Source organism: Bos javanicus, chromosome 22, assembly GCF_032452875.1.
Source record: "Bos javanicus breed banteng chromosome 22, ARS-OSU_banteng_1.0, whole genome shotgun sequence".
NCBI lineage: Eukaryota > Metazoa > Chordata > Mammalia > Artiodactyla > Bovidae > Bos > Bos javanicus.
The window spans coordinates 38,943,402-40,096,834 of NC_083889.1; the positions used below are offsets into that span (position 1 = coordinate 38,943,402).

The following is a 1,153,433-nucleotide window of genomic DNA, read 5'->3' on the forward strand; positions in this document are numbered from 1 at the left end:
TCAGAGACCAAAAACTGACCAAGTTCACATTCAGATTATCCTGAGCTCAAAACTGGGAAGGAGACCATTTGGGAACCTTGAGCTTTCTTTTTTATTCCTTTGGGATGTAATATGAAGTTTGCTTCTCCTTTTTCTAAATTAAAGTATGATATACCTGCAAAGGAGTATGCACATCCTAAGCATACAGCTCGGTGATTTGTGAAAGGGAGCACATTTTTTGAATCACCAGCAGATCAAGAACTGGCACATAAGGAACACCCCCAGATAGACCCAGGCTCACGCCCCTTCCCAGTCTGTCCCCCTCCTTAGGGGTAACCACTGTCCAAAGGTTACCACTATCCTGGTTTCTAATTGCATCAGTTAAAGCTCTCATGCAGTTAGACTCACAGTGCATAATCTTTTTGCTCTGTATTACACTGTTGGTGCAGCTGTGCTTCATTTCTTTCTGGTCTCTATAAACTCCAATGTATGACTATACCACAGTGCATTTATCTATGTTAACATATATATATATATTTTTTTGGTTTGGGGCTCTTATAAATCATACTGCCATGAATTTCTTTGTGCATAACTTGTGGTACAGTTGCTGGGTTAGAAGATAAAGATATGTTGTTCATTTTTAGGAAATACTGCCAGTTTTCCACAGAGCAAGAACAGAGTTATAGTCTGACCAGCAGAGACTCAAAGTCCCTGACAACCATAGGTATTGACCTTGACAGTACTAAGTATTGTCACTACTTTTAATTTTCATCATTCTGGTAAGTGGTGCAGTGGTTTATGATTGTAGTTCAGTGATTACACAAATAGAATTGATGGCCTTTTAACACATATAATAGTAGTTTGGGTAGCCTCTCATGAATTGCATGTTTAATTTTTATTCCCTTTTCTTAAAAGAGGAAAATCCTAGAATTATATGAACACTGGTAGGGAAGAGGCCATAGGAAAAAGTGCCAGATGGATGGTGAGACAGAGAGATATAGAGGGAAGTGTTAACCTGATGGAAAAGCATTCACTCTATTAGCGATCAGTCCGCAGAGAGTTGAGTCCTACTATCCGGCCGGTGCTAGAAACACCCAGGCTCTCTAATCCATTCCCTCTCATTAGCCAGTGGGTCCTTTCTAAAAGGTAAGTGTGATCTTGTCCATCCTCCAATTAAAAGAATTCAGGGCTCCCTTTGCCCATAGAATGAAGCCCAAATTCGTTCAGGGACATACAAGGTCATATCAGATTGGATCCTCACCTCTCCCACCAGCGTCCTCTGTTAACTCTACCCCCCACCCCCCAGGTTACAGCTATACCTGCCATCTTTTACTTCCCGTGCACCATGGTGCTTCCCACCTGGCCCCCTCCCCTAAGCACTTCATCTCTTCCTTCACATCCCAGCTAAGTAAATTTGACTTCCCCAGGGAAGCCCTTCCAAACCCCACCCTCAGTCCAGCATCCACGTTCCTGGTATATATCCTCCTGACGCGCTCTCCTCCTCTTTCATACTGTTCATCACACTATTCTTGGAGGGGCTATTTGCATCATTACATGTTTCATGTAGCTCTTCTCCACTGCCAGAGGATGTGATCCCTGCCAACTTCCCTGCTCTATCCTTATTGTAGTCACTCCATATATGATTACTGTTCTCTTAGAACCTTTAGTCTAGCCAGTATGATTCTTTAAAAGACTTACACTGAATACTCTAAGATTCAAAGGAGGGAAAAGGAAAGGAAGGCTTCCTGGAGGAGGGGGCCTTGAAGAGCCCAAAGAAACGACAGGAAGAGACATGGTCCAAAGCAGAGGGAGGTGAGGGGAACGTGCCACTTGGCTGAAGCTGTTCTTTTTTCTCCTTCCTCTGATGGATTCCTGGTGAACATAGGAAATGCTCAACAAATACATGTTGACTTGAGACATTAATGAATATGCTTGGTGTGTTAAAGGAACCTGGCTTCATGGAAAGATTTATGCAGGGGGTTAGAAGAGATAAAGATGGGAAGGGTGCATAAGGTTTCAGGTTTCATTTAGTTTGGGTTTAATGGTCTGCATAACAAAGAGCTAACTAGGATTTTTACTTTTTCACAATATTTAAAGAAAAAAATTTTTAAGTTAAAAAAAATCAAATAGAGCAGAATTCTATGAAACACGAAGTTGAAGCCTCTTCCTTCCCCAACCCATTTCCCCAAAGTAGCCATTGCTAACAGATGGGCCTATATTCTTCCAAATATGTTCAAATTATATATAAGTATATTGGATATATATTTATATATATAATACATATATCCAATATCCAGTTGGATATATTTATATTTTTATATATTTATATATATATTTAGAAATATATTTTCACAAATGGGATTCAGCCTGAGCCTACTGAGGCAAATCATATTTTTCATGTATCAGTGAAGGATCATTTCCATGTCTGCACGTACAGATTTTCTGTATTACTTTTAATGGTTGTGCTGTGTTTAAGGAGATTGTCTAATCAAAGAAGAAACAAGAGCGAAATAAGACAAACTAAAATTCCAGGAGGAAATCTAGGATGAATCAAAACATAATGGTGGAAATGAGCCATCTGTGGAAGTGACCCAAGAGACTGTCTGAAATCTGACTGAAGAATTTCTGAAACATCCCAAATTCAATCCCAGTCTAACGGCACTATACTATACTGATTTTTTGTGTGTGTGTCTTGTCTCCTTGACAGACTGCCAACTGCTTGAGGTCAGGGACTCTACGTCTATTTGTGTGTGCCATTCAGGTGCCTGGCATATAGTAGGCAGTCAGTAAATGTTGGTTGAATTGAATGGGAGAACATCAGAGAGGCATACTGGAGTATGATCATAACTAAGAAAGTACAGACTGAATTTATTACAGTATCCTCTGTCTATAAAGGAAGAATTACAAAATAAAAAAAGGTGAAGAATCTCAGCAGCCTTAGGAAAACCATCCACCTCGTCACTAACATGACCCAAACTTCTGGTGCACGCAAGAACAGTCATGCTGTCATAAATTTGGGGTTCTGTAAAAATTTCAGGAAATCAACCAGCCAGAGTTGTATCATTATTGTTTCAGCATAAATTGTAAGAAGTTCATTTTATTTAAATTTTAAAATCCAAAATAAGTGTTCTTTGTGGCCAGTTTCCATCAGCACATGATTAACAAATCTGAACTGAAATCACATTATGCACAATTCTGCAATTCTGGGTAAACAAATTTTTTAAAATCAATATTCATCTTTTATTCAAGGTTGTTTTTTTTTTTCTTCATCTAAATACTAAAATTATCATCTGTTTCCCTTCTTATGAAACTATGCATTTCATCTAAAGTTGTAAATCTGCCTTTGTGGTAACTAAGCAGAAAAGGACTTGGCGACAGTGCTGCCAGCCAGCAGAGTCCTCTCTTCTGATGACAGTACACTGAAAAGGTCAAAGAAGAACCCTCCACAACAGTTTAATCACAGTCCCGAGCAAACAGGGATAAAATGATCACAGTTAATACACTCAACTACAAATAAGAGGACTGCAAAGGCAACAAAAAGCCAAGAGTACCAAATACAAATTTTCCTTATTTCCTAAGAATTGATGATGCGATGGCAAAAAGGAATTGTAAACATGGTTAAGCTGGCATATTTCCCTCTGTCCATCAGAAACAAGTTGGCTTGTTTCCTGGGTAGAGAATACAATTGCAAAGAACAAACAAGGCTTTGCTTAAATCTCCAAGCAGGAAACATGACTGAAGATAGTACGGATTTCAGAGAAAGTGTTGGCAATTTTGGAATGCACTTAAAACCAAAGGGAATATTAAAAGACAAATACTGCCGGTATTTCATGCAAACAAAAGTACAGATTAGGTGGACAGTATGACCGGGTCTCAAACTCTGATGTCACTATATGAATGGTCCTGAACTAGGCATCTCACTGAGTCTCCCCAGTCACTGCCCAGAATGGAACTTGGAGCACAATAAATTCCTCCACCGTGTTCTTTTGTGCAATTACTTTCATTTTAAATAAAAACCACCCTTCAAAAAAAAAACCAAACATCAAGATTATAGACTAAAAATTCCAGAGCATATGGAGAATACTGACATCGTAATGTATTTGGAAAGTTTGAACTCTTCAGAGGACGCTTTAATTAAACGACAGTCTCTGATCTTGTGATACTATAAGTTGAACCCCTATGAAGTGATTTTTGGCAGGCAGGGGAGATGTCTTTCTCTCTGGAACTCAGGATATCTCTGATAAAATAATTTTGGAGAGATTAACGTAGACTAATGATCTCCCAATCAAGGAAATGGTTTCTTCTTAACATTGAAATGAAGTAAAACCATCTCTGATCCATTTCTTCTCTGACTCTAAGTGAAATCAATTCTTATGTTTCATTGATTCAAAGACAAACCTTTTTCTTTTCATTTTTAACATGTCTGAAATTGGAGTTCATCCCTCCACTGCGAAAACAAACATAAGCTCACATTGCATCGACCTCTGCCACCACACCACCTCCATAACAACACTGCTATACACATAGTATTAATATTGCTTTGGGAAAATGCAGGGAAAAGGAGCTATCTATCCCAGGGGGAAGGCCTCCCAGACAGTGAACTGAGGGCATAGGCAGAACTAGGAACTGGCTCAGGAATGAATAAGAAACAAGCACCCCTTTGCTCCCAGGATGTGAGGAAAAGCTGATCCTTGAAATGGCGAGGGGCCCAGATCCTGTTATTACAAAGAATAGGGGTTCAAACCACTCTATGTAATGTTAAGTACAGGTGAAAGCAGGGGCTGCAGAATCTGTGGCCCCTTGGGTGATAGTTACAGCACAAAGGAGTAACAGGTGGACATCAAGAGCACAAGCTCAGGTTCTGGAGTCAGGCTCACCTTGGTTCAGATTTCAGCCAACTGGTGGGAATACCTACCCTGTGACCTCAGACAGATTACCTAATCTTTCCTAGGCCTCAGTTTTCTCATCTATAAAAGAGAAATAACCAGAACAATACCCTAAGCATGACCTGTTGTTACAGTGTGTTCATTAAAAGAAGGACCCCAAGGCACAGCAGCGTCAGATACCCTTCAGTGTGGCTGCTGGTTAGACCAGGGGTGTTTCCAGCGACTAGGCATTTGCCCAACAGCAGCCCAAGCAGAACTGTTCCCAGGGCTCTCGTGCCTGCGCCTCACTTCACTTGTCCCTTGGCTGCTGACTGAGCCTGTTACCCCAGCCTTCAGTGGCTTCTCTGAGCTAGTTCATCAGCTCCTTGTCTGTTGTCAGTTTCTGTTGCTGGTGACCAAGAGCACTGAGTCGTACAGGAGGGATTCAGAAGAATCTGGTAGCAGTGTTCACCTCTGGGAGAGGGGATGTATTTTTCAGTGCATACTGCTTTATGTTAGGTTCTTTTAACCATGTGCGTTCACTACTCTTTCAAATTAAAAATAGTTTAAAGGAGTGTCATTTAAATAAACCTACTGTTTACAGTGTCCCAACAGAGCATCATCTGGACAAGAAAAATGTGGGCTTGCAGTACAGTGGAAGTAGCAGGTGCAGGATGGAAGGTTCAGTTTTGCTCTCTAACCTTTGCTCATGTCTTCTTGCAGGCGAGAGAGTCTGAACCTGGAGTGTTGGGCTAGAATTCAAGAGGTCTGTGAACTTGAAGAAGAAAGAATAAAAAGAAAGAGAGACAGCAAACCATAGTAGCATCTGTGACTTTGTCACCAAGAGAAATCACAGATATTTTCATATCACATTACAGTTGTTGCAGTATCTCAAAATATCATTTACACTCATCAGTACTTCTAAATTAACTTAGTTATTACACCTGCCACCAGATCTTATTTAATGCATTGAAAAGGAAGCACATATATCACTATGCCACACATTGATTTCTTAAAGACTTTGATAACTGTGTATCAATGTGGTTGGCCTGCTTTGCAATTATATCTACTTTATGCCTTTAAAAGCATTATGCTGAGAAGAAGTCCATAGTCTTACCAGACTGTCAAAGGGGCCTACTGTTTACATACTGTACACACATAAACACACTCATACACACAGATGCACATCCACACGCACACACAGAGAAAAGTTGAAAATTTACACCAAAGCTCTTCATCTTTTGCCTCCCCATCCCACTCCTTGCTTTATCCATTGTATTTCTTCCTAATTTCCTTGCCTATAAAATGGGGACTGTGTCTTTTCCTTTTTTATACAAACCATGTAAGCTGTAGAGTTTTAATTTTTTGAAAGAAATTCAAACCATCAAACTGGCAGAAACAGTTTGACAAATGATAGTCTACAATTTACTGTTCGAGGATATCAGTAGGTCATAATTTTGTGTTTCTACAAGCTGGTTAATGGCTAAGAACCATGGGTGTAGGATCCCATGCTGGCTAGCTCTGAGAGTCGCCTCTGCCTCTCACCTAAACATGTGGCCTTGTGGAACTTCCCTGGGGATCCAGTGGTGAAAAAGATTAGAGCTTCTCCTGCAGGGGCATGGGTTCAATTCCTGGTCACAGATCCGCACAGTGTGAACACATCTTCACAGTCCAGCCAAAAATAACAAACACAAAACCAAAAACATACAGCCTTAGGCTAATTACCGATACCCCCTGAGTCTCATTTACTTCATCTGAAGATGAAGATAGCCGGTCTACTTGCTTTACAAGTTCACACTATTTATGCAATAATAACAGTAACTGGTAATAATTATTAAGCTCACAGGACCCGGCACAGAGTAAGAAACCAAAGTAAGTAGTTGCCTCTGGGGGAAGAGGCCAGAGATTTGGGTGGGAGACTTGATTTTCATTGCATACGTATTACATTACTTGAATGCAATAAGTGTTAGCAATTAAAGTCATTCAGTCTAGAAACACAAAACCTTGATCCACCAATAAGATCCTAGGTGATCAATATTAATTTACTTACTGCTTTATGTGTCCTAAGTGAAAATTTAATCTGCGAAGAAATCGAAGGAGAATTCTTCCTACACTTGATTATGTTAAATAAGCATGTGCTCCAATTTAATTTAACAAGAGGGATAGAGACATCCTTGCTACGGCTCTTCTTTCATTCCTTAAGCAAGCCCTTATTTATAGAATGTTAAGTTTCCCCTGTACAGAACTTTGTACCACCTCCACTTCCACCCTCAGGGGACCTATGGAGGTGTGGGTGGGAGAGAACAGCAGCTCTAAAGGAAATCTTTATTCTGGAATTAAATATCTTCTCAATATCCAATGAAAAGTCTGAGAGGGCTTCCTTCTTTTCAGTTAACAGCCAGATTCCCTGGTGGCTCAGATGGTAAAAGAATCTGCAGTGCAGGAGACGCGGGTTTGATCCCTGGGTCAGGAAGATCCCCTGGAGAAGGACATGGCAATCCACTCCAGTATTCCTGCCTGGGGAATCCCATGGACAGAGGAGCCTGGAGGGCTATAGTCTTTGGGGTTACAAAGAGTCGGAGACGACTGAGCAACTAACACTTTAAAATATGAGGAGCATGAAAGCACCAGTATACACTCCAGAACCAAAAAGGATGAACTAGTCATAACTCAGAATCTTGATCTGTGTGGGGCATCCTTACAGGTGGCAGTAGAGAAAAGGTCTGTGTTTTTAAAAGCACCATGAGGTCTATCCTGTCCTTAGACACTAAGTACACATGGGGGAAAAATCCATGTAATATAAAATGCAGGGCTGCAAGCTGAGTTCAGGGATATACCCGACAGAAATGTAATGAAAAGAACGTCATTCTTTGAGGCATTCCATTCATCCAGCCAGCCAGATGTGCTTGCTGTCCGAGCGGTGAGCGCAAGGGTCTGCAGTGACAAAACTGAAGAGATGCCCCTGCCCTCCAGGAGGACACAGACCACAGGACTTAGCAAAGATGTGCTCTCAAAGGAATGTTCACGGAGTGGCAGTGAGGGCATCTTAAGACGTGAGTTTTTAAAATTGCCAAAACTGTAGCTGTTGTCAGCAAAATATAGACTGTGAAAGAAAACTCTATAGAACAAAAACAACAACAACAAAATCTGAGTTTTCGTTAAAGAAATTGCAAGGGGAAAAAAGAGGTGGAGAGAAATCTATAAAAGAGACTTATAAGGCATAACAACCAACTGTAATGTATGGACCTTATCTGAATCATAATTTAAGCCAAAGATTACTGAAAATTCTAAAGTTTTAAAATCGGAAATTGAAATGCTGGGTATTTGATGATGTTGAGAAATTATCGTTAATATCTTAGGTGATGGTACTGAAATTATTTATTGATGACAAAATAGTACGTCTTGGACTTGTTTTAGAACGATGTGAGGGGGTGAGTGGATGGGGATGTAGATGAGTCATGATTGCTATGTATTGGTCTTACTGGGACTCTGTATATGGATTCATTATATTTTTCTGTATTTGTTTTGTGTGTGTTGAAAGCTTCTGTTAAGATTTGGTTATTTTTTAATCACCAGGAAAGGTAGAGGTGATGAAAATCCTGCAGTTCTGCCTGCAGAGAGGCTCAAGTTCAGCACGAGAATCTCCTTAGATCCTCTCTTACTTGTGTCGTGTGTGCAGGACCGTGCTTCTCATTTCATGTCATTTCCTTGGCCTGGAGATTCTGTTTTTTTTTTTCTGGGCATAGTGAGAGATTTTGAACTGGTCTAGCTGCCTTCGGGAGGGAGAGAGACCACATTAGCCTCCTTAGCCCAGGACTCCATCACTCTCAGGGCTGGACCTTCAGCTACAGATTGGCACCCACCTGCAGGACCTAGGGGCAAGCCAGCCTGGGGAAGGGCCAGATGGTCTAGAAGCAGTAGAAAGGGAGCAGCTCACTTTCTGCTGGGCGTGAGGAGGCTTCTCAGGAAATGCTCAAATCCTAAAGCAAACTACAACCATTTGGATGCCCCAAAATATGTGATGTTGTCCCTCCCTGTTTTCTCTGGATGGTTCTCTCTCTGGGACATCCTTTCCCATATTTCTTCCTCTCTCTGTCACCCCAGGCTGTACCAGCATTGCTACATTCCAAGTTCTCCATAATTTGGCACCTGAGTCTGCCCTGGGCGGGAACAGATAGGCAGAAATAGCAATGCAGTACCATGTGGGGGCTATCGGATTGGTCAGGGTGTTTTAGACGACAGTGCCCAATGTTAGTGAAGGTGCTGGGAAGGAGGCATTGTACCCCCTCTTGGAAGGGCAATCTGTCACTTGGTATCTAAAGCTTTAAAAATGTGCATATCTTTTGCCACAGTATTTCTCCTTCTGGGAATTTATCCTACAGGAATTAGCTATGCACAAAATTAATGTGTGAGAATGTTCCTGATGGAACTATTAGGGAAAAAAAAAAATTTGTGAACAACCTACATATCCAACGACAAAGGACTGTCTCACTCCTGTTAAAGCCAGGCAGTGGAGTACCATGGAGACATTAAAATCATGTCTTAGTTGCATATTTAAGACCAGGGAAACATTCATACTATATTAAATAGAAAAGCAGATTATCAAACAGTATATATCCTATGATGGCAACCATTCAAAGGCAAAGAAACAATACATACCAAAGCATTGTCTGCGATTTCTGAATTATAGGATTAGGTACAATTTTAATATAATTTTAATATGCTTCTTTGTAATTCTCTGCTTTTTCCAATATTTTTTCCACTGCTTACTTTTTAAATTAGGGGAGGAAAAAACCACCTCATTTTATTGACCAAAAGAAGTAAAACAAGTACAGAGCAAAGTAAATGTTTGTGGCCGTCTTCTCCCATCTCACCACCCATCAGACTGAAGGACCGTGTCCACAAATAACAACACTTAGAATAATAATTACAGCAAATGCTCCCTGAAGGCTTTCCTTTGGCCAGTCACGGGTGCTGAGCTCTCTCTCTGCATTTTCTCATTTAGTCCTCACCACCCTGTGTCCAAATAGGTGTTCATCTCCTGCCCAAGGTGGGCAACTCAGACTTGAAGAGATGTTTAGTAACCTGCCTGTAGACCGACGGCTCACAGACAAGCCAGGCTTCTGACCTGATCTGATTCTAGAACCATTCTCTGGTTCAAAGACACTCAGCCCTTCCAAGCCCAGAAAGGAGTTTCATGCTATGTCCTAATATCCTAAGAAATGCCATGCTCCATTCAAACCAGAAAATTCTGTCTCTAGAAAAAAGCACCAGATGATAAATTGTCAGAGAGGGGTCTACCTACACATCATGGAAATGCCTCTAGAGAACTGGTATTTATGACTTCAGCCTGTGGCCTCTGTTGGAGTGAGAAGCTTTAAAATTTTTTAACTTCCCCATCAGGGAGTTCTTTGGTTATATTTTGGTTCTTTGGGTGGATTTTTTACTTTTTCCCTCAAATTCTGCTCTCTTTGAGAATCTTGCACCACCCTAGCCATGCACATTGTCTTTTCTCCATTTCTGAGCCCACAGCCTGGTTTATAGAAGGTACTGATGTAAGTGTATTGGTTGAATGAACAAATGTAAGAGGCATGATGGTGTGATCACTCAGCAAGAGCCAGACATCCTGGAATGTGAAGTCAAGTGGGCCTTAGGAAGCATCATTATGAACAAAGCTAGTGGAGGTGATGGAATTCCAGTTGAGCTATTTCAAATCCTAAAAGATGATGCTGTGAAAGTGCTGCATTCAGTATGCCAGCAAATTTGGAAAACTCAGCAGTGGCCACAGGACTAGAAAAGGTCAGTTTTCATTCCAATCCCAAAGAAAGGCAATGCCAAAGAATGTTCAAACTACCACACAATTGCACTCATCTCACACGCTAGCAAAGTAATGCTCACAATTCTCCAAGCCAGGCTTCAACAGTCCGTGAACCATGAACTTCCAGATGTTCAAGCTGGATTTAGAAAAGGCAGAGGAACCAAAGATCAAATTACCAACATCCATTGGATCATTGAAAAAGCGAGAGAGTTCCAGAAAAACATCTACTTCTGCTTTATTGACTATGCCAAAGCCTTTGACTGTGTGGATCACAACAAACTGGAAAAGTCTTAAAGAGATGGGAATACCAGACCACCTGACCTGCCTCCTGAGAAATCTGTTTACAGGTCAAGAAGCAACAGTTAGAACAGGAAATGGAACAATGGACTGGTTCCAAATTGGGAAACTGCTGCTAAGTCACTTCAGTCATGTCCGACTCTGTGCGATCCCATAGACAGCAGCCCACCAGGCTCCCCCATCCCTGGGATTCTCCAGGCAAGAACACTGGAGTGGGTTGCCATTTCCTTCTCCAATGCATGAAAGTGAAAAGTGAAAGTGAAGTTGCTCAGTCGTGTCTGACCCTCAGCGACCCCATGGACTGCAGCCTACCAGGCTCCTCAGTCCATAGGATTTTCCAGGCAAGAGTACGGGAGTGAGGTGCCATTGCCTTCTCCGAAATTGGGAAAGGAGTACATCAAAGCTGTATATTGTCACCCTGTTTATTTAACTTATATGCAGAGTACATCATGCAAAATGCCGGGTTGGATTAGGCACAAGCTGGGATCAGAATTGCTAGGAGAAATATTAATAACCTCAGATATGCAGATGACACCACCCTTATGGCAGAAAGCGAAGAACTAAAGAGCATATTGATGAAAGTGAAAGAAGAGAGTGAAAAAGTTGGCTTAAAACTCAGCATTCAGAAAACCTAGATCATGGCATCATGTCCCATCAGATCAGATCAGATCAGATCAGTTGCTCAGTCGTGTCCGACTCTTTGCGACCCCATGAATTGCAGCAAGCCAGGCCTCCCTGTCCATCACCAACTCCCGGAGTTCACCCAGACTCACGTCCATCGAGTCAGTGATGCCATCCAGCCATCTCATCCTCTGTCGTCCCCTTCTCCTCTTGCCCCCAATCCCTCCCAGCATCAGAGTCTTTTCCAATGAGTCAACTCTTCGCATGAGGTGACCAAAGTACTGGAGTTTCAGCTTTAACATCATTCCTTCCAAAGAAATCCCAGGGCTGATCTCCTTCAGAATGGACTGGTTGGATCTCCTTGCAGTCCAAGGGACTCTCAAGAGTCTTCTCCAACACCACAGTTCAAAAGCATCAATTCTTCAGCACTCAGCCTTTTTCACAGTCCATGGCAAATAGATGGGGAAACAATGGAAATAGTGAGAGACTTTTTTTGGGGAGGGGGGATCCAAAATCACTGAAGATGGTGACTTCAGCCATGAAATTAAAAGATGCTTGCCCCTTAGAAGAAAAGTTATGACCAACCTGGACAGGATATTAAAAAGCAGAGACATTACTTTGCCAACAAGGTCCATCTAGTCAAGGCTATGGTTTTTCCAGTAGTCATGTATGGATGTGAGAGTTGGACTGTAAAGAAAGCTGAGTGCTGAAGAATTGATGCTTTTGAACTGTGGTGCTGGAGAAGACTCTTGAGAGTCCCTTGGACTGCAAGGAGATCAAACCAGTCCATCCTAAAGAAAATCAGTCCTGAATATTCACTGGAAGTACTGATGCTGAAACTCCAATACTTTGGCCACCTGATGCGAAGAACTGACTCACTAGAAAAGACCCTGATGCTGGGAAAGATTGAAGGCAGGAGGAGAAGGGGACAATGGTTGGATGGCATCACTGACTTGATGGACATGAGTTTGAGCAAGCTCCAGGAGTTGGTGAGGCCTGGCATGCTGCAGTCCATGGGGTCACAAAGAGTCAGATATGACTGAGCAACTAAACTAAACTGAAGAGGCATGAGGGTATGGATTGTGTCTATCTTGGTAAGCACTATATCTCTGGCATGTAGCTTGTAAGTACCCAGTACAGAAAGTCTCAGATAGATGAGGCTAACTAATGAATGAATTACTTTATGTTGGGTCTTATCTCATCTACTTGCCAGAGAATTTTTATCTTTTTAGTCTGTCTTAATTATAGCTTACCTCCTTACCTTCTCTTTAATGCTTTAGTTGTAGGTTCTTTAAGATTTATTTCTTAAAGTGCTGAGATCAGATTTGCAACCATTGCCCCTGGTAGAATTTACTTTGGCTTTGCAGAAAGGAATTGTCAAGTACTTGATTTCTGTGCCCCAAAGCTTTTTCCTGCTGAAATAAACTTCCCCACCTTCTCCTAAAGCAGAGCTGCTCCTTCTGCTAACTGGGTCACTTTGCCAGGCAGCCAAGACTTTTTTCCCCCTGGACTCCTCTGGGCCAGGAACCAGTGAGTTGAGCTCTAAGGACTTGCCAAGGTTTTCTATTAATGCTAGTCCCTACAAGCATGCCATATCCCACCCTGCCACCTTCAGCCAGGACTCCATCTCCCAGCGCAACCTGCCAGATTGTGTTTCTGGAAGGTTTGAGACAGTTCCTGGCAAAAGGTTCTTTACCTGCTTCACCTGCAGTGAAGGGTACAGGTCAAAGTTCAAAGCTGCCACCCCTACGCTAAGATCTTGGGTGAGCAGAATGCTTCAAATGAGCTCCCCTGATTAAGCATTCTTGAGCCCATTGCAGGTTCCCTGGGAAGTTGGATCCAATGCCCAGGCTCCAAAGACAATTGTCTTAGAAGTCTGGAAGCTGCTTATTTTTAAGTCTTTATGAGAGCCCAGTTAATTGATGTGGTTGTCTGGTCCAAAGGAAGAAATGCAAGGCAAGAGGCAGATAAGGAGCAGAATCTTTGGGGGAAACTGGGGACGGGGAGTAAGTTAGACATATTCAGGCTGATAATTCACTTATTTAACAAATACAGAGATATTAGGCTTCCCTGGTGGCTCAGATGGTAAAGAACCTGCCTGCAGTGTGGGAGATCTGGGTTCAATCCCTGAGTCAGGAAGATCCCCTGGAGAAGGGAATGGCAACCCAGTCCAGTGTTTTTGCCTGGAGAATTCCATGAACAGAGGAGCCTGGCGGGCGATAGTCCATGGGGTTGTGAAGAGTCGGACGTGACTGAGTGAATAACACTTTGACTTTAAGAGATATTATAATAGATATCTTAAAATGTGAACAGATAAGTGTATTTAACTGATATATAGAAGTATAACAAACATACACAAAACATTCACATAATAAGTGTGCACAGTTTAAAAAATATTCACAAACCAAAATCCAGATCAGAAAACAAACCCTTACCAGCACCCCAGAAGCCCCCATTATGACCCCAAGTTTTGCCTCCTTGGAACCTTAAGTGAAATCATGCAGTGTGGAGTTTTCTGGATCTGGCTCAATATTATGTTCATGAAACTCATGGACATGTTTAGTGTAGTAGTGGTTAGTTGATTCTTATTGATGTATATTATTTTATCCTGATTTATTTATGGGTGCCACACTTGACGGTAGATGTTGCAAGAGGGCATCAGAGGGCAAACACACTGAAACCATACTCACAGAAAACTAGTCAATCTAATCACACTAGGACCACAGCCTTGTCTAACTCAATGAAACTAAGTCATGCCCCTGGGGCAACCCAAGACAGGCGGGTCATGGTGGAGAGGTCTGACATAATGTGGTCCACTGGAGAAGGGGATGGCAAACCACTTCAGTATTCTTGCCTTGAGAACCCCATGAACAGTATGAAAAGGCAAAATGATAGGATCCTGAAAGAGGAACTCCCCAGGTCAGTAGGTGCCCAATATGCTACTGGAGATCAGTGGAGAAATAACTCCAGAAATGACGAAGGGATGGAGCCAAAGCAAAAAGAATACCCAGCTGTGGATGTGACTGGTGATAGAAGCAAGGTCCGATGCTGTAAAGAGCAATATTACATAGGAACCTGGAATGTCAGGTCCATGAATCAAGGCAAATTGGAAGTGGTCAAACAAGAGATGGCAAGAGTGAATGTCGACATTCTAGGAATCAGCGAACTGAAATGGACTGGAATGGGTGAATTTAACTCAGATGACCATTATATCTACTACTGCGGGCAGGAATCCCTCAGAAGAAATGGACTGGCCATCATGGTCAATAAAAGAGTCCAAAATGCAGTACTTGGATGCAATCTCAAAAACGACAGAATGATCTCTATTCATTTCCAAGGCAAGCCATTCAATATCACAGTAATCCAAGTCTATGCCCCAACCAGTAACGCTGAAGAAGCTGAAGTTGAACGGTTCTATGAAGACCTACAAGACCTTTTAAAACTAACACACAAAAAAGATGTCCTTTTCATTATAGAGGACTGGAATGCAAAAGAAGGAAGTCAAGAAACACCTGGAGTAACAGGCAAATTTGGCCTTGGAATACGGAATGAAGCACGGCAAAGACTAATAGAGTTTTGCCAAGAAAATGCACTGGTCAAAACAAACACCTTCTTCCAACAACACAAGAGAAGACTCTACACATGGACATCCCCAGATGGTCAACACTGAAATCAGACTGATTATATTCTTTGCAGCCAAAGATGGAGAAGCTCTATCCAGTCAGCAAAAACAGACCAGGAGCTGACTGTGGCTCAGACCATGAACTCCTTATTGCCAAATTCAGACTTAAATTGAAGAAAGTGGGGAGAACCACTAGACCATTCAGGTATGACCTAAATCAAATCCCTTATGATTATACAGTGGAAGTGAGAAATAGATTTAAGGACCTAGATCTGATAGATAGAGTGCCTGATGAACTATGGAATGAGGTTCATGACATTGTACAGGAGACAGGGATCAAGACCATTCCCATGGAAAAGAAATGCAAAAAAGCAAAATGGCTGTCTGGGGAGGCCTTACAAATAGCTGTGAAAAGAAGAGAAGCAAAAAGCAAAGGAGAAAAGGAAAGACATAAACATCAGAATGCACAGTTCCAAAGAATAGCAAGAAGAGATAAGAAACCCTTCTTCAGTGATCAGTGCAAAGAAATAGAGGAAAACAACAGAATGGGAAAGACTACAGATCTCTTCAAGAAAATCAGAGATACCAAAGGAACATTTCATGCAAACATGGGCTCGATAAAGGACAGAAATGGTATGGACCTAACAGAAGCAGAAGATATTAAGAAGAGATGGCAAGAATACACAGAAGAACTGTACAAAAAAGATCTTCACAACCCAGATGATCACGATGGTGTGATCACTGACCTAGAGCCAGACATCCTGGATGTGAAGTCAAGTGGGCCTTAGAAAGCATCACTACGAACAAAGCTAGTGGAGGTGATGGAATTCCAGCTGAGCTATTCCAAATCCTGAAAGATGATGCTGTGAAAGTGCTGCACTCAATATGCCAGCAACTTTTGAAAACTCAGCAGTGGCCACAGGACTGGAAAAGGGCAGTTTTCATTCCAATCCCAAAGAAAGGCAATGCCAAAGAATGCTCAAACTACCGCACAATTGCACTCATCTCACACGCTAGTAAAAATGCTCAAAATTCTCCAGGCCAGGTTTCAGCAATATGTGAACCGTGAACTTCCTGATGTTCAAGCTGGTTTTAGAAAAGGCAGAGGAACCAGAGATCAAATTGCCAACATCCGCTGGATCATGCAAAACGCAAGAGAGTTCCAGAAAAACATCTATTTCTGCTTTATTGACTAAGCCAAAGCCTTTGACTGTGTGGATCACAATAAACTGTGGAAAATTCTGAAAGAGATGGGAATACCAGACCACCTGATCTGCCTCTTGAGAAATTTGTATGCAGGTCAGGAAGCAACAGTTAGAACTAGACATGGAACAACAGACTGGTTCCAAATAGGAAAAGGAGTACGTCAAGGCTGTATATTGTCACCCTGTTTATTTAACTTATATGCAGAGTACATCATGAGAAACGCTGGACTGGAAGAAACACAAGCTGGAATCAAGATTGCCGGGAGAAATATCAATAACCTCAGATATGCAGATGACACCACCCTTATGGCAGAAAGTGAAGAGGAACTCAAAAGCCTCTTGATGAAAGTGAAAGTGGAGAGTGAAAAAGTTGGCTTAAAGCTCAACATTCAGAAAATGAAATCATGGCATCTGGTCCCATCACTTCATGGCAAATAGATGGGGAAACAGTGGAAACAGTGTCAGACTTTATTTTTCTGGGCTCCAAAATCACTGAAGATGGTGACTGCAGCCATGAAATTAAAAGACGCTTACTCCTTGGAAGGAAAGTTATGACCAACCTAGATAGCATATTCAAAAGCAGAGATATTACTTTGCCAACAAAGTTCATCTAGTCAAGGCTATGGTTTTTCCTGTGGTCATGTATGGATGTGAGAGTTGGACTGTGAAGAAGGCTGAGCGCCGAAGAATTGATGCTTTTGAACTGTGGTGTTGGAGAAAACTCTAGAGAGTCCCTTGGACTGCAAGGAGATCCAACCAGTCCATTCTAAAGGAGATCAGCCCTGGGATTTCTTTGGAAGGAATGATGCTAAAGCTGAAACTCCAGTACTTTGGCCACCTCATGCGAAGAGTTCACTCATTGGAAAAGACTCTGACGCTGGGAGGGATTGGGGGCAAGAGGAGAAGGGGACGACAGAGGATGAGATGGCTGGATGGCATCACTAACTCAACGGACGTGAGTCTCAGTGAACTCCAGGAGTTTTTGATGGACAGGGAGGCCTGGCGTGCTGCGATTCATGGGGTCGCAAAGAGTCGGACATGACTGAGCGACTGATCTGATCTGATCTGCCACACTTGATGGTTATTCAGGGAATTTCCAACATAGGACTATACAAACAGTGCTGCTATGAACATTCTAGTGCCTGTCTTTTGGTGAACTTAAGTACATGCTTCTGCTGTGTATATACTTAGGAGTGGAATTGCTGGGTTATAAGGAATGCACATATTCAAATTTAATTGTTACTGCCAACCAATTTTCCAAGTGTTTACACTCTACTCCAAATTTTCCCAGTTTACACTCCATCAGCCAACTCAGGCTAATTGTCTAGATGGTGTTTTTTGTGTTTTTCTTGGCATGGTCCTTAGGAGTATGGACCTGCCAGTCTCTTGCCAGTTATGTGACCTTGGATATGTTATCTGTATAATGGGCACATTGGCTGTTGATACTGACTTTATAGGACAAAACTGAGAACTGACTAGAGTGGATATTTAGCTACTACTGTGCCTGGCATGTAAAAGGCCCTCAGTAGTAAGTAATCACCTACTCATGGCCACCCTAGCTGAACCCCCAAAGCAGGAGGGTCTGTATGTGACAGGGAGACAGGGATGGAAGCAGAAAGAGATGTATTCATTCTTGCTGGAGCACTACTTAGCACTTTCACAGTTCCTATTTTGTTACCTAAGCCCAACTGCAAACTCCAGAGGTGAGCACACAGATGAAGTCTTTACCTAGGTGAGGAGAAGATGGGATTCGCGTGAACTAGTGAGAACTCAAGAAAACTGGGCAGGAAAGAACTTTTCCGTTCTTATGCACACCTAGCAAAGCCAAGCCAAACCAACCAAGCAAACAAAACAGTACCAGGAGATTGGCTTGTAAAGCGATCACGATCACAGAGTTCGGGATTCCTGTCAAACAGGCCATCCAACTCAGCCCTACTCTGCCCGGCAGACTTCCAGAAGTTTGGGTGAACCTGGAATCAGTTCCTCTTTCCCCTTTGGCCCCTCCAGTCCCTCCTTTTCACTGCCGGCTTAACTCCAGCTCTTAGCACTTAACGCTAATACCTTTGGGCAGGCTCCACCGCGGAGTTTAACTAGCTGCCAAGTTAAATAACGCGGAGGATCCTAAGCCGTCTTCCCAGGGAGTTAGAAATCCGACAGCATCCGAGCTACAGGGTCTGTTACTCCTACAAAATGCCTTTTTATTTCATATATATATAAAATGCACACTTATATGTATGTACATAATGTGTAAAATATATGTAAAATATAACTTCTTTGTAAACTATTGTTTCCTTTGAGTTGCACCTGGAAATCTCGTGGCAAGGAAAAAAAGCATTTACAAGATGACTACCTGCCCCCACTACGGCCCAGGACGTGACAGGTCCGCTGGCAAACTGCGACATGCAGGTATTGGATTCAGAGTCCTAATCAAAAGGCATTTTAAGTGAAGGGTTGTGGAGAGCAGTGAACATACATACATATACACACAATATACTTACACATGCATATATATGCATCAGTGTGGTTATATGTGCATCGAAAGCAGAGGGGACAGCACACCAAACCTGCGTGTAGGGGCTGCAGATCTGCTCTCTGGGGAGATTCCCTCTGGCCAAAAAGTGCGCACACTGCCCCGGATTTCCGAAGACGAGGTGGAAGTCCTCTGCAGCGATTGAGGTGGGGGTTGAGAGAGTCCTGGAAACCGTGATAGGTTCACAGCACCATCCTCCTCCCTCCTTGGCAGCAAAGCCGGCTGCCCTTGATGTATAGGCATCTCTCCTCTTCGAGGGTAAAAACCAGTCTGTGGGTGCACTGAGATTTCCAAACCAGTCCCCGGATGCGAGGGGCGCTGTGAAACAGCCGGGTGCAGTGGGCCGGGCGCTTCGCCACCCTGGCTGTGGGCGCCGCAGCATCTCTCAGGACGCGGGCAGATGCAGACGGCTCTGGCCCATCTGTCCCTGGAGGCCCGGGCCCAAGACTGTGCTCGCGCGGTACGCGTTACCGGCGACCGGGCGCTCCGGGCCTTGCCTGGCCGGGGGATCAGGGCCTCTTTTGTCTTCCCGACGCACTAATCCAGCTCACTGCGGGCACTAAAGGCGGAGGCCCCTGGGCCTTGGACAAGCCCGCCGCTGGCAAGCCGGTTCGAATGTTTTCAATAAAATGCTTCCTAGGGGATTGAAAAAAAAAAAAAAAGGAGATCGCAGAAGAATTTCTCTGCAGAAGTTAATCTATTTTCAGCGATTAAACGCAGCACCGGGTAAATCCGATCCTAAATATCCCTTTAGAAAGAAGAAGGAAAAGAGAGAGACTCCTTAAACCATGAAGTTTGTTTGGTTTGGGTTTGTGTATTTGGTTGATTTGGTTTTTGTTTGTTTATTTGTTTCCAAACGAGTTTCAGAGCAGCGGTGAGAAAGAATATCAAATCTGCCCAGTGGGCATTTCCCCAAACTCAGCAGCCTCCAGCCTGCAGTGGCCCCCAAGCTACTCAGCTCCCTGGAGAGAGGACACAGGACGCTATATTATGTATTGCAACCTAATAATAGGGTGAGGAAATAATTATAATCGTAATACTTAAAAAACAACAACAACAACAAAAAACACAGCACCTCTTGCCATCTAGCACCAGGAGACACAAGCCACCAGGGCTGGAATTGCAACACTTCTGTGGAGCAGAAATGCTTGCCTTTTCCCTCTGCCATCTCAGAAGTAATGCAAACGTGTGAGCTTTTGCTCCCGAGGTGGGTTTTCCTCTGAGGTTGTCTACACCCCAGGAAGGCGTCTGCTAAGTAATTTATTCTAAAGTGAGGGCGATTTCTGGCATTAAGACATTTTTGAAAACAAAAGTCATCCTTACAGTGTTCGGCTTAGTGACCATAAAAAGGCCGGAGGGAGGGGGTAGAGGGAGGAAGACTCTAGCCGTGCCAGTCATATTTAATATGCTTCCCACAAGAGAAGCCTCTGCAAAATCAATAGACAGCCGCCAGCTGTGCTTAAACCTGCAATTTCAATTAAAACATTGCGCTCCGGTCCCTGGTTGAGCCTGGATCCGCAGTCAGTGGTGTGCGAGCAGCTTGGCCCCGGGCGCGGCGTCCCACAGCCGCCGATCCCCGAGGTCGCTGTCCGGGTCAGGCCCAGCGGCGCTGCGGAGCACCGGGCCGTGGCACCCCGCTCTGCAGCGTGGGAAGAGCACCGGCCGCGAGAGGCGTCAGGCGCAACCCTGGCAGTGTTTCCCCACCGCGGCCGAGCTGTGGAGGCCCAAACGTGGGCCAGATGGGCCGAGACGAAAGCGTCTGGCTTTCGGCGGAGGCGCCCAGGAGGAGAAGGGCCTGAAGCTGAGGCCACAGGGCCCGAGAGGACCCCACGGTGGGTCCAGGGCTGACAGGCCGAGCTCGAAGAGCTGCAGCCCGCGCCGTCCAGCAAGGCCGGCAGCCCCTGGCCTGGGTGCTCCGGGACTGCGGGCATGCAACCTCTTGTCATCTGTCCCCTGGGGCAGAGCGGCGCGCTGAGTGAGGCCTAGTGGGCCTTGCTTGCACCGCGGCCGCGGGCCTCCAGGTCAGGTGCCTTGTTTGGGGCTGAAACCAAGGCACTGGCCCCTCAGAGCCACGTGTATGCTAGTCTGGATTGGGAGAGAGCCTGGGATTTCTTATCTATCTGAATAGTCACTGCTCACTCCTCTCCTAGAACCATTGCTTAAAACGACAGGACTTGCTTAGAGTAGGAGGTTTTGGAAAACTTTTGTCGTGAACGGATCCACATCCCTGAGATAGTTGCTCTCCAGCTAGCCTCCAATTGCCCTTACTGTCCAGTTACTCCAGATTTTTTTTCCTTCACTAAAAATGTGTGGGTGGAAAAAAGTTGTCCTTATTCTTGAAGAACCCCTCCAAGAACTCCGAAAAATTGTCACATTTCCATACTGTTCCCCACCCCCCTCCTTTCTAAAAAGCATTTCAGCCTCAGGGGGAAAAAAGATGCTGCGGTTGAGAATGAATTTAGAGGGCTGGGAGCAGCAAATCGAAATCTCAACATTGCCTCCACCGAGTGCCACGTTTCCCCAGTCCTCTATTATTCTGCCTGAAATCATCTCGTTTACAGAAAATATTTGTTTGCACTATTAGTTGGTACTGGAGTTAATTACTGAATGTGTTAACGTGAAGTAATATGTATAAAAGTAGGATCAGTGTTTATTGTGTGGGTGAGCTGTTGAGCGGTGCTTGAATAAACTGCAATTAGGGTTAGATAGAGATTAATTAACATGTGAGTGGCAAGGTGTAAAATAGTTTCCAACCCTCCACTTCAATATAATCTGCAGGCAGGGAAGGAGAAGTTTGTGGAAGCTAATTAAATACTTTCATAAAAGCCAGTGTATTCACCCAACATTTGGAAAGAGAGGCACATTAGGGGCAACTTGTTTTTACCCAAATGTTTTCTTTCTGTGGAGGTAGCACTCCTTTGTGATGCTGGGGAGAGAGAGATGGCTTCTGCAGCTCCGAAAAGCACTAGGGATGGCAAGGCAGGTTCATGGGAAGTCTTTGGAAGCCTTTCAGCCTGATGGAGCTTTCAGACCAGCAGATCTTTCGAGCTGCTGCGGAGATCAACAATTACCCAAATTGGAAAGGGGGTTGGGGTGCAAGTGCTGATGGCTGAACGGGATCCACAGGAAAGTCGGGATAGAAATGCAGGTTGTGAGACCTTCGGGTGTTATTGATACTGTTTCAATGTCAGGGTGAGTTGTTGATTTGTTTCCTGTTTGGTGGTGGGGTGGGGTAGGGGGTAGTTTATCTGTCTTGTTTTTACATTAACATAGGGATGGGGGCATACTGAGTCTGGAATTCTGCCTCTCTGAACATCTAAATTAAATAGGCTATATGGAAATGTACTCTTCCAGAGGAGTTAGCCTCTTTCTAGCTTTGAAATTTGGAAATTGGGGGGGATGCTGTATAACATATTTAAGAGTGCTGAATTTAGGGGTAGTTTCCAGGTTTGGCAGGGTGGAAGAATTAAACCACGGCCGTGGCCATCCAGGCCACTTTCCCCTGGATACCTCTCTCTCTGCTCGCTCTCCTAGCGTTCCAAGTACACTTTTCCTTTTTTTTACCTGCCACATCCACATCATGTCTGCAGTTACACGTCAGAGGGGGAGTGGGTAGAAAAGAGAAATTCCAAAGGGGAGAAAGGAGTGGTTTGCCTGAATTTAAAACTAGACCTTTCCTGTCTTTTTCCCCTGCTGGTTTTCCTGGGATATTTTGCATGAGAGAGGCCTGGGATGGGGCACTCAAGTGAGAAGGGAGAGGGTTTTCTTCCCACCAGCACTCTCTGGAGCTCCACAAGATCTTACACCTTTGGAGAGAAAATTCACTATCAAACCCTCAGCCCTGTTTGCTCATATTATACCAACCATAATCCTCTGAAACTGTAGTTGCTGCTACAAAGCTCCTGGTTTTGCAAAAGCCGACAAGCAAGATATAATTGTCCAGCAAACAAAACCCTCCAAAAGTTTTTTTTTTTTTTTTAACCCCAGAATCCCCCTTCTCCTTTCCTAAACCTAATTCTCTCCCTCGCTCTCTTGCTAGCCGCTGTCCCCCTCCCCATAAGAACCCTCAACCTCGATCACTTTTGTTGTCGCCAAGAGCACCCGGCCTGTTGAAAGTGCTGGAGCGTCTTTGAGCAGTTTGTTGTGATACGCAGGTGGAATGGTCTGCAAACAGATGAATTCAGCCCCTCCAAACCGAGCGCGGAGTGCGCTGCTTTTGTGGCGAGGCACAAAACGCTGAATTCCTCCGAACTTACTTGGGGCCTGTCTAGAAAAGGGCCTTTTCTTCCCTCTGCGTGTACCTCTGGCCACACTAAGTCTCTGCCCGCCCCCCTTCAGTCCTCCTCCCTCTCCCCTCTGATAATCCTTCTCTTTATTTTAGAAAAACACAAAACCCGGTTCCACGCGGTGCTTTAGTGGCTAAAAGTGAAAGAGCTGCCTTGGCAGAATTCAGCTCTATGAATCACTTCGGAAAATTGGTTCGACTGAATGGCCTTAGGAGGAAAAACGTTTTAATAGGATCCAGGGGAGGTTCTGCTGTTTCAATCTGCTCCTTAAACAGGTGGAGATTGGACCGTCTCAATTATACAAACAGTAAGTACCCGTCAGCGGGGAGACCTGCCCTCGGAATCCTCCTTGCTCGCAGCCCTGAACCCGCAGCGGAGTCGGGCTTTGCCTCAGAAACCCGATCACAAATCAGCGATCCCGATCAATCAAGCTCTCAAACAGCCCTCCCGCTCAGGGTGCAGCCTCCCTCAGCCGCAGGCGGAGAGCGAGTCGGAGAGGGGGACGCGCACCCTCCAGGCGCCGAAGCCCCCAGGATCTGGGCGCGCGGCCTTGCTCCTACGGACGCTACGGGGTCGTCCTTTGGCTGCAGGAGCTCTCTCCCGACCTCCGACGCCAGCCAAGGCGAGCTGGTTGTTTTTGCATAAATTAATATTTCCCCATTAACAAGTTCCCCCCTCCAAACGCAGCGCCCGCGTCCCTGCGCCACATCCTAATGAGGTAATTATCATTTGCGCGTGTTCGGGGCTGGCGCCGGCTCCGTGGGTAAATGGCAGTTTATTAGCACGATGCCCAGCGCGGCTGCAGAGGGCTAAGGGATACTTCGGTGACTAGACGGACACCCAGGGGCCCTTTGAGGCGGCGCGCCCGGGACCCCCTGCCCTCTCCGCGTCCCCCAAACCTATAGGCCCCCAAAGTTGTGAATCACGCACGGAACTCTGCCTGGGTTTGGGCTCCCCCCAACCCTTTTTTTTTTCCACCGGCAAAACCATCACGATTCCTCCCCCTCCCCCTCCCGTCTCTTCCCTCCTTCCCGATTCGCGAACCGCTCGCACTTTCCCGAGGGGAGCGCGGGCGCCAGTTGCCTCCTTTTAAAGTTTGAGGGGCGGTGGCGGCGGCGGCCGGCAGGCGCGGTGGAACACAGGGGCCGCTACAGGAGCCGCGCCGCCGCCCATGTCATTCCACTTCAAGTGACTTCATGTGATGTCAGCTGAATGTAAAAGACAGTGATCTCACGCGGAGGGGAAGATGTTTGCCATCAAAATGTGACAGAGGAGACAGGCTGCATGGCTCGGACCGCATCTCCTTGGCGGTGGGGGAAAGAGGTAAATGCGAGGTGGCTCTCCCGGTCCTCTTTAACTTTGCCCCTTCACTATCTAGCTCCCAGCACGCGTGGCGGAGGCCAGGGTCCAGGGAGCGGCTCAGGGGGGTTAATTTGAGGCTCTTTTCTTTCTTTCTTTTTCTCCCTCTCTCTTCTTCCTCTGTAAACCCTCCCCCTTTTCCCCCCTTTCAAAGTCCCGGGGCAGGGGCTGGTGGGTTCCTTTGCGCGGCGGGTTAATGGGCGGTAATTTGGTACCCTTGGGTGCACTTTGTTCTGCCCCTGTTCATTTGAATGCAAATGGGTGACCTGGACCCGACAAGGTGCTTATTAAATTGCGGTTTCCCTCCCTGCCTTTTCCGGAATGCAGACTTAGAGGAGAGAGGCTGCGCCCTGGCCCAGTCCGGTACGACTCGGCTCGGCGCGCCATGGCAAGCTCGGCTTCCCTGGAGACCATGGTGCCCCCGGCCTGCCCGCGCGCAGGAGCGTCGCCGGCCACTTCCAAGACTCTGGCCTTTTCCATCGAGCGCATCATGGCTAAGACGTCGGAGCCCCGCGCGCCCTTTGAGCCCCGGCCGGGGGCACTGGAGGCGGATAGCGGCCAGGGCAAGAAATTGCTCAACCTCTGCTCGCCGCTGCCCTGTATGATCCCCCTCCAGCCCCTAGGCTACGAGATGCCGTCCAAGACGCTGCTCAGTTACTCTGAGCTCTGGAAAAGCAGCCTCCGGGCGGGCGGCAGCGGCGGCGGCGGAGGAGGAGGTGGAGGCGGCGGTGGGGGGGCCCCGGTGTGCGGCGCCAGCGGCTTGTGCAAAACCAACTGTGGCGTGTGCTGCAAGGCCGAGCTGGGCCTGGTACCGTCGGCGCTGCCCTCGGGCAGGGTCATCAAGCCGCAGGTCATCAACCAGGCTGTGGGGCTTCCGGCCAGCGGTTCGCTCTACTACTTCAACTACCTGGACTCCGCCACTTACCCGCCGTCTGAGCTCCTCGGCGGCCACCTCTTCCCGTCCGGTCTCCTCAACACACAGGCCCCCGCTGCCCTGGCTGCGCACCCCAAGCTCTTTTTGCTGGAGAACGCCAAGTTGGCCGGCCTGACCGCGGACAAGTTTGCCCATCCAGCCCCCTACGCCCATAAGGAGCGCTTGCCTGCGCCGCTGGAGCAGGTGCTGAAGGAGAACTCGGCCCTGACTGCTGAGCGCGGCGGCGTCAAGGGCCACAGCAAGCTGCCCGGTGGCTCAGCGGACGGCAAGCCTAAAAACTTCACCTGTGAGGTGTGCGGAAAGGTGAGGCTCGGGGTCCTCGGAATCTGGGAGGGGTGAGCAGCTGCTTCCTTGAGGGGCAGCCTGGACGGCCCCTTTCTCAAATTTGGGAGCTCCCTAGTAGCTGTCTACTCGAATTGAGAGCACAGTTGGGCCTCAGTTTCCTTTTCTGTAAAATGGGGATGCCTTTGTCAGCAGCCTCACAGGACTGGCACGAACAGTGGATTGGGAAGCTCTTTACAAAATGAAAAGGGCTGTGGTTTCTGAAGGGGGTTTTGGTTGGGGGAGGTGGTCTCTGCGTGCCCGCCCCCCCAACCCTGCCAGGCGGACTCGGACAGACAGCCACAAGGCCCCCTTGTGTGCTTCCATAGGTGTTTAACGCTCACTATAACCTCACCCGCCACATGCCAGTCCACACTGGAGCCAGACCGTTCGTGTGCAAAGTCTGTGGCAAAGGCTTCCGCCAGGCCAGCACGCTCTGCAGACACAAAATTATCCACACCCAGGTACGTGGGCCCCGGGTCTGGCCCGACCCGTACCCAACACCCGGAACTAAGTGATGGGGTTGGGGAGAGAATGACCAAGGGTTCCCGTTATAACCCCCACCAGAGGCCCCTGTCCCTTCGGTGTGCCCCTTCCAGGTGCCCCCCAAGGTGGCTTCTCCTGGCCGGGGCCTCAGCCTCATGATGCGCACGCCCCTCTCCGCAGGAAAAGCCGCATAAATGCAACCAGTGCGGCAAAGCCTTCAACCGCAGCTCCACGCTCAACACACACATTCGCATCCACGCGGGCTACAAGCCCTTCGTCTGTGAATTTTGCGGCAAAGGCTTTCACCAAAAAGGTAACGTGTAGGGCGAGGCCCTCTCCTCACCTCCCCTTGGGTCTCGGCAGGTCATCGCTAGCGGGAAGGCAAAGAAGGATCTGGAGAGAGCGCGCGCGAGGGCCGCGGGCTCAGGCGCAGCATTTCTTTGGAATCGGGTTGTACGGGGTTTCGGTGGAAGCTCTCCGGGTTGGATTAGTAGAGCTCGCTGGACTCAAGCTGGTTGCACGGGGAGACTGTGAATTTGGGAGATGGGAAGAAGGAAAGGGGTAGAGGGAAAGGAAGTTGGGGAAAGACAAGGTATCGCCCTATGGCGGAAGCGTCCCTTTGTAGCCGGGATTCTTTTGAAAATGGAAAAAAAAAAAAAAAAAAAAAAATTCGAGGCGTAATCCACCTCCTGGGAACAGTTTAGACTGGGGGAAACCGCTACTGTCTCCAGCATTCCGCTTGGATTTTCCCAGGCACGTTCGGATCTCCAAGTGGTTAGGGGACCATAGGGAGTAACTTTAATAATAAGAAAATAATAATAATAGGGGACGAAGTCCGGGTTCATGCGAATTTCTTCGAGCGAGGCGGCGGCCCGGAGAAGGGCCCCATGCATCTCTCTGGGCAGCACAAAAGTTTCCAGGCCGGCGGAGCTCAGCGGGAGGGATGCTGCGCGGGCCTCAGGCCCCGGCGGGGCTGGGACGCGGGGCGGCTACGCGGGACTCGGCCCTGCATCCTGTAGTGAGAGCCCGGGGCTTGACGCGTACGAAGTTTGACAACTTCTTCACTCGGAGAGGTCGCGCCTGCCTAGCCAAGCGTCGCCTTCTTTACGCGGGCACCTGAGCCAACCCCGGGACACCCGGCCCCTCCCCGTCCCACTTTACCCCCCCCCCTTTTTGTTTTTGGTCTCCTGTAGGGAACTACAAGAATCACAAGCTGACCCACAGCGGCGAGAAGCAGTACAAATGTACCATTTGCAACAAGGCCTTCCACCAAGTCTACAACCTGACCTTCCACATGCACACCCACAACGACAAGAAGCCTTTCACGTGCGCCACTTGCGGCAAAGGGTTTTGCAGAAACTTTGACTTAAAGAAACACGTGCGCAAACTCCACGACAGCGTGGGCCCCGCCGCCCCCTCCACAAAGGACCTGACTCGGACAGTGCAGAGCTGAGAGCTCCTGCCTCACCCTCCCTTCCAGTCCTATCCAACCCCCAAACAGATCACACGTATAAACTTATTTCTAAAATTAAGAGAAAGGAAAGAGAGAGAGAGAGAGAGAAAAAGCTATAGCAGAAAGGCTAAAATCTATTTATCGAAACCAGCATATTTTTGGAAAGCTAAACGTTTCCTCGATGACTGGCAGCAAACGCCTGGCTCCCCACCTTTGTATATTCGGGAAACTTATTTAAACCCAGCGCGCCGAAACGTATTTAATTCCAGGCCTCGGCTTCTGGCTTCTCCTCCGGCGGCAGCGGGTTTTAACCCCAGCCTGTCACGTGAACGTCCCGGAAGAGCGCGGCGCCCCCAGCCATCTTTATACAGCCATGTAAATTCTCCTGTACACACGAACACGGAATATATACATATATAACTCAATAAACAGAATCCTTAGTGCGTCTTTTCTTTTACCCCCTCTCCCCTCGCCGCAAATCAGCTCAGCAACCCTAAAGAATGAAAAAGAAATAGGCGTTTTAAGCATTTCTCGGCCGCGCACATGCGACGTTTTCTGAGGGCACTGGAACCAGGGTGAGGCCAGATCGGTCCTCCTGCCACGCTAACGTGTTCAGATCCCCCCAGGAACCAAGGATGTAAAGGCCTACAACGGCCCTCACGTTGTACCAAATTTTTATTTGCTAACTGTTCTGACCAAGGGATTCTGGGTGTTGCCATATTTGGGTGAGTTTTTTAAAAAGAAGGGATTCAAAGTGGCTAGGTGTTGGAGAGCAGGTTTGGGATGCGTGTCCTAGAGCAAAGAGCCCCACCACAGTGGGGTAGATGGCATGGGCACTGCCGCGCCGGGGCGCTTCTGGGCATTCCCTCTTGTCTGGGTGATGTAAGGGGAGCCACTCTTCCACTCAGTCATTCCTGGCGGCGAGAACTGGGGGCCAAGTGTCCCAGCCCATTCCGAGCTTTAGGGCTCCGCGGCCCGCGCTGTGGTCTGAGGCCGGCCTCCGGGTGCTGTGCGCCCTGCCGCGGGAGGGCGCATCCGGGCTCCTGCGGCTCGCAGCCGCCGCCGCCCCCAGCGTCCTGATTACCGCTCAGTTAGCCCATTTCCTGAATAGCTATCTCCGCCGCCGAGCACGCTGATGAAATGATCTCACGCTTGCTTTCTAAGTAATGACCCAAATTAAGAGAGAAAACAGAGACCCTTCAAACAGCATTACATTAATCATCTAATCATTCCCAGGAGGGGGCCGGCCGCCGCCGCCCCGTTTGATCCGAATCTGGATAATCAAGAGCTCGGATTACTGGCTCGGCGCGCCGGGCCTTCTCCTCCCGCCCCTAATATTCGCACCGCGATTCAGCCCACGTTTTCTGGAACAATGTTCCCCAGCGCCAGAAGGAAATGTGGCGCGGGGCCGGGGAGTGGGCTTCCACGCAGCCTCGCCACTGCAAGGGCTAGGGCGGCGGCGTCTGGGCGCTGATCCCACGCGGATTCCCACTGCAGGTGGAGGGTATTTGGAGGGAAAGATGGTTAATGCAAAAGGAAACTCCCAAGTAAGTCTGAAAGTGACTTGAGTGGGTATTATCCCAGAGCCCGGTATACAGTAGGCGCTTAGCGCTGCTTGCGCCAGGGACTCCCACAACCAAAGAAGCTCACATTGCCGGAGCGCTTGCTCCACGCCACTCAAACCATATTCTTTCGAACGTTCACAACCCGCAAGCTGGGGGGTGATTATTCTCACCCTGTGGAAGGATGGAGAAACTGAGGCAGAGATCAAAACTAAATGACCTGCCTAGGGTCCCAGGACTAGGTAGGGTCAGGAATCGGAGTCTAGACTTTTAGAAAATCCCAACTGCCTTCAGTCCTCGTTGGTGGGGGAGGAGTGTCCCAGCTGGGACTCGGGAGAAGACGTTCGGCTGCTGGGTGGAAGTTCTGTCCAGGTCACAGCCAAAGGTTGGGTCCTCACCCCACCCCCCGCCCGATTCGCAGACCCATTGCGCGGGGAAGGAGAATTGTCGATTTTGTTTGCACAGAGGACAGCGACAGCTTCCTCAGGCTGTCGCGGGGGTATTTTTAGTACCTCCGATTCAGAAATAGGAACGTGTACATTAGAATTCCATTTCCTGAAAGGAGAGCGTCCTCGTTTTTTTTTTGTATTCCTCTCCCCCTCCCAAGTCTGGGAAGACGCAGCCAGGGGAGGGGGGCGAGGAAGCGAGGAGGAATTTAAATGTTAGCTCGTTCTGGCTGCATTTCGCTGAGGGGAGATTGGGACCCAGAGGGATATGCAGATTTAACTCCGAAATCTCGGTGGATGCCACAAACCCCAGGAAACCCCACATTGGGCGAGGAGGACTTGGCGGCTAAAGATACGGAAATAGCGCCTTGCTCTTCCCAGACATCTATCCCCAGGGGGCTTGCGGGCTGGTTTGAGGAGTCCGATCCTATTCCAGTTTTATCTCCCTAGGTTTTATTAGCCCCGCCTCACAGATACACACCCCTTCCCCATTTCTGGGAGCTCCTGGGTGCCCTCCGACTGTCTCAATCAAAAATCCTTTGCTTCTTGCATCTCTGAAAGGATCCTTGGCAGAGGGGCTTCTTGGAGACCAGACACTGGCCAGGACAAGTCCACCTTCTTCCTAAATAGTTCCAGAACTTTGGGCAAGGGGCAGACACCACAAAATTTAGCGCAGAAGCCTCCTCTTAGAGAACTGAGTTTAAAAAGTTGGCCTGCATTTGGGAAAGGTGATTCGGTTCTCCTCTTTCTCCTTAAGAAGAAAAGATAAATAAAAAATAGATGGGGCACTCCCATCCAGGGAAATAACTTTCTAACCATCAAGTGAGAGAATGGTTCTCTGAGGAAATTCTTCTGTAATGTTTTCACAGGAGAAAGACTAAAAGGGTTGCCCGTCTCATAAACTGGAGACATTTATTTCCAGGTGACGGTTCTGAAGAGGGTTGAAGATCCCATGTTTGCAAAGGACTGCAAATGAGATAATACTAATGCGTGGAACAGGAGGCATTTCTCTCTTGGACTGCTCATCTCTCTCTGCCGTCGGGGAGAGGTAAGGAATCAGAGCTCTGAGTGGAACCTGAGCAGTTACTTGACTACTCCAACCTCCTTGAGGTTGTTCCCTCATAACCTGATTGTTACTTAACCTTCACACCAGCGCCTGTCAATCGCTCTGCCCTGAGAAGGTGTTATTTCACATCTGGTGGTAATTGTAGATAAACAGAGTTCTTCCATATCTATAGGGCTTAACGCTGCTTGGCTTGAAGTCCCTCCTCCTCAGTTTAAGATGTCTGCTTCCTTCAGCTGGGGGGGGATTCAGAAAAGGATTTCTTCACCTGGAAAGTAGTGTGAGGAGAAAAGGAACCTTCTATCTGTATGACTAAATACCTTTCGCAGCCAGTGCAGGTTCTGACGCCAACGCTAAGCTGTTGTAAGTAACTGTCCTCACTGAAATCCTTCTAGGTTATTCCCCATGCATCGGAATTGATGGGTGAAAGGTTCTATTTTCTGGGTTTTTTTTGCCTCATAATATTAATCTGTTTGCATGACTTGTAGTTTGCATTATTAACAAATGACTTAAACAAGGTAGTCATCAGGCACATATTAATATTCTAACCTTGATTAAATTGAAGAGGCCACCCTTAAAAAATATTTTTTAAAAAAATCAAATTGCGGGGGAGGGGAATCCTGTCACAGACACAAAAAAGACTCCAATTATCTTTTCCCCTACAAGATGTTTGTTCTGTCCATGACTGCTCACACTTCAGCAATCTTGCCAGCAAGACTCAAAAAAAAAAAAAAAAAAAACCCTCCTCCTTCCAAAGCCACAGCCTTGTACATAACAGATTGTACAGTCCTATTGCCTTAGGCGAGTAAGAGGTTCCTCTCTGCAAAGAGCGACACAGAGAAGTTGCCAGCATCCAGACGCATTTTGGGGGGCACTTGTGCTCACTCTTGCCTCGGCTGCAGAAGTGTGTCTGTAAGGTCCCCATTTTGCTGTTTGGCTCACAAGAGGATAGGGAGTCGCCTGAGCCAGGCCCGAGAATCACAGCAACAAGGCATCCAGGTGTGCTGGTGGTGAATGAGCTGGGGAGTGAATAACAGTGAGGGGTGGGGGGGCGGGGTGCTGCCAGAGAGAGGACTGGAGTCTTGAGAAAACGCTGGGAAATAAACAACCTCAAGGCAGCTGCGTTGCCCTTTTCCCTGCACTTCCCTCTCAAACGTCTGAGCAACCAGTTTGCTCCTAGAAACATGTTAATTGCCAACGGAGCTCATTAAGGCATGCACATGCAAAACACAGCAAGAAAGATTAATGGACAAAAGCGCAATAATGAACTGTCAACAATCGGGCCCATCTACGCGACCAGGATCACTCAAGAATGAGGCATTTAGAGGCAACAAAGGATTGTCTGGGACAGGAAGAAAAGACGACCTAGACTTTTGTTTAGTCAACACAATTGATTACAAATGAGAGATTAACAGGATAGCTTCAGATTTTTTTAAAAAGAGGCAGAAAAGAAAAGTCCAATTAAGTCCACCGAATGTTAACTACATTGCGTTCCATGCCTAGCCCCAAAGAAATTCTCATTAAACCATCCCTGGCGATCCCTTTTGGAAAGTAATTTGTCTCCCTGATGGAGCAGAGAAAGAGAATCGTGTAAAAGAAAGCGTTAGTTCTTGGCACAATGAGCTTAGGAGACACACTAGAAAGAGCCAAAGGGGGAGTTAATGAGCATCTGACAAACTGCTTGGATTCAGGCCTAGAGAACAGCGATGAAAAGATGAAATTGGCCAACAACTATTCTTTATATCAAACATAAAAAGGCCAATCTGAAATGGGGCTGCTCAAAACTGGTTGAAAGTACATAGCCCAAGAAAAGGGAGCCGCCGCCAGGCCCCTTGGTGGACACTGGACAGACAGAGGCAGAACTCAACCAGCCAAGAGCGAGGAAGTAGGCAGAAAGGTGGGCTTGCCAGCACAGAGCAAACTCTACCAAGAGCCACACATCTTTGGTGGTGCTGATCTGAAGCTCTTGGTGCCCACCACCAACCCTCTGGATGTTTCTTTCATAAGTAAAAAATGTATCAGGCTAGCCTTTGAGGACTCCCTACAAGTTCTGGTAATCTGGTTATGAGCTCCCAGCATTCCTCAAACTATACCTCTCTCTCTTCTAGAGCTAAGACCACCCCCACCCCGCTCCCACCCACCAGGATACCAGATGTCCCTAACTCACATTCAGATCTTCTACCCTCCGTCCTAGTGACCATTCAAAACTGTCACCCCCCAGGTGACTGCCTTCCTAATTCTGCACAGGGCACAGAAGTAGAGAGAAAGACACTCATCACCCACGGCTTTGTGGACCAGGTGATCAAGTATTTAAATTATTTCTCTTAGCTCATCTGGCATTAAGACACTGCGTCACTTTAATGTTTTCACTTTTTAACAAAGTAGGTCAACATATCTGTCTATTTCAGATGCATATTACATCCCAATTAAACATAAATGTCCAGACATTCCCAACAGTGGAAGTGTTTGGAGTTCTTTTACACTCAGTGTTCAGTAAAGCCAGGTAAAGAGAGCCTAACACTGTGTGTGATAGGGTTTTCCACTTCCAACTAAGGAGTGTGTTAAGTGTCCAACTCTTTGAAACCCCATGGACTGTAGCCCACCAGGCTCCTTTGTCCATGGAATTCTCCAGGCAAGAATACTTCAGTGGGCAGCCATTTCCTTCTCCAGGGGATCTTCCCTACTCGGAAATTGAACCCAGGTCTCCCGCATTGCAGGCAGATTCTTTAGTGTCTGAGCCACCAGGGAAGCCCAACTTCCAGCTAAGGAACCCAGAACAAATTGTGTGGTTGCTTAATGCCTTATTTATTCCATATTTGATGTGGGACCAGTGCCACCTCAGATACTAGAGTGCAGCCTTGAAATCTTGATTCTAGGTTTTGTATTCTTACTCTCAAATCCTTGGTAACAGCTATCACATTTCTGAGGTCTTGGCTTGCACTTCAGGCTTTGCTCATGCTTCATGAAAAAAATATATTGGTGCCTAGAAGTAAAGAATGGGGAAGAAAAAGTATACCAATTCAAAATAAAAACAGTCATCTAGGATGAAAGACTGGCTCTGGTTTTCAAAGCACAGAGGTGTTATACAATCTAGAAAGGTAGATTTCAGGAAATAGAGGAGAAAGTGAGACGTTTCTATTGTAGATCAATCAGAATCTGATATAATGTGTTTTTTATCAGGGCATCCCGTGAAGGCCATGTGACCTGACACATCACCTTTGTGGTTTCTCTCCTTCGGTGGTCTTCAGTCCTGGGTCATTTTTGGAGTTCTTTCCTTCCTCAAGGAGTTTCATGGTCCTCATATTGCCCCGCCCCCACAAAGTGCAAGGTGATGAATTGCCTTGGGAAAGATAACTTATTATTTCTAAGGAGAAAATCCAGTGAGTGGTTAGGAGCCTGGGGTCTGGCATCAAAACAGCTGAGTTCAAATCCTAGCTCAGATACTTCTCAGGGCTCTGTTTCTTCATTTGCAAAATAGAAATAGTTTCTATCGTGCCTGAAACTAATAAAACGTTCTGTGTCAATTGTACCTTAAAAAGAAAAAAAAAATGTTTTTTTCTCACAGGGCTGTTGTGAGGCTTAAATGAGTTAACACATATAATTAGAACTTAGAATAGTACCTGGCATGTACACAGGAAGAATTCCAGAAGTTAGCGGTAATTATTAGAAAAACTCAAGTAGCAAAACATGAATGCAGAGCTTTCTAAAGAAATTTTACCTGTGTTATCTTGTTGACTCTTCATTACATATTCATTAGGTAAGTTTTCTCAGCCTCATTTTAAAGAGGGGCAAACCTAGTTGCTGAGAAGGTATGATTCCTGTTAGTTCACATGACTGGAAGGTGATGGACTGGCGACTCATACTCAGATGATTCTGTCTAAATATGGGTCATGGTTTTAAAAGGACGATGTACAAGAACCGCATAACATTTTTGTTTAAAATGCGTCTGATGGGAATATAAATTGATGTCGTCACTGTGGAGAACAGTATTGAGGTTCCTTTAAAAACTAAACACAGGGGGCTTCCTTGGTGGTCCTGTGGTTAAGAACATGCCTTGGGATAGCGGGGCACAGGTTCAATCCCTGGTCGGAGAACTATGATCCCACATGCTGCAGGGCAACTAGGCATGCATGCCCCTATGAAAGAGCCCGTGTGATGCAATGAAGATCCCATGTGCTGCAACTAAGACCAGATGGAACCAAAAAAAAAAAAAAAACTAAACATAGAACTACCATATGATCCAGTAATCCCACTACTGGGCACATACCCTGAAAAAAACCATAATCTAAGAGGACACAGGTACCCCAGTGCTCATTTCAGCACCGTTTATGATAGCCAGGACGTGGAAACCTAAAAGTCCAATAACAGAGGAATGGATACAGAAGATGTGGCAACATACAGAATGGAATACTACTCGGCCACTCACAGGAATGAAACAGGGTCATCTGTGGAGATGTGGATGAACCTAGAGTCTGTCGTACAGAGTGAAGTCAGTCAGAAAGAGAGCAATGAGTACCGTATATTAATACATACACATGAAATCTAGAAAAATGGTACAGATGAACCTACTTCCAAGGCAGGAATAAAGATGCAGATGCAGAGAGTAGACACGTGGACACAGAGTGGGAAGGGAGGGTAGGACGAACTGGGAGATTAGGATCGACATATGTACACTTCCATGTGTTAATGTAAAATAGATAGCTAGTGGGAACCTGCAGTAAAGCACAGAAGCTGAGTTCATGCTCTGTGATGACCCAGATGGGTGGGATGGGGGCGTGGGTGGGAGGGAGGTCCCAGAGGGAGGGTATGTATGTATGCATAAGGCTGATTCACTTCTTATATAGCAGAAACTAACACAACATTGTAAAGCAATTACGTTGCAATAAAAGAATTTTTTAAAAAAGAAAAAGGCACCTGAATTCCATTTACTGAGATGCTGGGTTAACAGTTCTGCTCTGTAGCCCAGGAATCTGCATTGTAACCTGAGGCAGTTGGTTCCTGACTACATTTAAGAAACACTGATTTAGCATCTGTGTTCGTTCCACCTCACAATGATGCTGCCCTTAAAAGATGAAAGGACTGTGGCCCACTAGGCTCCTCTGTCCATTGAATTTTCCAAGGAAGAATACTCGAGTGGGTTGCCATTTCCTATTCCAGGGGATCTTCCCAACCTAGCGATCAAACCTGTGACTCCTGCATTGGCAGGCAGATTCTTTACCACTGTGCCACCTGGGAAGCCCCAATAACACCCTTAGGGCTTCATAAATTAATACACTTATTCATCCAACAAATATGATAAGAACACCTCCAATGTGTCAGACACTATGCTGGGTGCTGGAATTACAAGGAAGAGAAGAATATAGTCTCTGCCTCAGAAAAGTGTGAAAGTTAAGTTGCTCAGTCGTGTCCGACTCTTTGTGACCCCGTGGACTGTAGCCCACCAGGCTCCTTTGTCCATAGGATTCTCCAGGCAAGAATACTGGAGTGGGTTGCCATTTCCTTCTCCAGGGGATCTTCCCTACCCAGGGATTGAACCCAGGTCTCCCGCATTGCAGGCAGATGCTTTAACCTCTGAGCCACCAGGGAAGCCCTTATAATAGAGTAGAGGTGAAAATCACATACAACAAAAATCCCCATACAACACCTGGTCATGAAGATGAAATTCGCATTCAGTCCTGTCTGGCGTGGGGTGTGTAGTGGACATCTGTTTCTTTTGCCTGCTGATCATCATTCTCCCCTCTGGTAACAACATCAACATTTCCTTCTGAGACACCATCTCCCCTCCACTCTCCATCCATATGGTTAAGGTGGGTCCCTCCCTCCAAGTGGGCATGTGACCCAGGTCTGAACAATCAGAGTACGGCGTCTTCCTGGCCATGGTGACTGGCTCAGGACCGGTCACATGACCCAATCAGAGACTTGTAAGTTGTGCCCTGGCGTGGGTCAAGGTGGAAGCCGTGCTCCTGAGGTTCGCGAGTGGACTCAGCCTAAGTCTGGGGACCGAGGTACACGTGTTTGTTACAATGTTATGGTGTATGCATGTTTGTTACAATATTCAGACCTTCCAGTACTGAAAGTATTATAGGTGGAGAGGGAGAGGAATCGAAAGGAGGCCCAGAAAGACCCTGTTGGACTCTGGTATGATTGAAGCCAGAGGCACGCTTGGACTTCATGGCTATTTGCTCTAAAGTGGAGTCTCCCAGCTCTCACTTCTGCGACTCCTGATGGAGACTGGGCAGAAAAAAGGGAAGCGTGAGATGTTTGGCTAGAGAAAGTCGTGCCTGCATTGAGTCTTCAACAAGCAGGAGGTGTTACCAACGGAGAGATGGAAGGAGAGCCGTCTCATGCAGCCCACGTGAAAGCCTACAGGTGAAAGAAGGACGGTGAGTTGAAGCGTCTAGATGCGGTTGGGTGTGGCTGGGTTTAATACGAAGAGCGTGACTTTGAAACTTAGTTGTGCCTCTGAGCAACTGTAAGATTCTGCGCTACAGTGTTGTCTTCTCTGAGCTGAGATGTCTTTTCTGCAAAATGCGTGCAGTAACATGGGCCATAAGGATTCGATGCAGTGGGGCTAATCAAACACCTGATCCGTTGCAGGTGTTTAGGTAAATAACTGTGATGATTATCACCGGAATGTGAGGTACCTTAACTCATTATTGACCAGATGATTTTTGCTGAAACTGCTGCTTGTGATTGGCAATTTTTATTTTGACAAACCAAAAATTAATTGTTATTTAACACTTTGTGGATTATTACATTCAATAATTATACCCAACACACCTGTAAAGTCTTATGTACCGTGAGTTTCATTTTCACTTCCCATAACAGTCAATCACTAAGGTTTTTGTCTTTTTCTTGGTCTAATATTGAGGTCGCCTGATTTAGAACTATATTCTGAAGAACTGTCCTCTTCAGAGACACTAGTATATGTGTTGCTCAAACAATCAGAGGAAGTATCTGCATGAAATTCACCAAAAAATTCTTCACTCAAAATTTCACCATGCGCCATTTTTGAAAATTTTTCAGTAATAAACTTGAGTTTATAATATACATGAGATGGAAAAAAACCTAACGGAGCAAAATGTGCTAATGATAGCAGTAAGTTGTATAATGAACCTTTGATGAATTTTAAGCTCTAACAAACATCACAGCTCTAGTGATGTTAATTGTATCACTCTCTAAAACAAATTGATATATCCCTGGTCAATAATGTTCGGATAACAAAAGACAAACCACATATCAATGATGTGATTTAAGAGGGAGGGACTGTCAGCATTCTGATTTCCCACGTGGTCCAATGGAGTGTTCTGCTGGAGTTTGAGGTGTCTTAGGACAAAGATTGGTACCCTAGCGCCCTGACAGCATCTGCCTGGCTGCTGAAGCCTGCCTATTTCTGAGTAAAGCAGGGAATACAGATCAAATATCATCAACTTTGTGGAGTACCCTAGACTAAGCTGCATGACTAAGCTTCTAACATTGAGACCCAGTTGCCTCATCTTTAAATTCTTTGCCAATAGCAAGGCTGTTAGAAGGACTTAAGTGAGATAATATGTGTAAAGTGGCTGGCACATAGTTGACATGCAATAAATTATAGCTTTTTACTCTACTAATTGCTAATACTACAGTTGTTACCCTTCAAATTTTGAGGTCCATGATGCAATGTTTTGGGTTTTTGTAATTTGATTTATTTGGGGCTGGGCTGGGTCTTCGTTGCTGCAGGGGTTGCTCTCTAGTTGCATTGCCCGGGCTTTTCATTGCGGTGGCTTCTCGTTGCGCAGCACAGGCACCAGGGCACGTGGGCTTCAGTAGCTGCAGCACGTGGGCTCGCTAGTCGTGGCTCACGGGCTTAGGTGCTCCTTGGCATGTGGGATTCTTTACCACTGAAACACCTCGGAAGGCCCTGCAAGTTCTTTAGCAAAGTAAGCACTGCAAGGGCAAGGTTGTCTGCCTTGCTCATTGCCATGTGCCCAGCGCTCGGCACATAGTAGGTACACGAAAATGAGTGGGTAAGAACTTCCACTCCTCCCCACGAGCAGGGAGGTTACCTGCTCAGGCTTCTGGGCAGCCACTGGCACTCTCATAACAATTCAGTCCTAAAACATTTACTGAAGGCTCGCTATGTGCCAGCCATTGTGGTGAGGATACAGCTGTGAACATCACAGACTTTGACCTTGTGGATCTTAACATCCTAATGGTGGGACACAGGTGATGAACAAGCCAAGAAACAGGAGACAGATTCAGATGCTAGTAAACACCAGGAAGGAAATCAAAGAGGGTGACTTGATAGAACATATATGTGGGAGAAAGCTACTTGAAATAAGTCATCGGTACCAGTCATGATACAATTCAAGACCCTGTTGTATCCAGGCACCAGCTAAGAGAAGCATCAGCACACCTCAAGTTGGCCCCTGGAGTCAATCCACTTGGACTTAATCTCAAAGCCTCTCCTCCCCCACATCTCCTAATTATCCATTGGTGGGTATAGCTCAAATCTGCTTGGGACTTGGTAAAAGGGTTTTCCATGGTATGATACACAAAAGAAAAAGCACCCCTGGGCAGTGAGTGCTATAGGCCATTGACCCACATATCATTTTCCCACTGAATGACACAGTAATTGATCAAAGTTAAAAAAAAAAATTTATAGAAAGAGATACTGCTGCCATGTTTTTAAAGCGCGCGTTTCTCAGCCAAGTCTCCAGATGGAATCACCGAAGCAACACATCCTTGACTTAAATGTGACTGTTTAACAGTTATATTGGGTAGGCCATATTTTTCCACAAGGAGGTGGTTGCTTGTCTTAGGAACTTGAGACTCTTAACAGACTTTTGGGTGAGAGCTTTCCAGGATACCAGTCTTTTTCTCTCACTTCCTGAAGTCACAGAAGTCAGAGACCTGGCCGAAGTGTCAGGAGAGGGGAGTGACAGAGCGAATTATTACACAGCTCACGGAGTGATGAGGTTCGTAGGGTGTCCTCATGCCGGTGACTGCCGCTAATGATGCTTCACAAGCATAAGCATGGTTGCATTGTTTGTTTTCGCCTGAGCATTGTCTGCTTTCCCTCCTGGTTATCAGCCTTCTGGTTTTGCTTTGAGGGAGCTGCTGTTCTCCACTGAGCACAGATCCTTGGTATTGTGAAGAAGTTCCCCCTGAGACATGTCCACCAGCCAGGGTACAGGTGTGGAGCTTAAGTTGAATTATGCAGATACTTTATTTGGAATTCAACTCTTGAGCAGAGGGACAAGACTGCAGATGACTGGACCTCATTCATTCCAAGGAGACCTGAGGGTCAGCCTGTTACATGAGTTGCCCTAATTCCTGCCCTTCCAAACCTTCTATTACAACTTCCCTCTCTGTTCTGCTAGCTCCCTCATAACCTTCCAATGAATTCATTTCCCACATAAATTAGCCAGAGTTCTCTTCTGTAGTTTATCACCAAAAATACTGACTACTACAGTAATCTCAGCCATGACCCACCTTCTCCTTGTAATCCTTAGAAACAGAACGTCTGAAGTTCAAGATTGGTTTTCCTTGCGCCTCATTTTTATAGTCTGCCTAAATCCCTTCTTCTGGTTGTGAGAATCTTTCAAGTAGATATGTCCTACTTTGCGACGTGAAAGAAGTTTGGAGGAAGAAAACTCTATAACCCTATCCACACATCGTATTTATATACAGAATAAAAATGTCTTCAGAGGTGGGGCTGAGGCTGAGCCAAGGAACTCAGGGAAAAGTTAAAAATACACCACCACCATGATGAGATTTAGGAAGATCTCTCAGGGAGGGAAACGGGGAAATGCTGATCAAAGGGTACAAACTTCCAGTTAGAAGTTTCATACATTTTGGGGATCTGATAGACAGCACTGTAAGTATAGTTAACAATACTGCATTTTATACTTGAAAGTTGCAAAGAGAACAAATCTTCAATGTTCTCACCACAGAATATGAATGGTAATTATGTGACGTGATGGAGGTGTTAGCTAACACTGTAGCGGTAATCATTTCACAATATATGTGTATCAGATCAGCATGTCATGCATCTTATAATTGATATAACATTGTGTCAGTTTATCTCAATAGAACTTTGGGAGAAACAGTAAAATACCCCTCTTCCCCACCAAAACAATAAAGAAGAGTGAGCTCTTAGGATATAATCTGGTTATTTTTTGCAGTACTCCTATGATGTAGGAACAATGTAAGTGTGGTTGACTGAAAAAGAGGACATCTCAACATAGACTTTAGGAAGATTCTGACTGAGGTCAAGTGGTGCCGTGGAAGAAGTCTGGTTTCCCTTCCTGGGGTCTGAACCTAGAAGTCTGTGCCTTGTCTGTTGCAGGACATGGACCCTAAACCCCGGTGGACCTAAGAGCTAAGAACCGTCATTTATCATTTGTCCCTTTCCAAAAGTAAATCAATCTAATTTCACTCAAAACCACTTTTTAATAAGGTAGTCAATAAAAGTATTAAGTCAAGGTGACATATGGGAGGGGAAATAGACGAGTTACTAGGTTACTGAGAGAAAGCGTCCCTGAGCTACTAGGGTTACTGATGGTGACAGACACTGAACTTCCTTGTAGCCGTAAGAGGAAGGCCAGTGGGTTACATGCTGACATTCCCCAAGAGACGCCAGAAAACAGAACAGCTTCCTTGATCCGATTTGTCTTAATAGGTTTCAAGTTAGCTCTTCGGTCTTGAATATTGTGAAGTGTGCACCCAGAAACCCGCATACAGGTTAACACCAGCTGGGTTGTATAGTAATAACTAGAAGGTGCTAGCCGACTTCTGTCATGTCCAGAGCTCACAGAGGAAAAGAAATGTGGAAAGTCAAAATGCTCTGACTTGTGGCTAATTCATGAAAATGCATGACTTTTAGATAAAGTGTCCTCTTGGCCTGAATTTTCTCTCACATAAATTTCTCACATACTACACGTCTGTGATAACATGTGCAGGGTTTCTCTGGGGAGGAGAGCAGAGCAGAGTTGGATGTCTTGAGTGAGCCAGAGTAAACGTGGGATTTAAACTGTAGGCCGAAGATTAATTTGAAGAAGATGCGGGGTCTCGATGGCTTTCTCTCAAATCTTTAAAATTGACATAAGACCACTGACGATCTACTGCAGAGGAATATTGTGTTGGAAAAAGAATGCACTGATGTTTGCCGTTGCGTCCCTCGAGGGGTGCTCCGCGGAACTCACAAGTGGAAGCTGTATGCTTAAAGTACTCCTCACATCACTCCTGCTTAGATCATGGGAAATCAATAGCTTCGAAAGTCAGTGTTAGGCATTCTGTCCTCTGGGAAAATAGATGCCAGAGTGCCTGCAAGAGAGAAGAGATTTTCATTTCCCCATGAGGTGTTTTTTTTTTTTTTTAAATGGTGGCTGATTTTGTTTGTTTGGAGTTTTCCCCACATCTGATAGTTTGCACCTGCGTTTCTTATTCTCAGCTGTAGAGTGGCCTCTTCTCCCTCACTGTTCTTGTGGCTGGCTCCTGCTCATCCTTTGAGCATAGCCTGCATCGCAAAGGTCTTTATTGGAAAGGAAGGACGTATGTAATATAGTAACGTTGGGGGTGGGTCTGGTCTTTGTGAGGCTTATCCTTGAAAAGAGCCCTAGCTCCCCTCACTCCACCTCATTAATTCTAGGTGGGCTTGTATTAAGGCATGGCTTACTTTTTCCTTTCTTATTTTCCCTGAGTACACTGGGAGGACCATAGTGTGGGGTTGTCAGTCATGTATGTCCCATGCCAAGTTCCACGCTCATCAAATCTAGGTCTGAATGAAGCTAGGTACTTCCTCCTTTAAAAAACAAAAATCGAGTGTTGAAAAGGATATACAAAGTTCAGAAGATAACTGTTGCTGGTTCCCTCCTGTCTCTCAAATTGGGGGACAAGAACTTAAATCAGCAACATTTATATTCTGTCATGAGAACTCACGGGCTTCCCTGGCGGCTCAGATGGTAAAGAATCTGAGACTCAGGTTCGATTCCTGGGTCGGGAAGATCCCCTGGAGAAGGGCGTGGCTACCCACTCCAGTATTCTTGCCTGGACAATCCCATGGACAGAGGAACCTGGCAGGCTATAGTTCATGGGGTTGCAAAGAGTTGGACACGGCTGAATGACTAACACACATGAGAACAAGTATTTGTTTGGCATTTACTATGCACAGGAATTTTGTGAATAGTAGTTTTTATTTCTCTCAAACCTTACGGGCACATGCCCTTTCATTTAGGGGAAAAGGGAGTTCCCAAGGACTGCAGTGGGGCCCAGCTGTTACGGGGCAAGTGCTGATGACAGGGTTCACTCCCTCTGTGCCCGTTCCGCCTTCACAGGGTCCTCTCCCCTCCTGGCGTGCCTCAATTCTGTGCACCCTCAAAGCTCAGTTCAACATAACTTCCTTCCTCCAAGTGCCTCATTGAAAACCTTCACAGTTTTCTGTCCGTAGCTCTTGTATAATGTGTGACATTTTTCTTCCTTGGATCACCAGTGTCTTCTTCAGATCTCTTCCCCGGGGCTCAAGCACTTTCCGGTCTGCCTCCAGCCTGAGGCTACAATCTCATTCTCTGTCTGCTGTCCTCCATGCTTTGCGGACTAGCTGTCCTGGTGTCTTTCTGTCCTTGCAATAAGCCACACCTGTTGATATCTCAGGCCCTAAAATATGCAGTTCCCTCTGCCTGATGTTGGAAAGATCTCCTGGAGTAGGGCATGGCAACCCCCTCCAGTATTCTTTCATGGAGAATCCCATGGACAGAGGAGCCTGGCGGGCTACAGTCCATGGGGTCGCAAAGAGTCAGACACGACTGAAGTGACTTAGCATGGACTGCCTGATGTACTCTGTTCCCCATCATTATATTTAGCTCCTCTGTCTCATTGAAGACTCACCTCCAGTATCACCTCCTTGAAGATGTCTTCCTCAACACCTAGACCCATTCTCTAACCCCGTCTAGCATTATGCAAGGATGCAGGGCCTGGATTTTGTTTTCAGAATGGTCACAAGCCACCATTTTTGTCAGCTGGTTTTCTTGCTTGTGTTTCTGCCCTTCTCCAGTCTAAGCTCCATGAGAGCAGGGACCATGTCTTCCATGTTGATAGCACATCCCCAGCACCCACACGTCTGGACTAGCACAGCGCCTGGCTCACAATAGATGCCCAGTAACTGTTTGCTGCAAAATATCAGTCACTCTGCTTGTAGCCCTTGAATGCTCTACCATTTACCGCCCAAGAGTAAAAGCCTAATTCTGACTTTCAAGGTCCCACACCCATCCCCTTAAATTGGCGTCTGAGCTCGTCCGCTTGTTCCCCCTCCCTCGCTCCATGGCCTGCGTGATATTGCTCACACATGCTGGGCAAACCCCTGCCTCAGGACCTTGCAGTTTCCATGCCTTCCTCTGGAACTTTTTACCCCCATGGAATATCTCTCCCTTCAGGTCTCGAGGAAGGCCTTCCATGCCAGTCAGTTTGAAATGTGAAACTTTCCTCCTTTCTATGCCCATAGACTCACACTCACTCCCACTTTTTCCCTCTTCCCTTTCCTTCTTTATTAGGGCAGGGATTTTTATGTATTTTCTTCATTGCTATATTCCTTGGATCCCAGAATAGCACATAACACATAAGAGGTGTTTAGTAAATTTGGAATGAATGACTATCTTGGCCCATTGTTCTTCATGGCCCTCAGGGTTCCAGCAAACATTCACTGAATATCTCATTGAAGAATGAATTAATCTGTCCCTGGATAGTAAATGTGGTCCCTTCAAAGAGTGTGCCAGACATATTTGAATAAACTACAGGGTTCCCAGGTGGCGCTAGTGGTAAAAAAAAACCCCACCTGCCAAAGCAGGAGATGTGAGAGACGTGATTCTGATCCCTGGGTTGGGAAAATTCCCCTAGAGGAGAGCATAGCAACCCATTCCAGTATTCTTGGGTGGAGAATCCCATGGACAGAGGAGGTCTGGTGGGTTACAGTCCATAGGGTTGAAAGAGTCGAACATGACAAGCAACACACACACACACACACACACACACCTTCAGTAGTCTTTGAGAGAAATCATATTGCAGTAGTACTGCAAAGCGTTAGCTTTCAGTTATCATTGGTGAGTCTGGCTAATCATGAATGAAATCTCCTCTCCTCGACATCTCTCCTGGCTTCCCCGTTGCAGACTCAGAGTTTCTTTTCACTGAAGACCATCTCTGGGCTGAGAAGCTGGCTTCTGAGGATGGAGCAGTTCTATCAATGAATGGGGGTGTATAAACTTTTGGTTTAGCTTTATTCTTCAGAGAGAACAAAAAAAAAAATCAGAAATTGTTGAAGAGGGTGGATTTATGAAGCATTTTTCAACCTTGTTTCTCCAAAACTAAAAGCTGCAGTTCAAGAGCGACCTTAATTAGTATGGCTTTCTAGTCCCTGCAGGCCCCAAGGTGTGGGCTGGCAGCTGCTTCTGTAGCAGCTGGGCTGTGGGGGTCATATGAACCTTGTGAAGGGAAGTTGTCTGAGTTTGTTTTTATTTGAAGAAGTAGACCTTCCTTTCAGGATATAAGACATTTTCCTTTCGTAGAGCTCTTGGGACGTGTTCCTGCTCACCTCGTTTTCTCCCAGGGTTCATGTTCGTCCTTGGGTTTGCTCTTTCTTCTCCACCAGCATCTTGAGCTGCTCGCCACCCTAGCACTTGGCAACCTCTGCTTCTTTCACCGCTTTCCTCGACCCTGCCCATTCTCATTTATAAGCTTCTTGAGCAGAGGGAGAGTAGGGGTTCCAAAAGAGAAAGAAAGCTCATGGAAAACATTAATAAAAAGAGTAGGGACTTCCCTGGAGGTCCAGTGGTTAAGGCTCTGTGCTTCCACTGCAGGGGGTGCAGGTTGGATCCCTGGCTAGGGAACTAAGTTCCCACACGCTGCGGGGTATGGCCAAAAAAGGAATTGAGGAGACACAGGCATGACAGAAGCAAGGAGCTAACCAGAAAGGGTGAAAGTTGCCATGCATCAATTGTCCTGCCCACAAAATAAATAAGGATTTTAAAAAGAATATAATTCATTCTCCTCTTTTCATTAGTCATTTGGATTGCTAATTTACATTGCTAAATGTGAGTCACATTCTAACTACCCTTCTCAGATGATGAATGAAGGAAAAAAAAAGTCTTATTTTAACCTTTTAAGAAATTTAGGCAAAAATATTTGAAGAATCCTTATGACCTTGACTTAAAAAACAAAACAATTACATCTTAACACAGTTTAAATGCTTCTGAGAGAGGCCTGTTGGAAATCCCTTCTTTAGAGTATTTTTTACAAAGTATGAACATTCATGAAAAAATTGTAAGGGTTAAAAAGCCATAAATTTTCATAAAAACTCATCTTCTGTTAATAAAAAATGCCCCTCAAGCCAAATAATTTCTGAATCTTACTTCAGAATTTGCTTCTGTTCTGTAGCACTTAGACTGATCAATTTTCAGAAGTTGTAGGAGAGAAAATAAATTCTGTCTCCAAACGATGTTTATAATCTCAAATCTAAATTAAAACATGTCGATTCCACAGCAATAGTCACTATGGAAATAGAAACATATAGGCCTCGATTCTAAATCAAGAGAGTGTTTAGCTGGGTGGTATATATTTTCCATCATGTTTTTGAAAAATCTGTTACAGTGTATGCATTTTCAAAGGCTTGGATTTGATAAGCTTCTAAGAAATTGTACATGTGTGGGTCAGATTAGATTTAAATGTGCTTTGTACACTTTGCAAATGTGGTTTATAAAGTCTTGTCCCTATTAATGAAAATCCCTGTTGAACCATTAGACTTATTTTATGGGATTTTAAATAATAAACATATTTGAAATCCATGATAGCTTCTGTCACGGGCAGATATGGCTATATATTATCTCCATTCAAATTCGACTAAAAATCAAATGTTGCATTAATACTAACAAGTGTAGAATGGATTTTAAAGAGTTTAAATAGAATTGCCACTCACATCTCTATTTACACCTAATTATCAAGCTTTCTTTAGTTTTAGAAACTGTTTAAAAATATATTTGCTAGTTTAAAAAATTGTCAGCTTAAAAAAGCCCCTGAAGTAATAATAGAAATAATTTATTCTAAAAGGTGTATTTTGCAAAAAAAAAAAAAAAAGAAAGAAAATATTTTAAATTTATATAGAAGTTTTATATGTTAAGAAAGCTTTCCCCCCTGTGTTTGGCCAAATAAATGTTCCACCTTTTCAACTTTTTCTAGTAAATACTCAAGAAATACTTCTTCAACCAGAATCTGCATGCCTACTATGCGTTGGGTGATGTTCTAACATTGAATGTCACTTAAGTAACAAAAAACAAAACATATGCTGTGATCATTTTGCTTTAAATAGCATATGCCAAGCATATAACTCCTTTACATAAAATACATAATTCCCATTTAGAAATGACATCATTCCTTTCTTTCAAGGAGCTCAAGATGTTTTTCGAGTCAAAACAGTTACCTTCACATTATCCTCCTGCACTTAATGAAAACCAAGTGCTACCTACTTTTTCCTGTACCTGGCATGCCTTTCTAAAAATTATGAAGGGTCATGGTGAAGACAGAGTGATACAGCCCTTCTGCCCATTCCTTGCCTAGCTAATCGTTTCTCATCAGTTGCAAAATAAGGGTGGCCCAGCATCCCCTTCGGAGAAGACAATGGCACCCCACTCCAGTACTCTTGCCTAGAAAATCCCATGGACCGAGGAGCCTGGTAGGCTGCAGTCCATGGGGTCGCTACAAGTCAGACGCGACTGAGCGACTTCCCTTTCACTTTCACACAATGGAGAAGGAAATGGCAACCCACTCCAGTGTTCTTGCCTGGAGAATCCCAGGGATGGGGGACCCTGGTGGGCTGCTGCCTATGGGGTCGCACAGAGTCGGACACGACTGAAGCGACTTAGCAGCAGCAGCAGCAGCATCCCCTTTCCCACAAAAAGATCTCGTGTCAAAATTCAGTCATTTTCCTTCTCCCTCTCTCTCCAACCCTTAGACTAGATCAGCATCTCTCCCTCTGCTGATACTTAACTTCAGAAGCCACCTGCTTTGATACACCACACACTACCATGTAGTCTCATAATTAGCTGAGATCTTTCTCACTTGCAGCTGACACCTTATAGTCATGCCTCCAGACATTTTGAGATCCATGATATATGAAATTCAGATGTTTGAGTTTTTGCCACCTTGTTCTAATAGAGTTAACCTAGGCACCAATTTTTTTGTTGTTGATCTTTTCTTCTCTCTACTCAGCCTCACCCTGTTGGCTAGAGTACTCCTAAATTTCTCAGAGACTTGTACATTAGTGTTTTTCTTTGATCCCATCCCAACTTACTTTTGGTGTTTTTGAGCTGAAATGACCAGCTGTTCTGGAGTCACACAGATCCACTCAGTTTAAGCTCACGGTTTACTTAATAAGTGATAGATAGGAAGTTTAGTTTAAAATGCTAAAAAAGCTCATGTATCATTTAAGAACTCTTAGCTGCAAGTAACATGCAAGAGGCTTAAAGGGTAAGGAAATTGACCATTTCACAGTGTAAGAAACTCAGAAGTAGGAGCCTCAGTTCTTTTTATGTGTGATTGTCTTAGATTGGTTCTCCTCTATGTGAAGTTCTCTTTGAGGCTGGTAGAAAGATGCTGCAGGGGACCCAGCCTCATGTGCAGCTCTGACAGTGTCCACGTGAATAATCTTCTACCTCTTAGAGGAGCAGGAGAAACCCTCCCAGAAACCCCCCTACCTGGCTTACTCTCCTATTTCATTGGCCAGAATTTTATCACATGTTCATTACTAAACCAATCAATGGCAGGGAGAAGGGGATTACCATAACTGGTTTAGATAAAAGGGTTTATGTAACCCAGCTTCCCTAAAGTGCTTGAGGCTTGGAAAAAGGTGACATTTGAATAAAATACAGTTGCAGTTAAGCAGGTGGGGGAAGCAGTGTTATAAATGTTAGCTATCCAGTCACATTCACCAAGTCACAGTGGCATTTTGGAACTGATGGGTGATCTCCCCCAGGTGAGCAAAAGGAAGGCGAGTGTGATGTATTTATCTTTGGGATCACGAGCATTGTTTTCAATCCATATCTCAGTACAGTAAAAACACTGGGTGTATATAAATTTAATGTTGGAAATTCCCACATAAAAATATAAAATGCCCACATAGAAAAAATAAAAAAATAATAATTTGTCTTACATTTTAGCAACGTATACAATCACCGTGTTGTGTAAGTTAGCAATTATAACTAACAACAGGAAGGATGCATTTGATAACCTATGCGTCCAAAGTTCAAAATATTATCCATGGAGATAATTAATTAGCTGAAATCATCTGAATACATTTTGTAATTTGTTTTCCTCTGAGTTGATTTGACATTTACATTAAACCCAGCTTTTGAAAAAAAAATGTTTTTGATGCTACTTGGCATATCCTTGTACTACATTATGTGTTGCTGTAGAATTTACAAGATCAACATTTAGATGTCACCAGAGAGACATGCATCCTTGTACTGTGATAGACATTATCAGGCGCTCCCGAAGTGGCAGCAGCTATTTACACTGAACTTAAATATACAACTATGGAAATGTCAGGAAGCATTACATTTTTAGAAGTTGGAAACATTGAATAGAATTAGGCTTTTTGTTTTTGATTTGCATTCAAGTGACCAAGATGTCTCTTTTGTGATAGAATGATTCCATATGGGCAGAGCAAAGACCAGGTAGCTATAAATCTCAAACCATGTACCACAAACCTTTAGAGCATCATTAAATTAACTTAGGGGGTCACCACCACCATTCTTTTCCCCTCCTATTATTTAGTTTAAAAAAACCCAGAAATATGAAAGAGTGTTATACATAGCTAGGGTAAGAGTAGATTCATTTCCTTTGAACTTAATTTTTTTACTATGAAAAAGTTCAAGCATATACAAAAGTAGAGAGAATAATATAATAAACCCACATATGTTCATCACCCAGATCCAACAGTTGTCAAGATTTGTGCCATACCAGTTTTATCTCTTTTTTGGCCGATTATATTTTAAAGTGAATCCCAGACATTACTTCATTTTACTCTCATATATTTCAGGATGTATATATATTTTTAAGTGTGTGCTTTTTCTTACAAAGCCATAATGTAATTGTTACCAAACCTAATAAAATTAACAGTTAATATCATGTAATAGCCAGTCTCTAAAATATTCAAATATTCTAATTTCCCCAGTGAACTCTTTTTTAAAAACAATTTATTGGAGTATAATTTATAATATTTATTAAAATAATGTTATTTAATACATTTGAGATATCATCCGTACAAAGCTTTTTTTTTTAACTTTATTTTTGACCACATTGTATAGCATGCAGGAGTCTTAGTTCCCCAACCAGGGATCGAACCCCTGCTCCCTGCAGTGGAAGCACAGAATCTTAACCACTGGACCACCAGGGAACTCCCTCATTTACAGTTTGTGTTAGTTTCAGGTATACAGTGAATCAGTTATACATTTACATATATCTACTCTTTTTTAGATTCTTTTCCCATATAGGTTATTATGAGTATTGAGTTCCCTGTGCTGTACCGTAGGTCCTTGTGTGTGCTCAATCATGTCTGAATCTTTGTGGCCCAGTAGATAGTAGCCTGCCACGCTCCTCTGCCCATGAAACTATCCAGACAGGCATACTGAGAGGGGTGCTATTTCCTGCTCAAGGGAATCTTCCTGACCCAGGGATTGAACCCACGCCTCTTGCATCTCCTGTATTGGCAGGCGGATTCTTTACCACTTGCGCCACCTGGGAAGCCCTCAGTAGGTCCTTATTAGTTATTTGTTTTATATATAGGTGTGTGTGTATATGTCAATCCCTACCTCCCAAACTACCCACCCCACCTTCTCCCAGCTAACAGCTAGTTTTCTGCATCTGTGAGACGATTTCTGTTTTGTCGGCTCACTTGTACCGTTTCCCCTAGATTCCACATATAAGCGATCGCGATATTTGTCTTTCTCTGATGTACTTCACTCAGGACGGCAGTGTCTAGGTCCATCCATGTTGCTGCAAAAGGCACTATTTTGTTCTGTTTGAATGTTTGTAACATTCCATTGTACGTAGGTACCACATCTTCTTTATCCATTCCTGTCAGTGGACGTTTAGGTCGCTTCCATGTCTTGGCTGTTGTAAATAGTGCTGCAGTGAACGCTGGGGTGCATGCGTCTTTTCAAGTTATGGTTTTCTCCAAATATATGCCCAAGAGTGGGATTGCTGGATCATATGGTAGCTCTGTTTTTAGCTTTTAAAGTCACCTCTGTACTGTCCTCCATAATGGCTGCACCAATTTACATTCCCACCAGTAGAATAGGAGGGTTCCCTTTTCACCACACCCTCTCCAACACTTATTGTTTGTATATTTTAAAAAATATATATATATATTTTGGACATGTGCACACTACCGCATTTATTTATTATGTGTTTATTTTTGGCTGCTCTGGGTCTTCATTGCTTCATGCAGGCTCCCTAGTTGTGAGCGGGGGCTGTCTCTAGTTGCGGTGCACAGGCTTCGCATAGAGGCGGCTTCTCTTGTTTTGGAGCTTGGACTCTAGGGTGCACAGGCTCCAGTAGCTGTGGCCCAGGGGCTCACTAGTTGTGGTTGGTTCAAGGGCCCTAGAGTGCTCAGGCTTCAGTAATTATGGCACATGGGCTCAGCAGCTCCAAGGCATGTGAAATCTTCCCCGATCAGAGATCGAACCCATGTCCCCTACATTGGCAGGCAGATTCTTATCCACTGTGCCACCAGGGCACTCCTGCTTGTAGATTTTTTTTTTTAATTATTATGGCCATTATGATCAGTATGAGGTGATAATCTCCTTATAGTTTTGATTTGCATTCTCTTATAATTAGTGTTGATTAGATATTGAACATCATTTCATTGAACATCATTTCATGTACTTTTTGGTTATCTATATGTCATCTTTGGAGAAATATCTATTTAGATCTTCCACCCACTTTTGATTAGGTTGTTTGTTTTATTGATACTGAGTTGCTCTTTGTTTATTTTGGATGTTAATCCCTTGTCAGTTGCTTGGTTTGCAGATATGTTCTTCCATTCTGTAGGTTCTCTTCTGTTTGTTTTTGTTTTTATTTTTATTACTGTAGGAGGTGGGTCCAGAAAGATCTTGCTGTGATTTATGTCAGAGAGTGTTCTTCCTGTATTTTCCTCTAAAAGTTTTATAAAAAAGTATCCGGCCTTGCTTTTAGGTCTTTAATCCATTTCAAGTTTATTTTTGTGTGTGGTATTAGAGAGTATTCTAATTTCATTCTTTTACATGTGGCTGTCCAGTTTTCCCAGCACCACTTATCTTTTTAAAATTTATTTTTAATGGAAGAATAATTGCAGTATTGTGTTGGTTTCTGCCATGCATCAACAGGGATCAGCCATAAGTATACATATGTCAGTTCCCTCCCACCTCATCCCACCCCTCTAGGTTGTCACAGAGCCCTGGTTTGAGTTCCCTGAGTCATACAACAAATTCCCACTGGCCATCTATTTGACATATGTTAGTGTATATATTTGCATGCTACTCTCCCCATTCATCCCACGCGCTCCTTCCTACCCCTCCACGCCTGCTGTGTCCATAAGTCTGTTCTCTATCTGCATCTCCATCCAGCATCACTTATTGAAGAGACTGTCTTTACTCCACTGTATATTCCTGCCTCCTTTGTCATAGATTAGTTGACCATAGGCTCCAGTGAACTCTTTTAAAAAAATCTTTTTATATTTGGTTTATTTGAAATATAAAACTTTATGTGTCTATATATCTGTGGTAAGTCACAATGAGAGATAGCTTTCTTAATATGGGTTGTAGTCAAAAACATTCTGGAAAGTTATTCCTGAGGGCATTGACTGATGCTTGTTGGGAACTCAAGAACAAACTTTTCTTCTTGTAGACAGCCAGTTTCTGTACATGCCAAGAGGCAGCCCAAAGTTAAAATTTCAGCCATCAATGTCATCTATATGGAGCTAAATGCTTTGGCTCTCCACCTACCTGCCCCTGCCATGAGGTATAAGAATTTTTCTTATATTGTGAATATACAGGCTACTCATTCTAAGAGGTTGTTGATTTGACTATTTGCGGAGCTTGATTAAGTAACTTGGACCAGAGAAGATGCAGCAGCTCAGATTTGTAGTCTCATTCTCAAGCAGTGGATTTAAAGCCTTGTCTGGCACTTCTTTTTTTTTTTTAAAAGCATGATTCAGAGCAAGATGGCAAGGTCCAGTATTTAGTTACATGATATATCAATTTTATATTCTCATCATTTTTCTCCAGGTAAAGAAATTAGGAAACAGCAGAAAACAAACAAAACCACTTTTTTTCAGCTATTGTGTCCTCAAAGGCCCTTTGAAATCTTGGCATTCTGCGTTTGGGGCCACAGGATGTATACATATGCTGTTCCATTTATCAAGAGGAGTTAACTGCCTTATCCACTGCTGCAGAACATAGGTTTTTTCTTTTCTTCCTTTAAATCTCAGTCTCTATTTCTCCAGAAAAACTTTCTGTGACCTTCTTAAGTCATATTCTCCCATTATGTGATAAAACACCTCGGGCCATTCTTTTGTAGAACTTATTTATTTTGTTGTTCAGTCGCTCAGTTTTGTCCAACTCTTTGGGATCCCATGAACTGCAGCACATCAGGCTTCCCTGTCCATCATCTCCCAGAGTTTGCTCAAACTCATGTGCTTTGAATCGGTGATGCCATCCAAACATTTCATCCTCTGTTGTCCCCTTCAGTCTTCTCCTGCCTTCAGTCTTTCCCAGCATCAGGGTCTTTTCCAATGAGTTGGCTCTTTGCATCGGGTGGCCAAAGTCTTAGAGCTTCAGCACCTGTCCTAAAATGAGTATTCAGGGTTGATTTCCTTTAGGATTAACTGGTTTGATTGCTTTGCAGTCCAAGGGACTCTCAAGAGTCTTCTGCAACCACAGTTCTAAAGCATTGATTCTTTGGCGCTCAGCCTGCTTTATGGTCCAACTCTCACATCCATACGTGACTACTGGAAAAACCATAGCTGTAACCATGCAGACCTTTGTTGGAAAGTGATGTTTCTGCTTTTTTAATACACTGTCTAGATTTGTCATAGCTTTTATTCCAAGGAGCAAGTGAATTTTAATTTCATGGCTGCTGTCATGGTGTGTAGTAACTTTGGAGCACAAGAAAATAAAGTCTGTTACTGTTTCCAGTTTTTCCCCATTTATTTGCCATGAAGTGAGGGGACTGGATGCCATGATCTTCATTTTTGAATGTTGAGTTTTAACACAGCTTTTTCACTCTCCTCTTTCACGTTCATCAAGAGGCTCTTTAGTTCCTCGTGGTTTTTTTTTTTTTTTTTTGCCAGAAGGGTGGTAAAATCTGCATATCTGAGATTATTGATATTTCTCCCAGTAATCTTGATTCCAGCTTGTGCTTCATCCAGTCTGGCATTTCCCATGATGTACTCTGCATATAAGTTAAATAAGCAGGGTGACAATATGCAGCCTTGATTTACTCTTTTCCCAATTTGAAGATAGTCTGTTGTTCCATGTCTGGTTCTAATTGTTGCTTTTTGACTTGTATACAAGTTTTTTAGGAGGCAGGTAAGGTGGTCTGGTATCCCATCTCTTTCAGAATTTTCCACAGTTTGTTGTGATCCACACAGTCAAAGGCTTTGGCGTAGTCAATAAAGCAGAAGTAGATGTTTTCCTGGAATTCCCTTGCTTTTTCTATGATCTAACACATGCTGGCAATTTGATCTCTGGTTCCTCTGCCTTTTCTCAGTCCAGCTTGTACATCAGGAAGTTCTCAGTTCACGTTATTGTTGAAGCCTAGTTTGGAGGATTTTGAGCTTTACCTTGCTAGCATGCAAAATGAATGCAATTGCATGATAGTTTGAACATTCTTTGGCATTGCCCTTCTTTGGGACTGAAATGAAAACTGACCTTTTCCAATCCTGTGGCCACTACTGAATTTTCCAAATTTGTTGGTATACTGAATGCAGCACTTTCCAGTATCATCTTTTAGGATTGGAAATAGCTCAACTGGAATTCCATCACCTCCACTGGCTTTGTTCGTAGTAATGCTTCCTAAGCCCAGTTGACTTCACACTCCAGGATGTCTGACTCTAGGTGAGTGATCACACCATCGTGGTTATCCAGGTCATGAAGACCTTTTTTGTATAGTTCTTCTGTATATTCTTGCCACCTCTTCTTAATATCTTCTGCTTCTGTTAGGTCCATACCATTTCTGTCCTTTATCGAGCCCATCTTTGCATGAAATGTTCCCTTGGTATCTAATTTTCTTGAAGAGATCTCTAGTCTTCCCCATTCTGTTGTTTTCCTCTATTTCTTTGGATTGATTGCTGAGGAAGGCCTTCTTATCTCTCCTTGCTATTCTTTGGAACTCTGCATTCAGATGTTTATATCTTTCCTTTTCTCCTTTGCCTTTTGCTCCTCCTCTTTTCTTAGATATTTGGAAGGCCTCTTCAGACAACCATTTTCCCTTCTTGCATCTCTTTTTCTTGTGATGGTTTTGATCACCACCTCCTGTGCAGTGTTATGAACCTCCATCCATAGTTCTTCAGGCATTCTATCAGATCTACTCCCTTGAATCTATTTGTCCCTTCCACTGTATAATCATGATGGATTTGATTTAGGTCATACCCAAACCGCCTAGTGGTTTGAATTTCAGTCTGAATTTTCAGTCTGAATTTTGCAATAAGGAGTTCATGATCTGAGCCACAGTCAGCTGCTATTGCAGTTTTTCATTCTTTGTTGCAATAATATATCTAATACCTTTCCCTTCCTAGTCGGTAAATTCCATGAGAGTGGGGATTGTCCTTGCTCATCAGTGTAGTCTGAATACCTAATACCATTGAGCTCAACACAAGTTTGGGTGAATGGTATGCTGGCTAATAGACTGAATGCTATCACCATAAAGCAGTTAATTGTGCAGGCTGAAAACATCTTTATAATTAAGCATCCTCATTTTTCTTTCAACTTCAAGTTTTTTCCTGGAATTTCAAAGAGATAGGGCAGGGTAATTTAATAGGTGCCATATTCAGCCTCTGGTTTTTTTTTTTTTTTTTTTTTAATGATGTCTAAAAGAATATAATGCTTTTAGCAGGGCAACTTTTGTACATCATAAAAGGGGCTTATAGGCGTGATGGTTGTGCAAGGCTGCAAGAGAATGTAATGATTTCAAATACATTTTAAAAATGTATAGGGTCAGTCCTAATTATTGAGAGATTTCTCTTGGTTCTCAAAGCTACAAATTACACTGGAGAAATGGATGAATGGTGTAGAATCATTGAATAAAGTCCACAGGACTTAGCCTGGTACACTAGCCTGTTGACTGCTTGCCCTAGGCAGCCTCCCTGGTCTCAGTTACTGCCACTACTTGCCTCAGTCTTACTGCTCCAGGAATATATACCTATGTATTCTTCTGTGCTTGGTTGCTCAGTCATGTCTGATTCTTTGTGACCCCATGGACTGTAGGCCACCAGGCTCCTCTGTCCATGGGGATTCTCCAGGCAAGAATACTGGAGTGGGTTGCCATGCCCTTCTCCAGTGGATCTTCCCAACCCAGGGATCAAACCCAGGCCTCCCACATTGCATGAAGATTCTGTACCGTCTGGGCCACCAGGGAAGCCCATATGTGTTCTTAAAATAATGTATACGTGGGCTTTCCTAGTGGCTCAGTGGTAAAGAATCTGCCTGCCAGTGCAGGAGACATAAGAGACGCAGGATCAGTCCCTGGGTCAGGAAGATTCCCTACAGAAGGAAATAGCAGCCCCCTCCATGGATAGAGAAGCCTGGGGGGCTACAGTCCATGGAGCTGCAAAAGAGTCAGACATGTCTTAGCAACTACACAACAACAACAGTTCGCTCTGTAAATCACCTGTGAAATATTATGGTGTTACATATAAAGATGAGCTCCCCTGGGACAATTTACTTGATTTTGTGTCCTCCAACATACAAAAAACACTATATCCTTGTGAGACGTGTAGTAATCTTGTGTGTATACATTTTTTTAGTGTGCCTCTTTAAATCCATTATTCAGTGTTTCATTTTAAAATGTTAAACAATATGGTATGTAGGATTTGAAATTCTGTTTTTATCATTTACTATTATATTACAAGCATGTCTCATATAATGTAATGTCTTTACAAACATGACAAATATTTTAACTTTTGATTCTTATCAGCAAGACTTTTTTATTTGCTTAGTTTTAACTGAGGGATACTAGCTTTACAGTATTATGCTGGTTTCTACCAAACATCAGCATGAATCAGCCGTAGGTTTAACTGTCCCCTTGCACTTGAACATCCCTCCCACGTCCCTCCCCATCCCACCCCTCTAGGTTATTCCTGAGCTCCAGTTTGAATTCTCTGAGCCATACAGCAAATTCCCATTGGCTGTCTATTTTACATATGGTAACGTGTGTTTCCATGTTACTCTCTCTACATCCCGCCCTCTCCTTCCTCCCCCACAGCTGTGTCGGTAAGCCTGTTCTCTATGTCTGGGCCTCCGTTGCTGCTCTGCAAGTATGTTCATCAGTTGTATGTACACATTTTTAATAGAAATGATATAGTGAATAATGGCTGCATATTCCCTTTTCCACTTAGAAGTGTGTCTCAGCGTGGTATCCATGTTGTTACATGTAGATCAAGCTTGTGCCTTTTAACGACTGTATAATATCCCATTATATGAGTAGATAGCATGCTTGTCTCCATTTCTCTACCGAGGATGTCCAACTTGTTCCTAACCTTTTAAATACTACAAACCAAGGTCCAGGCAGCATTCCTGTATATGCCTCATTGTCCAGCTGTGTGAACGTTTCTCTAGACTATAAATGGAAATATCGGATGAGAGGCTGTGTGAATTCGGGGATTTTATAGATACTGCAAGGCTGCCCTGCAAATTGGCCGTACTGCCCCTCTTTCCATTCATACCAGCAGCTTCGGAGAAGATGTTTTTCCCATGTTTTTTACCACTTGCTGATACCATACTGTGTTACTTGCTCCCATCTGATGAGTGAGAAATGGTATCTTGGTGTAGCTCATGTGTCCAGGGTTATTCTCAAGACTCGGAATCATTTGCTACCTTGGGTAGCAGTTGTATTTTTCTCTCTGCACCTCTTTTGCCTCTGGCTCTCCAGGCTGGCTGCTGCTTGTTTGCGCCCTGGTTCTCTGCTGTAGCTTCTCTGCTGCTGCTAAGTTGCTTCAGTCGTGTCCAACTCTGTGCGATCCCATAGACAGCAGCCCACCAGGCTCCCCTGTCCCTGGGATTCTCCAGGCAAGAACACTGGAGTGGGTTGCCATTTCCTTCTCCAGTGCATGAAAGTGAAAAGTGAAAGTGAAGTCGTTCAGTCGTGTCCGGCTCTTAGCGACCCCATGGACTGCAGCCTACCAGGCTCCTCCGTCCATGGGATTTTCCAGGCAAGAGTACTGGAGTGAGGTGCCATTGCTGATTTTTTCCTCCAGAGTTATACTCTGCTCAAGTATAACTTGAAGTAGAAGGAAGGTATTAACTTCTTTATCTTTAAATTTATTTAAAATAATATTCCTCAAGTGCCTGCTAGGTGCCAGGCACTACAACAGAGTGGTGACAATACAAGAGCCTCTGCCCCCTTGAGTTTGCATTTGCATTTCAGTGGGAGAAAGAGACAACATATTAAGGGTATGTGGCACAATGTCATGTCCTGTGAAGATGACGTGAACAAAGTGGTGAAGGTTGTGGGCACAAGGCAGGGAGAAGGTGGCCACGAAGGCCTTTACTAAGAGGGGAGGTCTGAGCAAAGACCTGAATGCAGTGAGGGAAAGAAGAGCTGTCCCAGGAGATGCATCAGCAAGTGTAGACAGGCTGAGGTGAAAGTGAGGGTTCAGAGGGATGATGGTGTGGCTGGAGCCCAGAGGCCGAGGGGCAGACTGCAGGAAATGATGTCACAGAGGAAGGCGGGATCCAAATCATGAAGGACACTGAGGTCCACGATAAAGGTGCTTGTATTTCCAGGGTATGAGGTTTGCGGCTGGGACAGTGTTATTTAGGTGACTCTGGTGACGGGAAGAGGGACAAGTGTGGCAGCATGGAGAACAGTCAAGTGTGTATTGCAGCAAGTATTGCAGACACCCAGGCAAGCGTGTCTGGGATCGTGGCATTGGAGGTCATGAGGAAGAGTGACATACAGGATATATTTTGTAGGTGGAGCTGGCATGAGTGGCTGATGGATGATGGTGGATGATACATGTGTATGTATGGTTCAAGGGGAAAAAAGAAGAGATGAGGGTAACTCCAAGAGTGATGTGAGCTACTCGAGGATACTGATGACACTTAGAATGTAGAGAAGACTTGCGAGGGGAGCAGGCTTGAGGGGACAAATCTAGAGCTCTAGGAAATGTTACATTTGACATGCCTACTATTAGGTTGGTACAAATGTAATTGCAGTTTTGGAGCATGAATTTTTAATCATTATAACTAGGCTCAAACACATCTTCATTAATCAAAATAGGAACCATTACAGTTAACACATATTTGCCAACAAGAAATAACTTTATTACTGTAGTGTAAAAATCTGTGCCTGGGGCTTTGATGAACTCTTGGAAAGCATTTTCTGCACCCTGTTGGTTGTAGAAGTGTTCTTCCCTGCAAAAAATTGTTCAGATGCTTAAAGAAGTGGTAGTCAGTTGGCGAGAGGTCACATGAATATGGCCAATGAAGCAAAACTTTGTAGCCCAGTTCGTTCAACTTTTGAAGTGTTGGTGGTGTGGTGACGTGTGGTCAGGCGTTGTCATGGGAAAAAATTGGGCCCTTTCTGTTGCCCAGTGTCAGGCACAGGTGTTGCCGTTTTCAATGTATCTCATCGGTTTGCTGAGCATACTTTTCAGATGTAATGGTTTTGCCAGGATTCAGAAAGCTGTAGTGCATCAGACAGGCAGGAAACCACCAAACAGTGACCGTGAGTTGTTTTGGTGCAAGTTTGGCTTTGGGAACTGCTTTGGAGCTTCTTCTTCGTCCAACCACTGAGCCGGTCATCGCCGGTTGTTGTATAAAATCCGCTTTTCATCACATGACGCAATTTGGTAGATAAATGGTTCATTGTTGTTGCACAGAATAAGAGAAGATGACACTTCAAAGCAATGATATTTTTTGATTTTCAGTCAGCTCATGAGGCACCCACTTATGGAGCTTTTTCACCTTTCCAATTTGCTTCAAATGCTGAATGACCGTAGAATGGTTGGTGTTGAATTCTTTGGCAACTTTCATGTAGTTGTAAGAGGATCAGCTTCGATGGTGGCTCTCAGGTGGTTATTGTCAACTTCCACTGTGCTCCTCATCTTCAAGGGTCTCATCTTTGCAAAACTTCTTCAACCACTACTGCACTGTATGTTCATTAGCAGTTCCTGGGCCAAATGCATTTTCTCCACTGCTTTGCAACCCACATTGAACTCAAGAAAATTGCTAGAATTTGCTTTTTGTCTAACATCATTTCCACAGTCTAAAATAAATATAAAATAAACAACAAGTAATAAGTCATCAGCCAAAAAAACCCTATAAAGCAAGAAATGTGCATTAAATGGTGTGTAACATAACCACATTTATTTAAGAATGTATTCCAATATCAAAAGCAAATTTCACAGTGCAAAAGCTGCAATTACTTTTGCAACAACTTAATAGCTCTAGGTGTTGAATTGCTATTAAACTAAAAAAAAAAAAAAATCCAAACTGGGAGTATATATTTGAGAGTAGTCGCCTTAATGGGCTTTCCTGTGGCTCAGATGGTAAAGAATCTGCCTGTAATGTATGAGACCTGGTTTGACTCCTGGATTGGGAAGATGCTCTGGAGAAGGAAATGGCTACCCACTCCGGTTTTCTTGCCTGGAGAATTCCATGAACAGAGGAGCCTGGTGGGCTACAGTCCATGGTATCGCAAAGAGTCGGACACGACTAAGTGACTAACACTAGCACTAGCCTTAAGGGAGCATGCTTAATACAGCAGACTGGATGTTATCACTGGAGGAATAGAAAGAAGAACAGGGTCAGAGAAAGAGCTGAGGGCTACTCCAGTATCTGGAGGCAGAGACTCAGAAGGAGAAGACAGTAGACAGGATTGCCAGTAGACAGGATTGCCAGGGCTCTGGAAACCAGGAGAAGGAGTTCAGGAATGAGAGAGGGAATGTATTGTATGCTGTTAAAAGATTGAGGAAGATGCATGCTTAGGACACACGTTGGACTTGGTGAGACAGAGGACAATGGTGACTTTACTTGAGAAGTCTCAGTGGAGAGAGCTGGGGAAGAAATCACGTGATGAAGTGGAGATCCCCACGTTTACAAAGGTTGGGTACAGTGAGAAAGCTGTGGCCTTTGCTTCTCTGCTTTCTGAAGGCTGGAAGTGCCTTGGCCAATTTCTGCTCTTCTACTCAGAGCTGCTTAGAATGTAGCCCTGGTTTCTTCTCTCTCCCAGCTTCCATAGCTCCACGCCTATCACCCCCACCACGCCTGCCATTCCTCAGACTGCATTGGAAGTCCCACCTTGGCCTTCTTATCACTCTCCACTTTATCTGTCTCTCTCCAGGTGACTCCCCTAAAGACAAGAGGCTCTGGGGCAGCCATGTTGTTGATCTTCCTCCGTAATCTTAGGCCATTCTGGGTCTCAGTAATAATTATTTTTTGAATTGAATTTCACTCTGAAATCCATTTTGAAAGGGGGGATGAGATAAAGGAGGCTTTGTTCTAGTTAGAGAAGAGTCTGAATGGGATGAGCATTGTAGGGGAGTGAATGAAGAAAATATGTTCCATTAGATGAACAGGCAGTTACAGAGTTGATACAAAAACAGCACCGTACCTCCTGACATTGGCATTGCCATACCAGCGGAGTAAGACACTTCAAGAACCTGGTGTATCTGCTTTAAAAAAAAAAAGAAAAAAAAGATAATTTCAAATAAAGGTTAATGCAAAAGTCTTTGCTCAGAGCCTTTCACTGCTGCTGCTGCTAAATCACTTCAGTCGTGTCCGACTCTGTGCGACCCCATAGACGGCAGCCCACCAGGGTCCCCCATCCCTGGGATTCTCCAGGCAAGAACACTGGAGTGGGTTGCCATTTCCTTCTCCAATGCATGAAAGTGAAAAGTGAAAGTGAAGTCACTCAGTCGTGTCTGACTCTTAGCGACCCCATGGACTGCAGCCCACCAGGCTCTTCCGTCCGTGGGATTTTCCAGGCAAGAGTACTGGAGTGGGGTGCCATTGCCTTCTCTGAGCCTTTCGCTAGTGAGTGACAATGATGTTAATTCCATTTTGGACTCAGACTATTTATTAGTTTATGAAGTTGAAATATGTGCTTTGTGAAAACAGTGTTTCCTTTCCACTTAATTTTAACTGGTAATTGCTTCTCTATGGTTCCTCTGGAGAACCTGTAGGTATGGGAATGGGAAAGAGACACTAACAGTGCTGAGTACCCAGGTATAATGAGAGAACCCCTGATGTGACTTAGACTCTCACTTAATGTGGCATTAAGTGACAGTCCTTCCATTTCACCATCTGCAAGTTGAGGATTAATAGTAGTTGTCAGTAATGTACTTTTCCTATAAAAAATGCTGTTATCACCAAGTATTAATATTGCTTCCAATGATTACTAAGTTGTTCTGAGGAAAAACAGAGCTTTGATTTCAGTAGCCAACTTCTTTTTACCTTGTACCATAGGAAAACCAATGCAAAATTATTTTATCTGGGTTGAGGCTTCATGCCATTTGATCTTTAATAATAATCTCATCAAATGCACCTTAATTAAGAGTCTGGTTAAAATTCAAGTCCTCGATTTAATATTGATGCAACATATTTACTGAACATCTGTATCTCTTAGGCATTGTATTTGGACTCAAGATTCTAAAAATGAATGTGTCTAAATACAACTGTGAGGATAAAACAATATTCTCCTCTGCTGTTAAAAACGGAGAAGGCATACACACTGAGGAAACCAGAAGGGAAAGAGACACGTGTACCCCAATGTTCATCGCAGCACTGTTTATAATAGCCAAGACATGGAAGCAACCTAGATGTCCATCAGCAGATGAATGGATAAGAAAGCTGTGGTACATATACACAATGGAGTATTACTCAGCCATTAAAAAGAATACATTTGAATCAGTTCTAATGAGGTGGATGAAACTGGAGCCTATTATACAGAGTGAAGTAAGCCAGAAGGAAAAACATAAATACAGTATACTAACGCATATATATGGAATTTAGAAAGATGGTAACAATAACCCGGTGTACAAGACAGCAAAAGAGACACTGATGTATAGAACAGTCTTATGGACTCTGTGGGAGAGGGAGAGGGTGGGAAGATTTGGGAGAGTGGCATTGAAACATGTAAAATATCATGTAGGAAACGAGTTGCCAGTCCAGGTTCGATGCACGATGCTGGATGCTTGGGGCTGGTGCACTGGGACGGCCCAGAAGGATGGTATGGGGAGGGAGGAGGGAGGAGGGTTCGGGATGGGGAACACATGTATAACTGTGGTGGATTCATTTTGATATTTGGCAAAACTAATACAATTATGTAAAGTTTAAAAATAAAATAAAATTAGAAAAAAAAAAAAAAACGGAGAAGGCAATGGCACCCTGCTCCAGTACTCCTGCCTGGAAAATCCCATGGATGGAGGAGCCTGGTGGGCTGCAGTCCATGGGGTCGCTACGAATTGGATACAACTGAGCGACTTCACTTTCACTTTTCACTTTCATGCATTGGAGAAGGAAATGGCAACCCACTCCAGTGTTCTTGCCTGGAGAATCCCAGGGATGGGGGACCCTGGTGGGCTGCCGTCTATGGAGTCACACAGAGTTGGACACGACTGAAGTGACTTAGCAGCAGCAGCAGCAGCTGTTAAAAAACTTTCACTTACCTTGTGAAGTGTTAAAAGTATGAAATGTCCATTAACTATTTAAAAGTAAGTAAATAAAGTCTCTTAGTCATGTCTAACTCTTTGAGACCCCATGGACTGTAACCTACCAGGCTTCTCCATCCATGGGATTTTCCAGGCAAGAGTACTGGAGTGGGTTGCCATTTCCTTCTCCAGGAGATCTTCCCAACCCAGGGTTGAACCCAGGTCTCCCATATTATAGGCAGACACTTTACCATCTAAGCCACCAGGGAAGTCCTATTAACTATTTAAGTTTCCCCCCAAATTCAGTAATTATTGTCTTTGTTCTTAAATATTAGAGTGGATTTTAGGAAATGTTTATAAAGCTCCTGATTCAGGGAATTGCTGTGGCTCTGAGAAATTGTCTAGTTTAATACTCTTCAGTAAAATATATTGTAAGACCCATATGGAACTTTGAATTTTCTAGCAGTTACTTAAGAAAAAATTAAAAGAAATAAGTGAAATTAATTTTAGTACTACATTTAACCCATTGTGTTGAAAGAATCTCAATATGTCATCAATACAAAAATTAACAAGATACAGACATTGCTCTGTTCATACTGTCTTTGAAACCCAGTGTATATTTTACACTGATAGCACATCTACACTTGGGTATGAAATTTTCATTGGAAATACTTGATTTCTATTTAGATTTCATAAAACAGTTAAAAGTTATTTCAGACATATTTAAAGATTTTTTTCCTACAAGTTTAACCTTAAATAAAAATTTAGCTTCTCAGGGGCATTAGCTCCATTTTAAATACTCATAGCCACGTGTGGTTATGGCTGTCACGTTGGACTGCACAGACACAGGACATTTCAACCATCGCAGAAAACTCTGTTGCACCATACAGCTCTAATTCAAACCACTGAGGAAATGGAGTGGCAGTTAGTGGCAGGCTTGGGGCTAGAATGTTGTTTATAAGGAGTTTCACAGACACAAAACCACTGCTGGGAGCCGCTCTACTCTGTCTCTGTGAGTTTGGTACTTTAGGTATCTTATGCAAGTGGCATCATACGATACGTGTCCTTTTCTGTCTGGCTTGTTTCAGTTAACATCTTCAGGGTTCCTCCACGTGGTAGAGTGCGTCAGAATTTCCTTCCCGAATAATATTCTATTTTATGGATAAGCCACATTTCAAAGTTAAGATATAACTGACCTGTAACATTGTATACATTTAAGATGTACATGTTTAATTGATACCTTTATTTATTGTCTTGTGAGTGCCTCTGTAGCTTTAGCTAACAACTTTAGTTCCTGTCACATAACTACTGCTTCTTTTTGTGTGTGATGAGAACGTTTGAGATCTAGACTCTCACTAGTTTTGAAGTATTGAGTACTATATTACAGACTGTAATCAATATGCTCTGCGTTAGATCTCCAGAACTCATTCATCTTCCACATCTTTCCAATTCCCCCAAGCCCAGCCACCATATTCTGCTGTCTGTTTCTATGAGTTTGGCTTTTTCAAGATCCTGAATAGGAATGATATCATACGATATTTGTCTTTGTCTCTCTGACTTATCTCCCTTGGAATAACACCCTCAAGGTCCATTCATGTTGTCAAAAATGACAGGATTTCCTTCCTTCTTATGACCAAATAATATTCCAGTGTATACCACATTTTCTTTTTTTTTAATTTTTATTGTATATTGGAATATAGTTGGTTAACAGTGTTCTGTTAGTTTCAGATGTATAGCAAAATGAATCAGTTACACATACACAGGTATTTATTCTTTTTCAGATTCTTTTCCAGTTTAGGTTGTTACAAAGTATTGCATAGAGTTATTTGTGCTACACAGTAGGTCCCTGTTGGTAACTATTTTTTTTTTATTGGTATATAGTTGATTTACAGTGTTTCACCAGTTTCAGGTATACAGAAAAGTGAATCAGTTATACATATTCATGTTTCTTTTACCATGTTTTCTTTATCCGTTCATCTCTTGATGGGCACTTGGCTTGTTTCCTATCTTGAGTATTGTTAATAATGCTGCAGTGAATAATGGAGATGTCTTTTTGATATTCTATTTTCACTTCCTTTGGCTATGTACCCGAAGTGGGATTTCTGGATGCTATGGTGATTGTAATTTGCGGAACCTCCAAACTATTTTTCATAGGGGCTGAACCAACTTACATTCCTGCCAATGGTCTACAAGGGTTCCTTTTTCTCCATATTCTCCCTAACATTTGTTTTTTTGTGTGTATGTTTGTTTTTTCTTGATAGTAGCCCTTCTAACAGATACCTCATTTTTGGTTTAGATTCTCTGATGACTAGTGATGTTGAGTACTTTTTCATGTACTTCTTGTCCATTTAGATACTTTCTTTGGGAAAATGTCTTAAGTTCCTCTTTTTTTTTTAACAGCATTGCTTATTATTGGTGGTGTTGTTATTGAGTTGTGTGATTTCTTTATATATTTTGGATATTAACCACTTATTCATTATATGGTCTGAAAATATTTTCTCCCATAGTTTGCCTCATCATCATGCTCATTATTTGTTTTTCTGTGAAGAAGTTTTTTTAGTTTGATGTAGTCATGCTTGTTTGTTTTGCTTTTACTGCTTCTGCTTTCGGTGTTGTATCCAAAAAATCGTTGCCAAGACCAATGTCAAGGAGTTTTGTTTTATTAGGTCTTATGTTTAGGTCTTTAACCCATTTTTAGTTAATTTTTGTGAGTGGTGTTAAAGTCCAATTTCATTTTTCGTCATGTGGTTATGTGGTTTTCTTACCATATGTTGAAAAGACTATCCTTTCCTGTGAATGTCTGTGGCTCCTCTATGAAATATTAGTTGACTGTTTATGTGAGGGTTTCTTCTGAACTCTTGATTCTGTTTCTTTGGTCCATGTATCTGTTATTATTTTCATTTTTTTACTATACTGTCTTAATTACTATAGAACTCTGAAATGCAGTACTTGGATGTAATATCAAAAATGACACAATAATCTCTGTTCGTTTCCAAGGCAACCCATTCAATATCAAGTAATCCAAGCCTATGCCCCGACCAGTAATGCTGAAGAAGCTGAAGTTGAATGGTTCTATGAAGACCTACAAGACCTTCTAGAACTAACGCCCAAAAAAGATGTCCTTTCCATTGTAGGGGACTTGAACACAAAAGTAGGAAGTCAGGAAATACCTGGAGTAACAGGCAAATTTGGCCTTGGAGTACAGAATGAAGTAGGGAAAAGGCTAATAGAGTTTTGCCAAGAGAATGCACTGGTCATAGCAAACAGCCTCTTCCAACAACACAAGAGAAGAGTCTAAACATGGACATCACCAGATGGTCAATATCAGATGGTCAAATCAGACTGATTATATTCTTTGCAGCTAAAGATGGAGAAGCTCTATGCAGTCAACAAAAACAAGACCAGGAGCTGACTGTGGCTCAGATCATGAACTCCTTATTGCCAAATTCAGATTAGATCTGATAGACAGAGTGCCTGAAGAGCTATGGACAGAGATTCATGATGACATTGTACAGGAGGCAGGGATCAAGACCATCCCCAAGAAAAAGAAATGCAAAAGGCAAAATGGTTGTCTGAGGAGGCCTTACAAATAGCTGTGAAAAGAAGAGAAGTGAAAAGCAAAAGAGAAAAGGAAAGATATACCCATTTGAATGCAGAGTTCCAGAGAATAGCAAGGAGAGATAAGAAAGCCTTCCTCAGTGATCAGTGCAAACAAATAGAGGAAAACAACAGAATGGGAAAGACTAGAGATCTCTTCAAGAATATTAGAGATACCAAGGGAACATTTCATGCAAAGATGGGCTCGATAAAGGACAGAAATGGTATGGACCTAACAGAAGCAGAAGATATTAAGAAGAAGTGGCAAGAAGATACAGAAGAACTATCCAAAAAAGGTCTTCACGACCCAGGTAATCACAACAGTCTGATCACTGACCTAAAGCCAGACATCCTGGAATGCGAAGTCAAGTGGGTTAGTGGAGGTGATGGAATTCCAGTTGAGCTATTTCAAATCCTGAAAGATGATGCTGTGAAAGTGCTGCACTCAATATGCCAGCAAATTTGGAAAACTCAGCAGTGGCCACAGGACTGGAAAAGGTCAGTTTACATTTCAGTCCCAAAGAAAGGCAATGCCAAAGAATGCTCAAAATACTGCACAATTGTACTCATCTCACACGCTAGCAAAGTAATGCTCAAAATTCTCCAAGCCAGGCTTCAACAATACGTGAACCATGAACTTCCAGATGTTCAAGCTGGATTTAGAAAAGGCAGAGGAACCAAAGATCAAATTGCCAACATCCACTGCATCATTGAAAAAGCAAGAGAGTTCCAGAAAAATGTCTACTTCTGTTTTATTGACTATGCCAAAGCCTTTGACTGTGTGGATCACAATAAACTGTGGAAAATTCTGGAAGAGATGGGCATACCAGACCACCTGACCTGCCTACTGAGAAATCTGTATGCAGGTCAAGAAGCAACAGTTAGACTGGACATGGAACAACAGACTGGTTCCAAATTGGGAAAGGAGATCATCAAGGCTGTATATTGTCACCCTGCTTATTTAACTTATATGCAGAGTGCATCATGAGAAATGCTGGGCTGGATGAAGCACAAGCTGAAATCAAGATTGCTGGGAGAAATATCAGTAACTTCAGATATGCAGATGATACCTTATGGCAGAAAGAGAACTTAAGAGCCTTTTGATGAAAGTAAAAGAGGAGAGTGAAAAAGTTGGCTTAAAACTCAGCATTCAGAAAACTGAGATCATGGCATCTAGTCCCATTACTTCATGGCAAATAGATGGGGAAACAATGGAAACAGTGAGAGACTTTATATTCTGGGGCTCCAAAATCACTGCAGATGGTGACTGCAGGCATGAAATTAAAAGATGCTTGCTCCTTGGTAAAAAAGTTATGACCAACCTGGACAGGATATTAAAAAGCAGAGACATTACTTTGCCAGCAAAGGTCCACCTAGTCAAGGCTATGGTTTTTCCAGTAGTTATGTATGGATGTGAGAGTCGGACTATAAAGAAAGCTGAGTGCCAAAGAATTGATGCTTTTGATCTGGTGTTGGAGAAGACTCTTGGAGAGTCCCTTGGTCAGCAAGGAGATCCAACCGGTCCATTCTAAAGGAAATCAGTCCTGGGTGTTCATTGGAAGGACTGATACTGAAGCTGAAAGTCCAATACTTTGGCCACCTGATACGAAGAACTGACTCATTTGAAAAGCCCCCGATGCTGGGAAAGATTGAAGGCGGGAGGAGAAGGGGATAACAGAGGATGAGATGGTTGGATGGCATCACCGACTGAATAGACATGAGTTTGAGTAAACTCCGGGAGTTGGTGATGGATAGGGAGGCCTGGTGTGCTGCAGTCCATGGGGTCGCAAAGAGTTGGACACAACTGAGCAACTGAACTGAACTGAATTGTGGATCCATAAAAACTGTAGGGTTGTTTTCTCTATTTCTGTGAAAAATGCCATTTGAATTTTGATAGGGATTGCATCAAATTTATAGATGCCTTTGGGTGGTATGGACATTTTAAATAATTTTTCTGATGCATGAACATAGAATAGCTCTCCATTTATTTGTGTTTTCTTAAGTTTCTTTCACCAAAATCTTATAGTTTTCATTGTTCAATCTTTTACTTCCTTGGTTAAATTTATTTCTGAGTACTTTATTATTTCTGATGCTGTTGCAAATTGGATAATCTTTATTTAATTTTTCAGATATGCTGTTCATGTATAGAAATGCAATTAATTTCTGTGTTAAAAAAATTTCTATTTTTATAGAAATATAAAATATATTAATTAAATATATATATAATTAAATATAAAATATAAAAAAATTTCTATTTTTATATCCTGCATTTACTGATTACTGAATTCATAAACTAGTTCTAACACTTTTTTGGTTGAGTCTTTAGAAATTGTGTTTGTATGTATATACACACACACACACATATATAGACCATATCATGTACAAATAAGGACAGTTTTACCTATTCCTTTCTGATTTGGATGCCTTTTTTCTTTTGCCTTGCCGCATTGCTCTAGCTAGGAATTTCAGTACTATGTTTAAATAGAATAGTGAGAGTGGACGTTCTTTTCTTGTTCCTGATCTTAGATGAAAAGCTTTCAGTCTTTCACCATTGAGTATGACGTTAGCTGTCAGTTTATCATATACGGCCTTTATTATGTTACGGTTTCTACCCAGTTTGTTGAGGATTTTTAATCATGAAAGGATTTTGTAAAATACTTTTGCTGCATCTGTTGTCATGATGAGATATATATATATATATCTTTCAGTCTGATAATGTGATGTATTACATTTATTGGGGGCTTCCCAGGTGGTGTAATGGTAAAGAATCTGCTTGGCAGTGCAGGAAACACAAGAGACGTAGGTTCAATTCCTGATTCAGGAGGATCCCCTGGAGTAGGAAATGGCAACCTACTCCAGCATTCTTGCCTGGGAAATTTCAGGGATACAGGAGTCTGATGGGCTACAGTCCACAGGGTTGCAAAGATTTGGGAACGACTGAGTGACTGAGCCTGAATACAAGATCACACTTTTGATGTTTTTGTTGAACTATCCCTGTGTCACAAGGATAAATCCCATTTGGTTAGGGTGTATGATCCCTTTAATGTGTTGGTAAATTCAGTTTGCTAATATTTCATTGAAAATTTTTGTCTCTGTGTTCATCAGGGATATTGGTCTAAGTTTTGTTTTTTCTTGTAGTGTCCTTATCTGTCTTTGATATCAGGGTAATGCTGGCCTTGTAAAAGGAGTTTTGGAATGTTTCCCCACTAATATATATATATATATATATATATATATATATATATATATATATTTTTAAGAGTTTGAGAGGGATTGACCTTAATTCTTATTTAAATACATGGTGGAATTCACCAGTGGAGCCATCTGGTCCTGGGCTTTTTTCCGTGTTGGAAGGTTTTTGATTACTGATCAATTTCCTTATTATTGGTGTGTTCAGGTTTTCTATTCATGATTACGTCCTGGTAGATTGTATGTTTCAACAACCACCTCCCTATCCATTAAGATTACATTGCTTCCAAATTAGTAGCAGTGGAAATGTTGCTTCACTGGACAACCCTAACTCAAGATCTGTGGATGGGGGTGTGGGGAGTCTCTATTCCAGTCATATTTTCTGTGAAACTATGACATTTGCTTTCTTTTTTTCCCATAGAGAAGGCATTTTAGAAGTTCATACATTATTAGACATTATCCTCATCTAAAGATAAAGTATTCTTTTTTGTTTCACTATCTTCAACTCCTTCCGCCCATTGCCCACTCCAGAATGTAAATTCCATGTCAGGTTTGTTGTGTTTTGGCTGTATTGTTTATTGCTCTGTTCTTGGTGCTTAGAACTGTGCCTACTACACAGTAGGCAGGCAGTAAGATCTAGGGAATGGATGAATGATGCTCAAGTGTTATCCACCATTGTGTTTACTGGATATCATTTTAAAAGGCTCTAGATTTGGCTTCTTTTGAATAACTCAGTATTTGTTTTCCTGGAGTAAAACATTCTAGTACAAAAATATGTTTGTAAGTATTATAGACCTTGTAAATGTATGAAGAGACAAGGTATGAAAAATAATTATTGGGAGATGAAAGAAGCCAGAGGTAGACTAGACAAAATAAGTGGAAGTTTGCTTCCTTCTAATTTAATAGTATTGTCTCCAAAGTGGTATTATGTAAAACATCAGAAATTTTTCAATCTTGATAACTTAGACTCATTAAAGAGTAATGAAAAAAAAAACAAAAAAACACCTTTGACTGTAAAGGTGGAGGTTAAATGATCCAGTTGGATCATAGTTGTCAAGATGAGAACAACTTCATTCCTGCTTTCTAAAATAAGAACCCTTTATTGTTTCCTTTCTGAAGCTTTTTATTGATTTGCACTGTGGTCAGGCTACTACTTTAACAGTCTCAGACTCTGCCTGAGACACAAATTAGAGTTTTTAAAATAGCAAGAACTTTAAAACATTATTAGTGTTGGAAACCCAGTCCTTTCTCTTGTAAGCAAGGAAACTTGATTCTGAGAGGTAAGATGATGTCCGGAAGCATTTTTTAGCCTCTTTTTTGTTGGACTGGTTTTCCTTGTCTTGGATTTTAGTAAGGATATAATCTCAGCTCCAGTTAGAAAGGGGGATCACAATGCCAGGTGTCAAATTCACAAATCAGTCCTCTCCATAATTGCTGAAGTTTGACATGTCCCCATGTTGGTCCCAGGAAACTCTAACTGTTCTCTTATTAGCAGTAGGGAATTAAATTTCCTATGTAGACAAATTGACTTCTAAATTAGAAACAAAAACACCAGCAAACAGAGAGGCACAGACACACTTTCTTGTTTCAGTCTGAAGCTTTTTCTCAAATTTCTCTCTTCACCTTCTCCATATTTTCCACAGACTTTCCACTGTTTGAATTCACCATCTAGTTACTACCTTCTCTGAAGAGATTTTGGTCAGCAACTCTTAAAAACAAACTTACTATCCTAATTAAAGTGGAAGAGTCAAAATAGACTACTTAAATGAAGGATGTTTTAAGTCATATAGGTATTATGTTTGGGCAATTCTTGAAAAGCGGGGGGAAACTCTTCAGGGAGATTTAGAACTTTTTTTCTAAACATGAGGATTTCTTTTAAAAAAAATAAAAATAAAAGGATGTGAATTGGCTTAGAGTAAAAAGACAATAGACTTAGGAAGGAAAAGAATGTATTTTGTAGATAAGACACATTCATGGCCTTGTGCACTAAATTTTACACAATATAACCCACCGTAGTGTGGGTTTCATGCTAATATCTTCCTCCTGTCTAAAATTAATGATTGTGTGCCCTGGTTTTTCACATAGATGTTCCTCACTCTACCCTTAATCTGTCTCCAGTTGCCTCAAAAGTGACAAAATAACCTCCAAATAAATTTAATTTTGAATCAAAAAATAAATATACCCACATACCTTTTTTCTTAATAGAAAAAGGAGAATGAAGCAGAGAACACAAAATGGTAAAGACTGTTAAAGTTTATTTTAATTCTTATCTAAATCTTAACCTAGCAAGTTAAAACACCTTGTACAGAAGGCAGAGAAAAACTGTCCTTATGACATCACTTTCATTCACACTGCTCCCTACGCATGGGAAAGAGCAGATGTCTGGTTTCCAGAGTATTAGGCTTTTTCCTGAGTACTTTAGTAAAATTAATATTTTGGAGAAAAACTGCAGCTCCTTCTGATCGTTAGCATTTTCTAGCTTAATAATATCATACACTAGAAGTGTTTCAGCAGAAAATGAGGTTTGAATATTTATGCATTTGCAGTAACCCAAGAAAGGCTATGAAAAATTCTTGGAACAAGCTTTATTTAGAAAACCCCATTATTCTGAAGAAAAAAAGAAACTCATAGTTTTCATAAAGACTAGTGGATATACAAAATATATAAGGGCACTGAATAGAGAGGAAAAAGACTCAATGGATGACATTTCTTTTTCCTTGTCTTTTTCCTACTAATTATGTACAAAATCTGTAGTAGATTTGGTATTTCTCCCCTCCTTACAGAAAAAAAAATATTTAGAAATTCCTATCTAAAGCTAATTTGACATGAGGAATATAACGCCCTTTAATGGGGGTATCCAGGTCCCTTTGGGAATTTTTTTTTTAACGTACACCATGTGGTGCAATCTGTTCCAGTCTACAAGGAGGGGACTGGGGAAAAGCTCTATGGGGCCAGGAATAAAGTCTTCTCTGGGAGTTGCTGAGGTAGTAACTAGAAATGGGGGAAATGGAACAGTCAAAGCCCAGAAATCCCTTCCTCTCTGCCCTAAATCATAACCCAGGGAACATTAAACTTAGGCTTTTTAAAAACACGATTTAGCAAGTTAATCAATTTGGGGGAGAAAAAGCCTGAACCTTCTCTGAGATGGTTACATTGCTATTCATTTTGTATTTTAATCTAACCTACTGGTGATTTAATTTCCAGAACTCAAAGGAAGTGTAATGCTCAAATATTTGAGGACGATCACGTATCAACCACTGTTTAATTTTGGAATGTGCCTACTTGCTTGACACAATATTTTACCATCTCAACAAATGTTTAGCCTTTTTTTTTTCACTTGACTAAAGAGAAATAAGTTTCACATTGCTTCATTCACCTTCTTATGTGCATATGCTGGGAAAGATTGGATGTTAAGAAAAAAAAAAAACTTCCTCATGTTCTCCCTACTACATCTAAATCTGTTTACCAATTTGAAGCTGCTAAAAAGCCCTGCATTCTCCTGCTAAATCAACTGGATGGCTAGAAACCAAACTGTAATGTAACAGGGAAAAAAAATATATATCAATTTATTTTCGTGACAGAACATTCTTGAGAAGGTATAAAATTGTTCTGGTCTCTATGCCAGTTTTCTTTTTTCTTCCTTTCTGTCTTGCTTTTTAAAGGGCTTTCAGCTTTTAAGCCGATCCTTTTTATAGTTATGTAACAGTTCTAATATTTTGTGACATTTTGTATTGTGACACTATAGATGAAATTGTCATCGGACTGACACTCTGTGCTGTTTATTCCTTAATTACAACTGTTAACACTGTAGAGAAGTGTGCTCATCTGCCAGCACATATTATGAAAACAACATTATTGTTACCCACACCAACACCCACTCAACAGGGTATTTCCAAGATGGCAGTGTGAAGGAACTTATCAGCACAATGGATTTTTTTTTCCAGCCTGTCCTATTGTTATCTTCTAAAACCACAAACTGTTTTGGAATTCAAAGTGATGTGGACTCCCTTTACTAAGCAGGAGCTGCTTTTATAATTAGAAAAATTAGAATTTTTTTTTTTTTTTGAGCTCTCCAGCAGTGGTGGATTGAACAGTCTCAGAGCTATTCAGGGTTGTGACCCAAAGCTTTCTGACTGACAGTTGTTTGAGAAATAACAAAAATAGAAGGGAGAGGGAAGGGCAGATTTAAAGATGAAAAGATAAGAGAGGAGTTACTTGTATTCACAGGTTGGTGATCTTTAAAATCAACTCAAAATCCAGTGACCATTCACAGCTCTCCTAGTTCTTTTTTCAGAACCCAGTCTGAGCCTCCTGAAACTAGCTGCTTATTGAATGCTTAGCAGTTCACTTCTTTCTTCCCGAATTTTTCCAGGATCAGTTATCTATGAGGGACAAAACCCTGTGACTCTGTTTCCTACTCAGTGTTACCACACTAAAGCAGTTGTCGTAGTCTTCTCACCTGTTAAAAAACTACAATGTAAGCAAACCTCTTGGATCCTGTGCCTTATCCTCTTAATAAAATAACTGAAAAGTAAAGAGTCTAGAAAATGTCTAATCTGGTATTCACTGTTTAGATGAGAATCATGGTATATGATTAGATTAAAAAAAAAAAAAACAGCACACAACACTCAGCAACTTATTTAATCAACAGTCCATTTTCCAGTATCAGCTTTTAACACACTTCCATGGGTTTGGTAGAAAACAAATTTATGGCACTGAAATAGCAGTAGATCTTCCGGTGAGAACCTGAAAGCCGCCGGTAGATCCTCAACCCTTCATTGTCGCAGAGGAGGCGATGAGGCTAGCTCTCTGAGTCCTGAAGTCCCCGCAGCAACCTGAATGCTCTTTAATGTACAGCTTTACTCGACAGGTTTCTGCAATACTATGTGGAGAAGCTATTGCTGCGCCCTCTTTGGAATGGTATCTTCTGCTTCATTTCCATTTTCACTACAGGCAGGATACGGTGCTCTTCCTAAAAGAAACTGCTCCCATTTGGGAATATATTCTTCTACTGATGCCCAGTAAAGAGTCTGGGGGGTGGGAAACATCCAAAAGTGAAAAAGCGTATCAAGCGATTGAACTTGGCTCTTCATAATAGTCTAAATGTTTATTCCCTTAAGTGTGTGTGTGTGCGTGTACACACACACTCACAGACACTCACACACATACGTAGAATGCACTTCCTCTGCAGAATATTTTATGTTAATTTTAGAAAAAAAAATCTGGCTACTTACTAGTGTTAATTTTCAAATTTCTCAGTAAAACCAGAGCCTGGCAGAATTACAGGTTTTACAATTTTATTGTGATTTTACACGCCCTCTTGTGGCCAATCATGTGATTATTCCCAGTAGTATCATTTATGGCCACAAAATCATTAAAAGTTCTTGTTTAATGTTTCTAATCCCATACCAAATGACTCCTCATACTATAATTATCACAATGAAATGATTCACTGTGAACAACTGCTTTAGAATTAACAGAAAAAGAAGTGACCTGGGATGAGATCAGGAACTGAAATATAAAGAGGATGATAACAGGATTCGGGTGAATTAACCCCTTAATTGTATGAGGGAGAAACATTAAAAGTATGTATCCACTCTATCTTTTAGAAGAGCACTTCATGTGGCAAACTGTAGTTTCTTCCCACACTTTTTGGATAATGACAAAATAATACCAACATCACCTAGCTATTTTTAATTCAAATAACTTGGAAACTGAGGTGCTGTGTTTCTGCCTTGGCTGGAGCAGTCCTTAAGCTCCAGAAGCTCCAAATGCATCACTGGATCGCTGTCCATGAGCTGGGTGGTTTCTTGGTTGACTGTCCTAAGTAAGCTGCCAAAAACTCTGTGTCATAGGAGGGCATTTTATATGAGATCGTCACTATTGGTCTCATCTTGGGAAATTCAGTCAGAGTTAGATAGCGTTGGGGACACACTCTGAGCAGTAAAAAGGTGTGGGGTGGGAGGAACTTCCTAGCGGTCCGGTGGTTAGGGTGCGGCGCTTCCACAACAGGGGGCTTGGGTTCGACCTGTGGTCAGAGAACTAAGATCCCATGTGCTGCATGACCAAAAAACCAAAATACTGTCATTAAAAAAAAAAAAGATAACGGGAGTTCTGAAAGCTGAAAATGGTAAGGGACTCCATTTATCTCTGCATCTATGCATGCGGTCTGAGAAGTAGCCTGACATACTTAAAACAGGGGCCATCCTGCTGTGCGAGACTAGCTAAGAAAAATACCAGCCAAGGCCTGTGGTTGGGTGTTTCTCCGCCATTCACGGCTGGATTAACCCCTATTGTGTGGGCCCTGTGCAGGCCAGGGTAAGGTATTGGAAAATTCAACAAAGAAAAAGACATGCCCAGGGCACAACTTTGAACGGGAGTTTTTTCTGTCCTTGATCACTGCCTTTTCTTATTACCCTAGATGACACAGAAGAGTGTGGGGCAAATTCTCAGCCTTTCGTTTTTGAGTCTGTTCACCTCCTTGGTTAGGCAGCAAGCAAAACTGCACTTAGATAAAGGTCATTAAAAATATAGTCAAACTATTTTATATGTAGCAAATTCCCTTTCAGCACACATACATGCATATACCAACTATGGTTTATTTTTGCCAGCCATCTTCTCAATCTGTTCTTGAACAGAGCAAAATCAAACAGACAAAAGCCACGCTGTACTGCATGATAATATGCATTTAAATAGTGCTGGTTGCATTTTTCGGTGAAGAGACTGAGCTGTTACTTGTAACATCAGCCAACAGGAAAAGCATTTTGGTGAGGCTGTCATCTTAAGATTTAGTGCATATTTTCTGTTAGGATTTAACAAGAAAGTAGTTTCTAAGTGACTTGGTGAAAAGACACAAAGCCTTGATAAAATTTTCACTTGACATAAAAAATTTTTTAAAACCAAAATACTTACAGATTACTACAACATACAAGGTATGGCACTGTGGACACAGAGAGATCAGATACATTTGGTGTATTTTCTTGAACGCAGAAAGCTGCGAAGTACACAGAGCCACTTAAAATGCACTTCTGACAGAACAGGCTGTCTTGTTGGACATTTGTTCCTTAAGATTCTCACCTCGAGAGCAGCCACCTCAGGTGGTAGAGCTGGATACATCCGGGTCTGGAGAGACTTCTCTGCCGCTTCTATGTCCTGAAACAGACAGAAGCATTTTTCAAAACGTTCACACACACACACACACACAGAGCACCTCTAATAGCAGTATCTATATATTCCTAATCTCTTGCTTCATCTCTTCTGTGCATACACAGTTTAAACTCATGGAGATGATGCTGACAGAGAACTGATCACTGCTTAATTAACCAGTTGCAAATAGAGAAGGAAGCGTTTCTTATTTTAAAATAAAAGGCAGGGGATGGGGGTGGTACATCTAAGTTCTGCCTTTTTCATTTTAAGTAGTTAGTAAATGCCAATAATTCTTGGAAAAAGAACTTCCTCTAAAACTGCTCAGAGGACTGACTTAGCTTTAAAATCCTTTAAAAACAGCCAGATGGATAAAATAGTCAAATATTCCGATACTAAAAACAATCAGATCCTCAGACCCACGCTAGGCTAACCTTCAAAGTAGAGAGTTGTGGTCTGTCTGGATCATCACATGGGATATTAATGAGACACCTTTCATTTATGCAGGACTCCATATTTGAATTTCATACACAGGCAAATATCTCCTCTATTTAAAAGGTCCATGAGGTACCTGAGTACTCTGCAACAAGAACCTTTCACGACGCTGTTTAGACTTTTAGTACCAGGTTTCTAAGCTAATCTCAAAGGCAAATTTTATTGTGAGGTAGTATATCCTTCAGCTCATGGCATTCAAGCACTGTGTGTTACTAAGTACTTTCAACATGCAGATATTTATGTTTTCTCTTATGGATGTAGAAACACAAGAGTATTTAAGCTTGATTCGTACTTCAGGAACGATTTTATCTAGATCTATACATAAAGTTCATGCCCAGAAACATACGACTTTGCAAATCGTTACGGAGATACTCAAGCCCTGTGTGGTGAATTCTCCCCAAATCAGCACCTCTGCTGTCACGTGCTTGCTTAGGTTTGCCCAGTTCATAGGGCCACTGCTGGGAAGGCTGTGTAAATGCTGTCTCTCAGCTTAATAAGTTGATAGAAAAGAGAAAGTTCTCTGCTCCATGGAGAAGCACAGGAGCGATCTGAGTACAGGGCTGTTGGACAGAAGGAGAGCGATGGAAAAGGGCGTGGGAGTGGGGTGTGAAGAAGCCAACGCTGAACAGGAGAAAAGAGATAGCAGATGGCAGCGGCGGGAGCAAGGAATGGGTGTGAAATGGAAAAGGGAAAAACAGGAAATTCCCTAAAGGGACTCCCCAAAGTCGCACAACCATTAGTGCACCTGCTGTCTGGAGGAAGGTGATTTGAAGGGGAAAGAAAACGATTTAGGGATAAAAAAGCCCATCTATTCGCATGTCTATCCCATACCAGCAGTTCACGACCAACACGCAGGCTTAGAGGGCTTTTGATGTCAATGATACAACAGACAGGGGATACCAACTCTTCTGTTTACACCGAGATTCAGTAAGGTTCTTGAAAAACCACTTTATACATCTAGGAATCAAACAAAATTCACAACCCCAATGTTACCATTATTCTAAGAACAGTTACAAAGTTGCCTGAACTGGGAGATCTAAGTGCTACTAGCACCTATAAGCAAGATTAAACATTTTTCTTAAAGATCAGAAAATAAGAAAACCGAGTATCTTGTAGAGAAGAGCAGATTTGCAATGGAAAGAGCAGACAGGTGGAGAGGGACGCATGGCCTGGAAAAGCAGGCCCAAGTCCGCCGAACCCAGCTGTCATCTCTACAGCATTCGGACAGGGATTATCACCCCTCGAGAGAACTTCCTTAGCTCAAGTCATATTTCACTTCCTTCGATGTTTTGCTCACCTCTCGGACTCCTGCTCCTCCTCTTCTCCTTGGCTGGCTCTTTTTTTTCTCTCATTAATCCTCAGTGTGGGCTTTCTTAAGATTTGAGACATCTGGCCCCATCTTTTCACTTTTTCTCCCTCCAAGATTGTCTCTGATCTAGTATCAATTATTATTGTAGACGGATGGCTAGTTTCTTTCCTGGCCCTTAATTCTCAACCTGATAAAACTAAACTCATCTTTTCCCACTGAATGTATTAAACGTGTACTAGTGGGAATTCTGTCCACTCAGACACCTACGCTGTATCGTGGAATGCCAGATCTTCTTATTCCTGCCATTTAAAACTTCAGCACTCCCTATATTGTTCTTTCAGGATGTCTCCTCTGGCCTTTTCATGTGATTCTTAATGCCGTGGCCTTCTAATTCCACTTATTCATTCCACAAATACTTAATGCTTACGTGTACTCATGCCTAGACCATATTGTACTTTCATACATACGTAACTTGGAATTGATTAGTTCTGCTAAAAACTACTTTAAATATGTCCTCCCCTAAATTGAAAAAAAAAAAATAAATTGGTACCCACAAAACAGAGGATCAAGCAGGCATTCCTTAGCCTGACTCAGAATCTTAGCAATTTGACGGCAGCCTTCTGTAGCAAGTTGTATCTTAATCCTTCGACATAAGAACCTTCTTTTTCACTATATGCTGCCCGAAGGAAAGGACTACGTCTCATATAACCTTTAAGCATCTGAGACTCTAACAAGTGCAGGGTATGTACTAGGTACTGAAATATTCAGTAAGTGAATACAGGCTGAAGGGTCAAAGAATCCTGAGTATAAATCAGAAACTTTAAAAGAAAAAACGAAAAAGAAAAAAGTACCCAAGGGGGTAGGGGAAGAAGAGGAAGAAAGAGGAGAACAGGGGCTTGCTGGCCAGCTTTACCTGACTACCGTGTTGTCCTGTTGTATAGCCTTGTCACTAGGCCATTTAAAATTGTATGCAGTTAGAAAACCACTGAAAAAGCAGTCCCTACAAACTGAAAATAAACAGATTTAACTGCTATCTAGTTGGTGGCATAACCACACAGACAATAAATATATTACGTGACCTTAGAACACAATATTTTGAGTGAGCACCCCTAGTGGGATACACCCTAAGGACAAAAAGAATCTTAGTAAAAGCATCTTCCTGAAAACCGTTCTTTATAATCACATGGACCGTGACAGTGCTGTCTGGATCACAGGATGTAAGGTACAGAAGTGGTTGTGCTGGTGTTGGAAACTTCTTTGGGAACAGATTTTGGATTTGAGAAAAAGAAGTCGGAGGTATAAAATCTACGATTTTAAGTTAAAAGCCTTGCAAACTGGAATCCTGCAATTTCTGATAGCTCTTATCTTAAAAAAAAAAAAAAGTCACAATAAATACCACCATTGCCCAGACAGAGGGCTCTGAACATATTTCCTACCAAAAGGATCCAGGGCTCGTTGGAACAGTGGCTGCCCCGGGTCTCAGCAAAACGCACATGATGAGCCTGCAATGTCTCATCAGAACAGAAAGGAGACTGTCAGGCTGCTGAAATCGCAGCAGAGGCGTTCAGGAGCTGGTCTGAAGAGGTTCCCGCTTGTTAAAAATGGGACAAGTTGAGAATAGGAATAAATATTGAAATGTATTGAAACATTTCCAATCCAGGACACCTCAAAAAACAACAGCAACAAAACACAAAACAATATAAAAAACAACCAAGACCAACACCTAATTGATCACTTTTGCAGGAAAGTAGAGAACAAACCTATTATTCTGAAAACTAAATAGAATCAAGCATTCATCATGCTTTTTCCTCTATGAAATATATGTCAGTGTAATCAAATAATTGATGAGGACAAGTATCTCTTAATATAACTAATCAGCAGTTGAATGAGAAGGAATACAAGAATTTGAATACTGCTTTTCATAACCCCTAATGAGTATATTTAGGCAGTGATCATCAATGCCTAACATTCCAAAAAAAGAGAGACAGCTGGCATTATGAAAGTGTTCTTCCCCAAAACACAGAATCTGAATCTACTCAGGCCTCTCTAATCTGCACTGTTAATGGAATATTTCTTAGCCTCAAGTAGCTGCTGAGCACTCGAAATATACAAGTCTGAATTAAGATGTGTTGTGATGTACAATACACACTGAATTTTGAGGGTCTAGTAAGAAAACAGAATATAAAATATTTACTAACTCTTAATAGCAATTACATTTGAAATATGTTTGAAATCTTAACATTTTATTTAATCTATTTAGGTTGACATTATTAAAATTAGTTCCTTGGAAATTTAAAATTACATATGTGGCTTTACTGTTGCACAATACAACTTAGATCTGTCAATTATATTAAAAGGAATGAGGGGGAGCAGAGGAACATGTTAAATGAGTACCTCAGTGATGGAAGTAGCGATACCCAGAAACTCAACAGGACAAATGACCCAGTTCCTTTAACAAATGTATTAAAAGGGAGGATAAAAGAGCAGGGAGTACTGTGAGAAATTCAGGAAACCTATCAATTACAAGTTGACTTTTATTTGGAACCCGATTAGCTATTTGAGGGTTTATTGTTAATTTCTTAGGTTGACACTGACATTTTGATTTTGACTAAAACAGTCCTTATATTTTAGTGATAGACACTGAAATAAAGAGATGTACTGAAATATTTACAGGTGAAACAATTCTGGGTCTGAGGTTGGCTTCAAAGTGATGTGAGGGGGTAGAGGGGAAGAGTATAGACAAAACCAGCTGGCTGTGTTCTGACAATGATTCAATGTGGGTGATAAGTACGTGGAAACATTCTTCTATTCCTTCTTTGCATAGTTGTGAGATTTTTCATAGCAATTAAAAAACAAGCTTCCAGTGGATGATGGTATAACTGTTACGCTATGGCATGACTCGGGAGCCTGTATAAACAAGTTGGCTCCTGAATAGGAAAAGGAAGGAGCATAAAGCATCATGTACCAAGATCTGTCTTTCCTCCTCCCTGCCTACATCCATCCCTCCTCATCGAGCTGTGGCTGAGCTAGGTTTAATCTTTTAAGCTGCTGGAGGGGCAATTTCTGGGATACAAAAAATAAGATATTAAAGGCATGAAGTGCAAGGGTCATTGGTACAAAGAACACAGGAACATGTGTTAAACATATGCATTGGGGAAAGTGAAAATGTGAGAGAAGAGGAAACACGTGGGCCGGCAAGTACTGGCCATCCTGGGTGGCAGTTCTGACTGCCAGCTGCCCCATGGAGGCTTCCAGAATGTCCCTGAAGGAAAGAACCGGCCGCATGTCTAATCTGCTGGAGGACACTCTCATTCTTCCTCACTCTGTCCTGTTAGTCCGTCTCACAAAAGGATGTCTGTTACCAAAAAAGCATCTTTTGGGGTTTAAACTAAATTTTGTGGAGGGAAAGGTGGGAGAGAGGGCAGTTTATTGTCATGGAAATATTTGTAGAAATAAAATATTTTCTGGCTTCTAAGTCCATTGATGTTTGATTTTAAAAGGCAGATAAGAGTTAATTGTATTAACGGTTACAGAAGAAAAATCACTGAGCCAGTGTTCAAAATCCACTGTCTTCTATGATATTTACTGACTAAACCCTCACTGTGAATTTTCTTCACTACTTAGATTCATGTACATTTTTTACTAAATTGGAATCTTTGATGGGATTACTCTCATTCCCCTTTTAAAAGCAGTCTTTGATATTTGTGCTAATTTATTTATTCAAATGCAACTAAAGAAAATTTTTCTTGGGATTTTACTAAATCTAAAAATAATTTTGTGACAGATGACTTAGAAAAAAACCATAGTTTCCACAGTCAGGATTAAGGCTTATGTCTTCATTTAAGTTTTCCCTTAAAACTGCCACTGAAGTGTAATAATTATCTTCATAGCAGTCATGCAGATCCTTTGTTCAGAGCATTCTCAAGTATGTATTTTATAATTTTATTGGTAGTGTGAATGTGATCTCTATTTTCCACCTGTATACATAGGATTGCTATTGATTTTTATATGTTTATGGTTTACCCATTAATTTTACTCAACTCATACTAGTTTTGAAACAACTTTGGCTTCTCTTAAGTATAAAGACATGTCATTGAAAGATGCTAGTGTTATATCTTTCTTTCTTAAAGCTCATGCCCTTTTAGTGTTCATGATACTGTTCAGAACATGGGAATAAGGTCAGATAATGGGCAGTATACAGTCATCCTTATTTTGTTTACTATATTATAGGAGTGCTACCAGGTTTTAAGGGCACCATTTTCCATTGCACTCGGTACTTAAGTACCTATCCTGCTATAACTTAATCTCTTTGTGTATGTGTGTGTGTGTGTGTTCGGGGGGATCGTATTCCTTGACTGCGGATCAAATCTGTGCCCCCTGCATTGGGAGCACAGAGTCTTAAGCACTGAACTGCCCAGGAAATCCTATTTAATCTGTTCTTGCAAAGGGATGTTAGGAGTGATACATGATGGTTTTTCTCATCTCTATAAATTAAGGGATTAGCCCAGATCAGTGGTTTTCCCAGTTCTTTAGAGCCACGGCAGTACAGTCAAGGAAGGGATTGTAGGACTTTGGGCCAAAGCAGGACCGCTTTTATCTACTATGTGTGCTCAGTCACGTCTGAATCTTTGTGACCCTTTGGACTGCTGCCTGCCAGGCTCCTCTGTCCATAGTATTTCCCAGGCAAGAATACTGGAGTAGGTTGCCATTTCCTCCTTCAGGGGATCTTCCCAACCCAGGGGTTGAACTCGCATCTCCTGCATTGGCAAGTGGGTTGTTTACCACTAAGCATCAGGGAAGACCTTTAATTTACATCTGTGGGAAAAGTTTTTATGCTAAAAAACAAAACAAAAAAGACTTAAGAATCTAAAGCTATATGCTTTTTACAGTCTTTCCCAGCTCAATTCTGTAATCATGTCCTATTTATCTTAACAATAACTTCTGTGGGAGAGCCACTAAAATTATATCCCTCGTATATAAAAATTATATATGAGGGAAAGAAGGACAAAAATAAGGTTGCATATCCAATTATTCAAAGCAACTAAACACACATGTTAAAAAACAGGGGGAATTGTATCTCTAACTTTACCTGGGATGTAAGACAGTTAAAAAATGGTTATAAAAAGCTGAAAGGAAATATAGAAAAATATACTGATTTCTAGACAGGCAGATGATATAGAAGGTTTTCCATCTTTGCTCTTTCAAGTTTTTTTTTATAATGAGAGTATATTTTTTTGATAATTAAGGGAAAAAACACCATACCAAACTGGTTTCTCAAGACTATGAAACTAGGTTCATTACCTTCCTTCTAGATATGACAGTGATTTCTTAGCTACCTCCTTAAATCTCTCCATTTTTGAAATTACTTTGCTAAATAGCAAATGCATCTTTCTTAAAAACTCTTTCATATGTTTGAGTCTTGCTGTTTTTTTTTGTTGTTGTTGTTTTGCTCACAACACTATATTATCTCTACCTACCAAGTCTCAACTTCATTTCGTCTCACAATATATATTCAGCCTGTTTCCTGGGGCTTTCCAAGCCAGTTAGCTTAGGATTCCATGAACATTAATAGGCCATTCATTCTTCTTCTGGTCTTGGCTCTTCCTTGAGAACTCAATGGAATGTCTTCCCTGTTAGCTTAGCGTCTTCTCTGAGACCTCATAGAATATTCTAGCTCTCCAAGAGCTTTTAACACTTCTAAAGTGCTAAGTATTTTAACACTCCTAAAGTGCTGAGTACCCTGGAGGAGGGCGTGGCAACCTACTCCAGTATTCTTGCCTGGAAAATCTCCATGGACAGAGGAGCCTGGTGGGCTACAGTCCATGGGGTCACAAAGAGTAGGACAAAACAGAGCGACTGAGCACACAGCAAAGTGCTGAGTATTCCACAGCATGTAATTAACGTTTGATCATACAAGGTCTCTATTTTATGTATATTTTAGGTCATGAACAGAGCCTGTAAGCTACTTGATGCAAAGGACCTAACTTGTAGCTATTTTGTTACCCTCACTTTCTGCTCAGAACTAGCTCAAGAGTAAAGAGCTGGGCATTCGTCAAATACTTGGGCATTAAAAAGAAGACAACATTACCTGCACTCGCCGATATTACCTGCATTTGCCGTAACAAGTAGCAAGCAAGCGGTGAAGACTTCCAATTTGGATTTTCTGACTTTTCAGAGCAACTTCTAGATTACCCTATATATTTCCATTTAAAAATAAATATTGCAAATACCATTGGGCAAGTAAGACATATGGCAATATAGAATGCTTTGGTAGCACTATGGCTGTGACTTAAATTACTGTGGATCAAACTGCCAGAAGCTGAGAAGATAACTGAATTTTCCTCTTCCTTTATCCTCTAGTGAGGACAGAAGAGAACTACATCATGCCTATCGATGAAAATATTTAACAATAAAAAACTGAAAACACTGCTTTATAACTTAAATAATATAGCCTTACTACCAAATGTTTTAGTCATAGGATCTCTTGGAAGCTCGAATGGAAGCAAACTTTAGGGTTTTAATTATGGATGAAGCCATACAATTCTGGAAGCAAAGTACAGCAAGCAGCCAAAAATGTTACACATATGATTTTACTCCAAATGGGCACACTGGCCAAATGGTGAGGCCCTGCGCAGTCACATACTTTGACCACCTCCTCCATCACCATCAAAGAAGATTCTGGGAAATCTGTTACCTTAGATACGAAATCTGTATATTGACTGTGGCCCCAGGAGGGCAAAATCAAATTGTTTCGAGCATATTATAGGTACTTTATCATGTTTCAGAATCTCCCTACAAATAAAAGAAGATGGAAGATAGAAGCTATGTCTTTTTTTTTTTTTTTTTTGGTTGTGTTAGGTCTTAGTTTCGATATGGGCATGAGGAATCTTAATTCCCTGACCAGGGATCCAACTCACGTCCCCTGCATCAGAAGACAGATTCTTAACCACTGGACTGCCAGGGAAGTCCCCAGAAGCTATGACTTGTATTTATTCTTGCACAAAGGTGACTTAAAAGTTCTTTGTATAGTGATTGATTTTTCATTAGCCTAAGCAAACGTCAAGGCTTTCATTTTAATAAGTGAGACTCCCTGCTTCTTGTCCAGTTAACATGAATTTAAATAGTAGTGTATCAACTCAAAGGAATTACATAAATCAAAGTAATGAAATTGAATTAAAACCTTTTTGCAAAAGTGGGGAAAATAGGTTTAATTCAGAGAATCTTACCTTTAAAAGACTAACATTCCTTTGTAAAGCAGCCTTAGCTGCTTGTGTCTGAGAGGCCCTTCCCTTGTTTTGATCTTCAGGTTTATTCTCCATTTGTTGAAGTAACATTAATCTTTGTGATACTCTACAAAAAAATGAAGATTATGTAAAGATTTTAAAAAAACTTTTTATTGCTTGGCCAATATAAATCATTTCTTAATTGCACCTCACTCCCAGTTCAACCTACTTTGAAAGCCAGTTACTATATGTCAGTTAATAAGACAGTAAAAAACTTAGGTAGTTCAGCAAGTCTTCAGTCTTAGTGAAATTATTTTTATTTTCATATTTACACTGTAAGTACACACTTGTGTTTTTTTAACCTCTCTAGTCTTGAAAGTATTTTAAAGTGTTGGAAAATATTTAGTGAAAATGCAAACTGTAATCCATATCCCTTTGTACACATACTTATATATACCTCCCCACACATACATTGGTATGACTTGCTATACAAAACCTTCTGCTTAACACTTCAGTACCCCTGAATCTTATGTTACACATTTAGAATTGTGCTAAACTTCCATATGTTTGAAGAAGCAATAAAAATATTTTTTTCCTCTTTTTCCAAGAGAAAGATGATGGTTCCATATATGAGTGAGAGGCTGTGTGTACACATGCATACTCACAACATGGGAAAACTAATTGAAGATGTAGAAAGTTGTAAATAAATTATCAAACTACTTTGTTATATATAATGGACTTCAAAAGTTTCTCTGTGGTTAAATACTCCTTTTATAAGTGTTTAGTCTTATTAAGTGATCAAATGGGAAAAAATACTCCAGTGGTGCAGTAACAGTCTGACTATTTCTCAAAGAGTTGAGATTCTCAGCAAACAGTATGTTGCACAGGGTTGTTCTTGAGAGTAGAAACAAAAACCTAGGTCTTTGAAAAGTCATTTTCATAAGAAAAATACCTTAGAAGGCCATGGCAGAGAGGCTAGTAATTAATTAGAGAAAAGCAAAACATGAGAGCCCACAAACAGAGGTTAGAGAAGGGTTAATACTAAATAAAGTGTAGGACTGGCCATATAATTTGCAGAGCCCAGTGCAAATGAAAATTTTGCTCCTAGACTAAATCTAGTACAGGGCCTGTGACTATTCCAGTCACATTCTCATGAAAGCTGGCCTTGGTAAAAGGCTTAGAGAAGTTCATTGAATAGCAGTGTAGAGCATAGAGCGGCTGAGAGGGAGAGTGAATTTCTCTAGATATTAGTAACAGGAACTTAAAAGACATAAAACACAATTAGACCTTTTAATCTGTGTTATTCTTGAGGGGTAATGCCGTTCCTTAAAACCAAAATCTCTCAAGTGTCACAAAAAATGATACACATAAGATTTTTAAGTTTTCCTGTGCACACAGTGTCACTACTAAAGCCAGTACAGTGTATACATTGAGATTAGCCTTTTAAAAACAACAACAGCAACTTACATTTTTTCATGTCTTTTAGAAAGGCGAATTTCTTGAGTGAACAGAGACGTCATCTTTAATCAAAGCTGCCTTGATAAGCTTTCTGCTAAACAGTAAGGACATTTAAAGTTATTTCTACCCCGTGGCCTTAGCTTTGCAATATTTGATCATTCAGCACCTCAATCTGTTGGTTCTGTCTCAGAAGGGAAAAATACGGCTTGGGCTGTAATGATGTTTTTAAATGCCTTCTCTCATTTTACATATGTTTACTCACAATGCATAGTTTCCCAGGTGCGTCCCAGAACACCGACACAGGTCAACACAGCATACTTCCCCTGTTTCCCCCCCACCTCCCTGCAACCACGCACACACTTTAACCTTAATCAGAAATCAAAACAAACAAGCAGCTGGTACCAAGACTAGTAAACATTTTATTGAGTCAACAAAAAAGAAAAAAAAAAAAATCCACTGTGTATAATTCAGAGAAACACCATCCCTCAGACACACAGAGATACAAACAAGTATGAAAACCAACTGGAAACTCATGGTCTTTCCTTTTTTGGAAGACTGCCCAGTTCTACTATCTCTCTTCCAAATGGGGAAGTATTTTTCATGCCTAACTGTGGAGAAAAGCACATTAAAGTGGTTTCACCTTACCCTGGCTGCTCTGGACTCTTCATTAGGGGAGTTTGGGAAAACCCATTTTCATAAAACACTATACACCATAAGCAAGCTCACCTTGGTAAAAGTGCCTGGGCCAATACAGACAGAGGTCTAGTGAACTACTTGGATGGCTGTGAGTCTGAAGGCAAATCATCTGGTTGGGTGCAAGGATTGAAGTTTCCTGACTGCACAAAGGAAGAATGCAACTAAGCCGAAATAATATAATTTTAAAAAAAAAAAATGAAAATTCAGTCTTAGAATGAAGCGCTGGCTTTCCTAAATTTTATGAAACTAATGCTGGTTGTCTGCTCGTCGCCTCCGTGTCCAGAGCTGTTAAAAAAAAAAATGAGCCCTTCCTTCAGCACACACAAAGAAACTCTGAGCAAAGCCGAGGAAAATGGAAATACTGCCCTGCCCTCAACGGGTTTCTTCCTGAAGATACCGCTCTATTTTCAGCACCGCGGACAGCAATCGCGCGCAGGCTAGCCTGGAAGGGGTCGAATTACAGACACTTCGGACGAAATCACGGCAGGCCTTTCTCCTGGTTTCGAATTCAGTGTCAAGGAAATCGCTGGAAGTGAGTCCATGGTAACTTCTTTTCTGTGTCGACCAGCATCAGCACTTAGAAAAAGTCTGCCTTCTGAGACGAAGATCTGCAGCTTTTCGGAGTCATCAGTTCACCAACCACTGCAACTCTCGCTTACTCTGGAAGGACTCGGGAACTTTGCTCATCACCCTACCTCTTCCCCTTTAACGGCATCCTCGCCACCAGCGCACAGCTGTCCTTCGGACACTCGGGGCACTCACCCACCGGCCGTCCTACTGTTGGACCTCACTCACAGAGCCCCGTACTGACTTCTTCCGGGAAGGCGCGCCACAGACTGTGCGGACGTTAGGTCTCCGCGCAGGCGTGGGCGTGGCCACGCCACCAAGCTGCGCAAGCGCGAAGCGAAGTGATGTCATCACGTGCTTATAAAAGGAGCGCGTCTAGCACCAAATACTAGTGAAGTAAGGCGGCTCCGAACAAGGACTGTGAAGTCGTCACAAACTAGGTGGAAAATCACTTCGGTGGTAGCTTAATTTCAAGCCTCTTTTAAGCGTACCTGCATGTATTGAAAATACTTTAGAGAGTGAAAATGGTTTCTTAGAAGCCAGAACATCACAGTAGAATGTGGAGGGGGAAAAAACACTTAAGAGTCCTGCAAAGTGTTTAAAACAGACTTTACAATCAGGGCTTCCCAGGTGGCGCTAGTGGTAAGAACTCGCCTGCCAAAGCAGGAGACTAGGAGAGGCGGTTTGATCCGTGGTTTGGGAAGATCCCCTGGAGATGGAGATGGTGGCCCACTCCAGTATTCTTGCCTGGAGAATCCCATGGACAGAGGAACCTGGTGGGCTACAGTCTGTGGGGTCGCAAGAGTCAGACTCGACTGAAGTGACTAACCACGTAAGCACAGTCGGGTCCACAAATGCCCAAGGAACAGCTTCAGAGAGCTTCACCCTGGGCGTCTGATGCTGAGCCGGACCGCAGAGCTCTTCCTGCTTGTAGGGCAGCCCCCATAGGGATAATAATGCTGATTTTTCACTTGTTGAGAAATATGTATATCAGTCCCTGTATTTCTGTGGATGATCTCATTCACTGAATCCCCACAAGGCCTGGTGAGATAGATGCCATTCTTCTCATTTGACAGACAAGGAAACAAACTTGATCATTGATTTAAGTGGTAGCTGGAAGCCATCAGCGCCTCCATTAGATTTCCCACAGCCCTCTGGACAAAAACATTTGAGAATAATCCTTCGGTGTTGTAGAGTACATTCTTAAACATTCCCATTGAAAGAACTTTGTAAGTTACATGATAGTATCCTTAATTACAGAGTAAAATATTGAGGTTCAGGAAGGGTAATGTTTTCTTTCTGAAGGTTTCTGAGTTGGTAAAGGGCAAAGAGCTAGGAGTCTATTCTAGGTGTTTAAATTTTGTTTTTTCTTCCAGAATATCTACATTAAATTTATCTCCTGCTTGAGGTCTACTGCACTTCTGTATCTTCTTCGCCTGGAAATTTCCCCAGATACTGACATAGATTCAGTTCTTATCTTTCAGTGCTGCTTCATCAGTGAAGTAGTCCCTGAAGCTCCAGTAGAGGATCACAAGTCTGACTCTTCACCCTTCATGCTCCTTCTCCTGCTTTACTTCTCTCCAGAACACAGTATCATTCCACGTATTTTCTAATCACTTGTTCATTTGTTTAGGAGGCACCTCCAACTAGAATTTGAACTTCCTTTTGTCTCTTTTTATTTGCTGAGCTGTTGAAACTGCCTGACTATAGGTGCTCAGTAAATATTTCTGAATGAATGGGTTAAATAACTCCCCCTGTTGAAATTTCATCATAATGTAAGAGAGCTGTGTCTTCAGTTGCTAGGACTTTAGCTTTACTTCAGTTCAGTTCAGTCACTCAGTCATGTTTGACTCTTTGGGACTCCATGGACTACAGCATGCTAGGCTTTCCTCTCCATCACCAACTCATGGAGCTTGCTCAAATTCATGTCCATCAAGTTGGTGATGCCATCCAACCATCTCATCCTCCATCGTCCCCTTCTCCTCCTGCCTTCAATCTTTCCCAGCGTCAGGATCTTTTCTAATGAGTCAGCTCTTCACATCAGATGGCCAAAGTATTGGAGCTTCAGCATCAGTCCTTCCAACGAATATTCAGGATTGATTTCCTTTAGGATTGACTGGTTGGATCTCCTTGCAGTCCAAGGGACTCTCAAAAGTCTTCTCCAACACCACAGTTCATAAGTATCAATTCTTTCACACTCACCTTCTTTATGGTCCAACACTAACACTCATACACGACTGCTGGAAAAGCCATAGCTTTGAGTAGACGGACCTTTGTCAGTAAAGTAATGCCTCTGCTTTTTAATATGTTGTCTAGACTGCTGATAGCTTTTCTTCCAAGGAGGAAGCTTCTTTTAATTTCATGGCTGCAGTTGCCATCTGCAGTGATTTTGGAGCCCAGGAAAATAGTCTGTCACTGCTTCCATTGTTTTCCCATCTATTTGCCTTGAAGTAATGGGACTGGATACCATGATCTTAGTTTTTTGAATGTTGAGTTTTAAGCCAGCTTTTTCACGCTCCTCTTTCACTTTCATCAAGAGGCTCTTTAGTTCTTCTTTACTTTTTGCCATAAGGGTGGTGTCATCTGAATATCTGAGGTTATTGATATTTCTCCCAGCAATCTGTATTCCAGCCTATGCTTCCTCCAGTCCAGCATTTCGCATGATGCACTCTGCATATAAGTTAAATAAGCAGGATGACAGTATACACCTTTAGCTGTACTTAATAAAGATTAAAAAATAGACTTCTAAATGGTCTTGTGTTGTAGAAATAGAATGAAGTTATTGCATGGTGACAAGGCATTCTTGTTTATCTTTTATTAAAGTTAACAAGGATTTTTCTTAAATTGGTAATGCATTGCATGAAGTAGAGAGCTGGGAGACAGCACATTAATGCATTTGTATGTTGCTTAAAACAAACTTCACACCTCTCTTCTTCATGTAAACTTGCATAGTGACACAACTGGGTCAAATCCAGGTCTTTGACTTTTGAACCCAGTTTCTTTCAGTTATTTCCTGCCTTGGCAGTGAACTATGGAATGCTTTGGAAATTTTCATGCAATTTTTAAGAGAATATAAGTAGGGCTACCTCACAGACACTTAGAGATAATTTATTTTCCAGTATTTACTCTCTGCCTAAAGATCTGCTATGATAGGTCCCCTCCTCCTGATGTAATCCATGATTGATCCTGTGAGATGCCTGGCTGGGGAGAAGAATCTCTGGCATTTCACAGGTTAGCTATTAACATACAGCTTCTGTATTCACTATGTAAGTTTAGATACTTTCTGGAGTGAGGTATTCATGCTGCTGCTGCTGCTAAGTCACTTCAGTTGTGTCCGACTCTGTGCAACCCCATAGATGGCAGCCCACCAGGCTCCCCCGTCCCTGGGATTCTCCAGGCAAGAACACTGGAGTGGGTTGCCATTTCCTTCTCCAGTGCAAGAAAGTGAAAAGTGAAAGTGAAGTCATTCAGTCGTGTCCGGCTCTTAGCGACCCCATGGACTGCAGCCTACCAGGCTCCTCCGTCCATGGGATTTTCTAGGCAAGAGTACTGGAGTGGGGTGCCATTGCCTTCTCTGGAGGTATTCATGGCATACCATAAAAATTATGGTAACCTACTAAGTATCACTTGGTCCGTAATGAGGCCTTCTTTAAATCTGTGGTGGTTATTGCTTCCTAACCCTAGACTAGTTCTTTGCATTAGTATACCATAATTATCCCCTTAGCCTTTCATGTCCATGGGGAATTCCATGGAGAGAGGAGCCTGACAGGTTTACAGTCCATAGGGTCGGAAAGAGTCACACACAGCTGAGTGACTAACACATGTGATTTAGTTATAAAGATGTATTTATTAAGCATCTGTAAGAGCCTAGAGTCTGGCTGGGCTGTTAAGGCATATGCGAAGCTACAGGATGATGATTAACAGCATAAAAATGTCTAATACCTATTGACTGCATGTTCTGTTGTAAGCTCTTTGCATGAATTACTCTTCTAATCCTCGTAACTACCCCATGAGCAGCAGTGCCAAACTCTTATTATCCCCATGTTCATAGCCAAGAAAACCAAGACTTAGTTTTGACCGACTTAAATGACTTAAGAGCCCACTGCTAGTAAATGGACACCAGCTTGTTTGATGTTGGTATTCTAAGTAGTTATGTATATTGTCTTTAGACTGTGTAATTTAAATATATCATTCAGATATTGAGAGAGCTAGAAAGGGCAGGAGAGATGAGTTTGACTTGGGATAGTCTAGATGGCATTTTGGGAGACTGAGGTGGAGTTTGAAAAGTGGGTGGGGTTTGGAGACTTTGCAAGTGGACGGAGTTTGGAGGTCTGTTTTTGAGATTGGGTGTACCGGGTGAGTGGGCTGTGAAGTGTTCCATGTGAAGGTCTCAGTGGGCACAGGAGTGTGTGCTTGAGAACACACCTGGAATGAGGGCCAATAGAAAGGAAACGTTGAGAAGAGTGTTTTCCCCTCTTTCCCCCCAATTGTAAAGGTTTCGTTTCTGGTACCAGAGAATATGAAAATAGAGGATTGACAGTAATAAAGAGAAGGAGTGTTTTTGCAGATGAGACTGGTGAGTGGAAAATAAAAATGAGGAGAGAAGAGGAAGGCTTGATGATGAAAAAGGAAGGACATGCTGTAGAGTAAGAAATAATTCAAAGAATTGCGGAATCCTTGACAATTTCAAAGACTCCAAGTTACTAACAGTAAATCCTGTTATGGTTTGTACAATCTTTTTAGATTTCATTTGGGTTTATTCTGTATGTCAGTGCTAGTTGCTCAGTGGTGTCTGACTCTTTTGACCCCACGGACTGTAGCCCGCCAGGCTCCTCTGTCCATGGGATTCTTTAGTCAAGAACACTGGAGTGGGTTGGGGGGTGTCAAATTAAAAAACCTCACTAGTTCAAAAATGCACCTGAGGAAGTATTTGAATTTTAAAGTTGACAGCACACATGATAATTCATAGCAAATTATTTGTACATTGTGTACATAGAAATACATACTTGTTACTTCCCAAGTTTTAGTAATTCAAAGCTCATGTGATCCTTCTGCCTTAAAGCAGTGCGCTCATAGCTGTGTATAACTTATAAAGGCCTTTTTATCACCTCACTTCAGTCCTGTCTCCTTGATTTCTTAGTGGCTTTTAATTCATTCACAAGTTTCACTATAACTGTTTAACTCGGGTTTTTCTTGAAGTAAGAATTTTCTCTTTCAGAGCCTTTCTGCCTGTTATTTTCTCCATCTCCACCCCCCTCCATTTTGCTCTTATAAATTCTGTAACAGCTTTATCATTAGTCCACTATTGATTAAGCAATTGAAAACTTGCTTAAATGCATGCTTGACTACTTGTTGAGGTAGTCCACCTTTTTGTAATACAGTGCCATTGTGTTAATCCAGACCATTCAAGGCTATTTGCTCCATCTGGTTTTTCATCATTATTGTTTGGTATATGTATCTACTTGAAAACTTAATGTACTTTCCTTTTGAAAGAAGAAAACTGGCGTTTTTACTGCATGGGAACTTCTTAGTTTCAGGACCTAATAATTTGTAAAAATATTGTCAAAGAAGTTGTTGTGGTTTAATGTGTTTGGTACAGATTAAAAAAAAGAAAACACCCATATCACATTGATTTGCATATACTGAAGAATCCTTACATCCTTGGGATAAATCCCACTTGATCATGGTGTATGATCCTTTTAATATATTGTTGGATTTGGTTTGCTAGTGTTTTGTTGAGGATTTTTGCATCTATGTTCATCAGTGGTATTGGCCTGTAATTTTCTTGTTTTGTGTGGGGTATCTTTGTCTGGTTTTGGTATCAGGGTGATGGTGGCCTCAGAATGAGCTTGGGAGTGTTCCTTCCTCTGCAGAGTTTCAGAAGACTTTCAGAAGGATAGGTGTTAACTCTTCCTTAAGTGTTCAGTAGGATTCTTCTGGGAAGCCCTCTGGTCCTAGACTTCTGTTGGTTGGAAGTTTTTAAGCTAGTTTCAATTTGAGTACTTGTGATTGGTCTGTTCACAGCTTCTATTTCTTCCTAGTTCAGTCTTGGAAGATTGTACCTTTCTAAGAACCTGTTCATTTCTTCCAGGTTGTCCATTTTATTAGCATGTGGTTGCTTGAAGTGGTCTCTTATGATCCTTTGTATTTCTGTGGCATCAGTTGCAACTTCTTTTTCATTTCTAATTTTATTGATTTGAGCCCTCTCCCTTTTTTTCCTGCTGAGTTCGGCTAAAGGTTTATCAATTCTTATCTTTTCAAAGAACCAGCTTTTAGTTTTATTGGTCTTTTCTATTTTTTCCTTCATTTCTCTTTCATTGATTTCTACTCTGATCTTCATGATTTCTTTCGTTCTACCAACTTTGGGTTTTGTTTGTTCTTCTTTCTTGCTTAGGTGCCAGGTTAGATTGTCCTGCTTTTCAATCATGTTTTTCTTAAGCTGAAAGCTGAGCAATTTACTGACAATTTATTCTTGCAAACCTTCTCCTCAATTTGAATACAAATGCCATTTTTAATTTTTTTTGGCTGTGTCATGCAGCCTCTGGGATCTTAGTTCCCTGACCAGGGATCAAATCTACACCCCTGCCTTGGAAGCGAGAAGTCTTAACCACTGGACCACCAGGGAAGTCCCTGGATGCCACTTTTAACATAAGAATATTAAAAATGTTAAATATACACTTGGAATTTGGCTGATTTAACTAATATATATTAGTTAAATATACACTTGGAATTTGGCTGATTTTCATATTCAAATTTTTCAGATATAAAAATGGAATAATTATGTAATATCTTTATATATGAGTGCTTTTTTCAGACTCTGAAAAAAATACAAATAGGCTGTGTATATAGAAATAGAAAGTTAGTTTTAAGTTTTTATTGTATTTCCCCAAGTCTAAATGTGTATTAGTTGCTCGTTGATTTGTTTATACATTCAGAAATAATGTTTTAATTAGATTAAATGTGAGCCTCACTTTTTACTTAAAATATTTGCAGCCAGTAGAAATTTACTAGTGCTTTGAAAAGTTGGATAGTCATCCTTTTACAGTTTTGTTGTTTGAAGAATATTTGTTATGAAGAAGGGGTTAAACATGTTGGCTCATATGCCTAACATTTTGAAGAGTACTAGAGGGGAAAGGAAATGGATTCATTTTAACTCTAGATGGCAGTTAAACACAACTAACAAAGACCAACTTGTTTGAAATACAGAAATACAAAAACAGTAAAACACACACACATTCTGTTCTACCGGCCAGTTAATTATATTTCTCAAAATGATGTCTTGGATCGATATTACTAAACAAACATGTATAAAATGTAATTGCACACAAATGAAATAAATAGTGGAGGCCTGTAATTGCGAGATTTTTTTCAGCTGGTAATATGGCATACACCTGTGCAGTAGTGTATTGCCTGTATTTTATTTTGCCATTTTTGCTAACGTTTAACTCAGTGTAGTTTTATTTTATGTACAGTTATTTACCAATATCAGTTCAAGCCATCTGCCACTGGGAACACTGTTACATATTTAACGTCTTGAAAATTTTTAATACAAGCAAAGCTTATTTTCATAAACAAGGTGTTCCGTAAAAGTCCACTCCAAAACCTGGCACAGATATCCCAGAGTGTTCATTTGGGATCATTTTTGCTTTGCTTTGTCTTTGAAAATAGGCTTTTTTACATGTTAGTATTTAATCCACAATGGTAATGTAACCGAGCAGGCAAGCCAGCCAGGAGATCTGTGTCCATGGCAGGTTGATTCCAGCCAGGGGCTGCCCCTTCCCAAGTTCCCAGCAGCTGCCAGAGTTCATTTTGCTCCAGGGGACCAGGAAGGACTCTCCCTGACAGGTGCCGGCCACCCCAAGGCACAAGGCTATTTGGAGCAGAGAAAGGGCCAGAGTTGTGGTCCATATTTGGTGTCAGTCAAGCTTGTGGGGGCTAGGAATGCTGTCATCCCCATTTGGGCTGCTTCCCTTGCAGGAAGTGAGCCACTTTAGGTTCATTCTCTTTTGAGAGCTGGGCCTCTCTGCTTGGAGGCCTCTGTCTAGGAGTGGAAGTGAGTTTTAGACTACACCTTCTGTGATTTTCTGTCTCTGTGACTGTAGGTCGTATGTTGGTGTTTGTGTGTGTGTCGCTTTGGAGTAAGCCCTCCAGTTTGTCCTTTTGTGTTGGGACCATGTTTGTTATTTGTTTGTCGTGTGTGTGTGAATCAGTATTTGCACTGGCCAGCTGAGCTGTCTGAATAATGGAGCTGACATTGACGACACCAGGTATCCTTCCCTACTGCATTGGGTTTTGTCTGTGGTGGAACACCGATTGGCATTTTCCCTTTACAGTGTGTGGGTATCTCCCTTTCTGGTTCTAGGGAACTGTGATCCTGAGAGACTGTTTTGGTGAAAGTTGCTCAGTCGTGTCCGACTCTTTGTGAGCCCATGGACTGTACAGTCCATGGAATTCTCTAGGCCAGAATACTGGAGTGGGTAGCCTTTCCCTTCTCCAGGGGATCTTCCCAACCCAGGGATTGGACCCAGGTCTTCAAATTGCAGGTGGGATTCTTTACCAGCTGAGCCAACAGGGAAGCCCAAGGATACTGGAGTGGGTAGCCTGTCCCTTTTTGGAATCGAACCCAGGTCTCCTGCATTGCAGGCGGATTCTTAACCAACTGAGGTATCATGGAGACCATTTTGCCTTGCATTTTTTGTTGTTGTTGTTGTTTGATAACACCTGCTGTGATAATCAGAGCTCTGTTTCATCTTATAGTTCCCTTAGGGTATAAGAAAAAAGATTTCTTTACACTGTGTGGCCACTCTTTAGACTCTGGAGGAGGGGAGATGGACTTGGGTTAAGATGAAACTTCTGAAATTCCAAAACTGGCTCTTTTTGCATATGCAGTTTGAGAAAGGTGGCTTGATGAAATACTTTTTTCAGAATTCTGATACTGAGAAAATAAAAATATTTCTAGAAGAAAGCATGGAGTTAACTCAGTAAATCTGACTTATTCCAACTGTTATTTCTGGTTTTGTGTTTGTCAGATGAATTGCCATGACACATGTGGTCATGATTTCCTGTCTTTCCATTTGCACTTCGTTCATTATTACTAAGAGGAATCTTTGAAAAAATTTGAGGAAGTTGTTGATCTTCGGCCTTTTGTTTTTGTCCTGCAGGAATTAGATTTTGTTCTTTGTGTGTTTGTATTGTCTTGTTTGTTAGTGTGCATGCTATGGAAACTCAAATTTGTTTCCTGAATGCAGTCCCTTGAGGTGCATTCAAGAAATGGATCCTTTTTGGTTATAATACTTCTGAGTTAATTTGCAAATGAGCTCTATTAACTGACTCAAAAGTAAGCACTTGCAAATTAAATACTTGATAATATTTAGAACATAGGCCAAAATGAATTTCAAATCCTCGTGATGTGGGAAATGCTGAGTACTGAATTGATATCTCATATTGAAGCTAGCTTGAGTTTGTTGTTTTGCTAAATGTAACAGTACTGTTGTACCTAGGTTTGTTAGAGATCAAGTAAGACCTTCTATCTGTTGCAAACTTGTCAGCAAGAAAATATCAGTAACTAGATACAATGAAACATTAAATCTGTCAAAAATAGCCTCTCCAGATTTTGGTACATTGAAACTGAATTAAGTTAAATGGCAAGAATTCATTGACTATCTGGGTCATTTCAAATAGGATAAAATATTAGAACATTGGTTACTGGGCAAATCTGAGTGTACTAACCTTTGCCTTCTTAGGAGAGGAAAACTAAAGCATAAGTTTCCAATCAGAAAATGCTGGTATGACAGACAATTCATAAACACTTGCTTCTTGGTTTTCACTAAAAATTAAGACGTTTTAGAGTTGAGGATTCTAAGCTAAATGTGTAGTTAAAGCTACTAAAAAGAAAGGGGAAAGTTTTCAGTATATAGTAGGAATGTAGGATATACGTTTTGAGTAAAAAAGGAGTTTTACGTAGATCAGGCTGAGATTAGATTAAAATTAGATAAATTGATTTTGCTAATATATGTGGATAATTTTCAGAAAATATGAAAAAATGCTATATTATCACGTTAAATTGGAAAAAAATCAGAATGTAAAATCTTTCCATGTAATACACAAACATAATTATGCTAAAATACACATAGAAAAATGATAGGAGAGAAATACTCCAGATTTTAATGCTGACTTTCTTTGAATGGTGAGTGATTTTGTTTTCTTCTTTCAGGTTTTCTGCATTTGTAAAATTTATAATAGAAAAAAAGGCAAACATTGGACTAGGAATCAATCTTGTTGTGACTCATAGCATGGGATGTTGGGATTGCAAATGATGTCAGATGTTGGTCTTTTTACTTCAAAAGGGCAGTCATTCCTAAGGCTGAGAACAATTTCCTAAGGAGATCACCATCAGCTTTAGCATTCCAGTTCAGTAATGTCCTCCTGACATACAGGTTTGAAATGTGCCTCCTTGTCAGAAAATAGTTGTCTATGTTGTAGCAATTAAGGATTTCTCCTTTGTTGCCAGCATAAGAACTGCTTCAGAAACTTTAACTTCTGGGAAGTTTCCATGCAGCCAGCACTGCGTTAAAATGCTATAACTTGTAGGAGGTTAATCTAGCAAGAAGAGATAATATGTATTTTCAGAGGAGGTTCCTTTGAACCTTATGAGCATTTTAGATTTCCTCCAAAATTTTCAACCACTAAGCAAAGATCCACATTGGGAGGAGGAACTTGGAGAAATTTGGGCTCCATTATTTTATAAGAGTCCCTTGGACAGCTCGGAGATCAAACCAGTCAACCCTAAAGGAAATCAGTGCTGAAAATTAATTGAAAGGACTGATGCTGAAGCTGAAGCTCCAATACTTGGGCCACGTGATGCAAAGAGCTGATTCTGATGCTGGGAAAGATTGAGGGCAAGAGGAGAAGGGGGCAACAGAGGATGAGATGGTTGGATGGCATCACTGACTCAAAGGATATGAGTTTGAGCAAACTTTGGGAGATAGTGAAGGACAGGGAAGCCTGGCGTGCTGCTGTCCATGGGGTTGCAAAGAGTCAGACCTGACTTAGTGACAGACAGCAACATCAAATTTTACAAGATTGCTAGTGAAGACATAGGTGATAGCAGTATTAACCAATCTCACATTTATTTATCCTTTAGTCATCCATTTATTAAGTATTAATTGAGTACCAGATCTTGTGCCATAGTGTACATAAACTTTAGACTATATTGTCTTACAGTGACCAATGATCTTATTTGACCAAGTATTTTGAAACTTTCGACAAACTTCCCATATGTCAAATTTTAATTAAATTTCTTTTGACTTCCAGCTAACTTTGAGGTTCATTAGGGGTCCTTTAAGGCACCTCAAGGAGGAGTATATAATTAATTTTTATCGGTATGTTGAGTTACATGGGAAGTGTTTTCAAAGGAATGATAAACCTTCTAAGATTATACTCTATGGGTAAATGTTACTATATGTCCTGGTATAATCTGTCAGCCATAATTCTGGTTGTATCACAGCAACTTGATTGAACTTTGCTAACACATGATGAGATTGTTAATCTTGTCTTTTAAGTCTTTAATAGACAGTTAAGCTGATGCTATGGAAAAGTGCTTAATCTTCAAGAAGATTCATAGAAAGGACTTCTAAACAAACATAGGACAGGTATATTGCTGAATTTGGTATGGAATTTCTATCAAACTGGTGAAAAGCAAATCTTCCCTTTCGCTGGCAGCCCCAACGGGCCCTAAGGCTGTCTGCAACAGAGTTAGCAGTGACCAGACAATCTTACAGTGATACTCACCCTGTAAGGGAAAGGGGTTTTGACTGTGCTGTATGCTAGTATTCAGGAATAAACAGTGAAAGGGGAATTGTCAGCTGCTTAATTAAGAGAGTTATGAAATACTGGCTTTGAAAAAATCTGGTTTTCGTAAAACATAAGGAAAGCGTAAACTCAGGATTGCTTACTTTGCCCCCTGAAACAGCACAGCTCTATTGAGACAATCCCTTGGCAGCACAAAGGTCAAGGGAGAAAAAACAACCAACTCACGGGTGAACCGTGACTCCTTTAGAGCAAAACAGGAACAGCCCTCTGAGTGTCTCTTATGCCTCCTGCGTTGGCAGGAGGGTACTTCACCGCTAGCACCACCTGGCAAGCCCCCAGACACGAAGATACAGAGGTTCAAAGTAGCCTTGAACATCTCAGGTCCTGTAATTAGCACTTTACCTAGACAGTCCCATGGACAGAGGAGCCTGGAGGGCTACAGTCCAGAGCGTCACAAAGAGTCAGACACGAATGAAGCGCCTGAGCATGAACATGAGCATCTGAGTTGGTAGAATACCAACTGTGAAGCAGACTTTGTAATAAGAGATGTGATTCCACTGTAGAGAGTCCCCAGTGCTATTGGAGTTATTTCCCCAGACTGCAAACTCCTAATAACAGGTGCTGGTTTATAATAGTTTCTTGATGAATGCTTGTTGAATATAACTTGGCAGCATGATAAATGCTTTGTTTCTTTTCCTCTTTTTAAGCAACATAAAAACAGTCCTATGTTACCCCCCAAACTTTATCCATTTATTATACAGAAGTTTCTGTTAGAATTTTATAATGATTGATGCAGTTGCTACTCATGTTTCCTTGCTTGAATATAAATTAGCGAAGCTTCTAATTTTTTTTTTTAAGTGAAGACAGAAATTTGAATTTTAGTGTGAAATTTTCCAATATTTCAGCATTAGCAACTAATTCGAATAAAAAACAAAACACACACACATACGTGGACCCACATACCAGTGTCTGATGGTTCAACATGTACCACTCTCACTTTGTAAGCTCATTTTTAAAATAAAATGTTGGATCTTGTAGTTATGGTTGTCATCTAATCATACTTTCTTGACGTTGCTCTTTAGTTCTCTTAAAATTAGGTTTGGGGATCTTTCTAAAAGTCTTCAATTTCATCTTCACTATCATTCTTTTGAGTAATAGCTACAAATATCTGCCCCATCCTTTGCAGTTTGATTCTTCGTAATTTCACTTTCAGAGAATAACCTTAAATTAGGTTTTGCAAATAATTTGTTGGGTAGCACATGCCACCTGCATTGGGTCCAAATATGCAAGTACTAAAGACTCGTGCATGAAAACCTCCTTGTTAATTTTTTTCTATTTTTTTTTTCCTTTCTGCAATCTCCTCTCCAGTCACAGTGGGATTTTTTTTTCTTTTTCAAAACTTGTAATTTCAGAACTTGTAATTCTCATCCTCAAACCCTGAGGTCATCTTTCATTGCCCTTCAAGGATGATCCATGCTCCTTCCCACGGCCCTGCTCGGTCAGGCCTGGTTACCTGTGTTCTGATCTTTGACCAGATCGCCCCTCATTTACTGTGATCTTCCTGATGCCAGCCAACCTAGTCCTACCTCAGGAACCTTTGCACTCAGAGTTCTCACTGCCAGGAACATCTTCCACAAAGGTTTTCATGTTCTTCACATGTCACTCCCTGAGCGAGTCCCTTCTTGCCCACCTTGTTAAAAACACTCCCTTCACCATCATCTTCTATCCTGTTATTTCATAGCACTCACCTCTCCCTGATGTTTATTTGCGGACGTATGTGTGTTAATATATAGACATACATGTATATAGCTGCTATATTGACTGATTTGTTTATTGTCTGTCTTGCCCACTAGAATATAAATTTGATGAGAGCAGGAAGTTTGTCTTACTGACTGCTGATTCCTCAATACATAGAACAGCCACTAGCCCTACACTGCATAACAGTATTGTCAAATACATGAATAAAGAAGATCTAGGCAGCCACTTTGATACTGAGTGATAGAAGAGAGGCCTCAAGTTTGGAAAGGGGTGCAGAAGCAAAGTTCTGACTCAAGTGCCTCGGTGATGTACATTCGATGGAGTTGCCCATCACTGTAGCCACGGACCCCAATGGGTTTTTTTTTTTTTAATTTGTATTATATGCTAGAATTTAAAAATGACATGTTAAACATGCTTTGCACAACTACACTCTCCTAACTGACTTACTAAATTCATGGTGTGATTTTATGTGTGCAATACTGTTATGATATAAAATCTATTAGAAAGTTATCCTTTCTGAAATTACACTCTCATGTTAATATTTGATGTTCACAATAAAACCCTAGAGATGTTTCATAGTAATACTTTGCATTGATGTCAAATAATTAAGGATTTAGAGAAATAAGAGTAAATAATTATTTATATAATTTTTTTTGTTTCACATATCAGTATACAAGTTCTTGGTAGAGAAATAATTCTCAGTAGACATACCACAGAAGATATGTTAAATTGTTAACGTATTTCAGCATTGTTGAAATCAAGATATTCTTGTAGATTTTGTTGTAATCTAGTTTTGCATGTAAATTGTTTAATCTGTTTGTGTAAGACAAGTTTTTTTCTGACATCTGGGAATGTTTTTCAGTTTTTTTAAGCCCATCATTTTATTTTCAATGATGGTTTAAACGTAGTCTGTTGATAGTACTTATGAGACTTTACACAAAGTTCTGTGAAGAAAAAAAATGTAATTTATATTAGTTTATGTCTGTGCCAACTTTGCTATACATAAGTATATCCTTATAAAATTTCTACCTTGACTAACAGTAGGTCAACCTTAAACATGAACATATAGAAGAAGAGGTATAAAAGTAGCTCATTTTCCTATCGCAGACCTTATACAAATGTTAACCCAGTTTATGTTGTGAATAAAACTAAAGAGTTTGACCTTTACAACAGAAATATTGAGGAACCGGGCCCTGATATTTGCCACAGAAGCAGTGTGGTAAAACAGCCAGGTCGCTGAATCAGAAAACATGGCTTCTAGCTCCAGATTTCCTTAAAAACTCAGTTTCTTCATTGACCAGACAGAGAAAGCATTACCATCTCTCTCAGCTTCAAGAGATACTTGTGAGGGCCCAAGAAAAAATGCATATGAACGTGCTTTCAGAGTTGAGAGACGCTGCGGCATGCAAGATTTTATTTTTGAGTGGGTGTCGTGGGAAAGCAGATCTGTTTTATTACACTGTGTCACATGTAGTCTTGTTCCATGTGGTAAAAAAATAAACAGAACTTGGGTAATTTAGAACATACTTCGATCTCATGGACTAAAGTTTCCTTCACAGCAAGGCTGTGGTATATTTTAATTACCACATGTAAGGCTCAGGTGTATTTTAGTTCTGATTTACTCTGAATTTATTCTTTGAATTTGAAAAGTTCACATCTTTTCAAAGATAGTATTTTCTCTCATCTCTGAAATAATGACCTGAAAAGATGGATAAACCAGTATGTGGGGGAAAAAAGATACATATTTATTAAACATGCAAATAAAAGTACAATTTTGACAATAAATCTTTAAATAGTATCCTGAGCTTTTTATTAGGCTTTGTGAACTAATTTTCTCATGCTTTTTAGACTCAAAAGAACTGAGTATCCACTTTCATTCTGAAACTTACAAAATTTAATTCTCAAAAGTGACTGATGAAGTAAATAATCTAAACTTAATTTTTAAAAGTTTTTAAATGCACTTTATAAAGATTTCCAAGAGAGTAGAATTAACAAGTCTGTTGGAGTTTGAGGTATTGCTTGGAAGCACAAAAGTATAACACTTTTTAATCCCTATATGGCTGAAAAGAAATTCACTTATTTCTGGCTTAATTGTTTAAAAGAGGGAGATAGTGTAGGACAGGAAAGCCTGGCATGTTGCAGTCCATGGGGTTGCAAAGACTCAGACATGACCTAGCGACTGAACAATAAGTATTTGTATTTAAATTTTGAAATCATTCTTAGGGACAGTTTTAAGTAGAGTGAGCCTTATCCAAAGATGTTCAGGAAAATCCTGTCTTTCAAAAGAGGTATGTTTTCATGAAAAAAAATATGGAGAAAACTGACTTAACTGAGAAAAATCCTCTCTTTTGGGACTTCCCCGGTGATCCAGTGCTTCAGACTTGGTGTTTCCATTACAGGGGTTATCCGTTCCATTCCTGGTCAGGGACCTGCCATCTCACACACCCCATGGCACTGAAAAAAAAAACACACACACACAGAAAAAAGGTTGGTTCATGGTCTTTCTTGGCATTATTTTTATTTTCTTTTTATTACTTTTAACTTAAGAAAATACTGAAGTATAGTTGATTTACAATGTGTTTCTTTCAGGTGTACAGTGGAGTCGTTCAGTTATACACATATAGAGCCCCGTCTTTCTGATAACCTTATGCTTATTGGTTATTGAAGAATATTGAGTAGATCTCCTGCTGCTGCAGAAGGAGGTCCTTGGTGATTATCAGCCCATATTGACTAGTGAGAGGATCTTGATCCCAAGCTCTTAATTTATCCCCATACCCACCCGCACCGTGCCTCCAAAACCATTTCCCCTTTGGAACCAGAAGTTTGTTTTCCATATGTGTGAATCCCTCTGTTTTGTGCACTAGTTCATTTGTATCGTTTTTTTAAACTTAGAAATCACATATGACTGATGTCATAAGATATTTGCCATTCTCTGACTTACATCAGTTAGTATGATAATCTCTGGGGCCAACTTTGTTACTGGGAGAGGCATTCTGTCATTTTTTTCATGACTGAGTCACATCTCAAGCTATAGGTGTATGTGCATGTAAATATATGTTTATGTATAGATATGTATACACATACACACACACACACACACACACACACACACACACACACACACAGATGATAGCTTACGGGAACAATGTTGGATTCTTGATCTCCGAAGAAGATTTAGCTTTGGAACCAGGGTCCAGGAAGTACAGAGACAAAAATCAGGGTGTGTTAAAGTTGACTCCTTGAGAGGGTCTCTCAGGGCTAGCCCTGTTTCCACTTGCTTGTTTGTTGCAAACCTGGGACATTGCCTGAGGGCAGGTGTCCTTTCCAGCCCCCCAGGCCTTATGAATTTGAACTGCCCAGAGGATGAACTGCCCAGAGGATGAGATCATCGACTCAGTGGACGTGAGTGTGAGCAAACTCTGGGAGATAGTGAAGGACAGGGAGGCCTGGCATGCTGCAGTCCATGGGGTTGCAGAGAGTCAGACATGACTTAGGTGACTGAAAAACAGCCTGGTATTTAAGTTGTTGTTATGGGAACTGTTCACAAGGCCCCCCTCGAGCTCCTCAGGCAGCCACAGCCCTAGGGAGAAACTCCCCCCGCAGGACTGTAGATTAGATGGAATGTCACAGGCCTCATGTCTCATGACTTCTTCCCCTTTCCCTGCAATCCCTAAAGAAATCCCAAGGTCTATCCACACTGTGCTCCTGAGGGCGCTGTGCGCTTAGATGGGGTGACTGGATGGAAGGAAGCTGCTGGTGGGAACCCCGCCACTGGGAGGTTTGGAGACCAGGTCCCATTTCATAGCTCTTCATGCCCAGCAGGTCCACCATTGTTTAGGTGCTCCTAGGCATAGGTGAGCTCCTGGAGGGCCTACCTGGATCTGGAGATTGGGGTCCCATCCACAGGGGACCAGTCACTCCAGGTCCAAGGTTGGCACATCCTGCCCAGCTCCCTCAGGACAACCCACTCCCACCTTGGGACCCGAAGTTGCTCAGGCTCCAGGGATGTGACTGGATCCCAGGTCACCCAGAATGAGGGAAATAACTGTTGACACTTTTAACATTTTGCATTAATTTTTATTGTATAGGGGAATCCAGTGGATTCACAGTGTCTTTTAAAACCCCTGATTCAGTTATGAAGTGAAGTGAAGTGAACTCGTTCAGTTGTGTCCAACTCTTTGCAACCCCATGGACTGTAGCCTACCAGGCTCCTCTGTCCATGGGATTTTCCAGGCAGTAGTCCTGGAGTGGGTCGCCATTTCCTTCTCCAGGAGATCTTCCCAACCCAGGGATCGAACTCTGGTCTGCATTGTAGACAGACGCTTTACCGTCTGAGCCACCAGGGAAGCTTTAAATATGCACATATATATTCTTTGGTTTCCTTTTCATGTAGGTGATTACAAAGTGTGAGTTCCCTGTGCTCTACAGGAGATCTTATTATGTGCTAATGTACGCTACTGTGCATACAGTCATCTTCACCCCGTAAAGTATGCCTTCCTTGCCCCCAGCGTTCCCCTTTGGTAACCAGAGGTTTGTTTTCTACAATTCTGAGGCTGTTTCTCATACGTAAATGAGTTGTTTGGTGTTGATTCTTAGATTATACCCAGAAGTGATATCATAGGCTTCCGGCCTTTTCTCTCTGGCTCCCTTCACATAGTATGATCATCACCCAGTGTATCCATGTTACTGCAAAAGGCACCATTTCATTCTTTTCCATGGCTGGGGCGTATTCCATGGTGTACATATTCACGTGCCACATCTTCTGTATCCATCAGTCTGTCGGTGGACATTTTGGTTACTCACTGATCTCGTTCAGTGTAAATACTTCTACTTGAAACTTGTGGAGCATGTGTTGATTCGTATTATGTTCTCTCATCGAGTTGAGGCCCAGGAGTGAGAATGCCGGGTCCTGTGGTAGCCCAGTGTAAAGTATTTTAAGGAACCTCCATAGAGTCCTTTGGGCTTCCCTTGTGGCTCAGCTGGTAAAGAATCCGCCTGCAATGCGGGAGACCTGGGTTCGATCCCTGGGTTGGGAAGATCTCCTGGAGAAGGGAAAGGTTACCCACTCCAGTATTCTGGCCTGGAGAATTCCATGGACTGTATAGTCCATGCGGTCACACAGAGTTGGACACGACTGAGCGACTTTCCCTTATAGTGTCCTTTATCATGGCTGTTAACAATTTATGTTCCTAAAAACAGGGTGGAAGAGTTCCATTTTCTCCACACTCTCTCCCACTTATACTGCCTGTTGGCGTTCTGTGATGACCATTCTGAGCAGTGGGAAGTGATACCTCATGGTAGTTTTAATTTGCCATTCTCTAATAATTAGCAATGTACAGCGTCTTTTCCTGTGTTGATTTTTTTTTTTTTTTTCCTTCACTTTTTAAAGAGAGAGAAAGAGCTGTCAGGGGGAATGGAGGCAAAAGACTGTAGTGTTAAAGTTGACCTCTTGAGATTGGTCTCTTAATGCTCGCCCTGTTTTGAGTTGCATTTTTGTTAGTAAACCCAGGACCCTTCCTGAGGGCAGGCGTCCTGTCCAGCCCCACAGGCCTTGTAAATGTGAATAGCCCACAGGCACTGGTATTGAAGTTGTAGTTATGGGAAATACCCACAAGGTGGCAGCACCTCTTGATGCCCCACCAGGGTTCCTGTGGCAACCCTGGAGAAAGTTCCCCTTGCAAGGTTATCATTAGAATGTAATGTCCCAAGGCTGGTATCTCATGACTCTTCCCCATTCCCCTTCCCTGCCTCCCAGAGAAATACCCAGGTCTCCCTGAACTCTGCTCCTGAGTTGCTACGGTACTTAGGTGGGGTACTTAGACTCCATGGAAGGAGGCTGCTGGTGGGAACCCCACTACCGGGAGACTTGGAGACCAGGTAACATTGCAGAGCTCTTCATGCCCAGCAGGGCCAGCGGTTTTTGGGTGCCCTAAGCGCAGGTGAGCTCTAAGAGGGCTCGCCTGGATCTGCAGACTGGTGTCCTATCCACAGGGACCAATCAGTCAGGTCCAAGGCAGGGGGAGTTAACTTTTCTCGGCACATCCTTCCCAGCTCCTTCAGTTCAACCCAGCCCTGGGATCCTTGGGACGAGGCTGCCTAGGCTCCAGGGATGTGACAGCATTCCAGCTTACCCAGGCCTGAGGGAAATGCTGTGGATATTTTTTTAATTTTTGCATGTTAATTTTATTGTTTAATGGAATCAGTGGATTTACAGTGTCCTGTAAAACCTGAGGTTCAGTCGCACTTAGGCATGTGTGCATTCTTCTTTGGTTTCCTTTCTCATAGAGGTTATCACAGAGGGTTGAGTAGGGTTTATTGATTATGTTCTCTATGTGTGTTACTGTGCACATGGTCATCTTCACCCTGCTATGCCTCCCTCCACCCCACCGCGCCTTTTTGGTAACCAGAGGTTTGTTTTCTATGACTCTGAGGCTATTTCTGGTCCATAAATGAGTTGTTCGGTACCGATTTTTAGATTCTACCCAGAAGTGATATCATAGGCCACCCAGCCTCTTCTATCTTCCTTCACTTAGTATGATCATCACCCGATGTATGCCCGTTGCTGAAAAAGGCGTTATTTCATTCTTTTTTATGAATGAGGCATATCACACGTTATATATATTATATATATGTGCCGTATCCTCTGGATCCATCAGTCTGTCAGTGGACACTTTGGGTGCTTACCCGGCTCACCTAGTGTGAACACTTCGACTTGAACCTTGTGGAGCGTGTGTGGACTCTTATCACGTTTATGTTCACTATCCACGTGGAGGCCGAGGAGTGAGAGTGCCAGGTCCCGTGGTAGCCAATTTAAAGTATTTTAAGGACCCTCCATCGTGTCCTTTGTCTGGGCTGTTACCAGTTTACATTCCCCCAAGCAGGGTAGGAGGCTTCCCTCTTCTTCAAGCCCCCTCCCCCTGGTTGTCCTGGTCATTGTGAGGGTGACTGTTCTGACCAGTGAGAGATGGTACTTCGCGATAATTTTGGTTTGCCATTCTCTAATAATGAGGAATGTAGAGCGTCCTTTCCTTCGTTGATTTGGTATTTTTCTTCTTTTAAAGAGAGAGAAAGAGGGCAGAGGGGACAGAGGCAAAGATCAGTCTGTGTTAAAGTTGACCCCTAGAGATTGATTTCTTAAGGTTGCCCTGATTTGAATCATTTTTTTTTTTCTCTGTTAAGCAAATCCAGGACATTGCCTGAGAGCAGTGACCTTTCCAGCCCCACAGGCCATGCGAGTTTTTATTTCCCACAGGCACCTATGTTCGAGTTGTAGTTACAGGAAATGTCCACAAGGCGGCAGCACTTCTTCATACCCACCCCGCCCCCGCCGCCGCCCCACCCACCGCCCCCCGCCCCGAATTCCTCTTGCAACTGGAGCCCTAGAGAAAGTCCCCTTGCTGAATTGTAGGTTAGTGTGGAAAGTGACAGGGCTGAGGAGACTTGGAGACCAGGTGACATTTCAAAGCTCTTCCTTCCCAGCGGACACATCTTTATTTCAGTGCGCTACGCATGAGTGTGCTCCTGGAAGGCCCACCTGCATCTGAAGGTTGGGATCCCATCCACAGGGGACCAATCACCCCAGGTCCAAGAGGAGCTTCTTTGCAGGCACACCCTCCCCAGCCCCCTCAGGCCAACCCAGTCTTGGGGTCCTTGGGACTCAAGGCCGCTCAGGCCCCAGGGATGTGGAAACGTCCAGGTCACCAAGGCCTGAGAGGAACACCGATGGTATTTTTTAAACATTTGCATGTTAGTTTTTTGCTGTATAGTGAACTCAAGCCCCTGGTTCAGGTATACAGTGCATGTATGTATTCCCCTTCCGTTTCTTCTCCGTGTAGGTGATCACAGTGTTGAGTAGAGTTCTCTGTGCTCCACAGTAGGTCTGTTGATTGTGTTCTGTGTATATGTTACTGTGTATAGGTTCATCTTCACCCCATGAGGTATGCCTCCCTCTGCCCCACCGTCCCCCTTAGGTAACCAGAGGTTTGTTTTCTAAGATTGAGAGGCTGTTTCTGGTATAAATGAGTTGTTTGGTATTGACTTTTAGATCCTACTCGTTAGTGATGTCATAGGCTACCTGGCCTTTTTTTTTTTTGTCTTCCTTCATTTTAGTATGATCATCACCCAGTGTATTCACGTTGCTGCAAAAGACATTCTTTCTTTCTGTCCGATGGCATATTCCATGTGATATGTATTATATGTATGTGCCGCGTCTTCCGTATCCTTCAGTCTGTTGGACAGTTTGATTCTTCCCCGTCTCATGCAGGAAAAATAGTGCTCCAGTGAACCATGTGGAACGTGTGCTGATTCACATTATGGTTTCTCATCAAGTGGAGGCCCGCGAGTGAGAATGCCAGGTCCTGAGGTAGCCCATTATAAAGTACTCTAAGGAGTCTCCATAGTGTCCTTTTCCCTGGCTGTTACCAATTTACACTCTTAGAAGCAGGGTAGGAGGGTTCTCCTTGGAAAAGACCCTGATGCTGGGAAAGATTGAAGGCAGGAGGAGAAGGGGACGACTGAGGATGAGATGGATGGCATCACCGACTCAATGGACATGAGTTGGAGTAAGCTCTGGGAGTTGGTGATGGACAGGGAAGCCTGGCGTGCTGCAGTCCATGGGGTTGCAAAGAGTTGGACACGACTGAGCGACTGAACTGAACTGAGGAGGGTTCTATTTTCTATGCCTTCTCCCACTTTGGCTGCCTGCAGGCATTTTGAGGATGCCCTTTGTGAGCAGTGGCAAGTGATAACTCATGGTAGTTTTGATTCGCCGTTCTCTAATAATTAATGATCTAGAGCATCCTTTCCTTTCTTGTTCCATATGTATGTTATTGTGCGTATGATCATCTTCACCCCCTAAGATATGCCTCCATCCACCCCACCTTTCCCATTTCCTAACAGAGTTTTCTTTTCTACGACTCTGAGGCTGTTTCAGGGTGTAAATGAGTTGTTTGTTATTGGTATTTAGATTCTACCTGGCAGTGATGTCAGGCTCCCCGGCCTTTTCTCTCTGGCTTCCTTCACTTAGTACGATCATCGCCTGGTGTATCCATGTTGCTGCAAAAGGCATTCTTTCATTCTATGGCGGACTCGTACTCCAGGTGTGTGTGTGTGTGTGTGTGTGTGTGTGCGCCACACTTTCTGTACCCTTCAGTCTGTCGGTGGACATTTTGGTTGTGATTGGTCACCCATGTTGTCCAGTTTTAATAGGTTTCCTGGAAACTTGGGGAGCATGTGTGGGTTCACATTATGTTCGCTATGCAAGTGGACACTGAAGAGTGAGAATGCTAGGTCCTGTGGTGGCCCAGTTTAAAGTATTTAATGAGCCTCTGTAGTGTCCTTTATCCTGGCTGTTACCGATTTACATTCCCCCAAACAGGGTAGGAGCCTTCCATCGTCTTCAAGCCCTCTCCCACTTTCACTGTCTGCAGTCCCTTGAGGGTGGCCATTCTGCCCAGGGAGAGGTGATGCCTCATGATGATTTTGATTTGCTGTTCTCTAATAATTAGCGATGTAGAGCATCCTTCCCTGTATTTCTTTTTTCTTTTTTTTTTTTTTGGTGGGGGTGGGGTGGGGCAGTAAGGATGGAGACAAAAATCACAGTGTGTTAATGTTGATCCCTGTGATTGCTGTCTTAAGGCTGGCCTTATTTTGAGTTGCTTTTTCGTTTTGCAACCCCAGGGAAGGTGTCCTTTCCAGCCCCGCAGGCCTTGTGAATTTGAATTGCTGCTGGCGCCAGTATTCAGGTTGTAATGACTGAAAATATCCACAAGGCGGCAGCACTTCTTCCTGCCCCACTCGGGTTCCTCTGGCAATGGGAGTCCTAGAGAAAGTCAGGATGCAGGGTTGTAGTTGAGAGTGGAATGTACCAGGGCTCCTGTCTCATGACTTCTTTCCCTTCCTCTGCAGCATTCAGAGAAACCCCAAGCCCTCCCCAGACTGTGCTGTTGAGGGTGCTATGGTACTTAGGTAGGGAGGCTTCGTGAATGGAGGCGATTGGTGGGAACACCACCACCAGAAGACTTGCAAAGCTCTTCCTGCCCACTGGGTCCATCGGTTTTTGGCAAAAGTGAGCTCTAGGAGGGTCAGCCTGGATCTGGAGACTGAGGTCCCATCCACAGGGGATCAATCACTCCAGGTCCAAGGGGGCCTCCTTTGCAGGCACACCCTCCCCAGCTCCCTCAGGCAAACCCAGTCCCACCTTGGGACCCAAGGCTGCTCAGGCTCCAGGGGCGTGACAGCATCCCAGGTCACCCAGGCCTGAGGGGAATACTGCTGGCATTTTTATAATTTTGCATGCTACTTTTTATTCTTTAATCCAGAGGATTTTGTGTCCTGGAAAGCCCCTGATTCCATTTTCCATATGCATCTGTGTATTTGTCTTCAGTTTTCTTTTCCATGTCGGTGATCACGGAGTGTTGAGTAGGGTTCCCTGTGCTCCACAGTAGGTCCTGTTGATTGTGGTCTCTATGTATATTACTGTGCATGTGGTCATCTTTACCTCCTAAGGTATGCTTCCTTCCTCTCCCCTTTCTCCTTTGGTTACCAGAGGTTTGTTTTCTATGACTGTGAGGTTGTTTCTGGCCTGTACATGAGTTATTTGGTATTGATTTTTTAGATTCTCTCCTGAAGTGATATCATAGATTATCCAGCCTTTTCTCTGTGGCTTCCTTCACTTAGAATCACCCAGCGTATCCATGTTGCTGCAGAAGGCATTCTTTCATTCTTTTCTATGGCTGAGCATATGCCATGATGTGTGTATATGTGTGTGTGTGTGTGTGTGTGTGTGTGTATAAATGTACAGCATCTTCTGTATCCATCAGTCTGTTGGTGGACGTTTGGTTCTTATGTGTCTTGTCCAGCGTAAATAGTGCTACAATGAATCTGGGGAGCAAGTGTCCATTCATATTACGGTTTATCATTGAGTGGAGGCCCAGGAGAGAAAATGCCAGGTCCTGTGTTAGCCTAATATAAAGTATTTAAGGAATCTCCATAGTGTTCTTTATCCTGGGTGTTAGCAATTTACATTCCTAAAACCAGAGTAGGAGTGTTCTATCTTCTGCATGCCTTCTCCCGCTTTTACTGCCTGTTGGCATTCTGAGATGACCATTCTGAGTGGTGGGAGATGATACCTCATGGTAGTTTTGATCTGCCATCATAGCAAACACCCTCTTCCAACAACACAAGAGAAAACTCTACACATGGACATCACCAGATGGTCAACACCGAAATCAGATTGATTATATTCTTTGCAGCCAAAGATGGAGAAGCTTTATACAGTCAGCAAAAACAAGACCGGGAGTGGACTGTGGCTCAGATCATGAACTCCTTATTGCCAAATTCAGACTTAAATTGAAGAAAGTAGGGAAAACCACTAGACCATTCAGGTATGACATAATCCAGTCCTTTACAATTATACAGTGGAAGTGAGAAATAGATTTAAAGGACTAGATCTGATAGAGTGCTGATAGAGTTCATCTGATAGATGAACTATGGACCGAGGTTTGTGACATTGTACAGGAGACAGGGATCAAGACTATCCTCATGGAAAAGAAATGCAAAAAAGCAAAATGGCTGTCTGGGGAGGCCTTACAAATAGCTGTGAAAAGAAGGGAAGCAAAAAGCAAAAGAGAAAAGGAAAGATATTCCCATTTGCATTCAGAGTTCCAAAGAATAGCAAGGAGAGATAAAAAAGCCTTCCTCAGCAATCAATGCAAGGAAATAAAGGAGAACAACAGAATGGGGAAGGCTAGAGCTCTCTTCAAGAAAATTAGAGATACAAAGGGAATATTTCATGCAAAGATAGGCTCGATAAAGGACAGAAATGGTATGGACCTAACAGAAGCAGAAGATATTAAGAAGAGGTGGCAAGAATACACAGAAGAACTGTACAAAAAAGATCTTCAGGACCCAGATCATCATGATGGTATAATCACTCACCTAGAGCCAGACATCCTGGAATGAGAAGTCAAGTGGGCCTTAGAAAGCATCACTATGAACAAAGCTAGTGGAGGTGATGGAATTCCAGTTGAGCTATTTCAAATCCTGAAAGATGATGCTGTGAAAGTGCTGCACTCAATATGCCAGCAAATTTGGAAAACTCAGCAGTGGCCACAGGACTGGAAAAGGTCAGTATTCATTCCAATCCCAAAGAAAGGCAATGCCAAAGAATGCTCAAACTACCGCACAATTGCACTCATCTCACATGCTAGTAAAGTAATGCTCAAAATTCTCCAAGCCAGGCTTCAGCAATACGTGAACCGTGAACTTCCAGATGTTCAAGCTGGTTTTCGAAAAGGCAGAGGAACCAGAGATCAAATTGCCAACATCTGCTGGATCATCGAAAAAGCAAGAGACTTCCAGAAAAACTTCTATTTCTGCTTTATTGACTATGCCAAAGCCTTTGACTGTGTGGATCACAATAAACTGTGGAAAATTCTGAAAGAGATGGGAATACCAGACCACCTAACCTGCCTTTTGAGAAACCTATATGCAAGTCAGGAAGCAACAGTTAGAACTGGACATGGAACAACAGACTGGTTCCAAATAGGAAGAGGAGTACGTCAAGGCCGTATATTGTCACCTTGCTTATTTAACTTATATGCAGAGTACATCATGAGAAACGCTGGGCTGGAGGAAGCACAAGCTGGAATCAAGAGTGCCGGGAGAAATATCAATAACCTCAGATAAGCAGATGACACCACCCTTATGGCAGAAGGTGAAGAGGAACTAAAAAGCCTCTTGATGAAAGTAAAAGAGGAGAGTGAAAAAGTTGGCTTAAAGCTCAACATTCAGAAAACGAAGATCATAGCATCTGGTCCCATCACTTGATGGGGAAACAGTGGAAACAGTGTCAGACTTTATTTTTCTGGGCTCCAAAATCACTGCAGATGGTGATTGCAGCCATGAAATTAAAAGACGCTTACTCCTTGGAAGGAAAGTTGTGACCAACCGATATAGCATATTCAAAAGCAGAGACATTACTTTGCCAACAAAGGTCCATCTAGTCAAGGCTATGGTTTTTCCAGTCTTCATGTATGGATGTGAGAGTTGGACTGTGAAGAAGGCTGAGCACCGAAGAATTGATGCTTTTGAACTGTGATGTTGGAGAAGACTCTTGAGAGTCCCTTGGACTGCAAGGATATCCAACCACTCCATCCTAAAGAAGACCAGTCCTGGGTGTTCATTGGAAGGACTGATTGTAAAGATGAAACTCCAATACTTTGGCCACCTCATGCAAAGAGTTGACTCATTGGAAAAGACCCTGATGCTGGGAGGGATTGGGGGCAGGAGGAAAACGGGACGACAGAGGATGAGATGGCTGGATGGCATCACCGACTCAATGGACATGAGTTTGGGTGAACTCTGGGAGTTGGTGATGGACAGGGAGGCCTGGCACACTTCGATTCATGGGGTCGCAAAGAGTCGGACACGACTGAGTGAGTGAACTGAACTGAACTGAATAATTAGTGATGTAGAGCATCTTTTCCTGTTTTGAATTCTTTCCCCCCCTTTTTTAGAGGAAGAGAAAGAGAGGGAAAAAGACAGTGTGCTTTACAGTTGATCCCTGGAGCTTGGGCATTAAGGCTGGCCCTGTTTTGAGCTGTTTTTTTTTGTTGTTGTTGTTGTTGGCAAACCCAGGTCCCTGCCTAAGGACAGGTGTCCTTTCCAGCCCCGCAGGCATTGTCAGAATTACCTGCAGGCACTGGTATTCAACTTGTAGTTACAGGAAATTTCCTCAAGGCAGCAGCACCTCTTCTTGCCTCACTGGGTTCCTGGGGCAACCCTAGAGAAAGTCCCCTTGGGACGGTTGTGATTAGATTGGGATGTCTCATGACTTCATCCCCTGCCTGAGAAATCCCAGAGTTTCCCTGACCTGCACTGTTGAGGCTGTTGTAATTAGGCGGGATGACCCCGAGGAAGGAAGGAACCGCACCACCCGGAGACTTGGACAGCAGGTGCCATGTCAAAGCTCTTCCTGCCCAGCAGGCCCGCCTTTTTCTGGGTGCCCTAGGCCTGGGTGAGCTCTAGGAGGGTCCGCCTGGATCTGGAGATTGGGGTCCCAACCAGAGGGGAGAAGTTATTCCAGGTCCAAGGGGGGCTGCTTTCCTGGCACCTCCTCCCCAGCTCCCTGAGTCCAACCCAGTCCCACCTGGGACTCAAGGCTGCTCTCATACTCCAGGGATGAGCAAGAGGCCAGGTCACTCAGGCCTGAGGGGTATACTGCTGGCATTAAAAAAAAATTTTTGCATGTTAATTTTTATTTTATAATGGAGTCCAGTGGATTTATTCGGGTGTCTTTTAAATCCCCTGATGCAGTTATACATACACATCTATGTATTCTCGCGTTTCATGTCCCATGTAGGTGATCACAGAGCGTTGAGTAGAGTTCACTGTGCTCCGCAGTTGTTGGTGATGATGATGTTCAGTCGGTAATTCATGTCCGACTCTTTGGTGCACTGTGGACTGCAGCATGCCAGACTTGGCTGTCCTTCGCTTTCTCCAGGAATTTGCTTGCATTTATGTCCATTGATTCGCTGATGCCATCCGACCATCTCATCCTCCGCCACCCTCTTCTCCTCCTGTCCTCAATCTTTCCCAGCATCAGGGTCTTTTCCAATAAATCAAGTCTCAGCATCACGTGACCAAAGCGTTGGCGCTTCAGCATCAGTCCTTCCAGTGAACATTCAGGGTTGATATTCTTTAAGGTTGACTAGTTTAATCTCCTTTCTGTCCAAGGGACACTGAAGAGCCTTCTCGAGCAGACAGTAGGCTCGTTGATCTTGCTCTGTATGTACGTTGCTGTGCATATATTCTTCTTTACCTCCTAACGTATGCCTCCCTCCGCCCCGCCTTTCCCTTTGGTAACCAGAGGTTTGTTTTCTAGGACTAAGAGACTGTTTCTGGATTGTAAATGAGTTGTTGATACCGATTTTTAGGTTCTACCCGGAAGTGATAGCATAGGCTACCGGCCTTTTCTCTCCGGCTTCCTTCACTCAGTGTGATCAACACTCAGTGTAGCCGTGTATCCATTCTTTCGTTCTTCTCTATGGTTGAGGCGTATTCCATGGTGTATATATTATATACATGTATCACATCTTCTGTATCTATCAGTTACTCTGTTGGTGAACATTTGTTTCTTCTGTGTCTCCTCCAGTGTAAATAGTGCTACAGTGACCACGGGGAGGCTGTGTCGATTCATATTATGGTTTCTCATCAAGTGGAGGCTGAGGAGTGAGAATTCCAGGTCCTGTGGTAGCCCAATTTAAAGTATTTAATGAGCCTCCGTACTGTCCTTTATCCTGGCGGTTACCAATTTATGTTCCCCAAATCAGGGTAGGATGGTTCTGTTTTTCCCATGCCGTCTCCCACTTGTACTGTCCGTGATTTTCTTGAGGATTGCCACTCTGACCAGTGTAACGTGATACCTGGTGGTGGTTTTGATTTGCAGTTCCGTAATAATTCATGCGGAGAAGGCAATGGCACCCCACTCCAGTGTTCTTGCCTGGAAAATCCCATGGAAGGAGGAGCCTGGTAGGCTGGAGTCCATGGAGTTGCTAAGAGTTGGACACGACTGTGCGACTTCACTTTCACGTTTCACTTTCATGCATTGAAGAAGGAAATGGCAACCCACTCCAGTGTTCTTGCCTGGAGAATCCCAGGGATGGGGGAGCCTGGTGGGCTGCCGTCTATGGGGTCGCACAGAGTCGGACACGACTGAAGCAACTTAGCAGCAGCAGCAGCAGCAGCTATAATACATGATGTAGGTCAAAATTTCCTGTGTATTTTTTTTTTTTTTAGAGTGACACAGAGGGAGGGAGGGAAAAGACAGTTATCATTCATGTTCACCCCTTGAGGTTGGTCTCTTGAAGGTTTGCCCTGTACTGAAGTGATTTTGGATTATCTCAGTTCAGTTCAGTTCAGTCGCTCAGTTGTGTCTGACTCTTTGTGACCCCATGAATCGCAGCACGCCAGGCCTCCCTGTCCATCACCATCTCCCGGAGTTCACTCAGACTCACGTCCATAGAGTCAGTGATGCCATCCGGCCATCTCATCCTCTGTCGTCCCCTTCTCCCCCTGCCCCCAATCCCTCCCAGCATCAGGGTCTTTTCCAATGAGTCAACTCTTTGCATGAGGTAGCCAAAGTACTGGAGTTTCAGCTTTAGCATCAGTCCTTCCAATGAACACCCAGGACTGATCTCCTTTAGGATGGACTGGTTGGATCTCCTTGCAGACCAAGGGACTCGAAAGAGTCTTCTCCAACACCACAGTTCAAAAGCATCAATTCTTCGGCGCTCAGCTTTCTTCACAGTCCAACTCTCACATCCATACATGAAGACTGGAAAAACCATAGCCTTGACTAGACAGACCTTTGTTGACAAAGTAATGTCTCTGCTTTTGAATATGCTATCTCGGTTGGTCATAACTTTCCTTCCAAGGAGCAAGCATCTTTTTCCATGGCTGCAATCACCATCCACAGTGATGTTGGAGCCCAGAAAAATAAAAGTCAGCCATTGTTTCCACAGTTTCCCCATCTATTTGCCATGAAGTGATGGGATCAGATGCCATGATCTTAGTTTTCTGAATATTGAGCTTTAAGCCAACTTTTTCACTCTCCTCTTTCACTTTCATCAAGAGGCTCTTTAGTCCTTCACTTTCTGCCATAAGGGTGGTGCTAAGGGTGGTGCATATCTGAAGTTATTGATATTTCTCCCGGCAATCTTGATTCCAGCTTGTGCTTCCTCCAGCCCAGTGTTTCTCATGATGTACTCTGCATATAAGTTAAATAAGCAGGTTGACAATATACAGCCTTGACATACTCCTTTTCCTATTTGGAACCAGTCTGTTGTTCCATGTCCAGTTCTAACTGTTGCTTCCTGACTTGCATATAGATTTCTCAAGAGGCAGGTCAGGTGGTCTGGTATTCCCATCTCTTTCAGAATTTTCCAGTTTATTGTGATCCACATAGTCAAAGGCTTTGGCATAGTCAATAAAGCAGAAATAGATGTTTTTCTGGAACTCTCTTGCTTTTTCCATGATCCAGTGGATGTTGGCAATTTGATCTCTGGTTCTTCTGCCTTTTCGAAAACCAGCTTGAACATCAGGAAGTTCACGGTTCATGTATTGCTGAAGCCTGGCTTGGAGAATTTTGAGCATTAATTACTAGTGTGTCAGATGAGTGAAATTGTGCGGTAGTTTGAGCATTCTTTGGCATTGCCTTCTTTCTTCCAAAAGAAAGGCAATGACATATATATGTATATGTGTGTGTGTGTGTGTGTATATATATGTATAAATATATATGTATATATACATGTGAACAGTAAGAGGTAAAGTTGTACTTTTAAAACAATTACAGTGAAATATACCAACAACAGATGATAATTTGAAAAATCATGTGCAGCTGCTCGGAGGATCCAGGCAAGGTAGACTGGTGATGGGCAGGTAGATGTGATGGGACAGGCGTAGACTCTGGTGAACTGGAGAGAGCACTCATCACCTAAAGGGGCAACAGCTCCTCCTCTGCGGCTCATGACCCCCAAGTGAGAACAAGAGCCTGGGGCTGTAACAATGCACGTTTTCAAAGAACTTGAAATCTAAATCTTACTGTAAAAAGTCTTTACTTTTTAGATGTTGGAAACTAATAACTGTGATAGAGATGATGGCCTCAATATATCTGTAGTGCGAATACGATCTACAGGTCAACAGTTTGTGACCACTCATGTACTCTCTGATAGAGAGGATTGAACCCCTGTGGGTGTTGGAGTAAGGCCTCCCAGGTGGCGTGAGTGGTAAAGAATCCACCTGCCAGTGCTGGAGATGGCGGTTCGATCGCTTCGCCGGGAAGATCCCCTGGAGAAGGAAATGGCGACCCATTTTGGTATTCTTGCCTGGAGAATCCCATGGACTGGCAGGCTGCGGTCCATAGGGTCACAGAGTCAGATGTGACGGGGAGACTGAGCAGGCAGACAAAGGGTTACATTAGGAGAGTTTCATTCTTTTGTACTGAGCGTTGTAGGTACCACAAGAAGGATTAATACGCTGTTTGTTAAATTCCCAGTTACTTTTGGAGAGTGAATGATCAGTTCTTTATCTTGCTGGAAAGAAAAATTGGAGCCACAGTGATGAGTTGAATTCCTGATGTAGTGCTGCTCAAAGTTCAGAGAATGGTGGACCCAAGCTGCCCAGCCGGGGACTTGTGTTTGGAGATGGCAAAATGTCTGCTCAGTAGAAGGAGTTCCAGGATCTTATGTATGCATTTCATAGATCCTCCCAAAGTCTTGCCAACAAATGTCTCTCATTCTACAAAGTAAATACTTAGAGGGAGGAGTTGCTCCAAATCTATTTGATACACTGGATAAGACAATAATTCTACTTATAATTTAGCAGGAGGTTCATAAAGCGAGCAAAGTTTCATTTGACAAGCCGGTGAAATATTACTGTTTACTCTTTAAAGGGTTAGGGCTATGCATGTTTACTGAGTAAATGTCTTTACTCAGAAAAGACATTTCTGTGGTTTTCTGCCTGTGTGAAGATGACTCCTAATAATGATTTACTACCATGAAAACTAAGACCAAGGGTCTGTGTGTATAAATGTGAGCTATTAAAAGAAAAGAGTAATCTGATATTATTGGATGTAGGTATTTTCTTAGAAATGCTCAGCACTAATGAATACATCAAAAACCATACTTTATTTTATGTATAGCAATACAATTTACATATTAAATAACACTATAATAGAATGATTTGATATACTTTTAAACAGAAGAAAAAAGGGAAAAATTTCAGGTTACAAAACCCCTCCCCCCGAACAAATTAAAAAAAACAAAAACAGCACTTTATCCAAATGGGTCAATGCAACAAATGTATTCAGTGTGACTAATTATGTCTAATTCCTATTGCACAAATGGTCAATGACATTATAAAAGGAAACCCAACTGTCACAATCACTGCCTCAAAGAAATAACACGTGTTGGATTCTTTTGGAATGCAAAGATGGTTCCTGCTACTTCAATACACAGAAAGTTGAATTCACATATCCACCACAAAGGAAAAAAAAAAAACTATGACAGAATTGAAACTAGAAAAAAATTAGCTTTATATGAAAATATAAAATTCTATGATTATATACCATAGATACAAAGTTCCCAGAAGATGCTTATCCAAGCAACAAAATATTTACAGTTTTAATGATTTTCACTATTTCAAAATGAAGTGAAAGAAACGTGAATCCACACAAAGGCTGAATTTTTTTTTCCTTTTTTTAAGAAACAATGGCTACTTGCTAGTTTCAAATGTCCTAACAAAAAAGGAGTCACTACCCCAAATGTTGGAGAGTTGCGACATTTTATAAAATCGTTTGTCTCCTTTTCTGGAGATGTTTTATTTCTTAAAACTCAAGATTATTTTTCTTGAAATTAATTATCCTCTGTAGAAAATGCTTCCCTTTGCAAATATTTAACAAAAATACTAAAAACAGTTTAACAGCTAAGACAAAGTAGAGGCCAAATACCATTCTTACAACTCCTTCCGGTTCGTCGCATGCCTTCTTTCTAGAGATAAGTGAAGCCAATATTGTATGTTAGATGGCAGCTATGGGCAAGCGCAGAGGGGCAAGTGAGATTACAGCTGTTTAAAAAAAAAAAGCAGGCATTTTCCCTTCACATAAAAATTCACTGGCACCATTTGAACATAAACTCTAGGACTTAGGAGTTGGAAGTGCATTTCCCAATATAACTTGCTAGATTCTTACGACAAACTACGTTTTTGATTATTATTTCCTAAATTATGATGAGTTTGGGTTTCTTTCTTAAATTTTTTTGCTTACAATTAGTATGTGTCTTTGGTAAATTGGTATCTATATTTTAAGTTTTAAATACAGTATATATGCGTTTAAGAAAATTCGTAACAAGGCAGTTGTGCTGTGTCATTATAAAATAATTAAGGTTATCTGTTGATTTCAATATGTCACTCCGGGCTAAAACCTCCAGCCACCAGACCCTAAATGCCAGAAACATCTCTGACCTTGCTGAACTTTTCAACTTGAAATTGACTCTGAAAGCTCCAAGGCATAAAAATTAGGAAAAACAACTCACCTCATCTTAATCATCTTGAATTTCAGAAGGAAACTTTTTTTTTTTGAATATAAAAGACAGTATTGTAACTTTTAGAGGCAGGTAGGTTCTTAGTGGCAATAAGGTGTGTTTTCTCTGATCTTTGCAATTCATTTTCAATGTGTGCCTTCTGCTTACCTAGAACTCATACACTCTGAAAGCTTATTTTTATAACACAGCACACAGTAATTTGCAATAGCTATTTCCTTTCCTCCTGAGTGCATGGGCTAAATGATTATTTAGTTAACCAATGCGCTTCTGTCTCAAAGAAAACACCATCTTTGAAACTCTTTGCCTCTGGAAAGATACAAGCGTGTATTTGCCAATGCCGTATGAAGAATTATAGGATGCACTCTATAGTCAAAGTGAGGAACTGCTGACTATAATTATTCTCCGTGAAGTGTTTGGACCATTTTGGCAAGATGGGCAGACAGCAGTTGCTTGTGGTTCAGTGGGTTAGGGTTTGTAGATTTTGGTTCAGGCCCACTACAGACACTCAAATGCTCACAGAGGAATTCTAAGCCATCCTTGTGATGTTTCTGTTTTATCTCCAACCTCTCTCTCTATCGTGAGTCTGAAACCCATGGAAGAGATGGTCACAGAATTGGAGGGTATCAATGTCCATGGATTGGGCCCTCTGTAATAGCACAGATGGTGAAGGACAGGGAAGCCTGGCGGGCTGCAGTCTACGGGGTTGTAAAGAGGCGGACACGACTGAGTGAACAATAACACAGAAGGGAACACTTGCCATGTGTCCTGAACAAATTAGAGGGGCCGCAAACCCCAACCTGAATGTTACTTCTGAAAGTCAGGTCCACTGTGTCATCTACTGAGGAGAGTCAGCTCATGTCAACACTCTGTGCAGCTGAAGTGAGCTCCGTAATGGACTCCAGTGACCTAGCTCTTGCCACGAGGAGGTGAAACCGTGCTGAAACCTTCCCCTTCCTGGTCTCTCTCAGGTCAGCCCATGGCGGTAGAGTTGGTGAGGTCAGGATTTTCCCTCAGGTGTCAGGCAGAGGCTCCGCACGTCACCTCCGATGGGAGCGGAGGGCCGGTGAGCGAGCCTGTGTCCTCCACCACACACAGCTGGGCTCTCTTGTCCACATTTTCTCAAGCAAGCCCTCACAGTCAGTGAGGTGTGGACTACCCTGTGTGGCTGAACCTGTGCCATGAGGAGATGAGATGAACCCTGGCAAGTTACGTTGTTTATGAAAACTTGGCTGACCTGGCCCATGTGTTAGAAATCCCAGGCCAGGAGGACCAAAGCTTTGGTCCTTTGAGCTCCGCTCTGACAAACTTCATGGAAAATCAACTCAGGATAAACAGAGTCTCAGTGCTGCTTATCACGGATGTTTTAATGCCTAGCCAGACAGCATGGTCATAGCCAGTGTGACCTGTTGGTAGATGTTTATTGACATAAAAAAGTAAAAACCACCAAAACCCTTTTCCTCTTCACAGGCTGAGTCCTGGTGATGGCTTAACTTGTGACAGAAGTCACCTCTCAAAAGCAATATGCACCAGAAGAAACGGATCTCAGTAAGTAGCTTATCTTTCTAACTTGCTGAACTGAAATTTCTTGTGAATGCTCCTGATTTTCCCACGATGGATGGCAGGGTGAATGTGGCTCTGGGAAATTACCTCCTTGGGCTCTGTGTCCCTAGGAGCAGTGTCTCTTACTGAAGTGAACCTGTTTTTGAGGCTAAAATACATAAAAGCATACAAAGCTGTCTCCTACTGTTAAGAACTCTTTGAAAATGTCACTGTTACCTTTCACTCAAGATTCTAATTGTCTCTCTCCAAGTCAGATTTCTCCATGTGGAGGAACCTAGATGGTCCCAAGACTTTTTGTTAATTAATACAATATTTTCAGTTTAAGTAGAAGAATGCATGTAATTAACGAGTTTTATCATGAAATATTTGACAAAAAAAAAAGGAAAGAAAAGAATGTAAGAATGTTAACTCTATAGGTAGTTTTTATTAGATTGCTATATGAGTAATAGTAATATTTTCTAGGACTACTTTCAAAATTACACACCTGCCAAGATTTGCATTATTCCACCTGCCAAGAGGTATGAAATTATAAACCATGAGGCATTAATGAAGACTCACTAAAGGGTTTCATAACTGGAGTTATGTAAAATATTGCCATCTCTCTTTTGTAAAAGATGGCCCTGATTTGGGGGGCAGGGATGTAACTATTTCAGAGAGTCAAAACGGAAATAACACACACTATCCACATAGCTACTGTGAAAACTGTAATACAGAGATATCCTTTATTTTGACACAGTTGGGCATTTTTTAAAGCTAGGAATATAACTTTGAAACTAGGAAGTGATGTTCACATCAGATGACTCTTAAACCTTCTTGTTTCTTAATGGACACCTTCACACATCACAAATGGGACTCTCTCAAGGCCAGGACATGGACAGACCTTCAGAGTAGCTCCCCCCACCCACTATTCTTTAAAAGAAAACTGCTCATCCACTCCATTAAAACACAGAAGGCATACAGAAGTACTGAGCAGTGCCTTAAAAAATAGGAGAGGACTGAGGAAAAGGACAGCATTGCCTGCTGGGAGGATGCAGCTGCTTTAGCAAGAATAATAATAATTAAAAAAAAAAAAATCAAGAGTCACTGTCCTAACAAAGACCTTCACTATACTGAATTAAAAAGTAGCATGTATGGTGGTGTGGAATGTCACGTCAGGGTTTGCTGTAGTATCAGATTATAGGCAGTAACACTGATCAGATAGTGCAAACTAGGTAAAACCGCGTCTCACTGTGGGAAATGAACTGGAGTGCAAATGCTCAGTAGGATACCATTAAGACATAAAATGGCAAAAAATAAATATCAAAACTTTTATCAGTGTAAAAAAGTAACTGGGTTATCATATAACCTAGACCTAGAGTCTGGCAAAAAAAAGGCCTCAAGAAAGTTCTCAGTCTTCAGAAGGTTTACAAATGAAGCACTCTTTCACGATTCCAGTCACACCAGCGACTCCATGCTCTCGGCAGGGTCCGACTCGTCCGCGGTGAGAGCAGCGCCGTTTCTGTCCACTGTCATGGGGCCGTTTCCGTTCTCTTTAGTGCTGACCAAGCTGAGCATCGCTTTGTAGACAAACTGGTACTGTTCCTGGAGAACGAGAGGAAGATGGTTTTATAGCCGAAGAACAGCTTCATCTCATTTCACTGCAGGTAAAAATACTGATTAAAAATGTAACTATGAAAAATACACTAGAGACATGGGAATATATGTCTATGTGCTTGAAGAAACTTACAAAATCATCTGTGGAATCCGTTATGATCAAAACCGATACCTGCTTTGTGTTCTCTACATCTCTTACCTTGGAATGAGTTCTCAGTGTTGATGGTCCACTAAGATAATAAGAAATCTGTACTTTATCTTCAGAAAACACTATATACTCTAGAAAGCAGAGTTTGTCAAGCTCAGCACTTCTGACACGTGGGCCGGAGAATCCTTTATTGCAGAGGGCCATCTCAGGTGTGCTGTGTTTAGCAGTGTCCCTGGGCTCCACTCACTTAACTCCACCCCCACTGGTGATCATTAAAAAAGGGTCTCTGACATTGCCCAACATCCCCTAGGGGGCAAAATTACTCCACCTTCACCCCCACTGAGAGCTACTGTTGTACAGGGTGAGGCTGAGTTTCAACTGATGTTGTACAGGTTCTGCAAATAAGCACAGTACTTACAATGTCTGTAAATACTCCAGGCCTCATCAGATTGATCATTTTTGCAACCTGGAACACATCCACGGCATTTTCATTCTCCAGTTGCTGGGACAAGGTGGTGAGAGCGCACAACATTCCTGCTGAAACCGCGCCATACCTTGGGGGCAACAAAAGAAAAAGCTATTGCAGAATCACTAGAAGACTGAATATACTGGAATGAGGTCACCATCACGCATTTCTATAGAAGCTAGGGAGCCTGTATTGATACCTAATCTAGAACACAAAAATGAATGAAATGCTGACAAGGGAAGAGATTTTAAGGTTAGCATAAAGGTGACACTTGTTCATAAATGTGGCCTCTGTTGAGACTGGTTTATCAGATGTTTAACTTGATGTCTAATTTGAAAAGTTCAAAATTAGACTTGCGAGGGCAATAAGAAGACTTGATGTGAGGGAAGAGTTGGGTGATATGATAGGAAAAATAATATGAGGATTTTAATTGGAGGCTATGAACTAAGTAGAAAGAGGTAAAAAGCTCTGGAAAAAAAAATTTTTTTTTTTAATTCCAAATGGCTAAACTGAACTTCCAGAATCTGAATAAAAATGGAAATCTATGGCCCAAAAGGCAGTCAGAAATTTTTCACAGTGAGTTTCGTATTTAGTAATTATTTCTGGCATGGAAGTGGAACTTTCCAAGTATGACCACCTTCTATAAAATTCTTGGAAAAATATGTTTCTCTTTGCTTCACACACAGGCAGAAAAAAGGCTTAGAAAGGGTAGCAGGTATTTTCATCAGGCCATTTCAAAATGCTTTCTTGACTCCAGTATTTAAGAAATATTCTCCTGCAATTTTCTACCCCATTACATTCAATTGTTTAATTCATTGGAACCTTATTCTTGTTTTGATGTAAGGTAGTGGTCTGACTTTAGTGGTTTTTCCAGTAGATAACTACTGTGCCAGCATGTTACAGTTAACAGTCTCCTCTTTCCTCGCAGATTTAAGCTGCCTCTTTAATAATTTGCCAAATTCTCATATACACAGGCCTCATTCTGAACTCTCTAGTTTGGCCTTTAATCTGCTTCTCTGTTTTTTGATACTGTATTTCCCCACAGTTGTTTACATTCCCTTAGGTTTTTAGTAGTCTTGATACTTGATGAAGCAGGTTTACACAATAGTCTTGGCTGCTAGCTGTACAGTTACTGTTTCACTTTTAGGGCTTCAGACATATGTATTTGCATTTTTCACTTGTACACTCATTTCCATACACCTCTACCCTCCTACCTCATCCCATTCTACCTTATATTAACTGAGATTGGACTGTCAAGGAATATAAAAAGTTGTTGGGATTTTGGTTAGGCTGCATTGAATATCTTAAGTAGATCTGAGGCAGTAAACCTCTTTTTGAGCTTTTCTGTTCATGAACATATCTTTCCTTCCATTTACTCAGGTCTTTTATAGTTTTCAAGTAGATTTTATAGTTTTCTACATGTTGTTGCTGTTGTTTAGTTGCTAAGTCGTGTCTGACTCTCTTGGGACCCCATGGATTATAGCCCACAATGGCACCCCACTCCAGTACTCTCGCCTGGAAAATCCCATGGATGGAGGAGCCTGGTAGGCTGTAGTTCATGGGGTCGCCAAGAGTTGGACACGACTGAAAGACCTCCCTTTCAGTTTTCACTTTCATGCACTGGAGAAGGAAATGGCAACCCACTCCAGTGTTCTTGCCTGGAGAATCCCAGGGACGGGGAGCCTGGTGGGCTGCCGTCTGTGGGGTCGCACAGAGTCGGACACGACTGAAGCGACTTAGCAGCAGCAGCAGCAGCAGGCTCTTCCATCCATGGGATCCTCCAGACAAGAAAACTGCCATTTCCTTCTCCAGGGGATCTTCCTGACCCAGTGATCCAACCCCCGTCTCCGGCGCTGCCTACATTGGCAGGCAGGTTCTTCACCACTGAGTCACCAGGAAAGTCCAGTTTTCTGTGTAGTCTTTCCCAGTGTCATTTTAGGGTGATTCCTAGGTAGGTTCTGTTATTCCAAAGAATGGCCTCTCTTTAGGACATCAGTGTTTGGTTTCAGTGGATATATATAGGGAAGTTGTTGATTTTTCACATGGTGAACTTGTATTCAGCCATGTAGAACTTTAAGTTCTAATTGTGGATTCTCTAGGTCAGTTGGCTACACCGTCATCTGCCAATAATGTCTTTCTTTTATTCCTCTTACATCTTTTGCTTTTACTGCGGTGGATAGGATATCAGTAGTCTTCCACTCTGACACTGGAAAGAGGTACCATATTGTGTTATGGTAAAGCGTCTACTCTCTTAATATTAAATAAAAGTATTTCTATAGGCGTCTGAGAAGTAACATTTAACAAGTTAAAGAGAATGCTTTTGACTTTAAGTTTGCTCAGTGTTTTCTTTTGGGGATGGGGATCATGAATGGGTGTCATTTTATTGTATGTTTTCAAACATCTATAAGTTTAAAAAAGTTCCTAAAGTCCTGAATTCACTGAGAGCAGTTTTTTTGGTACCATTTAACTAGCTCTGTATTTCTGGGAGAAATCTTTTTAAATGATGTGTGTAATTCTTTCAATATAACACACTGGGTTTTATTTGACAGCAATTTCTTCAGATGTTTGTATCCATATTCAAGTAAGTTAACAATGGCTTATACTGTTCCATTCCATTCTGGTGTTAGCTTTGTCTGTTTTCTTAATCAAGGTTACATTACATGTTTTCTCTGTGTGCTACTGTTCAAGCGTAGCCTGGTCAAAATGTAGTGGGCCTCAACAGGTTGAAAACTACGTACCAGGCTTATAAGTACTTTACATGTGCCAATGATTTTAATTCTCAGAAAAATCTAGGTACTATTAACATCCCCATTTTGAGGTTGAATAAATGCACATCCAGGTAAGTAACTGAGGTCATAGCTTGGGAGATGAGAGTTTTTTGCTGGGGCTGATACATGTCGGGGGCTCAAAATGAAGTACCATATGTTCCCTAAGTATCGTTTATTATGATTAGGTAGGCTTAACAATTTATTGGTATAGCATTATAAATAGTTTAAAATGTTTATTTCATTTCCTTTAAAACATTTATATAATTTTTAACCTGTTAGTAAAATACAAAGAATAGTTAAGTAACACTTACGGCTCGGTCACTAAACTAAAACAATCATCAGCTTGCACCTGGTCTTATTTCATGTCTATTTCCGCCACATGTGTTTTGAAGCAAACCCCAGATTTTAAATTCATTAATAAATCAGTATAAAATTCCAAAAGATAAGGACTTTAAAAATAAACATCATCTTATCACAATTAACAATTTTTAAAACATTTGAGGACTACAGGTTAAGTGGTAGATTTATTTTCTTCCCCAATGGTAAATTGTGCCTTCTCTGCTTTTTCCACCATTTTCCAGAGTTATCTCTTGTTAATAAAATTTAAGCAATAAAGTTGATCTGCTTCCCGGGTGGCTCAGATGGTAAAGCGTCTGCCTGCATTGCGGGAGACCCAGGTTCGATCTTGGGTCAGGAAGATCCCCTGGAGAAGGAAATGGCAATCCACTCCAGTACTCTTGCCTGGAAAATTCCATGGATGGAGGAGCCTGGTGGGCTACAGTCCATGGGGCAGCAAAGAGTCGGACACAACTGAGCAACTTCACTTTCACTTTCATCCTTGCCTCTATTTCATTACTATTTGCTTTCTTAGTACATTTTGTGGATTTATTTAGTTCTTTTTCTGGCTTTTCCAGTTGAAAGCTTAGTTTTTTGTTTTTTTTAATATTTTCTCCAATATATGGAGATATATATACACACACACACATTTTTTTCCCCTTCTGAGTGTGTATACTGTTAGGTTTTGAAATGTAGTGACTTCAGCATCATTTAGTTTTAGGAATCTGTAATTTCTATTTTCACTACCTCTTTAACCTATGAGTTATCTCTAATACCAGACGTAAGGACTTCAGGGTCTGGGTGTAAGAATTTGGGGTCTCATTTCTTTGCTGGTTTCTAAATAATGCATTATAATCAATGAATGTTGCCTTGTTATAATTTACCGGTTTTTTTTTTAGAACGTATTCAAGTTCCATTTATGGTAATTATAAATAAACCATCTGTGTCTGAAGAGACGAGCCTCTGTGTTAAAAATTGGTCAGCAATTTGACTCCACAGTCAAAGTGGGGCAGTACTGATTCTGAGTAATGGACCGTAGCCTGGATCCTTACTCCAGCTTAAAGTAACAACTACTGTAGGTTCAAATCCAGTAAAGTTTACATGTGAATCATCATCTTGAGATTCTCAGTGATGGTCGGGGTGTTTAAGCAGTCTTTACTCCCCCAATTTGAACTCCTAGTAGTTCCTCGACTACATACTGTGTTTCTTCCACCGTCCCTGCTTTTGTCTTTCTCGCCCTTGTACTTGCAATGTCCTTCTCTTGGGTACAGACTTTAACATTTACATATTTAATTTAGAAATGTTTAAATAAAAAAAAAAAAGAACTTTAGAAATACAGTTGACTTATAATGTTGTGCCAATCTCTGCTGTATACCAAAGTGACTCAGTTAAACACATGTATACATTCTTTTTATTTTTTTACTCTTTTCCATGAGAGTTTATGCCGGAAAGTTCCCTGTGGAATATACAATAAGACCATGTTGTTTATCTGTCCTCTGTATAATAGGTTGCACCTACAGACCCCAAACGCCCCATCTACCCCTCCCACTCCCCTCCTCCCGCTTCGCAAGCACAGGTCTGACCTCTGTATGAGTGAGTCTGTTTCTGTTTGCAGGTAGGTGCATCTGTGCTGTATTTTAAATTCCACAAATAAGTGATACCCTATGGTATTTGTCTTCCTCTGACTGACTTCACTTAGTATGATATTCTCTAGGTCCATCCACGTGGCTGCAATGACATTATTTCATTCTTTTTAGTGCGAGTGTAGCATTCCACTGTGTACACTTCTTCTTTATCCATTCCTCTGTTGATGGGGGTACATACTGTTATAGGCCACTACTGGATCAGCCTTGGTAATTATGGTTTTCAGATCTTTCCTCTGAATGTTACTATTCATTGTGTCCTGATAATTCATTTTAATGTCTCATCCCTTTATTCAGTTGTTAGAGAATCTTCAGCCATGATTTTTTTTCCAGCTTTTTTTCTTCCTCTTTCATCTCTCTCTCCATAGATCATCCCTTAGACCGATGTCAGACCTTCTGTATTTGACTTCCACATCTGAGTCTAATTGCAGTTTTGTCCATTCTACTACTAGCCCGTCTCTTATCCTTTCCATTTATTAGCCTCTAATTTGTTCTAATTTCATAATAAGTGTTTTTGATTCATTTCATTAAATCTTTAGATCTCTGTGTGTATTATTTTTAAAACAGTTACAACTGCTGTTTTAACTCTAATTCACTGTATTTTTTCTTCTTGGTCATCATGTTGTCTTTCTTCAGATTCTAAAATGAACTCTGAGTTTTACCTTCTCATTGTAGCATAGCTGGGATTTCCCACCTCCTCCACCCCAATCATTTGTATTAATCTTTTTCAACATTTAACCTTTTAATCTCTGCTTAATTTGTTCTAGTGAAACTGTTAGGATCTCTTTTCCTTCTCCCTTTCAAGCTAACCATAGCCATTAGTTAGGAAAGTCAGGAATTGCATGTTTTATTATGCAGTGCGCACTCCATGTGGGATTACTCTGCCCTTTGCCTGGGTTGTCTTTCCTTAATACTTAGCCACTCTTAAATAAGTACCTAAATAAAAGGAAATTCCTACAAAATAAGACTTTAAACACGACTAGAAACTAGGTCAAATCAATCAAATGCACAGATACTTTAAAGTATCAGTCTTGAAAGACTGAAAAAGGCCATTCTTTTTCAGAAGTTTGGGAATTCAGGAGGATTAAAGGATGTTTGTCAAGTCTCCTGCATTTGCACTTCACATTACAGAGACTTGGTGGAAAAATGACACAGGTAATTTATAACTTAGCTAATACAAGAATAGTATATAAATTCCCTGGTTTGGTAGTTTGCCACTTTCTTAAAGGGCCCCCTTGAGGGCAACTGTGCTCTAACTCTTAGCTGTTACAATGTAATCTCATCTTCCTCTGTCAATGCCTCAAAGAAATGAAAGCAAATTCCCAATGTACAGGAATGTTTTCAAGTGGCTCTGTCTATATTCATTTGAAGAGACATTGGGGTTCCTTGTATCATCAGGGTGTATAATACCTATGGCCTTTTGCCATTTAATTACACTGTTTACAACTTCATATAATTATTGTTGAAAGCAACTACTTTGTATAATAACAATTATTGTTGTTTTGCTTTTACAATGTTTTAAAAATCATAACCAAGATGGCAATGCAGGGGTAAAAACCCTGTCACTATGAAGGAAGTGAAGCTTCCTTTCAAAATCATTATGGCAGGAAGGAAAACAGAGTTAAAGCCTGAATGTACATTAATCTTAGAATAATAAGACTTTTGGAAGTAGATGAGAAAATAAAGGCAAGTTATTCTGACTGGTGTGAGATTTACATAACTGTAACTTTGATTTGCATTTCTCTAATAATGAGCCGTGCTGAGCATCTTTTCACGTGCCTGGTAGTCATCTGTATGTCTCCTTTGGGAAATGTCTATTTAGGTCTTCTGCCCACTTTTTGTTGGGGTTGTTTATTTTAGGATATTGAGCTGCATGAGCTGTTTGTATATTTTGGAGACTAATCCCTAGTTGGTTACAGAGTTGGCAAGTATCTTCTCCCATTCTGGGGGCTGTCTTTTTGTTGTCTGTGGTTTCCTTTATTTGTGCAAAAGCTTTTGAGTTTAATTAGGTCTCATGTGTTTCTTATTTCCATTATACAGGAGATGGATCAAAACAGATACTGCTATAACTTATGTCAAAGAGTGTTGTTCTATGTTTTCTTCTAAGAACTTTATAGAGTCTGGTCTTGCCTTTAGGTTTTTAATTCGTTTAGTTATTTTTGTGTATGGTGTTGGTTGTTATTGTTCAGCTGCTCAGTCATGTCGGACTCTTTGTGACCCCATGGACTGGAGCAGCCAGGCTTCCCTGTCCATCACCATCTCCCAGAGTTTGTTCAGACTCATGTCCATCCAGCCATCTCGTCCTCTGTCATCCCCTTCTCCTGCCCTCAATCTTTCTCAGCATCAGAGTCTTTTCCAATGAGCTGGCTCTTCACATCAGGTGGCCAAAGTATGGGAGCTTCAGCATCAGTCCTTCCAAAGAATATTCAGGGTTGATTACCTTTAGGATGGACTGGTTGGATCTCCTTGCAGTCCAAGGGACTCTCAAGAGTCTTCTCCAACACCAGAGGTCAAAAGCATCAATACTTTGGTGCTCAGCCTTCTTTATGGTCCAGCTCTCACATTCATACATGACTACTGGAAAAACCACAGTTTTGACTAGACCATTGTCAGCAAAGTAATGTTTCTGCTTTTTAATGTGCTATGTGGGTTTGTCACAGCTTTTCTTCCAAGGAGCAAGCATCTTTTAATTTCATGGCTGCAGTCACCATCTGCAGTGATTCTGGATGCCGCCCCCCCCCCCCGCCCCCGCCGCCTCAAATGAAGTCTGTCACTGTTTCCATTGTTTCCCCATTTGCCATGAAGTGATGGGACCAGATGCCATGACCTTAGGTTTTTGAATGTTGAGTTTTAAGCTAGCTCTTTTTCACTCTCCTCTTTCACTTTCATCAAGAGGCTCTTTAGTTCTTCAATTTCTGCCATATAAGGGTGGTGTCATCTGCATATCTGAGGTTATTGATAGTTCTCCTGGCAATCTTAATTCCAGCTTGTGCTTCATCCAGCCTGGCTTTGTTAGTAGTGATGCTTCCTAAGGCCCACCTGACTTCAGACTCCAGGATGTCTGGCTCTAGGTGAGTGAGATAACCACACCATCTTGGTTATCTAGGTCATGAAGATCTTTTTTGTATGGTTCTTCTGTGTATTCTTTCCACCTCTTCTTAATCTCTTCTGCTTCTGTTAGGTCCATACCATTGTGCCATTCATCTTTGCATGAAATGTTCCCTTGGTATCTCTAATTTTCTTGAAGTGATGTCTAGTCTTTTCCATTCTATTGTTTTCCTCTATTTCTTTGCACTGATCGCTGAGCAAGGCTTTCTTATCTCTCCTTGCTGTTCTTTGGAACTCTGCATTCAGATGGGTATATCTTTCCTTTTCTCCTTGGCCTTTAGCTTCTCTTTTCTCAGCTATTGGTAAGGCCTCCTCAGACAACCATTTTGCCTTTATGCATTTCTTTTTCTTGGGGATGGTTTTGATGACCACCTCCTGTACAATGTTATGAACCTCTGTCCATGGGTCTTCAGGCACACTATCAGATCTAATCCCTTGAATCTATTTGTCATTTCTGCTGTATAATCATTGGGTTTCCTTGGTAGTTCACCTGTAAAGAATCCACGTGCAATGTAGGAGACCTGAGTTTGATCCCTGGTTGGGAATGGGAAATAGATGGGGAAACAGTGGAAACAGTGTCAGACTTTACTTTTTTGGGCTCCAAAATCACTGCAGATGGTGACTGCAGCCATGAAATTAAAAGATGCTTACTCCTTGGAAGGAAAGTTATGTCCAATCTAGATAGCATATTCAAAAGCAGAGACATTACTTTGCCAAAAAAGGTCCATCTAGTCAAGGCTATGGTTTTTCCAGTAGTCATGTATGGATGTGAGAGTTGGACTGTGAAGAAGGCTGAGCGCTGAAGAATTGATGCTTTTGAACTGTGGTGTTGGAGAAGACTCTTGAGAGTCCCTTGGACTGCAAGGAGATCCAACCAGTCCATTCTGAAGGAAATCAGCCCTGGGATTTCTTTGGAGGGAATGATGCTGAAGTTGAAACTCCAGTACTTTGGCCACCTCATGCGAAGAGTTGACTCATTGGAAAGGACTCTATGCTGGGAGAGATTGGGGGCAGGAGGAGAAGGGGACGACAGAGGATGAGATGGCTGGATGGCATCACGGACTCAATGGACATGAGTCTGAGTGAACTCCGGGAGTTGGTGATGGACAGGGAGGCCTGGAGTGCTGCGATTCATGGGGTCGAGAAGAGTCGGACACGACTGAGCAACTGAACTGAACCGAACCCAGTCCAGTATTCTGGCCTGGAGAATTCCATGGACTGTAGAGTCCATGGAGTCGTAGAGTTCGACATGACTGAGCAACTTTCACTTTTTCACTGTATAATCATAAGAGATTTGATTTAGGTCAGACCTGAACGGCCTAGTGGTTTTCCCTACGTTCTTCAATTTGAGTCTGTATTTTGCAATCAGAAGTTCATGATCTGAGCCTCAGTCAGCTCCCCATCTTGTTTTTGCTGACTGTATACTGCTTCTCCATCTTCAGCTGCAAATAATATAATTAATCTGATTTTGGTACTGACCATCTGGTGATGTCTATGTGCATGGTGTTAGAGAACATTCAGATTTCATTTAAATGTAGGTGTCCAGTTTTCCCAGCACCACTTAATGAAAAGACTGTTTTTTCTCCATTGTATATTCTTGCCTCCTTTGTGTGTTAATTGACTGTAAGTGCAGGGGTTTATTTCTGCACTTTGTAACCTGTTCCACTGGTCTGTATTTCTGTAGCTTGTAGTATAGTCTGAAGTCAGGAAGCCTGATTCCTCCGGTTCTTTTTTCTTTCTCAGGCTTGCTTTGGTTATCTGGAACCTTCTGTGTTTCCATACAAATTAAAAAATCTCTTGTTCTAGTTCTATGAAAATGCCATTAGTAATTTGATAGGGATTCACCAAATCTGTAGATTAACCTGGGTAGTATATTTTAACATGTTCTTGGATTGGAAGAATCAATATTCTCTCTCTCCATCGGTTGGTGTAGTCTTCAAGTTCTTTCATCAGTCTCTTAACAGTTTTCAGAGTGCAGACCTTTTGCCTCCTTGGGTAGGTTTATTCCTAGGTATTTTATTCTTTTTGATGTGATGGTAAATAGGATTGTTTCTTTAACTGGAAATGCTTTACTGGTAATAATTTTTGAGCAAGGGGTCCTATGTTTTCCCTTTACCCAGGACCTTACACCTTAGTAGCTGGTGCTGGCTCTGCCTTGCTAACCAGATACATGTGCACACAGGCCCTAGGACCTCCCTTTGCAGCCCTCATTTCCTCACACAGGAAGAGCAGATCCTAAAATTACTCCCCTCATGGGGTGGTTTTGAGGATTAAAAGAAGGATTCAATTAGTTCTAATTGAGGGGGTGTCTTTACAGCAGCTGGTACAGAAAGCAGTCCATGTATTTCAGCATTTGCTATACATCTCAGGTCACAATTAACAATTATTGAAAACCCCCTAAAAGAGCTTTTGCTTATTTGGCCATTAGCTATCAGTCTTTATCAGACATTAGAGCTGAGAAAACACTGAAACACACAACCATGCAAGCACACACTCCCTTCGCTGTCAGAGTGGGGATGTCATCTGGGTCAGGTGGCTCTGAAAAACTCCACTGTACACTCAGGACAGAGTAAGAGTGAACAAGGCAACCGGTATCCTTGTATTATTCTGAAAACTGTTGTGTCCACTTGGAATACCTGGAAGGGTCTTAGGAGACCACCCTGCTGCCCTTCCCAATCGGGGACCCTCAGATCCCACTCTAAGAACTGCTGAATGAAATCAGCCCACTCTAGCATCCAACAGGGTGGCAGCATTCATACAAGAAACTAGCCTTTTCGTTCTGTAAGTGAAAGTCTAATCTACTACTGTCTCATAAAACGGTATTAGAACCATGACTGTGTTCCATGCTCTTCTTAGGAAAATAGGCTCTGTGTTTACCATTTGACAGTAATGATACAGATCAGCCTCTGGATAGGACTGTCTTGAGCAGACGAACATAGCAAGCTGAGAACAAAGCAGTTTGCCTTTAACCTATGCCTGTGCTCAAACTGAATGAGTGTACTTTTCGTTGATGAAGTTTTACCCTTAGAGATCGTTTTATCTAGAAACTCCATTCGCCTGGCACACAGCTGTAAGGACCAGGCAGACAGCACAGAGTTTGTGTGCTAGAAGTTTAACTCTCTGTCAGTGGAAGCACCCATCTATTTTTTGACAGAGCTTAAAAAACTTTGTAAATTGGCATTATAGTCCACAGATGAATGTAAGCAGGTAAAATAACAGAAACAGAACAAAAACAAGGCTCTCTGGGGAAAGTTCATATATAAGCACATACCCTGAATAACGGGTAGGTCATCCTAACTTGAAACACGGTACCAACTCATACCAGTATTATCTACTACCCACTGTTTGTCAGGCATGGGGCTTCACTCTACGGAGAATGGGACAAATGAGTTCACACTGCTGGTCTCTGCAGCGTGGGGCTGACAGTCATGGATATAAGCAGTGACAAGCGGATATGATAAACAGGAATGGCACTGGTAAAGATGTGCTGTCTGTGAATGATCACCTCTGGGATGAATCAGAGACAATTTCAAAGAGAGTGCCTTTTGAGGTGTGGGTGGAATGAGAGAACAGGAGGACTGGGATGGTAGCCAGAGGGCAGTAGACTTCAACCAGATTGCAGAAGGATTTGGAAAATGTACTGAAAGCGTGCGGAGCATCTGCAAGCCCTGGGGGCCAACGATACGTGGAGGTGAGGGGGCACAAGAAGGACTTTGATGTTTTTCTGGTTTGTACAACTAAGTGGATGGGAGCAGGATGGGAGGCTGAGTTCGGACCTACAGATACTAGACTTGAGGTGTCTGTAGGCTAGCAGGAAGGGATATTTAGAGGTGCAAAAGGTAAGATGGAAACTGAAAGTTAACTGGCATTCAGAGTGCTGTACTAGAGCAACTACTTAAAAGCTTCAAATTTGCTCAAGTAATGTAGAAAAATAATTTTAATGGACTCACTTCTCTCTTAAAAATGGTGGATAAATGAATGAACACTTGATCTTCGGGGGCTTTTCATCCAGCTCGCCTATGTAACATGTGAAGATGCACGAGTGTAGGATTAACTTGCTCTTTTCTTATTTAGACCTAAGAACAAGCTATATCTGATTAAGTCCAGAGCTAACATATGCAGCATGTAGTGTCAAATGCAAATCACTGCCTAAGACAATCCACCCCAAAGCTGTATGTAGATGAACGACTCAAACAGTTCTGTTAAAATTGTACTTTTTCCCCCCCTTTCTCCGTTCTCTAATATAAGATCAGCTGCATTCCTGACTTAAGGGCAGATCCTTGGAATACTATTAGTACCACAAAATCCATCACAAAACTGGGCAGCAGCATTAGCATTTGGTCTGAATTGCTAAAAGCTGGTAAAATCCAGAAGGTACCTGAAAAGCTAACCCAGATTAGTTGCGGGGGGGGGGGTACTCTGGAAGCAGTTCTCACTTTCTGCTATCACTGCATATCCTACAGACTAGGAGCAAGTACCTAGTTATTTTGAGGCTGTGTCATTTAAACACTACTGCTGGTGGTTTAGTTGCTAACTTTTGTCCAACTCTTGGGACACCATAGACTGTAGCCTCTAATTCTTCTTAATCTAATTAAGAGGCAGGCTAACATTTTGAAATAGTCACTATTTTAAAAAGACCATCAGACTCCTTGGAAGGAGCCAATCATGTGGCTTGCTTCAAACTGGTGAAGTACTGACCTCAGCCAGCAGTCTCTGTTCATTTCCTATGACAGCAACAGTTCAAGGCAAAGGCTTATTTTATAAGCTTTACTGTGAAATGTATCAATATCTACACTAGCAGAGGGGGTGGTAATTTAATAGTAAATGCCTAACAACTTGCTGGCTAAGGAAGCTACCTACCTTGGAACTTGGGGCAGAGGCTTGTGAGATTTGAAACCATCTGCCACCATCTGGCAGGTCAAGTCCCATCTATGAAGTCTGACTCCAGATAGTCATACACCATTAGGTATATCTAGGACCCTGTCCCCTCATTAAAGTGAGAGTACGCTGGGTCTGAACTCCATTCAGACACTTAGCAGCTTTGAGCTAGAAGCAAATCATGCTTTACCTTTAAACCTCCAGAGACGGTAACCTTCAAAACACATGGTAAACTATAAGTATTATTAAGAGTTAACTTTTTGATTACTAATCAACTAAACATATTTTAAAAGGTTTTCTACCTAGTGTTTGTTGAAAATCAGTGTAAGGATTTAAAGACAGTATAAACTATGACATGTAAATTAATATAAATGTAAACATGTAAATTATTGTCTAGTTTGTATTACTGAAACAGAAAACCTAGGAAAGCATGCAGATATATTGTGGTAGGCTAATACACAGTACTATCTAGAAAGATGAACCTATACTCCAGGAGAACCTGAAGCCTTTGACAAACTAAAATGCACATTTTACACAGGTACACACTAGAAACCGCACGTTCCCGGTAGAAACCACAACATATGCACATTAGAAATATCCTGGAATTGTCACACGCAGAGAGAGGGCTTGTGAAGTCTCTCTTTCCTCCCTCCTCCTATCACAGTGCAACAGGAAGATGAAAAAAACGGTACATACTCATCATGGACGATGGTGGGGCCATCCCTTGTCAAGGCCTCTTCCTTGATGACGTTGATAAGCTCAAAAGTACTGCTGATGGGGGCATCCGGGTTGGGCCATTTGGGACACTGGAAATGTCGAACTTCGAGGACATAGTCATCCTGCAAGCAGCATGACATGAGTCACAGGTCATTCTTCACTTCATCCTGTCTATAGTCTTAACAACTAGAACTTGCTCCTGGGGAAGTACATAGTATAGACAACTGAAAAATGTCATGATTGCCAGGAGACCCAAACCGCTCTGAGGAGGAAAGTACTGGGGAGGTCCGCCTGACAGGTAGCAAACGAGCTTGGTGGTGTGGTAGTGTAGTCGCTACACTTGTATCCGAATCCTATCTGACGCCATGAACCTCTGTCCAGGCTCCTCTGTCCATGGGATTCTCCAGGCAAGAATACTGGAGTGGGTTGCCATTTCCTTCTCCAGGGGAGCTTCCTGTCCCAGTGATTGAACCTGTGTCTCCTGAACTGCAGGCAGATTCTTTACTGCTAGGCCACCAGGGAAGCAACAAATGAGGTTATCATAGTGAAACAGAATCCTGTTCAGGCAAACATTTTAAGGGACAACAAACTATAAGAGACTTTATATCCTATTCTATCTTATCTATAAAAATAAAAACAAGGAAGGGGAAAGGACATCAGTATTTAATTTACTAAATAAGATAACTCCCCTCTTAACCACTCCATAGGAGGATAGTTAATTACTCATCAAAATGTTGTGTATTTTTTTTAATGTATAGTCTTAATATTATCACCTCTGCAACATATTCTATTGTAAGGCTTACATTTCTGATGGCAAAGTAACTACAGAGCTCTAGTATATTGTTCTTACAATCAGGTCAACAAGCCTATTTGTATGCATGCTTAATCAGAGGAACGGCTACATTTCATCCTTCCACCTGGAAAAAGCAAATACTTGAAGGAAGCAAAAAAGGAAGTGTGCACATTTAAAATTAGGTCATAAGACGCCCGCCGGGGCCTGTCCTCAGGGTGGCAGATTACTTCATTGTGACTTGGAATCACCCACGACCCAGATACAGCTGTTACCAAGGGCCTGAGGTTAGGGTTACCTGTGTAGCTTCAAGGATGAAGTCATGGATGATAATTTGCTCTTCATTAGAGAGGCACAGTCTGTCTTTGCTGATAAGGGTGACGGTAAAGGCCTCACAGTTCATGGATTCTTCTCGACTGGGCCAGTACACAAACTCATCTTCGGCCTACAGGCACCAAAGGAAAAAAAAATTTTTTTCTGCAGGGCTGTCAACCATTTGTTCTTCAATTTTCTTACCAATTTCTTATGTTTGCAATTTCCCATAATTCCCAGATCATCTTTTAAGTTTGGTTCATAGAATTATTGATATACTCATATTGCATCATGCTGAGGTCAGTGGTTATTATATTTTATTGTAAAACACAATCACTATTTTTTGGCATCTCTCATCTATGTTACTCTAACAACCAAAAAGGCTCCTTCTGTAGGGGATGTCTAACCCCTAGCTGAGAAATGCTGGGTAATGTAAGTGTGAGAATAAAAAAGGAGATATGATCTCCTATCAATTTTATTATTTCACAGTGGCTTAATGCAATTAAGATATGCTAATTGTTGTTCTATGGATTATGTTATTAAGAGTTCTACAGTTGACTAGCATTTTCCAAAAGACTTTTTGTAAACATTATCTTATGTACTTTTCTTAATACACTCGTGAGGGAAGGAGGTTTTTATCTTCCGTCTTTGTAGATGAAAACACCAAGGCTCAGACAGGTCCATAAATAAGCATGCTAGCTGTTAAGTATAAGGTGCTTTGTAAAAGGGCAGTTAAGCTGTCAATGTTAAGACTTCAAGTCTTTCAGTCTTGAATCAGGCAAGCTTTAAATGTTTGTCTATTTTAAGATTAAAGATAAATATTCAGTAACAGAAACTACAGTACATAAAATAGATAAGCAATAACAATTTACAGCTCAGGGAGCAATATTCAAATATCTTATAATAACCTGTAATGGAAAAGAATCAGAAAAAATAACTGAATCACTTAGCTTTACATCTGAAACTAATACAATATTCAGGCTTGATACTTGAATTCTTTCCCTGAAAACTATGAACAAAGATAACCGTTGCCTAGGTTGGAGACTGAGAAATACAATCATCATGGTGAGCCTTGTCTCCTTTTTCTCATCAGTTCAAATGGCAAATTACAGTTTGCTTGTAATATATAGATTTCTATGGGCATTTTCCTGAAAAAGCCTAGACACTATACTAGTGAAGTCAGAAATAATTCTGAATAATGTTCAAAGCAAGGTTTTGTTTAATCTTACATTGTTGCATTAGAAATGAGCCAACAGTCCAATAAGACTTATCACCCTTTCAAGTTTCAATATAGCTTATTGCCAAGTACATTTTTATTTTTAAAGCTCAGCATAAGGGGAAACAGATTAGCAATCGGGTTTAGTCTATACAAAAGAAGTCTGTAACTGTCTTGGATTTTAATACACTGTGCCCTAGGATATGGAATTAGGACCCTTTTAACAGATATTCTGGTGGATCAGCAGTAAAGAAGACACTTGCAATGCAGGAGACGTGGGTTTGATCCCTGAGTCAGGAAGATCCCCCGGAGGAGGGAATGGCAACCCACTCCAGTGTTCTTGCCTGGGAAATCCCATGCACAGAGGAGCCTGGTGGGCTACAGTCCATAGGGTTACAAAGTCAGACACCACTAAGCAACTAAAACAACAATGACATAATGATGAACAAGGCCTCTAAATTTGACCAAATACACAGATTAAGCATAGGACTGGATATGACCCTGAATAATCTGACTAAGCCTTAATTTCCGTATCGGAAAAGTAGGAATAATAAAACTATATACCCCAAATAACTATTATGATAATATGAATTAGAAATTCTCTAATTGGCCTTACAACTGCCAAAAGGAGTTAGTAATGGCAACCCATTTGGGTCTTCTTGCCTGGAGAACCCCATGGACAGAGTAGCCTGGTGGGCTGCAGTCCACGGGGTCACAAATCCCACAACCGAGCAACTAACAAAATGGTGGAAGAAAGGCAGAAAAATAGTTTTGAACACAAAACAGTAAACTAGGGAATAAAGGCTCAACTTGACAGACTATTACAAAGAAACAATGCTCCTGACTTCAGTAGGACCTCTGGTCTCATGGGTATTTTGCTTATGGATAAGGCACAGATGCCTTGGCCACAGTGACTTCTGGGCCATCCACAGAATCATGGTCTTGTAAAGTTACAGTAGTGATAAATGACAAAGCAAACAAAAAATGCAGAGACATTATCGTGTCCGGCTCCTTGAGACCCATGGGCTGTAGCCCACCAGGCTCCTCTGTCCATGGCATTCTCCAGGCAAGAATACTGGAGTGGGTTGCCATTTGGATCTTCCTGACCCAGGGATTGAACCCAGGTCTTTTGCATTGCAGGCAGATTCTTTATCGACTCAGCCAGGAGGAAAGCCCTTAGAAAACACTACATCTGACTTTCCACCTCTGAGCTATGAGCACGGACATGCAGGATTCCAGCATCGCCTCCGTGGGCCGGAGAGAGACCCGGAAGCGACAGGCCTGGGCCTGAAGCCTCGCTGTCGGCACAGCAGACTCACTGGATCCAGGCTCCCACTCGCCTGCCCATGCAAATGAGCTTGTGGGCAGAACCGCTTTCAGTGGCTGTCCTCTGTTCAGTGAGGATAACAAAACACTGACTCATCCAACAAATGCACGTTTTAACAACCCTAAATGCCTCCAATTTCCATATGCCAAACAGAATAGACCCCTATTGCCAGCTAATTTGAAAATTTACACTCCAGTTTTTAGCTTAAGATTCTCAACTCTGTTGCCATTCTATCACACAGAAGCAGTCTTGGTATTCTGAAGCTGGAGCAGAAAGCGACAAAGTGAAGTTCCTACTGACTGGGCACACAGTCAAACGCATGTCATCAAGACTAGGGGTTCAGTCACATGCTGTTCTTTGCTGATTAAAAAACTCACTACTCTTGACACTCAAGGAAGCAGATCGTTTTTGTTTTTGTTTTTACTGTGTGCTTCCATGTCCTCATAGTAACTTCTGAAGACCCAACTGATTGAAAACTTCAGGCAATGGGAGTGCAGCAGTAACACTCAAACTTGTTTTCATAAACGTGCCCACCCTTCTCCTCTAGGGTCTTAGAGACCTCAATTGTTGTTTAGTTGCTAAGTCGTGTCTGACTCTGTGTGACCCCCTGGACTGTAGCCCGCCAGGCTCTTCTGTGCATGGGATTTCCCAGGCAAGAACACTGGAGTGGGTTGCCATTTCCTTCTCCAGGGGAGCTTCCCAACCCAGGTCTCCTGCACTGGCAGGTGGATTCTTTACCTCTGATCCACCGGGAAGTCTGGAGACCTCAATAGGGAAGGACTAAAGGGAGGAGAAAGAATTAGTAGCTTAGTCGAGGTCTTTAAAAAGCACTGTTAATTTCCAACAAAAAAGTCTCTCCTTTTCTCCTTCCTTCCCCGTAACAGATCTGGCTTGCCTATGGAATGGGGGGGTAAATGATGATACATTATTAGTACTTTTGATACTGATTTTTTTTTTTTTTTTGGCTGGGAAACATTTCTATGATGTGGGGTTGGACATATACAATAACAAAATAAGGCAAGTGACTCAAATCATGGCTGTAATTATTTGTATATGCCCCTTGGCAAACTAGTTCCCTCAGTTTTCTGAGCTCCTAAAGGAGGTGAAGAGAGTACCTATGTCAGCAAGTTGTAGAAATGATTTAATGAGCTAATACATGTGAAAACAAGCTCATATAATCAATACATGTTGACTACTGTTACTACTAATTTGTTTTTCAACAGTGACAGGTAGCAACTAAGAGATCAGGGTCAGTTCATACACTAGTGAGGTTGGAGACAGAACTTTTTTCCAAAACCTTCTGTCACCTACTGTGTACAGTAGAGTTGAGGGGTTCTACCACCAGGAATCAGAAATCAAGGATTGGAGCAGACCTATGAAATGAGCAGTCTGCATTCCCTCCCCAGCGCGTGCAGACACTACAGCCCTATCGCAAGGTCATGAATGCGCGTGGCCTCACGGGCCCAGGAATGCAGAATAGGCACGCCTCACTCACCAAGCTCTGGTTGTCCGGCAGCATGACGATGATCTGCGCGTTGTGATCCCAAATCATCCTCCAGAAGTCCTTGGTGGTGTGTGGCAGAGGGTGCTGGGTTATAATAAACTCATTGCTCCTGTAATAGCCCTTTAGTTAGGAAGATGAAAAACCAGCGATTATGAGCGTCTTATTCTAACTCCACGGTAGTTAAACACATTCATGAAATAAGACCAGCATGGTGCTAACCTCACTGAAACAATCCAAAGAGGCTCTCAGTGCACTTGGCTAATTTTTAGATGTACTTCTGCTAACACGTAGAGACAGTTTTCTCTCCATGTCCTATTCACTTCTCATTCCCCCTGCTGTTTTTACTTAACAGTAATTTCAACATGTATTCCAAGACTAGATGGGTGAAATCAATAAGAAGATCACTTCCTTAACAAGCTTGTTTCTTAAGCATTTTTGTGTCCTCATGGATTAGGTATTCTTTGTTAAAGGTTTCCAGATACAGAAATCCCTCAAATTTTGATATTACACATCAATAAAGTATTTGAATAATCAAAGCCGCATAGGTGGTGTCTGCTCTTTAGCACCATTCAGTGTAATCGGCTTCACTTATAACTAACTGTTGACTCTCACCATGATATAAGAAGCATTAATGTAGTCCGTTCCTTTCATTCCAGGCAACGGTGCAAGACCCACTCGAGCACGTTCAGCTATGACAAAAAAAACCAAACACATTTGCCTTGGTTACCCACACACCATCAACAGTACCTTCTCAGAGTTACCTGATGAGCCATCGAGTCCCTGGGCTCCTGTTTCTTTTTAAGATTTACCTATGTTGTTAACCAAGCTAAAGCATTATCAGCTAAGACTGAATGTAAAAGGGCACTTTACACGTCTATCTGCATGTGCCCAGAGAGACGCAGGCATTATGGAAATAACATACAACTGTGGGAGACACTGTCTCAGCAGGTCACGAAGAAGCTAGAGACAAAAGAGGAGTTGAGGTCACTGTTGACCCTGGTCTGATGTTCCTACAATTAGACCAACATACTGCACTCTGCTCTTCCTCATGCCCTGACCTCTCTATCTTTCTGTTCAGGAAGCACTTAGAAAATCTTGGCCTTTTTCAATCAAGAGAATCTCTCCACCGATTCCCTATGTCTGTTTCTACAGCATACACACAATATCCTCTGCTGAGTCCCAAGTTACTTACATGATGGTCACCACCTATCAAGTGTCTTGGTCTCAGTTGACAGGATAATTTAATAATTGTAGTTCCAGTTGGACAGATTAAACCAGGACTCTCTATTTTCAGAGAGCATTCACGCCACAGTGACAATGACTTTACCTTTCTTTTTAGGGTTTTATGCTAAGACATGGTAGAAATAGCCTAACTCTTCAATCTCGAGGTGAACTTGAAGCTAGATTTCCTGTCCCATAGACACAGCAACTTCCTGGTGCGGACAGCTGCCCCTCCCATCTGTCCTATTTGTCCTAAGTATAACTTTCCCCCGTGGTGGTGGTTGCCTCTTTACCTAACACACAAAATCTCAAGAAAAGAAAAACACAGTCAAGTTGAACTGATGTTAAGATCTTACATGGCACGACTGAAGAGTTTCGGTTCTTTTCTTTGTTGCACTCTTTCTGAGCACTGAAGCATTCCACATATTTTGCATTGCACTGTGTGACCAGCTGAAAGAAAGGCAACATTTTCGTCCTCATTCAAAGGACTATATTTGTGCATGTGTTAACTTCCCGTGGCAAACATTTTTCTGTATGTACATAAACATCAAATCATACCTTGTGTCCCCTAAACTCAGAATTCTATCTCAATAAAGCTTGGAAAGACAACAGAACAAAAACAAAGCTATAACTGATAGCACCTGCTTGATGATCTGGCAAAAATGCCAATGATGAGATAACTGATGGCTTTTGAACGCTTCTGCACCCTAAGAACACTTTGTGTCTCACTGGTGGCACTTTTCACAACTGTCTCGGTGGACTGCGTCTTGTTTTACTTACTTTTAGGCCTTAGGTTTCTTGACGGCAGGCTCTATGTAAGCAGTATGTATTGAATACTGTGGATTTACTGAATGAATTCTTTGGATTTATTGAATTACTGTGGATTTTCCCATACACTCTCTACTAGAGTGTCTGGGAACGGTCTCCTGCTCTACAGCTACACTGTCCAGGGCCCTGGAGGCAGCCTGAGTTTCTGTTTCTTGTGTTTTCTTTCTAGGTAAGTTCTACACCTGTAAAAGAACAAACAACCCAGTCTCCTTTGATGAATTTTTTAAAACAAGGTATAAACAAATGTTTCAGGAACAAACGGCAGAATTTTAAAAATACTGGTACTCAACACTGCTATATTTAAAATGGATAACCAACAAGGAGGTGCTGTAGAGCACAGGAACTCTGCTCAGTGCTATGTGGCAGCCTGGACGGGAGGGGAGTTTGGGGGAGAATGGATACATGTCTACATATGGCTGAGTCACTTTGCTGTCCACCTTAAACTATCACATTGTTAACTGGCTATGCCCTAATAAAAGATCATTTTTTTAACAAAATAAATATTAATTTTTAAAGAATTCATTTTCAACATTCAAAATAAGACACTATGTCCTCACTATTAATTAACTGAATGATTTTTAGAGTGGGTGGGACATTATAAAAGGAGACCTAGAAATATAAAGTTGTTATGACTGAACCTGGTGAAATTAATCTATTTTTCATTTCATATCACTTGTTATCATTTGCTTGACAGTCTCATTTCTTCAGCTGAGATTCAAAGGAAGGTTTCAGTGTCTATGGAAAGTTTTACCGTGAAAATGAAAACTGCAGTGATTCATCTCATTCTTTTTATCTTGACACAAAATAAGAAATAGAACAATGTGCAAAAAAGACAGATTTTTAAAGTCTAATGAGAGACTGCTAAATAGGAGGCATTCAGTACTTTTGAGATAGCTAAACTGCTCTGACCTTAATTACTTTAATAGTTCTTATAGTCTCTCTTTTCACCTAATTTCACTCAATTCCATATAACCCTAACTGTCTTCACACCTTGTGCCCCTATCAAAGAGAAAAAAACCCCATTTAGGAAAAATTAACCTTTTCTCTAGTTTTGTTTAGTAAGTCTTTTTTAGTTTCTAAATCATCTACTGGGATAGTCTTTCAAAGAGCTCAGCTTTTAAGATAATGTCAACAAATAGCCGTTCTTCATAAGGGTAAGATAAATTAGGTCAGAAAATTTTTGATTGGAACAACAACATATTATGTCACTGTGGCCAGGGGCATGTGTTTATGTTCAAATAAAGTTGTAAACTGTACAGAAGAAAATATAGCAGGGCACTGTCTACTCAGACACCTACAGACAAGTCGCAGCTTCATTTTCCCATGTACTACATCTCAGGAGTACACAAAGTAATCCATCTCAGTCTAAACATTCATGCAAAAAACACATGACCCCTAAACTCGAGGCATTTCTTTACCTTCTTGCTTTTTGCCCAAAGAAATGTATTGAAACCAGTACCTTGAACTGTTTTTCCAGTCGTGTCTTGCCTCCTACTCCTGGTATGAGGATGCTATTAACGTAACTGTGCAGCTGACTGGAAGACACTTCAGTCTCCTTTCCAAGAATGGCTTCCAACAAGGCATCGTGGATGAAAATATACTGCTCCTACAAGGCAGAGGACATGACGGTCACCGAGGTGAGCTGTGACGGGACACCACCTGTTTCCTGCAGGAAATCTGCCTTCAAGGAGCTCCTCGCCTGGCAGGGAGCTCTCTGTGAATTCCCTCAGTACTCCCTTCCTAATCCGCCAGAAGCGGCCTGAGGGCAGGGACTGCGTTGATGTCGGTTCTGTACTCCACACCACGCTCCGAACATGCAACGGGGAAACGCGTGTTCACCGGAGGGCTTTAGAACCATCCCCTCAGGCCAGACAATGTTTAACTCCCAGAGCAACGAATACACAGCGCTGGGTACAGTGTCCCAGCTTCATTTCACATCCACACAGAAGTGGGGAACAACCAGATATCCTCGTCAGGACACCTTCCAATCCAAACCCCTGTAGATCTCTCCCAGCCGTGTCTGCTGCCGCTCCTTCACCCTTCCGTTCCAGCGCACGGAGACCCCACGGGGCCGCGCAGTCTCTCCTCACCTCAGTCTGGACGAGGTAGTTGCGCTGAGTCCTGATATGCTTCAGGAACCCCAGGACGTTGACTGTGCTTTTGTCTTTTATCTGCTGCAGCATGCTGTCAATGACGATGTAGGTGCCTGTCCGGCCCACACCGGCGCTGGAAGAAAGGCAGACCTCACCTAGCACACCTGCTGCTCGACCCCGGCATGGACCGCGGAAACCATCCTCCGCCTCTCTAAGGCCCTGAGAAATAACCCTGCTGTTCGGGGGACCCGGTGCAGGTTACGATGAATGGAGAGCATCCACAAACGACAAGAGGATCCTTCCTCCCTCTTGAGTCTTGATGAGGAGGGAAGGCTACCTTCATACCTTGCCTGAAAATAGAGACTATGTATACTTAAATAAAATATATATAAGCTACACACGAGCTTTCTTGGCCCTCCTTGTAGCTCGAGCAAAAGGATCTAAGTCCATGATGCCAGGGAGCCCAAGGCATCCCTCCTGGCAGCCGCATGCCCACACAGAAGCACTCCCGCGGAGGCATCATCTGGCTCTCCCGCTCCCCCAGCGATCCTGGGGGAGCCCATCGTCCTTTCAACACACCCGCTTTCTGCCCACCAGACTCCCCAGTGGGCTCAGTATTGGAAAGTTCCTGTTGAAAAGGATACTTTCCTTCCATAATCCAGAGGTGGGCTACGAAGAGCCCACCTGGAAAAGCCGACCTCTTTAATCCCACATCCTAACTGTTATTTCAGAAAAATAGGGAGACCTGAGTTCTGCTGTACTGAACAACAAACTTCTTTTGGGCAGAATCTCTGCTCCCATGCCCCTAACAGGTTCCCCGTCTGACACAACTCTGCTGAGACACGAGCTCTCTGGTAGACTCTCTCTTCTGTTTTAGTGACTGTAAATGGATTAGCAAAGATGGAGAGTTCCCGTGGCACTCTAAACAGAAGACAGGCTCCAACTCCCGCTGCTCTGTGGGTGCTTATTAGGGGAGCCGCCCCAAAGAAGTGCCAAGGAAGCTGTGCAGCCATGTAACACACATCACAGAGGCAGCAACATCTGTCTGAACGCCCAAGCCAAGCAATCCAGGATGGCTCAGGAAACTCAAACAGGGGCTCTGTATCAACCTAGAGGGGCGGGATGGGGCGGGAGATGGGAGGGAGGTTCAAAAGGGAGGGGATATATGTATACCTATGGCTGACTCATGTTGAGGTTTGACAGAAAACAAATTTCTGCAAAGCAATTATCCTTCAATAAATAAAAAAAAACACTAAAAGCATTTTTAAACAATCAGCTGAGGTTGATTTCCAGGTGGCTCAGCGTAAAGAATCCACCTGCCAATGCAGGAGACACAAGAGACATGGTTCGATCCCAGGGTCGGGGAGATTCCCCTGGAGAAGGAAATGGCAACCCACTCTAGTATTCTTGCTTGAGAAACCCCACGGGCAGAGGAGCCTGGAGGGTATGGGGTCGTAGAGTTGGACACAACTGAGCATTAATGTTACTATTTACTAAGGTTGTTTAAGGTACTTTAGAAGGTAAAACAGGCTTTTTATGTGCTTTACAAAGGTATTTTATTTGAGCTTATAGTACCTATAAGCTCAAAGCCTTTCACCCAGAAAATAAATACTATTCTTTGGAGAAACCCTACAGAAAAGCCATATTCAAAAACTCAAAAGCTCCTCAATGCTCTGTGGTGACCTAAATGGAAAGGAAATCCAAAAAACAGGGGATATATGTATACATATAGCTGATTCACTTTGCTGTACAGCAAAAACTAACACACACTCTAAAGCAACTATACTTCAATAAAAATTAAAAACCAAAAAAAAAAGCCTCAAAGTTTCTAGTGTGGGAAGTTCTAAACTTGTGTTTAAGTTTTTTATATATTAGGAGCTACCAACAATTGCCTTATAAAATAACGCTGGATTTTATCAATAATGAGATGGTGTTATAAAAACTGGAGACTCATCCTCTAAGAGTTCATTCTGTTTTACCCTCACAAGCAGCAGCTGCTTTCTTACTGTTAGAGGACTATAGTGACCTCCTGTAACCCTCACAAGTCTCAGTGGTCCCAGTCTGGGGCGGAAGACTCTAGTTTGGTGTCAGAGCAGTGGCAGGCCCGCAGCCCCTGCCTCCCTAGTCGGGCGGTCCTCACCTGCAGTGCACCAGCACAGGCCCCATCTCCGGCGTGCGGGCTGCCGAGGACCTCCTCACGAAGGTCAGCACTGGGAGGGCGTACTCCGGGACCCCCATGTCGGGCCACTGTGTGTAGTGGTACTGGATCACCACACGTTCATTCTGCCGCCCCTTGGGATTTCCCTTCTGCCCCTAAGAGAAAGGCAAGAAAGCATGTCTTTAAGCCAACAGTGGGCATTCTAGATAAAGATGATGTAAGGATGGCACGAATCCCAACCTCTGTTCTCATTTCGCCCTAACTGCTGATATCCTCTCTGAGGTCCTCTCAGGCCACAAATGAGGACATGACCCAGCTGGATGAGAAGGCTCAGATACCTCATAGAAGAGAATATGGTTTCATTCTGCACCAAGAATGAATGTTTCATATTTCATTTTTCTGGATCTGCTATCCAAAGAGCTCAGTAATTTGCCTACAAGATTTCTATTTCCTAGGTGCTTCCCTAATGGCTCAGCAGTAAAGAATCCACCTGCCAGTCCAGGAGACGCGAGGTTCTATCTCTGGGTCAGGAAGATCCCCTGGAGAAGGGAATGGCAACCCGCTCCAGTATTCTTGCCTGGGAAATCCCATGGATAGAGGAGCCTGGCGGGCTGCAGTCCATGGGGTCGCAGAGTCTGACACAACTTAGCAACTAAACAACAACTTCCATTTCCTGACTTCCTGCCCCAGCTCCTCTGACTCTGTGCCAGGACTCCCATTCCTTCTCCACTGTCCAGGCTGATGCAGGCACATGCTTGCAACCTCCAGGAAGTGTGGGGAAGATCCTTCTCAACGTCCAGAGTCCAAGGCAACAGTCAATTTATCTGTCCCTTTCAAAATGAATTTTTGAGAGTTGTTTTCCTTTAAGTGGCTGAACTTTTTACATTTCAACCACTTTGGTTGACAATCTTCTTCAAACAGATCAGTTTCTGTGATGTGTTCTTTATCATTATTATTATTATTACCAATACTTGTAAAATTTAAAAATGTTTTTGATGATTCAGGGTCATGAATCCATCGACATTGAACACTGTAGGGTGCTTGGCCCTGTGCTACAGGGCTTGGATGTCCTTGATTATCAATTCCCCAGTTACCTCTCCTTTTCCTTTTTCTTCCCCATTTTCAGTTCCTACTGTCAGTGTGCAAAACACCAGACATTCCTATTTGACATCCTCCTCTGATTTAAGGCATTTCTAAAAGAAGAGTAAGTGGGCCACATTTAAATACCTGAGGTGTTTCCATGCCTAATGGACATTATACTTCATGACTATAAACTGGTTATTGGTTAGCTTGAACCAACTAACAGCTCTGGTGTAGAGAACATAGATAAAGACAGTGCTACTGATCTTTATGTATAATACTTCTGCCATTCTTGGGAAGAAAAATACACATGGAAAGGACTGTTAACCCTGGACCATGAATGGGCTTCAGAGCCACTGAAATGGTATACAAAAACCTGAGTAAATGTGAATTCTTCTGGGGCAAGAGGCAGACAGTTTTATCGCATTCCCAAAGATGTCCAAGCCTAGAAAAAGAAATGAACCATTGCTACCAACAGCTGCCTACCTAAGCCTCCGCAGAGTAAGTAACACTCCACGCTGTCCTAATGAGCATCTGTCCTGAGTTCCTAGGACTGCTAGAGTGATCTATGAGTCTCAATGGGACAGTGGATTTTCAACAAGAGGAACTGAGAAAATTTAAAAGTGGCATTTCCACAAGGGTGATTCTCAGGATGGCAAGAGTTCTTTAGTGTTAAATCACATTAGGGAACACGACAGAGTTACATCGGTTTCCTTACTCTGGCACTCTGGGTACTTGTTTTCCTTGTAAATTTTTAAGGGGGAATTCAGGCTCATGTAGCATTCATTTTCCACACTGAATCACAGAATTTGAGTTTTGCAAATGTGTCCTTGGGACACACTTTGGGAAACACTGCTTTAAAGCTGTCAGACAATTAGATTTAAAAAGCTAAATTACCAAACAGATGCTGCCATATTTGCTGGTTACCAAAACCTCAGAGGACCTTTTGTCCCTCCCCCACTCCAAATGAAGCCTCCTTCATGAAGAGATTAAAGAACTCAGTCAGGCCAGTTAAATTCTATTATGTGCTTTGCCAATATCTTTCACACCATACATTGATGTCAATCAAGAGAGTTGTGAAAAAACGTTTCAAAAATACTTTTTAAAAAAAAAAAACCAAGTTGGTTATGAGAGTTGGCCTTGGTCGCACAGTGATTTTCATACTAGTTTAAAAAGAGACGCCCTGGCAGCCCACCCAACCCCTTCAATACCTTTTTCACTTTTGTATTTCTGACTGAGAAACGACGAACAGTGTAGCAGGCATGTACTTTTGTGCTCTTCAGGGTGACAATAATGTTTCCATACTCCTCACTGTTCTCGGTGGGCCAATACTGATCACATTTTCGCTGCAAAAAAGATAAATAAAAACAGTTGTAAATTATAACTACAATCGATACCACAATGCCACTGTTGGTAATACCACAATGCCACTGCGGTTTCAAATAGCACTGTTGAAACACAGGTACTCTCACCATGTGGCTGACTAAGTCAGGAATGAATGGGCTGCAGTCCTTGCAGGCAGCTGCGACCCCTGCAGAGGTTAATCTTGGGACACGTGTGGGCTAGATCATTTGAGGACTGGGCCTAGTATTTGTGACCATTCTGCATCTCACGATGTACTTTAAAGAGGGTCTAGGAAAAGTCCTGTATATTTGACCCATACGAAATGTGGGTAGGTTACCAAGGAAGATTAAGTATCATTTGGGAGGTTGGCCTGCATTCACAGGTAAAAGAAAAGTCCCTTGTGGGACTTCCCTGGTGGTCCAGTGGTTAGCACTCTGCACTTGCAATACAGGGGGTGCAGGTCGGATCCCTCACTGGGGAACTAAGATCCGATATGCCATACCATGTGTGGCTAAATACAGGAAGCAGGGAAAAAGGGAAAGTCTCTTGTAACTGTGAGAGCCTTTGTGTTAAAAACTGGTCACCAATTTTGACTCCACGAAGAGAGGCAGTAGTGATTCTGAGTAAGGGACTAGAGCCTGGGACCTTATTCTATTCATTCCATTAATTAATTCATATCTAATGTAAGTTCAAAATCCGATAACGTTAAACTATGACTCATCGTCTTTAAAAAAGATTCTCTTACAGACGGTCGAGGTGTTTAAGCAGTCTTTACTCCCCTGGATTTGAACTACTAGTATTTCCTCGACTATATGCTGCGTTTCTTCCACCGTCCCTACTTTTGTCTTTCTTCCCACTGTACTTAGAATGTCCTTCCTTCTCTTTTCACATCTGTGTGACTCTTCTGCCTTCTCTTTCATTGCTTAAATCTCACCTCAAACATTAGCTCTTTAAAAAGTTATCTGTACTATAGAATATGTCCATGCATTTTGCAGCATCCTCCTAATTAATACCTTATTCATCTTTTTTAAAAAGACTTTTATAAATGTATTGTTAATCTATTTGAGAAAGGCAGATTAACACCTAAAGATACCCTGTTCACCTTGATCATCATGTTTAACCCCCTCTGGAAAGTGCTCACTTTCCTGGCATGGTGGACTCTTCTCATTTCTCTAATCTTCTGGCCTTATCAAGTTTCTGCCCTACAGCAGACACTCCACAAGTAATTTTTTGAGTGAAGGTACATGAGTAAAAGTTCTTACTCTTCCTTTTTCCACAAGGTTCGTAATCATGACAATGATTCCAGTGTTTTGTTCCCAAATCATCCTCCAGAAATCTTCAAACGTGGACTTTAACGGTCCCTGGGTGGCGATGTAGGCTTTCGCTTTGTTGTAACCCTTCAAAGATGACACAGCACAGTGAGATGAAGGCAGTACCACAGCCCGGTTAATAATTCAAGCGCCTTCCATACTGAATAGGCTGTGTTTGTCATGAAAGCTCTGTGCAGTACGAAAACACATTCAACCGTCTCAGCAGCACGCTTCGTTTATCAGAAACAGGTTTAGGAAAACATTTCTGACTTACATCGACATAGTTTGCATTAATGTAGTCGCTGTGCTTAGAGTCTTTTCCTGGTAAAGGTCTTAACTTCACCCTACTGTGATCATCTATAGAGGGTAAGAAAGAAAAAAAAGCAAAAACAAAATGTATGATTCAAAAACTAGCAGCATTCTGAAGCACACAACAAAACAAAGAGGCAACGTGGCATCTTCCAGAGGGCCCTGGGGAAGCTTTTGGCAGAAGAACAACTAAAACATCAAAGCTACAGCATTGGGACCCCTCTGCATATCACGGGGACACTCCCACCGCATGCTCTGATCTGTGAGTGCTGATATGCAAGAAATGCAAATAGTGGTCCTTATTAGTTCATGTAAAATGATTCAAGATGCAACCCTCTGAAATTCCCTTATCCTACATTTTAAAACAAGTTTCCAAGATCTTTGATTACCTATGTTCCATCCCCTCTCCACTGATACAGATATAAAAAGGTGATTATTATATCAAGTCCAAAACATCAACTTTTAGGAGATGCCACTCAGCTGGACTCCCCACCACCCCAGCAGACCCTGAGTAACTGAGGGAACTGGAGCTTGCTTCTCAGAGTAATCTCAACGCAGGCATCTGAAGTCCGTGATCAGATTCAAGACCCACTTAACCTTTGCCTATGAACAAAAGGTGAGTGCTGATATGTGCCTCTGGTTGTCCAACAGAAGGAGCTTGCATTTATAAGGTAACAAACAGAAGAAAGCTGAGGTCATACTTTTTTTTCCCCCCTCTAGCTAGAAAGAGAATGGGCAAAAGCTGATTTACATTTCTATTTATAATCATGATCATAAAAGGCTAGTTCGAAAAGAAGTCCAATGAGTGGATTAGCATGGACATTACTGACCTCAGACTACTTCATGCACTTCTGGAAAGCCCTCCACATTCTTGAACTCTGAACTGCTTTTGTGCTGAGAAACGCACAGACTAAAGTGAATCTAAACAGGGGCTGCCTGTTGAATCTAAACAGGGGCCCCATGTGAAAATATTCTCTTAAGGCATCTGGATTCAAACTCTTTGTAGCATTATATTGTTATCTCACAGACTGACAAATAAGAACACATACTCAAGTTGCATTCTTCATAGTCAATCAAAAAGGTCAAAGACTGGCTAAAAAAGATAAATACTGGAGGTGGCAGACATGTCTGCTTTGAAAGCTGTCATGGTTCCATGAGAAAAGGCTCTTCCTATATTGTGCATCCAGCACCTTCATGGACTAATTCTACTTGTTCCATGACACTTCCACGCTATTCTCTGCTATATGAAAGCGTTAATATAGGGGAAGACCAAAGTGATGGCTGATGTGCCCAGAACCTGACCAAGGAGCCGAGAGAGTACCAAAACCTAACTCTCTGAACTTGTGAAAATAAAACACCCGATTTGAATTTGTGAACATTATACCTCAAGTAAACTTCTGAAAGTACAAACACATCTAACCAGAAATAGTGGTTTTCTGGCAAAACAGGATGACCCTTGAGCACATCACACAGAGTTGCTCTGACTTCCTCTTTGCTGCATACTTTTAGCTAAGGCAGTGAGGTCACTAGAAGTAGACGCTGCCATGGTGGAGAGAGTGATGTGGACATATGTGAGGCATATATGTGCATATATCTCTGCCTGACTGCTGTGGTCAGAAATGAGGTCTGTACATGGACAGTTCTTCACAATCTCAGGGAGGTGAGCCTTGACTGAGCTGGTCAACCAACGCTGCCCGAGTCAATCCATCCAAAGACTGGTGAGAAAAGAAAAGTTCGACTCTTCTTCCTTGTTCTCTTTTTCTCCTTCTCTCAGATAACTGAAACAAATACTCTTATTTAAGAAATGACTTTTAGTTCTTTTAAAACTTTTTCTAGAAGTAAAACTACACTCACATATGACATGAGGTTGTACATAGAAACCCTAAGGTCATATAAGACAAATCCACAGCTAACATCATACTCAAAGATGAAAAGCTGAAAGTTTTCCCTCTAAGATTGGGAACAAGACAAGGATGTCCATTCTTGCCATTTTTATTTGTCATGGTACTGGAAGTCCTAGCCAGAGCATTTAGGCCAGAAAAAGAAATGAAAAACATCCAAACTGAAAGGAAGAAGTAAAACTGTCACCATTTGCAGATGACATGGCATTATAATTAGAAAACCGTGACAGACTCCATGAAAAAAACTGTTAGAACTAATACATGAATTTAGTCAAGTTGCAACATACACAATCAACATACAGAAATCTACTGAATTTCTATACACTAAGAATGAATTATCAGAAAGATAAATTGAGAAAACAGTCCCTTTTATTATTGTCTCAAAAAGAAGAAAATACCTAGGAATAAACTTATCTAAGGAGGTGAAAGACCTGTATGTTGAAGACTGTAAAACACTGAAAAAGAAACTGAAGACATGAATAAATGGAAAGATATGCTATGCTCATGGATGGACTGGAAATCAATCTACAGATTCAGTGCAATCCCTATCAAAATTCCAATGCTACTTTCCACAGAGATAGAACAAACAATCCTAAAATGTGTATGGAACCATAAAAGAACTCAAACAGCCAAAGCAATCTTGAGAAAGAAGGACAAGGCTGGAGGCATCATACCCCTGGTTTCAAATTATATTATAAAGCTATAATAATTTGAAAAGTACTAGCATAAAGACAGACACATATATCAATGAAACAGACGAGAGAGTCCAGAAATAAACCCACACATATACAGTCAATTTATTTGTGACAAACAAGCCAAGAACATACGATGGGGAAAGTCTCTTCAATAAGTGGGGCTGGGAAAAATGGGCAGTCATATGCAAAGAATGAAACTAGATTACTGTATTACAGCACACATAAAAATTAAGTCAAAATGGATTGAAACTGAATTTAAGGTCTGAAATCATGAAACTCCTGGGAGAAAACAGAGAAAAAAGCTCCATGACGTAGGTCTTGGCAGTGATTTTTTTTCAGTCTGACACCAAAAGCAACAAAAGCAAAAATAAACATGTGGGACCACATCACACTAAAAAGCTTCTGTATGGCAAAAGAAAGCATCAACAGAAGAAAAAGGCAGCTTTACTGAATGGGAGAAAGTACTTGTAAATCATATATCTGATAAGGGAATGATAAGCAAAATATAAAAGGAACGCATACAAATCAACAGCCAGCAAAACCAGCAAGCAATTAAAACATGGGCAGAGGACCTAAATATACATGTTCCCAAAGCAGATCTATAGCTGGCCAATGGGCACATGAAAAGGAGCTCAACCACCACCAATCTTCAGGGAAATGTGCATCTCACACCTGTTAGAACGGCTATGACCAAAAAGACAAGAAATAAGTGTTAAACAACTGTTAGAACTAATAAATAAGTTCAGTCCAGTTGGTAAGATACAAGGTCAGCATACAAAAATCAATCACACTTCTATCCACAGTCTGAAAACACCAAGGAAACAATTCCACGCAAAAGAATAATATACTTAGAAATATATTTAACAAAAGCTTAATACTTGTAGCATACAGATTATAAGACATTGCTGAAAGAAATAAAAGATGTCCTACATAAATGGAGAGATGTCCTATCTTCATAAATTGGCAGACCTAATTCTGTTAATATGGCAGTGTTCCCCGTATCAGTCTACAGAATGAACATAATCTGTATTAAAATTCCAGCTGCACTTTTTATAGTAATAGGGAGATCCAGATTCATATGAAAAACAAAGGATCCAAAATAGCCAAAAGAATCTTGACAAAGAAGGCCAAAGTTGAAGGAGTCACAGTTTCCAAATTCAAAACTTATTACAAAGCCATGGTCAGTCAGTGACCAAGACAGTGTGACACTGCCATAAAGACAGACATACAGATCAGCAGAAAAGAAATCGAAGTATGGAATAAACCCTCACGCTTATGGTCAGCTGATTTTCTGTGGAGTGCTTAAGACAATTCATTATGGAGAGAAAGAAGAAACTTTTTAAAAAATGGTGCTGAGACAACTGGATATTAACACACAGAAGAATGAAGCTGGACCCCTACCTCACACTGTATACAAAAATTAACGCAAACGGGTCAAAGGCCTAAATGTAAGAGCTAAGACCAGAAGAAGCTGACCAAAAAAAAAAAAAAGGTATATATTTACGATCTTGGATTAGGCACTGGTTCATTACATATGACAAGAGCACAGGAAACGAAAAAAAAAACAAACAAACTGGGTTTCACCAAAGTTTTAAAAGTTGGTACCTCAAAGGACATTATCGAGGAAGTGAAAAGATGACATGGCGAATGTAAGAAAATATTTGCAAATTATATATATATTTGTATATATAATGTATAAAGAATTCAACAATAGAAAGACGAGTAAACAAATATAAAAACGAGCAAAGGATCTAAATAGACATTTCTCTAAAAAAGGCAGAAAGGTGGCCAACAGACACATGAAAAAATGTTCAACATCACTAATCACTGGGAAATGCCAATCAAAACCGCAACTACAGTGAGATACCACTTCAAGCTCATCACCATGGCTATTATCAGAAAAAAACCAAAGTAACGCGTGTTGGCAAGGATGTGGAAACACTAGAACCTGCATATACTGCTGCTGAGAATGTAAAATGGCGCAGCCACTTTGGTAAACAGTTGGGCAGCTCCTCAAAATATTAAACATAAAGTTACCATATGACCTAGGTATTCTATTCCTAAGTATATACCCCAGGGAACTGAAAATAGATGTCTATATAGAACCTTATACACAAATGCTCATAGCAGCATTATTAATGACAGAAAGTAGAAACAACTCAAATGTCCACTGAGAAATGAATAAACATGGTATATCTATACCGTGAAGTATTATTCAGGCATAAAAGCAACGCCCTGTGTACCTTTTAACAACATCATGCGGAGTAGAAGCGTCCAGACACAAAGGGCACGTACAGAATGATTCCATTTAGATGAAATATTCAGAATAGACAAACACACAGAGAAAGAAAGTAGCTACGTGGCTTTTAGGGACTTGGGAGCAGGAGGAATTAGAAGTGACTGCTCATGGATAAGGGGTTTCATGTTGAGGTGATTAAAATATTCTAAAATTAGACAGTGGTGATGGTTGTACAACTCTTTGACTATACTAAAAACCACTGAAATTAAATTTAAAATCAAATTATCTTGAAAATGGGTGAATTGTGTATGTTATATAAATTATATCTCACTGCAGATGACACCACCCTTATGGCAGAAGGTAAAGAGGAACTAAAAAGCCTCTTGATGAAAGTGAAAGAGGAGAGTGAAAAAGTTGGCTTAAAGATCAACATTCAGAAAACTATGATCATGGCATCCGGTCCCATCACTTCATGGGAAATAGATGGGGAAACAGTGGAAACAGTGTCAGATTTTATTTTTGGGGGCTCCAAAATCACTGCAGATGGTGACTGCAGCCATGAAATTAAAAGACGCTTACTCCTTGGAAGGAAAGTTATGTCCAACCTAGATAGAATATTGAAAAGCAGAGACATTACTTTGCCAACAAAGATTCGTCTAGTCAAGGCTATGGTTTTTCCAGTGGTCATGTATGGATGTGAGAGTTGGAACTGTGAAGAAAGCTGAGCGCCGAAGGATTGATGCTTTTCAAACTGTGGTGTTGGAGAAGACTCTTGAGAGTCCCTTGGACTGCAAGGAGATCCAACCAGTCCATCCTAAAGGAGATCAGTCCTGGGTGTTCACTGGAAGGACTGATGCTAAAGCTGAAACTCCAGTACTTTGGCCACCTCATGTGAAGAGTTTTGGGGGCAGGGGGAGAAGGGGACGACAGAGGATGAGATGGTTGGATGGCATCACCGACTCGATGGATATGGGTTTCAGTGAACTCTGGGAGTTGGTGATGGACAGGGAGGCCTGGCGTGCTGTGATTCATGGGGTTGCAAAGAGTTGGACACGACTGAGCAATTGAACTGAAAGTATTATTAAAAATCTGTCTACAGTGGTGTGTAACTTTAAACACACTATTACATGAAACTGTATGTACATTAACCATAAACATCTGTGCTCCTGCTCTCAATATCGAAGTGTGTATTTTAGCCAGTGAGTCAAGTCTCGGTGTCTGTGAAAAGTGGCCTTCCAGCCACAGAAGAGGCCTGTCCTCCTAGCAGCCTTGAGGCTCTGTAAGAAGAACTCTTATTTATTTGCTCCTAAACTTCCAGGGTACTCATGGCCCTGGAAATGTTTTGGACAGGACTAAACACGTAGGCCACAAGGAATGAAATAAACCAATTACCTAATTTTTGGAAAGACTGCTCTGAAATTCAGCTTCCTCGATTCAGCTCTCAGTATTTCCATTTGCATTAAAAAGCTTGGCTCTCATGGGTTAAAAACAATGTTAGGCTAGCCACGTGACATTAAACTTTGGTTCCCAACACTGGATATGAAATCACTTCATGTAAAAACAGTAAAGCTCAGAACATTTCCTTCGATCGCCTGATTATGACAACAGAGATCTGGCAGCTTCATGAAACACTAAGGGGGCAGAGGATGTCCCCAATTCTTCTTACACATTGTTGAAGAAGATGGGCCAACTTGCACGTGTAATGCCCTCTTGGCATCCTGATTCCAACTGCTTGCATTTCAGCTCATACCCAGCAGGAAGATTTCATTTCCTTGCAGTTGAAGATAGTTTAAAGTTTATTACTCACATGCTAAAATATTGATGTATCTGTTTTTGTGCTTGTTATCTGGATGATTGGAATGTTCTGCAGTGATGTTCATATCAGCCGTGCAGCGCTGGACTTCCTAGAGAAGGAAATATACAGGGAGGTTACCAAGATTTTTAGACATGCTTTTGGACGCTGAACAACAGCCAAAAGAAAGCAACTATAGACATCCAAAAGCCCAGAGCCTTTACTCACTCCCCAGTCACTGGCCACCATCACCTCCACAAACTCAACTTCAGAAATGAATACTAACGTATTCATAACAGATGTATGAAGGATGAAAACAAAATAAAAGGGTTTCATTCTTTACTAATTCATCCACCATCCATTTTATTCCAGATCTGACCTAGGCATGGGGATTACAGAAATAGTGTCTCTTTTTGAATATGTTGCAGTCAAATGGGTGAAACATATAAAAACATGATGATAGTCAAATGTGATTAGTAGAAGAGAGGCCTGAAGAAATGGATAGGAACACAGAAGGTTTAGATGGGAGAGAATTCACCTGGGTCTTAAAAAGATGAACAGGAATATTCTAGAAGAATAATCTCCAGCATGATGTGCAATATGCTTATATTATGGTCCTCACAGCCTTGTTTTATGACAGACTACCAAGTGACTGTCCTCAGCCCTGAAATGACAGTGTGTGTGTGCGAAGTTGCCTCAGTCGTATCTGACTCTTTGTGACCCCATGGATTGTAGCCCACCAGGCTCCTCTGTCTGTGGGATTCTCCATGCCAAGAATACTGGAAAGGGTTGCCATGCTCTCCTCCAGGGAATCTTTCTGACCCATGGATCGAATCCACGTCTCTTATGTCTCCGGCACTGGCAAGCAGGTTCTTTATCACCAGTGATACCTGGGAAGCCCTGAAATGACACTAATAGAACCTAAAAACTGTCATATCTGACTTACCCCATATATGGCTCTGATGCACTAATTTTTAACTCTGATTTTACTTACATGATCCTTCTTTAGAAAAACAGCCATGGGAGAAGCAACTCTCCTCTTCTATTACCTTTGCCATGGATAGAAACATCATCCATTAGCCTAATAAAAGATTGCTAAAAAAGCCAAATTTTTCTACACCATATGCTTCAAATCCCAAGAAACCACTGGTGCTAACTAATAAAGGAAGTCATTTGCAGTGCACAGCTGCGACAAAGAGCAGGGCAAAGTGACATGAGGGGATCAGGAAAAGCCTTTCACATGTGACAGATGTAACCGAGTTTACTTGCTGCGTGGCAAGTACAGATGATGTCCACAGCATGCTCATCATGCACAATGAAGAACAATGAAATCTATAAGGAACCAGTCGTCTTTTATATTCACCAAGTACTTAGGAGGGGCTCACCATGATCAAAGAGCTAAGGCAAAAAACAACAGGTCACTAAATATTCGGAACCATACTCACAGACACCTGATTCCTGGAGGATGTACAGGCACTTTTTCAGAATTGGGAGGCGTTCCCGGGGGAAGGAAGAATGAGAAAGAACAAAAGGAAGAAAAAGAAGGGGCTTCCCAGGTAGCTCCATGGTAAAGAATCTGCCTGCCAATGCAGGAGACATGGCTTTGATCCCTGGTCTGGGAGGATCCCACGTGCCACGGAGCAACTAAGCCCGTGCACACACCTACCGGGCTCTAGAGCCCAGGAACCACACCAAGAGAAACCAGAGCACTGCAACGAAGAAGAGCCCTGGCTCCTCACAACTGCAGCAATGAAGACCTAGCACAGCCAAAAATAAACACACAAAATTATGTATTAAAAAAAAAAGGGAGAGAGAGAAGGAAGGAAGGAAAGAAAGAAGAGAGAGAGAGAGAGAAAGAAAAGCCATATCCATTAGTTCAACACATCTCTCTGGAGAAAGTGTGCATTTCATGAGAGTGCATTATCTTTTTTTACTTTTACTAAATGTGATAAACTCTGATACCTGCTGTTCTATCTAAAATGGTTTATAACCTACAGTTTGGTGAATGCTGGTTTAAAAGGCCTGAAGGCTGCCTTTGGCTGTTCTCTCTAAAATAGACACAAAATGTGAGCGTAATTTAATGAGTCTGCTGTTTTAACATCTCTAGGAACAGGAGCAATGCTAGCCGTACTCAGAATATCTGCCATTCAGGATTGCCTTGAAAGCCCAAGGTGTACTCTTCTGAATAGTTTCAGGGGCAGAAAACCTTTGAAAATGGATTTGTATTCTGGAAGACATTAATTCAGCCTGTACACAAATCTGTGAAATAAGCTGACATGCTTTGGTTCCTGGGTTCTGAAGGTCAAACCTTTGGCATGTACCTCTTCTGGGCTGAGCTGTTCAGACATCCTGTGCTGAGATTTCAGCTTTGAGTACTTTAGTTGGAGATTTGCCTTATTGATATTTTTTTCCCCATTGTGTGACTCTGACCACACTCACTGGACTGAGGTGGGGCCTCTATTACAGTCTAATGCAATTGGCTGAGCCTGTGTGGGAGCAGCTGTCTGTACTGTTTAAAGCGGCCATTCAATATGGCCAATCAAACTCTGGGCTATCTAAAACCCTTAGTCTGATCTGTCGCCTCTATTTCACTTTTCCAATTATGTGAATGACAGAAAACAAGGAATGGTCATAAATAATGCTAAATCTGATTTTACGAGAACCCAAGGGGTTGGCCTACGGCCTTCTGATTTTGTCTTGTGGATAATAATGTCATCTGTAATTCCTTGCAGTACCGCCTGGTTCATTTAGATGCTGATAATATCATCTGATCCTGGAGTGCTTTTTCTCCAGCTGAACTGGCATTTCAAAGTTAATGTGATTTTAATAGGTGTTAAGACCCTTTGAAGTGACACTGGCCAACAGAATGTGTATAGTACAGTTACTTAGTCAGTACCCAAATAAAAAGTTTAAGATTTAAGCTTGTTTGCACTTTCCTGTCTCTATAACAGAGCCGGAATTCTCAAAATGAATACTATGCGAATGACCAGGACACACCACCACCAAGAAGAGCCAACTGAAAACAAGGGATCTACAACAAAGCATAACTTAAAAAAAATGAACCAAAAGAGAAAAAAAGAAAAATACAAGTTGACAGATAGAGAGTTCTTCAGAGATGATATGGGCTGCTTCACCTCGTGCCTGGAGCTGTGGATGGAGGAGGCTGTCCTCCAAAGGCACATGCTGACCTCCTGTCCTCCCATTCAGAAGCTTAATTGGAAAAAAAGAAAAAAAAGCCGAAACAGATCTAGAAATCTTTCAGGTTACTCAGCTTCACAATGAAGCAAGCTGAGAAGGAAATACTTTGGACCTGGTGACCAAGGGTTAGGCCAAGCGTGTGTAACAGCCTTAGTGTCTGAGCTCAGGCCGCCCCCATCTACGTTCAGGGGCCTGTCCTGCACGAGAATAAGTCAGGACCACAGCACAGTGCTTGCTGAGTGTCGGACAGGGAGCTGGCCCTCATCAGGTACCAGTCACACCCTCTGCCAGCCTCTCCTCCCCTCTGCTCAGGCGACCACTACGGCCACACTGGTTTTCTTCAAAGGCTGCTTACCTATGTTCTTCTCTTGCTCAGACACCTCTTAGAGAGATTCCAAACCCCCGAGTCAGGCTTTCAGGGCCCCCACCTATGTACCTCTTCCTTCCCAACACCGGACAGTTTTAACTCTGTGCCCTTTGAACAGCCTGTACAACCTCCTGCTCTCTGCTTCACAGCAATTTTCCTTACCCAGGATAGCCTGTGCTCCTCTTCATCCCCCTCTAAATCCGTATGTCTTTATCCCAAGTGTCTGCCTTACCCTCCAGAAAATCAACCTATCTCTGAAGAAACTATCCCAGTGTCTGTCATCCTACAGCTGGTCTATAAAACAGAATTATTTTTTCCTGTACAACTTGGCTAACACACTTTTTTCCTCACTCTTCATAAGAGCCTCAACGTAAAAACCTCAGCTTCATCACCTATGATTTCTTTCACGATAAGGGTTTACAAAGTTTTCCTTTGGGTCATATAAGACCCACCCCGGCATTCTGTCACTGAGGCTCAGGAAACTGCCAACCTGCAGGCAGCCTTCTTTCTGCAGTTTTCCACCTCTGTCAGGAACTCCCGCGTATGTGTCATCAGCAACAACGGAACTCTGCATCTTACATAAGGTAATTGTGGCCACTGGCCCCTTGGTGCCTGGGCTCAAGGTGGACAAAGCTTTGTTCTCTTGATTTAAGATGAGCAACCGGCCCAAATTCAGCTGAGCTGGAGTTAACTTTAACAGACTCGATCCCCCAAAGGATCTTGTCAAGAGGGTATTGGACCTCTGGCCTCATCTCTGCACTCCACTTTTAAGCCTGTGATGCTCCTGACCTCTGCCTATTAATTCTGCTGACCCACAGGGCCTTGCAGCTCCCCTGATTTTGAAAGATTATTTGCTAGCACCGAGCCTCTGGAAGACTCCTTGATTATGACCTGGGAGGCGGGGGAAGAGTGAGGCTGAAGTCAGCTAAGGTAGTCAAGGGAATAGTCACTGAGCACTATCCTGACACCAGGATTGATGCTATTTCCAGGGACTGCAAAATCTGCTAAAGCTATAATGTCCCCAGCTTTTTAACAGCCTTCAGAATTTATCTGACAAGGACAAAAAGCTTGCATTCAGTATCACCTCTAGACAAAGACTCAAAATTACCAGCAGATCATTTCTCATTCTCCTTAAGCAGCAAAGTTCTGAACACATGACAGGTATTCACCATTTTTTTTTTTTCCCATTTCCCTCCACAATCTGAAAACAAGATGGGGCAAATAATAGAACTTTCGCGGAAAAAGCCAATCAAAATTCCTAGCAGCCTTTCTCCTCTGCTTTCCTGGCAGAACTTCATTCCTGGATTGGCACTTCTTTTGCTCTGACCTCTTTCTGCATTAGCTGTGTTCACTCTGGTCTCCCCCAACCAGAATGAACTCTCTGAGGGCAAGTTCTCTGTCCAGCCCATCTCTGTGCCTTATAAAACATCCAGAGAATAGCAGGTACTTAGTAACTGTAGAATGACTGGCTTCAACGCCTTTTCATGGGCAAATAGACCCTGATGCTGGAAAGATTGAGGGCAAGAGGAGAAGGGGAGGACAGAGAATGAGATGGTTGGATGACATCATGGGCTCAAAAGACATGAGTCTGAGCAATCTCTGGGAGATACTGAAGGACAGGGAAGCCTGGCATGTTGCAGTCCATGGGGGCACAGAGTCAGACATGACTGAGCAACTGAATAACAACATGGGCAAATATTAACTGTTAAGTGGTTTTCTCTATAATCTTAAGATTCGTTCTTGGACTAATTTCAGGCCTCTATTCACAAGTTATGTAAGATTTTTGTAAGTGAGATTCTCAGCCCTTTGGGAAGGCTCTAGACCATGAAGATCATGTATTGGGCTCCCAGTATTCTTAGTTGTGGGATGGGGTGGGGGGTGCGGTAGCTCCTTTATTCTAACCTCCCTCTTCTACTTTTTTTGCCAAGGAATTTACTGGTCCGTCAGCTGCATGATCAGTTTTAGACAATCACTGATCATCTTGGTTAATTCTCCTTACTATAGGATACTACTTACTTAAATGGAGAGTCTGGATGGCCTTAGGGCTAAACATGTGGGCTTGAATCAGAAAGCTTTGGTCTTCCTGATCAGAAAGTGGTCCTACTGCTGGCCACTTCATTACTGAACTAACCAATGCCTCAGTCTTCCTCATCTGCAAAATGGGGACAAAACAGCTCACAGCTCACAGGGGTTATTTCTGAGGAATGAGTGAAATAATCTGAGCAATGATGCCAAGCAGATATCGGCTGTAATTACTCCATGTAAAAGGACCCGGAAATCTGGAGCTGAGGTTTCTACTCTCTTAACACGATGAGGGTTTTGTTTTATTCTTGTTGAATTACACAAAATCTCTTGTCCTGACCTTATTTTTTTTTTTTTTTTTTTACAGTCTATGACTATCTCTTGTCTATAAAATAGCCTTGATAAGGGAATCTCCTTGCGGTCCACTGTTTAGGACTGCTGAGCACTTGGGTTCAGTCCCTGGTCAGGGAACCGAGATCAAGCTGCATGGTGCAGCCAAAAAAACCAGCCTTGAGAGTTTGTTAAAGATCCTATTACCATTTTCCTTTTTAGCAGAGCTATGTAAAAGGAGCACTACTGTTTTAAAATACTTCAAATTTCTCCTAAATTTGAAGGCCAACAGTACAGAAGTAGGCTTTTCTACCGTCTCATTTCCTTCTCTGCATGAGTGTCTTACTATTCTTTTTGGAAGAAAGGATGTTCTTGCTAGGGTGAAGAGCCCTGACTTGAAACCTTTCAAACTAGCACAGACTGTGAAATAACAATGATAAAACAAAGCCACCCATCTCCCCGCCCTCCCTGTTCCAGTCCCAAACATACCAGGTGACAAGCTACAGACTTCAATATAGGTGACAAAAGCTACAGCCGCAGTAATTTTTTTTTAGGCTAGAAACAGGGTACAGATGCCCAGGACTTGTTAAGAGGCGTGATTTTGATGCAGTGAAGCCCATTTTGAGTCAGAGCCAGTTTACAGAGGTGTAGCTGATTATTTTGAATAATTAAATGGTGTCAAAACCAGCTGTGATGAATAGCACTGGGGTCTCAAATCATAAATAATTGAGAAACTGGAGCTGCATTTGATCATCCTGATCAAATTCTCGTCTCGAGAGGATGAATGTTTGTCCGGAATACCATCAACATTGTTAAATGCCTCAATATTCTTGCTCAGTCATCCAGCCAACAGTCAATTGAACTAAATCACTCAAACACCCCACACATGTGCTGTCCTCATGAATGCAAAATGTCTGACTTCACACCATGTGCTCTGTACTTGGACAGGCACCTTTTTTTGGGTCAGCATCTAATAGCCGCATTAAGCACTTGACATGTGTTTTTTGCTTTTTCCAAGAAACATATGACTCTGCAGAATACGTCAGAGGGGTCCTTCTCTCTACCATCTTTGCTCTGCTTCTGCTCCAGAAATAAAACAAAGAACCAAAAAGCTAGGAGAGGGACTTCATTTAAAACAAGTTGTCAATATAATTGCCTTTAGGATGGCCTTCAGGGACTCCCAAATTTGCATAGAAACAGGGCTTCTGGTCTTCTTTTTTCTCTCTCCTCCTCTGTGAGAAAATAATTGAGCCTCCCAGCCGTATGGCTCCTAGGTGATCTCCAAGGGCTTCCCTTCCATTATTCCAAGTGGGCCCCCAGACCAATTTTGTGAAAAGAGGTGGGCAGGTTAGCACCCTCGGCGTCATTTCCATTTTAAAGGAGAAATGAGACAGAAAGGAACTGACTTACCCACAAAGCTAGAAGACAGCTGAGCTGCCACGAAAACTTGGCCCCCTCAGCACCGCTCGTGCTGCCAGAGATGTGCCTCAGTGAAGCGCCTCAGTGAAGAAAAGGGCAGTCTGTTTAATAGCTCCTCATTGACACCCTGTCACTGCCGAGCTGGCGCGGGACCCGGAGCTGGCAGGGCGGTGTGCGCTGCTCTCTACCTTCCTTGTTCCCTACACACCAGCTCTCAAAACCAGGAGGCTCTGCTCACCCATGTCTCCTCTCCAGGGCTTAATAATCGCGAAAACAAGAACAATCCACTTTTGCACGGGCTTAACTGTTAACGGAGAAGGCAATGGCAGCCCACTCCAGTACTCTTGCCTGGAAAATCCCATGGACGGAGGAGCCTGGTGGGCTGCAGTCCATGGGGTTGCGCAGAGTCGGACACGACTGAGCGACTTAGCAGCAGCAACTGTTAACCTAGCTCTCTCCAGGATGTTCATCATTCGTTTCTGCCAACATGCTTGGGGTAGGAAGTGATGTCGCTGCCATTTTCAAAAAGGAAGGATGGCGGGGGTGGGGGGTGGGGGGGAGGTGGCTTCCCTGGTGGCTCGGTGGTGAAGAATCCACCTGCCAGTGCGGAAGACACGGGTTCGATCCCTGGTCTGGGAGGATCCCACGTGCGGTGGAATCGCTAAAGCCTGTGTGCCACAACTACTGAGCCTGTGCTTTAGAGCCTGGGAGCCGCAACTACTGAAGCCTGCACACCCTAGAGCCTGTGCTCTGCAACAAGAGAAGGTGTCACAGTGAGAAGCTGGTGTATCGCAACGAGAAAGTGACCCCTGCTCTCCATAGCTAGAGAAAGCCTGTGAAGCTACAAAGCCCCAGCACAGCCAAATAAATAAATAAAATCATAAAAAATGAGGAAACTGGGGATCAGAGGTGAAATGACTGGCTCCAGAATGATCATGACTGGTGGAGCCGGCATCTGACTCCTCAGACTGACAACCTGGGGTCTCCCCTACACCATGTGCCTCCCAGAACGGACGTGGAGTTAGGAGCCTGTCCTCTGCATGACGACTGCTGTCCCAGTGAGAATGCAAAAGACACAATCTGAGTCTGCCTCTTTCCTTCCATTGAGTCTGTTCTCTCACAGAAGTGCACGTTCAGGAAGTGTGCAGGCAACTCTCTTTCACCTCACTTGTACTGGGAAAGGAAGGCCTGTGAGAACTCTCAGTGTAAGGAAAAGACAGCCAGTCCCCACTTTCCTCAGTGACTGCTTTTGTGATGCTTGAGATACATTCATTTCAAGTTTACAAACAAATCTCTGTAAAAGAAGAGTTAGCTTTCTGGAAAGGAACGTCCAGTTTTGAAGCATACCTCAAAATCCTCGGAGAACCCATGCTGGTTATTAGAATAGAGCTCACCGATGTGTTTAACAAACTGTTTGACAGGAATGGCTTCCATGTCATCTGTAGGAATAAAATAATATTCAGAGTCACATAGATTCCTTTCAGAAACAAATGACACCGATAAGGGAATTCCTAAAGACAGGTATTTGATTTCTGCAAAGAGTGATATAACTGTATCACCTGAAATAAACGTCTTCCAGAAAAATGCCTTCTCTGGATTTCCTTGACATTAGGGTCTCATTATGATTTTTGAATGCCTATTGGAAAATACTCTGATGCTGGGAGGGATTGGGGGCAGGAGGAGAAGGGGACGACAGAGGATGAGATGGCTGGATGGCATCACTGACTCGATGGACGTGAGTTTGAGTGAACTCCGGGAGTTGGTGATGGACAGGGAGGCCTGGCGTGCTGCAGTTCATGGGGTCGCAAAGAGTTGGACACGACTGAGCAACTGAACTGAACTGAAAAGCTAAGTATGGTTTTAAAAATGGTCTATAAAGAATTACCTTTAGTTTTCATATTCAAGGAAATGTACATACTTAAATCACTACATCATACTTTTAACTAAAACTGAATTTACCAAGTGTACTTGTTGGTTAAGACATGTTATCACGACCTAGGTTTTTCAAGAATTTGCTATTCAGTGGGGTCCAGCTTGAAGTTGGAACAACTCAGTTCTGTTTCTGATCTTTGAAGTCTATGCAATCTTTATACACAATCACAGACAGTCACAGACAGGTGCCACCGAACCAGCTGGCTTTGGGTACACTGCCATCCACGTTTACGTGTTCACAATTTCCGTGCGAGACAGCTGTGTCTACACAATGCCAAACAACCAGTTTGATGGAATTAACTGGATTTTCTTTTGGTGTTGACAGAACTAGGTACAAATTCGGGAAGACGCCACATTCCAATTTATTTGTGATGCTGTCACTTCAAAAGGACGTTTTCAGTTCGTGAGCCTCGTGAGTGTTTTACGCTGATTTACCCAGCTCCACCCTGCACCTTGAGGACGGCCACACCCCACCCACTGGAGCTGCCCGACCTCCCCCTTCTCTCCTTCCCTCGCCCCTCCCCCGCAAATATTTCCTTTTAAAAATACTCTGCTGAATTTGAGATAAACAACAGACATGACATTTACTTTATTCAGAGTGAAAGATCTTTGGCAAACGCACAAACATCTAAACTGCCACAGATGCTTTTCTTAGCAAAGGGTATGAAGATCTGTATGTGTAAATGAGGTCCTACTTTGGCAAGAATGTTAGAGATCCAGGCTTGACAATCTGATTTCTCTTCATCTGGTGACAGCTAACATTGACTATGTCATTCCTTCTCGACTTTCTTTCGAGAGAGCAAAGCTCTAAGGGTGGCTTTTTGCATCTATTGACATTTTCAAACTTGAATCATTCCTAAGAGGAAAAGAAGCGTCTCTCATACACTTTGTTTAAGGAAGGTGACTTATAAACGTTCATAACCCAACCTGCTTAGCGGAGAAATGTGACTTATCCAATAGGGGGTGCCTTGTACGTACCAATTCTTTCTGTGTGAACCACTAAAGACCTAATAATTTTAACAGGCCTCCTTATGAAAAAAAAAAAAAAATGCCAAGTTATTTACAAATATTTCAGGATTGAAGATGTTCATGAATATGCAATCATTTTGCACGCCCAAGAAATCTATAGCGCCCATAATGATGTAACCGGCATTAACAAAGTGAGCTGAGCCAAAATGTTTCCCCGGAATATTTAGCAGAATGCACAGTTCAAGAAAAATTTCCCAAATTATCTGATCACTTTGCTTAAAATGTTTAGAAGTAAGCAAATTCTATAATAAAGATCAAGTGGCAATGAAAAGATCTTAAGTTGAGAAAAGGACTAATGTGTACAAAACTAGAGTGTGTCTAAGAGGTTAACCCAAGAATAAACTCATCTTTGAACAAGAGGCGACATAAATAGGACGAGACACAACCTGGCCCCACAAACACTCTAGCCTACAGACTGCAGCAACACTTTTCTCCTATTTATTTTGAAATGAAAGACATTTCATGAAAGACACTGTTTCCAAGAGTGGAGTGACATGGTTAATAGTTTAATAGGTTGTAAGCCTGCGTCCCCTTGCACCTACCTGAAACTATCACAAAACTGTTACTCGGCTATGTGCACTTGCGTTCAGTCACTTCAGTCATGTCTGACTCTTTGAGACCCCATGGACTGTAACCCAGGAGGCTCCTCCATCCATGGGATTTTCCAGGCAAGAATACTGGAGTGGGTTGCCATTTCCTCCTCCAGGAGATCTTCCCACCCAGGGATGGAACTTGCGTCTCCTGCACTGCAGGTGAATTCTTTACCTATACCCCAGTACAAAATAAGGTTAAAAAAAACAGTGTCATAGGTTGAGGGCAACATTTATTCTGTAATGATAGTTTAGAACTGGAAATCCCCAATAAACTTCAGGTGCCATGATTAAGTATATGGACTCCCAGGTAGCATTAGTGGTAAAGAACCCTCCTGCCAATGCAAAAGATATCAAGAGATGTGGGTTCCAAATCTGGGTTGGAAAGATCCCCAGGAGGAGGGCATGGCAACCCACTCCAGTATTCCTGCCTGGAGAATCCCATGGACAGATAAGCCTGGCAGGCTACAGTCCATGGGGTCACAAAGAGTCAGACACAACTGAAGTGACTTAGCAGGAACGCATGCCATGATTGAGTACATGGACTCTAGTTCCAAATAAGACTGCAGTTCAGCTTCAGAGTTATTTTACTCCAAGGTACATACCACGGTGTTTTAAAGGGCAGAGTCCTGTTCGAGTCACTAAAAAAAAAAATCACTTTAAGGTTAACAATTTATTATTTTTTCCTACAAAATGCTCAACTATACGATCTAAGCTAACACTATACATGCCTATAACTCAGTTGGTCCATTCCTCCCATGGTTAGAAGCAGCAAAACCCAGCAGAGCTCAGTTCAAGAACTGCATATGGAAATATACGACTCACTAGTCTCTCAAATTTGGTTCTTTATCCAAAGAAGTCTAATCACAATTCTCTAGGTTTCCAAGCACCATCAGTAATGTCAAAAAACCACCAAACAACCAAACAGAAAGATATACACACACACACAAACACGCATGGTATAGTGACCACCCGGATAACACATTTTTGTCTTTCAATCAAGATAAATAAAACTGAAGGGTCATAAATCTTTTTTCCTTCGATATGAAGATAAATATAAGGCTGAAGCTAATTAGAAGTCCTAATAGTTTTCCTCTTACACTGGTTTTCTATTAAATTTCTCTCAACATGAGCCAGATAATTATAAAATTACTCTAACTAGCCAGAAGGCCAAGCAATTAGGACAGCATTGTAGACCTGATCTGCTCAGTTTATATCTGTAGAAAGCCTGTGTACAAGAAGATACCCATCTGTGAGATGTTATTTCCACCTATACAGCCGAGTTTCATTAACAAATGTCACAACGACCAGAGCACTAACTACGGACCAGGCACCTTCTGTGCCCTTTACATGTGTTTACATGTACTCATTCCTCCCAACCGCCCTAAGAGATAGGCACTGTTTTCAATACTCATCTTAAGAGTTGAAAACACAGGCTTGGAAAGATGAATTGAAGCCTGGAGCATGGTGGTGGCAGCTGGCTGCAGAGTCAAGGCGAAGACTGCTTCTGGTGGGAGAGAGCGGCTGTCGTCTAGGTCACAGTGAAGGGGACACCACTGAAGAGGTGTTTACTGAGCACCTAGGACTCAGCCAGATATTAGTGAGATGGTGTCTGCTCAAGGGCAACATGTGTCCTACTGAACATAAGAAAGTGAGAGCAAGAACCGCAAGGTGAAGACTGCCAGTGTCTTAAAACGGATGGGTCTGATAACTTGGTGACTAGGGAGAAACAAAGAAGAGGAAAAGAGTTAGAATCCAAGTAAAGATGCCTTGGGACTTCTTGGTGGTCCAGTGGCTAAGACTCGGCGTCTCCCAATGCAGGGGGTCCAGGTTCCATCCCTGGGCTAGTCAGGGAACTAGATCCCATATGCCACAGCTAAGACTTCACATGCCATAAATGAAGAGCCTATGTGCTGTAATTAAGACCTGGCACAGACAAATAAATAGATGATTTAAACAAAAACAAAGACGGTTTCACTGACTACAGGTTAGACGTTGGATTACCATGATTCAGTGAAATGTCTCATGATAGAGTTGAAGGAAATGTGAAGGAAGCCCTCACTGATTGCCAGGGATTACGCTCAGCCTTTTGCATACACTTATCTTCACAAGGACTAGGCACAGAGGGTGCCGTCATCTTCAATTTACACGTAAGGAACCTGAGGCAACTTGTCCAAAGCGACACCATTACTAAGCGGCAGAGCTGACATTCGAATCCTGGTGTATTAAGCCCAAAGCCCGGGCTCCCATGTGATGGAACACACCGCCTTCATTCTCAGAGCACAGTTGCAAGGAAAAGCAAGCAATTAGGCAGAGCGTGTCTGTTAATCTGATAAAATGTTATACACAGTATACTTTTGTGCCAGTATTTTTAAGTATAGAGCTTTCAGACACCAAAGGTTTAAATAAGGCAAAAATGGGATAACTACTATCACCACTACACTACCCTGTTACAAAATATTTGATACAGTCAGTTGAGGATCAGGAAAAGTGGCCTTGTTGGTCTTAAATAATATTATTTATACTTTGTTCCAAGATTTTAGCCTTTTGTGGTTGGAATTAAATCCAGCACATAAGAGGTCCTTTATTTTGGTCAGTCCACAACAAAACTTCCTTATGTACCACTTCTGATGAAGCCTGAAATTAGTTTCTGGTTTGTATGCATCCAAAGCAGAGCATTGTAAGAGGCTGAACCTCTAATGAAAACAAAGTATGAAGGTGAGAGATTCCAAGAGGGAGAAAAGAGCTGGTTAATGTTGACCTCAAATGCAAAACTGCAAAAAATGGAGAAAAATGCATGTGAACATAAAGAAAAGTTGCTTTTAAAAACTAAATGTCCATTGACAGATGAATGAAGAAGACACAGTACACACACACACAATGGGAATACAGCTTAGCCATAACAAAGGATAAAATTTTGTCATCTTCAGCAACAGAGATGGACCTAGAGATTGTCATACTGAGTGAAGTAAGTCAGAAAGAAAAAGACAAGTACCATATGATATTATTTACACGTAGAATCTAAAATGTGATACAAACAAATATATTTATAAAATGGACACAGAGTCACAAGCCATAGAAAACAAACATCCAGTTACCAAAGGGGGAAGAGAATGGAGGAGGGATAAATTAGGAGTTTGGGATTGACATATATACACTACAATATACAGAAGGGATAAACAATAAGGTCCTACTATATAGCACAGGGAATTATATTTAATATCTTGCAATAAACTATAATGGAAAAGAACATGAAAATGAATACATATACATGCTGCTAAGTCGCTTTAGTCGTGTCTGACTCTGTGTGACCCCATAGACGGCCTCCCACCAGGCTCCCCCGTCCCTGGGATTCTCCAGGCAAGAACACTGGAGTGGGTTGCCATTTCCTTCTCCAACATATTCATGGGTATGTCTATATAACTGAATCACTTTGCTGTACACCAGAAACTAACACAACATTGTGAATCAACTATACTTCAATAAAAACAGAAAGAAAAAAAAAGAAAAGTTGCTTCTAAAATCTGTGGTTATATCTCTGTTGTGCTTGCATGCTCAGACCCATTCCATTAGAGAGAACTCACCCATGCTAAATTTGCAGACTCTTAGTATTAAGGAACAACAGATAAACCAAAAGGAAAAACTCAGCAATTTTTCCTTTGAAATTGCAAAGAAAAAAAAATCAGCACCTGAGGCGGTCCCTGAAAGCCCACCACAGGGGGGCGCTGTAGAGGGCCTTGCCTAGCACGCTGCAGGGTGGTAGGGTCTTTAGCCTGCAACTCCGTATAACTGTGTAGCCCTTATTCTCACCTGCCACCGCGGCCAGAATGCTTCCTGTGCATCAGGTACCAGAGATAGTGGTGTAAATGGAAAAAGCCAGAATCAGTCGGCCTGGTGATACCGGACCTTACATCTCTATGACCGCCGTTCTTCATCTAATTGGAAATCAGAACCAGCTAATTCAGAGTGCTATGCAGAACAAACTGGAAAACATAAGTACTTACCAGAGAGCTTGGCATTTAGTAGGTGCCATAGTAAATCATAGTAAAGCTGTGATTTACTATGAGGTGAGAATCGCTATGCATGCGAGATCCTATGATCTGGGGGCTAGGAGAAACAAAGAACCTGGCCAGGGTCCACTGCCATCAAATGGCTGGGCCAGGCTGACCCCAAAGCTGGCTTCCTGGGCCTTAACGTGACCCCTCTAGGTCTTAAACTGAACATATACAGCGAGAGGGCAGAAAAGCATACAATACGTGTTAAAGAAGTTCTCCAACAAAAATGGGCTGAAATGAATCACTTTGGCTTCAAAGGTAAACTCTGGGTCACCTTGAAGATGCCAGGTAAATAAAATACCATGGTATTTACCTTCCTGCCTTCCAAGATGCTTAGCTGTGGGGTTGACTGGCCTAAGGTCTGTTTCAGAAAATTATCGCTGCTTGTTTACTCTGGCAGGTTGTGGGTATACATATAAATTTACCATGAAGACTCCAGAAGGCCTTCAGTCACTTACTGAGGCCAACCTGTGCGAACTTCATTTAACACTTAGCATTTCCTTCAACCCTATTCCAAATCCCAACCAAATCGATATGAGGGCAAGGAGGGCCTAGTACTTGGGTCCAGTTCAATCATACTCAGGCATCCTCCTGACCCCAAGCCCCATGACTGGGCTGTTTTCAGGGACTGCGAACCACCCCTGTAGTGGACAGACCTTAATGCTGAGAACTCAGTCTCCTTCCTTTCTGAGAAGCGATCAGCCTCTCATCTCAGAAGCCAAGTTCAGGCCTCTCTCTGTGCTTGTTAATACCTGTGTCAACTTAAGAAGATAAAGCAAATAGCAAATACAATTATTGAGATTTTTAGCTCCTGATTTAGGACACAATAGATTTTTGTCTAAATCAGACTCTTAGGATGCAAGGAGTGCTGTGGAGATGAGGACATTTTATTTCCTGCCATAAAAAAGAAATCTCTTTTCATTTATGACACAATGAAGTCAATAAAGAAAGGGCTTCATTATAGTCAAAAGACCAATGAATCTCCTTTGGAGATAATCTCTGTATAAATAAAATATGCCAACAAGGTTGGTTTAATCCCAAGGGTTTTAAACTGCATGTTTAAAACCCCTTTATGTGCTGGCACCCTGCTGAAGCCAGTGACCTTCAAATTATTAAGATGTGTTTTAACTGAGGGAAAGGCACGAATCATTTCTGGATTTCTAAATGTTGGTTAGCAGCAACATTTTGTTTTGTAATGTTCTTGTTAGAAAGTTAGTTTTTCTAATTTCCAGAGAAAAACATTTATAAGGACATTTGTGTTTGACAATAGGCACATTTGGAAAAGCCCTTTCAACATGCTCTATAAACAGGCTAATTCAACGAGCTGAGTTCTGATTTTAAAAAGCTACATATGATGAAAGTCTAAAAGAATAAGTAGCATAATACACTCAATATAATTTGCAGATGACATATTATATATGTTTCATTAATAGTTTGAGTGAAAATGTAATTCATTAATAACTGCAGTGAAAATATAACGTAAGCTTGGTGTTTCAAAAGATTGCCCCAAAGATGGAAACAGTAGATTTTTAAAAATACTTGCAGATATTAATAATAATAATATCAATTTAATAATAATATGGATCCAACTGCCATGGTGTGGGTTCAATCCCTGGTTGGGGAACTGAAATCTTGCAAGCTGCACAGCTTGGCCAAAATAATAATGATGATGATGATCTTAAAGGACAGAAGTTTGTGACTACTTCAATATCTTAGAAGACAGATGGCTAGAACGGGGCTGATAGCTAGGTCATTACATTCAGTTGTGCTTTATCTTCCCAGAGTAACAATGGGAGACCAGTGAGCATGGAACATTTGATTTTGAAAAGTGATTAGTGGGATGAATGAAGAGTCAAAGCCCCTTTCATTCTCCTGAAGAAGTCACAATTTAATTTATCTGGAAGAAGACTGCGTAATTTCTCAAGCATTATACACATAGCAAATTTCACAATTTAAAAAATTTCCTGATAGGGACTATCCTGGTGGTCCAGTGGCTAAGACTCTTTGCTCCCAGTGCAGGGGACCTGGGTTCAATCCCTGGTTAGGGAACTAGAGTCTGCATGCCACAACTAAAGATCCTGCATTTTGTAACTCAAGGTCCCACATACCGCAACTAAGACCCAGCACAGCCAAAGAAATGAATGAATTTTTTAAAAAAATTTCCTATAGTGGAGCCTGAGAACTTGCATTCCTAGGAAGTTTCCAGGTGTTGCTGATGCTTGTGGTCTGCTCTGGGGCTGGGGTCCTGCACTCTTTATCAGCCCTCCCAGAGATTCTGAGGCAGGGTAAAGCTTGAGATCCACTGTACAATTCTTTTATGCAGCTTATTTATTGTTTAAATCATTAGCATTAGCCTACAGAGGTCTATAGTAGCCCCAACATATACAACCTGAATCACAGAAATTTTCTTAAATCAGATTTTTCTATCCTTCAAAGATTCTCTCTGTATATTTGCAATCCAGAAAAACCCTTTGGTAAATTCTGCAGCAGTTTTTTTAGAAAAAAAAAATCATTGACATAGCATATGTATAGGTAGTTCTAAATGTGCAATAGCTTCATAAAATCTACTTTGAGAATTTTCAATAAATTTTTTCAGATGGCAAAAAAAAAAAAATTCTTAATAAAATAATTGATGTCACTTCTCTAGTGATTGGAACTGTCTGGTAAAATGTTTGCATAAGGAGTTCTCTCTCATATGCTTGGCTAACCAACCTTCGCTGCCACACTGGGTTTACAATTTCCACACTGTACAGGATTTAGGTGAAAAAAAAAGTCTTCCTTCTTACAGCACTATCTTTGCCAATTAAACCAGGACACTATGAAGAGTCTAAATTTCTAAATTTCAGTTCGAGCTAGTAAATCTGATAACTCAAATTTCCTCAAAGGTTCCTATAAGCATCTATCTCCAAGAGATGAGGATCAAAAGGTTAGCAAAGCTTTCCTTAACCTTTCGTCTATTTCATAGTATTTTTTAAAGAGCCAATGTAACTTGCTGGTTCTACTTACGCTTTGGGATTTCAAGATCAGAGCTGTTTATCCGTGAATTTGAACCACAGCAGAATCATCCAAAAGTTGGTGATATAGAGTCTAAATTTATTCAATATTCAACATGTTTTTGAGCTGTTCTCCGAGTCATTTAAACCACACAGCCTCGGGACTTCCCTAACAGCCCAGTGGTTAAGACTCTGAGCTCCCAATGCAGAGGGCCCAGGTTCAATCCCTGGTCAGGGAACTAGACTCCACATGCTAAAAACTAAGAGCGTGCATGCCACAATCAGAAGAGTCAGTATGCCCCAACAAAGAGCGAGGACCCCATGTGTGGCAACTAAGACCTGGAGCGTAAAAAAAAAATAAATCACAAATTCCTACTTGGCACAGGGAATGGCGATATTGGTGGTGGTGGGGAGAGTCTTTTTCTTAGGAAAGAAAAGAATAAAGATGACTTGGAAACAAAGAGGAGAGTTTTGTGGGTTTTTTTTTTTTTATATGGAGGAAATTTCAACAGAATAATGATGAAATGCTTTCATGGAGGATGAAGGAGAATTTAGTGGAAAAGCAAGTGGTCAGTGGTACTGAAAGAAGAAAATCCAGAAAAAATTTTAAGAGAACAGTCACATGTATTTGAAGATGCCTTGATTTAGGGAAGCAAAATCCTAATGAGACTGAAGTCCTCAGATATCAGAACTGTCAGGAACATGCCAAGAGGTGGCAGAGCCATTTCTAAGCATCTGTGCTTTGAAGTCACACAGATAATTCCAATGCTAGCCCACCATTTATTCATGCAACCTCCAGCAAATTAAAGGATGTCTCTGAGCCTTGGTTTCTTCATCTGTGAAATGGGGGTATGGATTGCACCACTTTCCCTAAAATTGATGTTGAAAAAAAAACATAAACCACATAATTTTGATCAATAAATGCTCAATAAATATTAGATGATGATGATATCTTCTGAGGAAGGTTAAGTGCAAAGTAAGTTCTAGGATCAGAGTATGTTACACCTTTTATAATGACGACTTAGGGACTCTACAACAGTTCGGTAGCTGAATTTTCAGTCTCATTCTGTTGCCCACACTTCAAAACTGTGTAATGGTTCAGTTTACTGGTAGTTGTCTGGAAACATCTTTTTTGAAAAATCAGTGATAGAAAGTGAAGGATTCAAATGATGAAATAACTTAAGTTGATACATCTAGAGCCTAGAAATCTTCCTGTTAGGTTTCAAATATGGACAAAGAATGAGTGAGATCCAGTGGGCAGGGTAAGTGTTCCATAAATATTCAATAAATATCCTACTACTTTTAGACATAAAAACAATTAGAGGAACTTCCCTGGCAGTCCAATTTCGCTGTCCAATGCAGGAGGTACAGGTTTGATCCCTGTTTGAGGACTTAAGATCCCATATGCCTCAAGGCCAAAAAACCAAGACATAAAACAGAAGCAGTGCTGTAACAAATTCAATAAAGACTGTAAAACTGGTCCACATAAAAAAATTATAAAATTAGATAATTCCTAAGGTAAATCATTTAAAAGGATACTAAGGAGGTCTCAATTAAAGAAAAATTGTGCTGAAACTTAATAGAATTTTTAAAAACTGGTGATATTTTAGAAATTTGTGTTTTCCTTACATTGCTTTTTCTTATGTAAGACAACTGTCCTATAATAACTGGAAGAAACCTTAAGAATAAATACAACCATGAATTGTTACAATGAAATTACAAACTATGTTACAAATTTACTAAATAGGACTGCGTAGTTTTACAAAAAATAAGGGATTATGATCTGGTTGAAAGCTTTTTAAAGAAAGGTCATATAAGGTAACTTCTTCTCAGTGAAGGGTGAAATAAGTTTTCTGTCTAGGCGCATCCCAACGGAAGGCTACTGCTTTCTATAAAAACCTGAGGAAACGCTGGAAGAGCAGTCTCACGTCTGGTTTCACCAGGGAAGTCCTCTAACACTACAGCCTTTCAGGTCATTCACTCTCACAAATGCATCACAACTCATCAAGGGGATGTGTCTACTAGGATTTCCCTAGCAGTCCAATGGTTAGGACACTTGACTTGCAATGCACAGGGCAAGGGTCCAATCCCTGGTTGGGGAACTAAGACCCCACATGCCCTGTGGCATGGCCGAAACATTAATAAACTAGGTAAGCAACAAAGATTTACTATATAGCACAGGGACCTATATTAAATATCTTATTTCAGAAAAAGGATGCATCTACTAGACCAAGGGAGATTCAACTCAATTCCATGCACTTCTCAGTTAGTGGCGAATCTTACGCCGTGGAATTGTTCCTTCCACGTATTTCTATGATCAGTGAGTGAGAATCTCCCATTTGAATAGATATGCTGTTGGACTGTGAGTTTTTTACTTGCTGCTCAGAAATGAAGCAGAGAACACTCAAAGAGCATTTCTGGTCTAAGACACCTACTTAGAGGTGTGGCAAAGCGGCCACGACTGATGGCATTTTCTGAGGATCCCAGGGAACTAAAAGTCCTGAAATCCAAGCCCAAGAACGCAGTGAAGCTAGCTGCACGCAGTGGATGTGGATCCGTGTTTGGGACAGTCTTAACCTGGGGACTGTGCAAATGCTTGCTGTCCACAGATGCTGGGAGGAATGACATCACGATTTGGGAAGGAGATATCCACAGCTGACAACTTCGGCTTCCATGAATCTTTCCAAACTTCCCTGACACGTACCACCTCATGCGATCTTTAATATCCTGCTCACTGTAGATTCTGGAAACTAGGCTCAGAGAGGTCAAGTCATTGACCTAGGTTTCGTGGTGGAGGCAGGGTGAGATCCTTGGTGTTCTGATTCCCCATCCAGGGGGAAAGAAACTAAAAATGCAAAGACCGTGCAAGAAGTATCTCTCACCACTTAACCTTTTAAAATGGATTTCAATTGCACAGCTACCCAACAGCTGTGTTTGTTGGCTGAATCAATTCAGAGGGGAGAGGCCCCGGGCATTTTCCAGAGGTCAACACATATTCTAGGTGATGCAAGAGGAAAATGATTATACACGCACTGCTGCACAAATGCGGTAGAGTCAACAAAACTTATTCCATGGGGATGGGGGGCTGGTCCTGTCTGCCTCTTCTCAAAGGCAAAGAATGTAATAAAGGGTGAGGGTTAGTGGAGAAGAACAAACTAACACAAAACCTACCCATCTGTATGGGAATTGTTTAGCAGCCACAGAATGATCCAGTGGGGCACTTACCCAGAGACTTTTCTGCTACCCTCTCTTTGCTGTGTGACAAGCTTTAGTAAGAGAAGCTCACAGAATGGCGAGAACATGGCCAATTCCAGCAATATCTAATGTCTTAACATATAGAGACATACAGGGCCAAAGCAGTCCCCAGCCATAATCGTATCTAGAGAAGATGTACAAACAACAGCAGCGTTCCTTCTGGGGACTCAGAAAAGTACTGCATCTCCGAGCCTCACAGCAAAGGTCTTGAAAGAACTGTAAGGAAGCTTTGCTCATATTCATCATTCACCCAGAGAGTTCGAGAATCCCAACCATGTGCCAGGTATTTATTCTTGCACTAAGAAGACATCCATTTGCCTTTAGGAAGCTCTCATTGTAGTTGGGGGAGACCACAAACCAAGTAAAATGTATGGGGTACTAGATGATAAAGAAAACCATTCTAGAGAATGAGGCAGACAGCTGGGATCCAGGGTCTGCAGGGGCGTGGGAGATGGCACCTCTGCTTACAAAAGAATGATGTCAAGAGGATCCGTGTACACACTGCTATACGTGAATGGATAACTGGGACTTCCCTGGTGGTCCAGTGGTTAAGACTTTACGCCCCCAATGCAGGGTGCCTGGGTTCAATTCCTGGTCAGGGAACTAGATCCCGTATGTCAACTAAAGATCCGACAACTAAAACCCAGTGCATACTAATGAGTAAAATAAATATTTAAATAAAATGGATCACCAACAAGGACCTACTGTACAGCACAGGGAACTCTGCTCAGTGTTACCTGGCAGCCTGGATGGGAGGGGGGTTTAGGGGAGAATGGAGACATGTATTATGTATGGCTGAATTGCTTTATCACATACCTGAAACCGTGACAACATTGTTAATAGGCTATACTACTCCATTATAAAATACAAAAGGATGAATGTATAAGATATTTGAAAATACGTGTTTCCAAGTACAGAATGCAACTCAGAGGAAGAACGTTTGATTCTGGCACAACAGGAAGGGGACACCAAATAAAAACGATGGAAAAGTGAAGAAGTGAGTGTTAGTGGCTCAGCTGTGTCCCACTCTTTGTGACCCCATGGACTGTAGCCCACCAGGTTCCTCTGTCCATGGAATTCTCCAGGCAAGAATATTGGAGTTGGGTAGCCATTCCCTTTTCCAAGGATCTTCCCGACCCAGGGATCAAACTTGAGTCCCCCGCATTGCAGGCAGATTCTTTACCATCTGAGCCACCAGAGAAACCCCAAAAACGATGGGGGCAACCTTCAAATCACTCACACCATCTACCAGAGCTAAGCCACTGATGAACTTCTCACATCTGTGGCATCAGCCAAGATTTACTAGTGTCCTGCCTGCAATGCAAGAGACCTGGGTTTGATCCCTGGGTCAGGAACATCCCTGGAGAAGGGAATGGCTACCCACTCCAGTATTCTTGCCTGGAGAATTCCAAGGACAGAGGAGCCTGGCAGGCTATAGGCCATGAGGTCGTAAGAGTCAGACATGACCAAGTGACTAACACTTTTCACCAATCCCTACCCCAACAGCACCTGAGCATTTCCTACTTGTATCAAGGACAAATGAAACAGATACCAGACCAAAAACATCTCTCTAGACCCCATACAAAGAGCCTAAGTACGAAAACTTTCAACCATCATGTAATTATTTTCAGAGTAAGGAATCTTAGGATAAAACTTTAAAATATATATGTAACAGTATTTCAATTTTTTTTAAAGCAAGCACACATTGCCTGTCATAACAAAATTGAGTCCAAGAGACTGCAAGTACATAAGTATGTTTTCCCCTTTTTTTCTACTCTTTCTTCCCTTTCTTCAAGAGATTCTACATTATGTGAACTCATAGTCATCTGTTCTCTGAAAGATGATTTCATTACATGGAAGAGATGTAAAGGAGCAAAGATTTCATTAAATTACCCTTAGTTAAGGCTCTCTTAGACTGGGTGAGCTTGAAAAGACTATAAAAATAATATTTTGTCATGGCTGTCACATAACACTGAGAACAAAAAAGAAAAACAATTAGCCCACTGGAAACAGGAGTCGTGTCTTACTTACCCGGAATAGGAATGATTGGAATACTTTCATTGGGGACCACCCGAGGTGAACTGCTATCTTCCACATAGAAATGAGCTGTCTGAAAACATTTTCTGTGCAGGAAAGAGACAAACAAACAGTGAGAAGAGAAATACACTTTGTCTGAGTTCACCATCTTTCAATTCTTCTTTCAGACTCTCCCCGCTTTCTATCTCAGCCAGCACCGAGTACACACCCACGGGAAAGGAACAAGATACAGGAGGACAATGTCCAGCCGATTGGAAGGACCCCCCGTCGCTGAAGAATATCCACTTTTTATTACACTATACCCATCCTGAGAGATAAAAGGGACACAACTTAGTTACAAGCCACTCAGACACATGAAAAGTTGGCATGAACTGAGGAAACTTGCTGTATGAACTGCAAGGATTAGCTCACAATCTTCCCCAATTCAACCTGCTCCAGAGGAAGAATTATTCGCTATTCTCAACTCTCAGCACCAAGTTCAAACCGTACCTCGAACCCTCCCAAATGCAGTCATCGAATGGCCCAAGCACACAACAGCACCTCATTGTTAGCGCTCAGCAGAGACCCCCACCCCGAGCCCCAGACAGCTCTTGAAGGGGGTCAGAGGGCTTCCAGGGGCAAGCACCCTAGCCAGATAACGTCCGAGACCAGCACCCAATGCTGTCGAGTGTCGTCTGTATGTCAGGGGTTCTGTTTGATTTTTACCTGGACTTGAGACAAAGCAGGGAGCAGACACTGGTCATCACTGGACAGCCAGGGAGCAGAAAAGCCATCGGCGGCTCGCTCAGCTTCTGCCTGCTGCCGCCGGCCGGCCCTCGGTGTTCCCGCAGCCACGTCACTGCTCATTGCGGCCCTAATGAGCTGCCGGAAGCACCGGCTGAATATTTAATGAGGCTGCTCAGCGTGAATGGCTATTGTGACCAGAGACGGGTCCCTGTTCATCTGGCAGAGGGGCTTCACAATAGCTGGCCCCACTGCTGGGTCTTTGAGACAAGCAGGCGGCAGCCTTCTGGTGCTTGGGGTCCCGGGGACCCAGGCCACTCCTCTGGCGTCTCCCAAGAGCCCTGTGTACACCCAATTAATTAGAGCTTCACTTTTTCGGGGGTAGGCTATGGGTATCCCTACCAATGGAGTAAGTCAACTTTTCTTAGAAGTTGTCTTGGCTCCCCTGATCGCAAGTACTCTTGCAATGATTCTGTTGGGTGTCTCATGTTTCTACAAAGCCAAAGCAGAGGGGTTTTGGGGGAAGAGCAAACACCAGGGAATCTCAGAGAGTACAGGAGATCTTGGTGGGAGTGAGGAAGCCTCTGAGTTCTGCAGATTATTGGGACTGTAGGTTTGCACGGAGCTGTTATAACTACGCACAATCAAGAAGGATCACACGTCCCAGTGGGAAATGTTTTCCTTTCAGCGGCGCCTGTGTTCAGACAGGAAGTAGTTCTAACCAACTGCACGCCCAGGCACAGCCATGGAGCAGTCTGGAGGGCTGCTCCCTGCCATGAGGGGCTCCGGAACATAAATCACTTCCTTTCCTGGCACACATCTCACGGGACTGCTCTCGCAGAGCACCGAACAATGGTTTTTTCCTATGAACTGCCTGGCATTTGTAGTATAAATAATAGAACACGTTTTTACCGCTCACCGTCTAGCTGCCTACCCCTAAATTTGGAAGGAACAGTCAGTCTGACTTAAGCTACAAGGACATGAAACGTACAAGTATTTTAGGGCTACGGTGGTGACAGGATCTTCTACTGCATGTGAAAGGAAGCGGATTCACGTGAAAAAAAAAACCTATGATTTTTGTGATTTGACGTAATAGTTTCTTTCTGTTTCCAAGGTCATCAAATTTTCTATTTCTTCATCCCTGCCACCTCCCATGTCCCTGTCCCCAATTTACACAGATTTCCAGAATGTAACCTTAGAGTTAAAACACGGAGGATGGAGACTTTGCCAACCAGCTACACCTGTAGCCACCCACTGTCATAGCTGAGGAGTATCTCTTTTTCTTAAGATACTGGACCACTGAAGTATTTAGTAGCCCAAAAAAGTACTGTGTGATAGTGAAACGAATGGCCCAGGTTACCAGCTCAGATTTGAACTATGCACAAAAGGGGGGAAAAAAAGTGCAAAAAAGATACCACACAACAAAGAATTAACTATTCTAAGACCATAATTACGCTACCTGATAAGATTTCTAAAATATAAAGTATTAGTCAAAACAATCAGCATTGGCCAAGTAACTGTTAATATCAAACGACTTGGAAAGCACAAACTGACACGGCAGGTTCTTTTCCTGGAAGACAATAGGCAGACAGTTCACCCAGACCCTCAGTAACACGTGAGGCCAGAGGCTCCGTATCCTCTTTGGAAAAAGCAGCATGGACTGAAGCATATCACATGCTCCGAGTGTGGCTGTTCATAATGGATTTTCCCTGCAGCAAAGGACTCTGGGATTGCCAGCGAAGAGCACACCCTGGGGATGAAGGTCAGAAACTCGGGGACCGAGGTCGCTACATCCGCACCCTGAGGCAGGTCACACGGACTCGGGTGGGCACCCAACTACAGAACTCGGTGGCAAACGCCTTCCCTCGGAGAAAAGGTTTCAGTGGACCCAGTGAGCATTTATTCGGCACCCACTGCTTAGCATGGCGCATGCAGAGAACACATTCTCTTTCTGGGAGCTTTAAAAACACCTCCTTAAGCCTGGCTAAGCATTTGAGTAATTAAAAATTAGGAACTACTGATATAAATGAAAAAAAAGGAGAAAAAAAATCCAAGTTACCCTCATCTTTCTCTTAGTGATCGTCACTACTGCTATGTTGGGGTGTGTCATTGCACACTTTTCCTCATCTAGGGACTGTTCTGTGATCACTGACAATGACAGACTGGGAGCAGAACAATAAACAAAAGACAGACAAGGTCTCGCCCTCGTGGTGCTTATGTTCTTTCGGGGAAATCAACCACAAACAAGTAAACAAACAGTTTCAAAGCGTCAAGAGCTGTGAACAAAATACAACAGAATGAGGTGGTGATAACTGACGGGGGAGGTGAGGGAGGGGTCCTCCCTGAGGAGGTGGCCTCAGAGCTGAGCTGTGATTAAGGAGGAAGGGTCATGGGAAGTGCAGGGGAGACCACTCCAGGCAGATCCAGGAGCTGCTTAAAGAGCCTTAGCACAGAGTGAGCTTATCCACCGCAGGAACCAAAAGGAAGGCAGACCTATGAGCAGGGAAAGGAGGAGACCCGGAGAGGTGGGCAAGAGGCGGGGCATGCCAGATCCAAGGCCATAAACTTTGTTAGCATCTGTGAGCAGTGAAAAGCCAACAGAGGGCTTTAATCCACAGACTGGGACTCATCCCCTTCAAAGCGCGTGCTCTGGCTGCTACATGATGAATGGAGTACAGAGCAGCAAGAACGGAGCAAGGAGAGCCATCAGGGGCTACTGTTGTAATCTCATCCACATACCGACAGGCAGACAGTGTCCTTTTAACAAAAGGAGATCATATTATACATATCTCCTTGATAACAAACATGAACTGACATCCTCAGTCTGCTTACTTCTCCACTTTATGGGTACACTACACTGTTCGATGTTTAACTTCTTATTTCTTGAATAACTGTTGATGGGGGAGTCTACTTTGGTCAAGAGACTGATAATTTTGCTGGGTTGTGGCCTCCTTTCCACTACCATTGACCACATGGAGATGAATCTTCTCTGGGTACAAATTCTACACTGTGGGTTTAATACGTAAGAAAAGTGGCCGGTTCAGAGTCATTACCACACGACATTTTATTTGACTTGCTCATCTCAGAGAAGTCTCATGAGATGTTTTTTGGGTTTTTTTGCTTCTTTTTTTCTTTAAACCTTCAGTAGTATCCAGGAATTAAAAAAGTAAAGGCAAGAGATTTTGGAGAAGATGAAAAGAAAGTGTGAGTTTTAATACCTCTAAATATCTAAACTGTGATGTGTTCCAAGAGGCAGTATTGTCTCTAATTCTGAGCTCAGGAAAACGGAGACAAAATTTCTGAAAATGCCTCAGTGTCGCCAAGCATGCAATTTCAAAGTTCTATTTAGGTTCAATTCTCCTTCAAGTTACTGACTCTAACATCTCTCCTTGAAGGAAACAGATTGTTTGGATCAAGAGCCATCCTATAACATTATTTCTTCACACTGAGCATTTGTTTATGCCAGTACCTCGAACAGGGAAATAGTCAATTGTGTTTGGAATGGAAAAAAAAAAATTAAGTTTAACTACAAATTACAGTCTCCTGGATACTCACCATAAATTTTTTATTCACCTCTTCCCCCTTTTCTTTCTTTCCTTTTTCTCTGCCCCTCCCATCATGTCTGCTTTAAGAATCTGAAAACAGATCTTTTTTTTTTCCCCACTAACCCTGACTGCCTCAGTAATGATCTAAATTAGTTATCTTTTACTTCCCCTTATCTACCTTTCAGCAAGTATTTTCCTGACACTCTGTGCTTCCCAATTTAGGAATCTGTTTTTCCCCTAATAATCTCTTTATTTCTTTAAGATTACAAATATAGTATTTACTCCCATGCTGAACTAGCTAAGTCATTTTCAGATGTGAAACCAGCTAAGCAAAAGAAGAGGAGAAAAGGCTCACTTCACAACTCAAATTAGTAAGAGCAAAAACAAAAAAGGCAAATAAAATTACTTGGTTTAAACTTACTTTTTACTACTATTTTTTTTCTTTTGTAATTTATTTTTTTATTGAAGGATAATTGCTTTATAGAATTTTGCTGTTTTCTATCAAACCTCAACATGAATCAGCCATAGGTATACATACATCTCTTCCCTTTTGAACCTCCCTCCCATCTCCTGCCCCATTCCACACCTCTAGATTGATACAGAGCCCCTGTTTGAGTTTCCTGAGCCATATAGCAAATTCCTGTTGGCTATCTATTTTACATTCAATTCAGGAATTTTTAAAGTTCACCTTAGTTTTGGAGGGTCCTGAAGTCAGTCAGCCCCTCTCTCTATCTCTTTCTCACACACACAAGAACACTCCCCACTGAAGTTTCAATCAAGTAGTGGTTATTACTTGGCAGCATGTAGCTCTTTGCCTTGGGCAGCTTTTAAAATCCCTTGTTGGATGAGCCCCATTCCTGGTGATTCTAGCTGGGCAGGCCCAGGGTGGGTACATGGATATGTGTCTTCTGCAAAAATTATCCCCAAATTCGGGTGTGATTGTCTCTAGTGAAGGACCACCGCGAGAAAAAACGGTTCCCGAGAGTCTCTAGGCCCTAAGAAAGCCCTGAAGAAATAAAACAATCCTGGGTGGCGGGCGCCTTAAAAATGCCCAGTTTTTTAAAGGGTCTAGAAATGCCTAGAATTTAAAGGGTCCTGTATGAGAAAATGAAATAGGATTAAGAATTCAATGATGTTAACATAACTCATCTCAAACACAGAAAGAAAAACTGTATTGCACAGAGCTTGAACAAAACCATGGAGTCTTCTGCTTGGTTCCTGTGACAACCGAAGTTCCCAGACATAGGATGGAATTCTCTAAAGGAGACCAAGCGTGTTGCCACTGTATGGAAAAAAGTTTCAGAGCACAGAAAAAAGTTAGATTTCTCAAATGGAAGTTGTTCCTCCGACAGCTACCTTTTAAGCCACCTTTGGGGCTTTATGGCTCTGCTTGTCTGCCAGCAAAATAAATTTTAGTTTCCATGAAGGAATTCCAGTTATAGATACGAACTTGACTGTCAAGTAGTCCATGATGTTCTGATGGCCTCAATTCCAAGCATCCTGCCACTTGAACAATGAAAACCAATCGAGTGAGAGGGCTTTCTAAAACCCACCCCTAGGAAGCAGGTACCGCAATAAAGAGTCCCACCACACGTTCACTGAGTGCTCCCAGATGGATGCAATGAAGAGGCATTCCAAGTTGGCAGGAGAGACTTTTCCTCAGTTCAACTCAAGTGGGAGCTGGATCAGAATGAAAACGAAATGGGAGAGGTGAGTCTGTGGGTCCCACTTTCCCTGAGCCTCTCAGAGAGTAAGCATCTCTCACCTTGAAGTCTGGCACGGAAAGATATGCACATCTCATACAACACAGTCCCTGAATACGAGCCAGCTGCCTCCATTCCTTGACCAAAGGTGGTCCGCTATGTGCATCTTACAGGAAGCTCTAAGTAGCTAAGTGGAAACAGGCTTTCTGTGTTACTCTCCATTCATTCATCCCTTCTGAGAAAACCAACATGGGCTCCTGTGTTTTAAGATGTATAAGCAAGCTTTGACTAGAAGTGAAGAGGATGGTGCCCTACATTCCTCTCCATGTGATCAGATGCACATGGATCCTGGCTAGAAGCTCCCTGGTTTCAAGAGCACACCCCACTGCCTGGGGCCCAGAACCCATCCAGGGTCTGAAGGCCTCATGGCAGGACTGGGTATGTATGTATGGATCAGCCGGGCTTTTAAAAACCCACAGGTGTTTTCAGCTTACAGTCACGAACAATGGGTGTCAGACTGAAATTTCTGAAAACAATTTTCCTTTCTTTCAAGTCAGGCAGATACTTTGCAGAGAGACTTTTTCAGAAATCAAAAATCCTACTCTTGAGACAGCACAGCCTATGTACCAAGGACATCTTCCAGTCAAGATGCAGCAGATACGGACTGAGATGCGAAAGTCATCAACGCCAGTCCCCAGAGCTCCCCATGGGAACGTGCATGCTGCCAGCACAGGACAGACTGGGGTGTTTAATTGGCCCTCTTGACAAATGAAACCCCACCCCCACCCCACCCACACCCCCAGCTGCTCTGGTGGTGCCCACTGTTAATAAACAGACTCAAGTTACAGAGGCTTCCTATTCAAACAAAATGTAGCCAACCACAGAGGTAAGCAGGAACCCTCCAGGTTCTCCCTCCTGGCCTCTCATTTCTTTGCAAGAATCACCCAGAAGGACCAGTCTTCTGCAGAAAGGCTTTCCTTTCTGCTCCTCCTGTTTTCCCGGGTACCTGCTCAGATAAGCCTCTGACACGTCTTCACAATTTCCTTACTCAGATCTCTTTCTGCCCCTCTAACAGGAAGCTGAGAATAATTTAGACGCAAGATACTTTTCAAAAGCTAAGTGCTGACCTCCAGTCCAGGAAGACTCTATCTCGTAGCTGTCCGGAACTCCACTGCCCACTGCTGCTGATGGCAGGCATCTGTATCTGCTTATAGGAGACTTTCTGAAGCCTCTAGACACCTGGGTCAAACTGGACATCTCTGGCGAGCTTGAGATGAGACCCTGCTCTCATCCAGGGCCCTCGGCTTATGGTAACACTTCCCTCAGCATCACTGTAACTGATGGGGCATGGGTGCCAGTAGGGCCACAGGACAACATGCAGACTCCATGAAAACCGGGGATTATGGAAGTGAAAGTGGAAGCCACTCAGTCGTGTCTGACTCTTTGCGACCCCATGGACTATACAGTCCATGGAATTCTCAAGGCCAGAAAACTGGAGTGGGTAGCCTATCCCTTCTCCAGGGCATCTTCCTGACCCAGGAATTGAACCAGGGTCTCCTGCATTGCAGGCGGATTCTTTACCAACTGAGCTATCAGGGAAGCCCGGGATTATGAAACTACCAAATACTGATACACAGGGATTAGGAACCAAGTCACTGTCTTCAAATTCAGTTCAATGCTCTGTAATCACACTGGAGTGACAAGGAGTTTGTCCATGGTGTGCAGCTCAAAATGCTAATTGGAGGCTAGAACAGGCATGTGGCTGAGCTGCTGTTGAATATTAATTAAGTAATCTTAACCGATACGTATACTGTCCTCACCTAACGTCACGGTGCATGCTTGCTAATACTCTCATTCATTCTCGTGCTGTCAAGCACAGAAATCATGTTAATATGTACTTTTGTAAATGGAAGTGCTGTAGTAAACCGTGTATGAATAAGAGCCACTTATAAATAGAAAGTGGGAACAGAGGCATGTGCCTTCGAGGAAGATGATTGAGGGCTATGTTAAAAAGACAAGGATTGATTTATTATGGCAAAACAACTCAAGAAATCGAACTGACAAAGACAACAATAGAAGGGAAGGGCTGTGGGAGTCGATGGGCTTTTTCCTCCAAGAGGAGGGTCTGCTAGAAATAATGCAGGGGTCCCGCTTGGAAAGCAGTTCCGTGTCAGTTCTCAGCTGAGACGCTTTCCTGCGCAACCACTCACTCACGTTAAGTTCCCTTTATTGCATCTGAAAGCACTCTGGAAAACTCGGTTTATACTCAGAGTATCTCTTCAGGAAGGCATCTTCTAGTAAAAAGGAATTCAGACCTGTGCTTCTTATTTGCATATTCTTTAAACCTTCAAAGGGACGTTGAGATCTGACAAATACTAATATCCTTGTGGGCATAATCTAATGGCTTAATTCACATGAGGGTGCTCCCAGGCATCCTAGGACAGATGACTGTCATACCCTGGATCAGTGGGGCTTGTCTGCTGTGAGGAGGAGATGATGGGAGAAAGGAAGAGAAAAGCGAACAAAATTGTTTTGGAAATGATGGGTGGGCGGGGTGACAGAGCAAACATATCAAATACGGAGAAAATGTTTGGAGATAGTTTGGATCTCACGTGGATAGGAGAGATGTCCCATCCAACCCTGGTTACAGCTGGAAGGGACAAGACTCTGATTTCTACAGTGAGAATTTTATTGGAGGACACAAACTGCCTGCAATTAACATCTTAGGAAAGTGGGAGAAAATTAACAAATAATGTGCAGAGAAGCAGGAGCAAACTTCCAGGCTAGACATTAAGTTTGCCCGGAGACCCCTGCAGACACCCTCAAGTACTAATAATGCTTTCTGGGTGATATGAGAGGAAAAGGTAATTTCATGAACCATATTTTGACAAGACCAGACTCTGAACAGGGCAATGTGTATATTCCAGCTGGTTTTAAGACAGTGAGCGCCAGACAGTCCTTGCCACACTCCTGGCTGTTAACTTATAAAGAGGGCCTCAAGTCCACTCCTGTTCAGTTAGTGCCCCGGTTCTGGATGTTCTCAATTTCTGAACTGAGGCTTCAGGAACTCTTCACCTTATCTTGCCCACTGTTGCAAGAGCTGACACAACATCCTACTGACTGGAAGGGTTAATGGGGACAGGACAGTCCAACTTATTTCAGGCAGGAGCTAGTAAATGCAGATTCACATTTCATTTACTGCACGTATGACTGAGTATCTGTATCATAAAGCGGCCCGGTAAAAACCTTTGCCAAGTACTTATTTCATGAACATAGTGACTGAACTAAGTCCGTCAGGTTTTTGCTGTAAGAGCTATTTTAAGGATCGACTGAGGTGTTATGTGCCTCTCCACTAAACAGCCCCAGATTGTAGTACTTTTAAAATATTTGGGACCATCTGGGGGAAAAAAACGATTCAGACATCACACTATCAGTCAGGTTTCATTCCAAGTGATTTAAGAATTTCACATTAACATTTGAAGCCATAAAAGTACCTTAAAAAAAAAAAAAGTAACCTCGGTTGGGGGAAAGACTTTCTAATGAGAATTGAAAACTCAGAAACCAAAAAAAGACTTTATGGATAAATCTGATTATATCAACATCAAAGAAGCAGCATAAACACAGTTAAAAGGCAATGTGCTGCTAAGTTGCTTCAGTCATGTCCGACTCTGTGCGACCCCCATAGACGGCAGCCCACCAGGCTCCCGCATCCCTGGGATTCTCCAGGCAAGAAAGGGAAAAGTGAAAGTGAAGTCGCTCAGTTGTGTCTGACTCTGTGCAACCCCGTGGACTGCAGCCCACCAGGCTCCTCTGTCCATGGGATTTTCCAGGCAAGAGTACTGGAGTGGGGTGCCATTGCCTTCTCCAAAAGGCAATGTACAGACTAGGAAAATCTATTTGCAACCTGTACTGCTGACAAGAGCTCTCTCTTGATTAGAAAAAGACAAACAATGCAAAGAAAGAATGAGCAAAAGATCAACAACTTATAGTAAAAGAAATACAAGTGGCAGAGCCATAGGAAAGATATGTAACCTCACTTATAAAATACACTAAGACACGTTTTTCCTTTTCACCTGTGAAGTTAGCAAAAATACCAAAATCTGACAACACACTGTGCTGGAGAAGCTGTAGGTAAACGGGCAGGATCACGCATTGCTGGCAGAAGCCCACCTTGGTGTCCCCTGGGGAGGGCAAACAGGCACTATCAGAGTTACGAATGCATGCAGCTCAGAATACAGCCCATTTCTTGAATTTATACTAGAAATAGGCCTATCAACTTCCAAAAGAACATATTAAGTTATTCACCACATTACTGTCAGTCATAATAAGACTTGGAAGCAGCCAAAATGACAGCCACAGGGGAACGGTGCAATAAATCACAACACAACTATACCCAAAAAAAAAAAAAAATTGTGCTTCTGTAAAAAAGAATGAGAACTACATATGCATAGGGAAAAAAATCATGTTATGTGAAACAAAGGTTTCTGATAGCATATGTAGTATACTGCTCTGTAAAACGAGATAAAGGAATATACTGAATAAATTCATATATAGCCACACACACAGAAACACACAGACACACACACAGACACACACACATAACCATCTCTGTGAGCAGACAATTAACTAGTACGAATGATAACCATGAACAGTATGAAAAGGCAAAAAGATAGGACACTGAAAGATGAACTCACCAGGTCAGTTGGTGTCCAACATGATACTGGAGAAGAGTGGAGAAATAACTCCAGAAAGAATGGAGAGACGGAGCCAAAACAAAATCAACACGCAGTTATGGATGCGACAGGTGATGGAAGTAAAGTCCAATGCTGTAAAGAGCAATACTGCATAGGAACCTGGAATATTAGGTCCATGAATCAAGGTAAATTGGAAGTGGTCAAACAGAAGAGGGCAAGAGTGAACATCGACATTATAGGAATCAAAGAACTAAAATGGACTGGAATGGGGGAGTTTAATTCATATGACCATTATATCCAACTACTGAGGGTAGGAATCCCTTAGAAGAAACAGAGTAGCCCTCAAAGTCAACAGAAGAGTCCAAAATGCAGTACTTGGATGCAATCTCAAAAATGACAAAATGATTTGTTTATTTCCAAGGCAACCATTCAATATCACAGTAATCCAAGTCTATGCCCCAATCAAAAATGCCAAAGAAGCTGAACGGTTCTATGATGACCTACAAGACCTTACAGAACTAACGCCCCAAAAAGGTCCTTTCATCATAGGGGACTGGAATGCAAAAGTAAGATGTCAAGAGATACCTGGATTAATGGTCAAGTTTGGCCTTAGAGTACAAAATGAAGCAGGGCAAAAGCTAACAGAGTTTTGCCAAGAGGATGCACTGGTCATAGCAAACACACTCTTCCAATAACACAAGAGAAGACTCTACACATGGTTATCACCAGATGGTCAATACCCAAATCAGACTGATTATATTCTTTGTAGCCAAAGATGGAGAAGCTCTATACAGTCAGCAAAAACAAGGCTGGGACCTGACTGTGGCTCAGATCATGAACTCCTTATTGCCAAATTCAGACTTAAATTGAAGAAAGTAGGCAACCACTAGACCATTCAAGTATGATCTAAATCAAATCCCTTATGATTATACAGTAGAAGTGACAAATAGATTCAAGGGATTAGATCTGATAGACAGTACCTGAAGAACTATGGACGGAGCTTCGTGACATTATACAGGAGGCAGTGATCAAGACCATCCCCAGGAAAAAAGGAATGCAAAAAGGCAAAGTAATTGTCTGAGATGGCCTTACAAATAGCTGAGAAAAGAAGAGACGCTAAAGGCAAAGGAGAAAATGAAAGATATACCCATCTGAAAGCAGTGTTCCAAAGAATAGCAAGGAGAGATAAGAAAGCCTTCTTCAGTGATCAATGCAAAGAATAGAGGAAAACAATAGAATGGGAAAGACTAGAGAGCTCTTCAAGAAAATCAGAGATACCAAGGGAACATGTCATGCAAAGATGGGCACAATAAAGGACACAAATGGTATGGACCTAACAGAAGCAGAAGATATTAACAAGAGGTGGCAAGAATACACAGAAGAACTGTACAAAAAAGATCTTAATGACCCATATAACCATGATGGTGTGATCACTCACTTAGAGCCAGGCATCCTGGAATGCGAAGTCAAGTGGGCCTTAGGAAGCACCGTAACGAACAAAGCTAGTGGAGGTGATGGAATTCCAGTTGAACTATTTCAAGCCCTAAGAGATGGTGCTGTTAAAGTGCTGCACTCAATATGCCAGCAAATTTGGAAAACTCAGCAGTGGCCACAGGACTGGAAAAGGTCAGTTTTCACTCCAATCCCAAAGAAAGGCAGTGCCAAACTACTGCACAAACTAATGTTCAAACTACTGCACAACTGCACTCATCTCACACGCTAGCAAAGTAACGCTCAAAATTCCCCAAGCCAGGCTTCATCAATACGTGAACCATGAACTTCCAGATGTTCAATCTGGATTTAGAAAAGGCAGAGGAACCAGAGATCAAATTGCCAACATCTGTTGGATCACAGAAAAAGCAAGAGAGTTCCAAATAAACATCTACTGCTTTATTGACTACGCCAAAGCCTTTGACTATGTGGATCACAGCAAACTGTGGGAAATTCTTCAAGAGATAGGAATACTAGACTACCTCACCTGCCTCCCGAGAAATCTGTACGCAGGTCAAGAAGCAACAGTTAGAACCACACATGCAACAATGGACTCATTCTAAACTGGGAAAGAAATATGTGAAAGCTATATATTGTCACCCTGCTTATTTAACTTATACACAGAGTACATCATGTGAAATGCTGGGCTGAATGAAGCAGAAGCTGGAATCAACATTGCCAGGAGAAGTATCAATAACCTCAGATATGCAGATGATACCACCCTTATAGCAGAAAGTGAAGAGGATCTAAAGAGCCTCTTGATGAAAGTGAAAAAGGAGATGAAAACGCTGAAAACTAAGGTCACTTCATGGCAAATAGATGGGGAAACAATGGAAACAGTGAGAGACTATTTTCCTGGGTTTGAAAATGTCTGCAGATGGTGACTACAACCATGAAATTAAAAGACACTTGTTCCTTGGAAGAAAAGCTATGACCAATCTAGACAGCATATTAAAAAGCAGAGACATTACTTTACTGACAAAGGTCCATGTAGTCAAAGCTATGGCTTTTCCACCACTACCTTGGCCACCTGATGTGAAGAACTGACTCATTGGAAAAGACCCTGATGCTGGGAAAGGTTGAAGGCAGGAGGAGAAGGGGACGACAGAGGATGAGATGGTTGGATGGCATCACTGACTCGATGGACATGAGTTCAAGCAAGCTTCGGGAGTTGGTGATGGTCAGGGAAGCCTGGAGTGCTGCAGCCCATGGGGTCACAAAGATTCGGACACGACTGAGCAACAAAACTGAACTGTACTGAATGTTTACCTGTCTACAATGGGGCAGGAAGCAGGTGGGTGTTTGGGTGAAGAGACAGCAATCTCAGGGTAAATATAATTTTATACGTTTTGCTTTCTGAACCATGTCAATTATTACCTATTCCAAATTTAAACCTACAACTTGTTTGAAAAAGTAAATACTTGGATCTGATTTTTACTGCTTTTTCTTCTCCTTTCTGGAGGGTATCATCAGCAATGACTTCTTACAGCCTTGGTCCTGCATTGGTGATCGTGTCCACTCTGGGACTGCCTGGGGCCCTCTCACCACAAAGGAGGAGGGGGAGTGTTAAGGCCAGTGAGGTTATCAAAGGAGACAAGGTGGGAGCCAGAGGGGCCAATGGAAGGGCAGCTTCTTGCAGCAGCCTGGGAGAGAGAGAGTACGGTGGGGCGGCCAGAAGGAGGAAGAGCAGAGACATGCAGATCAGGTCAGTACGGGGCCCAGGTCTTCACCGGGGAGTGGTCAGCACAGCACGTGGGGGTGTGAGAAGGGTCATCGCTCAGGACTCAGAACACAAGAGGGGGCTGTCCCCACTGGGTCGCCTGAGCAGCGTGGCCCTAACAAAGAACTCAGAGCCTTGATCTCGTCTTCTAATGGTATAATAGATCTCACACAGTCAGCATTTTATACATATTACATTTACTCCTCACAACAACTCCACTACAAGGAACCATCACAGACCCATTTTCTGGAGGAGTCCATTGAGGCTCAGAGAGCTTAGGTAAGTAACTCAAGGTCATAGAGTCACAAAGAAGCAGAGCCGCAGTTAGAAGCTACGACTCCCTGAGCCAAGGTCTGTCTTAGCTGCTACACTATTAAAAAAAACAGTAAAGTCAAAACTATGATTCACAAGTAGGTGAATTCTATAAATACTTGCAGTTTCCCAAGATAGTCCTCGGGAAACTTGTAGACCTACATAAAACTATTCTTCCCCCAAGCTTCTGGCACTCAGAGGTAGAGAAGATACCAGAGGGACTGAACGCTTTATAACAAAACACAGCCTCGCTAACGAGCCCACTTCCTCATTCAGGGCCACGTACAAAAATCAGAGCTAGAAACAGTCCACACCTGGCTGTGGGACTGTGTCTGGAAAGGACTTAGAAACCGGATGGGCATTTACCTTTGTGCCATCCACAAGGTAATGACAGCTTTTTCAAGTGTCAAGAGTCAAAACTACATTATATTTATAATGAACTGGGCATGAAAGTTGGTCATTTAAGTGAGGTCCAAGGTCTTTCTCTTAAGACTAGATCTTTGAATCTAAAACTTATACAGAGGGGTTTCTATTTCAATTTTTACTCTTGAAGTGTTGAAAATGGGATTCAAAATTAAAGACTTCAATAAGGAAAAAGAGATGATAGAAAGAATCATTGCATTACCAGTTAGCAGTTACTGCCTTTCTCTAAAAGCCCAAAATTGCACCGTTCAGCTTAAAAGAAGATATATCACAGAATTTCTCATTAATCTTCCACAATTCTTATACTATACCTTCTTAGGTCTCACAGCTATCCCCGATTATAGTGGGTGCATCAGCTACAATTTCATCTCATCATCTCTTTTACCCACAACCAATGGAGATAAATAAGTTCATGAAAAAAGTTGAATATCAATTCAATAAACTGGTTTGTTGAAAAGGAACAAGGGGCTACTCACAACGGAACATTGATTAGTGAATTACTCTAAGAGGCCATTTAATATTAAAGCATTAATTACCATCTTAAGTAGAGTTTGCCTAGATAAGCCTTACAGAAAGTATTAAGGGCTTAGGTGTGGTGATTAAGATTATATAATCCTGACTTCTAAAGGTTTATTATAAATCTCTCCAGGACAATAATTTTTTCAAGTATTCAAGCCATCAAAAACTCTTGTATTTATTTGAATTTTAGCCTTCTTATGGAAAAAAAATGCTGTAATCCCATTTATTTCTCTCTTTTCTTCCAGCCCTTCTTCTTTAACTCATTGACAAATTTAGGTTTCTACAAGATACCTTTCACTCACAAGGCTAAATGCATGCATTAAGTGTTTTTAAAGCTCTCAAACATGCAAACATCTGAAATTTCAGAAAGAAAAGGGATGCAGCAGACATACAAACACATAAACATAAAATATCCCCATCCTAGAAATTAAAAACATCCCCCTCCAATGGCAAAATCAAGCACAGCAAGCACACAGGGGACATACTGGCATTGCTACCAGCTACCCGCCAGCCACACTGATGTTTGCAAGCCATCCTTTTGGGAGCTGGGGTACAACAGGTGAGTTTCAGCGCTGTGTTGTCCGGAGGGCTTGACTCCCCATGGCAACAGAACAAAAATCCGGCAAGCCAGTCCCGGCCAAAGAGACCCCCTCCCCACCTTCAGCTTGACTGCCCCTCACCTGCTCCCCTTCTCTCCTCTCTCCCCAGAAGAAGGCACTTCACGGAAACGTCTGGGAAAGCCCTTGGACTTTATTTTGTTACACCCTCTAAATGGACAAAAAACAGAAGAGAACAGGTGTAGAAGACAGTACTTTCAATCGGCCACCCCTCCCTCCCATTTCGCACAGACCAACCCCACCACTGGACCTCGCTGGGGGCATGCTCCAAAGAGAAGGGTTTACCCACAAAGATTACTGGGCTTCTTAAGGTTTTTCAAAACTGAGGTAAGAAATGCAAAAAGGGAAATTCTGCTCTTAAAAAGCTGTCTTTAAGATACTAGAAATCTGTTATCACCCACAGTGTGATCAGAACATAAGGATACCACCGACCCAGTAACAGCTTCTGATGAGCCTCCCACCTTTGACAAGCTCCCCTGGCAAACAGGATGGCTTAAAACACCGCTGGGATAAACACAATTTGGCAGGAACAGGTTGGGTACCGTTTGAACCTCAGTTCTGCCACAAATTTCTCTGAAACTGGTGCTGTGCGACTGGTCTGGGGCTTGGTATTTTCTCCATGCATGTCTCTCCTCTCTGGAAAGACACTTTGATTCACAATACAGGGGGTGGATTCACACGAGGGCAGCTCAGATACGGGCGGCTGGGGTGGGGTGGGGTGGGGTAGCAGTGGGCAAGTGACTGCGATACACTAGGTCTGACGTTTCATTTCCTCTTAATACTTAGATAAGCAGAGCGCTGGAGGCTTGGCTCTAGCATTTAAAAAGATGCACTGTGATCACCCTGAGAAGTGTTGCTTTAATTATATGTAATCCCCAAACCACCTGGGCTATAGGAGTTCGCATTGAAAGGATTTTGTATTCTTTCTCAACTCCATAGAACACTAGAGACTAACACCGATACGGAAACATTCTCCTTTTTGGAAGTTCTTCTTAATCTCATGCAGAACTCTGCATTCAGGACATGATTTCAAAGAACACTTGTGAACTTCTGATTGTCTTGGTGGCTTCCTGCTTCTCAGAATGGACTTTCTCTAATGCGTAACTGTTGGTTTTTTCTTCTCCATCAATACAAGATTTCCTTTATGTTGATAATTAATAGCCTCGAGGGTGGGTAAAAGTGCTTGGTGCTGAAACCAAATAAGGGCTAAGTCAAAACTTGGGGAAATGACTAAAAAGCAGTGGAGGGGGGAAGGTGCTATAATCCAGAACTTCTTGTCTCCCTCTATTGAGCACACTGTGGAATTGCAACAACTGTCCTCAAACCCTCTCTCTCACACACGCAGCGCGGCTACCAACATTAATCCCAGGCAATCACGAGTGTGTTGGGAGTGTTTTTGCAAATTTTCATAAGAACTTGAAATTTGCAGCTTCCTAAAATATTTAGACTTCTTCTCAACCCTTAGCCCTACTCTGAATTCTGCCAGACTCACTCTTTCAGGAATTTTGGAGCCGAGCCGGCTATCTCCGCAGTTTCTCCTCACACACAATCGCAGGCGCTTCAAACTCCCACCCTGTAAACTGACAACACTCCGCTGAGAAGCAAATGCTACAAAACTAATATCCTAAATAATCGAGGGGGCTACCTGAGAAACCCGACAAGACAGACCTCATCAACCCTGGGAGGGAGGACTCTTCATTCTGAGAAATCCAAAGAAAGGCACCGGTGATGTAGCAGACACTGAGTATGTCTAGCAGTTTCCCTTTCCTGCAAAGCCAACGTGGTTGAAAAATGGATCCATGCACTTCTTCACAGAATCAGTCCTGTCTCTTAAGTATCACAGTGCATAAATGGCAATCTTTAGCAGCGAGTCTCTCCCTGCTTTTGTCTAAGTGACTATGTGTTCCCTGGCTCCAAGAGCTTCAGCTGGCATCTCAGGGCCAACTTGACAGCAGGGGGGCCGGTTACTATGACAACGGATGGGTCTCCTGAATTCTGAAAGGGCCCTGAGTAGCCACTTGGGAAACAGTTATTGAGCAAAAAGTTGCCTGGGATCTGCCACGTGACCCAGATTCCCCTGCACACAGCTGTCCAGAGAAAAGAAAGAAAAAAAAAAAAAAAAGGTGACTATCCTCAGGAACAGCTGGGGTCTCTAAAGGCTCCCTATCCCCATGCCTTTTAGCATCTCAGAGCAAGACACCACTGAGTCATTAGAAAAAAATCGTCAGAGCCAAGCCACGTTTTAGCATCAGGAAATGCACTTTCTTCTCCCGATTGGCTCCACACACTGTCAGGCTTTGAAGAGCTGCATTGCAACAATTATTCCTAATGATTACATTAAAACCTTCTTGAACTATGGCTACAGGTCCGTGTTTTGGACAGAGATGAGTGACATGAGCAGTTACCAGATTATAAAAGAAGAAAATGATGCTTGGAATACAGGTGGCCCTGAGGGCAGTTTGTTTCGAAAATGATAAAGGTGATCACACAAAGCCATCAAAAATTATGACTTGGAAGCTTGGCTTTTTCCAGACTTGAGAAAAGTTGCACGAAACCTATCCTTTGATCCTCATTCCCTCCCTCACCTGAGATGCAGAAGAGCAGCTCAGACTGACCCAGTGCCTTTGTACATGCCCCAGATTCCCTTAAAAAGAATCTGAGGCTGCCCATCAAAGTGGACTTTATTTTTACAACGAGGAAGTGTGTTTTTCCCCAAGGAGTACCAAATACAACAAGAACACATGCTGCTCTATCAGCTCACACAGATTTTCCTCCACTCTGAACATCTATCCTTCTCAGTTCTATGAAAATCAGAGCCAACCATCTCCTCCAAGAAGCCTTCCCTGACTCCCTTCTGCCCAGCTCTGACGATGGGCAAGTACCTCCGGGAGCACAGTTTCCTTTCATCACCACTGGCCTTGGGAATGCACGTACGAGGGCAGGGCAGAGATGGGCAGACTGGTGAGCAGGGGGCCACGGTCAGGTCTGTGCAGCCCACCAGTGCCATGAGAGAGTATGAGAACAGTGATCTCACACCTCAGTGTTTCTCATGAGAATCCAGACAGTGGGAGTTTTAGGCAAACTCTTCCCATTTTCAAAGTAATTCTCGTTTCTAAAAACAAGAGGTCAGCTACACAAAAACAGTAAAACAGGGCACCAGTTTGTAACCTCTACTTGGGACAACTGTTTTCTACCTGCTCATCTATTCTGTTAACCTACGCACTTTTTTTTTTTTAATGTAACTATTTATTTATTTTTCGCTGTGCTGGGTGTCTCTGTTGCTACGTGGGCTTTTTCTTTAGTTGCAGCAAGCTGGAGCTGTATTCTAGCTGTGGTGTGCAGGTTTCTTATTGCAGTGGCTTCTCTTGCTTCAGAGCAAGGGCCTAGGGCATGTGGGCCTCAGTAGCTGCAAGACACGGGGTTGGGGTTCCCATCCCAACCCACTCAGTAGTTGGGGTTCCTGGGCTCAATAACTTTATTTATTGAGCACAGGCTCAATAACTGTGGTGCATGGGCTTAGTTGCTCCAAGGCATGTGGGATCTTCTTTGACTAAGGATCAAACCTGTGTCTCCTGCATTGGCAGGCGGATTCCTTAGCACAGAGCCACGAGGGAAGACCCCTTACACACTCCTTGAGACAGGACTTCTATCTTCTCACCATATCTCCAGTGCCTGACACAAACTAGATGTTTAAGAAATGTTTTCGAATAAATGAAGGGAGGAAGGAATACGTGAACCACCTATAAAGGGTCTTTTAGGTGAACAAAACAAAACAAAGGCCTAGGTTTGAGTACAGCTGACCCTTGAACATGGAGATAAGGGTGCCAACATTTTGCACAGTCAAAAATCTGCATGCAATGCACTTGGCCCTCTGTATCCACAGTTCCTCGACATCTGTGATTCCCTGGATTCAACCAAACACCAGACTGCATAGTCCTGCAGTGTTGACTACTAGAAAAAACTCAAAGTCGATCCTTGCAGTTCAAACCTGCGTTGTTCAGAGGTCAACTGTAGGGACTTCCCTCGTGGTCCAGTGGTTAAGACTCCAGCCACACTTCCCCCTCAGGGAGCATGGGTTCAATCCCTGGTCAGGGAACTAAGAATTCACATGCTGCATGGCACAGCCAAAAAAATAAAACAAGGTCAATTGCACTTCTCAAAGGTACTAGCTTGTGATTCTAGGCAAGTCCATTCCCTTTGTGGACACTGTTTCCTTCAATGGGAAGGAAGGAACAGTCCCCAACACCTGTGGCTGCTGTGAGGATTAAGTCAGGCCACTTTGCTTTGTGCTAATTCACCACTATTGGCTGCTGTGACTTATTATTATTGTGCTTATTATTATTTAATAATAATAATATTATTATTATCGTGACATTATTATCATGCTTCCTCCTCGCTAGCTTGTTCATAGTCATACACGGGAGGAATCATTGCTATTGCCCCAGCTCCTCTGTGACCTTCCTGGGATGGGGGTGGGAGACAAATGTCTAAGCCAAATCCAGTGATTGGAGAGCAGGCTTGGAAGCACCCGCTGCTAGAGCAGATGGGCGGAGAGCCTGCACACGGCTCACAGTGCTCTGAACGTCACTGCTGCTACTGTGGAATCCAGGAGGGACCCGAGCTCTGCTAGGCACACGTGGTCAACCGTTCCTCCAGCAAGAAGGATGTCGGCATATGCCCACACTTGATCTCATGTGCATCTGTCTGTTTGCCAGAGCCTCTGTCATGCCAACTCAAACCCTGCACACATTTGCGGTTTATGTCCCTTCTTATTTATTACACTGTCTCCCCCTGAACATCTAGGAGAGAGAAAAATTGCAGTGTCAACAAAACACACTTGCTTTCACGAACAGCATTCTAAATGAGGAGGCACCGACAGAGGGCAAAACTGCTGGGAGTCTAAAGATGAGAGTAAAAAGAGAGACCTTTCTCCACCTGCCTATGAAGCTAAACTTATGTGGACTGATGTGCCGTGGAATTTACAGACGGCTCAGTTGTGTGCTCAAGAGGGATGTGGATTTCTCAGACCAGAAAGTGAAATCCTTCTACTACCAAACTTCAACCAACGGGGGTTACTTTTCACAATTCTCACTTAAGACTTTCTGGTTTGCTGTTTCGGAGTCTCTGTACTTAGCTCAGTTCTCTCTGAATCTGAGAAGAAAAGCTGTTTTACACTTCTGGAAAGTTCTCTCCCAAGCTACAATTATGGTCAATGAGACGCTCAATTTGTCATCAAGGTAAGATAGCACTGATTAGCTGGGACTAAGAATGGGACAGGAAGGTGGTATTACTCAGCATCATAATCTATTCTGCTTCTTAAACACCTGAAAATAGAGCCGGTCCTCAAGTTTTCTCCTTTGCGACTTTGGCAGACCCAAATCATAAGATCTTCTCAGATCTTTTCAACAAGCAAATGAGCTATAAAAACAGACTGTGGAAGGAAGAGAATGCCTCCAGACAAGCTACTCCTCATCTAGGCAAAATAATGTAACGATTCACATAGTGGGCAATGAAGGCCCCATGGACTGTAGCCCTCCAGGCTCCTCTGTCTGTGGGATTCTCCAGGCAAGAAGACGGAAGTGGGTTGCCATTTCCTACTGCAGGGGATCTTCCCGACTAGGGATTGAACCTGTATCTCTTGCATCTTCTGCGTTGGCAGGCAGATTCTTTACCACTGTGCCACCTGAAGTCACATTGGCTGCGTTCAAATCCAGGAGATGAATGCTCTCACTTGTGATATTACCAAGCCTCAGTTTTCTGATCTGCAAAATGGATGTAATAATTCCTAGGATTTGAATGTTTAATTAGGTGGCAACGCAATCCACATAGCACATGTGTGATTTGCTGAATATTCAGTAAGACACTTGGCTGTTTAGACCTTAAGATGTATGAAGCCATTTCAGGGGTCAGACTTTCTTTGCTCATCAGAGAGAGAAGAGCTACCTTCAAAGCAATTTTCCTCAAGGTTACAGGAAAAAAAAAATATCTTCCTAATCCTGCGTTGTTCAAAGGTCAACTGTAGGGACTTCCCTCGTGGTCCTTCTAAGTGGACGCTAATGTCTTAACTTACACGGTATTAAGCTATTCCATGGAATAAGGTAATAAACAAACAACGTGTGTGCCCTAGCATAAAGTCCTGTGTACAGCTCTTTCCCCAGCATCAGCCTTAAGGGATGCAAATCGCAAAGAAACCTTCTCCAAAATTTCCTCTTGTTTCTGAGTGGCAGCAGCTGGCTGCTCCCAATCTTTTCAGGAACGCCAGCACATTAGTGCCATATAAACAGCTTGTCTTGGTGAGACGGGGGCTAGAGCTCTCGGAATGTACTTTGTAGTCATTCAAGAGGTGCATTTTGTTACTGTCTGGAGGAACAGCACCAAAATGGCACACTTTAAAAAGTACGGAATTGATTTCTCCTCCCTCATCTCAACAGCAACGACTACAGCTCTGCAGCGTCGCACGCTGACATGGGCTGCACTATTTAAAAGGCACACACAGGGCACCGCTTGTAAAAGGAGGCACGATTTTCCTCGAGTTTATCCTTATTAGCCGCCCCACCACTCTATTCCTTGTCCCCAAATGCCCTGCATGCTTATTTCTAGCTTTGCAGCAACTTTTGCGTTGTTAGGGATTTGACTACATCTCTTCAAGGCGGACCCTGGCAAGGAGAATTTGAGAGAGCGCTACTAGTAACATCTCAGCCAACCATGTTTCAAAACAAATTTCTCCCACAAACCCATGTTGATACCTGTAAAAATACTGCTCAGATAGTCCCCAATGGACCTCTGTACACCTTCCAGTGGACAAAAATATATGAGGTCTCCACCTGTACTTTTTGCTGGTTTAGTCACTAAGTTGTGGTCTGACTCTTTGAGACTCCATGCCCAACAGGCTCCTCTGTCCATGGGATTTCTCAGGCAAGAATACTAGAGTGGGAAGCTGTCTCCTTCTCCAGGGGATCTTCCCGACCCAGGGATGGAACTGACATCTCCCGTGTCTCCTGCGCTGCACGTGGGCTCTTTACCACTGAGCCACCTGGGCTTCCCATCCTCTATTTTTCAGTTTTAGCCAAACGTAACAAAACTAGTATTTGGCCTCCAAAGGTGTCCTTTTCAAGAAACCCAATAATACTCAACCCAATAATGCCAACATTTGAGGACACTTCTGGTGGTGCTCCATGAATACCAGCGTACGCTCCCACTTCTCCCATGTCCTTGGGGCTGTGTGACCATGTCTGGCCAATGGGAGTGAAGGGTTACACTTCTGGGCCATGCAGTTCAGCCTCAGTGAACACGCAGAAACCACAGCAATAGCTGCAAACACTCAGTCCTCGGTTATGGAAACCGCCACCATGGAGAGTTGGTTTGAAACCTCAGCGTCAGGCCTGTCACCTGAGGAAACACTCCAGGAGGTTCTGATCTGCTTGCGTGCTCTACTTATGTGAAGGCTGCTTGCCAACCATCTGCTCTCACGGTGCCTCAAAGGCAGGAGAGGAGCACTATTGTTTTAGCTTCAAAACCACATCGCTAGAGGGGAACACCCGTTCCCTTCAGCACGTATGCATTTTCTCTGTGTACTCTCCCAACACATCTCTCTTTCACGTTAATAATAAAGAAAAAAAAATTTGAAAAAAGAAAAAAAAAAGATCCTTGTTCCCTCTAGGTGTTCTCATGTTTGGTCAACTCATCTGTCCTGATGCTAATTCAATTTCACTTTGTTCTGAAAGAAGTTTCTCCTTGGCACTCATTCCTGTGTACTGGCATGTTAGGAGTTTGGTAAAAACTCACAGGCAGGGCTTCCCTGGTGGTTCAGTGGTAAAGGATCTGCCTGTCAGTGCAGGACAACGGGTCTGATCCCTGATCTGGGAAGATCCCACGTGCTGCGGAGCAACTAAGCCCGTGCACCCCAACTACTGAGCCAGTGCTCTAGAGCCTGGGAACCACGACTCAGTCCATGTGCTGCAACCACTGAAGCCTGCGTGCTCTAGAGCTTGTGCTCCATAAGAGAAGCCTCTGAACTGCAACTGGAGAGTGACCCCCAGCAGCTGCAACAAAAGAAATGCCCACACAGCAGCAAAGACCCAGCACAGCCAAAAGTAAATAAATAACATTGTTAAAAAAACAACAAAAAACAAAAAAACGCCCTCCAAAACAACAAGAAACACGTCGACTCATAGGCAGTACCTACTGAAGGAGGTGCAAACCTCTCGTTACTTTAAACCAAGCTTTGAATATACACAGATAGTATGTTTATCAGCTTCTCTAGTGGCTCAGATGATAAAGAATCTGCCTGCAGTGCAGGAGACCTGGGTTTGATCCCTGGGTCAGGAAGATCCCCTGAAGAAGGGAACGATAACTGTCTTCAGTATTCTTTCCTGGAGAATCCCACGGAGAGGGGAAACTGGCAGGCTATAGTCCATGGGGTCACAAAGAGTTGGATGCGACTGAGCAACTAATAGTAACTAACTAACATGTAAATAACATGTACAAAACATTATAAACATACTTTAAACGTGAAATAATAATATATTATTCAATACGAATGCAATTCAGACTCACTGAATTTTTCAAAAGTATACACAGTATGAATTTCTCATGGGGAAATACATCTTGAATGGAAGGACCGTAAAAGCTCTCTTGATGACACTGCACAGCCCCTTCCTGTAAGCAGCTTGCTATCAACATGTCTGTCTGGTCAGCCTGGTATCCACATCTGCTTGACCAAATAGCCATGGTCCTCAGTGGCCAGCCTGACCCTTATCAGGGAGGCAGAGAACCAAGGTGGGCCAAGCAGAAATAACACTGAGGTTTGTGCTAGAACTACTGGGAACAGGAACTTTTTCACACTGAAGCTGGTAGGGTTACCAAGCCTGGGGCAGCAGTGGGTCCTCTCTGCTCCTTCCTGCGGAGAGTCTGCAACTAAAACCACACAGCACCAAGCAGAGAAAAGAGGAGGGCGTGCAGACCTTTCGTTACCTCCAGTTGCTCAGTTTAACCCATGTTAGGCAGCCTCCGATGTACCAATCAGTGGGCTCCAGACAATATCTGTTTGAAAACCAATATGTCCCGAAGAAAGGGTGACAGGGACATGAGTCTAGTGTTCCTAGGCTCACCCTGAAACACAACGTCAGCTATCACCTAGCTGGTCTATAGCACGAACAGCACCACGGTTACCCTTAGACACCAGCTGAAGCTCTCAGATGAACCCTTCCTTATTCCCTTGACCTTTCCAATTGAGAACAGACCCAGGGACACCATGTGTTCACAGACTGTGTTGATCCCACCTTCAGGATGTATCTACAGTCCATCAGGACACAACCTGCATGGCTGCCCTCATCCGAGCCAGCATCACTCCTTCTTGGACAAGTCCACAGTCTGCTAGCTGGTCTCTCTGCCTCTGCCCCGGCTCCTTTTCAGTGTTCTTTGCAACACAGCCAAGGAATCCTGATCACAACACTTCTCTACCAAACACTCCTTCTGTCATGGTAAAAGGCAATGTGTTCCAGTGGTCTGGAGTGTTCACAAAGCTGTACATGAGCCAACTCCCCTTTATCCTGTTTCTTCCTGATACCCTTTCCTACACTCTCTCCCCCATACTCACCTGCTCCAGCCACAGCTCTTGGCTCTTCCTGGAACACAGCAGGAACATTCCTGCCTCAGAGCCTTTACACATGCAATTTCCTCTGCTTGGAACCTGCCCCAGATGGAGCCCTTTTGACTCCTTTGGACAAATACCCCTTACCAGGTAGGCCTTCTTTAACCACTCTGAGGGCTTCCCAGGTGGCTCAGTGGTAAAGAACCCGCCTGCCAAGAGGAGATAAAGGTTTGATCCCTGGGTTGGGAAGATCCCCTGGAGAAGGAAAAGTGCAACCCACTCCAGTATTCTTGCCTGGGAAATCCCATGGACAGAGGAGCCTGGAGGGTTACAGTCATGGGCTCGCAACGAGTCAGAGATGACCTAGCAACCAAGCAACAACCACCACCACCACTCTGACCACTGTGACCATTCACCCTAAAGCCTCAGCATTCCCCTCCACCTTCCAGACTGACTTTTTTCATTGTACACTTAATATCATCTTGTTTGCTTTATTTATTCCCTGTCTCCTCTCCTAAAATGTGAGCTCCATGAGAGGAGAGTGGCACACAACAGGGGCTCAAAATTCATTGAATGAATGGAAAGAAGGGAGGGAAACATGACGCCTGTTCATTACTGATGAAGCTTGTTAAAGGGCAGAAGCTTCCTACATCAGTTTGAGAGGTGAAGCCTGCCAGGGCAACCAAGTGGGCCAGCCTATCTCACTCAGTTAAACTGGCTGACAGTGTGGAGCTGAAAAAGACAACTTTTAAATAGAAGCTTCAAATAGGCTTCCCTCGGGAAGCAGTGAGAACCAGTTCAAGGATGATCCTAGTATAAGGATGACTTACCATCAGCCATCTTTATCTTATGTGTATTAAATGCCACAGAATATGATAAATGTTCTATCACTGAATTTTCAGTAAAAGGCTATGAAGAAAATTTTAAGGTCAAGAGGAGCTATTATGTGGTTCTGACAAAGTGGAGCATGGTCTCAGAGAAACTGGGAAAGCTCGGAAACTTATTAACTCATTTTGCAGGTTCAGAAACTAAAGCTCAAAGTGAGAAATGGGAATTGTAGCCACCAAGTAGCAGAGCTGGTACTTGAACTCGCCATCTCCCTGATTTTTGAGCAAAAGCCTCTCTGGCACTGAATTCTAGGAGCTCATCATGGGTGCTTTAATCTCAACAGTGGCTCTGTATCTCCAGTTGCTTGCAGATAAAGCGGGTCTCCCAGATGGTAACACAAGAAGTACCGCAGCCACCTTACCTTTCTAAGTGAAGAGGCCGTGGGCGTGCCCTCCCCTTGCGTAAGCCCCCTTTACTGGGCACGTGCTGACAACGGAACCCGAGCCGCACGCCAGGGCTGCCTGGCGACTCACCTCCAGTAAACGAGCACAGCAATGAGAAGGATGAGGCACACGAAGGTCAAGGCTGACACCACAATCAGAGGGATGATCCACTCCATCCTCCCTGGGGAAGGCCGGCTTATCATCCCAGAGGTGTTCTTCTCTGCTGCAAAGAGAAACCGTGCCAGTTAGAGGGCAGAGGCGAGCCGAGCGCAGGAGCCAGGGGAGCCTGAGTGTGCCAGAGAACTCTGCCCCACTTTTGGGTGGTTTCTGGAGAACGGGGCTGCCCGGTGATGAGGGGCAAACCACTGTCCTCGCCGTTTCCTGGGGAGTCCCAAGCCAAGCGGGGCCTGTTCTGCAGGATGCACCCCATAGTCACCAGTGGGATGGGTTTGAAGATAAGAGATCAAGATGTTTTTGAAAAGCCTTGAACTGATGCCAGAGACCCAGCCTCGTTCTGAGAACACTACTGACCCTGAGTGGCCTCTGGATATACTGAAGAAATGTGCTCGGGTCTGAAACGAGCACGGAGCCCGCTTCTGGAAAATGGACAGGGGAGCCTGGCAGGTTTGCCAGGGCAGGAGGGAGGGAGGGAAAGATGGGTTTTACTAAGACAACTGTCTGTGACTGATCGGGTGTATATTTCTTCGTACAGAGTCAGACACGACTGAAGCTACTTAGCAGCAGCAGCAGCAGCAGTATCCATTACCCCCTCCTCTAGTCCTGCTGTGGGAAACCACCTTCCCTAACAGTCCTGGTGGGACAACTGTTCACGAGTGGATCCCCCAGTCTCCCGGCCAAGGGGAAGGAGCAGGACTCAAGCACAGCCCTGCAGAAGTACCCAGATTCCTCCGCCCATCAGCTCCCACCACCCAGATCCCCAGAGAACCCATTTTCCCTCAAATCTGGTTCAACAGCTTTTCCTTTGATCCCATTTCCCGCCTGCCCCCTCACCCCATCCTTCTAAAGGCTCTCAGAGAGGCAGCCACATCTCTCTCTGCTCCCAGCACACATCGGCCACTCAACAGTAGCCAGCCTGGGGGTTAAGAGGGGAAGCTTGCGGAACAGTCGAGGATTCTCTCGGGTCGGCTAGCACCTCTTACCCCAGCAGCTCCTCCTCCTCTCTCTCAGGTCCCAAGGATCTTCACAAGCTCCCAGCAGACTCAGGTGAGAACCTAGTCTATGAACAGTGGGGTCGATGCCTGGAAATCTCCAGGTGGTCCACAGGAAGCTGAGGGCGGCGTGGGGTTGGGAAGAGCCCAGGAGCACAGAGACGGTCAGGAGAAGCACGTGGTGAGAAAGCAAAGGTTCCCTGATGGCAGGGAGAAGCCCACAGACACCTCCACCGCTGGCTGTAGGGCTCAGCGAGGATTCCTCCTGCTCTGCAGAAATGAGGCCAGCGTTCAGCCAGCCCCGAGCACCCGAGCTGGATGGACTACGTGAAGGGCTAATCAGGCTGGGTTTCCAGGAGAGAGGAGGTGGGCTGAGCAGGAAAGAGATAATTGGCCCTGGGAGCAGATTATTAAAGAGGCAAGACCTGGAGTGAGGAAGAAATGGGTTACAGCCTTTTTACTGGGTTTCCTCAAATGCAGTTGACCCTGATCCCCTCCTCTGTTTCATGCACAGGCGGAACCAGATGCATGCCCAGCTCACAGGTGACGAGACAGAGGCACACACACTGATGAAAAACCTCAGCAGGGCACAGGAGGTTTATAAAGAGCCTCCCTAACCATGCTAGCCCATTTCTCGTGATACCATGTCCCAGAGGCTTCTGTTAGCATCTACCTGACAAGTCCCAACTGCGTGCCAGGCATGCTGAGACGGGATGTGGAGGCAAGAAGACATCAGACGGGAACTCTGTGTCTGTGGGGTGGGAATTTAAAGGGAGAGGAGCAGATGCATGAACAAGCAATTGGAATAAATGAAAGTGATGCCACGGCAGCACACGGGGTCCAGGGGAACAGTGGTCTCAGCCCAGGGATTCTGGGGGGGCTTTCTGATGTTCAGATGGCAGCTGAAGGATGAAGGCGAGTTAGCCAGGTCAAAGGCAAGCATGGATGTGTTCTGGAGAGAGAGCACTGAAGCAGAGGGGGTATGAGGATGAAGCAGGGCTCCAAAATGGAGTTGGAGGCCCCATCAGCCAGGGTTTGTAGGCTGGATTAAGGGAACCGGTTTTAGGCCACAGGACATGTCTTGCAAGATTGTAAGCTGAGGCAGACAAGTGTCAGATGTACAATCTCTCCTTCTATACCATGCTTTCTTTGCAAAGCTCTGGTCACCGGCTGCAGAAAGAATCCGAGTTGCAAATGAGAATTTTGCAGGGCTCCAGCAGGGGGCAGCCCAGCCAGGTAATTATGTGGCTGGTGGTGCAGACTCTCAAAGCCAGGATGGTGCCCTTAATGGAAAATATGGCAGGAGGGCTGACATAAACGCCTTACAACCAGGGAACTCACTTTCCACCCCGGGAAGCCCGGGCATACCCAGTGTCTTATTTCTTTCCTTTCCTTCTCACAGAAGAGGCTTCCTGTCTGGGCCACTGCATGGTTAGGCAGGGGCGGGGAGGAGGCAGAAGGCAAAGTTCACATCCTGCTCATCCTCAAACCACTGAGAATGACCCTCGCCCCAAACTCCCTCAGATTTCACAACTGAGCTGTTTCTAACATTTCATCACGCCTGTGTGAGCACTTTTTTTTTTTTTTGAGAGGCTGAAGGAGTAAACATATCTGAAGTCCCTCTCAAGACAGCCCCTTGAATGGTGGCATTTGTGGAAGAGAACTCAGACCAGCAACAGCTGGCAGTGAAAGAGAAAAATCTAAGGATTATTTTGACAGCAGTTTGGTCTCCGCCTGGACTAACGGCAGGCAGCGCGATCTGCCTAGGTCATTTACGTAAAAGCCAGGCAAAAATAGGAGTGCTGCTGGGTTTCCACTCGGCACAACAAAGCTGACTGCATGTTAAAACTCAGAGTCCCGCTTTGTCTTCATGGTACCAGGAGCCTGGAATGTCACTCCATGGCCACTCAGTCATGCGCATCTCCTCCTGAGGAATCCTGCCCTGCCCCTGGTGACAGCATGGTCCTCCATGAGTGGCCTCCCCCACCCCATCGTCTCCTGCTACCCATCTCTGCTGCAATGGGATCCAGCCACATCCACCCATCCAGTGACCAGCTGGGCCATGATCCCACCTTTCAACCTCTGACCCTGCTGAGCTCACTGTCCGGGAGCACTGCTCCATCCTATCCCTGGAAGCTCCTCCTGATCCCTCAGTCCTGGCTCAGGTGCAGGGATCACCTCCTCTGTGAAGCCTCCCGAAACCCTCGGTCTGTGCTCTCTGGAAGGTGCAGTAGAGATTACAGGTTTGAACCCTGGCTCTGCCACTTTCTACATGACCTGTAATTGATAACTGGCATCACTTGGGGCCTGGAGTTCTTCATCTATAAAATGGGGAGACAAGAACCTATTTCCCTGATGTGGCGGGAAAACTCAAGACACAAGCAGAGTGCTTAGAGGTGTGCCTGGCATTGAGCAAAAACTAAATAAATCCTCTAATCTTCGCTATGGTGATTGTCATCATGCACTTTTCTTACGGCACATGTAAGTTCAAGCGCTCTCTTATTTCTTACTGTACGGTCCCGCAGAGCAGGCCGATGGTCTCCGTATAGAACAGTAATAAAGCTCTGTCTCTTCCTAGTCATGCAACACTTGGGGAGTTACTTAAGCTCTTTGGGCATCAGTTTTGCCATCTGTAAGTGGAAATAATGATACTTCCCACTACAATGGGGTGGGAGGGGGGTGTGACAATTACATGAGTTAATTTGATAAAACCCTTAGCGTGCTGCCTGGCACCCATAAGCACCTACTTAACATTATCAGCTGTGACGACCATCATCACCACCACCACCCTCTCCCTCTTCAGCACCCTAGCATAGCACCAGGCAGATGCAGAGCACTCGTCAGGTGTCTGCAGAATCTGAATCCCCTGTAATATATGAGGGCACGCATGGCAATCACAAGAACCTCGGGTGGGTTCTGGGGGCATTGGCAGTGGGGGCAGCCTGTGAGGTGACCACCAGAGAAGAGCCAGAACTTCAAAGTCTGTCCTAAGACTAGAGCTTCTTGCCATGCTTTAGGAAGAAACACTTGTCCTATTGCCTGACTCAAGGTATGGCCCAGCAGGCCCTCAAAGGAGAAAGTGCCATCAGTCAACTACTAGAAACTAACTCGGAACACATAACCTGCCACCTGAGCTGGGTCTACACATCCTCCCCTACCCTCGGTCTCCCAACAATCTTCCCCACGCCAAGGCCCCAAACACTAGACCATACTACTGACTTTTCAGAGAAACCAAGGTCCTGCCCTCCAGGATTGCAAATTCTGACTACAAATCCTGCCTCATGCCTTTTTCACTCTGTGACTTTGGGTAAGTGACTGTCTCTGAGCCTCTGGTCGCTCCTCTATCAAGGGGAAACAAGAGGACAACACTCACCTCTGGAGGGACTTAGGGGAATTAAATAAAATAACCTATGCAAAGCAGACTATGCTAGATGCAAAAGGAAATCATGGGGCCTCTTTTTCAAAATTACTGAAGAGTTTCAAGAGGTGACAGCAGAACATAAATGTAAACACAGGGCCTTCTGAGCACAGGGCTGTGTGACTGCAAAGGTTGCATCCTCAGAAAGACGGCTCTGAGCAGCCAAGCATTCAGCCCAGTACCTGCGTCCAGAGAACAGTGGTTCTTCTCTTCCTTTCAACCAGGCGACACTGCTGACTTTGATAAAATTAGATGCTCCCAACTGTTAGGAGTAGAAAGTACCCTGATGCTGGGAAAGATCGAAGGCAGGAGGAGAAGGGAACGATACAAGATGAGATGGTTGGATGGCATCACCAACTCAATGGACATGAATTTGAGCAAACTCTGGGAGACAATGAAGGAGAGGGAGGTCTGGCATGCTGTAGTCTATGAAGTTGCAAAGAGTCAGACATGACTGAGTGGGTGAACAGTTAGGAGCAGCTCACTTGTATTTAGAGCCTCACTTGTAACCCAGCTACCTCCTGAACGGTCTAGCAGAGCCCGGCTGCCCAGCTCCAGGAGAGTCTGCCTCTCTTTGTGATGCCTGAACCCTGACACCAGGACAAGTACAAGATTGCTGGGTTAACATGGCACCTTCTTGCCCCCATCTCTGATCTGTCCAGTTGCTTTGGTCTTACTAGCAGGACCAGCCCAGCCATTCCTGCCTGCCATGGGCAGTGTGAACTGGCAGCCCAAAGATGTGTGGGTTGGCACCCCTTCCCCTGGGAATTATTAATTAAATTGAGAGGTAGGTGCCAAGATTTCATAAACAATAGAGTTCAGCAAAAAATCAAAATCAAAAATTAAACAAACAAACAAAAAAACTATCCAAAATCTCCCATATCACAGATCTGAATTTCCAGATGGCAAACATTAGCTGGAAGCAAGGCGCATACTCTCTAAGACAAGCTATGGCTCACTCGTTTGCCACAGTCCTCACCACTCCCTAACACAACATAAGACCTGCTTTCTTTATCCCTGGGTCCAGTGGCCAGCTCCCTCTGGCCAGTCGAATTCCAATCTGCAATATGGCACTCTGACGCAAGGAAGCAGCAGGAATGCACACGCATGCACACCTTATCTCATGATAATGCTTTTGTAAAAGCCTTATCATCAAAAGCAAAAAGCATGGTTTAACAAAACTCCTGACCAGGATTCTGAAAACATCAACTTGACTCAAGAGAGAGGCTGTACCAGGCAGCTTTCCCAATTCAGCTTTTATCCTGAAAGTGATTTTAGTTTTCAACCAATGAGAAGTGAGTCAGATTGTTGCTCCATCTTTACAGCATGGGCCATTCCCCTTTGTGAACCTAGAACACTTTCATACTCTTTCCAGGGCTGCGTCTTGCTGTTCTGTGTAAAAGGATAAAAATGGGAAGCGGGTATTGACTTATGCCCCCTTCTCCTCCCATGGATGTGATGTGCAGATAAGGGGCTGCTAGGAGGGTCAGAAGATGTCAGGCCAGGCAGGCCTGGGACTCAGAGAATGATTTAGTTTCAGAAACATCTTCCAGTGGAAACGTAGAGCAAAATGCTAATATATAATCTTTGTTGAGCATTTGTGTGTGGAGGGCGGGGGAGGGTGAATGACCTCCCCACAGATCATCTTCCTCTTTTATTTCAGCATCCACAAGAATCTGAATAAACTGCTTCCATTCTGCTTTCTCAAAAAAAAAAAAAAAAGAAAAGAAAAACAGTTTTCAGTGGCATATGTCATCACTGAATTAATGCTGTTTGCCTTTTACTGGCTTGGCTCTCATCCCAGTAGAAGCAAATAAAAACGGAGTACAATGTACTATAAATGCTACAGGCAGGGAAATATCAGATGGACCCGTAGGAGACGCCTCCTACCCTGCAGGAAGGGCTCAACTTCTGCTTCGGGACAAGAACCTCTATGTGGTCAATACTGAAAGGGGCTTGGATCCCGACAGGCCACTCTCAGGGGCTGGGGAAAGGTGGATTTGGTCACATTTCAAGGGAGATTGAGAGCAGGACAACCTGCACACTCAACATCTATAGCTGGGTTTAAGTCACAAAAAACTAGACTGTGTTTGTTTGGATAATGCCACTCCTTCAAAACCAGCTGCAGCTATGAATTACGGTGCTACTTAAAAAAAAAAACAGTGTTAAAACACACATAAAAGTTACCATCTTTACCATCTCCAGGAGTACAGCTCAGTAGGGTTAACCGTATCACAGTGTTGCTCAAGTGATTTCAAAGAATCTATTTTTCATCTATAAAATTGCAACTCTGTACCAATGAAATGACAATTCCCATCAGCCCCAGCCCCTGGCAACCACCATTCACCATTCAACTTTCTGTATGACCTGACTACTCTAGGTAACTCATGTAAGTGGCCTCGTGTGTGTGTGTGTGTGTGTGTGTGTGTGTTGTGACTGGCTCAAGGTTCATCTATGTTGTAGCCCTGTGACAGGGTTTCCTTCCTTTTTAAAGCTGAATGACATTCCACTCTGAATATACCACATTTTGTTTATCTATTCATCAGTCATCGGACATGTGGCTTGTTTCCATTCCTTGGAAACTTGGCCACTATAAATAACACTGCTAGGAACATGACAGTTCAAATCTCTCTTCAAGACCCAACTCTCAATCCTTTTGGGTAAATACCCAGGAATAGGATTCCTGGATCATACGGCAATTCTATGTTTAATTTTATTAAGAACTTCCATACTGTTTCCTAAGTGGCTACACCATTTTACATTCCCCTCAACAGGGCACAAAAGTCTTCGTTTTGCCACATCTTCAGCAACACTTGTTGTTTTCTATTTTGTTTTTCGAGTTTTGCGCTAGCACCCCTAACAGTTGTAAAGTAAAAAGAAAGCTGCTTTTTTATAGGGCCGCAAAACTTGTCTTTATTTTCTGAAGCCCTGGCATTAGCTAAACTGCTGTTGAAGAGACATGACTTTGAGTCACAACTACATATACTCTCCTGCAACGGGACATGGGTTTCATGTTCCCATGACCATGTCTGAGCTCGATTTACAGCATCCATCATGTCTCTCCATTTACATCACGACTAGGAGTTGCCATCAATAAGCCCCCTTACCATTTCTCACAGAGCTCAGACTCAAAACAATGCAAGTGTCACCTGTATTTCAATAAGGCGTTGGAACACTGAAGGCACTTGGTAAATCCCAATTTAATTCAAGTTCCATAAACACAGCAGGTCCTGGGTCCCAATCTACTGGAAATCACCACCATAGACGCTTCACTGCAACATCATGTGTCTCTGCCATTAACCAGGACTCATGCCAGACACACAGCCCCTTACACCCGGATCCTTTGCTCCAGCCTCTCTGAAAATCTGCTTGTTCTCGGTGAGGTCTGGTTTCCTACATCAAGAGGTATACAATCTGTCCTAGTCTCGGGATCACTGAGTGAGAGACAGAAACTTCCAAGGACCCAGACACTTTCTAGGAGGAAACTAAACCACACTGGTGCCTTCAGGGCACCCAAGCTAGTTCTTCTCAACACTTGTGGGAAAATCAGTCAGGAGCCGGGGCAAGCCATATGACGTAGAAGAGTTCTCCCCACAAAAGGAGCCTGAGCAACAAAACCAGGAAGGCTGGAAACTGCGACGACAGTCCGTACAAGATCCTGGTCTGATTAATTTAAATAAAGCATGCAGGGACTTCCCTGGTGGGCCAGTGGCTAGGACTCTGTGCACCTGTGCAGGGGGCCCAGGTTCGACCCCCTGGTCAGGGAACTAGATCCCACATGCCACGAGCAAGAGTTCGCAAGCCACAACTGAACATTCTGCACGCCACAAGGAAGGTTGCATATCCCACGCATTGCAGCTAAGACCCAGCAGAGCCAAAAAGCCAACCAAACAAAGCATGAAGCATCTCCCCCCATAAATCCCAGCTGAAGTTCAGTCATGACGTCTGCTCTGTATTCATGAGCCTGTATTGCTACTTATTTCTGACCTTAAATTACCTCCTATTTTTTCCTCCCAAGTAAACATCTTTGAAAAGGAACTTTATGTTAACCTATAAATCTGAGTTTCTCCACCATGGCATTATGGACATTTTGGACTAAGAAATTCTTTGTTGTGGGACTGGTCTGTGTCTTGGGATGTTCAGCAGTATCCTTGGTCTCTTCCCATTACATGTTAGGAGCAGGTCCTGCTTCAGTCATGATAACCGAAAACGTTTCCAGATGTTGCCAAATATCCCTGTGAGGAAAGGGAACACGCTCATCTCTAGGTGACCTTGAGAGTCTGTGCCAAAAGTGAAAAAATGGTTTCTTTTTACAAGGACACATTCAAATATTCACTTAATAATTAATAATTCATTTGAATTATTTGCCCACTTGGCGAATAAGCCCCAAGGGCAGGAAGCCAGCAGCACCAGGTGGGTTCAGGGCCTGTGTCTGACCCCCCGTCTCACCATGCCTTGCTCAGGCAAATTCCTTAACCTTTGAGCCTTGGTTTCCTCAGGCTCCCAGGTGATGCTAGTGGGAGAGAACCTGCCTGCCAATGCAGGAGATTTAACAGACACCAGTTCAATCTCTGGGTTGGGAAGATCCCCTAGGGGAGGGAATGGCAATCCGCTCCAGTCTTCTTGCCTGGAGAATGGACAGAGAAGCCTAGTGGGCTACAGTCCATAGGGTTGCAAGGAGTTGGATACAACTGAAGCGACTTAGCATGCACGCCTCAGTTTTCCCACTGGTTTAAGGGCCACAAAGACAGCAGAGGCCCCCTGGGGTTGTGTAGAATAAGTGACATCACATTTTGGCTTTTAGCGCACACATCACCAGCATGGAACAAATATTAAGCAGCAATGCAATTGTTTCTAAAGATTTTCAAGCTGGGTTTCCTTAGAGTGTAAGTGTTCCCAAGAGGTACTCAAGATTTGCCCAAGGGAGAGAGGTGACTGGATCTTAGCACCCTCGACTCTGAGTCAGAGCAGGAAAGCAGCCCCAAGTCTCTGGCTCACTGAGTCTACTGCAGATTTACGTGTGTGCTCAGCTGCTTCAGTCATGTCCTTTTGATTCTCTGTGATCCCATGGACTGTAGCCTGCCAGGTCCCTCTGCCCACGGAATTCTCCAAGCAAGAATACTGGAGTGGGTTGCCATGCCCTCCTCCAGGGAATCTTCCCGATCCACAGATCGAACCTCAGTCTCCTGCATTACAGGCAGATTCTTTATCACTGGACCACCAGGGAAGCCCATTCCTAGCTCAGGGTTAGGACCAAAGTCAGTCAAAGGCAAGATCTGGTCTGGAGACTGCACTCTCCCGACCCCTGAACTGGAGGAGGCACTCAGCCAGCTTTCAGTGAATGAGTGTTTACATAATGGGGCTCTGAGCAAGATGCAGTCTGAAAAAGGAGTTTCCCAGGTATGAGGAAAAAAAAGGGAAAACCCCAGCATTAAATGATGAGTTTGTAGACTGTGCCCACCCTGAGATGCTACTGCTGGGGCATGCTGCGTACTCCAAGAACACTGTATTGCATCAACTGGCCTCTGGGGGTGTCTTCACCACATCTGGGCCGTGGCTGCTGAGGGAGGGACCCTGGCTGTTACCTGCCTGATTCCTGTATGTGTCTGAAATGGCCCCTTTCTTCTAGAGAATCGTTCTCTGTTCTTCCCTGCAAGTTAATACTGAAGATACTATTCATAGGATTTTTTGAAAAGATGTTATCAAACATCAAGGGGATTTAAATAAGCCTTTTGGAGATGCTGGTAAAAAAACAACACAATTTGTTTAACGTTAATGCTTTTTTTGAAGAGACTAAATATCGACTGGAAGAATTGTTTTTAACACGAAGAAAAAATAAATGTGGAACAGATTTACACAAATGTACATCCAGAGTCTTTAAAAGAAGTCGCCACTAACATTAAAATGATGGGGATTTTGTTTAAAAAAATAAACACCAAGCTGGAGGAGGCAGATGGAGAAATGGGCAAGATGGATCGAGGCAAAGTGAGACCTTGGGGGTCATGCACAACAGGGGGTTTTACCCTCAAGTTACTTATATCTTTTATTAACCAACGGGCACACATGCATTTGCCTTCAATCTTGCCTAGCATCAAGGTCTTTTCCAATGAGTCAGCTGGCCATCAGGTGGCCAAAGTATCGGAAGGCACAAGGGGAAGAGGGTGGTGGAGGATGAGGTGGCTGGACAGCATCACTGATTCAATGGACGTGACCGACAAATGGGCAATGGGCTAATTCCGGGAGACAGTGAGGGACAGGGAGGCCTGGTGTGCTGCAGTCCATGGGGTCGCAGAGAGTCAGACATGACTGAGCAACACACACACACATTTCTGTGTAAAGCCACAGGGGTCAACAAATGATAGCCTGCTGATCAAATCATGCCCACTGCCTGTTTTTGAAAACTGAGTTTTACCAGAACTCAAATCACGTCCGCCCATTTGTGGGGTCTTTCAGGCTGCTTACATGCCACCTTGCAAAGAGGTATAGTTGCAACAAAGACTTACAGACCACAAAGCTGGAACTGTTTGCTCTCTGGCTGTCTGCAGAAAAAGTTTGCTCATCTCTGGCTTAATCAAGCCCTACCACCACTCTCAAATTGGAACTACCTGAAATTCTAAAGGAAGATCCCTCTGACTTTGGGAAGAAGTGGACGCTCCCATTGAGATGAAGGTGGAAAGGTAGAAGCTCTGCTTTACCAGTGTTGGGGGCAGACTGGAGTTTCTGGAGATTGTTTCTAGTGCCAGCTCGTTGGGGACCACAGTCTCCGCCTGCTCTTCAAAGTTTCAGGATGACTGCTGGAGACCTGCAAGGGGCTGCCTCATAGTCGCTCTTGCTGTCCTGTGGATCTCAGGCTGCGTGAAGCTCCTCTTCCCGTGTCACTGACAAGAAGGGTGGCTCCGTTTATCTGCACTAAGGGCTCTAGTTATGCCCACCTTACAGGTGAGGATGCTGAGCAAAAGACTGGCCTGAAGACCCTGTGAGAATAAAGGGCAGAGCCTCCTAGGAGGATCTGACTCCACAAGCTACTCTGCCAAGATCGTGGACACTCAGATGCGTGCAGGGTTGAAGCTGGAGACTCACAGGTTCTGCATCTGAAGGCAGAAACCTCCACAGGTTTTACCAATTGTTTCTGCTCCCCTCTCCCTGGAACCAGCAACTTGACTGTCACTGCAAGGACTCATTTCTGCTCACCTGGACTGAATCCCAGGCCCCCACCCGCACCAGTCTCTCAAACTGCCAAAGCTTCAAGCTCTTCTCTTGGAGAGCTTTTCAGGAGTGTGGACTAAGAAATGTTTAAGAGGAGCCAGCTCAGAAGGCTACTTTGCCAGAGCCCCTAGCCTGCAAGCGTAACTGTTCAAGCCTGAAAATCAATTCCAGGTCCACTGCTTGTCTGTGGAGAAACCACACTGGTCCAAGCTGCCTCAGTCATCACCTCCTAACTCACCTTCCTGTGTCCATTCCTGCCTCCCTAAACGTCCACAGAGAGGCTGAAATGACTTTCTGGAAAAGTTCATCAGATGAGTAACTCTGCTGGGGAAATCCACCACTGGTTTTTCACACTGCTTAGAACCCAAGCCTCAGCATGGCTGACAAGCCCCTTTCTGAATTGAGCTCTGCTCTAACTCATCCTGCATCCCTGATCTCGGGGGTCCAGACACGCTGGCCCTCTGATGGCTCCCTGACTGATCCAAATTAGCCCCCACTTTAGGATCTCTGGACCTGCTGCTCCTATAGCCCAGAATGTTCTTCCATGAGTCACTGCCTAGCTAGCTTCTCACTACCGGGGTCTCCACTCAAATGCCCTTCCCTTGACCACTGGATGAAAACTGTCCCTGACCCCAACTCCAGCACTTGATGGCAATGTATTCATTTACTGGAACACTCTCAAGCTTTTCCATTAGAACATAAACCTCAGGAGAACACAAGCCTGACTAGATCTAGAGTCTATTCCCAACGCCTAGTCCAGTGCCTGGTATTAAGTGGGTACCTCACAAATATCTCTTTTAATATCTCCAAATGCAAGAAATCCAACTTTTCCACATCAATTCCTGTAGGGAATGTTACTGCTCCTGCAGGAAGAGCTGCAAACAGCTTCCCAAGTGGCTTGATATTTCCTTTACTTGATTCTTAGAGGGCCACTCTGCACCTTCCCCTAAAACTGGGACAAAGTGAGCAGCACCAGCAGCAGACCCACACTTCAAAACATGAGTCCATACCATCTTTAAGGAGGAACGTAATTCAAAACATGAAAATTTATTCTAAGTTGTATCTTAACATACGAGGTCTCAGCTTTAGATGAATTTTAATGTTTACAAGTGCAAAAGCAAATAAATATTTACCAGTTGCTTTTTTTTTTTTTGCACTCTTATAACTCCACAACAGCTTAGACGCAAAAAAAAAAAAAAAAAGAAAGAAAGAAAAAAATTGTTACTAAACATCTTGTAGTCTGGCAAAAGAGAGACTTTCTTATTAAGAAAACCCCCACAACAATAACAACCCCTCATGTTCAGGACTCCCTTGTAAAAACTACCAGGATGTTTCAATAAGATGTGAGCATAGGACAGAGCCACAAAATCACCCCTGGCCAGGAAGATGGGGATCATGTCCTCGCCGCCGAGGGCAGACCAGCTGTGCCCTGGAGTCATCATCCATAAAACGCACAATTCCGAGCAAATGGGGCACTATTTCACAAGCTGGGATGAGCGAATCCCAGTTCTCCCCACGCTGGAGGTTCTCACCCCTGTAGTTTTAATATAAAGTCACTTCCCCCGAGTGGCCGTTGATGGTTAAAATAGCTCCTTGCCCTCTTCCTGATTCTTTTCTTTGACACCACCCTATTTCTTTCCTTCACTGTGATCGTTCACAGTCTCCACCAACTGTTAGCTAGGTTTCTGGCTTGCCCATGGATCTGCTTGCTTGCTTTCCAACCTATTTCCTAACTTCCCTGTTTCGGGCTCCTCTTTTCCCCTGTGAGCTTCAAGCCGCAGGCATCATGCTCACCTCAGTCAGCACCCCGGCAAGCGACTGGCACCGATCAGGCAGCCCAGAAACACAGGGGCTGCGTAAGAGCCTAAGCAAAGAAATCGGAAAGAATACATTTCTCAAGATGGATGTCTTTTTCCATCATGTACTTCACGGTATGGCCGAAGTGCCTGGAGTTACTTAAGCAAGTCGACTTTACCAGGAAGCAAGTATGAAGACAAGACTTAGTCGAGCCACTTTAATAGAAGAGGTGATTTTTATCAGAAGAAAATATTAAGAGACACACACACGCACACAATTCCAGGAATACTAAGCACTCTCTGGATCTTCCCTCTCTGCTCTCAAATATTTCTTCAAGGGTAAGACTGTTCACATCAGCTTGAGGGCTCAGGGGAGGGGCGGCGCTTACCTGGGTTAACAGTGATGAACCTGCTGTCCTCGGGAAACCGGTCCCCTGGGGGCACGGGCTTCCTGGATGGCATCTCGGGCCTCGCAGGATCACTGTCTTCGTCCTGCTCCTCTGTGACTGTGGGGGGCACTTGGGTGGGGGTGACCGAGAGGGGGTCCAGGGCGTCCTGGGGCCGGGCGGTGGGGATGGCAGTGCGGGCCCGCTCGCGCCCGGATGTAGTCTGATGCGCGCCCTCCTGGGCAGCGGTGCCGGGGGCCGAGGGCGCAGCGGTGGGCTGGGTGTGGTTGCGCGCCCGCGGGGCATGGGTCACCCCACTCCGCTCCTTTTTCTCGGAGTCCTTCTCGCCTTCCTCCTCGTGCTCCCGCTCGCCGTCCTCGCTCTCGCTCTTCTCGTCCTTTTCGCTCTCCTCCGCGCCCTCGCCGTCCTTGCTGGGCGCTGAATCGCCGTCGGCGCCCGGGCTGGCCAAGGCCTCGGTCGTGGCCAGGACGGGTCTGCCGGCCTGCTTGCTGGCCGAGGCGGCCGTAGGCAGGCGCGTTGGCCACACAGTGCTGGGGAAGGAGGAGATGCCGCCGCCGCTGAAGCCCAGGCCGGCCAGGAGCGTGCTGGTGACCACGGAGGCCACGGTTGCCTGGCTGCCGCTGGACGATGGGCCCATCCCAGTCGCCATGGAGACAAAGGAGAAGGGGATGCCGGAGGATGTCCAGGTGGAAGAGCCTGAGCTGATGGGGGCCATGTCAGCTGAAGAGGCCGGCGATGCTGTGGGCTTGAAGGGGTTGCCCAGGGAGGTGGGGGGAAGAGAGGGAGGAAGAGAAAGCAGAGTGTCAGTCACTGGGATTGGGAACCAGGCCCTGGATGCGACCCCCCAAAGGCTTCCACTCATCTTCACCTTTATTCTCAGAGTCTCCCAAAGGCTGGTGCCAAAGCTGACAACAGGCCATCTGTGGCTGACCATCACCGCTCTTCATGTTTTTATAATTACTTAAAATTTGTAACCTATGTCTTGAACCCAACTTCAACTTTTCACTGATATTGCTCAGGAGGAGGAGGCTAAGTGGCAAAAAAGTAAGCAGCATTCATGCTGCTGGGTTCTCTGCCCACCTGGGAAACCCTGTCTGAAAGGCAAACATCAAATAAGCAATACCCGGGCAACACTGGACAGTCACGCGTTGCTGGGTGACACTGGAGGAGGCAGGAGCTCTTGCATTCACTGCGGCACTGTGGGCAACTCGCAGCCCTGAGGTCTACAGAAGCTCCAGAATCCAGCCGCACATCTTAAAGTGAGGAAGTGGATGGACAGAGGACAGTGGCCGCTACATGTCTGCAGTGGCCAGATCAGAAGTCGGGCCGCGCTCTACACTGCAGGCCTTGGGAGCCGGTTTACACCCACATCCCTGGGTCGGGTGCTGTACACCTGCCATATCTGATTTCAGACTCTCCAGATTTAATCATAGCAAAATACATGCTTGTATAGATGACAGTAAGAGTTCCATTTAAAAAGCTCCAACTATGTGCCTGGGCATCCCAGGCTCTCCCAGGGACACACGTGGACATCACCCCACTTTACAGGTGAGGAAAACGGGGCACAGAGAGGTTAAGCAGCAGAGGTGCGGCTGACTAGGAACAAGTCTCAGCTCATTCTTCCCATCCTACTCAATCAGGCTTCATGGGGGGACTGTATTTGCACATGGTATCTTACAAAAATAAGTGCTGCTCTGACTTATTCGTTTATTTTTAGTTCTTGAAACCTCATATGAAGAATCCAGAATTCCATCCCATCATTTATGTAGTTAAAAGTAATACAGCCAGAACCACTTAGATTTCACTACTGTCTCATCAAATTTCAGTTTGAAAAGTCTATAGTTTAAATGATGATCAAGTTAGCAAATGATGAGTTATTAAGGTGGTGAATGAAATGCCAGGTGCCACCCCCGAGAAGGCACTGGAGACAGAGCAGTCAGACAGCCTGGCTTGAGCATGATACCTCACTTGCTCTCTGGGAGATGCTGGGCACATTAACTCACTGAACCTCCACTTCTTCATCCATAAAATGGGAGTCATAGTAATACCAAACTTGTGGGATGCCGTGAGGGGTAAATAAACTAATACTCTGTGCCTGAAACCCAGGAAAAACTTAATATATTGTAGGATTTGTTAGTACCAACACTGCAATTATTATTACAAGTATTAGTTGTACTAGAAAGGAGAAAACGTAGATACTGAGGCTCCAGACATGTGCAAATTCATATAACTTTGGTCAAATAACAACCTTTCAATCTTAGCCTGTCCCTACTCCTTTGCATTATTACATCCTATGATCTCACAAATTATAAACCATTAAAAATTTTTATCTTGACAAAAGCAATACAGTATAACAATGCTGGCTTAACTCTGTTGCACAGCTTTTTAAAATAATGCACTGTACTGAATTATATGGAGTGTATAATTTATTCAGTTTTTTAACTAATTCTCATTGAGCAGTTTGACAACATCATACTGCCACCTTGCGGTGACAGTTCTAAATGCATGCATATTACCAACCAGCCATGACAAAGCAATTACATTCTCTACTTACCACTCCTGTTTTGACAATTCTGGTCCCTTGGAATATTCGAGTGGTATTAGCTGAGAAGCAAAGAAATTATACTGTAAACAGCAGAACTTTCTTGTTGTTGTTCCAACAAAACTGTACTTACCTACACAAATCTGAAAAACATAATTTTTACATGTTATAAATACTCTTCATTTTTTTACCCCCTAACTATCAAAAAATGTGAAACCCTTCTCAGTTTGTGAGTCATCAAAAAACATGCAGATGGCCGTATCTGGCCATATCTGTGGGTCATAGTTTCTGACTCTTGTCTTAAGCTCTTAGTTTAAAACTTTACAAAATTGCAATCATTTTCTTAGTTGAAATAAAACTTACATACAGCAAAATGCACAAATCTTCAGTGTAGAGGCAAATTAATTTTTTACTGCTGTATAACTCGCCCTTATATTAAAATACAGACATTCTCCAGCATCCCAGAGGTTTGTACATGCCTCCACAGAGGTGCTCTCACGACCGCTCTGACCTTTGTCAACATTCTGTTTTTGAACTTCATAGTATTCCATTGTTACTCTCTATTGTCTTTTTTTTTGGTGATAATGTCTTATATTATCCTTTCAGGGACTATAATATGCATCTTAAACTTATTACAGTTTACCTTAAACTAGTACTTTTTATCTCTTCCTAAAAAAATGTAACAACTGTAATCTATTTGTCAGACTCACTTTTTGTGCTGATCTCAAAAACAATAGTCCTATATAAAATAAACATTTGCTTCTCATACATACATGGCATTGAGAAAGGTACAAAAAACCCACTAAATTCCCAAAGAAATAACATTTGTATCTGCTGGAGTTTTTACCTAAATTAGAAGTGGGGCAAGTACTCGAACTATTTTTTATTTGCCCTGCAAACTAAAAAAAAAAAAAACGAATTCACTGTCAACATTTTAAACAGCAGCTTTAACCTGAAAATCCCAATTTCCTCCTCATCCTGAAGAAAAATTGCAATTTTTGGCAAAACTGAGTTCACCTCCCTACAGGGCCATATTTGGCAGGGGCTAAGCGTCCATCACCCCCTTTCAAAGGGCACCTCTCCAGTTTTCCATGTGGTCCCGCCTCATTTGTATGTGGTTCCCTGCTGGGCCACAGGGCATCTACATTTGCACCCCCCAACTTAACGATATATTCACTTTGCTCAGCTGGAAAGTGAAACGTGTGAAGAGACAACTGTGGGGAATAGACTGATCTACACGTCAATACAACCAGGTCAGATGAGGCAGCCCAGGAAGCAAACAGTCCTTGCTTGGCACTAAATATAACCTCCCACCATCAGTGAGCTGCTTCGGGATCAATACTGTGCTGCCTCAGACAGGTATACACACCTCCCTTTGTTAACACAGGAAGAAAAGCTTCCTAAGAGATCTGCTTTTCCTGCCCTTTACAAAGGCCTTAATTTAAGGCCAACAAACTCAGTGGCCACTCCATCACTGTGCCTGTTTTCATTGATCTTGAACAATTCCCATTGGGGTCAGTGCTAGTCGTGATGACTAGGAAGCTTCTACTGGGCCTTTCAGATCACCAGTCCATCGGCCTGGTGGAATTCAGGGATGGGGGGAAAAGGAGACACATGTCTCCACTGAGCTGTCAGGGAGATGTAGCTTCTTCTTGCAAGAGGAACGGAAGCTTGGAGTCTCAGCTCTATTTAGCGGGACCATCCTGTGTCTCTGTCTATCTATGACTGAAGTGGGATATTTCCCTGCTGCCTTACAGTTGCTGGAGCTATTTTGAAGTATCATTTATGTTCACTGCTACTCAGAAATCACCATCACTAACAGACCCACCACTTGTCATTTAATACTTTCATAAAAGAAGTGCAGCAATGACTACGTTGCCGATTTGCGTGTTTAAAATATTTTGACAACTGTATCTAAGTGTAATTGGTTTCCTTTCCTATGTATTTTACTTATTTATTTTAAACCATTCTGAGAGAGGATCTGATGGCTTGGCCAGGCTGCCTGATGGGTCTGTGGCTCAAAGAGAAGCCTTACAAGCCCTTATTTTCCATGACTGCTGAGACCTGCAAAAAAACTTTTGAACACTTGGCAATCAATCTTTCGAGCTGTTTGTTGAAGACCCAGGATACAGGATAATATTTATGCTTTGGGGTGGTCTGTCGTTGTGTATAAATGACTGGGCTTTGGAATAAGAAACTGGACTCTGCTTAGTAATCGAATGATTTTTTTGGGGGGAGGGGGGGGACAAGTTACTCAATTGCTCAGAACATCATTTCCCCCTCTAGAAAATAACGTCTGCATTACAAGCTGCCATGAGGTCAGATGAGATGACTTAGGGCCAAACACTCTGTAACTGGGAACCACTCCACAGACAATGATCACCATTATTATGATCATACTTACTACAGTAAGGTAAGCATAACTTATTTATTATGTTATCCAGGACATAAATATTGTGTTATTTACTATGTGCTGTGCTTTGTCGCTTCAGTTGTGTCCGACTCTTTGTGACCCCTTGGACCACAGACTGCCAGGCTTCTGTGTCCATGGGATGTTCCAGGCAAGAACACTGGAGTGGGTTGCCATTTCCTCTTTCAGGGGATCTTCCCAACCCAGGGATGAAACCTGTGTGTCCTGCATCTCCTGCACTGCAGGTGGATTCTTTACCACTGAGCCACCGGGGAAACCCATTATTTACTGTAACAATGAAAATATTCCACATGGCTTTCTCATGCTGCCAAATTAGAGGCAAACTTTATCAAGGGGAAACCTAATTATTCTTAATAAAGTGCCCATGAAATTCCCTATGTTTCTTTCTTTCCCTTTTAACAGTCAACTCTTAAAAGTTGATCTGTTTTGAACTTTGGCCTCTATTGCTCACAAGCTCCTAGCTGGCTCATCAGAAAAGGTGTGCTAGCTGCCCTGCAGAGTTCATTTTTCCACTGCCCACTGGAAGGTGCAGGGAAGATCCTAAGGCCACTGTATGTCCCTTGGTCAACATGCAGGGACAAACACTGGTACAGAAAATGAGTGAATGCACGTCCACCCCTGAGCAAGGGAAGTCTTCAGGCAAGGAGGCACTGCCATCTTTAAGGAGTCACTGTGGTCAGACATTTTAACTATTCCGTGCTCGGAATTTATAGCTGATGAGGCTTTTGGGAACTGCATTATATTACAAACATTTCATTTTTCAAAGTCTGTGCAGAAGCCAGTGAGCTCAGGGGCCTATTAATCAGGAAAGGCGGTTTTGCAGATTCCGGGTTCCTAGTTAGAGCGCATGGGCGGCCTAATCATGATTTATGTGCCCAAAGTTGCCGGGCCCCGACCTCAGCAAGCGCATGCGCTCTGGCTTCCCCTGCTGTCTCCTGTGGGCTGGCCCACACAGACCTGGCCTTGGCCTGTGGACTCTCCTCAACACAAGCAGATGGGCCTGTACATTCAGGTGGACACACAGTGAGTGCGATTTACTCGTGAAAAAAATACAGCCATGCTAATTTCAAGTAGTTTAAACGGAAGGATGAGCTGATGTGAATGTCAGCAAAGGCTCTTTCAATACTAGATGCAAACCTGCAAAGCTAGAAGGGATCCTTGGAGGGAATCTCAGCTGAAGGGGTTCCTACTCTGGGTTCATCACATATTATCTTTTATACTAAGCCTCACACTAAGGGGATACTGAGCATTGGTTCTAGGCTCTGTGCTAATTACGTAACATGAATCACCCTGTCACTTGACAAGGGCCCCATGAGGGCAGTACTCTCCTAACTACCACCTTCAGACTGTGAAATTGCAGCTTAGAGACAGTCAACATTTTCAGAGTCACAGAAAGATCACGTGGCAGCCAAGACTCAACTTGAGGCTCTCATGTCAGGGCCCCGGCCCTGAGTCAGCAACTTCTCCATCTCTCATTGCATGCCTGGTACCTGAGCCGTCTGGTTCAAATTCAGATTCCTGGGCCTCATCCTCTGAGAGTCCGAGATGATTAGTCTGGGAGGGGCCCGTGAATGTGCGTTTTTCACAGGATTCCAGACAGTGAAGCCGGATCTACAGTCTACAGGTTTCTGAGACCCCGGAAGCTGTGACATGCAAACTTCTGGCATGTTCTAGGGAAAATGTCCAAAGCCTTCATCCCAGATACATAACTCACAAACGTTAAGCAGCACTGGCCTGGTTTGTGTCTTTGAAACTGAGGATCCAGGAAGTAAAGAACCTTCCCAGGGAGGACATCAGACAGGCAGAGCAAAGCCTGATGCCCTGGTCGCTCCGTCCACACTGGTCTCAGTGCGCTTCACAAAACCAGGTCTGCCAACTACAGCCCACAGGCCAGCTGCCAATTTTTGTCAATCAAGTTTTACTGGAACCAAGACTGAGTTGATCGTGGGGCAAGTAAGACAGAGAATATCCTGTCTTCATGCAAAGTTTTGATTTTTTGCTGCTGTTCATGGGTATTTTACATTGATTTTGGTTTAAAAAATATTCCATTTAAAGATGACATCTTTAATGACATCTTGATGACAAAGTTTTTAAGTGCTTCTTTAAATTCTTCACCAAAGTGAATTCTCCTCTTGCTATGCCCCAAAGCTGACCTGAAACATTCCACTAGACCCTAAATCAGCTAAAAATCCAAAGACAGTACTCCTCCACGTGACTAGGAGCTGATTCTATGATCTGACACAGTCGTAGACACATGCTCGGATCTCCATGGATGGAAAATGATGGTAATTGTAAAAAATAATCACTTCACCCTTCTTCCCCTCCTCTGGCCTGTGAAACCTCCCAGGCTTTTCAGGTGTGACTGCAAAACCCACACTGGTGTTTAGGCCAGGTTGGTAGTCTCATGTGCAAGTACCCGAACAGGAAAAAGGACAAAGCCCAAAGGAGAAGGGCTCAGGGCAGACGAGAAGGCCAGCTCCTCACCTTGGAAGAGCATGGTCTGGCTGAAGTCACTCCTCATGTCGTTGCGACACACGGCCTGGACCCGGAACAGGTAAAGGCTGTCAGGGGAGACGTGGCTGATGGTGGCTTTCTGCAGGGTGAGGAAAGGACAGGAGTGAGCTAGTGCTAAAGGCCAGAGCACACTGTACATTCGAAAGGCGAATGTAAAAGACTGTTAAGCATCACATGTAGGTTGCTGGGTACCATGGCAAAGCCCAACAAACACGACGCTTCCTCACTAACCAAAGGCTCCCTCTGAAAGGAACAAGCATTCAGAAGTAACCTCACCTGGGAATATGTTTTCAACACAAAAACATGTAGAGTAAGAGAAGGAATACCAGTCTCGACACAGATGCTGGACTCTGTCTTGGAGCGTGCCTTCAGCCCTGTCTGTACCCATGAGGCTGGGACTTGTATCAGAACTGCTCTACCTTGTAAACGATAATGATTTACCATCTAGAATCATCAAGTGCACTGAATTTCCAGGGCCGTGAAGAGTTTAGAGCAGCCACAACGAAGTCTCTGTGTTACTGTTTCCTTGCAGTTTAAAGGCACTGTTGTACCTAGACCTTGGATAACACAAGGCACGAAGCCGGAAGAATACTTGACTGGAAGTCCGAGGACAAGAGATCTACCTGTGTCATGCCACTCACCAGCTGTGTGATTCTGAGTCAGCTGCTCACTGTCTTTTGGCCTCTGCTCCCTCCAGCTGTTAAGCAGAGAGAGTAAGATTTCCCTCGCAGGGTTCTTGTGAGGGCTGTACAACACAGGTCAAGCAAGCCTCGCACATTGGTAGTCCTCACCGCACAATAGAAACCATGCCCCTGGTCTAACACGGGGGTTGGCAAGTGACAGCCCACAGCCCTAATCTGGCCCACTGTTTGTTTTTTGTAAATAAAGTTTTATTGGCACACGGCCACACCCATTCATTTCCCTGTTGCTGTGGCAGCTTTCACCCTTCAGTGGCAGAGTCGAGTAGTTGCCCATAGATGCCTTAAATCCTAAAATCTTAACTCTCTGACTCTTTCAAGAGAAAAGTTTCCCAATCCCTGGTCCCAAGTCAGGAGCCAAATCCAGATCCCCATCCCGCAAAGCTTTACTCCAAGAGACTTTTAAAAATCAGAAAATGGAAAATGCCCAAAAAGTTGGCAGGGCTTGCCTGCCCAAAGAAACAAATAGTAAAGGCAACTGATTTTTAGAGACTCCCTGATGTTGAAATGTCTCGTCACTGAATTCTGGGCCAGGTCCAGAAAGCAGCTCTGGGAGCTTAACCACTGAGTGGGTTTCCCCCAAGGTAGCTATTGAAAACCTCTGCAGAGGCATTAACAAGTTACTGTGGCCATGCCTGCCGCCTGCTGCCTGGCAAAATGTATTCCTGGGTAGAGCGGGAGGTTGGGGTCCAGGTATTTCACTTTCAGCCTACCTTTTGGAAAAGGCAGGCAACAACACCTGTTCCCCAGGTTGGCAGTGAGGGTGTGTGTGTGTCGGGGGGATGCTGGCAAAAGCCAGGAAAATGCTTGGGAAATGTTTCTGGGCCACAAGAATCCTAAATTGGAGAAAAGCTTTGCTGCCACTAAGTCAGCACTCTCAACTTCTTGAGGAATTAAGAAAATTAATTTTGTGTGTCCCCAAAGAAAAGAACCACCCCTAGAAATCCTTATAAAAAAAGAACTTGCTGTCAAAGCATGTTTTTCTCTACATCTCTCTCTTTCTCTGAAACTCATTTATGCCTCAGTCTCTAAACCTGTGACCTCGTCTTCTGTGCAGAGCAAAAATCTTCGCTTCCTCTAAGCAGGAATTTATTAGAATTCACTCTGAGCCGGTATCTATTCATCTTTGCATGTTTAATTATCTCCCACTTAGTATAAGAAACCGAATAAGGGCCCAGCTAGTTTCTGCTGATTAACGCAAGCCCCCTCAGCTCAGAAAGAGAAACCTCCCTCCCGGACTTCTGGTCCTGACAAGAGAAAAGGTTAAAACATATCACAACCTAGGGTGCCTTTCAATAGATTCCTCTCCGATTTCATGAAGCTCATCATTCCCTAATGTGACCCAGATAACAACGTCTAGTGGGGAAATTGAAAATATAAATGGAAATGAAGTAAAAGAATCGTCATCTGAAGCAATACGAAAAGTATTATACTGTAAGTGATTGAACGGGCCCTGGGGACTCTGTATTGGGAAGAAAAAAAGCAGTAACAGTCATTAAGAATCCCACTCGGTGCTATTACATTTTTCATGTACATATACAATGATGGGCTTCATTATCCCAAAGACTTCTTTTGATTAACAATAAATGCCAGGCTTTCAAACCCAAATGTGTCGCTTTGAGTTTCTGGGCAAAGATGTAAAGACCAGTGCTTGTTGGAGTGATTGCTTTTCTAGGGGAAGAAGACTTGGCTTCTGCAAACATCTGTTCTCAAGGGCCTTGTTGGGGGCTGGCGACTAAATATTTATGCACATCTACGATGAAACACGGAACTGGGCACGTGTAGCTCAAAAGTGAAGTCAGGTATTACAGGGTCTGAGAGCCTGAGAACTGTGGTTAAATATGGCGTGGTCGCCGGGGTCTCGCAGGTAGAAGGCGTGAGGCAGATGAAATGTGACAGAAGGGAGCGGTGGGGACTGCAGAGGGTTGCCTGGTGGGGTTGACAAGAGAAGGAGTGGGGAGGAGGAGGGCAGAGGGGGAATGACTGCAGTAAAGTAGCAGCGAGTGCCTGGCCCCACTGTCCGGGGCATTTACAGTAACACTATCAGATGACGAGGGCTTCCTGACGTCTCTTTTTTAAATAATGAAAGAAAAAGCAGTCAGCTTTGAAGGGCCTAACTACAAGCAGATGAACTCTTCCTGGCGGTGTGGCCGGCAAGTGTAAGGGCGGGATGGAGCTCAAGCAGGCCTTGCAGTGCTGTCCACGGCAGTACCCGCTTCACCAGGAAGGCGGCACACGGCTGGAATGTCGCAGAGGAAGCACCCCCGGACATGCACGGGGGCCCCCCTCATTGCTGTGGACGCCCCGACTCAGAACAAGGCGGTCTTACCAAGTCCTTGTCGCTGTCCTTGGTGAATGTCTTCTCCTTCTCGTCCTCGTTCTTGGTCCAGCTGTAGGACACCATGTAGTTCATGATGGGCGGGTGGTAGATGGTCTCCGGCTGACTCCAGGACACCTGCAGCGCCGTCTGGTTCAGCGGCTGCACCTTCATGTGGATGGGCGGGGAGCTGCAGACTGGACACAGACGGCCAAGCTCAGTGCCAAGCTCAGCGCCAAGCGGCACCATGGGCCCAATGCCCTGAGCTCCTGAAGGCCACAGCCGCGAAATGCTGGTGCGTGAGGACAGGGAGTACCCACACTCCCACCACTTAGATCCTCCCCCTGCTAACATTTTCCCACACCTGTTTTCCCTCTCTCCTCCTCTTTCTGTACACACACACACACAACACACAGACACACAACAGACACACCACACACAGACACACAACACATAGACAACACACATTTTCCTGCTTTATCCCTGAAAACAAGTTATATACATTCTGAACTTCACTCCTTAATACTTGGGTCTGTATCTCCCAAGAATAAGGACATTCTCTTCTGTAATGGCGAGGATCCGAGTACCTGTGTGCCCCTAAATTCATGTGCTGAAACCTAATGTCCAAGGAGATGGTCATAGGAGGACGAGCGTGGGGAGACAAGTAGATCGTGAGGGTGGAGCCTCCGAGAGTGGGATGAAGGTCCTGATAAGACCCCAGGGAGATCTGATAAGGTCCTGATAAGACCCCTTCCCCACATGACAACATAGTGAGAAGACGGCTACAAGAAGCGAGTCCTCACCAGAGAGTGAGTCCAGCTCCTTGATGTCAGACCCCTCAGCCCCCAGAACTGTGAGAAATAAACTTCTGTTGTTTTAAGACACCCAGTCTATGGTGTGTGATATAGCAGCCCATGCTGACTACTCTCATACCTAAGAAAATAAACACTAACTTGATATCTGAAACATCATACACATTCCAATTTCCCTACTTGTCTCCAAAAGGTTGTCTACAACCCTTTCCCCCCACATCACAGGTTAAATTCAGTTGTTATAATGCGTTAACTTCTTTTAATCTTGCCTAGTCATCTGGCCTTTGCTTCCACAACAAAATTTTTGTTAGAAACCAAGGCTGTTTGACTTGTGGAATGTCTCAACTAAAAATAGTAGATCAAATTTTACTGGAAATAGACCAGAGTGTAAACAAATAAAATTAAAAATGGGACTTCAAATCATTTTTAAAGCAAAGGCACAAAAGGTCAGGATAACTCTCTTGGGAGCAGGAGGACTCTGTAGTAGGTAGAGCACAAGGAAAAGTCAGGCTAATCCTCCCACTTATTCCTTCTGGCTGGTGGTTCTGTACCTGTCTACAGACAAGCCCATTTAAGGGCCGAGAGCGCTGAGTCAGCCTTTAAATGGCATTCTGGCTCTCCAGACGACCTCCTTCCCAGTGGCCGTGGTTCCTGCCTCCATGGGGCTTCCACTCTGAGGCAGGGTTTTTCTTTTTCTCAAAAGACATTTTTAAATTTTTTATTTATTTTAATTGGAAGAAAATTACTTTATAATATTGGGATGGCTTTTGCCATACGTCAGTATGAACAGGCCTTCGGCATACATGTGTCCCCTCCATCCTGAGCCCCTCTCCCCCTCCCTCCCCAGCCCGCTCCTCCAGGCTGTCACAGAGCACTGGCTTTGGGTGCCCTGCGTCATCCATCAGACTCGCCCTGGCTATTTATTTTACATACGGTAACGTGAATGTGCCGTGTGTGCTTGGTCGCTCACTTGTGTCTGACTCTTTGCGACCCCATGGACTGTAGCCTGCCAGGCTCCTCTGTCCATGGGGATTCTCCAGGCAAGAATACTGGAGTGGGTTGCCATGCCCTCCTCCAGGGGATCTTCCCAACCCAGAGATCAAACTCAGGTCTCCGGCATGGCAGTCAGATTCTTTACCATCTGAGCCATCAGGGACGCACAAGTTTCACTGCTGTTCTCTCAAATCATCCCACCTTCTTCTCCCAGAGTCCAAGAATCTGTTTTTCACATCTGTATCTGCTTTGCTGTCCTGCATGTAGGATCGTCACACCATCTTTCTAGATTCCACATGTATTCGTTAATATATGATATTTGTCTTCCTCTTTCTGACCTACTTCGCTCTGTATAATAGGCCCTAGGCTCATCTACCTTGTTAGAACTGACTCAAACGCCTTCCTTTTTATAGCTGAGTAATCCACTGGCCTCCTGGGCCAGACGATTCTCTGCTCCTGGGGGCTGCCATGTGCCCTGTATGATGTTTAGCAGCATCCTGGCCCCTACCCACTTGATGCCAGTATACCTCCTGCCAAGTTAAAACAAGCACAAATGTCCCCAGATATTGCCAAACGTCCCCAGGGTGGCGAACCATCCCTGGCTGAGAACTGCTGGTCTAAAGTGGGGAGACAGCGATTCACCCAAGAATGACATGTACGGAGCTACGGTTACACCGGGATGGGGTGAGTAAGGGGAGGAGAGCTGTGCTGCATTTTCCAAGCACTTTCTCAGGAGATTTGACTCATGCGATGCAGTCCAGGGAACGCCCCATTTGAAGACACATCCAACTGAGGACTGAGTGGACACTCACTGTGTGGGAGTCAGGGGAGGAGGGGAGGGTGGGCCAAGGGACCTCAGGAGGCAGAAGGCCTGGGGGAATCAAAGGCAGGCAGCTGGATCGGGGTGCAGGAAACAAGGCGGGAGGCCTCACACACCCAGAGGGAAATTCCAGCCTTTACCCTACAGCACTCAGAAGCCACGGGAAAGACCCGAACCACAGAACCATACAGGGAGGGGGGCACTTCACAAAGCTCCCTGGAGCTTCAGCTGAGCTAAGAGAGGAGAAGAGGCCTGGGAGGAGGTGCTGCAGACAGTGGGGGTGCTTGTCGAGCTGGGAGAGAAAAGGAGTACAGGATCGGGTTCTAGAGCAAACAAAGGCGATGCCATGCTGGACAAGGAGGGTCATGGGGGCAAGGGAGCCAGGGAGGACAACGCTGCGCGGTGGCAAGCAGGAGAGGGGCAGCCCCAGAGGACTGGAGCTTGGTGTTGGTTTCTCCCGGGAGCCCAACTACAAGCCAAGCAGCCCACACGAGCCAGAGTCCCCAGTGTGCTACACGAGAGCCCCAAGCCCAAGGCGGCCCTGGGGAAGATGGCTTTCCTGCCAGAAAAGCAGGGACAGGCTCTAAGGAGCCAGCTGCTGGAGAAAAGTGGAGATTGGTTTTGACAGGGAGGCATCCTTTTTTGCTCTTCAACTGCCAAACCCTGCTTCAGTCGGACAGATTCGTTTTGTGCAACTGAGACAGGAAGGAAGGGATAAATTAATGAGGCATCCCCACTGCCCTGCAGAACCCCGGGAGGCATTTCGCTGCCTGCTGCGCAAATGCCACCAGAGCAGAGACATCAAACAATGAATGTGATGGTCGGCCCCTCTGGAGACAGGGGGTGAGATGACAGGGTGCTGACACTAGGTGGCGCCAACACATCATTTTAAAAAATACCCTAAGTTTTAAAAAAATACCCTTAGTTTCTTTATAGTGTGTCAAGGCTGGGGGACGGGCGGGGGCGAACCAGGGAAAGATCTACATTCCGATCTATCCAAATACCAATAACGAACCAAGGAAATTTATGTATTGGGAAGACTGTGTCCCCTTCAATGATGACCATGTCAGATTTTCTGACTTCTAGATCTTTTCCTCACTTTCTCCCATGTTCTTACTTATCTCCTTTATTCTGAAGATCCAATTAGGGATGAGCCGTATGGGAATGCATGTGTCTCTACCAGTTACATCACAACCACATAAATAATTCTATCACCCACAGGCGGATGCAACCATTCTTCTTATTTGTTCTTTGAAATTAAAATAGCTGGCTTTTTCTTTACTGATTAAGATGATTCATGCTAATGTTTTTAAAAAGCAACCAAAGTCATCCAAAAAAGTAAGAAGAAAGTTTTAAAAATATCACCCATAATCTCAGTATCCAGAGATAACTACTGTTAGCTTTCTGGGGATCCAACATCTTTGTACATTTTGCAAAAACATATACATACAATTTGACATAAATGGGATATAATGCATTGTGGCTCTATGAGTGCGTTTCTTGTTTTAAGTCACAGAAATATTGTCTTATCAATATTTCAGTCTTATCAATATTTCAATATGACTTATCAGGAAGAACGTGGGGGACTTCCCTGGTGACCCAGTGGCTAACATCTACACTCCCAAAGCAGGGGGCCTGGGTTTGATACCTGCTCAGAGAACTAGATCTCACATGCTACAACTAAGAATTTGAATGCTGTAACTAAGACCAGCATAGGCAAATAAATGAATAAATAAATATATTTAAAAAAGAATTTGGTATTACTGTTTTGATGACAGTATAGAATTCCACTGTCTTAAAGGACTAGAAAATATTGGTTTAAGTTCAAAAAACAGGCAGGTCTGGCCTCACTCTAACGGGACCACCTGCCATGGGGAGAATTCAGTAACTGAAAAAAGTGTTAGGTGCTCACTCGTGTCTGACTCTTTGTGATCCCATGGACTACAGCCCTCCAGGCTCCTCTGTTGAATTTTCCAGGCAAGAATACTGGAGTGGGTTGCCATTCCCTTCTACAGGGGATCTCCCTGACCCTTGGATTGAACCCTGGTTTCCTGCATTGCAGATGGATTTTTTTACTATCTGAGTCGTAACTGAAGGGGCCTCCAAAGATGCATGCTTGTCAAAGGTTATACATGGAAGCAGAGGTCAGGGGCCTGCAGGCTGAGGACCCCCAGCTAAGCCTAAGGGAAGAGCAGGTGGGGCAGGAATTGCCCTGCTCTCCTCCCTGAGACAGTGGATGTTCTGGGCCAGACTGGGAAGAAGCACTTGCAGATCACAGGGATGACTTAGGACAGGGGTGGGCACACTTGCCCTGTGAAGGGCAGGACAGTAAATGGGCATGACTTTCCCAGCCATGTGGTCTCTGTCACGGCTACGCAGCTCTGCCTTTGAAGCACAGAAGCAGCCCAGCTCATCTGTACGTGACGGGCGTGTACGTGCTCCAGGGAAACTGGTTATGGACCCTGCGTTTCCATTTCATACCATTTTCATGTGCCATGAAATATTATTTCTTGATTTTCTTCAACTGCTTAACATATAAACACCACTCTCAACTCCTGGGTGCACAAGAGGTGCTGGTGGGGAGAATCTTGGCCTGTGGATCAATGGTTTGTTGGCGCCACACACAGAAGCTAAAGGGAGGCCAAATCTTTATTTGAAATACGTTTTGTGACCCCGTGGCTAAGTCGTGTCTGACTCTTTGCAACCCCATGGACTGCAGCACACCAGGCTTCCATGTCCTTCACTATCTCCCAGAGTGTGCTCAAACTCATGTTCGTTGAGTTGGTGATGCCCTCCATCCATACTGACTGCATTTGTGTTCTCTGCACTGCATTCTGCCCCCTACCCAGCCCAGAGCTGAGATCCCCCTGTGCTTAGGACCACTCGCGGACTGCCTGCAGTGAGTAATGACACTTCACTGCTAGAACGTGAGCTCCACGAGGAGGCTGCACACTTCTGTCCTGTTCACTACACCTTCCTTGGTACTAGATCTGAGCCTGGCACCCAGTGGGCTCCCTGTAAATGTGGGCTGAATGACCGGCGTGGATGGAACTGACTCCCTGGTCTCGCCCTGGCCCACAGGTCCCCTGTGACGTGGCCGCTCCGATGACTCCAGCCTCACCACCTTCATGTCCTCCTCATGGGCTCCTCTCGGGCCAGCTCCACCCAGTCTCCCTGATGCTCTGGCCTTGTGCTTCCACACTTTGCTGGCCTTTTCAGGGACACACACCCTTCCTTCCTACAACACCTCCATCAAAATTCCAACTATAGATAAAACTGGCACTGAGGTACATCACAGAAGGGACAGCTTAGAAGAGCTGGTATAATGAAGAAAGAGTGGACTCGAGCCAGACTCATAGAGACCCCTGTGTTCTCATCTGCGAAATGGGTGGCTGGTACCTGGCAGTACCCTCCTCACAGGGTTGGGGTAAAGATCACAGAGGACACTGTGGCTCAGCCAGAACCTGAGGGCCTGAGGCCCAGCGGCACGCAAGGACAAACCGCCAGGCCGACTTGGGGACTGCTGAGCAAGGGATTTTTGCAGAAACTAACACCTGTGGCTGGTGATTTGTTATATAAGTGAATATCGAAACACTGGCCAATAACATTTGGGTAACGAGACATATTAATACGTCTCTGGTCAGTAAGCTGTTAAAAACTGGTATATTTCACATGTAAAGCCGGCTTTTCAGTTGGGCCTGCATCCGCACACAGCAGTGGTTTCCCAGAGCGCCACCTTCAGACGCGGCTGTGCCCTCGTGTTTGCCGCAATGCCCACCACCCTCCTTTGCCTTCATTCACAGCTGCCTGGCCCTCGGCAGGAAGCAGATGCCCAATGCCCTTGACCATGACCATCACAACTGAACCTACCACAGGGCGTCGGCCAATCCTGATACATCCTTTTGCGCAAAATCAAAGCCTTTTAACCAGGCAGGAGGCACCACACCCGGCTCTCTGAACAAACATCCCCCGTGAGGTGCTCGTGACATCAGCCTCCCCTTCTGGGGGCCTGATTACCTTCCCACTGGAGTCTGATTGCATTTCACAGGCATCTTGGCTGATGCTGGGCGCCAGCTCCAAGAATCCCTGCCTTCTTTCTAAACCACCTTTAATTATGATCCCAGCCCTCGTTACATAATGAAGAGGCATCTAGCCGAGCACCCAAGGTCCTCTGATTCTCAATCAATGTCAGGGATATTTTCTCGGTGGTTCCACAAATATATGAGAGATTCCCCCTCCCACCCCAATCCTCTTCATTTGGGGCCTTAGAGATAAACTGATGGCAGACTTTCAATGTGAAAGCCAGTGTAAGTTCTAAGTGCCTTACATGATTTGGATTTGAAATCTTCCCCGGGGGCCTCCTCCCGCCACCAGACCCTTCGAGTTTTGCGCCTGAGGCAATGGGCAATTGTTGATCAGGCGTCAAATGAACAGCATGGCTCTAACACAGGGATTGGGGCCATCCGCTCTCTCCGGGAGCTTGTCAACAGACAAGAGACTGCTGCCTCTGTGAAGTGCGGACTGGGTGGGGATGACATCACACGGACCCAGCAGAGGACCGCGGGGGAGGTAGCGGGTCCTCGTGAGCAGGCGGGAACTTCTCAGCCACCAGCCTGGCCTCAGACTGCCTAATGCCAGTCACTGCTTTCTTGCCTGGCCTAGCTCAAGAACCCTTGAATGTGGAGTGCTTTAGGGAAAATTTCCAAAGCAATGGCCTCGGGGAAGGATTTCTGTTTCTGAAGGGCTGTATCAAAAAGGTCTGGGTAAACACGAAGTCCCCCAAAGCTGATCGTGTAGGACTTCAAACGTGGCATCGTGGTACTCTGGGTGGGGGGTGTCACCTCCCCCAACACTGCCTAAGAGCTCCTGAGAGGGAAACCGCATGGGGGAAGTGCCAGAACTGGGTCAAAGCAGGGTCCCAGCCCTGGCACTGGGGGGAAGGACAACACCTGAACTCTTATCTAGAAGGAGCTGCCAAGCACCTGCCAGGGGTCAGGCACTGTGCCTTCCTTGCAGACGGTCCACAGGGCCACCCTCTCCCTGAAAGATGAATGAAGACACTGGCATTCAGAGTGATCAAGCCACTGGGGTGGGCTGTGCACCCTGAGTGAGAGGAGGACTCAGAACTGGCCCCAGCCTGCCGTATTTCATACCAAGGAGATAGGTGCAGTTATCATACATACTCTATCCATAAACACCTCCCACGTCTGTTCTCCCATCTGCAAGATGCTACTGAAGAGCTTGGAGGGTCATTCAAAGGGCTTGAAAGGTGGAAAATGTCCCATACAGACACAATACATCCCCGCTCCAGTCTTGGGTCTGTGCCTCCTCCCTGGTTAATGTCGTTTAGTCGCTAAGTCGTGTCTGACTCCATGGACTATAGCCCGCCAGGCTCCTCTGTCTGTGGGATTTCCCAGGCAAGAATACTGGAGTGGACTGCCATTTCCTTCTCCAGGGGATCTTCCCGACCTAGGGACTGAACTTGTGTCTCCTGCATTGGCAGGCGGATTCTTTACTGCTGAGCTAAGTGGAAAGCCCCCTGGTTAACAATACTCTGTGCAAAAAGCTTTCTTCCCACCTGTTCTTTCTGGTTTTCTTTGTTCTCAATGACAGATAAGAGTGTGCATCTCTTGACAATTTCCAGCATAGCCTCCAACTCCTTCGAGGCCTTCTAAGACTGGGCACAGCCCAAGTACAGTTCCCCTCCATCAGAAATACTAACTAAGCTTGTGATTCCCTCAAGCCATCATGTGGAGGCTAGAAACAGGAGTGGTAGAGCAGGGTGCCCACCCCAGGGCCTTTGCTTGCTATTCTGTGACAGCACTGCAACAGTCACGAGTCCTATCTGAGGAGCCTGGTTCTGGGATGAATTTGTGCGTCTCACAAATTACATCAGCACATCCTCAGGTCATTCTGTGGGGCTGCTGGTTCCATCGTTACCTCTGTTTTAGAGTCTGAGATTCAAGATGGTCATTCACTCACTCTGTCACTGTGAAGTCAGACTCCTTCGGTTCTGGACACACCAAGTGGAGTTGGGATAAAGCTTAGGGGGAAGCATCAGGAATAAATCTATGAAACGTGCAAGCACATGCTGGCTGCTGTGTTGGAAGGATGCTATAAGACGTAGCAACTGTTAAATATTTTTTAAGCACCTACCATACGGCAAGGAACTAGGGATAAATGCGAACACAAGATGACACGGTCTCTGATCGTCTGGAGATTATAGCCCAGAGGGGAAACAGACATTAACTGCTTTACCCCAGCTAAAACTGGCTTCTTAATTTGGGGTTCCTTAGGGCCTCTGGATAGAATCCACAGGAATGTGTTAACTTGGATGGGAAAAAAATACACTTTGATTTTTGCTAATCTCTAACTACAATTTAGCATTTCCTTATATTTCAAATGTTAGAAACTGCTGTAGTGTCAGCAGAAACTGTGTGACATCACCAATACAGAAATCAGATACATTCCTATTTGATTGCAGTTATTGCTAATACTTCAAATTTTCCTTTATGTTCATTATTACTTTGAAATTATAATGGTTATTAGATCTGCTGCTAGGTTTTATAATTGAATGTCTTCATCAAGAAACAGATCAATTATTATATTACAATTAAAAATTACTTTCATATTATCTGAAGATAATTGGCTTCTTCAGTAATCGATCGAAAACCATCAGTATGAGAAGAAGTCGATGGGATTCACCCAAAGGCTAAAAGAGTCCGTGGCATCAAAAAGGTTAAATACTCCCCGCAGTAAGGAGTATGATTACATGCTTTTAAGGAAAATGTCATAGTCACTCTGTAAAATGGTTTAATAAAGAACTCTGACCTAGATTTGAGAGACTGGTTAGGAAAAGCTTACCGAGCACAGTGATACTTGAACTGAAATCTGAATAACGATTAGGTGTTTATAATATGAGCAGGAAGGAAGAAAACTTACATATGGAAGACAGAAAGAGAGCTTGTGCAAAGTCCCTGAGGTGGGAAAATTGGGACAAATACTAGCATGACTTGGCAAGCAGAGAATGAGGAGGGGGATGGTGGAGACCCAGGTCTCAAAGGAAGTAAGTGTGTAAAGCTGAGTCCATCCCTGGCAGCTCTGACTCGAGGACCACTTTCTCAAGATGTGGGAGACCCCAAGTTTCCCCAAGCATGAGGGCAACTGTTTTCAAGTTTTAAGTCTCTGCTGTTTTAAATCATGCAAATTCTAACCTGTTACAATAGAAAATATATATATTGGTCTTTGCCATGGGTTCCTGGCACATTGCTCCTAAAAATTTGTCATTTCCCAAGTGATACTAGAAACATCTCTTACTCTTTTCAAAAATTTCCTTTCAAAACTGTTCAATTTATTTAAACCAAAAGCCAAAACAAACAAAAACTAGTTCACTTCTTTTCCCCACCCCCAAACCTCACCCGTCAGTTCCCTGTATCTATGTCCTTGGTTTTGTTTTCACATATAAATGAGATCATATGGTATTTATCTTTCTCTGTCTGACTTATTTCTCTTAGCATAATACCTTCAAAGTCCACCCCGCGTCTGTGCTAAGTCGCTCTAGTCGTGTCCAACTTTTTGTGACCCTATGGACCAAAGCCCGCTATGCTCCTCTGTCCATGGGATTCTCCAGGCATGAATACTGGAGTGGATTGCCATAGCCTCCTCCAGGGGATCTTCCAGACCCAGGGATAGAACCCAGCTAACTTACGTCTCCTGCATTGATAGGTGGGTTTTTTTAACCATTAGCGCCATCTGGGAAGCCCTTGAAAGTTCACCCCTGCTGTTGCAACTGGCAAGATTTCATTCTTTTCTACAGCACAATCAGTTCAGTTCAGTTGCTCAGTCATGTCCGACTCTTTGCGACTCCATGAACCGCAGCACCCCAGGCTTCCCTGTCCATCACCAACTCCCGGAGTCCACCTAAACCCATATTCGTTGAGTCAGTGATGCCATCCAACCATCTCATCCTCTGTCGTCCCCTTCTCCTCCTGCCCTCAATCTTTCCCAGCGTCAGGGTCTTTTCAAATGAGTCAGCTCTTCGCATCAGGTGGCCAAAGTGTTGGAGTTTCAGCTTCAGCATCAGTCCTTCCAATGAACACCCAGGACTGGTCTCTTTTAGGATGGACTGGTTGGATCTCCTTGCAGTCCAAGGGACTCTCAAGAGTCTTCTCCAACACCATAGTTCAAAAGCATCAATTCTTCTGTGCTCAGCCCTCTTTATAGTCCAACTCTCACATCCATACATGCAGCCCTCTTTACAGTCCAACTCTTACATCCATACATGATCACTGGAAAAACCGTAGCCTTGACTAGATGGACCTTTGTTGGCAAAGTAATGTCTCTGCTTTTTAATATACTGTCTAGGTTGGTTATACCTTTCCTTCCAAGGAGCAAGCTTCTTTTAATTTCATGGCTGCAATCACCATCTGCACTGATTTTGGAGCCCAGGAAAATAAAGTCAGTGACTGTGTCCACTGTTTCCCCATCTATTTGCCATGAAGTGATGGGACCAGATGCCATGATCTTCGTTTTCTGAATGTTGAGCTTTAAGCCAACTTTTTCACTCTCCACTTTCACTTTCATCAAGAGGCCCTTTAGTTCTTCCTCACTTTCTGCCATAAGGGTGGTGTCATCTGCTTATCTGAGGTTATTGATATTTCTCCTGGCACTCTTGATTCCAGCTTGTGCTTCTTCCAGCCCAGCGTTTCTCATGATGTACTCTGCATATAAGTTAAATAAGCAGGGTGACAATATACAGCCTTGACATACTCCTTTTCCTATTTGGAACCCGTCTGTTGTTCCATGTCCAGTTCTAACAGTTGCTTCCTGACCTGCATACAGGTTTCTCAAGAGGCAGGTCAGGTGGTCTGGTAATCCCAACTCTTTCAGAATTTTCCAGTTTATTGTGATCCCCACAGTCAAAGGCTTTGGCATAGTCAATAAAGCAGAAATAGATGTTCTTCTGGAACTCTCTTGCTTTTTTGATGATCCAGTGGATGTTGGCAATTTGATCTCTGGTTTATCTGCCTTTTCTAAAACCAGCTTGAACATCTGGAAGTTCACGGTTCACAGATTGCTGAAGGCTGGCTTGGAGAATTTTAAACATTACTTTGCTAGCGTGTGAGATGAGTGCAATTGTGCAGCAGTTTGAGCATTCTTTGGCACTGCCTTTCTTTGGGATTGGAATGAAAACTGACCTTTTCCTGTCCTGATACAGTAGAATACTATTCTATTATATATATATATATATACACATACACACACACACACATATATATATACATATATATATATGCACACACCTTTTCTTTATCCATTCATCTTGAATTGGGGTGCTAGAGAAGACTCTTGTGAGTCCCTTGGATAGCAAGGAGATCAAACCATCTATCCTAAAGGAAATAAACCCTGAATATTCATGGAAAGGACTGATGCTGAAGCTGAAGCTCCAATACTTTGGCCACCTCATGTGAAGAGTCAACTCATTGGAAAAGACCCTGATGCTGGGAAAAATTGAAGGCAGGAGGAGAAGCAGGCAACAGAGGATGAGATGGTTGGATAGTATCACCAACTCAATGGACATGAGTTTGAGCAAACTCTGGGAGACGGTGGAGGAAAGAAGAGCCTAGTGTGCTTATCCATGAAGCCGCAAAGAGTTGGACACGACTTTTTGTTGCTGAACAGCAACAATCAATGGTCACTTAGGTTGTCTCCATATCTTGGGTATTTGTAAATAATCCAATGAACACGAGGGTGGATTTACCTTTTTCAAGTTAGTGGTTTTGTTTTCTTCAAACGGAGAGGAAAACACACCCATACCCTGGGAGGGTGAACGCGCCCAAGAGCAGTGCCAGAAGGTCCTGTGCTGGGGACCTGCTCAGACCTCATCCCACGTCTCCCTTCACCTCTGTCCATCTGTCACCTCGTCACACCTTTCAAAAAACTGGCAAACATACCTCCCTCTGTTCTGTGAGCCTCTCCACCAAATTAATCAAAGCAGAAGAGAAAACAACGCGAACCTCCAGTTTGTAACCAAATCAGACAGAAGTTATGGGTAATTTGGGAATCCGCTCCTTGGTGGCTGGCATCTGAAGTGGGGTGGGAGTGGTCTTGTAGGCCAGAGGCCAGGCAGCGTGAGAGCTGGGTTACATGGTAGGACACTCAGCTGGTGCTGCAGAGAATGACTTGTGGGGAAACCCCTGCCCCTACATTTGGTGACCAGGAATGGCCTAAAGGTAAAGGAGAAACACCCAGGAGGTGGAGAACCTACCCAGGAGGGAGAACGCAGTTTTCCTAACACATCCCTGGGGTTCTTTTCTACATCCCCCAGTGGCATCCCCTCTATTCCCAAGAACAAGCTTTGGTGTGTTAATACAATTCAATTTTTCAGTCAACAATCGAGTACCAGAAGCTGTGTGAAAAATACCATAGAAGACAGCAAACTGGAAAACTTTCTCATCCAATCAGCTGTCTCCATGGTGCATATGATGGAGTCACAGGCTCCAAACACATCAGGGGACTTCCCTGGTGGTCCAGTGGCTAAGACTCCACGCAACCAATGGAGGCGGCCCAGGTGTGATTCCTTGTCAGGGAACGAGATTCCACGTGCCTCTAAAAATTTCACATGCCACAAATAAAAAAAGATCCTGCATGTCACAAGAAAGACTGAAGATCCTGTGCACTGCAGCTAAGACCTGGCACAGCTGTAAATGAGTAAACAAATATTTAAACAAACAAACAAAAAAAACCCAAATCACAGCAGCAGCCAGAGTCCTCCAAACACGTGGGTTTGACTTTCCCACATTCTGCTCATCCAGACCTCTCCCTCTTCCTTGGAGTCTTTGTGTCTGCACGATATCCGTCTTCCTCTGAGAGCTAAAGGCCAGGGAAGGTACCTCTGTCCTGTGCAGGAAATAGCATTGTTCAGCTTGGCGCTAAGGGAGGTGGCCAAGTTCAGAGTGACATCATCCCAGTTCTGCCTAAGAAGAGCTGCCTCTCAGACCCTGGGTGCAAGGCTGGATTCCATGCACCCCAGAGCCCTTCCCTCCATCCCAACATTAACATGCTGTGCTTGCCAGCCAAAAGGGCACAGCAGACCTATCCCACTTTAACTGAGCACAGCATCGTTTCTCCATGGTACCTCTTAACTTCACCTGCAGTCTTGCTCTAAGTCATGGGTTGCAACGGAGGGTCGGTACCAGAAAGCAGGCTGCAGGCCTGAGGTGGGCAAATGCACACTGCCCTGAGACTGAAGCCGGGCCTTCTCTTGACTAGTCTCCTAGTTTCCACGGCTGACATGATGTTACGGTCTCGTTTATCATGAAGAACCAGCTGACTCATTGGAAACGATGCTAATGCTGGGAAAAACCGAGGGCAAGAGGAGAAGCAGGCGACAGAGGATGAAATGGCTGGATAGCATCACCTATTCAATGGACATAAGTTTGCGCAAACTCTGGGAGATGGTGAAGAAGAGGAAAGCCTGGTGTGCTGCAGTCCATGGGATCGCAAAGAGGCAGACAGAACTTAGTGACTGAACAACAAAAGCTATCCTCAGGCCTGGGAGACTTTTCTAAATACCACCCAAGATCTAAGACCCCATGAGCTATCTTTTTAAGTGATCCCAATGGCCATGTCAACAGAGCCACAACTACTAGTGTGGCTCACTGATGTGTTTAGCCAGGCTTTTATTTAAATCTTTGATTCTAGATGACTATGACTCTGCAAGTCACAGTGCTTTACTCCTTTGCTTGAATTTGGTCCTTAAAGTACTTTTCCTCTTAGAATTAGGGATCACTCAGGTACCGACTATATCTAAAAGGAGTGTTCTGGCTCTCACCTGACACTCACCTTACCAGCTCTGAATCTGATTCCTGGCACCTGCATTTCTTACTCATTTTGGCTCAAGGAAGCCACTGGATGTGCTCCACTGGTTGAATTCCAACCTTGTTTCAATCCCTAGATGTGCACCTATACCAACAGGTCATTTGGTAAGGATGGCCCTCTCTGGTCTGGTCCAGGGTCTTCCACGTCTGAGGACTGGCCTCAAGCAGACCCAACTGGCCTTGGGTAAGAGGATCCAAGAGATCAGAAATGCCACTTACATGGGAGAAACCAGGATGTGATCAAACATCGCTCCTAGTGGGCCCCAGAGGGGAACTCACCTGTGCAGCATCTGGGAACAACAGCCCCACTTCTGCCTCCTAGCTACCCCCTCCCCACCCCTGGGCACACAGATCCAATGCTCCAAGGAGCTGGGCTTCTAGGTGAATGGTGAAAACCAACAGTTTGAGATGCTCAGCATATTCCTCATGGAGAAGGCTCCTCTCTTCTCGGAAGCCGTTTTTGCATGGAAACCACGGGGCTCCGTGCACTTGACAGACAACACCTGTTAGCACCCAGTGTCGATGGGGAGACAGCACCTTATCTACCACAGCCGTACACATGACACGGGCCATGACGCTCATGTGGGTCCAAGCCAGTGCTCTGGAATCACAAAACCAGTCCTGAGAGGACCCAGGAGTGAAGCCAGGAACTGTGAGGACCCTGGCTATGCTTAGAAAAAAAGAGGAAAAGATGGGGACTTCCCTGGTGGCCTGGTGACTAAGACTCCACATTCCCAATGCAGTGAGCCCAGGCTGGATCCCTGGTCAGGGGACTAGATGCCACATGCTAAAACTAAAGAGTTCACACTAAGACTAGTGCAGCCAAATAAATAGATACGTTTTTTTTTTTTCTTTTTAAGCGAGAGAAAAAAATGATTCTAGAGGCCTCATCGTGGGCTCCTGCCCTGTGCCTTTACATACAGTCTCAGGCGCTGGGGTGTGACAGCACTGCTTAAGCCCTGAAAAAGCCAAGGGTTTGGGCCACATTCCTTGTACCTAAAGAAAAACCAATCTCAAGGAGCTTGTGTTTGCTCATGGAAGAATGAATGGAAGAATGGAGCAGATAAATCGTCCATCTCCCAGCTACTTTCCTCGCAGGACTCCGCAGGACGCACGCAGGCATCTCAGCGCCTCCTGCTTCTTGGGCTGTGAACCGCTAGTTAGCGACAGAAAGGGGAAGTATGTTGCTCTGGAAGGAAGGATACTGGTGGCCTTTATTAACTTCCAGATTGCAGTTCGCAAGCACCACAGCGCCCACACAAACAAACCCAATGTCACGGGAGGTTTTTTCTAGAGGGCAGAGAAAAGCTGAAGCTGTGAGAGGGTGGTTATGTTGGCCCTGAAGGTGAACCTCTGCCTACCTGCTTGGAGACAGAGGATTCAGTAATTAGGGGATATCGATAAAGTGTGAAAATGACAGACGGCCGCTGGCGTCTGGTACCAGTATCAGCTCAGCAACTCCCAAGCCATAAAGCGATCTGCCGGGGAGCATCCTGACACCAGTGTCTGACTCATTCGGCGCCTCCTTTCTCTGCTTTTAGCAGTGGTGAAGGAGTTGGGTAGCATGGTTGTTCCTTGGGACTGAGAGGAAAGCCTTCTTTACATGGTGTTGTCATGCCTTTCCAAATCCTACAGGCTTTTCTGATTTCAGGTCCTGGGAAAGGTGTGAAGTGCTCACTGGCTAAGTTGTATCCGACTCTACGTGACCCGATGGACTGTAGCCTGCCAGTTCCTTGGTCTGTGGGATTCTCCAGGCAAGAATACTTTGTTATTTCCTCCTTCAGGGGATCTTCCTGACCCAGGGATCTGAACACACGTCTCCTGTATCTCCTGCACTGCAGGCGGATTCTTTATCACGAAAGCACTGGGGAAGCCTTGGAGAGGTGCAGAACCCTACTCCAAGTGCCTGGCCATGCTCCCCCCATTACAGCACCTAGTCTGGGCTAGGTTATAAATGCCTCAACTGTGCCAACTCTTGTAGCAAGCATTCTTTTACTCCTGGCCACCTGGCATGTATGGATTAGCTGCATCCATCCATTCCAGTATTTCCTGTGGAGCTAACAGTGAGCACTGCACCCACTCTCTAACAAAGGAAAACCAACACAAAACAAAACACAGGAAAAATTTTACCACTTATGGAGCTTATCAGGTAGTGGGAGAGCTAGGTATTAGGGGAAAAAAACACACACGTGAATGTAAAATTTCGATGTTGAGAAGTGCTACCAAAGAAAGGTACCAATGCCTTGACAGTATCTGGTCCGAGGTACTCTGTCTCACTTAAAAGTCAGGGAAGGAAATGTGATTATTAGCTCCATGCTACAGAAAGGAAACGGAGGCTTAGACACTTACTAGAGCAAAGACATGCAGGAGTAAACGACTGGCCTGGAATTTGAGTCCAGATGTGCTTGACTTCAAAATCTACATTCTTACCCACCGGGCCTTCTATCGTCTCCCCATTCATTCATTCATTCAACAAACAGTAACTGTTTGCTTATGTTTTAGGAACTGTGTCAGGTCCTGTTGATTCAAAGATGCACAAAATCCTCAGTCTAGGAGGCTCTACCATCCCCATCAAGTGGGTTCACTGACCCTCCCTGGGAGCAACCCTGTGATCAAGGCCTCAGCAGCTCCTGCCTTGAGGACTTAAGATAACCTGTCAAAAGTAAGCCAAGCAGATAAAGAGAGTCCAGCGATGCCTTTCAGGAAGATAAACTTGATCTTTAGGAAGGGTATCTGATTGCCGCAAGGACGTTTAGTTTTAAAGCTCCTTCATTCAGAGAAGGAGTAATAAACTGTGCTGCTCAAGCTACCTGATGACATTTAAAAACGGAGGCCACTGCTTGTGGATCCATACGGGAGCTGGCAGTCCCTCGTGAAATAGAAAGAACACCGTATCTGAACACAAAGGGATCTGGGTTCACGTCTCAGTTCTACCTCCTTGCTGGGAGGCTCTGGATGACCACCTGTTCTCTCGGAATCTCAGCTATCTCATCTGTTAAACAGTAACACTGCATTTGTCTCTTTGCTTGCCCCCACCAACCCTTCATCCAAAGTGTTAGTAAAAATTAGATACTCTACAACAAAATGCAACCCTAACAGATGACTTTCACCTTCACCTGGACTGCCCTCATCCAACCAATGTCATCCTGCCAGGAGTATTTCTATCAGCCTCCAGCTGTCTTGCCAATTTCACCCCACGTCCTCTGCAAACATTTCTCACCTAATAGTCAATGATGGATTTAAAACCCTGGTCAGATGGTTCCACAGCCCTGCTTAGCACCCTTCAAAGGCATCCCATGGTTATAAGAACATAGTCTTAAGTCTTCCCTTACCAAGGAAGGTCTTTTGAAATCTCACCTTCACTGGTTCCTATGTCTCAGGCAGGGCCTTTGCAAAGGACTTTTCCCTCTCAGAACTTCACAGACTAGCCCACCAGTTGGCCATAGAGAAGGCTGAGTGCTGAAGAATTGATGCTTTCAAACTGTGCTGCTAGAGAAGACTCTTGAGAGCCCTTTGGACTGCAAGGAGATCAAACCAGTCAATTCTAAAGAAAATCAACCCTGAACATTCATTGGAAGGACTGATGCTGAAGGTGAAGCTGCAATACTTTGGCCTCCTGATGCAAAGAGCCGACTGGTTGGAAAAGACCATGATGCTGGGAAAGACTGAAGGGCAGGAGGAGAAGGATGACAGAGGAAGAGATGGTTGGATGCCATCACCGACTCAATGGACATGCAAATTCTGGGAGACAGTGAAGGACTGGGAAGCCTGGAGTGCTGCAGTCCATGGGGTCACAGAGTTAGACACAACTGAGCGTTAGAACAACCACCCTATCCAGGGAAGCTGCTTCCCCACGGCCTCACTACACTCTGCCACTCCTAGCAAACCACCCGATTTCATCTGCAGAAGAATACCGGAGCTTTATCATTGGCTAATCTGTTCGTTTCTTTCTTCCCCTTAAAACTTAAGCTCCAAAAGAGACTCTTCTTCCTTGCTCAGCCTTATGAGATGCTCAACAAATATTTGATAAATGAATGTGAATCCTGACAGAGGCTGTTTTGAGCATTAAATAAAACATATATGAATTGAAAAGGCCAGGATAGCATTTGGTCCATGAAAACCCCTAGGTAGCCTTTTAAACCATAGGTGCAGCAGGCACAGCTCCTAGAGAAAGCTCTTCATTGTAGATGACGTTGCCTGAGACATGAAAAGAAATTCACTGCCTACAAACATGAGCCCAAAGTAGTTAAAGCTACATTAAATGTCAAGTATCAACTTTATGCCAACCAATCAAGGGAAACTTATACCAACTCTCTACCTACTCACATAAAATTAATCATCACGGGATATCTGAGCATGAAAAAGTGTTTGATAGAACATGGCATGACCTTCAGCAGTATGAGAACCCAGAATTGGAGAGAACAGCATTGAAACATATACATTACCATATGTAAAGTAGATATCCCGTGGGGGGTTGATGTATGACACAGGAAACCAAAGCCAGTGCTCTGTGACAGCCCAGAGGGGTGATGTGGGGAGGACAGTGGGAGGGGAGATCAAGAGGGAGGGGACACGTGTATATCTATGGTTGATTCATGTTGATGTATGGCAAAAGCCATAATATTGTAAAGTAATTATCCATCAGTTAAAAAAAAAAGAAAAAAAAAGTATGAGAAGCCAGGATGTTGGAGAGTCTTAAAAAACCAGCTGTATTTTTTTTTAACTTCTTTCTTAATCACTTTCAAGATGGGCATGGCAACCGACTCTAGCATTCTTGCCTGGAGAATCCCCATGGACAGAGAAGCCTGGTGGGCTACAGTCCATGGGGTCACAAAGAGTCAGACACAACTGAGCCACTAAGAACAACAGAACAGCAATTTCCCTCCAATGAAAAAAAAGAAAAAAAAAAAAGTATGAGAACCCAGGATGCTGGAGAATCTTAAAAAACCAAGCTTATTTTTTCCTTTTTCTTTTTACTTCTTTCTTATTCCCTGGAGAAGGAAATGGCAACCCACTCCAGTACTCTTGCCTTGAAAATCCCATGGACAGAGGAGCTTGGTGCAGGCTACTATCCACAGGGTTGCAAAGAGTCAGGCACTACTGGAGCAACTTCACTTTCTTTCTTTCTTTCTTAATCACTTCTAAGAATAAAAAGTAACAGCTAGTAATAGTTACTTTTTAAAGAAAAGTGAAAGTGAAAGTCGCTCAGTCATGTCCAACTCTTTGTGACCGCATGGACTATATACATCCACAGAATTCTACACGGCAGAATACTGGAGTGTGTAGCTGTTCCCTTCTCCAATCTTCCCAACCCAGGGATTGAACCCAGGTCTCCCACATTGTGGGCAGATTCTTTACCAGCTGGGCTACCAGGGAAGCCCAAGAATGCTGGAGTGGGTAGCCTATCCCTTCTCCAATGGATCTTCTCGACCCAGGAATTGAACTGGGGTCTCGTGCATTGCAGGCCGATTCTTTATCACCTGAGTTACCAGGGAAGCCACTTTTTAAAGAAGACAGGTAACAATCTTCTAAGGGGCTGCATTTAAAGTGTTATTTTCCTTATACTTCTCTAAGCTGAAACTTTACAGAAGTACTAAGGTAACTTTTGGGAAGAGTTTCTGGGAGCGCAGCTGCCTACAAAGGAATTAAGTGCTCATATCAGAATTTCTTTTATGAAGATAAACTGATTCAAGCTCATTAATCTGGTGAGTGAAAATGATTAAACTGAAAATAGAACAACATTAATATTTTCTCCCAAAATAGCAGAAAACCATGATTTCAATGTCAAAGTCTTTTGAAAAGCAACATGGATTTACTTCGTTGTTTGCTAATTTGGGTGGAAAGCGGGATGCTCTTTCTCGATGTGTTCTGATTTAAAATAGGCTAGTTACTTAGGCATTCTCACACTGGTACATGTCCTTAAAAACTGCCTTTTAACCAAGAAAGGAAGCAATCTTTAGTGCTAAAAATATAGCTAACAAAGAGATTCCTCCATCAGCAAAAAAAAAAAAAGCAAAAATCATTCTCCAAAAACCATGGCAGTGGTTTTAGGAGACTGGGCAGGACCCTGGCAGCTCACTGTCCTCTTCCTTTGCTTTTATTACATTATCCAATGTCATTTTAATTAAGCCATCAAATCACATTATCAGATCAAGTGGTTTTGATTCCACTGTGGTTTGAACAGGTTTCATTACATTAATAAACCATATGTTTCATGTTGTTGGAAGCAAAGTTATTTTTCTCTGTTCACTGTTCCAAAAGCCTTCACAATAGACAGTATTCAGCACTTCATCACCGACGTGCTCTTCCATGTGCTCGGGATGTGTTAAGAGTAACTAAAATGACAGCCCATTAAATCTGAAAGTCTATCCAAGTTATTTACTGACAAAGGGCAGAGTGGTGACTTGGATGTCCCGTGAACAATCACTGAGCCTAAATATTGTTTCCATTTCCTGGAAACTAGAGCTTTATATTTTTTTACAGATGATATCCATTCTAAGTCTGTCTCAGGCATCAGTACAAGATTAGGATGACGTTTCCCCCTCTTTGGGTGTCGTGGGCGGCCATGCATCTCCTGCTTGGGTCTGAAAGCTTGATTCTGCTTTTTCTGTTCCAGTATGTCGGATCATCCTGACAGAAGGGCAGGATGGGGGCACCTTAACTCAGGCAGCCTCCTCCACGGTGCTGCTCAATGAACACCAGTTGATGATCACAGCCAGCAAACGAGGGAGGTGGGGCTCAGTCTACTGAGGCTCTGCTTATACATCTGGGGTGGAAGATGAGCAGATCTTAGGGTGGACTGGTCAGTGAGTGGTTACCAAGCTAATAAACCTCTTGCAGTGCCTTGGAAAGGCAGAACCAAGCCATGGACACTCTCACAGTCATGACCACCATGAAAATACCTTCAAACACGCCTAAGATTGGATTTCTCCATCCAAGTCTGAGCCATCCCCGAGAGCAGGGGTATATAAACTATTGTTCCATGGCTAAATCTGGACTGCCACCTATTGTTACAAATAAAGTTTTATTAGAAGACATTTTCTACACTTACTCATTTATGTGCTGTCTACAGCTGCCTTGATGCTACAGAGGCAGAGCTGAGTAGTTGCAACAAGAGATCACATGGCCCAATACCTGGTTCTAGATCAAAAAAGCTTACTGGGTTTCCCTGGTGACTCAATGGTAAAGAATCCACCTGCCAGTGTAGGAGACATGGGTTCGATCCCTAATTCAAGAAGATTCTACATTCCACAGAGCAACTAAGTCCAAGTGTCACAACTACTGAGTGTACACTCTAAACCCCTGGAGCTGCAACTATAAAAGCCCACATGCCCTGGAGACTTTGCTCCACTAGAGAAGCCACTGCAATGAGAAGCCCACACACTGCAACTGGAGAGCAGCCCCCACTTGCCACAGCTAGAGAAAAGCCCACACAGCAATGAAGACCTAGCACAGCCAAAAATCAATAAAGGGACTCTTCCTTTGTATTGGCTCTTCTCTACTCAGATCACTAACCTTGATAATCGAAGCCCCCCAGGCTTCCTGATAATTGCCAGCACTGGTAGCTGGCTTTCAGCCTTTGGTGCCATGAAAATACCTGAGTTTTCTTGGGGGGATACAAGGAGGAGCATTTGGTCATGTGGACCATGGTTCTATGACATTTAAAACAAATAGAAACATTATTTAAATGCAATAGGGAAGGGAGTTCCCTGGTGGTCCAGTGGCTGACTCTGTGCTCCCAACGTAAGGGGCCTTGGTTCGATCCCTGGTTGGGGAACTAGGTCCCATATGCTGCAGTTAAAGAGCTCACACGCTGCAACTACAAGAACCTGCACGCAACAACTACAGATTCCACATCTGCTACTAAAGACATCCTGTGTGCCACAAACAAGGCCCGGCACAGCCAAGTAAACACATAAGTATTAAAAAAAACAGGGACATCAGTAGTCATCAGATCAGATCAGATCAGCTGCTCAGTCGTGTCCGACTCCTTGTGAGCCCATGAATCACAGCACGCCAGGCCTCCCTGTCCATCACCAACTCCCAGAGTTCACTGAGTAGTCATCAGGAAAGTGCAAATCAAAACTAGAAAGAGATACTATTTCATATCCATTAGGATGACAACAAAAAAGATATCTAGCAAGTGTTGGTGAAGATGTGGAGAAATCAGAACCTTCCCACGATGCTGACAGGAGTGTAGACTGGTACTGCTGCTTTGGGAAAACTGTTTGGCAGTTCTTAAAAAAAACGAAAACACAGAGTTGCACAACACAGCAATTCCACTCCTAGGCTTATATCCAAGAGAAATGATAACATTCATTCACACAAAAATGTGAACACGAATGTTCAAAGCAACAATATTCATAATGAGCCAAAAGTGGGATCTATCTATTGACAAATGGATAAGCAAAATGTGGTATATCCATACAATGAGGTATAGTTTGTTCATGAAATGAAATTCTGACACATGTGCAAATATGGATAAATCTTGAAAATATGATGCTAAGTGAAAGAAGCCAGAGACGAAAAAGTCAAGTATTGGAGGATTCCATTTAAGTGCAATCTCCATAACAGGCAACTCCATACAGACAAAAAGCACATTACTGGTTTCCTGGGCCTGGGTAGGAAGCAGGCATGGGAGAAAAAAGAGTGACTGCTAAGAGGGATGGAATTTCTTTTGGGGGTGACGAAAAGTCCTGAAGCAGATACTAGTGATGATCACATAACTTTGTGAATACAGAATACCACTGAAGGGTACACTGCAAAAGAGTAAACTATATGGCATGTGAATTAAATCTCAATAAAGCTGTTATTTTAAAAAATCAAACAGGGATACTATTCAGCAGTAAAAAGAAATGAGCTACTGATCCACTACATGGATAAATCCTAAAATCCTAAAGTCAAAAGCAGAGTTGAGGTTAGGAGAAAGACCTGACTGTAAACAGGCATGAAGGAACTCGCCGGGGTGAAGAGAATGTTCTAAGAGTAGACGTGGTGATGGCTGCACAAGTGTGAGTTTGATAAAAATCACTGAATTGCACATTCACTACACCTGAACTTTATGATATGTAAATCAGGCCTTGAAAAAAGCATTAAAAAAATAGAAAACTTTCTTATATCACTGGCAGAACTGTAAAGTGGAACATACGGTCATTCTGGGAAACTGGTCAGTATCTAATCAGATCCAAACATACATGTATCCTTTAAGCTGTAGTCATTTTACTACAGGGTGCATAACCAACAGAGATGTGTCCACATGCTGGTTAAAAGGCATGTTCAAGAACTTCCCTGATGGCTAAGACTCCGTGCTCCCAATGCAGGAGACCCGGGTCTGATCCCTGGTCAGGGAACTAGGTCCCAACATGCTTCAGTTAAGGGCTCCCAGGCCACAACTAAACAGATTCCACGTTTAGCAGCCAAGCCCCGGCACAGCCAAATAAGTAATTAGAAAAAACAAACTTTCATAATTACCAAAACATGAAAATAAATCTACAAATTCATGTATATTAAAATGGATAAATTCAGGGACAGTCACACACTGAAATTCAGCAACAAGAACAAACTACAACTACATGAAATAGCATAGGTGACTCTTCAAAGCAGTGTAAAGCACAGAAGCAATTCACACAACAGAACTTGGTGAACTGATTCTATTTACACGAAACTGATCAGGAGGCAAGACTATGACCATGGTTATCCTTGGGAACGGGCAGTGACTAGGAATGGGGAGAGGAATGTGCTTTGGGAAGCTGATGTGATGTTAGTTTCTGGATCTGGGTGTGTGTCACTCAAGCATATTCAGTTTCTGAAAAGTCATCAAGTTCTATGCATACTGTGCGTGCATGTTTCTGTAGGTTACACTCTAACACTATGCTAAAAAAATTAAAAAGAAGACTGTGTCTATATCTCTGTCTCTAGAAAGATCACAAAACATTTTAACATTCAAACATCTTAAGAGTCAGCAATGGATGCACACCATGACCACTATAACCTTGCAAGACGAAGAACTGATTCCCTCTAAGGATGGGTCCTTGGTTCTGCTCAAAATCAGAGAAAGCCCATTTGGTGGAGGATACTGCCCACTCTGACAATTTAACACAATGGAAACCAGTGTCCTCTCTAATTTCCTTGGGTAAGAAGGACTATGCACCCTCTCTGCACAGCTGGTATATCAGATGCTCAAGCCCATTTATCAGGAAAGAACTTTGTAACTGTCATAACATCAGCATTTCCAAGCTATCAGATCCTATACTCACTTGTGATATAAATTCCCCATCCTCCGAACGTCCCACCTCATGCAACATAGTCAGCCCTAAGAGTCCTCCTTTCCCCAAGCATGTTCTCTTGGGAGAAGCTTTACAGTTTGGCCGTTTGCTTTATTTTTAACTTGGATTAAAAAAAAAAAAAAAAAGCCAAATGAGATTCTTCATGCCAGTCCAATTCAAGATAGTTTACAGGTTTGTGTGCTTCTCAACCTTCCTGCTGTTCCCAGTTGATAAATGAGGCCCTTGACAAAGTGTCAGCCCCAAATTAGTTGATTCTCAAGTATGTCTTGACGGAACCTGGCCAGACTAGCTTCTTCGCACCGTCCTCTGACAAAAGTATACAGACAGGAAGGAGATGATCACATTGTTAAAACTCCCTTTCCTCTTCTTTTAGCTCCTTTGCAGATACATGAGCCTGGAAAATGGGCTCATTCTTATCATCAAAGGGCACATTAATGCAGTTATTTCTGGAATATCAACTCACTCCTCTTGTTCCTATAAAGGTCATATGCCAGTAAACTGGTCCCTTTTATTGGAGGTAGGGGTATGTACATTCCTGAAATAAAGCCCTTGCATATAACTCACGATGCTAAAAATACCACAGTCTAACTGTCAACGTCAGTAAATGACATAAACGCTTCCCACATCACCCAAGCCCACTATTTCTAAAGAGAACTGGCTTGGGAAAGGCCCATCTCTTCAAACCCAAAGGAAATACCTTCTTCTTCCTTCCTCCCTTCCAAATACTGGGACTTTGACAAGCCTTATTCCTTCAAAGGTTTCTTGAGCTCTGTGATTTTATGACAAATCACAGAGCTTGAAGGTTGAGCTGTGAGGGTAGAATCAGACTTTCCAATTTCCTGGGAGAGAAATTCATGACCGTTTCCCATGAGAAAGGAGAAATGGAAAAAGATTAGGACACAAGCAAGTTATGAAACTTATGTTTTTCAGATCTGGGAATTGAATTGTTAAACCATAGATCTAAAAGATTACGTGATGTCTGGTGGAGGTGGAGAGCTGGAGGGGGACTTCTTGCCTAGTATGGAAGTTAGTAAGAAAGCTGAAGACTGGGGTGTTGAAAGCGAGTCTGAGGTCCTGATGTTTGAGCTCAAACACCTGATTGCAGCAGGGAAACAGTTAAAAAGTAAGACACCAAAAAGCTTTAACACATCAACAAGTTTAGTGCTGACGCTACAAGGTCAAATTACAGAGAGAAGGACTGATATTTCGCTAGTCAAAAGGGCAATTCTGAACATATCTATTTAACTGAAGTTATTCCCACAAATGCTTCTATTTATCACCCAGACAAGTCTCTTTCAGCAGAGAAACATGCTTTTAATGCCAAGTTCCAGTTCTTGGCTGGTTCCGAACTCCTTTTCACTTAAAGTAATTTATGATAAGGAAATCTTCCTCTGGGCAAGGGCACTGAATCCAAATGTACCTTTAGAGGCTTCCGTCCCCAGTGGGTTTTCTAAGAAGTCTGTCATGTCGTGGTTCCAGGCGTCACGAACGGCAGACTTGTACACCACCCTGTTATTCAGGCCCTGCTGTGGCCGGAAGTTATTTCTCAGATACTCTACTGACTTGACGTGGTCTTGCTGCTCCGTGGTGAAGATGGAATAAAAAGCCTCGAGCTGAACACAGAACCAGAGAAAAAGAAAAAAAAGAGAGATTTGGTTAGAAGGCTACATGGTCCAAAGCCAGGAGGGGTGATGAGAACACAAGGTGCTGGGAGGTGCCCGAAGTCGAATGGGACAAACTCAGCCAGACACAGGCTGCCTGCTGGCATCACTGCCAGTGGGCTTATCTGGCTGCGGATTCTTTTCTGTCAACTGAAAAGGAAAACACTTCATTGGAAGGTGCTTAGAACTCTTGCAGCTCGTGTCTCAGACAAGAGGCCGGGTCTTTCTGCAGCAACCCCCCAGCCATCCCTGCCCCAACCCCTGGCAAGAACTTCCGTATTACAGGAAGCAGCACAGCGTTATATAGTGAAACTGCTAAGTTTGAGACTCAGACTTCCTGGGTGGGAATTCTAGCTCGATGGCTCAATCACTCTGTGACCTTGAGAAAGTTGTTTGACTTCTCTTGAGCTTCAAATCTTCCTTGGTAAAATGCTGATAATTACTGCAACATCGACCAGATAGGGTTTGGGTCAGCAGTAAATGAGATTGTCCATGCATGGTCATTAAAACAGTTTCAGGAACAGAAGAGCTTTAGAAATATTCGCAATTTATCAATAATTCTTACTAAGTACCTTCTTATATACTAGGGATACAGTTACTAAGTCACAAAGTTGATAAGCCCATGATGTACAGGTTAAACTACTGAAGTTCAACATTTACCAGATGGGTAACCATAAGCAAATTATTCAAGCTTTCAGTAACACAGGTTTCCTCATCTATAAAATGGATATGATACTAGTACTGCCTTTCTTAAGGTTGTTAAAAAGATTAAAATCTATGAAGCAGCCAGTAAGCCCGTAGTAAAGATTAGGTTTCATTATTAGTAATATTACTGGGAAACATATTCCTCAAGACTGCTGTCTAAACTTTTAGGGGAAATCAAAGAAAATTCAGGACTCCAGGATCCTATTTATACTACCAAAAAGGATTCTTTGTGGCCCTCAACATTCTGCATAGCATAAAAAAGGTCATATGGAATCTATAAAAATAGTACAGATGAACCTATTTGCAAAGCAGAAATAGAGACACACAGGTAGAGAACACATGTATGTACAGCAAGGGGTAAAGGGTGGCAGTGGGATGAACTGGGAAACTACTGGGAGACACATATACTACTGTGTATAAAACAGGTAACTAACGAACATCTCCACAGGGAACTCGACCCAGTGCCCTGTGGTGACCTAAATGGGAAGGAAATCTTCAAAAGAGGGGATATATGTATAAGTAGAGCTGATTCACTTTGCTGTACAGCAGAAGCTAACACAACACTGTAAAGCAACTATACTCCAATAATTTTTTTTTTTAGAAAAGATCATTCTATTATATAAGAGGAATAGAACAGGGGCTAAGTGACAGAGATTTGTTCTCAATGAGCCACGAAGATACTCTTGTAACCAAAGAAATGGAGCATAACGTAAAATGTCCAGCCACCAAAACACCAACTCCTTGAGCTGCAGTTAAAAATGAAATAAATAGAGAAACTGAACGAACTCTTTCTGGCCCAACTGGCTCCTTGAATGCCAAATCAGAATGCTTTCTGCAGGACAGAATTACAAGGGAAAATAGAAAACCACTTCCCAAGCTGAGATGGAGTGGCTTCCCTAAACTTAACAGGACCAGGAGGTGGTTAAGCCAATGGACAATAAGAGAATGAGGACCGGGATTTCTGGATGGGCGTCTTGAAGCCTGGAACGAACCCCAGTGTTTCTCTAACAGCCTCACAGAATGACAGAAAATGACTGGCTTACAGTCTGAAACTCCTCTCTTTGCCTGAAAAGGCACTGAATTTACACCGTCAAGAAAAATAATTTAAGTATACGGATTCACTCATCATTCCACCTCCTCTCCCAATTCTCCTGCACATGAAAAGTGATAATAAACCATGAAACCTTTTCTGCTTTTTCCCCAAGGGAATAGAAGCAGGGTGGTATTCCACGCAAAAGTAGCCTGTTATTCCCCTTTTATTCTAGTTCTCTACAATTCATAGAACTTCTAACAACTCATGTGGTTGCTATTTAGAATTTGTCTTTCTTCCATTCTTCCTTCTGATGGTCCCTGTTTATGTATCATGAAGGGAGAAAGGCCATAAAAGAAGAATTACAAAAACTGGACTGTTTACTCTGTCCAAAGGTGACCTATTCAGATGAAAAGAATTGGAGGTGCTGAAAGGGAAAAATCAACTCAACCTAGCAAGGTGCACACACTTGGTAGACACTACCAAAATCACAACTGAAAGCGTCTCAAAGTGAGAGGAGCTTTTAGGATTTTCTCAGAGAAAATAACTCCTAAAAATTACATGAAAGGAATTAACAAAGACCTTCTGGAGGCAGTCAAGGGAAAGACCAACCAATATGATGAAAGGGAAGGAGCACAATCCCGTGTGGAAAGGTTAAAGGAAGAGGAATTGTTTCGCCTGAAGAAAAGGCGAGTAAGGAGTAATTTGATTAAAGGCCTTGTATGTGAAAGATGATGACCAGCTCTTATCCACGTCCGGAGAAGGCCAAATAAGAGAAAATTGGTTTGCATTAAAGCCTTAAGAGATGTGACTTGAATAGAGGAAGGAATTCCTTAACTTAAGGGTGATTTTTTTTTTTTTTTAAAGAAGAGTGGGCTGTCATACATAGCAAGTTAGACCAGAAATTTTTTAGAAGGGACAGCCATCTGTAATCAAATACTTTCATCTCTTGGATGCCAGGAAAGGATGGCCTGGGAGACCCTCAGCAATGTGACTCCAAGGTCTGTGTATTCTCTTGAATACTTGCTTCTTTCACAGCTCTCATTTAGTACTCCTGAAAAGTTTATTTCTGATGCCTCAGGAAAGAATTAGTCATATAACTGTAAAAAGAGGCAGGTCCTGAATTCAACACAGAAGTGATTTTGCTCAAAGTGTTCTTACAGTTTAATGACATGCAATGGCTTAAAAGCTCGGCCACATCCTTGTCATTAACTCAACTTGCCCGAAGATTTCAAAGGAAGGACGTGATGGTTCTGAGAGTGAACTGATGACCTGGGCGATATTATATTGTCACCTGGATCATAGCTTCTCTTGACAGTCCCATAAAAGAGGAAAAAAGGAGGACAAGCTTAGCAGGCTCATCAAATAAATGTCCTTCAGTATTGGCAGCATTTATGAAAACTCATTCTCTCCTCTCAGTTGGATAAAAATTGTCAGTGGCCTCTCCTGCTGGTGACGGGCATGCTTGGCCATTGAGTGGAAGCGTTCATGGTCTCCAGATTGGCAAGGGGAACCTATATTTTTCACTTGGGCAGGAGGTCAGCGGTCATCTGGACCAGACAACTTCTGCAGCTCTTCACACAGCTGCTGCATGTTGTCCCTCAGTCCTCACCCTTGCCTTGAAACCCACAGTTGCTAAAGGTAAACCTGGCCACCACCAGGACCCTGACTTTGTTGGATTCCATGGGACGCCATTCATAGGCCAGGCGATGATAGGAAGGTGCTTCGAAGAGATGGGCAACAAGGCAGCCCCATGTAAAGCACAAGACATAGAACAAACTACAAAGCTGCGTCTCTCCGGCCTCTGATTGGTCCACGCATTTGGCGTGTAATCTGTTCAGTTATTCTAGATCTAGTTAACTACATTCTTCTAGATCTAGCTAACACAGTGATCCTTCTAAAATGTACACGAGCTCCTTCTCAAATGTACCTTGGTCCACCACCTTTCGACAGGTATTATTAGTAAACATTTTCCTGCCTGGAATAATTCCTGACACAGAAAAGGTACTCAGTAAATATGACTGTCATTAGCATATGCATCAGTGTGTAAGTCGTGTCTGGCTCTTCTGCGACCCCACGGGCTGTAGCTCACCAGGGTCCTCTGTCCACAGGATTCTCCAGGCAAGAATTCTCGAGTGGGCTGCCATTTCCTCCTTCAGGGGATCTTCCCAACCCAGGGATCAAACCCATGTACTCTGCGTCTCCTGCACTGGCAGCTGGGTTCTTTACCACTGTGCCCCCTGTCGTAACTATTATTATTTTGTGAAGAATGTAGTAACTATGATTGCGTGCTAAGCTTACAACAACCGTAAGAAGTTCTCGGCAGCTTCTTTTTCCTTTTCTTTTCTTACAGTATATATATAGACATATATATTAACAATGTATATGATACATATATATAGTAAACAAAACATATGTAGTTACATTTTTAATGTCATTATATATACACTGTATATATATATATAATGTGTCTATGTATATGTATCATGAATATTTGCATCTTATTAAACTCATTATGTGCCAGGTACCTTTGTCAAGCCCTTCATAAACACTGTTTTGCTAACTTAGTCTTGGCTCAAAATAACACCATTAGAGTGACATTATTCATAATATTATTATGATATCACTAACACTAGAAACTAATATTTACTGAGCGTTGATTAGGCACCCTGTGCTAAGAATGTTATCTGCTTTCTCCCACTTAATCCTCATATAAATCCAGTACTGTTGGCGGTATTACCATCGTTTTTTATTGTTTTGTATTATATTGTTTTGACTGAGTAGGAACTTGGGCTTAGAGACATTAAGTCAGTTGCTCAGAATCACACAGAAACTGAGAGGTGCAGTGAGGATTAGAAGCCTGGGTCTATGTGACTCTGCTTTTCACACTTTTCAGTCACTTTGTGCCACACGCGTAACGGCTTCAGTATCATTCACCAGAAGAGCAATACTGTAGTGGACAAACAGAATTTGATGTTAGTACAGACGTCCCTAAACCATTCCTTTTAGCTGCCCTCCAAAGACCCTACCATGCAGGGCACCCACTACTGCCATTCCACTACTGGCAGTATACATCTATTCACATTCTTCTGCACTCTGTAAAGACACCGCCTGCAACCCAACACGGGAAGAATCAGGAACTATGAACAAGACGGGAGCTGCAAACGGAAAACAGATCCACCTCACAAAGCCTGTATTCTCTTTCCCTTATTCTTTTCCAGAGGCATGTAATAAACACACTTGGATTTACCTTGAATATAATTAACGAACTCTTTATCATTTAGGGAAAATAAATGAAAGTTTTTATTTCTGTAATATTAAATTGACTTTTTAACTTTTGAAGTGAGCATGTAAAACATTTCCTTCTTTTATCCCTGCTTGGGGAGTTGTAATTGCATTTTAACTGGTGCTGTTTCAAGAACAATTTTAACCTTGAATTGCAAATGTGCTGGCTGGAAGTGTATATAAATCAATTCAACTTAAGTTTTAACTGTAAAAACATTACAGAGAATAATTAGTTTTTAATCTGTCAGTTTGAGTCAAAGGAAATTTGAAAACTATTCATACTGTTTGTAAGATCTGGTCCATAAGATGTGGGAGAGGACTATCATGGTTGAAGGGGGCAAATGAGAGAAAATCAAAAGTAATGTAATTACCAACCACGGAAAGGCTGATGATGTGCACCATTTTATAGACTGTATATAGAATGGCAATTAAACCAAGCTAGAGTCCATTATAAGAATAATAATAAACTCCAGGGTAAACATTAGGATCCATAATGTCGCACCTAAGGTCATGGGGTTTTGTCATACATTTAAGAGGTATGTATGGTTTGGTTGCCGCATAAGTAAACAAGATAATAATGAGGGAATATGAAATTCCCAGTAGCCTGGAGCATTCAAAGTTTTACTTATTGAACCATGGCTATAAAAATAAAATCTGAGAATGCTCCATGTCTGCAGGCTGTGCTCTCTCCCTGCAGCTATGGACAGTTTTGGGCGAAGGTGATTATAGAAAGGCCTTCTACAGAAAGAAGAGGATTTAACCATAATTAACAATGAAACCTACCTGTTATGGGCTAATAATAGCATCTTCACTCACTATTAAAAGAAAGTCTTTGTTCAAATCACTGCACGTTGTGTAGTGTTGGAATAGAAACTCTTTGAATTACGTGATTTATCAGTTGTTACGGCCTTGAGATAAAATGAGAGGCCCAACCATCAGCAGTCACACATGGCCATTCCGCTGGTAATGTGGCTAGTCCTACACATTGAAACGATAGTATTTTGGATACATGAGGTTAAATAAAACATATTATTAAAATTAACTTCACCTGTTTATCTTTAACTATTTTAGTGTGGCTATCAGAAAATTTAAAATGATACATGTGGCTTGTTTGTTGCTGCTGGACAGTGCTGTCTGAGTGGCTTCAGCAATTAAAAAAAAAAAAGCAACAAAGAAACCCACCTAATATCTCCGAGTACTTCCTGTGGTGCCAGGCACTAGTCTTGAGCATATCCCACATGCACTCCATCAATGAATGTCTATAATGACTCCATAAAGTAGGTATTATTATTATTTCCATTTTACAGATGAAAGTTGAGGCACAGAGTTAGTAGAGCAATTGATTAACTTGGATGAAGAATATAGCCAAAAATGGAACAGTTTGGCTCCATATGGAATATGGTCTTAATTCAAAAGAGTTGCTCTACTCTTTATGACAGGAACAATATTGGTTCAAATTTTAAAAAGTCATGTCACTTAAGGACCCCACATAAACACTATTAAAACTAATACATGAATTCAGCAAAGTACAAGGATACAAGATTAATATTCAGAATTTGTTTACACTAACAATGAAATGCCAGAAAGTTAAACAAACAAAAAATCCATTTTAAAATTGCATCAGAAAACAAAGTATCTAGGAATAAACCTAATCATTAGGTGAAAGACCTATATGCTGAGAACTATAAGACACAGATAAGGAAAACTGAAGGTGACCCAAAGAAATGGAAAGATATCCCATGCTTGTGGACTGGAAGAAGTAATGTTTAAATGGCCAGATTACCCAGAGCAATCTACAGATGTAACATGATCCCCATCAAATAACCCGTGACATTTTTCACAGAACTAGAAGAAATATTCCTAAAATTTATATGGAACTACACAAGACCCTGTATTGTTAAAATAATCCTGGAGGAGTAGGGAGAAGAAATCAAAGCTGGAAGCATTACCCTCCCAGACTTAAGACAATATTACAAAGCTACAATAATCAAAACAGCATGCTGTTGGCATAAAAACAGATGTATGGATCAACAGAACAGATGAGAGAGCCCAGAAATAAACCCATATGCCAATGGTCAGTTAATCTACAACAAAGGAAGCAGAAATAAATAAAGGGGAAAAGAAAGTCTCTTCAGGAACTAGTGTTGGGAAAGCTGGACAACTGCATGTAAATCAGTGAAGTTAGGACACACCCTCACACAATACACAAAAATCAACTCAAAATGGCTTAAAGACTTAAATATAAGACATAACACCATAAAATTCCCGGAAGAGAAAATAGGCAAAACATTTTTGGACATTAATTGTAGCAATGTTTTCTTAGGTCACTTTCCCAAAGCAAAAGAAATAAAAACAAAAGTAAACAAATGGAACCTAATTAAACTTAAAAGCTTTTGCATAGCGAAGGAAACCATCAATAAAGCAAAAACACAACCTATGAAATGGGAGAAAATATTTGGAAACAATGTGCCTGACAAAGGGTTAATTTCCAAAACATACAACTCAACATCCAAAAAACAAACGACCCAATCAAAAAATGAGTAGAAGTCCTAAACAGACATTCCTCCAATGAAGGCATGAAAGATGCTCAATATTGTTAGTTATTATAGACATGCAAAGTTAAACTACAATCAAGTATCACCTCACACTGGTTAAGAATAGCTATTATCAAAATGTCTACAAATAATAAATGCTGAAGAGGGTGTGGAGAAAAGGGAACCTTCTTACACTATTGGTGGGAGTGTAAACTGGTACAGCCACTATGGAAAATAGCATGGCGGTTCCTCAAAATACTAAAAATAGAGCGACTATATGATCCAGCATTCCCACTCTTGCGAATGTATCTGGAAAAGACAAAAACTAATTTGAAAAGACACATGCACCCCAATGTTCATAGTAACTCTATTTACAACAGCCAAGTCATGGAAGCAGCCCAAATGCCCATTAATAGATGACCAGTTGTGCCCCCCTTCACACACACACAATGGAATATTACTCAGCCGTATAAAAGAATGAAATACTGCCACCTGCAATTACATAGATGGACCTAGAATATCATACTAAATGAAGTAAGTCAAAGAGAAAAAGACAAACATTATATGATATGACTTATATGTGGAATATAAAAAAATACAAATGAATATATATACAAAGCAGAAATAGACTTATAGACATAGATGACAAACTTATGGTTACCAAAGAGAAAAGTGGTGTAGAAGGATAACTTAGAGTATAGGATTAATAAACTACTGTACATAAATCAGGCACATAACAGGATTTACTGTGTAACATAGAGAACAATACTGGACCTCTTGTAATAACCTATAATGGAAAATAATCTGAAATATATATATATAATTGAGGCACTTTGCTGTACATCTGAAACTAGCACACTATTGTAAATCAACTATGAACTCCAATAAAAAATCATCTAACTTCAATTTTTTAGAAGTCATGCAAATAAAACAAATAAACTAGTCTTTTTGATAGAACCTCCAAGAAGCACTTCAACAAAACTGATGCTAGGAGAGATCATATGTAGTGTCATATTTCAAACTATAGAAGCCAACAGTCTTGGAAAGTGAAGGTTGGGATAGTCTCCGATGGCCAAAGTATCACCATCTGACAGCCACTGCTATAGAATAAAACACATCCTAGATAGTAGACTAAAATTATCATGTTCCCTGACTGATCATGAACACAAGGCAGGGACCCATCTCAATGTGCTGGTCCCTGTTCCTTTGGCCTCCTGTGCCAGGACTGAGGGTGCTGCCGTTTTGTTTGGGTGACAAAATCATGGTTGGATTTTTGCCTGATATTTACAGTCGACCTGAGGGGAGCCACACAAGCCATGCTGACTGCTGATCAACCAAGCCAACCAACGTGATTCCATTACCTACACCACATTCAAATCTAGATTATCACAGAAGCCAGTGTCAGAGCTCACTGGCTGCAGGGTTGGTTTGAATGCCCAAGGAAACCCACAAAAGAGGCTCATATTTACTCAGAAAGACATCCACATCATGTAAGTCAACAGTGAGTGCTCAGCACTCTATTTTAGGGTGAACCTGCTCTCCTTTTCACTGCTGACAGGTCCCCACCCTGTAGAAGAGAAGAGCCTTTGGAGAAAAGGAAGGATGAATGACTAGGAAAGCTTTTTTTTTCCCCCTGACAGAAGCAGACATGGAATTCTGTCTACTTGTCTTCTCTGAATTGGCCATTTGCCTTTCTGAAATGAACATTCTGTGCTAACTACAGAAAGAATGTTGGCAGGCGCAAGGTGGGAAGGGCTGAAACGACAATATTTGGATGGCTAACACTTTCCTGTCTGAGGACTGACACAGCGGTGACCTCCACTCAGCTCACCAGCAAGGAATCAGTGTGGCCACATGAAAATGAGTCGCTTCCTCCCTTGGGAAACAGGAAGGGATATATGAAGCTGTGCTTGATGCAAGTGAAGCATTATCTAAAGGCGGCTCAGAGGTAAGAAACTGGGGAGCCAGTATGACTAGTTTATTTCTTCACCATTCTCTTGAAACAATAGTACCTACAGAGAGGTCACAGACTGAAAATCACAGGGAAAAACAAAACAAAACAAAACTCTTCCATTATTTCTCTTTGAGAGTATGAGTAGCAGAGTAGAAGCATAAAAAGATGTTAACAAAGCACTTTTTAAGATACCCAGTTCCCAAATGTCAAAATGCTTCTCATTGACAAATACTTGACAAGACATCCAAGCCTAAAACTCTGTATTTTGTTTAAGATTCACCAAACTGCAGTAAAACCCAGTTATGTGTTAAAGGTCTATTTCACCTCAGCCAAACAATTACCTCTCTATGCCTCCCCCTCACATGGCACCCTCCAAAAAAAAAACAAAACAAAAAAAGCCAAACTTGAATTTTCTAACCTCATTATCTCAAGCCTTTATATCTTTGAAGACAAAAGCATTTATCTTAATCGACAAAAAGGGTCCCTTTTCAAAGCTCTGTCCCCCACCCCGAACCTTGAGGATATAAATATTTGGACTGCAGTTTTCTTACATTTTAATAAAACAATGCTGGCCTCACCATGAGGAAGAAAATTTGTTTTATATTTCATTATCTCCTTAAAGCCAGCAGATCCTGTTCAGCAACCAAATTGCTAGTCCTTCTTTTTTCATCACAATGGAATTAAAAGGAAAAAAAGAAAAATCTGAAAGTAAAATGCCTGCCAACTGTAGTAAGGCCAAATTAACCTGTTTCCCCTGGTCCCACAGCTCCTACATTTTCTAGTGGGATCTCTCTCCGTCACATAGGTCCTTCTAGATAATCTGCTCCCTTCCCACCTCCCTCCCTGCCCAGAATGGCAACAAACACTGATGTCTCAGGACACAACCAGCACCTCTGCTGATTTATGAAGAAATGGACACAAGACCAAGGCCATCCAACTTGCTGTTGGATAACTTCTACTCAGATCTATCTTTCTGAATACTTGACCCAAGACCCAGACCACTAACAGCTGGCAGCTGGGTGGTGCTAGAGAAGACTCCTCAGAGTTGCCTGGACAGCGGGAAAACAAACCAGTCACTCCTAAAGGAAATCAACCCTGAATGTTCATTGAAAGGGCTGATGCTGAAGCTGAAGCTCCAGTACTTCGGCAGGTGATGTGAACAGTCAATTCAGAAAAGACGCTGATGCTGACAAAGATTGAGGGGAGGAGGAGGAGGGGGCGACACAGGATAAGATGGTTGGATGATGATGGATCATCAATTCAATGGCCATGAGTTTGAGCAAACTCCAGAAGACTGTGAAGGACAGGGAAGCCTGGGGTGTTGCTGTTCATGGGGTTGCAAAGAGTTGGACACAACTTAACAAATGAACAACAAACCATACTGGGCTCCAATCCCCTCCAAAGAAAACCACACTCAAACTGGGACAGAGAGACAGCACCAGAGTTTTGCAAAAGGACAGAATCACAAAGCTGTGGCAGAAACTCTTAAGATGTAAGAGCTGGCCCCTAAAAGACAGAGTACAACTCGTGCCTCACTTGCTAGTAACAGTCCTGGTCACGATGTCTTCATCTCAGGATGTCCCTACTCTGGTTTCCTTCAAATATTCCCTCTACTGAAGCTATTTTAAGTGCGTTTCTGTTTCTGATACCCCAAACAGCCCTGACCAGGATACCATCCAATTCTATTTCTCCCATTCCCTTTACTGTACTCTCTGCCCTGTTATAAAAATCTTTGGACTATTTCCCATGCCAGCCAGGTTCTTAATCTTGTTGCCTGTGTCTTCTTCTGTTATATTAATTTATCATGTAATTTGAAAACTTCCCCCTTCCTTGACATTAGCTTCATCCCTAGCTGACCAACGTTAAGGATGCATCTGTATGGATGTCTCTGATAAGAATGTTCCATTTTTCAAACAGTCCTGAGTCAACAGCTCAAATCCACACATGGTCTTACAAATCCTACCAATTGTTCTTGGTCCCATTTTATGAAATTATGGAGAAGTCTACTCTTCTTTTACTGCAATACATGTTGCATTTTTCACCAAAAATCATATTTGCCTTCTTTCCCCATTCCATCTGTTAATCCTCATGGGGTGAGGGGATGTCAAGACCTCTCACCCCCTGCTGGATCCTCTTTCTCTGATATTTTCCCCTAATCTCATCTGCATTTCACCAAATTCCTACCCACAGTTAAGAGCTCAGCCTAAGCCCAGCATACTATGACATCTGCCAGGTCATACTCAGAGAGACACAGTTCAGTGTAGGGGTCAGCAACATGGGTTTGCAATTAGACAAACTCAGGCTTGGTTTTCTGGCTTCAATCTTCATTGACCATGAATCCTTGGTCATGTTATTCAACTTCTCCACACCATGATGTTGTCCTTACCTATACCACCTGTGTGCAATATACCGAACTCTCAATGTTGTTTCGCAACTAAATTGATTACATGTAAAATGCCTATCATATAGAAAGAGCTCCATTGGTGGCATTTTTTTCTTTCATTTCTTCATGTATACCAATTTCTCTTTTCTGAACTTTGAGGAGGTTTAGTAGCTCAGAGCATGACCTTGGGGTCAGACATCCTGGCCTCGCAGCTGGCTGGGTGACCTTGACAGATCACTTCACTTCTGTTGTGTCTCTTCTGTAAAATGAAGGTATGAACAGCACCGACCTCATAAGACTGCTCATGAAGACTAAATGAGTTAACGCATATAAAGAGCTCAACAGTTCCTGGCATAAGGTCTCATCATCACAGAGGGTGGCATTTATCTGCTCAAGACTGAATACTTACAAGATATCTGCTTTCATGCCTGCTATTCTCTTCAACTAAGTTCATTTGTGGCTGAGCAAGCCATGTCTTATATTTTACAATTCCCAGGTGCAAAAATATGTAAAGAATCAGTGAGAAGCAAAGGATACCAAAAAACAAAATTGTTATCCTGGTTATACTCTAGCAATGTCATCAGGTTAAGTCAACACAAAACAAGTTAAGTATGGAAGCCCTCTGGGGGCTAAGTAGCTACCTGATGGTAAGAGATGGGGACGGGCCTCCGGAATACTATCCACTCCACAATTTCGCTGCACGGTGGGGTCGTCAGAGAACCTGTGTACCTGTAATAGCTGCCCAGGGATGCAGGCAGGAGGTCCCGGAGGATGAAAGGATCCAGAAAGGTCTCCTTCTCTGTTTGGGAGAAAAGGGAAAAGAAAACACAGTGGTTAAGTCCTGCTACGCGGCAGACACACAGTCAAAACCCTCGGCGTCGGGCGCCACGTCACAAGTCTTGTGTTTGTTTACATCCTGAGAAGCATGAGCATTTGGTGGTGGGAGAGCCATGGAAAACAAAGCAGCATTTCCCAGGGTGTGTTCTGAGACTTCGCACAGCGCTGTATTTCATGAAAAACAGGTTTCATGGTGAACAGCACCGGGCAACACTGCAACCCCTCTCTCTGTCCCCAGGAAACAGGCAAAACATTAGCACAGTCGAGTCCCTGAGTCCTGCAGAAAAGAAACAGACGTGGTTTTGTTTACCTCATTCCTTTCCAACATTTTTTAAGCCTTCATAAATTTTAATTAATCCACTGTATTTTAAATATTATTTCAATATTTAATCACAGTTAAAACTATTAATGAGATGTTTTATATATTTTTTAACTAAGTCTTTCTATTTAACTTTTTATTTTATATTGGGGGTGCAGCTGATTAACAGTGTTGTGACAGTTTCAGGCGGACAGCAAAGGGGCTCAGCCATACATATACATGTATCCTTTCTCCCCCAAACACCCCTCCCATCCAGGTTGCCACATAACACTGAGCAGAGTTCCCTGTGCTGTACAGTAGGTCCTTGTTGGTTACCCATTTTAAATATAGCAGAGTTGTGCTAATTCCATTTTTAATGTCTGTTTTAATTTTTAAAAATTATTTATTGAAATATAGTTGACTTACAATGTTGTATTAGTTTCAGGGGAACAGCAAAGTGATTCAGTTATACCCACCCTTGTTGCATCATAGACCCCTTTTCCATCTAATACTTATGAACTAATAATCAGGTGAACAAACTCTGGGACACCCATGAGATGAAGAAGGAAAATGAAATGACGGCAACTATAAACTGCAATTCCAAAGTTGGTAACAGTTTCATTATGGCTTCATCCAAGGCTTACTCACATCAAAGTGAAATCAAACCAAGGCATGGCCCTGAATTTATAAAATGATGGCCCAGAAAATAGGCTTCTTCTTTTTACAAAAGTGGAGGGGTGTTCTCTTAGGTAGTGGAAATGCCTTTAAGTTGAGACCCAACACTGATATTGTACAATAACTCAATGAGGAAAACAAGCCAGAGAAGAGCTCAGTTCCTGTGTTGCAGAGCTGGGATATGAGCCCAGGCACCTTGACACCAGAGCTTGCACAATTCTGATTCAGCTAAAGAAGCTAAAGTTAACTAGGTGAATACTGAACAGGAAAAGAAGAGCATTTTAAGCTGTGTGAACAGCATGTGCAAAGGTCCTGAGGCAGGAAGGAACAGTACAAGAGATTAGGGGACTATATTATAACTCTCCCCATTAGACACAGTAGATCATCTAGCTTCTCTCGTAAGCCAGAGAAGGTTGTGATCTCCACCTGGCTATTCAAATGCCTAGTCTGGAATTTCTTTTAGGGCTGTAATAAGGTTACTGTTGTCTAGTCACTAAGTCATGTCTGACTATTTCGTGACCCTATGGACTGTGGCCCACCAGGACCCTCTGTCCATGGGATTTTCCAGGCAAGAATACTGAACTGGGTTGCCATTTCTTCTCCAGGTGACCTTCCCGCCCCAGGGATCAAACCCTCATCACCTATGTCTCCTGCACTGGCAGGCGGATCTTTACCACTGAGCCACCTGGGAAGCCCATCCTGCTAATAGGTTGCCTTAGCTCCTTGATGGCCTCCTCCACGAGCACCCTTGGACACTGGGAACTGCAAGGCTCTAGGTAACTGCATGGACACACCCATGACTTACAGGAATATTCTTTCCAGCCTCACACCTCCTCCCGCCTTTTCCTTTAGAACAACCAGTACAGGTATTTGGGCAAATGTGTTATCCTTAGACTCAAGAGATCTATATAACTGAGGGTTAAGGCAAAAAACCAACAGAGATCAACTATATTAGAATAATGAAAATGAAAATTTCCTTTTGGTAGAGATTTATTGAACAAACCCTAGTATTTATTTCACTTTTACTATATACCAAGCACTCTTCTGAGTAGTTACATGTTGCAGACATTTAAACTGGCTTCCGAGGTGGCGCTAGTGGTAAAGAACCTGCCTTTCAATACAGGAGACATAAGAGATGGAAGGTTCAATTCCTGGATTGGGAAGATTCTCTGGAGAGCATGGCAACCCACTTGAGTATTCTTGCCTGAAGAATCACATGGACAAAGGAGCCTGGTGGGTCCATAGGGCTGCACAGAGTTGGACACGACTGAAGCGACTCGGCACACCACACCACAGACATTTAAACAGCACTTACTGTATGTGCCAGGCCCTGTTCTAAGAGTTTTGCAAAGACTGATTTATTTACTACTTAAAGACAGTCCCATGAAGCATGACATCATGGGATTACTATTACCATCTCCAGTGCTGTCATGTACAACCATGTAGCAGAGTTTGGAATTCAGGCTCTCATTTGTCTTAGGCCATCACCACACCCTTTCCCTTTATAAACCTTTAGAGTATGTACTTCTAATATTCCAATTTTCCAGATGTTGAACTTAAGGCACAGAGAGGTTAAATCAATAAGCCCCGGGTCACTAGTGAAGAGTAAAGCGCCAGCAGTTATTCATGAGGCTCAGAAACTTTGGCTGATTCTGCAAAGGTTTTTAGCTCATTTTTTAAAGGGGAAAATTAAATGTTAACTAATAAATGCATCATAGGGTGCTATAATCAAAACGACAAAAGCAATTTCTGTGGGATAAAAGGCCGGAAATAACAGAGTCACCCCTCTACCCGCTGGCAAGTCTAGGCTTTAATTTAACCTGGTTACCAGCCACCTAATGATAGGGGAAATTCTGTTAGCGTGCTTGGCAGGGACTGGCTTGGCTGGGAAGAAGAACCCTTTTGGCCTCTGCTTGCTGCTTCTGGACTTCCTGGGCTGTGCAAATAGTCAACACAAAGCCCCATGCAGTACAGGGTGCACAGGGTCTGGCACCAAAAACCGCCACCTTCATTCCTCCAGTGTTGTAGGTAAACCTGGCATCACACCGCAGCACACCAACCTGCCTGAGGATCAAGGGCTCTGGACTGAAGGACAGGAAAATCTTCCGAGTTTTCCCCGAGGGGCCTGACCTAACATTAGGGTTGCAGTTAAGCACACTGGATGCAGCCAGGTAGTGACAGGACAATCCCTGTAAGCCCGGGGCAGCAAAGCCCCCATCGAAAGCACCCACTCTGGGAAGAGGCTGTGGCTTTAAAGAATATAGACAGATAAGTCAGAAAAACCTGCCCCACCAATAAGAGGTGGGTGAATTTCAAAAGGGAACACGGTTTCAAGAGAATCAGGACTTTCATGTACCATTCCTGTACGGGCTCTTAAATTCGGCAAGGACTGATGGGAACTGTAGGCAGGACCACCCCTACAAATACAGCACTGTTTCTCTGTCCTAAATCAACCGAAGGGCTTCAGACACAGGTTCCAGTTTAATTCATTAGAAGAGAACCTACCCTATAGCTCAGGGAACTCAGTGCTCTGTGGTGACCGAAATGGGGAGGAAATCCAAAAAAAAGGGGATATAGGCATACGCATAGACGATTCACTTTGCTGTACAACAAAAACTAACACAACATTGCAAAGCACCTAAAAACTGATTTTAAAAAAAGGTGCAGTAAGATGAGTGGTGGGGCAGGTAGACCTAGTGATGGGGAAAAAAAGGGAGGGGCTTCAGTACTTATTATTACCAGACCTCCCTGGGTCACTGGCTTCGGGAGCCGAAGAACCCTTTCTTCAAACTCTATCTTACACAGGAGCCAGGCAAGTCACACAGCCAGAGTGCAGCCACCAAGGTGGAAGCTGAGCTGGAAACCCCAGGGACACTTTGAAAACCACCCATTTAGTCCAATTCTTTAATTTTACAGTTGGGAAAATAGGAGACCAAAGAGGAATAACAAACCTAAGGTCAAAAACTTAAGGAGACTGGATTCTTTCTTCAAAGATACCACTGAGAATCAGAAACAGTTAAGTCTGTGAGCAGGAAATATCACCAAATGCCGAAAACTTCATCAGCACCTTCATTTCTGCATTCCTACAGAAACTGGTGAAACGAGCAGATTCTCATTCTACTGGGTTCAGATCCCAACTCTTCCACCTGTGAACTGTGTGATCTTAGTTACTAAACCTTCCCAGGCTGTTGTGAAGATTAAATAAATCTGTATGCAAATGGAGTTCAGAAAGAGCTGGGAACAGACTAAACATCTCATGAACGACATACGATTCTCACTCTAATTCTTACTACTTGTATTATTACTATTATTATTATTCCTCTAAACTACTAAGCCTATACTTAGCCATGTACTTCCTTGAATGTTTCTGCATGTGTTTTCTTTTTTTTTTTTTTTAAACAGAATTACTAGTGCCTTAGAGGCATAGCATGTCTGATATAGTCTCCATCAGTCTGAGAACTGTAGGTTACAATTTTCTTTGCCAAAGCTCTAGCATGAGCTTCAGAATCAACTGATATTCAATAGCTGTGTGACCTCAGGAAAGGCTCTCAACCTCTCTGAGTTACTTCCCTTATCTGTAAAATGGAAAAACTGAGGCTATTTACCCCTCAGGAGTGACAATTAATCAGACTAATAAACGTGATGTTCTTATTAGCACAGTGGCTTGCAGCCGAGATTGGTTTGTGTTTTAAGCCAGGGACTAGCAAATGTTTCCTAGAAAGTGCCAGAGAGTAATATTTTAGGTATTGCAGGCCAAGAGGCAAAACCAAAGATGTTACATAGGTAGCTATATAACAAACACATTTCCACGACTTTATTAACGATGTTCAAAATGCTAATAACAACTGAGGACAGTTTAAAAAATTTACATCTACTAATGGGAAGAATGGAATTCTTTAGGACTGGGGAGAAGGCAGGAATAAGATTTTGCTTACTTAGGGTTCACATATGAGAACCATTCTTAGCTCAGAAGCCACACGGAAACAGTGACACGGATTTGGTCCTTGGGCCACATTGTGCCCACTCCCGATTTCACGCCAAGCATGGGAGGGCGGAGGGGGTAGTGGTAGAAGGCCATCCTAGAGCCACAGCAAGAAGGGGGGTGGGCCACACTACATTTCAGGGGCCTCCATCGTTAACGAGAATTTTTTCTATGAACATACATTACAGAATTAACTCTCAAGTTGTTTTCTTTTTCCCTTGAGTTTTCTAAGTTCAACTCAAACATTAATTATTACTGCTATTTCTGAAAATTCCGTTTTCTGCTCAGTCCCATAGGAGTGCTCCACTGGCAAGATGGGGGCCCTCATAATGCTTAACTGTTAGAAACAACTTTAGAAATGCTACCCAGTATTTCTGGCACTGCCCAGAAAGCCCTCACAAGCCACAAGGCACTTAACTGGCTGGACCCAAGATCGAGAGTTCTGAGTATAGCCATTGGAAATAAAGAAGAATGCACTTTTCATCTAAAAATTTACACTCCCTCACTAAGAAAATCTTTTTTTTTTAAATTTATTTTTAAATTTTATTTTTATTTTATTTTTAAATTTTACAATATTGTATTGGTTTTGCCAAATATTGAAATGAATCTGCCACAAGTATACATGTGTTCCCCATCCTGAACCCTCCTCCCTCCTCCCTCCCCATACCATCCCTCTGGGTCATCCCAGTGCACCAGCCCCAAGCATCCAGTATCGTGCATCGAACCTGGACTGGCGACTCGTTTCATACATGATATTATACATGTTTCAATGTCATTCTCCCAAATCTTCCCACCCTCTCCCTCTCCCACAGAGTCCGTAAGACTGTTCTATATATCAGTGTCTCTTTTGCTGTCTCGTATACAGGGTTATTGTTACCATCTTTCTAAATTCCATATATATGCGTTAGTATACTGTATTGGTATTTTTCTTTCTGGCTTACTTCACTCTGTTTAATAGGGACTGCTAGAGCCAGGCCTCTGGAATTGAAACCTAATTAGTCTACCTAAGGGCCTGACCTAAGACAAGTTACTTTAATCTTTCTGCAACTATTTCCTCATCTGTAAAATGGGTTTATAACAGTGACTCATCTGAAGGCTTATCTCATCAGGAGAGTATTACATGAATCAACATTAGTTAAAGTGGAGTCGCTCAGTGGACTCTTTGCGACCCCATAGAGTGTAGCCTATCAGGCTCCTCTGTCCATGGGATTTTCCAGGCAATAGTACTGGAGTGGGTTGCCACTTTCTTCTCCAGGGGATCTTCCGGACCCAAGGATCGAACCCGGGTCTCCAGCATTGTTGACAGATGTTTTACTGTCTGAGCCACCAGAATCAACAACAGTTAAGGGCTTAGGAAAGCACAGAATAAGCACAGATAAGTACTTGTTAAAATGAATCCTATTATAAAGGGCAGTTTGACTCTAAAGCCATCCAGATCAGGACACTCTGCCTCCAACTTTTATCCTAATTAGTAATTTGAATTTGAAACATTGCTGTCCCAGACACTTAACTAGTTGAGAAAAATATTTGAAACACTCTGCTTATCCTACCATTCATTCCATTATACCATAATAAGCAGGTACTGTGCATTACTAGATAAAAGAATTGAAAAGGAATGAATCTCATATTCCACTTTCAAGGATCCCAGTGCTGTATGCAGACAATATTATATTTTAATAATTAATTGTTCATCAAAGAAAAAGATGAGGAACAGGGATGCTAAATTCAAAGTTATTCAAATTGCAAAAATGAATAATGTATGACTTTTTTATTAAATACACACTGTATTAAGTAGTCTACATTTCACCCAACTCTGTCTTTCATTTTTAAGCATTCTGAACGACAATATGAATAATCAGTTAGGGGAGGTTTATTTAGAAAAAGAAATACCTTATTTGAATGCAAACAGAGTATATCCGGAGATGATTAAATTTTCTTATCAATTAGAAAATTTTGTATGAGGGCTTTAAAGTCATGGTCAACCATTAAATGCAGAGAGGCCCAGTTATCCTTGCAGTTTCCTTTCAACATTAAATTATATCTGGCTCAATTCTGTTCAATTTCTTATTTCTGATAGCAGTGCCAGGAGGCAATCTTTAATTAAAGAAAATTTGAAAGATTCAAACATGCATAATTGGATTAAAAATGTGATCATTAAAACATTAGATGATAATCATCTGATTGATTGCGTTTTTCAGTGTGTTAATAACCTAATATTTTCAATGCTTTGGTTATATAGGAAAAAAGAAAGCCTTTATAAAATATGATGAACAATCAGCACAGAGAGGAGACCTATGCACTAATCAAGACCTATGGAATTATACTGAAAACATATGCACACACCCCAATTAACAGAGCATTGCATTGTAGAGTATGGACAGAATGTGATGGTGGCAAAGGGAAGAAAATCCTCAAAACAAGAACTCAACCAATTTTAGGGACATATATAAAATAAACTAAGAACAGAAAGCCCAAACTTTGATATTTAGCCCAAGGACTGGTTTCTTCAGTGTTTTCCAAAACTTTTTATAAGGAAAAGCTATTAATTTTTCCCTAAAAGCTTAAAATCACTGGGGTAGGACTGGCCTTCTGCTTCATACAGGGAAAGGCAGGGAGAGAATGACATTGGGCAAAAACTGGGGATTACGTGATGCTAAATGGGAGAAGATTTACGATAGTGCTGCTCAAAACCAATGTGTATGCAAATCATTTGGGATGCCCGTTGTACTATAGATTCTGAGCCAGTAGGCTTGGGAATGGGGACTGAGGTTCTGCATATTTAATAATGTTGATCACACTTGAGAAGTCAGTTTTTATGAGGACTGTGTCAGTGGGCTCCTCTGCCTTCTGCAGTCTCATCCTCTGCTACTTTCTGAGCCTTAGGCTGAGCCACATGGACCTCTGGCTACTCCATGATCATACCACCCCAGGGCCCTTGCACTGCCTCTCCACTCTGCCTGGAACATTTTTTTCACTGCTCTATTCATGGCTAATTCATGACCAAATTCAGCTGCCAACAACTTAGTTATATTTGAATGACCCATTTCTCAATCAGGTGACTATCTCTGACTATTGTCCTGAAAATGGGGTTTTAAGCACAGACCCCTTGAGATGGAAGCCTCTGACTGAAAAACCTGAAGATGGAAACGAGCCATGTGCCTACCTGGGGAGGACATTCTGGGCAGAGAGAAAGGCCACTGCAAAGTGGTTCTGCCTTGTGTGTGGTGAAGTGAAGCAGAGGAAAAGGAAAACTGGAAGAAAAGTTCAAGAGCCCAAATCTGACAACTCAAGGAGGGGGAAAAAAAAAAAAAGAAAATCAGCTGATAGTTAAGGATACCCTGGAATTTGGCTAAAAATTGTGACGAGGCCAAAACACTCAACTGAAGTCAGCAGCTCTGGGTGAAGCCTGGACTAGGCACATGTGGACTGTGTGATCTGGGAGGGGCGGTGGGTCAGACAAGCTGGTGACAGAAGGGCCTGCTGAACAAAAACAAAAAACGGGAACTCATAATGGGGAGAAAGAGCCGGAGGGCCGGAACTCCAGGACTTCAGGAGCTTGGCATCTAGCAGCCCCCACGGATGTTAAAGAGCATTACATTGTAATTATGATGGTGGCAGAGGGACTCAAGGAACTCATTTCATGATCTAAATATAAGAAATGAAGCTTGCTCCATCTGACTGGATGGTGACTAGCAGACATGTCATCTCTCATCTATAAGGAAGATGGAAAAAAAAATGAGGATAAAATGGCAAAGATGGGGCAACCAAGTGGAGCTGGACCATTTTCACGGTGTAGCTTCAGCAAGGCTTCATGACAGAAGATTTTAAGGAACAAGTACTACGCTGAGGTTACAACAAGGGGATCCCTGAGGAGTCACCCCAGAACCACAGAGAACTGCGGGGTTCTGAAGAGTTTCAAAGGATGCTAGTTCTATTCCATGTACAAATAAAGAAAATGAGGTCCGGAGAGGGAAAGCGGCTGACCTAAGATCACACAGAGAAGTGCGAGGGAGTCTGGGTATCCTTTTCTACTACCTGAGTCCATGTCTCTGGGCACCCTGCCTGCAGCAGATACAAACATGATCAGGTGAAGAAATCTCTCTGAAGACTGAAGAACTCACTTAACCTCGTAGACCTAAATCTAATCCTGACACTGCCCAGCTCAGAATCCTCCCGGGGCTTCTCATTTCATTTACAGTAAAATCCAAGCTTCTCGCCACAGCCATGAGGCCCTCCAGGATCTAGCTCTGCAGCCCAACTTCTCTCCAGCTTCTCCCTTGTTGACCATCACCTTCCTCCTCACCTTTCTGTTACCTTTTCCTTCCTGTGTTTACTTATTTACTGTTGGTCTCTTCTCAAGAGTTGGATAATTCCACAAGAGAAAAATACCTCATCTTTTTTGGGTACCCTGTACATCCAGCAACTAAGACACTGCCCAGAACAGAGCAGATGCCCAATCACTGTGAAAAGAGAACGAAGGAACAAACACAGCAGCTGGTGTATTTTAAATAACCAATAAATCCTAGATTTCTTCATATCCGTGTCACCATCAATTGTAAGATGAATCATTACTTCAAAAGTCATTAATAAAGGCAACAAGTTGCTAATTAAACAATGGTCATAGCTATACAATCTGTGTAATTAGTTAACAATAGCTTTTTTTTTTTTTTTTTTAAGCTAACTGGAAGCTCTATTACACCAAGACTGTGGCTCCTTACTGCATCCCCAGGGCCCAGGACAGTACCTGAGAGGACAGGTCCACTACACAGGGCTGAAAACATTGATTGAACCAAGTCACGAAGGAGCTCTAATTCACAAGTGGGGAAACTGTGCCCCGAGGCCAAATCCTGTCTAGTACCTGCTCTCGTGAATAAAGTTTTACTGGAACACAGCCACGCCATTGTCTATGGCTGCTTTCAGGCTAAAACTGGGCAGTTGAGTTGTTGCAGCCCACAATGGATGGCCGGCAGAACCTAAAAAATTTTGCCCTCAATCCTTTTACTGAGAAAGTTTGCTGACACTTACTCCTTTGTGAAGGGTAGGGTGTTTAGAAGGGATGGGGACAAGTGATCCTATGCAAGCGTAAATGGAGCAAACTAAAGGGTACCTCAGAGATGTGTGGAGCTTATTTCTGCCTCTGAAACAGTCTCCGCCAGTGGGCAGAGAATTTAATACATGCCCCTTGGCTTTCACCATGGGTATGGTCTGAGAACATCTGAGAAGCTCCCATGATGGCGTCTTACTGCAGGGTCTGAGCAAGGGCGACTTGAGCAGGAGAGTGCTCACCTGATAATCAGACTCCTGAATTCAAGGACCTAGGGTGGCCCTCCAAGGTTAACAGCCATTTTACGCAGGTTCAAAGACATCTCACCCCCTTGAGTTTACTGGCAGCTGCAGATGGCCAAATGTGGTATTTTGATTTAAGGATTGATGTTGGAGTGAAGCACGTGCCGACATTAACATTTCCAAAGAGAAACTACACAAAGAGCTCAGAGTCCCATCAACAATTAGAATGCACAGGACACTGAGCTTATACAGAGTTATACAGTGACGGAGACCCAGTGTTACCAGTGAACAGTTTCACTGCCTGCCTCTCCCCTGACACGGTTCTGGTGGCCATAACTCACATGGCATGTATATTCTTTTAGACACTCAGTTAATGACCTAATTCAGAGAGGAGAAACCTAGGCAGAAACCCAGAGGTAAGTGATTTTGACAATAATTAGGAAGACAGTCGAGGATGGAAATGAAAACTGGTCCAGCAGAATGAATCTGAGTCTAATACAAATGGGTTCAAATCACTGTTTCACTGATATGAGCCAGGACAAATGAGACAGCTCTGTGAGGCTCAGTCTACCCATCTGTACCATGGATTCAGAATTCATATCTCCCTGGGCTACTGTTGAGATTAAATGACACTCTATGTTTAAAACATCCAGGTAGAGCTCAGCACACAGCAAGAAGTTAACAGATAAAAGGTTCCCCTTTCTTCGTTTCAGCCTCTTTCTGGTTCCTGGTCCACTTCCCTATGCCTTCACCTCAAAGGCACCGGCTCTCCCGAATCAACTTTGTGATCATTTTCTCCATCACTTAATTTGATTTTTGAATGACCCAACTAAGTCAAGCAACACACATTCTATTTCAATAGCCAGGTGGTGATGGGGCAGAACTCAGAGATCCACAATTATTTCCTGTCGCCTCATGGCCTCCACCATACCCACATCAACAAGTAACAACAGGGACTTCCCCGCTGGCCCAGTGGCTAAGACTCCAGACTCCCAGTGCCGGGGGCCCAGGTTCCATCCCTGGTCAGGGAACTAGGTCCCACATGCTGCAACCAAGAGTTCACCTCCTGCAACTAAATATCCTGCATGCTGCAATGAAGATCGAAGATCCCAGTGCTGCAGCTAGGACCTAGTGCAGACAAATTAAAAATAAATAAATTAAAAAAAAAAAAAAAAACACCCAGGTAACAACAGTAACTTGTCGCTAGGGGTGGGGGAGGGCAGTGATAACCGCTGACGCTGGATGCTGACCGTGTATCAGGCACAAGTATGTACAGTAAGTCACTGGCAAGTCACTGGCTCCGCGAGAAAAACCAGTAAGTGGTGTTACTATTACCACTTTACATGGCTAAGAAAATTTAAACACAAAGAGATGAAGTGATTTGTGCAGGCTGTACAACTACTCAAAAGCAGAACTGAAACTCAAACCCAGAGCGTGTGCTCTTGGCCATGACATGACCCTGCTTCTACTACACCAAGGTGGCGTGCACAGACTAGGGTAGCAAAGTCACCCAGGGAGCCCCACGCACTTGACCAAGTGCTTCTGCAGGACACAGTGGAGACATTTTAAAACTGTCTCTTTGCCCTCCACACCCCAGTGAAAGAATCAGGAAACGGGCATTTCCCTGGGCTCCCACAATCCTGTTCTCATGATGACACACTGATAAAGAAGGCTGGCTAAATGAGAAGGAGCCTCCAAATTCAAATCTAACCTAAAAGGAATCACTTCTGAAGGCTTTTTCTGTCTCAGTGATTGTTAAAAGCGTTCCTAGTGATAAGAGCCCACAGCATCCCATTTCCTGGCTTTGGCTAAGAAAAGACATGGAAGTAGCCCACGTCTATGGTGGTGGTTCTGACACACCCAAATCCAGGAAACTGTGGAAATGGCTGAAGTGGGCCTGTTTCTAGAAGATTTTGAGATCAAAGGGGGTTCAGATAAGCATCTGCCCTTCCCGGATCCACAACAGACATGAGCAAATTAGTCCAGTGCAGGGTGCTGCATATTTATAACTCACTTCAGGAAAGTTCCATGTAATTAGATGCTGGAAACAGAAAACTTCAAAGGGGAAATTCTGTCGCGTGTTAAGATGTTCAAAACTATCAGTGGCCCGTAAATAACAGAGCACTGGTTTTTCCCTTCAAGAGGGAGGAAATCTGAATGATTTCTTTCTTGAAGGTTAACATTAAAACAGAACAGAACCCTCTTTAATTCCACTGAAATATATTTGGATGATGTAGCAATTTGGGCAAAATCTAAACGGAAGCCCATCTCTGTAGAGTGTATCAAATGGTAAGTAATGCACATACCACTGCGCGAAGCAACACCATTAGTAGACCCAGAATAGCTATTACCATTTAGACAAGGCAGGGTTGACAAATTTTTTCTGTAAAGAACCAGCGAGTAAGTAAAAATATTTAACGCTTTGCAGGCCAAAGAGTCCCTCGGTTACAAAACTCTGCCATTATAGTGTAAAAGCAGTCATCAAAGTGTTAGTTCTCAGCTGTGTCAGACTCTTTGGGACCTCATGAACTGTATGTAGCCCGCCAGGCTCCTCTGTCCATGGGATTCTCCAGGCAAGAATACTGGAGTGAGTTTCTACTCCCTTCTCCAGGGGATCTTCGAGACCCAGGGATGGAACCTGGGTCTCTTGCACTGCAGGTAGTCTCTTTATTATCTGAGCCACCAGGGAAGCCCTAGTCATAGACGGTAAGTAAATCAATGAATGGGTGTGGCTGTGTTCCAATAAAACTTTACTTACAAAAACAAGGCAGTGGGCCAAACCTGGCCCACAGATTGTATTTCCTGACCTCTGATTTCAAGGACAGTGGACACATGCCAGGCACCCTTCCTTCTCAGTACTTTCCCTGTCTTAAAGCATTTATCATTAATACGAAGCAGATACTTTCATAATCACCACGCCCCCAGGTGAAATCTCAGGGACAAAGAGAACCACCGATTTGAACAGGATCACACAGCTCCCAAGCTTCAGAGCCAGCATTCAAATCTAAGACAACCTGAACTCTATAGCCTTGGTCTAGAATCCTTGTTCAGTAATGTTCTGGAAGAGTCAAATTTCAAATGAAAAATAACAAAATTCCACTCCTCTAAAATTATCCCACAAGCAAATTTTTTAAAAATAAAAATTCCTTTCAAACCATGAAATGCCAAATTCCTTTTCAAATTCCATTCCTTCCAGGCCAACTATAATCACGTGAACACATGAGATGACTCTGCAGTCAAATAATAATCTCTTTGACCTTCAACAACAAGAATGGCAAGAACCAAAAAAAAAAAAAAAAAAATCCTCATGAGATTAAAATTTTTCCCAAGGCAGAGGACATCTAGTTGATCATTTTGCCCTCAACACCCAAACTAGCACTTAATAAGCATTTGATGGATGGATGCTATGATCAAGGGGTTCAAAGTTCACTTACACAAAACAGGCAAGAACCCCTCAGATCACATCAATTCATCTCTCCTTCATCTCCTTGCTGCTGGATTATAATAATACAGCCATTTCCGACTAATAGTATACTTTGCTATCAATGTTCCTTGCGTTAGGATGTCTTTTTCCGAAGTCCATGCAAGATATTTTCAGGCGATTCAGCCATTAAGTCTTGGACAGAAAGTTCAGGCTAAGCTCTTTGCTTCAAGGATAATTAAAATGGTGTTGGAGTGATGATGAGAGTATGGTCCTCAAGTATTTCTTCACTTGCCCCTTCAACAAGTCTATATGATGGGCTTCAATCAACTAAAAGAAGCAAATGGTAATCCTGGCCAAGAACAGAGCAGGAGATGGCCTGGGAATAATAAGAGGCAGTCTGAAGTCACGAAGACCTTGGTTCAAGTCACCCAGGTACTGCCTGCTTTCCTTGCCTTCCTATGTAACGGGGAATGTGAGAGTTGTATCTCAGAGGGTTTCCAGAGGATTTAGTGATGGCTGCAGGGCACATTACACCCTGACCTGGTGCAGAGCCAGCATGTACCAGCACATTAGCAGTGAGGAGTTTCTGTTTTCAAACCTGTCACCTGCCACCTCATCCCCTTGGTTTCCGATTTCTCCTTTCTAAATTCCACAAGGAACTATTGGCTTCCAAAGTCATTGCTTAATGATACAATCCCGAGATAGCCACAGTTCTTTCCTGGGTCTTGCAATCAATTTGTAGAGAGAATAAACTACATGTCAGGGGTACTTATGATAAAAAGTTTGTAAAAACAAAAACGCTGTCTGTTTGTTTGCTGTGAGGCCACTTGGTACTTGATATGTCCCAGAATAAAGCCCTGCCTGCATCTCTGACTTTCTAATGCTCATCAGTGTCTTTGATGGTGAAATTTAACACACATGCAGACAGGTACACAGATACAAATGTCCTGCTGATCAATAATCCTAAAGCGAACCTTGGACTGACACCACTCTGAACATGAAGAGACCTGCCACCCTCCCAGGGTGAGGTCCTCCTCATTCTCCCTCCCCACTCCAAAAAGAAACCTTTGCTTTCAAATAATCACTATTTCCTTTTCTTACACTTTTACCACCGACATGTGCACTCCTAAACAACAGAATAGGACTTCCCTTTCTTTTTTAAAAAGTTTTATTTTTTAATTGGTAGAAAATTGCTTTACAATGCTGTGTTGGTTTCTGGTTCCCCACCCCCACCTTTTTTTTTGTTTTTGTTTTTTTTTTAACATCCAGCGCATTCTTCAGGCTCCTGCACCACCTTACGGTTTTCAGATGTGCCCATGTTGGCGAGAGCCACAAGATTCCACACGTTTTTCACTGGGGTGAATTGTTTCATTGTATGACCATACTTCACTGTATTTATCCAGCTTGCTAACAATGGGCATCTGAGGCACTTCTGGGTTTTGGCAGTCAGGAAAAACGACGAACACCACAATCTCATACACAGCTCATGGTGTGCTTTTATTGGAGTTTTTCTAGGGGACATACACAGCAGTGCAACTACTCAATCAATTCGACTAGACACTGCCAAACCATTTCCAGGAGACCTGAGAATTCCTGGCACTCATATCCTTGCCAACACTTGATATGGTCAGGATTTTTAATATTGACTACCTGGTGCATGGTACCAGATTATTTTTGATCTTTGTGAATATAATATCTTTGAGAAATTAATATATAATGCACATGTGCTATTCTTTGGTTTGCAAATAGTCAAATGCACGAATCTAAGGGGACAGTATGGTAAATGTTTATATTCTACTTGTAACATCTAATCATTTTCCAGATCTATATACTGTTATTGCCCGGGAGACTTCTTTGGGTCCTTTCTCATTCAGTGTATGTATGCCTTTACCCCACTATTCTGCCTCTTACTACCAAGGTTAGTTGTGTCTATGTTAGACCTCTACATAAATAGAACCATGCAGCACATGAGCTTTCATTTTTGTGTGAATCAAGTTCATCATTTTGCATTACTGCAGACTATTCCCTCACTATGACTAGACCAAACCTTGTATATCTAGGCTCCTCTTAGAGGCCATCTGGGCTGTTTACACTTGGGGGCTGTTATAAACAAAGCTCCTGTGTACAAGCGCTTCTGTGGCCATTTCTCCTGGGTATATACCTACATGTGGAATTGCTGGCTCAGAGGGTAAGGCTACCCAGCCTCTGGAAAGGCTGCACCATCTGCAGTCCCCACAGTACCTCTCCTGGAGTGTCAACTGTGCTGTGCTCAGGGCTAGTTTTTTTTTTCTTTTAAACAGTCTATCTGTGGCATTGGCAGTTGACAAGGCAAAGCCTACCCACCTCTTTAGAAGGAATTCAGATTGTTTGATGACTGGAGTCTCTTCCAGGTTAGCGTTGATCATGGACACCTCAGTCCTCGCAGGTGGGATATGGAGAACAGAACAGACGCAGACACAGCAGATCTCACCACTGAATAAAAACCCTTGGCTGGCAGTCACATAGATTTGCAGCATTTATGTTATCACTTCCCTTTCTGCGAGGTGCCTAGATTGAGTCTAGCTATTCATGGACTTTGTCCATAGACCTGGTGAGTGGATGATGAGTATCCCAGAGCAGGGGAGAAGACGAGTAAAAAATACCTTCTAAGTGAGCCCAGTGAACAAACTAGTCAGTTAGGGGAGGCGTTCTGCAAAGGAAGTTTTGATCTTTCATAGACTCAACTTCCACTGTGCTGAGTTTTAACAAGTAAAGCCTGTGGGAGCCTCATTGTGTGACACCACTAGAAAGTCATTCTCAGGTGATAATGTATGTGCGCTTTCACTGATAACTTTCTTAGAAGCGTGCGGGAAGGGAAGACAGAGCGAAGAGCTATCTTGTTCTGCCTAATGTCTGAGGCAATTTCTAACTGTCTTCCTTACGTTTCCTGTGAATGAGGACGATACCTTCCTGCTCATTAAAGTAGTACATTCAGGAAAAAGAAATCACAAAGAGAAACAGACAGTCAAAGCTCAGGACTTCCCTGCTGGTGCAGCCGCTAAGACTCTGCACTCCCAGTGCAGTGTTCAGTCCCTGGTCAGGGAACTAGATCCCACATGCCACAACAAAGGTCCTGCATGTCACAACTAAAGATCCCGCATGCCTCAACCAAGACACGGCACAGCCAAACACGTAAGTAAATAAAAATGAGTGTCAAAAAACATTAAAAAAAAGATGACAGTCAAAGGTCAAACAATCAAACTATCACTACTATCAAATTTCCTTCAAAAAACCCAAATCTTTCTTGGATGCTTGACAGGAGGGAATGGTTTGTCTTCCCATGCCTGACAGCATTCTAGACTAGGTGTATGTAGAGTCTGCTGGATTTTCTTTGGGTAGATATTATGAAAAAGAATAGAAAGCAGACAATCTGAAAACGGAAAGAAAAATAATACATCCCTTTTCACTGAAAGATTATACAATGTCTATTTCTTAGCACTGGTCAATTGGGTACAAAATACTTATTAGGGAAATGGTATGTTTTTATACTAAGTCAGGCTTTTATACTAATTCACATACAAGTTTATTTTTGTTAATGGGTTTTGAAAAAATTAGAATTAGACTAAATTCTTTGAAACCAATTATTTCTATCAGGCGTGGCTGCTCACAAGTCCTGGTTCTTACATACAAAAAGCATTGTGAATGACTGACTCGGTGCAGTGAATCTGATTCACAATTTCTTTCCTTTCCAGCAGATGCTACTGGTAGTGTAAATAAATTCTCTGATTAGATACAGTTTAGTGCTTCAATCTGTGGCTCAAGAGATAGACAGGATCAGAATCAATGGCAAATCACCTCTCTTCATTCTATTTCTTCACGCCTCTCAAGTTTGTAAAAATCACAATTTACATAGAAAAATGAACCCTTAAGAGAGTGCACGTTCCACTGCCAAGAGATTTCCAGGTATTTCTCCCCAGCATGAGAGAAGCCAGGTTTCAGAGCTCAGGGTCTCAAACATGCCACCTCTATGCTGGTGCTGCTTGAAACCTTAGGCTCCCTTCTCTACCTGGACAATGTTTATGCACTCTTTAGGTCTCAAGGGTCATTTTGTCTGAGATGCCTGCTCTGTAATCCCAAGTCTGAGTAAAGTCTGTAATTACATATTTAACCTTATGTCTCTCCTGACTGTCTATAAACTCAGCTGTGCTCTCTCTCTACGCGTGGCTTCATGGTGTACTTACATTAGGTGCTTAATAAGTGTGCACAAAAGCAGCAAGCAGTGCCTGTAAAAAGCTCTGTGCATGGGAAAAGTGAGAGGCACAAGTCATCAACTTTTTGGCAAGGTGATCAGGAAAACGTCTTTGGAAGGAAAACGTCAATAGCTGGACCAGTCATGGGAGAACCCCTAAGATCTTCCTTCTAGAGACAAGCTGCCGTGAGGAGGCTTGTCAGCTGCTGTGCCTCCAGGGAGACCGGTCGTGTTAGGATGTCTAGTCAGTGACCACATCGGGTAAGGTGGGGTCACTCCTGCACACAGAGGACTCCTCTTATTGGCAGCCTTGTCTCTGGGGTTCTCCGAGGGCCCAGCCGAAACTTCCTTAGAGATGCTTTCAGCCAGTCCTCCTAGCTTCCCTCTCTTTGGAGGTGTCAGACCTGTGTTGGGGTTCTAATGCTCTCCCCACCCACTCCCGCTCCCTCTCCTCTTTATCCTTCCCAGGCAGTCTCTTCCCCTTGAAATCCAATCTTTCATCTGCTTCACAGGGGACATTAGTGACCAAAGGCCAATGGTTGGCTAGGGGAACCAGATTCCTCACTGACATTTCAGCTGGAGGAATATGTAAGATTCTTCCTATTAGAAAAAAATTCATTTAATGAGAAATTAATATTCTAAGATGAGACTCCCAGAGCTGAGGAAATAAAAGACAATGGTGAACTGGAACAGAAATCCGTATTGATTTCTTCTTTGTACATGTCTCTATCATCGTTCCCAAGCCAGACACTCTGTGAAGGGCATGATTATTTATGTCTCATCACATTAACAGAGCATTCAAATCCCTCATAGGACCTTCAACTCAAAACACTTCTAGTTCAAGAGGAGGTTTTTTTTTTTTTTTTTTTAAAGCAATCTCAGATGTTTCTTCTCTTTTGGAAGAAAGACAGAAGTGATGGGAGTTATCAAAACGAGAGTCAACCACGGCCCAGGAACAGAGTGCAAAATCAAGTTTCCAAGACATTATCCTACTTCTTTCTCTTCCCAATGAAAGCAAAGCCTAAGCAGCCTTTAGTTCCTCCTCTTCTTTTTCCAATTTTATATTTTGATATTTTTCACCTATTTGCATCTTTACTTGAGTCACACTTTTAGCTAACATTCCTGAGGATCTATTAGCTGTTAAATACACATGGGTTCTGCTCCCATGAAGCCTACACTTAAGGAGATAATACAGGGGTAAACGGGCTTCCCTGGTGGCTCAGTGGTAAAGAACCCACCTGCCAAGACAGGAGGTACAAGAGATGATTGCTCGACCTCTGGGTGAAGAAGACGCCCTAGAGGAGGGCATGGCAACCCCCTCCAATATTCCTGCCTGGGGGCCTAAGAATCGGACATAACTGAGCGACTGAGCACACTCACACAGGAATAAACACACAACATGATTTCAGATACCTTTAAGAGCTCCAAAGGAAGAAACCTAAGATGAAATGACAAGGAATGATGGGAGTGGGGAGCCGGTGGGGAGTTGGGTAGGATAAAAGAAGAATTATTTGAGGAAGCAAGATCTGAACCAAGACCTGAAATAATTAGAGGAAGACATCTGGGTTCTGAGCTGAACTTATCTGGCAGAGGAAACAGAAACAGCAGATGCAAAGACTAGAAGGGGAGACAGTCTGGGCAGGCTAAGGGGAGAGGGGTGGCGTTCATCTCCTCCCGGGTCCCTGAGGGCTGGCTTGTGTCTGTCTTCACCAGTGCATCAGTCCAGCGACCAGACTGAGTGGGCGTGCAACACTTCTGTGGAATAAACAAGCGAACTTCCTCAGAGGGGCTCAAGAGGCAGCTGTTGAACCAGCTAGGGAGTGGCAAAGCCGAGATCCCCACCAAGGCCAGTCCGGCTCCAAAGCCCACACTCTCACCCCAACCACAAGGCCCTGATGAGGCCTGTGCTGGAACATGGAAGGCATCCTCTCCCAGAATGGCTGGGGCTCCCTCCCAGGCTAGGTCGTTCTGTTCGCAGAAGTGACTTTGCAGTTCCTCACCTCAGCTTGGCACATGTCTGGTGCCCTTTGCGGTATATGTTACTTAACATAATCAGGATAAAAGCCAGACATTAGAAACCTTGATCCGAGTTCCATAACTGGGCATGATGAATAATTCAAGGAAGCCTTAGGGGTATGCCAGCCATACGTGCCCAAACCAAGAGCAGCCTTTGACCAGAAGACTAAAGTTGAACCAAACATACTCACAAATAGGAACGCTCAAGCCTTCCTGTCAAATATCAACGATTAATAAACAGATTTAGGGAAGAATAGATACATGCATATGTATGGCTGAGTCCTTTAGCTGTTCACCTGAAATGATCACAGCATTGTTAATTGGCTATACCCCAATACAAAATAAAAAGTTAAAAAGGGGGCATTTCCAGATTTTAAGAGACAAAAGAAACACATTCTCTTGTGTGTTAAAGAAGAAATCTGTCCACCCTTCCAGGGGATAATGACTTCTGAGTTACACTGACATGAATGCTGAGTTCTAAAAATCAAAAAAAAAAAAAAAAGAAGAAGAAGAAGAAGTGAACTTCCTTTGCAGCTATTTTTTGCAGGTCTCCTCTGATTTTTCAATTAGGAGGTAGAGTTGAAACCACATCGTGGGCATCCCTGCCAGAACAGGTACCACATCCCTACACATAACAGCCTCTTAGAGGGTAATTGTGCAGAATGAAGAAGGATAACACGATCATGCCAGCATGCAGCGCATGAACCAAATGATCACAATGCAGTGCGTTTGCTGAGATCTGGGGACTTAGGGACTAAAGGAAGCCTACTGCTTCTCTCTAACAGATGGAATCTTCTTCACTGATCATTGTGGAGACAATGACAGATGCCACAGACCCATTCAAGTGCCACAGCTGATGGAGCACTTCCTCTTAGGCTGAAGAAGAGGTACCTGTTTAAAGATTCTAGAATTCTTTGTGGGGTGATTGTATTATAACACCAAGAAGAGCCAGGGGAAGGAAGGCCTGTCCATCATTCAGTACATTTGAACCCCCCAAACTTATCATCTACACAATGGGCTGGAATTTCAAGAAGCTGTTTCATCAATGGAGATTTCTAGGGCATCCTCTGAGAAAGAGCTCAGAGAACACAGCGTGTTGCCCATGACACCAACATCCTGTGCATTTTTGAAAGTGTTCAGAGTACAACGCAAATCTCCTCCTATATTGCTATCCTCTACCTCCTATACTGCTATCAGCATCACGTCACCAAGGGGCAGACAGCCTAAGAGCTGGCGAAAGTGTTTTGCTCCCTAAGGGAATTGTCCATACCACCTACTTCCCAATTTTGTGTGAGGGGATTTCTTCAGAAATAGAGAAGAAATAGAGAAGCAATGGGAATTTCCTACAGTGAAAACCTCAATGGGGTGTTTTCAAGTCATCTTACTTTTCTACATTTACTAGGTTACTAGCAGTAAGTAGCAGGTTACTCTTGTTACCTGCTGTACGATTGAACAGGTCTAAGAGCAGAAGAATTAATCCCAAATCCTACTTGCTTTCACTGAAAACTGGTTTTGTTTCCCTGAGAGAAAGGGGGTAAAATGTTTGTTAAGCTCGGCAGAGTTGGCTAATGTGGAAAGACACCCTCCCAGAAAGCTGTGAAGATGTTTTATCACAGCCGTGGAGATGAAGGGGAGATTTATTATGGTTACTAATGCTACTTCTGTCAATGTCTTTGGAATTCTAATTAGATTATTAAAACTTTGCAAATCATTACATTACTTCTCGACTCCACACCTCCCCGTGACAGGGTACTTTTGAAATTAGACGATCCTGATGTCATAGGTAATGATGCATCGCCAATAATAAAGTTGCAGGGAAATTCCTCCAATAAAAAAAGGTTGGGTAAGACAGAACCCATCTATCTTACTTTCTCTCCCAGTTTTATGCTTGAGGATAAGACATGTCTGCTGCACAGAACACGGCCCAGCATTTTCCATTCCAGTAGCTGATGGTACTTGTTCACATGCAGCAAAGTTTAATGACTTGTCAGGGTTACTTAAACTTATTCCCCAAAATCTCAGAGGCAAATCAAGAAATTCATAAATGAAAAGTTACTTGAAAAGGGAATCAATTTAGGATAGCTATGAGGCAGGTGGCAGGTTCAGTGTGTATGAATGGTACCTCTTAAGAGGTTCTGATTTATAACATATGCATTCTGAGTGGTACCTGAAGAGAAACAAATGGCTTACTGTTAACCCAGATCCATTTGCAGGTAATAAATGGGTGTGCTCTTTACCCATCAAATAATGGCTCTCATGCCCTTCACCATCAGGGCATGAGGAATGGGTGTCACGTTCTGTCCTCTGCGAGATAACCCACTCCTTCAGGTGGAGACCTTAGCCCTCCCCACCCCAGCAAAAGGCAAGTGTACGCAGCTGCCTTACCGTGATGGACGACGCCCTTCAACCCGTGGATAATAGGATCCAGTGCAGAATTGTCCCTTGGACTGACCTATATGTAAAGGAAACATGATTGGTTAAATCTGTTCTGGCATCAGACACAACAGTCTCAGTTTAATCTTCTAAGGAGAAGGGGGAGGGGGGATGCTATCAAGCAAGCTGCTTGTGTCTCACATACACCATGCCTCTCACCAAACACAGGAGATTTATGACATCATAAAATCAAGTGAGGAAGGCTAAATCAAAAGAGAGAAACTTCTAAGAACATATCAGAACAGGAGAGAAACACTGTTGTCCCAGCAAGATCTTAAAAAGCAAGCAGACTTTCCCCTTGCTTTGTTTTATTAAAAGTAGACCCCAACCGACTAAAAAAGTCATTGAAAGTCATCAGAGAGCAATCCATCATTGACCGAATATTTCAATACCTTTTTGTGATTTTTTTTTCTCTTCTTTTTTGAAACTGGATTTGTTCCCTGCCAGCCTTCTCTCCTTTTTAAGGATCCCAGTCCCATGTGCCTTAACTTATGCTCAAAGAGGCATTTCTAAGAGTCACTCAGGCAGGGCAAACATAGAGAGGAAAGGAGCTGAAAGAGACAGTGTCTCCAACCTTGATTCCCCCCTGGAGCTTTCTTTATTTTTTTTTCCTTTCTTTCTTTTTAAAATTTTGGCCGCGTTGCACACTTTGCTGGATATTTCAGCTCCCTGACCAGGGACTGAATGCAGGCCACAGCAGTGGAAGAGCCAATCCTAATCATTAAACCACCAGGGAACACCCCTTCTCCTCCTCCTGGAGTTTTTAATCCCCTCAAATGTCAAGCTTCTTTGATCCTGACTCACATACTTTCCCCTTAACTTCTGATACTGCTCAGTATAACTCTCAATCTTCTCTTTTCCAAAAGATTAAAATTTCACCAGCATGTTATAATTTTGGTTTTTAAGTTCCTTCTTTGAGACACATTTTGAAATAGCAACAAATGAAATGATTTTTGCTTCCAAAGAATTCAGCAATGGGTAGCAGGGGAAGCGAGCAGGGCACAAACGCATCAGGACTGGCCATTAACCACATTTAGGATCTTAGGGCATTTGAATCAGAAGGGCCATGATATGATTTTCTCTGCTTTTGTGTACATTGAACTTCTTCCAACCGAGTTTCTCCAAATCCATTATCTATGACTAGTATATCTCCTGAAACTTTTTTGTTTCAGGGATGTTATTTACATTTAAGCCACTTCTAACATAATAAAGTTAAGATACTGATGAACCTTTCAACGTGTAGCAAGATCCAACTTGATGTTTCCTGGTTAGTCCAGGGGAATCCGGGGCCATCGTAGGTTAAATTTTAAGGTAACCGAAAAAATGAGTGCACCTCTTCCTCCCTTACAGTTCTCCTTGTCTGGTTGCCAATCCTAGTTTGCTCTCTAATAAGAAGTCATACTTAGCGATGTCTTTCTCTCTTCTGCCTCGGCAGTGGTTCAACTGGAGGCATTTTAACCTATCTCCCCATTCTCGCCCAGGGGACATGTAATCGTGTCTGTAGACACTGTTGGTTGTTATGAGTAAGGGTAGAGGAGGTGGGGCTATGAGCATCAAGGGGGTAGAGGCAGGGCTGCTGCTAAACATCCAGTAACATTCAGAAAAATGCAAGGAATTAACTAGCCCATGATTCCAACCACGCATTAAGTTGAGACAGAAACGCAGAATGGATGCTCTGAGTTAACAGTGATTACATATTAATGTCTGGAGCCCTGAGTTATGACTAAATTCAAACACAGTTGTCACTGTGTATGGGGTTATGTTTATAGACTAATAAAATGAGGTGGAATTTGGTGCTACATCAAAAAGACTACAAGTATTAAAAAAAAAGGGATCACTGTATCAGAGCACAATGGTAGAATTCCGGAAGCTGTCATGAGTGTACTTCCAAAATAGCCTGAGAGGAAGCTCAAACCAGGGGTTTAATACACTGGTTATAGAACAAAACATTCCTGTAAGGCAAAGATCCACAGAACACTACACAATGGAAAAAAAAATCATATTTGCACCACAGCATAGACTAATCAAACATTTTAAAACTTAATCAAAAAGGAAATACAATTCAAGAATGCAAGGTAAGAGAGTCTATCAGTGAATGGCCAAATTTAAGAGTGATAGAATAAAGCAACACTCCAGACAAACACCCCGTATCAAATTGAAGTTAGAGACAAAAACATGGTCCCCCTTCTCCCTTGTCCAGATTCGGGCTGCTGGACATGTTAATGCCAGCCCAACTACTCAAAGTTGTTCTAACGTATGTGGGAAATGGCAAGTGGCCACCAACTCCCGCCTTCCCTGTCACACACACCTTGGAAAGGTGGTTTTCTACTCCTCTCATCAAGAGCGCAGATCAATTTCTCTACTCTTTGAAACTGGGCTTGACCACATTTGCTTTGGCCAAAAAGACATTAGCAGACATGATGCAGACAGAGGCTTATATAGGCACTTGGGTGCAAGGGTTTATACTGTCTTGTTAATCTTTGAAATCTGGAAACCACCAGGTGAGGAACGCCAGGCTAGAAACAAGAGAGGACAAGAGACCAGAGGAGCGGACACACGCAGTCTCAGCTGAAGCCATACTAGACCGAGGCCAAAGAGCAAACAGGAGAGTAAGTCTGTCTAAGACCATCCAGTCTTAGAAGGACCACCTGCAGTCTGCAGAGACCAGCCAAGTTGGCCTTGACCAGAAGCACCAACCAGCTAATCTAGGGAATCAGAAAGTTAACAAGATGATTGTTGTTTTAACTAATTGGGATCATTTACTAAAGAGCAACATTTACCTGAGTTTCATGACTGTGTACAGAGGTGGAAGATGGGAGATAGGCTATGATATCAACCATTTTCTTAATTAATACACTTTGCTTATTTATGGCTTGTCTGGATGGTTTCTCAATGAGATCTCACGTCACAAAACACAACATTTACCATCAACATGAGCAACTCGTGTGCTTCTACAAAATGGTGTTACCCCTCTTCCACTGTGGCAACATTTAACAGATACTCCGATTTTTTTTTTCCTATTTTTTGGCCACACCCTACACAATGTGAGATCTTGGTGCCCTAACCAGGGATGGGCCCTGCACCCTCTGCACTGGAAGCACGGGGTCTTAACCACTGGACCACCAGGAATGTCCCCTGGATACTCTGATTTTTGATCCCAATAATAGGGGTATGTTCTGTATTCAGGGGAACCCTTCAATGCATTCAGCCTTATCAGATGATGTGAAACTTCAAAGAAAGTGTTCTAATCCCCTGTGACTTACATCCACCAACAATGTTGTAGCCCATGAAAAAAGAAAATTACCCGGCACCCTAATCCACCTTCAACTTCTGGTTGCTTCTGACTCCTCTATCTCTGTGTTTGATTACTCAAGACTGGTCTCATTCAGGCTCAAGAGCCTTACCCTAGATTCTAAGCAATTCTGAAAATGAAAAGCCTTCTACAATGTCCATTTACACAGCCTCTATTGCTGGTTTATATGGTTGAGGTTTAGAAGACGGATCAGAAAAGGGAGAAAAATGAAGATTAACTGGCTGGTCAAAGTAACTTACTAATAATACGGAACCTACTTTCCAGTTCATGTCTTGGATTTAAAAATCAGGATTAGAATCCTGCTGCTGCTGCTGCTGTCACCTCAGTCGTGTCCGACTCTGTGCGACCCCACAGACAGCAGCCCACCAGGCTCCCCCGTCCCTGGGATTCTCCTGGCAAGAACACTGGAGTGGGTTGCCATTTCCTTCTCCAATGCATGAAAGTGAAACTTGAAAGTAAAGTCGCTCAGTCGTGTCTGACTCTTAGCGACCCCATGGACTGCAGCCCAACAGGCTCCTCTGTCCATGGGATTTTCCAGGCAAGAGTATTGGAGTGGGGTGCCATTGCCTTCTCCAGGATTAGAATCCTAAGCATATTAATAAGTGGGTTTGTTCCAGAAGGCATAAGCCTAACTGAAATAATCCCATCCACTCACTGCTTCAAGCAATGTGTCACTTTAAAAAAATTCAGAGACATTAGCTAAGCAATTTGGGCACCTCTGAAATATGCCTACAGAGAAGGTGTACAAGGTGACTTTTAATCTCTGCCCAGGATAGAGGAGGCCAAGAGATGGGGGAAGATGGAAATCTTAGAGCTTCAGTGCCTTCATCTGTGACATGGGGATACAATCTCATGGCTTTTTTAATGATAAATTAAATTTTTTTTTTCAATTTTATTTATTTATTTGGTTGCACCAGGGCTTAGCTGTGGCGGGCAGGATCTTTCACTTGTGACATGTAGGATCTAGTTTCTTGACCAGGGATCGAACCAGACCTCCTGATTAGGAGCTCAGAGTCTTAGCCACCAGATCACCAGGGAAATTCCCAATCTCATCAAGTTATGAGAATGCAATGTATGAAGCTTGGGGTCTAATGCTGAGTCCAAATGCAACACTTCATATGGGCTGCATAGGACTAGATAACAACCTGACCCAAACACTCAAATGTAAATGAATGTCAAACACCAGCCATCTTATCCCTGAGACTTCTTAATGCACTTGGCTGTAGAAGCAATAATACTTCCTTGAGTTCAATTTTCAAAAGATGCAAATTTATTTGACATCCACTCCATTTTGTAATATGCTGCTCCTGCTAAAACCACATGAGGCGTGTTTCTGGCTTTTGAAATTTGCTTCCTTCTACTTTAGAGTCAAAGAAGTTATGCAGTAATATGGAGAAGGCAGCAATTGCACAAACGAGCCTAGAATGGACAAGGAGAAATAGACACCGCTTTCCCGGAGAGCAGTCCTTTCCTGCTTTCATTGCAAAATGTAGCTTCAGGCACTTCCAATTCAGAGCAGCTTTCATGGCATTAGTCATCTTCAAAAGGATAGCATGCTGACGCAACAGAGGGCTCTGAATTTAAAGCTTTTAAGTTGTCTTTGGATATAATCAGAAGACATAGGGATATCAGCAATACAGGAAACCATGACATGTAGGTTTGGGCAAAAGGGCAAATTTATATAAACATGGATGATGCCTAAACTTCATAAAATTTTCTTTCTAAATTATAGCTGTGATTCAGCCAGCTGTCAATTAAGTAATCAAGTTATCGATAATCTCCAGAGATGTCTCTCTATAATCTAGGCTCTATAGGCAGACATCCATTTATTCCTGCTGGAAGCAGAATGACATGGAAGCAGAGAGGCCCTGCCAGACTGCGTGTGTCTGCATTCGGAGATGAGCTGCCATTTACTTTTTCCTTCCACTGTGCCATGGGGCCCTTGACTTGGATCCTAATAATCTTCAATCTATCAAGTCCTGGCCATCTGCTGAATAGGATGGCCAAGACAACCTAGTTGCCTTGAATCCGACATCGCCAGCTGCTCCATTAGTCCTATAAACATCATATCCAGCCAATGCCCTCATGTGGGAAAAAGGATTTATGCCTGCTGAGGGCGAATGGCTACATCATTAACCACGGCTATGGGGGAAAGTGACAAACAGCAGGACCAGAGGCTCTGCACATCCTGAATTGCAGCAATGATGATCCATCCACAGTGATGGTTAGCAGGTAACTGTGAACTCAGAAGCTAAAGTGTTTATCAAGAAAAGGGCAGGCATTTCTTAGGAGATCTGATTTCACATCTGATTCTTCTCTTCACCCACAGGTATCACTTAAAGAGCCACACAGCAAGGATGCTGCAGCTTCTTCCATTCTGACTCCAGCACCTTGGGTACCACTCACCAGGGTTTAGTTAAAGTTGCTCTCAAGACGTTCCTGACAAAAACCATTCATAACTTGGCTATTTTTACAAAACTGCATTCCAAGTTAAGCCTCAGAGACAGAGCGCTGACCACATTCCTTTATTAATAAACAGTAGTGTCCAACTCTTTTGCAACCCCATGGACTGCAGCCCACCCAGCTCCTCTGTCCATGGGATAATCCAGGGAAGAATACTAGAGTGGGTTGGTGTTCCTTTTTCCAGGGGATCTTACCGACCCAGGGATCGAACCCGGGTCTCTGACATTGCAGGCAGGTTCTTGACGACCTGAGCCAACATAGAAGCCATTAATAAATTAAATGCTTGTCAATAATCTCAGAATCTATCTACATTCAAGAAGATAAGAGCATCAAACTACTGACTCTGTTGAAACAATGCTGATCTATATTGAACTATATTGATCTATTAACACTGATCTATGTTGAAAATATCATTGTTTTCTTGACTCTCCTTTTTAATACTCACAAATATGACTCTTCTTCTTGTATACCCTACACTCTCAGTTTCTAAGGTAGAAATTTCTTTTTCCCTTTTGACATCACAATAACAGAAATATGCTCTCTGATTCTCTCTGGACTGTCACTGATGCAGTGAGATTGCAAAAAGTGGAATCAGAAGTATTCAAGTCCATTTAGCACCCACACTGCCACAGAACAAAGTCAAGGAGAAAACAGAGACACAACCCAGAAGGAGTCATGGCTGATGAAAAAGAGTTCTGAAAGGCTGCAGGACTTCTGAAATGAATGATTTTAGTCTCTTGATAAGTAGTGGCAAGTAACCAAGTATGAATTCCTGAGCAGGAGGCTTGAATTAACTTCAAATCAAAAATTTCCAGAATCACAGTTAAGCATAATCTAATAGATATGCAAAAACATCACAGAGGTGTCTCACTAGAGAAGGAAGAGTTCCTGTCACAGGGAAAGGTCATGGCCCCGTATCATCATCTATTTTCCAGCACTTGACAGGACACACTCCTGGGACTGGTTTCCATCAGCAGATGAGAAAATTCCTAACTCCTCAGCCACGGGAAGGGATTAATGTGAGAAAGCAACACAATCATAAATGCTAATAAAATTCACCCTCCTCACTGCCAGTGGCCCTTGAGCACGGACACGGGCTTACTTCCTGTTAATTCATAATATTCATAGAGACTAGTCAATTCACAAGTTATTCATCTCCGAAGAATTGAGATGCATGGCCAGAGAAGGCTACAGATGAAATAAATTTAAAGCTCTTGGTCTGCTTAAACTGACCACTCTCTATCCCTCTGCTCCCACCTCCCCAGCTCACCAGAGGGTTTACCACTTAATTGTCAGACTTGGCTTGGAGGAGTCTATTACTGGAAAAGCCAACCCGGCAGGGTGACAGGGAGGCCCAGGAGTGATGCAGATCTTGCCAGCAGCAAGCATGCATACTGTCAATATAGGCAATTTCTCATTTTCATGAGAATCAAACTGCCCTGGGCTCGGTCTACAGTGCCATCTCCTCTAGCTGTAGACTCACTCAACTCTCAGTTTCAAAGCCAAAGCAGAAGAAAGCAAGGGAGTGGGCAGATGAGGGCACCTGGCAAATGGGACTTCCACAGGGGCCCACGTGGTGATTTTTGTCCTTCTTCATCTTTTTAATGCATTGCGTTTCAGAGCCAAGAAGATAGTGGGGAGCCCACCTGTCCTACCCCTTGCCAGTCTTCTCAGTGTAAAGGCTGCTGTTGTACTGGGAGAAGCAAGAGAGAAATTCCAATCCAGCAAAGAATGACCCAGAGTCTTAAGCTACTGTTTCACACAGATGTTCTCATGACCTTTGAAATTTTAAAAAAAAAAAGAGAGAGAGAGAGAGAAGCCTGGGGCAAGAGAAGCTTATTTCAGGTTCAGTGCCTTGCCAGCGAGTTGCTCTTGATTTGGTATTGCAATGCTGGATAATGTTGACTTTCTCTTGTTCATAATCCTGCCATGCACTGAAAAGCTCCGACAATATCAGAGGCTTGCGGGAGAAAGCAGAGCGGTTTCCACATGTAGCGAGTGACTTCAACTAAAGCATATTAAATGTGAACTCTCACCCTTGCTTTTCCATTCCCTTGAAGCAAAAAGCTGCTCAGGGCTGTCCATTACAAAAGGCTCAGAATCTGGGAAGCAGGATGTGGAGACTGTTTTAAATCCCCACCACATACGCAGCAAGAAAAACTTAGGGAGACAAAGCGTATGATCCTTCCCTTGAAGAGATTCCTCCTTAGGAGTAGGTCAGGTCATCATTTTGGATAAACTTTAAGTCCAGTAACCAAAGATCCAAATGGCATTATGAAGGATGGGGAAGACTATATAAATATCACATAGGTATCATATATAAATTATTAAAACAAACCTTGCCCATCTTATAGTTACATATGTGATGGCAGGGCGGGGGGCGGAGTGGGGGAAATGATAAGCTCTCTTTAGCTCAAATCCTAAGAACCCAGCTCTTATGCTCATTCACTCAACACACACGCACTGAGTGCCTGCTGTATGCTGTGACAGGCTGACTCTCAACGAATCTCCCAATGGTCCCCACTCCAGGTATTCAGACCCTACAGGTCTCCGCTCTCTGAAGCTGGGCTGATCTAGTGGCCTACGGGAAGTCCCCTATATACAAGCTAGTTCTGTTTCGAGAGAGTGTTTTCAAATCCAATTGTTCCTAAGTCCAATAAAGTTAGCCTAGGTACCCAACTACCACCATCAGCTATATAGTACCGAACTGTAATAGGTTTATAATACTTTATAAACACACACAAAAAAGAAAATATTTTTAATCTTACAGTTGTAATTGTTGTTTAGTGACTAAGTCATGTCTGACTCTTTGTGACCCCATGGATAGTCTCCTATCAGGCCCTCTCAGGATCCTCTATCCATGAGATTCTTCAGGTAAGAATAGAAGAGTAGGTTGCCATTTCCTTCTCCAGGGGATCTTCCCAACCCAGGGATCGAACCTGCATCTCCTATATTAGCAGGCAGATTCTTTACCACTGAACCATTGGAGAAGCCTCAATCTTACAGTACTACACCTTGAAAATTACAACAGTACCGTATGACAGCTGGCATACAGTGGCATGCTTGCATCTGTTAACATTGTAGGGGTCTTACTGTATTTTTACAGTAGAAAGAGGCAAAAGCAAAGGGAAGTCACTTCTATGATGAGGCAACAGGGATTCTAATCTCCATCTTGCTAGCAGACTCTCACCAGTCCCTACTCAGCTGTGACAAACACAGCCATGCTAGAGGGGCAGGTGTGGCAAGCAACGGCAGGAAATCGAGGTCCTCAGGAAAATAGCCTGGAAGAACTGAATTCTGCCAACAACCCAAGTGAGAGTGGAATGGATCCTTCCCCAGCTGAACTTTCAGATGAGACACCTGCCCGGCTGACACCCTGATTTCAGGCTTCTGAGAAACCACGAAGCAGAAGGCTCACAGAAACTGTGAGATGGCAAGTGTGTGTTGGTTTAGCCTCTAAGCTTCTAGTAATTTGTGATACAGCAGTAGATACGCACATGTCAAGAACAGGGCACTGGTATATGATCCTGGACAAAGCATGGCACTTATCCTTTCAGAGCAGAGAGTCTAGCTCAAACTGACATAGATGGGGTGAGCACCCAGGATTCCTTAAAGAATCCACACTTCGCCACTGTCCTCCCTCTGCATCAACTATTAAAAGGCAGCTCCCACCCTTCTGAGTAAACCCTTATCCCTTTTAGACCTAAGCTGCTATGTTGTATCACAGCTCGAGAGTTTAAGGGGAAGCAATAGGTTTAGAATCTAAGTTCTAACCAGGAAAATGTGGTAAAAAAAATATTAATCAGCAATTCTTAAACAGTGTCAATAGTCATTGATAACGCATTGTAAGTGAACAGTTTTCAGTAGCTCTTTTGTTTAAACAAACATAGAAAACCAGTCAGTGGCGGCACAAAACCGAATGCCTCTTGTTGATGAAACCTGCTCCTGGGCAAGGTGCACAGCGAAACGCATGGGCGTGAGCAGCTGCTGCTTCTGAGTCATGGCAAGCAAGCCAAGTGCAAACTAATTACACATCCCGATGCTTTTTTTTCTCTTTTTCTCTTGGAGGGGGTATTTCTACCTTGTGCTGTGTTTGGAGCACTGAATGACTGCTCCTACAGTGTAGTCTCTGAAGATTAAGTACCAATCCACTCTCCAAGCAATGCTTCACACGGCATCTCCTATTCCAAACCACACGCCCACGGGGGGGCTTCGGGGCCTGTCACGCTAAGGCGCCTGTCCCTCGTCACGGCCCCCTACAATCAACCCCTGAACTGTTCTAAACATCCCACTTCGGCCACCAATTAACTGATGAAAACTGTTTTCAGCAGATGCATTAAAGCCTTCGCTAAACGACATTTTGGTGGGGGGTACAAAAAGATGATTTAAGCGGACAAACGTCTTCAAATCCATAAATTAAAGAAGTCCCCTCTAAGTAAGTGATACCGCTCAACAAAGCCAGCCCCATCTCAAGGAGGACACAGATGAAGAGTAACTGAACAGTTCGGGCTTTGTATTTAAAATGCACCTGAGCTCAGCAGAGGATAAAATTAAACTGCAACAAGAAAAGACAAAAATCTTTCCCAGCAGGCCTTGATTGATAGAACGTGCCATTTGTCGCAGAACACAAGGGAAAACCAGAAAGTTTGTTTGCAGCAATCATTGCCTCACTGGGCCAACTTTCTTTCCTTTGAGAAAATAATATGACTTCCTCACAGAGCATGTAGTCTACTTATTTAAGCAACAGAACTTCAGGATTTTTGAATTCCTCCAGCATCTCAGTTGAAAAAAATGGCCCCAGTGGGCTAAGTGCAGGTAAAATTTAACCAGGATGAAGCTTATTTTATACAAACAGCTGTTGACAATAGCCTGAGAATAAGTCACTCCTTAAAAACATGCAAATAGGTCTCCTGTAGTTGAATGTCATGAACTTGCCCGAAACAGCAACTTGGGTTTCTAAGACTAGTGCTGTGACTAAGCACAGAGTTTCAGAAACTAGGTTGGTGGACCCAGGATTGAAACTTAACTCTTCCACTTAATAGCCATATGCGCATGGTGCTGGTGATGGTGGTTTAGTCGCTAAGTCGTCCAACTCTTGCGACCCCATGGACTGTAGCCTGGCAGGCTCTTTATGGGATTCTCCAGGCAAGAACACTGGAGCAGATCGCCATTTCCTTCTCCAGGGGATCATTCCAACCCAGGAATTGAGGCCGTGTCTCCTGCATTGTAAGCAGACTCTTTACCAACTGAACTAAGTGCTTAGTTGCTCAATGGGACGAATGCTCGTGGGAAAGGTAATTATAATCTCACTGTGCCTCAGTTTCCTCATGAGTAAAATAAGACTATTCCCCCATAACCTCAGAGTGTGCTTAAGGGGATTAAATTAATGTTTAGCACAATGACTAATATATCCAAGATTCTTTACAAAAGTAGATATAGCCTCACTTTCCCCCAAAGAGGTACCATGACCAGGCACACACAAACATACACAAAGATACAAATATGACTCTACTTTGGGTTACAGACAGACCAACAGTTTGGGCAATTCCAAGCTAAATTCCCTTCTCCAGGGTATCTTCCCAACCCAGGGATTGAACCCAGGTCTCTTGCACTGCAGGCAGATTCTTCACCATCTGAGCCACCAGGGAAGCCCAAGAATACTGGAGTGGGTAGCTATCCCTCCTCCAGTGGATCTTCCCAACACAGGAATTGAACCGGAGTCTCCTGCATTGCAGGCAGATTCTTTACCAGCTGAGCTACCAAGGAAGCTGCAGCCATGAAATTAAAAGACACTTGTTCCTTGGAAGAAAAGCTATGACCAACCTAGACAGCATATTAAAAAGCAGAGACATTACTTTGCCGACAATAGTTTGTGTAGATAAAGCTATGGTTTTTCCAGTAGTTATGTATGGATGTGAGAGTTGGACTATAAAGAAAGCTGAGTGTCAAAGAATTGATGCTTTTGAACTGTGGTGTTGGAAAAGACTCCTGAGAGTCCCTTGGACTGCAAGTAGATCCAACCAGTCCATCCTAAAGGAAATTAGTCCTGGACTAATTCATTGGAAGAACTGATCCTGAGGCTCCAATACTTTGGCAACCTGATGTGAAGAATGGACTCCCTGGAAAATACCCCAATGCTGGGAAAGATTGAAGGTAGGAGGAGAAGGGGATGGCAGAGGATGAGATGGTTGGATGGTATTACCTACTCAATAGACATGAGTTCGGAGTAAGCTCTGGGAGTTGGGGATGGACAGGGAAGCCTGGCATGAGGCACTATCCCACGTTGAAGGTCAGGAAGGGTGGTGGTGAGGAGATACCCCTCGTCCAAGGTAAGGAGCAGCGGCTGCGCTTTGCTGGAGCAGCCGTGAAGAGATACCCCACGCCCAAGGTAAGAGAAACCCAAGTAAGATGGTAGGTATTGCAAGAGGGCATCAGACGGCAGACACACTGAAACCATACTCACAGAAAACTAGTCAATATAATTACACTAGGACCACAGCCTTGTCTAACTCAACGAAACTAAGCCATGCCCGTAGGGCAACCTAAGACGGGCGGGTCATGGTGGAGAGATCTGACAGAATGTGGTCCACTGGAGAAGGGAATGGCAAACCACTTCAGTATTCTTGCCTTGAGAACCCCATGAACAGTATGAAAAGGCAAAATGATAGGATACTGAAAGAGGAACTCCCCAGGTCAGTAGGGCCCCAATATGCTACTGGAGATCAGTGGAGAAATAACTCCAGAAAGAATGAAGGGATGGAGCCAAAGCAAAAACAATACCCAGCTGTGGATGTGACTGGTGATAGAAGCAAGGTCCGATGCTGTAAAGAGCAATATTGTATAGGAACCTGGAATGTCAGGTCCATGAATCTAGGCAAATTGGAAGTGGTCTAACAAGAGATGGCAAGAGTAAATGTAGACATTCTAGGAATCAGCGAACTGAAATGGACTGGAATGGGTGAATTTAACTCAGATGACCATTATATCTACTACTGCGGGCAGGAATCCCTCAGAAGAAATGGAGTAGCCATCATGGTCAACAAAAGAGTTCAAAACGCAGCACTTGGATGCAATCTCAAAAACGAAAGAATGATCTCTGGGGCAAACCATTCAATATCACAGTAATCCAAGTCTATGCCCCAACCAGTAATGCTGAAGAAGCTGAAGTTGAATGGTTCTATGAAGACCTACAAGACCTTTTAAAACTAACACCCAAAAAAGATGTCCTTTTCATTATAGGGGACTGGAATGCAAAAGTAGGAAGTCAAGAAACACCTGGAGTAACAAGCAAATTTGGCCTTGGAATACGGAATGAAGCAGGACAAAGACTAATAGGGTTTTGCCAAGAAAATGCACTGGTCATAGCAAACACCCTCTTCCAACAACACAAGAGAAGACTCTATACATGGACATCACCAGATGGTCAACACTGAAATCAGATTGATTATATTCTTTGCAGCCAAAGATGGAGAAGCTCTATACAGTCAACCAAAACAAGACCAGGAGGTGACTGTGGCTCAGATCATGAACTCCTTATTGCCAAATTTAGACTTAAATTGAAGAAAGTAGGGAAAAACCACTAGACCATTCAGGTATGACCTAAATCAAATCCCTTATGATTATACAGTGGAAGTGAGAAATAGATTTAAGGGCCTAGATCTGATAGATAGATTGCCTGATGATCTATGGAATGAAGTTTGTGACATTGTACAGGAGACAGGGATGAAGACCATCCCCATGGAAAAGAAATACACAAAAGCAAAATGGCTGTCTGGGGAGGCCTTACAAATAGCTGTGAAAAGAAAAGAAGTAAAAAGCAAAGGAGAAAAGGAAAGATATAAGCATCTGAATGCAGAGTTCCAGAGAATAACAAGGAGAGATAAGAAGGCCTTCCTCAGCAATCAATGCCAAGAAATAGAGGAAAACAACAGAATGGGAAAGACTAGAGATCTCTTCAAGAAAATTAGAGACTCCAAGGGGACATTTCATGCAAAGATGGGCTCAATAAAGGACAGAAATGATATGGACCTAACAGAAGCAGAAGATATTAAGAAGAGGGTGGCAAGAATACGCAGAAGAACTGTACAAAAAAGACCTTCATGACTGAGATAATCACGATGGTGTGATCACTTATGTAGAGCCAGACATCCTGGAATGTGAAGTCAAGTGGGCCTTAGAAAGCATCACTACGAATAAAGCTAGTGGAGGTGATGGAATTCCAGTGGAACTATTTCAAATCCTGAAAGATGATGCTGTGCAAGTGCTGCACTCAATATGCCAGCACATTTGGAAAACTCAGCAGTGGCCACAGGACTGGAAAAGGGCAGTTTTCATTCCAATCCCAAAGAAAGGCAATGCCAAAGAATACTCAAACTACCGCACAATTGCACTCATCTCACATGCTAGTAAAGTAATGTTCAAAATTCTCCAAGCCAGGCTTCAGCAATACGTGAACCATGAACTTCCAGACGTTCAAACTGGTGTTAGAAAAGGCAAAGGAACCAGAGATCAAATTGCCAACATCCGCTGGATCATGGGAAAAGCAAGAGAGTTCCAGAAAAACATCTATTTCTGCTTTCTTGGCTATGCCAAAGCCTTTGACTGTGTGGATCACAATAAACTGTGGAAAATTCTGAAAGAGATGGGAATACCAGACCACCTGACCTGCCTCTTGAGAAATCTGTATGCAGGTCAGGAAGCAACAGTTAGAACTGGACATGGAACAACAAACTGGTTCCAAATAGGAAAAGGAGTACGTCAAGGCTGTATATTGTCACCCTGCTTATTTAACTTATATGCAGAGTACATCATGAGAAACGCTGGACTGGAAGAAACACAAGCTGGAATCAAGATTGCTGGGAGAAATATCAATAACTTCAGATATGCAGATGACACCACCCTTATGGCAGAAAGTGAAGAGGAACTAAAAAGCCTCTTGATGAAAGTGAAAGTGGAGAATGAAAAAGTTGGCTTAAAGCTCAACATTCAGAAAACGAAGATCATGGCATCCGGTCCCATCACTTCATGGGAAATAGATGGGGAAACAGTGGAAACAGTGTCAGACTTTATTTTTTTGGGCTCCGAAATCACTGCAGATGGTGACTGCAGCCATGAGATTAAAAGACACTTACTCCTTGGAAGGAAAGTTATGACCAACCTAGATAGAATATTCAAAAGCAGAGACATTACTTTGCCAACAAAGTTTCGTCTAGTCAAGGCTATGGTTTTTCCTGTGGTCATGTATGGATGTGAGAGTTGGACTGTGAAGAAGGCTGAGCACCCAAGAATTGATGCTTTTGAACTGTGGTGTTGGAGAAGACTCTTGAGAGTCCCTTGGACTACAAGGAGATCCAACCAGTCCATTCTGAAGATCAGCCCTGGGATTTCTTGGGAAGGAATGATGCTAAGGCTGAAACTCCAGTACTCTGGCCACCTCATGTGAAGAGTCGACTCATTGGAAAAGACTCTGCTGCTGGGAGGGATTGGGGGCAGGAGGAGAAAGGGACGACAGAGGATGAGATGGCTGGATGGCATCACTGACTCAATGGACGTGAGTCTGAGTGAACTCTGGGAGTTGATGATGGACAGGGAGGCCTGGTGTGCTGCGATTCATGGAGTCGCAAAGAGTCGGACAGGACTAAGCAACTGAACTGAACTGAAGGTAAATTCAGTCGATCATGACCCTTTCACCTTCATGTCAAAATTCCATTGCAATAAAATGGTATCTTTCAACCCTGTAGACTAATTGCCAAAACTGGGAATTATTTTGACCCCTCCCTTTCTTTCCATACCTATTATGATGCTTATCTCCTAAACATGTCTTCAGCTTGTCCACCTTCCTCCAGCTCCTCCATTCTCACTCTATCCAGGCCACCGCTACCCTGAACCTAAACAAGCACTGACTGATTTCCCTGGTTTCTTCACTGCACCCTCCAGGCAGCCCTTCTCTGTACAGCAATTATACCAAGGGTTGTCCCCTGGCAGCCTACTGCTATCACTTCTAATCAGTTCTTCAGAGAAGAACAGGATCAGACAACAAAAGCTGTTCTGATTGAGCTGAGCTGCAGTCTGGGCTTCTGGTATTTCAAAGCTCTCTAGGTGATTCACTAGACTCAGAGAGTCACTGAGTTAGAATTATCTATTCCACTGCCCTCTGCAGTGGAAACATGGAGTCCTAACCACTGGACTGCCAGGGAATTTCCTGAATTATCTTTTAAAAAGTAAATCCAATGACACACAGCCTTGCTTGGAAGTTCACCAGGATCTGGGTCAAGGCCACCTATAGAGTCTTCCTGTAAAGTCTTAATTCTTATTCCCATGATGCACTGCAGTCCAGCCTCATTGGCCTCCCTCCTCTTCTTCAAATACCCCGAATATTTCACTGCCTCCAGGCCTTTGTCCCACTGATCTTTGGCTGAGAATGTTCCTCATTCAGCTCTATGCAGGACAGTTTTCACTTTTCAGACCTTGGTTAAGTCTGATTTTATCAAGAAACCTTCCCAGAGTGCCCATCCAAACTGGCCCATCCTATATATGTTAACCATCACTCTGCTTAGCTCCCTGCAAGCACTGGTCTCTCAATACCTGAAGGTCAAGGTATAGCCCAGGTGGTCAGTGCATCAGAGCCAACCTAGGATGAAGGGTCCAAGAAATTCAAGCAGGTCAGAGGTCCTCATCCCCTCCACGTGTCACCAAGGTATCACCTATAACGCCTGCTGTCTCATAGCACTTACTCTACTTTACTTTAATGACCTATTTAAACACCTATTTTCTAACTGTTCTCCCGACTGTCTGCCTGAAGGCAGGGCTCATACTTTCAGTGACAGATTGAGATTATAATGGAATAACCACAGTTCAGGCATGCAAAAGTGGAACGGGGCTGTCATTGAGAATCTGGTCTCAGACACATCACTACACCACTATGAACTTAAACTTTCTCTGAACTGTGTCAGACCAATGGACACCACCAGGCCTATTCAGAACACCTGGCAGCTGCAACCTGCTGGTCTCAAGGTCTCTCCTTTTAACTATGAACCATTTCAGACCCCAGCCAACCCTTGCTTAACAAGCACCCTGACTTCTCGCCAGCTCCAGTTATAATTCTTGATTAACAACTCATGTAACTAACTATAACCTTATGATGTTTTTTGCCTTTAAAAGCCTCATTTTCTAGCCCAATGGAACACAAGTCAAGTGTTCCATAAATTTGTGTCTCTCAGGCTACAGTCCCAGCAAACCCCAAATAAATCCCTTTCTACTTCAATCTGGTTCCTGTTTCTGAAAATTTGGTTAATGTGTTCTTTGATTTGATTTTCTATTATCAACTTCATTTTGGTGCCTGCATAGAGTAGGCACTAAAAATGTCGGTTTTATGAAAAACAAAATAGGTAGCAGCTATTGAAGAGGTTTAGGAGGGGAAAGAAAAAAGGGAGAAAGAGTTTAAAGGAAACTTTAGCCAGGGTATCTAGAGAGCTGAGAGAACTCTGGGATTTCTGATTCAAGCCCTGGTTGTATGTTGGCTGTGTGACCTGAGGTTAAGTGACGTAATCAGATGTTTCACTGAGATGGGCTTTCGTTTTATTTTCTTTGAAGGAGGTTTTGAAAGCTAAAATCAAAAAAAAAAAACAAAATTCAATAGCAATGATAATAGGAGGAAGAGGAGAATTAGTAAAGGACAGCTAAAGAAAGTTTCCCACTTTCGTTTTTAACAGATTGCAATTTACTCCTAATTAAACATGGTCTTCAGAGTTATGTTGCTTTGGTTCAAATCAAGGGGCCATCACTGATGAGATGTGACAGGGGTCAGTAAACTCCAACTGATCAGCAAAATACAGCCATTGAGACACTCCCACCATTTATGTTTGTAAATAAAGTTTTATTGTAACACAACCCTGCCCATCGGTTTACCTACTGCCCATGGGTGCTTTTGCAGTATAAGACACCAAGGAGCAGTTGGCACAATACTTCATGACCTGAAAAGCCAAAAATATTTACTATCTAGCCCTTTATAGAAAGTTAAAGAAGCCCAGCTTTACACAAATAAATTACTTAACTTCCCTTAAGCATCAGTTTCCTGGATCTATGAAATGGAGTTACTAACAGTATTTTTTTTTTCTTTTTCTAACAGTATTTTCTTAACAGAGCTATTGAGACAGTCAAATGAGATAATCCACATAAAATACTTCACAAAGTGTCAAGCATATATGAACTAAATAAATTCTGAATAAATAAGCAATAAACTTCATCCCTTCAACCATCTAACTATTACTCATTCATTAATTCACTCAGTAACTCATATATTCTACAAATATTTACTAAGAATCTGATAAGTGGCAATGATTGAACTAGAATATATTTGACTGTGGATACATCTATCAGATGAACAAAAGCAAAAAGAAAAAAAAGAATGAAAAATATCTATCTGTAATGCCCTCACAGCCTGGGAATGATAAGATACGAGTATTAGCAGTTACAGTATTAGACTATGTTGACAAGACTTTGACTTCTGTTTTATTTGAAGAGGCACTGCATCGGGAAGCCTTTAAAAAATCTTTGGGGGAATGACTGACTGATGGATGGTTGTTAAAGAAGGTTCAACTTCCAAGTAGGGAGGCTTCCAATGATGGTGTGAAACTGCCCCAGTTACTGATGTCGCAGATGAGCTGTGTCTATCTGTAAACACCACATGAAAATCGCCCAAAATCTAGACAGTTTTCACAGGTGGTGTGTTACTCAGATCTTGGTATCACTGCTAAAGTAATTCCAAAGGCTAAGAGTGCACTGAGAAATGTGAGGGTTGTTTTCGAACATTAAATCTGCAGAGTTCCACACTGTGACGCGAGGCACAATGCGATAATTCTGTTGGCAGAACAGCATGGAGAATAAGCCACGGAAAGTAGTCTGTCAGTGAACTCGCAGAGGTCCCCTTTAGGCGCTCCAACTTTCTTACAACTTCAGATAAAATCTTTGTAAAAGCTACTGCCTTCTCCAAAACAATCTAAGCCTTGGTAAATTTTTTTTATTTTTTATTTTGTGCTGGTGTACCGCTGAATAACAATGCTGTGATAGTTTCTGGTGAACAGTGAAGGGACTCGGCCATACATATATGTGTATCCGATCTCCCCCAACCTCCCCTCCTACCCATGGTGCTGCAGAATGCTGAGCAGGTTCCCAGGCTACGCAGTAGGTCCCTGTTGGTCATCCATTTACATACAGCACTGTGTACACGTCCATCCCAATCTCCTTAACTATCGCTCCCCTCCTACCTCTGCTGGCAATCACAAGTTTGTTCTCTAAATCTGAGTCTGTTTCTGTTTTGTAAGTTCATTTGTTTCATTTCTTTTTAGATTCTGCACGTCAGAAATGTCATACGGTATTTCTCCTCTATCTGACTTACCCCACTCAGTATGACAATCTCTAGGTCCATCATGTTGCTTCAAATCTAAGTCTTATGATTAAAGCTGGTCCTCTTGAATTATAATTGGGTGACAATGGTCTCACAAACCCAGAGTCTCAGGGTGTATGTATCCTTGCCAGGTGTCACCAGAAGGGAGAGCTGCCTGAGAGTTCCCTCGTGAACGCAGTAGTACATGCACTTCAGGATATGGCTGGAGTGATGCATACACTGGTTCCTCTGGACCTTCAGAAGTATTTTACAGTTACTGCCTGCGTATAAGCTTCTCAAGGTTGTCAGATAACTGATCCACACATAAGTTGGATGCCAGTAAGAGGTCTCATTAGGCATCGACTCTGAGATGCAAAGGTCCATAGATTAATTCACCCTTCACAGACACTGGGGCCCTGGATGAAATGTGTGCTGTGATTTACTTTTTAAGGTTGATTTTTAATTGAGATATAACAGAAAATGGTAAAGTACACAAATCTTAAGTGCACAGCTGTATGGATTTTCACACACATAAAGACACATCTCAGTCCAAATGAAGACAGACAGGGATATTTCCAATACCCCAGAGGGCTCTTTCATGACCCCCTCTCAGCAGGCAGCGCCCCGTATTACACATGTACAATGACGGAATTATACACCAGTCTCTTGTTTCACCTGCTTTTACTCATCATTGTATCTGTGAGATTCACCCAAGTTCCACGGAGCAGTAGTTTGCTCTTCTTCCCTACTACAGAGAATTTAATCATATTAATGTACCATTCCTTACTTATTCAATACTCTGTTGTTTCAGTGGGCAATTATTTCTCTGTCATATAAACCATCACCAATTTCAGGCAGATTATGGAAAGGTTTTCAGTCAAGAAAGCACATCAGAGTGGGGTACAACATTTCAGGACAGCAAGGAGCACAGAAATGACATTGACTTTGACCTTAGTTCAAATGGTATCTAAGTCACGATTCTCAATCAGTGCCTTGACCTTGGCAGTCAGGAGAGCACTACTGTCAAGCTCAGGGACTATAATGAGAGTTGGGCAGAACTTTGGAGTTTAGGCTACCTGGCTGACTTGGCCAAGTCCCTTAACCTTGAGACTCAATGTCTTCAACTTCTAAGTGAATCATTAGTAACCTCTTACTGCTGTCATGAAATCAGATGCAATCATTCATGCTTTAAGGAAGCAACTCCAACACTGGTTATTTCTGTATAACAATAGTACAATATATACAATACTTGGAAAAGTTGTTTTCAGTAAAACCAATTGACAAAAACATGATAGCAAATTATTTTTAAAAAATATTTTACCATTCTTACTCTAAATTAAAAAAAAAAATATTTGGCCATGCTATATGGCATGTGGGACGTTAGTTTCCCAATGAGGGATTGAATCTCTCCCCCCTGCATTGGAAGCACAGTCTTAACCACTGGTCCCGCAGGGAAGTCCCACACTGAGCTTCTTTTTGAACAACTCTTTCACTTACATTGTCTCCCACTACAGGAATGTGCCTTGGAACCATCAGTACTGTGCCTGGCACAATTACACTCCATAATCTAAGTTGAAATTCTAACATTATAAAGAGAATAATAATAAAATAATAATTTCTCTTGCTTGAGTTCAGTGAAGAGCAGACGTGAGTTTCAGAGTCTTTGCTCCATCATCAAATCACTTTTCACAAAGCAGTTACCCACCTGCTTTTGATTCCCAACCCTTTGAAAATCTGTTGATATTCAAAACTACAGAACAAAATCTTAGTTGAGAGTCTGTGCCAAAGATAAACATTCTTTATAACCTCCTGAGGGAAAGGAAATTTTGTCTTTGTGATCTTCGGTCAATTGCATTAGTATTGAGATGATAAACCAAGAGAACGTTTATCTATGAATTTTAGATATTATGTATACCATCTCCTAGGAAGACAGAGAGAGATAAAAATTCTGTCTGGCTGCAAGTTAGATCACTGGGGTAAGGAATAATTGGGAGGTAGGACAATAAAGAGAGGAGACAGACAAGATGGCTGAAAAATCTGTATCTTCTTGATGACCTGAAAATCCACAGGCTTTGTGCCTCTGTACAATGGAAGCATTCAGTTCAATCCCATTTTAGCAAAGCTATGATCACTAATACTAGCCCAAATGAGTAAACTCCCATATTTCTTTTGGCTTAAAAAAGTTACTTTTTACATTAACTTAGTACGTTTATAGGTCAACATTTCTTTCATTTCTAGTCAAAAGTTTCCTACTGACTTTCTTATATAACTTAAATAGTGGCGGCATATGATATACCTAGGCCACACAAATATAAAGGGGGAAGAATGAGTTTCAATGATAGCACAACAGCCTTGGGAGTAACCTCTTACTGCTCTCATGAAAACAGATGCAGTCATTCTTGCTTTAAGTAATTCACTCCAACACTGGTTATTTCTGTATAACAATAGTACAATATATGCAATATACTTGGAAAATCAAATCAAAAATGCCTCATGTTGATAAGAAACTTATCAAAGGAGCACAGCATGCTTATTTGAGTGTTATACTCTGGTCACACCTTTTCAGAATGAATCCTGGGCTCATTCAGTGACCCAGGGAATCTTCTAAGAGAAAAAAAAACAAACTTGAATACCTGGAGAAAAGGCAGAAAGATATGAATACAACACTTAGATGTTGTTCACTATATTGGAAACAACTAAAAAAATCCATTAATAGCTAAATGGTTAAATGGATTATGGTATTGCCATTCAGTGTAACACTATGAAGCTTAAAAAGGATAAGGAAAACATGTGTCTTCCAGCATCAAGACATGGCTATGACATATTATTGGGTAAAAACCACGTTGCAGTAGAATTTCATCCTCTTTGGGAGACGCTTGTTTACAAATGTTCTTAAAACTTTAGATGGCAGATAGAGCAAACATCAGCAACTCTCTCTGGAGCTTGGGATCAAGGGCATACCATTTCCCCCTTCTCCTTAATGGAATCTCATGCTGCTTGAAATTTGTACAACATGATTCTTTTTAGAACTAGAAAAAAAATCTGTCTGTATTCTGGAAAAACACTGTATTTGAATGTTGATATATATGTAGATACCAACTTTGATAGATTTGTATATTCATCAAACTTGATATGTGCATTTTGTGATCCTGATTTGCATACATTTCAAATTTGGTGTGTTTATATCAAGTATATAAATGATAAATGAAAAACTTCATATATGCCTATATTATGGCAAGAAGTGTTTTGGCAAAGACAGCCCAGGGTAAGCGGTAGCAGCAGTGCTGTTTTGGTTCTTTCTGACCAAATGGAATCATTCTGACACATGGTCAGGGGCTGTAAAACCACAGCATGATTTTTGGGTGGCTGACAACAGGTCACATTCCCGCACCAATCATCTACCATCCCTCTTTCCTCCCATGTGGACCTGGCTGGGGACAGAAGATACCGTTCCTGAATACATCAGTGGATTAAAGCAAGCCCAGCCTCCCCCTGACCTGGGCAAGGAAAAGAAGACAATGATTTGCAGAGCATTAGCTGCTGTTTCCCCAAACAGGCCAAGAGTGAAATCAGCTCTTGGACAGGAATCGTTACTTTTCACCTATGAATTGTGATGTATGTGATCCTCTGTACTGGGATAGGGTTTGAGGTGACATGGTTTACAGTGAAAAGCAGGTAAGACCTAAACAAATGCACCCTAAACTGACCGCTGGAAGAACCATCAGAGCAGATGGGATCAGGGTAGACATGCAATGCCAATCTGGAGGAGCAACTGCAGTGGGAGCTGATGTTTCTCTTGCCTGTTCCTCAAGGGTCCCTCTTCACAGACATCAGCACCCCCCACACACAGATACACCCATCTCAGTGACACGGCAATGAATCTGGCTTAGCCTGGTGACACTTACAGTCTCTTCCATTTTACCAGTAGAACCTCTGCAAACCTAGTTCAAAATGATTCTGCTCACTGCCTCTCTCACATCCAGGAAGGATCTGCAGAGAGCCACCCCCAAATACTGGCCATTATCTGTTCTTTTTCAACATAAAAACAGTATCTACTGAGGTTACAATGTATCTCGCAGTACACCCAGTGCTCTGTGGTCATTATTTCACTTTGTTCTCAACAACGCTGTGAAGAACAAATCATCACTCTCATGTAACAGATTCAAAAACTAAGGCCTGGAGAGAAAAAGTGGTTTTGGCCAAAAGTCACAGTCCACGGGGTCACAGGAGTCGGACACAACTTAGCAACTACATCAGAACCACCAACACACACTTACAAACAGGTGGTAAAGGGGTCTTGCTGGCATATCCTAAGGCATTGCCCACATTGTCTTAATTCCTTTTTCCCACATGCATGTTTCCCTTCTAGCCCCAAGGCCATTTACCCAATCCTTCAAAGTCTTAAGGATGGTAGGGACCATGGAAAATCTTTTTTAAAAACCTATGAGAGGACTTCGGAGAAGGCAATGGCACCCCACTCCAGGACTCTTGCCTGGAAAGTCCCATGGATGGAGGAGCCTGGTGGGCTGCAGTCCATGGGGTTGCTAAGAGTCGGACACGACTGAGCGACTTCACTTTCACTTTTCACTTTCATGCATTGGAGAAGGAAATGGCAACCCACCCCAGTGTTCTTGCCTGGAGAATCCCAGGGATGGGGGAGCCTTGTGGGCTTCCGTCTATGGTGTCGCACAGAGTCGGACACGACTGAAGTGACTTAGCAGCAGCTGCATGAGGGGACTTCCCTGGTGGCCACCGGCTAGGATTTTGTGCTCTCAATGCAGGGGGCCTGGATTCAACCCCTGCTGAGGTAACTAGATTCCATACGCCACAACTAAAGATTCTGTGTGCCACAATGAAGACTGCAGACCCTGCGTGCCGCTACTAAGTCCCGGTGCGGCCAAAGAAATCAAGCAAAATCAATCGATCAATCAGCAAATATTTTCTTAAAAAGCCATATGGTACACACACACACACAGAGGTAGGTGATAGCTTCTTTAAAGAAAGATATGCAAAAATAGCCAAGTTCCCAAATCCACGTGAGGAAAAGAAAACCTTGGTGGGAAAAAGACATTTAAGAGAAAAAAAAAGGGGGGGGGGTGAGCAAGATTTAAGGAATATCATGTAGGAAAATGACAGGTTCCTTTCATTTCAGGACTTATCAGAGAGTGCTTCTGATGTGAAAACTTAACTGTCTCTGAGAGGAGGAGGAGGAGATTCTTGACTAGAAAACATTTCCCAGGTTTCAATCAAGGCCGAGCATCTTCCAAGACTAGTGCTCTGTCAGATGTGTGCCAGGAAGGGCTGGTTGAGTCAATTTCAGAGCACCACCTTCAGCAATGGTTCAGAGCTGCAGACTGCAAAGGCACTGCCTGTGTGATTTAACTTCTCTGCAAGAACTGCACAGAGAAGAGCACGCCATTCCACTCAAGGGACTCACTAGAACAATTCTGGGAAGGGAACATCTTAAATATTACTCTGCAGAGTGTGCATCGCTGATGGGATACCAGACTCCCAATCTGGCTTCATGTACCTTGTCTGCATAAAGGCTTCAAAAGTAGAATCACTTCACACAGAGCCCTACACTCCCCAAACCAATGAGATCCCACCCAGCACTCCTGCCTCATCCTGCACAGCTGGCTTCCAGTAATTTATACAGTAAAAGAAATGTTTCCTGAAGTCCCAAAGTGTACATATTCAGACACCGTTTCAAAGATCTAGTGGTCATAAACTATTTTCATTGGCTACAGAGGACCTACCAATTTGCAGCCCCTAAAACTCCTTCCAGCAAGTACTGTGGATGTAGAGAAAACAGGAAACAATTGAAAAGACAAATGAATGCTCACACACTTAGCAATGTGAATGGATTGTACAGAACAGAATACTGCTGTTCTGTAACATTACTTAGTCTAGAAATATGAAGCAATACAAATGCTAATGTGAACCCTATTGCTTTGTTGGTTAACTTTTCACACACCCAAGGTCCTGTCTTCCTGACAAACTTGCAAGGCAGGGCCTGAGTATCATGCCTTTTTTAGGCACCTACTCCAGTGCCAAGTATGCCAGCACTGCTAAATAAATCTCTGTTGAATGGATAAATGCCTCCATACTATAAATGCATAAAAGGGTATTTACCGGTTTTGTACTCAGAGGCGTGATACTGGTGGGAATATTCAGCACCTGATTCTGGAATGTCTGATGTAAGCCACACTAAAATAAAATTAGGTATTAGGCAGAAATATCAAAGAAGGTCAAAGAAACTACAGTACTGGTCACAAGCTGGCAGTTTAATAGCAAGTAATTCTTTTTGCAGGAGGCTTTTTGCTTGTCCCTTTCCTTTCAGTCAAGGTCCATTCAGGAGACAGAGACCACGTTGGTAATCCGAACAGGGAAATTTTAACATAAAGAATCGCTATCAACTAAAAGATGATTAACTTCCAAAAAGGGGGAGGGTGGAGGCAGGGTTGGGGGAAGAGAAAGGACTCTAAAGGGAGTAGGGGATGCAAATGCAGAAAGTAGCCACTAACTTTAGAACCGATAGAGCGTGGGCAAAGAGGAAATGAAGAACTCAGAAGGCTGGCACTGAGACCTTCTTGGGGAGGGCGTGGATGTCACAGGAACATGGTCTGGAACCCACAGCATGTAGCCTGCTAGTGTGTGCTGGCGACAGTCCAGGACACTGGCTCACTGGTTAGCAGAGAAGCGAGAGCTAGCTGGACAGCTCCAGATGAATGGTTTGTTAGATGGTGCGGAAAGCACACAGAACCAAAGAGCACAGCACAGTACAGACACACTGCTGAGGAGTCAAGTGGACTGGGGTTGAGCTAAGGAGCAGCCCACCTAGTGGTGAAGAAACTCGCTGGAAGGTGTGGGCGCGAGCTGCTGTGAGAGCTGCTAAGAAGAGAGTCACAGAGCCGCCCTCTTGCTCCCCAGCTGCCCACCACTCCAACACGGAGCAGGAGGGGAACTCACACCTGGCGGTGTGCCCTGGCTCCCTCTATCGACAAAACCCACCGCTGCACTATTACTGAAGGAGAACTGTTCACAGGGCTTAGCTCAAGTATCACAATAGGCAAAGAAGGGTGGATTTGTAACTGAGAGCCGAAAAACGGCTCACTGTTAAAGAGCTGGACCGAGAAGCTAGAAACTTCCATGGATTCATCAGCAGACGCCAACAATTTTATAAAATGCTGATTAAAAAGTCTCTCTCTGTAAAAGAATTGGGAAAGAGTAATGTGGCACGAGTGGTAAAGAATCTGAATGCCAATGCAGAAGACTTGAGATTCGTGTTCGATCCCTGGGTTGGGAAGATCCCCTGGAGAAGAGCATGGCAACCCACTCCTATATTCTTGCCCGGAGCATCTGATGGACAGAGGAGCCTGGTGGGTCACAGAGAAGTCCATGGGGTCGCAAAGAGTTGGACACAATGGCAGAGACTTAGCACAGCACAAACTCTTGGTACAATGCCTGTACCTGCTCAATGAATTTGTAATTAATGAATGAACAAATAAACACCTAAGTGTTTGCAGTGTTTTATCTTTGACCAGGACACTGGTTTGTTTACCAGCTGCTGGAGGAAATATCTGTGTTCAGGCAACAGAAAATATATTTTGCACTTTTTCTTCATTACAGGGTAAGCTAGGAAAACTTACTATATGTATCATATATTACTCAAAACTCAATTCACAGGGAAAATTATCTCCAGAGAAGTCTTTTTTTTTTTTTTTAATTATTTATTTATTTTAATTTGGCTGCACTGGGTCTTAGTTGCTGCATGTAGGATCTAGCTCCTTGTCCAGGGATCGAACCCAGGCCCCCTGCATTGGGAGCGCAGAGTCTTAGCCACTGGACCACCAGGGAAGTCCCTCCAGAGAAGTCTTAATCCATTGTATATAATGTTATTTAAAGCTGAAACAAACATTTCTTCAAGTTATTAGGTTACTGCCTGGGAGTTAGAAACATTTTGGTTGAATTATAAAAAGCTGCCTTTATCATCATAGTATACATTATAACAGTATTTCATATAGATTTTTTATGCTGTAGGCATATCAGTATACCTTTTCTGGCCCAGAAGTTTCCTTTTTACGAAAACATGGGGGACAGAAAAGTGCAACTGAAATTTGGAGGTGATTAATCATTTTACAGGAATATGCTACATGGTATAAATAATTTACCATACAAACGGTTGGAACAGTAAGCTCCCATGATGCACCTAATAATCTAATTCTATTGACAAAATTTTTATTGAGAGATAATCCATCACAGGCATGTCCATTGTGAACAGTGAGATATAACCAACCATATGCCTATAATTTCCATTTCTACAACTGGCTGTTTCACATTTCTCCTGCTCTCAATATTAATGGGAACATCTTGAACACCTCTAATTTACAGGTGAGAGAGATCATGGTTCGATACAGGAAATCAAGTTCTTAACGCTGAGAGTAGCCTGACATTGATATTTCTAGTGAAGATAATCAAGAAAACAGACAGCTACCATTCTTCTTTTCAATAAAGTTCTTACATGACTATCAATTTTTATACTCTTCTCATAAAACCATATGAACCCTAAGAAAGGAGAGTGGGCATAAGTTGTACACCCAAAAATATTCAGTGCTACAAAATAAATCAAATTAAAAAGATCTTTTTCAACACGAAACAGTTACGTTGCAAAGAGTTACGTTCCAGGAAACAGATCAGGGATCTGCTTTTAGGGAAAACACAGCTTTACTAAAGACATTTGTGAGGTCTCTCAGAGCCACAGGGGACCAAATGAAATCAGGACCAGGACCTGAAGAGAACCATGACACCCCAAGAAAGACAACAATCAGCCAGTGTTTCCCTAAGGGAGTTCTATCCGCACTGATCTGACTCCTGTCTGAGTGAGGCTTCTCAGTATTTCCCTGCTTGGTGAGTGGTATCTGCCGAGACAGTCCACCAACAGGCTAACTCACCCTGATGCTCGAGTACAGCTAACGTTAAAAAAGAAAAAAATACCCACCATGAGTCAGGGATACCCTCCCTTCCCCTCTCTAGATCCCAACTGTGTTCTTGATGGCAAAACCATGGAAGCAGCAGAAAATCTGCCTGCACCACCTCCTTTTCAGTTTTGGAATAGAGGATATAATTTTACCTGGGCAAAATATATTTTTACAATTTTATGTAATACTCAGATGCAGTTGGGTGACCATGAAAAACAAATTTGGGAATTGTATTTCAAATATATGATATTAAAGATCAGTTTTTGTGATATATCTTTGACAGTGATAAGAAAGGTAGCAATAATCCTGACATTTGTGACTATTACTACAGAACATAATTGTACCAGAAATTCTCACATGAAAGCCAGAATTGCATCTGCCGTGCTCACTGCTATATCCTAATTAATCACATAGTACAGGATTCACTTAACACATGAAGAAAATTGAAGGGACTTCCCTGGTGGTCCAGTGGTTAGGAATCTGCCTGCCAATGCAGGGAACATGGGTTTGATTGGAGGTCCGGGAGGATCGCACATGCTACCAGGCAACTAAGCCAGTGTACCGTAACTACTGAAGCCCCAGCACCTGGCACCTGTGCTCTGCAATAAAAGCCAGAGCACCACAATGAAGAGTAACCCCGCTCACCGCAACTGGAGAAAAGCCTGGGCACGACAACAAAGACCGAGTGCAGCCAGCAATACATAATGTTTCAAGAAAGAAAACGGAGAAGAGCCCACGATCCAAGTTGCATTGTGAACAACAGACAATTTGTTACTAGATAAGTCTATAGTTCCTGGCAATCCGAAACACATGTCAAGGATCAGCTGTCCAAATCAGAAATACTGAATCCACCTAGACAGAGGCTCTACTCTATGCCCCTTTAAGGTATTTTCTTTAAAGAAATTTTTTTTTATTATAGTACAATGTTGTGTTAGTTTGAGGTGTACAGTAAAATGATTCAGGTTTTACATATATATATATATTTTTTCCAGATTCTTTTCCATTATAGGTTATTATAAGGCATTGAGTCTAGTTCTTTTCTTACCCACTCAGAGGCAACTTCACTATACCTCTCTCCAGAATGTATTACACATATTCAAGTGTTAGTCTCTCAGTCGTGTCCAACTCTTTCTGACCCATGGTCCACCGCCCGCCAGGCTCCTCTGTCCATGGGATTCTCCAGGCAAGAACACTGGAGTGGGTTGCCATTCCCATCTCCAGGGTATCTTCCCGACCCAGGGATCGAAACCGGGTCTCCTGCAGGCAGGCAGATTCTTTACCGTCTGAGCCACCAGGGAAGCCCAACACATATTCAAGGGGAAGTGAAAATCAAAAAGAGGCTTTCAACATTAAGTTAGGAAATCTTCACCTCCTCATGGACAGTGTGGTTTTATAGCTGTTGATTTCAGTTGTCTATATTAGAAATTCATTTGCAGCAAGATAGTTAACACCAATCTTAAATTTCCTCATGTTTTATTTCCTGGGGAAAAAAAGTCATGTCAAAGCCTAATAAAACTATGACAGTAATTAACCCAAATCACACACCAGAACATTTAATATAGCTATTCGGCCACTGCTGCTAATATACATGCCCTAGAAATACAATGAATTTTCCCACTGATGACAACTAAATCATGTTCTTTTGTCTTAGTGAAACTCCAGCCATAAATATCTGTGGGAAATTGTTGGATCCTCCCAGTTCTACTACCAATAAAGTTCCCACACCTTTTGGTATAAAATGCAGGTACTCATAAGCCCCAAATGACCACACTTCTTTAATTAAGGTGTTTTCCCTTAAAACTCTAGTTAAATAATTACTTCTTAACGTGTATTAAATGCCAAATACTGTGCTACAGAACTTCCCAGGCTCACTGGGTAAAGCATCCGCCTGCAATGCAGGAGACATGAGTTTGATAACTGGGTTGGGAAGATGACCTGGAGGAGGGTTTGACAACGTACTCCAGTATTCTTGCCTGGGGAATCCTCACGGACTGAGGAGCCCGGTGGGCTACAATCCACAGAGGCACAAAGAGTCTGACACAGCTGAATCAAATGAATACAGCACAGCACCATGCTAAAAGCACTTTAGGTAAATTATCTCATTAATTTTCATAATGATACTACTTAACTGATAAAGTATTACCATTTTAAGAATAAGGAAGAATTCAGGCTTATACTAGATATTAAGTCACTTTCCAATAGTCACCAAACCATCAACAGTGAAGCTAAATTCCCAGGTGCCCCCTCTATGCTTCCAAAATGTATGAAAGTGAAAGTGAAGTCATTCAGTTGTGTTCGACTCTTTGCAACCCGTGGACTGTAGCCCACCAAGCTCCTCCGTCCATGGGATTCTCCAGGCAAGAATACTGGAGTGGGTTGCCATTTCCTTCTCCAAATGTATGAAAAGTATATGCAAAAAATAAAAAAAAAAGTTTCATTCTTCTTCAACATCACTTTTAGTGGCTATACAGACACACCATAACACATGTAACCCATCCCACTACTGGACACATGGGTTATTTTAAACTTTCACTACTATGATTTTTTAAAGTCTGAATGAACATCTTTATGGCTAAGTACATATCCATGTTAATTTCCTTAGGATAAATTTCTAGCAGTAGATTTTCCAGGTTAAAAAGAAATACATTATGCTCTACAATTCTGGACCCATGGTCACAAGTAGCATGGCAGCCAGTTCTAGATTTCACTCTCACAAGAACTGTTTGGAAGGACTTTTCCCAATGGAGTGTTTAAGTGAATTCTGTTCCCCATCAAAAGCAAATCTAACAAAGAAGCAGAGAACTGTGCTCACGTCCACCATTATAAATGGTTGTAGGACTTCCCTGGTGGTCCAGTGGTTAAGAATCCACCTGCCAATGAAGGAACCTGGGTTCAACCCCTAGTCTGAAGAGATCCCACATGCCACTGGGCAGCTAAGCCTGTGCGTGACAGCTACTGAGCCCACACGGTCTCGACCCTGTGTTCCTATAACAAGACGAGCCACCACAAGGAGAAGCTGGAGCAACTCCATGAAGAGTAGGCGCCGCTTGCTGCAACTGGAGAAAGCCCAAGCACAGCAACAAAGATTCCGCACAGATGAGCATTATAAACAAATAAATACTTTTTAAAAAATGGTTCTTGATGTCATAAACACAACCAGCACTCTTCCGTTCTCCACTAAACACTGACCTTGTCATGAAAAAATCTTAACAGTGCCTGGTGCATACTAGCCATTTCATGTAATTTACGAAGTGAATGAGCGAATCAGCAATTGGTTAAAGCCAAGATAATTCACCCAGGGAAAGTCGATTTCCAGAAAACAAGGCAAGGGACCAAAAGCCCTTTAGGTCGGACTTCTCAGTAGCATGTAGAGCTGCAACTTAATTCTTTGATTCTGGCTATTAGAGTGTGATTCTGGAACTTCCAGCACTGTAGGATTTCATGCCTCAACCTCATATTTGGTTCAGACAAAAAAGCAAATGAAGACAGGAAGTGCGCATCAAGGTAGTACAGGATGGAAGGAAAGCCATGCTCTCTCTTATACTGTCATTTCACCGCGAGTCCATGAGTTGGGTGACAGAGCACCACAGCCATGTCCTTCTGCTATTGATAATAATGAAAAAAAATTATTTGGAATAAAAATATTCCAAAGTAGTGTTGCCATAAAGGCGCATCTTGTAATTCAATAGGAGGTAAAGCACATTGGGCTCCCTTCTATGTAGCAGAAACACTAGGCTTCTCTGGTGGCCCATCAGTTAAGAATCTACCTTACAAAGCAGCAAGTATGGGTTTGATCCGTGGTCCAGAAAGATTATTCTTTCAGAGGAACAATGAAGCCTGCACAGTACAACCACTGAAGCCCGGAGCCTGTAGTCCACAATAAGAAACCAGAGCACCACAGCTGGAGAGTAGCCCCCACTAGCTACAACTAGAAAAAGCCTGCACACAGCCAAAAAGACTCAGTGCAGCCAAGAATTTTTTTTTTTTAATATTTTTTAAAGAAAGCGTAGGCTCCAGTGTGATGTGTGCTTTGAAGCAGAGGAAACCATACAAGTAACTCTTGTGAGACAAATAAGTCACATCACTTCCTTCAGATTCAAAATCAGGCACAGCTTACTTTTTCCCCTACTATGGTCAGAGTACAGAGCCATGCTAAATCCGTTTTACCAGATCAAGTTGGAAAAGCTTTGTTATGATTTGAGAGTCTTAGAATGCACTGTTGGTGACATTCAGGAGAGCGTAAGTAGCTAAAATTATACATACATAAAAATGATTTGAGATAAAGAGACAGAGGAACAGGGAAAAACAGAGTACTTGGAGGTCGATAAAAAGACATAGTTGATTACAGAGAAAACTTAAGCATCCTCTTCCTTTCCTCAAAGGGTGTAATGGCAAGAGGTTAAAGTCATCAGCTCTTCCGTTGCCATGCTACCTTCCAGAATATTAGCTCGGCAAGAAGTTAGGGACAGAACTTTGCAAGAGGAACATTTTAGGTTGGATAGTCCAGCTGACTTGAAAATGACCTGCTGACTTGATAACAGATATGTCTAGGGGCAAAATTCCAACTTATTCTCTGCCAAAGCATAGTTCTGAGCAGCTAGGCTGGAGAATCAGAACTATACCCAACACTGTAGAACCTGAGCTAGTAACAATGTTGGTTCATTAGAAGCAATGTCACAAAGCTGACTGCACTTCTCTTTCATTGATTATTTTATTCCAACAGGATACTACACCTGATTGTAAGAAAATTACATAAGAGAAAACATGATTCAAATGATGAGCAACTCTTGGATTATGCAGGCTGTTTACAAATTTGGATCTGACTACAAAATCACATCAAAATTACCTAAGCTGTTGGGACCCCAATACAGCTCCTCAGCTGGTGGGCTTCCCAGGCTGCCTACTTCCTCTGCCTTTGTCCCCAGACAGTATTACTGTCTACGTTCCTGGATTCTCCAGTGACAGGTGTCATCAAAATGCAGACACAGGCCCTCTGCCACCTGGCCTGGGCTCACTGCTTTTATTCACCATCTGTCACAAAATGATATCAAAATGAAAAAAGAAGAAAACATTATAGGCTTGAATTTCTTCATGGGAACTGAGGACAGGGAAAAAACTAGGGGGCAATTAAATAGTCCTTTCTAGGGCTAGCCTGACTAGGAACATCTCAGACCACGGGAACATGAAAGATTTTTTTAAAAATTGAGATTGGGATCTCAGGTGTTTGAAGTGTATCACTCTCATTTTATTCCTTTAGAAGAATTTGGTGTAGACATGTGTGGGATGAGACGGGCAAAACCCTGCTTAACACTGTAGCTGGCAGGGAGCTGGCGAGAGTTGAGGGCCACAAAGTCTCATTAAGGCTTTGAGTTAATGGACATCTATTCAGCACAGCCAGCATGCAGAAGGCTGGCTTCCCCATGTCACAAAAGAGTCCAAGCGCTGTAGAAAGACCAGAGTCTTTAGGCTGAGTGTTCAAAGCTAGTATTACAAAATAAAGGAAATGTGATGAGAAACAGAATTTATGAGAAAATGCTTATTAAAATTTTTTATAGGACTAAAAACCACAGAGGACAGACAGGAAGTAGAATACTAGCAAAGATGGGATCATAAGACACAACAAAAAGATGATGATGTGACTTCTAATTTTTAGTACCAACATCGAGAAATGGGTTTTAAAAAGTCACTAAAATAATGTAGAGCATAGAGCTAAAGAAGTCTTATCAAAACTTGTCAATCATTCTAAGTCTTTGATTTAGGTGATGGCATGAGCACGAGAGATGTCACTTACTGGTTAAGTGTCATGTAAAAGGACCAATGTTCCGGTTGCAGCACAGAACACTCCCTTTGCCTACACGAGGCTTCTGGTATGGGAAGCAAAGCTCAGAATCATAAGGGCAATTCTTCCTGAGTTAGAGCCACCGCCCTCTCAGACCCCCTCCACTGGCCACGTCTCAGGAGTAGTGATAAAAAATACTTCCTACCAAGGAGTATTAAAGAAATTCCGACTCCTAACAAACCCATTCTGTTCTTCTCACTTCCAAAAGAAAGATGTTAACAAGTGAATAGTCACAGTGAAAGTGTCGGTCGCTCAGTCCATGTCTGACTCTCTGCGACCCCACAGACTGTAGCCCACCAGGCTCCTCTGTCCATGGGATTCTCCAAGCAAGAATAATGGAGTGGGTAACCAAGCCTTTTCCTCCAGGGGATCTTCCCAAGCCAGGGATCGAATTCTGGTCTCCTGCCTTGGCAAGTGGATTCATTACTGTCTGAGCCATCAGGAAAACAGATATTTAAGTACCCACCCGGCACGGAGCACAAGACTAGGTATGGAGGATGAGAAATGGGTCACATACAAGGACCTCTCAAAAAACCTACTTGTGAGAACAAATAATGAACCTTCATTCGGCTGTAAAATATTACTATAGAATATAGTAATAATACAATAGGTAGGGACATAAATACACATTAAATTGAAAAAAATAAATCTCAATGAAAATCTGAAAAAGGTCCATCTTCAATAACAGTTTTAAGAAAAAGATTTATTTTACAGGAAGGTACTTTGAAAGATAATAATACTTACTATTTCTGTGTGTATGGTGACATGAGCACTGCTATGTACTCAGTGGGAGTACAATTTCACACAAATATTTCAGAAATTGTTCAGAAACAAATTTCAGGGGTTTTAAAATAGCCTATTCTCTTGCGCCTGTGCGGTTCCATTTGTAAGAAATGGCTGGTGGGAGCAAAAAAGCCCATTTGCAGGGTAAGTTTGGGCCAGACTAGAACATCTGGATTTTATTCACAGGTAATTAAGAGATCCACTGGCAAGGTCTAGACAAGAATAAGGGACAAGTGCTATTACTTCTGAAGAAGCACACAGAGGGTGTGGAGGCGGAGAGTCTGAAACCTAAGTGAGCACAGATACGCGTGTATGTACGTGCAGCTGAATCACTCTGTTGCACACCTGAAACGAACACAACGCTGTCAATCACCTACACACCAATATGAAAAAGAATTTTTACAATATCTTTAAAAAAAGGTGAACATTTCAGATACTTTTATAAAGTCCACAGGTAAGACAGGAGTAAGAGGGTCTAAAAGGCTTATAGTTCAAAAGTACAACGTGAACATATATAAAAATTCATTAAAACTATTCTCATAAGATTAGTTGAACTGGAAAAAAAAAAACAGTCAATTATTCTTTGGCATGGTTGAGCCTTGTATGCAAACAGTGTGATAGACTGTCAGAATTTATCACATTTCAGTGGTTTGTTTTGGCATCTTACAGATTCACGTTCTATGTGACTTCCCTGAACGTTTGCCTTTCTAACTGAATGTGTTGTTTTCCATGATGCAGTAGAATTGCTAAGATGGCAGTGAAGTCTCTGCTTCACTGTTTTATGATGATAATTTTTCAACATAAACAAAAATAGAAAGAGTCCTCTAATGAGCCCCTGTGTCCTCATCACTATGCTTCATGACCAATCCTTTCATTCACATCCTTATCCTCTTCCAAGTATGTTGAAGGAAATCCTCAATCATATTTTCTTGGTAAATATTTTCATGAGAAAAAAGTGAAGTTGCTCAGTCGTGTCCAACTCTTTGCAACCCCATGGACTGTAGCCCACCAGGCTCCTCTTTCCATGGGATTCTCCAGGCAAGAATACTGGGGTGGGTTGCCATTTCCTTCTCCAGAGGATCTTCCCGACCCAGGGATTGAACCCAGGTCTCCTGCATTGCAGGCAGACGCTTTAACCTCTGAGCCACCAGGGAAGCCCGATATTTTCATATGTATTCTTAAATGAACGAGACTCTTTCAAATGCTTTTTAATAGATTCCTTTAGCATTTGGGGTGCTACTTTATCATTGCAAATTAGTTTACAGAGGAAAACATTTAAATATGGCTTAGCAGAGAGATAGAGTTAAAAAACAAAGAAACAAAAGAACTCTGGTTCTACTTTTCACCAGCAAAGGAACAACAAAAACAGGCTGTATTTGAAAGAGCATAAACAACCCATCTGTCCATTGCTCAATGGAAACAGTGCCCCACTGAAAAATGCCTCCAATTATTCATTCCACGAGGTCTTCACTAGTATTTATCCCATGGCTAAAATGCCCATGTGTTTAGTCAAATCAACTAAAAAATTATGAGATGGGAACCGAGAGATCCAGTATTCAGATCAGACATTCCCAAGTTCCCCTTGAATTTTTGCTTATGATTGAAAAACTGAGAAATGTCCAGGCAAACTTGCTTGGTATATGGCCAGACACGCTCTCTGACTGAGGAAATGCATGTCATGGTAGAGGAAACCTAACCACTGTGGTTTGACTGCTCAGAAACGAAGACATGGATATGACAGTATAGGGAGGGCTTTTCACTCAGTGGCAAGGAGACTCTGGGAAACATAAAGACGGCTTCTATGTACTCACTTATGTAACACTGCATTATAGACTTCCTTGGTGGCCCAGAGGTTAAGAATCCGCCTGCCAATGCAGGGGGACAAGGGTTCGAGTCCTGGTCCAGGTGGAGCAACTAAGCCCATGTGCCTCAGTTACTGAGCCCGCACGCGCTAAAGCCTGTGCATCACAACTCGAGAGCAGCCTCACTCACCGCAACTAGAAAAAGCCCAAGTGCAGCAACGAAGAGCCAGGACAGCTAAAATAAGGAAATAAGTAAAAATTTTTTAAACTGCATTATGTTCTAAGAACAAAAATATCGCAAGTTCTTTATAAGATACAGAAAAGACTAGACCAGGACTAAACCTCACACACTCCCATCAGACAGGTCACCAGTGCTGGAAACTGGGTCACTTGTCCTTCCAAATTTCCCACGCACACGTGAACACATTTTACAGCACTGGTGACATCACGTGTTAGGAATATTACATGGGAATTTTACGAGTAAATCAGAAAACACAGCTGTATTTGTAGGCTGGGGGCAATCAGAACTACCTCCTGTCTCAAACAAGTCTAAATTCTACATTTGCATAAAAATTCATCACTTGGGGATTTGTTTGTCCAGTGACATTTAGATATGCACTTTTGTTTCTAAGACATCTTATATCTTAATTCAGCTATCCCTACAGTCAGAACACATTCTGTGGCTGCAACCCTTTGAGTTGAAGCATCCAATGCAGTTCTCCCATTTGTTAGGGATGAGATATAAGCATGGAAGGTTAGGAGCTATCAAAGACTGCTACTGTCCTGAGATTATATACAAAGACACCTGGCATGGCTTCCAGAATATTCTTTGAGCCTATCCATCCACGGACCCTAAGAGAAGGCCAACAGTTATAGAAACATCAGCTTTCCGGGAAGGCAGTAAAGGATACAGGCATAAAAGCCAAGGGTCTGGGTGCTAGTTTTAACTCTGTGACCTTGGGCAAGTCACTTGACCTCCTGTATTTCTTTCCAAAAACCTGCTAAGAAAATGACCAGAAGAAAAGCTGGGGCCAGAATAAAGGGTGTAAGGGGATCCACCATGCCATATTTACCAACTTAAGAACCAAACAATATAAGTAAAGATTTGTGATAAATTGTCATGCTCTGTAGAAAGGTGAATTGATATTAAAATATTTGTTGTAGTTTTTTTAATCAATTAGCCCTGTAATCTCTCAAAAGCTTATTATCCTTTATGAACATAACCTCTAATCAGGATTAGTAAATCTCCAAATAGTGATCACTTGAACCTGGAAAGGTATGATGACAGTAATTATTGTTCTGAGATATTTACTGCTTATTCTCATGACTGACGTTAATTTCCTAGCATTATATTGTACACTGAAAAAAAAACTTTTTTTTAACCAAAAGTGCTTTTGAGAGTCACAAATGCCTCTTCTAGAGAGTTCTTCATGAGATTAATAATTTGGCTATGTCTGTTATCCATTTAAATATTTATAAAAACATAAATAATATACTTTCTGTGCCTAACAAAATAATAGAAAAATTAAAAGAAGACTGAAGAGGAAAATCAACACCACTTCTCTGTATTAAAAATGAGTAAATGTAGTTTAACTTAGGTTTAGAACTGGAGAAGGAAATGGCAACCCACTCCAGTGTTCTTGCCTGGAGAATCCCAGGGACGGAGAAGCCTGGTAGGCTGCAGTCCGTGGGGTCGCATAGAGTCGGACACGACTGAAGCGACTTAGCAGCAGCAGCAGCAGCAGAATAGTGAATAGTAGAAGAGAAATTGCATAGAAAAGATCCTCTAGGAAAATGAATTTCTAGTTTTTAGATATTTTCTGACCATATTAGTCCGTATTTATTATTTATTGAAGATATAATATGATGTTCGTTATTATTTAATACCCAAAATATAGTGAAGTTAATTACAGGACTGTTAGGTTTCTTGAAAATTCTATTTTCTGAGCACTCTAGATACCAACAGTACCAAAAACGGAGTGCAGTTTATTTCATACAAGTGATATCATCTAGAAAACTTGTTTTTAAGGGAAGAACTGGGACTCTGAGCTTAGCAGATGTAAACTATTGTATTCAGAATGGATAAAAAACAACATTCTACTGTATAGTATGGGAAACTATATTCAATACCCTGGGATAAAGCGCAACAGAAAAGAATATTTAAAAAAGCATGTCTACATGCATATAACTGAGTCACTCTGCTGTATAGGAGAGGCTGGCAAAACATTATAGATTTATTATACTTCAAAAAAAAAAGACAGATCCTACTCTGCTATGGTACCTTCAATTTGGGAAAGGAATGTGGAGGGGATTCTCTTTTGCCGCTAAAAGAACATAACCTTCTAATTGGTACTTATAGATCAATAACAAGAGCATGTCAAAAATGCAACAGTACTCCCCAAGTGTTCATTTATTTATGTGGAAACACTCAGGCCAGGAGTCCTTCAAAGAACACTGGGTGCTCTTGTGGAGTTTATTTAGGTTTTCATTTGCTGGACCAGCCCCAGGTTTGAAGCAATATCGCTTTGGCAGAACATCCTGAACAGCATTTAATAGGAATCATATTCTCACTTCTCAGCTGGAAGACGACATGAGCAAGATCTTTATAAAGGAACCAGGAAGGCCATCCTTTAGTAACTCAATTCCGTACCATTATGTTTTACAACCAGTATCTCCTCCACAGGACTAAGTTGGACAAGGCAACCAGGTTCAAAGAGAATCTGAGTTCACCCTCTGCTTCCTGTTGCTGTTCAGCCACTGAGTCATGTCCAACTCTTTGCGATCCCATGGACTGCAGCACGTCAGGCTCCTCTGTCCTTCACTATCTCCTGGAGTTTGCTCAAATTCATGTCCACTGAGTCAGTGATGCTATCTAACCATCTTATCCTCTGCCATCCCCTTCTCCTCCTGCTCTCAATCTTTCCCAGCATGTTTCCCAATGAGTTGGCTCTTCGCATCAGGTAGCCAAAATATCGGAGCTTCAGCATCAGTCCTCCCAGTGAATATTCAGGGTTGATTTCCTTAGGGGGCTTCCTGCTGTTTCTGACAGTGGGTTACTAATGGAGTCATCTTCAGCCAGCTCAGCTCTATCATTTCACTTTTAAGATGGAGAGCTCTTTGCTTTGTGTTTTTCAAATGAGCTAGTAAACTGTGTGTGTTTACAAATCCTTCTGTGCTACTGACAAAACCAAAATGGAAGGTTTTGGAACTGTAACCTGTAACAGAGTATAAAGTCTGGGATTAAAAGGCCACAGTAGCCTGGGACCATTCACTTCATTTGTTCTTTTATTCTGATAATTATAATGAAGCTTCAGTCCGGTCACCCATCTGTCGTTTAACAGAGGGTGAAGAGCTAACATGACATTCTGAATGACATCCCTAATTTTTATGTATTAGACATCCGAAAACTATTTGCAGAAACACACTAATGAAATTCCCATGAAGTTCAATCTATAGGCTTACAGGTTTAACAACATGGCTGCAAAATTCATTTTTCACAATGGGAAGCAGTCAGCTTGTATTTGCAGACTGGGCATGACGAAATGCATACATGAACTGATTATAATCACACCCTTGTCCAGCTCTCCAAAATTAAAATGGAACCCGACGAAGACAGAAGGCCCATTCAATACTCTTGCACAATGCGCATAAAACAAGAAATACACACAACAGGAAAAAAACACCCAACATAACAGTCAGTGAAAAGTGAATGTAGATAAATTGCCGGCCTCCAAGCAACAATGAGGATGTTACTACAAACTTGATCGTGAGCAGCATTCATAAAACCCCTTTGACCTGCTTTCCTACCCTAGAAGTTCTCTTTTCATTCGTCACCAACTTGCTTCAAATGCACTCTCCCAGAGCCCGAAACTAATTTTCTTCCTCCTACATAAGAACATAAAATTCCTACAATCTTGGTAATAGAAAGGGATCATTTTTCCCCAGGTCCCAGCCACTGCCGTCTCTTTTCTTTGTGACAAACGGATGACCAGTGCATGCTCCTTGGGTTTCTCTCCAGCTTGTCCCCCAACCCCAGCTTTCCTAATCAGCTCCACGATGCTAACAAGTTAGTCTCCCTACCCAGCCAGTTTCTCAAGGGCTCCCCTGGATAAAACCCCAGAGGAGATGGCCTTCGGGCTTCATGGGGTCCAGCTCCCGACCTTGCGGTTTCCTCCCAGGTCTCCCGGCCTTCTGTGCTCCTGCCTTGGGGCCATGGCACACACTGCTACTCCCCTGAAGCTTCTTGACCTAGAGAAATTCTGGGCAATCACATCTTCAGGAAGCCTCTCCTGACCCCCAAATGGGGCCAGGACCCCGTGACTCGCTCTCAAAGCACTGAATGTCTCTTTCCTTCAATGAGTTCAACACAAGTCTAATCCTGCATCGAAAGCACATTTATGTAATTGTAATATCTACTTTCCTAACAGACTGTGATGTCCACAAGGACCAGGGCCACATGAGTGTGTCCTAACTAAGGCCTGATGTCCAGCGGAGCACCTGGCCCCTGCTGGGCGACGAGGGATATTTAGTGAACACTGAAAGAGATCAGCTGGAAAGGCCCAGACAGTTAACACGCTTCTTCCACTGAGGACTCAGGATAGTACATGATCCACTGTACTAGCATAATGTTCCAATATTGCCTTAAAAAACATTTTTCTGGCCTTGCTGGGTCTTAGTTGCAGCGCACAGGCCCTTGCGGCACGCTGGCTTCTCTAGTCGCGGCTCATGGGCTTAGTTGCCCCATGGTATGGGGGATCTTACTTTCCGAACCAGGGGTCAAACTCACATCCCCTGCATTGGAAGGCAGATTTTTAACCTCTCAACCATCAGGGATGTCTCCCAATACTGTCTTTTACAGCTGGAAAAGCCTTGGAAGTCGCCAGTGAGGTGACATCCAGGACAAGCTGCAGGAATCTCTTTGTAGAGCATCTTTCCTTTGCTCACTGAAGGCCACACAGCGGGTGTGGCTTTGAAATGCCCGAGAACTGATAGGATCGCTGCCTACCAGAGTGCCCTCTGACATCAAGACCGTCTACTTAACAACTTGCGATGGTAAACACTGCTCACTCGCTTTGCTTTATGGCCCAAGAATTTTTAAATGAAGCTTTTATAACAAGGATGTAATTGAAAGAAAGGTACTTTGCTGGGAATCTGGGCTGATTTTACACATTCTCCCGACAGAAGAACGCTGTGCAGCACTTCATCATGTGTAAAGCTGGAGAGAAGATGATTACGATGGGGCTGTTCTGGCAGATGAACACACCAAAGGCGGATTTTCGTTCCTCTAGGCTAAGGCAGCCTGTGGATGGAAGTGCTCCTCTGCAGCAGGTCACAGCCTTTCTCATCCAGAAATGTCGAAAAAGAAAAGCCTTTTGGCAGACCACAGCCCAGATGTGAGCAGGACTGCTTCTGGGCTTCCAGAAAGTTTCAGCAGCACCGAGGGGTCCGCCAGGCAACTGAGAACTCCTGGAGCCTCCCCAAGCCTCCCAACTCAAACACCTTTCTTGGCCCAGGGCCTGAGCTGACTTCTCAGCATCAGCCCTGCACACGGCCTCAGTGGGGACATTGGGCTGGGAGGAGGTCTGGCTCGGTTCCCAAGATCTGGAGCAGGTGCTGCCAGTGCCTGGAATATCCAAGCAGAGAACATCCATAATCTTCCACTGAAGCAACCACACTCAGGGAGCTGCATGGCAACAAGCATAAAGACCCAGTGTCGATGGGCTCGCAGTGAAGTTCCACGGGTAGCCAATTAAAACCATGTGCTTTGGGGGCAGGTAGTGGAAAACACATAGCTCTCCAGCCTTAGCATCTTCCAAATGTTAAGAGAGCTGCTGGCAGCAGTGACTCCAACATATAGGTTTCCCCAATAAAGTCTTTTCCTGAAAGTTCTCATCGCCTGATGTTCTGAGTGCTATCACCACAGAGCCCACCTCGAGGGCTGAGCAGAAACACTTTGAGGAACTGGCCCCACCCCAGGTCCACACTCCTGGGAAGAAAAAGCAGGGAGGTGGGGTTTCCAGGATGGTAGGAGCAGATCCAACTGAGGTTGGCCAGACAGGAAAAGCCTCCAGAGCAGGAAGACTAGGTCTGATCCCACCGTTTTCTATTCATATTTGTGTGACTCAGGGCAAGTTACAAACTGTCTGTTTCTTAGTCTCATTTGTCATTCAGGGACGCAAGTTCTTACCGCACAAGTCTGAGCATCAAGGAAGATAACGGGTATGGATTGGCCAGACAAACATATGACTTTCCTCCCAAATATGATCAGTAACAGACAGTAAGCTGGAGGATGAAGAGACAAAATGCACCCTAGCTCTATTCTCGTCTCCATTTCCTCTGGGCTCGCCAGAAGTGGGGATCTGTCCCAACGTGGATGTGTCCAGAAGGGCCTGGGGAGCAGCTCTCTCTATTCCTTGGAACTCTGCTTCTAGTTCCCCTCTATAAGTCCCTGTCCAAGTTAGGGAAAGAAGCCAAAGTCTTAGTCACTCAGTCATGTCCAACTCTGAGATCTTTTAAGACTGTAGCCCGCTAGGCTCCTCTGTTCATGGAATACTCCAGGCAAGAATACTGGAGTGGGTTTCCATTTCCTTCTCTGTGGGATCGTTCTGACCTAGGGATTGAATCTGGATCTCCCACATTGCAGGTGGATTCCTTGCTGTCTGAATTACCAGGGAAGCCCACCCAAGTCAGGGAAGGCCCCCTAAATACAACTGTTTGAAGAAAAGCAAGCTCAGCTGTTTTTCCTACACTGTCTTCCCATTTCACACAGCCACACCCCAGCCAGAGGGGAAGGCCGGGCTTCTGGCCTCCAGCTTTGAGCAGCCAGCCCAAGACAGCAGTCCCAGGACCTTGCGCCTGGGTTAATGCATCAGCTTGGCCTTGCTCTGCCTCCTCATCCTCTCCAGGTGGGGAGAAGCTTGTAGCTCATCTGAGCCTCCGTTGCAGTCTCCTTCCATCCACCTCGTCGCTAACAACTCTTACTCCTTCATTTCTTCTGGCACAAACTAGGAAGCAGGAGAGACGATGAGGCTCCTCTACACCTAGGAGATTATTGCCATCCTGGGTAATAGGATAAGGTGGAGTCACCCACAGACAACGACACTTCCTCAAATTGTTCATTGTAAACTAAGAACACAATGCAAGCGGGACTGGTGCTACCCTGGGATGTGAGAGAGGGAGGGTCGTTGGGGTGTCATCAGCAGAGAACACGCTCTGTTAAGGAGACTGTCGAGTAAGGCCCCAGTGAATCATTAGCTGCCTAAGCAGAAATGCGGGGGCTGGGGGGAGGTAAGAGGGGGTGAGGATAATTCAGGAGACCCAAGGGAGTCCCAGGGATTTCCCCACTGGCTCACCGGTAAAGAATTCGCGAGCACTGCAGAAGCTGCTGGAGATGAGGGTTCGATCCCTGAGTTAGGAAGATCCCCTGGAGGAGGGCATGGCAATCCACTCCAGTATTTTTGCCTAGAGAATCCCGTGGAAAGAGGAGCCTGGCGGGCTACAGTCTATAGGGTTGCAAAGAGTCAGACGTGACTTAAGAGACTGAGCATGCATGCGAGGGAGTCCCGAGAGCCAGTCACTAGCTCACTGCATCTAAGAATCACACACGAGCAAGGGCAGGGGCGAGGGTAGGGAGAAAGACTGCTGCTCAGACCACCACCCAGACCAAGGACATCTAAATCCTGGGAAGGGGCCCCAAATACCAGGAGATTCACAGCTCTTCCAGTGATCCCACTGTGCAGTCAGTGGGGAGGACAAGCATCTTTGCTCTTGCCAGTCCCTGAGCTTGGAGAGGAAGAGGAAGAACAAACCACAGATAAGGAGTCAGGACCCCAGTGCAGGGGACAACGCCTTTCCTCTCTCACACAATGTGGGTTCTTTACTCTTCCTTCCACATGACCGCAGCTCTCGGTGACGGCTTTTTGTTACTGCATAAATGATGATACCTGCTACTGCCTAGATTACAACGGAAGCTCACATTTACTGAGAGCCTACTCTGCACCACACGCATGTTCATTCCATCTATTTTCACAAACACAGTCCTCACGGCAATCCTGAAACATAGGTCTCTTTTCATCTGTTCCATTGTCCAGATGAGAAAACTAAGATGAAGTTTACAAGTAACTGATGGGCTGAACTAGGATTGAATCAAGCCAGCGAGATCCAGAGTCTCTCTGCTTCACCAAGCAGACTCTCTTAAGTAGTGACTTCTGCTTGCATTCAGGACCTCTGAGGGCTTCCCAGGTGGCACTGGTGGTAAAGAATCCGCCTGCCAATGCAGGAGACCCAGGAGATGTGGGTTCGATCCCTGGGTGGGGAAGATCCCCTGGAGAAGGGCATGGCAACCCACTCCAGCATTCTTGCCTGAGAACCCCATGGACAGAGGAGCCTGGCGAGCCACAGTCCATGGTATTAGAAAGACTCAGACCAACTGAGTGACTGCACACAGCACGATGCGTCTGTGGTAAGCAGTGAGACTGTAACAGCAAACAGAGAAAGGTTTTTGTCTTAGTGTGTGTGTGCGTGTGTGCGTGCATGCACACATCCATGTGTGTATGCATGGAGTCACGTCCTTGATAACATGACAGGGTCCATAGTCTATTCAATTCTCTGGACACCATGGTGCCCACAGTACATGGGACACCATGTGGACTCTGCAGCTTTGCAAAGGGAATAAACAAAGAAGGCAATGGAAGAGCCACAGGAGAGGAGAGAGACATGTGTATGGGCTGATCATATCCCCTTGGACAAGGAGGAACAGAGAGTGAGAGCCGCAAAACACAGATGACAAGCACCTCCCACTCACAACCCAATGAATGGCGCACAGTGACCATGGGGACGGATGAAACAGATTGCCAGCACAATCATTCTCATGCCATAGCATTAAGAAGCCTCCAGCAATCACATCATTATTGCTGGCAGTGTCCCTAACCACGCAGACAATAATAAAGGATCTCCAAAGACAGGATACATTTCCAGCACAAATAAGGCTACATAAAGGATACCTGGTTTACAACTTTGACACTGGAGTGAAATTCACGACTAGGAATTCAGCAGCCAGGTGGGGGCAGAGCTGATGGGGTCCTCTGACTTCCGAAGAGCACCCCCCACTCACCATGTGCAGGCATCTGGGCCCATACCAATGTGTTCCTTGTTTCTCCCCCAGCTGACTGGCTGCTCCAATTAAATTAATATTTATTTCACCATCCCAGGTGTTAGGAGTAATTACTTTAGCTCGTCTTTAAAGGAGTAAGAGAGATGTGTAGATGCTCCTTGAAGAAATTTGAATCTGGTTACCTCCTCCTGAATTACAGCACCAATGACAACACTTAGACTTCAGAACCTTGTCTCACACTCAAGGTAATCAGAGCTCAAGCACCCTCCACCAAACACAAGGAGCCTGGGAAGATGCATATAGTTGATGTGCCCAAAGCAGTATGATTATTTTAATGTATCTATTCTGGGCCAGGCTTCAGGGTACAGGGAAGCAATCATTCAGAGTATTCCCTTTTAGAAATGATACAAATGAACTCACTTTATAAAACAGAAACAGACTCACAGACTAGAGAATGAACAAATCTATGGTTGCTGGGGAGCAGTGAGGGAAGGATGAGGGGAAGAGATAGTTAGGGAGTTTGGGACAGATCTGTACACCCTGCTACATTTTAAATGGTTAACCAGAAAGGACCTACGGTATAGCACAGGGTACTCTGCTAAATGTTATCTGGCAGCTTGGATTGGAGGGGGCTTGAGGGGAGAATGGATACATGTATGTGCATGGCTGAGTCCCTCCACTCTTCACCTGAAACTACCTCAACATGTTAATTGGCCACACCCTAATAGAAAATTTAAAAAAAAATTTTTTTAAAAAGAACGAAGTATTTCATTTTATTTTAGCATCTGGACTCCAGTTGTTACTCGTTATCAATATCATGTAAATGATTACTTATTACAGTCACTGAAATACTACAAATTTTACAGACTGGTTCAAATTCTGTTCCATGGCACTTTCCCAGACATGATTTTTTTTGAAGCTCATGACAAATCAACAGGATAGCAGTATCTCCATTTTATGGACAAAGAAATTGAGGCAGCGAGAGAAGGAATAGCTTTGTCCAAATGAGTAGGCTAGTGAGGGACAAATCTAAATTTTAGGATAGAACTATCATTCCAAAATGCCAACCCTCACCAGAAATTTTTTCCTAACATTGATTTCACAATCAAAGGAAATCTAAGCATCGGAGAAAAGTTCTGGAATCAGAAGCTCCTTCTCAGAGGACTGGCAGGAGCATTACAAGAGATAATGCATGTACAATGCTTGGCAGAACAATCTCTTGACCACGATCCACAACCGCCACCTGCTGGGTTTATTTTTTGTTTGTTTATATTCATAGCGAATTGGAAATTGTAATTCTTTTTTAGAAGTCTTGGAATTTTACCCATCCGAAGTACTTTAGTGGGATGAGGACATCTTTCACCTGTACAACATAAAACAGAGAGGAACCAAAGCTTTAGGTTGACTGCCATTTAAAGAAAAAAAAAAACAGGAGGGTAGCCAGGTTGCTGAGTTCAGATGTGGCCCTAGACATTTGTTTCCTGTCCTGAATGATCTAGTAATCGTGTGTTAGTTAGCTGCTTGCATTTCTGAGACATCTGGCACTAAACCTGATAATCAGTAGTCAAAAAAAAAAAAAAAAAAAGAACTGGTGCCTGGCAGCCACCATTGGAGAGGTGCCTAAAAATAGAAATAATTCATTGAAACCTTATCAGAATGGTGCTCAAGGACGCCAAGCTGCTTGGGAAAACCCTGCAGAAAGTCAAGTAAGACCTCACAAATACAGATAAAAAAGACTCAGGAATGGAATTATCTAAGAGTCTAAATCACTTTAGAAATTGTTGCTGTTCAGTCACTAAGCCGTGTCTGACCCTTTGCCATCCCATGAACTGTAACACACTAGGCCCCTTTGTCCTCCAGTATCTCCCAGAGTTTGCTCCAATATATGTCCATTGAGTCGGTAATGCTATCTAACCGTCTTATCCTCTGCTGCCCCCTTCTTCTTTTGCCTTCAGTCTTTCCCACCATCAAGGTCTTTTCCAATGACTCGGCTCTCTGCATAAGGTGGCCAAAGCACTGGAGCTTCTACTTCAGCATCGGTCCTTCCAGTGTATATTCAGGGTTGATTTCTTTTTAGGATTGACTGGTTTGATCTCCTTGCAGCCCAAGGAACTCTCAAGAGCGTTCTCCAGCACTACAATTAGAAAGCCTCAATTCTTTGGTGCTCAGCTTCTTTATCAGCCTTCCTTATGGTTCAAGCCCCTTTATGGGGTCCAGGAAGAGGTCTCTAGAGATAGAGGTTTTTATTTCATTATATGTGGCTCACACCGATGTGATTTTAGGAGTGCTCCTCACCAAATCCATTTATATGATATCTAAGAGTTCTCTGTTAGAACCAAAAGATTGGTATCAAATGAATCCTACATAAAATTGGTCGATAATATTCAGCTGATACACACAGATTAAGCAGCTCCTCTCACTGCAATGCAATCTATAATACTTATGTGTCTAATTAATGCTTTCTTAAGTAAGTTCCAGCTTACCTCAACTTCGGACAAACCCAGATGCCAAATAAGTGAGATCTAAATTAATTAACTCTATGATTTTATATGCAGCAACTAGGAATTTGCATGAACAGAAAAATCACATAACTTAATACATATTCAGAGAACTCAAAGGACTGAGAAAAATAGAATCTGCTATGTAAACGTGTTCAGGCAGGTCAATGTATAGGTATGTTTAGGACTCCCACAAAACCCAAAGCAGGGGAACTCAATGCTAACATCTTTCTCAAAAGACAGCTAGGCAGTCCTAATAAAGAAACAATGGGAACGTTACCCAGCCATTAAAAAAAAAAAAAGAATGAAATAATGCCATCTGCAGCAATATGGATGGACCTAGAGACTGTCATACTAAGTGAGAAAGTCAGACAAATATCATGTGATATTCATTATATGTGGAATCTAAGAAAACAAGAATACAAATGAAGTGATCTACAAAACAGAAATAAGTTACAAATGTAGAAGACAAAATCACAGTTACCTGTGGATAAGGGGGACACTGGGATTGACCCATACACACTACCGTATATAAAATAGATAACTAGTAAGAACCTACTGTACAGCAGAGGGAACTGTACTCAATGCTCTGTAATGGCCTATGAGGGAAGAGAATCTGAAAAACAGTGGATGTATGTGTATGTAAAACTGATTCCCTTTGCTGCACAGCAGAAATTAACATTGTAAATCAACTCTACTTCAATAAAAAAATAAGAGACACCCCAAATACTGTGTGTTTTACTGTATCACATTTGGGTGCTTACTCGCTGCAAGTGAAAGATAGGAGGGTTAAAGTATTATGGAAGTTCTCCAAATAGTCTCTGTTTCTCTCACAAACCACAGGACTGCATTCCTGAAAAATATCACAGTTGGCCAGATGGTATTACCAAGATCAAGATGACAGAGGAAGAAGTGGATACTAGAGAAATGAGGAAAAGTCTCATATAAATCAGAGAAGGCAATGGCACCCCACTCCAGTACTCTTGCCTGGAAAATCCCATGGATGGAGGAGCCTGGTAGGCTGCAGTCCATGGGGTTGCGATGAGATGGACACGACTGAGCGACTTCACTTTCACTTTTCACTTTCATGCACTGGAGAAGGAAATGGCAACCCACTCCAGTGTTCTTGCCTGGAGAATCCCAGGGATGCAGGAGCCTAGTGGGCTGCCATCTATGGGGTCGCACAGAGTTGGACACAACTGAAGTGACTTAGCAGCGGCAGCAGCAGCTGCTCATATAAATAAAACTAAGTTTCTTCTTCATTTGTTACCACCTCATGGAAAAATAGTTGAATGGATTTCTACCAACTAAGAAGAGCTGTGCAAAACAGTCTGTCTTTACATCGAATCCCTATGGTGTACCAGACAAGTGCTTTGGAGTATGGGTCAAGGTATGCTCAAGTAAGGCAGTTACTCGAGCTTCCCTGGTGGTCCAGTGACTAAGACTCCACTTTCCTGATTCAGGGCAGCCCGGGTGCAATTCCTAGTCAAGGAACTAGATCCCACATGTGGCAACTAAAGATCCCATATACTGCAAGTAAGACCCAGTGCAGCCAAATAAATACTAAAAAAAAAAAGATAGGGCTCCTCTGGTGCTCCAGTGATTAAGAACCTGCCTTGCGATGCAGAGGACACCGGTTTGATCCCCAGTCCTGGAAGATCCCGCATGCCGGAGGCAACTAGACCCACGCAGCACTACTGAGCCCACATACTACAACGACTGAAGTCCTCACACCTAAAGCCCATGCTTCACAACAAGACAAGCCAGCACACCTCAACCAGAGAGTGGCCCCTGCTCTCCGCAACTAGAGAAAGCCCGAGCAGCAATGAAGATTCAGCACATTCCATGAACAAAAAATCTTAACAGAAGACAGGTAAGTCTCATCCGGAACACATAGAGAAACAAAAGCTCTGGGCTTCAGATAAGCACACTTGTATCATATATATTAAAATGCTACAGACAAAGAAAACAAACAGTGGGTTTCATGTAAACCCTGAACTCAGAACTGCAAGCTTCTCATTTGGGCAACTCAATGCCGCAGCACCACAGGTGAGTAACAATTGGATTCATCCAGCTCAAGACGGTTCCTCACTCCTCTGGGACAATGCCGAGATGGCCAAAGAGAGAAGCCGTAACAGACCTCTGAAATAAAACCAGCATTAATAGCTTTAAAATCCTGCCCTAGGAAAGCACAGGGACCGTGGGAACAAGAGCATCCTGTGATTCATGGAGACACGGTCTCCTACAGCCTACACCAAGGGAGCTTCCTTGATCTCTGTTTTTCAAACCAGTCCCACTGAAGTCTAGTTCAAAGGCATTTGCACATGCTCTTAACCTTTGTTTACTTTTCTAGGTCTAAGTGAATGTACTATTAAATCGGTGCTTGTTTCACAAATCATTGCGGTGCCTGGGAACACATTTCCCCTGGGTTCTTTCATTTCTAGGGGCTGAGGTGAGGTTGGAATACCTAGAGGCAGGGTTGATTTAAATTGCTCTACAGTGTTGTGTTGGTTTTTGCCCACCAACAACACAAATCAGTCATAATTACACATATAGCCCCTTCCTTGTGAGCTTCCCCCCCTTCCCCACATCCCACCCCTTGAGGTCACCACAGAGCACCAGGCTGGGCTCCCTATATTATACAGTGACTTCCCACTATACATTTTACACATGGTAGTGTACATATGTTGATGCTATTTTCTCCGTTCATCCCACTCTTTCCTTCCCCCACTGTGTCTGCAAGTCCGTTCTCTATACCTGTGTTTTCATTCCTTCCCTGCAAACAGGCATCTAAGCCTTTAAGTCTTATCTTAGAATCCAGTCAACGAAACCCTGGTTGACCAGAGTCCTAGGGGACTTCTCAGGCATGGGATGATTTAGTTATTCTTACAGCCATCAGCTAGCAGAATAACCCAAGCAGCCCGGATCAGTTCAGTTCAGTTCAGTTGCTCAGTCACGTCCAACTCTTTGCGACCCCATGAATTGCAGCATGCCAGGCCTCCCTGTCCATCACCAACTCCCGGAGTTCACTCAGACTCACGTCCATTGAGTCAGTGATGCCATCCAGCCATCTTATCCTCTGTCGTCCCCTTCTCTTCTTGCCCCCAATCCCTCCCAGCATCAGAGTTTTTTCCAATGAGTCAACTCTTTGCATGAGGTGGCCAAAGTACTGGAGTTTCAGCAGCCCGGATAGCCCACATCTACTGAGATCGAAACCCTCTGGTGTCCTCACGCAAAGCTGGGTTTCTCAATGTGAGCGCTGACATTTGGGCCAGACCAAACTGTGTTGTGAAGGGCTCTCTTGTGCACTGCAGAATCCTGAGCAGCATCCCTGGCTTCCATCCACTAGATACCAGCAGCACCGCTACCCCAATGTGACACACTGAAGTGTAGCCAGACATGGCTTCAGGTCCTCTGGGGGGAAAATCCCCTGCACCCCTCCCTCAAGAACCACTGCCATTAAAAAAGTTAATAAATGACTGTTCAAATCTTAACCCTGTTCACTCACAGTATCCTTATCTAACCATACCATTCATTCAATTCCCTTTATAGCCTTTTCATAAAAGGGAAAAGGCAGAAGAAAAAAAGCTGTCATCAAATCTATAAAATAATTACAGGCACAGAGTCTAAGGGAATTTAGAATGAGATCAAAGGTTTTAACTGTAGGCAAAAAGAGTAAGGACAAAATTTTAAGTTAGGAGAAAAATAACTTTTGGGTACCAGAAAAATTAAGAGAGGCTCAGAAGCACATATACATATATAATAACTGGTACCAATGATATACACTTCTTTCTCTACCTTCTCCAACACAATAGCCAAATTTTCTGATTCAGTTTTACACAAAGAGCACAGACCCTGGAGATACCCTACTGCTGTTGAAATACTGGCTCCAACATTTATTGGCTGATACAATGTTGAGTAATTTATACTGAAAAAAGTTCCATGCCTCACCTTGTGCATCAGTAAAATGGATACAATAACACCTTGAGGGGGGTCTCAGTAAAGATTACATGCATTAAGTCTGTGATAAACACTAACTTTTATTAGAAGTGCTTGCATTCTGTTTAGAAGCATCTTTTCAACTAGTTTACCTAGAGGAAAGAGAAGGAAAAGAAGCGAGTTGTCACTCACCTCTAACCTTGGGATGCAAGATGCTTTGTGTGTAGAGTTGTCCCAAGAGATCTAATTATTAATAGTTAAGGTATGTACATCTACTTCAGGGAAATCGGAGCTTAAGAAAAATCAGACAACTGGATTCACAGTAACAAAACTAGAATTCTTAGCTTAGTAGATTTCAAAGAGCTATGGGATCATGGCCAACCACTTCGCTCTCAGACAGCCAATCTCTCTTCTGTCATTATAATGGGATCACTATAGAGTTCCCAGTATTTCATTTGAGACTATGACAATCAGATTCGGTGACTGGCCAAAACATCTAAATTCTAAAGTAAACGGTAGAATCTAAACCATCATTTAGTGATGTACAAAGGCAAAGAACTTGGTAACTGTCCTTGAAGTGCAATGATTTAATTAAAGAAGATTTTCACATGGTCTTTTTCAAAGTTTCTTAATTATGTAATGCTTCGCCAATTGTAGTCCTCCATAATATCCACTAAGAGGAAATTTGAATTACAGGCCATTTGCAGACAGGAGATGTACTGAAAACACCTCATAGGGCATAAATGCAATGTTGTACATCCACACATCTATTCCACGATTGCACCTGAGCATTAAAGACAACTCTGCCCTCACTTAATGGTAGGTCTTGTGAAATCAATTAGCTGTTAAAAGTTTAATTGGAACATATGTATTTTAATTCTTGCTGTGTATTAAAAAAAAAAAAATTCTCTTAATTAGCCCAAAACATTCCGAAATTACACTTCTAGGTAATGTAGTGAAAGAACTGAACTTATAACTGGATAAAACCAAGGATGTGGAAAATGTGAGAAGGATGATATTCAAACAGCAGCGACTGGAAAGGGATAAATTAAGAATCATATTAGTTTACTTCAGTTATTCCCAAAAGCAGTCTAAGGAAGAAGTTGTAAAAATCCATCACGAGTCCTTGACACAAATTCACTCAGTCTCTGAGTCAAAAATAGTTCTTGGATTTTTTTTTTTTTTTTGCTGGGTGTTTGGTAGTGGGTTTAATATTTTTTTCCTTCCTTTCCTTCTCACTCCTTCCTTTTCTCCTTCTTTCTCTCTGCTCCCTTCCTTCTCCCTTCATTCTATGGGGTAGAGGCGTTCATTTCACCTTGCCCACAGGTCCAGTCGTAAGTTAAGGAAAAAAAAAAAATTATCTATAGCCATGATAGAAAATGTGCTGTTCATTAAAAAAGAAAAACCATTTCTCAGGATGGTTAAAAAAAAAAAAATTAACTGAAAAGGTGACTTTAGGTCACCATAAATAAAAAAGGGGGGTTTATACTGGTATTGTGCTTTGTAGAAAAATAGGAGGAAAATGAAAAATGGAGGAAACTCCAGTTCTAAAACTCACAAATAGGAAATCCATACTCTTATAATTAAATATTTATCATTCTGAAATTATACATATAAAGACATAATTCTTGTACTCTTTTCTGGATACTTTATCTACTTAATTTGATCTGTCTTCCCCTACCTCCCAATGAAAAAATGATGCTATTAGTAAAGCAACAATTCAAAGGCCACCTCTTTTCAAAGCTTACAGTTACCTAACTATTTTGAGAGCAAGCTTCCTTCTGAGGATGCATTCGCCATGCTAATGAAGAATGGCAGGAAGAAGGTGCTTAACATACCGCAGAATGAGTAAAATGAGTCAACACAAGCAGAGATACAGCAAGAGCAAGAAAAAAGACATACATACAGATGAGCAGAAATACAAAGAAACTAACCCTAGGAAGGAAATGCACAAGAAAGAGAGTCATGGTAGAATGGAAAAGAGCCAACAATCCAAAAAAGCCTCTCTCCCCACCCATCATCTACTGAGATAAAATCATTTCGGTGGGAAACTTAATTTGTTTTCCCCCAAATGGCCATGACACTGCCTGTGGGGTCTTAGCTCCCCGACCCAGGGATAGAACACCCACCCACCCACCTACTATGGAAGTAGAGTCCTAACCACTGAACTGCCAGGCAATTTCCTGTGGGAAACTTTATAAGAACAATTTCAGACATAGATATACCCAGATATTCTTGGCACTAACACACTCCTTTAAGGCCTCTGAATGCACTGTACCTTTTAAGAAGTTTCAAGCCCTGATGCTTTTCCCAACTACAGGCATAAGCAGACATAGAGTTGAGAGCAATGTTAGACCCAAAGGAGTCCCAGATTAGAACTGCCTCCTCAGTGGATCCGCAGTCTGAGAATCCTCATGGTCAGTGTCCTTCACCATTTCAAAAGCCTTACCCTTCTGTAAAACCATCACCTTTTTCAGCTGAAGCTTACGCAGTTACCTAGGCACGTGCTTTTCCAAAACCCAAATCATCAGTCTTGTGGTGGGATCCTAAAAGGCTTCCTGTAAGTTAGTCCTATCCACTACAAATATCCTGAGCAACAAGTGAGGTCAAGACACTGATGTGAGGGCTAGAGAAAGGTGGATGGTGGGACAGGAAGCAGAGGAACAAGACATGGACCTCCACCTCCAAGACTGTAGTCCAGTAATCTCAGGTCTTACCCTCCCTCATGGGCTTCACAGGTAACTCACAGTAAAGAATCCACTTGCCAAGAAGGAGATGCAGGTTTGATCCCTGAGAAGCAAAGATTCCCTTGAGAAGGAAAAGGCAACCCACTCCAATATTCTTGCCCAGAAAATTCCATGGACAGAGGAGCCTGGTGGGCTACAGTCCATGGGGTCGCAAAAGAGTTGGACACAACTTAGTGACCAAACAACACTCCCTAATGCCTGTTTCTAATCACTTCTTCACTACCAGGCTATCGCGTGCGCCTTTCCAGTCAAGACTCGGGACAGCCTGCATATGTTTGCACTGAATTCACCTAAGTACTTGCACCACCAAGTCACAATGGGAGTCACCCACAAGAGACGCACTTGATGAGTGAGCCGAGGCTCCCAGTCCTCCATGAATTCGCAGTACAAAGTCAGAAGAAACCGACTGACATCAGAGCGAGACTGTGAGATGGAGTGGAAAGAGAAGTGGTGGGTTAGAGGAAGGACAAATCACAGCTCCTTTGGTGGGGGGAGACCCAGGGAAGTGGAGAAAAAGCCTTCCTTGCCAGCCCTGGATGAGTCATCAAGAACTCCTCCTGCCTTCTCCACGTCTATAAATAATCCCAGGTGCTGCCATTTCATTTAATTACTAAGCCTCTCCAGATGGAGAAAAATAATTAAGCAGTCTGCACCACTGAGTGATATAAAGAATGGGTTAGCAACTCTGGAAACATTGGAGTTTTGAAGTTTGCTTTCAACTATGAAGGAAGGACAGAGTGCTGCTGCTGCTGCTAAGTCACTTCAGTCGTGTCTGACTCTGTGCGACCCCATAGACAGCAGCCCACCAGGCTCCCCCGTCCCTGAGATTCTCCAGGCAAGAACACTGGAGTGGGTTGCCATTTCCTTCTCCAATGCATGAAAGTGAAAAGTGAAAGTGAAGTCGCTCAGTCGTGTCTGACTGTTAGCCACCCCAGGGACTGCAGCCCACCAGGCTCCTCCATCCGTGGGATTTTCCAGGCAAGAGTACTGGAGTGGGGTGCCATTGCCTTCTCCTAGGACAGAGAGAGGAAGGCCCAAATGTATGAGCAACAGACCTTAGCAAAAATCCAATGACAGCAGTCAGTTTGTGGATAGAAATTGGAATAAGAAAAAAAAAAAAAAAAAAAAACTTGTGCAAAGGGGCCCAATGCTCCCAGAAGAAGGAGCTAGCATTAAATGAAAAAAGCTTTAATGGAGTTGCTGAAGACAGGTTGTCAAAAAGAAGTACTATAAGACAACCTATAAATACATCAACTTATTTCTTAAATGTATAAGAAACATGCTATTGATTGGGCCCCTGGATGCAGACATGATAAAAATTTTCTTTGTGTCTGATGCAAAGATTCAGAAGTGATTATACCCAACAAGGTCTAAAAAAGAAGCTGAAAAGAAAACCACCTGAGAAAAGTTTCTAAATATAGATGCTTTTAAAGAATCATGCATTTATAATTCTGAAGTTCAATAGACTCAGGAAATATAAATAAAATTTCTGGCATTTAAATAACAATGGCAACTGGGTAGCAATACAAATGAGATTTCTTCGCCATCACATATTCAAAGATAATCATCATGTCCTTCCTCAAAAGGAAAAAAAAAAAAAAACCCACAAAAATCAAACCTATAAAATCAAAATTTTACAAGCTTGGGAATCCCAAACTTCTATAAGCAACAGATTGAAAGTCATTAAGATGGTTGCATGGTTCAAAGGCATTTTGATGCTCATGGGGATAATGGAGGAAACAGTTCAAAGGGAAATAATGAAGAAACAGATTGCAAGAAAGAAAAATCAAACCAGAACCCAATTTCAAGGGCGATGATAGAAGATTCTTGATTTAAAAAAAATACAGGTCGAGTTAAACATAATGTCACTCTGAGAATTGAGTAGTCTCTGCTCTATACAGAGAGTCCCTAACTTATAATTTTGATTTGATGATACTCTGAAAGTGATACACATAATTTCGAATTTTGCTCTTTTCCCAGGCTATTGAGATGGTAAGATAAACTGTCATCTGATGACAGGCAAGGCAGTCAGCCACAGCTTCCTGTCAGTCACGTGATCACAGGGTAGATAACCAATACATATACAACCTTTCTGTATCAGATGACCCTTCCTTTTTCCCTTTCACTATTCAGTAAATCCCACGAGACAATGAAAACTTCATGCTGTGCTATACTTTTTGTTAACAATAACAGGCTTTGTGTTAGATAAACAGGTTCAGCCATTGGCTAATGTAAGTATTCTAAGCACGTTTCAGGTAGGCTGGGCCAAGCTACGATGGTTTGACGTTCAGTAAGTTACGTGTATTAAATGCATTTTCCACTTGCTACGTTTTAAATTTACAATGTTTACCAGGAGGAAACCTCAACTTGTCAAGGAAGATTTGTAACTTCACATCAAAATTAATTAAACCTTTTTGAGTTATTTTCAAAACAAAGTATCATCAACAAATCGCCTGATCAGTCCACTGTCATTTCAACCGTCCTATAAACACAGGCTTTCATCCTTGTTCTTTAAAGAGAGAACCCAATCAGTGTGTTACCCAAATAATGAGAATACATTAAAGGAGCATTTTGATGACTTTTGGCTTTTTACATTTCTACAGGACTTCAAAACAGGCTGATAGAGAAGATTCTATTTTACCAAACAGAAAATACGTATTTTTTGTACTAATAAATTAGCTAAACAACCATCTATTTATTCTCTTAGTGATTTAACAAGTATCTTCATGCCTCGCCTATTTCTTATTTTACCCTATTTTATTTAAAAAATTCTTTAAAATCAAACTTGAGCCTTCCTTTCTCCTTTATCTTCCAGAGGGCCACTAGCCCAAAGGTGTGTGAACTGGAAAAAGGGTCTTCTTTCTCCAGATGCATTTAGTAACATGTGTTGGAAAACTGTAACATTCCACTCAGCAGTAGTTATCTACGAAATGAATGCGCCTTTTAGTACTGCGTGGGCACAAAAGCATAAAACCTTGTGGGGCTGCCACGATTTGCTCTGCTCTGTACCTGGAAGCGATCCTTCCTTTACTGGTGTTCACACAAAGCACTCACAGGAAATCTGCCTCACTGCATTTCAACATTGAGACTGACCTTCAATTCTGTCCGCAACCAAAGGATGTCAGGCACTATTCAAAGTTACTGGGGTCGTGAAATCAGGGTCATGCTGACAGTGAAGTCATGGAAACTGCTTAGAGAATGGGTTATTACCATGGAAATTCACACCCCCTCCAAAGGAGACAGTCACTACTCAGATCTCAAGTGTTACATCATCATCAGGAAATCTGATGTGAAATACTCCATGTTTAACTGAAGAAAATAATTGTAGGCACGATGGAGCATCCATCATTATTCCCATGAGCTACAGCAGGACCACCTGCACTCAGCCAATATGTTCCCTGGTCGACCATGTGTCTGCCCGGTGTGTGTGTGCTTTGGTGTTTTGGAAATGTAAGAACCTCATCATACCTAACCACAGCAAAGGCAGTAAGAGAGCCAAAACTCCTTGGAGTAACAGGCAGAGGGTCAGGGGGAAAGAAAGAAACACAGATAATGAAAAATTGAAATTGTTGGGAAAATTATTCTAGTGTGTGGGGTGAGCTGGCATCAAAGCCACAGCATCTACACAGAACTTAGCCTTGCTTAGATATGCACTTGTAGATCATTCATATCCTGTGATTCTCAACAATGAATCTGTGCATTTACGGGCACCAGAGCAGAGTACAGCCAATTTATGAGTAGGAGACCTTCTCTTCTCACCTCTTTCGAGCCATTATCACATGGGACTATGACCCACTTCTTGTGGGCAGGAGGTGACTACACTTATCACATCTATTTAACGTAGTAAGTGATACCATACATGTCATCGAATCATTCCTGAGAGAATGATAAATACTTCTTTAAGACCAAAATGGAAGGTACTAGGTTAGAATTTGGAAATGTACATCAAGATTTCCTTACCTGGGGGAGAAATACCAAAGTCCCAAATCAAGCATTCTTATTAGAAAGATTCAAAACACAAAGATCTCAAAATACAGGTTCTAAAAAGATTGCCAAATTAAAATAGCAATAATATCATCTTCTTTCCGCTGCAATGACATACTGTGAACTCAGATGTATAAACGTACATGTGGACTTACAAGGAAAACAAAGAAAGCAGCTTCAAGCAGCTGCTATCTAAAAAAAAAAAAAACTGTTCTATTTTTTATTATTTGTCCTCTAATTTTGTATCTACAGGATAGCAAGCCAAAACTTAGAGGACTAACCAGATGAAATACACATTGTATTTCTTTGTGAACAAGCACTTTTGTCCTGGAAATACTTTAAAAATCCAAAGTCTAGATTTCACATTGAGGTCTTTTGCTGGTTTTACACCAATGTGCCTCTCCTGCGCATACTCTAAGTGGTCTTATATTTAAGAAGACTTTCTAGAGCTGGAAAAATAGAAGCCTTTTGGGTAGAGCATGTTGTGAAATAGACTTTCTAGTACTCATAAATAACATTTTAAAATTTTATTTTCCTATAAAAAAGGTGCCCTATAAAGTATTAATAGAACCAGGTTGGATGAGGCATGGGTGGGCATGACAGAAAAGGAGGAAAGGGTAGGTATGAAGGCAGGGCTGCAGGAGTAGAGATCTAGCGATATGAAAAACAGTGTGCTAAGAGGAGAGTGATAAAAAGTAAGGGAGAACTACGTAAGTGCAAGGGATTCTCAGGTGGCACAGTGACACAGAATCTGCCTGCCAATGCAAGAGATGCAAGAGACACAGGTTTGACCACTGGGTCAGGAAGATCCCGGAGGAGGAAATGGCAACCCACTCCAGTTTTCTAGCCTGGAAAATTCCATGGACAGAGAAGTCTGATGGGCTACCATTCAAGGGGCTGCAAAGAGTTGAACATGACTGAGAGCACGCTCACACATACACACAGTCTGAGAAGTTCAAGTAGCCTCAATAATACCAACCACAAATCTATCACAGGTTAGATGCAGGAGGGGTTATGACAACCCACCTGAATTGCTAGCAGGGCTGTGCCCAGAATAGACTTCTGTTTATGCAGAGAAGACACACACACACCATGGGGTCTCCATCTCATAGAAACGGAAGTGGCTGGATATGGGTACATATTTTGTTTGGCATTCACCAAATGTCTACTATGTGCCAAAACCCACACCAGGGGCTTCATTTAACGACTACAGTCTCGATGATGCAGAAGTTGCCATCCTCATGTCACAGATCACAATGCTGTGGTTGAAAAGTTTAGAAATTCCCTAGTGGTCCAGGGGCAGGCCTCAGCGCTTTCAATGCCCAAGGCATAGGTTTGATCCCTGGTCAGAGAACTAAAATGCTGTAAGCCACGCGGTGTGGTCAAAAAATAAAATAAAAACAAAAAGTTTAAACAACTACATCACCATCATGCAGTTAAGTGGAAAAGATGAGATTCAAACGCACGTTATTTTTGACTCCACCGAATAAGCTTTAAAAACACTACACTCTACTGTGATTCATGAAAATAATCAGGGGAAGAAATGCCTGGGAAAACAGTAGGAACAATGAGGAGATTATCATAATACACAGTGTAAACAAAATATTTCAAAATATTTCAGTATCACCCACAATGAGAAACACATTTCATATAATCACCCAATTGTTTGCATGTCTGTGTATGAGCAATGAAAAAACAAGTTCAAAGAAATTATTTACCCTTACTATGTGTGGTACACTTGAATACTTTCTGTTCTGTATTATTCTATTTATTTTAAAAATGCTGGTCAAGACTCACTGAAATGATTTCATGGCACACTACTAGGTCAGAAACCTTAGTATGAAAATTAGTGTCATAACCAATGCTGTAGAATGCCACTCTTATTGTTTCTGAAGTTTGGATAGGAGATTAGGCTTTTCAATTTTTCAAAAATCACATCCCCTTCGAGCCTTTATCCAAGAAAAGACAGGGAGAGGGGTATTAAGAGGGAGAGACAAACAGTAAAGAGAATTGTCCATTCTGTGTCACTCACTAAAAAGGGCAGTGAAATTAACACACTCCACACAAGAGTGGCTCCATCTCAATGACAAAGAAGCTTGCCTCAAAAGGCGGAGGTTAAAGACACATACTGAAGGAGGTTCTGATGTCTCTAATGTTCCTTTGAGTTGTCAGAAAGACATAATTTCCCCATGATGACTCACTGGTAAAAGGAACGCTTGTAAGTGGTCTTTAGGCAAATTGCAAGACTGAAAGACAAGCCATACACCTCCTACTCAGATTACCTTCCCACACAAAAAAAGCACCAGGTCTCCTCTAGGCTACTTGGTTAAGACACCCACTGATCAACACTAAGAAGCCTGGACAGTATTATCTACGGAAGGATGCAATGTTTCACTTCTAGACATGGAACCAACACATGAGCCAGGAAAACTCCTTAATACAAATACAACAAAAAGGAGACAGTTTGGGAGATCATAAACATACTAACTTGGAAACAGTCTCAATAAAAACTTTAGTTACCATGGGGATTTCTGGAGGGGAACGAGGGGGGAGAAATGAAGTCTCTTTAGAGAAATGACTGATGCGATTTATTAATCTACTTGCAAGTAATGTCAAATTTTAAAGTTGCTCCAAAGAAAACTACCTTTTTTTAAACATCAGCCTCTTAATATGCTGAAGGAACCTGTTCAAAACGCTTCAGGAGTGAAGTAACTTAGATGATAAATGTGTTCTTCAATCTGTGCACCAGTCAAGTAGCAGTAAAATCAGAATAATTCATGCAAAATTTTTCATTATGTTTCTAAACATACTTATTTACATTTTAAATCACACATTAGACAATATGAAATATCTTTCATTTAGACAGGTGTGAACTAGAAAACAGATGCATTCATTAAACATGGAACAATTCGGTGAATTAAAAAAAAATACTCAAAGAACTCTGGTCGAAGTACTCGAGCCATTGTTAACTTACTTGAAAAAATACAGCCATAGCTCCGATTATTCTGTTTTCAGAAATGGCGGTTTGAAAGCTGTCAAAATCATCTGGATTGTAAAAGAAAATCTGCATCTGTAAAAAGAACAATAAAAAACATATTAGGAGAATATACCAGGAAAACCTAGCAGAAGTGGAGAGAATAGTACAGTGTACTCAGATTCCCCAACATAATAAGATTTTGACCAATGTATTCATCTATCCATATTTCTCTTTGCTAAAGTATTTGACAGCAAACCCTAGACATTTTATCATTCTACCCCTACTTCAGTAGATATCAATAAAACACATGTCTTTTCACATAACTATGATGACTTTAGGTCGCACACAAAAATAACACCCAACATCTTATTACCTAATACTCATGCCATGATGAACGGTCCCTACTAAGAAGCCAGATTTTAATGGAGTTAAAACATGTAAGGTAGAAAACCAAGGCTGTGAGATTCAGTCCACATGTTAAAATTTTAAAGGCTTAAATGGACATGTCTTTATAGACAAGTATCATTTTAATGGTAAGAATTTGATGGGGGCTCTCAGCTTTAAGAAATAGCCAATATGGGCTATTTCAGTCAATCCACAAAAATTTAATGGTAATGATGATAATAATACTCTTGATTTTACAGTTCGCAAAATCCATCCCATTCCTGATCTCACTTAATCCATCTAACAATCCCTGTGAAGGCTGGGCAGAAATGACTACACTCAGTTACACATGAAGAAAGCACTTCATAAACTTGATGCTCACTTGGTCAAGTCAAAAGCACTGATGAGGGCAAAATCCAGGGACTCTCATCCCAACCTTGAATACCTTCTCTGACGTTTGGCAAGGGCTTCTCATCCTTTAAGGTAAATCAACTTAAAATCATTATACAATTTGAATGCCTGAACATTCCTTGATATCTAATACAATCCAGAGAACAAAAACAGATCACATAGTATTCTTGAGAGACTACATATGAGATACGAATAAAAGATCTGGGCCCCTAATTCCAGCTTCCTCATTTACTTGCATGTGAGATCTCAGGCAAGTAAGCTAATTTCTAAGCATTATTCCTTATGTACAGAATCACATTCTTACCCTTGGTAAGATGAATGTGGGGCTTAAACATGTCAGTGTAGGACAGTGCGTGTACGATGCCTGGACCTTATAGGTCCACAAAGCACCACCACCATCACATTAACACCCAGCAGGCATCTTCAGATTTCTAACAGCAGTATAATTCCACTGAATCTTCTTGAATCACTCCTCCTCCTTACAGAAAATCAAAACTCCTGCTATCATTGGTTCTCGTCTATGACCTTTATTTTTCCACTTTTCCAAATGACATGATGCTGTTTTCTGAACAACCACACCCCAGATGGAATATGGAGACTTGATGTTAAAGGATAACTACCCAGTGGGAAAAGTGAAGTCAGACAGACTATCTGAAATACAGGTCAAACGCGAAGAGTCCTGCTGACCGAATTCACCCACACGTACAAACAAGCTGACTTTTTTTCCCTGAAGGGTGTGATCAGGGAGCCCAAATCAGGACACTTTCTAGGAAAAGTCAGACACCCAAGTGGACTGGAGGATGGAAGATTCTTTTGGAGATTATTCTTTCTTATGCAGAATTGTTCTCCTTAGATTGTGAATTTCCATTGACGCTAGCACCACCCACTTACAAATGTGTTACCTTTATGTCTGGACAGCTACAGATATCATGAATTTACTCTGAGAAAAATGCATTCAACGAGGTGCTGATTACAATAGTTGAATATGGGGTGAAAATTGCTCTGGTGACAATGAGACTAACCCAAGAAAGAAACTCTGCACAAGTATATTCAGAAAATTACACTTCACTTTTCCTTTTAAAACCCAGACCCTCAGATGAAGTAAGTTCACACAAGGTTTTATTATTCTTCAGTCCAGGAGCAGGGGTGGCATTGTTTAATGCATCACCTGAATAGTGTGCGATACAAAATACTTTCAAACCTCTTCAAGGGCATTTTCATTTACAACTGGGTGAGGATTCATTTTTAGAAAATGTCTTTGAATCATGGCTCCACCCATCAGGATAATAAAATGTCTCATAAAGAGAACAGCAGCCATAGGTCTGAAATATCAATTTCCCTTGCCATCGGTATCTTTCTCAAGTTGTAGTCTACTGAATTTTGTTAACTTTTAAAGATATCTTAAATGTGAAAGTAAGTAGATGGAGTTTTGCTGAGGGATTGGACTTTAAATTATTTTGTGTTACCACTGACGAGACAAATCCAGGCATAGTCTGGAAACTTATTTTACAAAAACATTTTGGGAACAGTCATGGTAGCTACTGAGCATTTTGAGTAGCCCATCCATTTTCTACATCTGTTTTGCAAGTGCCATGTTCGGAGCATTCCTTCAGCCTTCGCCAAAGTGTGTTCTTTCTAATCATGTGAACTAAAGTGATACTGACTGCATAGAAATCCTCCTTCTGAAGAAACGTGGTGAACAGAAGCTGAAGAAAAGATATGAGAAACTGGGCAATAAAGAAATCTATTAAGTGTTCCCTATATCCTTTGCCTGGACCACCAATTATTTATATTTTACCTTATTTGCATGTTTCCTCTCTCCCCACAAACATTTCCTTTGAATCATTTTATAATAAGTGGGAGAAAATATACCCCTTTACCAATACACACTTAAGTGTACTGTTTCTAAGAATAAGACTATTCTTTTATATATCCACAGTAAAGTTATTAAAATTAGCCAAGTTTTACTTTGATATAATACTGTTAATCATATTCACAGTCCATTTTCAACTTTTGGCAAGTGCCCAAATAAAGTCCATTATAGATCACTATTTGTATCTTGGTCCCAGAATCTAATAGAGGACCAAACTTTGCATTCAGTTGCCACGTCTCTTTATAATGACCCCTCCGACCCCCAACTTCCATTTGGGACAGTTACTTAGCCTTTTTCTTTTTTTGGTAGTTTGAAGGGTGCAGGCCAGTTATTAAGTAGAAATGGGGTCAGTTTCATGGTTTCTCATGATTAGATTCAAGCTGAGTCATATGTAAATGTACCACAATAAAGCATAAGGTAGTAAATGGTTCAGGGCCATGTGAGGCATATATTAAATGAGTATAGAATAATACAGGGAACGGACCGGGTCAGGGGGAGATTTTGCTGAAGTTGGACTTCCTATTTTCTAATGTTGTAGCTGTTTGTTTAAATCAGCTCTCATATCCCTGCTGTAATGGCAGCAAGAGGAAATGATTCCAATGCAAGAGTGGGAGACTGAACAGAACTTTCCTTGGTGATTCAGAAAGCTCTACATCTTAATTTCCTCTCAGAACACGTATTTCTCCAATGTGCACCCCTCCCACATACATGAACCAAGAAAAATTCATGATGAATTAAGGAAATGGCATGCAGACAGCACAGAGGACAAGCAATATACTGGCAGATTCATCAGACACTTCCAGGATACTGCTGTTCATCTTTAACAGAACAGAAGAACACACAGGAGAAGCTACAGGAAAAGAACAAATGAGACATAAAGACGATGAGATAAAGATGGTGATGAAAAGGGCAACAGCAAGATTAAAAGTCACCGAGGAGGCAGCACATAACAGGACTGAAGAGGTGAAATGTACTTTTCTGATCGTGTTTGGGGCTACCATGTAGTCAACCAGTTGAGAACACAGTAGTGGACAAAAAAGTCACCCAAGGATAAAAATGTGTAGTAAAGACAAAGAAAAAATCCAAACACAGTTAATGATCTGCTGGTTCTACTTGTTGGATGATTTGCAAATGATGATGTCACAAAGTTTAGGATAACAAGTTCTTACTCTAACTTTAGTTTTAGACTATGCTGTACCTTAACAACTGAACAGCCAGATCACACACATTCAACGATTCCTTCATTCTGCCACTGCCATCAGACAGGAAGACTGATGAGGGCAGGAAGGCCACCTACTTAGTTAAAAACTTTGTCTTGAACAGTGCTGTTCTTATAAATACCATTAACTCATTCATGGAATGAATAAAATGAGTGGGGGTTCTGGATGACTGGAAGCAAGGCCAGTCGAATGATAAAGTCGCAATCATTACACTGAGATTCTTGTTATTTCCAGGAATAAATTATACAGTGAGATGAGTAGCAAAGAGAGATAAGGATATTAAGAGAATGAATGGACTTAAAACTGCTGGAGAAAATGTTCAAGAAGGTGCAAATATAACCCAAAATCATTATGAAATGACTACGTGGAACCAGGAATGGTTCTGCTAAACACCGGCAACATTCCTTTCTCTTTAATCTGCAAGGCATTTCAAACTGTTCTCTACCCAAGCAACTCTAGCCTGAAATTTTAATGATCCAACAAAAGAAAATCTAGTCACCTAAAGTGTGGAGAAAAATTATAAATACCCACATACCCACCATGTATACTATGTAAGTAATACTCTGAATTCAGAACTATAATATAGGTGTTTTCTTTTGTATCAATCAACAGTCTTTACTCCCAGTTACTTTTTTTTAAAGCATCATGATCATATTTTTATCCCCTGCGAGGGTTAATTTAATGTGTCGACTTTGCCCTGGCTATGCTGCCCACTTGTTTGGTCCGACAGTATTCCACGTGTTGCTGTGAAGGTATTGTTTTAAATGTGATTACTATTTATATCACTAGACTCTCCATGGGAGCCACATCCAATCATTTGAAACCTGGAGGAAGAGGTAGGAATTCTGCCTCCAGAATGCAACAGAGAAATTCTCACTGAGTTTCCAGCCTTCAGTCCTCAGCCTGCAACATCAACTCTTCAACACAACTCTTCATCAAGGCTGAAATTTCCAGCCTGCTCTGCGTATTTCATACTTGCCCAACTCCGCAACTGAGGCACAAGCACTTCCTTAAAATCTCAAGTCTGCCTCTCTCATACTGGTCTCATTTCTCTGGCGAACTCTCACTAATACAACCCTAACTGTCACTACTAGTCTTAAGCAAAATGTATCCGGATATATCTATATGTCTCTGTGCTTCACCTTATAAAAGTGTTCTGTAACTTCATTCCTTTCTGAGTTTCTTTGAGCTCTGAGCTTTATCCTCTTCATTCGTCTCTTTCTGATAAGGTTCTCCCCTGGAGAATGCGGGCCTTATTACAACCCAGCTCAAACTCTTGCGACCCACAGAAAAACATCCATGAAACTGACAGACAGCACAACTGGGTAATATAAAGTGAAGACCGACCGACACGGGCCACAGAACCAGACCTGATTTGTATACAGAAGACGCCTGAGGCCTCTAAGGCTCAGTGTTCCCTTCTGTCAAACAGAGGTAATACTCACCTCATGGGACAGCTGTAATAAAGAAACACTACTCGCCTGCTTGGGAAAAGTAAGAAGAAACTCCATAGCCCTCAGTTTTTATTACTACGTGTCTTTATTACTTTCTTTAGACCAGGAGAAAGATGCAAATTCAGGTGAAAATAAATTGTTTCCATGGACCAGCCAACAATCCCAATGAGTCTGCCACAAGGCAAAGAAACCTGTGTGTGGGCTTCACACAGCCTTCATTTGAAGAATATTTTTAGAAGAAACTTGACCCAAAGAATAGATGGCATTCAACATCTTTACAGGCAAGGCAGCATTTAAATAAACATTCTGAAGCATTTGCTTTATAAAATATCATTAACCATGGAGTGCATCAATCCTTAATTATTTCCCCTTTTCTCCCCTGCCCTGTAATATGGAATTATCTTCAACTATAAACAGCAGGAATCCAAATTTTTGGAAAAGAATCCCATGTGTACTGTAGCGCCATGACTCCTATACAGTTGGGTATCAAGGAATCCCTTTCAAAAGTCTCTTGTGTGTAACTTGTTTATGCCATTGTCTCTTTATTAGTTTTTTTCTTTTTTTTTTTTTAATTTCTGCATCTGATGAGTCAAATAAACATTTAACTTTTTCAGCTGTTTCCTGGTAGGGAAAAGTTCAGGCTCTTGCTTCCATCAGCGAAGGATTTACTATGGTGATTCGTGAGCTATTTCTTAAAAGTTCAGCGTTAAGTTTGGACACAAATGAGGTAGGTTAAGCATCTGGCTACAGTTGGTCCCTTATCATGGACTCCAGAAAGTTGTAGATCTCCCATTTTATAGCTGTGTGACCCAGATGAAGTTAGTCACCTTCTCTGAGTCTTAGCAGCTTAGCAGGAAACTGAGGATCAGAAACAAGTCATTGGGCTACATTGAGGATTAAATAAAATAAGTAAAGTGCTTCCTACAATAGCTGACATATAATAGGCTCCCTAATGAATTATTTGCCTTTAAAAATTACTTAATGGGGGGGAAAAGGAAAGGAAAAAACCCAAATACATTAGTGCACGGGTTGTTTTCAATAACCCCAAATTGGGCATCACCCAGATGCCAGTCGATAATGGACTACCTAATAGAACACACGACACTGGGACGTGAGAGTATGAACGCACCTCACAAACGCAAACCATGCTCAGACAAATAAACCCGATTTTTTTTCCCTTTTACCAGAAAGGATATACTCTGTGATCCTGCTACAATGAAGTACAAAATCAGGAAAAACTCTTGCAGTTACAAGCCAACACCTGGTGGGTGGTAACTGTAAGAGGGGTCCTGGGGAGAAGCTGGTGAGAAGGTGCTTTTTCTTGATCTGGGGCCTGGTTCCAAGAGCGTGAAAATTCATTCAGCTGCACACTGATCATCTGTGAATTTCTCTATATAAATATTTCAACAATAAAGAAATACAATTAGGGACCTCCCTGGGGGTTCCAGTGGCTATGACTTCACCTTCCAATGCAGGGGGTACAGGATTGATCCCTGGTTGGGAAGCTAAGATCCCACAAACCTTGCAGCCAAAAAAACAAAACATAAAACAGAAGTAATACTGTAATGAATCCAATAAAGATTTCAAAAAAAGTGGTCCACATTAAAGAAAGAAAAATAAAATTAGTGAAATAGCTGTAATTTTCCAACTGGGATAAACAAAATATAGTCTTCTCCTATAATAAAGGAGCAGGGTGACATTGTTTCCCTGTTCTGTACCCATTCCATACAACAGAGGCTGATCCCAACTGGGGGGTATGGCCACAGAGAACTGATTTGCTTCAAAGAGCAAATTAGGGTAGATGACAGGAGGTGTATGCAGAATCACACCTGCCTGCCGGGAGCCGGTGAGGCATTCCACTCGTGACAAAGGTCATGAGGAAGGAGGCTCGGCATACGCAAAGGCGGGATCGAGCCTCAGGAGTCCGCCCGGATATTCTCGAGCCTTTTCCCCCCAAAAAACCAGAGTCTGCCTACTTTATTGCTTTGTGCTCTCACCTCTGACTTTACTGGGGGCTGTCCCCTACCACCATCTCGCTCTCTCTCTGTCAAAGAGTTAACTTACAGCTCCAATTAATAAAGTTCCTGGGCAATTAGGAGTGTTTAAATCCAAACCCCTCAGATGGCTCTCTAACTCGCCTGACAAGTTTACCTGGACTCCTGCAGCTATGCATACGATTGTTTACAGTCTCCTAGCCTCCAGAGGCACGGGAAGTTTAAGATATTCAAATAGCTTAGAGCCTCTCAGAGAGTTAGAAACTGTCAGAATAAACTAGTAAAGGATTTCATTGATGAGTCAATGCTTGTTGCCAAGTTTTCACATCCCCTGAATTGTATCCTTGAATATGTATTAATTAATAGTGGGTATGTAGAAAAAATAAGTAGTGGCCTTGGTGTTAGTAACTTTAGACCCTTAAGGTAATAAATTCTTTCCTTTGTTGTAAACCCATTACACATCCGCCCTATAGGAATGCAATTTTATCTTTGGAAGATGGCGCCAAACCTTAAAATAATTACTCTTAGAGAAAATAAGTCTTTGTTGATAAGTCCTTGTCAAGAGTCATAAAATGTTAGTAGGCCTTCTGGCCAGAAGATGATGTAAATCACCTAAACCATTTGTATACGATAAATTTGCAGGAAAGAAACCCTGGTTTTTGATAAGAATCAAAGACTGCTGACTTTGCATCCCCTATTATCCTCTATGTGTAACTTAGGGTATAAAAGCCCCTGTTAAAAATAAAGCTACGGGCCTTGCTCACCAACGCTTGGTCTCCCCATGTCATTCTTTCTTTTAACTTCCAGCTGAGTCTCCATCTGGAGCGCGGAACCCACCACGCTTACTAATTATGCCTGGGCTTCTAAGACCCACTCGAGAAGGTGTCTAGGGTGAGGCACCTTCCGCTATTCGAGAGGGCGCCTGCGGCCTACGTAAGTGGTGCAAACTTCTTGTCTTGAAGTTTTATTGGTCTCCCGCGTAAACCAAGCTACTCAGCTTCTTTTCTCCACTGAATTTTCCTACTGAGCTATCCTCATTCTATTACTCTTTATATCTCTAATTACCATTTGAATAGGTCGCCGACGCCGTCTCCCCTTCGAATACCCTGGATCAGCCGGGGCTGGTCCTCGGCACCTGCCTAGGACCAAATAACAGTGACATGGGCCCAGCTCTGCTTCTTTCCACCCTTCCGCTTGAGGCAGACGCTGTTAAAAAGGAAGCCAAGAGGCAGCAGCAGAGGGCTGCTTAAACGTATCGTATCCAACTCTTTACAATACATGAATTCATCCCTTCAATCCTTGGCATATATGGAGGGTGAGTGAGTGACTGAAAGTTGCTCAGTCATGTCCAACTCTTTGTGACTCCATGGACTATACGTAACAGTCCATAGAATTCTCCAGGCCACAATACTGGAGTGGGTAGCCTTTCCTTTCTCCAGGGGATCTTTCCAACCCAGGGATCAAACCCATGTCTCCAACACTGCAGGTGGATTCTTTACCAGCTGAGCCACAGGGAAAGTGGTATTATTCTCCCCATTTTTAACAAAAGGAAATTCAGGCTGAGATATTATGTCTTCTCTGTGAAAAAATAAAGCCAGGATTCAAACCCAGAGCCCACACTTTAAAAATCTTCTTGGTAGATCATCCTGACAGAATTCCCATAAGCCATGAGCACAACCTATCATCTATTGTTAGGATCTTGGTACAAAGCTTCAAGGGTAGTATTCTCAAACAGGCTGATTTCTGGACCCCCGGGGACATCTGTCGATGTCTGAAGACATCTGTGGTTGGTGTCACTTGGGGTCAGATGCTACTGCTGGCATATACTGGGTAGAGGCCAGCGAGGTTTCTAAACCCTCTACAATGCATAGGATACTCCTCGCCAAAGCAACTAATTATCTAGCCTAAAATGTCAATGGCGCTGAGGTGCACAAATCATGTCTACACCCACTGCCACAGGAAGTCTAGTCAATGACTACAGGAAAGCTCTTTGATTTTCTTTCTCTTTTCTACTACTGACCTTACAGGGAGGAGGAACAAGTCTGCTGTAATGGGGCTCAAAGATTGCAGGGTCTTGCCCTAACCCATAAACCAGTAACTTAAGATCTCTTTCACCTATTGGTGAAAGTGACTGTAATAACCTTCTTTTCTCTTAAAACAACCTATCCTTGCTTGCTATTTTGTACCTGAGCCTGGTTCTGAAATGCAGTGGAGCTTAATGCCCTGGACATAGTGGAGGGGGTGGGGAGCCCGAGGTGAATCTGGAACTCATTTGTATTTCAAAAACAGGAAAATAACCACCTCAGTGTTTGTGCTCTTTGTAATGTGAAACTTTTTAGAAATTGCTTTGTACTTGGGAGTAACAGCCACATGATTCACCATGAAATGAAGTCTGGAAAATCATTTTGGATAAATGGACCTATAAATTCAATAGAATTTCCATGACAACATAGACTGCAACACTCAACCACAAATAAAAGGTTATAAATCATTCAAAACCAACGAGGAATCAGCAATATGTCTCCCATTTTGAAATACAAGAAACCTGAAATACAGTTTATTTGTTACTGACTCACCCCAAATTCCCACTATGGTTCTTTCCTCATTTCTGATATTGTACTTTCTACCCGCCAATAGGTTCTGGGGAAATGATGATGCCGTGAATCTGCAATCGAGCTAAATAAAATTAACACAGGTATAGAGTTAGTTGTATTCCTCTCTTTCTCCCAGCGAAAAGTCTGCCAGAAAGCTTCTACACAAAGAGAAGCTGTGCACTTTTACCCAGAAAACTGCATTTTGCCCTTTGCAGCTAAATGTTGCCAAATTAAGCTCTCCCTAAGAAACAGGTTTATGCAAAACATGTCTGAGAACGGACGTGTGAGACAATATGGATGCTTTCCAAAGCTTTTTAGACTTCTATAAATCAAAACCTCACCCTCTTATGTTCTAAGGGTAATCTGCACAGGAGGCATTTTTTAGATTAGCTGGGTCAATCCAACTAGAACATCTGTTCCTTAAAACAGCTCTCTTCTTCTCAGATCTTCTGTTTAATTTTAGTGAAGGGTGGCTCTAGTGGTAAAGGATCCACCTGCCAATGCAGGAGATTTTAAGAGTCCCGAGTTTGATTGCTGGGTTGGGAAGATCCCCTGGAGGAGGGGACGGTAACCCACTCCAGTATTCTTGCCTGGAGAGTCCCACGGACAAGAGGAGCCTGGCGGGCTACTGTCCACAGGGTCACAAAGAGTCGGACATGACTGAGCTCCTGAGCACAGGACATGAGGTGCCCTTACAATGGACTCTCCCAGGTCCGACATGCTGGGACCTCTCCCACTGGGCAGTACTGGCCCCAGGACCAAGCACGCAGTAGTTACTCATTAAATGACTGTGGAATAAATGGAAGGAGGTTATTTCTTGCACAGGAGGAAATGCACTGCCTTGCTCTATTCAAACTCTTTCTGATTTTTAAGTCTCCCTTATAGACAACAGCTTTGGGTAGATAACTGGTGGAGGGGGGACGAATTTATGGAGCTATAAACTGGGGTTCTGCACATCCCTTGGAATACTGCCAAGGGTTGTATGTGTGTGCCCTGGACACTGTCTACCTCTTTTCACCAGATAAACTCTTATGGTTATACCTATTACCACATTTTCAGTCCTGATGCCACATGGACAATGGCTTTTATCAAAATCTTCATAGGTCCTACAAGCCAGAAAGGCTAAGAATCACTGATAAAAAAAATATGTAAATATGCTTCTATGAGCACAAAATCTTTTCTATAAGACAGATCCCTAGAAGTGGTTCAAATTTTCGCCTGAAAAGGGTACACACCTTTTATATTCTAGCAGTAATGGAAAAGAATACCATCTCCCCACACCACTGCTAACACTGGATTGGCAGATCCTTATTTTTTACACATTGGGTGAACATTCCTGTTTGCATTTTTTAATTTTCCTGATAATCAGTAAAGATGAGAATCTTAATTCATTTTTTTCTAGTGATTTTCCTTTTTATGATTTAAGGAGGCTCTCAACTAAGAAAATTTAAGATTTGCCAGAAGTGTAGCAAATACAAAGGCAGACAGATAAGTACATATCTGTCCCATATACATCGGGAAAAAAAATTCACATGCATTATAAATAGAAGAACTGATAAGATAAATAATGGGGTGGAGAAAAGAAATTCGCAAGTAGGCACTGACATTTAAACTTCTTGAAGATGTATTAGTAATGAAGGAAGTCAAGATGCAGGGTATATACACATTTGATTTTTAAAAAGTCTCACAACAAAATATTTGTTGTGTATCTATCTGCATCAGTGAATCCTAAAGGCAATCAACCCTGAATATTCACTGGAAGGACTGATGCTGAAGCTCCAATACTTTGGCTACCTGATGCGAGGAGCTGACTCAAAAGAAAAGACCTTGATGCTGGGAAAGATTGAAGGCAGGAGGAGAAGGGGACAACAGAGGAGGAGATGGTTGGATGGCATCACTGACTCAATGGACATGAGCCTGAGCAAGCTCTGGGAGATGGTGAAGGGGAGGGGACCCTGGCGTGCTATAGCCCCCGGGGTCACAAAGAGTCTGACACAACTTAGCAACTGAACAATAACAAAAGCATCTGCACAGATATACAAAAGTAAGGAAAGAAAAGGCTCTGGAAAGTAACACCAACTAGTAAGTGGTTTTCTCTAGAGAGGGGACTTGGATTGGTTTGGGGCCAAGGAAGGTAGTTTGTTCTATTTCAATGGTTTAAAATACTTGCTGGCTCTAAATAATAGTTTCTCTGTGTTGCGGGGGTTGGAAGTGTTCCTTAGAATGAGGGAAAGGAAAGGGAAAAATCGAAAAATAAAAGAACAAAATCAAAATCCCCATCACTACTGCACAGGGAGAAGGTGAAGCTAATGGATTCATTTGGGGGACCAAACTCAGAAAATCTGTGTTATCAGCAAAGTGCTCTAAAGGAATGAATCCATCAGCCCCTAGCGACAGAGAGCACAGCGTCACACAGGCTATGATCCTGCTCTATTCCTGACTTCACTCTGACACTATCCACTCTTCATTTATTTCTGCCTGCAGTGAAACACGACTATTCAAGTTCAGTAACACTCCAAAGGAGGAAGGGGAAAAAAAAAAAAAAAAAGATAGAGCTACTGTTTCTGACCTACACAGACTATTCAATTCACTTAACACAGCTGCTCTGTTGAAAAATACATTTATTTAGACTAATACTTTCCCACCTACCTGGCCATAAAATTACAGTGTGCACACCTAGTAAACACAAAGTACTAATGCTCACAGACTGTATATTTGGTCAGGAAAACACCAGCAAATTAAGGAGGAAAGCAAGGCTGCCCAAAGCTGGGCAAAGCACTGGCTCTGCTGATGGACTGAGTACAGCCTGAAAGCAGTGATTTAGGGAGAAGCTTTTAGGAAATGGTTGAAGGTGGCGGTGAGGACAGAGTTCTGCCACCAACAGTGCTTTGACCGTCGTTCATAATATCCTTGCTGAATGATCCTCCTTTCCGTGAATTCCCCAGAGTACGATTTTGAATTTCAAAATCTTATGATCAGAGCAACCACATGAGAGAGAAACACAGATATGATTAGAACATCTAAGTTCCAGTTCAAGCTCTGCCTCATCTTGTCTTAAAATCGGAGGCAAATCAATTAATATTTTCTAGATCCCAGTTTCTAAATATGAACAACGGATATGATGTTATTAGGTTAATTTCAATGATGATGACTTAAAAAGAGGTTTGATGACTGACTACAAATGTACAGGTTTGATGTTATGATTAAATACCACAAAACCTATGGATGATATTAAAATCCTCTTCCTCATTATTACTATGGCTATGATAATTATTACATGAAAATCCTTTTAAAAAACACATGTCTCTGTTCAGCTCGCTATGTAGTACTAAATTCACTGACTATGATTTTAGAGCCAAGTCCTCTATTGATTAGGTTTTCTCATTTCCCATTCTGTTCCATACTCCTTCCCCCTCCCAACATATTTTTATGAAGAAGTTTCAAACATAAGAGAAAAGTTGAAGAATATTACTGTGAACGCCTATATACCGCAAACTAGATTCTAACATTAATATTCTAAGAAACTTGCTCTATCAAATAACAACCGGTTCCTCTATCCAGACATTTTATCAAGTACTGCATTTTAAAGGGAAAAAAAAAATTAGCACTTTCAGGCAGTCAACTAGTTACCTCAATATTAAGAGAAAGCCAGGCAATGCTTTCCAGGCTTTGGGTTCAAGCCAGGGAATGTCTTGCTGGTTTGCAAGGGGGTTAATAACTCCATTAATGAGAACATCTTGAGATTCTGATAGCTGTATCTCTGCAGGGAACTGTTCATAATTTGGAATAAAGACAGAGTTTAAAGGATGGGACAAAAACAACAAAATATCAAAGCTATGTCTTGAAGAAGCCAAGAGTCTACAGGAGACAGTGTTAGTCAATAATCATGTTATTGATTGGCTCCATTCATGCCCCACTCTGATGAGCTAATACCAGAACACATCCAGAGAGAGTATACACTAAGTGTAACCATACCTCAACGCTTGTTTCACTTGTCTTGAATTTATAACACGTAACGTAACAGTGAACACACCCAGCAGTCTATCCAGAAAGCTTGATTCATTATCTCCATATCTGAGATTCAGTCACCGACGAGAGTCTTCCCCACAGAACTTCAGCCCAAAATCTTAATGAAGAAGGTACTTTGAAATCAAAAGGAGCTTAAAATTGGCTGTCTTAGTTGGGATTCAAGCAGTGTTGTGTATGTTACTAGGGAGATTCATGGAGTTCATGAAGCCTGATTTATAATAGCAAAATACTTGGTGCTGCGAAAACTGGACAGCTTCATGTAAAAGAAAGAAATGAGAACACTACCTAACACCATACACAAAAATAAACTCAAAGTGGATCAAAGACCTAAAGGTAAGACGGGACACTATAAAACTCTTAGAGGGAACATAAGAAAAACATTCTTTGACATAACACACAGGAAGATTTTTTTGGACCCATCTCCTACAGTACTGAAAATAAAAACAAAAATAATCAAATGGGACCCAATTAAACTGAAAAGCTTCTGCACAGCAAAGGAAACCATACACAAGAAGAAAAGACAACCCTCAGAATGGAAAAATAAAAAATCTGGAAACAAAGCAATTGACAGAGATGGACAAAAATATATATCTCCAAAATATACAAACAGTTCATGCAGCTCAATATCAAAAAAAAACAAACAAGGTAATCAAAAAAATGGGTGGCAAATAAGACAAGACACTTCTCCAAAGAAGACGTAAAGATGGCCAACAAAAACATGAAAAGATGTTCAACACCATTCATTATTAGAGAAACGCAAACCAAAACTACAATGAGGTATCATCTCACACCAGTAAGAACGACTATCACCAAAAAAATCTACAAACAGTAAATACTGGAGAGGATGTAGTGAGAAGGGAAGCCCTTTGCACTGTTGGTGGGTATATAAGTTGGTACAACCGCTACTGAGAAAAGCATGGAGGTTTCTTAAAAAATTAAAAACGGGACTGTCATATGGCCCGGCAATTCCACTACTGGTGGTATACCCCGAGAAACCATAATTCAGACAGACACGTGTACCCCGGTGTTCACCGCAGCACTGTTGATACTAGCAAGGACATGGAAGCAACCTAGATGCCCATCGACAAATGAACAGGTAAAGAAGATACGGTGTATATATGTATAGTGGAAGTGAGAAATAGATTTAAGGGACTAGATCTGATAGATAGAGTGCCTGATGAACTATGGATGGAGGTTCGTGACACTGTACGGGCGACAGGGATCAAGACCATCTCCATGGAAAAGAAATGCAAAAAAGCAAAATGGCTGTCTGGGGAGGCCTGACAAATAGCTGTGAAAAGAAGAGAAGCGAAAAGTAAAGGAGAAAAAGAAAGATATAAGCATCTGAATGCAGAGTTCCAAGGAATTGCAAGCAGAGATTCTTCATCGATCAGTGCAAAGAAATAGAGGAAAACAACAGAATGGGAAAGACTAGAGATCTCTTCAAGAAAATCAGAGATACCAGGGGAACATTGCATGCAAATATGGGCTCGATAAAGGACAGAAATGGTATGGACCTAACAGAAGCAGAAGATATTAAGAAGAGGTGGCAAGAATACACAGAAGAACTGTACAAAAAAGATCTTCATGACCCAGATAATCACAATGGTGTGATCACTAACCTAGAGCCAGACATCCTGAAATGTGAAGTCAAGTGGGCCTTAGAAAGCATCACTACGAACAAAGCTAGTGGAGGTGATGGAATTCCAGTGGAGCTATTTCAAATCCTGAAAGATGATGCTGTGAAAGTGCTGCACTCAATATGCCAGCACATTTGGAAAACTCAGCAGTGGCCACAGGACTGGAAAAGGTCAGTTTTCATTCCAATCCCAAAGAAAGGCAATGCCAAAGAATGCTCAAACTACTGCAAAATTGCACTCATCTCACAGGCTAGTAAAGTAATGCTCAAAACTCTCCAAGCCAGGCTTCAGCAATACGTGAACTGTGAACCTCCAGATGTTCAAGCTGGTTTTAGAAAAGGCAGAGGAACCAGAGATCAAACTGCCAACATCCACTAGATCATCGAAAAAGCAAGAGAGTTCCAGAAAAACATCTATTTCTGCTTTATTGACTATGCCAAAGCCTTTGACTGTGTGGATCACAATAAACTGTGGAAAATTCTGAAAGAGATGGGAATACCAGACCACCTGACCTGCCTCTTGAGAAACCTATATGCAGGTCAGGAAGTAACAGTTAGAACTGGACATGGAACAACAGACTGGTTCCAAATCGGGAAAGGAGTACGTCAAGGCTGTATATTGTCACCCTGCTTATTTAACTTCTATGCAGAGTACATCATGAGAAACTCTGGGCTGGAAGAAGCACAAGCTGGAATCAAGATTGTCAGGAGAAATATCAATCACCTCAGATATGCAGATGACACCACCCTTATGGCAGAAAGTGAAGAGGAACTCAAAAGCCTCTTGGTGAAAGTGAAAGAGGAGAGTGAAAAAGTTGGTTTAAAGCTCAACATTCAGAAAATGAAGATCATGGCATCTGGTTCCATCACTTCATGGGAAATAGATGGGGAAACAGTGGAAACAGTGTCAGACTTTATTTTTTTAGGGTTCCAAATCACTGCAGATGGTGATTGCAGCCATGAAATTAAAAGACGCTTACTCCTTGGAAGGAAAGTTATGACCAACCTAGATAGCATATTGAAAAGCAGAGACATTACTTTGCCAACAAAGGTCCGTTTAGCCAAGGACATGGTTTTTCCTGTGGTCATGTATGGATGTGAGAGTTGGACTGTGAAGAAGGCTGAGCACTGAAGAATTGATGCTTTTGAACTGTGTGGTGTTGGAGAAGACTCTTGAGAGTCCCTTGGACTGCAAGGAGATCCAACCAGTCCATTCTAAAGGAGATCAGTCCTGCGTGTTCTTTGGAAGAACTGATGCTGAGGCTGAAACTCCAGTACTTTGGCCACCTCATGTGAAGAGATGACTCACTGGAAAAGTCTCTGCTGCTGGGAGGGATTGGGGGCAGGAGGAGAAGGGGACGACAGAGGATGAGACAGCTGGATGGCATCACCAACTCGATGGATGTGAACTCCGGGAGTTGGTGATGGACAGGGAGGGCTGGCGTGCTGCGATTCATGGAGTCGCAAAGAGTTGGACACGACTGAGAGACTGAACTGAACTGAACAGAGAATATTACTCAATATAAAGAAAATGCAATTGGGTCATTCATAGAGATGTGGATGGACTGAGAATCTGTCATACAGAGTAAAGAAAGTAAGAGAGGGAAAAACAAATACTGTATATTAATGCATATGGATGGAATTTCGAAAGATGGTACAGATGAACACGTCTGCAGGGCAGGAATAGAGAACAGACATTGGACACAGGGGGAGAAGGGAAGGGAAGACGAGCTGTGAGAGCAGCACTGCCATACAGCCACCATCGTGTGGGAAGCAGGTAGCGGGAAGCTGCTCTACAGCACAGGTAGCTCAGCTCAGTGATGACCTAGAGGGGTGGGGCGGGAGGAAGGTCCAAACGGGAGGGGACGTATGTTTACATACAGCTGATTCCCTTCACTGAACAGCAGAAACACAACACTGTAAAACAACTATACTTCTATTAAAAATGTAGATACCTTCATTGTCAATCAATGAGAAAATGACTCAGTAAACTGGGAGCACACTGCAGAATATTATGCAGTTCTTAAAAAGAATGATGCTTATTCTGTATCTGACATGCAAAGATGCCCATGGATATACCATTAAGTCAAACACTGAAGTTATGGAACACTATGTCCATAATCATCTGATTATTCAAGTAAAGGGAAAAAACACAGAAACACCAACAGTGAGGAAGAAGAAAACTCTGAAACAATCTATAAGAATCACAACTATAGTTACCTCTGAGAACTAAAAATGCAGAGATGGGGATGACACAATGGATTCCATTTTCACTTCATATGTTCTGCTGCTGCTACTGCTGCTAAGTCACTTCAGTCGTGTCTGACTCTGTGCGACCCCATAGACGGCAGCCCACCAGGCTCCCCGTCCCTGGGATTTTCCAGGCAAGAACACTGGAGTGGGTTGCCATTTCCTTCTCCAATGCATGAAAATGAAAAGTGAACGTGAAGTCAATCAGTAAGTGTCCGACTCTTCGTGACCCCAGGGACTGCAGCCTACCAGGCTCCTCCGTCCGTGGGATTTTCCAGGCAAGAGTACTGGAGTGGGTAGCTGTTGCCTTCTCCACTTCATATGTTCAGTACTGCTTAAAGATTGTTTCAATGAGAAAACTTTGTTTTGTAAGTTTTTAAGATAATAAACAAAAAACAGCAACAACAAACAAAGACTTAAACAGGAATCAAACAACATAGAGAGGACAAGATGCATCATCAAGTTTTACAAAGTATTGACATTCATACAGAGCAGTGCCCGGAGTAAATGCACTTGTAAGTAACCTTGGTAAAGTTTCAGAGTGAGCACTCATGTAGCACTTCTGGACCCAAGAAGCCCCATGTGTTTCCCTCTGGTCACTACCCTCAAACAAGAGTAACCATCTCCTGACACCCACTAGCAGAGATTCATTCTTCTAACCAGATGGCTTTTCAGCTAATTTTAAACAAGAGATTCTACGATGCTTTAAAGCAAGTCCTCTCTTTGCCACCAGGCTTCAGTCCACATTCTTACAAGGGTGACATCTGGAAGATCAGTGAGTTCTTGTTCCCTGGCTTTTTTTTTAATGGATGATGGGGGTTTGTCAGAGCGTTTCGGAGCCTTTAGAGGCACCCTTTTGAGCTATTTCAAGATGATTGCTAGGAGGTAGATGGGAGGAGGTCCTGTGAAACAGGGATGTGAGACACTCCACATCTCAGAGTCATCATCCATACTTTTGTGCGCTCCATTTATGAAACAGCCACTGGGCCATGTGCTTCACAAAAATTAGGGAACTTTTTCTGTCATAACAACTCTAACAGGGAGGGCTGCTGCTGTTGTCCTCATTTTAGAGACAGGAAAGGGGAGACACAGAAAAGTGTAGAAACTGCTTCCAGGAACAGCTGGTGAGCAGTCGGGAACCCAGCCTTGCCGCTCTCCAACAGATCAGACACCTGGGATGCGCCCCGTGGGACCCATCAGACATTGGAGGACTATTCACTTCAGCCCATCAAAGGTGGTTCTACTGTGCAGCCCTTGACTCTTCCTGGTGGGATGACCACTCATGGCCACGGTGCAGAGCATACCCAACAGCAAAAAGCCTCATTGAAGGATCTCAACTTGAGTCAGCTCTGATCACTAGGGCTCTATTTTCTTTCTTCAGGGAGCATGGATGTACTTTGTCTCAACAACTGCTTTGCTTCCAATTCAAGTTCTGTCCTATCTGTGAGATGCAGTGAGCACCCTGAATTCACCCTGGTCCTTACCGCCTAGTAGAGTCATTCTAACCATCAGCAGCCAGGCATGCAGCCCAGCACAAGCCCAGTTTTCACCTACTCGGTACAGAAACTACCCAGGGCCACACACATAAGCCAAGAACAAGAACCAGCGGCGGTCAGAGGACTCTGAACACTAACAAAATCAGGGAGAGGGGAAGGATTCAGAATTCAAGAACAGACCCAAATAAACTGAACATCCATCCAAATGTCATCGGTCGTCAAGGTCTCTTCACTGTAAGGTAACTTAGCTTGCTTCCACAGTTACTAAGTGGAGGTTAGGGATGGAGTTGTACCAGACACCCCACATTAAAGAAACATAACTAGGTAAACATGGCTAGGTAAGCAGAACCTTCCATCCTTTTTCTAAAGGCTGGGTCCATAGGGATTTGCATGCTCAGGGAAATACATTCACACATGCATTGCTGTATTTAAAGGGGTCACTGGTAGATGGGTTTTTATTCACAGCACTGTTTTTTAGTCTGTAAGTCATATCCGACACTTCTGTGATCCCTATGGACTACAGCCCACCAGGCTCCTCTCCAAAGGATTCTCCAGGCAAGAATACTGGAGTGGGTTGCCATTTCCTTCTCCATGGGATCTTCTGAGCCCATGGATCGAACCTGCAATGCCAGGGGAATTCTTTACCCCCGAGCCACTTGGGAAGCCCACTGTATTCCACCTTAATACAGCACATGTCCTGGTCTAAAGGTTGGAATATCGGGCTCTGTTATTTCTTCAAACACCTACACCTCAAGTATTTTAACATGCTGGCTCAATGATTCCTACCCACGGATTCCTCCCCATGATTGTCTATTTGTGCTACACGGAAATACCGTTTTTTGTTCTCAGTCTGCAAGCACACGATGGTATAGAACATACAGCTCTCTGAATTTTCTGAGTCTTAAACAGCATGTTAACACCCATCTGGAGCTCTTGGGCATTACCTTTTTGGAACATTAACCACACAGCAGATGGATTTCCGCCTTCGGTAGAGCCATTCTACTGGGCTTCCAGGCCATCAGCACTGGGAGCTCTTGGAGCTGTGAACCTCTTTGGGTCCTGCTCTGGCCGAGTTATCTTTGTGAATTGGCTTTCCTGGCAGTGAAGCTCTGAGCTCATTTTCCAGTTTTGTGAACTGTTACCAGTGTACACAACCATGTTAACAGTTGGGGGATGAGAGTAAACACACCGACAGTTGGGGGCCTGGCAACACCCTGGGGTACAGATACCCCAACACATCTTGGGAAACAGGATTCTCTGGGTACCCTGGCAAAGCAACCCACAAAGAAGCATTTCTCCTAAAAGAAGAGTTATAGTTCTCCATCTTCTTCTTTTTTAAAAAATAATTTTATTTATTTATTGGCTATGCTGGGTCTTTGCTGCTGTGCAGGATTTTCTCTAGTTTCAGTGAGCAGGGGCTACTCTCTCGTTCCAGTCTGCGGGCTTCACTGCAGTGGCTTCTCTTGTTGAAGAACACGTGTTCTAGGGCACGTGCGCTTCAGCAGTTGCCGCTTCTGGGCTCTAGAGCATAGGCTCAATAGCTGTGGCACATGGGCTTACTTGCTCCGTGGCGTGTGGGATCTTCCTACATTAGAATCCGTGTCTCCTACACTTGCAGGCAGACTCCTTACCGCTGAGCCACGCGAGAAGACTCTCCATCTTCTTCAACAGGAGAAAATAGTGGAAATGGGAGGGTGAAGGACAAGATGAACCTTAAGTCAGAATTTCCCAAGAACACTCCTGTGTTCAGCTGAGAATAGCTATGGCTTCTTACCATGTTGCTAAGTCACTTCAGTCGTGTCTCACTCTGTGCGACCCCATAGACGGCGGCCCACCAGGCTCCCCCGTCCCTGGGATTCTCCAGGCAAGAACACTGGAGTGGGTTGCCATTTCCTTCTCCAATGCATGAAAGTGAAAGGTGAAAGTGAAGTCGCTCAGTCGTGTCCGACTCTTAGCGACCCCATGGACTGCAGCCTCCCAGGCTCCTCCATCCATGGGATTTTCCAGGCAAGAGTACTGGAGTGGGGTGCCATTGCCTTTCTTACCATAAATACCCAGAAAAAAACTCACCAACTATCCTGTAGGTATGACCAGGGTTTACTATTCCTTCCTCTAAGACAGAAGGCCCATCAAAACTGTGATCTGAATTGCAAATATCTCCCAAAATAGTAAGGAAAAAACATTATCTTCAGGTCTGCCATCAGAATCATTTGCATTTTTCTAAAACTGTGGATAACCCCTTGTGTTCAGATGAAAGACTCTTACTTTTTAATCTTAAATTTATTCTAAAACAACCTGATTGCTTGAAAAATCATCATACTATTCAGGGAGCATTTTTAATGGCACTGGGTCTTCAACTCTCCATCCTGCCTGTCGTCTTCCTTCTCATGTCCATGGACAGCACAGACCATTGAGTAAATTCAGCAAAATAGCTATCTTCCTTACGCTCTCCACCAGCAACCACTTTAAATAAAGACGAAGTCTAGGCATGACACAGCAAGTGCCAGGCCGGCATCATTTATCCATAATGCCACTCCTCCCTTCGTAGACCACTGATTCTCAAATAGGGGTGATGCCGCTCTCCTGGGGACACTTGGCAATGTCTGCAGATGTTTCAGACTGACGCACTGTGGCTCGGGTGCTACTGACCTGTCATAGGTACAGGCTTGTGTTGTTGCTGAGTCACTAAGTTGTGTTCAACTCTTTGCAATCCCTTGGACGATGCCCCACCAGCCTCCTCTGTCCATAGGATTTCCTAGGCAAGAATACTGGAGTGATTTGCCATTTCCTTCCTCCAAAGATCTTCCCAACCTAGGGACTGAACCTGAATATCCTGCATTGCAGGTGGATTCTTCACCACTGCGTGACCTGGGAAGCCCAGGTAGAGGCTTAGAATGCTAGTAACACTTCACCACGCACATGACGCAATAGAGAATTATTCAGCCCACAATGTCAGGGAAGTTTCTCTGATAAGGTTGACTTTCTCTGTTCTATTCAGACTCAGTGGACAATGGCTCAGAAGCTCCTCATACATAGAAGGTTGATCAAAAACTTCCAATTTCAAGATGACTGGACTAACATTTCTTCCCCTGCCTATTCCCAAATCAATCATGTCTGGACAAGATGTTCACATCATGCTGTTTGTCTACTGACTGCTGAGTTGAGCAGCACGTGATGCACTTGGGTGACACACTGGGGCTAACGCGTGATGACGAGGCAGTCAAGAGCCTTGGGCTGCAGAGCCGATGTGAACTTGAGGTGGACTACTGTCTCTACTGCACTCTACCTGGGTGAACTCATGTAAAGCTATGGGCTGAAAAGATGTTGTGGGGACTTCCCTGGTAGTCCAGTGGTTAAGAATCTGCCTTCTAATGCAGGGGACATGGGTTTGATCCCTGGCCAGGAAACGAAGCTTGTTGCAAGGAAGAGCCAATTCTGACTCCATGTTGGAACTGTTTAATAATCCCACATGCCGCAGAGCAACTGAGCCCATGGACCACAACTACTCACACCCAGTCCTCAAAGAGAGACAGCACTGCAATGAGAAGCCTGCAAAACGCAACTGGAGAGCAGCATCTGCTCGCCGCAACTGGAGAAAGCCCATGTGCTCCAATGACCCAGCGCAGCCATTGAATAAGTAAATAAAAGTCTTTAAAAAAAATGATGCTGCAATGCTAAATCCTACCTGTGAATGTTACCTTATTTGGAAAAGGGGTCTTTGCCCACAAACAAGGGAAGATGCAGTCATGAGTATGGGTTCCAAACCAGTATGACTGTGTCCTTATAAAAAAGGAAAAAATCTGGACATGAAGACACACACAGGGAGAATGCCTTGTGAAGGGGAAGGAGGGTAACGCATTTGTAAGTCACAGAATACTACAGATGGCAGCAAGTCTGCAGAAGCCAACAAGGAAGCACGGACCAGATTCTCTTTCAAAATGCTCAGAAGGAACCAACCCTGCTGACACCTTGATACCAAACTTTTAGCTTCCAGAAGTGAGAAACAGTAAATCTCTATCGCTTAAGCTCACCCACTTCCCATACTTTGCTAAAGCAGCCCTAGAAAACCAATACAGGGAACTTTGCATGTGTCTCAGTTTTCAGTATCTGTTAAGTGGCATTAAACATAATAGTATCCAGTTCTCAAGGCTGCTGTGAAACACACCTGTGACAAACAAAGCCAAGTGACTAGCCCATGTTAGATGCTCAAAAAGCAGGAGCTCTTCTCACATTCGAATGCCCACCATCAGTGATTGGAACCGGTGAAGCTTCACTTCTATGGCACCTTCATCTTTTTTTTCTCAACTATATTTTGCAATTCTAATCCAAAATGTAAAGAAGTATGATGTCATCTTTAAAACAAGTGTAATGCTATAATAATAGTCTTGTATTAATTACTGCTTTGAATTCTGCAATACAATGAAAGCATGGACTCAATTCTGCTAATACTTGAAACATAATTGGGCCTTAATTACAATATTAACCACAATAACAATTTGTGATGTGAGGGTATCAATTCAGAACGACCAGCATCGGGAAAGCGGGAACACATGTATACCTGTGGCGGATCCATTTTGATATTTGGCAAAAATAATACAATTATGTAAAGCTTAAAAATAAAATAAAATTAAAAAAAAAAAGGAATTTTACCTGGAAAACTCCTACTCATCATCTTTCAAGATTCAAATTAAGTGTTACCTGCTATGTCAAGTATTTCTTAAGAAATATGCCAGACCAGCCAGCCTCCCCTCAGAACTCCAGAGGCAGGGATGACTTTCTGTGTCCAATTCAGACTTGAAAAGTCATCTATAGACTGATTTGGCAAAATACACGACTCTGCCGTCTAAGAACTGAACAGTAACAAACTGCATCTTTCTCATCTTTGAATCCCTTATCGTGTGCCGTCACATGGTTAACAAATTTAAAAATAATGCAGTTCTGTTAAGACTGTTAAGACTGTGAATTGTGATGCTTTAAAAGGTACAAACATAACGTATGCATGTCTGCTGGTGCTCAGTACTGTCCGACTCTTGCGACCCCTTGGACTCCAGCACACCAGGCTCCTCTGTCCACGGGACTTCTCAGGCTCTTGAATACGGCAGTGGGTTACCATTTCCTCCTCCAGGGGATCTTCCTGACTCAGGGATTGAACTGGTATCTCCTGCATTGAGGAGGGTTCTTTACCAGTGAGCCACCTGGGACAAACATAATAGGGATTCCCATTTTGTTTCCATTTTCATAATCCTGAAGGAATTCAAATATCCCAAAGAGATACGTGGTTAGGCAGCTGTCTCGATCTCTGCTTTTAACCTTGCCCCTTCCTCCTTAGTCTTCCTGAGTAACCAGGTGAAGTCAAGAGGCACCCAGAAGAACGGCCAACTTTCTGGATTCTTTTCTCTTCATCAAATTATCTGGCCCACATGTCTCTGCCTGGAGGCCCCCACTACCATCCACAAGCTCATGACATTGACTGATTGTTACAAATGAATTTGCAGACGCTAATATCTTAACAAGCTACTCTGAGCTGGTGGCATGTACACTGAGGACCAACTGGAGAGAGAAGATAAAATTACAATTTAAACTACTAGCTAACTAATAATGAACACCATCCATACTGCTGAAAGCCCAGGAGAAGAGTCTGAAGGCAGACAGGGCTTTTCCCTGGTTCAGCACTATAGAAACTATAGAAGTTTAGTGTACCAATAATACTATTCTAACCCAACAAGCACCAGGGTATCAGCAGCAATTAACTTTGGTTATGAACAGGCAAAAGGGGACAGAAAGGCCCAAAGTCAGCAGAAAGCAAAACTGTTAGCCACTCAGTCATATCTGATTCTTTGTGACTCCATAGACTGCAGCCCACTAGACTCCTCTGCCCATGGAATTTTCCAGGTAAAATCACTGGAGCAGGAAGCCATTCCCTTTCTCCAGAGAATCTTTCTGACCCAGGGATCGAGTCCAGGTCTCCCGCATTGCGGGCAGATTTTTTACCATCTGAACCACCAGGGAACCTCCTGAAAGAGCCCTTATGGGTGAGGACCAGGTTACTGACCAGGAAGAGATACTCGGCAGATGTTAAAAGGGATGGAAAAGTTTAATATCTTGTTGTGGATGGTAGTTACCTGGTGGCGGTGGTGGTGGTTGTTGTTCAGTTGCTAAGTTGTATCGGACTCTTTCACAACCCTGCCAGGGTATAGCCTGCCAGGATCCTCTGTCCACGGGATTTCCATGGGTTGCTATTTCTTCCTCCAGGGGATCTTCCCTATCCAGGCATTGAATCATCATCTCCTACATTGGAAGGCAGGTTCTTTACCACTGAACCACCAGGAAAACCCTACATGGGTATACACACATGTAAAATCCATCAAGCTGCACACTTATTACATGACAACTTGACTGCAGGTAAGTTATGCCACAATAAAAAAAATTTTTAATTCAGCACTGTATGAACAGCTTTCTTGGCAGACCTGGGAAGCCAAATTATCTAACAGCCAGGTTGAACCTCCAAACCCTTTAAAAGTGTGCAGTTGAGGGAGAGTATCAGGGATGTTGAGATTTCTGTTTACATTTAAATGAGAAGAAATCTCAGAATGGACACCATTCTCTGGAGAGCCAGTGAAGAACCCTGAATATAGCTCACTGCATCCTTTTGAGCACACCACAGGTGTGAAACACAAGTCACGCTTATCTTTCTGACAGCAAACAAATCGTGCCTTTGGAATATTAAGCACCAGTTACAGAAGTTTCACATGTAGTAAAAGCAAGGCAGTGAAGTTTGAAATACAGATAATTGCCTACAAATTACTGATTTCCTTTGGAGAGCAATTAGATTTATAAATATGAATACCATCTATATTAAACCAAGAAAAATGACACTCAAGTATCTGTCAAGAGTTTGATGCACCCTTAGAAAAAAAATTTCAAAGCCAGAGGGAACGCAAATGAACACAGCATTTGTCAAATGGTACTGCAACTGGAAAATCCAATGAATTTAAGAGACTGATCTAAAGAACACTTTAAAAATTAACGTGTTGTATGAGCTGATCTGGCTACTCCGGGCGTCTCCCTCTGTTCTACCAATAGAGCAAAGAAATATGCAAATAAATCTGATGGAGTGAAGGCAATTTATGAACATGTGAAGACAGAGGAGTTATTTTCCTTATGGTTTAAATCTAACACTAAATGGCAGTTTTATTTTAAAGTCAAGCAATAAGGAAATGAAAGGCTGATCAAATGTACCATAATATGGGAGCCAGAGCTCTAAAAACTAGCTGTTTCTTTTTTACAAAGCAGTGGTTTCTATTTTTTAGGTCATGTGCCCAGTCCACTGACAGAAATTTTGCGTGTGCAGGCTTTCCCAATACTTTTGTTTACTGATAACTTATATACTTACATTACTGCACTAAACACGACGCTCTCATTCTAAAACACAGAGGTAGACATTTAAAACATGGATGCAGTTAAGGGTGAAACAAACACTATTTCAAAATATTACACAACCACACCATTTAGTAATACTTAACAAAATATATTTCACCTGAGGTTGATGGCTAATGATAAGGGACAAAAAAGCATATATCAAACCGTCTTGATAATTTATAGCTTTCATGTCAGATCTGATTAGATCTTAATTTTTATCTGTAAGAAGGCTGGCAGCATGCTGATTAAGCCATTTGCCTATTTTGGGAGTAGGGATTCAGTTACAAACATAATATTAACACATAGATTCACTTATACAGGCATACATAAAATGCAACTGATTGCAATATGCTGAAAGCACTTGAATGCTCATGTATTTGGCATTCCCATTCTTTCCATCGGATACCTGCCACATAAGACACATGACCACCTGGCACACAGACCACTTGAGGGTGCCAGCTGCCATGGATATATCAAATATTAGTAAAGCTTTCTTTTAACTGACAAAAATAAAAATAACACACTCTCTTTCTCAGCCTGAATGGGTCAGTGTTGCACAACCCATTTGGGGGAATAGTTTTATCATGTATTCAAATTCCCCAGGGAAGCTTGAGTTCAGATTCCTGAACTCAAGAATAGAAATTCCAGTAGGTGTAGAATAGGAGTCCTTGAAGGGTCTTGCCAGGTGGCTCAGGGATAAAGAATCCACCTGCCAATGCAGGAGATGCAGGTTAGATCCCTGGGTTGGGAAGAAGCACTGGACAAGGCAATGGCAACCTAACCTAGTATTCTTGCCTGGGAAATCCCATTGACAGAGGAGCCTGGCAGGCTAGTCTATGGGGCTGCAGTCAGACATGACTGAGTGGCTGAGCACGCATGCAGGGGCCCTTGAAAACTGAAGAGTCTAACATGCTAATTCCAAATCAGGAACTCTGTACTCCTAACTTTGAGAAAACTCCAACTTGGTTTCCAGGTATGACAGAAATAATCCACAAATGACCCTTAGAGACACATGTATTCATATTTAGAGCACTTCTTCTTAGCACAATAGTTCTTCAAACTGGCTGCTTATCAGTGTCATCAGGAGGCTCATTGATATAGCACGCTTCTGGGCTCCCGTGCCAGAGATTCTGATTTACTAGGTCCAGGGTAGCCATGCCAGACAAGCCCCATGGCAAACAACTTTGGACATCAGTGCCCTAGTGCCTCTCCAATCCAAACTGGAATCAATTTGGCAATGATATTCTTGCTACTTTCTATATCTTGCTTGTGTATGACACTCAAATATGTTTTGGATTAATGGTCCCAATGGAAAGAATGGCAGTCTGATACAGTCAGAAGCCGGAGGTGAGCCTCAGTTCTGCCCCGAGGTAGCTCGAAGTGCTACCTTCAGGACGCTAGGAGGTGTGACCCTTGCCTCTGGTAACCAAGTTCCAACTTTCTTTGGATACCCCTCTTCCCTATCTTTAGAAGAAACACATCCAGGCTAGAGGAATGGAAACGTGATCCACTCAGACACAGGAAAAATTAGTGGCGGGGGCAGGGCGGGGGTACTTTCCAGAATACTCAGAGAGGATTTCCCATTCAGTGCGAACCTAGGAGGGTGTGCTGGAGCTGAAGGAGGCAACCTCAGGAGGCTGCCTGGCCAAAAGGAGGAGCTAGGCCACGGAGCACCTTCATGGTGTCCGTTTGTCTTCACTGCGATACATCAATCCCACCTCTGGATTTTTCAGTTACGTGAGCCATTAAATCCCCATAATTTTCTTAAGCTAAATGGGAGTGAATTCTGTAGTTCCTAACCAAAGCAATACTAATGCAATGCTGAAAACCACTTAGTAGGAATGTCCCTCCATTTTCATAAAAAACCAAGGTCACTGGGCTGTCTCTCAAGCCCCTGTTATGTCTGTTTCTATTATTTTCTACGTGTCTCTCTATTGTGCTTTACCTGTTGAACTTTTTTTTTTTTCTATTGAGGATATATGTCTATTTTAGTACACAAAGCCTCAGAGCGGCTAGAAGCTGAACAGTTTAATCCATTTTCTGGTTTCTTTGTTTTGCCATTTTTCCATTAAAAAAAAATTATTGAAATATAGTTGATTTACAATGTTGTATTAGGTGTACAGCAAAGTGATTCAGTTATACATAAACATGTATCTTTCTTTTTCAAATTCTTTTCCCATTCTGTAATAACCTAGTTATTTTAATCCCAAACTCCTAATTTTTTATAGTCTTTTATTTTATTTCTAATTAGAAGGTAACTACTACAATATACTGATGGTTTCCGCCATACATCAGCATGAATCGGCCACAGGCATACATATGTCCCCTCCCTCCACCTCCCTCCCCATCCCACCCCTCTAGCTTGTCACAGAGCATCAGCTTTGTGTTCCCTGCGTCATACAGCAAATTCCCACTGGCTACCTACTTTACATATGGCAATGGATATGTTTCAGTGATACGCTCTCAAACCATCCCACCTTCTCTCTCCCTGCACTGTGCCCCAAACTCTGTTCTCTATGTCTCTATCTCCACTGCTGCCCTATAGATAGGTTCATCAGTATCATCTTTATAGATTCCATATATATGCATGTATATATATATATGTGTGTGTGTGTGTGTGTGTATCCATATATATGTGTTAAATGGTATTTCTCATTCTGACTTACTTCACTTTGTATAATAGGCTCCAGTTTCCTTAAAAAACTAGCAACAAAATTACCATATGACTCAGCAATCACATTACTGGGCATATACCCTGAGGAAATCATAATTGAAAAAGACACACGTGTCCCAATGTTCACTGCAGCACTGTTTACAATACCTAGGACACGGAAGCAACCTAGATGTCCATCAACAGATGAATGGTTAAAGAAGTTGTGGCACAGATACACAATGGAATATTACTCAGCTATAAAAAGGAATGCATTTGAGTCGGTTCTAATGAGGTGGATGAACCTAGAGCCAAACTCCTAAGTTATCCCTCCCCACCTTCCCCTTTGATAACCGTAAGTTTGTTTTCTATGTCTGTGAGTCAATTCCTGTTTTATGAATAGATTGACCTATGTCATTTTTTTAGATGCCACATATAAGCGATATATTTGTTTTCCTCTGTCTCACTCACTTCACTTAGTATGATAATCTCTAGGAATCTCTTTTTTTCTTTAACAGTTTTCATATTTAGTCATTATCCTTTTTGGATACTACTGATGTCCACTAAAACGCTCAACAAGCTTAACTCTTGAATCCACAGGCATCTTTAACAACCTTCTTGCTGTCAATTTAGTCATGTCTTCAATTATGTCTAATATTTCCCCAGGTTAACACTGTTTTTGGATGTTTTCCAAGGTTTGGGAGAAACAAGTGAGAGAGATTCTATAGAAAGTGACATAAGGGAGTTCCATGGTGATAGCATGGTTAGGACTCCATGCTTCTACTGCAGGTGACATGTGTTTGATTCCTGATCGGGGATCTAAAGCTTCACAGTGTGGTGCTTGCTCTCTCTCTCGCTCTCTCTCTCTCTCTCTCTCTATATATATATATATATATGTATGTATGTATATAGATAGATAGATAGATAAATAGATAGGTGTCTCAAATGGTAAAGAATCCACCTGTCAAGGAAGGAGCTGCAGGTTGATCGCTGGGTCAGGAAGATCCCCTGGAGGAGGGCATGACAACCCACCCCAGTATTCTTGCCTGTACAATCCATGGAAAGAGGAACCTGGCGAGTTACAGTCCACGGAGTCTCAGAGCCAGACATGCTCAGTATCTGCTCAGTCGGACACAACTGGGCACACACGCACGTGAGTGTGTGTGTGAGTGTGTGTGTGTGTGTGTGTGTGTGTGTGTGTATATGAGAGCCACATGAAAATTACTTTTTAACACCACTTTACTTCAACCAACAAATTTTAATTTTCCTCCGAATTTATCTCTACAGCTCAGAAATATTTTTCTTGACTGCTTGGAATTCCCTTTGACTTATCATATAGGCTGAGTTTGCAGAACTCAAAATGTTTTACATGTACATTTCCCTTGAAAGCTTTCACATCAACATGTTACGTATTCCAAACTTAGGCAAGTTCAAAAATTACCTCTCAGCGTCTTTTGCAATTTATCGAGCTGTTCCATTCCAGCTGATGATTTTAATGGGCACAAAACAATGAAAATCCTACACATCACTTGAAAAGTGACCAATTACAAACACATTTGATTACAGGAAACAATAAGCACTATTCAGAGTAAACTTCCATTATATGTGTTCAGTTCAGTTCAGTCGCTCAGTCGTGTCCGACTCTTTGCGACCTCGTGAACCGCAGCACACCAGGCCTCCCTGTCCATCACCATCTCCCAGAGCTCACTCAGACTCATGTCCATCGAGTTGGTGATGCCATCCAGCCATTTCATCCTCTGTCGTCCCCTTCTCCTCCTGCCCCCAATCTCTCCCAGCATCAGAGTCTTTTCCAATGAGTCAACTCTTCGTATGAGGTGGCCAAAGTACTGGAGTTTCAGCTTCAGCATCATTCCCTCCAAAGAAATCCCAGGGCTGATCTCCTTCAGAATGGGCTGGTTGGATCTCCTTGCAGTCCAGGGGACTCTCAAGAGTCTTCTCCAACACCACAGTTCAAAAGCATTAATTCTTCGGCACTCAGCTTATTATATGTGTACTGCCATGCAAATACATCCAATGGAAAATATTTTTACCAAACTGGGACTTTCAAAATTATTTCTGAACAAATTTCCTCTACTCAGTATGTCAAAAGGCTACATACCTATTAATTTATCTGGAAACTGAAAAACTATACACCACAACTCATTTTCAAAAGCAAGAGAGGCTTGCGTAATCTGGGTTAAAACCTTAAAAGAACATACACGTAGCTTGTATTACCTAGATCTCAAATGGACAGGAAATAGTTTGAGTCAAGCATTAGTTGCAGGATACAAAAGGAGAACAATGAGAACACTTTCTTTTCCCAGATTCTGGTTTTAAGAAAATACTTTTCAGGATCTTTACCTACTCACTCTTTCTCAAGGTTATCATCTTCAAATTTGTGTCACAGTCATTTCTCCTTTTCTGATATTTCCTCACTCAGTTCACAAAATCCTCAGTTATACATCATGTCCCTTTTGAAAGGGCCAGAGAGAGAAACAGGCAGCTGGCCACTTGTTCAACCTTATCTCAAACTTCCTTTATTCAGAGTCCTTAATTAAATGAAATTATGTGCCTTCACTGGACCAATTTTTGAATTATACATATTCTCTGACTTTGCTCCTTGTGGGAGGGGGAAAAAGAGTATGCTCGCCTTTACAGAGCAAATAAAACTGTGATGACACAGCACTTATGTGGTGCAGGTAAACTGCATGATTCCAGATGAAGAATAAAGGACCACAAACATCTTCTAAAGACAGTCACAGTGTTTTAATACATTGTCTCGTTCATTTTTGGTCTACATGTGATCAAGGGACTTCCTGGCACTAAAAGAAACTGGGTAGTAAATTAAAAAGGTGGTAAGATGTAAATGTATATAAAAGGTTGCTCTTCCTGATGATAACATCACAGTGCTTTCCTGCATCTCGACTTTACAGGAGGTGATTAATAGCTTCTGAAGTTTTCCATTGACAGACAAAGGATTTCCTTTTTACCTATCTCATCTATGCTGAGAGGTCACAAAGTCTGTATCTCGGGAGAAATAAGGATGTGTTCTAGACTGTTTTGTTACTGGCCACCCTCACCCCATTCGAGTCACAGCCAAGTAGAAGAAAAGCCACAAATTGCCAAAGAGGCAGGTTACAACAACCTACCTGAACCAGGCTAGTTTTCTTCTGACTTATGTAGATCCTGCCTCCTGGGACAGAGCAACATCCATTTCCACGTTCTTTCCTTTTTAAATTTACTTTTTAAAGCAGGGTTTTTATTATCAGTATATAATTCACCCTCCTTTCTCCATGGAGCAGATTTTGTTAACATGCTGTATTAAATATGAAACACTCTTAGATGGCTTGCAGAGGCAATTGTCTTACTTTCAGCAGGCTTCTATGAAAAGTAAGTTGAGCTTCCCAACATGAAATATAGTAATTAATGGAGAATCAGGTTACTAATGCACACTAAAAAAAATATGAGTGAAGTTAGCTATGCATCCCACTGTTTTAACTGCAGACTGGTGCTAAACAACCATGCTGGTTTTTTGTATTTCTGTAAATCTAAACCTGAAATCTGTTTTAAGAAGGCAGGGGAGGAAGCAGGAAGGGAAGGAAAAGAGAAAAAGCTTACTGCATTTATGAACTCAAAGGCCTCTGCTGGAATGATTTACATCTGGGACGAAGGGGTCCTACCATCCTGAGGCATGTACTATCTCTGAAGAACTCATTACTGACACCAGCATTAAAGACGAGGGCAAATGCATGTTACATAAGGTGACAGCTGAATGGAGTACAAAAGTCTTACAGAAAACTTGAACTTCATGCAAGTCTGGAACTGGGAGCAAGACATCCGGGGATACTGTGTAAACAACAGGAAATTGTGAACCAAGAAATGACAATCATTCCTGCACTCTAGAAGCTACCTTCAAATTCAGAAAAGGGCAACTATATAGAAGTAAACGGGGTTGTGTCACACTGAATATATTAAACAGAAAGACTGATTTAACTTTGAGATGAAACTTGCAAATCCAGCAGATATGGGTTCTAATTCTGTGCATTACTTGTAGCTCTGGTACTTCTATGCATGGGCAAATTACCTTGTCCAAATCCCATTTATATCATCTGTAATAATGGGGTGGTAATACTGCCTACTTAGCATTCATTTGTGAGAATTCAATTACATAATGTTTGTAATTAGCTCAGCACGCAATCTTGTACTCAGTAAGTACCACTAAAGGGAAGTGGTTATTACCAGCATATTTTCCAATGTATATGACATCCTTTAAGTAAGAGTCGAAACAACCAGATAAATAGCAAATATCTACCAGTAAACTGAAGGATAATCCTCCCCAAAGGTGGTAGTGTTGTTTTTTTTTTTTTAAGTATTCTTCCTATGAATGAAATCATAAAATGATTTTGCATGGGAAAATGTGACTATTCCAGATTGGAGGTGATACATGAATTCTGAAAGCCTTATTTCAAAATAAATCAGCACATAAGAGACAGAAAGTTCCCCCAAGCTGAACATAGGGAAGAAAGACTTGAATTAGTTGAAGGTAGCAAATGGTTTTAGTCTAGCATGTCAATGGTGGTAGTGGTGGCTTGGCTCTGATCTTGGATAAAGATTAGGAAATCCTATCAGACTCAGGGGAAAGAATTCTAGGATCAGTTAGTGAGGACTAGCATGGGCTTAAGAGGTATACAAAGAAGGTATCTGTTATTCCCCCATTTTATATACTACTGTTATCCTCCCTAAAGAAAGAGAAAATGGGTAGTGACACGGAAGCGAGGTAAACTGAAGGAATCCTGTAGGGTTCATCCCCACGTGTACCTTCAAGGACAGGGCAGGGTGGATGGGTGTGCACCACTAGATAATCTTTGTGGGAGATGGCCTGATATTAATCACCAACATCATCCAGCTGGAGCTTTACTCTATTTCCATTCTTACCTAAAACAACTGGCCTTCTGCAGAAAGTTGAGTGCAAAGAGAGTACCCGGAGAGCGAACTGGAACATCCCATAGCTGACAGTTAGGGCCCTCAGTGACAACATGATAGTCAGATGCTGCTCCACGCAACCACTGCATGAGCAGAGGGCAAGGGAGCAGAGCATGTCATGGGAATCAACTGCCTCCTGATGAAAAATCTGAGCCTGTGGTGGCCCAGCTGGAGCAGTGTCCTGGAGATGACCTGGCCAAATGGTCACTAAAGTTTTGGGCCTTACTGCTGTGGTTCTCTTGGCCCTTCCAAAGTGTAACTCAGCCTCATTTCAAATATGGTATCTAAGAATGAATGCAAAATCTGAATTATAGAAGTTAAAGCTTCAATATGGCTTTTCATGGAATACTGCTAGAACTTGGGAGAGGGAGGAGCTCAGAATCACGAGTTATATAGATCATGACCTATGAAGAGAAGACCAAACACATTTTACTCAAGGTAATGGCTGGAGAATGATAAGTGCTGAGTGACTGATACCATTCTCCATGTATTAAACTATCATAACTCATATTAAAAGCACTTGACATGGTACAGAAAACAGCAGTTTTCAGGTGAATGCAATATACTTACCTGTGCCATTTATATATTTCTGATTTGCAGAGATTTAAATCTAAAAACTGGACAAAATGAGATTGGTTTATGTAATTAAAGTCTTAAAGAATTAGGGGAAAAAAAAACAGTCTAGTGGGGAGAAAAATGCATGTTTCCTTTTTTTGTTTCTTGGCTAAAGGCTGTATGGCTAACTTGACACTAGCTTTGAAGCTTCCAACTGGGTAAATTTAAATTTCTTTCAGAGAAAATGTTTCCCCAAATGAGAAAATGCTATTTTTAATGAAACCAAATAGCCTTAATTGGTTGTGATGGGAAGTAAACTCAGAGATAAACACTGCATCAATAATTCAAGGCTTTCCATCTGGGGGAAACTTCTTCCTGAATTGCAAAACGAATATTCGACCTAGGACAGAGTTTGCATCATTTGAAAAGCAACAGCTGAAATCTAAGCAAATATCCAAACACACAGCTCAGTGAAGATAGCTAACCTCCAGAGCAACTCTTCTGAGTTTCAGGAAATAGCTGCCTTCACCTCATAATACTATCCCTTCCCTAGTCTTGCACTGAAAGCCATCTAAAACACTCATGCAGGTCACGATCTTTTATCCTTCACTCTACCACAATGCTGTTTAATTTAAAATAATTACTATGGTCAGGCTTGATTAAAAAGGATGCATAAGAAATGGTCCCAAGTTTCTAGGCCATTCCTAACAAAATCCATCAAGTATTAAGGACTACAATAAACATACATAAAAAGTATAAAATACAGAAGGATAATTAATTCCAGTGGGTAAAGAGGGAAAGCTTAATGGACGAGCTGGCATTTGGGCTGAGCAATGACATATATGAGATTAGAGAGATATTAACAACAATGACAATATGGCTGCATAATATATGTCATTGATTATTTTTATTTTTTATTAATAGCCATGGCTAAGATTTTGGAAGTATTTACCGTGTGGCTAATGCTGAACTAATTGATCTAAATGTGACAGTTCATTTGATCCTACAGTGATCTCAAGCATCACTATTTGCCTTGATGTTAAAAATGGGGAAACTGAGCACAGAGAAGCTATATGACTTGCTCAGTGGTGCACAGCTAGTAAGGAGCAGAGCTGAGGACGTGCATTCATAATCAGATTCTGGGAAAAAGGAAGGTTCCAGAGAGAGAAGAGAAGAAAATGGGAGGGGCTCGTGCCAAAGTAGAGGGTGCTGGCTCCATGATCATTTTTAATTAACTGATTATCTATTTATTGATTTCTTTGGACAGTACTATGGGGGATCTTAGTTCCCCAACTAGGGATGGGACCCATGCACCCTGCGGTGGAAGTGGGGAGTCCTAACCACAGGACCACCAGGGGATTCCCTGGCTCCATTCTTACTGGGAGCAAATGAGCCTCCAAGTGCGTTTATCCAAGAAAACTGGCAATGTCCATCGTAATTATTCTAGTTGCTTCTAGTTCTTTGCTGTGTGTTACCCATCTGCACTGGCCCACTAAGATTTTTGAAAAGCTGTGTTGTTTTCTAATAGCTTCTGATGGAGATTTCAAAACTTCTTTTCTAAGACTATTTTTTCTCCTTCGTGTAGTTTCTTTCTAATGAAATTATACTACCCCTTGGACAAGGGTTGAGTCTTTTACTATTTTTGAAACCCACAGGAGGCTATCACGATCCCAATAATAAAGCTGGCAGAACTTAAGAACTTGAGCCATGACTAAAGCTTGTTTTTGGATACCTACATCAAGATGCCTTAAATCTTGAGTGCATGATATAATCCACTGATAGGCTGTTTTAAACAGAGGGCCAAAAAAAGACTTTTAAAAACAGAGGACATCTTAACTGCCCTTTTAAAATAAACCGAAACCATTTTCCTTCTCTATTGTCTTTATTCTCTCATGCAAAGGGTTCTGTAGAGATTGCGTAAAAGGAAAAATTTTAATTGCATTATCCCAAGGCAGATATAAAAACTCTTTAATAAAATAAACACTGCCACATTAAAATCATTCCAAAACAGGCAGAAAAGTCATTTGGTGATAATTGAATGTTGATTTAAAAAGTCTTGATGTGCTGCTGGAGAGAGAAAATAGGATATGAAAATAAACAATATTGCATGCTAGATGACAAAACACTGGAGGTACATCCATAGCGGTGATTCTACAAAATAAACAGAGAAGCCTAATGGAAAAACACACTGGGCTTCCTTGTATTTGTTGAGATAATTTTTATGTGATGAAATTAAATAGAAGAGGAAAATGAGTTTTGCCTTTCCTTATGCCTTCTGTCTTTTAAAAATGAACATTTCAAACTAATGAACTTCTTATCTATATCTAGTCCAACAACTTCCTTGACACATTCCTTAGAAACAAAGTGTACCCTTGAAGGGCATCTTCCAACAGGAAATGTATTTTTTACTACACTGTGATGGCTTGTATGTAACTGGAGAATTTGACCCTTTTAAGATGTAGGTCAAAAGATAAAAAGTCACAATGCCAGGTCCTTAATTCCATGCTCCTTGAAGTGGTTCTCAGGTGCAAATGTGACATGAATCCATTCACACAGGCAACTGATATTGACTAAGCCAAGGCAGGTGCTAAATGCTGAACACAGAGGGATGAACAGATGCCACAAGACTTAGCATCACCAGGAAGCTCATGATCTCTGAGAAAGACAAGGAGGAAATGAGCACTTCCAGCAAAATGTGAAGGAGGCCATGAGAGGAGAAGAACACTGGGGAAGAGAGGTACCAGATAGGAAGCTGAAGGTAAAAGGTGTAAGGAAGAAGCACTTAAGGCCAGATCCAGAGGAGAAGCAATAGTTAAGACTGGCTCTGTGAGGTGGGGGAGTAGGAGGAAGGAAGTTTTGGGCAGGGGCAAAGGAACATCATGTTTACAGATCATTTATTTAGAAAGGGAGCTCAAGACCTGGAATCATTGTTAAATGATCTGAAAGGCTAAACACAGCATGGTTTTCAGCAAGACTGCAGAAATCACAGGTCTTTAAAATATGAACGGCGAGCCACCGTGGACTTGTTCTGAAGGCAAATGGTCTCTGGGATCCCACCTGCAAAGCCCAGGTTTATTCCATGCTGGCCCCTGGACACAGTTTTAGGAGAGGCCACAGTAGTGGTGGAAACCTTGTTCATGACTCTACCTCCACAGCTGGCGGGGAAGTTCCAGGTCAACTTTGCCTAAACTTGAGCTTAACCCTAATCCTAGGAGCTCCAGAAGGATTTTCAGTGACTGTCGCCACCCCCGCCCCCAACAGGAGCTGAAGTAGGGTCTGGGTTCTAATATGAGCTCACCACTTCCCAGGTTAAAGCCCTGGGTAAACTAAAGCCTGCTATTCAGGAGGGATGGTGATGATACAGAATGAAAGAGACTATGAGCTCAGGTACTTAGCATCGTACCAATCACATGATAACTGTCAACACAAGGGAGGTACCATCTCCATATTCACCGCATCACGTCTGAGCACAAAGTCCAGTGAAAGATTTTGGAGGCAGGTATGAGGAGATCTTTTCAGCTCACCACATTGATCCAGGGGAACATCCTAGAGTGTCAGACGTTGGGGAAAATGACAAAAAGGCCAATTCTAAGCAAAGTGGGAGAAATATGAACACGAAGAAAAAGGGGTCACACGTTTTATCAGAGGGAAGAGATTTTGGAGAATTTCCTTGTGTTACAAAGGGGAAGACTTCCCTTGTGGCTCAGCTGGTAAAGAATCCGCCCTTAATGCGGAGACCTGAGTTTGAGCCCTGGGTTGGGAAGATCCCCTGGAGAAGGAAAAGGCTACCCACTCCAATATTCTGGCCTGGAGAATTCTATGGATTATATAGGCCATGGGGTCGCAAAGAGTCAGACACGACTGAGCAACTTTCACAATGGGGACGATGTCCACAGACACCCTCAGACCTTTGTTAATTTCAGGTTGCACGTCCTATATATCCCTAGAATTCACACATGGTATCATCCCAAACTTCTGACACTAATCTGCTCACATGTGGGAAAATATCCTGATGTTCGTCAAGTCCTATAAGGGAAGTGACAAAGTTGTGTGTACTGGAGCGATCAAATTTGGCACTGAAGAGGCCCCTAAGTCTGCAAGTCAGTCTTTCTGTGAAGCATGGCTGCAAAGAATGAACTCTGCAATTCAATGGCAAAAACACAATATAAAACAGTAAATAACAAACACACTATATTGTGGGTGCTGAATAGAAAATCTCAGTATGCATCAGCTAATTTAATTCTCACAAAACCCACAGGAATCAGATATCATTATTCACATATTACAAAGCAATAGGCTGACATAGTGAGGGGTTAAGTGTCTTGACGCAGACACACTCAGCAAAGTGGACACTCCGGTCTCAAAGCTCGCTCTATCAATCACCATCCCCAGTGTCCACTCTCTACACTTGCCTCCTGCAACTGATCAACCCCAGGGTTTAGTCGAAGTCAGCTAACCCATCAAAGCTGCCAAAATCATCGACAACTACTATAAACATAGGGCTTCCCAGGTGGCTGGGTGGTAAAGAATCTGCCTGACAATGCAGGAGACACAGGTCTGATCCCTGATCTAAAAAGATCCCCTGGAGAAGGAAATGGCAACCCACTCCAGTATTCTTGCCTGAGAACCCCATGGACAGAAGAGCCTGGCAGGCTACAATCCATGGGGTCACAAAGAGTCGGACATGGCTTAGCGACTTAACAACAATGCTCTGTAGAGAGTTCATCCTAACTTTGAGCTGAACACTATAAAGGCCTAGGATGAAGCTCTCAAAACAGAATCCAAGGGGTGGGCCCAGCTTTCTCTGAGATCATTGAGTAAGCTCTGAATTCCTGTACTTGACTGCCCTGTGTTCTACCTTAAACAGCTACTCACGAGAAGCATGTGCAAGCTGGAATAAATTCTGTGAAGACAGATTAACTTATCTGCAATGTCTCAGAGCTTCCATGGGAAACAAAATTATATGCCTTAATCATCACCCACAGTACATTCCCCATAGGTACTCAACACTAGATAAATACATTTCTTCAAGTGTCCTGCTGTGTGTGGCATCTTACAAGACACGAAAACTGAGATTTGGGGGCAAACTGTCTCCAATTTGTACAACTTGGAATCTACTTTGGTGTATGAAATATAAACATATTTAGAAAATGAAAATGCTTTCTTCTTATGTTCATTAAGAGGAGTCTTTCAAAATTTAGAGGCAATGCTCATGTTATGTTTTCGACACAGATGCACCAAAGCAGCTATAAAAGCAACTTTTTAAATATTGAAGACTTGGAGCTGGCTGTCAGCTGGAAAAGTAACTATAAAAAATACTTAAGACTGAAAACCATCAGAAACCAACAATTTCCTATTAAATCTATTTAACATCAAGAGTGTCTCACTGAGTGCAGTAACTTTTTAAAATATTTAACACATAGAGTCACTTGGAGGCTGGGAAGATATTTTTTATGAAACATACTTAATGATTAGCCCTATTCTAATGCTGGGTAAAAAAAGGCAAGTGCTGTTAACTATTATAGAGCAAAGGAGCCAAGTGCTTACAGCTGTGCTGGCAGCAGACAGAGACGGTTATAAAGCACATTTAAAGGCTCAACAGCTGTAGGAGTCCCTGCATAGCGGATCGCCCCAAATGTATTCTGAGACCAATGTACAGCCACATTTGTTTAGCCATTGTCTATGAAATTAATTCCTCAGGATGGCAAATAACAGTTCTGTACACAGACTCTCTTCATATCTACTAAAAATGGATCTGAAGTTCAAATTTGTGTACAAGGCCATGATCTGCCTGAAGTGAAAGAAAATGTGGGACAAACACCAGAGTATTTGGAAAACACCCTATGTTGTCACTTTGCTATTACTCATCTTATTTCCACAGCTTTATTAGAGGAAAATGGACTTTTCCCCTATTGCATGAAAACACTGTTTCTTACAGATATGGTAATAAACTTTACAGAAGTGTCTTTTTTCCATATGTGTATATATATATATTTTTTTTTTTTTACTTAAGTAATACATTTAAGCACTCCTCTTTCTCTATCACTCTCTCTCTGCCCCATTTATTTGTGTAACAATTATGGTGACCAAGAAATAAAGCATAATTATTCACTGCATACATTATAATACACTTTGCATGGGGCCGCAAAGAGTCGGACGTGACTGAACTGAACTGAACTGAATAAAATGCTATGCAAAGAAAGCCTACACCAAATGCTACAAACTACAAAAAAAATGCTAGTATGTGTCTCAAACTTTGAATGTAGGCCTTCATCACCCACCCAGGGTATGTATGAGGAGACTTTAGAAGAGAACAGACCAAATATCTCTTTCCTAATAAAAATGAGACCCTTTAGATTGTTTCATTTAATCTCCAAAACAAACCCATGAAGTACATCATTTTATCCCCATTTATTAATAGCAGGTCAGGAAATAGGCTAAGAAAGGTTAAATAGCATGTCTAAATAAGCTGGAACATGAGTGAACTTATATCTATTTGACTTTATGCTCTTTCTTTATCCTTTCAACATACTGAGGCTCAGGGTTGTGGACTGATGGTCTATCTCCCCCAGGTTCACATGTTGATGCCCTAACTCCTAATGTGATGGCATTTGGAGACGGGCCTTTGGGAGGTAATCAGTGTTAAATGCTGACATGATGATGGGGCTCTCATAGTAAGATTAGTGCCCTTGTAAGATGACACCAGTCAGCTTGTTCTCTCTATCCCCGAGTGCATAAAGAAGAGGCCCTATGAGCACTGACTGAAAGGGCTTCTGCCTAGAAACCAAGAGAAGAGGTTGCAGAACAAACCCTACCTTGCCCTTCGATGTCCCAGCCTTCTGAACTATGAAAAATAAATGTCTGTTGTCTACGCCACCCAGTCTCTGGTATTTGTTTATGACAGCCCAAAATGACTAAGACACTCAGCCACAACTGTTCCACCTGGAACAGTTTCCAGATAAATGAAAAGTTGGACTGGAGACGAAAAGTTTAATTTTAGCACACGAGAGCAGGTCTGTGTAAACTGAGACCACAGGTCCCTCAACTAGGGAGTGATTCTGCCCTTATGGCAAAGCTGGGGGACACTTAATTGTCAAAATTTGCAAGAGGTGCTACTGGTACCTACTGAGTTAAGGCCAGGGACATGGCCCCGCATGGGAGAGAATCACCATGCCCAGTGGTGATTGCACTGAGAGCCCTTGCTCCCAAGCGCTACCTGACACTAACAGACCCTGGACAAACACTTGTGAACGAGCATTTGGGTAAATTCAACAAGTACATAGTGAGTTCTGCCAGGCACTGCCAGTAGCTACAAAAAAAAAAAAAAAAGCATGTACTGGTCTTTTTCCATGTACATTTGTAGTCAGCAAAAGGAATTAAGATTTTCCAGAAACACTATAAGAAAATTACAGTGGGCAAAGGTCACCAACATTATAAAGAGTTATATGGGAATTCCTTGGTTTCCCAGTGATTAGGATTCGGTGCTTTCACTGCCAGGGGCTTGAGTTCATTCCCTGGCTGGGGAAATAAGATTCTGTAAACTGCATGGCAGCCTTCCCCCCGCCCCACCCCCCCAAAAAAAGAGCTCTAAACTCATCAGACTTTTAGAGGAAGGAGAGGGACATCTGTGCAGAAAGGACACACCGTCAAGGAGAGGTAGATGAAAGGTAAGAGAAGAGGAGGGCTTGAGAAGTTAAATCAGCCAGTCAAGAAGCAGATCAAGAGACCAATTCCATGAACACTATTGTCTAGCATCATGTCAATAAAAAGGATTTAACTGAATATAACAAAGTATTCTTGCCTGACCTACGGTGCCAGGCTGTCCACGTTTCCACACCAACTCCATCTGTAAACTGAGGATTAAAAAATGCATGTCTATGCAGATTTGCCTATTCTGAACAATTTATGTGAACAGAATCTCAAAATACATGGTATTTTGCAATTGACTTCTTTCTCTTAGTATCTGGTTCATCGATGTTAGAGCATGTGTCCATACGTCATACCTATTTTTGTCTGAATAGTTAACTGGATGCACAACTCTTTGAATATACTAAATATCACTGAGTTTATACACTCTAGATTTGTGAATTGTTATGGTATGTGAATTATATTTCAATAAAGCTGTGACCAAAATAAAATAAAAACTATTAAAAAAAGGGAAAAAAATAAAGCACTGCTTTAATGAGATTACTGAGAGATTAGATAACGCACTCAGATTATTAGATAAGGATAGTAACCGGCTTGGGTACATCAGGGAACACTATGTGTGTGGTTCTAAGGGTGCTGGGGAGTAGTAGCAACTGAGCCCGAGTTATCTCAGGGCAGAGCTGTGCCCATGTGTGCTCAGTCTCTCAGTCATTTCTGACTCTGCGATCCCATGGACTGTGGCCTGCTAGGCTCCCGTCCATGGACTTTTCCAGGCAAGAATACTGGAGTGGCTTGCCATTTCCTCCTCCAGGGGATCTCCTCAAGCCAGAGATCTTGCATCTCCTGAGTCTCCTGCATTGGCAGGCAGATTCTTTACCGTGAGCGCCACCTGGGAAGCCCTTTCACTGCCCAGCCAAGAGGAAAGGAGATGCCTTGGAGGCTCCAGGATTTGCTCATGGCCATTTAATCAGAGGATGGTACAAATTACCCTGCATTTGTCTCTCGGCTTGTTCCAGAGCACAAGGCTTTTCTTGCTGTTTATTTACACTGTTTCTTTTTTTGGACCAAAATCTCAGTAAAACTGCTCTGGGGACATTTTTATCTTTTTCCTTCCCAATAAGCTGCATGTATAAGTGAACCATTAGAACTGAATCAGGTCAGTGAATCACAGTGAACGCCAATAAAAGTGAGGCAAAAGCATGCCTGAAGCCAACACCCCTTCCCATCTGTTTAACTCTTGAATGGATTTCCTGACAATCTGTGAATGTCACACACCAAGGTCACATTCTGAATTCTCAGATTTCATCCCATTCCTGTCAGTGGGGCAGGGGGGCAGAGGGTGGGCCACTGTCCCCAAATAATGCCAGGGCTTGGACAGAGGAAAGAGAACTCAAGTTGAAAAGGAAAAAAGGGAAAACATTTTCAGGTTCCAGTGACCCAGGATTTATTACTTTCCAATGTGGATCCCCCCCCCCCCCACACACACACACACACATAATCTGGAATTCCTTGTGAGAGTTCTGAGATACTTATCAGATTCACTTCCCTCAGGGCCTCTGCCTAAATGTCAATTTCTCAATGAGGCCTCTTAAGCTGTAACCCCCAAGCAGGAACAAATCCCTGGCTCAATGAACTTACATTACTTACTCTATTGTCTCCCCAAATTTAATACTTAACACCTTCTAACGTATGATAATTCGTGTTGTTTTGTTTGTTTATTGTCTGCCTACCCTTTGCTAGAATGTAGGACAGAAGAATTTTTATCTATTTACTGACATATCCCAAGTGTCTGACATATAGAAAGCACTTATAATATGTTAAATACATCACTGAATTAACAACTTATTGACCAGACACATATTAATATGTCTTTTGTCCCCTGAACATTATGACTACAGTGTTTCAATATTCACTTACGTAACAAATCCCTAGCCATAGGCGTTGGTTTCTGCACAAATACCCCAGTCAATAATGTGTTAACATGGCATCCATTCTTCACCCATAAAATCGATAGTTAAAAGTTATTAACAGCGCTCCCACCAATTTGTCAGACATACACCTGCAATTGTGTGAGGCTTAAGAATACTCCAGTGGGAGAGAACAGCTACTCTCAGTAAGGAATGCATTTAAAAGGAGGAATTTTGCATTGAATGCACTCCCCAGCTTTCCACCTGGAAGCTACCACTCCTCCATTAGAGAATGACAAATGTCACTGTCATCATCAGAAATTTTCTGTGGTTTTCAATGTGCTGGCTTCTATGCTAAAAGCCAAGGCATTAATAAAGCAATTGAAGAAGCAGGATTATAAGTCTATGAATGTCAGTAGCAAGGTTTCACATATGTCACTTTGCAATAATAAAAGACTTCAGAGAGAATGCTGGGGACGGGGCAAAGCAGGACAATTTGGATTATTTTTTTAAAATACAGGACAGTGAAGACAGGACCAAAAGCAAATAGATGAGAAAAATGAAGGCAAATTCAATTAATCAGCTCCCCTCCTGACACTTTAATGTGTTATTGTTACAATTACTCTGCAATGTCTTGGAAGACTCTTTACTCCATCTCACCCACCCCACCCTGGCCATTTCTCTGGGCATGAAAGCCGAACTGTCTTGATTGGCTTTTATGTTTGGAGGAGCTACTTTCTTGTTTTCAGGTGCTGGGAAGATCATGAAATATCAGTCTTGCCTGATGACCAGGAATTCACGTCACTTTGTTCTAGCTTCGACTTGTACTTAAACAGAAAACAGCCCCCAAATGCAGAGTCTCTAAATTGTCATTTTCAAGGTGCAAGCAAAGTGCTGATGTTAAGCTTTCAACTTTAAATCTACCCCCGGGTTGTTCTGTTATCATCCAGCAGCACTGACTTACTCAGAAGCGAGGGGTCTGCACGCAGTGGAGCCCGCGATGCCGGTCCCTCATGCTGCCTGTGAACGCTTAATATTCTCATCCATCAGCTGAATCAATATGGTACCATCCCGCTCCCCAAGAGTGAGCCACGGACAAGGACAACCACACGGACTAAGTTAATTTAAAAGTAATAGAGTGCGATTGCTCCCATTACATTTATCGAACCAGCATCTCCAGTGACTGGCCAAGTCCACCGCAGACAATCATCTGGAAAACCCAGCAAAGCCATGGTGTTGATCTTATTTATTTTAAAATCATTCATAGTTTTCTTCTGTTGGGATGGAAATTTTTAAACTTTCTTTCAGAGGAGGGGGCACTGACTGCTGGAATTTCTTTGTCTCAATCACTTGACTCAATTAGTCACCATCACAACAGAGCAATCTAATGGACAGAAAATTCATCAACTGCTAAGTAAGTATAACTTTGAAGAGCTCAAAACACCAGAAGAGAGAGGGGCTTAAAAGACATCCTACTGAGTGACTCAGCACACAGCTGAGAGTAGCTGCCTTTAAAAAGGCAGGATATATAGGATATATAGGATTTATAGGATATCTGCCTTTAAAAAGAAAAATTCCACCATCAGACCTCATTGAGGAAGCCACGCCAAGGTCTGAAATGTCACTCAGTACATTTACTAGCTGGGAGACGCACCCTCTTTGTGCCTCAGTTTCCCCATATAGCATGCAGGAAGAGAGTACCAACACTAAAGAGTTCCTGTGAAAATTCAGACAATCCCTATGCTCAGCATGCAATGAGCACCCAATAAACATCGACTCATGTCATCTTCTCTATGAAAATCATTAGTTAACAAGAAGGGTCATGAAAACGTCAAGAGAAGTCAGGGTTGGCTGTTACCAAATTTTCTCCCTTCTTCCCTCTCTCCCTAATGTGCCATCACTCACAAAAGGTCAGGGGACAATGAGAGTAAATAACAGGACCCTGGATCTCCCTGGCAGTCCAGTGGTTAAGGCTCTGTGCTACCAATGTACGGCGAGCAGGTTCAATCCCTGGGTAGGGAACTAAGATTCCACATGCAATGTGGCATGGTTAAAAATGATAATAATAAAAATTAATAAATAATAGGGACCTTAGAACTCAGGAAGGAAGTGAGAGAAAAGGCTTCCACCAAGAATGACAAGGTAAATGGAGACTTTTAAAGGGGGAGGCAGGAGAGAAGGTCCAAAGGTCCTGAGGCAGAAAGAAGCAAACCCCTTGGAAGGAAAAAGGCCATTGAAACTGGAGTGGAAATAATAAGAGAAAAACTATTTCCAGATGCAGCTGGGCTGGGAGGCAGGAACGGGGGTCACACACACGTAATACTTTTTTATAGGATATCTGCACCAGCATGTCATGGGCAAATTGAACATCCAATGTGAGATTAAAACAAGATGAACTCATCGTGTCTCTATCTTAGAACTAGGTCGGTCATTCAACCATTTCAATATTATCTTGCAGGAGTGAATTTATAGATGAGCCTGTGCAAATTCTGCCATCTGACTCCCCTTAGCATTAATAGTTCTGCCTGACAAAACCATCTGCACTGGCCTAATGCTCCACTCTTTAAGTCTCTTACACATGAAGAGGCGTCATGATTTTTCACTGATCTGAAATTAAGATTTCCAGCCATAAAAAATATATTTAGATCCAAGGCTACATGTCACTTCTGAAATCTTGTCATTTAAATCACGTTAGGCGTTGAATGAGATATAGGTGAAATTTAACTTTCACTGCATTTTAGTCTCGATCATGGCAAATTTATAACCCAGGAGTAAATCCTGCTGTCAAGGAAAATGTCTTCACTAAATCAGATTTGTTGCTTCCCTCCTTCCTTCAATACTTTTGTGAAATTGGAACACTCTCCAAAAAAACCCCGTTGCTTCATTCCTTCCTTGGCCACAAAGGGTCTATCGGTGTTGCCAGGGTAGCCCCTGGGACCTTTAGACTTTCCTGTAATTGTGTATTCACTATTCAGGTTGGTTCAGGAAATGATACATCGAATATTTCTGTTTAAATCCATATTGATTAAATCTAAAGCAACTGCTGGGCGGCGGGGGTGGGGGTGAGGGTCACCACCAAGTTTTCCTGTAACTGAATTCCATCCCAGTTCTTACTCCCACCTGACACCATGGACTGCTCCTGTATTTCTCAGAACAAATGTGTCTGTCCCTAGCTATATGTGTACGCTCAGGTTTTCTGCTGACTTCTTGGGCCAAGACATCTCTGTCTCCTCTGAAGGTACCTCTTCCCTTGTGTGCATGTGTGTGTGTGAAGTCGCTCAGTCGTGTCTGACTCTTTGCGACCCCGTGGACTGTAGCCTGCCAGGCTCCTCTGTCCATGGGATTCTCCAGCCAAGAATCCTGGAGTAGACTGTCATTTTCTTCTTCCCTTAGGTGTGTCCTAAAGGCTGGTGGCTTGGGAAGACTGGTTCTCATTCAACCTAATGGCCTCTTTGTCACGCTCATCAGCACCAAGCCATTCACTTCCACATGTGTGCAAATGCCTCTAGAATCTTTACTTCTGGTTCAGACTTGTATCCTGAGTGGCAGATCCATCTAACCAACTGGTTTCTTGGACACATCCAGTCGAATACACCCTGTACCTCTAGACCAGAACACATCCCGCCCCTTCCATAGGGCCCACAGGTTTCCATACAGCACTGTCTGGAACTCACACGTGCACACCTAAACACTGACATCATCTATTTTCTCTCCACATCCAACACCAAGACTTGTCAACCTCATTTCCCAAACAGCACTCCAATCAACCCACTTCCTTCCAGGCCTCTGCCTCCAGTCAGATCCACCATCATGCGCCTCTTCCATTCAGGAGCCTCCCCAGGAGACCTCACTCTGCAGTGCTCCGTTCATGCCACAGTCCTAGTCACTACCTAAGAGATAACTCTGATCACACCACTCTCCTTCTTCAGAGCACTGTAGAGGATTTCCATTTTCCTTAGGATATAATTCAAATTCATTAACATCAAATCCCTCTGTCGACATCTCTAGGCTTCTTTCTTAACACATCGTCACTTGGTCTACTCAACTAGCTGTCCAGACTGTTCCCCTCCTGTACGTCATTCTCTCCCTAAACTCTCAGCCTTCACTTGTTCTTCCCTTTGCCTACAACATCCCTTTCCCCAGGTTCCCCTCACCCATTATTCTACATTCTTCAGGTTTCAGGAAAGATGTAAGTCCTCTCAGCAAAGAGTCTCTGAGCTTCTAGGCTAGATGATGACTCGTGTCATTTTCTTCCACCATAGGTCACCTGTTGTTTTGTACGTAAAATTATTAATGAGTACTACATCTTCCAGGGCTTCCCTGATAGCTCAGTTGATAAAGAATCCACGTGCACTGCAGGAGACCCCAGTTTGATTTCTGGGTGGGGAAGATCCACTGGAGAAAGGATAGGCCACCCACTCCAGTATTCTTGGGCTTCCCTTGTGGCTCAGCTGGTAAAGAATCCACCCTCAATGCAGGAGACCTGGGTTCGATCCCTGGGTTGGGAAGCTCCCCTGGAGAAGGGAGAGGCTACCCACTCCAGTATTCTGGCCTGGAGAATTCCAAGAAGTGTATAGTCCATGGGATCACAAAGAGTTGGACATGGAATGAGCAGCTTTCATGCACTCCACTTCTGCCGGGGCTTCCCTGGTGGTTCACTGGTAAAGAACTAACTGGCTGCCAATGCAGGAGACACAGGTTCAGTCACTAGGCTGGAAGATCTCCTGGAGAAGGAAATAGGAACCCACTCCAGTATTCTTGCCTGGGAAATCCCATGGACAGAGGAGCATGGCAGACTACAGTCCATGGGGTCACAAAAATTTTGGACATGACTGAGCAACTAAACGACAGCTAGTTCTGCCTTGCTCACCCAGCACAGACTGCTGTTTAGTCAGTGCTCCATGCCCCTTTGCTGACTATCACCAAGGCAGTGGGATTCAGTCTAAACTACTGCCCCATTCCAGAGGTCAAGTTGCCTTCATCTGAAAAGAAGTCAATGACAGTTCCTCATCCTGTTCAGATTTTTTCACAATTACTCCCCCTATAGACACTCACATCATCTCCTTGGGTTTGTCTGCAATGCAGACAAAATTCTTTATTTCACCCCGTTCGCTATGCATTAACTGTTCAGGGAGGTGTCTTGTATCCCAAACTGGATTTTATGATGTTTGACTCCCCACCACCACTCAAAGACCTATGCCTCCTCAAGACTAATTTGAAAGTCAACTGATTGATCAATGACGGCATTTCTAGTAAAAACCCAATTCCTTCTACTCATCATTATGAAACATGCTCAAGCTGACTAATCCCCATTTAACCACAATTCCACAATAAATCCCTAGGCTGAAAGTTCTGATTTATAGAAATGTACCATCTACTGAAAAATCTTAATTAGTTTTATGTATATTTTGTCCTCTTACCCACCCCTAACATTTCCCTAAAGAAATATTTCAATTAGACTGTTCTTATAGTTAATTAATCGATGAGAATTTTGTCACCGAGGGTGAAATTAAGTTCTCATACAAATACCAGTAACAACAAAAACATTTTTTAATAAACTAAGCTTTTTTTTTGGGGGGGGGGTAATATGTCTAAATGGACTTTAATAAAAGAAATGAAGAAAGTGACGTAAGTTTAAAAACAGAGGGAAAATTCTTTCATCACTTTATCTTATTCTTATTTTTTAATGTGGGCCATGCTTACAAATGAAATTGTTGCCATATTGCTTTTGTTCTATGTTTCGATTTTTTGGCCATGAGGTATGTGCATTCTTAGCTTCCCCAGCAGGGACTGAACCCTCATCCCCTGTTTTGGAAGTCAAAGTCTTAACCACTAGACTGGGAGCACGTCCCCTTCCATCATTTAAGAACCGTTTCTCTATGTAGCACACATAGCTGCAAAAAGTTAAACCTGTGTTTGGATACACATGATTTCCCTAAAAACCTCATGCAATTTAAAAGAGAGCAGCTCAGAATACACAAATGATAGAAGCTTTGTAAACAATGTATTTACTCATCAAACTTGTACCCTTTCACAGACCTTAAGGATAATCATAAAAGCAATTTATGCAGTCATTCAAGCAGAGCCAGAAATGCAGGATGGAAAATCAGATTGGACTATGCCTTGTGAGGGGGACAAGGGGGCCAGGCAAGAGAAGAGGCATTGTGTTGTTGCCAGAGTGTTACCTTAGCATGATATTCACACTTCACATTTTATCATCATCTATAATACAAAGTTTAAAGTGAAGGCAAGGTCTTAAGAAGGAAGATCTGATCCCACCAAATAAACAGGAGCAGACAAATCTGTGTATATGTATTTCTCCTCTTTTCTCCTTCCTTTCAGTGCAATCAGAACAGGAAATGGCTGGCTGGCATGAGAGGGGTTTCAAGGTCACCCAGGTTGTAGTCAATTTGCCTTAGATTTTAATTTATGTGTTTCTTCAATGTGGACAACATCCAGATGGTAAGTTTGCAGACGGAGACAGATAAATTAATAAATAAATAACCTAGGCATCCCTTAGAGGACATGCTGCTATTCTGACTTGTCCATAAATAATACCTAATGTTTTAGCAGTTCTTAAGGGCGTGCTAGGAATGTGAATTGCAGCTAGGACATCCCTGGTAACCTTTCGATAATGAGTTCGTCTTTAAATAATAGATATCTTTCTTTTCTGTTCTAAGGAGGCTAGTTTGAAGCTTCTGAAGACAGGAGATGGATTTGTGAGAATGAAATAATAAGCAGTGTCTCCTGGTTGACTCTAACGCAGACCCAGGTCAGTCACGCTTGCTAGACCAAGTTCAGATGAGGCACAGTTACTGCAAGACCACTACCCTTGAGATTTAGAAAAGGTATGGACCTCCTGACCCAACCGGACCAAACACGTTGTCATTTCTGGGTCTCTGGTGTTAGGTCCAAAGGATTATGGGTGAGTATCAACCCATCATCCACAAACTCAGGAAGTATCAAGAACCAGAATGCATCACAGAGACTGAGAGAACCTGCTCATAGCAGCAGATACAAAAGAAACCATGGAGACACAAAGCAGAAATTCCAGCTGCTTTCTAGTCACATTCTGTGCCCTTGAATTCCATGAGACACTCCTATGTATTTATAATAAACTATCCTTTTACATTTAAGTTGACTTTAGTAGGTTTCTGTTCTGTGCAACCCATGAGTACTAACAGAACTACCATCTATGACAATGTTTTCCTTTCAAATTGTGACAGGTCTTCCTTTCTTTGAAGCTCCCAAGCAGTATAATTAGATTATCATGACAAAATTTGACAATGAATAGTAAGGTATGTGCATATTTGGAAATGCAATCATACTACCTTGGCACTCCTGTTCCTCTGATGAACTAAACAATTTTCTTCTCACTGAATTAAAAACAGGATTTGATGAAACCACATATTGTATAACGTGTTTGGTCATGCATTTCACCTGTTTGGAGTCAGAGTCACTTCCCTCCTAGAATATGACAAATTATGCCATATAAAAATGTAAAGGCAGTAATTAGTGTATCATTGCCAGAAACACAGGAATATTTTCCAGTATAACGTGGATGTCACTACAGAAAGATCATTTTGAAAAAATTCTTTATAACTAAAAAATACGTCTCTTTCAACAGGATATTAAAAGGATAATTTTAAAAGTGGTTTTCCTCTCTCTGGAAGACTCCGTTTCTCCCCGTCAGAACAAAAAGCCACGCAGATTCCGACTTCCCGTAAACCACCAGCTTATCCTTTCAGTAATTAATGGATGCTTTGATACCAAGGAATCCTAAAGAACATTTTTCAAACCTTAAATGCAGGCTGGGCTGATTCACACATAGCACATCTAAACAGATCCGGGGAATAAATAATCACGAGTTGAAAACACTTGCCTGGAGCATTTGGGTACCGACCAGACTTCCAACAAGGGATGTAATTTTTTATTATAACAAGGAAAATTACTTACTGAAACACAAAAACGTGCCTCTCTTCTAACCACTGGCCTTGTCCTATAAACGCATGCACACATTTCCTGGGTTATCATTTAGCAAATCCCTTTAAAAAAAATAAATTCACATGGGACCTGGGGCACATGTTTTGACAGATTTGAAAATCTCTCCTTGTGAAAGAAGTTTCTTTCTTTGGCTGGGCCTCAGACTAGGTTACAGTCTGATGAAGGTAGCCTACAGGCAAATTTTTGTCAGCTGCCTGGCTTTAAAAACAGGAGTCAGCACTCGAAAATATTTGGAGAAATTAGGTTTAGCATGGGATAGAGGCTTTTTCAGGTAAGGGACAGAGTATTTTCAAGCAGACACTTGCTTTCAGCCAGGATCATGAACATCTTCAATGTTCAGTCTGACTGCTGACTGGGGTCTGAGGAGACAATGCCCTCAGATACAAGCTCACTGGGTAGGAACTGCATTTTCCAGCAGAGGGGTAGGGGTGGCAGGAGGCACATTGGGGCCAGCAAACAGGAGTGAAGCTGCCAGTCAGTCACCTTCCACGGCCAGAATAAAGTGTAGACTGTGGAGGCCAGTTCAGGCAGGACTGCTCTGGGAGCACTGGACGGAACACAGATTCCCTTGCCCTCACAATGTTCTCCAGACCTAGATTTGTGCAGAAGGGAGGCCTTTTCTGCTTTATTCACTGGTGATTTTGTTTTTTTTTTACTCTCTTGCAGAGAAACAATTTTGGATGAACACAATCAGAGTCATCTCCAATTTACCCTATTAAATAGCCACTTATGGTAAAAAACACTACACTGCAGGAAAATGGAATAAAATAGAATTACGTTTTTTATTTTCCTTTTTCTCAGGAGAATAAAACACATATATGGCCTCTAAATGATTACTGTGAATAAGTCTTGTTTTGACTCAGTAGTAGAAATAATAAGAGCAGATAATAATAATAGCAGTAGTAGTAATAACAATATTAATTATTTTTACCATTTATTTGTCCCTATGTTCTGGGGCTTCCCTGGTAGCTCAGCTGGTAAAGAATCTGCCTGCAATGTGGGAGACCTGGGTTAGATCCCTGGAGAAGGGAATGACTACCCACTCCAGTATCCTAGCTTGGAGTATTCCATGGACTATATAGTTCATGGGGTCGAAAAGAGTTGGACACAACTGAGTGACTTTCACTTTTCACTTTGCCCGTACGTTAGGCACTCTGCCAAGTATGATCAAAACATATTTGCTTTGTTTTGTACCACAATCTTATAAGTAGGATTTCATATATATATATTTTTTAATTGACAGCACAGCATGGCGTGCAAGATCAGAGTTCCCCAGCTTATAATTGAACTCAGTCCCGTGAGTGAAAGTGCTGAGACCTAACCACTGGACCACCAGGTAAATTCCCATATCCATTTTTAAAATGAGAAATTGGAGGCTTGCAAAAATCAAGTCACTTGCTCAGGTCATACAAGTAGGAGTGAAGGCACTCCTGAAAGCCAGGCACATACGTCTGAGTTCAAATATTATACACTTGCTCACCACCCCATTCTTTGTGCCTCTGAAATGAACACAATGGAGATGGCCATGGTAGGGTAACCACAGCACTTCACTGAGTTAAAGAAAAGTCGAGAGACATGCAACATAAGGACGTGTCTAGGAAGTAGTATTAAAGACTGGTAGTTAATGTAAAAAATGTGCATTATTAATCTATAACCATGAAGTTCTGGAACCTCTGTATCAAGAAAAACTAAGAATAATCAAAGTGTTAGTCGCCAAGTCATGTCTGATTCTTTGCGAACCCATGGACTGTAGCCCACCAGGCTCCTGTGTCCATGGGATTTCCCAGGCAAGAGCACTGGAATGCGTAGCCATTATCTTCTCCTGGGGATCTTCCAAACCCAGGGATTGAGCCCAGGTGTCCCACACTGCAGACAGATTCTTTACCATCTGAGCCACCAGGGAAGCCTAATAATCAAAGGCCAATGTTTAATACAGTTATCATCAAACCCTTGTATGTGATAAAAGATGCTTCGCCCTAAGAGATCAATTCCATTATGGCTATTTATGCAGTGACACCAGTAAATCTATGAAAAATAAACTAGCCTCACTTACATCATTGATTACCAAGCCTTAAGACAGATGGCACTGCATCTCTTAATGCATGGGTTACAAAATCATTTTTCTCTTTAATAACATATGCTTTATTGAAAAAGAAATCATATAAGCATCATGGCAATAAAGCACTGCAATTTTTATTAACTTTTTAGAAAACTTGTGATTAAAAATGTATCAGTAAAATATAAAAAAGAATATAAAAACAATTTTGCCTTTTAAACACCAATATTGATGAGGACACTGCTTAAGGTTTTCTCTTACAACTCTGATCAGACTTAGTCAGGTTATCATTGAAGTCTACACATGGCCTATCCAACAATTTTTTCAAATCAGATTAGTTTTTATTGTGTCTTTATGCTAAAACATTTATCCTTTTTACATTAGTTCAAAACAGAGCTGTTTTGAAACTGGATGATCTTTAAGGACAGGTAGATACTCAAATGAAAACTCAGTAGAATAACTGACGGCAATTGGAAAGAATTCAAAGGCAAAAAATTGCTTAAGAACAGTTACATTTCATGTTTGCCAACAGAACAAAACCTTGGATCCCTTTTGAAGTCTTAAAATCAGGTCATATCAACTCAAAAATACAGATGAAAATTTGGTTACTAAAACAAAGGAAAAACAGTCATGAAAAGAACTAAAAAATGATTTTCCACTGTACCTGAATTGAGAATTCCTAAAAAATAGTTATAGGTAGAAAAACACAAACACCAAACATTCCCGAGTCCCAGTCTTTCTGCCAAGGTTGCAAAGCTGAATTTTCAAACGCCAAAGCGAAACATAAAGCAAGGTTCCCCATAATAATAGTACATCTGCATCAACAATATGTTTGTTGCTATATATACACATTCAGACCTGTAATTTTTTTATAATAAGTTCTTCTCTTAAGCAGAGGTGGAGAGTGACAGCTAAGACACCACATATTAAAAATTTCTAAAGCTTCACCCTGCTCCCTTTTATAGTGTTTACCTGACTTCACTGCCCACATATGAAAGCCTTCTGGTCTACTTCCCAACCTATTACATAAACGTCTCCCTTCTAACTGGGGTCACATGCATGGCTTTTATACTTCACAATGATAACTCTCATATGGTAAGGACCTAGCAGAGTAGAAGAGAAGAAGAAGAGGTGGCAAGACTACACAGAAGAACTATAAAAAAAAGATCTTAATGACTCGGATAATCATGTGCGGGGAGCAAGCTCCGCCCCTGGCAAAGGTCATGAGGAAGGAGGCTTGGCATACGCAAAGGCGGGATCAAGCCTCAGGAGTCTCCCTGGAAATTCTCGAGCAATCTACCCCCAAAACCAGAGTCTGCCTACTTTCTGCTTTGTGCTTTCACCTACACCTCTGACTTTATGGGGGGCTGTCCCCCACTACCTCTCTCTGAAAAAGAGTTAGCTTACAGCTCCAGTTAATAATTCCTGGGTGTGACAGTGTTTCAACCTACAAACTCCTTTGGAAATCCTCTAGCCTGCCTGAATAGGTTTTTCCAGCCACATGTGATTGCTCAGAGCCTCCCAACTGTGAGAGGCATGAGATGTTCTAAACTGTCTAAACACAGATTCCTTTGAGCAGTTAAAAGATTGATGAGAAATTGTACTGGTGAAGGATTTTCACTTTTTGGGCCAATGTTTGCTGCGAAGTTTCCATATCGCTTACCTGCTGTGTCCCTGGCAGTGTATTGATTAATATAATTGGTGTAAATAGTAGCTTTAATGTTTGTAACCTGGGACCCTTGAGTTAATTCTTTTTCTTGTTATAGCCCACCACACCTTTGCTCTGTAGGAATGCAACTTTATCTAATGCTTTTCGAGGGTGGCGCTTGACTTATCACCTTTAGAGAAAAATAAGTTTTCTGAAGAAAGGGTCTTAAAATGTTAACAGGCCTCCGGGCCAGAAGATGATGCAAATCACCTAAGCTTTTGCATATGATAAGTTTGCAGGAAGAAAGCCTGGCTTGCTGCATGACTCTACCCCTTCCCCCATTATCCTCTGTGCATAACTTAAGGTATAAAAACTACTTTGGAAAATAAAGTGCGGGCCTTGTTCACCGAAACTTGGTCTCCCCATGTCGTTCTTTCTCTTACCTTCTGGCTGAATTATTCAGCCTCTTTTCTCCACTGAATTTCCTCACTGAGCTATCCTTATTCTATTACTCTTTATATCCTTAATTAACACTTAATTAAGCAATTGTTTCCTGATCCTCGCCGACGCCGTCCCCGCTTTGAATTCCCTGGATCCACCGGGGCTGGACCCCGGCAATCATGATGGAATGTTCACTCACCTAGACCCAGACATCCTGGAGTGTGAAGCCAGGTGGGCCTTAGAGGAAGTATTACTATTAAAAAATAGTGGAGGTGATGGAATTTCAGCAAGGCCACTCAAAATCCTAAAAGATGATGCTGTGAAAGTGCTATACTTAATGTCAGCAAATTTGGAAAACTCAGCAAAGGCCACAGGACTGGAAAAGGTCAGTTTTCATTCCAATGCCAAAGAAGGGGAATGCCAAAAAATGTTCAAACTACTGTACAATTGTGTTCATTTCACATGCTAGCAAAGTTATACAAAATTCTTCAAGCTAGGCTTCAGCACTAAGTGAACCCGGAATTTCCAGAGCTGGGTTTAGAAAAGGCAGAGGAATCAGAGACCACATTGCCAACATCCGCTGGATCACAGAGAAAACAAGGGAATTTCAGAAGAACATTTACTTGACTACGCTAAAGTCTTTGAATATGTGCATCACAACAAACTGTGTGATCCTGCTTCATTGAGTATGTGGATCACAACAAACTGTGGAAAATTCTTAAAGAGATGGGAATAGCAGACCAGCTTACCTGTCTCTTGAGAAACCTGAATGCAGGTCAAGAAGTAACAGTTAGAATCAGACATGGAACAACAGACTGGTTCAAAATTGGGAAAGGAGTATGGCAAGGCTGTGTACTGGCACCTTGCTATTTTAACTTACATGCAAGAATACATCATGTAAAAATGCTGGGCTAATGACTCACAAGCTGGAATCAAGATTGACGGGAGAAATATCAACCTCAGATATGCAGATGATAACACTCTAATGGCAGAAAAAGAAGAGAAACTAAAGAGCCTCTTGATGAGTATGAAAAGAAAAGTTTAAGAGCTGACTTGAAACTCAACATTCAAAAAACTAAGATCATGGCATCCAGTCCCATAACTTCATGGCAAATAGAAGGGAAAACAATGGAAGCAGTGACAGATTTTCTTTTCTTCAGCTCCAAAATCCCTGCACATGGTGATTGCAGCCATGAAATTAAGACACTTGCTCCTTGGGGGGAAAAAGCTATGACTAACTCACCATATTAAAAAGCAGAGATATCACTTTGCTGACAAACGTCTGTACAGTCAAAGCTATGGTTTTTCCGGGATCATGTACAGATGTGAGAGCTGGACCACAAAGAAGGCTGAGCACTGAAGAATAGATGGTTTTGAGTTGTTGTGCCAGAGAAGAGTCTTGAGAGTCCTTTGGACTATAAGATCAGACCAGTCAATTCTAAAGAAAATCAACCTTGAGTTGAATATTCATTGGAAGGACTGATGCTGAAGCTGAAGCTCCAATACTTTGGCCACGTGATGCGAACAGCTGATTTCCTAGAAAAGACAGTGATGCTGCAAGACTGTGGGAAGGAGAAGAAGGGGGCGACAGAGGATCTGATAGTTAGATAGCATCACCAACAAAATGGACATGAGTTTGAGCAAACTCTGGGAGATACTGAAGGATAGGGAAGCCTGGCATGCTGCAGTCCATGGGTTGCAATGACTTGGACAGGACTTAGCGACTGAACAACAACAATGCACAGCAGGATATTGCTCTAGTGAGGTCTAAATGACAAAGGTAGCTACCTGTTTTTAAAAACAGATTATTACTGAAAATATGGAAAATAACTTCTCCTTATCTGACACAGAGAAATAAGAAAATCTCACAATGAATTACACAAAATAAAGCCCTGTTTATGATGCTAAACCCAATAACATGAATTCAAATTGAAAGCATTTATCAGATCGATGAAGTTTAAATCCATTCATTAACTAATCAACCTTTACCTATCAGAGAACATGTTAGGGGTTAGAAAGAAAAGACTTGAACCCAAAACTTTTCACTTTCTTCAAATACTCACTTGATATAAAGGGTAACAAGCAATGAAATGGTCAAAAGATTCTACAGCGAAGTAAACAAGCAGCTGATGAAACTCTGATCAACTCTAATTTGAATCTACTTTTCATTCCATTTCTGCTTAAAAGTACATTGAGGTGTCTTTTTCTCTTTTTTAAAATCTAGTGCTTCATTCAGACTTTAGCATTGTTTTCCTAAGTTTGATGGAATGGGAAATCAAAACAGGTAATGACAGTAACAGAGTCAAATGCTTTTTAGATGTTAGCTGGCATTTTTCTAGTACTAAACACCCAAAAGATAATAAAGTGAACTTTTATTATAACTATTACCAAAATTAATCACATTATGGAAAAGTGAAGAGATGGGAATCAGTAGCAGTGACTTGATACTAAAAAAAGCTCAATTCATTACCACCACCAGGTTGAGCTAAACCAAGTATACTAAATTAAGACCAAAAAGACTTGGAAAAAGATAACAGTGAGTGTCTAGAAAGCGTTGGTAATACTACACAGACACTCTCTAAGTAACCGTATTTCATTCATCTTTCCAGTAATGACCAAAGCTAGAATTCCTTGAAGCCCTTCATATCTGTGAAGGCAATTATGACATGACCTCAGATAAATCTGCTTTTCAATGAAGATTTAAATATTTCCCATTAGGAATATGATTCATAACACAATTTAGTATTTTATAAAACAATTATTTTTTCAGTATTTACTATATTCTAAAACTCTATGGAAACTAGCACCCTCTTTAAATTTACCATAAACTAGGAGCCTGTGTTCTTATCTTTTCATATTCAAGTCTTGGCACTGCCAAAGTTGCTCCTGGGATCTCAAAACACTCTGCCTCTCTGGGTTTCCACATTAGCAAAAGAAAAAAGAAAGAAACAAAAAGAAAAAAGGGCCGATTTTGGATACTTCTATAATTCAGAAAATTAAGTTATATTAGGTAACCTAGGCTGGAAATGATTTTCTTTAAAATATATTTATATACAGAAGTAAACAAGGATGATGAAGAAACAAGATGAAGAGAGAAAAGTAATACCTATTTTTAAAAAATACTTGGATAAATGTATAGCAATAAAAATATTCTGAACCACATGGACCACATACTAATACCTTTAAAATAAAAATGGTTATTGAAATCCATCAGGAAGATGTAAAGAGAACTGGAAAAGACAGAGGGAGGTCTTTGGGTGAAATTTCTAAAAAGCTACACACTGAGGAAATATATATTTGTATTACTAGTGCTTACGGACAGTTGACATAAATGTCATCATAAATCTATTTTTGGTCAATCCCATCTCTAGCCAAGGAAAATTCCGATTTCCTGATATTTTCAGTAGGACCATAAAGATAAAAACCTCACTATCTGCTTATTAATATTACTGAGGTTGATTCAGGGTTATATATTTACATTCAGGTAAATATAACAAAAAGGTTTAATTCACTGAACAGATAATAGGTACTATTGCTTTTTCCTATTTTATTAAACTATTTAGAACAGGTAATTTAACCAAAACATATGTATCAGTAAAATTAAACTGCAGCCTTTGGGGTTTAAATTTAATTAATTAGTGAAGTATCTTCCTCAGTAATGAGTTCCTTTTAATTTGATTTTATCATATAATTTAAATAAATATGCAATGAGAAGGTTAAAGAACACATTTTCAAAAAAGAACAGCCAGGAAAAATAAAACGCTTCAGATAAGCAATATGTCACCAAGAAATCAATTACTCATTTCTATTAAGGAAAATACTAGCTTTTATTTCTGTAGAAATAATAGTTTTACAGAAAAGCCACTTATAGCTTATGTACAAAATGCCTCTGAAGTACTAGTGACAGTAGGTTTGTTATCTTAAGCTGTTGCTAGGTGAATTTCAGACCAAAAAGGTGTATCATTCTAGTTCTTAGCAAATCACCTTACTAATCCATCCAAGACTCTATCAGTTCTATAGCCAATCTTTCTACTTAGCACCAAAAACCAAGGTTCCATCCCCATTCATAAGAACATTAGACATGTCAAAACCTCCTATTCAAATTGCAGCTCTTTGCCCGTCCTCTTCTCCATCGTTCACTCTGTAATCTGCTTACATTGAACAAAGCCGGTTGAGTATGCCCTGCTCAACTTTCCATCCTCGTTGAGCCAACAGAAGGTGACAAGCATTGTGCCTGCCACTCACTATGTCAAAACTAATACGATTATGTAAAGTTTAAAAAAAAAAAAAAAAAAAAACAACACACACAGTCCCGATCCGCACTGATGCTGGTGCACCAAGAACCAGCTTTGACCAAAAGACAGGTTTTGTGAGCTCGTTCTGTGAACCTGAGCGGGAAGACTCCTTGTATGTATTAACTAAGATAAAGAGCAATGGATCCATTCTTTAACTTTACAAAACATTTACATAGGTCACCAATGATGTCCAGTGTTCTGTGCTTGGTGCTCAAAGTATAGAAATTAATGAGAAAATGATGGTCCTTGTCCATTGGATGGTGGCAGAAGAGCCACTCATGTCTGCCTTCACTGTGAGTATTCAAAACTTTAGAAAATTCATGAGACTGCTAATGAGGTTATGAATGAAACTATACAAGTTTTCTACATTCTAAACACAAGAAAGCAAAAAACAAATGTCCTATAAAAAATATTGCTTTCTTTCCAAATTCTTCACTCTTACAGGGATGAGGGTCAGAAAGAGAATCAGAAGACAATACTAGAGTCTGAAGGAAGCAGTCCATTAAAGAGAGACACATAAATGTACAAAATTTCACATGGAATTTCAGGAAGTTTATTAGCCCCATTTTAGGAATTCATATACTGCATTCTGGTGAGAGAAACCAATTATTATTATTATAGACAGTTTTAGAAACTATATATAAAGCCACATGATATAATAACAAATCAACTTTTCCTACAGCATCCTGAATATTCTTATTTCATGAAGGTAAAGGCAGAGTGAGCTATGACACAGGAACTTGATCTTTGAGATTAAACACCCTGCATGTGAAATTCAACTGATCGATTCTAGCCCACCAGTAAGTTGTGAAGACCGAGAGAGTACATTTTACATAAAGAGCGTAGTATCCACATAAATGCAGAGATTTGGGCCTTTTCAACCAGAGATTTTCAGCTTCTTTTGAAAAAGCCAAAAGCTCTGACTCATGTTGCTTTATATTCTCAAGTGTCAACAAGCCAAATAGCATTTAGGACAATTCCAGTCTTTCACATTCATGTCACACTGCTGGTCCCTAGAGAACCTGAGTTAATCTCAAATACATGCTTTTAAATAGTTGTGATGGTTCTAACAGGGAAAACCAGAAAGAGCCAAAAGTTCCATCAACAAAGCACTGCTAAACTAAATAATGTCACATTCACACCATGGAGAGGCAAACATTTTTCTATCATCCTACTGTGTGACACTAAACCAAGTATTTTATAAATATAGTATTTTTAATTCCTCCAAAAATTCTCATCAGATAGATAGTAATACTAAATGTCGGTTTACAGATAGAGGAGTGGATTAAGTAGATTCCCAAAAGTCACAAAGCTACAAATTAATGGCAGTGATGAGATCTGAACTCCAATATTCTTCCTCAGAACCCAAGCTATGCAACGTTTAAATAGCATGATGTAGAGAGCTACTTCCTGTCAATGGGCGACTTCTTTCATCTAAAAAGGGAAACGAGCCTATAAAACTATGCACATCATGTTGGCATTTCTAAAGAGTGCTACATGTTTGCCAGAAATACACATCCTTTCTTCTTAACTAGTCTATTGCTTGAGTTACTTTATAATGAACATATATTACTTTGAAAATCAAAAAACTACAAAACTATTTGCATATTAAGAAAAAATATTTCTTATGTTTTCAATATGCTGCCTTTGTACTTGGTTCTGCTTAGGAAAAAAAGGTCGCAGAAATGACATTAAATTAGATTCATTGTTCTCCCTATTTTTCCCCCCAGATCTTAAAGTAAAATGTATTAATTATGAAAAATTGGTAGACAGCAACAATGACAAGAAAATTAAAATTTTTGAAGGAGTGAAAAATATTTCAAAACTTGGAAAATGTACATAGTATGTGAAGTAATAAAGCAGGTGATGATTGTATTCACTTTCATACTGACCAGAGTTATATCTTTTCTCACCCTCCTGCCAAATATTGGAAAGAAACAGATCAAAATGTTAACAGGGATCATTCTGTGATCAGTAGAAAACGGCATTTAAGCTCAGACTATTAGCCTTCGTAGATGATTTTTACCAAGACAACTTCAGCCTGTACTGAGATGTGTCTCAGGATCTCTCTAACCTCATTTTTCTTACAGAAAAATAGAGATACTTGTTATTAACTGCTGTTTTCATGGAAGGATATTTTTAATAAGTGATGACTGAATGACATAATTTGTGAAGAACACTCTAAGTATACACAGGAAGAGCTTTTTGCAAAGTTAACCATCTTTATCATCCCAGGTGCCGTTTTCGACGGCAGAACTTGGGAGTGTAGCTTTTACTTCTCAACATCTGACTCAGAAGTTCCCTGGAGGGACTGAGAAAATTAGATGTTGAAAAATACCCCCTGAATTATTTGATACAGAAGCAGCCATGGTAGGTACCTGCTCCTGACTTGCGTGCTGTGCCTGAGCTATAACCAGTTTCTTTAGTAGGGTCAGCTTCTATTGGTCTTGGTTCCATTCTGGGCTCCCAGTGAGACTGAGACTCCGTCCACAAATATCGAGACTCACTCTTACACTCTGCACACCCCACTGTTCAGTCAGATCATCTGCTCTCCAGGTACGGCTGTCTCACTGTCGGCCAGGTCTAATCACTACTGGATTGAAGGCCTCCTCTCTCCAATCCTTCCCTGGTAGCTCAGTTGGTAAAGAATCTGCCTGCAATGCAGGAGACCCTAGTTCAATTCCTGGGTCAGGAAGATAACCCTGGAGAACAGATAGGCTACCCACTCCAGTATTCTTGGGCTTCCCTGGTGGCTCACCTGGTAAAGAATCTGCCTGCAATGCTGGAGACCTGGGTTTGATCCCTGGGTTGGGAAGATCCCCTGGAAAAGGGAAAGGCTACCCACTCCAGTATTCTGGCCTGGAGAAGTCCATCGGATCGCAAAGAGTCGGACATGACTGAGAAACTTTCACTTTCTCTCCAATCCACACCCCCATTCATGTATCCAGACTTTCCTTCTCCCACGGGAACCACTGTATCCAGTCTTGTCCACCTTTATTCACTCAGAGTTGACCTCCTTTGCATCTTTTATTTTGGTAGCACAGTGCAGCATGTGGGATCTTAGTCCCCTGACCAGTAATCAAACCCACGTCCCCTGCATTGGAAGCGAGGAGTCTTAACGACTGGACCACCAGGGAAGGCCCTCTTTTGCATCTTATTATTTTTGAGCTACCTCTGAAGCAGGATCTGTTCAGTTTCATTCATGTGTTTAAGACATAAAACTCTCATATATATATTGCTCTTCCCTTATATTAGCATTTGAAGAGGCAGCAATCCTTAAACTCAGAAGAATTTGAGCCACCAAACCTTAAGATAAACATGGCGATCCACAATCATTCAAAGAGACTGGGCTTCTTAAAAGAGGCAGCATCACCCCCAGGATCTACAAATCATTTTCTTTTTTTTTAAACTCCAAATCCAGTGCTGGCTTCCATCACAGGATTCTAGTAATCTCTACAAAGGAGACAGAGTATGTGAGCATGTGAGCCCAGGGGAGAGGCATGGTGCCCACAGGAGGAATACACAGCATTTTACTGCAATGTCAAAATACCGACAATTAATGAAGCATTTTTGTTTATTTTTTTTTTCTTCACTTACCATTAATTAGGAATGAGTGGAAACCACTTGAACTTGGTTTAGGAAAATTAAAAAATGCCGCCTTGATTTTGATGTAAATACCAGTTGAGATTCTCTCTGCTGATCTCTCAGGTGCCCTGAAGTCAAGGGGCTTATTTATCTTGTTCACTATGAAATCTCCTAATGCTCAACACAGTGTCTAGTTTTAGACAAACACAGAGGAAGGCACTGGTCTGGGATGCGGGCGAGAGTAAGGCAGAGGACGGGAACTGGCAACCTCATAATCCTTGTGTGTGGATATAGGAGAACCTTCAAGCGAATAAATTGGTGGAGAAATGCTACACTTAATTCTCAGGGCTTTAGTTCATGAATGAAACTGATAATCTCAATCTACAATTCCCAAAGGCACGCCTTTTAAACTCTGCTACAGTAATTGCTCATGTACATATTAACAGCTCTCAAAAACCTGGACCTCACTGACTAATTGGAACAATCTGTCTTGATATGTAGATGTAATGGTTGTTAATATAAGAGCTCCACTCTGGCAGAACAGTCCTTAAAAAGATCATTTTTCCAAGCTATATGACTAGCCCTCAGCCTAGCAGCATGAGGCAACGGAATGAACGTGTTTATTGGGGAGTAACTAATTCATTTGGGTCTTTCACATCCTTAATACAAGAGGTAGTCTGAGAGGAGAGGGTAGGATTTGTTTCTTTATAGGTCCTTTATAGGAATGAATTATAACTTTTTATTCTCAGGGATTAGAGTTCCTCACCCTGAAGTCACTGAGAGGACAAGATGAAGATTCAAATGAGGATGTTGGTTTCTTAATATGTACTCTGCTCAACCATTTATGGCATCGTATCCATGGGCACAAAGATGAAGCAGTGACCAAGACAGACAGACTCCTCTCTCCTCCAGAAGCTTACATGCCGCATACAGGGGTAGGGGAGGTGGTAAGTGAATAAACAAGTAAACAAATCAATAACCAATTTCAAAAAGTGATAGGCATTATGAAGAAAATGAAACGGGGTAAATAGGAAAGAAAGTGGCTGAGTTGGGAGGGGAGTAAGCATGCAATGGTAGTTGTAATGGGTAGGATTAGGGAAGGAATGAGCAAGGGAAAGGGACAATCAGGGAATGAATATTCTCCACTGAGAAGCAACCAGCGAAAGCAGAGGAGTCAGGAGGGCAGGAGCCAGATGAAGTGGGAGTCTGTAAGGTGAGGCAGGATTTGGGGATTTGTTCGACATGGGATCAGAAACCACTGGAAGATTTTAAAGAAAAAATATAATGCAATTCAAGGATTTAAAACTGTCGATATTGATTAAGGAGTGGATTGTTATGGAGAGGGGTGGATGGGCAAGACAGACCTTAGAAGAAATTACAGCAATGGTCAGAGATGGGGATAGCTGAAACCTGGGTGGAAATAGTGGCAAAGACAATAAACTGATGGATTAAGGATCTGCTGCCACATAGAAGGAGCAGATTTGTACATAACAAGGGGAATGGGGAATATTGAACATACTCTTAGAATGTTCCAGTTCTGCTGCAGCGCGCCACATCTACTAATTCAAAGGAACCTTCCAGGACGGGGTTTGTTTCATCATTGTCATCTTTAATCATTTCTCCATGCTACGTTCTTCCTTAGTGTATACCTAATAGTATATACTTAGGAATATACTTACAAGCATCACTACGAACTAAGCTAGTGGAGGTGATGGAATTCCAGTGGAGCTATTTCAAATCCTAAAAGATGATGTTGCGAAAGTGCTACACTCAATACGCCAAAAAATTTGGAAAACTCAGCAGTGGCCACAGGACTGGAAAAGGGCAGTTTTCATTCCAATACCAAAGAAAGGCAATGCCAAAGAATGCTCAGACCACCGCAAAATGGCACTCATCTCAAATGCTAGTAAAGTAATGCTCAAAATTTTCCAAGCCAGGCTTCAGCAATACGTGAACCATAAACTTCCAGATGTTCAAGCTGGATTTAGAAAAGGCAGAGCCAGAGATCAAATTGCCAACATCTGCTGGATCATCAAAAAAGCAAGAGAGTTCCAGAAAAACATCTACTTCTGCTTTACTGACTATGTCAAAGCCTTTGACTGTGTGGACCACAACAAACTGTGGAAAATTCTGAAAGAAATGGCCATACCAGACCACCTGACCTGCCTCTTGAGAAATGTGTATGCATGTCAGGAAGCAACAGTTAGAACTGGATATGGAAAACCAGACTGGTTCCAAATAGGGAAAGGAGTACATCAAGCCTGTATATTGTCACCCTTATTTAACTTATATGCAGAGTACATCATGAGAAACGCTGGGCTGGAAGAAGCACAAGCTGGAATCAAGATTTCCGGGAGAAATATCAATAACCTCAGATATGCAGATGACACCACCGTTATGGCAGACAGTGAAGAGGAACTAAAAAGCCTCTTGATGAAGGTGAAAGAGGAGAGTGAAAAAGTTGGCTTAAAGCTCAACATTCAGAAAATGAAGATCATGGCATCTGGTCCCATCACTTCATGGCAAATAGATTGGATAACAGTGGAAACAGTGAGAAACTTTATTTTTGGGGCTCCAAAATCCCTGCAGATGGTGACTGCAGCCATGAAATTAAAGGGAAAAAAGTTATAATCAACCTAGACAGCATATTAAAAAGCAGGGATATTACTTTGCCAAGAAAGGTCCATCTAGTCAAAGTTATGGTTTTTCCAGTAGTCATATATGGATGTGAGAGTTGGACTATTAAGAAAACTGAGTGCCAAAGAATTGACGCTTTTGAACTGTGGTGTTGGAGGAGACACTTAAGAGTCCCCTGGACTGCAAGGAGATCAAATCAGTCAATTCTTAACGAGATCAGTCCTGAATATTCATTGGAAGGACTGATGCTAAAGCTGAAACTCCAATACTTTGGCCACCTGATGTGAAGAGCTGACTCATTTGAAAAGACGCTGATGCTGGTAAAGATTGAAGGCAGGAGGAGAAGGGGATGACAGAGGATGAGATGGTTGGATGGCATCACCGACTCAATGGACCTGAGTTTGGGTAAACTCCGGCAGTTGGTGATGGACAGGGAGGCCTGGCGTGCTGCAGTCCGTGGGATCACAAAGAGCTGGACACGACTGAGAGACTGAACTGAACTGAATAGTATATACTCAAAACTTGTGTATAACACCTATTATGCAAATACCATTTGAATACTATAAAACATTCAAGAAAGATATAAAAGTATATTTAAAAGCTAAATGAAATACAAGAAAATCCTAAGACTAGTGACTCATCCACAGTTTTTCTCTCCTCAAATTGTCTTTTTTTTTTCCCAATCAAGACATACAAACTTTTTCTCCTGAGATAACATCAATATGATACCTCCCTTGATTAACACACTCTTCCGTCAAATAATAGGAATTCAGTCTCTTCCCACTGGTGCCATCTACAGCACACACATCCTAGGATACTCTCGGAGTACTACAGTCATCTTCTGACTTCTGTTCCCTACACTCAAGTGCACCCACAAAGATCCTTCTCAGATATAAGCCAGATAATGTCGCTCCTCTGGTTACTCACCTGGAGACAAAGCCACGGAGCTTCACACGGTCCACGAGAGCTCGTATCATCAGGACCTTGACTATTTTGCTGACTTTGTTCCTATCACTCTGCCCCTTGCTTGCTCAAGCAGGAGAGGCAGGCTTCTGTCTCAGGGCCATAACACCTATTAAAATAAAGGTTCCCTGAGGCCAGGGCATTTTCTGGTCCATGTAGAGAAGGCTCCGTATGCTAACTTAACAAGCAAACATTGGTGATAATTCAGAAACATAAAGAAAGTTATTTAAACATGTGTATAGATAGCAGCTAGACATCAGAAGGAGCTGTCCTTGAAACTATGAGATGCTGCATGTCCCCGAGTATGTATTCTCCTCCTCATTAGTTTATCAGAAGGCATAAATAAGAGGAATTCCATGGTCACCTAAGCTTTGGAAATTCCAAGTCAGATGAAAATTAAGCAGGCTACTCTATTGAAATATTCTTCAAGTATTACCAAATTAGCTTACTCTCAAGCTATTAATATAAGAGGAAAACATATCAAGCAGGATTTCCTACATCTATCTGACCACAGATCACTCTTTATACATTTAGACCCACTAACAAGAAGGAAAAGGGTGACAGAGGATGAGGTGGTTGGAGGGCATCACCAACTCAATGCACATGAGTTTGAGAAAACTCTGGGAGATGGTGAAAGACAGGGAAGCCTGGCGTGCTGCAGTCCATGGGGTCTCGGAGAGTCAGACACGACTTAGCGACGAAACAACAACAATCTAAAAAATAGACCAAAGACGTATTTTCCCAAGGACACTGCCTATGTATAGTTATGATATTTCAGCCCATATTGGCCAGAAAAATAAACATAAATAAGGTGACAAAAAAACAAGAAAAGAAAAAAGAAAGAGACAAGGAGATAGAGACAGGCAAAATTAAAGTCAGAGGCAGCATGAGCAATGTCAGAAAATCACAGGATGAGCTTTTTTTCCCCTCGTCCTGAGCTTTTCTTGATCAGAGAATGGCCAACTCCAAGGCATAAATTAAGAAGATTCCATGAATGTTGAACTTTATTAACCTAAGCAGTAAAGGTTTTAATAGGGAAATTAAAAAACCGAAGCTCAATCTGAATAGAAAGGGCTGGGATTTAGAAGATATTTTACTATTAACCCAAGTATCTTTCATGTATTAACCTGAGTTTTACAGCCCAGTCTTCTAAGACATCCTCAAACATTCAGGAGATAAAATTTTGCATTTTTAACTAAAATGGGGTTTTGGTGACTTTGCACAGCTAGCCTCAGTACATCACAGGAAATGTACCCAGACTGGTATTTCTGCTGCACAAATAGGGTGCCAGGCCATGCAACTGGAGCAGGAAGCTGTAGGGATCTGCTCCCATCTCATTAAACGGGGATGCAATGAAATTCTATGCCCGGGATTTGACGGGGAGGGGGGAAACAGACTTTCTTTCAATCCTGACTTCTTTCTATTCCTTATAAATGTTTCTGACTGTCCGTTGTGAGAGATGCTGACACTAAAGAACTAGATAAAGGCTTTAGATTTAAGATGACTTGAAACCTTCCTGCTCAAATTTTGACAGGATCAAAAAAAAAAAAAAAAAAAAAAGTGATGGTGGTGTCTGTCTGTGCTGGTGTGTGTTTCTGAGTCCAATGTCCATAAATCCCGATCCGATCTGGCTGCCTGAGGTCCATCCCTGCCCCCAGGGCACAAAGGTCTCCCCAGCAAGCTTTATTGGACTTCCTCAGCCTGGAAATGGATTCTGAGAAGAATAGTGCTCACAGCCCCAGGAATGAAGGTCGTAAAATTAAACAATGGGAAATGACCTGAGAGTCTATAAAGGAACAAAAGAAATCCTATATCACATCCAGGGGAAGGCTTCTCAACAACCAACTCAGATCCCAACACAAAAGTGAACTACAGAGTCTGTTTTATTGTTGGGAGAGCAGAAGTGCAAAAATTACCAGAAATTCAGCACAAAGATTCCTCTTAAAGAATCCCTGCTACTCTTTTGGCTAGTTTATTAACTATGTGTGCTGTTTTAAGTTGCTTCATTCCTGTCTGACCCTCCGACCCCATGGATTATAGCCCACCAGGCTCCTCTGTCCGTGGGATTCTCCAGGCAACAATAGTGGAGTGGGAAGCTGTTTCCTTCTCCAGAGTATCTTCCTAACCCAGGGATCAAACCAGGTCTTCCGCATTGTAAGCAGATTCTTTACCATTTGAGCCCCCAGGAAAGCCCAGCAATACTGGAGTGGGTAGCCTATCCCTTCTCCAGGGGATCTTCCCAACCCAGGGATCAAACTGGTATCTCTGGCATTGTAGGAGGATGGATTCTTTACCAGCTGAGCTACCAGGGAAACCCCAGTTTATTATCTAGATTTTGCTATTGAGGTCTGCTGCTCTCAAGTCTTGCACATTGTAGGTACAGTAGCCACAAGCTGTACGTGGATCTTGAGCCTCTGAAATGCAACCAGTCTGACTTGAGAGGATCTCTTAAATGTAAAATACACATCGATTAAAAAAAAAAAAAAGAATGTGAAATATCTCAGCTTTTAATCCTCATTACATGTTGAAATCCTCCAAGCCAGGCTGCAATAGTACGTGAACCAAGAACTTCCAGATGTATAAACTGGATTTAGAAAAGGCAGAGGAACCAGATATCCCATTGCCAACAATCACTGGCTCATAAAAAAAGCCAGAGAATTCCAGAGAAGCATCTACTTCTGCTCCATTGACTACACCAAAGCCTTTGACTGTGTGGATCACAACAAACTGTGGAAAATTCTTCAAGAGATGGGAATACCAGTCCAACCGTACCTGCCTCCTGAGAAATCTGTATGCAGGTCAAAAAGCACCAGTTAAAGCCAGACATGGAACAAACTAGTTCCAAATTGGGAAAGGAGTACATCAAGACTGTATATTGTCACTCTGCTTATTTAACTTCTATGCAGAGTATATCACGGGAAATGCCAGGCTGGATGAAGCACAAGCTGGAATCAAGATTGCTGGGAGAAATATCAATAACCTCAGATATGCAGATGACAATACCTTTATGGTAGAAAGCAAAGAAGAACTAAAGAGCCTCTTGATGACAGTGAAAGAGGAGAGTGAAAAAGCTGGCTTAAAACTCAACAGTCAAAAACAAAGATCATAACATCCGGTCCCATCACTTTATGGCAAAGAGATGGGGAAGCAATGGAAACAGTGACAGACTTTATTTTCTCGGGCTCCAAAATCACTGCAGATGGTGACTACAGCCATGAAATTAAAAGATGCTTGCTCCTTGGAAGAAAAAGCTATGACAAACCTAGACTGCATATGAAAGAGCAGAGATATCATTTGGCCGACAAAGGTCTGTATAGTCAAAGCTATGGTTTTTCCAGTAGTCATGTTCTGCTGTGAGAGTTGGACCATAAAGAAGGCTGAGCGCCAAAGAATTGATTCTTTCTAACCGTGGTGTTGGAGAAGACTCTTGATAGCCCCTTGGCAGGCGAAGAGATCAAACTAGTCAAACCTAAAGGAGATCAACCCTGAATATTCATTTGAAGAACTGATGCTAAAGCTCCAATACTTTGGCCACCTGATGAAAAGAGCTGATTTATTGGAAAAGACCCTGATGCTGGGAAAGACTGAAGGTAGGAGGAAAAGGAGACAACAGAGGATGAGATGGTTGGATGGTATCACCAACTCAATGGACATGAGTTTGAGCAAGCTCCAGGAGATGGTGAAGGAGAAGCCTGCTGTGCTACAGTCCATGGGGTCACAAAGAATCGGACACTACTGAGCAACTGCAAAACAACACGTTGAAATAGTAAAATTTTACTCATTGCAGCCCCATGGACTGTAGCCCACCAGGCTCCCTGGTCAACAGAATTCTCCGGGCAAGAATACTGGAGTGGGTAGCCCTATCCCTTTTTCAAGGGATCTTCCAGACCCAGGGATTGAACCTGCATCTCCTGTATTGGCAGGTGGATTCTTTACCACTAGTGTTGCCCGGGAAGCCCCAAATTTTTAAATAACTTGGTGAAAATAATAGATAATTAAAATTGTAACAATGATAATTATTATATAAATTATAGGAAATAAAATGAATTATTAAAATCAAATTAAAACACTTCTTCTTAACTCTTTTAAAGTGGCTACCCCAAATTTTAAATTACAATGTATGACTGATATTATACTATCAGACAGTGTCGCTCTCTACACAATAGAGAATAGACTAAAGTGGTCAAGCCGGATAAAACATGTAGTGCTTGCTACAGATATCTCCAGGCAAGGAGCTGATGGCATTTTCTGTTCACTTCTCTTTTTTTTTTTTTTTTTTTACTGTATGTTTTACTACTGGTTCAATCATCTTTGGACATTTTAAGTTCTCTGATTTTTTTTCTCCTGTTATACAATAAACAGTGGTTATGATGTCAACAAAACTATTTCTACTGCTGACACTAAAAACAACCTAAAGTGATGATAAGAAAAACAGTGAAATAACTTATCAAATAAAATGAATGGTCATTATTGGAACCAAGATTCTGGAGTACTAACAGTAAACCTCAGCTAAGCCATTTAGCGTCCCAGAAGGTCAGCTGTGCCATGTTACATGGTTATCATGAGAGCACCGCCTTCATAAGGCACATGAGAAAATTAAACATCTGAAACATTCTAGACACAAGTAACACTTATTAAATGGTGTCTGTAGTATCGCTGTTACACAATCATAACTACCAGTGAGACAGGTCGGAACCGGGGACCCTGAGCTGCAGTGCTTACACCTGGACAAATGTCTCCTCAAGCAACAAAATACAAAGAAACTATAAGAGTCTAAAAATAACCAGGGACTTCCAGTGGTTAAGAATCCACCTGTCAATGCAGGAGACAGGGATTTGATCCCTGGTCTGGGACAACCCCACATGCTAGAAAGCAAGGAACCCTGTGTGCAGCGACCACTGAGCCCACAAGGTCTAGAGCCTGAGCTCTGCAATAAGCAAAGTCACAGCAATGAGAAGCCCATGCACCACTGCAGGAGCCCCTGCTCACCACAGTCAGGGATAGCCCACATGCAGCAATGAAGATCCAGTGCAGCCAGAAATAAAAAAATTCAAAAATATAAATTAAAAAAATAAATAAAAATAACTGCATGAATGCAGCAGTCCCAGTTGTAACAATTATTAACAGTAAGATACCAAAGGGCCAAAACCAAACTGCCATTGCTGATATGCAAAAGCAAGGTGTGATCCCCATGTGCAGCAGCAGCCAGGGCGAGGCAGGCCACCAAAGCCAACCCTCCAGCCTGACCCACCAATCTGCCCTCACCCTCACCCCTTTTAAGGAACCCGCCCAACCTCCTCGGGTTCCCTCAGCACTATTTCCAGTGAAGCGATGCTTGAATTCCACCCGTGGCCTTATCACTTTCTACTGAATCACGAGTCCAAGGACCTGAGTCGGTAACAGCAGCCCCACCTCTGACACCATCATGGCCTCCCTAAGTCTTTTTCTTTGGTTGTCCAAGCCACCCTCCCCCACCCCCATCATGAAGTCTTCACATTTCTATATTGAGAATGTTTCCAATTTAACCAAGCTGCTTTTCAGAGAGTATCCTCTGCTTGTCTGAGCTTTTCAGTGCAATGCAACCAGTTGCCAGACCCCACGTGACAGGGACACAGCATCAAGCAGTCCTGAGTCAAGTTCAGATCGCAGGATGACAGTGCGTGGTGAGGACTGTTGGACACCACGGACATCTTCACATAGGGGACCGAGACTGCTTCCGTCTCACAAAACCCACTCTCCAGCTCTGTACAGCCACGCCGGAGCTTCTCCATGGAGCATACTTTAGGTACTGTGTGTGCTTAGTCGCTCAGTCGTGTCCGACTCTTTGCAACCCCATGGACTGCAGCCGCCAGGCTCCCCTGTCCTTGGAGATAAGCATGAAGTCCTAGGGCCTCCTCAAATGTTCTTAACACAGGTGTGCATGTGTGCACACTCAGTCATGTCTGACTCTTCTGCGACACCACGGACTAGCCTGCCAGGCTCTTCAGTCCGTGGATTTCCCAGACAAGAATACCGCCATTTCTTTCTCCAGGAGATCTTCCCAATAAGGGATCGAACCTGTATCTCCTGCATTGGCTGGCAGATTCTTTACTGCAGAGCCAGCAGGGAAAGAAACCCAATTAACATGGGACATATGTATTACCAAAAAAAAAAAAAAATCAGCCAGATGGAAATTAAATATTTCATGGAATCCTTATTTCAATAAAGTCATTACTTGAAGTCCAACCAATTCCCTTGCCATGTGATGGAAGCCACTAAAGAAAAACAGGACACATCACCGAAGAGCCAACACTAGACAACCAGGTAACAATTTCTGTAACACTTTCTATGTTCCAGGATGGGGCAAGACAAGGAAACCAGGTCCTGTCCTGAGTTCCACCGACTGAGGAAGCTCTGCATACAAAGCACCTTTTCCAAGAACCTGTAACAACTGCAGGAATTACGTTAAGAACAAGCCAAGGCCAAAGAAAAAGGGTGGTACTGCAAAAATTATTTTTAGTAGAAAATTTCTCAATCTCCCTTTAATGACAGTTTCCTGTAATGACAAAGCAAGATAGCATCGAGTTTGTAAAGACACTAAACAACTGTTCTGTGAATAAGCCTTGCTGGTTTTATAGTTTTCAACATGACAGAAATCCAAATCATCCTGTCTGTCCTCTGAAAACATTTATTTGAAGAGGACTCAACTTCTTACAAGGAATATGGACTGAGGGAGGAGAGGAGAAAGTTATGAACCTCATTTCCGCAAGAGTGATATGCCTAACTTACACTGACAAAGGAGGGAGACAGCAGTTATGTAAGTTCAGAAAAATACCAATTTAAACAAAGGTAAACACATTTCCACTTCCCTGGTGGCTCAGGCAGTAAAGTGTCTGCCTGCAATGTGGGAGACCTGTGTTCCATCCCTGGGTCAGGAAGATCCCCTGGAGAAGGAAATGGCAGTCGACACCAGTACTCTTGCCTAGAAAACTCCATGGACAGGGGAGCCTGGTAGGCTACAGTCCATGGGGTCGAAAAGAGTTGGACACGACTGAGCGACTTCACTTTCACTTTTCAAACACATTTCCTCAATGGAGGACTTCTAATAATCTTTGGAATGCCATTGCATACAGTAAGTCTTCAAGAAGGCATTTCATATGTCAACCTTTATTTCCAGCTGAAAAAAAAAGAAATTCATACAAGAGTAATGGGCAAATTGCCTTCAGCCCACTTAGTCTCTTCTCACGCTTGTAGCTAGGACTCCACGTGGCAGTTCAAACCCCAGCCGGACTGGTCCACATCTGAGTTATGCAGTAACTGCCATGCTTGTATGAGTGGAGAGACGGTGACAGAGTGTGATGCCTCTGTGTGTGTCACAAGAGCACGAGTCCACTCTTATCACACCCATCTTACAGATGGCACGGCTGAGCTTCTGGGATGCTAAGTGCCCCGGCTGAAGTGTAGTGTTAGAACTCGAGAATCTGGGTCCCAATGTCTCCAAAATCTTAACTAGGATTCATTTATACTTGTACATTATGTCACTGTTTTTCTTGTAATCACTTTAGGTTGTTTTTAGCATCTTACCTGGGAGAAGGAAGGCAGATGTGAGCTACTGGACATAACCTAGGGGTTTAAGGCAAGTCAACTATCCAACCAGAACAGGACAGAAGCACTGGAAAAACAAGATTCATTTCACGAAATGAAAGGAAAATCAGCAGGCTGACTCTAAGCACAAAGGAAGGTGTTGAGCAGACAAGAATGAATACAGAGTAGGTCCAGGTAACATATCCACAGATGTGGATACGGAGAATGCAGCCTCAAACAGAACGTTAAAACGGGACTGAATCACACACTGAGGTCAGGCTAACACTAGCACCTTCTTGCCCCCTGGACAAAACCTAACTTTGACTAAGAATGTTGTATGGTATCACGGCCGAGCAGAGCAGGGAGTAGGACGAGAAGGGTACCCAGACGTACACAGCCCATCAGGGAGACAAAGAATTTAGTGTGTGCTTGTGTCATGGGTGGAAATAACCTACACTCTTTGGAACATAAACCAGGGCCACACTGTGGACCAATTTTTAAAATGTCTGATAAATCCTTTATCAGTGACTACGAAACCTCAAAAGCTTCTGAGATCAAAGTTGTTATTATTGATATATTTATAACTTTGGTGCAAAACTAATTCAGTAGTAAAATCAGAGGTGGAGAGACATGAAGCTACTTAGAATATTGATATTTCCTACTTGTGTGAATATTCATCTGCATGCTGCAGAAATATAAATGCATTCAAGGGGTATAGTCCTAGACCCCACTATGTGTCTTCTGTAAATATATATGACATATGCACCATCATGCCTTTCTAAAAAAGATACTGAATTCTAAAACATCTGGCCTCAAGGGTTTCAGCTAAGGCCCTGCGGACCTGCACCATATGGTAGTGTGTGCACAGTATGTATTAGGAAAAATGTCTTTGCTTCTACTCACTTGCTAAGATGCTCTAAACTGAACTGAAGTGAACCAGCTGTGAGTTTCACTGGAAAGGGCACACACAATCAATTTGGATCATTTAAGCTTATTGAAGACTTCAACTCATAAAGCACCGATAAGTCTGAATCAACAACTCCCACGATCGCTTATTGTAATAAACAAGATTTTAATTACCTCAGAAAATAAACATGCAATGAACCTCCACCTTAATGGAGCTCTCAGAGGGTTTCATCTGGAGGTTTCTCTTTGCATTAACTCCAACTTCAGTTATTAGCGAAAACACGGCATGATTCAATTCCTATTAGTGCTACATGAACCTTTATTTAAAACAGGGAATGAGTATGGAGTAGTGAGGATATTCAGGACACAACCATCACAGATAACTGATTGAACAGATAAAACAAAGTGGAGTACCATGGAAAAACTCAAACAGAACCCCTATTCTAATCATAGGAATATTTTAAACCTTCTGACTTTAAGGATGCTTAATCACATCTGCAAAGTCCCATTTGCTGGACAAAGTAACAAATAAGTTCACAGGTTTCAGAAATTAGTGAGTGAACATTGTTTGGGGGAGGGTATTATCCTATCAAAACCCCAACTGATCTCTCTTAATTGCTTAAAGGTACCTGTAAGTAATTAAATATCACCTGTCTCAGGGCCTTTGCACACCTGTGTTCTTTGGGCAGGCTCCAATTAATCTCTTCCCTCTTAATAAATACCTGTCTCCACCGATGTCTTCCATCTCACGACAAAATGCCCTTCTCCTTCAGAGACGGTTTCACAACCAATATTACAAACCCGTATATGTGAGTGTTTGGTCAATATCTGTGTCGTGACTCGAGTATAATTATCTCAATGAAAAGGCTCTCTGCCTCATCATTGTAACCCAGCATCCACATGACAGAAGGCACTCCAGACAAATCTGCTTCTAGACAAGAGATAAAACTGAATACTAGGAGGTAAGTGCATCTGAGGACCCAAAGTGGGTCTCGTCTCCTAGCCTCGTCATCTGATTTCGACTTTCTTTTCTAATTTTAACAGAGCTGTAAAGAATGCCACTATTGAAAGGCTTTTGTTTTGTTTTAACAAGGACATTTATTTCTTCTGTTAGGCTGGATGTTTTTAACTGCAGGAACAACAAGGCTGAGTCCAGGATTTCAGCCAGGAAAACACAGAGAGGTTTAATTTCTGAATGTGTACAAAGTTGTTGCAGATGACCTCAAAGAATTCCTGGGAAGCAGCAAAACATCCAAGGTTGGGTTTGTAGCAGTTTACCCTCAGGGAGCAGATCCAGAATCTCATGGGGCATAAACTTGAAATCCAATCTGCAGCGCTGGGGCTGAGGCAACTGAAGAAACAGGAAACACTCAAGGTCATGACTTTATCCCAAATGGAATCTAAAGGAGCCAGGACTGGCAAGACTCTGACCCAGGAGGCAAGAGAGGTAATTTCTTCTCTAAAAACCGCAGGAGGACGGAACAACTCTGCCATGAGGCTTCTTTAGTCAAATCTACTTAAAATGATGCCACACAAGTAAAGGAAGGCTGGATTCCACTACACACACAGCTTTCTCTTCCCGAGAGTCTCCCAATAGTGACAGTGGGCTGTCCTATGAATTGGGATGTGTAGCATCATCCCTGGCCTCTGCCCACTAGATGCTGGTAGCACACCACTGTCCATAACGGCGACAACCACAAGTGTCCCCGGAAAATGCCTAATGTCCTCTGAAGGGTAGGATGATATCTCCAGTGGAGAATCAATGCTGTATTTGACCAATCCCAGCCCAATTGTCCACAATGGCTCTTCCTTCTCTGGCTCTCTATAAAAGACCAATAATATCCCCAATGCTGATAAATTACCATGTGGTACATTATGATTTTCTCCCTTTCATTTTAACATCTTGAAAAGCAGTGTAGTTATGTGGGAACATATAAACCAAGTCTGAGATGTTCTAACAGGGTAAAAATCTCAGGAAGAGCTGGTGTTAATCAAGAGCTCAAAGCAATTTAACTCTTGTGCAAAAATGAGCAACATTTCTGTGCATATTTTACAACTAAATTTGATCCCGTTACCTTTGATCTCTGAAATTCAAGTTCCTCCAACTACAACCACTAAGTAATTTAACATATTTATCACATTAAAAAGAAAAACAAGTTAGGAACCAGATGGGTTTCAATGAAGCACCCAATTAATATAGGCAGCTTACCATCTGACATTACTGAGAAGAAATAAATTCAAAGAGCTTGGTCCAAAAGTAAGTCTGGGCACTGTAGCTGCCATTTCTAATTAGTTTCTAAATTTCATGGACCTTTTTGAGTTAAAAAAATTCATTTAAAGCAATAGATTTTCAAGAGAATATGTATCTATTCTATTCATCTTTCCAGAATCAAACAGGAGGAGGAGACAGGCACTAGGAAATGTGATTTCAGCATGAGGCAGGCAGTTTCCAGTTTTTTCTTTCAGAGCTTGTCTTTTCCAAGCCAGCTGCCAAATTAAGTTTCCCAAACTTTTAAGTACATGTCTTTTGTCCAGATCAACATTAACTAGACAAATGGCAGCCTGATTCAAAGATAAAGAAGCTTTAGCGCAAACCTGGCTGGACAGAAACTTTCCCTTCAGCTGCACTGCCAATGCGAACTGGCCGACAGGAACAAACGAGAAACCCCGAACTTCAAAACCTGATGCAACTTGGCTTCTAGGAATCAAGTTTTCCAAGTACAAATTAAGCTTAGATTTCTAAGAAATGATTCATTCAACATAAAAGGAGAAAAAGACCCCATTAAGTAGAAACCCTACTCATAAGGCATAACATTAATGTGACTAGGACAGGAAGTCCCATGATACAGGAATGCTAATGCAGAAAGAATTTTTAATACTGTGAATTCATCAGCTCAACAACAACAACAAAAATATGCAGCACTTTCTCAGAATGGTGATCTCTGGTTTCTCCAGCAATCATGGATAAGAGACAAATCAGTATGTGAATATAAACATGTATAAGCAAAGAAATACTATTCATTTCCACCTCTTGTAGAGATTTTTCACCTAAGCTTCAAAGTTACCTAAAAGGCCCATGAATGGGTTTGAGGAGTGAGGGTGAGTGACAAAACCCTACAGATTACGAGCAAATATGTGTGTGTACACATTTATATTTTTTCTCTATGGAGAAGGACTGAAAGTATTCATCAGATGACCCAAGTAGGTCATGCCTTACTGAAGTCATAAAACCCTAAGAGAGTTGTCATTTCATGTTTTGAGTTCAGTCACAGGCTTGGGTACAAGCCTACCTACTTCTTTCACACATTTGTAAAGCTTACCATGTGGGCATCCAAATAATCAACAAATACGCTTGTCCCAAGGAAAGAATATTTACATCCTGACTGTGATTAAAGATATAAAAAAATGAGGCTAGCAATGGAGCAGATGTGTTGTCCCCACCAAGATTAAAACAAGAGCTTGGAGAACTGAGCCTTCCCTCTCTCTCAAGTACATGTCTTGACCTACCGCACCCACCCTTTCGTCTGCATGGATCTCTGAGAAAACAGACATAGAGGCAAAATGACACCATTGATCCCAAAAAGGTAACAGTGAATCATATGACCAGTGGCCACAGCATCTTCTTCAGCAGCACACAAACCTTTCAAGCATCTTCCCTGTTGAGAGATGGTTCTGAGACTCCCATTCACAAATCAACTACCCCTTCACTTTTGTAAAAGGTCAAAACGAAGACAGAATTTCACTTTTAGAAAGCAGGGTTTCAGAAACGGACAGAGAGAAGAAATCGGGTCAAATAAAACCAAGGGTTTGAAATCATCCACCAAGGGTTTAAGTCGACTCAAATCACAATGTTTGTGACTTCTATATGCTGTGCCCATTAAACAAAGATGAGAAACTGGAGAACAGCTATCCTCTGTCATGCTATATATGTAGGATTTTCAGACACAAAGGAAAGAATGGTACAAGTTTTACACGCAAAATGTCTGGGGGATAAAGACAAAGCACTCTGTTTCCGCCAAGGCCCAGGACCCAGCTGTCCCTGAAGCCTCAGGTTGCACTCACCTCCACGGGAAACCGCCTGCCGTTGACACTGTGTTCAGAGCCGGCAGAGCCATTGCTGTGGCCCCAGTGAAACTCCACCTTCTCAGCTTTGAATCTGCCAGGCAGGCCAGCGCCGCTGACAAAATAGTCGTCTTTCAGCAGGATGGCAACTGTGAAAAATAGGGTGCGGGGGTGAACAATGAGTTTCCAAACCAAACTGAAAAGATATCTTTTGCTACATTAAAAAAGCTCATGGTTATACGACGTGAATTATTTCCTCATGTACCTGTTAAAACGCAAACCCCAACCATCAGTTTGCACACATTAGCACATTCTAGGTGAAGAATGCTCTCAAGAGTCAGTTGACTCTAACTTCTGAAAATTCCCAGGGAATGGTCTCAGAATTTATCCATTTCATAGTTGGAAAAGAAAACACAAGCACACATCACAGACAATAACAGAATGCGTTGCTTTGATTCAGGTCTCCTAAATCTGCTTGATGATCAAAATTATTTCTCTTTCTTAAAACACTGATTCCTAGGGCTTCCCTAGTGGCTCAGCTGGTAAGCAATCTGCCTGCAGTGCAGGAGACCTGGGTTCGATCCCTGAGTTGGAAAGATCCCCTAGAGAAGGAAATGGCAAACCACTGCAGTATTCCTGCCAGGAGAATCCCACGGACAGAGGAGCCTGGCAGGCTACAGACCATGGGATCGCAGAGTCAGACACAGCTGAGTGACTCACACTTTCACTTCTTTCGCCTGGTGCCACCCCAAGATTCACTCTGGAATGAGATGGAAATACACATAGGCTGGATGCAAAAGACATGTTTCTTCAATCAGAAAACTTAGGCAACGTATCAAGTAATAATACTTGCAGGGTCTACAAATACTAAGGCAGGCTTTTCAGTGGTAAAAAATCTGTCTGCCGATGCAGGAGATCCAGGTTCAATCCCTGGGTCAGGAAGATCCCCTGGATGAGGAAATGGCAACCCACTCCAGCATCCTTGCCTGGGAAGTCCCATGGACAGAGAAGCCTGGCAGCCTACAGTCTATTGCGTTATAAAGAGTTGGACATGACTTAGTGACTACAAGAAACCAATATTGAGGCAACAATAAAGGGAAGACAGCCAGGGTTGGGGAATGTGTTCATATTTGATACGGTGTACAGGAAAGTGCAGTCAAAATTCTCAGTAAGTCACTCAAATAACTGCGTTTTAGTAGATTTACTTTACTATTTCTTTTAATTCTAGGAAACTTTTGCTTAGCCCATCTGAAAAAAGGTCAATCAATTCAAATCCTAAATTTCAAAACCACATCTCTCTTCCTTAAAACCTGGAAAAGAAAAATCAAGAACCAAAAACATGGACTTATACTAGCAGAAAAATTATTTTTCCAAAAGGAATGTAATACCCAAGTGGATAAAAAGATTTTATTTTGTAAGTCATATATTTCCCCCTCCTTGTTGTTTGAACTGAATTCATTCATTCAAATACTTATTGGCTGCTAAATACACATTAAGTTCCAATCAATATATTAAATGGTTTGTGATCAAAAGCTAAGCTTTTTTAAGGCAGGGAAAACCTTTCATATCCTCATCATCTGCTCTTCCTAAAGAGATCCCAGTTCGAGTCTTAGAGAGAAATCCTGCATGAAAAGTAGGTCTCCATAAAAGATAGAGACTAAACTAATGACCCATTTCTAAAACAAGTATAATTAGTTTCAGCACTTCTCTATATTAAGGGAGCACTAAAAGGAAGTGAAGGAAACCTGTTTGTGTAAATCCCTTTTTACTGCATTCAAAAGGCAGTTTTCCTCCAACTTCTGAAAAATATTCAATTAGTAGAATGGAGATTAAAGGATAAGATGAAATAAAAGTGTTTCTTAGGCTGATTGAATATGCTACAGCTTTGTTTCACCTTTATTTCTGCTAGCATGGTTTAGAAGAAGGGTTGGCGAACTTCTTCTGTAAAAGGTTAAGATAAGACATACTGAAGGACTGGTGGGTCCTATGGCTCCTTTTCAACTACTTAACAGTGTTCATAACGCAGAAGCAGTGAAACACAGTAAGTAAATGCTCAGGTGAGGCTTTGTTCCAATAAAAACTTATCCATACTACAATTTGGATATAATTTTCACAGGTTATGGAATATTTTTCTCCTTTTTTCTTTTTTTTAATTTTCCCAACCACTAAAAAAAAGTAAGAACAAGCAGGAGGGGGTTGTCATTTGGTGATCTCTGTTGCTGCTGCTGCTAAGTCACTTCAGTCATATCCAACTCTATGCAACCCCATAGATGGCAGCCCACCAGGCTCCCCCGTCCCTGGGATTCTCCAGGCAAGAACGCTGGAGTGGGTGATCTCTAGGATATAATATTTTTAGAAGACTAACTATTATTTTGAACCTGCGTGCCAAAGCCAAAATACCTATGAATTCGCTCAGTAGTGTCCTAAACACTGTTGATGACTCTCAGCCGGTTACAGATTCTATACTTACCATTTTGCATCCAAAGGACGGAGGCAAAGCATTTGGAGTGCATCTGTTACAATACATCCAGGGACTCAGCAGCATCTTATAAATATTTGATTTTACCTAAATCATTTATGTCTCTGTCAGGGGTCATTTTACTTGTTTTACATGAATAATTAAAAGCATAATTAGGCAACCGTACAACCTGAAACACTAATCTCATTTTTCATTTTACAGTATCTCTCACTAGAGAACACAGCATGCTACAAGCACGTACTGCCCCAACCTTCCGAAAGCAGCTTACGGCTTACATTTTTGTTTACACGGAACACTGGGAAGAGAGAACTTGCCCAGCTACCATGCAACAAGTTTCTGCCGACCACAGATAACACAGCTCTGCTTCAGAACAAAATGTACCAGAGGTAGTTGCTGCAGAGCACAGAATGTGGTAAGAGCCTCGAGCTCAGAAGACGGACAGACCTGGGTGAGGATCTTGTTCTGCCACTTAAAAGCTGGGTGACCTTGGGCAAGTTATCTGACTTCTCTGTGTCTCGGTTTCCATCATTACTCAAATGGCATTAACAGTGCCTACCTGGTGAGGCTGTTTTGATGTGTGAAGGAAATCACACACACAAAGCGCTGAACAGTGCCAGCAATTCAGCAAGTGCACGGTCAATGTGGGTTATTGTCAAAAGAAGCACAGCGCAGAGGGGTGACCACACCTGTACTTTCACTTTCAGAGTTCCACTCTAAAGCAGTATTGTTTTTCTCACAAAACAAAACTGTGTCCTTGAGCAGAAACAACAAACAGCAAAGGTAGATGTGGCCCAAATACTTGAGATGTTAAGTGTTGAGTAGCTGCTTTGAATTTACTATAACATCGAGTAAAAAACATATTTCCATTATTTTTATCCTTTTGGGCTTATCAATGGAAAACATAATCTTAATTTGATGTCTAATATGCACTCCACACTTCAAATGATACTCATTCATTTCCCCCTTTTACCAGAAGTATTTAAGCTAGAACGTAATAACACTGGTACCTTTGATTTACTTTCACAACTTATAGGCAAATTTTTTACATATGTCTATCACATGTCAAATAGTACAGGTTTTTGCATTAAGGTGTTGATGAAATGTTTTGTTTTAAAATCAATTCATTTTAATTAAAATGAAGGGAGTCAACTGAAAAACAGTAGTATAGTATGATAGGTAAATGAAACTATGATAATAATAAACAAATACATTTTAATTTAAGTTTTAAAACAATAGCACAAAAAAGTGAATCTGGGTAAGGCGACATTTAAGAAGGTAGCAAGCAACAAAGAAGGTAGCAAGCAACAGCTAAAGACTGGAGAAAGATGGGCTAGGAAGAGGATGAGGAGGCAGGTAAGTTACCTAGGAGTGGACTTTATAGAACAAGGCCCTCTGGCTGTTCAACTGCTAACATGGATTTTGATGAAGTCAAAGCAGAATGATGGAGGAAGTAGAAGAAGATATAGGTTTCAAATTCAGAATCTTTAACCTGGATTCCAAAGTCCATAGCAACAGCTACTCACAGATTTGGGGGTCTATGCCCTCCTGAAACAGGAAGTAAAATTCTGAGCATGGGGTCATAAATGGAATTGGACTCTGGAGCCACTTGGGTCTGGATTTCAGTCCTAGATCTGCCACTATCCAGTTTTGACAAAGTTACTGCAATTCTGGGTGCTTCCATTCCTATTCTTAAAACTGGAATAATACAACAGCAACTTCACAAGTTTGTTGTGGGATCACAATAGTTGACATAGGGTGAATGCCCAGAAGAGTAATTCATTCACCACATTACTGCATGAAGATGGCATTGTAAGCACCCAGAAATAAATCCATACATATATGGGCAATTAATTTACAAGGAGCAAAGAACATATGATGGAGAGAGGATAGACTTTTCAACAAATGGTGTTGGGAAAACTGGGCAGTCACATACAAAGAATGAACACTACCATTTCATATCATATGCAAAAATTAACTCAAAATGAATTAAAGATCTGACTAAAAGACCAAAACCACAAACTTCCTAGAAGAAAACATAGGTGGTAAACTCTTTGACATGGGTCTTACTCATTCTTTTCTGGATCTGACTATAAAGACAAGAAAAACAAAAGCAAAAATAAACAAATGGGAATATATCAAAGTGAAAAGCTTCTGCACAGAGAAAGAAACCACCATCAAAATGAAACAGCAGGGCATTCCCTGGTTGGCTCATTGGTTAGGAATCCGCCTGCCAATGCAGGGGGCACAGGTTCAATCCGCATTCTGGGAGGATCCCACATGCCGCAGAGCAACTAACCCTATATGCCGCAACTATTGAAACTGTGCCCCAGAGCCCAGGAGTCACCGCTACTGAAGCCCTTGCACCTAGAGCCTGTCTCTACGACAAGACAAGCCCACACACTGCAACGAGAGTAGCTCCCACCAGCTGCAACTACAGAACAGTGCTTGCACAGCAGTGAAGACTCGGTGCAGCCATAAAACAAGTAAATATACATCTTTCAAAAAAGGAAACACAATTTAAAAGAAAAGAAAAGGCAACCTATTAAAGGGGAGAAGGTGCTTGCAATGTGTATACCCACTAAGGGGTGAATACAGAGAACTCACAGAATTCAATGACAATAAGACTAACAATCCAATTGAAAATTAGGTACAGGATCTAAGTAGACATTTTTCCAGAAAAGACATACAGATGGCCAACAGGTACACGCAAAGATGTTCAACATGACTAATTAATAGGAAGATGCAAAACAAAATCACAGTGTGAATCACCTCGCACCTGTTACAATGGCTATCGCCAGAAAGACAAGAAGTAAGTATTGGCAATGGTGTGGACAAAAGAGAAACTTTGGGCACCATTGGCGGGGATTTTTTCACTATAGAAAACAGTAAGAATAAGTAAGAACAGAACTGTCATTTGAGCTACCTATTCCACTTGGGCATTTATCCAAAGCACATGAAAACTAATTTGAAAAGGTAAGTGAACCTCTATGTTTAAAACAGCCATGATAGAGAAACAACCTAAGGCCTCACAGAGAGATGAACAGATAAAGATGATGTGGTGTATGTATACACAATGGAATACTACTCAGCCACGAAAAAGAAAGTTTGCCATTTGCAACAACATGAATGGACCTTGAAGATATTGCTCTAAGTGAAATAGGCCAGAAGGAGAAAGACAGATGTGCATTATTTCAGTTATGTCTGGAAACACACACACACACACACACACAAAATGAGCAAACTAAAATGAAAATAAACTCACAGATACAGAGATCAGAGGAGCAGTTACCAGGGGTGCGTGAAATGTGTGGAGGGAATCAACTGTACGGTGACTGATGGTAATGAGACTTGGGGTGCTGATCAGCTTGTAGTGTACACAGATGTCAGATAATAATACTGTATACCTCAAGATTATAGTTAAAAAATAGATGGCATTGTATAATTACTGTTTATAACAGTTCTTCCAGGAAGAGGATCCACAGCTTTCATAGATTCCCCCTATGTCCAGGGCTCCCCATAATGCAAAAATGCTCTGCATAGGGGCAGGGGAGACATAAGGAGTCACACCATGGATAAGGAATTACTTTCCAAATTTGACGGGGTGACTGAGGACCAGGCACTCACTGCATTCTTTGCAGGACATCCATTAATGGTTAATAAATTATACTCAATGTGTCTAAATAATGCTGGCCTAAAGCAAGTATTCCCAGTAAAATCTGACTAAATAGCAACAGATGCCAAAAGTTTTTTAAAAATCGATGAGAGAAGGAAAATAAGCGCCTCAGTATCTTGCCTCCACCACTTGTCAACCAGCTTTCAATACAAGATGGGGAAAGGCTACCATTATTAGATCATTAATGCTGAGACCCCCAACCACCCACAACTCCAGTGTGCATCAGGGAATGCTTTGGGGCTCCTGGTCACATAGAAACTCCCTGGTCTGGAAGTCAACACACAGAAGCTCAAGTGCTAACCTTCTACTGACTTCCCTATAGGCACCAGCATTTACTTTATCTAATATTTACCTGTACCTACTGGGAAGAAAAGGAAAGATTTTAAATGAGGTTTTATCTCCCGCCCTCACAGAGTGTATAGTTGGTGGGGAAAACAGGCCCCAGCACCTGATGTGAAGAACTGACTCATTGGAAAAGACCCTGATGCTGGGAAAGATTGAAGGTGGGAGGAGAAGGGGACGACAGAGGATGAGATGGTTGGATGGCATCACCGACTCAATGGACATGAATTTTAGTAAACTCTGGGAGTTGGCGATGGACAGGGAGGCCTGGCGTGCTGCAGTCCATGGGGTCGCAGAGTTGGACATGACTGAGCTACTGAACTGAACTGAAACTAAGCGAGATGGACAAGGCAGAATACTTGACCCTTTAATCATAAAATATGTTGGATGACAACCCAGTAGGTTCTGTGCCCTAAAACAGAAAAGTGGACTTTAAAAAGTACCCTCCAAGTTCAAAGTCTACGTGAGTCTAGTTATATAACAAAGCGCTGGTTTGCCCATTCTGTGATTGGTAAATTAAGCTTCAGTTTACCCAGAAGAGAGCTGCTACTGCCTGAGCGAGCGCTCGTGCTGCGGGAATAACAGAAAGGATGTGGAGCTTGGCAGGCAGGAAACAGAGCTTACAGTGTGTCTTGCAAAGAGAGACCTAGGGAAATAGCTCCAACTGGAACTTCAGGGTTCAGGCAAGACTGAACGCTAACAGGCTGACAAGAATCCAGGAATCTGGATATTTGATTTTTTAAAAACTTTTTATGTTGTATTGGAGTACAGCCGATTAACAATGTTGTGGTAATTTCAGATGAACAGCAAAGGCACTCAGCCACACGTACACACGTTATCTGTTCTCCCCCAAATTCCCCTCCCATCCAGGCTGCCATATAACACTCAGCAGATTTCTCTGTGTTATACACTAGGTCCTTGCTGGTTATCCATTTAAAATACAGCAATGTGTACACGTTCATCCCCAACTCCCTAACTATCCCTCTCCCCTGCAACCTAAGTTTGTTTTCCAAGTCTGTGAGTCTGTTTCTGTTTTGTAAGTTCCTCTGTATAATTTCTTTCTAAATTCCACATATAAAGGATGTCGTATGATATTTCCCCTTCTCTCTCTTACTTCACTCAGTATGACAATCTCTAGGTCCATCCACGTTGCTACAAATGGCATTATTTCACTCTTTTTAACGGCTAAATAATAAGGGATCTGGATATTTCAAACAGGAAAATTTAAAAAATGAAGAGCCAAAGCACATTTAGCATGCCCCAAAGAAGAACGGACTTTTTTTTTTAATTACACTTAAATTTTCTTTTTTGGGCAACCTTGAGCTAACCAGAGGTGCTACAGGGTATTACAAAGACAGGGTTGGGCAGGCCCAATGTCAATGCTGCTGAACACCCAGATGCTTTCAAACATCTGTCTACTTGGCGGATGCTCTGCTTCTAATCAGAAAGCTTGGCAGCTTCTTTGTGAGCAAAATAACCAATTCATTAATGGCATAAAAACTCATAGCTTAAAGAAGAAAATGTGATCCAGGGGAAAAGATCCAATGCCAGTCCCTCTTCAGTACCTGTCAAGGATCACTGAGATAACTGCAATAGGGTGGTGGGTGATAGAATAAAAATAAGTAACGGTTTCTTCTCAAGCCAAACTGGAAACCCTAAGAACACGGACTTGGGAGATCACTGTGTATTTTCACTTGTTCCAAAAACCGGTCCTACATCAATATGCCAGGAATAAAGGTTTTATTGAAATGAGGACATACTTAGATTTTCGCCATCAATGCTCAACACTCTACTCCATACAAAGAGTAAGCAAAACCCCTTTTCAAACCGCGGTTCTCATCTGCGACTAGCTATAAGGATAACAGGAAGAAGGGAGAGAAAGGGGACAAAGTTAGGAGCTGGGGGTAAAGACAGACCAACAGGCAACAGCCAGTTTTGTTACAGGAGACAGGAAATTCAGGGAGATGTGAGAGAAAAGATGGGAGAGAGCAAAACCACAAAAAACGAAAGCATGTGGAGATACACTCATTAACAGACAGAAATAGATTACAAAGTGAAAGAAGAGGAAGCACAGACAGTGAGGGTCAAGAAGACAAGCACACAGAGAATTCCTAGAATATTCCTTACCAATCTCAGAGGTGTTAAAGGCTTTTCTATGCGTGTGACACGTGGACAGTCATGCTCAAACTATGGAACTCCCTCCTGAGTGAGGGCTGAGCACAGAAGTCCATGAATTTGGACAGAAATCAAGCATCATGAAAATCACCACTGGAAACCCTGTAAGGAGCCAATGATGGCTCTAAGTTAAGGCTCGCGTCAGTTTCTCCATCAACCTTGCTCAAAACACTGATCCTTCAGGGCACCATGGAGGCAGCAGTTGGTCAAGCAGCAACTGCAATGAATGTAGAGTGTCCGTTCTGGTCAGACACTCGCTTGGTTGGGGGTGGAGTGGGGCTTACCATGTGAGCAAAAAGAGAAGCAGCGTCAAATGCTCCTCTCGCACTGAGCTGGGGTGACGTGCTCAGCCACGGAACTAGCATGTGGAAATGAGTGAGGTTGTTTTTAAGATTGTATTTTTCTCTTTCTACCAGCCTGTGGTGAGACTGTTCATTGAGACTTAGTTTACCTGTGGGTTCTTATGGAACTGCTTTATCATAAAAGCTCCAAGGACTAGGTGAAGTAAAGTAGATGCAACAGTCTCCTAATCTTTGTCTGAATTATATGGGCTCAGCAACATGTTAGGACATGGTTCCTCCACAATTTATGCAGACTTTGCCAATTGTGGATCTACTTTTATTAATTTAACAACTACTTTTTAAATCCATCTATGTCAGGTATATGTAGACAAATAAGGAAGTATGTAGGCAAAGAAAAAATAGAGCAAACCAATATGAAGTGTGAAAACAGTAGTAACGTGCATTTTGGCAAATGTATTTACTCTTTGTCCTTAGTGTAAGGTAAAAGAAAAAGAGGTGGAAAAATAAACACCCTCCAAATAGTTAAAACTCGCAGGAGACCATGGCTTATTAACATATACCAGGACCACTATCTACATCTTAAATTCCAATCATTTAGTTCGAAGCTAACGCTAGGAACAGCAAGATTCTCTTGAAACGTTCTTGTTGAATGCATTATCTTTTCATTCTACAAAAATGAAAGAAAGGGAAATAACTTTAGATGAAATCAAATGAGAACTGGCACAATAGAGAGTTACGGCTGTTCGGAAAGAAACACAGAGATGATATCTGTCTTCTAAAGATATTTTAGACAACTTTCGAGAAGTGGACTAGGGACAACCACATTGCTCTATTGATTATGCTGGATTGGATATATGGTCCTCTCCACAGGTTAAGACAGATATGAACATTCAAACTGTTTTACGGCAAAGTTACTGTCTGTATGTAACAGGCCGCTTTAAATATTAACTTTCTGTATTCATATTTTAATATTCACAAGACAGTCTATTTTACAGATAAGTGACCTGTAAATTTCCAACAGAAAAAATAAGTATCTCTTCCTGAATTTATTTTGTAGAAGTGCAAGTTTCAAGAAAAGACTTTTGGGGCTCAAAAATTAATGACTCAAGAAAAATAAGGTTTTTTGGCATCTAGTCAAGAAATTTAGATCCAAAATGAATGATGATGACAACAACAATGTGGCTCATGATATAATTTTTTTTAATTAAACTTTTAATCTTCCTGATAACTGTAGATCCACATGTAGTTCTAAGAAATAATATAGAGGTCTTGTGTCCCCTCTATTCAGTTTCTCCAAATAGTCAAATCTTATAAAACTAAAGTACAATGATATGTACTTTTTTAAACTAATATTATCCAGCTTGCCTATCAATACAATTCACTGTTGGTATTATCAACTCTGACAGTTAATTCAGATACACAGCATCCTGCCCTGTATTTGTACTGCGTTCAGCTCAGTTTATATGATCCAGACATAACAGACAAAGCAAATGGATCCTCATTTCTCTAAAAATGCTGGAATATTTATGAACTCATCTGGCATTTTAAGAACAGGAGAATAAAGCTGTTCCTAGGTTCATGCATATTTAAAAAAAAAGAACAACAAGACAGGTTTTCAGGCACCCAAGTTTCTAGAGAAACATACGTTGAAACTCTTTTAAGAGAACAGAAGATACAATTCGATGTTTACATTTAACACTGCATACCTCAATGTTCATCGCAGCACTGTTTACAATAGCTAGGACATGGAAACAAGCTAGATGTCCATCGGCAGACAAATGGATGAGAAAGTTGTGATACATATACACAATGGAATACTACTCAGCTATTAAAAAGAACACAATTGAATCAGTTCTAATGAGGTGGATGAAACTGAAGCCTATTATACAGAGTGAAGTAAGTCAGAAAGAAAAACACCAATACAGTATATTAACGCAAATATATGGAATTTAGAAAGATGGTAACAATAACCTTTTACACAAGAGAGCAAATGAGACACAGATAAAAAGAACAGACTTTTGGACTCTGTGGGAGAAGACAAGGGTGGGATGATTTGAGAGAAGAGCACTGAAACATGTATATTACCATATGTGAAACAGATGATCAGTTCAAGTTCGATGTATGAAATAGGGCACTCAAAGCTGGTGAACTGAGACAACCCAGAGGGATGGGATGGGGAGGGAGGTGGGAGGGGGGCTCAGGATGGGGGACACATGTACACCCGTGGCTATTTCATGTCAATGTATTGCAAAAATCACCACAGTATTGTAAAATAATTAGCCTCCAATTAAAATAAATAAATTAATTTTTTGTAAATGGTTGGTACTTAAAAAAAAAAAGATCATAGATTGATTATTCATGGGCTATTAGCCTGTCTAGTATGATGTCATAAATTTTGAAGTCATAAGCACAGTTTGAGAAGTAACAAAGATTTATTTCTGCTTCTCAGAAAGCCGTGCTTCTGAATTTCAGAGACAGATGCGTTCATATTTAGATGGCTGTGCTCTAAAGTCAGGCGCATGCGCCCACAGACAGGCAACAACTTGTGGATCACTCTGGAGGCCAGGAGAGTGACAGAGATTGATAATCAGCTTCTGGAAGACCAAGGTCATGAATCAACTTGCATTGAGTGAACCCTACACTTGTCTAAAACCTGTCATTGGAGATACCAAGCTGAAAGCTGTCACTGAAACATGTTATCTTTGCAGAAGGCTGTCAAGCGTTGCAAGTCAAGTAGAAAACCGTATCAGAGAGCCCAGCAAATTGCCTTTGGCAGGCTTCCGGAATGTGGCACCAAGGTGGCACTCAACCCCCAGATCTGATTACCCCAGCAGAGCAAAGCTCTCGTCCACCACATTCAGACTGTCTGTAGAGTACTATTCCCATCACGGATCTCCAAAGGACACTCACATTTGAAACACAAAGCAGAGCTACTGTTAGATAAAATCTGAATTGTAACTATAAACACACCATCTAAACTCAGGGAGTAGAAAGGTGCAGGTGAAATAATATCACTGGTATACAAGTTTGTTCCGAGCAGATGCTCAAATGGATGAATCGAGGTACAGGAGAAGATAGCCTGTATAATGCTCGAAGACCTGTTTATGGGGACATTATGAAAAAGATCTCGAAGCCAGGAACCACTGTGTTGAGTGGAAAACAATTCTAAGATCAAGTCAGACCAACTCAAAGCAATCAGCCACAAAAAAAATCTCTGACAAATGCTGGTTCAGAGAAAGAAAATAGAGCCCTAAAGTTGTACGTGCAGCCACTTAGATGTTTTTTTTTTTAAAGGCAACTCAGTGACCCACAACATGAATGGGACCAAAAGACAGATAATGAAGTCATTTTAGCTTCGCATGAGGGCTTCAGGCAGCCAAGGCTCCCAGAGGGACTGCTAAGAGTGCTCTGTACTGACATCCTTGGTTACAAAGGGATCGTTCCAAAGAGAGAGAGAGAGAGTCAGTTTTAATGGGTTGGGTTATAAGAGTAGAAAAATAAGATAAGAAAAAATACCTTTAGCACCACAGAATCCCAGTTAACACTAGGCACAAATGTAATATAACACCCACACATTTATTTTCAAATCAAACAGTGGGGCAGAGCAAGGCAATCTCTGCTACTTCCATCAACAATCTGTAACTGTTATTTGCATGGTAGTGATTAAGAGGGAAGCATTTTGCATTAGCAATTCTGAAAATGTGGTATTTCATATTCATGGACCCTAAGTGAAAGGTGAGGTAGGTAAAAGGAAGCCGGAGGATCAAACTGCTGGTCTGATACACAAAGGGATAAGACAGTGTTCATCTGTATTATAATACAAAACAAATATTAACAAGTCAAATTCTCAAGGGAGATAAGAAATGCATTTCCATCTGTACATTTGGCACAGTGATGTCTAGTAGAAATTTCTGTAATGATAGAATGTTCTCTGACCATGCAGGCTGTTATGGTAGCCACTAGCTATACGTGGCTACCAAACATACGAAACGTGGCTAGTACAATACTGCCCAAAGAGATCTATAGGTTCTTTGAAATTCCTATCAAAATTCCAATAGCATTTTTCACAGAAAAAGTTAAAACCATCCTAGAATTCCTATGAAACCACCTAAGACCCTAAGAAAAGGAATCCTTAGAAAGAAGAACAAAGCTGGAGGCATTATACTTCTTGATTTCAAATGATACTCCAAAGCTATGATAATCAAAACGGTATGGAACGGGCATAAAAAAAAACACATCAACCAATGAAATAAAATCTAGATTCTAAGAAATAAACCCACGCATAGGAATATTTGCTCATAATTAACAAAAGAGCCAAGAATACTCAACGGTTTGAAAAGGATAGCCTCGTCAATAAATGGTGTTGGAAAAATGAGACATTCACATACAAGAATGAAGCTGGACCACTACCTTACATCCCTCATGAAAAGTAACGAAATTGATTAAAGATGTAAATATAAGACTTGAGACTATAAAACTCCTACAAGAAAACATAGGGAGAAAGCTCCTTGACACTGGTCATGTCAATGATAATTTGGATATGATGCAAGCGACAAATTTGGATATGATGCAAGCGACAAAAATGACAAAAGCAAAAGCGACCAAACAAATGAGACTCACCAAAATAAAAAGCTCTGCACTGCAAAAGAAATGACCAATAAAATGAAATGGCAAAATGTTATATGCCAATTATATCTTAATGTGTGCTCAGGCGCTCAGTCGTGTCTGACTCTTTGCAGCCCCATGGATTATATCCTGCCAGGCTTCCCTGTCCAAGGAATTTTCCAGGCAAGAATATTGCAGTGGGTTGCTATTTCTGACTCCAGGGACCTTCCTGACCCAGTGATCTAATACATGTCTCTTGCATTTCCTGCACTGGAAGGGGGATTCTTTACCCCTAGCGCCATCTGGGAAGCCCTATATCTTCAAGCTGAAAAAAATAAAGGCGATCCCCTACCTCTACCCTCAAAATACAAAGATGTGAACGTGTGTCTCCTCTGCTTTCCAACATTGCAGACAGACACCCTAAGAAGGCAGGAAACAAAAACAAAACTATACATGGAATAAATTTTAATCTTACTGAGCTTTAATTAATTTAAATTTAAATGTAGCTAACATATGGCTAGTGGTCACCATACTAGAACAGAGGTCTCAAAGTTCATTCTATATACTTTACATGGACTGACCCACTCAAATCTTTAACAATTCTATGAGATTGATACAATTTCATTATCCATATGCGTTTTTATCTTTATATTTTTACCCTATCACATTGAAAAAAAAAAAATCTTTAAGCACAAAGTGGTTAGGCAGTTTGCCCAAAATCACACAGCAAGCAGCGGTTCTTAAACTGAGGGTCAATTCCAGAGCTGTCACTCAGCTATACGTTCTCCATAGGAACGTGCAGAACTAAAGGAGCAAGTCATGGTTAAGGTACAGACCAGAGACACAGGAAACATTTCACGCTGGCCTACAGACAGGTAAAGAAGACGCTGTACCTGTTTTCCCTGTGTTTTTCATCCAGGTTTTGTTAGAAGACTCGTTGTCGAAGCCATCGAGTTGCAGGTCCTGGTACTCCTCACTGACGCGTGCGTGCTGGTCTGAAATGTCGATAGGTGACTGCTGACGGCCCCCACAGCTGACACTGGACGTGACCCAGTACTCAGGACCGTAGGCACCTGTTAAGAGAAAACAAGATTTCAACTCCTGTGGCTCAAAGGGCACGGAAGGAATGAATAAGACACACACAAGTCAAGCACGTCATCTGCCAAGATACACTGTCCTACGTATCCCCACCCTAACGATGTTAGTGCACTGGAAAGGTATCAGCCCAAGCCACTTGCTGGGTAGGGCAACAAAAGGTAAGAAAAGAATGGTACTTGAGACAGTTTTGCTTCTTGATTTGTAATCAAATATTTGCTTTTTTTTTTTCCATTACCCAATTAAGAAAATTGAGCAGAAGGGTTGTCAGAGTTATTCACATTAAAAAAAAATTGTTTTAAAAATAATTTTCCTAAAATAAACAGAGCATTTATTCACAAGAAAACACCTTCATCAATTTAACATGTTCTGCTATTGTGAACATTATATGAAACATAACTTTTTGCTATGTTTCTAGGAATTTCTGAACTGAAAAAAAAAATTAGAAGCAACACAACACAGGATGAGAGTCGCTACAAACAATGTAGTCAATAGGATATGGTTTTCCTTTGGCTAATCGTGAGATTTTTCAGTGTAGCCAGTTTGAACACATATGTATTAAGGCACCCACTTCCCTTTCTCAGCCCCTCTCTGTCATAGGAGATGGGGACACAAAGCTACCTTAAGACTGGACTCAGCATTCATATAAAGATTTTGGAGGGGCATATGCCACGGACATAGACAAAGAGAATGCAGCTATCATGCATAACCCTAATGAGTGTCAAGCAGGCATAGGGAGAGAAAATTTTACAACCTTTGTGACATGACAAAGCAGCAGTAGTCAACTAGAAAAAACATCATTTACTAGAGAGATTAAGATAAATTTTTTGTTTGAAAACCAGATATAGAATAGGTCTAAACTGTATAATTTTTTCAATATTCTATTTTATATTGGAGTACAGTTGATTTATAATGTTGTGTTCGTTCAGGTGTACTGCAAACTGATTCAATTATATATATATATATACATATATATTCTTTTTCAGATTCTTTTTGCACAGAGGTCATTACAGAATATTGAGTAGCTCCCAGTGCTATACCATGCTGCTGCTGCTAAGTCGCTTCAGTCGTGTCCGACTCTGTGCGATCCCACAGACGGCAGACCATTAGGCTCCCCTGTCCCTGGGATTCTCCAGGCAAGAACACTGGAGTGGGTTGCCATTTCCTTCTCCAATGCATGAAAGTGAAAAATAAAGTGAAGTCGCTCAGTCGTGTCCGACTCCTAGCGACCCCAAGGACTGCAGCCACCAGGCCCCTCCGTCCATGGGATTTTCCAGGCAAGAGTACTGGAGTGGGTGCTATACCATAGGTCCTTCTTAATTATCTATTTTATATATGGCAGCATATAATAACTGTATAATAATTAGAAGATAAAACTTAGGCTTCTCAATCAATACAGTTCAGTATGTGTATAAACAAACATATACACATACTTGTATTCCTAGCAGGTTTTTTTTTAGCTTTAAATTTCTTCACATATCAAATAAAAGAGGACGAATGGCCAAAGTGACTTTAGGTGATCAACTCATCCATGAACCCATTCCTTTCTGCCTCATTCCATACTTAGCCGTGCATGATGGAAGACAGGAGGACATCTTAGGTCTCCCTGCTACCAAGTAAAAGTCGACATCTGTGCCCAGCACCCACCACACACTCACTGACCATGGATTTCCCTACTCCCCTAAGTCTGATACAGCTCACAGCAGATACAGACAGCAGTACCATGAACAAAGAGGTGACCACAAAAACCTTTTCAGTCACAGTAATGGAAGCTTCATGGCTGCAAGAGTAACTGACAAAGCTGCCCCCAAAATGATTCAGATGCTTGCTGTCTGGCAAAAAGCTCAGCCTCACTCTATGCCTGGGTCCTCTTCCCTAATCCACATCCCAAAGACTATCAGAAAGAACAAGTTCACTGATGGGCAAAGATTCAGCGACCTCAGGTCACGTTTCAAAATTACTTGTAAGTGCCAGAAGACTTTCTGCAAAAAGTTAGCATCACCACTTCCTTTACTGTAGGATTCCAGCTACATTAGGAATTGTCAAGGGCTGTTTGCTCATGTCATGTCACCTCTTGGTCAAATTCCCTTAGACTGTGTGAGATGAGTCACGAAGGAATGGAGTGTGAATGCGTATGTTTCACCTTGCATCAATATACTTGAAGAAAAAAAGGAGAGGAAAGTGGACGGGAATGGCTCCAATTATCCTATTTGCTCTACACTTTCTTCCACATACCAAAAAGATTCCTTAAAAAATTGAATAAAGTGTCATTGATGTATTTGATAGCTGAACACCATGTTAATTCTGGCTAAGCTACAACTGGGCCTGTATGTTGGAAATATGGAAAGCGAAGTGTTAGAATATTGTGTGTGTGTGTGTATGTATATAATGTCTTTCAGAAACTCACTACAATAAAATTACACTCAATGAAAAAAAATGCATGGTAAAAAATCAATTCTAACACATGTGACTCCAAAGAACTAAGAACACAAGTCATCATTTGTAAAAACACCTAGACCCTGGTAGTTATCCTACCTCTAATAATAAAAAAATACTCTGTAACATCTGATAGATACTTGCCATTCACATTATTTCTCATAACCTGCCAGACATGGGTGAAATATAAGTTAGCACTCTATAAAAATATAATTAGGGTTCATATCAGGGAGATTCATTTATTCACTGGTAACAATCTGAAGATTTAAGCCAACTACCATGCTTGCTTTCACACTTCTACCCAATATCTGCTCAAGTGCAATTTTAATTGAAACTGATCTTCCACTTCAGATTTTAAATTAATTCTTCTTTGGAGTGCTTCATGCTCCAGACACCCTTGCTTTGCAAAAACCCCTTATGTCATTAGTGGAGGAAATAGAACACTTTTTCCAAGCTTGCAGGTATCGATTACCTATTCTCACGCTGAAGCACCACTGCCGTTCCACACTGTATAAATCTCTTCGGTGTTCAGACACTTTATAAAGGACTGAGAATTATATCATTAATCATTTCCAGATGCACAAGTCTCATAGCATTGAATGCTTTGTTTTTCAAAACTATGAGTAAATGCCTTTAAGCTAAAAACATGACTCAAAACAAAACAAAACCACTGTGGTTAACTGAAACCTAGTTTTGAAGGAGGGAAAACAATTAGCAAGAACCTTCCTCTCTCAGGTCTGGGATTACCCACCTAAAATAAGAAGAAAAAGTCAGGTGCATTTTTGTTTCCTCTTATTGACTCTTTCTTAGAATATCTGCATTTTAACAGCTGGACCTATTTAGAGCAGTTCACCAACTCCAACATGACAATCTAATATGCAAGGCTATCTTCTCAAAAAGGGGAGGCATGGGGCTCACAGGTAGAAACCGCAGGGTAGCTTGGCTGCCAACAGCAACTCCCTGTTCACCTGTTAAGAGTGTAGTATGAATTAGATCTGATTGAGACATACTGCCAACATATTAGTACCAAGGGAATTTAACAGTGACTTTCCCTCAATCTAGAATGAAAAATATTTTCTTTTTTGGGGGGGCTGGACACAAGGGAGATCTTAATTCCCTGACCAGAGCTTGAACCTATGCCCCATGCAGTAGACGTCGGAGTCTTAAGTCACTGGACTGCCAGGGAATTCCCAGTATTTTCCTTTTAATAAATTCAATGAATACATCTGAAACTCCTGGCTGAAGGTTTGACCTCAGTGTAAATATCCCCTTGTCAAGGAGGCTTTCATGAGAAATGCACAGGGTTCTGCATTCTCCTGGCAATGGGTTCTTGTTTTCCTAAGGACATCTGATCATGAATGTAATTATTTACTCTTTAGTGTCTGGCTTCCCCACCAGCTCATTACTCTATGAGAACAGGTTCCTTCTCTACGTTGTGTGACTTGATTCTACTGTCTAGCATAGAACTGTATAGACAATGAGCTCCTAGTATACATATTTTTACCACAAACACATAAATTGGAAGATGACATTAAGCAATCTTCCATAGGTCTGTCTTCTCATGACATGTTCTCTGTCATTACTTTGGTTTTAATTTTACACTTTTATCTGTTGATTTCTTCTTAAGTCTTCATTTCCTGGACTCGTCAGCTTTCAAAGTAAACACTCATTTCTTCATTAAGACATTACATTAATCTGAACAGTGATACAGTAACACTGTATCAGCAAAGACATGATATGCAGGATAGAATCTATGTGCAAACTTAACAAGTCCACCAACGGCAATTAAGGTTTTTTAAAAGAAAGGATAGGATGGGGAACACATGTATACCTGTGGAGGATTCATTTTGGTATTTGGCAAAACTAATACAATTATGTAAAGTTTAAAAATAAAATTAAAAAAAAATAAAGAAAAGAAAGGATAAAACTTTGCTTTCTAAACCTTTTGGGAAACGATTATTCTCAAGATGCTCGTTTTTTCTACGCTTTAGCAGAGCTCTCTAATCAAAGGTCAATCAAGGAGGAAACTTAGTCTTGCTCATTACTTCATCACCAAAGTCACTTCAACACTGACTCAACAAATGCTCAGTACCAGGCTCAGTGCTAAGAAATGGTGGTTGCGGGGGTGGAGTTGCGACGGATGCCTCTGTCAGCTCATCTGTACAACGAACAGGGAACATCAGTGATTTGACTTCAAACGCTTACGAGGATCAGATGAGATAATCCACAGAAGATACTCAGTATAAGAAAAAAAAACAATAGAAACTCAGTTCATGGTGGCTGGTGTGATTATCGCCACTGTTACTGTGTTATAAAACACATAGCAATCCCTCAAGAACCCGACCATATATAATGAAGGAAGTAACTGTGCACCCAAGCGAGGACTAAGGTAGGTGGAGGCAGGCATTAAGCGCTACACAGGGAGAGAGGAGAGACACCTGAAGGAGAGAAATTTACATCAGAAGTGGAGAGAAATTCACTAGGTCCAAGTGCTTCCCACATGGGCAGAGGACAAGAGTCAGAAGGACAGCTGACCCCTTCAGGAAGTGAAGTTTAATCCTAGCACCTGCTGCATTTAGGGACTAGCTTCCCAAGAATAAGGCAGAAAAGGGGGGGGGAAAGGCAACTTCTCAATGGAGAAGCCTGGTAAATAGCATCTCAGCCAAGTGGTGGAGGTCAACCCCATCTTCGGTATCACGGATTATCATGCACATCCTGTTAGGATGTGGTAAGAAGGGTACAGAACCACTCTTGGATTCTTTTTTAAAAATCCATAACCCCCATGATGAGGAAAACATCAGACAAACCCAAACTGAGGAACGGAACATTCTACAAAACACTTGGCCAACAGTCCTTTAAAAACCTTGAGGTAATGACAAGCGAGGAAAGACAATAAAAAACTGTCACAGACCAAAGAAGATTTAGGAGCCGAGACCAAAACTGCAATGTGGTATTTGAGACTGAATAATGGAACCAAACATGGAAATTAGTCAGAAAACCCATGAGCTCTGAATAAAGGTTGGAAGAAAGAGGAAGACATATTTATGAAACTCACAGAAAGCAAATAAAACCTAAGTGTTGTTAAGTGGGCTACATTTTAATATCTAGATTTTACTGACTTTACTGTTACATATTTGGGGGTAGCTCTATGGCCTAGTGGATGAAGGAGATGGATACTGATTTACAGATAACGCTGTGCTTATTGTCATACCCTCTTTGTAAGAAAGAAATTTGCACAGAGCAATGCCAAAGGAAAAGAGAGGTGGCCTAAAGAAGGATATTTCATTATTTAAGGTTACATAAAAACCTCCAAAAGTTGGACAAACTATAGCTAAGGAAAAACATTATTGGATTAATTTACGGCTTATTTGCACATGAAAAGAACCCACCTCTACCTCCATGGTGTACCATTAACAAGTCACTGTATTTTCCCATTTTGAGATGCTTACAACGCAGTAGACTAGCACCAAGAAGACATATTTCTACAGGAGGGTAAATAAATCACACAACTGGAGATTAATTCCAACTGGCCTGTTTAAGGTAGACAATTCCCCACGTGAAAATAATGGCAAATACTGTAAATCTGGGTTCACGTCTGAGGTCCTGCTTAATGGGCACTGCTTCTTTAAGGCATATTTAAGAACTTGGTTGACATGCATAAATTCTGAACCCAAACTAAGCTAATGTGTTCAAAGAAAAATAAAAATCTGAGAGACACATCTCAACCCCCTCCACATCTCCAACAATATTACTTGAAAAATGAAGAGGAGCAAATATACCTGGTTAGCAGTACGACTTTTCTGTAGTGTAAGTAAACCATCTCACTTCAATGTAGCTCACTACTAACACCTGAGCTGAGAAAAAGAGATAAAAGTGCTATTTTTAGAGCATATAAATCATACTTTTGTCTAAAAGCAAAGAATTTCAAATGTCTATGATTTGTATTCCAAACAATGGTTTCTTTAAATACCTAAGAGATTCTTTGCAGAAAATAAGCATACACCTTGAATTTATTTTACTAATAACACATCCAAATAATGGTTTCTATTCACTAATGAAAAGCCATTAAAAATAATGAATTCTGTCTAAATCTAATTAAAAACAAAGCTAATATACATGTTATATGTTGTTACTAGTCAAATATGCTTATTAATGCCTCCCTCAAGGAATTTACATTAAAAGCATTACCTTGATCCAGGCATCTTGGTGTCTACTTTTAACCAACAGCAACAATCCAAAAATAATATATGTTTATTTTTAAACCTAACAGTATAATTAATGTTTTTTCTCCCAAATCTAAACCACGTATTTAAACTGTTCTATTTTTTAATTAAAAAAGTTTATGGGTCTTAACTTAGGATTCTTCTGCATTTTCCACCCCTGGTAGCTAACTACGTGTTGTAAGTTAAACACTGTATACATGAAAAATGGAAAAAGGACTAAAAAGCATTCATGTTACTGATCTCCAGATCATCTCTAAAACTCCAAAGAGTTCTAAATATTACAAGAATACTTCCTGTAACACCTGAAAGAATCAAACAGGCATATTAAATTTTGTTGACATTTTAGCTAACATTCACTCTCACTGTATACAGTCCTGAAAGTAACCACAAGGATCTGGTGAGGATTACACAAATAATTACAGAGTGCATCCACCAGTACATGGCACATACTAATAGAGCTCGGTAAGCGTGATTATCTGTACTTTCACCTGGAAACCACAACCAAAACTAAATTCTGGATGATGTGACCCTGGCTCCAGGGCTCCAAAACTAGCACCTGATCGCTTATCTGGCCCTTGGTTTAATCCCATTGTCCTTGACAAGAGACTGACTCAGGAAGGAGTGTTAATCCAGGACTAAACCACTGAGTAGAGGGGATTTTCCTGCTCAGAGGAAATGTTTTAGGTACGAGGTTTAGAGAAGACTCTTGAGAGTCCTTTGGACTGCAAGGAGATCATAGAGATCATACCAATCAATCCTGAAGAAAATCAGTCCTGAATATTCATGGGGACTGATTCTGAAGCTAAAATGCCAATACTTTGGCCACCTGATGCAAAGAGCTGACTCACTGGAAAAGTCCCTGATGCTGGGAAAGATTGAAGGCAGAAGGAGAAGGGGACGACAGAAGATGAGATGGTTGGATGGTATCACTGACTCAAAGGACATGAGTTTGAGCAAGCTCTGGGAGTTGGTGATGGTCAGGGAAGCCTGGCATGCTACAGTCCATGGAGTTGCAAAGATCTGGACACGACTGAACTGAACTGAATTGATAGGATTCAATCTAACCTTTGCCGACAAAGGTCTGTATATTCAAATCTATGGCTTTTCCTAGTCATATACAGATGTGAGAGGTGAATCATAAAGAAGGGTGAGCATGAATAATTGATGATTTTTAAATGTGGTGGTGGAGAAGACTCTTGCGACTCGCTCCCTTGGACTGTAAGAAGACCAAACATGTCAATCTTAAAGGAAATAAACTCTGTATATTCATTGGAAAGACTAATGGTGAAGCTGAAGCTCCAATACTGTGGCCACCTGATGCAAAGAACTGACTCATTGGAAAAGACCCTGGTGCTGGGAGAGACTGAAAGAAAAAGGAGCAGGGGACAGCAGAGGATGAGATGGTTAGACAGCATTGCTGACTCGATGGACATGACTCTAAGCAAATTCCAGGAGATAATGAAGGGCAGGGAAACCTGGCATGCTGCAGTCCATCGGGTCCCAAAAAGTCAGACACGACTCAGTGACCGAACAACAAACATTTAAATCCAGGCTCCAGATTTTAGTTCTGAGTCTGAGGGAACAACCTTCCTCCTCCCTGAATGGGAACAGAGAAGAGGCGAGGAATGGACTGACTTGGAACCAAGACTGAATGGGGTGGAGGCCAAAGCTGACAAGGAAAAAGGCAGGCGGTGAGGAGAAGGGACAGGACCTGACCGAACAAACGCTGAGATTCAAATTTGATCTCTAGACTTCTCAATTTTAAGTGTCTTTGTAGTCAAAACTTCTTGATTAGGCTTTCTGCTATTTGTGACTGAAGAAATATAGGAGATAATCAGAATGTTAGTTTAAAAATACCAACAGTTAAATCACTCAGCGCTTTCCACATTCATCACTAGGAAGAAAATGTCAAATTATAAAGATAAAAATCAGGAACGCATGCTGGATGGAATGTATAAGGATAACATCACCTGATTCCCCTTCCTTCCTTTCCTCTCTCCCTAGAGGAGAGGATAAACTTGGGTAAGGCTTTTAAGATCTCATTTAGACAAAAGAAGAGGTCCTGAAGTCCCTGGCTATGAATTCACAGTGCGTAACTGAGGTCATGAGACAGGAATCCCTGACTTAATGGGACCAGATGCCTCTCTCTGAAGTCTGCGGCCTCAGAGACAAGACACAACACAAGTCACTACCTAGGAAATACCTGCCAAGGTGACCACGCGTGATTCCCAAAGGCCACAATTTCATCTCAGGGTGGGGCAAACAAGACAATTAGGGTCTAGTTCAGTCTGGCTCAGACAGTGCTGGGACTTCCTGTCTTTGAGTGGAAGGCCTTTTTCACACCATTTCTCTCTACAGCAAGCACCTAGTCTCACACTGTGTAGAACAGAAGCTACTTCAGCTTATGAGAAATCCCCATCATGAGAAGGAACTGGGAAACATTTCCAGACACAGTTTAGGAGTTCGGTGCTTGCAAGGGCTAAGAGTGTACAGACCAACCCCGTGATATAAGGGCTGAGAGGAAAAGAACAAGGAATTAAAAATCATTTTATGAGGTGTTCACTCAACAGCTGAGCTGGGGTGGAGGGGGTGTGTGGGTCTGGGAAGCACTTCAGAGGGTACAGACAGGATGATTCACACCCTTCCTGCAACAACTATAAAAGGAGGAATGTATGCTCCAAAATGTATTAACTATTGAGTGCCATCTGGGGAAATGTCTAGACGTAAAGTGCCACGTTTATGAGGTGAAGCCAAAACAACATGATGGATTCTGTGCCTCCGTGACATGTTGTGAATAGTTCACTTCAACTTACACTCTCCTCTATTTCAATCAATTTATCGTGTGGGTAACATCCAAAGAAGGGGATCTATACGGAAAACCTGGAGAAATCCGCACAACTGACAGTGAAGAAACGAACACGAACTCCTTTCAGTTCATCAAATCACAGGACACTCTGCTAACTTAGCTATTTAAAATAGTCTCCTCATCCAAGCTGTATTTCCTTGACCTCGTGCATTTCTCTTTCCAGTATACGGTTTGTGAGAAAATAACCTCCATGATGTTAAATACTTGACTACTTGGCTCATGCAGTACACAGAAGGCACTCAGTAAGTATCAAAAGGGCCAGCATTAAGGTGAAGCCCTCACCAAAACTCAAGTTATCAAAACAGATAATATTCCAATGAAGTATTTTAAAGTTTGAAGTGAATGCAAAAACAAAACAAAAAAACCCTATGATGAGCAAAATATTAAAAAAAAAAAAAATAAACATATTATCATTAACAAAGTCCTGTACAAAGTCCTACTGGAGGCTGAGGCAAAAGGCAAAACCAGCAATCGCAAATATTGCATTAAAATGTAATTTCTCTTTATTACTGAGTTTTTTTGACACTCTAGTCCCAGCCCAACTAAAAATGACTGAGTGATATTTAATAGTAAAGAAAGAAAGAAAGAAAAAGTCACTCAGTCGTGTCCGACTCTTTGCGACCCCATGGACTGTAGCCTACCAGGCTCTTCCGTCCATGGGATTTTCCAGGCAAGAATACTGGAGCGGGTTGCCATTTCCTTCTCCACGGGATTTTCCTGACCCAGGGATTGAACCCGGGTCTCCTGCATTGTAGGCAGACGCTTTAACCTCTGAGCCACCAGGGAAGTCCTATTTAATAGTATACAGCCATCAAACGACATCATTAAGGAGAATCCATTTGGAGAACAGTCGCTATGTGCCAGGCATCATGATGAAACATGTTATATCTTATCTTCTTTGAGCCTTTAAAAAACTTGTCTCCAGTATACATGTTTCTGTTTCTCAGGTTAAGAAATTGAATCTCAGAAGCCAGGAAACTTGCCCTCACATAGTGACAGACCATAGAGTCAATTCAGATATATGGGAATAACCCATACTATAAAACAAGAGTTCACAAACTATGGCATGTTTTTGTAAACAAAGGTTTATTGGAACACAGCCACAGCCATTCACATATGTATTATCCATGGTTTTTTCCAGACTGTAACTCCAGAGTTAAAGTCTTAAGAGAGACAAAAAAAAAAAAAAAAAAAAAAACCCCTCTAAAATATTTACCATCTAGCCTTTTGTTTACAAAATGAAAAAGCTGGCAATAATGTAAATATCCAAGAGTAGGGGCTTGCTAAGCAAACTACTTCCATATTTAACAGTTCAAAAACAGACAAAGCCTATTCTCAGATAAATTCCCAATGGTTGCAAGTTTTAAATATTTAAAATAAGTAAAAGTAAAAGCAGCAGTCATGAGGAAGTTTGAAGAAGGAAAAGTATTTCTACATCTGTAAAATCCTAAGCACCAGGAAGACTAATAAAATCAAATATATTGAAGAAATATTTTAATTTTCTGATAGCAGAATGCACCATAAGAAACAACTAAAAACAAATGATCTGCAAAACCATTTGCAATTCAAACCACAAAAAAGGAAAATGTCTTTATATATTATACCAAGGGATTCTGCTGCTAAGTCATGTCAGCCATGTCCGACTCTGTGCGACCCCATAGACGGCGGCCCACCAGGCTCCCCTCCCTGGGATTCTCCAGGCAAGAACACTGGAGTAGGTTGCCATTTCCTTCTCCAATTCATGAGAGTGAAAAGTGAAAGTGAAGTCGCTCAGTCGTGTCCGACTCTTCGCGACCCCATGGACTGCAGCCCACCAGGCTCCTCCATCCACGGGACTTCCCAGGCAAGAGTACTGGAGTAGGTTGCCATTGCCTTCTCCATCAAGAGATTCTAGAAACTGATAAACCCAAAACCAGACATAAAAATGGGCAACAGATATGAATCAACAGTAGAAATAAAAAAGGAAAACACAAATGGCTCCTAACACAGGAAAAGCTGCTCTGCCACACTAATAATAAGAAACACAAATTAAAATTGCATAGATGCATTCTTTTACTCACTCAATCTGTAAACACCAAGATGTTTGAATATACACCGATATGTTCGAATAAGTACATTTATTTATGCCACAGAGAGACTGAAACAATCTTCATAAAAGAAAATTGGATAACAAGTATTTCAAGGAAATGGATTCCCAGGTGGTGTCAGTGGTAAAGAACACCCCTGCCAACGCAGGAGATGCGAGATACGTGAGTTCAATCCCTGGGTTGGGAAGATCCCCCAGAGAAGGAAACGGCAACCCACTCCAGTATTCTTGCCTGGAGAATCGCATGGACAGAGGATTCTGGCAGGCTGTAGTTCATAAGGTCGCACAGAGTCAGAAATGACTGAAGCAACTTAGTACACACATGTACACTGACAGGAAAAATGTGCACTCCTTTGAGCCTGGTGTTAATTCTTCAGGTATACTTGTATTCACACAAGTTACGGTTAAGGTTAGTTAGGGGCTTTCCAGGTGGCGCTAGTGGTAAAGAACCTGCATGACAATTCAGCAGACCTAAGAGACACAGCTTCCACCCCTGGGTCAGGAAGATGCCTGGAGGAGGGCATGGCAATCCACTCCAGTATTCTTACTGGAGAATTTCATGGACAGAGGGTCCAGGCGGGCTTATGTTTTAAACAATGAGAAAATAAATGATCATATATATAACTATATATGTATACACATATTTTCTTAATATAGGTATACAAAATACCCCTGGAAGCATATTTCAGAAAGCATAATACTAATAAATGAAGAGAAAATAAGAACAGGATATTTTTCACTACTTATTCCTTTATGCCCTTTGTAATATACTAACCTATTTAAAAGTTAAACTTAAGTACACATAGAAACTTAACATGCATGGAGGAGTACCTGATACCATTGAGTGGTAATACTACAGAGCAAATACTACAGAAGTATATCAGGTCATGTACAGAAAAAAATTAAATAAAATTAAAACCAGTGACAAAAAACAAAGATTACAAAGAAGCTTGCTAAACTGTAAATGGTGGTTAGCTCCAGGATGGGAATCAAAAGATGCAAGTACATGAATGTGTGTGGAAGGCTGAAATGAACACCCAAGCACTGAACATAAAATAAAGTACTTACACATGAATAGAAGATGCTAATATGATCTAGAAAGATATTTCTTTTGAGGATACATGTAGTGCTTTATTTAACAACAACAAAAAATTTATTTTATTTTATTTTTTTTAATTTTGGACACACTTCTGAGATTTTGACCTAAGTATATTCTTGAGGGACTCTGGAAGTCCTGAGGTCTTAATACATGATGGTATCATTCTAACAGGTATCATTCTAACCCAGTAGGGTAAAAGTTTGTTTTTTTGTGGGAAAATAAATTACTAAATTTTTAAAACAAATTACTAAATTTTAGTAAAAATAAATTACTAAATTTTCATCTTTAAAGCACAGGCATGTATATATGTGTGTAATCAGATGGGGGTGATTAAGGGGATGTTATCTACAATGTTAAAACTTCACATGCTAAGGGATGATTAGGGGCAAAATATCTGAAACCTCATTAAAAATAAAATCCATTTTCCTGAGCTATAGCAGCACCTTCAAGAGTGGGATCAAGGAAGCTGTTCTGAGAACAATTAAAAAAGTCACAAAGAGTACTATGAGCTGACATAGTACTAACTACTACAAAAGACAGTATGTTTTACAAAAACTATCTTGTAAAAATATCTAAGTAGGCAGTGGGCAGTAACAGAAAACAAGGTTGAGAAGAAAAAGATTGACGAATTCTGTAGGCAAAACTGATCAAGTCTTTTTCTTTTTTTATGAATTCATTTAATTGGAGGATAATTACTTTACAATATTGTGGTGGTTTTTGCCACACATCGACATGGATCAGCCACGGGTCCACATGTGTCCCCCCATCCTAAACCCCTCTCCCACCTCCCTCCCCATCCCATCCCTCTGGGTTGTCCTAGAGCAAGGCTCTGAGTGCTCCACAGGTCTTTTTCATGTGATTGTTGAGTCAGACCCATGTGAAAGTAGAACTTCTATTTTAACTTTAAACCGAGACAACTATTTAAAAAGCCAATACTACTGAGAAGTCCTATGTTCCTCACTGTAATTTTATGTCATTAACCCACAGGAAAACCCTATGGTATATTAGGATTATCCACTGTAAATATAGCAGTGCAGGAGTTTGCGTTTCATTTTTAATGAAGTTTTCTAGTCATCAAGTCCAGCATTGGTCTTTCAGTCATCATTTTGGAATAACTGTTTTCATCATTCTACTATCAATCCATTTTATCCTCCATTATTCCAGTTTATCTTCTATTATTCCATCATAATACTAATATACTAATAATACCACTAATATACCCATTATTACAAAAGGAAAACTGAGATTCACTTACTTGGAGTGCAAGTACTTGAGGCTATGATTTGAACCCAAGTCTGCACAACTATAACTCTTCATTTTGGCTGCACTGCCTGTTGCTTCTCTCCTCCATCCTATTGAATTTTCACCCATCATTCCTACCTCACAGGAGCTGGGGAGATCCTGATTTTGTCATCTAATTTCAGACGTAGGCCTCCCGGTAACATGCCAGTCGCAAATTTAATAAATCCATCTCCTTTGTCAAGTCGATGATAAAAATGCTCAAAAGGCCAGGGCCCAAGATAGAACTCTCCATCATTACAGTGGTGCATTATCCAGAATTCCCTGGGAAGAGTTTTTCAATCTTCCGTGAATCCTCATTTCTCTATCTTAACTCTAAGAATATCAGGAGATAGGATGTCAAGCCTTCTCTCTTAAATACAGATGCCCGTGTTGGTTGTGCTTGAAAATTGAGCAGTGTTTTCGACACATGGCAGAGCTTTAAAGAGGTAGGGGTGCTAACTTAAAACCTTTCCTGCAAATATCAGCGCACAGTGCTTTGAGGGCAGGACACACTTTAATTTCCTCACCCTTGTTACCCGTCCAAGGAAGAGCAGGCAGTGGATAACTAAGGGTTGCATGACAGAAATAGGGCACAGAGCGGGGATATACAAAAAGAGCAAACCAGTGAGACGACAAAATGGCCAACTCTGTTTCTCATTCTGCCAGAAATCTGTGATCAAAATAAGATTCCTGATGAAAATCTCATCAACTTTAGGAATCACTATTATACTTTTAGGGACCGAACTGATCGGTGGTGAGGAAGAAACACATGCAATTGTAGGAGGGACAGATGGGATCTATTTATATTGACAGCAAAGAAAGTGGTCACCGTGAAAAACAAAAGTGTACAGGAAAATCAGCAAGGAATTTTTCTTCAGGTGAAACACACTTTCATTTCAGGATTTCAGTGGCAGGGAGTGGTAGCCCACTGATGGCCAAGAATGATAGAAACACTGATTACAAAATGATGACCCAAAGCCCAGAGATGGACTTGATGACCAGAAAACTTCGTTAAAAATAAAAACTTTGTTAAAAATAATACATATACTTCACATGAATACCTGTGGCTGATTCATGCTGATGTATGGCAGAAACCAGCACAATATTGTAAAGCAACTATCTTGGAATAAAAAATTTTAAGAAATAAATATAGCCCTATTCCTATGGGTACACGCTGCTATACTTAAAATGGATACCCAAGAAGGAGCTTCTGTACAGCACGTGGAACTCTGCTCAGTGTTACGTGGCGGCCTGTATGGGAGGGGGCTACGGGGGAGAAGGATGGCTGGGTCCCTTTGCTGTCCACCTGAAACTATCACAATGTTCTCAACCAGCTATACTCCAATACAAAATAAAAAGTTTAAAAAATAAAACTGGTATTTCTGAGCTCTCATCTCAGCACGTTCCAGAGCGGGATCAAGGAAACTATTTTGAGAGCACAGAAAATAGCCAGGAACAGTATTAAGAACTGATACTGTCACTAAAGACAGTGTGCTTTTCAAGAATCATCTCCTGAAATCAAATGTAAGCAATAAACTTCACTATTATCCTTATTATCCTATTATATACTGCGTTGGCCAAAGCGTTCATTCAGGTTTTTCTGTAGGGTGTTACAAAATAGTCCAAACAAACTTTTTGGCCAACCTAATATTATGAGGAAGATCAGAGGGTATTCTAATCTGCTCAAGATGATCCCGCTAGTAAGCAGCTTTTAACCCCCACTTCACATGCATTCTTTATATACTAACATTTATAGGCCACTGACAAGCAATCAGAATCCATGGATTATCTTATTTGCTCCTGACAATACTATCTTCATTTTATGGATGAAGATACTACACCTAGAAAGGTTTATTTATCTGGTATTTAGGTCAATCCATTTAGCAAGTAATGGGAGCCAGAAGTCAAACTTAGATGGCCCCACAGACAACTCTTTAAATATTCTGCTACAATAATACTTGAATAGGTGGATACTTCTAGATAGTTCTGATGTTACCAAATCTGGAGGTCAATTTCAACTCAGATTATGTGTCCAGGTCCAAAAATCTGTTCCACAAATTTTGAACAGCCTGCTAGCCTGTAGCTTTGATCTTGGTTCTTCATAGTCAGCAAAGAAAATTCTATTATCAAAGTACTAACATTTTTCAGTAAAACCATGTGTCTGTAGGTGGGGCCCAAAGCTAAGCAGGCTGATTAGGGAAATGAAGTAAGTAAGCAACCATGGTCACAGAAAGGTCTAACATCCCAGAATTACCCTACTAAACCTGAGAAGTCTAATGCCATGAACACTGCGAGATTATGACTGAAAGAATAACTTATGGGCAAATTACATGAGTATCTAAAAAAAAAAATCATATACCTTTGCATATTAAAGAGGGGCTACTCAATTTTAGGTAATAAAAGTTTTTTAAAACATTATCAATTCACTTTAAAGGATACTTTTAAAGGTATCAAAGCAAATAACTGCCTTAAACATGTGCATGAAATGAACAACTTTGGCTTAAGGTGTGGCTGTGCAGTGTCGGTCTTGTAATTCTTCAATAGGTGATTTAGTACCAGTAATACCATGAGAAAAAAATTTCCTTCTGACTACATTTGAGGTACATTATTAAGAAGACAGAGCACAATTTCACAGTTACATCGGGACTTTCTATACATATAAAATGCTTAACGAAAAAGAGAGGAGAAACTATTTTTTCAGACAACTGAATGAAGAATTGTATTTAGCAAGATGCCTAAGAAATACTATTAATAAGAAACTGAACTTAGGATCCACAGCTTGGGATTAAGCAGGAGACAGAACATACATTTTTCCTTTAGCACTTTTAGAACTCTGACCATGAACAAAACAAGCTTAAGTGGAGTTCTTGCCACCATCATAATGGATTTAGTGGGAATTTTTTATTTGGGGACGCTACATCCCAGAGAGAATGTTTTAGTGATTTCCAAAACAATAGGCTCTTGGTTGTGAAAAACAAGCTCTTTAATTAGCATTTTAGAAGTCCCTTTCTTGCAGATAAATTTGCTAATGCAGGCAAAGACTTAATATAAAATTATCATTTTCAGAAGATGCTGGACAAAGAGGAGGAATGTGCTGTAATCAGCTTTCATTCTTTTTGCAAGCTTTATAGTCAACGTGGGGCCACCTTCTAAGGAAGGAATGCAGACCTTTAGAATATCTAGGTAAAAGAGGTTGTTTTCATTTATTAGCACTAAATTTTCTCTCCAAATCCCTCCAAAAACACCTAAATCAGAAAAATAAGGAAAAAAACTTTCCAAAAGAAAAGACTAGTTCTTTAAGCAGCAATCTCTTAACCATGTTTAGTGAAAGTGAAGTTGCTCAGTCGTGTCCGACTCTTTGCGACCCGTGGACTGTAGCCCACCAAGCTCCTCTTTCCATGGGATTCTCCAGGCAAGAATACTGGAGTGGGTTGCTGTTTCCTTCTCCAGGGGATCTTCCCGACCCAGGGATCGAACCCAGGTCTCCCACATTGCAGGCAGACGCTGCTGCTGCTGCTGCTGCTGCTAAGTCACATCAGTCGTGTCCAACTCTGTGTGACCCCATAGACGGCAGCCCACCAGGCTCCCCTGTCCCTGGGATTCTCCAGGCAAGAACACTGGAGTGGGTTGCCATTTCCTTCTCCAATGCAGGAAAGTGAAAAGTGAAAGTGAAGTCGCTCAGTAGTGTCCAATTTTTAGCAACCCCATGGACTGCAGCCTACCAGGCTCCTCCATCAATGGGATTTTCCAGGCAAGAGTACTGGAGTAGGGTGTCATTGCTACTGGATCACAAAACCAAACCCCTAAACTACTGTGGTTCTAAGGATCACTTAAAGTACTATACTTAATATTCTATTCTGAATTTGCTTTGCAGTATGTGTTTTTAGGGCTGTTTCCACTCTTGGGTGAGATCCCAAAGAGAAATAATTCCAGGATAGGAAGTGAAATAAAATAAACTACTCCACTGGCTGTTCATACACGATCAAAGCCAATAACCAGTAAAACATAATACCTGCACTGCTCTTGGCCTGAAGTTCTCGATAATGTGCAAGGTCCTGAACCCCAATGAGCATGTGTAAATCTGAGAGCAGGGGTGGATAAAGGAACCTATGTTAACCTCAGCCTAACAGTTCCCTGAAAGCTGGGATGCCTACTGTTCCAACCCCTCATGAGATGCTCAGTAGAAGCTGCAGCCGCTTGGGGACAACTGATCACAAAACCCATGTCTTGAACCCATCTCATGTATTACAAGCATAAACCTAAAAGTTTCCAGAGCTTTCCTCTATCCTAAACTTGGCACAGTGTGGTCTGTGCTATTTTACAAGCATCCTTCAATGCTCATGGCAAAACCCTTGATGTCTTTCCTCATTCCTTCTTGATAGTACTCAACAGAGCCAGCGGCAAATGCTAGCCTCTACCCTCACAGAGATCCAGAAGCTGACTACTTCTGCTCGTTTCCACCTGCTACCACTCTGGTCCAAGTCACTGTCACCTGTCCTAGGGACTGCTGTAGCTATCTTCCACCTTGTCTCGCTGCTCTAGTATCAACCCAGCAGCCAGTGATCTTACTAAAACATAAGTCCAATCATATCACTCAGTTGCTTAAAATCCTTCAAGAGCATCTTTTGACATTCAGAGGGAAAAGCCCCAGACCTGGAAAACAGTCTGCGAGACCACACACATCTGCTCCCTGCCCCCTGTTACCTTCCTGATCACAGCTTCCACTTCTCTCTGCATTGACTCTATGAAAGCCACACAAGCCACCTGGCTGTCCCTTGAACATGTCAAGCATCTCACTGCTGTCCTATCTAAGGTAACAAGTAACCCCTCACCTTCTCGAGATCGTAACTCGCGTCATTTTTTCCAATGTCCTGCCACTCAAATTGTGTCCTTCATGCCTGTGTGCCTTTTTTTTTTTATCTTTTCCTCCATAGCACTCATTTTCTCATATTGTAACACACTTATTTCATTTATTTACTGTCTGTTGTCTATTCACCATTCCCTCTGAAATACAAACTCTACGAGGACAGGGAAACGCATTAGGTGCCTTGTTATATATACACAGGTAAAGAAATAGGCTGACAAATATAAACAACAATGCAGTCTTAGTTTACAATAGAGCTTTTAAACAACTTTATTGAGGTACATAACATATATGCTTAAATGCAACCATTTCAAGTATACAGTTCAACGATTATTTTAGTAAATTTACAACATTGTGCAACCAACACCACAGATCAGTTTCGCATCACTTCCATTATAGCAAATGATTTGGAGTAGAAGTTTTAATTGGTATCTATCTACATGACATCTCCCTTGTATTATATAACACAATCAAACTTCTAGGAACACTGAATATGAAGTAACTTGTTCATGAACTACTGGTACTCATCAATCTACAATTTCCTTTTGTTTCAAAATGCAGATTTCTTTTTCGTTCATATACAGTACCCAGATCACTAAATTGATGGAAGTAAGATGAGCAGAATTTGAATCCTGTTCTTTAACCAGAAACATGGGTAACACATATAGGAAATTACCGTAAAAACACTGAATTCCTAACATTATCTCTATCAAATGGGGAAAACATCTTCTTCACTGAATGGTTGGATATATACTAAATGGGACCCGGTTCCTCAACTATCCTTTGCTCAGATAGGCCCAGCTATGACTTTCCATGATCAGGAGTCCACAGTTAGCAACCTACACTTTTGGAAATCAAGTGCTCCTGGAAACTATTATTCACTAACATTCAAGCCACCTTGACACTTTACTGAACTAATGAAGGGACAGAAAATAAAAAGTTAATCAATATGGGACTTTTTACCTTACAGTTTTTGAACACTTCAAGAAATTTAGCCTAAGTGGGAGGTAAAGTTCTTATATAGTCTAAGTGACAGATAGAAGTTCTTATATTTGAACTAACTTGGATCAAATTCCTTTCCTTTGTTTTTCTTCCAAACCTGCCATTTCGGCCCTACCAAGTTCAAAGCCAAGAAATACACATGACTTTAAGATCCAGATACAGAAACTAGAATTTTCAGAGAGAGTTTAAAATAAATACTGAACATCCACCTTAAAAAATTACAATTAAGAAACCACTATTAATCCACCTTGGGCTTCCCTGGTAGCTCAGCTGCTAAAGAATCTGCCTGCAATGCAGGAGACCCCGGTTCAATTCCACAACTGAAACAGACTCTTGGAGGGCAGCAAAAGAACCTGTGCGCACCAAGATCCAGGAGAAAGGAGCAGTGACCCACAAGAGACTGACTCAGACCTGCCCATGAGTGTCCAGGAGTCTCCAGGGAAGGCGTGGGTTGATGGTGGCCTGCTGCAGGGTCCTGGGCAGTGCATGCATGGGACCTTTTGAAGGAGGTCTCCAGTATCTTCATTAACTCCACCATAGATGGGCCTCAGGTCAAACAACAGGGAGGGAACACAGCCCCGCCCATCAACAGAAAACTGGATTACAGATTTACTGAGCATGGCCCAGTTCCCCCTCAGTTAGTCTCTCCCACGAGGAAGATTCTATAGGCCTCTTATCCTTATCCATCAGAGGGCAGACAGAATGAAAATGACAATCACAGAAAACTAACCAAAGTGATCACATGGACCACAGCCTTGTCTAACTCAATGGAACTATGAGTCATGCCACATAGGGCCACCTGAGATGGACTGGTCTTGGTGGAGAGTTCTGACAAAATGTGGTCCACTGGAGAAGAGAATGGCAAACCACTTCAGTATTCTTGCCTTGAGAACCCCATGAACAATATGAAAACGCAAAAAGACAGGACACTGAAAGATGAACTCCGCACGTTGGTAGGTGCCCGATATGCTACTGGAGATCAGTGGACAAATAACTCCAGAAAGAATGAAGAGACGGAGCCAAAGCAAAAGCAACACCCAGTTGTGTATGGGACTGGTGATGGACGTGAAGTCCGATGCTGTAAAGAGCAACACTGCATAGGAAGCTGGAATGTTAGGTCCATAAATCAAGGCAAATTGGGTGGTCAAAACAGGAGATGGCAAGAGTGAACACCAACATTTTAGGAATCAGTGAAGTAAAATGGACTAGAATGGGTAAAGTTAACTCATTTAGAGTTAATGGTAGATGACCATTATATCTACTACTGTGGGCAAGAATCCTTCAGAAGAAATGGAGCAGCCATCATAGTAAACAAGAGAGTCTGAAATCCAGTACTTGGATGCAATCTCAAAAATGACAGAATGATCTGTTTGTTTCCAAGGCAAACCATTCAATATCACTGTAATCCGAGTCTATGCCCAGTTCTATAGGGACCTACAAGACCTTCTAGAACTAACACCCCCAAAAGATGTCCTTTTCATTATAAGGGACTGGAATGCAAAAGTACGAACTCAAGAGATACCTGGAGTAACAGGCAAATTTAGCCTTGGAGTACAAAACGAAGCAAGTAAAAGGCTAAACAGAGTTTTGCCAAGAGAATGCACTGGTCATAGCAAACACTCTCTTCCAACAACACAAGAGAAGACTCTACACATGGACATCACCAAACAGCCAATACCGAAATCAGATTGATTGTATTCTTTGCAGCCACAGATGGAGAAACTCTATACAGTCAGCAAAAACAAGACCAGAAGCTGACTGTGGCTCAGATCATGAACACCTCATTGCCAAATTCAGACTTAAAGTGAAGCAAGTAGGGAAAACCACTAGACCATTCAGGTATGACCTAAATCAAACCCCTTACAATTATACAGCAGAAGTAACAAACAGATTCAAGGGATTAGACCTGATAGAGTGCCTGAAGAACTATGAATGGAGGTTTGGAACACTGTACAGAAGGTAGAGATTAAAACCATCCCCAAGAAAAGGAAATGCAAAAAGGCAAAATGGTTGTCTGAAGAGGCCTTACAAATAGCTCAGAAAAGAAGAGAAGCAAAAGGCAAAGGAGAAAAGGAAAGATATGACCTTTTCTCCTTTGAGGAAAAGGAGGAAAGAGGAAAAGAGGAAAACAATACAATGGGAAAGACTAGAGATCTCTTCAAGAAAATTAGAGATACCAATGGAACATTTCATGCAAAGATGGGCTCGATAAAGGACAGAAATGGTATGGACCTAACAGAAGCAGAAGATATTAAGAAGAGGTGGCAAGAAAACACAGAAGAACTGTACAAAGAAAGACCTTCATGACCCAGATAACCAAGATGGTGTGATCACTCTGGAATCCAAAATCAGGTGGGCCTTAAGAAGCATCACTACAAACAAAGCTAATGGAAGTGATGGAATTCCAGTTGAGCTATTTCAAATCCTAAAAGATGATGCTGTGAAAGCGTTGCACTCAATATGCCAGCAAATTTGGAAAACCCAGCAGTGGTCACAGGACTGGAAAAGGGCAGTTTTCATTCCAATCTCAAAGAAAGGCAATGCCAAAGAATGTTCAAACTACCGCACAATTGCACTCATCTCACATACTAGCAGAGTCATGCACAAAATTCTCCAGGCCAGGCTTCAACAGTACGTGAACCGTGAACTTCCAGGTGTTCAAGCTGGTTTTAGAAAAAGCAGAGGAACCAGAGACCAAATTGCAAACATCCATTGGATCACTGAAAAGGCAAGAGAGTTCCAGAAAAACATCTACTTCTGCTTTATTGACTATGCCAAAGCCTTTGAGTGTGCGGATCACAACGAACTATGGAAAATTCTTCAAGAGATGGGAATATCAGACAACCTGACCTGCCTCCTGAAAAATCTGTAAGCAGGTCAAGAAGCAACAGTTAGAACTGGACACGGAAAACCAGATTGGTTTCAAATAGGGAAAGGAGTACATCAAGGCTGTATATTGTCACCCTGCTTATTTAACTTCTATGCAGAGTACATCATGAGAAACGCTGGACTGGAAGAAACACAAGCTGCAATCAAGATTGCCGGGAGAAATATCAATCACCTCAGATATGCAGATGACACCACCCTTATGGCAGAAAGGAAGAAGAACTAAACAGCTTCTTGATGAAAGTGAAACAAGAGAGTGAAAAAGTTGGCTTAAAGCTCAACATTCAGAAAACGAAGATCATGGCATCCGGTCCCATCACTTAATGGCAAATAGATGGTGAAACAGTGGAAACAGTGAGAGACTTTATTTTGGGGGCCTCCACAATCACTACAGATGGTGATTGCAGCCATGAAATTAAAAGAAGAAAAGCTATGACCAATCTAGACAGCATATTATAAAGCAGAGACATTACTTTGCCAACAAAGGACCATCTAGTCAAAGCTATGGTTTTTCCAGTAGTCATGTATGGATGTGAGAGTTGGACCATAAAGAAAGCTGAGCACCAAAGAATTGATGCTTTTGAACTGTGGTGTTGGAGAAGACTCTTGAGAGTCCCTTGGACTGCAAGGAGATCTGACCAGTCCATCCTAAAGGAAATTAGTCCTGAATATTCATTGGAAGGACTGATGCTGAAGCTGAAACTCCAATACTTTGGCCACCTGATGGGAAGAACTGACTCCTTGGAAAAGACCCTGATGCTGGGAAAGATTGAAGTCAGGAGAAGGGGGCGACAGAAGATGAGATGTTTGGATGGCATCACTGACGTAACGGACATTAGTTTGAGTATGCTCCAGGAATTGGTGATGGGCAGGGCAGCCTGGTGTGCTGCAGTCCATGGGATCCTAAAGAGTCGGATATGACTGAGCGTGAACTGATCTACCATTATTAGTTATGTCAAACAACTCTTTCTAACCCCAAAGGTGTTTTTCCCTTGCATATTTATGGATAATTTGTTACACATTAATAACTAAAATTTCCAAGCAAAACACACTGGGTATCTTTCAAGTATGAACTATTCACAGCAGATGAAGCTATTAAATTGGCTTCCAAAAAATAGCAAATATTAAAACCAAATTTGAATATAAGGCAACTGTGTTTTCTTCAGGCCTATTTAAACAGAGATGTTCCTCTCTGTCTGCTGCATTTCTTTATTTTTTAAGACAAGAGAGAAAGGAAAATTCCTTGAGAATGGTCTTTTCCTAACTCTAAAACACAGACAGAAGGCAGGAGGTTACAAAGGAATTAAAATCATTCTTTCCTTTTCCTAATGGGAGATGTAGTTTCTCAACACCATCCCAAAAGTCACCCAGATATCCTATTCCAATATCAAGGTAACCTGAATTGACATTATAAACATGAGCAACTGGGAGATATACCTCAGACAATTCCAAAAAAAAGTGGCATTTCAGCGCTTCATTAACCTGCTCAAGAAATTTATGGTTAAAGACAAATGAATGATTATCCATGCTAAAACGAAACAACAGGAATCTATCTGTGGCTTGAGATAGAACAGCTTCCCAATTATCCCATGCTTACTTTGAAATATCTCAAAAACAACCTCCCTGATTTCATATTAATTTGCACACTCATGTAAATAAATCAATGTTACACATATAACAGAGAAGGCACATGGGAGAGTTCCATATCCCCACTGCAGCGTTTCAAGGGGAAAAACATCATCCAGGTATTTCTCCTCCCCCATCAGAGTCACGAGGCACGCTGGGCCAGGTGCTTAGCTCCCCAGGCTGGCCGTGCAGGTAGATAGTGCCACACGTCTCAGTCCTGAATGGCCAGATGTGCTCACCAGGGTCCCTGAAGCACACGCAAGCCAGAGGAAACGAAGGACACTGAGTCTGCAGCCTATTTGTGGGACGATCATTCTATGCGCTGTAGTTTGTGAAGCGCAGACTCATCTCACCTCCTCACTGTATTTTCTGAACACCCTCCACTAACCAATCTGCCCAAGTCCTGCCCCTCTGAAAGAAGCCTTTCCCATCTTCCTTGATGCTTTTGCTGAGAAAGGTAACTTGAATCACACAATTCAGTAGTGGACTCCTGTGTGCCAAACTGTTGTTTTGTGGAAATAATTAAAATTCCCCAAGAAGAATAATTATCTTGCTCATAACACACTGATAATCATTTACTGTCCCCATTATGCATTCATTGATGCAAATATCACATTCAAGGGTTTTTTGGGTTTTTTTTTTCAGGGCTCATTTTTACTGAGCTCTGCATCCAGGTATACTGGAACTCTGTGGAGGGATAAAGCTTTCTGTCTCAATAGAAAACACATTCTTGCGCCTACAACTACTGCCACGATAGATATATTAATACCATGTGGCTGCTGTTAGCAGAAACCATTCACTCAACCAGACAATCAGCCTGCAACATTTCACTTTACTCCTCATCCCATCCTGTGTCAAATATAGTCGCATTTCCATTATACAGATGTGGAAACTGATTCATGAACAAGTCACATTGGGTAGGAATACAAATTCCAGTGAATCTATGACTCATTTGTACTCAATCACACATGACATCTACTTTTCAATAAAATGTGTGGAGCAGACACCATGTCTCAGAAGAAATTAAGGGTTTAAATGAGGGTATGTTATGAAACTGATTACCCTGCACACATTCTTTTGTTGTTCTTATTCAGTCGCTAAGTTGTGTCCAACGCTTTGCACCTTGATGGACTGCATGCTAGCATGCCAGGCTCTTCTGTCCTCCATTATCTCCTGCAGTTTCATCAAATTCATGTCCATTGAATGCATGATGCTATCTAGCCATCTCATCCCCTGCTGCCCTCTTATCACATGTTCTTTAAGGTGGATTAATTGTTACCACACATTTACTTTGTATAATCCCCTGAAACAGCACCACTGATCCTAGGAAGTACTACTACATCATAATCCTTCACTATGGCCTTCCTCATTTGCCATTCAACAGGGAAGAGGGCTTCAGTGAACAGCCCAAAGGCAACTCAGAAATGGCAGCACCTTGGTTTTATCATGTTCAGAACCTTTATCAAACAGATCTTCTCACAAAGGAAAGCTACCACTAATCAAGAGTACAAGGCTAGAAGTAGAAGTACCCTCAGACAATTCCAGAGGCACCACAGATATTTTGGACAGAATTCTTACAATGTGTATTTAACGTCTTCACAACTTTCACATTTAAATCTAGTGGTCTTTATGTGGGAATCTAAGAACCCAGGAAAACCCAACTTAATAAAAGAAGAGGGTTATATGCACAAATAGACTTCATCTCCTGATTTGTATTGCTAAAAGAAAGAACAAACTTCCTGGCCCAATAATGAGAGGCTGTAATCATTTGATGGAATAAAACACAGCTCTGAAACATAGCTGGGAAGGCCATTCACCAAGAGAAGTGACACTGAAAAGCAGGAAAACAATGTGAAATTAACTATCCACCATGACTCTACGAACAACCACAAAGCTTTGCTAAAATAACACACTTTACATTTAAGGGTCCATGCCATTTTATTAGCTAAATGTAGTACTTTCACAGGATCAAAATGGCATCAACCACTTAGCTTTATGCTAGAAACAGGTATTTCATGAAAGAAAAAGGTATCTTCGTGGCACAATTTCTCCTCATTCAAATTCAACTTCCAATAAGGCACACTCGAAACATTAACATAAACATTCCCCAAGAAGACCAAGATCTTATATTGCATGTTAGTCATATAGCATTTTTATTTCTATTTGAAATACTTCTTTGACATGCTCACTAGAGAAAATCTAAAAGCCATTTATATACATGTAAATACCTATGTATTCACAAAACACATGCACCCTTTTACATAAGCATCTTTAAAAACATCCACTGACTTTGATCCATGAACTCCACTCCGAAGAACATTTTTCTATAACATTAGTCAGAGATAAACACGGCTCCCTTAATTAACATGGAAAGCATTTGTCTCTAGTAGCAAAATTTAAGTTTAGTCAGTGTTTGGCAGCACTCACGTGCACTAAATTCAGGAGAATGGCACGCGTGTCTGATCAGAAGGTCATGATTATCAATTATCATTAGTCCGTTTTTGTGTTTAAACGATCTACCTTCTCTTCCCAATGAGGGAATGACTTTAGACATCTAAAATGCAGCTTAGGGTGTTGATGCATTACTAACATTTGAAACGAGGCTTGAGACCATTCCTATGGTGGGTTAATATTTCTTACCACTTCTGACAAGTAGAGCAAAGATTAGGGAGCTGAAGAAGCTGAGATGAATTGAAGGTCTTACTGATAAAATGAGTAGTAATAAAATTTTTCTCACAGAGATTTTTAACACTCCATTCTGCCTAGTCTATTAAAAAGGCTTTAACAGTTCAATGTGAGAAATCAAATCACCGGCAATCAGAAGTCCCCATGACAGGCCCATTTCCCCACCAGCAATGTGGATATGGGTTAGCCAAGGACACTGTGGTAGAGCTGGTGTCTAGCACCCTAGAGGCCAGCTCAGGCCTAGCCTCTGGGTCACATGTAAAAATTACAGCTGAAGAGACTTTATTCAAGGAATTCGTCCTTGGTCCCCATTTCTAGGTCAGTTTATTTGGTCATAAACTGCAGAAAAAGCACAATGCTTTCCGCTGGGACTACTAATCTTAAATTTCATTCATTCTCCTAAAAGAATTTAAGCCTGTATTGTTCATAACAACTCCAGCCTCCCACCAACCCAACTGTAAGTGTCATGGCAGCCTTCACAAATAGCTACAAGAGACCTCTGCCTGTGGACCTCCCTAAGATCACCTAAATAAACGTACAAGTTGGGACTTCCCTGCTGGTCCAGTATAGGGAACCCAACTGTGCTCCCAGTATAGGGAACCCAACTGTGATCTCTGGTCAGGGAACTAGATCCCCCATGGCACAACTGAGAGAATCTGTATGCCACAACTAAAGATTCCTCATGCCTATGTGCAACTAAGACCCAGCACAGCGAAACACACGAACAACAAATGTTTGTTTGTTTAAAAACCAAACACACAAGCTAAATAAAAGCAGAGTGCTTGCCCTACCAATAGTACTGCAAGACAAACTCCAACAGCTCCAACTTCTGCCCAGGCTGTAGTGGCCGAGCCTTATATAAAAATTCTAGAGCCACCTGCCCATTTTGCTCCTCATTATTCCCAAGAGGGTAGTAAAAGCATCTGGCATATAACAGGCACCTAGTAAATCCTTCTTGACTGAATAAAGTCAGAAACAAATAGATGATGGTGAACTAAATCGGAAGCTCTATTGCTCGGAACACATTTCTTCATATGGAATTGATGTGGCATTGTAAGTGGCATTATAAATACCCATCATACGAGTCTACCAGTGCCACCAGAAGTCAACCTCACATCAGCACACCTACTTAAAACACTGGTTCACAGGCTCAACACTGCATCAGAACAAGGCATACCTAGCCCTCCTGACATGCACCATCTCATCAAGATGACTCATTAACAGCCCAGTGTCGGGTATCTCAAGTAATGTCTCTCATCTTTCTATCACTGGGGGCTGCCCATCTGCAGCACCGCCCGCTGTGCATACAGGTAATTAACTCGCAATGCTCCACTGGCTCTGACACATCCCATGGCACTGGAAAATTCAGCAGCAGGTAGTTAAGCATGCGAGCTGCTTCCTGACTTAAACCCGATAACCAAATATCACATGTAAATGTCACTCAATATGGAAGACCTTGCTGACACGGAAGTCATATGTCAGCTGGGGCCGCATGGTAACTATGGTTAAATCTCATTCCTTTGAACTCTGTTAATTTGGAACCTATGGCAATGCAGAGCTGGAACAACAGCTTGCTTTTGTTATGGAAGAAAGGTATGCTTTGAGTCCTGGAAATAAAACTGTATGGGATATAGGTTCAACTAGATGACAAGTTCAATAAGAAAAGAACCTTCCTGTTGGCTCAGAGTAAAGAATCTGCCTGCAACGCAGGAGCCCCGGGTTCAATACCTGGGTCAGGAAGATCCCCTGGAGAGAGAAATGGCCACCCACTTCAGTATTCTTGCCTGGAGAATTCCATGGACAGAGGAGCCTGGAGGGCTACAGTCCATGGGGTCACAAAGAGTCAGACAGGACTGAGCAACTAACATTAACACTTCAATAAGAAAAGAAGCCATGCATAACCTAAGGGTAAAGATCATGAATTCTAGAGCTAGAGGACCAAATCTCAACTTGGCCACTTGATAGGTAAGTGACCCGTGAGCAAGTGACTTAACGTCTCTGCACTTTAGTTCTCTTATTTGTAACATGGGAATGGTAACAATACCTAACTCACAGTGCTATAATGAAGCAAAATTCTTAAAATAATGCCTTGCAAACACTGAGCATATGACATGTGAAGTATTAACTATTAGTACCCTGAGCATCTGTTGTTATGCTTCAGTCGCTCAATCGCGTCCTACTCTTTGTGACCCCATGGACTGCAGCACGCCAGGCTTCCCTGCCGTTCACCATCTCCCGGAGCCTGCTCAAACTCATGTCCATGGAGTCCGTGGTGCCATCCAACCATCTTGTCCTCTGTCATCCCCTTCTCCTCTTGCCTTCAGTCTTTCCCAGCATCAGGGTCTTTTCCCTGAACATTATTAGTATCCAATACGGAACACACAGCAGACCCCAAAACGACTGTGCAAGCGTTAAAACTCTCTCTCTGCAGATACTTGAGAAGGAACCCAGATCCAAACAACTCATACATTCTGTACTCATCAATACAAGTCCCTTTGAAGAGTGTCAAATTAATATTGTGCATGGTCTAGATTCCTTACTAACTACCAATTACCTCATTTTGAATTTTTTTTTTTCTTTTAAAGGCCAAATAATTCTGTGAGACACCACTCTAGACTGCATTTTCCTCTAAAATTCTAGGGCAATGAAAGGATAGGTGAACAAATGACAATAGTGAGGGTTGGAACTACCCAGCAAATCATCAAAAAGTTTTTGTAAAAGAGCAGAGAGAACAAAGAAAGCCTCAAGCTCAGGCTGAGCCACGTGTGTAAAGCCATGACACAAAAAGACAGACAAAGAAACCACAATAAAGAGTAGAGAAGAGAGGCTGAGGCACAGAGGAGACACACATGAATAGAGAAGTATTGGCTGCAGAGGCGCCCGGAGAAATGCTCCACTTTCTCCTACAGTGAAGGGCAGCTCAGATGTCTGGAATTCAGCAGCGTTGGACACGGGGTTTTGATCTCCAACTAAGCAGATGTAGTGACCATTAACTCATAACCCCACAATAAATACACGTGACAATGTTGCCCAGGAGTGGACCCTATGGGGAGGACCACTCAAGACATTCTCCAAACGTACAAAACAAGACTCTTCCCCTGGGTGTTTCCCACCTCATTCACCACTTTACACCTCAGTGATCACCACTGATGAATCTCACCCTCCCTAAGTCACAGTTTACATTTATGAAGTCAACTTGGCGACACTGTTGGGAAAGTCTCCAAACCACTTTATGATGACAGAATGAAACGGTCTGCTCCGTCTCATGAACTTAGTTTTACATTCCTGAAAAGATCACACAGTAACTGTTGTGGTCTGCTCCTTCTGAAGCAGATGCCACATGGTTGATTCCTGGCAAGTTATCCTTTCCTGGATACTTTGAATGAGCTACTGTTGCTAAAGCAGTGTAAACAATGCTATTTGAGAGCATAAGTAAAATCACAACATTCATTTATTTTTATGCTTGTTTATTGTCTTTTCCCTCCATCTCCAAGTTGGAAGCTCTCACAAATGCACGGATCTTGTCTCAATAGTTAGTTCTCTGTGTTATCCTAGCTTCTAGAACAGTGCCCAGTACCAAGAAACCATTTAAAACACATCAACAAAAATGAATCATGTAGGATTTATGAAATATATGGCTTATTGATTAATCGAGAAGTAAGTTCACCAATTTTGACTATAAAGAGCTTGATGGTGAACATAAAAAAAGAACCCTGAAGTAAAGATATTTCCTGTATGCATGCTACTGAATTCTCACCATTTGATATTGGTTGTATTATACTCATTTCACAGATGAGCAAAGCTGTGCTCAGAGAGGTTAAAAGCATTCATTTAAGCCTTGCAGTTTAAGGAGCAATGTTGAAGTTTCCCAACCAACTGTACCTTATCCAAACCCCAGCCCTCCAGGGTACTTGGGAAGAACTGATTCTCTTCTACCTGAAAGAATAAAGTTAATATACTGTCTTTAGGCAGTCTATTTAATCCAGATCTTGTCTTGAGAGTGAACACAGCTGTCAACAGTCTTCCACAACGTTAAACAGACTCTTAGAAATAAATCCCTCTCACCATGAAATTCGTACTCAGGCTTAGAGAAGCTCAGGGGACTGAAAAGCTTAAGGTGTCAGACCTGTTTGAAGTTGAACGTAAATCAGCACACAAGGCAACCAAAATCTACAAGCCAAACCAGTCCCCAGACAAAAATACCTCTAGGTACAAGGGAGATCATTTAATGCAGGGAGTAAATCTGGGTGTATAACAGAGAAGACTGAGGACTGTGGAAAATATCAGGTCACAAGCTATGGCCCAAATAATGCTGCTCTAACTCTAGCTCAATGGACATTACCAGAACAGAAAAGAATCTCAGAATTTCAAACTTAGAAGCCTTGGGCAAGAATCTGGAAATGTGCTTTTTTTTGGTTTTTCCTAAATGAGTTCCCAGGTGATGCTGGTCCAGGGACCACACTTTGAGAACAACCAATCTCAACAGACCAGCTTCCATTCAGCTCCAGCCCATTGTTGAAACTAAATGAGGGAGACCCAGAAAAACTTTAATACCTTTCAAGCAAGACTGACTTTTCCCATTAAATGTTTATCTTTAAAATAGTGTGCAGAACAAAACTTCAACCAAGAGTGTCTAACCCTTGAGAAAAGATGTGCCTAAAAGTGATTATTAACATTTAGGGGATAAAACAAAGCATCAGTCACACTTGCCCCAAGGAAGAAGAACCCATTCTGACGTGGGTAATAAAGTAACATAAAATGGTTTCCTTTTGCTCTACACAGTCAAGGGAATTGCTGGATTTTAAGATGACCACATGTATCTCAGCCATAAGGGATCCCTGCAGCTGAGGGACAATGGCGTACAGGTCTGTCCTCACAATCAACCCCTAAAGGCATCATTCAGAAACAACAGGTGAAGATAAATTCAAAGCAGTGAGTAATAAATGAACTCCTATTTATAAATATTTAGCTTGCCCAAGATAATGTTTACACCCATTTCAGTATCACCCTGTACCTCCCGGCCTCCTTCCAGGTATTATCTGTGCCTCCTTTTAAGGATCTCTCTGAGAAATGATGCTGGTGGTGATGTCAAAGCTTACACAACACTCAACTGCTAACTTCGTGTTGACGGTACCAATTATCTGAATCTGTAACTAGATCCCTGCACAGACAGTGTTATTGTTATCCCTGTCTTATAAATGAAGAAAGGAAGCTGATAAATTAAATTATTTGCTGCAGATAATGAAGCTGATCAGTGGAGGGGCTGGGATTTGAACCCAGTCTGTAGTGGGCAAACCACACCACTAGCTGCCCTTAATTGTAAGAGTTCAGAAGCTGGGATACTTGGCAACCTGAATCAGAAACACAGGGACTCATAAACCCCCCAAGTCCTACTACCAAGTGGTTATTTCTCACCAGCAAGAGCAGTAGGTCCAAACCATCTCATCCTCTGACCCAGAAGCAAGGAAGACGAAACTGCTTACCTTGCTCAGCAGAAATACAAACCACCCTTGTCATATCTGGACGATTAGCCCTGCATTTGGGAAGCAAAAACAATGACTCTAGTTGGCTGTCAGGTGGAGTGTATTAAATTTCTGGCTCCTGAGACAGATCCCATTGATCTGTTTTACTTAGACTTAGTCTCTAGAGTTGACTTCATAACTTAAGTTTATGACTTTATCAAATGATGCAGAAAAACAACCCCAAAAGCTAAATGATTCTATTATGCACATTACAGAATGCTGTATTCGTGGCAGGGCAGCTGACTACACAAACAGGGAATTTATCACCCTGATACCAATGGCCTGATGCACAGTTTGGTTTCGGTTGTTCTAGAAGAGGCTGTGTCACACCTCTGAGAGATGGATGACAGCTAGACAAGCACATGTTAAAGCCACATCTATGGGGCTCCCAGTGCACATCAAACACTGGGACCCAAGGAAACAAGGCAGAGATGGCCTAGGCCTTCAAGAGCTTGCTTTCCAGCAGGGGAGAAAGGCATAGGCCAAGTAACCAAGTACACCCATATATAAATGCACCTTACGAGAAAGAATCTGAAATTACTGAATGTGAAGTAAAACTCTTGGCGGGCGGGGGCACTTTACATAATACAGGGCCTCTTCAGGAGGTGATATTTAAGCTGAGCCTGAATGGACAAGTAAAGACAAGGAAGTGGGGCTTCCCTGGTGGCTCAGTGATGAAGGGTCTGCCTGCCAATGTGAGGAACACACGTTTGATCCCTGACCTGAGAAGATCCTACATGCCATGGGATTAACAGAGCCCGTGCACAACGACTGAGCCTGTGCCCTAGAGCCCAGAGGTCACAACTACTGAGCCCATGTGCCACAACTCCTGAGTCCATATGTTGCAAATACTGAAGCCCACACGCTCCAGGGCCCACGCTCCACAATACGACAAGCCGCCGCAATGAGAAGCCCACATACCACAACTAGAGAGAAAGCCTGTGTGCAGTGGCGAGGACCCAGTGCAGCCATGAATGGATAAACAAACAAATCTTCTATATAAAAGATGAGGGAGCAGTATTCTGGACAAGTGGAAGAGTGTGAACAGAAGCTGTGATGCAGAAGACAAACCTAAGAGCAGCATGGAGAGCTGGGGAGCAGGGTAGGGATTGGCAGAAAACAGATGTGAAATGAATGAACTGTCAGTTCAGTTGCTCAGTCATATCTGACTCTTTGCAACCCCATGGACTGCAGCAAGCCAGGCCTCCCTGTCCATCACCAACTCCTGGAGTTTACTCAAACTCATGTCCCTTGAGTCGGTGATGCCATCCCATCATCTCATCCTCTGTCGTCCCCTTCTCCTCCTGCCTTCAATCTTTCCCAGCATCAGGGTCTTTTCAAATGAGTCAGTTCTTCACATCAGGTGGCCAAAGTATTGAGCTTCAGCTTCAGCACCAATCCTTCCAATGAGTATTCAGGACTGATTTCCTCTAGGATGGGCTTGTTGGATTTCCTTGCAGTCGAAGGGACTCTCAGGAGTCTTCTCCAACACCACAGTTCAAAAGCATCAATTCTTCGGTCTCAGCTTTCTTTATAGTCCAGCTCTCACATCCACACATGATTACTGGAAAAACCATAGCTTTGACTACATGGACCTTTGTTGGCAAAGTAACGCCTCTGTGTATTTGTCTAAAAGTTATGAACTGTGTATTTCTCTAAAAGTTGAAAGAAGAGCAAGATTATTCTGGGCTCCACTGGTCCAGGAAGGAAAAAAGAACTGTAGAGACAGACTCCATAGAGGCTGAGATCACGACACAGCAACACCACCAGTTCAAAAGATACCCACAGACAGACAGAGAATGGAGTTGGCCGGGCTTTCCCATAAATGGTCTCTGTTCCAACCTGTGGTGGTGGTGGTTTAGTCGCTAAGTCGTGTCCGACTCTTGTGACCCCATTGATTGTAGCCCTCCTGGCTCCTGTATCCATAGGATTCCATCCTGAGTCCTGGCCAAATCTACTGTCCAATCCTGTGTGTGAGGGAAGCCCCTGAATCCTCCAAATAAATCCCCGCCTTTGCCCAAAGACAGTGGATGTGGGTTTTCATTCATCCCACCCAGTGATCCTTGACTGGTACAATGAGGATTCTGGGGGCATTGAGTCTAGAAAATCTGACAATCTCTAATTTAACACACAATTATCAAGCATGTATTCTGTGTTCTGCAGAGCAAAGCAAAGATGAATGAGAATCCTGTCTCAGAAAACTTTGACATGCAGTAGGGAGATGGTCATAAAGGCAACTTTTGCAGGGCAGGCTCATGGAAGAAGGTAACGGGGGGAAGAAAAAAATCCATAACTATGGAAGCACCCAAAAGAGGGCTAGTTATATAAACTAAGAGAATCAATGATGGCTTCACAGGAGAGGAAGCATAAAAAATTGTTGACCCTCATCTGTCTGAAAACACAGGCAACATCACTGTGTTGCTATTATCTTACCAGATTCAAGAAAATTCCTTAAAAATTAGTAGCCACCCAAATGGCGGGCAGAAATAAAAAAAATAATAGTAAAGCCTACAATGGTTTGCTTGGGGGAAGGGAAAGTGTATCCAACAAACCAGCAAAACACATAAACCTCATTAAGGCAAATCCTCTAAGACAGATAAAGAAAGGAAAGAACTAGAGTCACACACCATTAACTGGCTACAGACATCTGCTTTCAGATTAAGAAAGAGGCGGCCAAACCACCTAAATGCCATTGTTCTAGCCCAAAGACCCGATCTGAGGCTTTCAGGTGGGGGTGATTTTCAATAGTGCAAAACTGGCTGCTGAAAATCAATGAAAATGGAACTGCATGAAAATGGGGCCTCTTCACAAACAGATGCAACAGGAAAAATACCAAAACTGCCTGCAACATACAGGATACATGCAATTCTTTTGGACCATGCCTGTGCATTCTAGGAAAATGAGGAGTGAATTTCTTCCACTTTCCTAATAGAGAAGCTACAGACTGCCACCTGCACTGAGAGAGGAGACAGGCATTTCATGGCAAATGCAATGATTACCTAATTGTTCCCAGGGATGGGGAAGAATTGGCAATTACCTACCCCAGAAGACTTATGTTCAGCAATTACATGTTTGCATGCTCTCCGTAAAAATGCAGCATCCAAGTCAATAAATTGGTGGAGTGCATTATACAGCACAGTGCATCATTCACCTAGAACTGCACAGCCAAAGAAGCAGAGCAGATGGCAAGTGAGAAAGAAATATTGATCACCATGAATAATTTTTACTAAAAAAGCATATAAAAACTGGATTTTAAAATATTTCAAAATAATTTATTCACTGTGGTCTCACTGTTTTACATTTCTGTTTATAAATATTTACAATGCACTGCCTTCATAAAATAATTATTATTCAGTGTTCGCAGTAAAGGGAGAGGCATCAGAGACTGACTGACTGTGAGGATGCCTCTACTAATCTGTGTGACAATATTTTAATTTCACATTAATTTTCAACTCTTCTCAGTTAAACATACACGGCTTTATTTGCTCTCTGTTTCAGGTGATATTTATAGACAAACAACATACATCACGCTACCAGTTTTTATTTGTAGTAATTCAGTGATATGAGGGACAGACTTGAAGTTAATATTAATGTGGAATATTAACAGGTTTTCAACACAACTTCCTATTTGCCTTAAACAGTTAAGAGAATAAAGGAAGCAAATCATAAAAATGGCAATGACACAAAGCAATTTCATTAATCGATGTTTAGAAGGAGTGGCAGATGCACTGAGGTGCTAGTCTAGGGGGCCTTCCCACGTGGTACTGGTGGTAAAGAACCCACCTGCCAATGTAGGAGGTCCAAGCGACCACAGTTCAATTCCTGGGCTGGGAAGATCCCCTGGAGAATGACATGGCAACCCACTTTAGTGTTCTTGCCTAGAAAATCCCATGTACAAAGCCTGGTGGGCTACGGTCCATGGAGTCGCAGAGTCGGACACAACCGAAGCGACTTAGAACTCACCCGATCACTATTCCAGGACAAAGAAAGACAGCTAAGTAGCCAATAACTAAAACCCCCTCCTGGGTGTCACATAATTAGTCCGGTCAGAACTGTCCCTATGTCCTGAGATGCCTCTGAAGATAAAGGCAGGCCTTCTTCCTCTTCCAGTGGTGACAAAAACCTCAATATATGGATGTGGAAGTCTTTCTTAGAATATTCTCATTTTAATAGACCAGTAACAGTCCTTTTTGCTGCACTACATCATCCTTAGGTTATTTCATTTTTCCTACCTTTCATCTCAATTTAGGGCCTGATGCATCCACTGAGTTGAATATTCAACTCATTTTTAGAATAGAAACTGGTAAATGACCAGCCTTTTTAGATCACTTGAAATTAACTAGACTATGATCTACTGGATCCTCATTAAATATTTCTTCAATAAATAGCGACACTGAAAGACACAGATGGTAAGTCGAACCAAAAGTTGCAGCAAGAAGGTTCTGAGTTCATTCTGCATAGAGCTGCACTCTCAGTATCAAACCTTGTCTCTTGTTCCGTTTCTTCCTTTCCCTTTGGAACAAATGTCTGAGCACATGGTGAGAGCGTATGTTGATGTGTACTTGTATGAAAGCTGGATGCCAGGAGGATAGAAGCAATGTAAATAATTAATTGAACAAAAATTAAACATAATTCCTCATGGCACTGTTGGGCGGATGGTCATCACATGTCTGTTAGAACTAAAGACATACAAGATAACTGTAAGGCAGAAAATTCAATTTTTAATAAATACATTTCATTAAATTCATATACTCTTTTATTCTGCAGGTTAAACTAAGAGAGGGCATTTATTCCTTTCCAAAAAAATAATGAACTTGGCAACTCTGTCTCAGAAACTGAAATTCTGTTCTTTAATGAGCATAACATATTATATTGTGTTACCTATTTTAGGAGTGAAGAAAAAAACAAGAATTCTGGGATATTCCACAGTGACATGAAGCAAAGCATATTCATCTTCAGACAATACTAACATCAGCTATTGTTAAAGGAGAACTTTCTCAAGCACATTTGTATATACACACAGATGTGTGTGTGCCTGCAAATGCTATTATTTCAGTGGAACTGAAACATAATACCTATCTTGAATTCCCCAGAGTAACACAGTATGATAACTAACAGGTACATTCCCCTGCCAAAGTAAATTTAAAACAAGGATATTTTTAATAATGGGTAACTGTAGGGGAATCTGACGTTTAATCATAATTGAGCAGGCAGGCTTCTAGCCAGATACCTATATTGTTCAAGTTCCAAACATACATATAAATAGATTTAAACTATAGTTATTCTTTTAAGCCATCTTCTTCCTGGTGCCTAATTCACATACATATACGTAGATGTTCATAAATTTTTTCTAAATCCAAAATGAGACAGCATAGTATTACAGGTTATAAATATTATTTTAAAATTAAAAACAATGTGAACATTACCATCATCATTAGCTAATGGTTTTCATCTTCCTCTGGGACAATGAGAACATTAAAATTCAATTTATACAACATTTACTTCTCATAAAAAAATGGTCATTAACACTTTCTAGTTAAAAAACATCTAACAGCCTACTGAGTCACAAATAATAAAGACTGGCTCTCAGTGATAAATATTTGAAAAAGATGGAACTAGAAAAAAATAATAACAATAAAGTTCAATGATATGACATATATACATAGGTCCAGAACAGTAATTCTTATCCATCATGTTTTCAGCCTAAACTACAGCTTATGTCTAAGACCTAGGATGGGGGTTAATGTTAGGTTAACTGCTGGGAGATGTCATTACGCATGGTCATTAAATTGAAGTGATACTCTATGATTATAACAGTGTATCACAAGTTGATTCGATCAGACCATTATTAGGGCAGTTTCCTGGGATATGTTGGTGTTGTTCAATCAAAGTCTGACACGTGCATTCCTTTTTACTGGAATTGATTTCTCTTCAGCATCTCCTTCCCCATCTGATTTGTTCAGCCCTCGGCCCCACACCTCATTGAGATGTCCTCCCCTGTATGTCCCCTGATCCTTCTACTTTATGCAGCAGAATTCCCATCATTTCACCACAAAATATTTCCAGTGGACCTCTGCTATATCTGAGCTCAAGAAAGAATAATGGGTATAGTTTGGGATTTCATAAGGGATAAAGGGAAGTATCTTATGAGTGTCAGCCTCTGAAAAATCTTCCATCTTAAAATTCTCCCCCTTGCCTCTCTTGAGTCTGTGCTCCCTTCTCTAATCTTGCCTGCCAAACAATGCCATTTTTCAGGGTTGTAAGAAATGTCTCTCGCATGAATCTCTCGCAGGTCCCTATTGCTTACTTCATTAAATAGAAAAGCTCTACGAGCCAACCCTGCTTTTATCTATCATTTCACCTTACACGGTACATCGAGGTGATGGGAGCAGATGGTTTTCACAGCTTTTCCCAGTCCTGAGAGTCAGGGACCCTATGATTGATTCAACACCCTTGCCTGTTCAGACTACTCTGTCCACACTAGCATCACCCGTAAATAAACATGCACAAATTTGACACTGGACAAATGTATAACAACACGTATCCATCATTACAGCAGTATACAGAGTGTTTTCACTGCCCTAAAAATCCTCTCTGCCCTGGGACTTTCTTGGTGGTCCAACCAGGCTAATACCCCATGCTCCCAATAAAGGGAAGCCAGGTTTTATCCTTGCTGATGGAACTGGATCCCACATGTTGCAGCTAAGAGTCCACATGCCACCACTAAATATCGAAGATTCCGCAGACCACAACTAAGACCCGGCACAGCCAGGTAAACAAATTTTAAAAGATTCTCTGCGGTCCAACTATTCATCCCTACCCCAACCACTAACCCCTGGTAACCACTAGTCTATCTTTTACTGTTTGTACAGTTGTGTCTTTTCCATAATGTTATATACCTGGAATCATATGTATGTTCCTTTTCAAGTGAAGCCCAGGTTTTTAATTACCAAAGACCAAAGTCAACAAGAACAAGCCTTTCCATCCCTTTGGCCTGAATCCCTACACCAGTATCTCTTTTCATTCTGTTTTTGCCCCTCTCAAGCAAACCTTGACCATCAGTAGCGGAACAACAATGTAGGGTGTTGGGAGAACAAGCAAAATGCTCTGACTTGATGGGGAGTGAGAGAAGTAATTTAAGCCAAGCCTTGATGCTGAGTTAGACTCTAACCAGGTGACACTGAAGAGGCAAGGCTGGAAGGAGGGAAAAGACCTTCCAGCAGACTTAGATGGCGATGAAGGGCTCCCAGGGGAAACTGTGTACCTGATGCAGGGCAAGGGAGGCAGGCAGGGTGACGTCACAGAGAACAGCCACTGCTGGAATGGATCCTTGGACTGAAGGAAAAATCACTTGAAAGGCTGTCAACACAGGAATCGCATGGTCATAGTTCCACTTTTAACAGCTGCTCCAGATTTCTGTACATTCCCAGGCCATAAAACTGTAAAGAGTCCTCCTGTATTGCTCAAAGCAAAACTGCCACAAAAACTTTAAAATCATAGCTGATAGGTCAAGTGCCAAGGTGGGCCCACAAGGTCAGTAGTGGTCTCCTCAGGTCCTGGGGTTACCATTCTCTCTAATGCTGCTGAGCATGACCTGTGTCCACTTCAGAGGTCCAAGGAATGGCAGCATTTTAACTCCAGCATTTTTGATTTGGGCTTGAGCTATATGTTAATGCCAGTCATAGAACAGATCAACAACCCCACCAGCAACAGAGTAATGGCTTTCGGCATTTCCTACAAAACCAGTAGTTACTCTACTGTTGCCAAGAAGAAATCCTTGCACCTTCACCTGTGAACACTGTGTGAAGACTGCCTTACAGCCAGACACTTCATATACACAGGAATATTTGGGGTCCTCTCTGGAAGATCAAAGAGGGGAGACTAGAATACATCCTGCTGCCAATGGTCCAGATCTACGCAGGTGAAGAATTCCTACCACCACACAAAGATGAAGAGTGTTTCTGAAAAGGCTACCTGAAGAAAAATACAGCCTTGATGTGAAGTCTACAACAGCCTGTGAAAGAATCGATTTCCAAAACAGCACAAAGATATGGTCGACAGAGGCTAAAGAAATGGGAATATGAAGCCAATCTTGAAGAGCTAGGATTATTACAAAACCAAGACCACGAGAAGCTTCAGCTTGAAGGGCTTCCCTGGTCACTAGAAAACAACATTGCCCTTCCTCAATAGTGACAGAAAAGAGCTCATAGAAAACAGTGGACAGACTGGATTAGAAGTGATTTGGCACTTCTGATTCTAGTACCTAGGAGAAAGAGTTCAACTGGGAGGAAAGAAAATTCTTTTCTAATAGAAAAGTTGAGAAATAGCTGAGAAAGACAGAAACATTCCTAAATTCTGCATGGGTGTGCATGAACACCTAGCAACGATTACTGGGACAATCAACGACCTCTTCTAATACTGAAGAAAATTAGTTTTTATCTGGATCTAAGTACCTGCAAGTTTCACAAAACTAGTGCATTGGAAGGGAAAAATGATACGGCTTGGAAACTCCTGGGTTCACCTATTCCAGAACTCCTTGTCTATACCACAAAACAAAGAATTATTGCAAAGCCCCCATGGTTTATCTCAGGACATGGTATTTATCAACATGAAAATGTTTATGAACACAGCATGTCATGTATCACCTGAGCTCTCTTTCCAGGTTCGATTTCTAATATTAACGATTTAAACCTAAGGACCTAAAAATATCCAATCTCACAATTTTACTGCAAGCATAAATACGGTGAAATAACTGCAAGGATTGAATCAGCCAGTTCAGGTACGCATCAAGATTTCCCAGGTGAATGAAGACTTTTTCATCCAATTACTAGGAGCACAAGAAAGCAAATGTAATCGGTTCCCGATACAAACATACAAAAATAACCTGGAGTTGATGTTTTTTAAAAAAAAATATTAATAAAAAACCATTTAAAGCAAGATTTCTGCTCCTAAAATTCTTCTTGGGGCTTTAGTCTAAAAAGAGATACCAATGATTACAAACCCTCTCAAATCTACCATTTGTATCTTTTCTTTCCATATTCACTTCATCAAATATCTACGATGTGGAAAAAAATAACAAGATACAACTTCTGCAAGACTGGAATACCCCTAAAACTCCCACAGTGAAGAATACGGAAAAATACAACTGGAGGCATCCTTCTAATAACAGAGCTGAAAGCGAAAGTGCAGGGCATGCAGGAAACAAGACGGCAGTAATTTAGAAATAGAAGGAGGTGGGAGCAAAACGGAGGTCAGGAAGGAGAGAACGATTTCGCACAAAGGTGGGGACCACATAATGGAGCAGGTTCAGCCAGAACTCTGTCATCCAGGTGAAGCAATTTGAGACTTTATCTTTCAGACCATGCAAAGTCATTCAGGGAATCCTAAGAGGCCGGGACCTGATCACCCTTGCAAACTTTACCAGATGATCTCAGAAATTCAGGGCAGTGGCTAAAACCCCAAGGCTTAGGAAGAAGAAATGTCCTGACCTTCTCTGTCTGACCTGCCATTTGTCACCAGTGGAAACTTAGCTCCATACCCTCTCTCCATTGCAAATTCCTCATTTTCGACTCTTTGCAACCCCATGGAATATACAGTCCTTGGAATTCTCCAGGCCAGAATCCTGGAGTGGGTAGCTGTTGCCTTCTCCAGGGGATCTTCCCAACCCAGGGATCAAAGCCACGCAGAGTCTTTGCAGCACATTGCAGGCAGATTCTTTACCAGCTGAGGCACCAGGGAAGCTCACATGTACCATTAGGAAAATACTGATTTCCAGGCAGGGTGAGCTGAGCGTAAAGTAAGATACTCCAGGCTCTTGGGAAGCAAGAGGCACAAGGTTCAAGGTACTCAAAGCCTCACCTGAACTATGGTTTCTCCCCCTCAAAGATACCCATACTTAATCCTCCTCCACAGACTTGATTTCTGATGCTCCTATCCTTATCAGCCTGTATCAGACCCTTCATATTTGTACATTCCTCAAAAAATAAACAGCTACATAAGTCTCATTCTGTTACCATCAACAAGAAAAACTGTCTTCTTTTTATTCTTCCACCTGCTCATTTAAATCTGATTCTTTTCTCAGTTATAAAAAGCCCCCTATCACACTCATTCTGCTGCTGCTACTAAGTCCTTGTGTCAGACTCTTAAACAAAAAAAGACCATTTAGGGGGGGAAATCAGGTCATTGGTGAGACCCTTTGGGCATTCCCATTAAAAACCACCACATGTTAACGCCCCAGGGCATGATTTTGCTTTTATATTTCAGGAACTACCTTTGCATCTTCTTTGGAGTGTTAGCAAGTTGAGCTCCCGTACTGAAAGTGAAGAAGAAATGCCTTTCTCTTTTCCTGACAGCTATATTCCCACTGTGACAAAGATAATCATAGACATTAACTGTGGTAACAAGCTATTAGATCATCAACTCTGTGCTTCTTCCAGGGCGGGCAAAGTATCTAAAATAACACAGTATCATGACTGCCTCCTCAAAGGTAAATACATTAACTCTCACTCCCAATTAACAAAGGGGCTCTTTACACACTTAAGCTAAATCCCTCTGTGCTGTATAAAATACTTGAGGTATCCGATGTCAACCTCCTCCCCGGCAGTGTTCAACCCCTTCTCCATCCTTTCTTTCCTTGTCTCTAATACACCCCATTTCCTGTTTCCTTGATTATTTTGGCCACTTGAGAAGCAGTCAATCCCTCTGCCCTTTACTGTATCTATAGCAACCACCACTCCATATCTGGAGAACATACTCCATTCCTGCCTCTTCCAACAACAGCATGAAAATGTAATAAGCTCTACAAAGAAAAGGATTTAGGGGAGTTATGTGCATCACTAGACTCTGGGCCCCTAGAATGATGCCTGGCCATGATAGGTGCCCAATAAGTATGTGTTGAAGGGATGAGAGAATGAATGAATGATCAGACTGCAGTTTCTTTTTGATTCCCCACAAATGGCTGGTGTTCATACGCAGCCTGCATCAATTCCTCCCCTTCTGATGACGCACTCAGATTTCCTTTTGGGCAACTCTCCTTAATCCATACTCGTGTTTCTCAAAAAAGGCAACCAAAGCCTGATGTCCTCTGAAAAAGTAGGCAGACAGATATCCAATGCTAGAAACTAGACACATTCATCCCTCTAGACGCAGGAGTCCAGGGATAAGACCTTTGCATGAAACACCAGAGAGACAAGTTCTCGTGACACTGCTATTGCAAGCCATTAGGATGATTTAAGTCTATGGAGGCCAGGGGCCACCACGAGGAAAGCCACGCCAGGAGAGGCATAAAGATCCATTCAAGCTGAATGAATCTCAACTCACTCAGATCCAGTTCCGAACGTTCCAGTTACTGTAGTCAATACATGCCATTTTTGCTCCAGTGAAGTATGTCCTGGATTTTCTGTTACACACTCCTGAACAAGTCCAAAAGGATACATGTACCTCCTCTCACCTTCATTTGGTCCATCCCAAATCTGCAGATTCTCTAAATATCACCCAAATTCTTTCACTAAGAACCTCTTTGCACTTGATCTCAATCTCTCATCCTCCACTGCCCAGGCATTGTTGGTCAGAACCCTCCCGCTCAAATCAATCCATCCACGGTATCCTGTACATTGAATCTGTAATTCCTCACAAACAAATCAAGAACTGTCCACTCTGCTATAAGGCAGTTTTGGAAATTGTTGTGGGTTTTTAAACAATCATTCTACATGCTTTGAAGAGATGCTCATTACACAGGCCAGCTGCAAAACTGACCTTTAGTCTGCAAAAGTTTATCTCCTTCTACAGGCCCACAAATTAGCAGGGGATCAAAACCCCAATTGCTGACATAATTAAGCTGGACTAATTATCACCGCTAATAAAAGCGCTATCCTCCCAGTCAGCCCTCTTTGGTGATTTTTTAAAAAAAGAAACCTGGGCCTTTTCTTTAAAGGACTATATCTCTGCTGGAAACCTCTGAAACCCTGCCTGACTTAACCAGAGCACACCTCCCCCAAAAAGAGATTTTTAGATGAACACACTTTCCTTTATTAGAAGCTGTCATTTCTTATCATACCATGTCTAAATTTGTTCAAATGTTTTCACTCATTTTCAATAATTTGGTAGAAATGTTCTAGAAGAGATGAGGTACCGAAAGGCACTCAACCTCAGAAAGCTCGTGTCCTACATATTTCGTGTGCTTGAAAAGGTCTTCCAGAGTTGAAAGTAAACAGATGTCTTCCCGTCTCTGCAGCAGAAGACAGCAATGCCAAAACAGCACGCGGATGCAGTAAGCGATACTAATTACTGAGCAAGGTATTTTTGGCCTCTCAATTATAAAATCGAGGCAGAGCTAAATGCATAGCAATGGAATATACCTGTACTTGTCTTAGCTGCAGATAAATATCCCATCTGGATGAAAATGCACAGATATCCCCGCAACAGGGAGATATCTGGAGATAGAAGTAGACTCCCTGTAAAACAGATCCCCCAAAAGTGTGGGCTTTGAGGGCCTGCCACTCTCCCTTCATTCTTTTTAATTATAACCAAGATCTGTATGAAATCATTTCTAAATTAAATCTTTCTCGCTCCCTATGTGAAATCCTTTTCTACTCCCCACTCCAAACCTCTGAGGCAGAGCCGGAATTCACATTTTTACTTATCACATGAAAAACTGTATTTTGTTTCCCAGCTCCAGCCAGTTGTGAACTGACTCAGAGCACAGCCTTGTTGATACATCTGACAGACAGACAATCTCAAACTTGTTATCTCATATGATTTCATTTGCTGATACTGAGGGTGGATTTTGGGATTGGACATAGCAGACACAAAATACTAACCTCCCGCTGTGTCTCACAAACCTTCCAGTAAAATGAGCTCTTAATTTGGTGCTGTCTGAATATTCAGGAACCGAATCACAAGGCCAATGTTCTAAGTAACACTTTATGGGTGGGTACAAGGGGAGAGACAAGAGGACAAATAGTTTGAATGACTCCATCAAAAAACCTGGCAAGACAGGCGAAAGACCATTTCAGTGGTGATGTTTACTAAGTGTAGAGCTTGGGAAAGCCGCATCACGTTTCTGTGTTTCATTTCCCTCATCTCTGAGACAGAATTGGGGATCATGTCGACCTACTGATGTGACTAGCCTTATGGGTGCTGTAAGTGTTAATTCTACATTCAGAGTTCTCAGGACAGCGTCTGGGTAAGTCTGGGTAAACATTAGGTGCTCCACAAACAATAACTCTTGCAAACTTTATTAATTTAGCAACACTACTTGAATAGAGAAAATAAATGGAATTTCCCTGGTGGTCCAGTGGCTAAGACTCTGTGCTCCCAATGCAGGCGGCCCAGGTTTGATCCCTGGTCAGGGACCTAGATCCCACACGCGGCAAGTAAGAGTTCACATGCCCCAAGGAAGACTGAGTGTCCCGAGTGCTACAATTAAGATAAAGAGTCCGCATGGCGCAACTAAGACCCAGCACAGCCAAATAAATAAACACATAAAAATAAATAAATGTTAAAAAAAGAAAGTAAGCAAATGTATGCTTATTATCATCATAGTTTCCCAGAGAAACATGTAGACGAACCTTTTTGTGGTCCAGGTCAGTTTCCACAATTTCCCAGACGTGCCTCAATTTAAAGTTTTCCTTCCAAGGGCCTTCCCTGATCCCTTACCAAGGGAACAGGTAAGTCATCAGACGTTTGTGAATACAGGAGTTCCTACCTAACTAGAACATTTCTGGTACTTTGCTTACAATTTGTCAGCCAAGACTATACGCCTTGAAACGTGTACTGACAGTCTGTGTAATGGTCACAAAGTCAGCTCTGCCCTTTGCTCTCCGCTGCCAGGATGTTTCGCAGATGAGGAAGGTGGATTAAAGAAGAAAGGGAAACACACCCCTTTTGGGTGTGTTTAAACGTAATTACTTTTTTTCTCAGTCTATGCACTTCTGTCTGTAGGACAAAACTCAGGGAGCACTTTACAGAACAGCTTTAACATCATGGGGATTTCACCAGGGGGTGGAGGGGGATCACAGTTGACCATCTTATCTGGGTCCCCAAAAGCTTTCATTCAGTAGCTAAAATCACACACATAAATGCAACATCATTCAAGTAAAAAATATTTAAACCAGATCCAACTTGTGACTGAATTTAAACCAGATCCAGTCTATGACATTTCACAGGAATACACTGAAAAACAATTTTTCAGGATTATACTTGGGCAATATAGAGCCTGACAACTATCTAAGGCATTTTCCATGATGAATTCAAAGAGCTGGACAGACAATTGATCATTGTGTGTCTGACCCTCTGGAAAAGGGAGAGTCAGTCTGTGAAAAATCACAGAGTTATTCAAACTGAGAGGAACTTCAATTCACCTAATCTAGTCTCCAGACTTCTACTGCAGCCAGGCGACCATGAGCTCTGAGAATGGGGTGGGAGGAAAAGATGCTGCTGCTGCAGCACGGGGTTCATCCACCACACGATTCCATTCACGCACCACGAGGAATCACCTCTGCCAATGCGACTTACAGGGGGTCGGTCGTCACTTGTTTAAGATGCATCCCCATGACGGGATGACTAGTACATGAAAAGTGTGAACCATGAAACTCAGCAGCTGTCCAGCAGGGGTGTTTCTATTCTCTAGGGGACATCTGGACAATGTCTGGAGAGATGTGACTGTCACAACTGGGAGGTGATACTACCGGCAAGTGGGTAGAGGCCCAGGGTGTTGTGAAACATCCTATGAAGCATAGGACAGAAGCCACAAAACGTCAGCAATGCTCAGGTGAAACTATGCTATTACCAATGAAACACAGTATTTTGTCTGCTGCTGTATTCCAGACATACAGCCATTGATCAGTGTATGAAATGTGAACAAAGGGGAAATATAATGCATAATCGCACCTTTGAGACTGCCCCCAAAACTCTTACTTCTTGGTTTTCTCTGTTTTCCACTTTTGGTGACTGGTGATCATTTCCACCCAATGAGCTAAATAGCAGCCACCTAATCCTCTGAGAGTGTATGTTTTCTCATTTCATTCAGGCTTTATTTAAGAGGACCCACAAAGTGACTGGTATGAAAAATTTCCAAGTATCCCATCAAGACAATGAAATATTTTAGGGCGTGATGATGGCGGTGGCAAATCAATGACATGATGAAAATGTTTTATTAAGAATTTACTGGGGCTTCCCTGGTGGCTCAGTGGTAAAGAATCCGCCAATGAAGGAGACATGGTTTGCATCCCTGATCTGGGAGGATCCCACATGCTGCAGAGCAAATGGAGTCAAGTGCTACAGCTACTGAGCCTGTCTGTGCTCTAGAGCCCGGGAGCCACAACCACCGAGCCCATGTGCTGCAGTTACTCAAGTCTGCACGCCCTAGAGCCCACACTCTGCAGCAAGAGAAGCCACCACAATGAGAAGCTCATGTACTGCAACTAGAAAAAAAGCCCTAGAAAAAAAGCCCGCACAGCAAAGACCCAGTATGGCCATAAATAAATACAATTCTGTATTGCTTTGTGTTCCTTAGTATTGCCTTGTAACCCTACAAGGGAAGGACTATAACCTTGGGTTGGCCAGAATGGTCATTCAGGTCTTGTAAGATGGTTAGGAAAAACCCAAAAGAACTTCTTGTCCAACCCAATATTATACATTTTTATTATCATATTCAGAAAACAGGCTTAGTACAATAAAATGATATACCCAAATCCCAGGTAGGATATGGTTATTAGGCCCAAAACCTCCCAAACCCCATTCCCAAATTCAATTCTCTTCATACTACAAATAATTATTTTTTAAGGTATCGACTTTTTTATATGGGGATTCTTCTGCACATCTGGAATGTTAACACCAGTGGGGCGGCGGGGGTGAAAACTTGAAACGAAAACACAATGACCTATACACATATGACCCATTGGTATAGCTAGTTGCAAGTCAAAGACAACATTCTGCATCTGGCGAGCAGATCCACTCTCAGCCACATGACAAAAATCTGTGTGTACCAGTTTCCTCGTTCCGGTGATGAAGACTGCCCTTCTCCCAACTAGCAAACAACAGCTTTAAAATCTGAAATGTCTATTCCAAAGAGATTTCACCATTTATTAACCATCCTCATTTAGCTTTGGGAAGAAAGCTTGTCCTAAGTTTTATGGAGAAAGTCACATTTCCATACCAAGGATTGTTTTTTTAAAAAACAAATAAAGAAGCAATGCTTTCTGGGGTTATTTTTAACATTTAAATAAAAACTGACGATTAAAAAAAAACTGATTTTTAATTGGAGGATAACTGTTTTCCATGACCATTTCTTTGGTTCAAGATGTGGGGAAGAGTTTTTCTGGTGCGGCAGAGACAAAAAATTACCTGTCTGACTCTTCTAGTTTAGAGCTGTGTAAATTCAGGCTCATTCACAATCTTCTCTGAGCCTTAATTCTTAATCTCGTAAAGTGAAATAATGATAATAATCATTATGTATTTCAAAGACTGAGTGGTTGAATGAGATACATAGAATAAAGTAGACAATAAGTATTAGTTGAACCTGATTTTTATCTGCCAATAACATCTGCAAAATCAAAATGACCAAAATGACCATGAAGTGAAGAGGGTCATGGCAAATACTAAACAGGATATGAAAAACACAGGCATTTCACTTCTTAGTCCTGCTACCTGGAAAACACCACCAAATGTGTGGTGACAAATAACCATTAACTTGGGGGCCTCTTACTCAGAGCTGAGCAGGTAAAGATGGGGACCTAACCTATTATGTTATCACATCTAACATGATAGCTCATGTCCAGGTAAAGAGAAGAGTGCCAGCTTGGCTCTAATTTTTCTCATGATGCAAAGTACTATGATTATTTCAGAAAATAAAGTAAAATCTGTTTTTACCTGTGGGATAACACATCAAACATTTATTTGAAAACAAAGTATTAACTAAAGTATGATTCAGACTAAAAGCCATATATGTCCAAGATGGACAATTTAGAAACTATTCTAAAAAAGGAAAAAAAAGGCGCGCGGGGGGGAGTGGGGGGGACTGGTGAATGATTGTTGGCTAAATTTAAGCAATCGTTTCAGTACAAAGTGTCATTTTATGGCACCCCTAAATCACTAGCCTCTTTTTCTTCTATTTTTAAAATTAGAAAGTTGTATTTTTCAGAAATGAGGCTAAGCCCTTTATATGAATGACGTGTTAGGGAATTACCGGAAAACGGTTCCTACAGAGTCATTGTGGGTTGTCATCTTTGACCCACTCAACAGTTTTGAAGACTTTTCTTTCCCTGTGTCAAACATGATGAATGTACACAGCTGTCACTTAATTTGCTCAAGTAGCACCAATGGCTTCTGTTGGGACTCGGATGCCAATCTGTCCAACATCGAGTGCAAAATTGCTTCCACTGGACCACGTGTGTTTCACCACCGTATACAGCAATTAGCATCTGCTGAATCCAGAGAATGCAGTAAAAAAACAATAATAATAATAAAATTTGGTCTTCTAATTCTATCAATATAATAAAACTGTAAAGACTCACAAGATGTATATGAGCAAATGCCAAATCAGGTACAGTGACAATTAGGGCAGAAGCCACCAACTGATGAGAATGAAATCTCAGAACTGCTTTCAAAGTATTCTCAAAGTTTTGCAACTAGAAGTTCTGAAATCCAATGTCACTCAAACTTCATTCATTCATGTGTGACCTTTCGATTGGTGCCCTAACAAACTACCACCTAAATGACTTCTTTCCTCAGTGCACTGTGTGGGCTTAGTCATGTCCAACTCTTGGTGACCCCATAGACTGTAGCCCGCCAGGCTCCTCTGTCCATGGGATTCTCCAGGCAAGAATACTGGAGTGGGTTGCCATGTCCTTCTCCAGGGATCTTCCCGACCCAGTGATCAAACCTGCATCTCTTGCATCTTCTATACTGGCAGATGGATTTTTTTTTACCACTGTGCCACCTACGTAAGCAGTATTTCCTATAAAATGACTTGCGTTCTTTTAAAGCTACAGGGAGTAGAAAGGAATTAAGCAACACAACCACATTAAAAACAAGTTGGTGATGAAGACAAGATGTGGACCCAGTCCAGATTTCATTCAATTCAATATGTCTCCAGCATTTCCCTTTGTTCTATTTCCACATCTATCATGTGGACACCAACCATATGCATGGTGGTCAGGGGGAAGCACATGGAGCAGAAACTCCAACTCTTTACCAAACAGCAAGCTAGAGGTTGCTATTTAACATTCCAAAACAGACAATTATTATTTCTTAATAAAAGTCAGACTTGGACCCTCATCTTAAAGCACAAGAAGAAAGTTAAACAAACCTCTCAAAACATTTTATTAATAAAAACTATTAATACAAAACATTTTATTAATAACAAATATTACAAGTTTACTATTAATAAAAACTGGAAGACCGTGATTTGAGAAACAGAGTATGGATTACTTTCTCTAAAATGAAATGCCTTACTTCTTTTACATGCCGAGAACTCAAAGAAATCATATAAAGTCTTAGGCAAATTCTGTGTATTTTGCCTGGCATTTTGCTCTGAGGCTAGATTAAGCAGTATATCTTCTCATTGCAATTTCATTAAGCATTGGCTTTTTCTATAGGTTCAATCACGTTTGACTTTTTATGAGCTCTGCACATATTTACTCAATTGTGCTATGTAAGCATCCTCTTGTAAGACTTATTGGAGGAAAGGAGCTTATCTAAGGTTTGTTTGGAGTCATCTGATGTCGCCTTATTACATGGAGCACTGCAATCCCAGTGTAACTACAAGGTGTCTGCACCAGAAAACAAGGTTTTATTTTTAAAACTTCCTTAATTTGTGCAAAAAGGACCCATCCAAAACACACTGCCAGTGTGACACCCAGTTTGGTCTAGTCTGCACAGTATTCAAACCACTGCCCACATGGTGAGCATGGACAGTGCAGCAGGACCAATTTCTGGTTTGCAACTAGTCTCGGTAATTTCCACATGTGATAACTGAAATGACGCATTTACAGTGAACTGGAGCGGGCCACTTCAAGTAACTACTGTTGATGTCTGAATTGACTCTCCATTCACGGAAACACAATGGGAACACAAAGCCACATATGAAGGTTTTTGTGCCCAAAACATAAATCTGGACACCAGCAACAGCTAGACATTGATGAAAACGTGAAGCCATGCTAACATCTCTACTCATCCCAGAAGATCAACCTGTTTGTTTCTTCTAGAAAAACAGACCATGATAATAAAAACTATCATTTTCCATTCTAAACTCTGACTGCACCCTAAATGAAGAACTGGCAACAGCTTTCATTAGCCAGCACTTCTGAAAGGTTATTAGGAGAATATAAACAATATAAGGAGAGCACTTACACATTTCAAACACGATGATATTCATCACATCCCGAATGCTAAATCAATTTCCCTTCTCTACTGGCATTTATAGATTCTTTAAGAATACCTAAAATAGAACTTGATTCATAATAAATTTCAATTTACATAAAACTCCAGGGAAATAGATGAGACATACCCTAAGTTCTTTTCCAGATCAGAAAGTCTCTAATTCACAGTGTAAGACTATGTAAACACTTTCTTAAAACCCATTTTCAAGCTTTATGGATACACACACAAGTTTATATACCCAGACCGCATGGTTATCTAAGCAAATATGGAGAAAATTTTGGAAGTTAGAAAAAAAAAGGAGACCTAGAAAGAGGCAAAATACATCCAAGAAAACAAACAAACATATTTAAAAAATCTTTGTTAGCATGAACCACTCAGACTTGGCTAACTACAGAGAGAAGAAATTTAGATTAAAATGAAGAATACTTTTACCTTTATCAAGGTAAGATAGAGAACTTCAAATGCAGCCTTAGAACAGTGGGGAATCTTAAGTCCACACAGAAGTAAAAGATAGTACTATAGTCTTAAATTTCAATAAAAGCACCCACAGCAAAAGACTTTTCAAAGATAATTCAAAGAAGAGGAAGGAAAAAATCAAGATCAATGCAGGATTGTCTTTTCTTTTCATTTACAGCTTAAAAGCTTCTTGGCAGCACCAGTAATCTGTCAGAAAGGGTGAAAAATTGTGACTAATAGATAATTTTAAGACTTTACTCAAAAGATGTTAATAAATATCCCGGCGTTGGGACTTGAATGTGGCACCAGCAGCTCTCTCTTTGCTGTCACCTGTTAGGAATCTAAAAATGTGATCACTCTGACTGCATGTTTCTTGCCTCTAAAATAAGCAAAAAGCTGTGAAAATTTCTCCAAGTTTCCAAGTTACAAAGATGTGAACAGGGACTCATAAAGGGGGTTTTTTTCAGCTGCATTCATCAAAGGTAAGTTGGGTTTACTTTTCTAAGCATTTGTTTTAAAGAACAAAACTACAATCAGTTTTAAATTCTCAGTGAGGAGAGGATACTTCAAATCGTTTCAAAGACTCTGGATCTGACAACCAGTATCTAGGGTGGTTTGGGTCAGACTCTGGGTTTAGTTGATAAGGACTACAGTTCAAAATGTCTGAGATGGGAGAAAGCAGCGTGTCCTGTTGGAGGACCCTCGGTATTCAGAAAGACGGTTTGCAACAATGGTAAAACCAGAGTCAAAGTGAAATGGATGGCAATTCCTCCTTAAAGCCAACTGGCAGGGAAGCCAAATCTGCAGCCATATTCAATCCCTCCACTTGCTGACTCTCAAAAAGGCAGTCACTTTCACAGACAAATATATGGGGAAACAATGGAAACAGTGACAGTCTTTACTTTGGGGGGCTCCAAAATCACTGCAGATGGTGACTGCAGTCATAAAATTAAAAGATGATTGCTCCTTGGAAGAAAAGCTATGACCAACCTAGACAGCATATTAAAAAGCAGAGACATTAGTTTGCCAACAAAAGCCCATCTAGTCAAAGCTATATCCAGTAGTCATGCATGGATGACTGGACTGTAAAGAAAGCTGAGTGACGAAGAACTGACGCTTTTGAAATGTGGTGTTAGAGAAGAATCTTGAAAGTCCCTTGGACTGAAAGGAGATCCAAACAGTCCACCCTAAAGGAAATTAGTCCTGTATATTCATTGCAAAGACTAATATTTATTGGAAATAAATACTTTGGCCACCTGATGTGAAGAATGGATTCATTGGAAAAGACTCTGATGCTGGGAAAGCTTGAAGGCAGGAGAAGAAGGCTACAACAGAGGATGAGATAGTTGGATGGCATCACTGATGCAATGGACATGAGTTTGACTAGGCTTCAGGGGATGGTGATGGACAGGGAGGCCTGGCATGCAGCAGTCCATGGGGTTGTAAAGAGTAGGACATGACTGAGCTGAACTTCATAGACTAGAAGTCCTCCAAGTTCTGCATTTATCAAGTAAACACATTTGCAGCTGAAATACTGAGCACTTTTTTTTGATTGGGTTTCTCATCGAAGTGACAGGAGGCAACAACGCACTGCCTTTAGAGAAGACGGTTCAAAAAACCAGAGAAGGCATTCCCTCCCCATTATCGCTTTTGGTAATTCTCTTCACATGTTGGCTATAAACTACACGACTTCCACTTCCAAAATTTAGAGCTCTGAGAGATAACTTACAGCAATCACAGTCTTCAGTTCAGTTCAGTCGCTCAGTCGTGTCCAACTCTTCACGACCTTATGAACCGCAGCATGCCAGGCCTCCCTGTCCATCACCAACTCCCGGAGTTCACCCAAACTCATGTGCATAGAGTCGGTGACGCCATCCAGCCATCTCATCCTCTGTCGTCCCCTTTTCCTCCTGCCCCCAATCCCTCCCAGCATCAGAGTCTTTTCCAATGAGTCAACTCTTTGCATGAGGTGGCCAAAGTACTGGAGTTTCAGCTTTAGCATCAGTCCTTCCGAAGAAATCCCAGGGCTGATCTCATTCAGAATGGATTAGTTGGAACTTCTTGCAGTTCAAATGACTCTCAAGAGTCTTCTCCAACACCACAGTTCAAAAGCATCAATTCTTCGCCACTCAGCTTTTTTCACAATCCAACTCTCACATCTACACATGACCACAGGAAAAACCACAGTCTTGACTAGACAGACCTTTGTTGGCAAAGTAATGTCTCTGCTTTTCAATATGCTATCTAGGTTGGTCATAACTTTCCTTCCAAGGAGTAAGCGTCTTTTAATTTCATGGCTGCAGTCACCATTTGCAGTGATTTTGGAGCCCCAAAATTAAAGTTTCTAACTGTTTCCACTATTTCCCCATCTATTTCCCATGAAGTGATGGGACCAGATGCCATGATCTTCGTTTTCTGAATGTTGAGCTTTAAGCTAACTTTTTCACTCTCCTCTTTCACTTTCATCAAGAGGCTTTTTAATTCCTCTTCACTTTCTGCCATAAGGGTGGTGTCATCTGCATATCTGAGGTGATTGATATTTCTCCCGGCAATCTTGATTCCAGCTTGTGTTTCTTCCAGTCCAGCGTTTCTCATAATGTACTCTGCATAGAAGTTAAATAAGCAGGGTGACAATATACAGCCTTGATGTACTCCTTTCCCGATTTGGAACCAGTCTGCTGTTCCATGTCCAGTTCTAACTGTTGCTTCCTGACCTGCATATAGGTTTCTCAAGAGGCAGATCAGGTGGTCTGGTATTCCCATCTCTTTCAGAATTTTCCACAGTTTATTGTGATCCACACAGTCAAAGGCTTTGGCATAGTCAATAAAGCAGAAATAAATGTTTTTCTGGAACCCTCTTGCTTTTTCCATGATCCAGCAGATGTTGGCAATTTGATCTCTCGTTCCTCTGCCTTTTCTAAAACCAGCTTCAACATTTGGAAGTTCACGGTTCACATATTGCTGAAGCCTGGCTTGGAGAATTTTGAGCATTACTTTACTAGCGTGTGAGATGAGTGCAATTGTGCGGTAGTTTGAGCATTCTTTGGCATTGCCTTTCTTTGGGATTGGAATAAAAACTGCCCTTTTCCAGTCCTGTGGCCACTGCTGAGTTTTCCAAATTTGCTGGCATATTGAGTGCAGCACTTTCACAGCATCATCTTTCAGGATTTGGAATAGCTCAACTAGAATTCCATCACCTCCACTAGCTTTGTTCGTAGTGATGCTTTCTAAGGCCCACTTGACTTCACATTCCAGGATGTCTGGCTCTAGGTGAGTGATCACACCATCGTGATTATCTTGGTCATGAAGATCTTTTTTGTACAGTTCTTCTGTGTATTCTTGCCACTTCTTAGTATCTTCTGCTTCTGTTAGGTCCATACCATTTCTGTCCTTTATTGAGCCCATCCTTGCATGAAATGTTCCCTTGGTATCTCGTATTTTCTTGAAGAGATCTCTAGTCTTTCCCATTCTATTGTTTTCCTCTATTTCTTTGCATTGATTGCTGAGGAAGGCTTTCTTATCTCTCCTTGCTATTCTTTGGAACTCTGCATTCAGATGTTTATATCCTTCCTTTTCTCCTTTGATTTTCACTTCTCTTCTTTTGCAGCTCTTTCTAAGGCCTCCCCAGACAGCCATTTTGCTTTTTTGCATTTCTTTTCCATGGGGATGGTCTTGATCCCTGTCTCCTGTACAATGTCACAAACCTCATTCCATAGTTCATCAGGCACTCTATCTATCAGATCTAGGCCCTTAGATCTGTTTCTCACTTCCACTGTATAATCATAAGGGATTTGATTTAGGTCATACTTGAATGGTCTACTGGTTTTCCCTACTTTCTTCAATTTAAGTCTAAATTTGGTAATAAGGAGTTCATGATCTGAGCCACAGTCAGCTGCTGGTCTTGTTTTTGCTGACTGTATAGAGCTTTCCATCTTTGGCTGCAAAGAATATAATCAATCTGATTTCGGTGTTGACCATCTGGTGATGTCCATGTGTAGAGTCTTCTCTTGTGTTGTTGGAAGAGGGTGTTTGCTATGACCAGTGTGTTCTCTTGGCAAAACTCTATTAGCCTTTGCCCTGCTTCATTCTGTATTTCAAGGCCAAATTTGCCTGGTACCCCAGGTTTTTCTTGACTTCTTCCTTTTGCATTCCAGTCCCCTATAATGAAAGGGACATCTTTTTTGGGTGTTAGTTCTAAAAGGTCTTGTAGGTCTTCATAGAACCGTTCAACTTCAGCTTCTTCAGAGTTACTGGTTGGGGCATAGACTTGGATTACTGTGATATTGAATGGTTTGCCTTGGAAACGAACAGAGATAATTCTGTCATTTTTGAGATTGCATCCAAGTACTGCATTTTGGACTCTTTTGTTGACCATGATGGCTACTTCATTTCTTCTAAGGGATTTCTGCCCGCAGTAGTAGATATAATGGTCATCTGACTTAAATTCACCCATTTCAGTCCATTTTAGTTCACTCACAGTGTTAAAAAGGGTCAAATGTGATTACCCTTATTTCAGAAAGACATGTTAAGGAAGAGCAGACAGATGTGATTGTAGCAATGTAGCTGCCATGGAAATCAGGCCTTTTCAACACGTAGCTCTCCAGTTCGGTCTTCCCTCATATCTCCAGTGAGCCAGGCTCAGTTCTGTTTTGACTGGTGGGTATATGCATGTGTGTACATGCTCAGGTGCGCTCACCAGGGAAGAGCAAGGGTTGCTGTGACTGTTGTCTGGCTTTCACGTATCACTTCTTTAATATGCACTGAACTAGTATGACAGCCATGGGGTGCCCTGGTAAAAGCGAAGCTCCAAAGCTGCAAGTGAATACAGTGAAGCTTAATGATCATCAAAAGCATGAGGTCTAGAATCAGACCTCCTGGTACTGAATCTCATCTCTGAAGGAAAAAAAAAAAAAAAACCGGGCTGGTATTTGCCTTGCTTAGGCTCAGTTTTCTTTAAGAGAATGGAAATGCTACCCCTTCCACTGGGAGGTTACTAAATATTCTAAATGAAATGCCTAGACCAAAGTCCAGGTCTTACTCAGGGTTAGGTGGGAGTGGCAAATAGTAATATAATCTTAAGATATACATAAAGAGCAATTCTTTACAATCGAGACATTCTGCAAATACGTAGAAATCAAAACACTAAGAAAAGGAAAAGGTGAGAGCATCTAAGAATGAGGGCAGGAAAAAGCAAAGAAAATCAGCAGCAAAAACCCTACGCTGGTGCTATTACACTAAGAGTGATGTGGAAAGCAGCCCTGACCGAGCAGCTTTTATGCCCAGACTCTGCACTGCTTCAGTGGCACTTCTTCCCGCTTCTAGAGAAGGGTCCAGCAAGTTCACTGCGTCCACGTGCTATGGAGGTTATGTAATGCGTATTTCTGGCAGGGTCGCGAGTGTGGGTGGGTATGAATGCACATACATATCTTTGCCACTCTGAGCCACATGGAAAGAAGCGGCAGTCAAGAATTTGGAGAAGACAGGGTGTCCATCAAAAGCACATGAAACAGACCACTTTCTGTCCATCTGTTACTTGCAAAGCTGAGAAGCTGTGCTCCGTTCTGTAGATCACACTTTTAAATGAGAAATGAGCAAAACTGGAATGTACTCGGAGGTGAGAGACAAGGATGGCGGAAGGACCTCAGGAAATGCTTACAAAAATGTGTAACAGCTAAAAGAAATGTGGGTGCTGGGCCTGGAGGAGGGGGGAGTTGCACTTGGCAGTTGTCTTTAAACCAAGTAAAGACACATACGTGGGATGGGGGATGGAGTCATTCTATAAAACCCTGGAACAGAAAGAGCGACAAAAAGGAGATGGAAGAAATTTGTGTGGAAATCCACACAGGAAGTTCCAAAAATGAGATGGGCTCTGGGCACCATGTTATTCATTCATTCAAGCAATACATGCATGGATGACGTGCCAGCAATCATGTCACGCAGTAGGCTGAGTGAGAAGTTTAGAGAAGTCAACTTAATTGAAAGAAATGAGTAATAGAGCTCTTAAGTTTTACCTGGGCAGATGGTCACCCAAGCTCATGACTACTTTTCCCAGCATCCCATGCAGCTAGGAATGTATTTGCAAGTATGATCACCAGGACAAGAGTGAAAGCAGCATGTACAATTCAGACCTTCTTCCCCTACACACTTTCCAGCTGGCTGGAGGACAGATACAATGGCAGGGCAGGAGCTGGGGCAACCACCTGAGATCATGAGACTTACTATACATGCAGCCTGGGTCTCTGACATTTTCACTGTATCAACATTCAATTGCTTGGGTGTAGACTATTCCATCCTGGAGGAGGGCATGGCAACTCACTCCAGTATTCTTGCCTGGAGAATCCCGAGGACAGAAGAGCCTGGTGGGCTACAGGCCATAGAGTTCCAAAGAGCCGGACATGACTGAAGCGACAGCACATACAGAGACTATTCCATGAGAATGAAATCCACTAGGCTGTTTAAATCACTGCTACTAGGGCTACTGTTATAACAGATGAACAAAAATCCAAATACAGATGCCTAGAAAAGACTGTGATTTTGTGAATGACAGACCAGTATTAGAAAATTCAAGTTTCAGAGCAAATGCAAGAACATAATTCAGTCTGTAAATTACTTAAGCATCCCTCTCAAGGGACATTCAGAATATTCAGCAGAATATGTAATGTCAGAGATTCTAATTTATATAAATACATATACATGCACACACATATATACATATATAGAACTTAATGTGATGAAAGCTGTGTTTAAGATTGATACCTTTTTTTTTTAAGCTCTAACGAGGATATGTAACTTGCATACATTTCCCCCATCACTGAGACTCAAAACACCCAGTAAAATAAGCTAAATGTTCTCACAAGTGAGGTAATTATAACTGCATGTTTGAGTCCATAAAATATTCAAGCACAAAAACACAGGTGCAGGAGTGAGAGATGGGACCCCAGGTTGACCCACATGTGGTTAACTTGCAGAGAGGAAATTTGCTTTTCCCTGGGCTTGATGGCACAGATATCTAATGGGGTGATTTTCTACAGTGGAGACTATTTTCAAACTAGCTGATCTACTGATTACATGTTTGATATAAATGCCAAAGAAAGAAAACACGGGCATCGCTGAGGAGACAAGAGGGAAATCTCTAAGATTATCTTACTACTATGGGTGAGATACAGAGTCTGAAAAACACCCTCCAAGATGGAGAGAAACAATGGGACTACAAGAGCAGCAGGAGATGGGTGACAGTGACCACTGTCAAAGGGAATCATACCTGGATGGACTCAGATGACTTCTTCCGAAAGTTTACTGCTAGCAAGTAAAGCAAGGAGTGATGTGCTGGGAAGCAATAATCAATGAGTGGCAACTATTATTAAAAGCCAATATTTGAGCTATCATTTACATTCACAGGACATTATAAGCAAAGTGTACACATACAGTTTATCCCCTCGACAATCCTGCACTGTAAACTATTAGTCTGGATGGGCATTTGACAGATTAGGAAACTAAAGCTTACAATCAATTCACAATGTAGTTAATGAGCATCTACACAGTACCGTGTACAGTTACTGTGAGCAAAAAAGGTTAAAAAAAGACAAGGTCTCTGACTTCACAGGCCAACGTTATTTCTGCAGAAAGCATGAACTTGGATCTTAGCAACATTCAGATCTGCTAGGGTGTTTAAAAATTTTTATCTTTGTTACTTTATTAGCTTAAAAAGAGCACTCATCCTACCATACAGGCTAGGGCTCCATCAATCTCCTGTCTTCTAACTCCCCTGTGTGAGGTATTTATCATCCCTGAGTGGCCTTCCTGCAGGTATTTATTTGCTTCTGGAACTCCAATCATAGAATTGCAGCAGAGGCTCTGCTCCAACACTTCTGCTTGTCTGACCACAAATCCTTAGCCATACGGGTTTCCTAATTGGCAGTCCGCTCTCCAGACAGATGGCATAACCATCCTGTACATTAGCTTCTACAAACATAAAGAAAGACAGCAAGTGAGGGGGTTGCTTCCAACTCTGATCTGGTCAAGATGAGATTTCCCCCTCAGTCTGAGAGACCGCCTGCCTCTCAGAAGATACTGAGACGAGGAAAAGAACAGGGCACGATACCCCTGGAAATCTCCAAGAGAAAGCCAATAAGATCAAAGAAACGGTGAGACAAGTCAACTAGTTCTGACCTTGTGACCAAGACTGCTGCATTGCATTCGTGACTCTGTAAATTCTGGAGTCAAATAACATGGATTAAAATCCTACCTCTTTCTCTTTCCATACAATTTCTGCAGGTCTCTTGACCTCTCTGGGCCGCCATCCCCTCAGTTATAAAATAAGACTCTAACACGGTACTATGGTGAGGAGCAGCTGTGATAAGGCAAATGAACCATGAAAACAGTGCCTTGCACGGTCAGAACTCAGCAAATGATGGGGATTAGATGTTTTTCTACTTGACCCTTTTGAAGGCTAGTGCCAAAGGCACTTGGTCAGCTCATGCTGAGAAGCTCATAATACATTTAAGTATTCATATTTTCCTACATCTTCCTCCTAGCTAAGATGCCTGAGGCTGCCAGAAATAATCACACTATTTGTGATCCTATGTTTATGCAACAGAAACGAAATGGAATTTTATGGTCGGCTGTGTTCAACACCAATGCCCACACTGGGATAATTCCATGCAGTGCTGTGTAACAAGAATTTATGCAATATCCAATCCAGAGATGCAGTTCCTGGGCCAACAAAGCTTTAGCAAACTATCAGATTTAAAAGAAAATTAAAAAAGGAGCAAGCCAGCCCCACATCTGTAGACCCCATCTTATAGCCACTTAGCAATAGCTCTTTAATTGACCTGGAGAGTAATTCTGATCTCATTCATTTAAAAGGAGGAAGCAGGTTTTGGCAGAGGAAATGCTTTCCACAACAAAATGTGTTCCAAATAGCAAAAACAAAAAGTGAAAAATCAAAAACACAAATGAAGAACAATTGCCATATTTAAGATAAAATGAATGTTGCTAATTGATAAGAAAGGACAGCAACATAGATGAGCTATGATTCAAGACTTTTAAAATGTTAGGCTGAAAGGTTTCCCTTTGGCGATAAGAACAGAACACCATGAGGTTGTTATGGTTTCACCCAACAACCTACAGGGAGTGAAACACTGAGCAGAATTTACATGGTCATCACTCTTATTTTTCTCTGGATGCTTCACGCAGCATGCTAGTTCTGTTTCCTGACCAGGGGTGGATTCTGCGCCCCCTACAGTAGAAGCTCTGATTCCTAAGCCCCAGAACACCAGGGAAGTCCCATCACAGTCATCACTCTGTAATCTCCTGGCATGCTCTTTGGTTTTGGTTTTGGGTCGGGGTGAGGGGGGATTTTACTACAAAGTACACAGCACTGACTCCATTGCTGCTTTGGTGCTCCCAAAAAATGCAATCAAGGGGGAACATAAACCTAAATACTGTCCTTCCTGGGCCAAGGGAAATGAGGACGCAGCCTGGGAAGGCAGCTCTAAGAAGAGGCAGGACCCGTACTTGGAGCAACAACCCAGCTGGAGCCAGGCACACGGCAGGCTTTCCAAAAGATCTACCGAGCTGAACTTTACCCCAGAGGAACAGCGTGGAGGACACAGTGGGCAGAACTAAGTAGGGAAGAAGCCTAGTGTCTGGGGACATGCCATCCCCTCCCAGCAGTAAACGGGAGCAAACAGCAATTTGTGCTTTTGTAATTTAGTCGCTAGGTTGTGACCAACTCTTTGGGACCCCATGGACTCATGGCCCACCAGGCTCCCCCATCCATGGACTTCTCCAGGCAAGCATATTGGAGTGGGAAGCCATTCCCTTCTCCAAGGGATCTTCCCGATCAAGGAATCGAACCTAGGTCTCCTGCTTGGCAGGCTGATTCTTTACCACTGAGCCACCCGGGAAGCCGAAATTGTGCTTAACAATAGTCTATTTATCAAATACTGTCAAGTAAAACTCCAGAAAAATGGATGCTCCTTTTTTTTTGTTTGTTTGTTTTGGCTGCACTAGGTGGCTTACAGGCTCTTACTTCCGCAGCCAGGATTGAACTCAGGACCTCAGCAATGAAAGCACACAGCACCAACCACTGGATCACTGGGGAAGTCCCGGATGTCTACTCCTTTAAACACTAACATCATTATGACGTAAATAATTTTGGGGAAAACTGTATCTATCTATTCACTAGATTTTTAAGGAGTGCTCACTCCATGAGGTGGGAGGGACAGAGGATGGGACCAGGCAAGCACATTAACTTCCTTCACAGAATTTACATTCCTGATACAAAACTGTAAAAAAAATAATTTAGAGACAGCTACAACAAGGAACAAACCTTTAAGAGAAGATACTGAGGGTGAGAAGATATTCTACTGGCAAGAACTGGGAGCAGCAACTTCAAGACATGGAGAGCAGAGACCAGGTAATGGGAGGTTAAGTCGGCAGGGAGGGGGTATGGCGGGAGCCAGATGGCAAGATTCACTGGGTACCCAGATGCCTCAGAACCTTTCCCAGCAATGCATGAAGATGGCACGCCTTCTCTTATAGGTCCCATTTGCAGTGGTTCAACAGCACTACGACCCCTATAACTTAAATTTTGCAACATCCAGAGATGATGTCCAGCCCCACATAAAAAGAATCACACAGGCCATGGTCCACTCAGAGTTTTGAGGTGTTTTGATTTTCAAAAACCCTTCAACATTCTTCCTCCAGTCTTTCTTAGAATTTGTCTCTAGCCATCTGACAAGGAAAATAGTTGTTAGGAGCCAGTCAAAAGTAAAAGGTAACTGGTAACATCCAGTCCTACACCCCAAAGTGAACTGAGGGGATCATCCTTGGGCTATTAATTCTTCACGACACTCCTGAGAAGAGAGAGGGAGATAGAGAGAGAGAGACAGATAGACAGACAGACAGACAGACAGACACACACACACACACACACACACACACACACACACACACAGAAAGAGCCACAACTCTGATCATCCAAAAATCACCAACATTCTTCCAGATGAAATTTGTTGGAACTAATTTTCTGGCATCACGGGTCAAATTTTCTTGCAAAGTCACCCTTAAAAGTAAAAACTCATATAAAACATGAAAACTAATTGATATAAATACAGATCTTCTACACTGAAATCTTTAAAAACACGCACATCTGATACAGCCAAGATGGCTGTCACCATCACTTTTTGTATGTTCGGCTGTATTTATAGATACAGTGTAGGTAGCTCCGTCTTTATCTTTCTCTATAAATACCTACACTGGCAATTGTCAACCAGATCGTGGGGAATTAAAAGCAATTTGTAGGCGTTAAAAAAAAAATACCACACTGTCTGTTATTCTATCATCAAATGTGTCAATATCTATGCACCCAGAGCAAGAAAGGGCAAAACTTTAATTAAAAGTTGATATTCTAAGAACTCTTAAAAATTAGGGTAGAAATAAATGCAAAAGAAACAAAAGAGACCATAGCAAAAATCAACAAAGCCAAAAGCTGGTTCTTTGAAAGGATAAATAAAATTGACAAACCATTAGCCAGACTCATCAAGAAACAAAGGGAGAAAAATCAAATCAATAAAATTAGAAATGAAAATGGAGAGATCACAACAGACAGCACCGAAATACAAAGGATCATAAGAGACTACTATCAACAATTATATGCCAATAAAATGGACAACGTGGAAGAAATGGACAAATTCTTAGAAAAGTACAACTTTCCAAAACTCGATCAGGAAGAAATAGAAAATCTTAACAGACCCATCACAAGCATGGACATTGAAACTGTAATCAGAAATCTTCCAGCAAACAAAAGCCCAGGTCTAGACGGCTTCACAGCTGAATTCTACCAAAAATTTAGAGAAGAGCTAACACCTATCCTACTCAAACTCTTCCAGAAAATTGCAGAGGAAGGTAAACTTCCAAACTCATTGTATGAGGCCACCATCACCCTAATACCAAAACCTGACAAAGATGCCACAAAAAAAGAAAACTACAGGCCAATATCACTGATGAACATAGATGCAAAAATCCTTAACAAAATTCTAGCAATCAGAATCCAACAACACATTAAAAAGATCATACACCATGACCAAGTGGGCTTTATCCCAGGGATGCAAGGATTCTTCAATATCCGCAAATCAATCAATGTAATACACCACATTAACAAATTGAAAAATAAAAACCGTAAGATTATCTCAATAGATGCAGAGAAAGCCTTTGACAAAATTCAACATCCATTTATGATAAAAACTCTCCAGAAAGCAGGAATAGAAGGAACATACCTCAACATAATAAAAGCTATATATGACAAACCCACAGCAAACATTATCCTCAATGGTGAAAAATTGAAAGCATTTCCTCTGAGGTCAGGAACAAAACAAGGGTGCCCACTTTCACCATTACTATTCAACATAGTTTTGGCCACAGCAATCAGAGCAGAAAAAGAAATAAAAGGAATCCAAAATGGAAAAGAAGAAGTAAAACTCTCACTGTTTGTAGATGACATGATCCTCTACATAGAAAACCCTAAAGACTCCACCAGAAAATTACTAGAGCTAATCAATGAATATAGTAAAGTTGCAGGATATAAAATCAACACACAGAAATCCCTTGCATTCCTATACACTAATAATGAGAAAATAGCAAGAGAAATTAAGGAAACAATTCCATTCACCATTGCAACGAAAACAATAAAATACTTAGGAATATATCTACCTAAAGAAACTAAAGACCTATATATAGACAACTATAAAACACTGGTGAAAGAAATCAAAGAGGACACTAATAGATGGAGAAATATACCATGTTCATGGATTGGAAGAATCAATATAGTGAAAATGAGTATACTACCCAAAGCAATTTATAGATTCAATGCAATCCCTATCAAGCTACTAACGGTATTCTTCACAGAGCTAGAACAAATAATTTCACAATCTGTATGGAAATACAAAAAACCTCGAATAGCCAAAGCTATCTTGAGAAAGAAGAATGGAACTGGAGGAATCAACCTACCTGACTTCAGGCTCTACTACAAAGCCACAGTCATCAAGACAGTATGGTACTGGCACAAAGACAGAAATATAGATCAATGGAACAAAATAGAAAGCCCAGAGATAAATCCACACACATATGGACAGCTTATCTTTGACAAAGGAGGCAAGAATATACAATGGATTAAAGACAATCTCTTTAACAAGTGGTGCTGGGAAAACTGGTCAACCACTTATAAAAGAATGAAACTAGAGCACTCTCTAATACCATATACAAAAATAAACTCAAGATGTATTAAAGATCTGAACGTAAGACCAGAAACTATGAAACTCCTAGAGGAGAACATAGGCAAAACACTCTCTGACATACATCACAGCAGGATCCTCTATGACCCACCTCCCAGAATATTGGAAATAAAAGCACAAATAAACAAATGGGACCTAATTAAACTTAAAAGCTTCTGCACAACAAAGGAAACTATAAGCAAGGTGAAAAGACAGCCTTCAGAATGGGAGAAAATAATAGCAAATGAAGCAACAGACAAACAACTAATCTCAAAAATATACAAGCAACTCCTACAGCTCAATTCCAGAAAAATAAATGACCCAATCAAAAAATGGGCCAAAGAACTAAATAGACATTTCTCCAAAGAAGGCATACAGATGGCTAACAAACACATGAAAAGATGCTCAACATCACTCATTATCAGAGAAATGCAAATCAAAACCACTATGAGGTACCATTTCACACCAGTCAGAATGGCTGCGATCCAAAAGTCTACAAATAATAAATGCTGGAGAGGGTGTGGAGAAAAGGGAACCCTCTTACACTGTTGGTGGGAATGCAAACTAGTACAGCCACTATGGAGAACAGTGTGGAGATTCCTTCAAAAACTGGAAATAGAACTGCCTTATGATCCAGCAATCCCACTGCTGGGCATACACACTGAGGAAACCAGAATTGAAAGAGACACGTGTACCCCAATGTTCATCGCAGCATTGTTTATAATAGCCAGGACATGGAAGCAACCTAGGTGTCCATCAGCAGATGAATGGATAAGAAAGCTGTGGTACATATACACAATGGAGTATTACTCAGCCATTAAAAAGAATACATGTGAATCAGTTCTAATGAGGTGGATGAAACTGGAGCCTATTATACAGAGTGAAGTAAGCCAGAAAGAAAAACACCAATACAGTATACTAATGCATATATATGGAATTTAGAAAAATGGTAACAATAACCCTGTATACGAGACAGCAAAAGAGACACTGATGTATAGAACAGTCTTTTGGACTCTGTGGGAGAGGGAGGGGTGGTTGATTTGGAAGAATGGCATTGAAATACGTATAATATCATATATGGAATGAGTTGCCAGTCCAGGTTTGATGCACGATACTGGATGCTTGGGGCTGGTGCACTGGGACGACCCAGAGGGATGGTATGGGGAGGGAGGAGTGAGGAGGGCTCAGGATGGGGAACACATGTATACCTGTGGCGGATTCATTTCCATATTTGGCAAAACCAATACACTACTGTAAAGTTAAAAAAAAAAAAAAAGATATTCTATTACTGATAACTCAATGCCCTTTTATTGAGTAGAAACTGGGATACATGAATCTGTTCCCATAGGATACATACCGAAAGAAAATAAAAACCAGGCAGTTCAAATTGTATGTATGAAGACGTCAATGCTGTTCAAGGTCAAAAGGATGTCACTTTGCAAAGAACCCACCCATCTTTCTCCTCAGACACTGCAGCCGAAGGGCCAGAGTAGCCGTGATACCTGCACAGAGTCTGCAGACATGGGGCTCATGTAGTGCCTGAACAACAACCTGTGCCTCATTTTTCAAATGCACTTTTGTTCATCGCAGGTCACAACTGTAATGGGCAGAGCAATTTAATTCATCACCTTTTGGGCAGGGATCCACACTGAAAAACCCACATCCAGAGGACAATTTGGCTCAATTAATGGGCTTTTCTCAGAGGACATTCACGATGAAAAGCATATGGAACCAGAATAGTGTGTTCTTTTTACAATGAAATGTTGACTTCCAGTCTGGGAAAGGAATGCTACAACTAAATATGGGTTCGTTGGAAAATCACTGAATTAACAGAATGTGGGTTTGTTGGAAAATCACTGAATTAATAAATAGAATATGGCCAAAGAAATCTTGCAAAGTCCCTCTTGTAAACCAATGTTATTTTAAAAAACTTAAACATAGGGCTTCACAATACACCAGGAATATATTTAGAAAACTCTCAGTATAAGAAAAAGAAAAATCTCAGTCTGCTTTCCCTAAAGAGAGAACAAGTTCTACGAAACAATGAGGTTCAGAAGTCTCATGCTTATTACGTTAGAAAACAATGCTTTTTCCCTGTGATGTGTGGCATCCCGGACATGCTTTTGGTAATGTCATAAATGCCACGCGAAAGAACAAAAGCTCAGAGACAGAGCACTCGGTTCTGGTTATGACACCGCAAGGTTTCTCAACAGCAGCAGCATTAGTATTTCACACTCGCTGGTGTATGTGTGTGGCGGGGGCGGGGAGGGGGTCCTGTCCTGGCCGGGTAGAGCATCCCCAGCCTCTACCCACTAAGCGCCAGCAGCAACATCCCTCCCTATTCTGATAACCACAAATGTCGCCATTGCCAAATGTCTTCAGCGGGGCAAGAAAGAAATAAGAAAATCACCTTAAACTGAGAAGACTGTACTACTGCAATCACACTGTTTTATACTTAAATGTCACTTGATTACATCTGAAGACTGTCACAATTCAGTTAGATACCTTTATAAAAACATATCAAGCCTGAAAAGAGATAAGGCATTTTCAGCCTCCCTATCTCCAACATCTTTGTAATCTGTAACTTTTTGAACAGAAGGAAAAACTAAAATGAAAAAAAAAAAAGAAAAAGAAACCACCAGTGTCTTGGTCTTCTCCTACTCTTATTATCACAGAGGTGATTAAAAAAAAAAAAAAAAGGCTTACGTTGTATGGAGACTACGAAACAACATCCTATCGTGTTAAAGCTCATAAACTTCAGTAACTGGGTCTAGGAAACATTGGTCCCCTTCCTGAAAGATAAATTCCCTCCTCTTGCAGTCTTCACACCTGCTATGATTTTTCTTTCAATAAATTCATGTAATTTAATCTGCCCAATAGAAAGTCAGGGATTAAAAAGAAAGGGATAAGGAGGCAAAACGACAAGTTTAATTTGGAAAATATGACTGGGTTTCCGTCTGTGTTCACTTGAGATGGAAAATGGTCGCATCCCGTGTGGTTCACATCTACATGCCCCTTGCCACCTCTGGTCTTCCTGAGCTCTCATGGTGGAGCTGCCTCATAGAAGGGGAGACCAGGCATGCTACGTCAGCATGCCTCCAAGGCTTCTGGGGTATGCTCTCAGGGGAAAGAAGGGGAAAGAGAGTCCAGAGACAACAGCATAAGCAGCAGGGTGCGGGCATTAGGGTGAGCTATGCACCTCTGCGTTGTCCTCCACTGAGAAATGAACTGTGTCACTGAACCTCTCGCCTCATACTCCTTACAGCAGAAGAAGGATGGCTAGTAATCTATCACCTGGCTAATTTATCTTCCTCCACAACTACATGGCAAACTCTCCATCAAAATCAGATGCGTGGCTGACGGAGAAAGAACACCCAAGGTACAGAGGGCTTCTGAAAGAGCCCTCTCCCACGACCTCCCAGACCCCTTCTCTTTGAGTACAAGTACAGCAACAGCGCTTTGAAAAGTGAAAACACCCAACTTCACCAAATAATGATGAGATCTTTATAGACGAATCTTATCTCCTGTTTCTATTAAATGTAAACAACCGCTGGTACAAGAGGAAGATAATCCAATTTATAAACCACAGAAATGACACAACTTGAAAGGAGGCCTCAACTTTATAAAGCAAGGAAATCCTATAGTGAGCTTTTAAACCTAACAGACAAACCACACGAAACACAGCTCCAGGGTTATTTTGTCCCGGTCATGCTCAAAAGGCATCAGTTTGCAGACTCAGATGGTTAGCAGCAAACCACAGCCAGTTCCCAAATGAATTCATGTACTTCTCAGAACCCAGCCAGCACTGCGGCATAAATGGGATAGAGGGCTTCTGGCCGACACTCATGGCCAAGTTCATCCTGTTTCAACGGTACAGGATATAACCCTTCTCCAAACACCCAAGTGGGAGACTTGCCCGCTTGGCAAAGCCAGTCTTCAACAGGCCTCTCCCCACACTGAGCTCCCAAAGCACACAGGCTAATGGAATTCCAAGGGTCAGTTGAGTTCTGCCTTAGAATGTGGGGCGAGTCTTACAAAGATGACAACAGGCACAGACCTGCTGTCCGGATCTGACAGATGTACCAGGAGGCCAACCATATTTCCAGTTAGGCAGGCTTTAATTTCCTGGGGAAACTCTCAGCATTTTGAACAGAAGAAAGCTAGAAAAAAAATCAATTTTTTTTTTCTTCATGCCTGGGACACTAACATGCCTACCTATGGAAAAGATCAAACGAACAGAACAAAAAATAGAAACAGAATCCTGAAATGCAATTCAGCTGCTTAACTGTGGAGCTTCCTGTCGTCAAAAATAGAATCCAGACACTTGATGGTCATATGAATTCATGCAGTGACCTGTCATGAAAGATGGCAAATTATTTTCAAGATAAAAGCTAGACACGGCATGTCACCTGTATGCACTATAATGTGGCTCAAAACAGACGCAATGACAATGTCTACAAATCTTGCTTTATTCTCTCTACTTTGTTTTTATTTTCAATCCCATACCACCATGAACACTGCTAGGACTTCCTGGGGAGAAGGAATGAGATAGGTCTTCTAAATAACTGTGGTCCACTTTGAACACTGAACACCATAAAAAGTACTAAGAGTTTAAATGCAGAATAACATTATAAACTGGAATTACAAGAGCACATTCAGGTGCTTAATTGGGAGCCGAGGTGAGATTCACCAACCACAACCACTCATTCCACTCCATCGCCCACTCTTGGTTTAACCATCCGGCCTTTTTTGACCCTGTACATCTGTACCTCTCCAACGTGAAAGTGTCTGCAAACCACCTGAGGCTCTTGTTTTAAAGCAGTTTCTATTCTGATTCTGGGTGAGGTGCCAAGTCTTGCACTTCCAACAAGCTTCCAGGAGATGCCGATGCCCTTGGTCCAAAGATCAAGCTGTGCACAGCCGGGAGCTCGGTAACTCTGGAAACACTGTGGGCTCCCTACTGGCAGCCTTCTCTGTCTTATCGAAGAGCGGCAACCTAATGAACCTGAGGGCTGAGTCAGGCTGGAGCCAACCCAGTCCCAGGAACTGGAGTCCTCTCTGATAGAAATGGGTGTAGGGCAGGCACAGGGTCCAGCTTGAGCCAATGATTTTTATGGGGAAGTCAGCTGGACTTCCCTCCCAGCTTCACTCCTGCGAAAGCCTCTGCCATGTGAGTCTGGGCTACAGGGGGCCGAGGGAACCATCTGAAAGCCAAGGACAGAGGTGAAAGGGCATGTACAGAAGACCACAAATAAAAGGTCACAAAGCTATGAGCCACAGGCCAAATCCAGACTGCCATCTGTTTTTGTAAATAAAGTTTTATTAGAGCAGAACCATGCCCATACGTCTACTGTTTATGGTTAGGTTTATGCCTCAGTGACAAAGATGAGAAGTTGCAGCAGAGGCCATATGGTTCTCCAAGCCTCAGGTGTTTATAACCAGGCCCTCTTCGGAAGAATTTTGCTGACCCCTGGCCTAGATCGTTAAATCAACTCCCCATATGCTTCATCCCATCCTGCATTTCACCAGCGTGACTGTTTCAATAGTTTCCTCCCCTGCTGGACAATAAACTCCTTAGCTATCTTGTTTACTACTATCTGCCAGTTCTGAGCACAGTACCAGGCCCATAGGGGCTGCGCAGGGAGTTGTGAAATTTGTAATTAAGCTCCAATGTTTTAATCAAGATATCTGCAAGTTTGTGCTCCTTTCTCTGGCTCTTCAATATTCAGTGTTTAGACTATGCTAAAAATGACAGTTCTTAATATAACCTCCTATTAATAGCAATAACCTGCTTTTCATCCTCCACAAATACCACTTCCTTCCTCTCCGATCAGTTACAGGCAGGACAGAATGGGGCTGCCAAATCCGGTCTCACTGTATCCAGAAGCAATACAGCCTGGGGCCTGGAAGTCCAGGTCAGAATTTGCATGATCGCCAGTCCCACGGCCAACAGCAGGATGGACGGCCCGCTCTCCAGCCAACTGGAGTCCACAGAAGAGAGAACACACAATAGCAGGCAGCCTTCTGTGAGCCCAAGAGGAAACATAAATTTTGAATAAAGGAAGAAACGGAAAAAGAAGTAGGAGATCCCAGGATGATAAAAGGCCCAACTTCCTACAGCAAAAGAGCTACCAGAGGATATCTTACAGAGGACTCTGAACATTATGATATAAGTATCTTGTTGCAAAATGCTATGATGGAAATGGATGGTTACTAGTTATTTTCAAAGATAACAAGTTTTCTTGACAGAATTAGCAGTTGATACATTCCTTTTACTGTATTTTTGTAGCCTAATACCACAATGATGAAGAAGGAAAAAAACAAAGCAAATCAAAAATCATGCAGTATAGAGCTGGAAGTTGGCTAGAGTTCCTGCTTAGGGATGGGGGTAAATAATTTGGCCTCAGTTTTCTAATCCATAAAATAGACATAATACTAACACTTCTCTTACACATTTGTTGAGGTGAATACTCAATAGATGGTAGCGATATATCATTGCTCATATTTTTAAAGTAAAGAACACATAGAAATCATTGAATACATTACCTAGCAACCTTTATCTTTTAAAAATTTTACTTCTATCTTTCCTTACACACTGTTGACATTATCAAAAAGGAGTCTCCCCCACCCTGTATTATATACCTATGCCTGAAAAGTTATTACAAGTAATATATAGTTTTTTTTTTAATTGGAGTATAGATGTTTTAAAGTCTTATTAGTTTCTACTGGACAACATGAATCAGCTGTAAGGATACATATATCCACTTCCTCCCGAGCCTCCCTCCCACCTCCCAATCCCACCCCTCTGGAATCAGCCCTGGGATTTCTTTGGAAGGAATGATGCTAAAGCTGAAACTCCAGTACTTTGGCCACCTCATGCGAAGAGTAGAGTCGTTGGAAAAGACTCTGATGATGGGAGTGATTGGGGGCAGGAGGAGAAGGGGACGACAGAGGATGAGATGGCTGGATGGCATCACTGACTCGATGGACATGAGTCTGAGTGAACTCCAGGTGTTGGTGATGGATAGGGAAGCCTGGTGTGCTGCGATTCATGGGGTCGCAAAGAGTCGGACACAACTGAGCGACTGAACTGAAGGTCATCACAGAGTATGGAGGTGAACTCCCTGTGCTATACAGCAGCTACTCACCAGCTATCTATTTTATACATGGTGGTATATATACGTCAACGTTACTCTCCCAATTTGTCCCACCCGTCTCAGTAATATACAATGGATCATTAATCTATGGCAGGCTATGTCTCAATATTCTTCCTCAAAGAAACGTGAATAAGAAATAGACAGTTTCGATATGAGGCCTTTCCTTTTAGGAGAAGGTTGGCAGCTTCACTCAGGAAGTAAAGACATACCCAGGAACAGCAAATATCATGTATCTTTGAGCCCACTGCTAGCACTACTCTAAAGCCTTTATTTCTCATTACACAGCTCAGAGTCACAACCTAAGCACCTTCAAGACACAAGCTTAGTTTTGTGATGTTTAGGGGAAAGGAAGTGTTTTAAGCTAAAGTTTATGAAATGGACTGAGCTGATACGCCAGCATTAAGTAACAAATGTAATCAGTTCCCACTAAACTCTAGGCACTAAGAAAATGTGGTTCAAAGGGTTAAGTTCTAAGAGTGGAACCTGGTAATAATGGCTGGTGGGATAATTTCTCTGAAGACAATTAAAGGAAGTACAGAAAATGACACAGAGCAGACAGGAGTACTATCCTACAGGGGCTTATGGGCAGGCTTTCCTGGGAAGGTGAAGTTTGAACAGAGACAAGAACTGACTGAAAGAGTAAGTTCTGTGCCCTGTGGTGAAGGTCAGGGTACAGGGTCAAGAGGGAAACATGCTCCAGACAGGAAAGAGTAAGTGCAGGCTAGTGAGTCTGTTCCAAAGATGGGTTCTCCTTGGGTCCCAGGACAATAACACACAAACTTACTCACTCACTACTCACTCACTCACTCCAGCTGCAGCCCGTGGGATCTAGTTCCCTGGCCAGGGATCGAACCTGAGCCCTCTGCATTGGGAGTGCCGGGTTTCAGCCACTGGACCACCAGGGAAGTCCCAAAGGTAACAACTTTTTATTCAAAAATGTTGCTTTCCTGGATTCCCCTGGTGGCCCAATAGTTAAGATCCAGCTCTGCCAATGCAGGAGGTGAGGGTTAGATCCCTGGTAAGGGAACTGAGATCCCACGTGCTGCATGGCAAAAAGTTTTTTTTTTTTTAAAGTTGCTTCTTATACTAGGTGAGTGGGTAGTGTTCAAAGATAAACTGAAGCATTAAAAAAATTTTAAGAGTTTATTTAATCAAGAGTCAACTCATATAGGACGATATTTACTGGCAGGAGCTGAGGAGAGACTTTCATAGAGAAAAAGTAGAAACAAAATAAGGAGATTACTGATTGGTTGAAGCCCAGCAAGTTGTTTGTGATTGGTTGGTGTTAGGTGTCAATTTCATAACCCTGAGGCATGTGCAGGTTTGGCTTTGGGTTCGCTACACAGGCCACTAGGGCATCAGCGCCACCTCAGTCTCATGGCCTCCTGGTTTAATTAACATGACAGTCGAGTGGTGGGTAAGTAGGTCCATGAATAAGTGAAATTTGGGTATGATCTGGTTCTTTACTGGCTTTCTAGTTGCTGCGGCATACACTAAAACTAACCATTTAACCATTCTCTAGGTTTCCTGCTATTTCTATTACATCCCTTCCTTTGGGAAGGCCTATAGCACTCTCCCAAGTGACCACACGCAACCAGTCACATCTGCATTTCTTTCCAACCCCTTCCACACAGCACCTGGAATGCAGCAAGAGAAGTGATTATCTGTCAACCAGACTTCCTTTAAAAACATTCCCTTTGCAGCTCCAAAGCCTTGGTTACCAAGGACAGCGCCCTTCTGGTTCGGGTCTCTAATTTCAAAAGCAGGCGATCACAAGAATTACAAGCACCAATGCCCTGACCTTTCGGGAGCATTTCCACCACTGGGGACCAAGTGAAAAACCAACTCACCTATTATAGTGTGGGAGCAGACTGCAAAATTTCCCAGTCCCATTCTCACAGCCGTAGAGTTCTCCTCAAGAAGTCATTAACAGCATTTACAGAAGGATAAAAGGATATTTAGAGAACTGGGCTTTCCCCAGGAAATGAAGTAGCTTTTTGACTCACAGTATAAAAGAAATCAATGAGAATCAGTTGGCCAGCGATATAAAGTATATGTTAGACAAAAAGAAAGGAGAGGTAGAGAGAGATGGTTTAAATCACTGCCATATTCAGGGGATGGCAGGGCATTTCCCGCTCCTGCCCTCCCATCCATTCATGGTGACTAATTCAAGTACAGCCTTTTCAAAACCTTAAAGGGGCAGAGGACTCTATTCCAGATATCTTCCTTGTCCGTGTGACTTCTGAGTTCACAGCTGAGACAGACAGACATTTGTGGATTTTACTAAAGGCATATGGCATTTACATACTATTTCCTATCTTCTCTATTCTTTGTACAGAGGGATGTTACACTCCTCATTAGATGAAGCTGGGAAAGATTCATTGCTATCTCTCTAGCTGGTATATCACACAACTAAAAAATGATAGAGCTGAATAACAAATCCAGGTTTTTTAGGAGGACCATGATGCATCCGAGGGTAATTAAAAATAAATACATTAATAAAAATATTTATCTCCAGTCAAAAATTGACTTCTTCCTCATTTGTAACCTGATGAGTAGAAATACATCTGTGTCCTCACATCATCATTTAGGAACAACTTTTCTTTCCAAGTGAGTCTCCCAACAATGCACCGCCCTTCGCTGTTGACATCAAAATTTCTGCCCACAAACCGACCACCATACCTAGAAACCGCCGTTCTCGATGCACCCAATGCAGAGACTTTCTGTCAAGCTTCTTTCTTGAATCATGTCTCTAGCACACTGCCTCTATACTCATCCTTCCCTGCTTCTCATTCATCACTGGCCAAGCTATAGGAGGGGAAATACAGGAGTTAAACCAGGGGTCCCCAACCACCTGGATACAATGCCTGATGATCTGAGGTGGAGCTGAAATAATACTAATAGAAATAACATGCACAATTCAGTGTAATGTGCTTGAATACTCCCAAAACCACCCCCAGCCCCATCCATGGAAAAACTGTCTTCCACAAAACTGGTCCCTGATGCCAAAAAGGTTGGAACTGCTGCTATAAACTGCTTATTAGTCAAATTTTTCCTGCCTCAATTTTACTGATCACGAAAGCTGCATTATGTCTTTTCTCAGGGTGTGATCACCTCCTGGATCAATATCTGTTTGGGTTCTGGACTTCAATCTGAAAAGCAACCTTAATTAAACAGCCCTTGTGAGCAAGACACACATAACCGCTATTTGAAGAGGTGTTTGTGGAGCTCTCGGGATCCTCCCAATATTAACACATCCAGAGAAAGTTTGTACGAGGAAAGTGTGTTACCAGACTTCATGCATGGCTCACACCAAGGCAGGGTGTCATTCTAGCAAGACGCAGAGAACCTGCAAGACGAAGAAGATGAGTTGGGCACAGAGAGACTGCCAGGCAACGTGGCATGTTCATCCCTTAAACACTCCATTTCATTCCAAGGTACCCGAACGATAATAGACTTTATTCTAATTGGATTGTCTGCAATGAGCCAATTTAAGTGCTAAATGCTGCGAATTATTCAGCCTGACATAGCAATGCACTGATGTGAGCCGCTGCAGGGCAGAAGGTTTGTGGAAAGTGTAAGTTCCTGAGGCATAAGGAGGCGCCTCGCACATCTAACTTGGCAGACCTCCACCGCAGATTCAGACTGTCTGCACAGCTGCAGGGGACCAAGAAAGCATCGGCTGCCACCTTGACCCCAAACACATCTGCCATCAGCCCGGACGGCTGATTCCATAGTCTCACTGGGGCAAAGGCAGGTCAAAGGCTTAAAAGGAGAACGACCGGCTCAGAACACAAGGAAAGATTTTCCACAGGAAAGGGCATCCTTCACCATCACTCTGGGTTCTGTTATTTTCACATCACATTTTCAGAATTTAAAAACATTTTTAGACTTAAATTTTTAAATTTAAGAACGTTTAAACTCATCAGGGTATTGGCTAGAGGTTTAAAATTAATGTTTAAAAGCTTGAGATTTGGAATGGAAATGGATCCATCACATGCCAAGGCAAGTTACTTAATACTTCTATACTTCAGTTTCTTCATTTAAAAAAATGGGCATGATAAAAGTGTCTATACTGCTATAGACTAGGATGAAGATTTAAATATATATAGGGATTCTAACATGTATGGAGCCTAACATAAGCTAGTCATTAAAATGTACAGTATATATACACAAATATATAATATACAGATGTATAAGGTATATATTATCTACAGAAACATATAATAGCAATTACATGGGAGTTTTCTCCAAAAACAGACTTAAAGAGAAATAACTAGACAACATCTACAGAACTCCATCTGGAACCTAAATGATCACTATTTCATGTTACAGGACACAAAAGAAAGTGCCTGATTTGAACAGGAGATTTTCTTCTCAACACAGTTCTGTCATAGCTTCTCCTGTAGAATTTATTTATGAAAAACACTGGAGAGTGAGGTCAAAATAGATGGTCTCTAGGGTGCCACTTAGCACTAAAATTAGGATTTTCAAAATCAATTTATAACTATAATAATCTTCTAACTAAAATGATTTCCAACACTGCCCTAGTTCTGAATCAAGCTATATTTTCATGAAATACTATGGCTCTCTATACAGAGCCCAAAGGAAGTCTAGGTCATGGTAAAAACTCAATTTACAAATGCCAACAACAACAACAAAATACAGAGCCAGCTTTTAATGGCTCAAGAAAAGAATGTTCCTTCAGTTTCCTGACTAAAGGGTTAATTAAAATTTCTTCCATGTCAAACGCAACTGATTCAACTTGGGCTGAGGGATTGAAGTGCCATAATATTCCTATCTGACTTAACAGCACTTTCTGTATATATTCTATTCATAAGGATCAACAGTTGAATAGTTTACTTGACAATTTTCCCCTTATATGTGCTAAGTCACACAAACCTAGACACGTTCATTCAAGAATGGGCTGTGATTATTTGTGCTGTTCTCTTAGGAGCTGTGAAAGCAACCTAAGCTACCTTAAATTCAGAGTCACTACGTGGGATTTCCTATATTATTCAGATTTGTGTGTGTGTCTGTGTGCACTCGCCTAGTCATGTCTGACTGTTTGCAATCCCATGGACTGTAGCCTACCAGGCTCCTGTCCATGGAATTTTCCAGGCAAGAATATTGGAGTGGGTTTTCATTTCCCACTCCAGGGGGTCTTCCTGACCAAGCAATGGAACCGCATCTCTTTTGTCTCTGGCACTGGCAGGCAGATTCTTTGCCACTGTGCTACATTCAGTTTCAGGTATTTGACTTTAAATCAAATGATAATATGAATGAAGCTTGGTAAACTCTAATATCAATAACCTCAGATACGCAGATGACACCATCCTTATGGCAGAAAGTGAAGAGGAACTCAAAAGCCTCTTGATGAAAGTGAAAGAGGAGAGTGAAAAAGTTGGCTTAAAGCTCAACATTCAGAAAACGAAGATCATGGCATCGGTCCCACCACTTCATGGGAAATAGATGGGGAAATAGTGGAAACAGTGTCAGACTTTATTTTGGGGGCTCCAAAATCACTGCAGATGGTGACTGCAACCATGAAATTAAGAGACGCTTACTCCTTGGAAGGAAAGTTATGACCAACCTAGATAGCATATTCAAAAGCAGAGACATTACTTTGCCAACAAAGGTTCGTCTAGTCAAGGCTATGGTTTTTCCTGTGGTCATGTATGGATGTGAGAGTTGGACTGTGAAGAAGGCTGAGCACCCAAGAACTGATGCTTTTGAACTGTGGTGTTGGAGAAGACTCTTGAGAATCCCTTGGACTGCAAGGAGATCCAACCAGTCCATTCTAAAGGAGATCAGCCCTGGGATTTCTTTGGAAGGAACGATGCTAAAGCTGAAACTCCAGTACTTTGGCCACCTGATGTGAAGAGTTGACTCATTGGAAAAGACTCTGATGCTGGGAGGGATTGGGGGCAAGAGGAGAAGGGGACGCCAGATGAGATGGCTGGATGGCATCACTGACTCGATGGACCTGAGTCTCAGTGAACTCCGGGAGTTGGTGATGGACTGGGAGGCCTGGCGTGCTGCGATTCATGGGGTCACAAAGAGTTGGACACGACTGAGCGACTGACCTGATCTGAAACTCTAATAACATCTCCTAAGATGTAGTGCTCTCGTTGAAAAATTAAGTTCAATTTCCAGACTATCTGAAAAATAACACTCCCTGAACTGGTGGGGCTGGGGTTGGGGAGTTCCTATTAAGCCTCACTCAGCAAAGTCCAAAACTATAGCTTCTGAAGAAGGATTCACAAACTTTGCTGTGCTAATCTCTAGAAATAGTCCAAGGAATAATAAGATGATGACAAATAAGATATATTCTGCAGCTCTATCTACAGAATAACGCCTTCCTGCAAGTCGAAGCCGTCTCTTGCTGATAACGGTAAAGAAACACAAATACATTAATCAGGATTTCAGTTCAACTCCCCCACCACCGCCATGCTCCAGCCAATGAGAGAAAAATGAGAGATATTCTGAAATAATCTGTAAACACGGAACAACCAAGTGGTTGAGAAAGACTGCCTTCCTTCAGAACACGCTGCAAGGACAGGGAAGGCAGGGTTAATCTACAGAGCTCTTTATCTTAAAATGCATTTTAAAATTCTGTCCACATAAAAATTATTTTGTAGGAAACAGATTTTCATTTTAAAAGAGTTAATCTAGTCATGTTTAATGAAACCAAAATGAATCCCTTATAAAGCCTGCATCTTCTTCCCCACCCTTTCCCTCCTCCTCTTCAGGGCAGAGGTAGCAATAAGGTACACACTTCCTTATCTCTCTAGCGTCAGTCGCTCTGCTGCTGCTGCTGCTGCTAAGTCGCTTCAGTCGTGTCCGACTCTGTGCGACCCCATAGACAGCAGCCCACCAGGCCCCGCCGTCCCTGGGATTCTCCAGGCCAGAACACTGGAGTGGGTTGCCATTTTCTCCTCCAATGCATGAAAGTGAAAAGTGAAAGTGAAGTCGCTCAGTCGTGTCCGACTCTTACCGACCCCATGGACTGCAGCCTACCAGGCTCCTCCATCCATGGGATTTTCTAGGCAAGAGTACTAGAGTGGGGTCCATTGCCTTCTTCCGTCATTCGATCAGTCATGTCCAAATCTTTGCAATCCCATGGACTGCAGCTCTCCAGGCTCCTCTGTTTATGGAATTCTCCAGGCAACAATATTGGAGCAGGAAGCCATTCCCTTCCTCCAGAAGATCTTCCCGACCCAGAGATCGAACCCAAGCCTCCCACATTTCGGGCAGATTCTTTACCGTATGAATCACTAGGGAAGCCCTATCTTTGTATAACTCATTTAAATACTAAGGTAACACATCTTTTCTTGAGGATCCATCTTTTACTTGGTATTAAGCTAGGAAGAAGATTGAGCTAATAAAATCAGGCAGGTAGTTCACTCCAAAGAAGAAAGACACTCATGTCATTTCAGAACAACATCTTTATTCATGATGATAAAGCTGGTTCTGACTTAGGAACAATACTATCAGATGCTTAAACAGGAAAACAAGGGGATGGGCAGATACCTCCCTCCTACACGGCTGTCTTTACAGCAGGAAAAGAGACCTCGACAATGATGACAACCAGATGGCAACAAACTGCCGAACAGAGCTGAGCGTCCCCAACACGGGTCTATAAAATGAGCAAGGAGCAGAAATCTCAAATCCCTGCAGGCACTGATTTGAACTGGGTCTTAGAGTGAAAGACTCATCTTCAAGAACATCAATGAACCTTATATCTGATTCCAACGCAAAATCACAAAGAAATGATATGTCAAGTAACTCCTTCCAACACAAGAAAAGTGGGTCAGAGGACTTTAAAAGCCAGGTATCAGTGGTATCTTTATCTTGACCTTCATCCGATTTCTGATCCTAATGTCTGTGACAGAACCATCTGCCTGAGACCTGATCCACTGAAGATGGGGACTAAAATGCCTCCGAAGAGAAGCAAGGCAGCTCCACCACCCCCGTCTCTATTCAGAGAGGGAATAAACCGGAGCCTTTGTGCTCCCCCACGGTGAAATATACCCAATTAGCCTGGAAAAAGAGGAAGTTTTCTTTCTGTTATAGCATAGACACAAAAGGAAACTCTCTAGCAGACTTGGGCTAATCTCTGAGAGCTGAACTTTTCTTTTAAGACCATAGCTCTCATTTTACATGGCTTTGAAAAACACCAGACATTCCCAGTGGTGACAAGAAAGCACTGGGAAGAACTGAAAGCTGAGAGCCTTCCCTCAGAGGTTAGGAACATAACGGAGGACACTGATTTGAACTTAGATGAACAGGACAACAAGAATCGAGTCAAGGTGTTAACTTATTGAGGAATATGCTATAAACAGAAAAACAAACAAAAAAGTCCAGACCACTGGGTATCCCTTCTTGTAGGATCATGAAAGCAAGACTGCAGAAAGACAAAGGAAAAGAAACCCTGATAGAAATGCCCAGAAAACTCTTAGCAACTGCTGACATCACATATCTGTAGGGTGGCTATACCTTCACACAGTATATTTGTATGAGGTGGGGAAGGTGCTCCTTGCTCTGAAATGAGGCCCTCATCTGCCCCTGGGCATTGCTCCTGTACAATGAACATCCTGCCCAGCTGCCAACGGCAGCGCTTCCTTCACATGTAAAAGTCCATGTTATTTTCAGCCTGAGAGAAATCAGTAAAGAGAAAAGAAACTAGAAGAAAAAGAAATATTTTTAAATGGTGGGAAAAAAAAATAACTTCAAACTTAACCATCAAGCTCTGACTTGTTTCAAATCCACGTAGTCCGTTTCCTCCCGGTAACCCAAAATACCCTTAGCAAACCACTCTTGGAATAACTCTAGGCTCTGCATAATTTAAATGCTTTAGAAGAAACCCCTGACTGCATGGAGAATAAAGAAATGCCAACCTCCCAAACCTAGCTCCCAATTGACAAGAATAAGGGGAATTAAATATCAAAACTATGCAGATTATTCAAGTATATCAAACAAAAAGGCAAAGATCAAAAAAACAACCATGAAAGTTCTGGAAAAGACTGCCAGTCTTCTGTGCACCAGAATCAATCATAATGACAAATTTCGATGGATTTTTTCCTTTGCCTTTTTTTTTTTTGATACATTAAAGGGTAATTGAGTCATGCTTAAGTGAAGCTTTGCAGTTTGAGTTCAGTAAGCAAAGCCTAATTCTAAATGATGCTGAGATACTATGGAATTTGTATGGAATACAAATCCATAAATAATTTTTACATTTAAAAGGGAACCAAGAAAACACACTCTCTGATATATGAATTTCTATCTTTTCAGGGGAAAATTTCTCACCCAAATGAACAGAAGCCTACTGTTTGGGTTTAGTTTGAGCAGTGCTAAGGGGCCGTGACTATATTTAAATGGGAATTATTCATAAAGGAGGAGCATATTCCAAAGCTGACTGTACATTGTTACATATTTTTGAAAAGTATCAGATAATATTCTTAGAAATAGACCTGCGAGGTTCCAAAAACACTCTAAAACACAGTAATCAGGATGGGGTCCTGACAACCTGTACCTTACGCCACTCACAGAAAGAAGAGATTTGATTACTTTGGGAGGACATCAAAGGATGCATACCAACAATGTGAATAGAGGAAAGAGAGGGTGTAAATCATCTGGTGGAAAATGCACAGATTTACCAGGAGAGAAAGAAATGTAAATTGAAACAGCTTTAGAGTCACACTTCAGAGCTATTAAAATACAATGAAATTATAAAACTCAATTTTGGTGGAGCTCTAAACAGGTACACAGTGCCTGGCAATGAAACCAACTTCAATCTTTCTTAATGATCTAGCAGCCTTTAATAAGAGCTGTTCAAAAGCAGTAATTCCAAAGAAATAACTCGGGGAAAAAAGACATTAATTTATACCAAGAAATATTATATTTCATTATAGAGTAATGAAATTGAAGACAACCTAATGCTTCAAAATAGGGGAACAATTATACAAACTGCGACACAACAGCACCATATGTGACGATACTTAAGCTAATACTCTGCACACACAAACCTATTGAAAATTAAACCTATAGCTAGTATTAATAACAGAGAGAAATGTATTTAAGTAAACATATTCGATCAACAAGGAAAATGCAATTAAAGGTATTTTATATCGTAAATGGAAAAAGTAGCCTTGAAAGAAGGCTCAAATGGATAAATCTATCCAAATGTCTAGTGAAAATGAGTCACGAAGCCAGAGTCAGGAAATTTGCATTTAATGTGCATCCATTTTTATTCCCGTATCAACAAAGATTAATTGCACTTCCGTGTCTCAAGTGCTAAGTTAGATGCTTAGGAAACAACAGGAAAGAACAAAGACACAGGTACTGACCTCATGAAATTCCCAAATGCCTCTGTCCTCACCCTTTTGTCTTTAAGCAGAAAAAGGATTTGATATCTTAGGTATAGAAGGAGTTTCAAAGAAGGAAGCAGAGGCTGCTATGGGGGAACTTGGAGAGACCTCACCTCCTATGAGGATACAGGAGGGCTTTCCTGGAGATGCAGTGAGAAATCGGGAGGAGTCCTTATCAAGGCGGAGCAGCTCAACAGTGAGAGCACAGGGCACAGCAGGTGGGGCCGGAGAAGTCCCTGGAAGGGTAAGGAAGCAGCCTCTTGGGGCTGCAAACAAGGCATAGGAGATGACCAGACTCAATGATTAAACAAGGGGGGACACTGAGACCCAGCCAAGATGCAGACCTTTCCCCTAACAGCCAAGGGGAGCCGCTGGAGCTTTTCAGCAAAGCAGGGACCTGACAGGGTTTGCTCACTTCTGCTGGGCTGCATTGCAGGAAGGCAGTGGCTTATGGAAGGAGCGGCTGCACAGGAGGAGCAAGACCTGAGGTTGTTCAAGGCAAAAAGAAAGGCTTGGATTAATCTCAGGGGTATCTTGCAGTCACAAAGTCAGCCCCAAGTGCTGCAGGAATGAGTTCATGCTCAGCTTCGTCAACACAGTTAAGAAAATACAGTAACTACTCCAAGAAAAGGGAAAACACAAAATTTAAAATAGACATAGATTTAAGCAAGCAATTTCCAAGAGGGGAAAATGCAATGGTTAAAGATATAAAATGATGTTCAACCTCAAGAGCAACAAAAGGCAGAAGTAAAAGAATGAGTTACCATTTTATACCCACTGGGTTGGTAACCATTAGAAAATCAGGCAAATTACTGGGACACTCACTGAATTCCAGATACAAAGGGTGAAAGCATAATAGGGTGATATGATCATTCTAGGGGCTTCCCTGGTGGCTCAGACAGTAAGGAATCCCATTGCAGTGAATGAGACCCGGGTTCAATCCCTGGGTCAGGACCATCCCCTGGAGGAGGGCATGGCAACCCATTCCAGTCCTCATGCCTAAAGAATCCCATGGACAGAGAAGCCTGGTGTGCTGCAGTCCATAGGGTCACACAAAGTCAGACACAGCTGAAGTGAGTAAGCAGCAGCAGCATGGTCATTTTAGCTAGGGACCAAGCAGATTGTGGTGAAATTCGGTAATAACCAAAGTCAGTAGTAAAACTCAAGAAGCCCATTTTGGATGGATGAACACATAAATGCACAAACATGCACACATACACATACAGCTATTTTCCTCCTCCAGGGGATCTGTCCTATCCAGGGATCAAACCCATGTCTCCTGCCTTGGAGGCAGATTCTTTACCTGCTGAGCCATCAGGGAAGTGTACACACACACACACACACACACACACACACACAAGTTCAGTTCGGTCGCTTAGTCATGTCCGACTCTTTGCGACCCCATGGACTGCAGCACACCAGGCTTCCCCGTCTTTTATCAGCTGTGTTGCCATGTACCTCTATACATACACATCTTTATACATAAAAGGTCCATAAGGCAACAGGTATAAAGATCCTCATGGTAGCACTGTGAATGAAAAACACAAGTTATAGACAACCAAGGGGCCTTTTCCTGTGGGAATGGGTAAGCAGAATGGGCTGGATGGATGCATGGAACACTGCACAGCAATCAAAAACAATGAACACATAAGATGTAAATAAAACAGTGGAGAGAAATTTTCAAAGCTGGCATTGATTGAAACTGCACAATAACAAAATTGAGTTCTAAACACAAAACATGCAGGTGAATTAAAACCATTACTAGTAAGGTTCTTCGGAAAAGAAAAAAATGCAATCAGAATGAAGGGAAAAAAATAATATAACATGCAGGACCTTTTCACAAACTGAGGATGGTAACACACCATAAAGTATTTGATGCCTTCTGAATCTTAGGCCCAAATTTTACAAGTTAAATTTCTAAATTATTTTGAAATTAACTTTAATCTTTTCCAGTGATAAATATCATGGTACCAACTGAATTTTTCTAATAAATCTTACCAATTCAAGATTTTTTTAATGACTGTACTACTTTTCACATCTAAACTGCACAGTACTAAAAATGTAAAAACCTGAGCTGACAGAGATTCATATTAGCTTGCTAGAAAGGGTACATTTAGCCTGAGAGAACAGTTTCCTTATGGTCCCAGAAAATATTTATGTAACTTGTATCATTTCCTTGACTTCATAACAGGAAATTTGAAATATCTGATTAACTGATCTCTGATTTTTCACAGAGTATGTGAGCTCCAACATGCTCAAAAAATTATCACAAAATCGGCCAAGGACTGATGCCAAGAATAGCCTTGCTATTAAAAGTACCTGGTTATTCAAAAGGGGTGGGAAAACCCATTTCAATATTACTCTTCGAAAACACAAAAGCCTTTTTAGAGTTTCTGAGAAAAGATAGTATTAAGTGCCAAGGAGAGTCAAGGAAAGGAACACCCCATGTCACGTTTCATGGGGTGTCACATTGCAGGGCAATGTTTCAGGGCCCCTGCCTTGTCAACTTTCACACAATGTCCAGCATTCAGGGACTTGGGGCCCTTGTGTGTAAGCACGAGCCCCTGAAATGATTTAAGTCTGCAACCACGGCAACATAATTAATGCTCTGTCTTTTAATGTCAGTATTATTCATTTTTATGTAGATTGGTGGTAACTTCTGCCACACCAACAGATTCTCATTATGTCTGCTTAAGCACATAAAAATCAAATTAATTCATGTTTGCTTTCTTCCTATCTGCCCTTAATTCCTGCAGAGAAGAAACACAGAAGCAGAAGGTTCCAGGGTTTATTACTGTGCTGAGTCACTAAATTATACAGGATTGAACAGCTGATCCTAAATTACTCACTATTCTAACCACGCCCTCCAAAGTTTATACCCAGAATTGGGGTCAAATGCACCCTGTGACCCTCCCGAACACAGGTATCATAACTAGATTTCCATTTCTAGGCTACTGATTTTAAGTATGGATTCGAACCTGTCCCTGCTGAACAGTTGGAAAGGAAACAAGTTCTTTAGCTTTTACTACAATTGAGAAAGAAGTTCCAGAGACAAGTCTGATTTCAGATAAAACCAGAGCAGCTCAGGATTTTCCAGGGTGGAGAGTGATCATCTGTGTCCTAGTTACAGGAGCTTTGATCTGCACTTGGCTTATGGTTCTACCCGGTGTTAGAGTAGCCATCCAAACTGGAAACATAAATTCGTAGAATAAAGTAATTTTTTGTACTTCCCTTCAGGAGAGTTTTGCCTAATAAAATGACCTATGATGATGATACACGCATTCAAAGATGACATGCAGATTTCATCTCAGCATGGAGCCAGTGTGCAGAGCAATGCTGAGAAGAATTAGGAGGGTAAATCAGGCTCTGCTAGGAAGACAGATCCACTGATAAAGAATCTTCCTGCAATGCAGGAGACCCCGGTTCAATTCCTGGGTCGGGAAGATCCACTGGAGAAGGGATAGGCTACCCACTCCAGTTATTCTAGCCTGGAGAACCCCATGAACTATACAGTCCATGGGTCGCAAAGAGTCAGACATGACTGAGCAACTTTCACTTTCACTTCCTTGAGCACAGAGAAAGAGGAAATACTTGTAGGATTAATCTAGGATTAAGTCTTTCCAATTGCTGGGTTTAAAATGAATCTTTGAGACTCACTCTTAAGTTTTTCTTTGCAACAATACAAACCAGGCATATTCTATAATGAGTATTTATTATGGAAGACCATTAATATGAAAGAAGAGAAGAAAACTGAAAAGGCAGGAGCACACTGAAATAGAAAAGGCTATACCCCCAAAACAAGTGCTCAAGAAAATGCCGTATAATTTCAAACTTTGTGTGTTTTAGATTGTCCAACTCAAACGTGCAATCACATCACTTAGTGGATCAGTCAACTCTGTTTCCTATTAAGGGAGAAAAACAGAGCTCTTTCCAAAAAGAAAGCTCAACACTTTTCTTAAAATGTTTAAGCCAGAAGTAACAGTAGTCAGACCTTTAAAAACCTAACTCAAATAGGTTGACTACTATGAATACAATCTCATGATATAAAAATTTCAGGAACTAAAATGTTTTCTTCAAATATGATTTAGTTTCTCTAAAACTTTACTTTCTCCATGATAAAGAAAAAGCCTTTCCAACTCTAATGATAACACATGCAACCCTGAAGCTAAATGAAAACTTAAGAAATAAAGCTAAGTACATTTACGGCTCCCTAAAATTAAACACATTAATGAGAAAATTAATATTCACATGGTTCTTTCTGAAGAGCATATTTCCTCCAAAACACAGAGGATTTGCTTCCTGAAAACCCAAAGAATATCTGAAGTGAGTATTCAAATATTAAATATGTTTCACTTCTTCTAGACAAGGATTTGGAAAGTCAAATGGACACTGAAAAGAGTAAAGAATCATAGGTTCTTCCTTTAACTTCTACTGACACCACTGAAAGTTCCCTAATAGTACCTCTGTTTATCCCACAAGAGCAATACTGAAAATCAACTACAATTGGGCAAATATCTGAATCCTGTAGGTTTCATTTGAGAATGTATCGATCTTTCATTCAGATAAATGCCAAAGCTTGGAAAAGATTCTCCAAGATTCACTTAAGACACTTGAGTTCTGGGGATTAACGTTAAGTGTATGACAAAGAAATGGATGAACTAGTAAACTATGGTAAGCAAATGTTACTTAAAGAACCACCTACATCCTGAGAAGATGAAAGTTCAATCTGGGAAACTAAGTTTGGAAAGCAGACAAAGAATCCTGAGGACTGAACAAACAGAATCAGAAGACAGAAGGGGAAGCGATCCTAAAAGAACTAATCAGTCACCAGACATGTGCTTGGACAGAAGATTCTGATGTGTCTCCTGGAAAGTACATGGCAAGACTATTGAAAGGAGCAGAAACTAATCTTGGAGTCCTGGGTTCACAGGGTACTGGCCTTATGATCATAGGCAAGCCCCTAAACTTCTCTAACCTCAGTTGACCCTAATGAAGTAGACATGCCTAGCTTAGCTCTCATCAAGTAACATATACATGACTGTAACATATACTATACGGGTCATTGCAGTCAGATTACCCAAATCCTCTTCAAATGATTACATCTGATTTTCATTTATGTATAGTACAGCTGCCTTTTGAGCAGGGAGGAGTCTTTTCCTTTAAGGAAGAAGAAAAAAAAGGAAGCTTCTTTGAGGTCTTCCTAGTACTGATAAAAGCCCTTCCTTCATCAAAGTGCAGGGAAAGGTAGACAGCAGGAACCAAATGCACTATTTTCCACCCATTTACAACTTTGCTCTTGAGCATCAAAAAGAAAGTCTTTCTGATTAAAATCAAAGATCACTTTATACTTTGGTAATATTTAACAATCTACTTGCCTGGGATGAAAACCAAGTGTAAAATTATGAGGTTGATTTTTGTCAACTGCAAATACACACATATGTGAAATGCCTATATATATACATTTAAATGCCAACTATACTCATATATATGCCTTTCCTGGCTTTTACAGACTGGATTTACACCTTTGTAAACCACCTAGGGGTTGGCTTTTTTAAAAGACTACATTAAATTCTGAGTAACAATTTAAATGCCGTGAAAACCCCAGCTGTATGCTTGGGGATTATGTAAGAGTTAGAAAGCTCACCACAAAACTAGGTAGATATGAGCCGGAGGCCTGTGGGCATCTAACAGGAAGGTTTTAAATCCTATAAAAGAGGCAATCTATAGTCATGCTGCAAACGGCAAAATACTGTATCACAGTTAAGTCTCAAAGGATCCTGGGAGGCTGCATCAGCACTGCCCACATTTGCTTGGGCCTGTAGGGAGATGGTTAGTCAAACGACATTAAAAAAAAAAAAAAACACACAGCGGAAACCACAGGCCCTGCTTTTAGAGGCAGAAAACAGAGGGTTTTTGCACTTCTTTCTCTTGGCACAAAATTTTTCCTTTTCATGAGACTTTCACAGTCTCTTGAATCCTGCAGGGTGGTGGTAGGGGCGGGGGGGTAGGAAAAAAAAAAAAAAACTACTCAGCTCCTTCTGGATGGGGACTTAAAATCACAGCAGGGCCTAGTTTCAAGTGGCGGGGACTGGCAGGTCTGAGGCTGAGGAAGAGTCCCACAGCTGCACTTGGATGCTGAAGATGAGGAAGAACAGAATGAGGTTCTGCTGCTGCGGAGGCAGAGAGCAGCCCAGGCTGGATCTGTCCTGGGTATGGAGGATGGGGGGGCGGGGGCGGCGAATATCCAAAGCTCATCAGATTCTCTCAGCACCAGCAGGAGAAACTGAACACCCAGATGTGAAATAGACTATTTACAGAAGCTACTCTTGCTGCCAGTACCTGAATGACATCCATCTTTCCAGATGACAAGTTTATGTTAGTCCAGAAATGTGAGAAGACAGAACACATACATATAAAAAGGAAAGGGGTGGCAGAGAGCCTTCAGATTTTAATGATATGCTTCCTGTTAATAAAATAGAAAAATAATCGAGTCAGTGCAAGACTGCCATATGACCCAACCGGAAGGTCATGGACTTCATTTGGTGAAACCAGAGAATATTCATTGGTGTGATTCGGTGTGACTTGCTGATGTGCGTTAACAAAAACACGTACCTCTGGTGTGTAACTGTTTTTCACTGGGCTTCCTTAAGCAACCTGTATTTATGTGGCTATTGTATTACATGCAGAGGGTACCATTACAGAGACAAGGGCACAGAAGTACAGGGGGAAAGTCTAGGAAGATAAACTGCATTCAGATGGACGGATTGGCAAAGGCTTAGGGGAAGAGGTAGCTTCTGGGACTGCTAGGGAACTTGCATGTCCATGGCCAAGGGCAAGATGGAGGGACAAAGAGCAAGGGGAAAAGGAGAGAGCTGGGGCATGGTCTGGTTTGTGAGAGATACGGTGTCCAGATGGCGAGGTACACAGAAGATGCTGGAAGGTAACAAGACTGTAAAGAGCTTGGCAGATGTTGTATGTATATATGCTACTGACACACACATTCAACTGTAAGGTTATGGCCAAGAAAGGCAGCTCTTTCTGGTGGAAAAGGGGAGCTTAACTCAGGGTCAACCATGCTGCTTACTAAGGAGGTGGAGGGTTCTTCTGTGCCCACAAGGTAGACTGCAAGCTGCACCATTAGTAAGATTTATGTCTACTTTGTTCACTGATATGTGCTAAATACAAAGAACACACCAGACATGTATTATACACTCAAAAAAGATTCACCGATTAGGAAGAAAACCACTGGGACAGAGCAGTAAGTTAATGATGACTGAGCGCTCGCTATGTGTTAATACGGGTAACATACGAGCAATGTCGTAACTATTATGGTCCTTTCAAATTTGTGATAGGATTCCTTACACATTCTAGAACTCACACCCTTATCTCCCTGAAATCAGGACAGAGTCTAGAATTGACAGTATCCTTAGTTGCTCAGTCGTGTCCAACTCTTTGCGACCCATGGACCGTAGCCTGCCAGGCTCCTCTGTACATGGAATTTTTCAGGCAAGAATACTGGTGTGGGTTGCCATTTCCTGCTCCAGGGGATCTTCCCAACCCAGGGATCGAACTTCGGTCTCCTACGCTGAAGGTGGATTCTTCACCATCTGAGCTACCAGGGAAACCCATCCACTGCAATTATGTCATAGGTAGATTAGTAGTGAGATTTCTTTCTTAGTGGTACATGAAAGAGTGGTTAAGTTTTACAAACAGTGGATAAACCTAAGTGGATAAATATAAGAACAATTAATGACCAATTTGATGCAACAGTGAAAGGATTAGTAAATCCGAAGGTACAGGTGATAGAAACTAAGGCGCCATGAATTTAAGTTTGCTCCCTTGGGTCTAGACATGTCCAGGCATGTGCTCCTCTGCACTATGCTTCTCAGCGCTGCATTATTAACACATTACTGACCAGAGATATCTTAATACATTTTCTGTTTTCCAAATGTTATTGACCAGAGTGTTTCAATATTCACTTACAGCCATTGCGGGCCACAGGTGTTAGATCAATGGAAATAAGCATAGTGCAAAACTCACCCAGTCAGTGAGTCAACAGCCACACTATGAAAAGCTCTTCTTTGTCTATGCTCTGACCACATGCTTCCCTCCAAGCAGGCACAAAGATTCTCCACAGCTACCCTGACTGCCGTGCCGTCTTTCTCAGTTCTCATCAGCCCACGAGAAGACACAGGGAGGCTCTCCCCAGACCTCGAGAGCAAGTTCCCAGGTCTAAACATGGTGTGCCTCATGGTGGGAGAGACGAGGACAACTCATACTGGGTGATAACCAACCTACCAGTGTGAACCTGTTCACTCTTTCCAAGCCAAGCTGATAGAAGAATACAGTACCTTGTTATCTACTTTGCTCTACATTTTTAACTTTTTATTTTGCATTGGGATATAGCTGATTAACGATGTTGTGATGGTTTCAGGTGAGCAGTGAAGGGACTCAGCTCTACATATCATGTACCCAATTCTCCCCCCATCTCCCTTCCCATCCAGGCTGCCACATAACATTGAGCAGAGCTCCCTGTGCTCTACAGTAGCTCCTTATTAGTTGTCCATTTTAAATATAGTAGTGTGTACATGACCATCCCAACTACCTAACTAGCCCTTCAATTTGCTCTTTATTGCCATGTTTCATCACAAGAGAAAAATCTCCAATGAGAAGGAAAGGCATTAAAACTGGGTGATCGTTAACTATGATAAAATATTATTTTTAAATGTAATTTTTAATTAAGTAGATTCTTTTTGCTCTTTTAATGAAGCAAGTATCTGGCAATGATATCCATGTTAAAACATAAAAGAAAAAGAAGGTATTCTAGCAAAGTGGACCCTGAATTTGTCTAAAACAGGATGGTTCAGACCGTAGTAGCAGGTGGTCACCGTGGGAGAACAGGTGGCAAACTGGTTTATCCGCAAGGCAGTGTGAAAAGTCTCGAAGCTTCCTGGACTGAGATTCTGGGCTGCTATTCACACTTATTGCAGTCTCAATGGACAGTACAACAGGAGACCACTTCTCTGCAGGTTGAGGGAGCACACAAACTGGGGAGCACATAGACTGTATACCTACCCTGCAGATTTACCTTCTGCAAGGGAGCTCATGCACTGCTTTCTAAGGTTTTCTTCTAATTCTACCTGATCTGAATATATATCACAGCCAGAGGGAGCAACTGATAACACTTTCCTAACATCAGCTATCGATAGAGACATCCATTGATTGGACAGCCATGTGATAACACTTTTGACAAGAAAAGTCAAAAATAAGAGGCCACTCTTCACTTACCCATCCAACCTTCATGCTCACTGGCCTATAAACACAATGTGAAAAAAATCCATACAACAGCATCACTCTGTGTGGTTTCCATCTATATTGACAACCGCAAACACACATCCCCCACGTTCAAAATATAATTCAAGAGTAAGTATTGTAAAAATGTAAAAAATACACATAGAAACATTTGTTGGTTCCCGGGTTTAACAATATTTCAATGCAGACCAATCCGACCTCTGAGATCCACATGCTCATACTTTGTACTTCTATAAGGGGCCACTGCATTTATCGGCAGGTAGGCCTTCAATGTGGAACACTTAATATGTGCCAAGCCTCCAAAGAAGAAATTTCTATTCTTTCCATTGATCTTCATAACACTTCTGTGAGATAATTACTGGTAGCCTTCCCAGATTAAAGAGGATGTAAAGGACGCTTGATGAGGTGAAATCTCTTGGGACTTGCCAGTCCAATCTCAGAGCAACAATTTATACTGCCATCTACATTTCTTTTTAAAACTACAGGACATAAATATAGAGACAAATGTCTGAAACAATGTGCTCTGAATTCCTATGGATACTCCTGTCTAACCCATCTGACATCGGGTGTAACCTCAACAATTCTGCCAGCAATTTTGGGGGTGGAAAATGAGTTTCAGTTCAGTCGCTCAGTCGTGTCCGACTCTTTGCGACCCCATGAATCGCAGCACGCCAGGCCTCCCTGTCCATCACCAACTCCCAGAGTTCACTCAGACTCACGTCCATCGAGTCGGTGATGCCATCCAGCCATCTCATCCTCTGTTGTCCCCTTCTCCTCCTGCCCCCAATCCCTCCCAGCATCACAGTCTTTTCCAATGACTCAACTCTTCGCATGAGGTGGCCAAAGTACTGGAGTTTCAGCTTTAGCATCATTCCTTCCGAAGAACACCCAGGACTGATCTCCTTTAGAATGGACTGGTTGGATCTCCTTGCAGTCCAAGGGACTCTCAAGAGTCTTCTCCAACACCACAGTTCAAAAGCATCAATTCTTTAGCGCTGATGAGTTTACAATCTGTGAATCCCAGGTGTAACTTCTGCTCCTCTGCACTGATGGGCTTCCACTACCTTACTATCAGAGAAAGGGGTGGTGTGGGGAAACTGCGGGGGCGTATTTGCAGGGGAGCACTTTCAGGCTCTCCTACCAGGACGAATGAATGACAGGAGAACACACCTTGCATCAGGGGACAGGACCAAGAGTGTCTCTGCCAACACTGCAGAGACACTGCACCCATTTATGGACGTCTAGCAGATCACAGATGTGTCTGTGACGGGGGAGCAAGCCTTTAATTGAGAGACTGGGGAAGGGAGGGTGAACATCACAGCAGCACTCGCACAAGTCATTTATTTTTCCAATTAAATTCTCAAATTGGTGGGAGTGGCCTATTAAAAATACAAAACAAACCAAAAGGGAAAATGTGAATTTTAGAGGTTGGCATCAGCATTATTTTTTAATGATGAAACACATAAAGGAAGACACCAGCACCTCGTGCTGTTTCCTTGATGTCTCTAAACTTTGGGTTCTGGCCACCATGATACCATGTCATTGGAAACTGGTAATTTGAGCTAATGCACTTGACAAGACTGTGTTTAAAACTGTGTTAGAAAATTACATTTCTTTCAAAATGCATGTATAGAACAGTTTCTATTTGCAAAGCGCTTTCCAGTTTGTGTGTGTGTTTTTTTAAGTAATTCTTTACAACAACCACGTAAAGTAAATCGAAGTTTTTATCCCTCGCGTCCCTCTTTCAAAAAGCTAGTTACAAAAGGGAACTCCCCTGGTGGTTCAGTGGCTAAGACTCCATGCTCCCAATGGAGGGGCCGTAGGTTCAATCCCTGGGCAGGGAATTTGATCTCACGTGCTGAAACTAAGAACCAGTGAAGCCAAATAATTAATTTAGAAAAAGAAAGGTTCAAAAAGGTTAAGCGGTTTTCCTAGGATTGCACACAAAATTGGTAATGGAACTTACGAAGCTATGACAGCTGCTAAATGTCTACTGACGATGTCATCCCAGTGGTTCTCATTCTCCTCCTTTTAATTTTCTTTCATAATTTTTGGGGATCTTTGTCTCAAGTAGTATATGAAGCATCCTGGGCCCTCCTCCAAACCTACTTCCTAAAGAATCTCCAGCAAGCAGATTCTGAAAATCTGTTCATGGAACAGGTGTTCCCCAGATGAGTCTGCAGGGCAACCTAGTTTGAGAACTACTGTTGGTGCTTCTTTGAGAAGGCTCACCCCTTCATCCTGCAAAGCAGCTGAGAACCATCAGCACCATTAGAATCAAGTTGTGCGCGCATGCTAAGTCATTTCAGTCGTGTCCGACTCTTTGCCACCCTGTGGGCTGTAGCCCAGCAGGCTTCTCTGTCCATAGGATTTTCCAGGTAAGAATACTGGAGTGGGCTTCCAGGCTCTCCTCCAGGGGCTCTTCCCAACCCGGGGATTGAACCTGCGTCTCTTCCGTCTCCTGCACTGGCAGGCAGGTTCTTTACCACTAGCACCACACCTCCACTTTGAGACCTTGCCAAAGCAGAAGCTGGCAGCTCCCTCTCAAGAAGCAAAGGCATTAGAAATCACTTTCAAGTCACATGCCTTCAACACGTTCCTTCTCAAAACAACTGTTTCAAGTATTTTGGCTTTTATCCTGAAAAAATGTCCCTTAGGAGCCTCTGACCTGATAAAAGGAGCAATTACATTTCAGCATTCATTCTGTGACCACCTCTCCTATTCATTCTTCCTCCCTGCTAGAATTATTCACTGATTCCACATACAGCAAACACACTATGACCAGAACTCAGCACCCTTTCGAGTGAGCACACAAGGTTCCTCAGCACCAGGCAGCACAAGTGACTTCCATTATTTCATTAAACCTACCGTGTGAGAGATGCCCCCATTTCCCAGATTTTAAAAAATAGTAAGGGGCTAAACAAGTTGCCCCAGGACATACCAATATTAATTCCCAGATTTCAGGTTCAAACTGAACCCAAGAAACAACACAAACACTTTTTATTTTTCTTTCTTGTTGTTGTTGTTTGTTAAACCATGGAAAAATCATATAGTAAAGAAGTGCAATGGCTGGAAGGAACAATGCTGTGAAACCTGTCACACCCATTTTCAGGGTCAAATCAAAAAGGCTAGCTTTAAATACGGACTCAGATGATTCAGATGTCTCAAGCTAGCAGTACCCTCCTCCTTCAACTTTTCTGGCCCGGACTATCTGAAGCATAACTTGAATCAATATGACAAGAGAAACAAAGATAAAGTCAGAACAAGATGAAGACAGAATTAGAAGAGGTACAAAGGCAAACAATGAAGCAGTGTATCTCGTGCAACGCTGACGGAGATGTAGGCTTCGTGCCTTTCCTTTCTGAAGCCTGATGTCATGAAAATAAGTGTCAAACCGAACATCGAAAAAAAAAAAATATATATATATAGGCCACGGAATCAACTTAAACAACAACAAAAAATCGTGTGATCATATTCACTGCCATAGAAAAGGCATGACAAAATTGAATATGCATTTATGATAAAAACTCAGGAACTGAGAAATAGAGGGGAATTACCCCAATGTAATACAGAACATCTACCAAAAAACAAGGAAGTTCGGCTAACATTATATTTAAGGATGAAGAACTGAACATATTTAGTCTAAGACTGAGACCAAGGCAATGCAAGGTAATGCAAGTTCTAGCTGCTAAAATATCATGGTACCAAGTTCTAGCTGCTAAAATAAGGCACAAAAAAGAAGGAAAGACAGAAAGAACATGAAGAAAGAAAACTACCTCCATCTGAAGATGAGATGAGTGCCCATATAGAAAAGCCCAAAGATTGTACAAAAGAAGACATCCTAGAAATAAAGTGAATTCAGGAAAAAAAAAAAAAAAAAATTAGCACAGAAAAATACAGCACAGTTCTATATACTAACACTGAGCAAACAGAAATGCACATAATACCATTTACAATTATCCCGAAGTAAATAAAATACTTAGGTACACTCTGGACAAAACATGTACAGGGTCTGTATGCTGACAATTCCAATGGCACTGAAAGAAATCAAAGAGAACCTAACCAAATGGAGAGACACTGTGTTCACAGGCTGTAGGACACAATGCAGTAAAACTGCCAATTCTCCACACGCTGATCTATGGGCTAATGAAATCCCTATAAAAATCCCAGCAAAGTTTGTGTAGACATAAACAAGCTTATTGTAACATTTATATGGAAAGGCACAAGCCCTAGAAGAGCTAAACTAGTCTTGACAAAGAAGAATAAAAAGTGAAGAATCACTCTGCCTGATATTAAGACTTACTATATAGTCACAGTGATGAAGACTGTGGGGCACTGGGGAAAGACAGATACATACATCAGTGGGACAGAAGAGAGGACCCAGAAGTCGGCCCACAGAAAGATATTCGACTTCTCTTAACAAAGACTTAGAATTAAGGAAGCATGGTGTTTTCAGATGTACCATCTGCTGAAGCTAGACACATATTGGCAAAAAAAAAAAAACAAAAACCATGCACACTGACCTAAACCCCTCATCTTATACAAAATTTCGTTCAAGACGGATCACGGGCCTAAAGGTAAAATGCTAAATAAAACTTTTAAGAAAACACAAGAAAATCTTCGAGATCGAGGACTAACCAAAGAGTTACTGGACTTGAAATCAAAAGTATGATCCATAAGAGAAAAGGGTGATATACTAGAGCTAATCAAGGTTAATAAAAACTTTCACTAAGGAAAACCCATACAAAGGGTATAAAAAGCCAAGACACAGACTGGGAAAAATATTTACAAATCACAAATCCAACAATGGACTAATATTTAGAATACATAAAGAACTCTTCAAAATTCAAATAAAAAAAAAAAAACAATTAGAAAAGAAATTGGGAAGACGACATGAAAAGATACTGCACTGAAGACTCTATCCAGAATGGAAGTCAAGCACAGGAAACGATGACCCACATCATCTGCTATCAGGGAAATGCAAATGCAAACCGCACTGATCACTACACACTTACTAGAATGATAAGATAAAACACAGGGACAATGCAAAACTTGCAAGGATGCAGGAACAACTGGATCACTCCTACAGTGCTGTAAAGAATGTAAAATGGTGCAGCCCCTCTAGAAAACCATTCACCAGTTCCTTATGAAACTACACGTGTGATGACCACACAAGCCAGCAATTGCAGGCGTGGAACATTATCCCAGAAAAATGAGAACGTAGGTTCACACGAAAACATGTACAAGAATATGCACAGCAGCTTTATTTATAACAGAGACTGTAACAAGCCCAGATGTGCTCTACCAAGTAACAGGTTAAACTGTAACACCCATATCTAAGATTACACTGCTGCTGCTGCTGCTGCTAGGTCACTTCAGTCGTGTCCGACTCTGTTCGACCCCATAGACGGCAGTCCACCAGGCTCCGCCGTCTCTGGGATTCTCCAGGCAAGAACACTGGAGTGGGCTGCCATCTCCTTCTTCAGTACATGAAAATGAAAAGTGAAAGTGAAGTCGCTCAGTCGTGTCTGACTCCTAGCGACCCCCATGGACTGCAGCCTACCAGGCTCCTCCTCCCAGGAGGAGGCAAGAGTACTGGAGTGGGGTGCCATTGCCTTCTCCAATCTAAGAACACGACTCAGCAGTAAAAAGAGATAAACTACTGATGCACACAACTTGTATATCCCACCAAACTACTGAGTGAAAAATGCTGATCCCTAGCTTACACACTGTCTGATTCCAATTATATAACTTCTGAAGTGATAAATTTTTTAAAAATGGAGGACAGATCAGCGGTTTCCAGCAACTGGGGCGGGAGGTAAGAGGGAGCTGGGTGTGATAAAAAGTAAACACGAGAGATCTTAATGGTGTTGAAACTCTTCAGCATCTTGACTATGGTGGTGGATGCATAAACCTAGACAGATGCTAAAACTGTACAGAACACACACACACACACACACACACATGATATAATGTCAACATTCTGTGATACACTACAGTTTTGTAAAATGTTACCTTTCAGAGAAGCAACTGAAACATGGAAGACGTTTCCCTGTATTATTCTGTACCACTGCATGTGAATATCCAATCCCAAAAGAAATTTAAATTAAAAAAAAAAAAAAAGATACAGGGTTAAATTTTTTAAAAAGATAGACTGAGAAACATGAAGAGTATCACTTTAAAATTCATCAAAGCCAAGCCCAAAGTGTGTTTTGAAAAGCCAAGGACTCCCTTTAAAGGCGAAGGATCACTTCCAATACAACACCCTTCCCACTGAGATTTTGCTAGCAGAATACTGAATACTGGATACTAGCAGAAGTCACCCAGAGAAGCAACTCTTGCTTATCTGCAGCCACAGGAGGTGAGTCACAGCTCATCAGTGAATCTCAGGTCTCATTTTTTTCAATGGTCTCAACCTCTATTCATACGAAAATTTCGCCCTAAACTGCTACCAAGAAAGCCCCACAAACAGATGTTTAGGAACACCAAAGTTGACTTCCTAACATAAAACGTCCTTCTGGTGGTATTTTCAAAGTAAAAACGTGGCCTCCTCTGTCTTAAGATATGCCAGTAACTGCTACTCAGTTTGTAAGGTCAAAATCCTACACATTTATATGCACGGCATGCAATTTTACAAGCTGGGGAATTCGGAGCAAATCATTAGCTGAACTGTAAACTTAATCAGAGGCAAGACAGGCCGGCAGATCTAAGGAAGATTAAAAGGATAGGGAGAAAAGCATTTAGATACCCACAAAGGTACTACATTCTGGAAGCACAAATGGCTTGTAGAAAAGGACATGAGGCAACTCTTTGGGGGCACTTCTTCCAAACACAGGATCAAGAACTAACCCACATAAATCACTGCAGTTTGCTTAGTTCCTGCCCGGACCAACTAAATCAGAGTAGTGCTCACAAAGAACCACAGTGAAGAAGCTATCCAGTGACTTTATACACATGGAAGTCACAGGACCCTGTTTAAGTACTTGCCTACAATTTATTGGTCTCTCCTTCAGAGAGTGGTCTGAAGACATTTCTGTTGTCACAGCTGGGGAGCAGGGCAGGGCTGGTTGCGCTACTGGCCTCTGGGGAGTGGCAGCCACGGATGAGCTGCACACTCTGCAGGGTAAGAGCAGCCCCCACAAACCAAGAATAATGGGGGCCAAATGTTATTGGTGCTGAGGTTAAACTCCTTGACGTAGAGGGATACTTGAACTGGGTCTAACCAGAGGAATACTCACATACAATGTAAAATATGGGGACAAATATTTAGAGCTATTTATAGCCAATAACTTAGAGCTATCAAGTGGAGATGACCTCCAGGACAAAGGTGGCTCTTAGTCCTCCATCTTCTGATTCAACTCCAAGAAGATGATGCTCTTTTTGACCATTATGTTAACAACATCGATTTTCAAGCCACAAAGCCCAAGTTGAAATTCCAGCTTTGCCCTGTAATATCTGAGCGACATTGGATAAATATGTTTGGTGCTGCTGCTGGTAAGTTGCTTCAGTCATGTCCGACTCTTTGCAACCCCATAGACAGCAGCCCACTAGGATCCCCCGTCCCTGGGATTCTCCAGGCAAGAACACTGGAGTGGGTAGCCATTTCCTTCTCCAACGCATGAAAATGAAAAGGGAAAGTGAAGTCACTCAGTCGTGTCTGACTCTTAGCAACCCCATGGACTGCAGCCCACCAGGCTCCTCTGTCCATGGATTTCCAGGCAAGAGTACTGGAGTGGGGTGCCATTGCCTTCTCCGAAATATGTTTGCTAAGTCTCAGTTATTACATGGAAAGGAATATAGATGTTCTTCTTTCTAAGAGCTCTTAGGAAAATAAATAAGATATGGGGTGTCAAAGAAACCATATTTGTTACTGCTAATGAGTTCTCTCCCTTTCTTACCCCACTATCTTTTTCTTAGCTACCAACAAAGTCAACCACTTCTGATTCCTCCTCTTTTTCAAGATAAATCAGATCACTTTTTTAGCTTAGTTTCCTCTCTTCCAGCACTCAGTAAGAGCTGCCCATTTCTCGTTACATATACTTAAGTGTCATTTGCTTTCTCTGTGAAAAACCCCATTAAGCATCTTTATCAGCCATGTGACTCACTTCACTAATATTCTTATATAAGGGATAACCTTAATTATGAGACAAACACCTTTTCTATGATCAAAGCAGTTCAGAACACTTGAGACTAAAAGTTTTGCAGTTACATTCCTAAAGAGTTGTCTATATAAATAAAATGCTATTTTGGACCCTAACGATGCAAACTAGATGCCTCAGCTCAGAATTTAAAGTCTGGCAAACAAATATTTATCACACGCCACTGAGGGGCTGGCAGCGCTGGATACTAAGAATAAAATGGTGAACACACAGGCACAGCTCCTTCAAGGTTTAAAAGGAAATGTTTCTATCTTAAGACTCAAAAATGCAACAGGGTAACTAATCGGATGAAGGAAAACCTTCCTGTTACAGGAAATACCACCCAGTCTTCAAGTGGATCTTAGCAAAAACATCAAACCACCAAGGCAGCTGAACCCAGAAACTTGGTTAAGAACTCAAGCACCGAAGCCAGGTTATGGTTCCTCCAGGTACAGTTGGTGTAATTTGACCATTCTGGATCTTATTTACTCAGACTGCTGAAAAGAGGTAACCAAAATACCTACCTTGTGGGATTCTTATGAGGATCAAATTTGTTATTACGTATGCAGTTGAATACTAGCTGGTAATCAATGATGCTATTATTTTGCTTATTAGCAAAGGAATTTGAATTTTTACAACCTTGGCCTTTTGTAGCTCTTGATTCTTCCAAGCGTCTACTAGAATGTCTTTCAGCAGCTTGTAGACACATACCCTTTCCCAAAACATGCTACCTCCTAAAAGCTCAGTGCTGCTGCTGCTGCTAGGTCACTTCAGTCATGTCCGACTCTGTGCAACTCCACAGACGGCAGCCCACCAGGCTCTCCCATCCCTGGGATTCTCCAGGCAAGAACACTGGAGTGGGTAGCCATTTCCTTCTCCAATGCATGAAAGTGAAAAGTGAAAGTGAAGCCACTCAGTTGTGTCCGACCCTCAGTGACCCCATGGACTGCAGCTTTCCAGGCTCCTCCGTCCATGGGATTTTCCAGGCAAGAGTACTGGAGTGGGGTGCCACTGCCTTCTCCAAAAGCTCAGTAAGTTCTTAAATTTTCCACACTCTTGAGCACTCCAATTAGAACTTCCCTCCCCACACCCGCTGCTGCATACAGCTCCCAGCAGGACGCATCTGCACTTCATCAGCAGGTGGCGATAGCAATGTGCCACCCATCAAAGTAACAGTCTAAATGCAACTACATCTGCTGCCTCGCTACCTTAGAAACTGACAATGGATGCCTTGAACACATCAGGTCTGATTCTTATTCTGTATTATATCTTCTCCTAGTTACTTGCCAGCCTAAATCCTTAAGACCATCTTATTAAAAACTGAACAGAGCTTAATGTTTTATGCATGTAGATATTGATAACCAACAACAGGGTTCAACTCCGTCAGTGTTACAACCACACAGGGTGAGCCAGACATCTAATTTCTTCTACTTTAACTAATTAGACGGATTGCAAAATGTTCCTTGAGCTCTCTGAGGTTTATTTTCTCACCTGTAAAATGGAGATAACAATACTACTTCACAAAGCTATTGAAAAGATCCAGTAAATTTATTTCTTAAAAATAGCACAGCACCGAGCACATTATTCACACCCAGTAAAACAAAGCTATTATTATTTTCATAGCGACTACTATGAAATTATTTGAAAACTCAGCTAAAGTCATTTATGGCAAAAAAATAAATAAATAAAAATGATTTTAGAGAAGTCACACAACTGTTCTTTAAAAAGTGCTAGCTTGCAGAAGGATTGACACTTATGTGGGTGAACATCTTATATCAACAATCTTCATTAAACTGAAAAAGTGAATGTTTTGCATAGTAAGGTAAAAAAGTTTCAGTAAGTACCAGATGTATAAATTGTAGGCTTACAAATCATATTGGCCTGTACTAGAACCATCTTCCTAAGATTCTAGATGAATATGCCTTTTCCACTTTAAAACCAACTTCTGGTTCTCTCCACTGCTCTCAGTCACCCCATGCTCTTTCCAGAATATAGACATCTACATACGAACATTTCTTGACCTAGATCTTCACTCTCTAAATCATGTATCTGTTCTCCATCATTAGGGCATTGCCAAGTTGACTTACCAAAAAATGACTAAGACTTTAGCCTGCAGACCCGCCTTTCCTACTGTAAGACAAAAAGTAAACTGTTTGCACATAAAAAACCCCATGTAGACTCCTGTCATTCAGAACAGAAGGAAAAGATTGCTTAGGGGGTAGACCTGAGCCAGCTGAGATCAAATGCGCAGTGGAATGAAGGATGAGAAAAGCCACAGGGAGATCAGCCTTTGTATTTTTTAAAACAGATAAAACAGAAACTGGAAGTCAACAGCTTCTATCCATAAAAATATTGAATTTTCAATAACGAATGTCGTGATATTAAACTGGTCAAAGTCTGCAAAAGGACACAACTAATTATAAAACAAAGAGGTATCATTTTACACTGACGTACTGATAGTGCAAACACATTTTGCAAAAACACCCTCGTGTTTCCTCATGCTGATGTTAGCTATGTCTTCTGTCAGAAACTCAATGGCTAAAACAGGGTTTGAGTCCAAGTCAGCTGTAAAAAGCCCATTTTTATACCAAATACCCTTTCTCAAATGCAAGAGTTCGTGATGACTGGATTTCAACCCTCTGCACATTTGGAACAAAAAGGGATGAAGCAGAGTAACACAACTATTTCAAGGAATGCCTATAATTTCACTGTTGCTAAAGCTTCCAGATGTCTTAGCTCAAAGACATTCTGTAGAGCTACTGAATTAGGGCTTAAAAATTGACAAAACCTTACAATGAAAAGGCCACAAACCCCCACAAATACCCCCATCACCCATCACCTGGGGTGGAAAAATGCTGAATGCTTGGCTCATCCAACACGCTAAGACAGGTAGGTATTTCATGAAAAGGCAGACAAGAATAATCAAAGAACAGAAATGACTACATCCTTTGCTATGTTGTTTCTATAGTTAAATTGGGCGATCTGGTTAACCTTAAATATCAAGCTATGGATTATTTCCCATCCAATAAATACCTCAAGGATAGTAATTGAGTTTCAAATCTGACCTTCAGACGGCAAAATAAATCATACTCTGCTACTAAAAAGAATGCAACAGCTGGCCCCATACACCCTGCAGAAAAGCTGAAGCGGGAGGAACTGAAAATATCTTTCTTCAGAAAGTATGAGAATAGTTATGTGCAAAATCTCAGGCTTTGCCGGCACCTCAGCAGCTCGCTTGCTGAAAGGATGCCATGTGTTTCACAGAGAATCCTTCCCGCTCGGTTTCTCAGACAGCAGTTCTGTAACGTGTCTGCAGGTACGCCTCTGTATTAGAAGTCTCTGTTTTTTAATTAAATCTAGATTATGAATCTGGGTCTGCTGCAGAAGTGACGAGGGAAATAAGCTAAATATTAAAATAACAAGAAGGAAATACACACACAGTCACATCTGCAGTTCATTATGGAAATACTTGAGCAGGGCATGACTGACTTCTGGGCCAGAGCATGTTGCCATCCTCATAAGAATCATCCACTTACTGGAAAATTCCACTTTAAGACAACATTAATTAACTCTAAGTAGACGCTAATGTCTAAATCAGCTAACGACTCCAACATACACACCAGAAATAATAACAGCCTTTTGAACTCGCAAAGTAAAATACTGGTAGAACAGAACAACGTGATAAAGGTTAAGTCTTCACATCGTATAGAAATACGCCTCTACTGTGTGAAATTTAACTTTCCTAATCAAATCAGACACAATATGGACATGGACAAATGACACAGCAATCAGCTTAAAGCGATCGCACTGGTCAAATCTGGAACAATCAATTTCAACACCAAAATAATCACAGTAATAGATTATACCCCACTCAATAAAGAAATAATGTATGAGTCCTAATGATAAACATCAGTGAGTGGGGAATAACTGGGGAAGAAAGTACTTCCTTTTAGTAGAATGCCAACTAACATAGAGAAATAAATACAAAGGAATCAGAGTTAGAAACCACCACCATTTGGCCATTTTCATAGTAGTATCAGCAATTATCAATGGATATTAAAACTAGCGGGAAACATTTGATGAAAAATAGCATATTAATACAGCTGCAAAGTATCATTTGACAAATAACTCGGGAAAGGAGTAGTTTTAAAGTTCAGAGATCTGGTGGACACAAGATTTCATCTTAAATTTTGAAAATCCACATTACCATGTGCTGTGATGAGACGCATTGAAAAAACACAGCAAAGCCTATGATAATTCCTGCCTTAGGTGCATGACCTAAATATAATGAAAGGAAACACTGGGGAAAATCTAATTTGAGTGATACTCTGAAAAATAGCTAGTCTATACTCTTCAAGATGTCAACCTCATCTGCTCCAGACTAAAGGAGACTAAAGGGACATGACAAAAAAGGGCAATGTATGATTCTGTATTGGAGAGCCAACAGTCATAAAGGACATAACAGGGACAAAATACAATCTGAACATGGACAGTGACTTTATGTAACAGTGTCACAGTGGTTGTTTAGTTGCTAAGTCGCGTCCCACTCTTTTGTGACCCCATGGGCTGTAGCCCTCCAGGTCCCTCTATCCGTGGGATTTCCCAGGCAAGATATTAGAGTGGGTTGTCATTTCCTCCTTCAGGGGATCTTTCTGATCCAGGGATCAAACGTGGGTTGCATTGGCAGGCAGATTCTTTACCACAGAGCCACTAGGGAACCTAATAGTGTCGTAGCAACACCAAATTTTCCTGATTTAGATAATTTACTATTGGTGTGTAAGAAAACATTCTTATTCCTAGGATATAAATAATAAATTATTTGTAACTAATTGGGCATATTGTTAGCTATATAAATACATGCATACACACAGTGTCATACAGAGGAAAAAAATGATTTTTGAAAAAAACTGGTTAATCTGGATCAGAGATACAAAAACAGTTTTCCACAATTGTTGCAACTTCTTTGAAGACTGAAATGATTTAAAAACAAAAACAAAAAAAGTTCTCCCAAACCCAAAACTCTCAAGGGCACAGAAAAAGATGCGAATAATTACCCAGTTACAAAACACATACCTTCAGTATCTCTGTTTGCTTCTGTTTTATTAACACATATCCCTGATTTGATTTCACATCAATCCATTTTGATAATCTTCAGAACTCTTTAATTCAATCTATAACATTGTTCCTATGAAAAATTAGATTCAGTAATATTCCTTTTACATCTTTGCATTGCCAGGAATGTGACCTCAGCAATATTTAGATAAGTAGTATATTAATTTTTGTTTAAGAGTGAAAAATATATGCAAAGATACTCTGAGGGCCTCTTTTTCTGGCCTAAATAAACATGGATGATTTAACTCTTCACTCTTTTTCCCCTTTTCTCTCTCTTTGGCTTACTAAAAGCAATCATCCATAATTAAAGCTTGGTAACAATTGGCTTACAATTTGCAAAACAGCAGGAGTTCAACCATGTAATGCTATTATTGCTCAAAGCCACCCCTAAATCCAACAAAAGGTTAAACAGCAGCTCGCATACACAGTCCTCATAATTTCATTAACTGGTAAATAAATGTCCCTTCTAGTGAATGTGTGTTTTTAGTTTGTCTTTAGGCCTTAAGAAATCTGAATACACTTCAAGACTGGGACACGTTTGTAAACCCTGCACTGGGAAATCTCTCAGTGAGAAAAATCTTCTAAAGTTCTGCTGGACTCTCTATTCTGAGCGTTTGTCTTTCGCTGTGTCTAGAGGTCTTGTTAAAATTGGTTTAATGACTCTTGGTTAGGGCAAAGAAAAGACTGCCAGCAGTTTAGAAATCACAGCAGAGGTTCATCCTGCAGATCTGTTTTCACTTTCTTTACCTCCCCTCAGAAAGGGCTGAATTTGTCTTAGCAGGCTGAAATGGGTATTAAAGATGGCACCGAGAAATAAGATGCTATGGTTATTTATACTTTAAAAATAGTATTTCCAGATAATGTTTAAGTGGAAGGCAATCAGAAAAGTGGAGTTGGAGAGGTGGTTTTTTTTTCCTTATTATTATTAGCAGAGCACGAAAGATGCTTCATTGCTTTGCTTGATCATCCATGAACACTGAGCACGGCTGGACTTCATTCCTAATCAAAACTTCACTTAAAAAAAAAAAAAAGAGAAGTCCAGTCCTTTTCCTGATCAGTTCTCTAATGGCAGAAAAATACCACAACACTCAGAGTCTATGAAGCAAACATGTAATCAATTGCTTACACTCAATTAAGCAGAAAATAAAACCCTTCTATTTGGAAGAAGATTATAAAACACAAATCACAAATCTGAAAAGAAACAGAAAATAGAAAGGGTAGTTAATAAAGCTCATGACTAACCAGGAAATATTCCCCCAGCCACATGTCTTATTGTAAAATAATCTACAAGCTTTCTGTATATGTGATTCAAGTTGTCTACCTTTCCCTCTTTCATTCTTGTGGATCCAAACACCCACAGGTGGGCTCTAGCAGGCACCTAAGATGTAGAACAACCCACATCAGATGTGTTTCTGATCACTCTTCTACTTACTCCAGGTAATGGCTTTGTTTTTGTTTTTGGTTTTTTTGCAATGGTTTCCGTTGGATTTAAAAAAAAAAAAATTTAAATAAAACAAAAATAACATAAAAAAGGTATTATCAAAATGCAGGTAAGTAAATGAACTATTAGACAATCATTAAATATGACATTAAAACTGGAAAATTCCCAGAGGAAATGCTTACTCTTTTTTTTTTTGGCCACACTGCACAGCATGTGAAACTTCCCCAACCAGGGACTGAACCCTGTGCCCCCTGCACTGAACACCTAAGAGTCTGAACCACTAGGAAGGTCAGGAAATGCTTACTTTTATCAGTTCAGTTCAGTCATTCAGTCGTGTCCAACTCTGTGACCCCATGACCTGCAGCACGCCAGGCCTCCCTGTCCATCACCAACTCCCAGAGTTTACCCAAATTCATGTCCATTGAGTCGATGATGCCATCCAACCGTCTCATCCTCTGTCATTCCCTTCTCCTCCGACCTTCAATCTTTCCCAGCATCAGGATCTTTTGCCAATGAGTCAGCTCTTCACACCAGGTGGTCAAAGTATTGGTCAAAGTATTCAGCTTCAACATCAGTCCTTCCAGTGAACACCCAGGACTGATTTCCTTTAGGATGGACTGCTTGGATCTCCTTGCAGTCCAAGGGACTTTCAAGAGTCTTCTCCAACACCACCGTTCTAAAACATCAATTCTTTGGCGCTCAGTTTTCTTTATGGTCCAAACTCTCACATCCATAAATGGCTACTGGAAAAACCATAGCCTTGACTAGACGGACCTTTATGTATATCTTTAAATAGATTGAAGGCAGGAGGAGAAGGGGACAACAAAGGATGAGATGGTTGGATGGCATCACGAACACAATGGACATGAGTTTGAGCAAACTCTGGGAGTTGGTGATGGACAGGGAGGCCTGGTGTGCTGCAGTCCATGGTGTCGCAAAGAGACGGACACGACTGAGCAAATGAACTGAACTGAACTTAAATAGTTTTACACTCCTTCCCTATAAAAGAGTAGCAATTTCTCCATCACATCCCCTCACCGACAACTCTCCTGCAAAAGGAGAAGTAACTTGTATACCGACAAGGAAGTAGAGTCAAGTATTTTACAGGGTTTCTAACTTTGAGGATAGCTTATTCATTTTAGTTCTCTTTCTCTAAGTGGTGTGAGACATGCGACATGCTCCTGTAGTGTCGTCTAGCTCTTCCTTGCATGCCTCATCTCCTCATGGTCCTAAGATCTGCACTTAATATGAAGTATAAAGATGCTCCACTAACTATGACTGTAGATACAAATGGTGACATCCTATCAGCATTGCTTTTGATTAAACAGTTTTGATCTGATACCTGATCTTTATCTCAAAGCTGGGTGAAAGGATAACAAGAAAGGATAATAAGACTGCACACGCATGAGTTCTTACATAAATTAATGTAAATATGCATGTACAGAAAAAGAAACTAGGAAAAAACACACCAATGATGGCTAGCCCTTGGCGGCAGGAGAACAGGTAATCATTTTTCCTTCTTGAACAGTTGGAGTATGTTCCAAATATTCTACCATATTGAAAAGAAACCCACACAAGTGTTTTCGGAAATAGTACAGTAGAATAGAGATTTTACAGGCAAAACTTCGGGTAAGTTTTTGCTGGTTTTAAGCAAAACTGTCACAGTTTATGGTGTTATGTGATCTATGAAATTTACAAATCGGTTGAAAAGATAGCAAAAACCCCACCTGTACACCTCATCTGCTTGCATTTTCATAAAAGAGCATGGTTTTCGAATTGGCAGATGGAAATAAATGACATTTTGCTCCAGCCACAATGAAAGCAAGCATCCCTTGTCAAGATTATTTACCAGCTACAAATGCAAGACAGATCTTATAAGCGGCTCTGGGCAGAAGAGCAGGTCCTCCGATTAAACTTGAGCTTCCCTCTTTCCCAAACTTTAAGCATGTTTTTCCCTCGGGTTTTCTTTTGCTAGGGGCATTTAAAATCTGTCAGGAATCAAATTTGAAGATCACTGCCTTAGAGTTTAGTAGAAGTGGCATGTGGAAATCTTGAAGCACCGTGTAGCCTTGTATAAACAAACACCTGCTTTTTCAAACCAAAAAGAGATGAGGGCCTCCAGACACAAAAAGTGCATTCCTTTAGAGACAATGTCGAATTTTCCAAAAACATTTAAATTACTACTCCAATTACACAGACATTCCTCAGTTCTTTAAACTTATATCAAGCTACTGCCAGGCCAGATCGAGGCCTTTGTGTAAACTGCTGTCTCTCTCTCTGCCACAGACAACATGCCCACCTCATGGTTCAGCTTATATGCATCGTGAAAAGACCTTCTACAACCTCTATTCAAGACAGACCAATTGTCTCAGAACTGTCTTACTCCAGAGGTCTCACCACAATCTCTAACCATTTAATGCAAAGAACCCCAGACTTTTGGGCATTAGGGACCAATTTCAAGGAAGACAACTTTTCCACAAAGAGGTGAGGGAGCATGGTTTGGGGATGATTCAACCGTGCACTTTATTTCTATTATTATTACATCAGCTCCAGCTCAGACCATCAGGTATTAGACTCCAGAAGTTGGGGATCCCTGGTTTAATTAATTCACTTCTTACCTTTTGCAGTCTGCCCCCTAGACTCAATTTTAGGGCAGATCCAGCATTTTATAACCTTAAAGCTGATTACATGCAGCTGACACATCATACGCTTTCGTAGCAAGTGAAAAACACCAATTTTAACTCTGTTACTAAATCAATATTCTGTCTTTTACAGCATTTGATTCCAGTAACATATATAGCAATATATCAATCATATAGGTCAGTTTGAAAAGGGGAATGAGGGGAGGAAGGCAGGAGAAAAAAACGCATGCAACTCCCCAAACAATTTAGGGAAGACAAGAGGAGAGACAGAGCTGCAAGTGTCCAGAAGATGTCAGGCACTGTTATTGTCTTCTGCCACATGAATCACCAAAAGCGAATCACCAAAAACTGAAGGCAGGAAGATTACTAAGAATACAACAGGCTAAGTCCTGTAACCTGTAACAGGTATCTATGTATATATATGTACCTATAACAGGTATCTCAAACTTTATAACATGTATTTTTATATTAACATAATCTCTGGCTGTATTTTATGTACCAACCCTCAAAGATATTGGTTTTTGTCCCTATGAAATGTTTATTGACCCTTACCCTGTAAACCACCTTAATTCCTTTTTTTGGAAACAAGGTGACTACTGAAATACTAAAAGAAGAAGAACTGGGAACACAAGAAGCCCTGCTGGTAGACAAATGGCCAACAGTCTGACACATTAATGAGAACAAAGAGAAGCTGAGGGGTGACTTGGTATGAAGACAGGAAACAGGAAATATAATTCAGCATGTAAGTTTCCTATTATTTTTCTTTTTTTTTTTTTTTACCCAAAAGGTTCTATTAACTTTATACAAGTAAATTAAAAAAAAAAATTTTTTTTTAATCCTCAAAAAGGATACAACTGTTGGTCCAGCCTCAGAACATCTGTCCCAATAAACTTCCAAGGATGACCTGGTGACCTCCCATGTATACGAACAGCCTTCATGACAAGTTCAGAAAGCTGAAAGTTATAAAGTGAGTTCCATCTGCTCAGAGGAAGCCTGGCCTTACGGTGACCATCAAACATCTCCTGAAGCTGCCCAGCCACAAAGGCAGAGGCCTGAGATGGCAGCAGATGCGATGGAAGCCAGAGACCAACCACTGGAACAGATTTAGGAGGGAGAGCCAGAGGAGCCTGGGTCATTCCTGTAATCAGCAAACACCTCCTGTGCGTACACGTGTGACACAGAAACAGGCAAACACAACTATTCCCAACAACAATGGGAAAGACACCCTGTGAACGGACCATTACAACACTAACAGGGATTCCAACAGAGGGAAACCCAGAGCACCGTGAATTCAGAGAGGAAACGCTCTGGAAACCAAGATGTCAACCAGTGAGAGCTGGAAGGTATGTAGACACACGATGCTTGTTACTATTGTTTAGTTGCTAAGTCATGTATGACTTTTTTGCAACCCCAAGGGCTGTCCATCGGACTTCCCAGACAAGAATACCACAGCAGGCTGCCATTTCATTCCCCAGGGGAATCAAAACCGCATCTCTTGCCATGTCTCCTGAATTGCAGGTGGGTTCCTTTATCACTGAACCACCAGGGAAGCGCACGAATCCACAATTTATGAACTTTGCCATCCATGGGAAATGTGTGGGGCTTCTAAACTCTTCTGAAAAAAAAAATAAAGAGACAAGTAGCACACAGCTTGAAAGCCCTTATACTTCATGCTGTGTCACCAAGATTGGATCAAGTCAAACCTACATCTATATACAAGATCCGTGACTCATCTACCTAACTCAATTAGGAGTAACACCACAGTAAATGCATTAGTGTGGTTTCAAAGTACGTCATATCAGGACAGGACAGTTTCCAGGACATTTCGGCCTCCCAAAGGGTATAAAGCGATTTTAGCAAACCTAGCCTTGCAGAAAGCAAATCCATCTAAGCAAGCCATTAAGTTCAGGGGAAAGAGCTTTCCAGCCAGCCAGTCACTGGCACTGTAGAAACAATACATGCAGTTGACTGACCCACAATTTATGAGTTACCCAGATGCTTTTTAATTATGTTTCAAAATGCCAAACAAATTTTCCATTCGGAAAATTGCTCCCAGCTTATGTTCTCAGGAAAGGAAAGATTTGGCATGTACTTCATTGAGAAGGAGGGGCATTATCGGTACCAGTGCCGTGTATCTGGGGGTCAATCAAATGTGGAATTTCCCATCACACAAAGTCCTTACTCCCAGCAGGGGGGAAGCAGTATTCTTTTATATGTCCTGTTGTTATCTGCACATTGACTGGGGTGGGGGTAAGAAGTTTTAAGAATATATTTCATAGGAGTGGGTAACACAAACAAGGATTAGAACCCTGAAATTAACATTTCTTTCAAAGGAGTTACAAGAATGTTTAGAAATCGCTTACACACACAAATGAGAAATAAACACTAACAAAACCATCTATTATAGTGTTTGTTCTCTGTTTCCAAGTTCTACACCATGTGCTCTGTCTGTATTTACTCTCATGAGTCCTGTGAGAAAGGTACTACTAAAATCCATTTTAAAAATAAATCACAGAGGAATCAAACCCACCATCAGTCTTTCACAAAAGTTGATGCTTCATCACTAAAAACTAGTAAATATCCTCAGCTGGGTATTAAAGACTGAAAAGACGTAACTGAACTAATATAGACCCAGTGGTTCTCTACCAGGGCCAATTTTGACATCCCACCCACCTCTGGCATCACTGACTCGATGGACGTGAGTCTTGGTGACCTCCGGGAGTTGGTGATGGACAGGGAGGCCTGGCGTACTGCGATTCATGGGGTCACAAAGAGTCGGACACGACTGAGCGACTGAACTGATCTGAACTGACCCACCTCTGGCCCCTGGGAACACTTGCAATGTCTGTAAGCGTTTGGATTATCATGACTTGAGGAGGCAAGAAATACTGGCACCTAGTGGGTTGACGGCCACCAGTGATGCTAAATATCCTACAGTACAGAGGACAGCCTCCACCCCAATCACTGAATTGTGTCTGTGTGTGCTTAGTCATTCTGTTGTGTCCATTATGGACTGTAGCCTGCCAGGCTCCTCTGTCCATAGAATTTTCCAGGCAAAAATACTGGAGTGGGTTGTCATGCCCTTCTCCAGGGGATCTTCTTGACCCAGGGATCAAACCCACATCTCCTGCATTGGCAGGCAGATGCTTTACCACTGAGCCACCTGAGAAGCCCAATCAGTGAATTACATGGACCCAAACGTCAATATGAAGAATTGATGCTTTTGAATTGTGATGTTGGAGAAGACCCTTGAGAGTCCCTTGGACTGCAACGAGATCCAACCAGTCAATCCTAAAGGAAATCAACCCTGAATATTCACTGGAAGGACTGATGCTGAAGTTGAAGCTCCAATACTTTGGCCACCTGATACAAAGAGCTGACTCATTAGAAAAGCCCCTGATGCTGGGAAAGATTGAAGGCAGGAGGAGAAGGAGACAACAGAGGATGAGATGATTGGAAGGCATCACCAACTCAATGGACATGAGTTTGAGCAAGCTCCAGGAGATGATGAAGGACAGGGAAGCCTGGTGTGCTGCAGTTCATGGGGTCACAATGAATCCAACATGACTGAACGACTGAACAACACCAGCAACAGTCAATAATGCTGAGGTTGAGGAAGACTACTGTAGAGGAATGCAGATCTCCAGGGATTATCAGAACCAGTAACTTTCTGTGTCCATGGTCCTTAAGAGGCCCACTGGGAGCTATCTAAGCAAATGAAAGCCAAGAGGATACAGATCTGGATTAAAATTCTCTCTTCACTTACGTATACTGGGGAGTAAGGGTGTTGTATGTAAGTATTTGAGTGAAGTACTCCACACCTAAAATAATCAATCTAGTCAACTCTATATTTCCAAGAAAAATGGTAACTAAAATATTCTTTTGAAAAGAGGCTCTTACTCTTACTGCCACTAAATTCCTCCCTATTCTGCCCACGGACCATTTGAACAGCTAGAAAAATCTCCCTGTAAAACAACATGACAAGGATGCCAAGAAGGTAACCAATGAGGGGGACATGCCAAAAGGAGACAATAAGGAATGGAAGGAACTGTAGGGGGAGAAAAAGCATGCTCTATCTAAAGCAGTCAGTGGCTACCCATCTAACTGGCTGCAGCCAAAGAGACACTGACCCAATGGATATCTCCTTATTTAAAGAGACTAAACTCTCTCACTCTAACATCCACCCACTGACCACCAGTCTGAAAGCTAATCAGTATGTTCCTGCATCCAGAGGACAAATACTTGTAACCACTATTATGTATCTTCATTCTCTCCTCACCCACATCCCAAGATTCTTGGCTAAACAGCAGGCAATCATTTTCTGATGCTGTTGGCTCTTCCTCACAATACATTATCTTATACCTTCTCACCATGCCATATGGCCTTTCCGGAATGCACCTGAAAATAAAAATTCTAGAAAAGGTGGTGGGTGAGGAGGAGACAAACAGACAAAACACATTTTATATCTATCAATTTGTTAATCAGTCTGCCTCCAGCAAATAGACTCTAAGTTTCTTACGAACTGCTATTTCTCCGGAATATCAATCATGCCTGGGATTTGGTAAGTATGCAATAAACATGTGCTGACTAAATGAATATTTAAATCCTGATTAGTCTGCCTGATGTGACCATTCTATTAATAAAGCCAGAGAGTGTGATGCTCTTTTTTACAGTACAATATAATGAAAATTATATTTCATTTAGTCATTTCAAAATAGACTATCACCAGAATCATCACCAGGTCAACTTTTACATGAACACAGAACAGGTCAAGTCCGAAAAAGGTGGAATGCTACAGTGAAAACAACCTCCAGTTCAGTCTTCTACATCCTCAACTATAGATTATTTTGAGTTTGTTTCATTCTAACATGAAGAATTATAAAAATACCATATAAGATTATATAAACAATCTGGGAAGCAAAAAAAAAAATGCACCTTAAAATACCTAAGGAAGCCAATGATGGCCAATCCTACCACTGTTATTCAATGCTGTACCGGAAGTTCTAGCCAAGGCAAAGAAAGCAAACATCTTTACAAGAGAAGAAATAAAAGTCATTATACAAGAGAAGAAATAAAAGTCATCTAGATCATCTAGGAAGAAGTAAAACTACCTCCAGTCACAGAAGATACAATCTTACATATAGATGATTTCAAAGAAAAACACCAGAAATGATTAGAGCCAATAAATGAGTGAAGCATACCAGATAAATATATGAAACTATACCCTGGAAATGAACAATCCAAAAATGAAATTGAGAACAGGAAAAAGAATCAAATTTCTCAGAATAAATTTTACTGAAGTATAAGACTACTGCATTGAAAACTACAATGAAATCATAAAAAGCAATTAAAGACCTAAGTAAAATGACAGACATCCCCTGTTCACACATCAGACTTTAAATTATTCCAGTGTTTGAGTTGGAACTAATTCTGAAGACACAGAGATAAGACAGCGTAGAAGCCTACAAAGAAAGCTGTCCTTTAAGGTTTTAATCCCCTTATTAATCAAGGTTCAAATGGTTTGATCACCATGTAAATATCACATTTTCCAATGATTTTCATAAGGAATTTTCAGATGTTTGCTTTCTTTCCTATCAAAATAGGAAATGAGGTAAATTCCACAGGCTTTATTCGTGGTGAACCTACACTGGCTACTTTGCAGTTTTTATAACCCTAATTAGACCTTTTTCTAATACTATATGGCAGTAGTTGAAAAGACCAAGGAATTCTGATACACAGGTTGGTGATCTTATAGAATAACAGGCTTTACTGGTGAAAGCATGTCACTTGATACATCTACAAACTGACAAGGCAACTAAATTTCCTGCACTCCAACTTCAAAATGTAGGATAATTCTGTTGTGCTTTACAAGTCCAGGGAAAATGTCAAGTAACAACAAAAAGACAAGCAAATCAAAGAAAACTGGTGTTCGCATATTGTACTTCCTATAATATGACTGACTCTACAATGAACCATTAAAGAGAACCGAAAGCAGAAAAAAAGAATGAAATTCTACTGGCTCATCATCACTACCCAAGTCACGGAATGAAGAAGGCTCTCCAGGGCAAAGGGATCTATCACTCAGGCTTGTCAGGTCTCCCAAAATTAATTTCTTTCCATGAGATGCCGCAAATTCGCCAATATTCATAAAAGGCCCTATCAATAAAACTGAAAATGTTAAGTGTTTCAGTGAGTTTTAGTGACAAATGCCAGAATATGGGCAACAATTCTGATACCCTGACACTTCGGGTACAAATTATCTCCTATAGAAAGACCCAAATTTAACAACAGAGATCTCAGGAAGTACTTCTCTCACTTAATAAGCCTTGGCAGCGTTTCAAATTAAATACTCTATTGTGCAAGGAGCTAATTATGTTAAGATTAAACCGAAAGAATGAGCGGGACATTTACTGTACTTTCAGTAATTATGCCAGAGTTCTATATTCAAAATAAGGCCCTCGTGTTGAAAGGTGTCACTGCTAATCCAATAAATTCCACAAACACACAGCTTGCTTAAGGTTTAAATATTTTGGAAACGAAGAGGTATTTTCTTTCACCAACTAGCATTCATTTTACACTCTCTCCTAACTGCCATTATTTTCATTGTTTCCGTCCCATTGCATCAGAAGTTTCCATATGTAAACACATTAACATCCCGAGTGTGTTTCTGACATGCAATTGAACAATTAATGCTTTTACTACCAAGGCCTACACACAACTACTGAACATTATTTAGTGTATTTTTATCAAACACTCGAAGATGATAAATGTCTGCAAGCTATTTGGTCAGCTGTTTCCTCCCCATGTCTGGCTTAATGATAAACTACAAAACAACAAAAATTAGGCACCTGTGTGGTTTCTCTGCAGTTTACATATTAACCCCCTACTGGGGACCTAAGCATTTGTACCAAAGTTCAAAAACACAAAATTAACTTCTGAGGGCCAGGTTAGCATTGTCAAATACCTCTCCAATGGTGCAGAACATTCTCAACCTCAATACTTAGGGAATAGCAATAAAGATACAAAGTCATGCTTCTGTGCTTCTGGGTCCACACTGAACTAAAATTACGTAAAAGCTAAGAATCACATAATTTAAATATGCCTTTTCTTCTTGGTAGACTGAATGGAAAACGTTCTTACATTTGGACCCAGGCATTTGATGTTTAGGAATTTACACTTTAGATAAATTTCAGATACAAAAGAAGTTTAAAAAAGGAATACAAAGATTGCACAAGGCAAAGACCCAGACTTCCTTTCTGATATAAAAATGCAGGCCTGAATTAAAAGCTACTTTTCTTAATTTAAAAAAAATTACAATACACAGAAAGGAAGAGATGTTAACACTTGATGAATATAACTGGAAGACAGCTGAAATTTCAATAAATAAGTATTCAGACACATTATAATCTGACCCAGTGAACATGAGTTTGAAGGAACTCCAGGAGATAGTGAAGGATAGGGAAGCCTGGCATACTACAGTCCACGGGGTCTCAAAGAGTTGGACATGACTTACCAACTGAACAAAACACATCATTATAAAAGATGCAAAAGAAGTAATACTTGACAGAAAATAAATGACGTAAGGTAGAAATATGGGTATTGAAGAAAGCCATGAATTACTGTTAGGTGGGAGAAGAGGAAGGTGAGTTATAGAAAGGCTTTGACAATGTGATCACATTCTGTCTCATACATACTACCTAGATGGACACTGGTGAACTTGAAATCCTGAATTTGTACCTCACTTTTAACAAAGGGAGGTGTGAGCTGTAAGTAAGGCAGAGTGGAAAAAGGAATTAAGAACACTTGTTTCTACTTTTCATTATTTAATTTTTCACAGTAAGCCTGCTACTTCTATAATTTTTTTTTACATTCCAAGTACTAAACACAAAAAGGTTCCTAATGTACCCCACTGTAAAAAAAAATTTTTTAATGCCATTTAATATTTGGAACTGATACTTCCATGGTTTTATAATTCATAAAACTAAACACATTTTTGAACTATTTATATGAAATGGTATTTAAACTATATTTGGATGAGCAAACAACAAACTATTTCACTTGTTTCACTCTAGACAATAATTACTGCTTTTGAAAGCAACCAATTTACACTGAACAGATTTTAGAACTATAGAAAAGTTGCAAAAATAGTATCATTTCCCTCACTCAGCTTCCCCAAATGTCATCTTATATAACCACATTCCAATGATCAAAACCAGAAAATTAACATTGGCAAGACACAATGAACTGAAAGACAGACCTTACATGAAATGTTCCAGGTTTTCATTCATATCTTTTCTAGTTCTAGAATCCCATATTGCATTCAGCAATTCCTCCTGAGTCTCCTCCCGTCTCTAACGGTTTCTCCGTCTTCCCTGATCTCTCACCATTTCAGCGGAAGAATCCTGATCCACAGCACATCCCTCAGTCTGCGTTATCTGACAGCATCCCAGGACTGGAGTGACATTATGCATTTTTGGCAAGAATACCATAGAATTAATACTATAGCCTTCCTGATTACTGTTTCTAATTGTAAGAGAATCTTTCATTGATATTGGGTATTGAATGCTCACATTTATTAGCATTACTTGTAATGCTCTTTTTTCTTTTTTGAGAGAGAGAGAAATTGCTTTTAGTGAATCATGGCTAAGACTTCAAAAAAGTAGGAAGTGAATTTCAGTTGTAAAGTTTCCCCATCACCACTCATGTCCCTCACATTGGGTTGGTTCTTTGTATCAAGGGGGCATCTGGACCTACTTCACCCTGATTTTAGGCACATGGAGGGAGTGGAAAAAAAGTCAACCATCTCTGCAAGATTTGTTCTCCAGTTACATCCCTAGGAAGGAATGATGGCACTCTTAAGAATAGAAAGCCCCTTAGCAAAGGCTTGAAGCCGGTCTATGAAACGTGTGCGTATCACTGAGGCACACCTCCAAGCAGGGAACCCTCCATCTGATAGATGTCTGGATCACTAGCTATCCAAACACCAAAACACAAATACAGAGCAAACACTTCTTTCGAGACACTAGATAACCTTCCTTTGGAACACTTCCCAGTTCCCCTCATTTACAGAGATAGACATTTACTGATTAACCAAGTAGATGGTGTAGTTATCATTAAAAACATTATGATTCTTTTAAACGAGGATCCTCTCTCTCTCAAAGCCTTTTGCCTCACAGATGACACTCATGTACTCCTGACACCATCCCCAGGCAATCCCAGAGGCCTTCTGAAAGGCTTCCCTGCGTGGTATCAATAGGAACCACTTCTTCAAGTGTCAGTTGCTGAAACAGGATGCCGAGAAAGATGGCTGCAGCCTCTACAAACACTCCATATTCTAAGCAGGTCTTGTGCTTTGGCATAGGATTTCTACACACTGAAAAGAGAGGAAGAAAATCTGAAGAGGGATCAAAAGCCAGAGCAAGGATTTTGTGAGATCTTTATCCACAGTGAATCTCCCTTCTTTAGATAAAGCCATGTGGCAGAAGGAAAAGAGGAAGGAGAATTTCTAAAGGCAACGATTTTTTTTTATTCCCATTGATTCCTGTACCTCTTAAAGTCTTGGGATAGTCAAAGAAAAGGGTAGGGAAAAAAGGAAAAGGGAGAAAAAGTATTGTGGATATTTAAGTGAAAAGGAAGACAATTTACCTCTCTGACCCAAAAAGCACCCCCATCCCGGAAGTCCCTATAAATGTGAAATTAGCCTGGAGATAGTAAATACAGAACCCATCAGGAACACTGAAAACCAATCTGTATAAGGCAGATAAAATCCTGGGAAGAAAAACTTGTGATGAGACCCAGTCAAACTTGAGGAGATAAGCTTCCCAAAGTTGGTGGAGAGAAAACAGCATAGGCTGCCAGGCCAAGCCCACATCTCAAGGCCTGAAACAGAGAGAAAATGGGGGACGGCCCTTGTTGATGACACTGTCCGGGGAGCGCCTGAGCTGCCAAGATGAGCAGATGACGGAGAAAAACGCGTAGACTCGCTGTGTTCTGCATTCCTGTGGCGGGGACGGTCTGATCCACAGCTTTCATTGCAAGGGTCTACAACTGGCTTCAGAGTGCCTTTTCCCACCAAAAACCATAGTAACAGAAACAGCTGACATTTCTACGGTGTCAAACGCTGTCTAGGATTTGAATCAACAGAAAGAATCCCATTCATGACCTACTGCTCTCCTGGACACTGTTTGACAGAGAGGCAGCAGAGCAGACGATGCCTGGGGCACTCTCCTCTTACCGCGCAGTCAGGAGGGGTGGGACGAGAACCCAGAAAAGCTGACTCAGCGGCCTGATCACTTAGCTGCTCATCTACACTGCCTTCGGAAATGTCACTCATTCTCAGTCACGTTAGAGAGCTAATCGGTAAAAACGTCTTTCCTGATAAGTAAGAGAAATGAAGTGGAAAAACCTACCTTCCTTCGGCGCTCCCATAAACATACACCCACATTCATCACTATACCACACATTACCAATTTACTTTCCTGGAGGAAATAATATTTTATAACATAAAATAAATGCCAAATGCAACCCATAAGCCATTCTACAGTACTTTTCTTTTTCTACCAGCTACCTAAAATTGAAAAATGTTTCTAATGTTCAGAAAAAATATATAACTGAGGGCCATATTGCTACCACTATTTATTTAACAGGACTCAATGTTTCAGTATATTTACTTTTGATGTTTTGTTGTTAAGTCATGTCCAACTCTGTGGACCCCCATGGACTATAACTTGCCAGGCTCCTCTGTTCATGGGACTTCCCAGGCAAGAATACTGGACTGGGTTGCCACTTCCTCCTCCACAGTATTTGCTTTAGATCTGTTTTAACATTAAAGAAATGAAATATTACAGGTAACGCTAAAAGTTTATTCATGTTGACCTATGCGTCTTATTTACTCATTTCAGCAGCTGCCTGGTCCCCCAAGGTATGAATGTAACACATGAATTTTCCAGTTGCATGGTGAAAGTCATTGAGGTTGTAGCCAGTTTTCTGCATCACAAATTGTGCTGTGATGAGTATTTGACATGTCACCCAGGCTACTTGTATCAAGAGTTTTTCTCAGCTACAAATGGAATTATTTGCTCAAAAAGCAAAGAAGTCTTCAACTTGAGTGAAGAACTTCCCCAAATGGTGGAATCCATTTACTCCCAGCCAATGCCTCTTCTGAAAGGGGAAGAAAACCCAAGTCACATTTGGCAACACAATTACTTCACTCTTTAACTCTTCGTCATCCCAGAGATGGATGGTTCTGATTCAAAACACATTCCTCAGATTTTCTAAAGATGCAACTGCAAACAAGAAACATAATTTCAAGGAAAAGCTCTTTCTTTCCAAACATAGCTGTTTTACCGAGCTGGGTATTCTGTTTCCGCCATGACATTTGGATTCCTCTGGAACACACAGTCTCGATGTGCACAAGGCTCACATACACCCTGGCCCAGTCACTGAGAAAAAACTGTTGTGATCCTTCACATATATACGGGGCCTTCCCTGGAGAAGGGAATGCTACCCAGTTCATTATTCTTGCCTCAGAAATCCCACGGACCAAGGAGCTTGGCAGGCTACTGTCCAAGAGGTCCCAAAGAGTCAGACAAGATCTAAGAACTGAATTACCACCACCACACATATACTGTGGTACACCCTCATGGATGATTGTGCCATATGCTAAGTGAGTACTAAGGAAGGGCCAGACCAGCCAAGCACTGGTACAATCACCAAACCAGCCTCAAAACTAAGTGTGATGTCATTTTTTAGATGGAGACATCAGGGCTCACAATGAATAAGTAATTTGTCCAAGATCATAAGGCCAGCAAGTCAGGGAGCCAAACACTACAAAAGCAATTTATCCTAACTCCCAAATCAACAACACCACATTTCAACATCCACCGCACTACAGAGGCTGTACTTACTACAAGTGCACATCACTTCCACAGGAAATAGTTCTTTGGCCCCATCTACTCCATAGCCAGACCTTTTGACCAGTGTTTATCTTACTGAGGTTCCAACAGTAAATGAAATATATGGAGAAAGCTCTGTGATCCAAGAATTCGCTGTCTGCTTACTGGTTACACAGAGTGAGGCGGTATTTTCAGCTGTCGAGAGCTTTGAGCTGGGCATTAGAAATGCTGGGCGAAAACACTCAGGTATAAAATACAGATCCCTGAAATCTGAATGCCTGTGGCCTTTAAAGTTAAACAGCTGTGCTGAGACACAGAAAGGAAAGAAAGAGAGAGTCATTTATCTCCTTCAAAATGGACCGCAAGCCGGCGGCGTTGCTCGGGAGCTGCGATTCTAAAAGGCCTCGGTGATTCCCAGAACTGACTGCCCTGATGACCACGACTCCTACCCTAGAATCGATCGGTTAGCGGGACACAAGATGAATTCTAACACGTAAAATCAGAGAGAAACAGGTCTCTCCCCTTTTCCCCCGTGCAAACCTGTCACTTTTAAGGTAACTTAGCTGGAACCCAACAGATCCGAACATGACAGCTCAGTCCTGGCAAGAGAGACAGAGTAAATATTTTTTAAGCACGTCAAACTTTCTTCATTTCATGGAAGTCACTACAGATTCTGTCAAATGATCCATCCCATCATCCAACTGGGCCCAGAGGATGATATTTTCCCTATTAGAATCAAGTACCCAGTGGAGAGTCAGCAATTTTATGCTTTTTAACAACAAAAGAAAGCAGGAAGAAACTGCCCTTCAGGGCTATCTGAAGGGACCTTCAAGATGCTCTACTTAATGACCCTCCATTCTAGAAGCCAGGAAACTGAAGTACAGAGAGACTGACAATCTGAACAAACTATTCCCTTCTTTTCCTAAAATCTCTGCTTTGAACTTCATCTGTAACTCTATTTCACTGCTGATTTCTAAACAGCAATGTTTTAAAATGAATTTCATAGTCATTCATTAAAGGATCTTATTGTAAGTGACTTAATTGATTTCACAATGTAAGGCACACACAACCGGGTTATTGTTAATGTTTACAGTTCTATTTTACCTAACATTTCAAAAGAACTTTACAGTTTGCGCAGCACTGTCACAGAACTGAGAAGTAAGAATCATTTTTCCCACTTAACAATGGAAAACTCAGAGTCAGTGAAGTATATTGTGTATTAAAACTATTAACAGGTATTTCCAGCAAAAGTCAAGAAAACAGTGGTATTTATACAATAGCATATATAGACACTTTTTTCCTAAAATGGTATAAAGGACAATGCTGAGAATTTTGTATTTCACATATACAATTGCTTGGATGATCTTAAATTATAACTTTTTTAAAAATTAAATAAGACAATATACAACATCTAGTCTACTCCCTCATTTAAAGTTACTTGTATTTAAATTTTAGAAGTACATATTTAAGTGTTTTAAACTGTAAAAGCTGTAATATGCACACACCTGTATAAAGCTATTTCCGCTGATTCTTTACCAGCTGAGCCCCAAGGGAAGCCCAAGAATACTGGAGTGGGTAGCCTATCCCTTCTCTAGCGGATCTTCTCAACCCAGGAATTGAACCAGGATCTCCTCCTGCACTGCAGGCAGATTCTTTACCAACTGACCTATCAGAGAAGACTGATACTAATTTACATATCAAGAGAAATAAATACACAGACACTCACCAAAGCAAACTTTAAGTTCACAACGGATCTATTAATTGTAGTCATAAACTGGAAACAGTCCGGGTGCCCATCAACAAGAAGCACAGATAGGTAAACTGTGGTAGAAAGATGCAATAAAATAGGACAAAGGAAAAGAGACAACAGACTACATAAGTGTAAGTAACAACATAGACAAATCTCACAGACACGAAGAAAGAAGACCCAGAAACATAGAGTACATATGGTATGTTTCCATTTGTAGAAGATCAAGGCAGGCAAAACTCATCAATGGCCACAAAAATGAGAAGAGTGCTTCCCTCAGGGAGAGGGGTGTTTATAGTTAAGGAAGAGGCAAAGGGAATCCTCATGAGGGGCCAGGAACTGTCTTTGCATCCACCCGTGTGGTTGTGACCTGCATCTCAGCACACGTATCATTGCTGAACAATGGAAGTGAGTTCACTTTATACCACGCATGTTCTTGTTGTTGTTTAGTCACTCAGTTGCGTCTGACTCTTTGTGAGCCCATGGATTGCAGCACACCAGGCTTCCCGGTCCTTCACCATCTCCCGGAGTTTGCTCAAACTCAAGTCCATTGAGTCGGTGATGCCATCCAACCATCTTGTCCTCTGTCATCCCCTTCTCTTCCTGCCGTCAATCTTTCCCAGCATCAGGGTCCTTTCCAATGATCAGTTCTTTGCATCAGGTAGCCAAAGGATTGGCGCTTCAGCTTCAGCATCAGTCCTTCCAATGAATATTCAGGGTTGATTTCCTTTAGGATGGACTGGTTGGATCTCCTTGCAGTCCAAGGGACTCTCAAGAGTCTTCTCTTAACACCGCAGTTCAAAAACATCAGTTTTTCCGTGCTCAGCTTTCTTTATGATTCAACTCTCACCTGCATACATGACTACTTGAAAAACCATAGCTTTGACTAGATGGACTTTGTTGGCAAAGTAATGTCTCTGCTTTTGTATATGCTTTCTAGGTTGGTCACAGCTTTTCTTCCAAGGAGCAAGCATCTTTTAATTTCATGGCTGCAGTCACCATCTGCAGTGAGTTTGGAGCCCAGGAATTACTGGAGCTCAATAACAGGTACATCAGAACCAAAATAAAACCCGCAGAAGAAAAAGCCATCAGATATATCAGATCAGATCAGTCGCTCAGTCGTGTCCGACTCTTTGTGACCCCATGAATCGCAGCACGCCAGGCCACCCTGTCCATCACCAACGCCCGGAGTTTACCCAGACTCATGTCCATCGAGTCAGTGATGCCATCCAGCCATCTCATCCTCTGTCGTCCCCTTCTCCTCCTGCCCCCAATCCCTCCCAGCATCAGAGTCTTTTCCAATGAGTCAACTCTTCACATCAGGTGGCCAAAGTACTGGAGTTTCAGCTTTAGCATCATTCCTTCCAAAGAAATCCCAGGGCTGATCTCCTTCAGAATGGACTGGTTGGATCTCCTTGCAGTCCAAGGGACTCTCAAGAGTCTTCTCCAGCACCACAGTTCAAAACATCAATTCTTTGGCGCTCAGCTTTCTTTATAGTCCAACTCTCACATCCATACATGACCACAGGAAAAACCATAGCCTTGACTAGACGAACCTTTGTTGACAACGTAATGTCTCTGCTCTTGAATATGCTATCTAGGTTGGTCATAACTTTCCTTCCAAGGAGTAAGCGTCTTTTAATTTCATGGCTGCAGTCGCCATCTGTAGTGATTTTGGAGCCCAGAAAAATAAAGTCTGACACTGTTTCCACTGTTTCCCCATCTATTTCCCATGAAGTGGTGGGACTGGACCAAACTCCACCCTCCTCAGGGTAAGCAAAACAGGGAAGCCACAGAGAGAATAGGCTTAATTTACCAAAAATGTTCCTAGAGGTAAGCAACCTCAAAGCCAGCGATTCTACAATCCTGCTAAAATCTAAAAAAATTCTAAGCAAGTCATCAAATAAGACCTTGTTATAAATGTGCCTGCTGAATTAAATATGAGGCTATTTCAGGTACAAAGACCAGTGCCCAAAGGAATTCAAAATAACATGAGATCTAGAAAGCCTGGCCCTAGAAACTTCGAAAACTGTAAGAAACAGCATTTGACCTTAACCCTGAATCGTCTGCCTTACTTGTGCTTACTCAAACAACCAAAAAAGCCCCATAGCTTTACTAATAATTTTGTTACAAATTAGCCTCAGGGAAATTCTACATGCCAAATGTGTTCACTTTGCCCAAAAAAACCTTCAGAATCAAACTCACACAGCAAAAACGTAACAGGGAGAGGTGAGAGAGCCCAGAAGGTGGGCAGAGGAGAAAGGAGAGGGAGAGGAAGGCAACAGGGGGCACTGAAATCCAAGGCCCTGGGTGGGGGAGCCCAGCCAGCCAAGAAGATAGCAGGGAAGCCAGGGGGCAGGGGGCTGGGGGGCAGTGACTGGAAAGAAGCAAAATCAGCAAGCCCACCAGGGGTAAGCCCACAGAAGGCCTTTTCTTCTAAACCTTAGGGCATGTGGAATCAATTCTGAGAAAGGAAAGGAATCCCAGGAGGACTGTGGGCAAAGAAGTTACATAAAAGATACCTGACAATCCCTGATCCTGGGGTTCTTTCATCATCAGGTAAGACAGAACAGGACTCACTGCACAGAGTTTGTATAAGTTTGTATAACAATTTGCATGTCCAATCCAGAGCCTGGCACAAACCTGGGTCTCAAGACATGTACCCTCTCTTCTCCTTGGGAAAGGGACGATTTCGGGGTAGGGCAGAAGGAGGAAGCTTAAGTAGAACAGGAGATCTTAAAAGCAGGGGTGTACTAGCCAACCCTACTTGTTAAACCACATCCACAGGACATTCACAGAAGGCAACCACTCCCGTATCTCATGCTCAAGGCTGCTGGGGAAAAGGTGCTCAGTCCAGCAAGGCCGCAAGCGCTCAGACTCTCAGTGGAAGAAAGACCACTGGCCTCAAACTTTATAACCCACCTCTAGGCCCCAGGCTCAGGCAGGAGCTCATCTATGACCCCACACAGCCTGGGGCTGTCTCTCATCTTCAAAGGGTCAGAAGCATGTGTCTGTCCTATGACAAGTTAACAGAGTTTTTTTAAAAGAAGGGCTTCCCAAGTGGCACAGTGGTAAAGAATCCATCTGCCAATGCAGGAGATGGAAGAGAGGAGGGTTAGATCCCTGGATTGAGAAGATCCCCTAGAGTAGGAAAAGGCAATCTGCTCCGATATTCTTGCCTAGAAAATTCCACGGACACAGGAAGCTGGTGGTCTATAGTCCAGGGGGTCACAAACAGTCACACACAACTGAGCACTCACACACATGCACTAAGAGAAGGGCTGTTTCCCATATCTCTATGAGCTCCATCAGCAGCCTGATCTAGGATGAAGGCTCTAGGGAGATCCCTGAGGAAGGGAGGGGAGAGGGATCACAGCGAGATGGGGAAGAGCTGCAGGGTAATGGCTTGAATTGTCAGGGAGTTAGACCCACCCGAGGCCCACTTCTGTCACTCCCCAAAACGACCCGACTCGCTAGTTTTACTAGGAAGATCAGCATCATGAAAAGATCAAACGAGTAATGGATGAAAAGAGCTGTAGTGTATGGTTCATAAAAAGCAGTGAAGAATGAAAGTTATTATTATTATAAAACAAAAGGGAGGGACAGAAGAGAAGGGGACAGGCTCCTGTTCTGCAAAGGTCACCCACTTCCGCGCCTGCTCCATACACACATCTCCTCACAGTGAACCAGCTACCCAGCAGGTACATGCCTCCCCTGGCTTTCCTTCCATCAGTTACCCATTTAACCATTCTTACTTCAGGCAACCAAGTCAGCTCAATGGGGGCCGCAGCCACTCCTTGGCCATGGAGGCGGGCTGCGGGCAGCAGCGGGGAGAAGCCATGCCAGGCCCCCTGCGGGGGCGCCATCAAGCCTGCTGCCGCAGAATCACAGTGACAAGAACACCCTGATGGGTTCCAGAAGGAACTTCTGGGGCCAGGAGGCCATCTGGTAGGGTTGCTGTCCCAATCCTGGGCAATCTGACAAAGCACGACGCCTGGCTGGGAGGCTGATGTTCCACCCAGCCAACAAGCCTCCTATGACCCAGATCGAAGCCTCCTATGACCTAGGCCCCAGTGCTGCTGTGGTCTCTCTTCCCATAAACACGCGTCTACATTAAGATAAAACAGCATCCAGTTCCGAAAAGGGGAAAACCCTGTGAAGTGTAATTTTTACAGGAAGGAGCACCGCTCACTTCTCTGTGCTAACTTCCAGCCAGGTGTTCTAAGATGGGGATGTGCTTGCCCTTCTTCCTTCTAGTCCTCAGCCCTTGTCTCAATCTCACCGGCCTGGACAGGATGGGTCAAACGCCTTCCAATTCCTAAACCAACACCACCTTCTGCCCCTCTATGACATGAGAGTTAAGGAAAGCAATCAGAGTCAAGTGCAAATCAAAGTGTGTATGACCAGGGGCAAAATGAAGAATGCATCTTCACATGTATCAGGAGTGGGGAAAGGGAAGTACAGATGTTTAATAGGAAGAGTCAAATAATAAACTAATAGCCGGTGACAGCAACAGGAGGCAGTGTTTCTAAAGAGTGGACAGAGCAAATTCAGCCTGTTCCTGGATGTAATGGGAATGGCGCTGCATGAATTACCCATTGCACATGGAAACAGGGATAGATGATCCCCCTGGTTCATTTATAAAGCAGCCCCATCAGAGGTCACCATATTATACTAGCCATAAAAGACTGAAGATTATACCTATATTATATTATATATTACACTGCATTTAGCACGGGCGGCTGCGACTGGCGCACTTAGCGCGGCCGAGAGGAGCTACCCCACGTCCGAGGTCAGGGGCAGAAGTCGGGAGGACCCCAAGCCCGAGGGGAGGCGGCCATGAGGAGTTACCCCACGTCCGAGGTCAGGGGCGGCGGCTGAGAGTGCCAGGCTGCGGCGGCGCAGAAACGGCCAAGAGGACCTACCCCACGTCTGAGGCCAGGGGCAGTGGCCGGGAGGACCTACCCCACGCCCGAGGTCAGGGGCAGCAGCCAAGAGGACCTACCTCACGCCCAAGGCCAGGGGCCGCAGCCGGGGGAGCAACCCCACCTCCAAGGAGCGGTGGCTGCGCGGGGGCAGGAGGGCCTAGAGGAGCTATTCCACGTTCAAGGTCAAAAGAGGTGGAGGTGAGGAGATACCCCTTGTCCAAGGTAAGGAGCAGCGGCTGCGCTTTGCTGGAGCAGCAGTGAAGGGATACCCCACGTTCAAGGTAAGAGAAACCCAAGTAAGTTGGTAGGTATTGCAAGAGGGCATCAGAGGGTAGACACACTGCAACCATACTCACAGAAAACTAGTCAATCTAATCACACTAGGACCACATACCTATGAACAAACCAGAGTCCCTCTGTCTGGCAAAGGAAGCCTGGATCAGCACTGACTTAACTCCACCGACTTTAATCCCAGTACAACACCCCAGGCCTTCTGTGGCTGTCCTGGCTACATGGCCATCAGAGAAGATATACTTGATCCTTGGGGTAATGGGCTCAGCTCAGAGATCTGGCCCCAGCGGCACATGGTGCAGACATAGCAAAGTAGGGGAACTTAGTCAATGAGAAGGCAAACATGCTGTGCCTCGCTCATGGAGTAGCAGCAGCAGTAGAAGCAGCATGTTGCCACCTGCCCGGCCAGCACGGGGGAGGGGGGTGCCCTAGGCCAACACAGGATGATCAGGTAAGAGGCCATCTGGAGCAGGAAGAAGCCTTGCCCCACTTACTCCACTGCAGAGAGTAATGGGATGGTGCACAGTCAGTACCCACTTGACGCCAGGCAAAGGTGGTCGAGTTTGCACCTTGGCTTCACCACTCACTAGGTATGTGCTTCGGACTGAGACCTCTAGCACTCAGTTTTTTCAGCTAGAAAAGGAGAAAAATAAGAGTACTCTCCTCAAGTGACTTTTAGAGAAGATGAGAACAATGTAGCTGTCTAACTGGTAGCTGCTTTCTTCTTACCATCACTGTCGTGGTGGTGGTTGACATAACAGGGTTGAGAACGGACACTGAATGACAGCATTCTAAGCTGCACTGGTTTTGACCCCACAGATTCACTGGTCATACACATGGTGCAGTTCCCCAGCTTGCTTCTGGACAAAAAGCATCATCATCCCCAGTGATCAGCAAAAATGATCCATGGTCTCTGGATACCTAGACACAGCTATGAACCCGTAGATTGGAGCGGACAGAGCTGGGGTGGCGGGGGCGGGGGGTGAGGGAATGACAATTTGACACTGGCAAGCTGACACAAACGACCCTTCCAAGACACTGAAACCTCGCAAGACGCCTTCTGCAGAACCACTGAAATAGCATGGAGAGGAACATCAGGGAGTAGTCTAGGAAGAACAGGAAACCAACACTGCGTGTTACAAGGAGCCGGATCCTGGAGTCTCCTTCAGAGCGTACTTCGAATCTGTCGTTTCCTCTCAATTTGCAGAGCACAGATGTTGAAGAGAAAACCTTAAAACGTTTGGGTTATTGAACACTCCGGGTGACTGCTGAACCAGATTTTAAGAGGGCAATGGCAGCCAGAAAATTACAGCTACAAGGTGAAAAATCAAGAGCTGAAACAAACTCAGTTCACTACACAAAGTTAAACTTGATAGTTTTTTAGAGCAAAATCAAGTGACAAGCAAATGACTCTGGTTCCCTAATCCCCCTGGGATTTGCCTTAATTCCCCCTGAATCCCCGAGATGCTCAGTGTAACTGATTTGCTTACAATTAAGCGGCATTAAAAGACTGAGGGTCTCCACGCCTGGCAGTCAGGTGTCAGGGGGAGCATGATCCACTGACTGATCAACAGACAAAGATGGACATCTTTAGAGATCAATATCACAAGGCAAAGTCCCAACAGTGCTATGAGACACTGGAACACTTTTGTCTTCTGGGCTACTGAATTGAAGTCCTAGGTGAATAAATGAAGGAGTAAGATGAAAGAATAGGCTGTAATTATGTGGCAGGAAGAATTCCACCACCCTAGCTAACATTCACTGATCCTTATCAATGACAGGTGCCACAAGCAGGGCTGTTTGGTTTTGTTCTCATAAAAATCCCACATGGTAAGTGATTTTATTCTCCCCACTTTACAACAGAGAAGAATGAGGGATGCAAAGAAATTAACTGATTTGTCTAAAGTTCCATTAACTCAGGGGAGAGCATGACCTAGGGTCGGGACCCGGAGATACCTCGATCTTACCGCTGTTTTTCTTAACCAGCGTGCACATAACCTTGGGCAACCTCTTCAGAGTTGGTATAGATGAATGAGTTCTGCTAAATATGTAAGGCACCTCTGAGGTTCATTCCAGGTAATATTCTTATTGCTGAACTCTCTTCTAGTGAAAGTGGAAAACAGTTGAATTGAAGGTTCACTATATATACAAATCTGACCTTTCTTTTAAATGTTTAAATGATGTGCTCAGAATTTTTTGATGACCCCTCCCATCCCAGGGCAGGGGGAACTCACCCCAAGGCTTGAAAAGAGCAAGCAGGAGCAGAGGCCTATCTTGGAACCCCACAGTCGTGTTGCTCAAGGTAACACAGGGGTTCTGGAGCCCCACAATGGGAAGCTGGGATGTGCTGCCTTACACAGCAGATTGGCAGAGAAGACACAAAGAAAGTGGAGACATTCTTCACCCACTACACATCCCTGCCCTAGAGACACCTGTCACTCCAGAGGTGAGCCCTGATGAGCCTGCCACAGACAGGAATTAAGTCTATGTTATTAGGACCTGTGCCTAAATACACACTCTGCTTTGGTCCCAAAGTTACAGCAATAGAATTCCCACTACGTTTTTTTCCCCCTTCCTATTATTTTGAGAATGTTCAAACATACAAAACTGGAAGTAGTTTTATAGTGGACACTTACATGCCCACCACCTCAAAGCTCTCCGTGACATCACCACAGCAGATGCACAGGTGAAGCAGGAGAGGGGTGAAGAAAGGTGGAACCACAGCAGCAGGTCACTCTCAACTCTTCATCAGACATGTCCACCCCGAGTCTGAACCTGAGCACCAGCAACCCAATGGGACTGGCTCCATTGCTCGGGGGCACTTCCTGGGTTTCCACAGAGAACTTCAAGCAACCATATCGTCTCATCACCTTCAATGCAGAGAAGGCCAGTAGGTCTTCTACTTTATACCCACAGATTTACTTTCACTGCTAGAACTGAAGAGGAGTTCAGGGGTCACCCAGTGAAACCTAACCCTTTATTTTACACTTGAGGCAAATAAGATTTCAACAGGTTAAATGCCATATAGGATCACATGGAGAAGGCAATGGCACCCCACTCCAGTACTCTTGCCTGGAAAATCCCATGGACGGAGGAGCCTGGTGGGCTGCAGTCCATGGGGTCGCGAAGAGTCGGACACGACTGAGCGACTTCCCTTTCACTTTTCACTTTCATGCACTGGAGAAGGAAATGGCAACCCACTCCAGTGTTCTTGCCTGGAGAATCCCAGGAATGGGAGAGCCTGGTGGGCTGCCGTCTATGGGGTCGCACAGAGTCGGACACCACTGAAGTGACTTAGCAGGATCACATATGGATCACATAATCAGGGGGAATTAAAACTCTCCGATAAGATACCTGGAGTATTTCCTAAAATACAAATTGGCCTGATGGCAGATAAAAACTAAGCCAACAGGAGGGAAATGCTTTGCAACAGGTTTTAATGAGCAAAATGCAACTGTATCCTGCCACTCTTTCAAAACTCTGTGAGGGAATTCCTTGGCGGTACAGTGGGAAGGACTTGGCGCTTTCGCTGCCATGGACCCAGTTTCAATTCCTGGTCGGAGAACTACAATTCTGCAAGCAGCACAGTGGCCAAAAGTCAATGAATGAATGAATAAACCAACAAACAAATAAGAGTCTGGGAAACACTCACATTATTACCAATGATCTTTTAATACTAATTAGGGTTCCTTAGCCAAAGTTCAAGAAAGACCGTTCTTCTAGGTGACAATGTAAAAAAGTTTTCATGACATTTATTTTATGATAATACAAAGCATAAAAACCCCGTCAGCCTCTGCTTACGTCTTATCTTAATTCTTCCCCTAGAAGATTCTTTCAATCTAATTTGACAACACATAATGGATCTGGGTCTCCCAGGTGGCTCAGTGGTAAAGAATCCAACCTGTCAAGGCAGGAGATGCGAGAGATTTGGGTTCGATCCCTGGATAGGGAAGATCCCCTGCAGGAGGAAACTGCAACCCACTCTAGTATTCTTGCCTGGAAAATTCCATGGACAGAGGAACCTGGCAGGCTACAGTCCATGGGGTCACAAGAGTCAGACACGACTGTACATGCAGACAATGGATGTCAAAACCATTAGTGCATTCCAATCATGAGGATACATGGCAGAAACCTAAATAGTGTGATAAAACCCACCAGCATTGGCATGCACTGACTGCCAGGGCTGCCGAGGAGTGCCCCAATCTCCAGGAGGAACGCCAAGGTGATGGAGTTTCTGGCCACATATTCTCCTCTCCTCTTCCACCTCTAATTAACACCAGTCTATGCCTTCTTTTAAGGCTTGTGAAAAATCACTGCAACTGACCTGGGCTCACCTAGAGATGAAAATTACTTTGCCAATAGCAGGAAACAATACTTTCCGCATAAACAACAACAAAGGCAAGCCTCTTTGTTGGCCCTGCATCGTTTTCTTTTATGTGGAGCATTTCTCCAAAGCTTTCAAGACAAAGGACAAGACTCCAGGAAAAGCACCATGGCGAGAAAGTCAAAGGCAGACAGCCATCTTCTGCCCTCAAGGACTGTCTCCTACACTGGTATCTTTGATCAACATCTTCTCAGGGTTTTGTTTGTGGGCCCCCAGTTTGACAAAAGCTTTGAAGAGCGATGTCTGTGCCAATTTGGGGGGCTAAATAAAAGCTGCTCAGTGGAAACTCTGGAGAATGACAATTATAGCAGACAATCTCTTTGACACCTTGTGTCACCGAAACTATCATAATAAAAGCTGGTTTTCTAAAGGATGTGAAACGAATCGCCAGTCCAGGTTCGATGCATGATACAGGATGCTCAGGGCTGGTGTACTGGGATGACCCAGAGGGATGGTACGGGGAGGGAGGTGGGAGGGGGGGTTCAGGATGGGGAACGTGCGTACACCCGTGGCGGATTCATGTTGATGTATGGCAAAACCAATACAATATTGTAAAGTAACTAGCCTCCAATTAAAATAAATAAATTTATATTAAAAAAATAAAATAGCAGTCCATATTTTTTTCAGTTGGCAATAAGAAGAAACCACTTATTGATACATGGCAATTGGGGTGATTCACTACAAAGTCAAGCTGAAGTAGAAAAAGCCAATACCAAACAAAAGGTGATTTATTGTATGAATCTATTCATATAACATTTTGAAAATGTTCAAAACTTTAGAAATGGAGCTGTATTAAAGGTGGATAGGGATTGGAGACTAGGAAGAAGGCAGGTGTGGGTATTAAAGGGCAACACCGGGGATCCTTGTGGGCTTGGAACTGTTGACTGAGGTGGTGGATACATAAACATACAAAAGTGATAAAATCATGTAGGACTTTAATATGCACACACATTAATGCACGTTGTGCACACACATGCACGCACACACACACAAATGAATACAAGAAAATCTTATCACTAAATGTGACAGGTGGATCGTATCAATGTCTATGTCCTGGGTGTACAATTACACATTAATTCTGCAAAATGTCACCAATGCAAGAAACTAGAAAGACAACTATACATGAAGTATCAGTTACCTCAAAATTTTTTATCTAAAAACATCAGCTGTACCTCTATATCCTAGAAGGGGGAAAAAAGCCTTACCCCCGCTTTGCTAAAGGCAAAGAAGGAATCATCTAAGAGTCTATGGCAGCAAAAAAGGACAAGAGCAACTGTCAGCAAAATAAAATATGATGACTGGGGGACATGTTAAAATTTAAGAAAAGGATTTCCTTCTCAGTCTAACACTCCTATCAACTCATTATGAGTTGACATCACTCACATAAACGATTTCAATTTCGCATCCTTACCTTGAGGCACAACTTTTCATTCAGAAACAAGCATAGAATGTTTCCTCCTCTATTATCTCACCGTCTTTAGTAACATGACAAAGCAATCATGCATGATTTTATGGACTGATGTACAAATTAGAAAACCTCAGTGTCTTTGCAGAGTTTATTAAATTTTAAAAGGAAATGTGGGACTTTCCTGGTGGCCCAGTGATTGAGACTTTGCCTTCCAATGCAAGGGGTGCTGGTTTGATCCCTGACTGGGATGCTAGGATCCCAAATATCTTGCAGCCAAAAAAACCCAAAATGTAGAAACAAAATAATATTCAAAAAAATCCAATAAAGACTTTAAAAATGGTTCACATTTTTAAAAAATTATATGCTAGTTAACAAATGATGTGCTCTATTGATCAAAACTAAGGACATAAGGTAAGCCGTTGTTGGGTTCAGGTCATTAGTTCTTACAACTATTTCCATGTACCTGCCATTCACCAGCTTCCCATTCTTAACTTATTCCCCTTATTTAAAAAAACAAACAAACAAGAGTCTTGACCAGCGACCACTTCATTGGTTGACAAGCAAACTCCTAGCAACCAAAACTATGGACTCCTTACCAGGGCTTCAAGCAAGAAGCTCTGCTTTCATCAGATGTATACAGGACAGAGCTATGGGAAGAAGTATAATTTTTATTTCATGATGACTCTGATTTTTCCTTATTGTGATATTCCATGATTTAAGATAAAAGGTAATTTTAAATCAGACCTGGTTTGAATCTCAGGTCTGTGATTCAGATAACACTGTAACAGGAGCTATTTAATAATCTTCCCTGTGTCTCAACTTCCACATTCCTACAAAATTATTATATGGATTACAGTGAGACAATGCCCCGAAGGCCTTAATGCCTGGCACATAGTGGGTGCATAATAAACGATCAATTCTGATGATCAACAATTCCCAAGCATCTTTAAATATTCAAAACGTTAATACTGGGAATTCCCTGCCCATCCAGTGGTTAGGGTTCAACACTTTCACTGCTTAGGGCCCAGAGAACTAAGATCCCAGGAGCTATGAGGTTCATGTTAAAATATACTTAATTATTATGCAAAAGAAAGCTATTGCTCTTTCTTAGTCTCCATTAGATTAACCTCTTCAAGTTTTTTAAAAACCAGTCCTTAAGCAAGTCATAAGACACAACCATAAAAATTTCAGTATTACTTCAGGAAATTTTTTGTCTCTACTTTCTTATTTTCTCATCATGGCCTGCATATACAAAACAATAAAAGTCATGTTTGCTAAACCAGGAATAGTCTTTATTCTTAAATTTATTAGTGGATAGTTTATTAAAAGGAAGTGTGTAATGAGCTAGTCTATCATGCAAAATGTACGTACCATGGTTATTATCTTTAAAATTGAATTTACAGTCGGATCCAATTACACACAACAGCATCATAATTAAAAGTTAAGGCTATTTTACTAGTATAAAAGAGGCATTAGGCTGCCACAACTCAGTTAACCCCAACTGGCATCTCATGACATGCTTTCAACAGAAGCCATGTATTATATTAGTGAGCTTCTTAACTAAAAGTGCTAGAAGTGAGTAAAACTTCATTTATCTGTTTCAAAAATTGGACAAAATACCTAATCTCATAGGGAAGACCAAAAAATGTCTTTTTCTATACCACACTGAGAAAACGCCTGACATATCAAAGCTAATTTGGTTTACTACCATGATGATACAATCTTTTTATTATAAAGACTATATTATTATAGGTTGTTTTTTTCCCCACTCAGTGGCCAATCTGTATTCATGTCCAAGAATAAATTCAGCTGCAGAAGCACTGCTAAAGTTGCATATCCTTTGGAAAGAAATAAAAGGAGTTGGTGATACTAATAAAAATGGACTGAAATATGTTTACTCATTCAACTACCTTCCCCACGAGCGCTCTGCAGTAGCTTTTGGTGGTAGTGTGCCACCTATTGTTACAAAACGAGCTTCTGTATTTGAAGATTTCCTGTTTCTTTCCACAGGGAAGCAAAGCGTCCTACTGTCTTTTTCAAGATAATGAGTCTTTATTTTCCTTCCTTCTTTCCTGTCACTTCCAACACCCGAAATACAAATGGGCTACAGAGAAACTAACCTTTTAAAAAATGTATTACAACCCATTTCAAGCATGAATCAGTTTAACTCCGTGGCTATCATACAGGGGGATCTTTTTCCAGGAGGAATCTGTCAGTGTCTGGAGATACTCACAGTTGTTATGACTGAGGTGCAGGGATACCGGCTTCTAGTAGGTAAAAGCTGAGGATGCTGGTAAAGTATCCTTCACTGCACAGGACACCCCCTCACAGGGGAGAATTACCCAGGCCCAATACCCATAGCACTGATGCTTAGACACCCAGGTTTAATTAAAACCAGTACATCCTTTCTTCCAAAGTCAAAAGAAAGCCATATATAATGGCAGAACAAAAAATAAAAAAGTCAATTTCACAAATTCAACATTCAACAGCAATATAGTAATTAATAGTGGTTAATATACTAGGAATTACCTTACTCTTGTCAAGACTAGTATAAAGATACGATAACAACACCCATGAGCAATTTATAATTCAAATACTCATTTAAAAAAAGAAAACACACACACTAAAGCACATGTTGGCCAACTGGTCCAAAATCCATGTAAGGAATAAGACCTCAACTTGGTGATTGGTCTCCCAAGCTGACTCCTGCAACCCTTGACATGTAATAAGTGTTCTCAATTCTCAAGCCATACTTAAGAATCACCCTTGTCAGTGTGGCATGCTGGGGCACAGTGTATGGCATGTCTACCACAGCTGGTCGCCTCCTCTCCCATTCATGGCTGCTGCAGCTGCTGCTAAGTCGCTTCAGTCGTGTCCGACTCTGTGCGACCCCATAGACGGCAGCCTACCAGGCTCCCCTGTTTCATGGCAGGCATCATTAATTGATCAAAGTCTCAACTTTTCTTATGTGGTGCTCCAGTCCATGGAACTGGCGTGGGAGATGCTTATCTGATATCCATGATGAGATATGATTTCAGGAGGACTGAGTTCAAGTCTTGCCTTGGTCACTGAAGAGCTGCATGAACTGAAAGTCACATAAGCTCTCTGGGTCTATTTCCTTCAATTCTATAACATTCCTTAAGGAGCATTTAAAGAGTCCTTTAATTTTATTTCTAAATAAGATGTTACAATATAGCATTTCTGGAGTAATAAGGTACTTTGCACTTCAACTGCAGAACTGCTAAATACTAAATGACGAAGGCTATGCAGATAGAGGAAAGAAGAAAGATTAGACACACAGAAGAATAGGAGAGTAGGATGGGAATTCAGAAAATAAATGTCCAATGGAAAAGGGGCATGTTCTTCAAAAAATAAAGGAACAGCATGCAGTAATGGAGAAAACTCACTGGAATTAGATTCTTAAGACCTTACTTTGAGTAATCACGTCATAGAGCAGTAATATGTCTGTGACTTAAATAATTTAATCTCTCTCTGAGGTTTAGTGTCCTTATATACAAAAAGGGCTAATTGCAATTGCCCAGCCCTTCTCACAAGACTTTCTTTGAATTAATTACTGAATCTTCAAAAGGCCATGAAGAGCAGCATGGTTGAGTAATTTATGGACGATCCAAACTATGAAATATTACAGAGCTGCAAAGTGAATGAGTTAAAGCTGCTTGCAGCAAACTGGAGAGATGTTCATAATATATATATGCTGCTGTGCTTAGTCACTCAGTTGTGTCTGATTCTTTGCAACCCCATGGACTGCGGCCTGCCAGGCTCCTCTATCCATGGGCATGCTCCAGGCAAGAAAACTGGAGTGGGTTGCCATGCCTTCTTCCAGGGGACCTTCCAAACCCAGGGATCGAAGCCAGGTCTCCCACATTGCTGGCTGATTCTTTACCGTCTGAACCACCAGGGAAGCCCCTATATATATATATATATATATATATATATATATATATGTGTGTGTGTGTGTGTGTGTGTGTGTGTGTGTGTGTGTGTGTTTCTGTGTGTGTGTATCCATCTATCTATCTATCTATATAAAGCTAGTTGCAGAGAGATGTGTATACTACAATCCCATATTCATAAGCAATAAGGAAATGAATCAAAGATATGTGAATACATGTGTGTGCAGGCTATTTTAAAAAAAAAAAAACAGTGTGAAAGACACATTCCAAAATTTTTAGCACTGAGACTGGGGTGGCACAAGAAGGATGGTAAAAAGAAAACTGAAATTGTGGGTTACACTGTGGGATTCACTTCAGATTTGTTCTTTGGGCTAGTTCTTATGCTGTAGCTTAAAAAGATAAGTGTTTTTAATTTTCAATTACTTTCAACAATTCTTGACAAGTAAGTCAGTGGCTGGCAGGAGCTGAGGGGAGTAGGAAATGAAGAATGAATGCTTAATGGGTATGGAGTTTCCATTTGTGGTGATGAAAAAGTTCTGGAACTAGATAATGGTGCTGGCTGTACCACACCATGAATGAACTAAGCCCTGAACTGCACAATTTTAAATTGTTTAAATGGTAAATTTTGTATGTATTTTTCAATTTAAAAACTCTTCTAGGTATTTTGGGGTTGGGGTGGGGGCAGTACACAACGTAGCTTGCAGGATCTTAGTTCCCTGACCAGGGATTGAACCTACACCCTCAGCGAAAGTGTTTAGTCCTCTCCGTTAGACTGTCAAGGAATGGAATTTCCACAATTTAAAACTTCTTGATCTTCAAGTTCTGTGGAAGTAGAGAGACTGTGGTCACTAGAACCTCCACCAGCAGATATTGAAGCAACCAAGGAAACAGTTACAGGAGGAAAGGAAATTTGTAAGTTCTTATAGGAGCAGAAAGAGGTGGAAACCCAGGTGAGCCCACAGGGATATTTAGATATTTGCCTACCTATAACTCACAGTAAGCCCAACTCCAGGCTCTACAACACCCGAAGATCCAGCACGTATCTCCCCCTAAGCTTCTTTGGTTTGAAGTGAAGTGAAGTGGCTCAGTCGTGTCCGACTCTTTGCAACCCCGTGGACTGTAGCCCACCAGGCTCCTCCGTCCACAGGATTCTCCAGGCAAGAATACTGGAGTGGGTTGCCATTTCCTTCTCCAGGGGGATCTTCCCGACCCAGGGATTGAATGCAGGTCTCCCACATTGCAGGCAGATGCTTTAACCTCTGAGCCACCAGGGAAGCCCAGTAAGCGTCTTTGGTTTAATACTTGTCAATTTCACCCCAGGTTCTCTAGGAACCCCCTGCCAGACACTGTTCAAACAACCTGAGGCTTTTAACCTCAGCAAGATCCCTCTGTAAGGCTTGAAGCACTATTCAAACCAGGAACATGAGAAATAAAAGAAATTATTATAATTATGTATGTTCTTTACTTTTAAAAGGTCTCGCCTGTCATAATTACTGTAGTTCCTTGAGTAAAACATTACAGAACTCTCAGGTCTACTTTAACATGAACTTCTTAAAGCTATTTCAAACTGAGTTTTGAAGTTGTAAATAGAAAAGCAAAATAAAGGAAGTCGAATTCTCTAAGACTCCAAAGAGTCAGAGCATTCTAGGATACACTCTGAACACCACCAGGCCTGGGCAAGAATCCTGTTGTTTTCAGAAAGATGAGAGCATCTCCATCTATACCATGAAAACAAGGAAGAAGTTAACTTCAAAAGATTGATGTGTAAGTTGTAACGAGATGATCATAAAATCCGTGAATCTCAGAAAAGCCCGGGGGTGGGGGAGGGGTGGGGGACAAAAACCCAGCAGAGAGGAACAATAAGAACAGTTCAGCTGTCCACTGGTGAAAGCTTTTCATCTTACTACTGTCATTCCCAAGGTGCTCATGCCAGTACGGACCAGAGAGTTTAGCAGTTTTTTTAGGGCCCTAAACATGGGTCTGGGCACAACACAGACAAGGAAAGCCTTGTTACCAAACATGAGAACCGTGCAGTAACTGTGCTCTCCTTCCAATGCAATGAAAATACAAAAAAGCTAAATTATAGCCATCTTTAAAAACAGAAATCCATACCTCTATAAACCAGCAGCTCTCCAGCTTCACTAGAAAAATTAATGCAAATATTTGATTCGGTCAGCAAGGAGGGAAAAAGACTAAAACAAATGGAGTATCTTATAATCTTAAAAGTGTAATATATACATAAGGCAGATATGGGCTTCCCTGGTGGCTCAGATGCTAAATAATCTGCTTAGAATGCAGGAGACCTGGGTTTGATCATTTGGGTTGGGAAGATAGCCTGGAGAAGGGAATGGAAGCCCTTCTCCAGTCTTCCTTGCCTGGAGAATTCTATGGACAGAATAGCCTGGTGGGCTACAGTCCATGGGGTCGCAAAGAGTCGGACATGAACAAGCAACTAACCACTAAAGCCGATATACCTACGGCTTTTTTTGGAAACCAGAAATATAGCAAGTCCCTCTCCACTACTCTGACATTATTCCCCTTCTCTACACATCCCTCATCATAGATTGTTAGGATATGTGGTTCTCCACAGAGTAATACTCTGACCTGGCACCTGGTTTAAACCTCAGGTAAGTACTGCCCACTGGGAATGCTTATATACAGGAAAAGATCAGTTTATGTGTTGCCAATGTCTATCCACTAAGAATAGCTCTTGATAAGCCTACACACTGTTAATGCCATGCATGCATGTGTGTATACATATATAAACACACACATATGTAATATATAGTACACTAGTACAGTCCTCGGAGTAGGGCAACTAAGAAACACACACACACACACACAGAGCAATTTAGTTTTTAAACTGTTATCCAAGGTTCTGGCCTCATCTTATACTCTCTGTACAGCACGCTTGGAAGATAATCCACCATGACTGACCCTCAAGAAAGGTCAAAATAATCCTCAGGACAGTGCTTTGGAACTGACCAGAATAAGAGAAAGTCAGAACTCTTGGAAAAGCACAGCAGACAACATGGAAAATGCTCCTTTTCAAAGGTTATTTTTAGGAAATGGTGGCGGCAGAGAGAGAAAACAGAATATTTAGTATTTTCTTTTAAACATCTTAGAAAGAAGGCTGTTAACACAGATGGTTTTGTTACACTCTCTAAAATCGAGTCCCAAAATCATCAGAAATGTTCCCGTCAACCACGAGTACAGCCTCAATTGCATCAGCACCACATTCACTACCAAGTGTTATATAACAAGCTACCTGAAAACTTGGTAACTTCAAAGCACTAACATTTATTACCTCACAATTTCTGGGGGTCATCCTATCTACATAATCACAATCATAAAACAGGAGACAATCAAGTGGTTCCAATTTAAAATTATTATTTCTTAACCATACTTTCTAATTTTTTTACTTTCAAAATTATGCCAAAGGACAAAAGAAAAGAACAAACTGTGCACACTAGCTCTACCAGAATCCCAATCAGAACATTTGTTTTCTATCATTTTAAATAAAGAATCACAGATCCATCAAAAAGAGTCTAACAATTGCAAGCCACTTAATGCCAGTTCTCAGTCATTTAAAAATTCAAATGTGTTACATGCACTTCATGTTAGTCTAATTCTTTGAAAATGTTTATTTCAAACAAGCAGTTCCCCAGCTATGCAAGTAAACAAGTATTACATATGAAAACTGAATTTTGAAATGGTTAGGTATTGATAACATAAGCTATAAAATGTTTTTGTCAAGGTATTCAATGGCAGCAGATAGTGTGTTTTCTGGCCACCTAGCATCTGTGTTCTCTGCCTTTTGCTCAAAGTAGCTGGATTTCCTTCCGCTTAAGTTTTGTCCTCCCAGCTAGGTCTTCTCTTGATGGACCATGCATGCAGGATACACACCTTCTCCTATACTAGGCCCATCATGTAACCAATGTCTTTTAGACACAGACATTGCAGGTAAGTCTAGAGCAGATTCATCCCAGAAATTATTACTTTTTGAGGGACTTTGTCACCTTTGCCAGAATTTTCACCAGGTCCCCTATCTTTCTGCAATAAAGCCCATCTTTAAGTTTAGCCAGAGTAGACTTCTGTTGCTTGCAATACTGACCAATGCAGCCCAAGTGAATTTTCTGTTATTTGTGGACACAGTGGTGGCAGCATGGAGCAGATGTGCAGCAGCCAGGGCACTGAGCTCAGGGAGCAGCAGAAAGAGCGACAGGAACCGTCTGCGCTGTGAAAAGTCCACCTTACAATGGACCTGAGCTCACAGATGCTGTCCGCTCTTAAGAAACCTAGCAGCAGGCACCCACGGGAGCTTCCTTTATCAGGCATCTTACAGGAAGCAAAACCGAGATCCACTTTTAAATGCATCCTATTTCATACAAAGGCACGTTTCACTTTGCAAACAGTCCCCCAAATTGCTGAAAGGTGGTGGTCTCATTTTTGCAGTGTTTACTAAAATTTTAAATGTGCCTCCCCAAAACAATAGCACATGTGTACAAGGGGGCAGGGTAGACAGATGTTCAGTCAATTTTCTTTCTTAATGTCAATAAAATAGAAACAATGTAAACATCAAGCAATGGATAAGCAAATAAACCACCAGGAAACAGCCACAGTAAGGAAAATGTCTATGGAGCAGTTTAAAACATGAAGCAAACAAATACGAACCAATGTGGACAACATATGCAAGGCACAAACGGGGGGAAAGATTTTAAAAGCGTAATATTTACACAAACATACACAGAATCATACAGATTACACCTTCCACAGCTAAAATAAAAAAAGATTAAATATTTCCCAAAGAGATATGAAGACATTCAAATAACACATTAAAAGCAAAACAGCCGTATTTACAAAACTGATAGCTTTTCAGAGGAAGGACAAAAAGGGAGGCCTGGAATTAGGGAATGGATCAAGGAAGGAGGTATGTGCAAATCATTTCCATTTTTGTCAGTAGTATATAACCATGTGTTGCTTACAATAATTAAAAACTAATCATAAAAGTGTAGCAATGTGAGAAAGCTCAATTCAGCTATCAGAACTTTGCAGAAACAGACTCAAAATGTAAAAGGAGTTTCAACCACGATGGAAAGATGACTCTAGGCATGAAGACTTGGGGTTAGATAGTTAAGTAACCCCAATACTTCCGGAGTTGTCATGGGTATATCTTGTTGGTGCTGTTGAGCCACTAAGCCATGTCTGACTCTTTGTGACCCCCGTGGATTATATAGGCCACCAGGCTCCTCTGTCCATGGGATTTCCTAGGCAAGAATACTGGAGCGGATTGCCAGGTCCTCCTTCAGGGGATCTTCCCAAACCAGGGATCGAACCATGTCTCCTGCATTGTAGGTGGATTCTATACTGCTGAGCCACCAGGGAAGCCTATGAGTATACCAACCATAAGTTTTATGCAGAGTTTTGGCTACTGTATCTTCATTAAAAAAAAAAAAAAAATTCAGTGTCTAAAGACCATCTTTTTTTTTGCTTAATGTATAAATGTCCCTCACACATCATGGCCTCCTATTTCATCCAGTTCATTCATTCTTTTCAGTAACAATAAGCAGCTTCTGGGCATTAGGAAAGTCACAGCAAATTGTGTTCTCATCAGTTATGCTACAGCATCCTGTTCTATTTCAAATCCATTTTCCAGGGAAAGCTTTCAAATAGTTTAAATCATACCACACTCCTTTCCCTCAACTACCCCTATCTTTTTGCTGCATTTCCAGTTTATAAAATAAAGCTCTGGAAAAATATTCATGAATTTCTTATGCAGCAGGTTCCAATACTTTATTCAGGTAAGCAATGTATAAACTGAACCATCCACCATTATGCTGATTTGAAAGCACTAATTGTGGCAGTGGTTTTCTAAAGAATGCTATCTATTTCCATCCTGTACAAATTTAGGAGAAACTGTGGTTTCCTGTTCCAGGGTGTTGTCCAAAAACCACTCTACAGAAGTCTGCAAAAATAATCCTTGGCGTTTTTTGTTTCAAGAGGAATACTTGGAGTGTTTCCCACTGAGAAAGGAAATGGGCTTGTCCCGACTGCAAAAGGCCCCCGTGTACTCCAAAGACTCCAAGAACAAACATAATTTTTAACTGAACAATACTTAATGGATTTGCTTGTTCACAAGCTCTCGGGTTGGGGGAGGGGCGGGGGGCGGTTGTGCTGTGATGTCAGATAAGCTTTCTGCTGATCGCCAGCCAGTGGATCTGTTGTGTATATGCGTGCTGTCGCTTCAGTCATGTCCGACTCTTTGCAACCCTATGAACTGTAGCTCACCAGGTTCTTCTGTCCATGGGTTCTCCAGGCAAGAACACTGGAGTGGGCTACCATGCCCTCCTCCAGGGGAATCTTTCAGATCCAGGGATCGAACCCACATCTCCTGCACTGCAGGAGGGTTCTTTACCACTGAGCCACTGGGGAAGCCCTATTATCTGTTATGCTATGCTATGCTATGCTATGCTAAGTCACTTCAGTCGTGTCCGACTCTGTGCGACCCCATAGACGGAAGCCCACCAGGCTCCCCCGTCCCTGGGAGTCTCCAGGCAAGAACACTGGAGTGGGCTGCCATTTCCTTCTCCAATGCATGAAAGTGAAAAGTGAAAGTGAAGTCGCTCAGTCGTGTCCGACTCTTAGCGACCCCATGGATTGTAGCCTAACAGGCTCCTCCGTCCATGGGATTTTCCAAGCAAGAGTACTGGAGTGGGGTGCCATTGCATGAGACTTCCTTAAATGTCAGTTTCCTCATCTTGGTTTTAAGATAATTATTATAGCTGCCTCTTTAGAAGATTTATTGCTAAAGGTTAAAATGAATGCCTTGAGCTGAGCAGAATGCTTGGCACACAGTATGGCATGATGATGGTTTTATATAACACACACACACATATTTTTTTCCCATAAATAGAATATTAGATTGAGTATAAAACAACTCAAGAAAAAGAATACTTAGCTATTTAGGAAAGGGTATTACTTTACGTTCCACATTCATTATAGCAATGACTTCAACTTAACAAAAGTTATGAGAAAAGTGGTCTGAAATAACAAATCTAATATGAAAAGACAAAATAATTTTTCAAGACATTAGTTGTTATAAAAGGGATATTAAAAATACACTGAAGTATCACCCTACTTTCAAAAGAACATCCTTAACTTGAAAGGGTAAAAAATGCAAACATTTCTCAGCATCTTCCACTAATTCTGACTCACTGAAGGCCAAGTTCCCCAACGGAGGCATTTCAGGGTCGAAAGGAGCAGGTGGAAGATCAGGTACACAAAGTGTTTTCCCTGGATCAAGGACCTGCAGAGCTCTCCCACAGCATCCAAGGTATAACCTCCTGAAAAGAGGGCACAGACTGCAGAAAGGATGGTGACTCTGCCCCACCAGAGGTCACAACCACTGCCAGCCAATTCAAATCCCCTCCAGGATGAAGGGCAGCGCCCATAGGGAAGTTTTCACGTCTGCTCCAAGGAGGCTTTTCCGTGCCAGCCCCATCCCCAGACACGTTCTCAGGCACTTACTCTCCAGCCAAAGTAAAGGCTCCATGAGAATTTCACAGTATATCCTCAGCCATTGCTGGGAACTAGGAAGGACTCTGTGACCCTTCCACATGGTGAAGCACTTACAAAACTGGAGCAGCAAACCCTCATCTGTCCTGTCTATTTACAGCTCATGGGAGGATTGGAGGGCGGGGAGGACAGGGAGACGAAAAGCCCTATTTACAGTTCATTGGTTGGTGGGGGGAGACAGAGAGATTCAAAGCATCTTGCAAACACTTATACAGTTGCAGAAGAAAACAAGGGGGGAAAGTAGAGCTGGATACAAAGGAAAGCTCTATATATAGAATGCAATTATGTAAGAGTTTAACCAGGGAAGCAGAATCAGAAATTCATCCTGCACAGAAGACAAGGCTGCCTTGGCCGGTTTCTCCATCTCCCCCAGAACAGGAAGTCCCCATGAATACTTGGCTGTCTGACCAGCACATATTTAAGACGAGTTTTTTTGTTGTTTTTTTTTTTAACTTTTACATCACTTGCCCTGAATTTTAGGACAAGGAACATACTTCATATAACTCATTCAACCTTTCATACTGTTTTTTTGCTTAAAATATGAACAGCATGGAATCCCCTGAAGAGTACTATCCAAGAGCGCTTTCAGAAAGGACAGCAATGCTCGGTGTCTCCACCATCCAATACAGAAGCCACATGTGCCTACTCAGTGCTTGGAAGTGGCAAGTGAGACGAGTGTAGCAAAGTATCACAAAGTGGGTGGTCTTATTGCACGTTAAGCATATATATAGACTCTAGAAAAATGATACAGATGAATCTGTTTGCAGAGCTGGAACAGAGATGCAGAGGCAGAAGGCTGTGGACATGTGAATACAGAGGAGGAAGTGGGGCACGGGAAAAACTGAGAAGGAGCAGTGACATATATCCACTACCACGTGTGAAACAGATACGTGGCGGGAGGCGGCCATACAGCACAGGGAGCTCACCTCCACCCCCGTGATGACCTGGAGGGGTGGGAGGGGAGCTCGGGAGAGAAGGCATGCATGCATACATACAGCTGATTCACTCTGCTGTCCAGCAGAAACAAACGGCAACATTGCAAAGCAATTATGATCCAACAACAACAACAAAAAGCAGTTGGCTTGAAAAACTAAAACTCACTGCCTCATGATTCTAGAAGCTAGAAGTCTGAAATCAAGGAGCAAACAGGGTTGATTCCTCATGAGGTCTGTGAGGAGAACCTGTCCAGGCACCTCTCCCAGTTCCCAGTGGTGTGTAGCCCATCTTCAGTGTTGCTCGGCTTGTAGAAGCAGCACCCTAATTTCTGCCTTCAAGTTCACGTGCATTCTCCCTGTGTATACATTTGCATCCAAATCCCCCTTTTTTTATAAGGAAGCTAGTCACACTGCATTAAGGGCTCATCCTATTCCATTATAATCTCATTTTAACGAATTACACCTGCAATGACTATTGCCAAATAAGTACATTTGAGGTGCTAAGTAGGACCCCAACACATAAATCTGGACAGAATGCAATTCAAACCAAAAGTCTAAGGATCTTTTTTATATTTTTTAAATTTTGTTGGAGTATAGTTGATTTACAATGTTGTTACAAAGTTAGTTTCTACTGTACAGCAAAGTGAATCAGGTATACACACACACACACACACACACACACTCATTTTTTTATTCTTTCGCCATATAGGTCATTTCAGAGTACTGAGTACAGTTTCCTGTGTATACAGTAGGTTCTTACTATCAATAATAGCTACCTATTTTATATATAGTAGTGCATAATATGTCAGTGCCAATCTCCCAATTTATCCCTCCCCCTTGCTTACCTCCTGGTAACTGAAAGTTTGCTTTCTACATCTATAACTCTATTTCTGTTTTGTAAATGTGTACTCTTTATGTTAGATTACACATATAAGGGATATCATATGATATCTGTCTTTCCATGTCTGATTTACTTCACTCAGTATGATAATCTCTAAGTCCATCCACATTGCTATAACTGGCACTGTTTTCTTCTTTTTTTATAGCTGAGTAATATTTCATTGTATATAGGCACAACATCTTTATCCATTCCTCTGCTGATAGACATTTAGGTTGCTTCCATGTACTGGCTATTGTAAATAGTGCTGCAATGAACATTAGGATACATGTGTCTTTTCAAATTACGGTTTTCTGAGGATCTTACTTATATATCCTTCTAATTCGTTACTATTTAAAAGGTCACTTGTGACTAGGTCTACTGTGTTGGACAGGACAGGCCCAGAACATTTCCTCTCTCTCACTGTACTCACCTCACGCGTGGCTTATTGTATCCCAGCCACCGTGTGAAGCTCAATGCGCAGGAGTCACCTGGCGTCACCACCAGTTACCCAAGCCCAACTTTAGAGCCGGGCTTCCCTTGTGGTTCATCTGGTCAAGAATCCGCCTGCCATGCAGGAGACCTGGATTCGATCCCTGGGTTCGAAAGATCCCCTGGAGAAGGCAAAGCCTACCTACTCCAGTATTCTGGCCTGGAGAATTCCATGGACTGTCTAGTCCATGGGGTTGCAAAGAGTCAGACCCAACTGAGCGACTTTCACTTTCAACTTTACAGAGGGTAAATACGTGTACTTTGTCCAAAGACACAGAGTCTGTAAGTCAGGACTTGATTTAACACGTGGCATTTTCTTACTTCACACAAGCCCATGCCTTGAGCTGATACAGCAGCTGCTTCCATTACACTTTAACTTCTGAAACTGTCCTGGAACACACAACAGCTACATTGATGACTGTATTCCTAGCTGTTTCTTATGGGAAGATAATGCATCACTCAGATATTAATTGCTATTATAAGAATTAATCATTTGCTTTTGGAGCTTTGGGTCTTAAACAATGTAACAATAATTATCTCTTGAACAGTATGTGCATAAATAAAACAAGCAATTGAAAATTTTACAGCATTTCTCCGATGTTCAACACTGAAGTGAGTACTGCATTATACAGACATCTTTCAATTTCATTAACTTCTATCATTGTCTCTACTTTAATAGATGAGCAAACTGAAGCTTTCAAAGGTTAAGCGGTTTGCTTCAGGTTACAAAACGAAAGAATAGTTCTCAACTCACATCTGCTAGGTTTCCCAAACCCTCTCCCTGAACCATGCTGCCGTATGATTTCATACAACCTATTAATACACACACTAATTTACCAGTAAAAAGAATGGAAAAGACTATATTATACGAAGTTTTTCATAGGTTCCAAAGGCATTCGCCTTGCCAAGAGCCCCTGCCATTTAACACAGAGAACCAAAACACTTTCTTTTCTAACCTTCTATAATACACATCCTTATGCCAAGTGTGTTCCTTGAAGATATTTCTAGCAAGAAAGGTTTAGCTCCAGTAATGGTTTTTGAGTGAGAGTTTAAGGATGAAGCATGTGATTTAAAAAAAAAACAAACAACACCATGGCTTTTCAAGGGGAAAATTGAAACCCTATTTCAAGTCCCCAGATAATAAGATCAATAGACAGCTTCCCAGTTGGAGGCGCTGCCTCCAACTGACTAAAGCAACAGTCTCCACAGTTTGCCTTGTGAGGCCACCCCGCAGTTTAATCGTCCTCACTGTTAGGTTTTCTGTTCACATCTATAGTCTAACATTCTTCGTGTTAAATTTCCACATGGTAATCACAAGCTGCTCTCCCCCAAAAATCCCCTCTCAGTGGTTATGCATCCACTAAAGCCCTTGACTGGCAACTCTTCTTTCATGGAGTCCCTGTGCATTATGTACAGAGGTGCCTTTCAAATCACTCAAACAAAAATAATAGGAAACAGCCTCTACCCACAAGGTGATTAAAACGGGCTATGAGGGAAGTTGTTAAAAACCTAAAAGAAACAGAATGACAAAACACGAATGAAGGACTTTTTCCTTTCATCAGTCATGTTGATGTATCACAAAAACCATCACAATACTGTAATCATCCTCCAATTAAAATAAATAATTTATAAAAAAAAGAAATGGATGTTGAGCACCTACTATGTGATAGGCATTATAGTACGATTACGAACAAAGAAACAAATGAGATACAGGCTTATCCACATTTATACAGTCTTACCATTTCAGTATTGCAATATTTAATTCAGTTATCCCCAAACTATCAAAGCATTTAAAATCTGTTTTTAAATCATATGATGAAACTAGTTTGCCAGGTTTAGCAAATAAAATACACATGACCAGTTAAATTTGAAGTTTTAATAAATGACAAATGATTTTTTTATTCTTCTACAAAGTATGTCCTAGGGTTTACAGGTGACTCAGTGGTAAAGAATCCACCTGCCAACACTAGAGACACAGGTTCAATCCCTGGGCCAGGAAGGAAGTGGCAACCCACTCCAGTATCCTTGCCTGGGAAATCCCATGAAAGAGGAGTCTGGAGGGCTACAGTCCACAGCGTCGCAAAACTCAGATATGACTTAGTGACTAAACAACAATAAGTATGTCCTACACTGGACCTGGCAAACCTAACACATCATTTAACCAACAATAGGATGTAAAACAAATAGGAAATATAGATTTTTGTACCAGAGCTCTAAGAGTTAAGAACTTTAGGCAAAATACTACGTAACAATCCTCAGTATAAATGGTAGAAACATACAATAGGACAACCTGAGTCACCATCCAATCCCATAACACTTGTGAATGGAATTCCCTGGGTGAACCAAAGATGAAAGGTTTAATGTTTTGTTTGTGGGATTGTGGTTTCTAAATTTTCTGGACAAATGTGTTACAGAAAACAATGCACTATTGAAGAGGACAAGAGATAAATAAGCCTGTCTTTAAGTATGCTATCACACCCTACGCCACATTTAATTCAAGTAAGTCAAGGTTAAGGTTAGCAACTTGCCCCTCCAAACATTCATGAAGTCTGTGTGCATTCATCACTTGCCAGCAGTAAAATTTCTTACTGTTTCTAGAGAGATTGCCACATGCTTCAAGGAAGTAGATTCTCTGCAACACATACATGCAAATACACACACAGATACACTTGTACCTTCGCTTAACAGCCTGTTGTTGTCGTTCAGTCGCTAAGTCCTATCCGACTCTTTGTGACCCCCATGGACTACAGCATGCCAGGCTTCCCTGACCTTCATCATCTCCCAGTATTTGCTCAAATTCATGTCCCCTGAGCCACTGATGCCATCCAACTATCTCATCCTCCATCACCCCCTTCTCCTCCTTTCCTCAATCTTTCCTAGCACCAGACTGGTGAGCAGTATTCCTTGGCTCAATCTTCATGCTTGACTGTTGTCAGTACCAGAAACGTACTCAAGGGAAAACAGTCCAAATCTACCTTCGTTCTGTGTTACTTTTATTCCAGGGCCAGAGAGGCAATATTCTCAGGGTCCTCATTAAAGCAACCCAATTTATGTCAGTGTGTGCTGGGCACCGACTTAAATGCTGCAGAGACATCCACTGCTACAATGAACCTGGTTTCCTTTTCTTCCTGCGGATCCAAATCGAGTGCATTTTCCGAACTCCTTCATTAGTACTGACCTATGTGCATTATGGAAAGCAAATGTGATGTGCACAGCTTCTTGAACTGGCCTCTACAATGCTCCAAGCTAGAGGGGGAAGCTGAGCTACAAGACAGGAGGAGCCTGGGTGTGTTCATGAGAACCAAGACTTGAAAGACTAACTTTGCATGCATTAAAAACAAATTTTAGTCTGTGGAACTAATGATAGAAGAACCTGTTAGATGTATTAAGATATACTCAAGCTTTTGCAATCCAAGTGGAAATCTAAGTTATATTTCATGAAATGAAATTTAAAGAAATCTTTCATATGACTCTGTCCCTCCAGCATGATTTAGAACACTTCTCCATTTTAGAGGAAAAGTCTCTTTTATACCAGTTTCTTATTGAATTATTCTGCAAAGAAAACCCAGTTTTGCAGCATGTGTCCATTTAAACTTCGATAAGCCTCCAATTCCTTCATTATCACCAATGTTTGGAAATGGTTAGGTTAAATGTACAGCTCATGCACCATTAAGCAATTTGAAAGAAGGAAAATAAATATGAAGCAATCCCATTATAAAAAGTATAGCCTATATTTAGTACTGACAAAGCAATAGCTAATAGATAGACAAAACATACATGCAGGGCCTAGAACAGCCCCATGTACAAATGGGAACTGAGAGAACTATAAATGAATATGAGATAGTATTTACCTTCGGGGAGTATTTTGAGACAACTTACAGTATGGAAAAGTAACTGAAATGTTTTGGTAAAGAAGCTGAACTGCTGATTGTGCTTGTATGTAAGATATTTTAATACCTTTGGCAGTTCCCAAATTGTTCAGCCCTCCCCAAATCCATGAGATCTATCCCCAAGGCAATTTTCCTCTCTTTTTTATTACCAAACCAAAAGTATTTCTTTTATCAGCAGGATTTCATTGACTAGAAAAGATTTTGCCTTTACTACTCTAAAATCTTCTCTAACAGAGCTACAGTGAAATACATTAGCAGTTGACGCTAACACCTGATACCCCAGGTTCTCAAGCAGAAAACCACCTAAACGTTGAATGTATCTTTAAAAAAAAAAAAAAGTTCCCAAAGTTATCAATTCCAGGCACTGAAAGGCCACAAAACGCAGGAAAAGTACAATAACATTGCAGTTTATGTTCATACCATGGATAGCTTAGAAAATTCATAATTTACAGCTATTCAAAGAAACATTTTTCCAAACCCTCCTTTCAGGGATAAATTCAAAGAGGAAAGTTTAGAAGTCTGTCTACCTATCTCTCGTTTTCACTTGATATCAATTTAAGGAATAATTTACATAAAATAAGATTCACCCCTTTAAGTGTACAATTTGATTATTTAATAAAAAAAGGCAATTGTATAAGCAGCACCACAATCAAGTTATACATTTCCATAACCCAATATGTTCTAATGCCTTTGTGGTCGATTTTCTCCCTAACACCTGCACAGTACCCAAATGATTTCCAGTATAGTTTGCTCTAGAATTCTATATAACAGGGGAACCCTGAAGTAGACTGGCTTTTACGTCTGGCTTCTTTCACACAACGCGATGTTTCTGAGATTCATTCACACTGTTGCGTGTGTTCATAGCACGGCCCTTTCTACCGCTGAGCTGAATTTCTCCGTATGAATACACCACAAAGTTTGTGCTCGCCAGCTGATGCACAGCTGAGTTGCTTCCGGTTTTTACCAATTGCATAACAGTCTCAATAAGGTTTTTGTGGGCCTCACTGCTTTAATCACTGAATCTTTACACAGAGTTTTGAAATCAAGTAGTTTGAGTCCTCTAACTCTTCTTCCTTTTCAAATTTGTTTTGGCTATTCTGATTTCGTGTGTTTCCAATGAATTTTAGAATAGGCTGCCAATTTCTATAAAAAGTCATACTCTGACACCCCTCCCCCTCCACCCAGCTAAACAGTCTTTGGCTTTAACTCTGTTGGCAGGCCACACTTGCCTTCCCTGATTCTACAAAAAATACTTGACCCACCCCAACTATGCCTCTAGAATTTCCCCTGGGCTCTGGCTGCTGCTGTCTCCAGGACCTCAGAGTAGCTTTTCAAGTAGACCATGGCTCCTAAGTCCATCTCACACTGAAGCAGCAGGAAAAGTGAGCGTTCCACCCACAGTGAGTTCCCTTCCCCATGTCACACATCCACTTCCGGTCCTTTGGTGATGGGGTTACTGGTACCCAAGAAACTTCACCATTCCATGGCAGTCTCTTACTCTTAATTTCACTTAGCAAACTGCCAGTCATGAAAACACATCTTGAGGGCAAGAGGGTGGTGGTAAAGAGGGCTAACTTTAATCACATCTCCTTTAACTTGACAGTCAAAAGGAATCAATAAAAAGGTTTAAAATAGAGTCTACCCTGTAGTTCAACGCCTCATTAGTCTCAGTAATGGCTTTATATCTACAGGACAGATTTTATTTTTCTCTTTTCTTTTGAAAAAAAGAAACTCCATTAAACTAAAATTACTGTAGAGGAGGAAGCAACTATCTCTTAATTTCTCCTCCCAGAGCATGCACTGCAAGTTTTCATTTTAACTCATGTCCATTCACCCAGCAGCTGACTTGGAAAAACGAAGAAAAGCTTGTGTTGTCATTGTTCAGTTGCTAGGTCGTGTCCAACTCTTTACAATCCCATGGACTGCAGCATGCCAGGTCTCCTCATCCTCCACTCTCTCTCAGGGTTTGCTCAAGTTCATATCCATTGAGTTGGTGATGCTACCTAACTATCTCATCCTCTGCCACCCTCTTCTCCTTTTGTCTCCTTAATATAATCGCATTATCTTACATACACATAAAATATCTCTTCAAGATTTTTTGTTTTACCTTCTAAACAGTCTCAATGCATGAGTGGATTTTTTTTAATATTTTCCTATTTGTTCTACTCAGCGAAATGCTCAATGGACAGATAAAAGGTATACTAAAAAAAAAGAAAGAAAGAAAACAGAAACGTCTATCTGAAAAATATCTGTATCTTCTATATCTGTTTACTAACATATTCTCTATCTCAATACCATTCCTCCCTCCTCTAATGGCAACTTCAAAAAAAATAAATAAATAACTCTCTCTCATTCACTCACACCTACAAAGTGTCTGGGACAGCATTATGCAATTAATAATTCTTTACTCAATAAAAGATTCTTTATCCCACACTCAAATCAGCATGACCAAAGCAAAAAATAGTTACACAATTCACATTCTGACATTACTTATAATAAAAAGCAATCGTCCTCATTACATGCTTATTAAATCACTTCGTTTAAGAGATGAAAGCCTAGTTTTTTGTTGCCTTAAAATATGATAAACTTGCCCAAATCATAATTCAACGTTCACCTTTTAGGTAACACGAGTTTACAACCTCTAGTATTTTAAACGTTAAAGATTCAGTACCTGGAAGAATGCCAATACAACAGGTCATGGATATTTAGACAGAGAATTCACGAAGAAAGTCCTTAGGAAATTAATTACATGTAAAAGTCTAACCTTTTATAAAAGCAACCTAAGTGACTAAAGCAGAATCTTATCACGTATGCACAGTCATACAAAGTAATAATGCTGAGCTGTTAAAAGTGCTGGTAAGACCTAACTACTAGTAGGGAATGCACATACACAATATCCAGGGGGAAACGCAGGGACACATTGAAATATATACGCGCTTATAAATTTTAAGTGTGGCTATAAATATATGTGTGCTCTGTTCCCTAAATTCCAAGACTCCATGAATTCTGAAATTCAGTCGTTTTAATAGCAGCTTTTCTGGGGAGAAAAAAGAAATAGCACCACATAAAACACACACAACTCTAAGACGCATTAGAACTACAAAACAAACCAAATGTGTGAGAAGGGTGATTTTATAATGAAGAAAATGTTAAGAGTCGGAGGATGAGAGTGGAAAGAGTACCTGGTAGGAAAAAGCTGCTGCAAAAAAAATCCACAAATTGGCAAAGGCAATTCTTTTGCCTTAATAAAATTCATTGGCATTTTTTATTTTTCTATATTTCTTTCTTTTCCACTTCTCTATATTGAGCACTCATTACCTCTAACCTTAAACGTCATCAAAAATATTTTCAAGGTGTTGTTTCAAACGAGAAAAGTAATGTTGCTTCTATAAAGTTGTATTAAGCAAATCCCTATCTTTTCAGTTCAAGCCGCAACTCTATCAAGCTCAGTTTACATTTTGGGCCAAAGTTCTTGGAGCTGGTCCACCCTAGAAATTCCACTCTATCTGGCAGCTGGAGAATAGTTACTGTTTTACTTAAGTTTGTTTTCGCATTTATCTTCCATGCTGATCTGAAGCTTCCATGAGCAGCTGGACGTTTTTAAAGAAACTGAACAACATCCTCATGCCCTAAGCATCTGAAATAAGAGGCTGACTTTCATTTTAGAGAGGCCAAACTTAGATCTATTGAACAGCAAATATTTTTCAGCTATAATCAACTCAAGAGCTATGTAATATAGTCAACACATCAGGTAAGCTTCTCCTGCCACTAAAAAAGATGACAGTTTCCTGTGAAACAAAAAAATCCTATTTCTCCTTACAATGATGTTTTGTATCACAATTCAGCTTTCTAAAACCTGTAAATGAAAGTTATTATCTTATACAAGAGACAGACCTTCTTGGTTTTAGATCTGCTTACATTAAAAATTCTCTGGTAGTAACACATAAATCAGAAACCTGCATCCTTCTCTCCGTCTTTATTGAATTCATAAAGCACTAGTCTTCCAGACATTTTAATTAATATGTGCTAACTTCACACTATTGTTCACTTTTAAAAGACCGGCCCATTAAGCATTAAGCATGAAAAGCTTAAGATTTTATATGGCTCCCTTTTAAATGCAATCTCTCAGATTTCTGGAAACAAAGACACTAATAACACGCTATCAATTTTATTTACAGAAACACAAGACAAAAACTAATTCCAAATGACAGTTTTAGCAGAAGAAAGCAAATGAAAAAGAAAAACCTTAGGGAGAATGGTAAGAATACTCAATTTCTCAATTTTTGGACCAGTCACATGATATAAAATATTATGATGCCATTGAAATAAAACTTGGTAAGCTATTTTTAAAAAGTTTTTCTAACTTGGTTTGCCTCAAAAGGTTTAGTCTATATCAGCATATTTAAGTATATTACTTACTTAAAGGATCACCTTTACTTAAGGGATTTGCAGTTATAAACTCCTATGTAGAGTTTTAAAGGAAAAGCCTGGTTTTAATCACCACGCAGGCCAGAATACCACACTTGAGGCACTCCATTCATTTTAGGCAAGTTTGCAGAAGCAGTTTAACTGATTCAAGAACAGGGAAAACTCAATGGCATGCTAAAACTTACTAGGTTAAACCTGACAATGTTATTTTGTAATTAAATCAAAATGGGATCTTTCAGACCAAATACAGACACACATATACACCTGTGCAGTTTTGGTGCACAGGTGTATGAGATCTAAGTTACACTCAGATCTATCCTCTGCTGCTGCTGCTGCTAAGTCGCATCAGTCGTGTCCGACTCTGTGCGACCCCATGGACTGCAGCCTCTACCAGGCTCCTCCATCCATGGGATTTTCCAGGCAAGAGTACTGGAGTGGGTTGCCATTGCCTTCTCCAACAGCACCTCACAGATACAAGCAATTGAAGCGGTTACCAGGAGAGGCTCATAGGACCGCCAGTTAGGAAAAAACCTGTCTCAGGTATAAAGACAGCAAGGACAGAGAAATAAGTTTACACATGGGCTCCATACTGAAAGCCACAGGTTGGGAAATGCAGCACTGAATTTTGTAAATTGGCTGCTTCCTACATGGTTATCTCTATGCACTGCCACAGAGAGCAACAAGATTTTTTTTAAAGGATAATTAGGTGTACCATCAAAAAAAAACAAGCCCCCTGCCATACACACACACAAAACCAGGGCAGATTAGTTAGTAGTCTGAGTTCGACAGTCACTGTTACACATAATTTAAAAATCCCTTAAATTTCCTAATTATTACCTTTTCTTGTCTTTTTTCAAAAAAAAGGATTTGACCTCATCAGAGTCTTTCTGTACATTTAAGACATTTGTATCTTCAGTGTCCTCATCATTGGGCAGTGCAAAGGTCACTCTTTTCGAGGTTTCTTTATGTTGTTTACTGTCTCCACTTTCTTCAAGGTCATCATCTTCATTCGTCTCTGAATTAATCATTTAGTACAAAGAACAACTCTTCAATGGATCGGAGGTAGGCCACCCAACAGTACAACCTTCCCACAGTAACTGCTTTGCACTAAGTTGAAGACAATGCTTCTGGTACACTTCCCAGAAGGTTTCTGGTAAATTTCTGACTTCTTGGTCCAGTTCCCTCTCATTCACAGTATCTGAATTTCAGGCCAGTCAGTTAACCTCCCCTGGTGTTATGGACTGAATTAGGCCGCCCCGCCACCATTCATAAGTTGAAGCCCTAAGCCAGCGTATCATAGTGTTTGGAGACAGAGCCTTTACAGAAGTAATTAAGGATGCAGTCATCAGAATGGAGCCCCAAGCCAACAGGACTGGTGTCTCTATAAGGAGAAGCAGGCACACAGATGAAAGAAGTATGGGGACAGAGTGAGCAGACAGCAGCCAGCGAGCCAAGGAGAAAGGCCTCAGGAGAAACCAAACCTACCCACACCTTGAATGCGGACCTCCAGTCTCCCAAACTGTGAGAAAACAAAATAGGTTGTTTAAGCCACCTCATCTGTGGTATTTTGGTATGGCCATTCAATGCACCTGAGTTCAGTTTCCTCACCTATTTTTGTGGATTCCCCCAAACTGAAGAACTCATCATTGGAAACTAAAAAGGTGTCTAGAAGACAATATAAGTGTCATAAATAATAGCTGCTATACTTGGAACTGTGGTGTTGGAGAAGACTCTTTCGAGTCCCTTGGACTGCAAGGAGATCCAACCAGTCAATCCTAAAGGAGATCAGTCCTGGGTGTTCACTGGAAGGACTGATGCTGAAGCTGAAACTCCAATACTTTGGCCACCTCATGCAAAGAGCTGACTCACTGGAAAAGACTCTGATGCTGGGAGGGATTGAGGGCAGGAGGAGAAGGGGACGACAGAGGATGAGATGGCTGGATGGCATCACTGACTTGATGGACGTGAGTCTGGGTGAACTCCGGGAGTTGGTGATGGACAGGGAGGCCTGGCGTGCTGTGATTCATGGGGTTGCAAAGAGTCAGACACGACTGAGCGACTGAACTGAATACTTAGTAACAGGCTTCCCAGGTGGCACAGTAGTAAAGAATCTGCCTGCCAACCCAACAGATGCAAAAGATGCAGGTTTAATCCCTGGATAAGGAAGATCCCCTGGAGGAGGGCATGGCAACCCACTCCAGTATTCCTGCCTGGAAAATCCCATGGACAGAGGAGCATGGCAGGCTACATTCCATGGAGGTCACAAAGAGCCGGACACAACTGAGTGACTGAGCACACACACGCATACTCAGGATCACGAACCTTAAACGAAGTTGGCTGGCAGGCAGGAGAGATGGAAGCCTAGTGCCTTGTTCTGGAGTTAAGTCTACCGCTCTTGGTCACCAGCCCTACAACTCAGAATATTACAAGCTCAAACTGCATTCGCTCCAGCCGTTTATTTCCAAGTGTGCTACATGGCAAAAACAAGGTGGTAAGTCAGGGCTGCCTAGACCAGAAAGGTCAGTGGCTAGTGGATGAGATAGACAAGATTCATAGTCATGGACAGAGAATAAGGTTTGAAAAGAGGAGAAAAGACCGGGCAGGAAGGACCCCAGTCACAGGTCTAAGAACAATGCTTGAAAACATCCAAAGAGCTTGCTGTGGGGCCACAGTATCTGTACTTTTCACACACGCTCAAAGTTATCCTGATGGTAAGTCACTGTGAGAACCACTGAGGTAGAGTTGGAGCTCCACCGAGGCCTGATCTTCAAGGAGTTGGATCGTGGCAATGACATGACTTGCCTCACTGAGAAAACTGACTCCACCATAGAACATCAGATCCAGGGAGGGCTGAGCAGAAGCTGATGCAATAATCTCACTCCTGTTCTTCCAAGAAAACTTTGAGGTGGAATCACAGCAACAGGGCTACCAAATGCCAGACAGCTTCTCACCCAATGCGATAGAGATAAGGAAACTGCCAAACTTCTCAAGAGAATTCTGAATGCAAAGGCAAATAATCGTTCAGTAGACCTGATATTTATGATGGTGGACTGTGGTATTCAGTTGAATTAATGATGGAAAACACAGGCGAAAGGTATGCTAGTAGGAAAGAAAGCCCAAAATATGAATATGTAAGCCTAGAAATTGAGGCTTGGAATTACAATCTGGCTGAAATAAAACCACCCAAGCCGTAAGCCTTGGATTCCTGATATATCCACTGTTCAAACTGTCAGGATGAGCAACCAAACTCAGCATCATGTATCACAATCAGATTTCTAAATAAATTAAGCTCAACAGTAAAGAAAGTTCTTGAAATTGCCCGCCTACCAGGGAGAATATTTTTAAAAGAGAAATAATCTTAAGACCAAAAAAGAAATCTTCAGGAACAAACTTGACAATAAAAATATTCCAGGTGACACTAGGACCAATTTTTATTTTTTATCAAAACTCATCCAAACAATTTTAACTGCAGGAGATTTTTTTTGTTAAGAAATGACTTCAGAGAGGCAGCATGTCAAAAGAAGATGCTATAACAAATAATTTCCTTTCAAGGCAAATGTCGTTTTTTGACAAAGAAACTAAAAAAAAGGATATAATAAGCTATCTATAATGTTTACTTTCTGAAGTCCTAAAACTGACCTTCACTTCACTAATCATAAGTAGTTATAAGCAGTTACTCACTGAATCAGTAATGGAGGTAAGAAATTAGGAAAACCCATAACTTTGTGGATAATAATACCTAACATTTAGGTAGAGCAATCTTTTTATAGATGAGGTTGCACGGAAAACACGGCCACGCTAAAGGCAAGAGGTACAGAGGGATGCAAGAGAAGGGATGGGGATAAAAGTCACACCGGAGGATGCATACGTGGGTTGCAGACCCTTGCAGGGTCTCTGCATTAGTGTAGAACCATCACCAACACTATCTGAGAATAAAACCTACATTTCTGAAAAAACTAGATTAAATCAGTAAAAAGCTAGTAAATGTTCTTGCGATTTCTTCTGCAATTTTTTAACTCGGGGTGCTACACCAAAAGGATGTGCCTAATTTTGATAGATGAAGCAAACTGCCCTGCAAAACTATGGGTATTAAGGTATATGCCGTATAGAATATATAGTCTCTTGTGCAGAATTCACTTAAAAACTTTCAATCAAGGCACTTCACCTACACCTCTTCCAACTCTACTCCATCCATCCCATAAGAAGAAACAGGAAAATAGAGAACCAACTCTCTAAACCCAGTGGAATTACTCTCCGTCCCAGTTTCCTAGATGTAAAATGAAGGTAACACCTAACCTATAAGGGCACTGGGGGAAACAGGAGAGATGATGCGAGATAAGGGCCTGAATCCTGAAGGCAGCAAATTACATGGTGACCTCTAAAGCCAGAAAAGCCTAGGTTCGAACTTAGACCCGTCTCTTCCCAGCTGTATGAGCACCAGACCAAATGTTTACCCTTTCTAAGCCTGAAGACTCTCTCACCAAAAAGGAGATTGTAACAGTACCTGCCTCTGGGTTGCTAGCAAATTTATATGAGTTAGGACAGGCGTGGGGTTTTCAGCAATGCCTGGCACATAAATTTTTTTTTTTAATAGACATTATTTTAGGCAGGAAATTCAAATTCCAAACCCTATTTCCAAATCGAATAATTTTCAAAGTGGAGCTTCTATCACCATGTCAAAACTAAAAGCACAGCTGTGGAGAGAATATGCCCGGTACAGCGAGATGGAAATGTGAATTCATTTGCATAGAATTGTGCATGCAAAGAACCTCCTAATTCTTGTTAGGTTGAACACCATGATTACATTTATTTTGGCAGATATAATTTCTTGATTGACTTTTTCTCAGATATTTTATAAGAAATCAATGTATAAACTAAATTCTTCATCTGGAAATATCTTTTAAAATATTACATTGTTTTGTTTTTTTTTTAACTCTACCTGGAACAGTTATAAACAATTAAAAGTGAGTTTATCCTCTTTTCTCCTTCAATACACTTTTTTTTTTAAGTTTCATACCCTAAGCAATTAGAAAAATCCTACCACCATAAATATCCATCATATCAGTGTTGATGTATGTCTGTATGTGTATAACTGTATGTACACATACACAGTGTTAGAATCAACAATTCGTATTAAAAATCTATCCTTTTTTCAATGAGGAAAGTTTCAAAACTGTCATCTCCCATAAAAGACAGGTCAAAAAAACACCCTAAATTTGGTAGTGTTTTGTCTGTGTTTAAATGGTCACTGGCATTGTCCCAACTGACCCATTCCTGACATTCCAAGTGGGAAACATTTATAAATGTAGCAACTGGATTAACAACACAAAAGAATAACAGATGAATGAGACTCATGAAAGAAGAATGAATGGTCTGACTTCACTCTCACCTGGGTTGAGCATGAAGCAAGAGAAGCGATATGGAGTAAAAAGCAGGTGTCACCCGAAACAAAAAGTGCAAAAAAAGGCCCATTCTGTTTGTGATAGGCTTCTAATATTAATAGCAAACATTCTCTATTATTTTATGCAAGTTTTATGACTTAAAACTGTTTATTTAACTGCTAGATGTCTTAATCATCTTATCCTTTCTCATCATAAATGGGTATTTTATTGTCTCATAAAGTTTGTAAAGCAAATGTTTTACACATATTATTAATATATTTCAGTGGAAAAGTCTATAACATCAGCTAGAAGTATTATGAATTTGATATCTCCATTAAAATATGATAGATATACAAATGGTATTACATCAGCTTTAAGTATACATATCATTTAAAAAATACACTTTACAGCTAAATGTCCACCCCTCTCCTGACAGGCTTCAAGAACTTGAGAACACCAGACTGAGAAAGGTAAGGCTTCAAAGGCTGAACTAGAAGTATTTGCGTTAAATGCTCTCACTGAATCTTAAAACAGAAAGGAAGCCACCAAGCAAAATCAAAGCACAAATTTCACTTTGGCTCGACAAACCATGATGTAGCGTATCTCTTAGCTTCTGATGAAGAGAGCCATACCGGTTTTAAATGATGCAGTCAAAAAAAGAGAGCAAAACTGTCAACAAATCTGTCAAGGATCAGCAATACTAGAGAAGACTCTCCACTTTCCATTTTTAAAAAATGTACAGGCACATATATTTAATATGTATGTTTTCTTTTCTGTTTTACACTTGAAATATAACCACACAACTAAATTAAACCTTATTAACCTAAAAGACGGTAGTATCCTTCACAACGAGAGAGTAAAGACAGCTCACAGCATACAATTCCAAAGCCTGCTGCTGCTGCTGCGTTGCTTCAGTCGTGTCCAACTCTGTGCAACCCCATAGATGGCAGCCCACCAGGCTCCCCCATCCCTGGGATTCTCCAGGCGAGAACACTGGAGTGGGTTGCCATTTCCTTCTCCAATGCATGAAAGTGAAAAGTGAAAGTGAAGTCGCTCAGTCGTATACAACTCTTAGCGACCCCATGGACTGCAGCCTACCAGGCTCCTCCATCCATGGGATTTTCCAGGCAAGAGTACTGGAGTGGGGTGCCATATTCCAAAGCCTAGCTATCTCAAAATTCACACAGTGAGGCTTCCAAAAATACGACACTTCTGATTTGCTACATAGGTTCTCAGAATTGGCAGTGTTCCAGGGTTATGCCAGGTGACATCACAGCATTCTCAGAAGCAGCTTTTAAATACATTTTTAAATGAGTAAATTTGACCGGGCTTGGAGGCAAATCTAACTTTGGGGGACAACTACTGTTGTATAAGAAAGATGCTATCTTCACACTGCACTGTATGATCATCCCATGCAAAGACTTTTGTCTTCTCTAAACCCTACCATCATGAACTTATCAAACTACAATGAAAGGAATGGTCTTCATTAGTTGAATGCATAACCAACAGAGTCAAATAAGTCACAAGCAAAACTGCCTTTTTCTCCAAGTTCAGGGTCATGACAAACCAGCTAATTAAATTTACTAAGCAAATTTCTGGACGTCAGCTCTATCCTTTGAAGGTGGATAAAAATTTTCAACGGACGGAAAAAAAAATATTTACAGGCAACTGTGCCATACAAAATAAAACAACAACAAACTCTGCAAGGGTCATCCATGGTGGACATAGACTTTTGGGGTGAGTTAAGCCTCGCTTCTTGACAACACTATCCAGTGACTTTATTCAAACTCTAGTCAAATCTGTGTCTCTGTTTATAAGACAGAGACAGAGGCAGTAGGGAGAGTCAGGCAGTACTGGCCTTTGAAGTGATTCACCCACAAAGACTTTCTTTTGGAATGATCCTTCAAGCCCGAGGAATATTTTCCCTGGTGGTACGGCTCAAGGCAGCAGAAGGCTAAGTGAGGTGTGAAGAACGGCCCCCAGTCTGCACCAGAGGCAACACAGGCCGGTTTGGCCCTGACCATGGAGACAGAAAGGTCATTCATTACCCAATGTGAACAAACAGTGTACATCTGTGATAAATAGTGGTCATTATTGAACTACAATGCTCTCTGGGAATTCCTCAACACTTCCTTGACATTAATGTACTTTTCGTGGAGGGCTCAGAAAGGCTCTCTTGATATTATTTAGTGCTTCAAGTTTTATGTAGGATACCACAGATCTTCTCCTTTGTTGGGGCAAATGGGTCTGAACAAATGCCAAATGTCCTCTTTACTGGTATAGCATACCAAGTCTGTTTTTCCTCAATCAAATGTGCGTGCGAGCACGCACACACACACACACACACACAAGCACGTGCTAAGGTTGTGTATCTGTATCAATGCAAGCAGATACTAACAAAACATAATCCTGACAGTATTGGAGAAATGGTCCATTCTGAGCCTTGACCTGTTCTGAGTTAAGGGTCAGTCACACAGGTAACTATATTACACCCACGACCCAGTGAAACAAAAGAAATACAAAAGATGTTGGCCCAAATAAAGATATTCCTCAGGGAGTGATAACCACAGTTTATCTTTTTTTCACATAATCCTTGCCACGGGGCCCTTCATACAAGCTGCTGTCACTGCAGGCAAGACTTGTCACTCTCTCTCCCATAAGCCTTCACCAAGCCGATTCCCACTGGCTCAACTCCAGTATTGTCCTACTTGAAGCCTTTCTAACACATCCCACCCCAACGGTGTGTGTGCGGTCGCTCCCTCCTCTGGGTTCACACCGTGGCTCCTTGAGAGGCTAAATAAAACACATGTCAGGGCCGTGGCAACTGGCTGCTGTGAGTTGAAATTCACTTGGTCACTATTTGGTGCGAATTATCCATCAGGCACTGTGCAAACCTTGTCTACCGCATTTCACTCTAGTCTGAATTCTCCCCATGGAACAAAGAGGACTTACATCTTCTTCATCTATGTATTCCCAGATGCAACTGACTATGCCTGGTACCTACACTTACACAACACAAGTGGCTATGAACAAGGATGGACAGGTAGATACATTAAATATGTTTCCTACCGTGTCACCCAGGTTTGATGACTGCATATGGAAAAGCGACTGAACTGTTTGAAATCCTAGGCTTTTAAACCTTTAAAATATGAATGACATTTTATTTCATAAAAAATGCCTGCAGTATGAAGTCCCTGTAACCTGTCTCGATACACAGAGAAAAGGCACATAGAAGAGTAAGTTCACATCCTCTTGGCAAAAATGTAGCACTGATTCAGTATTCACAGCAAAGCAAAACTAATTATTGCATGTGGAACATAAGCCAATTGAGCATAATTGACTTGGTCCAAGGATCCCGAGTTGATTTAAGGAAACAACTGAAGGAAAAACACAGTTCACTGTTAAGAACAACACTTAATACTTTCAAATAAAATAAGACTAAACATCTCTCTTCAAGTAGTACCTGAGATGATACACTACTTATTATCTCTTAGTAAAGATGTTTTTAAGGTACTGTAAAATGAGCACAGCATGTACTCTGTTTCTGAAATAATTCTACTAAGTAGACAGTATCTCCTTGGGTCCCAAAACTAGCTCTACAACGACAGAACTACGAGTGACAAGGTATTGTTTCAGAAGACAAAATCTTTGCATTTTATCTACTTGATATTAATATTTATATTATTTTGATACCTGTGTAATCTAATACTGAGAAAGAGACAGGTAAGGTAGAGCCTTCTAGACAGATATGAAAATATTTTATACTCGTGTATCAATGTATACACACACACATACATATACACACATACATGTATACACATGCATATATATACATACACACATACATATACATATATGTCAAGAAACTATTCCTACAGCCAAGAAAATTTCCATGAATTTAAGGACAGTATGTCCTTTAATGTATGTCACAGTATGTCAAGAAGCCATGGGCAAAATTGCAGTGCTTAGATGGGACCAAGAAGATATCTCCTCCTGGACCCATAAGACTAGCACCCAGATTCCATCTGCCTTCCTCTCTCCTGCTATGTGATGTGGAGGGAGAAGAGGGAGCCGTGAAGCAACAAAGTACAGAAAGGTTCCAGTGGGAACTAGGAATCAAAACTCGTGTTGAAGACTAAAAATAATAGAGGGGGGGAGCTATGTGTGTACATATGGCTGATTCATGATATTGCATAGCAGAAACTAAATAATAATTATGAAGCGGTTATATTACAATTAAAAATAGCAAAAAAAAAAAAAAAAAGACTAAAAATAGAACCCTTATTTTTGACCCCATTTCTCTCAGGGTAAATGAGTTTATATTGAAGAAATAAGCAGTTCTCCAAAAACAGAAATTTCAAACAACAAAATGCTTTCTCGCTCCTGCTGTACATATGACAGCTAGGAAGACCAGGCTCAACACCATTCTCATTCAGGTCTTTGCACTTCCCTCACTCACTCTTAATAAAGTTTCCACTTAAGGCAGCAGGACTCCTATCTACTGAAATTCTATTTGCTGTGCCAAGTTCCAGGACCGAACCCACCTCAGAAGAGACCAGGGCCATGTAGTGCTACCATCTGCCCAGGGGTGTAGCTCAAAATACTTCTTGAAGCACAGTAATTACTACTTCAGTCACCAAATAATTTCAGGACAAGTTAGGTTTTGCAATCATATGATGACATCACAGACTGAATGGACATGAGTTTGAGTAAACTCCAGGAGTTGGTGATGGACAGGGAGGCCTGGCATGCTGCAGTCCATCGGGTAGCAAAGAGTCGGACACGGCTGAGCGACTGAACTGAACTGACCGATTTCTTAACATTTCCATGTTCAGAAACTTTCATATTTGAGCATGTATCTTGGGACTTCAGACCCAGGGTACCTAAATAGATGGTATGTGGAGTCATTAATCTTTGCTTACAGAAAAGGTTATACAGGGTAGGAAAACAAACAAGTGACAGGTAACAGGTACTTTTACCACCATAAAAAAAATCTTACTTAAGTTCAGGCTGACATTAACATAAACATGAAACATTTGGCCATAGTGGAAAGGGGAAAAATAGTAAAGACATCAGATTCTTAAGTTCTGCAAGATTTGCAGATATACACTGGGTGATCCCAAACCTACTGTCAAAAACGTCTGCAGGGGTGGGAGGGTCAGGTGAAAGGACAAATGCATTTCCCCACGAGACCTTGTGACCTACATTAATCACTAGTGACCTCCGTGTCACAGTCATGTCAGATCCACTTAGCATCACTGCAGGTTAATATCCTGGTGCCTCCAAGATTTGAATGTATTCAAATCTCGAATATCAATACATTGATATTCACCATATGCAACTCATCACTGGGGAGACAGGTCCCTTTGACAGAAAAGGGACGAATGTTTTTAGCATATACAAACTGAATCTTCAGAAGAGAAATAAATGAAGATGCTTCTCCACGCCCCACCATCCAAAAACTACATTCATCAATAATTAAGATTTTTCTAAAAATTTCAGAAACCTATTTATCCTCTGAAAACAATACAGACACTTGTTAATGACAATGGTGGCCAAGAAATTTTAAGCACTCTATGTGCCATGCACACTAAGCAATTTACACAGAGTATTTCTATGAATCTTACAAAATTCTTAGTTTTATCTTCATTTTATTAACAAGATCATAGAATCAGGAATAGAAGAAATGAGATCAAATCTTGGGCTTACTCAAATTTTGTGAGATTTAGCTACCACATGATATTTTCTCCTACATAAGAAACATTTTTAACTCTTAATACATATTGTAAAACCAAATAATTATATATGAAATACTTAAATGTCCATACTTCCCTGTATGTTCGAGTCTTTACTATTTCTATGGATCATGACCAGAAGAAAACCCACCTCTTAGATGACCATAAGGATCTAACTGCATTTTTCTGAAGTTGTCCCATTTATTCTGTATTCCATTGGACTAGCCTTCTACTTGAAGCATTTAACTTTCTGGGCTATAAAAGAAAATCTGAGAAAATAGTTACCTCATTGGGTTTCTCTTATCTGATGATTTCTAAAAGTGCTGAGATACTTAGAAGGGTAAACACCCCAGAATCTCTCCAGACCATAGAAACAATGGAAGTGAGCTTCCTGGTCCATTTTCAGGGTTCTGACTGTTCTCACACACCATCCTCAGAGCAGACACTTTGGGAGCCAGGGCTGGAGGACAATGTCCCCGTATCACTACTCTGGAAGGTTTACATCTGTCTCCCATTCTGCCACTGTCCATACCTCAGGACAAGGCTCTGGGCCACACTTCATGAAATCAATCAAACGTCCAAGAGCATATCTCCTCTACTGTTCCGGCTCTGTCTTAAGTACGTCATGAAACTTACAGAAGCCAGCTGGACACTGTATAGCTTACGAGCATGAACATGTTACAGAGTTTTAGCTTATCTCCTACACAACTGATTGTGGAGAAATTACAATTTTACTTAAGCATCCCATTGACACTGAAAACTCTCACAGTGGAACGAACTTGCAGCTAGGTTTTCCCTACTGCACGGGGAGCCATCTTCAATGTAAATTTTGGTTTGCTTTGACTTAACTGTCCTACCTGAGCAGCCTGGCAGTAAGGCTCTACGTGGTAGAAGGCTCTACATTGTTTGCGGGTGAAAGCTGCTTGCTGTCTTATGAAGAACAATCTTGCCAGACAAGGAAGCTAAAATACGAAAGTTCAACCTCGCTTCCCATTCCCAGACAGAATGAACATGTTCATTTAAGAAATGAGTATTCTCTACAAAAAAAGTCCAGGAATATTTTCAAATTACTCAACAGGAATACTTGGTCTGGTCTGAGAAACGATTCATGGTCCTCTGACCCGAATCTCACAAGTGTCAATGTTTTAGACTCATTAAAAAGCTGATATATTAAAGATATATCAAATTGCCATAGCATATTCTTGGCATCTTACAGTTTTGTCAATTATACCACACTTAAGCTTAAATTTAAAATATAAGATTAAATTAAAAAGATTTTTTAAACCCACAGATACATATCATCAGTAAATTGGCTGCAGAGACAAATCTAAGAACTAAAGATATTTCTACGTGTCCTGCTTCATCAATTTCTACTTCCATTGTGAATCCATGTAAAGCTTATCTTCATGATAAGCAGAGGTTTTTCTCTGGGTGGGGGGGAGGGTTCTAATTTGTTATGTTGTATCTGTATTTGTTTTGCTGTCTACAATCTAAAAATATGATAAATAACCACAACTTTTAAGTTTTCCATCACTTTTCTTAAGCTCAAATTTACTCCATTTTAATTGCACATACTTCTCACACCAGAAATGCATAGCCCATTAAGCTCTACTTGCCTTTGCATTGAGTAATAAGATTCCATTAATTAATAACCCTTGTACAACTCGTCATTAACGCTAACGCCATCCATCTCCTAACGTAGCCAAACTTTCAGGAGCAGAGTGCACAAAATGGGACGAAGTACAAGGCACAAAATACTCTACCCAGGATAATAAAATGCCTTGCGAAGTCCTGACCAGGAAACACAGGACACAGAATATTGCACAGAAGCTTGCCCTCTGCAGCCTTGTTCTCTTTCCCCGAAGAGACACACCCTCAGCCATGGAAAGGATCTGTCTAAAACCAATACTCCCTTTTTCCTTGCCTCCTTTTTGGGGGGAAGGTCTGAGGACACAGTTATAGAGGAAATTCTCCTGCTGTGTACAGCTAGAAGAGTGAAGATTGCGGCACCAATGAACAGCACCAAAAATACCCAATTATCGGCCATATGAAAAATAACTTCACATTGGAAAATTGCTCAGTGCTTAAATTGGAAAGAAAATCTCTAGGCTACTAGGAGTTTCACAAACACAACTTTCTCAAGAATGAAGCTCCTTTCCTTCAAGTGCCTCATTTATTTTTTTGGTGCCTCTGGTTTTTCCAAACAGGAAAGATCCCTGTGAGAACAGAAAAGATTTCCTTCTTTCCTTTTCTACAGAAGGTCGCTGTGAACATTCATCACCAGTGCTGGCTGTGAGCACTCCCATTGGTGAAGTTATCACAAATAAAGTTCAGGGACACCATCAACACGTTACTCCTCATTAACAGGAAAGTTAAGCCTCGAGTCAGGGACAAGAAAGAAATTTTTTCAACGTCAAGCCGGTGTTCCCAACAGGCCAGATTACTTTCCAATTGCCTTTTATCTTTTGCAATTATTGTGTGAAACCCAACTGTTACTTACTTCATACTTGGGAACTCGGATGGCAAGTGAAGACGTGAACAGTAACAAACTGGCAAGGAAGTCAAAGAAACTGTACTGAGAAGACAAGAATGTGGCCTTGAAGGAGCTAATCCACAAGCAAACTCATTGAGAAGAGTCAAAATAACGCTTCCCTGTCAGAAAACAAGGAAGCTTTTCTTGGCTCTGCCATTGATGGAAACTTAAGTGCTTAGGGGAGTTGCTTAACCTGTCTGGGGCACTTAATCCCTGGGAGAAGGATTTGGACAAGTCACTAGGATGCGTAAGAGGAAGTAACATTACTGAGTCATGGCCCCATACCTCTTGGCAAAGCCTACCTAGTGCAACTTACATGAATCCTAGTGCCTCCATTTACTCATCTGTAAAATGGAGAAAATAATGGTGGTGGATCTGATAGAGGTACCATGAAATCCAGGAGGTCTGAGCATCCTTCCTGGGACAGTGTTATCTATCGTTATGATCATCAGTACTGTCATCACTTACAGTTTTCCTTATTCACATGACGGTGCGTGTTAAGTTGCTTCCGTTGTGTCCAACCCTTGGCAATCCTATGGACTGTAGCCCTCCAGGCTCCTCTGTCCACGGGATGCTCCATGCAAGAATACTGGAGTGCGTTGCCATGCCCTCCTCCAGCCGACTTTCCCCACCCACAGATCGAACCCATTTACCATGGGCACCATCTGGGAAGCCCCTCATTCACCAACTTGCTCACAACTCACTACTCCTTAATGTTTACACTTTTTAACATTTCTGTCTCTCCCTCTTCGCATGCCTCTTTAGAGTCCCCCTAGATTCAATCTAACTCTCTCCCTTTAGATTTTATTTTATAACAAGTCACTTATCACTTAACCTCCAGTTTTCTGGTGTTCCAAATGAAAGAAATATGACCTTCCAGGTTTTTAAATAATGTCAAAAATGTAAAACTTATCAGGTTTTCTGTCAATCTTAGAAGAGCACGCAATTTAGAACTTAGGGAGAACAAATGAAAATCAAACAAGTATGACTTTGTTATTAGTGTTACTGTTTCTGAACAACTTAAGATTCTTAAGGTGAAGACGTAGCCCTCAATAGCTACAGTAAACCAACACTGAGATGAATACTACAAAATGTAAAGTCTATTAAAAATGGCATTTAAAAATTCTGACTAAGAAAGACACAGAAGACAAATACTGCATGTTATCACTTATATATAGAATCTAAAAAATAAATCCAGTGAACGAATATAACCAAAAAAAAAGCAGACTCACAAATTCAGAGAACAGACAGAGGCGAGAGGGAAGTGGAGAGGAACGAAACAGAGTAGGGGATTAAGAAGTACAAACTATTACATATGAACAAGCTACAAGGCTATATTGTACAACACAGGGAATAGAGCCGATTTTTCATAAAAACTTTAAAATGTAGTATAACTAACATACGGAGTCACTGTTACGCACCTGAAACTAATATAACAATGTAAATCAACTATACTTCAGTAAGGAAATAAACATAAAAAATAAACTTAAAAAAACTAAGGAAAGTAATATATGAAATCCTTGGTATACAAAAAGGAGTAAGCCCATATATGTCCACAGTGAGTCAAAACAAAACATATCTTATAAAGGTGCAAGAGATAACAAGTAATCAAGTTCACCAAAAGGTGCACAAAACAGGAAATTTCACTCATATTCAACTTCCCACTACCTTAACAGAGGAAGTGCAAAAAATGGACCCCTGAAGATGAACACTGGAGCTGTTACTGGAGTGATCCCCAGGCACCAGGAGCCTCAATGCACGGAATAGCAAAACCTGCTTTTTCTTTTCTGAGGACCGCAGTGATTCAACACCAATGAATTACTGTGTGATCTCCTACAGCCAGGAGGACAAAAGGAGAGACAGGGATGAGAAATAAAAATGCTTTAGTTTTATGTCAACTTGATTATCCAGATATTTGGTGAAAAACTTTTTCTGGGTGTGTTCATAAGGGTACTTCCAGATGAGATTAGCATTTAAATCCATAGACTGAGTAAAGCAGATGGCCCTCCTCAATGTGGGTGAGCATCATCCAAGCTGTTGAGGACGTGAATAGAACAAAAAGGCCGAGGAACAAGAAATCAAGCTTTTCCTGACTGCTGAGCTGGGATTTTGCTCTTCTGAAGGCTTCAGACTCAGATGGATCTTATACCAGAGGCTCTGCTGGGTCTCATGGGACATTTCAGCTTCCATAATCATGTGAGCCAGTCCTATATTAAAAAATCTTTCTACTTTCATTTATGTGGTTTAACTTTGATTTATACGCATTCTACTGATTCTGTTCACTCTAATACATCTACCAAAACCCTATAATCTCTAACTGGTTGCCCAGACTTTTTCCCCCAAATTTACTCTTTTTCACTACTACTAACAAAAGCCAAAAGATAATAAAATATTTAAAAATATGAATGACCAATTCAAAACAAAATCCAATATTCACATTTTTCCAATTACAATAGACCTTTTTCTCTGTTGGATTGATCCAGGATCCAAAAAAGGTCCATATATAAACTAAGGCCATCCTGAATCTCTTTTAACCCATAAGTTCCCCTTTTATCTCCTTTACCCACTCACTGTGTTTTAAGTCTGAATTTTGCCAGTTTTACTGATTACATCCCGATGGTGTCATTTAACTTGTTACCGCTATTTATTTTCTGTAAATGACAGACCTAGAAGCTTGATCACATTAAAGTTTCATTTTTAGCAAGACTACTCCATTGATAAGAGTTGTATTTCTCTATCGAAGTACATCATGTTTAGGTGTTCTCATATTTATCATGATAGAGGCCCTCAATGATCATTGCCTACATCTGTAAATTTATTGGGAGTGGGAAAACTATATCACTACTGGCACAATTCTCTCTGAATCCACTGGAAACTATAATTCTAGTGACCTTAAAGACAGTTCAGTTCAGTCACTCAGTCGTGTCCGACTCTTTGCGACCCGATGAATTGCAGCACGCCAGGCCTCCCTGTCCATCACCAACTCCCGGAGTTCACTCAGACTCACGTCCATCAAGTCAGTGATGCCATCCAGCCATCATCCTTTGTCATCACCTTTTCCTCCTGCCCTCAACGCTCCCAGCATCAGGGTCTTTTCCAACGAGTTAACTCTTCACACGAGGTGGCCAAGTATTAGAGTTTCAGCTTCAGCATCATTCCCTCCAAAGAAATCCCAGGGCTGATCTCCTTCAGAATGGACTGGTTGGATCTCCTTGCAGTCCAAGGGACTCTCAAGAGTCTTCTCCAACACCACAGTTCAAAAGCATTAATTCTTCGGCTCTCGGCCTTCTTCACAGTCCAACTCTCGCATCCATACATGACCACTGGGAAAACCATAGCCTTGACTAGACGGACCTTAGTTGGCAAAGTAATGTCTCTGCTTTTCAATATGTTATCTAGGTTGGTCATAACTTTCCTTCCAAGAAGTAAGCGTCTTTTAATTTCATGGCTGCAATCACCATCTGCAGTGATTCTGGAGCCCAGAAAAATAAAGTCTGACACTGTTTCCCATCTATTTCCCATGAAGTGATGGGACCAGATGCCATGATCTTCGTTTTCTGAATGTTGAGCTTTAAGCCAACTTTTTCACTCTCCTCTTTCACTTTCAAGAGGCTTTTGAGTTCCTCTTCACTTTCTGCCATAAGGGTGGTGTCATCTGCATATCTGAGGTTATTGATATTTCTCCCGGCAATCTTGATTCCAGCTTGTGTTTCTTCCAGCCCAACGTTTCTCATGATATACTCTGCATAGAAGTTAAATAAGCAGGGTGACAGTATACAAGCCTTGACGTACTCCTTCTCCTATTTGGAACCAGTCTGTTGTTCTATGTCCAGTTCTAACTGTTGCCTCCTGACCTGCATGTAGGTTTCTCAAGAGGCAGGTCAGGTGGTCTGGTATTACCATCTCTTTCAGAATTTTCCACAGTTTATTGTGATCCACACAGTCAAAGGCTTTGGCATACTCAATAAAGCAGAAATAGAAGTTTTTCTGGAACTCTCTTGCTTTTTCCATGATCCAGCAGATGTTGGCAATTTGATCTCTGGTTCCTCTGCCTTTTCTAAAACCAGCTTAAAGACAGTAGTGTGATTTATTATCTGAAGTACTTCTAAAAAAGAAAGATTCTTTACTGACCATTTAGTTACCTGTGTGGGAGTGTTTAGTCTCTCAATCATGTCCGACTTTTTGAGACCCCACGGACTATGGCCCACCAGGCTCCTCTGTCCATGGGATTCTCTAGGCAAGAATACTGGAGTGAACTGCCATGCCCTCCTCCAGGGGATCCTCCCGATCCAGGGATCAAACTTATACCTCTTGTATCTCTTGCATTGGCAGACAGATTCTTTACCACTGCACCACCTAGGAAGTCCATTTAGTTACCTGGGTATACTTATTTCATCAGCATTTCTTCAGGCTTTAAGGTTGTCTGAACCAAGGAGCACAAAGAAGCTAAGACTTTACTAAACTCTCCAGGAAAAGCTCATGGGAATAATATTCCCTCATTTCTATCACACTCACAATAATATGTCTGCTGGTTTATACTTGAAGATCTGCTTGGTTAGTTATAAATTCCATGGCTCACATTTCTTTCCATGATTATCTTATTTATGATCTTCTATTGCTTATCTGGCATAAAGCACTGCTGTCAAAAAGTCTCATGAGAACCTAATTTTCTTCCTTATAGTGATGAAGTCTTTGTGCTTGCATGCTCAAAGGTATGTTTTCCTTGCATTAAAGACCATACTTTTACTATACTATGTCTCAGTGATGATTTGAGATGATTTCATGAGGAACAAAGTGGCCCTTTCAATATACAGCTTCAAGGACTCTTTCTTCAACAAAGTTTTCTAATGGTTTTTTATATTAGTTTTTTTCTGTTTAATTTCAATCTCATCTTACAGGTCTCCTGTTATACATACTTGGTTCTTCTTTAGATAGATTCTATACAATATTTCCTTAAATTCTTTTCATTACTATATTTTCATTTAACTGTTTAAACATTTCATCTCGTCTTCCTCTACTTTTCTCAAAGTATAAACTGTTGTGTTTACCTGCTCCTGCCTACTTTTCTAGTTTACTTTTAATTTCTAAAAATCAGTTTTATCTGTACTTTTTTCATGAACTCTCCCATCTTTCTTTTCAACCATTTGTTTCTCTAATGACCTTTCACACTTCCATCATGTAAATACTTTGTCCCATTTTAAAATATCAAGTATACAGCTCTTGTGAGTATTGTTCCTTATTTTCTTTTTTAATTATAACTTTGTATGGAGTTATTATCCTATTCCCATTTTTTCCCTATAAAATAAATATCCCCCAATATGGGGAGGGTTTGTAGCTGTGTTCTTGTTCAAATGAACAGAAGTGCTGTCACAAAGAGAGTCAAAAGCTGTGACCTTCTGCTTTTACAGATTTGTCTTTTCAACGTCCACACATTTACTGAAACCCTCTTTCTCTTTGACCCTCATTGCCCAATTTTATTCAATCTGGTCTCTACTCCCAGCACTTCTCCCTTGATGCTGACTCTTACCTTGGAAGGGACATTCAGGATGTTAGTTTATAAAATAACAGAGCTGAGAGATTACCAGACCTTACTGTTTACCAGACCTTACTGTTTCCCAGTCTCCTTGCACTTGCCCTAGAACTAGAGAGCCTGTTACAACTCTCAGCTCTTCTACATAATTCCTATGGGCTCATCACACTTTTCTTTGGGATCTGCAGCTGACTTGGGGGATTTTGGATCATTCACTCCCTTCCAGGGCCAATTCCTACACAGGTCTTACAGCTCTCACTGTTTTGTCTCATCCACACATACTCTGAGACTAATGAAGATACCTTAAATCCTAGTTTTATAGCAAATATTGCTTGTGGGTTTCTATGTTACCTCTCCTAGTTGCTGCATTTTTTTCATGGAGAAGTTGGAGGTTTAAAAACTATTACCACTGGTATCACTTCCCAGAACTCACTGGAAACTCAATTTATAATGAGCCCAAAGCCAACCAATTAAACTTTTAGTATTTCTTATAAATACTAAAAGTACATTAAAATATTCTAATTACCCCTAAATCAAAGACCCCCACATCCTCATGTTTTCTATGATTTTTTTGCTTTTCAACATAAAATTATTTAAGAGATTAAACCTAAAAATTTAGCAATAAGTTTTTCTAAGATGATCATTAGCCCTTTGTAAATTTGTCATGAAGTACACAAACACACAAGAGAATCAACTAATGAAACCCTTATGTACCTACCAATAAACTTTAGAGCATTAAATTTAATGTTGTGAACAAATTACACCCCCCAAAATCCATTTCCATACACATTTTCAAGTGAAACTGTTCTAATCAGCACATTGAGACATCAGCCTTCAAACCTTCTTACCCTTTATCTCATTACCATTCTCAACCAAACTTTCATCATCTCTCACCAAAGTCACTACAAAACCAGCCATCTATATCCCTCTTCAATCCATTTTCAAATAATATATAAACAAATTGAACATACAACCAAACTAGCAAGGAGCACACAGAATCTGAGTCTAAAGCAGCCTTGCAAGAGGGAAAACGTAGTGGATTTGGAGCTAGGCAAATATGAGTTTCAATTCTATCTCCATTATTGGCCTAAGTCTTAGCATCTTTATAAAACTGGGATGATAACTGTTGCTCCCTGATAGAGTTGCTGCCTGGGGTAATGAGATCTGGCACACAGCAGTATTTTTCTGGGGACATATCCAAGGAATACTTGGCCTCCTAAACCTTAAAAACCAGTAGAGCTAATACTGTACCTTTCATGGGCTACAGCTTAACAGTCAGCCATTTTTCTGGTTCTGTGAATCCTTTTCAGGAATACCAAGACACAAAGCAGCAGCAAGTCAAAATTTCTCCTCTGAACTAAAGTAAAGCTACCTTGCTATCTGAACTCCACATCCTTGGGTCTCAATTTCCTCACCAGATAAATGTAAAACTTTCAATAGACAATCTTGAAGTCACCTTTATAGATTTCGTAACAAACTTTAAAAAGTTATTTGACTGCAGGCAAGGAACACTAGCAAACTAAAGGCATTGGTTCTGCTACCGAATGATCTTCATTTGCATTAATATTTTCAGGGGTTAAGGATGGTCAGTAACCACTGAGTTTATGAAGCAAGTGTGAAAGTGAAAGTGTTAGTTACTCAGTCCTGTCTGACTCTCTGCGATCCCATGGACTATAGCCTGCCAGGGTCCTCTATCTGTGAAAATCTCCAGGCAAGAATACTGGAGTAGGTTGCCATTCCCTTTTCCAGGGATCTTCCCGACCCTGGGATCAAACCCGGCTCTCCCACATTGTGAGCAGAGTCTTTATCCTTATGAAATAAACTGGAATTAAATAATAATTAGATGTACATTCTAGAATTTCTAAGCACTAGTCATGTTTCGAAACAAATTAAAAAAGTGATCTGCTTTGTTCACGTCTGTATCCGCAGTGCCTATAACACTGCCCAGCGCGTAACAGAAGCTTTATAAGTATTTGTTGGATGGATGAATGGGCCTCTCCAAACCTAATAAAAGCCACCATATCCTTCATCTTGTCTGGTAATGACCAAGATCAAAAGAGCAATATGGTTCTCAACAAGCTCTGGCAATATGGAAGTGATAAACCCCTTTTTGCTCAGTGAAACAATGAGGCCCCATCATCTGAATTTCTAAACCTTAACAAAATATAAGCTCATATTCTGCTGTTAGCTTATATCAGAGATGGCACTGGGAAAAGGTAATCTGCACTGCAATGTAATGCCTATCTCCACCCTGCAGTAGAAATGAAATTACAACCAGTAAAAAGAAGCAATGGGATTTCTTTTAATAATAACACTAAATTTGAGAAACCAAAAGCCATTACCAACCAAACTAGGAGGCAGCTCACAGAACTCAAGTCTGAAATAGCCTTGCAAGAGGGGAATATATACTACATTTGGAGCTGGGCAAATGTAAGTTTGAATCCTGTCTCCCCTACTGGCCTAAGTCTGAGCATCTAGAGAAAACTGGGATGAAAACTGTAGCTCCCTCACAGAGTTGCTGCCTGGGGTAATGAGATCAGGCACACAAAGCACTTGGCAACAGACTTGGCACAAAGCAGTCATGCAATGAAATTTATCTTCCAGAGTTCCTTCCAATCAGCCTAGATAAATAAACGATGGTATAAAAAAAAAGAGAAAAAAAGACAGAAGTAGAAAAGAAGAGAGATACTCCAGAAGGGTATGTAAGTTTTTACATATGTACATCTTTCCCCTTTTGCTTATACATAAAAGACTACACACCCTAGGTAGCTAAACCGAACTTAACAGAATTTTAAGCAGCCTTCCACATAACTCACAGTTCCCTAAGGTCTAAGTAGACTTTAAGAGCAGATCTTAAAGGATAAACAAAAACCAAGTGAAAAAAAGATATGGGGCGACTAAAGCAAGGCTGAACCACAGCAGATCAAATCTCAATGAAGTAAAGTTACCACTAGACATAGTTCTCTTGGTGAATTTCAGATTTGCTTTCTGTTAAAAAACAAGCAATGTCCGTCCTTGAATCTGTTCTATTATACAAGAGTTGGAATACTGCAATGGCTACAGACTACAAATGTCTTTACAGGCTACAGAATCTACCCACAATGCAAGAGACACTGGTTCAATCCCTGGGACAGGAATATCCAGTGGAGAAGTAAATGGCAACCCACACCAGAATTCTTGCTTGGAAAAGCCCATGGATGGAGACGCCTGGTGGGCTAGAGTCCGTGGGGTCGCAAAGAGTCGAACGCAACTTAGCAACTAAACAATGTCCAAATACAAGCTCCTATCCAAGATGGTCCAAGAACACATCCCAGGGCGATGTCCATGCTGGGTTAGTTAATGATGGACACAGTTGAGGAGCCCACTCTACAGCCAGAAGGCCCAAGTTCAAATCCTCCTCCATCATTTGTTAACTGTGACTTTGGACAGGTGCCTTAACTTTCCTCCACTTCAAGTTCATTGTCTTTAAAAATAATATCTCATAAGATTTCTGAAAGGATTAATGCAATAGCTGAAAGGCACTTAGGAGAAAGCTTGGCACATACTAAAACATTATGTAAATGTTTGGGACATAAAGAAACACTTCATTTGTCATATGAGAATATTAACTGCCCCTTCATCATAAGACTGTTGGGATAAATCAAACAAAATAGTTCACGTAAAGTGTATAGCACTGGGCCAGGATCACAGTATTAGTTCAATAAATGACTATTAACACTTCAAATACAACTACTACTGTTATTTTAAAGGCATCCAGAACTCTTCAAAACTAAGATGGCTGAAAAATAAATCAGTAGAAGTAAACATATACACACAGACACACACACATTTTAGTTCTTTTATTCCTCACTCTTTCTAAAACCTTGTTCCCCATCCTCTGCCATTAAGCTGAGCCCCACGCAATACCTCATTCTAGAAAGTTTATTATGTCCCAAACCATACTAACCTGCCCTAGTGTCTCAAGACCCTGGTGTTTGCTAAACAATAATGGAGGAAAAGTTGCTTAAGGTAATCTAAGCAATTATTCAGTGAGTGTAACAATACTGATCTTTGGATTTAAAATTTAAATTTCTCCATAAGGCATGGGGCATTTAAGACCATAAGACAGGTATGCACATTTAAATGAATCCAGCATCTGAACCAGTGGGTGCACATTAAATATTCATCAAACCAACAAAACAGTTGCTCACAGCATTTTTATCAGCTTCAATGACCTCAAACACTTCCACACTTTTACCTGTATCACCCAATTTAACTCCAGGCTCTGACCAATTTGGGAAGGACTACAGAAGGTGGATTATCAGAGGAGCCCCGAGGGTACAGAACTTCTTTGAAGACCCAGAGCCATTTAGGTGATGAGGCTGCCCCTTAGGGACTTGCCAGGTGGCACTAGAGGCAAAGAATCTACCTGCCAAGAAGGAGAAGTAAGAGATGTGGGTTCGATCCCTGGTTTAGGAAGAACCCCTGGAGGATGAAATGACAAGCCACTCCAGTATTCTTGCCTGGAGAATCCCATGAACAGAGAAGGCATGAGGTCGCAAAGATTCAGACACGACTGAAGTGACAGCGTGCACGATGCCTCTTAAGAATCTCTACTGTGGTTGCTGTTGTTCAGTCACTCACTCGTGTCCAACTCTTTGCAACCCCATGGACTGCAGCTCTCCAGGCTTCCCTGTACTGTGGAAAGCAGCTAATTGAGGAGCTCCCTGAAAACTTAAGAAATTTAATGTTGAATCTGACTTTAAGTTGGTGAGCAAAGACACATATTTGTAGAATACTCCACAACCCCTACTGCAGAAAGCAGCTCTTCGAGGCAATATATGCAAGCTTAGAAAACCTAATAACAAATCTGAGTTAATACTGGTGAGTTTTCATTGTACTGTAAAATGTCCATATCCAGTTTGAATAATCTTCAACCTTGTATGACAGATGATTATGTACAAAAGGAAAATTGACCGTGCCCTGGAATGAAGGTGGAGAATAAATATTTGTTATTTGTCGAATGGCTAACAGATGGACTGACAGTGAATGAATGAGTGAATGGCAGGAGCCCTTGCTCAATTACCTCGAGGACAATAAATCTAATGTCACTGCTATGACACTAAAAACAAAACAAACAAACAAAAAAACTAAAACCACCAAAAAGAAGCTGCCAGGAAATCTGTTCTTTGCAGCAAGGATGTGCTCTATCAGGGTACAAACATCTCTTCATTCTGCAAAACCACAAGCATTTCAAAATCTGTCCTAGCACTTCTACTCTCGAGACACTGAGGAAAGACTCATGGTTCTCGGCACTATGTCCTCGAGCACACTGTGAAATAAAAGCTTCTTTTGAACATGGCCTAATAATAAATTAAATTACTTCTGTTATGCCACAACTAATGGAGAGAAAGCACACTGCTCAAGATGAACAATAATCTAACCCATTAGATCTGATTTGTAACCTAATGATATTCTGGTTCTGGCAGAGGAACAAAACAAAATCCAAGCTGTAATAACAGGCAAGGTGTGTTGTCAGCACTCTGGAGGGAGTTTTTATATCTGAAGCCTGCGGGAATTTGGAAAAGGTCCACGGGACTATTTTTTTCCTTATCTGACTGACACAGCTGATTATACCTTTAAATTAAGTCTAATAATGCATACCAGCCTTTGTTAATCAGAATATGAAAGCTAAAGTTGTGTTTTGTGGAAAAGCAGATCATCTTGCAGTACTGAAAACAAGCGTGATTGATGCTGGGGCTTCACTGGAATTCAGCTTCGGTCAAACAGAGAGCAGGTTACGTGACCTTGAAAGAGATGGATTCATTTTCCCACATGGCTGACCACGCCCGCTCCTCAGTTTTCTGAACAAAGAACAGATACTTTATTAGTCAACTTGGCTGTTGAACAGGTCACATTTCTGTTCCAATAATATTGTGTGACTCCCCCAAGCGGAAAAGAAGCATGGCAGTGGACATCAGGAAGGCTGCTTTCTTGCTCACTGCGGTTCAGGTACACTGGATGACATCATGATGCATAAGCTAAAGGTCGGGGCCAGGATACCCCCTCTCTCTCATTGTGGGACCAGCAGCAACCGGGGTCATGGGCCACCTAAGGCAGGCGGCAGGGCAGAGAGACCAAGAAACATCATGCAAGGACATGGAAGCCCTCTACCCACATGCTTCCAGTATATCCCACAGGACGAAGTCCAGTCCAAAGTCCAGGGGACAGAAAAGTGTCCACCTACCTGGAGGCAGAGCAGAGTCACTCAGCCAAGCGGCTGCAAGGGCAGTTACAGGAAGGGAGCATCCAGTCTGCACAACCATCAGTTCTGCCCACACACAGTAATCAGATCTGCACAATTCACCTGAGCTTGCCCTCCCGCTGACAGCCTCTCATTTTCCACCACAGGTACATGGGAATAGGCTAAGAGGCCGTGGGACGCAGGAATAATCCATTCATTGGCTGACAGGTGCCAATCAGATCCTCATTCTCTCTCTCTGTGGTGTTCACTTGGTGATAGAACCCTAAAGTAATATAGTCCACAAAAGCAACTTCAACTGCTCTATTTATAGTCCTTCTTGGTGACTAGATTTCTTTGTCCTTGAATTCCCTATAATACATCATAAAAAATGCCCACTCATTCCAATTAGCTTCAGTGGCTCTGTCACTTGCCAGTATGGTCTGTAAAGAGGCCACAGTGGCAACAACAGAATTCCTATCTAGAAGGTGATGACAGGAGAAATCTATCCAAAGAGTTGAGTCTAGGAATGGGCCCCCAGACCCAGAAACTTGTCTTCTAGCACAGATTGTAAAATTAGCACATCACTGTTCTTACTGAGGGTATGTGTCTCAAAGGAGATTGGGACTAATGGAATTTTTTTTTTTTCTTTACAAATATTAAGTGAAGATTCCCTTTAGCAGTGTCACTGCCTTTGAGAAGCCCCCTAAAAAGAAATCACCCCCTTTGGCTTATTATTTGTTTTTCATCCATCCCTCTCACATCTCTCCTTCTTTGGGAATCTTGGTATTTCTTTGTAACCTTTCAAGTGAATGATTTCCAGATCAATACTTGAGGCTGTGCACTCAAATCCAAAATTTCCCCACCTGTGGACCATTTCTTCCTGGATAGCCTACTTTCCCCCTGAACACACTCTGGGTCTGGAACTGAATCGACCAGCCACCTACACAACCCTCTACCACTGCCCATATGCTCTTTATCAGAGGTATTTTCTTCCTTTCTCCTGCATCTCCTACTGAGCACACGTTTGGGCTCCAACATGCCATTAGGGGCAGATACCACTGGCTGCGTCACCACATTCCAGGAACCTCTTTTGTAGCTATGAGATGGGCAGGAGATTCAATCCCAAGCAGAAGGGACCCAAGGTGGAATGTTCAATGGGGCTTCTGGAGACTTCCTGACAGGAAGATAACTGTGGAAAGAAACTGTTCTTTTTCTGATATTCTCCCAGGCATTGTATTGAAATCATGAGAGGACAGAGCATCAAGGTCTCTGCATTTGATCAAAATGCTTCCCTAGTCCCCAGCTGTCAAGGGAACAAAACCTGAACTCCTGAGGTCAGTATTAAAATGCCTTCATTATCCGGGGCACATCTATCTTGCCAGCTGATGTCTTTCTATTTCCCTTCGCATCAGTTGGGAATAATTATATGACTAACCACTGGTACTGGGAGCTTACGATGCACCAAACGGCCTGCTAAACACACTACATACAGTATTCACTAACTTACGCCATACAACCCAAGGTGGTCAGTGTTATCACACCCATAACACAAATCAAAGGACGAGAACTCAATGCAAGCTTCTCTCCATAAAGCCCATACTTTTCAACCACTGTTTCCTGGGTACCTTCTATGTAGCAGACACTAACACATCCTATCATTTCCACAACCAGATCTACTCCTTTAGGCCAAAGGAGCTTAGACCTTTGGGCTTAGCTCAAAAAGCCACATCACAAAGGTGAAAGTCACTTCCTCTCACAAGATGTTGCAAAACCACAAGCAACTGCATTTTCCTTTGATAAAAAGAGACCTTGATGACCAACCTAGACAGCATATTAAAAAGCAGAGACATTACTTTGTCAACAAATGTCCATCTAGTGAAGGCTATGGTTTTTCCAGTAGTCATGTATGGATGTGAGAATTGGACTGTGAAGAAAGCTGAGCGCTGAAGAATTGATGCTTTTCAAGGCTATGGTTTTTCCAGTGGTCATGTATGGATGTGAGTTGGACTATAAAGAGGGCTGAGCACAGAAGAATTGATGCTTTTGAACTGTGGTGTTGGAGAAGACTCTTGAGAGTCCCTTGGATGCAAGGAGATCTGACCAGTCCATCCTAAAGGAGACCAGTCCTGGGTGTTCATTAGAAGGACTGATGTTGAAGCTGAAATTCCAATACTTTGGCGACCTGATCCAAAGACCTGACTCATTTGAAAAGCCCCTGATGCTGGCAAAGACTGAGGGCAGGAGGAGAAGGGGACGACAGAGGGTGAGATGGTTGGATGGCATCACCTACCCGATGGACATGAGTTTGGATAAACTCCGGGAGTTGGTGATGGACAGTGAGGCCTGGCATGCTGTGGTTCACGGAGTCGCAGAGTCGGACACGACTGAGCAACTGAACTGAACTGAATTTGACAAAAAATGCAATCAGTTTTCTCTTTTCCCTTTATAGCCTTCAGTCCTTCTTTGTACTATGGTAATTTAACTATACCTTACACGAAATTTGCGGCTGCAAGCTCCTGACTACAGTCTGATCAGCTATACATTCATTCTGTAATCTCCCCGCCCCCCAGGATAGTAAGAAGATATGACATTAATTGAGTCTTTCTTATGCAGAAGATAATGCTTTACACATTCTTTTATTTATTCCTATGATATCTTTACAAATTCTATTACCCTCATCTCTATAGGTTAGGCAACAAGATGTGGCAAGGTAGAGTTACCTGCCTAAGGTTATACATCTAATGGAATAAAAAAATTCAAACCCAAGACGTTCCAGAAGAAATAACTTTTTTAAAGTTAATATTATATTAACAGTCTGGTTTTCATTAACTAAGATAACAAAAGATCTAACTCAAATCACTTGGATCAAAAGGCTCTATTAGGAGAGGAATCAAGTTTAAAGCCTTTTTCATGGCCATATATGAATAACAGACTTGGATTTGAGGATAACCTTCACTGGGATACCTTAGCCAATTTCTGTGTGGGAGGGCAAGAAAGGGCGGATAATTCAATGTTATCTAAGCCAACAAACCCATGTTCAATGTTCTGTATGTTCCAATGATTGTCGGCCTCACTTGTGTGTTTCGTGAAAAACAGCAGTCTGTGTTACATAATTAAATCTGCTCTAAGATCCAATATTGCATTATGGAATTTAAATGACTTACATTCAAAGAAATCAATTCCTGCCAGAGAACGTTATGATGAGGTTGATAACCTGTATTAGGGATTCCCAAATCAAACCAAGGGACCACCTGCATACAAATTTTCTGGGATGCTTGGGAGGAAAAAAAAACAAACAAACAGATTTCATAGTTGTGGAATAGGGGACGGGTGTCACTTACAAAGGTCCCCAGGGGTGTAAGACTTGAGAACTCCTGAAATTCTAGTTACTCTACACCTTAACCACTAACACTTTTGTACCTTACTTGCTTGAAAATAGCTGTGCAGGAAAAAAAAAGATCAGTGGATTCTCTTATTGTTTTTGGCTTTTGTCTCCAGCAACTACAGTTTTGAAAAGCTCCCGACAAGGGTTATCATGTCTCCTGCATATTTGGTTACATCTACACAAAAGCCCTGACCCTGAAGAATCTACTCTGAGTTCGGGTAACACGTGCTGAGAGTTGATTGTATTCAGATATCAGGATGCTGCCTGGATTACATAAACTCAGGAAGCACATTCTGAGAAAAGCAGGCTTGCCTTTCAATAATCTGATAAACAGGTGCTAACAGAAGCAAGTGCTGACCACCTAAGCCTATGCACCTTTGCTGAACCATATGTCAGAGTGCTCCTGGCTCCACACAAGATCAAAACTGCATTCTCACAGTCATTCTCTAAGCCACTTATAGGGAAAGACAGAAAGAAAGAGCTTTGCTTGTAAGAATGGTATGAACAGTCTCAATATGCGGTTCAGAGTTTGAAAGAGTAAATCTCATCCCAATAACATTCAAATATACACATATAAACATACGTGTACACACACACATATACTTACACGCACATCTGGTCTGTTATCAATATAGCAGAAACTAACACTATAACAGCACTATAAAGCGACTATACTCCAATAAAAACTAATTTAAAATAAAACAAAATAATAAAAATAAATTAAAAGATACGTTAATAAAGTTAAAACCTCTGGGACGTATATTGATTAACACCTGTGACAGAGAAGTGACCAAGATTAAGAGATAGTCACCAGCTCCTAAATCATGACAAGAAGCATGGAGAGAGGATAAAAAGAAAAACCCACACCTCTAGAGGTCAAACCTAAGTTCTGAAAATGACCCTGGCACAGTTAACACACGTCTGTCCCAGGGCCTGAGGAGAAGCAAACGTGAGTAACGACAAGTAACTCTAATTAAACTCTCCATCTGCTTATGAGCCTGATGAACTTCAAAACGAACTTGCTCACTACGTCAGGGTCTCTCCAAGCAGTAATCCTTTCTTATTAATCTTTGACAAACTATTAAATTTCCCATTTTCCCACTGACCAATGGTAGAATGCCCTCTCGCTCTCTGTGATTTATAAGGAGTCTTGGAAATTAGAAAGTGATATACAGCTCATGCCATTCATTTTAACAGGAATTTGAATGGCTTCTCTTTTCCTTTTTCAAAACACAATATCCTGAATTGTCCACTCCAAGCAGGCGATAAATAACTTGGGTGCAGAAAAAGAAGAATTTTTAAAAGCAAGATAAAGGGGATGATCCTGTATTCTCTCTTTATGAAGTGATAAAAGCTGTGGTCCCGCTGTGTCTCCACCTGCAAAACTCCTGTTAAACCTAATAGAACTCGGGGAACACAAGCCGCTGAGGATGAAACCTAATTTCCATCTTGGTTCATTCAATTTCCTAAAATTACATCAACAGCAAAAATCAGATAGATGGTGGATGCTGGTTTTATGCTTCTAATAAGTAAAACTCTATTTTAGTATTTAAAGAATAATTACCACTCTCTGATTCAGCCAGGGCTCATGGAAAACTATTTTCTCACCTCCTCTCCCTTCATTAGGCCATGAACATAACCAGCACAACCCACTAACTATTCAATCATATTTTTAAGATCATTTAAGGAGAAAAAAAGAGAGATACTCATTAAGATGCACTGTAAATCCAGAAGCACAAAAATCACAAGAATTTCCACGACTCAGAAATCAAAGGGACTTAATCATTAAATTCAATTTTCCACTCGTTGCATCTTAAACGAGTCCCAGAACAGACAGGGCATATGTATTTAGAACTTGGAAGAGGAGGATGGCGAAACAAAGTCTTAAACCCATCCGCTGCAAATAGGCTTTGATTTATTCTGGAAGGAGATTGCCCACATGCACTTGTTCTGACAGATGGACACATTCACTAACTTTAGAAACCCAACTTTGTTTCTACCCAACACCACTATTGCCCACAAAGTCCACTCCAAGATTATTCAATCAAGTGTTCTTGCTATAATTGGATTTTCTCTCTCTCCCTGCCTCCCTCCCTCCTGAAAGAACAAAATGGTAATGCTGAAGTATCACTGAAGTTGTCCCTGTCCCATGAACAAAGGCTAAAGATTGAATGCAAACCCTAGTAGACACCCAGGCACATAACACCATACTTAGCACATTTGATACTTATCCAGTCAAAAAAAAAAAAGTAGGTCCAAAAGTCTATTCTAGAACTTTAGCAATCATCCCACCAAATCTTCTCACTATGCATCAAAATCTGCAAAATGGTCTGTGGTCTCTTCTGAAATGGCAAAGAGAAAATAAGATTGACGGCTTAATAGAAAACACAGTTCCACAAGGTAAAAACAAAAGGTCATGTCACACTTTGCAAAGTTTAACATTTGTAAATTCATTTCCCCCTCTTTTCGCTATCCAACACCTACCATTCACAAGCAAGTACACATTAAAATGAAAAAAGCCTGAGTTTTCCTCTTGTACAAATGACTAGAGAACACTGCTTCTAGAAAGTAGAAAATACATACATCATGAGGTGTAATTGCAGCTTGTACCATTACACTTCCTAGTGGCGTGGCTCATCTGGGGACCAAATCTGTGACACCCTTTAGAAGAGACTTCATGACTTTCTGGGCTCTGTTAATTACCCCAACCCAGAAAACAGTCCTTAGAGGGCAAGATTTAATATTATCCGTGGGTAACTCGTACCATGGGGCCACGTGTGTGTGTGTGTTTCTCTCTCCTTTTTGCAGGAAAAGTAGACTTGGGATTTTCTTTAAGATGAAATTTATTATGGATATAGTTGGTGGCTTTTCACTTTTTAGCATATTTAAGAAACAGAAAAACAGAGGAGAAACAAACACACAGGCCACAGCTCAACCCTAGAAAGCATCCTTATAGCCAGGCTTCTCAACCTCCTCACTAGGGACAATTCAAGCCAGATGCTTCCTTGCTGCGGGAGGCTGTTCTGTACCATGTGGCTGTATAGGATCTCGGGCCTCAATCCATTAGATGCTGGTAGCCCCAGCCCTGTCGGAACAACCAGAAACGTCTCTAGACATTGTCAATCATCATCCTGGAGAGAAAATGGCCCCAGTTGACAACCAAGGCTTTAGAGCTAACGAGATAGTTCCTTTTAACATTACTTAGGCCACTCCTAGCATTGCTGAGGAGCATTTGCAGGTCTATCCAGCCTCTGTGGATATCCAGTGCCTCCGCCGCCATCACCAAGTACACGGGGTGCCAAAAACAGCAACAGACCTATCTTTACCCAAATGATCTGCCAAACTCTTCACAATGTGTGCTAACAAAAAACTGAAACCCCCCAAAAGGCAAATGCCAAGAGGTATGTAGCCTTCATACAGCAGGAAAGAGGGAGATTCTAGGCTTCAAAACTGCTGCTCTGGTAAATGCCTGATGCTATGAGACCCATTTTTAAAAGCTGGGGAGAGGGAAGCCACAAAGAAACGAAAAAGTCAAAGTACATTTACAATATCTTTTCATCTTTTTGATGTATCAATAAAGATTTTTTTGACAGGGGAAAAAAAAAAAAGTAACTCCTGCAGTAAAAATAAAGAATGAGCATACAAGAAAGTAAAGCTGACCATCAGCACTTTTAAACTACCCTTCAACAAAAAGGCACTGATGACCAGGTTTATTTTAACCCCTTGGCAGAACAGGTTGCTGAAAACAGTCTACCACATGGTACCATTGGGATAAAGATGGTTGTAATACCTGTTGGGAGATATTAAAGCAAACCACATCTGACTAGGACATGAGATTACCCTCTTTCCCCAACATACGGAGTTATTCAGGTGATAGAACTCAGAGCCCAGTGAAGAGAATGCTTAATCTAGTTCTAATCATTAACCCAAGACTGTACCACAAAGCTAGAATCCTCCTAATAAGAAATGTAGTCTGGGAAGTAAATCTTTCTGTATCAAACCTCAAACGACAATGGTGGGACTTCCCTGGAGGTCCAGTGGCTAAGATTCAGTTCTCTCAATGCAGTGGGACCAGGTTCAATCCCTGGTCAGGGAACTAGATTCCACGTGTTGTAACTAAGAGTTCACACGGCACAACTAAAGATCCCACTTGCCTCAACGAATATCATGCCACAACTAAGATTCAGTGCAGCCAAGTAAATAAATTAAAAAAAAAATTTTAATGGCAATGGCAACGTGGGAGTAATCCAAAGATACCTTTTATAGTGAGCTGGCCAGGAATAATTAACACTACTCCCCTTCTCTCGTGTGCAAGATGCTAGAAAACTAACACACAGGACAAGGTTCAAGGTTCTTACAGAAAGTTCATGGGAAATTAAGTGACCGAACACTTTTTCCTAAGGGCCCTGGACACTGTTCTTCTTCTTCAAACCTGTATTCTAAATTCTCCATGAATGAATGTGGTCTTGGTTGCACAATGCATTTTCTAGAACTTCCCACTGAACCATAAATCAACTCCAAGGGAAAAGTAGTGATTAATACAGTAAATGGAGCCAGCCATGGCAGATTTTTCATACCTGACAGTTACATCCTAGAGGAAGTAAAAACAGACCCTAGTGTTGCTACTGTTAACTTCCCAAATGCTTGGTGATTATTCTAACAGATCAAGAAGATCTAGGACAAAGAGATATTTTGAATTATCTTGAGGAAGAAATGACTTACCGGCACCAAGAAGCCACTCCCAAACATCATATCACCAGTGAAGAGAGCCTAGCTGACCCAATGGATGTTCACATCGCCACACCGTTCTTGTACAAAAGCAATATTCAGGAAGCAATAAGAAAAATCTTTTCAGGAAAAACACCTCATCAACTGTTCAACAAAACACGAACATAAATTGAAAAGGTACTGTTGAGTTGCAGCAGCCTCAGAGATAGGCTTCCAACATACATTCTAGGACCATATTATTCAATACGGTGGCCACAAGCCACCTTTGGCCAGTTAGGCACTTGAAATGCGGCTTAGTCCAAATTGAGGTGTCATTACAGTGCTAGATACACACTGGACTTCCAAGACTTAGCAAGAAAAAGAATGTAAAACATCTCACTGATAATCTTTTGATCAATCATATGTTGAAATGATAGTACTTTGGAAATACTGGGTTGAATAAAATATACTATCCTACTTAATTTCACTTTTTTTTCCTTTTTCCTTTTCTAATGAAGTCACTTGGACTGCAAGGAGATTCAACCAATCCTAAAGGAGATCAGTCCTCAGTGTTCATTGGAAGGACTGATGCTGAAGCTGAAACTCCAATACTTTGGCCACCTCATGCGAAGAGCTAACTCATTTGAAAAGGCCCTGATGCTGGGAAAGATAGAGAGCAGGAGGAGAAGGGGACGACAGAGGATGAGATGGTTGGATGGCATCACCGACTCAATGGACATGAGTTTGGGTAAACTCCAGGAGTCAGTGATGGACAAGGAAGCCTGGCGTGCTGCAGTCCATGGGGTCACAAAGAGTTGGACACGACTCTGTACTGAATGAAATCACTAGAAAATTTAAATTACAAGTGTAACTCAATTTATGGTTCCCATGAGATTCCTAATGGAAGCACTGTTCTACAATGGGAGTTGGCAAACTTTCTGTCAGGGCCCAAGAGTAAATATTTTAGACTCTGTCTCTGTGTACGGTGCCAAAGCAGCATGGACACCATATAAACAAGTGCGTACAGCTGTGTCCCAGTGACATTTTATTTGCAAACCAGGCAGATGAATCTGGCCTGTGAGCCCCAGTTTGCCTCCCTCTCAGGGACCAGATCGTCAACATTTCCCTATAAAGAGGAAGATGAATACATCAAGGGCATGTGATATGAATTCAGTCACATACATGTTTTTATATCCAGCATGCATCTTGAGCAAACCTAAACGTGAGTATCTTTAGACTCGGCCTGGCTGTTTCCGATCCCAATGTCCCCCATCACTCACCAAGTCTACCTGGCCTCCCTCATACCAGGACCATGTGCATGCATCCCTCTGTGAAAGTGATGTCCTAGGAACTGGCACGCCAAAGAGCCACATGGTCAGGAATCAGAAACTGCGAGTTTCTATCGAGGGCTCCATCAGTTGACTCATATCATTAGTCACCCAAACCATATCATTTCTGAGGCAGAAAAGGAGGCTTAATTAATAATTAAATTTGGATTAATAGACTTCCATCAGAAGCTATACACTGATTCCTACTGATAAAGAAACCTAGGCCTACAGTGAAAATATGGTCAACTTTCTCCAGATGCAGACATGAACAGGAAGAGAAAGCAGGGGCCATCTCCTCTGCAGCACCATGTATTGCTATTAAACAAACCCTGCCTGACACATCTTGGGGCTGGCCTTACCCAGTGTCTGTGGGAGGAACACAGTGGTGGGCTTCCACACCCTCTGGTCATCTTCCTGATACTGATTTCAACCTGTCTGGGTGACGGAGTTTGTCCAGGTTGGCCACACCTTCCCTATCCAAATCACGGCCTCAGGATTAAAACCATTTTCACCCAAGCTGCATAATGAGTATGAGGGCTGGGACGCTACTCTCTTGACTTCTGTGTGTTACTGATCATTTTCATAGTTTAAAAATTAATTTTCAAGGTTACACCCAGCCTTCCAGGTTGCAAATGCACTTCAGTTAGCCTAAGATAACCAGCTGCTGTGGGCAGCAACACTGCCATTACAATGGGAAGCCTGCCTCAGGATAAGGCAGACACTGTGGGTGGCAGAGAGAGCTCAGAGATAGAAATAGACAGCTTCTCTCGCCATGGTCCTGAGCAGCTGGAACCAATGAAAATCGAGGACAACAAAGTTTATCTTTTTCCTTTACTGTTGAAACTGACTTGAGTTTCTGCTTTAACTTGTCAATGGGGTATTCCTAAAACCAACGCCTTCCTCTTCCTCCCGTTCTTTCCCAGTGATCTGTATCTGCAAGGTCTATGGGTGGTTACGGGCTTCCCAGGTGGCTGAGAGCTAAAGAACCCACCTGCCAATGCAGGAGACACAAATATGCAGGCTCCATCCTCAGGAGAGGAAGATTCCCGGGAGGAAGAAATGACAACCCACTAAATTATTCTTGCCTGGAAAATCCAGACTATAGCAAACTACAGTCCATGGGGTCGCAAAGAACCGAACAAGACAGAGATTGAGCACACGCACACGCATTTTTATGCCCTCCAGGTACAGACCGCTGGGAAGTATCATGAAAATATACATGCTCCTGAAGCTATGTTAAGCAGTCAGGAACCATTTCCCACCTCAGAAGTACCTCCCTGGGCTGCCAGTGCATCTGTTTATAGGAACAGCTGGTCACACAGTCTGTCCCTCACCAGAAAGTCACTTCCCAGATGGACACTGTCACCTGCAGGGCAGGGTTGGGGGCTCCCACCTACAAACCCCTCAAATAGAACTTTGAACACATTGTGGTTTCCTTCTGATCCTTCTTCTTCCATAAAGGAACTGTTACAGTTATGTCCACAGCACAGGTCAGTCCTCTCTGCATCCTAACACCATGGGGAAATGTTACTTTCTTCCTCCAGCTTGAAACACCCATCCTGAGACACAGGAAAGAGAGCTGGGACAACCACACACAGAACTCTCAGGCTCTGGAGGCTTGTTCATCAAGAAAATCCAACGTCTAAAGTAGCAAAGGCAGTGAGGCGCATCTCCGAGGGTCTATGTAGTCTCTACACCTACTCCCCTTCTCATGAAAACTCTATTTTCTACCAGGGCTCAGGATATTTTTAAACCACGGTTTCTTATTTGATTGTTCTCAATTTTGAAAATGGGACTGCAGCAGCCTGTCACCTGTCTTCAACTCACCTAGAAATCCTACCACCTTCTACAAAATTGCCTTTATGAAAAAACACACTGAAATCAATTTAAGACCAGACATGTAAAAACTAGTTTGTTTATATAATCACAATGGTATTTTATTAAGCAATACATATTAAGAATTTGCCAGGTCCAAGGCTAAGCACTGCACCATTGAGTATTTCATTTCGTGGGCACTATACTTCTGTTAGGACCCCTAGTACACAGGAAGGAAATAGCTGAGATGAAATTCACATCCCGCTGGTCTGGCTTCATTTCATCATCTTCACTCTTAACTATAATAGGATACCATCTCCCAAATTAAGAAATATTTTACCTCTCAAATTAAGAATCAAATTAACTCCTTATTAATCAATACACATTTTTTCAGGAGGGGGAGAAGGAGCTCTCAAGAAGGTAGAGCAAAACACCCAGCTCCTTAAAGTCATGACTGAATTCTCTGCAAAGAATATAGTGCGCGTGTGTGTAGTGGGGTGGAGGATACAGTTACCGTGAAGAAACCTAACACACACTGCCAGTGACCAGCACCAACATCAACAGTCACAGTGTTAACAGCATGCACTTTTGATATGAAGTAATGAAAATGGTACTTTACGTCTGTGACCCACCACCCACCAATCTGCAACCCCAATCCAATCAGGCGGAAAACACCACACAAAGCCAAACTGAAGGACAGTCTATGAAGCACTTGACAAGTACTCTTCAAAACTGTCAAGATCATCAGAAACAAGCAAAGTGTGAGAAACTGTCACAGCCCAGCAGCAGCTCAGGAGACACGACAACCAAAGCTAATGCAATATCCTGGATGGGACCCGAGAACAGGAAGGACACTAGGTAAAAAGTGAGGAAATCTGAGCAAGTAGAGAGTTTAATAACAATGGATCACCTTTGGCTCAATAGTGATGATAAAATAAAGAGGTCAATATTATCAGCAAAAACTGGATATGGAGTATATGAGAACTCTGTGAGATTTTCTCAATGTTTCCATTAAACCTAAAAGTATTCTAAAATAACATGTTTATATTTATAATTGTTTATGTCTCTAATGGGCTTCCCTGGTGGCTCAGTGGTAAAGAATCAGCCTCCCAGTGTAGGAGACATGGGTTCAATCCCTGGGTCAGGAAGATCCCCCGGAGAAGGAAATGGCAACCCACTCCAGTATTCTTGCCTGGAAAAGGCCATGGAAAGAGGAGCCTAATAGTCTACAATCCATGGGGCTGCACAGAGTTGGACATGACTTAGCGACTGATAACAGTGTCCCTAAAACTTGGAAGAAAAGTATATACAAGTCAAGAAATCCTCCAAAATTCCAGTCCTAGGACTGGGGAACTGTTCAGGAGCAGAGGCTGGCCTGCCTACACAGCACTGCCTTATCAACAGGCACTCTAAGACCCATCCTGCTTCCACGCTGTTCTACTGACAGCATTATTCTCTAGTCACTCATTCATAAAAGCTGGTAATTTAAGTCACTAGTCAGTCCTTTGACCCCACTCTTGAGTTAGCACACTGGCTACTTTTGAGCCAACTATCAACTGAACACAATTAAAAATGAAAACACACAACCTTCCTTAAGGGACCTTTCCAATACAAAGCTAAAACTCAAAGATTAAAAAAGTTTAAAGCAACAACACTTTGAAAGTCTTAGGAGGGTGGCCAAGAACAGACTTTTTAAAAAGGAAGTGGACTGAAAATTTTTAATTTCCACTTCGGCCAGGTTTTGTACACAAGCCTCAGAGGAAGGGCAGTAATTTGCAAATTATTTCAACCAGCACTGCACTGATAATTTCATCTGGTGGTTGCTGTTGTTTAGTTGCTCAGTCATATCAGACTCTTTGTGATCCCATGCTGACAGCACGCCAGGCCTCCCTGTCCTTCACTGTCTCCTGGAGTTTGCTCAAACTCACGTCCATTGAGTCGGTGATACCATCCAACCATCTCATCCTCTGTCGCCCCTTCTCCTCATGCCCTAAATCTTTCTCATCATCAGGATCTTTTCCAATGAGTCAGCTCTTTGCATCTGGTGGCCAAAGTATCGGAGCTTCAGCTTCAGCCCTTCCAATGGATATTCTGGATTAATTTCCTTTAGGATGCACTGGTTTGATCTCCTTGCAGTCCAAGGGACTCTCAAGAGTCTTCTCCAACACCACAGTTCAAAAGCTTCAATTCTTTAGCACTCAGCCTTCTTTCTGGTCCAACTCTCACATGCATACACGACTACTGGAAAAACTATAGCTTTGACTTATATGCACCTTTGTTGGCACAGTGATTTTATGCCTGACACTATATTCAATGCCCAATGAACCTTTGTTAACTACCAAAAAAAATTAACTAGTTGTCATTTACTGTCACATATTTTGATGGGAATTTAGAGGAGAGAAGGGGGTCTAGAATGTTGAGTTAGAATGTACATTTCCAGTTGTGTTCATTACTTCTCACAATCATCTGAGACGTTTCTTTCCCACATCACAGCCAGTAAACCCTTTAGGAGCCCCAAACTAGACTGGGCAGGGTAAGATTTTAGAAAAAGAAGACCATAAAAGTTTATTCCTATAAGAAATAGTTCATGCAATTATCTCAATGTTAAAATGCAGAGAAATATTTTAAGAAAGAAAAAAGTAAGTAACCAAGTGTCCCAACCAAACTACTACATGCTTAGACTCAGCAGATAGTCTCAAATTCCTGACTTCTTGTACTTTATGCTGGAAAAATTCCATACGCCCTGTTTTTCTTTTCTTTCTCTTCTCTCCTTCCTTTCTTCCTTCCACCTTCCTTCATTTTCTCCTTCTTCAAGCCCCAGGGCCCCATTCATCTTCTCTCTGTCTTTGTGACATTACAAATTAGAGCTGAAGACCAGGAAACCCAGGAGTGGAAATGCTGGCTGCTCATAAGTGCTCTTCTGCACATCAGGCTCATGGCAGTCAGCACTGAACAATTTTGACATCTGCCTACAGTCCTGGGGCTTGGCTTCACAACTCCGAACAAACAGCTCCAATGAGCCAGTGGCAATCAGCGGCACTACAGAGGGAACCGCTTTACGAAGCCAGATCCTTGACTGACAAAACCCGGCAGAGGGATGGGTAATGACTACCATCTACAGCTAATGCTGATTCGGCAAAGGAACCAGCCTTCCAGTTCCCAGGCCTGCACTTCTCCTTCCACAGGAAGGTGCCTTTCTTTCTCACAGTGATGTTTGTACCAATGTTCTCTTCTCCTTTGTTACTGAGGACAAAGATAAGGAAACAAACATTTACAGATCTAACAGCGATACACCTCCAGTAATTACCTTATTTCATGAAGTTGAGGACACCATACCAATTCCACTGATGTTCAAATGCTAAAAAAAAAAAAAAAAAAAAAAGCCCCAGACAATAGTTTTCAAACACTACTAGATGGAAATTACATCGTGATTTCAGAGATATTAAAAGGTGAAGAAGAAGGGGGAAAATCTTCAGCATCAACGAAATCCATGACATCATTTAGTCCTCAGGGAAAGACTGCAACATGGTAAACATCATCTCTGCCATTCAGGGATAAAATGGAAATCAGGCTCCAAGAGTTGATGATGGACATCTTAGTCACAGACAGTAGCAAAAACACGTGTGTGATCCCCGGTCTCTAATAACCTGAGAGAACACAGATGTGCTTTCTGCCTTTTCCTGTGCCCTTCACCCTGATACCTTGCACACTTAATGAAGGTGGGGCCAAAAACTAACCGTTCAACTGGGAGAAAACAGTGGTATCACGAAGTAAACCAGTCACTGATGCTAGCATTCAAATCGCTTTTGAGAACAAAGTGTCAGCAGGCCCTGTAGTGATTCCGAGTAGACAGTGGAGAGACACAGTCCTTACCCTGGGGTCTAGTAAGAGACAGAAACAATAAACAAGGTGATAGCAATGACACAAAGTGACGTACGGAGGTAAGAGTGCTCTGGAGGGGCCACACTTAAGAATTCACATTTAACCTGGGCTGCGCTGGTGGCTCAGGCGGTAAAGGATCCGCCTGCAGCACAGGAGAGGCAGGTTTGATCCCTGGGTTGGGAAGATCCCCTGGAGGAGGGCATGGCAACCCACTCCAGCCGTCTTGCCTGGAGAATCCCTATGGACAGAGAAGCCTAGCGGGCGACAAAGGAGTCCATGGGATCTCAAAGAATCCAATTAGACCAATTAACACTTTTGCTTGCACTGGAAAGAGAAAAGATTCAGCCCTCTTGTCAAACATTCAATTCTTATCCAGAGGCCACACAGGCCTTCACCCTCTCTGAGCAATTACATGGCTTCATCTGCCCCAAGGAACCAGGTTCTACCCATTCAGGCTCTCGAATGGGCAGCTATCAGCTCTCCAAACTGCTGGATTTAATGATTCCTCTTCAATAACCCCAAGAATCAGAGTCATTATTTATCACAGCCCTCTTTTGTTCTGAGTCATGTAAGAGGAAAAAGTATCAATAATCTTTGCTCCAAGACAGGTTTCTACAATCTTGTTTTCTATTTCTGCAGTTAAGATTAAAGGGCCACAGATGCTCAAGAAACCCAAAGACAGTTACCTGCGTGTGGACCACTGGATTAATAACACCAGCCATTGGGCGCCCCAGTCTCTGGTCTCTTTAATCTTGTTCAGTGGTGAACATTTGGGAAATGCTCCCGCGTCTCCCAGAGACATTATTTTCAGTTATAAGCTATAAGGATGTCCCCTCTGGTCATCAAATTTAATGTGATGATTATTAAAGGGAATTTGCTAATATTAATGCCCACTTTCAACTTGAGGGACCAAGCTACAAATTTCTCCTCATTTTGTCTGGTGGCGAACAGGCCAAGGACGAAATCTGAATAAAGTTAAGGAGAAATCTACTGCTGTTCAATATTTTAATATATCATGTACAACAGAGGTAGTGATGCATTATGTACCTGAAGATATGATTACACTCAAAGCTATAATGAACTTTTTACTACCCTGAGGCCTCTACATCATGGTGGGGTGGGGTTAGGGCAGGAGGAGGCACGATATAGATCTACCTCTATAGACAATACTAATCAATAGCCTTAATTACAATGATAATAGTTAGTATTTACTGAGCACTTACCAGTCAGGCGTCTCTACTTTGTCATTTAACCTCACTTTGAAGGCAGCTACTGTTTCCATCTACTTGACTTAAGACTGAGAGGCTCCAAGTCCTCCTCAGCTTCACAGCCTGTGCTCTTCAAGTCTACACCACACGGAAGTGCAATGCAGAGACTGGACTCAGACCTCCCAGGCTAGAGCCCCAGTTCCCCCATTTTTCAGCTGTATGACCTCGGAAAACTAGCTAACCATTCTCACCCTCAGTTCTCTCATCTCTAAAACGGGGCCATCATAGGGACAACACATGCGAGCTCTCTGGAGGATTCAATGGGACCCTGCGCACAGTGTCAGGCAGACCATGAAGCTCGTCATTGATCCTGCTCAAGCCATTACCACTACCAAGGGCAATATCGCATCCCCAGCTGATTATACGTCAATAACTTACTACTCATTTATTTTAGCCATTCATGTGATGACCAAATACCATCACGAATACATAAACCAGAGCATAAACCACTCCCAAATTCCTTTCTCACTCCCATGGGGAAGTCTGAATTCATCACCAGGAAAGGCCCATTGTTGTAAACCAATTCAGAGAATAAATAAACCACTTTTTAGATATCCTCTGGGTGCAACAAAATCTCCATTATAACCTGATGGATTTAACTTATTTTTCAGAGTATACAACCTGTAGATTATGGTTAAAATGCATAAGGGGAACTCTCCATGTTTTAAATACGTGTGCGTGTTTAATTTGAAGGCAGCAATCTGCTCGGGTATAAGCAAAGCATGCTATCACTGACATCTTACATTTCAATTTTTTTACACCCAAACAACAAAATATTTAAACAGTTAACATCTGCTCAAAGACCTAAGAGATGGAAGACTTCAGAACGCATAGGCAGTGTGTTGACTATGGATAAAGTCAACTTACACAGGGGCCAGATTTTTGAAAACCTGACCTATTGTGTCAGGAAAGAAGAGCCAAATTCCAGAGAATGTATGGAGGGAAAATTGGAACTGTAAACAGTCTGAGAAAATTTAAACCAACAGATGGCAACAGAAAAATAAAGACAAGGAAAATTTTAAAATTAACAATAAATCTCACATGTCCTTTAAAAAAAGATACCCCAAAGACATGTTCATAATAATTAATCATCATAAATTTTACTGATTCTTTAAAATATTAAAATGGGGTGAGTATAAAAAACAGTAGAAAGTCGTAGAAAAAATAAAAATGATAGGATTTAGGTAAAAGCATTTAACTAAAATCGTCTTCTGTGCTCACAGAGCCATGAGGCCCTTGAGCAAAGGGAACACAAAAGTGAGCCTCCAGGGCTAAGCAGATACACAGAAACTGGGTCACTACCCACTGCGGAGGATGTCACCCCTTCCGTGACCACCAGTTCGCTCCACAAACATTATCTGGTGGGAACAACTTCAACATGCCATGGGAAAACATCCGTTTTGCTACAACTGAATAATCAAAAAGGTATTTATTTCTGTACAGCAGGGAGAAACAGAGCACAGGATTCACAGTTTCTTTTTTACAACCTAGCCAAACTTGGAATTAATTTTGATCCTTTCAGCTAAAAGGAAAACTGGCAAAGAAGGGTGGGGTGGTGGTGATGGTGGCTGCCACAGCAAAGACAAGTAGACCACATCCAGAGAGTTGTACCGGGACCCCTGTCAATTTGCAGGTTAAAGTCCTGTGCTGGGAACACTAGCTTGTTGGTGTTTTTTTTTTTAAATCGGTGACTCTGTGTGCCCCTCTCCCTAGTATAATACTTAGGTAGCTTTTGACTGAAAGGGACATGAATATAAGTGGATAAAGAGGAGATAAAGGGAATTAACTGACTTAAAATGGAACCTAAAGATACGAGCCTTCAGGTACAGCTGGTTCAAGAGGCTGCAGATTTTCTTTGTAATTTTCAGGCCAAGAAGCTGACCTCAGAAAGCCAAAACTGAAACATACTCTCCTCTGGATAATAAACACATGCAAAAGAAGATAAACTCTCTGTTTGTAAGGAGGCCATGCAGCCAACTAAAGTGAGACACTTATCAGTCTCACCTGGGACATACAACCAGAGCAAAATACATTTAATATGAATAAAGTAGTCCCAAGAATCCAAAACTGTCACAAATACCTGCTTAATCTCTGTCTCAAGCAGATTAGCTATGCAATAGAATCATTTTAGCTACTGGTAGCAAAGGCTGGAACAACATGTCTCAACTACCACTGGGCTAGTTAAGTGGCCCACACTTGTTCTGAACCGTGTGAGGGACAGTCAGACTAGAACTGCACAGAGGGTGGGATGGAGAGGGGACCTAGGGAACGGAGAGACTGGACCAAGAGAGACAGAGCGTGAGATACCGCCAACAGTGATGCCCACTCAACCCAGAGACCTTTCTCCTCCACCACTTTCTTGTGCCACTCTCAACTCAACGCCTTTCTTCCAATATGCGATTTAATGAATGAATGGTAAGCTGTGGGCTGGGGTGTTTCATGGAAAAAAGAGTTAAAGAGAATATTTCAAACACATCTGAGATCTGAATGCAAATTCCTGAATTCATTGGTGGCAAGGGCCAAGATCTGAGAGAAACATGGCATGTGCCCAAAGGAGGTCAGTAAGGGGAGGCTCAAGGCTGAGCGAAGCCACAAAGTCTCAAGAGCTGAGGACGGGGTTAGGGCTCAGCACCCCTGTCCTTACCAGGGCCCCTTCTGGTGACACTGCAGCAACTGTAAGGCTACAGATCCTATCATTCTGGCCCCCCAAAGCTCTGTGCTCTGAGGCCACAGCAACCCAAGCAGAAGATGAGCTCTAATGACTGAGATGCTCCAGCCTCTAGAACTCAGGATCCTGCTTATTATTCATGAAGATGCATTTAAATAAGTACTTTCCTGCTTTCTTCTTCTCTTAAAGCTCTGCAAATCATTAACTAAATCCAAAAAAAAAAGGGATAAGATTAAAATAAATTCAGTAATAAATACCTCTGAATACAAGAAAACGCCTTAACATCACAGCTAGCACACAGACCTGCAATTTGTAGAATGATCATTGAATATAGATACATTAATTATGAATTAAGCTGTCCTGAGAACCTGAAACTGTTACCAGTACCTGCCCAATCTCTGCCTCAAGCAGATTATCTATGCAATAGGATTGTTCTAGTTACTCCAGTTACTTTATGATGTTGAATCAAAGGTTGGAACATGTCTCAAAGAACTCATCTTTATAATAGGAAATCATCTTCAATCTCTGTGGGAGCAAACCTCAATTACAAATCTAAGAAACAAGACATTCTAAGCATCCCACGTAAATCCTGACTTTGTTCATCCCACCCACTAAAAAATGTTGGCTTCCGGCTCCTCAGAGCCACCCCCAAAGCTAGAGATCTAAGAGCTTAGGATTAATTGCATAAATACATGCACATAAGTAAAATCAAATAACAAAAATCCCTTCACATCACACTCCTTTTCCCTGTTTCAAGGTTAATTTACAACAACTGATTGGACTTGACTGGACTGTTATTTTAAACTGAAGACTGATGACTTGATAACACAGTAAGAGGAAAAAAGAGGTGGTGATTTATAATTCATCTCAACCAAGAATTCCTTCGGTAATATACCACAGATCAAAAGATCAGATTTTATCTGATCTTCGTCTTATTGATATACAGAGACTTAACAAAATCAATTATTATACCTATTTATAGAAGAGATGAAAGACTTATTTGGACATACTTTCCCACATAAAATAAATAAATCACAACATGAATAACTGAATTCCAGGAAAAAAACTACACACACACACAAAAATCAGAGAAGCCGAAGTACTTTAGAGATGGAAGGCGTTCAGAGACCGAGAAGTTCTCTCAGTGAAGGAAACTGTGAAATCAATGGCAAAGTAAGTAGCTATAAGGGTCCAGTACCCAAGACGCATTTAGTCACTTGTACATGTAAACATATAGGGCCTCCGAGGTGGTGCTACTGGTAAAGAACTGGCCTGCCAATGCAGGAGACACAACAGACATGGATTCAACCCCTGGACTGGGAAGACCCCTCTGAGGAGGGCATGACAACCCACTCCAGTATTCTTGCCTGGAGAACCCCATGGACAGAGGAGCCCGGCAGGATACAGTCCACAGGGTCACCAAGAGTTGTACATGGCTGAGGTGACTTAGCATGCACGCACATGTGTAGAAACTATATATTCATCACTTTAGAAGAAATATTTGATTCAGAGTCTAACCATGCACGTCAGTAACATAGCAGCAGCAATTCTGTTCTCCACCATAGTTCTTATTCTAACTCTTGAAGCTGAAACAAACTCAATGTTGATGTTTTCAGAAAAACAGCTTCTGGCCCGAGTTTTGCCATCAAGTATGATTTTAAACCAAACCACTGGAAGAAGCACAAGCTGGAATCAAGATTGCCGGGAGAAATATCAATAACCTCAGATATGCAGATGACACCACCCTTATGGCAGAAAGTGAAGAGGAACTAAAGAGCCTCTTGATGAAAGTGAAAGTGGAGAGTGAAAAAGTTGGCTTAAAGCTCAACATTCAGAAAACGAAGATCATGGCATCTGGTCCCACCACTTCATGGGAAATAGATGGGGAAACAGTGGAAACAGTGTCAGACTTTATTTTTCTGGGCTCCAAAATCACTGCAGATGATGACTGCAGCCATGAAATTAAAAGACGCTTACTCCTTGGAAGGAAAGTTATGACCAACCTAGATAGCATATTCAAAAACAGAGGCATTACTTTGCCAACAAAGGTTCGTCTAGTCAAGGCTATGGTTTTTCCTGTGGTCATGTATGGATGTGAGAGTTGGACTGTGAAGACAGCCGAGCACCGAATAATTGATGGTTTTGAACTGTGGTGTTGGAGAAGACTCTTGAGAGTCCCTTGGACTGCAAGGAGATCCAACCAGTCCATTCTGAAGGAGATCAGCCCTGGGATTTCTTTGGAAGAAATGATGCTAAAGCTGAAACTCCAATACTTTGGCCACCTGATGCGAAGAGTTGACTCATTGGAAAAGACCCTGATGCTGGGAGGGATTGGGGGCAGGAGGAGAAGGGGACAACAGAGGATGAGATGGCTGGATGGCATCACCGACTCAATGGACGTGAGTTTGGGTGGACTCCGGGAGTTTGTGATGGACAGGGAGGCCTGGTGTGCTGCGATTCATGGGGTCGCAAAGAGTCGACACAACTGAACGACTGATCTGATCTGACTGGACAAAAGCACCTTTCATTCAACTGCAAGTTCATGATAAACAGGATCTTAGGACAGCTGTGAAGACAAGATAGCTCTCACATGGACCCTGGGCTTGGAACAATGCAGGGAAGAAACCAGCAACTTGTTGGGCTGCACCCCGCGGTCTACAAGCTTGTGCTTGTGCCGTTTAAAGGCCAAAGAAAGAGCTTGGAGTCAACAACAGAGACATCAATAGTTAAACGGATGTGAGAGCTTACAGGTCTGAAGCAAGGTCCTAGAGTGACACCCCAACTCGAGCAGTACACAGAGGGCAAGACATGGCGGCCTAAGTCATCTTCGCTCCCTGAGGAGTATGGAGGGGGAGGGTGGATTACCAGTAATAAAGGAACTGACATTGACTTCAGGTGGGCTCATTAGTTACCGTGGAAACCAGTGGAGGAGCACATAGCGCACAACCCCTTTGATAAGAACAGTCCACAGCTGGGGCCTGAGGCAAGTACCTAGGAAGATCAGTCACATGCCTAAGTACAGGTGAAGCAAGCACTGGTCAGGCAGAGGATGGACAGAGGGCAAGACAACAGCCATCGTGAGTGGCCTGACCATACAAGTCCTACTAGCCCACCACGCAGCAGTACATCCCAAAACCTCAGTGGATAAAGACTTATTGGATCAATGGAAAAACACTCAGTCCTCAGGCTTCCTGCAGTTTAGATGTGAGCTAGGGCGAGGGCAGTCATCCTCCACCCCCGCCGCCCAGGACAGAGCCCATCGAGTGATCGCACGTCTATCCCACGGAGCTCAGGTGTAGCCTGTGAAGTCTTCACACTCAGGTGAACACCATCCACTGGAGTAAACCCAGCAGATAAACACCCAATGGCCACAGAGACCCTGATAGTAACAGGAAAGAGCTGCTCAAAGCGAAGCTCTGAATAACCTGATGAACAGGATCTTAACTGAAGTAGCATACACCAGCTGTGGAAATGCACTCTTCGCACAAAATTCACTCCCCCAGATTACAGGACTATGTTTTACACGTCATCTTTACTTCTCCTCATTTGAAAGAGAAACCGAAAATTAACACCTACTCTTCTGAAACAAAGCATATCCAAAGTAATCTGTTATCACTATCTGTGAATAATCCTCCATGACCATAATCTAGACACCTATGATTTCTAAACTCTCTCTTTTTAAATGAAACATTTATTTAGATATAGATTGATTTTCCGATACATCGGGCCATGAAAAGATAAAACTCTTTCCTATAAAAAGGACTGAGTGCAAGGGACTGAGAAGTCACCTGAAGAAGAAATGTGGTATTAATTTTTGTCCTCTTCATGGACCCAGTAACATTTTATGCATAGCTACTGTAGCAATAACAACACTAAAGTTACCCATTTATGTGTTGATCTCCCCAACTAGTATAAGGTTCTGTAAGGGCAGAGAGTATCTCTTAATCATGTTTTTTGTATTTTAAGAAACCAGAGACGGCAGGGCTTGAGGCGTATGTTCATTAAATTGAATGTAGTGCAAAGGAAACATAAGATAGACACAGCACCCAAACACAAACGATAAGAAAGTCATGTGCATAACAAACAGCAGTATCCGTGATTAAGGCCCAAAGTGAGAATCTGTCACCAACGGTGATAAGTGAGTCTTGGCAAGAAGAAATTTCTTCCAGAAAAGGAGCAGCAAACAATGGCCATGGGCAAAGGTCAGATCTCTGTCTGTCTAAATCAAGTCTTATTGGAACACAGCCATGATCACTGGTTGAGCCGCTGTCTCTGGCTGCTTCCACGAGGCAGAGCTGAGTAGCTGTAGCAGGGGCTATCTACCCAACAAAGTCCAAGGTATTTGTCATATTGGCGTTACAGGAAAAGTTTGTGACCTTGGTCTAGAACAACCTGTAGTAAGAACTCGGAAGGAAAAAAACAACTGTTTTTATTCTCAACAACATTACACTGGTTATTGAATTAAGCATTTCTTTCAATTTACGAACCTAAGCAAAACCACAGTACTTTTAGCGGTACAGACTTGAGAATATACCATCAGAAACCATTCACATGACAGCTGCTGCAGGAATCTCAACATGTCATGTGCATTCATGACAACTTCTACATTAACATAGTTGTCAGACCTCCTATGAGATCTGGGAAGTACCAAGCTCGTTGAAATGACCTGGAGTCTTGATCCCCTCCCTTGTGACTCAGTTGGTAAAGAATCTGCCAGCAATGTAGGAGACCTGAATTCAATGTCTGGGTTGGAAAGATTCTCTGGAAAAGGGAAAGGTCACCCACTCCAGTATTCTGGCCTGGAGAATTCCATGGACTATATAGTCTATGCAGTTGCAAAGAGTCAGACACAACTGAGCAACTTTCATTTCACATGAGATCTTATTAGGTAATAGATTTCTTAAAATAGTTCAGTTCAGTTCAGTCGCTCAGTCATGTCTGACTCTTTGTGACCCCATGAATTGCAGCACGCCAGGCCTCCCTGTCCATCACCAACTCCAAGACTTTATCCAAACTCATGTCCATCGAGTCAGTGATGCCATCCAGCCATCTCATCCTCTGTCGTCCCCTTCTCCTCCTGCCCCCAATCCCTCCCAGCATCAAGTTCTTTTCTAATGAGTCAACTCTTCGCATCAGGTGGCCAAAGTATTGGAGTTTCAGCCTCAGCATCAGTCCTTCCAAAAGGATCCAGGACTGATCTCCTTTAGAATGGACTGGCTGGATGTTCTTGCAGTCCAAGGGACTCTCAAGATCCAACACCACAGTTCAAAAGCATCAATTCTTCAGTGCTCGGCTTTCTTCACAGTCCAACTCTCACATCCATACATGACCACTGGAAAAACCACAGCCTTGACTAGATGGACCTTTGTTGGCAAAGTAATGTCTCTGCTTTTCAATATGCTATCTAAGTTGGTTTCCTTCCAAGGAGTAAGCATCTTTTAATTTCATGGCTGCAATTACCATCTGCAGTGATTTTGGAGCCCAGAAAAATAAAGTCTGACACTGTTTCCACTGTTTCCCCATCTATTTCCCATGAAGTGATGGGACCAGATGCCATGATCTTCGTTTTCTGAATGTTGAGCTTTAAGCCAACTTTTTCACTCTCCTCTTTCACTTTCATCAAGAGGCTTTTTAGTTCCTCTTCACTTTCTGCCATAAGGGTGGTGTCATCTGCATATCTGAGGTGATTGATATTTCTCCCGGCAATCTTGATTGCAGTTTGTGCTTCTTCCAGCCCAGTGTTTCTCATGATGTACTCTGCATATAAGTTAAATAAGCAGGGTGACAATATACAGTTCATGTATTAACAAATCACAAACTGTAATACTTTGTCTCAAGTACAAGCAGTGACCTGTGAAATACTACATACTCTGATTTCTGCAGTTAAAAATATTGATTATGAATGTAAGTGGCATGAAATGTGAATCCCAGCCTTGATACTAAGATTGCACCCTCTGATGCTGAAAAATAAGAGTTGGAACCATGGGAATAAATAGCTAATAAACTGGGAAAGGGAAGAAGTTGGCCAACAAGCCAATTCTTAAGACACAAGAAGTAAGCAGCAGGAGTCTCTGAAACTGGGAGCTAATGTCTTGAGTTGCTTTGATTATTGCTACAGATCTTTAGGGCTTCCCTTGTAGCTCAGCTGGTAAAGAATCTGCCTGCAATGCAGGAGACCTGGCTTCCATTCATGGATCAGGAAGATACTCTGGAGAAGGAAATGGCAACCCACTCCAATATTCTTGCCTGGAGAATCCTCTGGACAGAGGAGCCTGGCAGGCTACAGTTCCTGGGGCCGCAACAGTCAGACACGACTGAGCGACTAAACCACCACAGATCTTTATTTTTCTCAGACAGACACACTTGTTGGTACTCTTCTGCACATCAGGCACCATCTTCAAGAAACAAGTACAACAGTGGAGACAGTGTCCTTGGGGGAATAAACAGCCTACAGTCAAGACTTTAACAGGCCTCCACTGGGTAACAAGGTACAGCCATCGTGGGCTTCAATGCCTGCCTAAAACAGTAATTCTTGTCATAGATGGAAGTAGCTTTACAGCCCATCAAGTCAATAAATCAGCCTTTTTAAGAAGTTTCGAAGAACAAATTGACTTTAACAACTCCATAGGAACCACTGTGATATCGCTGGATCCATCACATCAAAATGAAAGGCTTCTAATAAGGAATGATCATTATGGCCCAGAACAGGCAAAGGCAGACATTTACAGTACATGGGGTCAGTGAGGAAGCATTTATGTGCCCCCCCAGAAGCATCTAATAAAGCAGATCCCAGTGACTTGGTTCAGAGAAGGCAATGGCATCCCACTCCAGTACTCTTGCCTGGAAAATCCCATGGACAGAGGAGCCTGGTAGACTGCAGTCCATGGGGTCGCTAGGAGTCGGACACGACTGAGCGACTTCACTTCCACTTTTCCCTTTCATGCACAGGAGAAGGAAATGGCAACCCACTCCAGTGTTCTTGCCTGGAGAATCCCAGGGATAGGGGAGCCTCGTGGGCTGCCGTCTCTGGGGTCGCACAGAGTCGGACACGACTGAAGCGACTGAGCAGCAGCAGCAGCAGTGACTTGGTTACAGGCCTCACAGTTTCATGTTCACAGGGACCTTTTACTCCACAGATCACTGCAGATGGAAACAGTAATGGTACCACTAGGAATCTCCACCATTTCAAACGCCTATGAGGTAACCGATCCCCTGAAACTAAACACAGAGAAGTTTTCTCAAACTGAGAAAATGTTTTGATCAGACCAAATCAGGTCCACTCAGAAAAAAGGCAGAAAAGGGAGTAACAGCATGAATTCAATATTCCTTGCACAGAGTTTTTCTCGTTGCTAGATTCTTTCCAAAGTCAGTTTCCTTAACTTTAATCATCAAGAGGAAATATAAGGAATATAAATAGAGAATAACCTAGTGGTTACTATGGGGAGAGAAAAGGAGGGAGAGGCAAGACAGGGGTAGGGAACACATCAGATTACCTACTATTTACCCCTTAGGGAAATATGTTAAAAGCTGAAACTGTACGTTGCATAGAAAAGCCGGCATGTGAGACATGGAACATCACCACGGTGGTAACTCAGGAAGAACTCCGCACATCTTTCTTCCCTTGTCACTTAAGCACAGGTACAGTGTGTGCAACTCCTATTCCCAGTGGGACATTTCAGACAACATGCTAATTTTCCTCAGATTTAGCATATTCTAAATTGACATAATAAGACAGAGAATAATTACTGTAAAATATATTATAATTCCCAAACTTGATAGGCAGATGTCATTCCTTATGTTTAAATAAAAATCATTAGATACAAATACAAAAAGAGAAGGACCATGCAAGTAAAAGCAGCCCTTTCCTCCAAAAGTCATACTCCTGCCTGTTCCTAACACTCCCTCTATGGGGTGCGTTTCTTTCCTCTTTTCCAGATCTCCCCTACCTTGACTCTCCAACCACCCTTGAATTCCTACAACAATTATGACGAGCCCAAGTGGTCATTTTACAGTTTTTCTTAAAGCTCTCCAAAGGGAAAGGACCGTAACTAGTGACTGACTGATAACAAAACACTTTGTAAGGCTCAGCTATCAAGTCAACCCACAGCCAAACACTATACAAAACTAAGTGTGGTTGTATTATGCCTTCCTGGGCACAAGATGAGCTCCAGCTACAGGCTGTGTTCTCTTCTCATGTTCGAAGGTGGGAACGAGGCAGAAGAAAAAGAACAAAATGCAATTTCCAGAAGCTAAAATAAAGTAACAACTGCCCAAGGCAAATTTTCCTCTCTTAATTTCTGAGCAACCAAGACGATGAGAACATCTGACACCACCTACTCCACCTCCCTCAGATAACCGGGGAAAAGTATGTTTTCTGAAATTCCACAGCGGAGGGGAAGAAAAGGCTAGAGGCACATATGATTTGGGAATCTATATAGGACATCCATTTAAGGTGGCATTTATTTATAAATCTAACTACTGGCTGTCATTGTCAGTTTAGAGAGGGGGCTACAGGAAAAGGGCAATGGGTAGCTACAACGGGGGAAAGGGGAGGCTCCCGCCAGACCAAGGGAAGTACAGAAATCAAAGAAAAGGAAGGGGTGAGATGAGGTTGAGTTCATTTCCAGTGACCGCTCGTGTGTGTGTGTGTGTGTAAAACACTCTGTTCACCAGGATATTATCCCAACACTACATATGTGTTCACTCCTGTTTATATGACTTCTAATGAATTCTTTATTGCTGTCTGTGTATATGTTGATATAAACATGCTGCTGTAGTCTAAGGTTTATCAATATGAGGGTGAGCAGGCTTCTGAAGTGATGGGTAATGTTTTCTATTTCCCACTGTATCTTGTCCCCTCTGTTGTTCAAGAGGGCACTATCAACCGAAGCCAGGTCTACAACAAAATAGAGCAAGACTGGCACAAATTATAAAGCTCATTTAACCCCCCAAATCTGCTTTTACCAGAAATGTGCAGCTAATAAAGATCTAAGGATTTGGGATATACTTTAATTAGCTTGAATTATCTGGATAATTACACTGATATTTGCTAAAGTAAATTCATTCCTAATTGGTAAAGCTAATTATATAAATATATATCTTCTACAATTTTCTAGATTATTCAACCCAAAGGGTTTCTCGTTTAAATTTCTGAGGTAAGTGGTAAATTCTGCACTTCATTTTACATTTGTATAAACAAACCCCTGGTGTGGATATGACCTAAAAAAGCATGTGTATCTCCGGAATTGTCCTCTGTCTAATTACATCATTCTGCAAACCAAATACAGCAGAGGTTAATGTGCAGAACCTATACTTAATTCATAAACGTGGCCTGGAAAAATGGTTTGCAGTTGCCTGTTAGAAGCACAGCCCTGAAAATTTCCATCACAGTTTTGCATGTAATTAGCCTCTTTTTTTCCCCCCTCTGCTATTTATAAATGCATAAATATACCTGCACTCTACGTAACAATGACAGACAGTGACAACATATTGATGTACGGTGCCACTTCCTAGTTGGAAATGAATATTTCATTAGCTGAGTTATCACTGCTGGGTTACGACCTTCAACTCTCTAATTTTAAATTCATCCGTTTTCAGACTATTAAGCTGTTCTTGAGCACACCACAGAAATTACAGATGGATCGGTAAATTTTCGAGATAATTTTTAATTCCAAAAAAAGGTCAAGGATATGCATACTAAAATTCTTGAAAAGAACTGTATCTCATAATGAGAGCAAATGGGTCGTTTTGGTTGTTAATGGTATTTGCTTCTACATGTAAAAAAGGTGGGGGCGGGGTGGGTAGGCAGAAGAAATAGATCATGATCACCAGATGATACTATCAAGCTTCTAATTTCCCAGTACCATGCACAAGAAACTTAAAAATGATTAACTATGAAGATCAACAAACTTACACCTAGTTTTGTGCCTCATAAAAGCTAACGGTAAAACACAGATGGCAACTTGTAAGTCTGCCTCAGTTTCTCTATTTACGGTACCCTTTCCAGGAATAACCTATGATACCTTTTACACACACACACACATACACACAGACATATTTCTGAGGTTAAAAATATGCCTTTGCAGAATCAAAAACATTTATCTATGATGATACACATTTAGAAAACTATTAGAGAATAGCTATTTCTTGCCTGGAAAATCCCATGGATGGAGGAGCCTGGTGGGCTGCAGTCCATGGGGTCGCTAGGAGTCAGATACAACTGAGCAACTTCACTTTCACTTTCATGCATTGGAGAAGGAAATGGCAACCACTCCAGTGTTCTTGCCTGGAGAATCCCAGGGACGGCGAAGCCTGGAAGGCTGCCGTCTATGGGGTTGCACAGAGTCGGACATGACTGAAGCGACTTAGCAGCAGCAGCAGCAACTTCTTGACCAATAAACAACCCCCCTACACACCAACTATCATGTAGCTTTGCCCTGCAGGTCAAGTGCTCAGTAAAGGAGGCAGAGTCCTATGAGTCAGGCTCCAGTGGCACCAATTAAGGCTCCTCCTTAAAATTTCTGAAACAGTTTGTGCTTCATCCAACACTCCAGTCTCACTGTGCATGTTTCACCATCTCTAGCCTTCTCTTCTGAGGTCTCTCTCCCATTAACGGCTCCTTAAAAATCAGTATTTCTCAAAGGGAATGTTGCTCTATAAATTACCCTTCAATGATCTCAACTAATCCCAAATCTTCATCCCACCCCAAACCTCAGGCTCAAATAGCCAATGGCCCGCTGGACTTTTCCAATAGGACACCCTGCTAGCACCCGCAAACTAACCCAGTCAATCTCCTGCACAGATTCAGTTCTTAGTTCTCCATTTCAAATTTCAAGACATTGCACAAAGGCTCCCAACAAGAAGGCTCCTGGTTGGAAATCCAAGCTCGTGGACCTCCACTGCCTGCCCTCAAATTCATTCCAGGGCTTGGGGCGTGTCTGCGTCTCCCCAGCGTGAACCTGGCCAGCTCTGATCTCCACATCATTCTCACACTTTGTCCGCTGCATCAAATATGCTGCTAACAGGTCCTATCCCACTGAAAACAATCTCATTGTCAAAGGCCAATACACTTCATCCAGTGTTTCTCAGCCAGGTGACCTCTAGTTATTCCCTGTGATTCAGGACAAGAATCACCTTCTTACCCACAAATTTTCTTTGTCCACCATCTAATACCTTAGGACAATTTCTAGCTGAGTTCCAAAGTATGTGAATTGTCCTCTGTGTCTCCCACCCGAACTACAGTGAACACCTATTAAGTCCTTGAGGATCCAGGACAATGGTTAGCACAGAGTGGATAATATATATATACTTTTAAAAGTGAATTACAAAGTGATACAAACAACCACGCTCATGTAATGGTTACCCTAGGAAGAAACGGCACATCCTGGATATAACCTTGAGCTGAAATATCACACTGGAAAGCAAGAGCTCTGTGACGACCCAGGTCAACTAGGTTACATCTTCTTAAATATTCTCTTTGATCCTTGTCCCTCTAGACCACCCTGCCTCAATTACCACCATTGCTTTCTCTATTCCTTACCACTTCCCAGTTTCTGGCTCACCCTACACTCTTGTTTAACTACACACCAAACTCTTCCTCTAAATCAATGTGCGGTGACATTATTTGTCTCATGTCTATCTTCCATCCCACCTGAGTGGGAAGGCAGGGTTCACCAGCCTAGCTGATGGTTCACACTCAATTTATTGACTGATTTAACACATGATTCAGCTGATGCATAAAGCACTATAATCATCTATTATTGAATTAGCACTGACAGTTTTGTCAAATTAGCCTAGTGATAGTTTGGAAAACAAACAATGCCTGACGTAGCAAATGCAAAACAAGTTTTAGGGACTTCCCCGGAGGCCCAGTGACTAAGACTCTGTGCTCCCAATGCAGGGGGCCTAGGTTTGATCCTTGGTCAGGGAACTAGACCCCACGTGCCACAACTAAAGCTCCCATGTACCGTAGACAAGACCTGGCACAGCCAAGTAAGTAACAATATTTATAAAAATGTTTCAATGACAGCGAAAGAAAGATGGAAGCACGAAGGACCTTGCTCCTTGCTGTACAAATCCTAAAACGTCATGCTGGAATGGATGTTTCTCTTTTAACACAGCACTTCTACAAATTACCTACAAAGATGTAAGCATCTTTGCTCACAACGGGAATTATACTCACTCAGAGGCACGACTGGTCAACTACTGATAAGCAGAAGCCCTGACAGATTTAAATCACATTTATTAAGAAAAATGGGAAGAATAGTTATTAAAACATTCAGTTAATTGAAGTAATCAACACTCCTCACAATTCAGTTGAAAATCAATTCTCTGCGTATATTTAAAACTAAATCTTGTTATCATGCTGGTAAAAAGCCTACCATCATGACAGACAAAATTTTCTTCAGTGAAGGGACCAAAACAGGAGAAGAAATGCCGTGTGTCCCAAATCTGTTGCCCCACAGAGAACAGTCCTCATCAGTCTCCAGAAAATACAATGGACTTGAAACAATGATCTTTCAAAGGACAGTCCTCAAACTGAAGTTACAGGGGTTTTTTTCCTATCATTTATTCCTAAAGAAAAACAAGACTTTGAATGCTCATAAACCCAGTCATCCTTCAATGGTTTAACTGAAATGCACACACAAGTAAACCAATTTTATAGGAACCACTATGCAAGTTCCATTTCACTGGCTCTTCCATTCCTAAAGGTTTATGAACTTTTTAAGTGTAGGCAGAAGGAAATCAGTGATGAATTTCCCAGTATGTAACAGCAACATCATCCTTCTCCCTACAGAGTTCATCACAGAACCTTTTCTATCCAAATCCTTTTAATATCTACACGTTCCCTCAACTTTTTGGCAGACACTCTGAAGTCAGCTGAAATTAACTAACTAGAGACCCAAGTTAGACACTCTAAGAGCTATACAATAACAAAAATCCCTCCCCATTCCTTCTGGAGGCACATTCTGGGAGAGCTCTTAGCTAACCAATGTTTTCGTTAACAGAACCCCATTAACTCATAGTATCACACCATTAAGTATATCGCTCTCTAAAACAAAGAGGATGGACAGAGATGCATTTTAATTTCACAGATCTTTTATCTTCATATTGAAAGCTAACCGGCAGGAGTGCCTTAAGAAGTTTTTCAAATAGTGAACGAACTGAAAACAGATTCTTAGATCACAGATGAAAATTCAACTATCTCTGTAGACCAGACGGATAATGGAAAATGCCCAGTGAAACAAATGACGGGGCAGCAAGGTGAGACTAGAAAGGAGCGCTAGCTGTGCAGGAACGAGGGCTCCATGTGGCCAGAGTGTCTCGCTTTTACAGTTCCATTTAGAATGTGTGCACTGTGATTTTCACTGAAGGAAGACATTAATAGTGGCCTTTTAAATGAAATTCCCCTTTAAAAGTTGGAAAACCAGGAATACCGTGGCAGTCCAGTGGTTAGGACTCTGTTCTTCCACCGCAGGGGCCACAGACAAGCCCCAGTTGGGGAACTAAGATTCCATATGCAACACAATGGGAAAAAAATTTTTTTTTAATTTTAAATAAAAAGTAGAAACTAGTTTAAAGACAGACACACAATTTGTAGACCAAATGAAGTAGAATCTAGTTTGCCTCTTACTTGTCTCACACAGGACACACACGACAGCTTCCATGGAGCACTCCCAAAGTTTTCACAAAGAGCCTAAATGCCTGCCTGTCCCCCACTCAATATTCTATCTTCCAGCTTCACTTTACAAAAAGGTCCTTCCTGCAAAATGACAAAGCAAAGTCTGATTGTCATCACCTGCTGCTGCTGCTAAGTCGCTTCAGTCGTGTCCGACTCTGTGCGACCCCATAGACGGCAGCCCATCAGGCTCCCTCACCCCTGGGATTCTCCAGGCAAGAACACTGGAGTGGGTTCCCATTTCCTTCTCCAATGCATGAAAGTGGAAAGTGAAAGTGAAGTCGCTCAGTCGTGTCCGACTCTTGGCAACCCCATGGACTGCAGCATTCCAGGCTCCTCCATCCATGGGATTTTCCAGGCAAGAGTACTGCAGTGGGTTGCCACTGCCTTCTCTGGTGTCACATGAACTGATCGCAAATCAAAAAAACTAATCATTTTGAAGTGTCTTTTCATTCTAGGCAACACCAACAAACCATTTATTGATCAGAGTAGTGATGTGCAACGAAAAGTGGACTTTATACAACTGGTGATGACCATCTCAGTGGCTGGACCAAGAAGAAGCTCCAAAGGACTTCAGTTCAGTTCAGTTCAGTCACTCAGCCATGTCCGATTCTTTGCAACCCCATGAACTGAAACACGCCAGGCCTCCCTATCCATCACCAACTCCTGGAGTTCACCCAAACCCATGTCCATCGAGTCGGTGATGCCATCCAACCATCTCATCCTCTGTTGTCCCCTTCTCCTCCTGCCCTAAATCTTTTCCAGTGTCAGGGTCTTTTCCAATGAGTCAACTCTTCGCATCAGGTGGCCAAAGTATTGGAGTTTCAGCTTCATCATCAGTCCTTCCAATGAATACCCAGGACTGATCTCCTTTAGGTTGGACTGGTTGGATCTCCTTGCAGTCCAAGGGACTCTCAAGGGTCTTCTCCAACACCACAGTTCAAAAGCATCACCTAGAGCTACTGATTAAATGACTAATTTCGAGCAAATTCTCATGACCTGATTATACTTTATACAATAATCCTGACTTTGTCTTTTTCAGAGAAATGCAACCTTGGTTTCATATGTGACTTCCTTATCTGGTAATGAAGTTTTGTGGCCGTGAAGTTGTTGTGTCAACTCTTCTTAATATCCTCTTAGCCTAGGATTCCCCAGAAACAGACCCTGAAGACAAGACTCAAGTAGCAGTACTTCATTTGAGAGGTGACCCGGGAAACAACGGGGAGACAAGGAGTATTATTCAAATCTGATCAATCCATGGCTGAGCTATTGGCTCCAGGGCACGGATTTCCCCGGCCCTCCCCAACTGTCACGTGCAGGTTCCTATGGCCCTGGAGAACCCTCAAGCAAAGACCTGCAGGGGCCAGCAGTGACATGCACGCCCGCATGCAAAAAAGGAACGCAAACAAAACAAAAAACGGGGGTTTGGAAAAGAGAAGAGGAAGTATGAATAGAATGCAACAGCATCTATGCTACTTCAACTTCTTGGCATACTCTACTGATTACGGCAAAGGCTTAAATAAGACACGTTCAGAAATCAGTCTTCCTAAAGCTAGAAGGTTTGATCGGATGGCTACTCTGAGCTGGCTCATGTGTCCCTTCCTGCGAAGTCCTTCTACATAATGTACATCACTCAACTCCCCCTGTCAGCATCCCCACTGCCTGGAGGACTGAAAAAAGGCTCATCCCTGGGAGACAGTTTAGTCTCCTCTCTCTAGGGACAAATCACCTGGGACATACAGGGCCAAGCACCAGATCTTCGGCTCCCAACACTGGCATGTGTAATTAGGGAGGCAATTAGGGACAATCACACTCTTTTGGCCGATTACTGCCTCTCCTAACACTTAAAATTAGACCAGGAGTCAAAACCTACTTGTGCAGTATTATGTCCTCCATTTTTGCTTCTCCAAGGATTCATCAGATGTCCCCCCAGTCTGCTTAGCTTCAAGCACTCCCATGAGAATGTAGAACTCTGCAGTTTCTTAATGGATCTTCATCTAAGGCCAAGAGGGGGCTACCTCAAAATATCAACACAAGTGACCACAAGTGTACAGGAAATTTTAAGATCAACTAAGACTCTGCACACTTGTATCCTTTTGAGTGTGTGTGTGTATGTAAGTAAATCTTCTTGAAATAAATATAAATACTGCCCACCCTTAATGATTTCTCAGATTCCTTAGGATTTCATTCTGTGTAATACATCCTAGAAGATTTTGTAGAATCTGGCTCCTGCCTGTCTCCTTCCCTCCCTCTGGGGCCTCAACTCAGAGGATGCCAATCTCCCTTACTTTACTCAGAGTATCACAGTCTTCAGCAAGATGCTAGAGCAACTCATGCACTTTCTCCCACTACCTGATCTTTGTTGGACTGGCTCTTTCAGCCTGGAATTCTTTCTCCCTAAGCATCACATGATTAGGAGATTTTCATTTACTGTCTACGTAAAATAGATCACCTATAGCTTCTATCACAAGCCCATTAATTTCCTTCACGGCTACAGTAGAGCAGTTTTATCTATTGATATTCAGGAATTTCTTGCCCAAATGACCCACTAAAGTGGGTCTCATAGAACCTGGGACCTACAGGGTCATGTTCTCCAGTACAGCCACAGCACCTGGACTGGAGCAGACCATCACGTGTCTGCCATATAGATGAATGAGTGAATCAGTGAAGGAATGAGTTTCCTGTGCCCCTTCCACATGGCAGGCATTGTGTTAGACAGTGAACATTCAATTACAGTTGACCCTTATAGAACAGGTGGTTTGAACCCTTCCAGGTCTACTTATAGGTGAGCATTTTTCAATAGGAAATACTACAGAACCACATGGTCCATGGCTGGCTGAATCCTCGCATGCACAGGAACCGCTGACCCAGAGGACCAGCTATAAACTATACTCAGATAAACCTTTGGTTGTCCAAGGCTCAACTATATAAGCTAAGTACACCTGGTACCTGAAGCCTTGGAAGTTTAAGTGCTACAACTTAGAGTCAAAGAAATGGACGAAGTAATAGGACTTTGATGGGAGTCTTCTTCGGATACAGTTAATCGGTCGCTTGAGGAACATCTACCATCTTTCAAGCATCTAGAAACAGATTGCCAATGCACTCTTGCTGTGTCCCAGTAGACAGGCTCACTTCAAGTGACGCTCCTCTGTGATGCCCACCCTGACCTCTCCAGTACTGCCCACAGTTTCATGATTTTAGCTACAAATGATCCATAGATTTACAGCACCCTCTTCTATATGTTCCCAATTCTATCTTGAGGCTTCACACTCTATGTCCTCTACCAATGACGACAGGGATCTTGTCAGCTTCTCTGCAGTATTCCAAGGGCTTCCTGAGTCCTGGAATTAATAAACATATCTGGTATCTTCATGGTCTAGAAAAAGTATCATTACCTAATAGGTGTTTAATAAAGATGGCTGAAATGAAAGAGGAAATGACCCAAGTTAAAATATTTCTCTGCCTGTGCTGTACAAGACAGTAACCACCAGCCAATAGCCGCTATTTAAATTTAAAGTTAATTAAAATTAAATTAAGTTTAAAATTCTGTTTCTGGGTTACACTAGCCAAATTTCTGGTTCTCAAAGGCCACGACTGGTTACTGGCTACTGTGTCAGTTAGCACAGGACAGAATATTTCCATCATCAAAAAGAATTCCACTATACAGCACTGATATGGATCTTTACAAAATAAAGCTGCCAAGTAAATATTTTATTATTTATTGATTAGAAGAAATGTTATTTCTGTGTTCCACAGAGACACCTAATTCAATAAAGCCCTTGAAATATTTATTTAGGAACTTCTCTCTGTGTGGTCCCAAGCCAGGCCCAGCAAATTTTCAAAGAGGAAGGAAACTTGAAGCTTGCCTCTCAAGAATGTCACAAACAAGTATGCAAAGCAAAGCAGTCCAGTCAATAACTAGCTAAAAATTCAGTGCAAAAATAATAAATAAGGAAAGTTATAGAAGCATGTAGTCATTAGGTCAAATTGGATCAAAATTTTAAAATCTGGCAACACTTAGGCAAAGAAGTGGGTTTTGAAATACATAAGACAGGGAAGATTTTAAGAGACAATAAAAGAAGCCATTCCAGATTCCAAAGTCTGTGTAAATTAAGATTCAGCTACAGAGGAAAATCAGAGAATGTTCAGGAATAGCAAATGCTCTTGGTGCTGAAGTGTGAAGTATAGAGAAAGAGTGGCAAAATGTAAGGCTACAGATCATCCCAACCACAGAACATCAAAAACTGGAGCATCCAGCTAAAGGGACAGGGTTTCTTGCATAGAAAAAATGTGGAGCAGCCCTTCGTAAGGTTCCAGGGCAGAAGGTAGCTTCCTGGCTCCCTCTCAATGGTAGCTGCTGAGTTTCAAGTCTGAGGAACTAGTCTGATCAAGAGAAAGTAATAGACACAACTGGTCCTTCCCATAACCATCAAGTGATATCTAGAACTCCTACTCCTCTGGCAACAGGGGAAGAACCTGTGTCAGGAACAACCTTTTCAAGAAAATGAAATTCAAAATTCCAATCATAATGGGAACTTGGGGTTAACAGAAATCATCTAACCATTTAAGGAAGTAAATCAATTTCAAGACTCTCATTCACCGAAAGGGAAAAAAACTGGTAAAAGTACGTTTAGACAGGACAGAAGTACCATCTAACGCTATTTTCTAGTAGTTTAAAAGTATTAGAAAATACTCTTTCTGATTTTCTAATGCTAATACAGTACTGTCTAATACTACTTTCAGTATCTCTTGGCCTCCACATCACTCCCTACTGGAGACGCAGTAGGGATCCAGACCAAACTAATACACTGCAATCAGAACCTTCAACTCAGCCAAGATCTTATAGTGTTTATTTTACATAGAAATGAGCTAGATATGTGAAGCTATTTTTAAGGCTGGTGAGCCTTTGATAAGACTGAGCTTATCTTTTTATATCAGCTAAGTTATCAAAAGAAGATTTCCCAAACATTTCTCTAGCAACACTATTGTAGTATTTTTTAAAAGTTGTTGTTGAGTCACTCAGTCATCTCTCTTCAAACTCCATTGACTATAGCCTGCAAGATGTCTCTGTCAATGGGATTTCCCAGGCAAGAATATTGACGTGGGCTGCCATTTCGTTGTCCAGGGGATCTTCCCGATCCAGGAATCGAACCAACGTCTCCTACATTGGCAGGTGGATTCCTTACCACTGGGAAGTCTTTCCTTTTAAGAAGACACATCCACGTTCAGGAAATGAGGCAGCCATATCTATGCTGTTTCACAAGCTTTCCTACAGTCTTGCAAGTTAAAAAGTTGAAAGAATTTTCTTTAAGGAATAAAAGCATCAGACATAATGACAAGCTGATCAAAATGATTAATTGGGGGTGAGGAGAAAGGACACTTGCTGGGAACTGAGAACTACAGACGGCACAAAAAGGAGCCCAACTTGCAACAAGGCGGACAATTAAATTATGAAAGAATAAAGTCTTCACTAGAAGACAAGATCAGATACAGTGCAAACCCTGGGTCACTGAGGCATTGATTTCGATCTTGTTTTAACAACCTTTATAGGACTGTGATTTCACAATAACCTGAGGAGTTGCTCAATGATCACCTGTGGACAGGGAGTAGGGAGCAGACTCGAGCAGGCAGGCACACTTCACTCCCTGCTGGCTGCCTGCACAAACCCATGCAACATTCCTGGTGTTGATTATATTGACGCTGATTATGAAACAACGATTTTAACACTGAAACCTCCCAAGAGAGTGGTCAAGACATACCCAGTGTAATGAATAGGAAACCGGTGAGCCCCAGGTGCGGTCTGGTGCTGCTCTGGTGAGACTCACACAAGAGCTCCAGCACGGACTCTCACATTACTTACATAAAAAGCCAAATTTCCAAGTGCCAGCAACAGACTCCAGGTGAGGTATTTATATATACCCGAACTGTCTTCTGCAAAAAGGATTAGTTGAAGCATATAAATGAATAATGATGCTGTCTGGTCCTGTCCCAGCGTACTGTCCAGACTAGCATGAATGTCTCACCCTGTGGAGACCTCTTGGGCAAAGTCATTCAGATTCTGCACTGGAAAATTAACTAGGTTTTGAGGGAAAAAAACCTTCAGCATCATGTTTTGCTGTGTTCTGTGTGGTCCACTTTAGGGAAGGACTGGAATCTCTTAAGACACTCTCGAAGCCTGACATGGATAGACAAGTAGAAGCTTTGAAGTTTTCTTAATGCATAGACCAACTTTTTACTATGTGCTAATAAGCCCTTTTCTAGGATCTGAGAATAAAGCCATTCGCAAAAGCCAACTTACTTAACTCTGTATTCCTTGATTTTCAAACCTAAAAGTCACCATAGTAACCATGCCCTCCCCTCAGGACTTATGGAAGAAATTAAGAGATATCATTCACCTGGAACACCTATATACAAAAGTAATATTCAATAAATTAATATTTTTCCAATAAACACCTTCAATCCAAAGGTTCTCATTTTGGCTACATGTATCAAACTTCCAAATTAACAGCAACCCTGGAATCGTCACCATTTCTTTCTATCAAACTGGAGTTCTTTATTACTTTGCTATCATTGATCAATAGGTAGGTCAACTAATCAAAAGATTAATAGGTTAATCTTTCCTCTTTCTCCCTCTTTTACTTCAGCTCAAGTGAAAAGTAGTTTCAAAGCTATGAACAGCATACAATAAAACAAGCAAACTATTGGATCACTTCAATTTCTCAAAAATCATATCTGCTAAAATTCCACCTCCTAAATTCAGAAGTAATTGTTATTGTAAAGATTCTGTCACTTTTTTCTGAATAGTTTCCACATGACTACATTTGTCTGGAAACCCTTTCAAAGAATTTATAGCATAGATTCAGTTCCCCCAAAGAAACATACCTGCCACAGTACCCTACACCAGCCCTCAAGACATATACTTGATAAGACAAGCAACCGCCTGTTCTGCAAACCAACATCTGATGTTTGCCAATAAAAGCAATTTTTCATGGTTGATCGATTCGCTTATTTTCAGCCTCTGTATTATGGAGCTGTTCCACTCATTTCTTCCATTCTTTGTGATAAAGAATCAAATCTTAAAAGCCAAGTACCAAAGGGCACAGGAAAAAAATAAAACCATATTCCTTGATCCAGCAGCCCTATGTTTGACACCCTCTTTTACAAAACTAGAAGCACCAGCACGTCAGGATTAATACTGGTGTCAGAGAGCGGGATACAATGCAAATGCTGATCAATGAGGAATGTGAAGATAACTTACGGTCTGACTACATCTGTATGATAGAATGACATGATTTTTTTTAAATAAATTTATTTATTTATTTTTGACTGTGCTGGATCTTCATTGCTGTGCACAGGCTTTCTCTATTTGTAGCCAGCAGGGGTCACTTCTCCAGTTGCAGGGCGTTGGTTTCTAACTGCGGTGGCTTTTCTTGTTGCAGAGCTTGGTAATTGTGGCGTACAGGCTTAGTTGCCTCGTGGCATGTGGGATCTTCTCAGACCAGGGAATGAACCCATGTCTCCTGCTTTGGCAAGTGAATTCTTAACCACTGGACCACTAGGGAAGTCCATCAGGTTCTTTTTTTAAAACATGAATTTTTATGTATTGATCCAGATAAATTATCTATTCTAGATTAACAGAATGTTACCAAAAATCAAATGTTTAAAAAAGAAAACCATGTGTGTGTGTGAACGAAAGTTAAAATAGTTATCACAGCTTTTCTATCTGTTCAAGCTACCCCAATCCTTTAGGAAAGAAAATGGAGAAAGAGAGAAAACAGGAATATGGTATCATTTTAACATTGTTCCAAAAACAGTTCACTGAAGTGGCAAAGAACACACTAAGGCAAGGTGGCAAATTTGAGTTGTGTTGGTACAATAATTATTTTTGGTATTAGATTTATATCTCATCTCCATGGTAACTAAACTGCAAAACAAAATACATTATGAGGGAAACTGAAGATTCAAGTACTAACCCCTAGCACCTTAAGGATCTTTAAATATGCATTAACACACAGAAGTCACATATGATCAGCTTGCATGGTTTAAACAAAACTCAAAGAACTACCAGAATATGAAATTAATATGCCATTCAAAGCATACAAAGCTTTTGTTTTAGGGATAAGATAAAATCCTCCAGTTTCTGCAACCCTTTTTTTCTTCCTTCTGAGGTGCCAGAGCAAACTTAAGCTGAACGCAGAATAAGAGGTTTGGCAGATTTTCCGGCCTCCACTCAACATTATGGGAACTAAAAGCTTAATTATGGTCAAGTGTCAAAGTTTCACCATAATGTATCTTATTTTCGCTTTGATCTGCTTTTTAAAAAAGGCATTGTAGAGTGTAAATGAGAGAAAAGAATTCACTTTCTTTTCACTGAACTCGACTCTCCCCACCTTGCATCAACCTCCCCAAATATGAGGCACAAGTAGAAGTCAAGCAGACCACGGCCAATACTGAGATGCAGCTGTCTTAGGAGGGAAACAAGAGTCAGAAAGAGCGATAACCTCACGGTCCCGGGGAAAGTAAATGGGGAAGGGAGAACACTCTGCCAACAGAGTTTAAAGGCCCAGGACCCAAGGGCAAAAGGTTAAAAAAAAAAAAAAGGTGTGACAGAGGGCGCTCCTGTCCATGCCAAGAAAAAAGATGCCCTGGTAAGCAAAAAGAAGTTAAAAAAGCTCCCTTTACACTCCCAAAATTAAAAAGCCGACTTTTAATTGCATTCAAATATGAATTAGAAAATATTAAGAGTTATTAAGCTATAATTCTAGATAAAATTCTAACCTGGATAAATCTAATTTCCGTTTTTTTTTTTTTTAAAGAAGATCTCAAATCACAGCTCATTTTAAATTCTTTATGAAGCCATTTCCACCAAAATTAGAGATGTTCTGAATGGAATGAGATTATATGCAGGGGGAAAACGTGTAGGCAAAATTAAGAAAATTATCCAAAAAATTAGGCCCACAATCAGACCCACCAACAAGGATATGTATGCATGGTTGTATATGCGGCAGGACAACATAGTCAGGTACGGAATAGTATGGGCTTGTCTACTTTTGTGATTTAATTCAGGCAACAAACTGTACAGATCAGGGGCGAACATGTAAGTGTGTGTGCATCATCAGTCATGTCTTTGCAACCCCATGAACTGCAGCTCAGCCAGGCTCCTCTGTCCACGAGATTATCAAGCAAGAAAACTGGACAGAATGGGTTGCCACTCTGTCCTCCAAGGGATCTTTTCAACCCAGGGATTAATTCGACAACTAATCATTGTTCTTCATCTCCAGTGTGAGTTACAATCAATTTCATCCATGCTTTCCAAGGCTGACATGGCAGAAATCAAAGGGAAATGAAATCCACGCCACATCTGTTACCCCCTCCCAAGAAAAAAGGTAAGAAATACTTAGTCACCCACTTGCAGTAAGGAACTTTTCACAATTATCTTAAAAAGCTTATCAGGTCAAACACCATAGTCAGTTTTACCATCTAAAAATTCCATCATATGCTATCCTGTTATGACCTATTATTATTATTATTATGTTTTGGGCTTCCCTGGTGGCTTGGGAAGTAAAGAATCCACCAGCAATATGGGAGACCTGGGTTTGATCTTTGGGTTGGAAAGATTCCTTGGAGAGGGGCATGGCAACCCACTCCAATATTCTTGCCTGGAGAATCCCCATGGACAGAGGAGCCTGGCGGGCTACAGTCGATGGGGTAGAAAAGAGTCGGACACAACTGAGTGACTAAGCAGTGATTCTCAATCAAGAGCAAATCTGCATTGCCTCATTCCTTGTGGCACTGTATGGAAATGTGTTCTACCGTCCCAATCTGAGAACCTGCTATTCCTTTTTTCTCCCAATATAATCTGGCTCATGAGAGCCAATCTCCAACCCACACACTCCCCACCCCAGACCCCTCTGCCTCTTCTGTCTTCCCCTCCCTTCCTAATGGAGTGTATGAGTGCACAATGAAGGAGACGTGTCCAGTTCTTTAGTAAGAGTGGATTATTAGAGGTTATGACAAATCCTCTAATAATCCACTCTTACTAAAGAACTATGGGGTCGCACAGAGTCGGACACCACTGAAGCGAATTAGCAGCAGCAGCATGACAAATCCTGCAGTAAAAATACCTGCACAGTTACTATGTTCACCTCAGCAATTCCCGACCTTCCTTGCCACCAGGACTTTCCTGCCCTACAAAGTCTTTTAGCCACCTACTGAACACAGGTGGCACAGACTGGGGACAACTCTCTGAACAATCACCTTTACTTGGCCCTCTGCCAAAGGCTGCTTACAATGAAACTCAGTTCAGAGGGAAACACAGACATACTCAAACGATTCCATACTGATAACACTCTTTTTGTTCACAGAAACTCTTCTTGAAAAGGCTACACCACGAAATCAGTAAAATTATTTAAATCTTTAAGTAACTAACAGTTGAAATGGTCATAAAAGTCTCCCAATGTCTAAAATTAATTCCTGCAGTAAATGTCCCGACCAAAAAGAGACATACATCACACTTCTAAGTTCCAGAAATATAAATTCACAATCCATTATGATAAATGGTGGGACTGCTGGCTTTCCAGATGAATAACTCTCTCTATCAAATTCAAGACCATAAACATGGATTCTAATAACTGTATTTATGACCAAGATTTTACAGACAGAAATCTGAAATCAATTAATGTATTTTTCATTATTATATTTCCTGTCCTCTCACTGCATAAATCTATTTTGTTCTGTAATGAGAGCTCAAAATCAAATACCAAATATTCATCTGAACTTGTATTTTAAGCATTCTACAACCCACTCAAGTGTCTTTGAACCCTGAAAGTGTATATTTTCTACCTTTTATATTAAGCTGCACTTGATTCATGAAAATCACTTAAAATATGTAAATGTCAAGCAATTCCTATGAAAAAAGGGGTCCTAAATGCTCTTAAGATCCAGTAAAACATATTCTGCAAAGGGCAGCACTCAGTTGCAGCTACCTTTAGACAAATTACTTAATTGACAATCTATGCATTTTGTCATAGTCTGCATGATGAAATTAGGAAAAATAATTTACTACAGTGAAATCATGATGTATTTGAATAAGCCAAAAAAAGATAGTGTAAAAGAACATGGTGTTCCTTTCTTACTACAAAAAACTACTTACTTTAAAAAATGGAGTGTGGTTATCTTATTTTAAGTAAAATTTTAATAATAAACAGCTGTTTCGTACTAAGCATTTTTAATTGGGAAAAACATTTTAATATAATAGTGATGTTAAATAATACATCTGTAATAGGAGCATACTGTCTTTTTATAATTTAGTCTGCATTTCCATCAGAGGGATGGGGAATCCCAAATCTACCCTTTTTATATATAGATGGAGACCTGGAAAAGTTGGCATCAATCAGAGCTGTTAGATTCAAAAATCTAGGAGAAAAAAACTTAAAGTAAAAAAATATTCCAAAAACAAAGTCTCCTGTCAACAGTAATGACAAAGTCCTTTGAGTCTTGGATATGAGACAGAATCCAGAGTAGGAAAAAGACACAATGATAATTTCAACTTTTCTTTGGCGAGAAATGTGCTTCTCACATGACCTTCACCATAAATAGGCATCTGGATTTGAATCCTGAATTGGAGATGGAGGGAGCTGCAATAATGCAAGTCTGAACACAATTTAAATGGAGATGTAAATACTTAGATAAGATGTTATCATTCCAATTTAAAGAAAGAGTATTTCTGGGTCACCCTGGTATATGAATGACCTTACACCTTTTCAAGCTCTCAGTAGAGAGTAATACTTCTATAGAAATATGGAAGTATCAGGATACATATATTCAATGTTGGTATATTCAACCTTCTAAGTCACTGACTATCACTGATAATGGATTTCATTTTCAAAACAGAGACGAAAAGAGACTTTGACCTCCTGGAGGCAGTGACCACATGAATCTGTCTTTATATCTAAACATGAACAAGAGGGCTTGGAACACAGCAAGTAGATAATAACCACGTGCTCTGTAGAAAGTTAAGGGCACCGTGACATGTACAGACACATTACACACTCTTATACCTCCCTCCCCGACACACAGTATACTTTTTGTTTAAGCCATACACAGAAGGTAAGGAATCCATTCTAGGAGGAACCTGTGGTCATTATTAAAACAGGTACATAAGTAAAATACTTAGCTGCTGATATTTGACAAAAAGCTGGTTTACGATTAGCTGTCTGTCATCATTCACAGCTCTATTTTCCTTTCCACTCCCTCTGTTAAAAGTGATCACCCAAGAAAGTGTGCTATGCCCTGCTCAACTCTGAAGTGACTTACCACGGTTCACACCAGGTAACTAAATTTTCTCATGATGCTACAGCAGCTTGATCAGCTATTCTGGAGGGTCCTTCATGGTTAGCAATACTGAAGTAGGTATTATTTCATAACAGCCTCTTAGGTCAAAGGATTGACACATGGATCAGTCACCAGGGACCTCAAAAATACAACAGTAATAATGAAAGCAATCTCATCACCTCTTTACTGCAGCCTGGCTATCATTCATTGCCTCCACACAATATGAGATGTGGGCTTTTCACCACAACCAGAGTTGTGATGCCTTCCTTTATGATTTCATGCAAAGACTTCCAGAATGGTCAACTTGTCAAGCTTTCTATTTCTCCTCTCCAGTCTTCAGAGAGGGCTGAACAACATGCCACTCACCTGGTCCTGTAATACCTTAGGAAATCTGCACAACACAGCCTGCCACATGCTCTATTCAGGAAATGGATCCATAGCTAGCTAGAAAGGGGCAACTCTTTCTTACAGCATCGTGGGGGACAGACTTTAAGGGACAACCTGATACTGGCAACCATTCTCAAAAGTGGAAAGCATTAAGTACAGGTGTTGATTTAAGATCTTCCTGAAAAAATGTGCATATGATCCAAGACATATGCATGCTTTTCAGACATACACAAGCTTCTCAGATTCAGGAATGCCCCATGTAGGCCTTGCTTCCCTTTGCTGGAGTTAAGAGTATGTTTTATAGTATTACTTGATGAGATTACATATTATTTTGTGCATGTAACACTGTCAGTCTCCACCAGGTAAAAATGGAATTCTGTGTATTTTATTCTCTGTTGTGACCCTAGAACCGGGACTTAAGCATGCCTTGTGGCCAGTTTTTGAGCAACACCCTTTCAGTGAAAAATTCAATACATTGAACTCCGGAGAGCACACACACACATACACAAGTCAATCACTGTCAGTTCTTATTTTAGGCAAAGATACAGATCCTTGGCAAAATTCATGCTTAAGAGCTATAACTCCCCAAGACTGACAAAGTGAAAGGAGGTCTATGGGGCCATTCCTGAATTTGAGAATCTTGAACACTTGAAGCACATGCAAGTTTTTCAGGAAGATCTTAAATGAGCATCTGCACCTAATGCTTTCCACTTAGGGGAATGGATGCAAGTATCAGATTGTCCCACTTTCAAACTGAGCGCCAGTGACTAGGAGGGTCGGACAGGCAGACAGGGGTCACTACTCAGGAGAGGCCTCTAACTTGCTCCTTGGGAAGCCACTTCCCCACAGAGACTTTCCTTTCTGTAAAAAGGGTGTATCTCAGAGGGCTGGTGTCAACAGAGACAAAGCAATTCCCCCCAGTGCCTGAGACAGACTCAGTAAATGTTAACTGCTGTTGCCTGTAACGTATAACTCCTCTGAATAGCACTGTCCAGAAGTCTTTTGTGCAAAGATGGAAAAGTTCTATATCTTGAGCAGTGTAAAAAGGTAGCCATTAGCCATGTGTGGCTACCAAGAATTTGAATTTCAACTAGTGTGATTTTTCATTTGATTTTAAATGGAAATAGCCATGGAAAAGGAGATGGCAACCCACTCCAGTGTTCTTGCCTGGAGAATCCGCACAGAGTCGGACACGACTGAAGCGACTCAGCAGCAGCAGCAGCGGCCATGTATAACCAGTGCTAACAGGATTAACTAGACATTAACTGAATGTTATAAAGACTCCCTAATCCATGGAAACTTATTACTTTATTTACAACCACTTCAGACTTCTGAAATCAAGAACTCAGCTCAAAAGGAAAGAAATGTCTTCCCTGTAACTCCTTCCCTTTAAGTTCCGTGAGATCGCTTAGCTTTTAAGACCTGAAAGGACAAGGCACCAAGGGCTTACTCAGCCGACTGCCATGCATGCCCCCTGCCTCTTCTACGTACACTTTGACTAGTCTGAGCCAATCAAGCGAACTCCATTTCTCTTGCCAGTGACTGGATGAATCTTGAACACGTGATTCAGTTCTGACCAGAAGGGTTGATAGTCCAAGGGAGGGGTGCTCTGAGGCAGATTTTACTTGCTCTTCAACAGAGACATCGGAAAGTCATACTTTCTCTTTCTCTGGACTTTATACCTCTGCGTTTGACCTCCAGAACTGCGGAAGTCATATTACAGCCATTAGAAAAGGGATTCAAAGTACCAAGTCTACCAGCTAAGGTTGGTTGGTGTAACATAAACAACATGGAGTGTACCTTACAGGTGGCAGAGTACAAAGGTGCTCTGCCCTCTAGACACATAAGTTTAGAGATACATTGCTCTTATTATTAAGACAGGAGAGTCCGCAGGTCTTTTCCAGATGCTAAACCGTGGTAACCGATACAAAAGCAAATCCTTATACACAGACATGCCCCTGGAAATGACTGCAGTATGAACTAGGGAGAAAAATCCTGGTAATACTGCCAGCCAGGAATCCTCAGGACAAAAGAAGCTAATCTTGACTTGTTCCTGCTGGCACAGCAGGTCCATGGTCCAACTGGCCATAAGTGTTGAAACGTCCTTTTCACACCCCAGTGAATGGTGAGAGAAAGGGCAAACTTTACACAAAAAGGATGTTCTAAAGATACCTCATTAGAAGGTGGTGTAAGAATATAAAAGCCACAGGACATTCAATAAGTGTCAAAATCACTTCCCGAGAGGAGAGTGTGGACTGTGCACTTCACAACAGTGAGGGAAAAATACCTCCCATTATCACAGAGAGCCCCAGAAGCAGAAACACACCACAAATGGCTTCTCTCTCATCTTTGCAGACACTCATCATAGAGTCTAGTTACTACAGGCTCATATTTCATTTTCCTGCTAAAGCTTCTCAACAACCAATCAATACCAAATGTACTAATGGCACCCTGCTCAAAGGAAGAGTGCTGTCCTAACACATGGAACTAGGGGGGACGGGGGACAGAGACACACTGGTTCCAGGAGGGAAAGAGGCCAACAATAATGGGGACGGAGCAACTAAATGATACCTTTGGGAGCAGCAGATTTTCATGCAGTTTCAAGAAGCAGCTCGTTTTCCTCCCAGGGAATGGCCATCAGACTTGGAGAAAGTGGATTAACACAAACAGGAAATTTGGATCCAGTGGCTTCCCAAACTCAATGAATATCTCAAGGTAACCAAAATTCATTAAGTGGGTTCCAGAGGATAACACATAACTTAAAACAGCCCACAGTCCACACATTCACTATCTGAAATTCACTCCATCATGGATGCAGGGATGATAATGTAAAACATTTAACAAATCAGAGGCAATGAACACTAACAATGGATGGTAGAGGGCAGGTATTCAATCCTAAGGTCCCAGAACAGGAGTGGTCGAGGCAGAGATGAAGGGGAAATTCAGGGGGATTGGGCCAATGTGTTTTTAGGATTTTTAATCATCTACATGGCTGTACCAGTGCCAGGACATACAAAGAGTTATACTTCTTAAAATTAGGACACTAAATAATCTCCTAAATTTTTAAGCCAATTTAAGAATACCTATACCCTTCATGGGGAAACAGTGGAAACAATGTCAGACTTTATTTTTGGGGGCTCCAAAATCACTACAGATGGTGACTGCAGCCATGAAATTAAAAGCCGCTTACTCCTTGGAAGGAAAGTTATGACCAACCTAGATAGCATATTCAAAAGCAGAGATATTACTTTGCCAACAAAGGTCCGTCTAGTCAAGGCTATGGTTTTTCCTGTGGTCATGTATGGATGTGAGAGTTGGACTGTGAAGAAAGCTAAGCGCCGAAGAATTGATGCTTTTGAACTGTGGTGTTGGAGAAGACTCTTGAGAGTCCCTTGGACTGCAAGGAGATCCAACCAGTCCATTCTAAAGGAGATTAGTCCTGGTTGTTCTTTGGAAGGAATGATGCTAAAGCTGAAACTCCAGTACTTTGGCCATCTCATGCCAAGAGTTGACTCATTGGAAAAGACTCTGATGCTGGGAGGGATTGGGGACAGGAAGAGAAGGGGACAACAGAGGATGAGATGGCTGGATGGCATCACCAACTCGATGGATATGAGGTTGAGTGAACTCCAGAAGTTGGTGATGGACAGGGAGGCCTGGCGTGCTGCAATTCATGGGGTCACAGAGAGTCAGACACGACTGAGTGACTGAACTGAACTGAACTGATACCCTTCATGATTTTTTTCTCAGCAGAGATGCAGGTTGATTGTATGGCATATAAGAGGCTTTTCAATCCTTCCAAAATCGTGATAACATCTCCTAGTGACGACTTATTTTGTGATATTGGAACACCCAGCTGTACAATTGCTGACTTTTAACTTTTATTCTTAAACTGGCTAACTTTTTATAAAATCTTAAATATGTAATTAATAGGAATCTTAACACACCAAAACAGAAAACAAGCACAGCCTTTCATAAATTAGGGATACCAGGATATAATGAAAGTCACAGGATCAAATTCTAAAATACTCTTCCAGGTGAAGGCCCTGGGCAAGACCTGTTTCTTTTAAAAAGTGATATTGGCAAGTGACAGACAATTATTATAGACCTATTAGCACTAAATTGTGAGTTTCTCCTTGATAAAGAACTTAAGAAGAAATGACTTTATTATGCTAAAGTCAAGTACTTATACCACAGTAGAGTCATTTTTCACATGACATAAAAATCACATTTAATACTACACTCAGGGAAAACATTATTTATTATACACTGTAGTATTATTAATGAAAAGCAAGGATTCCTAAAGTTACCAGAAAGCATTTTTCAAGAAGGCAAGGTTCCACATGATACACCTACTACTGATTTGTTTTTTTTTTTTCACCTAAACAAAGTCTTAATTACATGATAAAATACAGAGTTTAATATAACTGAAATGGAGGAAAGGTTAACTTTTAATAGCAAGGAAGAAAACCAAGAAGATGTACTACGTTTAATGCTACTGATCTCAAATAGGGTCATGGGAAATTAGCAGCTGAGAGATGGAAGTGAGATTAATTTCAGGATCACTTAACAAACTATTGAAGACCAAAGACAGCATTTTGCATGGGTATCAGACAGGAGCAATATTCAAGGTGGACTCACCACAACACAACCATAAATCACTTAACACTTTTGCTCAAATACAAGATTAAACTTGAGCTTAAACTAAGTTCCTGTCTATATGTAAACAAATAGAATAGCCCTCTTTAGGCACACAGTAGACATTTCAGCCACGTAATGGCAATACTATTGATAAAAGTTCAAAAGCTAATGAAATTCAGTAAGCTTTCCCCTACTTTTGTAAGGCTCACCTCAGCAAGAGAAGAGAAAAGATAAGGAATAAGGGTGTAGTTCATCTTAATGATTGCAAGGGAAACCCAATAAAATGTTACTCAGCAAGATATATATGAATAATATTTTATTTGCCAAAAATTTTCACATAACAGAACTTAACAATATCCAAAGGGAATGACAGAAACGTTTCTCTCTTTTATACAGTCAGAAAGTGGGTTTTACGAACCAAACTGTATATAATAAATGAGTACATTTTGTTAGGTTACAAAGGAAAACGAGTAGCCTTTAAGTAAATCACACAGCACATTGCAAATCACTGGCTTTCCAATTATCAGGCATGTGTAAGGCTAGGTATGCTATTCCTTTGAATCTTTAATCATGTTCCTCTACTAACCCATACTCATCCGGCCCCTGCCCCAAAGATACCAGTTTTAAAGGAGAGAGTATCATCCTTTCAAATTTATGACCAGGAAAAAAGATGTCTGACTTTGATCCATCACAGGTATGAAAAATACATACTTACAGATAATTCTCTGTATGCCTTCTGTAGACCCACTAAATGTAAAGATTACTAAATATTAAGATTTATGTTATATCAAAGCAAATATTGACCTTACCTCTGCCTGCGTCAATATTTACTGCTCTGTACAATAAATCTTGATGCTCAAACTGCATCAATATCAGTGCATTAATTTCTGCATGGCTCATATCAGCATCTTATAAAATTTGAAATGCCAGTGAAAATATTTCACTTGAAAAATGTAGATATAGCCAATTAAAGAGACAAAAAAGGCTTTTCCTTTCCTTCTGGCTTTCTTTGCAGTTTTTTCTTCTTCTTCCTCTCCCCTCGAAATATTAATAGTTACAAAGAAAACTGCCTAAATTTGATGAAACTCAGCCATCTATTATAAAAGAATTATCTTAGGAAATATTATGAATGTATTGGCATAATAAAATAAAACATTCCAGATATATTTCTATAAGATATTATAATATTGTATACATATAAATGTAAAAAGGCAGTATCCACCATTTCTCACTGATAATCATAATTAACCTTTGTGTACAGTCTCCCAACTTTTCGTTCTATTTACTGATGAGACCTATTACCCAAATTATTTTATGCATCTTGTAGTTCAACCTCGTTCATATTGGTACATGTTTACTAAGCATTTCATGATAAGGATGTACTAAAATTACCCAAGTCACCACTGATGGTTCTTTAGGCTGTTACACTCACAATGGCACGCTGTGGATACATACAAGTGTTTCTGAAAGACAAATTCCTAGAAGCACAGGCGCTACATCAAAGACTACCAACATTCAATATTTTCATAGATTATGCCAGAGTCCTTAAAAAAAAAAAAAAAAAAGGCTCCATCAACCTGCTACCTTCAAGGCCGAATTAAAACCCAAACTTTCAGCCTTCCATTTACCCACGTTTTAAACATCTCATCATAGCAACAATTGAAACTTTTATCACTGTTACACAGCACTTGATACCAACCCAGCATTGAATAAAACTTCATCTACTAATATGCTTTTGCCAAGGGTCACAAGGACCCTAAGGAGTTTATTGATGTCCTCTTACAACATACAGTAGCATCTGTTAGCTTTACAAACGCTTGTGAAACCACCTCCAGAGAGAAGATGCCAAGAAATGTTTGAACTCAAGTGGCACAGATTAGAACAAAGTTAAAAAGAAGAAGATAAAGAACACATCTCTAAGTTACTAGAATAATTTTGTTCAAACAATGGAAGAGAAAAAAGCCAAAGTCTGCACGGAAAAATGTTCAAGGTACCTAAGGCATATGGCACCACATTTTTCTCTTTTATACATAAAGTCCTGATTACTGTGTGACCACACGTGTTTTTTTCTCACTCTATCTATCCTTGTAATCATAGATCAAGTGCAAAAAGAAAAATAACAACAACGAGTACCTACAGGAAAAAATAGCTTGTACTTTGTCCCATAAACTATTTCTATTTCAAAACATTAAGGTAGAAACAGGGAGGTATAAAGATTAATTACAGACAAAGGTTCTGCTCAAGAAACATAAAGTTTAAAGGGTGTAAAATATGAACAAAATACTATACCATGTCTTAATAGGTTCAAGTCCAAATTTATTATCTTTACAACCAACCCACCATTCCTCACTTACTCATTTAAATTAAATGCAGTGCCCTCTTCAATCATTCTGGGGAACATCCCAGACAATTCATTTGCTTTCTCTTTCATATACAAAATGTAATCAATTCCCACTGGCTCTTTCATATCTCAAATTCCTGACAATACAACCTCAACATTTCTCACAGTTTCTGCTCTCTTCCCGTGCTGACCAATCCTTAATCCTACAACCTGAGGTCTCACTCAAACATAAAACCAACTTAGACCATTTTCACCATAAAAGCCTTAAATGTGTCCCTCAGAGTTCTAGGTCACTAGTAGAATTCTGCTGGACCCCTCCTGGTCTACTTCCGATACTCTGCGTTATTCCCTTAACTCCTTCCACTTGACCACACGCCCCAGACCCAGTGAGGTACTTCCAGCTCCCCAGTCAAGGCTAGGCTGTTTATGCCTCCAGGCTTCTGCGGTCCTGGCAAACACCTGTCCATCTCTAAGGGAAGCTGGCAGGAGCCATTCTGAGGAATTTCTCTGGCCCCTCCCACTACACCACAACAGCTGGCACACAATAACTTCTACTTTGAAACTGTAAATAGATTACTAGAGAATTGTAAAGAAGATAGAAACTCATTGTCAAAAATAAAGAGCAAACTGATGAGCGAAGAGAGCGCAGTCAGGTAGACATAGCCTTGAGCCGGGACTTAACGAGACTCGATCTCAACAGTGTGGTCCCATCAGATCAGAAGGTCTCTGCGGCAAAGGGAATGTCTCCAGGGAAATGATTCCCTTAGGAGACTCTGTAGGAGGTATCGGGAGTGGGGCACATCACATGACAATATTAACATTAAACTGGAAGGTTCCACAGTGCTTTCCACTCTTCTAATGACAAAAGCAGACCTGGGCAGGCATTTGTGTATTTTGCTTTACCCTGTACAGATGTTATTAGAAATAGGCACGGAAATGTTACTTTAGGAATTTAATTATGTCTTACGTTCACCAGGGGAGCTCGTTACTTAAAAGGATCCAACGGCGAAACCTTTTGTAAATCACCCACTAACGTATCTGGATTTCATGGCAAGATCCCCTTCGTGAGTTCCAGACTCTGGTATGAATTCATTTATCCATCCATGCATTCACCTACTTGAAAAATATGTTCCAAATACATACAAGAGGAGATATTCTGGCACACAGCAGGAAAAACAAGAATAATAAGCTATAATCTTTGTCCTTAAAAACTCTACATTTAGCTCGGGAAAACTCTCTCTCTGCCTCTTCCCCTTCCCTTTTCCCTTCTCTCTCTCTCTCTCTCACACACACACACACACACACACACGCATGTTATAAAACAAGATGTTGATATGCACAGTGCAGTGGGGTGGCCATGTGATTAACAGCCATATCCGGTGAGTACATGTATTACTGCTAGCTCTCAATGCCATATAAGGTATGTCCTTTTATCTCCATTTTAGAGCTGAGCAAGTCATCAAACCCCAGGACAACCCGCAAGGCCCCTGGAAATCTCATCCCACAATTTCCTGGCCAGGAAGGAACGCCTCTGAGAGCAATCCTGCTTGACCTTCACCTGGTGCCACACCAGACACTTCTTTCAAGGAATTTTGCTCATGGCATATCTCAATTTTGGAGTCCTCTAAAAGTTAGAAATGCCCCCCCCACCCGAATTGAGTCACAGAATCTATCTACACAAAAAGAACATGAGATACAGATTATTAAAAATGAAGAAAACCACTGAAGAGGATAAATTAAAACGGCGTGGGAGGAGAAACCCACCACCTGTTTTTCCCTAAGTCTTTGAGGGGGCGGAGAGGAAACAGAAAGCTTTATAAAAATGCCTCAAATTTCTACTTGAACTTGCTCCAAATTTGTTTCTCATTTCCCTTTCCGGCAACAATGACCTACCTAGCATGTGTTACTTTTTGTGTAATACTTACAGAAGTTCTGGGCGAACTCCAAAATTCATGAGCTGTCATCACCTCAAATAACACAGAAAAAATAGCTGTGTTTTAGTCAAGAAAACCAATAGAAGAGAAGTAAAAAAAGTGAAAGTTGCTCAGTCGTGTCGGACTCTGTGATCCCATGTACATGGATTTCTCCGGGCCAGAATACTGGAGTGGGTAGCTATTCCCTTCTCCAGGGGATCTTCCCAACTCAGGGATCGAACCCAGGTCTCCTGCATTGCAGGTGTTTTAATATTTCCAGTAGACACCTAAATTATTGTTACTGTTTTTCTCAATGTAATTCTGTATGAAATACACCAAAAGGTGTCCTCCCCCCCACCTTTTTCCTGTTCTTGGTATAAGGAAAATATATCCAAAGATATAAAGCAATCTTGAAGTTTCATTATTATTAACAGTTAATGATAATAATCTTACATTTATGTTCTGTTTCATTTCTCCAATGCATGATGTTTTCACACTAAACTCAGACATTATGACCACTCCTTTTTAGAGTAGAAATAAGTAAGAACCAGAGAGACAGTCTATCCTCAGATGGGCACAACGGGACTAAAACACCAGTCTCCAGGCTCCTCAATAAACAGTCCTCCTAAGCTGCTGGTGTGCACAGTGGCATCACACAATACGCCTATGAAGTAAGGCTGTTGATCATTTTCAAATATAAATATTATCCAAGATGATGCAGTGACATTGAAATCACTTGCCTAGTCCTAACATGGTAAGTCACACTATTAATGAAGTATGATCATGACAATATCCTTAAAACAAGTTCTCCACAGCTCAACTACTTATGTAACTCTCCTCAAGTGACCAGTGGGCTGCTACCAGAATAACCAGATCAGCATCATTCACCAAACCCCACCCTGTACCCAAAGGCAACCTAACGATGAAGGACACCAGAACCCAGGGGCCCCAGGACCACCAACACCGATTCCTCTCCCTGTTCCACCTCCTAAAACATATCACTTCCTCATCTGTATTCTTCCCAGAATTTTTCAAAAGCAGGAACACAGGAATCACTGTGAATGCTAACTAGAACATTTGCTGGGGACATTTCAGCTCAAGGGAAATGCAAGGCCAGAAGAAAAAGAGAGACATGTTCCAAATCTCTGCACAGTTTTGTTTCTGAGTCAGGCTAACATCTGCTCATGGGGGCAGGAGGGAAAGGGGACGACAGAGGATGAGATGGCTGGATGGCATCACCGACTCGATGGACATGAGTTTGAGTAAACTCTGGGAGTTGGTGATGGACAAGGAGGCCTGGCGTGCTGCGATTCATGGGGTCGCAAAGAGTTGGACACGACTGAGCAACTGAACTGAACTGAACTGAACATCTGCTCAAAACCCCCAGCTGCACCAATGTGATCAGGAGCTGGCAAACCTTTTCTGTAAAGGGCTAACTGATAATAGTCTAGGCTTCTTGGTCAAAGTTCTGTGTGGTAACTATTCAACTCTGCAGTCTTAACATGAAAGCAGCCATCAACAATAGCCAACAAAATGGATATGGTTGTGTCCCAATAAAACTTTACACACAAATACAGGTGGACGTTTGTAGTCTGCCAAGCCCTGAACTTGAGGATAGTTTGTTTGCTGAACCCTCATTCCCAAATCTCAAATGGGCAATTCTTATGAATTATGGCTGATAGAATTTAGCTTGCTGAGCTCCAAGGATTACCTAGGGATCTCCCAGTAACAATCATAGCACCCAAAAGAGAATTCCAATAACAACAGTATCACCAGTAACAAAAGTACTAATAGTGTGAAAAACAGCAAAAAGTAACATTAGGCACTTTATGCCCAGAATTTGTTAAATTTTTCACACACATCTCATTTCATTCCCATTAACAGCTTTATGAGGGAAGTTCTATTAATAATTCCTTTTTCAAAGATGGGAAGACTGAGGCTCCAAGCAGTTAAATGCCTTCCCAACATCATAAAGATATTAAGAGATATTAATGGTAGATATTAAATTGAATCACAGTCTACATACATGACTTGAAAAATCACTCTGTCACACACAACACCAACCCCCACCCCCAAAGTATATCAGTGCCTTATCTTAGGAAGAACTAATACAAATTTGTGAATTAGAGTCATGAGATTAACACCTGGACCATTAAACCCCTCTCTCATGAAGTGGACTACTTCACTATTGCTCAATTCAAAACCATTTCCCTCTACAGGGAAGTGCAGTTCAAGTGCCAAAGAACATCCTAAGACTTCTTGATGTGAAAACCAGTATTTCACCACTTTATTGAAAATAACCATTGATACCATGGAATGTTCCAGAAGATGACTATACACCTCAGCTGGTGACTCTCTTATGCTTTTCTTCTCCTTTTACTTTTGTTTTCCCCATTATGCCTAGCAAGTTACTTCAGTGATTCTTCTAAGCCAGTCTATACCCTTCTAAGGGATTCTTCAAATAACTGCCTTATCCTGGCTCCAGAAAAAAGTACAACTAAAACAAGGGTTGACAAACTACAGCTTGTGGACCCTATCCAACCAGCCACCAATTTTAGTACAGCCTGCAAAGAATGGTTTCTCTATTTTTAAAAGGTTGAGGGAAAAAAGACTAAAATATAAGATTTCCTGACACATGAAAATTATAATAAATTCAAATTTCGTTGTCATAAATACATTTCTGTGAGGACACAGCTAGTTTGTCCATCTACCTATGGCTGCCTCTGCACTACAACAACAGAGCTGAATAGCTGCAACAGAGACCCCATGCCCTGCAAGGCCCAAGACTACCAGATTCTTTATGAAGAGCATGCCAACCCACTGAAGATAACCTATGAGCTTTTCCACCGATACAAAGAAACTGAAGTCACTCAGTCATGCCCGACTCTTTGCGACCCCATGGACAGTAGCCTGCACCGAGTTCCTCCGTCCATGGGATTTTCAAGTCAAGAGTACTGGAGTGGGTTGCCATTTCCTTCTCCAGGGTATCTTCCCAACCCAGGGATCAAACCCAGGTCTCTCGCATTGTAGACAGACAATTTACCATCTCAGCCACCAGGGAAGTCCACCGATACAAGCAGTTTTCAAATCCAGACACAATGCATTCCAGAAATACAAAATGGAGACTCGTCAAGTCCAGAGTTAAGACGATCAACCACTGCTCCACCCCAAAGACCACACTACTAATTATGCCCACTCTTAACTAAATAATGGGAAAAGTCACTGCCATCTGCAACCGTACATGCTGATGTCATATAATTTCCAATTTCCCAACAGCATTATTTTCAAAATTGATGAAATGTAAACAGCAGGCCACTTTATGCCTCTTCTTAACTTCTATCAGAGCCACAGAAAACAAAATGATAAATTTTCTTTGGGTTTCTTGGCAGGAACCGATATATATATAATTTCAGCCTTCATCTCCCAATTTCCTTCATTTATCAGAAATGGTGACAAAAAAATTTCTAATTAGATAATTCTAATCTCAAGGAATGGGGTGTGATGGAAGACTTCAGAATCACTATCTATTCTTGCAAAACAAAATAGATAGTCTATTCTCCCTAGAGGGGCAGGAGATTTATCAATAGACAAAAGGATGCAAAAAGCCAATAGATAAGGTGTAATTAAAGATCAGGCCTATAAATTTTATACTGACATATACTTAACAGGATTTGCAGGTGGAAATTCAGGGTTTAAGACCAGGGTATAATCATGACAATAATACCTTTCAGTTCTATGAGCCACAACATAGAAAATGCATACATTTATTATTGAGACTAATACTCTGTGCCTCCAAGCACTTTCATAAAAAAATTTGAATTATTCAGTGCTATAGTGATTTCCAAAGTGGTCTATCTTGCTCAAAAATTCCTCCTTAATTAGCTAAAAATACATTTCCCATATATTTTTGAGCATCAAAATCTCTTTTAGAGAGATTTAGATCACCTGTCTTTTTTTTGATAGTTCTTAGACGCATAAACCAGAAAGGCCTGTATATTCTTGTAGATTTTTTTTTTTTGCCCCTTAAAATGTAAGAAAATTATTTCCAAAGTAGTACTCAGAGTTGTAATAATGTATACTCTCTCTTCACTGACTCCAAGGCGAAAAGTGAAAATAAAAATTGAAAAGAGTTACAGCAATATTGCAGTGGGCTGAAATATATAAAACTAGCACGATCTGATTAGAAAATAAAGTTGCGTTTCTTAGATTAAAGCATAATAGGTCATTTTGATACGTGATGCTTTGCAATATTTAGCAGATATTTAGCAGCTTGAGACAAAGCTTATATTTTCTGCTCTCTGAAATCACAGCCTCTGGGAAGAGACAAGAAAAGGCCACGTCTTTCGGAAAATTACAAGTTTGGTACAATAACTCATTAACAAGTAAAGTTCAGAAATAAATGCAAATTGAGGGGAAAAGGCAGGTTGAGGAAACAGGTGGGAGAGATAAATTAAGGTACTTATCACCTTGAGGAAAAACAGGCTTGAATATTTCAACTTTCAGGGAACTACAAAAGGTTTGAACAAACAGAAATCAGGCGTGAAACTGATTAAAAGTGTGCCTTTGAGTAAGTGTAATGGGACGTGAACTGGCCCGTATGATCTCGATGGGAACAAGTCAACTTACCCGAGTAGGCCCAGTATGGGTCGCCCGAAGCCTTGCGCCTGCGGATCTGCGCCTGCACCGAGCTGCCCTGTCTGTTCTCGTGCAGGGTCCCCACGTAGCCCTCCGTCAACGCTGCAAGACAGGAGAGGTGCAGTGAGTCAAAACCGTCCCCCTGCTGCACCCAGGAGCGGTGTCAAATGCACACAGCCCTGTGACTGCCTAGAAGCACAGACCTTGGGGTAGCTGAATAGAACTTCCTGACTTTATAGAACAACAACTACAGGAGAACCTCAGGAGATTACAAGGATTATCATTAATACTAACAATAGCTTGTGTATGTGTTAGGTCGCTCAGGCATGTCCAACTCTTCGCGACCCCATAGATTGTAGCCTGCCAGGCTCCTCTGTTCAGGGGCATTTCCAGGTAAGAATACTGGAGCAGGTTGCCATTCCCTTCTCCAAGATCTTCTTGACCCAGGGTTCGAATCCTGCTCTCCTGCACTGGCAGGCAGATTCTTTACCGTCTGACCAAACTACAGTGAATCTTTTCTCCGTACCATGAACCCGAGGTGCACTAAACCCTTTACATGCATTATCTTGTATAATTTGCAACACACCACCAGGCAACAGATGCACTGTTTCAGTAACAGGCCCATTCTATTGATAAGCAAACGACAGCTTAGAGTAGTTGAGTAACTTTAACAACTAGCAGACCTGGAACTCGCAGCTTTGGTTCCAACTGTGTGTATAAGCCTATACCCTAGGTGCAAAGTGCGTCCAGCCTTATTTAATATTCACTGAGCAAGGAGTCATTCCATCTCTTTTACAGATGGAGGAATGAACGCTCAGGGACACTGAGTATGCAGCAGATCAAGGAATCCAACATAAGCATGCATGGCACAGAGCTCCGGCCTCTACCATCCAAACACAGCACAGTCTCAGGCCTGGGAGCCACCCCGTGATTAAGAACCAGTCCTTCACAAACTCTGGATCCCAGAGTCACCTATTATATCTGAAGATATGAAACCTGAAACCCTCCAAGGCCAGCAATGCTCAGAAAAGAAGCACTGTTTAATGATGCATTTCTTTGAAAACTCAAAATGAATCCAGTTTTCTACCCCATTATCAAGAGCTTCCATCTGCCTGCTATAGTGTTCAAAGCCCTCCCCTCCCAGCCACTTCATGGATGCAAATTTCTTCTGTGGTGAGCCCACACCTGACTGCCCTGATGTGTCAGAAGACAAGTATCACAGGTGCCCAGAATCCAAAATGAATTGGAGCTACACTTCAAACAATACATCCCAGCTGTCTGTGTTAATATTTAAATGCACCCAAACAAAATCAAGTGTGCCTCTGAAAGGCAAGGAAAATGGTTAGAGGAGCTATATATTCAGTTTAAGACTCTGAAGGCACCAAGAAAGCACAATACAGTCTCTATTACAAATTAGCCAGAGTAGTGATAATAGGAATCATCTCACCATGATGGCATTAATTTTGTTCACAATGTGATGGTCAGGAAGGAAAATCAGGAAATATGTAAGTATTACACTTTATACTTGCATGTCAGTTGCCAAGACTGGCTTTAAAAGAAACAAAGCTTGAACAAGAGCTACTCCACAAATACAAGCCCTTTGGAGGGAAATGAGAATCTTATAAAATCCAGACACACATCAGCAAAGTAAACCAGGCGTCATGTATGCCCGCTGTTTGGTCCTGAATGACAGAGTCAAAACCTAAGTTACTAACCATTTTATAAGATTGATGGCAGTTTAGGTATATATGATCCAATCCATCCTGTACTCTTGCAGGTAAGCCATTCAGAATCTCAGGAAGTTGATCATTCTAAGTTTCCAGGGATAAAAAACAAAATTTCCCATTTCTTCATCTATTTTTTTCCTCCACTAAAGCAAACTACTTGGTTGACTTCATGGTCTGTTCATAGTAACTTGTGTTATCTTCATAATGACCCTATGAGGTTGGTATTTTTAGCTCTATTTTACAGATAGGGAAACTGAGGTTCACCCACATAGCCAAATACCCATTAAAAAGTTTCCTAAATTGTTCGGCTTATTTCTGTGCCTATGGGAGACATTTTATGTATCTGTTTACTACACTTCTTAGAGCTAATTCCCTCTAAATAATTACTCCCAAATGATCCTTCCTCTTTGTACGAGGACAATGAGTAAAAACCGTGCCCCCATTCCCATACATACCACTGGGGCCAGGGGCATGGTTGGCAGTGATTCAGTAGAGTAAGTGAAACAAAGCCCACCCTTGGAGCTGCCAGGGCAACAGGACTGGCTGTCTCATCCATGACTTGTGACCCAGCCGGTGGAGTAGGGTATGAAGATTACCAAAACAGAGACACTGCAACAAATTTCCACTATGTTATCAGGTATTTAAAAAGCACCACATGCCCAGAGCTGAAAAAGGCGCTTTCCTCATAGTACCTGGTGTCATCCTTTATACCAATCCTGTGAGGTTGGTAGGTTTAGCTTAGTGATATATATGTTTGGGAATGGGGACACCAGCCAGTCCGAGAGAGTCTTCTCTCTCTTGCTGAAGGTATTATGACAAAAGTTGAAGCCTCATGGGGGGTGGTTGAGGGTCGAGCACAGGATCAGCAAAGGTGCTCAAAATGGAACCAAGCCAGAAAATGCAAAATCTATGGATCAATTCGGTTGAAAAAATTGAAGATCAGGACAAAGCCAATTTGAAATCAACCCCTGGAAGGCTTATAGTTACATGACCAATTACTCACCAATGCTTACTTTTCCCCCAATGTCACTAACGTGACCTTGGTGACCTTCAAACAGGATACAACACCCAATAATCAATTTTTCCATGCAGAAAATGCTATTGTTGGACTAGAGTTCTCTCAACCCAAGCTGCTTTAAAAACAGAACAAAAAATAAAGACCCTATGCGTTGGACCCTGCCTCCAGAGATTCATCTTTAGTCTAAGGTGTGGAATCAAAATAGCAGTATTTTTTGTTGTTGTTGCTAAAAGTTTTCCAGGCTATTCTATTTTTCAACCAGCGATAAGAACTACAAACCTCCCTGCAGAGCTGGACCTTAGGCCCTGTTCATTGTGACACTGTCCACTCACACTCACAGCCTGTAACTTGCCGGGTTAAATAAGCCTGTCTTAATTTTAGTAAAGACCTGGCCAAAGAAATGAATAGCCTACTCCAAGAATCACACCAGTGTGGCGTCAACCTGAGCACTTAAGACAAATTTGAACCGAACCAGAGATCCAGCCAGATTCTGCTCACCAACAAATGAACCAGGTATAAAAGTAAAGAAGGAATGAGGTATAAATGAGGTATCCTCAAGGATATTAATTTATACACTTTATACCAGACCCACTAGAATCATAGTCTCCATACCTAGTATCCCCAGTTTTTTTTCTTTGCTAGAAAGTGTTTTATTTCTCAGTCAGTCATACATGAAGCATGTGTGCATGCTAAGTCGATTCAGTTATGTCTGACTCTATGTGATCCTATGGACTGTAGCCCACCACGCTCCTCTGTCCATGATAGGATTCTCCAGGCAAGAATACTGGAAAGTGAAAAGTAGAAGTTGCTCAGTCGTGTCTGACTCTTTGTGACCCCATGGACTGTACAGTCCATGGAATTCTCCAGGCCAGAATACTGGAGTGGGTAGCCTTTCCCTTCTCCAGGGGATCTTCCCAACCCAGGGATTGAATCCAGTTCTCACACATTGCAGGCGCATTCTTTACCAGCTGAGCCACAAGGGAAGCCCAAGAATACCAGAGTGGGTAGCCTTTCCCTTCTCCAGCGGATCTTCATGACCCAGGAATCGAACCGGGGTCTCCTGCATTGCAGGTGGATTATTTACCAACTGAGATATTAGGGAAACCTAAGAATACTGGAGTAGGTTGCCATTTCCTCCTCCAGGGGATCTTCCTGATTCAGGGATCAACCCATATCTCCTGTATTTCCTGCACTGGCAGGCAGGTTCTTTACCACCAGTGCCACCTGGGAAGCCCCTACATTTCTCAGAACCTTTGAGAATATTAGGGAGCAGCAAAGGAGAACAAAGCCCAGCAGCAGTTACATTACCCATCCTGCTTGCAGTGTGGCACTACAGAGTCCAAAGTTTCATCAGGTAAGTACTTCAGCCAAGTACTTAGAAGGAGACGGTAATCCCGACACTCTTTAACTGACTGCATACAAGCCACAGGTTTTAGGGTCTCACATCCGGCAGCTCTTCAAGCCCACTAAACTATCAGTGATAAAGCACATCTACAAAGATATGTCCAACTCAAGACACAGGGAGGTACGCATCAGCAGATGCTCCCCTGACTGTGGGAAGTAACAGAACCCATACCCCGAAGTGCAGGGATTTTCCCAGCCATCCAAACACATCACAAGGGAGTGCAAGGCCTCTGCTCTGGGCAGGGGGACTGCCTGTCTAAAGGGGGTTTCACTTGGGCCAAAAGGAAGGGGCGTGGCTTTGCTGTATAAAGACCAACAGACTAGAAGTGACAGAGGGCAGGGCCATCCCACGGAAGGTGGGTTAACTTGGTCATCACATACCCCAAAGGACTCAGGAATGACACAGATTGAACCCAGCAAGGTGAGAATGGGCAGGAAGACCTGCTTTGCAAGGACATGCTGTATAACCTATGAAGAGCGCCAAGGTCCCTGAGACAAGGAGCTCTAAACCTACCTCACACGACAGAGCTTGATATATGGGATGCGCTCAGTAATGAGTGACTGAGTGATTGAATGAATACACAAACACCAGAAAAACCGATGGTGCCTATGTTAGCGTCTAGAGTGTGTGTGTGTGTGTGTGTGTGTGTGTGTGTGTACGTATGCTTTCATGAGCCATAAGCAAAAACACTGTCTTCTTCCCTACTGTCTCGCTTTTTAATCACTGCTCACCTATCAGAAAGAGCAAACATCTAAAACATGAAGCTAGAAGGAACTAGCTGGAGGATCTAACAGGCAATTTTTAGGAAGCATCTCAGAAATGAACCAGGTGGCAAAGATCTTTACCACCCCAGCACCAGATTTCTCTTAACACATCAACTATTCATTAAAGGTAACTATATTTAGTTTTTCATTTTATTCCATCTATGTCAGTAGTGTGTGATTTTTCCCCCTCATGAGAACATAATCATGTATTACTTGTACCGCATAATTGAAAACACAATTTCAAGTCCCTTCTTCAAATGTATTTTGATCATATGACAAAGCGCTCCCTAAAAGCAACTTTTAAAAATTATTTGAACAGCAGTCAAAAACTGTATACAGAGTATATTAAGCAACCTAACATCTCATTGGCAAGGAGCAAAGATTTACAAAAAGAAACAATCTGTGGTTCCCAAGTAAAGACACAGACTCAGCATACCAAATTCAATCAATTTTAATACTCTCTGCACTCTTCTCAACTCCAACAGCCAACCAACGGCAGCGTGGCAATGATATGGTGAGGTTGTGAATCATGCTATTGATTTTCAATATCTTCTGTGCAGAAAATTAAATTATGTAAATGCATGCCTTTACGGATCCTTACCTTAATGTGAAATTGCTTACTTGCTTATGTCAGCAACTTAATTACACAATTAAAAATGGTGCATGCTTATGAAAATATCCAGTTTCACTTCTCAGAACAGACAGGAAGTGTAAATCTGCCTATGGTTATCAGGTGACTATCAAGAGGGAGGAGTTGGTATTATGCAAACATATATTCCATATTGTTCCGAGTTCTGCAGCACCAAGCCCACTATGGTTTATGGAGGTGAAGTCATATGAGGGCAAGAAGCTCAGGAGAGCTTGCAGTGGTTTATAATACTTCAAGCAATAGGGTTCACAGTGATATAACAGGTGGAGAAGAAAGAAAGAATGCCCAACACTATATACTGTTACGCACTCCTCTTCAAAGCGGTTGTGTCTGATGACACTCGAACCAACACACACACACACACACACACACACACAACAAACCTGGACATGAGGAGTATTAAACTTGGAGAGCTTTCAAGAGTCTGGATAGTATAATAATAATATGACAATACGATTTTACAAAAGGAAAATCCAGCTACTCCCATCATCCAGGAGAATGTGTCTCTCAGTGCTGACAGGATAAAAGTAGAGATTTCAAAACCAATAGCATTAACTAGCCAATGATTCCCAGGTCTCCCTCAGTAGGGGGAATCTTTAAGTTGGTTGTTATGCAGAAAGCTGACTGAGTGACAGGTCTTTTCATCAGGGAGTCTTCATAAACTCTATCACCTCTCACAACTTCTACGGAGCCTACCTCATTTCCAGCCTAAAGCAAAAAAGATAAAAATGTTTCCAGACCCAAGGGCCCAATCCTTTTCTACAAAAATATCCTAAGAGCTTACCTACCACAGAAGATATCAACAAAATGATTTCCTATGTGCATGATTTAATTTCCCAGAGCCACCAGACAGAGTTTGTAACAATAAATGTTTTTATTCTGGGAATATAAAGGCAGCTGTGTATCCCATCTGCCTTAACAATATCTTCAGAAGGATTTGGTGTCATCCTTTACTCTCAGTGTTTTACAGAAATGTTGACTTGAGAGGGGACAAAAAGTTTCAAGCCATGTTAACTTTCTGGCTGAATATTTCTCACACAAAGAGACCGGCTCATTTAACACCACATTAAATAACATTCCTGACATAGTCTTTCCATTGGTTTCCCTGTGAGAGAAAGATCACTGAAGCTACATAAAAATAAATAGTTACAGATTAATAAATGATGTTCTCTTTCAAAATTACAAATGTGTACACAGAAATTACAGAGTACAACTAATGTCTGTTTTTGACAAAAGGATTCCATTTACACGTGCATTTATATATGTGAAAACGAAAGAAAGTCAGAGGTGCCTACAAAGAAATGAAAACAGTGGCCACCAAGTCTTTCAAAACGACCACACTGTTCCTCCACATTACTGTTTCATCTTACCAAAATAAATAACAATGTCCACTTTAGCACAGCAACGTCATCATACAGGGGAATGGGGGTGTGACGGAAGTTATGTAAAGGTGAAACCAGAGTCTGTTTATGAAGAGAACAGCCCCGAACTCCATCTACAACAGTCACATATCTTGTATACAAAACAAAATGTGTAGTGACACTTGAGGGTATTTCCACTTAACTATATGTCCAGTTCTAGGTGATGCCAAAGGGACTTAGAAGCCTGGGAGAATTGGTCAGCTTCCATCCAAAAATGAAAACGTCAAAGACATTCTGGTTCCCCAGGGCCAGGATGAGAATTACTTAGGACGATGGATAGATGGCTCTCATATTAAGAGTCCTAGTTCTCTTCCAGAGTTACTGCCAAAAAGAAGCCCACTACAATATAAAATAAGCACTCACATTTTCAAATGCAGAATGTCTATTTCCAGAATGGCAGACAAGCAGTTAAGCAGCCTGTTTATATCTATTATAACTGCTCATACAACAAACAAATTAAAGATCCCTCAAGGATGATGAAATCTCTATCAAATATAATTTTCTCTAAATTTTAGAGTGCATTTAAGAACATTAAGTCCCAGACAATAGTCTAAAATGAATAAACCTTTATCTTTTTCGTGACTACAATGGGCAAAAGTATCAAATTATAGTTAAAGTAATTAAATATTCCATCAGGCTCTCATCTCCTTTTGTGCCTGTATTTCAATTAATTGCAGGAAAAGTACTTAGTGAGCTTCCCAAAAAGCAGAATCAAAAAGTGCATTCCTTTGTAACTATTGCATTACAAATGTTCCCTCCAGTTGTTTGTGATACTGAGCTAACCTCAAATACAATAGATTCTATTACAGTAGATTACCTATTTTATCACATTCAAATGTACCTACTGTCCCAACTACAACAAAAAAAAGTATTTTTCATCATCTAAAGTGATAAAGATACCTAATAAACAGCCATGAATTTTTTAAGTAAAACAGACTACTAAAACTCAAAGGCAGTTCAAAGAAAGAAGAAATCACACAGCAATATAGTATCTTAGGTCCGGGAAATAGAAAACATTTTTACAGATTTGTAAAAAATGCCTTCAGACAGGTAGAGAGGCAAAATAATGACCTTCTCCTCCATATTTTACGTTAAAATAACACTGATTAAAAAAAGGAAGAATTTTTTTTCTTTTTAAATCTGACAAAGCTAAAAGAAACCCCAAAAACTAGAGTGATTCATCTGCTCTCAATTATGTCACAGTTATAAAAATTTCAGAAATAAAAAAACACACTTCACAGTAGATCCGAGAAAAGGTACACTTAAATAACTGATTTAAATGGGGGCTCATTACACGTGTGATCAAAGTCTGAAAAACATCTCGGTTCACTCTTGCTCAGAGGCACCCTTCTAAAAAAGAACTGGCCTCCTGACTTCAAACATCATACAGAAATAACCAACCCATTTTACTACTACTACCAACCCATTTTACTACTGCTTGGTTCTCAAAGAATCAAGTCTCTAGATTCCACAAGATTCCTGGGAAGATCATACATAGATAATATTGCAATAATGTCAACTGCCAGAAATCGGTACTTCTCATTTTACAACTGTGCCACCTCTTTGAATCCTTAGTGATCAACAGAACTGGCAGATTCAGCTTAGCCATCTCAACTGGTGGCCACTGTGGTAAATGTAGCCATGGACTCAGATGTTTTGTTTCACCCACTGTATGTGTATACATGTATTTGTGTTTAACTACTTGTCAACATGAGAAAATCTGAGAAAGAACTCTAATATCTGTGTTTATTAATGAGAAATCTGAACTTTGTTCTCAAACAGAAAAAAATACGCTATATAAGCAGTGAGTAGGTCTTCAGAGAAGAATCATAACCCCATCCAGTCCCACTGATGATGTATATTTCTTATCTAGTTTCTATAGGCATCTGGGTTTTCCACCCATGGCCTAACTCAGGAATAAGTTAGTTACTAACTCAGTCTTTGTCCATGAAAAAGGCACTATTAAAATTACCATCAACATAGTGACTCCCATACTTCTTCCAATAATCCTGTGGCTTAGGTACAATTATTCAAAAAAGGCATGTAACTTTTGTTATGAACAGATAGCCTTGAACCAGATATTCCTCTCAAGCCTGCATAACTGACCCTATGCTACAGCAATTCTTCACAAAACTGAGTTTTAGGATTCATAACAACATCTGTGAATTAATAGTTACTCCACCTGCTCAAAACTAAATAAGCATCACAAGTGATAAAGTTTCTCCATGGGCCTCTGAAAACTAAAACCCTAACAGTTTCAAAAGAAAGGATTTGTCAAAGCCACTCCTCTCACCACTATTGCCAATTGTCTGAGATAAAATCATGTTCTGATAGTTCCACCAGAAAAAAGTAGAGTGATTTTCCTAACACGATGTGGAAAATATCCAATTACAATTATACAAACATTGGTAATTTATCTGTAAAAAGAAAGTCTCTTGCATTAAAGCAGAAAGAAATACAAAGTTAAATTTCAGTTAGGGAAACAAACTGAGACTCTAATTAATAAATTTCCTTCATTCATATTTTCTTTTGTTTCAAATTTATAGCTGGGACTGCCTGACAACTTTTTATCCCGGAGAAACAAAGAATAAACTTTAGAACTTGGGCCTTTTATATAGCTGAGGCATATATATACATATAGTCCCTATGAAATATTGAATGAAAAATATTCAGTGAGATGGGCATTCTTCAAAGAACAAAAAGAAACCAGCAAAGAAAAAAACTTGACTTAAGTATTGTTGGGTGCCCATTGTAAAACTATGGTGCATCTTATCAAGCCTGGCAAAATGTGCCATAATGCACATTTCCAGAATTTGGAGAGAGTAAGCTCCACAGTGACAAAAATACCCACCAAGATAATTCCTGACCACAGTAGATGGGAGAAAACACACTGAAGGCACTTCAGTCCCTGGGCTCCGGGGTCACATACAGAGGACATTCCAGACACCACACAGCTTTCCCCTAGACACCAGCCAGTCACAGTGTGGTCAGACCTGCCTAGCTAGTGAACCCAGAAGCCGGTGCCTCTGGGGCCACGTAACAGGCACTATATAAATCCAGGCTGGCCAGCCACCCCGTGGCCTCCAGCTGTTTATGTCTCAAGAGTTCTCTGCACTGCTAGGCAACAAAATACCCACTCGACCTCCACCCTGTCTCAGTAGTTCCTAACCCTTTCTTGCCAAAAGGAAGATTTCTAGCAAACATGGTAAGGCAGGTATCCCTGGTCTTTCCAAGGCAGAATACGACAACACCAAGGAACTCAACGACACACACCATATAGGGAAGCCTGGCGTGCTGCAGTCCATGGGGTCGGAGAGTCGGACACGACTGAGCGATTGAACTGAACTGAACATTACCCCCACCATCTTGAAGCTTTCTTTCCACTAGCAGGTTCAATCAATCCATGCATAAATTATCATTTGTGTACATGGTAAAACAAATACAAAAAGTAAGTGAAACAAGCATGACACAATAGGGAAAAATACTAGTAAGGAAGGAAAGTAAAAAGATCAGTCAATAAAGGAGATATCATTTTAGTTGAAGGCACTGATGTACCATATGGGAGGACAGAGGTCAAGATGGGGGGGGGGGGCAGGCATGGATGAGGATACTGAGGCAGGAAAGACGGTGGCGTAAGGAGGCCAGCCTGGCTGAAGCTCCGTGAGCCGGTGTGGAGAGGAGGAGGAGGAGCACGTGTAAGACCCTGCAGCATGAGCTCTAGGTCAGTCTGGGAAAGCAATGAAGGACTCCAAGTGAGCAATCAATGTCTCGTACGTGCTTTCCTTTAAAACAGCTTTCTTGATACATAATAGGCCTTAGTATATTTACAGAGCTGTGCAACCATTACCATAATCTAACTGTATAACATTTTCCTCAATGTATGCTTTGAAAAGGTGACTCTGCCCTGGCCGGGATACTGGCAAGAGCAGAAAACAGTGGCTCATCACCTAGGCTCCCAGGGTAAGTCAAGACAAATCATTCATAAAATGTACATTTGCACGTGTGTCGAGGGTGGGGTCGGTGGTGGGAAAGGGCTGTTCATGGAGGGAAAATTTAAAACAAATAGTAGCCTACTATTCACATCAGATCAGATCAGATCAGTTCAGTTGCTCAGTTGTGTCCGATTCTTTGTGACCCCATGAATCGCAGCACACCAGGCCTCCCTGTCTATCACCAACTCCCGGAGTTCACCCAGACTCAGGTCCATCGAGTCAGTGATGCCATCCAGCCATCTCATTCTCTGTCTCCCCTTCTCCTCCTGTCCCCAATCCCTCCCAGCAGCAGAGTCTTTTCCAATGAGTCAACTCTTCGCATGAGGTGGCCAAAGTACTGAAGTTTCAGCTTTAGCATCAGTCCTTCCAAAGAAATCCCAGGGCTGATCTCCTTCAGAATGGACTGGTTGGATCTCCTTGCAGTCCAAGGGACTCTCAAGAGTCTGACCAAAAGCCTACTTGGTTTATTTTCAGTTTTATTTTACTATTACTTTCTACAATTTTCCCCTTTGCCCCTTTTCACCTGAATTCGGATTTGCACTAGTTTAATCAAGCAATTACTTGCTTTTACATGTCCAATTGGCAAAAGATAATTAATTAGAGACAAATCAGAAACATCTATTTACAAACACAATGGAGGAAAAGAAAGAAGGTCAGAATACTTATTATCACTATATTTTGTTTTAGAGCTAAATAGTGCATAACTATATTCTCAGTATCTTATAAGAAAAAAATTACCTGCCTATATAATGCTTATGGAGGTATACACTGCCTACTATGGATATTGAAGGTGGGTGAATTTTTTTTAAAGCAGTTTTATCATCATTTAAACATGGACAAGCGTATGGCTTTAAGCCCAACTGGCTTCTCTCTGCCTCCCCAAATGATTCTCTTAAAAAAAAAAAAAAAACCCTCTATATTGGCATAAAGGCAGACACACAGATCAATGGAACCCTAGAGAGCCCAGGAAAAACCCACAGGGATATGGACAATTAACTCACAACAAAAGAGCCAAGAGTACACAATGGGGAAAGAACAGTCTCTTCAAAAAAAAAAAATGGTGCTGGGAAAACTGGACAACCATATGCAAAAGAATTAAAACAGGCCACCATATTACACCATACACAACAATTAACTCACATTGGATTGCAGATGTTAGACCTGAAACCATACAATTCCTACAAGCGAACAGAGGTGGTAATCTCCTTCACATTGGTCTTACAGATTTTTATTTTCTTAAGGGATGGGATATGACTCCAAAGTCAAGAGAAACAAAAGCAAAAATAAACAGATGGGACTACATCAAATTAAACAGCTTATGCACAGTGAGGGACGCATCAATGAAACAAAGAGGCAACCAGCTGAATGAGAGGAGATATTTGTGAATGATTTATTCAATAAATATCAGAAATAAAGAACTCATGTAACTCAACAACAACAAAAGAACCCAATGTAAAAAACAGGCAGAGGCCAAATCGACTTTTTTCCAAAGAAGACATACAGGTAGTCAACAGGCAGATAAAAGGTGGAAAGATGTTCAACATCACTAACTGGCAGGGAAATGCAAATCAAAGCAACAGTGACGTATCATCCCACACCTGTCAGGATGGCTGTTGTCAAAAAGACGGCAAATTACAAGTGGTAGCAAGGATGTAGAGAAAAGGGAACTCTTAAATCTTGTGTGTGGAATTGTAAACTGCAGCCACTATAGAAACTAGTACAGAGATTGCTCTAAAAATTAAAAATAGAACTACCATATGATCCAGTTCTTCTACTTTCGGGTATTTACCCAAAGAATAAGAAAACACTAATTTGAAAGGATATATGTACCGCTATCGTAGAAGGCAATGGCACCCCACTCTAGTACTCTTGCCTGGAAAATCCCATGGATGGAGGAGCCTGGTGGGCTGCAGTCCATGGGGTCACTAAAAGTCGGACACGACTGACTGACTTCACTTTCACTTTTCACTTTCATGCATTGGAGAAGGAAATGGCAACCCACTCCAGTGTTCTTGCCTGGAGAATCCCAGGGACGGGGGCCCTGGTTGGCTGCCATCTCTGGGGTCGTACAGAGTCGGACACGACTGAAGCGACTTAGCAGCAGCAGCAGCAGCAGCATGTACCGCTATGTCCACTGCAGTGTTATCTACAACAGCCAAAGTATGGAAACAAGCTAAGTATTCATTGATAGATAAATGGATAAGAAGATGTAGCAGATACACAGTGGAAGACTGTGTGCTAAGCTGCTCAGCTGTGTCTAACTTTTTGTGGTCCCATAGACTGTAGCCCACCAGGCACCTCTATCCATGGGATTTCCCAGGCAAGAATATTAGAGCAGGCTGCCATTTCCTACACCAGAGGGATCTTCCCAATCCAAAGATCCAACCTGCATCTCTTGCATCTCCTCAATTTCCAGACAGGTTCTGTACCACTATCACCACCTGGGAAGCTGATGGAATACAACATAGCCATAAAAAAGAAGAAAATCTTGCCATGTGCAACAAAATGGGATGGACTTTGAGGGTATTATCCTAAGTGAAATAAGGTAGAAAAAGATAAACACTATGATTTCACTCATATAAAATCTAAAAAGCAAAACAAATGAATAAACAATATAAAACAACAAAAATCACAGATACAAAAGCAGAAGGGTAGGGCGCACAGTGGGAGAAGGCAATGGCAACCCACTCCAGTGTTCTTGCCTAGAGAATCCCAGGGACGGGGGAGCCTGGTGGGCTGCTGTCTCTGGGGTCGCACAGAGTCAGACACGACTGAAGCGACTTAGCAGCAGCAGGAAGCACAGGGACAGGGGATAGGGGTGTGGGGGTGAACTTTATGGTGATGGATGGCAAGTAATGGTGGGCGTCACTTCGAAGTATATATAAACACAGGATGATAATGTTCTACAGCTAAAACTCACATTATATACCAGTTTTACCTCAATTTAATGAATAAATTGTTATCTGCCTTAATAAAATCAAAAGCCACATTCCACTGTCACAACAGCGACAAAAAAAGCCCTGTCTCTTCTACAAGTGTGAGCAATAGAACAGTAAGGAACCCGAGTGAAGAATAATTAATAAATTAAACTATAGGAGTTCATCTTTGCACAAGAACAGAAATTTTGTCCTTAGTAACTGTCCAGGAATGTCTATAGTTACAAAAAAGTTTTCAGGGACAAATATACATTGTGACTGGTAGGACAATAAATTGCCAAATTACTTCTCTCTTCTTTATTCTAAGTCCATATATAGGACCATTTCTACTTCCTGAAATACTGAGAATCAAACCTTTCATAGGCTTGATTCAATTAAGGTAGATCTGCCCCTGGAATTTAAGAGAAAAAAATTACCCAAGCAATAAGGTAGTATTGCCCAGGCAACCACTTTAATGTTGATACTCGGAATATCCCAGGGCTTCAAGCGATTTCTGTTATCTCCATTTGTATTATGCATTAGCTTCACTTCCTTTCCAGCAATAATGTGGTTTGCTTTGTTCTCAACTGCAGAAAGAAATCATCAGAAGAAATATTGTGCATTCTGCTTTGCTTCAAGAGGAGTTATTAACTTCAAATAACACAAAGCAAGTCTCAAGGAAAATAATTTAAAAGGGCTATTACAATCTTAAATAAAATGATTTAATTAAAAACTCTAACCACATGGAAATTTTCATCAGATCACATCAAGATGGCTAAAGCATTTATCTGTAAATCAGCTTTAACTAGCTCTAAAAGCAACGGCTTCAACTAATTGTATGAAAAAGACTCAGTTTGCTTTTTTAGGAAAAAGAAGTATTTAACCCAAAGTCTGTTTCTGATGAACAACTGGCAGCTACTAAATAAACAATTTTATTCTTGTTTTCATTTTTGGTTGCGCCTTTTCAAACGTCTGACTCTGACCAATTATACTGCAAGATCCACTTGAAGAGTCAAATGGAAAAGCAGTTTTATGACTTTAGAAGAGTTAAGTTCAAAATTGAAAGTTCAGTTCTGTTCTCCTCTCCTAACTATTTGTACATAAGAAGCTGGATAAAATCAATTTCAAGGAGACAATTTCAACTCTCAATGTAAATCCTTTTATGACTCTGCAATATAGTCAAAGTGGGGTTAGGAGGGGGAATAAAAAGACAGTTTCCTTTATTTTTTTTTTAATATAATGATGCCGAAAGGCAACTTTGTACCTTTGGAGGCTCCCCTATCAGGCAAATTGAATGGAACAAACTGTTCCTTTGATTTTTAGACAGCAGATGAGAAAGATATGCAATAAAACACTTTGAAACAAATTGGTAAAATCCGTGTACCAGAACTACAGGCCTGAAGATTACAGAAATCCTGAGTGAATTTTGAAAAATAAACACTCCTTTAAATATTGCTTGCAGAGGTTTATTAAACACATTCACTCTTAAATATCACTTCTGCATAATCAGTGAGTGAGTATTAAGTGAAAATGTGAGAAAAATGGGTGGGGCTAGAAGCTGGCAGAAAACTTCAGGTTTTTCTTCTGTACCACCCTACGGTTGGCAAACCATTTTTCTCATATTTCCCACAATAGAACCAAAAAGGCTGCATATTTTAGGCAATGTAGAAATCATATATGATCTCTCAGATTTTATTCAGGAACCAATGTTTCTGAGAAAGGACTTTGTGAAATGCATTAAGGACTTTTCCCTTCACTCAGTATAAGAGAAGATGTTATAACCAGAGAGTTCATATTAAAATAATTTTACCCAGAGCAGAATGATGCTAAATCCAGGACAAAACAGTAGTGGAATGGGGGAGTGGAGCTAAAGATACTGTGGAAGAAAGAAAGAAAGAAAAAAAAAAAAAAAGGTCGTTAATATGTTTCAGAAAGAAGTATTTTTTTAACCTCTATGTAAACATCAAAAAAAAAATCATTCCTATAATTCCTCCTGTATTTCTTTAAGTCTCTAAAATTAACAAAAATAATTAATAAAGATGCTGAGATAGCTAATATTTCTTTAGCACTTAACTATGTACTGGGAGGCACCGCATTCTTCAGCTGGATGATCTCATTTAATCTTCACCAGAACTCTGAGGGGTAAATCCTCCCAGCTTTCTAGTTCCCAAGGCACAAAATTGTTAAGAACCTTGTCAAAGTCACATTACACTGCACAGGACAGAGAAAGGAATTCAAACCTAGACACTTTAAAGAGACAGAAGAGGAAAAATGAAGCTCCACTGAGACCTCCCTATAAAGTCTGCGGGTCTGTAACAGGGAAATAGATGGTGCATATTTAGTTCTTTTTTTTAAAAAATTAGAGACCTAAAGATTAACACAGAACATGTTTGGAAGCTACAGTGACCTCTGAACCAGGTCCATTCTCATATTACACATTCTTTTCCAAGGACCCCTCAAGATACTGAGGTTGCCCCAACCTATGTCCCCGAGAAGAAACAGTGTATTTTCTATTGTCCTTTAAGAGATTTCACACTGAAAGAATCTCCTATAGAACTCTCTAGTTGCAACTAAAAATACTATGATAAAAGTGATAATTCCTGAAAATTATTACAAGAGCTTGCAAAGAGAATTCTAACACTACAGCCTACACAGGAAGGCATTATCCTAACACCAGCTAACTGCTGAGAAAACAACTCATTCTCACTACAACAAAAAAATAGGATGTTCCGCAAAGGCATATGTTCACATCTGAACTGAGAACTGGGGATGAGAAGAACCCCTTCCAACTATACTGTCAAATACAGGAGTCACCTGGGGGAAACCCTGAACTCTGCTGTGCTATAAAACACACAAAAGGATTTCAAATGCTTAGTAAGAAAAAAATTATCATCTCATTAGTATTTTGTTTGGGATACATTTCACAATGATATTTTGAATATACTGTATAAAATGAATCTTTACCTAAACTGCTGGAAATATGTTGCTTACTTCCTCCTAACACTCCTGCCCCGAAGACAAAAGGTGACCTGGACTCATTCAGTGAAACCCTCCCTTTTCCTTCTCTCTACCAACCCCAGTCCCACAAATTAGAGGAACTCAACTGCTTCTTTTCCCCCTCTTCTATTGGGTAAGAAGCTAACCCAATGGGGCGTTGTGGAGGATGTATTTTTATAGAGGGATCTGGTCCCCTGGTTTCTGCACTGCTCTAGCTTTGCAAATGTAGGGCTCATGAATATGCCTGGAGGTCTGATGCCTTGGCACTGAAGAATACAGGGAAAAAAAAAAAAACACATCATAGAATTTGGCATTTGGACCATTCTGTTTTTCAGAAGAACTAAGTTGAGAGGACACAGAGCATATGCAGAGAAGAGAACAATTTCAATTCAGACATGACTATTTCTGGAAAACATAACTAACGAATCACTATGTTCACCCTGGGAATGCAGTTGCTCTTTCTGCAAGGACCGTCAGCACTTGCCTGGTAGCCCAGTTGGTAAAGAATTCGCCCGCAATGAGGGAGACCTGGGTTCGATGCCTGGGTTGGGAAGATCCCCTGGAGGGCATGGCAACCCACTCCAGTATTCCTGCCTGGAGAATGGACAGAGGAGTCTGGCGGGCTACAGTCCATGGGGTCACCAAGAGTCGGACATGACTGAGCATCTAAGCACACCACAACACATGCCTTTAGGATCATTCCCAAAATCTTACCTCCAAAAGCAAACTTTCTAAGAAGTCTCAGTATTCCTGAAGGTGCCCAGTTGCCTATATCTCAGTGCTGGCTTTCTAACTTCATGCCTACCGCGATACAATAGGAGGTGCCTGGGGTCACACAATCCTAAAAGCCCAAAGTGAAAACTGTCAGTCACTCAGTTGTATCTTACTCTTTGTGACCCTATGGATTGTAGTCCACCAGCCTCCTCTTATCCATGGAATTCTCCAGGCAAGAATACTGGAGTGGGTAGCCATTCCCTTCTACAGGAGATCTTTGCAACCAAGGGATCAAATCTGGGTCTCCTGCATTACAGGCAGATTCTTTACCATCTGAGCCACCAGAGAAGCCAAAAGTCCAAATCTCTGGTTTAAAGTTTTGGTGAAGGAATATACCCCTAAGATCACAATTCTCTTGGTCTACAGTGAGGCTCCAGAATACATTTTTTAACCAACTCCCTGTGGGATCAAATGTAGGAGATCAACAGACAACACTCTAAGGAGCACTAATTTGCTCAAATCATCATTAATTTAGCCACTGCTAAAGGAGGGCAAAGAAAATGAAAATCTTTTACAAAATAAGTTTAGAAAAATATTTTTAACTAAGCCCTGTTAACTGACATGTCTGCAGAAAGCCTTCAGATAAAAAGTGTGTTCTGCATTTCTTTCCGCTTTGGGTTTTGAAGGTCATGGGACTGACAACAGATGTGGCCTGGTTTGAACCATAAAGGTCTGCACGGCTAATAACAGTGTGTAAAAAAGCACAACAGCTGAGGCATGTGGCTGCAACAGTTGGTGGGCTGCAGCCCAGTAGGACAGCCCTTGGCTCTGCCAAAACAGACGGTCTCCCCTGCAGGCCAGCTGCCCAGGAGCAGGTCCAGCAACTTCCATGCCCCACGGTAACCACAAACCCATTCCATCAACAAAATCACCACAGGCCTAGGAAGACCCATCTAAGCATACCTAAATTGTACAATAAGATGCACCATCATTTTCCGGGAGCAAATGAAATAATGAGCCATTACTTTTCTAGCAACAACAATCTTGGGGCTATGAAACTGATCAATAATCATATTATCACACGTCAAGGCATTCCCATGATATATTCTTTTTTTAATAGCATTTATTGCTTTTGCTGATTATAAAAGCAATAAATATTTGTCGTAGAAGCACATTAGGCAAAGTACATTAATGAGCAGAGTACATTAAACAGACAAGAGAGTACATTAAAAACCATAAACAAGAAAATAAACATAGCCATAACCAATGTTGGTTATGTTACAATGTTGGTTTATTTCCCACCCCTGTTTCAATAATCAATGCCTTTTTTTTTAATGTGTGGCGAATCTTTCAAAAATGAGTATGTGTTAAACCTTATAACCCCCAAAGTGGAAGAATATGGACAAATATAGCCTATTTTCATTAAAATTACAAGTACCACCACTAATGGGCCACGTGACTCCACCCAAACGCAACTGTCTCATAAAAAAAAAAAATGCTGCTGCTGCTGCTAAGTCGCTTCAGTCGTGTCCGACTCTGTGCGACCCCATAGACGGCAGCCCACCAGGCTCCCCCGTCCCTGGGATTCTCCAGGCAAGAACACTGGAGTGGGTTGTCATTTCCTTCTCCAATGCATGAAAGTGGAAAGTGAAAATTGAAAGGGAAGTCACTCAGTCGTGTCTGACTCTTCGTGACCCCATGGACTGCAGCCTACTAGGCTCCTCCATCCATGGGATTTTCCAGGCAAGAGTACTGGAGTGGGGTGCCATCGCCTTCTCCGAGGAAAATGCTGTGATCACTTTAAATTCTGACATGGTCTACTGTGAACAACTTTACCTTTCTCCTGGAATAATCTAAAGTAACTAAAGGCAAACTCGGCAAACCGACAGCCCACTACATACAGAACACAGTGTTCAATGTTTCATGTGTGCCGATCAGTTTCAATATTTACAAAAGGAAAAGGACATGTGACAATCCAAGCTCTACTTCTCTCTTTAAAAATGTTAACATCGAGTCATACAGAACCATATGACAATAGTTGGCCCAAGATACAGTTTCAGGACTCTCCACCAGCATCCCCACCAATCACTAATCTTCCCTCAGCTGGGAGGCCAATTGTTCCTGCTCCTGTGTCTTATTTTCAGTAAGTTACTGTGTGAGCGAGTGAGTTTGCAAACCCTTTAGGGAACATCTAGTGTATAAAACAAGATACCCCCAAAATATATATATATGTCTGTATACAGCTAACTTAGCAATCATCTTAATCAAACACATACTAATGTGCTAAGCACCATTTTTATCCTTTCACCTTTCAATTCTCACAATATCCCTAAAAGCAAGCACCACTGTTCAACCCATTTTAGATGACCAAAACGGAGGTTCAGAGGTTAACTGATGTGCTCAAGGTAACACAGGTGAAAAGGACATGGCAAAGTCATGCCCAAGTCCAGGACCGCACAGTAAGTGAACTGTTCAGGATTCTCTACTTCAATCTTCTCCAGTCACCCATTCTTCTAAGAGTAAGAATAAGCTAAGTCAATATGAAAGACATGAATGCTTTCTAACAGAGCGAAAGGAGGAAGTGAGGATAGGGATAAGACTGAAAGTACCATAAGTCAACAGAAAAGGGGGAAAGTAATGAAAATATCACAAATAGTTCAATTACAATCTTGTAAATGGCTTCACCTTTGGACTAGCCATCCACACTAGTGTAAAGTAAATAAAACTCAGGCATTGTCCATCTCCATGGTGTGACAATACCTCACAAAGAGCTGATGAGAAAACATTATCCCAAACGTGGAAATAAGGTAAAGAGAATGCAGCATGTCCTTTCAATGTCACTGGAGTTGTATTTAACAAAGTCATCTCAAAATTATTTAATTTCTACAGGAAGGTATCATTGTTTGACTTGCTATTCACTACAATTAAAGACCAGGCTCAGTGAAGTTACAGATTAACCTGTAGATGGGGAACCAGTTTCAAGAAAGAGAAACAGGTTATGGTTTTATAACTCTGTAGGAGACTGACTACTATTGAATCAAAGCTAGCAATCACATTTTCACTGTGAGCTACAAAAACTGCTTCCAAATGCCCTTCCAACCAGCTTGGCCATATTACTATCTCATTAATTATTTGAATTTTATATGCGTTAATTCTGCTTGAGTAAGAGTCATGGTTTTAACTTTTTAAATTAACATCGTAATTTGATACTGCAATGCCTTAAACCACTTTTCTGAGTAGCTAGGACTCCAAGCGCCTCTTTCCTCTCTTCTATTTCCAAACTACTGTAAATAGAAACATGCCACAGAAAATTAAAATTAAATTCTACACCTCAATCTTAGTATGTGGAACACCTTAATACATCAGAATCTCAGGGAAAATAAGACAGTCTAATAGAGAAGATTTCTAGCCATGCAAAAAAATATGAACAATCCTAATTTAAAGACAACAGAATTCAACCACTAGCCTTTAATAGATTATAAAATGGTCTTACCAACATCTTATTCATCCCAAGTAGAAAACTGTCCACTTACAATCATGTTTAGCAATATGATGGTACTTTCTACTTAACGGTTGTATAGTTTCAATACAAAAACCCTTAATACAAGTGAGATCAGGTAGCACATTCCCTTAAAATTATTCATCCAACTTTTCTTGCTACAGTCTAACAATGAATGGTTTTTAACCATTAATCCATGTACATCTCTACCCATGGTGGGGGTGGGGATAAAAAAATCAAGTCATAAATCAAGAGATCCTTTCACCTGAAAGGGATTTTAAACAGCAGACAGAAAGATAACCAGATGCCCAGAAGACAAAGCCACTACACATAAGCCACAGTAATGAAACTTGGCTGCAGTTTGAAGATAAGAACTACAGCTCCTCTCAGATTTATGTTACAAGGTCATAGAGGATGATGATTCACTGGAAATATTTAGGTTAGATTAAATGTGTGGGCAAGGCCTGCCCTCCACCACCCACCTCAGCCACAGTCATAAACTTCTGGCTCTTCTCCAGCTAAGATTCAACAGTACCTTATTTGATACCAAGAAAGCAAACACCCAGCGTTGCCTCTTCCATGTGCCCATCCTAAACACAAGGCAGGCAGTGCTCGCATTTCACGGCACAACTGGATTCCAGAAAGAGAACAAAATATCCCAGACTGTAAGCAGACATCACTAATCCACTGGAAGTAACCCTCAGGATAAAATATGCCACGTTAAAGTCAGGACTTCCCAGGAGGTTGGGGGGGGGACCAACACACTGAAGTCATGTGCGCTGATCAGTGATCAATCCAGGCAACAACAACAAAAGGTGGAGGACAGAGAATCAAGTCTTCAAAAGAGAATATAATCATCAGAGGGGAGAACAGTGTGAGAAATCTGTCCACTCAAGTTTAAGACTGGTTATACAGCCATAGTAATCAATTATGTGGTATTAGTAGACAGATAGACGCATAGATCAATGGAACAGAAAAGAGAACAGAACCCATAGAGAGACCGGCACCATGCAGTCAATGATTTTTGACAAAGGAGCAAAAGTAATTCAATATAGGAGGCACAGTCTTTTTCAAAATATAACATTAAATAAACTAGATGTGCATATGATAAAGGAAAATAGGAGGTGGAAGAATTGAGGAGGAGGAAGAGAAGGGAGGAGGAGGAGAAAGGGAAGGAAGAAAAGGGAGGAGAAAGTGGAACAAAATGAAGCATCACATGGACCTAAACCTCATACTTTGTACAAATATTAACTCAAAGCAGATCATAAATTTTAACATTAGATATAAAAATATAAAACTTTTTAGGGGGTAGAATAAGAGATGACCTTCTGGACCTGGGGCTTAGTGAAGAGTTCTTAGATATGATACCAAAAGTAGGATTCAAAGAAATGAGTAAGTTAAACTTCCTCAATATTAATTAAGAGCATCTGCTCTACTAAGGGGCTTGTGGAAAGGATGAGGGGACAGGTAACAGACAGAGAAAAAATATTTGCAAACCACATACAACAAGGAAGGGACTAGTATCTGGAATATGTATACAGATGCTCAAGACTCAATAGAAAGAAAAAAAAAAAATCCAATTAGAAAGTGAGCAAGGGACACAGAGATATTTCACCAGAGGATAGCAAATGAGCGCATGAAAGGATATTCAATGCCATTAGCCATAAGGGAAATGCAAATTACAGCCATGATGAGCTATCACTCCATACCTACTGGAAAAGCTAAAATGAAAACCAGTGACAACTCTGAGAGCTGGTGGGGATGCAGGGACCACGGATCTCTCACGCACAGCAGGTGGGGATATGGGATGGTCCAGGTATTGTTGGAAAACAGTTTCTCAGTTTTGTTAAAATATAAATACATATATTTACCATTTGTACTTGTGTGTTTAGGCCAGAAAAGTGAAAACTAATGTCCACAAACATCTGTACATAACTATTAATAATTAACTTTGTGCAGAAGCCATCAGGAATTAGGCAAAAAAAAAAAAAAAATCTTCTGTAAAAGGTGAATGCCTATACAAATTTGGGTATATCCACATGAAGGAATACTGCTCAAAAATCAATGCACACAACAACCTGGATGGTGATCAGGGACATTATGCTGAGTGACAACAGCCAACTTCAAAAGGTCCTTTCTATACGATTCCAGATGTGTAACATTCTCAAAATGACAAAACCATGCCGAAGTGCACACACAGACGTTGGTGTATAGTGGTGAGCATAGCTGCCTTCCAGACATAAAACAGATTAGTGGACTGGGGATGGTGGGGGAGGACAACTGTGTGACTATAAAGGGATAGAATGAAGATCTTTGTGATGATGAAATCATTCTGATTCTTATTCCAGTAGTACTTACAGCAGTCTGCACTGATAAAATACAGAGAACTATATACACACCTTGTACCAATGTCAAATTCCTCTTTTTGATACTGTAACTATAATCATGTACGATTGAACCAATGGACGAAACCTGGTGAGGAATACACATAACCTCCCTGTACTGTTTTTACACTGTTCTGTAAATCTACAGTTATTTCAAAACTGAATGCTTTTGTGTTTAGCGTGTGAACACTTTTGACAGATTATCTAACGATGGCCACACTTTTTGCTTTTTAACCAACCCATTTTGATAACTCCACATGGAAGTAAGGAAATCCTATCAGGCAAAATGTATGTTGGGGACCAATGAGACCATGAGAGTTTTCATTTTTCTTGTTCTTCCCAAAATGTAAACGTATCCTATTTACAACAGTAATATCAAGGAGTTAGGACGAGGAAGAGAACAGATATTTAGTAACTTCATGGAAACACATTCTCACAGATAATCCAACCGTGAAAATCAATGATGCTGTAATAGGAAAAAAGTAGAGAAGCCACCGTTACTTTGAATTTTCTGTTGATCATCTGACAGAATACTGGAAATAAAATATGAGGGTGACACATTAACAGGCCTTTGAACAATGTAACAATGAAAGGATGCATTATATAAATTTCTACCACAGAGACACTTCTTGAAAACAAAGAAGGAAGGAAAACAAGCAAAGGCCTAAATATCTGGCCTAGATTGAATACTGAATAGTTTTAATACAGGGACATGTTACAAAACCAACTCTTATCCAAATTTGCCGAACCCATGAACCCTCTGCCCAAATCTTTAAATTCCCATTTCTATCCCCCAAATCATTTAAATTAAAACAATGCTACTATCTGCAGGCTAGCACCTTTACACACTTAATATACTAAGTATCTGTGTGCCAGATAGCAAACTAAATCCTTTTTTAAGACATCTAAGTTTTAAATTTTAACCAAAATAGATATTAAAGAATTTACTATTATTAATTCCCCAATCACACAATCACACTAACAGGTTCACTCTGAAGTTGTTCACTCTTCACTTTTTGAGTTCACTCAAAAAAAAAAATGCTCCAAATGTCCAATTCTCACCCCAGCAAGTGGGATGAAGGCCATGTGTCCCCCACCTTCCTCACCCCTCTTCCTCCTCCAGGTCAGAATCCATGTTCACTGGCCTGAATCCATCCTCCACCACTCAGCTGTGAGCTTCAAAGAGGCTGCCTTAAATCTCAACTCTGGGTAACGTGGTCCTAACACTTCTATCACTATCTGCGGGTTTGGATGGCAGACTTTGTATAGCTCCATTTTGCCACCTCGAAAAGAACATCTCTGGGGAAAAAACAGATGGCAGAGCAGAAAGATGAAAACCATTAGCATTCACAATGAACAGTGGCTGGCCACTGATTACCTGGAAATCTACCACCTCTGGATATCTAGTATGAATGGTAACATATTTCCATATTTTCTCACTGCTCAGGGTTGAGTCTCTCCTGACTTTTAGCTGAGAGCATTCTAAGTGATACTTGGGTCTTGCTTACAGGACAGCCCTATGGGCTGGGGGCGGGAGTGTGTGTGCTGTGAGTATTAAGAGAATCAAGTACACAGGACATGGTTTTAGAAAAAGAGAACACAAAATTGGTCCTAAAATATATTGCTTTTCTTTCTGACCTTCAATGACTGCGTGATATTCCATCCTATGGACAGTCAAGCCCCACAGCCAGCTGATATGTTGCTTTGTATGAGGAACTCTGGACATTTCTCTGCTATTTGCCAGGATAAAGGCCCAATAACTTCACTCATTAATGTCGTACTGATTCTTGAGTTTGCAGGCACATATACATTTAGAGGAAGCGCTAACCAAAATTCTCAGAAGCCACTGCATCCTTAAACTCACTATCACATCTCAAATGGTTACCAGTATAATCAAATCTGACACTACCTACAGTAGCTGCAATCCTAACGCAGGCATCCAACTGGAAGAGAAACCCACACTCCCAGAGTCCCGGATAGTGGCCAGTAACCAGGAACAGAAATGTGCAATAATTTCAGCTAGGAAAGAATCAAGACCAGAGGGCAAGTTTTGGTACAAATTTATTACGCTTGGCTGAATTTACAATGTAGTTGAAAGGCCAGAAGAAGTTAAATAATCCTGTAAGACAATCACCAGAGAAATGTCTGATTAAGTGCCTAGCAAACAGAATAGACAGTAAATTAAAACTACAAGCAGGAAGAGTGAACTTACAGAGATCCCAGGTAAAATACTTAAATAATCAAGGCCAACACAGCAGAAACAAGTGACACATCTAATAGGCTAAGTTATAGTAGCCAGTGTCTGGCAAATAGATACTTCAAAAGCCTCTAATTGCATTTTCCAATGACTGAGATTAATCTACAATTAGAGACCAGCATTAGAAATCTAGACGTACAGGTTTCTCTCCCAGTGTTTTTAATAAACTCAACTAGTGTTGACTTTGTGCCCACCATGTGCTATGGATACAGCAGTAAAAAGTCCCTAGCAGGGATTCAGGATGGTAGTAGCCCTTAAAATGGAGAGAAGTGACTAGAAAGAGGAAGGAATGGGGCTTTCTGTGCTGCTGCTCTTGCTTAGTGGCTAAGTCGTGTCCAATTCTTTCATAACCCTGTAGACTGTAGCCCGCCAGGCTCCTCTATCCATGGGATTTCCCAGACAAGAATACTGGAGTGGGCTGCCATTTCCTTCTCCAGGGCAGCTTCTCAACCAAGGAATCAAACCCATGTCTCCCGTATTGGCAGGCAGGTTCTTTAACACCGAGTCACTGGCGGCTAGTTATATGGGTATATTCAGATTGTGATCATGTGTTGAGTTCACTGTAATATGTAAACTTTTACATTTGCCTGCTGCCATTCAATAAAAATGAATGGACTCATGGCACTTGTACTCTAAGGAGGTTGGAGGTGGAGGGGACAGAGGAAGAGGTAGAAATAAGTTAAATAGATAGAATGCCAAAAGAAGCTCAGGAGGATAAAAGCACATCAGAGAGAGGAAATAAGACAACTGGGGAGTGGCTGTAATTTGAGATGGAGTGGCCAGAGAAGGCCTTCCAAACATAGGTTGCTGTTGTTTAGTGGCTGTGTCGTGTCTGACTCTGCGACTGATGCCATGGACTGCAGCACACCAGGCCTCCCTGTCCTTTACCATCTCCCAGAGTTCACCCAAGTTCATGTCCCTTGAATCAGCGATGCTATCCAACCATGTCATCCTCTGCCGCCTTCTCCTTCTGCCTTCAATCCCAACATGGGACACCCAAACGAAGACCCACAGGTAGTCCAGAAGAAGCCACGCAGGTCTCAGTGGCAAAGATCATTCCAGGCAAAAGGAAAAGCAATGACAAAACACTGAGGTAGGAGGGTGCTTGGGGCATGTGAAGATCAGTGAGTGAGGCCAGTGTGGCTGGAGCAGAGTGAGGTGGAGCAGTAAGGTCGGACGGGGGCAGTCACAGAGGGGATGGGGACCGGACGGCATAGACACTTGATGCTCATGGTAAGAGCTGTCACTTGGAAGAGGGGTGTCGTTCAGAGGCGTGACAAGATCTGAGTTGATGTTTAAACAATACTCTGCTTGCTGTGATTCCAGATATACAGACACCCTTTTGCTTTTTAATAATGCAGATCAACTTTCATTGTGACAGCACTGTACATGAGAGTGCTCACGAGAAACACAAAGCCTCCCCATTTAGAATCATTTCATTCAACCCACTTATTTATCCACTCGTCTAAGTGAGAATCAGAGAACCAACACCAAAGCACATGTTTTCTGGTTCAGAGTTCTTATTTTTTTTCTACTACACTTCTTTTTGTAAGCAAGCAAACTGCTAGCTTGCAGTTTTCCTCCGTTTAGTCATTCCACAAGTATTTACAGAGGCCCTACTATGTGTCTGACAGGAGGGAATTAGATAGCAGAGGCTGGCCCTCAAAGTCAACAACAGGCCATCATGATCCAAAGAGTCAAGAGTCATGTTACCAAAAGGGTAGGTGCATGGGAGGAGCCATGACTCTAAACTTGAGGAAGAAAAGAAGGCTTCCTGGAGGAAGTTAAGAGCCAAGGGAAGGCCAATGGAACAAACGGTGTGGTGCAAGGGAGACCAGAAACGTAACGAAGTCCACGGCTTGGCACATAAGTGATGAACCCGAGTGAGGACAGCTTCCAGCTGGACTACCATTGGAAATGCAAAATCTCTCCTCTTACTCACTAACCTATAATATGCTGGAGAAGTTCACTGTGGATTGTTGAAGCATCTTTGTCTAGATGATTCATAATTCGCATGACTCTAAAGGAGTAAGACCTCTGATTCCACTAATTTAGAAATTGTGATTCTTTGGGGGCAATGATTAGTTTGGCTTTGTGTAGGAAAAAGATTGGCAATCCAAATTAAAACAAACATGATAAACTGGGTGAGGAAAGCAGCTTGATGTATTTTGACATACTTCAGACACATAAACCAGCAAGTGAAACGTGCCAGGCAAGACACATGGTCTCTCAGGCCCATACGCTGGCCAGAGAGACACTTCAGTAGAGCAGGGTTTCTCGATTTGGGCACTTATGACATTTGAGGTAGGCTAATATTTCACTGGGGACTGTCCTGGGCGTTGTGGGATGTTAAGCAGCATTGATAGCCTTGAAGCATTAGATTTAGCAAGCCCCTCCCCCCGAGATATAACAATCCAGAATGTCTCCAGACATCACCAAATGAGTAACAAAATCACCCCCACTGGAGACGCACTGCAATAATGAGGAAGCAACAGACATCTTGGAGTTTTTGAAGGAATACAATAGAGAAGAGAAGCAAAAAAAGCAAAGAACTTGCTGCTCTCCCTGCCCCCATAACACTTTTCTGTCATTCAGTAAAGATCCATTAAAGTGATGATCAGAGAGGGTCTTCCCTGGTGGTTCACTGGCTAAGACTCCATGCTCCCAGTGCAGGAGGTCTGGTTCGATCTCTGGTTAGGGAACTAGATACACAGGATCTTTAGTTGAGTTGTGTACCACACAACTAAAGATCCTGTGTGCCTCAACTAAGATCCGGCATGATCATAAATAAATTAAGTTTTTTTCCTAAAAAAGTGATGATCAGAGAAACTCAATTGTTAGCTCTACCTTCCCCAAGCCTCACATACAGACTCAGTTCAGAAACAAGACTTGATGAACACACAACCACTCTGAAGAGAAAATGGCATGAGAAGAAGATAAAAAGGGTAAGGGAACAAAATGGAGAAAAACAGACCACTGTAGAGATTTATTCCACCTCTTTCTGGTTCCCTTTCTTGACCACTACACCAAGCCTGCCACCAAAGCCCTGACCTCAGGGTGCACCACAGCTGATCATGGAGACCTAAGCCTATAGCAACCACAAAGCATAAAGGACATGAGCTCTTGAGGACACCACTCCCCAGCAGCTTTCGTAGGAAAAGGCCTCCACACCTCAGTCACCCCCACAACTCCAAGGTCAAGGCCCCTTGATGAATGCTTGAGAACTCTGGGACTCTTTTCCTTTTATTCACGAGTCTTGCCTGGATTACACTTTCCTATACAACTCTAGTGTCATATACAACACCAGTGAACAAAGAAATTATTTTCCCAAAGTGTGTACGAGTCATACTCAATTGCCCTTTGTCTCTCTCCATGGTAGATTTTATGGTTGAACAGCAGGCAAAGCAATGTAACAGTACATATATGGAATCCATGCTGTTTGTGAAAGCTTTTACAAGAGTTAAAACAGAGATCTTTGCCTAAAATGAGGCTTAGGGATTTCTAGAATTTTCAGTAAAGCCAGGTTGATGGCTGGTATCTATACCACTTAGGAGGGATCGCTAGGGACAATTTATAAAACCAATAAAGCTGTAACAGGTAAGCATTCAATGTTGATTATTTATCTCCATTCAACTTAAGGCCCAGGCTTCAAATTAACTGCACACATCACAATTCAACAACTGCTCCCAGTCAATAGTATTGAATTCCATGTTTCTATTACAAATGGACCAGGATGAGAGGACAGAGCACCGGGCCAAAAGGACATCAAAACCTTGCTGCAAGCTCCAGCTCTCAGGACTTCCCTGGGGGTCCGGTGGTTATGACTGGTCACTTTCACTGCAGGGGGTGCACGATCAATCCCCAGTGGGGGAACTAAGATCCTACATGCTGGGCCAAGCAGCCTTTTAAGAGAAAGAAAAGAAAAAAGAAAATCCAGCTCACCTAGGCAAGCTCATCAAGCTGTCCTAGAAATCTCTGAGCCACATCATCACCCTCTGTCTTCCGAAGGTTTCTAGTTGCCAAAGAAAAGTTACTAAGCACAAATCTCATCCCCAAGCTGCTATTCAGGACACATCAAATTTCTCTGATTTCTTTCAGAGCAACAGAGATACTGGCAAAATTTCCATCTTCCCTGCTTTCCTTTTCAATCTTCATAAAAAATATTAAAAAGCCCAGGATTTTAAAGCTAAAGGATAGTATCAAGACATCACACCATTTTAACTCACTAAAACTGAAAATGCATTAAAGTGGATATGACATGTGGAATCCTGCCTTCCCCAGCACACAGTAAGAACCTACATGACATTTTGCCATTCATTTCTACCCCCGCCATTGCAGAGGGCTTAACTGAGGCACAGTTAAGAATATGAAAATAATCTTTTAATAAAATAAGTAACGTCATTAACAAATTCTTCCCTGAATGTAACACACAAACAGCAAGAAAATGAAGAAGTTTCTAAATCTGCTACAGTTCTCTGAGTCTTACTTTTTTAGGAATTGTGTTTTGATTCAAACAAGAGCTTAAAATATTCTAATACCTATAAAAAAATTACAAACCACTTCTTACAATAACAGCCATGTTTCTCCTTCAAGCGTAAAAGTAAAGTACATAACAATTTACTGTTCACGAGAAACAGGAGTGATTTTGATCTACCACACCCCACTCCAGTACTCTTGCCTGGAAAATCCCATGGACGGAGGAGCCTGGTAGGCTGCAGTCCATGGGGTCGCAAAGAGTCAGACACGACTGAGCGACTTCCCTTTCACTTTTCACTTTCATGCATTGGAGAAGGAAATGGCAACCCACTCCAGTGTTCTTGCCTGGAGAATCCCAGGGACGGGGGAGCCTGGTGGGCTGCCGTCTATGGGGTCGCACAGAGTTGGACATGACTGAAGCGACTTAGCAGCAGCAGCAGAACTAGTTTTGAGGCAGAGATCTCTCAAGTTCTGGGTCTTCTTGCCTTTGGTCCAAGGAACTGGGGTCCTAGTTTCTCATCTATAAAATGGAAATAACAACAGACTAAATCTCACTGGGCCATGGTCGGGGTTATGCATTGCTTAGGAGGCACTTGGTAAGTTGTAACCATGACTATTATTACTACTACTGTTTGACTTTCCTTTGGGCATTCAGAGATGAATAAGAGGAGGAAGAGAAAAACAGCTACATTGGACTGTTTAAGAGGCATAAAAACTTCTTGAAGAAGGTGAAGGTGAAGTCACTCAGTTGTGTCCGACTCTCTGCGACCCGGTGGACTGTAGCCTACCAGGCTTCTCCGTCCATGGGATTCTCCAGCCAAGAGTATTGGAGTGGTTTACCATTTCCTTCTTCAGGGGATCTTCCCAACCCAGGGATCGAACCCGGGTCTCCCGCATTGGAGGCAAACACTTTAACCTCTGAGCCACCAGGGAAGCCCGAAAAACTTCTTACAACACATGATTCCAAGAAACATTTATAAAAATTGGACAGGAGTATCATTTATCTCTTGCAACAAAGGCTAGAAGAGCTTGAGACAAAGAAGTCACCAAAATAGGTTATGGAGTCAACATTCTTGGGAACTTTTGTAAAAAGTTTAGGCAAATATTTTTACAAAATGGTCTAAGCACAAGCTGGTCTTTCAGCCCTAAAATGTTGTGAATATAAAATGCTTCATAATCCTAAATAGAGAGTAAACAGTGAGGACAGAAATGAGATTAATGGATATACAATGTCTTTATAAGAAGGGACAATAATTTGAGGTCCTGACTTAATAATAAATAAAGCTTACAAAATATACTGCTTTCCCATAGGGTAGATGATCTCATATGTTTTGCTTTGCTTTGTAATAAGAAATTGATTTCTCTCTTCAGGTTGAGACATTTCCTTGATAAACACCAAAATTCACTGGCTTCCAAAGATATTAGGACTCTCCGGGTAAATTATTCATAAAGAAAAAACATAAAATTACCACGAAATAGCACTTCAGAGGCCAGAAACATACCTCCACAGGGCTCAAGATGACATTAGATTCGTAAGAGTTGAGACCGAAGCCCCTTTTCTGGGAAAAGAGCAAACAAAGCACTCCCCAAAGAGTTCTAAAGGGAAGGGGAGTGGCAGGCGGCCGTGGAGCAAAGACGGCAAAGCCACGTCCTCCATTCCATGTGATTCTGCTTTTTAATTTTATTGTAGTATGGGAGAGTCACAATGTTGTGTTAATCTCTTATGTACAGCAAAGTAACTCCATCATACATACATGCAGTCTTTTTAAATATTCTTTTCCATGATGGTTTATCACAGGATACTGAATATGCAAGGACCCTGCTGTCTGTCTATCCTACATGTAACAGCTTCCCTCCACCCATGTGATGCCATTACATAGATGCATATGAGGGAGCCCGGGGCTACATCACCACAGGGAGGACCCTCTCCGTCTATTACATCATCACATCCCCCTCGTATCTGACACAGCACCCTGTGCACAGCAGGCAATCACACAGGATCAGCCGACGCAGCTGCGAGCCAACAGAAACAGACGGAGCACTCACTTCCTGAGGGTGGGAAATTAAATACCAAAAGGTAGATCTTTGGTGGGAAATTAGTATACATTCCATTGCTTTACAGATCACATAGTGGTGTGGTCACTACTGTCATTATCTTCTTTTACTTCTTTCTCTTCTTTTAGCCTTTTATTTCTTTTTGATACTCATCCATCCCCCAGCTCAGCAGCAACTTCAATTCTTTTTGGGGAAAGTGCATGCCCTTCACTGTAGGTATACAGTTGACCCAGATGAGCATGTGCCCAGTACAGGAGCTAGAGGGAAAGAGCCAGGACATGGGATGCACACCTTGACACGTGGACACCCTGCTCTCATGGCAGCTGTGAATCATGAACGAGCTCCTGAAGGAGAAAAGGCCAGGCTGTACATCACTGTCCCAGACAACAGGAGCTGCGCCTCTGACCAGACTCCCAGCCCCGAGGGCGCCAACCTTCAGCACTCAGTTCCTAACCTCCCCTAACTTCTTTGCGCCCAGCCCACAGCCAGTGTTGATTATTTCAGCTGCCTCTCTATCCTGTGCACTCCTGATAACCTTGCAAAGCACTTCAATCAGCAACTTAAATGCCCACTGACAAATGAATAGATAAAGATGTGGTATGTAAATACAATGGAATAGTACTCAGCCATAAAAAGGAGTGGAATTGGGTCATTTGTACAATTGTGGATGGAGCACAGGGAGTTAAGCTTGGTGCTCTGTGATGACCCAAAGGTGTGGGAGGGAGGTTCAAGAGGAAGAGGAGGCATGTATACGTTTAGCTGATGCACATGGTTGCACAGCAGAAACCAACACAACATTGTAAAGCAATTATATCCCCATTAAAAAAAAACAAACACTTCAATCAACATACATTGCCCAGAGGTGGTGTCTTTTGTTCACAAATCAGCAAAACAGAGACCCCCCAAAAATCAAAGAAATCCTTGCAATGGAAAAGACAGTGATCTATTGACCAGACTGAGGTCCAACTACCACTAATGGGCTTCCTTGGTAGCTCAGCTGGTAAGGAATCTGCCTGCAGTGCAGGAGACTCCGGTTCAATTTCTGGATTGGGAAGATCCGCTGGAGAAGGGAACAGCTCCCCACTCCAGTATTCTGGCCTGGAGAATTCCATGGACTGTATAGACCATGGGGTCGCAAAGAGTCAGACACGACTGAGCAACTTTCACTTTCACCAGTAATGAAAATGTCAAAAGAACAGTGGCTGAACAAGCTGCTGCTGCTCAGTCGTATCCGATTCTTTGCAAACCTATGGACTGTAACGGGCTCCTCTGCCCGTGCAACGTTCCAAGCAAGGCTAAACAAGCTACAGGGTTACCTGTCTACCATTAATGGCATGCAGGGCGGTCTGGAGATGAGGCGGTGCTCCATAGAAAGAAGGCTCCTGTGGTACCTCTGAATAAATTAGAAAAAAGGTACCTCCAGGTTAAAGTAGTCCTGTAGGTACATCGATTTTTAAGCACATGATCTTTTTGTGTAAAGGAGAAGGCCCAACCTTTCCCCATGTATGCTCCTTGAGAAGCAGAGCCTGGGTTGAACTTCAGTCCCTTCAACTTCTCAGCCAGAGGCCCTTCTGCAAGAATACTGCGGAACTGTGTATACAGCATCACCTGTACTGCTTCTATCTCCTGACTCTGCCTGAAATACCAACCTCAAGGTCCTAAGAAACTGCTCAATATCCAGCCAGCATGTCCACATGCCAGCCAACAGCAAAGAAGAAGATATTAAGGATTTGCCTCCTTCCCTTTAGGGAAACTTTCTGGAAACTGCATGTTATTTCCACTTATGTTCAAATAAAGTAAAATTAAAATCACATGTAACTACCATAGCAGAAGTCTGGTCTTTATTCCATGTAGCTTTGTGTTCACTGAGAAAAACAGAGTTTCTATTTCTGAGGAAGAAGAGAATCAGCAATCTCTAGACCACTATCCAAGGTTCAAAAGGTAGGCTGTGGCCTCTCCTTGAGGTTTTCAGAAGTGTGACACCATTCATGTGGAGCTCTTACTTTCAAACACCAGAAAGAACTTACTGGAAAGGATTTTAGAGAGCATTCAGTTCAAATCTCTCATTTGAATATTAATGTTTCATAACATATCCCACTTTCCAGAGATATATAATGCTGTATTTTAAAAATATGGCATTATCATTCATTTGTAACCTACCAATCCTTTGTTAATTATTACAACAAATGCTTTAATGCCTTTTTAACATTTAAATCACCCATGCAATTAGCACAATGTCTAATAACAAAGGGAAATGGGCACATAACTTTTGCAAGGCATTTAATAAGAGCGTAGATGCCTCATTACCACATAATAGATAAGGTGACCACCTTCTACGAACCAAAAACTGGGACACTGCCTGCCACACACAGAAATGATTCTAAGTACTGCTGCACGGCTACGCACTCCAGTATTCCTGGGCTACAGGAATTCTACGGACAGAGGAGTCTGGAGGGGCTACAGTCCATGGGGTGGGAAAGAGCGACTCATACACTTTCATTACTAATTTCTAGAAAACTCATACTACAATAAATTGGAGGAACACAGAAGAGAATTGTAAACACCTGAATATAGGCTCAATGGGGGAGGGTTAGTAATTTCTCTCACTCTCTCCAGTATCCTCCCCAGCCTGGCAAAATGCCCGGTACCCACAGAGAGTCAAAAATATTTGTTGCTTCAAAGGATCTATCAAAATTCTGATAAGAACTTAAAGATCCGAAAACCAAAGACATGCATTCTAGGAATTTGCAAGACACCAGAAAATCAAAACAATAAAATATTATCATCAAACTGGGGATCTGTGGTGCCAGACAGGAATTCCTGAAGTTGGTATAAGATTGTAAATACACTGACCTCAAATCCCCAGAACATCAGAAAACATGACTCATCTAATTTCTCAGAGTATTTACTCAATAAATTGTCAACACACAACCAATTCTAAAGTTGTATGCTGAAGCATATGACTTTCCTTGCATTTCTTTTAGTTTTGCTACATATATAAGTACGCATGGGCTTCCCTAGTGGCTCAGACAGTACATAATCTGCCTGCAATGAAGAAGACATGGGTTCAACCCCTGAGTTGGGAAGTTCCCCTGGAGAACAGAAAGGCTCCAGTATTCTGGCTTGGGCCACAGTCCATGGGGTTGCAAAAGAGGCAGACATGACTGAGGGGTTAGTTATCCGTAAATACGCATACACAAAACCAGGCATCATTTTGGGTAGGAAAGGAAAGAGAAAAGATGTTTAGGGATGTAACAATTCTCTAGTGTTAACTCCTTAAAAAAGAAAAATCTTTTAAACAACTGTGTTGGGCTGCACCCTGCAGGTCTACAAGTCCTGCCCTAGCTAGCCCAGCTTCAAGATCAAAGAAGAGAGCCCAGAGTCAGCAACAGCAACATAAGGAGTTAAATGAATGTGGGAGCTTACATGTCTAAGCGACTCCTCACCTCGTGCAAGACAGCGGCAGGAACATGGAGGCAGTCTCCTCTCCCAGAGGGATGGAGGCGGAGGCTGGATTACCAGATAGAAGGGCACTGACACTGACTTCAGGTGGGCTCATTAGTTACCAGGGAAACCAGTAAGGAAGCCTGCAGCTCACCACCCCTTTGATGAGAACAATCACCAGCTGGGGTCTGTGGCAGGTACCCAGGAAGGTCAATCAGGTGTGTAAGACAGAGGTGAAGCAGACGCCGGGTGGGCCACGGATGGACAGAGCAAGAGAACAGCCATCATGAGTGGCCTGACCATACAAACAGTGACAGCATATTCACATCTGCAAACTGTGAGTGTACGGTGTATTTTCTCTTAGTAGAGAGTTTTCCATAATTCAAAGTTTTAAAAATAATTATGACAGTTACGGTAGTCACAGAAGCTTTTTCTAAGAAAAGGATAATACTAACAACATTTTGCCAAATGGGCCCTTTTCGCCCCCCAGAACAACATTTTTCTAAGCTGAAAGAGATAGACAGGATTCTCATGTGGTAGCCATGGTGGAGGGTGAATGCAGGGGAGGGAGCTGTATCGTAAACAAGAGTCTAAATTATTTGTGGCCACTTGCCATACAACTATGACAGGAAGTTCCTTCTTACATCTTACATTTGGCCGCACCCCATGGTTTGCGACATCATAGTTCCCTGACCAATGATCGAACCAATGTCTTCAGTAGTGAAAACAGAGAGTCCTAACCAGTAGATCACCAGGGACGTCCTTCCTTTCTTTTAAAGTGATGACACGACCATCTAACTTCATAGGATTATTATAAAAGTTCTGTACAGAGCTTAGCAAATAGCAAATTATCAGTTAATTGATACCAATGATCCCTTAGATAACAAAGATGTTTAAATATATCTTCAACAATATTTATGATTAAATGAATGAAAAAGTTGAAGTTCTGAATCTCCACTTTCAGACAGCTGTTGCCAACACAGGTTAAATTTCTTCCTCAACAACACAGAAGCCTTCTTTGCTGAATGCACATTTAGTCAGTCTACAAGCCTAGGGCCCTAATTTGGAGGGGCTGCAACTGCAAATAACCGGGCTGAGACCATCTCACAGTTCCACGGCCGATATCCCTAATTCCACTCCATCCCCCTTGCTTAGTGCTCCTAGTGTGGTCCAGGCCCAGCAGAGAACAACCCCCTGGGAAAGGATTAGAATCCCACTTCTGTGGTCCCACTGCAGACCTCAGGGATAGGCCCAGACATCTGTTAGAACTTACCCCATACCCACCACGTGCTTCTGACCCATGCTAATATTTGAGAACCACTAGCCTAGCCAACTTCCCCATTTGAGTGAAGGTATTTCTTTTCAGTCTTAGGTAGTTAAGGACTAATAGTCAAGAGAAGAAATTGCAAAATTTTCATGTAAAGGGCTAAATATTAAACATCTTAGGCTCTATGGGGCAAGAGGCAAAATCAAGACAATGTAGGCATTTATTTAATCCCTTAAAATGCAACCATTTAAAAAATAAAGCCCATTCCTAGTTAGTGGGCTGTACAAAAGCAGGTGGTGGGTCACATTTGTTGATCCCTGGTCAGGAATTGGAATTAGGCAGACTTTCATCACATGCATTTGTCTGGCTTACCCCTTACCCCTTACATGCTGGCTGTATCCCCAGCATGCAGGCTGCTTCCTGTCTGCCTCGGTGGACTCACTGCAAAGTGGGGAACACGATAGCTCTGACTCCATCAGGCTGCAGGCAAGAGTAAAACCCTAAATGGAAACAAGAACAGCCCAGCCATCCACTGGCTTATTGAGGAAATAACCTACCTTCTACTTTGTTTTTCTATGGTCTCACCACGGGTGTTTATTTCCTCTGACAGACTTAGAATCCAAACTAGCCAGACTTTGTGACACTTTCTAAAATTATCACAAAGTATGATTTTTATTCTTAGGGCAAGGCCCTCACACGCAATTTAGAAGTAACCACATTAAATAGTATGCTTCCAAAACATTTTAAGAAACTCAGACTGGTTTCCGTTGTGATTTAAACTTAACATACTGCTCCATTTAATTAAGAGCCAGCTCATTAGGAAAGATTCAACAAAGCAAGGTTTTGGTGAATTAACAATCTACTTGTTGGGGTGTGGAAGTGTTGCTGGAGATCCACAGCCACTCCTCAAGTCGGGGGCAAGGGGCAGGGGGGTTGCTGCTCAAGTGATGACCTAACCACAACACTCACCTCATTCTTACAGATCAATATTCAAGTCACCACACCCCAGTGACTCAATATTTTATAACAAACTTTGATCACCATTTGGCTAGAATATGGAGAAAGGAGCATGGTCTTCTCAGTCATCACTGATGGAAATAACATAAGGAGACAGAGCATTTTGGATGTATAATATATAATAATATAATGTATAATATACATTAAAAAATTAAAAATATTCTCTAATAACAGCTGATCTTCTGTATGTTTAATCACAGATAAAAATACACAGGTGCACAAAGAAGCATGTACTAAGTCAATCTTCTACTGCTCCATTATTTGTAGCATACCACTCTGAACAGCTCTATAAATCATGGAGTATCTATACTGTAGAATAAAATGCAGCAGTTAAGAAAGATGTGGACACTATTTACAGAATGACCTCTGCAATTTCCAAGATATAGTAAGTGGAGGAAACACACAGATTGTCTAACAATACACATATATGATTTATGTAATATGAAAATTAGGTATTTTCCGAATGTAAAAGCACAGTGTATGCACAAACTCATATTTATTTTTCAGAAGTGTCTGAATTAGGAGGGGCTGGGCAAGTGTATTTGTCTATTGTTAGTATTCTTTAAACTGGGAAATATTCAGAGATTGCTTTTTTAACTAAAGAAAAAAAAGTCAAAATTTTAATACTCTGGTAAAAACAAAGATAAAAATAAAAGAAGAGGGACTTCCCTGGGGTCCAGTGGTTAAGACTCTATCCCCCCCAATGCAGGGAGCCAGGGTTCAATCCCTGGTTTGAAAACTAAGATCCCACATGCCATGCAAATAACTTAAAAAAAAAAAAAAAAAATCAAGGAAAGAAACTGAGTTTAGGTTGTTTCTATGCTCATTTTCCAAAGCAAGAAATTAGGGTCTTCCATTGCTTCTAGCTTTAGAGATTCCACATCACTACATATTATTAATTATGATTAAAAAAAAACAGGTCAGGGCCTTGGTTAGGATCACAGAGGTAGTTCCTATTGGACGTTTGTTCAAGGGGTCAGCACACAGCTGCATCCTGGGCATTCTCCCAGGTATTTTTTTCAATGGATTTTTTTTTAATCATAGGTGCCCTCAACTGTAAAAGTTCTCCATTAAGCCTCAGTGCCCAAAGCATTTCAGAATGTGAACAGGCTAAAAGCACTGATTCCTGACTGCATTAGGCTTTCAAATCAGCCATCCCTCTCCCGACCTGGGTGGGGAGGACATCAGGGAACTCACTCCTTGGCAACACACCTGTCCCAGAGGGTACATACGAACAATGAGAAATAAAAGGCAGAGGGAGACTTGCGACATCTTGGGATGCAGAGGGATGCTTGTATTTTGCTTCAATTTGCCAGGGCAGCTCCAGAAAGGGCAAAAGACAAGGGCAGAGAGACGAGGGCAGGGGAAATGAGAGATGAATGCCCTGACCCAGGCTGGCTGAAACACATCGGGCACCACACAGCCTCTGCTCGACCACCAATCGTCACCGAGACTGGCAAATAAAAAACACTACGGTTCGTTAATAAACGGGTCCCCCCTTCAGGGAGTAAAAGAAATGGAGCAGTCTATGATGACATCTTTACCTGGCCGAGGTGGAGGAAGAAAAAATCAGGACCACTGGCAGCGTTCCATAATCCTGTGTTTGTTCAACATAAACAACTCCTCTTTATTCTATGGTCATGTTCCTCATACTTGTTTGGTGACCAAACATTTTTTTCCTTTGTGCCATGCTGATGACAATACATGGTAACTTTTTTTTCCTTTAAACATTCTTATTGAACAATCTTAAAAACTAGTTACTTCACATCAGTCCTCCAATTTTACCTTAAACTGGTCCACAAAATCCAAACCCAGAAACCAAATAATATCCTTGAACAAAGAAAGGGCTATTAAAGAAAGAATCTGAATCTACTCATGCATCTTCCAACATCTGACTCCCTCCCGCTCAACAACCAAAACCCATCAGAACCTGCTATATCACTCCTGAGTTTCCAAGCACTTTCTCAGCAGTGTTATTTCCACCTATTCTTCACACCCACTCACGGGCATCCTCACCAACTCCAAGCCCCAGGTGCCCCAGACACTTTGATACCTCTGGGGTGTCTGGTGGTTAACACTGCTTGTGTCTCAGCCACCCCAAGTCCTCGCTGTGTGTGTCAGCTAAGCTCACTGGCTGCCTGTCACAGCCCACACCCCTCAACAGGTTAGTGCTCTTAGCAAAGTAGCCTGGCTCTATCGTGACTTAGGAGGTCTGTTCTGAGCCAGGACAAGAACAAACCCTGTCTGCAGGATGCCGAGGCGGCTGAGCTGCAAATGGGCAGGTCGCAGAAACCATCACATTACACACAGCAGCCAGGGGCAGGCACCAGGCGATACCTACTGTTCTCCAAGAGGCAGGTAGGTACTAATCCCACCTGAGTGAATGTGGTTCATCTCAGAGGGCGCATCAATAATTCAGTCAGCAGGACAGACTTTTGTTAACTGGGCTTTGTTAGCATTTTGTTTTTGCTTCCCATCAAGAGGGCATCAGGGAAGGAATGATGACTTATTCAAAGGAGTTTTTCCTTTAAAGGAAGTGTCACTAATAATTTCTCCAAAGTATTTAGAAAACTGAATTTAACAGAAGACTCTGTGCTGTTGTTGTTTAATCACTAAGTCACATCCAACCCTTTGTGACCCCAAGGTCTGTAGCCTTCCAGTCTCCTCTGTCCATAGGATCTCCCAGGCAAGAATATTGGAGTGGGTTGCCATTTCCTTCTCCAGGGGATCTTCCTGACCCAGGGATTGAACCTGCATCTCCCGTATTACAGGTGGATTCCTTTCTGCTAAGCCATCTGGGAAGAAGCCTGTAAGGGAAGACTACAAAGGATTGAGGAGAGGCACTCACCCCACAGGAAAGCTGACAACACCTAAAGACATTTCTGATTGCTACACATGAAGGAACCTAGTGAGGAAAGGACAAGAATGCTGCTAATCATCCTAAAACATGCAGGACAGTGGTTCCAAAACAACGATATGGTCCAGAGTGTCACGCTACTAAGGGTGGGTCCCCGGCATGGACTCGTGTAAAGCCTCAACCATCCCTATGGGTGGGTAGAGTTATTATACTCTTTAACAGATTAACAAACTGAGGCACAGAGAGGGTTAAATGACTGGCCCATGAAGATCACAGATGCCAGTCTGGTCTACCTGTGTCTACCTCCAGAACCTGTGGTCTTGACCATGGCACTGCCTGATCTCCCAGCAGTCATTCACCAAGTCAGGTCCTTTTACTGCAACAGGAATCCTCAGAGAGACAGGGTTGAAGTATGGCTTATTTACTTTTCCACAACCCCAGCACAAGGCTGCCTCGGAGTAGTAGTCCTCAGAGATGTTCTTAACATTGGACCAACGATTGCATCCAGTTCACGTTGGTTACTGGGTGACTACGGAGTATCATCTTCATTTTGGTAATGACAGTATACACTGGCATCCCCCAAACAAAAACTCTGATACAAAAAAAGATTTCTCCTTCAAATGCAGAGAGGTGAACTTCCATCTAATATTAGAATTGGAAATATCCTTTATAATCAAGAAATCCTGAGCAAATATGCATGAACAAGCTCATGTGAAATTTAACAGAAATTCGAATTTGGTTTTCAAAGGAGCGAGTCGCCCTTCAGAGTACCAAAGGGATCTGAACCACCAAGGCAAGGTGAAGAATTCTATACATCTGGGGCTTCCCTGGTGGCTCAGTGGTAAAGAATTAACCTGCCAAAGCAGGAGACACGGGTTCGAACCCTGATCGGAGAGATTCCACGTGCCTCGGAGCAACTAAGCCTGTGCTCCACAGTAAGAGAAGCTACTGCAAAGAGAGGCCCACGTGTTGCAACCAAGATATTCACTGTCACCTCCATAACTAGAGAAAAGCTGGCGCAGGAACAACGACCCAGCACTGCCAACAATAAATACATAAAAATATTTTAAGGAGAAGAATTCCATACATCTTATTTTAAAAAGGAAGTAGAAGTGGCTTTCACAAGGCCACACAATCAACTGGCAAAAAGGGAGCTTACGATAGATGATGTCAAGTCCCCCAGTCTCTGGAATGTCTTGTTGCTGTTGTTCCATCGCTCAGTCATGTCCAACTCCTTGTGACCCCATGGACTGCAGCGCACCAGGCTTCCCTGTTCTTCACCATCTCCCGGAGTTTGCTCAAACTCCTGACCATTGAGTCAGTGATGCACCCAACCATTTCTTCCTCTGTCGACCCCTTTTCCTCTGGCCCTCAATCTTTCCCAGCATCAGGGAATATCTTAGAAACATCATTTCTCCTTTCTGAATATGAATCCCTCAACATTTAGTACCAAGGCTTACTATTAAATAAAATAAAGTCATAATAGAAAAAGCATCAGTCTAGTTAAACACAGTTACATAGTTCTAATCTTGTGGAACTGGACATTATTATAACTGAAACTTCAAAACCTTTTAAACAAGCAATACTGATAAGATGCCGTCCTCTCGTGTTCCTTATTTATTTTACAAAAAAGCATCAGGTTGAAAACAAACTGAAAATGATAAACAGTTTAATGGTCTGGTAAAAGTGGGGCAAACACAAGTTGCTAAGAAACATCTGTGATGTTACGACCTATAATAACAAATAGAGGTTTGGTCTTTGTCCCAGTTCCTGACACTAAGCTCTAAAACCCTTGGAATTTCCTAAGTGATAAAAGCTATAAAGATGAAAGGAGTGTTTTGCTATTCATAACCAGCCCCTTTCAACCACACCTGAGCTTATGTTAATGAGGCGACTTTTAGTAAGCCTCAATAAAATCCCCAGAGAAGGAGGTAGACAGCTTTCAGGTTGGTGAACCAGGATGGAACCAAGTACCAGGAAGGTGACAAGCCTCCAAACTCGATGGGGACAGAAGCTCATATTCTTGGGACCTTTCCACACCCTACATATCTCTTGACCTGACTCTTCATTTATAAGCTTTAATACATCCTTTGTAATAAACTAGAAATCTAGTAAGTAAATCTTTCCCCAAGTTCTGTGAGCCATTCTTGTTGTTCAGTTGCTAAGTCACGCCAACTCTTTTAGACCCCACGGACTGCAGCACGCCAGGCTTCCCTGTCCTTCACCATCTCCTGGAGTTTGCTCCAACTCATCATGTCCATTGAGTCGGTGATGCCCTCCAAACCATCTCACCCTTTTTTCCTCTAGTCTTCAACCTTTCCCAGCATCAGGGTCTTTTCCAATGAGTTGGTTCTTCCCATCAGGTGGCCAAAGTATTGGAGTTTCAACATCAGTCCTTTCAGTGAATATTCAGGGTTGAGTTCCTTCAGGATTGACTGGTTTGATCTCCTTGCTGGACAAGGGACTCTCAAGAGTCTTATTCAAGACCACAATTCGACAGCATCAAATAGGAAATGATTCAATCAGAGGAAGGTGTTGTGAGTAGCTCCATCTTTTAGCCAAGTTGGACAGAAGTTCTGGGTAACCTGGGGGCCCACCTGTCATCTGATATGTGTGTGTCTGTGTGTGTGTCTGTGTGTGTCTGTGTGTGTGTGTGGTAGAGCAAGGAGGACCTGGCTTGTGGGACTAAGCGTTGATCCTGTGGCATCTGATACCATCTCCAAGCAGACTGAATTAAATCATAGGACAGCCAGTTAGTGCCTGCAGAGAACAGGATAAATTGCTTGGCGGGGAGAAATTCCAATGTCTGGTGCAAAGTTGTGAGATTGTGGCAACAGCAGACGGGAGAGGAGGAAACAGATTTCTGTCTTCTCACATCTCCAAGGACCAGTTCGCCAAGCTTTCACCAGAACAACCAGAACTCCATCACCTCAGGAGATTTTTAATCTATGGGGCAGCAGCAAAGGGCAGTGGTACATTGCCATGGCTCTGAGGATAAAGGACCAAGGTTCAAATCCAAGCTCTGCACCCACCATATGATTCCCAAAGGTAGGAACCCAAGGGAATTGCCTATGAATGTGCACCGATGGGCGTTTACAAGAATGTTCTTTGCAGTGGATTCCTAAAAACTGGGAAGAACCCAAAGATCTACCAGTAGGAAAGGTCAACTGTGATGTATGCACATATTAAATGAAAACTCAAGAGCAAGACTGAGAGCAGGAGGAGATGAGCTGACAGAAGATGAGATGGCTGGACGGCATCACCAACTCAATGGACATGAGTCTGAGCAAACTTCAGGAGAAGGTGGACAGGGAAGCCTGGCGTGCTTCGGTCCACAGGGTCACAAAGAGTCAGACATGACTGAGCAATGACAACAACAAAAGAACAAAGTATCCCACACAACATGACTGACTCACAGGCACTAACTATATCGAGCAAAAGAAGTCAGACACCAAAGAGGACATACTGTGTGATTCCATTTGTCTGCAGTTCTACAACAGTCAAATCTTCTCTCTGGTGAGTAACAGCAGTTATTTTGTTGGGGGTGAAAAGGAGTGACCGCTGCAGCTGGGGAGCTGAAAGTGGTCTCATCTGGAAGGCGATCACTCAGGTGAAAACACTAATGCACCTATATGAATATCTCCAGCCACACACTTCAAATGTGCTGCACGCATACATGAAATACTTTTATATTTTTACTTATTTTATATGTTATATACTTGGCTCAGATGATAAAGAATCCATTTGCAATGCTGAAGACCTGTATTTGATCCCAGGGCTGGGAAGATCCACTGGAGGGCATGGCAACCCACTCCAGTATTCTTCCTGGAGAATCCTCATGGACAGAGGAGCCTGGCAGGGTTGCAAAGAGTGGGACACAACTGAGCAACTAAGCACAGTGCATATTTATAATATATTGTCTAAATAGTAATATTAAGATTAGTATTAATTCATGTTATAAATGAATTTGCATATAAATGTATGTTTGCATATAAATGCATTAATTTGCCTATAAATATATACATTGATTTGCATGTCAACCTATGTTTTAATTGAATTGCAAAACTAACTTTTAATTGTTTAAAGAAAAGGACAAAGGAAAAAAATCTAGCTATTACTTACTACCTTAGATACTGAAAGCGAGATCTTAACTTCTGGGGCCTCAAATTCCCAGTCTCAAAAATGGAGATAACATTTGAGAGTTTCCTTTCTTATCAAGCGGTGGTAAAACTGTGACCAGGGTAAGGACGAGTGAAATCTTACCATGATGCCCCAGCACACATAGGCTGCTATGAGTTCTATCATCATTATGATGATAGATAACAATTCTTAAAGATATTTCTGCACTTATTTCAGGTCATTAATATACTAAGCAGCAGTAAGAACTAGCCACTGAATGTGGGCTATGGTTTTTTAAACCCCTATCTTTTGGTTCACAGCAAAACCCAGCAAAAACAGAACAGATATACTATTGTGATAATTATATGTAACTAGAGACACACCATAAATAAGAAAATGTCACCAGGGCCGCTTCCAACTCAGACCTACCAGAGATTTTGAAATGAGACCAGACTCTTCCAACTGCAGCTCCTGCCCTATGATCAAGGTGCTGCTGCTGAGGAATTGCCAGATACCTTGTTAGCAGTGGGTGCAAATGTGAGAAGTCTCCTGCTGCTATTCTGCATGTTCTGACAAGACCAAGAGGAAACAAGTCCCCAGAGATCAGATTGCCCAGCATGTAGACTCATTAATCACCAGAGGAAAAAGCCCATATGGTCTGATGGTGGAGGGCGCCAAGCACACACAGGGAGAAACATGCAACCAGCACTAAACAGACTGAAGGGCAAACGAGACGGGCAGGGGCAGGACGGGGCGGAAAGCAACCTAAATCTTCCACTGCACACATTTCCAGAAGCCCAGGAGCCTTACCCTCCTGCGCTGTTGGCACTGGGTGGCTGCCTGCGGGGTTCCCTATATGGCAAGGCCTTTTGACCCGGCTGGAGGCAAAGCTTACAGCTGTAGCCTTAACAATGGGGACGTGCACCTGTTTCTACCGGAGTTGTTAGCATGTTTTACATGTATTTCCTGTGGAGTAGAGAAGCACACCATGCAGCACTCACAGAGGCAAAGGGAAATACAAGGAACAGATGTAACAAATGGGGAAAGGGAGGCTACGCAAAATGAAAGTGACACAGCTAAGCGTGTCTGAGGAAATGAGGGTATTTTATCCTTCCACACTGAGCAGAGAAAACCCCAAATGAGAACACTCTGGAACAACAGAGGATTGTCTCATTGCCCCCCCCTTTTTAAACAGACGCCCTAGAGTTCAACCTCCAAAGCCAGTCAAGTTCACTATCTCCCGAATACATAGTCATATTCTCACCCAAGTATCAATGCCTATAAGAGGTAAATTAAACAGAAATATGTTATAATGTGTAATAAAATTAGGCAACCAGGGAATTCATTGAGCCCAATTTAGTTATAAACTTCCCTTAAAGTTAAGCTAAATATAAAGAAAAGGCAATTTAGGTACAGGCTTTTAGCCCTGTGCTGAATTACTTTAATCATCTTTTCGGTCTAGTCAGTGCTACAAGCAACTTCACTGTTGAACATTCTCAGCTTATTTGCAGTTTTATTCCCAAACATCTAAGAACCAAAAAAAAAAAAATACTCTGGACAAAGTAATTCTACCTTTACAAGGAAAATCTCACATTTAAGGGATTGTATTAACATCTCACAGAATGGTTTTAGCAATGCAACTTATTAATTAGTTCAAAGTCAAGTCTTATGAGCAAATGGAAACCCTTGAGTGGTAGTGGCTGCACAGAAGAATACGGACAAAACAGATATGAACACTCTCAAGGTTTTCCAAGTTAACTAAATAAGAATTCCAAGACCACAAAAACATACTCTCTTCCCCAAAGAATCCACAGTTCCAGGTGTCTCTGCCCTAGAGTTCAAGGGCCCTCAACACTGAAGTACAAAACATTTGCTCTTGAAAATCCTGAAAAGTAATTTCAAAAGCAGCCATTCTAGGGTTGAATCTCCTTTTGTATTTAACCTTAATTTCTTGGAGCTTTTCAAGTGTTTCACTTTTATGCAAATCATTCCTGGAGGCTTCTTTGTCATCAGAGGCATTTTTCCTGTTCTGAAGCTCCTCTCTTTTGTTCCTCTTTACTCCAATGAATTCAGACTATCTGCAGGCTTTTGTTTCTCTACAGTAGTAAAATTCTATTGTGATGCAGCAGCAGACAATTTAAGCTAAGGTGACAATCATTTCAGAAAATAAAGCAAGCCCGCTTTCATAAACTCTTACCACATGACTTAAATATGCTTTCTGTGACAGGAGAAAGGGGGAAACTGCAGCCTTCACTTCCAGCTCAGAATAAGATGACAAAGGAACTTGGAAATAACAGGTAAAAGCAGCTGGCGCTTATAAGGTAATACCTAATTTAATTCCTCTTAACAATGTCAATAGAACAATGATTCTCAAAGTATCCTTTAAGAAACAAAGGGTCTCAAAATGGCCCCCTGAGGTTCCCAAGATGCTCTCAGGAGATAGACTGTGAGTTTCTCAGAAACTATATGGCTTGGAACATCACAACAGATTGAGTGCAAAAGCAGTTACGGAAATCCAGCTGTCTTCTATTGAGTCAGACATTAAAGAGATTTGTAAAAATGTAAAGCAGTGAAACTCTTCCCAGTAAGATTTCTTGCTTTGGAAAATAGTTGCTTTTCATGAAAATTATGTCAACATGCAATGGTTTTATTGGTGTTATTTTCATGACTTAATAACTTTTAAATAGCTCAATCTAGAATGTTAATAGAGTAAATATCAACAGAAACAGCCCACATCAACAAAAGCTCTTAGGGGTCCTCCTTAATTTTTAAGTCTGTAAAGGACTCCTGAGTATAAAAGGTTCAAGAACTACTACTACAAAGGATCAGCAGACCACATCCCACGGGCCAAATTTAATCTGCCTGCTTTTGTATGTGAGGTGTTACTGACAAACAGCTTCGTCTGTTTACACAGTATATATGAGCCAAATCCAGTCTATTTTTATAAATGTTTCGTAAATGTTCTTAATGAATAAAATTTTACTAGGACATCAGTTCGTTCAGTCGCTGAGTCACGTCTGACTCTTTGTGACCCCATGCACTGCAGTACGCCAGGCCTCCCTGTCCACCACCAACTCCCGGAGCTTGCTCAAACTCATGTCCATCGAGTCGGTGATGCCATCCAACCATCTCATCCTGTTGTCCCCTTCTCCTCCTACCTTCAATCTTTCCCAGCGTCAGGGTCTTTGCCAATAAGTCAGTTCTTTGTATCAGTTGGCCAAAGGATTGGAGCTTCAGCTTTAGCATCAGTCCTTCCAATGAATATTCAGGACTGATTTCCTTTAGGACTGACTGTTTTGACCTCCCTACAGTCCAAGGGACCCTCAAGAGTCCTCCAATACCACAGTTCAAAAGCATCAATTTTTTGGTGCTCAGCTTTCTTTATAGTCCAGCTCACATCCATACATGACTACTGGAAAAACCATAGCTCTGACCAGACGGACCTTTGTTGGCAAAGTGATGTCTCTGCTTTTTAATACACTAGGACACAGTCACACCCATTCACTGAGGTATCATCCATGGCTGTTCAGCAGTTGTGCTGAGATAGTAAGGGACACAAAGCCTAAAACACTCACTACCTGGCCCTTTCCAGAAAAAGATGATGATGATGACTCGGCAGCACCACCGCAAGGTCACAGGTGTGGAGCCCTGAACCACGATCACGGGACAAAAATCTCTGGAACGGACCGAGCCCCGTAACAACTGTTGCTGTGAGCCTCTGGATCTATACCATCCTGTTCCCTGGCCCCACAGTAGGTAAAATACCCACGCCAATACCCACCCTGGAGCATTCTAACCAGTCACCTAATGCCACCCTTCCTTGTCTTGAGGCTATAAAAATTAGCGACCAGTTCACCAAAGGGGTTGGCTTTCCCTTGAGCTGGCTTGCTGTTCTAACAGCATCTCCCACTCTAATAAACTGTATTCCTCTCTCATTCTGTCTCATGTCTGGAAATGCTTTTCCAACCCACACACACACCGTAACAATGACGGTGGCAATGGCTGATCAATCGTAACTGCCCATATCCCATGTGCCAGACGCTGTGTCACGCCCACCTTCCATGGGTCCCATCAACCCTGCCAGCAAATGCATGAAGGCAGATTGCCACTTTCCCACTAGAGAGATGAAACACGGAAAGCTCAGAGTTGAAGGCACTTTCGGATCACAGGACTGTATCTCTGGAGCAGGCAGTATTCAAAACCAGGTGTGACTCCAAGATCAACCATGAACAAGTAAAGCAGGAAAACACTAAACAGGCTGGCTTTTCAAAACACTCTCCGGGGGCAAAAAAAAAAGATAACCCTTTTTTTTTTTGCTCTACACTAGCAAAAGCCAGGAAAAGGTATTTTTCCATTGAAGAGAGCACAGGATGCCAGGCATGCTTCCTACCTAGTCTACACACACAAGGTAGGGGCTCCATGCATTTGTGAAAGGAAAATCAAAATGAGAATCAGTACTGCTGAGAGAGTTCCCTAACACAGAACCAGCAGGTCACTGAGGAAGCATGATTTACGCACATCTCAGTCTAAATGGACGGAGAAGGCGATGGCACCCCACTCCAGCACTCTTGCCTGGAAAATCCCATGGGCGGAGGAGCCCGGTACGCTGGAGTACATGGGGTCTCTAGGAGTCGGACAGGACTGAGCGACTTCACTTTCACTTTCATGCATTGGAGAAGGAAATGGCAACCCACTCCAGTGTTCTTGCTTGGAGAATCCCAGGGACGGCAGAGCCTGGTGGGCTGCCATCTCTGGGGTCACACAGAGTCGGACACGACTGAAGTGACTTACCAGTAGCAGTAACAGCAGCCTAAATGGAAACGCAAACTTTGAACACGTCTGTGTAACACAGGCATCCAGAACATTTGCTCAATGTTCTAGAACTCCAGATAATTACTGGAACCTTTACCCTAAAATAACTCCTGACAGCCTATGCCTGAAGGACAAATATTCCCTTTCTTGCGTCAAAGTCCATCATAATCATGGCCAGACAACTCTAACAACATTGTGGCAATACCTTCATAACTCTTCGACTTTATGACAAAAGAGTCTTTGTGACTCTCTTCACCAGAATACTCTTTTTTTTATGTTACCCAAATCTGTATCTCTGCAATTTCTAAGCCCTGAAATAAAACTCTTCTCTTGTTTTCAACCATCTATGTCTCTTGGTCGACACAACCCATCAGTGAGAAAGCCTTATAAAACGAAGGACAGTATCACATTAGAAATGACCATGGGATTTTTTTTTTTTTTTTTTTTTTTGTATACCAATTACACCACAACAAAGTTAGGAGAAGGAGGAAGTCATAGTGGTGATGATAATAGGAATCCTTTACCATTCTTGATCTCTGAGGGAAAGTTTTAATATTGGCCTTGAATAAGATGTTGTTTCTACACATTTGCCAAGTACTACTCACAAGGTTCAGTTTCCCAGGTGACGCTAGCGTACAGAACCCACCTGCCAATGCAGGAGACAGATGCGGGTTTGATCCTTGGATTTGGAAGATCACCGGGAGGAGGGCATTGAAACCAACTCTAGTATTCTTGCCTGGGAAATGCTATGGACAGGAGTCTGGTGCCCTACAGGTCATAGGGTGGCAAAGAGTCAGACACAACTTAAGCAACTTAGCACACAGTTAACAAGGTTAACAAAATTTCCTTCTACTGCTAAAAAAAGAAAAGAGCACGTGGTCTGAATTTTTTAAATGGCTACGCACTTAAGACGTCAATGTGTAGCCCTCTACAGTAACAAAAAAAAAAAAAAAAAAATGCTTACCGTAACCAGAGAAGCACTAGGGAGTTATAAGCTCTACGACACGAGTAGAAGCATGTGATGGGGCTTGTCCTCAAAAGACCCTCAAAGTGTTAGTTTAAAAGCTCTGTGTTTGAGCTTCCCTGGTGGTTCAGTGGTTAGAATCCACCTAGCAATGCAGAGGGCACCAGTTCGATCCCTGATCCTGGAAGATCCCACAGGTGGCAGAGCGACTAAGCTTGTGCACCACAACTGCTTAGCCTGCGTTCTAGAGTCTGAGAGCTGCAACTACTGAGCCCATGAGCCACAGCTATTGAAGCTCGTGTGTCCTGGAGCCCGTGCTCTAGGAGAAGCCACCGCAGTAAGCCCGAGCACCAAAGCTAGAGAGTAGCCCCAACTAGAGAAAGTCCACACACAGCAACCAAAGCCCAGCACGCTCAAAATGAATAAATGTTTTCCATCAAAAAAAATCGGTGTTTATATTCCAACCAACTCAACCCCACATTGATGGGGCAACAGAACGTTCACAAAATGTTTCCTTAAATCCCTATATCCAACTCTCTTGCCAAAATAATATTCATTCACTCATTCTCTCTACCGTTTTTGAACCAGGAATATATTAATGTGTACTTAAATTTAGTGTGTATTTACTATAATACTGTATTATTAATCTGAAATATGAAAGCAATGTTTCAAATGCAGAGGGCAAATGGGGCCCCACAAGGCACAGGATTTCAGAGATGACAAAGGAACAAAGAAATCCTTTAGTCAGAGGAACTCCTTCTCAAGGGAAGAAAATTGAGACCTAGAAACTAAATTAAGCAGCAGAGCATGGGATATAACTGAACCCACAAAGTATAACACTTTTAAGACATCAGGAAGCCTCAAGCCAATTGCAGGAATTTTTTTTTAAAGGCCATTTTTTTTAATTTTTGTATTGAAGGATATTTGCTATACAGAATTTTGTTTTCTGTCAAACCTCAACATGAATCAGCCATAGGTATATATATATATATATATATATCCATTCTCTTTTGAACCTCCCTTCCATCTCCTGCCCCATCCCACCTCTCGAGACTGATACAGCCCCCGTTTGAGTTTCCTGAGCCATACAGCAAATTCCAATTGGCTATCTATTTTACATATGATAATGTAAGTTTCCAAGTTACTCTTTCCACACATCTCACCGCCTCCTCCCCTCTCCCCATGTCGATAAGTCTATTCTTTATGTCTATTTCTCCACTGCTACACTATAAATAAAATCTTTGGTACCATTTTTCTATATTCCACATATATGCATTAGAATATGATATTTATCTTTCTCTTTCTGACTCACTTCACTCTGTATAATGGTTCTGAGTTCATCCATTTCATCACTGACTCAAATTCATTCATTTTTATCCCATTGTGTATATGTACTACTACTTCTTTATCCATTCATTGGTTGATGGACATCTAGGAATTTTGTCAAAGGTCTATGGAGATGATCATATGGTTCTTATTTTTCAATTTGTTAATAAGGTGTATCACACTGACTGATTTGCATATATTGAAGAATCCTTGCATTCCTGGAATAAACCCAACTTGATCATGGTGTATGAGCTTTCTGATGTGTTTCCAAATTCTCTTTGCTAAAATTGTGTTGAGGATTTTGGCATTTATGTTCATCAGTGATATTGGCCTGTAGTTTTCTTTTTTGTGTGTTGTCTTTGTCTGGTTTTGGTATCTGAGTGATGGTGGCCTCGTAGATGAGTTTGGAAGTGTTCCTTCCTCTGCAATATTTTGAAAGAGTTTTAGACGGCTAGGCATTAGCTCTTCTCTAAATGTTTGATAGAATTTTCCTGTGAAGCCATCTGGTTCTGGGCTTCTGTTTTTTTGAAGATTTTTGATCACAGCTTCAATTTCAGTGCTTGTAATTGGGTTGTTCATAATTCCTATTTCTTCGTGGTTCAGTCTTGGAAGACTGAACTTTTCTAAGAATCTGTTCATTTCTTCCAGGTTATACATTTTATTGCCATATAGTGTCTTATAATCCTTTGTATTTCTGCATCATCTGTTGTAACCCGTCCTTTTTCATCTCTAATTTTGTTGATTTGATTCTCTTTTCTTTTCTTGATGAGTCTGGCTAAAGGCTTGTCAATTTTATCTTCTCAAAGAACCAGCTTTTATTTTTTTTAATCTTTACTACTGTTTCTTTCATTTCTTTTTTCATTTATTTCTGCTCAGATCTTTATGATTTCTTTCCTTCTACTAACTTTGGGGTTTTTCCGTTCTTCTTTTTCCAGTTGTTTTAGGTGTCAAGTTCAGTTGTCGATTCGATGTTTTTCTTGTTTCTTAAGGTAGGATTGTATTGCTATAAACTTCCCTCTTAGAACTGCTTTTCCTGCATCCCATAGGTTTTGAGCTGTCATGTTTTCACTGTCATTTGTTTCTAGAAATTTTTTTATTCCCCTTTTGATTTCTTCAGTAACCTGTTGGTTATTTAGAAACGTGTTGTTTAATCTCCATGTGTCTGTGTTGCTTAGTTTTTTTTCCTGTACTTGATATCTAGTCTCATAGCATTGTGGTCAGAGAAGAGATACAATTTCAATTTTCTTAAATTTACTGAGGTTTGATTTGTGACCCAAGATGTGTTCTATCCTGGAGAATGTTCCATGTGCACTTGAGAAGAAGATGTATTCTTCTGCATTTGGATGGACTGTCCTGAATATATCAATGAGATCCATCTCATCTAATCATTTAAGACTTGTCTTTCCTTACTAATTTTCTGTTTTGATGATCTGTCCATTGGTGTGAGTGGGGTGTTAAAGTCTCCTACTGTGATTGTGTTACTATCAATTTCTCCTTTTATGTCTGTTAGTGTTTGTCTTATGTATTGAGGTGCTCCTATGTTGGGTGCATAGATATTTACAATTGTTATATCTTCCTCTTGGATTGAGGCCTTGATCATTATGTAGTGTCCTTCCTTATTTCTTGTAATCTTCTTTACTTTAAGGTCTATTTTGTCTGATACGAGGATTGCTATTCCAGCTGTCTTTTGCTTCCCATTTGCATGAAGTATATTTTTCCATCCTCTCCTTCTCAGTCTATATGTGTCTGTAGGTCTGAAATGGGTTTCTTGTAGACAGCATATATATGGATCTTATTTTTGTATCCATTCAGCCAGTCTGTGTCTTTTGGTTGGAGCATTTAATCCATTTACATTTAAAATAATTATTGATATATATGTTCCTATTGCCATTTTCTTAATTGTTTGGGGTTGATTTTGTAGATCTTTTTTCTTCTTTAGTATTTCTTGACTATATAAGTCCCTTTAACATTTATTGTAAAGCTGATTTGATGGTACTGAATTCTCTTAACTTTTGCTTGTCTGTAAAGCTTTTTATTTTTCCATCAATTCTGAATGAGATCCTTGCCAGGTACAGTGATCTTGGTTGTAGATTTTTTCCTTTTCAGTAATTTAAATATATCCTGCCATTCCTTTCTGGCCTGCAGAGTTTCTGCTGACAGATCAGCTGTTAAGCGTACAGGGTTTCCGTGTGTGTTACTTGCTGTTTCTCCCTTTCTGCTTTTAACAGTCTTTGTGTTTTAGTCTTTGTTAGTTTGATTAGTACGTGTCTTGGTATCTCCTTGGGTTTATCCTGTATGGGACTCTTTGTGACTCTTGGACTTGACTGACTATTTCCTTTTCCATGTTGAAGAAATTTTCAACTATAATCTCCTTAAAAATTTTCTCATATCCTTTCCTTTTCTCTTCTTCTTCTGGAACCCCTATGATTCAAATGTTGGTGTGTTTGACATTATCCCAGAGGTCTCTAAGACTATCCTAAGGTCTCTTCATTCTTTTAACTTTATTTTGCTCATCAGAAGTTATTTCCACCAGTTTATCTTCCAGCTCCCTGATTCATTCTTCTCCTTCAGATATTCTGCTACTGATTCCTTCTAGAGTATTTTTAATTTCAGTAATTGTTTGTCTCTGTATGTTTATTCTTTAATTCTTCTAGGTCTTTATTAATTGATTCTTGCATTTTCTCCATTTTGTTTTCAAGGTTTTTGATCATCTTTATCATGATTATTCTGAATTCTTTTCAGATAGTTTGCCTGTTTCCTCATCATTATTTGGACTTCTGTGTTTCTACTTTGTTCCTACATTTGTGTAGTATTTCATTATTTTTCATTATTTTTTTTTCAACTTATTGTGTCTGAGGTCTCCTTTTAGCAAGATTCAAGGTTGAATTCAAACTTTTTGGTTTCTGCCCTCCTAAGGTTGGTCCCATGGTTTGTGTTAAGTATCCTACAGGGTGAGATTTGTGCTGAGTTTTTGTTTGTTTTTCCTCTGATGGGCAAGACTAAGTGAGGTGATAATCCTGTCTACTGATGATTAGGTTTGTATTTTTGTTTTCTTTGCTGTTTAGATGAGGCATCCTCCACAGGGTGCTACTGCTGGTTGGGTGATGCCACGTCTTGTTTTCAAGTGGTTTCCTTTGTGTGAGTTCTCACTATTTGATACTCCCTGGGGTTAGTTCTCTGATACTCTAGGGTCTTGGAGTCAGTGCTCCCACTCCAAAGGCTCAGGGCTTGATCTCTGGTCAGGAACGAAGATTCCACAAGTGGTTTGTTATGGCATTAAGTGAGATTAAAACAAATATCCAAAAACGAAAACCAACCATGAACCCCAGAAAAATGGTAGTTAAAAAATCATGCAAATAATAATTAAAATAATGGAATGTACACATATACATATATACCCATGAGCAAAGTCAAAACAGTCCAACAAAAATAAAGTACAGTAGATTGACCCGGTGAGCAAACGAAATTGAAAATTATATTTACCAGTTAAGAACAATAGTAACTAAAGCACAAAGTGGAAAACAAAACTAAAGCAAAGTGCCAAGTGGGGAATAAAGCAATGAAAACAAAATTAACAAATATGTTGAGAGGAAAGGAAAGAAAGAAAAGAAAGAAAGAATACATATGCAAAGTTAGATAGAGGTAGATGAAGATTTATATACATTAAAGATTAACTGCAAGGGGAAAAGAAAAGAAGTGAAGGCAAAGAAAGGAATAAATATAGAAAAATATAATAGGTATAAAGAATTAAAATTTTAAAAAGAGAAAAAAAAAGAAGAAAGAAAAAAGAAAATAAAAATGTAGAAAAAATATAATAGGTGTAAAGAATTAAAATTTTAAAAAGAGAAAAAAAAAACAGAAGAAGAAAGAAAAAAGAAAATAAAAACAAAAAAAACAGGAAAACTCCAAAGAACTGTGAAAGCCCAACATACAGGCAGAGGTTTATAACAACAATAAAAAGTGTGACTGAATATACATGTATACATATACATCCATGCTGCTCAGTCGCTTCAGTCGTGTCCGACTCTGTGTGACCCCATAGATGGGCAGCCCACCAGGCTCTGCCGTCCCTGGGATTCTCCAGGCAAGAACACTGGAGTGGGTTCCAATGCATGAAAATGAAAAGTGAAAGTGAAGTCGCTCAGTCGTGTCCGACTCTTTAGGGACCCCATGGACTGCAGTCCACCAGGCTCCTCCATCCATGGGAGTTTCCAGGCAAGAGTGCTGGAGTGGGGTGCCATATACATCCATAAGTAAAATCAAAACAGTCCAACAAAAATAAAGTACAATAGATTGACCTGGCAAACAAAGGAAACCAAAAATTATATCTACCAGAACAAAACTGACTAAAGCACAAACTGGAAAACAAATAAAGCAATGAAAATAAAACTAACAAATATGTTGAGAGGAAAAGAAAGAAAGAAGAGATATGCAAATTTAAATAGAGGTAAATGAAGAAGATTTATATACATTAAAGAGTAACTGCAAAGGGAAAAGAACAGAAGGAAATGCAAACAAAGGAATATATATAGAAAAAATAATAATAGGTTTAAAAAATTAAAAACTAAAATTAAAAAAAAAAAAGAAGAAGGAACACTTCCCAGAACTGCAAAAGCCCAACCTAGAGGCAGAGGTTTATAACAACAATAAAAAATGTGACTGAGGGGGAAAAAAAAGCTCAAAAGCTTAATTAGATTTCATAGTGCCAATAAAATCAACTACAACAGAGGGGGGAAGAGGGGGAAAAAGAAAAAAAATACAAAGGAATCTACAGAACAAGTCAAAACATAAAGAAGAAAAAATGCTTGTCTTGAGTCACTGCTGTCAGAGTCCTTTCCCTCACTGGGAGTCACAATCCATCTCACCTCCCTAAGATTCCCTCCAACACTGTGCTGATCTCTGGACCTGATGTGGGGGCAGCTCAGATTCTAATCTGGTCCTACTCCTGTGTGTTCTTGCCTCCAGTGTCCACAGCTATCAGAACTAGTGAGTTTTCTTTTGTGGGAGCTCTCAATGACCTCTTATTTATTCCATAGACAGAGTCTGCCTAGTTGATCGTGTGGATTTAATTTGTAGCTTGTACAGATGGTGGGAATGTTTTGGATCTTCTTCCTTAGTCACACTGCCCCTGGGTTTCAACTGTGGTTTTATTTCCACCTCTGCATATGAGTCCTCCACTGGGGTTTGCTCCTGAGGCTGCCCTGGAGGACTAGGGTTTGCTCCTGTGAGGCCAGGTGTGGAGGTGGTGCAGCTGCTTGGGTCACAGGGGTTCTGGCAACACCAGGCACTCAGGGGAGTTGGCGGCTAGGGCTGCACAAAATATAGTGCTCTAGAAGGGTATGGCAACCAGTACTGGCCAATATGCTCGCTCCGGTATTCTTGCCTGGAGAACCCCTCTCCCTGACAGAGAAGCCTGGCAGGCCACAGTCTACAGGGTTGCAAGGAGTCAGATACAACCAAAGCGACCCTGCATGATAGACACAAGACGTTTTTTGTCTGTGGCAGCTCTGCCCCAGGGAGAGCGGAGCATGAAGGTGGCACAGCTGCTTGGCTTGCGGGAACCCTGGCAGCATTAAGTGTACAGGAACACGCACTGCCTCCGCCGCAGGAGCTATGGCCCTATCAGAGTCTTTTTCGAGCCTCTTGTAGCTGGCGATCAGAAGGCCTCTTTGGCCAGTCTTTCTCCGTAGCTCTACCCATTCAGGTACTTAGAGGGCACCCTTGCCTGGGGTCCTTCTCTTGTTTGGAGTGTCAGGCACATACAAGAGCCCCCTGGCTGGGGTCCTACTCCGTACATGAGCGCATCAGTCACTTAAAGGAGCACCCTGGGTGGGGTACTGCTCTGTAGATGGGCACATCAGGCCCTTAAAGGGGCACCCTGCTGCTGCTGCTGCTGCTGCTAAGTCGCTTCAGTCGTGTCCGACTCTGTGCGACCCCATAGACAGCAGCCAACCAGGCTCCCCCGTCCCTGGGATTCTCCAGGCAAGAACACTGGAGTGGTTGCCATTTCCTTCTCCAATGCATGAAAGTGAAAAGTGAAAGTCAAGTTGCTCAGTTGTATCCGACTCTTCGCGACCCCATGGACTGCAGCCTACCAGGCTCCTCCGCTCATGGGATTTTCCAGGCAAGAGTACTGGAGTGGGGTGCCATTGCCTTCAGGCCCTCAAAGGGGGACCCCGGGTGGGGTCCTACTCTGTAGATCAGCGCATCAGTCACTTAAAGGAGCACCCTGGGTGGGGTTCTGCTCTGTAGATCAGTATATCAGGCATTTGATGGACCAGCCTCTCTATTGTTCAGCTGCCAATGCTGGCATGTGGGGAGAGAGGGGCTATGGTGATGGCCCCACCCCCTATGCATGACTCAGCAGTATCACCTTGCTTCCATGGCTTCCTGGCTTTCCTCCACAGGCATTTCCCATGACAATCTCCTCCCTCACATCCCGTGGATCTGTCTCTCTGCAGTCAACAGCAACCCTTGCCCTGGGATTGCTCCACAATCCCTAAACTCCAGCTCCCAGCAGCTGTGCCTTCCAGGGGTCCCTGTCTGGGGTATGCATGGCTGCGGCAAGGACTGATTCTCATTCCATTTAGGCTGCCACAGATCAGCTATTTCACTCTCAGCCTTAAATGTTTCTCCTCTGACTCAGACAACTGCCCTGATGTGGGGATGGGACCCCTGCTTCAGTTCCCCCACCGGCCAAGGGCAGGTCCAGCCCTACTAACAACTCCTGGTTTTCCCTCTAGTTCCTTGCTCCCACTGAGTTACGTGTGGTTCTATACATTCTTTCCCACTGGTCAGGTACTCCTGTCCACTCTCAGCTGGTGTTCTGCCTGCACTTCTGTGTCTGCAGGTGTATTCCTGATGTACCCGTGGAGGGAGATGTACTCCACGTCCACCTACTCCTCCGTCATCTAGTTCTCCCCCCAGAATTTTTATCTTTAAACTGTGCAAAACCAAAGTACACAGTAACAGAAATCCAAATAGTTCAAACGAGTAGACAATGAAAAGCAGGAGTCCCTCCCCATTCTTCAGTATTTATTTCGCATCTTTCCAAAGACCCTGTGTGTGTGGAAGGCGGAGACAAAGAGATGAAGACAGAGACATAAGAGAACCAGAATGTTCCTCTCTCCTACACCCTCACTGAGAAAAAAAAGTTAGACTATCATACAATCCTACACATGATCTTTCTCCACTCCATACCTAGATCAGAAATCATTGTGAACCAGTATGTACATAGTCACCTCTTTGCTTCAAGATGGCTACACATAACACACCATATACAAGTATGTCACAAGCAAGAATCCCAAATACGTATATTCAGGCTGTTTCAAGGTTTGTGCTTTCCCCAAAATGGCTGCATTTACTATCAATGCATATAAATCTTGGTATAGATATGCAAGTTTATTTATCACCGGATAAATTCCCGTAAGTAGGAACATGTATTGCCTACCATTCCCAAAAGTGGGAAATACAAACACATGTGCATATTCTTCCCTTTCTGTGGAAGCTTACAGACTGTCTTTCAAAGATTACAGAACCAAATACCTGTTTCCACTGACACTGTTCTAGGCCAGGTGTAGGTGCGTAGTAGGTACACACCCCTGAACAACCATGGGGTGGAACTGCATGGGTCCACTTATGTGTAAATTTTGTTCAATAGTAAATACTACAGGGCTACAGGAGCTACAGTTGGTTCACAAATCAAGAGCTGTGGATGCAGAGAACTGTGTAAACACAGGGCCAACTGTAAAGTTATATGCTCATGTTCAATGGAGGCGAGGAGGTCAGTACCCCTAACTCCTGCATTGTTCAAGGGTAAACTGTATCTTTAATCCACACTCTAACTAATTTGATGTTTTATCAAACATGTTGTTCTTTGTCATTCAATAATATGTTATCTCACTAGAGCTTCAATATGTAAGGGAATTTTAGAAAATCCATTCCTGTATCATCCCTTACCAGCTTTAGTTTTTTTCCTAAATATTAAACACTAAGGTAGTAAAAAAAAAAAAAAAACACTCTGGTCGATTCTGGATCAGAAGAGGTAAAAAAAGTGAAATCAGAAAAAGTGGAGTTGGAATGTACGAGTAAAATTAGTCATCAGAAAGATGTAGGCAGAAGTGTGTGTGTGTGTGTGTGTGTATAAAATGGATTGATGTTGACTTACACTATAAATATCTTCTTACTGTTTCATTTTTTCTCCTCTCCAGCTTTTAACACATTCTAAGAAATGTTTATATTAACTATTGAAAGTGGTATTTATGTGACTGGACTGAATTAAAAGGTATAATATATGGTTAAACAGTATGGTAGAATTCAACTTTAGTAGGAAGGAAGAAAAATCACTCTCCTTCCTTTCAAATATCTAGTTTGGAGAGGAAGAGACTGGAAAACACAGGCTACCAAATCAGGAAAGGCTGGAGTAAGGAACATGAAAAATTAAGAGACTAGAAAACACAGGCTACCAAATCAGGAAAGGCTGGAGTAAGGGTCATGAAAAATTATATTTACCTAGCAATTCTTTTATTTCAGCTTTACTGAGCTATTACTGACAAGTAAAATTATATTGAATGTGTACATCATGGTGATTTTATACAAATATACATTGTGAAAGGACTCCCCCTTCTAGTTGACTAACACATCCATGAACTCACATATGTATTTGTGTGTGTGTGTGTGTGTGTGTGTTTGTAAGGGAGAGAAAACATGTAAGTTCCACTCTCTTAGCAAATTTCTATTACACAACAGTGTTATCAGATATAACCACCATATTTTACTTAGGTCTTCACAGTTTATTAGTCTTATAGCAGAAAGAATTTTCCAGCACAACTGAGTCATTTCCTACACAATTCGAACTTCACTTACTTTTGAACAGCTTGCCTCCTTTACCTCCTCTCCATACAGGAGCCCAAGCAGAGTCAGATTTCACTGTTGTCTTCCCCTTCTCCCTCAGCAACTCCAACACAGACAGTTTTTAATATCTTTGTTCTGCAGAAGATTACACATCTGTCTCTTTTCTTGGGATATTTTAGCCCACCTTTCCAGGACAAGGATCAACCTTCTTTTGGGGTTCATTAGCACTCTAATCCAGCCACTTAATGGAAAGAAAATGCCTGCTTAATCTACTGGATCCTGGCTAACAGACAATACAGATAATGAATGTATATTCAATTCTAACACATTACCTAGGCATTTCACCATAAGAGTTCAGAATATATTAGCAGATAAGGAATACACTGCCAACTTTTGGGACATCTCATGGGTAATAAGCAGGAGTATTTGAATATTCTATAACATAAAATATACTATTTCCCATCACAAAACCTAATGGAAACATAAAAATCATCTATTCTAACAAGTTTTGGACAGGTACTAAATTCAGAATTTCTCATATATTAATCATTTATACATCATGCTAAATAGCTGGACATTAATGCAAAGCCTACCTCTCCATAAAACTGAATCACCTAATGTAACAAATGAGCAAACTGCATTTTTAATATTCTTTCACTGTTAATCTTTTCTTCATTTTGATTCCAAGGAATAGCAACCAATTAATAAAAATTCTTAGTCTCACATCATATCCTATTGCTATAAAAACAATGATTAACGAAAGGACTGTGAAGATACTGAATAAAATGTACACCATACTCTTAAGTTTTACATGTGCTTACACAGAAGTAGCTAACATTTGCCAAGAATTTTTCACTTCTGATCATTTCCAGTGTAATAAGCAGGCTAATAGCTATCAACAACACTGCCATAAACTGTACTTATGTTGTACATTACTTCATGTAATACTCACATCAACTGTATACAGTCAAGTGATTTTCTTTAATCACACCTCATAGTTGAAAACCTCCAGCTGAAACCTTATTACAAGAATGTATTGCAAGTTGTACAAGGGAGACTTGACCAATGATTTGTCCAAATCTGTAAGGCATGATCTTTAGCACCACCTAAATTTCAACTCCTTGTGTCTTACAAACTGCCAGTTCTCTCTCTTTTCAAATTTTAAAAATGTTATTTTGCAACTTATGTACAACACAAAACTCTGTATCAAACCATTAAGTAGCACCATATATACTGAAGGGCAGCTGAATCCTTAAAAGACAGGACACTGTATGTGAGCAGAAAAAAATTTGTTTATCATATATTATTCACAGTTTGGCACTGGAATGTACAAAAGGAAAAATAACTATAAATATCAAATGGAATGCTCATTCTTTTATCTTTCTTATCTTATGCAGTCTTCATAACCTAAAAAGTATTTCAATCTGCACATGAAGTAATATTCCACTTCTGTTCCCCCAAGTAAATTCATTATGAGTCGGGCTTCAAAGATCATTCCTCTTTATTAATAGTATTCCAATATACCTACCAGCTGTTAGCAAAGCCCCATCTGCCCTTCAACATATTGAAATTACCCAAAAATACTTGGTGTTCTATCTGTTCTTGATGAGAACCCAAATGGTAACCAAAGACAAACTACTGACAGCATTAGTCTTGTTGGGATACTTTCCAGAATTTATATGCCAACAAAGATCTGTCTCGGAGAAGGCAATGGCACCCCACTCCAGTACTTTGGCCTAGAAAATCCCATGGACGGAGGAGCCTGCTAGGCTGCAGTCCATGGGGTCGCTAGAGTCGGACACGACTGAGCGACTTCACTTTCACTTTTCACTTTCATGCATTGGAGAAGGAAATGGCAACCCACTCCAGTGTTCTTGCCTGGAGAATCCCAGGGATGGGGGAGCCAGGTGGCTGCTGTCTATGGGGTCGCACAGAGTCGCACACGACTGAAGCAACTTAGCAGCAGCAAATGTCTGTCTAGTTAAAGCTATGGTTTTTCCAGTAGTCATGTATGGATGTGACAGTTGGACTATAAAAGACAGTTGAGAGCTGAAGAACTGATGCTTTTGAACTGTGATGTTGGAGAAGACTCTTGAGAATCCTTTGGACTGCAAGGAGATCCAACCAGTCCATCCTAAAGGAAATCAGTCCTGAATATCATTGGAAGGACTGATGCTGAAGCTGAAACTCCAGTCCTTTGGCCACCCGATGCAAAGAGCTGACTCATTGATTGGAAAAGACCCTGATGCTGGGAAAGATTGAAGGCAGGAGGAGAAGGGGATGACAGAGGATAAGATGGTTGGATGGCATCACCAACGCGATGGACATGAGTTTCAGTAAACTCTGGGAGTTTGTGATGGACAGAGAAGCCAGACGTGCTGTAGTCCCTGAGGTTGCAAAGAGTCAGACACGACTGAGCAACTGAACTGAACTGAGTATATACATGTATTGTTGTTCAGTTGCATTCGACTCTTTGCAACCCTATGGATTGTGGCCTACAAGGGCTCCTCTGTCCATGGGATTTCAGAGACAAGAATACTGGAGTGGGCTGCCATTTCCTTCTCCAGGGGATCTTCCCGATCCTGGGATGGAATCTACTTCTCCTGCTTGACAGGAGGATTCTTTACCACTGAGCCTTCAGGGAAGCCTTTGAACTGTGGTGTTGGAAAAGACTCTTGAGAATCCCTAGGACTGCAAGGAGATCAAACTAGTCAATCCTAAAGGAAATCAACCCTGAATATTCATTAGGACTGATGCTGAAGCTGAAGCTCCAATACTTTGGCCACCTGATGCAAAGAAGGAACACACTGGAAAAGATTCTTATGCTGGGAAGAAAAATTGAAGGCAAAAGGAGAAGAAGGTGGCAGAGGATGAGATGGTTGGATGGCATCACCAACTGAATGGACATGAATCTGAGCATACTCCAGGAGATAGTGGAGGTCAGAGGAGTCTGGCAGGCTACAGTCCACGGGGTTGCAAAGAGTCAAACACAACTTATCGACTGAACAACAATGGTGAATAAATATACCCGCACTGCGCAACATTAGGACAATACACAGGTCCAAATGAAGCATGTTGGCCACCCTTTGCCCCCTTCTATTCAATGTTGTTTCATGTTTCTGAAAGGACACAGTTTAGTTTATAGCTGAGTGTTTACAAATACACACACAAATATATACACATAAATTTGTGTATGATTACAATACATACACAAATACACACACAGAAATACATATACATATATAGGCTGGTCTTCACAAGCCTTTTCAAAACACAAATAGGATTATACTCTATATTGTACAAGTTGCTTTTATCATCCAACAATACAGTAATTTTTCCAAGTCAGTATACACAGACTAATGTCATTTGAAAGTGCCTAATAGTCCACATTTTTGTTGTCATATTTTATTTAATCATTCCTATATTGACAGATAAGAGTGATTTTGTCAATGTAAAAACACAGCAATTCTCTACAAAAATCAATCATTCTCTAAGCAGTTTCATCTTAAGTTAAAAAAAAAAACACAAAATACTAGTGTGGCTTTCGACGAAGACGGTGCTGAAATCTAAAACTGCCAAGCATTGAGTATCGTCTATTAATTTCCTTTAAAAAACGTATTTCCTAGCAAAAACCTGACACAAGCTAAAAAGCCAACAGAGGGTTGTTCTAACTCAAAGAGCTTTGTTTCCAGTCAAATACTTTGAAGGACATTTCAAAGAGAACTGGAGTCAACTACCAGAAACTGAGTGTATCGTTTTCTCTTAAGATGTGTAACCTATAAACAGCACAGTGCTGGCCTTGATGAGTGGTGATTAGGAGAAGGAAGCATCAATTCAACATTTCATGGACCAGAAGAGTGAAAACACAGAGTGGTTTTAGGGTCCCAGGCTCTGCCTGGTTTTGTTTGTGTTCGCTCAACCCACCTTCCACTGTTTTGCACATTTCCTCCACTTTGCATGTATCAGATGTCCAGGAGATGGAAAACAAGAACGACAAGGTCCTGAAACAGCTGGTGTGCGTACCACGTGTCCCCATCAAGCACAGGGACAATGAAGCAATTGCCTCTTGTCCTGGAGAGAATAGGTTGATGGACTTCCCTGAAATCAACACTAGGAAAGGAATGTGACTCTGCCCCTTCGTGGCTTTCTGCCATCTCACTCTCTCTCCCTTCTTGGCTTTAGTGGCCTGGAAGAACCAAGGAACCTCTGCACTGACAAAAAGTAACAGCAACCACCCAAACCACACGTGCATTCAAAGCCATCTGCTGCAAACGGTAAGAGGTTGGTCAAGTCGTCACGACAAGCATAGTCTACTGCCCGATTGGGACGAATGCCAGAACAAAGCCTGGCAAAGTTCTCCCTTACCACCTAGCCCAGGGAGGGTTTGGACAGTGCCCCGAGGGAGGCAGGAAACACGCACACAGAAGGCGCGCCCCTTCCCTGACTGATGAGCCTTCTGCCGATGTGCTTTCAATCCCAAGCATCTAAGAGGAACACTAATTCTAACCCCACTTCATAGCTGGAGAATTTTTTTCAAAACACAAACTGATTTTCCTAAAACCCTTCCAGTAAAAATAATTAAAAGCTGGTTGAACCCTCAAGCTCTCTGATCAAATAATTCAATGATGGAGTAAGTACACTCTACAAGGAGAAAGACTTTTCTGTCATCACTGTGATTATTGTTACCAGCTTGTTCGCCTTCATTGCTTGAGAAAATTATTCACTGTCAATAAATAGAAAGACTAGAATTTCTGATGCGACACAGAAATGCCCCCTGAGAGAAGTAGATACAATGCAAATCAATGCCTGTCGTTCACATTTGCCCTTGACACTTCAGCTCTGGTGCCTAAATTTCCAAGGATGCTATGGTGTCAGCATCACATCACAGAGATCCAGGCTTCCCAGCCGGGCAGTCACCATCAGCCTCACACTGAGTCTCACTCCCTTCCAGCTGCCCTAGAGGAAAACTGATTATCTATTTATTTGGGGGTGCTTTCCCAATGCCCCCTCCACAGTGAACTTCATGTATGCCACAAACTATCATAAATATGCATGTAGTCTTACTGAAAATCCTTCTAGAGTTTTTCTAAGATTCAGTAAACAAACTGTCATGGTGTGCGTGTGTGGGTACTTTCACACGTGTGTGAAAGTATCCAGAGTTCCAACTCTTTATTACAGATGATGATAGAGTTATATTATCATTGATAGATAGATGATGATGATAGAGTTACATTAATCATTCCCCCAAATAGGTAATGCCAATCATCAAATCACTTCTGGCTGGCATTGGGGATCTTTGTTACAGGAGCTGCAAATGTGAATTGCAAAATATTTTCCCAAGCCTAATGGTAAATATAATTTTCATTCCTAGAACATAAAGCCCAGTGTGGTGGATGATTATGATAATAAAAGTCCTCAAACAGGACTCAGAATCCCAGGGCTGAGGAAGGTGTAATGTACCAACACGGGCTCCCTAACCCATGGCAGGGTCCACTGCCAAGCCCCCTCAACCTCTGTCCTCTCAGTAAAGTGAAAGGTTACACCAAACACGTTAGGATATTTTCCCTGATGCACTGAGAATCAAGGTAGGACAGTTCATGAATTCTGCAGGCAGAAGTCAAGGTCAACCCATCCTAAGATTTCTGCTATGGACAAGCCTCACACAAAACAACCTAGAAAAAGAAAGCTAGGGTATGGCAATGTTGCCATTTACTAGGCAATGACCCAGAAAAAGGAAAAGGACACAGAATTTAAAGTAGCAGCTGACAAGGCCACTCACAATTGAATTCTGCAAACATAAGAGTTGTGTCATCTGGTAAGGAAAACACTAGGAATGGAGGACTGGACCTGGAGCTGCCCACATCCCTTTCAGTGAGTAGCCAGATCAGATGGCACCAATGAGGCTGAGGCTGAAGCTCCAATACTTTGGCCACCTGAGGCAAAGAGCCGATCCATTGGAAAAGACCCTGATGCTGGGAAAGACTGAGGCAGGAGGAGAACAGGACAACAGAGGATGAAATGGTTGGATGGCATGACTGACTCAATGGACATGAGTTTGAGCAAGCTCTGGGAGATGGTGAAAGACAGGGAAGTTTGGCATGCTGCAATCCATAGCGTCTCAGAGTCAGACACGACTGCGCGACTGAACAACAAATCCATCAAAGAGCCCCAGGCCAGAGGGAAACACAAAGGGCCTTCCCCCACTGCATGGCTAATCACTGACAAGGTCAAGACCACTTTCCTGGCTGGCAGCCTCTGAGTCACTGCAAAGATGGAGGCGGCCAAGGAATCGGGGCCTCAGATGAGCTCATGCTTTCCCTGCTCTCATTCCTCAAACATCCCCAGCTGGGATGACAAACTCCTGGATACAGAGTCTAGGTTGCAACTTGGGGACCTGCTCCCTAGGTTGGTCAGGACACAGCCCTTTTGTGACCTGAGGTTAGGTAACTATTTTCCAGGCCAAGATTGGTCTAAATCCTGGTCTTTGCCTAATCCCCAGTAAATAATACAAATCTGGCAGAAAATATGGATTACTCTGGGGACGTAGGGAGGGTTCTCTCTGCTGACAGCATCCCCAGCTGGCAATGATACTATGCGGGGCCCTGTGGGGCTCCTGGGAACAAAGACTTTCTGTGTCCCCCATTTCTCTGATTACAGCAAACAGCCTTCTTTCAGCCTCCATGACCTTCCCTGGGTTCCAGTGGGCAGAGTCAAGCAGTTGTTAACTAGTGAAGGAAGGGGATGCAAGACCAGGGAGAAACAGTCAAGACCAGCCTTGGAACAAGGTCCTGTTGCCCCATGAACAGATACTCACAACAATATCTTTGAGCTGTTCTGCAGATACTGAAACCCCTTCTCAAAGGGAAAAGGTAATGAATAATGATGGTATGCTATCCACAAGAATGCAGACCCCAAACCAGTAGGACCTGAGGTTGATGATGTTGACTCCTGCTTACCTCATCACCAACCCATCAGAAGAACGGCCATGAGCTGGTCACGCCCTCTTTGCACAGTTACTATAAAACTTCTCACTATCTTCTGCAAGTTAGGACACAACAGTTTTGAAGACATTAACCCACTGTGGCCTCCTTTGCCTGGTAAAGTAATAAAGCTACCCACTTCTACTTCACCTAAAACTCTGTCTCTGAGATTTGATTTGGCACCACTGGACGGAGAAGCTGCAGGCATCCGTGGTGGCTAGACGGTAAAGAATCCACCTGCAACGTGGGAGACACAGGTTTGCTCCCTTGGTCGGGAAGATCCCCTGGAGAAGGGAATGGCTACCCACTCCAGTATCCTTGCCTGGAAAATCCCATCCACAGCGAAGCCTGGCGGGCTACAGTCCAGTTCAGTTCAGTTCAATTGCTCAGTCGTATCTGACTCTTCACAACCCCAGGGACTGCAGCACGCCAGGCCCCCTGTCCATCACCAACTCCCAGAGTTTACCCAAACTCATCTCTATGGAGTCAGTGATGCCATCCAACCATCTCCTCTTCTGTCGTCCCCTTCTTCTCCTGCCCTCAATCTTTCCCAGCATCAGGGTCTTTTCCAATGAGTCAGCTCTTCACATCAGGTGGCCAAAGGATTGGAGCTTCACCTTCAGCGTCAGTCCTTCCAATGAACACTTAAGACTGATTTCCTTTAGGATGGACTGGTTGGATATCCTTGCAGTCCAAGGGACTCTCAAGAGTCTTCTCCAACACCACAGTTCAAAAGCATCAATTCTTTGGCACTCAGCTTTCTTTATAGTCCAACTCTCACATCCATACATGACTACTGGAAAAACCATAGCCTTGATTAGATGGATCTTTGTTGGCAAAGTAATGCCCCTGCTTTTGAATATGCTGTCTAGCTTGGTCATAATTTTCCTTCCAAGAAGTAAGCGTCTTTCAATTTTATGGCTGTACTCACCATCTGCCATGATTTTGGAGCCCAAAATATAAAGTTAGCCACTGTTTCCCCATCTATTTCCCAAGAAGTCATGAGACCGGATGCCATGATCTTCGTTTTCTGAATGTTGAGCTTTAAGCCAACTTTTTCACTCTCCTCTTTCACTTTCAACAAGAGGCTCTTTAGTTCTTCACTTTCTGCCATAAATGTGGTGTCATTTGCATATGAGAGGTTATTGATATTTCTCCCAGCAATGTTGATTCCAGCTCGTGCTTCATCCAGCCCAACGTTTCTCATGATGTACCCTGCATATAAGTTAAATAAGCAGGGTGACAATATACAGCCTTGACGTACTCCTTTTCCTATTTGGAACCAGTCTGTTGTTCCATGTCCAGTTCCTGTTACAGTCCAGTTGCTTTCTGACCTGCATACAGATTTCTCAAGAGGCAGGTCAGGTGGTCTGGTATTCCCATCTCTTTCAGAATTTTCCACAGTTTATTGTGATCCACACAGTCAAAGGCTTTGGCATAGTCAATAAAGCAGAAATAGATGTTTTTCTGGAATTCTCTTGCTTTTTTGATGATCCAGTGGATGTTGGCAATTTAATCTCTGGTTCCTCTGCCTTTTCTAAAACCAGCTTGAACATCTGAAATTCACGGTTCACGTATTGCTGAAGCCTGGCTTGGAGTCCATGGGGTCACAAAAGAGTCGGACACGACTGAGCGACTAAGCATGCCCACCGATACACAGAAGCTAAGCTTCTGGCATCAGCAACACACGATCCCTGACAACCACCTCCATGGACCCTGGGTAGAGAAGCTGATGTCAGCCACAGCTCAGTAAGGTCAGATCCCCTTAGAAAAAGGGCCTCAGTGGGTACATCCCCAAACCATGTAATTATCGAGGAGCTGTACTTCAACCACTCCTGCTAAGAACCAGATTGTAAAAGCCGGGTACCCAATTCCACTTCTGGAGGCTCATCTGAGCTTCCCACACCCCTATCAACATAATGGCATGTGATTAAACTGTCTTATTCTGTTAGCCCTTGAGCAGACATGGAAACAAAAAATGTCATAATCCTACCATAAAGCTGTCATAGTTTGAGAGCTATTAAACAAATTGATTTCCCAAAAAGCAGCAGGTATGGCTGCATAGTATACACCACCCCCGCAAATGTTTCTCTAAGTGAATGCAAATTGGCCTCTTAAGAATTTGTCTAATGTGTTAATAAAAAGATTTCTATGACCATTGAAGCTGTGAAGTCCTACTTAAGAAATAGTTCACGCTTTCCTAACTTCTCATTCTTTTTCATACTTTTGCATAAATAGGAAAGTTCACTATTTCATTTTCTTTTCATCGCAGTCACTTTGTTTGGGAGAAGAAAGTAACATCAACCAATAACTTCCAAAAGGGTCCCACACAGAGTATAAACTGATGGATGCCAATGGGGAGTGGGCTGGGAGAGGGATAACATGGGAGATTGGGATTAACAGATGTAAGCTTTTACATATAGAATGGAACACAGAAAGCTCCTACTGTATAGCACATAGGATATATTCAAGATTCTATGATAAACCATAATCAAAAAGAGTATAAAAAGAATGTGTGTGTGTATGTGTGTATATATATATATGTTTTGTTGTTGTTCAGCTGCTAAGTCATGTCTGATTCTTTGTGACCCCATGGACTGCAGCATGCCTGTAGGGAAGCCTGGCATGCTGCAATCCATATATATATATATATATATATATATATATATATATATATATATGCTTCGTTGTGCTGCACTTAGTCGCTTAATTGTGTCCAACTCTTTTCAACCCCATGGACTGTAGCCCGCCAGGCTCCTCTGTCCATAGAGATTCTCGAGGTAAGAATACTGGAGTGGGTTGTGATGCCCTGCTCCAGGGGATCTTCCCAACCTAGGAATTGAAGTGAGGTCTCCTGCATTGCAGGAGGATTCTTTACCAGCTGAGCTCCCAGGGAAGCCCCATCAGTTCAGTTCAGTTCAGTTCAGTCACTCAGCTGTGTCCGACTCTTTGCAACCCTATGACCACAGCACGCCAGGCTTCCCTGTCCATCAACAACTCCCGGAGTCCACCCAAACCCATGTCCATTGTGTTGGTGATGCCATCCAGCCATCTCATCCTCTGTCGTCCCCTTCTCCTCCTGCCCTCAATCTTTCCAAGCGTCAGGGTCTTTTCAAATGAATCAGCTCTCCGCATCAGGTGGCCAAAGGATTGCAGTTTCAGCTTCAACATCAGTCCCTCCAATGAGCTCCCCCCATATATACGTATAAATCAACTACACTTCAATAAGAAATTTGAAAATTAAAAAAAAAAAAAAAAAAGAAGGGTCCCAAAGTCACCTCTACTCAGGTCAGGCCTGGTTCCCTAATGTCCACCCAAAAGTCCATTTATGGTCTTGAGAGACACATCTGGATGGTAGACAGCCCCACCCAGCCCGGAATTAACCATTGTTATCTTGAACAGAACTAGCACAGACAGCACATGACCCTCCACTGCAAATCTGGGTCTGTTAGCACCCTGGGAAATGGCTACATTCCAGTTTGAGGTGCCACTGAAGGTCTCCCAGAGCACATTCCAGACAAGCCAGATAAAAAGATTTTCAAGTGGAATTATTCCCAGTATTTCCTCCAAATTTGGTGAAAATCTCCATGATGCTTTTCCTTCAACAGGAAATAAAGGGAGCTTTCCTTTTATGTCAATGTCTAACTGATCAACTTTTTATGATTTCTTTTTAGTCCTAATGGTCAATACCTAATTCATTTTGGGTTGGTTAGTTTGGGCAGATTTCTTAATTGAAGTTTTTTGAATGGATCATACACACATATATTTAAAAAGTCAAAGTCAAAATCGACAGTGGATACTTTCTCTTCTTCCCTCACCTCCTTCCAATACATCCCTGATGGCAACACCTACTACCAAGATACTAGGGAAAAGTAACCTAATCCAAGTACTGTTATGGACCTTGCTCCCCCCTCCCCCCACCCCCACACCAATTAACAAGATATGCAGGGAAATAAAGATAGGGGTATTTGGATAAATATATGTATCCATTCCTATAGAGCTACTTAACTGACTGTAACAGCGACACATATGCCATTATTTAGCTTACCACAATTTAATAAAACGAGCTTCCCCAGTGGCTCAGCAGTAAAGAATCCGTCTGCCAGTATAGGAGACATGCGTTCAGTCTCTGGATCAGGAACATCTCCTGGAGAAGGAAATGGCAACCCACTCCAGTATTCTTGCCTGGGAAAACCCACGGACAGAGGAGCCTCACGGCCTAGTCCACGGGATCGCAAAAGTCAGACATGACTGACAGAGTAAACAACAATTTACTAAAACAGCCCCTAGTAATGGGCTATCAGGTTGTTTCTAAACCTCTTCAAGTCCAAAGACTGCTACAGTGAATCACCCTGAAATTAGTCATTTTGCACTTGTGGAAGATCACAAGCAGGAAAAGCACCTGGGGGCAGAGTTGCTGGATAAAAGGTCATGTGTATGTATAATGGTGATGAATATAGCCGAATGCTTTCATAGAAACCATACCAACCTCAAATCCCTGCTAGTGACATCTCAGGTTACCCAAGTCCCCACAGTCTCACCAGCTATTCACAGCAGAGGTCAATCCGAAAAAGCTATGCATGCACAGAGAACAATGAGAGGTTCAGGGGACTGGTGTGGACCAAAACTTCCTTCACTTCCTTCCACCAACTCCCAATCCCATCTGCTTCAAGACAGCAGAGCAATGCAGATCACAGTACTCGTGGGCACAAAGAGCTGAAGTCCCATCTCTGCCACTCCTAAGCTGAGTGACCCTGGAGAGTCCGAATATCAAAGTTCTCTAAACTCAGTTTCCTCCTCCATAAAGTGGTCACACAGGCATGTATCCTTCTACTAAACAACTACAAGCTGGCCCCTCCCCTTGCTGGAATGCAGGGAGGATTAAACGAGACAACCACAAAGCACCATCCCATGAAGCTGAGCCAGAGTTCCCAACGGCTGCCTTCAACAACAGGTAAGGAATCCTTCCAAGCCCAAAGAAGAGAGCGTGGCAATCAGACACCTGACCCATTCGATGCCCAGCTGCCCAGAAATGCTCACTCTGTGCCCGTAAGGTGTGCCAGCAACCAGTTAGACAGGCACGGGGCCACGCTCTGATAGGAAAGATGACGTGTACACAATTTTTATTACAGTTGACGATAAAAGGCTGTGAAGGAGATAAACAAGATGGAACTAAGACAGAACAGAGACTCCAGTATAGATGGTAGAGTAGCTACAGTTAGCGGGGAGGACTGGGAGGGGGTGCCTGCCGCTTGGAAACCCTGTCAAGGAAAAACTTGCTACTCGGCTACAAGATGCCTTCAAGATCCAAGCAACTTTGGGGCCAAGACAAGGGGCTACAGAGGGTGGGGGTACTGTGGCTTGGTCATTTCTGCCCAAAGCTGTACTCATATAATAAACAGTGAGCCAGCTTTTCTCCAGAGTTTCCCATGGGGTGGGCTGGCACTGTGTCAGGCCTGCAGTGAGTTTGGAGGCTCTCCCTATTCAATCTTGCCTCCTGTCCCTTTATCTGTCGCAAACTAACTCCCCCTCTCCCACTGTGAACTCCTTGCACCAGGAGCTCAGCATCTACACCCCTGAACTGATGAATAGGGTACCCTGTTGGGTTCATCAAGGGTATCCTCTCCATCTACACCAAACCCTCCTCACCTTCCTCATCAGATCTTCCTTTCTAACCGAGCTAACCTGCCCTCCACAATAGGGCTCTCAGTCTCAGCCTTCTTCATGAGCACTCCTGTTTATACATGCCAGCTTCCCAATCTTGCCCACTTTCTGCATCCACCGATAATGCCAAATTCTCAATTAATAAGTGCAAGCACTCTGCCCAACTCATCACAGGCACTGGCCCAAGTAATCATCAAAATCACCTTACGGGGCAGGTAGGTACTCTTGCGTTCAAGAGAGAGAACAAGAGAGGGAGTAGAAACAGGGAAACAGAGACAAAATGGGAGGGTGGGGTGGAGAGTATCACCTCCAGAAGACTAGATTTAAGTTAAATAATGTGTCTCAGGTTCAGTCAACTGCAGAGAAGGAACTCACGCCTCTGGTGACATAGATCATGACCATCTTCACTGTATTCTACAAAGTCTTTAAAAACTTGGTACCCTAACCCTAGGACTTCCCTGGTAGCTCAGACGGTAAAGGGTCTGCCTACAATGCGGGAGACCCAGATTTGATCCCTGGGTCAGGAAGATCCTCTGGAGAAGGAAATGGCACCCCACTCGTGTGCTCGTGCCTGGAAAATCCCATGGATGGAGGAGCCTTGTAGGCTACAGTCCATGGGGTCGCAAAGAGTCAGACACAAATGAGCCACTTCACTTTCACTCACCCAAACCCAGTTACTCCAGGAATCCTTCTCAGAAAAACTGAAATCCTCAAATCCCTGGAGTCTCACAGGCAACCTACATTAATCCACATTTGCTGACTCTTGGTTTTGAACCTGTTCTGAGAGGTCTCCCATGGTCTACTTTGGGCTCCCGCTCGGAGCTGTGACCACTCCCGGATGGGAGGCCACCACTGTTGTGACTCTTCCTTTTCCTGCAGTACTTGGTGTGAGACTTCCCACAATAGGAACCAGGTCTGGAAGCTCCTGTCACGTGCAGAGAGAGCCCCTCTGGACTTGGACACGTTTCCTGTGTTTTCCCTAAACTCACTGGAGTGGGGTAACTACTGGCTCACAGAAAACCCACACTCAAATGACTGTATTTTTGAAGAGCCTTAAATGCTCCAAACAAAATCCTCCAAGGAAAAACTAAACGTAGGTTCACTTGAAAGACCAGCCGGCCACTTCCCAAAGGACACACAGCCACAGCCCTGCACGCTGACCACTGCATGCTAATAGGGAACCAGCAGGTAAAACCACCACTGCCCCAACAACCCGACCGCACACCCACCTGAGAAACAGGAGAGATGGCCATGGCCTCATAAGCCAGAAAGCAACCCTTCTGTTTGAGCTGCTCTGGAAAATCCAGAAAACATCTCCAGTCACTCCAGAAGTCAGGAGAAAACAGTGGCAAGTAGAGGCCTGGTTTCTCATGGCTGTTATGTCCCCGGAGAATGTCACAACAGTGTGGACGACAAGACCAAGTCACGCTGTGTCTGCGGTACCACGGAGCAGTCTCATCTAAACCACGGATGAAGTTACAATGTTTGTAAACGTCACCAATATAACAACATATTCTAATCACAGCCCCAAGATAATAATCACATAATTTCTACTTTGTGCAGCAAGGCTGTTATTAAATGCCTAGACTCAAATAGGAAGTCTTTCTTATAACTAAATTTACCATGTTTTTTAAATGTGGGTTTATTTGCTCACTTGATGCCAAACCAGAGCCTCAACTCTTTCCTCGGTGTTTTTCAAGACAGCTTCCAAAATTCAAAAGAGGGTTAAGTCCTAACTGGAGAGAGGGCTTCAAGAGCACAACGGACCATAACAGACAGAAGGGAACGTGATGTCCTCTGAGGGGGGGGATTCAAAGGGATTTCCAGTTTAGTTTGGCTACTCAAACCATGGTTTTTAAAAAGGCCGCAAATTTCAAAAGTACTCCTGAGACAGCCAAACAACCCCAGGGATAAAGGAGCTGTTAACTGTCATTTGCAGCAGAATTTGGATGTTGGTTAACCAAAGAGCATGGGAACCACACATTTCCTAAAAGGGGAAAAAAATACATCCTTGACTTGGAATTGAAAATTACAGTTCCACAGAGAATTGACTACTAATTCTAGGCCAATCCATAGCAACAGCTGTTATCACCGCTTCATTTACATGTCACCCATTCAGAAAACTGTCCTGAGCCTGAGCGACGGGTGTCATTCTCATTCTGCTGTGGCCATAAGCGCCCGGGCTTCCAGACTGGGCCGGCTGTCAATGCTCAGCCCAGCTGTCTGCAGCCATTGTGCTCATCTTTATAGCCCGACTTTTCTGATGCAGACTGCAAAGAGCAACTCCACTTTACGGAAAATAAACACACCTCGATGGCTCCGTAATGACTCACTTTTTCAGCCCAGGTGTGACATCCCTGTAATTAGTCAGCAAGGTGTGACACCTTGAGCTTCGTTAGACCTAAAAACAAATCCATTTATCTGCCATAGAGGAGCTATTCACACCACATGGAAAATTAAGTAAGGAGGGGAAGAGGGGAAGAAAGCTTTCCACTCAAAGGCAATTTGGCTAATAGATCACATATGTTCAGCTTTGTCTTCCTCTCGCCTTTTTCTGGTTTTCAATTTTATTACCCTGGGGCATTTGCACCAAACAGAATCTTCTTCGTTGCTTAGAAATTAATCCACCCCTGCTGTTTTTTCCTCATTTGAGTCATAATCCCCTGTTTGTGACATCACAATTAGCCACTTGTGGTGATGATTATAATGTCAGGAACAAAAGACTATGATTTGGAGTTGGAAATGAAACAGCGGGAACATTAACCACTGGGCAAAGAAGTTCCACTTTTCAAATAACTGTACCCGGGAGTGAAGAATTGAAGGGTAGGAAAGGAGAGCAGCTCAGAAAACTCTCTAACAGGGAGGGACTCACTTTTTTTTTTTTTTTTTGTAGTTGAAGTATAATTGATTTACAATATCATGTTACTTTCTGGTGAACAGCAACATTTGATTCAGTTATATATACATATATATTCTTTTACAGAATCTTTTCCATTAAGGTTATTATAAAATATTGACTATAGCTGCCTGTGCTGTGGAAAAAGATGTGGGGGAGTGTGTGTATAAAAACACAATGGGATACTACTCAGCCATAGAAAAGAAAGAAACAATGCCATCTGCTGCAACATGGATGGATTTAGAGATTATTATACTAAGCAAGGGCTTCCTTTGTAGCTCAGAAAGTAAAGAATCCACCTGCAATGTAGGAGACCCGGGTTCAATACTTGGATCGGGATGATCCACTGGAGAAGGGCACGGCAACCCACTCCACTGTGCTTGCCTGGGAAATCCCATGGACAGAGGAGCCTGGCGGACTACAGTCCACGGGGTCACAAAGAATCAGACACAATTGAGAAAGGGGGAAAGGGGGCACATATTGGGAGTAAGAGATTAACAGACATACACTATCACATATAAACAAGGATTTACTATAGAAACCACTTTTTGATGGGAGGCTCTAAGAGAACTTAATTGAACCAGTAGGTCTACCTGGTGAATAAGTTCCAGCTATATGTTTTTTTCACCATCTCACTGTTTCTAAAAAAAAAAAAAAAAGTTTATGTTGAATAGGACAAACAACTCCTATCCATTCTTCACCCACACCCATCATTGTCAACATTTAGCGGCACCTGCTTCATATTCTCTACATACACATTTTTTACCTCAACCATTTGAGAGCAATCTGCAGGCATCATATCCCTTCAATCCCAAACACATCAGTGCATTTCTTAAGAATAGGCACATTCTCTTACATAACTATAGTACACCTATCAAATTCAGGAAATTTAAATATTGCCATAATTTAATTCAGTCTATATTTGTATTTCAATCATCCTTCAAATTTCATGTCATTTGTTTTCATTCAGTTCAGTCTCTCAGTCGTGTCCAACTCATTGTGAACCCATGGATTGCAGCACGCCAGGGTGCATCACCAACTCCCAGAGCTTGCTCAAACTCACATCCATCAAGTCGGTGATGTCATCCAACCATCTCATCCTCTGTCGTCCCCTTCTCCTCCCACCTTCAAACTTTCCCACCATCAGGGTATTTTCCAATGAGTCGGTTCTTCTCATCAGGTGGCCAAAGGACTGGAGCTTCACCTTCAGCATCATCCTTCCAATGAATATTCTGGACTGATTTCCTTTACGATGGACTGGTTGGATCTCCTTGCAGTCCAAGGGACTCTCAAGAGCTTTCTCCAACACCACAGTTCAAAAGCATCAATTCTTTGGTGCTCAGCTTTCTTTACAGTCCAACTCTCACATCCATACATGACTACTGGAAAAACCATAGCTCTGACTAGATGGACCTTTGTTGGCAAAGTAATGTCTCTGCTTTTTAATATGCCGTCTAGTTTGGTCATAGCTTTTCTTCCAAGGAGCAAGTGTCTTTTAATTTCATGGCCACAGTCAATATCTGCAGTGATTTTGGAGCCCAAAAGCCCCCAAAAATAAAGTCTCTGACGGTTTCCACTGTTTCCCCATCTATTTGCCATGAAGTGATGAGACCGGATGCCAAGATCTTAGTTTTCTGAATGTTGAGTTTTAAGCCAACTTTTTCATTCTCCTCTTTCACTTTAATCAAGAGGCTTAGTTCTGCTTTGCTTTCTGCCGTAAGGGTGGTGTCATCTGCATATCTAAGGTTATTATTTCTCCTGGCAATCTTGATTCCAGCTTTTGCTTCATCCAGCCTGGCATTTCGCATAATGTACTCTGCACATAAGTTAAATAAACAGGATAACAAATATGCAGCCTTGACGTACTCCTTTCCCAATTTAGAACCAGTCTGTTGTTTCATATCCAGTTTTAACTGTTGCTTCTTGACCTGCATACAGATTTCTCAGGAGGCAGGTCAAGTGGTCTGGTATTCCCATCTCTTAAAGAACTTTCCAAAGTTTATTGTGATCCACACAGTCAAAGGCTTTGGCGTATCCAGCAGATGTTGGCAATTTGATCTCTGGTTCCTCTGACTTTTCTAAATCCAGCGGGAACATCTGGAAGTTCACAGTTCACGAACTGTTGAAGCCTGGCTTGGAGAATTTTGAGCATTACTTTGCTAGAGTGTGAGAAGAGTGCAATTGTGTAGTTTGAATATTCTTTGGCATTGCCCTTCTTTGGGATTGGAATGAAAACTGACCTTTTCCAGTCCTGTGGCCACTGCTGAGTTTTCAAAATTTGCTGGCATATTGAGTTCAGCACTTTAACAGCACCATCTTTTATGACTGGAAATAGCTCAACTGGAATTCCATCATCTCCACTAGCTTTGTTCGTGTTGATGCTTCCTAAGGCCCACTTGACTTCACATTCCAAGATGTCTAGGTGGGTGATCACACCATCATGGTTATCTGGGTCATGAAGATCTTTTTTGTACAGTTCTTCTGTGTATTCTTGCCACCTCTTAACATGTTCTGCTTATTTTCATTACTAGCTCATATTTCAATAATCAAGAAAATGAAACCAACATCATTTTTTAACTCTCCTCGCTGGTCAACAAAATTATTAACTCAAAACTCAAGATTTAAAAAAGAAAGAAATTTAAATCTGGGGTAAGAGAAATCAAAATGGCTACCATTTATTTGATGCCTACTATGTTCTCATATCAAACATTTGATATGAAGTAGCTCATTTATGCCTCATTTAAAAAAAAAAAAAAAAAACTCAGACTTCCATGGTGGTACAGGGGATAAGGATCCACCTGCCAGTGCAGGGGACAGGGGTTCAATCCCTGGTATGGGAAGATTCCACACACTGCAGTGACTAAACCTGTGCACCAGGTTCAGTGCAAACCACTGGGCTTGCACTCTATAGAGCCCCCAGGCCACAACTACTGACGTCTGAGACTCTAGGGCCCTCGAGCTGAGCTTCTGTGCCGCAGCTGCTGAAGCCCACCGCGCTAGAGCCTGTGCTCCGAAACACAAGCCACCGCAATGAGAAGCCCGTGCACCGCAACGAGAGAGAGGCTCACTCGCCACAAGAAGAGAAAAGCCCACGCAGCAACGAAAACGCAGCACAGCCACAAACTAATAAAAAAACTACATGGGGCGTGAGTGCTTATAATCCACATTTTATGAAAGAGGAATGAAAAACTATCCCCAGAGAATGAACCATATATTAGGAAATACATCAAGGTGAAACAAATGTAGACTTATCCCTATGACAAGGATGCCTCTAAGGAGCTGAATTAAAGCTGGTCCTAGCAGGCACTCTGACATGAATAGATTACCGAAATCCAGTCAACCTTCAGGACAAACTACTAAAAGCAGATCAATACTGCACTGTAAATGAAGACTGCAATTAAGAATGCAGATTGTAGGGTCACGGCTGATTGTAATGTTTCAGCATCTGATTATTACAGAATATTCCAATACATGTCCTGCCCTCGGAGCAAGTTTTATGGTTGGCTGTACAATGGGCAGCTTCCATGGCATTATTAACTGCCTATTTAACAGACCCAGGAATGCCATTTATTCTAAACATAGAGTAAAGGTTTTAAAAGCAAGAAAAGAAGCTTTTCACAGGCTAAAAGCTTTTAGGACGGGACAGACCTTAAATCGCCTATTTCACAAAGACAGAAATGGCTCCAGGGAAGCCGGGACATTACTATTTTTTTTTTTTTTTTGAAGAACATAAAGATATAAGATTAACTCAACCGGACACAAAAGCAAAGCTGTTCACCCAAAACACGTTGTGGAAAGAAACAAAAACTCACAACCTACAAGCCATGGCCACATGTAAAAAATAATGATTTCTATTCCACTCTTATTTCCCATTAAAGACATTCCATGAGGCACCTGCCATGTGCCGTGTACAAATTTCCATCACCCAGCAGGTTATACATAGACACCAAAAGCCAGGCGGGCACCAGCATTATTCTACTGATCCTGCATCTCTACTCATTGCCACCCAGCACGTTTGTACCAGAAGCTAATGATCAGAAATAGGCAAAGGAAAAGTCTGCTCACCAATGAATCCCATATTAGAGGCTGGTATCCATCCATGTCTTCTTTTTTCCCTCTTTATCACCTGTGTCTGTGGTTTCCTGAGTTTTGCTTTGTTTTCCTTTCGGTTTTTGAAGGAAATAGAGGACTTTCTTCAAAAGCAGCCAATGGGTCACCCACATATTTCGCCTGCTGCACAGTTTATTATAAAGCTGAATACTTTTAATTAATTAAAATTAATTATAAAGCTAAATAATTGCCAACAGTTTAAAATCTTTAAAAGCTCTGCCTAAAAATCCAGATTTCTGACTTCTCTTGAGACTCAACTGGGCAATACTGGGTACACAACCAGCCAGGGCACTGCTGGTCAATAGAGTGCCAGCCACCACCACACACACCCCCTCAAGATGCGGACCCATCCATACACCACATCCTGCCACCCCCCAGCAGCCTACTTCACTCACCCTCACCCTCTCCTATGATGCCCAAATAATTAGCTAAAACAGGATGCCTTTGAGTGTGAAGAGGAGGGACTGTTAACAATTACACAAGGACAAGCTGGCATTAACGGGACATATGGTCACCCTACTCAGGTTCCCACTATTGACTCCAGCTTCAAATCTCTGCAGCAGGCACGTCTTTGTTCTTTTCTAGCCCAAATGCTTTGGCTTGCTGTGTTCATCAGTTTTGCTTTGGGATTGAGAGGCTGGGAAATTGTAATGTCTAATTAGTACATTGCTTAAGGGGACAATCGAAATTGAGAAAATGTTCCAGTAGTGGGGCAGTTGAGGAAAAGTAGGACAAGATGAAGGGGGCAAAGTGTCAAGGACTTTTACTTCTGCTGGGGATCTTCCTAAACTTTCCATCAAATTCGATTAAACCCAGTGAACCTCTGATTACAGAGGTTAGCTGGAATCTTAACAAGGAAACTTTGCGACCACACTGTTAAAGGTTCTTCGAGTGCCAACCACAGTCACTCTCATCTGGCTGGTGGCAGGGGTGCAAAATGTATAGAATCTTTTAAGGAAAAACAATACAAGCTCCACTGAAACTAAACAACTCCTCAAAAAAGCTAGCATGCATCCTGTTGTCCTGATGAGTTATCAAGAGCTCCTTTTATAATGAACTCAACACACAGTTGGATCCCTTACCAAATGCGGCAGCCATTAGCTTGAAAACAGTTTGAAATGCTCGAGCTTTGGAGTCATGTAATCAAAATCAATTAATGTACCCATTTGGGACTTTTCATACACGTCCATCCCTAAGGCAGCAAGCTTTCCAAAGTATCCAACTTGACTATGGCACAGTCTTGCAGTGTTTCTATCAGACTCTACAACCACCTCAGCCTGGTGAGTATTGGGTCTTCGTGAATATCTCTCTTTCTCCTAGTCATTTAAATTTAACTTAGCGATGATTATCTTCATTAAAGGGGGAGAAAAGAAAGCCACTATTCCAGAAAAGTACATGAGCAAGAAAAAGGAAAAAAAAAAAATCTAATACAGAGATTTGTATTGAAGAGTGGACATTCAGAGGCATCTATAACTTAGGGGTGGAAAATACAGTATCAAAGAGTATACTAGGTTCTAGGACAGGCATTTTCTTTTGGAAAACAAAAATAAAGCTTCAGGGACTTCCCTGATGGTCCAGTGGTTTAAGACTCCACGCCTCCAATTCAGGGTGCCCGGTTTCAATCCCCAGTCCGAGAACTGGATCCCGCATGCCGCAACTAAGAGTTCGCGTGCCAAAACTAGAAGCTCCTGCCTGCTGCAACTGAGACAGGTGCAGTCTAATAAAGAAAATAAAAAATTTTAAATACATAAAAATAATAAAGCTTCAGTCAACCTACCAACTGAAAGTGGAAGAACAAAGGGTTACTTTCAATAGTTATCAAAGTGGCACGTGGTTATAACAGGATTGCGAAATAGCTCAGGAAATTTTTTTCTGAAAACATGGGATGATAAAGTGAGGAACTTGGAAGCCCAGATGGGAGATGCACTTTGGGTTCTGAGTCAGTCAACTTTTTATTTAGGCGGTGTCCCTCTTATTGAATGATACTTTGAGCTAGAAAGCTCAGAGACCCAAAGAGAAAGGGAAAAGCTACAACGGACATAATTTCTTTCAAAATAAAGAGGAGGATGCAGGGAAATCCCATTAGATTGTACCTGACAATTCTAATCCCACCTGGCTCCTCCCTATTCTTGACTCTCACTCCGTGCACTCAGACAACTTTATTTGTAAAGAGCTAGACTACTGAGCAGTCGTTTTAAAACACACATTGATGACTTCTTCCCTGGATCAAACATGAACATTTATTTACCCCTTCATCCATTTTTAAAAATTCACCAGGCTACCCTGTCAGGTATTTTCAATGGTTTTCACAGCTACTGGTTTTCAAAAAGGCATTTTACATGTATCGTGTTGGTTCAGCTCTGGGACGGTCAATGGCACCCATGGCTTTGGCAGAACGATGACTGGAAGCTGCCCAAGAGGACTCAGCTACTCCCAGCCACAGCCCCAGTGGACCGGTTGGTCTGCACCCTATGTCTAATGATGACTAAGCAGCCCATTTGCTCTACATGAGGCTCTGCTCAGGCCCTATGCACTGCTAGCAATGTTTCCAAACGAGGTGTCTGTACCTCTGGGTATTGAATTTCCCAAACAGCCTTCATGAATTTTAATTCGGAGAAATCGCTAAACAGAAGCTACCTTTCAAAACTCTGCCAGTCACTTCCCTTCCCCTCCCATCGCATGGCCCAGGAATCATAAACACTGTTTATAACTGATGTCTGTTCTACGTCTTCCACATCAAAGGGGGGCTGCCACTTTTCGGAAACTGCTAACACACAAGCAAGCCGCTTTACCACTCTGGGACCCTGCACCTTAGAAGTCAGATTTATTCCAAATCAAGAGAGAATAACAATGGAATGAGGTTAAGGTTTAGCAACTGAGGCATGAATACCAAAGAAACTTTTAGACAGGTAATCCCAGGGCTAACATCCAGGGCACTCCATTTGCATACATTATAATTAGTAAGTAAATACACATCAACCAAACCTTCACCACAGATCCACTGAGATTTTGATTCAGACTATTAAACGGTTGACTATATGCTTCCCAGGTGGCGCTAGTGATAAAGATTCTGCCTGCCCTTGCAGCAGACATAAGAGATACAGGTTCGATCCCTGGATCGGAAAGATCCCCAGGAGGAGGGCATGGCAACCCACTCCAGTATTCTTGCCTGGAGACTCCCATGGATAGAGGAGACTGGCAATCTACAGTCGATAGCGTCCCACAGAGTCGGACACGACTGAACTGACTTAGCATGCATACACGCATAGTGTTCAAACATCTGTATTTAGCAGAGTTGCCTTCACTGAGCAGGTTGCTTTACCACTCTAAGCTTCATTTTCTCATCTGAAAAATGGGAAGACTAGAAACTGCCTCTGAGACCATTGTGAAGATTCAGTTGGATGAGGCAAGTACCATATATAGCACAGAATCTGTCCCATATTTAAGCTCATGTATGAAGTAGTAATTGATATTCTTTTTATAATATTTATTTATTTTTTGCTGAGTCAGGTCTTAGCTGTGGCAAGTGGAATCTTCGCTGTGGCATGCTACATGCTACAGTTGTGCCTTGTGATCTCAGTTGCCCTGGGGTATGGCGGGGTCTTAGCTTCCTGACCAGGAATCAAACCCACATCCTCTGCATTGCAAGGTGACTCCTCACCCACCAGCCCACCAGCCATATTTAGTTGTTCAGTCGTGTCTGACTCTTTGCAACCCCATGGACAGTAGCCTGCCAGGCTCCTCTGTCCATGGGATTTCCTAGGCAAGAATACCGGAGTGGGTTGCCATGTTCTCTAGGGGATCTTCCCGACCCAGGGATCAAACCAGGGTCTCCTGCATTAGGGGCAGATTCTTCACAGTTTGAGCCACCAGGAAAGTTGCTACAATATATTCTTACCCAAATTAACTTTGAGGTTCATGGAATACATGATATTCCTCACTCAGAATTCTCAATCACTAACTGGGGAAACAGATAAAAAACGGTTGACCCATGTACACACAGGTTTAGTTCAGTTCAGTTCAGTCGCTCAGTCGTGTCCAACTCTTTGCGACCCCATGAACTGCAGCACGCCAGGCCTCCCTGTCCATCACCAATTCCCAGAGTTCAACCAAACTCATGTGCATCGAGTCGGTGATGCCATCCAGCCATCTCATCCTGTGTCGTCCCCTTCTCCTCCTGCCCCCAATCCCTCCCAGCATCACAGTTTTTCCCAATGAGTCAACTCTTCGCACGAGGTGGCCAAAGTATTGGAGTTTCAGCCTCAGCATCAGTCCTTTCAATGAACATAAACTTTATTAACTTTTCTAAATAAAGATTTCTGGTGCTTATTTTTGTAGTTCTCAGAACTTAAGATTCCTTGGTGATTAATGAAAAAAAAATTTTTTTAACCAATAAATTCTTAAGAGAATGACCAAACAAGTTTGCATCCATTTCCAAGAATGACCCTAAAACTGTGATCTAACAAGTCAATGACGGTTACATTATAACTATGCTACAAATTAGGGTCCATGCTGTTAACAGCATCACATGTGGTTCAAATGACTGAATGACAGCGCTGTTCATCTACAGACCTGGGAAGATGTTTATCACTGACACACACATACAAAGTATTTTATTAAAGAAAACTCAAAATTTGTGCAAAACCAGAGTATAATAAATCTTTATGTACCCATTACCCAGCTGAAGAAAGTTTTTGAAAAATCAAGCCTAAATCTTGTTTCAGCAGAAACACTAGACATACCCTCAAGCTGCTGCTGCTGCTGCTGCTGCTAAGTCACTTCAGTCGTGTCCGACTCTGTGCGACCCCAGAGACGGCAGCCCACCAGGCTCCCCTGTCCCTGGGATTCTCCAGGCAAGAACACTGGAGTGGGTTGCCATTTCCTTCTCCAATGCATGAAAGTGAAAAGTGAAAGTGAAGTCACTCAGTCACGGTGTCCCTCAATTATTTGAAAGGCAATACCAGATACCATATCAACTGTGAAATTCTATTAAATGGAGGGAAAAGGTAATATAAGGCTGCCTATAAAGCATAATCTTGTATTTTAAAAAGTCAAAAGTACATACATATTAGGAAAAAAAGTAAATGTCACCCAAATGTTAACACTGATAGCTATGGGTGAGGAGAATATAGGGCCAAGTTTCCAGATGGTGTGTTTTTAATCAACTACTCCTATAATGAACCAATCATACAGTACTTACATTATAAAGTCAAACTCAAACTCATCTTGTCCTTAAGAATATTTTAATACTAAAAAGGAAACAATCTCAGCAGTCATCTCCACTAATAAAAATCCAAATGTACTGATGTATCTTATTTATGTATTTGCTAAGTCTTAGCTAAATCTTACCATTCTAGGTTAGTCTCCCCCTCCCCTACCCAAAAAGGATCCAGCAATGTAAAGGTATTATAAGCAGAAAAAGACAGTATGTACGCAGGCAAGAACGCAAATGCAGAAATCAAGTTTGTATAAATAACCTTGCTTGCTATACATCACGTGCCAGTTTTTACTAGAAAAGAAATCATTATTCAAAAAATGTTAAGAGTTGATGCAAATTTACAGGGCGGCAGTGCTGAGTGACAGACATCTGTGGTAGGGTAATGCTAGGCTGTTTCCTGCTTTGTTGATTCAACAATCAGCACTGAATGTCTTCTGTTCTAATTTATTTTAACTTCTGCTTAATTAAATGCATAAAAGAACTAATGTGTTGGATTTGGGGATTTAAAATGACTTTCACCCAGCTGTTTTTAAACGCGCCAGAAAATTTCTTGAATATAATTGTTCTTTTAGAGGGGGGGAAAAAAGCAGACTGTAACCATGACACACACACAGAGAAGAATTACCACCTAGCGACACTGGCTGGCAACTTCTAAACTGTCATTCCCGTTCAGAGTTTGAAAGACATTCCAGGACTTCTCCAACTACTTCATATAAGGTGACAGAGACACTGCAAAAAGGAAATTAAAGGTCAAAATAAAATTATTTTAAATTCATTTGCAACCAATTCAACAAACAGGTGTGCAACAAAGAGGCGCTAAATAGACACCAGCACCACATCAGTGTAACTTTCTGGAAGAATGAGGACTCTTCTCTTTCTACCTCTACTCCATACAAATAGTGCATGTTATTTACACAACAGAAAGAGAGTCACAGATGCAGAAAACCAATTTAGAGTTACAGAGGGGAAAGGATGAGGGATTGGAACTGATATATACACACTAGTGTATATAAAATTGGTAACTAATAAGAGCCTACTGTAGAGTACAGGGAACTGTGCTTTATACTATATGAACCTATATGGAAAAAGAATCTAAAAAACAGGGGGTACATGTATATGTATAACTGATTCACTCTGCTGTACATCAGAAACTATTCCAATGTCATAAAACAACAATAGTCCAATAAAAATTAATTTAAAAAAAGATAAATAGAGTATGCATTTACACTTCGTGGTAGGTCAGCAGTAAAGAATCTACCTGCCAATGCAAGAGACTCAGGTTCAATCCCAGGGTCAGGAAGATCCTCTAGAGAAGGAAATGGCAATCCACTTCAATATTTTTGCCTGGGAAATTCCATCTATGAAGAGCCTGGTGTGCTACAGTCCATGGAGTTGAAAAGAGTTGCACATAACTTAGCAACTCAGCAATGAAACAACAATAACATAAGGTAATAGTAAAATCCAACACTGAAAGAGGAGGTAATAGGAATCAGTAACCAGATCGTTCTACTCAAGTCAACATTTCCCATCCAATCAAGTGCTATTTCAGAGTTCCATATTTAAGAAGATGATCACATAAGGTTTTATTTTCTACTCAGTCTGATACCTAAAGCCAAGTTTACACTCAATGCTGAATTATAGCAACTAGGATTTCCCAGATGGCTCAGTGAATGCACCTGCCAAGGTAGAATACACAGGAGACAATGGTTCAGTCCCTGGGTTTGAAAGATCCCTTACAGCAGGAAATGGCAACCCACTCCAGTATTCTTTCCTGGAAAATCCCATGCACAGAGGAGCATGGAGGGCTACAGTCCACGGGGTTGCAAAGAGTCTGACATAACTGAGCATGCCCACATAGTAACATCTATCATGTATTGCCCTCATTTAGCAGGCTGAAATATCACAATGGGATCCCACCTTTGAAAAGTCTCAAATCTAGTATTTTATCCTATGGAATCATTCAGGTTCTTGATTATTTACCAAAAAATTCAGAGTTTTAGAAAGAACCTTGACCAAGCCACGACTCCATAGTAATTTTAGTTCCTTTGAGAAAGTAGGAAGAACTGGCTTTAGAAGCAGGGACAATTTTTGCTTTACATACAGAGTTGGACACAACTGAGTGACTTACTTACACATAGAGACAACTGATAACTTTCATTCTTCAAACCATGAAGGTGCTCTAAGAAATAGTGTTCTCTGCAAAGCTTTCACCCCATGTTAAGGAAAATTCTAAGACCTCAAACAACAATCAAATCACTGAGAAAAAATGGCTTCCCATGAACATCTAAGTCTCTCGAGGATCCCATTTCAGCCTGGAGACCATCATGTTCTCAACTGGAGTCAACTGAACCTTGCCTTACCTGGCCCAATTCCTCCAGTTTTCCAGTGTTTTTCCTTCATATCTCCCCCAGGTAAGGGCGAGTCCAGAGAAGGCTGAGATTTCAACAACCACAATGAGAACAAAAAATGTCAAGGAGAGGGTCTTCTCTGCTGTTCTACTTAATTATGTCTCAGAAAAACAAAGCAACCATTTTTAAATGGCAGCATAAACTCACCCATTACAAATCTGTGCCTGTTGTATGAGAATCTGCACTAAGGCTAATGCCTCTGACTGGGACTCAGGAACACGCAGTAGGCCTGAAAGAGATTTTAAATACTGTCTCCCACAGCCAGTCCCCTTCAGGAAGGTTTATATTTCATGTCAGAGAGGTTAATGAGTTAGTGAGTCTCCTCAAGGTCTAGCTTTGGAGTTTGACCATATGGCAAGCAGAGATAAGCAAGTAAAAGATGCGATGCTGATCAATATGGGGGCAGATAATGCTGTTTTGAACGCAGATTACAAGTCCGCAAAGCTTTGTAACATAATTTAAACGAATATTACAAAACACACTCCTCCCAAGCAAGGTGTTCTTAAGAATAACTTTGGTATATCTGAGAGCCATGGTGACATTTTGAGACCACTGAGAATGAGTTAAGTCTTTGGCATCCTTAGATGACACCTTGCTGGCCTGAAAGAATTTTAAGAAGAACTTGATTTTAGGATAAGTCAACCCCTGACAGCCATGGGCAGGAAGCAGGTGTCACTGTGCTGTCGTTACTATGAGGATGCTCAGTGTTCCTTCCAGCCTCTCAGTAACGAGACAAGCACCCAAGCATGCCACTGTTTGGAATTGGTCCTTCTGACTCAATTCTGGGTCTCAGTGAGCGACCCATAACATCTCAAGCTCTAAACTACAAACACTACCCATCAATCCCAGAGGAAGGGAGGCAAAGGAAAAAATCTCCGCTGAAACAAACCGTTCTGCACTTTTATTTCTGTTTTGATCTATGCAAGATCAGTTTTGATTAGTCCCCCCTCAACCATGAATAAAAACTGCAAATAACCAATTCAAGAGAGTGGCTAGAATCCTTCACTCACAAGGACTGAGGAGTTGTCAATAATAAGAATGCAATGCACAGTGTTAGTTTTACCAAGGGACAGAATTATAATTATAAAGCATTTCTACATTAAGTAAAAGTCAGCGTAATAAAAGAGCCAAAAAAATTAGGCTACCATTGATTTAATATATACTAAATAAGTATTCCGTGAATTAGGTGTGAGCAGAAAGCCTTATTGCTGCAGCTCATAGTAATTTCAGATAAAGAAGTGCTTGTGTGGTGGAGTGAATCCTCCTGGTAAATGAAGCCTCCCGTAACATACTTTTAGCCCAAAATAATATCATCTCTTGAAAATACTGAAGAGTCACATTTGTTGTGCTTTTACTAAAAGATCTCATTAAACTTCAGGAAGTGTCTACAGAGTTCAGCGGAGGGTAATGCTCACAAAGTAACCTTTTAAAGAAAGCGATAAAACCATAAAACCAATTAAAGCTTTACACATTTCCTCTAATACTTTTTGTAAAATTTGCATAATTTCTGATTTGACAAAAGAAACTCATTTCTTGTCTCTCCCTCCCCCAACCTTGAGCCATGGTGTTATAAAGATCTACCCTTCAGGCCGCCATGTACTTTCCAAAAAAAAAAAAAAATCCACAGGCGATCAGTTTCTATTCTGAAGCTCTTGCAGAAAAGCCTGAAGAAGAATGGAAACCTGAAGAGGGCGATTTTCAAATTTTGCAAGGAGTTGAAGCCCATTTTGTAAAGCAATTCTGTCCACACCCATTCCCATTTCTGCCGTGCCTTAATTACACACTCACTGACAAGTGTCTCTCTATATGTCTTGCCAAGCTCTCTCCCATTTTTCACATATTTATTCTATGTATTCCTTTCCCCTCTCCCAGAAAGAATTGCTGGGAATGCCCTGAAGAAGAGATGCAGCCTGTAACACTTTGACATCTACCATAACGCTAAGAATGACACCAAATCCTTGGACCTTCAATGTATAAGATGAATGTTAGCTAACTATTTAAAAGTTAATAGAAGTATGATTTCTTTCATTTTCCTACCCTTATGGACCACATCAGTGGATGAGAACAGTCTTGATCTTGTGCAGGAATGGGCACACTTTTTCTGTAAAGAACCCAGATGGTGGCCACAAGGCCTCTGTCGTACCCACTCAACTTCGCCACTGTAGCAAGGCAACAGCCACAGACAGCAAGTCAACAAACAGTATGGCTGTGTTAATAAAATGTTATTAACAAAAATAAGCAGGGGGGCAGATGTTTGCCCACTGGCTGTGATCTGCCAACCCCAGGTCTTGGGAATCAAGTCCTAGAATTCATAGAAATGAGGTTAAAGATATAAGCTGCCACTTAATAGTGAAGTAAATGTGGGTAAGTTACTTTTTTTTTTGGCTTTGGTTTCCTTGTCTATAAAATGCAGAGAGAGATGCCACCGAGACAGAACCTACCTCATAGGACTATTCTAAGAAGCAAGAGAATTAATACAGAAACAGAAGCTGGTACATATTCAGTTCAGTTCAGTTCAGTCACTCAGTCATGTCCGACTCTTTGAGACCCCATGAATCGCAGCACACCAGGCCTCCCTGTCCATCACCAACTCCCGGAGTTCACTCAAACTCACGTCCATCGAGTCGGTGATGCAATCCAGCCATCTCATCCTCTGTCGTCCCCTTCTCCTTCTGCCCCCAATCCCTCCCAGCATCAGAGTCTTTTCCAATGAGTCAACTCTTCGCATGAGGTACCATAAAGTTCACTATAAGCATTATTTTTAATGTGACTAATATCTTTATCCCAGAATCAGTACCAAATACATATATTTTTATTTCTACTATGCCTATGTTAAAGATGCCAGACTTTCTAGGAGAAGTTGGAAATTTTCTCTTCATCCCTATGTCAACACCTGAGAAACAAATTTTTTAAAGAGATTTATGGAGGTTAAAATGGCAAACAGAACTAACTTCTTTTCAGTTTGTTGGAAATGAGGTTACCTTTTGAACTTATTCTTAAGATTTTATGATTCTCTTTGGATTTGAGTTGTTCTAGTACTATTTGCAGTCACAGGAGAACATTACTCCTATTATTTTCAAAGTCTACCCCAAAGCAATTAATGCTAGTTTAACTCAAGCAAGAGGAAGTAGCAAACGGCTTGGCTTAAGTATTAATAAAATCACCTTTTAAATCATCAATCGAATGAATGAGTACATATTACCATTACAGAATTTCTTTACTAAATACAGGAGGTAATAGTAAATGAAAGTCACCCAATTCATTCCAACTTCTACACCATTTTGGATCAAAGGGAAAAATCTGACATCAGACTTTCCAAAGTACCTTGTCATAGGTGATCATAACCAAATCTGTCTGGAAACATCTTTGGTATCACAAGTAGGGGGAAGGAGGTTCCAACCAGAATCTAGTGGAAAGAGATCAGCGAGGCTGCTCAGCATCCTATGGTACATATAGGTGCTCCGCAACAGCAAAGAATTATCCAGCCCAAGATGGCAGTCGGGCTAAGGTTGAGAAACCCTGCTTTGTCTTTGAGAAAACCAATAATGGTAGAAATCACTTATCAAGTACAATGTGTTTATCACTTCACTTCACCTGTATAACAACTCTACAAAGTTGGTTTCCCTTCGGTCCACTGGCAGACATCAGAAAAGATAGCACAGAGAGGGGTGAGGGTGGTCTGCCTGCTCCAGAAATCAGGGACCCAAAGCAACTAACAGCAGAGAACTGAAAACAACCTCGGCAGGTTTACTACACACTCTTTGCAGAAGTGGAAATTATTTGGCATATGAAGACTGGTAGGTCTAACTTCAGAGAAATAAGATATCCAGAGTCTCTGAACTGCTATCAAAAGAGAGTCCCCATCTCCATCAGGTCCAGAAGGAATTCAGACAGATAGCAGGAGGGGAGAAAACTCATCACCTTCAAACAAGGAAGGAGCCTTCTACAGCTCAGCAGTGGTACCCTGATCTTGACCAGCCAGCATAAGAGGAACACAGGTTTTATCGAGCTCCTGGGAGTTTATTAAACTCTGCAGCTCCTTCTCTTTTATAGGATTTTCTGCCCAAACTCAATAGTCACCAGCATTCTGGAGAGGTTAACCTCGTTCTTTATTTACCAAGTAAGATACACAGCCACCTGCCTCTGATTCCCTGTGTAATTAGCCACTAACACGGAAGAAAAGTGAGACTTCAAGAACCAGATTTCTATCCTTTCCAATATAATGTTATTTGATGTGATTCTGGGGACTTCTCGAATTCACACATAAAATTCCCAGTAAAAGAACTGTACGTTTGATTTTTAGAAAAATAAAACCTTTAAATATGTCTTTGTGTGTTTTAACTCAGTGTCTTTGCTTTATACTTTTAAAGTCAGAATTCAGACCAAACTAGCAACTGAGCTTCCATAAAAGGTACACACATCTTTATAAAAGAACCACTGAGAAAAACAAACCTATTTCTCTGGCTTTCTGCAGTAGATTGAAAATCACATTTCCAGGAAGAGGACAGTGAAAACACAGAGAAAGGCAAGTATTGCAGAAGGTCAGACAATGTATTTCTTGGATCCACATTTCTTACCTCTTCTAGGTTCTCCAGTTCTAAACAGTATAAAGGAAAGAGCTCGCAAATCAAGATGACCCCCACCTACAACACAAGATTTCCTTTCCACCCCTAACCTCACTGCCCAGCAATACAAAAAAAAAAAAAAAACACACAGAACAAAATCTGACATTCCCAAGCCTTTACCAAGAATAGTAGAAAAGTTTTTGTACACATATGTATAAATAATATACATGCATTTGTATGCTTAGTCGCCCAGTCGTGTCTGACTCTTTGCAACCCTATGGACTATAGCCCACCAGGCTCCTCTGTCCATGGGCTTCTCCAGGCAAGAATAACGGAGTGGGTTGCCATACCCTTCCCCAGGGGATTCTCCCCATCCAGGGATAGAAGCTGGGTCTCCTACAGTGCAGGTGGATTCTCTACCAACTGAACCACCGGGGAATAGTATGTATAATATATATATTTTAGAAACTTACCAGTTTTGTTCTAACTAAAACATTTGACATTTTGATTGCACTTGTTGGATTTATTTAATATGAATAGGATGCTAGATTTCTAATTAAAAAAAAATAGACATGCAACAAGCAACAAAGGTTTACTGTACAGCACGGGGAACTATAGTCAATATCTTGCAATGACCTACAATGGAAAATAATTTCAAAAGTAGTATAATGTGTATACATAATGAACTGCCTTGCTGTGCACCCAAAGCATTGTAAGTCAACTATAGTTCAATAAAATATACAGATACTAAGGAAAAAAATCTGACATTAAATATAAATCCCCCTATGACAATCCCTATTCAAACAGGGGTGATACTAATATTAGTGCTAAGAATTATCAGAAAGTTATTCGCCAGAAGTACCCAAACAAACATAACTAACACAAAAATAGTGTATGTCCAGCTGGTTAAACTTCTTATAACCCTTTAGACAGACAATTCCTACTATTTTCCATGTTTCCTTTTTTTAACCTCGAAATGGAAACTATCATTCATAAGTATTATTTACAGCAAAAAAGTAGAACTGTTTTTACTGAATATCCAAGATTTCTACGAGATCACTTGATTAAAACAATATTAGTGAAAGAAAAATTATCTGGGCAGCCTCTTGGACTGAAGATTCTAAGAACAGGAGGTGGCCATCAGTATTGACAGCTCTGCTCCCAGTCGTCCCATAAATGAGGCCCAGGAATGTCGCTTCCTGTGGATAACTAGGACTCAGAGCTGCCATGTTAACGTTCTTGGAAATGAGAAGGGTGTGTGACATCAGCTCGACGGAAAGGAACTTGGAGAGTGGAAGCCTGGTGATAATCCACTTAATATGATACATATATGAAATCAAATCCATCCATTCACTTTCTGAGCTCATCACTGACAATTTAAGGAACTAAAATACCCAGACTCATTCTGCCAAAGCAGAAAGTGCAACATGACCAGTTTCACATTCATTCTCAGACCAACACAACCAGAATTCTGAGGACTTTGAGAAACATATGCCCACCTCCTGTCGGCCATTCATTCCAGGACCTGCTTTAAACACATCATCTCCAGACCTTGCAGAAACCTTGCGAGATAGGAATGAGTTATCCCCATTACACAGAGCAGAAGATGGAGGCTCAAAGAGATTCTATAACCAGCTCAAAATCACATGATGATGTCCATTCCATGTTCCATGACACCAGACGTTCAGAAGTTAATGGCACAGACACACTGTGCTCTTGGTGGCAAGTGCAATTCAAGTCTGAGTGGAATGTCAATATTCTTGTTATTTCCAATGACATCGAAAACTCCATAAATGCATCACTTCAGAAGCACCTGGAGACTTCAAGATAAACCAGAAGCCAATGTTTTTATTCTGCATCCAGAGCACCTGCTCTTCCTTCCCTTGTTTACCTGCAGACTGACAGCCAGATGTGTCAAGTGACCATCGTCTCTTAGGGGATCATCGAAAACGGCAACTGGAAGAGATCGTTGTGTGTGCAAAGTACCCAATCTGACCCCAAAACGATCTCGGCTCTAGCTCTAGAAAGGACTTTCCCAGGGTCCCCACCATTGCTGGCTTCCATTTAAAGAGTATGCCAAGGAAAGGATTCTGCTTATGGATTCAGTGATGACTGATTGTTCTTATCTGTGTGGCCCAACCATTAACTTGTATTAGTTATCTAGTGCTGTGTGACAAATTATCCCAGGACAGAATGGCTTCTAATGACACACACTATTGCGTTTCTGTGGGTCATGGATTTCAGGGCAGTTTAGTTGAGGCAGGGATGGGGGTGGCTCTGGCACAGGAGTTCTCATGAGGTTGCAGTCGGGGTGTCAGCCAGGCTGTAGTTTAAGCAGCTGACTTTGAATGGAGAATGCACGTCCACATTCACATGGCTATCCGCAGAAGGCCTGCTTCTCACCACACGCGCTTCTCTAAGGGCTGCTCGAGCAGGTGGCTTCCCCCAGAGTGAGTGACCGAGGAAACCAAGTCTCTTTAAAGACTGAATCTATAAAGGTATTATCACCTATATTCTTTTCCTTAGAACTGTGTCATTAAGTCCAGTCCATACTCAATAAGAAGAGAATTAACTTCAGCTCCTGAAACAAGGAATATCAAGAATTTGTGGACATATTTTAAGATGACTGTAAACTTATAACCCTGATGAGAATAAATTAGAGCTTCAGGAAAACTCAAGCCTATTAACCAGAAATTGAGACCTAGAAGTTTAGAATTGGTTTCTTCGGTTGGTCTGCTAAGTAGATCTCATTAAAAGTTAGCTGCACCAAGGTGTGTATGATTACAAGGAAAGAAGTTCATTCTTAATGAGGCTTTAGGCCTATACCTATTAAAATTTAAATTATTGGTGTTTTGAAAAGAAACTGTAAGAGATTGTTTTTTATGACAGACCATTGTTCCTAAACCATTATTCTCTTTTCCACAGTCATGTTTCAGAACTATTTCATAGGTGCTGGGTTTTTAAGTGTCTGAGACTGAATTCTTTACATAAGAATATTGATATCTATGCACAAATGGATATCTACCTTTTACTCACTCTATAGAAAGGACAATAAAAGCTAAGTGATTTGCAAACAAAGTCTCTTATTTTCTGCAAAATAAAGGGGGTAGGATTTACCAAAAAAAAATGAAATAAACTTACTTTTTAATTTTTAGTGTTTGATATTTATAGCATAATAAAATGTCTCAGCCTAGAGTTATTCACCAAAGATGCCATAATTCTCAGAAATATTCAGCTGCATAAATACTTACATATTCTGAACTGCCTCAGGCAGCCAGATAAATAAGACATATACAAGCACAAGAAAGAGCATATAGAAACTAGGAGAGAAATAACACATTCACCAAAGTCAAGATCTGCAACTCCTCCATCCAGAAATAACTCCTTTAAACAAAAAAGGCCAACTTTCAAAAAATAAATACATAAATAAAATGTTAGACTTCAGAAGAGTTATCAGCAATCAGTAAGGCCAGCTTTTTTAAAAGTGGGGGGGTGGATGTTCAAACCTGCTTATTGAATCCTTTTAAGTTTCTTGTGTCCAATAATCCTCATTATTGTCAACGCGCAGTCGAATGTGGGCTTTCCTGTGGCTCAGACAGTAAAGAATCTGCCTGGAATGTGGGAGACCTGGGTTCAATCCCTGGGTTGGGAAGAGCCCCTGGAGAAGAGAATGGCAACCCACTCCAGTATTCTTGCCTGGAGAATTCCATGGACAGAGGAGCCTAGCGAGCTAACTGAACTGGGTTGTAACTGAACACTAGGTAGGCATGCCTATTTTGTCCATATTCATGAAACAGAAACTGAGGCACAGGGCAAGGCCTCTGTATGTAAGGCCTCTTGCTTCAGTTGTGTCCGACTCTGTGCGACCCCACAGACGGCAGCCCACCAGGCTCCCCCGTCCCTGGGATTCTCCAGGCAAGAACACTGGAGGGGGTTGCCATTTCCTTCTCCAATGCATGAAAGTGAAAAGTGAAAGTGAAGTCGCTCAGTCGTGTCTGACTCGTAGCAAACCCATGGACTGCAGCCTACCAGGCAAGAAATATCTATTCTCTAACTAATAGTTTCCTAAATGTGTATCGTCATAGATAAATGTTTTTGATTCTGCAAAGGCATATTTTTAACCTCATATTTTTAGCCTACCAGGCTCCTCTGTCCATGGGATTTTCCAAGCGAGAGCCTCTTAGAGAGTGATTAAGTAGGCTTTGAGTTCAGATCTAACCTCAGTCAAAAAAGGAACTGAACACAACACAATGCCTCTGCACTCTAGAAAAGGCCTTCTCAGGTGGCTCAGTGGTAAAGACTCTGCCTGACAATGCAGGAAATGTGCCTTCAATCCCTGGGTGGGAAGACCCCCTGGAGTAGGAAATGGCAACTCCCTCCAGTATTCTTGCCTGGGAAATCACATGGACAGAGGAGTTTGGCGGGATAAGAGTCCAGGGGTCACAAAGAGTCAGACACAACTGAGAACGCAAACGTGCTTTTAGAAATCACAAACCTCTACCTGTCCTAAAACCCCAAAACAATCCTGTCAGGAAAGTTAACATTCATCTACTTAATGTTTCCACAATTTCATTCTCTCTCAGACTATGTTCATGGTTTCCACCATATCGACATGCTCCCTTATAATTCATATCTATCCTTATTTAGAAAGTCAACTCAGTTCTTCCATTTAAATGAACTTGGTTTTTGTCCTTTTTAATTTTTTAAAGAAATTTTACATGACACCCAGGTATGAAAAACTAGCATCATTTGATTCAGGTAAAAAGTCACCAGAAATAAGTCAATCATGACACTTTCCCACCAGGTTCAGATATGACTTCAGAATCCTTCTCAGCACAATGTTCCAGCTGTCTGTACCTGTTAACCACCAGGGACACGCAGAATGAAATCTATTAGCCAAACTATATAGAATCTTATCCACTCTTCAGCCAGAGGAAGAATCTGACACTTAAAAGTTTTGTGTTTTTTTTAATGTTTGTCTGCTTGAGGGTTTTTTTTTTTTTTAGGAAGGGTGGGGAGTTAGAGAGTGCAACTGTTCAAAATCAGGACACAGGTCCTTATTTTCTAACTCTCCTCTCTTCTACGCTTTACTGCCTGGAGAAACTATCTGCGAAGTCTTTTTCACTTTAAGAAATGTACTCAGCACCATCAAACCATCTTCCTCTCCAACAGAACAGAATGCAGTCGGTCAAGAGCTGTCGAAAATTGAACTAGAAAGTACTCAACTGAGAGGCACTGTTTGGACCTGCACAATCATTGCCTTTGCTGATGAAAGAAAACACACATTTTTGATGCCTATATGAAGCCCTGAGAACATCTAATCAAACTGACAGCTGTGGAGTTAAAAAAAAAAAAAAAAAAAAACAACCCCACCAGCATTCTGTCTTTGATGTTCATCAGGTCACAGCTCAGGACCCTTAAAAGTAAGGGATCAGCAGGTCTCTGAAGCTGCAGGAGTCCCAGGGTGCCCCTGCCAGGCCGTGGGGCAATGTCAGAAAAACAGAAACAAGAAATGAGGCGGTGGCAGGAGAAAAGACAGCAGAACTCATGCAGAGAAGTGTCAGCGACTACTCCCAAAGACATCCTCCAGAGCAGGCCAAGAGAATGAGTGTTACATTCTTGGTCTGAAGACAGACTCAGAAGTTAAATACCAAGGACACAGAGGGCAGAGTCCATGTCTAAAACACAGACATAGGCTTAGCTCTTACTTAAAGATGATTCTTTCTTGGAAGCAGCAAAAAAACATGGGCCAAGGAGCACAGCATAATAACCACAAGCCTCTAGCAAACATTCCTTTCCTCTACAAATATTTTATCTATTACGTGCTGGGTGCTGGGATAGAGCAGTCCAAAAAAAAGTGAATAAATTCCCTGACTCTCAGAGAATCTGTATCCAAGCTGGAGAAATTAACAACAACAACAAAAAACACCTATCTTGGCATAAATGATAAATAAAACTTGAAATCACAAGTGTGACTGATGGGGGTGGGTTAGGGGGCAACAGAAACCAGGGTGGCTAAGTGAGACATTTAGACCCCTATTGAGGGATGGAAAAATAGAACATGAGCTCCAAGTGTCCTCCAGCTTTGCCAAGGTCACAGAAAATAGTTAATGGCAGAACTGGAAGTTGAATCCACAGCTACCCGACCGTAGGGCCAGTACAAGCTCCTGATCAGGATAGCACAATGCTTCCTATAAGCCTGTACTTGTTCCTGAGACTTCATGTAGTCACTCCCCTGGGACACCTTCCTGTGGGAGACATGTGGACTCACAAGGTCCAACTGCAAGACCAGCTCTGAAGACGCAGGCATTGGTAACCTACTTGGTCCAGGCTAGAACATTCCTATCCTGGCAGCTTTCACAGCCGCTGTAAGTTAGGTCCTCTTTCCATCCCATTACAGAGCCTGGAGTTTTTGTATCTGCCGAATATCTTCTTCATAGAGACATCCACAGGGTGGGTACTCAGTGTATGTGCCCAGGACAGCACAGCAACCACTGTGGAAGTGTACACTCACATGCCGAACAGCAGAAAGGCCAAGCCAAGTAAAACCCAGCTGCTCCGCGGCCCACTTTCCAGAAAGCAAAGCACAGGCATCTCTGCTGCTGACTGCTGTCTACTGGCCTAAGGACAAGGAGACCCACATAACGCTCTGAGCAGCCATGTGAACCACAGCTCTAAGAAGAGAAAACCCAAATGCGCCATTGTGAATAACTGCTTGAAAGCCTCCTGTGTTCATTTCATTTTTAATCAACTCATTTCATTTTAAACTAAAAAAGCTGGAGGAAAAGGAGAGAGCATATCCAAGGAAGAAGAGGGCATAATGAATTCTCCGAAAACAAATCCAAGATACAAACAATAATCTAGCTGTGAGCTTGTACTATTAAATAGAATATAAGCACCACGAGGGCAGGATCTGTTTGGTTCACTGTTCTACCCTGGGTGACTGGTATAAAGTAGGTTGGAGAATAAGTAAAAACAGTGTTTCAAAAAGCAAAAAAATAATGAAAAAAATTAAAGTCTGTGAGGCTAGAAAGGAAAGAAACAAGAAAATATCTTCAATACACAAGAATATTGAACACAATCCAGGCAATCCATCTAAAACATAAAATTAGTGTTTCAAAATCACATAGAATTTGAATTCTAATAGATTCATCAAACAAAATCAGGGTGAACTATTAGGAGGTTGAACCTGGAGAAGAAACTCCTAGAAGTTAATTTTTTAAAATAATGTCAAGGAAGGGGAATGGCCAGCATTAATGTCAAGTAATTGGTACTAGTATCTCCTCTTTGCTCTGGACACCCATTCCCCACAGGATGTGTTCCTTAAAATGCATTCTTGCTAGTTTACAATTTTGTGGAACAATCAGCTCTTAAATTATTCATATATAAACTGGAGGTTAAACAAGCAATTCAGTTCTACAGTTCCTAATCCCTAAGACTTGGACCACTGTGTCACCTCACCTTCTGCATCAGGAGTGGGATGCTGGTGGAAACCCTTTGATGAAATGAATGGCATCCACCATCCAGAGAAACACAACCAAACTGTGTGCCCAGGCATTACCACGTATCAACTTGAACACACCATCCAGAGAAACACAACCAAACTGTGTGCCCAGGCATTACCACGTATCAACTTGAACACACCATCCAGAGAAACACAACCAAACTGTGTGCCCAGGCATTACCACGTATCAACTTGAACACACCATCCAGAGAAACACAACCAAACTGTGTGCCCAGGCATTACCACGTATCAACTTGAACACACCATCCAGAGAAACACAACCAAACTGTGTGCCCAGGCATTACCACGTATCAACTTGAACACACCATCCAGAGAAACACAACCAAACTGTGTGCCCAGGCATTACCACGTATCAACTTGAACACACCATCCAGAGAAACAACTGAGTTGAACGGACATTCCTCCTTGACTGAGATGTTTCAGTAATAGCATTCACTCAGTCATATCTTCAAGCTACTACTTGGCGTCAGGCACTGTTACAGGAACACGGAGTATAGAAATGAACAAAATGGATAGTGTCAATCTTGTATTAATCCACAGGATAAAGGAAGATACATGAGCAGGTCAACAAATATGTGAAAAAATGTAACTTATACATGTGGTGAAATGCTGGTAAGAGGAGCATCAGAGAGGAAATAAGGAGAAATAGTGGAGGGAAAGAGAACAGTCTTTAAGGCAGTGCTATGCCATGCGTCGATGCTTTTGAATTGATGCTTTTGAACTGTGGGGCTGGAGAAGACTCTTAAAAGTCCCTTGGACCGAAAGGAGATCAAATCAGTCAATCCTAAAGGAAATCAGTCCTGAATATTCATTGGAAGGACTGATGCTGAAGTGCCAATACTTTGGCCAACTGATTTGAAGACTGATTTGATTAGAAAAGACCCTGATGCTGGGAAAGAGTCAAGTCAGGAGGAGAAGGGGACAACAGAGGATGAGATGGTTGGATGGCATCACTGACTCAATAGACATGAGTTTAAGCAAGCTCTGGGACATGGTGAAAGAGAGGGAAGCCTGGCACGCTGCAGTCCATGGCGTCGCAAAGAGTCAGACACAGCTGAGTGACTGAACAACAACAGCACGCCATGTGAAACTCAGGACCAACCGGGCCTCAGAGACTTAACCATCCCACCTGCAGGATTACTAGGCAACCAGGGTCCCTTCTGCCTCACATCTAGACAAGCTGATAAGAAAGCAGAGAGGAAGCCTCTGTTTGTCAGAGGCTGGAAGTTAAAAGCCCTAGGTCACGTGGAAAGAATGCTCAACAGACCAGAATTACAAATGCATATTCACTAACAACTGAGCCTCAAAATATATGAAGCAAAAACGGACAGAATTCCGTCTATGTTGATCTGCTATGAGAATGCATGTCAAGGGACTTCCCTGGTAATCCAGTGGTTAAGACTTCACCTTCCAATGCAGAGGGTGTGGGTTCAATCTCTGTTTGGTAAGGTAAGGTAAGGTCTCACATGCCCCGAGGCCAAAAAAAAAAAAACCACTGTAAAAAATTCAATAAAGACTTAAAAAATGGTCCATTAAAAACAAAAAAGGAAGAAAGAATGGCAAATATCTGCTCTACAGCATGTCCACAGCAGGTACTCACAGGGTGATGCAAAATGCTGCCCAAAGGTGGAATGGGAACAACACCAGTCTCCATTTTCTGGAGTGATCACCACTTCCCAGACCCCATTTCAAACACGACTCCCACATCCGATCCACATCGAGCAACAACTCTAAGAGGCACAAGAGTAAACGGAGGCCCAAAGAGACTAAGTTATTTGCCAAGGCCAAAGACTCAGGAAAGGCAGGCAACCTCACACCCTCTTCATGCCTCTCCCGTGCTGCACGGGACTTCCCATGAGGCCAGCCAAGAAAAGCAGGTCAAGAAAGACACCATTCAGTCACTCTCTGTGTATTAATAACAGACTAAATTCCTTAATTAGCCTTACATGTTTCCTGACAGCTCCCCCAGTCAACCATGCATACACATGCTGTTTCCCGTAGATTCTGACTCATGTGGATTTCACTAGAAAACCGGGAGCGGTCTGAGCCAAGGCTAACTCTAATCTCACAAGCAAGCAGATTCTACAGCTTCCCTTTCACTGAGGCTGAGCCCTTACACTACAAAGCTGCTGTCCAGAAGAGCAAAGGAAATCGGAGTGGGAGACGACAGACAGGTATAGGAGAAAGCACAGGGCACAGTGACCCCAACAAACAAAGGAAGATACACACAATGGCGAGCTACAGATACTAGCAGGACTGTAAGAACCTTCAGGGCACAGGTGGTTTTGTTCACTTGTTCTCTCTTGGGTACCTAAAATAGGAATGCTTGGTACCTAGAACATTATAAATGAACACTTGGGGAATAAATCAAAGCATTATTAGGAACAAGGGAAAAAAAAACCCTAAAAAAAAATTAAATGTCCAGCAGAAAGATAGACATTGTTCTGTTAACTGAGGATTACTATTGCAGCTGTTAAAAATGACAAGCAATAGCTGAGAAGGTGTACTATCCATTATAAACCCTGCTGGAGAAGCAGACTTAAAAGAAATGAGAAGTGTTCACAACATAAAGTGAAAGAGTAGACAGCAAAACACCATGGACAATATATCCCTTCTATGCCTGTCTGGAGACTGTGTCTTTCTTAGACATAATACATCTGGCAGTGCCTGGAGATCCTTTTGGTTGTCCATCTGAGGGGCAGGGGAAGTGTTAGAGGCATCAACTGAGTAGAGGCCAGAGATGCTGCTGAAAATCCCACAAGGCGCAGGACAGCTCCACACAGCACAGAATTACTGGACCCCAATGGTGCTGATGCGGAAAGCCGACTCTTCAGAAAAGACCCCAATGCTGGGAAAGATTGAGGGCAGGAAGAGAAGAGAATTGCAGAGGTTGACATGGTTGGATGGCATCACTTACTCAATGGACATGAGTTTGAGAAACTCCGGGAGATGGTGAAGGACAGGAAAGCCTGGCGGACTATAGTCCTTGGGGTTGCAGAGAGTCAGACATGACTTAGTGACTAAACAATAACAACAGCAACAACAATGGTGCCGAGGTTAAGGAACTCCATCTGAGACTTTGAGGATGAAAATCTTTCTATGCGGAGTCCAAAGGCCTATCCTAAAAAGAAAGAGGAAAAGAAAAATTACTATTAACTGTCCTTAAAATGCTTCATTACCAGCAGAGCAAGTTTTACAGAGGACAGAGATGGGACACATTTGTTCTTTTATGGCCCCTTAACCACTGCCCACAGCACAGAGCTGGGGCTCGGCACGTGCCCCATCCAAGAGAACACGGAGTGGCACTGGGGAGAAAATTCCAACTGCAAAGCCAGGCACACGGAGACTTGAAGATCGGCCCTGACAACAACTAACACACCCTGTATCTGCAAAATGAGGATCAGAGCACTATTCATTTAATTCTTATATGACTTCCAGGGGATAATGTTTATGAAGCTTTTAACACTGTCCAAGATACACAAGAGCCACGACATTAAGAAGTGACTCACGAAGTTCAACATACATACCCCCAAACTTCCAACAGGTGGGTGAATGGAAACTGCTTAGCTTCAAGCTCAATGCCAATGAATCCAGGGAAAGTCATTCCCATACAGACCAGGTGCCATCTCCTCGAGAAAGTTATGTCCCATGAGCTTAATCCTCCAGCCTCACTGGGCCTTTTCAGACATCCGATCACCAATCAACTAGGAAATGCATCAACGTATAAACAAGGCTTGTACTATCTACCATCAAAACTGTTCATGAAAGTTCTAAAAAAAGATTAACAATAGGACAAAACACAAACAACTTTTTTAAAGTAGAAATCCAAAGGGGGTTAAGATTACCTCTGTTAAGACTAGAAATCAGTAATCAAGGACTTAATCAACAAACTCAACACCAAGACACCAGATGGTCTGTTAAGTATTTTGGGATTTTTATCTTATAGCCAACACACACATCTGGAAGCAAATAGAAATTGTATTTTTCCTTTAAAAATAAAAAGAGAGGAAGAGATTGTCCACATACACCTGTATAACTGAGGTTGATGAATAGGGTCCTAAAAGTATAAGGCAATTAGGAAAGAAATATAAACAGACACACAGATAAATGTATAACTCATCTAAGTCATTAGAGTGAGCTGAATCATATAAATTTTTTACTAGACAATTCCATGGCAAACAATATATGCTCTAGTTGCTGAATCATTGTTCAGATGTAAATAGGATTCCTAAAACTTTTATTGGTAGTTAAAATTAAATTTATAGCACAGAGTAAATTAAAACAGCAAGCTATAAAGCCAAACACTGGTAAAAGTCCCTTGCAAAGGGACACATCTGACAAAGAAGCGCATTTGCAAGTCAAGAGTCAACACAAAGCCGCAGAAAATGATGGCGTTAATAAATTTTAAAATAAAACTTGACTGCACATTCGATGATGAGATGTTTAGTTAATTTGATTATATGTTCACACCAGTGCTCGGAAACATTTATTCCGCAGAAAAGAACACTGCCGGTTAGAAACACATGGGCTCAAACACAAAACTTCTTGCTGGCACAGTCGTCACCCTGAGGTCCCACAGTGTTCCTCATGAAAACCGCAGATGCACCTAACAGTTGGAGACCTAGCCCATCCTGTTAAAATAGGTGCCAAATTCCCCTTCTCCTGGCCAGGCCTCAATCATTCATGAGCTCCTTTTTTTTTTTGGCTGCTTCTCAGCAGTTTTGCACAGAACTCTCCACCACACTTTTCAAACATCAGTCTCATTCGACAAAAATCTTGTGTTACACATTCCAGCTGATGTTCCCGGGGACGTGGCAGTGGCCAATACCGTAATCCTTTGCTGGCATTCAACGTTTTTAGGATTATGGTATATGCAGCCTCCACTCTTAACTGTCTTGATTCGGTTTTATGACTCAGATGCCTCAGAAGATCATTTCTCAACGGCAGCGTACAGCTCTGCCTCTCATACTTTCACTCTGCATCACTGCATTTCTACTGGGAAAAACACAACTACAACCCTTGGTGCTTAAAAGCTTTAATTTTTTCTTTTGGGAAGAAAAGAAAGAATTAAAAACAAGGAGACATCATGAGAAACCAGAGATGCCACTCATTAAGTTTAGGAGTAAAATCCAGTGCCATGTTTATTAGGATTTGGCTATTTTTTTGTAAAGGGTGATCTTTATTTATAATCTGCTTTTGATGAGCCAGAACGTCAACTGCTGGCTGAAGTAACAGGCTTAAGGACATCACAAAGCAAGGTCCAAACTCCAAGCCAGGGCTCCACCAGTTATTCATACAAGCCCTGTCACCAGCCATATGATCCTGAGCAGAAAAATTAAAATGTTAAGTCAGTTTATCTATAAAACAGGACAAACTACTTGAGGGGAGTCAAGATACAACCAAAGAACCTGGTGCTACATTTTAGCATGATGAAACTCTAGTTTTTGTTCCAATGGAACCCAAAGTTGCCACTAGATTTTTTTTTTTAAACTTTGGTAGTAAACTCACATCTGACTAGTCCTTAGCATCACTATATATACTATATTAAACCTGCACACATTTCTTAGCTTGCTGTGGAACTTCAAGGAAAGGACAGTCTATTGCTTCAGCAAAGATCAGAATTAACGTGGAGAGGCGCTATCCAAGCCCTCATTCGCCACGGCCACCACAACTACTTCCTAGTTGGAGTTTGAAAAACACAAGGAGCACGTGAAGATAGTCTCTGGAGAAACAGTCAAACAACACGCCATTCTTCTTCCAATACTGTGTAATAGAACCTAAGAGAACATGTTCTACCCCCTCTCTTTGGAAGCAGTGTATTCCAGATGGCAGCCAAACGGGTAATGAGTAGTGTGTGCTGAGCAGCAGAACGCAGAGGAGATGCAGGCATACCCTTGGTCCGTTAGCCTGGGATCATCCCAATCAAAAAAAAAAACAAAAACAAAAAACTGTGTTTAGCTGTTGGCACAAAATGAAATGCCTTTTTTCTCAGGATAAAGGAATTTAGGTATTTTAACATGTGCATTCCAGAAGAAAATGTCTCCTATCCCGTAAGCAATTGAGAGCATTTTCTTCTTTCCCTGGATACTCTTCTACTGTTCAGTTTCCATGGCTCCTTCTTGGGATGAATGTGTGCACCCTGAGAGGGGCAGGCTAAGTGTCTTCTCGCTGGATCCTTGGAGACCTAGAACTGTGTCTGAAACACACGAAGGCATTCAAGGAAAAGATCAGTTCCTTGGGTAAGCCAGGGACTCTTCTGAGCTTAGGTACTGATAGCTAGATACGAGGGCTTGGGCACGAAACACGATCACATGGGTAACAAACCTACAAGCTGCAGGAGTGTACTGGGATTCTTTTAATCTCGTCAAGTCTTCATTCTCAGTGTAGCTCACTACACCATCCAACAGTAGTTCTTCACTACTTCCACTGTGAAGACCGTCTCAAATGATCATGTAGCAGGATCTGTTAGGCCAAACATTAAGCCTCCACTTGCGAACTAGTGGAATGCCTTGGGCTTCATTTATGTCAAAAGCAAATGGGCAAATACAATCCAAAGTGGCAGAGGATTCGTGGATAGGTGAGAGGGAGTGTCAGTAGGTGGGCAGGCTATAATGGACCCCCAAAAAGGCCATGGGGCTTCCTCAGTGGCTCAGTGGTAAGCCATCCGAGGCTTACCTCGGAATCCGCCGGCAACGCAGGAGACAGTGCAAGAGACAGAGGTTCAGTCCCTGGAACAGGAAGATCCCCTGGAGGAGGGCACGGCAACCCACTCCAGTATTCGTGCCTGGAGAATCCCATGGACAGAGGAGCCTGGCGGGCTACAGTCTATATGGCCACAAAGAGTCGGAAACAACTGAAGTGACTTAGCACCAAAAAGGCCGTGAAGAGAATGAGGACACTTTGTAAGGGAATATCTCAATGCATTCAGCGCACTGTAGGAAGGCAGTCTAGCAAGGCGGTTAACAACACTGACTCCAAGACAGAATATGAGCTGCTGGATCTGCCTCTTGATGACCTGGATGAACTTGAACAAGTTAATTACACACTGATTCAGTTTCCCTCTCTAGAGAAGTAATGGTATCGACCCTCCTTTGGAGAGATTTTATGAGGATTAAATAAGATAGTATAGTTAACGGTGCTTAGTATGATATCTGTGATGTAGGAGAACTGCAATCACTGTTTGGGAAAATTAATTGAGATAATGGCTTGAAAGAGAGGAAAACGAAAGAACATTTGGAAAACTGCCAATTGAAGTTATCACGCACCTCTAAGAGTTTGGCAGTTTCGTATAAAACTGAACGTGCATTTCGTATAAAACTGAACACCTGACCTAGCAATTGCACTCTCAGGCATTTATCTCAAACAAACAACTAGGTTGAACTCAAAAAAACTGTAAACTTATGCCTGTAGGAGCTTTATTTGCAATAGTCCAATTCTAGAAAAACCCAGATGTCCTTCAACAGATGAATGACTGAACAAACTGAGTTACATCCATCTGTACCACAGAATATCACTGGTGGGGGAGAAAAAGGAGCAGCAACCTGGCGGTCAGATGAATTACTGCCGAGTGAACAGCCAACCCCAACAGGTGACATACTATACGACTGTACTCGTCCAATATGCTTGAAGTGACAAGAGGTAACTGAGAGCCAGGGGTCAAGGGTGGGCTCCATGTGGTTGTAAAGGGCAACAGAAGGAGTCTTTGTGATGGTGAACAGTCTTATACCTTACTTGTAGTGGTGATTACATGAATCTATGCATACGATAAAAATGCAAAGAACTGGGCTTCCCTGGTGGGCCAACAGTTAAGAATTCGCTTGCCAACAGAGGGGATACAGGTTCAATCCCTGGTCCAGGAAGATGCCACATGCCATGGAGCAACAAAGGCCCTGCCCACAACTGCTTAGCCTGAGTAGTACAGCTACTTAAGCCCAGGCCCCTGCTGCCCATGGTCCACACCCAGAGAAGCGACCACGATGAAAACCCCACCCACAGCAATGAAGAGTAGCCCTGACTCACCACAACTAGGGAAAGCCCGTGAGCAGCAAAAAAGACTCAGTGCAGCCATTTAAAAAAAAAAAAAAAAGGCAGAGAACTATACATACACACACACATACACACGCACCCACAGACACAACTGGATACGTGTGAATTGGTGAAGTCTGAATAAAGTTTGTGGATGGGACTATGTCAATTTCTTGGTTTTAATATACTACAGTTATAAAGAATGTACCATTGAGGGAGACTGGGTTCTGTGTATCCAGGACCCTTGCAGGGGAAAAAGCTTGAATGGAAGTACTTCTGGATGTGTAACTCCAGAGCTTTGAGCAAAGAGAATACTTTCAATTAAGATTTAAATTATGTACTGCAGAGAATCAGGAGTGAGCCATATTTTACTCTCAAAGAGCTGCCATCTCTTTGGAGACAGGACAGTCCTATTTGTGTCTGTGTAAAGCAGGTAAGATTTTACAGCCCCTACACACAGTAAATTAGAACTAAGGAATCTGGAAGTAAAAATGCATATCCTAGGGGCAAGCAAAATAAATCTACTCCAATCTAAGAAAAAGAATTTATGGAAAGCATTAGGTAGCTCATCTTCCAGGATCACTGGGCAGGCATGATTCGGGATTGGCAAACTACAGCCAAATTCACACATGGTCTATAGCCCCTTTCATACTGTAACAGCAGAATTGATTAGCTCTAACAAAGACTGTATATCCCAAATACCCCAAATATTTCAGAGCCTGAAATATTTACGAGGAGGCCTTTTATAGAAAAACAAACAAACAAACACAAGCCAACCCCTGGGCTCAATAACCAAGCTCAGGGGACTTCCCTGGCAATCCAGTGGTTACAACGCCACACTTCCGATGCAAGGGGTGCAGGTTCGATCCCTGAAGGAGAACTAAGACCCCACATGCTGTGTCAAGAAAATTTTTTAAAAGTGAGAGAGAGAGATAACCAAGCTCAGGAACCAAACCAGTGAAGTTAATTAGGCCCCTCCACTGCCACCACCGTTGTAGTCACTGACAAAACTGGTGACTTTGTCTTTGCAAAACGAGCAACAGATCCAAAGTCCAGGACAGCTGTATGTCATTGGCTGAGTCCAGCTTACATGTCCCCACCCTAGCTGCAAGGGAGGCTGGAAACTTGAGCATCACACAGACTATGCCTGCACCAGGACTCATAGAATGGGGAAAGCCCAATCAAGAAAGTGATCTCAGACAGCAAGCAGCCAAAAATACAACAGACAACAGGGATGTGGAGGGTGGATAAAACCACCAACCACAACCCAGCTAGGTAGTTATTATTTTCTGCGGTTCAACCCAAACACTGGGTTTACTGCCAATCTGACCAATAAGGTGTTAATTGTTGTCAATATTTGCTAAGCCTGGGCTTCTATTTGTGTACTTTCATTTTCAGTTTTTCCTTATATCTTTTACGTTTTTTATCCTTAATCTAGAAATGCTTCGATTGTTTTAAATGCTCTTAGTTGGGCAGACAGGAAAGGCAATATCCAAGCTCAGGAGTCTCTTCAATTGTGTGTGCTTATGAAGCTAATTTTAAAAGACAGAGCAAACCAGGCAGACTTAATGTTCTAACAACTTCCTAGCAGCAAACAGGTTCTGTCAACCATAAAGCAACACCTTCTTCTCTCGTTGGACTGACTTTAAGACAAATGACCCTCTTGTCTGTACAAAGCAGGAGGCAAAAAGGCCCAGCAATGTAAAGCTTGCAAGTAAAGACAGACAAAGCGGGGAGAAGGTGGTATTTTCAAAGATTATCTCATTCACGGGATCCTTTCATTTTATATGGTTCCATAAATCTAAGATAGCATGGATCATATTCCACATCTAGGATTCCTAACTGAAAGATTTCATTAACTTCCAGTTAATGAAAGTCAAACTATTACCAACTGGGATGGAGGTCTTACTGCTGACGGGATGAGGTTGGTGTGGGGCATATATGAGATGGAGATCCTCAGTGCTGAAGCCAGATCTTACAAGATCTAAGATCAAAGCCCTTCAAAAATAGTCATCTCCCCAAAATACATCAACACCCACTGGGTTTTAGAACTGTCCTTGAATTTCCTTCAGTAGCTTTTCGTTCTTCCCCGAGATGACTCATAGTTCATGGGGTCCCTCTCTTTCCTTAAGAGATGAAAAACTATGGTCACATATCAGCAACCCTCCTCTTCAGAAACGGGGCATGGAATTTCTGTTCATGGGAAGCCACATCAATTTCAAAGGAAGACGCCACAACCCCCAAAAAAGATAAAACCAAGAGTTGTGGGAGACAACATTCAAAACTTAAAGCCCAAAGGTAACTTCAGCACATCTGCCAAAAATGATTTTCCAGAGCTGAACAGAGCCTGACACAGTAGGTGACACCTCTTTATCAGCTCCAAGAACTCCAGGGCACATAATTAGCACCCAATTAGTTATTAATAACTAAATATTCACACATCTGCTGAATCTCTGAAGGTGCGCAACATAATTTACATGTGATTGTGATTATCTGTTAGGGTAGGTGCTGTATACATAATGGATTTGATTTCACAGAGCCTGAATGGCAAGGGTGGTGGCTGGGCTGGGGGGATTGGGAACCTAATCTCTTCTTTTCTTCAGGGTGTCCCAGCTGATCTGGAAGAGGTGAACTAAAGTATCATAAAATACAATCAGACTGACCGTGTAACCTGAGTATGCTCACTACAGTGCCCAGTGCTAGATTAGATGCCTTAACTGCTTCTCAAAAAGCCACCGTATTGATAATGATTATTTATAAGCCATTCTTACACACCAGGCACCCCTCTAATCACTTTAAACACACGCAGTATTCCATTTATTATTTCATTTACGCCTCACAAGCACCCTGTGAGGTGGGCCCAATTCTTATCCACCATTGTACATATGGGGAAACTGAGGCACAGGTTCATGTGTCTTGTCAAAATCACGAAACCACATGTGGCACGCCAGTTTCCAAACTCGGTTCTACATACACGACGGCCTTTGCTTTTAACCACTAAGCTAGAGTTGACCACTGTCCTCTGAGGCTTTTGATAGAATCCACAACACGGGGTTTATAAGGCTAAGGAGAGGTCCTGAGGACCCCCTGCTTGCTGGGCTCCCTTCACAGAAGGCTTGGTTGGGGGTCATGCTTTCACAATCAATACTGTGACTTTAGATGAGTGACTTCAACTCTGGATGGTACTGCCTTTTTTTTTTTTTTTTTAAGCTTTACAACAAAATTTATTTTATTTTAAAAAACACATTTAAATCACTATCCCACAAAATGTTTAGAAACATGGGTAACCATGGAAAGTAAACGTGCATAGACTGCTTTTATTATAATAATTACGGTTGTTAGCTGAATGAAAACAAATTGTAGCTAAAAAGGTTTCAAATGACAGAAAAACGTATTTAGGTAAGTTATGACAATTTTTTGAGTACTCAGATGATGAAATGTATTGTGTATTTCTGCACCAAATGCAAAGTTAACAATGAAATTAAGGTACTAAAAGGTCAAAAGGGGCCTCAAACATATTCACTATCTTTAAATTTTAGACAAAAGAGCTGAGAATAGAAAAGGAAAAAAAAAAGCCCAACATATACACCATAAAAGTCTTTTTCTTTTTTAAAAATGGGACTTCCTTGGTGGTCCAGTGGCTAAGACCCCATGATCACAATGCAGAGGGCCTGGGTTCAATCCCTGGTCAGGGATCTAGATCACACATGCCACACCTAAGAGATCAAATGTCTTAACTAAAAGATCCTGCAAGCCGCAACAAAGATCACTATCCCACTGCCACAAGTAAGATCAGAAGAGTCAAAATAATTTTTTTAATATTTGTTAAATATTAAATAATTAATTTAATTGTTAAAAATTAAATAATATTTGTTAAATAAAAATTAAAAAATAAAATGAGCCTCCTATAATGTTTGTTGTTTACAGGCACAAAAAAACCTCTCTCAACACCCTCCCACCTCCAAACCAAACATCTCACTCTACAGTTACTAATGTTCCCTTCTACAGAGATGAGAAATGGACAGGCTCTTGGGGGGATTTGGAAACACAAACCAATGTCATATCCATCCTTCCCAGGATGACCAAGGCCCACATTCAGACCAGCGTGAGAAAAGGAGAAAACAGAACAGAGATATGCAAGGGGCAGAACTCTCATCACAAACTAAAAGTTTATACCAAGTCTCTAAACAACCCTAGCAGCTGGCTGCAACCAAGCCACCCAACGTAAAGCAATTTGAAACAATGCTGCTGCTAAGTCGCTTCAGTCGTGTCCGACTCTGTGCGACCCCATAGACGGCAGCCCCCAGGCTCCTCTGTCCATGGGATTCTCCAGGCCAGAACACTGGAGTCAGTTGCCATTTCCTCCTCCAATGCATGAAAGTGAAAAGTCAAAGTGAAGTCCCTCAGTCGTGTCTGACTCTTAGCAACCCCATGGACTGCAGCCTACCAGGCTCCTCTGTCCATGGGATTTTCCAGGCAAGAGTACTGGAGTGGGGTGCCACTGCCTTCTCCAAAAGTGAGCCTTTTTCCAAACCTGCATGAAATATGAGCACCAGAGAGTCATCTTGCAGTTTCATTTTCAGTGTTCCATTCTTCAGTTCAGTTCGGTTCAGTTCAGTCACTCAGTTGTGTCCGACTCTTTGCGACCCCATGAATAGCAGCACACAGGCCTCCCTGTCCATCACCAACTCCCGGAGTTCAACCAACCTCAGGTCCATCGAGTCAGTGATGCCATCCAGCCATCTCATCCTCTGTCTCCCCTTCTCCTCCTGCCCCCAATCCCTCCCAGCATCAGAGTCTTTTCCAATGAGTCAACTCTTCGTATGAGGTGGCCGAAGTATTGGAGTTTCAGCTTTAGCATCAGTCCTTCCAAAGAATATCCAGGACTGATCTCCTTTAGAATGGACTGGTTGGATCTCCCTACAGTCCAAGGGACTCTCAAGAGTCTTCTCCAACACCACAGTTCAAAAGCATCAATTCTTCGGCACTCAGCTTTCTTCACAGTCCAACGCTCACCTCCATACATGACTACTGGAAAAACCATAGCCTTGACTAGATGGACCTTTGTTGGCAAAGTAATGTCTCTGCTTTTCAATATGCTATCTAGGTTGGTCATAACTTTCCTTCCAAGGAGTAAGCGTCTTTTAATTTCATGGCTGCAATCACCATCTGCAGTGATTTTGGAGCCCCAAAAATAAAGTCTGACACTGTTTCCACTGTTTCCCCATCTATTTGCCATGAAGTGATGGGACCAGATGCCATGATCTTCATTTTCTGAATGTTGAGCTTTAAGCCAACTTTTTCACTCTCCCCTTTCACTTTCATCAAGAGGCTTTTTAGTTCCTCTTCACTTTCTGCCATAAGGGTGGTGTCATCTGCATATCTGAGGTTATTGATATTTCTCCCGGCAATCTTGATTCCAGCTTGTGCTTCTTCCAGCCCAGTTCCATTCTTACAGAGGGAATTTTACCTTCAGATGAACACATATGAGAGCATAGGCTGGGACTCATTGCTTTTAGCTGGATAAAAATATTGAATACTCAGCACATTTTATAAGTGCTACATGGCCACTTGTAAGTAACAGAAATGGCAGCTTCCTTGCCAGGCTCCAATAAGAATACTGTTTCTTTTGAAAATCCAGGGGAAAAGTAGTTGTGTGAATATTCACAGACACCTAGACAAGTTTATAAGATACAAGGATACTGAAAATATGGGGCCTGAATTCAAGAAGCTTACTATTCTGGAAGAAAAAAGAAATTTATACAGAAGAAAATTAAGAACACTTCACATGCAAAGCATGTAAGCAGAAGCTATCAGAAACACTGGGGATGGATGGATATTGCCTTAGCACTTCCAAGGAATTTGTTTAAGGAAAGAAAGATATGTGCTCAGTTTTAGTTAGAAGAATTTTAATTACAGCACTCATTATAATACAAAAATCATAAGCACCATTTATTTAACAATAAAAAAATTGTTCCATAAAATCATCATACAAGCATTAAAGACTTCTTGACAGTCAATTTTCAAAGTTTTTAAACAGTATTTAATGGCCTAGGACAATATGGAAAATAAACAATTCACTTAAAAGAGCAGGTTATAACAGAGGATAATAGTATTCACTTTCACCCAAAAAAGAAAAACCTAGACACGTACGCAGATACAAATAAATGAAAATATTCAAAGCAACTAACTCAAAGATAGATTATTTTATCTGCATTTATTAAAATGAACACATATGGCTTTCATATAAGGGAAAGCTTTCTTGGAGAGATCTTATCATATCTGTCTTTTTATTACCAATTATGGAAAATTTCCAAAACTGAGATAAATAGAAGCCCCATATACTCAAGGCCCAGCCTCACAGACCATGAGCCCATAGCCAATCATGCTCCACAATGCCTACCTATATTCCCTCCTGAGTATTACTTGCAACCTACCTGAATTATGGGCTTCCCAGGTGGCACTAGCAGTAAAGAACCTGATACCAAAGCAGGAGACACAGGAGTTGTGGGTTTGATCCCTGGGTCAGGAACATCCCCTGGAGGAGGAATTGGCAATCCGTATTCTTTCCTGGAAAATTCCATGGATAGAGGAGCCTGGTGGGCTACAGTTCATGGGGCCACAAGGAGTTGGGCAGGAGTGAGCACACACAACAAAGATTCTCTAAAAAAATCTGCATTATATAATTTCATCCAAAAATATTTAAAAGACAGGGCTTTTTAAAAACATACACACCAGAACTATTATCACCCCCTAATAATTTAAAGATAGTTCCCTAATACTGTCCCATTTCTAATGCCTAGTTTTTACTAGTTAATTCATTTGAATTAGGATTCAAGGAAGGTCTATCCAGAGCCATCGATGTGTCTTTTTAAATCTTTACAGGTTTTCCTCTTCATCTGCCCCTGCAATTTTTTCATTTAAAAAACCCAGATCCTTGGCTGGCCTGGACTTTGCCTATTGTATTCCTGCAGTGTCATTTACCATGCTTTTCAGTCCTAATTCCTGGAAATTGGTGGTTGGACACTTGAATAGGTCAAGATGTTTTGTTTCTGGCAGGAGGAGCAGGGCATTGCAAGAGTACTTCTGAAGAGGTTAATGTGTTCCACCTTTAAAGGCTCATATTCTGTTCCCTCCGTGATATTACACACTGATGCCCCATGCCTAGATCCGTCAGTTCCTAAGTGGAATGCAAAACGGCCATCCTCAATTTTTGTTAATGAATCATTTATCATTTTTAGCTACAACAATCTCATAGAGGAAAAACATCCCCTCAAGCACAACTCGGTAACTCAATATTAGGAGCTATTCTTAAGTTTCAAAATACATACATACATGCACATCTAAGCTTTCACTACACAGAGAACGATCAGAAACTCCAACCAAAAGCCTCATTACTGTCAAGTCAAATCTGGAGTTCAAAGGGTTCCCCAAAAGGTCAGGATGGACACACCTGAATTTAAGTCACTTGGGTCTGCTCGCCTGAGCACAGTAAAGCCAGCCTACTGACCCTGGGGAGTGGAGAAGGAAAGTGTAGCATTTATTCTAATGTACCAGGAGATCCCCTGGAGAAGGTATAGGCTACCCACTCCAGTATTCTTGGGCTTCCTTTGCGGCTCAGTTGGTAAAGAATCTGCCTGCAATGTGGGAGACCTGGGTTCGATCCCTCGGTTGGGAAGATCTCCTGGAGAACGGAAAGGCTACCCACTCCAGTATTCTGACCTGGAGAATTCCTTGGATGTATAGTCCATGGGGGTCGCAAAGAGTCGGACATGACTGAGCAACTTTCACTTTCACCAGGACAAGGAATCTGACTGCTAATACTCAAAAAGCCTAAACTCTCCCATAGTTTCAGGAAAGCATATTTAAAGGCAAAGTGAGGGAAGAGGGGCCCAGGGTTGTGATCAGCCAGTGCACAATTCTCTGATTGGTTGATGGTGTCACGGGGGTTAGTAACCCTTTGTCTCCATTAGGTCTGGGGGCTCAAGGTCATCAAATAGTTTATCTCTTGCCCTTGGCAGGGGTTTTAGCATCTGTAAAACAACTCAGGAAATGTGTGCCTGATACTATGGTCTAAGAACTTCAGAGAGGAGCTAAAGCAGAGGGGATGAGGGAAGGGCCTGTCCCAGGACGGCCTCAGGGGTCCTGCAGGGTTACACACAGCACAAAGGGCAGCCTAGGGCACACACATGAAATCCACATGGAACTCACTCTCCGCGGTGCCCAGCAGCACAGCGCAGACCTGTGCTAGGGATGGAGGAGTGCCACCTCTCCCCGACATGGGCCCAGCTGAGTCCAGCTCTGGGAAACAGCCCACTCCTCCATGGCTCTGCCAGAACCCTCAGAGGACCCTGGGCTACACCCGAAATCGGAAACAAGCATCACGAACCACACTGAAAATCCCCAGAGGCCATCAGAGAAAAGTCCTCGCAGGAGGAGAGAAGTGACAGACTGTCCATGAGAAAAATGGAATCCACAGTTGCAATGCAATTTAACGATGGCTTTACAAATCGAGGGGCTGGCGGGCCCGAGGCAAGAGCAACGCGCACCCCACCATAAGGTCAGGTTCTGCGGCTGCAGGGCAGCTGCAAGGCTGTGAAAAATGGCCAGAGGAGCAGATTCAATAACTCAGGGTCAGCACATGGGCTTCTGCCTTGCGCCTTTGATTTCTATAAACTAACAATGCAGGCGGTGGGGAGCATGACACCACCACCACAGGTAAGGCCTACCTTGGCTTTTGCGGCCAGCCCACAGGATCCTTCTCTGGGGCTTCCACGGGGAGGCTGGCCATGACCTCCTTACTGTCCACCAGGTCTCCTCAGAAAGCATTCATTAGCTAAATGTACACCAGCCCACAGGAAGGGGCCCGAGCCATTAAATATAAATGCAAAACATTAGACCCAGCCATCCTAAATCTCAGCTCTTTGCAGCAGGCAGAATTTACTTCCTGCTTTTAATTTTTCTAAGAGGCATTAAGCAACGAAATTCTAATAGCCCAGGAGTATGCCTCTAGATTTGGGCTCCACTCCTCCCACACCAAACAAAGAAATTGGATTTTTTTCTTAATCACTGTCAGATTTCAGGGGGCATCTGCCGACACTCCTAAACCGGATTAAGTTTCTATATAAATACTAAAGGACCATCTTTTTAAACAAGAACCACAAGCCTATCTACTGGAGCAGGTCAAAACAGAAACCATGGTAAGCCTTAAATGAACTGCAAACATTTACCTAAATCAGAGTCAGAACAAACTCAACGCTTTTCCTTCAAAAATTAAGAAAAAGGGTGGCACGGAAGAAAGCAAAGAGGAATAAACATTCGCAAGATCTCTCTTCGTCAGATTAATACATGTAATTATTAGCTAACCAACCACTCACAATGCACCCCACTTCCACAGGATAGCCATGAGCTGTGGCTTCCTGCCCTCCTGAGGTTTTCATCTGTCCCATGCATATAAAGGCAGCTCACAAGTGGCTCAGTGGTAAAGAATCAGCCTGCCAATGAGGGAGACACAAGAGACACAGGTTTGATCCCTGGGTCAGGAAGATCCCCTGGAGTAGGACAAGGCAACCCACTCCAGTATTCTTGCCTGGAAAATCCCATCGACAGAGAAGCCTGGTAGGCTACAGTCCAGGGGGTCACAAAGAGTTGGACAGGACTGAGCATACACACACATTCACATAAGCACTCAAAGGGGCAAAAGTTTCCATGTGCCTCTGTTCATCGTCATATCTCAGTTGCAGGAATAAAGCTTTATGGTGGGTGTTCTCTACATATTTGAGAAAAGGTGGGGAAATGAAGAAGGGAGATAGGAATTTTATCCATTTCACTAGAAGCAGGGGTATTTCAGAGCTAACAGGATACTCCAAGGAGATGGCCAAAGAACCAAGCTTCAGATTCCTCTCTGCAAATAAGTCTTCATTTTCATGAAATCAGAAAACCTGCCTGGACCTTCTCCAGCTGAAGTTGGCAGAGCTTTCCCCCAGTCTCCTGTCAATCTCCACAATATCTTCTTCAGAGCCCCCCGCCACAAACAGTGAAGGGCACCATGCAATCCATCAGCTTCTCTGATCTGCAAACACCTTCCCACTTAAAGCACGGAAGGAGGAGGAAAGGAACTCCAAAGACGGAAGCCCTATTTCTGGGTTAAGATTCATTTCCTAAAAACCTGAAATCCAAAATGAACAGAGGAGGAGGACTGTTTAATGATAAAACTCAGGCTGTGAAGCAAACAACGCAGACATACACGTCACAAGCAGCATCAACAGGTGACCTCTTTCCTCTAAGCCTTGTCTGCCTCCTCAGGTAAATGGGATAACAGTAGCCCCTTTGCAGGGTCATATGAGGATTAAATATGATACTATACGAAAAGAACAGAGTCTGACCCCAACGCATGCTCAACAAGTTGTGTTCAGCAGGAGGAACAGAATTAATGAACATGATGAAGATGACAATGAAGATGAAGATGATGATGAACACATCTCTCTCACACACTACAGAGAAGGCCTATTTTTAGTGTTGGAAACACCCAGGTTATATACCCCGTGTCCAACTCTTGATTTCTCCAGAGGGTAGCTTTCATTCTGGGGAGAGACAAGACAGTGATGGCTGTCCCTTACCCACCAACCGCTTCAGCTTCATTTCCTCCCTTAAGGCTGCTATGAATTTTTATGTTCACATGAAGCGCTCAACCGAGGAACGAGGCTGTCAAATCGTGGACCATGGGCAGGACACTCTGAGAGGGAAGACAGGGTGAGAGAAATGTCTAGAAGGCTGGCAAGTGGTAGGAGGCAACACACTGAGCGTCTCCAGAGGAATACAGACCCAATTAAAGACAGGCATAGCATCTTGAATGCTCTGAAGGGCATCCCCCACGCCTACCCCCGAGCCTGGTACATGCCCAGTTTTTACTGAATGAAAAACAGAAAATGATGCAACAGGAGACCAACACATCACCCCGATCTCTGGAAAGAAAAGTGGCAGCTCTCACGAGTGAGTGATATTCTTCCACTGAGCATCCAGTAATGTACACTGATCCTTCTTTTTTTTTTTTTTATTTTTTGCTGTTTTTATTTTTTTAATTGCAATATAGTTTATGTACAAAATTATGTAAACCCACAGGTATACAGCATAGTGATTCACAATTTTTAAAGTTTATACTCTATTTATAGTTACTATAAAATGCTGGCTGTATTGCCTGAGTTGTATAAAATATCCTTTCAGGTTACTCATTATATAGGGCTTCCCTGGTGGCTTAGAGGGTTAAGAGTCTGCCTGCAATGTGGGAGACCCGGATTCGATCCCTGGGTCGGGAAGATCCACTGGAGAAGGAAATGGCAACCCACTCCAGTACTCTTGCCTGGAAAATCCCATGGACAGAGGAGCCCGGTAGGCTACAGTCCATGGGGTTGCAGAGAGTCGGATACGACTGAGCGACTTCACTTTCACTTTACTCATTATATACAAAAGTGGTGGCTTTTGTCAGCTAGAAACAATCTAATGCTTCAGGTTTACAGAAGTGGACTGAATAGTACTATCCCACCACCAAGAAGATAAATCCACATAGTAACGCCCAGAACCTGGGAATGTCACCTTACATGGTCAAAGAGTAAATATCACTTTACTTAGCAAATGACATGATTAAGGATTTTGAGAAGAGGCATTTATCCTAGATTATCCAGGTGGGCCCTAAATGCCCTGACAAGTAATCTTGTAAGAGTGAAGCCAAGGGAGCTGTGAAGAGTGAAGCCAAGGCAGGAGAGGAGGCTGCAGAGGGACCACAGAGACAGAGATGGAGCCACAAGTCAAGGGATGCGAAGACCACCAGCAGCTGAAAAGGGCAAACAACAGACTGTCCTTGATACCCTTCAGAGAGAGCAGGACCTTGCCACCACTTTGACTTTTGACTTCACATTTCCAGATCTGCAAGAGAATAGATTTCTGTAGCTTGAGGTTTTGCTGTGTGCCCTAAGAAACTAAAACAGTTACCTCATTCACAGGTACATACACAAGGTCACAGAGCTGAGTCACCATTTCTTTCCTCTCAATTAGCCTCAGAGTCACAAGTTCAACCAGGCAAGTACGAAGGAAAGAGCTGTGTCAGAAAGCAACAGAGCAACAGGGCAGCTCAAAGGGCCAGGAAAGCATGCAAGGATAGTACAGCAGGATCATCAGGTATGTAAAGAAAAGACCCTGATGCTGGGAAAGATTGAAGGCAAGATGAGAAGGGGACGACAGAGGATGAGATGGTTGGATGGCATCACCGACTCGATGGACATGAGCTTGAGCAAGCTCCAGGAGTTGGTGATGGACAGGGAAGCCTGTTGTGCTGCAGTCCATGGGGTCGAAAATAGTCAGACACAACTTAGCGACTGAACTGAACTCAAAGAAAACATGGATGTTGGCTGTGGATAAGACGGATATTTGAGATTGATAAATACCTATTTATATTATACACACACATATATGCATTTAATTATGTTTTAGTTACTTGCAAACTTGAAGACCTCTGGTTTACAAAATCACAGAAAAGAATACGTCTTATAACCAGAGTTTCATGGATGCACAGCATGCAACCTCCCAGAAACAATCAGATCCCTCACTCTGGGGCAGGGTTTCTCAAAATGGGGTCGAAAGACCACTGGGGTATTTTCAAAACAACTTCAAGGATTTTTATTTCTATGATAATCAGAAAAAAGGCATCCCCATTTGTGAACACCAAACCAAGCAAGAACTCTGATAAATGACAGTCAAAAGACATTTCAATGCTGTAAAACAAGTATCTTCTGTTTGTGGGGCCTGGATAAATTCATAGAGTCCTTGCAAAGTATTTCCCCCTTTGATAAGGGGTCTGTATGTAAATCTGAGAAATACTACTCACTGTACAGTTCTGACATTTCACTAAACAGAAAGAAATCATCAACATACAGATATTAATTTAAATATTTTTAATCTTGGATACCAAAAAACAACAACTCAGAATCATTTCCATGACAGTATCTAAAGAGAATCAGTATAAAGATGCCTCTCTTCCCTCAGGCTTTTTGGTTTTTCTAAGCCCTCAAAGGACCAGGCTATATGAATATCTGCAAATGGTAATTTAGGACCACAAAACTACGGCTAAAGGTTTGACAAATCTCAGGACAAGAAACCGAGTTTTAAAAGGCAACCAGGAATGTCTTCTTTAAATTACATCCTTAAAATTCCACAAGACTGAGTCAGAGCTCCAAGTGATAACTGAAATCCAATTATAATGCAGAGATTATACACAGTTTTCTTAACAAGATTATTCCAGTGTGAATAAATAACAACTTCAGATTTGAATAAGGTGGCTATCCTGGTTTATCATCATCCCAAGCAGATAAGATCCTCAGTCAAACCTGGACTGTGTTCTGGTGCAGGACTTTTCTGTACAGTGACCAGCTGAGTTTCAGATGTGACTGACATCTTTGCAGCACAAGGGCAGCAATGATAAGCACACATACAAATGCTGGACAGCACTGGAAACTGGGATTGCGTGCACGCATGTCCAACTCTTTGTGACCCCATGCACTGCAGCCCGCCAGGCGCCTCTGTCCATGGGGATTCTCTAGGCAAGATACTGGAGAGGGATGCCATGCCCTCCTCCAGGGGAATCTCTCCAACCCACGGACCAAACCCGTGTCTCCTGCATTGGCAGGCTGATTCTTTTCCACTGAGTCACCTGGGAAGCCTTGGAATCTGAGCAACTCCCAGGAAATCAGAAGGTCCACAGGTGTGTTCTCCACAATCACCAACAGCTTCATTTCCTTCAGAAACCGAAGCCCTAAGAGAAAGAGGCTCCCAAGCCACAGGACCTGCCTAATCTGTGTGGCTCCAGCTCTGGCACTGGGACAGCCACAGAAAGTTCTCTACCCTCCATCTTCTTCCCTGAAATACAGCCCTTACCAACGTGCCCCACACACACTGAACAGCTGGTAAGGATCCTTTCATGCAGTTCGTTCAGTAACCTTGTAAAATAAGTGCTCCTACTGGCCTCACTTTCCAGATGAGAAAATAAACCAAAGCAAACTTCAGGGAACCTGCCCAAGGTCATTTTGATAATAAATGGTGCGAAAGTCAGGGTTCAGATTCTCATCTGAGCTGGAATAGGAAACAACTTAATGTAAGAAATTGGCACAGATAATCCTGTGATATCAGAACAACTTGGTGCTGGGAAAAATAAAAGGACATTTTACAGCCTTAAATACTTCATATTAGCATAAAAGAATACCAGTTCCATAACTTCCATAGTGGTCTAGTAGTCAGGACTCCATGCTTCCAAAGCAGGGGGTCCAGGTTCGATACAGATCGGCAAAGTAAGATCCCACGTGTTGTGCAACGCCGCCAAAAAACAAATAAATACTCTTCTAGATAAGTTTTTTTGTTTCCCTATTTGCACACAGACCAGTGGCTGGAGAAGATGTTACCTCCTCCACAGTAACAAGTCATGTGACTGAGAAGCCACCCCACACTGAACAGTATTTTGATCTATGATTTGGATGAAGCTAGAGGCTGAAAATTTAAAGAACAAACAGTATACAAGGTTGAAATGAACACATCACACAATCAATAAAAGAACCAAAATGTCAAAGAACCCAGCAAAGTGGAACCTGACTAAAAACCAACAATAGGAGATTTTAACCAAATAAAATACTGTATTCAGATTGATCAATAAGTAATGCCATCCAGAAACATAAAGACACCAGACCGTTCAGTCAAAAAAGCATTTGGAACAAATGTTAATACTGGCATGATTCTTAACAGCCAAATAGTGAAAACTACTCAAATGCCCATCAAGTGATGAATGGATAAACATAACAGGGTATATTCATGAGTGGACTATTATTTGTCCATAAAATGGAATACAGTTCTGATACATGCAACAAGACAGATGAACCCTGAAAAGCATTCTACTATGTGAAAAAAGTCAGGGACAAAAGGCCACATATTTATGATTTCATTGTTAGGAAGTATCTGGAATAGGCAATTTATAAAAATACAATAGTCGCTGCCTAGAGCTAGGAGGGATTAAGGGAAAATGAGGATGGGATGATTAAGAAAACGTAAAGCGTTTCTTTTGAGGGTGATGAAAATGTTCTTAAATTGAACCTTGTAATGGTGGCTTCCCTGGTAGGGCAGATCGTTAAGAATCTACCAGCAATGTGGGGGACCCAGGTTCGATCCCTGGGTCAGGAAGATCCCCTGGAGAATGGAACGGCTACAGTAGTATTTTATACAGTACTATACCCACTCCAGTATTCTTGCCTGGAGAATCCCATGGATGGAGGAGCCTGGTAGGCTACAGTCCACGGAGTTGCAAAGAGTCGGACACAACTGAGCGACTTCACTTCACTTCACTTCATATATAGAATAGCTAAGTAACAAGGACCTACTATATGACACGGGGAACGATATTCATTACCTTGTAACAAACTATAAGAGAATGTTAAAATACATATATATTTATATATGTATAACTGAATCATTTTGCTGTACATTTGCCTGGAAAATTCCACGGACAGAGGAGCCTGGCAGACTACAGTCCACGGGGTCACAAAAGAGTCGGACATGACTGAGCAACTAAAATAACAAAGGGACAGAGGTGACACAACTGTGTAAATATAAGAAAAATAGTTTAGATGGGTGATTATATGGCATATAAATTCTGTGTCAATATAGCTGAACTACACCCCTCTCCAAAAAATCTGGAGTATTCAGTTGCCTATAAATTTAAATAGAGACAGCAATATATTATAATTGTTAAGAAAGCTAATTTGACCCTCAGATTGGCTCAGAGTAAGAAAGAACTTACACAGCAGTATAAAAGATCACCAACATGCTGTAGTGAGCTCTTCAGCACTGAAAGAATTTAAGCAGAGGCTACTGGACATTTCAGCCAGACTATAACCAAAGGTATTTATTTCAATTGTGGGCTGAAAGCCGGAAAAAACTGTCTCTACAATACTGAAATTCTAGTATTTGTCATGGATGACACCTAAGTGATTGCAGAATTAGACACTGAATTAAGAATGTTTAAGTACAAAACATGTAGGAGTTTTACAGCGTCCAGTTTTATATTTGAATGTTTAATCCATTTTCAGTTTAGTTTTGCGTGCGGATGAAAGGATAAAGAAGATGTGGCGCACACACACACACACACACACACACAGAGGGATATCATATACAGCTATAAAAAAGAATGAAGTAATACCATTTGCAGCAACAAGGATGAACCTCGAGATTATCATATTCAGTAGAATAAGTTAGGCAGAGAAAGACAAATAGTATGATTTTGCTTTTATGTGGAATTGAAAAAACTGATAAAATGATACAAATGAACTTATTTACAAAAGAGAAATAAGAATCACGCATACAGAAAACAAACTTATGGTTACCGAAGGGGAAGGAGAAGAAGATAAATTAGGAGTTTGAGATTAAAATACACACACTATTATATATAAAATAGGTAACTAACAAGAACCTACTGTATGACACAGGGAACCATATTCATTATCTTGCAACAAGCTATAATAAAAGAGAATGTTAAAAATATATTTATATATGTATAACTGAATACTTTTTCTGTACATCTGTAACTAACACAACATTGTAAATCAACTATATTTCAACAAAAACAATTGTTTTAAGTACTAAATGTGGAGGTAAGCTCTGTGTGTGTGTGTGTGTGTGTGTGTGTGTGTGCATGCGCTCAGTCACGTCCAGCTCTTTGATTCCCCCTGGACTGTATGTAGCCCTCCAGGCTCCTCTGTCCGTGGGATTTTTTCAGGCAAGAACACTGCAGTGGGTTGCCATTTCCTTCTCCAGGAATCTTCTTGACCCAGGAGTCAAACCCAAGTCTCTTGCATCTCCTGCAGTGGCAAGTGGATTTTTTATCACTGGGCCATGAGGGAGCTGCCTGGAATCACACCCATACTCCACCATTTAACAGTATGACCTTACTGAAGCAATCAGCTCAAAACTCGGTTTTTTGTTTTATAAAATGTATTTCCTCCAATTAAAATATAAAATTTTATTAAGTTGATTTAAAAAAGATTGGATCCAAGCTGAAAATATATCTTCCATGGGGGAAAAAGATGGAGTCAATAAAAACATAAATCAAGACTGGATAGTTGGTAAAAACCAACAACATGATGATGAGGCTTTTCCCAGAGCATCTCACTTAATTTTAACCTTATGGGCCATCACCATAACCTCTCAATATTTTAGTACCACCACATCAACTATATAACAATTTCTAACTAAAATTAAAATACCACCCAATAGCATTCACTAATTAAAAGGGATAGGACCCTCTCCTAAACAGAGATCCCAACATATACATATTTTTCCAATAAATATCCAAAAGTTCTAAAAAATATTAGTGCTTTTTTAATACTGTAATGAAGAAAACGTATCATATTGGACAGTAGAATGTTCCCAACAAAAATACTAATGTGGCTCAAACTATTGATCTTACTAAATTAACATGAGAGTTATATGGATATCCTCCTTTTTCCTTCTTTCTCAGGCTTGACAGCTTGTTTTTTCACCAACTCACTTTCCTGGATGTTATTTTACCATCAAGGATTGAAGTCTCATGCAACCCAATCACGCCTGTAATATGGCTGTTTGACAGGCTCTATCAAGTAGAAGTTAAGTCTTTATTACTCGTTCAGGAAGTCCATCTGTGTGTTTTACAAGGTCTCCACTCTCCGTCGAACTTTGTCTATTATAAATACAGGCTTTAGATATATTCTCTCTCTGAGATCACTTACACCGTTGACTATTTGCAGGGCAAACGAATGCAATCAAACACTAAAGCTTCACGGAGATTAGAGAACTGCCAAGGTCTGAACTATATCAACAGCTCAGAATCCGCTCTCTCAACAGCGCTTTGACAGTATCACACCCGCAAAACAAACGTGGCAGCGTGTGCACATCAGACATGGCATCACAGTCCAGCAGTTTGTTTCCAAGACATATAGGGAAACATCTCATCACTAGCATTGCTCCCAGAGGGCAAAAAAGGCATCACTCGCGAACAGTGCAGCCCGTGACAAATGATGTTCCAGACGGGGGCGCTCACGGGAGGGAAAGGTGGAAACTCCTGAACCTCTGCTGAGTGGGGGTCACAAAAGCATCTTACAAGCGGAACTTTAAAAAGAAGAGTTCTAGTCTAAAAGTTTCATTTTCTGCAGAAAAATCATAGGACAAAATCCAACACCCTTCCATAATAAAAGCACTTGGCAAAAAGAGGAATAAAAGGGAACTTCCTCAAACTGATACAGGAAGTCTATGGAAAACCCACAGAGAACATTATATTCAAAAAACGGTATGCTTTTCCACCAACGCTAACAAGGTAATAAGAGTGTCTGCTCCCACACCGCTTCTATTCCGGGGGCCACTTTGCTTCACTTCTACAATGGAAGTGCTAGGCAGGGCAATTAGGCAAGAGAAAGAAACAAAAAGGCTTCCGGACCTGAAAGGAAGAAGCAAAACTATCTATTTGCAGGTGTCATGATCCTGCGTACAGAAAATTCTAAGGAATCCACCAAAAAAAAAAAACCTATCAGAGCTAACTGTTCCACAAGGTTGCAGGATACAAGATGCATATGCAAAAATCAATCACAGTTCTATACATTAGTAATGAACAATTCAAAAATTAAAAGTCTGTGTTTCACATCAAACTTATCCTGATTAAACTCCAGATTTCCAATCTATAAACAGAAAATTATAAAGTCGCTTCAGTGCTATTCATTTCTGGCTCTTGGAAAACTATTCCAATCATACCTTAAGCAATGAAAGACTCTTGTTTATTCAGTAAACACTTACCAAGTATTTCCTATATCCCAGCCACAAGGGAAACATCAGTGAACAAACAAAAAAATTTCTGCCACCCCACTTTATGAAATTCACATTCCAGTTGGGAATACAAGACATTCAACAGATGAACAGAAAACTGAAACTTTTGATAGTGCTAAGTGCCACAAAAGTAGCACAGAAAACAGAGATGGAGGCTGATGAGAAGCTGGGGGGAACTTTAAAATGCAGAGGTCAAGGAAGTCTCCCTGAGGTTATTTAACAACAAACCAAAGCAAGAAGGCAGTTGGAGTTGATTTTCAAAGCAACTAGAAAATCATGTGTAAGAATGCTGGGGTGGGGCTTCCCTAGTGGCTCAGTGGTAAAGAATCTGCCTTACAACGCAGGAGATGTCGGTTCCATCCCTGGTCCCGGAAGATTCCACACTCTACAGAGCAACTAAGCCCGTGCACCACAACTGCTTAGAGCCCTGGAGTCAAAACTACTGAGCCCACGAGACACAAAAACTGAAGCCCCCTCACCCTAGAGTCTGTGCTCCACAATGAGAAGCCACCACAATGAGAAGCCCACCCAATGCAATTAGAAAGTTGCCCCTGGCTTGTCACAAGTAGAAAAAAGCCCTAGCAGCAAGAAAGACCCAGCACAGCCAAAAATAAATAAATAAAAAGAATGTAGTCGTGGAAACAAGCCTGGTATGTTCCTGAAACAGCCAGAACACTGGGTTAGGGCCGGGGGTGGGGGAGCAGGTAGGGAGGGGTTGTGGTGGGGGGAGGCCTCGGGAACTTGCCCAAGGCTAGTCCTAGTAGAAAATAGGAGCCACTCATATGGAGCCTTACAGGCCAAGATCCAGAGTGAAAGCTTCATCCGCTGAAGCTCTGGGCAAGGAGGGGAGAGGAGAACAATGGAAGTCATGATGAAATAACTCTGGTTCTTCGTGGAATAAAGGTCAGAAATGCTAAACTGAAACACAGGCTTGTGTAATCACCTGCTGTGTGACCCCTCGGTATGTCACCCTACCTCTCTGGGCCAATATCTAATATATCTCAACTGCCTCCCAGATTTTCTGTGGAACTAGCAGATGATATATTGGATTGGCCAAACGGTTCATTTGGGGTTTTTCCATACAATGGTACAGAAAAATCTGAATGAACTTTTTGTCCAATGCAATACTTTGAAAGTTCGATGCCAACTGAAACTTGCTGCTGAATGTACAGCAAAATTATCATTAATCATACTGAGGCATCCTTAATCTAAAACAAAAGTAATTTCTTTCTCAAGAAACACAGAGCACTTTAATTGTCTACCTCTTTTAACACATCACTTTTTTTCCAATATTGTAAGCATTATCTATGTATCTTATCACCTCTTCTAGATGTGAGACTGTTGACTCAAATCTCACTTTGGCAGAATTGATAACTCCCTATGACTGATTTCTACTGCCTCTACTCTAGACTACAAGCAGAGCATCTGTATCATTTTATTGCAATTGATTATTTACCTGTCCTTCTTTGTCACCAGACTATGAATTGTTTAAAGGACAGATTCATGTCTTGTTCAAAGCTATACCACCACTAACTACACCACTGAAAAACCAAGGGTATGCTTTCCATGTGTCTACAATATTCCTTTTCTCTATTGAATAAGAGTCACAGGTAAGTAGAAAAAAGACTCTGAGAGTAATCTGTTTATAAAAACAAAGGGTCTCCTTGGTGGTCCAGCGGTTACGACCCTGAGCTCCCAATGCAGGAGGCCTGGGTTGTATCTCTGCTCAGGGAACTAGATCTCACATATTGAAACTAAAACCCAGCACAGCCAACCAAACAAAAATTTTTAAAAGGGGGAACTTTGAAAACTTTGGCAACATCTGTCTGTAGATAGCAAACATAATTTTTAGAAAATAATATACTCACTTAACAAATCTGAGAATCAAAAGTTGCTAGCGACTTATTCATTTACCCTTTTTTAATAACTGTTCAATTTCAAGTTAGTAAAACTAGAACCATTAGCTCTGATTCCTCAATGACAATAATAGGTCCTACCCCACAGTTTCAAGATTTGGATTTCAATTAATCTTAAAGATATAATCTTTTTTAATTGTAACATACTTGATATATAACATTGTGTGAATTTAAGGTGTGGAACAAACATAAATTTGTTACACATATGTTGTAATATGACTATCATTGCAGTGCTAATTAACACCTCTATCACATTACATAATTATCTCTTCTTTAGTGGTTGGAATAATGAAGTTTTAGTATCTTAGGAATAATTAAGTCCTAGTATCTTGGCAAGTTTGTTGATTACAGCAAAATACTGTCTATAGTCACTGCTGCTGTTGCTGCTGCTGCTAAGTCACTTCAGTCGTGCCCGACTCTGTGCGACCCCATAGACGGCAGCCCACCAGGCTCCCCCGTCCCTGGGATTCTCCAGGCAAAAACACTGGAGTGGGTTGCCATTTCCTTCTCCAGTGCATGAAAGTGAAAAGTGAAAGTGAAGTCGCTCAGTTGTGTCCGACCCTCAGCAACCCCATGGACTGCAGCCTACCAGGCTCCTCCGTCCATGGGATTTTCCAGGCAAGAGTCCTGGAGTGGGGTGCCATTGCCTTCTCCAGTCTATAGCCACTAGAGTACATTAGATCTCCAGGGCTTATTTATTACTTGTTGTAAGCCTGTATCCTTAAACATCTGTCTTATCCCCCCATCTTCATCTCCTGGTAACCAGAATGTTCTTCTGTTTTTATGAGTTTGGTTTTTATACTTATTTTCTTAATAATACAAAATGTAAGTTATTTTGTTGAAAAACACCAAATAATTAACTTGATTTCATGTAGGCACAGACAATTATTTTAAATCTAATGGTTTCCAAAAAATGTTTAAAATCCAATTCCTATTGAGTGATATCCACCCCACCAAAATTATGCAAACAGACAGACGCATCAAAGTACCTACAGTCACAAAGCAGAAGACACAGAAAGCTGAAGCTCCTCTTTTCTAAGTTAGGAGTCTATCTTTCTACTTTCTTGGGCTTTCCAGGTGGAGCTAGTGGTAAAGAATTTGCCTGCCAATGCAGAAGACGCAAGAGACACAGGTTCGACCTCTGGGTCAGGAAGATCCCCTGGAGAAGAAAATGGCAACCCATTCCAGTGTTTTTGCCTGGGAAATCCCATGGACAGGAGTCTGATGGACTACAGTCCATAGGGTTGCAAGGAGTTGGACACAGTTGAGCATGCACTCGTCTCCACTTTCTATTCAGTTGGAAATAACGGGGCAGGAAGACTGGAGATGAAGATGAAACTCAGTGAACGTCCAGTCTCTCCTAAGGTCCCTTCTCGCTGGGCAGGAATCAGTTTCATGCCTGATCAATACTAGTAATTGCTCATCCTTTTCATACTGAAAACTTATTAGCAACATGAGGAATAAATATCCATCTACAGCCAGGTGTTCATCTCACATGGTTTTATGTATCTGCTGGTAGGTGAGCAGTTCTCAAATTCCAGACCAGCCTAGAAACAAGAACAGTGATATGAGAAACACCATCCCACCCTAGACCTAGAGTTAGAATCTCGGGGGTGCAGGGGAGGAGTGGGGAGAATGGGGGAGTGAGCAATCTGTGTTTAAAGAGTCCCGGGTAATTCTGATGCATATTGAAGTTTGAGAACCACTGTGCTATGCCAATTAAAAAGGGCCTGTCACATTCCATAAAACTTACAAACTTCAGGAAAATAATTGTTAGAACAATTATGTTTCCATGAAGTCATGTGCAATGGGGGATAAGAACCTGTTTATCTTAGGGTATCATAAAAGGATCCACCGAGGAGGCTATGCTTCAATTAAAACTTACCAATTTTCCAAAAGAAACAAGTGAAACAAGCATTCTAGATAGAGAAAACTAGAATCATTAGATTTGAATTTAGACTATAAAGAGGCAAAGAGTTGGTGGTACCTGATGTTTTAAATCTTCGATAAAATCTCTGATCTAATGTTCATAACTTATTTCACAGTTAAGTACTTAGCCAGTCTAAAGGAAACACTGGGGAATGTCTAGAAAACAGACAATACAAGGAAGTCAGAATCTATCAAACAGGAGGATAACACAGCGGTTGGAGATTTCAGTCAGAGAAAGAACTGACATAAATAGTTTATGTGTCCTAATATAATTAACACTTCTGTGTCCACACGCAGGTTGCCTGATTTCTATGATTTAGGTGTCTTACATGTAAGTTGACATACAGGTACTTGTATGTATGCATGCTCAGTCGCTAAGTTGTGTCTGACTCTTTTTCACACTGTAGCCCACGCCAGGCTCCTCGGTCCCTGGGATTTCCCCAGCAAGAACACTGGAGTGGCTTGCCATTTCCTTCTCCATATCACAGGACAATTGCTTTAGGGGATTACTGACTGAGATAAAGAATTTGAGTTTTTACTGATACCTTTTTTTTGACCACGTGGCTTTCAGGATACCAATTCCCTCACCAGGAATTGAACCTGGGTCACAGCAGTGAAAGCACAGAACCCTGACCACTAGACCACCAGGGAATTCCCTCTAGACAGATCTTCTTTTTTTTTTAACTTGGGCTTTTTTAGTTTCCCCTTACAAGTAGATATCACACAGTCCTTGTCTTTCTGCTTGACTTATCTCACTTAGGAAAATGCACTCAAGGTCCGTCCATGTCATCACAAATGGCAGGATGTCTTCTTTTCCCATTAAAGGTACATTTCTTTAGTAGTGGACAATTACTAGAGCACTTTGGCAAAAGTACACTAATATTTCTTTCTACCCTTGTTGTTGAAGAAACTTGACAGGATACATATTTTCAACCATGCCAAACTACAAACACATTGAAAAAAATGTCAACTGAGTTGGAAAATTTCTTCCACTGAATCAGTCTTTTAAAAGACCCCCCAAAGAACTCTCCAAAAAAAAAAAAAAAAGACAGCAACTTCTTTTTGTGACTGGGGGTGGATGACAAGACAAAGAATCTTTGACTTGGGAAAAAAGTCATTATAATAGGAAAGCATGGAATACTATAGTCCTAAAGAGATATCTTGCAGATTAATACCTAAAACACTGAAGAGAGATTAGTTTTATTTCTCTGTGGCTTTTTAATTCATATAGGAATGTGGACTGCCAGTACAGTGGAATCTCTTCATATTAAGTGACTTAGCTCAAGTAAACTCTTTCAGAATAAAGAGCATGACAATCTCTTTATCTAAATGAGTACTTTCTCAAAATCTGCTCCAGCCAACAACTCCATCGAAAAGATTTAGAGTAAGGTCCAGAAAGCAAGCCTCCAGTCCTCTCTCCATCATTTTATTTCCTTAATAACACCATCCATTTAAAGCACACATCCAGCTGACCAATTCCCGCTGCCCCGTGGCCAAGAAGCACTACTTAAGTGTCCGTCTCCGTCATCAGCCTGTGCTTGGTATCTTCGGGCACAGCATCCCAGCTAGAGTAACTTCTCCAATTTGATGATTTACTGTCCATTACTTGAAATTGCTGTTCTCCATCTGTTTTCAAACGTTCTGCTCCAACACCAGGCTTCACTCCTGGTACGATGCTCCTCAACAGCCTGACAGAAGCTTGAAGGCAAAAGGAGCCCAAAGTTGAAGATGGCACACTCACAGCACTGGTTAACAAGGAGGGCTTTTAGATCAACTAGAATTTGTTTACTACACTTCACAACACCCCAGGCCTTCAAAACAATCTCCAGGAAAACTTTACTCTTTTTTATCTCCTTCTTACCAGAGACCACAAAATTTATCACCAGTTGCAAGCCTTAAGAAGATACTGCTGGACTTTCCTGGCAGTCCAGTGGTTAAGATTCAGTGCTTCGAATGCAGGAGACATGGATTCAATCCCTGGCTGGTGAATTAAGGCCCCACATGCTACATGGTGCAGCCAAGAAATTGAAAAGCACGTAATTTTTTTTAATTCTTTGAAAAGAAGATACTGCTTTTCTGCGATGCCTAAGGCTTGTAAGCGTCTATGTTCACAAAGATCTCATCATGGAGACCCTTTCAACTCTCTGGTTGAGACAAAGCAGTGCTGCAAACAAGGAGCTAGCCAGTCTATTTTACAGTAACCAAGTCACCAGTGTCTGTCTGTCTTTCCTGTGCCCCTGTTCTGTCCAGAAGGTATTTCAGTTAAACATCAAATTTAGGCCAACCTGAAATTCATGCAGGTGTCCAAAGTGAAAGCACAGAAGCCTGACCCCTCTCCCTGCCATTCAACTTCCCATACGGAATCAATACGAAGCAACATCGTAGAGAAAACGGATGGCTGAGGTTTCACTGAAACCTTCGCCCTGAGAAACGTACACGGTGAGTTGGTTAAAAGCACCATTTTGCACAGACAAGGCCACACTGACCAACAGAGATACTCAACAGTCATGAGGACTGATCAAGTCACTCAGGCTGCCTGAGCTTCCTCTCCTTCCTTGTAAAATGAGAGTGATTCTTAACCTTGCAGGATTTGGGGATGGCACAACGGAGGTATTTCTGTGGACAGTACCTGCTACAGGGTCAGAGCGCATACATGTTAGCTCCCCACGCAACTCTCACCCAGCTCTAAACTGCTTCAACTTAAACACGCCTTTATCCCAGATCCAAATAATTGACCATCACCTTAGGGATTACAAACTGAGATAAGGGATTACAAACTTAGTCATTACAAACTCAAAGGGCAATGTTGCCAGAAAAAGAGAAAAGTAACACGACAAGAGAATGGGGGGATGGCCATGGGGAGAGATGAGAAGGCGCAAAAGACAGTTTACAACCAACTTAGACAAAAGAGCAAAAAACTCTAATTTCAGTTTGTTTTGTTCTTCAGTGCCTAGCCCAGAGCTGATTACACAGCGGGTACTTCACACACACACAAAAGAGCAGCAACAACAAAAAACCACTTAGCATGAAAGAAAATGGGAAAATGGAAATAATGCCTCAACACTGAGAGAGGGAATAAATCTGTACAGAAATCCCGGCTTATCTCAACCATCTTAACGTAAGGTCTAAGGTATGACAAGAGGGGAAAAAAAACTTGGCAGTGTTCCATTGTAGCTGTTCTCTTCACACAGGAATGCTGGACCAAAGGGCAGAAAAACTTTCCTTTTGGCTCAGTTTACAATGAAGCTGCAAAACATTAAGCCGCACCTCATTTGACCTTAATAAACCCAGGACGCAAGAGAACATTTATTCAGCCCCTACCCCCACCAAGTTCTCCCGTTTGATTCTTCCATATTTCAAACTTCTTTTAATGACCTTCTACTGCATTCAGCAAATAAAGAATCCCCCCATTGATAATTAAACACCTGCTAATTCCTACCAAGGCATCTGAAAATTTATAAAAAGTGAAGTCTGATGAATAAAACATTCCTGTTATTCCACAGGGCTGAGTTCAAATGAAGGAAAATGGGTCATTAAGCAAAACCTGTCAATGTTTGGAGGCTGGGCTGCTGCAGTTAGTGACCATATTTATAGCTGGATTACTTTGAGGTAAAAGGTTATATATTAAAATATTCATTATCCCAAGAAAACTTAAAAAGAAGTAGGTCTTATCAAGTCAACAGCCATCATGAAGAATAGAAGACAGGTAGGTCATTCATACGATTCAACTTTTGCTACAAAAATTTCAAACATTCAAGAATATTAGAGTCCCCACATACCTATCTCCTATTCAACAATTATCATCTATTGAAAATCCTATTTCTTTTTGCCTCGACCCACTACCTGCTCCAACTGGATACACTTGAAGCAAATTTCAGGCATCATAATTTCCCCCATAACTAATTCAGTATCTATCACTAAATGATAAGGACTTTTAAAAATATAATTTCAACACTACTATCTTGTCTATCCCTAAAAAAGTAATAATAATGCCATAAGTCAGATAATATCTAATTCAAACTTCCCCATCTCAAAAAACAGAAAAAGAAAAAGTTTAACATTGATTTGATCATGTCAGGATCTAACTTCCAAAGTTCACAGATTGCATTTGGTTGCTACGTCCCTTTAAGCTCTTTTAATCTAAAGGTTCCCTGTCTCTCTAAACTGTTCAATATATTGAATTAGATAAAAGGGTTGTTCAGGTTTTTTTGTAACACCTTACAGGAGAACCAGTACGAACTTTTTGGCCAACCCAGTATTTGTTGAACAAAGGTGGGTGGTTTAAAGTATAAAATTTCCCTCATTCTGAGTTTTGCTGATGGCATGCCAGGTCTGTCCTTTTACATCATGCTCTATCCTCAGCATCTGATGGAGAAGCTTGATCTGATTCCATTTACTCTTTTTTTTTTCCCCAAAAATACATCGTAAGTGGTGAGGTGGATCATATAAATTAAACTGACAATTTAATGTCTCGTCAATCTGACTTCCTCCCCTCCACCAAGTCTTTACTCCTGACATTACTGGAACATTGGCACCCAGCAAAACACAGCACATCAGTTAAAAAGGGGCAGTCTTCCTCCCTGGGCTGAGCTCCCTAGTCTGAGAAGCTTAGTAACTGGGGGGATGCTGAGAACTAAGCCCAGTGTCATCTTCTTCCTGCTCACATGTAAACCCTTCCCAGTTCCTTGCACACGTAGATTTTGAACAGTAACACCCAATGAAGAAAAGACCATATTCAAGTCACCTACCTATTCCACAATCTGCCAATACAGAAAATGTAACACTTTATGTTAAATAAAAAAAATGGAATTCAGGTTACAAAATCCCTTTTTAATGGCAAATCAGCAGGCAAAAATAGATTTTCAAGCAATAAGCAGCGTCTACGGCAAATGGTAAGGAAGAGAATAAGAGCAATCCTTCTTTTTGGCTGCTGTCAGGATGGACAATTAGAGTACTGAAAAATGCACTTTTCGTTTTTAAAAAAGGCTTTCTTGAGAACTTTGCTGTCGCTGTTTAGTTGCTAAGATGTGTTCAACTCTTTGCAGCCCCATGGACTGCAGTCCACCAGGCTCCTTTGTTGATGGGATTTCCCAGGCAATAATACTAGAGTGGGTTGCCATTTCCTTCTCCAGGGGATCTTCCAGACCCAGGGATCAAACCTGCATCTCCTGCATTGTCAGGTGGATTTTTTACCATTGAGCCACCTGGGAAGCCCTTATGAAGAACTAGGCCACCATAAAAGTAACTCATCTGTAAAACAATCATGGATGTCATCAATTTTGCCTTATATTTGAATCCCACTCTAGATTCCTATTCAACTGTGCTTCAGTTATGCCTTTTATTTGAAGACAATCCTCTCCAAACACATAAAGTCACCTAAAAGTGAGCTTCAAAGAAAAACCCTGTTGGGACAGAAGAATTATTTATGTAACGCATAAAGTACTCTGCTTCACTCCAGAGGTAAATGCTTAAAATATTTGCAAAGGAAAAGAAAGCAGCTGTAAGAACACTAGCTTAACTTACTTCCAGATTAAAGAGAGTTGAGGAAATTCTCCAATGGTGGAAACGTCAGCAATTTTAAGTAATTATGCTCAGAATAGGATTTAAACAGGTCCTCTGTTACTGAACTCACCTTAATCTGAGTTGTTCACGGGTATTGTTATAGATGCTATAGCCTGGGGCATCGAGACTTTGAAACCCAGTAGCTGACACTCTGGGACATCTCAGTCACATGAATTCACCGAGAGCACCCAACAGCCCACGTGTATGACTGTAGCCACATCAATACTCTATTCTAGGACTTGCCTGGTGGTCCAGTGGTTGAGAATCCAGTGCAGGGGGACGTGGGTTCAATTCCCAGTCAGGGAGGATCCCACATGCTACGGGGCAACTAAGCCATGCACCACAGCTACTGAAGCCCAAGCACCCTGAAGCCCAAACTCAGCAGCAAGAGAAGCCACCACAATGAGAAGCCCACACAGAGCAAATAGAGAGTAGCCCCTACTGGCTTCAACTAGAGAAAGCCTGCACACAGCAGCAAAGACACAGTGTAACCACATAAATAAAGAATACATTTTTTTTAATTAAATATTCTAAGGAATTCCAAAATCTCTGGACTGATGCACAGTAGACGACTGTATTTCTCAGTAATGAGCTTGAAACCTACCCAAGAGAACACCCAAATCCAAGACAGTTGTAGGAACAAACAAACGACTGCCCAAAACCGACAAAGAATTCGGAAGCCCTTCTTGATTCCAGGATCTAGAAATAAGTAAGTTAAAAGTCATTAGCAAAAAAATGAAACTTGGGGGGTAATTTCTCATAAATAACATCTGATTTTTTTTGCTGAAGAGTTTTTGTTATCAGAAAAAGGGTGAGAAACTGAAACCTCACTGATAACATGTTACACATATACTGTTATAAGCTGAATCATGTCCACCCTGCAAAGGATATACTGGATATATCCTCAGTACCTAACAAAATGACCTTATTAGGAGACAGCATCTTTGTAGAGGTGATCAAATTACAATGAGTTCTTTAGACTGCCCTAATCCATTATGACTGCCCTAATCCATTATGACCAAAATGGATCATAATGGATTAGGGCAGTCTAAAGAACTCATTGTAATTTGATCACCTCTACAAAGATGCTGTCTCCCAATAAGGTCATTTTGTTAGGTACTGAGGATATATCCAGTATATCCTTTGCAGGGTGGACATGATTCAGCTTATAACAGTATATGTGTAGTGCTGAAGAATTGATGCTTTTGAACTGTGGTGTTGGAGAAGACTCTTGAGAGTCCCTTGGACTGCAAGGAGATCCAACCAGTCCATTCTGAAGGAGATCAGCCCTGGGATTTCTTTGGAGGGAATGATGCTGAAGCTGAAACTCCAGTATTTTGGCCACTTCATGCGAAGAGTTGACTCATTTGAAAAGACCCTGATGCTGGAAGGGATTGGGGGCAGGAGGAGAAGGGGACGATAGAGGATGAGATGGCTGGATGGCATCACCGACTCGATGGATGTGAGTCTAAGTGAACTCCGGGAGTTGGTGATGGACAGGGAGGCCTGATGTGCTGAGATTAATGGGGTCGCAAAGAGTCGGACACGACTGAGCGACTGAACTGAACTGAATCCATTATGACTGGTGTCTATATTAAAAAAAGGGGTATCTGTACACAGACATGCATACAGAGAGAAGACAGCCATCTCCTAGTCAAGGAGAAAGAATTGTGACTCTGTTTCTATTTCACAGATAAGCTCATTTGTGTCATATTTTAGATGCTACATATAAGTGATATCATATGCGACCTGTCTTTCTCTTTCTAACTTAGTATGGTAATCTCTAGGTGCATAGATATTGCTGCAAATGGCATCATTTCATTCTTTTTATGGCTGAATAGTATTCCTTTGTATACATGTACCACGTTGTTATGTCAATGGACATTTGGGTTGTTTACATGTCTCGGCTATGTAAACAGTGCTGCAGTGAACACTGGGGTGCATGTACCTTTTCAAAATACAGCTTTCGCTGGATATATGCCCAGAAAGGATTGCAGGATCATACAGCTACTCTTATTTTTTAGTTTTGGAGGAACCTCCATACAGTTTTAAATAGCATCTACACCAACTTACATTCTCACAAACAGTGTAGTAGGTAGGAACTATATTCTGATGCTACTATCAGAGACCCACTAGAGACTTAAAAGACATAAGGGTTATTTCATGTAACAAGTCTGGAGGTAGGGGCCTGCAGGGAAAGATATCTCAGTCTCTGCAATTCCCTTGGCCTTTCCCTCATGGTCTTAAAATGGATGCTGCAGCTCCAAGCTATCACATCTGTATTTCACATTAGGAATGCAAACTACGAAATATCAAAAAGCACACACTTGCCAAATGAATGAATCCCTTCAGAACAACTTTACTGGAAACCCCAAACAATAACTTCCACTTGTAACTCATCAACCATCCTTATTGGCAGGGAAAGATAAGAAATGAAGGGTTCTTATTAGGTTTACTGCAATCCCCAATGGTACAAAGATTCCATCAGAAGGAAGGAGAGAATGAATCTTGATTAAGCAAATCTATCAGAGGCCCTAGGAGGTTAGAAATTTGCCCAAGTTCACAAGCATTAAGTGGTACCATACCTGGAACCACCGTGCTATACTGCAACTCTCCAAAAACCCAAAAGCTTATGAAAGGGTAGTCCTAACTGAAAAAGAGTTAAGAGTCAGTTGAGAATCCCAGAAGTGGCTCCTGAGCTCAGCGGCCTCTCCTTTTGAGTTTCTGGGTAAAGTGAGAACTCCTGAGTATCCAAGAAAGCCATAGGGCCAAGAGTCCTTCAGATGTACCCTCAAACATCAGTGTTTTCTGCATAAACACCGGGTTGGCAAAAAAGTTTGCTTGCACATTACGGAAAAACCCAAGTTAACTTTTTGGCCTACCCGATACTAGAGGCTTCATTCAGTGTTTGGCAGTAAAATCTAGGAATACACCTACCCTGCTGGCTACTAATCCCTTGAATGTTTGTTCAGTCAAGTAATATTTATAATCCTCAAACAGGTGAAGCTTTTCACAGGTAGTCCTTTACTTGGCTTCTTGGCTTCTACAAACAGCAACTGGAAGTTTTCTTCACATCTTCTTTAACTGCATCTTTCCAATCATATAGAAGGCTTGCATTTATAGGCATCCCATCCACTTTCCTTGTCAATCTGTGCTAACTCAAAGAGGTTTTCTTCCCCAGTGTTAGATGACATTACTCAGGAACTACATTCTTTAGCCAGACGCTAGATGCAAAGGTAACAAAAACTAAAATGAGCATCACTCACAGCTGCAGCGCCCCCTGAACAAGTCACCCACTCATTCCCCTGAGGGGCTTGGAGCCCTTCCTGTTCCAGCATTTGACAATCCACTCTATGACTGGAGCCACGGTGAGGAGAACCTTAAGAGAAAGACATCTCAGGCTGTAGTTAACCTCATGGTCCTTTCCGCTCACTTGCCCAGGTTGTTGTTCAGTCGCTCAATGTCTCTCACTCTTTGCAACCCCATGGAGTTCAGTACACCAGGCTCCCCTGTCCTTCACTATCTCCTGGAGTTTGCTCAGATTCATGTCCATTGAGTCAGTGATGCTATCTAACTTTCTCATCCTCTGTTGCCCCCTTCTCCTCCTGCCCTCAAGCTTTCCCAACATCAGGGTCTTTCCCAGTGAGTCAGCTCTTTGCATCAGATGACCAAAATACTGGAGTTTCAGCTTCAGCATCAGTCCTTCCGATGAATATTCAGGACTGATTTCCTTTAGGATGGACTGGTTGGATCTCCTTACAGTCTAAGGGACTTTTCAAGAGTCTTCTCCAGCACCACAATTCAAAAGCATCAATTCTTCAACACTCAGCCTTGTTTATGATCCAACTCTCACACCCATACATAATCACTGGATAAACTATAGCCTGGACTATATGGACCTTTGCCAGCAAAGTGATGTCTCTGCTTTTTAATATACTTGTCTAGGTTTGTCATAGCTTTCCTTCCAAACAGCAACTATCTTCTATTAATTTTCCTAATAATTTCATAGCTGCAGGCACCATCCGCAGTGATTTTGGAGCCCAAGAAAATAAAATCCATCATTGTTTCTACTTTCTCCCCTTCTATTTGCCATGATCCCCCAATTTGCCTCTACAATATCCATGCAGGATATTACATGGATATCCTTGGCTGTCCTGCCCACCCAAGCAAACCAGAACCTCTCCTAGAAATGGATCTTAATCTTGAGCAGAGCGTCTTCCCTAAAAACAAGACACAGGATGGGCCGATTCTCTCCAAGACCCATTGGTCATCAGCTCCCTGTCCTGGTTCCAGCCGTTCCAAGTCAGTGATCGCATTTTCCCTTCATCCTGAGAATAAACCTGTAGTGCCCTTCCAAAGCCAAATTTTGACTAAGTCCTTCAGAATCCATCCCATTACTAGCAATCAGGAAAATCTCCTTTTATCAGTTTGATATGTATATGAGATATTTCCCTGATATTAAGATACACTCTGGAAAATTAGCCTCTCCTTCGGCTTCAGGGGGGTGATGCCTGAAATTCTTTAACAGGGAAACAATATTACCACTTTTCGTAAAAGTAGCAAAATACTAATTTGGTTTTATTGCACATAGGATACAAATGTGCCTTCCTAAAGACAACCTGTAAAAGAGGAAGTGACTGAGGCACTTAATCTGATTCATTAAGAGGCTGGTTGCTAACCGGAAGTAACCAAAATATACTGTCCTTTATCTTTGTTCTGTAGTCCACACAGTTTATACTTCTTGCCTATGAAGGTAAGACTGTCACAGAACGAGCAAAACCAGAAAACAGAGTCTAAAGACATGAAAAGTTTTTACTTTGCTCAGTTCTAGGCTTTGCCATAATTTGCATAATAAATCAGAGAAAAACACTTTCCCTGGCAAGAGGAAAGCAATTTACAAGATTCTCAAGTCCCTGTTATTTATTCATGGGGTCGCAAAGGGTCGGACACGACTGAGCAACTGATCTGATCTGATCTGAGGTCTTTACCTGCACTGTCTAAAATTGTAACAACATAATCTTTCATATCAAAATGGGTGGCAGGTCCTAAAATATGTACTGCAATCTGTCACTTAAAAATAATAGCAAAAAAAAAAATTATCATCCAAAGTGATTGACAACAGGAAACTACAGAAGTGTACCAACTTCTGCTCAGCACTAATTGCAATTAGCAAAATCTCCTTTCTGAAATCCTTCTTTCAGCTCTCTGAAATCCTTCTTTCAGCTCCCCGCAACTCATTCACCTTCTCTAATTCCAAAGCAGGTCTTCTGATAAAAACAAAAGCTAGGTCTTCTGACTCTACACATGCCTTTTCACCTCACAATTAACAGTTCCTAGTTCCTAGATCACTCACTCAGCCCGGTGCTGGGGAGGGAGGCAAGAAAAGGTGAAGTGAAGACTTGGTTTCCACCCTCCAGAAACTGAATTCACCTGGGGAGAAGGAAAGGAGAAGGACACCTACGTAAATGATGTGATAACTGTGCCCGGCTACACCGTATCACTAGTCATTGTGGTATCTAACAGCTCAGACAGAGGTCGGGGAAATCAGTGTCAGTCAGAGTGAGCGAAGACATTCGAGAAATACTTCCAAGAATTCCAAAAAGAACAGGAACTGCTGAGGACAATTACACCATAAATAAATGGGCATTTACTTAATGCCAGGCCCCGTGCTGGCTATTTCACACACACCTCACTTAACACTACAGAAAACTGCAGGGGTTAGCCATGATCCCCACTTCACAGATAAAGAAACAGAGAATCAGAGGAATTTGCCAGCTTGCCCACCAAAATCATCTAAGCAACACAGTTTTCATTAAGGGGTAAATCTATTAATTCTTACATCCACTTATTCATTGGCTGTAATTACTTTAACTCAAAACCTCCTATTTCTTTTTTTTTTTTTTTTTCATCCACACCCACAGCATGCAGGATCTTAGTTCCCTGACCAGGGGTTGAACCCATGTCCTGTGCAGTGGAAGTGCACAGTCTTAACCACTGGATCATCAGTTAAGTCCCAAACCCTCTACTCTGAACCTACAAAATCTAATTGATTCTCGGAGAAGAAATATATTTGGAATTACTGTGTCCCAGTTTCCCCTGGCACCAAAAAAAAGAAAGGAAAGAAGTTAGGGAGGTAGGGACCAAAAGGGGGGAAAAAAAGGAAAATAACGGAGATAAATCAGGAGGTAAACTTCCAAGGCATAGAATTCAGATGAAACATGAGGTCAGCTTTAGCTGACTTACTCTATTTCTGTTCCACACTTCGCAACTGGGGAGGAGAACCACTTCTGAATCTTTTATGTTAATCCAATTCCATCTGCAGTTCACACCACACAATCACAGTAAAGTTTGAAGATTAAGTCACTTATTTTAATGAGACGCCTGCAATATGGAAGGCAGGCAGCCCAATCTTCTCCAGCACCTGACAATCCACCTAAGGCGAGACCAGTGCTTGTCGATTCCGGCGCCAGCCACCCAGGGGTACGTAAGATGATTCCTTGGGGAGAAGAAAAATTCAACCTTTTCCCCATAAATGTTTTTACTTCATGTGTTATAGTCTTTCACATTTTATAATTTGTATAATGTTTTAGTGTAACAACACATATACATAAATGAGAAAAATAAATATACATATAATGAGGGCAAGGGTCCAATTTTTTTCTTACCAGACAATGAATGAGATCAGTGAAGACCACTGGTCCACATGCTTATTAAAAGGGTAATTTCTTAACTTCCTGTGCCCTCAAGAGCCAAACTAAGTGACATCACTTTGGAACCACTCCATTAGCTAGTTAAAAAAAAGAGAGAGAACTCAAGTCTTATTTCAGTCTTCCTTTGAAAGGTATTTGATTCCTAGCTGATTCTGGGCACAAACAATGGCTGACCATTACAAATCTGTGGGGCCACCTCATTACGAGTTCATACTGCAACCAAATCCCATTTTCCCTCTGCAAATTCAATTCACATCAATAGCTCCATATATCACTGGCTACTGCTGTTGGCTGCCTAATTTTGAAACATAAAATTTTTTTGGAAAGATTACTGCCAACACATAATAGGCAAACTGCAATTTCAATTCCCTACACATGTGCTTGAAGGAGCAGGGGGGGCTAGGCAAGCTACAAAATGTAAATGAAGCCTGTTGTTATCAGCTGTTTATAAGTCCCATGACATCTTCCTCTCTTATTCCTCCAGTCACATATCTCAGGGGTAGGAAAACACACACACACACACATATCAAAAGTGCTGCCACTCAAGAAAGTCCTGTTATTATTCTGCTCAAGACTAATTCTCGGGTCTCTTAATTTTCTGAGCTGTGTACACAAAATGCAACAAAATTAAGCAGTGGTGGCTATACACAGCCAATCTTCATTAGGCAGAATTCATTGTGAAGGAGGAACACAGTTGTGTAAAGTCATCTATTAATATGTTTTCATCATCAACTTTTGATGAATCTACCACGTATAAGTTAATATTTAAGGGTGACATCTACTTTAATAAAGGGAGACTTCCAAGAGCAGACAAAGCAATCCACTGCCCCCAAGGCTGGTTACAAAAACTCTGGCTGTCTCCAAGCCACACATACCTGGTTCATCACTCCCATCAACTTCCTTGCTGAATTCTTCCAGAAAATACTATTTCTTAACAATTCATGTTTATTTTAATGCACTACCCACTGGTACCGCAATGGGAGGTTAAGACGGAGCATGTGTGTTAGAGTCTCAGTCGTATCCAAATCTCTGCGACCCTGTGGACGGTAACCCCCAGGCTCCTCTGGCCATGGGATTCTCCAGGCAAGAATACTGGAGTGGGTTGCCATTCCCTTCTCCAGGGGATCCTGCCAACCCAGGGACTGAACCCAGGTCACGGGCAATGACTGAAGCCAGCTTCTTTACCATCTGAGCCACCGGGAAAGCTGGTCCGTGGAAAATCCATACCCATTTTGACAGTGGGGAACAAAGGCAAGACCAAGTGCTGGGCTTCTCTACAGCCTCACTACTGACATTTTATACCAGATAATTCTTCCCTGTGGGAGGCTGGCCTGTACACTGCAGGACCTTTAGCAGCTCCTTAGCCTCAACCAAGCAAAGGACAATATTACTACCTCCCAGTTCTGACACCTGAAAACGTTTCCAGGCATTACCAAATGTCCCCTTGAAAAAGGTGGAGGTAGGAGGCACAAAATTGTGAACGCCTGGTTACACTGGGAACAAGAAATGAAAATCCACTACATACTCAAGCAATGTCTATCACAACTATAAACCTTCCTGGGACACTGAACAATATCAAGTTTATCTACCAAATAGAAGGTTAGGCTAATTTTTATCAGTAAAGGTCAATGAATAGTGAAAGATACTCTTTATCTTTAAAAAAAAAAAAAATCTGCCACTTTATTATTGCACTGGATCAATAACTATCCAGAGAAGAACACTTGGAAAATATCTGTCACAGTTTTTCATATTCAACAACAGAAAATCCCCAGAAAGTACAGTTTTATGGGCCAAAAATTTTTATTTCATCAATTGTCAAGAAAAGCCCTCAGAAAAATTTTTTCAGAGTCAAACCCACTTAACAGAAGATGGATATACTGTGAGATTCAGCTTAATGGAAAGGAAGAGTTTTGTAAAAGTGTTGCTTTTTTTCTCCCCAAACAACCACTGCTGAACTTCTACAAACCAATACTAAAAAAGACAATTTTTATTTAACTGTTAAAGAAACCAGCTTCCAAAAGCTCAATTGCCATCTACAATTATAATCAAGCCTCATTTAGAATACCCCATCATGTTTTAGTCTTAATTAAAAATGGCAAATCCTTACAAGGGAATGCAATGTGAATTCACAATACCTATGTGAGCAAGACACACACACACACACACGCCCCACACTAGATTCTAGGCTTAGGAGACTTAACTGTTTTACCAGTTTCTTAATGGATGTAACTTCAGTATTAACTTTAACTTTCATATTTTAAATTAGAAAGGCATAAGGATTATGTTAAGACAATTTGCCAGAAATACAAATAGTTTTTCTAAGCCTGCCATCTTTCATACAGCACATGGCTGATCCTGCATTCCAGCCACTACTATCTTTACTCTGCATAAAAGGCATGATGTTTCAGTATAGTATTTCCACTGATGGAAAACAGTTTTTCCACCGCGCTAAATAATAAGAGTTACCAAGTACCACTTGGCCTCTTTGTAAGCTTAGCAATTAGTTATAATAATGTGCCCCTGCATGTTTATAATTTGATGTAATTTTTATATTACAACTCCTTAATATGGTCTGCAGTACAATCAACCCTCTCTCTACAGAACGTTAATGCAGACACTAGCTGAAAACCACCTCACAAACTCCAGCCGTCGGTCGAAGCCACTTAAAATGAGACAAACTAAAGAAGACACAGAATGGACAACCTCAGAAGCACACGTGCCAGCTTTTAACCCACAGAATTAAAGAGAAGTGCTCTCACACCTATCCAGTATGTGATGATTCTTTCTAAAAATCCAACTTCCAAAATTTGTTAACACTGGGTTCAGGTTTCCCTGCTGGAGCAGAGCCTCTGGCAAGGAAGGCAAGAGGGGGGTAAAAAGCTGTAAAGGATAAGCACGCCTCCCATGGAAGCCTGTAAAATTAAGCCTCTCTCAGTTGGACAATTAGCTTTATATAGCTAATCAGGAAGAAAGAAACGAAGGCCATCTGGTTCTTGGAAGAAGTTCTGTATCTGACTAACGCTATCTTCTTAAAAGCAAACTTCCTGCAAACAAGAGAGCAGGAGAGAGCAAGGAGAGGAATCCCCTTTTAAACTGCCTGCACACACTGATAAACCCACATGCAAATCAAGTCCCTGACTATTATACCCAGAAGCAATACTAAAGTGATTAAATGCCGACGCCCTAATTGGACAGACCTCATTTGATTCCTAGCTCTGCTGCTTATTAATGGGTTAGCCTTTGGCGAACAATTTGACCTCTTCATGGTGGGCTGGATGGTTCACCCCTGCATCCAGGTTCTTTGCCAGTCTGTGCAGTTCCACAGAGAGCTTCTCTGTCCCTTGACTTGGGGCTTGGACATAAGACTTGCATTGAGATAATTTAACTTCAAGAGTCAATTTAGTGTAAGAACATGGGGCTGTCGCTCAATAGCAAAACAGGGATGCAGCTAGCCTCAGACACAAACTAGATCAGGCACTCAGTTCCTCTAGGAAGCCTCCAAAAGTCCTCCATCTCCATGTTCTCTCTTTGCATCCACTTTCTTTCTTGTCTGTCCAACCAATTTCTTGTCTTCCAGGGCCAAAGGCAAGAAGTCATCTACCAGTAAAATCCTTTCTCAAATCGCCAACATCCTCCAATATTCAAATCTCCTTGGTTCAACACAGCAGCGAATCTCTGAGAACAGCAGCAGTGGGTTAGGAGCCCACCATGGATCAATCCAGCGTAGCCCAGGAGGAGACTCATCAAGAGCCACATCAACTTGGATACTCGATGTACAAGACGAAGGTCAATCTAGAGTAGTGAAATGCAGCCCACATCCTCCATGTGCTAAGCTGAGTACCTCAGCATAGGGCTGCTCTCTGCCAGGAGACAGAGCTACCATTTTCTTTCCATAAAAGCACAATCTGTTCACAAGGGGCACCAAGTATAGTGAAGGCGGCTTCTGGGTCTGTGGGATAGAGCGGAGTGAGCAAAAGGGGTAGGGTGAAGGACTGGATGGGCTATTGGTATCTGAGAGTTAAAAAGGATGTCTGTATGGAAGAGTGCCCCAACATAGGGAGCAAGTTATTGAATAACTAACTATATTCAAGACTTTCTCACTGCCACAGAAGGGGAGTTACAGAAAAGAGAAAACTAAATTGAGCCAAGTGGTATCAAAATGGAATTGGAGGTAGTGAATTTGCGGTGCATGCACGCTAAATTGCTTCAGTCGTGTCTGACTCTTTGTGACCCTACGGACTGTAGCCCACAAGGCTCCTCTGTCCATGGGATTCTCCAGGCAAGAATACTGGAATGGGTTGCCATGCCCTTCTCCAGGGGATCTTCCTGACCCAAGGATCAAACCCATATCTCTTATGCCTGATGCATTGGCAGGCAGGTTCTTTACCACCAGTGCCAAGTGGGAAGCCCCACACACATGGACATACACAATCCCCATTTGTGTCTTCTAAGAGGGTATGGGAACTGTAACATCTCAGGAGCAATGAACTTCCATATAATGCCCAGTTTTTGGTTTCTCAATTTCATTCTCCTCTAAAAGGAATCAGAGCTCCACGGCTCCTCAACACCTTGGCCAAACAAAATAAACCTAGAACTTCTTGTTCCAGAAAGTAAGGAAGCACTGACGTAATGATAGCAACACACGTCAAAAGGACACAGGAACTGGCTGGAAGGAACACCCGCTACCTAAATGTGGGGGGACTGTGAGCATCAGAGTAAGGATAGTAACAGATTATAACCCATTGAGTGAAACAGAAATTCATGATTTCCAACTGATGTATAAACAAACAGTATGAAAGTTTAAACAGAATGGCCTTCAAGTGGGGAAAGAGACTTCCCTGGTGGTCCAGTGGTTGGGGCTTTCCCTTCCAATGCAGGAGGTATGGGTTCACTCTCTGGTCAGGAAACTCAGATCCCACATGCCTCGAAGTAAAAGAACCAAAATGTAAAACAGAAGCAATACTGTAATAAATTTAATAAAGACTTTAAAGGCGGGGGGGAGTATACAATAGAGAAGCCTGGAAGATGTTGTCTTTATCAACATCACCAGCAAAGGGACATAAGGAAATCACATGCCACCTGATTAAGATTCAATGAAAGGAACACAGCATTATTTCAGTGATATTTCTGCCCTGACACATAAACCAAATTTACTGGTGAAGAGTCCTCAGATAAACCCAAATTGAGGGACAGTCTACAAAACCATTGGTTTGTTAATGTCAAAATACTGATCACAAAAGTCCAAGAAAGCCTGAGCAATCTTCCAGAAATAAAGGACGCTGGCACATGATCTCAAATGGCTCCTTTATTAATTGGGAGAATCTGGGCACATTTGAATGAGGCCCGATATTTAAATAACAATGTTGTATCAAAGTTAATTTCTCAGTTGTAATGGACATAGTACGGCACTACAGGAGAGCATCCTTGTATCTAGGAAATACATACAAGTATTCAGAGATGACAGAGCATGAGGTTGGCAATAAATTCAAACTGGTTTGCAGGGGGCTAAGTTTTATTTGTTGCAATTTCTTTTTTTAAAAAAAGTTGTATTTATTTTTGGCTATGCTGGGTCTTCATTGCTGGGAGGCCTTTTCTCTAATTGTAGCGAGTGGGGCTACTCTCTAGCTGCGGAGAACAGGGGCTACTCTCTAGCTATGGTGTGCGGGCTTCTCACTGCGGTGGCTTCTCTTGTTCCAGAGCTAAGGCTCTAGGCACTCAGGCTTCAGTAGCTGCAGCTTCTGGGCTCTGTGGAGCACAGGCTCAGTAGCTGTAACTCACAGGCTTAGTTGCTGCACAGCATGTGGGATCTTCCTGGATCACAGATTGAACCCGTGTCTCTTCACCACTGAACCACCAGGGAAGCCCTGTTGTTTTTTTTAATTACAGTATAATTAATTTACAATATTGTGTTAGTTTCAAGTGTACAGCCAACTTATTTATATACTTTTTCAGATTATTTTCCAACTGAAGTTATTATAACATATTGAATATAGTTCCCAGTGCTATACAGTAAATCCTCATTGTTTATCTACTTTATACACAGTGTGTATCTGTTAATCCCATGACCCCCTTTTCCCTTTGGTAACCTTAAGTTTGTTTTCTATGTCTATGAGGCTATTCATTCTGTAAGTAAATTCATTTGTATTATTTTACGATTCCACATTTAAGTGCTATCATACAGTATGTGTCTTTGTCTGACTTATTTCACTCAGTGTGATATTCTCTAGGCGCATCCAAGCTGCTACAAATGGCAAAATTTGATTCTTTTAATGGCTGAGTAATATCCCACTGTTTAGATGTACCACATCTTCTGTATCCATTCTTCTGTTGATGGACATTTAGGTTGCTTCCAAGTCTTAGTCATCCGTGTGGCTATGAACACTGGGGTGTATGCGTCTTTTCGGATGAGAGTTTTTGTCATTTACAGATACATGTCCAGGAATGGGATTGCTCGATCACATGGTAGCTCTCTTTTTAGTTTTTAAAAGACCCTTTACATTGTTTTCCATAGTGCTTGCACCAATTTACTTTCCCACCGACAGTGTAGGAGAGTTCCGTTTTGTCCACACTCTCTCCAGCATTCATTGTCTGTAGACAGTAAAGCTTACAGATAAATGTTTGTAGACATTCTGACCATTGCTAAGCATTTCTCTAGTAATGAGTGATGTTGAGCATCTTCTCATCCGCCTCTTGACGACCTGTAATCCTTCTTTGGAGAAATGTCTATTCAGGTCTTCTGTCCATTTTTTAACTAGAATTCTGTTTTTTGTTTATTTAATTGTTTATCTATTTATTTTTGGCTATGCTGGGTCTTCATTGCTGCTCCTGCGTCCTCTGGTTACGTGGAGCAAGGACTGGAGGGCTACTCTTTATTGTGGTATGCAAGCTTCTCATTGCAGTGGTTTGTCCTGTTGCAGAGAAGACTCTAGAGCACGTGGGCTTCAGTAGTTGTGGCTCGGGAGCTCCAGAGTGTGGACTCAGAAATCATGACACATGGGCTTGGTTGCTCTGTGGCCCATGGAATCATTCAGAAGCAAGGAGCGAACCCATGTCCCCTGCATTGGCAGGCGGATTCTTACTCACTGCACCACCAGGCAAGTCCCTGTTTGCTTTTCATATTGAGTTAAAGCTGTTTGTATATTTTGCAAATTAACCCCTTGTCAGTTGCATTGTTTGCAAATATTTTCTCCTATCCTATAGGTTGTCTTTTCTTCTATGGTTGAAAAAAAAAATTTTTTTTTAACTGTAATGGGTAGAGTGGAAGGTGGCTATGGAAGACATGAGCACTTTCAGAAAGTGAATAGGGAAGGTCACTCAGAAAGGACACTTGTGCTGAGAAATACATGAGAAGGACCAAACACACAAAAACCCTAGGGGGAGAGAAGACAATTTGGACACGGACTGTACAACAAAATGGTATCATCATCTAACTCTTATGCAGTCTTACTGAGTGCAAAGCAATGGTCTAAGTGCTTTCCATATTTTAACTCATGTATTCCCCACAACAACCTTATGGAGAATTTTTATTAAGTATTTCAAGTAGAATTAGCGTTACACCCAGCTTAAAGATGAGGAAGCTGAGACAAAGGTTTCAGTAACTCATCCAGTTAGTTAGTAATACAACCAGGATCTGAACCTACCAGTGTGGCTCCAGGGTCTATACTTAAGTATTACACCATGAAGGCAACCCCAGGCAACAACTGTCAGGATGCAGACAGGATGGAGCCAGAACTTTAGGACCATCCTAGCCACAAAACTGGAAGATGGGAGGGAGGGAGTGAATGGGGATGAGTACAAGATGATGTAAGGGAAAGCAGGAACACAGGTGAGAATCTGGGCTTATCATGTGTCACAGAAGATGCTTCTGAAGTAGGGCAACCACTTAGAAGGCTGTCTCCTAGGCAGGATGGTGGCCGAGACCAAGTCAGTATCACAGCGAGATAGAGAGCTCTGGCCAGATTTATTTTTGAGGTAAAGCCAGTAGGACTTGGATAATTGTTCTAGAAAGCCAGGTTATGAGTCCACCTTCTAAACAAAACTGTATATACCATCCTGGTTCTTTGGGTCAGAGTGCATACAGGTCACAGTATACTGCTGGTGATTTTCTGATGATGATCATCTCCTGATTCTTAAAAGAAAAAACAGGACAACGAACCCACCCATCCTTTTGTATTATGAGGCCTTCAGTGATCCAATAACGGCTCATGGTTTACTGAGACTACACCATGCTCAATCTATGTAACTATTTTCCCCTGATCATAAACAATGTCCACTTCATTATGATTTCACAGCTTTCTTCTTTACAAAGAGACTCTCTCCCACAGATTAAGTCATCTGTTCTGCCTGAATCTCATCAAAGATTATACCTGGCACTGTAATTGGGAGGGTTTTAAATAGATAATTTAACCTTGAAAGAATGTTCATTTGACTCAACATATCCTTCCAATCTAAGAAACACACAAATTCCCTTTCACCTCAGCATGTCTTCCTTAATTGTGACAGCACTGCCGAGAAATTCATTTTCAAAGAGCTGACTGAGCCACAAGGGAATATTAATACCTAAATATTGAAGCAATCCTGATGCTCTGCTTTAAAGAGGGAGGTTGGATTTGCTAGATGAAAAGACTCCAAAATGTCTCTGGTTTAGGCCTTAAAAAATATATACCTTTAGCATTTTTTTATCTCTCTGCATTAAGTCAGAAAGTAAAAGGCACAGTCTACTTCTCTTAAAAATGGGGAAAGAAAAAAAAAAGTCCTTTGCTTTCTATTGCTGGTTAACTGCATTTGCTAGAACGCTGCTAGATTTTTTGAGTGTCCTAGTATGAAGGGTGTGATTTTCTTCACTTTTGAATATGGAGGAATAAATGTTCTTTCAACTCTGACAGCCTAAGTCTATTCCACTCTGCAGTGCTGACCATGGCTACAGTAATAGCATTTCACATTCTAGATCTGAAATTATACCAGGGTAAGCGCAGATAGAGAGGAAAGGAGAGCATGTGCAGGTCGGCTGACCTGTTCTTTGTCATCCTCTGGTTCACAGCAAAGGCTGTTCCATCAAACGATTACAAATACAAAAGAAAAAGAAAAAAATTAATTCCAGGAACCAGAGAATTCAGAACAAGTAGTAAGATCCCATTCCCCCCAAAGCCGATATCATCAATTCTCTCACATGATTTACAGCCTGGCAATCTATCTCTTTCCACTGATTATCCTGCTGTTATGGGATATAACTGCTCACTGCCCATTCCACAAACTCTAAAGTGTTGCAATGAGAATACACTAACGCACCTTTAAAGTGGAGAAGACAGGAGGGAGAAAAAAAAAACAAGGCACAAAACAGGTTGGAGAATGCATAAAGCTGAAGTTCCTTTCAAAAGCGGTGGAGAAGTTAACAACTTTTCAGGGAGGCAATCAGGCGATTCATCCCCAGCAGCTACCCCAGCTCACAGCACTAACTTTCCTAACTAGAAACAGGCCACATGTACCCTGAACCAGATGAGTGCATTGTGCGGTAGTTTGAGCATTCTTTGGCATTGCCTTTCTTTGGGATTGGAATGAAAACTGACCTTTTCCAGTCCTGTGGCCACTGCTGAGTTTTCCAAATTTGCTGGCATATTGAGTGCAGCACTTTCACAGCATCATCTTCCAGGATTTGAAAGAGCTCAACTGGAATTCCATCACCTCCACTAGCTTTGTTCGTAGTGATGCTTTCTAAGGCCCACTTGACTTCACATTCCAGGATGTCTGGCTCTAGGTCAGTGATCACACCATCGTGATTATCTTGGTCGTGCTCTATTTTCTACAGTTCTTCTCTGTATTCTTGCCACCTCTTCTTAATATCTTCTGTTTCTGTTAGGTCCATGCCATTTCTGTCCTTTATCGAGCCCATCTTTGCATGAAATGTTCCCTTGGTATCTCTAATTTTCTTGAAGAGATCTCTAGTCTTTCCCATTCTGTTGAACCGTGAAATTCCAGATGTTCAAGCTGGTTTTAGAAAAGGCAGAAGAACCAGAGATCAAATTGCCAACATCCACTGGATCATCAAAAAAGCAAGAGAGTTACAGAAAAACATCTATTTCTGCTTTATTGACTATGGATCACAATAAACTGTGGAAAATTCTGAAAGAGATGGGAATACCAGATCACCTGACCTGCCTCTTGAGAAACCTATGTGCAGGTCAGGAAGCAACAGTTAGAGCTGGACATGGAACAACAGATTGGTTCCAAATAGGAAAAGGAGTACATCAAGGCTGTATATTGTCACCCTGCTTATTTAACTTATATGCAGAGTACATCATGAGAAACACTGGGCTGGAAGAAGCCCAGGCTGGAATCAAGATTGCCACGAGAAATATCAATAACCTCAGATATGCAGATGACACCACCCTCATGGCAGAAAGTGAAGAGGAACTAAAAGGCCTCTTGATGAAAGTGAAAGAAGAGAGTGAAAAAGTTGGCTTAAAGCTCAACATTCAGAAATTGAAGATCATGGCATTTGGTCCCATCACTTCATGGGAAATAGATGGGGAAACAGTGGAAACAGCATCAGACTTTATTTTTTTGGGCTCCAAGATCACTGCAGATGGTGACTGCAGCCATGAAATTAAAAAACGCTTACTCCTTGGAAGGAAGGTTATGACCAACCTAGATAGCATATTCAAAAGCAGAGACATTACTTTGCCAACAAAGGTCCATCTAGTCAAGGCTATGGTTTTTCCTGTGGTCATGTATGGATGTGAGAGTTGGACTGTGAAGAAAGCTGAGCGCCGAAGAATTGATGCTTTTGAACTGTGGTGTTGGAGAAGACTCTTGAGAGTCCCTTGGACTGCAAGGAGATCCAACCAGTCCATTCTAATGGAGATCGGTCCTGAGTGTTCTTTGGAATGAATGATGCTAAAGCTGAAACTCCAGTACTTTGGCCACCTGATGAGAAGAGTTGACTCTTTGGAAAAGACTCATGCTGGGAGGGATTGGGGGCAGGAGGAGAAGAGGACGACAGAGGATGAGATGGCTGGATGGCATCACTGACATGATGGACGTGAGTTTGAGTGAACTCCGGGAGTTGGTGATAGACAGGGAGGCCTGGTGTGCTGCAATTCATGGGGTCGCAAAGAGTCGGACACGACTGAGCAACTGAACTGTACTGAACCCTGAACCAGAGGCAGGCGGGCACCTCACTCTGGACCGAGGCCATCAGAGAAAATAGTGATCAAACTAAAGAATCGCCAGGAATATTACTGAAAGATGCTTTTGATTCCAAGACGCTGGCCAGACACGCTCTAGAGCCCTCATCACTGCATACATTATAAAATGATTTATCCAAACTTTAATGCTAGAGTCAACAAACACTGATCCACTGTCTCTTGTCTCATAGTCTTCAAGCTAAGGATGGTTTTTATATTTTTTTAATGGTTAAGAAAAAGTCAAAAGAATAATATCTTGTAACACAGGAAAAGTTTACGGAATTCAAACTTCAGTGTCTGTAAATAACATCTCATTGGAACCCTGTCATACCTGATCACTGAGATATCTTCCCTGGTTACTTCCAAGCTACAAAGGAATGAGTAGCTACAGTTGCGTTGAGCTACCTAGAAAGTCAAAAATCTCTACAGTGGCTCTTGACAGAGTTTATGGATGCTTGCTGTAATTCACCCACAGATTTGAGGAGAACAGCTTCAAACTAGAAAAGTATGAAAGAAAAACTGCTCTCTCCCTGCTATCTAGGCTCCCTTCTCAGAAAACTCTGCAAAAAATGGCATAATGCACATAAAACTCCCAGAAAAGCTTCTAAGTTTGCTGATTTGGTAGCAAGACAGTGGTGTGAAATAAAGTGGCAAAAAAGATAAAATTTTAAAATGATAAGGAGACTTTCTGGCATTCAAGATGTCAAAGCAAGTACGTGGTGAGTCCTCTGGTGCAAAATGCCAGATTTCCTTGGGGCTTTCCTGGTGGCTCAGATGGCAGGCATCTGCAAACTCGAGCCATGTAGAGATTTTTGACTTTCTAGGCTGCGCATCACAACTGTACCTACTCATTCCTTTGCAGCTTGAAAGTAACCAGGGAAGATACGTCAGTGATCAGGCATGACAGGGTTCCAATGAGATGTTATTTCCAGACACTGAAATTTTCGTAAACCTTTCCTGTGTTACAAGATATTATTCTTTTGACTTTTTCCTAACCATTAAAAAAATATAAGAACAATTCTTAGCCTGAAGACTGTGAGAAAGGAGATAGTGGACCAGTGTTTGTCATTGCAGGTAAAGAATTTTCAGCAATGTAGGAGACCCGGGTTTGATCTCTGGGTCAGGAAGATCTCCTGGAGAAGGAAATGGCTACCCACTCCAGTATTCTTACCTGGAAAATCTCATGGACAGAGGAGCCTGGAGGGCTATCATCCATGGTGTCACAAAGAGTTGGACACAGCTGAGCAACTAACACTTTTCTGTCTTCAGGCTGGGGCCATGATCAATTGTGCTGACAACACAGGAGCCAAAATCTGTATATCATCTCTGTGAAGGGGATCAAGGGACGCTGAATAGACTTCCTGCTGCTGGTGTGGGTGACATGGTGATGGTCACGTTCCAGAAAGGCAAACCAGAGCTCAGAAAGAAGGTATATCCAGCAGTGGTAATGTGACAGCAGAGGTCACACTAGAGAAAAGATGGTGTGGTCCTTTACTCTGAAGATAACACAGCGGTCATAGTAAACAATAAAGGTGAGATGACAGGTTCTGCCATCACAGGACCAGTTGAAAAGGAATGGGCAGACTTGTAGTCCAGGATTGCATCAAATGCCGGCAGCACTGAATGATTCTTCAGTGTACTGGGGGAAAAAAATTAAAAATTATTTGCTCAAAAAAAAATGGACAAGGAAGGCACTGTGCTCGTCTCTTTACATACAGGATTCCAGTTGAGGAGCTCATCAAGGTTCTGAGGACAGGTTATCCCCATTTTATAGATGAGGAGACTGAGACCAGGAGAGGTTGTCTAATGTCCTCACAAGATCATGGCAGAATACGCGTCTTCAGACCTGGAACCCAGGTTTTGTCAGCTCTCAACCCCATACGTTTCAACTATTACAAGGTGACTAGGATTTTTGTTCAAAAACTCATACTGCTTTTGCCATCCAGAGAAAAAGAATGAGAAGGTAAGAGAATAAGTAACATTTAAGTGAATAAAATGAGAGAATGACCTACCTTTGAAAGGAACAGCCATTTAACAGACAAATGTTTGTTTTATTAAATGCTACATGCTTTAGTGTTGAGCTCTTAAGTAACAATCAGTTCCTGTACTTACCATCACCCTGAGTACAGCCAAATCCATCTAGGCAAACACACTACATAATCTCTTTATCCATCTGCTATGAGGACTGCTGGCTGTGGACCAGCATCCCTGCCCTATGGGGACTCCTTCTCCCATGCTTGTTTCCCAGGGCAATGTTTTATATCCAGTGATAAATCACTCGTAATCTAAGAAAGAGCGACACTACATCTACCCAGTGATTCAGGTCTTTCAAAATCTCTTAACGAAACCTGATGATACAGCCAGTAGCAGCAGTCTTGCAGATTTTATTATCATTATCGTGATGACGGCTAGTACCAAATACATGGAGCACCGACAGCATCCCAGGCACCGGTCCAAGCACTTTAAATGGGCTCGTGTATTAAACTGTTAATCTGCACACCCCCACAAGGTCAGCACTATAATTGCTTTTATTTTACGGATCAGGAAACTGAGGCAAAAAGAAATTAAGCAATTTGCGAAGCTCCCACAGCCAGCAGGTGGCAGAACCGGGATTCAAAACCAGGGAGTACAGATGGGAGTTGACACCTCACTGCGTTTCCACATCAGGTCAAAACAAAACATTTAAATGTGAAAATCCACTGCGCATAACCAGGCTTACCTATATTATTACAAGTAGAAGGACTATCTTTAGTTTTCAACTAATTAGAAATAGACTGTGAAGAATAACCTACATAAACTGATAAAAATAAGAAAACATTTTCTCTAAAACGCAGTGTTAAGGTCTTTCCTGGTAATCCAGTGGCTAAGACTCCGAATCCCCAATGCAGGGAGCCCGGGTTTTGCATGCTGCAACAAAGACCTGATTCAGCCAAATAAATAAATAAGTATTTTTAAAAATAAATAAATATAATACAATGTATTTCTTATTTGAAAAAGGAACAAGAAACATCTGAGCTGTTTAAGAGATGGTAGGGATGCTTCCAGCCAATTTACCTTCACAGTAAAGGTCAGATAGGGACCTCTTTCTGTTTGCACTATTCCAAGAGCCTGAAACTTTCTGGATTACGTTAAACACAACTCAATCATTCCTTGGGTATAGAGGCAGCCGTGGCTCAGACAATAAACAATCTGCCTGCAATTCAGGAGACCCGGGTTTGATCCCTGGGTCAGGAAGATCCCCTGGAAAAGGAAATGGCAACCCACTCCAGTATTCTTGCCTGAAGAATTCCGCCCGGAGGACTATAGTCCATGGGTTCGTAAAGGGTGAGGCTCTTTCCATAATGAAGGCTTATAAACCTCAACAATAATTTTCATAAATGGAAAAGATCATAGTTTCATTATATTAATCTATATCAAACCCTCTACAGAGGCCAAAGACCTCAGTAACGTGTTCAGGCTGAATCTGACCACATGGCAAACATACAGTGTTGCTCCCCACTTCTCATTCTGAACCTCCTTCCCCTTTGGTGGATGTAATTGACAAAGCCCCCCTTCCCCATAGAGTTCATCCTTCTCAACAAACGGATGCAGTATTATTTCGATAACACTAGACAGAGCCAGGCAACCAATAACAAGGGATCGCAGTAAAGGTATAAGACATTCTTTTAGCACCTAACCCTACATCAGTGACAGCGCAGCCCAGCATCATGGAAGATGGTGGGGGTGCTTAGAGCCCTACCTTTACCACCATCAGTTCACTGGGTCTAGAAATGGACTAAGGCCCTCTCCCTGGTCAACTGCTCAGCCTGACCAGCACTGATTTAACAATCAAGAATTTATTATGTCACATAAAATAAAGTCCACTGGAAGGGTAGGCCTCAGGTAGATTCAGCAACTCAAAGACATCAACAAGAATCCAGCTTCTTCCCTTCCTTTCCAGGTTGGCCCTCCTCAAATGTGACTTCATCAAGGGGAGTAATGTCCGCCTCTAGGCTGATATATATGGATATGAGAGCTGGACATCCTGTGGTTCAGGGGGTTGCAAAGAGTCAGACATGACTAAGCGACTGAACTGACTGACTGACTGAGAGCTGGACCGTAAAGAAAGCTGAGTACCAAAGAATCGATGCTTTGGAACTGTGGTGTTAGAGAAGACTCTTGAGAGTCCCTTGGACTGTAAGGAGATCAAACCAGTCCATCTTAAAGGAAATCAGTCCTAAATATTCATTGGAAGGACTGATACTGAAACTGACACTCCAATACTTTGGCCATCTGATGCAAAGAACTGACTCACTGGAAAAGACCCTGATGCTGTCAAAGATTGAAGGTAGGAGAAGAAGGGGACGACAGAGGATGAGATGGTTGGATGGCATCACCGACTCGATGGACTTGAGTTTGAGCAAGCTCCGGGAGTTGGTAATGGACAGGGAAGCCTGCTGTGCTGCAGTCCATGGGGCTGCAAAGAGTTGGACACAACTGAGCGACTGAACTGACAGGCTGACTCATGGGGAATTTAATTCTAAGGAAAAGCATGAGAGAGAGGTTCCTAATCAAAAATGTCCAGCTACATTCTCAGACCCCCTATAAACAAAGTCATGTAAGATTTAAAGAGTTTGTGGAGCTGCCCTTTCATGGCAAAGAAATGTCCTATACAATGAGCATGTCAGTGCACTCCACTCTGCGCAGCCTCAGATTTGGTGCAACGTTTGATCCATCTGGCCAGGATTTGGCCCCAGGCATTTCAGCTTTAACGAATCCCAAAGAACATAGCTTGATCCGACTTCTGAATTCATGTGGCATTTTCTCAGGACAGTGTTTGTAAGTCTTTAAAGGAGGCCCATGTCAAGTAGATGGAGGATTTACACAAAAATAAAAACCTACCAGGGACTGCCTGTTACTCAAAGCTTGTATTTTACAGGCAGCTGTCCAAACCATTTCTGTTTCACTGGCAATGGTGCGAAGGAAGGAGGGATAAGGAATTCCACGTCCAGACCCCTGAAATTTTATCAGGGTCATTCACTCAAGATATGTCTGTCACCCCACAGTCCAAAGAAGAACTTTCAATGCTCCTTCTCTCTTCCTTTGGTAAAAACCAGTCTTTTCTAAGAGAAACCCATTCCAACAGGCTAAGGTAGGGGAGTTACCTTTTACCTCAGCCACAGTGGTGAGGACATTATCTAAGCCTGTCCAGTTATTAGTCCAGCCCAATGTGACCCAAGTCTCGATAATTAAGAGTAAGACATGATATCTAGGCTCAGGAAAATTTCTTCTCTGTAAAAATATGGAGGAGAAGATTCAAAAACACATATGTATCCATTGTTCACTGCAGCACTATTTACAATAGCTAGAACATGGAAGCAACCTGGATGGCCATCGACAGACGAATGGATAAAGAAGTTATAGTATATATACACAATGGATTATTACTCAGCCATAAAAAGGAACGCCTTTGAGTCAGTTCTAATGAGGTAGATGAACCTAGAACCTATTATACAGAGTGAAGTAAGTCAGAAAAAGAAAGATAAATATCGTATTCTAACATATACAGAATCTAGAAAAATGGTACTGAAGAATTTCCTTACAGGGCAGCAGTGGAGAAACAGACATAGAGAATAGACTGATGGACATGGGGAGAAGGGAGGAGAGGGTGAGATGCATGGGAATAGTAACAGGGAAACTTACATTACCATATGTAAAATAGATAGCCCAAGGAAATTCGCTGTATGGCTCAGGAAACTCAGACAGGGGCTCTGTATCAACCTAGAGGGGTGGGATGGGGAGGGAGATGGGAGGGAGGTTCAAAAGGGAGGGGATATATGTCTACCTATGGCTGATTCATGTTGAGTTTGACAGAAAACAAAATTCTATAAAGCAATTATCCTTCAATAAAAAAATTAATTAATTTAAAAAACAGAGAGAGAGAGAGATCATCTCCCTGGTGGTCCAGTAGTTAAGACTCCATGCTTCCAACGCAGGGGGCCGTGGCTGCAGAACTAGGATCTCATGTGACATGCAGCATGGACAAAATTTTGTTGTTGTTGAGGAAAAAAGAAAGAAATACGCAGCACTATGTCAACAAAGTCTGTGGATGTTGGGGGATTGAAGGTGGCCATTTATCAACATCACAAGAACTGTCCAGAAAGGAACAGAGAGACCCGATAAACGGGTGGAGGACCTGAACCCAGCCAGGCCTGAACCTGGTATACCCTTACAGTACGGCATCAATAGTTCTTCCATCCACTTGGGCTGCTTTGTGTCGATTTCTTTCCTTTCCAGCTGAAACTTCAAAACAGTGTTCCCGTGTAGCATGTGCTGATGACCATCGTGTGAATATTCCCACCCAGCTCATTTCACCCTGCTCACGGGACAGCTCTAAATGTGAACAGGAAAGAGATCTACAGCAGCACATCATCAGATAGCATCTCTACCGTACAGATACACCAGGCAGAAGCTCAAGAGCACAGACAACAATAAAATGCATTCGCTTAGGGGGCTTCGTTCGCAGTTCAGTGGTGAAGAATTCGCCTGCCAATGCAGGAGGCAGAGGTTCGATTCCTGATCCAGGCAGATCCCGAGTGCCACAGGAAAACTAAGCCCGTGCACCGCAACTACTGAGCCTGTGCTCTAGAGCCCAGCAGCCTCAACGACTGAAGCCCTAGTGTCCTAGAGCCTGCGCTTCACAGCAAAAGACACGGCAAGGAGAAGCCCACGCACCACAAGGAGAGAGGAGCCCGTGCCCTCCACAACTAGAGCAAAAACCCCTACAGCAACCCAATGTAGCCAAAAATAAAAAATAAAAATAAATAAAATTTTAAACTGAAATAATGAATTGAGTATTTTTTACTTTGTAGATACGATTTGGTTGTAAATTTTACAGAATGTTGTGGTTTATAAGACTGTGTTTAATAACGAGGCTCACAAAGTTCCCGAGACCTTCACCACCAGTTCTCCCCAGGTTGCAGAAGCAGCTTCCTGACACCAGGCCAAGGAGGCGCAGAGCAGAAGGGAAGCACACAGAGCATAAATCCTCTGCCCGCACAGGTCTTAGCCACTCCTGGCCCTCGGGAGTTCGGTCTTCTAACTCAAGCCCTTCTGCAGAAGAGTGGGCACACTTGCTGTCGGATGGTAATACACAATGTTCGGTTAATTAAGCAGGTTTTAGTACAGCTAAAACCCAGGGCCTATCTTCTCCCTGATCCCATAAAGCATTCGTGGCAGTTTGGGTTTTAACCAATACAGGAGTAATTTGAAATCAATTTCCCCTCTCCTTGATGAACAATGGACTATTTAGTGTGACCCACAGAGAAAATCAGAAGCCCGTGTACGTGAGGCAGCCGCTGCGAGCCCCAGCCCAGCGTGCTCCAGGATTCTACCACACAGCTGCATGCCTGACCGAAGCCACCATGAGGAAGCCGGTCTTCCCCTGCTCTGAACACTGTGATCCATCACCACGGCAGCTACGAGCTGCGCACTCTGATGAGTGAGCAAGATGGCGACAGCTTCAGCCCCTCTGGCACACACAGGCTGGCGAAAGGCGACGGGGGTCTGAAACAGAGGCCTAAGAACGTCCCATTAACACAGTCACAGAGGGACACGGTTCAGTGAGCCTGGTGCATCCTGCACCCCTGGCTGGAATCCCACCATTGTTGCCAAGGCCCTTGATCTTGGACAGCTTGCAGGCATGCTTAGGCGCTCAGTCGTATCCGACTTTCTTTGACCCCACAGACAGTAGCCTGCCAAGCTCCTCTGTCCATGGGATTCTCCATGGAGAATACTGCAGTGGGTTGCCATTTCCTTTTCCAAGGGAATCTTCCTGACCCAGGGATCGAACCTGAGTCTCCTGCATTGCAGGCAGATTCTATACCACTGAGCCACCAGGGAAACTCCTGGACAGCTTGAGCCTCATCTTAATCATTACAGTATCTGCTCTCACGGGGCTACTGCGGGATACAAACAGGATTATGCAGGTAAGTGAGCTGCCTGTCCTATTTGCAAAATGAGTTGCACTGCTAATGGCAGACTTGAAAACACTCGACCTTAAGACTATTTTTTGCCCCCTCAATCAAAAAAACACCCATCATGATCAAACTTTCACTTAATTAGCATGGATTACCAGCTAGGGTAATGAGGTTACATTCAAAAGTCAGTGTACAAGGTTTCAACAAGAGTCAGAATTATCCTTGTCAATTCCCTTGAAATCACCCAAAAAGTGCAGGACATGTTTTCATGTTATAATATTGTACACATATTGCGTAACACCAACATTTGTCCCCTCTACTGAGCATGAATAAAGTAAATCAAAGTCTTCATGCAAGCAACTACAGATTGGAACTATTATGCTTTTTGATACCCAGAAAAAAAAAAAAAAAAACAGATGAGAAGATTCTAGAGTGTTCCTGCTCATCTACAGGGTTTACTGAATTCTATCCCATTATGAAGTCTGTACTAGCTTCATACGCATGAATATATTTGTTTGCTATAGTACGGAACACAGGTTATGTGAAACCTGTGGTTTTCTTTCTTTCCTAGAAAAAAAACGTGAAATACAGTGTATGCTTGCTCATTTTCAATCTGTAGATGGCTTGACTGAAACCACTCTGACTTGAAATTTTAAGGACATAAAACCAGCCATGTTACCACTTGAACTGCGTTCCCCAAATTCATACATTCCAACCCCAGGACCGAATTCCCCAGTACCTCAGAATATGGGCTCGGCTAGAAAGAGTCATCACAGAAGTAATTAAAGATGAAGTCGTTGCGCTACCCTGGTGATCCAGTTATTAAGAAACTCACCTTGCAATGCAGGGGACACCAGGTCAATCCCTGGTCCGGGAAGACCCCACATGCCATGGAGCAACCAAGTCCATGACACAAAGTCCCAGTACAACCAAAAATAAAGATAAAGAAAGTAATTTTTTTTTAAGATGAAGTCATTAGGTGGACCCTAGTCCAATACAACTAACACCCTTATAAAAAAGGGGAAATGTGCACACAGGGAGACCACTATGAGAACACGAAGGTAGAGATCAGGGCGATGCTTCTACAAGCCAAGGAATGCCAGACTGCCAGCAAACCACCAGAAGCTAGGAGAGAGGCAGGGAACAGATTCTTCTCACAGCCCTCAAAATGAACCAATGCCGTCCACCCTTTGATCTTGAACTTCGAGCTCATTCAACGAGACAATACATTTCTACCGTGTAAGCCATCCATACTGCGGTACCCTTTTACTACAGCCCAAGCAAATGAATACGACAACCAAGCAAATGAATAGGACAACCAAATTGACATTTTCTCCTGTGGTCCCACAACAGGCCATCGCACCCAAGCTCTTGGGCACTGGTCTTATGACTCTGAGTGGAGTTACCAATTTAACTGATTCATGAGTTACCGTGTCTGACAACTCCAGTCTATCATCCACTGATAAACCTTAAAGTCAGGAAGGGGGCAGCACACGATGAGCAACCCCATGTCCTGGCTCACAGGTAAGAGAAAGGAGTCTCCGAGGGAACAAGACAGAGATGCGAGCTGCACTGCCCGCCTCAAGCAAGGAAAGCTGTTCTTCTCAATTTCTCTGCTTTGTTGGCCCGCTCCTTTTCTTCCCGTGGTGAATAAAAACACCCAAGGGGAAATGAAAACCCATTCATCAACATTCCTGGCCAGACAGTGAGCCGCTTAATGGCTTTATCGATTCCTTGTTTTGCTCTACATTATGTGTTACATTGGCTCAAGCAGTCCATACAAGAAGAATCAAGATGGTGTTGGTAAAAAGGCATTATTTCATTTTAAGCTTGTTACCACTGAGACCAGTCAACCTTGAACAGAAATAGCCTAGTTTCAAAACAAGCATGTGCAAAATTTCTATTCACTGCCTGCCAGTGGTCCTTCCCATAGCCAATGTCCCTTGGTTCCAAAGGCCTATCTTAGTTGGTAAAGAAAAACAAACGATGGCAATAACTGTGCCCGTTAAGTGGATTTCCCATGCTAGAATAATGTTTTATGTTTTATATTCCAAGATAATGGTTCCAAAGGCTTTAAGGGGATAAGTTTCATATTAGGAAAATGACTCTAATTACTAACACAATGCACTCTGTCTATGCATTTTGACATAAATATCACTATAAGGCTAAAATAAAACAACTAAATGGCTCACAAATTTATCAAAGACATACAGGATCTTCCATGCCCTTGCAGATGTGTCCATTTTAATAGATTTAAATAAACATGCTATAAGCAAACAACACATAGGCTGTTAAAACAAGTTTTCTAAATTCAAGACAATGACCTAATACCAGATTTGACATGGGAAAAAGATTAAATCAAACCTTTTAACAAATGAACTTGGCTGCTTTAGACAAGGTGGGCACTTGGCAATAACCTACCACTAAAAGACCAGGGAAAAAGTGAAAACTGACATTAAATGTTCTATACCATTTACATCAATCACTTAGTTACTAAAAGTTGAGTTAAATGGCATAAAACCCTTGAGAAAACTATTCAATTCTGAAAAACAGCTGAGACTCTGAAATTGTGTGTGTCCAATTATCATTTTTGTTCATCATCCTTTCTATCTATCAAAGAGGAAATAATCAGGAATAGCAACCAAGAGTTGTGAGGTTCAAACCCACCTCTACCACTCACTCACTAATCTGAATGAGTCTCGGACACCTCAAACCTCAGTATCCTCATCAAAAAAAAAAAAAGGGAAGGGCTGGCCTGTATCAAAAACAAATACTGGGGCTTGCCTGGTGGTAGATGAGAATCCACCGCCAATGCAGGGGACACAGGTTCGATCCCTGGTCTGGGAAGATTTCATATGCCATGGAGGAACTAAGCCTGCGTATCACAACAAAAGAGCAGCCCCAGCTCACCACAACTAGAGAAAGGAAAGCCTATGCAGTCAAAAAGAAAGAAATAAAAATTCTTAAAAACAGTACCTATTGTAAACTCTAAGATGGCAAGGGTCTCAAGAGCAGCCTCCCGATTATTTGCCAAATAAATAAGGCATTTTATGTGTTTCATATTCTGTGCTTCAACAAAAACAATGAGATTTGAAGGAAGCATTCTATGCTTTAAAAAAAAAGTTTGAAACCCACTGGTAAGTTTGGTCTTTTGCTTTTTTCAAAAGTAATCCCATAACTTGTAGAAATGGATGTGTATATTGTTTCACAATCACACAAGTAATGTGAACTTCAAGATTCCACTTATTTTTAAGTTAAATGTGGTATCCAGTGTCTTCACATACAGAGATAAAACAAAGCTGAAATTAATTTTAGGGGAATTCAAGCAAGAGGAGACCAGAGATGAATTTTTGCCTTAACCCAAGCATTTCACACTAAGCAACTTTTGAAGAAAACCTTGTCTTGAGATATTTCTTGGCCAGAGTTACTGAAAATTGTTCTAAAAATCATACCTTTTGCCATACCTGCTGACACTCAATTCGGATGAAGAATGTTCAAATTTGTTTTCAAAACGAATTGTCCACCTGCCTGAATAGGTTTTGCCTTGAAGGTGTATAAATTGAAAGAAAAGATGCTTTCTTTTTAAAAATATTTTAATTTTCAGATTGTGCTAAAGAATATAATGGTACTAAATAAATTTTCTAACCTTTACCTTGAGGCGAATATTAACTAGACTTGTTATTCATTATATAAACCAGATACCCAAACCTGTAAAACTGATACAAGACTAAAACTCAAATCTAATTTTTATGGAAATCTTTAAACACAGTTCCGCCAAGAGCTACACAGCTGGTTCAGTTCAGTTCAGTCGCTCAGTCGTGTCCGACGCTTTGCGACCCCATGAACCGCAGCACGCCAGGCCTCCCTGTCCATCACCAACTCCCGGAGTTCACTCAGACTCACGTCCATCGAGTCAGTGATGCCATCCAGCCATCTCGTCCTCTGTCGTCCCCTTCTCCTCTTGCCCCCAATCCCTCCCAGCATCAGAGTCTTTTCCAATGAGTATGTGTATAAAAATGGTACTCTGCCTTCTATTGAATAGCTTATGAATAGGATATTACTTCATTTAGTAGAAGGGTCAAGGCCTAGGGCCAAACTACCAAGTTATAAATGAAATTCTTACACCTGTTCCCTCAAGTAGCAATAAGAAATACATATTTACCAAAGCTTCTGTTCCCCTTCCTGGACTTGCAACATTGTTGACACAGCATGGAGAACACCCAGACTAAGGCCACACTCCCAATTGTAAGGAAAGACATGATAGTTTCCATGGTTTTACTCAGTTAATTTATTTGAGCAGTAACACTATATAATCAGACTGTTCTCCCTATAGGCAAAAAGTAAGAAAACAATGAATAAAATTCTTCACATGTTAATGACTGTGCTGATCCCAACATCCACCGTAACACAGATGGCAAAGCTACATTCAGGCTACAAAGGAAATACCCCACGCCTTGCTCAGTTCTGTCCAGGGAGGTGGGAAATTATCACTGTGCTCTGTACTCAGGCACACGGAGCATGTCCAGATGGAAACCAAAATATGCAGACTATCATCTGTGTGTTTGAACTAAATGACAAACATCTGCAAACAGACAGACTTTCTCACTTTTCATCTGGATTAAGGAAAACTTCCATTTTCCCACAACAGATTAAAAATGATTTAACAACAACAACAACAAAAAAATTAATTAACTGTAACCATCCCCTGTCCATGTCAGACCTTAGCTATGCTTGGATCAGGCCAATTTTGTTGTTACATTGTGTTTCTTCCTGTAAGCCATTTCCCCAAACACACTGTGCAGATTTCTCTGTCATGCTTTATTGATAAGAGTCGGGCTTGAAAAAGGGCTGCCAGATTATTACCATAGAATAAATTACGGACATGCAAAGCGCTGATGGATGTTGGCTGTGCTCTCATGACAAACCAAATGGTGGATCTGAGGCTTAAACTGCTACACCAAGGACCTGGCATAAAGTAGATACTTAACAAATATTTGCCAAACTGAGTAACACTCTACCTGAAACACGAAACATCATCCAGTCCTGGGTGTGCTTCAACAGAAATAATTGATTTGGATGAGGGAGGTGGTGAATGAAGAGGGGGTGCTCAGGCAGCCCTCGGAAGCAGCTCTGGCCCTTGAAACAAGCAGCATTTGCAATCGCTGCCTCTCCCCTTCTGCCTGGACTCCCCATGTCTGATTGCTACAATTAAGGCCTGAGCTGCTTTACTTGAGCCAGCAGCACATCAACTAACCCAGTCAATTCATACTTGGTCTGCTCAGAATGGAGGAGATGCTCTCGCCACTAAGAGCCCGCAGCTGCACCCCACACTGGCAGAGATGCAGGGCTGGGCACTGTAATCCCCCGCCCGCCCCCTCCGCCTCCCGGATGAGCATTTTCACCCTCTCTTTGTGTTTAAATCCATTTTGGTCCACAGCATTCTGATTAGTCGGCGCTGGGCAGAGAATAGGCTCCCAAAGACTTGTTGATCCAAATACTCAGGAAAAGGTTGGAGACTCAGTCGAGAATCAGGGCTGCCTGGTACACAGTTTAGAGTCCAATTTCAAAACTGTTTTATTTTTTTAAGTAATTCTATCAATATCCATTTTATTACATGACACAGTGAACACCCTGAGATGCATTCTATTTTTTAAACCCAGCTGTCTATCTGCTGCCGACATTGCCGACAAAATTCTAAGTCATTAAGGGAAAAAGAGAGACTTCGTTTGCTGTGATAATACACAGATCTGTGTATCTTTCCAACTGCCTTCCAGGTTGAAAGAAATGAGGTCTTGATGAGTACCAGCTAGCTATTAATTAGATTTAGTAGCAACAAAATATTACTTTTCAAGCGCTGTAAGAACTGAGAATAGCTACCAAGCTCAGCAGAATTTTTCTGTCTTTTCGTTTCCCTGACCCCCTTTTTCCAATTTATCTCATTAAAAATGCTACCATCTGAAAGGAAATGAAGAGAGCAAGAACAAGAATGGAGGAGTAAATGCAAGTGATTATTATAAAGACCTCATTCATCTATCCCCAATTCTCAAAATCCCATTTCATTTTGTTTAGCCAAGAAAAGGGCAACTGTATATATACACAGCTTACCTTTAAGGAGTAGACCTACAAGTCTGAAGCAGTGATTGCAACGTATGCCACTACAGCTCTTTTTTAACAGTCAGGACCACCTTTTGTCCTTTTTTTGTAATTTCATTATTTTTATATAGTCAACAAAGGACATGCTGATTCCTGGGCTGAAGGAAAGTATTGCTGTTGTTTGGTCGCTAAGTTGTGTCTGACTCATTTGTGACCCCACGGACTGTAGCCACAGACTGTCAGGCTTCTCTGTCCATGAAATTCCCCAGGCAAGATTACTGGTGTGGGCTGCCATTTCGTCCTCTAGGGAACATTCTCGACCCAGGGTTGAACCTACGTCTCTTGTATTGGTAGATGAGTTCTTTACCACTGGGCCACCTGGGAAAGTGAAGGAAAGAAAGTACAGGGCTTCCTAAAAGCAATTCAGCCCAGCTGGGCCTTTCCTGACACACAGAGTTTTAGGATTTCAAAGGTGTCTGTCCTGATGGGGGACAGAGGTGCCTATGGTTATGTGGGGAAACACTACAGAAAAGGAACATATAGATGGGGGCCAAGGGCCCTGTCTTCTCAAAACTTTCCATGTGCTAGGGAATCACTTGGGCAGTTTTGCTAAGAACAGATCCAGAGTGGAGGCTGAGACGGTTAAGAATCCACATTTCTAACAAGTTCCTGGGTGATGTGGTCAAACGACGACACTTTGGCTCTTAGGATTTGGAACTGTCTAGAATAACTAGCCTATATTGGTTTTGCCTGCCCAGCATCTACTGTGGGGCTACAGTGAACCAGTCAGACTTTAGGGAGGTGTAAGAGGGTGGTTTCTTTTCCTCCACCACCCCCTGCAGCTTTATTGGGGTGTACCGACAAAGAGAAGGTGATTTTCAAAGACAACCTGTGTATCAAGTTCACAAGAGGGGACAGATCCATCTCCTTTCCCCCAAGAGGGGTGTTTCTTACAATGACTAAGAAAACAATTTAAAATCATTTTGGTTAGGTATAAGTTTCACATGAAAAAAAAACTGGTATGCCTCAGAATACACTGGCTTTACCACAGTTTAAGCTGCAGAGAGAAGATTCAGTCATGTTGTTTTTTTTTTTTTTTCCTCCAGTGCCTCTAACAGAGGACTCCAAGCAGTTTCTCTGCCTCTTTTGAGCTCATCGTGGTGGCTCAGACAGTAAAGAATCCACCTGCAGTGAAGGAGACCCGGGTTCAATCCGGGTCAGGAAGATTCCCTAGAGAAGGGACTGGCTACCCACTCCAGTATTCTTGCCTGGAGAATCCCATGGACAGAGGAGTCTGGCAGGCTATAGTCCATGGGGTCGAAAACAGTCAGACAGAACTGAGGGACTAACACTTTCACTACTTTTTTCAAAACTTCACATATGCTCACTTAGTTACACGTCATAGTCACCCTTTCTAACCTCAGCACCAAGCTCAGTAACGGACTGAACATAGAATTAAGTTAGCACTTAGTAAATGTTAGGCAACTGTGCGTGGCCCTTCACATCCATTATCTTCTGGAGTCTCACCCTTGAGGAATAATTCTCAAGGAAAACAAAATCTGATACCCAGTTCCAAAGCCTATATACCACTCCCGCCCAACAACTGTATAATAGTGCTTTAGTAAGCACAGCATTTCTAGAGAGGAACAGATCATGCGTTCACTGCCAAGTTCAAAACCTGTCACCTGCACCTTCTTTCTAGTTCCTCCACACCCCTCATTGCCCTCCCCCTCTTTCTACTGCCTCTTCAACTAGTTTTCACACCACTGACCTGGAGGTGGACACCTCTGGGCCCCTCTTGCTAAGACAGGTCAGCATGAAGGCAAGGATGCCCAGGCAAATGTGACACACCTCTGTAACACAACACACTGAGGGAGGAAAACCCATCATGAGGCCAATGACGTGGTACAGGGGACAGCCCTGGACTCCTGCACACTTGCCCTGCAAATACCACAGCAAGCTATCTTCCTGCCCTCTGAACCTCCAAAAAGAAAAAGAAACAGAATCATACCCTAGGGTGTCCAAGACCAGGGGGAGGGACAAACTTATCAAGACTCACATTTCTATGAACCTATGACCCAGCACTTCCAATTCTCTGTGTTGACCATAAGCCAGTACTGACACATGTGCACAAAGAGATATCCATAAGGACTATTCTGTGTCAGGTGACTTCAGGGACCACCAGCAAGAAAGTACCTCACTACCTCTGCAGCCTATTCTTAACAATGGAATCCCACACTGCAAGTAACAGGACTGTGTTAAAATTATCAGGTATCATCCATGAAATTTTTTTTTAAATCATTGCTGAATCCGTCCAAAAAGCAGCAGCATGATATATACAATATATTATTTATGTAAAAATAATCTATATATTTGTAAGTGTGTGTGAAAGGGTTAGTTGCTCAGTCGTGTGTGACTCTTTGTGACCCCATGGACTGTAGGCCTGCCAGGCTCGTTTGTCCATGGAATGCTCCAGGTAAGAGAACTGGAGTGGGTTGCCATTCCCTTCTCCAGGGGATCTTCCCAACCCAGGGACTGAACTTGGTTCTCCTGGTTCATAGGCAGGTTCTTGCATGTGTGACTGCATGCTAAGTCATTTCAGTCGTGTCCAACTCTGTGTGACCCTATGGACTGCAGCCCGCCACGCTCCTCTGTCCATAGGATTCTCCAGGCAAGAATACTGGAGTGGTTGCCATGCCCTCCCACAGAGGATCTTCCCAACCCAGGGATCTAACCCAAGTCTCTCATGTCTCCTGCATTGGTAGGCGGCCTCTTTACCACTCTCGCCACCTGGGAAGCCCATATATTTTTATAACTATATGTAAATCTGTTAAAATAGCTGGGAAGGCAAGATAAGAAGTAGTCAACAGATTAAAGATTTGGCTGAAATGTTCTAAGAAAGAACATGTTAACATATTATATGGAATTTTTTTTTAAGAAAAAAATAAAGGACACGGGGTGTCAACAGCCAACAGTAGATGCTCCGTGTTCCTGGCCCATTATTTCTATCAGGAACATAAGATGTCAGCATCCTGAGAAGGTACCAGTCCTTGAAACAGAGACTACACCCAGGCATTAGCAAAGGACTGTGCTGTCCTCGGTCACCACTCACTCGAATATGCAGGAAACCTTAGGTCTGACACCCTGGGTCCTTCCAGCCTCATCTCGCACTACCTCCTCAACTTCCTGCCTCAGATGTCCTAAGGCTACGAGACGCTCATCTAGCCCACCTTGAAGTGGCTGTTCTTGGCAAATCTAATGACTGACCCTGACCATAGCCCGGTATTCCACTTTCGCTTTCCAGACTGGGTTTGGGCATCATCTCTCCATCCATCCATCCATCCTTTCACACCGAGCAGTTGCCCCATGCCCAGCATTCAAAGACACAGCAATGGGGAAGACTATCCCGACCGCACAGACCAGTCTAGTGGCCCAGGCTACCTGCATCCACACCCAACCCATCCCAGTAATCACCCAAATCCTCCAAGTCCAGAGTGAGCCTGAGCCACCAGGAGCTAAGGTGCAGAGCAGCTGCTTTCAAAACCCCAGCCCCTTCACCCCACTATGTAACTGGGGAAATTTTGCTCTCTTCAGAGCTCCAAGGTTCTCATTTTCAGATGGACATAATATCCTGGAAGGAGGTATCTTAGGTGACCTCTCCCTCATGGGGTTGTGGTGAGGGTTAAATTAATACCTGCATAGCTCTAAGTTCAAGACCTGAAATATATCATTCAGCAAGTGGTAGTTTCATTAATAACATGGTGTTATGGGAGGAGCTGGCCAACTTTTGCTTTAATGGGTCATAGTTTATATATTATACACATGAAATAGTTTAAGCCCGCGGGTCAGACAGTACGCTCCTGCTTGTAAGCACACAAGTGTGGTTATGCTGCAATAAAACATGATTTACCGACCTTTAATGTGAATGCCGTATTTTCATGTCTCAAATTATTTTTTTAATTTTTTCAACAGTTCAAAAACGTAAAACAACATTCTTAATGCACTGGCTTGGGCAAAAACAAAGAGCAGGTCTGATTTGGGCCCAGTCTAGTTTGCTGACTCCTGTATTAGAAGAAATCCTAGGAACTAGAGAGACTCCTATATGTAACAAGTTTTTCCTGTCTGTAGAGCTATAACTTCCCTGGCAGCTCAGCAGTAAAGAAATGGCCTGATGATGCAGGAGACTCGGGTTGGATCCCTTGGTCAGCAAGATCCCCCAGAGAAGGAAATGGCAACCCACTCCAATATTCTTGCCTGGAGAATTCCGTGGACAGAGGAGCCTGACTAGCTACGGTCAGTGAGGTTAAAAAAGAGTCGGACACAACTTTGCAACTAAACAAGAACTGTTAACTGCTAGTTGTTCCAGGAGCCTCCAGCACTGGGCTACTTGAAGGAAAAAAAACAGAACTAAGCATTCATAGACACATATGTATGTATATACATGTATGTGTATATACACATATATATAAATAAATATGTATCTGCCATTTCCTCTCAAATTGTCCAAAAGAAAATAAAGAGAAAGTAAATGTGTTAAACTTAATATTTGGATATTCTGGGCAGAGGGGATACAGAAATTCCTTGTACTATTTTTGTACCTTCTTGGGAAATTAGAAATCATTTCAAAATTTAAAAATCTAAGGACTAAGAATAAATGATTCCAACAAGTTCTCTGTCTAAAGACCTTATATAAAGAGCACGGTTACTTGCTTTCTGTTGTTTCTATTTCACAAAATGGAAGGCAAAAATTTGCCTATGGAAGGTGACATTTGCCATTAATACTGTAAATATTTTTAATTTATTAAATACTGTAAAAAATACTTTGGCCATTTGATGCAAAAAGCTGACTCATTGGAAAAGACTCTGATGCTGGGAAAGACTGAAGGCAAAAGGAGAAAAAGATGGCAAAGAATGAGATGGTTAGATAGCATCACCAACTCAAAGGACATGAATTTGAGCAAACTCCGGGAGACAGTGAAGGACAGGGAAGCGTGGCATGCTGCAGTCCATGGGGTCACAGAGTTGGACATGACTTAGTGACTAAACAACTACAAAAAACGGCTATCAGTTCAGTTCAGTCACTCAGTTGTGTCTGACTCTTTGCAACCCCATGGACTGCGGTATGCCAGGCGTCCCTGTCCATCACCAACTCCTATAAATCAGCTAACAACTATAAATCACCTAAAATCAAGACGGTGTCTCATGTCTTCACAAGACTGAAGTGAAGTGAAAGTTGCTCAGTCACGTCTGACTCTTTGCAACCCCATGGACTATACAGTCCATGGAATTCTCCAGGCCATAAGACTGGAGTGGGTAGCTTTTCCCTTCTCCAGCGGATGGTCCCAACCCAGGTCTCCCACATTGCAGGTGGATTCTTTACCAGCTGAACCACCAGGGAAGCCCAGGAATACTGGAGTGGGTAGCCTACCCTTTACCAGCCCATCTTCCCAACCCAGGAATTGAATCAGGATCTCCTGCATTGCAGGCGGATTCTTTACCAACAAAGCTATCAGGGAAGCCCTTCACAAGACTAAAAACAAGTCAAAATACCCTCAAGCCCTAACAGTGAGGCCATCACAGACAACCGTTCTGCCCAGGGCACCCACCAGGTCGGTCACATTCCTTCTACACCCCTCCTGTTGGTGGAGGGGTGGAAGCAAGCAGACCTACCTGAGGGATACCTGGCCCCATAAATGATAAAGGAATAAACAAGGAGAGAAAAAGGTTACCCAGTCTTGTCTCTTGATATCCTGCCATTTGCATAATAACACTAGTCAAAGAATCCAGGTAGATTCCTTCCAGAGAAGGGAGTCTCCTTCCCTTACTACCCCCCCCCACCCCGTACCCAAGACAAATGGGAACCCAGTCCCAAAGGACTGTCCCCCAGCAGGTCCCGTTCCTTTAATTCCAGTCTGTTGATTCTCATGACTCTACTGGCCTCCTCTCATCACATGGCCAGTTCCTTCCCAGGAAGGTGGCCTCTCTCAAGAGTAGTAACTTTTTCGCACTGGCAGCCCTGCAGACAACACAATTTTAGAACCTGTGGATTCAGAGGGACAGAAGGAATAGCTGAGCTTCTCTTTCCTATCAGTGACCTGTGGCAATCCCAGGCAACGGGATCTGAAACCATCCCCAATTCCCCTGCACTGAGAAGTTGCTTGCTGGTTGCCATACCATCTTCACACACCAGAGTTCAATTCCAAAACCCTCACATGAGAATGACCTGCTAATTGGGTCTCCAGTGCCTCCGTCATAAATAGATACTACAACTGGCCGCGTAATTAGCAAGCTTCCGCTGCCAAGACAACCACCGTTTTCCCCCTCCCCTGTTGGAGAAGTTGTCCTTCCTGACCTTAAGTTTCAAATCCTAGATATTTTCAGATGGAAAGGTCTGCTCAATCAGAGGAATCTATCACCTGACGAAAGCAATTAAACTGGCAAATAATTCAAAATCCACAGCAGCAAAACAAGACAAAAAAATAAATAAAAAGGAGGAAAGTGAAGCAAAAAGCAAGCCTTATTAATAATTCCCTTGGCCTCAACTGTCCAGAAAATGCATGATAGGGTTCAAAAGCCCAGTCAGTCAGTGTCTTAATTGTCATCTTACCCTCTGACTACCCACATATGGGTCCCACAGGCAGGTAGCAGTACTCGGCACACAGCAGGTCCCTAACAAATGATACAGGTTAGGGAGGAGAGAAGCTTTCTCACTAAGAATCTCCTGTCCTTGACCAAAGGAGAACCTGGACCTTCATCTTTCATTTCCTAAGAATTAAGCTTTATGCTGAATTTATGATGTTTTAATATCTTTCACAAAATGATACCAACAACCCACCAAAAGGCTGTAGACCAACAACTAAATAAATGTGTGAAAGTTACAGATGATTTTCTTTTTTCTCTACATGACTTTATGAATTCCGCTATTTTCTACAGTGAACATTTATTACATTTGTATTAAAGAAAAAAAATGAAAACCAAGTAGATGAAAATAACATTCTCATTCAAACAGAAAGCAGTCTTTCAACTCCAAGGTGCTCCCAAGTCACCTGCAGGTCTCGCTGAAAGACAAATTCCAGTTCCATTAGTCTAGGGTGCGGGTGAAGACTGACATTTCTAACAAGCTCCCACGCAATAGCTGGACAAACCCAACAGCACTTTGATTGCCAAGACTCTATAAAACACAAAAGTAATTCAGATGCCAACAATCCCAGTTTTAAAGAGACGATGATGGTAACAAGGCCTTAAATCAAAGCAGGGCAACGCTAGCAAAGCCCACGCTGAAAAAGGAATGCCTTTTGGGCTCCAGCCAGAAAGAAGCAAAAAAAACCAAACCAAAACACAACTGAACTTTACTTGGAAGTACAGTACGCTGCTGGAAGCGCTTGTCTCCATAGTTAAAAACAAATGAAATTGCTTCCTATTGATTTTAATTTAGGCTGGAACACTTGCTGTCCAATAACGCCAGCAAAGGAAACTGAGTGAGGACAAGATATGATAAAAGAGACAAACTCTAGAGGCCATCAGATACTCAGCCAACCTCCGGTCTCATCTGTAGTTAAAACGTGATAGACAGGATTAGGTACGGGCAGAACAGACACCCAGATGCACCGTTTCCCATTCATCTCATCCTCCAGGGCCTCTTACCATTATGGACTCTTTTTATTATTTTTTTAAATTCCAGCTCTAAATGTTGTTCAATTAAGTTTTACTCATTTCCTTACAGATCCTTAGGATTCTCATTTACAAATAAAATCAAGAGACGCAGTTAAGGCTAAGTGTTATCAGCATGTCTCCTCAAGAGAGGCTGTCCTCTGCACCAAAATAAAAGTCCTCCTATTCCTGGAGATAAAAAGCTCAAAATGAATGAACTCGAAAAATCAAAGGGAGAAATGAAGCCATTATGAAAGGACTATTTTTGGCAGGCAAGGGAGATGGTTCCTGTCCTTCTCAATGCAGCTTGTTACCTTCCCTTTGATGTACTTTCTAGCTGATCCTGGTGTCCTTTGATTGAAAATGACCCAAATCAATCTTTGGTTAACATAAGCAGAAACACAATGTACTGAAAGATTCTTGGACATCTCCTTACAAGTAGCTGAAAAAAGAAAAGATGGAAAAGGCAAAGGAGAAAAGGAAAGATACACCTGTCTGAATGCAGAGTTCCAAAGAATAGCAAGGAGAGATAAGAAAGCCTTCCTCAGTGATCAATGCAAAGAAATAGAGGAAAACAATAGAATGGGCAAGACTAGAGCTCTCTTCAAGAAAATTAGAGATACCAGGGAACATTTTATGCAAAGATGGGCTCGATAAAGGACAGAAATGGTATGGACCTAACAGAAGCAGAAGATATTAAGAAGAGATGGCAAGAATACACAGAAGAACTGTACAAAAAAGATCTTCATGACCCAGATAACCATGATGGTATGATCACTCACCTAGAGCCAGACATCCTGGAATGTCTAGTGGGCCTTAGGAAGCATCACTATGAACAAAGCCAGTGGAGGTGATGGCATTCCAGTTGAGCTATTTCAAATCCTAAAAGATGATGCTGTGAAAGTGCTGCACTCAGTATGCCAGCGAATTTGGAAAACTCAGCAGTGGCCACAGGACTAGAAAAGGGCAGTTTTCATTCCAATCCCAAAGAAAGGCAAGGCCAAAGAATACTCAAACTACCGCACAATCTCACACGCTAGTAAAATAATGCTCAAAATTCTCCAAGCCAGGCTTCAGCAATATGTGAACCATGAACTTCCAGATGTTCAAGCTGGATTCAGAAAAGGCAGAGAAACCAGAGATCAATTGGCCTATATCCACTGGATCATCAAAAAGCAAGCGAGTTTCAGAAAAACATCTACTTCTGCTTTATTGACTATGCCAAAGCCTTTGATTGTGCGGATCACAACTGTGGAAAATTTTTCAAGACATGGGAATACCAGACCACCTGACCTGCCTCCTGAGAAATCTGTAAGCAGGTCAAGAAGCAACAGTTAGAACTGGACATGGAACAACAGACTGGTTCCAAATCGGGAAAGGAGTATGTCAAGGCTGTATATTGTCACCCTGCCTATTTAACTTATATGCAGAGTACATTATGAAAAATGCTGGGCTGGATGAAGCACAAACTGGATTCAAGATTGCTGGGAGAAATATCAATAACCTCAGATATATAGATGACACCACCCTTATGGCAGAAAGCGAAGAAGAACTAAAGAGCCTCTTGATGAAAGTTGAGAGAGGAGAGTAAAAAAGTTGGCTTAAAACTTAATATTCAGAAAACTAAGATCATGGCATCCAGTCCCATGACTTCATGGCAAATAGATGGGGAAACAATGGATACAGTGACAGACTTTATTTTCCGGGGCTCCCAAATCACTGCAGATGGTGACTGAAGCCATGAAATGAAAAGATGCTTGCTCCGTGGAAGAAAAGCTATGACCAACCTAGACAGCATATTAGAAAGCAGAGACATTACTTTGCCAACAAAGGTCCATTTAGTCAAGGCTATGGTTTTTCCAGTGGTCCTGTATGGATGTGAGAGTTGGACTATAAGAAAGCTGAGCGCCAAAGAATTGATGCTTTTGAACTGTGATGTTGGAAAAGACTCTTCATAGTCCCTTGGACTGCAAGGAGATCAAATCAGTCAGTCCTAAAGGAAATCAGTCCTGAATATTCATTGGAAGGACTGACGCTAAGGCTGAAACTCCAATACTTTGGCCACCTGATTTGAAGAACTGACTCATTTGAAAAGACCCTGATGCTGGGAGGGATTGAAGGCAGGAGGAGAAGGGGACGACAGAGGATGAGATGGTTGGATGGCATCACCGACTCAATGGACAAGAATTTGAGTAAGCTCTGGGAGTTGGTGACGGACAGGGAAGCCTGGTGTGCTGCAGTCCATGGGGTTGCAAAGAGTAGGACACGTCTAAGCAACTAAACTGAACTGAAGTGGACATCTCAAAGAATCCAATCAACCATCAAATATTTCAGCTTCTGAAAGGCAAGAACAGAGTAGCTCAGGGGATTCAGGCAGGAGGAACTGAGAGAGAGATCTTCATGACACTTGCCTCAAGTGTCCAGTTCCAGGGAAAGAAGGTATGACTGGCCTAGCCTGGCTTTTGGACCTCAAAAGAGCCCCTTGAAGTGCAGAAGTGAAGTTGCTCAGTCGTATCCGACTCTTTGCAATCCCATGGACTGTAGCCTACCAGGCTCCTCCGTCCACGGGATTTTCCAGGCAAGAGTACTGGAGTGGGTTGCCCTTTCTTTCTCCAGAGGATCTTCCCGACCCAGGGATCGAAGCCGGGTCTCCCACATTGTAGGCAGACACTTTACCGTCTGAGCCACCAGGCAAATCCAGGATTTCCCTGATGTGCAAAAGGTCCCCTCAAGACCATGGAGGAGCAATCAATACCCAAAGAGGAGGGAAAGAAATGGTAAAGGGATGCTGGGCAGGCAAAAACAAGGGCACAATCATAATATGGTGACTCTCTCTCTCTCAGCCAGCCCATGTGTCTACCCACATGTACTCTTTCTTCCTAATAAATACTTGTTTCGCTACAAAAACAAATAGGTAAATAACAATTAATGACAGTTATGTGCTTGCTAGGATCAGAGCCTTATATTCTCATTTAATTTTCACATCAACTCTATGAGACAGCAATCATTATTCTACCTTGTAGATGAAGAAATAGGGGCTACAGGACACAAAGACAGCCCATGACAAAGCAAGATGACATTGCCGTCTCAGTACACAGGACCACCGTGAGAAGGTCATTCAGCTGTTCCACGTGCTAACTTACGGTCTCTAGACAACAACGGGTGTGTGTTCAGTCACTCAGTTGTGTCCAACTCTTCGTGGCCCCAAGGACTATAGCCCACCAGGCTCCTCTGTCCATGGAATCTTCCCAGCAAGAATACTGGAGCAGGTGGCCATTTCCTAATCCAGGAGATCTTCCCAACTCAAGGAACAAACCCACATCTCTTGGGTCTCCTGCATTAGCATGTGGATGCTTTACCACTAGCGCCACCAAATTCAAGCCCAAATGCCTAAGCCTGGCATTCAAAGTCCAGTCAGTGCATTCAACACTGAGAGCCTCTTAAATCACAACAGTGTCCACATTGAAGATGACAGTCACTAATGGTTTTATGCCATAAGGAAGCAGCTAAGATACATGGTAGACCCAGTCCGAGTGCCAGAACTGCAGTACTTTGCCCACTCATCAACCACCTTCACCAGCTCATTACCGCCTCTGCTCACCAGTTCCCTGGGTATATATATAAAATAGTATCCAGGCTTTCAAGTCCCTACTCCCAGGAAGGTACCGTTCTCATTACTCTATTGCTCCTGAACACTAAGCAACTGAATCAGTATTCCAGAGCTCTATTATATGGATTTAGCGGCTCTCGCTTTATTTTCCCAATTTGCACACATTTTTAGAACCCCCGTAACACCAAGCAAATCTATACATGTGAAGTTTCCATTTACATTTGACTTGAACCTTAACTTACATTTGACTTGAACCTGTAACTTTCCTTGCAATACCCTGCAAGAGGATGCCCCCTTTAGAAGTTAAAGAATATACTGCCCCACTGAACAGCTCAGGCCTTCGTTTTTTTATCTATGGACTCAAAACAGTAAAGTCCAGAAGTCACTGATTTCACCTAAGAGTGAGCCTGGTCATCCTCCATTTCCCAGCATCTCAGTGACACAGGAGTCCATGGTTTAATTCGACACTGATCTCATTCTTGTCAAACATAGGAAAAGGTTTGCTGGGTTCAAATTATGCTACTCCCTAGCTGCATTTTGCCTTCGTGGCCAGATGGACCCATCTCTTATTGTCTCTCTGCCCTCCAAGACAAGGAGTATCCATCTCAGAGTCATTCTAATGCAATGAGAGATAATGTACTGAAAAAAAATTTATCACTCTGCCCAAATCTACTGATACCCTTCTGATTTTTAACACTGATATACTATAATATGGGCTTCCCTGGTGGCTCAATGTGAAAGTATCTGCCTACAATGCAGGAGATGCAGGAAATGCAAGTTTCATCCCTGGGTCAGGAAGATCCCTTGGAGGAGGAAATGGCAACCTGCTCCAGGATTTTTGCCTAGAGAATTCCACAGACAGTGAAGCTTGGCGGGCTGCGGTCCATGGGATCGGAAAAAGTCGGGACATGACTGAGCACGCACACATACATACATATATTGTAATATACCTGAATATTTTATATATTCAGCATTCCCAGTTAAAAAGACAGGCACACAGCAACCGCCAAGATATAAGACACAATTCTGGGTGCTCTCATTTACCCTTTGCATTCTTTGCCACTGCTCTCTCCTGCTCACATTCTTGTGGCCACATGCTCCCAAACTGCTAAGCACAAATCTTACATCACAGTGGAAAAAGCCCCACAGCTGTCTGTAGCCCTGCACTCAGAAATGACTCAAACACCGAGGCAGGAGCAGAGGAAAAAGGAGACTGAAAAACCTTTCTGTTAAAACAAGGGCTTTGGTGGTAAGGAGACAAAGCTGATCTGACCTTCCTTCTCACCCCTGAGCTTTCACGCCTGCCTGCTGATTAGCTAGTGTCTGGAACTAATTAACAGGTGTGGCAAGAAAGAAAGCAGGAAAAAAACAAACCTTGGCAACTTTCTCTCAGGGAATTGATGAGTCTAGATTTACAATATCTCCTTTAGGACAGAACTGGCAGAGAACTCAGTGAGCTGAGTTCATTATTCACAGAGTCCACCTATTCAGACTTTCAAAGGACCCACCACCAAGAAGCAAAAGTTAAGACTTCATCCCCAACTAAATGATGGTTCCCTTGACTACAGATGGTGCCCCAAACATCATGGACAAAAACATTTGAGCAGAAGTCTGAAGCCCAGGAGCAATCAGAAGACGAGAACATGTGTTTGCCAGGCTCTGGGGTAAGACAACAATGAAGGAAGCACAAATAATTTACCTCCATCAAAGACAATACTTTTCCAACTACTCAGAAACCTCCAGAAACTAAGTACAAATCACACACTAACTTGCAAACACGCCCTCCGCAGATGAAAAGTATAATTATATCCTGTTACCCAAGGTACCTTACCAAGAACTCCTGAAAGGTTTCTGCGGCCAAAAGAAAATAATAGTCTTTAAGTCCTTTTACTTTTTTATTCTTAGCCATAGAAATAAAATACACTTACCCAGTAAGGCTTTTTTTCCTTACTTCTATTAACACACATTATCATTTATTGACTTTAAAATCCAATCTAGCATTTCATCCACCTTCCATCAGAATATACACAGAGTGGATCCCGTACAGTGGCCAAGAATGACAGAATGAAGACATCTGTCCAACTTGACCTTCAGTCCTCACTCACCTGGCCTTTCCCCTTTTCAGAACTCAGATATCAGTCTCAAACTACACAGAGTTCAATCCAGTAAGTGCAATTCGTACGTGTGGAGGTACTCATCTATGTATGAATAAGTATCAATAACAGTGAAAATGAAAGTGTTAGTCCCTCAATCATATCCGACTCTTTGCAACTCCATGGTCTGTAGCCCACCAGGCTCCTCTGTCTATGGAATTCTCCAGGCAAGAATACTGGAGTGGGTTGCTCTTCCCTTCTCCAAGGGATCTTCCTGACCCACAGATCGAACCTGGATCTCCTACACTGCAGGCAGATTCTTTACCATCTGAGTATCAATAACAGGTTGTTAGGAAAAACATCACTGGCTTTGGAGGCAGAAGTCTGGTTCCACCACTTTCAAAGGTATCTGATGCTGAGTAAGATTCTTAATACAGCAAAACTTCCATGTGTTCATCTGGGAAGCACAAGGATGAATTTCAATTTAGATGAGTCCAGCCCCTAGCATCATGCTCACCATGCTGGTAGCAGCTGCTCAATAAATGGCCGTACCATACTCAGCATCACTGACTCAATGGACATGAGTCTGAGTAAGCTCCGGGAGATGGCGAAGGACAGGGAAGGCTGGTGTGCTCCAGCCCACGGGGTTGCAAAGAGTCGGACATTACTTAGCGACTCAACAACAACACTGTAAACACATCTGCAGGAGTAATAGCACAATTTCAAGATACCCTCCCTCTTCCCTGGAAAACTGGCTGGACACAAGGGTGTTCATGCTAGAAATCAGGGCTTGGGGCTTCCCTGGGGGATCAGTGGTAAAGAATCCACCTGCCAATGCAAGAGACATGGGTTCAACCCCTGATCCAGGAAGATCACACATGCTGTAGAGCCAAGTAGGCCCGTGCACCACAACTATTAAGCCTGTGCTCTCGAGCCGGGGAGCCACAACTAATGAAGCCTACGTGCCCTAGAGCCATGCTCTGCAACAAGAGAAGCCACTGCAAGGAGAAGCCCAAGCACTGCAACAGAAAGTGGCCCCCACTCTCCCCAACTAGAGAAAAGCCCGCGCAGCAACAAAGACCCAGCACAGCCAAAAAATAAAGAAAGAGAGAAAAGAAATCAGGGCTTGAAGCAGGAAATACTACCCAGGAATAAAACTCCCAGACCCAGAGAAAGGACAAGGAAGTGGGCAGCTGTCAGCAGCAGCACACACCGGCGATCACACCATCCCTGAAAAGGGACGGACCTGCCTTAATTCAGCAAGGGAAACACTAAAGCTCCCTGTGGACAAAAAGGCCTGGAAGGCTACTTGCCTTTAAGAGTCACCCTGAAATCTGGCTCTGCTGAAGAGACTGAAAAGGTCCATAGGGAGCTCCTTGTCTTCCGCCTCCCATGTGGGTACATACAGCTGCTCTCATCATCTCTCCCCTGGGTTTCCAAGGCAAGCTCAGAGCCGGGGGCAGGGGTGGGGACTGAGGAGCCATTGACACCCCTTCAACACCCTAGCTTTAAGGCTTCAACATCCTTGGATATCCCTCGTAAACAAACTTATAACTGAAGCCCAGGTTCTTATCAGCTGCACCAAAGGGTACGTGTCCACCGTGCCCATCGTCCCCTGGGAAGGAAGTGGCCCCATCCACAACCCGAAAGAACAATTAAACGGAGATGGATTTTCCCAGTCAGCTCCCTACTTACTCTGCTCCCCAGCAGCAGAATCTCCTGTCCAAATCCTTGGCCTGTAGATGTGCAGGGACATGCAGGACCCTGGCTAGAAACCCTTGTAGGCAGACCTGAGCTTTCTGATACAAGTATGTTAGTTTCCATTCACCCTATTTTCCACATCCAAATTAAGCTGTAGGTTGGCAAATCTGTTGTTCTTCAGTAGCTCAGTCGTGTCCTACTCTTTATGACCCCATGGACTGCAGCACACCAGGCTTCTGTCCTTCACTATCTCCCAAAGTTTGAAAAAATTCATGTCCATTGAGTCAATTATGCCATCCAACCATCACATCCTTTGTCATCCCCTTCTCTTCCTGCCCTCAGTCTTTCCCAGCATCAGGGTCTTTTCCAATGAGTCAGCTCTTGGCATCAGGTGGCCAAAATACTGGAACTTCAGCTTTGGCCATCAGTCCTTCCAATGAATATTAAGGGTTGTTTTCCTTTAGGATTGACTTGTTTGATGTCCTTGCAGTCCAAGGGACTCTCAGGAGTCATCTCCAGCACCACAGCTCGAAAGCATCAATTTTTTGGTGCTCAGCCTTCTTTATGGTCCATCTCTCATATCCATATATGAGCCTCTCATTTTAACAGTCTGTTGGAAGAAGGAATCAAACATCCTCTAGAGACATTTAGGAAGTTTCTACACTATACTAATGCAAAGACACCACCCAATCCACCTCAACAATTCCACAGCTGTGTTAAAGCTTGGATCACTCCCTGGTAATATGCAGAGTTCAGTGTTTGGATCTGGTACAAGATTGGCTAAAAATGGGAACTTGGGCCACAGTAAATCCAAACACCCAGGAGAGTAAATGCAAGAGCCTGGGAGCCTGTGTGAGGAAGGATACTATGGCTTCTCCGACCAGCAAGAGAGAATGGGCACTGTGACCCATTAGCAGTCTTGTCAGGGAGTTTCTGCAGACCTCTGCGGACCCCTGCAATCTCCAGAGATGTCTAAGGTCCCCTCTGCTTTTTGAACTGCTGAGCAAGCATGCAATCAGAACGCTCAACTCTATACAGTCCTAGATTTCCTCCACAGCAGAGGCTGGCATCTTAAAAGGACTCAGGCCTGTTTGTAACCCTCCACAGGTCCCTCAAGGCATCACCAGCTAGAAACCAGAAAGGGGAGACACAGAAGTCTGGAGCTCTGCTAAATGCCCACTCAGGAGCTAAAACGATAATGGCTATTATTTTCAAGTGCCTCGTGTTTGCCAGGCCTGTGTCAAATGCATTCCGTGACTTACCTCAATTACTGCTTCAACAACCTCACGGAGCAGGGACTATTACCCCCTTTCACAGTCAGGCACACAAAGCCCCAGCCCTCTATCCTGATACCACCCAGACTCCAGGGCTGCCTAGTGACAGTGCTTCTCAGAAGGAAACGCTCTATCAATGCAAAGGTCTCTCTTGGTCCTATGGCTTCAAGGGGCAGGAACGGAAGATGTGGCTGCTGTCACACAGGGACTATGGCTATGAAATGCTCTTGAGAAAGGTCAGGAAAAGTCTGAAGGAGCTGGTCTTCCTAGACCAGCACCATCCGACGAAGACACAGTGCAAGCCACGAATGGGAGCCACATGTATTATTTTAAATTTTATGATAGTCATGTGAAACAATAAAAAGGCAGTGATATTCATCTTAATGTTGTACATTTAACCCTATATATCTAAAATATATCTAAAACATTCAACAGACAATGTAAAATTTTAGTATTATCCATACTTGTTTCAGGGATTCCCTGGTGGTTCAGATGGTAAAAAATCCATCTGCAATGCTGGAGACCCAGGTTCAATTCCTAGGTTGGGAAGATCCCCTGGAGAAGGGAAACACAACCCACTCCAGTATCTTGCCTGGAGAATCCCGTGGACAGACAAGCCTGCCAGGCTACAGTCCATGGGGTCACATAAACTACAGCTTGCCAGACTCCTCCATCCACGGGGACTCTCCAGGCAAGAATATCGGAGTGGGTTGTTGTTCCCTTCTCCAGGGGATCCTCCTGCCCTACAAAGACTGAGCAACTAAGCACACACCTACTTGTTTCATGTATCTTTGAAATGCAAGGTGTATTTTGTACTTAAAGCACATCTCAATTCGGACAAGTCACATTTCAAGTGCTCAATGGCCACATGTGGCCAGGGGAGGTCCCCATACCGGACGGCACAGCTTCACAAACATTTCACAGTAAATTAGCAAAGGCTCAACAGTACATACTGTTAAATTAGCTAAGGATCAACAGTACAACGCACAATTGCACTCATCTCACATGCTAGCAAAGTAATGCTCAAAATCCTCCAAGTCAGGCTTCAACAGTATGTGAACCATGAACTTCCAGATGTTCAAGTTGGATTTAGAAAAGGCAGAGAAACCAGAGATCAAATTGCCAACATCCACTGGATCACCGAAAAAGCAAGAGAGTTTCAGAAAAACATCTACTTTTGCTTTATTGACTACACCAAAGCTTTTGATTGTGTGGATCACAACAAACTGGAAAATTCTTCAAGCGATGGACATACCAGACCACCTGACCTGCCTCCTGAGAAATTTGTATGCAGGTCAAGAATCAATAGTTAGAACTGGACATGGAACAACAGACTGGTTCCAAACAGGAAAAGGAGTACGTCAAGGCTGTATATTGTCACCCTGCTTATTTAACTTATATGCAGAATACATCATGAGAAATGCCGGGCTGGATGAAGTGCAAGCTGGAATCAAGATTGCCGGGAGGTATATCAATAACCTCAGATACGCAGAAGACACCACCCTTATGGCAGAAAGCGAAGAAGAACTAAAGAGCCTCTTCATGAAAGCGAAAGAGGAGAGTGAAAAAGTTGGCTTAAAACTTAACATTCAGAAAACTAAGATCATGGCATCCGGTCCCATCACTTCATGGCAAATAGATGAGGAAACAATGGATACAATGACTTTATTTTCCTGGGCTCCCAAATCACTGCAGATGCTGACTGAAGCCATGAAATTAAAAGATGCTTGCTCCTTGGAAGAAAAGCTATGACCAACCTAGACAGCATATTAAAAAGCAGAGACTTTACTCTGCCAACAAAGGTCCATCTAGTCAAGGCTATGGTTTTTCCAGTAGTCTCATATGGATGTGAGAGTTGGACTATAAAGAAAGCTGAGCGCCAAAGAACTGATGCTTCTGAACTAGGGTGTTGGAGAAGACTCTTGAGAGTCCCTTGGACTGCAAGGAGATCCAACCAGTCCATCCTAAAGGAAATCAGTCCTGAATGTTCATTTGAAGGACTAATGCTGAAGCTGAAGCTCCAATACTTTGGCTACCTGATGCAAAGAACTGACTCACTGGAAAAGACCCTGATGCTGGGAAAGACTGAAGGCAGGAAGAAAAGGGGACGACAGAAGTTGAGATGGTTGGATGGCATCACCTACTCGATGGACATGAGTTTGAGTGAGCTCCGGGAGTTGGTGATGGACAGGGAGGCCTGGCGTGCTGCTGTGCATGGACTCACAAAGAGTCAGATAAGACTTAACTGAACTGTAAACAGTAGAAGGCTTTCCAAGTGGTTTAGTGGTAAAGAATCCATCTGCCAATGCAGGAGATGCGGGTTTGATCCCTGCGTCTGAAAAATCTCCTGGAGAAGGAAATGATAATCCCATGGACAGATGAGCCTGGAGGGCTACAGTCCAAGGGGGTGGCAGAAGACTTGGACACGACTGTGCAACTAAACAACAGCATTGGAAGGGATCTCTGGAGAGGAAATCCACACCCAGGAAACAAATATGGGCTCACCTGGTGTCACCCAAGTATTAATACCTGGTGCATTAAAAGCACCACAAATTTATCTGATGTCAGCTTCACAAAAGAATTCCTTTTGCCTTTTATCCTAACTCTCCAATTTCCTTATCAGAAACAATACTGATCAGAGGACCACTCAAATTTTGAGAAACATGCTACCCTAAAGGAAACAATGAATGTATTCACAGTTAACAAAGGACACTTTACCAGGTATAAACAACAGAGGTAAAGGATCCATTTATTCAGTCACAGTTTTAAAAACTGCTGTCACCACGCCATACTTAACACTTACTTAAATAGCTAAGAATTCAGAAAGGTGTTGCTTTGGAATATAAACAGTCCTACAAAAGCCATAATATGATGCAAAACCTCTTGGCTTTGATGAAAGGAAAAATAAGCAACTAATTTTAGATCCCCAAATCTCCATTAGTAAGGCTTGCCCATTAGAATATGATGTAACCACTGTCAAGAGATTGGACTTCCTTCCCCCTGAATAAATGAATGTGAGTCAAATACAAGCCCTAATCAATTTCATGGATCAGGAAACCTTTGCACAAGATACTTGCTATCAATACCTGCTCTTTTGGGCCAATTTCAAAATAGCTATACTGCTATTGCTGCCAAGTCACTTCAGTTGTGTCCGACTCTGTGCGACCCCATAGACGGCAGCCCACCAGGCTCCCCCGTCCCTGGGATTCTCCAGGCAAGAACACTGGAGTGGGTTGCCATTTCCTTCTCTAACGCATGACAGTGAAAAGTGAAAGGGAAGTCGCTCAGTCGTGTCCGACCCTCAGCGACCCCATGGACTGCAGCCTTCCAGGCTCCTCCACCCATGGGATTTTCCAGGCAAGAGTACTGGAGTGGGGTGCCACTGCCTTCTCCGCAAAATAGCTATATAGCTTTAAAATTGCTTATATATCAGCAAACGTATTTGCAAGGATGTAAAAGCTCCCTAGATCTGCCTCTCCTTATACTACTTTCACAGGTTGGCTAACATGTCTCGGTACAGCACAGGGACGGCACTAAAGTCCTCTCCCAGTTCAATCGTTGCAAAGGCAGGAAAGAGTTCTGTGATCAATGAGCAATATCTGCCATGGCTACGGTAAAGATGAAGGGCCTCATATGTCAATTTGCAATCCCTGTGTAGAAAAAACTACAAAATAACACAAGGGCAGGAAAGAGAAAAACACAGGTGGCACAGTACAGACTGTCCCTGAATGTTTCCATCTGTACGCACACAGGGATGTGAATAGCCTCATACTAACAGAGATACACAAGGCATGTACATCCTACCCACGGATGAGAACAGCCTCACGTAACAGAGATGCTAGCTAACAGAGACTGTCAACAGACAATGCTCCTGAGTGGCCACGTGTACCTTCATTCATCCACTGCCTACTCTGCTAGCAGAGAAGGAACATGATATCATCCAGAAAGCTAAGTTCAATTCTGTTGCACTACTTCATTAACTGGGGATCTCTGTTCTCCCCGAGCTCCAGCCCTCCTAGCTTTGCTCAGGGTTGCATGGGGTTAACTGACAGCACAGTTAGGCAAGTGCTTCTTTCACAAATCTTAACCAACGGCTACTAAAGGAAGGTACCACTTACACTGTCCTATGTGATTAATGCTTTCCCGGTGCTCTGCATACAGAATTTCATTCCATCTTCACAAGGACTCTGGGAGACAGAAACTCTCATTATCCCCATTCTACAGATGAGAAAACCAATCAAGTACGTTCAGGGCCAAGTTAGTACAGGCCAAAACTAAGATTCACTAACTTGAGCCAGTTAACTTGACTGACAGATCTGTGCAATTCTAAGAACATGCATTTGCCAGTGGCTTCTTTCATCTGAATCCACTCATCTCAAGTCTCATTTTCTCAAAATCCTATTAAAGGTCCCCCAGGCATCTGAGAGTTATTTCCACAAACTGCTTTGTTTATCTGGTCAGAGTGCTTACAGTTCCCCCAGATTCTCCAAAAATCAATTTTCCCTCCACTCAGCATCTCGAGTGAAGGCAGAAACCTTAGGAACCAGCAGCTCCCTCAAGTCGGTTAATTCACTGCAGTAACTGAGGTGTTTTTCTTTTAAAGAGCACATCCTAAAAAGTGTTCAGGAAGAACTCTCATGCCAGAGTTAGCCACCCTCCATCACATAAAACAATTTCAGCAGCTTCTGCGCAAATTGACCAATTGAGAAAATGAGGGGCTGATGCCTAAAACTGTCAAGTGATTTTCCGCACCCTCCACATATGGCCCTTGCACACATGTAAGCTGAGAAAATGACTAGTTTTAGAAGAGAAAACAACTAGGTGGGAGAGGAATGAAAGAAGGCAGGCATCGACTAGCAATGTGTTCTAGAAAACTTAACTTCTGCCTAAGCATATTTGGAATGACGTGATGCACAGTCAGTATCTGATTAATTAAGCTGACAGGGTAGTCAACCAGTACCTGTCAAGCAGGCCCAAGTGGTCACTTCTGGTCCTTCTCCTAGATCCATCTGCCCAAAGCCATTACCAAGCAACAGACCTACACTCAGCTCTCAGAAGCTCTGCTATACTCCACGTATCTACTGTCACTGTCACCAGGACAGCCCATGCAGGGATGAGGCTGCCTAATACTTCTGGGTCAACCCTACAGCCAAGGGCATTTCTGATGCAAACAAACACCAGATTCACAGAATTTAGCCTCAATTATTCCATAAGAGAAGAAAACAGAAGATCTGTGACCATCAAAACCTAGTCCTGCTGCCACATAAGACATGTGACCTTTAATTAGAATATGTCATTTTCAGCAATAAATACCTTGGTGATGAGTAACAGAAAGCACACATTTAGCTTCTGTTTTCAAAGATGGACTTCAAACACCATGACAACATTATTATATACATTTCGAATTCTTAATAAAGATGCTGACTTTGAGTAATGTGTCTCTTAAGAGGATACAATGTGACATTTCTAGAAAGCACATACAAGGATATCACTGTCTTAAACAATGTCCTGTAATTTTGCAATTTTTCTAATTTTTGTAATTTTGCTCAGTTTCCTTGATGGCTCAAATGGTAAAGAATCCACCCACAACATGCGAGACCCAGGTTCAGTCCCTGGGTTGGGAAGATGCCCTGGAGTGCTACCCACTCCTGGATTCTTGCCTTGAAAATTCCATGGTCAGACGACCATACAGTCCATGGGATCACAAAGAGTTGAACACGACTGAGTGACTAACACTTTCACTTTTTTTATCAGTAGTCAAATATGACTACCACCACCTAGACACTGAGGATTCAGTAGGTAGAGGAAGGATGTAAGTCCTGCCCTCAGGGGGCAAACAGCAGACTCTAATCAGGCTCTAAATCATAAGAGAACAATTCACATCGATGGCATATTATAATGACAAAAGGAGCTGGAATTAGGGTGAAGAAATCACCTCCTCAACCTTCCAACTGCTCACATCAAAAGCCACACACACTACTCCATCCAAAGTCCAGGTTTTCCTATGTTGCTGTTGGAAAAATTAAGATTCCTGATACTTCTGTCATGTATCAGAAATCCATACATAGGTTGTCACATGGGAAAAAAATTACTGGGTCAGGGATTTTATGTGAAAAAATGAAGCTCCTTGGGAAGGGGATATCTCCAATATTACTTTACTCACATTCCACTGTGTGGTCCCTGGCCTTCCCCTATCATCCCCGTCTTGGGTAGTTTGGTAACAACAAAGTGACCAAGGGCCCTAGTTCTTCGAAGTGAAACTTTTGTAAAAAAAAAAAAAAAAAGAAATGTAACCTCAAAACTGAACAAGCCAACTGCGATTTAGATCAGCAGGAAATCTGCCACATTACAATGAAGCATCCAAGCAGCAGCCTACTTGCAAAGCCAAAAAAGGACAGACCCGGGACGGCTGAACTTCAGGCAGACAGGAATGACGCCACGGCTTCAGCCAATGATGGGCTCCGTCGCGCTAGCACATGCGCACACATACGTATTTACATACAGCCAATCTGGGCAATATAAAACCCCAAACAAGCAACAGCAAAAAGATTTTTTTTAAAAAAGAGTGTCCCTCAGGTAGAAATCTAGAAATCAGGCATGCTGGTGGCAAACACCTCCAGGGATCAGCTGAGTGTTGTAAATAACCACTGCGGGCCAGATGAGTGCCCCTCTCTCAAGGGGCAGCCACTATTTAATTCCAGCTTACTATTGTCTAGAAGGAAGACACGTGCCCTTGGCTGCTGTACCTGCCGATTTTCCAGGAGTTACCTAGATTTTTACAAGAAGCCCCCATGAAGGCAGGACTCTCCCTCTGTTTTGGTCACCGCTATCTCCCCAGTGCCTGGTGTGCTGCAGGTATTCAGGACACACTTGTTGATGACATGAATGAGAAATGCTCCAATATTTAACTCAACCTTTTTTTCAACACAATACAGCCAAAAATACCAGATGCCCCCTGCAGAGCTCCAGATAACCCGAATGACTGTCCCTTCTCCGTTTCTCTTTTCCAGAGCACGCTCTGGAACTAGGTTGGGTGGTTCATTTTAGATAAAGAACCCTGCCACCACTCTCCCAATCCTCAATCACATTCAGTAAGTTTTAAAAGCCAGGCATAACTTCATCGGCATGAGCAAACTTCCAATCTTTTTTTTAAACAAGGACTCCAGGAGAAATGAGGTTTCCTGTTTAAAAAAAAAAAAAAAAAAAAAACAGCTTACGGGCATTTCATTAACCAAGATCCACTCACTATCCCATTTGCTAATTCCCTCAGGATATTCTGCAGCAGGGTCTGAGAAATAATGAAAGGGTTCTTAGTGCCTTAAAAAGCCAACTGTCAGAATAAAACTAACCAGAAGGACCCCTGACAAATCACATCATAATATGGACCGGGCATTGGACTCGAGCGTAGCTCAGAAGTCACAACCTCTGAAACCATCCAGTATGGAATCAACAATCCCTAAAATTCCAGAAGAATGTTTCTTTAAGAGTGAGGAAGACAACCTCCCAAACACCTAGGGTCTTGCCCAGATTCCACAGCTGGCTTGGTGGGCTTCCATGGCGAGTTCTAAACTCCAGAGGTAAAATCCAGAACCCAAACTTTCTCCAGCCAAGTACAACTTCCCTTAGACATTTTTCTGAAGCCATAACTCGAGCCTGCAGCCCACATTTAAATGATAGATAGGATGATAATAATACCTCATTATTATGACATAACCATCTTTAACGCCCCAAACAAAAGTTCTCGAATTATAAACTAGATCAATTTAGATTCTTTTGAAGAGGAGTCAGAAAAAACACCAACAAACTCACTCTATCCACAGTTATTATCAGCTTATTCAGAAGCTAAAGTAATTTGCAGAAAGGTCATCTCTTCAATGTAACCAAATAAAATCCTATATTAATTGCATTACTTCCTTATTTAATTGTAGCAAATATAGGAAGACACCTTTATTTCACCCAGCCTTTATGGTACTTGGCTTCTATGGGAAAAGCAGTAGCATGAAATACGAAAGGCTGGGTCTTTTAATCTGCCTTCCTGTGGAATTAGGAAAAGCATCTTCCAAATAAACAGAAACCATTCTGATTCAAAATAATTCTGAGAGACAATTAGAGAGACATATTTTAGCTACTCTCACTAAGAACAAAGGTGACCTTGAACAAGAGACAACCTCCTTTTGGTTTCAGTTTCCTCATCCTTAAGTGAGGACATTCATGGTTTCTTCCAGAGGAGATTAAAGGAATATAAAAAACTCACATACCCCAGCAAGATTATGGCAAGTGCTTGGTGAGTGTGGGCTGTTATAACCAATGTCCCCACTTTAGAGATTAAAAAATGAGGCCATTTTCTCAACATAGCAACATAACATAGAATTAACATAGAATTTTAACCTGGACCTCTGAGGTCCTAGCGTAGCTCCTGAATAAGAGGTGTGTATAACTGGGACTCACAGATCCCCACTACCACCCAACCCCACTTCAACAGGATGTTGAGGAATTTGCCCAGTGGCATAGTGACATGCTAGCTAACCAGCGACATAGCCAAGGCCATGGCCAGCTCTTAACCTCCACACTCACTGAATCAAAACACTTCAGGAAAAGTGATATTTAAAAAAAGAAAAAGAACAGAACTCATTTGTTATAAATAACTATGGCTTTGAAAATAAATCCTTTTGATGACTCGTGACTAACTTGACTCTTGGAAAGTCAATGACATTTCCTCATTAATCTGGATTATGCTTTTATTTTTGGTAAATGGCTAACAGCTATGTCTCCTATCCAAATTATTCTACACTGATGAGTTTATTTGATTTAAGTACGCTGTGAAATTCATGTGGCTGCAATGGTGTCAGAAATCAAATACCTCTCGGATTCATCTAATAACTCATATGGATTCCTCAAAAGTATACCCACTGCAGTATCAGTTGGCAACCTGTTTCCTCCTCCTCGTTAAGAAAACAGTATCACAGACCCAAAAATAAGACCAGTTGTTCTATTTTCTTACATGGAAGTGTTACATATTCCATGAACTATGCTTTCATTGCTTCTTTCTTAGTTGCTAAATTTCAGCAGCCAACTGTGTCACTTTGCTGCAACCCCGAAATAGCTAAGTTGAGTACTTTAAATTGTATTCTGTTGTTTGGTCAGAAAACCATACTGTGGATTTGTCTGAAAAAACCTGATTGGAGGGCAGGAGTTTTGCACACACGGTGCATGCTTCTCTCTTGTATACGCTGCAGGTCTGAATCCATGAAGATATGGAGACAAGGGCATGAATGTGTTCAAGTGTCACTCAAGTACAAAGTAAAAGCAACACCCAAATACTGCTTGCTTTCCAGCAGTGGCACACAACTAAAATCCAGAAATGACAGTCACAGGTAGATCCATTCTCCTTAAATACCACACAGCACAGAGGCCTGAAAAGGGGGGATGGGCATTCCAGGGTGCAAGACCAAGCAACACTTTCTACAATGCATAACACCCTACAAGGACCTGGAAGATTCACATGGTACATTTTTAGCCTGCAGATACCATTTCTCATCTTTAAGCAGGGAAAGAACAGACCACCTTTGAGGTGGGAGTAAGGAAGTATCTCAGACTTCACAGAGGCTGTCTCATTTCTTTAAACCTCAAAACGTAACCATTTTACTAATTATACATGAAATGTCCCTGTGCCAGCCTAGCTTGCCCTCAAGAGCAAATCCAGGCACAAAACCTATCATGCAAGTTTATATAAATTTTTTGAAAATGTTTTTGTTTTTACATACAGTTGTGTTTTTTTGGTTCAGTTTTCTCCTTTATCTATACTCCTACTCAACTGGCTTCGATACACAAAAAATAAACATGGTTACTTTATTGAGCACTTACTGTTCATGCACAGAGCTAAGTCCTTTGGCAAGCATGCTCATTCCAAGCCTCATGAACACCTTGGAATTCAGGGTCCTCACACGATGCCATTTTGCAGAGAAGAAAAAAGCAAGGTACAGAGGGGTTAAGGGACTCATGTAAAGCAGTACAGCCAGTAATGGCAGAGACCAACTGGCTTGAGATGATATTCTGATGTATTTTAAACAATTCTCCATAGCTACCTGGTTTAGAAACGAAAGAAACAGTATTAACAACATTCAAAAAGCTAAGATCATGGCATCCGGTCCCATCACTTCATGGCCAATAGATGGGGAAACCATGGAAACAGTGACAGACTTTATTTTGGGGGGATCCAAAATCACTGCAGATAGCGACTCCAGCCATGAAATTAAAAGACGCTTGCTCCTTGGAAGAAAAGTTATGACCAACCTAGACAGCATATTAAAAAGCAGAGACATTACTTTGCCGACAAAGGTCCATCTAGTCAAAGCTATGGTTTTTCCAGGAGTCATGTATGGATGTGAGAATCGAACCATAAAGAAAGGTGAGAATCGAACCATAAAGGAAGCTGAGCATCAAACAATTGATGCTTTTGACCTGTGGTGTTGGAGAAGACTCTTGAGAGTCCCTTGGACTGCAAGGAGATCCAACCAGTCCATCCTAAAGGAAATCAGTCCTGAATAGTCATTGGAAAGACTGATGCTGAAGTTGAAGCTCCAATACTCTAAGCACCTGATATGACAAGCCAACTCATTGGAAAAGATCCTGATGCTGGGAAAAATTGAAGGCAGGAGGAGAAGAGGATGACAGAGAATGAGATGGTTGGATGGCATCACCGACTTGATGGACATGAGTTTGAGCAAGATCCGGGAGTTGGGTGATGGACAGGGAAGCCTGGCGTGCTGCAGTCCATGGGTTCGCAGAGAGTCAGACATAACTAAGCAAATGAACTGGGATTTCTCCTTTCCATGAGCAGACAGAACAGCACAGTGATTCTCCTTCAGTGTGGAAGCTGTCTCCCATTGTCCACCCCAAGTACAGCAGGCAAATGAAAGGTAAAGTGAAAGTCGCTCAGTTGGGTCTAACTCTTTGCAATCCCTTGGACTGCATAGTCTGTGTATGGAATTCTCCAGGCCAGAATACTGGAGTGGGTAGCCTTTCCCTTCGCCAGGGGATCTTCCCAACCCAGGGATAGAACCCAGGTCTCCCACATTGCAGGCGGATTCTTTACCAGCTGAGCCACAAGCGAAGCCCAAGAATACTGGAGTGGGCAGTACAACAGGAACACTACCCAATTCCGTTAAGAGGGCTTCGAAAAGAGAAATCAGGCACATCTAGAACCTGGTGAGCTGACTGGCACTCCCCTAACCAGCCCTCAAAACACTTTTCACAATGTTTTTTAAAGGAGTTGTATCAAGTCCTAAGAAATTTTGAGCCTGCATAGGCCCGACAAGCCAACTAACATAGATTTTTTTTTTTTTTTTTTTCTGTCAAAACACCAAACATTTTGCTATGAATGATACCAAGGAAATGGCCTTTCCGATTAGAGGTGTCCTTACAGGAGGAAACTTGCACACGGAGCCCTCTAGCTACCTCAAGCAATCTTGCACATCCATCATTGATAAACCTCACTGCCCTTCTCATCAGAGGAGAAAAACCACGAATTTACCTGTTACATATTTCGGTCATCACAGACTTTAGAAAATGAAATCCACCTACATTACCTTCAGACCTTTTTTCTTTTTTTTTTTTAAGACATAAACAAATCCTTGGTCTTGAAAATTTTAAACAAAAAGGAATTGTAGGGAAAAAAGCAGGGAGAAATAAACAGGGTATTTAAAATATACATCATTTTTCAAGTGATTTTTAGGTTACAACTGCACATAAATTAAGAGTGGTTCAAGATGGTGGAGTACAAGGATGTGTGCTCACCTCAATGGAAACTAAAAAATACAAGAGTCAAAGCACAGTCTGTAACAGATAACTTTCTTTCACATGTGCATCTGCTCTTCTGAGGGCACAGAACACTGCCATAGTTCTGGGCCTGGATCTTACCCAAGCAAGAGAATCACTCCCATTTCTCAGGCAAACAAAGGTATCAGATCATTTAATCCTCTGGGATTACTTACTGAGGGCCTAATGTGTGCCCAGGCAACCTCATTCTGGTTCCAATGCCTCCTTCTGGTTCTGCAACAGCCGCAGAATTCCACAAGCAGCTCTCACTGCCTGTTGGGGGCAGGCTCTTCTCAGAAGAACAGTCTCACTTTCCCGAGGCCCTCCCTGAGTAGTTACCAGCTTTGCCTAAATCATTCTCAGAGGGCAAACTGAAAGTGGAGGCAGGGCACATTTTCTTGGCTTTCTTTATATTGGTGGATACATAGGCCTTTTATTCTCTACACAATCAAAAACGAAGTTTCAAGTCATTACCACCCATCACCTAATAATGTTCAGTCTATAACCAAAGCATAGCAAGAGCTTATGGGGGGGGGGGGGGGAGGGAGATCAAGCACTTCTGAGATAACTTCAGATGCTGTGAATTTCTACCATAAACTGATTTTTGAAATGTGACTCTATGAAAGATATACCCTAGGATTAAAGTGTTAATCACAATTTTTTTCAGTTTTGCAACTCAGAAAGCACACCCCTATTACCACTTTATCCTGCTTAGAAATGACACTGCTTATGTATTCAGGTTTTCTTTTTTAATTTTACCATAAAAGAAAATAGGAAAAGCAACAAAGCACCAGCAACACTTAATTTCTTTCTTCACCCTAGGTCTGGCTGATGTGTCCAGATTGTCCTTTTGGTCAAGAAGTTTCTAGGAAAATGAGGAGGAAGGGTAAGGAAGTAGGAGGAGATCCCTAATAGCAATTGCTCTGGGGCATCTTAAATGCTCTTTCATGAGAGGCGAGAAGCTTCATTTCAATTAGTGCACTGATATGTAACTGATTATACCACATAAACTTGGGAGTTTTTCAGAATAGAAATAGAAAGATGAAATCAGAAAGGGTTTTGTTTTATTTTGCTGTGTTAAATCATCAGCATTCCCTGTACTGCCTCATGTAAACAACATTATCTTTTACTCTGTGAAAATGGGTCCACAATTAAGGGGAGTTGCCCAGAGCTTCACAATTGGTTAGTCCTTTTTCTCATTTCAGCCAGCCTTCCCAATAACCCTTCTGCCTCCACCAAGAGCAACTTCCCTACTTCTTTCTGTCATGTCTATTTGTACTAATATTCTAACTTCATCAACTCTGTGACATGAACACTGTTTAGAAGGAAACAAAAGAGTTTATTCCATCACTGCATCAAAGGGATCCAGTTTCAAGACTGGACAAAGACCCTTCATTTTCAAACAAGACACTTTGGAAAAGGAGTTAGAGGTGTGTGACTTCTCACTCCATCCCTCAAGAGTAAGACTGCTGACTTATATTACATATGCAAGTTTCTAATACAGCCATGAAGGATGGCCACCAGGACCAAAGCATGTAGATGCAAATATACCAAGAGCCAGCTCAGAGGGAGACTCTAGAGACATCAATCACAGGTCCTCCAATTTTGAAACATCCAAGGTACACAGCAGAGCTTATCCATCTAAAACATTTCCAATATCAGCCTCCTAGATGTAATTATCCTACAAAACATACCAGAATCATAGAGAAGAATTTCTCTCAGAGGGTGGAAAGAGAAATCACCTTAAAGGAAATTTTTTGTAAGTTTCTTTTGAAAGCTGAAGAACATAAAATACACAAAATGTTAACCCTTTCAAGTAACAATATATATGCTGTAAGATGAACAAATTCCCAATGATTAGAGATATATACCAAATGCCTAAATGAACTATGGATAAGATTTGAAATAATGGGGTATTGGGGAGGTGGGTAATGGAAGAGCAAAAATTGAGTTGTAATTGTTAGAGCTGGACAGGATTCTCAAGGGCCCCTTAAGTTTCTCCATTTTCATAAAATTTTCCATATGAGTATTTTTTTTAAGATGTCAGAAAACAAGATACTATGCACTACATCATGTAGATAACGCTTATGCTCTGCAAAGTTGAAAACATCACTTGAAACACTAATGGTGATGTGGATCCCACAGCTGCCACACCGTTGAGAGACTAAAAGCCACTGTTTCCCATCTTCTGGAGAAAAATTCACGCCAGGACGATGCTTCCAAAACCTTTTCAAATTACAGCTACCCTGTATCCTGAACAGGAGCTGAGAACAAAATGTTATCAGAGAAGTTGGCGAGATTCTGAGAGGGAACACAAAATAACAAGGGATTTTGGTTAAGATGTCACAAGGAGGACCCTAACTCAAACCAGAAGCATCTTTATCCCTGGTACCAACCAGACAAATACTTTCCAGGTTTGAGGGGGGCGTCCCAAAGCGAACTCAGGTCCCCACCGCTCCTGGGCGGTTTAGAGCCCCCCAGGAGCACCAGGATGGAGCTGAGACCGCGTCTCCGCTCCCGGGCGCATTTGCAGCTGCCAGCCGAGCGCCCCAGCCCCATTCCCACCGCGGCCCCAACCGCACCGAGGCAGCCGAGTCCGACGGGCGGAGGTGGCGGGAGCCTGATAAGTGGCTCGGGGGCGCCCCCTGAGGTCCAGCGGCGTCGCGGCACTTTCGGAAAACCCAAAGCCGACGTCTCCGGCTCTGACATTTTAACTTTGGTTGCAAAGCCTGCCGCTGCACCCTCTCCGGCGGCACTCCTCCAAACCACAACCCTCCTTCCCCGGGCACCGCTGCCCTTTCCCTTTTAGACCCTTTGGCTCCCGGACTACGGAATGGGCTCTTTGTTTACCTCGCAGAGAGGGTAGGCATAGGAAATGTGGAAGATGAAAACTGTCCCAGCTCGAAACAGGCGGCATCACTGGCGGTCCCATTTTGGATTTTAGGCTTCCTCAGACATCAGGAAAAAGAAAAATCCCGGCTGGCCCACTGACTGTACGCCCGAGTGTAAAGTGAACGCCAGAAGTGGAATCAGAAATTCCTTGTACTTCGCAAGGCTGCTAGACTGCTCTCTGGCTGCTTCCCACTGCCCCCATTTAAGCGTGACCCTTACAAAGCTAAACCCCAATGTGTGTGTGCCTGAGCTCACTCTGCCGGCAAGTCCACGGCAAAGAAGAGTCTAGAAGGGGCAGGTGGTTAACACAAATAATGAGGAGTGGTAGAGGGAGTGTTTAGGAGTAAATGTCAAAACCGCCTCCAGCCCCCGGTGGAGGCAGGAGCCTGGTGGACAAACCCAGGCCTCGGGTCGAGTGTGGATACATGTCCTGGCTCTGCATCCGAGCTGGGATTCAGGACTGTGGCAGGAATTCTGTGCGGTTCCAGGGACAGGAGGATGCGCAGAGGGAAAAGCGGGGTGCCGAAGAAAAGACCATGCTTTGCCTCTCTGTCCCTCGAGGCACCCACTTGCCTGCAAAGGGGACCCTCGCTGCCAATCCCCAAGAGCAAGCAAGAGCGCCAGCACCCTGCTCCAGGGCGCACGACGCAGCTGGGGGACCCGTTGCACCAAAATCTGCGCTCGGGCCACCAGGGGACAGGCGGCTGTGACCAGGGAGAGCACGTTCCTTTTTTCTGGATAACCCCCACCTCCGAATATCCAGGAGCTGGTGGATGAAAAGGCAGAAAAACGGGGGATTCCCTGTCCTTAGGAGAGCAAAAGATTTAAAATGAATGGTACCCTTCTTCCCACCCTTTCCCCGACTAGGAGAGAGGACGTGGCCTCCACCAGGGGAGGGGGTCGGACAGATTCAGAACTCGGGGCTGCAGCCCGGCATAAAGGGGGCTGCAAGAGGGAAGAGGGAGGCAGCTGGCCTCTGCCCTCCCCTAGCAGAAAGAAGAAGGAGGGTCGGCCGATGGAGGGCTGGAAGTGGAGGATCGCCGAGCCGCACACCCTGCGTGTGGTGTTTTATTATCTTCGTCAGTGGTCAACAGTGTTACTGTCTTAACCCGACCTGAAGGGTGCGGGTGTGGGTCCGCCAGCTGCTAACAGCCTGCAAAAAGGCAAAGACGCAGGTAGACAGGGCGCGAGGCAGGGCTCGAGACAGAAAAAAATCCGCCCGGGAGTGAACAGCAACACAGCCGCCGACCCGCCCCCCCACCCCCTCCACTCCCCTACCCGAGCAGCCCAGCCAAGCAAAGGGGGCCGCGGGCCCGGGATGGGGGAGTCATGGATCTCCCTAAACCTCCTGCTCCCTGCTCTCCCACCGCGCCCAGGTCCCCGAGCCAGGAAGGTTCTCTCGCGCCGGCACCGAAGCGCAGCCCGCGCCCCAGCCCCAAGCTGAGGTCGTCCCTGACCCCCGAGACCCAAACGCAGGTTGCTCCCGACATCCCCAATCCTCCACGGCCAGCCTCGAGCTTCCACTCCACGAACATCAGCCCCTCGAAAGAGTCGCGGAGCAACAAATCCAATCCCCCCTTCTGAGCTCCTTCAATCCTCGCCTGAGCGGGGAACGCACCCAGGGCCCCCACAAACGCACAGAGGCATCCCCCACAAACCCACAAAGGCATCCTCCCCATGGCCCCACTGTCCCCAACAGCCTCAGAGCTCTAGCTCTCCTGCACAGCGGCGGAGCAGCGGAACGAGTCTTCTCCCGACTCCGGCTCCCCCAGGCCCCCAAAGCCGAGCGAGAAACAGACCCCTGCGGCTCCCGTTCCTCTCCCCGGCCAGCTCTTTGCTTCCACCCTCCCCAACCAAAAGCCTCCCTAAATTACGCCGCCAGAGTCAGCGGAGCGGATCCTTCTCTCCTCCCCGGGTGCTCGACCCCCACTTAACCCTCTCCGGGGTCCCCGGGACGGGCGCCTGAGCTCCATGCCCCGGCGGCAACTCCGCTTCCCCCTCGCGCTGGCCAGGGCCGCGTCCCCTCGGCGGTCAGCACTCACCGGGGAAGCACACGACATAATGGAGCACGGAACTGGTGATTTTCAGGAACAAAATCCACCAACACGGTTCCAGTAACCTCCGCATGTCCGAAAACGCACATCGAAAAGAGGAAGGCAGGGGGGGTAAACTTGTTGAATAAGTTCTTGCCTCGGTGTGAGCCTCCGCTAAGCCCCGGCTCTTCGCCTGCTCGCCTGCTTTACGGGGCCCCCGCGCTCGGCGGCCCGAGTCCCCCTCTGGAATCTGGGAAGCCGCCGAGCGCCCCCCGGAAAATCTCAAAAAGTGGCCGAGAACGCGGAGCCACGCTGGGGACGATCCTCGGCGGAGAAGGGCTGCTTTATGTTCAAAAAGGAGCGAGTCGAGCGGGTAGGGCGAGGAGTCGGCGGGCGGCGGCGATGCCCGGAGCCCCGGGCAGGCAGAGACCGCCGGCGGCGGCGGCGAGTAGCCGAAGATCCCCAACTTGAGTCGGCAGCGGAGCCCGAGAGCCGGCGGGCGGCGGCGGGGCTGAGCGCGGCGCGGCGTCTCCGGGCTTCAGGCAGGCAGCTCCTTCCAGGGCCCCGGGAAGGAAGGAGGCATGTTTGCAAGCGGGGAAGGGGAGGGTAGAGGCGGGGGGAGAGCGAAGAGCCCCCAAAATAGAACAGCCGGAGGAAACCGAGGAAAACACAAAGGATCTCAGAGGGGCGCAGGGGCGAGGGCGCCTTCAGTCCATGCTCCTGAAAGTTGTGGCTCTGGCGCGAGCTGGGGAGGATCGGGGAGCGCGGGGCTGGAAACTAGCCATGCCTCCATACAGGAAGTAACATGTGAGCATGGATCCTGGCAGAGACTTTAAAGCCGGCGAGCGAGCGAGCAGGGGACGCGCGGCGGCGGTGGCGGCGCGCGAGCAGTGGGCGCGCGGCGACCGCGGGGACGCGCAGCCGGGCTGCCGGTCGCGGGTGCGCGCGCCTCGAGCTCTTAAAGCTGCAGCGCGGGGCTCCCGCCTCGGGCGTCCCACAACTAGGTTCTTCCCGCGCGCTGCTGAGCCGGCCGGGGCAGTTTCGGGACTGGGGACCCGCTCTGGTCGGGTCTCGGAAAGAGGGAGGAGGGCGACTGCTTTCGCGGGCCGGCTAGTCTTTGCCTGTTTCCCGTCTTTCGAGCTCTTAAAGACGCCACTCTTTGAGCGGGCTTGGCTCGGTCTCCCCCCCGCCCCCCGTCTGCGTTGCTCGCGGATGGCGAGACTCGGGGGCACCCCGGCTCGGGTTTGAGGAGAGGAAGGGGCGGCCGGCTGCGTTTATAGGGCGGCAAGGTTTCATGGTGGGTTTCTTCGCCCTGGCAGCGCCACGGCGGGGCGCGCCCTGCTCGCGCCCCTAGACCGACGAATTCCCCCGCCAGGAAACAAAGCCGAGCGGCCTTTGCACTCCGGCTCCGCTTTGCGATTTAATTTTTTTTTTTTTTTTCCTTTTCGGGCTTCCATTGGCCTTGTTCCCGGCTGGGGAGGGGTGGGAGAGGGGAGGAATACCGATCCTAGGCTTGCAAGATTCAGCCCTTTCGAGTCCCACGCCCCCTTTCCCCACGGCACGGCTGATCAGTGGCCGAGATTTCCCAACTCGCCGCTCCACGGGAGGAGGGAAGGTTCCCGCACTCCAGCCTGGTGGCGGGGAGGACGCAGGAAGTGCGCCTCTTACCCCTGGCTGGGTGAAAGCTGCGCCCCGGGGCTGGACCGATTTCCCGGCAGCTACGCGGGGAGCGGCAACCTCTTTAGCAATCGTGGAGAGGCGTCCGAGGGAAATGGGAGGACAGGGCTTATCTGTAATGAGTTTTGTCCCTTAGTTCGTGGAGAGAAAGATCTTTATCGCTTAGACGTCTAAGCGCCCTATTTTCCCCTCTTAACGCCGGTGCTAAAAGTGGGGGAGGCGGGCTTTTGATTAAACGTGTAACTGAGCCAAAGTAATTAGCCATTTGTAATTTTTGCCTAATTTTTCTGCCTCTGTTTAAACGCCATCTAGACTTGTTTTTAACTTGCCCCTGCTGCTTCATCCCACCCCGCAGGTCCCCCACCCACCCAAACAGCCCAACCGGATGCTAGGTTTTCAAATGTACAGATGTTCGAGAGCCTCCCGCAAGATGTTATTAGGGAAACACTTTCACACCCACACTTCCAGAAGAAAAACGTTTGAAAAGTTGCATTTGGGATTAAGAACTAATAAAAGCCAGGAAGTTCCCGGGGAGGGCCCGCGCTCTATCTTTAGCAAAACGGGGGTGAACACTCTCCCCCAGGATGGAGAATGAGTCGTTTGTTTGCTTTGGCATTTGGTCCTTCCTGGTTTTGTTCGAATCCGACTCCCCCATAAATGCTCGGAGGGGGTCAGTTTTCTTGGGAGTGTTGTATTTAAGGGATGTCCATTGGTCAGTAGGAGCTTTCAGAGAGGTGCATAGGACCCCTGCGTGCCTGACTAGCTCGTTAAAAACTGAGTGATAAAATGGGGAAATCTCTGGAATTTGAATCAGGACAGAAAACCTGAATAGACATACCCAAGTGACTTTCCTCTGCAAAATAACATAATAAAAACTGCCCGTTGTGGAATGCTTACCATCTACCAAGTACTGTGCTAAATTTTTTAAATTGTTCATTCTATAAATTCATCGAGCAATTATTGAGGAAGGGAAGAGGCCACTGGGGACACAGCCATGAACAAAAAGAGGAGGCCTATGACCTGTGTGGACCTTCCAAAGTAAGGATTCACTCCCTCACAACCCTACAACAGTTCTTACCGCAGTAAGAATTATTCTCCCCATTGTAGACAAGGAACCTTGACAGGGGAGTAAAATAACAGATCCCCAGCTGCTGCTGCTGCTGCGGCTAAGTGTCCGATTCTGTGCGACCCCATAGACGGCAGCCCACCAGGCTCCCCCGTCCCTGGGATTCTCCAGGCAAGAACACTGGAGTGGGTTGCCATTTCCTTCTCCAATGCATGAAAGTGAAAAGTGAAAGTGAAGTCGCTCAGTCTGTCTGACTGTTAGCCACCCCAGGGACTGCAGCCTAAAAAACAGGCCCCTCTGTCCATGGGCTTTTCCAGGCAAGAGTACTGGAGTGGATCACCATTGACTTCTTGGGATCCCCAGCTAGTGAGAAGCAAAGCTAAGATATTCAGGTCTGTCTGCCTCCATAGATGTGAAAAGGCAAAGAAATGATGGTTTGAGAAGACACTGAAATGTGGGATGAGGAGAAATGACTTCAGAGTAGGGAAAACCTCCCATGGGTTTGGAGAGTGAATTACTACTACCCTTACAATATAGAAGGCCCACAATCAAATTAACATTTAATTAGGTGAGGGCTGATGACTGTGGTGGCCCTAGGCTGAAGTATACCAGAAAGTGCTCTTGGAAGCACCAGCCCACAACCCAGGCCCCATCAGTTTCCATAATAAAATAGAATGTTACAGGCATACCACATGAGAAGCCTTTTCATTCATTCTACAACCGACTACAGAACAGTTCATACACACCAGATACTCTATCAAGTGTTAGCGGCACAAAATGACAGGCAGTGGACCTGACAGTACTCTCCCCTGCTGATTACAACCCCCTCCCCCAGGTGATGATAGGGGCTGCATCACACAGTGCTCCAGGACGATTGGTGTGAAGGAGCCTGTGAGCGCCAACAAAGGTGTGAACAGCCCTGGGAGTGCTTATCTACCCCATGTGAAAATGAGGCTGCAGAGAGAAGGTGCTGGTTTGGGTAATGAAGTATTCCCAAATTTGGTGGCTTAAAACAATCTAGTATCCGTTTATTATCTCACAGCTCTGTAGATCAGAAGCTGGGCCACAGCGTAACTGGGTGCCTCTGTTCCAGGTCTCCCTAGGCTGAAATCAAGATGTTAGGGGTTCTCTTCTGGAGCTCAGGATCCTCATCGAAACTCATTCACATTATTGACAGATTTCAGTTTCTTGCTTTCATTTTATGACTTGAGTTGTTTAGAAGTATGTCTCAGCTAGAAGCTGCATTCCAGTCCCAGCCACATGGCCCCCTAACAATGTAACATCTTACCTATTTAAAACCAACAGGACAATAAAGAAAAGACAGCCTCTTTAATAAGTGGTGCTGGGAAAACTAGACAGCTGCATGTAAAAGAATGAAATTAGAACACTCCCTAACACCAAACACAAAAATAAAATGGATCAAATACCTGAATGTAAAACACTATGTATAAACCTCCTACAGGAAAACATAGGCAGGATACCCTTTGACATAAATCGCAGCAAAATATTTTTTGACCCACCTCCTAGAGAAATTAAAAACAAAAATAATCAAATGGGGCCTAATTAAACTTTAAAGCTTTTGTACAGTAAAGGAAACCATAAACAAAATGAGAAGACAACCCTCATAATGGGAGAAAATATTTGCAAATGAAGTAACTGATAAAGGATTAATCTCCAAAACGTACAAACAGCTCATGCAGCTCAATATCAAAAAAGCAAACAACCCAATCAAAAAATGAGTCAAAGACCTAAATAGACATTTCTTCAAAGATGTCAGATGACCAACAAACACGTGAAAAGATGATCAACTAAATACATCAAAAGATGCTCAACTCATCAATTTGCATTAGAAATGGAAATCAAAACTACAATGAGGTATCATCTCACACCTGTCAGAACTACTTAAAAAATCTACAAACAATAAATGCTGGAAAGGGTGTGGAGAAAAAGGAACCCTCTTGCACTGTTGGTGAAAATGTAAATTGATACAGCCACTACTGAGAACCGTATGGAGGTTCCTTAAAAAAATTAAAAATAGAATTAGTATTTGTTGCTGCTGTTGTTCAGGCATGTCAAACTCTTTGCGACTCCCTGGCCTACAGCACATCAGGCTCCTCTGTCCTTCACTGTTTCCCGGTTTGCTCAGATTCATGTCCATTGAGTGGTGATGCCATCTAGCCATCTCATCCTCTGCTGCCCCTTTCTCCTTTTGGCTTCAATCTTTCCCAGCATGAGGGTCTTTTCCAATGAGTCATCTCTTCCCATCCGGTGGCCAAAGTATTAAAGAACTACCATGTGACCCAGCAATCTACCACAGGGCATATACCCAGAGAAAACCATAATTCCAAAAGACACATGAACCCAATGTTCACTGTAGCACTATTTACAACAGCCAGGACATGGAAGCAACCTAAATGTCCACCAAGAGAGGAATAGATAAAGACGTTGTGGTACATATATACAATGGAATGTTACTGAGACATCAAAAGGAATGAAACTGGGTCATCTGTAGAGACATGAATGGACCTAGAAGCTGTTATACAAAGTGAAGTAAGTCAGAAAGAGGAAAACAAATATTGTATATTAACACATATATGTGCAATTTAGAAAAATGGTATAGACGATCTTATTATAAAGCAGAAATAGAGACACAGATGTAGAGAACAAATGTATGGACACCAAGGGTTTGGGGGGAGGCAATGAATTGGGAGACCAGATGTGATATGTATACATTATTGATTTTGTTGTTGTTTAGTCGCTAAGTCCAACTCTTGAAACCTCATGAACTCTTGCTGGCCGGACTTCTCTGTCTGTGGGATTTCCCAGCTAAGAATACGGGAGAGGGTTGTCATTTCCTTCTCCAGGGGATCTTTCCAACCCAGGGAATGAACCTGAGTCTTCTGTATTGGCAGGCAGATTCTTTACCACTGATAACCAGGGAAGCCACACTATTGATACGATGTATCAAATAGATAACTGATGAGAACCTACTGTATAGCTCAGGGAATCCTACTGTATGCTCGTGGTAACTCAAATGGAAAGGAAATCCAGAAAACAGGGGATATATGTATATGTATAGCTGATGCATTTTGCTGTATGGTAAAACTAATACAACATTGCAAAGCAACCATAGTCCAGTAAAAATTAATTTAAAAAATAAATAAAAATAAAACCAACAAGAGAATCTCCCTCCAGTTTGCTGTGAAGGAATTTTGGGGATGACAATTCCAACACTTTGGCATATGATGTAACCTAATTAAGGGCTGACTATCCTTTCACATTCACAGGTCTCACCCATATAAGAAGAGGATTATATACCAGGGGTAAGAATCTTGAGGATCACCTTAGAATTCTTCCTATCATAGTGCTGTTGATCTCTTTGAGTATTGCATCTTCAGTCACTAAGTTATGTCCAACTCTTTGCGACCCCACAGACTATAACCTTTCAAGCTCCTCTGTCCATGGGATTTTCCAGGCAAGCATACTGGAGTGGGTTCCCATTTCCTCCTCCAAAGTATCCTCCTGACCCAGGGATCGAATGCTCATCTCTTATGTCTTCTACATTGGCAGCTGGATTCTTTACCACCGGAGCACTTGGAAAGCCCCTGTTTTGAGTACAGACTGATAGTGAAAGGCAACAGCTCCCAAGCCAGTCTCTTTGGGTTCTGATACTTACATCTGCTTGAATATGGGCAACTTAACCACTTAACTTTTCATCATTGAGTGCCTCAGTTTCCTCATGTGTCAACAGGGAATAATAACTACACCCACACTTAAATCGAGAAGATTAGAAGGAGTTAAACAGAACAAAGTAATTTGAGCAGTGCCAGGTTCCTAATAAGCAATTAATAAACATAAACTATTACTGTTATCTTCTTAATAAGCTTTAGAAATAAGGAGTGAACATGTTATTTTTTTACCTGCTCAGCTCCCATTTCTTTTCTTCTAAGAAATGCATTCCAGCTTCCTTTGTGCTAATCTCCCAGATGGTCTTGGGAAGCCTAACCCCTTCTTACCCCCATCTCTACCCTCTGCCTCTCCGCCTCACTGGCTCACCTCACCTGTCCCAGCTTGACTGTTTGGACCATCTCAACCTTCTGGCTTGACTGACTTAGATATGGCTACGTGTTTCTACCTGGTCCAATGAAAGTCAAATTTCCTCCTGGGTTTATCCAACCTGGATGAACTTCAGCCTCGAGAAGCAAGGAGGCTTGAGAAGAACCTGCTTGGGTGAAGCTGACACACAGAGTAAAGTGGGGTGGGGTGTGGGAATACTAGGGGCCAACAAACCTCTGATGTCATCACTTGTGTCTTTGGGTTAATCTTACTGAAACCCAGGTCAGATGCTGGACTTTTCAGTTTCTTAAGCTGCTAAATTCCTTTGTTTCTTTTTACCACTTTAATTTGGGTTTTTATTCAATTGGAACTAAAAACTTGAAACCTGAGACCTATGGGAAAAGATCAGTGAAATATCCACATTTTATATTTTTTTAATAAATAAAGAAGCATGACCTCTTAGAATTAAGTAATTTACCTGAGGTGATTAAGATAATAAACAACAGAAGACTCGAGCTTCTGACACCCAACCTACAGCAGCAATCATGTCTTTCTTGTGTAAAAACAATCAGTCCAAAATTTAGTCACTTGAAACAATAGCCATTCTGTTTGTTTCTGATTCTGTAGGCCAGTAATTTGGGCTGAGCTCAGCTAGGCAGCCCTGCTAGTTTTGTCTGAGGTCACACATGCAGCTATGGCACCAGCATCCAGAGGCTCAACTAGGTCTGCACAGGACAAGATAACCTCAGTCACATGCCTGCCAACTGGTGTTGGCTGTTGGCTGAGGCCTCTCAGATCTCAGCCAATGACTTCTCCAGTAACCTCTCTCAGACTTATTCACACAGAACTCTCGGGCCAGTAGGACAGAAGGTGGAAGCTGCAAGGCATCTTGAGATCTAGACTTAGCAGTGGCATTACATCACTTCCACAGCATTTTTAAAAAATATTTACTTATTTGGCTGTGCTGGGTCTTACTTGCGGTGTATGGAATCTAATTCCCTGACTAGGGATTGAACCTAGGCGCCCCGCATTGGGAGCACGGAGTCTTAGCCGCTGGACCACCAGAGAAGTCCCTTCCGGAGCATTTTGTTGGTTAAAGCAAGTCTAAAAGCCCAGATGCAGGGGAAGGTGGAAATAGGCCCTAGTCCTTGAGGGGAGTAGGCTTCCCAGGTGGCACAGTGGTCAAGAATCTGCCTGTCAATGCAGGAGACATAGGAGGTGGGGGTTCGATCCCTGAGTCGGGAAGATCCCCTGGAGAAGGGAATGACTACCCACTGCAGTATTCTTGCCTGGTAAATCCCATGGACAGAGGAGCCTGGTGGGCTACAGTCCATGGGGTCACAAAGAGTCGCACATGACTGACCAACAACAGATAGGCACAGAGGGAAAATGATGTGCAAACACATGGGAAGAAGTTGGCCATGTGACTGGAGGGATGCATCTACAAGCTGAGGAACACCAAGGATTGATGGCAAATACCAGAAACTAGGAAGAGGTAAGAAAGATTTCCCCTCCATGTTTCAGAGGGAGCATGGCCCTGCCGACACTTTGATTTTGGACTCCAAGCCTCCTGAACTTTGAGACAATACATTTGTGTTGTTTTAAGCAACCCAATTTGTGGTGCTTTGTTACAGCAACTCTAAACAGAGCCCTTAAATGGTTTTCATGTGTAGACAAATCACAGTTGTGACCGTATTTTCCACCTCACAAATGAATGTTTGCAAAACTGTACAGAAAACCTATTCTAGTCATTCTGACTTTGCATTTTGAGGCGATGTTTTATTTTAGGAGAAAAGAAATTTAGACAGCATAACTGCTTATTCTGAAAAAACTGACAAAGAAAAACCTCAAAGTCCTCTAATAATAATGATATCCATTATTACATAAAACTCTATATCCAGCTGCCTAAACAGAATAAACAAGTAGTGGGGCTAGTTTAATATACTATTTCAGAAGTCAGATTCAATACTAACAGCAAACATGACTGATGAGGCTCTTTTTTTTAATGAGTAGGAAGCCTAAAACAAGTCAGTTGGAGCCAAGAAAGGAAGTTATCGATTTGACACTGCTTGCAAAGTCAAGACTCTGGGTTAGACTGAGTGTATGGGCTCCATGCACTCATGTAGTGACGCCTCCATGCACCGGCTTAAGGTCTCATGGTTCTGCTTTCCCTTACTTTGATTTCCTTGACTGGCTCCTGTGACTCCTGTTCTCAAAAAAGGATCTTCCCCAGTGTCCGTATTGATTCCCCTGGATATATTTTGATATCCCTCTCTTGAGTCCCATAACTGCCTGGAACAAAGTACTGGACTTGACCAGCCTGGTGATGGAGGCAGGACTCCCTTTTGATTTCCATCGCATTAGAAGAACAAAGAAAAGAAACTTCTTGACAACAGTCTTTTCAGATTGGAAAGATTATTATCCCTATTTTAAGGGAACAATGGGAATAATTATAGATGAAAAGTAAAGGGTGGAGAGGTTAGGTACTTTGATGTGAGGCTAACAAGGAGCTGGGGATTAAAGCAGTTCGGTCACTGGAGTAACTTAGGCTCAGACGTAAGTCCTGAAACCTACTTACCAGACCTAAATGCTAAAGGAGTCAGAGCCAAAAATCATAATAACATGACTCAAAAACATCATAGATCCAGAGTAATCAGAGATGGTGATAACAATTCATGAACAAGAAGCCTCATCACAGTATTTCCAGGTAAAGAGTAGAAAAAAATTAATGTTCAACTGTGGAGGGGGGTCAATTAAATAATTATTTCCCTGTTTAGTGGAATATTATGCTGTTATTCACAATAAGACTTTTCTGGTGGCTCAGAGGTTAAAGCATCTGCCTGCAATGCAGGAGACCTGGGTTTGATCCCTGGGTCGGGAAGATCCCCTGGAGAAGAAAATGGCAACCCACTCCAGTATTCTTCCCTGGAGAATCCCATGGATGGAGGAGCCTGGTGGGCTACAGTCCACAGGGTCGCAAAGAGTTGGACACAACTGAGCGACTTAACAAACTAACTAACTAATTCACAATAATGCTTTGACATTGAATGTGTTAAACACTAAAATATTTTTCATACAGCTGTAAAAATCTTTTCCACAATTTCAGAAAAAAATATGAAATAATGTGAAAGCCGTGGGTTTAGTTTTTTCTGTTTGATATTTTTCTATTAGTGAAGCAGAATCCCTATTTTTTTCCTGAAATAGCTGATTTTTCAGACCTATAAAATGTCTTGGCAACCCAACCTCTTAAAAAAGCGAACAAGGAAGAAAATTTACATATAAAGTATTCCTGGGACTTGCCTAGGGGTCCAGTAATGTAAGACTCCTGGTTCCCAAGGCAAGGGACCTGGGTTCAATTCCTATCGGGAACTAGATCCCTCATACTGCAACAAGATCCCACGTGCTGCAACTAAGGCCTGGTGCAGCCAAATAAATAAGCAAACATTTGTTTAAAAAAGGTGTGCGTGTGCGTGTTCAGTCTATCTAGTCGTATACGACTCTTTGCAACCCCATGGACTGTAGCCTGCCAGGCTCTTCTCTTCATGGGATTCTCCAGGCAAGAATACTGGAGTGGGTTGCCATGCCCTCCTCCAGCAGATCTTTCTGACCCAGGGATCAAATCTGCATCTCCTGCATTGAAGGTAGATTCTTTACTGCTGAGTCACCAGGGGAGCTCTTAAATAAGGTATTGCTTAATAATACTAAATTTTGGTAACATGCAGTGAAAAAGGTACTCTTATATATCAGTGGAAGACAAATTGTAGATGTTCTGAAAGACAAATGGTCAGTGTGTATCAAAAACCTCAAAAACATTTGTATTATTTGACCCCAAATTAAACTTAGTACACTTAAAACAGAGATAATCAGAGACAGGGTTTCCCAGGTGGCTCAGTGGTAAAGAACACGCTGGCCAATGCAAGAGACACAAGAGATTCTGGTTAGACCCTTGGGTCGGGAAGATCCCCTAGAGTCAGAAGTGGCAACTGGTTCCAGTATTCTTGCCTGAAGAATACCATGTACAGAGGAACCTGGCAGGCTACAGTTCATGGGGTTGCAAGGACAAGACTGAGTGACAAAGTGCACACACTCAAACACACATACACACAATCAGAGATAACCATAAATGCCTCAAAAATATTTACAAAGATATTCTTTGCAAAAATATTTATAATCCAAGTTGTATATAACAGTATGTTGAAACACCTACCAAAGATTACTGCATAGCCATTTAAATGATGTTTACGAAGACACTTTATATATATAAAATGATTGGGAGAAAATACACTGCAACCTTTTAAATGTTTATCTTAGGTTGGTAAAATTACCACTGATTTTTATTTTCTTCTTTACATGTCTAACACATTTGCACTTATCTATGAGGAACTTATTTTTTCAAAACAGAAACATTTGTAGTGGCAACATAGATATCCCTCATTTTTGTCCCCCGAACAACAAAAATTTGGCATTCATCCACAAAAGGGTTGTGGGATACAGCACTATACACCAAGGCACCTGGAAGGTGCCATGTACTGGGTAAACCATAGTCCGACCTCAGTCCTGACTGTGACTGAAGTAACCTGTGAACATGCTCCAGCCCCTCTCAGTGACATTTGGGAACTCCTGGAAAACACTTGGAAAATCTCCCATGAATGACAGAGCCTATATGGGAGTTCACGTTTCCAGAGGAGAAGTTACAGCATACCATTGGAGGAAAAAAAGTAATTTATATATATATATATATATATATATATATATATATATATATATATATGAGTGTAGACGCACTGGAATGGGTAATTAATAAAGACTGGAGAAGGTGTCTCCTACTAGAAATGCAAAAGTGAAGTCGCTCAGTCATGTCCGACTCTTTGCGACCCCATGGACTGTAGCCTACCAGGCTCCTCCATCCATGGGATTTCCAGGCAAGAGTACTGGAGTGGGTTGCCATTTCCACTAGAAATGCAAAGACAGCAGCAAAAACATTAAGGAACTTGGAAAGATCAAGGAAACATGAAATCTTCAAAGAATCACAATAATCTTTTTATAACCAAAGCCATAGACATGGAGATCAGAAATGTACTGGATAAAGAATTCAAATAGATATTTTAAAGAAACTCAATGAGCTATAAGAAAATACAGAAAGATAATTCACTGAAGTCAGAAAAACAATAACAAAGTGAGAAATTTAAGAAAGAGATAGGAATCATAAAAGAAAAAAAAGAATTAAACAGAAATTCCAGGGCTGAAGAATACAATGAATAAAACTTCAAACTGTGACAGAGTGCATCAATATCAGAATAGATCAAGTCAGAATAAAGAATCTGAGGCAGAAGACAGGAACTTTGACATTATCCAATCATTGGGAAGCAAAGGGGAAAAAATGAAAAAGAATGAAGAACGCCTATATGATATATGAGATACTAGCAAAAGAAGCAAACTGCAAATTATTGAAGTTCCAGATGGAAAGGGGGAAAGAAAACTTAGCTAAAGAAATAATGGCTGAGAGTTTTCCAAATCTGGGCAGAGATTTGGATATCTAACCTCACAAACTTCAAAAGTCACCAAACAAACCAAACAAAATCAATTTGAAGAGAACTTGTCCGAGACAAATTATAATAAAATATCAAAAAAAAAGAATCTTTAAAGCAGTAAGAGAAAAAAATCTTGTAATTTAAAGTGATCCCCCATAAGGTTACCAGCAGATTTCTCAACATAAATCTTATACATCGAAAGAGAGTGAGTTGATATATTCAAAGTTTTGAAAGAAAAAAACAAAAAAACTGCCAACCAAGAGTACTTCCCTGGGCAAAGCTGTCCTTCAGAGATAAAGAAGACAGAAAGATTTTCTTAGACAAACTAAAGCTAAGAGAATTCACCACCACTAGATCTGCCTTAAGAGAAATGCTGCAGGAAATTCTTTAAGCTGAAATGGAAAGATGATAATTAGTTATATGAAAATATACAACATACTGAAAAAGGTAAGTATACAGTCAAACTCAGAATACTATCATATTTTAATCTGCTGAAGTGTTAACCAATTAATTCTAGTATAAAAGTTAAAGGAAAAGAGTATTAAATATAATCATAGCTACAATAATTTGTTAATGTATACACAGTACAGAAAGAAATAAATTTTGACATAAAAAACTGAAATAAACAAACTAAACCCCCAAACCAAAAAAATAAAAACAATAAAGGGCAAGGGAATAAAAGGGTAGAGTCTTTGTATGTGTTTGAAATTAAGTACTTACCAGTGTGTAATAGACTATTACAGCTATGGGATGTTTCATGGAAGCTTCACAGTAACTATACAAAGCAAAAATCTACAATACATTCACAAACAGTAAAGAGAAGAGAATCCTAATACTAGGATTCAGATCAGATCAGATCAGATCAGTCGCTCAGTCGTGTCCGACTCTTTGCGACCCCATGAATCGCAGCACGCCAGGCCTCCCTGTCCATCACCATCTCCTGGAGTTCACTGAGACTCACGTCCATCGAGTCGGTGATGCCATCCAGCCATCTCATCCTCTGTCGTCCCCTTCTCCTCTTGCCCCCAATCCCTCCCAGCATCAGGGTCTTTTCCAATGAGACAACTCTTGGCATGAGGTGGCCAAAGTACTGGAGTTTCAGCTTTAGCATCATTCCTTCCAAAGAAATTCCAGGGCTGATACGCTTAGGATACTAATACCCCCAAATCATCAAATCACAAGAAAGGCGGCAACAGAGGTAGAAAGGAAAAACTACGAAACAGCCAGAAAACAATAATATGGCACCAGTAAGTCCTTGGGTGCTGTGCTCAGTTGCTTCAGTCGTTTCTCGTTGTGACCCCATGAACATAGCCCACCAGGCTTCTCTGTCCAAGGGATTTCCCAGGCAAGAATACTGGAGTGGGTTGCCATGCCCTACTCCAGAGGATCCTCCCAACCCAGGGATCAATCCTACATCTCCTGTGTCTCCTGTGTTGCAGGCCAATTCTTTACCTGCTGATCATCCCAGGAAGCAGTAACTCCTTCGTGATGGTGGTTTAGTCACTAAGTCGTGTCCAACTCTTGGGCCCCCATGGACTGTAGCCTGCCAGGCTCCTCTGTCCATGGGGTTCTCTAGGCAAGAATACTGGAGTGGGTTGCCATTTCCTTCTCCAGGGAATCTTGACCCAGGAATTGAACCTGGGTTTCCTGCATTTCAGGCAGATTCTTTACCAGCTGAGCTATGAGGGAAACCCTTACTTATCAGTAATTGCTGTAAATGTAAATGAACTGAATTCTCCAATCTAAAGACTGGATTAATGTATTAAAAAAAAAAAAAAAAGCAGACCTGTCCATGTACTGCCTACAAAAGACTCACTGCAGCTTTAAGGAAACACATAGGCTCAAAGTAAGTGAATGGAAAAAGATATTTTATGCAAGTGGAAATCAAAAGAAAGCAGAGGTACCTATACTGAGACAACATAGACTTTAAGCCAAAAAATGGTAATTAGAGACAAAGAGGAGCATTATATAGTTACAAAGGGGTCAACTTATTAAGAGAGATAACCATCATAAATATATACACATCCAATATCAGCATACCTAAATATGTTGAGCAAATATTAACAGATTTCAAAGGAGAAACACACAGTACAATAATAGTAGGAAACTTCAATTTGCCCCTGTCACCAATGCACAGATTATCCTCACAGAAAATCAACAATGAAATATTAGACTTGAACCATTCTTTCACTCAAATTGACTTAGCAGACACGTATAGAATGTACTGTATTGTAGAGTACAGATGTAGAACATTTCCAGCATTGCAGAAAGTTCTACTGGATTGGACCAGGATATATTTAACAAATGTGCAGAAGTGATTCAATGGAAGAAGGACAGTCTATTCAACAAAAGGTTGGAGCAGTTGTGTATCCACAGTTTAATCATATATATACATATATATATTATATTAAATTTAAAGTCAATAAATTTAATTTAATTATATATATATATATAACTAAAGTAGGATGCAAATGAACTTACCTAGTAACAAAGAAACAGACTTACAGACACAGAGAATGGACTTGTGTTTACCAAGGAGGAGGTAGGGAGGGGTGGAGTGGAGGTTTGGGGTTAGTAGATAAAACCTAACTATATAGAATGGGTAAACAGCAACATCCTACTGTACAGCGCAGGGAACTGTATTCAACATCCTGTGATAAACATAATGGAAAATTATATTGAAAAAGAATGTAGTTATTGTATAACTGAATCACTTTGCTATACTGCAGTTGATTCATAACATTGTAAATCAACTATACCTCCATTAAAAAATTATATATATCTATAAAAAGAATAAACCTATGCTTAAACTTTACAATTTGCATAAAAAGTAATTAAAATGGATCATAGATTTAACTGTGAAATATAAAAGTATAAAATTTTAGAGGAAAAATGAGAAAACCTTCAGAGTTCAGGGCTAAGGAAAGAGTTGTTAGAAACAACACCAACAGCCAAATCCAAAAAAAAAAAAAAAGACATTGATTAAATTTGACCTCATCAAAAATTTAAAACTTTTACTCTCTGAAAACTCATAAGACGAGATTGAGAAGATAAGGTACAGAGTGAGAGAAAATATTTACACACCATATATCCAACAGAGCTCTAGTATCTAAAATATTTAAAGACGTTTCAAAACTCCAGAGTAGAAACAACTAAATCAATTAGAAAATGAACAAAAGCAATGAAGAGACATTTCACCCAAGAGAATATACAGATAGCAAATGGAATTTTTCTGTATCTTGACTGTATCACTATCAGTATCCTGGTTCTAATATTATATTATTATAGTTTCAGTAGATGTTACCATTGGGAGAAACTGGGTAAAGGGTATCTGAGACCTCACATTATTATTTTTCTGTTTTACTTTTTAACAACAGCTTTATTGAGATATAATTCACATATCATAAATTTTTAAATTCAAAAATGAGCAAGTCACCTTCAGTGGCTTTTAGTGTACTCATGAGCTTGTTCGACCATCACTCCTATTTAATTCCAGAAGATTTTCATCAACCTCAGAAGAAACCCTGTACCTATTAAGCACTTATTCCCTATCCCCCATCACCTTATCTTCTAGCTTCTTGCAAGCCCCAACGGGCTTTCTGTCTTGTGGATTTGTCTGCTGTGGTCATTTCACAGAAATGGAACCACACACTAGGTGACTTTTGTGTGTGGCCTCTCTCACTTAGCATAAAGTTTTTAAGGGTCATCTGCCTTGTAGCATATATCAGTACTTCATTTCTCTTTATGGCCAAATATTATTTCATTCTCTTGATATACCATATTTTATCCATTCATCAGTTGATTATCCATTCATCAGTTGATGACTACTTGGGTCATTTCTACTTTTCAGCTATTATGAATAATGCTATCATGAGTATTTGTACACAGATTTTTGTGTGGACATATATTTTCATTCCCTTGGGTATATATTAATGAATGGAATTGTTGGGTCATACTGTAAAACTATGTTTTATACTTTGAGGAATTCTGTTATTTGTTATAACTATGTATCAGTATACACTTATCTGAAAATAATGCTTAATTTTTAAAAAATAAGTTGCAAACATTAAAGAATATCTGATTCAATTTTTAGACAGTAACAAGCACATGCATATGTTACTGGCTACACATAAGATCTAAGTTTTAAAGCAGTGTTTGCCAAACTTGGCTGCATATTAGAGTCACTGAAAGAGTTTTCAAAAATCTTGAGTCAGAGGTCACAACCCTGATCCGTACAGGTAGATCACAGATGTCAATATTTTCAAAACTTCCTAGGTGATTCTAATTTGCAGCAATGTTTGACAAATACCATTATAGACAGTACATATAAAATTTTATTAATATGGTTATGTGATAATATAATGAATAATATTGCAGGTAATTTATATATACTATTTTTTACATTTTGTTGTTTAAATTTCTTATAACTTGTGTATACTATATGTACAATCTCAAAAATAAAGCTATTTCTAAACTTAAGTAACAATTTACTATTGTGATGTAAATCTAGGAATATTTACTAAAACAACTATAGAAACTTACACAGTGATTTAATTTTACTGTATAATTTCTATCTTCACTGCTAGTGAAATAGGAGAGAACTTTACTCTTTTGTGTAAGCTTTCCTATTCACAACATTCAGAAATTATTGTACTTTCTTAGGAATTGTCACAGTACTTGTTTGAACCTATAAATACTAGTCAGGACTCAAGTTACAGAAACCCAACTCAAATTGGCTTAAACAAAAAAATGGGACTTTACTCAAAAATTGAGTCCAGCAATGTATAATAAGAATAATATACCATTTTTAAGTATAATTTATCCCAGGAATACAAGACTGATTCAATATTTGAAAAATCAGTCATTATATTTCATCTTATTAACAGACTAAAGAAGACTACATGGTGATATTAATTAAAGCAGAAATAGGATTTGACAAAATTCAACAGCCATTCATGATTAAAAAAAAAAAAAACTCTTAGAAAACTAGGAAAAAAGGGAAACTCTTTAATCTGATAAAGAGCATCTACCAAAAAATCAACAACTAAAGTCATATTTTGTATGAATAAATTGTAAGAGACTAAATTCTTTGCCCTCAAGGCACACAACAAGGCAAGGATATCCACTCTCATCACTCTTATTCACCATTATCCGAGACACCTTAGACAGTGCAAAAAAGTCATACGTATTAGAAAGCAAGACATAAAACTTCCCCTATTTTGATGATGACATGTTTGTCTATATAGGGGTCCCCTGTGCATGCTAATTTGCTTCAGTTGTATCTGGCTTTTTGAGAACCTAAGGACTGAGCCTGCCAGGCTCTTCTATCCACAGGATTCTCCAGGCAAGAGTATTGGGGTGGGTTTCCACACCTTCCTCCAGGGCATCTTCCCAACCCAGGGATCGAACCTGAGTCTTTTATGTCTCCTGCATTGGCAAGTGGGTTCTTTACCACCATCACCACCTGGGAAGCCCAAGGAATCTACAAAAAAAGTTTCTGGTGCTAATAAATCAATTTATAAAGGACAAGGTCAACCTACAAAATTAACTTTTATGTTTTCACATAAGCAGTGAATAACTGAAAACTGATATTCAAAAACTTATTTACAATACATCTAAGAAAATGAAATACCTCGGTATAAATCTAACGAAATGTGCAAGATAGTATGCTGAAAACTAATCGACAATGGAAGACACCAAAGTAGAGCTGAATAAATGAGAGACATATCACGTTCATCGATTGGAACAGTCATTACAGTTAAGATGTAAATTTTCAACAAATCTATAAATTTAATGCATTTCTTTAATATTTTTTATTTTTAAAAACATTTTATTGAATTATAGTTGATTTATAATACTGTGATAGTTTCAAGTGTACAGCAAAGTGATTCAGTTATATATATGTAAAAAATACATGTATTCTTTTTTTTACATTCTCTTCCATTATAGGTTACTTCAAGACACTGAGTATAGCTCCCTGTGCTATACAATAGGTCCTTGTTGGTTAGCTGTTTTATATATAGTAGTGTGTATATTTTAATCCCAAACTACTAATTTAATGCATCTCCAATCAAAATCCAAGCAGGACTTTTTGTAAATACAGACAAGGTGGCTCTAAATGTATGGGGAAAAAATGAAATAGAATAAGCAACTAACTATGAAAAGGAAGAATAAAGTTGGAAGTTCACACATTGCTTGATTGTAAGATGCACTATAAAACTACACTAATCAAGGCAATATGATATCAGTGGAGGTATATACACATAGAAGAGTAAAATATATAGCACAGAGATCCCAGAAATAGACTTACATCAGCATGGCAAATTGATTTTCACAGAAATGCAAAGACTATTTAATATAATGTCAGTAGTAAAGACAATTTTTTCAACAAATGGAATGAAACTATTGGACAACCATATGCAAAAAAAAAAAAAAGTCCTCAGTCTAAACCCCACACCTTAACCAAAAATTAACTCAAAATGGTTTATAAATACAGAATGGTGGTTGTTGTGGGGGCGGAAATCAGGGGAGGGCTGGAGTGGAAGACTGGGGTTAGTAGATGTATGCTTTTAATATAGGATAGATAAACAACAAGGTCCTATGCCTAGCACAGAGAACTATATTTAATATTCTATGAAAAACTGTAATGGAAAAGCATATTAAAAAAGAAAAGAAGGTGTATCCATGTGTAACTGAATCACTTTGCTGATTACAGAAGTGATTAACACAACACTGTAAATCAACTAAACTTGAATTAAAAAATAAAATAATAAATGGGGTATAAATCTATAGGTAAAACATAATAAAAAATTCAGAGGTCAGAATCTTTTCCATCTTGAGTTAGACAAAGAGTTCTTCAATAAGACACCAAAACACCAAAAGTCCGTAAAAAGGAAAAATGGTTACCAAGACTTTATCAAAATAAAAAACTTGTCATCAAGATAAGAAAGATACTGTTAAGAGAATGAAAAGTCAAGCTAAAGATTCTGAGAAAATATTTACAAATTACATATCCAACAAAACACTTGTATCTAGAATTTTTAAAGAATTCTCAAAACTCAACAAGGAAACAAGCAGAAATGTGCAAAACAAATGAACAGGCATTTCACCAAAGAGGATATATAGATGACAAGTAAACATGTGAAAAGTTGTTCAACATTATAATCCATTATGAAAATGAAAATTAGGTTATAATAACTAAAGAGCCTCTTGATGAAAGTGAAAGAGGAGAGTGAAAAAGTTGGCTTAAAGCTCAACATTTGGAAAACTAAGATCATGGCATCTAGTCCCATCACTTCATGGGAAATAGATGGGGAAGCAGAGGAAACAGTGTCAGACTTTATTTTTCTGGGCTCCAAAATCACTGCAGATGGTGACTGCAGCCATTAAATTAAAAGACACTTACTCCTTGGAAGGAAAGTTATGACCAACCTAGATAGCATACTGAAAAACAGAGACATTACTTTGCCAACAAAGGTCCGTCTACTCAAGGCTATGGTTTTTCCAGTGGTCATGTATGGATGTGAGAGTTGGACTGTGAAGAAAGCTGAGTGCTGAAGAATTGATGCTTTTGAACTGTGGTGTTGGAGAAGACTCTTGAGAGTCCCTTGGACTGCAAGGAGATCCAACCAGTCCATTCTAAAGGAGATCAGTCGTGGGTGTTCTTTGGAAGGAATGATGCTAAAGCTGAAACTCCAATACTTTGGCCACCACATGCGAAGAATTGACTCATTGGAGAAGACTGTGATGCTGGGAGGGATGGGGGGCAGGAGGAGAAGGGGACGACAGAGGATGAGATGGCTAGATGGCATCACCGACTCAATGGACGTGAGTCTGAGTGAACTCCGGGAGTTGGTGATGGACAGGGAGGCCTGGCGTGCTGCGGTTCATGGGGTCACAAAGAGTCAGACACGACTGAACAACTGAACTGAACTGAACTGAACTGAAGGTATCACTGTACACCTATTAAAATGACTTAAAAAAAGATTGACAATACCTAGTAGTGGGTAGGATGCCTGGCACATGAAACTCTCATCTGTTGCTGGTAGGGACTGGAATGCAAAAGTACAAAGTCAAGTGATACCTGGAGCCACAGACAAATTTGGCCTTGGAGTACAAAATGAAGCAGGGCAAAAGTTAACAGAGTTTTGTCAAGAGAACACACTGGTCATAGCAAATCGCTCTTCCAATAATACAAGAGATGACTCTTCACATAGTGAAAAAGTGAAATCTCTCAGTCATGTCCAACTCTTTCCGACCCCATGGACTGTAGCCTACCAGGCTCCTCCGTCCATGGGATTTTCCGGGCAAAGGTACTGGAGTGGGTTGCTATTCCAAATGATCAATACCGAAATCAGATTATATTCTTTGCAGCTGAAGATGGAGAAGCTCTATACAGTTAGCAAAAACAGGACCTGGAGATGACTATTACTCAGATCATTAGCTCCTAATTGCAAAGTTCAGACTTGAAGAAACTTGGGAAAACCACTAGGCCGTTCAGGTATGATCTAAATCAAATTCCTTATGATTATACAGTGGAGGTGATGAACAGGTTCAAAGGATTAGATCTGGCAGAAAAGTGCCTGAAGAACAATGGACAGAGGTTCGTAACCTTGTGTAGGAGGTGGTGACCAAAACCATCTGCAAGAAAAAGAAATGCAGGAAGGCAAAGTGTTGTCCGAGGAGGCTTTACAAAACTGTGAGAAAAGAAGAGAAGGGAAAACAAGGGAGAAAGGGAAAGATATACCCAACTGAATGAAGAGTTTCAGAGAACAGCAAGGAGAGATAAGAAGCCCTTAAATGAACGATGCAAAGAAGTAGATGAAAACAACAGAATGGGAAAGACTAGAGGACTCTTCAAGAAAATTAGAGATATCAAGGGAAAATTTCATGCAGAGATGGGCCAAATAAAGAACAGAAATGGTAAGGACCTAACAGAAGCAGAAGATATTAAGAGGAGATGTTAGAATACACAGAAGAATTATACAAAAAAGGTGGTAATGACCATGATAACCACGATGGTGTGGTCACTCACCTAGAGCCTGACATCCTGGAATATGAAGTCAAGTGAGCCTTGGGAAGCATTACTATGAAAAAGCTAGTGGAGATGATGGAATTCCAGGTGAGCTATTTAAAATCCTAAAAGGCTGCACTCAATATGTCAGCAAATTTGGAAAACTCAGCAGTGGCCAGAGGACTGAAAAGAGTAGTTTTCATTCCAGTCCCAAAGAAGGGCAATGCCAAAGAATGTTCAAACTACCATACATTTGTGTTCATTTCCCATGCAAGCAAAGAAAAGAAAGTGAAAGTCGCTCACTGACTCAACAGACATGGGTTTGGGTGGACTTCGGGAGTTGGTGATGGACAGGGAGGCCTGGCGTGCTGCGGTTCATGGGGTCGCAAATTAGTCGGACACGCCTGAGTGACTGAACTGAACTGAACTCTCCAACTTTTGTCTCTCTTATTCTAGGCTGGATTTATTCTAAGCTTGGCCTTCCCTTTGATGGAAGTGACTAGCATTTGACCAACTTGAGTCCATTGTCTTCCTGGAATTTTGGACCAAGCCACCCTTCAGCCAAAAGATGGAATATGCTGACTGGCTAAGCCAGGTCACGTGCCTACTGCTATCAGAAAGAGAGACAGCAATAATAAGGGGTAACTGGACATGGAACAACAGACTGGTTCCAAATAGGAAAAGGAGTATGTCAAGGCTGTATATTGTCATCCTGCTTATTTAACTTATATGCAGAGTACATCATGAGAAACGCTGGACTGGAAAAAACACAGGATGGAATCAAGATTGCCGGGAGAAATATCAATAATCTCAGATATGCAGATGACACCGCCCTTATGGCAGAAAGTGAAGAGGAACTCAAAAGCCTCTTGATGAAAGTGAAAGTGGAGAGTGAAAAAGTTGGCTTAAAGCTCAACATTCAGAAAACGAAGATCATGGCATCCGGTCCCACCAGTTCATGGGAAATAGATGGGGAAACAGTGGAAACAGTGTCAGACTTTATTTTTTGGGGCTCCAAAATCACTGCAGATAGTGACTGCAGCCATGAAATTAAAAGACGCTTACTCCTTGGAAGGAAAGTTATGACCAACCTAGATAGCATATTGAAAAGCAGAGACATTACTTTGCCAACAAAGGTCCGTCTACTCAAGGCTTGGTTTTTCCTGTGGTCATGTATGGATGTGAGAGTTGGACTGTGAAGAAGGCTGAGCGCCAAAGAATTGATGTTTTTGAACTGTGGTGTTGGAGAAGACTCTTGAGAGTCCCTTGGACTGCAAGGAGATCCAACCAGTCCATTCTGAAGGAGATCAGCCCTGGGATTTCTTTGGAAGGAATGATGCTAAAACTGAAACTCCAGTACTTTGGCCACCTCATGCGAAGAGTTGACTCATTGGAAAAGACTCTGATGCTGGGAGGGATTGGGGGCAAGAGGAGAAGGGGACGACAGAGGATGAGATGGCTGGATGGCATCACTGACTCAATGGACGTGAGTCTGAATGAACTCCGGGAGTTGGTGATGGACAGGGAGGCCTGGCGTGCTGCGATTCATGGGGTCGCAAAGAGTGGGACACGACTGAGTGACTGAACTGAACTGAACTGAGGGTAAGTGAGAGTCAAACTGATCCAGTCCACATGGATGGAGGATGTGGGGACTGTTGCTCCCTGAAGAAAAATCAACTTGCTATTACTAAAATAAAGAGAATATATGCTAGACAGGCAGAAATTATAGATACCTGTCTTCCATCCAGCATTTCTTTAATTTTGGATTATATTATACACTGTTGTCTATGTCAGGGGTCCCCAGCCTCCAAGATGTAATGCCTGATGATCTGAGGTGGAACTGATGTAATAATAATAAAAATGAAGTGTACAATAAATGCAATACACTTGAGCCATCCAGAAACCACTTCCCAAAATGTGTGCCTACACACACACACACACACACACACACACCTACACTGCCCACTGGTCCACGGAAAAATTGTCTTCCATGAAGCCGGACCCTGGTACCAAAAAGATTGGGGACTGCTGGGTCTATGCCATACCTCAGTTATAAGCCATGCATTCTTTGAAACCAAGTTCTCACTGTCTTGTTTTTCTTTCTATATTCCAACATCATACACATTTTTTTTTCAACTTAGTAGGTGCTCAGCAGTATTTGTAGCATACATGAGTGATTGACTGATAACTATTTATGAGTATGTTTATAAAACTATACATTTGTGTATGCATTAAAAGCCTCCAAAGGCACGTTATTTCATGTTTCTCTGAACCACATTAATAGCCACATTCTTGTTTAATCTTGCTTCTCTCCAATGAGGTTTTAACATGTACAGCTCAGTTTTCCAGCAATGGCAAATCAATCATTACATCATCATCCATCATGTCTGAGTTCTCAGTAATGAAGGTGTCTTTCTTCCCACATTTGCAATTTGGGTGGGCAAAAGAGCCATATAAGATACATGACAGAAGACTGAAGAATTGGATTAAACAAGGTTAAACAAGATTCCATTTTCTGGATTCCTCTTCACTGCAGGAATTTTGTTGATCTGCAGGAATTTTGTTGATCCACAGAATGAACGGGCCAACTGTTTGGACATTTTTTTCTTCAAGCTCTCAGAAGAGATAATTTTTTGCTCTGTTATTGGAATAGCAGAGAGCTGGGAAAAGCAACCAAAAACAATGACTTTGGGTTTTTTTGGAGTTATTAAAAGAAATACTTCATCCACCCAAAATCATAATTTACAACAGCTGTGGGGTCCAGGTGAATCATTGCTAAAGTGTCATTCCCTGGTCACTTTCTGTCACTGCACACTCTCTCTTTCACAGTAAATTAGCGCATGATATATGTGTCTGGTTTTGTTGGTTTATCTACTCCAGTGGAGCATGAGTCCCGTGCAGGCAGGAAACTCACAAACCTGAATCGATCACCGCTGAGCCCTCAGAACATGGACTACAACATGCATATAATTAGGGCTCGATATGTACAATTAAACATGTTGGCTTAATGAATGAACGAGGGATCGCCACCAGGCTTTTTACCAGCTCAGTCACTGGCATTTCCACTACTGAGGGTTTCTGCTTCTTAATCACCCTCTTAACATTTCTTAATGTCTCTATCTTGGGTTTAATAGGAGCAGCAAACTTAGGAATTATTCCTCAGATTGAGCCCTGACTTTCCTGCCTCCATTCTTCTCCTCATATCATTTCTTAAGCCTGAGTGTCTTTTCCCTCGTTTTTAGTCAATTTTATTCTTCCCAGACTTGAAAATCTGACTTAAATTTTACCTCCCTCTTCAGAGAAGCTTTGAATGTCTGGAGCCCAGGAACAACTTCTTACCCTTAAGGTCCCTGCTCTGCCATTAGCGCACGCTCTCTCCTCCCCCACCCTCCTCCCCCACCCCATTCTTTCACCCAGCACCTTAGAATCTGCTTAAACCAGAGAGGTAGTGAAATAAGACTTGTGACCTCAGAGTCCTTATAACCCTGCCAAGGAGACATAGGTTAGGCAAGTGCTTAAGTCACAATGGTTTCCCATTCACCTGCCGGTGGACATTTAGCTTGTTTCCAAGTGTTGGCCATTGTGATCAGTGCTCCTATTAATATAGAGAGGCATGTATCTTTTTGAATTATAGTTTTGTCCAAGTATATGCCCAGGAGTGGGATTGCTGGATCATACGGTAGTTCTACTTTTAGTTTTCTGAGAAACTTCCATACTGTCTTCCATAGTGGCTGCACCAACTCACATTCCCACCCCAGTGTAGGAGGGCTCCCATAAAAACAAAACAAAAAACACAACGGTTAACAGTGTACAAGGGAAATCTCAGAGGACTTCGGAAGGCTTTGAGAAACATCTTTCACTTTGTGCTCATATTATAGGTGCTCATATGTGTAGATTTCTTTCCCTTCCTACATTTTCAGGTCCTTCGAGACAGACTTTATTTTCATTATTTTCATCTCTGTAGGTGCCCTCCCTAGCAGTCAGCACAACATTCTTAACACAGCAAACATCCAATAATTGCTTATTGAATCAGTGAATAAATAGTTTGCTTTGAAAATACTGATAGAGTATTTTTTTCTCCCCCTCTAATTTGAAAAGAAAATGCATTTTCAGTCACTTTACTTAGCCTAGGACATCTCTACTGGGAAACAAATAAAAAGTCTTTTAATTTATTTGATTCCTCAAAAGACACAACAAAAACTTGAAACTGAGAGGAAGTCAGGCACCTGAGTGGGGAGCGCATGGAAAGAAACAAATATTAAAAGTCATTCAGACAGGAGAGGGCTGTTGAACTGGAAAACTATTAATGCTGTTAATCAGTTTCCACTGTGAACTGTTAACACTCGGAACAATGTTGAAAGCCTCTGGAAGACACATTTGTAAAGTCAGAAAGCCATAGCAAACTTTTTTTTTTTTTGGTCTGTCAACTTTAGAAAACAGAAAAAAAATATAAACTTTTTTGTAAGTGTGAGAAAGAGGTGGTTTTACTTTAGTTTACATGATCATGTGATTTATAGGGTTCCAAATTGTTCCATCGGAGAAGGCAATGGCACCCCACTCCAGGACTCTTGCCTGGAGAATCCCATGGACAGAGGAGCCTGGTAGGCTGCAATCCATGGGGTCGCTAAGAGTCGGACACGACTGAGCGACTTCACTTTCACTTTTCACTTTCATGCATTGGAGAAGGAAATGGCAACCCACTCCAGTGTTCTTGCCTGGAGAATCCCAGGGACCGGGGAGCCTGGTGGGCTGCCATCTGTGGGGTCACACAGAGTCGGACACGACTGAAGTGACTTAGTATAGTATAAATTGTTCCATGGGCCTAAAAATAGACGATCTGAACTCGTAGTTCATAAGATATTAACAGGAGGCTTTCTCCCTCAAACTCAGGATAGATGCCTTCCTTTTGGCATGTGTTCTGAGCCCTGAAAGTCGGGGCATGAAGAACCCACTGAGATTCAGACATGGAGGCAAGTCAGGCAGATGGTGAGAAAAGGGTTTTTATTTCCGCATAGTCATAGAAATACGTGGTGCCGGCTGTGATTTATAGTGACATAAAGACAATTCATCCAGAATGCTGGGGAAAGCAGAGTGGGAGGGAAACCAATCCGAGGTAAGGAGGACGAGAAGTGAAGAGACAGGCCATGGATAACCTGAAATTCTGTTTTGCCAAGCAGAAACCCTGGCAACAAGAAGAGAAATACGGATGCTGGCCTCATACATGCCCTTTGCTCAGTTGCTCTATTGTATCAGATTCTTTTGCGGCTTCATGGACTGTAGCCTGCCAGGCTCCTCTGTCCATGGAACTTCCTTGGTGGCTCAGATGGTAAAGAATTTCTGTGTGCAATTCAGGAGACCTAGGTTCAATCTCTGGGTCAGGAAGATCCCTTGGAGAAGGGATTGGCAACCCACTCCAGTACTCTTGCCTGGAGAATCCCATGGACAGAGGAGCCTGGCAGGGTACAAGCCATGTGGTTGCTAAGAGGTGGACATGCCTGAGTACTAAATTAGATCATGTATAAGTACTTTGTACATTGTCTGGCACCTACTAAGCACTCCGTAAGAACACTGCAGAGGGTTGCCATTTCCTCCTCCAGGGGATCTTCCCCACCCATGGATTGAACCTGTGTCTCCTACATTGCAGGGGGATTCTTTACCATCTGAGCCACCAGGGAAAGGGTATTCCAGGCACAATGAATGAATGTTATGTGCAAAGGTCTAAAGGTAAGAGTCCTTGGTTAAATCTAGTGTGGATTTCAAACAAAGGATCAACCGAAAAGCAAACAAAGTTCCCCAGATTTCTGATCTAGCATCAGTGGATAAGAGCTTGGAAAAAGTCTCAACATCCAACTAGGTTCCTGTGCTACTGATATCAGCCAGTATAAGAGGGTCCTGTTTCCTGAACACCTGGCATGGGATGGGTAAAGGTAGGTATCATTATAGAACCCTATTTCATAGATGAGGAAAAAGGCTCATAGAGGTGAAGTACTAAAAGCCACACAAGACAGTAAGCTGCAAAAGCAGAGTTCAGAGCCAGTTCTTTCTGGTTCTATAGTAGACATTTTCCATCTACACCCTTGCTCCTCAAACCAGTCCCAGCAGCATCAACACAACCTGGGGGTTCAATAGTAATGAAGAACCTGGACATCCATCCAGACTTGCAAAATCAGAATCTGTACTTTAACACAATCCTCAGTTGATTGATATGTTCATTATAATTGGAGCACTGTCTCAGATCTCAAACCATTAAATCCTGGGAGATATTTAAATTAAATGCTTGCTATACATTAAATCACCATTAAAGTAGGGGATACCTGAAAGATACCAGAGCCCATCCTAGAACAATTATATCAGATTCTCTGGTCATGGAATCTGGACAGAGTAGTTTCACTTCCCCAGGTGACTCTAATTCTTGGCATTGAGCATTCTCTGAGGCTAACCTTGCAAGGCTGTTTAGGTGAGTGAAAAGGGAGAGAAGGCCTGTTTCCAGATCTTTACAGAGCCCTTGACTCTTTTTCAAGCCACTTAGTCTCATCTAGTGGTTCTCCACCCTTGCTCTACTAAAACCATCAGAAGCTTTTTAAGAGCCTTCTGTGCAGACCGCACCCCATACCTTACATTAGAAGCTCTAGGTGAGGGGCCCTGGCACGTGACATTTTTTAAGCTCTGTGTTGTTTCCCCTGAGGAGCCAGAAGTGAGAACCTCTGCCCCAGTTAGAATCTCTGGGACCTACATCTCCTGAATTCTTCAGCAATTGAAAGCCAGCTTGCAGGAAATGCAGGAAATAGAAGGATAAGCAAAATAACGCCATAGGGAAGCAACCCTCCAAGTCAAGGAGGAGGGGCAACCCAGTTTCTCTAACAGAAACGTCAATGGCATTACAAAGGCAGAAGACATCTGATACTCCAGTTTCTCTATTTCAGGGTACAGATGCTCATATTTAAGGGAAAAAATTTTGGCCATACCCTGTGGCATGGGAGATTTTAGTTTTCCAAGGATCCAACCCATATTCCCTGCAATGGAAGTGCAGGATAACCACTGGGCTGCCAGGGATTCCCCTGTTAACATTTTTATAATAAAAAGATTAAAAAAAAATAATGTGGGGTGAAGCCAAAGTATCTGTATTTTAACCTTGTCCTCAGGAGATCCTGTTGAAGAATCATATTTTGAGGACTTCTGTTCCATAGCAGGGAATTCATTAAGGCTCTGGGAATTCTTGGATCCTACTTAAGTGGGTTCCGGTGGTGAAAGCACAGTTTTTCTCAGCTTTTGGACTGGCTAAGTTTTTGCTAAGGTTGGCTGGACGTGCACTGCTCCAAACAGAAGCCATCAGCCATATGTGGCTGGTCCAAATTGAGATGTTCTGTCAGTGTGAAATATGTATCAGGTTCCAAAGATTTAGTAGAGGGAAAAAAACTTATAATTTTATATTGAGTTCATGTTAAAATATATTTTTTATAAATTAGGTTAAATAAAATATATTAATTAATTTTTGTTTTATTTTTGTAAGATAGCTACTAGAATACCATAAATTACATATGTGGTTCACATTATATTTCCATATAACAGTGTAGCCTGGGGCTTTGCTATTCAAAATGTGATCCACTGACCCAGTAGCATCTTCTGGAAGCTTGTTAGAAGTGTGGGCTTGGGGACTTCCCTGGTGGTCCAGTGGTTAAGACTTTACACTCCCAATAAAGGGAGTCTGGCTTCGATCTCTGGTTTGGGAACTGGATCCCACATACCAAAACTAAGAGTTCACTGCCACTAAGGATCCCACAAACTACAACGAAGATTGAAGACCCTGCCGTGCCACAGATAAGACCCAGCACAGCCGAATAAATAAATAACAACAAATCAAAAGAAAAAGAAATGTAAGCTTAAGCCCCATTCAGGGGTGCTAAACCAGAATCTGCATTTGACCAAGATCCTTGTGCCTCTGCTTGCCTCTCAACTTTCATCTTTCAACTTTTTGCACTGCCTGCAACCCTGTGGCTTAAACCAAACCCAACAGACCCACTTAGTCTGCCCCCTAGCCCCAGGCAGCACTGCATTCAATTTCTCTAAGTCCTGACGAGGGCATTATTGTCATCAAGTTATCCAGCTTTCTTCACTGAGCCAGGAAACCGAGCATTTCCTACTCTTTTAACCTCTTTCCTGCAATTTAAATCTTTTGATTTCCAGCTCTGTCCCCAGTCCCTAGAGAACATCAGTTACTATGTTTCTTTTTCCTTAATACTTCCTCTTCCAGGCTTTCTTTAGATTTTATTTTCCTTTCCTCAACTAGTTTCATTCTTCTCTCATAGAACCCTTTCCCTACCCCTTCTCATCATGGTCTGTCCCTTTTTGGAGGCACACTGTCCCTCTGAAACAAATCCACCAAGTACTGGGGTGCCACCAGCCTGTGCTTTATGGTAAATCTAAAAGTGGTTAGTGCCAACCAGATCATTTGGAGAGGGGATTTTGATGAATGTTCCTGTCTTAGGAAGGTCAGACAAAAGGAGAAAGAACAGGGAGGGGCTGAACTCCTCCAAAACCCAACAGGAAACAGTAAAGTGAAGTGCTTTTGCCAGGAGTGGTGGGGGTTCAGGAGAGCCAGCCACAGCGGAGAGTGTGCAAGAACTTAGTGATTCTAATTTTGGCTCTTTCATTAGCTTCCATCACAAACTCAGGAAAAGTCACCAAGCCCAACAGCCCCGATTTCCTCCAGTCAATGGGGACAGTATTGCTCTTTTATTCCACAGGGGATTTTTAAAGGCTGGTATAATAAAATCAGCACGCTTAAAAAATACAAACAGATCAGTTTCCTTGCTCATAAGCAACAGTTATTTTACGAGGGCCATGGCAATGAGTCCCTCATTCGGGATTTCTTTGTGCACTTTATTGGTCAAATGGATAATGCCTCCATTTTGAAAGGCTAAATAGTTCTTTAAGCGAGTCATTATTCTGGAACACCTCACCAATCTAAACCAGATCGTAAAATCTATTACATTGACTTGGTGACTCAGGGACCCTCACTTCTACAAGTAAAATGAGCAATTTAATACTCAACAGAGAGCCTCTTTGTGACAAAGAAGAAATTTAAGTGCTATTATGCCCATATTAAAAGCTAGAGGTATTCAGTACTGGGAATCTTTGGAAACTGGAAAAAAAAATCACTTTTACAAAAGGGATCTCATGGAAAAAGCAATCATGTAAAATTCCTAGTGCTTTTTTTTTTCCCCTCCAATTTTTAAAAACTTGCCTCATGAGACTTCTCTGGTGGTCCAGTGGTTAAGAATCCACCTTGCAATGCAGGGGATAAAAGTTCAATCCCTGGTCAGGGAACTAAGATCCCACAGTGGAGCAACTAAGCCCATTCACCACAGCTACTAAACCTGAGGGCCACAGCTAGAAAGTCCATGTGCCACAAGGAAATATCTCAGATGATGCAATGAAGATCCCATATGCGTGCAGTAACTAAGACCCAACCCAGCCAAAGAAATTAATAAATTAAAAAAAAAAACTTGCCTCATCTTCCAAAGCTCTTTTTGGCTCTGCTCAAAATGAATCCTGACTCCCAAAAGCAAAGCATTATCACTGCCATCCATGTTTTGCTGGGAAAAAAAAAAAAAAGTGTTAAAACAGTTACATTCCCTCCACAGTATGATAAAATTCCTTTGCACTTAACATTTATGTTTTACCCTTTAAAAATTAACCATATTCTGCATTTCCAAAACACTTTACTTCTACTAATTAATATCACAGTTGGGGAAGTGACTTTTTATTCTTTTCTCCAGGCAAACAAGCTGAGAATTTAAGTGATTTACCCTTTCTGAGAGAAGAGGTCACAGACAGAATTCCAAGGATTTGAACCTATACAAGGACCATTAAGGCAATTTTTCAGGGACTTAACAAACACCCACCTGGTGATGTTAAACTGCCTTTGAAGAAAGCAGCTGTTGGCCCAAATTGAGGCCTACAATGAATCCTGTGGATTTTGAGGGTAAGGAAGAGCTATTCAAGGCAGGTTGATTTCCTTCCCAGGAGGCGGCCATATGGAAGACAAATGGCCCAGCAATAGCCATAGCTAACACTTTTTGAGCATTGATAGTATGTGCAGAACTTTACTTGCTTGACCTCATTATCTCTCCAGTGGGATGAATTGTGCACCTTATTATCTCCATTTTACAAATTAAAAAATAAAAACCTTACAGAGATATAACAATCTGCCTAAAGGTTAAAATTGAACCAAGAAACTGCAGCTAAAAACTCAAATTCTAACTGATACCCTCGTGATTTTAATCCTGTGATTATATCTGCAGATGTCATTCACCTTCTAAACCAAATATCCACACCCACTCTGCTTCATTTACAGACTGTCAGTCATAATGATTTCTTATTTAAATTTGAAATCCTGGTATATTAAATCTTACTGGCTCCATAGTTCACGTTGTTGAAGCAAGACATTCTACATCATTATTTCTATTTCTTAATTGTAAGCTGCATTTTAGAACAGAATAAATAATTTTGGAGATGAAGAGAATGACAAGGACACTGATCATGCAAGAGTATTAATGGCTCTTATTTTTATTTATTTTTATTTTTTTCAGCCATGTCTTGTGGCTTCTGGGATCTTAGGGATTGAACCACCCCCCAGCTAAGTCCTAACTACTAGACCACCAGAGAATTTCCAATAGCTCTCATATTTAAATCACCAAAATCAAGAATCTGAGTTTAGGACATATCTGTATCTCTATATCTTTATCTGCTTCTAATTCCATCTATTTTTAAAGGGTAGTTTTCACTTGTTCATCCATTATTCACTGAAATACTACATAGTATGGTCAGAACTAGTACCAGAGAAATGTATAATATGGTCCTTGCTTCTAGCTGACATACATGGAGTATATTTTATTATTGTTGTTGTTGACTTTTGGTCATGCTGCAAGTCACATGGGATCATAGTTCCCAAACGAGGGATCATAGTTCCCAAACGAGGGACTGAACCCTCAACCCCAGCACTGGAAGCAATTACCCACTAGACCACTAGGGAAGTCCCTATTTCCATCTATTTCTAAAAAATACCATAATTGCTTTATTTCAGTAAAAGGAAAGGGCAAAAATTATCCAGAATATTGTGTACTTGATTGTAAATTCATGTTATTGAAATGCAGAAGATTTCAATTTCTTCCAGATACCATTTTTTTCTACTCTATTTCTCAAAGATTTTTGTGGCAAGCCTTAAAAACATTATAACATTAAAAAATATAGGCATCTATTAGTGTACAAGCTCATTAGTAACACTAAGATGACAGCGGAGCTTTCTGTGAATACCTCTGAGATTTATATATGAACATCTCATCTTTCCCCACCTTAGCTAAAGTGTTACTTTATCATTTAGACCTTGCTTATCATGTCCTTTCTTACTTGATCTTCATGTTTGCAAGTCTAATGGTACTTGTTCTATACGTGTTCATACAATAAAAATATATCAAGCAATTACTGTATGCCAGGTTTAGGAAGATCCCCTGGAGGAGAAATGACAACACACTCCACTATTCTTGCCTGGGAAATCCCATGGACAGAGGAGCCTGGTGGGCTGCAGTTCGTGGAGTCGCAAAGCAGTTGTACATGACTTAGTGATTCAACAGCAACAGTATCATATCCCTACTTTTGCTCATGTCATCCAGAAATTTTGTTTTCTAGTAAACATTTAGACATTGTATAATGGCAAACTGTGGTTGAATTAGGTCCCTTGACTCTTTCCCTCAGAGTGTTTTGATAATGTTGGAATGACTTACTAACATTAAAATTCTAGAAATTTCATACACCGGTCTTTATTTTTCACTGTCTCTTGAAAAATCAGAAGATCTGGGTAGACTGAGCTCATATTGCCCCATATGACTTGGTAGAGAATGCCTTCTGTTAATAGGTTACATATTCTCCATTTCACCCATCTCTATTATTACATTACATGTAGGGGCACCCAAGACAGATAGGTCATGGTGGAGAGTTGAAAAAATGTTATTCACTGGAGAAGGGAATGGCAAGCTACTATTCTTGCCTTGAAACCCCATGAATAGTATGAAAAGGATATGACACTGAAAAATGAACTCCTCAGGTCAGTAGGTGCCTAATATGCTACTGGAGAAGAGTGGAGAAATAGCTATGGAAGGAATGAAGAAGCTGAGTCAAAGGGAAAACAATAGAAAGTAAAGTCCAATGCTGTAAAAAACAATATTCAATAGGAACCTAGAATGTTAGGTTCATGAATCAAGGTAAATTGGAAGTGGTCAAACAGGAGATGGCAAGAGTGAACATTGATATTTTAGGAATCAGTGAACTGAAATGGATGGGAATGGGCAAATTTAATTCAGATGACCATTATATCTACTACTGTGGGCAGGAATCCCTTAGAAGATATGGAGTAGCCCTCATAGTCAACAAAAGAGTCCAAAATGCAGTACTTGGGTGCAATCTCAAAAACAACAGGATGATTTTGGTTTGTTTCCAAGGCAAACCATTCAATCTCACAGTAATCCAAGTCTATGCCCCAACCACTAATGCTGGAGAAGCTGAAGTTGAATGGTTCTACGAAGACCTACAAGACCTTCTAGAACTAACACCAAAAAAGCATGCTCTTTTCATCATAGGGGACTTGAATGCAGAAATAGAAAGTCAAGAGATACCTAGAGTTACAGGCAAGTTTGGCCATGGAATACAAAATGAAGCATGGCAAAAGCTAAGAGAGTTTTGTCAAGAGAACACACTAGTCATAGTGAATACTCTCTTCCAACAATACAAAAGATGACTCTACACATGGACATCACCAGATGGTCAACACTGAAATTAGATTGATTATATTCTTTGCAGCAGAAAATGGAGACGCTCTAAACGGTTAAAATATAAGACCGGGAGCTGACTGTGGCTCAGATCATGAACTTCTTATTGCAAAATTCAGACTTATATTTAAGAAAGGGAAAAACCACTAGGCATTCAGGTATGACCTAAATAAAATCCCTTACAATATACAGTGGAAGTGACAAACAGATTCAAAGGATTAGATCTGATAGAGTGCCTGAAGAACTATGGATGGAGGTTTATAACACTGTACAGGAGACGGTGATGAAAACCATCCCCGAGAAAAAGAAATGCAAGAAGGCAAAATGGTTGTCTGAGGAGGCCTTACAAATAGCTGAGAAAAGAAGAGAAGTGAAAGGCAAAGGAGAAAAGGAAAGATATACCCATCTGAATGCAAAGTTCCAAAGAATAGCAAGGAGAGATAAGAAACCCTTCCTAAGTGAACAATGCAAAGAAATAGAGGAAAGGGAAAGCCTAGAGATCTCTTCAAGAAAATTAGAGATACCAAGGGAACATTTCATGCAAAGATGAGCACAATAAAGGACAGAAACGGTATGGACCTAACAGAAGCAGAAGATATTAAGAAGAGGTGGCAAGAATACACAGAAGAACTATACAAAAATGATTTTCATGACTCAGATAACCTTGACGGTGTGATCACTCACTTAAAACCAGACATCTTGGAGTGTGAAGTCAAGTGGGCATTAGGAAGCATCACTATGAAAAAGCTAGTGGAGGTAATGAAATTCCAGCTGAGCTATTTCAAGTCCTTAAAGATGATGCTGTGAAAGTGCTGCACTCAATATGCCAGCAAACTTAGAAAACTCAGCAGTGGTCACAGGACTAGAAAAGGTCAGTTTTTATCCCAATCCCAAAGAAAGGCAATGCCAAAGAATGTTAAAACTACCACACAATTGCACTCATTTCACATGCTTCTGCTGCTGCTGAGTCACTTCAGTCGTGTCCGACTCTGTGCGACCCCATAGACGGCAGCCCACCAGGCTCCCTGTCCATGGGATTCTCCAGGCAAGAACACTGGAGTGGGTTGCCATTTCCTTCTCCAATGCATGAGAGTGAAAAGTGAAAGTGAAGTCGCTCAGTCATGTCCGACTCCTAGCGACCCCATGGACTGCAGCCTACCAGGCTCCTCCGTCCATGGGATTTTCCAGGCAAGAGTGCTGTCACATGCTAGCAAAGTAATACTCAAAATCCTTCAAGCTAGGCTTCAACAGTATGTAAACTGAGAACTTCCAGATGTTCAAACTGGATTTAGAAAAGGTAGAAGAACCAGAGATCAAACTGCCAACATCCACAGGATCATAGAGAAAGCAGAATCAGATTAAAGAGAATACCAGAAAAACATCTACTTTTGCTTCACTGACTACACTAAAGCCTTTAACTGTGTGGATCACAATAAACTGTGGAAAATTCTTAAAGACATGGGAATACCAGACCACCTTACCTGCCTCCTGAGAAATCTGTATGCAGGTAAAGAAGCAATCATTAGAACTAGACATGGAACAATCACCTGATTCAAAACTGGGAAAGGAGTATATCAAGGGTATATATTGTCATCCTGATTACTTACTTAACTTAGATGCAAAGTACGTCATGTGAATTGCTGGGCTGGATGAAGCACAAGCTGGAATCAAGATTGCTGGGAGAAACATCAATAACCTCAGATACGCAGATGACACCACCTTTATGGCAGAAAATCAAGAGGAACTGAAGAGCCTCTTGATGCAGGTTAAAGAGGAGAGTGAAAAAGCTGGCTTAAAACTCAACATTTAAAAAACTAAGATCATGGCATCCGGTCTATCACTTCATGGCAAATAGATGGGGAAACAATGGAAATAGTAAGAGACATTATTCTCTTGGGCACAAAATCACTGCAGATGGTGACTGCAGCCATGAAATTAAAAGACATTTGCTCCTTGGAAGAAAAGCTACGACCAACCTAGACAGCATACTAAAGCAGAGACATTACTTTGCTGGCCAAGGTCTATATAGTCAAAGCTATGGTTTTTCCAGTAGTCAGGAATGGATGTGAGAGTTGGACTATAAGGAAGCTGAGTGCCAAAGAATTGATGCTTTTGAACTGTAGTGTTGGAAAAGACTCTTGAGAGTCCCTTGGACTGCAAGGAGATCAAGCCAGTCAATCCTAAAAGAAATCAATCCTGAATATTCATTGGAAAGATGGATGCTGAAGCTGAAACTCCAATAATTTAACCACCTGATGAGAAGAGCTGACTCATTTGTAAAGACCCTGATGCTGGGAAAGATTGAAGGCTGGAGGAGAAGAGGACAACAGAGGACCAGATGGTTGGATGGCATCACCGACTTGAGGGACATGAGTCTGAGCAAGCTCTGGGAGATGGTGAAGGTCACGGAAGCCTAGCATTCTGCATTCCATTGGGGTCACAAAAGTCAGACATGACTGAGTGACTGAACAACCACTATTACATATTCTTATACGTGTCACCTCCCTTTCCTTAAACATGGGTTTGTGGTCTTCTCCACCCTGTTCCACCTCCTACCTCATCTGTTTTGTTTAGAGATGTATTCCAAATTTCTAAGGCAAAACCTGGCACACAGTAATTGCCTGATAAATATTTATTGTATGAACATGGATAGAACAAACACTATCAGACTTGCAAAGATGAAGATCAAGTAAGTGCCTCGTGGAGGTTTTCAAATACGTCTACAATTTAATTCGCGCTTCTCCCTATAAAAGGAAGAAACTAATTCTCTTCCCCTTGAGTGTGGGACAGACCTACTTCTTTTTTAAATTGGAAAATAGTTGCTTTCCACTGCAGCTATCTGTATACATACATCCCCTCTCTATTGGATTTCCTTCCCATTTAGGTGCTACAGAGCACTGAGTAGAGTTCCCTGTGCTGTACAATTAATCACTTACTTCTAATGAATAGAATGTGGTAGTGGCCATATGTGTGATTCCTACGTCTGTATTGTATAAGTTATCGTCCTTGTCACCTTGCTGTCTTTTGGCTCATTCACTCTGGGAGAGTCATCCTCAATATCCTGAGGACACTCAAGGATTCCTATGGAGAGAGATCTCCTGTCATCACCTAGTCCCATCCTTCCAGGCATGTGAGTGAGCCACCTTGGAAGCAGACCTGCCAGGCTCAGCCAGGTGACTGCAGTTTTGATTGACATCTTGCCAACAACCTCAGTAAGAGACTCTGAGAGCCAAGACTGCCTAGCTAAGCCACTCTTGAATTCCTGACCCATGGAAACAGAAAGATATAAAATGGTTATTCTCTTAAGCCACTAAGTTTTGAGGTAATTTATTACATAGCACTAGATAACTAATTTGTTGGAGTTCAATTGTTCAAGACATGTCCGACTCTCTGTGAGCCTATGGACTGCGGCAAGCCAGGCTCCTCTGTCCTCCACTCTCTCTCAGAGTTTGCTCAAATTTGTGTCCATTGAGTTGGTAATGCTACCTAACCATCTCATCCTCTGCCACCCTAATACATGCCTCAAATTAACCTAAGTCAATTTGGTTGTTCACAATTCACGTGTTCTTTTTGATGGATATTGGTAACCTCCAATAATTAGAGTAGGTGAGGGCTCTAGTTCTTCCTGACAATATGACTGAAAAAAAAAAAAAAAAACAACGATGGCAAACCTCAGATCTAATTCTGTGGTGGAGACAAGTAGAAACAAAATAATCACACATTGAGCCTTCTGAACTCAGTAAAGTCCCCGTCCTTTGTCATTTTAGGCTCATTGGTATTAATAGCATTTCACATGAAAGATTTATTCCGAGATAAATGTGACTTTGTTGCAATGGCAGGATTGACTAACCTTCCAGCTGAATTGGATGAAAGAAGCCTCCAGAAAGTCAGTCTGGGTGACACAAAACTGAACTGAGTTATAAACTTCAGGTGTCACTCAGGGGGTGGTAGGCTTCTGGGCTCACCAGATAATTATACCTCATCCACGCCAGAATGAATTGCCTGTACAAAATTTCCTGCCAACTTCACATCATTTCACACACAAGAACTTATTTTTAACATCTCCTATGTTAATTAATGAAACTTCTGGTGTGGATTCAGTTAGGGATATTTGAAGCTCTGGGTGAAGGGGTTTTTCCAGTGTGTTGCTTCCTGATTAAGATCCTTCATTGCCAACTGAGTGTGGATTCTGGCTTACTGTACTTTGTATGGTAATTCACCACACCTTGGGCAGTGCACATAGATAATACACATACCTTTTTGTCTTTTTTAAGTCTTTATTCAGAGAAGGCAATGGCTGCCACTCCAGTACTCTTGCCTGGAAAATCCCATGGACTGAGGAGCCTGGTGGGCTGCAGTCCATGGGGTTGCTAAGCGTCGGACACGACTGAGCGACTTCACTTTCACTTTTCACTTTCATGCATTGGAGAAGGAAATGGCAACCCACTCCAGTGTTCTTGCCTGGAGAATTCCAGGGACGGGGGAGCCTGGTGGGCTGCCGTCTATGGGGTCGCACAGAGCCAGGCACGACTGAAGCAACTTAGCAGCAGCAGCAGCAAGTCTTTTTTGAACTTGTTACAGTATTGTGTCTGCTTTACATTTTGGTTTTTTGGCCCTGAGTCATGTGGGATCTTAGTTCCTCGACCAGGGATTGAACCCACACCTCCTGCATTGGAAGGTGAAGTCTTAACCAATGGACTGACAGGGAAGTCCCCTTTGTCTTTATGTCTCTTAACGTCTCTACTGACATGTTTGGAAACAAGTTACAGACAATATAAAAATAACAGATGTTTGTAGAAAATTACCTGAATGCAATGATAATCTCCAAAGAAACTGCCAGGCAAGCTAACTCAGAGAGTACTTAACTAAAAGCCTCATATACCAAGTAAGATGTTCACATCATGTGGCTTATTGAAAACATTGCTCGGTTTCCCCCAGTAGTCAGTCCAGTGGCTAAGATTCCAAGCTCCCAATGCAGGGGGCCTGGGTTTGATCCCTTGTCAGGGAACTAGATCCCACATGCCCCAACCGAGAGTTTGCATACCACACCCAACTAATGAGTTGGCATGCTACGGCTGAAAGATCCCACCTGCTGCAGTGAAGATCTAAGATCCTGTGTGCCTCAAGTAAGACCCAGTGCAGCCAAATAAATAAACAAGTAAAAATAAATACATTAAAAAAAACACATTGCACAGCAAAGGGGACAAGATGGGACAGACTAACATAATAATATAGGGTACCCAAGAGCTGAAAGGCTGAAACCATGTTTGCATGTTCCTTCTCTCCTACTCTCGCTCTCCTTCTCCCTCTGTCTCTGCCACAGCAGTCTTCCTGGCAATGGTGCGTTTATGAGCACCGGAAGTGAGGTTTGAGTAAAATACCCTAAAATGAAAGGTACCAGGGACAAGACACACACTTGCTCTGAGATGCCTGCAAGTACCTCTGGTCAACATCTGTACTCCAGAAAGTCAGATGAGCAGAAAACCTATTTTGGGGCAGAAACCCTGGAACCAGGATGAGTGTCATTCATAGGAAGCAATTAAGACCTCACAGATTGAATAGTGTATGATTCATGTACCTGAAGGCAACTGCATCCGTGTAATTTCCTACACAATACCCTTAAAAAAATCTTGTCCTTATGTGTATGGCAGGAATATCTGGTGCCTCTCAATTTTTCCTCTCGCTTCCTCTCTCTGTTTAGCATGTATATTCCTCTACTGCGGTTATCTATGTCTAATGTAGCTCCTAAGATACTTGCTTCCATGTTTAGTTTCATCTCTTCTCCCTATTTGCTTCTCTTACTTTCCATTGCAGAATTGAACAATCTTAAATAATACAGCAAACACACATTACAAGAGATTATCATAGAATTAAGAGATTTTACAAAAAAAATACTGGTTTGAGAAATGATAATGGACCCTATTATATGAAATTCTTTTAGCTTATCTATCTTTGGAATTAGCCAACGGGAAAACCTTTTTGTTGGTGGTTTGTTTATCTAGGGATTTTACCTCTAAAAAGAGAGGGCTCTGAGGAAAGCAGACCTTGCAGAATTAAATTCAAAGTGAATTTGTGCAAATGAAAACTGGAAACTGGCTAATTCAGTTAATTTCTATTCATGGCATCAATGAATGCCATGAATAGAACAGGAACTCTAAGCATCAAATCAGATGCAAGAAGTTCAGTGTTCTGTTCCAGCAGGACATTGGAAACCAAATGGCTTTCCCAGAATTCCAGGTCCGACAACCATAAGAATATTAGTGGTTGAGTTGTGTGAATCAACTCAGAACCAGGACCTATGGTTCCTTTGTGAGGCCTGAACCAGCTCTAGAACACATTCCACAAGGGGGAGCTGATTTGCCTAAATGAGGGAGTTATTTCACTTCATAAATCACTCTGCTGGTAATTCACCTGTTCTTCAAACTCATGCCACCTCTGACATGTTGTGAGTTGAATGTAAAAAGAGGCTTCCTTGGAGTAAAAGAAAACAGTAAGTGTAGAAAGCAGTTACAAACAAGTTTTACCAACACAGACTGTCACAAATGGGTCCTCATTATGGGCTTCCCTGGTGGCTCAGATGGTAAAGAATCTGCCCGCAATGGAGACCCAGGTTTGATCTCTGGGTCAGGTAGATCCCCCGGAGAAGGGAATGGCAACCCACTCCCAGTTTTCTTGCCTGGAGAATTCCATGGACAGAGGAGCCTGTTGAGCTATAGTTATGGGACTGCAAAGAGTTGCCACTGAGTGACACTTTCACTTTTCACTTCACTGTGAGATTCAACTGGGCAGTTGATTATTACATTTCTGGGCTTCACTGGAAACCTAACCTATTGAATTAAAATTGCAGGATCTGGGATCCAGGAATGTGCATTTTAGACAAACTGCACAAGGATTCTTCTGCACACTGAATTTCAATCAACAGAACTAAAGAATTATTTTAACAACACTCAGAAGGATGGAGTAGTCTTATCTGGATAGAAGTTAAAGTTCTTTGTGTAGCAGTTGAAGTTTTTTCTTGTAAGTTTGCAATTAGAACCACAAATGGGTATAGATGAAGTGCAATGAGTATCTTCTCCATCCTTATTAATAAGGATAGGGCAGTGGGCCAATTAAAAAAAAATTCATCAGGTGACACCTGGAGAAAATTTAGAATATTTGGTCATGTTGGGGCTTTGGTCACTTTTTTTCAAGTGAATTAAAATGGCAGAACATGTTGGAAGCTAATTTACTTTAGAGTAGGGTTTATGCCTCTTAACTCAAAGCCCAGTGACTTTTAAAAAGCCTGAGATAAGATTTCAAATGGAAACTGGATTTACTTGAATGACAGTTTCAAGCTTAGACTCCTTCCTATCTCTTCAGCTACCATTTGCTTCGTTCATACTTGACTCCTCACCAGGAGGCTCTTTGGGCTTTGGAATTCTCATCTGTAAAATTGGAAGAATAACAGAACATACCAACTACCAACTGTTTTCATGAAGAGTAACAGTAGCCAGTAAAACAGTCCCTGATTCACAGTCTTGAATATTCTTTTTGTGCTGTAGCCACTAAGGGTACAACTCATCCTCACCCATGTCCAGGTAATTGGCTGGAAGACTTTTTTTAAAGAGAAAATAATGGTAAAAAACCAACAACCTGGATTTTCCCCTGGTGGTCTAGTGGTAGAGAATCCACCTGCCAATGCAGGGGACACAGGTTCAATCCCTGGTCCAGGAAGATCCCACACAGTGTGGGGCAACTAAGTCTGTGTGCCACAACGACTGAGCCCACGCTCCAGAGCCCGTGAGCTGCAACTACTGAATCCGTGTGCCTAGAACCTGTGCTCCCCAACCAGAGAAGCCCCAGCACTGAGAAGCCCCAGCACTGAGAAGCCCATGCACTGCAGCTAGAGAGTAGACCTCGCTCGCTGCAATAGAGAAAGCCACCTACAGCAACAAAGACCCAGCACAGCCGAAAACACAACAATAAATCAAACTGAAAAAAGAAAAAAAGAATCAACAACTTTCCATTTTCCATTTGTCTAGAGGACTAGTATGCAGTCCATCAATTTGCTCACCCAGGGTAACCCTACTCCAATGACCCTCCGACTATTGAAACAAGAACTGCCCTCAGGGGAAGGTTTTCCAAACAATCCAGCTCAGAAGAATCACCAAGGACACTTTCTGAAAAAAAATCCAAATTTTAGATCTATTCTTAGATAATTTGGTTTAGTGCACAGGGGAGGAGAGGGTGCAAGCACCAGCAATTTAAATGAGATTGCCCAGGGGACCCCTAAGATTAGGTCTGTTGGGAGAGTTGCCTGAGGGCCTTCCTGCCCCTTATTAATCACGAACTGATTTCCCTTGTAAAAATATCCAGCCTTTTTTTTTTCTTCTCTAGAGACCAACAGGCTTGAATGGGACTGGGCAGCCGGGGGGACTGATTTTTAGTTCCCATTGACCCCTATTTGGATGACTTTGCTCTTGTCCATTTCCTCAGCTATAGCAGTGAGGATGAGGTGCTCCTTGCAAGGATGTGGAGAGGTTGAGCTCAGTGTTGTTGTTGTTTAGTCGGTAAGTCATGACTGACTGCAACCCCAAGGACTTCAGCACACCAGGCTTCCCTGTCCTCCGCTATCTCCCAGAGTTTGCTCAAACTCATGTCCATTGAGTCAGTGAGGCTATCCAACCATCTCATCCTCTGTTGCCCCCTTCTCCTCCTGCCCACAATCTCTCCCAGCATCAGGGTCTTTTTTGATGAGTCAGTTCTTCGCATCAGGTGGCCAAACTATTGGAGCTTCAGCTTCAGTATCAGTCCTTCCAATGAATATTCAGGGTTGATTTTTTAAGATTGACTGGTTTGATCCCTTTGCAGTCCAAGGGACTCTCAAGAGTCTTCTCCAGCACCACGATTCAAAAGTATCAGTTTGTAGGAGATTTAATAATAGAGACAAACACGATTATAGCCAACTATTTTTAGGGTACTCATTTGAAGTGTCTCAGAAAACATGTTCAGAAGGAGCGTGCTTCCTTCTTTTTTTATCTGACCAGCCAGACTTGTCTGTGGATGCTTCCAGAATTCAGCTACATTAAATGAAGTTAGGAGGGGCTGAGTCCCTTCCACCCACCGTGCTCGCTGTCACCCTCACTATGTCACTGCTTGTCACCCTCCCAAGCTCACTGCTGGAGATTGATCATGACCTGTTAGTAAACTACATTCCAGAACTCATCTTGAACTTTTCTCGTGTTAGATGACCTTGGGGAAACCATTCCGGAAGCCACATGTGTCGTCTGCCACACGTCCCAGGCTCATTTGGCAGGTGGCAGCTCTGGGCACTGTTCCCACCACCATTCATTCTCCAACTTGGTCTCAGAGATGCTACGTTGCCTGCTGGGCATTGCAAAGGATGCACTGACCTTTTCCAAACTGACAGAGGGTGGTGACAGAAAGAGCACTTGGGTGTGGACAGATCTGGGTTCCGCCATGTCTGTTTGAAGTGGGTGTTTCCAAGCCTCACAGGGTGCCTCACCTGTGAAAGGGGGAATGTAAGGCTTCCCTCACAAGCTTCTGAAGATTCAATAACGTAAGTTATCCAAAGCACCTGCCAGACTCCCCAGCCAGAATGCCCGCTAACATTTTAGCTGTTCTTACTATCACCAATTTTGTCAATTCTTAGATGTACATTGTTTTTTCCCCACTTTTAACCTTTTCAGAAATGTGGCTGTGTCTTACAGTCGGTGGCACACAACAAGTTAAGTAGTAGTGCTTTTTCTTGGTTGTTGAGTTGTGGCATGCATGCTCAGTTGTAGCCAACTCTTTGGGACCCCAAGGACTGCAGCCCACCAGACTCCTCTGTCCATGGGATTCTCCAGGTAAGAATACTGGACTAGGTTGCCATTTCCTTTTCCAGGGGATCTTCCTGACCCAAGGACAGAACTCACAACTCCTGTGTCTCCTGCAATGGTAGGTGGATTCTTTACCACTAAGGCTCCTGGGAAGCCCTTTTTCTCGGTAGTGCATTAAAAAGTAGCATGTTGTACAATTCATGCTTTTTAGGGTTGAATGAGAAATGGCTACAGCCATCAGTGTCATAATCGCATTCAGATTATTGTGCCACAGGGCTCGTGTATCCTTGGTAGAACCGTATAGCAATGTCTAGGTAGTTTTTTCATTGTTTGGAGTGGAGGCTGGCCAGTGAATTTTGTCTCTCTTTGACCTAGCAGATGAATCTGCAGAATGACCCAGAGTCCCTAGTTCTGAGTGCCTGCTTCAAGAGAATACTATCCACACAAAATGTGCTGAAGTTTCTCCCCCGAAAAAGCAGGCTACTCTCTCTGCCTGCAGGTACCTAATTCAAAAGCCTTTCTTGGGACTTGGGACTGTGGTGTGACATCTGATCCCTTTGTTGTTCCCTCCAGTGAGTGGACGAGACAGAATCATCATGGACTCCTGTGGCAGAGAAGGAAACAGATAATGGCTGTGGCCCCAGCTGATCACCATGCAGTGCCGCTGTTATGCTCATCTGGAATGTCAAAGTTCCCCTCCAACCACCCCAGGCCTGTACACCACCTCTGCCAATCTTGTCTGGAATCTGCTCTTCCTTGAATTAACCATGTTGACATTCTTGCTAGTAAGAGTCTACCTTCATTAGCACCTACTGGAAAAGGTCAGTTTTCATTTCAATCCCTAAGAAGGCCCGTGCCAAAGAATGTTCAAACTACCATAAAATTGTGCTCATTTTGTACACTAGTAAGGTGATGCTCAAAATCCTTCAAGCTAGGCTTCAGCAGTACGTGAATCGAGAACTTCCAGATGTACAAGCTGGGTTTAGAAAAGGCAGAGGAACCAGAGATCAAACTGCCAACATTCGTTGGACTATAGGGAAAGCAAGAGAATACCAAAAAAACATCTGCTTCACTGACTATGCTAAAGCAGACAGAGAAGCCTGGTGTGCTGCAGTCCATGGGGCCGCAAAGAGTCGGACAAGACTGAGCAACTGAATAACAACAAAGCCTTTGACTGTGTGGATCACAACAAACTGTGGAAAATTCTTCAAGAGATGGGAATATCAGACCACCTTACCTGCCTCCTGAGAAATCTGTGTGCAGGTCAAGAAGAAACAGTTAGAACCAGACATGGAACAATGGACTGTTTCAAAATTGGGAAAAGAATATGACAAGGCTGTATATTGTCACCCTGATATTTAACTTGTATGCAGAGTGCATCATGTATAATGACAGGCTGGATGAATCACAAGCTGGAATCAAGATTACCAGGAGAAATATCAACAACCTCAGATAGGCAGATGGTACCACTCTAATGGCAGAAAGTGAAGAGGAACCAAAGAGCCTCTTGATGAGGGTGAAAGAGAAGAGTGAAAAAGTGGGCTTAAAACTCAACATTCAACAAACTAAGATAATGGCATACGGTCCCATCATTTCATGCCAAATATTAATAGATGGGGAAAAAGTGGAAGTAGTGACAGCATTTTATTTTCTTGGGCTCCAAAACCACTGCTGATGGTGACTGAAGCCACGAAATTAAAAGATGCTTGCTCCTTGGAAGGAAAGCTATGACCAACCTGCTGCTGCTGCTGCTAAGTCACTTCAGTCGTGTCCGACTCTGTGCGACCCCATAGATGGCAGCCCACCAGGCTCCCCCGTCCCTGGGATTCTCCAGGCAAGAACACTGGAGTGGGTTTCCATTTCCTTCTCCAATGCAGGAAAGTGGAAAGTGAAAGTGAAGGAGCTCAGTCGTGACCAACCTAAACAGCATATTAAAAAGCAGAGACATCACATTGTCAACAAAGGTCCGTATAATTAAGTTATGGTTTTTCCAGTCGTCAGGTACAGATGTAAGAGCTGGACCATCAAGAAGGCTGAGTGTCAAAAAACTGATATTTTCAAATTGTGGTATTGAAGAAGACTCTTGAGAGTCCCTTGAACTGCAAGGAGATCAAACAATACTAAAAGAAATCAACATTGAATATTCATTGGAAGGACTGATGCTAAAGCTGAAGTTCTAATATTTTGGCCACCTGATGGGAAGAACTGACTTATTTGAAAAGACCCTTATGCTGGGAAAGATTGAAGGCAAAAGGAGAAGACGGCAGCAGAAGATGAGCTGGTTTGATAGCATCACCAACTCAATGGACATGAGTTTGAGCAAACTCCAGGAGATAGTGAAAGACGGGGGAGCCTGGTGTGCTGCAGTCCATGGGGTCACAGAGTTGGACACGATTTAATGACTCAATGACAACAGCATCTCATTCCCATCTATGTCATCTCATTGAACACCTACATGATCTCAGCCACCTATAACCACATAAGAAAGGATGCAGGGTAATGGCCGTTATATGGAGCAGCCATAGATATTTGCGTTTAAATTCTTACTTCCCTACTTACTAGCTGTGTAGCTTCAGATAAGTTGCTTAACCTCTCTGGGTCTCAGACTCCTAACTTTAAAACAGAGGTAAGGAGCCTTCCTTGGTGGTGCAGTAAATCTGCCTGCCAGTGCAGGGGACATGTGTTTGATCCCTGATCTGGGAAGGTCCCACATAGCAACATGCGGTTAACTCCGTGCACCACAACTGCTGAAGCACGAACTTTAGAGTCCACACAGCTGCGACTATTGAGCGCATACTCCCTAGAGCCCTAGCTACAATGAGAAGCCCATGCTCTGCAACTAGAGTAGCCAATACTCCCCACGACGAGAGAAAGGCCTCGCAGCAAGAAAGATCCTGCACAGCCAAAAATAAATAAATAAATAAAAATCTTTAAAAATTAAAAAAAAAGGTAAAATAATACCTGACTCTGAGTCTTCATATAAGGACTAAGCATTGTTATCCCCATGGGCTTCTAAGAACCGCACTGGCACATCGTCAATACTTAACCGAACATTTCCCAGAAGTGGTTAGTACTGTTTCCACAGCACCCTGGATGCTGCCTGGCACACAGTAGGTGCTTAATAAAAGTCCGTTTCTCAGAGGGAGGAGGAGAACAGGAGAGGGATCTAGGGGAGTGCCTCAGTAGACCGACTTCTCTTAACGTCTAAGCCTGTGAAGGAAAACACAGGGGCTCAGGCAAACAATAATGGCAATTTTTATTTATGTAGTTTTTGTATAGCTTATGAAGCACATTCATATGTTTTCATTAAAACCTCTGAATAAACCCAAGGCAGAAAGGGTATTATCAGTACTTCTTGAGGAATTTGAGGTCCAGAGAGGTGAAGGAGCAGAGGAGTGCCCACGTACCACTACAAATGAAGGAGGACGATTACAGAGCAGTTTGTGGGTTTAGCAATAAGGAAGCCCTTGGTGACCTTCCGGAGAGCGCATTCAACAGAGTGGTGGGAGGGACACCAGATCTTGGGGACTGAGGAAGGTACTGATGGAGAGGAAAGAAGAACCAGCCTCTCGGTAGCAAAGCAAAGGAGAGAAATGGGATGTGAATAGGATCAAATAATGGCTTTTTCAAAATAAGAGTGACCTGTGTGCAGTTATCCATTGGAAATGACTTACTCAGGCTGATTTGTGATGACTGAAACTTAAAAAGAAATAAATCATGGTACTTGAAGGATCACTTTGAAAAATGAGTCTTTGCAAAAGAATTCTCAATAGACTGGGGCCGGGGTAGGGGGGAGATCTAAGTGGCCAGTAAAAATAGGAAGAAACACTCATCTTCCCTCATACTAAAATAAATACTAGTAAAGTAAGAATGAGATACTATTTTTCACCAACGAAATGACCTAGATGAAACTATTTGATAAAATGGAGAGGAGGAAGTGGGAGCATAGGGACCCATACACTGCTGATGGCAGGGGAAGTGGGTGTATTCTTTTGAAGAATATATTTTGAAAACATTTACCAAATGTAAAATGTACATGCTCTTTCACTCAGCAATTTCACTTGGTAATTATCCTAGAGACATACTTCCATATATGGGCAAGGATATTTATTGGAGCATTGCTCTGTGTGTGTGTGTGTGTGTGTGAGAGAGAGAGAGAGAGAGAAAGAGAAAGAGGAGAAAGAAGGAAAATTACCCAAATTTCCCTAGGTAGAGCAATACTAACATAATTGTACATGGTACATCCATTCAGCAGTTGAAAGAATGAGGGGGTTCTCTATGTCGTAACATGGAGTGGAGTTTATCACATATAAGTGAATTTTAAAAAGGCAAATATTCTATAAAATCATACTGAAATATGCAGCAAAAGTGGCTAGAAAACAAGAAAGTATTAAAATTGACTATTTGGAAAGAGTAAGAAGAGAAAAGGGTGATATTATTTTTCATATTATTTTCCTCTCGCCTATAAGTGGGTTTTTTTTTTTTTAAAAACCATGAGCATGTATTACATTTAAAATAAAATACTGACTTGAAAAATGCCCCACATGATCCCCTTAAATCTTTAGGTCTTATAGTAGTACACTTGAAAAAAATTCCACTTATAAAAATTTGATTCATACACTCTTTTTTCTGGAACACATCTACTGTATTAAGGTACACCAATACAGCTCAATGACCCATCACCAATGGGTTTTTCTCCACCGGCCATTTCCTCTGCTGTGGAGATTACCAAATTGCCAAGAAGTTAGTCTCACAACCTAAGCGATTAAATACCTTTCAACACCCTAGTGCAATCAGGCTCATTTGGAGTGAGTCCAGGATAACAAAAGAATGTTTGAGGACTGTCCCATTTTGAATTAATAGATGGAGTCTCCCAAACTGACTGATCATTATAATCTCTGGGGTGCTCTTTTAAAAATATACACTTACTACTACTCATCCTCCATTCTGACCTAATACGTCAAAGTTGGTGCCCTGAATTATGGGATTTTGCGTGTTGTGTATTTTTAATTTTCTGAATTATGGGTTTGTGTGTTGTGTGCTTTTAATTTTCAAGAGCCAGGTTAAGGAATTTCTGCGTTGCATTGTGGCAACTCTTTCTTTTTTCTTAGAAATTACTATGCAATGGTGCCAGCCATTCTCTCTAGAACAGGAGTCCCTATTTGTTGGCTCAGTAACTGGGAACATGTTTACAGTTGCCAGAAGTCTGTTGACACGCAGAGGGGATGCACAAGTGAGGACAGTGTCCCCTAAGCTTCTCAAATGGAGATTTCAGTCACAGAGAACACCTTCTAGAAGATCACAGCTAAGACATCTGTTGAGCTAAGATTGTGGGAGGAGGGCTCATGGGAGCTGCATAAAGCAGCACTTTCCAACACTCTTAAGGATATAGAGTGTTTATCAAGGCACTCCGCATGTAAGTAGGGGCCCTTGCTGAAATGATTCCCTCTGATGTCTACCATTCCCAAAGCTTTGCTGGTGGTTCGCTTAACAGAGCTGGACATTAGCCTCGGAAGAAACTCAGTTTGGTCTTGAATGTAGATATCCTTCCTCTCCAAACTATCTAAAATATTATCCAGAGGTTTGTACAAAATGGACTTGGAGAACTGCCTATCAAGACCCTCACCCCCACCGCCTTGAAGACTTAAGCTGCTTTTCTTTGGTTCTTATTCATTTAAAATGAAAATTATACTTTCACCATGAAAAAATTGTGTTAGCTTTGCAGGCTCTCCAGATTAACTTCTCAGTGCTGCCCCTGTTTTCGTACCTTCGCGCTGACCTGACGGCTTGCAGTTCCCCAAGTGCTCCAAGATACTTCATACTCTGTCCCTTCATGCATGCTCTTCTTTTGCTCTTCCTTGCCTGTTTTGGTTTGGCTAATTTATATCCTTCAACTCCAAACTCAGCATCTCTGCTCTGCTCTGATCTCATCTTCAGTAATTATTTTACCCTCTAAAAATTATATTTCTTTGTTTATATTTGCACAAAATATCTCTGGACAATTATTAGAAATTAATAACAATTGTTTAGGCAGTGGAATGGCTGGGAAACAAGGGTGGGAGGAAAGATGCTTCACTGCTCATTTTCTGTTTGTTCCTTTGAACTTTTGTACTACGTAAATTTACACCTACTCCAATCAATACAATTCAAATTTTAAAACAATAACACATCTCAGCTTCAGAAGAAATTCTATTCTATACTCCTCACAGATTAACAACTTTTAGGCATATTTCCTAATCTGTCTCTTAAAACAATCTTTATTTTTAATTTCACAAGTAATATGTATATTTTCTCCATTATAAATGCCAATGCAAATTAGTCTTTCTGCTACCAGGCTTCTCTGACATGATACTCATGTGATTTCCATTCTTGTCTTAAATGTCTTTGATCTTAAAAAAGAAATCTCTGGGGTGTAAGAGGGTCAATTGTTTATACAAAATGTTGACTTGAGATGCTTTAAAATTAATAATGTTGGGTTTTGCTGAAATGGTTCATTAGGGTGACAGTTGTCGCAGTTTCCCCAGACCTAAGAGGGTTTCCAGGATGTTGGATTTTCAGCGTTGAAACTGGAGACACCTGATCAATTAGAATGGACACCTGCCCAAAGAGAAGGGATGTGTGCCTGCTCAGTTGCTTCAGTCATGTCCAACTCTTTGCAAACCTACGGACTGTAGCCCGCCAGGTTCCTCTGTCCATGGAATTTCCCAGGCAAGAATACTGGAGTGAGTTGCCATTTCCTTTTCCAGGGGATCTTCCTGACCCAGGGATCAAACCTTTGTCTCCTGTGTTGGCAGGCGGATTTGTTACCACTCAGCCACCTGGGAAACCCGAAGAGAAGGGACACCTTATGTGAAACCCCACACTGGGTACTGGCGCCTGGCAGCTGATTACTAGCCCTGGTTTTGTAGCTTTCCTTATCTTTCCAGAAGCTATGTTCATCAACTCCATGACCTTTTTAAAAAGATCTTAACTTCTACTTTAAATTTCAAAATGAAATAAGTGGCATAAAGAAAGAATTTCTACGACATTTGATGCTGCTATGTTCTTAACTGAAGCTGGAAGATTTATCACCTTTAATGGTGCATGCAAAGTAAATCTTATTTTTAATTTTAGACTCAAAAAGAAAATATACCATTCTGACATTTTTTTTTCCTGAAATAGTCCAACGTTTACTAAGTCAAGAACCATTCAATCTAATTGTATAGTATGGTAGAAATAAGTAATTAAAAAGTAAATTAGCAGATGAAAATAATGAGTTGGTAAGTGGGAGGGGAAGGGAGGGCTATAAATGTACTCAACCTAAGAAAAAAGTGAAGATTAATTTCAGTTAGAAGTTGATCTAGAGAGCTCATTGAGTTTTCAGCTTAAAACTGAAATGCGTGCTGAATAAAGCTGTTCCAGACTTCATTAACCAGTAATCTATGTACATAAGAGTGACACTGAGCAAATAAATGTTGTGGAGCAAAATAAATAAGTTTTTCAAAATAAATGTCTTTTAACAGTAGTTGGCTATTAGTTAAAATAATGAAACAGCTCCAAAAAGCAAGTCTATGAAGTTTTCCTCTTTCATGCTTCCTCCTGCCCATTCACAATTTTATTTTCTTATTTCAGGAACCTACAAATAAAGAGAGCAATATTATATATTCTGTAGATCTTTGCAAAAAGATGAAAGATACATATTGAAGGTTTTGTCCACATATGAGTTTGGCAGATCACACAGAACATTTTTAAATGGTTATTTGGCCACTCCTGATGAGAAATTTGTATGCAGGTCAGGAAGCAACAGTTAGAACTGGACATGGTACAACAGACTGGTTCCAAATACGAAAAGGAGTACATCAAGGTTGTATATTGTCACCCTGTTTATTTAACTTATATGCAGAGTATATCATGAGAAACCCTGGACTGGAAGAAACACAAGCTGGAATCAAGATTGCAGGGAGAAATATCAATAACCTCATATATGCAGATGACACCACCCTTATGGCAGAAAGTGAAGAGGAACTCAAAAGCCTCTTGATGAAAGTGAAAGAGGAGAGTGAAAAAGTTGGCTTAAAGCTCAACATTCAGAAAACGAAGATCATAGCATCTGGTCCCACCACTTCATGGGAAATAGATGGGGAAACAGTGGAAACAGTGTCAGACTTTATTTTGGGGGGCTCCAAAATCACTGCAGATGGTGACTGCAGCCATAAAATTAAAAGACGCTTACTCCTTGGAAGGAAAGTTATGACCAACCTAGATAGTATATTGAAAAGCAGAGACATTACTTTGCCAACAAAGGTTCGTCTAGTCAAGGCTATGGTTTTTCCACTGGTCATGTATGGATGTAAGAGTTGGACTGTGAAGAAGGCTGAGCGCCGAAGAATGGATGCTTTTGAACTGTGGAGTTGGAGAAGACTCTTAAGAGTCCCTTGGACTGCAAGGAGATCCAACGAGTCCATTCTGAAGGAGATCAGCCCTGGGATTTCTTTGGAAGGAATGATGCTAAAGCTGAAACTCCAGTACTTTGGCCACCTCATGCGAAGAGTTGACTCATTGGAAAAGACTGTGATGATGGGAGGGATTGGGGGCAGGAGGAGAAGGGGATGCCAGAGGATGAGATGGCTGGATGGCATCACTGACACGATGGACGTGAGTCTGAGTGAACTCCGGGAGTTGATGATGGACAGGGAGGCCTGGCGTGCTGCGATTCATGGGGTCGCAAAGAGTCGGAGACAACTGAGCTACTGATCTGATCTGATCTGATGGCTTGGGGCAGCCAGAAGAGGAATTCTTTATCTGGATGCCTTTCTGGAAGTATAAAGCATCTGAAATTTAGAAAAAGTCTGCAAAGTTTGGTGTTTACATGTACATGGAGCAAAAGCAAAAACAAAACCCAGTTGTGGAAGGGACTGGTGATAGAAGAAAGGTTCGATGCTGTAAAGAGCAATATTGCATAGGAACCTGGAATGTTAGGTCCATGAATCAAGGCAAATTGGAAGTGGTCAAATAGGAGATGACAAGAGTGAACATTTACATTCTAGGAATCGGCGAACTAAGATGGACTGGAATGGGTGAATTTAACTCAGATGACCCTTATATCTACTACTGTGGGCAAAAATCCCTTAGAAGAAATGGAGTAGCCCTCATAGTCAAGAAAAGAGTCTGAAATGCAGTACTAGGATGCAGTCTCAAAAATGATAGAATGATCTCTGTTTGTTTCCAAGGCAAACCATTCAGTATTACAGTAATCAAGTCTGTGCCTCCATCAGTAAAGCTGAAGAAGCTGAATTTGAACAGGTCTAGGAAGACCTGCAAGACCTTCCAGAACTAACACCCCAAAAAGATGTCCTTTTCATTATAGGAGACTGGAATGCAAAAGTAGAAAGTCAAGAGATACCTGGAGTAACAGGCAAATTTGGCCTTGGAGTACAAAACAAAGCAGGTCAAAGGCTAACAGAGTTTCGCCAAGAGAATGCACTGGTCATAGCAAACACCCTCTTCCAATAACACAAGAGAAGACTCTACACATGGACATCACCACATGGTCAATACTGAAATCAGATTGATAATATTCTTTGCAGCCAAAGATGATGATGAAATCCTTCGGTTCAGTTCAGTTCAGTTTAGTCGCCCAGTCGTGTTGGACTCTTTGCAACCCCATGAGCCACAGCACGCCAGGCCTCCCTGTCCATTACCAACTCCCAGAGTTCACTCAAACTCACGTCCATCGAGTCAGTGATGCCATCCAGCCATCTCATCCTCTGTCGTCCCCTTCTCCTCCTGCCCCCAATCCCTCCCAGCATCAGAGTCTTCTCCAATGAGTCAACTCTTCGCATGAGGTGGCCAAAGTACTGGAGTTTCAGCTTTAGCATTAGTCCTTCCAAAGAACACCCAGGACTGATCTCCTTTAGAATGGACTGGTTGGATCTCCTTGCAGTCCAAGGGACTCTCAAGAGTCTTCTCCAACACCACAGTTCAAAACCATCAATTCTTTGGCTCTCAGCTTTCTTCCAAGTCCAACTCTCACATCCATACATGACTACTGGAAAAACCATAGACTTGACAAGATGGACCTTTGTTGGCAAAGTAATGTCTCTGCTTTTTAATATGCTATCTAGGTTGGTCATAACTTTCCTTCCAAGGAGTAAGCGTCTTTTAATTTCATGGCTGCAATCACCATCTGCAGTGATTTTGGAGCCCAAAAAAATAGTCTGACACTGTTTCCCCTGTTTCCCCATCTATTTGCCATGAAGTGATGGGACCAGATGCCATGATCTTCGTTTTCTGAATGTTGAGCTTTAAGCCAACTTTTTCAACTCTCCTCTTTCACTTTTATCAAGAGGCCTTTTAGTTCCTCTTCACTTTCTGCCATAAGGGTGGTGTCATCTGCATATATGAGGTTATTGATATTTCTCCCGGCAATCTTGATTCCAGCTTATGCTTCTTCTAGCCTAGCCTTTCTCATGATGTACTCTGCATATAAGTTAAATAAGCAGGGTGACAATATACAGCCTTAACGTACTCCTTTTCGTATTTGGAACCAGTCTGTTGTACCATGTCCAGTTCTAACTGTTGCTTCCTGACCTGCATATAGGTTTCTCAAGAGGCAGGTCAGGTGGTTTGGTATTCCCATCTCTTTCAGAATTTTCCACAGTTTATTATGATCCACACAGTCAAAGGCTTTGGCATAGTCAATAAAGCAGAAATAGATGTTTTTCTGGAACTCTCTTGCTTTTTCAATGATCCAGCAGATGTTGGCAATTTGATCTCTGGTTCCTCTGCCTTTTCTAAAACCAGCTTGAACATCTGGAAGTTCACGGTTCATGTACTGCTGAAGCCTGGCTTGGAGAATTTTGAGCATTACTTTACTGGCGTGTGAGATGAGTGCAATTAGGGAGGAAAAATATCTGGATACTAATACTTTGCCTTCCCAGTTTCAGTATGTTCAGCATTTCTAATTGATTGGGGAGGCCCTGAAGGAGGCCAGTTGAGTAAAAAAAAAAAAAAGAAAAAGGCACCCCTCTCCAAAGGTGAAAGTAACTCTCATTAAGGTAAAGTCTGAACGGATAATGTGGACTCTATATGTAAGTCAGCAAAAAAATATCTACAGTTTAGAAATAGGAAAGATGTTCCTGAATGTTATTTAGTTCAGTGTTAGATTGACTTTACACTGTCAGGGACATTTCATCACTCATAGGAGGCAGAGATTTTGTATATTTTTATCTGATGGGATTTCAGTTCAGTTCAGTTCAGTCGCTCAGTCGTGTCCAACTCTTTGTGACCCCATGGATCAAAGCACGCCAGGCCTCCCTGTCCATCATCAACTCCCGGAGTTCACTCAGACTCACGTCCATCGAGTCAGTGATGCCATCCAGTCACCTCATCCTCTGTCGCCCCCTTCTCCTCCTGCCCCCAATCCCTCCCAGCATCACAGTCTTTTCCAATGAGTCAACTCTTCACATGAGGTGGCCAAAGTACTACTGGAGTTTCAGCTTTAGCATCATTCCTTCCAAAGAAATCCCAGGGCTGATCTCCTTCAGAATGGACCAGTTGGATCTCCTTGCAGTCCAAGGGACTCTCAAGAGTCTTCTCCAACACCACAGTTCAAAAGCATCCATTCTTTGGCGCTCGGCCGAAGTCCACCTCTCACATCCATACATGACCACTGGAAAAACCATAGCCTTGACTAGACAGACCTTTGTTGGCAAAGTAATGTCTCTGCTTTTGAATATGCTATCTAGGTTGGACATAACTTTCCTTCCAAGGAGCCAGATGAAATTAAATTCTATTTGGTAGAATAGAAGACCATAAAGGGTATACTTTATGATTTTGTTGGACATTAATCAATTCTGCAAAAAAAAATTGAGGTAAAATTCATACAACAGAAAATTAACCATTAACCATTTTAAAGTGTGCAATTTAGTCAAATTTAGTATGTTCAGAATCTTGTGCAACAGTCTCCTCTATCTAATTCTAGAACATTTTCATCACCCCCAAAGGAAACTCTGTACCTGTTAAACAGTTAATCCCCATTCCACCACATTCCCAGCTCCTGTCAACCACTGATCTGCTCTCTGTCTCTATGGAGTTGCTTACTCTGGATATTTCTTTTGTGTCTAGCTCCTCTCACTTAGTATGTTTTTGAGATTATCTATGTTGTAGCATGTATCAATACTTCATGCCTTTTTGTAACTGGGTAATATTCCACTGAACATTTAGCTCACATTTTGTTTATCCATTCATCCATTATCCATTCATCTGTTGGTGGACATTTGGTTCTTTCCACCTTTTGGCTACTGTGAACAGTGGTACTGTGATCATTCTCGTGTAAGTATTAGTTTGAATATCTGTGTTTAATTCCTTTGGATATATATCTTGGACTAGAAATGCTAGATCATGTAGCAATTTTATGTTTAAGTTTCTGAGGAAGCACCAAACTGGTTTTCATAGTGGCTACAGCATTTTACATTCCCAATGACAATGTATAGGTATTCCAATTTCCTCATATTCCTGTCAACATTTATTTTCCTTTTCTAAGGGTTGTGACGAACCTAGGGGATGTGATCTCATTGTGGTGTTAATTTGTATTACTCTAATGACTAATGACATTGAGCATTTTTTTATGTGCTTCTTGGCCATTTGTATGTCTTCTTTGGAGACATCTTTTCAAGTCCTTTGCTATTTTTAAATTGGGTTGTTTGTCCTTCTGTTGTCGAGTTTATATGTATTCTTTATATATTCTGGACATTAAATAAACTCCTGTCACATATATGATCTTCAAATATTTTCTCCCATTTTTGGGGTTGTCTTCTCACTCTTTTGACAAAGTTCAGTTTATTTTTGGTCATTTTTGTTGCTTGTGTTTTTGGTGTCATATCTAAGAAAGCATTGTCAAATCCAAAGTCATGAAGATTTACTCCTATGTTTTCTTCTAGGTTTTATAGTTTTAGCTCTTTAGGTATTTGATTCATTTTGAGTTCGTTTTTGTATATGGTATGAGTCAAAAGTCCAACTTAATTCTTTTGCTTGTGGGTAATCAGTTTTACCAGGATCAATTTTTGAAGAGACTATTCTTTCTTCATTGAATGGTCTTAGCACCTTTGTCAAAAATCAATTGACTAGAGATGTATAGGCTTGTTCAATTCTATCCTTATTTATCTCTGGACTCTCTTTTTATTTGATTCCTCCTCCAAAGATTCTTATGTGATTGACCTGGGACTGGCAACCACTCTGTTTGTTCTTCTTTTTTAAGCTCCCCAGGTGATCCTACCAGTACTTGGTGTTGACAATCACTGTCTTAAGAGAAGTTCTACTGAAACCACTTCTGATCTAGTAGTCTCTTTGGTGCTTCAGGATTCTCACTGGGAAAAGTGGATGTGAGTGGGTGTTGCTGAAGAGAGATAATATTTGGGGACTAGTCTTATGTTGACTGTGAGCTTAGGTGAGACAAACACTAGGAAAAAGGGACATTTCTTATACATCTTCTCACTGTTGTGGCTCCTTTGTGTTTAAGAAAACTAAAACCAAGTCCTTGTCATATGCCACAAAAGGGTAACACAGTCTAGTGTCTCCAAAACAGTAAAACAGAAACCTACACCTGAAGTCTATCAGATGATAAATACATTATTAAACAAAAAGTAATGAAGGAATGGACAGCATAAAAGTAGGAGTTTCGGGAGAAGAGGCTGGTGACCTTGGCAAGCTGGTGAGGGAGATATTTTGACTACTATGGTGCATTCTCTGCTTTTTCAGAAAAAAGTGGAAATACGAAGGATTGCGCTTAGAATGATTTGGTGACACGGGGAAAGTCTCTCGCATTGTTAGTCATTTTTTCCAGTGTTACTTCTTACACTTGCAGCCTGTCTAACTTCCTACACTGTCACTTCCACACATCTGTTCTTTGGACTAATTCCTCATTTCCGCCTCTTCCTTCTAAAGCAGGCTTATTTCTACGAGGCAGCTTTGTATGGGGGCTGGATATGCAGGCCTTGGAGCCAAACTGCCAGGGATTGTAGCTCAGCTCTGCTACCCTCTAAATATGAGCTGGGCAGGTTACTCAGCACCTTTATTTCTTCACATGTATAGAATCCTCTTTATTGAATTATTCTGAGCTGGTAAATAATCTGCCTGCCAATGCAGGAGACGCAAGAGATGCAGGTTCAATTCCTGCATTGGGAAGATCCCCTGGAGAAGGAAATGGCAACCTACTTCAGTAATCTCACCTGGAAAATCCAGGGACGGAGAAGTCTGGTGGGCTATGGTCCATAGGGTCGCAAAGAATCAGACATGACTGAGAGACTGAACATACACACACAGACCCACACATTAAAGCACTTAAAATATCACCTGGCATGGAATGAGTGCTCCACGAACCCTAGCTATTTCATTATTACATTATTGCCCAGGAGTTAGAGCCATCAGCTGGAGTAACAGTGAGGTACAGAGGTACCTCTTTGGGACCATAGAAGAAGGCTGTGAGGATTCTTAGTGAAACCATGGAGGTCTTGAAGACAACAGTGAGAAATTCTGAACAAAGAATGACTTGAACAGAAGTAGATTGGATGGATTTGGCATCTGCTTTAAACAACCAGGTAAGTAGGTTTTATCTCATTCCTGATTGGCCTGACAGATGCAATTCCCCCTTGTAAATGCAACTCTGTCTTGGGATGGGAAGCAGGCTGCCCTGTGGGGATTTCATTTGCCATTTCTAGCTGCCTTGTCTCCAGTACCTTCCTAGACTACAATGGGTGACTCAGGAGCTTTCCCCATTCACATATCTGATACCTCTGCTGCAACAATGTAGCCATTTTCTAAGCTGTGTCAAAGAGGTGGATAACACCTGACTTTTCCTATTTGCCCCCAATTTCTTCTCCACACCTGATCCGACCACAGACTACTCTATCTCCCAAAGCAAAATAGAAGCACGGAAGTACGTGATTTCTAGGTGGAATTCTCTAGCTGATTTATGGACCTAGGTTCTTTCCATCTTTCCACTGTGCCATTTCCAGTGTATCAGTGACAGTGTTCGTTCAAAGGGATAAGAAAGCTGCTACAGTAGCAAAAAGCAACAGTGTCAAAAAGCAGGAAGAAAGATTTATTTCAATCATTTCTTTCCTCATCCTAGAAAATATGGCTCTTTCAGTCCTACTGGACAGGCCTGAGTCACAATATACCTTAACTTCAAGGAGGCTCCGATATTAAACATCTGGATTTTCAGCTTCCCTTGGAATACAGGAAGGCTCTGCCGGCAAGAAAGAAGAGTAGGAAAATGGCTGTTAGGTTGGCAACTAAAACTGTCTGCTTTTTGACATAGTGGTAATTGCACTTTTTGTTACCTAATCACTTTACATTTTAATAGACCACACTTGAGCGGGCTGGCATAGCTTATTGGGATAAAATGAATTTGCTTAAAGATGCTACAGTCTGCAAGCAAATCCTGTGTCTCTCACTGACCACTCCATCCGACTAAGTCCTGATTCAATGTTGCTCTGACTAGGGAGCACTGTGTGTCTTCCTCCTTTATGCTTCTGTAGAATTTGTGATCTCCTGAGCCAATTTAATTTAATTCATCTAATAAATGACAGCACAGAAGGTTGCTTTTCTGCTGCAATGCTCAGGAGATAGCTCTGTATTTGCTAATTTTTTTTTAAAGTTTGATTAAAAATTCAATAAAACAAACAAGTTACAATGTATAATTATCATTAATTTCAGAACAGATTATTTTCATGTACTTATGAAAAAAATACTCCAGTAATCTTATCTAGCCTTGGAATTTAGAGGTAAATTCACTGAAGAATCCCTCTTTGTTTTTATTCAAGATTCTGCTCTGTCCTAATATTAGAAAATTTAACTTATGTTTGCATATTTTCCACCTTTTTGATCAATTGTTATTTGTGCAAATAAAAAATATTGTTTAAATTAAATTATATTTTCTGGAATGAAGAAAGAAATGATTGAAAGAAATCTTTCTTCCTGCTTTTTGACACTGTTGCCTTTTGCTACTGTAGCAGCTTTCTTATACCTTTGAATGAACGCTGTCACTGATACACTGGAAATGGCAGAGCAGAAAGATGGAAAGAACCTGGGTCCATTTAAATTAAATTGTTAAAGGAAACTTCTCCTGTGCTGTCATTTATTAGATTAATTAAATTAAATTGGCTCAGGGGGTCACAAGTTCTACAGAAGCATAGTGGGGGAAGACACACAGGGCTCCCTAGTCAGAGCAACATTGAATCAGGACTTAGTTGGATGGAGTGGTCAGTGAGAGACACAGGATAAAGATTTATTTAAATCTTTAAATAAAAAATGTTGTTTAACAATGCATGTTCACTGTAAGAAAGAATACAAATAATATAAACTACACAAAGTTAAAAGGAACTGCCCACAGTTAACAGCACTGCCCACAGTGAATAACTTAATTTTTGATCTGTGCAAGTCGGTCAGTCATGTCCACCTTTTTGCGACCCCATGGACTATACAGTCCATGGAATTCTCCAGGCCAGAATGCTGGAGTGGGAAGACTTTCCCTTCTCCAGGGGATCTTCCCAACCCAGGGATAGAACCCAGGTCTCCCACATTGCAGGTGGATTCTTTACCAGCTGACCTACCAGGAAAGCCTAATTCTTGATCTAGGCCTATAGAAATATAAATATGCATTTACAGACATGAATTTTTTAAAAACAACATTATATATTGTTCTACAACTGTTTTTTAAAAATGTACCAATATATCCTACTCAGCTTTCCATATGCTTATGTATAAACTTATTTAATTTATTATCAAATATTATATTCATATAATGTACCTTTTGCAATTTTCAGAATATTTTTATCTTCCACTCCCCCTTTTTTTCATAGAAAAGAACTCCTCTTGACTAACACTATAATGACTCTTTAAAGAGTTTTAAAAATGGCTCTAATAAACTTTAAGAATACTAAAGTCTTGATAGAACATAACCTTTTTTAGGATGGAATTGGATAGAAGAGGACTATGATTTTATAATGATGATGATGATGATTATAACTCCTACTTGTGTTTATACATTTTAAGATAATCTTCTATAAAGAATCTCATTTAAACTCCATCTAATGTTATTTTGTTCTAGAAGTACCTGCAGATTCTCCTGATAACACTATTTTTATTATAATAAAGTTTTACAGGCTGAGCTAGGAACAGCATGATAATGTTGTTATTGCTACACATGCAATCATTATTTAATAAAGATGGAAATTAATAGCTCTAACATTGCTCCATGCCCAGCCTTACCCAGCTTTGAATGAAGGTTTCCTAACTATATCCTGCTGTTTATTTCTATGCTTCAAAAGACATGAGGGAACAAGGACAGAATTAAAGGGAGAAAGATAATCTCACAGCTATAGGTCTAATTTTTAATACCCCATCACAACAATTGAAACAAAAATTGGACCAAAATATTTAGTAAAGTTGTAGAATAACAACACTACCAACCATCTTGGTCTGATTAATAATAGGATACTATACAAGGAAATGCAGAATATGCATTCTTTTCAATGTCTATACATTCTTAAAAATAGACCATAAGCTAGGTCATAAAACAAGTCTCAATAAATGTATAGGAAAATAAATCATGCAAAGATGTTTTCTGACTGCAGAGGAATTAATTTAAAATTAATAACAATAGCATAGGAAAATATTGAATATTCAAAAATTAAACAGCATACTGCTAAATAATTCATGAGTCAAGGAAGAAATTACAGAGAAAGGTAGAAAATATTTTGAACTATGATAAAGAACATGTAATAGGTATTTGTTACTGTCTGGATGAAGCACAAGCTGGAATCAAGATTGCCGGGAGAAATATCATTAACCTCAGATATGCAGATGACACCACACTTATGGCAGAAAGCAAAGAACTAAAAAGCCTGTTGATGAAAGTGAAAGAGGAGAATGAAAAAGTTGGCTTAAAACTCAACATTCAGAAAACTAAGATCATGGCATCCAATCCCATCACTTTATGGCAAATAGATGGGGAAACAATGGAAACAGTGAGAGACATTATTTTCTTGGGCACAAAATCACTGCAGATGGTGACTTCAGCCCTGAAATTAAAAGATGCTTGCTCCTTGAAAGAAAAGTTATGACCAACCTAGACAGCATATTAAAAAGCAGAGACATTACTTTGCCGACCAAGGTCTGTATAGTCAAAGCTATGGTTTTTCCAGTAGTCATGTATGCATGTGAGAGTTGGACTATAAAGAAAGCTGAGTGCGGAAGAATTGATGTTTTTGAACTGTGGTGTTGGAGAAGACTTTTGAAAGTCCCTTGGATTGCAAGGAGATCCAACCAGTCCATCCTAAAGGAAATTAGTCCTGAATATTCATTGAAGGACTGATGATGAAGCTGAAATTCCAATACTTTGGCCTCCTATGCAAAGAACTGACTCATTTGAAAAGACCCTGATGCTGGGAAAGATTGAAGGTGGGAGAAGGGGACGACAGAGGATGAGATGGTTGGATGGCATCACTGACTCAATGGACATGAATTTGAGTAAGCTCCAGGAGTTGGTGATGGACAGGGAAGACTGGCATGCTGCAGTCCATGGGGTCACAAAGATTTGGACATGACTGAGCGACTGAACTGAACTGAACAGGTATTTTTAGGATGAAGCCAAAACAGCAATTAGGTGAAAAGATAAAACTTTAAATGTTTATATCAGTGACCAAAGGGCTTCCGTCATAGCTCAGTTGGTAAAGAATCTGCCTGCAATTTAGGAGACCATGGTTTGATTCCTGGGTTGGGAAGATCCCCTGGAGAAGGGAAAAGCTACCACTCCAGTATTCTGGTGTGGAGAGTTCTATGGACTGTGTTGTTCATGGGGTTGCAGAGTCGGATATGACTTTCACTTTTCATCAGTGACCAAAAATTATATATTTACAAGTAGCCAGACTAAAGAAAAAAGGGGATCTTCCTTGGTATCTCAGTCAGTAAAGAATCTTCTTGCAATGCAGAAGACCTGGGTTCAATCCCTGGGTCAGGAAGATCCCCTGGAGAAGGGAATGGCAACCCACTCCATTATTCTTGCTTGGAGAATTCCATGGACAGATAATGGGGTCACAAAGAGTTGGACATGACTGACTAACACACACACATGCAAACATACACACTACAAAAGGGGGAAAATAAAAGATAAGGGATCAGTAAAATAAAAACAAATAAAGAATAAGGAAAATTAACCAATCAAGAAGTTAAGTCTTTAAATTGATCAACAGAATTGATGACACCGTAGCTAGAATGATCAATGGAAAAACAAAACACAAATCACCAACATCAGGATTTAAATAGATATTTTTGTTACAGATCCCACAGGCAATAAAAGGATAATATAATATTATAAATAACTTTATGCCAACAGATTCAACAGGCTGGATGAAACTGATAATTTTATGAAAAATGCAATTTACCTAAACTAATACAAGACAAAACAGAAAATCTCAATAGTTTTATTTCTCTTAGAGAAATGAAATACATTATCAAAGTTCTTCCCACAAATAAAACCCTCCCTAAGCCCAGCTGATTTCACTGGTGAATGGTATCAAACACTTAGGGAAGATATAAAACCACTATTACACAATCTCTCTCAGGAAAGAGAGGAGAGAATACGTCCTTACTCATTTTATGAGGACAGCATAACCTCAATACCCAAACCCGAGAAAGACATTACTTAAAAAAAGTTACAGATCAATATCCCTCAGAAGTATTGATGCAAAAATTCTTATAAAAAAATCAGCAAATTGAATGCAACAATGTAAAAAGGATCAGATATCATGACCAAATGGGGCATTTATATGCTGAAGTGAAAAAGTGAAAGTGTTAGTCACCCAGTTGTATCCAACTCTTTGCGACCCAGCAGACTGTGCCAGGCTCCTCTGTCCATGGGGATTCTCCAGGCAAGAATGCTTAAGTGGGTAGCCAATCCCTTCTTCAGGGAATCTTCCCAACTCAAGGATCAAACCTGGGTCTGCTGCATTGCAGGCAGATTCTTTACCATCTGAGCCACCAGGGTTACAAATAAAAAATAAAATTTAAATTCCATGTACAGTAGTGCTCCCAAACACAAACTTCTTGAAAATCTACTAATGCTATCCAAGACTTTTACAATGAAAATATTGCTGATATTTTAAAGACCTAAATAAATGGATATACAAATACCATGTTCATAGGTTGTAACATTTAATATTGTTAGGATGTCAGTTCATACCAATCCATCTATAAATTCAACATGATCCAAGTTTAAATTTGTCTTCTTTTTAATAGGAATTGACAAATAGATTTTTAAATTAAATGTAGATGCATTGGAGAAATCTCTTTCAGTCTCTGCCCACTTTTAATTGTCTTTATGTATTTATTTTTGACTGTGCTGGGTCTTCGGTGCTGTGTTCAGGCTTTCTCTAATTGCCGCAAGTGGGGGCTACTCTCTAGTGGTGGTGGGCAGGTTTCTCACTGCAGCGGCTTCTCTTGGTGTGAAGCACAGGCTGTAGAGAGCACAGGCTTCAGTAGCTGCAGCAAGCAGGCTTAGTAGCTGGGGCTCACAGGCTCAGTAGCTGCACGGGCTTAGTTGCCCCGCAGCATGTGGAATAATCCTGGACTAGGGATCAAACGCGTGCCCTCTGCATTGGCAGGTGGGTTCTTAACCACTAGACCACCAGGGAAACCCAGTTATCTCTTTTTTGTTGAGGCTGAGTTGTATGAGCTGTTCAAGTACAAATGTCTTTAATAGAATATGCTGAACTGGTTAAAGTACAAAGATCATTTCATACTTATACGATTTTAACTTGAGAAAAACAGAAATATTGGGCATCTAACCCACTGAGATTGTGGGCAGGACTCTATGGCGATAACATCAGAAATGTAGCCAGCTTGTTGTCTTTCCAAGAGCCATGTCGCCATGTCCAGAACCCTGGGACTCTGATTTCCATCTAACACATGGGGAAGTTCCCTGGAGGTTATTCAGTGAATTTGATTTTACATTAAGGAATTACTTGGAATCTGCCTTCAGCCAATTCTAGATTTAATTATTCATCGCAAATATTGCTTGCCAATTGACATCTTTGTTTATATTGAAGCTGATGATTCCCATCTTTGATTGTGTGTGACTTTCTTCCTTTAGTATTATGTATTACTCAGTCCTTCAAGGTAAAGTAGAGAGACATCTTTCAACACTTATGGTGAGCTCCTCAGTTCTGGGTAGCATCAACCAATGGGTTTTTATATCTTGCCAATTCTCTAATTCTTATGGTTAATTCATAGCCTCATGGACTTTTATAAATAGCTTTGATAAATCCAAAAGGCCATCCACTTTCTCTTCACAGAAGTTGCAAATTGGTATTGGTCCATGTTTGAGTATCTCCAACTAGTCTTCCTATCCAAACTTGTTTATTTGCAATGACATCTGGCCCAGTTCAGTGTCCATTGAGATTATTCATAATGACTTGAAATCATCTGTTTTATTATTATTTATCTTCAGGGAACTTCACAGCATACTATTGAAGTCATCCAGTTGATGTCTGTTTTTCCATTCTTTAAGTCATAAAGAATAGCACTGAATCAAGTGTGAGAAGATTTTCCCATCCAGGGAAACAAAGATGCTCCTGATTTTCCGCGTTTCTCATTTTCACATTTTTCTGACCAAGGAGATTTAAACAGTGTGAAAGTAATCCAAAATAAATAATCTGTTCAAAATAAATCAATCTAACAGTGACTCGGAGGGTGATTGTGGGGTATATGAATGGGATAAATGCATTAAATTACCAGATTCAGTTTCACAGGTAGCACCTAGCTGCAGATGGTCTATAGATAGGATCCACCAGTCAGTGTTTGTTGAGCATCTGTAACATGCCGAGTTAAGCACTATGAGGATTCTGGAGATGAAAAAAGCAAGTTTCCTAGACAGACATATGCAAATCAAGCAAGGAAGTATATGATAAAGATCAATAGAGATGCATGAATTAATACTATTGGAGCTGAACAGAGAAAGAACCCTACAAATTGCTAGGCTTTAGAAGATTTCATGAAGGAACATAGTGTTGGAACTGGGCCTTGAAAGATGGATAGTAGTTCCACAGCAAGGAAGGATATGCCTGGTGGATGAAATGGCACATGAAAAGGCCTAGAATTCAGGGAGTCAGAGGGTGTTAAATCCGTCTGTCACAGGCTTTGTGCATGCTCTTCTGGTGAGCAAAACTTCAATATGCCAGCTCTTTCATTCATAATGGTGAAGAGATAGGAAGCAATTGATACACTTGACCAAGAGTCATCTCTGTACAGAGGCCATCTAGGGATTTCTTTAAAAAAAAAAAGTTAAATAATTTATTTGGCTGTGCCAGGTCTTAGTCGTGGCAAGTTGGATCTAGTTACCTGACCAGAGATTGAACCTAGTACCCCTGCTTTGGGAGCATGGAGTCTTAGACACTGGACCACCAGGGAAGTGTCTACGGATTTCTTACTGGAGGGAGTGGAAATTATTTTTTATAGAGTAGTTTACTAACTCAGCAGAATCCAATCCTTATGAAAAGGTTTTACCTTGCACATGTATCCAAACAGTTGATTCAGACAGTAAGGAATCTGCTTCAATGTGGGAGACCTGGGTTTGATCCCTGGGTCCGATCCCTGGGTCAGGAAGATCTTCTGGAGAAGGGAATGGCTACTCACTCCAGTATTCTTGCCTAGAGAATTACATGCACAGAGGAGCCTGGCAGGCTACAGTCCATGGGGTTGCAAAGAGTTGGACATGACTTAGTGACTAACACTGCACACATACACTGATCATATTTCCTTTCTGTTGAATAGGGTTGAGGGAATTAGGGCATGATATTGTTTGATGAAACCTAACCTTGTTAGGTTTGGAGAAGGCAATGGCAACCCACTCCAGTACTCTTGCCTGGAGAATCCCATGGACGCAGGAGCCTGGTGGGCTGCCGTCTACGGGGTCGCACAGAGTCGGACATGACTGAAGCGACTTAGCAGCAGTAGCAGCAGCAACCTTGTTAGGTTAGATCCAAAGGTATTCAGTTCAGTTCAGTCGTTAAGTGGTGTCCAACTCTTTGCGACCCCATGAATCGAAGCACACCAGGCCTCCCTGTCCATCACCAACTCCTGGAGCTCACTCAGACTCGTGTCCATCGAGTCAGTGATGCCATCCAGCCATCTCATCCTCTGGCGTCCCCTTCTCCTCCTGCCCCCAATCCCTCCCAGCATCAGAGTCTTTTCCAATGAGTCAACTCTTCACATGAGGTGGCCAAAGTACTGGAGTTTCAGCTTTAGCATCATTCCTTCCAAAGAACACCCAGGACTTTTCTTCTAAGGAGCAAGCATCTTTTAATTTCAGGGCTGAAGTCACCATCTGCAGTGATTTTGTGCCCAAGAAAATAATGTCTCTCACTGTTTCCATTGTTTCCCCATCTATTTGCCATGAAGTGATGGGACCAGATGTCATGATCTTAGTTTTCTGAATGTTGAGTTTTAAGCCAACTATGTATGGAGGTTCATGACATTGTACAGGAGGCAGGGATCAAGATCATCCCTAAGAAAAAGAAGTGCAAAAAGGCAAAATTGTTGTCTGAGGAGGCCTTACAAATAGCTGTAAATAGAAGATAAATGAAAGGCAAAGGAGAAAAGGAAAGATATACCCATTTGAATGCCGAGTTCCAAAGAATAGCAAGGAGAGATAAGAAAGCTTTCCTCAGCAACCAGTGCAAAGAAATAAAGGAAAACAATAGAATGGGAAAGTCTAGAGATCTCTTCAAGAAAATTAGAGATACCAAGGGAACATATCATGCAAAGATGGGCACAATAGAGGACAGAAATGGTATGGACATAACAGAAACAGAAGATATTAAGAAGAGGTGGAAAGAATACACAGAACTATACGGAAAAGATCTTCACAACCCAGATAATCACCACAGTGTGATCACCAACCTAGAGCCAGACATTCTGGAATGCAAAGTCAAGTGGGCCTTAGGAAGCATCACTGCAAACAAAGGCAGTGGATGTGATGGAATTCCAGTTGAGTTATTTCAAATCCTAAAAGTTGATGCTGTGAAAGTGCTGCACTCAATATGCCAGCAAATTTGGAAAACTCAGCAATGGCCACAGGACTGGAAAACGTCAGTTTTCATTCCAATCATAAAGAAAGGCAATGCCAAAGGATGCTCAAAACTACCATACAATTGTACTCATTTCACATGCTAGTAAAGTAATGTTCAAAATTCTCCAAGTCAGGTTTCAACAGTACATGAACCATGAACTTCCAGATGTTCAAGCTGGATTTAGAAAAGGCAGAGGAACCAGAGTTCAAATTGTCAACATCTGTTGGATCATCGAAAAAGCAAGGGAGTTCTAGAAAAATATCAACTTTTACTTTATTGACTATACCAAAGCCTTTGATTTTGTGGACCACAACAAACTCTGGAAAAAATCTGCTGTTTAGTAACTACTCAATAAAAAATAAAAACTATTATTGGAGGATCAAGTTACTCACCCAGAGTTACTCACACTCACTAAAGAGCACCATCCTTTTAACCCTTAAAATACTGTACAGATATTCTTGACTTTACTGTAATTATGTTATCTCTAGTTGATGCTGTTTTATTTAATTTTGTTTCAGAAAACTTAACTTGTTGCAATATTTGATCAGCCAGTAAAAGTAGAACTTGAATTTCATGTTTTCAGTTTCAGTTTCAGTTCAGTCGCTCAGTCGTGTCCAACTCTTTGCAACCCCATGAACTGCAGTACTCCAGGCCTCCTTGTCCATCACCAACTCCCAGAGTTTACCCAAACTCATGTCCATTGAGTCAGTGATGCCATCCGACCATCTCATCCTCTGTCGTCCCCTTCTCCTCCTACCTTCATTCTTTCCAAGTATCAAGGTCTTTTCAAATGAGTCAGCTTTTTGCATCAGGAAGCAAAAGTATTGGAGTTTCAGCTTCAGCATCAATCCTTCCAATGAATATTCAGTACTGATTTCCTTTAGGATGGACTGGTTGGATCTCCTTGCAGTCCAAGGGACTCTCAAGAGTCTTCTCCAACACCACAGTTCAAAAGCACCAATGCTTTGGTGCTCAGCTTTCTTTATAGTCCAACTCTCACATACATGACTACTGGAAAAACCATAGCCTTGACTAGATGGACCTTTGTTGACAAAGTAATGTCTCTGCTTTTTAATATGCTGTCTAGGTTGGTCATAACTTTCCTTAAACATGTACAAATATAAACACAATTATTGTGACATGCATTTAAAAAATATGCCATATTCCTAGCAGTATAATTCATAATAGACAAAGGTGGAAGCAACCCAAGTGTCCACTGATGAATGAATAGATAAACAAAATGTAGTATATACATACAATCCTGTCACGTGCTAGACATTAAGTGAAATTAAACTAATCATAAAAGGACAAATACTGTATGATTCAATTTATAGTAGGTACCTGCTGCTACTGCTGCTAAGTCGCTTCAGTCGTGCCCGACTCTGTGCGACCCCATAGACAGCAGCCCACCAGGCTCCCCCGTCCCTGGGATTCTCCAGGCAAGAACACTGGAGTGGGTTGCCATTTCCTTCTCCAATGCATGAAAGTGAAAAGTGAAAGTGAAGTCACTCAGTCGTGTCCAACTCTTAATGATCCCATGGACTGCAGCCCACCAGGCTGGTCTGTCCATGGGATTTTCCAGGCAAGAGTACTGGAGTGGGTGCCATCGCCTTCTCTGTAGAAAGTACCTAGAATAATGAAATTCATAGAGACAGAAAATGGGATGGTAACTGCCATGACTGGGGGAGGGGAAGTGGGGATGTATTGTTTTAGTTTTATAAAATGAAAAAAGTTCTGAGGATAGATGGTGTTGATATTTACCCAATGATGTGATTGCACACAATGCCACTACACTGTACACTGGAAAATAGTTACAATGGTAAAGTTTATGATATGTATATATGATTTCAATGTAAAAAAATCTATACAAATTGAAATTCCATATATTCAGACAAATTTTAAGAGCTTCATGGTCATCACAATAAAAATGAGACATTTTTGAAAACACGTATAAATCATTTCCCTTCTTATGCATTGTGACTGCAACTTGATAAAATTTTTGTTTATTTTAAATATTGAAACATATTAACTGAAGCCTTTGGTATTCAGCAGCCGAACACCGGATTTCAGTAATCCTCTGCTGTTTTTCTGATGTTCTTATTTCTAAAACATAATTCTCCTGGGGAATGTATTAGTCCTTTTTAGCAGATGAACAGTGTCTATAATTTAAATATTCAAAAATCTGAGGTGACTTTGGGGTTGGAGGATACAGTAGGGAGATGCTATTATGTCGGGGACATCATATTAAGAATAAATTGGATTCTTCATTCCCTTCTGGAAAAGGATTGGGAACTAATAATTTTTGAGCACCCATTACCATCCATGGTTTGAGCAACCATGCTGGGAACTTTATACATGTTATTGAATTTATTCTTACAGGATAGGGATAAAGAAAATACATTAAATTATAAGAGATTGTGGGTGATTTCCTTCCCCTGTTTCTAAAAGAGGAAGGCTGCTGCATTGGTTAGGGAGCTACCTCTGTAGTGCAGGGTCCAGGTGTTCCAAAATGAAAAGAAAATCAAGAGATGGAGAGACTCATCTACATCCTTGACATCTTGATGTCTTATGCCAAATAGCTGTTTGTTTTGGAGGCTGTCCTATGCACTATAGGGTGTTTAGTGGCACCCCTGGTCCCTACTTGAGAAACATAGATATACATGTTTAAGGACTGAGACCTGGAGGGGATAGGGAGCGTCACCGCATGATGGAGTGGTGATGAGGACAATTTTAGGGGGTAGAAGAGAAAAAGGAGAATTTTTGGAGCCACTGCTACAGATTTTTGAGAAGTTATTAATAAATTTTCTCCTTTATAATCTTGAAAGTTTGCATCATGATTTTAGTTGCTCTGAATTGTGATTTTTATCTGTGTCTCTTTGAATATGAGTCTGTGTTGAAACTGGACCACATAGTAGGGATTTGTGTAGATTTTGTATGAGTTACACTCATAGAAGTCTTTTAAATTCATGGTATCCCCACTTTTATAGACAATGTCCTGAGCTCTCTGAAAGGTAAGACTTCACCTCGTGCCCTTTGCCTTCACAAAAGGAACATTTCATTTTCTCAAGATTATAAAAAGACTAGTATGTATATTTCTGAGATTAGTTGTTTATCTGTTGCTTCATTTGCTATTATTTTCTCCCATTCTGAAGGCTGTCTTTTCACCTTGCTTATAGTTTCTTTTGTTGTGTAGAAGCTTTTAATTTTAATTAGATCCCATTTGTTTATTTGTGCTTTTATTTCCAATATTCTGGGAGGTGGGTCATAGAGGATCCTGCTGTGATGTATGTCAGAGAGTGTTCTGCCTATGTTCTCCTCTAAAAGTTTTATAGTTTCTGGTCTTATGTTTAGATCTTTAATCCATTTTCAGTTTATTTTTGTGTATGGTGTTAAAAAGTGTTCTAGTTTCATTCTTTTACAAGTGGTTGAGCAGTTGTCCCAGTACCACTTGTTAAAGAGATTGTCTTTTCTTCATTGTATATTCTTGCCTCCTTTGTCAAAGATAAGGTGTCCATAGGTGCATGGGTTTATCTCTGGGCTTTCTATTTTGTTCCATTGATCTATATTTCTGTCTTTGTGCCAGTACCATACTGTCTTGATGACTGTGGCTTTGTAGTAGAGCCTGAAGTCAGGCAGGTTGATTCCTCCAGTTCCATTCTTCTTTCTCAAGATTGCTTTGGCTATTCGAGGTTTTTTTGTATTTCCATACAAATTGTGAAATTATTTGTTCTAGCTCTGTGAAAAATACTGTTGGTAGCTTGATAGGGATTGCATTGAATCTATAGATTGCTTTGGGTAGTATACTCATTTTCACTATATTGATTCTTCTGATCCATGAACATGGTATATTTCTCCATCTATTAGTATCCTCTTTGATTTCTTTCACCAGTGTTTTATAGTTTTCTATATATAGGTCTTTAGTTTCTTTGGGTCAATAAATTCCTAAGTGTTTTATTCTTTTCGTTGCAATGGTGAATGGAATTGCTTCCTTAATTTCTCTTTCTATTTTCTCATTATAACTAATCTCAAAAATATACAAGCAACTCCTACAGCTCAATTCCAGAAAAATAAACAACCCAATCAAAAAATGGGCCAAAGAACTAAACAGACATTTCTCCAAAGAAGACATATAGGTGGCTAACAAACACATGAAAAGATGCTCAACATCACTCATTATCAGAGAAATGCAAATCAAAACCACAATGAGGTACCATTTCATGCCAGTCAGAATGGCTGTGATCCAAAAGTCTACAAGCAATAAATGCTGGAGAGGATGTGGAGAAAAGGGAACCCTCTTACACTGTTGGTGGGAATGCAAACTAGTACAGCCACTATGGAGAACTGTAGAGATTCCTTAAAAAACTGGAAATAGAACTGCCATATGACCCAGCAATCCCACTGCTGGGCATACACACTGAGGAAACCAGAATTGAAAGAGACACGTGTACCCCAATGTTCACTGAAGCACTGTTTATAATAGCTAGGACATGGAAGCAACCTAGCTGCCCATCAGCAGATGAATGGATAAGAAAGCTGTGGTACATATACACAATGGAGTATTACTCAGCCATTAAAAAAATACATTTGAATCAGTTCTAATGAGGTGGATGAAACTGGAGCCTATTATACAGAGCAAAGTAAGCCAGAAAGAAAAACACCAATACAGTATACTAATGCATATATGGAATTTAGAAAGATGGTAACGACAACCCTGTATGTGAGACAGTAAAAGAGACACAGATGTATGGAACAGTCTTTTGGACTCTGTGGGAGGGGTGGGGGATGATTTGGGAGAATGGCATTGAAACATGTATAATATCATATGCGAAATGAATCGCCAGTCCAGGTTCCATGCAGTATACAGGAAGCTTGGGGCTGGTACACTGGGATGACCCAGAGGGATGGTATGGGGAAGGAGGCGGGAGAGGGGCTCAGGATGGGGAACACCCATGGCAGATGCATGTTGATGTATGGCAAAACCAATACAATATTGTAAAGTAAAAAAATAATAATAATAATAAAAAATAACAATAAAAAGTTATAAAAGTAAAAGTAAGTGGAACATGATACTGAAAAATGTCTCCATATTAAGAGTTAATTAACACTTAAAATCCCCATAGGGGAGAAAAAAAAAGACTAGTGTGAAAAGACACATTTTTTTTTCTTTTTTTAAATGATGATCTTACATTCAGAGGTAATTTAACATCTAACCACCCCTACATACATACAGTGGAATATATAAAAAAGAATGAAACTGTGCCATTTGCAGAGACAAGGATGGACCATGGCATCTGGTCCCATCACTTCATTGGAAATAGATGGGGAAACAGTGGAAACAGTGGCAGATTTTATCTTTTTGGGCTCCAAGATCACTGCATATGGTGACTGCAGCCGTGAAATTAAAAAACGCTTACTCCTTGGAAGAAAAGCTATGACCAACCTAGATAGCATATTCAAAAGCAGAGACATTACTTAGCCAACAAAGGTCCATTTAGTCAAGGCTATGGTTTTTCCAGTGGTCATGTATGAATGTGAGAGTTGGACTGTGAAGAAAGCTGAGCACCGAAGAATTGATGCTTTTGAACTGTGGTGTTGGAGAAGACTCCTGAGAGTCCCTTGGACTGCAAGGAGATCCAACCAGTCCATTCTGAAGGAGATCAGCCCTGGGATTTCTTTGGAAGGACTGATGCTAAAGCTGAAACTCCAGTACTTTGGCCACCTCACAAAGGTTGACTCATTGGAAAAGACCCTGATGCTCAAGGACTGAGATGGTGGACGGCATTTGATGGACCTAAGTCTGGGGAGTTCATGGACAGGAGGCCTGGCATGATTCATGTGAGAACTGAATTGGACTGCATGAAGTAAAGCTGAGCTAGCCGAAGAATTTGAAAGCTTTTGGATACTGTTGGTGCATTGGAGAAGACTACATACATGAGAGATAACTTGGACTGGAAGGAGATCAATAACCTCAGTCCATTCTGAAGGAGATCAGCCTCTGAAAGTTTCTTTGGAAGGACTGATGCTAAGCTGGCTCAGTACTTTGGCACTGATGCGAAGAGTTGACTCATCGGAAAAGACCCTGATGCTGAGAGGGATTGTGTGCAGGAGGAGAAGGGGACGACAGAGGATGAGATGGCTGGATGGCATCACCAACTCGATGGACCTGAGTCTGGGGGAACTCTGGGAGTTGGTAATGGACAGGGAGGCCTGGCGTGCTGCGATTCATGGGGTCGCAAAGAGTCAGACACGACTGAGCAACTGAACTGAACTGAACTGAATGAGAACCTACTGTATAGCACAGGAAACTCTAATCAGTGCTCTGTAGTGACCTAGATGGGAAGGAAATCCAAAAGAGAGGGGACACATGTATTTGTATAGCTGATTTACTTTACTGTACAATAGAAATGAACACAACATGGTAAAGCAACTATACTGCAGTCAGAAAAAAAGCTAACCATCATATGATTCAGAAAGGTATGTCTGCAAGTTTTTTAGTGGTGCTGTAACAAACTACTACAAATTAAGTGAGTTAAAACAGTATAGATATTTTCTTACAGCTCTGGAGATCCACAATCAGTCTCAGTGTACTAAAACCAGGGTGTTGGCAGGGCAGAATCCCTTTCCTCGTCTTTTCCAGTTTCTAGAGGCTGTGTGCTTCCTTGAATTATGACACTTTATCACTTCGAACTCTCTTTTTCTCATCTTATGTACTTTTCTCTTTGCCTGTCTCCTTCTCAATGAAGACACCTGTGATTACTATGGGCCCACCTGAATAATTCAGGAGAATCTTTCCATTTCAAGACCCTTAATCGCATCTGCAAAGTCCTTTCTGCCATGCAAATAGCATATTTGCAGGTTTCACAGACTAGCATGTGGACATCTTTGGGAGCTGTTATTCTGCCTTCCACAACAAGGGTATAAGAACTTGTATGTGTAGTCTCATTCTGGTAACATGCTTGAATTGTTCCATATTGACTTGATTTTTTAAAATGTGAAATTCTTAGGCTTAGCTGACATTTAATTTTCGCATTAGAAAAGGGATAAGGATTAATCAAATTACAATAATATTGATGGAGATAGTGAGAAGTTTTAAATACTTACTCAAATTCCTCTTTAATTTCATTCCTAGTATCTAATTACCAAGCCCCTCAAAAGAAAGCTGTGATTACAGCACATTCAGTGTTCCTCCTTACAACTGGTCTTCCTGAGACTTACAGCATATCCAGTAGTTAAATATGTGGGATAAATCATCTTTCAACAGATTTAAAAGTGCCACCTGCCCAGCACAGTAGCGGTCTATGAATGTGGCTTAAATGATTAAAAGATAGCATGAGTACATCTGTTTTTATTTATGTTGAAACATGTTGGAAAGAGATGAGATTGAAAACTGTTATGTCATGTATTATGTATTTGGAGATAATGCAATTTGACCTGCACCATCTAACTTCTGGTGAAGCTCATGGGTTGGGTGTATCAGGGTTAACGACATTTCATTTCACTTTTTCCTTGTCAATATACTCAAATTAGTTTCTCGGAGGCGTCTTCTCCTGAACTCACTTTTGTATTGTGCTTGAAAACTTGCTTTTTTGGAAGTTCAGCTATGGGCTGATAGTGTATGAGTTAAGAGCATGGGTTTGGCATCAGGCTGAGGATGTATTTAAATGCTACTTATGCCACCTGCTGAGAAGCAGCAAGCCCATTCTGAGCCTGTTTTCTAACCTGAAAGGGATGATAATAGTGCCTATTGAACTGTAGGGTTATGGTGAGGATTCAAGGAGAACTGTGTGAGATGCAGAGGCAGTGCCTGGCTCACAATGACCGATTAGTAAATGAGTTAGTATTTTTCAGATTGAATTATTAAATTACCTATTAACCAGTAACATTGAGGAAAGGGGCTTCTGTACTTTCCTTTGTCCATGACTATTTTGAGGAGATATTTTGGGGAAAGCCTATCGCAGTGAGGAGATACCCCTCGTCCAAGGTAAGGAGCATTGGCTGCACTTTGCTGGAGCAGCTGTGAAGAGATACCCAACGCCCAAGGTAAGAGAAACCTAAGTAAGACAGTAGGTATTGCAAGAGGGCATCAGAGGGCAGACACACTGAAACCATACTCACAGAAAACTAGTCAATCTAATCATGCTAGGACCACAGCCTTGTCTAACTCAATGAAACTAAGCCATGCCTCTGGGGAAACCCAAGATGGGCGGGTCGTGGTGGAGAGATCTGACAGAATGTGGTCCACTGGAGAAGGGAATGGCAAACCACTTCAGTATTCTTGCCTTGAGAACCCCATGAACAGTATGAAAAGGCAAAATGATAGGATACTGAAAGAGGAACTCCCCAGGTCAGTAGGTGCCCAATATGCTACTGGAGATCAGTGGAAAAATAACTCCAGAAAGAATGAAGGGATGGAGCCAAAGCAAAAAAATACCCAGCTGTGGATGTGACTGGTGATAGAAGCAAGTCTGATGCTGTAAAGAGCAATATTGCATAGGAACCTGGAATGTCAGGTCCATGAATCAAGGCAAATTGGAAGTGGTCAAATAAGAGATGGCAAGAGTGAATGTCGACATTCTAGGAATCAGCGAACTGAATGGACTGGAATGGGTGAATTTAACTCAGATGACCATTATATCTACTACTGCAGGCAGGAATCCCTCAGAAGAAATGGAGTGGCCATCATGGTCAACAAAAGAGTCTGAAATGCAGTACTTGGATGCAATCTCAAAAACGACAGAATGATCTCTGTTCGTTTCCAAGGCAAACCATTCAATATCACAGTAATCCAAGTCTATGCCCCAACCAGTAATGCTGAAGAAGCTGAAGTTGAACGGTTCTATGAAGACCTACAAGACCTTTTAGAACTAACACCCAAAAAAGATGTCTTTTTCATTATAGGGGACTGGAATGCAAAAGTAGGAAGTCAAGAAACACCTGGAGTAACAGGCAAATTTGACCTTGGAATATGGAATGAAGGAGGGCAAAGACTAATAGAGTTTTGCCAAGAAAATGCACTGGTCATAACAAACACCCTCTTCCAACAACACAAGAGAAGACTCTACACATGGACATCACCAGATGGTCAACACCGAAATCAGATTGATTATATTCTTCGCAGCCAAAGATGGAGAAGCTCTATACAGTCAGCAAAAACAAGACCAGGAGCTGACTATGGCTCAGACCATGAACTCCTTATTGCCAAATTCAGACTTAAATTGAAGAAAGTAGGGAAAACCACTAGACTATTCAGGTATGACCTAAATCAAATCCCTTATGATTATACAGTGGAAGTGAGAAATAGATTTAAGGGCCTAGATCTCATAGATAGAGTGCCTGATGAGCTATGGAATGAGGTTCGTGACATTGTACAGGAGACAGGATCAAGACCATCCCCATGGAAAAGAAATGCAAAAAAGCAAAATGGCTGTCTGGGGAGGCCTTACAAATAGCTGTGAAAAGAAGAGAAGCGAAAAGTAAAGGAGAAAAGGAAAAATATAAACATCTGAATGCAGAGTTCCAAAGAATAGCAAGAAGAGATAAGAAAGCCTTCTTTAGTGATCAATGCAAAGAAATAGAGGAAAACAACAGAATGGGAAAGACTAGAGATCTCTTCAAGAAAATCAGAGATACCAAGAGAACATTTCATGCAAAGATGGGCTCGATAAAGGACAGAAATGGTATGGACCTAACAGAAGCAGAAGATATTAAGAAGAGATGGCAAGAATATACAGAAGAACTGTACAAAAAAGATCTTCACGACCTAGATAATCACGATGGTGTGATCACTGACCTAGAGCCAGACATCCTGGAATGTGAAGTCAAGTGGGCCTTAGAAAGCATCACTACGAACAAAGCTAGTGGAGGTGATAGAATTCCAGTTGAGCTATTCCAAATCCTGAAAGATGATGCTGTGAAAGTGCTGCACTCAATATGCCAGCAAATTTGGAAAACTCAGCAGTGGCCACAGGACTGGAAAAGGTCAGTTTTCATTACAATCCCAAAGAAAGGCAATGCCAAAGAGTGCTCAAACTACCGCACAATTGCACTCATCTCACACGCTAGTAAAGTAATGCTCAAAATTCTCCAAGCCAGGCTTCAGCAATATGTGAACCGTGAACTTCCTGATGTTCAAGCTGGTTTTAGAAAAGGCAGAGGAACCAGAGATCAAATTTCCAACATCTGCTGGATCATGGAAAAAACAAGAGAGTTGCAGAAAAACATCCATTTCTGCTTTATTGACTATGCCAAAGCCTTTGACTGTGTGGATCACAATAAACTGTGGAAAATTCTGAAAGAGATGGGAATACCAGACCACCTGACCTGCCTCTTGAGAAATTTGTATGCAGGTCAGGAAGCAACAGTTAGAACTGGACATGAAACACCAGGCTGGTTCCAAATAGGAAAAGGAGTACGTCAAGGCTGTATCTTGTCACCCTGTTTATTTAACTTATATGCAGAGTACATCATGAGAAACGCTGGACTGGAAGAAACACAAGATGGAATCAAGGTTGCCGGGAGAAATATCGATAACCTCAGATATGCAGATGACACCACCCTTATGGCAGAAACTGAAGAGGAACTAAAAAGCCTCTTGATGAAAGTGAAAGAGGAGAGTGAAAAAGTTGGCTTAAAGCTCAACATTCAGAAAACGAAGATCATGGCATCTGGTCCCATCACTTCATGGGAAATAGATGGGGAAACAGTGGAAACAGTGGCAGACTTTATTTTGGGGGGCTCCAAAATCACTGCAGATGGTGACTGCAGCCATGAAATTAAAAGACGCTTACTCCTTGGAAGGAAAGTTATGACCAACCTAGATAGCATATTGAAAAGCAGAGACATTACTTTGCCAACAAAGGTTCATCTAGTCAAGGCTATGGTTTTTCCTGTGGTCATGTATGGATGCGAGAGCTGGACTGTGAAGAAAGCTGAGCACCAAAGAATTGATGCTTTTGAACTGTGGTGTTGGAGAAGACTCTTGAGAGTCCCTTGGACTGCAAGGAGATCCAACCAGTCCATTCTGAAGGAGATCAGCCCTGGGATTTCTTTGGAAGGAATGATGCTAAAGCTGAAACTCCAGTAGTTTGGCCACCTCATGCGGAGTCAACTCATTGGAAAAGACTCTGATGCTGGGAGGGATTAGGGGCAAGAGGAAAGGGACGCCAGAGGATGAGATGGCTGGATGGCATCACTGACTCGATGGACATGAGTCTGAGTGAACTCTGGAAGTTGGTGATGGACAGGGAGGCCTGGCGTGCTGCGATTCATGGGGTTGCAAAGAGTCGGACACGACTGAGCGACTGATCTGATCTGATCTGATCTATCCTTCCTCCTAGAGGGAGGTGGGTGGGGAGTGGATGTTTAATGGTTGTAGGATTTTCTTTTTGAGGTGATAAAAATATTTTATAACTAGAAATACGTGGTGGTTGTACAGTATTGTGGATATATTAAATGCCACTGAATTGTATACTTTAAAGTGGTTTAAATGGTAAGTTTAATGGTAGGTACAGTTGCCATAATTAAAAAAAAATACCATGGGACAATCTGAAGGTCTTATTTCTTCTGAAATTTAGGAAATGTAAATGTGAGGGAGTGTAGAGATATTTACATAACCATCAGCTGGAATTTGAGGCTTTTAAGCTAAGGAAATTAGAAGTTTAAAATTATAAGAATAATTTCTCTAATATCCCCTTAGTTTATTTTTTCTATTGAAGTCAAATAAAATCAAATATTTTATTTAAAAACTGTTGAAACTATCTGATTTTAATAAAGTATTTCTCAAATGATTTATTTATCTATATAGCCAACCTTTCAGTGTACAGACATAGAAAAATTTCCGTAATTTTGTTCACCTGATGTAAACAATAATGATTTCTAGATGGTGAAATTTAGTGTAATTAAAATAAAGTTTCTTCTTTTTTCCTGCATTGTTTGGATTCTTTATATTGAACACATATCATTCTTTGTGAACATTATTTTATAATTTTTCTTGAGTCAACCAATTAACCTAGAAAGCAAACATGGAAATGGGGGCAAATAAGCCAAGATGTGTGTGTGTGTTTGTGTACATGCTGAGTATGTCCGACTCTCTGCTACGCTATGGACTAGCCCAGCAGGCTCCTCTGGCCATGGAATTTTCCAGGTCAGAATACTGGACTTGGTTGCCGTTTCCTACTCCAGGGGATCTTTTCGACTCAGGGATCAAACCCCCATCTCCTGCATCTCCTGTATTAGAAGGCAGGTTCTTTGCCATGAACACCATCTGGGAAGCCCCAAGCCAAGATGTAGTGGCAATTAGTTCCCAGGTAAGTATTGCTCATTATTCTTTCTTTCTTTGTTCTTTTTTGGGGTACTTTTAAATTCCCAAAGCAATACTTTAAAAATGCATAAAAGTTGGAGAAACATTAGGAAAGTTGTCTAATGTCAGAAAGCTCCTAGGGGTGGAGATGGTGGGAGTTCCGAATCAGAATTGCTTGCCTCCAAAGCTCAATTCTCAGCTTTGAGTTAACCTTGCCATAAGTAATATGGTTTTATTTTTCAAAAATTTAACCTAACTGTCTTTTCCTCCTGGATTCTAACTACCGACTGAGTCCTGCATCTGTCCTTCAAAATGCCAAGACTGCAGAGAAGGGTATCATCTCTGCCACCTCTTAAGAACATGAAGAACTTGATTAATTTCCAGGAAATTATCCACCTACTCCCAAAATGCCCAGGGATGGACATCTGTTCTGTACAGGGCACAAATCAGAAGCACTGATCAGGGAATCTGAGTCTGAAGTTGTTACAAATTACAATGTCCAGTAGCCTGTAGCAAAGGGGGATTTCTGGTAATAAGATATTAATTTGTTTATTTATCTGTTTACTCACTGTTTATCAACTTCTTAGGAACTATAAATGTTTGCTGTCTGATTATCACTAATGTGCTCCTTAGGACATTTTTGGCTGCATAACACAGAAGCCATGTTAAACTAAAGAAAATGGGAGAGTTTATGACAGAAATACTGAGTGACTTTTATAGCATGCAAAGAGAGAGACACATCTGAAACAGGCACAAAATGGAACGAGAGAAGGGATGTGGTGGTTTAAAGCAAATGCTCTGAAGACAGACTGAGTTTGAATCTTTGCTCTGACACAACTCTGATCTTAAACAGTTTACTTTACTCAGTGAGCTCACCTGCAAAATGGACATAATAGCAGCTTCCTCAAAGGTGATTCTTAGCAGTAAGCAGTGATGCACATGAAGGGCTTATCAAAGAGCCTGCTACTTACTAAGAGCTCAGCAACTGTTTGTTCTTTGAATTCTTCTCATTACAGTGTGTGACTGCAGACTTGATTTCTTAACTTTCCAGTTTGTATAGTTAAGAATGACCACTCAGTCCTACTGATTTTATAGATTTCTGCATTAGTCACAGGGAAGAAATTAACTTGACATTCTCTTAGCTCCAAAGTCAAATTTCTAAAGGTGAGCCCTTGACTTGTTGGAATGGACATGCATTTCAGGCCTAATAAACTAAACCCAGAGGTTTGTGTAGTGAAAGCTACGGTTTCTCCAGTAGCCACATACAGATGTGAGAGCTGGACCATAAAGAAGGCTGAGCGCTGAAGAATTGATGCTTTTGAACTGTAGTGTTGGAGAAGACTCTTGAGAGTCCCTTGGACTGCAAGGAGATCAAACCAGTCAATCCTAAAGGAAATCAACCCTGACTATTCATTGAAAGGACTGATGCTGAAGCTGAAGCTCCAATACTTTTGCCACCTGATGCGAAGAGCTGACTCGCTGGAAAGACCCTGATGCTGGGAGAGATTGAAGGCAGGAGAAGAAGGGGATGACAGAGGATGAAGATGGTTGGATGGCGTCACCAATTCACTGGATATGAGTTTGAGCAAACTCCGGGAGATGGGGAAGGACAGGGAAGCCTGGTGTGCTGCAGTCCAAGGAGTTGCAAAGAGCTGGATGACAGAGTGACTGAACAAGAGTGGGCAGGGCTAACCACAGTTGCCAGGAATCCAGTGGGGTAACCATGTGGATAGAGAAAAGGGGTCAGGTGGTGGACATTGGCCAGACAATCTGGTATATGATATGTCAAAGAAACCTTTAAATGTGCTACTTTTTGGTGGTATTCAATAGGAAAAGGGAAAAATGAAGCAGACAAAAAAAGCAAAAAAACAAAACAGTCTTTGTTTTATCTTGGTTGTTCAAAGAATATCTCTGTGAATTCTTATCTTTCTTCTTAAAAACAAAACAAAATAGTGTTCTTGGATTAAACATTTCATGAAGGAGACTGCAAATTGCCATGGAGATGATAGAGGAAATTATACAATTGTTCTTTTTCTTCTTCACAGCCCGTGCATAGTGAATGGACTGAGGTATTGGCCTCAGCTCTTTTTTTCACAGTGAACTAAAATGTTTTAACAAAATGTGCCATTTTATAAGCAATAATAGACTTTTCTACATGCTAGTGTTAAAATCTTTTCATTGTAATAAAATAAACTTTTCTAAAACTCAGGCTACATTTGCTTGTCAAGTAAAATGCCCTACACTGTCTAAGCTTTGAATCTGGATAATTTTATTCAACTCTGGGTTTTTAAGGTTCTTCTAATCTGGTTTCAGCCTCTGTTAATAACTAACTAGATTACAAGTATCTGTTACTTGCAATTATTTGGTTGCAAATAACAGAAAGCCCAATTTGCATTAGCTTAAACAATAAAGGGAATTTACCAGCTTATTTAACTGAAAAATTAAGTAGTGGTGCAAACTTCAGGTATGGATTGATCTAGTAGTTCACTCATATCACTAGGGGCCTAGTTTCTTTTTGTTTCTCCATATTGTCCTTCCCATCTTCACTTTCTTCCCCACCCCCCCTCCTTTTTCTTTCATATTTCCTTGGCCATGACACACGGCATGTGGGGTCTTAGTTCCCAGACCAGGGATTGAACCCATGACTCTTTACATTGAAGCACAGAGTCTTAACCACTGACCCTCCAGGGAAGTCTTTTCATTTAAATATGTCCACAAAAGGCTGGAAGCAGGGATACCGCCCACACTTTTCTGTTTTAGCAGAGAGGAGAAAGAATTATTTTAGTAGATTCTCCAGAAAAGAGAGGACACTTCTTTCTCAGAATTCCTCCAAAAAACCAGTCACTCCAGCTGGGAGAAGGAAGCACAGGTTGAACAGCCTGTCTTTAGATTCTTAGGAGAGTTCAATTCCAGCCAAACCTCATGACTGAGAAGTTTGTGGGTTTGTTTTTGTTTTTAAAGAGAGAAGGCTAGAAGGTATGTGGATAAGGCAACCAAAATATGTTCTCTCCAAACTGCCTCTATTTCAAGGCATATTCATTTCATGGTCTTCCCTAGACTGCAGTGCAAAACACCTTTTGGCAAGTTTTGGTGAGTGTGGTCAGATGTCTGGCTTTAGTTAGAAAGCAGCCATCCACCAACCTATTTTAAACTGCCTTAGAGATAATGGGCTTCCCAGGTGGTGCTCGTAGTAAGGAATCCACCTGCTAATGCAGGAGATGCAGGAGACATGGGTTCAATCCCTGGGTCGGCAAGATCCCCTGGAGGAGGAAATGCCAACCCACTCCAGTATTCTTGCCTGGAGAATCTCATGAACAGAGGAGCCTGGTGGTCTACAGCTCATGGGGTTGCAAACAGTTCTACACGAATGAGCACACACACAAAGAACCTAATTAAGAGGGTGGGCTCTAGCTTTTCCTATTGAAGACATCCATCAGAAAGGTAAGGTTAATATTAATTCATTAAAGAACTATCTTATTGTTTAATGAAATACTACGCAGACCTGTTTTTATAGTTTGAATGGAATCATGCTGAGACTCTTGATTTTGGATTTAAAACAGTTCCATCCAGACTTCCAAGCTATGTCTTCAGAATAGAGCTACTAATTATTTAGGCAATGGTGAACATTAGCCTCATTTGATTGTCCATCAATAGATAAATTTATGGTGATGCCTGAATTACTTGAAATTATATATATTAGGAATGTCTGTAAAAAAATGTTGAAGGGTGGGCAAAACATGTAATAGAGGCAAAAAAAAAAATCCATTTGGATGAAATTCAGAGCCTGATTATTTAAACGATGTGCTTTATGGCCTTCACTGGTTCTCTTTGAACAAATAAAGCAAATTTGAACATCTGAAAGTGTGTAATTATCAGAGGAAAACACAGATATGTCAAGGTAATTATTCCCTTTATACTAATTATCCCTGGTGACCTGAATACATGTAGGGATCTAACTTCTTTTCCTCTTCTTCATTTGTCTTATACAAGCTTTTGAGAGATTCTTGGTGTTAAATGCTTCCCCAATGCCCAGATAAGTCTATTATTATTTCTGGTGAGCCTGAATATTGATATAATTAAAGAAAAGTATGAACTCTTATTAATTTAGCAGATTAACAAGAAGCATCATTTCACTTTGCTCCAAAATATCCCCAAAAGTTTTATCTCATTTTTCTCACATGAGAGGGCAAAAAAAAGGTAAAAAAGAGAGTTAGGAAAATAGTTCAGTCATTTTTTATATTAATCTACTTTTCAACATTTTTCTGTCATAGCTGCCTTTGGCTGCCGTCCTTAAAACTCTCTATGATTTCTTATTCATTCAGATGAATGCATAGCTTTTCTTGAAAACTGTTCATATGTTTTTTTTTTCTTTTTGTATTTTCTGTTTTTAAAAAATATGATTAAGTATACCTGTGTAATAAAAAATGAATGTTTTTAAAAAAATTATTGTAGTTTTAAGGATGAAAAGACACAGCTGTTAAATTATTGTGTCCTATTTTGTGTTAAATTTTATTCTGGATGTGTTGTTGGATCACACAGGTAGAATTCAGACTGCAAATCCGGTGAAGGCTGGCTTGTAGTTACAGACTCTCAGGGGAACTTTTTTCCCTGTTCACCCAGAGCTGTTTTCTTCTGATTCCTTTCAGTACACAGGTTTATTTCTCCTTGCTCCTTGCACCGAAAGTACAGCCTGTTTGGGTCTCTACTTTATACACCTTCACCTGGTACACCAAATTAGCAGCCTCTACACCCCCAGCCCCAGCCCCTCAGGAACTCACTCTGAACTGCTTTCATTGCCAAAAAATCAGTGTCTATAGTCTTGGAAGAATGTCTCTCAGGCACCCTGCTTTTCTGTTCTTGGCCTCTGGAGAATCTGTCTTTCCATTCCAGTCCAGCAAAGCACTTAAACAGATGGTTTTTATATTTTTAATCCAGCTTTTTACTCGTTTCATTCAGCAGTGTTGTTTATTTAGTGTCTGCCCTGCTGAAATCAAAGTCCTGAATTGCTTTCTAAAATGGTCTCTCAAAGACTTGTTTATAAATAATATAACTCTTGGATTTGTGAAGTTATACACTTAGGAATACTTTCTAAATCTGTCTTAAATTTCTCTTTTAATTTGTTTAAAAAAAAATATTATCAGGTGACCTCCATAATCAACCCAAACCAACATTGTTGAAGTTAGTTCTGTTTTAATAATTTGTCCTTCAAATTAAAATATTTGAGCACATGTCCTATATTGAGAGACTTGTATTGGTCTCAAGTCCTTGATAAGGACTCAAATACATGTCAACTCTCTTCATTTTGGTGGATAAACATTTGAGAAAATTAAAAGTTACCTTATATTCACGCATATGTGATACTCTTACACAAACACCCATTAGAAATGCTCTACTCTCTATAGTGTAAGTTTGCATAGGTCTCGGTATCTACTTAAGAGCCTTGAGTTTCTTAAGGCTAAGAGCTGTCTTACTTATTTCTGTGTCTCTTACACCCAGCATCATAGCTGGCCTTTGCATCTAGCATGCTTATGAAATGATCGAATGAAATAATGGGTTGTCTTTGAAGTTTTTTTTTTCTTCCCACTGTGTTTCTATATTCTTGCCTATTTCCATGTTATTCTTCATCAGTTTGGCCGTAGTTGAAACCAGAATTTCCATCTGCTTGGGGAATTATGTGCTTCGTCTATGAATAAACTTGAGAGAAAACCAAGGGAGGTAGTAAAAGATGCATCTATCTTGGCTGACTATAACTTTTCTCTTTGTGTCAACAGAGGTAGAATAATTTACTGTTATCACATTCTGTGGAGCCCCTGCTTCCTTTCCATTCTTCATTGGGGTCCATGTTTCAGGGATAAACAACATTTACAAGATCACTTACTGAGGGCAGTAAGTCCCACACTCACCTTAGAGTCTAGTTGAGGCCAATTAAAATGCTTTGCAAGGCTGGTTGTATTATTCTCATTTCTGGCATAGCTCAGAGGGTGGCCCATAGTAGTCAGTCACGGTTTAGAATAAATAAATGAATCCACATGCACTCTGAGAAAGAGAGAGAGAGCGAAGATGAATTAGGTTCAAAATTCCTGGCAATGCCACTCAAAAAATTTAATCTCAGTACATACAGTTGTAGAAAATCATATTGAGTACAAGCAAGCAGTTTTATTCTTGCCTTCATTAGGGCCAATAACAATGATAATAACAATAATAATAATAATAATGTTTTTGAATGTTTATGATCCATGTGCTAGGAAATTGCCCAAGCATCTGGAATATGTCACCAGTTGGGTTCTCCAGAAGCAGATGCTAAGATAGAGCTTTGTGTACAGATGTTTGCTAGGGATCAAAACTGTGAAAAAAGGAGGAGGAAGCAGGACAGGTAAGAGGAAGAAGATTCCCACACAGTTTTCATCCAGCCTGGTGGGGAATTCTAAGGTGAGTATTGAGTATCATGCATACTGCATTAGGCTCAAACAGCCCAGCCTTTATACGTAGGGTTGAATATTTACTAGATTCTTAAAACCTCATGTTGGAGCTGCTGCTGCTGCTGCTAAGTCACGTCAGTCGTGTCCGACTCTGTGCGACCCCATAGACGGCAACCCACCAGGCTCCCCCATCCCTGGGATTCTCCAGGCAAGAACACTGGAGTGGGTTGCCATTTCCTTCTCCAATGCATGAAAGTGAAAAGTGAAAGTGAAGTCGCTCAGTTGTGTCTCAGACCCCATGGACTGCAGCTTTCCAGGCTCCTCCGTCCATGTGGTTTTCCAGGCAAGAGTACTGGAGTGGGGTGCCATTGCTTTCTCCCATGTCAGAGCAGACCATACATCTTCTTACTTAAGTCAAATGCTGAGGCTTAGACTTTTCAGTGAGAACACTTACCCTACTACCATCTATCTTGTATCATTTTTGCACATGGAGACGCAGATGATGATTCAAGTTGGCATTTGAGGGGAAGCAAAAAATGCTAAAAATAAATAAGTCAAAAGAAACATTTCAATTGTCTACAATTTCAATCAGAATGACACAATTTCTAATTACTTCTGCTTATTCTTCCTTATTCCCCAAATAAGCACTGAGTACCAGTTCTATCCATTTCTTACTCTGAGCATTGAGAATGCCATGGAGAACAAAAGGAACAAAGCCCCGTCCTCAGGGATCTTATTTTCTGGTTTGGAGGTTAGATGTTGAATAGTTATACGATGGATAAATTTGACTAAATCTTAAGTCCTCACTGTGGCCTGTGAGGCCTCATGTGGTCTGGTCCTTGTCTATCTTTTTACCTTATCTTCAGCCTTCCTCCCTGCTCTTACCAAGGGCTTCCTTGGTGGCTCTGATGGTAAAGAATTCGCCTGCAATGCAGGAGACCTGGGTTCAATCCCAGGGTTGGGAAGATTCACTGGAGAAGGGAATGGCAACCCACTCCAGTATTCTTGCCTGGAGAATCCCATGGACAGAGGAGCCTGGCGGGCTACAGTCCATGGTGTCGCAAAGATTTGCACCTGACCGAACGACTCACATCCTCCTACTAGCACAGCCATGGTCATTCTTACTTAGTCTGTGTATCTGCTGCTTCCTCTGCTCTTATTCCACATCATCACTGAATGGATCTTTCGTATTATTTGGGCCTCAGCTCAATCATCAATGCCTGGAGAAGACTTCCTTGACCACACTGTCTCTTTGTCTTGTTTTAGGTATTTATTGCTTTTTTTTTTCCCGTATGGCTGCAGTGGGTCTTAGTTGTGGCATGCAAGATCTTTCAGTGTGGTGCGGAGGCTTCTCCCTGGTTATGGCACACAGGCTCTAGAGCGTGCACGTCCAGTGCTTGCAGTGCAAGGGCTCTCTAGTTGTGAAGCTTGGGCTTAGGGGCCCCGTGGCACGTGGGATCATAGTTCCCAGACCAGGGATTGAACCCACGTCACATGCATTGGAAGGTGGATTCTAAACCACTGGACCATCAGGGTAGTCCCTGGGTATTTATTGTTATACAAAGCTAGTTTCTCTGTTTATAAAACTTCTTGAGAACAGAGGCTCTGCCCATTTGATTCATGCTTGTATCCCCAGTACCTAAAAAAACGGCTGGCACATGTAGGCACACATGTACCTGATCTCTAATTAGGTAGTTGACACTTGGGCAGTCATTCATTCTTTCCTTCATTCATTAAGAATGTATTGTGTGCAGCCTGGTGGGCTGCAGTCCATGGGATCGCTAAGAGTTGGACACGACTGAGCAACTTGACTTTCACTTTTCACTTTCATGCATTGGAGAAGGAAATGGCAACCCACTCCAGTGTTCTTGCCTGGAGAATCCCAGGGACGGGGGAGCCTGGTGGGCTGCCGTCTATGGGGTCACACAGAGTTGGACACGACTGAAGTGACTTAGCATAACATAGCATACATACAGGACATGTGTACATATGATCTTTTTCTCCAGGTCAACTATAAATTCCTCAAAGGCAGAGAATCTTACATTCTCTTAATCTTTTTAGCACAGTGTTTTAAATTCTGAAGGTACTTAATAAAACTATTCAACTTCAGATTCTGGACAGAATCTGAACTTTTGAACCCTTCCATGGTTGTGCTTATCATTTTGTTGTTGTTTAGTTGCTAAGTTATGTCCGAATCTGCGACCCCAGGATTGCAGTACTTGAGGCTTCCCTGTCCTTCACTATCTCCCGGACTTTGCCCAAAGTCATGTCCGTTGAGTTGGTGATGCCATCATATTTTATGCCAAATTTTCAGTTGTATATCTGTGTCCTTTGCCAATGAACCTTTTAAATTTTACTCCACTGTGTATCACACAGTACAGTGAATGAATAAATGAATGCCTTCCAAGACTTCCTTTTCCTAGCTTCTTTGCCGAGGAAGTCAGCCATCATTATACCATGTAAATAGTGTACAGCAACTAGGAGATGCTTAGTAAACAGTTACTGAGAGAATAAATTCTACAGCCTGGTGTAGCCTAGAGAATAAGTACAATGCATCCACAATGAATGACTCATGATGCTATATTTCAGTGACAGGTGAGGAAGTCTGGGCTCTAGTTTGGCTCTACGGCAGAGCTGTCAAGTGACTCCAAGCATTCTTATGCCTCTCTGCTTCTCAGTTTTCCTGTCTGTGAAATTATGTGGCTGAGAGCTGATATGTCTAGATAATGTGGATTCCAATCTTGGTTCCACCATTACTGGCACCTGTAAGCCTTGGGCAAGTGTAACTAGTCTGATTTCCAGGGTTCTCATTTCTAAAGGGAGAAATAATAGTCCTCACCTTCTAAGGTTGTTGCCAAGAATAGACTGCAAAATGTAAGGGGATGTCAAACACTCAGCAGTCAAGATAAATAATGGTTTAATACCATATTTTAAAAACCAAAAGTAATGCAAAAATTTATCATGAACATTTTCAATAAGGATATTATCAGTAATAGTGCTGTTTTGGAGTCTGAGGCAAAAAGGAAAAGGATTAAATCAGACCCTGCTTGTAAGGTATTTAGCACAAAGCCTTCTACTATAGTCAGTACACAATAGATGTAAACCAGTATTACTAAATAATCTCCAAGGTTTCTTCTAGTTATAAAATTACTTAGCTACCAATTCTCCTCACAGTTTGGAGTCTTTTTAAAAAATGGCAACTACACTGAATTAATTTTATGCAAAAATAATGTAGGGTTGGCATAATGCCTATCATACTTCTATAAAAATGTAGAATTAGTATTGGAGAAAAATAAAATAAACCACACCTCTAAACTTCTATGTGCACTTAGGATACAGTTAAACATGTTGAACCACGAAAATAATTTCAGAACAAAGGTAAGTGTGTATGCAGAATCACAGTCCAACTAAACACAAACAGCCCCAACTGCTCATGATCACAGAAGTATCCATCCACCTACTCAAGAAATTCATATTTTTTGTCATTTTATCAATTTTATTAATTCATTTGGGCTGTACTGGGTCTCCACTGCTGCGTGGGCTTTTCTCTGCTTGTGGAGAGCGGGGACTGGGGCTTCTCGTGGCAGTGGCTTCTCTTGTTGCAGAGCATGGGCTTAGGCACACAGGCTTCTTTAGTTGCAGCTCCTGGGCTCTAGAGCACGAGGCTGCGGTGCACGGGCTTAGTTGCCCTGCAGCATGTGGGGTCTTCCCGGACCAGGGTTCGAATCTGAGTCTCTTGCATTGGCAGGCGGGTTCTTTACCACTGAGCCACCAGGGAAGCCCAGAAATTCATATTGAAGGCCTACTGTGTTACACTACACTGATATAGAAGCAGGACACACAAAGCTGAAAAGAGATGTGGACCCTGCTCTTGTTATGCTCTGATGGGGAGAGAAGACTTGCCTGAGAAGACAGGGAGTTTGTATCACATGTCAAGGCTATATCTTGGGAAGAATGCAATGTACAGTGCAAAGATTTATAATGGGAAATTATTTCCATAAGAAGTATTGTAAAAAATCTAGACGTATGCTCAGAGCCTTACCACTCAACATTTTTTTATCCATTAACACTGACCTAAAACACATTTTAAAAACACTTCAAAGGCATTATGTAGGTACTGAAGGAATAATAAAAGGCCATGTGCAATCATTTGCACCTTAAAATGTTGAGCTTTGACTTGGTGGAGGAATTTTAGGGGTACAGTAAGATGTTGTACAAAATACCATGGACATAAAGAGTATATCCTTCATTGTCAGGAGTGATGAGGGGAGAGGAGGATGAGAGTAGGGCTGTCCAGAGCCACTTCCTCCACCTCTACCTCTACATCAACTTCACATCTGTACTGGAGAGGGGAGATGCACACGGGTGAGAAGGAGCAGTTTGGTGAAAGGCCAAGAGAAGGTCTTTTCTCCTTTATATCCTTCTTACAGAAAACGAAGAAGGAATAAAGCATCTAGTGCCCTGTATCCCCAGTTTTAGAGCTGTGTGTTAGAAATCTTCCAGAGTTTGTGATGAGATGGGGTGGTGGGGGTGGGAAGAAACATATGGAATAAAGTCTGAGAAATCTGGAGAGCTGAGGCTCACTCTTAGCTGTTTCCATTATATACAGTCAATTTATCAGGAGAACTGTCTTCCTGGTGCATCAAATTCTCCTTTTTATTTCTCAGTCACAAAAGCTAATATGACCAGAGACAAACAGAGAGGTGCCTACTGAGCGTATTGTTCATCTCCTCCTGGTTTCAGAAGCTGAGTTTAAACAGCTTTTCTAATTTCTGTGCTTGAGAATCTGACATGAGTGACCTCTTGTGTTTTGGTGCCTGTAATTGATTTTACATTATGCCAGCTGAAATAGTATGATCTAAGCATGTGGTTGATTAGTTTAAGCTACACGCCAGGGGCAGTCAGTCTCTGATTGGGAATGTGTTCCAGAGATGGCCAGTTTGCATTTCTTCATAAGACCGCACTCCAGATGGATTTAACCACAAGTGCTTTAACTATATTTATCCTTGACCAATACCAAAGGTCTCATTAATTAGTATAACAATGTTAGAAGTGGGTCTTCACTAGTAAAATGACTGGTGCTCAAGATCTGTAGATTGGCTAAAATGTTTTAGAGACATTTCTCAATCTTAAATGAAGAAGACATAAAACTCTAGTGAGTCTTTTATCCTCCAACTTTCAAAATGGTGCCTGTGGTTTGACTCTAATATGGTCCTATCTCCATCCACTAAGTGAGATGATTCTGCTTGCCTGATGATTCTAAGAAGCTTAGAAAGATTCTAAGAATCTTTCCTCAAGAACGTTGTGTTTATCTCAAGAGAATTTGTCATGCAAAGAACGATTGAAACACATTAAAGAACAGAGAGCAGGGATGTTATCAAGCATAGAGATTATCTGACTATTTTGTCCCTCTTTGCTGATAAATACTTATCTAATAAATGTCTGTGGGATTGAACATGGTACTGGATATACTTTTATTGCAGCAAGGTCTGGGGGAGGCAGTTTATACTTACCTACCTCTAACTATTAAAAGACATACTGAAGCAACCTAAATGTCCACCGACAGATAAACAGATAAAGAAGATGTGGTACATATACAATGGAATATTACTCTGCCATAAAAAGGAAGGAAATTGGGTCACTTGTAGTGATGTGGAATGACCTAGAGTCTGTCATACAGAGAGAAGTCAGAAAGAGAAAAACAGATATTGTATATTAATGAATACGTAAGGAATCTAGAAAGATGGTACAGATGAGCCTGTTTGTGGGGCAGGAATAGAGATATAGAGGTAGAGAATGGACACAGTGCGGGCAGGAGAGGGTAAATTGGGAGAGTAGGATTGTCGTATATACACTACCATGTGTAAGACAGGTATGTAGTGGGAACCTGCTCTATAGCAAAGGGAGTTCAGCTCAAAGCTCTGCAAAGACCTAGAGGAGCGTGATAGCAGGGTAGGGAGGTACAAGAAAGAGGAAATATGTATATACACATAGCTGATTCACTTTGCTGTACAGCAGAAACGAACACACTATTGTAAAGCCATTATACTCCAATTAAAAAATTACTTACTGAACAACTGTTATGTCCCTTCCTGGAACTTATATTTTATTAAATAAACCTAGTAGTCAGTGTTCTTGCCTGGAGAATCCCAGGGACAGGGGAGCCTGGTGGGCTGCCGTCTCTGGGGTCACACAGAGTCGGACACGACTGAAGTGACTTAGCAGCAGCAGTAGCAGTTTGTACTTAAACAAATTGGCCTGAGTAAGTTCACACTGTTACTATATACTTCCAAGCCAGAGATAGACACATCCCAGTAGAGACTTTTTGTTTGGACACCAATGGTTATAAAATACACCCTCTGTTTCTTCTCTTCCTGGATTTTATCAGTAGAACAAGAATGTCCTGAGAGTTTGAGAGAGCATTCATATTTTAAAGCTTTTAGGCTTTTCCCAAATACCTCTCTGGAAGATCTTGCCTTCACACTTGTGTTCTGATTACTTGCCTTCCCTCTCTCCCAGTGAGAGCTGCTACTCAATGATGCAACTTTGTAATGCAGTGATAGCAAAATACGTTACATGTAAGTGAATAATGTGCTTCAAAAGAGACACAGGAAGGGTCAGTTCACAGAGCTGCTGCCGCTGCTGCCAAGTCCCTTCAGTCGTGTCCGACTCTGTGCGACCCCATAGACAGCAGCCCACCAGGCTCCCCTGTCCTGGGATTCTCCAGGCAAGAACACTGGAGTGGGTTGCCATTTCCTTCTCCAATGCATGAAAGTGAAAAGTGAAAGTGAAGTCGCTGAGTCTTGTCCGACTCTTAGCGACCTCATGGACTGCGGTTCACCAGGCTCCTCCGTCCATGGGATTTTCCAGACAAAAGTGCTGGAGTGGGGTTCACAGAGCAGACTTTTCTAATTGCAGTTCAACAAAGTGAGTGACCTGAAAGAGATATAGAAAAATCACGAGTATTTAGAAGAGGGAGTCCTTACCTTGAGCTGGGGATGATAGAGGAGAGGCTTAAAGGAGTAGGTGGCATTTGAGCTGGTTCTTAAAGAGTGGCCAGGGTCTGGATACACACTTAACATTTGTTCCACCTTATGAAGAATAGTGGACTCATTGGAAAAGACTCTGATGATGGGAAGGATTGAGGGCAGGAGGAGAAGGGAATGACAGAGGATGAGATGGCTGGATGGCATCACCAACTTGATGGACAGGAGTTTGGGTGAACTCCAGGAGTTGGTGATGGACAGGGAGGCCTGGCGTGCTGCGATTTATGGGGTCGCAAAGAGTCGGACACGACTGAGAAACTGAACTGAACTGAACTGATGAAGAATAAAGGTAAGAGGTATGGAGTTAGAGTGAATTTTTCAAAAGGATCATTCAAGACAGTCACATATAAAATAGAGTGACTCCTCAGTTCTCTATGGGGGAAAAATATCATGTGAAAATCAAGGTAGTGGGGAGAGATATGGATGGGATATGTACTTGTTAAGGCTAGCAAATGGAAGATGAGGCTGACAGAAAGGAAATTAGGCAATGTGGAGGGAAAAGTTAGGGTAGTTTCAGGGTATTTTTGAAAAAATGGGATTTTCTAACAAATAAGGAGGGGGTGAAATTAATAAAGCTTTGGTAAGTGCCTAAGGCATTAAACCCCCCTTTTCTGTTCATATCTAATAAGACTAATCAAAAAGAAAAACTGGTAAAATTAAGAAAAATTGCACAAAGGGGTACACAGTAATGAGACTATTTTACTTACTTTATGTACAAATGTAAATTGGAGGAAAAAACCAACTTTTCCAGAGAGAAATTTGGCAGTGTGTCAATCAAAATATGACACAGTAAGCAACAGTCGAAATGACGGCGGTTTGAAACAACACATGTTTACCTCTCAGTGATTCTGTGTGTTCTTGGTGAGTCAGCCGAGGCTCTGTTCCACACGGTCCTCACTATAGGACTCAGGCTGGTGAAGCAGCCACTATCTGGAACATTGCTGGTCACTGCGGCAGAAGATAAAGGACGCCTGCAAGGCTTCAAACTGGCAATAACACGGTGATGACACGTGTCCCTTGTCCTCACAGTTTACTGATCAAGTCCCCTAGGCTTTCTGCTGGCTAAGGACCAGGAGGTGCAGCCCCCACGAGGCCTTGGAAGGCAGAAAGCTGGAAATATTCTGGGAGCAAAACAGATGACTGCCTTGGGTCATAACTATTAAAATTAAAAATGGACACAACAATTCCATTTTTGAGACTCCACTGAGAAAACACTCCCATAGAAACTCAAACCTTTGTGTTCAAGAATGTTCCTTTCAGCACTGAGAACCTAATTTGAAAGCCTAAATAACTGTCAGTAATGGAATGATTAAGCAAGTAATGGAATATCAATGCATTGGTATTCTATAATGTATTAAAAAGATTAAGATGGGTGTCCCAGGGAACTTCCCTACTGGTCCCAGTGGTTAAGAATCTAACTTGCAGTACAGGGGACGCTGGGGTGATCCCTGGTCGGGAAACTAAGATCCCACGTGCTGCAGAGCAACTAAGCCCAAGCACCGAAAATACTGAGGCTGCGGGCCACAACCAGAGAGTTCAGGCGTTGCAAAGAATGATCCCGCGAGCCCCAACTAAGACCTGATGAGCCAAAATAAAGATAGATGCCCCAGATAAATTAACTGACAATTTTTTAAACACACACACAGAATAATACCATCTGCATTAAAAATCAGACGCAATGTTGAAAAATTATGACCACATATGCAGAGGAATGATAATGTAAGGCTGTAACTATCAAGAATATTAACATAGCTCCTGTTTCCTGAGCATTCCCTACAGTCAGGCACTGTACTATGGGTTAAACTTCACAAGTATGATTCACATCTGTGGTAATAGGAATTATCACTCCTATTTTACAAATGAAGACCTTGAGATTCAGAGAAGGTAAGTGACTTGTCTGAGTTCACAAAGATAAGGAGTTATGCAGCTAAAGCCCCAGTTTGTCTGAGAATAATGGCTGCCTCTGGGGTTGGGAGTTATTGGTGGGACAGAGAAGGGGAAAATTTTACATTCTATTTTATGAAGGTGAGCGCTTCCTTGGTGGCTCTGACGGTAAAGAATCTGCCTGCAATGCAGGAGACCCAGGTACAATCCCTGTGTCTGGAAGATCCCCTGGAGGAGGGAATAGCAACCCACTCCAGTAGTCTTGCCTAGAGAATTCCATGGACCTGGTGAGCTACAGGCCATGGGGTCACAAAGAGTTGGACACAACTGAGTGACTAACACTTTTATGAAGTTTAATGAGCTTGCATTTGTTTTTCTTACAACAAGCTGGTATCCCTTTTGCAAAAATAATTTTAAAATATAGCTTTATGGAAAAAAAACCACAAAGTGATTTAAACAAAGGGAAAAAAGTTGAAAACTGTGTAGACATGATAGAGATTGCAGTGTATACATAAGTAGAAGTTGAGGATCGTTGAGGGGAAAAATCTACAAATGTACCAAACACCTATCCAAGTATTTGAGTCACAGTGCAAGTGGGAGGGTAATTGCATGTCAAACTGATCGAATGTTTAAAACGAAGGCAGGGTGAGGAGCCTGGTGAGAGACACTGTGGGGAATGGTCTCTCGGTGAGGCGGGGAGGACTGGAGAGTGGACATGAAGTTTCTGACAGCCTCCTGAAGAAAACTGTGAAGGCCATCTTGACAATTCTGCAAACACTGAGGACAATGGATTTCTGAAAACAAGCAGCAGGTTTCACAGGAAATAACTCATGTTGGGCAGTTTGACAGCCCTTTAAAAATGGAATTATTAGGTTAGTGAATAAAAGAGCCATTATGATCCTTAGCATTTGGAGCTCAGCAGGACTGTCTTAAGAACCCCTCCCATATAATTTTTTCAAATGGGCTCCTGCTGGGAGCATAGGCATGGATTCAGAGACAGAAGATAGTTATTTACACACTCAAGGATGCAAAAGGTACGTTATAAGGATGCTCATCACAGCACTACACGTAATAGGGAAAAATGGAAATGATCTAGATGTCATCAGCTGGGGATCTGGTCAAAGTATTTTGAAGTACCCATGGAATGGGCGGCTAATGTTTAAATCAGCAGATGACAATCTATGGCCCATAGACCAAATCTTCCTCAGGAATTAAAAAAGATTTTTTGTAGTTTTAAATGGTTAAAAAATTCAAAGAAGTAATATATCTCAGGACACGTGAAAATCATATGAAATTCAAATCACTATGTTCATTCATAAAGATTTTTTGGAACATAGCCAAGCCAATCCATCAATGTATTGTTGCTGACTGGCTTCAACCCTTCCCTGACAGAGTTGAGCACAGTATTAATAGTTCAGCAGGGACTGGGTAGCCTGAAAAGCTTAAAATATTTACTATCAAGCCCTTTAAAGAAAAAGTTTACTGACTGCTGGTCTAGAATAGATCACTAAACAAGATTCTTTCGAACAGCAGATTCATTTTAATCCCCTGTTCTTCCTAAACTGCCTGCTTTCCTTTCAATTGTGGGTTTTTTCCTAGTATTCTTTGACCTGGTTTATTTACTTATTTAAATTTAGTTATTTTTATTTATTTTCAGTTGGAGAATAATTGTTTTACAGTATTGTGTTGGTTTCTGCCATATGTCAACACGAATCAGCCATAGGTATACAAAGGTCGCCTCCCTCTTGAACCTCTCTCTCACCCCCATGATCTGGTTTATTTCTTGCTTTGTTTTGTGTTTTCATCTGTTTCTTCTATCTCTGTCTTAATAGCTGCTGCAGACCATTCATATTCCAAAAGCAAAAAAAAAAATTGTTTGTATTAGCCCTGCTGCTGCTGCTGCTAAGTCGCTTCAGTCGTGTCTGACTCTGTGCGACCCCATAGACGGCAGCCCACCAGGCTCCCCCGTCCCTGGGATTCTCCAGGCAATAACACTGGAGTGGGTTGCCATTTCCTTCTCCAATGCATGAGAGTGAAAAGTGAAAGTGAAGTCGCTCAGTCGTGTCTGACTCTAGCGACCCCATGGACTGCAGCCCACCAGGCTCCTCCATCCATGGGATTTTCCAGGCAAGAGTACTGGAGTGGGGTGCCATTGCCTTCTCTGTGTATTAGCCCAGTAATACCTAATTGTTACTTAAAAAAAATCAAGTGGTCTCAAGTATATAATATATTGATGTCAGTTTCAGCCAATGGAATGGAAACTCCCCTACAACAATGAGCATATTCTGCCTGGCACATAACAAGGCCTCAGTAAAGACTTTTGAATGAATTACTGTGTGAATGAATGAATAATAGTTTCATATGTATATACATGGGATCACATGCAGCCTATTGTCTTCAATGTGCTTTCTTTCTATGTGATGGTGTGTGGGAGATTACACTGGATGTGCAACAAGAGTGCATATTTTCCTTTCTTCTTGTCAGCAGAATCTACACTCCTCTTCGTGGGAGCCAAAGCCCTTGTAGTAACTTGCCTCTGCACGGCTCAGAGGAAGCCTCAGGCAGGCAGAGTGGATCACAGTCATGAAGCATTTAGCTAATGTGCTTTGGGGGTGACACGCAGGCAGGGACCCAGGAGAACTGTCACGGGGCATTTCCTGGGCCCCCTTACTTAGGAGAGTAAGTGAATTTTTGTGCCACAAGCAGAAATCTTGTTGCTCTCCTTCCTGCCCATCTTCCCTTCCTTGTTTTTATTTTCTGACTTGCTACTCTGCCCTTCCTTTCAATCCCTTACTTTTTCCTAAGATGCTGTGCATGTAGGCGAGTTGTGTATGTGTGTGTGCTCAGTCACTCTGTTGTGTCCAGTTCTTTGGGACTCCATGGACTGTAGCCCACCAGGCTCCTCTGTCCATAGATTTTTCCAGGCAAGAATACTGGAGTGGGTTGCTATTTCCTAATCCAGGGGTTCTTTCTGACCCAGGGAAGAACCCATGTCTCCTACATTGACAGGCAGATTCTTTACCACTGCACCATCTGGGAAGCCCCTGTACGTGAATTAGTAACACTGCATTTCAATCAAGTGGTACTGTGCATTGTGTCTTTCTAGACTTAGATTGGGGCTTCTCTCATAGCTCAGTTGGTAAGGAATCCACCTGCAATGCAGGAGACTCCGGTTTGATTCCTGGATTGGGAAGATCGGCTGGAGAAAGGATCGGCTACCCACTCCAGTATTCTTGGACTTCCCTTGTGGCTCAGTTGGTAAAGAAGCCACCTGCAATGTGGGAGACCTGGGTTCGATCCCTGGGTTGGGAAGATCCCCTGGAGAAGGGAAAGGCTACTCACTCCAGTATTCTGGCCTGGAGAATTCCATGGACTGTATAGTCCCTGGGGTCGTAAAGAGTCAGACACGACAAAGTGACTCTTGCTTTCACTTTAGACTTAGATTTATGGGTTATACTGGACAAGTTTGATTTGTTGTCCCTGTATTTCATAGATAAGTAAACTGAGGCACAGAGAAGCTGAATAACTTGCCCAAATGGGAAGCCTGGCTGCCAAAGTAGTGCTCTAATCACTTTGCTAGGCTGCCTCTCCAGAATCCACATCTTCTGCCTCGCACTCCAGAGCTGTTCCCTGCTAAACTGATAGACCTTTATTGACTTCTGTATCTCCAGTGCTGGGTATAGAACCTGTGCCCAGAAACAGACACTTTGTAGGCCAGGTAAAAAGACGGTATAGAAACAAAATTTATGATGCTTACCCAATTTTCCATGTGCAGCTGTCTCATAAGCTCTTTCACACAATGCTCAGGTGAGATGAGGTGTACTTAGTCTGAACTTTTTTTGGTGGCAACTTAACAATATGGCGGAGAAGGCAATGGCAACCCACTCCAGTACTCTTGCCTGGAAAATCCCATGGATGGAGGAGCCTGGTAGGCTGCAGTTCATGGGATCGTTGAGTCAGACATGACTGAGTGACTTCACTTTCACTTTTCACTCTCATGCATTGGAGAAGGAAATGGCAACCCACTCCAGTGTTCTTGCCTGGAGAATCCCAGGGACAGGGGAGCCTGGTGGGCTGCCGTCTATGGGGTCGCACAGAGTTGGACACGACTGAAGCGAATTAGCAGCGGTAGTAACAACATGGAGCAAAATGTTCTTACTATTGGGCAAAAGCAATTTTACTTCTAGGAATTTGTCTCAAGGAAATAATCACACGTGTGTGCGTGCTAAGTCGCTTCAGTCATGTTCGAGTCTGTGACCCCATGGACTGTAGCCCACCAGGCTCCTCTGTCCATGGGATTCTCCAGGCAAGAATATTGGAGTGGGTCACTAGGCCCTCTTCCAGGGGATCCTCCCAACCCAGGGATTGAACTCGCATCTCTTATGTCTCCTACATGGGCAGACGGGTTGTTTACCACTAGTGCCACCTGAGAACCCTGAAATAATGACACATGTGTATGTAAAAAATATATATTTAATGATGTTCATTGCACTAACATACATAATTGTGAAAAACAGCAATAAAAAACTGGTTAATTCCAAACTCCCTGTCTCTTACCCCTCATTCTTTCCCTAGTAATGGCCACCATAAATTCATTCTCTTAGACTGTGAGTTTGTTTTTGTTTTGTAAGTTCATTTGTATCATTTCTTTCTGGAGTCTGCATATAAGGGATGTCATACAAGATTTCTCCTTTTCTGTATGACTTACTTCACTCAATATGACAATCTCTAGGCTCATCCATGGAATGGACATTACACATTGTTATATTTAAAATGGATAATCAACAAGGACCTACTGTACAGCACATTACACTCTGCTCAAGGTTATGTAGCTGCCTGGATAGGAAGGGAGTTTGGGGGAGGATGGCTCTATATGTACACATGGCTGAGTCCCTTCACTGTTCATCTCAATCTATCACAGCAGTGTTTATCGGCTATACCCAAATACAAAATAAAAGTTAAAAAATTTTAAAGAAAAGTAATGGTTAATTATGATACATTGATTATGTATAGATTATGATACATTTCTATGAGGGAGCATTATGTACCCAGAAAAACTTCATACTTAGTGGAGAGAAGATAGGAATGTTACTCCAGAGGTTTATACAGAGAGCTTCAACTGAGTTTGTAATAATTAACTCCTTAAGCTGGGGAGTGGGTATAAGGTGCTCAAGGTATTGTTCCTTATACCTCTTCAAATATCTGAAATGTTGAATAATTAACTGAAAAAATAAAATTTAAAAGTAGCATTTAGAATTTTTAACGATGTGGAATAATTATCATAAAATACTATGCTTAAACAAACAGGTTGTAATAAATAATGCTAACATAATCATAGCTTTCTAAATCGGTGTGTATGTCTGGTTATAAAAGAAATGTATTACCCAATGTATAAAACAGTCAGCTAGTGGGAAGCTGCTCTATACACAGGGAGCTCATCTGGGTGCTCCGTGATGACCTGGAGGGGGAGGATGGAGGGAGGCGAAGGAGGGAGGTTCAGGAGGGAGGGGATATATGTATACATACGGATGATTCACACAGTTGTACAGCAGAAACTAATACAACATCGTAAAGTAATTATACCCCAATTAAAAAAAAAAAGAAATGCACTAAAGTTTTAATTGTGTTTGTCTTTGGGCATTGTGATTATAGGGAATTTCTATTTCTACAATTAAACAGCATTCTTTTTGTAAAAGAAATGAAAGCAATACTTTTAAATTTGTGAGCTCTAATTTATGGCTATTTTCTACTTTATGTCTAGCTTTCTAAGCAGCAAACTCCAGCACAATTTCTAATCTGTCTTTTTCTTTGTATTCCCAGTCCAGTTTTTGCCAGATTTTACTATGTTTTTCTTTCACATTTCCCCAATCTTTTCTTCTTCTTTCTTCCCCAATCTATTCTCCATCAGGTTTTAGGTTTTATTTTTGTTATGTATGTAAAGCAGAGGCTCTTTGGGCCAAGTAAACTATGGTTCAGAGGTATGGAAATCCCCTGTGTTTTCTTTTTATTTTCTTTTTTATTTTTAATATGTATCTGTTTATTTGACTGATCTGGGTCTTAGTTGAAGGTGTGCAATCTTTGATCTTTGTTTTGCGGCAGGTGGGATCTAGTTCCCTGACCAGGGATTGAACCCAGGTCCCCCTACATTGGGACTGAGGAGTCTTAGCCACTGGACCACCAGGAAAGTCCCCTTGTGTTTTCATTTAAGCATTCTGAGCTTCACTTTTAAGTTTCTTGACAGAAATCACAGGGTCTGGCAATAAATTACTTGTGAGGGGACAAGAATGGTGATAGGCTGCAAACTGACTTTATAACTTCATGCTAGTGAGGCATGTTGGACTACTCACTAGTTCATCTCATCACATCAGAAAAGCCATTAAATATCAAAGACCTAGTGTCCCTCACTGGGGTGTGAACGCATTAAGAAGTGGCGTGTGCACATTAGGATGGATACAAGGAGGTGACCCTAACCTGTGTTCTCTGAGTCTTCTCTCTGTGACTCACTCTGATGGAGACTTTGCCTGAAGTATTGGGTGGCCATGATGGGTTGAATGACCTTGGCCTCATAGGAAGCTGTTGTTGCTTCTTACAGAAAAACACAAGCGGAAGAAAGGCATCAGGTGATGAGGAGGCCAGTCATTCACACAAAATGAAATGCTTTCATTAAGAGAGAGAAACAGCAGAAGTCAAGTTCATTTGGAATGTTTCAGCATATGTTCTGAATTTGAAAACATTGTGCAGAAGGAAGGCAAGGAAACAAGATTTTGCTGAAGAGCTTAGGAAATGTGTGGGAAAGTGTTTGTAGCAGGAGAATTCAATTATAAGAGCTTCCTGTCCTTCCCTTATGCCTATACCACTTCTCCTCCTAGACCAGAAAGAGTAGTTCAGAAAGTTGCAGGGGGGTGGGGGGGGTGGTGTCAATATATTGCTTCTCATGTGAATTACTCAAGATTTTTGTAGTTGCAAGCGACAGAAACCCAATTCAAAAATAACTTAAGCAAAATTAAAAAGGAATTTGGTGGCTGGTGTAGTTGAAAACTCCAGGTGGTAGAGCTACCTCAGTCATGGATGAATTCAATGATTCATACAATGATATCAGGCATACGTCTTTCTCAGTCTCCTGGTTCTGCTTTTCTCTGAGTTGATTTGATTCTGATATTGCCTCTCCCTTCCTGATGGCAAAAATGGCCTGGGTCTGACTAGCTTAATGAACTCAGCTGAAAGCACCATGTTCCCAAAGGCTCTAGCCCAGGAGGGTCACTGGTCTGTCTTGTGCCATACTGTCTATCTTGGATCAGTCACTCTGGCCAGGGAAATTGAATGCCCTGACTAGCCAGGCCTAGGTTCTATTCCCATTCTTGGAAATAATGAGGTGGTGTTGCCCTCACTGAACGTATACAGACTATGATGGGCAAATGGTGGTCTCCCAGAAGCATACTTGGATGTCATTCTCAGAGAAGGGGAAAAATAAAGATGTTGGCCAGTCAAAAACCCCAGAGGGGACTTTCTTGGTGGTCCAGTGGCTAAGATTCTGAGCTCCCGATGCAGGGGGCTGGGGTTTAATCCCTGAACGGAAAACTAGACCCCACACACCAGAACTATGGGGTTTTCAAGCCACAACTAAAGATCCCATATGCCACAGTGAAGATTGAAGATCTCCAGTGCTGCAACTAAGGCCTGGCACTACCAAATAAAGAAATATTACATCCTGCCTGCCCCTCGTTCAAACCCCAGAGGTCCACAACCCACCAGAAGCGCATTCTTCTGAAGAGCAAGATAACTGCGGCATCCGAAACTAGTTTGTTAACAACAGTACGTAACACAAAAGCCTTAGCTGGGGGAAATGAGGGTCACAGTCCTTATTCTTTTCGGCTACAATTTGTTCTGCAACGACTAACTCTTTAGCCAAAAATCTGTGACCATGTGCTCATTACCATAGAAACTTCCTTTGAGGGAACAATTAGCATCTATTGTTATCATTGGAATGTCATCATTTCATGAAGAGCTGCTAACAACATGACTCTTTTGGTTTTCCATGCTTTCCTATGGATCTTCACATTGCAGTCAGTTCCTAGAGGTCATGGCCTACATCAACACACCACAGCCAGCTAATTAGTGGCTTGTCAGATGTCCACTTGGTTTCTCTACTCTTAGGATAATAGCAGCTCCTGATGTGCACAGAGAAAAGCTAGTAAGAGTAATTGTGAGTTTGTCAGCCTAAGAACAGCATGTTGGAGTTCTTATTTAATAGTGAACAGGACAAAAGGGAAAAAAAGGATCCTCACTATATACAGAGACAACAAAAGAAAAAGATTAAAATATTGTGAACACTGGGTATCCTTTTGTTTTTGAAAAGATTTGACAAGTTTACTCATGTGGGAATGATGGCTACAGATAGCTAGAACTGATTACAGGCCCTTTTCCAAAATGACCAAGTAGAGAAGTACTAAAAATTAAAGGGCCTATTTCTCAAAGGCTGGCCTTTGGATCCCTTTTCAGAGTTATCATGGAATATGCAGACCCCTGGGCTTCCCTGGTGGCTCAAATGGGAAAGAATCTGCATTCAATGCAGGAGACCTGGGTTCAATCCCTGCGTCAGAAAAGTCCTCTGGAGAAAGAAACAGCAATCTACTCCAGTATGCTTGCCTGGAAAATCTCATGGACAGAGGGGCCTGGAGGGCTGCAGTCCATGGGGTTGCAAAGAGTTGGACAAGACTGAGTGACTAACACCCACATGTCAACACATCTAACAGTTCAAAATAGAACAGCACAGGAGTCAGTATGAAGCCTCTTTCAGACATTCATGGACTAGAAAATTATGAAAGACTGCAAGTCTATTCTCCAAAAATTGACATGCCATAAGGACACGGCAAAGCTGAGTACTACTGTGGACCAAAATAGAGATGAACCCACCCCCTTTTCCTGCATTTTGCCCTTTGAAGCTCAATACAACACTCAAACCCCCCTTTCAGTGCAAATGCCACTCTATGAGTCTTGTCCCTTTCTTCTCTTGGAAAGTGAATAAAAACTCTCTTTTCTCCTCTTGCTAATATTCCTATGAATTCTTTCACAACCTGCATCGTGAAAGTTGTGATACTAACAGAGTATCACATTAGTTGCAAGCATCAGAAACTAAAAGTTCTGATACTAACAGAGTATCACTTTAGTTGCAAGCATCAGAAACTGACTGGGTAACTTGAACAGGAAATATTTGTTGAAAAGATATTTGGGCAAGTAGGATGGAGGACAAGTTAGGTCCAAGGAAACTCTTGGATGGAGCAGGACATCTTTGTTGAGCTGCAACATTTCCATTTGTTTTCTTCCCTGAACATTCAAAGTCTTGCGAGAGTCCGCACGATTGGCTAACCTTAGTTTACCTGAAAATTCCTTAGCAAAACCAACCGATGGGAAAAGGGGTTTGGCTTCTATGAGAATGAGTGCCTGGATTTACCCTCCCACTGGGATCAAGCCCAGCATAGAAGTAATTCTCTCAAATAAAATTGGGTTGATTTTAGGTTAGGAAATGGATAATGGCAGCTACAAAGTAGCAATTGCCTCTCTATTTAGGTAGGATGCTTGTGGAAAATACTGATGCTGGGTTCAAAACCTGTCTTATGGAATGAGAATCTCAGAATGTGAAGCCCTGACATTTTTGTTTTTAACAAGCTCCCCAGGTGAGACACGTATATCAAAACTGGAGAATCACTGAACATTGTGGGCAGGGGTACTCAGAGAGGAAAAAACTACAGCATCTCTGAAATATGAGCTTGAATGAGTAGGCAGAAAAGATCGATGCAGCTAGTAACCAAAGTTCTAAATATGGATTTTCCCTTCCCTCCAAAATTTTTTAGAAAGCATGAAGGACCTATTCTTGGCAAACATTTAAGGATTGCAGAAATTCCTTGAATATTTGGCATGCAACGCCTGCAATCAATCCATGACACTACAGAATAAACTCATTGAGAGTTAGACTTGGAAGTGGGGGGTCATACTCATTTACTATTCACTTGTGTTCACAACATGCATATTCAGTCATTGAAAAAGGTGGTTGAGTGGTTAGGCACTCGGGTTCTGAAATCAGTCAGAACTAGGTTCAAATTCTATTCAGTTACTAGGTTGATGATCATGGACAAGTCACTTAACATCTCTGTTTCACTTTCCTCGTATGTCAAATAAGATTTGGAGTACCAACCTCACATGGTTGTTCTAAGAAAATGAGATACTGAACGTGAAATTCTTAGTACAGTTCCTGACATGAGGTCTCTGCCAATTTAGTAGTAGTTATTATGATTCAATAACTAATGCTAGGTATTTATGGATTTCTTACAGGGATAACCAAGAGAAAACGTCCAGAAGGAAAGAGGTGGTTACCTTTTGGTCTGTAAAGATCCTACCAGAATGGGATATGGAGAGCTTTCTCATTGGTCTCCCTGCCTTTTTTCCCCCTTCATTGGACCCTTTAGGCTCCTAGCCTCAGGTCAGTGAGTTTTTCCTAGCTCCAGTCTGGTGGTAATGGAAAGCTCTTCCTGTGTGCTGTGTGAGCAAACTTTCATATTCACCAAAGGGGAGCACCTCTAAGAAAGTTAGAGCTTTCTCTTTTTCACATTGACCTTTCCTCTAAAAAAAGCTACTCTTTTTTCTCAACTTGAGCAAAGGCTATCCTACTAAAACCAATGAGGAGAGAAAAGAAAAGAGCAAGGGGGTAAGAAAATCATGTCAGAAATCAGACACTGAAAGGTATTCCTCTACTTGTGCAGCATTAAAGACTTTAGTAGTCAGTTGTGATGGGAATCATTATCAGCTAATAAAAATAATGCTGAAGAGAAAATTGGTACTACATGTTGGAGAGGATGGGGAGCAAGTAGAACTCACATGCAGTGTTGGTGGGGACATAAAATGGTACAACTTTGGAAGGCAGTTTGGTAGTTTCTGAAAAAGGTGAACATGCAGCTATCATACGATTCAACCACCATTCTCCTGGGTATTTGTCCAAGAGAAATGAACGCATATGTCCGTACAAACACTTGCAGGAACCTAAGTACAGGAACGTTTACGATGGATTTATTTACAACAGCTCATAATCAAAAACAACCCAAGTGTACATTAACAGATGAATGGCTGAACAACTGCATCATAGTCACATAATGGAATAGTGTGCAGCACTGAAAAGGAATGAGCTATGGACACACACACAGCGTGGAAGGATTTCACCGTAACCATGTGTGTAAAAGAAGCCTGCCCAAAAAAAGTACATAGTTTATGGTTCCATTTATATAAAATTCCCCAAAAAGAAAACTTGCAGTGATAGAGAGTAGCTCAGTGGTTGCCTGGGAATGGAGGTATAGGGAGGGATAAAGAGGCATAAGGAAAAATTTGAAGACAATGAAAATATTTATGTCTGTTCTAGTGATGGTTTCAGAGGTTATACACATGTCAAAATGGATCAAATTGTACACTTTAAAATATATGATTTTGTGTCTTTCAATTATACTTCAGTAAATTAAGCTACTGTTTTTAATAAAAAAGAATGTTGGATTAAAAATCAGAAGGCAAGGGTGCCAGTCCTGGCTCTTACACAAAGTCTGAGTGTACCCTTGGACAAGTCTCTTTCACTTCGATGTGTTTTCATTCTTTCATTTTTATATTGGAAGTGATGGATTGGTTTATGTTCAGAGTCTCACCTGGTGGGAAGATTCTCATTGTTGAATGGCCTTTTGGCCAATAGATAAATCCATCAAGGCATCAGTTTTTCAATTGATCCTCTAACTCTGTGTTAATTTTTTAATCAATTTACTGAATTCTCAGATCTCAAACACAGCAGAACAATAGAATGAACTTTTTCAAGCTTTGAAAAAGAGATCAATATAAGTCTAAAGCCTTCATGTTAAGTCTGTTGTCAGTACCAGCAGATTCAAAAGAAATTCTTGGATGAAGAATGTAGGTTAACAATGGTTCTTGAGGGTAGGAATCACAATAGAAATATGATCATGTTTCCTTAACACCAGCTTAATAGATGATAGAGTTTCAGGACCAGTTCACACACTGTCTTCACTACAAAATCTTCCTGTTACTCTTCTATGTGACTAACATCTTTGCCCTGGAATCCAGAAGTACTTTGCCCCCGTTCTTTTTATACTAGTGTGATCTTGGGGAAATTACACATTTTCTCCATACTTCTCATCTATAAAATGGTATAATAGCATAACTACTGTGAAGGCTAAAAGAAATATTGCATGCAAAATATTTTAGAGTAGTTCTTGGCACAATTAAATGTTAATTGCAGTTTTTGTAGTTAATAATATCTCTGTGTAATATAGTTATTTAAGTACATGTGTCATCTCCTTGAGGGAGCAGGAACTGCTTCAGATCCATCTTTGTTTTCCCTAGGCTGAGCACACAGTAGGTGTTCAATGAATGTGTTTTGGATGGAGGTACAAATGATGACTAACAGCCAATATGGGACTCAGGATGTTGATTTCTTCGTTGGACACACAGCCTCTGTACGAATCTTGCTGACTGACTGCAAAGGAAATGTCACCAACTGTCAGAGACACAGCAACACATTGCTCAAGCATATGTGCCAGGGAAGCCAGAAACTTGTTATTGTATGCATGAGAAATCACAACCAACACAGCCAAAGAAATTCTCTTGGATTCTTCACTGGACTCCAACAATGTATTTATATATGTTTCCTCCTCTCATGAGTTGACAAGGTCCTTAAGGTCATGGAGCAGGATTATAACCCTGGCTTGGTGGTATTCCTCCCCCTGTGCCTCCTTGCTGGTTCTCCAAGGCTTTTTTCTTCCCACAGGCTTGACTCACTCACTTTGGAAGCTGCAGCAAACACTTTAATACTCAGAGAAAGAGATTTCTGGCTCAAAGATTTTAGGTGCATGTTTTTGGATGAGTTTCTCTACTCCCTAGAACTTGACGAACCTCTGGCTAGGGGACAGGGGAAAGGAGAGGGAGGCTCCATTTAGACCTGTAGCTGATTCTGTTTCAAGGTCACTTTGGGTGCTATGCAGAGGAAGCTACCGACAGCCAGCAGCCAGCTCATCTGCCTCTGGGTCCAGTTTGAAGTGACAGGAGTTGGTGTCTTGGAGACTCTGGCTAGTTCTGTTCACAAGTGTCCACCAGTCTATTGCATAGAGGAAACCTCCATGTTCTGCTCTAGAATTCCCTTCAAACACTCAAACAAGGATGTGAGGCAGGGACTTCACTATGAGCTGATAGTGGTACATTCATAAAACATCGATCAAGACAGGACAGCATAGAAACTGTTGGAACTTACCTTACGAGCCATGGCACCTATGGACAGCATCTTCATTTCCAGTAAGGATGAGTTCTAGAATCAGACTGCATGAGTTCTAGTTCTATTTCTGTCCTAACCCCACCATTTTCCAGCTGTATGACCTTGGATATATTTCTCAACCCATCTTGTCATCTTTTCAGTGATAACTAATGTTCTTGAGTTATATGCAACAGAAACTTGCTCTAACTTATGCAAAAATAGTTAATTATGATGACATCATGGATTTGAAGGCAGCATGCATAAGACATTAAGAAGAAGGAAGCCCAGATTATGTCTTGATCAGAGAAGTCTGGTTTGAATGCAGCCCGTTTTGATCTCATTCTCTCCCTGCCCAATATTCAGATTCCAGGGAGGGAGCATTGCTTGGTTTAGAAGCCTGGGTTACATTTTGACACTTGGCTGGGAAGGGTGGTGCCTTTGTCTAATGGTCCCAACTACAGAATGTCTCTGGGAAGGATAATTTCTCAAGAGAAACAGTGGCTGTTAAGAACTGTGGATTCTAGGCAGTCTTCAAACAAACAAACAAACAAAATGCCTATTATATTAACTTACATGATTTGCAGAAACATTAAGATGAGGTAATGCATGTAAAGCTCTTAGCACAGTGCTTGGAATGAGAGCATTCGCTCAATAAATGTTAGCTGTTATCATCCACTGGAGTGTAGGCACCATGAGACCAGACATAGTGTCCCTATGTGTCCACCACGGCTGAGTAATATTAATGAGTCATTGAATAGTTGATGAATGAGTGAACGAGTGACTGTCAGTATGTAAGCAATGTGTTTTACTGTATGTTTACAAAATTCATAGTATATCCAAATCCAGATGCAAAATGTGAACAGTGGGATTTGCCATTTCTCTTGTTTTGTTTTAACGATCAGGAAACATTTAAGTTAAAAGGTCCATATCCTTGACGCCTGAAGTAAATTCCACAATGGAAATTTGTGGATATTTTAACATCAGTGCTTCTAGTTATCCCTGGAAGCGTCTGTCTGGTCACCGTAGATGGTGACGTGGTGTGTTGCTTTAGTGACCTCTAGGCGAGGGCTTCCCAGGTGTCACTAGCGGTAAAGAACCTGTCTGTCAGTGAAGGAGACACAAGAGAAGTGGGTTCAATCCCTGGGTGGGGAAGCTCCCCTGGAATAGGAAATGGCAACCTACTCCAGTATTCTTACCTGGAAAATTCCATGGACAGAGGAGCTTGGTGGGCTACAGTTCATGGGGTCACAAAAAGTCAGACACTAATGAAGTGACTTAGCATGCACACACAGGTGAGTCACTTCCTAGAATAAGATAGAATCTGTTAAGTGATTTTGGAACCTTATCCTTTGCCTGAGAGTCAGTACTGTCTTTTACTAGAAAAAAGTCAGGCCACGATTGGTATTTTTTTTTTTTCTTTATCAGGAACCTAACCTTTGTGATCTTTAGGCACTTGAGTCGTGATCTTTAATGATCTTTAGTTGTTGGGTTTATGCTCTTAAGGGAGATTTTTTTTTGTATCAATCATTCATTAATTTATCAAACAGACATTTACTGAGTGTCCACTTTGTGCTAGGCAGTGTTAGGAGAGAGACAGTCACATGGTCGCAAAAGTAAACGTACTCATATCTCCGTGGATCTAAGCATTTGGGGGCAGAGACTGACTTGTATCAAATACTCACAAATAAATGTAAAACCATCAGTGATGAGTGTTTTTAATATGGAGAGGTAAGTGTGATTTATGATAAGCCTTGTCCAGGCATCAAGAAATGTGATGTCTGAGCTGACAATAACTAGGCAAAAAAGAGAGTGAAGAGAATTCTAGGGAGCGTGAACTGAAATATCATATGCTCTGAGGCCAGAAGAACTCAGCAAAGACAGCTAAAAAAGGCTAGAGTGGTAGAGAGCTGAGTTGGGTATCAGATCACACAGGGTTTTGCAACTCATGTGAAGGAGTTTGGGCAGCAGTGGATTTTAATCATGGACATGACACAATACCACTTGCATTTAAAAAGACCACCAAAGCGGTGTTGAAAAAAGGATTAGAGGGGGCTGGAGTGATGGCAACACTCCAGTATATTGACTGTGACTCAGAAGTCTGCAGAGAAACGTCTTGGGTTGGTGTGTGTAGCAGATGACAACTGTGGTGAGAACTGTTCCACCAGGCATGTTGTCTCCCATCTATTACCAACATTTGCTAAGTGACAGCTCAAATACTGTTTAATGCTGGCCTCCACAGAGCTCTCATTGGCAATTAGAATTCTACATCATCTCTCAAATAGATCACAGTGACACCCATAAAAAGAAATGTGGAAGAAAAAAAGACATAAAACAGATGATACTTTAATTATCTCTGCCCCAGCTGGATTTTATCCTTCCTGTGTTCATTCAAAAAAAATAGTTGTAACCTTTCTACCCATCTTGCCTTTAGTTACTTTTCATTCATTTACTCATCAGACAGTTTTATGTTTCTTATGTCCACTCTTGCTCTAGGTATTGGTGAATCCAAGAGGAATAAAAGAGCCTCTCCCCTCTTTCTGAGAGAACACATTCTAACAGGAGTTGTTTGGTTGCTAAGCCTTGTCTGACTCTTTTGCGACCCCATGGACTGTAGCCTGCCAGGCTCCTCTTTTGAGGCTCCTCTGTCCATTTCCCAGGCAAGAATGAATACTGGAGAGCGTTGGTATTTCCTTCTCTAGGGGATCTTCCCGACCCAGGGATTGAATCCATTGTCTCCTGCATTAGCAATCGGATTCTTTACCACTGAACCACCAGGGAAGCCCTATAACAGGAGGGGTGGGACAGCATATTAGATCATTGCTTACATTCTGTTAGAGATGGGGAGAATCAAAATGTAAACACTGATCTAATACACTGGGGTGGGTTCTGTGATAGATACATACACATAAAATGATGTGTGAGCCTTAGAGTCATGACTGCTTCCATAGTGGTGACAGGGAAGCTTTGCTTAGGGGATAATTTTTGCTTACTTATAATAGCCATAAAATTAAAAGACACTTACTCCTTGGAAGGAAAGTTATGACCAACCTAGAAAGCATATTAAAAAGCAGAGACATTACTTTGTCAACAAAGGTCCGTCTAGTCAAGGCTATGGTTTTTCCAGTAGTTACGTATGGATGTGAGAGTTGGATTACAAAGAAAGCTGAGTGCCAAAGAATTGATGCTTTTGAACTGTGGTGTTGGAGAAGACTTTTGAGAGTCCCTTGGACTGCAAGGAGATCCAACCAGTCCATCCTAAAAGAGATCAGTCCTGAGTGTTCATTTGAAGGACTGATGTTGAAGCTGAAACTCCAATACTTTGGCCACCTGATGTGAAGAGCTGACTCATTTGAAAAGACTCTGATGCTGGGAAAGATTGAAGGTGGGAGGAGAAGGGAACAACAGAGGATGAGGTGGTTGGATGGCATCACCGACTCGATGGACATGAGTTTGGGTAAACTCCGGGAGTTGGTGATGGACAGGGAGGCCTGGCGTGCTGCAGTCCATGGGTCACAAAGAGTTGGACACGACTGAGTGACTGAACTGAACTGAATAGCTGATAGCTATCATTGAAGAAAAGGAAAATCTACTGTATTGGAGGAAAGAAAATATTTTAGGTTAAGTATTAAGTATGTAAGATATATTTGGTTAGTGCCTATAAAAATATATCATGAGTGCTTTGAATATATGCTGGGAAATATTTTTTATGTTACATTGGTCAAAGAGGAATATTTCAATCTTGTGTTTGTCCAGTCTTGTAGCCACCAGCTGCAGATGGCTATTTACATTTCTAGTTAATTAAAATGTAAAAAAAAATCAGTTTTCTGATAACAGTAGCCACATTTCAAAGGCTCAGTGGTTACATATGGCTAGTGGGTCCCATACTGGACAGTTCAGAATTTTTCATCACCATAGCAAGTTCTATTGGAAAGTGTTCTACTAACATAATTGGCTTTAGGAGAACAAGAGTTGATCAAAGTAGCTGTAGGAAGACCTCATGAAGGTCAGTAGGAGAAGAGGTTGTGGGGTGTTTAGATTCTTGTGACCATGAGAGTGAGATGAGCCAGATGGAGATAAACCAAGTGAAGCAGAGGATTTGACTGACACACTTCTGATTGCCTGATTGGAGGGGTTTTCATGTCATATTAATGACACTGAAGGAGAAAGGCCATGTGCAAACAGATAAACAGGAATTGTTGGTGGGCTGGCTAGTTTCATGGTGAAGGAAAGCTGGGGAGAAATTGAGGAGGCATGTGATCCAGAAGAAGGATGAATGTCGAGGGAATGGTGGGGCTTTAAGCAGGATGACTGATCCACCTCTGTGAGCTTGAGAACTCACCAGATCTGCAGACTCTGCTGATATGGCAGAAGCTACTGAAAACAAGGTGGGTGGTCTTGTCTGCTGACATGGCAGCCTCTGCCCAGAGGAAACAGAACTGGGTTAGACAGCAGTCCTCTCTGGGAACTGACTTGGGTAACTAAGTTTTGTCAGCTTGTTTCTCAGTCAGTTCAGTTCAGTCGCTCAGTCGTGTCTAACACTTTGCGAGCCCATGGACTGCAGCACGCCAGGCTTCCCTGTCCATCACCAACTCCTGGAGCTTGCTCACACTTGTGTCCATTGAGTCAGTGATGCCATCCAACCATCTCATCCTCTGTTGTCCCCTTCTCCTCCTGCCTTCAATATTTCCCAGCATCAGGATCTTTTCCAGTGAGTCAGTTCTTCGCATCAGGTGGCCAAAGTTTTGGAGCTGCCAGTGAATATTCAGGACTGATTTCCTTTATGATTTATTGACTGGTTTGATCTCCTTGGTGTCCAAGGGACTCTCAAGAGTCTTCTCCAACATCACAGTTCAAAAGCATCAGTTCTTGCGTGCTCATCTTTCTTTATGGTTCAACTCTCACATCCACACATGACTACTGAAAAAACCATAGCTTTGACTAGATGGACCTTTGTTGGCAATGTGATGTCTCTGCTGTTTAATATGCTGTCTAGGTTGCTCAATACTTTTCACCTTTAGCCAACAAAGAGGGTTCAAGCCTACCAAAAGGTGTCAAGTTGTATGGAAGAGAAAATCAACAGGGGGAAGAAAGAAAAGGTAGCTTGGAAGTCCATTAAAGCAGCAGGGAAAACTTGTTTAAAAGCATGAAGCAGGAAAAATGCATGTCATGTTTTGGAAATAATCCCGTGACTGAAACAAAGGGGCTATGAAGACTGTAGAGGTAAATAAGGCCAGACTGCCAAGGGTCTGCTGAGATGCTATGTTAAAGGAGGGCACAGTGGAAATATCCTTTGTCTTTGGAGTTAGAGCTCCTCCACATACTGGTTCTGTGAACTTGGGCAAGTTAGGTTATTTTTTGTGCTCCAGTTTCCTCATAATTCTATCTGTAGAGCTTTATACTAAAATGTTGAGTATCAACATTTTAACTATTATAATTTAGATATACTTTATTTCCCATAATTTATTTAAAATTCTTGAGTGCCCACTTGCTTAACTTTACTTAGACATTTGGATAGATTTTCAGTTCTGGTTCTTTCAAAACGTTACCTTTCTTCCTCTTTCTCCTAAGCTGGTGCCTGTGTATATGTATTACATGCATTGTCATGGACTGACTCCTGGATTGCAAATCCACAAGGCTGGTCCTTCCAGGACTTTGTTGGGTTTGTGAAGATTTTCTTGGTGCTACTTGGTAACTGTCATTGAAGTTGAGAGATGGTAAAACTTGTGTCTTATTTTCTTGGTTAGTTTTCTTTGGTGTGTTTTCCTCCCTTCCTATGCTGATGTGGGCTTTCTTGATGCAGATCCCCTGAACCTCAGCAACATCCTGCATCTGAGTGCCTGGTCTGGCTGTCTGCTCCTAGCCTCTTCTATAAAGTCAACTCTTGTTGAACTGCTGAGTCTCAACCTGGAAGGATAATCTAGTTATCCTTTTGTATTCCTCACCGGGTGCATGTGACACATCTGGATTCCTCCCATGCCATCTCTGCCACCACCTTGCCATGCTTTTCTTCTTCTCTTCCACTGATGTACATTTGTCAGAAGAATGCTGAAAATGATCTCCTTCCAGAATGACAAGAGGGAAGTGAGTTGCAAATCCCTGAAACTTTCCACTCCCACCTAATGCTATCTGGCATTTTTATTGCCTTTCACTCAAACCATCCAAGCTATTGATCCTGAAGGGAAGTCACCCTTGTGCCTGACCACCGGCCTCCTTTCCTTTTTCTCCACATTAGTTTCAGATTCCCCTATTATGAAAATACCCTTATTGACTGTCTGGGCTGCCGGGAAATTTCCTTATGTCATATCATATTTTCCAGGTTCCTATAGCTTGTGTTAAAAATGTGTAGTCCAATGTTAAAGCTTAATCTTTGATACATTAAAAGGAGATTTTAGAACTGCCTTTTCTTTGTCAACTCAGCCTAGCTTCCAAAAATCATTGTTTCACTGGTGCGTCATGTCCTAAAGAGATGGTGATTAATGGAAACACCAACAGATGAAGTTGGATGATGTAAGAATCTTAAATGGCAAAGAATGTAGAAACAGACCATTAGCTAGAGCAGAATTTGTCACTGCATGCTCTCAGAGGGATGGCTTCTCAGTTCCCCCAAGTTCTTCATAAGAGCCTACAGCAATGAATGCTGCTAACTGTGCTAAGTGAGGAGTCCCCCCCGATTCGAGCTGCTCCTTTGCCATTCTAATTTTTTTCTAACTCTTCTGACCTCTCTCCCTGGAGAAGGAAACGGCAACCCACTCCAGTATTCTTGCCTGAAAAATTCCACGGACAGAGGAACCTGGTGGGCTACAATCTATGGGGTCACAAAAAGTCAGATGCATCTGAGGGACTAAACATGCAGGCACACTGTCCTCTTTTCCTGCCTGATTTATCTGGAGATTCTCACCTGCCAGGTGTGCCATATATATTGGTGCAATATAGTCCCAGCTCCTTCCTTAGTGTTCATTGTAACCCTGAATGAAGCAAAGGGAAATTCCCAGAGGGACCCACCCATAAGCCTCTAAGGTCCAGCCTTGTAGCCTGAAACTCCAAACCCAAATTTCACGGTCATAGCTGAGCAATATATTTTATTGTTTTAGCCCAGGGTTTCTCAGCCTCAACACTAACCACATTTTGCACTGGGTAATACTTTGCTGGGGTCGGGGTGGGGGGCTGTCCTATGCATTGTAGCATGTCGAGCAGCATCCTTAGTCTCCACTCACTAGAGACGAGCCACCCCTTCCCAGTTGAGGCGATCAAAAATGTCTGAACATTACATGTTCTCTGGGGGATGAATTATCCCTGGTTGAAAACCACTGCTCTACTCTGTATCTGCTCCACTCGTGAAAAACCGAAGCCATTTACTCATTAGATGAAAAGCCACAGGGCACATCATTTAAGAGAAATTTTAAAAATCATTGCTTAGTAGTTTAGAAAAATACTGTAATTGTTATGCTATTAAATGAAATGTTTATAAAATGCCCAGAATATAGGTTTTTACAAATGGTTATTATAAGGATTTTGGACTTATTCCAGTAAGAAAGTGGTTTGCCGCTAAAGATTTTTAAAACAGAGTCCTGACAATATCAGATTTATATTTTAGAAAGGTATCTCTGAAGGCACTGTGTAGGATTGATCCAAGGAGGTAAGGTTGGTGACAGCAAGATTAGTCAGAGTTTAAAAAGACAATTCTTATTTTCTCCCCAACACTGATAGAATTCTGAGTCTGGGCTGGAAACGTGTATATGTACTGGCTGAAGCTGAGCTAATTAGCTGCAATCAAGCAGTCATTCAGACATTCTGGAAAGGCTGGGAAGTCAATGGATGAATCTCCAGTCAAACAGGTTTGGTCGTAGGACATTTTAGTATACAAGATTGTAACATAAAAAGCCTTCTATTTTTAACACCCTAGGTGGACTAGACTCCAATCATAACATTTCACATGTGCTAATATTATAAAAGTCTGTTTCTTGAAGATGGCTGTCTACAGGTATAACAATATCCTTTACAAAGCTCAGGACTCTCCTCTTTGTTAGAATAGAGTAACTCATTGCCAAAACCCATTTTGAAAATTTCCAGGGAGAAATAATGGATTGTTTGTGTTCAGTTTTAGTACTGATAACCTCCTCTATGTCATAATTTACCTGACTAAACAAAACACTTGGCTTCTAAGAATCCCAAGACATAACTCCATTTCGCCGCCCTACTGTATATTTGGTATATGTTTCATTCTTGTGGATAAGAAATGGCCATGGTTGCTGCAAATATGAATTTAGAACTTGAATGGCAAGTGGATCAGTAGATTGTCTTGAGGAGAGGGAGCAGCAAGTTAAATTCTGGAAGCTGCCCAAATATGGGCTAAAACTTGTGCATGCTTTTATTTCCATTTTGAACTAGGTGTTATCAAATATCAGTAGTTCACAGACATAACAATGCCATGTTCTCATTAATTTTCACAGGTGTGGCTTTCAATGAAGGACAATTCTGCACTTCCTTTCTCCTTTTGTGTTAGGAAACTGCAGAGATTTTTTTTTTTTTTAAACTGGGCTGTGCCATGTCTCTTTCCAGCCTGCAATCTTTTTTACTCTCCCCTCAATAATTAGAAAAATGAGCTTTTATGATAAATTCCCTCCTAAATTAACTTGATGAACATTCCCCTACAGATTGTAATGTTAAATGTCTCCCTAAAAATCAATTAAGTCCTTGAAAAGTTTCAATGTGCTGAAAGAAATAGCTTAAATAAAAATCTCCAGCATTTTCCTCCAGAGTTGGATGTTTATAGAACTCTCTCTTACTTTACACTGTACATAACAAATCTCTTAGGTTTTGCTTACGCTGTACTGACTTGCCACTTTCGATTTTTTTAAAGTTTAAGCCTAAACTAGCTACTGATATCCTGCTGCTCAAACCATATAGTTCTTCCGATTCAATGCCAGACAATCCCTCTCAATATAAAAGTCATGTCTATAATCCTTTGGCAGTCCACCCAAAGTGATGTTTTGATATTTCAGAGTTGTTTTATTGTACACTTCTAGCCTGTAGCTCTATAAAACAGAAAGTTTCATAACAGTGGTAATTACTAAGTTCATTTTCCCCAAACACGAGGCCAAGGTTTTCTGGAACTTGTTGCTTTTCCCAAGATAATGGGCTCCCTTTCTCCTTCAGCTCTCACATTCTGACTCCTTGCACATCATGCCCTTAGGTGGGGAAGGTATTCGAAACTCCACTGTAGTCGAATAACCTTCTCAGAGAGAAAATAAGACTCAAGCCTGCTTGAAAAGAGAGCAGGACAGATGGCATTTGCATTCCAGAACGATGATGATGATGATGCTGTTAATGATAATGATGATGACTGTCCTACTGTTAATGTAACACAGCTAATATTTGTTGAGGGCTTATCAAGTACCTGGCTTGCTGCAGGTGCTTCCACACGTACTACATTACTGGATGCCCACAACAATTATGCAAAGCACTATTACTATTCCCACTTTACAGATGAGAGAACCAATGATGATGATAAATAAAGAGAAGGAATAAGAGCTTTCCTGGATGTTAGTGGTCAAGGGCATTACCTGGTGACATAGACTCACTCATCTATTCATTAATAAAAATTTAACTGTTACCTACATACCAGGCCCTAAGCTGAGCACTACTGGGCTTCCCAGGTGGCTCTAGTGGTAAAAACCTGCCTGCCAATGCAGGAGACGTTGGGACGTGGGTCAGGAAGATCCCCTGGAGGAGGGCATGGCAACCCACTCTAGTATTCTTGCCTCAAGAATCCCATGGACAGAGGAGCCTGGTGAGCTATATAGGGTTGCAAAGAGTTGAACACAACTGAAGCAACTTAACCTGCACACACACAGGCTGAGCACTAAGCTGTAGTACTCTACAAACTGGTCCTTAATGTGCCTAAAGTGATGATTATTTTAGACATTCATCAAAAACCTGTGATTATAGAAAATCTTTGCTGACATCTAAATGAAGATCTGCCAGGTTGAAAGCTTGGTTACTGGAAAGTCTAAAAGACACAAGTCCTTTGTAGGGTATTGAATCACATAGGGAAGACATTTAGCCCTCTTACTAACAGTATGTAATCCAATTAAAAAATTAAAATTATCTGTCAGTTATAATAAAATATTTTAGATATATTTAACATTAAAAGTGAAAATCCTAAGTCTCATTTATTAATTTCTATTGATGTGACTGGATTTTTCTTTCTAAAAGTATCACAATCCATTAAAAAAAAAAGCAATAGTGCACTCTGTTTTGCATATAATATGTCCCCATAAGTTTGTAAGTTTTATATGTACTTTGAGTTAAGAATAGATTCATCTTAATCTTGAAATACCAGGAGGAGGAGGATACTGAAATACAGGTGGGGCAAAGGAAATCTTTTTTTCATATAACTACTAAATTAATGGAAACTGTTTCCTGAAGAATGGTTTAACACAACCATTTAAATTGCTTTAAAAAAATGCTATGTCAAAGTTTATATGACAGCTGAGGAAAGTGGCTCTTTGAGTTTGATGTCAGAAACGTTACTCATTTTTGGAGCTCTTTTTTTTTTTGACGCACCATACTGCATACAGGATCTCAGTTCCCAGACCAGGGAACAAACCCTTGGCCCAAGCAGTGGAAGGGTAGAGTCCTAAACCACTGGATCACCAGGAAATTCCACCTTGGCATTCTTAACATTCTTAACCATTTGTTGAGCAAATACTATAGGTAGGCACTATGTTATGTAACTGTTTAGTATTATATTAATATATACTTTCATGCAAGCTACTTGGTCAATAGTGTTGCCAAAATAAAACTTGTTTGATTATATAGATTAAGGATCATTTCTTTCAGCCTTTAGTGTGAAACAAAGGGGCTTCCCAGGTAGCGCTAGTGGTAAAGAATCCACCTGCCAATACAGGAGACATAAGAGATGCAGATTCGCTCTCTAGGTTGGGAGGATCTGGAGGAGGGCCTGGCAACACACCGCAGTATTCTTTCCTGGAGAATCCCATGGACGGAGAAGCCCAGCGAGCTACAGCGCATAGGGTCACAAAGAATCAGAGACGACAGAAGTGACAGCACAGCACAGCGCATGAAATGAAAAAAAGAAACACGGGTGTAGTTATCAATATGGCTATTAGTACTATACTAAACACTGCAGTACTGTTTCGAATGGCTGAAAGTTGGAAACAACCCTAGTGTCCATCAACTGGGAATGTATTAGGATTCTCCAGGGAAACAGAACCGATAGGGTATATATGGATATGTAAGAGGCAGTTTATTGTCGGATTTGCCTCACAGGATTATGGAGCCTGAGAAGCCCCATGATATTTCATCTCAAGCTGCATAATCAGGAAGGCTGGTGGTATAATTTAGTCTGAAAGAGAACGTTTGAGAACCAGGGGAGCGGACGGTGTAACTCCCAATCCAAGGCTGAAAGCCCTAGATACAGGAGCTCTGATGTCTGAGGGCAGGGGAAGATGGATGAGTCAGCTTAAGGAGAGAAAGAGAAAATCTGCCCTTCCTCCATCTTTTTGTTCTGTTTGGGCCCTTGACAGATTGTATGGTTGCCCACCCACACTGGAGAGCACAGATCTTCTTTACTCAGCCTATTGACTCAAATGCTAATCTCTTCCAGAAGCATTCTCTCAGACCGGCCCAGAAATAATGTTTTGCCAGCTCTCTGGGCATCCCCTTAGCCCAGACAGGCTAACACATAAAATTAACCATCACAGTGATATACAGTGTAGTCATTAAAACAGCAGTGAAGAAGAAGAATGAAGACATTGGGAAATGCTCACAAGCCCATTCCTAATAGTATATACAGTGAGATTTCATTTTCTAAAGTTTTATGTGTGTATAGAAAGTTGATTAGAAAGGACATCTTCTAAACATTGGCAATGGAAAAGTTGATGTTAGCCATGGCTATTTTGGGTAGTAAGACCATGGGTGGTTTTATGTTCTTATTTTTCCTTACCTTTACTTAAAAAATATCCTACATTACTTTGGTAATTTACAATAATGGTAAAAGTTGCAAAAGTGATTAGGAAAGAAAGAAAGGAGAGAGAGAGAGAGAGTGAAAGAGAAACATAAAAACCTAACATAGCCTGAATAGGCCAATGTTTGAAAAAATGGAGGACAATATTGTACTGTGTAATTTAACTTGTTCTTTCTCTTATATTTCTTAGGTTCACTTTTTGTGTGTGTGTGTGGCCCCAATTGTTTTGGACAAGAGATTTAGGTTTGATGGAGAAGGCAATGGCACCCCACTCCAGTTCTCCTGCCTGGAAAATCCCATGGATGGAGGAGCCTGGTAGGCTGCAGTCCATAGGGTCGCTGAGGGTCGGACACGACCTGAGCAACTTCCCTTTCACTTTTCACTTTCATGCGTTGGAGAAGGAAATGGCAACCCACTCCAGTGTTCTTGCCTGGAGAATCCTAGGGACGGGGGAGCCTGGTGGGCTGCCGTCTATGGGGTCACACAGAGTTGGACACGACTGAAGTGACTTAGCAGCAGCAGGCAAATAAACCTTGTAATTTGCCCTGTGCTATAAATTTCTTGACCCACACATTGCTCTGCTACAGAGATATCTAAGCACTTTATAAATGTTTTAAGTTTCACTGCAGACAGATGCTTCTGTAACAGGCACGATTTTTGAAATCGTATTTACAATTTATGAACTTGTAGAATCACTGAATCCATTTCTTGGGCCATACCACTCTCAGAGTATAAATGAAATACAAAAATAAATACAAAACAATGATGGTGATGAGAATGACTAAATCACATGAAAAATCAAAGTATAGCTATTTTACTTGAATCCTGGAGAAATATAATTTGGTTTATAAAGGTAGGAAAATGTGCTTTTTCAACTATATATAAGTTATGTTGGCATTAAAACATAGAGGCATTACACTGTGACTTCCTCTAATTTGAACGTGCTCAGGTGATTAAAAATTGTACTGTGGATGTAGAATAGGATTAGGAAACAGTAAGTTTTGTAGGGTTTGGAAGGCTGTGTGGGTGGCATTATGACATGATCTGTGGGCCCAGTATAAAATGAAATACAAGACTCCTCATTTGAAATGTATTAAGAACCTCAAGATGAAGACAACAGCACAGGACATCTTCCAGTCTAGTGGTTAAGAATCCGCCTTCCAGTGCAGGGAACATGGGTTTGATTCCCAGTGGGGGAAATAAGATCCCACATGCTGCATGGCAATTAAGCCCATGCTTTGCAACTAAGATCACACATGCAACAACTGAGACCTGACCCAGCCAAATTAATTAATTAATTAAAAGGATAACAGCACATTAATGCAAGTGCAGAACTGTCTCAGTGAGAGGAGTGAGGACCTGGGCAACTGTACAGGTGTCCACCCAGGAAGCCAGCTCTACGGCAGTGGGCTAAGAGGATACAGGTTCAGTTCTGTCACCAACTCCATGACCACGCCAGTCACTTTGTCCTTCTAACTTTCACGTTTCTCATCCTTCACATCAAGAGGCTATTTTTGGGGAAACACTTTGTTCAAAGCAATAGAGATCGAACTCCCATTAGCTTAAATTTGAGGGGCTCACATAACAGTTCAAGGCTGGCGGTGATCTTACTTTACAGCAGGAATCAGTGAACTTTTCTGTAAATACTAGACAGTAATATTTTCTGCTTTGCGTGTGTGGTGGTCTCTGTCACAACTATTTAGTTCTGCAGGTGAAGCATGAAAGAAGCCACAGATGAGATGTAAATGACTGAGTGTGGCTGCTTCCTAGCAAAATTTTATTTATGGACACTATATAAAAATTTCATATAATTTTCATGTGTCATGAAATATTCTTCCCTTGATTTTTCTACAACCATATAAAAATGCAAATGCCATACTTATCTCATAGGCCATACAAAAACAGGTAGAGGGATGGATTTGGCCTTCAAATGTTAAGTTTGATGATTCATGTTCTAGACACATAAAGCATCGGTTATGTATATTTTACCCACAACAAAAAAAAAAAAAAGTAAAAGGAATGCAATTAAACCAAATTACGTTCTAGAGGATATCTTTAATGTTCTGTGCAGTCTCTCATAGCTGTATAGTTCGACGAATAAGTATCCTCATTTTAGAGACAGCCAGCCATAAGACTGAACCTCAACCCCATCACTTATGAATTCTGTGACCTTGGATAAGTTACTGACTTTACTGAGCCTCACCCTCCCTAGCTCTGGAATCTGCATGATTAACAGCAGCAACAAACCCTTGGGCAGTCATGAAGGTGGGATAAGGAATGCAGGATGCTTAGCAAAGTGCTTGACTACAGCAAGCTTCAGTGAGTTGAAACTACTAGTATGATTTCATGTATTTCACATATGCTAAATAATAAGGACAATTTATGGAGTTTTTCAATGAGTTCTTTGCCTTCCAGGCTATCATTTGGGATGGAATCTCCATACAATCATCCATTTTCATGGATGTATGGACCCTTAATATCTTCAGTTTGCTTTAGTCTCACTCCCCCATCATCTGCCTAATGGACTCAGACCTGCAAAGGATGAGTGAACCAGACAGCTGAGGCTTGTCAGCCATCCTTGGCAGAGATCCATGACATGGATATAATTTAGCAGCCATTCTCACACTGCACATTCTTCCCTTATGTCACAATGCTGGTCCTCATATATCTGTCTTTATGTTGGGGCAAGTGATATTTGTGGTGCATTTGGTGATATGATTAAGCCAGAGGCTACATGGGGTATTATTTAATTAGGACAGACCTGTCTACATGTCCATTTAAGAGGTTGTTTCTTATCTTGCTACCCAATTCCACAGAGCATATCTGAGGGATGAGTTCCCTTTCAACTCTGTGAGATCTGCTCTCAGATAAGCATCACAGCCTTTGGAACATGAGCAAAAAGTAGGTTCTTTCAGGATCATTAACTAGTGTGAGTTTAAAAAAAAAAGCTATGTCAATACAGTAACAAAGTGGAAAGCTTATCTTAAATATGGAGAAGAATATGTTGATTTTACTTGTTAGGAATTTGGGCAAATTTAAACATTCTGGGTTTTTTTGTACTATCTATGAAGTATGGGGTTATAAAGTAAATGAATCAGATAAATAAGCTAGTTTGGGTAAACGTTTAACCCACTTTTGAGAATCAATTGTTTTTTAAGGATTTAACTGGGCCAGTTTCCAGGAATTCTCCAAAACTTTTTGCTGTAGTCTAATCTGTCTTTTTACATTCCCCAGTCCTTTAAATCTTCCACTCTCCAATTTACCTTCTTTCATGCTATTTTATTATATGCCTTTGTCCATTAGGCAGGAAAAGTTTGTTCCTCTCTCCTCTAATGCCAACTAGTTCATAAAACACTGACAAAACATTGAGTATATGTCAGAACTTGTGTTAAATGCTGGAGAGACAGAGAAATGAAGCATGAAGGCAGATGGCTGCAGGGGTTAAGAGCATGGGCACTGGTGTTAGATAGACATGGATTTGATGGATGGGAGAGTTGGACTGTGAAGAAGGCTGAGCACTGAAGAATTGATGCTTTTGAACGGTGGTGTTGGAGAAGACTTGAGAATCCCTTGGACTGCAAGGAGATCCAACCAGTCCATTCTGAAGGAGATCAGCCCTGGGATTTCTTTGGAAGGAATGATGCTAAAGCTGAAACTCCACTACTTTGGCCACCTCATTCGAACAGTTGACTCATTGGAAAAGACTCTGATGCTGGGAGGGATTGGGGGCAGGAGGAGAAGGGGATGACAGAGGATGAGATGGCTGGATGGCATCACTGGCTCGATGGACATGAATCTGAGTGAACTCTGGGAGTTGGTGATGGACAGGGAGGCCTGGTGTGCTGCGATTCATGGGGTCAAAAAGAGTTGGATATGACTGAGAGACTGAACTAAAACTAAAACTAACTAATGACTCATGGATTTGAGTCTGTCTACCGTCTATGGGGTTGTACAGAGTCGGACATGACTGAAGCTACTTAGCAGCAGCAGCAGCAGCAACGACTATATCCGGAGAAGGCAATGGCAACCCACTCCAGTACTCTTGCCTGGAAAATCCCATGGGCGGAGGAGCCTGGTAGGCTACAGTCCCTGAGATAGCGAAAAGTTGGACATGACTGAGTGAATTCACTTTCACTTTTCACTTTCATGCATTGGAGAAGGAAATGGCAACCCACTCCAGTGTTCTTGCCTGGAGAATCCCAGGGACGGGGGAGCCTGGTGGGCTGCCATCTATGGGGTCGCACAGAGTCGGACACGACTGAAGCGACTTAGCAGCAGCAGCAACTATATCACTGAATGGCTAGGTCACTGGGCAAAATTCCTAATCTCTGTGAGGCTCAGATTTCTGATACCTAAAATATAGAGAATTATTGATACAACATCTTCTCCTGACAATGAGAGAACAAATGAAATAGAGAATGTCTATTAAGCAGGTTGGGAAGATCCCCTGGAGAAGGAAATGGCAATCCACTCCAGGACTATTGCCTAGAAAATCCCATGGACAGAGGAGAATGGTAGGCTACAGTCCACAGGGTCGCAAAGAGTCGGACATGCCTGAGCGACTTCACGCACTCACTCACTCATTAAGCAGGTATTTATAATTGCAAGGGTCAGAAACAGAACCCAAAATGGCATAAGCCCAAAGGAGGTTATAATGGCTCATATAACTGAAAAGTCTAGGAGTGGATTTCAGGTATAGCTGAATCCAGGGGACTTAATGTTGTCATGATTCAGCCTCTTTTTCCATATCTAGCTTTTGCTTTCTTCTGTGTTGGCTTCACTTTCAAGAGAACTTTCCAAGTTTTCATTATTATTCTTATACCTAGTCATCATAGTAGAAGGAGATCATCTCCCTCCAGAAAGTCCCATCAAAACAGGGAGCAATTCTCTTGGATCAATCTTGTTCAGCCCTGACTAATGACCATATTCGGGGAAATGGAATATCTTGAGAAGGCCAACCTGTACCACAAGTCCACTCACCTAAATCAAGCAAAGTGAAATCTAGATGTTATTTTCAAAAGAAAAGGAAATGGATGCCTGTAGACAAAAATCAGATGTTCATCAGAGAAGGTTAACACAGAGCCTGGCATCATATAGGAATATCTGTTGTTATCATTACAATTATTACTTTGAAAATAAATAAAATAAAAATAAACTTATCAGTAAATAATGAAATCATGATTTGATTAAAGTAATGAAAATGATTCAGATGAAAATAAAATGGGAAACTATGCAGTTTTCCATTACAATGGAGAGTGTAAGCAGTAAATTAGAATGGAGCAGGGTTGTTCCTAAAGGCATACAAGCAGTAGTTGAAGAAGACACCAAGACATCCAGTGACTGAAAATATTTCAAGGACTGTTTGCTCCTTAACAGTTCTTATAAGTCCCACTGAATGGTAGTACACGTGCAACAAATGCCAATGATTATCAATGCTTACCAAATAGCTTCTTTTTAATATTGGGGGGAGGGTCTGTGACTATTTTATAAATACTTGACCCTCTGATTGGGTGGGCTACTCAATAAATCATCCCTAAGAAAGCCAGATTTACGAAGTTCTCTTACATTTTGCTGATGTCTTGCCCAGCATTTTGTGGGCATGGAATAAGGGCCTTAGGAAAAACTTGTTGATTAATACAGGTGAAAAGAAGCAACTAATGCACATTTACAAACATGTCTCATATACCAATTAAACTAGCCCTAATATCAGGCCCAGTACTTCGTTAGCCATTTTTTTCATTTCAAGGGCGTGTACTAGAAAAGCATTTATTTTCTTTTCAAATATTTTCCTGTTCACATTTTACTAATTTAGACCAGGTTTATACTCATTAATCCAAATTACTGCCATTTTATAGTATACAAACTCTCAAATACTTATTCCTCCATTCCCATACTGTTTAAAAGCAGTTTCCATTTTCCAAAAATGTGATTATTTCCAACTCTTTAATTTTAAACTCAGGTATCTGTTAAACACAATAAGATAAAGATAAATATCTTACATACTAACCCTTAAAGACAGACACCTCAATTTCAGACTTATTTCTAATTCCATTATGTCCCTAAGACATTAAGTCATGTAATGTTTTGGCTTGATTGATATATTTTCTTTTTTCATTTTCCATTAATGTAGGAAGATCAGTATCTCAGCTTTTGAAAAATGTGTTTCAAGATCTATTTCATTTGGGAAGATCATATGATAAAGAGGAAGTATAATCAGTTTACCATTGAAATACTTTTGTTTTTGTAATGAGCTTTTTAATAAGTTCATTCCATTGTTTTCCATCCATCTTGCCTTAAGGAATATGTTCTGTTTGATTTATGACGTATAAGTTCATTATTTTCCTAAGTTATAATCAATATATTCAAGGTGCTCTGGTTAATTAAGAAACATTTTATTATTTGTCTTTGCATTTAAGAATTCTCAACTCTTGTTTTTTTTCTTTTGTTTTTTTTGGGGAATTTTTGTTGTGCATTTCTAGAGACTGAGACCAGTACTTTTGGGTTTTCACTCTCTTTTGATGCTAATCCTTTTCTGTTCTATTTGACTTCAGGCTCTACTCTAAGCCTTAAAAAATCTCCTTAACTAGCAGTTCCCTCCTTAACTATCCTTTCTATCTGTGACTGGCCTTTATGGGGCTCACCATAGGAATTAATCAAACATTTATTGGCTCAATTTGATCATCACAGAAAAAAATCTTAGAGGGACCCATATCATATCATCTGGAGCAGTTGAATAAAGAACATACAAACATACACATTGAATGTATATTTATATATGCAGATTTACATATACATTAAATTTTTAAAAACCCAACTAATCAACTTGTTTAGGGCATTCACAACATATTTTATTTTTAAAGTCAGTTTTAGGGAATTTTCTGATGGTTCAGTGGTTAGGAATTGGTGTTTTCACTGCCATGGTCCAAGTTCAATTTCTGATCAGGGAACTAAGATTCAGCAAGCTGTGTGTTGTGACCAAAAAAAAAAGGTCAATATTCTTTATATCATACCTGGCATAATTTATGATTCATCCATGAATTTGGGAAAAACTTTTAAAAAAATTTAGAGCACAATACTCCATGGCAAAGGGTAGAAAGAACAGAACAGTTAAGTAATTCCTTACTTTCAAATCATGTATTCAAGCATTGTTTGAGTTGCAAGATTGGAGTTATGGTCAATTAAATGCATAAGAGTAATTATAAAAATTGAATTATAAAAGTATCTATAAAATATCTAGATGTCATATTGCTGTCTTTAAAATCAGTATTTACTCAACATCATCCTCCTTTACCACTCAGGAAATGAATGGTGACTGATTAATATTTTGATTATTTCTACATCTTTATGTCCCTGGTGGCTCAGCTGGTAAATAATCCACCTGCAATGGGGGAGGACTCGGTTAAGTCCCTGGTTTGGGAAAATCCCCTGGAGAAGGAAATGGCTACCTACTTCAGTGTTCTGGCCTGGAGAATTACATGGATTGTATATTCCACGGGGTTGCAAAGAGTTGGACACAACTGAGCACTTTCACTTTCATATCTTTATGTCATCTTCAGGCTTAACCCCTTCTACATGGAAAGATTATGTTAAAGATATTATAGAAGCATCATGACATATATTGATGAAGAATGTAATGTACATTCTATATACAGTAACGTGGCATTCTGTATTAGGCAATTACATTATAGTTTCTATGGATGCTTGAAATGACCAGCTGGTTCTGCTTTCTGGAGCAAGGAAATGGTCTGTATAATAACAGTGTGTGTAAAATACCTCCCAAGATGAATAAATTAATTATATTGTGGGGAAAGACTTCACTGGTCATCTGGGCCATGAAGATGAAGAAGAAGCTACCACAGTCAGTGGGGGTCGGGTGGAAGAAGGTTCAGAGGGAGTGCGTATATGTATGCACATTGCTGATTCACTTTGTTGTAACACCAGAAACCAACACAACATTGTAAAGCAATTATATTCCAATCAAAAATATTATCTTATCTTTAGCTGGTGATGTTATCTCAACACAATTTCATTATTCTTTACAGCCCCAAAATGAATGGTTTGTCCACTCAAAGCAGTCTGTCCACTCTGATTCTGCTAGGATTATTTCTGTACAAGCTAGACTGTAAGAAGATGTGAAACCAGCAAAGGACTGGGTGTAAGACAATTCAGAAAACAGAAAAAAATAAAATTAAGAATCAGCCAAAGGGCTTTATCTTACAGAACCTATATGGCCTATTTTTGTTCCATGGATTTAAAAAAAAGCTTCAGTTCAATTCAGTCGTTCAGTCGTGTCTGACTCTTTGCGACCCCATGAATCGCAGCACACCAGGCCTCACTGTCCATCACCACCAACTCCTGGAATTCACCCAAACTCACCTCCATCAAGTCGGTGATGCCATCCGGCCATCTCATCCTCTGTTGTCCCCTTCTCCTCCTGCCCCCAATCCCTCCCAGCATCAGAGTCTTTTCCAATGAGTCAACTCTTCGCATCAGGTGGCCAAAGTATTGGAGTTTCAGCTTTAGCATCAGTCCTTCCAAAAAACACCCAGGGCTGATCGCTTTTAGAATGGACTGGTTGGATCTCCTTGCAGTCCCATGGATTCTCAAGAGTCTTCTCCAACACCACAGTTCAAAAGCATCAATTCTTCGGTGCTCAGCTTTCTTCAAAGTCCAATTCTCACATCCATACATGACCACTGGAAAAACCATAGCCTTGACTAGACGAACCTTTGTTGGCAAAGTAATGTCTCTGCTTTTGAATATGCTATCTAGGTTGGTCATAACTTTCCTTCCAAGGAGTAAGCGTCTTTTAATTTCATGGCTGCAGTCACCATCTGCAGTGATTTTGGAGCCCAAAAAATAAAGTCTGACACTGTTTCCACTGTTTCCCCATCTATTTCCCATGAAGTGATGGGACCAGATGCCATGATCTTCGTTTTCTGAATGTTGAGCTTTAAGCCAACTTTTTCACTCTCCTCTTTCACCTTCATCAAGAGGCTCTTTAGTTCCTCTTCAGTTTCTGCCATAAGGGTGGTGTCATCTGCATATCTGATGTTATTGATATTTCTCCCGGCAATCTTGATTCCAGCTTGTGCTTCTTCCAGCCCAGCATTTCTCATGATGTACTCTGCATATAAATTAAATAAACAGGGTGACAATATACAGCCTTGACGAACTCCTTTTCCTATTTGGAACCAGTCTGTTGTTCCATGTCCAGGTCTAACTGTTGCTTCCTGACCTGCATATAGGTTTCTCAAGAGGCAGGTCAGGTGGTCTGGTATTCCCATCTCTTTCAGAATTTTCCAGTTTATCGCGATCCACATAGTCAAAGGCTTTGGCATAGTCAATAAAGCAGAAATAGATATTTTTCTGGAACTCTCTTGCTTTTTCCATGATCCAGCAGATGTTGGCAATTTGATCTCTGGTTCCTCTGCCTTTTCTAAAACCAGCTTGAACATCTGGAAGTTCATGGTTCATGTATTGCTGAAGTCTGGCTTGGAGAATTTTGAGCATTACTTTACTAGTGTGTGAGATGAGTGCAATTGTGCAGTAGTTTGAACATTCTTTGGCATTGCCTTTCTTTGGGATTGGAATGAAAACTGACCTTTTCCAGTCCTGTGGCCACTGCTGAGTTTTCCAAATGTGCTGGCATATTGAGTGCAGCACTTTCACAGCATCATCTTTCAGGATTTGAAATAGCTCAACTGGAATTCCATCACCTCCACTAGCTTTGTTTGTAGTGATGCTTTCTAAGGCCCACTTGACTTCACATTCCAGGATGTCTGGCTCTAGGTCAGTGATCACACCATCGTGATTATCTGGGTCATGAAGATCTTTTTGTACAGTTCTTCTGTGTATTCTTGCCATCTCTTCTTAATATCTTCTGCTTCTGTCTAGGTCCATACCATTTCTGTCCTTTATCGAGCCTATCTTTGAATGAAATTTTCCCTTGGTATCTCTAATTTTCTTGAAGAGATCTCTAGTCTTTCCCATTCTGTTGTTTTCCTCTATTTCTTTGCATTGATCGCTGAGGAAGGCTTTCTTATCACTCCTTGCTATTCTTTGGAACTCTGCATTCAGATGTATTTATCTTTCCTTTTCTCCTTTGCTTTTTGCTTCTCTTCTTTTCACAGCTAATTGTAAGGCCTCCCCAAACAGCCATTTTTCTTTTTTGCATTTCTTTTCCATGGGGATGATCTTGATCCCTGTCTCCTGTACAATGTCACGAACCTCCATAGTTCACCAGGCACTCTATCTATCAGATCTAGTCCCTTAAATCTATTTCTCACTTCCACTATATAATCATAAGGGATTTGATTTAGGTCATACCTGAATGGTCTAGTGGTTTTCCCTACTTTCTTCAATTGAAGTCTGAATTTGGCAATAAGGAGTTCATGATCTGAGCCAGAGTCAGCTCCCGGTCTTGTTTTTGCTGACTGTACAGAGCTTCTCCATCTTTGGCTGCAAAGAATATAATCAATCTGATTTCAGTGTTGACCATCTGGTGATGTCCACGTGTAGAGTCTTCTCTTGTGTTGTTGGAAGAGGGTGTTTGCTATGACCAGTGCGTTCTCTTGGCAAAACTCTATTAGCCTTTGCCCTGCTTCATTCTGTACTCCAAGGCCAAATTTGCCTGTTACCCCAGGTGTTTCTTGACTTCCTACTTTTGCATTCCAGTCCCCTATAGTCAGGAGGGGCAGCTGTGAGGAGATACCCCTCCTCCAAGGTAAGGAGCAGTGGCTGCGCTTTGCTGGAGCAGTCCTGAAGAGATACCCCAGGTCCAAGGTAAGAGAAACCCAAGGAAGACAGTAGCTGTTGTGAGAGGAATTACACAAACCATAATCACAGAAAACTAGTCAGTCTAATCACATGGACCACAGCCTTGTCTAACTCAATGAAATTAAGCCAGGCCGTGTGGGACCACCCAAGATGAGCGGGTCATGGTGGAGAGGTATGACAGAATGTGGTCCACTGGAGAAGGGCATGGCAAACCACTTCAGTATTCTTGCCTTGAGAACCCCATGAACAGCATGGAAAGGCAAAATGATAGGATATTGAAAGAGGAACTCCCCAGGTCAGTAGGTGCCCAATATGCTACTGGAAATCAGTGGAGAAATAACTCCAGAAAGAATGAAGGGATGGAGCCAAAGCAAAAACAATACCCAGTTTTGGATGTAACTGGTGATAGAAGCAAGGTCCGAAGCTGTAAAGAGCAATATTGCATAGGAACCTGAAATGTCAGGTCCATGAATCAAGGCAAATTGGAAGTGGTCAAACAGGAGATAGCAAGAGTGAACGTCAATATTCTAGGAATCAGCGAACTAAAATGGACTGGAATGGGTGAATTTAACTCAGATGACCAATATATCTACTACTGTGGGCAGGAATCCCTTAGAAGAAATTGAGTAGCCATCATGGTCAACAAAAGAGTCCGAAATGCAGTACTTGGATGCAATCTCAAAAATGACAGAATGATCTCTGTTCGTTTCCAAGGCAAACCATTCAATATCACAGTAATCCAAGTCTATGCCCCAACCAGTAACGCTGAAGAAGCTGAAGTTGAACGGTTCTATGAAGACCTACAAGACCTTTTAGAACTAACACCGCCCCCCCCAAAAAAAGCTTATTGAGGTATAATTTACAAACCCTAACATTTCCTCATTTTAAGCATATGATTCAATCATTTTCAGAAAATTTACAGCTGTGTGATGATCACAAGGATCTAATTTTTGAACACTTTTATCACTCTCCAAAAAATGCCTATTTGCGGTCACTCCTTATTTCCGTCCCCACCTTTTGGCAACTGTTAATCTATTTTGTGTCTACAGATTTGCCTTTTCTGAATACTTTACATAAATTGAGTCATATAATATGTGGTTTTATATAACTGTCTTTTTTTTACTCAGCATGATATTTTTTTGGTTCACTTCCATTGTAACACTTAATAATATGCACTTCATTTTTATAGTATTCCACTGTAGGAATATGTCATATTTCATTTATTCACTCACTGTTTTTTTTATTTCTTGGCTATTATGAATATTTGTGTGCAAGCCATTATGTGGATGTATTTTTTCAATTTTCTTGGTTTAGTTCAGTTCAGTTCAGTCGCTCAGTCATATCCAACTCTTTGTGAGCCCATGAATCGCAGCACGCCAGGCCTCCCTGTCCATCACCAACTCCGGAGTTCACTCAGACTCACGTCCATCGAGTCAGTGATGCCATCCAGCCATCTCATCCTCTGGCGTCCCCTTCTCCTCCTGCCCCCAATCCCTCCCAGCATCAGAGTCTTTTCCAATGAGTCAACTCTTCGCATGAGGTGGCCAAAGTACTGGAGTTTCAGCTTTAGCATCATTCCTTCCAAAGAAATCCCAGGGCTGATCTCCTTTAGAATGGACTGGTTGGATCTCCTTGCAGTCCAAGGGACTCTCAAGAGTCTTCTCCAACACCACAGTTCAAAAGCATCAATTCTTCAGTGCTCAGCTTTCTTCACAGTCCAACTCTCACATCCATACATGACCACTGGAAAAAACCATAGCCTTGACTAGACAAAACTTTGTTGGCAAAGTAATGTCTCTGCTTTTGAATATGCTATCTTGGTTGGTCATAACTTTCCTTCCAAGGAGTAAGCGTCTTTTAATTTCATGGCTGCAGTCACCATCTGCAGTGATTTTGGAGCCCAGAAAAATAAAGTCTGACACTGTTTCCACTGTTTCCCCATCTATTTCCCATAAAGTGATGGGACCAGATACCATAATCTTCATCTTATGAATGTTGAGTTTAAGCCAACTTTTTCATTCTCCACTTTCACTTTCATCAAGAGGCTTTTTAGTTCCTCTTCAGTTTCTGCCATAAGGGTGGTGTCATCTGCATATCTGATGTTATTGATATTTTCTGGAAATGACTATGCTGTGTCATATGTTAAATTATATTTAATATTTTAAGAAAGTTCTAAATTGTTTTGTCAAGAAGTTGCATCATTTTATCTTCTAACCAGTAACGTATGAAGGTTTGCTTCTTTATATCCTTGTCAACCCTTGTTATGTTTTTTTTTTTCTTTGTGTTTTTTTTGATTATAAATATTCTTGTGTGTGACATGGTATCTCAAAGAACTTAATGGACAGTCAGTCTCATCCATGTATCATTCAGTCACTCATCAGATAGTTGCTGAATATTTACTATGTACCAGCCAAGAATACAAAGAAGAATAGAACACCACCTCTAAAACTGAGGAATTAATAGACTACTAGAAATATAAAACTAGATATGTTTCATAGTCTAATCTATTCATAAAGCTTTCTAGGTAATACATATTCCTCCTTCCTTGCCCTCCTTGCCTGCAGGTTGGACTAGAGGTGAACATCTGACTCAAAGATGGCCACTCCATTGGCTGGCCACCTATCTATGACTTCTATGGCATCACTAAAAATGTCAGATGATTTGGGCTGCTCAGATACCCTCTCAGAGAGGTTGTCATAGAAGATGGGCACTAGAGTAGCCAAATAATCTGGAATTTGAGGATATCACTGCTGGATATTGTCTAAGATGACTAGACAGAGGAAGCTAAGTGAGAGAAAGGTGAAGGCGCTGACTCTGAGATGAAGAAATGAGAAAACGCCTATAGAGAAATCTTGGTTTTTCTGTTCTCCATGTTCTGATCTGCATATAACTTAGCTTTGTTTCTTCTTGGATTCTATAAGACTTCTGCAGCATTACAGTGAACCTCCACCTCGCATTTTCACTTGAGCTATTTACTCAAAATTTTCTGCTGCTTATAAATGAAGAACTAGAAGGCAACAGCTAAATTGCTAACTCATGATCCCTCTGTGAATACTCTCACATTTCAGCTCAGTTCAGTTCAGTCTCTCAGTCATGTCCAACTCTTTGTGACCCATGGACTGCAGCACGCCAGGCCTCCCTGCCCATCACCAACTCCCGGAGTTTACCCAAACTCATGTCCATTGAGTTGGTGATGCCATCCAGCCATCTCATCCTCTGTCGTCCCCTTCTCCCCCTGCCCCCAAATCCCTCCCAGCATCAGGGTCTTTTCCAATGAGTCAACTCTTCACATGAGGTGGCCAAAGTACTGGAGTTTCAGCTTCAGCATCAGTCCCTCCATTGAACACCCAGGACTGATCTCCTTTAGGATGGACTGGTTGGATCTTTTTGCAGTCCAAGAGGCTCTCAAGAGTCTTCTCCAACACCACACTTTCTCACTCTTACAGACTTGTAATCAGGCCTTTCCAATTGACCATGACTTATCACTTTTTTTCTTTCCATGGACACACAGTGTTTAATTATGCATATTAGTAAACATAAACATTGAAATGTACAAAGCAAATCACTAGACCACCTCCTCCCCTTCCTCCTCTCAAATTTCATACTTCATTTTGTGAAGACTAAAAAAATAAATATTCATATCCTTTGAATACTTCATAATCACTCATTTTTACAAATAGCTGTAGAGTGCTTACCTATTCCAGACACTGTCCATGGCATTTGCAAAGATGAAATGAACAGGAGGGTCCTGCCCTTGGTGAACTTTCCCAGGTAGTATAGCCTAGAGTCAAAGGCTTTGGCATAGTCAATAAAGCAGAAATAGATGTTTTTATGGAACTCTTTTGCTTTTTCCATGATCCAGCGGATGTTGGCAATTTGATCTCTGGTTCCTCTGCCTTTTCTAAAACCAGCTTGAACATCTGGAAGTTCATGGTTCACGTATTGCTGAAGCCTGGCTTGGAGAATTTTGAGCATTACTTTACTAGCGTGTGAGATGAGTGCAATTGTGCGGTAGTTTGAGCATTCTTTGGCAATGCCTTTCTTTGGGACTGGAATGAAAACTGACTTTTTCCAGTCCTGTGGCCACTGCTGAGTTTTCCAAATTTGCTGGCATATTGAGTGCAGCACTTTCACAGCATCGTCTTTCAGGATTTGAAATAGCTCAACTGGAATTCCATCACCTCCGCTAGCTTTGTTTGTAGTGATGCTTTCTAAGGCCCACTTGACTTCACATTCCAGGATGTCTGGCTCTAGATGAGTGATCACAACATTGTGATTATCTTGGTAGTGAAGATCTTTTTTGTACCGTTCTTCTGTGTATTCTTGCCAGCTCTTCTTAATATCTTCTGCTTCTGTTAGGAAAAGGAATACGTCAAGGCTGTATCTTGTCACCCTGCTTATTTAACTTATATGCAGAGTACATCATGAGAAATGCTGGGCTGGAAGAAGCACAAGCTGGAATCAAGATTGCCGGGAGAAATATCAATAACATCAGATATGCAGATGACACCACCCTTATGGCAGAAACTGAAGAGGAACTAAAGAGCCTCTTGATGAAGGTGAAAGAGGAGAGTGAAAAAGTTGGCTTAAAGCTCAACATTCAGAAAACGAAGATCATGGCATCTGGTCCCATCACTTCATGGGAAATAGATGGGGAAACAGTGGAAATAGTGTCAGACTTTATTTTTTGGGCTCCAAAATCACTGCAGATGGTGACTGAAGCCATGAAATTAAAAGACGCTTACTCCTTGGAAGGAAAGTTATGACCAACCTAGGTAGCATATTGAAAAGCAGAGACATTACTTTGCCAACAAAGGTCCATCTAGTCAAGGCTATGGTTTTTCCAGTGGTCATGTATGGATGTGAGAGTTGGACTGTGAAGAAGGCTGAGAGCCGAAGAATTGATGCTTTTGAACTGTGGTGTTGGAGAAGACTCTTGGGAGCCCCTTGGACTGCAAAGAGATCCAATCAGTCCATCCTAAAGGAGACCAGTCCTGGGTGTTCATTGGAAGGACTGATGCTAAAGCTGAAACTCCAATACTTTGGCCACCTCATGCGAAGAGTTGACTCATTGGAAAAGACTCTGATGCTGGGAGGGATTGGGGGCAGGAGGAGAAGGGGACAGAGGATGAGATGGCTGGATGCATCACCAACTTGATGGAGATAAGTTTGGGTGAACTCTGGGAGTTGGTGAAGGACAGGGAGGCCTGGCGTGCTGTGGTTCATGAGGTCTCAAAGAGTCAGACACGGCTGAGCCACTGAACTGAACTGAACTGAAAGCCTTGAGTCACACGGTAAAAATAAGCAAAAATAATTCACCTAAAGCAACAGAACAAAGGAGGTTAAATGAAAGTAATAAAATCCACAGAGTGGAGGCTCTGGAGAAAACTCCCAAAACAGAAAAAAATAGCTCCTCAAAGATTTTAGAGTGATTGGAAAGATGGTGGGGGGCAGGGGTGTAGTCCTATTTCCTAAATCTATCTCACTCTCCAGAAATTGACAGGAGTCCACAAAAGCTGAGGCTTCTCATAGACTCAGTAACCTAGACATGCAGGTACACCAGCGTGTTTCCTTGCCTTTGCTTCACTCCTGACCAAAGCACTTTGAAAAGGACGCTGGGAAAGCAGCTGAACGTGTCGTGATCAGCTACGTATCTCCTGCGGAAGTGAAAGTCCCATGACCGGAAGTGAGGGAACAGCCGCTGTTTCCCAGGCGGTGCTTGTCCAATGAACACCTTTATGTGAGCTCCGCAAGTTAGACACTTTCAAGAGGAAACGAAAACTCAGGGATTCTAAGGTAGCTCTATGCTACCTCCAAGAGCGTCCAGCAGGAGAATGGGGAGCCCTGGACAGTCCCCACCTGGCACCCTCCAGACAGAGCTATGAAGGAAAGGCTTGAAAGCTACAAGGTATGTGTGGAGGAGGGTGGGGAAGGGCTAAAACCATTTCTGAGCTTCTGAAATTGGCACAGTTTTCATCAAGAGAAACATTAATACCGAGTGAGAACTGTGTCAATTTAAGCAGAAGCCTACCTGCCAAGTCAGACTATGCCCATCCCTCGGCCCACCACGACATTGTTCCGGGTCTGCCATGCCTCTGTTGGGGAGAAGATAGGAAGAGGAATAAGTTAACAGCAGAACTAACATCTGCTTCCAGCTGGGTGACCTACTTTGTGAAATAGGGCACGTGAATGCAATCATGATCTTTAAGATTTCTTAAGCTCTGAAGAAATTATACAGTGCCTTGATTCTGCCTGCAGCCCCGTTGAAGATCACATGTGCTTGCTAGTAAATTTCTGCTGCCAGAAAGAAGGTTCTGAAGTCACTCTAGCACTAACTTCAGAACCTGTTCCCTCGCAACTTAAGGACGGAAACCTTGAACTTCTGAATTTGCTGACCTGTTTGAAACGAGGTGGGAGGAAAAGTATTTTAGTAAAAGATCCTGCTTAATCTTTGGTGTGTTCCTCAATCTCAAATGAGTGGAATTGCAGTCGTTGGGCAGTTTAGCGAGATTCTTTATAGCAAGCTTGGCTCCTACCGGCGGACTATCACTCTAAAAACACTCTGGGAGCAATTACACACTCAGTAACACCTTATTAAGTAGCAATTTTATCTAACCTTACCCGTTTCTTTCTAAGTGTGAGAACGAAGGGAGAAATGAAATAAAATATATTGTGAGGCTCCATATGCTCTCCCCTTGGACAGTATGGAGAGCGTTAGGGTGGCGTAATACATGCGTGAGTGCCATGCAGAAGTTGAGGGAGGGGAATTTTGGTTAACACTGCCCACTCTCCACCACACACACTTCAAGTCAGTCCCGATTCCCAATGCTGACAGAGAAATGGGGAGGTGTGAGAGGGAAATAGCGACTTGCTGGCGCCATCCCCATTTCAAGCAGCAAATGTGCATGTAGCACTAATCCTGTTTTCCAGTTGGGGGTCTTAACCTGAGTCAAGAAACAACTGAGAAACAGCATGAGATAGTCTCTTGAGGGGACAGTGATCAGCTGTTTCTTTATTCTCATTTCATCTTAATTCTTGGCGGTAAGATTTTTTAAATTTCCTGAACAGACCTAAATTAATTTATGACAAACTACGCCAGTGTAATCGGTGCTGAAACAAATGCATACAGATAAGTAGGGAGATAAAATGAATGTGCAACTAGAAGACCCCAAGATAATGCATTTAAAATGTTTTTACTGACATCTTTCCCGTATAATGATTCCAAAGTACTTAGTAACAGATTTGCTTTCCTTTTTATCCTCCCTCCTTCTGCTTTCTCTATTTCCTGAGGCCAGTGAAGAAAATGAAAAAAATGTAAATAATGAATATACTTGGATCCCTCCACCTTCTCCTTCTTAATGCTGGAGTCTTGGTTACTATTCCCTCTGCCCTTAGTTCTGAAAGCTTTGTTGCCATTAATCATGAGACCTAGTGAATATCATTATTACTTTTTTTCCTTGATGATTGAGGGTAAAGTCTTGACGAGGACAAAACTAAATTTTAGTTTTTCAAAGGTCACTTATTTTAGGCATTGTCTAGCTTAAGAGACAATACTGTATTTTGGACCCAGACTGTGCGTCCCTAGCTGCCCCAGTGTTACCATTTACTGGGCACATTTCTTAATCTTCTGCCACTATTTTCACCCATTCAAAACAGGGATGGTAATAGTATCTACTTCCTAGGATTATGTGGAGGTGAAAGAGATTTACATGTGGGGGGAACATAAAACCATGTCTGGCATGTAATAGGTCCGCACTGAAAATTATAGAATTCATTTAGGGAACCAACATTTCTTGAGTACCAAGTGGTATGAGGAATTTTTACGGGCATCTTTAAAGGAACAGGCCCAGAACGTGCTATTCAGGAAAAATTGTACACTAAACAATATTTTGGTAGTGTTTTTTTCATGTTGTATAACATAATTTTCAAAACAGGCTGCATACTATTCTGCAATTTAGCTAATCCGTTGGACAATTAGATTGTTGGATGTTCCCCTTTTAGGTGTGAATGTAGCTGTTGTAAACATTTGATCAAATTGATCATTCTTCAGTTACTTAAATGTTTGCATTCTATTCTGTCTTTTAAAAATGTTTTCAGGCATGTTGCCTGATACGTTTTGATGCATGTTGCTAAATTAGTGTAGGTTCCCTAATTTGATTTTTTGGTGGATTTGTACTACACCAGAATGCCATCCATAATATCTTCCTCTTTTGCATATTACCTTCTTTTTTTTCTTAGACTTACTTTCTTACTTGGTCTTCTGGCCTCTTTTTTTCCTTTTGCTGGAGGATGGGTAGAGTGATGCTTAGTCACTCAGTCATGTCCAACTCTTTGTGACCCCATGGACTGTAACCCTCTAGACACCTTTGTCCATGGAGATCCTCCAGGCAAGAATACTGGAGTGGGTGAGTTGCCATTTCCTTCTCCAAGTAGAGAAGTAGGGTAAAGTGGGATAGGCAGTTAATCTGGGCTGACTGGAAACAAAATAAGCTGATTGGCACCTCCCCTGATCTGACTCCCATCTAATCCACACAGGTGGTATCAAAGGTGTCATCTCCCTCCAGGCTCTGAGATCATTCTGTATCCCTTGCTGGGAGAAACACTGTAACTAGATCTTGATAACTCAGTGTCAGGTCACACTTCTTCAAGCCTCACTTGCTTATCTTTGTGTAATCTTGTCATGGGTTTGGGTAGTGGATTCTCTGCCTTTGCGTCCTGTGTGAGACCCTCCTATGGTTCTCAGTTTAGCATCCTGCTTCAGTGGTGGTTCTGTCTTATCCCAAAGCTTTGTAGAGCCTGTTTCTCTACCATCTTGTTGACCAATTATGTAGATACTACTTCTAGTCCTGGGTGTATTCTACCTACCTCTTTTGCACTATGGAATCAGACTTGTCATCAAGTCCCAGTCAGCCCAAATCTGACATGAAAGGAGAAAAAAATAAAAGCAGCCACGTCATTTCTTACTTCCTTGTTCTGATCATCTATTACTGAGTGTAACCAATCACCCTGAAAGTTAGTGGCTTAAAACAACAGTAGCTGTTTCTTTATTTGTCATGGTTTCTCTGGGTCAGTGCTTTGGGAAAGGCCCAGCTAGGCAGTTTGGCTTAGAGTGCTTCATGCAGTTGCAGTCAGAGGTGGCTGGGACTGGAGTATCTGAGGGCCAGCTAGACATTTCTTTCTCAGGGTTTCTCCATGCAGTCTGTGGATCAAGTAGACAGGGCCTCCTCGTAGCATGACACCTTCAGGGCTGTGGGAGTTCTCCCACTGTAGCTCAGGGCTCTAGGAAGAGTGTTCTGGTGAAAAGGGCAGACATGAAATTTTATGACTGACTCTTCCAAGTGGTATTGTGTCTGCCATTTGCTACTGGTTGAACTGTCACAAAAGCCCAGTCACATTCAAGGAGAGAATTAAATTCTGTCTCATGATGAGGAGTGTGGCCGTCTTTGGAAAATGTGATTGACCACATCCCTCTACCACATCCTCTTCTCAGCGTTCCTCCAGCACAATACACTGAGGTCTTTGGAGAAATGGGTAGACATTTTCCTCTCACCTAGGTAAGGGATTTCTCTGCATCTGTTAAACCAGATCATGTCTCCTTCCATTCCCTAGAAGGCCTTTCTCAACTCTCTACAGTGCTGTCTTTGCTTCTGAGCTATGAAATAACAGACATTGGAATACTGCCTTATATTTTACAAATCACAGTGCCAGATATTCCACTTTGTATCTTTATTCATGTTGTACTGGTCTGTGTGTTTCCCTACCTAGGAACAGGAATCCTCATTATGAATCTTGGTGTTACCTCCCACCCCTACCATCTCCGTAGCATGGAGATCCACATTAGCTTTACATGGACAACTGCTGAATGAAAAAATGAATGAATGCATGAGAATTAAAAAAAAAAAGGCATAAGCATGTGCTGAAAAACATAATTCACTAAGAAAACTGGGCTTAAAAATGCCTTCCTTTAAAACTGTATTTGGCTCAAGATATCCTTTTTTAGTGGGCAGTCATATGGTCACAAAGTTCTAAGTCCTGCTGTTTACCCTGGGCATCCCTTGGACTTCGCTGCCTTCTAAGCTTAGCAGACCAGTTAAAGCAGAGTTTATGGTCCAAGAGAGTGTAAATTAAGGGGCTGGGATACAGCATTAGACATATGGTCTCCTAGGAATTTAGATCTTCCTGTAGTAGGTGGAATTTGTAACATTCTGGCCTCTAGGACCATATGGTTGTATTTAGAGATGCCAATAGAAATAAATACTTGACTTCCAATGCAAGATTCTTTTTTTTGCTGGCCCTCCCAAACAGCCATAGAAGTTTCCTGTGCAAAATTTAAAAGGATCAAAAGGACAGAATTGACATTTAGTTCTCATCATTTTACTGATTTGTTCGTGATCATTTAACATAGGGTATAGAATGGGTTCATCAAGGGCCAATCCCGCTGAGGGTCAGTGACCCTGAGCCATCCCTGAGGTGAGCAAAGATATGTACCTGATCTGTACCATATGACTCTGCACTCTTAGCTGTAGCTGACTAGACTGGGTTCATTCCACATCTCAGACAACAACTTGGGCCAGTGGCTTAAGAAATGGCTTGGTTTTATAAGATCTGCTTTAAATAGAAATGAAGCAAAAAGAAACTCTTCTAGCAACAAACAACTGGAAATTAAAATTACAAAAACAATGCTATTTACGCAGCATTGGAAAAATGAAATACTTAGGGGGTAAATTTGACAAAAGATGTTCCAGATCTGTCTACTGAAAACTACAGAACATTGCTGAGAGGAACCACAGGTGATACACAAAATGAAGAGAGAACCCATTACATGAATTGGAAGATTCATTATTAAAGTGCTGATTCTCCCAAATTAAACTATAGTCTTTGTAATCCCATTTGAAATTCCAGCAGATTGTTTTAAGAGCCAAAAGAAATTAAAAAAAATAGAATTAAACTAACATACCTGATTGTAAGATTTACTGTAAAGCTATAATAATCAAGACAATATGGTATTGAAGCCAAGGTAGATAAGTAGATTAATGAAGTAGAATACAGACTCCAGAAATTGACCCAAGAATATCTGATTAATAGACTTTCTGACAAAGGCCCCTCAAAAGGCAGTTCAATGGAGAAAGAACAGTTTTTCCAACAAAGTGTTGCAGAGCAATTGTATATCCATGTGCCACAAAATAAACCTCAGTCCATACCTCATACTATATACAAAAATGGACTGAAAATGATCCACAGACTTAAATGTAAAACCAAAAACTGTAAAATTTCTATGAGAAAGCAGGAGGACCTTGTGACCTTGAGTTCAGTGTATGTTTTAGATATAACATCAAAAGCATGAACCATAATAAAATTAATAAATTAGACTTCATCAAATTATGATTTTCTTCTATTTTAAAGGAATGAGAAAGTAAACCACAGAGTGGGAGAGAATATTAACAAATCATATACATGGGAAAGAATTTATATCTAGAATACCTAAAGAATTCTCAAAGCACAACAAGAAAACAAATAACCTAATAAAGTGGGCAAAAGATTTGAATGTGTACTTCAGCAATGAAGATGTACAGATGGCAGTTAAGCACATGAAAAGATACTCAACATTATTATTCACTAGAGAATGCAAATTAAAACCACAAGTAAGTAGCATCGCACTGATTAGAATGGCTAAAGTTAAAAAAAGATTGACATAACAAGTGTTAGTGGGGGTGTGGAACAACTAGAACTCCCATACATTGTGTGGGAATGTAAAATGGTACAACCATTTTGGAAAAGAGTTCAGCAGCAGTTTCTTAACAGTTTAAATATGCTCCTCCTATGAGACCCAGCTGTTCCAATCCCAGGTATTTACTGAATCACAACGAAAATGTGTATTTATACAGAGATTGTACACAAATATTCATAGAAATCTTATTCATTGCTAGTCAAATAACTAAAAACAATACAAATAGCAATCAATAGGTAAATGGATGAACAAACTGTGGTATGTCCCTGTAGTGGAATACTGTCAGGCCACAGGGAAAAAGAAATGGAATATTGCTATAGGGCAATGTCATGGATGAATCTCAAAATAAGTATGCTGAGTAAAAGAAACCAGACAAATGAGTACATACTGCATAATTCTTTTTATAAGAAAGTTTAGAAACTACAACCTAAACTGCATGTGAGAATTGCATGGGGGTAGCGAAAGGAAGTAGAGGCAAAGAGAATTAAGAAAAGATTTAGGAAATTTGGGGAATGACAGATATGTTCACTCTTTTAATTGTGATGATAAATTCACAGATGTGTGTATATGTAAAAATTCAGCAAACTGAATTTTAAATGTCAATTATAACTCAATAAGTGAAGGAGGGAAGGAAAAAAAAGAGAGAGGGAGGAGGAAGGGAAGAAAGGAAGGAAATGAGGAAAGAAAAGGGGGGAAAAAGAGGGGAAAGAGGGCGTGAATGTGAGACCAAGCAAACCAGGAGAAACAGAGACTGATCAAGAAAGGCTGAGTTATGCCAACAGCAGGACTCTAGGGGACGCTGAGCAAACCACAAGATAACCAGACGGCTAAGGTGTCTTAGATCCCAGAGGGGTCCAGTTAAGTCCTCATGAGGAGCGACAGTCAGTTCCCTGTTCTTGATGAGATTCTATTATTTCTCCTTTTCTCTCCTTAATTAAGCTGTATCTTTGCCTTTTGTGCTTGTCTCACAGTTCCCAGACTGGGATACATGTAAGTCTTCACTTTGAGTTTGTAGATCACCCTATGAACATGGGACAGGGAGAAGGAGAGGGCCAGAGACTACCTTGCCTTCCTCTGGAAGGATGTTCATACTTGAAAGCTGGTGCTTCTCCAACTGGCTGTTGTGCCAGACAGTAGCGTCACTCTGAAAGCTACTGGAGGGCAGGGACTGTATTTATCTTTGTGTTCAGCACAGTGATGAGCTAGATAGGTGCTCAATACATGCTTATTAAACATATATTTGAAATTAGAAGAGAAATTGCCTCATGTTCGGTCACAGGGGAAGCTTCCATCCTGACTTTATAATGCTCAAAGAGAATTTCCATATAAACCATTTAGAACTATCTGATTTCCAAGTTCTCTCACTCATTCATTTCACAAACATTGATATTTATTGAGTACCTGCTATATTCTGGGGTCATTCCATTCAAAGTAAGCTATGAACAAGTAGGCCTAAGCTCTGCCTTTATGGAGTTTAGTTGGGGAGACAGAAAATAAATGAGGCAAATAAGTAAAGCTTGTAGTGTATTACATAAGTACTTAGGAAAAAAAGATAAGTGTAGGAAGGGGTTTAGGGAGCACCACGGTATGGTGAAGGTTATAATTTTATAAAGGATGAGCAGGAGAGGCTTATAGAGAATTCAAAGGTCATACTTCCAACTGGAATGGGTTATGCTACAAAGGGAATTTATTAGTTCACCTACGTATAATGAGTCCATCCCTAAGCACAGCTGGATGTGGTGTCCTGTTTCATATCTTGACTTTGCTTTCTTCTCTTTGGTTTCAACATTGAGCTGGTAGTCTCCCAGTAACAAGATGGCTACTGGATTTGCAATCTCCTAACTCAGAGGTCCTAGGGAAAAGACGTGTCTTTTTCAATGGTTCCAACACGTCTTGATATTCAGTCTTATTGGTCTAGCTAGGATCACATGGAACTGTTAGTATGCTAAGTATCTGGGCTCAGCCAACTATGTGCTCTGGGGTGGAACTTGGAAAGTGAGGTCTGATGATGCAAACGCCAAATACTGAAGTGTTAAGGTAGGGGGTTTCCACCGAAAGGAATCACAGGAAGGCATTTACAACAAATGAACACCATCCCAGCCCTTACTTGGGGAGGAAAGGCTGCATACTGAGGCTCACCAAGTATCTGCTCTGTGTCAAAGCATAAAACAGCCATAGGTCAGAACTACACAGGGTGCTTGGGTTCCTTGCAAACCATTTCTCTGCTGGGCATTAACCTAAGAGTATCTATAGATGACCCTTCCTTACGTATGGACCGACCATTCCAAAATGCTTAATCCTTAGGATCTCAGATTCCAAGGTGATATTGTTAAATTGAGAACTGAAATATGTCCGAAGCAAGGGAGATGGATTATATTGTAGAGGCTTGATGTCAGGAGTAGAGTGTTTACAATGGATTTCCTAGTGAATCCACTCCAAGATGATTCCAGGTTGTAAAGTGACTACTATATAGGTGAGGATGCTAGATGAGTAGGCTAGAGTCCCATAATCCTTTTAGATTTCTGTTCCCGTGAAGCAGGAGAATATAGCAGTTAAGTGCATAGTTCAGAGTCAGAGAGATATGGGTTATAAATCCAGTTCTACCACTTCTCCTGAATAAGTTGGTTTACCTATGTCATGCCTTTGTTTTCTCATTTATAACATGGGATATGCCTAAGAGCTGTATCATAGGATTCTTCAGTTAATACATATAAAGTCTTAGTTCTTACTGTCATGATCATTACGACTTATGGCCCAACAGGTAAGTCAGGGATTGTCCACGTGGTATAATTTGGAGACAATAGAAAGCATGTACTCAAAACATCTTCCCTACACACCTGCCTTGATTTCTGAGGTGCCCATGCTCTTTCATGCCTTTGGTTTGAGGAAGTGTTTATGTATTCTGGGAGTTTTAAACGTTCTAACAGTTGTGCTTCAAGGACCACTAGGCAAGGGAAGGGGTGAGGGGATCAGATAACCCTTGGTCTTCTCACCTACTATCTCCAGCAGAGCAGTCTTATCTGTTTTACAGACTGACTTCTACATGAGGGGCTTGCTTAGAGAGTTCCATGGGCAAAGGAGCCTGGCAGGCTACAGTCCCTGGGGTTGCAAGGAGTTGGACATGACTGAGCAACTTGCACTTCTACCTGAGAATTTCTTTAATGAGGATTTCTGTGGCTGAGAAAAAGTTTAGAAATGACTGCATCAAAGCATCATTGACCCCTGTTAAAGCATCATTATATCATCTGGAGAGGGATTGAGGGTGTTTTACTTGAAGAAGAAAAACCACAGGTGAGATGATGCTCACTGTTTTCATGAAACTGGTCATCACCATGTGGGGTCAAGAGAATCAACATGAGGCTAATTTCACCTTGGTGGGTAAAAGAGGATGATCTTTCTAACAATTCAAGCTGTTCTTCCAGTAATTCATTTTTAGGATAGAGGTACACTGCTGTCTTTGGAGACATCTTAGCAAAGGCTTTAGGCTGTCAGAGATAGTACTGAGGGGGTTCCCTCAAGAGTAGAATAATGGACTGGGACTGCCAAGGTTTATTTTAAACTGTAAAATTCTGTCATTCTGAGTAACACAGGAAGCTATTAAGGTGTTATACCCCCATGTACTTCTTGGTGAAATTTTATCACCTATGTTAGATTCTTAGAGTATGACTTTAAAAGAATGTACCATAGACAGTTGAATTTTGAACTTATTTTAGACTTAGAGAAAAGTTTTATGAAAAGTTCAAAAAAAGTTTCGGACTTGCCTGGTGGTCTAGTGGTGGTTAAAAATCTGCCTGCCAGTGCACGGGACATAGTTCAGTCCCTGGTCTGGGAAGATTCCACCTGCCCCAGGGCAGTGAAGCCCGCGTGCCGCAACTACGGAGCCCGTACTCTAGGCCCGCTGAGCTCCAACTGCTGAAATCCATGCCTTAGAGCTTGTGCAGCAAGAGAAGCTGCCACAGTGAGAAGCTTGAGCACCCCAACTAGAGAGTGGCCCCTGCTTTCCAGAACTAGAGAAAGCCTACGTGCAGCAACAAAGGCCTAGTGCAGTCAAAAATAAATTTAAAAAAATTTTTTAGAAAATTTTAAAAAAGTTTTCATTATCTCTCACCCAGCTTCTCTTAATGTTAATATCTTGTATAACTATAATGTAGTGATCAGAACCAGGAAATTAACATTGGTGTTATATTGTTAACTACATTAGAGATCTAATTAAAATTCCATCAGATTTTTCATTATAGTCTTTTTCTTCAACAGTGAAAAACTAGGTTTTATTATTTACAGTTATCTTTTGTTATTTGATCAATGTTAGCAAAAATGACATGAGGTGGTTTTAAAATTATTAACTGTTACCTCTTGAAAGAAACATGTTTCCTGTAATTTGTGGAGCTCTATTATCCAGAATCATGTAATTTTAGAGTTTAGATGTCATCTCAGCAGTCACAGTTTCTCTTCTTCCTCTTGAGGGAATCCCTTCAGTATGGTCCCTGACAGCCCATCTTGGGGAACTCCGTCTCATGGGTTTTGTTCAGAAGTATATTGTCACTCAGTTAACAGATACCTATTTAGCACCTAGCTAAAGGTATATATCAGACATTAGGGATACAGAAATAGTAGATATGACTCTTGCCTTCTAGAAATTTGTACTCAGAAGGAGAGAAACACATGGGCAATTATAATGGAGCAGAATGTGGGATAAGAGAAGGAAAGCAAATAATAATTAGATGAGATCACATCAGTTGCTCAGTCGTGTCCGACTCTTTGTGACCCCATGAATCGCAGCACTCCAGGCCTCCCTGTCCATCACCAACTCCCGGAGTTCACTCAGACTCACGTCCATCAAGTCAGTGATGCCATCCAGCCATCTCATCCTCTGGCGTCCCCTTCTCCTCCTGCCCCCAGTCCCTCCCAGCATCACAGTCTTTTCCAATGAGTCAACTCTTGGCATGAGGTGGCCAAAGTACTGGAGTTTCAGCTTTAGCATCATTCCTTCCAAAGAAATCCCAGGGCTGATCTCCTTCAGAATGGACTGGTTGGATTTCCTTGCAGTCCAAGGGACTCTCAAGAGTCTTCTCCAACACCACAGTTCAGAAGCATCAATTCTTCGGTGCTCAGCCTTCTTCACAGTCCAACTCTCACATCCATACATGACCACAGGAAAAACCATAGCCTTGACTAGACGAACCTTTGTTGGCAAAGTAATGTCTCTGCTTTTGAATATGCTATCTAGGTTGGTCATAACTTTCCTTCCAAGGAGTAAGTGTCTTTTAATTTCATGGCTGCAGTCACCATCTGTAGTGATTTTGGAGCCCAGAAAAATAAAATCTGACACTGTTTCCACTGTTTCCCCATCTATTTCCCATGAAGTGGTGAGACCGGATGCCATGATCTTCATTTTCTGAATGTTGAGCTTTAAGCCAACTTTTTCACTCTGCTCTTTCACTTTCATCAAGAGGCTCTTTAGTTCTTCACTTTCTGCCATGAGGGTGGTGTCATCTGCATATCTGAGGTTATTGATATTTCTCGTGGCAATCTTGATTCCAGCCTGGGCTTCTTCCAGCCCAGCGTTTCTCATGATGTACTCTGCATATAAGTTAAATGAGCAGGGTGACAATATACAGCCTTGACGAACTCCTTTTCCATGGGATAAATGCTGGGGTAGGATAAATACTATGGGAGCATAGAGTGGGTACCTCACCCTTCCTGGGGTATCAGAAAGACTTCCAAGAGAAGATGCTGGGTGAGCTGAGTGAAGAAGGATTGGATCCCTAGAATCAGTTCCTCCAAAGTCTCCTCCACATCCTCCATCTTCAAGGAGTCTGATTCTGAAAGTGGTCGGAGGATCGATCTCTCATTCACATACACACACACACACATATATACCCCCACACACATACATATATATTCAGTGAGCTAATTTATTAAATCTGTAAGGCACTTTACTGCTATTGCTTGTTATTTCATTGACATTTGGTAACAACCTTGGCAGATCTAATGGGTGGTGTTTGGCTACTGTGAGGAGAAAGACTATAAGAAGGCAAGAGTGGAAGTCATGATCCAGGCCAGAGATGATGTATCTTGGACATAGAGAATGAGAAATTAGACTAGTGTCTGTTGGGTCCCTTGGTAGCTTTGGGATCTTGGTCAAGGTACTTAACCCCTCTGAGCCTCTGTTCCATTATAGATCCAATAGGATTAAGAATGCCTATTTCACTGAACAAATGTGAGAATTCAGAATAATATGTAAATTGAGGTCATGCATTAAGGAATATGGCTGCAATGTTTATTACTTATCTGTCAGGGTCCCAGCAGGAAACAGATGGTGCACTCAAATGTGATAATTCAAAGAGGGTTTAATTATGGGACAATTTTCAAAGCTTTGGGCACGGTTTAGGAAAACTCGTAAAGAATAATGTTGTATTCTAGAAGTCCTGATCATGTCTAGGCCTAAAAGGACAACCTGGGGAGTGGTTACCAGAGCTAGGAAGAAAAGTTTGAGTACAGAGGGCAGTCATAAAAGGGGATGAAATGTACAGCCTGGTGGCAGTGGTTAATAATACCATATTGTATACTTGAAAGTAGATCTTAAATGTTCTCACTACCACTACCAGAACAACAAAGGTAATTATGTGAGGTGAGGGATATGTTAACTATCCTTATTGTAATTATTTTGAAATAAGATGTGTGTGTCATATCATCATGTCTGTCTAAAACTTCCACAGTGTCGCGTTTCAGTTATATCTCCATGAAGATAGGGGTGGGGAGGAGCTATGATGGTTGGTTGAAAATAGAACAAGACTGAAAGGACCCCTTCCTTCTTCCCTTAGATCTTCTGCGGGTGTTCCCCCCTTACCAACCCCAACCAAAAGTCAGGGAGAGGGTCCAGAAACTCTTTCTGTCATCCTTTCAGTTCAGGCTTCTGGAATAGAAAGCAGGGCTTGAAGGATGCGGAGTGGCTCTGGAGGGGCAAATAGAAGGAATCTGGTTCAAACCATGAGGCAAATGGAAAAATTCTCAGAGAGGGAAACCAATGAGAAGATACCCTCAGAAGGGTCCACTGTACTCCCAACTCATTGTCAGGTTGGCCCATCTTTAACTGGAAATGTCCCCATCTTTTAAGGGGACATTTGTTATTTTCCTTTCCAGTCTCCATTGTCCTTTTTTCTAGCAGCAATACTTGCTGTCCGCCCACCCCGCCACCCCACCTCAGAGGATTCATTCTTCCCCTATTGTCAGTCTGTATGGTTGGAATGGAAGTCTGTCCTGCAGGGCTGTGTGTGTCCCAGGCCTGAATCAGTCAACGTGCTCCATCCTGCTGTGTGTGGTGGTTGGTCCAAGACCAAGCACAGGGTTCAGTTAGAACCTGGCAGCCACAGTGAGTCTTTTCTTAAGAACGTGGGAAAGCGTCGGGAGGAGCTGCTGCTCCCATCCTGCCATCAGGAGGGACAGACTTTGGGTCTGAAAATGAAACCAGTCTGTCAGAAAACCAGCGTGGGAGCCCTGAATCCAGCTGTGCCAGTGCTGATGGAAGCATCACCACTGAACTTGGCAGTTAAGAAAGTCAGTGAATTGTATTTGCACTGTGTTGTTTTGAGTTGGATTTTTATGTATACCAAAAAGAGTCCTGATGTAGCAAATGCCCCACACGTTACTTTTTCCTAGTAATAATTTTAATGTAAATGTGAATTTAAAACTAAGTGTTAGCCAGGGTCATCGTTGTTAGAAGCTGTTGCATACATCCTTTACTTCATACTGTACTCCTTGAAAGAACAGTATTAGTGATAGTCTAGCATAGCATAAAAGCAATTCACATGGTAATCAGCTGTAAATGTAATAACAGGGTAGTTGAGATTTGTGTTTTAAAACACATTCTTGCACAATTATTTCCCCCATTAAATTCATACAGAAAACTGAAGTTGGAAATCAGGATTGATAGCACATATCTGCTAAGTGGCTGTCTGGGTAGAAAATTTAAATCGTGCTGAAAGTTAAAATCCACTATTTAACTGAATTGACAAAATAGTAAAATTCCAATTGATCTAATTCCCAGTGGCTGGTCTTTTAGATTAAAAAAACAAAAACAAAAACTATTATTTGGGAATTACAGGGCTCTCTCTCTAAATAGTTGATCAGCTGTTCTTGTTTAAATGCCTTTTTCAATATAATTGTTAAATTTTGGCTCATTGAATTTTAGAATGCAAGAAGCATTTTTAAAAACATGACTTTAAAATTAAAGACTTTTAAAAGTCAGTTCTTTACCTTATTTTTGCTTAGAGATTTAGATAGAAGTTGTTTTCTCCCATGACATAATAAGAAGGGCTTTTTTTTTTGGTAACAGCTTGAGATATAATTCACATGCCATAAAATTCACCCTTATGAAATGTTCAGTTCATTGGTTTGCACTATATTAGCAAAGTTGTGCAGCCATTGTTACTATCTATTTCTAAAACATTTTTTATCTTCCCATAAAGAAGCTCAGTACCCACTAGCATTCTCCTCTAGTCCCTTCCCACCCCAGCCCCTGACAACCACTGATCTTTCCGTCTCTATGGATTTACCTATTCCAGAGACTTCATGTACATGGAGTTATTCAACTTGCGGCCTTTTGTGACTGGCTTTTTCACTTAGCATTGTGTTTATTTTTTCTGGCACTGGGTCTTTGTTGCTGTGTGCAGGCTTTCTCTCGTGGCCAGCAGGGGCTTCTCTTTGCTGCAGTGCCTCAGCTTCTCTTTGCGCTGGCTTTTCCTGCCGCAGAGCACAGACTCTTGGTGCATGGGCTTAGTTGCTCTGCGGCGTGTGGAATCCTCCCAGACCAGGAACTGAACCCGTGTGCCCTGCATTGGCAGGCGGATTCCTATCCACTGTACCACCAAGAAAGTCCAGCATCATGTTTTCAAGGCTCATCCATGCGGTAAAACTGGAACTCTTTTGCCTGAGCTTTCAAGAGATAGTGATTTGGTAAGATGCTGGTGCTAGTCTCCGTGCATCCTCTCCGCTCTGCTTCACCAATACATTCTCTACACCACAGCAGAATGATTTGTTTCATCTGCATCAGTTGACGGCCTTTGCATCTTACCTACCCTCGGCATGGCCCAGTAGGCCCTACCTGGCTGCCCTGGCCCAGCTCGCCAGCTCCCTCAGGCTCCTCTGTTCTCTCTGCATTCTGACGTGCTCCCTGCTGCCCAGGGCATCTACTCATGCTCTCCCTTCCACCTGCAGCTGGTTGTCTTCTGTCGCTTTTAGTTAATTCCTTCGATTCCTTCTTTAGATCTTGTGTCACTTCCCTAAGTTCAGGTCATGTTCCTCAATTATTTTCCTTCATAGCACTTTTTCAGTTTCTAATTATACCCCCATCATTGTGACTGTTTCATTAACTTTTATATCCACCTACTAGACCATAAACTTTCAGAGAAGAGAGCTCATATCTGTGGCTCATTAAAAAAAAAAAATCTATAGTTCCTGGCTATAGGAGGTGCTCCCCTTGCCTCAAAGAATTTCTAAACTATTTTCGTATAGTTTTCATGTTTAGGGTGTTTATGAATAGTAGAATACTCTGAATATTGGAAACTCTGTCAATTGGAATATTGGATTGACCTTTACCTGACTAGGCTGTGTAATCAAGTTCACTGTTCTTTGTTTAATGTTGACCACACTGGTCAATAACAGTGGGTTAGAATCATGCAGAGAGCAAAGGAAATTGGGAGTTAACATTAAAAAAACAACAACCTGAATTTTGAATTAAAACAAGCCTCTCCCCCACCTTCTCCCTTATACCTTTTTTCTCTCTCTCCTTCCTTCTCTCACAGCCAGAGGATAGCATCTTTCTTTTCCAAATGAGAATTAGCACATATATATGTTTTTTTTTAAAGCAAACCTATATTTTTATAGAACAATAAATGATATGATCTCATCTTTTTACATGGTAATTATATTGGAAAAGTGCTTTAAAGTTTTACATACAGTTGATTTAAATGCCTTTAAAAACATATAATAAACAATGGCAGATTTCCTCTTACAAAGAATAATTGATATCCCTTGGGATCAAATAAAATGTTATGGGAAATCCTACCTTCACAGATGTTATAAAACTTAAGATCTATACTAAATATCAATCTATACTAGTTCCTCTTAGCTGGGATAATTCTGTTCCTCCTTTCCCACCAGGGTATATTAGGGAATAGTTTTTGATAGTTACAACTAGGAATTGGGAAACTATGGGTATCTAGTGTGTAGAGGCCAGTGATTCTGCTAAACATTCTGTGATGCTTAGGACAGTTCTTAACGTATTATCCAGACCAAATGTCACTAGTACCAAGGTCAAGAGACACTGTTGTGTATAAAATAAGTGTTTTGAGATGTTATTAACATAAAACTAAATGGTAATTTATTCCTTTGTTAATTAAGTTTATGGAAATTCCCGAATAGTAAAATGCCTTCCTTTGTTCACTAAATCAGCATTTCTTTAGCCTCTCCTTCATTCCAGCACTGGACTAGGCACTGTAGACACTTGGTGAAAATGATTGGCATTTACTCTTCTGCTTACAGTCAGAGAGACAGTCGTAAAATTTGGCATTTAATACATATGGGAAAGGTTAAAGGGTCACAGGGTGCTCTGGTCACAGAGTGCTCTGGTCATATATACTAAGAACACTCCTTTACCTGGGTTTCAAACAGGCTTCTGAGAAAACATGATACACCTGGAATGCATCCTAAAGAGAAAGAATGGGCTTCATTGGCAGAGGGACTAGCACAGCAGAGAAGTGTGAAGCAGAATTCGCAAGCTATCTGATGTTAGCAGTGAGCGTTCCCAGCAAGGCGAGGGAAGAGACAAGGCTGAAGGGGTAGGTAGGACAGTGATGGAGAGTCTTGTGTGCAGACTCAGGACACAGGTTTTAAGCAGCAAAGCAATATAGTCTAATTTGCATCTCATATATCTAACTCTGGCGCGTCCCAGGTAGCTCAAATGGTACAGAATCTGCCTGTGTGCAGAAAACCCAGGTTCAGTCCCTGGGTCTGGAAGATTCCCTGGAGAAGGGCATGGCTACCCACTCCAGTATTCTTGCCTGGAGAATCCCATGGACAGAGGAGCCTGACGGGCTACAGTCCAAGGAGTTGTAAACAGTCAGACAGACTGAGCAACTGACACACACATGTACAACTAACTGCCTACCCTGAAAGTGATGGATTTAAAGGGTTAAAATTGGATGCAGGGGAAGCAATTAGTAAGCTATTTCATAGTCCAGGTAAGAGATCATGAGTGCCTAGACTTAGGCAATGGCAGTTGGATGGAGAGGATCACTTGGATTGAGAGATGTCAGTGAGAAAGAACCAGCAGAGTGGTGCTCTATTGGATGTGAGAGCTGAGGGAGAAGGAGGCCTCAGGAAGGACTCACTGGTGTCTGGTTCGGGCAGAATGAGGACAGGAAAGGAAAAGCCAGTGATAATTTTGTTGTGGACATATTAAATGATACATATTTGAAACTCTTAGAAGGGGATGACGGAGGATGAGATGGCTGGATGGCATCACTGACTTGATGGACATGAGTCTGAGTGAACTCCAGGAGTTGGTGATGGACAGGGAGGCCTGGTGTGCTGTGATTCATGGGGTCGCAAAGAGTTGGACATGACTGAACAATGGAACTGAATTTAAAAGGGCTAGAGACATTGATTTCGGAAGTCTTTAAATTAGAGATAGCAAGGGAACATTTCATGCAAAGATGGGCTCGAAAAGGACAGAAATGGTATGGACCTAACAGAAGCAGAAGATACCAAGAACAGGTGGCAAGAATACACAGAAGAACTGTACAAAAAAGATCTTCATGACCCAGATAATCACGATGGTGTGATCACTGACCTAGAGCCATACATCCTGGAATGTGAAGTCAAGTGGGCCTTAGAAAGCATCACTACGAACAAAGCTAGTATGGAGGTGATGGAATTCCAGTTGAGCTCTTTCAAATCCTGACAGACGATGCTGTGAAAGTGCTGCACTAAATATGCCACCAAATTTGGAAAGCTCAACAGTGGCCACAGGACTGGAAAAGGTCAGTTTTCATTCAAATCCCAAAGAAAGGCAATGCCAAAGAATGCTCAAACTACTGCACAATTGCACTCATCTCACATGCTAGTAAAGTAATGCTCAAAATTCTCCAAGCCAGGCTTCAGCAATATGTGAACTGTGAACTTCCTGATGTTCAAGCTGGTTTTAGAAAAGGCAGAGAAACCAGAGATCAAATTGCCAACATCCACTGGATCATGGAAAAAGCAAGAGAGTTCCATAAAAACATCTATTTCTGCTTTATTGACTATGCCAAAGCCTTTGACTGTGTGGATCACAATAAACTGTGGAAAATTCTGAAGAGATGGGAATACCAGACCACCTGACCTGATTCTTAAGAAATCTGTATGCAGGTCAGGAAGCAGCAGTTAGAACTGGACATGGAACAACAGACTGGTTCCAAATAGGAAAAGGAGTTCGTCAAGGCTGTATGTTGTCATCCTGCTTATTTAACTTATATGCAGAGTACATCATGAGAAACACTGGACTGGAAGAAACACAAGCCGGAATCAAGATTGCTGGGAGAAATATCAATAACCTCAGATATGCAGATGACACCACCCTTATGGCAGAAAGTGAAGAGGAACTCAAAAGCCTCTTGATGAAAGTGAAAGTGGAGAGTGAAAAAGTTGGCTTAAAGCTCAACATTCAGAAAATGAAGATCATGGCATCCGGTCCCACCACTTCATGGGAAATGGATGGGGAAACAGTGTCAGACTTTATTTTTCTGGGCTCCAAAATCACTGCAGATGGTGACTGCAGCCATGAAATTAAAAGACGCTTACTCCTTGGAAGGAAAGTTATGTCCAACCTAGATAGCATGCTCAAAAACAAAGACATTACTTTGCCAACAAAGGTCCGTCTAGTCAAGGCTATAGTTTTCCTGTGGTCATGTATGGATGTGAGAGTTGGACTGTGAAGAAGGCTGAGTGCTGAAGAATTGATGCTTTTGAACTGTGGTGTTGGAGAAGACTCATGAGAGTCCCTTGGACTGCAAGGAGATCCAACCAGTCCATTCTGAAGGAGATCAGCCCTGGGATTTCTTTGGAAGGAATGATGCTGAAGCTGAAACTCCAGTACTTTGGCCACCTCATGCGAAGAGTTGACTCATTGGAAAAGACTCTGATGCTGGGAGGGATTGGGGGTAGGAGGAGAAGGGGACACCAGAGGATGAGATGGCTGGATGGCATCACTGACTCGATGGACGTGAGTCTGAGTGAACTCCAGGTGTTGGTGATGGACAGGGAGGCCTGGCGTGCTGCGATTCATGGGGTCGCAAAGAGTCGGACACGATTGAGTGACTGAACTGAGCTGAACTGAACTGAGTGCATCAGTCCAGTTCAGTTGCTCAGTTGTGTCCAACTCTTTGCGACCCCATGAACCGTAGCATGCCAGGCTTCCCTGTCCATCACCAGCTCCCGGAGTCTGCGCAAACCCGTGTCCATTGAGTCGGTGATGCCATCCAACCATCTAATCCTCTGTTGTCTCCTTCTCCTCCTGCCCTCAATCTTTCCCAGCATCAGGGTCTTTTCCAATGAATCACCTCTTCGCATCAGTTGGCCAAAGTATTGGAGTTTCAGCTTCAGCATCAGTCCTTCCAATGAACACCCAGGACTGATCTCCTTTGGGATGGACTGGTTGGATCTCCTTGCTGTCCAAGGGACTCTCAAGAGTCTTCTCCAACACCACAGTTCAAAAGCGTCAGTTCTTTGGCGCTCAGCTTTCTTTATAGTCCAACTCTCACATCCATACATGACCACTGGAAAAACCATAGCCTTGACTAGACGGACCTTTGTTGACAAAGTAATGCCTTTGCTTTTTAATATGCTGTCTAGGTTGGTTATAACTTTCCTTCCAAGGAGTAAGCATCTTTTAGGCCAGAACTAAATTCATGAGAATGGATGAAACTGCTGAGTGAATAGAAAGAAAGGAAGTTGATCCAAGAATGGAGACCCAGGTGACCCAAGGATAGAAAGTTATAAGGTGCTAATTATTTTATGTCAATATATATGCATGCATATGTAGGTATCAATATTTGTGTGTATATATGTAATATTTGTTAGATTAGGAAAAATACAAAAGGCACAGAAGAAAAGGAAATATATGTAATATTTGTTAGATTAGGAAAAATACAAAAGGCACAAAAGAAAAGAAAAGTTGTAGAAACACACTGTTCGGATTACCTCTGTTAACATTTTAAACCAGTTAAAAGTTAAGCATAAACAGTGCTGTGATGAACATTGGGGTACATGTGTCTCTTTAAATTCTGGTTTCCTTGGTTCATCACAGCACTGTTTATAATAGCCAGGACATGGAAGCAACCTATGTCCATCAGCAGATGAATGGATAAGAAAGCTGTGGTACATATACAAAATGGAGTATCACTTAGCCATTAAAAAGAATACATTTGAATCAGTTCTAATGAGGTGGATGAAACTGGAGCCTATTATACAGAGTGAAGTAAGCCAGAAAGAAAAACACCAATACAGTATACTAACACATATATATGGAATTTAGAAAGATGGTAACGATAACCCTGTATGCGAGACAGCAAAAAAGACACAGATGTATAGAACAGTCTTTTGGACTCTGTGGGAGAGGGAGAGGGTGGGATGATTTGGGAGAATGGCATTGAAACATGTATAATATCGTACATGAAACGAATCGCCAGTTCAAGTTTAGTGCATGATACTGGTTGCTTAGGGCTGGTGCACTGGGATGACCCAGAGGGATGGTACGGGGAGGGAGGAGGGAAGCGGGTTTGGGATGGGGAACACGTGTATACCTGTGGTGGATTCATGTTGATGTGTGGCAAAACCAATACAATATTGTAAAGTAATTAACCTCCAATAAAAATAAATAAATTTATATTAAAAAAAATAAAAATGTAATGAGAGAAAAGAAGAAAAACAAGTTAAGCATAGCATTGTGGGTTGAACTGTTTTCTTCAGAAAGATACATTGAAGTCCTAACCCCCAGGACCTGTGAATGTGACTTTAATCAGAAATAGGTTCTCTGCAGGTGTAATCAAGTTAAGATGTAGTCATATGGGATCAGAGAGGGGTAGATCCTAATGCAGTCACAGGTGTCTTTGTAAGATAAGAAAAAATTTGGACACAGACACACACAGAGGTGAATGCCATATGACAACAGAGGCAGAAATTGGGGTGTTGAATCTACAAGCCAAAGAATGCTAAGAATTGACAGCAGGCTGGAAGCTAGGAAAATGGCAAGCGAGAGATTCTCCCCCAGAGCCTCCCAAAGGGAACCAACCCTGCTGACACCTTGCTCTCAGACTTCCAGCCTCCAGAACTATGAGAAAATAAATTCGTATATTGATAATCCACCCAATTTATGGTACTTTGTCATAACAGCCCCACAAAACTAATATACATGGTTGGGTTATATAAAAATAAACATAGAAAGCTAATGATAAGTGAAAATATCTCTTTTTAAAAGTTCATGATATACTTTAGAAATTTATCTACATCAGCACAAACAGAACTACTTCTTCCTTTTAAGCTGCTAGCCAGTGGGAATACTAATATTTGGTGGTTGGGAAGAGAAGGAGAAGAAAAAATAGGGAGGGAGGTAGGAGGAGTATTAGCTAAAAGTAGCTTCTTGAAGGTTTCAAGAAACCCTAAGTAGTCAGTCAGTACAATGGAGAAATAGATCCAGGAAAATCAGGACTAAAAATATTTTGGTTATGGGCACCATGGAAATCTTAGGCAATCAGTCTAAGAACTTCTGCGGAGCTAGAGTAGCAGAAACTAACATTAAGTAAAAGATCTCCATTCTTCACATGCCTATTCTCTGAGGTAGGACAAAATTATGAACAGGACAGTTGTGTAGAATGATATATAGGGGAACGTGAGGTACAACAGAAGATTGAGATAGGAAAGAATTGATTACATAAGGTATAAAAAAGCAGTGTTTTATTTTAGCATGGTTTCAGAAGTCAACACTATAGATACATACCCACCTTGGGCCCTGTCTGAAAAGGTATCAGAAAATAAGTCCCTGATGCTGGGAAATATTGAGGGCAGAAGGAGAAGAGGGTGGCAGAGGATGAGATGGCTGGATGGCATCACCAATGCAGTGAACATGAACTTGGGCAAACTATGGGAGATGATGAGGGACAGAGCGGCTTGGCATGCTGCAGTTCATGGGGTCGTAAAGAGTTGGACACGACTAGGCGACTGAACAACAACAACAAATTTCACCTCTCCTAAGGTTGCCTGCTGTCAGGATTGAGAAAAACCATGTTTTTAACTATATAAATGTACCCTTCTAACATTGAGCACTTACACCATTCTGGGCACTCTGCCCTAAGGATGACCTCATTTTATGCTCACAACCCGCTGTGAGGCAGGGCCCTTCAGAGTCCTCATTTACAAATCAGGAAACACATGCCCACATAAATTATTTTCTAAAGTCAGAAAGGAGAGGTGCTGGAACACAAATCCCAGGCCTTAATCACTAGATTCTGAAGCATAGCTGGGGTGAGGAAGGGAGAGAAGATAGCATTCCCCTCTCATTGTTTAGGGGTGAATGGCTGCCAACAAGAACAAAGTTCTAGCTGCACTGTGTCCAAACAGCATTGTCTAACCATCCTAAGCTGATGGAGATAATGGAGGAGCAGGAAAACCTCTTAGCTAGATATTTTCAACTATAGGTAAAAACAACAGTTCATGAAGGCTTCCTGGAATATTGTAAAATTTAACTTTGTCTCTTACTATGTAATATGATTGCATAACATTCTCATTGCCTTCAAAAAATACAAGCCATCAGCAGAAAAACTGAGTTTGATTCTAAGACCCAGTATAGAGGACAGTCTCTTAGCCACGTTCATCTCAGATATGAACTTGCTGAGAGGGAGTTGTGGGGGTCAGAGTGTAGGGGTCTAGAGCAGAGACCTCTGGATGCAGTGGCCCCCTCTACTTTACACACATAGATGAAATGCTTTCAAGCGAACGGGCTATATTAATAAGCACAGCTGACCAAAACCTCTTTCCATCCCAGCTCCTAAAGAAATACTTTTCTTCACTTCGATAGAAGAACAAACTTTGAGGTAGTGTTTTTATAAGTAAATTTCTTTACTCTGCCTATAAGTGCTGTTCAATTGTATTTCTAATAAGGCATGGACTAAATAATACGTATAGTAGTTTTACATTAAATAGAATCATGGGCTCTGTCTACACAATGGCAGTTTTTATTCACTGCATTGTCTTACCTAAAATGCTCCTTCTCTTAGATTTTGATCTTTTAAAGGCCAGAAAGAAGGTTAAGTAAGAAAAAAGAGAAAGGGGATAAGAAATAAAGCCAGTGCTTTTGTTGCACATAGTCATGGGGGGGGGTCACTTTTTATATAGTTATCACCCTGTGCTGGGCTGGCAAGTCAACTGTGGTTTGTCTGGAAATCCCCACTGCGATACACCAGAACAAATGTATTTATTGCTATTTTTTTGCTGGTAGAATATTTATAAGGGAAAGTCAACTCCCAGGTTAGGAAAGAGCATCCGTGTCCCTTATAATGCATACTTGTTAATTCATTTCTCTGATTCTTCTGAGTCACTTAATATGCCTGTAATGCAAGGAATACTCTCTGAATGCATGAACCCTATCATAAAGTAGTAGTGGCAAGAGTGTTAGATAAATCTAGGAGATAATGAAACTTGACTTACCTACCTCACAGGTTTCTTGGGGGGATAAAATGAAATAATGGATGTGAGCATGTTTTTAAAAAGCAAAAAGTGCTGTAAAATTCAAGGTAGTGTTTTTTTGTGCCTTGGCTGCAAAATTGTTTTCTATCACACTCACAGTTTATTAGCTCTTCTACACACATATGCAAATGGAAAAAGCATTCTTGCTGCTCTTTCTCTATCCTCAAGAAATGAGAAAATTTTCTGTTCCTTTATGAAGGTAGCATCATTTAGATTGTCATGAAATTCTCAATTCCTCATTTAGTGTTTCTACACCATACAAGGTGAGTTTTAGATAAGTACATTGCTCATTCTCTGAGGCCCAGTCATCTTTGCACAAATCTAAACAGCACAAATGAAAGCATCTTTCTGGGAGTAACATCTTTGGGTCAGTGTCATTAAATTAATACCATAATATATCAACATGTCACCTATGTGAATAATAATATACCCACACGTAATTTATAGATTTCTCCCCCCCTTTTTTTTCCTGAAATGGAGGCCACAACGATTTCAGACTCCCCATTCAAATGTATCTTCTTAGTCTTTCTAAGTCATAATTATTTTTTTTGTCTTAGCCAGTAATTTCTTTAACTCAAATAGCTGTCCATCTGCAAAAAGAGATTGAAGAAATAATGTAATAATACAGGGGAATGATTTTCGTTTTTTAGCAGTGTGTAGCTTTTTATAAATAAAACCAAAGACATGAAACTAGAAATAAAATGAAAATGTAGGCTGTATATATTTTTCTCCGAATGCTACTTGGGTAAGGAATGAGTCCCCAGATGAAAGCAGTATGAGTCATTTCAAATCTAACAACCTCATATTATCATAAAATTGTGTTGATGTATTTGTAAAAATCTATGAAGAATTCTATAAGGGGCTTTTGATCTTGACAGGATCCAGGGGTAGGGATGCAGACTGAAAAGGAATATTTGTGTTTCTTATCTAGTGGATTTTGCAACATTGTCACATTTAATTTACTAATAAAAGAGGTATCAGATTTTTAGACTAAATTAATAAGGATGAGATTTGAAGGCAAAAATAATTGCTTTTCCTGCATGGAATGTTAGAACTGAGAGGGGATTTAGCATCTAGTGTAAGTATGAATTTTTCCACATCTCAGTAACATTGCTAATTAGTCTCTGCATTCCTTCCTGCTAAGCCTGTAGATGACCCCAGGATCCTTTTCAACACAGACCTGCAGGCAGCCATTACTAGGCAATTAGAGATGACATATGAGTGAAATCTTTATCAATCCTCTTCTATAGAACATTTCAAATAATCATCTTTAATTTCCTTAAAAAATATGTCACAAATACTTCGTGTGCATTATTACGTTCCAGACATTGGGTATACACACAAATAGAAAAGACCTGAATCTCAGCCTTAAAGAGTATATAGTTTAGAGAGAGGAGAGTGGAGCTAACAGGTGATTAAAATATAGCATACCAAGAGCCATAAGCTACACATAGGAGGGCCTCATAACACAGCAGATTATACCTGTCTTTATGTTGAATATACAAGCAGAAATTATTCAGGCAAAGCTGGAATGTTCTAGGATAGCAGTTCTCAACTTTTTAAAAAATCTCAAATCCCTTTATACTCTCGAAAGTTATTGCAGACTTCTCAAAAAGTTAAAGAATTAGTGTGTAATCTAGCAATTCTACTTCCAGGTATACACCCCAAAGAGTTAAGAATATAGTCTCAAACAGATACCTGTATACCAATGTTCATAGCAACATTATTCATGAATTAGTCTACTGTATGAATGAATGTATTACAATTTGCTTATCCATTTACCTGTTAAGGGACATTTGGATTATTTCTGTATTTTTTTAGTTATTAAGAAAAAACATGATATGGATTTTTATGCCCAAGTCTCTTTTTGGAAATATGTTTTCTTTTCAGTAAGTAACTAGTTGTTCAGTGGCTTGGCCATAGAATAGCTAAGTGGTTTTCAGCTGGGGACAATTTTGCACTCTGGAGGACATTTGACTGTGTTGGGGACATTTTTGTCATGAATGTGGAGGTGCTAGTAGCATCAGACAAGTAGAGGCCAGGTATACTTCAAAACATTTTGGAATGCACAGAACAGCTCCCATAGCAAAGAACCATCTGACCCAAAATCTCAGTAGTGTTGAGGCTGAGAAAACTTGGTTTAGATACATATTTAAAATTTAAGGAAACATCTAAACTCTTTTATAATGAAATTGTACAATTTTGCATTCCCAGCAACAAGGTTTGAAAGTACCAGTTGTTCTGCATCCTTGCCAACTCTTGGTATTGTCAATCTTTTTAATTTTAACCATCCTGTGAGGAGTAGAATAGCATTTTTTTGTGATTTTAATGTACGTCTTCTTGGTCACTAATAAAGTTGAGCATCTTTTTATTATGGTGATTTAAGAGTGCTGTATATATTCTTATTTTGCCTTTTTTATTGTTAAAGTATTCATAACATACAATTTATCATTTTAGTAAAGTACGCAGTTCATTGATAACTTTATTCTTCATTCGAGATCTTTATTAAATATTTTCACTCAATCTGAGGTTGGCCTTTTCAGTTTCTCTCCATGATCTTTTGAAGAGCTGTGTTTTAAATTTTGTTACAGCCTAGTTCACCAATTTTTTTCTTTATGATTAATGCTTTTCCATTGTCTTATCTAAGAAATATTTGCCTACCTCAAAAGGTGAGCTATTTGTGAAGGTATTCTACATTTTTTTTCCAGAAGTATCATCATTTAGTTTTATGTTTAGGTCTATCTTTCATTTCAAGTAAATTCTGTATATAGTGTGAGGCAGATGTTGAGTTTCATTTTTTCCTATACAGTATATTTTGATCCAGCAGAGTTGATTGAAACAACTCTTTTTTCACCCCATTGAATTATCTTGCTATTTTTGTCTTAATTACAGTAGGTTTATAGTAAGTCTTGAAATCAGATGAGAGTCTTTCAATTTAGTCTTTTTACAGATGTATTCTAAACTCTGAAATTCCAAATAAATATTAGAATTACTTTGTCTGTTTCTACAAGTGGAATCTTGACAAGATTTTGATCAGGATTGTTGAATCTAGATTCATTTAAAGAGAACTGACATTTTAGTAATACTGAATCTTCTAATCCATGAAAATGGTATGCCTCTTCATTTATTTATGCCTTCTTTAATTTCTCTCAGCAATGTTGTATTGTTTTCAGTGTATAGGTTGTACTTTTTTTCCCCTTAAACTCATAAGTGTTTGTTTGTTATGCTATTACAAATGGTATTTTAAATTTTAATTGTCACTAATATAGAGAAATACAATTAATTTTTATATATTGACCTTATGCTGTATAATCTTGCTAAATTCATGTTTTTAAAAAAACTATGGGGAAATCTGGTAGTTTATGGCTCAGTTTATCCATCTGTCTATTATAAACTATATGAGATAAGGAGGCAGACTTTAAGATCTTACTAGCTTTTGGAAGTGGGTACAAGCCCAACAATACATGTTTTAAATGTAGTTAATTTATTAAATTTTTGCCACTGATTTAAAAAGGTAAAATACAGTGAAATCTTTCTTTCCACACATAGATCCAGTTTTCTCGCACCTTGCTTACTAGAAGCCACAATTTTGGGGATGTCTTTTTAGAATTTGTGCACATGCAAACAAATACTAATTTGTATTTATTTTCTCTTTTTATACAGTAGTAGTATATTATGCATAATGTTCTATACCTTGCTTTCTTACTTAAAAATATATCCTGTAATTTTTTTCCAGTTGCATATTGTACCCTTGTATTGATGTACCATGTATCATAATTTGTGTAATCAATCTTCTGTTGATAGACATTCAGATTTTAACAAATATTTTGCTGTTTAATGCTTCAGTGAATAGCCTTGCACATAAACCATTTATGTGTAGGATAGATTCCTACAGGTAGAATTGCTAGATCAAATAGTATTTGCATTTATAAGTTGTTGCTGCTGCTGCTGCTGCTAAGTCGCTTCATTTGTGTTCGACTCTGTGCAACCCCATAGATGGCAGCCCACCAGGCTCCCCCGTCCCCGGGATTCTCCAGGCAAGAACACTGGAGTGGGTTGCCATTTCCTTCTCCAATGCATGAAAGTGAAAAGTGAAAATGAAGTCACTCAGTCATGTCCGACTCTTCATGACCCCATGGACTGCAGCCTACCAGGCTCCTCCATCCATGGGATTTTCCAGGCAAGAGTACTGGAGTGGGGTGCCATCGCCTTTGTTAGATATTGCTAAATTTTCCTCCACTGGCAAATCCAGGTATTTCAGAAGTATTTATTTATTAGGTCCTTACACTATTCAGATTGCTGGAAGAACTTTACTTCTTTGAACCAGAGGAAGGAAGAAGAGAGAAAACATTTTTTTTTGAGACTATTTTCATAAGCAACTTAAACGTATTTATGAAATGAAGAAAGGATGAAAAGAAAAACAATTTAAGTTTTACCACGTGTCATATGTTATTCTTGGTTGAATGCTTACCATCGCCATCACTCTATGAAGCTAGTTCCATTTTTCTTCTTCAAAGATGAAAAACTAAGGCCCCAAAAGGTTAAATATCTTACCCAAGGTTGTACTAATGATCGTTCAGTAGAATCCAAAAGCATATTTCTTCTTTCTTCAGTGAGACATGACTATATAACTAAGAAGATCCTATTTTCAGTCATGATCAAGGTCCATATGCCCTTTGATGATAAGTCCATCTTATCCCTGATTCTTGTGTTAGGATGAATTACTGGGACCATAAATCCTAACCATTGAGTTCTAATTTACCCAAAACTTGGTTGAACTATGAAACTCACTGTCAGAAGATGGCACACAATTAAATTCTCCAGGACAGATTTTTTCCCCATAGTTCTGTAGAGTATCATCTAATAATAGCATTTTGAGTTAGACAATCTAAGATAAGGCAATCAGATCTTTTGCTTAGGGATATAAATTAATTGCTGACAGAAGTCAGTCAAGAGAAAGAATATATGTTTTGACTAGAGTCTAATGACCAAAGAATCTTAATTCAGGCAAGTCACTGATTTCCAGGTGGCCTAAGGCAACATATTTAACCATGACTGTTTTCATCACTCTATCTGTAAAATGGGGCTTGTTATTGATAACCATCACTCACAATATACTTGGCATAAAATTGGTCATCATTTCTGATGCAGTGTGAAATGTGAACTGGATAAAAGAACACATCTTGTAGCCAGGCAGAACTAGGTTTGAATCTCCTTCTGCTTTTTATTGGGTGTGTGACCTTGAGAACTTCACCAATTTTGCTGAGCCTACTTTTCTTTATCTAAAAAATGAAGGTATCAGTAGTACCTACCTTATAGGGCTGTTGTAAAAATTAAATGAGCCCACATGGATTAAATGTTTAGCATAGGGCGTGGAACATAGTAAGTGCTCCTTAAATGGTAGCTGTTGTTGTTATTGTTGTAATTATTATTTAGCGTTACTTCTCATTTCTGTCCTGAGATCTCTTAAGCACTACTTGTTGGGGCAGATTTCTATGCTGTATGAACCAACTTTGTATGTTTAATATGGCTTTGTGCTCAGCTAAATAAAAACACAGAGGTAAACCTCTACCTGACCTTGTTGGCGATTAGCTTTTGCCTTTTCATGCATGAGATTTTATTATCTTTCTCAGTGTGTTAGCTTGTGTTACATACATATCATAAAATTATCCCAACCTTTTAATACCCTATCACAAACATTTATCTTTTTGACCTTCAATGGAACTGTAAGATTGCCTGCTCTTTTAATACATTTATGTTTCTTATATAATGTGAAATTACCAGTTTAAGTTTAATTTACAGGATGGTCACTTAGATGCCATGAGTTTTGATTCATCCTTGCCACTAGATGGCACTGTAATAGAACACATTCATTATGGTTATCCTTTACTGTCTAGGAGGACATGGCATAGCATAGGAGCTAAGGACTAGTCTTCACATGTGAGTCTGAAGTTGAGAGGGGTTTGAAATCGGGACATTTTATAAGTGGAAGAATTTATAGAGTTTGAACATTATGTAATTTGGGTTCCTCCAAAAGCATGCTTTGACACAAAGACGTGTGTGTGAATGTTTTTGAGAGGTGATGTTGAGGAAGGGGGACAAGAATGAGGGAGCAGGAAGAATGAGATTGGAGAGAAGAAAAACCGAGAAACATAAGGGTGATATTTGGGCAACAGGGCTTAATTCCACGGAAACATCCTAGGAAGCACATGAAGATCCTAAGAAGAATGAGCCTCAGAATTGTCTACAATAGTTTGCAGGCAGGAGTGTTTATTGACTAAGTCTTCACTAACTCCTGTTCATTGGTCAAGATTGCCCCTGCTGTTTCCACGCATGTACAAAAACTCCCACCAACATCCAAGAGGGTCATAGGACAGAAAGTAAGGATACTCAGTCTTGGCTGTAGGTGAGATGCTATCAGGGAAACAGATCTAAGCTTGCATTGAATTATCTACTCCAACCTGGCTAAAATCAGGCATAAGTCTAAGTGGATGTGACTCAGGGCACCAGATGTGTCTGCTGCAGCTACCTAATAAATCATGTACTCTGTGAATTCTTCTATTTGAAATAAACGAAGAATCCTAATGAACCATCTGCAACTCCAAATCCTTGGGGACTACTCAGTAGATAATCTGGCAAACATTAAGTGAATAAAATGTAAATGGTTACTTTATGAAATTCACAGGAAGAGCTTTTGCCCTTTATATCCTAGTATGAAAGGTCCAAATCTTGCCCTTTATATCCCAACATGGAAGGATTCCCAAGTCCTTTTATCCTTGTATACTAGTATATAGGAACGGGAGGTATTGGTTGTTATGGGAGCAGGAAGATTCTGCTGATACACAAACACTGGGTTAAGTAGTGTATATAGAGAGAACTACTTTGAACTAGGAGACAAGACAGTTCAGAATGTACCTGTGATGCTGGATAAATCATTTAGGTCATCCTATACTAACTTTTGGGACCTCAGGGTCTTTTTCTATAAAAGGAATGTATGGCAGAGTTCAGTCATCTTGAGGTTTCTTCTAGTCCTGAAAGACCATGACAATTATACATACAGAAAAAGTTGATTTTTGCAAATGAACACATTGTATTTATATGTATGTTTATGTTTACATGCATGGTGTTATGGTTTTAGACATTGGGATTGATTATTTGGTCTATGGAAATCTCCTTGATCTTTAAAAATAAAAATTATTATTTTTTGTTTGTTTGGCTTCAGAATGATGTGTCAGACATACAAGTAAATTGAAGAAATGCTAATTCTAAGATACATACAAACAATACATATGAAATACCCATTTTTTAATTGTTTAGTCATATGGCATTCTTCATAAGTAATTAATAGTTATTTTAATGGAGGCAGGAAAAAGGATAAAAATCACCTTTGAAGGTAAAGTGATCATATAATTTACTGCACATACTGGACACTTTTGAACATGAAAGGGGGCACTAGTAATCTTTGTTCCAGAATAAAAGCCATGAAGCAGAACCGTCCCATGCAAACTGGGATATGATATCACCCTATTCAAAAGTTGGCTTCAGTTTTGTTAGTGGTTGAGCTAGTTGTAAGGTAAACGGAAACCAAATCCTCTAGCATTAGTTTGACCTTCCCACTGAGAACAGTGATAAAATCTCACTAAAATTCAAAATAACAGCTGTTGGAAGCCATCAGACAATAAAGGTGCCTAAAACTGGAAGGGTGATCATCTCATAGAGAAGGAAAAAGCATAAAGTGAGTTCTGCATTTACTGATGTTTTTACCTTTAGAACCTTTGTTTATTTGCCTTGCAGGACTTGGAAACTGAAATAAGGAAAGCAGAGACAGCAATATTACTAGAATGGGGAACCTCAAACTTAACTTCAGGGCTAATTAAATAGTCAAGACTTAAGGAGCCAAAATCTGAAGAAATGGGAACTTCAGAGAAGTGATCCAGAATTCTCTATGCAATTTCCCTTCAAGGAATTAGCTAATTCCTAAGCTGGGCATGAGTGGAGTGAGAGGCTAAGAAACACCAAAAAGTAGTTGCTAAGGGACTAAAAAAATAATCACACCTTTTGGCCATCTTAGCTTTTGATTCTAAGGAGAGACAAACATTATAATTTAGAAACTGCCAAGGAGAATATATCCCAGTAAAGTCCTCAGGCTTTTAAAACAGCCCTCTGAAGTATTACAGCTGATGACAGAGGTAAATTAGTGATAGATGAGGCCTCACAAAGTCTTAAACACCAACTCCAATTATTTCAATTTCTGATTGGATTAAGGTTTCCTGCCTGTCAGGCAGAAGAGAATAAAATATTCTCTGGAGAAATATAACATCATCCACAGTCTCTGAAATCACTCATGCTTAATGTCAGCATTCAATCCAAAATTACCAGCTATGCCAGGAAATAAGACCAAATGACAAAAACTAAGAGAAAAAAATTGACAGTAGAAATAGGTGTTTATGGAATTCCCTGGTGGTCTAATGGTTAGGACTCTGTGCTTTCATTGCCAAGGGCACAGCCAAGAAAAACAATAAAGAAATAACAAGAAAAATAGGCCTATATGTAATACAGATATTGTGGTTAATATAAAAATAAAAATTTGAAATAAGATTATTAAGTTAAAGAAAGTAGATAAAGAATAGAGACTGTCACCATAAAATTAGCATCTGTGAAAGTATTACCAAATGGAAGTTCTAAAGCAGAAATAATTAAAAGTCAAAAGATGTGTTTAACTGCAGATTAGACACAGCAGAATAGAGAATTAGTGAGCTGAAAATAAATAAATAGAAAATACTAAATTAGAAGTGCAGAGAATAAAAACGAATGGAAAATAAAAGAGAGGGGCAATGGAGCCGAAGAAATATTTGAAGATAAACTGGCCAAAATCTTTCAAAACTAAAGAAAGATAACAAACTGCAAATTCATCAAGCCCTATAAACCTCAAACAAAATAAATACAAAGTATCATAGCAAAATGTAATGACACCTATAAAGAGAAAATCTAAGATAAATTCCCTTTAAAAGAGCAACAGTAAAGTGACAATTGACCTTTCAAAAGAAATGATGAAAGCTAGTGGATAAAGAATGATGTATGTATACACAACTGAAAGAAAATAACTGCCAAAGAAAAATTCTACGCCCAGTGAAAATATCCTTCAAAAATGCAGGTAAAATAAAGACATTTTCATTCAAATAAAAATGGAGAGAAATTGTTACTAGAAAACCCACACTAAAATAATCACTACAAGATGTTTTTCAGCGGAAAGTTAATGATCTTAGATGGAAATGCAAGAAGGAATGAAGAGCAACAGCAAAGATAAATACATCTAAATAAGTAAATACATATTTAAAAGTCGAAATAAATGTTGACTTTATAAAACAGTAAGGTCCAGTGGGTTTAAACTATGTGCAGAATTAAAATGCATGACAACCATAGCACAAAAGGTAGGAGCAGAGTATTGGTCATTGAAGTGTTGTAAGATTCTTGCATTATCTAGGAAGTGGTATAGTTATTAATTTAAGGTAGATTAAGAAGTCCTGGATATATGTTGCAATATCTAGGGTAAATACTAAATTTTAAAAAATGTATAACAATCTGATTAAAAAAATAAAATGGAATGATAAAAATTACTCGCGTAATCAGAATGTATGCAAGAAAGCAGAAAGAAAGGAACACAAAAGAGATGGGACAAATGGAAAACAAATAGTAAGGCGGTAGGTTCAGGATGGGGAACACGTGTATACCTGTGGCGGATTCATGTTGATACATGGCAAAACCAATACAATATTGTAAAATTAAAAAATAAAATATTAAAAAAAATAAATGCAAATATTGAGTTGGCCAAAATGTTCATTTGGGTTTTCTGTACCACCTTACAGAAGAACCCAAATGAACGTTTTGGCCAACCGCGAGACATTTTTAAAAGCAAAGATTGTCAGATTGGATTTAAAAAATAACACCATATACTGCTTACAAGAGACATGCCTTAAATGTAAGAACTATACTACTGTTTTTCTCTTCCATCATCCAAACCAGGCTAATATACTGTGATTAGTCATTATGTCTCATTAGTCTCCCCTGGTCCATGCAGTTTTTCAGTCCTCTGTTTGTTTTTATAACTTTCACAGTTTTGAGAAGTATCTGTTGGTATTTTGTAGAAGGTCCCTGAATTTCAGTTTGGTAGTTTCCTTATGATTGGATAGAGATTATGGGTCTTAGAAGGAATAATCTGACCTTTGTTAATACTTGCTTTATGACTCAGTGGATGGTTTAATAAATGTCCCATGTACACCTGAAAAAGAATGTGTATATTTTGCATTTATTTGGTGCATGGTATACAACACACACATACACACACAGGGAAATTTGTTAATTGTATTGCTCAAATATTTTATATCTCTGCTAAATTCTTTGAGAAAAATGTATTAAAATCTCTGATGATTACAGATTTGTCTATTTTTCCTTTTATTTATATCTTTTCATTTTTGTGTATTTGAGTCTATGACATTAGCTGTAACAAATTTGACATGGTTATATCCTCCTTTTGAATTGTCTCTTAATCATTATGAAATTATCCTTTTTATCTCTAGTAGTAGTTCTTGGATCAAACTTTGTCTACCACTGCTACAGGTAAACACCTTTCTTTTAGTTAGTGTTTGCATATCCTGTCACTCTCCATCTTTCTCATATCAGCTTTTCTGTAAATCTGAAGCTATCCTTACAGTCCCAAAACTTACTAAAAATAAAAAGAGGTAGACAACTTAGTACAAACATAAGCAAAAACTTGGAATTTAAAAAAAGCTAATATTGAAATATCCAATACAGACAAGAAAAGATGGTCAATGTAATCACTTATGAGAAAAATGCAAATTAAAACCTCAATGCAGTACCACTACACATCCTCCAACATAACTAAAATGGAAGGGACAGACAATAGCAAAATTGGCTGAGTGAATGGAACTCTCATATTCTGTCAGTGGGAGTATAAATTGTTAAGATCATCACTGTAAACTTTTTTTTGACAGTGTAAGCTAGGACTGCACATAAGCCAACTTACCACCCAGCAGTTTAAGTACACATGTGTGCTAAATAAACATGGACAGGAATGTTCAGTCATTTACTCATAGTAGCCCCAAACAGAAATGTCCATAGATAACTTGTGACACGGATATACAATGAAACACTAGATATTGATGATAAAAATACTAACTACTGTTAGAAATAAAAATATGAATGAATTTCACAGACTTAATGTTGTAGAGGAAATGTACACTCTCTGGTTCCATTTATTTGAAGTTCCAAAGCAAATGAAATTGATCATTGGTGATGGAGGTCAGAATAGTGGTTACCTGTGGGGAAGGTACACGACGGACATGAGTTTGAGCAAGCTCTGGGAGTTGGTGATGGACAGGGAAGCCTGGCATGCTGCAGTCCATGGGGTCGCAAAGAGCTGGACACCACTGAGCAACTGAACTGAACTGTGGGGAAGGTAGTGATTTAGAAGAGTAAGAGGGAGCTTTCTGAAGTGTTGGTTTTCTAAATCTCAGCCTCACTAGTGGTTACAGGAATGTGTTAACTTGGTTAGAATCCATTGAGCAGTGCCCTTAAGATTGGTGCATTTAATTGCATGAATATTGTCAATAAAAAGGTCAAAAACAAATTCCCCCAGAAACCTGAATTTCAATAAAAATTAAAACATATTTTTACCCTCTCTGCTGAATAATAAAAACTATAACAAAATGTTTTAGGCAAAAATTCTAAAAGATTTAGAAATGGAAAGTGCATCTGTTGTATTATTCAAAGATAATGGAAAGAAACAGTTGAGTGTCTATTCTTGTGTGCATATGTGTATCCTTTACAAATCAAACAATATATAGAATAATCTTGGTAGAAAATATCTGCACACTACTTTGATAACTAGTTAATCAATTTTCTGTGCTCTGGGATTTATTTTATTCATAGCATAATTGGATCCAGGGAGACCAGTTGCAATTATTGTACCAACTAAGGCCAAATTGGGCCATAGGTTGTCCTGATGGTCTAATATTTTGAAATATGGAAAGAACTGTTTGAATGCCTAATAGTGATTTTACAAAATGCCAGCACCTCACAATCAAAGCAAGTTAGGATTGATACTCAAGGAAGATTTAACTAAGAGAAAATATGAAGGTGACTCAGATCCCTGAGAAGAGATTGAGAAATGTAGAGAGCATGACAACAGAGGTTTTAGAGCTTTGGGGCTTTGTCTTTTAAAACAGTAATTTAATATCAGCAAGATACAGTTCTTGAACATTTACTTTTTGTTGTGCAGTATGGGAAATTTCTTCCCTTCACTGTCTCTCTTTGTGTGTGTGTGTGTGTGTATCTCAAGACAGATACATATTGTACAATCTTTTAAAAAATTCTCACAACTATGGAAGATATTCTTGCTGTTCTCACATTTCACAGATGAAGAAACTGAGGTTTAGAGAGGTTAAGCTGCCTAACTAAGGACACTCTGTGCCTGACTGGGGAGCCATGGTTCATACTGATACAGTTGCCTCTGGAGCCCATGCTCTTATTTGCTCTTATTCATAGCAGTATTTCTGGAAGTGTGAATCATGTGCCACCTGCATCCCCATCCCGGGGGACACCTGTCAAGTATAGATTGTCAGATGCCAGCGCAGGCAGACTCCCTGAAATGTGAGGTGATGAGTTTCAGTTTTTCTTCAGGGCCCTGAGGTTGTGAACTACTGCTCTTTGCTCTAACATTTTATCCAAAACTGACCTACCACATTTGTACAAATATCAGGTAATAGAAAAGACTCATGCTCCTGCAGTGTATATATGCTGCTCTTGTCATACAGTTCTTCTCCCATTCACTAGTATTTCATCTGAGATTTTTAAGAATATAGTTCCTTTTCTAGTCAATTTCAAGCTGTTTATGTGTTGAATATACACAAAAGGAACATTGAGTTTGTTTAAATAAATGTTTATGGCTCCCAAGAAGAGTATATGCCTATTGATTCTTTCCACTACATTCTAAATGTTAAGTTGAAACAGTAAATTCATCAGAAGGAGTATTTTTCTGCCTACACAGTTTTCTATATCGGATGCCTTGAGAATGGTGGAAATACCAAGGCATGTATTTTTTTCATTATAAAATACAAGACAAAAAATGATGTGGAAATGACCACATATCATTTTACAGCTTACTTTTTCAGATTAAAAAAAATAATTTTAGCATGTTTCCTTCCCTCAAAGCATCACTTTCTTGGGGAAAAAAATGAAGAAAACATGGATAAATGGATAAACAGAGGTTGCTAAATGCTTAAACCTTGTGTTTCTTCTCAGTTTTTGGAAAGAAATGTCTAATATCATGTTCTGAAGAATTTTTTGTGGTACAAGAAGAGAAAAATAATAGTAAATAACTAAGACTCTTAATCATTAGGAATATGAGATGCAATTAGACCCGGGTTTGAAGACTCCTCTTCCATGCAGCATTGTGATCTGGGGTGAGTTCCTTATTGTGTGTTTCCTTATCTCCAGATGTGGTAGATAGTAGTACCTATTTCATGGCACCGAGGATTAAATGAAATAATGCATGCATGGTGTGCACCGTAGATGGCACGGTGCCTGGAACATAGCAGGCCTGCAGAAACATTAGCTGTTCTTGTAATTGTTAGCGTCTGTTTATTCCATGATACCTACCATTTATGTTTTAAAGAAAGTTTCTTTTTATAGAAACTGAATATTAAATATACTGTTACGAGTTTCATGAGTTAGGGAACAGATGAAATAAAAATAACGAGATCATTTGACAATGTTTCCAACGCTGTGTGAGTGTGAAGAGCTCCCTTGTGTCAGGTATATGTTGCCTTAAACAAGTTCCTCATTGTTTTCTGGATTCTGTGCTATGGAGCTTTTTTCTTGTCTGGTTTCTTCTCGGAGGTAGAGTTGCAAGTTCCTTTTCTGTGAATTAGGAACTTCCTCACCACACAGAGAAAAAATCTGAGGAAAAAAAAAAGTTGTGGTGTTGAGCACATTGTTGATAGGCAAAGTTGTCAATCCAGTATGTTTCTGAAGGTCTTAGTTCCATTGCTAAGTGAAGAGTTACGATAGAAATATTTTTCTTTTTAAAATAGTTTACCCTTCTTATTCAAAGAATGTATGCTTAGTATAAAAAAATTAAAAGATGGAAAAGTAAAAATATAAAAACAAATACTGTCTAATCCTAAAGGAAATTACAGTTAATATTTTGGATTGCTGCATTAGAGATTTTTCCTTCTTATGGAGTGAGATATGTGTGTGTGTGTGTGTATTTAAATAAAATTGTATATGGAGTTTGTATCTCTCTAAGATAGTGTTATGATACTTCTCAGAAATGAATATTTTCCCAGCTTTAAAAATAAATTTTATTTTTATTTTTTTTTAAATTTTATTTTATTTAACTTTACAATATTGTATGGGTTTTGCCATATATAAAAATGAATCTGCCACAGGTATACATGTGTTCCCCATCCTGAACCCCTCCCTCCTCCCTCCCCATACCATCCCTCTGGGTCGTCCCAATGCACCAGCCCCAAGCATCCAGTATCGTGCATCGAACCTGGACTGGCGACTCGTTTCATATATGATCTACATATTTCAATGTCATTCTCCCAAATCATCCCACCCTCTCCCTCTCCCACAGAGTCCAAAAGACTGTTCTATACACCAGTGTCTCTTTTGCTGTCTCGTATACAGGGTTATCAGAGAAGGCAATGGCACCCCACTCCAGTACTCTTGCCTGGAAAATCCCAGGGGCGGAGGAGCCTGATAGGCTGCTGTCCATGGGGTCGTGAAGAGTTGGACACGACTGAACAACTTCACTCTCACGCTTCACTTTCATGCATTGGAGAAGGAAATGGCAACCCACTCCAGTGTTCTTGCCTGGAGAATCCTAGGGACGGGAAGCCTGGTGGGCTGCCATCTATGGGGTCGCACAGAGTCAGACATGACTGAAGTGATTTAGCAGCAGCATACAGGGTTATTGTTACCATCTTTCTAAATTCCATATATATGTGTTAGTATACTGTATTGGTGTTTTTCTTTCTGGCTTACTTCACTCTGTATAATAGGCTCCAGTTTCATCCACCTCATTAGGACTGATTCAAATGTTTTCTTTTTAATGGCTGAGTAATACTCCATTGTGTATATGTACCACAGCTTTCTTATCCATTCATCTGCTGATGGACATCTAGGTTGCTTCCATGTCCTGACTGTTATAAACAGTGCTGCAATGAACATTGGGGTACACGTGTCTCTTTCCCTTCTGGTTTCCTCAGTGTGTATGCCCAGCAGTGGGATTGCTGGATCATAAGGCAGTTCTATTTCCAGTTTTTTAAGGAATCTCCACACTGTTCTCCATAGTGGCTGTACTAGTTTGCATTCCCACCAACAGTGTAAGAGGGTTCCCTTTTCTCCACACCCTCTCCAGCATTTATTGCTTGTAGACTTTTGGATCGCAGCCATTCTGACTGGTGTGAAATGGTACCTCATAGTGGTTTTGATTTGCATTTCTCTGATAATGAGTGATGTTGAGCATCGTTTCATGTGTTTGTTAGCCATCTGTATGTCTTCTTTGAAGAAATGTCTATTTAGTTCTTTGGCCCATTTTTTGATTGGGTCACTTATTTTTCTGGAATTGAGCTGTAGGAGTTGCTTGTATATTTTTGAGATTAGTTGTTTGTCTGTTGCTTCATTTGCTATTATTTTCTCCCATTCTGAAGGCTGTCTTTTCACCTTGCTTATAGTTTCCTTTGTTGTGCAGAAGCTTTTAAGTTTAATTAGGTCCCATTTATTTGTGCTTTTATTTCCAATATTCTGGGAGGTGGGTCATAGAGAATCCTGCTGTGATATATGTCGGAGAGTGTTTTGCCTATGTTCTCCTCTAGGAGTTTTATAGTTTCTGGTCTTACATTTAGATCTTTAATCCATTTTGAGTTTATTTTTGAGTATGGTGTTAGAAAGTGCTCTAGTTTCATTCTTTTACAAGTGGTTGACCAGTTTTCCCAGCACCACTTGTTAAAGAGATTGTCTTTAATCCATTGTATATTCTTGCCTCCTTTGTCAAAGATAAGGTGTCCATATGTGCGTGGATTTATCTCTGGGCTTTTTATTTTGTTCCATTGATCTATATTTCTGTCTTTGTGCCAGTACCATACTGTCTTGATGACTGTGGCTTTGTAGTAGAGCCTGAAGCCAGGCAGGTTGATTCCTCCAGTAAAAATAAATTTTAAAAGGATTAGAAAACTCTAATGCTTAAGTGTGATTTTATTATATTTTGACTTAAATTTTGAAAACATTTTGTTCATTCATTTAATCATCAAATATTTATGATGTGCCGACTACGGTGAAGTACTAGATTGGAACTTTTTGTACCAGGGACTTTGGAAGTTTTTCACACACATAATTATTCTTTGAACGGTAATGTATTTGCATTTGGTCTGCTGAGATCCCTTAAATGACTTCCATAACTCCCTCTCAGTTCTCCCATCAGCATTTCCAATACCATATCATAGCAGAGTATGTACTTCATATGTAGACTCAAAGTAGAGCTAGGCAGAAACAGCTATTGCAGTTTCCAATCTAAAAAGGTAATTTCCTCTTTCAGGTTTAAGATTAAAAAAATAATTGGGGCTCAGGAAAATGGTCTGTCCTACAAGAAAAAGGACTTTTTCCTTTGTGATATTTTCTTGTTGGGAGCAGACAGGCAAAGGGGGACCCAGTCCCAAACTTGTTTAGGTCAATCCATAAGACATAATACCTAGGAAGTCCCACTACAAGAGATGAAGGGTAATATGGACTCTTTCAGTGATCTTTTTCGATTTTCTTGGCCTCATCTCTGCCTGTAAAACATGCCTATCTTACTGTGACTTTTATGTTTGTGTAACAGGGATGGACATAACTTGTAATGTTTATTTGTTATCTCAGTATTATGTTTTCAGGGCTAAATTCAGAACAAAGAATGCCAACTCTCCTGATATTATACAAAAGTTAGGGAAATTGCCTCTTAGCCACTGATTTACTGTTTACTAATATTTTAAAATGGTTTTATATATTTTTATATATAATTACCCCTACCGTAGTTTATGCTAGGGCCAAACTACAGGGAGGGAACACAGCCCCACCAATCAGCAGAAAATTCGATTAAAGATTTACTGAGCATGGCCTTGCCCACCAGAGCAAGACCTGGTTTTCCCCACAACCAGTCCTTCCCATCAGGAAGTTTCTACAAGCTTCTGATGCTCATCCATCAGAGGGCAGGCAGAATAAAAACCTCAATCACAGAAAACTAACCAAACTGATCACATGGATCACAGTCTTGTCTAACTCAGTGAAACTGTGAGCCATGCCCTGTAGGGCCAGCCAAGACAGATGGGTCATAGTGGAGAGTTCTGACAAAATGTGGTCCACTGGAGAAGGGAATGGCAAACCACTTCAGCATTCTTGCCTTGAGAACCCCATGAACAGTATGAGAGGGTAAAGAGATATGACACTGAAAGATGAACTCTCCAGGTCGGTAGGTGCCCAATTTGCCGTTGGAAAAGAGCAAAGATATAGCTCCAGAAGGAATGAAGAGGCTGAGCCAAAGTGGAAACAACACCCAGTTGTGGATGTGTCTGGTGGTGAAAGTAAAGTCCAATGCTGTAAAGAACAAAATTGCATAGGAACCTGGAATGTTAGCTCCATGAATCAAGGTACATTGGAAGTGGTCAAACAGGAGATGGCAAGAGTGAACATTGACATTTTAGGAATCAGCTAACTAAGATAGATTGGAATGGGTGAATTTAATTCAGATGACCATTATATCTACTACTGTGGGCAAGAATCCCTTAGAAGAAATGGAGTAGCCCTCATAGTCAACAAGAGTCCCAAATGCAGTACTTGAATGCAACATCAAAAATGACAGAATGATCTCGGTTCATTTCCAAGGCAAACCATTCAATATCAAAGTAATCCAAGTCTATGCCCCAACCCCTAATGCTGAAGTGTGGAAATTGAACGGTTCTTTGAAGACCTACAAGACCTTCTAGAACTAACACCAAAAAAAGATGTTCTTTTCATCATCAGTTCAGTTCAGCTGCTCAGTCATGTCCAACTCTTTGCGACCCTATGAACCTCAGCACGCCAGGCCTCCCTGTCCATCACCAACTCCTGGAGTCCACCTAAACCCATGTCCATTGAGTCAGCCATCCAACCATCTCATCCTCTGTCATCCCCTTCTCCTCTCACCCTCAATCCTTCCCAGCATCAGGGTCTTTTCAAATGAGTCAGCTCTTCACATCAGGTGGCCAGAGTATTGGAGTTTCAGCTTCAACATCAGTCTTTCCAATGAACACCCAGGGCTGATCTCCTTTAGGATGGACTGGTTGGATCTCCTTGCAGTCCAAGGGACTGTCTAGTTTTCTCCAACACTACAGTTCAAAACCATCAGTTCTTCAGTGCTCAGCTTTCTTCACAGTCCAACTCTCACATCCATACATGACTACTGGAAAAACCACAGCCTTGACTAGATGGACCTTTGTTGACAAAGTGATGTCCTCTCACAGGGGACTGAAATGCAAAAGTAGGAAGTCAAGAGATACCTGGAGTAACAGGCAAGTTTGGTCTTGGAGTACAAAATGAAGCAGGACAAAGACTAAAAGAATTTTTCCAAGAGAACACACAGGTCATAGGAAACACCTTCTTTCAACAACACGAGAGACAACTCTACACATGGACATCACTAGATGGTCAATACTGAAATCACATTGATTATATTCTTTGCAGCTGGAGATGGAGAAGCTCTATAGTCAGGAAAAACAAGACCAGGAGTTGACTGTGGCTCAGATCATGAACTTATTGCCAAATTCAGACTTCAATTGAAGAAAGTAGGGAAAACCACTAGACCATTCTTATATGATCTAAATCAAATCCCTTAGGATTATACAGTGGAAGTGACAAATAGATTCAAAGGATTAGATCTGAAACACAGAGTGCCTGAAGAACTATGGGTTGAGGTTTGTAACATTTTATAGGAGGCAGTGATCAAAACCATCCCCAAGAAAAAAAATGCAAAGAGGCAAAATGGTTGTGTGAGGAGGCTTTACAAATAGCTGAGAAAAGAAGTGAAAGGCAAAGGAGAAAGGGAAAGGTATACCCATCTGAATTCAGAGTTTCAAAGAATAGCAAGGAGAGATAAGAAAGCCTTCCTAAGTGAACAATGCAAAGAATAGAGGAAAACAAGAGAATGGGAAAGACTACAGATCTTTTAAAGAAAATTAGAGATACCAAGGGAATTTTCATGGAAAGATGGACACAATAAAGGACAGAAACGGTATGGACCTAACAGAAGCAGATGATATTAAGAAAAGGTGAGAAGAATGCACAGAGAAACTATTCAGTAAAGTATAGTATTAATGATGCAGATAACCATGATGGTGTGATCACTCACCTAGAGCCAGACATCCTGGGGTGTGAAGTCAAGTGAGCCTTAAGGAAGCATCACTACAAATAAAACTAGTGAAGGTGATGGAATTCCAGCTGAGATATTTCAGATGCTAAAAGATGATGCTGTGAAAATATTTCACTCAACATGCCAGCAAATTTGGAAAACTCAGCAGTGGCCACAGGACTAGAAAAGGTCAGTTTTCATTCCAGTCTCAAAGAAGGGCGATGCCAAAGAATGTTCAAACTGCCACACAATTGCACTCATTCACATGCTAATGCTAGCAAGGTAATGCTCAGAATCCTTCAAGCTAGGCTTCAGCAGTATGTGAACCGAGAAATTACAGGTGTATAAGCTGGATTTAGAAAAGGCAGAGGAATGAGAGATCAAATTGCCAAGATCCATTGGATCATAGAAAAAGCAAGAGAATTCCAGAAAAACATCTACTTCTGCTTCACTGACTACGCTAAAGCCTTTGACTCTGGATCACAACAAACTGGAAAATTCTTCAAGAGATGGGAATACTAGACCACGTTACCTGCCTCCTGTGAAACCTGTATGGAGCAACAGTAACTGAAGCAATGGTTAGAGCTGGACATGGAAACAACGGGCTGGTTCCAAATCGGAAAAGGAGTGTGTCAAGGCTGTATATTGTCACCCTGCTTATTTAACTTATATGCAGAGTACATCATGCAAAATGCTAGGCTGTATGAAGCTCAAGGTGTAATCAAGATTGCTGGGAGAAATACCAGTAACCTCAGATATGCAGATGACACCACCCTTATGACAGCAAGTGAAGAGGAACTAAAGAGCCTCTTGTTGAAGGTGAAAGAGGAGAGTGAAAAAGCTGGCTTAAAACTTAACATTCAAAGAGTGAAGATCATGGCATCTGGTCCAGAATAGAAAGGGGAAACAATGGAAACAGTGACAGACTTTATTTTCTTGTGCTCCAAAATCACTGTGGACAGTGACAGCAGCCATGAAATTAAAAGACACTTGCTCCTTGGAAGAAAAGCTGTGACCAACCTAGACAGCATATTATAAAAAAGAGATATCACTTTGCCTCCTGAGGTCCATATAATCAAAGCTGTGGTTTTTCTAGTAGTCATGTATGGATGTGAGAGTTGGACTGTAAAGAAGGCTGAGCACTGAGGAATTGATGTTTTCGAACTGTAGTGTTGGAGAAGACTCTTGAGAGTCCCTTGGACTGCAGAGAGACCAAACCAGTCAATCCTAAAGGAAATCAGTCCTGAATATTCATTGGAAGGACTGATACTGAAGCTGACGCTCCAAAACTTTGGCTATCTGATGTGAAGAGCCAACTCACCGGAAAAGGCCCTGTTGCTGGGAAAGATTGAAGGCAGGAGGAGAAGGGGATGGCAGAGGATGAGATGTTCAGAAGACATCATCTACTCAAGAGACATGAGTTTGAGCAAGCTCCAGAGATGGTGAAGGATAGGGAAGCCCGGTGTGCTGCAGTCCATGGGGTTGTAAAGAGTTGGACACGACTAAGTGACTGAACAACAACAATCAGAGTAATATGCACACATTTTGAAACAAATTCAAATATCAAAGACTGAACATGATATGCAATTGTCCCCTCCTCTATTCTTCCTCACTACTCTTTTAGCCATTTCTGTTTTTAGGTGGTTACTTCAATATATCTAAATATGAAAGTGAAGTGAAAGTCTCTCAGTTATATCTGATTCTTTGGGACCCTATGTCCTATATAGTCCATGGAATTCTCCAAGCCAGAATACTGGAGTGGGTAGCCTTTCCCTTCTCCAGGGGATCCTCCCAGCCCAGGGATTGAACCTAGGTCTCCCGCATTGCAAGCAGATTCTTTACCCCTGAGCCACAAGTGTTCTCCAAGCCAGAACACTGGAGTGGGTGGCCTATCCCTTTTGCAGTGGATCTTCCTGACCTGGGAATGGAGCTGGTGTCTCTTTCATTGCAGGCAGAGTCTTTACCAATTGAGCTATCAGGGAAGCCATATCTAAATATAACAACATTCATTTCCTACAACTGTTTAATTTATCCATTTTGGATTGTTGACTGAAGATTCAGCAGACCACCAGAAATATCTGTTGATCAAGCAAAATAACTTATTAGAATTACTGTAGTAGGGAGAACACTGTCATAGAATCTTACCAGTTTCTTAGAAAGGTAAGGTCAGAGAAGACTATTTTATAGAGCTCTGGATGATTTTAAGGTAAGACTTGCAAGGTGGAAACTGATTGGAATTGGGCTGAGTTTTGTGGGATACTTATTTTGGGTTGGTGGGCACAAGATGAAGTTTTAAAGCAAATGTTGATGAGCACGATGTTTGACTTAGTAAGTTACTTAAGTCTTATTTTTCAGGAGCAGGTATTTGGAGTAAATGACTTAAGTTATTTATAGTTTGGTTCTAATATTGTCTAGCACAGAAGCAGAAATCAGGTTTGGTCTGAGTGCTAAGGACAGTGTTGAGTAACTTCTTGGTGTGATTCATGAAGATTGAAATAGGTTATTCATAGTGGTTTTGATTTGCATTTCTCTGATAATGAGTGATGTTGAGCATCTTTTCATGTGTTTGTTAGCCATCTGTATGTCGTCTTTGGAGAAATGTCTGTTTAGTTCTTTGGCCCATTTTTTGATTGGGTCATTTATTTTTCTGGAATTGAGCTGTAGGAGTTGGCTTGTATATTTTTGAGATTAGTTGTTTGTCTGTTGCTTCATTTGCTATTATTTTCTCCCATTCTGAAGGCTGTCTTTTCACCTTGCTTATAGTTTCCTTTGTTGTGCAGAAGCTTTTAAGTTTAATTAGGTCCCATTTGTTTATTTGTGCTTTTATTTCCAATATTCTGGGAGGTGGGTCATAGAGGATCCTGCTGTGATTTATGTCGGAGAGTGTTTTGCCTGTGTTCTCCTCTAGGAGTTTTATAGTTTCTGGTCTTATGTTTAGATCTTTAATCCATTTTGAGTTTATTTTTGAGTATGGTGTTAGAAAGTGCTCTAGTTTCATTCTTTTATAAGTGATTGACGAGTTTTCCCAGCACCACTTGTTAAAGAGATTGTCTTTAATTCATTGTATATTCTTGCCTCCTTTGTCAAAGATAAGGTGTCCATAACCCTAACCCTAACCACTATGAGGTACCATCTCACGCCAGTCAGAATGGCTGTGATCCAAAAGTCTACAAGCAATAAATGCTGGAGAGGGTGTGGAGAAAAGGGAACCCTCTTACACTGTTGGTGGGAATGCAAACTAGTACAGCCACTATGGAGAACAGTGTGGAGATTCCTTAAAAAACTGGAAATAGAACTGCCTTATGATCCAGCAATCCCACTGCTGGGCATACACACTGAGGAAACCAGAATTGAAAGAGACACGTGTACCCCAATATTCATCGCAGCACTGTTTATAATAGCCAGGACATGGAAGCAACCTAGATGTCCATCAGCAGATGAATGGATAAGAAAGCTGTGGTACATATACACAATGGAGTATTACTCAGCCATTAAAAAGAACACATTTGAATCAGTTCTAATGAGGTGGATGAAACTGGAGCCTATTATACAGAGTGAAGTAAGCCAGAAAGAAAAACACCAATACAGTATACTAACACATATATATGGAATTTAGAAAGATGGTAACAATAACCCTGTATACGAGACAGCAAAAGAGACACTGATGTATAGAACAGTCTTTTGGACTCTGTGGGAGAGGGAGAGGGAGAGGGTGGGATGATTTGGGAGAATGGCATTGAAATATGTATAATATCATATATGAAACGAGTCACCAGTCCAGGTTTGATGCACGATACTGGATGCTTGGGGCTGGTGCACTAGGACGACCCAGAGGGATGGTGTGGGGAGGGAGGAGGGAGGAGGGTTCAAGATGGGAAACACATGTATACCTGTGGCAGATTCATTTTGATATATGGCAAAACCAATACAATATTGTAAGGTTAAATAAAATAAAATAAAAAAGAAATAGGTTATTCACATCACCTCCTTACCTCATCTCTCAAAGCTAATTCCTCCAGTGACCTACTTGACTCCCTCATGTAAGAAACTTAACCCTAACCTTTTGTTCAGTCACAAGGTAACACTTCTTTATTATTCCTCTTCATGACCCCCAAACTTTGTAGTGTGCATTTGTTCTGTGATCCTTCATTATAAGGAAACATATTTCTGTAGTTTGCCCAACTAAACTGGGTCTAACTCAGACTTCAGCAATCTAGTTGGCATGATGTCTAATCAGCATTGTTTTCAGCCCTCTTCTTGAAAATGGTCCCAGGCACTTGAGTGTCCAGAAAAACCAGTTAGTAGTGGCTGTTCTACTTCTCCCTAACCTGGGTTCATTTGAGAGAGGGTAGCTCTGAAGATACACCTCATCCCCTTTTGCCATGCCAGACTTAGCTACTGGAGCTTCATGCCATCTTTCAATACCATTAAGCTTGATGCTCAGTCTTGTATACTCACCCCATCAAAGCTTTTGCTTACCCATGGGTTTGTGTGGATATGGGGCATCTTTATCTTTAATGAGCCCTTCCATTTCCTTGATTTTAGGAGGATCCAGCTATCTAAGGGATCAGGCTACTTTCCTTCCCTTCAGTTTTTGAAAACCTATGTCTGGGCCACAGTGAGGTTCTCGCATTCCAGTATGTGTAGTAGTTATAATCATAGGCTCTGCCCAGGCTGAAATTGTCAACTGTTTCCAGAGATACTTTGCCTTGGACCTTCCTAAGCCTCAGTTTCCTAGCTAGTGGAAATGATAATAAGTCCCACTGCATAAAGTTGTGGTGAGGATGACTTAATTTGTCTTAAAGATTACTTTCCATTGTGCCTGGCACTTAGTAAATATCAGCTATTATTATAAGCATCATTATATTGCTGTGTGATATGAAGGTTTTTAAAAACAAAGATTTCAGCTCTGAGTTCTCCAAAATACAAAGTCTTGCCTCCACTCCAGGGAGGATAGGAGAAAAATACCAAGGTGGTTTACAGGTGATTTCTGAACCTGTGTACCTTGTCACATTAGAAGTATTGGTTTTAAGATAGTGCAGAGGTCCCCAAGACCAAGAATTTGCAAACTAGGCTTCTAGGGCCCTTGCTTGATTTTATAAATAAAATTTTATTGGAGCACAGCCATGCCCATTTGTTTAAGTTGTGTTGTAGTAAAAAGCAGCCACAGACTAGATGTGTGTCCCTCAAGATTAAAATGTGGGGGGGGTGGGGGAGGAGCTAAGATGGCGGAGGAATAGGATGGGGAGAACACTTTCTCCCCCACAAATTCATCAAAAGAACATTTAAACACCAAGTAAATTCCACAAAACAATTTCTGAATGCCAGCAGAGGACATCAGGCACCCAGAAAAGCAACCCATTGTCTTCGAAAGGAGATGTTTTATCAGTGGTGCTGTATAGAAGGAGAAGTTTTGAGACTACTGTAAAAATAAGACCGATAACTGGAAGCATGAGGCTTAAGTCCAAACCCTGACTCCAGGGAACATTAATTGACAGGAGCTCATCAAATGCCTCCATACCTACACTGAAACCAAGCACCACACAAGGGCCAACAAGTTCCAGGGCAAGACATACCAAGCAAATTGTCCAGCAACACAGGAACACAGCCCTGAGCTCCAAGATACAGGCTTCCCAAAGTCACCCCAAAACCATAGACATCTCATAACTCATTATTGGACACTTCATTGCACTCCAGAGAGAAGAAATCCAGCTCCACCCACCAGAACACTGACACAAGCTTCCGTAACCAAGAAACCTTGACAAGCCACCTGTACAAACCCACACACAGCGAGGAAACACCACAATAAAGAGAACTCCACAAACTGCCAGAATACAGAAAAGACACCCCAAACTCAGCAATTTAAACAAGATGAAGAGACAGAGGAATACCCAGCAGATAAAGGAACAGGATAAACGCCCACCAAATCAAACAAAAGAGGAAGAGATAGGGAATCTACCTGATAAAGAATTCCAAATAATGATAGTGAAATTGATCCAAAATCTTGAAATGGAATCACAGATAAATAGCCTGGAGACAAGGATTGAGAAGATGCAAGAAAGGTTTAACAGGGACCTAGAAGAAATAAAAAAGAGTCAATATATAATGAATAATGCAATAAATGAAATAAAAAACACTTTGGAGGCAACAAATAGTAGAATAACAGAGGCAGAAGATAGGATTCATGAATTAGAAGATAGAATGGTAGAGATGAATCAGAGAGGAAAAAAGAAAAACGAATTAAAAGAAATGAGGACAATCTCAGAGACCTCCAGGACAATATTAAACGCTACAACATTCGAATCATAGGGGTCCCAGAAGAAGAAGACAGAAAGACCATGAGAAAATACTTGAGGAGATAATAGTTGAAAACTTCCCTAAAATGGGGAAGGAAATAATCACTAAGTCCAAGAAACCCAGAGAGTCCCAAACAGGATAAACCCAAGGCGAAACACTCCAAGACACATATTAATCAAATTAACAAAGATCAAACACAAAGAACAAATATTAAAAGCAGCAAGGGAAAAACAACAAATAACACACAAGGGAATTCCCATAAGGATAACAGCTGATCTTTGAATAGAAACTCTCCAAGCCAGGAGGGAATGGCAAGACATACTTAAAGTGATGAAAGAAAATAACCTACAGCCCAGATTATTGTACCCAGCAAGGATCTCATTCAAATATGAAGGAGAAATCAAAAGCTTTACAGACAAGCAAAAGCTGAGAGAATTCAGCACCACCAAACCAGCTCTCCAACAGATACTAAAGGATATTCTCTAGACAGGAAACACAAAAAGGGTGTATAAATTCAAACCCAAAACAATAAAGTAAATGGCAACGGGATCATACTTATCAATAATTACCTTAAATGTAAATGGGTTGAATGCCCCAACCAAAAGACAAAGACTGGCTGAATGGATACAAAAACAAGACCCCTACATATGTTGTCTACAAGAGACCCACCTCAAAACAGGGGACACATACAGACTGAAAGTGAAGGGCTGGAAAAAGATTTTCCATGCAAATAGGGACCAAAAGAAAGCAGGAGTAGCAATACTCATATCAGATAAAATGGACGTTAAAACAAAGGCTGTGAAAAGAGACAAAGACGGTCACTACATAATGATCAAAGGATCAATCCAAGAAGAAGATATAATTATAAATATATATGCACCCAACATAGGAACACCGCAATATGTAAGACAAATACTAACAAGTATGAAAGGAGAAATTAACAATAACACAATAACAGTGGGAGACTTTAATATCCCGCTCACACCTATGGATAGATCTACTAAACAGAAAATTAACAAGGAAATACAAACTTTAAATGATACAATAGACCAGTTAGACCTAATTGATATCTATAGGACATTTCATCCCAAAACAATGAATTTCACCTTTTTCTCAAGCGCACACGGAACCTTCTCCAGGATAGATCACATCCTGGGCCATAAAGCTAGCCTTGGTAAATTCAGAAAAATTGAAATCATTCCAAGCATCTTTTCTGACCACAATGCAGTAAGATTAGATCTCAATTACAGGAGAAAAACTATTAAAAATTCCAACATATGGAGGCTGAACAACACGCTGCTGAATAACCAACAAATCACAGAAGAAATCAAAAAAGAAATCAAAATTTGCATAGAAATGAATGAAAATAAAAACACAACAACCCAAAACCTGTGGGACACTGTAAAAGCAGTCCTAAGGGGAAAGTTCATAGCAATACAGGCATACCTCAAGAAACAAGAAAAAAGTCAAATAAATAATCTAACTCTACACCTAAAGCAACTAGAAAAGGAAGAAATGAAGAACCCCAGGGTTAGTAGAAGGAAAGAAATCTTAAAAATTAGGGCAGAAATAAATGCAAAAGAAACAAAAGAGAAAAACACCAATACAGTATACTAACGCATATATATGGAATTTAGAAAGATGATAACAATAACCCTGTGTACGAGACAGCAAAAGTGACACTGATGTATGGAACAGTCTTATGGACTCTGTGGGAGAGGGAGAGGGTGGGAAGATTTGGGAGAATGGCATTGAAACATGTAAAATATCATGTATGAAAAGAGATGCCAGTCCAGGTTCAATGCACGATACTGGATGCTTGGGGCTGGTGCACTGGGACGACCTGGAGGGATGGTATGGGGAGGGAGGAGGGAGGAGGGTTCAGGAGGGGGAGCACATGTATACCTGTGATGGATTCATTTTGATGTTTGGCAAAACTAATACAATTACGTAAAGTTTAAAAATAAAATAAAAAAAAAAAAGAACCAATACAATATTGTAAAGTAATTAGCATCTAATTAAAATAAATAAATTTAAAAAAAAAGAAAGAAAAGAGACCATAGCAAAAATCAACAAAGCCAAAAGCTGGTTCTTTGAAAGGATAAATAAAATTGACAAACCATTAGCCAGACTCATCAAGAAACAAAGGGAGAAAAATCAAATCAATAAAATTAGAAATGAAAATGGAGAGATCACAACAGACAGCACAGAAATACAAAGGATCATAAGAGACTACTATCAGCAATTATATGGCAATAAAATGGACAACGTGGAAGAAATGGACAAATTCTTAGAAAAGTACAACTTTCCAAAACTGGACCAGGAAGAAATAGAAAATCTTAACAGACCCATCACAAGCACGGAGATTGAAACTGTAATCAGAAATCTTCCAGCAAACAAAAGCCCAGGTCCAGATGGCTTCACAGCTGAATTCTACCAAAAATTTAGAGAAGAGCTAACACCTATCCTACTCAAACTCTTCCAGAAAATTGCAGAGGAATGTAAACTTCCAAACTCATTCTATGAGGCCACCATCACCCTAATACCAAAACCTGACAAAGATCCCACAAAAAAAGAAAACTACAGGCCTATATCACTGATGAACATAGATGCAAAAATCCTTAACAAAATTCTAGCAATCAGAATCCAACAACACATTAAAAAGATGATACACCATGACCAAGTGGGCTTTATCCCAGGGATGCAAGGATTCTTCAATATCCGCAAATCAATCAATGTAGTACACCACATTAACAAATTGAAAAATGAAAACCATATGATTATCTCAATAGATGCAGAGAAAGCCTTTGACAAAATTGAACATCCATTTATGATAAAAACTCTCCAGAAAGCAGGAATAGAAGGAACATACCTCAACATAAAAAAAGCTATATATGACAAACCCACAGCAAACATTATCCTCAATGGTGAAAAATTGAAAGCATTTCCTCTAAAGTCAGGAATAAGACAAGGGTGCCCACTTTCACCATTACTATTCAACATAGTTTTGGAAGTTTTGGCCACAGCAATCAGAGCAGAAAAAGAAATGAATCCAAAATGGAAAAGAAGAAGTAAAATTCTCACTGTTTGCAGATGACATGATCCTCTACATAGAAAACCCTAAAGACTCCACCAGAAAATTACTAGAACTAATCAATGAATATAGTAAAGTTGCAGGATATAAAATCAACACACAGAAATCCCTTGCATTCCTATACACTAATAATGAGAAAATAGAAAGAGAAATTAAGGAAACAATTCCATTCACCATTGCAACGAAAAGAATAAAATACTTAGGAATATATCTACCTAAAGAAACTAAAGACCTATATATAGAAAACTATAAAACACTGGTGAAAGAAATCAAAGAGGACACTAATAGATGGAGAAATATACCATGTTCTTGGGTTGAAAGAATCAATATAGTGAAAATGAGTATACTACCCAAAGCAATTTATAGATTGAATGCAATCCCTATCAAGCTACCAATGGTATTCTTCACAGAGCTAGAAAAAATAATTTCACAATTGGTATGGAAATACAAAAAAACCTCGAATAGCCAAAGCGATCTTGAGAAAGAAGAATGGAACTGGAGGAATCAACCTGCCTGACTTCAGGCTCTACTACAAAGCCACAGTCATCAAGACAGTATGGTACTGGCACAAAGACAGAAATATAGATCAGTGGAACAAAATAGAAAGCCCAGAGACAAATCCACACACACATGGACACCTTATCTTTGACAAAGAAGGCAAGAATATACAATGGATTAAAGACAGTCTCTTTAACGGTGCTGGGAAAACTGGTCAACCACTTGTAAAAGAATGAAACTAGAGCACTTTCTAACACCATACTCAAAAATAAACTCAAAATGGATTAAAGATCTAAACGTAAGACCAGAAACTATGAAACTCCTAGAGGAGAACACAGGCAAAACACTCTCCAACATACATCACAGCAGGATCCTCTATGACCCACCTCCCAGAATAATTGGAAATAAAAGCACAAATAAACAAATGGGACCTAATTAAACTTAAAAGCTTCTGCACAACAAAGGAAACTATAAGCAAGGTGAAAAGACAGCCTTCAGAATGGGAGAAAATAATAGCAAATGAAGCAACAGACAAACAACTAATCTCAAAAATATACAAGCAACTCCTACAGCTCAATTCCAGAAAAACAAATGACCCAATCAAAAAATGGGCCAAAGAACTAAATAGACATTTCTCCAAAGAAGACATGCAGATGGCTAACAAACACATGAAAAGATGGTCAACATCACTCATTATCAGAGAAATGCAAATCAAAACCACTATGAGGTACCATTTCACGCCGGTCAGAATGGCTGCGATCCAAAAGTCTACAAGCAATAAATGCTGGAGAGGGTGTGGAGAAAAGGGAACCCTCTTACACTGTTGGTGGGAATGCAAACTAGTACAGCCACTATGGAGAACAGTGTGGAGATTCCTTAAAAAACTGGAAATAGAACTGCCTTATGATCCAGCAATCCCACTGCTGGGCATACACACTGAGGAAACCAGAATTGAAAGAGACATGTGTACCCCAATATTCATCGCAGCACTGTTTATAATAGCCAGGACATGGAAGCAACCTAGATGTCCATCAGCAGATGAATGGATAAGAAAGCTGTGGTACATATACACAATGGAGTATTACTCAGCCATTAAAAAGAACACATTTGAATCAGTTCTAATGAGGTGGATGAAACTGGAGCCTATTATACAGAGTGAAGTAAGCCAGAAAGAAAAACACCAATACAGTATACTAACACATATATATGGAATTTAGAAAGATGGTAACAATAACCCTGTATACGAGACAGCAAAAGAGACACTGATGTATAGAACAGTCTTTTGGACTCTGTGGGAGAGGGAGAGGGAGAGGGTGGGATGATTTGGGAGAATGGCATTGAAATATGTATAATATCATATATGAAACGAGTCGCCAGTCCAGGTTCGATGCACGATACTGGATGCTTGGGGCTGGTGCACTAGGACGACCCAGAGGGATGGTATGGGGAGGGAGGAGGGAGGAGGGTTCAGGATGGGGAACACATATATACCTGTAGCAGATTAATTTTTATATATGGCAAAACCAATACAATATTGTAAAGTTAAATAAAAAAAAAAACCACAAACCTCTTGGGAGCAAGGAAGAGATCTAATTCATCTTAATTTCCACTTCTAAAAAGTACTTATCACATAGGAAGGTTGGATAAAGGCTTTTGGAGGGGATGCATACATCAATAAATAAAAGCATGTCCTTGGTGAAAAAAAAATTAAAATGTGTGATGTCTGTCCTTTTAAGAAAAAAGGTTTCCGGTTTCTACCCTAGATCAGTTAGATTTTCTTTGGATTTAAGGTAAAGAACATTGAGATCTTGACTCATGGGCCTGGGTGAGTAGTGTGGGGTTCAAGTGAACTAATCTACTTGGTGATGCTCAGCCTTCCAATGAGAGGAGGACATTACCAGTCCTTCACATTCTCAGAAACAAAGAGAAGTTTATTGAGTGTCCAGTAACTCTTTGACTGCCTTGCCCATGTGCTGTAGTGGACATCCCCAAAGTTTCTGATGGTTATCCACTGTTAGACACAAGCAAGAGAAGAACCAAATTTTAAATGGATCCCACATAATGACAGATATCCAGGCACCAAGATTGTTTTTTCTTTTCTCTCGTAAGAAAGTTGAGTAAACAGTTGAATGTATGGCAACTAAGGAAGAGAATGACCTTTGAGGATGCAAGACTGAAATCTTGCAAGTGTGGGAGGTGAGGGCTGGGAGAAAGTCACAGTCTCTGTGCTAGGCACAGTTCTAGACACTAGGGACAGGGGTGAGCAAGACCAGAGTTTCCTGCCCACAAAGTCCCAGTCTCATACTTTGTACATAGTGGGCAACCATAAACAAATGATGATCGAATGAATACATAAATAAGCAGGTATTTACCATGTTCCTCAGATAACTGGGTGGTATAATTTTGGGCTTTTTTAAAACAACTTTTTGAGATATATTCACATATCATACAACTCATCCATTTAAAATGTACAATTCAGTGGTTTTTAGTGTATTCACAGTTGTGTAACCATCACAACAACCAATTTTAGAAAATTTTCATCACACCAAAACAAAACCTGTTTCTATTAGCAACCACTCCCCATTTCCTCCCAACCAGCTCAGCAATAGACAGTCTCTAATGTAATATCTGTCCTTAGAGCTTTGCCTATTTCAGGAATCATACAATATATGGTATCTTCTGACGGCATTCACTTAACGTAATGTTTTCAAGGCTCATCATGTCACAGCACATACAGCTATGTCACTCCTTTTTATTGGCATATATTCCATTGTCCATTCTTCAGTTAATGGACATATGGATTGTTTCCACCTTTCGACTATTAAGAATAATGTTCCTGTGAACGTTCATGTACAAATTTTTGTGTGTCCATGTATTTTTACTTCTCTTGGCTTCATTGGAGTAGAATTTCTGCATCACATGATAACTCCATGTTTAACTTGTTGAGGAAGTGCCAAATATTTTCCATGGTGGTTGCATTATTTTATATTCACACCAGAAATGTCTGAGGGTTCCAACATTATCTTTCTTCTGTCCTTTGTTTATAGCCATTCTAGTGGGTATGAGATGGTAGCTCATTGTGGCTTTGATTTGTATTTCCCTAATAAATAATAATAGTCAAGGCTATGGTTTTTCTAGTGGTCATGTATGGATGTGAGAGTTGGACTGTGAAGAAAGCTGAGCACCGAAGAATTGATGCTTTTGAACTGTGGTGTTGGAGAAGACTCTTGAGAGCCCCTTGGACTGCAAGGAGATCCAACCAGTCCATTCTGAAGGAGATCAGCCCTGGGATTTCTTTGGAAGGAATGATGCTAAAGCTGAAACTCCAGTACTTTGGCCACCTTATGCAAAGAGTTGACTCATTGGAGAAGACTGATGCTGGGAGGGATTGGGGGCAGGAGGAGAAGGGGATGACAGAGGATGAGATGGCTGGATGGCATCACTGACTCGATGGACATGAGTCTGAGTGAACTCCGGGAGTTGGTGATGGACAGGGAGGCCTGGTGTGCTGCGATTCATGGGGTCACAAAGAGTCGGACACGACTGAGCGACTGAACTGAACTGAACTGAAATGAATGAATATGATATTGGGAATTTTTCCAAATGCTTATTGGCCATTCGTATACTTTCTTGGGAGAAATGTCTCTTCAAAATATTTGCCCATTTCTAAATTGGGTTACTTTTCAATTATTGATTTGTAAGTGCTCTTTATATATTCTGAACACAAGTCCTTTATCAGATATATGATTTGCAAGTATTTTTTTCTCAGTCCATGTTTTTTCATTTTCTTGATGGTGTCCTTTGAAGTACAAATGGTCTTAATTTTTGATGAAGTCTAATTTATCTGTTTTTTTCTTCTGTTGTTTATGCTTTTGATGTAATATCTCAGAGGGCTTTGCCTAACACAGTCATAAAGATTTACTTCTATATTTTCTTCTAAAAGTTTCATAGTATACCTCTTACATTTAGTTCTGTGATCCGTTTTGAGTCAGATTTTCTAGACTGTGGGGATTAAACCTCTTTACCTTGTGACTATCCCCAAACCATTTGTTGAGAAGACAAGTATATCCCCCATTGAATTGTCTTGGTAGTCTTGTGAAAAATCAACTGACATAAATCAATTGAGGTTACACTTGTGGATTTTTAAGTCTATTTTATTGATTTATATATCTCCATCTGTTACCAGTATCTTGATTACTACAGCTATATAGTTAGTTTGGAAATTGAGAATTGAGTCTTCCAAGTTTGCTCTTCTTTTTTCAAAGGTGGTTTAGCTATTCTGAGTTCCTTTCATTTCCATGTGAAATGTAGGACCAAGTTGTCAATTTTTGCAATAAAAGCCAGCTGAGATTTTGATATGGATAGCATTGAATCTGTTCAAGTTAGACAGTATTATTATCTTAACAGTATTTACTTTACTAATTCTTGAATATAGAATGTCTTTTCCATTTATTTAGGTCTTCTTTAATTTCTTTGAAAAATGTTTCCTAAAGAGTATACACTTGATATTTATTAATTTTATGTCTAAGTATTTTATCTTTCATGCTACTATGAATATAATTGCTTTCTTAATTTTGGCTTTGTATTTTTCATTGCTAATGTCTCAAAATATCATTGATTTTTACACATTGATCTTGTGTCCTGCGACCTTGCTGAACTTGATCATGAGTTCTAATGGTGTTTAAATCCAATTACCACTCAGAAGTCCAAGGTGGGAACCAAGGTCTAGGTTCCATCCTGTCTTGCCCAGCATATCTGTGCTATTACACAGTCCAGCAGGCTTTTAACATCCAGGCTGGAGGGCAAGTCCCAGATATTGGGCCTAGTACTTTGGGTGAGATGCTGCTTGATTTATAATTTCTAAATATTTCAACATGCCATGTATTCTCCATTTATGCTCCTTCCCTGGGTCCTGCAAATAACAGGTGGGCTTATTTTCTGCCTGTAACCGTACTGTCTCACTACCCTCACCACTGCATACTTGCTTGTAGTCCTAATGCATAACGTTCTGTTATTTAGATACTCATTTTCTTGAGTTAAAGCATTCCTTTAAGACTCGTCTTTATCAGGGAAAGATTGTGAAAAGATGCTGGATGACTGACTACTTGTCAGGCCTGGTGTAAAGTAAATGTGATTATACTAAGAACATGTCTTTTGGGAGGGGAGGGGTTTGCAGGGAATCGTGATCACAGTAGCTATAATGCTTCTCCCTCTATAAATGGAAGAAATAAAAGATAAACTTTGTTTCTTAACATCTTAATTCAGTAGGAAACTAGGCTTTCCTCCAAAATGATTTTTTTCCTATCCATTTTATTTTCCTCTTTTTATTATTTTTATGATGTATTAAATTGAACCATTTACTTGCAGTATGCTAGTTAAGACAATTTCCTTAGCATTTGCTGAATGATTTGGCAAGCTAGACATCCTAGAGCTAAATTGTAAAATCCCATTAAAACCTAGTCATATAAAAATAAAAGATGCTGCCTGGTGCACTCCATGACACGCTATGGTGAGGTCTCATCACATTACAATAACAAATGCCAAAAAGAAGTGACTACTGTGTAATAGAATATGATGAAGAGAGAAGAGTTTATTAGTGATGCAGCCAACTGCATTTAATTAAATTCCATGTCCAAATTAGTTCTCTGATTGGCATGTTAAAAGAAAACATGTTTACTATGATAATTCAAGTAGCACAGTTGTTGTTTTAGCAGACAGGCCTGTTAGCCTCTTTTCTTTTTTTTTTTTTTTTTTTGGTCTTCAAGTTTCTTGTCATCCTATGGATGAAGTAGATATTACTGAAGTCTCTCATCTCTCAGGTGAAGAGACAAGTGCATATGGGAAAGTAGCTTGCCCAAGTCCCCTGCTAGAAAGGCGCAGAGCTGGAATACTAACTTAGGTCACAAAGATTCCAGAGTTTGTGCTCCTTCATCTGTGCCAAGGGTTTGCCACTATGGCCTACAGGCCAGTATGGCCAGCTGTCTGTTTTTGTATAGTCCAGGAGCAAAGAATGGTTATTATAGTTTTTAATGGTTAAAAAAATTGAAGAACAATATGATGTGAAAAATTTCTGAAATTCAGATTTCAGTGTCTACATATAATGTTTTATTGGAACCTGGGTATGTTTGTTCACTTACCTGTTGTCTACAGATATCTTCACACTAGAGTAGTAGTGTTGATTAGCTGCAACAGAAATATACGGCTGGCAAAGCGTCAAATACTTACTCTATGGCTGTTTTATAGAAAAAGTTTGCTAGCACTTCCCTGGTGGTCCAGTGGCTAAGACTGCACCCTCCCAATGCAGGGGGCCCAGGTTTGATCCCTGGGCAGAGAACTTGAGCCCACATGCCACAACAAAGATTGAAGATCCCACAATGAAACCAAACAAATAAGTAAACATTAGGAAAAAAAAAAAAAGAAAAGAAAAATTTGCTTGCAACTCCCTCACATATGAAATTAGAAATTCACTTGGAGGCTGGGGTCCAGGGATTTGTGTGATTTTAATAAATTCCTAATATAATTTTGAATACTTCCCAAAGCAGTTCTTATTACTGCTTTATTCAGTACATCATTGTTGTTTGTCTATTTCCTCTCCTTTCTTGTCAATTCTTGAGAGCTAGGACAATGCGGAAAATAATGAAGATATGATGGTGGAGTTCTTGTATTAAATCATTAGGCATATATTTCTGAGTTTCTACTGTATATCAGGTAGTCCCTGGGGGATAAAACAGAATATCTATAGTCTGGGCAGATAAGCAAAAGGCCTGTGATAAAGCTACATTATAAGAGACCCACATTAATGAAATAAAATAATTTATATTTTATTTCTATTCATAATGGCAACTATTTCTATTCCTTTCATTTCTATTCATAATGACAACTCAAAGACCCTTCCAGTTTCAAAGGTTATATTACTATGGTTTCACTTTAGTCTTAGATGTATCTTATAGAATTTTAGGGGTTATACATTGGCAATGCATAAGTAAGCTGTAATGTGTACATATTATTGGAATTTGGAGGCCAGACAAGAGGGTATCAACTATATTTAGAATGGAATGGTGAATTGGTGTGAATCCTTAGGACTCTTTTGTGCAGCTGTTGTCTGGCTATTAGAAAGAAAACAGATGGATGTCATTATGCCATAGATGGAACTAGATAGGGAGAACCCATTTTAACTTCAATAGGAAGGAGGCTGAAGATCAATGTTAACACTTAGTATCATTGTGATATGTACAGTGTTTTAATGAATAAACTTAATGGATTTTAAAGTAGCTTTTAAACTTTGATTTAATTATAATTTTCCAGGAACTGTTTAAAACTCCCTTTGTAAATATGCTAGGGACCATATTAAAATAAGAAAACATTCAGTTGTAATACAGCCTCCATGGTCATGGAAGGAGCAGCTGTTACCACATTGCCAGGTCAATTTTTAAGAGACAGAAGTAATTCCATGAAGAGCAGAAAGTAGATAATGACAATGCCTTGGTGGGGGGGGATGAAAAATGTGACAGAAGATGTTTTTCTGTAGATTTATGTTCTATAGATTTAGCTGTCTATGGCTATGTAATAAATTATGCATTCTTATCAGCTCAAAACAAGTGCTTTTATCTCATAGTTTCTGCGTGTCAGGTATTCAGGGATGGATTGGGTGGGTAACTGTGGCTCAGGGTCTCACAAGATTTCATGGCCAGCATTGCAGTCATCTCTAGACTCAACTTAGGCTGGAGAGTCTACTTCCAAGTTCTCCCATGTCATTGGTGACAGAATCCAGTTCCTCATGAGCCCCTGGACTAATGTAATGGCCTCATTTCCTCACTGGCTGTTGGCCGGGGCCTCCCTCAGTTCCTTGTCACATGGACCCTTTGGTAGGGTGACTCACAGCAAGGCAGCAGGCTTCCATCAGAATAAGCAAGCCAAAGAGCAGTAGAGAACAAGGCAGAAATCAGAGTCATTTTCTAAGCTAATCCAGAAGTGACATTTCATTACTTTCATTGTATTCCTGTTAAAAGTCAGCCAGTCGATCCAGCCCACACTCAAGGAGAGGGACTTACACAAAGGCATGACTATCAAGAGATCAGTTCAGTTCAGTCGCTCAGTCGTGTCTGATTCTTTGCGATCCCATGAATCGCAGCACGCCAGGCCTCCTTGTCCATCACCAGCTCTCGGAGTTCACCCAAACTCATGTGCATCGAGTTGGTGATGCCATCCAGCCATCTCATCCTCTGTCGTCCCCTTCTCCTCCTGCCCCCAATCCCTCCCAGTGTCAGGGTCTTTTCCAATAAGTCAGCTCTTCGCATGAGGTGGCCAAAGTATTGGAGTTTCAACCTCAGCATCAGTCCTTCCAATGAACACCCAAGACTGATCTCCTTTAGAAAGGACTGGTTGGATCTCCTTGCAGTCCAAGGGACTCTCAAGAGTCTTCTCCAACACCACAGTTCAAAAGCATCAATTCTTCAGTGCTCAGCTTTCTTCAGAGTCCAACTCTCACATCCATACATGACCACTGGAAAAACCATAGCCTTGACTAGATGGACCTTTGTTGGCAAGGTAATGTCTCTGCTTTTGAATGTGTTATCTAGGTTGGTCATAACTTTCCTTCCAAGGAGTAAATGTCTTTTGATTTCATGGCTGCTATCAAGAGGTAGTAAACCACAATTTATTTTTTCCTGATTGCAGAAGTGATAAACAAAAATTTAACTACTGAAAAAAACGCCATTCATTGATAAAATATATATTGAGTTCCTACTGTGTGCTGAGTGTAAGAGTGAAATAATGTTTAAAACAAGCAAGTTTCCCTGCCTTTCTGTAGATTACATTTTGGAAGGACTGACACATTTAGAAGCTTACTGTAATTCCTGGTATACAGAAGGCTCTTGAAAGATGTTAGTTATTTTTATTTTTGCAGGGTAGACATCCTGTCACAGAAATAGAGCCAAACTACCCAGTCTGTGGCATCTCTAATCCTATTGTGGACAAATATGATTTGCTTAACCAGAGCAGAAATGGCCTTTCTTTCACTTATGCTTGAAAGAGGCAATTCATGATGGTTTACAACACTATAGGCTTGTAACGGACTTTCTCACATGTGTGTTTTTAAAGTGGCTTTTGCCAGAAAAAAATAAACACTACAGGGTCCCACAGAAATAGCTGTCCTAGTAGTTTTCCTGTCATGCCCTGCTGACCACCATATCCTTTTGTATTACATGTGCCAGGCTGACCTAAAGTCTTCCAGTTCTGAATTATTTTAATTGCTTTCTTTTCTAGATGCATCTTTTCAGTCTCTCAAGTGCTCTTTAAAAAATGGCTTCTTGAACTACAAACAAGATTTCAAAATATGTGCCTGTTTATGCCGGTATTCTGTTGTTGCTTTTGCTAATTAATATTCCAAATCTCAAAAACTGTCTCAAGATTTTAATTGACTTTTGTCACCTCCATCTTATTCAAGTACTGTGCTGGCTATCCTTGTATGTTATTATTAAACCATGCACACCATGCTTTTTCCCCCCCTGCCTGATATTTAGTTCTGTCTTGATATTTGTTTTGAATGACAGTTGAAGGATAATTTATGTACTGGTCTTCTAACACTAGCACAGTCAGCTCTAGGTTGCTATACTAATTGGGAAAAAACAGTCAAGGCAATTACTCATTTGTGAGAACAGAGATAGCTTATTTGTCCTGTACATAAATTCTTTTACGTAACCCTTCCACACACACACACACACTGTTGAGAGGAGTATAACAAGTCTGAGCTATAAAATAATTGTATAGGAATGTTGACTTAGTCTCCCAGGTTTAGAAATATATTCTCAAAAGAATAGTGAAAGGATAAGAATTTAGATGGATAGAGTAGTTGTTCATTAAAATGGGTTCTTTGACTGCATTCTTTACAACATTTGGCTTAAGTTCTTCCACTCATCATTCTTCATTGTTAACTTTATAGGTTGTGCTGAATTAAACTTTCTACCGGAACCCTTCCAAGACATTTCACATGGATTGTCACCAAACTGACGCCACTGATGCAGTGGTAGTTGTGCATCTAAAATCTGTTGGTCTTCTCTGTGGATTGATCTACTCATAGGCGTGGAACATCTATTTGTTAAACTTTTCCCTGTTCAAACAGAACATTTTCTAGTGCTCTTTTTAAGTTCATGTACCCATCTGAAAGGGGAACATAGCCAGCTTCTACTCAGACCATCTCGGTGCACGGAACTACCACACAGGTAGTTTCACTAATGAATGGAAAAAACAAAACACACCACGAGACTTCTAGTCCAATAAAGAATAATTACTGAGGTGGGCACAGCCATACCTTTGGGCTTATTTTTCCCCAGTTATCAGAACACCAGAGTCTAAAGATAGCATAGTCACAAGAATAAATATTTGTGGTTATCTTTCAAGCTACGACATTATAGCCAGAGTATAGTGGATGGATTTTAAGGAAATAATCTGGACGTTTTAGGGTATGTTAGGCTGGTTTTCCTCCTCCTCCAGACACACACAGGCCACCCAATAATACATTCTTGTAGCTTCTGAGATATTTACTATGTTCTTGCCATTAGCACATACTTCTCTTAAGGATTGTTGACTTCAGATCCAAGGCAGCTCTGAAATAACTGCATCTTTGTGCCAGGCATCTGTTTGCCTCCATATTTGCTTCCTGCCTCACCCTTCTCTACTCAGTGTCCAAGATGTCTAACTCCTGTAAACGACATTTCCTCTGACATGGGGCTTCCAGCTGTTTTGGCTGTTGGGAGGCACTGGAAGGGGACTGAGGAAGAGATGTCAGGGGAGAAGCCAATGTAGTTTTTCACTGTCTGTCTCTTCCTCGGGTTGGGGCTAGTCCATAACTGGTCTTCAGCTCCTTCAGACTCTCTGTTGGACAGTCCTTCCCTCTATGGTCCAGTCTCCCATTGGGCAGCTCCAACTTTTAGGCTCTGATTACAACCCGTACTCTGTGTACCGCTAGTCCTGGGGTAGAAGCCACTTTCTGCTGTTGCAGATCTTTGGGTGGTCTCCTTATTCACTGTTTAGTTTTTCAGCTCATCCAACCTTTTCTAACTAGTTTCATGTATTAAATTTTCTGTTTCAAACTACCTGACCTGAAGACTTCTGCTTCAGGGAAGATGGAATAGACATGTTTTGTCCTATTCCTTCTGCTTAGTATAACTAAAAACCCTAGAAATAATGTAATTTAACATTTATATAAATACTAACTATATATATTATAAATTACATATATGTATAATCATTATTATAATGCATTATGTTACAAATATAAAGAATATATAAGAATACTGTGAAAGGCAGACTGACTAGAGACCTCAGGACCCGAATAATAACAAGGCAGTGAGTCCCCTGGGTTTTGTGTGTTTGTGTGTTCTGTCTCCCACATCCCAGACAGGCTGCCAAAGAAACTGGCAACTTGAAATGACCAATGGGTCCAGGCAAAATGAGCCCCAACAAAAGCCTGCTTTCTTTACCCAAAAGACTGGAAAAGGGCAGCCTAGCAAGACAAAAAACTTTTAGAAAACAGCTGCTGTACAGAAAAAAAACACTGTCCTACCCTTATTCCCACCTACAAAGATGGACTAAGGGACTGAGCCCCATCGTCACCAGGTGATAACTGAGGTGCCAAAGCAACAGAGCTGCACAATAAGCAAAACAAAAATGATAGTGCTAAGGCACGAAATGGACAAATCCATGATTACAATTGAAAACTGATAGAGCAACTTGACAGAAAATCAGCAAGGATGAAGAACTTATCATTACCACTGACCAGTAATCTAACTGACATAGATAGAACACTCTACCCAACGAAGCAAAATACACATTGTTTTTGAGCATGGTACATATACTAATATAAACTATATGTGGGCCATGAAACAAACCTCAATAAATTTAAAAGCACTGAAACCATGTGGAATGTATTTGATCAGAAATGGAACAGAAAACTAGTATCAGAAAGAACAGAAAAATCTCCCAACAATTTTAAACTAAACCACCACACTTTTAAATAATCTGTGGTTGAAAAAGAATGCCTCAGGGGAAATAAAACATTGAACTGAATAAAAGAATTCATATCAAATTTGTAGACACAGCAAAAGCCGTGCTGAGAGGAAAATTTATGGCATGAATGGTTATTTTAGAAAAGAGGAAAGATCTTAAATGAGTAATCGAAGGTCTCACCTGAAGAGCCTCGAATGAATAGCACTCAGTGACGGGACTATTGATAAAAGGCTGGGTTAAAGGAAACTCACAAGGGATGGTGTGGTGAAGCACCCCAGGATAGCAGTGGTAAGAAAGTACTGTCACCCTCTAGGCCTGGAGGCACAGAAGTAGACAGTTTCTGCTGAAATCTGGTGAGAACTGCAGCTCTAGGATAAAGTGGCCTGGGAGGTGCTTAACATTTATCAAAGGAATGAAGCCACTGCCAACTTGTAGGAAGGTAGGGGAATAAATACCCTGACTTGCTTTCTGTCCTTTGATCTTCTGTGGTGCTGTGCATTGACTGAACCCACAAGAAAGCTAGAGGGCAAGAAAGGCCTCCCATAGCATGGAATAGGGTGGAAATTGAAGGAGGGTGTGTCTGAAGGGATGACTGGAGGATATTCAGCACAGTTTGTTTCAAGGTTTAATAAGTAAGAGAACTATTTATATTCATCAAATATGTAAGGATTTGAATAGTGGTGTTAGATGTTAAAGAGCTTGAGCTTCTTGAAAATAATTGCCTCACTTATTTTAATATTGCCCTTTCCTCTGTCCTATATATAATCAACATTCTATTAAGAAAACATTGCTAAGGAATGATAGACATTAGCTTGGGCCTGAAAGTATCATAAACAGAGTAGTATTTGACTCTTGGCTGTGTCCTTCTCTCACTGGGTGACCTTCGGCAAGTTACTTAGCCTCTCTGAGCTTCTATTTACTCATCTACAAAATAGGAATGATAATGTCTACTTCCAAGAATGGTTGTGTAGCTGAGAGAATTCAATAAAAGATGCTTGTGAAGGCACCTGGTAGGAACTCAATACATTCTGATTGAATTTGAATCACAAATTCTAGATGAGTGGCTTCAAAATTCATGAGGTAAGGCCACATGTTAGAATTAGGAATGCATTTTTAAAGAGAGAAGAAAATCTGTGTTTAGACTGTTAATGTCATCTATCAATCAACAATTATGATAATATGATCAGCAAACTATTCTCTATCGATGGATTTTTCACCACGTTTTGATTACAAGTGTGAAATTTTACCAGGATTCAGCTCGTATTAGGAATTCAATGAATTTCTTAATTATTTGATAATCTGCCAAAAAAAAAAAAAAAGCAAGTTCTTTGGCATAGGATGCTGGTTACATCAAGAATTTGTACTTCACCCTTTTAATCAAAGACGAGCACTATTGGTGAGTATCAGCTATAGAGAAGCCTTAAGTGCATCTTTTTGCATCCCTTCTCAAACAGGTTGCCATGGTAATGTTGACAATCACAAAATCTTAATAGCATCTACTAGGGTGTAAGGAAAAAATAAATATTGCAGGTAGAGTTTTGATTGAGAAATATTTTAATTCCTGCAGTACTAGCCAGGTTTCCTTTTCAGTTGCAAGCTCAGATTTGGTTATTATAAACATTTATCAATTTTAGCAATCTTTGTTTTTATTAATTAGCCTTTTATTGGCATACTTGTCAAGAACAAGGCAGCTGTACAGTTCTAACAGGCAGGTGTATTTTATACATGAGAATTACTCTGCTGTGTCAGAGCTATGCTCTTTGTAACTTGCCTGTGACAGAAGGCCCTAGAACGATATCAATTGTTTTCTCTTTCAAAGCAATTCTAAGACACCCAAGGCTCTGCTACTATTAGATTTTTTTTTTAAACAAAGGCATAAAATGTAAGGGATCATCTGTACTTGGATGGTCAAAATTTATAGCAGCAGACTGTTGCTCCCCTGCATGTGTCCATATACAAACAAGCGTGTGCACGCATGTACACACACGCACACACACACCCATACAATCTTACAAAATCCATTATATAATTATAAGCACCATGAGAACAGGAGTCTCATTTGCTCCATGTGCGTGTCATCCCTGGTGCTAGAACAGTGCCTGACAAGTAGTACATGCAGTATAGTTTGGGGCAGGGTTCAGTAAACTTTTCCTGTAAAGGACCAGGTAGTAAATATTTTAGGGTTTTTGGACCATGTGATCTTTGCTATGACAGCCCAGCTCTGCTGGTGTAGCGAAATCAGGTTTGCTACAACAGGCTTGAACAACCTGTAAACCAGTGAGTGTGGCTGTTCCAATAAGACTTCATTTGCAAAAACAGACGGCCAGATTTGGCCCATGGGCTGTAGTTTAGCACCCATATTTTCCAACATATACTTGACAGCATGAACTCTACACCCGGACTACCTGGGTGTTTCTTCTGAAACGACTGCTTATAAGCAGTGCAGCCTTGTTATTTGGGGCTTCGCAGGTGGCTCAGTGGTAAAGAATCCACCTGCCAGTGTAGTAGCCACAGGAGATGTAGGTTTAATCCCTGGGTCAGGAAGATCCCCTGGAGGAGGAAAAGGCAGCCCACTCCAGTATTCTTGCTTGAACATACCATGGACAGAGGAGCCTGTCAGGCTACAGTCCATGGGGTCAAAAAGAGTTGGACACAGTTGAGTGACGGAGCACACGCATGCAGCATTGCTATTCAGTTATTAATATGAAGAGTTAAGTTCTCTATAGTTCAGTTTCTTCATCTGTGAAAAGGGGGCTAATAATAGAATTTTTTCACTATTTTCAGGTTATATGAGTGAATATATGTGCAACTTTAGGAATGGACCTGCCTTATGTGTCAGTATTCATTATCATTTGCTATGTCAACATTAAATAGAGAAATCATTCTTTAAGAATACAAAACAAATATATGCCTTTAAATACATAGCATCTTCCTTCCTTTAAAAATAGCCAGTGGTAAGCTCGGGATCACCAAATGTGAAATTGCGAACTTTGGATAAGACATGCAATTTTCTGTTGGTCCCAGCGGCATCCTATTTATTTTGTTCTGGTTGTACAGTATTAGGAAGCACTTAATAATGTTTTTAAATAGTAATGGTGTTAATTATCTCATCGTGTCATCTTAGGAGACTCTTCTAATAAGCAGAGATAGCAAAGGAATTTTAAATCTCAGGTTTATATATATACAAATTTGAGTTAATCCAGCTTCACAAATTAATGAATGTAAATTTGGAATATGATATATTTGTGTATATATATATTTTTTAATATTTTATTTAAAATGTGGGCTTCCCTGGTGGCTCAGAGGTTAAAGTGTCTGCCTGCAATGCAGGAGACCTGGGTTCGATCCCTGGGTTGGGAAGATACCCTGGAGAAGGAAATCGTAACCCACTCCAGTATTCTTTTTTTTTCTTTTTCTTAAATATAAATTTATTTATTTTAATTGGAGGTTAATTACTTTACAATATTGTATTGGTTTTGCAATACATCAACATGGATCCGCCACAGGTATACATGTGTTCCCCATCCTGCACTCCAGTATTCTTGCCTGGAGAATCCCATGGACGGAGAAGCCTGGTAGGCTACAGTCCATGGGGTCGCAAAGAGTCGGACACGACTGAGCTTCAAATCCTAGTTCCTAATCTTGCTAACCTCAAGTGCAGGAGCTTCAAATCCTAGTTCCTAATCTTGTCCTAAAATTTATCTTTATACTTATGAAATGTGAATCAATTATACGTGGACTCTCCAGATGCCTTATAAGTGTGCATGTGTGTGTGCAAGTACACACAGATGCACATGAAATGTGACTCAGTTTCATGTAGATTCTCTGAAGCCCTTCCTGAAATCCTCCTGTGCTGTCTAACTGGTTCTGTTGGAAGCCATGATGTGTGGTGGTGGGTTATAGTTGTGATTTACTCCTGTGTTTCCTGCCCTCCTCCAATCTGTTCTCCACGCAACAGCCTGCGTGATCTTAAAATTGCATCACCTTGTCTCATGCCCTTGATTAATATACGCTTTACTAACCTCACAGTGCAGGAGCTTCAAATCCTAGTTCCTAACCTTGTCCTAAAAAGCCCCCTGTATATGATTTCTGCCTAATCCTTAATTTCAACTTGCGCCTGTCCTCTCACTGTCCGCACTTCAGCTCCCATCACACAAGTGAAGTCCCTGAGGACTCTTCTGGGCCCTCCACACAGGTCCCACTCCTTCCTCCTTTGGTCCTTTACCCTTGTTTGCACTCCCTTGTTCTGAGCCTGTCTCTGGGTCCTGACAGGTAGCTCCTTCTTAGTCTCAGGTCTCATTAAGTGTTACCTGTTCAAAGGTGATCACCCTATATAAAGTAGCACCTACCCATCCACATTTACTTTATCTCACCCCCCTATTTACTTTCTTTATAGCAGTCATCACTGTCTGTCATTATCTTGCTGTTCCTTTGTCATCTTTCTCCCTCTGTGGAATGGCAGCTTTGTGAGACCAGGGACCTGAGCATCTTGTCATTCCCCTCTTCCTGGGACAACTTGTAGGTATTTATAGGATAGATGCCTCCAAGCAGAGCCTGCTACAGTATTTGCACAGCCTGGTAAATAAAGTGCAGGTCAAAATAAAAACGCAGGTCCCCTTGTTTAGAAGTTATAAGGAATTTCATGATGTCTACGGTAGAGCCCTGAACCAAGTGCTGGTCCCTTCTAAAGGTGCATCTCCAAGAATCCAACCCTGTCTCCAGGCAAGTTACTTAATCTCTCTGGACTCATGTTCCTGTTCTGTAAAATGATACAGACAGTAGTACCCCTTCTTGCGGTGCTTTTGAGCCTGAAGTGAGGTCATACGCACACTTACTTGAGGTACCCTGCCTGCAGCCATCTCCTGCACGTATCAGCATTAGAATTATCAGTCTCTCATCCATGTGATGCATAGCCCCCAAAGTACAAATTTTCCAGCATTCCTCTTTTCTGAATAACCTCCCTATCAACTCTTTCAAGTGACTAACCTAACTCTATCACATGGGATGGGGATGTGGGTGTCACTTGCAAATAATATTGACACATTCAAGGTATGGACCGACAGCATATCTCGCTTGCTGAAAAGAATGTGTCAAATGGAGTTAGGCTGTTTTGAAAACTCCTTTGACGATAGGTAAATCATGTCACTCTCTGAGCCCACTGGTGACACTGGAATGATAAATAACGTCTGCCACCCACCTTCCTGACAAGAGTGAAGCAAGAGCATGAATTGGATTAAGAAGACTCCAGTCAAGCGCTTTGATTTTCTTAGAGAGGGCCTGTGCAGGCGCTGCTGCCGGAGTCTGCACACATTGTCAGACACCCTGTTCGCTTGGTCTGTGTGCCTCTGGTTACTGTGTGCCTTGTGTAACAAATCAGTTGCACCTCGAATGGCAACTATTCACAGACTCTCACATTTTGATTTATTTTTGTGGTACAGCCAGTGACTCAAGTTAGTTTAGAAATGCAGAGAGGAAAAGCAGCATGTCTTTTACATTTATATTGTGGTCTCCCTGGTGCTTTGGGACTGTGTGGACTGCGAGATGTGGGCTGACTCCCTGGAAGGGAGCTTTAGTTCGTTTGCTGGGGGGAGCACCCTGCGTACGGAAGATCTGGACACTGATTTTATCAGTGATTTCTCTTTGCCAGTGGAGGCTAAAATGAAGTGGAAAAATAACATCTGTGAAGCATGTTTTATGTATATGGCACTCTGCCTGGATTTTTACTTGCTCAGAGAGATTACATAGTATAGTGATTAAAAGAATATGCTCTTCTTTGTTAGGTATTCCTCAGTAAAGCTAGAAAAAAGAAAAAAAAAGTATATGCTCTGGACCACAAAAAGTAACTTAAACTTTCCAGTCTCAATTTCCTCATCTGTAAAATGGAGTGGGTTAGATGTTTTTTTTTCTCTGTCCCTCCAAATCTACTCTCCACCCTTTCTACTCTGATTTCCACTCCAGGAAACTGTCTGCTGTCATCAGCAGGCTGTGGCACCCTATGCTTCCTGTTTGGATTGAGCAGCACAGAGCCCCCACCATAGCTGGGAGGAAGAGGAATGAGGTGAGATTATTCATTTCCTAGGTTCTCTTGCTGTGAACCTGCCTTGGGTTAACTGTGTTCTTAGCCAAATGCCACGGCTACTGTCAAGTTTCTGAGACCATCTCTTTATATCTTACTCTCTTTTTCGGCTTCCGATAACTCCTCCCTCCCTTTGTCCCTGTAGGCCTAAGGGTGGTGACAACTGAGTTGCTCCTATTCTTAGGTCCTTGCTCCTATTCTTAGGTCCCTGCTTGCTCCTTCATAGTTTTCTACACTCAACTTGCTGTTTTTGTTGTTTAGTTGCTAAATCATGTCTGACTCTTGTGACTCCATGCATTGTACCCCGCCAGGCTCCTCTGTCCTAGGGATTTCCCAGGCAAGCATACTGGAGTGGGTTGACATTTTCTTGTCTAACACACAGCCTCAATTCAGTTCAGTTCAGTCGCTCAGCTGTGTCCAACTCTTTGCGACCCCATGGACTGCAGCACGCTGGGCTTCCCTGTCCATCACCAACTCCCGGAGTTTACTCAAACTCATGTCCATTGAGTTGGTGATGCCATCCAACCATCCCATCCTCTGTCGTCCCCTTCTCCTCCTGCCTTCAATCTTTCCCAGTATCAGGGTCTTTTTCAAGGAGTCAGTTCTTCACATCAGGTGGCCAAAGTATTGGAGTTTCAGCTTCAATATCAGTCCTTCCAATGAATATTCAGGACTAATTTCCTTTAGGATGGACTGGTTGGATCTCCTTGCTGTCCAAGGGACTCTCAAGAGTCTTCTCCAACACCTCAGTTCAAAAGCATCAATTCTTCAGCGCTCAGCTTTCTTTATAGTTCAGCTCTCACATCCATACATGACTACTGGAAAAACCATAGCTTTGACTAGGCAGACCTTCGTCAGCAAAGTAATGTCTGCTTTTTAATATGCTGTCTAGGTTGGTCATAATTTTTCTTCCAAGGAGCAAGCAGCTTTTTAATTTCATGGCTGCAGTCACCATCTGCAGTGATTTTTGGAGCCCCCCAAAATAAACTCTGTCACTGTTTCCATTGTTTCCCCATCTATTTGCCATGAAGTGATGGGACCGGATGCCATGATCTTAGTTTTCTGAATGTTGAGTTTTAAGCCAACTTTTTCACTGTCCTCTTTCACTTTCATCAAGAGGCTCTTTAGTTCTTTGCTTTCTGCCATAAGGGTCGTGTCATCTGCATATCTGAGGTTGTTGATGTTTCTCCCAGCAATCTTGATTCCAGCTTGTGCTTCATCCAGTCCAGCATTTCTCATGATGTACTCTGCATATAAATTAAATAAGCAGGGTGACAATATACAGCCTTGATGCACTCCTTTCCCGATTTGGAACCAGTCTATTGTTCCATGTCCAGTTCTAACTGTTGCTTCTTGACATGCATACATATTTCTCAGGAGGCAGGTCAGGTGATCTGGTATTCCCATCTCTTTCAGAATTTTCCACAGTTTGTTGTGATCCACACGGTCAAAGGCTTTGGCATAGTCAATAAAGCAGAAATAGATGTTTTTCTGGAACTCTCTTGCTTTTTCTATGATCCAGCGGATGTGGCTATTTGACCTCTGATTCCTCTCCCTTCTCTAAATCCAGCTTGAACATCTGGATGTTCATGGTTCACGCACTGTTGAAGCCTGGCTTGGAGAATTTTGAGAATTACTCTGCTAGCATGTGAGATGAGTGCAATTGTGCAGTAGTTTGAGCATTCTTTGGCATTGCCTTTCTTTGGGATTGGAATGAAAACTGACCTTTTCCAGTCCTGTGACCACTGCTGAGTCTTCTAAATGTGCTGGCATATTGAGTGCAGCACTTTCACAGCATCATCTTTCAGAATTTGAAATAGCTCAACTGGAATTCCATCACCTCCACTAGCTTTGTTCGTAGTGATGCTTCCTTAGGCCCACTTGACTTCACATTTCAGAATGTCTGGCTCTAGGTGAGTGATCACACCATCGTGATCACACACAGCCTACACCTTTGTAAATAGTCTCTTTGCAAATAAGCCCTTGTCAAAGTGTTTTAACTTAAGTGTATTGTTTGCTTTCTGTTAGGCTTCTGATTGATACATGGAGATAATCAGAGTAGCTGTCTCCTGGGTTAGAATGTATTGATACCTACACGTGCAGCTCTTAAGATAGTATCTAGCACATATTTGAGACTCGTGACCTTTCTTAAGGTCACAAGGTATAGTGAACATCTGATGGCTTCTTCACCAGCCTTTGTTCATCTTTCCCCATCTCACCCATTCCAGGTTTCAACTGGGAACTTTTAGGAGTTTGAGAAAGCTGATTCCATCTTGGGAATCAGCCTATAACTTATACTAGGCCAGTTAGCACATCCCATACTTTCATTGGCCATGCTTGGGTTTAGGAGTAGGCGGGTGGTTTAATCTAGACAAGTGAGTATGGCTTTCTTGACTTGTGTTGGAAATTCTGGGGCACAGATACACTGGGGTGCCATGCACTGGGTGTGGTTGCAGGTGGCTTAGGTGGGAGGAACATTTAATCACTGACCTTGTCTCAAAATGCCTCTGTACTGTAATGATAATAATAGATCCAATTTCATTGGTTTTACTGCTGTTTTAAAATCGTCTACAGCTAATGTGTGGACCGCCCCTGCTCTCTGTCCTCAGTGTACCACTGCACAGTTGCTGTGTGCTCTGGGTGGTGAGATGCAGTCAGGTACAGCTGCAGTGGGAAACTAGTCTGAGAGTGAAACTGCAAAGGGCAGAGAAAAACTTAGCCGCAGAAACAAAGTTGGAGCCCTGCTTAAACCACACTCAAAGTCTTCCCTGCCACTGGACTTATTCAATTGTGCCAGCCAATAATCATCTTATCTCTGTAATTAAAAAAAAAGACCCCAAAGCATTCTTACAGATAGGCCCTGATTACATTTGGGTTTGAAACCAGGTCTTTTTGGCTCTGGAGCCTGACAATATTTTCATCTGCTCATTTTCCTCCTCATTCGACTTTTATACATCAAACCATGCATCATATTCCTTCAGATAAAGTTTTTCACGATTTGTTTTCTAAAGTGAGTTTCAGGGTGGAGGTCAGGCCTGTGCTGGGATCTCATTTGGTCCTCTTTACTGACTTTGGCAAGTGCTTCTCCTTCAGAGTCTCTGCATTTCCATCTGTGAGGGGAGGAGGTTGAACGGGATGTGTCCTCTCGGGTTCTAACATTCTACGAGTATCCACACATGTGATGAAAACCAACCTCTTGAGTCGGTACAGCCTGTTTGGTCAGAGGCTAATGTGTGTTTGTGCCAATTAATAATAAAAATGAAACAACCTTGCTCATTAGTATAGAATCATGGGCCATTTTTTCCACCTTACATTAATTTTCCCTAATTCAGGCCTCCTGAAATAGTTATGCTCCACATTTGGGCATTTTAGTGCACACTGTCTCGGGTGTTCCTGAATCACCTCACATGTGAAAGTCTCTTCCCTCTGGACAAGTATTAGGCAGCTTTCAGGCAAGGTCCGCTCTAATGGCTTCAGGTGCTGCTGCATCTAATCTCCATCCCAGACCTGTCGCCCCCATGTCCCTTAGGCATCTCCAGGGCAACTTGTCTCTGGCTGAACCTTTTTTTGTGCTTCCGATTCTGTCCTTCCTCTTGTGTTTCTCACCTCAGCAAAAGCACCACCATTTGCCCAGCTGGCCAAACCAGAAAGCAGGGAATCTTTTTTCATGCCCACTCAGTCTTGTTGATTTAGTCTCCTTAACATCTCTTTAAGTCTTGTATTAGTTGCTGTCACCCCACTCCAGTACTCTTGCCTGGAAAATCCCATGGATGGAGGAGCCTGGAAGGCTGCAGTCCATGGGGTCGCTGAGGGTCGAACACGACTGAGTAACTTCACTTTCACTTTTCACTTTCATGCATTGGAGAAGGAAATGGCAACCCACTCCAGTGTTCTTGCCTGGAGAATCCCAGGGATGGGGAAGCCTGGTGGGCTGCCATCTATGGGATCACACAGAGTCGAACACGACTGAAGTGACTTAGCAATAGCAGCAATAGCAATTAGCTGCTGTAACAGATTACCGCAGACTCAGTGGTCCAGCCAACAGAACTTTATTCTCTCACATTTCAGGAATTTAGAAGTCCAAAGTCAAGGTGTCAGCAAGCTTGGTGCCTTGTGGGAGCTCTGAGGTAGTATTGCTTCATGCTTCTCACCTAGTTTCTGGTGGTTGAGGAGATGCTGAAGGTGGAATGGCCATCTTGTGACCACAAGGGTCAATTATGTCCTAAGGATGCTGTGCTGAGTGACAGAAGGGTCCTGAGTCCCTTGTGGCACCATTATGCTTCTCTGTCAGTCCTAAACTGCCTAACCTGGGAGTCATTGTACTAGGGGGAAAAAAAATCGAAACTTTTAAAGTTGGCCAAAGGATATGAAACTTCAGATATGCAGGATAGTAAGTTCTGGGGATCTTATGTACAACAGAGTGATTATAGTCGATAATAATACATTTATTGTATGTTTGAAATTTACCAGCAGTGTATATCTTAATTGCTCTCACCAAAAAGAAAAAACAAAAACCAGGGTGACTGTGTAAGGTGTTGAATATGTTATTTAACTTGATTTTAGTAAACATTTCATATAATATATGTATGTCAAAACATCACATTGTATACCTTAAATATGAATTATTTGTCAGTTATACCTCAATAAAGCTAGAGAAAGTAAACAAATAGAAAAATATAGTTTTTTGTTTAAGACACACTTTGGGTGACTGTTATTCACATCAAATACAGTTCATTACTGATTTTATACAGCTGTCTACCCAGCACACCTCCAGCTTCATCTCCTATTGTTCCCAACCTGGAATCCTGATTTGGGGCCATGCTACTGTACCATAAATGCTCCATGTTCTGCTGTTCACCACCGGGCCTTTGGAGGAGATGCTCCCTCAACCCTGCAGTAAGGGTTCAATCTCAACACTTTTCTTCTGAGTTAGGCCACTTTCTAGTTATCTTTCAGATTTAAATGCCACTTTCTTATTGGGGCTTTCTGCCCCTTGTAGGCTAGGTTTCATATTGTTATCACTCCATAGGTGTCTCCACCCTAGTTCTTTATTGCAACAGGTTGTAACAATCTGTTTATTTGTCTATTCCCTGAGTTTCTAAGGGAAAAGGATCAGGCATTTCTTCTTATGCCGAGCACCTTGCACAATGTCAGCCACATTATTGTTAAACATGTGAGTGTAGGATGGATGAGTCATGTGTAAAACACAGTACCAAACACATAGGAGGTATTAAAGAAATCCTATTCAATTAGATGTACATGGGCCACATTTCATCCCTCATAATGCATATGACTATGAAAACCATACATCAGTTCTTAGTATGAGGCTTCAAAGCAGATTAGTCATTTGTTATTTAGCAAACATTTATCAACTGACTGTTAAACATTCTTTCAATGGCTGGGTCCTTACCTAATTCATATTTGTATCTAGTAGTTGAAAAGCACACGGTAATACTTGTTTCCTCTAGTAAGTGGGTGAAAGTACAAATCAGTGCTGTGAGTTTTCAGAAGAGGGAGAGGATTGAGAAAGGAATCACAGGAGAAGTGACAGTGGAGCTGGATGAATATGGATGGTCGGGGCTGGGACTCCAGCAGCAGCACCAGCAGAGGCAGAGGTATGAAGAGGGAAAGGCAAAGAGAGTGGTGTCTAGTCTTGTTTAATAGAATTAAAGGTGAGAGACAGCGCTGAAAATGTGAGATGGGTCAAACCCTAGAAATCTTAGAGTAACAAGCCGTCTGCTGCTCTGACAGTCCTGTTACCTGTAGCAAAGGTTACTGCTTGCCTCCCCTTGCTTTTAGTAACAGAATCTTGATGTTTATCTGGACACATTTCACTGCCTCCTTTACAGCTATCCGTGTCCACATGAGTAAGTTCTGGCCAATAAGAAGTAAACAGAAAAGTCATGTGGGACTCTAGGAGGTCTGTTGAAATGGATGAGTATACTCTTCCTTGCCCTTTCCTCCATCCTGTTGTAAGATGTACATGCAAAAACCAAACAGCCATGTTGGACTGGGAGAGTGGGGCTGCTGTCTAGGCATCTCCTCAGGGATGAATGTGAGGAGACTGGACCTGCATGACATCACTGAGCTGCTAGACCAGTCCTCAGATGACCTCGTCCCATGTGAGAATCCTAGGTAACTGAGAAGCAAGCTCATTTTCCTGTGCTACTTGAGAGCTTTCTGTTTTACATAGCTGAACCTAATCCAGTTGATACATCACCCAACTTCAGTGTTAAAGAGTATTTGGAAACCAGGATGAATTTTTCCATAGAGTTAATTGTTACTCTTGGACATACTCCCTATGCCTGGCTGTCTTCCCTTTCCAAGGCTATGATGACATGCTCATTTTCTTGAGGGTCCTTTCTTCCTAGGACTGGCTGTGGAATGGGACTGAGGGTCCTGAGGCCTCCTCTCCCTTTTGTTGCCTCTGAAAATAAGTACATTGTCCCTTTCTGTTGTAAGGATGTTTATAGATAATTACTCTGGGTAAATCAACCAGGAAATAACAAACAGGTCAGTTATAAATGGTCTTATACCATTTTCATAGCTTCAATTCCTTTTTATAGTCCTTGTTACATTGGAAAGTGAAAGTGAAGTTGCTCAGTCGTGTCCAACTCTTTACGACTCCATGACTGTACACCAGGCTCCTCCATCCATGGAATTTTCCAGGCAAGGATACTGGAGTGGGTTGCCATTTCCTTCTCCCAGGCATCTTCCCAACCCAGGGACCAAACCCTGATCTCCCACACTGCAGGCAGGCTCTTTATCATCTGAGCCACCAGGGAAGCCCATGCTTGGGGAAGCCCACCAGGCTCCTCTATCCGTGGGATTCTGTAGGCAAGAATACTGGAGTGGATTGCCATTCCCTTCTCCAGCAGATCTTCCTGACTCAGGGATTGAACCTGGGCCTTGTCTCCTGCACTGTAGGCAGATTCTTTACTGTCGAAGTTATCAGGAAAAGTGTTAGTTATTTTTTTTTTGCATGACAAATTATACTGAAACCTATCTGTTTGAAACAATGTTTCATATTTCACAATCTCTGTGGGTCTGGAATACATGCATTAGTTGGATGCTTCTGACCCACAGAAACTGAAATATGAAACATTTATTCTTAGAAGTTGTCTACTAGAGGGAAATTCACTTGTCTTCCTGCTCCATTCTTTAATTCCTGAAGGTAGTGTCTCTAGACATTCACCACCTAAGAAGGTTTCTTTTATGAGTTGGTGAACCCAGTGGTATATTCATTCATTTAACAAATACCCATCGAACACAAATGTTCCAGGGGATAGACTGGTCAGTATAATAGATGTGCTCACGATTCGAAATCTCAGAGAGATGCCGTGGGGAAAACTGTGGGTGGGAACTTGTTACATCCCCCCACTTGATATGAGCAAGTTGAGGTAACCACACAGTTAGTCTCTCTGCCTCCAGCTTTAGTTGTCCTTCTCCTCTAGCCTGTCAGTAAGGGTTCCCTGGATTCAAGTGAATGATTATGAACTTCTCCTCCAGCCAGGACATCTTCCACCAGGACTGTACTGAATAGGGCTGGTAGGGAGGAAACCTCCTGGAACAGGCTTGAATTCATTCCCATCTTCATCACTTGCATTATAATAAATGCTGTTGTTCATTCTATTTCTCCAAACCTCATTTTATTATCAATGGAATGGAGTCAAAAGTAGTGTCTACTCCTGGTTCATTGTGAGGACTGCATGAGAAAATATATGGAAAGTACTTGGCAAAGAGCCTGGCACATGGTAGGCTCTCAGAGGATATTAGTGATTCTGAATCATTATTTTGTTATTAATTTTACTACTACTATCCATTTGGAAGTAGGAATCAGCATAGGAAAAGAATGCTTCCCCAGATAATCCAGTCCATCGCACCATGTTTGAGCTACCTCAAATCCTCTTGCCGTAAGCAGGGCTGGGTATAAATAAATTAACTAATGAAGAAAAGAGGTTATGTATTTTGACTTGGTATAACTGTAATCCTTTTTGCAATTGGAAAATAATCCTTTAGTAAATAGAGAAGATAGAACACATTCAGACTAACAGCGTTTAGTTAAAATGGTCAAATATTTAGCATGCCTGATACCAACGAAAGTCATTCAACCTTTAGAGCTCTCAGTGTATGCTCTCCCCTACTAGCATGCATTCCAGCTTCTAAACGCACACCCAGCCGTTTCAGCGCTTCCTGCTTTAAATTATTCTGAGTTTTTTTACACACGCGCACACGCCAGGAATAATAAATGGCAGTTTTAGGAACACATCGTATAAATGCCAATTTCCAGATGGATTTGTTTTGCTGCAAACTTAGTTAACACTTGATTCATGAAATAGCGGGTGGAGAGAAGGTGTAGAGTGAGTACTTAGACCCAAATAAGGTGCGACCTGCCAAGGGAAGGGTGGCCAAAAAGAGCTGAGAAAACTGAAGCAAGTACTCAAACTATTTTCAAAAGATAACTCATCAAAACACTACAGAGAGAAAGTGAAAGGCAAAAAGCAAACAAGCTGGTGGGTAAATGTTAACCCTTTTTAACATTAAAGCTGTAACATAAAGCTGTGAATTGGTTCTGTCTGAGACTGCCTGTTTTGTTTCTGAACGGCTGAACATGTGCAGTAAAATTAAAACCTTAAGTCTATTATATAGCTTCCTATCTTTCCCTTTCCTTGTATCCATTTTTCTTCTTTTTAAAAAAGGAGCAACTCTTAGAAAAGGCACCACTCAAGAACTCAGGAAGGCATTGGAGGGAATCTTTACCTAGTAGACTTTTTCTATATTGAGATAGGCTCAAATTTAAACCCTGAAATAGTGATTATGCAGTTGCTCTCTCCAGTTACTTGTAGGCTGATTTTCCCTGAGATACGCAGTAAGAAATGTTGAAATAATGAATAGATGATGCCTGGGAGTCAGCCTTTTGGACCTTGTGCTAATGCCAACTCTGCCTCCAACTGGACATATGATGTTGGAATCATGACGGTAGCTCTGAGCTTCATTTTCTTCATTTGTAAAGCACATGCTTCATTGGGTTTCTGTAATGACTACAGCATTCATTCATTCATTTTGCAAGTACTTATTGAGCATCTACTGTGTGCCAGCCCTGATCTCTACATTGGACTTGACAGTGTGTGTGCACACTCAATCACACAGTCATGTCCAACTCTTTGTGACACCATGGTCTGTAGCCTGCCAGGCTCTGCTATCCATGGGATTTCCCAGGCAAGAATACTGGAGTGGGTTGCCATTTCCTCCTCCAGGGGATCTTCCTGACCCAGGGATTGAATGCTAGTCTCCTGTGTCTCCTGTATTGCAGGCAGATTCTTTACCACTTGAGCTGGATAACCTAAATAAAGTCCCTGCTCTCAATGGAGCTTATAGTCAAGTGGAGAAGACAATCAACACAAAAAGAAATGTCTGTTTTTTTAGGCTAAATAGCTATCAGCAGAATTAATTGCTCTCATGTATTTAATTTGACTAAGTCACTGTTCATAATGTATGCACTTGTCCATCCTCCCCTACCCCCAGCTAATGACAACACCTTATACCTATATCCCCACCAACCCTTAGCGTTGTCCAACTTTGTGATTTTTCTGGGCTCATGGATTTAATTTGATTTTTCTGAATTTAGTAATAATTTTGAACATCTTTTTGTATCTTAGTAGTACTTTCTCTGGAGAAGGCAATGGTACCCCACTCCAGTACTCTTGCCTGGAAAATCCCATGGATGGAGGAGCCTGGTAGGCTGCAGTCCATGGGGTCGCTAGAGTCGGACATGACTGAGCGACTTCCCTTTCACTTTTCACTTTCATGCATTGGAGAAGGAAATGGCAACCCACTCCAGTGTTCTTGCCTGGAGAATCCCAGGGACGGGAAGCCTGGTGGGCTGCCATCTATGGGGTCTCACAGAGTCAGACACGACTGAAGTGACGCAGCAGCAGCAGCAGCAGCAGCAGTACTTTCTCTTATGTAAATTGCCTATTCATATCCTTTACCCATTTTCCTATGGGAATTGACATTGTGTGCATGCTCAGTCATTCATTTGTGTCCAACTCTTTGCAACCCCATGAACTGTAGCCTGTCAGGCGCCTCTGTCCATGGGATTATCCCTTCAGGAACATTGGAGTGGGTGGCCATTTCCTCCTCCAGGGGATCTTCACAATGCAGGTATTGAGCCTAATAGGAGTTATTGAATTGAGAGAATTCCTTACGTATTGGAGACCTGAACTATCTAACACGGTAACTATAATAATTTTACATTTGAATTTATGTTTTGTAGGTGAAGTCCACGGGGACAGCGGGGTGCACACACAAGCAGAGGAGATAGGTGCAGTATACAGTCCTCAGTTTCTTGCGATGCATTTGCATATAATGTCAGACAATGCCACATGAACACAGAATTCTGATGGACCAGAGACGTGTGGGAGTTCAGTGAGACTCAAAGTCATTACAAGGTGAGTGGTTTACATCTATGACTAAGTAGAGGCTAAGGCCACATTTTTCATTCAAACAGAATTAACTTCTGACAGAGAAAGAAGGCTGTGGCATTCTAAGAGACCTAAGTGACCAAGGAACCCTAACATATCCTTTCTTATTCTTGTTACTTCTCTGTGTCAGCCAACCACTTATACTGAAAATTACAGAAAAAGAAAGGGAAAGATGAGCAATCCATAGTTGTTTTTCTTAGCAGTCCTTCCTTAGTCATCCGTAAGTCATGGTAGAGAGTATTGGTATTAATAGAATATGTGAACATCAAGAAGTAAAATATAAAACAGTTGAGTTAGTTTTGTGCAGCTCTTCCATTGTTCTTATAAGAATAAAATACATATGCATGAATGAGCTACAAAATATAAATTGTATAATTTCAATGATTTTTGCACAAATGCGCTTATATTTGCACTTAAAACTACACTGTACAATATAAAGGTAAATGGTACAATTCATGTTAATAATTTAAATTTTAAATTTCTTTATATAAAGTAGCACTAAAAAGCAACTAAAGACACTATGACAAAGCAAAAGAGAAGCCAAAGAAGGAAGAAAGAGTTTTATATTTTAATATTGTTGGGAGGGAGGAAAACTTTTCCTCTTCCCTGTTAGCTTCAGTGCTTGGAGGCCTGCAAATTAAACTGACAAAAGACAGGTTAACCTAGCAAGAGGAAAGACAGATCTTTATTCACATACATATACAACAGTGCACAGAAAACTATGATGAAGAAATGGCTAGAATTTGGGATGTATATACCATCTTTACAAGGAAAAGGGTTAGGATTTCAAGGGACAGTAAATGGTAGGCCGGAGAAATATGTGGAGGGGGGGGAATTAATAGAAGGTAAGCTTTGTTTTTGTAAAGCCTACTTATACAGTTTTTTACCCCAGTGCCATCTTTCTCACCTGGTGGCAGGAGGTGAGAAGACCAAAGAAGAACAAAGAGTTCTGGTTGCTCGTACCCAGTTCTACAGGATTACGTTATCATATACTGCTGTTGCTGACCAACAATGCCCCTTGAGAGGAATTTAGGATGAAAAACAGGATGAGGTGCTCTGTGTTTTGGAAGACCAGCCCCTTACAAAGTTAGATGTGTATCTCAGGAAGTATTTTAATGAACCCAGATTTGTGCATCTTGCCGTATGTACAAAAGCACTAAAATTACTAACTTGAGAAGTCTGTTTTTTGTAACTGGCCATAATCTTTTAGAGAGAAAAATGCTTGACTGCATGTTTTCACTAGCCCAGAATCATAGGTAAGCTGGTTGCTCCCCTGCCTCTTTGGAGCAGAGCGACTGGGGGACTGTTTCCCAGGTGATAGCTGTCAGTAAGGCCCGTGCAGAAAAGTTAAACTCACAGCTCTGACGATGTGCATTTTTCCTTAAAGTCGACAGGAGTCACTGTTTGCCCCGATATAGGACATGTCCCTTGGAGGGGGGTTTTTGGCAGTTGAGTTCTTTTGGAAGCCTCTGTTTTAGACAGAAAATGAGAGCACAAACAAAACCTCTTCCTGAATCTGTTGATTCTCAGATGTTTTCAGCTCAAAGTTATATTTATGCTACAGTGGTATATTCTGAGTCTTTTCAAATAACTTGCATTTTCCCCCTGCTTTTTGGAAAGGGAAGGGATTTCACATTTCATTTTGCCCAGAACCCTGCAGCCTATGTAGCTGGCTATGGAAGTGGGGCTGGGGGAGACTAGTCCAGAATTCTACCCAGTAAGCCTGTCTCTGCCTGATGCCCAAGAGGCATCTTAATGGAATCCTAGTCTCTACAGATCTAAACCGGTAAAGTGACTGGAATTTCCCTGGCTGGCTGGCTGGATTTCTTTTGCTTTTTGCCTGTGTGTAAGAGCAAGGACCATAACTTCTAAAAGGAGCCAGTTTTTCCACTGGGCTATATAGATTGTACAACTCTAGGAGTATATACACGGACTCAACGTAGATGGTGCCCTCTAACGGTTGTGGCGTGGGGTCCCTGCCTACTTACGGCTATAGTAAGGCTACAAAACAGGAGTGGTTGGAAATTTGGTGAGAGAAATCAACTTTGGACATTTTGCCTTCAGTTCTGTCTCTCCTTCATTGACCAGCTCCAACATGACATCCTTCAATTCCACCAGATTCCCAGTTCCATTTCAGCTTGTCACTGGCAAAGGTCTTGAACGATTTCCAGGAAATTAAAATAGAATCTGGGAAATCAAATTAAGTCTAACCTTTTTTTCTTTCTTTTCCTTTGTGCTTAATCTAGTTTCACTTAACTCACAGGGTGCCTGCACCCAGCACTTCAGACCAGAGTTCCTAATGCAAAGTGGCTGCGCCTGACACTTAAACTCGGTGTGCTAGGTGCGGAAACGCTGTGCACAACACTTTAAGATGGCAGTGGCCGACCAGGCGCAGACGTGCCGCACCTGGCATTTGGATCTGGAGCCATGAGCAGCAGCACAAGAACTCCGTCCTCCAAGAACCCTATAAAGCAGCTCTGCCAACGGCCGTTTGGAAAAAAACATGTACTCTTGAGCTCAAGCTTGCACTTCTCCATTTGATCATCAAAGAATAAAACTTTGCTTTGCTTCTGAATGGAACTTGGACTCGTTTTATTGGCTCGAATGACACCAGGCAGGAGGACCCTGGGACCTGACTCAGAAGGATCAACTTTTGGCAACCCAGATGGCTTTTTCATCTGTACCAATCCACATAGCTCTGGACTCATTGGAGCTCAGGGCTCCAGTCCGTGGATGGTATAGGCTTTGAAGGTTCGCCTGGGAATGACTGCCTCTGGTCTTTGAGTACACTCTGACAGGTTAGAACAGCAACAGTCTTTAGCCAAATTCAGAACAACTCTGCCCAGCAACCTGATACCCGGGTGTGGTTCTCATACAGCATAGCCCCCAGAGTCATCTGGACTGCACTCCCTTGAGTGCAGATCATACTGTGGCATCGTTGGGGATCAGAGATTGAAACTCAGGCATGTCTCCCTGCTGCCTCTGGCTGGCCTTCCAGTGATAGAAGATACCTAGGGATGATGGGACGTGTGGATGTGAGGGAGCCGTGGCAGTCTTGCTTCTGCCTCACCAGTAGTGCTGTCCTCTCTTCAAGACACGAGTTGCCATGTCAGGGCTGGTGCCCACCTTGCAGACCTCCAGGAGCCAACAATAGCATTCTCCATGGTCACTTTCAGTTTGGTAAAGGAAAGTGGCCAGACCTGTGAGCTAGGAGATAAGACTGGGAAAATCCCAGCTAATTAGGACCCCCTGACAAAACAAAACAAGGACACTGGCTTTGAGTTGGAAGAAAAGGCACCAGGGACGCTTGAATGCAGAATGTTCCCAAGGTAGGTTCGCCTATGACTTGACCTCTTCTGGTCAGGTTGGTTTCTCTGAAGTGAGCTGGGGAGCCCTGTGAGCTGGTTGCAAGACCAGGAACCCCATCATCCAGGAACACTGTGAGCTGCTGGCAAGAACAGGAAACACCCACCGTCTGACCTCTTCTCCCTGTCTGGGATGATCCTTTCTTTATCAACTAAAGTTCCCCAGGTACATCTCCCATTATCAACACAGAATACCAGCTGCCCCAGTGATCTGGTGAGTGTTGCATGGGAACTCCGTGTACTTTTAGCTCTCACCGCAGGGAAGTCCATGAACTCCTCCTTTTTGGCTAAAAGGAGGAAAGAGAAGACCACCACTTCTGACATGTGTGCCACCCACTAACAGACCAAGGTGATGGCTAAGCTGCTCTGGCCAAGAGGCAGTCCTGTCTCACTTCCTGTGGGACATTCTGCCTATCTCAAGCACATGCCATTATACATTCAAGAAAGACCCCAGTTACATCAGAGTTCATGACATTTGGATGTTTCCTATATTGGTCTTTCAAGGAATCCATTAACAGTTTGGTGCTGGTTCCAAATTTCCCAAACCTGAATTCTTATTTGGGCCAAATCTTAAGACATTTGCTTCCCCCGCCCTCAACCAGTAGTTGGAAACATTCAAAAATAGAAGATCTAAGGTATGGGAAACCAAATGTCTACAATACAAAAGGATAGCCCCTTGGGGTGTATCCTGCAGAACTGGAGTTTTTCCAGTATTACATCAACCCCAAAACATTTTATCTTCCTATGTTTTAACTGCTTGGCCCCAGTATGGGGCTTGGAGATGGGGAAAGTTGGTCCATCAATGGGTCTCTAATAAACACCGGTTTTCAGTTGGACCTGCCATGCCAAAGACAAAAAATGGGATGAAATTCCCTATGTTTGTCTTTTTTTAAGGCCTTAGAACAGTGCCCTTCTCAGACATCCCTGGTAACCCAGTGATTAGGACTCCACACTTCAATGCAAGGAAGGGCTGAGTTCAATCCTTGCCTAGAGAACTAAAATCCCACATGCTGTGCAGCACACACACACACACACACACACACACACAAATTCCAAAGGGATGTGGGCTCTCCTCCACTGCAATAATACCAGTGCTTGACCCTCCCCCTGAGAACCTTGATATCTTCATTAATCCTTCTTCTACTCTTCCCTCCCTACCCTCTTCCTTCCTGTGTCCCAACCTGGGCCCTAGGCCCCAGGGATTCCCTCCATACAAGTCTCCTCTGCCATAGCCCAGTTAATCAACTACACAAAGTGGGACTGATTACTAACCAGGGTCCAACAACCCACCAGGGAAAGTACAAAGGACCTACCTCCTTTTGAGGCAGGTTCCCAGTGGAGAAGGAGGGCTTATCTAGGTACATATCCCACTTACCACTTCTGATCTGTATAACTGGAGAAGTACATACATGAATCAATAAAAAACAGTACCTTCTCCATCAAGAGGCTTTGCTGGGCACTGCCCCTATTAGGGCCTTATCAGACCATGGTAATCAGCCTGTAATACCGTTGTTCTCCCTGTAAGGAAACCCAGTGGGGAATACTGGATGGTACTGAAAGCCACCGAGGGCACACATCCCATCTACACCCTCCAGGCTGCTCTGCTGTCCACAGGGGCCTGGTAGTCTGTGTTACATTTTAAAATGCCTTTGTGGGCTTCCTTGATGGTCCAGTGATAAGAATCTACCTGCCAATTCAGGGGACACGGATTCAATCGCTCGTCCGGTAAAATCTCACATGCTGTGGATCAACTAAGCCCATGTGCCACAACTACAGAACCTGTGCTCCAGAGCCTACGTACCACAGCTACTGAAGCCCAAATGCCTACAGCCTGTGCCACACAAGAGAAGCCATCGCAATGAGAAGCCCACAATTTGAGAAAGCCCTCTTGCAGTCATGAAGACCCAGCACAGCCTAAAATAAGTAAAAAAAAAAAAAACCTTAAAAAAAAAAAAAAGACATCGTCTTCTGTATTCCATTAGCCCAGAGTGACAAGACATTTTGGCTTTTGAATGGCAGGAGTCAGACACACAGGAAAACAACGGTACTGCTGGAGAGTCCCGTCTGAAGTGCTCAAAAATTCCTGCACCATCTTTGGGGAAGCTTAAGCAAAAGACCTAAGAGATCAGTAGGTGGATGACATTCTAAATTCCTGTGTGGCAGGCCCATTACCCAAGCCCAAGAGAAGGAACAGCCGTTGCAATGGAACAACTCAGGCGTATCCTCCAGGTAGAAGAAACCATGAAAGCTCTCATGGAATATGGTCCTCAGGTGCTCTGGCACCCACCAGCCTGGCCCCACATGGCTCCCAGCCTGAGACCTAAAAGCCTGACAAACCATCAGCCGGCAAGGCCCGTTCACTCCTGAATGGAATGGGCTCCACTTGTGATCCCATCACCCATTCTGTCCTGAAGCTGCTGGGGTTCACTCCATGGAGACATAGCACTTGAGTGAAGAGACAACCCCCCCCTTGCCCCCCGAACCCCCACCACCAAGCACCAAACTCCAGAGAGAGACCCTTGGGCAACAACGGACACTCTTGACTAACTGCTTCTGGGAACCTCTCTCTAATCTGAAGCTTCTCTTCTGGAAAACAAGAGAGATGTGACCAGGAGATAAAGGGCCTGGCAATGAACATAGCATCAGAGTGCTCTGCAGACATGCTATAGATCTAGATACCAGAGTCTTTAGGAAAAATTTGACTGCAGGAAGCAGCTACAGGAGACCACTCCCCTTGAGAGCCCCTCAAGAATGAGGAGCAGAGCGAAAGCCAGATGAGGGATTTGTCACTGGCAAAGCCCATTAACAATTTCCAGAGAATAAAAGTAGAATCTGGGTAATAAAATCTGACATTTTTTTCTCTTTCTTTTCCTTTGTGCTTAGTCTAGTTTCACTAGCTCATAGGGGGCCACATGCAGAGGCCTTGGCCAGCACTTAAGACCAGAGCTCCTGGCGCTTAATGGCTGTGCCGACCCCTCAGCTGAGGGCTGTGTGCAGAAGCCGCGGGACGCTCAATTCAAGATGGCGGCAGTGGGCTGTGTGCAGAGACGCTGCGGCCGGCACTGTGACTGGGACCCACAAGCAGCACAGTAGTGCCTGCCTGTGTCCTCCTCTACGCCCGAGCCACAAGAAGTTTGCCTGTCCCTGGGAACAAGAACTCTATAAAGCAGCCCTACCCAGGCCTTTCTGGACTGCGTGTGCTCTAGAGCCAGAGCTCACCCCTCTTCATTCTTTGATCTAAGACTGGAACTTACCTTTTCTTCTGAACTGAACCTGGGTCTCGTTGTACTGGCTTAAGCAACTCCACTAGGGAAGACCCTTGTTGAAACACACTGACGTTTTCTCCCTCTTGTAAATTCCTCTGTGTTGTATTTCTGTCCCTATAACTCTGATTTTTTTTTTCTTTTTTAGTTATCACCAGGCCAAGGTGTGAAGCCTTGTACCAAGACCACAGAAGTGGAGCCCAGAACCAGTCACCTCTGAAGCTAACTGAGTCCCTTTGTAACTGTTGCCAAAAGCCCCTGATCATCCCTAATAAGCTTCCTGACTCCAAATTAGGCAAAGGTGCCCACTCCAGTGAACATGCTGTAGCCCCCTAACCAATCACCTAATGCCACGCTTCCGGGAGGAATTTTCTTTGTCTTGAGGCTATAAAAATTGGCTGTTGACTCACGAAAACAGTCGACTCTCCCTGGTCTGTGAGGAGGTTGGCCCACTGTGCTCGCAGTGCCCACCTTATCTCTACTCTTTGTTCTTAATAAACTCACTCCCTTCTGAAATGCTATGTGTCTGGAAATTCTTTTTGAACCTGTGTTTGGACTGCATCAACAAAAATATTTTTTTCTTTAAAAAATGGAGCACAGTGTACATAATATTTGGTTAGCTACTTTTATTTTTTTATTTTATTTATTTTTTTTGGTTAGCTATTTTTAAACTTAATATTTCATCAACAGTTTTCCAGTCCTTAAATATTTTTTCCTACACTAATATAATCGCTGCAAACTATTCCATTGTTAATAATAGGTACTTTTTAAAAAAAAGTATCAATCCTGGGACTTCCTTGCCAGTCCAGTTATTAATAAGATTCTGTGCTTCCACTACAGGAGGCAAGGGTTCAATCCCTGGCTGGGGAACTAAGATCCCGCATGCCAAGCAGTGCAGCCTAAAGTAAAGGTAATAGGGAATGATTAAAAAAGTATGACTCTTAACTACTCTCTGCTGAGTAGTTTTTCACTACAATAATGGCTTCCGTGAAATCCCTGTAGGCAACTTTATTCACACATCTGTGACTATTTTCTGAATGTCTCCCTGTTTAATCTTGTACACATACAGATCATTTCTCTTATTAGCCAAGTTTTGAACTTCTTGAGATCAGCATTCAGGTCAGTCCATCTCTGTTTTCCTCAGAGTGCTTTAAAATGAAGAGGCTTAAAAACGAAATAGTTTATTGGTATGCATTCTTCCTTAAACAGAATAAAAAGATAGCAAGATAGGAAAAGAGGTCAAGTTCACCAATTTATGGCTGACTTTAAAACTGGGTATACCTCAGTCTTCTGCCACGTGGGCTCTGTGGAGTCCCACCCCCATCCCACCCTTGTCTTTTCATTTTTGGAGTAAAAACAGCTGGCCACGTTTTAAATTGATTCACACAATTTATTTCACCAGCCTCTAAGTCTCAAACTGTTTCTGGATCTGCATCAGTGTCTCCGCTGGTAGTCAGTGGGGGCTGTACCTATGCATGGGGGAATGTAATCTACCCTTGAGTCATTATGTTCAAATGATTCCCCATGTTGAATTGTTTAGTGTGAAATAGGATTGTTTGCATTCCATTTACTCTTTACTGTGTTAATTAGGGTGACCTCCAGCTTGAATTCACCAACTGTTGGATTTTATTATATTTTTCCAGGAATTCCTCCTGTGATAAGGTTAACTTAAAATATTGCATTTCCTGGAAGATGACATAAAATTCATTCTCCTTTAGAAAAAGTAAGCCCAGGTCTTCACTGAAGAACTATGAACCAAATTCTAGGAACAATGGAGTTGTGTTCTTGCGGACTCTTTCCTCCAGTGCTGCATGTAAATATACGGCATAAAGCAGCCCTGCCTCAGTCTAGGGTTCTAGGGCCTGTCTCCAGGGGAAATCAGGGCTTTATTTAATGAAACTTTACTTTTTAGTATTATTTCTCTTGAGTCCTGAAGTTAATGTGTGAATCTGCCTTTCTATATTCTTCCTATAAAGTGAAACCAAAACACAACAGTGGGTGAAATATTGTGAACCGTATTGCATGGCTTGATAAATGCACCTGATCTTTATATTTCTGCCTGTGGATTCAGCTTCATCTGGCCCCTCCTTAGGATTCAAGACAACTATAGGATGAAATTATAAGGCCTTGGGATGAAGTAATTATAAGGACTCTTCCCTGCCCCCTAGCGTCTCAACCCTCCCTAGTTTCTATGGGGTGAGATAGCTTCTACTTCTATTATTTGTTTATGCTGCAAGTCATGTGGGATCATGTGGGATCATAGTCCCCCCTTAGTGGGTGTAAGGGGATCGAATTTACAACCCCTGCATTGGAAGCGTGGAGTCTTAATCACTGGACCATCAGGGAAGTCCCCTACTTTCTAATTGATGTCTGTAGCTACCATCAGGTCTTTGTTGTTGAATTTACTGTTTAATGCTTAACTTGATCTCCTAATCTTGGATATCCTCTGTCAACTTCACTCTCAATTTAACTTTAAATCTCTCTTTACTTGTCTGTAAGTGTGAGTTTCTCCCATCCTCTATCCCTCACCCATCACAGAGAATCATGATTTCGGTGGTAACCCTCACAAATTCTGAAGTCCTCTACACACACAAACATTGCCATGTCTTGTGTGATGTTTCCCTTCCTCCCTTTGTTTGGAATGCTCCTCCCCACGTCTCCTAATACTGTTTTTTCTTCATGTTTTTGGACTCAGCCTAAGTATCATTCCTTGGAGAGGCTTTTCTAGACCACCTAGTGTGGTGATGTACATATATCCAACTGATCAGAAGAGACTCCAGTATTAACATATTGTTTTCTTGTACTGAGGCTAACCAGGGGAATCTCTTTTTTTTTTTTCATTTTTTTATTTTATTTTTACAATATTGTATTGGTTTTGCCTTACATTGACATGAATCCGCCATGGGTGTACATGTGTTCCCCATCCTGAACCCCCCCCCCACCTCCCTCCCCATCCCATCCCTCTGTATCATCCCAGTGCACCAGCCCCGAGCATCCTGTATCATGCATCGAAACTGGACTGGTGATTCGTTTCATATATGATAATATACATGTTTCAATGCCATTCTCCCAAATCATCCCACCCTCATCCTCCCCCACAGAGTCCAAAAGACTGTTCTATACATCTGTGTCTCTTTTGCTGTCTCACATACAGGGTTATCGTTACCACCTTCTTAAATTCCGTATATATGCGTTAGTATACTGTACTGGTGTTTTTTTCTTTCTGGCTTACTTCATTCTGTATCCAACTCTTAACTGACCCATTATTTGATCAGGCAATAATGACAAAATGTAAATAAATATTTGTGCATTTGCTCCTTCTGTGTATATTCCCTGATGGAATGCAGTTTCCATGAGAGCCAGAATTTTTCTGTCTTTGTCACTGTCAGGGAGGAAAAACTTTTACTCTACCCTCTTAAATTCAGTGGTTGAGGGCCTGTGAATTAAACTGACAGAGATTAGCACTAGAAAAGACAGATTTTTATTCATTTATAGATGTGGGAATTAACAGAAAAAATGTGACTCAACAAACAGCCAAAGATAGGGGCTTATATATTTACTGAATAATGGGAAAGGGAGGGGAGACAAAAGATTTAATGGGAAGAACAAATGAGTTTTCTTCAGGAAAGATGGATGGGCTTTTAGGAGAACAAAACGGGAGATAGAAAATTTGTGATTATGTTTGTTAATGCAGGTGCAAGTACTCACCTCCCACTTCTTTCTAGTTAGTAAAAGCCACCCCAAGAGAAGATTTGTGGCAATTCTGCTCTAAGTTCCCTTCTTCAGAGTGAAGCTGCCCCAAAGTGTATTTATGACAGCCTCATTTCCAGGAGTGTCTGCCTTTAATCAGGTAAGTGAAGCTCCAAAACAGGTTGCTTTCTGGGGACTTGCCTGGTGGTCTGTCTAGTAGCTAAGACACTACCCTCAAGATCTGGGTCTTATCCCTGGTCAGGGAACTGGATCCTACATGCTTCAACCAAGAGTGCATCCCACAACTAAAGATCCCGCGTGCCACAACTAAGACCGGGCACAGCTAAGTAAATAAAGGCTTCTTTCTGGATCTGTTCAATCTCAAACGTCTTTAGTTCAGTTGATCTTCACATCAGCTCTGAGAGTCTGAGTGGGTCTGCACATCACCTAGCACCCAATATTGATATTATGCCTTAGTTACCAGTGGTACTCAGCAAATACTTGTTAAAACATGAATAAATGAAGCGATGAGTAGAGTGTTCACTCTTTGCTTATGTGACCAGTTCCCAACTCATTGTGATTGCTTGGTCAAGGCAAATGGCGTGCGTGTGTGTGTGAGAGAAAGCTCAGAAAAAATACATTCACAGCGACCTGGATTCCTTAATTTTATAGTTTAAAATATGTTTTTTTTGTTGTTGTTGTGGTTGTTGAGTTGATGAGTCCCATGACATGAAGCAGATGTACCTTTTAGGTAAGATTCTTGATATGGACCTTCTCTGCCATTTTCCTTTTTGTATTACAGGATGAAACAGTTTTCTGTACATGGTAGTTCACTAGAAGGAAATACTTTTTATTTCTCCCAACCCTAGAAATCACCTTGGGTGGGCAGCTGCTGATAGTAAAGGTTCTGAGAGTTCTCTAAGGGACTCTGAGGGTGAAATCCTTACTGGTGAGCAGTTGGGTATGTTCTCAGGAGCATCGTGGAATGGGCTGAGAGGAAAGCTTCCTTCCATGGCCCTGTCTCTTTTTGAAAGTTTAATAAATAACAATGACAGCTACTGTCCTGTTATCTACTGGGATGAGATTTTTCAAGGGAATTCCCTGGTTGTCCAGTGGTTAGAACTCTGTGCTTTAACTACCAAAGGCATGAATTCAGCCTGTGGTCAGGAAACTTACGATCCTGCAAACCGTACAGTGTGTCAAATGAGATGAACTGTTTTTTTCCTTTCATGGAAACTTCAAGCATACACAAAGTAGTATCCACATATCATGCACCCATATATACCATCACAGTTAACAGTGATTTTGTACTTGGAGAGTCTTGTGTCAGCTTCCCACCCCTCACCCTCTATTTCCCTTACATTCCTCAACCTCTCCCCTCATCACATGATTTTAAAGCAATATATATTATTTCATCTTTAATACCTCATATATTTAACAGACGAGCTTACATTTCAATAATTGTATTATTTTGGGTGGGTTTGTTGTTAGGTTTCTTATTGGTACATTACATATAAAATTTACCATTCTTACCATTTTTAGGTATATGATTCAGTAGTGTTAAATACGGAGAAGGCAATGGCACCCCACTCCGGTACTCTTGCCTGGAAAATCCCATGGACGGAGGAGCCTGGTAGGCTGCAGTCCATGGGGTCGCTGAGGGTCGGACACGACTGAGCGACTCCCTTTCACTTTTCACTTTCATGCATTGGAGAAGGAAATGGCAACCCACTCCAGTGTTCTTGCCTGGAGAATCCCAGGGATGGGGGAGCCTGGTGGGCCCCCGTCTACGGGGTCTCACAGAGTCGGACACAACTGAGGCAACTTAGCAGCAGCAGCAGCAGTGTTAAATACACTCACAGTGCTGTGCAAGCATTACCACCATCCATCTCCAGAACTTCATCTTCTCCAGATGAAACTCTGTACCCATTAAACAGTGACTCCTTATTCCCCCAACCCCTCAGCCTCTGGCAAACACCATTCTACTTTTTGTTTATATGAATTTGACTACTTTAGTACCTTACGTAAGTAGAGTCATACAATATTTGTCCTTTTGTGACTGGCTATTGGTGTAATGTTTTTAAGGTTCATCCTGGTGTAGCATATGCCAAAATGTCCTTCCTTTTTCAGGCTGAGTAATATTCCACTGTATGTGTATACCATATTCTATTTTTCCATTCTTCAGGCAGTGAGTTCTTGGATTGTTTCTGTTCTTTAGCCATTGTGAGTAATGCTGCTGTGAACATGGCTGTGCCAGTATCTGCCCGAGCCCCTCTGCCGGGGTCCAGCCCCAGCTGATCCGGGGTATTCGAAGGAGAGACGGCATAGGCAACCTATTTATTTAAATATTTATCAAAGATATAAAGAGTAATAGAATAAGGATAGCTCAGTGAGGAAATTCAGTGGAGAAAAGAGGCTGAATAATTCAGCCAGAAGGTAAGAGAAAGAACTACATGGTGAGACCAAGTTTCGGTGAACAAGGCCCGCACTTTATTTTCCAAAGTAGTTTTTATACCTTAAGTTATGCATAGAGGATAATGGGGGAAGGGGTAGAGTCATGCAGCAAGCCAGGCTTTCTTCCTGCAAACTTATCATATGCAAAAGCTTAGGTGATTTGCATCATCTTTTGGCCTGGAGGCCTGTTAACATTTTAAGACCCTTTCTTCAGAAAACTTATTTTTCTCTAAAGGTGATTGGTCAGGAGCCACCCTCCAAAAGCATTAGATAAAGTTGCATTCCTACAGAGCAAAGGTGTGGTGGGCTAGAACAAGAAAAAGAATTAACTCAAGGGTCCCAGGTTACAAACATTAAAGCTACTATTTACACCAATTATATTAATCAATACACTGCCAGGGACACAGCAGGTAAGGGATATGGAGACTTAGCAGCAAACATTGGCCCAGTAAGTGAAAAACCCTTCACCAATACAATTTCTAATCAATCTTTTAACTGCTCAAAGGAATCTGTGTTTAGACAGTTTAGAACATCTCCTGCCTCTCACAGTTGGGAGGCTCTGAACAATCACATGTGGCTGGAAAAACCTATTCAGGCAGGCTAGAGGATTTCCAAAGGAGTTTGTAGGTTAAACACTGTCACACCCAGGAATTATTAACTGGAGCTGTAAGCTAACTCTTTTTTCAGACAGAGGTAGTGGGGGACAGCCCCCCATAAAGTCAGAGGTGTAGGTGAAAGCACAAAGCAGAAAGTAGGCAGACTCTGGTTTTGGGGGTAGATACTCGAGAATTTCCAAGGGGACTCCTGAGGCTGGATCCCGCCTTTGCGTATGCCGAGCCTCCTTCCTCATGACCTTTGTCATGGGTGGAGCTCCTCACGCTGGCTCCCAGCAGTGATAGAATTCCAGTTGAGCTATTCCAGATCCTGAAAGATCATGCTGTGGAAAGTGCTGCACTCAATATGCAATATGCACTCAATATGCAATAGGCCGGCTCCCGGCACCCCTCCTTTCAGTTCCTTTGGGTATATGCTCAGAAGTGCAATTGCTGGATCATTTGATAATTCTGTGTTTAATTTTTTTAAGGGAGCACACGTTCTTAAAAAAAACACTGCCACAGTTCTATTGGGCTTCTCCAGTGGCTCAGCGGTAAAGAATCCACCTGCAATGCAGGAGACCTGGATTTGATCCCTGGGTCAGGAGATTCCTCTGAAGGAGGGCATGGCAACCCACTGCAGTAATCTTGCCTGGAGAATCCTGTGCACAGGAACCTGGTGGGCTCCTATAGTCCATAGAGTTGCGAAGAGTCGGACACGACTGAGTGACTAACACTTTGATCTTAGAGTGATGTCAGTGTTCAATAAGTGTTTGATGGTGGTGATGACACTGATGACAACCTCAGGGATGACTACTGACTGTGGCCTGGGTAGGTCTCTGTACTGTTAGCCTTTGAATGGGCAGGCTTCCTGGAAGCTCTGAGGATAAGGGCAAGGATTCCTGCTGGGCTGATTTCACTTCAGGGAGAGAATGAATTCAGCAGTGTGGGCGTGGATTCTCAGCAAGGTTCCCAAATGCCAAAGGGTAATTTTGTACTGTAGGACCTGTGTCTGCCCAAGCATCTCTTCCTCTCTAGGCAGTTAGTCAGCTTCTTTAGATAAGAATCTCTAGTTTTTCAGCCTGGGGGCAAAATACTGCAGTTGGAAAGGGCAGCAGGAGGGCAACACTGAGCTTTACTTGCTTGGGGACGGGAGGACTTGCAAGGCAGTGTGGGAGCTACAATTGCTCCATCAACCTAGTGCTGGTCTGTTTGCAGCAGGATTGGGAAGGGAAAAAGTGAGAGAGGGAGCCAATGGGAATAGTCCTTCCAAAAATACTTTCAGTCAAACTCTTTCTCATTCCCAGCCTCTGCTGACTCAGCCCATCCTGACTGGTTTCTTTAGGGCTCCCCTAAGTCATGTCTCCCTTCTGTGGAGTCGCCTCTGGGCAAACTCTGTAGCGACTCCCTTGCTCTTTCTTTGTCCATCAACAGCCTCCTACCCTCAACCCATCCATCAGAAATTTGTCCAGGTGCCTTATTCATTGATGGCCTCCTTTCTGTGCTTGTCTTGGTTATGGGTTCATTCTTTCACTATCATTTATTGGATTTTGACAGGGAGAGATGATAAATGCTGATGGTCAACCCTCTGTTCCTAGTGGATGCACTTCTACAGATGTCTAAAAATACCTTTCACTTGAATATTCCATTTCTAAGAAAACAATCTATTCTCTGGTGTCAGAAGTGAAGGGCAAGGCTGTACTGCTGGTAAAGAATTATCTAAATCAAGTATGAGCAGTGACAGTTGTCCAGGACATGTTTCTGTTATTAAACTCGCTTTGCTGCCTTTGTTTATGGCTTCAGCAAACCTGGACTCTAGTCCTGGCCCAGCTCGAGCCACTGAGAATATTTCAGTTTGCTCTCTGCCCACTGATCTCTGGCATCTTAAGACCAAGTTTTCTATCTGGGAACTGAACACAGCCAATAACCATTTTTAACCTTTTAAGTAAGTTGATTACAAATGCGCATGTTATTGGAACACAGTAACCAGTTTTGCTTCCTACCTTTATCACTCAGTTTTAGAACAGCTGGGAATCTGAAATAGACTCAAATCTTTCATAGTCAACTTAGAAACACTATTGAAGTCATACAACAGTTCCCCAGACTGTGGAACAGACTACAGAAAGCTAGAAACCCTGGCATCCAAAGTCACCTATTCCTCTATTTGGGAGGCAATATGAAATGTGAACAGAAACTCTGCCAGGACATAACATAGGCTGAAGGTCAGGGTTAACTGAAAATTATTGCTTTTGTAGAATCATTTTCTTAGCCTTCTCTTAGCTCTAGTTAAACATACTTTGGGTGTATCTCTTCCTGGCTTTGCGTGTTAATTTTGCATTTGTATTTAAGAGCAGAAAAAAGGGAGGGGGAAGCCTAATGAGGAATAAATAATGGAGAAGGGTTAAAAACTGTAAGTGTATTGGACCTTATAGGCTTATATAATCCACGGGTCATTTCTGTAGTATACTGTTACGACTCCAAAGAGCCATTGTGCTAACGTGGCAGCTGATGGTCTTACTCAGAGACTCTGCATACTAAATGTCCTTATGAAATTGGGAATGAAATATGAGAGCCAAGCATGGCCAATAACCGTTTTTAAAAATAATGAAGTACTCTACCACCTCATTCTTCCACCAGCCCCCACCAAAGCCATGAAGAGCTGAGTCAATAGAATAAACTAATTGCTTGAAAATGTAACTTTAAAAAGAAGAACTCTGTGTGTGTAGTGGGAAAAAAAACCCAAAACCTGAATAGGGCTCATATTTTGAAGCAAAAAAACATATTTTAGCACTTGGGGAAAATGAATGAGCCAGTGCCACATTTCGTTTCAGCAGCTGCTGTTTAAGCCTTGGAAATTAAATCATAGACACCCTGGGCTTTAGAGAAGGGATGGAGGTGGGGTCCTGGCTTTGCCAAGGCACTTTGGGCCTAAAGTAGCAACACACTGCTTGGCCTTGCTGGAGAATAGACTGCCAATTGTGCCAAATTATATGATGCTTTTGAGATGTTCACAAATAGCCCATTACACTTTTCACAGCGTTCCTTCATTAAGCCCGCAGAATTGTTTCTTTATGTTTTCCTCATAATAGCTTCTGAAAGGTCAAGAATAGTTTACTTGACTTTCTGGTGCCCTTTGGGGAATAATGCCATTAACCATTTGTGGCCTCTGCTCTTCCAAGCTGACATTTGCTCCAGGGTCACTCACTGGTTGTCAAGACTGGGTCTTCTCCTTTTCCCAACATGGACAGACAGACAGACACACACACACACACACACACACACACACACTCCCCCTCAGGTGGGGACAGGAACTGGAACTGGAAGAAGGGTTCTGGAATCCCTGGCAGTTGAGATTATGTTGCCTTTCTGTTAGAGGTGATGTTGAGATCTGGTAGCATTTGGAAAGCAGTAGAGGGTGCTGGTGGACTCCCCAGGTGGCGCTAGGGGTAAAGAACCTGCCTGCCAATGCAGGAGAAGAAGTAAGAGACTTTGGTTCAATCCCTGGGTTGGGAAGATCCCCTGGAGAAGGAAATGGCAATTCCCTCCATTATTCTTGCCTGGAGAATCCCATGGACAGCTGGCGGGCTACAGACCATAGGGTCACACAGAGTCAGACACGGTTGAAGTGACTTAGTACACAGAGGGTGCTGGTATTGAGGATTAGATCGTGTGAGTTCAAATCCACATCTGCTTCTGAGCTGGATGACCTGAGGCAAGTCATCTTACCTCTCAAAGCTCAGTACAATGGAAACAATAGTATAAAATACCATGTCAGAAGGTGCTTTCCAGACATGGAGTAGGCATACTCTTTGTTTCTTCAAGACAAAAACAGCCAGCCTTGGAAGCCTGCTAAGGGTAGGCCTTGCTGGGCAACATCACATATACACACTCTTCCATTACCAAGCTGATAGCTCCCAAACTTCACCCAGATCCATAAGGAGGCAGTAACATTTGTCAAATGCTATCTGTGTGCCAAGGACTTACATCTGTTTCTTATTTAATTCTTTATATGTTACTGTAAAATAGGTATTATTATTGCTGTATTTAACATGATGAAACTGATACTCAGGGCTAATAGTAAGGGCTACCATTTATTGATTGTTTACCATGTGCCAGATGGCTATGTTAGATACTTACTTTTATCTGTTCTCTTCTCAGTGCTCAATTTAGTCATTTCCTTTCCTTTTTTTTTTTTTTTTTTTGCTGTTATGAATAGTTCTCTTGTGGACCTTCTCAAACACATCTTCATGGGCACATAAAGAGGATTTTCTCTCAGGAATTCACACTCGGCAGTAGAAATGCTGGATTGGAGATAAATGAATGTTCAGCTTTACCAAATAATATGAAATTATTCTCCAAAGTGACTGTAATAACGTATACTCCCACCAGAATGTGTAAGCTTTCCTGTTGACTTGCATCCTCCCTTACTCTTGGTATTCTTGTTTTTTTTGTTTGTTTGTTTGTTTTTTAAAGCAATTTCCTTCTCCAGGAGATCTTCCCCATCCAGGGATTGAAACTGGGTCTCCTGCATTGTAAGCAGGTTCTCTACCATTGGAGCCACCAGGGAAGCCCCTTTCTTAAGCTGTTAGGTATAAAATGGCATTTTGATCTTGATCTGTATTTTCTGATTGCTAATAAGGTTGATGGCCTCTTTTTGTATCAATTGGCCATAAATGTCTCCTTTTCTGTGAGATGTCTGTTCATGTCTCTTGCTTTTCTATTGATTTGTTTGCTTTCTCCTATTGGTTTGTAGGGAAGTATTTGATATATATATATATGTATTTTACTCTAATCTGTTGGTGGTGATGATAGTTAATTTTATGTGTCAACTTGACTGGGCCAAAGGATTCACAGATAGCTGATAATATATTTCTGGGTGTGTCTGTGAGGATGTTTTTGTAAGAGATTGGCGTGTGAATGCATACACTGAGTATAAGATCACCCTCTTTGGGTGGGTGAACATCACATAATCCTTTGAGGGACTAGATAGAATGAAAATGTAAAGAGAAAATTTGCTCTCTGTTTGTGTTGGGTCATCCATCATTTCCTGCTCTAAGACATCTAGGTTCCTGGTACTCAGGCCCTCAGGAACAGACTGAATTACATCACCAGCCTTTTTGAGTCTCCAGCTTGCAGAAGGCAGACTGTGAGACTTCTGAGCTGCCATAATCATGTGAGCCAATTCCTGTCATAAATCTCCTCATATGTACACACATCTCCTTTTTGTTGGAGGACCCTGACTAATATGGTGTTGGTATCCTTTCAGATATTTTCTCCCTGCTTTTGACTTGTCTTTTCACTTTCTTTAGGGTATTCTTAGCATAAGTTCTTAGTTTTAATGGAATTGAGCTTATCAGTCTTTTCTTTAATGATTAGCACTCTTTATATCTAATTAAGAATTTCTCTCAATCTTTTCTGTTTCCCTCTGGAGTTTCAGTCCTTACTCTATCTGTAATTGACTTTTGAGTATGATTTGAGTTAGGGATCCAAAATCATATTTTTCTATTATGGATAACTGTTTTTTTTTTTTCAGTTCAATGTATTGAATGATCTCGCCTCCTCCCCTGATCCCACATGGCTACCACATTGCCTCTCATATATCAAATTTCTATGTGTATTTCTACACTTTGTATTGTGTTTCTTTGGTCAGTTTGTCTATTCCTGAGCCAGTATACATGGTTACTATGACTTTATAAATCTCATTATCTTGCATAACAATCCCCACTCTTTTTTCTTCTTATTACAAATTAGTAAATTGTCCATTTTTAGACAAATTAACAGGTACAGGAAATTCCAGAGAAATTAAAGTATTTATAATTTCATTAGCCAAGTATAACAACAGTTAACATCTGGTATATATATTTTCTACACTATACAAATACTTGTATGAAAACATCCACATACATGTACATAAAACACGCACATTTATACTTTAACAAATTTAAAGTCAATATTGATTGCTTCCTCTATTTAAGGCTTTATGTCTAAGGCTTTGTTGTTGGTAAAGATAAGAAAGAATATTTAGGAAATATGATAAGGTTTAAGATACTAATAAGAATGTTAGGAGGAAATTTGTTTTCAATTTGGCAGCTAATGTGATTCCTCTTTGGTACCTTGGTCAAGGAAAGCATTTATTTTGAATCCCTAAGCGTTACTACTGCCTTAAACTAAGAAAATAAATCTCTCTCCATCCCTAAAGTAATACACTTATCCTCTAGCAAACTACTATTTACTTGTTTAATAAAACAAGAAAACACAGTATATTACATTTTTAAAGAATTATATCTTGGCATTAAAATTAGATTTGGGGTTGAGTCCTCAGTTTGCCCCTTATTACCACTTTGACCTTAAACAAGTCACAGAATTTCTTGTAGTCTCAGTTTCTTCATCTTTAAAATGATTGTTATATCTACCTTGCAAAGTTGCCAAGAATATTAATGTATTTTTTAAAAGCTTCATAAAATGCTTTCACTTTTAAATTTTTAATTAGTTTTTATTTTATTATAAAGGTAATAGGAGCTTCTTAGAAAGTTTTTGAATAATAGAGAATGATAATAATAATGAATAATAGTACAGAATAATAATACAGTGAAAAAGGTTCCTTGCCTCTAGATGTATATTCTTCCCCCTAAGTCAATTGCACTCTCTTGAAGAAACAAGATTAAATTCTCATTACACACAATTATTCAGAACATCCTAAAATTTTCCATGACAAGCAGAAATTGTGATGATTTTATATAAACATCTTATACAGGTAAGCTAAAATTGTTCAGAACATTTCATTTTTTTAGGATAGCTTTCATTTCAAAGTTTTTCTGTTTTTTGTTTTTTGTTTTTTTAGAGAAAAGCTTAACAAATGGAACTATTCAAATTAAGAAGAGGAGGCTATCATCAAAAAGTCTACAAACATAAATGCTGGAGAGGGTATGGAGAAAAGGGAGCCCTCCTACACTGGTGGTGGGAATGTAAATCAGTACAGCCACTGTGGAGAACAGTATAGAGGTTCTCTAAAAAACTGCAAACTACTGTACGATCCAGCAATCCCACTCCTGGGCATATATCTAGAGAAAACCATAATCTGAAAAGATATGTGCGCCCCAATGTTCATTGCAGCACTGTTTTTACAATAGCCAAGACATGGAAGCCTAAATGTCCATCGATGGAGGAATTGATAAGGAATTGATAAAGAAGACATGTCATATATACACAGTGGAATATTACTGATCCATAAACATGAAAGTCATTTGCAGCAACACAGGTGAACCTAGAGATGATCATACTAAGTGGAGTAAGTTAGAGAAAGGAAAATGCCCTTTTCCTTCCATATATATCACTTATATGTGGAATCTAATTTTAAAAAATGACACAAATGAATGTTTATTTAAAAAACAGAAGCAGACTTACAAATGAACACACACTACTATATATAAAATAACCAACAAGGACCTACTGTAAAGCACAGGGAATTCTACTCAATATTCTGTGATAACCCATACGAGAAAAAAAAAAATCTGAAAAAGAACAAATACATGTATATGTATAACTGAATCACTTGGCTGTACACCTGAAATTAACACAACATTGTAAATCAACTTTAATAAAATTAAAATTAAAAAAACAAGATTTTGTTGTTGTTGTTTAGTCTCTAAGTCATGTCCGACAAGAAGATCAGAGGCTATTTAATAACTAACAGTAAATACTTGGTTATGGGCATTTATTAAAAAAAAAAATTGTTACACTGGTAATGCATTCTTATAGCAATATCAACTGTTAGGTATATAAAGTAAAAAAGCGAAATTCCCTTTTTGCATTGTCCCAGTCACACTCCCCAGAAATGACCTCTGGGAAGAGTTTTGATGTCTTAACTTTCATATTCCTTACCTACCAGACTTGGAAATGTCTCAGTTTAATTGCAAGGCTTTACTGCTTTCATGACACTGTTAATTTTGTTTTGCTTTGCTTGGTGTTACACTTATTCATTCATTCCTTTAATTAAGCATATACTAAGGACTAAAGTGGGCTTCTCTGGTGGCTCAGATGGTAAAGAATCTGCCTGCAATGTGGAAGACCCGAGTCTGATTCCTGGGTCGGAAAGATCCCCAGGAGAAGAGAATGGCAACCCATTCCAGTATTCTTGCCTGGAGAATTCCATGGACATGGGAGCCTGGTGAGCTACAGTGCATGGGGTCACAAAGAGTTGCTCAGTTGTATCTGAGCAACTAAGACACACACACACAAGGACTAAGGTATGTACTCTGGGCCAGATGCTGAGCTGTAGATTCTTGAAGTATCAGTTCCAGCGCCCTCATCTATTACTGATAATAATATTGTTTCATAAGAGCTTCGGTACAGTTAGTGCAGGATGCTGTGGGACTGACCACAAGGGAGACACAGCAGACCCAAGTGATCTGGGAAGGCTTCCTGGAGGAATTGATCTCTAAGGTGAGAACCAAAAGCTGAGTAGGCATTAGGCTTGTGCAATGGCCAGATCTGTGGCACGATAGTACATTAGAGATGATGAGAAGCTGAAACGAAGAGCAGAGCAGCACAGGAACAAGGGCTGAGGATGTTGGAAAGAGATGGATGAAGGCGTTGCAAGATATGCTGAGACACATGCACACAGTGGGTAGATGGGCTGCCTAAAAGGACTGCAAGCAGAGGAGTGACATCCTCATGTTTGTATTTTAGAACCTGCCATCTGGGTACAACTAGGAGGAAGAACTGGAGAAGGGCAAGTCGGGAGGCAGGAGCGATAGGAGGTGATTGTATTAGTAATAATCCAAGTGAGAAACAATGGTGGACTTGATTAAGGAAGTCAGATTACAGGAGGAAGGGGTTTCTGGAATCTAGTTTCCAGACCAGGGAACTAGATCCCACATGCTGCAACTAAGACCTGGCAGAGCCCAATAAATAAATAAGTATTTTCTAAAAACCCACTTTAATACGTTAAGTAATTTTAAAGTTTATAATCACAAGTATGAACTAATGTTTAAGATGGATAAAACAGGAGTTTAGAGGGCATAATTTTCAACACAAATTTTATAACAGTTCAATCTTTCACTTCATGTTTAAGTTTTGCAAAAAGTTCATCATGGAGATCATCTGGGGTACATATTTGTGTTTGTCAGTTTCCCCAAGAATATCATTTTCTGCTATTCAATTATTTTCTTTTTGAAGTGCTATTGTGTTATCCCCTTTATTTTTCTCCCCCCGCCCTCCTGCCCCGCCAGATGGTAACTAGTTTAAGTAGGCTGATTTGTCGTTTGCCAAAAGCTTTGCCTGTACTTGGAGTGCTTCTCCCAGATCACTTGATTGACTTTATGAAACTGTATCCCTTAAAAGAGTTTGAGATTGTCTTCATAGTTGATTTGCTTTGAATTTATAGTGTAACATGGATATTTGTAATTGACAGGGCATATTTTAGCCAGAGTAGTAATATTTGTAATAAATTACTAATTTATTAAATATTACTAATATTTATTAGTAAATATTTTTGTGTTACAATGACTTTTGCTTTTCTGTGCAACCTGTTGCCTGTGGGGACTTGTGTAACGGTTCCTTAGATAATGAGAAAATCCTAAAATTATCTGTCACCTGCTCACCAGGATCATACCCAACAGGGAAATGTGGAACAAAGCTCTCCTTAGCAAGAAGAAAATGGATAAAGTCTTCATCTTCCAGGACTAAATCCTTTGTGTACATCAAAGACACAAGGAGAACATAAAACACCTTCTTCAAATTTCTCTCCCATCCTTGCTCAGCGGAAGGTATTTTCTCGGCAGAGCTCACATCAAAGACAACAAGATTTGCTGGAAGGATCTCTGTCACTCTCTGGAAAGAAGCCCATGTCTCGTTACCAATAAGAGAGCATCATCTTAACCACTGATGTTTTCTGAATGAAAAAAAAAAATCACCTTTTCTACCTTCTTCATGGGAACAGTGTTTCCTCCACCGACTCCTCAGTCCCCACAGCCATCTCCAACTGCAGGGTTCAAGGAAATCCTTAATTATGTTATTGCCATTGTCCTCAGAAGATTTGATTTCCTGGGTTCTGTGCATTGATCCTGAGTTTCCACCAGTGTTAAAATCTTTTGATTGATGATGTATTAATTGTTTAACTACTGATTCTTTCCCTTCCTCCTTTTCTTCCAGTTGTGTTTCATAAACATATATATTGAGTACCACTGTGTGCCAGGTACCATGCTGGGTGCTGGGTCTCCGATGCAGATAGCATCTCAATATGACAGAAAGCATCGTAGGGGAATGACCAGATCCAGTTTCAGTTGATTGGGAGTACTTCCCTGAGGCTAAATCTTTATTCCAGTCCTGTAAGGCATGACTTGCAAATAAGCACTAGTTTTCACAGAAAAGCCTAAGGAATGCTAGCCCTCACCAGACATTTTATTCCACCTTTGTCCTCTGATTTCTCATTCAGTGCCCTTTGTTTGGTATGGATTCTTGTAAGCAACAGTAATTCCCACAAGCTCAGAGTGGAGTCACAGAAGTGACTCTGCAACCATGTCCTGTGTGCATGGTCCCAGCAGCTTGGGAGGCACACAGTATCTAGTCTAATCCAGTGTCAGTGTCCACAGACATCCAGTGTCTATGCCTGGGGAAAGGTCAGGGGATTTTATACCACACCACAACACTCCTACCAAAAGCAATCCTCAGTACCCAGATCTTTTACACCCTCTCCTCTGCTCACTGTTTCCATCTCTATCCATTTCCTATCTAGGCCACTGGTGCACCAGCCCAGGCTTCTCTGCTCCTGAATCTTCTTCCTCCCACACATATGTATCTATTTCTTTAGGAGAGCAATTCACCTCTGACCTGGATGCACACCCAACACTTAACAACATGATCTTCAAGGAGGTTTACACACACACACACACACACACACACACACACACAAACCAATGCACTGTAGACAGTGACCTTGTGGACAGCCAACAAAAGATGCTGCAGTTTGCAACCTTGGCCCTGGTGTCTCCTCTGCATTCACTAATTTGTTCACATGATCATTCACTGTTACTATGTGGTGGTATCCACTCCTCTAAAAGCAGAGCCTGAAACAAAGGCTTGGGTGCAGGGAGCTTGTTTGGAAGGTGATCTTGGGAAGCAGGAGTGGAGGAGTGGAGAGAGTGAGCCACAGATGGACAAAAAGCCAGAAAAGGCACATTATTGAGCTGGTTATTGCTGTGGACTCTGAGGCTCAGTCTCCAGGGGACTCTGAAGCACTGTGTAGAATGCCCCTCAGATTTTTCCTTCTGAAGGATGGGACATATATCCACCAACTTGCAGCATCCTCTGTTTGAGGGCTGCCCCTCAGGGCGGTCACAGCCCTCCCTGCTAAGCGAGCTCCTGCTCAGGAAGCCACCAGCAGGCTTGGAGCTGTCCACCACAGTCACAGCTGAAGTCAGAGAAGCACTGAGAGCATTCAGCCTGGGGCTCCAGCCGATGTAGTTACAAGCAGCATTGATCACAGCTGTACTGAAATCATTCCTTCTTGCCTGCTTTCTCCCATAGAGTACTGAATTCTACAAGGAAAGGTCCTTCATCTCTGTTTCCACAGTGCTTAGCACAGCACCAGACTCATGGGAGCCCTTCAGGTCTCATCTGCTGAATGAAGGAAGGAACTAGTGAAAGAACAATAGACTGAATCTAGAAGGCTGAATTCTAGTCTCCTCTGGATCACTAATTTCTGTGTGACCTTGACTATATCGAAACCTCACATAAAGCCATTTGGTTACTTATGAACTTACAAATTCATATTTTTTAAAAATCTCAAATCCAAGCGTTATTTTAAAAAAGAGAACATTCCCCATCGGTGATTGATTTTAGAACAAAGTGTTGTCTCCAACTTGATGGTTCTCTCTAATTCTAGGTTTCCATCCCTCCAAGGTGTAAAGATGAACACTGTTGAAGCAGTAAGGATGTGTTACAAAGTTAGTTACCCGAAAAGCATTTCGTTTCCTGCACGATACGGGGCTTGGAAAACCTTCACTAACACTCTTATGTGAAGAGCGATAGAATGCTAATTTCCCACAGATTCATTATCACCATGAAATGAAATTTTGGAACACATCAGAGGTAAATGTAATGTGCAAATGTAGAATTCAACAATTTGAGTTTTCGCTGCCTCGTGTTTTTACACCTCTGTCAACAAGACCCTCATTAAAGACTTTTCCCCATTATTCTACTTGAAAAGAAGACTGGAGAATATTATAATATTCAGGATGGAGAGATGTTCTTTCCAGTTAACTCTTTATGAAGGGAACTCCTCTGTGTATATATTTCTAGTTTTTTTTTTTCTTTTATCAGATCACAGATACTGTGCTTGATACTATACTAGGTCTTGGGGATACAATCTTGAAAAAAACTCCTAGTCAGTCCCTCCTCTTGCGGGGCTTATAGTCTAGTGGGGAAGGACTGTATTAATTATTTAAAATGAGTATTAAATTAACATTCCAAAAACACCACTTCTGGGAAGGATATATAATTTTATCAGAGCAAAGTACAATGGGAACCATATGGTCTGAGAGGTTAAAAAGGTTTCCCACTCCACCAAGTGAGATTTGGGTAGAAAGCTGAAGAATTAATAAGTAAATGAAAGAAGGGATAGCCTGTGCAAAGGCCCAGAGGCAAGAATAACATGTTGCCTTGGAAGAACTGAAAGACGGCCAGGGAAACTGGCTAGCCCAGAAGGAGGAGGAGGAGGATGGGGAGTAGTGGGGAATGAGGAAGGCTGAGAGGTAAGTACAGGCCAGCTAGGCAGACCTTTTGGGCAGGCTAAGCATTTTGGTCTAAGAGAAATGGGAAGTCAATGTTTGGTTTCAGCAGGACCTGCTGAGATGATCAGATCTGCACATTTTTTAACAGAGCCTTTTCTCCACATTCTTTTATATTTTTTATAATGATATGAGAATTCAAAGAAAAACATTTGGTTTTGCCTCAATTATCAGTTATGCTGATAATTGCAGACACACACCACACACCGCAGCCACCCCACCCCCCCACCCACACACAATTCTTCCAAAAGATGTCAGTCCAGTTTGTCCCAGTATTATCTCTACCTCTCATTCTCATTTAGGTAGCATTTACTTTGTACTTCTAGGTGCAGACTGCATTTACCCAATAACTAAATTCCATGCTGGGGTGTCACAGGGAATAAATGACGGTCCTATCCCCACATATTAAATGTGCAAGTAAAACTGCCTTTCACTGCTGAGAAGTGTGAGAACAACAGCAATGGCATCAACAAGATGGGTCCAAAATGAATGGTCTGGTGGTACCTGCAGGGCCTCCCTAAACGTAACATCCATTACCTTCCTCAAATTTCTTAGCATATCCAAAACTGGATTAAGTTGCTTTGACAGGCTTTATTTTTTATGAACCTCTCTGGCTATTACTTACTATTTTATTTTCCTCAAGGTGCTCATGGACTGATTTATGGTTTCATTTAAGGTTTTGACTGGTAGTTTGGATACGTTAACTAGCCCACCTTTTCCCGGATCTGCTGTTGGCTGCTTTATCTTCAACACTAAATCAGCCTGCTTAAATTTCCCCGGTACATAAGTCTCCACGACAAACACTAGTCCTTGAGGTATGTCCTGCCTTAGCCAGTTTGTTGAATGTGTTCAAATGAATCTCATCCAGCTCTGCTGATTTATAAATATTTAAATTGTATAAGTATTCTTTTACCTGCCTCTTATTAATTCCGTTTCTTGATACTCCCAGAGACTCATTAATATTTATCTTGCCGAGCTCCTACTTCCTTCATTCTTTGTGTTAACGGCAGAGACAAGAGAGTAGTTCCATATTCACTATTCTTTGCATCTTTCATAATATGTTCTCAACCCTGGTTTCGCAAAAGTAGCCTTTTATGTTTTTCTTGGGCATAACATCCTATTTTATATTTAGAGGGCTTTGCCATAATTTCTTGCTTCTTTTGCATCTGTAAGTCATCTCCTTTCAGCCGTCTCCTGGAGTTATATCTTCTTCATATTGTGTATTCTTTTCCCCAAACTCTACACAACTGGATTTTTGCTTTTCTTTCCCCTAAAGGAAACATTTATTCTTTAAACCTTGTATAACAGAGTATGCCTGTTGGTTATATAATAGCACCCACCAGCCACTTGTGTGTTCTTTTTCTAGAGGATGTACTTGAATGCCCACACCCATGTTATTCCTTTCAATAGAATGACACAAGTAGTTATCATTTAGTTCCTGAAAGATGGTTGGATGCATTCCATTAATTTCAAAGCATGTCCAGAAAATTGATCTGAAAGCAAACAGCAAGTGAATATGAAACCAAGACAAAGGCTTTCCAATTACAAGTAAAAAAATAATAATACAAAGGGGAAGAGCCCAGGAATATACCTCATTAGAAACATGCTGGGAATTTGAATGTGTTTTCAAAAGGGTACATACTGTTTACTACCAAAAAAAGTACACACATTGTACCATTACATTTATGTGTTTCAAGAATAGGCTAAACTGAACTGTGGAGACAGAAGTCAGACTAGTGGTCACGCCTGGGGATGAGTAATGACTGGAAAGGTCCTGAAGATCCTGAATGTGTTCTATAGGATGAAGATCCTGGGTGTTGGGTATATGGATGTGTATGTATATATTCTGTAAAAGTTGGTCAAGCTATACCCTTGTGATGAGTGCACTCAAAAAATTGGCCCAAGCAAAACAAAACAATTACAGTGTTTACAAAGTCAGTTACTAAAATCTTTAATAAACACTTGCAGTCACTATGGACTATATCTGAGACTATCTGATATATTATTATTATTAAAATCTGGTATGCTTGTTACTGGATAAGCTTTTCTGCTCAGTAGGCTGGTATAATGAGAATGATCATGGTTTCTATTTCCTGACTGCCTGCAGTGGGACAGGCACTGTATATACAGTTTGTTATCTCAGTATAGGGAAGGTGATATTATTCCTATTTTCCAGATAAGGAGATGGAACCAGAAAGATCTTAAGTAGTTGCTAGAGAACACATAGCTAAAGAGAAGCAATTAGAAATTTAAACTCAGGTTTCTAAAACTCCAAAGCCTATGTAGTTTCTCCCACTCTATATGGCAGCCAGGTAGATAATTATGAATTCAGTTCAGTTCAGTTTAGTCGCTCAGTTGTGTCCAACTCTTTGCGACCCCATGAATTGCAGCATGCCAGCCCTCCCTGTCCATCACCAACTCCCGGAGTTCACTCAGACTCACGTCCATCAAGTCGGTGATACCATCCAGCCATCTCATCCTCTGTTGTCCCCTTTTTCTCCTTCCCCCAATCCCTCCCAGCATCAGAGTCTTTTCCAATGAGTCAGCCCATCGCATCAGGTGGCCAAACTATTGGAGTTTCAGCTTCAACATCAGTCCTTCAAGTGAACACCCAGGGCTGATCTTCTTTAGAGTGGACTGGTTGGATCTCCTTGCAGTCCAAGGGACTCTCAAGAGTCTTCTCCAACACCACAGTTCAAAAGCATCAATTCTTTGGCGCTCAGCTTTCTTCAAAGTCCAGCTCTCACATCCATACATGACCACAGGAAAAACCATAGCCTTGGCTATTAGTATTCTTATTAGTCTTTTTTACTACAGGCAAGATATTCTGCTATGTGTAGCATTATTATTTTTTTTTTTTTCCTGTTAGGTCTTCATTGCAATGTGCAGGTTCTTTGTTGCATCTTGTAGGCTTCCCTAGCTGTGGTGCGCAGGCTTAGTTGCCCCAAGGAATGTGGGATTTTACTTCCCTGACCAGGAATCAAACTCAAATTCCCTGCACTGGAAGGCAGATTCTTTACCACTGGATCACCAGGGTCCCTATGTAACCCTTAAATATTCCTGTCTTTTGCTTTAGAAAATATGTGAGTGTAGATACATTGAAATGTTATAGATGCTAGCTGATGCTAGCACACTTCCTAAAGCCTATAGTCCTCACCACGTGGGCTTTGGTAGTTGTGGCTTGCAGGCTCTAGAGTGCAGGCTCAGTAGTTGTGGCACCACGGCATGCAGAACCTTCCTGGACCAGGGTTGAACCCATGTCTCCTGTATTAGCAGGTGGATTCTTAACCAGTGGGCCACCAGAGAAGTCCCCAAAGCATCACTTTAAATTAGCACAGGAAGTCTGTGAGATTCCAAGTATTTCTCTTTCCCATTTTACAGATGAGGATGTGAAGATTCAGGTTAAAAGATCTGATAGCTAGTAAATTTCAATGTCTGGTAGCCTGGCTTCAGAGCCCATACCTTTTACCAGTCTATTATATTGCATATTAATGATTTTTGAAAAATGTAACTGAAAGAAGAAACAGACTGATCATTTTTTTTAAAATCTGAAAACAATTTACAAGAACAGACATGAATAGAAGCATTTGTCAGATTTACATCCATTATTAAGATGAATTTGAGAAATGATATTGGTGTATTGGATTTTTTCTTCTGTTTAGAAAGCTTATGAGCTCATAAGTTTAGTGATTGCGTGGGACTAGGCATTTTTGCAAGAGGTTATGCAATTGATATCAGTCACTTGACATGAGTGGTTGAAGGCTTTGCCAGTCCTCTGTCTATGCACTCCTTATCTAAGAAAACAAGTCCAAGATATCTATTCCTCTCTCTTGACTTTAATGACTATATGACTATTTCTGGTGCTTCCATAAGAAGTCTTAGATTATGTCACTTTAGTTCTGTTATTTTTAAGGTGTTTTTATCTGTGGATTAAAATCTATTTATATATTTAGGATCTAATGTAGTCTCTATGGAGACCCATCTTATGTGGATGCTTTTGGTCTCTACAAATCTTTTGTATGATTTCTTATACTTTCAGATCATCATATTCTACTGTTAGGTCTTTTTTTTTTTTTTCCTGTCATTTCTTTCCCTACAGATTTGAAGCTTTTCACCATCAAGGACTTCCCACCCTTACCTTTTGTTTCTAAGAGAAAATCTGTAAGTGTAGTACAAGAAGCAACTTTATACTATTCACCTACATTCATCAGTTGTTAACACCTTGCCACGTTTCCTTTCTTTGTTTTTCTGTAATACATCTTTGTGTAAATGTGTGCAGTGTAAGTGTAAGGTATATATGTATATATACATAATTTTTCTCACCCATTTGAGAATTGGCTGCAGACATTGTAACAAATCCTTTAACAGTCATATTCTGAGAACAAGGAAATTTGCCTCCATAATGGACAATGTGCCATGACTATATATTTGGGACATTTAACCTTAATTTAAGACCATCTAGTATTTTGCACATATGCAGATTTGTCCAGTTGTCTCAGTCATATCCTTTCTGGGTCATAACCCCGACCCCCACCTTTTTTTTTCCAATCCAGGATTTAACTGAAGATCCCACATTATATTTAGTTATCTTGTCTCTTTGGTTTCCTTTTAATCCAGAACAAACCCTTAGACTTTTTAGTGTTTGATGAGTAAAGATGTTTGTTTTAAACATCTTCACCTTTACAGTCAGCATTTCCAATTTATTTAGTGAATTATTCCCCTGGAACCCTGCAAAAGTAAAATATTAAAATAATTCTTATGCACTCTAAAAAAGATGGAAATAATGTCAAAATACACCTAGAATTTCCTGCATTGGCAGGCAGATTCTTTGCCACTGCACCACTTGGAAAGCCCATGCACCTAGATTTTCACTGATTCTCCACTGTTTATCCAGCAAACATGGTGGTTAGACTGAAGGATATAAAGAAGAGAAAGCTTCTATGTCAGCTTTGAAGATGCACAGCTTCTAATCACAGACTGGTCTAAAATCTTTTTTTAGTTAGAGATATTTTCACGTTTTTTTAATTTTTTTTTTCATGTTTTTTTAAATCACCCTGAGTTTTAGAAAAGGAAGCAAAGTTCCAACCAAGCCCTTTACTGCTGAAGTCAGCTGAGCTTTTGGAAGCCAACGCCAACACAAATGGCATGCTGAAGAAAACAAATTTAAATGCAAAGTGTGACTAATAGTGAAATACTATTCTTACAAAAGTTACTATTGTGACCATTTCCATCACCATCATACACAATTTCCTTTGTTACCAGGATGAGCCTTCTGAGAAAGCAAGACAGGCTTCCTCACAAAGCAAGGAAATTAGCAATTGTTCAATGACTACAAGGACAAGTTATGTGAGAAGTTGCCATAACGACATGATGAGGCTGTCTGTGTGGCTTAATTTCAGTCACACTGAATCTGACTTGACGTCATGTTTTAAAATGAGTCAATATTGTAGGGATTTTGAGGCAAAGATATAAATACGAATTGTATGGACTGAGTTCTCATGTGAATGTGAGCTTGCCAGTAAGAGAGCTTCCAATTTACTCTCCTCATTTCTCCATCAAACAAGAGCATTCTATGAAGCAGAGCTTAAATGTTGTTTCTGGAAATCTACTTTCACTACACAAAGAATTTGATAAGCTATTAGGTTTCACGTTGCCATTAAGCAAATCAATATTGAGCCTATCATCCATTAACAAATTAGTAGGAAATCTGAGCATTTCTTCTTTGAACACTGAAGGCAATGTCAGCCATAAGCATTGTTGGAGATGCGTCTTTTATTGGCTGAAATAGAAAGTCACTTTTCTGATAAAGTGTTTTTCTATTCTTTCTTACTGTTTTGATGAAAATACAATAGCTAGTATTTATTGAGAGCATTGGGTTATACTGTATGAGTGACACTTTCGTGTTCATTCTTTCATTTAGTCCCCATAGCAAACCTATGAAATAGGATTTTACATTATTATCTTCAGTTACAGCCTCAGGCCGAAAAAGGTTAAATAAAATTTTTTTAAGTGCTGGAGCTGGGATCTAACCCCTGCACTATCTGGGTTGGAACCCAGTACAGATTCTGATTCATGGATGCAGGAGGGAGCCTTGAGTTCTACATATCTAATCATCCCCTAGATATGCCAATGCTGATGATCCAGGGACTGCAGTTTGAGAAGCAATTGTTTAAGCCACTACACAGTGGTTCCCATGCTTGAGTGTTGTATGGACTCTGTTTAGAAAATAGAAGTGGACATCTTGGGATGCTGCCTACAGAAACACCATGAATAAACTGGAATCTAATTTTATTAAACTGTCTTTCATTTAGGAAACGTCACAGCAATTTAGATCATAATTTAGGTGAAAATATAAAATACTTGTGTAACACGTGAACTGCAACGTAAAGTCTATGAACTCTTGGGATGCCTATGAAACCCAAATTGAGAAAAATTGCACTACATGTCACATGGCGGTTTGTTAATCAATAATCCACATTTATGAAGTAACTCTTCTCCCAGTTTCCTCGGTTGTTGCTACATTAGCACTACAAAAGTTATTATTTAGAACATCTTCCATAGATCATGATTCTTTCCAAGCAGTTGATTGGATTATTTGCAAAACCAATTTATATAATCTTTATTTTACACGTTTCCTCTCATCAGTATATAAATAGGTCCCACTACAGGTAGGACTAGAAGGCAAGCTTTTCTATTTCTGGTATTGTATTTAGAATGTCTTTTTCACACTCCCAAACTAAGAAAAAAGTCCTTCTGCCTTCACCGATTTGTTAGGGGAGAGACCATGGCAGACTCTAAATAAGGAATGTAGCTTTATCGCTGATAGGCAGATAGATACACTTACTTACTTACTTCTTTGATAGTTTAAACCTAAGTGATGGATTCATTCGTAGAGAGTGTTTACTTGAGGAAAAGAGCTAGGGGTGGGGGTGGGGGCGGGGGAGAGAAGAGGAGGGGCCCCTGAGCTGATGCAGTGGTATCTGCCCATCAATTTTTTCATTCATGCCCTCTGAAAGCAGTGTGGTGTTTTGATTAAAAGACTGGTTCTCATGTCAGATGTAGACGTGAATCTTGACTTTGGCGCTGATCAACTGTGTGGCCTTGGGCAAGTCACACTGCCTCACTGACCAATTTGAAAAGAAGGGACCTCCCCCACCCCGAGTCTCTCTGAAATCTCTTGCCACCCCCTGCTTGTGGGTTTTCTCTCCCACTAAACATTCCCTCCACTCTGGCCACCCAGCACAGAACTAATTATGGACACTATGGGGTCTAAACACTCTTGGCTCCCTTGCCTGATCAGGACAACTCTGAGGTGTCCTACATCAAAATCCCAGGAGGGCTTGGTAAAGTCCAACATGCTGGTCCTACCTCAGGGTTTCTCATTTAGCAGGCCTGGGGTGCAGACCTGAGAATTTGCACCTCTAACAAATTTCTGGGCAATGCTGATGGTCTGGGGACCACACTTTGAGAATCACTGACATACATGATCTCCAGAGCTCCTCTGAGGGATGAACCACCTCCTTGAGTGGAGACTTTGCTTATACGGCAATCTTCTTCCCTCTTCTTCCCTTCCCTACTCTGCTTTCTCATTTCTCTCTCCACACCTACTAATCATGGAACACTTTTAACACTTTCACAGAAATTCTCAGTTTGGGAACCCAAATTAAAATAAGAGCTCCTCTTCCCTTGTTGTTTAGTTGCTCAGTTGCATCCAACTGAGTTGACTCAGTTTGTGACGTTTGTGACATATCCTGGCAGGCTCCTCTGTCCATGGGATTTCCCAGGAAAGAATACTGGATTGGTTGCCATTTCCTTTACTTTCACACAAATTCTTAGTTTGGAAACCCAAACTAAGATAAGGGCTCCTCTCATAGAGGTGTTAGCTCTTGTTTTTGTTGTCTAGTCGTTAACTTTGTGACCCCATGGACTGCAGCACACCAGGCTCCTCTGTCCTCCACTATCTCCCAGAGTCTGCTCAAATTCATGTCCATTAAGTCAGTCATATTATCTAACCATCTTATTCTCTGCCACCACTTTCTCCTCTTGCCTTCAATCTTTCCCAGCTTTAGAGTCTTTTCCATAGGGTCTTTCACATAGGATATGTTATAAAACAGTATGTGATTGGTACTTTTCAAAAACTATTTTATTTTTATAAAGAAATAATATTGCAGTTTTTATATTTTAATATAAAATGTTATATTTTGCACTTTAAACTACCTCCTTCCTGCAGATGTGACATGTCTTCCCAAGGGAGCTACCCCAAGCCCACACTCGTCTAAAGCAGAGAGGTCTGGGTCATAGGAGGAAGAACGCCCCCTTGGTTGTTGCAGTGTGTGTCCGGATAGAGAACAGTATTCCTTTAGACCAAAGGGAGTTTACCTGGAGGCAGGGAGATAAGGTAGATAGTGGTTGCCTTCTCGCCAGCATTTCATGGGAGATTGGGGAATCAGGGAACATGGCGTATTTGGCCTGTGTCAATCTTTGTAGTTTGCAAAGTACGGTACACTGAACCTGGGGTCATCTCTGAACATTAGCATTTATTTATTTGTTAATTACTGCATTTTAAAGCAAAGGCATCTTCTGTAGTAACTAAAACCAGGAGCTCTGGGATCAGACTGCCTGGATCATAACCCTGCCTTTACTATCTGCTTATTTGGGACCTTGGGTGAGTTTAAAGCAGTTCTAAGTCTCCATTTCCTGGTCTTCAAGGTGAAGATAAAACTAATCCTCTCCTTTGTAAAATGGTAACATAAGAGGGTTTTTTTGTTGTTTGTTTTTCACCTGACTGATCATGTAAAGAGATGAGTACATTCCCTGGCAAGAGTATGAATTCAGCAATATTATCACTATTATTGTCTTTGTTACTTTCATCATTGTTGTTGTTAGTTGTGTTGCTATTACTAGCACTAATTGTTGTTGTTGTTGTTGTTTAGTTGCTAAGTCGTGTCCAACTCTTTGAAACCCCATGGACTGTAGCCTGCCAGGCTCCTCTGTCCATGGAATTTTCCAGGCAAGAATATTGGAGTGGGTTCAATTTCCTTCTCCAGGGGATCTTCCCAACCCAAGAATCAAATCTGTGTCTCCTGCATTGGCAGGTGGATTCTTTACCACCAAGAGGCCTGGGAAGCCTCATTATTAGCGTTAATTAGGTGCCAATCATTAGGCAGTGGAATGGCTGCAATGCTGAAGCATAAATTCCAGTGCCAAAATGAACGTCTAAATCCTTGGGAGTTGATGTACAACTTGAGTAGTCAGGCAAGAAGGGGCTGAAGAAACTGCTGGACTTGGCCTCCTGTGGAGTATCCTGCCCTGAGGCTCCAAACTGGAGCCCTGTGTGACTGAAGCCAGGCCCCTCTGTCAGTCTTGTCCCACAGCAGAGTTGACGTTGGCATCCCCACGCCCCAGCACAGTTCTGCATGGCTGCGCTTCCCGCTAAGTGATATTTATCAACTCGTCAGGCTTCACCAAGTGATAAGTGCATCAGCAGTTGGGGACTTTACACATGCTTGCAATTTGTATACCAAGTGACTATGGCAGTCATGACTTGCCACCTACAATCTCACATATGGAAGAATGATTACATTTCATGATTTTCTTAAATCTTTGCTTAAGCTTTCTCATCCTGCCATAGTTGGTCCAATTTCAGCCTCAGTCATTACCAGAACACTTTTTCCCCCATGTTTCCTCCCACCACCCTGTACCAAGGATGCTGTGCAAAGGTCTCCCATGGTCTTAAAGAGAGCATGGGGTATCATTCTATTATGCTGCAGGGCCTTCTCAGGCTAAGGCACCAGAGCTGGGGCAGAGGTAGAACCTGGGCACCTGGCTTCCAGCCTGCTTAAGCACCCCAGAGTAGGACTCTCTGAGATCTTAGTGCTCCCAGAATGCTGTCATGGTTAGGCTTAAACCCCAACTAAACAAAGGATCTCCAACATTTGTCCTCTTCCCCATCTTCTCTGAGAAATGCTTCCCTCTCCCCTCCACCAACTCCAGAAAACCCACAATAATCATTTCAGTGACTTTGGGTTTCCACACAAGA

At 41.7% G+C, this 1,153,433-nt stretch overlaps 3 protein-coding genes, 1 long non-coding RNA gene and 1 other non-coding gene across 8 annotated transcripts; 2 read left to right on the forward strand and 3 right to left on the reverse strand.

Annotated features, from left to right (window-relative positions):
• Positions 1 to 23,311: 23,311 nt before the first annotated feature.
• Positions 23,312 to 27,878, forward strand: FEZF2 (FEZ family zinc finger 2). The gene is made up of 5 exons (XM_061396514.1): positions 23,312 to 24,546; positions 24,910 to 25,819; positions 26,167 to 26,301; positions 26,504 to 26,636; positions 27,517 to 27,878. The coding sequence occupies exons 2-5, from the start codon at positions 24,968 to 24,970 to the stop codon at positions 27,774 to 27,776; spliced, it is 1,380 nt and encodes a 459-aa protein (XP_061252498.1). The 5' UTR covers positions 23,312 to 24,546; positions 24,910 to 24,967; the 3' UTR covers positions 27,777 to 27,878.
• Positions 27,879 to 75,129: 47,251 nt separating this feature from the next.
• On the reverse strand, positions 75,130 to 89,711 carry CEP15 (centrosomal protein 15). 2 transcript variants are annotated; one of them, XM_061396516.1, is made up of 5 exons: positions 88,857 to 89,711; positions 88,140 to 88,221; positions 86,676 to 86,799; positions 77,580 to 77,654; positions 75,130 to 75,532 (listed from the first exon to the last, which is right to left on the reverse strand). In XM_061396516.1, exons 2-5 carry the CDS (start codon positions 88,190 to 88,192, stop codon positions 75,398 to 75,400), a joined length of 387 nt encoding a protein of 128 aa, XP_061252500.1. In that variant the 5' UTR covers positions 88,193 to 88,221; positions 88,857 to 89,711; the 3' UTR covers positions 75,130 to 75,397. The 2 variants fall into 2 exon arrangements, with proteins under 2 accessions (XP_061252500.1, XP_061252499.1); XM_061396515.1 differs by having other exon boundaries at positions 88,140 to 88,224.
• Positions 89,712 to 121,629: 31,918 nt separating this feature from the next.
• On the reverse strand, positions 121,630 to 898,904 carry PTPRG (protein tyrosine phosphatase receptor type G). Of its 3 annotated transcripts, none has more exons than XM_061396518.1 (30): positions 898,045 to 898,904; positions 696,401 to 696,511; positions 455,207 to 455,386; positions 440,738 to 440,886; positions 360,070 to 360,165; positions 298,206 to 298,272; positions 275,716 to 275,873; positions 262,943 to 263,135; positions 236,745 to 236,929; positions 233,688 to 233,796; positions 228,785 to 228,834; positions 226,213 to 226,975; positions 212,325 to 212,454; positions 201,435 to 201,521; positions 185,619 to 185,710; positions 171,081 to 171,172; positions 162,413 to 162,509; positions 155,736 to 155,818; positions 155,414 to 155,548; positions 154,019 to 154,153; positions 151,710 to 151,882; positions 149,567 to 149,702; positions 148,936 to 149,082; positions 147,005 to 147,098; positions 146,040 to 146,116; positions 145,419 to 145,547; positions 141,367 to 141,513; positions 140,258 to 140,400; positions 126,781 to 126,916; positions 121,630 to 126,202 (listed from the first exon to the last, which is right to left on the reverse strand). In XM_061396518.1, the coding sequence occupies exons 1-30, from the start codon at positions 898,127 to 898,129 to the stop codon at positions 126,056 to 126,058; spliced, it is 4,326 nt and encodes a 1,441-aa protein (XP_061252502.1). In that variant the 5' UTR covers positions 898,130 to 898,904; the 3' UTR covers positions 121,630 to 126,055. The 3 variants fall into 3 exon arrangements, with proteins under 3 accessions (XP_061252502.1, XP_061252501.1, XP_061252503.1); XM_061396517.1 differs by having other exon boundaries at positions 212,325 to 212,457; positions 898,045 to 898,903; XM_061396519.1 differs by lacking the exon at positions 201,435 to 201,521 and having other exon boundaries at positions 212,325 to 212,457; positions 898,045 to 898,903.
• TRNAC-ACA (transfer RNA cysteine (anticodon ACA)) lies at positions 465,647 to 465,719 on the reverse strand. Its single transcript has one exon. It is a non-coding gene; the product is annotated as a tRNA-Cys (tRNA).
• Positions 898,905 to 1,035,492: 136,588 nt separating the features above from the next.
• Positions 1,035,493 to 1,124,355, forward strand: LOC133235264 (uncharacterized). The gene is made up of 3 exons (XR_009732505.1): positions 1,035,493 to 1,035,744; positions 1,117,034 to 1,117,208; positions 1,124,018 to 1,124,355. It is a non-coding gene; the product is annotated as an uncharacterized LOC133235264 (long non-coding RNA).
• The last annotated feature ends 29,078 nt before the right edge of the window (positions 1,124,356 to 1,153,433 follow it).

Coding starts and splice junctions, on each gene's coding strand:
- FEZF2 (XM_061396514.1), top strand. CDS start 24,968: ATGGCAAGCTCGGCTTCCCTGGAGACCATGGTGCCCCCGGCCTGCCCG. Junction 25,820..26,166: donor CCTGTGAGGTGTGCGGAAAG/GTGAGGCTCGGG, acceptor GTGCTTCCATAG/GTGTTTAACGCTCACTATAA. Junction 26,302..26,503: donor ACAAAATTATCCACACCCAG/GTACGTGGGCCC, acceptor CCCTCTCCGCAG/GAAAAGCCGCATAAATGCAA.
- CEP15 (XM_061396516.1), bottom strand. CDS start 88,192: ATGACGTCTCTGTTCACTCAAGAAATTCGCCTTTCTAAAAGACATGAA. Junction 86,800..88,139: donor TCTAAAAGACATGAAAAAAT/GTAAGTTGCTGT, acceptor ATTTTTTTGTAG/AGTATCACAAAGATTAATGT. Junction 77,655..86,675: donor GGAATGTTAGTCTTTTAAAG/GTAAGATTCTCT, acceptor TGTCTGTTTCAG/GACATAGAAGCGGCAGAGAA.
- PTPRG (XM_061396517.1), bottom strand. CDS start 898,129: ATGCGGAGGTTACTGGAACCGTGTTGGTGGATTTTGTTCCTGAAAATC. Junction 155,819..162,412: donor ATACATCAATATTTTAGCAT/GTGAGTAATAAA, acceptor TACCCTCTATAG/ATGATCACAGTAGGGTGAAG. Junction 149,083..149,566: donor ACTACCTCGTCCAGACTGAG/GTGAGGAGAGAC, acceptor TCTGCCTTGTAG/GAGCAGTATATTTTCATCCA.